Source organism: Lissotriton helveticus, chromosome 5_1 (assembly GCF_964261635.1).
Source record: "Lissotriton helveticus chromosome 5_1, aLisHel1.1, whole genome shotgun sequence".
NCBI lineage: Eukaryota > Metazoa > Chordata > Amphibia > Caudata > Salamandridae > Lissotriton > Lissotriton helveticus.
The window spans coordinates 849,238,525-850,391,957 of NC_136065.1; the positions used below are offsets into that span (position 1 = coordinate 849,238,525).

General features: G+C 45.3%; 2 protein-coding genes across 2 annotated transcripts; both read right to left on the bottom strand.

Annotated features, from left to right (window-relative positions):
• Positions 1 to 220,859: 220,859 nt before the first annotated feature.
• Positions 220,860 to 812,194, bottom strand: LOC144753418 (rap1 GTPase-GDP dissociation stimulator 1-like). Its single transcript, XM_078641113.1, has 14 exons — positions 812,127 to 812,194; positions 638,991 to 639,095; positions 485,074 to 485,196; positions 365,588 to 365,713; positions 362,480 to 362,608; positions 342,151 to 342,276; positions 324,236 to 324,379; positions 319,952 to 320,083; positions 298,314 to 298,448; positions 294,417 to 294,542; positions 269,928 to 270,067; positions 250,702 to 250,828; positions 232,003 to 232,131; positions 220,860 to 222,639 (listed from the first exon to the last, which is right to left on the bottom strand). Exons 1-14 carry the CDS (start codon positions 812,128 to 812,130, stop codon positions 222,488 to 222,490), a joined length of 1,698 nt encoding a protein of 565 aa, XP_078497239.1. The 5' UTR covers positions 812,131 to 812,194; the 3' UTR covers positions 220,860 to 222,487.
• Positions 812,195 to 1,023,731: 211,537 nt separating this feature from the next.
• On the bottom strand, positions 1,023,732 to 1,137,684 carry SDHB (succinate dehydrogenase complex iron sulfur subunit B). The gene is made up of 8 exons (XM_078643332.1): positions 1,137,532 to 1,137,684; positions 1,105,832 to 1,105,977; positions 1,104,106 to 1,104,191; positions 1,103,359 to 1,103,495; positions 1,096,797 to 1,096,913; positions 1,041,455 to 1,041,556; positions 1,040,258 to 1,040,380; positions 1,023,732 to 1,023,990 (listed from the first exon to the last, which is right to left on the bottom strand). The coding sequence occupies exons 1-8, from the start codon at positions 1,137,598 to 1,137,600 to the stop codon at positions 1,023,910 to 1,023,912; spliced, it is 861 nt and encodes a 286-aa protein (XP_078499458.1). The 5' UTR covers positions 1,137,601 to 1,137,684; the 3' UTR covers positions 1,023,732 to 1,023,909.
• Positions 1,137,685 to 1,153,433: the final 15,749 nt, after the last annotated feature.

Sequence of the window (1,153,433 nt, forward strand, 5' to 3'; positions counted from 1 at the left end):
GGCCGACAGAAGCATCGAAGCGGTTAAGGATGTTCAGGTAAGTCTGGTACTACATTACAAGTCCAGAACATTTGTCCACCGTTAAGTAATGTATAGTAGACTGCAACATGGAAATGTTGACGGCTCCATTGAGGACAATAGAGCGATTTGGTACAATAAAAGCTGGTATAGACCTGCAGTTCAGACTTTCCAATATCTGTCTTTCTTTTACTCCCATTTTAATTTAGAAAATTCTGTGAGTGGAATGTTCTAATAGCCTTGTAGGTATTGTACCTAGGGCTATACCAGTTGTTAAAGGCGCTCTCCTTCTTTATAGGCCCTTGGCTGTGGTGTTCGCCTATGACTTGTCCTACAGGCCTTTAACAACCATTGTATCTCTTCAGCAGCAGGCTGTAATGCTGGATTAGGACATTGAACTGTTGGGAACTCCATTGAAGAGAGTAGAATGGTTGAGGGCGAATAATGTCTGGTATAGCTCTTGTCCAACACTCCATCCAGTGCATGTGTCTAGTTCTCGGTTTGACTTGAAACATTCTGTCTTCAGAAGGTGGAATGTTCTAATAGCATTATAGCCCTTCTAGTGTAAGCTGTACCAGCCGTTACTGTCTCTCTCCTATTTTATAAGCCCATACAAATCTGTATAGCCCTCAGAAGTGGGTTATAATACTAGGAATACAGAACAGCTGTCTGCTGTTTTTTTAAAGAAGGTACCGCCTGGTGTGGCAGAGAGATAGCCCGAGCTGTACACATCTGCTTTTTTGTAGGCATTTGGCAACATAACACTTCAGTTTTCTAACCGACAGGTGGTTCAGTGGAGCGCAGTTAAAATGTGCATATACCAGCAGTTGATACAATTTATCACTATTCAAGGGCGGCTCCTCCACGTGGGCGTCGCCTCACTGCTTTCTCGCGCTGCGAGAAACAGAAACGAAAAATTGTATAAATAGCATTTTATGTTTCTGCTTCTTGCACTGCAAGAAAGCAGAAGGGTATGCCTGGTTGGGGGCGGGCAGGTTGGCGGGTCGGGAGGAGTGGCTAGCCCATTGTTATGGCTAGCCTAATGTTATGGGCGCTGACTGTTTGGTCGGCCTCAGGGCTGACCAAACCAGTCATAGCACTCTTCATGTAGGCTGCTGCGCAGCCTGCATGAAGAAATGTCTCCCCTTAGCCACCTGTAAGGATGGCGTCCTAGCCAATCACAACGCTGCAATTGTGATTTGCTTAGGGGAAGAGAGGGGGGCTGCCTACTTCTGCTTCCTGTTTGCAGAGAGCAGAAGACGTGACGCAGGAGTCAGGCACCGGAGGCCAAGGTAAGTTATAAAAAAATTTTTTTTTAATTAAATTAACTCCCGCGCATCTCCCCCTCCTTTCAATTCATACTGGCCGCGACTGCTACAGCTTATGAAATTCTAGCTGGCAAACAACTTTTTAGGTATGTTTTGAATGACAAACACTGACTTGTATCAAAGAAAACATTTGAAGTATGGCTCAGCATGATTCTCGTTACTCCTTTAGCTCGTTATTGTGAGATCTGTAACGATTCTCTGCTACAGTATCCTTTTCTGAAGCTCAAACAAGTCACATTTTATTGTACCATCATTTTTCTCCCCCATGATAAGACACATGAAAGCTCATCTTTACAAAGTATTGTGGAGTAAAAATGGCTGCGCGCTGAGAAAAACAGAGTACCCCTGGTTATTTGTGTTTCACAAAAAGTGGATACAAAAATAAGAGCTAGAAAAAGTTGCCTCTTTGAGATCTGTAGCAAGTATTGTAGGACAACTACTGAGGGGCATCCATGGCTAGGCATTAGTGAATGGTAGAAATTAATGTATTATACAGTGTTCTAAGGATCGTATTATTTTAACTACTAACATCGAGTAACCTACATCTGATTGAATTGAAAGAATCTCAAGTAGTCATTGTTGTAAACAAATAAATATTTACACACTTTCGGTGCCAACTGCCCTTAACCTACAGACCTAGCATTGTGACTTTTAACGTCTGTGCCATTTTGTCCTGCTATTTGTTTTTAATGTATCATTTCAGTCTATACGTCAGACACCGAAGATGCCGATGTTGAAGATTTTAAAATATAAACCTCCACTTGGGCTTTGGAAGTAGCCCTTCTCTCATGTCATATTAACAAAAGTCCAGTGATGGCAAGGTTTTATGATCCCATGTTACGGGGCAATCTCAAGAGACAGTCGAAGCTCAGGCTTTAATGCTGTCATCATTGTTCATTGATACAGGTTAGAGTTGCCCCAATTTAAATGCAGTTTATCCTCTTACTGCGCTGCTGGTTATAGCTTCTTTTCAGTGTCTATGAATATATCAGACCCGAATTCTATTTAATTTAGGAATGGCTCCATTTTACCAGGGTAGTCTTTCGCCAAAGACTTGAATCCTCCACCTCACCTCATTTCTGTCCTTTGTAGAGGAGATGCATTCGTTTATGGTCTATGCGGAGCATAGGCAGCTGAAAATATGGGCAATGTTACCTCTTTGTGAATGCCAATAAATCCTTTATGCTGTTGACCAGTGGTGACAGGCACTTTGTCACAGGTATCGGCAGTGCTTCATCGAGTAGCAATTTGATGGCTTGCCGCTTGTTGAAAGTTGTGCCAATGATACCAGTTAAAGGCACATACACATATGTGCTAGTTTCTGCATTTTGCTTCAGGTCTTGCACCAAATGAAAGTTGCTCCTGGTGATGTGTGCCTTGTCACTTGGTTCTTCACAGTGCACATCCTCGATTCTGCTTGGCAAGCCAGCATACTTTGATCCACAGTTCTTGACTGCATCTGCTTTCCGAAAGATCTTTGTTTTGCCTGCTACTTGCTTAAACTCTATTAGTGCATTGATCCTTACAAATTTATGCTTGGGATCTGTTGATGCATGATTGCTTGCCTGTCTGACCTTTCTGTACTTGCTACAAAGTTCTACTGTCAAACTGTTACCAGCTTGTCACTGGTGTCTGCAAAGACAAAGATTTTGCCAAGTTTTGCCAATCCTTATTTAATGCACATTATTTGTTGATACAAATAGTGTGTTTCTTGACGTGCACTAGTTGGATACTTTTGCCTGAAAAGCCCCATTGCTCCTTTGATTTTCGACCCTCCGCAACCCCCGTTCTTAGATATAATAAAATGAGGTAGCCCAGTGGAAAGAGGGTTCTGGTTTAATATGTAAATATTAGGGAATAGGCGTTTCTCTTCATCTTTTTTTGTGTTACAGAAATCAATATTGAACTACATTTATACACATCTGAATTGCTACAAGCATTCTTGTAACAAATTAATTAAACTTTTAGGGAGTATAATTGCTGACAACACAGAGCTGATTTTAAATTCAAATGTTATGTTCGAGGCATATGAGCTGCAGATCACACACTGTGCATAGATCGCCATCAGGTGTTGGGCCCGGATGTTTGCACTTTGTTGTTGTCCTGGAAAAGTCTTTGGAAGTCACAAGATAGGTGACTCCTCCTTTGGACCATAGTGCGCATGGGTATCGGCTCCATCTTCAGATTGTTTTTTTTTCCGCCATCGGGCTCGGATGTGTTTGTTGCGCTCCAGCTCGATATTGTTACCGATCCTACTTTCGACGAGCAAACCTTCACCATTTCTACGGTATTGTTTTTGATCGCGATACCACATCGTTGCACATCTCAACAACTTCGAAGTCCTCGATTCCGATCGTGGATGAAGGCCTTCGGGCCTTCCTGGGCCTATACATCAGGGTCATGGAAAGGACTCCATTTAAAAAGTGTCCTCAATGTGGGTCGAAATTCCCACACACAGATCTGCATGAGGTGTGTAACCTCTGCCTTTCACCGGAGCACGAGGCCAGGGACTGTTAAGCTTGTGCCTCTTTCCTCTCCAAGAAGACCATTCAGGATTGTCTAGCTCGACGAAAAATGGCTCGCTTGTCGACCTCCATTCCCGATGACACCTTCCAGGTGGGCGTCGATGTCCCAGAACAAGACCGCATCGAAGAAGGCCTCAGTACCGCATTTAAAAACGATGACTCAGATGTCGAAGACATCATTTCTGGGCAGCTGGTCGGAAGTACGAACGTCTGCCCCGACCCCACTCCCCCGTCACCCAAAAAGGCTCCGGTCACACCTTCACCTTCGTGCCTAGGTGCACACCGAGAAAAAGCTCCTCACACCTCGCTTTCGGGTCTGGCCAAGAAGCACACAACAAAGCCTCCAGGCCACTCTGGCTCGAATCAGCCTACCTTTGGTGCTGAAACCCTGGCACCAAAGAAAAAACCTCCATCATCCTCCTCGGTGCCTAGTACAGCCTCCGCATCCACTCACTCTGCACCCAAGCCTACCGGCACCAATCCTTCGGCTCCAAAGAAACCATTGGAGCGGGCACCCAAGCCTACCGGCACCAACCTTTCCTCTCTGAAAAAATCATTGGAGCCCACCAAGAAACCGTTGGCGAAAAATACAGACACCAAGTATTCGGCGCCGAAAAAACATTCGGAACCAAACAAACAACCTGTTCCACAGGCTCTACCATATATATCTCAAAAGTTCACGGATCCAAGCCTAAGGGGCACAAAAACGCTCCGGAGTCAGCGCCACGTAAACATTCGGAACCGAAAAAATCGGCACCTAAAGACATTCCTCCCACAGAAGAGCTTTTTAAACTGGATCACAATCAAAAAACTCTCCGAAAAGATCCAAAGACTGGTCTACTGACTCAGTTCTAAAAAGAGACCACTGGACTTACCTGCACCGGCTCCACCACCTAAAAAGAGGGACATTGCGACATCTCCTCTCAGGATCCCTTCTCCACCCCCTCCTCCTCCATGACACCACTCTCCTACACCATCTTCTTCATCAACAGATGATAATGGTGAAAGTTTTGATGACACAGGAGGGTGCACTCAATGAGCCACTAGGGGATGCTAGTCCGCCTCATACTCCAGACCCATGGGACGATTACATTACACCAGACGTCCCTAATGTGCCACACGAAGAAGTCTATCCTTCTAGACAGTCACCTCCTGAGGATACCATGGGCTTCAACCAGCTAGTCCACAGAACTGCACAATACCATGGGGTTAACTTACACACAGACCCAGTGGATGAGGATTTCCTAATGAATACTTTTGATATCTCACAAAAGACCACCGCCATCCTACCCTTGCTAAACAGGGTTATTAAACATGTACCTGAAGTGTTTAAAGAACCCTTTAGGGCTAGAGTCATCAACCCAAGAATAGAGAAAAAATATAAGCCCTCCCCAACAGACCCAACATACATTAAAGGCCACATACCATTAGATGCTCTAGTAGTCTCCAATGCCAGGAAAAGGGCCATCTCTCAGACATCAGGGGACGCTCCACTCCTGACAAAGAGTCCAAACTTTTGGATGCCTCTGGCAAACGCACAGCATCTCAAACAGCTAACATATGGCGTATCGCCAACACTCAAGCTTTGTTAGCCAGGTATGATAGGTCATACTACGATGAGGTAGAGACCCTTTTAACACAAGTATCCTCTTGCGCAGACATGCTTGACTACGTATCTCCGGTTTTAAACCTGAGGTACAAAATTCCATCTTAAACCAGACATTTGACCAGCAATACTTGTTCAGACCCACTGTGGATTCATCTTGTGAGAAGATGAAGAAAGACTCCGACACAGCGAAATCAATGGGAGCTTTGCAAAAGCAAGCTCCCAGACGGTCCTTTTGTCGCTCCTCTTACAGGGGCACCTCCAGAGGCTAGTCCTCTGACATCCCCTCCACATCTTACAAGTCCCCCACCCAGACCACATTTACCAGAGGTTACCAAAGAGGGGGCTTCACAGATAACAATACCAAAGGCAGAGGCAAAACTAATAACACCTGCTCTGCCTCCACCCCTACCCAATGACTTCCCTCCACTTCCCCTGAACCATTCCACACAGGTCGGGGAAAGGTTACTACAGTTCCTTCCTGTCTGGAACAACATCACCACAGACAGGTGGGTGAGACAAATGGTGCAAACAGATTACTGTCTAGAACTTACTTCTAACCCCCACCCCCCAAACATACCACCCAGCCAGCGTCTGATGTCACTAGAACACTTATCACTGTTAAAACAGGACACCATCTCCCTCCTGCAAAAACATGCAATACAACCGGTACCCCTGCATCAGCAAAACACAGGAGTTTACTCCCTGTACTTCCTCATTCCAAAGGACGGCTCTCTGAGACCCATCCTAGACCTCAGACCCCTAAACCTGTACATACAATCGGACCACTTTCACATGGTCACGCTTCAACAGGTCCTTCCTTTGCTAGCGCAAGGCGATTACCTTGCCTCCCTAGATATCAAGGACGCCTACTTTCAAATTCCCATTCACACCTCACAGGAAATATCTCAGGTTTGTAGTGGAAGGTCAGCATTATCAATTCAAGGTACTCCCATTCGGAGTCACCACAACACCCAGAGTCTTCACCAAGTGTCTAGCAGTAGTTGCATGTCACCTAAGAGGGCAGCATATTCATGTCTACCCCTACCTAGACGACTGGCTCCTAAAAGCAAAGTCATACAACCAGTACATACAACACACTCCCGCTACAATCCAACTGCTTCACGACTTGGGGTTTACCATAAACCCCCCAAAGTCTCACCTACAACCCTCCCACATACAACAATACCTTGGGGCTACAATAAATATCTCAAAAGCACTTCCATATCCCAGTCCAGCCAGGTTAGCAAGCATACATAGCCTTGTCACAAAATTTCAGCCGCAACACTCTCTTCCAGCTAGTGTTCATGCAACTAATAGGGATGATGGCCTCTTGCATATTCATAGTACCCAACGCAAGACTCCAGATGCGTCCCCTACAGGAAAGTTTAGCACAGCAGTTGAACCAAGCTCAAGGTCAGCTGACAGATCTGGTGTTGGTGGACGGTCGCACGCATCGCTCTCTGCATTGGTGGAACACCAAAAACCTTTCCAAAGGGCAACCGTTCATGGAGCCAGTTCCACAGATCGTGTCAACAGCGGACTCATCGCTCTCCGACTGGGGAGCTCAACTGTCATCATCATGCCAATCTGATAGAGACTACTTGCCGCAGATTCCTTAACATAGAATTATCCCCAGGCGTGAGACTGGATCCGTAAAATTTTCTGCCACCGCATCCCTGCGTGCCGTGGGGGCATCACGCGACTCCGTCCAGGCGTTGTCCGCGTACGTGACCTCAGCGGTCACATAAGTCCAACCTTGGTGCGCCTAAGTCAGTGGCTCCGGATCGTGCTCCGGGCCTGTTTAGGCCTTTCCCTTTCGCTATTGCATATGTTTTGTGGGAACAGTGTGCGGATGCCTTCGAGCTTTAAGACGTGCTCGTCTTGTGGACGCCTGATGTCGGTGACGGACCCTCACCTCATTTACATGTGGTGTTTGGGGGAACATCACAACTCCACTGATTGCGAGGTGTGCCAGCGGTTGAAGCCAAAGTCGTGGCGGGAGCACTGGATAAAACTTCTGTTGGCTTGCATGTCCAGATCGGCCTCATGACCTCGATCAGCTTCTGCGGAAGGTTCTCGGAGCCGTCGTCTTCGTCCCTCTCCTAAGCCGCAGGAGGCCGCTCACCTGTCTGTAAGTGTTGCAGTTTGTCCCCGAGGGCTGGTTTCCAGCCTGTTGGGGGTGTGGGCTCTCCGCGGGTGATGCAGCCCTGCATATTATCCCCCTATCCACCATTTCCCGGTGCAGGGGCGTCAAGAGCCCAAATGGAGACATATGCCGCGGCTTTGCAGGCCTCGCTGGCTTCTCCTCCGTACCCTCCTGGGACGTCAGTGGATCCCTTGCAGTGTGTGGGGCCCTCCGTGGTGTCGCCGGCGGCTCCGGCGCCAACTAGCTCGGATCCAGGTTCGGAGGATGTGGTGCTGTTGGGGTGCGACCCTTCGAGGGTCCCTCCTTTGGACCACGGCGCCTCTGCTTCGCCGCAAACTCCTGCGGGAGTCCCTGTGGTGTCGCGGGAGGTCGCCGGGGCCCCGGTCACATCCCCATGCCTCTCGGCCCTTTGGACATGCAGCAATCTTGTCTGAGGCCGTGGTGACGCCGCTACGGCGCTGGCGGCTGCTTGCCCCAGCGGCGCCACAGGGGTCGGCGGACCCCCCTCGTCTCATCATGGGTCGAGGCTGGCTGGGGGACCCCTTGTCCCTCCCCGGGCCCCTCTCGTCCCTCCACGCGCCCCTCTCGTCCCTCCACGCAGACGGCTGCCTCGTCGGAGGTAGAGTCGGCTCTGTCGGCGCCACAGTGGTCGGCGGGCCCCTCGTCCCCTAATGGGTCGAGGCTGGCGGGGGACTCCTTGTTACTCCCCGGGTCCCTCTCGTCCCTTCACACAGGCGGCAGCCTCATCGGAGGTAGAGTCGGTGCCGTCCCTTAGCCGCCCTGGCTCCGGTCCCCTGCGTCGTGTGATGTGGCAGAGGCCTGTCCGTCATCTCCTTTGATGCTGGATGACAACGACGTCCTGCCTCAGGTTGCGGACTCTATGCACCGGACAGGCTTCTGGTCGCGGAACTTCTTCTGATGCCTCCTCTTCCCTGGAGGTTCGGCACCTGCTGGTGTCGTCCTCGCCGGAGACGGGCCACCTTGTCTTGGCTTTTCCCCCCGACATCATCAAAAGACTGCTCCTCGCCGTGGTCTTCGCCGCAGGAGCCACAGGTCCCCCACTCCTCGGCCCCTCATCTTACTTTCCGGACCTGGCCTTTCACCACTCAGGTTTGCTTAGGGGATGGCTGCCTTAGCTTGCAGCCATTGCCTACGGAGGAGCTGCTTACCCCACTGCGGCGCCCACAGAGGCGGGTGCGGCCTTCGCTTGCGCTGTTTCCATGGCTGTGGGAATTTTGCGCATGGATGATCCGGCTGCCCATTTCCCCGCGGATCATCTTCTGGAAGTTCTCCACCAGGGCTCTGGTGGTAGGGAGCTGCTGCTTCCCTTTGAGGGTTTGCTCCATTCTTCTCTGATGTGGGCGCCCGGCCACGGGGATCCGGTGCCCCAACACCTTTTGCACCGGCACCTTCCAGCACCGCGTGACCTGGTGTGTCTTTCCCTCCACCCCTCTGCCAGAAGCCCCCTTTTGCAGACTGCCTTTCCCTCCCTGCCGCCGCTGTTGTCTCCGCCATCACGGGAGGCCCGCTGGCTGGACTCTTGTGGGCGCAATATGTTCACTTCTACCAGTGAGGCTCTGCGTGCCCTTAACACTGTGTGTTGGCTAGGGCGACCTCTTGCTTGTGGGACTTGGCGGAGTCCCTTGGCTCTGCCGCTTCTCAGGAGGGTGCTGGTGTTGATTTGCAGCACCATGCGTTAGATGGCCGGGAGCTGACAGCGTTTATTCTTTGCTCCGCTCTGGAGATCTCAGAGGTGCTTTGTCGTGCCATGGCTTCTTCGGTTTCCCTTCGCTGACATGCTTGGCTTCGGGACAGTGTGTTCCCGGAAAATGTTTGGGAACGGCTGGTAGATCTTCCCTTCGATGGCACTCTTTTGTTCCATGCCCTGGCAGATTCGGCCATCCAGAGGTTCTTGCCGGGTTTCGGCCTCCTCCGCCTTCTTTTCCCCCTCAGTGACCTGTGAGTTGATCTGGTTTTTGGGAGCTGTTCTTTCGTTGGGGCGGGTCTATCCTCTAGGTTGGGGTCATCTGCCTGTGCCTATGCCCTTTGTTCCTTTGAGGGGTTGTCACACTCTGTGATGGGGCTGTCTTGGAGGTTTGTCGTTCCTTGTTTGTCTTGAACTGGTTCCCCTTCATTGTTCTTGGTTGGGGTTGTAGTCCTGCTACCTGTTGTCATGACATTTTTACATGTGTTCCTTGTCTTGAGGGGGACTGTCTACATACTGGCAGGGTGGCTGTTCAGGGCTGTGCTCTGTTATTTCTTCTTTTCCTAACCTTTGGGTACTGCAGAGTTGACACTGCTCCTCATGGTGTTGTTTGTTGCCATTCCTTTTTTTCTGCTCTTTCGCACACTGTTCCCATACTCCCACAGTTTTGTCTGATGGCTCCGCGTTGTGGCGCAGAAAAGTTCTCTGAACAAAACTGATGCAGTCGCGCCGGGGTGGGACTTATGTGACCTCGCTGACGTCACGTACGTGGACAACGCCTGGGCGGAGTCGCGTGATGCCCCCCTGGCACGCAGGGATGCTGTGGCAGAAACTTTTATGGATCCAGTCTCATGCCTGGGGATAATTGTACGTTAAGGAATCTGCGACTAGAATAGTCTCTAACAGATATATTGTTACCGAAAGTAAGTAACTCGTACTACAGGGCACGTGGACACCCCAACAAAGGTTGCTCCACATCAATCACCTCGAGTTACTAGCCATATTACTAGCATTGAAGTCGTTCCAGAAACATATTCTGGGCAAAGCTGTCCTAGTCCGCACAGACAATATGACAGCAATGTATTACATACAGAAACAAGGCGGGACACACTCTGCAACTCTCCCAGCTAGCACAAAGCATATGGAGATGGGCTATTCCTCAGAACATTTTTCTCCTAGCCCAACACGTTCCGGGAGTACAGAACAGCATAGCAGATATGTTAAGTCGTCAAACGCAACACTCACGAGTGGGTACTTCATCTGCAAGTTCTTCAACCATTTTTAGGTCTCGCACCTTCAACGCAGGGCGAAGCCCTGTCGCAGCGAGACCTATTGTCGGCGGCTCTGCTTGCAAGGAGACAAGAGATGGGCACGCGCAGCATGCCGGAATCGGATCAGGTCGCGCGCGTGAACACGCGCTCCGATTCCGGCATGCTCTTCAGTCACCACATGGATCAGCACGCACCCGCACACACGCGCACACACACACACACACACACACACACACCGCTACACACCCCCCCCCCACTCACCGGCTGCACCTTCACGCAGTCCACGGGGTACATGAAGCAATGCTCCATGATGCCGGCCATGGCCACGGCCAGCATGTAGGTGATGATGCTGGATCCCTCGGGCAGCGCTCCGTACTCCAGACCCTCGTCCTGTTCCTGCTGGGCTGCTACCTGGCAGAGCTCCTGCGCTCTGCGACCCTCGGCGGACCCGACCTCCCCCACCCCTCCAGGCCCCGTTGCAGTCGGCCGCCCCGCCAAACTCCAGGCTCGGTGGAGGCTCGCTGCTTCAGCACGGCCTCGAGTTCCATGTCACTGTCCACGGGCACCGCTCCCCTTGCCTCGGACCCGCGACTGCCGTGCCACTGCCTCTCGTACCCTCTGGGTCCGGGTACTCTGGCAGAAGCCTGGAGAAACGCCCACAATGGCGTCCATTGACATCCACGGCACAGTCCACTTGAGCAACAAAAGTGCCGATTGGTTGTACCTGCTGATGCTCAAAGCTTGTTTTATCAGTGCTCTGCACATGTCGTGTTACTGGAGTGATTTATAGCATAGTGTAATGATAAAACCCCTCTTCTATGGCATAGAGAAAAAGTTTGCACTTCACCAAAGAATGAGAACTCAGCGCAGTGTATTTTTCTAAGGACGCAAAGCACCAAGAATAATAGATCAAATCACTGAGCACTCTTCAAAGCGCATACCGTCCACTCCACGCTCCTGTGCATGTCCTGCATACCAAAGCACACATGGAGGGGAGGGCTCTGCTCAGCAGATGGTTATAATATTTGACTGATTTCCTTAACTTGTTGTCTCTTGTGTACAGTAAGCGATTTTACGTTGTACATTATTTCATGGCACAGACCAGGTATTTCGTTAGAATTGTCTGCCACGGTTTAGTAAACCTACTGTTGTACTTCTGTTTTTGTTGAAGTAAGCTTTACTGTGATTCAGTTTCAGCAGCCAGGCAGTCACCCAGTGTTGCATTTTAGATCGGTAGTACTCGACCAGCTAGGGGTTTCTGAGAGCCCTGCGAATGATTTTACTCACACGTCAACGGGGTGGGGGACTGCTATCGATCCTTGAGGGACTTTGTAGGGTGCAAGAACACGTCACTCCAAACAATCTGACAGCGATCAGCCAGTTATGTCATTAGTGTAACAGCTTTCTGATTGTGTCTTCATACGTAGTCAGTGCCATCCTGTGTGTTGTTTTTTCTCATATGTTCTATGACTGCTTACTGATTGTGTGTGTAATCTGTGTCGTACCGTATGTTCAGTTTCCTCATATGTGTTATGTGACTGCTTACAGATTAGGTCATTCCACGTGTTCTGTTTCCTCATGTGTGTTTTGTGACTGCTGATTCTGTGTCTTTCTGTGCCTAGTTTTTCATCCTGTGTGTGTTCTTTTTACTCCCAGTGTCTACATAGGTGGCCGAGGTCTGGGGCATATTTTAATGTAACGCAATCCAGGCAAAAGAAGCGTATTTTGCTCCCTTTAATCAAGAGAAATATCACCGACTTAGGGTAGCATCTAGTATGCTCCTTCAACTCAATGATTTTTTTTAAACAAACTTTATTGAGATTTCCAGTTCAGCGCAACCACATATTGTATACATTGGTATCGGAAGCTACATATCAAAGGAGGTAACGATATAGTCATGTAATACACAGCAAATGATACCTTCTATGCCTGGGACTTACCCTCCCTTCCACCCTTTGTAAAGAAGGAAAAAAGGCTTCAAGACCCGACCCCCATATTGTGTCGCAATCACACAGTACTCGTTCTAATGTTACTTCAATCATAGCTCTATTCTAAGCTCCTTTAACTCAATAATGAGGAGTCTATTTTTACATAGGTGCTTTCTTGAAAACCGCTGACCGTGCTCGCCTTTTGATGAACACGGTCTAAATCTGAATTATACAGTTCTGCTTCATGCATGGCTGTTACGTTATGGCCGTCATATCTTGGATGTTAAATATTTAATTTTATGACTTGAGTGTTTTTAACTATTTATGTTTTGTTTCACATTGTATGTGGTTTTTGTTGTGTTTTAACAGACTTTTAGGGATAACTTTGTACCCGAATAAAGATGAAATTGAATTGTGTTTTTTCCTCACGTGGTCTGTGAATGCTTACTTATTATTCTGTATCACACTCTGTGTAGTCTGTGTCATCCCATGTGCATTCTTTTTCGTGAGTTCTCTGCTTGATTACTGAGTCTGTGTCTTCCTGTGTGTGTTCTGTTTCCTCATGTGTGCTGTGACTCCTTACTGATTCTGTGTCATCCTGGCTCTAGACTGTGCCATCCAGTGTGCATTCTGTTTCCTCATAAGTGTTCTGTGTCTGCTTACTAATTCTGCGTCTTCATGTGTGTGCTCTGTGCTTTCACTTTAAGGTCAGCCGCACACCGTTCTTTAGATTGGCCGCGTCCAAAAAAGGGGCGTGGCTGCCGTTAAAGTGAAAGTGCGTCATGAGGTGCTTTTACAAACCAGCTTTTGCAATGCAGTAGGCCTTGCAATTGCGAGATTTCGAGCTTTTGGTGTTGTAAATGACAATGCTTTTTATTTATGTGTTTTGAAAATTAACACATACATAAAAGGCAATGTCATTTAGAAAGGGCAATAGCTCAAACTCTTGCAAATGCGAGACCTATTGTATTTCAAATGCTTGTTTCAGTTGTGGGGGTACCTAGAGATAGATCTCTTCGCCACCCAAGATAACGCCAAATACCCAAGCTTCACCGCCAGGTATCCACACCCATTGTCCAACATGCAATATGGATGAATTGGTCAGGCAGATTTGTGTACGCTTTTCTGCCTCTCCCACTCATTCCACTGGTGGTGCGCACATCCCAGCAACACTCACTGACTCATCCTAGTTGCTCCAACATGGGCCAGACAACCGTGGTACACCACATTACTGGAACTATCTGTAGTCCTGCACCAAAAGCTACACCTCTCCCCACACCTCCCAACCCAGAGCCATGGAGAGATCAGACACCCAGATCCGGCACAGCTCAACCTAGCGATCTGGCTCCTGTAGTCCTAGAGTTTGGTTACCTTAACCTTCCCCCTGATTGCATGAATGTTATCAGAGAAGCTAGAAGCCCTACCACTGGGGCTTGCTATGCAGCCAAGTGGAAATGATGTGTTTTATACTGCAACAATAACAAAATCAATCCCTTAGATGTGTCAATCCAACACATCATAGGTTACCTGCTACATCTCCAAAGGTCTAACCTAGCATACACATCTATTAGGTTACACCTCGCTGCTATAGCAGCCTACTTACAAAACTGAGAACATTTGTCACTATTCGAAGAACCTGCCGTTAAAGCCTTTATGAAGGGTCTCAAAAGAATAATTCCACCCAGAGTACCACCCTCACCTGTGTGGAATTTAAATATTGTCCTCACAAGACTAACAGGTCCTCCATTCGAACCCCTGCACAAATGTGAATTACAGTTTCTCACATGGAAAGTTGCTTTCCTAGTAGCCATCACTTCCCTTAAAAGAGTCAGTAAGATTCAAGCACTTACTATTCAAGAACCATTTTACAACTCCATCATAACAAAGTGGTTCCCAGGACAAACCCAAAATTCCTTCCTAAAGTTATTTCTCCCTTTCATCTCAACCAGTCTGTAGAGTTGCCAATATTTTTCTCACAACCACAAACAGAAAGAGTTCTTCATACCCTCGACGTAAAAAGAGCACTCCTTTATTATATTGACAGAACAAAACCTTTTTGCAAAACTCAACAACTTTTTGTATCCTTCTCACCACCACATAAAGGTAATCCTATCTCAAAAGCTGGAATTGCAAGGTGGATTGTCAAATGCATACAAATTTGCTATCAAAAAGCAAAATGTACATTATCTATTCCCCCCTAAAGCCCACTCTACTAGAAAAAAATAGGGGCTTCAATGGCTTTCTTAGGGAACATTCCCTTAGATGACATCTGCGAAGCAGCTACATGGTCTACACCACACACATTCACAAAATATTATTTTATAGATGTGCGTGCAAGCAAAGCAATAGGCTAGTGAGGGCCAGGCTGTACTCTAAACACTATTTCAAACAACTGCAACATATACTGGTAGTCGCAGCTAGATTGGAGTACTTCTATACAATCTATGCACAGTGTGTGATCTGCAGCTCATATGCCTCGAATGGAAAATGCTACTTACCAGTATACATCTGTTCTTGGCATGTAGATCTGCAGATTCACAAACGCCCACCTGCCTCCCCGGCTACCTTTATCTGTTCCAGGATTATCTTATTTAGATACAGCATACATGGGCATCTTTTCTGTTTCTCACAAAACTCCATCATTTCCCTCACTGACGAAAAAACAATCTGAAGATGGAGCCGATGCCCATGCGCACTATGGTCCAAAGGAGGAGTCACCGATCTCGTGACTTCCAAAGACTTTTACAGGACAACAACAAAGTGCAAACATCCGGTCCCAACACTAGATGGCGATCTATGCACAGTGTGTGAATCTGCAGCTCTGCTTCCCAAGAACAGGTGCATACTGGTAAGTAGCATTTTCCTTTCAATCCACAAAAGAATTCAATATGCAATCTCAAAAAAGTTGCATCAAAGTGAATGGCTCAGTACAAATAAGTGCATTGGAATAAATCATGAAAAAATTAAGGATCCAGATTTTACCTGAATTAATAGGAGACCCAGCTGTGAATGATTTTGTTTGTTGGTGGTCTTTAGAATGAACCAGCGTTTTTCTTAAAGCCACTTAAATGTATTAAAAAATTTCAACCCAGATGGAAAAATCAGTGGTCATTGTCAGAAGAAATAATTTAGGCAGGAATGTTAGATAAGTCCTGCTGGTTTTATAACTCAATTGAGTTTTTCCAGCTTATACATATAACTGTGTTCTGTGTATAAGCTGTAAAAAACTCAATTAAGTTATAAAACGAGGGTAGACAAAAAATTATGGATGGTGAAACGTGGAAGAAAGGCACTCTCGATAATCATGGCTGTGAAAAAAATGTTTAATTACTATATGTTGTGGGCTGACTTAAAAGTCCCCTCACTTCAGAGGCACCAGCCCTCCGCTCCCACAGAGAGCTCCTAATCTACATCGGTGAGTACCCGTGCAATGCACGGATAGGGGTTACTCACCGGCCCAACGGAACCGGAGGAAGAGCCGCACAGAGCCCGGTTTTTAGCCTTGGGGATTTCATGCTTGCGGCAACGAGGTAGAAACGCCTGACCTTAAAATGGCGGACTGACCTGCGTGAAATACCTGTAGAAAATATCATCTGTGAGGACCCACGCAAATGCTAAGAAAGAGATTACTCTCTGGTGCAACGGAACCAGGAAAAAGCCGCTCAGAACCTGGTGACTAGGCTTGGGATCTCTCCCCATCGTTACCGAGATAGTAATGCTCTTGAGTCCCAACGCCTGACTTTAAAATGGCGGATTGCCCCGCACGAACCAATTGGGGAAATACCTGCACAAACTGCTACTGCTACTAGCAACCCCACTGAACAATGGGCTAGGTCTCCACTATAGCCCCCTGGTAAAGGATCAAACCTCTCAGCTGCGCTGCCCCAATCTAATGGCATCCCAGGTCATGGCTCCTGGTGCCTGTCCCCAATATGTCAGCATTATTGTCCTCCCACTGGCTGAATCTTCGTGTATTTAATAGGAAAGTTCTAACCATTAGATCTTCGATCTCTTAGGATAATGCAATAGCCCCCCGAAAGTGTAACCGGTTCACAACCGAGCTGCCTCAACAGCGGGAGTCGGCGATCTCAGGGCTTGGCGTCGGACTCAAAAATGGCCGCACTAACCTTCACCTTCATGACTGCCATTCCGTATCTGCCTATTGCCTGACCCTCGATACCTCACCATTTAATGGGCTCCTAGGAGTAACCCTCATTCATATGCTCCAGTGAGTCAATGACCAGCCCTAGAGCAACAGCACGAATCTCTCTACTACTCGCACTTTACCCTCAAAGGACGGCTCCGGAAACGCTATTTCACCTTTCCCAATAGGGTACCGTTCCCCCGTCCTACCTAGTCACAATTCCATCTGCCACGTCCGCCTACACCAACCCCTCCTCTGCGACCCACTTAAAACCTCACATTCTCAGCCCCTAACCGCACTAGACGAAATGGGAACACTACAGTGACCATCTACTCCAATGGCACAGGCCTGATACAAACCAACAATGACAATCTAGAGTCCTCTTCCCATCTCTCTGGACTGCCCCCTCTCACACACTCTTCCCCTGCCCGCCCCTGCTCCTCCCCCTGAAGAACCTGGCCCACCAACAGAACTCACCCACCACTTTGGTGCACCCTAGTAACAACTCCTACCTCCCGACCCGAGACATCGTCACCAACGCTACCAGAGAGAACAAGACTCCTCTACCCCCCTCCGGCAACTACCCCCACCCGCCCCCTGCTCTCCATCCCCCAACCCACTTCAAACAACTTCAACACAGTCTGTGATCTCCAAGCCACCTCCCCAGACCCGCATGCAATATAACACCGACGCCCCAACACGACACCGCGGCCCCGCCTAGAACCCACACAGTCAGCTCACTCGCAAAATGGCAACTTAACAACATTAGGCTTTCCCCCCCCCCCCCCCCACCTGGTTTAACCTACCCGCCCAGAACACCCCCACCGACATACGAGACTGGGCAGCGCCTCACCCTGCTTGAAAGCCAGATAGCAACCATAATCCAGGGTCTTAGCGAAATCCTAACCAGTTGTGCCCCAAAAGCCTCAGCATATCCCCTCCTTTCCCACTCCTCAACAGAGGCCTTCCAAGGCTCCCCACCCGCGATGGATCTCTACCCCCTCTAATCAGACACAGACCCAAAAGAATTAGAGATGCAATATCTGCTAGTGAAGCGGCAGATCTTGCTTCCTTGTTCGACAATCCTACTACTGCCACCCTCCAATCCAAAATGCAGGTGATTACCGGACTGGGAAGATAACAGGCCCCCCCGCACTATCATACCCACGGTCCCCCGAACAAACAAACCCATAACAGAGACGTCCCTCACCAACTGCATGCTCATAAACTGCAGTTCAGCCACCAAGCATGCCACAAAGCTAGCGGAATCCATCCTCACCCATGACATAGACATAGCATTCATCACCGAGACATTGCTAAATTACTCCTCTTCGCCCCCCTGGCTTTGTAATCACCAACAAAAATTGAATAAACCAAAGAGGTGGAGGCATAACAATTATGCACAAAAACAATATTTCTGTGACGGAAATAGACTCCTTCAACTACAACACCTTTGAGTGCCTAGCCGCCAACATCAACACTAGCAACAACAAAACACTATTCTGCCACCTTATTTACCACCCCCCCAAGCAACACCGCCACATTCACTGAACACCTGTCCGACCTGATTACCCACTGCTCTCTCAGAGACCTGAACAACTTAATTCTGGGCGACCTCTACACTGGAACGAAGAAAACAACCTGCTAATCCAGAACCTGAATGAGCTGCTACACAGCAACGACCTTACACAACACTGCTCAGAGGAAACTCATAACAGAGGAGCAATCCTAGATGCCATTATGGCCTGTCACGATAGACCATACCCTGCCTGTGGATTGGTCCGACCACCACTTAGTCCTATTCCACCTCACTCAGCCGATCACACTTAAACTCCCGACCCAAGACCCTCCCAAATGGACTAGAAACCTTACTCAGATTAACATGACTGACCTTGAGGAACTTCCTCCACGGATGATCTATCCACAACAGAACTCACCGCCCACTACAGCAAAACATGACATCCATTCTAGATCAAGTAGCCCCCTTGAAACAAAGAAAAAACTGGAACATCAAGTCCAGATCTTGGTTCAACACGAACATTAACAACGAAAGGAGACCACTAAGAGCTACAGAAAGACTAAGGAGGAGCAACCCCTCCACAAGCCTACACAAACAACTCAAAGCAGCCCGACGGAAACAAAAAAACACATCATCAGCGAAAAATCCACCTTCTTCTGCGCCGCCCTGGACAACGCAAAAAACAGGCCTAACAAACTGTTCAAAATCATCAGGCAACAAACCTACAAGCCCTCGGAATCCTCTCTACAGGCATTCAAGGACTTGTGCGAAGACTTCAAGAAAAACTCACTGAGATTGAGCTCTCATTGGATATCAACGTCAACCCGGTCTGCAAAAGTTTTCCCCCCGTGACAGTAGACATCACGCTCAAGCACCCCATGAAAACCTGGAAGTCCTTCTACCTCATCCCGGAAACCGAGATCCCAACACTGATCTCCACCCCAAACCCGCCTCTCAGGTCCTTGACCCGATACCCACCCAATTGACCAAAATACTGAAACTCTCCATAGCCCTGTTCTGGTGCTAGATCATAAACAGCTCCCTGAGAACCGGCATCATACCTGAATGCCTCAAAGTTGGCCAAGTCTATGCCACTACTGGCCTTGACTCCAAGGAACTGAATAACTTCAGACTTGTGTCCAATCTCCCCCTCCTACCCAAATTCCTTGAAAAATGCGTCGTCCTCCTACTACTGACTCATCACATGGACAGCATCAACCTTCTTGATCCCAACCAATCGGGTTTCAGAAAAGGCTATAGCACCGAGACCGCAATCCTTAACATCACAGACGACATCCATAAATCCCTCGATACTGACCAATGTTGTCTCCTCATTCTCCTGGATCTATCGGCAGCCTATGACACGGTTGATCATCAGCTTCTCATCAAGGCTTTACAAGAAAGGCTAGGTGCTGATGAGGTGGTCCTACGTTGGTTCTCCTTCTTACACAGCTGCTCACAAAGGATAAAAAAAAAAAAAACTCGACCTCCGACCTACACCCCATGAGCAAGGGTGTCCCCCAAGGTTCAGTGCTCTCACCTCAACTGTTCAACATATACATAGAACCCCTCACAACCTTACTTAAAAAAGCCTACATCCCTTTCACCTATATGCAGATGACACCCAGATCTATCTAGTAACCTCCTCCGTCGATGACATTCACAGACTAAATGACACTAAAGGAAATCCAAGACTTAAACAATGTGGACGGACCCACTGTGTGTATGTGATGAGATCACTGTGGATAGTAAGAACATGGACCCATTAGGTGTTCTTAAAAGACCCCTCGCACACCAACCTGGTTTGTGTCATGCTTCATCATCGGGGTCCCAACCGGGGGGCCGAATGCCTCCCGGTTGTGCTGCGACGCATGACTACAGTGGAGCGAGTGTGGTGCATAGATGTGATGTGGGGTGAAATATTAAAAGTTAAGAATATCTCTGAGAATCCTTGCCAAATAACTTTAATAGTGGCTGCTCAGGATATGGTTAAAAATAACCCTGGGCGAAGCACTACGCTACGCTTGCGGAGTTTGCGAAGTTTTCGCAACTTCGCACTACGCGAGCTGCACGTAGCACAGTGCGAACATGCGTAGTGGTAATTTTTTGCTTGTTCGCGGTCCTGAACGTCATGTTCGCGACCGCGAGCAAGCAAAATGACATCCCGGCGAGATTCTCAACGCGAGGAGGTCAGGTTTCTCATTGTGAGTGGTTGCGCATGCTCGCGACCGCTCTCAATGAGAAACTACTTGTTCGCGTTGAGAAAGCTGCCGCTCGAGTAATAATCTACTCGAGCAGCAGAAAACTACAGCTCGCACAGTGCAAGATGCCGTTTTCAATGCTTGCACAGTGCCGGATGCTTGTCCGCACTGTGCAATCATTGAAAACGCATCTTGCACAGTGCGAACATGCTACTACGCAGCTCGCGTAGTGCGAAGTGAAGTTCGCGTAGTGCGAAGTGCACCTCGCGTAGCTTCGCGTAGCGCTACTACGCGAACTACGCCCAGGGTTAGTTAAAAATGAAAATTATATGTGTAGTGCAACTAACTTGGAATTATTTACCATGAGTTGCTGGATGTGTAGTGGTCTACATGTTTCAGCCCGTAAAAACAATGGCAAGGGCTTTCTTCAGGACCGGAAAGTGAAAATAAGTGAGTGGCAAAAAAGTAATGCCACGTGGAACGTTTAGTGATACCTACACACGCGCTAAGGTGTGTGGATCGTAAGTGTCTGTATACTTACTGACACTTCAGAAAAATACCTGTGAGGAGAAAACAGAGACAAGACAAAACATGTAGTATAGCAACAATAAAATGCAATCTTACTAGTAGCAAGTGTGTGTAGTCTAGTGTCTCTAAGACTACCACGGTGAAAAGCCCATGCAAGTGGTTGCATGCCGAAATTGCTGGGCATGCTGCATTGTCGGTATCAAAAAAGGTGGAAAAGCAGTGGTGGGTCCCTCCTCTGTAAACCTGACTGGGTCCCTCTTAGTCCCAGCTGGTACTGGGGGCATCGTAGCGGTGCCGTATTTATGTTAGAGCCGGTGGTCCTGGTATGGGTGGGTCGGCACGTGCGCAACCCGCAATGACTTGGCAGAATGCCTGTGAGCGCGTGCGCTGGACCCAGTGACACAGTAAGCGCTGGTCTGCGCATGCGGGAGCAAGTGCACCGCCGGTATGCTGGCAGGGGCAAACTAGGAGGTCGTTCTAGCGACCCCCACTGACCAAATAAGATCATGCGTGCTCCAAGCTCCCAGAGCCCAGACCGAACCTTATACTTGGTCTTCCTTTGCCTCTAGATCGGTCACTGGGAAGAGCGTTCCTCCCCCCGAGTCCCGATTAGCCAGCAGTATTGGCATAACATTGTAAATACTTTTATTCACTACTGTGCATGCTTTTGTTTTTAAACTTTAATCTCTATCTTTAGCAGTAAACCTAGTGCGCAGTAGTTTTCCGTTATTTTGCGTTACTCTCCTGGCTAGACACCCACAATTTCTTTGGCCGTAGGTTAACGGCGCATTCCCAGAGATCTGGCCATCGCTCAAGCACACTGCACAGGGTGCCTACCAGCACACGTGGCCACACGGCCACATAGCACCTTTATAGCAGTGAACATAGCACTAGATCTCCGAAACTATGCACGCACTTGATGGTTAGGCTCTGTTTTTCCACCTTTTTGATACTCGCAATGCAGCATGCCCAGCAATTTCGGCATGGGCTTTTCACTGTGGTAGTCTTAGAGACACTAGACTACACGCACTTGCTATCAGTAAGATTCCATTTTATTGTTGCTATACAACATGTCTTGTCTTGTCTCTGTTTTCTCCTCACAGGTATTTTTCAAAAGTGTCAGTAAGTATACAGACACTTACGATCCACACACCTTAGCGCGTGTGTAGGTATCACTAAATGTTCCACGTGGCATTATTTTTTTGCCACTCACTTATTTTCACTTTCCGGTCCTGAAGAAAGCCCTTGCCATTGTTTTTACGGGCTGAAACATGTAGACCACTACACATCCAGCAACTCATGGTAAATAATTCCAAGTTAGTTACACTACACATAGAATTTTCGTTTTTAACCATATCCTGAGCCGCCACTATTAAAGTTATTTGGCAAGGATTCTCAGAGATATTCTTAACTTTTAATATTTCACCCCACATCACATCTATGCACCACACCCGCTCTGCTGTAGTCGGGCGTCGCAGCACAACCGGGAGGCATTCGGCCCCCCGGTTGGGATCCTGATGTTGAAGCATGACACCAACCAGGTTGGTGAGTGAGGGGTCTTTTAAGAACACCTAATGGGTCCATGTTCTTACTATCCACAGTGATCTAATCACATACACACAGTGGGTCTGTCCACATTGTTTAAGTCTTGGATTAATCTGGGGAAGGGACTTACCCCCTTTCTTCCTCCCTAGCTCCCCCCCCCCCTTGATTGCGTATGCTAAAAGAAATCCAACATTGGCTGTCTATTAACCACTTAAAATTCAACCAAAACTGAGATCCTCCTCATCTCCAACAAAGAAGAGACCCCTCAAATTTTAGAATGGCTAAAAGCTTTGGATGCTCTCAATGGCAATCGCACTCTGACCAACTCCGTAAAATCATTAGGAATCACCCTAGACTCAAAACTCGACATGGCCAAACACATCAAGAACTCCGCAAAGAGTGCCTTTGTCAATCTGAAGCTACTCAACAAAATAAAACCATTCATCACAACCAAATAACTCAAACAAGCCACCCAATCACTGGTGCTATCCAGACTCTACTATGGGAATGCCACCCTCACTTGTACAACAAAATCCCACCTAGCTCCCCTCAAAACTACTCTCAACGCAGCAGCCAGAATGGTCCCTGGAATTAGGGAATACAATCACATTTCACCAGCACTCAGAGAACTAAAATGGCTCTCAGTCGAATTGCGTGCCAGCTTCAGAACTGCCTGCCTCACACACAAAGCTCTGCACACAGGAAAACCTGAGTATCTGGCTGCTAAACTCAAGAGGGCTGGTCAGACAAGAAACCTCAGGTGCTCCAGCACCTTACTAGTCATCCCTATGAAAACACGCAAACAAAAAACTGCTGTCCAGTCCTTTGCCAGAAACGCGCCCAAAATATGGAACTCCATCCCAGTTGGCCTCAGGACGATCTCGTCCTTCACAAACTTAAAAAACACCTAAAAGTCCTCTTCCTCAACCGTTCCTTCCCGAATGGATAGCTGCTGCCTAAACACAAATTCCTGCTCGCCGTTGCGCCCAGACATTGTATCACTAAGACCTACCGCCTCCTTGCTATTTGACCCCTACCTGTTCATTCCCCCCCCCCTGCCCCCCCCCCCCCCTTAGAGGTTCAACCCAAGACAACGTGCACTCAATGAGGTTATCTCAGGACTCCAGTACTAACTCAATGCTGCTCCGCACACTTGGACTTCCGAACCAATATGCATAATACTGCTCTACTGTAGGCCAGCGCTATATAAAACTCAATCAATAAATAAATAAAAATACTTTTAAATTAACTGTTTCCACTCTCAAAAAATATAGATTTGTTACAAAAAGTTTTGTGTAAATTCCAGTGCATGTGAAAGTTTCTCTTTGGACAGGAATGTTCCTCTGCATGATAAAAGATATGTACCCCTTCTCCGCACACCCGATTGCATGTCAGTCTGGTATCTTGACTTTATTTTGGCCTCTGCACATAGGCATCATGCCTCGGCTCAGCATTTACATTGGGGCCTAGAGTCTGTCTCAGAGGTCATGAACAAGCCTTTTTATTTTTTAACCAGTTTTAGCATGGGAGTGTGATGCCTGCAGACCCACTCAAGTTAAGTTCCACCTGGGTTTCATGACCAGACCCTACTATGACATCCCTGTGACAATCCCAAGTAATGTGCATGTTTCTTAGCAGGGCTAATATTTTTGCAGATGCCCATGTATGCTGTTTCAAGTGGGATCTATTGTCGATTGCTCTTGGTCTGACATGGCACAAGATAGTTTTTGAAACCGCTCCCAGACAGTGGATGAGTATTGCCTCCGTTGAAGAGGAGAGTGATACCCTGGACACAGACGTTTGAAGGAGCTGGTGTCCAGTAATACCTTTAGAAAGTTGGTGTAACCTTTTTCGCAATTCGGTCCTAATTAGTCCTTCTTGAGCATTGTCATTTGGTTAATGTTGGAGTAATGTGAAGGGATGGGGGAGTGAATCAACAGAGGTAGTTAGTAAAAGAAAAGTTTCTGGAGAGTGCCTGGCTCTTGTTTTCCTTTTAGTGGCATCTTGGATGACTGATGAGAGACCGATGCAGACCTTCACTCTTATTGTGCCATTTTCATGGGAGACACTCCTGCTTTGAGCTAGCATCATCACTGCCTTCTGCAAGGAAACATCACATTGCAAGAAGAATCTGAAGGCACTGCAGAGGAAAAATGAATCTATGGATGAAATCTGTTTCTAAATCTAGACTGTTGCTCCATATTCCCTGCCTGAAAATAATTTTAAATTGGGCCCACACTTTCTCACTTGGTTCCACTTAGTTCCATGTTAGTTTCATCTTCTCGGTTCTACCTCAAAGTGTACTCCCCCTTCTCAACGAGTCACTTGCACAGGGTAGGGTCCCTGGCGCTTTCGAAAATGCAACTGTGGTCCCCCTTATCAGAAAACCAGGGGCTGATCCTTCCAATCTCTCTAATTACCGGCCTATATCTCTCCTCCCTTTTGGAACAAAAATTTTGGAAGCTCACGTGGCTAGATGTCTTTCCAATTTTACTGAATCTTCAGATTATTTGTAACCCAACCAAGCCAGTTTCCGTCTGGCGCATTCAACCGAGTCTGTGATCCTAGCTGTCCTGGACACCATTAGATCCAATGCCGATAGGGGTATCCATCAGGCCTTAGTGCTCCTGGACCTGTCGGCGGTGTTCAACACGTTCGACCACACCATCTTATTGCACCGTGTCGAACAGGCCGGCCTGCGGGGTTCCGCTCTCAGTTGGGTGAAATCATTCCTGACTGACCGTACCCAGGCTGTCAGGCTTGGGAACTTCACTGCGCCCAAGCTGGCTACTACTTGCGGAGTTCCCTAAGGTTCTTCACTGTCCCCGCTCTTGTTTAACTTGTATCTTAAACCCTTATTACACTCTTTAAAAAATAGAAAGGTCTCAATCTTTTATTATGCCGATGATCTGCAATTAATATTCACATTGGACTCCCCGGACTCTGTCACTGAATTTCAGGCCACCATGCTGCACATCCAGCTGTGGATGGATCAGAACCATCTTAAACTCAATCCAGGCAAGACAGAGCTGGTGCTTCCGGGTAAAAGCGAGCCCAGCTGGGGCCTGCACTTCTGGCCGATAAAACTGGGGCCACCCCCTTTGCCCTCCCCGTCGGTGAAAAGTCTTGGGATCATCATTAACTCAGATCTTTCACTTAGAGGACCAGGTTGGAGCTGTGATTTCTTCTAGCTTCCATCAACTGCGCAAATTTAAAAAAATTGCCCACCTGCTAACCCATTCTGCTCTTATACAGGTGGTGCTTGCTTTGGTCCTCTCCCGGCTGGACTTTTCAAACTCCATCTACCTAGGCTTACCTGCATTTTTAACAAGGCGTTTGCAAATTGTCCAGAATCAAGCAGCCAGACTCATCCATAAACATCCTAAATGGCGATCGGCAAGACCATTGCTGGCCAACCTCCATTGGCTGCCTATAGCTCAACGGGTGGCTTTTAAGGTCAGCTGTCTGGCCTTTAAAGCCCTTCATGGAAAAAGTCCTAGGTTTATCAACAGCATGATAGTGAAGCATGAGCCTACCCGAAATCTCCTCTCAGCTCATCTCTATTTGCTTACCTTACCCTTCTTTAAGCGAAGCGACAGGGAGGGTGTCGTTTTGCTTACCTTGCCCCTAAGGTCTGGAATGCACTCCCTCTGACAATTAGGAGTTGTGAAAATCTTACGGTGTTCCGCAGAGCCTTAAAGACCTGGCTGTTTAAGCAAGCATCTGCATAGGTTACCTGCCGGCAATTTTTCTCACTATCAGCGCCATGAAACCCTTGGGTGCCTGTGCGCTTTAGAAATTGTTATTAACATAACATGTTGAAATGCTTTTCACCCCAAAGGAGAATAGTTGCTGTGTTCCAGGATTGGTATCATTGATAGCCTAAGTTCCAAAGACGATGGTGTCATCACCTGGTTTCGGCAGGCCTTGCTACACAAAGCTGTGGGTCTGTCAGTGACTTTGAGAGCGGTTTGCCTGCTAAAAGGGGAGAGGAGTGAGTCGGGTCCTGCTTGAGTCTTGCTGTCTATGGAGCGGGAACCCAGCTGCTGAGCCTCATGTGAGGAGTGGCCCAGAGGGACCACTGGAAATGTGAGAGAATAAAGAGAAGGTCCTCAAATTGCCTGGAGTCCGACCACCTTTTGAGTCAAGCCCCGATAATATCCCACTGCTGAGTCAAGTCCAACTAATTCCTAGTGCTAGCCCCCCCCCCAGCCCCCAACAACCATTCCATCAGTGATTCTTATATGGACCAAGATAATAACTAATCCCGATTTGGCACTACTGAAGATGCCCAGCGTTTTAATTCCTGGATTACCAAAGTGGGTGACAAATTTGCCCCCACGGTCCAACTAGAAAGAAAACACATTCCCAAGGCCTCAGCCCCTTGGTACACGCAGGCACTAGCTGACCACCATCTGCACTGTAAACAGCAGGAACGGAGGTGGAGAAGAGCTTTAAAACAGAATAGCTAGCCCAATTCAGACCAGCCCTCAAATCCTATCACCTGCAAATCAAATTAGCAAAAAAGAACTTATATTATAAGCAATTGACAAATGCTCAACAGGATCAAAAATCTATTTTCGCAATTGTTAAATCTTTCTCACATGCAAAAGCTTTAGATAAATATCACCCCCTATGTAATCAAATTTCCTCTTTCTTTGAAGAAAAAATCAAAATATACAAAAAGATTTTAATATTGATACATATACCTCTTGCAGATCTTGATTTGGATCCCTCTTACATTGGATTGGACTCTCTCTCCTGGTCTTTCCTAGCATTAGCCTCGAACAGTCAGGCCAAGCAATTCTCTCATGTAAATTTGGCTCACTTTTTGGCGCCTGTCCACCTATGGTACTTCACCCCGTGGTGGATATCGTCAATCCAGTTATTAATTACATAAGCAATTCTTCACTAGCCTCAGCACTAGCCTCAGCGGAAGTCCCTGCAGATTGGAAACTTACTGCATTAAACATCTTCAGAAAAAACAGGTCACCGACTCCTCCACCCTCTCTAATCTTTGGACCATCTCTTTACTTCCTACCCTTGGCAAAATTGTTGAAAAACTGGTTAATAAGCAGCTAACAGTCTTCCTGAATGAGGCCAACGTTTTGCACCTCTTGACAGTGGCTTTGGAATGTAGTGACGATCTAGTAGGACTTATCAGCTGCATTCTATACCATCTTGTATGACATACTATTTCATCTCGGACCACGTGCAGATGGTCACTCAGGCCCTATCTGTCAACTGCACAACCATCAGGTGTCCTACAGGTTTCTTCCCTTAGACCGGTGCTGTTTAACATATACATGGCCCCTCTCATCTCGCTGATATCCTTTACTATTGAAACCCCTTCTTACGCTGATGACACCCAGTTGATTTTAGTCCTAAAGACTACGTACTCGGACTACAACTTTAAGCTATGCCTAACAGAAGTCATTTGGTGGATGCAACTCAACCACCTCAAGTGCAACATTGATAAGACGGAGGTCATGCTAGTAGGGAAATTGAACCCCTTCGATCTGGTATTATGGTGGCCCGAAGATGCCCCGTCCACCTAATGCAGTAGAGGTGGTAAAAAAATCTTGGCATCAAGTTTGACGCCTCATTATCCTTCGGCTCACAAGCACTCGCAGTGGCAGTGATGTTTCAATTTGATAACATTTCTTTAAAAATTCTTTGACCTCAATACCTGCACTGCGACAAAGACAGTGGCAGTGGCTCTAATCACGGCAAGATTAGATTATTACAACAGCTTGTATGCAGGAGCTAAAAAGCAAGTGCTGCGGAAATTGCCGGCAGTACAACTTGCAGCCGCACGTCTGGTAATGAGACTGCCTTGCCCTCTCCTTGGCTTCAAAAGCCCCAAAGACTCTACACTGGCTACCTGTTCATAAGAGTATTGTTGAAGATCTTGATAATCACCTTGAGAGCCCTTAAATCATTAGGGCCAAAATATCTAACCTCTAGGTTTACACCCTATGTTACTGTTCGCTTGCTTAGATCTTCATCAGTACATTTTCTCAAACTTCTCTCTTTCAGGTATGAGACAAAAGGTGGAAAAACTCTTGCTACACTTGGGTCCAAAGCTTGGAATTACCTACTTAACCACCTTAGATTTACCCCTTTTTAAGAAATGATTGAAAGCCTGGATTTTTGTAATCACCAGACTTTCTGTTAACATCACTTATTTAAAACATTTTGAGATGTTCATGTTCTGAATTTTAGCTCCTTGTCTGCATAGCGCCTGGATTTTCCTTCCGGAGCAACAATAGCGATCTACAAATACAAGGAGAGGTTGTGGTGGACTTGCCATTGGCAATAGCAAAGTAATGACTGTGCAATTGGTAGACTATTTGGGACAAAGATCTTGGTCCGACACTACCTTTGTGCGTGCTCCAGCATTTACTCTAGCGCCCCAGACCAAAAGAGAATTAGCATTTCCATCATGATCGCTAGAGCAGACTGTTGGAAGTGCCTTTTGTGGAGATGCAACTGTGGCAGCTACTGACTCTAGACAGGAGGCATGTTTGCCAGAATGAGTCACTGTAAGCACTACAGCTCTTTCTTTGCCCTTTCCACCAGTACACCGAGCTTGGTAATTCGCAAGCCATATCATGTCATGTCATATCATATCAATAATGTGCGCCTTATCATGTTAATTCCATATGCTTAACTGATATTGATTGTAAACATTTGGCTACCAGATTTTGCCAGAACACTTTATTGAGCTCTTGTATTCCAGTAAAACACTGCATGGTCTTTTGTTTCGGAGTGAACTATTAGTCACAGAGTGCTATGAAGGTGCTCCGCTGTAACAGTGTGTGCCTGCATCAGAATTTTATTCATGATTACTTCCATTTTTTTTATTTTCCGTTCCATGGACTTAAATACCGTATTAAGTTATGTTGTGATTGCAAAACTTATTTGTTTTAAAAAAGACAAGCATTGAGCTGGATGTTACATTACTGCAAATATTGTGTGATTGAGGTCTGAGTCTCTGTACCTCCAACACTACCTGCCAAATATACCTTGGACTTCTCGCTTTTGCTATCCTCTTGGTCAACGATGGGAACCTGGGACACCTGTCGGAAATTACTTCATTCACCATGGATGGGGCACAGTTTCCCCTGTCTGCGTTATGGCCACCCCTGAACGTGATCTGAGTACTGGGGTCAAGTAGTATAGGACCTGTATATCCCAGTTAAACCATCAGCAATACGATCAGCTTGCTCACAATGTTATTAACTGTACATAATGATAGCAGGTACAAGGATGTTTGGGATAGGCACCGACACGGTCTATAGATGAATTTAGACATTTCTTTTTAGAGAGAAGGTTTGGACTTCCAGGAACAAGCATGGGCAGATCCCTGTGAGATCAATTAAAGACCAGTTTGAAAACCTTGGTAGTAAGGAAAATCCTTTTATGGACACAGGATCTGGAAAACTTTCTGGAGCAGCACCTCTGCACACAGGGGGCGGGGCGGTTCATCCCGGCTCCGCCCTGACGTTGTCCACGGACATGACGTCAGTGGAGGCATATATGCCCCCCGGCGGGCTGACGTCCGTTTTCTTCTTTTCCGTGTTCGAGCGCGGATCCTGGAAAACCAGCAGTCCCTTGGCCTGGTTTTTGGGCCTTCTCAACGCTTCGGTGTTGAGTGGAACAGTGTGCAATTCCTTCTGGCTTTAAGGCCTGTGATGCCTGTGTGCGTCAGATGTCTTGGACTGACCCGCACCTTATTTGTATGTGGTGCCTAGATGTGCACCACGACTCTAAGGACTGTGACGCCTGTCAGCGGATGAAGCCTAAGTCCTTGAGGGAGCATCGCATTAAGTTGCTGGCCCCACTGGTGTCTGGTCCAGCTAACTCCCGTTGCCGCTCCTCTTATCGAACTCTAGATAGTTCCCCTGGTCGCTGCCGCAACCGACGTGTGACTACAGGTAAGCGTAAGCACAGGCATCGCTTACGGAGTTCATCTTCCACTGCCCGTGCCGCTGCTGCCCATTCCTTTCACACTGAGCTGGATAAAAACGCATAGCAGCCTCACCCTCGGTATCCACCCTTTCTGGGTGTTGGAGCAATACGTGCCCAAATGGAGGCGTATTGTAAGGCGCTACAGGCTTGTTTCGAGTCGCCCCCTCTCCCTGGTGCGCCTTCGGACCCCACAGAGGTTGCAGGCACTCTTGGCGGGTCCTCGTCTGCGGATGTTTCCCCAGCACCAGCTGTGTGCGTCGACTCCTATTCGGGAGCCAACGCGATGCCGCCACGGCCCAGAGCCCAGCCAATGTCGTCAGTCCGCGCATAGCCCTGTTTGGCTTCCTGAGTCGATGTCTGAGGCGGCTCTGGCGACGCCCGGGTTGACGCCGGATACTACACCAGGCTTGATGCCGGCTCTGGCACCTCTTGCTGTGGGATCCGCATCAGTCGGCGTCCAGGTCAAATCCTCTATGGAGGTTGCTGAAGTCCAGGCAACTCTGATATGACGTTGATCGACGTCAGGACCAGGATCGAGCCCGCTTACCTTGGTGGTTGCTCCCCCCTGACTCCGTGGCCAGCAATAGGTCACTGCAACATCCGTCGATGCCGTTGCTTTCACTTACACCTCCTCTTTTGGAGCCTGATGTCTCCCTGGACTCCCCTGATGAAGGGGCCTGGGTGCAAGTACCCTGTGTTGCCTGGCCTTCAGGTCAGGCTCCGGCTGCTCCACTCCTCATGTCCAGTGGTAGGATTAGCCTTCAACCATCCCCTACTGACAATTTATTGTCACTTACACAGATAGAAGATGAATCCAGTGCTGCCTTTTCACGAGCTATTCATGGGGCGGCTAATGGGCTCGGCTTTCAGCCTCCTCTGGTGCCGTTGCTTTCTGATCCTTTAACGGATCTACTACATTTGGAGCCTATTGAGGTTGAACCTTTGCTGCCTTTTGGGGATTCGCTTCTTGTCATCCTCCGTGGCACTTGGTCGAGGCCAGCTTCTCGTGACCCAGTTGAGCGCGCTATTGCTCTTAGGCACCGCCCTGCTCCTGGTGATCCTCTCTGCCTGTCTCTTCACCACACTGCTCAGGGCAGGGTTGTTCAGGCAGCTTTTAGTTTGGAGTCCTCACCATCTTTACCATTAATGCCTCCCACCAGGGAATCTCGGTGGCTGGATGATTGTGGCCACAGGCTTTTCGCCTCTGCTAGTGCAGGCGTTCGAGCTTTGAATACAGCCTGTGTGTTTGCCTGCGCATCCTCTGCGCTTTGGGACTCGGTTGCCCGCCTTCTCCCTTTCATTCCAAAAGGGCCACGGGCCGAATTGCATCACCTTCTGCTTGGCAGGACCTTGGCACAATATTCCATTAGGTCCTCTCTGGATGCCACTGATTCTATGGGGCTGGTCCAGGCTTGCGCTGTGGCTTTACGTCGCCATGCTTAGCTGCGTGACAGTCGCTTCTGGGATCATGTTCGGGATGCCCTCAGGGATCTTTCATTTCATAGAGTAGATCTGTTTGACTGCCACGTGGATTCAGCGATCTTCCGTCTCTTATCAGGGCTGAGATAAATCTTGTGGCTTTATCTCTGCGTTATTTTTCGGTGCCCAACCTGATGCACAGGTTGGTTTTTAGTGGCTGGTTAGCCCTTTATCTGTTTGTTCAGTACAGCCGTTTGGCTGCTTTTCTTATTTCAGTCCTCTGACTGTGCTTAGCCGAAGTGGACACCCCTGCTGGGGATTTGCCTTACCCTATGTGGGGTATTCATGGCATTCAGTTCGGCCACTCCATACAGTCTCCTATGGAGTCTCCTGACACACGTTCTGCTGGGAGTCACTTGTGCATTCCTACAGAGTTCATAGTTGTTAGACCTGTCAGCCCTAGGGTGGTCTTTCCCTGTTTTTTTTAGCCCTTGTCTCATTTTTCCCACCTACTTTTTGTTGGCCCATAGGTCTTCAGGCACCCTTTTCATGGCTAACCTGTGTTAGGGTGCAGGTGCTCTCTACTTCCAACATGGCTGCCACTGGCCCCTGCTACTGCAGCGTGGTCTTTTAGTGTAGCACCCTAGCTGCCAGGAGCAGGCTGGATCCCCATACAATGTTGCAATGCCAGCCACCCATCCCCTGTCCACAGGTAGAGTGGGGAAGCTCCTGGAACCTTCCAGAAGGAAGGCGGACCTGACTTTTGCCGCCTTAGAGAGTGGTCACCTGACCTGGGCATACTTAAGCAAGGGAGGGAACTTTTTTTAGTCAGGTGGGGCATCACTGACCTGGGGAACCCACGCAGGAGTTTTAGGCGGGAGGGCCTAGTTAGGAACCTATGCTACTGGGAGTGACAGGATTTAGGCGCTGCCTCTTAAGCTGGGTGAGGTGTCCTAAGCTAGCCCCCTGATCTGGCCCAGTGGTAGGGAACCCCAGGGTCCATCTACAGTGACTGAGGAGAAACTCTTCAAGCCTTCAACTCAACCCCCCCCCCCCTTCCACTTCAAGAAACAAGAAACTAAGGGCGCAGAACCATCCAAGAAAACTGCTTTCCTGTGACCAGAGACTGCTGGGGGAGCAACCAGGTACTGGACTGTGCTGCCCTGCGCACCCCCTGTCTTCAACTGGGCCTACCTGACTCCACCTCACCTGACTGGACTGTGTGAGAAACGCTATAGCCAGCTTCCCCCCCTGTCCAGCGCTGTGTCAGAGACTGCCCAGCCTGAAAATCGCTATTGCCCTGAGCCCTACTGTGCCCCGGGGAACGCCCCCACATCAAGTGCCTCAAGCGCTTCTCGGCGCTGTGCTGACCCACGCGCTACTTTGGTCGCGTGTTGGCCCCCGTAGCACTCGGGGGATCGAGAGGGCTGCTCAGGTTGACTCACCGCCACGACCCGGAGCCGTCTGCGCTCTCCTGAGGCGCCGAGGAATCTCCTCAGAAGTCGCGTGGAACCCCCCTCGGAGGCCCCCGTATGCCAGGAGAGGGCCGCCGGAATCCTCGATAGGCCGCGCTGGGCCGGAAAATAAACCTCTGCCTGGAGCCCCAGCGCCCGGGTAGAGTGCTGCCTCGTCCTGTCACCCTCGGCGGCCCTCGTATGCCGGAAAAGGGCCGCCGCATCGCGCACCATTGGCCGCGCTGGGCCTGAAGCATCTGAGGCCTGTGTCACGTGACGGGAGCGCCGCCGCGTCACCGGCCGCGCCACAGCCGCGCAGTCATTGGCTGCCAGCCCGGGCCTTCCTTGCCGAGCCCCGGCACCCGGGGAAGCCCCATCTCGTCGCGGAGGGGGCCGTGGAGCCAGGAATCCCCCTCCGTTCTGCCCTGCATGCGGCCCCCGCCTCGTCCCCAGCGCCGGTGCTCTGAAGCTGCGCCTGCACCGCGCTGGGTCAAGTGAGGCCTCGAGAGGGTCAGAGCCCCCTCTCCTTCCCCGAGACCAACGCAAGGGCCCCGGAGGGCCGAAGAAGAGAGGTAACCCCCTGGGGAGGAGGGCGGTAGGCCGAGTAAGGCCCGAGGTCGCCCCTCCCCCGGGGTTAACTAAGACTGGGCCCCGTTGTGCCTCCAGTGTTTCAGGAGGCGTGGAGACAGACTCTTGCCCTCCTGCATTGTTCCACTGTTAACTGAATTGTGGGGTGATATTACCCAATCAGATAAACCACTTCAGTGTTTGGTGGTGGTTAGTGGCCACAAATCATGAGAAAGGGTCAAAGGGGAACCTTTTAAAAACACAAAGAATGCCAGGGTCTCAAAACACTCTAACTATTTTGACACTCAACAAGTAGTGTAAAAGAAGAGATGTATAAATGTGTATATGTGTTACAGAGAGAAGAGAATAAAGACCCATCAGCCCACCCATTGGCGGAATTTCATCATCTGGGTTTTTTTGTATAGACTTGTACCATCCAGAAGTTCCACTTGGTGATATTGTGGGTTTACTGGTATGGGGTCAACCAGTGAGAGAAAGAAGAAGATGTCACAGCTGGTGGGTCAAAGAGTTGCAGTGCAAAAGGAGTGAAGTAACATAAAGAAAATAGTGATTACAATTGCCTGTTGTGATGCCAAAAGCAACATTTTAATAAGGTGGTCATCATAACGACAAGGTTAAAAACAGACAAAGTGGTGATAGCATAACAGCAAATATTACTATCAAAAAGATGTCTATGTGGTCAACATTTTTCAGCCATGATGGCTATCGTCAGGACCTAAGTTTTTATGTACCACTACTGCAACAGTGAAAAAATAATAATGTGAAATTTTATGAAATTTTACATTAACCTCACGACAAAACCTACCGAGAGCTGTATACTTAACGGAGGTATGAAGTCATGGTTATGTGAGGAATCTCTCTCCTGAAACACAAAAAAGATTTGCGTCGAGACAAATATAATAATGAACATTTATACTATCAGCAATATATATAGCTGTCTGGTGACATACCTAGCAAAAATGTTAAATTATCAGCCAAATATGAACTCACCCATCAAATGTATGGAGGACACCTCACCTCGCCTGGCGCTTGCTCAGGTAAGTAGAGGCCACGCACTAAGTACATGAAGAGAGAAGAAAAAGAAATACAACGAATAATGTATGTATTCAGAATCTTATTGTTGTTATAAGATTCATGTTTAAGATTCCCAACATTATTTGCCCAATTATTGGTAATCACTCTATTGTAAAGGAAAGAAGGGAGTAGCAAAAGAACACCAGCCCATAGCTAGCGACGAAAAATAAAGAATTTATATACAATCCAAAACTGGAAATAGCCTGCAGTTATTAGGCAGTGTAACAAAGGTAAGGTCAAAATAAGTAAATTCTGACCAGGCTATGCCTTCCTTTGATAAAGCTTGGTACACTAGTTTAAAACTAAGGGAGCCTCCTCACCCACCTGTCCGTCGTTGCCTCGAGCTTCCCACTGAGTCAAGGGGAAGGTAACGAGTCATACGACCTACCAAGGTAAATAGAAAGGAAAGGAAACAGGTCCTTCTTGTCTGTAGATTGGTTTAAATCAACCCATCTATTGATTGGTGCACCTTGAGACAGAGGGGAAGCCGTGTCTGATAATTGGTTGCGCTTTGCATAAACTGAGTCGGCCGAAAACCGGAAAAAAACGGCGGACCAGTGAGGGAACAGCGCCTCCTTCTCCAATTCGTCACCTGATTGGTTGAATCAGTCTTGGCCTAGTAAACCGGAAACCAAAACTACTAAGTATTACCGCTATTGCAATTTGTAGCGGCGGACCAGTGAGGACACATCACTCCCTTCTCATACTCGTCACCTGATTGGTTGGATCAGTCTAAGCCTAGTCTGCCGGAAACTGAAGCCCAAACTACTAAGTGTTACCGCTTTTGCAATTTGAAATTAAAAGCGGCGGACCAGAGAGAAAACAGAAGTTTCAAAAGAGATGATAGGTTGTATGACGACCGGAACCGGAAACCATAGCAAGCGTGCACTTTCTGGAAACTTTTAGGCAAGTTCGAACACATGCTTCCACTAAACAATTCTGAAGACACAAAAGTCGTTCAGGACTCCTGAAAAAAATATATACATGATGTACATATACAGCGCAAAACAACGAAGTGTGTCACCATAAATTTAGCGCCAAAGTTGGTATCAAACAGAGATTAATGTAGTATACATCACAGACGAATATCTTATATTTGTGGGAAAGGGAACATATAATTGTTCCTAATCAAGTCGTAGACAGACCGATATAATGAATTATTGTCCATTCATTATAGAGACCCTGAAATCGGCATTAATAAGAGTCTTGAATAAAAAGTAATCAAGACTTTCTGAAAATTGCTAAGAAGAAGATTCAATTATGTGAATTGGAATCCTATGATTAGTAGTAGAACAGGAACTCCAGTTTCACTAGCATGACCTATCACATTTAAGTATGATATGACAGACAGCTGAAAACATACTGTGGATGTTATGACAGTGCTCCCTCTCGGTATTGAGCTTAGACATATGTCTTGTGAGAAACCATCTTGTCCAGCACTGTGATCTGAAGGTCATAACAAAAAGTTTTCAAATCTGAATCCAGGGAATTGCGTCATTTAACCCTGTGGTATCAGTTTTTAATTTGAAAACCCATTTCTGTTCTTTGGTAAATAAATACCTAGACACATCATTCACATGTTGGGGGATACATGGTTGGTCGAGGACTAGCCATTTCATGTCATCTGCTGTATGTCTCATTGTGAGGAAATGGTTAGTCAATCGAGTGGCCTGTTTGTTCCGTCTGATGGTTCTTTTGTGTTCCTGGATCCTCAATTTGACTTTTCTTGTCGTCATGCCTACATAGCGAAGTGAACAAGGGCATGTTATTAAATATATCACTTTTTCGCTATTACAATTGGTGTGACGTTTAAGGACCCAAGGGCGTGTTGTACCTATATCAACTGTAAGTGTTTTTTTAGTCTGTGGACATACGGAACAGGTTCCGGAAGGATAATGACCTTGCACAGGCACCATACTCCAAAGTGTATTCATAGGCGTGATCGTGGGCTCTGGTAGAGAAGATCTAGGTCTGGTGTGTACAAACTCATCCCGAAGGTTAGGACTTCTCTTAAAATAAAAGAGAGGTGGAGGAATCCCTGCACCAGCTGTGTTAAGAATCCGCCAGTTCTTACGGATGATTTTCTGTACCTGCGTAGAGGCAGTACTAAAAGTAGTTACACATGTCAACAGCTCCACAGGAGGTTTGGTCACCGGGGGAGCTAGTAGTGCCTCCCGATGGTTATTGGAGGCCCTCTTCAATGCCTTCCTTATCATGGTACCAGGGTATAACCATTGTTTGAGTTTGATGGCAAGGTCTCTAGATTGACTCTCAAAATCCGCCTTTTCAGAACAGTTTCTGCGAACCCTAAGAAATTGTCCAAAGGGCAAGTTTTCCCTGAGGGAACGCGGTTGGTGGCTGTCAAACTGGAGTAGAGAGTTTCTACATGCTGGTTTGCGATATAGTTTGCTTGCCAGGTGACCGTCTTTTGGAATGATAAGCAGATCCAAGAAGGGAAGTTTCTTATCGCTGAATTCCACTGTAAACTTGAGGTATTGGTTCTGAGTATTCAGCCAATCCTGATTGCCAATAGAGAGGTACTGTCCCCTCGCCATACTACCAGAACATCATCAATGTATCTCTTCCACAACACCATTTGGTGGAGGAATGGATTGTTGTGGTCGAGTACATGATGTTTCTCAAATAGATGGACATATAAATTGGCCAGGCTAGGGGCGAAAATACTCCCCATTGAGGTCCCGGAGATCTGAAGGTACAGGTAATCTTCAAATTGGAAAAAAAATTCAGTCATAGCAAGTCTTGCCAATTCCATAATAAAGTGTACCGGAGTTATACTATCATGTGGTTGGGCTTCCAGAAGGCCTCGTATTGCATCCAATGTTTCCTCCTGCGGAATGCATGTATACAATGATTCGACATCGAAGCTGACAAGAATATCAGTTGCAGTGTCGAAAGGTACTTCAGGTAACAGACGTAAAACGTCTTTAGTGTCCTGAAGAAAAGTGGGCATAGTCCGCACGAGAGGTCTCAAAAAGAAATCAACAAAGGAAGAAAGGGGTTCCAATAGGGACCCAATGCCGGAGATGATAGGTCTACCTGGGGGGGGCCTTGCTGGTTTGTGGATCTTTGGCAAAGCATAGAAGTATGGAGTCACCGGATATGGGGTGACCAAAAATAAAGCCTCATGAGGTGTGATCCATCCCTCTGTGCGTGCCTCCTCCACCAGGTTTTTGATCTCATTGGTTAGTCTGTTTGTGGGGTTTGTTGTTAGTAACTCATAGGAGTTGACATTGCCTAATTGTCTAAGACATTCGGCTCGATAAGTGGTGGTGTCAAGGATGACTATCGCACCACCCTTATCGGCCGGTTTAATTGTGATGGTCTTGTCTTTCGATAAAGTGTCAACAGCCATTTTCTCAGCACGAGACAGATTTTGAAATGTATCATTTCTCGACAAATCTAGAGAGTTGATCTCATGAATCACCGCTTCCTCAAACGCACCAACTTTAGCAGGTACTTGTTGGAGGAGAGGAGTGAAAGTTGACTTCTTTTTGAGGCCAGTATTCGTTTCAATTTCTGTCTGGTCATGATCTTTTGAAGTGTTTATGAAGAAAAAGTGGAGACGAATTTTGCGAAGGAATTTCTCAATTTCTCCGCGCAATTGAAAAGCATCTCCACTAAAAGTGGGGACAAACCCCAATCCTTTATTGAGTACTTGGTGTTCAATAGGTGTCAAAACGCGTGAGCTAAGATTGACTATCAGGTCCTCATTACTACCGGGAGTAATGGTCACTGGCCCCGTCGGCTGCGGGTGTTTAGGGGATCTTGTTCGTCTTCCCACTGAACTTGTGTTTGTGGCTGACCCCTTCGTCTGCCTCTGCTTCGGCCACGGCCCTGTCCTAAAAAAGCTTGGCCATCGTGAAACTGCGGCTGTGGATAGTATTGGGGCATATGTTGAGGAAATTGTGGATATCCCCATGGAGCTGGTGGCCACCATGGACCTTGTTGATAAAAATTACCATGTCCGGTTCGTCTGCGATTGGGACGATTATATTGACCTCTGCCTCTCCATTGTGGTGTACCACTGGTTCCTGCATCGGAGTCACTGGAATCTGGGTCCGATGAAGAGGTGGAGTAATTGGACCCATATCCTTTGCCCTTCTTGCTGGTATCTGGAGGATTATATCCTTCAGTCGTGTACGGGTAAATTTTCTCAAGGGAGAACTTTGCAAGGTCTTTTTTGAATTTATCGATTTTTGCAAAAAAGATAGGGTCTCTATACTCTTTATTGGTTTTATTCACTTCATCAAGTGGTTTCTGATATTGTTTTGTGGTCAGCGTAGTCTTTATCTGGCCCTCTAAGATTTGTATTTCAATAAGGATGGCGTCCGCCACCCTTTTCGCAGTCGTAATAATGAGGATTAACCAGTCTCGAGTGCATCGCCATGCGATTAATGACCAGTCTTTGAGAAAAGCTTTATCTGTCAGAAACAGTCTAGGAGTGTTGGTCACTAAAAGGCCTGTTGGAGCACATTTGCCATGTAAGTATTCGGCCATGATTTGTCCATGTATGGTGGTGCGAGTATGGCTTTTTTTCAGGTTCAGAATGGTATCCCAATCACCAGGAGGGGTTGGTCTGTCCGTTGGAATCGAGTCCAACATACTTGGATTGTCTGTAAGAATGGATTGTAAAATATCATCATCGAAAGACAGGCCAGCAAAATCTGCCATCCTAACTCCCTAAAGAACAACAGAGGGAAAAGAAGAATCCACTAAAGTCCAGCTTATTTGGGCTGGCTTAAATAAAAATGAAGGAAGAGAAAAACAAGAAGACCCGTAAATATTTATCAAGGACCCCCTGAGTACATGGAAATACAGTTCCTAGACCAGGGAAAAGCAAGTGAATGATATATATCAATCTAGGCAACAAACGTAATAAGGGGTCGAAATTGACTGAGCTACAACATTGTTTTTTTGTAAAAAAGAGGGTACAATTTTATTCACAAATTATTAAGACACAATAAAAATAATAATAATAATAATAATACATATTCACAATTTGCAATTAACACATATAACTCAATGAATTGAGAATACACAACAACATTGTTAAAAAAATGAAATAATCCAATGAAATAAATGGGGGTACATGAAATAAACACAATTTTAAGAGAGAGTGTGGCTAATTTAATCTCTACGCGCGTTTCGGCGAACCAGCGCCTTCTTCTGGAGCAGCCACGATAGTATCTAAAAGAGGGAAATGTCACATAGGAAAACATTATACACAATATTGTATCACTCTTAATATGTAATACATAAAGACTTTAAAAATCCAATGCTATTCTAGTAGTCTCAGACTCTCCATTATATTGTGACCAAAATTCTTAACATTACAACATTTCTTTTAAGAATTTCATTTCCTTGCCCTAATGGTAATCATGAATAAGCGACTGTAGTAGACCAATGAACCCAGGCTCTTTTATCTGTAGCATTGATCACAGAGAAAGAAGGTATATTATTATAATAAAATGACAGTTCCCAAGATTGGAAGTGAGAGGGTTCTTAGATGGATAAGTATTGCAAGGATTCTGATATACATCTCTCTATAGTAGATCATATAACTCTCCTAGACGATAATATAACTGGAGCTAGAGATGGTAGCAGCCTTCAAGAGATTATCCTAGCTGGACCTATATATTGGTATACAGTACATTTACGTCATGGATAAGGTCACTTACTTAAAAAACACGGAGTATATTATGGTAACTTGATGACGCAATCTGGTTTATATGTACAAGGAATGTCCTTTCTTTATTTTTGTGACGAAGATACTCGAAACCATAAAGAGACAATAAGTGAACAAGTAAAAGTTATAACCAGGTCTATGATTTCTTCAAAACAAAAGTTTATTAAAAAGACATGATTAATGTTTACCCATTTTAATTGGAGTTCACAGATGGATATTCCGCAAACAATGGTGTTGTAAGTTGGTCTCAGGTGTTGATATTTAATTTTTCTATTTCCTAAAGAAATTATTAGATCTTTCAGTTTTTAATGATTTATATTAACTAAGGAGTTATAACATACAAATTCTCAACATTATCACTTTGGAAGATGAAAATACCTGAATTTGAAAGGAGAAGTTCGTTTAGACCCGCCGACCGGAAATAAAACGTGGTGGCCACAATAATATGTATTTATGTGATGCCGCAAAGATACAATCCTCCTGATGTGGGGATATTTATTAGCGATGATTCCCTATAATTTAGATGGAAAGTATTCCGACATAAGCGTCTGTGCAATAGAAGTTATCAGAAAGCAACTTGGTAACTAAATCTCTAAGAGGTAAAAAGGACTAATGGTTACCTTTTTGCTTCTACTCAAAAGCAGTCGATTCAAATGGTTAAAATAACTCCCTGTCTGAAAAATAGAAATAAATAGGGAAGTCATGTTAACCGCTGTTCACTAAAGATAGCGAGTCAGCTAAAGAGCGACTAGGTTTGCAGGTATCGCGCTTAGGGCTTTTCTTAGTCTTACCCAATAGATATCAACAGGGCTCCAGGATTCCGGCGGCGGGACACGGGGGTTCTATGCTCCTTCCACGAACGATGGCGTTTTGGGGCATTTTGGACCGTTGTTTATATACCCTACTTAATTAGGGAATTGAATGCAGCTGACCTATGTAAGGAAATAAAGAAAGGACCAAAAGGTAGAAAAAATAAAAAGAGGACTAGGTTCTGAAACGGGAGGTCGCAATGGCTCCCAAGGGAAATGCTGTTTGTAGTGACATAAACGACGGTGTGGAACGCAATAGACGGCCCAACCAGTCAGCAAAATAAAGGAGGGGACTACGTTCTGAATGGACACTAAAGTAAACTGTACCTTTTGATAAGTACCGATAATAGAGCAAATTATAAAAATATCGGTAATACACGAGAGATAACGGCGAAATTGCCAACAGACTCGTTATATATGTAATAACAGTCTGCACAATATAAAATGAACGAAAAAATGTTGATAAATAGGGAGGAGAAATCATGAGAGTTCTCGCACAGATAAGAATTACGTTTAACAAGACAATGAATATAAACGTGATGAAAGTCCATACCATTTACAATTTTTGCAAATTAACGAGCTAACGATTAATTCAAAAAATAATAATAACTGAAAAAATAACTGAGAGGGAAATGGGAACAGTGTATGGTATAGTTCTCGATACCTCACAAGAGGCGATACCATGAAAATTATCGGTAATTTTTTTGTGTATGGACAAACTCACTGCCAACCTGTAAGTAGGACAATAATTCAACAATAAATCAGATGAAGCGAAGACAGATTTCAATCAAGTGGGAAGAATCTACGGGAGTGATCTTATTCTAGCAAATAGCGTGTTCCCAGGGCAATTCGCTATTCATTCCCTCCCGGAAGGTGTTAAAGACAAATATCCAAAACACCTCCCTCTTCTTTCTGATAGCACAGCCACCATTTGAATCTGGAGTATGGATTTTTTCTAAGACTCTCCATTTAAAGTCTTCTGCTTGGTGTCCCTTTTCTAAGAAATGTTTCACCATTGGGGCAGCAATTTTCTGAGTTCTAATCGCAGAACGATGTTCATTTAACCGTGTCTGTATTGCACGGGATGTTTCTCCTATATACCCGAGGAGACACGGACACTGTATGAAGTAGATCAAATTTGAAGATCTGCAATTCCACATTTCTTTTGCCACTGTTGTATGGCCATTATGCGTGAATTCTTTGCCTCTTATGATATTGGTACAAGAGGAACATGAGGAACAAGGAAAGGTTCCTTTCACTGGATTGCCTGATACAATCGACCTTTGGGCAGAATGATTTCTGACTGATGTTGATTGGAAGCGTGAGTGAACGATATGTTCCTTAATATTTTTGTTCCTTTTGTAGGCAAAAAGTGGCTTAGCTAGTTTCATTTCTGGGGTACAGTTGCTATTTAAAATGTGCCAGTTCGAATTTATGACTTGTTTGATTTTGGTATCAAGGGTAGAGTGTTTTGTTACACAAACCACCTGGTCAGTTGTTTTAACAGGCTTAGGTTGGAGCAAATAATCACGGTCATAATAGCGGGCACGCTTATAAGAGTGTCTCACTAACCGGTGAGGATAACCTCTCTCGATAAATTTACTTCTCATCAGCAAGGCTTGTCTATCGAAATCTGCAAGGCTTGTGCAGTTGCGTCTGACCCTTAAAAACTGAGAGAATGGGATTGAGTCTTTTTGTGATCTGGGATGAAAGCTACTGTAATGCAGTAGGGTGTTTCTAGCTGTGGGTTTTATATGCAAATCGACTTTTAAAATGCCCACATCATTTATGATTTCAATGTCCAAGAATTCCACTTTATCATCACTGATGTGCGACGTAAAATGGAGATTAGAATCTGCTTCATTTATCCAAGAGATGAACTCATCCAACGCATCCCTCCCATTGGTCCAGACAAAGAAAATATCATCTATGTATCTGGACCAATGGGAGACAGACTCGAAGAAGGGAGCCATTTCATTGTGTATATTTTTTGCTTCAAAAGCCGCCATATATATATATTCGCAATCGAAGGCGCCACTGATGCGCCCATACTTACGCCCTTGATTTGGCGATAAGTATTCGATCCAAATTCAAAAAAATTGTCGGTTAGGACAATTTCCAGACATGCCAGTAGGAATGATTTGGGGCAAGGGATGTTATGTGAATCAATGAACCAAGATGTAGCTTTCATTGCTTCAGTTAGAGGAATATTGCTGTATAGAGACTCTACGTCCATTGTGACTAAAAGGTCTCTTCCAGAATTAAAGACTAAACCTTCTGTTTTTTGTATCATGTCACCTGTGTCACGCACATATGACTTGATTTTAGATACAAATGGACGTAAGTAATTATCTATATATTTGGATAGGGGCTCAGTAGCTGTGCCTATGGTTGAGACTATAGGTCGATATGGTGGATCGGATGAGTTTTTATGAATCTTAGGGAGCCCGTATATGCAAGCAGTTTTACCTAGATTGTGATTTAAAAATTCGAATTCCCTAGGATTAATGTAGCCATCTTCCAAAGGTGTTTTCGTCAAAGATCTTATCTTTTTGGATAAATTCAGTGAGGAGTATGTTTGAATGGGGATGTAGAAAGATTTGTCATCCAACATTTTTAACATGTTTAGTTCATATTGGGCAGTGTCGATGAGAACAATCCCACCTCCCTTGTCACAACTCTTAATAGTGAGGTCTTTATTAGAGGAAATAGTCGATAGAGCTAGATGTTCTTCTTTATCTATATTATAGATGGGTTTTGGGATATATCTCAAGGCTTGGTCCAATTTCTTTAAAACAACTAGCTCAAAAGTGGCCACTTCGGGTCCTAGCTGTTCCAAAGAAGGACTAAAGGTCGATGGAAGACTTAAAGATTTAATATTGGTGGATTCTTCATCATTGCCATCATTAGTTGAAAAAAATCTTTTTAAACGGACCTTCCGGAAAAAGGAAAATATGTCGCAATATAGTTCAAACAGGTTTGGGGTAGAGTGAGGTACAAAGGAAAGACCCTTGGATAACAATGCAATACTAGAAGAGTCTAAATCAGTTTTTGAAAGATTAAAAATAGGAATTACATTCCCTGCTTCCAATATTGCCTGTTTCTTGTTTCCCGTATAAATTGGGGTTCCTCCTGTTGTTGCTGATGGTGTTGGGGTTTGTAGTTCCCTCTCGGTTGTCCCTGAAAGTGAACTCTGGGGCGTCCCCGTCCCATCCCTCTGTTCCCTAAAAAAGGCTGTCTACGTGCCCCTCTACCTGAATTGTAGTTATGATTAGGTTCTGGTTCGTAATACCCTTCATTCTCATTCTCTGAGTCGGAACTTTGAGAAAAGGTGTTTACCCGTTGTTGTTCATCACTGTTGTCTGCAGTGAAATGGTTCTGTTTATAAAAATCTACTTTTAGGTAGGGGTAGGTGTTTTCAATTGTGGCATACCGTTTGTCTTTAAGCAGTTTATCGTTTTGTCTTTTATCCAGATAGCTGGAGAACGACTCTAATTCTTTATTGCAATCAGCAATTTTTTTCATTGCATCCTCTATATTTCCCATTTTTTTGATTTTGTCTTCAAGTTCGTCGATATCTGATCTTACTTCTGCTGCTAATTCTTTTGCGGTTTCGACTATTAGCATCATCAAGTCTCTTGAACATCTGCTGGCAATTCTACTCCATTTGTCGAGAAACGCCTTGTAGTGTACAAAGAGACCAGGGATGTTTTTAATGCGAAGACCCAATGGGATAATGCCTAGGCGGAGATATGCCAACATGAATTCGCCGTGGGCTTCAATACGTGTTAGCTTTTTCTTAAGATCTAACAATTTTTTAGTGTCATCATTATGACGCGAGGATTCACTTGAAGGATGGTTAAAGGAGCTCAAGGTGCCAACGAGCGACTCGAATTCCTCATCGGTAAATCCAAAGGTTTTTTGGAGAGCCATATTATCTGATAATTTATAGTGATCTATGAATGAATTATCTAATGTCTATGATAGCTCTTAAGGCAAGGAAAGGAATAACAATGTATCATAAATTGAAAAGACAACAAAGTGGCCCTGCACAGACAAGCTGTGGGAAAATGCGTAAATATTTATCAAGGACCCCCTGAGTACATGGAAATACAGTTCCTAGACCAGGGAAAAGCAAGTGAATGATATATATCAATCTAGGCAACAAACGTAATAAGGGGTCGAAATTGACTGAGCTACAACATTGGTTTTTTGTAAAAAAGAGAGTACAATTTTATTCACAAATTATTAAGACACAATAAAAATAATAATAATAATAATACATATTCACAATTTGCAATTAACACATATAACTCAATGAATTGAGAATACACAACAACATTGTTAAAAAAATTAAATAATCCAATGAAATAAATGGGGGTACATGAAATAAACACAATTTTAAGAGAGAGTGTGGCTAATTTAATCTCTACGCGCGTTTCGGCGAACCAGCGCCTTCTTCTGGAGCAGCCACGATAGTATCTAAAAGAGGGAAATGTCACATAGGAAAACATTATACACAATATTGTATCACTCTTAATATGTAATACATAAAGACTTTAAAAATCCAATGCTATTCTAGTAGTCTCAGACTCTCCATTATATTGTGACCAAAATTCTTAACATTACAACATTTCTTTTAAGAATTTCATTTCCTTGCCCTAATGGTAATCATGAATAAGCGACTGTAGTAGACCAATGAACCCAGGCTCTTTTATCTGTAGCATTGATCACAGAGAAAGAAGGTATATTATTATAATAAAATGACAGTTCCCAAGATTGGAAGTGAGAGGGTTCTTAGATGGATAAGTATTGCAAGGATTCTGATATACATCTCTCTATAGTAGATCATATAACTCTCCTAGACGATAATATAACTGGAGCTAGAGATGGTAGCAGCCTTCAAGAGATTATCCTAGCTGGACCTATATATTGGTATACAGTACATTTACGTCATGGATAAGGTCACTTACTTAAAAAACACGGAGTATATTATGGTAACTTGATGACGCAATCTGGTTTATATGTACAAGGAATGTCCTTTCTTTATTTTTGTGACGAAGATACTCTAAACCATAAAGAGACAATAAGTGAACAAGTAAAAGTTATAACCAGGTCTATGATTTCTTCAAAACAAAAGTTTATTAAAAAGACATGATTAATGTTTACCTATTTTAATTGGAGTTCACAGATGGATATTCCGCAAACAATGGTGTTGTAAGTTGGTCTCAGGTGTTGATATTTAATTTTTCTATTTCCTAAAGAAATTATTAGATCTTTCAGTTTTTAATGATTTATATTAACTAAGGAGTTGTAACATACAAATTCTCAACATTATCACTTTGGAAGATGAAAATACCTGAATTTGAAAGGAGAAGTTCGTTTAGACCCGCCGACCGGAAATAAACCGTGGTGGCCACAATAATATGTATTTATGTGATGCCGCAAAGATACAATCCTCCTGATGTGGGGATATTTATTAGCGATGATTCCCTATAATTTAGATGGAAAGTATTCCGACATAAGCGTCTGTGCAATAGAAGTTATCAGAAAGCAACTTGGTAACTAAATCTCTAAGAGGTAAAAAGGACTAATGGTTACCTTTTTGCTTCTACTCAAAAGCAGTCGATTCAAATGGTTAAAATAACTCCCTGTCTGAAAAATAGAAATAAATAGGGAAGTCATGTTAACCGCTGTTCACTAAAGATAGCGAGTCAGCTAAAGAGCGACTAGGTTTGCAGGTATCGCGCTTAGGGCTTTTCTTAGTCTTACCCAATAGATATCAACAGGGCTCCAGGATTCCGGCGGCGGGACACGGGGGTTCTATGCTCCTTCCACGAACGATGGCGTTTTGGGGCATTTTGGACCGTTGTTTATATACCCTACTTAATTAGGGAATTGAATGCAGCTGACCTATGTAAGGAAATAAAGAAAGGACCAAAAGGTAGAAAAAATAAAAAGAGGACTAGGTTCTGAAACGGGAGGTCGCAATGGCTCCCAAGGGAAATGCTGTTTGTAGTGACATAAACGACGGTGTGGAACGCAATAGACGGCCCAACCAGTCAGCAAAATAAAGGAGGGGACTACGTTCTGAATGGACACTAAAGTAAACTGTACCTTTTGATAAGTACCGATAATAGAGCAAATTATAAAAATATCGGTAATACACGAGAGATAACGGCGAAATTGCCAACAGACTCGTTATATATGTAATAACAGTCTGCACAATATAAAATGAACGAAAAAATGTTGATAAATAGGGAGGAGAAATCATGAGAGTTCTCGCACAGATAAGAATTACGTTTAACAAGACAATGAATATAAACGTGATGAAAGTCCATACCATTTACAATTTTTGCAAATTAACGAGCTAACGATTAATTCAAAAAATAATAATAACTGAAAAAATAACTGAGAGGGAAATGGGAACAGTGTATGGTATAGTTCTCGATACCTCACAAGAGGCGATACCATGAAAATTATCGGTAATTTTTTTGTGTATGGACAAACTCTAAGTGACTGCCAACCTGTAAGTAGGACAATAATTCAACAATAAATCAGATGAAGCGAAGACAGATTTCAATCAAGTGGGAAGAATCTACGGGAGTGATCTTATTCTAGCAAATAGCGTGTTCCCAGGGCAATTCGCTATTCATTCCCTCCCGGAAGGTGTTAAAGACAAATATCCAAAACACCTCCCTCTTCTTTCTGATAGCACAGCCACCATTTGAATCTGGAGTATGGATTTTTTCTAAGACTCTCCATTTAAAGTCTTCTGCTTGGTGTCCCTTTTCTAAGAAATGTTTCACCATTGGGGCAGCAATTTTCTGAGTTCTAATCGCAGAACGATGTTCATTTAACCGTGTCTGTATTGCACGGGATGTTTCTCCTATATACCCGAGGAGACACGGACACTGTATGAAGTAGATCAAATTTGAAGATCTGCAATTCCACATTTCTTTTGCCACTGTTGTATGGCCATTATGCGTGAATTCTTTGCCTCTTATGATATTGGTACAAGAGGAACATGAGGAACAAGGAAAGGTTCCTTTCACTGGATTGCCTGATACAATCGACCTTTGGGCAGAATGATTTCTGACTGATGTTGATTGGAAGCGTGAGTGAACGATATGTTCCTTAATATTTTTGTTCCTTTTGTAGGCAAAAAGTGGATTAGCTAGTTTCATTTCTGGGGTACAGTTGCTATTTAAAATGTGCCAGTTCGAATTTATGACTTGTTTGATTTTGGTATCAAGGGTAGAGTGTTTTGTTACACAAACCACCTGGTCAGTTGTTTTAACAGGCTTAGGTTGGAGCAAATAATCACGGTCATAATAGCGGGCACGCTTATAAGAGTGTCTCACTAACCGGTGAGGATAACCTCTCTCGATAAATTTACTTCTCATCAGCAAGGCTTGTCTATCGAAATCTGCAAGGCTTGTGCAGTTGCGTCTGACCCTTAAAAACTGAGAGAATGGGATTGAGTCTTTTTGTGATCTGGGATGAAAGCTACTGTAATGCAGTAGGGTGTTTCTAGCTGTGGGTTTTATATGCAAATCGACTTTTAAAATGCCCACATCATTTATGATTTCAATGTCCAAGAATTCCACTTTATCATCACTGATGTGCGACGTAAAATGGAGATTAGAATCTGCTTCATTTATCCAAGAGATGAACTCATCCAACGCATCCCTCCCATTGGTCCAGACAAAGAAAATATCATCAATGTATCTGGACCAATGGGAGACAGACTCGAAGAAGGGAGCCATTTCATTGTGTATATTTTTTGCTTCAAAAGCCGCCATATATATATTCGCAATCGAAGGAGCCACTGATGCGCCCATACTTACGCCCTTGATTTGGCGATAAGTATTCGATCCAAATTCAAAAAAATTGTCGGTTAGGACAATTTCCAGACATGCCAGTAGGAATGATTTGGGGCAAGGGATGTTATGTGAATCAATGAACCAAGATGTAGCTTTCATTGCTTCAGTTAGAGGAATATTGCTGTATAGAGACTCTACGTCCATTGTGACTAAAAGGTCTCTTCCAGAATTAAAGACTAAACCTTCTGTTTTTTGTATCATGTCACCTGTGTCACGCACATATGACTTGATTTTAGATACAAATGGACGTAAGTAATTATCTATATATTTGGATAGGGGCTCAGTAGCTGTGCCTATGGTTGAGACTATAGGTCGATATGGTGGATCGGATGAGTTTTTATGAATCTTAGGGAGCCCGTATATGCAAGCAGTTTTACCTAGATTGTGATTTAAAAATTCGAATTCCCTAGGATTAATGTAGCCATCTTCCAAAGCTGTTTTCGTCAAAGATCTTATCTTTTTGGATAAATTCAGTGAGGAGTATGTTTGAATGGGGATGTAGAAAGATTTGTCATCCAACATTTTTAACATGTTTAGTTCATATTGGGCAGTGTCGATGAGAACAATCCCACCTCCCTTGTCACAACTCTTAATAGTGAGGTCTTTATTAGAGGAAATAGTCGATAGAGCTAGATGTTCTTCTTTATCTATATTATAGATGGGTTTTGGGATATATCTCAAGGCTTGGTCCAATTTCTTTAAAACAACTAGCTCAAAAGTGGCCACTTCGGGTCCTAGCTGTTCCAAAGAAGGACTAAAGGTCGATGGAAGACTTAAAGATTTAATATTGGTGGATTCTTCATCATTGCCATCATTAGTTGAAAAAAATCTTTTTAAACGGACCTTCCGGAAAAAGGAAAATATGTCGCAATATAGTTCAAACAGGTTTGGGGTAGAGTGAGGTACAAAGGAAAGACCCTTGGATAACAATGCAATACTAGAAGAGTCTAAATCAGTTTTTGAAAGATTAAAAATAGGAATTACATTCCCTGCTTCCAATATTGCCTGTTTCTTGTTTCCCGTATAAATTGGGGTTCCTCCTGTTGTTGCTGATGGTGTTGGGGTTTGTAGTTCCCTCTCGGTTGTCCCTGAAAGTGAACTCTGGGGCGTCCCCGTCCCATCCCTCTGTTCCCTAAAAAAGGCTGTCTACGTGCCCCTCTACCTGAATTGTAGTTATGATTAGGTTCTGGTTCGTAATACCCTTCATTCTCATTCTCTGAGTCGGAACTTTGAGAAAAGGTGTTTACCCGTTGTTGTTCATCACTGTTGTCTGCAGTGAAATGGTTCTGTTTATAAAAATCTACTTTTAGGTAGGGGTAGGTGTTTTCAATTGTGGCATACCGTTTGTCTTTAAGCAGTTTATCGTTTTTTCTTTTATCCAGATAGCTGGAGAACGACTCTAATTCTTTATTGCAATCAGCAATTTTTTTTTCATTGCATCCTCTATATTTCCCATTTTTTTGATTTTGTCTTCAAGTTCGTCGATATCTGATCTTACTTCTGCTGCTAATTCTTTTGCGGTTTCGACTATTAGCATCATCAAGTCTCTTGAACATCTGCTGGCAATTCTACTCCATTTGTCGAGAAACGCCTTGTAGTGTACAAAGAGACCAGGGATGTTTTTAATGCGAAGACCCAATGGGATAATGCCTAGGCGGAGATATGCCAACATGAATTCGCCGTGGGCTTCAATACGTGTTAGCTTTTTCTTAAGATCTAACAATTTTTTAGTGTCATCATTATGACGCGAGGATTCACTTGAAGGATGGTTAAAGGAGCTCGAGGTGCCAACGAGCGTCTCGAATTCCTCATCGGTAAATCCAAAGGTTTTTTGGAGAGCCATATTATCTGATAATTTATAGTGATCTATGAATGAATTATCTAATGTCTATGATAGCTCTTAAGGCAAGGAAAGGAATAACAATGTATCATAAATTGAAAAGACAACAAAGTGGCCCTGCACAGACAAGCTGTGGGAAAATGCGTAAATATTTATCAAGGACCCCCTGAGTACATGGAAATACAGTTCCTAGACCAGGGAAAAGCAAGTGAATGATATATATAAATCAAGGCAACAAACGTAATAAGGGGTCGAAATTGACTGAGCTACAACATTGTTTTTTTGTTAAAATAGAGAGTACAATTTTATTCACAAATTATTAAGACACAATAAAAATAATAATAATAATAATACATATTCACAATTTGCAATTAACACATATAACTCAATGAATTGAGAATACACAACAACATTGTTAAAAAAATGAAATAATCCAATGAAATAAATGGGGGTACATGAAATAAACACAATTTTAAGAGAGAGTGTGGCTAATTTAATCTCTACGCGCGTTTCGGCGAACCAGCGCCTTCTTCTGGAGCAGCCACGATAGTATCTAAAAGAGGGAAATGTCACATAGGAAAACATTATACACAATATTGTATCACTCTTAATATGTAATACATAAAGACTTTAAAAATCCAATGCTATTCTAGTAGTCTCAGACTCTCCATTATATTGTGACCAAAATTCTTAACATTACAACATTTCTTTTAAGAATTTCATTTCCTTGCCCTAATGGTAATCATGAATAAGCGACTGTAGTAGACCAATGAACCCAGGCTCTTTTATCTGTAGCATTGATCACAGAGAAAGAAGTCGTAGACAGACAGACATAATGAATTATTGTCCATTCAATTATGTGAATTGGAATCCTATGATTAGTGCTGGACAAGATGGTTTCTCACAAGACATATGTCTAAGCTCAATACCGAGAGGGAGCACTGTCATAACATCCACAGTATGTTTTCAGCTGTCTGTCATATCATACTTAAATGTGATAGGTCATGCTAGTGAAACTGGAGTTCCTGTTCTACTACTAATCATAGGATTCCAATTCACATAATTGAATCTTCTTCTTAGCAATTTTCAGAAAGTCTTGATTACTTTTCATTCAAGACTCTTATTAACGCCGATTTCAGGGTCTCTATAATGAATGGACAATAATTCATTATATCTGTCTGTCTACGACTTGATTAGGAACAATTATATGTACCCTTTCCCACAAATATAAGATATTCATCTGTGATGTATACTACATTAATCTCTGTTTGATACCAACTTTGGCGCTAAATTTATGTTGACACACTTCGTTGTTTTGCGCTGTATATGTACTTCTGTAGTAGGGGATCTCTGTGTATAGTCATAATCTAGTGAATAGTCCCGCCCATGTGCGAGGACCCCGGATAGTCCCGCCCATGTGCGAGGACCCCGGCAATCAAAAATAATCTCATAAGTCGTCAGAAAATTGCAGAACTGCAAAGACATTTAAGAGAGAATTTAAAGACAAATAATGCAGCCTATGTCCACAGGCTACACTGTCCAGTACTTCAACTAGAAAATTCCACCAAATTTCCACAAACAGCAAAGCCTGTCTAGATTTCCCTTGCTTTAACAGCAAAAACCCTCTGAAATGATAGAGAGGAAGGCATGGACAGACAAGCCCCATAGGCTACCATTATGTGGCTTAAATAGGATACTGTGCCTTTAAGAGAACTTTCCAGAAACTTCTCCCAGTATCCCAGAATGCATAGCAGGTCCCTCTCACTTTCAGTTCTTTTTTCCGGCTCCTGCTAACAGGACCCTGGTGCATTGAGCTCTCCCTTTTTCAAGGGTTTATTGGAGTTTTGTACACTTTTTGGCTTTAAAAGTGTTTTTCAGTTGTTACTTGGTATTTCCTTTCCCTTCTGTGTGTTTGTTCAGGCTTTTTAGGGATCTAAAATGCCTGCTCTATTCGACAAGTGCCCAGCATGTGGAAGGAAGAAGGCCAAGACTGATCCACACGACGTCTGCCTCCCTGAAGAGCATGTCCCTGAAGATTGTGAGATCTGCCAGACCTTTTCTACAAGGACCCGGAGGGTCAGGCTGAAAATTAGGCTCCAAGGCCTGGAAGAGAGGCGACTGCAGGCTGCAGGTGGGTCTGGGCAGGCTGGGAAGGCTCCCTCTGCCCCTGCTGAGGCCTCTGGGGGGCTCCCCAGAGGCAGGAAGACCAGCAAAAGGTCCCGGTATCCGTCGACGTCGATTGCATCGACGACGACGTCGAGAGGGATGACGACGGTGTGTTCCCCTTCTCCCCGGGGCTCCGGGTCGAGACAGCGTGGAAGATCGACGTCGAGAGGCCTGGGTAGGCCGCCGTCGAAGTCACTGCCGACGGTGTCTTCGTCGTCGACGACGTCGGCGTCGAGGCATCGCCGTCGACGAAGGAGGCACCGGCGCTCACCGTCGAGGCGACACCGCCGGTCGCCGTCGAGCAGGTCGCCGTCGAGGGGATCCTCGACGTCGAGGACTGCGAGAAAACGGTCGAAGAGGAGGGAGAGTCGACGCTCGCCGTCGAGGTCTGGCCGTTCGTCGTCGAGGGGGCGACGGTCGTCGTTGAGGAAGAAGCACTCGACGTCGAGGAGACGGCCTTCGACGCCGGAGTCGAGGGGTCGCCGTTCCACGGCTGAAAAACGACGCTCGACGTCGAGCAGGAAGAGATCAGTGTCCCCGAGGATCTCCGCCTCCCCTAAGCGGCGCAGAAGGGATTCTGGCGCGAAAAGTCACGCTGGATCTGGGGAAGGACGTCGGAGGCGTCGCTCACGCTCTGGAGGATCTGGGTCACAGGCTCCTCCCCCGAAGAAGTCACCGGGCTCGGTGTACTCGGTGGTATATACACCACCTAGGCCTGCCACTCCTCCACCTCTACCGAAGGAGGCTCCTCCTGTTACTCCGCCGCTACCTCCACTTCCTCCGCTTCCCCCTGCGGGGCAACCTCAGCCGCCGGTCCCACCTCATGGGCCCGCTCCTTTACCGAAGGTACCTCCTGTCAGGCCACCGAGGTCGGTGTCGCTACCTCTACTTCCGACACCTCCTACGGGGACACCTAAACCGAGGCCCCAGGATAAACCACGGAAGACGCCTCCATGAAAACCGGTGGAGCGCCCACGTGCTGGGAGGTCGCGCTCCCGTTCAAGAAGGAGGGAACGTTCGCGCAACAGGTCTTCCACACGGTCCAGACGGCGCCACAGGAGGCACAGGTCTCGTTGCCGGACCAGGTCGTCAGGGACCAGGGACTATTCTCCGACCTTGTCGGATTCGCCAGAAACGAGGGTTTCACCGATTGATGATCTGGTGTCCTTCCAGGACGTACTGTTACGTGGTGCGGCAAAATTGGGCATTACTTTGACGGTGCCCACTCCCAAGACATCAGTCATCTTCGAGACGCTTCACCAGAAGCATTTGTCTCGGCCGTTACTGCCACTGGTGCTGGGTCTGGAGGAACCGGCCATGGACCTTTTTCTCACTGCGGCGGTGACTAAGGCGGCACCCTCGAGACTGCAGAAGAAGTACCGGGCTCCTGACTCGGACCTGGCCTTTCTGAGGGTGGAGCCCCCTCCGGATTCGGTGATTGTGACGGCGGCCACAAACAGCATGCCACCACGCCTTCCTCCACAGTTCCACCAGATAAGGAATCTAGGTGGTTGGATTCATCTGGGAGAAGAGTTTGTGGGACTTCTGCGACTTCCATGAAGGCCGCTAGTGCCACTGCCTTGTTGGGTCGGTATGACAGAGCCCTCTGGGAATCCCTACAACAGTTTGTGGAACACCTGCCGCGTGACAAGCGGGAAGACTTCCAAGAGGTGCTGAATGAAGGGATGTTGGTGGCGAATCAGGTCATCAGTGCTGCAGCCGACTCTTCCCTGCTGGCGGCGCATGGTTTCTGCCACGGGATTAACCAGCGAAGGCATGCATGGCCCCGCCTCACGTCTCTGAAACCGGACGCTCAGCAAAGGGTTGCCAATCTCCCATTCTCTGGTGAAACCCTGTTCGGGAAGTACGCTGATGATGAAATGGCCCGCATGAAGGCGGAGGCCGAAACACTCACAGCGGTGGGTTTGGAGAAACCCAAGGAGACCAAGAAGTCGTACCGTCCGTTCCAACGTCGGTTCAGTGGTCAAGGCAGAGGACGTGGCCAGTCTTCTGGACAACAGCAGCAACAACAACAGTAGCAGTTCAGAAGACCGTTCCAGAAGCGCCAGAGAGGCAGAGGCGGCCAACATTCGGCTCCAGCGACTAAAGGCCAGGCCGGGTCTAGGCCCTGAGCGCTTACTTCCCCTGCAACTGTTACCCGCTCCGGTGGGGGAAAGCATTCAATCTTTTCTGGCAGAGTGGAGAAAAATTACTCAGGACAAGTGGGTGCTGAATATTGTTTGCAATGGATACAGTCTTCGGTTCACCAGCCCGCCTCCATCAATTCCTCCGGTCAGCTCGCAGTATCAACTGCGCGAGCTCCAGGCGGAGGCCGATATCCTGTTAAGGAAAAGGGCGATAGAAGACGTACCTTTGTCTCAAAGAGGAAGAAGTCTGTACTCCCGGTTCTTTCTGGTTCGCAAAAAGGACAAGAACGAGTTCAGGCCCATTCTGGATTTGCGACAAGCAATTAAGTGGATTCACAGAGAAAAGTTTTGCATGCTGTCGTTGCATCAGATTTATCCTCAGCTGCAACAGGGAGACTGGCTGTGTGCCATAGACCTCCAGGATGCATACTTCCAAGTGCCCATTGCACACAAACACAGGAAGTTCCTGCAGTTCCAAGTCGGTGCCAATCATTATCAATACACAGTACTGCCATTCGGACTGAAGTCTGCGCCGAGAACATTCTCAAAATGCATGGCAGTGGTAGCCGCACACCTAAGGAAGTACAAGGTGTTTGTCTACCCGTACCTGGACGACTGGTTGATCAAGGCCTCCTCCTTCACGGAAGCTCAAGCACACTTCCAGAAGACGTGCGTTCTACTGAACAAGCTGGGGTTGCACATCAACATGTCCAAGTCGGTACCGACTCCAGTCCAGTGCATTCAGTACTTGGGAGCCTCCATCGATACGCTGTCAACAAGCGTGTCTCCTTCGGAGGAGCGACGATTATCACTGCTTCGGAAGGCTCAGGCTCTTATGACCACTCCATCCACAACGGTGAGGACGGTGTCTTCTCTACTGGGATCGATGGCCTCGTGTATCTTCCTAACGCCCCATGCTCGACTGCACATGAGACCGTTGCAAGAGTGCTTGGAGGATCAGTGGGATCAGAGGAGAGGATCTTGGGACGACAAGATACGTCTATCTCTGCATGCTCTTCAGTCTCTGAAGTGGTGGTGTTCAGCGGAGAATCTCCTCAGAGGGGTTCCCTTCCACAAGGACATTCCCACTCAGACTATCGTGACGGATGCTTCTCTCCAGGGCTGGGGAGCGCACTCCGGAGACCTGCAGATTCAAGGGATGTGGTCCCCGACGGAGTCCACGTACCACATCAATTTCCTGGAACTCAGAGCTGTTCACTTGGCACTGAAGGCCTTTCGACCGTCCTTCCAGACCAACTCTCTGCTTGTACAGACGGACAATACAACCACGATGTATTACCTCAACAAGGAGGGGGCTCGAGATCGCGCACCCTGTCCCAGGAGGCGCAGGCGATCTGGCACTGGCTTCTGGCCCGAAGACTGACGATAACGGCTACCCATCTGACAGGTGTGCAGAATGTTCAGGCAGACGCACTGAGCAGACTGATTCAGGAAAACCACGAATGGGTCATAAACGACGAAGTGCTAGGAGAAGTCTTCGCAAGGTGGGGGACTCCAGACGTAGATCTGTTCGCCACCGCCGAAAACAGCAAATGCCGAGACTTCGCCTCCAGGTACTACCAGCCGGGGACGCTGGGGAATGCGTTGTGGATCAACTGGTGGAACAGCTTTCTGTACGCTTTTCCACCCATTCCCCTGATTCCGACGGTTCTCATCAAGCTGTCCCAGTCCAGGGCGCGGATGATACTGATTGCCCCGGAATGGCCCAGACAGTGGTGGTTCACGGACCTGCTTCATCGGTCTCTCCTTCCTCACATGCGGTTGCAGTGCAGGCCGGACCTTCTCACGAAGTTCGGGGGGCAGATGTTGCACCCCAACCTCTCGTCTTTGAGTTTGGCAGCATGGCTCCTGAGATAGTGCAATATGGCCATTTGAATCTCCCTGCAGATTGTATGGACATACTGAAGGAGTCTAAGAGACCTTCCACTAGGACTTCTTATGCGTACAAGTGGAAGAGATTTTGTATCTGGTGCAAGTCCAAGAACTATGACCCGACGACATGTAAGGAAGATGTCATCCTTCCTTATCTTCTACAGTTGGCGCAGTCTGGCCTTAATGTCCATTCTATTAAGGTTCATCTTGCTGCTTTGACTGCCTACAGTAAATGCCCTTCGCAGACTTCCTTCTTCCAGATCCCTGTGATCAAAGATTTTTTGGAAGGCTTGAAGAAAGTGTTCCCTCCTGTCCGGCTTCCTTCGCCTTCATGGGAACTGAATGTGGTGCTGTCCAGGTTGATGAAGGAGCCTTTTGAACCTATTCATAAGGCTTCGTTGCAGCACCTGTCCTGGAAGGCGGCGTTCCTCGTGGCCATTACATCGGCCCGCAGGGTGAGTGAAATTCAGGCGTTGTGTTGCCAGGAACCTTATACTGTATTTCATGCTGCTGAGGTTGTTATGCGTACTCACCCTAAATTTCTTCCCAAGGTTTTTTCTGATTTTCATGTAAACCAGACCATAACTTTGCCTACGTTTTTTCAGAATCCTTCATCTCCAGCGGAAAGGTCGTTACATTCCCTGGATGTTAGGAGGGTGTTGAAATTTTATCTGGATAAAACCAAAGATGTTCGTAGGTCTGACCAATTGTTTTTTTTTTTTAAATCTCTTTATTCGCATCAGATTGGTCCGTACAAGCATACAAGCACATAGTAAACAAAGTACAACGAAAACTGTAGCAGTCATTATACAAAATAAGCAGCTGGAGGACGTGACCAATAGTATTACAGGCGGTGCAACACATTCTAGAAGACTCATTTTCCTTTTTCCAGTTCTATAGTGGAATCGCACATGTGGAAGAATGACGTAAAGAGATATATATGCTTTCAAACATAACGAAAATGAATATGCCATTGTGAGAGAGAGAGCGACCAGCAACACAACAATCATTATTAACCCCTTCAGTGCTAATGACAAGGGTAACTCGTCATGGAGTTTCCATTGATTTCAATGGAAATTACATGCGAAGCCATAAAACACCTTAGCATCCAAGTGGTTAAGGTGGTAACAGCATTAGTATAGGCAGACGTTGATCAAGGAAATGACATATGAGGAGATGTCAGTTGTGCAACATCATCAAATAGGGGCCAAGTAGGCAATGACATAGAGAAGAAAACCCCCTTTCTCAAACATCACTAACCATGGAATCGGCAGTTCCCGCCCACCCCGTCCCAGTAGTGTTTTAGTGACGAGACCTTCATAACGCAACAGGCAAAGCTCAACTGTCATGCTAGTGATACTTATCTGACCCCTTCCGGGACAATAGAACTGGCAGCTTGGGATTGTGTAGCCTGCGTTAATTTGCTGACGTACTGTCGGTATGGGCCCCAGATATCAGCTGGGCGTGAAGCTGTTGGGACCTGCGTGGAATATTCCACACTATTGATGTTGCATTGGGCAAGACTGCGTAACCATGCCTTGGAGTTGGGGATTCTTCTGGACCCCCATAATAAAGCAATTTCCCTTTTCGCCAGCAAGAAGCCTATGGCAGCCAGCTTCCGCGTGGCGCGGGGGAACTCAACCACAAAACCAAGCAGTGCAATCTCTGGTATGGGCTGCAGCTCACATTCCAGAATGTCACCTAAGATGTGGTGTACTTGTAGCCAGTAGTCATGCAGTTTGGGAGAAGTCCATGTAAGGTGTGCAAAGTCGGCATGCGGGGCCTTGCATTTGGGGCAGCTATGAGGCCTGGTTGGGTCGATTTTGTGGGCCTGGTCCGGTGTGAAGTACACCCGCCTCAAAAACTTGAAATGTATCAATTTGTGCCTACTATTAATGGAGACATCTTTAGTAGCTCGGCAACAAGCGGCCCATTGGTCATCCGAGATAGTTCTACCTAAATCGGTTTCCCATGCCGCACGGACCCTCGCGTCCGAAGCAGGAAGGGCCGCCACACAGAGTCCGTACAGCCTAGAAACCATATGTGCGCCTGTGTGGGACTGGAGTAAGAAGTTTAGGGCAGCCATGTCATCTGGGGATAGTGGGAACGAGGGGAACTGTGCTCGTAGCATGGATCGCACTCTGGTCAATACAAACGAATCCATAAACGTCCGGTCAGTGAATCGCTGATCCTCTGACACTGAAAAGACATATTCCGTCTGGGAACAGGTCCCCTATTGTGGTGAGCTGATATTTGGATAGTGTGTTTCAAACCACTTTTTCAGCGGTGATAGGGAACCAGTGTGGGTTCGGTAGTGGAAGAGCCGGAGAATACAACACGTCTAACTGGAGTAGTCTACGCAGTTGCATCCAAGCCCATGATGTAGTGGAAACAGTCTGTATGTCTTGCGGGTCTCGGGGTAAGCCTTTTGGCAGTACCGTGTTGAGGGCAAGCGGCAATACCAAGTCCGCCTCCGGCCGCAGATATGGAATCCGAGCGTCCGGGTGGAACCAGGGGTGTGCATAAGCGCATTGCGCGACCAGGTAGTAAAGATAAAAATCGGGCACTCCAAAGCCTCCTCTTTCATAAGGCAGTGTCAGGATTCGCCAGGAAACTCGCGGGTTCTTGTCTCCCCACACCAACCGTAGCAACAAGGAGAACGTAGTTGGGTGAAGAAGATTTTAGTGAGTGGGATCGGAATGTTGTTAAAGAGATATAAAAAACGGGGGAGCACGATCATTTTAATTATGGCAATACGGCCAGCCATCGATAGAGGAAGGCGAAGCCAAAGTGCCAGATTATCTTCCAGGAAGTCCAACGCCCGGCCATAGTTCAGTCGAATCATTGATACCGTGTCTAAATGAATGTGGATACCCAAATATTTCACCGAATCAGCATTCCATTCGAGCAGGAACGGGCAGTCCCAGCGTTCAGTGGAGGGGGTGAGTGGAAAGATGTCGGATTTGTGCCAATTAATAAGAAGGCCGGAGTATTCCCCAAAGCGGGTGATCTCCAGTAGCAGAGGCGCCAGATTCGTCTCCGGGGATCTGACATACAAAATGGTATCGTCCGCGTATAGGGAAATAAGAAGCGGACCCGTTCGAAACTGGAGCCCACGGTGCATGTGGTGTTCCTGAAAGTGCCGCACCAAAGGGTCCATGGCCAGGATGTATAGCAGAGGGGACAGGGGGCAACCTTGCCGGGTTCCCCGAGAGAGAGGGAAGCTATCAGAAACAGTGCCATTCAGGCGCAGCCGCGCCCTAGGGGCGGTATAAAGCAGTTCGACCATAGAGACGAACAGCGGCGGCATGCCCATCCGTCTCATGACAGACAGAAAAAAGGGCCATTCTAAAGAGTCAAACGCCTTCTCGGCATCCAAAAACACCGCAGCCGCTGGTGTATCTGGGTCTATTCTGTGGAGCACCGAAAACAACGTCCTGAGATTAAAGGAGGTGGATCTGTGGGGGACAAATCCAGACTGAGCTGGCGAGATAATAGACTCCATCAGTAAAGACAGTCGGGTTGCTAGGACTTTGGCTAAAATCTTGTAGTCTAGGTTAAGTAGGGAAAGGGGTCTGTAAGAGCCGCACCTCGCGGGGTCCCGGCCCGGCTTAGGGAGTAGAACGATGACAGCTTCTCGGAGCGTGGGTGGCAAAACCCCTGTTTCGAGTGCCTCCGCATACATCTCTATCAAGCGGGGTACCAGCTCCTCTTTGTATTCTTTATAAAAGTCGGCCGAAAAGCCATCAAGCCCCGGTGCCGAGGAGCCCCTCAATGCATCTATAGCCTCAATGACGCAGTCCGGATCGATAGGCATAGCCAGGAAATCCTGCATATACTTTTCCAGGAACACCATGGAGATCTCGTTGATATAGGGGCCTGGGTCGCGAAGATACCCTGTCAGAGTGGAGGTGTACAATGTTTTGTAGTAGGATAAAAAGGTTTCGCAGATGGCAGGGGTGGTCTGATGTCGAACGCCCAAGTCATCCACTACTTCAGAGATGTATGAGGCCTGTCGGGGAGGGCGGAGCAATTGAGCCAAGAGCCTGCCAGGTCTGTCTCCTTCTCCGTATTGCCTAGCTGAGTGTTGTGCGCCTAGATATTTCAATTCCCTATCTGCAGTATCCCTGAACTCCTGCAGTAGCTCTAACCTCTTCGCCTCTACCTTACCGTCGGTGTCCGTGAGTGTGTCCCTGTCCAGTTTGGATATTTCTGTCTCGATACGTGTCATGGCGGCCCGAATCTCGCGCAAGGCCCCTACGTGTTTAGTGATGCAAACCCCTCTAATAGTGGCTTTGAATCCCTCCCACAGCGTGGCCCAAGTGTCTACAGTGCCCGTGTTGTGCTCAAAATACTCCTCTATCGCTGTACGAATGTCTTCCTTGAAGACCGGGTCAGATAACGCCTTGCCGGGGAAACGCCAGTGTCTCTCGTATCCCCCCAATCTGGGAACCAGTAGGGTCAGTACAATAGGAGAGTGATCCGACAACGTGCATGGGAGTGTCGAATGATCCTTCACCCAACCGGCCACTCCTGGAGAAAGGAGCCAGTAGTCGATCCTGGTGCTAGTGTTGTGATATCCAGAGTGATGTGTATAAGTGGGCGTGTTAGAGTGCAAACGAGCCTCAATATCAATGAGCGGGTAGTGTGTGCACATGTCTGTCAGTACCGCACGTGAGCGGGGTTTGCAGTCTGGGGAAGAAGACGTGCTATCCCTGGCAGGGTCCATCAACAAATTAAAGTCTCCACCTATCACCAACATATCGGTGTCCAGGCGTAGCAAGGCATCATGGAGACTTTGGAATAAGGCAGGGGAGTCTGAGTTGGGACCATACACTCCAGCAAAGGTGATCTTGAAGCCAAGAAGTACCCCCGTAACAATGACATATCTGCCTCCATCGTCAATTACACTGTCTGAGTGCACAAAGGGGACCCGCCTATGTATCATTATCGCCACACCCCTCGCATATCTGCTGTTGCCAGAGAAGAACCTATAGGCGCCCCAACCCCTGGCAAATGAGGAGGAGTCATTCCGCACTAAGTGTGTCTCTTGTAGAAACAATACATCAATCCCATGTCGCGCTGCGTAGTTTAGGACCTGACGTCGTTTTCTCGTGTTATTTAAACCTCGGACGTTCCATGACATCAGGGTAAGTCTGGAAGGCCCAGGTTGCTGTCCTACCTTAGCCATTCAAAACCGAAGGAATCACAATGAAACAAGTGTGTGCACAGCAGCCGCCCCCCTCCCGCAAAATAGGCATCATTCATGAATAAAAACAGTGCAATGTCATTAACATTATAACCGAAGAATGAAACAATCCCTCCCACCCTCCCACCACTCAGCCTCTCCGTAAGCCCCAGGAGGCATCTCCCATCCCGAATAAGAACACCAATATCATCCGACAAATGCAATAGTCCAGTAATACAACTTAAAAGTAAAAGCCAACTAAGAGAAAAGCACAATACGGCTCGTGCCATGTGGGGGGTGGCAACGCTCCGCCACGCGGGTACCCCGGCCGGGGCGACATTCAATTCTCAACAAATATAGAAAACACTGCAAAAGTTACATCATCGTTAGGCGCAGAATACTGAAAGGAACGGCCATTCCAAAGAGAAGGGGTACAATTCTGCCTTGACCGCTCTCCGCAAAAAGGTCAGTACTAGCCTGCGAGTCAGTGTGTGGCGGATATTTTTGTGCTTCGCCTGAGGACCTAGGCGACCCTCTGTTCTTGTAAGCTTGACAAAATTCCTGTGCCTCAGCGGGGGAATCAAAAATACGAAACCTGCCATCCACGTCTACTCTGAGCCTGGCAGGGTACAGCATTCCGTAGCGCAACCCCAACTTGCGCAAAGCGGCTTTGACACCAGTGTATTTTCGGCGCGCATCCTGGACCATAATTGTGAAGTCTGGGTAAAAGGATAGCACTCAGCCTTGCCATTTCACCTCGCCAGCCTCCCTGGCAGCTTTTAGTGCCGCGTCTCGGTCTCTGAAGTTCATGATTCTGGCTATGATGGGCCGGGGTGGTAACCCCGGATTAGGGCGAGGCCCCAACGATCTGTGTGCGCGCTCCACTATGAAGCCAGCCATGAATGTGTCCCTGCCAAATAGTTCGATCAAGAGATGTTCCACAAACGTGTCAAAGCGTCCGGTCGCCGTCGTCTCCGCAACACCAATTATGCGAATGTTATTGCGCCTACTGCGTGCTTCTAAATCCTCGTTCTTAATAGCAACATCCTTAAGGATCTTCTCCACGCGTTCTAATCTTTTCAGCGTCGACGCAGCTCCATCTTCTAAGTCGGAAACTCTGGATTCAGTTACATCCAGGCGCCGATCCTGCGATTGAATCTTCGCGCCCATGTCCGCCATTTTTTTTTCGAGAGTGTCGAAGCGGGAGTCCAAGGCCTTAAATCCAGCACGCATTTCGCCCAACATTTCGGCGACCATGCCAGCGGTGTCTCCCGGTGTCACTGGGCCTTCAGCGTCCGCAGCATTTGTGGGTGGGTCTTCAACTGTACGGAGGGCAGCCGCTTCGAAGGTAAGTTTCCGCTGGTTAAGTTCTCTTTCACCCATAATGGAAATGGCGGTGGACAAGCACCAGTGCGTCAAGATACAGCGACCAGCAAGAACGTTGAGCACAGTTGCAGGGCACCTTGCAGGCGAGGTGTACAGACCAGGACAAATGGATCAGGGGTCGTAAACACCACTCCGCGTTAGGTGCTATCCGCACCGTGGAGATCGCAGGGACGCCAAGGCAGAACCGCGCAGTCCAGGGGGTCCTATGCCAGGGTGACACGGCAGCCTGGAGCCAATCTGGAGGTCGAGCTCTTGCAGTAGGGAGGGCCAGTGGAGGGTCGCGGTGGCAACAGTGAACCAGCAGGTAAGTCTATACCCTCACTGTCACAAGGCAGCAAATGGCAGCGTAGTAGGAAGACCAAGCATTTAGTTCAACGAGGCACAGTCAAATGAGTCACCAGGGCCATACAGACTGCTCATGGTATTCCAGCATGCTCACAGGCGTGTAGCGTGGGTGGCCGGTTGCTGCATTCAAGGGCTGGAGAGTGCGCTGTACGTGGGCGTGTTGGGGGACAGGCGCGAGTCGGGGAAGCGTGTTGGTGGTGGGGGCGAAGATGTGGAACCCCCACCAAATGCAGGGATGCGGGGCCGCCTGGAAGTCGCCCTAGAGCCCCCCGGTTGCACCGCACGTCACCCCCCAATCACATGCAGGGCCCGCCGCCCGCCTCCCGCCTCCCCCGCCCGCCGCCACGCAGCCCAGGCAGCCACCAAAATCGAGGCCCCGGCTCCCAGGGTCGGACTAGGCCGCAAGGGCCGGTCCCGAACCGAGGGTCCGCTCCTTCACTACTGGAGACCACCGGGGGCAAGCAGCGGGCCGGGAGAGCCCGACAGCAACCCCAATGCCATGGGGGGAACCAAAGGGCCACCCAGAGGACTCACCAGGCGCTCCGGCGCAGCAGGGTAACGTCCGGCGAGGCCCGAGAGGCCTCACCACCCCTCCGCACCTGCACCCGTTCTCGCCGTCCCCCGGCCTCCAATCCCGGCCAGTTCCATCAGGCGGTGTCAGGGGTTGGCATCTCGCAGTTTCCGACCCCTGTGCAGTGTCGGATCTCCTGTAAACGGCCCCGTGTGCGGCCCGCTCGGCGGAGCTCTACGTTCAGGCGGCCATTCCGCTCGCCCGCGTAGCCACGCCCCCAGGTCTGACCAATTGTTTGTTAATTATGGATCGTCAGGACGGGTCTTGCGACCTCTAAGCAGTGTATCTCTAGGTGGATTGTGTCCTGTATTCAATTGTGTTACCAAAAAGCAAATAAGACCTTAGGGGGTAAACCTAATGCTCATTCCACCAGGGGCAAAGCTGCCACGACAGCTCTGCTCCGTAATGTTCCTATTGCAGAAATTTGCAAGGCGGCCACTTGGAAGTCGGTCCATACCTTGCTAGACATTACTGCCTGGACACTGATGCCAGGGCAGATGCTCAGGTTGGGCAGGCTTCGCTGCGGAATCTGTTCGCACAATAGTGGCGTTATTTCTCTTTTCTCCACCGCCGATTTGGTGTGGGGATGGGCTTGCCATTCTATTGACTAGATTATGACTATACACAGAGATCCCCTACTACAGATGGAGTAGTTTCTGTCCTGTAACTCCAGTTCTGTAGTAGGGGTCTCTCTGTTATAGTCATAAGCGCCCTCCCGCCTCCCCGGTGGAGAGAGATGTTCATGTAAGGAATGCTACAGGTCTGGCGTGTTACGCCTTCAAAAAGAACTGAAAGTGAGAGGGACCTGCTATGCATTTTGGGATACTGGGAGAAGTTTCTGGAAAGTTCTCTTAAAGGCACAGTATCCTATTTAAGCAACATAATGGCAGCCTATGGGGCTTGTCTGTCCATGCCTTCCTCTCTATCATTTCAGAAGGTTTTTGCTGTTAAAGCAAGGGAAATCTGGACAGGCTTTGCTGTTTGTGGATTTTTGGTGGAATTTTCTAGTTGAAGTACTGGACAGTGTAGCCTGTGGACATAGGCTGCATTATTTGTCTTTAAATTCTCTCTTAAGTGTCTTTGCAGTTCTGCAATTTCCTGACGACTTAAGAGATTATTTTTGATTGCCGGGGTCCTCGCACATGGGCGGGACTATCCGGGGTCCTCGCACATGGGCGGGACTATTCACTAGATTATGACTATAACAGAGATACCCCTACTACAGAACTGAAGTTACAGGACAGAAAGTACTCCATCGTGTATATATTTTTTTCAGGAGTCCTGAACGACTTTTGTGTCGTCAGAATTGTTTAGTGGAAGCATGTCCGCTGTCTACAGCGGATGTTCGAACTTGCCTAAAAGTTTCCAAAAAGTGCATGCTTGCTATGGTTTCTGGTTCTGGTCGTCATACCAACCATTTATCCCCCAACATGTGAATGATGTGTCTAGGTATTTATTTACCAAAGAACAGAAATGGGTTTTCAAATTAAAAACTGATACCACAGGGTTAAATGACGCAATTCCCTGGATTCAGATTTGAAAACTTTTTGTTATAACCTTCAGATCACAGTGCTGGACAAGATGGTTTCTCACAAGACATATGTCTAAGCTCAATACCGAGAGGGAGTACTGTCATAACATCCACAGTATGTTTTCAGCTGTCTGTCATATCATACTTAAATGTGATAGGTCATGCTAGTGAAACTGGAGTTCCTGTTCTACTACTAATCATAGGATTCCAATTCACATAATTGAATCTTCTTCTTAGCAATTTTCAGAAAGTCTTGATTACTTTTCATTCAAGACTCTTATTAACGCCGATTTCAGGGTCTCTATAATGAATGGACAATAATTCATTATATCTGTCTGTCTACGACTTGATTAGGAACAATTATATGTACCCTTTCCCACAAATATAAGATATTCGTCTGTGATGTATACTACATTAATCTCTGTTTGATACCAACTTTGGCGCTAAATTTATGTTGACACACTTCGTTGTTTTGCGCTGTATATGTTCTTCATGTATATATTTTTTTCAGGAGTCCTGAACGACTTTTGTGTTGTCAGAATTGTTTAGTGGAAGCATGTCCGCTGTCTACAGCAGATGTTCGAACTTGCCTAAAAGTTTCCAGAAAGTGCACGCTTGCTATTGTTTCCGGTTCCGGTCGTCATACAACCTATCATCTCTTTTGAAACTTCTGTTTTCTCTCTGGTCCGCCGCTTTTAATTTCAAATTGCAAAAGCGGTAACACTTAGTAGTTTGGGCTTCAGTTTCCGGCAGACTAGGCTTAGACTGATCCAACCAATCAGGTGACGAGTATGAGAAGGGAGTGATGTGTCCTCACTGGTCCGCCGCTCCAAATTGAAATAGCGGTAATACTTAGTAGTTTTGGTTTCCGGTTTCCGGCAGACTAGGCCAAGACTGATTACACCAATCAGGTGACGAGTGGGAGAAGGAGGCGCTGTTCCCTCACTGGTCCGCCGTTTTTTTCCGGTTTTCGGCCGACTCAGTTTATGCAAAGCGCAACCAATTATCAGACACGGCTTCCCCTCTGTCTCAAGGTGCACCAATCAATAGATGGGTTGATTTCAACCTATCTACAGACAAGAAGGACCTGTTTCCTTTCTGGTCCGCCACCTCCCTATTTACCTTGGTAGGTCGTATGACTCGTTACCTTCCCCTTGACTCAGTGGGAAGCTCGAGGCAACGACGGACAGGTGGGTGAGGAGGCTCTCTTAGTTTTAAACTAGTGTACCAAGCTTTATCAAAGGAAGGCATAGCCTGGTCAGAATTTACTTATTTTGACCTTACCTTTGTTACACTGCCTAATAACTGCAGGCTATTTCCAGTTTTGGATTGTATATAAATTCTTTATTTTTCGTCGCTAGCTATGGGCTGGTGTTCTTTTGCTACTCCCTTCTTTCCTTTACAATAGAGTGATAATGTTAAGAATCTTAAACATGAATCTTATAACAACAATAAGATTCTGAATACATACATTATTAGTTGTATTTCTTTTTCTTCTCTCTTCATGTACTTAGTGCGTGGCCTCTACTTACCTGAGCAAGCGCCAGGCGAGGTGAGGTGTCCTCCATACATTTGATGGGTGAGTTCATATTTGGCTGATAATTTAACATTTTTGCTAGGTATGTCACCAGACAGCTATATATATTGCTGATAGTATAAATGTTCATTATTATATTTGTCTCGATGCAAATCTTTTTTGTGTTTCAGGAGAGAGATTCCTCACATAACCATGACTTCATACCTCCGTTAAGTATACAGCTCTCGGTAGGTTTTGTCGTGTGGTTAGTGTAAAATTTCATAAAATTTCACATTATTATTTTTTCACTGTTGCAGTAGTGGTATATAAAAACTTAGGTCCTGACGAAAACCATCATGGCTGAAACATGTTGACCACATAGACATCTTTTTGATAGTAATATTTGTTGTTATGCTATCACCACTTTGTCTGTTTTTATGTTTTTAACCTTGTCGTTATGATAACCACCTTATTAAAATGTTGCTTTTGGCACCACAACAGGCAATTTTAATCACTATTTTATTTATGTTACTTCACTCCTTTTGCACTGCAACTCTTTGACCCACCAGCTGTGACATCTTCTTCTTTCTCTCACTGGTTGACCCCATACCAGTAAACCCACAATATCACCAAGTGGGACTTCTGGATGGTACCAGTCTATACAAAAAAAAACAGATGATGAGATTCCGCCAATGGGTGGGCTGATGGGTCTATATTCTCTTCTCTCTGCAACACATATACACATTTATACATCTCTTCTTTTACACTACTTGTTGAGTGTCAAAATAGTTAGAGTGTTTTGAGACCCTGGCATTCTTTGTGTTTTTTGGTGGTTAGTGGCCGACTTAGGTGGTTATTAAGCTCATGGTTATGCAAATGATTACAAGCCTGGTAATTGAACTATGAGTTATTGGTTGGTGAACAACTCATCCACTTCATTGACTGTTGTGCTGCCTTTACTGTTTATGCTGGTTTAAATGTTTTCATGCCTGCTTATGAGAGGATCTTTTCCCCTGTAGTGAATTTCTTGCAGGGGCGGGCTTCTACAGTTCCTGGTGGGGCCGGATAGTAATACTTATCGATTCATTCTAATGGTATTCTGATGATCTGATTCTGGGTCGCAAAACAATCTGTATTCACAAGAAGAAAGGCTTGTGGTTGGTTACTACAGGTTTAATGTGTTACTTTAATGTAATGGTATGGTCGCTTCTTGCAGGATCCTCCAGGTTTATGAAAGTACCCTCTTTGCCTGTTGAAGAGTATGATGCAACAGGCTGTGTTATTTAATGTTTCACTGCTTAGATGAGCTGGTTATTACTTTAATGCCAAGTTTTACTGAAACTGCCTAAGGAAATGCTAATGATTTGCTAAAGCATTACTTGCTTGATCTACAACCTATATAAAAGAACTTGATTTTCAATCACAACTCCTGGTGTGGTCTCCATTATTGCGCCCACTTCTTGGCTCATTGGATGCGTGTGTTGAGTAGCTGCTTTACACGTAAGCCCCTGGCTGCCTTCCTGCTCGAGCCAAGCTACCCCCGGAGAACTGGTGGTCCCAGTTCTTACACTAGTGTAACTTGCTTCTTGCATGTTGGGATTTCTCTGTCTGTATTGCATCGGAATTTGACATAGGTTCCATGCTGTTTTGTGTGTCTCCCGTTTGCCTGGTGAAACACCCGGTTGTAGCTAATTTTTTGCTACAAGGCATCCTATTTGCCGCTTTGTGGTGTTCTTATGGTTGTTCTTCCTAGTGCCACTTGGACATACCACCCCTTCTGGTTCATTCTCCAAGCAAGTGGTTCAGCAGGTGTTCTCTGTTTTCCATGGTCATAGACTCTCTTTGACCGCTTGGGCTACGATGGTGTCCATATTCCCTGCTTTTGCAGTATGGGTGTTCCCACGCTTTCTTTGTTTTCATACTGTGCACCTCGCTGAACGAAGAATGTGCTAGACGATGGAGCATAATGACTTAAGGGGAGAAAAATTCAATAATCATGTACAGGAATGATAACCAAACCAAAAATAATGATCATATACAAAAATAATAACCAATACTATAGTATGTCCGATGTGCTTAGAACTAAATTCTGGACACTCAAAATACATGCCCTTGATCTCTCAGCACTCCCAACTTATGTTTTGTTTCCTTCTATCTTTTCTTTAGATGTGTAGCTTTCGGGCTCTTCTTTATTTGGGTTTCTTGCCTTCGCTTTTATACCCTTTCTAGTTTGATTCTCCGATGTTGCTTCTGTTCATTTGTTCTTCTTGCTCCCAAACTATACCACAAGATTCTATTCACATTAACTATCAAAATTCAAGACATAAAAAGCACAACACACTCCTAAGGTGACACTCCTTTATTCATGCCCAAAACCCCAGACCTCTACTCCTTTGAACAACAAAGCTTCTATCAACATTCTAACAGCAAAACAATGCGTAGAGCAGTGGTCATCACTGCCCCCACCTGTATCATTACACAGCACCTGACTCAAATGCAACATGAAGTTGTATGGCTGATGATTCAGCAATTGTTTCTCTACATTGTGTCCCTCCCTCTGCCCCGCTTCCCTCTCCCTCCCACCAAGTGTTGCACACATTGTGGCCTCAGTGATGCCTCTAGTTTGCCCCCTACCCCGCCTGATCCAACTAATCAGATTCCACAAGCTGAGTGTCTAAATAATACACTACGTTTACTTTAGCTAGGAAATTTGGCTCCACTCGTAGTAGACAGGCCTAGAACACAGACCCTGGTGTGGAGCTGAATGATGCAAAATGGAAATAATATTGCATGTAAAAAACTGCTTCATTTTTGCATCAAGCACACTTTACATCTTAAAACAGCACATGATAGATCCACCCAAGCATCATCACTAGTCTTGGTGCCAGGTAGATCATGCAGGGTTTAGCCACATGACCTGGTTCTGTCCATAACCCTTCAAATACTAGTGTGCAAACACAAATACCATCTAATGCATAAATTGCAGGTAGGTGGATACGCAACCATTAACAGCTCTATAAGGCTATGTTAAACTGATTCCACGCTAGTCTGTTTACTGCAATTGCTCTGTTACTGGCTGCATGCAGAACTGCAGTGAATTGGTTTAGAGCACCACTCCCAAAACAGACGACTGTCTGAAAGATTTGAATGGAAATGACTGAATGGAGGTGTACACAATACTGCAACCACCTACATCTAGACCCAGAGATAATCAGGCCCACTCACAGCGTATCTGCAAAAGAGGAGGCAGGCTTTCCACCCACTCAGGAGGGGATGTGAACAGAGACAGGCGGTTTCCCCACAACATACATGAGAATACAACCTACCTGACATGTAAACACCCACACAAACAGCACTTACCGCACAACAAGTCCTCATATTGGCGGGTACACTTGGGCCAACCAGTCATGACCATACTTACAGGAGACTATATACTTACAGGTCTTTAGAATGGAATGTGAGGGTGATAAAAGACTAGTAAGCTAAAAGATGGTTGGTGAGCATTTTCTGTTCGGGTGCCTTATTTTTCTCTCTTTTTGGGAGACCAGGAAAAGTGATGAATCCTGCTGGGAGGCGTTGTCTCTTTGCTGTTTTAGATTACTGAGACTCCTCTGAGCACATGTAATTGTCGTGTTCACTTGAAATTGAAATATCAGTAACAAAATGCATTATTTTAAATACTGTTGTATTATGCCCTAGGTGACTGGAACAAACAGTGCCCTGAAATTAGGTGCCTCTGGATGGAACTTTCATTCCAAATCCCATTTGAATGCCACAGTTGCAAGATATTTCAGAGAAGACTGTTTATGAACAGCCATTAATAACGGAGAATCATATCATTGCCGATGCCACAATTATGTTTAATAATGAAAAATGACGCGGTGTGCTCCATGCTGGAATGCAGGATATATAAGATGCATGGACTTATTGCTCCATGTATTTGTGGTATAGAGAGTACTAAGCACATGGATAAACGTGCATGAGCTGGATGACTAGGACATAATACTGGAAAGGAGAAGATGAATTTACAGCTAGCACACTTTCTCATTGGTTCTGTCTAAGCCTCTTGGTTTTTGCAGATAAATACTTTTTGTGATGACATTAACAAGCCAAAAGGCATTTTTTTTATTTTTCATCATTAATGTTTATTGCTGAGAAAAATAGCTGTATAAATGTCATTAAAAACAACGTTTAAAAACACAAACCATTCAATTACATGCATTGGCAATAAAATACATCGGTCTTCACAGCCAACAAAATGTTCTTTCTTCTACCAGCCTCATATGACAACATAAGGTAGCTGCTAATTAATTTACTTAATTAATGACACAACAACGCAGACCGCTATTTTCCTGTTTCGAGAGGCGGCAGTGGTGTAACATAAACCCCCCCGCAGTCCCTGCGTTGCAGGGGGCCCCATCAGGTAAAGTGGTAGGTGGTGGGCCGGGGAAAGGGGGGGCCTCCATGTGATTTACATGAGGGCCCCCTTAAGTTTCGTTATGTCACTAACTTGAGCCCAGACTTACATTAACCCGCAGCGTTAGCACTTGCAAAGTGATGCGTAGCACTATAAAGAGAGGACTTGTAAACCATGGCAAAGGACGCATACAGCTATCATCCTGTTCCAAACAGCTGTAAAGGTGGACTGGGGCCTTGACCTCGGGCCAAGAGTAAAACATGGAATGTGGAATCAGCACCCATCAAAAAGTCTCTTCCATAGTCTTTTAGTATCCTTTAGTAGATTTGACAGAATTCACTCCAAATGAACAGGTCCGAACTTGTGAGTAGTTACTTTTCAATTCTTTATTGTGATATTCAGACAGTAGAAAAATGATCTAGTATCATAGCAGATTTTTCTTTTTTTAGCCAGGCTAAATGGGTGCTGATTCCACATTCCATGTTTTGCATTTTAGGGTTTTTCCCCTTAAAGGAATAGATAGGGTTGTGTTTCTTGGGTACCATCGTCATATTACAAAGTCACGGACTGTAACAGGTGCAGGTCTCATTGCCTCAACCCTTGTGTATATGTTTATATCTCGGGCCAAGAGTAAGCCTGTCTGCGCCATGACTGACTGGATGAGGCTAGCTGGATCACCCCTCTTTTGTCTTCAATCTTCTGATCGCCTAGTATGAGAACGCACGACGGTTGGTAACGTTAGCGCTCCTTCCAAGGGACTAAGGGGTCCACGATTGGCTGCTTTTAAGAGCGTGTTGTTGGTGTTTTAATCAACAAAATTGAGTGTGCCGAAAGCTGTCTCTTGCATCATGGTGATGTTTCTGTGTCCCCGCCTTTGATAACCTACCAATATATTTCTGACTTGAGCACCTTTCAATGCCCCACTGATAACTCTGCTGACAGTCACCTCAACAACCATTACCACGAATCTTTTATCCCACATACCATCACCCCGCATACTTTGACAACGCAAATACCATGACTCCGTAATGCCATTATAACGCATGGCAAACGTAAGACAACTAATCCACAAGGAAAAAACATATTACTAATCTACTATTCAACTCTAATCTTGGGTTCTGAAGTAGCCTGCTACTCGCATCAAAGAACTTCGATGCCTCGTCAGGGATGGTAAGCGCTACATAAATACAATTTACTATGCAAGCCTGCCTGCCATGATGTTTTTGCAGGACACCTGCTTCCAGGTACTGCAACTTCTTTATGTATATAGCGCTCTGAATCTCAAGGCCTGGTCTGCACCATTAAAAAATATATATATTTATATAAATGTTTTAACCGAGCAGAGTGGTCGACACGTTCAACGCCTAACACATTCCAAATCGCTTCTGTCACTTTTGCATCATTCTCCTGCATTCATTCATACACACTGCCTATCAACAACCACACTTTTAAAACACCAGTTAGCTGCAGGACTCGAGTCACAGTATCTGCTCCAAGTGGAAAGCATCTCCCGAGAGCCCTGCTCCGAACAAAACCCCGAGGAGCCCTCAATATGTTAGTGCAGAGGATTCTTGCGTCATTCGAAGCGTTTACCTCATTGGAGCTTCCACTGCCGCCATTGCGTCAGCAACGTGTTCACAGACTGGGCTTCAGAGAACGGTAACAGAGTTGTTTTGTTTTAAGGAATGTAAGGCACGGGTCCTGTCTGAAGATAATCCGTACAACGAGGCCTAGTCGGTGTAATGGGTCAGCGCCGGATTGTATTACTGCCCTAGGCAAAAACTAAGTCCCAGCAGGAAAACTAATATTTCAGGGCTTGCCAGGTTGTAGGCATAACATGCCCTCACCAGAGGGAGATGGTGGTCTGACAATGGAAAAGCGAATTTGGCTAAAGTATTGAAAATACCCATGCAAGGAAGCCAATGCCGTCTACGAGGCGGTTAGTGATGGCAGACTGTATGCAAGACAATTAAACCCAGTTTCCAAGTAGAACTGCTAAAACAGGGAACATTTTTAATTTATTCAATGGTATTTTCGAGGAAAACTTTTTTGAAGGTGTCCCACGTTCTATACAATTCCACAGAAGTACACATTTCAAAACGCGAATGACAGTTGTTGAAGTGATTTCACCAACCGCCAAAGTTTTAGCACATGTCCTGTTCAGTCCAATAAAACCCAGGTCTGCATTACTCGAGTTATACTTGAAACAGATACACGTCAGGTTTCTAAGAATTCAGCATTTTGTAGCAGTCACATTTTAATTAAGTACCTTAAAACATCATCAGCCTGATTCATGAAGTAAAATTGCGCCCGCAATCGCTGCGAAAATGCAATTGCGGGCGCAATTTACGTAATTGGCATTCAACAACAAAATAGCGAATTCGCTAACACATAATAGCGAATTCGCAATAAAATTCGCAGATTCCCGGTAGGCGAGCATTAGCGAATCGGAAAATGCGACAAACCACGGATTCTGCGAAATAAATAGCGAAATCGCAATATAATCTCAATCGGCATTCATGAAAAATCGCTAATAGCGAAAAACCCAAAAATCGCTGTTTGCGCGGCGCAAATTAAGGGCAACTCAAAGCAGGTGGTAACCATAAAAGCCATGAACTAATTACATTTGAAAAACCGTTGGCCAATCACCAACAGGTTCAGGCCTGACCAATCACACATAAGGACATTCAGCAGCAGCATTAGGAGTTCCACAATGCCAGGAATGTACATCGTGGTGAGGCGTCGAAGGCTACAGCGAGCAGCAAGGAGGAGACGCAGGATCCAGGACAGGATTTTCCGCCAGCGGGTCACCTTGCTGGGCCAAACCAGAGAGCAGATATTTGCAAAATACAGGCTGAATGGGGAAATGATAATCCAGCTAATACATGACCTTGACCCCCTGATGCAGCACCCAACAAGGCGAACCAATGCGGTGCCTACACATGTGCAGGTATTGTGTAGCCTGCACCTCCTGGCCTCCGGGAGTTTCCAGGGGATAGTAGCGGCTGCTGGGGGGATATCCCAGCCCACCATGTCACGCTGCCTCCACACTTTCGTTGACGCCATGCTCACCCAGCTACATTGTCACATCACATTTCCCACGAGCCAACAGGAATTGGACTTGACAAAGCTACAATTCTACAATGTAGCCCATTTTCCCCATGTACTCGGATGCATAGACTGTACCCACGTCGCCATCTGCCCACCAGCTGCCACGGAGTATATGTTCCGCAATAGAAAGTCCTACCACTCCCTCAACATACAGATGGTCTGCAATGCTAAGACCTACATCACTGACATTGTCGCCCAGTACCCAGGGAGTACCCATGACTCCTTTATATTCCGGCACAGCGGCCTCCACACACGACTGCTCAGGGGAGAGTTTGGGGAAGGACACCTACTTGGTAAGTACACTTTGTCGACAATGTCACATTGCTATGAAGTAACTGCGCAGCACAGGCAATCACCATCTGCTCCTCTCATTCAGGTGACAGTGGCTACGCCCTACGTGAATACCTCCTGACCCCTTACCTCAACCCTGCCACACCCCAGCAACGGCGCTGCAATGTTGCACACATACGGACAAGGAATTGCATAGAAAGGACATTTGGCCTGCTCAAGAGCAGGTTCCGCATACTGCACAAGACAGGTGGGGCCATGTATTACAGTCCTGCAGTGTGCTGCCGCATTGTGGCTGTCTGTGCAATACTACATAACATTGCAACCAAGCGCCGGATACCTGTCGACATCTCTGGCAGTGAATCTGAAGGGGACGACCGGCCACCTGCACATGCGCACCATGCACGCGGGGAGAACCCAGCTGAAGGCCACAGACGTCGCAACCACATCACAGTGAACAGTTTCTAGGCCACCCTCTTCCCTCACCCCACAAATCACAATTGCATGCAAAATGTAATGATGACACAACGCTAATGTGTGCTGCAAAATAAATATATTTGTTTCATTCACAAAAAATGTCACCAGTACAACTATTTTCTACTAACAGTATTACTTCATACTGCAGTGTCAAAGGACAGGGCAGGCTTATAGTCAGCCTGTGCCTGTAATTGTCTAAATGAGTCAATTGCGCCTCACGCGCGTTCCGCCCAAGCGCCTCTGAGACTCATCCTCTTCCGGGGCACCTGTACCTGGCGTTGCCCTGGTGCTGCGCCTGAGTGGCCCTTCAATCAAATGTTCGAGCTCCTGCTCAGAAAATTTGAGCTTCCTCTTCCGCCCTGTGTTGTTGCTGGGGCCACGAACAGGTTCCTCTGACATGGCAGCAGAGTAATTGCAGTTTACAAATCACCAGAATAGCAGCAGCTCTCCCACTTGCTCCCTCCAGGTCTGCCTCACTGTGGTGAATGGGGGTGGGAACTGCCTGCTTCCTGGTTGTGATGTCATCACTGTGCTCGAAATGCGACTTCCCGTTTTCCCGATCTCGCGAGTTTGCGAATCGCAATCCCGACGCGGGTAGCCGGAAATAGCGATTATTCTGCGATTATCGTTAATCGCAAACGGAATTTGCGCCCGCGTGTGAATCGCTTTTTTTTATCGGTAATCTTCATGAATTCAGATTTGCCGATGTCTCAATAGCGATTCGCAATTTATCGCTATTTGAGAATCGCAAATCCCGTTTTTCATGAATCAGGCTGCATGTTAAGAGGAATCCAGCAAGTCGCTACTTGGTGGTTTCTGAAAGATGTTATCTGCGCATTTATTTGTGTCAGATTGAAAACAGAGGTCAAAGGGCACTCCCCTCTTATACCATTGCCTTTTCGCCTTCTTACTATTAGGTGCCTTAGGCTACTAAGTGACCCTACAGGAAGTCTTTGCTTCCTTCGTATGGCTCCAGGTCCACTTAGCATACTTAGGTCCCTTCCAGTCTTCGTTCGTGGTTGTTAACGCACAACTACTTGTCTTTGCCCCTTCCCATCTTATGGCAACATCCCGTGTCGTCTGTTTCTGGCTGTTGGCATTTTGTGGGCATAGATTGGCATTCTGCCATTGCTGTCACTTGTGGCTTGCTGGTGCCGGTTTCAACAAGGCTCCTTTTCCCTCTTGAGCATATTGGACCGGCGTATAATGTCTCTGTTATACCAGCTGTTTTTGAATGATGCGAGATGCACACCTCTTTATTCATGTTCTTTGCTTTATTATATACTTTTATCCAATGTTGCGTGCTGCACTGGTGTGGGTGCCTTACCCCATAGGCCCCTAGTTAGAATGCACATAGAGTTTGGGGTGACACATCACCCCAAAACCAGTGGCACGGCTATAAGCGATTCGAGCCTTTTTCTTATTTCTTCATGGCACACATATTTTTTCATCATCGTTATCCTTCTTTTTAACGTAATTATCACTTCTAGATTCATCTTTTATCTTTTATCTCCACACGTATGGTATCATGCAAATTTCCCATATTTTCTTATGTTCAAAGTCGTCCATCCGGACCTCATTTAAGAACAAGTACAAACGCATCCAGTTCATGTGAAGCAGTGATTTATTAAACCCAATGCATTTCGGGCCCTCTTAGCCCTTCGTCGGGGGGAAACTGAAAAAAGCAATGAAACAGGCTTTCATTTACAATACCCATTTGCTTGATACATTCAAAAACATCTGAATCCTAAAATGACACATATAACTACAGCCCCTGACTCTCGTCCCATTCTTATGTACAACAGTTTTCTGATCTAATTTAAACGTGTCTGTTGTCTACTTCTTGCATCGATGTGGTTACATTTAACTGTCTGGCTTAAGTCATTCCCTGCTATATTACCAACGAGTTTATCTTGAAACTATCTTCTTTCCCTTGAACTAATACTTTCAACCTATCTATAAGTGTAACAAATTTTCAAAGCCGCGCTACATTCATCTGAAAAGCACTGATTATAGGTGTAACACACTCGTGTGCACCCCTTGCTTGCACTTGATCACCCTTTTTATCACAGACATATGAAACATTATTCTTTTCCCCTCTTTATTCCTGTTTAACCATGCCAATATTCCGTTCTTCAAATAACGGTGTTTCTCACTTAAATCTGCCATCCTTAACTTGCATTCCTACATGCTCTTATCCTAACGAAAACTTTCCGTTCCTTACAATGTGCACAATTAACTAAATAACCGTCGTGCCTCCTAAACGTACCTGCTTCATCTCCGTGACATTTCACTTCTACCTCCCTTCGCGCCAAAAAGTTTACACAAACATTGTAGAACAGGTGCTTTTTAAACTCGCTCTTAATTACTGGCTCCACCTATACCCCATGACTCATGAAACAACGATCCCTCCTCCCTGAGACCACATCCTCTCTGCCTAATTCCTACATTACCCAAAATGCCTCAGAATTAGTTTTTAACATCCCGAATGAAGTTATCCAACAGCAGAAACCCACAGATACAAGCTTATTCTGTTATGTGAACATTCTTTTGCACTTTTAAAACAGACTGATTTTGTGGATTCATTTAACTTTAAAACATAATTATCGCAAATGCTTAGTCATCAAACAGGAAGAAAAGACTGCGAATAATTTAACTCTGCAAGTATGGCGAAAGAACTGGTTCATAAAGCAATGTTTTACTGAAGGGGAACAAGAAATGAACTAAATTTGATGACTAAGCATTTGCGATAATTATGTTTTAAAGTTAAATGAATCCACAAAATCAGTCTGTTTTAAAAGTGCAAAAGAATGTTCACATAACAGAATAAGCTTGTATCTGTGGGTTTCTGCTGTTGGATAACTTAATTCGGGATGTTAAAAACTAATTCTGAGGCATTTTGGGTAATGTAGGAATTAGGCAGAGAGGATGTGGTTTCAGGGAGGAGGGATCGTTGTTTCATGAGTCATGGGGTATAGGTGGAGCCAGTAATTAAGAGCGAGTTTAAAAAGCACCTGTTCTACAATGTTTGTGTAAACTTTTTGGCGCGAAGGGAGGTAGAAGTGAAATGTCACGGAGATGAAGCAGGTACGTTTAGGAGGCACAACGGTTATTTAGTTAATTGTGCACATTGTAAGGAACGGAAAGTTTTCGTTAGGATAAGAGCATGTAGGAATGCAAGTTAAGGATGGCAGATTTAAGTGAGAAACACCGTTATTTGAAGAACGGAATATTGGCATGGTTAAACAGGAATAAAGAGGGGAAAAGAAAAATGTTTCATATGTCTGTGATAAAACGGGTGATCAAGTGCAAGCAAGGGGTGAACACGAGTGTGTTACACCTATAATCAGTGCTTTTCAGATGGATGTAGCGCGGCTTTGAAAATTTGTTACACTTATAGATAGGTTGAAAGTATTAGTTCAAGGGAAAGAAGATAGTTTCAAGATAAACTCGTTGGTAATATGGCAGGGAATGACTTGAGCCAGACAGTTAAATGTAACCACATCGATGCAAGAAGTAGACAACAGACACGTTTAAATTAGATCAGAAAACTGTTGTACATAAGAATGGGACGAGAGTCAGGGGCTGTAGTTATATGTGTCATTTTAGGATTCTGATGTTTTTGAATGTATCAAGCAAATGGGTATTGTAAATTAAAGCCTGTTTCATTGCTTTTTTCAGTTTCCCCCCGACGAAGGGCTAAGAGGGCCCGAAATGCATTGGGTTTAATAAATCACTGCTTCACATGAACTGGATGCGTTTGTACTTGTTCTTAAATGAGGTCCGGATGGACGACTTTGAACATAAGAAAATATGGGAAATTTGCATGATACCATACGTGTGGAGATAAAAGATAAAAGATTAATCTAGAAGTGATAATTACGTTAAAAAGAAGGATAACGATGATGAAAAAATATGTGTGCCATGAAGAAATAAGAAAAAGGCGCGAATCGCTTATAGCTGTGCCACTGGTTTTGGGGTGATGTGTCACCCCAAACTCTATGTGCAGTCTGTTATACCAGCTGCCATCTATATACACTTGGCTACGGTCGGCATACTGCGCCCAGCGATCTTTTCGGTCCTTCGGTTCGGCTACACTTCTTGCTAAGTCATGGCCTTCCTTTTACTACATTTTATATTCTGGGTTGGTTCATCTTCTTTTCACGTATGGACGCTTGCTACGCCACGAGAATCTGGCTTGTGTTTCTTTCTCTGAACCCAGTATACTTTAAGGGGTCTTCCGTACTGTTCTTTACGGCTTCTACTGCCTTTGCCTCCCAGTGCTTTCTGCTTTCCTTTGAGCGTCATGGTCTTGAGGTTGACTGCGCTACCTATCAGAGCCTCATTATACTTCGTCTCTAAGGTTAACGGTGCTGTTTAGTCACTTTACAGACGACTAAGTTCATTCACGAACTTGATGGGGTTCAGTCGCAGACCCGCCTCTTCTATGGGTATGGCTTTGGTATCTATTCTAAGTTAAGGAATCTGCGGCTAGACGTCTCTATCAGATGAACAAGTTACTTACCTTCGGTAACGATGTATCTGGTAGAGACATAGTCTAGCCCCAGATTCCTTAACGCCCGCCCAACCTCCCCGTTCTGCGAGGACCTTTTCTGGTTGAGGCTTTCTATTATCGCCTCCTTTAGGGTGGCTTGCCCCTTCCTGGGTGCTCTGCTCTCACTCCAATACAGACTGATTTGTTCTGTTTCTCTGCTCTTCACTCCATTCGCTAGAATTTGTCAGTATGTTAATACATCATATGTTCCTTCCAGCCTAGACCTGGATTGTACGATGTGAAATCTATTCACGTTTTTCCTGCTTTCCCCTTCTTCATGGCCTTGTGGTAGTTACCGCCTATGCGGACGTTTACTTCAGGGATATTGCCTATGTCCAATTATGGATCTTTAATGGAGATTGCAACATCTCCTTCTGGTGATGTCTTGTGGTGCACTCGCCTTACTCTAGTGTTCAGCACTTGTTCTCCTTCACAGTTTTACTTTCAAGATGTGGGCTTTCTTCCTCTGCCAGGCTGTTTTTCCACATCCTAGTCTTCCTTTAACATTGATTGAGCCTACGCTCTTGCAGGGTGGCTCTTGAGAGCACTTCTCTGTCTCACCTGTCAATTTCTTCTATTTTTGCACACTGTTCCCATATTCTCATTTTTTTTTATGATGGCTCCGCGGAAAAGTTTCTCCAATGAAAACTGACGTCAGCGCGCCGGGGGGAGGGCATATATGGCTCCACTGACATCATGTCCGTGGACGACGTCTGGGCGGAGCCAAGCGGCGGCGACCACACCCCCACCCCCCCCCCCCCACTCCCCCCGGCGCGCAGAGGTGCTGCTGCGGAAAGTTTTGTGGATTCAGTCTGACGCCTGAGGATATTCTAAGTTAAGGAATCTGCGGCTAGACTATGTCTCTACCAGATACATCGTTACCGAAGGTAAGTAACTCGTTCTTCTGGCCCAGGTGCTACTCCTCCCACCACTCCCAATGCAGATAGGTCTATTCAGCCTAGTGCTGACTCACCCTGCCTCCTGGAGCCACCCCCAGTCCCTTTCACTCACAAACCAGACATGGCACACACAAACCTAACAGGGGCAGGCTGAATGGTTAGGCAGGAAAATACCTACTTTCTAAAAGTGATATTTTCAAACACAGAATGTTGAAACCAACTTCACTAAAATATGTATTTTGTCATTCTGAGTTCAGGCATACTAAATTCGTTTTTCTACCATGTTCCTTGGTTCAGTTAGGATTATAAGATGTTATAATCAAACTGCCCACTCTGGCCTTTGGGAACAGGTAGCCTTGCAATAGTGAAAAACGAAATTGGCTGTATGCAACATACATCAGGGCATGTCCTACCTTTTACATGCAATGTACCCTGCCCATGGGGGTACCTTGGGCCTACCTTAGCGGTGACTAATATGTAGAAAAGGGAAAGTTTAGGGACTGGCAAGTGGATGCACTTGCCATGTCGACATGGGAGCCCCAGGCTGCACACAGGCTCTGCAATGGCAGGCCTGAGTGTCAGTTTACAAGCTGCTCTGTGAGTGGCACAACTAGTGCTGCAAGTCCACCAGCAGCATTTGATTTACAGGCCCTGGGCACACATGGAGCACCTTACTAGGGTCTGACAAGTAAATCAAATAAGCCAATCATGGAGTCACTAATCCATTACAACAATTTACAATAGGGAGCACTTGCACTTTGGCACTGAATAGCAGTGCCAAAGTGCCCAAAGCATCGAGACCAGCAAAACACATAGCAAAAATACAGACGGCAATGGCAAAAAAATGGAGGGGAGACCCACGCCAATGATGCCAAATCACAGCCACAAGACCACACAAGTTCAGCAACCTATGCTTTGCCATGGGCACAGCTCCTTTTGACCCCATGGGTCGGGCAGACAGAGGTCTGGTCATTCTACTCCTCCCCTGTCAGCCTCCAAACCTTCGATATCATGGACGGGCAGTTGGTGGCAGGATCAGCCATCACCACCACCACTGGCAAAAAGGAAACATCCTTTATTATGAAATCGGAATCGCACTGTGCCTTTTAAATGGCAGCAATAGAACAAATGCGTGGGTATCTCGCATTCGTTTAGCAGGCAAGTCGTTACAACAACTTGCTTTAGGGAGGCGCATTGGTGGCATGGTGTTAGATTTTAAAGTCTAACAACTTCCCTACTGTTGCACAGACTGGAGTTGGAATAGTAAACTATACTATTCCGAAATCCAGCACCTCTTAAGGCAAGTCCTTGTAGCGACTTGCATGGTAAAGGAACATGTTGTAATTACGTGTTCATTCTAAGGCCAGCGTTGTAAACATATACGTGCTAAACGCATGCGAAATTCCGTTATACAGCCGGCAAAAATCACATCGGTAAGGTGGGTTCTTCAGAGAGTCCGAAAGGGCTACTCCCTACTCTTCGAGACTACCCTTCCCTCGATACCTCCAAATTCCGGCTGACGGAGGACTAACTGAACTTGCTTCAGGAGGCAGTCTGGACTCTCTTAGCCTTACTAGAGTCCCCCAGGAGTTCACCAAAACCTCCTGTGATTCTGGGCAAATCACTTAATCTCCCCGTGCCTAAAAAATGAATGTGTGTCCGTCCTCATGTAACGTAACTGGTGCTATGTAAAGCGCTCTGATACCTGATTCAGTTCGGGTCTAGTTCGCGCTATATAAAACTCTGCAAAAAAAAAAAAAGTTGATGGTGGTAATCTCAGCTTATCTGTGCAGACCAAGGCTGCCAGTCTTCCTCCATCTTGACGATTGGCTGTAGAAGGCTTTCGCTGGGGTTCACTGTCAACGTGCCGAAGTCACACCTGACTCCCTCTGACGCTCCCTTTCATAGGGGCTGTTCTCCCGAGCTGTGAGTCAAGGATATTCAGGCTATGATACTGATGGTTCAGCCTCTTTACTGGATTTCTGTGAGACTGACTGGGAGGTTGCTGGGTCTCATGGCCTCCTGCATCCTGCTAGAGACACATGTCGGATGGCATAGATAGGCTCTGCAGTGGGACCTGAAGTTCTGGTGGGCGCAGCATTAGGGGAATTTCTCCAACATGGTCCAGATTTGAGAGGAAGCTGCACAGGTCTTGGAGTGGTGAATGACCAACCACAATTGTTCAGAAGCAGACCCCTCTCCCTTCCCCATCCAGATCACACAGTAGTGACAGATGCGTCACTCCTGGGATATGGCGGCCAATTGGGACAGAGTGAGAGAGATCAGAGAACTCTGGCGGAATCCAGACTCCACATACACTTGCTGGAGCTCTGAGTGGTACTGCAACAAACAGGGCGGGATGGGGTCGTGGACCCTATGTCAGGAGGCTCTCCGCCTCTGGACATGGCTGGAACATCAGGGCATTTCCCAGGTGATTCAACACCTGGCAGGTTCTTCGAACGCCAGGGCGGACGAACTCAGCCACTGGTGCATGATGGATCACGAATGGCTTCTAAACTCGGACGTGGCGCAAGGTCTCTTTCAGCAGTGAGGAGAACCTTGGTTAGATATATTCGCCACTGAGTGGAGTTAAGGTCTACTATTCGCCTTTCCGCCTATACCACTTCTACCCAGAGTGCTGAAGAACGTCAAGCGCGACCGGGCCCAAGTAATTCTTGTGGCTCCGGACTGGGCTCGAAGAGTATGGTATCCCAAGCTACTCAGCATGGCGATCGATCCCCCGCTCAGACTGCCTCTTCGGGAGGATCTTCTGTCTCCTGCAGCAGGGGAGGCTCCTCCACCCGAACCTGTCCAGCCTCCACCTCCTTGCGTGGAGATTGAGCGGCGGCAGTTGACGTCTTTTGAATTGCCTCCCGAAGTTTGTGATGTTTTCTTGGCAGCCAGGCGTCCCGCCAGTAAAACGGTATACACCTGCAGGCGGAATACATTTGTGGCACGGTGCACAATAAAGGCTGTGCATCCCCTTTCAGCCCCTCTTTCAGAGGTCCTTCTGTTTCTCCTTTCTTTGGCCCAGCAGGGCTCTGCTCTGGGCACTGTCAAGGGCTATCTCTCTGCCATGTCAGCTTTTTTTACGGCTTCCAGATCAGCTTTCCCTTTTCAAGACCCCTGTTGTAAATAGATTCTTAAAATACATTACTCATCTTTTTCCTCCTGTTCCTTGCATAATGCCTCAGTGGAACTTGAACCTGGTTCTGACCTATCTGATGTATTCTCCCTTTGAGCCACTTCACAACTGTCCTCTTTGTCTTCTCACTTTAAAGACTGCTTTCCTGGTTGCCATCACCTCTACCAGAAGAGTGAGTGAGCTCAAGGCTCTTTCTTCTAAACCTCCTTTTCTCTCTGTCCATCCGGACAAAGTTGTTCTAAGGACTCGTCCATCTTTTCTGCCAAAGGTTGTCACTGCCTTTCACATGGGGCAGACCATCACTTTGCCCACCTTCTTTCCGCCTCCGCATCCCTCAAAAGAGGAAGAGAGGCTCCACCGTCTGGACCCAAAACGTGCACTCTCATTCTACCTCAACCGCACATAACAGTTCCGGGTGGATGACCAGTTCTTTGTTGGCTACGTGGGCGCCAAGAAAGGTCGGGCCGAGCCATGCACAAGCGGGCCATCTCTCAAAGGGTCATTCTGTGCATTAAGGATTGTTATTCATTTGCTAAAAAGGAGCCTCTGGTGGGGCTATGTGCCCATTCTACCAGGGCGACGGCAGCCACTACTGCTTTGGGACGGGGAGTCCCCTTGCATGACATCTGTCAGGCGGCTATGTGGGCCTCGCTACACACGTTTACCATGCATTACTGCCTGGAAAGTCAAGTCCGGAGAGACGGCTTCTTTGGCTGTTCTGTTCTCCAGGACTTTCTGGCGTGATCTTGGTTCGCAGACCAACCACCGGTGTTGGTATTGCTGAGGTATCTATTCTAAGGTAAGGAATCTATCACAACGTGTTTCTTTCAGATGCACAAGTTGCTTACCTTCGGTAACGATATATCTGTAAGAAACATTAGTAGTGATAGATTCCTTACTGCCCCAACCATCCCCCCCGTTCTGCGAACTGATTTCTAGGGTTAAGGTCATCCCTTTCAGGGCCATAGTTTGCAGGCACCAGTGGTCAGTATCTTACATGGCTCTGCATTCATGGCGCGAGAAGTCGTGTACAGAACTGACGTGTTGGCGAGTCTAAGTAGCTCCAGCGATGTCATCCCGGTGTCAACGACGCACACGGAGCCGCACGACGACGCCTACCAACGCGCAGGTGGCATGGTGAGCAAAAAACAAAAGACTGGTGTGCAGCCCCAAGTAATTACTAGTGGCTGAGATTAATTCAAGCATTCTTCCCATTGCTTTTTTGCATTTCTAAGTGCAATGAATATGCTCACTGTGCTATTGAAAACTAGATGTACCCCTTTGAAGAGGTCCAGATAGGCAGGATCTGGTCTGGGGTTACTTCTGTTTTGGTTCAATAAGGACCTGGTGGAGCAGTTGAGACTCCACTGTTCCTCATAGAGTAGGACCAAGGATGATTTGTAAATGGATGGGCCCTGTCTGAGGTGATATGGTGGGTAAAAGTGCAACAAGAAGGTTTGCAGCCCCATGTAGTTACCAGTGGCTGAGATGAATTTAAGCAATATCTCTGATGCCCACAACTGCTAGTTTAGTAGTGAGGTCCCTCTTGGGATTCTTTTCTAGTGTTTAATTTTCCAGAACTAATGGACCCATTTAAAATTTTTTTTGTTTCTTCTAACCAAAAAGATGTGCGTACAAGCTGCTATTACCTACCACTTCTACAAACCAACAGTTTGGTGGAAAGGTTCAATAAGATCCTTAATAGTACAAGACAAACGGTACCGCAGAATATCAGAAACTAATGGGATCTTTTTCTACCATGCCTATTTATTCAACTAAAGCGTAAAGAGAAATTCTACAGAAGGTAGTGGTTTTTAGTTTCTTTGAACATCGGATTGATTACCTAGTGCATCGCCTTCTCGCCTTCGTTAAGGAAGGTTGCGAAGGAACTTCAGAATCTTTCCAGGTTTCTTCGAAGTCCACTGGGACAGGTCCTAAAACTTCAACCGTGACTTTCACATAGGGTTGTACAAAGCACGCGGTCGTGTTCCCACACTGCACCCGTCCTCCGTGGGGTCCCTATCTACTCACCTTGGGGTGCGCTTTTGAAATGTGTGCTTGTCACCTGAAAGCCCTCTTATCGCTACGGACCTACCTGCTGGTTTTGGCCTCTTCTGCCGCTGGGAAGCCGCATTCCACCGCCGCACTTCATCGCCGCACTGCCAGGCTCGCTGCCACGGGACCAGAGACTTAATTTCCCGGCTGCCTGTGGGGGCGCGAGCTAACGACGTCATCTTGAAGCGCTTAAAACTGAGCCCGGCCTCCCGCAGAGCGGGACGCGCTTTTGAACTGTGTGCTGGTCACCTGAAAGCCCTCTTATCGCTCCAGACCTACCTGCTGGTTTTGGCCTCTTCGGCAGCTGGGAAGCCGCATTCCACACCGCACTTCATCACCGCACCGCCAGGCTAGCTGCCACGGGACCAGAAACTTCATTTCCCGGCTGCCTGTGGGGGCGCGCGCTGACGACATCATCTTAAAGCGCCAGGAGGTGCTTAAAACTGAGCCCGGCCTCCCGCAGCGCAGGACGTGCTTTTGAACTGTGTGCTGGTCACCTGAAAGCCCTCTTATCGCTCCGGACTTACCTGCTGGTTTTGGCCTCTTCTGCCGCTGGGAAGCAGCATTCCACTGCCACATTTCATCGCCGCACCGCCAGGCTCGCTGCCACGGGACCAGAGACTTCATTTCCCGGCTGCCTGTGGGGGCGCGCGCTAACGGCGTCATCTTGAAGCACCAGGAGGCGCTTAAAACTGAGTCCGGCATCCCGCAGCACAGGACGTGCTTTTGGACTGTGTGCTGGTCACCTGAAAGCCCTTTTATCGCTCCGGACCTACCTGCTGGTTTTGGCCTCTTCTGCCGCTGGGAAGCTGCATTTCATCGCCGCACCGCCAGGCTCGCTGCTACGGGACCAGAGACTTCATTTCCCGGCTGCCTGTGGTGGGCATTTATAATTTAGGACTATTACTTTGGTGTTCATAAATTTAAGTATCTCACGTTCTGGGGGGCTGTGAACTGATATTTATAATAGGTGTGAGACAAAGCGGGATGCCTTTTTAACTAGGGCTGAATCGGTGCTTCAGCACAAGATACAGCTCACGGAAAAAAGATTATCTTTAGGAGTTTATGCAGAACAAAAAAGATCATCTTTGGGGGCAATAAGAATGGTTAAATCACCCACGGTAGCTACCCAACCCCCAAGCCACACAAATATAGACCTTATTGAAAACCTTATTGAAAACCCACAAGGTGCCACAGTGGAGATGACTCAGAGTTTGGCCCTGGAACGGGGAAGTGCGCCTGATTCCTGTGCTGCGGAGGGCATTAGCTCTTCAAGATTGTTCACACATGGCGCTATACATGGTTTCATTGTAGACCCTGGTGATCGGCAGAATCTAGATTCCCCCTTGTTTCAAGCCTCACCCCACGCCCATGCCCAAACCCACCTTTCCATTGATACTGGGGTAGTTTGAGATGATCGAGCAACTAGGTCCAAGAGACCTGCAAGGGACAGTGCTGGTTTGGTGGGTGGGTCAGGAAAACCTCTGGTGATCGAGGGGCGGACTAGCCAAGAGGGATAAAAATAAAGACAAAGGGAAAAGTAAGCCCCAAAAAGGAAAATCGCCCCGAACTTTTGAGCCTGGTGTGTCTCCATCTGCTAACCCTAATGTGATTGACCTAGGGGATATAGGGGATAACCAGGCTTATTGGGATTGCATGGAAACATTAATTGTAACCATCCTTGCTCCATTTTGGACCAAGTTAGGGGCTATAGAAGAAAAAGTTGCCCACTTGGCAAAAGGTTTTGAGGCAAGGAGAAATACAGATATATTGAACGTTGCAGGGGACGGATGTCTACCAAGAACAGGTCTGGGGAACAAAGGATTAAGCGGGATCCAAAACAAGGCTTTGGCCCATTCTGCTGCAGATAGTGTGAATGGAACAATGCATATCCCAATTCCACCAGTCCAGGATGCAAGTTTAAATCCTGGGGGGCAGCCCCTATTTCCTAGTATTATAGCTCAGAGGTCAGATCGGCAGACTATCCCGCCATGTGCAGGTGCTCATAATACGCAAATGCCAAGGGAACTGCCAGGGGCATTAATTGTTCCCCCAGCTTGCCCTGGTGGTGGCCAAAACATAATAAACAACACAATAAACAACGCGTTGTTTAAACCTGCGCGAGATATCATAGATCTTCCACCAGCGGCAGGTCCCCTTGTTGTAGTCCTGGCTGGTGTCCCCCCGTTGAGATCAGACCAACCCAAATCTTGGATTCAGCTAAAAAATAAAACTGTGGACTGGTTGGCCAGACACAAAGGTTTTAGATTTTCTCTTGCCAATAACATCCTGATGGTCCGTAGAGTTGCATGGGTTGGCCAATCGCAAAAAAAGATAGGGGGGGATTAAGTTAATATTAATTTCCGAAGTCCTGTAGTTGCCCAAATGATTCTTCAAGCCCATGACCATCATTTTCCCCCGTTACCTCCATTGTGGCGCTCCCATTGGGATATTTCTATAGGCCTCCGTTGAGACCCCAAGGGGAGCTTACCCACCTAATAGTGGTCTCAAATAGATTTGAGGCCCTGTCCTACTTAGATGAGCAGGGATGACTGAAAGTTAATCATGTACTCACAGAGGAGCCATTAATAAAGGGGACATTGGTTGACAACGAGATCCCACCTTTAATGTCTAAACCCATATTGGCGGTATTACCCCACATCGTAGAGTCTAATCCTACTGTCCCAGCTGACATCGAATCTAATTCAGTGGGGCAGACTGTAACCATGCCGGATTTAAAAATGCTATCAAGGAACATAGCCGGCATACGGTCAAAAAGGGGGGACATGAATTGGGAGTCTTTCCTCTTAATGTATCCCATTATTGCTTTGCAGGAAACCTGGGATTCTAACGATTCCTACTATATGGACGGGTACTGTTCGTTTAGCAAAAATGCTGTTCCATCAACTATGGGGAGACCTAGGAGGGGACTTTTGTTATTGATCAGCCTTAAACTATTGTATAAATCAAAGCTGATAGATACAAGTTCACAGAATATTTTAGCAGTTAAATTAATAGGTGAAAATTTACCAGGCCTCTTGGTGGTTAATTTTTATAATTCTTTCACAAGAACGGATGATATGGAGCATCTAAGATCTCTGGCTACCTTTTTAGATGATTATGAGGCCAATGACGATGCGCCCTACCATTTATTGATCCTTGGTGATTTTAATGCCCATGTTTGTCCCTCCAATTGCCTGTTAGGCCTAGAGTAGGAGCATGGCCCGCAGGGGCTAATTCATTTTGAACGCACGAAGTCTGGGGGTTTTGTAGAGAGTTTTTTATTTGTTTACAATTTGTTCTGCCCTGTCCAGCTGGAAACGTTGCCTCCTATTCCCACATATACTGGAAGCATTATTGACTTTATTTTAGTCTCAGGCCCACTGATGGATCTTTTAGGCTCCTTTTGTGTAATGCATAGTTGCCTGAGTGATCATAATCCTCTAACTCTGGTAATCAACATTCAGGCCTTTGAGACTGTTAAACCCCTGGCACTTATATCGAATCCCAATATTGCCACTAAAGATCAAGATCGGAGGCTAAGATGGGAGCTAATTACTCCGGAAAGTTTCCTTGACAACCTATACAGAAGCAATTTAGATGATTTTAGTGTATGTTCGAGTAAGGACTCTGATCCATCAAAGATTTTGGGTGCTTTTGACCGCATTACGAGACAGGTGGCTGCCAATCTGACGCTCCACTGTAAACCAAAACCCAAGAAACACAAAAATTGGTTTGACCAGGCGTGTGCCAATGCGCACACGGCTCTCCTGGCGGAGCTGAAAGAGACCTCAAAGGATGTAAATAGGGTCAAGCAGGCTAGAAGGGCATATAAAATCGCACTTAAAATAAGAAAGACAAAGTTAAGAGAAATGGCTTGGGACGAACTCAGTCACGTGAGCATTTTGTTGAGAAGCTCCAGATTTTGGAGAGTGGTCAATAGCCCATTGTTTGACAAGTCAAATAATTCTGTTAAAGATTGTCTTATTCCTCCAGAAAGATGGGTTGAACACTTTAGTGGCATTTATACCGATGGGAGTTTAGAGTCAACTAGCCGGCAGGGGGTTGACACTTATGCCTTAAATGTGGTGTTCTCAGAGGAGGAAGTAACTAAGGCAATTATGTCCACCTTAAGGGGAAAGGCACCAGGCCCAGATGGTGTACCGGCCGATCTTTACAGGGCAGACCCTATTGTACGGGCTAAGGTTTTGACTCTTGTTTTTTATGCAGCGACACAGGTCAACTTTCCCCCGTCTTGGGCTAAAGCTGTAATAATTCCAATATTTAACAAGCATTTACAATGCAACGGTTTCGCATTTGCAAAAGTTAGAGCTATTGGCATTGTAAATGACAACATTTTTATTTATGTGTTGGTTTTGAAAACAAATAAATAAATGGCACTGTCATTTACAATGCCAATAGCTTAATCTCTCGCAAATGCCACACATACACACCCACAGAGAGCCCCCCCCACACAGAGCCCCCCCCCACACACACACCCACACAGCCTCCCCCCCACACAGCCCCCCCACACCCACACGTTTGTGACAGACCTCCCGCTTTCGGGATTTAAAAAGATGCCAAATGCCACTGCTGTTCTCTTTTTTGCGGCGACAAAAGTGATGCTCGAGTTTTGTTTGGTATGTTATCATTTAACTTAAATGGGCGCTATATACCCTGCTTGGAATGCAAACTGCAGGGTGGGTAAGGAGGTTTGGTATTGAAGGATTGCCGGGCTGGTCCCTTTCGCCCCGTCAGGGTTCAGCCAGCAGGAACCCCAGAGTCATCTGGGCGGGGTGGGGTACACTCGGCTGATCCCAGGATGTCTGCAGCATGCCTGCCTTTTGTTCCCCATCACACGCCTCTGTGTAATGGTGTATGCAAGCACACCAAGGAGGGTGCTGAGGAGCACCTGTGTCTGGGCTTTACAGGGGGCAGAGAGCAGTAGGTGCTGGACACTGGTGTGGGAGTGAGAGTGAAATCCGTCCTTCGGCTGGAACAGGAAGCTCTCCCTGGAGCTTAACTCTCGAGTCTTCCTGAGGGCAGCGGGTCCGAGAGCCCATCCAGGCTCCAGCCTCATTCCTCGAAACCCAACCGGAGCCCCACTTTAGACCTTCATGGTGGGCACGGGGGTCTTTGCCGAGGTAGGAGGGGCGGTGGGAGGCAGAGGAGGGCCTGGGATTGGAGGGAATAGGCTGGTGAGGGAACCCCCAACCGGCCACCTCAGGAACCGGGGTCCCCTGCCCCATCGCCCCTCCCCCACGCCAGACTCCTCACCTTTACCCTGGTAACGGCTCATCTGTAAATATACCCCTCCCCACCTTTCGCTCACGAAGGAACAACATAAATGATGCCACCTTCTTAGGGTATTCCCCTTGTTGGACCCTGGGGTCTCTAATGCGTCCTTCCGGGTGAGCGCCTGGAGGAGACCAGGTATCCAGCTTGGACCATTTTAGCTGTCACTGGTGTGTGAGGCCGCATTGAAAGGGCCTGGAGCCGGCAGGGCAGATGCTACAGCAGCCCCTTTGTTCTCTCCTGGTCGCATTGGGAGGGTGACTCGAGTCTTAAGAAACTGCAAGTAAAGTTGGCGGTAGGGTGGTTTATTGAGTTGGTGAGTGGAAACGAAGTCATGTATATAGCGCCTACAGACTGGGCTTCCTTTTCCAGAGTTTAGTGAAGGGACCCAGCCCTCGGAGGGACGTGTTGACAGAGTAAGAGACCCCCCTGATGTCACTGGGCATCTGTGCCTCCCTTGGACAGCCGTGCTCTTCGTTAGGTGGCACGGTGCCATGTGCCTCGACTGATAGCGAGCTCCGATGCCACTGATGCAGCTCTGACCCTTGTGACGTTCCTCGCGCTGCCAGGGCACGTCCTGCCATGGACCTCCTCTGCTGCCCCTCATGCCGGGGCGTCCTCTGGGACACGGTGACGCTGTCCTGCGGACACTCCTTCTGCAAATTGTGCCTGGGGGGCTACGAAGGGCTCTCCCGCTGCCCATGCTGCCGGGAACGGCTGCGCCATCGGGGCAGCATGAGGTGCAATGTGTTGCTGGGCAGCCTGCTCGACAAGTGCCTAGATGCCGGCTTCAAGGTAGCGCGGCTGAAGGCCGACCTGCGGGAGCTGCTCAAGACCCGGGACTACACGGAGGCGCTCCATGAGCAACTACCTGTGTATATGGAAACAAGAACAACGGGAGGGGGGGTGCGGGAACGGGCAAACACGGACAGCGGGAGAGGGGGGGCGGGAACGGGCAAACACGGACTGCGGGGGGGGGGGCAAACACGGACAGCGGGAGGGGGCGGGCGGGAACGGGCACACACGGACAGCGGGAGGGGGCGGGGGGGCGCACACACGGACAGCGGGAGGGGGACGGGGAAGACTAGCACCTCCCATTCCTGACTGTGTTTACAGAATAGCTTCGCCCTGGGACAGGAAGAAGGTTGTGGTGTCGCGCGCATGCTTAATAACGGAGGCAAACAGGCAAAGAGAGTGAAAAGAGGGTTGAGAAAGAAACAAGGATGCACTCACCTGGTGGCAAATGATAAAAACATGGCGTCCCCCCAAAAAAATAGGAACCGCCCACCACCGCCATGACGTTGTCAAAGGGGCAGGATGAGTAAAAATGGCCGGAACACCCACAAATCTGCACCGGCCATGACGGACAGATCTCTGTTCCAATGGCTAGCCTCCATTTATGGAGCTAGCCAATGGAACAGAGGGCGGATTCCCAAGCCACATACTGTAAACATTAGATTTCGCCTGCGCCGAAAAGCTGCGCGGTGCGCAGCTTTCGGCGAGGCGAAACCTAAAAAGGGCTCAAGAGAGGATCCGGCCTGTTACAGACCGATCTCACTCTTGGACTCTGCAGCCAAGATAATGGGGAAGGTCGTACTTGCCCGTTTAACAGACTGGCTAGACAAAAACGGCACCATCTCCGATCTTCAGTATGGATTTAGGCAGGGTAAGGGCACAACGGGTCAATGTCTCAATCTTCACCTAGTAATAGGGAAATATACGGTCGCTAAGCGTGGGGACATCCAGTTGGCATTTATGGATTTATCCACTGCTTTCGATCTCGTAAATAGGCAAAAACTTTGGGCTTCCCTTCATTGCATTGGGCTGGAGTCGGCCTTCATTTCCTTTTTGGCGGCCATTCATGAAAACACCTCGGCGGCGGTTCGCTATAATGAGAACGGCAGCCTAACTGATGCATGGGCCGTAAAGCGAGGGGTGCTACAGGGGTGCATTTTGGCACCCCTGTTGTTCACACTTTACATTAATAAACTGGGAGATGTTTTGACTTCCTCTTGTAAGGATGTCCCAAGAGCAGGTACAAAAATTATCCCTGCATTACTGTACGCAGATGCTGCGGTTTTGGTAGCGAGGATGTCATGTGGGTTACAATCCCTCCTAGATTGTTTTATTGATTTTATGGACTCTCTAGATTTAATTACAAACCTCAAAAAATCACATTCAATGTCAATTGGTAAGGGCCAGGCAAAGAAGGTTAAATTTTATTGTAATGGCTCGGAACTCACGAAAGTCCCTGTCTTCCCATATTTAGGAGTTCTTTTTGATGAAAGACGTTCGTGGGTTATGCAGCGTGCACATAAAAAGAACACCCTTGCCAGGGTGTCTGGGGCTATATTAGGGCTTGCACGAAGAATAGGATCTAAACCACTCCCTGCCCTCATTAAAATGTATAACGCTAAGTGCCTCCCAATGGTGACCTATGGGAGTGACGTATGGGGTTACACTGAGACTAGTGACATCCAGACAGTTGAAAACAATTTCTTTCGTAGGTTGCAGGCACTGCCAGCCTCCACTCCAATTTTTAATCTCCATGAGGATTTAGGTGCCAGTTTTATCTCAGATCAGATTGCGGTTGCCCCATTATTATGTTGGCTAAGAATCTGGGCTCAGCCGTAACCTAAACCTGAATCAGTTAATCATGCAGGACTGTGTGTCTTTAGATAAAGGACTTGACATCCCGTGGATCCGTTATATTAAGACGCAAATGGACTCACTGGGCTGCTCTGATTTAATTTTAAGTCCTAGAGCCCTTGGCAAGGCGGCCATTAGAGGCTTGAAGCACCAGTTTCTGAACAGATCGATGTTAATAAGGGAGGAAGTGGAAGTAGCCAAACCCTCAGTGAGGAGCTTTGTTATGTTAAGTTTAGGCAGGGAGATGCAGCCATACCTAACTTGCATAAATAAACCCTATCATTTATTTGCCCTAATTAGATTTAAGTATAACATGGTGCCCTGGTTATTATCGTTTCCAAAAGGCTTTTTTAAAGAGGGATCGTTGGGCCCCTGTCCCTGTGATAACTTCTCAGAGCAGAACACCCTCCACATGTTATTTTTCTACGATTTATATGCTACGTTATGCAGAAAATTGATCTTACCACTGTTAAGAGGGGGTAACTTTGAGCAAGTTAGACCAGCGCTAGCCTATTTGCAAATGCTGGGCTCCCCGGTTGTGTGTTTCGGGGTAGCCAGCTATATTACAGGGGCAATTAGGCGATGGAACAAACTTCAATTATAGTGATGCCTTCTTTCTTTTTAACTACTTCAAGTAAAATTGAGTATTTTAGTTGATGGACTTTGGTGTGTGACAAACTTAATAATATATTTATTTGAATACCAAGGGTTGCTTTTTGGTGGGAATGTGTATCACAGGATGGCCCATGGTCTTTTTGCAATTGATATATAAATTGAAATGAATTTTTGTATTGTTTATAATGTGTATTAGGTAGCATGTAATGTGATTTGTACTTTGATGGTTTTAAATTTTAACCGAATAAAGTGATTTATGATTGATACTCACCTTGGGCGGTTGCTTGTGGTCCCAGCAATTCTGCATCCTCTTGACACTGTCTTGACTCGAGTCATGGTTCTTATATCACTTTCTTAGTATATGGTTTTGTCCCACCCTGGGGCCCACTGTGTATTAGTGCTATTTACTATCATTTCTGTGCTTAAATATTGTATGCTTTGTGGTTATCTCCGTGTAGGAGATACTCTGTCGTACTATATAGCGTTATATCAATATACCACTTGGATAGCATTCTAAGGTTGTCTTTGACCTCTTAAATCACCACAAGGGTTGTTTGGACTGGTGCAAGGAGCCCACTTTAATTAGTGGACAGCATATACCAGGCCAACTTCTCACACTGTCTCAATTTAAGGTAACATCTTTTGGTATTGAGAACATACTTTACATATTTTAGTTCCTGGTGAACTGTCTTTTGTTAAAGCTAGAAGAATTCAGCATTGCTTACTTGGACAATATTGTTGTGTTCAGTAATTCATGGAAGGAGCACCTAGAACATATGTTGGTAATGATACGTGGGGTGAAATTGTACAACAAGGCAACCATGTGCCAGGCGGGGGCAATTCTCGCTTGAGCATTGGGTGTGTAAGTAGAAGTTCCAATCAGCTGTATGCCAAGATACATTCTGTGTTTGTAGTAGGAGATTTCAGAGGTTATTTTTGCAGTGGTGTGAGAGCCTCCTTAAGGCTCGCAGTTAAAGGAACTTTGTGGCCACCTATGGAACCATAGTTGCGCCCTTGATAGCTGTGAAGTCCACGAAACAGCCCAAGAAACATATCTGGTCTACGGAGTGTCAGAAGGCCTTCAACAACCTGAAGGGGACACTATGAAATGCACCTGTACAGAATGAGCCTGACTACAGTCAACCCATCCTTGTCCTGCTGCTGTCTCAGACAGTGGAGTTTGGAGCACTCCTGGCTCACCTCGATGACTAGGGCAGAGAGCTGGCAGTGGCATTTATCATTAACAGACTATGTCATAGGGAACAGAATTGGGCCTGTGTTGAAAGGAGTGCTATGCAATGCCCAAGGAGGGTCTGGCCTTCCTTGTTTGGTACAAGGTTTGTGGTCTAGGTGGTCCACGAGACACAAGTGGTTGATGGCAATCATGAACAAAAATCAAAGTTGCTGAGATGATCTATGATTACAAGGCCTAGATTTCACTGCAGAACATAAATCGAGTCTGCAGCATGAGAATGCAGATGGACTTTCCCACCCTTCTGCAAATCCGGTGACCAGACTTCTCAAAAGGTGAAGTATGAGTCTGGGTAGTCTCACCTGGGAGTGCCATCTGTTGGAATGGGACTGTCGCCCTGCATGTACAGGGCATGCATCCCTATCCTGAGACATTCAACATTCAAGGAATTCTGGAATACTGTCTTTATTTTGATCTCAGCACGCCCAAAATCCTAGGAGTATGGTTCAGGCTTCAGCCCCAAATTGACATTGAAACCCAGAGCCTGGCTCTGTGGGCATAGAGGGGTGCCAAACGTTCACCCCTTCTGGGCACAAAGTAGCTGAACAGCCTTTCTAATTGGACAAGAGTATATTAGTGCAATGCCTGCTCGAATTAAATGTCACTTGGGTGTTATGGGCGGACCCTGCTCTGACTTCCCTGTGTAAATGTCAATAACTTATACATGTGTGGTAGCAAGCCACCTTATTGTCTGCAAGCTTATGTAAATGCTGTTACCAGTGGGACCCATTTTGGAAAGCTCCTTGCCTGAAATGGCACATGATGAAGGTTGCCAGGCTGCCTCAAAACAGTGGACGTATATTATCTGAAATTATATTATTCGAAACCAGGCTTATCTCTTCCACTACACTCTTTAAAAATGAAGTAAAAGCTATCCTCATGGCTAAATACACTTGAACTATTATCTCGAACTCTGGTAAGACTATGCACCGATCTGTACTACATGTTTGATCCCTTTGCTTATTTGTATTGTTATCTTATTACCCACTTGATTGGCATTGTAGCCACCTACTTATACTGCTTGATCTATTGATATATCTGTCTGACTATGCTCCCTCATGTACCCCTCTTTGTAAAGCGCTCTGATATCTGCAAAGATCTTGTCCGCGCTATATAAAACTTTCAAATAAATAAATAAATAAATCTGCATTCCTGAGGAGGTGTGTGCAACTCGAGATACAGAAGACCAAAGAAACAGAGACCAGTCTACCTTTAGAACCTCTAGGTCACCTTCTTAGCAAGGGATTGCTGATTAGTCCTTCCTGAAAACTGCCATTTGGCTAATGGTGGAGAAATGGCTGTGAATCCGAGACAGTAGCTAGTGAAAGAGAACTTTCTTTGGAGAGCGTGGATCTTTTGTTTTCCTTTGAGCAGAAGTTCAAGTTTGCACCGATGACGTGGATATTCCGTCTTGGAGCCAGCATCATCAATATCTGCTGTGAGGGACAATCTCCTTGCACAAATAACCTCCCTGTGCTGTAAAGGAAATATCAGCTGTTAATGAAATCTGGCCAAATTGGTTTCCAATTTCAGAGAGTGGATCCACATTCTCTGTCTGAAAATACTTTAGAAAAGTGGGTCTGAAACCTCCAGATTGTGTTCCAATTCAAGCTGCTTCACTGCCCAATAAGAACTGCTGTCTTCCGATACTGTTAAGGTGATAGCTTGCCTCCCAGGGGTGAGTGGAACTGGTTTCTGCAAGCCTTGGGGGAAGAAGCTGTGGGTCTTTCAGTGACCATGGGCAATACCTGTCTGGTGAGAGGAGAGAGCCTGGTTATGCAGGAGTCTGTCTGCCTGTGGAGGAGACAGTTGCTAGTGAGAGTGAATTTTCTGAGAGCCTGGGTCCTTGTTTTGCTTTGAGTGACAATCCTGGAAAGCTGAAGAGAGTCCGGTCCAGAGCTTCACTTACGCGCCCATGTTGTTGGTACACCATCTTGGAGCAACCATTTGTCACTATCTGCTGTGAGGAACAACCACCTTTCACAAAGAACCTGTCTCTGCTGCAGAGGAATCATTAACTGATCCACACCCCCTGTCTGAAAATACAGTACAAAAGTGGTCCCAACTTTCTCCATTTATCTCCAGTTAGAGCTGCTTCTGTGTCGCCGGAGAGCAGCTGATGTATTACAGGCCTGCCATTGCTAATAGCCAGTCTCCCAAAGTTGAGCGCACATCACCTTGTTTCTGCAAGCCTTGCTGGAAGAAACGCTTTGTTTTTCACTGATTTTATGAGTTGTCTGCCTGCTGAAAAAGAATCATTGCTTTCTCTTACAGGAGTCTGACTACCTATGGATGAGAACCCAGTAGCTGGGTCCAGAGTGAGGAGCCGCCCAGAGGCAGCAGAGGATTGTGGGAAAGTGCTGAGAAGACTGCAAAGTTCCAAGGGTCCCCATGTCCCTGCTGAACTGCTGAGTCAAGTCCAATGGAGGAGAGGTCATTGCTGACTTGCCAGTGTCACTTGAAAAGTAAAGACTGCCCAAGTCAGAGACTGTTATGGGGAAAGATGTGTAGATGTCCTGTTACCTTTGTTGCACTTAAGTAATTACACCAGCTCATCAAAGTGCAGGTGGAAGATCCTTCCACAATGACTGCTGAAGCAGACTGCTGGAAGTGTCTTTATGGAGCCACTGGCATGACAGCCAACTGGCGGGGCAGAGAAAGAGACCGGGTTGCCTGAACTAGGGCCAGTTAGTGCAACATCTCACTCTGTGCTTTTTCCATTAGAACACCTGCAATTCAGAGTGTGCAACCCATCAAGGAATTTATATGTGGCTGAGAAACATTGACTGTAAACATTGGCGAACATAATTTGGTGGTGCTCTATCGAATGTAAAGTAGCTGTATAGTCATTTGCTAGGAAATAACCTGTGGGTCACAGAATGCTAGAAATGCCCTCAAATGCAAAATAGTGAACCTACAACTGAGCTTTAATCATGATTAGGCCCAAGTGGAATTTTTAATTCCACTCGCGGAATTGGAGGAATTTGGCAACTCCCTGTTAATCTTACCCACACCAAGTTCTGCCCACATTCTGCCAGTTGCTGCGTGGCATATTTTTTTTCCCATACGAGCAACGTGCTTACAATGGGAATAACACAAGGTTCCAGCAAGCAAGCTAGGGAGTGAGCTTTTGGCACCCATTAGCCCATTTTCCGATCGGGGTCAGAGGGCTGTTTTTCAAGTAGATTCTCTACTAGTGAAGCAACAAAATCAACTCGAATTTTTTTTTTTGGGGGTAGGTATTCTACCCAAAAAGATGGTTCCGGTAGCTTTTTTTAGCATGAAATAACATTTTTTTTATTTCACTCTTTTTTTCAACAGTAAGGAAGTATCACAGAAACTCCAACTTCCTCTTCCTGTCCAGAATGCTCCTCCTACGGCTTTGTCCATTGTTTGGTAAATGTAAATGTAAATGTAAATGTAAATGTACAGGAATTTATATAGCGCAAATCACCAAGCGGTTTCTAAGCGCTTGCTTAGGGAACCCGTCCTGGTATTCCCCTGTGAGATAACCCCGGCAGGGTATCCACAAGGTGAAAGCCAGGCATCCCGCCGCGAGGGGCCGTTGTGGAGATTAAGCAAGCTATTGCCCAGAGTCGCAGAGTGTGAACCCGTGAATCGAGTAGGCACCGGAGCGAGAATTGTCGAGTCCATGGACATTTTTAGGACTCAAGACCCCGCCGAGCCGGGAATTGAACCCTGGTCCCGGGCTGACCTCTGTTTCCAGGTCTGCCTCCTCTAACCAGTGAGCCACACTGGTCACTTGTCATTTGAATTTGGAGGGGAATGGATTACTGTTTTTGTCTTCAATCCTTGCCTATAGAATTGAATTTTAAGGATTTTTTTTGTGAGAAAGCAAGATAGTTAAAGACTTTCTGGATAAGTTTGTTTTGTTGATGGAGGGCATGCACCAGCATTGTTTTACACTTTTTTTTTTTTTTTTTTTTTTTTTTTAAATGTGATTGTGGGTGGCCTGGAGTTGCAGTATGGGGCTATTTTGCATTCACTTTTTTGCTTGTTTTCTAAGGGAAAAGTTTTGCAAATGTTTTGGAGTGCTGGGGTGCCTGGTTTAAAAGTGCTTTTCCTCCTTTTTTTCTTGTGTGTTGTTTGTGAATTGTGCACTGTTTTGCTCATGGTGCCTAATCTAGCATTGGATGTATATTAAAAAACATTTTCTGTGCTATATATTTTTTAAACATCTGTTGATTTATGGATAGCCTTGAATTAAATGCAATATCTGGGGGTTTTTTCTTTTTGTATTTTACGTTTTAAGGTAGTGTTAAAGTGTATTTTGGTAGGGTCATTTTTGATGCCTTGAGATGCTTTGTGTTGATGATTTTTTAAAGTGTGTTAATTTTTGTGTTTGGCATTCCTGAATTAATTGTTTACCATGCCTCCTATCTTTGCTGACCAAGTTCCCATTTTTGTGTGTCTAGTGTGTGTCTGTGCTTTCAATAGGCCACCATGTTGTCTTTCTTCTAGGTCTACTTAGTTATCCATGCCATGTGGCAGGGCAGCCATTTATTGTAGACCGTGTGCTTTTGTCATAGGCCTCCATGTTTTCTTTGTTGTCCATGCCTTCTTGCTTGTTGCTGTGAACATGTGGCTTGTTGACATTTTGTGTAGTAAGTTTGCTTTTGCCATAGTCCTCTATGTATTCTTTGGTGTCCATGCCTTTGCCGTTGGTGGCCGTGTAGCAGGGCTGCCATTTTGCATAACCTGTGTGCTTTGCTTTTGCCATAGGCATGCAAGTGTTGTTTGTTGTCCATGCCTTCACCCTTGGCGGCCACGTGGCAAGGTGGCCGTTTTGTGTAGCCAGTGTGCTGTGTTTTTGCCATTGGCCTGCATATGTTCTTTGTCATCCATGTCTACCACCCATGGTGGCATGTGGCAAAACAGCCATTTTGTGTAGCTAGTGTATGTGATGTCCTGGATCTCCATGTTCTGGAATGTGGGGGTGGTTGCCAGGCAGTGGGCTGGAATGGGATGATTTGTCAGTCAGCCTCAGCCGGTTGCTGGATGGGGTTTTTGTAGCTGCATAACTTCAATAAAGCCTATCTGTTCTTCACCCCGCTATCAACTGTGCTTTATGGAGGGACGCACTTCCACATTTTGACGATGAGTTACCTACGCAGCACCCGCTACATGAGACCCCAACGGTTTCAAGATAACGGAAAAGAAAAGATTTGAGTCCTACCTTACAGGACTTTGAGGTTCCAGGTTGCCCTTCGGCGTCTCCCAGAGTTGGGTTCGGGCTCCTCATTCCCTGTTCCTAGAGCCGGCCACCCGGAGTTGCCTGCCGGCCTAACCTCTCTTCAAGCAAAAAGGCTGCTCCAGCCTGCCAAGTAAGGAGGAAGTGGGCCTGCAGTGGACCTGCCTGAGGCCTCCTAGTAGACTTGCCCGGGGATGGTGGTTGCTTGTTTCTCCACCCTTTGGTTACCTTTTGGGGGCGGCCCTTGCCCCGCGATGAGGCCTTCCTCGCACAAGATGTCCTCGGCGCATGGGGGAGTGCATGCTCGTGCTTGCACACGCCCGCTCTCCGCACAAGCGAGCCTGTATCTCACCAGCGGCCATCTGGGGTGTAGAAACTCCACCTGCATGCTGTCGTCTACACGCAACGTCGTCACGTTGCGGGCGGCCATCTTGGGAGCAGCAAACTCCATTTAAGAAAGGGGATCCACCTCCAAGCAAGGCGTCAGCCATTCTGCGGATAGCTGTTCTAGCAACGCTCACATCATGTTCACTGCTGATGCGCACAGCTGATCAAGTCACCCTTCAGAGCGCACACCTACCGAAGGTTCAGTGGCTGATGCGCACAGCTTTACTTGCATTGCAACTTGTCATTCTCCTTACACACTACTATTCTAGCAATGCTCAACATCATTTTCACCGCTGATGCGCGCAGCTGATCAGGTCATCCTTCAAAGCGCGCTGATGCGCACAGCTTTCCTTGCACTGCAATGCGTCAATCTCCCTGCGCACAGATGTTCTAGCAACGGTCACGTCATTTTCACCGCTGATGCGCACAGCTGATCATGTCACCCTTCAAAGCGCACAGCTGCCCAAAGTTCATTCGCTGATGGCGCACAGCTTTGTTTGCACTGCGCATTGTTCCGTTGATGCACACAGCTGATTGGGCCACACTTTAATGAGCATTCAGTGCAAACCTCATTTGCTGATGCGCACAGCTCTTTGTCTGTACTATGTTTGGTTCTGTTCATATCGCTGGTGTGCACAGCTAATTACAGTTTCTTACTTGCACACAGCTGCTCAAAGATTCATTCACTGACAGGGGTGGTATATTTGTGGTTTTGTCCACTACAAGCAGTTTACCCTGAGGTTCACTCTCAAGTTGAAATCAGTTTCTAACATATAACGTGCATCATGTAGAATGTTACTGCCTCTGCCTTCTTTTTAACATCTCCAGGTGATCCTCCGCTCCCCTGGCTGAAGTGGAAGAAGCTATTTACACACTACGCTCGTGTCTGTGGTACTTCCTTAAGCGCAGAGAGGAACACCTCTCTTTTAATGCCTTGCTTAGGGTCTGAGGGGCAAGAAGTCTTTGAACACCTTCCTGAACTCCCTGATAGTGACACCGCTACACTTGATGAATACAAGATCTGCATAAAAAACTGGATTTGCACTACCTCCCCAAAGTGAGTACCATCCTTGAACGTTATAACTTCGATAGAAGGATGCAAGGGCAGGATGAGTCCGCCGCAGGTTCGCCTCCACCTGAAATTTTGGTGCAGCTTTGGAGGAGCGCTTAAGGGATCAGTTCATGTTGGGATGCGCCCTTGACAAAACGAGAGGTGCTTTATGTCAAAAAGACACACCGTCACTTCAAGAGGTTCTCACAATAGCCAAAAGTCACAAGCATTCAAAGGCGTGTGTTGACATCATACGCAAGTACTCTTTAGGTGATAAGAAGGAGAGTACTGAGGTTAAGATGGTTATAGATAGATCTGTTAAACCCAAGCCGAGCACCACTTTAAAGCCTTTTAACACAATGTTTTTTCAAGGGAAGTGCTTCAGGTGTGGTAACCCTGGCCACATGGCCAACTTTAAAGATTGCCCAGGCTGGAAGGCCACGTGTAAAACATGTGGGAGAAAAGGTCATGTCTCTAAGTGCTGTTGAATGAGCAGGGAACATAAGAAAGTCAGAGAAGTTGATCTTAATGAGGAGAATGTGGAAGAAATTAAGATCCCCCAAATCACAGAGAATGCTAGTGATGGTCCTCAGGAGCTAATGTTGATTAACAATGCCCCCGTGAGAATGCTCTTTGACTCTGGGGCCAAAATTACGCTGTTCCCCAAGACATTCTATGAGTGTAGTTTGCTGGGGGAAGTCACGCTATTGAAGCCAGACATTAGACCAAAAGGGTATGGTGAGGTGACTATTGATTTGCTGGGTTATTTCTGGGGCACGATCAACTTCAAGGGTAGAGTCATCCCTTGCAAAATCTATGTCTCAATGAATGGGGACTCACTTATGAATTGGCTCGATCAATGCGACTTACACATCTTCCTTGACCCCAATGAGAACCCCTCGGACTGCTTAAAGGAATTGCCGCCAGTTAAAGTGGTTGATGATGCTAATCGAGACCGGATCAAGGAATTCTCTAAGGTCTTTGTAGGTGAATTGGGTTGTCTCAAAAACTATGTACATCGGATAAGAGTCAAATCTAATGCTTTTCCCAAAATAGCCAAGGTCAGGAATGTACCCCAGTCAGTAAGGGAAGCATGAAAGTTGAATTGAACAAGCTCTTGGCCAAGGGCATCATTCAACTGGAGGCAACAGAGTGGGTCTCTTCGGTTGTTATGGCCTGCAAAGCTAATGGAGAGGCCAGACTCTGTGTGGACTTGAGGGAGCTCCACAAAGCAGTCATTGTTGATCAATACCCTTTACCCAACATAACTGAGATGTTGTGTTTGCTTGAAGGGGCTAACCTTTTTTCTTCCTCAGACTTGACCTCTGCCTATCACCAGGTCAGGCTTCATTCCTCTTCTCAGGACCTCACCTCCTTGGTGACACCCTTTGGCACCTTTAGAATTCTGAGAATGCCCTTCGTACTGATTTCCTCAGCCTCTGTTTTTCAGAGGGCGATGGAGGGCATTCTTGGAGGCCTTCAGGGTGTCAAGGTGTACCAAGATGATGTACCTAACTTTGGTGTCGATCTTGAACAGCACAATGAGAGGCTGAGGTCAGTATTGAAGCAGCTGCGTGATGCTGGCCTCACCCTTAGGGAAAACAAATGAAAGTTTAATGTCAAGGAGATAGAATACCTTGGACATTTTGTGTCTTCTGCAGGCATCAAAACCAAGTCGTCATTAGTAAACACGATTTGCAATTTGCGTGCCCCCTTAAGTAAGGAGGAGTTGGTAAAGTTCCTGGGCATGGCCGAATTCTATCACAAATTCTTTCCAAACTTTGCAGGGGAAACCTCGTGTTTTGAGGTCTCACCTCAAGAGAGATAGTGCATTTATTTGGTCCAAGGGCTGTGAGGAGGAGTTTGAATGCATTAAGAAACACCTTAATGAAGCACCTTGTCTGGAAAGTTTTGACCCTACAAAGGTATCTTATCTTATGACTGACGCGAGCTCGAAAGAGCTGTTCTTTTGCAGAAGATTGATGAGGAGGACAAGACCATTTTTTTTTGTCGCTAGGCCCTTGAGGGGTGCTAAGTGCAACTATTTGGTTGTGGAGAAGGAGGGCCTGGGTGTGTTCTGGTTAGTGCACAAGCTGAAAACGTTTTTGTGGGGGAAAAGGTTCAAAATTCTTACTGACCACAAGCCCCTCCGGGAGGTCTTGTCCAAGAGAGGCATTGACTTTGTCTCACACAGGATACAGTAATGGGTTGTGGCCCTACAAGAATTTAACTTTGACATCTCATACTTACCTGGTTCTAATAATGTTCTGGTGGACTGTCTGTCAAGACTTGGGTGTGAGACAACAGATGATGTTGAGTGGTTTTGTGGTGAGGAACTAGAGGAAGAAATCAATGTGTGTGTGTTAGAAATTGGATTTCTGTTTGGCTAAGGCTTGCGCCAAAGCCAGGCAGAAACCACCACTCTAGTCAGGGCAAGGGAGTTACACACTGAAGATAACCCCTGCTCATGCCCTTGGTAGCTTGGCACAAGCAGCCAGGTTTATCCCAGAGGTAATGTGTAAAGCATTTGCGCAACACAGTCACACAGCAGTAACACAATAGGCACACTAGAAAAGAAACTCCACACAAGGTTATATAACAAATAGCCTTTGTATTATCCAAAACACATTAGAATCATAATCACACATATACACTGTGCCAACTGGCACTAGGCAATATTCACAAGGGATTATATATATATGACAGGCCAATCGGGCCACTGCCCGAAACATGTTATGTTATGTTATAGCTATTTGTAAAGCGCATCTGTTACCAAAGCGGTGTCCTGGCGCTAGGAGAAGCCCAAAAAAGGAATCAAGCCGGATGGAGAGGTAGGGGCATTGGTTTTGGATCAGTTTGTGAAAAGCCAAGTTTTTAGTGTTTTTCTAAAAGCAAGGAGGTTGGTCTTGCTTCTTAGAGAGAAAGGAAGTGCATTACAGGCCCTTGCTGCGTTAACTGTGAAGCTTCTGCCTCCCCAGTTGGCCTATTTAACCCTAGGTACTGTCACCAATTTGGCGTCAGAAGAGCGTAATGTTCTAGTCGAGGTGTACCAATAGGTGAGTTGCTTAAGGAATTCCGGCTCTATTCCATGAAGGGCCTTGAAGACCAGGCATAAGGCCTTAAATTGGATGCGTTTTCTTACTGGAAGCCAGTGTAGGCCTTTGATTTGGGCGGAGATGGATTCAGATCTGGGTATGCGAAGTAGTCTGGCCGCTGCATTCTGAAGAACCTGTAGTTTGTCTAATGAACCCTCATGTATCTTTAGATACAGACTGTTGCAGTAATCCAGCCTAGGCATAATTAATGCAGTGACATTTGTTTTTTGTGCTGCTTTAGGGAGAAATGGCAATATTTTTTGCAAGATTTTAAAATATAGGTGGTAGTGGAAGCTACTTTATTAATCTGGTCCCTGCAGCTCAATTTCTCATCTATCCAGAAACTCCGATTTTTCACTTTTCTAACTGGCGTGGGAAGCTGGCCCAGGTCTGCTGGCCAGCAATATGGCGTCCAGGGATTAGGATTGTTCATCAAAAAGCACAAGGAGTAAAAATAACACAACCAGTAACTACTGGCAAAACACTGTACTCAGCATTATATCCTGCAACATAAAACATATTATGCAATCAGGATCACATCAGGCGTAAAACACATTAAGCGCCAACCTCACTATCATAAACACAGTATGCAATAACCTCATAAGCATGAATCACATTAGAGGCATAAATCAGGGTGCATAAATCACATTTATCATAGTCACCACATCTTAGGGCCTGGCGCCCTACCAACCTAACACTGACCCCCTGGCCAACTGTCCTTTTCAGAGGGCTCAAATGCCCTATGTCCCAAATGTGAGGGCCGACTGCCACTGCAGCAGAATCAAAAGTGCGCAATTGCGCTGACACCACTGTGCCTCCTGGGTCCCCACTGGGACTCCTAAAAAGGATCTGGCCTAAAGGTTGCAGCTGCAGCTAATTGCACTGCAGCTGTGAAAATAACTGTGGGCATTGGCACTCACTGTGCCCTCTGGACCCTCACTGGGGCCCTACCAAGCAAATGCAGCCCAACGTAGCAGCTGCCCTCTCTGGTGCGGCGCAGCTGGGGAAAATAAATCAGCACTGGCACTAACGTGCCCTGGGTCCCCCACATGGACTCTTTAAACAAATGCACCCCAACGTTGCAGCTGCCCACTGTTAGGCAGGGCAGCTGTGACAATAACCAAAAAGAAGCACAGGCACCACTGAGCCCCCTGGACCCCTGCTGGGGCCCTAAAAACAATGTGCCTCATGTTAGAGCGGCCCGCTCTCCTGTGGGTTTGCTAAGGACAGCAGGCACCGGAAATGCGCCTCGAAAGGGGCCCTCAATGCACCACATAGAGCCCCCACTCACCGGGGCTCTGCAGGCTCTTCTCTGCCGGGCTCCGTTGCAGGTAAGGTGCCTCCACAAGTCCCGCCCGCACTCACCTGGTTGCTCTGGGACTCTGCTGGTATCCTGGGACTCCGGCAGACTTGCTTGTACTTCGCCCGGTCTTCCTTCCTGGGACCAGGACTTCGGCATGGAGCCCACGAGGCTCGGGACGTGGGAGGCTGCAGGCCTGCCCCCAGCCAGGCGTCTCTTGCTTGGCTTCCGGGTCAGGCCGAATCCTCGACTGCTGTGTCTTCCTTCTTTTGGTGGTGCAATGCGGGGTGGGCACCCGCTCTAAAAACGGCAATGCGGGGTAGGCACCAGCTTCTCAAAGAGGCGTAAAGCGGGGTGGGCGACCGCTAAATCAACACTCAAGCGGGGTGGGCTCCCGCCGAAAAATAAAACGCAAATGCGAGGTTGGAACCCGCGATTTAAATAGGCATAAAGCGGGGTAAGCTCCCACCTTAATTAAGCACAAAAATGCAGGGTGGGCACCCACCAGAAACCACCAAATGTGGGGTGGGCACACGCTGTTTAAATATGCACAAAGCGGGGTAGGCTCCCGCTTTGCTTGGCAGGAATGCGGGGAATCCCCACGCAGGAGAAAAGCAGAGCCCGCTAAGGCGCTAAAGTCCCAAAAGTCCTTAGAGGGGAAGAGGGCAAAGCTGGGCCCAGGCAGGCCAGCACTGAGGGCCCTCCAGCAGGGAGGCAGTCCCTCGTGGCAGATCCTCCTGAGGCCCAGCAGCAGCAAGCCCTCCAACCACAGGAACAACACTTTCATGGGGTCACAGCCCCTATATTTATATTACCTCTAGGCTTTGTCTGCCCTGGCACAGAGCTTGGGGGAACCAGCCAAAACAGGTTCAGGGGGAAATTGGAGCATTCTGTTTACCAGGCACCGCTTCCCCTTTGTCAGGTGGGGGCTCGTCATCAGACACACCACAGGGGGCGGAGCCAGGATTGTTCAGGGCAGGCACAATCCTATTCAGGGTCAGGGGACTACTCCCCCCACTACTCCAAATGTAGATGTCCCATTCAGCCTAGTGCTGACTCACCCTGCCCCTCCTGGAGATGCACACACCTCACCAGACCCTGTCACTCAAAAGCCAGACATGCAATTCACATCAGGCAGGCAGACACATAGGACAAAGAAATGCCAACTTCTAAAAGTGGCATTTTTAAAATAGTTACAATAAATTTGCACACACCATTGTGCAGCATTTATTATTACCATTCCAAATATACTAAACGTGACCACGCTCTCCTCTTATATCAGGAATTACCACTGAAACACCTATCAGAGAATCCCCAATGCATTCCTATGGGAGGGCAGCCCCACAGCAGTGAGAAACCAAAATGGTTATTTGTCACTACCAGGACATGTCACACGCTTAAGGTACATGTCCTATCTTTTACCTACAATGAACCCTGCCCATAGCCCAGGCTAGCTAGGGCCTACCTTAGCGGTGACTGACATGTAGTAAAGGGGGGTTCACAGACCAGTGCTGAAAGGGACCTTAACCCTAGAAATCAGTTCGCAGAACGGGGAGGATGGGTGGGGGGTAAGTTACTATCACTAACTAATGTCTCTTACAGCTATATCATTACCGAAGGTAAGTAACTTGTGCATATGAAAGAGACACGTTAATGATAGATTCCTTACCTTAGAATAAATACCCCGCAATACCAACCCCGGCGGTGAGTCTGCGAACCAAGATCACACCAGAACACCACGTTCCAATGCAGTAGTACCTGCTGTCGCCATGGTAGAATGGGCGCGGAGCCCCACCGGAAGTTCCTTTTTAGCCAGAGAATAACAGGCTTTTATACACAAGACGACCCAGCGGGAGATAGTCCTCTTGTGTACAGCCTGCCTTTCTTGGTGCCTACGTAGCCTCAAAGAGCTGGTCATCCACCCGGAACTGTTGGGTGCGATTCAGGTAAAATGAGAGTGCACGTTTTGGGTCCAGACGGTGGAGCCTCTCTTTCTCTCTGGAAGGGTGCGGAGGCGGAAAGAAAGTAGGCAGGGTGATAGTTTGCCCGATGTGAAAGGCAGTAACAACCTTTGGCAATTCGAAGGACAAGTGCGGAGCACAACCTTGTATGGATGAACAGACAGAAAAAGAAGGTTTACAGGAAAGAGCCTGGAGATCAGTCACGCACCTAGCGGAGGTGATGGCAAACAGGAATGCAGTCTTTAAAGTCAGTAAACAAAGGGGACAGGTGTGAACCGGCTCAAAAGGAGCACACATCAAATAAGTAAGAACCAGATTCAAGTCCCACTGCGGCATCACAGGCGGAATAGGAGGGAAAAAGTGAGTAATGCCTTTGAAAAATCTATTTACGACAGGGGACTTGAAAAGAGAGGGCTGATCAGGGAGCCTGAGAAAGGTCGAAAGTGCTGAAAGGTAGTCCTTAATAGTGCCCAAAGCAAAGTCCTGCCGGGCCAAAGAAAGAATGAACAAAAGGGCTTCTGAAAGAGGGGTAGAAAGGGGATCTACAGCCTTTGCTGTGCACCATGCCACAAATTTGTTCCACCTGCAGGCGTATACTGATTTAATGGAGGGACGCCTGGCTACCTGAAATTGAAATAGCGTTTTTCAAATTTATGAGATTAATCAGATTACGCCATTTGTTTAGTAATGTTTTACCGGAACCGACACCTGGAATCACGAAAGAGTATGTGGAATTCAAACCAAAGAGCACATTTACAGCACCCACATCACATAAGACCATCGACATGTTTGAAAAGCTAGTTCTACAAGATTTTCAAAAATTGAATTTTCAAACCAAAACCAATTTTTCCAAACATGAAAGGAAAATTTTACAACAATTGGCAGAAATGGAGACATTAGAGTTTCAAAGAGCAGACAAAGGAGGAGCTCTAATAATAATGGACGCTACATTTTATCAAAGGAAGGTTGAGGAACATTTAATGGACGAGACAACTTACTTACCACTGGAAAGGGACCCAACTAATGACATAAAAAGAACACTTGACACCATACTTCAAAACGCCCTAAGTATGGGATGGATTTCAACCAAAACGTTGCAATTCCTGTCAGAAACAGAACTGAAACGACCCCATATATATATGCTCCCCAAGGTGCACAAGAATTTGAAAAACCCACCATTCAGACCTATAGTGTCGGGAGTAGGATCAATATTTGAACCTCTAGGCAAGTACATAGATGCCTTTCTCCAAAAATTTGTGACTAAATGGAAAACAAATATCAAAGACACAACAGAATTTTTGAATTTACTGGAAATTGTCCAATTGGAAGAGAATGAACAATGGACATTATGTACGATTGATGTCAATTCACTCTATACATCTATACCATTAAAAGAAGGATTAGAAGCGATAGAGTGGGCACTGTTGCAATCAGAAGACATTGGAGCCAACAAAATATTCCTGCTTGAACTTCTGGTTTTTTGTTTACAACACAGTTATTTCCATTTCAACGACAAGTTTTTTCTACAGATCAGTGGAACCAGTATGGGTTTTGGAGGAGCCCCAACTTACGCGAACATTTTTATGGCGCAATTTGAGGAACAATATATCTTGACAGACAACAAATGGAAGACCTCATTACTCATGTATCGTCGATTTATAGACGATATATTTTTGATTTGGAAAGGACCTACAGAGATGTTAGAAAGTAACATTCAAGAACTCAACCAAAAGAATCCTCGGATAAGATTTACTCACATGATAAATAAAGAGGAGATATATTTTTTGGATGTAAAAATAACCAGGAACAATAATAACATAAATACGCAAACTTATGTCAAACCAACTGATCGGAACAACACATTATTATTCAGCAGTTTCCACACGCCACAACTGATTGAGAATTTACCTTTCTCACAAATGTTGAGGAGTAAGAGAATATGTTCCACAACTGAAGCTCAAGAAGAAGATATGAAAAGGATAAAAACAAAATTTCAACAAAGAGAATATTCGAACACTTGTTTAAAAAAAGCTGAGGACAAAGTGAAAGAATTAAGTCGTGAAAGCTTACTTAAGAGTGCTAAAAAATCCACAACGAAATCAAAGAACGTCTTTGTTTCTAAATACTCCACCAAATCCCGGAACATAAAGAAAATCATACTGAAACGCTGGGAATTATTACAACAGGACGAGGATTTTCAAAACATCTTTTTAGACAGGCCTATATTTGCATACACAAGAAGTAAAAATCTAAAGGAAGAATTGAAAACCAAAAGTAAGAAACAACCTACAGAATATAAAGGCATGAAGAAATGCAATAATTGTGTTAACTGTAACAACGTGATGCAACAAACATTTGTCTCACATCCCAGAACAGGCAAACAAATACCACTAAAACTAACAGCAGACTGCAATTCGAACTTTGTGATCTACAGCATAAAATGTCCGTGTGGACTTATGTACATAGGTAAAACAGAAAGGAAAGTGAAAACCAGAATAGGAGAGCACAAAAGCATGATAAGAACTAAAAATACCAACTCTAATCTGGCAGCGCACTGGATTGAAAAGAACCACAACATCTCTCAGTTAAGATTTTCAGTAATAGAGAAAATTGAGATCAAACCAGGAAGGGATAATCAAAAATTCTTGTCCCAAAGGGAAGTAATGCTAATCAAAAAATTTCAAACCATGGACCCATTGGGGTTAAAAGATAAATTAGATATGGGTTGTTTTTTATAAGCAAAGCATAAAGATATCATGTATGTTGGCAAATGATACTTAAGCAACATTGAGGCAACCTGTAGTGAAGATCTCAGTAGAACTAGACTCATCTTTTTAACAGTAATGATGGAACATGCGATTAAGCCACTAGACTGTTTGAACAATGTTCAACATCATTTCAATTCCATAGATACTATTAATTACCCCCTTACAACTTTTATTATATCCATTTACCTCCTCGAAGATTATAGTACACATTACATATGGCATAGATAATTATAGTAAGTGAACACTAGAAGGTCAACCCCATATTAGGTGTAAGATAGAAATTTAACAACAGGTTTCCCTTAGATATTTGCCTTAACAAAAACAGGTATGTCGATAAATTTGATCCCCACCGGTTAGGTTTCTAGTTACATCGTTTATTTACAACGCATGATTTATCTGACACATTAGAAGATCAGTGGGTTTCGCAAGCTACGTATTAGAAATAAAGAATCAATAGCATAGCGTAGGGTTGTATAAGGATAGACTCCTCTCCAAGATGGCGCCCCGAAACACATAGGAACTGACGTCACTATGCGTTAGATAAGCAGTGATCACGAGCCGCCCGAGATTAGAGACGAACAGATTGAGCGAGATACAGACAAGTTATAACTCCATGCAGCAAGTTGAACCGGTGAGTTTGCTCGGCGGTATATTAGTAGTATTAAGCGCTAGAGCAGTGTCAGCACTATCACAAACTGAATAGAGTTAAGACCCGTTTTTTATGTCACTCGTACAGATTCAACCCGCAAATTAGAATAATTGAAAACAGAGACCCGTCTCAGAATTTTGAAAAACTGGCAGAAAAGTGATCGTCGACCTAAGGTAAAAAACAGGAAAACTACTCCATCGCCTCTAACATCTAGATATTAGCGGCTTAATAGAATTCATGTATTCACTTCACAGATCACGCCAGGTTGATAGTGTAGAACAGAGAACCACACATCCAGAAGTAAGCACCGAATGAGAAGGTAAAATGGATTTTGTTTCGCTTTGACTAAGGTTTTAATCTATGGAGAGAAACATAAAAGCAGCAAGCATTTGATATCGCACCTACATCATGTTTGAGTATGTTAAGTACGAAATGTTGTGTCATGATTTGTTGAGGCTTAAATAACGCATTACTTGTTAAGAAAAAAGCCATTCGTTTTGATTGAACATTGATGCAATAGTTCTAGTTTAAAAGGAGAAGTACGACAGGAAACAGCACCCCAAAGTCAACGTTGACTGTGTTTTAGTGTATTAAGTACACTGCTTTATAAATGTTTTGCTTACAATTGTTTTGCTAGCACAGGATTTTATTACAACTAGGACTCTTATTATCATTTATTTGAAATGTAGTAAATATATTGTGAAACAAACACCCTGTTCAGCAACAATATAGTAAATAATCTATACAGGCATGCAGCAGAGTTTATTTTATTGTATCGTCAAGATGAAATGTTAGCGCACATAAGCCTAATAATGCTACATGAGCGGAACATTAGAACATTAGAATCAGTAAAATAGCGGATTGGTGGTAGATTTGAATCTTGAAAGTGTCCTTTGAGCATGTAAACAAATGCTATTGAGAATTATAATCAAAAAATGTGATACATATGAATTTTCTTTACAGGAAGGCCCCCGAAGAAGGGACAGGGTCCCGAAATGCATCGGGCCAGCTAAACTCCAATCGTCGGTTTAACACATAAATATTTATGGGCTGTGTTAAAGTGTGAATTCTATCACACCAAAGATTAACTGTATAAAGTTTTATTGTACATATATGAAACTGATAAGGATAAGAGAAAAAATATTGATTACTCAGAAAAGTAACATGGTGAATAAAACCAAGAAAAATGTATAAAAAAATCACAGTAGTAATTTGAATGTTATTTTTGAACAGCAGTTAAACGCAGAACGGCTGTGCATCAGGTCAGGGAGTGACACACGTTTACTACCCGCTTCTTTAAAGTTTATTGCACATAGGGGATAGGCAGCCCCATGATACCTGATAGCACGCAACAGGAAGAAAAACTGGACAAAAAAATAATCAAAATAGATATCTACATGAACAACAAGGTGTGCCAAGGGCCAATCTAGCTTCCAAATTTAGTATTTCTTAACTGCCCACTCCGGCCAGAGCACCCGCACCAACAGAATGTCGACATTCGACAGTATAGCAAGTACAACAGAAAACAGAGCAAACACTAGAGCTTTCACGGAAGATGAAGCAAAAGAAATTTATGGCTTAATCAAGGCCACAAAAAGTTTCGAGTCCCACCAAGGTTCAGCGATACAACAATTAAAACACATGAAATTCATCATGTGTCGAGAACTTAACCAGCGGCTGCACGCAACCACACTCATCCAGTACCATAAGCATTAGCGGATTCCTAGAGGGTTGAGATTGGCGATTAAACCCCTCCTGTTTAGATTACAACACAATAAAGCATTTATGGATAAATGGCACTCAGTGCTTAATAAGTGTTCTTTAGATCTAATCCTCTTAATAGTAGAAGAGTTGGCTAAAACCATAAAAGAACTGGAGGAAGAAATTTTCAATCTCAAGAGAGACATATCAAAAAGATTTGATCAGGAAGAATGGGACAAAAATCTTGATGACATCAATAAAAGATTGGATCAATATGAGAAAGATCTACAAGAGAGGAAATTAAGAAAATTTAAAAGGGACATGATAGATTATCGTTTAAATGAAGTTTACACATGGGCAGAAATGTACGCTCAAAGGAGACCACAGAAACAACAATACACGTCATCAAATGAAAGTGTAGTATCAGACAGTGATATAGCGGTATCTAGAGCACCAATTCAAAGGAATGTACCAACAACCTCATCGGAACAACCATCAACAAGACAAAAGGGAACAACAGTGGCGGATCCTTTTTTGTCTCAGGGACAGGAAATAACTCAACCACCAGACCAATCACAAAAAACGAGTACAAATACACAAAGACCATGAGGAAAAAAAGCAAATAGACGTGTTGAACAAAGGAACATCTTTTGTACCTACATATAATTCCAACCTACCAGAAATTGAAATAGCGTTTTTCAAATTTATGAGATTAATCAGAATACGCCATTTCTTTAGTAATGTTTTACCGGAACCGACACCTGGAATCACGAAAGAGTATGTGGAATTCAAACCAAAGAGCACATTTACAGCACCCACATCACATAAGACCATCGACATGTTTGAAAAGCTAGTTCTACAAGATTTTCAAAAATTGAATTTTCAAACTAAAACCAAAACCAATTTTTCCAAACATGAAAGGAAAATTTTACAACAATTGGCAGAAATGGAAACATTAGAGTTTCAAAGAGCAGACAAAGGAGGAGCTCTAATAATAATGGACGCTACATTTTATCAAAGGAAGGTTGAGGAACATTTAATGGACGAGACAACTTACTTACCACTGGAAAGGGACCCAACTAATGACATAAAAAGAACACTTGACACCATACTTCAAAACGCCCTAAGTATGGGATGGATTTCAACCAAAACGTCGCAATTCCTGTCAGAAACAGAACTGAAACGACCCCATATATATATGCTCCCCAAGGTGCACAAGAATTTGAAAAACCCACCATTCAGACCTATAGTGTCGGGAGTAGGATCAATATTTGAACCTCTAGGCAAGTACATAGATGCCTTTCTCCAAAAATTTGTGACTAAATAGAAAACAAATATCAAAGACACAACAGAATTTTTGAATTTACTGGAAATTGTCCAATTGGAAGAGAATGAACAATGGACATTATGTACGATTGATGTCAATTCACTCTATACATCTATACCATTAAAAGAAGGATTAGAAGCGATAGAGTGGGCACTGTTGCAATCAGAAGACATTGGAGCCAACAAAATATTCCTGCTTGAACTTCTGGTTTTTTGTTTACAACACAGTTATTTCCATTTCAACGACAAGTTTTTTCTACAGATCAGTGGAACCAGTATGGGTTTTGGAGGAGCCCCAACTTACGCAAACATTTTTATGGCGCAATTTGAGGAACAGTATATCTTGACAGACAACAAATGGAAGACCTCATTACTCATGTATCGTCGATTTATAGACGATATATTTTTGATTTGGAAAGGACCTACAGAGATGTTAGAAAGTAACATTCAAGAACTCAACCAAAAGAATCCTCGGATAAGATTTACTCACATGATAAATAAAGAGGAGATATATTTTTTGGATGTAAAAATAACCAGGAACAATAATAACATAAATACGCAAACTTATGTCAAACCAACTGATCGGAACAACACATTATTATTCAGCAGTTTCCACACGCCACAACTGATTGAGAATTTACCTTTCTCACAAATGTTGAGGAGTAAGAGAATATGTTCCACAACTGAAGCTCAAGAAGAAGATATGAAAAGGATAAAAACAAAATTTCAACAAAGAGGATATTCGAACACTTGTTTAAAAAAAGCTGAGGACAAAGTGAAAGAATTAAGTCGTGAAAGCTTACTTAAGAGTGCTAAAAAATCCACAACGAAATCAAAGAACGTCTTTGTTTCTAAATACTCCACCAAATCCCGGAACATAAAGAAAATCATACGGAAACGCTGGGAATTATTACAACAGGACGAGGATTTTCAAAACATCTTTTTAGACAGGCCTATATTTGCATACACAAGAAGTAAAAAACCAAAAGTAAGAAACAACCTACAGAATATAAAGGCATGAAGAAATGCAATAATTGTGTTAACTGTAACAACGTGATGCAACAAACATTTGTCTCACATCCCAGAACAGGCAAACAAATACCACTCAAACTAACAGCAGACTGCAATTCGAACTTTGTGATCTACAGCATAAAATGTCCGTGCGGACTTATGTACATAGGTAAAACAGAAAGGAAAGTAAAAACCAGAATAGGAGAGCACAAAAGCATGATAAGAACTAAAAATACCAACTCTAATCTGGCAGCGCACTGGATTGAAAAGAACCACAACATCTCTCAGTTAAGATTTTCAGTAATAGAGAAAATTGAGATCAAACCAGGAAGGGATAATCAAAAATTCTTGTCCCAAAGGGAAGTAATGCTAATCAAAAAATTTCAAACCATGGAACCATTAGGGTTAAATGATAAATTAGATATGGGTTGTTTTTTATAAGCAAAGCATAAAGATATCATGTATGTTGGCAAATGATACTTAAGCAACATTGAGGCAACCTGTAGTGAAGATCTCAGTAGAACTAGACTCATCTTTGTAACAGTAATGATGGAACATGCGATTAAGCCACTAGACTGTTTGAACAATGTTCAACATCATTTCAATTCCATAGATACTATTAATTACCCCCTTACAACTTTTATTATATCCATTTACCTCCTCGAAGATTATAGTACACATTACATATGGCATAGATAATTATAGTAAGTGAACACTAGAAGGTCAACCCCATATTAGGTGTAAGATAGAAATTTAACAACAGGTTTCCCTTAGATATTTGCCTTAACAAAAACAGGTATGTCGATAAATTTGATCCCCACCGGTTAGGTTTCTAGTTACATCGTTTATTTACAACGCATGATTTATCTGACACATTAGAAGATCAGTGGGTTTCGCAAGCTACGTATTAGAAATAAAGAATCAATAGCATAGCGTAGGGTTGTATAAGGATAGACTCCTCTCCAAGATGGCGCCCCGAAACACATAGGAACTGACGTCACTATGCGTTAGATAAGCAGTGATCACGAGCCGCCCGAGATTAGAGACGAACAGATTGAGCGAGATACAGACAAGTTATAACTCCATGCAGCAAGTTGAACCGGTGAGTTTGCTCGGCGGTATATTAGTAGTATTAAGCGCTAGAGCAGTGTCAGCACTATCACAAACTGAATAGAGTTAAGACCCGTTTTTTATGTCACTCGTACAGATTCAACCCGCAAATTAGAATAATTGAAAACAGAGACCCGTCTCAGAATTTTGAAAAACTGGCAGAAAAGTGATCGTCGACCTAAGGTAAAAAACAGGAAAACTACTCCATCGCCTCTAACATCTAGATATTAGCGGCTTAATAGAATTCATGTATTCACTTCACAGATCACGCCAGGTTGATAGTGTAGAACAGAGAACCACACATCCAGAAGTAAGCACCGAATGAGAAGGTAAAAGGGATTTTGTTTCGCTTTGACTAAGGTTTTAATCTATGGAGAGAAACATAAAAGCAGCAAGCATTTGATATCGCACCTACATCATGTTTGAGTATGTTAAGTACGAAATGTTGTGTCATGATTTGTTTAGGCTTAAATAACGCATTACTTGTTAAGAAAAAAGCCATTCGTTTTGATTGAACATTGATGCAATAGTTCTAGTTTAAAAGGAGAAGTACGACAGGAAACAGCACCCCAAAGTCAACGTTGACTGTGTATTAGTGTATTAAGTACACTGCTTTATAAATGTTTTGCTTACAATTGTTTTGCTAGCACAGGATTTTATTACAACTAGGACTCTTATTATCATTTATTTGAAATGTAGTAAATATATTGTGAAACAAACACCCTGTTCAGCAACAATATAGTAAATAATCTATACAGGCATGCAGCAGAGTTTATTTTATTGTATCGTCAAGATGAAATGTTAGCGCACATAAGCCTAATAATGCTACATGAGCGGAACATTAGAACATTAGAATCAGTAAAATAGCGGATTGGTGGTAGATTTGAATCTTGAAAGTGTCCTTTGAGCATGTAAACAAATGCTATTGAGAATTATAATCAAAAAATGTGATACATATGAATTTTCTTTACAGGAAGGCCCCCGAAGAAGGGACAGGGTCCCGAAATGCATCGGGCCAGCTAAACTCCAATCGTCGGTTTAACACATAAATATTTATGGGCTGTGTTAAAGTGTGAATTCTATCACACCAAAGATTAACTGTATAAAGTTTTATTGTACATATATGAAACTGATAAGGATAAGAGAAAAAATATTGATTACTCAGAAAAGTAACATGGTGAATAAAACCAAGAAAAATGTATAAAAAAATCACAGTAGTAATTTGAATGTTATTTTTGAACAGCAGTTAAACGCAGAACGTCTGTGCATCAGGTCAGGGAGTGACACACGTTTACTACCCGCTTCTTTAAAGTTCATTGCACATAGGGGATAGGCAGCCCCATGATACCTGATAGCACGCTGAACAACCTAACAAACCTATGGGTCTATCATCTGAGAATCTAATCAGGAATGCATATTATATCTCAGCAACACATTGGTATGCTGAAAGGAAATCAGAGACAAGGATTCTGACTCATGGCGTCATACAGAAGATGGTTAACCCTGTGTTAGCAAAGTGAAAAACTATATTTGGATTCCCATCAATATCATGTGTGATCAATATTATCATATGGTCCTCCGTCCTGGGTCTTGTGTCTCTAGATCACCGAGACAGCTATAGTACCCTCCACGGACTCATAGTTCACATGTGCCAACATTTGGACAACCATAAGAATCTGATCTGACGGGTAAGTGCAGTGCAAAAACAGAAAAGCACGTGAAATTTAAAATAGGATAGAGAATCTCATATATAATATTTTTATTCAGCCAAGACCCCTTCCTAACTAAAAACCAAGAACAGCGCAAAACATTACTACTGCAGTTTAACAAATATCTGCATAGGGGCCAACATGTTTCAGCCTTAACGGGAAATGGACCCTAGGCTTTCTTCAGGGCCTCTGTTCTTATATCAAATGCGACTGCAAAACTAGTGTTGGTGAAAAAACTCAATTTAAAGGAAATATTGCTGTGATACATTATTAACAGTAAAGGATATAAATCTCCATAAACTGTAAACTTCACTCCTTCGGCACCTGGTACCTCTGTTGGACCTGTAGCGGAAGAAGCAAAATAAATACACAAAACACGGAAAAAAACACCTGTAAGTCAAGGATCATTCCTTCACTCAATTGCCTTCATTATATGTCTGACTTAAGTGCATATAACCACTCACCCTGTGTGAAGGGGAAGAGACCTCACCTCGTCCTGGACCTGGCTCAGGCGTAGTGAGACCCCGCTCTGAAAAGCAAAAGGACACTGGAACTGAACATGGGTTGCAGGACTCATTAGTCCTATATGATCCCACTTCTTACATATACCAGTGTGTATACCTTGCTTTTCAAGCAAACTCTGTGCTACTTGGATCCTACTCTCTGGGACCTCACCCTACCCCTCACATCAACTACTCCTCTCATTGTCAAAAAACTTAGTAAATCAAGGAGATCGCCAGTAAACCTATAATAAACACACAAAGTAGTGTGTCTCTGTCAATCTATTCCATAAACTAAGTGTGCTACACTGGCTTCAAAAGTATAGTAAGTAAAGGCCTAATGTGGATCCTTACCTGTCCGGCGTTGCCTCTGGCCGTGGCTGAGACAGGGGGAGGCAAGGAACCCTCCTGTGACACTCCTTATCACTGGTCACAGGGTGGCCTATCCACCAATCAGGTGTGATTAATTGGCGGTCGAACAAATGATTGTATCTCTAATCTATTCTGTTTCTAGAGCTGTGTCTCTAGTTCCATCTTATTGCCAAAGTTCTCTGATCCTCACTGTGTGCGCAATTTTCAAAAGATCGAAAAACTTCTCAGAGGTAAACCTCGATCGCGTGATCTCGCGATGTTTCATTGGACTACAAAATGACGTCATCGCGTCAAAATTTGTAGTTTTATTAGCCGTTTTGGTTAATTTTGTTGTCTTCGCTAATCCAGTAAGGATGTTGTGTGTCTTATGGGCCATCCAATGTCCACGAGACTACCGCTTACGAGTTTACAAAAACGGTCAAAAACAAAGTCGATGCCTGCCGGTAGAAGTCTCGTAGTATCGCGATACATGTATCGCGAGACATATCAGAACTACATGATGACGTCACCACGTCTATTCATGTAGTTCGTTCTCTATGAGACCCAATCATATCACCAGGCTTGGTTAAAGGCCCGCGTTCTCAGAAACACCATGACAACAGAAATACAGTACATTCCCACTCAGAGGACCCGGTGCCTCATAGAGATGGTAAAATTGAAGTTCTTGCACTAATCACATACAATTCTGATAGTGTCAGTGGGCAAATTACCAAGTGTGGTCACTTTTAACTGAGTGTGGGTGTGGTCCCTAATTTCACTTAAGGCTTAGCCAGGGTATGTCATCATTAAGCCCCCGTGTATCGGTACATAATTTAAAAACCCATTTTTGTTCCTTCCTAAAAAGAAAATTAGCCACGTCTGTGACATATGATGGTATGAAGGGTTTTTCAAGTACGGTCCATGTAAAGTCTGTTTCTCCATGGTTTTTTACCAGGAAATGTCGTGTCAACTTAGAGACATTCTTCTTGCATCGAAATGTGCTTTTGTGCTCCAGCATGCGAGTCCTCACTTTCCTGGTCGTCATCCCAATGTATTTCTCATTACAGGGGCAAGTGATTTGATAGATTAAGTTCTCACTATTACAGTTGGTAAATTGCCGCAATTCCCATGGTCTCGTGGTGCCGATGTCAATACTGGTGATACTACACGTGAGGGCACACATCGAGCAAGTGCCACACGGGTGATGCCCTGTAATCGCAGGTAGGTCCCAAAGGGTACCTAACTGTCTCTTTGCTTGTTCTCGTGGACGAGTATGCACTAGACAATCTCTCAAACTACTTGCTCTTTTAAACGCAAAGAGAGAATACTCAATCTTCTCTCTACCACAATTGAGTATCCGCCAATGTCGTCTTATGATCTTCTGCACACTGTTGGACTTCGTATTGAAGGTGCTGACCAGGGTTAATCGATCCTGAGAGGGTGCTTTAGTAGAAGCTTCAAGTAGCGCCTCGCGATTATTGTTCGCCGCCCGTTTCCATGACCGCTTTATCAGCTTCTTGGGGTAATGTCTCTGCATCAGTTGCCGAGATAGAACATTAGCATGAGTATTGAAGGTCTCTGTCGTGGAACAATTCCGCCTGAGGCGCAAAAATTGGCCCACAGTCAAATTGTCCCGCAAGGACTTGGGGTGTTGACTTTCATATAGAAGAAGAGAGTTCCTCGCCATGGGCTTACGGTAGAGTTCGCTTTCTAGTCCCGTTTGTGTGGAGTAGATGGAGAGATCTAAAAAAGCAATTCTCTCTTTGCTGGTTTCAATAGTGAATCGCAAAAACTCATTTTGTGCATTCAGCCACTCATGGAATTGAAGTGCTGTATCTGTGCTGCCACTCCAGATTAGTAAAACATCATCAATATAGCGTTTCCACCACAATATTGATGCGAGAAAGGGATTAGTTGCTGCCAGCACTGTTTGTTCTTCAAATTTGTGGACATACAGATTCGCCAGCGATGGGGCAAAAATGCTTCCCATGCTGGTCCCCGAAGTCTGTAGATATAGGGTCTCCTCAAATTTGAAATAGTTTTCCTTCATTGCCATGGTGGCTAGAGCCATTATGAAGGGGACCGGGGTAATGGAGTCGATGTCAGTCTCCCCCAGGATGATCTGATGGTATCTAGAGTCTCATCCTGGGGGATAGATGTGTATAAAGATTCAACATCCAATGAAACCAAGAGATCTGTTTCCTGGTTAAAGTCTATATCAGGGATTACCCTCAGGACGTCAGCTGTGTCCTTTAGATAAGTAGGCAAGGTGTGCACTATAGGACGTAGGAAATGATCCACAAAAGCAGAGAGTGGCTCAAGGAGAGACCCCTGGCCTGAGATGATTGGCCTCCCTGGTGGTGGTCGCTGTGGCTTATGCAAGAAGAATGTCTCTAAGTTGACACGACATTTCCTGGTAAAAAACCATGGAGAAACAGACTTTACATGGACCGTACTTGAAAAACCCTTCATACCATCATATGTCACAGACGTGGCTAATTTTCTTTTTAGGAAGGAACAAAAATGGGTTTTTAAATTATGTACCGATACACGGGGGCTTAATGATGACATACCCTGGCTAAGCCTTAAGTGAAATTAGGGACCACACCCACACTCAGTTAAAAGTGACCACACTTGGTAATTTGCCCACTGACACTATCAGAATTGTAAGTGATTAGTGCAAGAACTTCAATTTTACCATCTGTATGAGGCACCGGGTCCTCTGAGTGGGAATGTACTGTATTTCTGTTGTCATGGTGTTTTTGAGAACGCGGGCCTTTAACCAAGCCTGGTGATATGATTGGGTCTCATAGAGAACGAACTACATGAATAGACGTGGTGACGTCATCATGTAGTTCTGATATGTCTCGCGATACATGTCTCGCGATACTACGAGACTTCTACCGGCAGGCACCGACTTTGTTTTTGACCGTTTTTGTAAACTCGTAAGCGGTAGTCTCGTGGACATTGGATGGCCCATAAGACACACAACATCCTTACTGGATTAGCGAAGACAACAAAATTAACCAAAACGGCTAATAAAACTACAAATTTTGACGCGATGACGTCATTTTGTAGTCCAATGAAACATCGCTAGATCACGCGATCGAGGTTTACCTCTGAAAAGTTTTTCGATCTTTTGAAAATTACGCACACAGTGAGGATCAGAGAACTTTGGCAATAAGATGGAACTAGAGACACAGCTCTAGAAACAGAATAGATTAGAGATACAATCATTTGTTCGACCGCCAATTAATCACACCTGATTGGTGGATAGGCCACCCTGTGACCAGTGATAAGGAGTGTCACAGGAGGGTTCCTTGCCTCCCCATGTCTCAGCCACGGCCAGAGGCAACGCCGGACAGGTAAGGAGCCACATTAGGCCTTTACTTACTATACTTTTGAAGCCAGTGTAGCACACTTAGTTTATGGAATAGATTGACAGAGACACACTACTTTGTGTGTTTATTATAGGTTTACTGGCGATCTCCTTGATTTACTAAGTTTTTTGACAATGAGAGGAGTAGTTGATGTGAGGGGTAGGGTGAGGTCCCAGAGAGTAGGATCCAAGTAGCACAGAGTTTGCTTGAAAAGCGAGGTATACACACTGGTATATGTAAGAAGTGGGATCATATAGGACTAATGAGTCCTGCAACCCATGTTCAGTTCCAGTGTCCTTTTGCTTTTCAGAGCGGGGTCTCACTATGCCTGAGCCAGGTCCAGGACGAGGTGAGGTCTCTTCCCTGGGCACACTGGGTGAGTGGTTATATGCACTTAAGTCAGACATATAATGAAGGCAATTGAGTGAAGGAATGATCCTTGACTTACAGGTGGTTTTTTCCGTGTTTTGTGTATTTATTTTGCTTCTTCCGCTACAGGTCCAACAGAGGTACCAGGTGCCGAAGGAGTGAAGTTTACAGTTTATGGAGATTTATATCCTTTACTGTTAATAATGTATCACATCAATATTTCCTTTAAATTGAGTTTTTTCACCAAAACTAGTTTTGCAGTCGCATTTGATATAAGAACAGAGGCCCTGAAGAAAGCCTAGGGTCCATTTCCCGTTAAGGCTGAAACATGTTGGCTCCTATGCAGATATTTGTTAAACTGCAGTAGTAATGTTTTGCGCTGTTCTTGGTTTTTAGTTAGGAAGGGGTCTTGGCTGAATAAAAATATTATATATGAGATTCTCTATCCTATTTTAAATTTCACGCACTTTTCTGTTTTTGCACTGCACTTACCCGTCAGATCAGATTCTTATGGTTGTCCAAATGTTGGCACATGTGAACTATGAGTCCGTGGAGGGTACTATAGCTGTCTCGGTGATCTAGAGACACAAGACCCAGGACGGAGGACCATATGATAATATTGATCACACATGATATTGATGGGAATCCAAATATAGTTTTTCACTTTGCTAACACAGGGTTAACCATCTTCTGTATGACGCCATGAGTCAGAATCCTTGTCTCTGATTTCCTTTCAGCATACCAATGTGTTGCTGAGATATAATATGCATTCCTGATTAGATTCTCAGATGATAGACCCATAGGTTTGTTAGGTTGTTCATATATTGGTACAGGGGGATACAACCTATGCAGGTCTCTAAATGTCCCTCAGGCCCTCCCTAATTTGTGTGTTATATATACCTGATAGCACGCAACAGGAAGAAAAACTGGACAAAAAAGAATCAAAATAGATATCTACATGAACAACAAGGTGTGCCAAGGGCCAATCTAACTTCCAAATTTGGCAGAATGATATGACAGACTTCAGGAGGCAAGTCAAATGGAATCAACTGCTGACGCTCAATATCCATGCAAGGAGGTGGAGGCTGGACAGGGTCGGGTGGAGGCCCGTCCCCTGCTGCTGCGACAAAAGATCCTCCCGAAGAGGCAGTCGGATCAGGGGATCCACGCTCATACTGAGTAGCTCGGGATACCAAACTTTTCGAGCCCAGTCTGAGGCCACAAGAATGACTTGGACCCGGTTGAGCCTGATCTTCTTCAGCACTCAGGGTAGAAGTGGTATAGGCGGAAAGGCATACAATAGACTGCAACTCCACTCGTGATGAAGAATCGCCGAGCGGGTGTCGCTTTGGAAATTCCAACGCGCAGAACTACTGACATTGCACATTCTCTTCGGTGGAAATAGATCTAACCAAGACTCTCCCCACTGTTGAAAGAAATCTTGCGCCACCTCTGAGTGAAGACGCCATTTGTGATCAATCATGCACCTGCAGCTGAGTTAGTCCGCCCTGGCGTTCAAAAAACCTGCCAAGTGTTGAACCACCAAAGAAATGCCTTGACGTTCCAGCCATGTCCAGAGACGCAGACCCTCCTGACATAAGGTCCAGGACACCACCCTGCCTTGCTTGTTGCAGTACCACATGGTGGTGGTGTTGTCTGTGAACACCTGCACTACTCTCTCCTTGACAGAGGGAAGGAATGCCTTTAGTGCAAGTAGGATCGCCCAGAGCTCCAGAAGGTTGATATGGAGCCTGGACTCCGCGAAAGACCAGAGGCCTCTGATCTCTGCCTCTCCCATGTGGCAGCCCCATCCCAGGAGGGACGCATCCGTCACCACTGTGTGCTCCGGTTAGGGAAGGATAGAGTGATCTGCCGCTGACCCAATGTTGGTTTGTGAGCCACCACTGCAACTTTTGTTCAGTGCCCTCCAAGATGCTGCCCCCACTGGAACTTCAGGACCCACTGCAGAGCCCGCATATGCCATCTGGCATGATTGGTCAGCAGGATGCGGAAGGCCATGAGGCCCAGCAGCCTCAAGGTCATCCTGACCGAAACCCAGGACAAGGGGCGAAAGATCGGAATCATAGCCAGAATGTCCCGGACTCGCTGTTCGGGAGGATAAACCGGAAACTGCGCCGTGTCCAGAACCGCACCGATAAAGAGGAGCTTCTGAGAGGGAATCAGGTGCGACTTCGGCATGTTGATGGAGAACCCCAGCAAATGCAGGAGGTCGGCCGTAGTCTGGAGGTGGGAGACGACTTCCTGGGGCGAGCCCGCCTTCAACAACCAGTTGTCGAGATAGGGGAAGACTGAAACCCATGATCTGCTCAGATGAGCTGCGATACAACTGCCATCACTTTTGTGAACACCCGAGGAGCGCTGGTAAGGCCAAAAGGGAGCACGGTGAACTGAAAGTGCTCGTGGCCTACCGTGAACCGCAGGTAACGCCGGTGGGCCGGCAGGACGGGAATATGAAAATAAGCGTCCTGCAAGTCCAACGCCACCATCCAGTTTTGCGGGTCTAGGGCAGACAAGACCTGAGCAAGTGTGAGCATCTTGAACTTCTCCTTCCGAAGGAAGTGATTGACATTCCGAAGGTCTAAGATAGGACGCAGGCCCCTGTCCTTTTTCGGGACCAAGAAGTAATGGGCGTAACAACAACAACCTACTTCTGGCGTCGGATCGCACTTGATGGCCCCCTTGGCCAAGAGGGCCGCAACTTCCGGTTGGAGAAGTGCCTAGTGATCCCCCAACATGCGGTGGTACTGAGGTGGCATGGCTGGAGGGGTGGTCTCGAAGGGGAGGGAGTAGCCCTTTCAGACAATCTGTAAAACCCACCTGTCCAAAGTGATTGTGCGCCAGTGGGGGAGGTGATGGTGAATCCTGCCGCCCACTGGTGTTTGGTGGTCCTGAAACACTGGACTAGGAAGGTTTGTAGGCAGTGGTGGCAGGGGAGGTGGTGGACTGACCCGCCCGCTAGACCTGTAACCCACCTCGGCGGGTCCCACGTCCGCCGCTGCACTGAGACTGTTGCTGTGCAGGCCTGTGGCTTTGAAACGAACGTGTTTGGGCGCCCCTGCCTTGGCTACAAAAGGAGCGAAAAGCAGAAGCTGAAGGAAGGCGCGTGGCCAAAAGGCCCAAGGACTTGGCCGTAGTCCGCGAGTCCTTAAACGCTCCAATGCACTGTCTGCCTTGTCGCCAAAAAGGCGAGTGGCATCAAAAGGCATGTGTTCTGGACATCCCCAGAAAAGCCAGTAGTTTTCAGCCAGGCGTGATGGCGTAGCGACACGTGGAAATCACTCTGCCCAGCGGGTCGGCGGTGTCAAGGCCACAACGAATCGTGAACTTGGCTGCATCTCTCCCCTCAGCAATAGCTGGGGAGAGCACAGTCCGGGCCACCTCCGGACACTGAGGCAGCACCTGCGCCACCGTATCCCACACAGAGTGGGAATAATGGCTCAAGAGGTATGCGGTGTTCACAGACCGCAGCCCTGAACTGGCGAAAGAGAAAATCTTCTTCCCAAACGGCTCCAGTTTCTTGGATTCCCTGTCCGGAGGTGCTGAAGGGAATGCGCTTGGAGATGCAAAGGCTTGTACAACCAAGCTTTCAGGGGTTGGGTGTTGGGAGAGGAAAATGGGGTCGCCCGGGCTGTCCAAAAGTGCATCATTAAAGGGCAGCAGTGGCTCCGCAGAGGAAGTTGCCGGCTGAAGCACTTCTTTCAGGAGGTTAGTCCTGACGGCCACCGTAGGGAGCTCAAGGTGGAGAGCCTCTGATGCCCTACGCATCACCACTGAATAATTACCACCCTCCTCCGTAGCCACGGCAGAAGGAGACAGTGCGCCAGGTTCTGGAGAGAAATCCAGATCACCTGCGTCCGCCAAAATCTATGCCCAGTCCGGGCCTAACTCACATTGGGCTGCGAGAGGGTCTTCACACCCCTCCCAGTCCTCCCCGCCCTCCGTAACCTGCTGGGCAGGTGGGAAAGAAGGAGAAGGATGAAGAAAGGGATAACAATTCCCCATCGGAATCGGCGTCTCCATGTCGGGGTGGAAGCCAGGGACGACCCCGGCCGGCTTCCCGGCCGATGTTGGCGGCGGTGCCATAGACGTCGGTGGAGGTCAACTGACATTGGCTGAGATCCATGCATGGATCCCTGGGGGTCTCGCGATGCCAAGGCCGAAGCCGTCGAAGACGTCGGGCTGGAGCCATCAACGAAGAAGGGCGAGGACCCCCAGTCAGACCCGCGGGCCTGAAGGAGCACCGGCAGGGCCCAACGGGCAAAAGAGACAGCCAACGGCTGATAGAAATTCCTGCAGCTGGGCCAGAGTCGCCAGCGAACCGGGGAAAGGCGGGTAGGCCGTCGATAACTGCGTAGGCTCCGCTGGAGCCACGAGGTGGCACCACCCACACCCTCAGCCGTGTTGCACGACAGGCTAGGGGAATGCGAAGAGCGACATCACGTCTTCGATTTCTTGTGCTTCGTCATGTGGGGACAAACCTCGCAAGATTTGAAACCTCAAAGACTCAAAAAAGATAGAGACAAAAGTCCCCAAAAACTCAGTCAAAAATGTACTGGGAGTACCGCTCTCTCCGCATCTGCGCTTGCTGGCGTGGAAAAAGAAAGAACTGACGTCAGCACGCGAGGGCAGCATCTAAGTTTGTTGCCGCAACGTCATCCTGGCGATCATGACGCCTACGACGGATGTGGAGCCGCAAGACGCCACCTTCCGACGCGCAGGGGTACTGCTGACAAACATTTTCCGGATCCAGTCTGACGCCTAGGGGTAATTCTAAGGTAAGGAATCTATCACTAACGTGTCTCTTTCAGATACTGCGCACAAAGGCCCTGCAATGGCAGCGGCCTAAGATAGGTTTGAAAGGCTACTTTGGTGGGTGGCGCAATCAGGGCTGCAAACCCACCAGTAGCATTTAATCCAATCCAATCCAAAAATCTTTATTTCGGCCGTATAGACCATAAAAGATGCAATAAAATACAATACATACATTTAAAATACAGTATTAAATACATTATAGAAAAATCTCTTCTCGACCAGCGAGGGATAGAGGGTGCAGCACAGTACCATGATTCAGGGGACTATTTTCTTTCTAATTATCCATACTGCCATTAGGAATTTGGATACAGCAAACACAATGTGGCCCAGAGTACTGGTTTTCATAACTCTGTATGCCTGTGTGTACTTCCTGAACCCCAGGTTTCTACAGAGCGGCGCTATCCAATATTTCCTGGGTCTGTGATAGGCAGGGCATACAAACATGATATGGAGGTAATCTTCCTCATGGGTGTTACAGCATGGACACAGTTTGTCACCCCCTTTAGTCCATTTACAGGTAAAAGTTTTGGTAGGGAGTGTGCCAAGCCTCCATTGCACAAACAATTTCCTCGCCAGTACTGGAAAAATAAAATCCATAAAAGGTTCAAAGGCATAAACATTTTTGGATTCCATGAATCGCGCAGTGAGGGTGCCGCTGTTGTGAACATTTGCCATAAGTGAAAGGCTCTTGTCCTTATAAATTTGAGTCAACGCTTTGCGTGAGATCCCTTGGCAGCCTCGAACAGGATCGTCCCATAGCTCTGACAAGTTCATACTGATCAGTTCATTCTTTACGAAAGCGAGCCAGGGGATTTTGCTGTTGCGGTTCAAACTCATGACATGGATGAGGTCCTGTCTGTAATGGTGTAGTTCATCAGTGGACCATAGCCGGTGCCAGAACTTCACTGGCTTTGCCACAAGCTCTTCAGCAATAGAAGGCAGACCCATATCTAATCTTAGTGGCAAAAGTGGCGTGCCTTGCGGGAGAGCTAGTAGGCGCCTTAAAAAGCAGTTTTCCACCCCTGCCAAGTCTTTGCCTGCTTTATGCCCCCATAGCTCACTGCCGTACATGGCCGCTGCCTTAGCTTGGGTCCTATATGTTTCAAGGGCCGGGCTTAGGGGCTTAAAGGTGGAAATTTTTGCCACCTTCAAGATTGCACCCGATAGCTGGGACAGTTTAACCCTTGATCTAGCTATCTGGCGGTCCCATGATAGATTTTCCTGAAGTGTTACCCCCAGATATATGAAAGTAGAAACCCTCTCAAGGCTAACGGTACCCAGGGTGGGGTTGGGTCCGGCTTTGTTAGGAGGATTAAAAATCATAAACTTGGTCTTCTCCGTGTTCACCTCCAACCCGTGTTGGCGACAGAAGAGACCAAATCCGTTCAGGATCCTCTGAATCCCCATAGGAGATTTGGAAAGCAGGAGGGTGTCATCAGCAAACATGATTGCCGGGACCCTCCTGCCTGCCAGAAGCGGGGCGTCATTGTCCTTAACGTTATCTAGGTGTAGTATAACGCTATTAATGAAAAGACAAAACAGGGTCGGTGCCAGGACACAGCCCTGCCTGACCCCTCGATGGACTGGAAACCTGGACGAAAGCTTACCATCCCTCCCACACCTCACCTGCGCATAGTTGTTCTCATGCAGCCTGGTTATAATGCTGAGTAGCTGGGGGGGTACTCCTAACTTTTCCAAGACCTCCCACAATTTCCTGCGCGGGACTAGGTCAAAGGCTGACCTCAGATCCACGAAGACCATGTACAGCCTTCCCCCCTCTAACCTCACCGTCTTCCAATAAAGGAGGACGAGGCGGAAAATCTGGTCCATGGTCGACGTGTTCTTCCTAAAGCCAGCCTGCAGGGGGCTCATAATATCGTTGTCCTCCGCCCAATCCAACAGATGGTTGAGAATGAGGCGTGCAAAGAGCTTTTGGGGTACATCTATCAGGCTAATCGGCCTGTAATTGGCCGGGATCAGAGGAGACCCTTTCTTATAGATCGGCACAATCTCTGCCCCCAGCCAAGAGCCGGGGACCGCCATACCTCCTAAGATGGCGTTAAAAAGAATAAGGAGGTACGGACCCCAGATGTCTGGGTGATGCCTAAAGAGATCCCCCGGTAGTTTATCCAGCCCCGGCGCCTTTCCCAGCGCTAAGCGCTCCAGAGCAGACACCACCTCCCCTAAAGAGAATTCCAAGGCCGTATCCGACGTACTTATGGGCACTGCCACAGCTCCGTCTGGCCATGAGGTAGTGTCTTGGTAGAGTGCCCCAAAATGGGCCTCCCAAAGCGAGGGGGCGATGTTAGGTTCAACTGCTGTTTGGAGTTCCCCCGTCCCATTGTTTACCAGGGCCCAGAATTTCCTGGAGTCTCTAGCTTTTAGTGCTTCAGACAGGTCATGCCAGTGATTCCAGTCCCACTCTGCCCTAGCATTGGCCATTGCTGCTTTGTACTCCCTCCTGAGATTTCGAACCTTACCCTTATTAGAGCCCTCCTTAATTGTAGCAATTAGCTCAGATTTAATTGCCCTACAGGAGGAGGTGTACCAAGTGGGGGCACGAGTCTTTTTCCTTCGGTTTTGTGCCACCGGATGGAACACCTCTGCAAGGTCCCTTACTAGTCCCTGGTGAATGCTGGCTAATTTCTCATTATAATCCGAGGGTCTTGGTTCATTTATGAGCGCATCCACCTCCTTGAACCTGGGGAGTGCCAGACCGTATAACTTATTTATGGCATCTTCTGTACTGAGGAACTTTCCCCATTTAACCCGACGCCTGTTTGTGGTGAGGAGCATATCCCCCTGATCCTCTCTGCAGACATTAGTAGACGTGCCCGCTGGGGGCAGGGGATGCTGAATCTCCAGACGGAGAGCATTGTGATCGCTATCCGACCTTGGTAGCACCCTAAAATCAAGGACTTTTGGCCACAATGTAATATCTAACATTATATAATCCAGCCTTGACTCATGGCCCTTTCTGTTAAAAGTGCACAATGAGGGGGTATCGGAAGGGGTACGGCCATTACATGCCCTCAGAGCAAAGTTCAAGGTAAGGGACATGAGTTGCACTGCTAGTGGGGACCAGGCTTTAGGGTGAGGCGAAGACGAGGGTGGGACCCCCCAGTAATCATCCTCAGCAGTGAGGGCGCCCTCCTTTAGTCCTTCTAGGGGTTCGAAGTGACAGTTAAAGTCCCTTCCCAGCACTATCTTTTGATCACCTGGCAATTGGCCTAGGAAGGAGTACAATTCATTTAGTGTGGGGGATTCGTTTGGCGCGGCAACTGGTCGCGAGTAAACATTAACAATGGCCCATGTTGTTTTACCAGGCCATGTAAGCAACACGCACTGGATGTCCTGCGACGACGTGTGCATCTTTTCCGCCTGGCACCCAATGTGACTCGCTATCCAGATTGCCAGGCCTCCCGACGGCCTCCCCCTCCCACTCCATTTTGCTGGGATTTCAAAAATTTCGAACCCCCTTCTGGTCTGTGGTTCCCTCGCCCATGTCTCCTGAAAAAGGAAGATATCGCCACCACTTAGCAGGAGATCCCAATCTGGTGTGCCTTCCTTATTTGTGATCCCTGCCACATTCCAGGAGAGAATTCTCAACCCTGGACCTTGTGGTAGTGATCCTGGCCCTCCAGGGGGAAATGATGCGGTGGCTATAGGGGGGTCAGGAACTTGCGGGCCGTTAGTAGTAGCCGGAGTGATAGATGATACATCCACCTCCGTTGACTGCGAACTGTTACCAGTCCGGACACTTAGTAGTGACCCTTCTTGACCCGGGATGCCTTCCAGGGTAACCCTTCAATCTTTGGCGATGTCCTGTGGCCTGAGATCAGTTACATGAACAACACTCCCTTCCCTGCTACCTAGGGCCCCACCGGCTGAGTTTCCAGGACTCGGATGAGTATCCCCCTTTTGTGGTCAGTCCACCTGATCAAGACCGGAAAATCTATTGTGGTGGATAAAGTTGCCAGGAACGGGAGGTACATAATGCTTGGGCCTGTAACGTGAGCCATCTACAGCAAAGCCCACTCTAGTCCACTCCTGCTGCCTCCCCACCTCAACATTACAGACATTTGGGTAGAAGTGTGAGAGAGACACTAATTCAATGGTGGACTTATCAGGCCTTACAAGCCAGTTACAAATATAGGTGGCGACCTGTGGGCTTTTAAAACTGACAATAATGCAATCCCCCGCACTATTCTTTGGGGTAAAACCAATCCATGGAATTCTCCTGACCATCAAAACCTCACCTTTCAAGTTCGGAGGGAGGGGCCTGTTAATATTGAGCCAGCTTATTACCTTGTTGCGTAGCGAATCTTGCGGCTCCCTTGTATCACCGATGAGCTCAGGCACTCCCACCATGATCGCCGTGTAAGGTACTGCTTCGGGGGGCAAATTGACCACCCTACGCCTAGCATTGGTGCTAGAAGTGTGGCCGGTAGGGCCATTGGCCAAGTTCTCATCTCTCATCGGTTGGGAGGATGCAGGTTGCTTAGATCTCCTAGGAGCAGGAACAGGGGGCCTTGACGTTTGTGGGGCAGAGGCGCCGTTATTGCTATGCAGGGCCCCTGACTGAACTGGTACCACATGTGAAGCCTGGGAGGTTGTTGCAGGAGTCGGAGGTCTATTCCCAATGGACTCCCGGGGGGCTCTTAGAGCATTTGGGCCCGGGCCAGGACTGTTCCTTTTATGAGTATTTTCTATGGCCAACAGTCTAGCCTCTATGGCGTCCAGTTTTACAGACAGAGGGTTCAACAAGTTCTTAATGATGTCTGTAAGTGAACTAATGAGCATGTCTGTGTTATTAGGGGGTGCCCCACCAAATATAAATGGGCCTGAACACACTGGTAAGGCCATAGCTGAAGAAGGGCCTGAATGGTCCGGCCTAAGCCCTGGGGAAGTGACCTCAGGCGAAGCCGAGGTGTCTGTGCTAACATCCAAGCTTTGCCTGATTGTGTCAACTTTGGCCCTCTTTGCCCTTTTTAATTTCCTCGACCTTTTCCTTTTCGGTGGTTGTTCCACTCCACTACTTGCTGGAACTGTGTGAGCAACAGCCTGGCCCACTTCCTGCGACTCAAATCCCATGCAATCCGCATTAGGAGAGGGATCAGTGATCCCAGATGGCCGTGGTGAATCTCTATCCCTCTGGTGGTTTGACGGGGTTCTTAGTTGCTGCAGGACTGACTCAATAGTCTGGTCGATGCTGTCCAAGAGTGACAGATGAGTGGCGTCCAAAAGTAATGGGGTACTATCATCAATAGAAGAGTCCGTGGAGTCCAATGACACATTTTCTAATCCCATCTCGGGGTGAGTGTCCAGCACGGAATTACATTTATTGGCTAGAGCACTGGCCTTGGGGAAGAATTTTTCCAATGTACTGGTACACTGTTGTGCAGCTTTACTCCTGGAAACCCTAGTTGCCATATTGCAGTTGGACACAAAGGGGCCGTAGAAAGCGGGCGTCAGAGGGGTGGCCCGGTCAGGTCACTACCGGCCTCTAACGGCCTAAAATGGCCCGCCCTTTGCCCGGGCTTAGCCCGCGCGCGTCCCGCGATGCGCGTGTGGGAAATGAAGTTATGGATGTTTGGGGTTACGAGGCGTGGCCAGCCGGGAAGAGTCCCAGGTGCGGCGTCTGAGCTGCCGCTGGGCTACCTGGGACTCGCAGTCCCGCTGCGCCGATGGGAAGCGTCCAAGTCCTTCCTCTGGTCACACGAACTCCCCACTGTAGCCTCCTGGATCGAGCAAATGGTCCGCTGTCACTCAAGCCTTCGAGCGGCACCCGCATAATTTACCAGCCCTGGGTATAGGAGTTACCACTTTACAAGGGACTGACAGGTAAATTAAATAGCTAAACAGGTGTAGACAAATCGTACCATATGCAACACAGAGAGCACAAGCAGTTTACAACACTATGTCAGAAAAGGCTAGGAGAAAGGCAAAACGTTTAGGGATGACCCTGCAAAAAGGCCCAAGTCCAACAGTGTGTGATCAGCCAAGGGCTAATTTCCGAGAGTGAATGGAGGAAACAACGTTTGGGCAATGTAGACTTGCAGAAAGTCATAACCATGGTTACAGGTGGTTGGTGTCAGAAGAGAGGCAGTGAGGAGGTGCTCAAGGGCTTTTGGCAACTTGGGGAATATCTCGCTGTTGTGGATGGTCTCCTTATGTGTGGTAGTAAGCTGGTTGCATCCCTTGCACTAAGGGATAAACTGGTAAAGAGTGCTTACGCATCACACATAGGCATTGCCCAGGACCAAGGAAAGGATCAGGGAGGCATATTGGTGGCCTGCCATGGATGTTTATGTGGAGAGGTTGGTGCGTGAATGTCGGAGTGTGCTTGTTGCAAGATGATATTGAAGTGCAGGAAGCAGCCCATGGTCATCAGAGAACAGGCTGCTAGTCCATGGACAGACATGTCTATGGATATCTTCGGACCTGTGAGCTTGAAGACTCAGGACCGCTATGTTATCGTATGTATTGATATGTTTTCCTGTTGGCCTGAAATCAAGGCGGTCAATTCTGTTGAGTCTGGTGTGGTGATCGAAATTCTAGAAGAGTTTTTGAATGCAAGGGTTTCCTGTTAATGCTCTTGTCAGACAATGGTGTTCAGTTCACATCCTCAGCCATGGAAGAGTTTCTGAGATCCAGGGTAATCAAGCAGAAGAAGGCAGCCCTGTGCCAGGCAGTGGGCCGGAATGGGATGATTTGTCAGTTAGCCTCAGCCGGTTGTTGGATGGGGTCTTTGTAGCTGTATAACTTAAATAAACCCTATTTGTTCTTCACTGCGCTATCTACTGTGCTTTATGGAGGGACGCACTTCCACAGTGCGCTTTGCTTTTGCCATAGGCCTGCATGTGTTCTTTATTGTCCATCAAAACACTCAAGATGATGGATGGAATGTTGCACATTGGCAAAACATTCACCCCCAGTCACAGATCTGGGTTTGATCCATCGTTATTTTGCTCACCACGCCACCCCAGTTCAGACATGGCCATATGCAAATCCGTCTTGACCCTGTGCCTCATGAGAACAGTCCAGCCCGAACTGCCAAGACATGTCTTCCCTGGACCGGAATCAATCATCCTAGGAAGTGTTTCTGGCTATCAGTTGTCATCAGCCAGGATAGCTTGACTCCAGTGGAGTAGTGAGCACGGGACCCACGGCTGGGCATACTCTTCCCACATAGGGTGAACAGCAAAGCACACAAGATGTTGGACGCAATGTTACACATTGGCAAAACATTCACCCCCAGTCACAGATCTGGGTTTAATCCATCATTATTTTGCTCACCACGCCATCCTAGTTCAGACATGGCCATATGCAAATCAGTCTGGACCCTGTGCCTCATGGGAACAGTCTAGCCCGAACTGCCAAGCTATGTCTTCCCTTGACCAGAATCAAGCATCCTAGGACTGGTTTCTGGCTATCAGCCATCATCAGCCAGGATAGCTTAACTCCAGTGGAGTAGTGAGCATGGGACCCACGTCTGGGCATACCCTTCCCACATAGGGTGAACAGCAAAACACACAAGATGATGGACGGAATGTTGCACATTGGCAAAACATTCACCCCCAGTCACAGATCTGGGTTTAATCCATTGTTATTTTGCTCATCATGCCACCCCAGTTCAGACATGGCCATATGCAAATCAGTCTTGACCCTGTGCCTCATGGGAACAGTCCAACCCGAACTGCCAAGCCATGTCTTCCCTGGACAGGAATCAAGCATCCTAGGACCGGTTTCTGGCTATCAGCCGTCATCAGCCGAGATAGCTTGACTCCAGTGGCGTAGTGAGCACAGGACCCACGTCTGGGCACCGCACTTTGCACCGCCCGCTTCACGACGATGCCTTGGCCTCCCCGACGATGCGGCTCCATGCCGAAATCGATGCCGCTGCTTGCACCGTGTTTCGAGAGCACCGTTTGTAAAGTTACATGACGCCCTCAAACCGCACCGCAGCCTTGGCCTACCGATGCCAGCACCATCTACTCCAGTTCATCAGCCGACGACAGCACTTCAGCAACGACAACGCAGCTGCTTGCACCATGACCTGCCAGCACCGTGACGAGCACCGCCTTCATCTCGCACCGTGACCCTGGTCTCATCGACGATGCCATCTGACGCCGCCACCGAGCCGCTGCTTGCACCGCGACCTGAGGGCAGGGCACGCTGCACCACTGCACTTTGCTCCGCAGCACACAACGCCTGCCGACGCCAGCGCTCCTGACTCCATCACAGAGGAGATGGACCTGCAACGCGTGTGACTTCGAGGGCCCCCGACGACTTCTGCACTGCCCTTCAGAACCGACGCATGCGGACGGCATGTTTTCGGAAGCTCAACGAGAGGTCGCTAACGCCCTGCATTTCTAAAAAGGTACTGATTGCGGGTCTTCCCAACACCGTAGCTGGCCCGCGACGCCTTGATCAGCCAGAACAGTTTGGATTTGTTTTCTCACGACGCCGTGATAGCCCCGGACCGAGCTATCCACATCAAGGAACTATTTTTAAAGCATATTTTGATAAGTGAAGATTTCTAAGTACTGTATTGGAGATATTTATCGTTTTTGGTCTTGTCTTAAGTATATAAAAATATTGGATATTTTTCTAAACTGGTGTGGTGTCCTTTTGTAATGCTTACGCTGTATTACTGTTGGTTATGTGCAAATGCTTTACACACTGCATCTAAGATAAGCCTGACTGCTCGTGCTATGCTACCAAGGGGGTGAGCAGGGGTTATTTTGTATAACTCCCTTATCCTGACTAGAGTGGTGGTTTCTGCCTGGCTTTGACACATGCCTAGCCTGCCAAAAATCCCATTTCTAACAGTGACGAGCAGTGAGTCTGAACTAGATTTGTATCAGACACAAAGTATCCAATCTTCGCAGGAAAATGGACAACTGTAGCCACAGCCAGCAACATTTTTTCTTGAAGTCAGAACAGAACAGGCGGTAGTGCTTCCAGCTGAACAAGATGTTGTTCTTCAACCATTAGCTCCACAATCTCAAGTGGGAAAAAGAAAAGGTTTTCCACCATCTTGTCCAAGCCCCCCTTCTAATGCTCAGCAAATGGATTGGACCCCAGCCGAGTTTGAGACCCACCCATTGAGACCAGGGAAAAGGAAATTTCATAAAAACCTCAGAATTAATTAAAGTGACAGTTATGACAAGCCTGTGATTGTCAGTATGGAGGGTGGCTCAGAGGACACCTGAGATGACCCTCCTTTTCAACCTTCTCAGAGGGATGTGGTTCCACCACCACCACCACTGGCTTCCATAGTAGTAAGACCCCCGGCGAGACCTGCATCCACCACTGTCACTGTCGCCCTACAGAGAGGCAAAGACACAGCTAGCTACCTTCAGTTCTATAGGCACTGGTACTCTAAAAAAATTATCCTACCCAGTTTGGGACTTTACAATTAGCAAGCAGGAAGATAACTTCCAAATATGCTCAGTTTGCCATGTACGTGTTCGAGGTAAGCCAGGTTCCACTATGGTAGTGGAGCCCAAAAGTCTCATCTGAAAAAACTTCACACAATCCGGTGGGAGAGAGCTCCATAAAAAGATAGCTGGTGGTGGTGGTGATGAGAGAGGGGAAGTAGCACAGTTCACAGTGATAGAAGAAGAGGGTCATGAGGAAGAAGAGGATGGTGTCATTACACAAAGAAGCTCTGTCCCCTGTAGGGTGCTGGCATCACCTGCATCAACAACCTACAAATGGCACAAGACTCCGATGCATAAACTGCACCATATGGTGATTCCCAAATTGAGTCTACCAACTCTGGTTCTCTCTGGACGTTGCCTGTGTCAGTGGCACCACAAAAGAAATAAATCCAAGCTACATTTACGGACATGTTTAGGCAGGAGGGGCCCTACAAATGTACCCAACTAACGACCCTTTTGTACAGCTGGATTCTGGCTAAATTGTTAGCACTTCACCTTCTCCCTTTTTCTTTTGTGGAAGGAACAGAATTTTTTGAATTTGTGGTGGCCATCTGCCCAAAAAAGAATGTTCCTAGCGGGACCTATCCTATTTTGCCAGAGTTGGTGTTCCAGTACTCCATCATGATGTGTTGCAATTGGTTGGCCAAGCTATGCAGCAAAGTGCTGTTAAGACTATCTACCTGGTGATAGACATGCGGACCAGTTGTCAAGTAACAGATTACATGTGTATTACTGCACACTGGATCTCTTTTGTGGGAGTTAGGCAACATCTGTATGTAGGTCTTAATACTGAATACAGTTTTAAGGGTTTTCGGCGGCATGCAACGGTAGCAATGTTTGCAATGGAAAAATCCCATACAGCTATAAACATTGTGGAAGAGTTTAAAATCAAGGTATTTGAATAGCTTTGACCTGGACTTCTCCGATTTTGGATTCTTTGTCACGGACAGTGGCAGTAAAATAGTCAAGGTCATGACAGATTGTAGATATTTCAGGGTCCTGTGTTTGACACATTGCGTCAACCTGATTGTGCAGGACTTTCTAAAAAAAAAAAAAGATTTAGTCAGGAACATACTGGCCACCTGCTGAAGAATCTCTACTCATTTCAGTCATTCTTTTAAAGCCTGGCAGCAGTTGAGGATGATTCAGAATGCACATAAAGTATACAATGGCTGGCTGTGTAAGTGGGTGTGTAATTGTGTGATGGGTGTGTCAGTGTGTGTTGACTGGATGTGTGGGTCTGTGAGTGGGTGTGTCAGTAGCTGTGTGGGTCTGCCAGTGGGTGTGTGAGTGGAGGTATAGGTGTGTACATGGGTGTGTGAGTGCCTCTGGGCATGTGAGTGGTTCTCTGGCTCTCTGAGTGGGCGTGTGAGTGGCTGTGTGAGTGTAAGTGGATGTGTGAGTGGTTCTCTGGGTCTCTGAGTGGGTGTGTGAGTGGTTGTATGGATGTGTGAATGCATGTATTATTCTTCTAATTGGGATCTGGATCTACACTCCATTGTGGATTGACATGGGGGCTGCATTGAGCTTCAAGGTGGATCCGCAGTTTCTCAGGCACCCCAATAAAATGTTTCTTGCCCTTGAGGGTACTTCACAGACCTCTCCATCAGTCCCATGGGGTCAGGATACCTCTATTCTGACCCCTAATATCATATTTACACCATATGCCCCCTCCCCTGGGAACCGTTTCCCGATGTACAAAATAACGACCACAACTTTTCTCTCCTGTTGCGGCCAGTCAATCACAGTATTGCTGTTAGTGGGTGGATCTGCAGATCCACCACAGTGGATCCGCGCTCTAGTCATACATAAATCTTGTATCTTTAATACCTCCAAAACTACTGAACAGATTTACACTAAATTACAAAAAGCACTCTTTCCAGACCAAGATCTTGCTTTCTGCAAAATTTGGTGTACTTCCATTCAGCGGTTTGGATCTAGTTGTGTCTAAAATCCCTATGGGAAATTGCATGGGGAAAATGCATTTTGGGAACCCCCTTTTTTGTCTGCCCCCGCTTGAAGAATCGCCCGAAACTTTCCAGACAGTAGCTGAAGTGACTACTATGCTAGTTTTGAAAATTTTATGAAGATTCAACAAATGGTGCCAAAATCTTTAGCTAAACAAAAATGCTTCCTATGGAAACTAGGTTCTAACTATAAGTTCCCACTGACGACTGCCAGTAGGTAATTAATATATATATATTTGTGTGTGTGTGTATATATTACCTACTGGCGGTCGCCAGTAGGTATATATAGTTAGGATTTTTTCTCTATGGGTTTTTTGAAAATTCTATGTCTAATAACTTTGGCGTTTGTGGACGGAATCGGCTGAAATTTTCAGGAAAATGGCACATTTTGTTTCTGAGCAGCCCTTGAAAATTTGGGGGGGGTTCGTCCAGTGGGGGCCGAGAAAAAAGGGGGGTCCCAAAACGTGTTTTTAACATTGAGTTTTCCATAGGGCGGTTGGCCTCACTTTTAGCCCGAACGGCTGAATGGATTTGCACGAAACTTGGCAAAATTGTAGGGACTGGTAGCCCGATGTGCCTTTTGTAGGTCTCAATATATGTGCTCCAGTGGATTTTGAGAAATTAACGTTTAAAAAAAGATATATATCTGTAACAGCGGACCGGTTAGCGCTCTGGTTCGCGGACTTTTCGCGCAACGGAGCTTTGTGAAGCGAAGCTGATTGGTTCTCCGGCGTCTGTCAACATTCCAAACAGTCCGTAGCGGCCGCCATCTTGTCTCTCGGTAGGATCGAGAGACAAGAGGAGGTCAAAACAAAGGGGGAAATAACTATAAGGGGGCATAGTAGATCCTCGCTGACCCCCTAGGTTTGATGTGGAGGTTTTAAAAGGGCCCCGCGGGGCAAAAAAAAATAATAATAATAATAATCGAACGGCTGAATGGATTTGCACGAAACTTGGCAAAATTGTAGGGACTGGTAGCCCGATGTGCCTTTGCTAGGTCTCAATATATGTGCTTCAGTGGATTTTGAGAAATTAACGTTCAAAAAAAGATATATATCTGTAACAGCGCACCGCTTCGCGTACTTTTCGCGTTACGGAGCTTTGCGAAGCGAAGCTGATTGGCTCTCCGGTGTCTGTAAACATTCCAAACAGTACGTAGCGGCCGCCATCTTGTCTCTCGGTAGGATCGAGAGACAAGAGGAGGCCAAAGCGAAGGGGCAAATGACCATAAGGGGGCATAGTAGATCCTCGCTGACCCCCTAGGTTTGATGTGGAGGTTTTAAAAGGGCCCCGCGGGGCAAAAAAAAAAATAATAATAATAATCGAACGGCTGATGACCATAAGGGGGCATAGTAGATCCTCGCTGACCCCCTAGGTTTGATGTGGAGGTTTTAAAAGGGCCCCGCGGGGCAAAAAAAAAAAATAATAATAATAATCGAACGGCTGAATGGATTTGCACGAAACTTGGTAAAATATTAGGGACTGGTAGCCCGATGTGCCTTTGCTATGTCTCAATATATGTGCTTCAGTGCATTTTGAGAAATTAACGTTCAAAAACAAGATATATATCTGTAACAGCGCTCCGCTTCGCGGAGATAAAATTATATGTGTATTACCTAGCTGTTGCTAACACCAGTTAGCGACGGCTAGTAGGAGATAGCGACCATCTTGGGTCCCACTTTGCATGTGAGTGATATTTATCACTAATGACATGCAAAGTGGGCATGCCAAGATGTTAGCGACTGGAAACAGTCGCTAACATCGCTATCTCCTATTATCAACTTTTGGAAATATTCGAGATAAGCGCGAATATCTCCAAAAAGTAACAGCTGCCCTGAGCAGTTCTTAGCCATGTTATCCAATGGGAGGTGGATAACATGGCTAAGAGCATTAGCTCGGTAATGCATGAATATCGCGGAGTTTTCAGCGACATTAATGCATTGCGCTCGTTTTTTATCGTATTTGCGATAAACCTTGATAATAGCAAGGTTTATCTGCGATAATTTCTGACGGTAAAAAAATCGTTGCTAAGCATCGTTAGGGATAAATATCGCTTAACCTTGGTAATATGCCCCAACGTCTGTTAACGTTCGATTCGAAGGAAATCAGGAATTGTTGAAAAACATTGTGTGCGCCATCTTGTCTTTTTTCAAATGCCACACTTTTGTCGTGCACGGCAGCCATTTTAGATGCCTTGACCAGATCCACTCTGTGAACGCTGTCGATCCTTAGCATGGCTCCCCACCCTCGCAAGCATCTCCCCCAGGCAGTGGTCACCCCCGCTCTCTGTTTTATGCATGGGTAATAAACCTCCCCCCATCTGCGCTGTTCTTCCCTGAGAATCACACCCTGTGCCCGCCCGACACCTCCCTTTCGCCCTATTCACTACCGCACCCTCTGACACTCCTTTTCCTCTGTGTCCGATTGTCCAGGCCGGTCCTAGGCTATCAGCTAGCCCTGCAGATGTAGTTTATGGCCACAGCTGTAAAGAATCACCCGTCTTCAAAGGAGTTATAGTAGATCAAGGCCCACACTCGATGAGATCCGTCACAGCAGAAGCGTTGCTATTATCTGAAAACCATTCTGTATTGTGATTGGGGAGGGGACCGAGCGTGAAGCGGAAGATTCCAGGGATGACTCTTTGTACATCAAAGTTTTTACAATTATGTGTCACATTAAAAATATATAGCACTCCGACAAAGTAGTAAGATTATAAAACTTTAATAATTTATAAATATATACAAGAAAACAAAAATAGTAATAACATATAAACATTTTTAGAGAAAAACAACGAAGTAGCGGTCGGCTGTGCGAATAGTCCCAACGCAGCACAACGTCCAGATTTCCGGCGTGGGGCGTCGCGGGGGGTGGGTGATCAGTAGCAAACTGTTGTGCGAATAGTTCCAAGGCAGCAGAACGCGCCGAAATCTAGATGACACAAAAGTGATGTCTAGTAAGTTGCCACCCAGCAAATAACGGCGTGGGGCGTCGCGGGGGGTGGGTCATCAGTAGCAAACTGTTGTGCGAATAGTTCCAAGGCAGCAGAACGATGGCACCAAGGTGATGTCCAGTAAGTTGCCGCACTGGTTTTGGTATCCTACAATGCTGCTCCGAATAACGGCGTGGAGCGCCCCGGGGGAGGCGGCGTGAACGGGCCTCTCCAGGTGGAGTCTCGTCTGTTGTAGTGGGGCGCCCCTTTACCGTTTCAGTTGCCATTCCGTCCGCTTTTGGTCCACTGTGTCAAAATCCGCCATTCAGCTGAGTTGCGCCCACTCTTGCGGTGCAGCGATAGGCGGCTGTCACAGGACTCTCAAAATGGCGGCAGGCTGTTTCCTTTTTGGGCCTGGTCCACTGAAATGGCCCTGGGACACCTTGGAAATCGGACGCTTGTCTGCTAGGTCTTGGACCCCATTCTCGAAAGCGTCCCCTCCGCCTTGAGAATTCATCAAAAGTTTTGGGGGCCCCGACTCCTGCAGGCTTCTGGTGGGGAGCGGCTGCCATGATTGCTCGCGGAATGACCACGACGGAGCTACGAGATGGTGGTGCTCTCATGGTGACGCCAGCTTCAGTCTGAAACATCCAGAAACAAGGTGGGGCTTTCATCGTTTGGGGGAAAAAAAAAGTTTTCATCCAATGAAAAGTGTTGTTTTTAGGTCATATGATCAAGCCTTCCATCATTAGGAAACCAAAAGTAAAATGAACCAATGAAAAGTTTTATAAACAAGTCACATGACCTGTTATGCGGCATAGGGTATAAAATGCGGAGAAAATACGTTGGCACGTGAGGCGGCGTCAGTAGCGGACCGATGTGCGAATAGGCCGAAGGCAATACAACGCGCCAAGATCCGGATGGCATCGAGATGGTGTCATAGTTGAGAGTTCTGAGCAGCGGTTGTAACACTGTCTGAAGCTTATTTGCAGCTGCTGCAGCTTCACTACGCGCCAAGATCCGGATGGCACCGAGGTGGTGTGTAGGAAGTTGCCGCACTGGTGTGGCCATCCTACAATGCTGAAAGTCGGCGTGGGGCGCCCCGTTGGCCTGTGAGTTTGCGTCAGTAGCGGACCGATGTGCGAATAGGCCGAAGGCAGCACAACGCGCCAAGATCCGGATGGCACCGAGGTGGTGTCTAGTAAGTTGTCGCACTTCTGTGGCCATCCTACAATGTTGAAAGTCGGCGTGGGGCGCCCCGTTGGCCTGTGAGATGGTGTCAGTAGCGGACTGATGTGTGAATGGGGCCAAAGGCAGCGCAACAATATTTTCTACTATATTTCCGGTGTAGAAGAGACCACAAGGCGCTGAGATGCCAAGATCCGGATGGCACCGAGGTGGTGTCTTGCAAGTTGTGGTACTGGTGTGGCCATCCTACAATGCTGAAAGTCGGCGTGGGGCGCCCCGTTGGCCTGTGAGATGGCGTCAGTAGCGGACCGATGTGCGAATAGGCCGAAGGCAGCACAACAATATTTTCTGACTGACACCACAAGGCGCTGAGATGCCAAGATCCGGATGGCACCGAGGTGATGTCTAAGTTGCGGACTGATGTGCGAATGGGGCCAAAGGCAGCGTAACAATATTTTTTGTATGGAAGATACCACTAGGCGTTGAGATGCCAAGATTCGGATGGCACTGAGGTGATGTCTAGCAAGTTGGTGTGGTCATCCTACAATGCTGAAACTCGGCGTGGGTCACCCCATTAGCCTGTGAGATGGCGTCAGTAGCGGACCGATGTGCGAATAGGCCGAAGGCAGCACAACGCGCCAAGATCCGGATGTCACCGTGGTGGTTTCATAGTTGAGAGGCACTTCATCTGCAGTGGGGCGCCGAGATCCGGATGGCACCGAGGTGATGTCTAGCAAGTTGCTGTACTGGTGTGGTCATCCTACAATGCTGAAACTCGGCGTGGGTCGCCCCATTAGCCTGTGAGATGGCGTCAGTAGCGGACCGATGTGCGAATAGGCCGAAGGCAGCACAACGCGCCAAGATCCGGATGTCACCGTGGTGGTTTCATAGTTGAGAGGCACTTCATCTGCAGTGGGGCGCCGAGATCCGGATGGCACCGAGGTGATGTCTAGCAAGTTGCTGTACTTGTGTGGTCATCCTACAATGCTGAAACTCGGCGTGGGTCGCCCCATTAGCCTGTGAGATAGCAGTTCTTTGGATTTGGGCCTGGCTCGTCTGCTGTAGTGGGGCGCCCCTTTACCGTTTCAGTTGCCATTCAGCTGAGTTTCGGCTGCTCTTGATGCTACAGCGACAGGCGGCTGCAACAGGACTCTCAAAATGGCGGCCTGTTCTTTGGATTTGGGCCTGGTCCACTAAAATGGCCCTGGGACACCTTAGAACTCGGACGCTCGATTTTTTTTTCCTTTCCTGTACATGCAAAAAAAGGTAAATGCCCGGTACGTTACACGCTTCATCTGCCACGATGAACTCTCTAGAGGAACCGAAAAAAAATATAGTTGTGGTAACTATACCATGCATTGTCATATGGAGAGGTGGCACCAATTAATTATAGTGCTGCATAAAAGAGAGATTTGGAGGAGAACCCCTGACCTGCTAGTACATTCATCAAAGAAGTGGCACTGAGAGCTTCAGAGGCAAGGGAAACGGTCCCAAATATTTAGAAGAACTTTGGAAAGATTAAAATGACATGTTTAGATTGTGGCAAATTTATTTCATGTGGACATCTGAGTGTTACTCTAATAAATACAGCATATGAACATCATCATAGTCGATGGTTGGTAGAGACATTTTGACTATATCCTGGACCTGCCCGTCCTCGCCCAAAATGGCGCCAGAATAAATGGGACTCGTAACTCCTTGTTGTGTACTGGTTGCAGAACCTTGAAATCACGAGATACGTATGCAGTTTTGAAGCACATGGCGGGCGGGGACGAGAATTGATTGAATATTTCGACATCCCTATTGATATTAAGTTCTGATGTGTTATTGATTACTGTACTGTTGAAAGTTCGAATTAACGTCACCCATGGTACTTGCCCGCAAATGTATATCTAGATAATTTTATTGTAACTGGCCCTGTCGTATTTTAATTATAAAATGTACGTCCACCGATTCCGTAACTGTTAGACACCTTAGTTCTTGCAACCTAATGGCCCGCCCGTTACGTTCCTCTACAGTGTAAATGTCTATTTATCATATACGATTACAGTTTGCTCCGTGGCCGGCCCACGTGGTTATAGGCTCGTATTTGTATAATGAAATTTTCACAATAAAGGTTTTTAAAAGAAAACATGGTAGTAGTATATACATTGGTAAAGTTTTTAATAATAGTCACTGTTTTAGAATCATTAAAAGGCAAGTGAAATAAAGCAGACCAATTACATGAAGGGTAAAAGGTATAATACGAAGGAACGCAGTAAAGATAAATGGTCAAGGGCTGTTGTGTTTTCTATTCCTGCAACATAAAGTGATCGATAAGAATCTCATATTCAGGCGTATCGGCGACTAAGACAGCAGGTCGACCCTCTTTTGCTCAACGGCTCCGTCATGGGACGAAGAAACGCTCTTTTTCTCGAAAAAAGAATATATTTTACTTGCAGGACAGTTGTAAAATTTCCGGGAAAGTACATTAGCCTGGAACATTATAACATATATTTAAGAAAAAATAATGTTCGGAAGTAATGAAAAGCGTAATTTTTAGGTCATATGACCAAGCCTTTCATCATTACAATAAGAAAAGTAAAATGAACCAATGAAAAGTTTTATTAACAAGTCACATGACTTGTTATGCTTACGTTACGCGCTGCGCGCCCCGGATGACTTCCGGATGCGCTAACGCGGCGCGTCATATGACGCATTACGCGACAACGCAGGTACAGAATATAGTCAAAATGTCTCCACCAACCAGCGGTCGGAACACAACCCCTTTCAGCAGGCTAAATAGTTCTGTTAAATGACAACAGAAGGGACAGGCAACAAGAACCATCAGTCAAAGAGGGGAGGGCTAGTTCTTCTCTACCGGGTTACATTGGGGCGCTACCGGAACTGATCGAATTGGTAGTCTACAGTGTTTCTGGATGTTTCAGACTGAAGCTGGGGTTAGCATGAGAGCAGCACCATTTCGTAGCTCCGTCGTGGTCATTCCGCAACCAATCATGGCAGCCGTTCTTTATCGTTATTTTGGGCGGGGTGGGTGGCGGAGCAGAGCTGTTTTGCAGCCATCATTGTGTGGAGTTCAGTTCATCTCACTAGTTTTGTATTTGTCATGAGGGGTTGTTCCTAATGTTTCTATTTTAGCGAGGTCAAAAAGAGATCCCATTAGTGGCCTACTGATTTTGCTCGATTCCTTTTCTTTTTTTTTACACGATTTTTCGTTATCTGCAAAGACTAAACAGAGTATTGCGACTCTGTGTTTGTTTGTAAATAGAGAATGAACCAAAGAGAACTAATTCTAAAACAGTAAATACTTGGATAACAATGAATCAAATGGAGAGAGAAGCAGGCACGACGGATTACAATGGGGGCAAAGACCTGCGTTAACTACCTTTCACTATCTGCAAAGAGAGAGTACTCCTAATAGAAATGAGGGGGGGGGGCACCATTCAAAGCAGATCAGTATGCATAAACACGAAAATGTTTTCACTTACCACGTACTTGACATTCGACAGCTTATGATATTTGCTATTAAAAAACCATTGAAATTCACTGAAAAAACCATAGTTTATAGACCATATATAGTTAGGAATTAGCATTTACAAAACCTTGAAAATTCACTGAAAAAACCATAGGTTATAGACCATATATAGTTAGGAATTAGCATTTAAAAAACCTTATTTTACTCACACAAAACCATTGAAATTCCATATATAGTTAGTTGCACTAACTATATATCGCGCACCTGCAATCCACTGCTGATGATGTCACATATTACATCATTCATGACATGGTCAGTGACATCACTGATGACATCACTGATGACATCTCAAATGACATCACTGATGACATCACTGATGACAACATCCAGTGACTGTATGTTTCTGTAAAGTTAAAATGTGTCTTACATATTGAAGAATGAGTGGAAGTATAAGTGTCTGGACAAAGGATTTAGTAGGTGCATGACTGAATGCATGAGTGAGTGATTAAATGTGTCTCACTGAGTGCATGGGTTAGTGACTAAAGTGTCTTAATTTGTGCATCATTATGTCTGTTGTTCTGTAAACTGCTGCATGTTTTGATCAGTAGCTATATGATTAACTATATGGGTTACTGATTGATTGTCCAAGTATTTGTATGGGAGACTGAGTGTGTGTGTGGCTGGCTGGGAGGTGTGTGACTCTGTGCAGATCAATGTGTACTTGTATCAATGATTGTATAACAAGGTAAGTATGTGTTAGTATATGTTTGAAAATGTAAGGTGCTCTATGTTTAACTGTATAGACAAGAAAATGGAAGTGTCATTGATTCTTTACAGGACTGACTAGGTGTGTGAGTAACTCCATGGATGAGTGGCAGACTGTGAGTGTCTGTATAGGTGTATGAGTGCATATGATAGTGTTGTAAAGATGAGTGATTGTATGTATGAATGATAGTATGGGTGAATGAGTGAAGGTGTGTGTAGACGTAGGAATCAGTGAGTGCGTATGTAGTAACTAGTATTGGTGTGTCAATGGTTTCAAAAATTATATTCTGTATTTAACACTGGGTGAAACAGAGGTTATATTAAAATGTGAGGAGATGCATTGTATTGTCACATGAATGATATCATCAGTGATGTGGTCATTGATGTCAAATGAGATGTCATCAGTGATGTCATCAGTGATGTCATTTGAGATGTCATCAGTGATGTCATCAGTGATGTCACTGACCATGTCATGAATGATGTAATATGTGACATCATCAGCAGTGGATTGCAGGTGCGCGATATATAGTTAGTGCAACTAACTATATATGGAATTTCAATGGTTTTGTGTGAGTAAAATAAGGTTTTTTAAATGCTAATTCCTAACTATATATGGTCTATAACCTATGGTTTTTTCAGTGAATATATATATATATATATATATATATATATATATCAGACATGTTATAGTTAGGAATTAGCATTTAAAAAACCTTTAGAAATTCACTGAAAAAACCATAGGTTTCAGGGGTGTTCTAGTTAGCTGGACATTTCACTCGTACAAAACCATTGAAATACCTCCGTTATAGTTAGTTCTACTAACTATAACTCGCGCCCCCTCAATCCACTGCTGATGTCACGTATTACATCATTCATGACATGGTCAGTGACATCACTGATGACATCTCAAATCACATCACTGATGACATCACAGATGACATCATCCAGTGAATGTGGTTTGGTTTGATATTTAAATATATATTATATATATAGCAATCTGCATTGAAGGCTGAGTGGAAGTATAAGTGTCTGGATGGAGGATTTAGTAGCACTGTGATTGACTGTCTAAGTGACTAATTTAAAGTGTCTCGCTAAATATATGGGATAGTGATTAAACTGTGTGAATATCTGTTTCACTGTATCTCTTGTTGTGTAAACTACTACATAAGTTAGTTACTAGCTATGTGAAAGTCTATATTAGTATTAATTATTTAAGTGAGTATTTGTATGGGATAGTGAATGTGTGTGTGTTTGGGTGGGAGTTGTGTGACTGTGCAAAGATGTATAAATAGTTGATTTAGTAGGTATATGAGGTTAAGACTGCACGTGGAAACACTTGTTTGGGTAAGTGAATCTCTTTATGGGTGTGGTGAAGAGTAAATGTATTTCTTAATGGTAGATGTTCAACAAAGTATGAATATAAAAGGCAGTGTATGTGAATGTTGTTGTTTGTAAATAAGTATACTTAAGACTCAGTGATTGTATGAGTGACTGTATCGAAAACTGTATACTTGTAATAGTGATTGTATAACACACTAGTTATGAGTTACTATCTATATGAATCAATAAAGTGGTGTTTGTATAAGTGTGTAGCTTAGTAAATGTAAGTATGATCAATTGTTTGCATAATTGAGTAGGATGACTGCATAAGTGAATAGAATGTGTGCTGGTGTGTAATGTCGATGTAGGTGTTTAAGTATATTTATTAATGTTCTATTGATCTTTGTTAGCATGTATGAGTGAATCTATAGGTAAGTGTTTAGATGTGTGTGTAGATGTAGGAATCACTGAGTGGGTTTTAAGAAACTTGTATTGGTGTGTTAATGGTTTCAAATATAGTACTCCATATTTTATAATAAGTTTTGAAAGGTTATACTAATGTATGATGAGGTGTATCAGATTGTGACATGGATGATGTCATCAGTGATGTCATTTGAAATGTCATCAGTGATGTCACTGACCATGTCATGAATGATGTAATATGTGACATCATCAGCAGTGGATTGTGGGCACGCGAATTATAGTTAGTAGAACTAACTATAACGGAGGAAATTCAATGGTTTTGTACAAGTGAAATGTCCAGCTAACTATAACACCCCTGAAACCTATGGTTTTTTCAATGAATTTCAAAGGTTTTTTAAATGCTAATTCCTAACTATAACATATCTGAAACCTATTTTTTTTTCAGTGAATTTCAAAGGTTTTGTAAATGACAATTTTTAAAGGTATTAATTGTTATATTTATTTTTCTGATACCGATTTACTACATTTTTTAAACTATTTATTTTTAGATATTTTACTTTTTAAATTACATTATAATTACATTACACATTACATTACAAAATATGCTTTCTCAGAATGAATTACTTTAGTTTAATTACTTTGCAAATAGGCAATAGACTTTTAAGTGCAATAGTTACAGTCGTTGCAATGGACAACACAATTTCAAACACAATGCAACATTGAGCTCAATGTACATTTCTAGTTAAATGCAAATAGTTACTTTATGGATTACTTTTCTAATCACAGGACTGGATCCTAGATTCAGTCCTTGGACATCTCCTGTAAACAGTTGAGTAAAAGCGTTTTGGTTACAGTAGTGATTTTTAAGGAATATTATTGTATTTTAAAAGTTGACAAATGTTTTCACATATAATCACCAATGTTATCCTATGGGAGAAAATTCACTTAGCAGGTAAGTAGTGTTATCGTTACTTTTTCTTACTCAGTGGTGGATCCTGGATCCAGCACTGGTGCATCTCCTGTAAACAGTTGAAAGAATGTGTTTAAGTCATACAGACCATTTTTAAGGAATATTTGTAGTTTGTGAAAATAGACACTTAGAAACTTTTCTGGTGAAAACCAGACAATGGTTTCCTATGGAAGGAAATAGAAGTTACTGGCAAGTACGGTTAGAATTACTTTTCAGGGTCAGTGCTGGACTAAAAGATGCAGCACTGGGTTCTCTCCTAATAACAGGTGAGTTAATGGGCATTCGTTGTTCGGATGGTTTTAGGTGAATATTTTAAAGTTCCAAAACTCCACACTTAGAAGAATTTCCAACTGAAACCAGTCAATGTTAGCCTATGGAAGGAAATTCAAGTTACTGATAAGTATGGTTATAATTACTTTTCAGGATCAGTACTGGGCTCAAAGATGCAGCACTGAGGTCTTTCCTGAGAACAGGTGAGTAAATCAGAATTCGTAGTTCAGCTGATTTTAGAGAAATATTTGTAATTTTAAAAAATCAACACAAACTTTTTCAGCAAAAAGCAGGCAATGATATCCTATGGAAGGAAATTCAAGTTACTGGTAAGTATGGTTACAATTACTTTTCAGGATCAGGACTAGGCTCAAAGATGCAGCACTGGGTTCTCTCCTGATAACAGGTGAGTAAATCGGAATTCATAGTTCGGCTGATTTTATAGGAATATTTTAAAGCTCCGAAACCCCACACTTAGAAGAATTTCCAATTGAAACTAGTCAATGTTACCCTATGGAAGGAAATTCACTTAGCAGGTAAGTAGTGTTATTGTTACTTTTTCCTACTCAGTGGTGGATCCTGGATCCAGCACTGGTGCATCTCCTTTAAACAGTTGAAAGAATACGTTTAAGTCATACAGGCCATTTTTAAGGAATATTTGTAGTTTGTGAAAATAGACACTTAGAAACTTTTCTGGTGAAAACCAGACAGTGGATTCCTATGGAAGGAAATTCAAGTTACTGGTAAGTATGGTTAGAATTACTTTTCAGGGTCAGTGATGGGCTAAAAGATGCAACACTGGGTTCTCTCCTGATAACAGGTGAGTAAATCGGAATTCATAGTTCGGCTTATTTTAGAGGAATATTTGTAAGTTTCAAAAATCGACACTTAGAAACTTTTTCAGCGAAAAGCAGGCAATGATATCCTATGGAATGAAATTCAAGTTACTGGTAAGTACAGTTAGAATTACTTTTCAGGATCAGTACTGGACTCAAAGATGCAGCACTGAAGTATCTCCTGATAACAGGTAAGTAAATTGGAATTTGTAGTTCGGCTGATTTCACTTCGGTCCAGTATATATATAGAGCCACTTTCCTACACCATCTCCTCCCTTCACCACTGTGCAAACACGCCCTCTAGCGTGTTTTAAGTTGGGGAAATAATTCCCCTTCAATCCTGAGGGTCCCTAGACTCCAACTAGCCCACTAGGTACATCCAGTAAGCGCCACAGAGCTGCTTAGCAGAGAAATATAAAAAGGGGCATGGCCTGTAACACCTCACTGCAACGCAGCGCAGTGGCGCTTCCTGGAAGCACCTAGTGGGCTAGTTGGCCCCCATGGTCCCTCATGATTGAAGTGGAATTAATTCCCCAACTTAAAACGCGCTACAGGGCATGTTTGCACACATCACCTCAGGCCCCGTCCCCTCCCTTCACCACTGTGAAAACACGGCCTGTGGCCGTTCCAAGTTGAGAGATTAAGTCCCTTTCAATCCTAAGGTCCCTAAGTTCAAACTAGCCCACTAGGTACCTCCAATAAGCGCCACAGAGGTGCGTTGCAGAGGGGTGTAAAAGGGGCGTGGCCTCTGAACACCGGTCTGCAACGCAGCTCCCTGGCTCATACTCGAGATACCTAGTGGGCTATTTGGCCCTCAGGGACCCTCAGTATTGAAAGAGAATTAATTCCCCATCTTAAAACGCACCACGGGGCATGTCTGCACAGTGGTGAAGGAAGGGGGCATGGCCCGAGGTGACATGTCTGCAAACACGTCCTGTGGCGCGTTTAAGTTAGAGAATTAATTCTGCCTCAATCCTGTGGGTCCCTGGGGGCCAACTAGTCCACCAGGTACCTCCAGTATGCACGAGGAGGCTGAGTTGCAGAGAGGTGTTCAGAGGCCATGCCCCTTTTTAGAACACTCTGCAACGCAGCTCTATGGTGCTTACTGGAGGTACCTGGTGGGCTAGTTGGCCCCCAGGGACCCTCAGGATTGACAAGGAATTAATTCCCCAACTTAAACCGCGCCACAGGATGTGTTTGCCCACAAATGATCTCAGGCCCCGCCCCCTCCCTTCACCACTGTGCAAACGCGCCCCGTGGCACGTTTTCAGTTGGGAGATTAACTCCCCTTGACTACTGAGGGTCCCTGGGGTGCAACTAGCCCACCAGCTACCTCCAGTAAGCGCCACAGAGCTGCGTTGCAGAGAGGTATACAAAGGGGTGTGGCCTCAGAACGCATGGCGCATACTGGAGGTTTCTGGTGGGCAAGTTGGCCCCCAGGGACCCCCAGTATTCAAGGGAAATTCATCCCCCCTTTGCAAACGCATTAGGGGGCGCGTTTTGCAGAGTGCTACAAGAAGGGGGCGTGACCTCCGGCGCAATGCCGGTCTTTTTCTTTTTTTTGTGGTTTACGAAGGGGGCTGTGTGGTCCCCCTTCTTTTCCTAATATTTTTGCCCTGGGGACCCCATGCCCCAGGGCCTGCCCTAATTAATTTTTTTAATGAAAAATTTGGGAATGGGGCTGCGTGACCCTCCTCCAGAGGCCATAAACCCCCCGGGGACCCCATCCCCCGGGGCATGGCCCTTTTTTTTATTTTTTACATCTAGGAGGGGGTCTGCCTTGCCCTCCTTCCTAGACCATTTATGGCCCTGGGGACCCCCTCCCCCGGGGCCAGCCTTTATTTATTATTTTTTTTAATTTACATTTTGGGGAGGAGGGCGCGCGGCCCCCCTCCCGGGCAACTTGTAGCCCCGGGGACCCCTTCCTCTGGGGCTGGCCCCCTCCATTGGGGACTGTGGGGGGTCCCCAATCCCACCCCGGTCCTGCCGGCTCCATGCCTCCTGCAGGAACTGGCATCGCTTTTCCACACGGGAGCTCCCCTGTGGAAAAGCAATCTGCTTTGCTATTTGGAAGAGAGAGCAGGTTTCCCTGCTCTCTCTTCCAAATAGCAACGCAGTTTGATGTGGCAGGGTGGGAGCTGTGAGGCTCCTGCCCTACCATAGCAAACTACAGTGTCCCTGGGGTGGGCACCCCGGGACACTGCAGGAGCCGGCCATGGGGGGTGGCAGTCCCCAGGGCCATCACAAGGCTCCAGGAGGGGGGCCGCGTGGACCCCCCTCCCACCATCTGCAAAGCCCCGATGGGAGGTGTTCCCGGGTCTGGGGGGGTCTGTCCCCCAATTTAAATTTAAATATTTAGTGCCCTAGGGAGGTGGCGGTCCCGGGGCGTGTGGGGGGACTTGAGCCCCCCCCACATAGGGTACGTATATTTAAAAAATGAAGCCCCAGTGGGTGGCGGTCCCCGGGGCTGCGGGGGGCAGTGTGCCCCCCGCAATCAAAATTTAAGTCGAGCCCCGGGGTGGCAGTCTCCGGGGCGTCCTTAGAGGCCCCCCAACATTAAAGTATTAAGCCCCGAGGGGTGGCGGTCCCCGGGGCTGCGGGGGGGCTGTTTGCCACCCACAAAGAAAACTGAAGTCGAGACCCGGGGGCGTCGGTTCCCGGGGCTCAGGGGGGCCTTAGAGCCCCCCCCAACATTAAAATATTAAGCCCCGGGGGGTGGCGGTCCCCGGGGCTGCAGGGGAGCCGTATGACCCCCGCAAATATTCAAACTTTGCCCTGGGGTGGGGGTCCCTGGGGCAGTGTGGGGGGTATTCAATTTTTTTGATCTGCAGGATCCGCACACCCAGCGCGGATTTTGCCAATTTTTTAAAAATATATATATTTTTTGGGCCTTGGGGGTCCTTGTGGGACACCCTGAGCAGCCCTATGGGGTCAGGGTGTTTCTACCCTGCCCCCTTTTTGCGTTTTGCACGTTTTTTTCATTAGGTTTCTTGTGTCTCAGTAGAACCGAGACACAAGATGGCTGACAAGGCTTCCTGATTTGGAGTATTGACAGCCAATTAGAATACAGCTCGTGCACGGCAGGTTGCGCTTAGGTGCGCGGATCCTGCGCGGCCATAGATATATATGTACTTTTAAATATCATTTTCTCAGGAACTACTGAACCGATGTACACCATTTAAGAAAAAGGCACGAGTCTGAACCAAGGATTACCTCTTTGCCAAATTTGGTGTAACTCCGTTCAGCAGTTCGGGCTATAGCCGCGATGAACGGTTCCTATGGAAAACTGCATGGGGAAAACATGTTTTGGGACGCCCCTTTTTTCCCGGCCCCCGCTTGACAAATCACCCCGAGACTTTCAGGATAGAAGCGGACCGGAGCTGGCCAAAAGTTTTAACATTTCGCGAAGATTTGTCAACCGGCGCCAAAGTTATTGGGAATAGAATGTTGCTGATTTCCTATGGAAAATAGGCCCTAACTATAATGACCTACGGGCGACCGCCAGTAGGTAATATATATATATATATATATATATATATATATATATATGTATGTGTATATGTATATATGTGTGTGCATATGGCAAAGAGCAAACCTCAAGACAAGAAAAGATGCCTTATCATCCAAAAAAGAAATAAATAAGAAAAGAGTGAATGATACAAATTCCGGGAGAGAAATCAGATTAATTCTCAACTACACAAATCATGAACATCGTAAGAAAAAACTGGAAACTATTACATCTGGACCAAACAACTGCAAAAATAATGGGTAAACACCCATTGGTCACATTCAGGAGAGCAAAAAACTTAAAGGATAGACTGATCCAAAGTCATCATAAGGATCACACAAAAAAGAAAAAAGGAATTCAATGGTTAAACACCAAAGGCTTTATTAAATGCCAAAACTGCAAGGTTTGCCAGATTGCGATCAACACAAAAGAAGTAATGTTACCAAACAAAAAGATGTGGCAAATTAAACAACTGATAGACTGCAAGAGCACACACGTTGTGTATGTAATTGAATGTCCGTGTGCACTTAAATACATTGGGAGCACTAAAAAAGAATTCAAACAACGAATCTTGGAACATATAAGAGCAACTGTAAACAAAGATCGTGGAAATGCAGTTGCGAAACATATGGAATCAGTACACAACAGTGATTGGAAATTGCTCAAAACTTATGCCCTTGAATGCATATTGCCACATGAAAGGGGTGGTGATCAAGAAAAACAATTAAGGTGCAGTGAATCCAGACAAATCTTGAATTTCCGAACAATGACCCCTTGGGGACTAAATCAGAGTGAGGAATGATATGTACATCTATGAAAATCAAATAAAATTGGGGTAATTGACACTCTGTCCAAAATGGGGAGCCTAAAGAGAGACTAAAACTGGTTGTATACAAATTTGTAGTGAAAGAGTGTTACAGCAATGTGTAATATTATGGTCTGAGAGAATGGCAAACAATTCCACAGTAAGGAAGGAGAATATAGACTATCATTGGGAGTATGCCCACTGGAGGGCTTTAATGTAAACCAAATGGTTGATAATCATTGAGAACATACATGTATAATGTTGCCCACTAGAGGGCTTGTTTTTGTTTTTCTCATCGTTTTTCTCATTGTTTTGGTTGAAATCATTCTTACCTCCTAATGCAATGTAAATACAATGAATTCTCTTTTTTACGTGTTGAAATTGTGATATATGTAATCTCTCACCAGTTATACATATACGATCGATAAATCACTTTAAAACTACAAATCCCAACTCACTTCCTGTGCTTTAACAGGAAGTGGAATTACAAACCATGTTGGTTTCCTCGCAATATAGGAGGAGTTAAACACTTGGCAAATTGACCGTGAACAAGCAACTGCTGTTGTGAAACGCGTTGGTTTTGTGCTGGTGATTTTTGGAGCTTTGACGAATAAAAAGAAACTGGGAAATAACTATCTCCGGGAGTGCGGACTCATTTCCTTGTTCAAAAGGGAGTTGATGATATATGACAAAAGCGGGGCTCTGCTTAGGAGTACCGCACCGGTGGAAAGAGCGCCAGAGGGTTGCGAAACGGAGCCGATTTGGTGGATGTAAATATGTGTGTGTATATTTGTGCATATATATATATATGTGTATATGTGTATGTGTATATTTACATATATATGTGTGTGTGTGTGTATATATATATGTGTGTGTGTATATATATATATTCACTGAAAAAAACATAGGTTATAGACCATATATAGTTAGGAATTAGCATTTAAAAAACCTTATTTTACTCACACAAAACCATTGAAATTCCATATATAGTTAGTTGCGCTAACTATATATCGCGCACCCGCAATCCACTGCTGATCATGTCACATATTACATCATTCATGACATGGTCAGTGACATCACTGATGACATCTCAAATGACATCACTGATGACATCACTGATGACATCATCCAGTGACTGTGTGTTTCTGTAAAGTTTAAATATGTTTTAGATATTGAAGAATGAGTAGATGTATAACTGTCTGGACGAAGGATTTAGTAGGTGCATGACTGAATGTATGAGTGAGTGATTAAATGTGTCTCACTGAGTGCATGGGTTAGTGACTAAACTGTCTTAATTTGTGCATCAATATGTCTGTTGTTCTGTAAACTACTGCATGTGTTGATCAGTAGCTATATGATTAACTATATGGGTTATTGATTGATTGTCCAAGTATTTGTATGGGAGACTGAGTGTGTGTGTGGCTGGCTGGGAGGTGTGTGACTCTGTGCAGATCAATGTGTACTTGTATCAATGATTGTATAAGAAAGTAAGTATGTGTTACTATATGTTTGAAAATGTAAGGTGCTCTATGTTTAACTGTATAGACAAGAAAATGGAAGTGTGATTGATTCTTTACAGGACTGACTAGGTGTGTGAGTAACTCCATGGATGAGTGGCAGAGTGTGAGTGTCTGTATAGGTGTATGAGTGCATATGATAGTGTTGTAAAGATGAGTGATTGTATGTATGAATGATTGTATGGGTGAATGAGTGAATGTGTGTGTAGACGTAGGAATCAGTGAGTACGTATGTAGTAACTAGTATTGGTGTGTCAATGGTTTCAAAAATTATACTCTGTATTTAACACTGGGTGAAACAGAGGTTATATTAAAATGTGAGGAGATGCATTGTATTGTCACATGAATGATATCATCAGTGATGTGGTCATTGATGTCAAATGAGATGTCATCAGTGATGTCATCAGTGATGTCATTTGAGATGTCATCAGTGATGTCATCAGTGATGTCACTGACCATGTCATGAATGATGTAATATGTGACATGATCAGCAGTGGATTGCGGGTGCGCGATATATAGTTAGTGCAACTAACTATATATGGAATTTCAATGGTTTTGTGTGAGTAAAATAAGGTTTTTTAAATGCTAATTCCTAACTATATATGGTCTATAACCTATGGTTTTTTCAGTGAATTTTCAAGGTTTTGTAAATGCTAATTCCTAACTATATATGGTCTATAACCTATGGTTTTTTCAGTGAATTTCAATGGTTTTTTAATAGCAAATATCATAAGCTGTCGAATGTCAAGTACGTGGTAAGTGAAAACATTTTCGTGTTTATGCACACTGATCTGCTTTGAATGGTGCCCCCCCCCCTCATTTCTATTAGGAGTACTCTCTCTTTGCAGATAGTGAAAGGTAGTTAACGCAGGCCTTTGCCCCCGTTGTAATCCGTCGTGCCTGCTTCTCTCTCCATTTGATTGATTGTTATCCAAGTATTTACTGTTTTAGAATTAGTTCTCTTTGGTTCATTCTCTATTTACAAACAAACACAGAGTCGCAATACTCTGTTTAGTCTTTGCAGATAACGAAAAATCGTGTAAAAAAAAAGAAAAGGAATCGAGCAAAATCAGTAGGCCACTAATGGGATCTCTTTTTGACCTCGCTAAAATAGAAACATTAGGAACAACCCCTCATGACAAATACAAAACTAGTGAGATGAACTGAACTCCACACAATGATGGCTGCAAAACAGCTCGGCTCCGCCACCCACCCCGCCCAAAATAACGATAAAGAGCGGCTGCCATGATTGGTTGCGGAATGGCCACAACGGAGCTACGAAATGGTGCTGCTCTCATGCTAACCCCAGCTTCGGTCTGAAACATCCAGAAACACTGTAGACTACCAATTCGATCAGTTCCGGTAGCGCCCCAATGTAACCCGGTAGAGAAGAACTAGCCCTCCCCTCTTTGACTGATGGTTCTTGTTGCCTGTCCCTTCTGTTGTCATTTAACAGAACTATTTAGCCTGCTGAAAGGGGTTGTGTTTCGACCGCTGGTTGGTGGAGACATTTTGACTATATTCTGGACCTGCGTTGTCGCGTAATGCGTCATATGACGCGCCGCGTTAGCGCATCCGGAAGTCATCCGGGGCGCGCAGCGCGTAACGTAAGCATAACAAGTCATGTGACTTGTTAATAAAACTTTTCATTGGTTCATTTTACTTTTCTTATTCTAATGATGAAAGCCTTGGTCATATCACCTAAAAATTACGCTTTTAATTACTTCCGAACATTATTTTCTCTTAAATATATGTTATAATGTTCCAGGCTAATGTACTTTCTCGGAAATTTTACAACTGTCCTGCAAGTAAAATATATTCTTTTTTCGAGAAAAAGAGCGTTTCTTCGTCCCATGACGGAGCCGTTGAGCAAAAGAGGGTCGACCTGCTGTCTTAGTCGCCGATACGCCTGAATATGAGATTCTTATCGATCACTTTATGTTGCAGGAATAGAAAACACAACAGCCCTTGACCATTTATCTTTACTGCGTTCCTTCGTATTATACCTTTTACCCTTCATGTAATTGGTCTGCTTTATTTCACTTGCCTTTTAATGATTCTAAAACAGTGACTATTATTAAAAACTTTACCAATGTATACACTACTACCATGTTTTCTTTTAAAAACCTTTATTGTGAAAATTTCATTATACAAATACGAGCCTATAACCACGTGGGCCTGCCACGGAGCAAACTGTAATCGTATATGATGAATAGACATTTACACTGTAGAGGAACGTAACGGGCGGGCCATTAGGTTGCAAAAACTAAGGTGTCTAACAGTTACGGAATCGGTGGACGTACATTTTATAATTAAAATACGACAGGGCCAGTTACAATAAAATTATCTAGATATACATTTGCGGGCAAGTACCATGGGTGACGTTAATTCGAATTTTCAACAGTACAGTAATCAATAACACATCAGAACTTAATATCAATAGGGATGTCGAAATATTCAATCAATTCTCGTCCCCGCCCGCCATGTGCTTCAAAACTGCATACGTATCTCGTGATTTCAAGGTTCTGCAACCAGTACACAACAAGGAGTTACGAGTCCCATTTATTCCGGCGCCATTTTGGGCGAGGACGGGCAGGTCCAGGATATAGTCAAAATGTCTCTACCAACCATCGACTATGATGATGTTCATATGCTGTATTTATTAGAGTAACACTCATCTGCCCACATGAAATTAATTTACCACAATCTAAACATGTCATTTTAATCTTTCCAAAGTTCTTCTAAATATTTGGGACCGTTTCCCTTGCCTCTGAAGCTCTCAGTGCCACTTCTTTGATGAATGTACTAGCAGGTCAGGGGTTCTCCTCCAAATCTCTCTTTTATGCAGCACTATAATTAATTGGTGCCACCTCTCCATATGACGATGCATGGTATAGTTACCACAACTATATTTTTTTTCGGTTCCTCTGGAGAGTTCATCGTGGCAGATGAAGCGTGTAACATACCGGGCATTTACCTTTTTTTGCATGTACAGGAAAGGAAAAAAAAATCGAGCGTCCGAGTTCTAAGGTGTCCCAGGGCCATTTTAGTGGACCAGGCCCAAATCCAAAGAACAGCCATCTCACAGGCTAATGGGGCGACCCACGCCGAGTTTCAGCATTGTAGGATGACCACACAAGTACAGCAACTTGCTAGACATCACCTCGGTGCCATCCGGATCTCGGCGCCCCACTGCAGATGAAGTGCCTCTCAACTATGAAACCACCACGGTGACATCCGGATCTTGGCGCGTTGTGCTGCCTTCGGCCTATTCGCACATCGGTCCGCTACTGACGCCATCTCACAGGCTAATGGGGTGACCCACGCCGAGTTTCAGCATTGTAGGATGACCACACCAACTTGCTAGACATCACCTCGGTGCCATCCGAATCTTGGCATCTCAACGCCTAGTGGTATCTTCCATACAGAAAATATTGTTACGCTGCCTTTGGCCCCATTCGCACATCAGTCCGCAACTTAGACATCACCTCGATGCCATCCGGATCTTGGCATCTCAGCGCCTTGTGGTGTCAGTCAGAAAATATTGTTGCGCTGCCTTTGGCCCCATTCGCACATCAGTCCGCTACTGACACCATCTCACAGGCCAATAGGGCGCCCCACGCCGACTTTTACCATTGTACGATGGCCACACCAGTGGCACAACTTGCTAGACATCACCTCGGTGCCATCCGAATCTTGGCATCTCAACGCCTAGTGGTATCTTCCATACAGAAAATCTTGTTACACTACCTTTGGCCCCATTCGCACATCGGTCCGCAACTTAGACATCACCTCGGTGCCATCCGGATCTTGGCATCTCAGCGCCTTGTGGTGTATTCTCTTCAGAAAATATTGTTGAGCTGCCTTTGGCCCCATTCGCACATCGGTCCGCAACTTACACATCACCTCGGTGCCATCCGGATCTTGGCATCTCAGCGCCTTGTGGTGTCTTCTACTCCGAAAATATAGTAGAAAATATTGTTGCGCTGCCTTTGGCCCCATTCACACATCAGTCCGCTACTGACACCATCTCACAGGCCAACAGGGCGCCCCACGCCGACTTTTACCATTGTACGATGGCCACACCAGTGCCACAACTTGCTAGACACCACCTCGGTGCCATCCGGATCTTGGCATCTCAGCGCCTTGTGGTGTCTTCAAATCAGAAAATATTGTTGCGCTGCCTTTGGCCCCATTCGCACATCGGTCCGCTACTGACGCCATCTCACAGGCCAACGGGGCGCCCCACGCCGACTTTCAGCATTGTAGGATGGCCACACCAGTGCGGCAACTTACTAGACACCACCTCGGTGCCATCCGGATCTTGGCGCGTTGTGCTGCCTTCGGCCTATTCGCACATCGGTCCGCTACTGACGCAAACTCACAGGCCAACGGGGCGCCCCACGCCGACTTTCAGCATTGTAGGATGGCCACACCAGTGCGGCAACTTACTAGACACCACCTCGGTGCCATCCGGATCTTGGCGCGTTGTGCTGCCTTCGGCCTATTCGCACATCGGTCCGCTACTGACGCAAACTCACAGGCCAACGGGGCGCCCCACGCCGACTTTCAGCATTGTTGGATGGCCACACCAGTGCGGCAACTTACTAGACACCACCTCGGTGCCATCCGGATCTTGGCGCGTTGTGCTGCCTTCGGCCTATTCGCACATCGGTCCGCTACTGACGCAAACTCACAGGCCAACGGGGCGCCCCACGCCGACTTTCAGCATTGTTGGATAGCCACACCAGTGCGGCAACTTACTAGACACCACCTCGGTGCCATCCGGATCTTGGCGCGTTGTGCTGCCTTCGGCCTATTCGCACATCGGTCCGCTACTGACGCCATCTCACAGGCCAACGGGGCGCCCCACGCCGACTTTCAGCATTGTAGGATGGCCACACCAGTGCGGCAACTTACTAGACACCACCTCGGTGCCATCCGGATCTTGGCGCGTTGTGCTGCCTTCGGCCTATTCGCACATCGGTCCGCTACTGACGCAAACTCACAGGCCAACGGGGCGCCCCACGCCGACTTTCAGCATTGTAGGATGGCCACACCAGTGCGGCAACTTACTAGACACCACCTCGGTGCCATCCGGATCTTGGCGCGTTGTGCTGCCTTCGGCCTATTCGCACATCGGTCCGCTACTGACGCAAACTCACAGGCCAACGGGGCGCCCCACGCCGACTTTCAGCATTGTTGGATGGCCACACCAGTGCGGCAACTTACTAGACACCACCTCGGTGCCATCCGGATCTTGGCGCGTTGTGCTGCCTTCGGCCTATTCGCACATCGGTCCGCTACTGACGCAAACTCACAGGCCAACGGGGCGCCCCACGCCGACTTTCAGCATTGTTGGATAGCCACACCAGTGCGGCAACTTACTAGACACCACCTCGGTGCCATCCGGATCTTGGCGCGTTGTGCTGCCTTCGGCCTATTCGCACATCGGTCCGCTACTGACGCAAACTCACAGGCCAACGGGGCACCCCACGCCGACTTTCAGCATTGTAGGATGGCCACACCAGTGCTGCAACTTGCTGGACACCACCTCGGTGCCATCCGGATCTTGGCGCGTTGTGTTGCCTTCGGCCTATTCGCACATCGGTCCGCTACTGACGCCGCCTCACGTGCCAACGTATTTTCTCCGCATTTTACACCCTATGCCGCATAACAGGTCATGTGACTTGTTTATAAAACTTTTCATTGGTTCATTTTACTTTTGGTTTCCTAATGATGGAAGGCATGATCATGTGACCTAAAAACAACACTTTTCATAGGATGAAAACTTTTTTTTTTTCCCAAACGATGAAAGCCCCACCTTGTTTCTGGATGTTTCAGACTGAAGCTGGCGTCAGCATGAAAGCACCACCATCTCGTAGCTCAGTCGTGGTCATTCCGCGAGCAATCATGGCAGCCGCTCCCCACCAGAAGCCTGCAGGAGTCGTAGCCCCCAAAACTTTTGATGAATTCTCAAGGCGGAGGGGACGCTTTCGAGAATGGGGTCCAAGACCTAGCAGACAAGCGTCCGATTTCCAAGGTGTCCCAGGGCCATTTCAGTGGACCAGGCCCAAAAAGGAAACAGCCTGCCGCCATTTTGAGAGTCCTGTGACAGCCGCCTATCGCTGCACCGCAAGAGTGGGCGCAACTCAGCTGAATTGCGGCTTTTGACACAGTGGACCAAAAACGGATGGAATGGCAACTGAAACGGTAAAGGGGCGCCCCACTACAACAGATGACACTCCACCTGGAGAGGCCCGTTCACGCCGCCTCCCCCGGGGCGCTCCACGCCGTTATTCGGAGCAGCATTGTAGGATACCAAAACCAGTGCGGCAACTTACTGGACATCACCTTGGTGCCATCGTTCTGCTGCCTTGGAACTATTCGCGCAACAGTTTGCTACTGATGACCCACCCCCCGCGACGCCCCATGCCGTTATTTGCTGGGTGGAAAAAAGAAGATGCCCACACCTCAAAATAGTACACAATTATTCGAAGAAGGCACGTGTAACTGAATTGCACATGTGAAGGTACATTTATTTATACCAATTACTACTATTTTTTGAAATTTTTTGGCAAAATGTTTTTTTCAAAAGCAGAAAAAGGGGGAGAACCCACACAATCAACACAATGGTTATACAAATACAAACAATAATTATACACAATGGCAATTGATGAGATACATAAGAACACAAAGGGAATATTCACACATTTAGTAATTCATGGTTAAATATGAATGCCTGTTTTGAAACCACCAAAGCGAAGTGAAAAAGGGGGCAAGAGCATGCACAATGTCCATTAGCATAGATACATTTAATGTATTACTGTACTCTTGCGTAATGCCGACGCGTTTCAGGTTCGAGCAGAACGTATTCGAACCCTCATCAGGGCTTTGTGAATAGTCTGTGTGAAAGAAATAGAGAACAGTTTTGAAAGCCAAGACTAAATGTGAAGCGATTGAACTCATAGAGTTTTGAATGAGAAGGGTACCTGTGGTTATCAGGCTCCCAAGCACTGTTCAATGGACAGGGGGCGATGACACAAAGGTTTAGTTCTAAAATGAATAAAGCACAAAATGTTGTTTCATATAATTGAATATGCATCAAAAAAATGGGAGAATAAGGATTTGAGCCTACCTCTATGTGCACCGTCTGGCGCCCCTTAGAGGGAGGAGATCGAGGATAAAAGTCTTTGAGTCCTGTCAATTAAAAGCAAAAGGCTTATGATCTAATGTCAACCTTTAAAGGACTTGATATGCGTTATTTAGGAAGAGGGGGCCCCATACCTTGCGTTTTGTGTGCAATAAAGCGGTGTCCCTCTAGGTTGAAATCAGCATGAAGCTCCTACATGAACAAAGTGAAAGCGGGCGTCAAACTGGTTGCACTTGGCCAATATTTAACAACTAAGTTATGGGCTGGTGGAAAGAAGCCTACCTGGGTCAGCTGCACGGATCATGGTGGCCCAGGAGTCAGAAACAGGAGTGTTTTGATTTGTCTCCGTTTCTGTGGCGCGCTGAGAAAAGGGAACAAAAGCGCGGTTGAAATGCGCGTCTGCAAGCTGTCAGATTGTACATGAATCAAAGCTCCCGAGCGAAGCGGGTTGCTACGTGAATCAAGGCTCCCAAAGGGAGCGCGTTTCTTACCTGTCCTCGGAAAGTCACTATTCCAATGGAAGGCTTCTCGAAGAATGCCTAACGTTACGTGGGGCCATTTTGGACTGCTAGAAAAAGGGATGACCAGCGTCCCATTGCATTATGGGATATGTAGTCCCAATTTTGAAAAATTCAAAGGCGCACCGAGTGGGAATGGATTGGTATTTACACTCATGTCTGGGATGAAAGTTGGAACACGGAAGGCAAAGGGGGGCCATTATGTGGGGCTCATGACGGCTGCATAGGAGTCCACCTTATGAATACAAAGGAGACAAGTGCAAGGCAGAGGGGGGCAAAAAGAGCTAATCAAAGCTAGGTCATTGTAGGAAAAACCAGCTAAATTCTTGATAGTTCAGACATACTGTTAAGCCCTGTAAGGGTGCTATTGAACTTAAGAATCCTGGACCTGTGCTGACTGATGCGAAAATTGACTTGCTGGTCAATTTTCGCATCAGTCAGCACAGGTCCAGGATTAGAAAGAAAGTGCTTACGGCACCCATGGTTGAACATTTTATTGATAATTCTCATTCAGAATTGAATTTCAAGTGGTCAGTACTATGGACACTTGGTACAACACAGCGCCCGGCAGACATCGACAAGATGTTGCTCCAGAAGGAAGCATACCTGATTCTTAAGTTCAATAGCACCCTTACAGGGCTTAACAGTATGTCTGAACTATCAAGAATTTAGCTGGTTTTTCCTACAATGACCTAGCTTTGATTAGCTCTTTTTGCCCCCCTCTGCCTTGCACTTGTCTCCTTTGTATTCATAAGGTGGACTCCTATGCAGCCGTCATGAGCCCCACATAATGGCCCCCCTTTGCCTTCCGTGTTCCAACTTTCATCCCAGACATGAGTGTAAATACCAATCCATTCCCACTCGGTGCGCCTTTGAATTTTTCAAAATTGGGACTACATATCCCATAATGCAATGGGACGCTGGTCATCCCTTTTTCTAGCAGTCCAAAATGGCCCCACGTAACGTTAGGCATTCTTCGAGAAGCCTTCCATTGGAATAGTGACTTTCCGAGGACAGGTAAGAAACGCGCTCCCTTTGGGAGCCTTGATTCACGTAGCAACCCGCTTCGCTCGGGAGCTTTGATTCATGTACAATCTGACAGCTTGCAGACGCGCATTTCAACCGCGCTTTTGTTCCCTTTTCTCAGCGCGCCACAGAAACGGAGACAAATCAAAACACTCCTGTTTCTGACTCCTGGGCCACCATGATCCGTGCAGCTGACCCAGGTAGGCTTCTTTCCACCAGCCCATAACTTAGTTGTTAAATATTGGCCAAGTGCAACCAGTTTGACGCCCGCTTTCACTTTGTTCATGTAGGAGCTTCATGCTGATTTCAACCTAGAGGGACACCGCTTTATTGCACACAAAACGCAAGGTATGGGGCCCCCTCTTCCTAAATAACGCATATCAAGTCCTTTAAAGGTTGACATTAGATCATAAGCCTTTTGCTTTTAATTGACAGGACTCAAAGACTTTTATCCTCGATCTCCTCCCTCTAAGGGGCGCCAGACGGTGCACATAGAGGTAGGCTCAAATCCTTATTCTCCCATTTTTTTGATGCATATTCAATTATATGAAACAACATTTTGTGCTTTATTCATTTTAGAACTAAACCTTTGTGTCATCGCCCCCTGTCCATTGAACAGTGCTTGGGAGCCTGATAACCACAGGTACCCTTCTCATTCAAAACTCTATGAGTTCAATCGCTTCACATTTAGTCTTGGCTTTCAAAACTGTTCTCTATTTCTTTCACACAGACTATTCACAAAGCCCTGATGAGGGTTCGAATACGTTCTGCTCGAACCTGAAACGCGTCGGCATTACGCAAGAGTACAGTAATACATTAAATGTATCTATGCTAATGGACATTGTGCATGCTCTTGCCCCCTTTTTCACTTTGCTTTGGTGGTTTCAAAACAGGCATTCATATTTAACCATGAATTACTAAATGTGTGAATATTCCCTTTGTGTTCTTATGTATCTCATCAATTGCCATTGTGTATAATTATTGTTTGTATTTGTATAACCATTGTGTTGATTGTGTGGGTTCTCCCCCTTTTTCTGCTTTTGAAAAAAACATTTTGCCAAAAAATTTCAAAAAATAGTAGTAATTGGTATAAATAAATGTACCTTCACATGTGCAATTCAGTTACACGTGCCTTCTTCGAATAATTGTGTACTATTTTGAGGTGTGGGCATCTTCTTCTTTCCTCCATTAGATTATGGTCCAGCCCCTCCTCAGTCCCAATCAGGACCTAACTCCTTCTTTCCGTTATTTGCTGGGTGGCAACTTACTAGACATCACTTTCGTGTCATCTAGATTTCGGCGCGTTCTGCTGCCTTGGAACTATTCGCACAACAGTTTGCTACTGATGACCCACCCCCCGCGACGCCCCACGCCGGAAATCTGGACGTTGTGCTGCGTTGGGACTATTCGCACAGCCGACCGCTACTTCGTTGTTTTTCCCTAAAAATGTTTATATGTTATTACTATTTTTGTTTTCTTGTATATATTTATAAATTATTAAAGTTTTATAATCTTACTACTTTGTCGGAGTGCTATATATTTTTAATGTGACACATAATTGTAAAAACTTTGATGTACAAACAGTCATCCCTGGAATCTTCCGCTTCAGGCTCGGTCCCCTCCCCAATCACAATACAGGATGGTTTTCAGATAATAGCAACGCTTCTGCTGTGACGGATCTCATCGAGTGTGGGCCTTGATCTACTATAACTCCTTTGAAGAGGGGTGATTCTTTACAGCTGTGGCCATAAACTACATCTGCAGGGCTAGCTGATACCCTAGGACCAGCCTGGACAATCGGACACAGAGGAAAAGGAGTGTCAGAGGGTGCGGTAGTGAATAGGGCGAAAGGGAGGTGTCGGGCGGGCACAGGGTGTGATTCTCAGGGAACAGCAGCGCAGATGGGGGAGGTTTATTACCCATGCATAAGACAGAGAGCGGGGGTGACCACTGCCTGGGGGAGATGCTTGCGAGGGTGGGGAGCCATGCTAAGGATCGACAGCGTGCACAGAGTGGGTCTGGTCAAGGCATCTAAAATGGCTGCCGTGCACGACAAAAGTGTGGCATTTGAAAAAAGACAAGATGGCGCAGACAATGTTTTTCAACACTTCCTGATTTCCTTCGAATCGAACGTTAACAGACGTTGGGGCATATTACCAAAGTTAAGCGATATTTATCCCTAACGATGCTTAGCAACGATTTTTTTACCGTCAGAAATTATCGCAGATAAACCTTGCTATTATGAAGGTTTATCGGAAATACGATAAAAAACGACCGCAATGCATTAATATCGCTGAAAACTCAGCGATATTCATGCATTACCGAGCTAATGCTCTTAGCCATGTTATCCACCTCCCATTGGATAACATGGCTAAGAACTGCTCAGGGCAGGTGGTAGCTTTTGGAGATATTCGCCCTTATCTCGAATATTTCCAAAAGTTGATAATAGGAGATAGCGATGTTAGCGACTGTTTCCAGTCGCTAACATCTTGGCATGCCCACTTTGCATGTCATTAGTGATAAATATCACTCACATGCAAAGTGGGGCCCAAGATGGTCGCTATCTTCTACTAGCCGTCGCTAACTGGTGTTAGCAACAGCTAGGTAATACACATATAATTTTATCTCCGCGAAGCGGAGCGCTGTTACAGATATATATCTTGTTTCTGAACGTTAATTTCTCAAAATGCACTGAAGCACATATATTGAGACCTAGCAAAGGCACATCGGGCTACCAGTCCCTACAATTTTGCCAAGTTTCGTGCAAATCCATTCAGCTGTTCGATCCTACCGAGAGACAAGATGGCGGCCGCTACGGACTGTTTGGAATGTTTACAGACACCGGAGAGCCAATCAGCTTCGCTTCGCAAAGCTCCGTAACGCGAAAAGTACGCGAAGCGGTGCGCTGTTACAGATATATACCTTTTTTTGAACGTTAATTTCTCAAAATCCACTGGAGCACATATATTGAGATCTAGCAAAGGCACATCGGGCTACCAGTCCCTACAATTTTGCCAAGTTTCGTGCAAATCCATTCAGCTGTTCGATTATTATTATTTTTATTTTTTTTTGCCCCGCGGGGCCCTTTTAAAACCTCCACATCAAACCTAGGGGGTGAGCGACAATGTACTATGCCCCCTTATGGTCATTTGCCCCTTCGCTTTGGCCTCCTCTTGTCTCTCGATCCTACCGAGAGACAAGATGGCGGCCGCTACGGACTGTTTGGAATGTTGACAGACGCCGGAGAACCAATCAGCTTCGCTTCACAAAGCTCCGTTGCGCGAAAAGTACGCGTAGCGGAGCGCTGCCCAGTCCGCTGTTACAGATATATATCTTTTTTTGAACATTAATTTCTCAAAATCCACTGAAGCACATATATTGAGACCTACAAAAGGCACATCGGGCTACCAGTCCCTACAATTTTGCCAAGTTTCGTGCAAATCCATTCAGCCGTTCGGGCTAAAAGTGAGGCCAACCGCCCTATGGAAATTAACATGGGAAAAACGCGTTTTGGGACCCCCCTTTTTTCTCGGCCCCCCCTTGACGAACCCCCCCAAAATTTTCAGGGGCTGCGCAGAAACTAAATGTGCCATTTTCCTGAAAATTTCAGCCAATTCCGTCCACAAACGCCAAAGTTATTAGACATAGAATTTTCAAAAAACCCATAGAGAAAAAATCCTAACTATATATACCTACTGGCGACCGCCAGTAGGTAATGTGTGTGTATATATATGTGTGTGTGTTTGTGTATATATATGTGTGTGTATATATATGTATATGTGTCTATATATGTGTGTGTATATGTATGTGTGTGTGTAGATATATATATATATATGTGTATGCATATATATATAAATGTGTGTGTATATATATATATGTGTTTGTGTATATGTATATATATGTGTATAAATATATATATACACACACACATATATATATATATATATATATATATATATATATATATGTATGTGTATAAATGTATGTGTGGATATATATGTGTGTGTATATACATGTGTGCAGATATTTGTGTATATATGTATACATATATATGTGTGTGTATATATTTGTGTGTATGTATATATATATATATATATATATGTACATGGCTGCCGTTTGTCTGTGAAACAACCTGAATAAACAGGATTTAACGAGAATCCTGTGGTCCGTGCTCTTTCTATTTATATAACTATATATTTATTTATTTATTCAACTTGTAGAGCGCACTATCACCTTACAGGCATCCTGGCGCTAAGCAACTCAGAGTACAGGAAAAAGGGTCTGTCGGATACATAGCCAGGCGACTATGTCTTTGGGAACAGCCAGGTTTTCAAACTTCTTCTAAACGGGAGGAGCTCCCTAATTTGTCTGATCTCCCACTAGAGCTCGTTACAAAGTTTGGCTGCTGCCACACCAAAAGGTCTACCACCTGACCTGAATTTCCTAAACCTCAGTACCTTCACCAGTCTCGCTGATGAGGAGTGGAGCCTTCTCATAGGGATATACCAATCAAATTTTTTCCGCATGAGCGCAGGACCCAACCCATGAAGGGCTTTAAAAACAAGGCAGAGAGATATAAATTGAACTCTCTGTCTCAGAGGAGGCCAGTGCAGTTCTGCCAAGGCCGCAGATGTAGAAGACCTTCTGGGCAGCCCTAGGACTAACTTGGCCGCCGCTGACTGGATCCTCTGTAGTCTGTCCAAAAGGAACTTCGGAGAATCAAGCAACAAGGCATTACAGTAGTCTAGCCTACTGAGAATCGTACACCTTTCCACTAGCGCACGCGCCTGAGGAGGCAGCAAAGGGAAGATTTTCCGCAGAGATCTGATGATCGCAAAACAGCAAGCTGCCGTTTTTGTAACCTGGGCCTCCATAGTAAGTTTGTTGTCAAACATAATGCCCAGGTTACGAACTGTTTTTACAGGCCGAACTGCGGTTGAAGCACCAGAGGGCCAAAAATTGCAAGGCAAGACATGAGGAATCCTGCTCACTGAGCAGAAAATCACCTCAGTCTTCCCTGCATTAAATTGTAATGAGTTGTCCTTTAGCCAACAGGCCGTGTCCCACAGACAGTTGTGAAACACATCCACTGACGTCGAGTCCTCTCCCTCAAGGGAGAGAATCAGCTGCGTGTCATCAGCATAATTTACGATGTCAATATTGTATGCTTTGATGACCGCAATCAGGGGTTTCAGATAAATATTAAATAGAATAGGGCTAATTGCGGAGCCCTGTGGCACACCATGCGACACGTTGGAGAAGGCAGATTCGAAGGGAGGGAGGGACACTGCCTGCTGTCTGTCCTGTAGAAAAGACTGAAACCATCGTAAGGCACAGCCCCTCACCCCCGCCTCGCTTAATCTTCTTAGCAGGATCTCATGGTTGACCGTATCAAAGGCGGCAGACAGGTCGAGCAGGATCAGCACTGCTGCCTGACCCCTGTCTGCCTGCCTCTGAAGTTCATCCGTAACGGTCACCAAGGCCGCCTCGGTACCGTGGGCTGGCTGGAATCAATACTGCACCTCCTCCAGTAAGTTACGTTGCTCCAGGTGCCTTGAAAGAGTGTTACTAACTACACGTTCCACAATCTTAGCCGGGAACGGCAACAGGGAAATAGGCCTGTAGTTCTTAGAACACTCTGGATCAAGAGAAGGCTTCTTCAGCAGAGGTGTCACCAGAGCTTGCTTCCATTGGGATGGAACCACACCACTAGCTAGAGACTGGTTACAAATCAAGCGGAGAGTTGGAACAGCTCTTCCTCAAACTCCTTCCAAATCTTGTGTGGTACCGGGTCCAGAGGAGAACCGGAGGAAATACCCCATGCCACCCTACTGAAATCCTCCGCCGCTAGAAGCACAAACTCAGATAGATAGTCAGCGGCCAGACAAGCGGGTCTAGTACTCCCACCCTCAGAGCCACTCACCACGGGAGCATCAGTGCTCATAGCCTCAGAGGCTACACTCCCTGCTGCCCGATGGCCACCCTCCAGATCTTCAATGATCAGTTTGATTTTCTCCTGGAAAAACCTAGCCAGATTCTCACAGAGTTCCACAATTCAGCCCAGTAGTTTGCTGCCGGCGCTCTTGGATGGGGGCCGTGCGTTTCTTTCCGGCAAAGCCACGACGGTATGTATGAGACCAGTTTTTCTTTACGGCAAGAGAAAAGAACACACTCACTCGTTTTTTCTTGATTAGGGCGGACTTATTAGATGTTTGCCATGCCCTATGCGTTTCGGTCCAGTCACTTGGACCTTGATCACGGGATAATGTTACAGAGAAAATACGTATTTTATTTCTATCTGCACACAGTTACTTCCTTTTATATTGTGGTGCATTGTGGTTAGTGTAGCAGAGAAACCCCCCCGGGGAGACCGATCGTCTCCGCAAATGGCTCATTATTAGAACCAATTTCAAATTACAACGACCACTTCTTGGCACCCTTAGTCAAAGATCGCAGCTCCTACCTACGTGATACTACGGCTCTTCTACAGAAATTAGAAGGTGTCACATGGCAATCAACCTTTAAACTTGTTACAATGGATGTGATTTCATTGTTCACAAACATTGAGCATTCAATTGGAATCCAGGCTTGTAAATACTTCCTAGGTAAAAGAAATATTCAGCTAAATGGTAGTGCCATTTGTTGGATTGACATGTAGCTACTTATCTGGGATTGGTGGAGAGACTGTTCTCGCAACTCAATTAATCGCACACGACTTCACCAGCCTATGTTCCGCCCTCTCATCCTCATCACCTTAGAACTTACGAAGACTCCACAAAATTGACATTTACATTTTGCATTCCACAGTTCTTCTCTTCTTCTGCATGAAAGCTCTAGAACACTCCTGCTTACCGGACCAGTTCAGCCCTGCACCCAAGATGGACATTCCAAGAAGAATGCCGATGCACCATCCATTTTGGCATTTATATACACTATCATTTTTCTTTTCTTAACAATAACAATTTCTAGGACTGTATGGGTCCTCTCTATTTTGTATTTTTCAACCATAAATAACAATAATTGGAGAGCTTGGGACTCTGGGACTAAAGGACTGTTTGCATTTGGTAACTGAACTGTCATATCATCTTCCTTCCACAACAGATGTGATGATGTGCTACTCATTGAGTTGATGAATGTTTGTCTTAGTATCACTTTTCCCCAACTCATAGTTCCCATTCATTAATGAAACCCCTAACCCTCTTCCACCAGGTTTAGTGATCTGTTGAGGTGTGGCTTAATAATTTATACCATAATGGATCACACACTTGTGGTGGATGTAGCTAAATCAACACCAGTTTTTACAGGATCTTCGTAACTAAACAAGAGCCCACGCCAGCCGTGTTACCCTCCCAGACATGAAACAGACATCATCATAGTGCATAGTCTTAAAGCAATTTCTGTCAAAGGATAAGTAGTACTAGTGTGCACAATGCCCTGATTCACAAAACTTTAAAGTTATACTTTTGATGTATATTTATTATTGCAGTGTAGCTGTACTACCAGTTACTTTACAAGTAATAGGAGTTACTACGTATAAAGTTACTACTTATAATGTTTCTGATAGAAAAGTTAAGAGTCGTAAACTTACGTTGCATGAGTAAAGTAACACCAAAAGTGTAACTTACTTTACATTTGTGAACCAGGCCTTGTGCTGCTTACATCTATGCAAACTGGAGTAACCTCCTTGTGACTAAAGGTTTTTTGTAAGTTTAGTTTTATTTTTTTAATAAATTAAATACTAGCACCCCAGGTCGCTTGCTAGTTGTTTGACTTTTTCGTCATGGTGGTCTCAGTCTTGGTAACTCAGTGTTTTTTATGTTTATCTGCCAGTGATTGATAATCATTCTGAATCTTTTTAAAGCTTGAGTTCACCTTGCAAGCATCATTTGGAAAAGGTGGAACCGTGTTTTTTTAATGTCTTCCTCGTTAGCGCTAGCCCACTAAGATCAGCATTAAGAAGCACCTTTCGGAAACCTTGCAATAAAGTTTGGGAGGATTGAGAGAGGTATTAGACAATGCTTAATCTATTCAGGTAAGAACCAGTTAAGAACTTAGGGGTCGATTAGGATGGCGGACGGAAACGGGTACCATCCGCCATGGCCGCGGAAAAATCACTCCCGGCCGCCCCGCGGAGAATCCGCGGTTGCGATTAGGATATCCATGTCAAGAAACTCCGACAACGGCGGACGGATTACATCAAACACCGTCCGCGGCGGACGGAACAAATCTAACACCGTCCACGGCGGATGGAACCAATAGAAACCAACCGCCGCGGACGGGGATGACCGCGGGAACTGGCCCAACCGCCGTCATACCTGCGGAGGGTCCGTCCGCGCGATTAGGATAATGCCGCCATTCCAACGGAACTCACCGCCGTCCTCCACCGTCGCGGAAACAATACCTCCGAAAACTGACCATGACTGCGGAAGTACCACACAAACACCATCCCTGCCGTCAAACCAATTACAAAATGGCAGACGGAAGTAAATAGAAAATACATTAAACCAAACACCCAACCACCAGAAACACCCACCCCCAGCAACTACACGCCCCAATGACACCCCCCAGCTCCGAAAAATGCCCAAAAATCACCACACCCACAGAACACCTGATTGCCTACAACCATTGGGACACCACCACCACACAGAGTATAAAAAGACACCCTCCCACTACCACAGTCCTTTGCATCACAGCATAGCTGCAAGCAAGAGCCACATCACCACGAGCAGCAGACACACACAAACACACATACTACCTGCTCACAAACACACACACCACACAACCCAACCCAACACCATCCCTACACACCACACACCTGCACATCCCATCCCACCCCACCACACCAACACCTTGCACATCACACGCCATGGCACCCAAGAAAAATCCTAAATTCACTGACACTGAGTTGAAGGTCATGGTGGATGAAATCATCCGTGTCGAACCACAGCTCTTCGGCAACCTAGTCCAGCAGACAACCTTGGCAACCAAAAAACACATGTGGGACAGGATAGTGACCAGAGTGAATGCGTCAGGGACCGTGCCACGCACCAAACACGACATCCAGAGGTGGTGGCACGACCTCAAGGCAAGGGTGAAAGGCATCAGGGGGAAGAACCACCTGCGGGCAAACCACACTGGCGGCGGCACTCCCCCGGAGCCCTTACCATTTGCTGAATGGAAGGAGAAGGTGCTGGGCATACTGCACCCTGAGAGCCTGGAAGGAATCGAGGAGGGAGAAGAGGCTGGTAAGTACAAACAAATGACCACGATCACACTGCCATGGTCTGCCATGCACAACTGACAAGACACATCTCCCTGGCCCCAATCCATGCATGTGGACCACACAGTCACCCAAATGTGAAGTCCTCAGCTCAAATGCACCCACCATGACCAACCACAAATGTTGCCTCCTACGTTCCCATGCTTGCATGTTGTCAGAGCAACCAACACTACAACTCCCAACAGGCCCCCATGTCCACAGGGAGGGATGGCGGTGGGGTGTGTGTGTGTGAGAGAGACCAGCACTACAACTCCCAACAGGCCCCCATGTCCACAGGGAGGGTGGTGATGGGTGGGGTGCGTGGGAGACCAGCACTACAACTCCCAACAGGCCCCCATGTCCACAGGGAGGGATGGCGGTGGGGGTGGGTGAGAGAGACCAGCACTACAACTCCCAACAGGCCCCCATGTCCACAGGGAGGGTGGTGATGGGTAGGGTGTGTGAGAGAGGTGTGTGGGGTGTGTGGGAGACCAGCACTACAACTCCCAACAGGCCCCCATGTCCACAGGGAGGGATGGCGGTGGGGGGGTGAGAGAGACCAGCACTACAACTCCCAACAGGCCCCCATGTCCACAGGGAGAGTGGTGATGGGTGGGGTGTGTGAGAGAGGTGTGTGGGGTGTGTGGGAGACCAGCACTACAACTCCCAACAGGCCCCCATGTCCACAGGGAGGGATGGCAGTGGGGTGTGTGTGTGAGAGAGACCAGCACTACAACTCCCAACAGGCCCCCATGTCCACAGGGAGGGTGGTGATGGGTGGGGTGTGTGGGAGACCAGCACTACAACTCCCAACAGGCCCCCATGTCCACAGGGAGGGATGGCGGTGGGGGGGTGAGAGAGAGACCAGCACTACAACTCCCAACAGGCCCCCATGTCCACAGGGAGGGATGGCGGTGGGGGGGGGTGAGAGAGACCAGCACTACAACTCCCAACAGGCCCCCATGTCCACAGGGAGGGTGGTGATGGGTGGGGTATGTGGGAGACCAGCACTACAACTCCCAACAGGCCCCCATGTCCACAGGGAGGGATGGCGGTGTGGGGTGTGTGTGAGAGAGGTGTGTGGGGTGTGTGGGAGACAGCACTACAACTCCCAACAGGCCCCCATGCCCACAGGGAGGGTGGTGATGGGTGGGGTGTGTGGGAGACCAGCACTACAACTCCCAACAGGCCCCCATGTCCACAGGGAGGGATGGCGGTGTGGGGGGTGTGTGAGAGAGGTATGTGGGGTGTGTGGGAGACCAGCACTACAACTCCCAACAGGCCCCCATGTCCACAGGGAGGGATGACGGTGTGGGGGGGGTGTCAGAGAGACCAGCACTACAACTCCCAACAGGCCCCCATGTCCACAGGGAGGGTGGTGATGGGTGGGGTGTGTGGGAGACCAGCACTACAACTCCCAACAGGCCCCCATGTACACGGAGGGATGACGGTATGGGGGGTGTGTGAGAGAGGTGTGTGGGGTGTGTGGGAGACCAGCACTACAACTCCCAACAGGCCCCCATGTCCACAGGGAGGGATGGCGGTGTGGGGGGGTGTGAGAGAGACCAGCACTACAACTCCCAACAGGCCCCATGTCCCAATGGAGGGTGGTGAAGTGTGGGGTGTGTGGGAGACCAGCACTACAACTCCCAACAGGCCCCCATGTCCACAGGGAGGGATGGCGGTGTGGGGGGTGTGTGAGAGAGGTGTGTGGGGTGTGTGGGAGACCAGCACTACAACTCCCAACAGGCCCCCGTGTCCACAGGGAGGGATGGCGGTGTGGGGGGTGTGTGAGAGAGACCAGCACTACAACTCCCAACATGTCCACAGGGAGGGTGGTGATGGGTGGGGTGTGTGGGAGACCAGCACTACAACTCCCAACAGGCCCCCATGTCCACAGGGAGGGTGGTGGTGGGTGGGGGGTGTGAGAGAACGGTAATTGATTAGTAATGTTGTTACCAAAACCATGTCATGTCCACAGCATTGATCATGATAATCTTGTCCCTCGGGTGATCGCAACTTGACTGGCGCAAGCACCAACCGCCAGCACCAGTCGCCCCCCTCACAGCACGGACTCTCTGGGGACGAGCCCATTGCCAGCTCAGACGCAGAGGACGAAGCGGGACCAAGCAGACTTCCAGGGCCATCAGGCTCACAGGACATCACAGCCTCCACCCCCACGGCCTGTGTCACCACACCATCACCTACCATAGTGAGCTGTGCAGCCACCAACCCCACCACCACCACCACCACTCCTGCCTGTGCCACCCTGCCTGACCCATCAGCCGATGATGGGCCATCTACATCTCAGGCAAGCAGGGAGAGTGGACGTGAGAGGACACAGGTGAGGGCACAGCACACAACCAGGAGTGCAGTTGTCCGACGAGGTGGGGAAGGACACCCACCCCATCCTGCCGCCGAAACCCTGGAAGCCATTGCAAGAGTCAATGCCTCCTATCAGCGGGCACAGGAACAGTCTGAACGGGCCCACCAAGACTCACAGGAGAACAGCAATCTGTTGTGGTCCATAGATACGGGCATAGGGAAAATTGTGGACATCATGGGCCAAGCAACTGCTCTGTGGAGGGACTGGCTATCCCGCGCACCACCACCCCCCCTCACCCTAGTGCCCAGCGGGACCGCTCCCCAACACCACCGCCACCCACACCTGAGCCCACGGACATGGAGGTGGCCCCTGACCAACCTGCCCCCACAGCTGTCTCCGCTCCGGCTCCAAGACGGAGGGGCCGTCCGAGGCTGGATGCAGGTGAGAACAGTGGTGTTGCCCCATCTACCCGCTCTGAGAGGGGGCGCCAATGACTTCACCCTTGTCTGAGCCTGGCATTCACCCTGAAAACTATCCTGTCCCACAATGCCAACCATTGCCACACGTCTGTTGGAATAGCTGGACATCACACATTGTGGTGTTCCCACGGTGATTTCATCTGCCATGACCTTCAACTCTCACTCCCCCACCAACACTTCTTTGTAAATATGCACCAACAACAATCCTCAACCTGTAAATAAACATCACATAGACACTCAATGATGTGTTGCCTCCATGTTTTATTCACATGAATGTCTTAGAATCTAACGTTACCAGGTGCAGGGATCAATGTTGTTGAGAATCATGCCTCTGTGGGAGTGACCTAGGGATAATGAGAGAACAACAAACACAGGTCAGGAAAGAGATTCACACCCATCACAACACACTGTACAGCAACATCCCACAAACCACACTCATCACCAATTAAGTGGATCACAGGACACACATCAGGGAGCATACCATGTACCCCATCTAACACACACATTTGCAAACAGAACATACCAGAACAGGCTGCATAGACACACCTCATCCACACTCCACCACCAAACATACATCACGCATTGTCTGGCTGTACAAGCGGTAGTTACTCACATTCAAGGGAAATAGCGATCAATGAGCTGACGCCTCTGGTCCACACCTTCTTCCTCACCACTATCCTCATCAGTCGACATGGGTGGGATGGGAGGCCGAGCAACCTGTTGGTCTTCAGGGTCCATGATCAGTTCTATGTTATTGCGCAAGGCCAGGCTGTGGAGCATGCAGCAGGCAATCACGATTTTGCATACTTTGCCTGGTGAGTATGGCAGGGCCCCTCCGGTTTTATCCAGGCATCGAAACCTAGACTTCAGCAGCCCAAATGTATGTTCTATCACTCGACGTGTCCTCCCATGGGCATCATTATAACGCAATTCACCAGGGGTAGTAGGATTCCTGATGGGGCTCAGCAGCCACGGCCTGTTTGGGTACGCCGAGTCACCTAGGTGGAGTGATGACAGACACAAATGTCATAACCATGAATTGTGGAAACACCATGCCACACATACATCACAATTGTCCTCACAACACACTGACAACACAATTGTCCTTTCAGCACACTCACCTACAAGCCACGCACGTTCTGGACGCAGATTAGCCATCAGTTGGGGGACAATGCTGCTCCGCATGATGTGGGAGTCATGGGCGGAACCGGGAAATCTGGCACACACATGCGAGATGATGTTGTCAGCCAGGCACACCACTTGCACGTTGATCGAATGGTAGTGCTTCCGATTCCTATATACAGCTTCACGTGCCCGGGGTGGTATGAGACCAATATGTGTCCCATCAATTGAACCCACCACGTGTGGTAACTGGGCCAGGGCATAGAAGTCCCCTTTGACTGCTGCCAACTGTGCCTGACGTGGAAAATGGATGTAATCATCCTTGTAATGCATCATGGCATTCAGGACATCCCGCAGAACCATGCTGAACATGGATTGTGACATCCCTCCCGCATGACCAACGGTGTACTGGAAAGTGCCAGTCGCAAAGAAATGTAGTGCCGCCATCACCTTTGCTGTGGGTGTGAAAGCTCCAGGATATGTCCTGCGTGGCTACAGATGAGGTGACAATTGTGTGACAAGCTCCTGCAATCTCAGTCGGTCAAGCCGGTATTTGCGGATCACCTCCTCGTCAACCATGTCCTCCAGCACAGTGTATGGTCAATGCACATTTGGAGCCCTCCTGTGTGGGAGTAGATGGCAGCAGATGTCAAATGACCAACAACGCATAGCTGTGCAACACAATCACATCTTGAGCACCACAATGCTAATAATACATGTTGCAGACAGTGAGGATATGTGTGACCGCCACAATATCTTAGGAAATAGAGCTGACTACACACAATGTACAGCCACAAAGAAGATCCTGTGGGCTAACATGTACAATGTAACGTGGACACATGTTAAAACATCTTGCAACAACACATGACTGAGGGCCCATATGTGGACAAGCGTCCACACAGAGACACATGTATGTGCACAAACAACATGAATTTGGAAGACACCCTACTTGTGTTCATGCACCCATGAACACACAGACAATGCCCCCTCAGCTGACATGCATGGGCACACAACAACAGACACGTATACACAAAATGCATGTACACACACATCATTGTTACTTGCACACACAAACAACACACTCACAACATATAATGAATGTGTGTACACACCCTTGCGGTACTGTGTAGATGTGTAGAAATGAACACGTGTGTCCACAAGACCAAAACGTCAACACGTCGCTATGCACATCTGACGCTACTTTGGCCCACAACACTAGCCTTTGTTAACCACTGACAAGGTCTACAGTCTGAGCACACATGCAAAAAATGGACATGAATGTCGCACGTGGACATGGTCCAGAGACTACACATCAAAAATCTTACAGCATTCCGGACATGTCCTGACACACTCGTACAACTAAGAAGATTACATGTGTGCGGAGACATGCAGTGTGTGTACATACGCCATCTCGGGACGCCTTCCACCAACACAGGAGATGACCAATTACACATCAAATATGCATGACATATGCTGTATGGTCAATGACCATCCCAGTTGCACCCCGGGAAAATGCATGTGCGCACTACCGCGGCGGTGCATCATTTGAAATCTGTCACTCACTGGCGCCGCTATGGCGCTGCACGCCTTCCGCGGTGGCGGTGCAGGAAAACACATACATTTGATGATGCAATCTGAAATGGCAGTTGAAACAACCCCTTACAGTGTTATTGCCTCATCCACCGCCAGTCCATGCCAGTCACACACTGCCAGTCCAGGCCAGTCACACACCGCCAGTCTAGGCCGGTCACCCACCGCCAGTCCATGCCGGTCACCCACCGCCAGTCCAGGCCGGTGAACCACCGCCAGGACTGGGCGGTGCCCGGGGTGGTATGAGACCAATATGTGTCCCATCAATTGAACCCACCACGTGTGGTAACTGGGCCAGGGCATAGAAGTCCCCTTTGACTGCTGCCAACTGTGCCTGACGTGGAAAATGGATGTAATCATCCTTGTAATGCATCATGGCATTCAGGACATCCCGCAGAACCATGCTGAACATGGATTGTGACATCCCTCCCGCATGACCAACGGTGTACTGGAAAGTGCCAGTCGCAAAGAAATGTAGTGCCGCCATCACCTTTGCTGTGGGTGTGAAAGCTCCAGGATATGTCCTGCGTGGCTACAGATGAGGTGACAATTGTGTGACAAGCTCCTGCAATCTCAGTCGGTCAAGCCGGTATTTGCGGATCACCTCCTCGTCAACCATGTCCTCCAGCACAGTGTATGGTCAATGCACATTTGGAGCCCTCCTGTGTGGGAGTAGATGGCAGCAGATGTCAAATGACCAACAACGCATAGCTGTGCAACACAATCACATCTTGAGCACCACAATGCTAATAATACATGTTGCAGACAGTGAGGATATGTGTGACCGCCACAATATCTTAGGAAATAGAGCTGACTACACACAATGTACAGCCACAAAGAAGATCCTGTGGGCTAACATGTACAATGTAACGTGGACACATGTTAAAACATCTTGCAACAACACATGACTGAGGGCCCATATGTGGACAAGCGTCCACACAGAGACACATGTATGTGCACAAACAACATGAATTTGGAAGACACCCTACTTGTGTTCATGCACCCATGAACACACAGACAATGCCCCCTCAGCTGACATGCATGGGCACACAACAACAGACACGTATACACAAAATGCATGTACACACACATCATTGTTACTTGCACACACAAACAACACACTCACAACATATAATGAATGTGTGTACACACCCTTGCGGTACTGTGTAGATGTGTAGAAATGAACACGTGTGTCCACAAGACCAAAACGTCAACACGTCGCTATGCACATCTGACGCTACTTTGGCCCACAACACTAGCCTTTGTTAACCACTGACAAGGTCTACAGTCTGAGCACACATGCAAAAAATGGACATGAATGTCGCACGTGGACATGGTCCAGAGACTACACATCAAAAATCTTACAGCATTCCGGACATGTCCTGACACACTCGTACAACTAAGAAGATTACATGTGTGCGGAGACATGCAGTGTGTGTACATACGCCATCTCGGGACGCCTTCCACCAACACAGGAGATGACCAATTACACATCAAATATGCATGACATATGCTGTATGGTCAATGACCATCCCAGTTGCACCCCGGGAAAATGCATGTGCGCACTACCGCGGCGGTGCATCATTTGAAATCTGTCACTCACTGGCGCCGCTATGGCGCTGCACGCCTTCCGCGGTGGCGGTGCAGGAAAACACATACATTTGATGATGCAATCTGAAATGGCAGTTGAAACAACCCCTTACAGTGTTATTGCCTCATCCACCGCCAGTCCATGCCAGTCACACACTGCCAGTCCAGGCCAGTCACACACCGCCAGTCTAGGCCGGTCACCCACCGCCAGTCCATGCCGGTCACCCACCGCCAGTCCAGGCCGGTGAACCACCGCCAGGACTGGGCGGTGCCTGGACTGGCGGTGTGTGACCGGCCTGGACTGGCGGTGGGTGACCGGCCTAGACTGGCGGTGGGTGACCGGCATGGACTGGCGGTGGTTGACTGGCATGGACTGGCGGTGGGTGACCGGCCTGGACTGGCGGTGTGTGACCGGCCTGGACTGGCGGTGGGTGACCGGCCTGGACTGGCAGTGGGTGACCGGCATGGACTGGCGGTGGGTGACCGGCCTGGACTGGCAGTGTGTGACCGGCCTGGACTGGCGGTGTGTGACCGGCCTGGACTGGCGGTGTGTGACCGGCATGGACTGGCGGTGGATGATGCAATAACACTGTAAGGGGTTGTTTCAACTGCCATTTCAGATTGCATCATCAAATGTATGTGTTTGCCTGCACCGCCACCGCGGAAGGCGTGCACCGCCATAGCGGCACCAGTGAGTGATTGATTTCAAATGATGCACCGTCGCGGTAGGACAAGGACAGTACCAAGGAAAGGGCACCTCCCAAGAGCAGGGACACTCCCAAGGACAAGGACAGTACCAAGGAAAGGGCACCTCCCAAGAGCAGGGACACTCCCAAGGACAAGGACAGTACCAAGGAAAGGGCACCTCCCAAGAGCAGGGACACTCCAAAGGACAAGGACAGTACCAAGGAAAGGGCACCTCCCAAGAGCAGGGACACTCCCAAGGACAAGGACAGTACCAAGGAAGGGGCACCTCCCAAGAGCAGGGACACTCCCAAGGACTAGGACAGTACCAAGGAAAGGGCACCTCCCAAGAGCAGGGACACTCCCAAGGGCAAGGTAGCTTCAAAGGAGAGGGACACTACAATGGACAAGTCTGCACCCAGGGACAGGGCACTGGCAAGGGATCAGGGACATTCCAGGGACAGGACACCTCCTACGTCCAAGGCACATCCCATGGGCAAGGGTTCTCCCATGGACATGAGCACCATCAAGGACAGGCATATTTCACCCCTGGCTGCACTGAGGATGATGTTTAAGGAACGTACAACACAGGTTTCAGCAGTGGAGTCCCCCCATACCTCTACTCCCATCCACGCCCCGCGTAAGCAGAGGAAGGAGTACACTGTTGTTGCATCCCCCATTACACATGATGCAGAGGGCAGAAGGCAGGCCCACAGCAAACGGCAGGCAGGGTCCAGCACGTCCCCAGAGAGCAGACCACCACAAGCAAATGATACACCTTTGTTGTCTGATGATGCCACTCCACTTACCAGTCCAGTCATGTCCGGGGTGCCCCTACGTTTCACAAAGAAATGGAGACACACACCAGTGAGACCTGAGCACCCCAATGTCGCTCCAGTACAGCTGTCCCCAGCTCCTAGACCCACCCTGCCTCCTGGCCCATACAGCCCTGTGGCTCATCATTTCAGTGGTCCTAGTGGCTCATCTGCAGTTCACTCTCATGTGTCAGATAGTGGCACTGTGTCTATTGTTCGCTGTCATGCATCATGTAGTAGCACTGTGTCAGTTGTGCCCTCTCCTGTTGCAGGTACTGGCACTGTGTGTGTCCGCCACTCTCATGTGTCAGATGCAGGCATGGTATTTGTTGGTCAGTGTACAAGGACATGTCCTGGCAGTGTGTCTGGGTCTATGGCTCATGTGTCAGTCAGTAGATCGGTGGCTGTGTCTCACACTCATGTTTCTGGTGCTGGCAGTGTGTCTGGGTCTATGGCTCATGTGTCAGTCAGTAGATCGGTGGCTGTGTCTCACACTCCTGTCGCTGGTGCTGGCGGTGTGTCCGAGGCGAGTAGTTCAAGCAGTCCACCAGATTCTGTGGTGTGAGGTTTAGTTGCCATCACTCACATGCCATTTAACTTTGTGTGTAGATTGACGAATGTAACCACCTAGATATTATTATTGTCCTTGTCACGGGTCGCTTGACACACGTACTTGGGTTGCCTCTGATGTTCCTGCTGTGTTGTAAACACTGCCCTGTTGCTGTTCTGATACTGCATTGTGCCCTCTCATGTGCTGCCTCTGATGTACCTGCTGTGTTGTAAACACTGCCCTGTTGCTGTTCTGATACTGCATTGTGCCCTCTCACGTGCTGCCTCTGATGTACCTGCTCTTTTGTAAACACTGCCCTGTTGCTGTTCTGATACTGCATTGTGCCCTCTCACGTGCTGCCTCTGATGTACCTGCTCTGTTGTAAACACTGCCCTGTTGCTGTTCTGATACTGCATTGTGCCCTCTCATATGCTGCCTCTGATGTAGCTGTTCGGTGCAATGGACTGTTGATGCACTTACCCCCTCCCATGTACTGCCAATGATGTAGCTGTTCTGTGCAATGGACTGCTGATGCACTTACTCCCTCTCAAGTGCTGCCAATGATGTAGCTGTTCTGTGCAATGGACTACTGATGCACTTACCCCCTCTCATGTGCTGCCAATGATGTAGCTGTTCTGTGCAATGGACTGTTGATGCACTTACTCCCTCTCATGTGCTGCCAATGATGTAGCTGTTCTGTGCAATGGACTGCTGATGCACTTACCCCCTCTCATGTGCTGCCGATGATGTAGCTGTTCTGTGCAATGGACTGTTGATGCACTTAGCCCCTCTCACGTGCTGCCAATGATGTAGCTGTTCTGTGCAATGGACTGCTGATGCACTTACCCACTCTGACGTGCTGCCAGTGATGTACATGATCTGTTGTACCCAATGCCCATGCTCTTGGATATTCTGATATTATGCACCTATTATGTTGAATAAAGCTAATAAATCATGTTTTGTGGTTTGTCGTTGTCATTCCTGGTTGTGTACTTCAATTGTGTATGTTTTGGTGCGATCGTCAATGTATTTCCTGTTACATGACACTCCCCCTTCCAACGTCACTGCCCTGCCAGGTACTCCCCTTCCATCAGCAATTGGTTGGTTGGCGTACCTGCGTCGTCGTCGATGATGATCCATGACTTGCTGGTGGTGGAGCACGAAGAGTATCGGAAATGCGTGCAGCGCTGGGTCCATGACGGCGATCTGTTTGTGGTGTGTATTTCCGCTGTGATGATTCCGCCGTGTTCAGGCAGGTTGTTTTTCCGCAGCGAATTTATGTGTGTTTTCCGCCATCGTGATTTGGAGGACGGTCGGAGACGTCATTCCGTACGGCGGTGTGTCTGGATTGGGTGCGTCCGCTGCGGGGTCGGGTGTACTTCCGCGGCGGTGCGTGCTCTTCTGCAGCGTACGGAAATTTGACTGTGTTTCCCATCCTAATATGGCGGGCGGAGTGTCAGCGGCAGGCGGACGGAAAAAAGGCTTTTTCCACCTACTCCCGGACGGCGGTCAAACTTCCATTCGCCATCCTAATGAGCCCCTTAGTACTGAAGTTGTTCTCGGGAAGAGGGGATTGTGATTTTTGTGCATGTTGTTGGCACACCCCATTAGTTGTCAACAGTTACAGAGAGTAGGCCAAGATCAGTAACAAACTAATATACAAGCATCATTGGTAGGTGGCTGGGTGCTGCAAACCCTCATTAATGAATAAAGTCAAACATATGTTTAGTCAGTTTTTCATTTCCACTCTGGTAGCGGGTTAGACTGGACTGTAGGAAGAGGTAAATAACCTACAGAAGAATAAACACATGGCAAGGAACTTCAGGTAGGGGTAAATCTAGGGGGAGATGTCATTGTACAGTATAACAATTTCAGAGGAAAGCTTCTCTTCTCACTCTTCTCACTCTTGTCACAAAACCACAATGCTACACTAACTAGCAGTGCCAAGACAAAATCTAAAGATAAAGGCCTCTTTATTTTCCTGACGTTGGAAAACTCCCTTTCCATCCACCACAGGGCCCACCCACCCCCAGGCAAAACAAAAAACAAATTCCCCTTTCCCAAACTCCCCTTCTTACACTCTCCACCCAAAATAGACCACCCCCTCTCCCCAAGCAAAACACAAAAAATGTCGCTTTCCATTCCCACGTTCTCCACCCACAATGGGCTCTCCCACCGAAAAAAGCATAATAATAGGTCTTTGATGGCAGCCAGGTCCTTTCAGACATCAGCCACCTCTTGGGCTAAGTTCTGCTGGCCGCACCTGATGAGTGCCAGCTCATGGAGGATGGAGTGGAAGAGGTGTCGATTGATGATGAGAAGGAGGGCGGATACTGGTGGTCTGGTCTCAGGTGCCAGTTGTGGAACCCAGCTGCAGGCGGTGGAGCTGCTGGTTCGAAGGTGGGTCTGGCTGGCAGCCCAAAGAACTAGAGGCCCGTTCCCACTCCTCCTTCTCTTCCTCCAGGGCCACCAGCCTGCAGTAAATCAAACTTAAAGTGTGATGTTCAGCACAAACACTTGTTTATACTGTTTATAGTAGCACAGTAGCAGAACACTGTTGGTCCCCTAGGGACATTGGAATTATTGATGTGATTAGTCACAGGGCCACGTTTTTCCTGCACATGCATCACATAATGCAACAGCACTGTCTGAAAGGAATTAAGCCAAAACTTCAACAAAATCAAAAAGTGATTTCAGTTTAAAATATTTCTCAGGATGAAACTGAACAGAGGCTTTGTGTGTTAATTAATGAATTTGCTGCCATCAAAGAGTAAGGCATATCAAAATTAATGGAACTATGCTGGCGGGTCTGCTTCTCAGCAGCAAGTTTTGGGGCAGCCTTAACAGCATGTTATTAGCTTACTACCATTAATTCCGAAGCCCCTGCTCTTTTCCTAGTCACTTTTAAGTTCTACTCTGAGTCCAGACGCCAAACGTAGGGGCTAGTAGAGTTTGGCAGATGGGATACTCTGTCACTCATGTGGTGGATAATGGATATTACATCTTCAGTTTTACAGTAGACCGTGCATAGAATATAAATGATGCACTATAGTACAGCGAATGGAATATATTATTCATTACATTTGTCACAGAGTATCCCATCCTCCAAACTCCATATCAGGCGCTTAGTCCCACATTATACACTGGCCTCCACCACAAATTATTTTCAACAAATACCTGCACTTGGCAGTGGGGAGTTAGTCTATGGGAAGGAAATATATAGGGATTGGGTTAGGTACAGGATTAGCTATGGAATGGTTGGGTGTCACTGATCATGTACTGTACTTTTACTTATTCACATTGGTTGGCGGAAGGAAAAAATTGGAACTGTGAATCTGTAATGAAAGCCATGAAATAAAAGCCATGAAATATAAGCGACCCTTGACCTTCCAGGTAGGGGCCTCCTCCCCCGCTGCAGCTTAACCTGCGCTTGTGCCTGCATCTTGGTCTGTTTTCTGCGCATTCCTGGGCGCTGCTCTTTCCCTCGCCCCCCGTGCCCACTGCTCATTTCCCGCCACTGCTGCCCCTGCGGCCCCGCCCCCGCGCCCATTTGCAGTCTCCCGCCTCCCACCTCCCAGCTGCTCCTCCCTCCCAGCTACCCTTCAAATGGCGGCAGCTGTGCGACCGTGCCTAAGGCAAGCCCGTCTGTGCCCGCCCGCTCCTGGACTGCACCCAGCGCCAGAACCCCTGGACCCCGCGAACGCCATGACACCAGACTCCACTACAACGCCAGCAGCCTCCACGCACTCAACGCCGGCCAACACCTCACCTGCTTCCAGGCCACCCTGAAACGGACCCACAGACCCTTCTCCTGCCGCACCTGCAGCTTCACCTGCGACAGAACCACCAAACCTACAAGGACTGGATCCAACCACCTCCGCTGCATACTCCACAACACCCGCTCCGCTCGCAAACACGCCATTGAGCTCTGGGATCTGCTCGACACCTCCACCCCAGACGTGACCTTCCTGACTGAGACCTGGTGGAACTACTCCTCGGCGCCCGACATCGCCATAGCCATCCCGGACGGCTACAAGATCACTCGCAGGGATCACACCAACGGAACTGGAGGAGGAATAGCCATCGACCACAGGTCCACCCTCAAGGTTGCCACCCACGCAGACGACACCCTCCACACCGCCGGATCCACACCGACCCAACACCACCCTCAGAGGCACTCTCATCTACAGACCCCCCGGACCCCGGGCTCAGTTCAGTGATGCCATCGCCCACCTCGCCAGCATCCACGCACTCGCCTCCACGGACTACATCCTCCTCGGGGACCTGAACTTCCAACTCGAGAACAACAATGACGCCAACTCTGCCACCCTGATCGACAACCTCGCCCTCAAACAACTTGTCACCACACCCACCCACGCTGCCGGCCACACGCTGGACCCCGTCTTCTCCACAGGCACCCACGTCACCTTCGACCACACCACTGAACTCCACTGGACCGACCACCGCTGCATTAATTTCACCTTCAAGAAACCAACCACGCACCACCGCACCCAACAGCTGCCCCGCCGCTGTTGGAGCCAAGTCACTGAAGACCGGCAGATCACTACCCTCACCCAGAACCCACCCATCGACCCCACCAACCCAGACGCTGCAGCCCTCAACCTCAGACAGTGGATCGACGACTGCGCCAACACCCTTGCCCTGCTCAAGAAATCCTCCAACAGCCACGCCAGCAAGAGAGCCACCTAGTTCACCGACGTGCTCCAGACATCCAAACGCACATGCTGGAAACTGGAGAAAATATGGCTCCACAAATGCACACCGGACAACCACGCAGCCCACAAGGACGCCACCCGCAGACATCACCACCTCATCAGATTAGCTAAGAGATCCTCCTTCAAAGACCGCTTGGACAACAACGCACACGACAGCAAAGAGCTCTTCAGCATCGTAAAGGAACTCTCCAACCCCAGTGCCAATGCCAACGACATACCGTCCTCACAAGAACTGTGCGACTCACAAGCCATCTTCTCCCACCGCAAGAACGCTGACATTCACGACAGCTTCAACACCACAACCGCCCGACTACGCCAGACTCCACCTCCCCTGCGAACACCACCAGCGCCATCTGCCTGATCTCCTGGACCAACATCAATGACGACGAGACACGCAAGGCCATGAACTCCATCCACTCAGGATCTCCGTCAGACCCGTGCCCACACCACGTATTCAACAAAGCAGAGGCAGCCATTGCACCCAAACTACGGAAGGTCATCAACATCTCCTTCAAAACAGCGACATTCCCGGAAAGCTGGAGGCACGCCAAAAATCAACGCCCTCCTCAAGAAGCCCAAGATGGACCCCAAGGACCGCAAGAACTTCAGGCCCATCTCCCTGCTCCCATTCCCGGCAAAGGTCATCGAGAAAATCGTCAACAGGCAATTGGCTCTCCACCTGGAAGACAACAACATCTTGGACCTGTCCCAGTCCGGATTCAGACGAAATGACAGCACCGAGACAGCCCTCATCGCCGCCACAGATTACATCAGGTGCCAACTAGACAACGGCGAAACATCAGCCCTCATCCTCCTGGACCTGTCGGCTGTCTTCGACATGGTCTGCCATCGCACTCTAAAGACACGCCTCCTAGAAGCCGGAATCCTGAAGCTGAACTCGGACAAGATGGAGGTACTCTTCATCGGACCCAACCCCTCAGCTTGGGACGACTCCTGGAGGCCGACCACACTGGGAACAGCACCAACACCAACCGATCATGCACGCAAAATAGGATTCATCCTCGACTCCTCCCTCTCAATGGCTAAGCAGGTCAATGCCGTCTTCTCCTCCTGCTACAACACCCTCCGCATGCTCCGCAGGATCTACAAGTGGATCCCGACCGAAACAAGAAGAACGGTGACACAGGCCCTCGTCAGCAGCAGACTGGACTACGGCAACACACTCTACGCAGGAATCCCAGCCAAACACCTACGACGACTACAACGCATCCAAAACGCCTCCGCCTGACTGATCGTCAACGTCCCCCGCTGCAGCCACATCACCCTCCACCTGAGAGACCCTCACTGGCTCCCCGTCGACAAGAGGATCACCTTCAAGCTCCTCACCCACGCACACAAAGCACTAGCACTCCACAACCCCGGACCAGCCTACCTTAACAACAGACTCAGCTTCTACACCCCCATCCGCCAGCTCCGCTCCGCCAGCCTCGCTGCTGTCCCCCGCATCCAACGAACGACCTCCGGCGGCAGATCCTTCTCCTACCTCGCCGCCAAGACCTGGAACACCCTCCCTACCCACATACGGCATACGCAAGACCTACTCGCCTTCAGAAGACTCCTCAAGATCTGGCACTTCGAGCAGGAGCAACACCCCCTCCTCTCAGCGCCTTGAGACCCTCACGGGTAAGTAGCGCGCTCTACAAGTACTCTGATTGATTGATTGATTGATTAAGTCACTTGGGCGGAAAAATTTGGCACATGCTGAGATGGAATTTACATTTTTGGATAGGCTGGGGCAGAAAGAATGATGAAGAGAAATACTAATAGGTGACTGAGTGGGCACTGGAAACACACCTTGTCTTCGGTTTATATGCATTGCAGACTTTGTGCTGGCTGATAACTGAGCAAATGTCCATTTCACTGCCTTCTCTGCAGCGACAAATTAAACTGTGCTGTATTTTTAGGTGGCGAAATACGTGGGCAGGGAGGTGATGTGTTGGGTATCTGCCTCGCTTAAATAATACAGTATTGTCAATAAGAAAGCAAGATGACTTGCCACTTGTCCCTGCCACCACTGGGACTGCTCCTACGACCTGATGGGCCTCCTCCGCTGTCCCTGGCTGGTGGCGGCGGCAATGTGCCACGGCTTGCCTAGACAAAAACATAATGCACCTATTTAGATACCAGGTTAGCCATCGAAGACATTATTTTGAACAAGGTACAAATACCTCACTAAAGCTGTTATCTATCATTAGCTTCTATCAAAAGTATCACTTTGTGAGGTTTGGTTGAGATTTAAAAAACCATATAGTCCAGCAAAAACATTTTTCTCCTAATGAAGGGATAGGGATACGAACAGATAAGAATGAAACACAATGGAGGGGTGGAAGGGAATGCAAAGGACAAATGGTATTGGTTGGTAATGGTATCTCATTCCTGCCATGCTGCACTGTCATAGAAACTGCTAGTATAAGACAACATTGGAGGTCCATGACCACTCGATCTCCTTCCCTGTGCTTTTTGACTATTTCATCAAGAAAGCCTTCTCAATCAATGTGGTTGGTGGATAATTTGGTTTATGATCATCTGTACTTTACCAAAAATCTGTTCTAGCACCCCTAAAATGACTTGTTGCTCTCTACTGATGAAGGAATTATTTAAGAAACGCTTGTCCAGAGGTATACAGCACAGGCTGCACTGACAAGGGTGAAAAATTAAGGACTACTACTGAAGTAAGTGTCATCATACCCTGCATTTACCATGATGCATTGGCACAAAATGGGTGGTGGGATGTGAGGCAGTGTGCTCCCACCCTTCTGTTTAAAAATGGTCTCTTGATCTACAGAGCTGACGAGCTTGTGTTGATGCACTTGCGCCCAGTGAGTGGTACAGAGACCTGAGCAAACTTTGGGAAGCATTTCCAGCACCCCCAAAATGACTTGTTGCTCTCTACTGATGAAGGAATTATTCCTGAAACTTGTGTCTAGAGTTACACAGCACAGGCTGCAAAAATTTAATTCTACTACTGAGTAATAAGTGTTATCAAGTGCTGCATTTCCCATGATGCATTTTGACAAATTGAGTCCTGGGATATGGAGCAATATGCTACCAACCTTATCTAATCTCTCAAATATAAACTTTTAATTTACTTTTATATTAAATGTACATATTCATATGATATATGAAATATATATTCACATTGTGATAAATAATAAAAATACACACTCAAATTCAAAATAGATGTACTTTTTATAAATACACAGAAAAAAATATACCTAATATAGTTACATACGTACATGTACGTATATATATATATATATCTATATATCTATATATATATATCTATATATATATATATCTATATATATATATATATATATATATATATATATATATATATATATATATATATATATAGAGAGAGAGAGAGAGATATCTATATAAAATCATGGAAACTTAACATACCTGTGATCATGCTGCTTGAAAAAAGTCATAATATTAATGTTTTTTTTTTAAAACAAAATATTGCTCACCGAGCCCCATAACCTCGACACATAGCAGGTTGAGCAAGTCCTGTTACTGGTCCTGGATGTCCGCCCAGTGGTGCATCAGCTGCTGCTGGGTGTGCAGGGTTCCATGGTGTGGCACACATGCGTAGCACTTGCCCCCAGAACATCCCAGGCTCCCGCAGGGCATAACCCATCCCAGGCCTGCTGCCAACATGTGGGTTTGGTGGCGCTTCTCCCAACAGATGAGTGCGATCACCTTTGCCTTGCCAAAAACAGGGTGGAGGGGCACCCCGCCCGTTGAAGTCGCTACAGGGTAGGGGGGTGCGGGTGGCACTGTCTGCTTCAGCTAGCAGGATTCAGGAGGCGGACTGGGATGGGAAGGGAAACAGCAAGACAGAGAGGACAGGTCAGGAAAGAAAAACAAAAATATGTTATGTTTCTACACTACCTTTTCCCTTGCTCTGCTTCCCCTCCCCGCGCGGTCCCCTCCCCTTACGCGTGACAGTGATGTCACCAGCTAGAATGTTGGTCACCTTGGCGTTCTAAGGTGACAGTTTACTTTACAGTTGCTTTTGACAGTTTGGCTAGTCTCTTAGCGCTTCCATTGCTGAGCACACCTGCTTATGGTGTGTTGTCTCAACTATCAATAAAGAAGTACACTTATTAAGTGACTCCTGAAAAATTGTACTTCTTAACAAAATAGGGTACAAAAAGTCACACACAAAATACACACAATGGAAACACACAAAGGGAAAATCCGAAAGTAATAAAATAGAGGAAAAAAAGAAAGGTGGAATTGAGAAAAGTGATCAAATGGGGTAGATATAATGGGATTGGATGTTGTACAATCCGATATTGTCTGGCTGTTTATTCTCAGTTTTAGGACGAAGACCCTGAGACACCGACCCAAGCAAATAAGGTCCCTTGAGATTCACTTTAAATAAGAGAATAATTTCTGTCTCCGGATGTTTTGTAGCTTCGCAGCGCATAAATTCACATTGTTTGCGTTACCCTGCCATCTAGTGGACATGTAACGAAATGCGCTGTTAAGATTTTTGAAACCCATTGAAAGCAAATATTTACACCAATTCAATCGGCTCGTTACATCACCTCCCTCACTTGAGGGTCAAGAAGTGTGAAACCTTCACTCCGGAAATCCATAAATTGGCGTGGACTGAGGAAAAGTTACGAGTGACAATGCCATGAAATGCCCCCAAAGACATTGGCAACAAGAAAAAAATGACAATCAGAGCTGCTGTAATAAAAAACTGAGAATGTTTCATTGACAGAAGGTAGTGACATTCATTGTATTGGGTCACCACTGAAGTCCATTAAAGTTTATCGAAATCTAGATTACGAAAAAATAAAATCTTAGGGGCATATTATCAAGAACTGCGATAACATTATCGCCGCTTTAGCGGCAGGAAACTGCAGCTAAAACGGCGATAATGGGCTTGATAATATGTCCTTGTGAATTCCCATAGCAGCCCAGGTTCTGGTGTTAACCTGGGCTGCTATGGGAATTCACAAGGGCATATTATTAAGCGCATTATCGCCGGTTTAGCGTCAGTTTCCTGCCGCTAAAGAGGCGATATTTTTATCGCAGTTCTTGATAATATGCCCCTTAGTGCCCTTGGTGGTTCTTCTAGTAGGAATGTAACGAAGGGCTGCAGGTGTAATAGACCTTCCTAAATATATGGTCTGAGCATAATCGAAAAGGCTAGTTTGTAGAAACGAAGAATGTGACAATGTGTCCAAGTTTGAGGGACTCTTCTTGATCCTGCATTGTGCCTTGCCCCATTGGAAGATCCTGAGAACCAGAAAAGAAACAAAGCCCAAATTTTAAAACGTATTGGTGTGACCCACTAGGCGTACCTGATCCCTGCGCCAATGCATACTGACTCAAAAAACGACTTGGTCTCACTCATGAACATTGACTTTGAATTTGAGCTTTGTGTTTTATTGCCATTTTATGCCTTAAAAATATAAATCCTTCTGTCCAGTTCCTTATATCTGATTTCTGTAATCATGTTTTTTTTTTCTTTATATAACATTTTTGATGCTTACATGTTAGTTTTGGATTTTCGTGATCTTTACTTTAATGGCTTTTGATACTGTTTGAACTTAGCACACAATTCCCTTGGGTATTTCCTGCTACTTGCATTATTGCTACCAGTGGATATGCAGAGATTCACTTAGGAGTGGTTTGTGACCTGATGCAGATAACCCCACCTTGTGACCATCAAAAGTTTCAAGATCGATACTGGAAAAAACTAAGGGGCATATTATCAAGGACGGGCGATACATTATCGCCGCTTTTATCGGCAGGAAACTGCCGATAAAGTGGCGATAATGGGCTTGATAATATGCTCTATGGAATTCCTATTGAAGCCCATGTTAGATGTCTTCACATCTAACTTGGGCTTCGATAGGAATTCATAGAGCATATTATCAAGCCCATTATCGCCTCTTTATCGGCAGTTTCCTGCCGATAAAAGCGGCGATAATGTATCGCCCGTCCTTGATAATATGCCCCTCAATGCTGAATATTGCTATTGTAAGTTCCCCTCCCGGGACTAGTGTTGTTGGGTCTTCATGCTACTTCTCACCTTCGCTACTAGGTTTCTGATCACTAGAGCCTAAATGGTTCATCCAGTTCAGAAAGTGGTTTAGATACGAAGAGAGGGCGACTAAAAGTTGCTTACTGTTGTGTGTTGGTCTGCTTTCTTGGATGGCAAGACTATTAAGGAGATGTCCATTTTTATTTCTGCTTCCTGGTCTTGTTCTCAGAATTATATTTTAAGCAACCAGTACCTGAAGATGACACTATGCTGCTTTCATTGGCGTAGAATCCCGCTAACCCTGTATACGCCCCCTTCTCATCTACCCACACACCTCTATCCAATCACCACTCCAAGACTTTGTCCCTACCCACTCGGACCCTCATCAGAACTATCTGCCATGTTGCATTTGGCTCTAGATACTTTGCTCTGCACAGTTAGGGCTTCACTCCAGGAGTAATCCACCAGATCCCTTCAGGGACAGATCAACACAGTGACATGATCACACAGCTGTAGGCATCCCAACCTGACAGATTAGAGCCCTTGAGGAGGCTTGGAGTACTGTAGTATGGGCAACCTCTTTGTACACACTTAGCCCCAGATTTGTAGACCGCTCTAAAGGAATTGAGGTTGCCCGCGGCCCACGCAGGGGTCCCCCTAGGAAGGCGGCCACCTTAGCGCCACATGATGGCACATAGCCTGCCGGGCTAGTGTTTTTGACCCTCTGGTGTTCGGCGCGTCCCGCTCATTTCTAGGCGCTAGTGGGCAAGGAGCCAGGTATATCTACTGCTCCCACCCACCTGGCGATCTCTTTTCCAGAAGATCTGGGATTCAGCAACCCATGATAGACCAACGCAGATTACGTTCATATTGGTAGGGATACAGTGCCTAATGTGTTGTTTTTCCATCCTCGTATTCAGAATAACTGTCGATCTTTCGGTAGGGTGAATGCCATCATCGGGTTACAACAAGGTCAATACACGGAATAAGTAAGTACGGGGAAGCGGGGAATGGTGTGAGGAGGTGATGGAGACATGGGGCGCACTGTGTGCCAGGCAGAAGCAGTTGGGAAGATACAGGGTTTTGTCTTACACACAGTTTTTTCTCCTTCAGATCGGTAGCGCGGTGACCTTCGACCCAAAGAGCGGCATGGATAGCCAGGGCTCCCCTCCTCTATTTTCCAAGATGTCCCCGGTGGAGGATTCTCTGCCAAGCCCGTCACAGGAGGCACAATGGGCTGCCTTCATGCAAATGGCCAAGACCAAGAGGTTGGCATGGGCGAAGGGAATTTTGAACTCACAAGAGCAGGAAGATTCAGGGGTCGTCGTCGACGGACCCGTCCTCGAGCAGCAGACTAACACAGACACAGGACCTTCAAGGTCGAATTGGGCACACAGACCCACAAACAAAGATTTCCCCGCCGAACCGTCAGCACACAGAAGTAGAGCGCAGTTGATCCCTCGAGAATTCGTCCTATCGATGTCAAACCCCCCCATGCACAGGACTGAGGCCTGGGGACCTGTTAGACAGTGGGTCAGCTTCGGCAAACTCTGTTTGTCTGGACAAAATGGGTAAGCTCATTGACACTATGGTCAGTTTCATGCCAGAATTTAAAACCGGTTTATTAGGATATGGCCCCAGGTCATCCCAAAACAGTGATAACAGTGGTGGGGAGGTGGGACAATCAATTGCGAAAGTGCGGGGGACACAGTGAAGCCAAACTCAAACACCCAGCAAGGTTCCCGCAGTGACCGCGCTGACTATTCCTGCTGAGGTGGGAAAGCAAACAGGTCCTGAGCTGACCACAGTAGTTACAGCACAAACAAGCAGCGTGGCAGTATCAATCCGCCCACCCCACCCAGGACCTCCCCTGCTACGCCAGATGCAGCCGTCAGTATGCCAGCTCCCCCGCAGCGGTTCCTGTCACACTCGTCCAGGCCCCTGTCACGCCGAACGCCGACCTGGGCTCCAAGATGGTACCCACGGTGGCACCACCCTTCCTGCCTCCTATTACTGTGGCTCCCTTGCTGTCTGGTCGTTGCTCCCTAGCATGTCAGGCCACTCTGGCTGCCAGGGAGGGGATATGGCTGTAGTGTCGTGGGCATAAGGATGACAGACACTTACTTTGTGTTTTAAGGAGCTTTATTCTCACACTCCTGCCTCGTCCCTGTCCCTACTCTAACTGCCCCTTTCCTGCCTGTGCTCCTCCTCTTCCTCCAACCCTGTAACTCCGCCCATCCCAACTACTAGACTGCTCACATTATCACATCTCCCCCTTTGTTAACAAAAGAACAAAACTGACTTGATCATAGTTCTTCAATCAATCTTTTAGGCCTTTGGATGTCCCTTCGAGGTCGGAGACTCACGCCAGTACTTTCGGACACAGCTTCTGTCTGATGATCAGGCCTCTGCACTGTACCCATGTGACTAGTTCCTTCGGCATCTCGTTGATCCGTTGTTCCGTCAAGGACCTTTTTCATGGCTGGAGTGCACTTTTGAAAATGAGAAACATTTCGGAAGATCCGTGTCTTTCCAGACTCTGCAGTAATCTTTGTACCCTTCTGCTGGGTGATGACCAAAGATTCATCTTTGAATCTACAGTCCGTTTTCTTTAACTGTTCTTGTTTAACCACCACACAGTCTCCGGTATGCAGGGATGGAGATTTTGCTTTCTGTCGAGTATCCGCATAGGACTTCATTTTGCTCTTGCCGGCTTGATCAGCCAACGCTAGTTCTTGATGTACACGTACCGGAGACACTGATCTCAACGCTCCTTCCCATGTCGGGATCCGTGTCCTAATGGGTCGCCCCAGAGAGTGGCAGGACACTTTCCTGTAGTGGCATGTGGTGTTGTTCTATACGCTCTCAGAACCTCATTGAGAGCCACTTGTAAGTCTCTTTTTTCCAAAGTAGCTTGTTGAAATGTCTTCTTTAGGGTTGCCATAAACCGTTCAATAGTGCCATTGGCTTGTGGCCACAAGGGCGTGACCGTGCGATGTCGGAAATTGAGGTGTTTCGCAAAGTCACTGAACTCGTGTCCATTAAAAGGGAGACCATTGTCTGTTTTGAGTTCCTTGGGGACACCTCAAGCGGCGAACACTTCATCTAGCACAGCAATCGTGCTGGAGGCATTGGTGGAAGACACAGACTGTGCTATTGGAAACCTTGAGTATTCATCCATAATAGCCAACACATATTTGCCTGACTGGAGTGGCCCATAAAAGTCCATGGCAAGTTCTTGCCATACCCCACTGGGTAGCTTGGTCATTTGAAGAGGAGCTGGGGAATCCCTGTGCCTGACCAGTTGACACTGAGGACAGTCCTTTAAGGTGAGTTCCACCATTTGATCCAGTAGGGGGAACCACACTCTCTCCCGGAGAGCTCTTTTTGTCACAACAACTCCACGATGGCCCTCGTGGGCTAAGTTAATCACGCCTTGACGTAACTGCCTCGGGATGACAATCCGATGATCTCTCAGTAGGAGCCCCTCTGAGGTGGCAGATAACTCTTCACTGATATGCCTGAAAGCTTGCATTTCCTAGCGGACTTGAGGATCGTTCTTCTCATCCTCACTGTCATGTCTCCAGCGCTGTGTGCGCAGTCGGCGCACCACTTTCTGAAGGATGCTGTCTTGCACAGTGGCTTCCTGTATCGCTTCCAAAGGAACTGCCGGTGGCCGGGCTAAACCCACTACAAAATGTATGTACTCTTCAGCTATTGAAGGAGGTGAGTCCTGGGATGCTTGAGGGTGCCGGGACATGTAGTCCGCAGGATTCTCTGCCTTGCCCGGTTTGTGTATTATTGTGTAGGTGTATTCCTGCAGGCGCAAACCCCACCGCTCAATACGAGGCGGCATCTTGGCTTTGGGGTTACCAAAGATGGTGACGAGCGCCTGGTGGTCCGTAACCATGGTGAAGTGTTTGCCATAGATAAATACATGAAAATGCTCACAGGCCCATACAACCGCGAGACTCTCTTTTTCCGGTTGGGAATACACCTTTTCGGTGTCTGATAGGCTGCGGCTGGCGTAAGCCACTATGTGTCATTGGTCAGTATCATTGTCGTACTGAGCTAGGATTGCACCCAACCCCACGGGGCTGGCATCCACCGTTATCTCCGTTTTCTTCTTGGGGTTAAAGTAGGCTAAATTGTCAGCTGATTCCACAGCCTGTTTGATCTCTTGAAACGCCCGCTCACACTGGGAGTTCCAGACAAACGGTTGTCCTTGTTTGGTGAGGGCTCGGAGTGGGTGACTAATTGTGGCGTAGTCCTTGATGTATCGGGCGCAATAGCTCGCCATGCCCAGGAACGATCGGATGTCACTCACATCTTGAGGGCTCTTGGTGGCATTGCGCGCTGTCACTTTCTCCGGGTCAGGCTTCATCCCAGCCCCGAGAATACATGTCCGAAGAACTTAAGAGTGGATTGATGGAACTCACACTTGTCCTTGTTGAGAGTAAGATTAGCTTCCAGGAGCGCATGGCATACTCGATCCAGCGCTTTGTCATGTTCCTGTGTGTTCGACCCATACACCAGAATATCACCACTATAGTTCAGTGAATTTGGTATGTGTCTGATGGTCTGGCGGATGATTTCTTGGAAGATTTCCACCGCAGAGGAGAAACTCAGTCGTTTGTATCGAAACAAACCCAAATGAGTGGTGAATGTCATTATGTATCTTGATTTTTCATGTAATTCCAGCTGGTGGTATCCCTTATTTAGATCAAGTTTGGAAAATACCCTGGCTCCATTCAATGCTGATATCATGTCACTCAGATGAGGCCCTGGGTGACGCTCTCGTTCTATGGCCGTGTTGGGAAGCCTCATGTCCACACATAAACGCACCTTTTCAGGAGTGCCCTTCTTTGGGACGATGACAACTGGTGACACCCATGGTGTGGGACCATCCATTTTTTCAATAATGTCAGCTTGTAGCAGCTCCTGGATTTCATCCTCTACGGCTTGCTGAAGATGAAAAGGCACTCGCCTGGGGTGTTGGGCCACAGGGCGCACTTGATCATTGATGTGCAGGCGAATCAGACATTTGTTCATTTTCCCAAGCCCAGTGAATAACTTGGGGAACTTGCGGACAATGTCCGGATTGCCACTGACTCGGTATAGGATCTCAGCCAGTCGGAGGCGCTCCGCTGTAGGCAGGCTGAGAAGACAATCAGCCTCCGGGCCCTCGATGACATGAATATATGCCGACACAGAGGTAGATTCATGTTTGAGTGTCGTTGCGAATTTGCCCAGGCATGGAAGTGGTTTTCTCGCCATCCAGGTGAACACCCTGACATGTGCTGGAATCAGGAGCGGTGGTGGCTTCATCTTGTTATATTCGGTCACAGGCATGTAATTTAGTGACGCTCCGCTGTCTAAAACAAACTTGGTCGCATGCGTCCCCACTCTGATGTCTAATGGGGGATATTTCTTTAGCTGGTCCGGGTCTGCTACCATGCAGATATATTCATCCGTGTATTCTGACTCCCGAGTCGTCGATCTCGATTCTCTCGACGATGACCGTCTCGGCGACCTTCGTGTCCATTGGGATTTGCGAGACTCCCTCTTGGAATGTGACGAACCAGAGGATGATGTCGCTCTATCCTGTACTGCTTTTGCATGATGTCGCTTGGTCTCTGGGCGAAACGACTTTGTTGTTTCACTCCTTCTTTCTTTGCTATATACTCCACACATCACCTCAAAGTGGTTTTTCTGTCCACATTTTCGGCATTGTTGACCCACTGCTGGACACACATTCGTATGTGGGAAGTCATACCCACATCGATAGCATTTTCGTGAGCGCTCTGGTTTTCTTGCACGGTCCGATTTCTTGTTTCTCCGACCAGATTTATAGCGTCGGCGACCTTTGTATTGATGACGGGACGCCGGTCGGGACCTTCTCTGTCGCTCGTTTGATCTTCTGCGAGTGTTGTTAGTTTGCATCCAATATGCTTGCTCTCTTCTCTCACTACACCCAGTCTCCATACTTTTAGTATGTTCCTCCGCTTGGTCATGCACTGTGGTCATTTCCTCTATCTCGTCGAGATTATGGCTCTTTCTTAGCAGCCGCCTTCGAAGGGTCTCTGAGTGGCAACCCTCGATGACTCGTAATTGGATGGCATCGTCCGTCGAGAACGCATCAAAATTGCAATACTGAGACAGTCGATGTAGCCTAGATATGAAAGTGCTCATCATTTCTTCTTTGTCTTGCCGGGCTTGATGGAATACATATCTCCGTAATCCACATTTCTTTTGTGCACAAACTTTTTGTTTAACGCATCTCGCACTTTGTCATATATTCCTTGATCATCTGTCGGCAGCTCTTTGATCACTTTGCAGACTTCTTTCCCGACCAGATTGCGTAGTGCAATTAGTTTGTCTCTGTCTCCCGTGACTTTTGATCCTTCAAGATAGTCTTCAAAGTCCTCTAGCCACTCCTGCCATCTGGGGCCCATGCTTCTGCCAGCCACCAGGGTCAGTGGTTCCGGGGGTGCAAATGCGACACTCCGGTGGCAACCGGGGCGGCTGCTGCTGCACCACCACCATTTCGGTGTGGCGAATTTGACATTTCTGGACAGGTGTATCGATGTCACTATTACACGTGCTGGTGCTTGTTGCTCTTTGCCAATGTTGTTTTGCTTGCTTCTTGCCTATGCCAACGCTTGGTTGCAGTTGCCACTGCTATTTTGCTTATGTTTTGCTTTGATCAATGCTTGTTTTGCATTTACCAGTGCTTGCTTTGCCTTTACCAGTGCTTGTCTTGCATTTACCAGTGCTTATTTTGCACTTGCCAATGCTTCTTTTGCACTCACCAGTGCTTGTTTTGCATTTACCAGTGTTCGTTTTGCATTTACCAATGCTTCTTTTGCACTCACCAGTTGATTTTTTTTTATTATTTGTTAATACATTTGTAATAATTATTATTTAATTGTATTTATTTTAATTGTTAAATAATTATTTATAGGTAATTATTTTTAAATAATTATTTATTAGTAATGTTAATTCATGTGTTGTATTTTAATAATTAAAGTGTTATTTTTACAAAAAAAAATATTATTCTAATTAATTAGTAAGTTATTTTGACCCCTATTCTATCCAACACTTTCCCTACTGTTGCACCCTCTGGAGTTGAAATAGTAATTTTAACCCCTACGCTATCCAACACTTTCCAAACTGTTGCACCCTCTGGAGTTGGAATAGTAATTTTTACCCCTATGCTATCCAACACTTTCCCTACTGTTGCACCCTCTGGAGATGGAAAAGTAATTTTAACTCCTACGCTATCCAACACTTTCCATACTGTTGCACCCTCTGGAGTTGGAATAGTAATTTTAACTACTTCCCTATCCAACACTTTCCCTACTGTTCCACTCTCTGGAGTTGGAACAGTAATTGTTACCTCTACACTATCCAATATTTACTGTTTTAGTTAATGTGGTGTCTAATTTATTAAAAATATATTTTTAAAATTTTTTATATATAGTTTTGATATTTTTATTTATATTATTTTTGTATGTGTTTGTATGTATTTATAATTTATAAAATGTTTACCAATAAGTCATTAGAGCAATTAATTGTAAATATTAAGTAAGTATATTGTTAGAAAGGCGACCCCGGGGGAGGCAGAAGATGTCTGACTGACCACCCCTAGGTCCAGCTCTCCGTCAAGAAGTAGCCGAGCGTTACTGAGAGGCCTCCTGGGTGAGGGCCCTCTCCTAGGATCGCACAGCAGAGTAACCACACACCACAAATGGACACCACACCAGAGGTCGAATTCGTAAGCTTTATCAGGCAATAAAGGCCGCTAGTTCCCAGCGGTATGTACAAGTAGACCGAGGGGTCTGTAAAGTCTCGACAAAGGGGGATCAGGGAAGTGGGACAGTCCCGGTTGGGGTGTCTGAAGGGATACCCTGCGCACAGCTCTCAATCCTCGAGCCGGGGGTTCCGAGAGGTTGAGCCGCGGCAGCGCCAGCAGGCTCTCAAGATGGTTCGGCAAAGGTGGGCCGCGCCAGCGCCAGCAGGCTCTCAAGATGGTTCGGCAAAGGTGGACCGCGGCAGCACCAGCAGGCTCTCAAGATGGTTCGGCAAAGGTGGGCCGCGGCAGCGCCAGCAGGCTCTCAAGATGGTTCGGCAAAGGTGGGCCGCGGCAGCGCCAGCAGGCTCTCACGATGGTTCGGCAACGGTGGGCCGTGGCAGCGCCAGCAGGCTCTCAAGATCTCTTCAGGTTCCAGGAAATGAGTTCTTCTGGGGTCGGCCGTGACAGCGTCAGCAGGGCTTTCCAGTCCAGGATACAACTGACGTTCTAATCCAGGGCTGGCCCAGATATAGGACTGGAGTCCTTTGATGTCCGGATCCTCGCGCCTGGGGGTCAGAGGGGCCGGGATGATGGTGTCCAGACACCCAGCAGGGGGGTGGAGCCAGCGCCCAGGGAGGCCGGAGGGCGATCGAAACCAGGCGTCCGGGGACGGCTGGAGGGCCATCGAAACACCCTTTTCTCCGGGATCTGTCGAGTGGCCACTCGACCACCTGGGTGGATCTTGGTGCCTCGATGTCTGGGCTGCGCTGGGGCCTGGGCCGGGGCCGAGGCCACGTGGTCGTGACGTGGTGGGCCCAAGATGGAGTCGGGCGCGGCCTCGTGCTTAGGACATGAGGGGCCCACGCTGGAGCCAGGTCGGTAGTGGGGGTCCGGGATGGTGGCCGGACCAGCAATGTTGGGGCGTGCAGTGTCGGGCAAAAGGGCTGCCCGATGCTGGGTGGAGGGCCGATGTCGTCCTGGGCCCGCCATGCGGGAGGGGTAGGACCACGCCATGAGGCCGGGTCCAACATATATATTATATTTTATATCTATATGTTTATTTGTTTTTACATTATATGTATTACTTATAATTTTAAACATATTTTAACTGTTTATTTTAATTATATGTATTATTTATTTAATTTTATATTATTTTTAAACATTAAAAAAACAATATTTTTTACAACGATATTTTTTACAATATTTTTTTCTCGATATTTTTGTACTTACCTTAATGTAGATAGGACTTCGATATTCTTGACGTTGATATTCCACCTCCGATATTTTTTACGTCGATATTTTCGACGTCGATATTATGTGTGCAGTGTTGATCTCTGAGCAAACTGTCCAATTTGTGTAGTATGTATAAAAATGTGTGCAGTGTTTCAAATAAATGTTGTGTTGCAACTCTGCATTTCTTTATTTTGCCAGCATCAAAGGGTTTGGGTGATTGGCCATTCACACATCGCCAGAGTGGTGTGGTGGGCCTAAAGTAAGAGTTAGAGACATGGGTTTTCCTTCACTGAGATAGTCTGGTTGTGGTTCCCAGGCATGCGTTGGCCGAGTTTGCTGAAGAAGCTGTGGCAAAGACTGGGGAGGCTGATCCCCGTCCCAACATTTTGGTCATACACCTGGGAGGCAGTGACTTGACTTTCTTGGGTAGAAAGGTCCTGCTGCAAGCAATGAAAGCCACTATGTGTAAACTGAGCAAGCAATTAGGTGAATGTGAATTATGGTGATCTGAGATTACGTCACGTGTAATCTGGCAGGGGGACAGGTCTGATGAGGCCGTGAAAATCTCTTGCAGGAGAGTAAACAGCACAATGCGCAAATTCGCAAAACAAAGGGGTTTTGGATTTATTAGACACAGACTCTTACATGCCAAGTCCCCAGGATATTTGAAGTGGATGGGGTTCACTTCTCCAGAGTGAGCATGGACCTGTTTCTTTTGGACTTGTGGGATGCCTTAGAATCAGCGGGGTGTAAGTAAGAATGGTAAGGAAGAATGCCTGCCTTGGTGGGGGGGGCCCTTGGTGTGACGGATGCCACACCCAGTGCCATGGCGGAGTTACAGGGCGATCCCTCTTCAGGAGCACAACAAGGGTGCAAATGCCAAACAACTCCAGGAAGTCCTTACGGCAGGACCCTGGAGGAACAACGGCGCCCAGTTAGTCCTGCGGGTGGTTGTAAACCTGAGCAACCAGGGGGTTGCCTGGATACGCTCTGCCCCCTCAAGGGGCGTGAGTTAATGGGTGGACTGGTGGTCCACATGATGTAAGGGGTAAGCCCACAAAATCGTGAGCACCGATTGGTTAGGGCCATGGTGCAATTTGGCTTATCAGGTGGGCATGGCAGCTTAGGGCTGTCACTGCTGCTTGCCCTTGGATCGCCCGTGAGTTGACCCACCATGTTGGCATATTTTATTGTGAAAATAAACCTGCAGCAATGTTTTCTCCAACAAACATTGTGTCTTGTATGTTTAGTATGAGATTGTTGGGGTTTTTGCAGGAGGGATATGTCGCTGATATTGGCAGTAAGCCGTAGTGCATAAAGATAGCTGTCTCCCCTTCCTACACATCGATCTGCGCTGCCGTCCCTCAACCACCCGTTGTTGCCTAGCTGGTGTGTGCATTTGGTTCTGAACTTAAATACACTTCAATGTTGCAAGGAGATGTCTTTGTTTTGTGCCTACCTGGGATCAAACTGGTCTAGCCGGTCAGCCTTTTCCTGTGCATCTTATGAGATACTGATTTCCATTGGTGTGAGCTGTAGCAAGAAAACATTTGATAGCCATGGCTCCCCCCAAAATGGCAAAGGCGGTTTTCAACATGAATTGCTTGAAACTTGATCCTCAACTAGCCATGTTTCTGTATGTGAGATGGGCCTGGTAGACTGGCATCCGCATCTCTCTTTTTATTCAGTACAAAGAAGTGGGCAGGACAAGAGGCTGGAAACATGCAAACGTGTCTCCGTTCTGTGCGGGTCCCCGCCCATCCGCCCGTAGGAGGGACAGTCTACAGGGACTAAATAGCACGTCACTGTTCTATCTTAAGAACTGAGGTAAAATGCTTTATGGGTTTAGATTAGCACCTGCATGAACTTGCTGAGAGAAACTCCTCCTCAGCCAGCTGTGATTGTGATGCCCGTACCACTTCTAAATAAGCTCCTGTTCCCCCTTCATGGGTGTTGCCACTGCACGTCTCACGGAACCAGAGTGAGCTGCTAATTCCGCCTTCTCCACTTCTCCAGAACGAGCTGTGAGGCTGTCCCATGCACACTACACCCGAGTACTCGTGTTTAACCATGACCATTCCAAGATCCCAGTCGCAGCCACTACCTCTTCCCCTCCAAGCACATTGTCTTAGCCAGACACCCCAAGTATATTTGAGCTCCTGCCCACTGTTTATAGAGCACGGTGACGTTCTAGAAAACAAACCACACACACGCAGTGCCCCAGATGCCCTGTAGTCTGAGCATGCAGTTGCTCCTTATGCGTTGTGTAACAAAGTTATTATTCTTAGAAGACGTCACTGACCTTTGTCGAGGTTAGTAAGTTAGAGTGGGGCTCACAGTCAAACAGTAGGCAACCTACATCCGGTTCCTAAAAGCTGTGTTCGAAAGATGGAATTTATAGGTCAACTTCCAATGCCCCACCCAGAGGGAGAGAGATTAGGTTCTTGACACTGCACGAGGCATGCAAGGACCGGTGCACAGATTTTCAGCCGCCCTCACTCGCCCCAGGTACCAAAATATTACTTTGCCAGCTGGAGCATTCCCCACCGCTTGAACTCAACCATTGACAAAGCCAATACGTCTGAAATATGTATTGTGTATGAACAGAGACACACAACAGCCACATTTACATAGATGAGACATGCAAGCACACATATATATGTATATAAATACAGAGCAACATAAATACAGATATCCATACACAGCCGACCAATACATCTCCAGGCATCCAGTCATGTAGACTAGCAGACCATTGTATACATAGACCACTCAATATGGAGTCACTGTTTCACACAGACCGAGAGACATGTTATCCTGTGTTAGTTACGTGTGTAGCACATTATGCTAAGGCATATACTAGATGGGGCAGGCGAGTGACCAGGAGGAAACAAGAGAAAGGGTGCGAGGAAGGAACCATATAAATGCAAATGCTCTTCCCTAAAACGGAGCTATGGCTAACAGTCTCTTCAGACATCTGGCATATTTACCATTAAAGTGGCAAAGGGTGTCGTTAAGCCAAGAAGGCTAACTACACGCTCGGTCACTTCAGAACCGCAAGGCTGCCCCATATTTACGAGAATATGGTGCAGCCCTGTGTTTCCCCATGCGCTGGCACTAAATTTAGCAGCCAGGCACCAGCACAGGCAGCCTTGCACCATAGTGCAAGGGTGTCTGCGTTGCAGGGAAAGATTGTTTATGTGCAGGAAGGTCCCCCTTCCTGCACATAAACAATCTTTAAATGGCGTTTTGTAACTTCTATGTGGGCTGCTTAATACAGTACACATAGAAATTGCAAAACGTCTTTTTTTAATGATTGTTTATATGCAGAAAGGAACACCTTCCTGTACATAAACAATCGTTGGCATTTTGCTGTTTCCATGTGTGCTGCACAATGCACCACACATGCAAACAGCTAAAACAAGGAGAAATTAAACATTTCTCCTCGTTTCGCCTGGGTGACACCAGGTTTTCTCTGGTCTTAATGTTGGCACTGCCCCATATTTACTCCACCATTGTAAATATGGAGCAGAACCAAAATCAATGGGTGTTGCGGTGGAACACCCACAGCAACACCCATTGCCCTCCCCTTTCGTGCTAAGTATAGCGTGAAAGGGTGCCTTATTTACAAGGCATCGTGAGGCCACGTTAAGTGACTTAACGCTGCCTTGTAAATACGGCAAAGCCCCTATCACCACCACAATGTCACTAAAAGTGGCTTTCCTGTGATGATAGGGGCTTGTAAATATGCCCCCTGGTACTTAGGGCAGAAGAAAGCAAGAAAAACAGGGTGCAAGAGAAGGAAGAATACACAGATCAAGCGCCGTTGTTTTCACATGGCACTCTAAGCGCAACATGTATGGCCAGACATGGGTCCCATGCTCACTGTGCTCTAGGGTCAAAGCTGCACCTTCCCGATGAGGCCCAGCAGGGCGCAAGTCGGGGATACAGGTGGGTGGACGGCAGCCACCCACTATTTTCACAGTGTGAATGCCCTCCAGCCCTGCCAAGAAGTTGGGCCCTACAGAATAATGTGCTGAACTCGTCCTGGTGTAATTTTCAAACACCAGGCACATTCAGCAGCCCTGCACGTTGTCTGCTTTTGATCAGCAGCAACGTGCAAGAGGGGAGGGGGGCTTTCTCATTTCAGACTACAGCTGGGCCCGTAACAAAGGCTGAATTTGAGGGGATATCAGGCCTCCTTTGGTTCCAGTATCCTGGCTGGGAATAGTTAGGTGCCTCACACCTAGATGGAAATGTAGTGAAGTAGAAACAAAGGCTCATGCCTTATTTGCACTTCAAAAATACAAAAGAGGCGGCTTTTCACTTTTTTAATGCTCTATTTACGAGATTCGCATGCGCTGTAAGAAAGTCAGATGTGTTGGTCTTTCCCAGTATTTACACTAAATACATGTAATTTATATAGCACTTACTACCCCTGAGGAGGTGTTGAAATAATGTAAGTGCCACTATTTTTCTCAATAGCTCCACTCATCTCAATGCAGGGTGTCAGAGCGCTTTACATCACATGTACATATTACAAATACAATAAATAGATGCATTTGTAAAATAATGTACAAGATGTGTTACATAAAACAGGGGGGAATTACAAGGTGTAGAAGTCACATATGTTCTTCCTTAGCTCACTGTGCTATATTAGAAGGATGACAATGCAACTGTGTTCAAAGACTTACTATCTACATAAAATAAAATCTGTCATTTGAATGTTACATCATGTGCTTTGCATGAGACACATTAACCCTCTATGCTACTTTGAGTAATACTGAAACAAAAGGTAACACAAAACTTTCCAGCAAGTGCATTAATCTTCAGAGTTATTGTAGAATTATTATTCACTCAGATTTACTGGGAACACACAGATCTCTGCAGCAGTGGCTGAACCTCATAAGATCTTTGCAACCAATTAAGCAGAACAGATTTACTGTCAGTTTTCTTCTTCTTGTCACTTTCTTTGTGGCAGAGGTAAAAGTTGAGGCCCAGATTTTGCATCATGTGTTAAGTCACTTTTCTGGCACAAACTTGATATGAAATCTATTTTAGGTTTTACAGTACCACACAAATCTCTATTGTCTGGGTTTGTAAAACAAAAACAAAACCAAAAAAATTAACGCTAGACAGCACATTGTCCTACCTTGCACTAACTTACATCAGGTAGGAATTACATGGGTGGTGCTACGGCGTTCCTGTGCATCCATTGATGTATTTTGATGCAAAACCATATTTACAAAGACTTGTAAATATAGGTTTGCACCAAACTGGTGAGTTTATATGAGGCTGGCATAACAAGAAGAAATATGTCAAGTTCTGCTTATTTCCTCTTGGCATGTGTGCTGCATTCTGCAGCGCACATTCAAAGAGGAAATAGCATCATAGGAAAGTTTTTGCGTGACTTTGAGAAAAAAATACACAAGGCAGCCCATTGCACTGCATTGTTGTTACTGTGCGTCAGGCAGGTTTTACATGATTGGCATTCCCATACATCCACCAATGTATTTTGTGTACAAAAAATATAAAGGCAGGCCCACTAGCATTCCTTGGATCAACTCTCAAGTTCCACTTCCCTGTAAAAGAATCAAGGTTATTCTCTATTTATGCGAGGCAGCATTTCAGCTAGGCCCCGCTAGTAAGTTCAAGTCTTAGAAGTTCCATGATGGCTTTGAGAAAGGCAAAGTGCCTCTGTGCTGCAGCGTGTCACTCAGATCCAGCCCAGTATTATCAGAACAGTATTCAGTCTTACCCACTTTTGTTGCAGTGGTGGGTCGCAGTGCCCTGTCACGCGTCTACAGCCGGGTAGTGAGCAAAAGACTGGATGCTACTGTAGAGGCTGCTGGCATCTACACACACCTCTCCCTATGTTGTAAGCCTCCCTGAATTCAACCACAGGTCTTGGGTCATCCTGGATTGTTGGGTAGATGAATCGTTGCTCTTCCTCCACGAGTAATGATTTGCTTCTCCTTCAAAGCTGCATGCTGCACCAAGGCAACAGTCCTCTCACTTCACCATGGTCCCCCTCCTGGTATACAGAGTTTGTGACAGTGCACACAGGAAAATGGCCCCATCAGGGCACAGCATTGCAGAGTGCAACTGCCTTCTTCTCAACAGAGCATTGCACCAGAACAACAACCCTCAATCAACACAGCAGTACCAAGCTGGCATACGGAGGTCATGGACTGCACACAGGTTTTCTGCATTCACTTTGTGCAATTAAGCCACTAAATAGACATCTCTTTATTTCTCCTATTTCACATCAAAGGTCAATGTTTTGTCTTTAATTCTTTGTGCATGAGGTTAGAGTGTGGCTCGCAGGCAGAAGTCACATAAAAGCCAAGTGTCAAATGTATTATATATGTGGCTTAGATTCTTATTACTGTATTCCAAGAAGGAGTGAGCAAGAAGTGACGCAGGATTTGCTTACCTTCCTAAACACCTAACAGTAGAAAAACAACAGGATCGAACCCCTACCGTGCTTAGCCCATCTGTCTATACTAGCCCAAGGGGAACACCCTATGGTATTAAAAGAGCTCTCACCCACTGGAATTCCAAGTGGCATGCTTCATCATAGAGTCCTCATCCAGACACCTGGGGGTCTATTCCGATCCGGTAAAAAAACGTCCGTACGAATCGTATCCGGAGCCCTCTCCGTACGACTCGTACACATGCCGTACGACCCAACGAACACGATCCGGACCGGGGCAACAGGACGCGATCCATACGGTCCATGTCAGGTAAGGGCGATTCGTACGGAAAAGCGCACAATCACATACACACCGTACGGTGCGTACCCCCCATGATTGCAGGGGTACGCCCCGTACACCCAGCGTACATGGGGTACGGTGCATACCCCCCATGATCGCAGGGGTACGCCCCGTACACCATGCGTACCCCTACGATCATGGGGGGTACGCATCTTACCCGGGGGGGGCGTTCCGTACCTGTTTCGGCACGAACTCTGCTTTTACGGCTGTTTTTAGATCCCGTAAAAAAAGGGTCGTACGGTGCGTACCCGACACGTATCGTACTTGCTGGGTCGTATAAACCAGCCGCGAGCCGTACAGATGTCGCGTACAGCGGGTTCCGACGGAGACTCATACGGGGGTTCGAGTCGTATGGTCTCTGTACGATTCGTACGGAGTCCGGCTCCTGGTACGAATCGTACTTCGACGTACGTACGCGGGACATTGCAGGGTACAATTTGTACGGGAAAAACGCTCCGAACGGCTATTTGGAGCGGTTTTCCCCGAATCGGAATCGACCCCCTAATGTATCAGGGCTGGCTCAACCTTGGTTGCCAAGGAAACCCTTTGGTTATTGGGTGGGTTCCTAGATTTAAAATAGTTTAAAGTGATGTTGGAGGCTGGCTTAGGTTATGGTACTCACTCATGTAAGTGTAGCACCCTGCATAAATCCAGACAACCCTTATGGTGATTTTAGTGGCCTTAGACAACCTTAGAAAGCTCTCTAAGTGGTAGCTGTGAAGAGCAGCTTTTGGCTTAGTACAGAAGGAGTGTAAAGCAGCTTGTTTTACCAGATCTTAATCTTATTGCTACAGTTTAAGTGAAAAAAGGCCACACAGTATATTTATAAAAATAGGTATTTATAATAAGACACTCACTAACACATACCATTACCTCCTACCCGGAGATATACCATAATGCACATAATACTTTTCAGATAAAACAGGTAAGTAGAACCAATAAACTGTGGTCCCCAGGGGGAGACCAGACCATATACTAAAATAGTGGTATGCGAACCACGACTCAATTCAAGACCATACCCATGAAGGCACATGGAGTTCTAGGCGACTGGCTACACATGCGCTGGTTGCTGTAATGAGTCATACTTCCAGGGACCAGATCTGGGCTTTATTTGGTGCCAAGACCAATCCTCCTTCTTCTAAGTATGGACTCAAACAGTCCCCATCCTTCTGTCTGGCCCCACATGTTTTCCTCCTTTTCTCTCCCCCTTCTCCAGGACATCCACTATGAGGTGTCAACTGCCGGGGAAACCGTTGAAGCAGACGCTTCTTAGGAGCCGGGTGAGTCATTCCATGCCACCCCTGGCTGTTTTTATTTCTTTTGCGCCTGATACCAGTCATCTGGCTTTTTAACCCTTCTTTCATATGTATATAGAGTTAAGAGAGTTTACTTTATCGTCTCTCACCATTGACAGTTGAACCACGCTTTGTGAGTCTGTACCGGTTGACATACCCGCCTCTTTTTACCTGCTTTTCTTTTTTGTGTTTATGTAATCCCCTCTAGGTTCCAATAGCCTTGGCGGAACTCCGTGCTCGCACACTGATTAGTGGGGGGTAGACACCATTCACCTTTACCACTTAGTGTAGATAGTTATTTGGTCCTGATGAAATGCACTATATTGTTTAGAACAGATTGCGTGAAACATGTCAACCATTGATATAGAGTAGGACCCTGCTCTCCTGGACCCTTAAGCCAGAGAGCAGCCGCTCTTTCTGCTTTTAGCAAGGTGGGTTACCACTCTATTAAAAATTCCGTTGTGGACAACCCAACCTTTTTGAACCACCCACACACATCTACACCATCCCCTTCCTTACCTAGGGCCTTCACACCCACGGCATCATACGACAAGAACAAAAGATCTCCGCTAAAGAGCTCCTTTATCCCCTTCCATGCTGATGATGGCCCCCAGCCGTCATGCACTACGGGGCTCGTGTGCTGATGACGGCTGGAGGCCATCAGAAACCCGCCCACTCGCGATTCTGCCGCACAGGCGCAGAATCGTGGCCGCATGGAAGGGGTTATGGGTGCCCGTCGGGCATTGCACTGCCGACCTGACGAGGAGCGAGCCCATATGATGAAGCATGACACCTAGCTTGCTGGGTATGTGAGGACTCCAGTTCCAACAAGAAGGATTCACCTCCTCTGTGCGTTCACTCAATTGGTTCCATCTGTCAACTTTTAACACTGGGGAACTGCGTACTCTCTTTTTTGGTCTACTGAAGTATAGGAGCCCAGGATCAGCAAACTGGTCAGATATGTTGCGGTGCCTGCAGATGCTGGGGAGTGACTCCTTCACTGCAAGGGAGATTTCTTCGGGTGTCTTGGATGTCCACAGGCCATGTGAGAGACCTGTATGAAACATGGACACTGATGGTGCAGCAGATGTGCAGAAGGCACTGGCCTGGAGCAGTCGGAGTCTTCCCGGTTGCGGGTTTGATTCCTAGAGCAAAGTTCGAGGCGGTCAGTCCGACATGGTCAGCCCAACGCAGTCAGGGTATCCAGATGGATGAAGATGACACAGAGTTGAATCCCACGATGAATCTAGTCACCCACCCACAGGTAAGCCCTTAAATACCCTAGGAAAAGGGTTGGGATGAATCAGAGGTCCCTCCCAGAGGAGGGGTTGGACAGGGGGAGGATACTCCCATGTCCTTTGTCCGATTTTGTGCCAGAGAGGGTGCAATGGCTCCCTGAACTAGTTTGAAATGGAGTATGCAAGGATGGCACCAAATGTGCCCTTTAAGTATTCTCAGTGGTGCTGGCAAGCACCCCCACCCTGCCCAAATACACTAAACCCTGTCTGGGAGGTGGTCGCACCTCCCTGTGATAGGATATCTATAGTTCTGCTCTCCACTGCTCGAGATTGGTTCAGCAGCAGGAGAGCAGAAACATGTCTCTAATCCAAAGCAGCCCTAGCTTGCTGTCCAGTTCTGGAAGACCGGTACCGGGAGCACTGAGGGTCTCCTGGAGGTGCTTTACAGTGCATGGAATCATACCTCCCACACCAGCTTGTGTGTGGGTGTATGATTCCAACATGTTTGATATGAAACATGACAGGGTTTGTTTCAGCCAGTTTAGAGATGGTCATCGTGTAATGACGGATGGCCCCTCTATATGTCGTAATGGCTGATGCACTTACAACCCGGGAGAATGGACTCCGAAGGTTGTAGGGGTGTCCCACTCATTCAGGGACACCTTCACGCTTAGAACCGAGCACCCTGCACTTAAAACCTATAAGTTACACCTAAGGCAGTGACCTCCGATATAGATCTTATATCTGTCGTAAGTGGTGCTAGCACCAGCCTACACAGGCTGCAATGGCAGACCTGTAGTCACAGTTTGAGTGTTCTCTCATTGGTGGCATAATACATGCTTTAGCCCATGGGAGACCCCTGGTGTACCAATGCCCTGGGTCCCTCAGTACCATATACTAGGGACTTATAAGGGTACACAAGTAGCCAATCTGGGGTGTAACTTATAACTTACCAAGCCAATTTAGAGGAGAAAGCACAGAGACGGGTGTCCTGGTTAACAGGATCCCAGTCAGACTAGTCAGAAACCGCATCACTCCAGGCAAAAAGTGAGGGTAACCATGAAAGCAGATCCTACTTTTCTACAAGTGTGCTGAGGGTTAATTTTATTTTCACAGGACACCCTGACAAAGTTAAAAATAGGTGGGGATGCACTAAGGAAATTAGTATCCTCTATAACCCTGGGTCAACATGTTTCAGCCATCACACCAATGCCTCACCGGGCTAGTTGGCTTTCATCAGGACCTCACAAAGATCCCATTAACATCCTATTTGTTTGCATTCAGTTGTGAAACTTCCATTCACCATACCCATACATGCCATACATACTGACTCATTTGGTCTCTATGTTCGCATTTCTTTAGCAGAGTCCTAACTAGAGCTCCATGAGGATAAGGAGGCAGGTGGAACTTTATGTCAAACTTTCATCACTGGTTACTTCCCGACTGTAAAACTATTTGGTTCCTCCTTTCCCCACATCCTAGATTATTATACATGGTGCAACATTACACCTTATTAAATCAAACACAAGAGAGAGATTTACCTAGGATCACAGATTTTGATCAAGCTGGGAAGCCGGGCTTCATCCCAGGTTTTCTGCTTTCGCATTGTTCATTTCAGCTATTAGATGGACATACCTTTATTTCTCCAATTTCTCCTGTTTTACCTCAAAGGTTAATGCTTTGTTTTAATTATTGAAAAATTAGGTAGAAGCTTGGGTGGTGGGCATATGCTGCAACTGTAAACTTATCAGTTCAAATAAGGACTGCCTTGCATAATCCGGCTTGCTCCTTCATGACCCAGATATTTCAGTTTTGTTTCAGAAGTATCTAAATCTGTCACACCACAACAAAAAATGATTTCCAAAAATTGTTTGCTTTATTGACAAGTTCCAATCACTTAGGGGTCAATTCCAATCCTGGAAAAAAACATCTGTACGATTTGTATCCGGAGCCATCTCCGTACGAATCGTAAACATGCCATACGACCCGACGAGTACGATCCGGACCGGGGTATGAGGACGCAATTCGTACGGTCCAAGTCAGGTAAGGGCGATTCGTACGGAAAAGCACACAATCACATACACACCGTATGGTGCGTACACCCCATGATCGCAGGGGTACGGTGCGTACCCCATGCGATCATGGGGTGTACGCACCGTACCCCACGATTGCAGGGTGTACGCACCATATACCCCATGATCGCGGGGTATGGTCCGTACACCCCATGATCGCAGGGTACGGTGCGTACACCCCATGATCGCAGGGGTACGGTGCGTACCCCTGTGATCATGGGGTGTATGCACCCTACCTGGGGGGGGCCGTTCCGTACCTGTTTCGAGGCGAACTCTGCTTCTCTGGATGTTTTCGGCTCCCGTAGAAAAAGCGCCATACGGTGCGTACCCGACACAAATCGTACTTGCTGGGTCGGAAAAACCAGCTGCAAACCGTACGGATGTCGCGTACAGCGGGTTCCAAGGGAGATTCGTACGGGGATTTGATTCGTACGGTCTCTGTACGATTCGTACGGAGTCCAGCTCCTGGTACGAATCGTACTTCGTCGTACGTACGGGGGACTTTGCAGGGTGCGATTCGTACGGGAAAAACGCTCCGTACGGCTATTCGGAGAGGTTTTTCCAGAATCGGAATCAACCCCTTAATGTTGAAGAGCTGTTTTCCTTGAAAGGATGACAAGTTGCTTTTTTGTAACTCTGGAAATTCGAGAGCGCTGGATATGACTGTGTTAAATTTTGCCAAATTGTTACCCTGCCGAGGTATGGGTGGTTTAGTTGTTTTGCGCTTCTCACTCCTACCTACTGCAGCGATGTTGCAAAGTTTGCAATGCACTTTATTAAAACACAATAACACAGGTTAGCTTTGTTGTTAGAATGCTCTTAGATTTGGGAGACTGATGTAATTCAAAGTACTGATATCTATGAAATCAAAGATCATGTGTGTTTACCTAGGACTAGCTCCTTTAGGGTGAGGTTACAGTGAATGCCCACAGGTCAGTGTTACTGTTAACAAGTAGGCAGTCTATGGTGCACCATGTTGCCAGTGTAACATGTGTAGAATATGCAGATGGCTTATTAGCGAGCATAGTCTAGTATAGATTCTGATTACTGATGATAGTTTGTGGTGTCTCGCTGTTCCTACATCTCCTCACTTGGGTGTTTTTTCTACGCAAACTAGTTATATTTTTCATCCAAAGGCCAACATTTTCTTGAAATTTCCTTCGCATCCTTGGATACTGTACAGCTTACAGTTATTTTGATTTGGAGCTGAGAACTCTTACTCTGAAATTTATGGTCCATTCTTGGTGTACATTCTGCTGGTACTGATTCCATGGTGAGCAGTCAGATTGCGCTGGTAAATGAGATGGTGGTTTAGATATAGGTATGCTAACAAGAACATGAGAGATGTCTGCTGCTAAATGTGGAGGTGACATTTAGGGGGTGCAGAGTGTAATTTGTATAAACATAAATGCAGAGGCCCAAACCTTTTCTTAGGGTCCTACTGCTGAATGCTAAGGTTGTGATAACCTTTTTCTGTCACTACCTTAAATTGCTTATTCTTGCTGTTTCTTTTTTCATCCTCTTTTCTGCCTTCATCATTATCTTCTCATCTCTCTTTCTAATTTCTTCCCTTTCTGTCTTTCTCTCTTGCTCTGAGTCATGGTATGTTGGTGAAAAAATAGCTCCAATCTCCTGAAATGACTGCAGGTGGGTAAGGCTAAGTAATATTACTTCGCATAAGAGAGTGGTCTCACCTCCGGACAGCGCAGGCAGCTGAACCAATCACTTCTGCATGGAAATGTGCTGCACATGAAATACTATGTCAGGTAGAGTAGGCTGGTTGTAGAGTTAGTTTGTTCAATCCCTTGGTAAAGGAAGCTTTATGCTAACAAAAGGCAACAGTGTTTTATGTGTAGCTTACAAAAGTGTGAATCTTCTGCCTAAATCAGGAGGGTTTGCATGTATACTCGAATTGCCCTCAAATGTACGCATGTTAGACCTGCTAAACATATATGTGAGGGCTTAAGATCTGAGGTCACTTCTTGTGATGCCACTTCCTGTAAAATATGGCTTCTGATGTCAATTTCTATGACACCAATTCCTGTGATGACACATGTCATGTCATGTACCTTGATGTCATGGGCAAGGATGTTACGTGCTGTGACGTTACGCGCCGTGATGTCACATGCAGTAATGTCGCCTAAATACTGCCTAACTAGGTTAGTCCCCCCACTTCTTTTTTTAGGACTTGTGCCATGAGGCCCAGTGAGGCTGAACTCTGTCTGGGGTTGCTCATATTCCTGGTCAGAGCAGACATTAACTGGTGTTTCAGACTAGGCTCGTCCTAAGACTGACTTCCATGCGGCCGCTCCCAGTCTGAAGTGGCGCACTGGGCAAGAACACCTGGATAATCGGAAATGCCGCCCCAAGGATCGCAAGTGGCCGAGACTTTTGTAAGCATTTTGCCTAATACATTTGGGTGTTTTACTGTTCAGGTACAGGCATACTCAATCAAGAGGAGGGAATACAAGTTTACATGTTTAGGGCAATGATTCTGCTCATCAACTCACTGAGTAAATGCTGTGGTGAATACTGTGTCGTAGTAATAATAATCGAGGTCTCGAAACAAGGCATCGGATATTCTCTGTGGTATTCCAGAAGTGGGGAAAAGGTCCAAAACCTTTAACTTCCGGCAAGGGGTCGTACTAATGCATTGACTCTTGCCCTCGCTTGCGCCCAAGCACACACTCCGTGGGTACGACTGTTTCAAAGCAGAAATCTGAGCAGAAAACAACAAAAAAAAAATGTCTGGTGTGAAGTGCAAATTGGAAACACAGAGTGGTCGTTCAGTCACTACCCTGTATGTGGGCAGGTACCATCCCAAACTTTGGTGTCAGCCTGTTCAAGGGGTTGCAGTAATGCACTGAGAGAGCCTTCCGCATCCACCATTCGACAGGGCTCAGGGTGCAAGGTCCTCCTGCAGAGATAGTAAAAAAATGGTTCCTGTCTCTGCTTGGTACCCCACACTCCCATTGAGGGGAAGTCTGGAGCCCCCTCATGAAGGGTATAGTCTGGTATTCTGTGGCTGCGGTCTCAAGACGGGGAGCTCTTCGTGGGGCAGATTGGGAGTCTAGTGGGAAGGACATCAAACCTGGGCTTTTACTGGAATTCTCTAGGGCATAATATCAAGCCTTTTATCGCCGCTTTAGCTGCAGTTTCCTGCCGCTAAAGGGGCGATAATGTTACACCCGTTCTTGATAGTATGGCCCACTGTGTCTTCTCCAAAAGGGTCCCGAAGGGAGCGTACCCTGTCCATCAGTTAGAATGCTCTTCTAAAGCTTTTTTTCACCAGAGTCTGCAATATGGTGTAAGTGTATGGGCAAAGGTGCTATCTCATTTTAATGGGGTCACACCCTGTACTATTAAGGGAATGGCTGCATTGCATTACGTAGGCGCTACTTTTGAGCCCACTTTTCAGTGCTATGTGTATAATCATGAAACTGTTGTTTTATGTTCACTGCTGAAGCTACGGAGAGCAGAAGAAGTTGTAAAACCCCTAGTACTATTTTAGATGACGGAACTGGTAATGCCAAGAAAACATAGTTGACACCAAATTGACCAACCAACATGCAGCATCCTGTGCATGTCATTGCACAGGCCTTGTTACAGTGAAGCAACTGCTGTTCACTTGCAGCCATCCCAACACAGAATCCACACAAGTCCAAGGACAAGGCATATAAGACGGAAGCAGTTTGTTTGAAAATTAGGAGATACTTTTTATTGAAAAATATTATGACATGCACCTTGACGACTACAATGGATCGTATGCTCACAAAAAAACACATCAGAGCGGAGATTTGGGGTTGAACAAATTTGCACCAGGTGGGCAGATACACCCAGAAGGTGTTGGCTATGTGGTAAAAAACATAGCATGATTTCCAGACGAATCTTGTAACTAAGATATGGGGATCATGGGTAATAAACTGGTATTTGTGGTGTTGAGGGTGACAAGAACATTTTTATTAGGGAGTAATAAGACCTCTATGATTAGTTTTTTTGGTACATAGCCTGTAATAGCTTTAATTGATCAGCATAAACATACATGTTTTTCCAATCACAGGTTGACAAGAGATAGAGTTCATGAAATTAGGTCAGTGTGAAGCGGTTTTGTGAATTATTGCTAGACAGCAGGTTTTGCATTACCTTGCAAATGCATTTGCTGCACAAACAGATATAAAACAACACTGCTTTTATTTAGGTTGCGTGCCAGTGGGTTTCACTTCTCTGCCTAGTGTTCAAAACATCACATATCTGACGAGAAAGCAAAATTTACCACCACCTACTGTGGTACACACAATCTTTTGCCCCCGTCCCTAAGCTGCCAGATGCAACACCCTTCCTGACACCTCCAACAGTGTTCAAGGTCTGGGAACACTCTGTAACTGATGCACAGATATCCGTCAAGAAGGAGGGGTGAATGGAACTCATAGGGACAACATTTATTATAAAAGAACATAATTGGTGGACCAGCCCATCTTACACTGCACCACCGTGTGTCGCATGATATTGGCTCATTTGCCACAGTCACCAGGTGAACAGCCAATATCGCACAGTGAAAGAAGTTGAGCTGGAAATCTCTATAGAGTACATTTTTTAGCTCGGTTGTGGTGGGGCTACACCTTTATAAAATCTCCTATAGTTTCTTTCCTACCCAAGACACAGGGGGCAGCATTTTAAATCTTTGTCCACTCTTGGACGGGTAAGAGAGGCTACTCAATCCCTGACTGGGTCTAGGTAAATGTAAATCCGTATTTGTAAAGGGCAAACTACTCACCCATACGAGTCTCAAGGCGCTGGGGGCAGTCGTGGAAATTAAGTGAGCTATTGCCCAGAGTCACCTGGTGCTGAGCTGAGCTGCCCCGGGAGCCGAGGATCGAACCGTGAATCCTGTGCTCCGAAGTCAGCTGCCCTGGCCGCTTCACCACACCTCTCTATTAAGTCAAGCCCACTCGCTGTGTCTCAGCTGTGTTCCCGCCTCTCAATGACCTTTCATACAGAAAGAACTCAAAGTTTCACTCCCCCATTAGCTCAACCACCTCATTCATTGTGAAAAATGTTTCAAGGTCTGCTGGACTGTTTTGTTGTTAATTTTCTTGACCTTTGGCTCATCATTAGTGTGTATAGATGAAGGAAAAATCCTCGACATTAACAAAATCCCACTGACAACCTAATGGAAATTAGCTAATTTTCTGACTTTTATGAATGAAACACCAAAACATTTTTCAAAAAGGGTGAAGGTGTGTTCTACTTTGCACAGAAAAGAGTTCTGTAGTTTCTTTGGGGACAAATTAATGATTTTTCATTGGAAAGACTGCAATTATATAAAAAAGGAGTCAGATTTGAGCTAACTATCCAAAAAAGTGACTGCGGTGCTGGTTTTCATCGCTGAGTATTTCTATGGCTGTCACCGCCTGCTTCACCACATTGGCATTGCTGTGTCTACAAAGTCTCTCCAGGGTTTCCTTCATGTTGGATTCATCCACTTGCCGCCTCAGCTCCTCTGTGGGAAATGAAAGGGAGATCTTTAGTCGAGCAGGGGCACAACCTCTCAACATCAAAACTCAAATTGTTCCTCAGTAGGTGGTCAACAAGCTGGTTAGGTGAACAAATATTAACATTTTCTCTCCAATTCATGTTTAATTATTTACATTTTTTTTTTTACTTTAAATGGTTTTTATTTAGAGGAGGGCGGGAATGGGGTTTGTGCCTACCTCTTGATTCACCTGCCTTGTTTTTTTTCAAACCTGCAGCTGCTGTTGTCTACTGCTAGGAGGTAAACCCTTGAGGTAGACTGACCTCGGACGGGATCACCTTATGTATACTATATGGAGACCCTGTACTCATACATTTAACATTGCTCACAGAGATTCCAGTCAGTGCCAGCCGAACAGTAAAACTACTGATGACTATTGAAAAGCCACCAGCAGGCAATGTAAATCGTTCTTACATGGCAAAAATGGATTCCTTTATACCCATTGATCCCTTCAACCTCAACATCCCATTATCACATTGCCATACAGCAGTTTGTTTCATCAACATGTAGTTGGTTGTAAGGCAAAACATATAGGGGTCTATTAGGATGGCAAATGGATAGCTGCCTCCGGTCTAACTGTGGCAACCGCCGTACCGGCAGCGGCCATCCGCCCGTGGTCGAAACCCGGAAAACAGCTGGTCCGATTAGCATCGCAGTGGTGACCGCGAGGGTGTGCTTTTACGCCCACCACTTTTCCGCCGGTTGCAGTCCGCCCGCTTACCTGGTGGGCGGAGCTGGACCTCTACAATTGTGGCGGATCAGGGCCAAGCACCGGTAGTCAGCCTTTCCGCGGCCGTGGAACCGCCATGGAAAGGCATGCGGAGACATGTTCCGGGGGCCTATTGCGGGCCCTCAATGTGTTGGGGGGGGGGGTGTGGGTGCACTGGGGGGTACCCATGGTACCCCCCTACATTTCCCTGTACCGGGTGGCAGGCACTGTGCAGTGAATACCATGCAGTGCAGGGAGATGCAGGACATGCTCCTTTTAACATCGCGGTACAAAAGGGGGTGGTGATGGACGGAGCATCTGAACCAATCAAACACTCCCACCCAGTCAACAGATCTGGGTTTAATCCATCACCGTTCTTTAGCCCACTCTGCCACCCCAGTTCAGACATGGCCATATGCAAATCAGTCTGACCCTGTGCCTCATGGGAACAGTCCAGCCCGAACTGCCAAGCCATGCCTTCCCTGTACCGGAAACAAGCTTCCGAGGACGGGTTTCTGACATTTCAGCCGTCTTCAGCCCGGCTTGCTTGAATCCAGTGGCAAAGTAAGCAAGGGACTCACGTCTGAGCATACCCTGCCAACTTATGGCGAACACAGTGGTACAAAAGGGGGTGGTGATGGACGGAGCATCTGAACCAATCAAACACTCACACCCAGTCAACAGATCTGGGTTTAATCCATCATCGTTCTTTAGCCCACTCTGTCACCCCAGTTCAGACATGGCCATATGCAAATCAGTCTGACCCTGTGCCCCATGGGAACAGTCCAGCCCGAACTGCCAAGCCATGCCTTCCCTGGACCGGAAACAAGCTTCCGAGGACTGGTTTCTGGCATTTCAGCCGTCTTCAGCCCGGCTTGCTTGAATCCAGTGGCAAAGTGAGCAAGGGACTCACGTCTGAGCATACCCTGCCAACTTATGGCGAACACAGTGGTACAAATATTAAAATCGCAGCGGTGCTTCTGGCAGCTGCACCACCGCAATGTTAATGACCAGAATCCGACCGCCGCAGTCGGATTTTGACTGCAGAGCATCTTAATTGGACAGGCGGTTATGCCTTGGTCTTTGCGGGTGGTTTTTTACCACTACCACGGCGGTCGGGGAGGTTTTCCGACCGCCATCCTAATAGACCCCTTAGTATGGCCAGAGAGAAACCTTCTATGTGCTGTGGTAAGACTCATAAGGAAGTACAACCTCATGTAAAAAAACAAGAACAGTCCTACATGTTCCACGTACACACACAGAATCCAACACCCCCTTCACTTTTTCAGATGAACACAACTTCCAAAACCCTTGAGAATCTGCAATTCAAGAAAGGAGGCCTCATTATGCACCTAGAACTTGTTAGTTTCCTTTTTTGTTTTAAGTCAGATTTTTTTCCAGAGGTATGATCTGATAGAAACTCTTCTGTGGACCGGTGATGGAGTGCCTTCCCTTTCCTTATCCTCCTGGCCCTTGCCATTCTCAGAGATGGGGTTAGTGAGGTCTTTTTTTGTTACATCTCGAAAGGAATTTTTGAAAGGCAAAGAAGAGATCGGCGGTTCACCGATAGAATATTGATTCCTAAAATATCCCCATACACAAATATTGATGTTAAAAATGAAATGATGAATGAAATGATTATGCACTTGTATAGCGCACGACTACCTGTAGGCATCTTGGCGCTTGTACGAATACCACCGAGGAACCCTTCCTGGCCTTTCCCTGTGAGGAGCCCACTCCTGGGCACCCCCAAGGTGAAGTCCGGCATCCTCGGCGTTGTTGGGGCTGTTGTAGAGATTAAGCAAGCTATTGCCCAGAGGTGCAGAGTGGGACTCATGATTAGAATAGGCACCGAGGCGAGAATTATCAGGTCCGAGGAAATTGAGCCCGAGACCCGCTGAGGCGGGAATTGAACCCTGGTCCAGGCCAGACTACTGCATTAGGGTCTGCCGCTCTAACCATTGAGCCACACTTCTCTACAATATATAAAAATATTGACATCCTATATTTAAAATTGTAAATACAAAAATATCGATGTAAAAATATAGACGACCAAAATATCGATTTTTTATTAAATAAAAATTAATGTTAAATATATTAAATAATAAAATTAACCTCACCACCCACTCCTAAAAGAATGACACAATTAAAATAATTAATTACAAATTAATTAATTAATAATAATTAACAACCAATTAATAAATATTTAGTAATAAAATAACTCCCACAGTTAACACTTTAAAATATAAATTAAATAAATATGAATAAATTAAGGATATTAATAAATTTATTATAATGACATTTCTTCCCACCCTATTCCCCTATAAACATACAACCTTCACCTAAAATTAATGACACAATTAACATAATTGTCAACTAATTAATTAATAATAATCAGCCAATTCATTAATCATTAATAATAAATGAATTCTCACATATAGCACTATAAAATCTAAATTAAAAAAATACTTATACATAAAAAATAATCATTAATTTATTATAATTAAATTACTTCCCACCCTATTCCCCTATAAACCCACAACCTTCACCTAAAAATAATTACACAATTAACATAATTGCCAACTAATTAATTAATAATAATCAGCCAATTCATTCATAATTAATAATAAATGAATCCTCACATATAGCACTATAAAATCTAAATTAAAAAAATACTTATACATAAAAAATAATCATTAATTTATTATAATTAAATTACTTCCCACCCTATTCCCCTATAAACCCACAACCCTCTCCTAAAAAAAATGACACAATTAACATAATTGCCGATTAATTATTTAATATTAAACAGCCAATTATTAATATGTAATAATAAATTAGTTCCCACAATTAACTCTATAACATCTAAATTAAATAAATACTTATACATCAAAAATAATAATTTATTTATTATAAATAAATTACTCCTCACCCTATTCCCCTATAAACCCATAACCTGCTACAGAACTTAAACATGCAAAATTTTATTAAGATAAAATTAATAACTACTAAAAGTGTAACACATTTATTAAAAAATCAAACAAATTCTTTTACAAAAAAGATCACATACTTTTAAAATACATACTAAAATACATAACATTAATTAAAACATCGATATTTTAAACGACTATATTTTTGCAAACCATATTAACAATTTTGATATTTCCAAAAACGATATTTCTTACTGTCGATATTTCTGTATCACGATATTTAAACTTGATATTTGTGTATGGCGACAATTTTAAACTAGGTATTCGGTCTGTGCACCGAGATCAGCATTGGCCAAGAACCAACGTATTGGCTCTCCTGCTGCGCTTCTTTATTTTTCTAATTTACCCTCCCACCAATGTTTTTGCTGAAATAGGGAGAGAGGAGAAGTAATTGTCATCATATATTTCCTTTTTTTCGGGTCAAATAAGGCCATAAAAGGTATCAAACATACATTCATTCAAAAAAACGTAATACATGCAATCCAATTCCAAAGCTGTTACTAAGAAAAATTCTACTTTAAAAATGTTAAAAAAGATTTAAAAACAGATTAACAAACTAATCATCAATGTGATAAAACCCATAAACACATCACAGGGCAACAATCTTTATCTCTGAGCTAAGGCTTTTGATCTAATATGCCACATCGCCGATAAAAAAATCAAAATTGAAAATACAACAGGACCACTGGTGTTTGTTGTACATACACCTCAAGGATATATGGTGATCCATGAAGACGAGTAATTTGCAAAGAGGTTTAATCCAGCGTGAACGTTGCCTTTTATAGGCCCTACAGAAAAATAGAACATGTTCAATGGTCTCTACCCAAGTACCATATTTCCCCTTCCACACTGTTTTGCAAAGTGGAGGAGTGTTGGTCTACCCCTCCATGGCCCATTGGCAAGGCCTTGGAGGGGGCTGTACCTCAAAAGATGGTGTTCAATACTTTAGCTCTTGCTGCTCGGCAAGCTGATAGTGTATTAAGTTTATTGCTACCCAGCCTAAAAAGGCCAGAGTATATTTGTTACGCCCTCGTCCCAGCAAGGTGAGGGGGATATGGGGGGGGGGGGGGGGGGGAGGGGGGGAGTTTATAATGATAGAAAGGCCTTTGTGACATAAACATTTCTTGGACTTTCGATTAGTGGTTATCCGCGGCGGTTACTTCAATTTTCAGCAATGAAAAAAAGGAAAAATAAAATGATAACAAGTTGTTATTATCATTGTATTCTTCTGTGTTGAATCCAGTGTTGGGGTGGGAGGGGCCTTGGCTGTCATCCAGCCAGCAGGGGGAGGAGGACATAGGCGCACTTAAGTGTGCATGACTGTTTGGCTGGCTGTCTTGGGCTGGCCAAACAGTCATGCACACTATTTTTTGAAAATATCTTTATTGGCATTTTGTAATCATACACAACATTATATAGTAGGTATTAAGCAAAAAATAGTAAAAGTTTAGGCACTTAATGTATATTAAAAAAGCATTGTTGCATTACACTTCTATTTTTGTAGGCGGCCAGCAATGTGGAGTGTTAAGAGACCGCTTATTATTCAGCTGCACCACCCATCCATCTCAAAGGGGCTCTAGCTTATTATATTCCCCCTTTTTCTCGTATTGTAGATGCGCAGTGCATGTCATGTTTCTTACTCCCTGGGGCCCATTAAGTGATAGGGAATGCCGTGGTACTCACTGGCAACTTCATGTATCAGACATGCCGTAGATAGCACTAATTAACTAGATATAAGAAAAGGAAAGCAGCCTCAAACAGCGCATGCGGGTGTCCATATTTCTGAGAGTCTTTGTGTTAGGGGTGGTTAGACTAGTATACAGTCTTGCACACTTACCATGTTCTCCACCAGGCTGTAATACACAGCCTGGGTGGAGATCATGCACAGGCTCGCAGTCCCTGTCCGAGCGCCAAACCACGGTGCTCAGACCAATCACGACGCTGCTGTTGTGCTGGTGACAACAGCCTTGTGATTAGTTTAGGGGAGCCTATGTGTTTTCTGCTTCCGGGAGGAGAGACGACAGAGGAGAGAAGGCGGTGCGTAGAGAGTTCTTTTTTTCTTTTTCATCCCCCTGTCCTCTGCCCCGTCCTGTGCCAGCAGCCACTGGTGGTTATGGTTGGAAAGCCTTTTCTATGAGCAAGTTTCATATTAGAAAGTTTTGGAACCCTCATAACATTTTATTTATTTCACCAATGTGCCCCAAATTTGACATTCTCAAAGACAGCCCACTCGGGTGTCACTTCTACCAGGTTTGGTGTAAATTGATCAAGGCGGTGCAAATTAAGACAGAATGTTTTTACTTCCTATGAAGTTAGGTGTCAGCGTTAGCCGTTATCTAGACCCACATCTTTACCTATATCTACAGATGTAATATATATATGCAAATTTGCAGCACGTCATTTATTGTTCATCAATATTGCCTACTGCGAAGCAGGGCCTTGACTCAGATCACAAGAGAAGTCTCGAGTGGCCCATGAGGCCACTTCAGTCTGTCAACAATGGACATAAATAAAATATCATTGTATCCGCACCTGTATATATGGGTTGGTACATGCTGTGGTTTCACGTACAATAATGTAGAGCAAAGATATGTATTTAAAAACAAGGATAAATCAATGTCGTGAAACACGATGAAAAAGCCTTTCGAGCATTAGCTAGGTTTTTATCCAATATACGGTCAGTTTGCGAAGAAGTAAACATTGGTTAGTCTGTGTTAAATTAATAACATGGAATGTTATGTTTACACTATAATATACCCATTAATCAATCTATCAATCAATCAAACAAAGAAATGTTATTCGGTCGATTATGGCAAAAAAGACACAGATTAATATAATACAATCAAAGCAGAGAATTTAAAAACAAAATCATGCACAATATCAAAGCTCAGGTATTAAAAAGGTAACACTAAAACCACTTTGGCAAACCAAACCATACCAAACAAATGCTTCAAATACATAAAATGCTAAAAAAACAAACAAACACAGTAATAGAAACATCACACACCAAAAGGAAACCATTGGAACAATAGTTCCTCAGGAGCGATTAAGCATGGGCATTACCCTTCCATGGTTTTCATGGCTCGGACTGCAGGCTTAAGAAAGGAGCTCACCCTGAAACATATCTGAAGTATTCAACTGCTGTAGATGATACACAGCTACTCTACATCTGCGATGGCCAATGATTTTAAAAGAGCTTTCAGGTAAACTCTACGGGAATAATCAAAGAAATAACAAAAGAATATATAATGTAATAGTGACTGTGTGGAGACCCCATCACAAGCACAAGGGATTGGACAGATTACTAATACTCATGGATTACAAATACTCATGAGCCGCCACACCGTACCGGCTCTGAAACGGAGGAGGAGAGCCCTCTCCCATGGTGTGAGTTTTAATGTAAGATTAAAAACGGGCTCCATGCTGGCAAGGTACCTATAATAGGCCAGCACAGTATTTTTCTTCAGTTCAATTTGTAACCTTCTGGTTTTATAGAATTCCCAGAAGAGACTCAGAAACCTTGATTTGTCTGTTTTCTTACTATTCATCTGCAACATAAAAAATAAAGTCAGATTTACAAGCCCCTTGAGACACTTTTGCACCACCGTTGCGTCACTTTTTGTGAGGCAGTGGCGGCATAAACAATGCACCACTTTGCTGCCATTTACAACATTATGCATCTAGGGAGATGCATCATGTTGTAAAGCCTTGTGTCATATTAAATCTGCGTCAGGTATAAGGTATGCAGGGTGGGCGTTCTGACACAGGAAAGCCTTGTATAAGTGACGCAGCGAAATCTACAAGATTTCACTGCGCCACTTCTGGGATCCGACTGCGTCAAAACCCGATGCCTGCTTGGAGCAGGCGTAAGGAGTGACACAGTGTATTGGGAATAGGCCTCCCCATGCATTGCTGGAGTTGCGTTGTGCTTGTGGCACAACTCAAGCAATGTGTGACTTTTGCGCCAACAGATGCATCAGAATTTCTGACAAATCTCAATCCTTGCGCCATAGTGCACCGTATTGTAAATATGACTCATCCAGGGTGGCGCAAGGGTTTTGCATGGAGGCGCAGGGAAACTGGTGCATCGATACAGATGCGTCAGTTTCTTGTAAATCTGCCCTAAATGTTTTAGAGATTTAACTTAGCCAGGGAATAGCACACACTTTGTCCAGGCTAAGACAATCCAGAATCACATCCCGACAAAGCTGCGCTTGTGGGTTGGTCCACACATTAACCCAGAGCAATAATGGGGCCATTTGAAGCCTGTCCTCAATGAAGTACTGGTTTAATTCTGTGTATACTATACAGCTTGTGGCAGTTGATGGTAAGTGTAAAAGTCTAAAGCATATTTGATTTTCCTCTAACTGAAGAGAGAAACTTTTAACATATCTAAATCCCTGCCCCATTCAGAGCAGCTTGGACACATTGCGCATTGTATACCTTTAAAAGAGGCAAAACAGTCCCACCTCCCCCTTGGTCTTGGGAGATTAAAAATGGCTCCTGCTGACCTACTGAGCTTAAGACATGATCTGGTCAGCTGAGGCTGCCAGGAGTCTTTGGCATTAAAGATTGCTCCCAGATAACTAAAGTCTCTGACACTGCCTAAGGTCTGACCTGTAATGATAAACCTGCAATATCAATACTACCTGGCCCACAGGTCATGATTTGAAACTTACTGTAATTGGTGACCAGGTCTAAACTGTCCACAAAATGGACAAAGCTGTCCACCAACACACGCAAAGCATTAGGGGTCTGGGCCAACAGGACTGCGTCATCGGCATAGAGCAGAGCGGACAACTTTAGGTTTATCGACCAATATATGATTGGTGGCTATTGGAATGCAATGGTGCTGTGGGTTAACATATGGGCAGGATTGCAAGGAATGAGCACACACTAGTCTTGCAAAGGAAGAATCCAGGTTACCTATATTACCTTCACAGGAAGGACACCTTTCTTCCTTCCGGGATGTCCTTCTCCTCCCGATACATATGGCCAGTCTTTGACTTTGCCGCTTTGAGCTTGAATACCACCCAAGGTTTTCATGCCTGATCTCCGGTACTGCGCACATCTACTCTGATTGCTTAGTTCACTTCACTATCCCACTTCATTTGTTCCTCGCTTTCCAAAGCGCACATGGTGCTCCATCACCTGGCGAACTCTAACCTTGAGAGTCTGCTTCTTCTGCCTTCTAGAAGAATGTTTTCCTCCAGGCTTCCACGAGGACCAGGATTAATTGAAAAGTCATCTTACGAGGTGCAATGATTATTGCAGTCAACCTTTTTGGGTTTTCAGTGATTTTGATTGTGTTGAACAGTTGGTTTTCAGCCTTGGTTTTTCCAGGATTTGACAGGTTTCACAGAGATTTTACAGACTGCCCTTTTGGCTCTTCATTTTGGCCGTTCACATAAACCCCATATGAAGAATAAAGTACTCAATGTGCGGCCTTAGAGCGGGTAAGCCATGTTTGTTATGCATAAATAGTCAATTACAGTTGGATCGGTCCTGGAAACACTTATCCGCTCTCAAATTATCAGCTTCATTAGGACAATGATAAACCATATGGGAAAGGGCAAAGCAATAGTGCTCATGATTGTGCATGATTGTGCATTTAAGGTTTAGGATAATTACCTGAATTCAGAAGGCTGCAAAGTAGTCCTACACAGTTGTATTTCACCTCAGGGCCCATGCTGTCGTCATCAAGGACCTTCTGTAGGATTGGAATCAGTCCTGCGTCCATGAATGACTCTTCTACAACATCTTGGAGCAAACGAAATAGTTGAATTAGTTATGCTGTGGAACAAAGACTATCCCCTTGGGGCAATCTGTTGGGATTGACTGCGTCTATGCCCTGTCTTTTCTGGACAGCCAGCATTATTTGTTGGGGTGTAAGCACCTCGTTTCCATCCCTCTATTGCCGCTCTGTGTACTGTGGACTTACGATACAGAGATCACTATGAATCTATATATACTGCATTTGTGACTACCATTAATACTACAATAACTAACTGGGTAGTTATTTTTAATTTAGTATATTTTTCCCATCTACTTATTTCACTATTTTGTTACTTTTCTGATAAGATTAACGCCAAAATACAATATTTTACTGCATAATTTCAGGACCATTGCTTATGTTTATCCCTTAATGAGACACCTACTGATGAGTTGTTGCCAAGCATTTAATGCAAAAGCTAATTCCATTGGAGACCTGTTTTATATTTTGAACATTACCTTGGGCAGGGCATTTGCCACTGATCTTTTCTGTCCTGGACTGCTATTTAGGACATTGCAGAGCTGGGCAGCAGAGGAGAGGAAAGCAACTGATGCACAGGAAGGTAACCTCCCTTCACTTTAGTTTTATAAATGCCACAAGAAGCTAGAACTCTAGCATGTTCATTAATGGATCCAAACACAGGAAAAATTGTTCTTCCGAAGTGCCAAGATCCACAGCCGAGGGAGGTTGCTACATTAGTTAAGTAGGCATCTAGTCTCAAAGACTGGCATCAACACTTCATTTCCAGATGTCTCACATCCTAAGACCATCACACACACTGGATCAGGTTGGTACTACACACATTTGTGCTTGGCAGTGCACCAAAGGATGTAACAGAAATCTGTTCCTTGACTTTCGTACTCTGTAGGAGGAGCACAGCCCCACTAGTGGATCATCGGTCCACTCTCGGGACAGGAGGTACTCTGTGGAGAGGGATGAGCACAGAGATGTAAAATCTTCATCCACATTTCTGCCGTAAAAGTGGACTGATTGCAATAAGCAAGGTGCTGCAACATATTACAAGGTTGAGGGGTTCCACGAAGTGGGTTGTAGGGATCCTCTTCCTCCAGTGATAGCTCTAGGTCCAGGAGTCATCAACAGTGATGCGTGCATTCTAGCTCCAGCTCGATGGACACACTGGAAGGGTAAATGCTGCAGCTACAGAGTGCAGAACTTGAGGAAAGTCTGTCTATGTAGTGAGCAAGGCAATTTCCTCTTCAGCATCACAAGTGTCATAAATGTTTTTTACTTTTATCCATACTGCTGCACAACATAGCTAAAACATTGACAACGTCAATACCTGGCATTTGCCAGTGCTTGTCTAACAATGTCAGAAAATCTCAGCTTGCCTCAGTACCAAAACCAGCAACCTAGGCAATGCAGGGTCCAGATCTTAGAGGAAGGGAAGGGTAAGGTTACCATGCTACTGTATTACTGTCTCAAAAAGTACACATGGGGAACACTTTGTGAAGTGACTGTTTACAAGCCAGAGGATACTGTAATTTTGTGAGAAGTTGAGTCCTAATTACATCGCGAGTATCCAGAACGCTTATATTTCACCTATATCTGTCTTGTGCACTGGTCTGGCAGGCGTCAATACATGGTGCAGCAACTGTTAGACATGACCGTGATACAGCGGTTTGTATAGATATACCCAGGGCAGGCATGAAACGAATACCTGCGTTTTGTTTATGCCAATGATGCAGTATTGCTTGCACTTACTGCAGTGGGCATCCAAAATCTTTTAAACGTTTTCATCGATTTTATGACTTTTCTGGATCTCTCTACTAATTTTACTACATCGCACACATGACTAGTGGGAGCCTTAAGGCTGCTGGGTGCAAGTTATTTTGTAGGGGGGCAGAGCTTACTAAGGTGTCAACTTTTCCCTCCGTGGGAGTATTGTTTGATGACAGAAGCTCCTGTGTCGCCCAAAGAACTCTCAAAAAGAATACTTTAGAGAGGGCCGTTGGTGCCACTATGGACTTTGCTAAGAGACTAGGGGCTATCCCTGTGCCCACCCTTTTAAAAGTTTTTAAATTAAAAGGCATCCCTATAGCAAGCTATGGCTGCGATTTGTGGGGGTACAAGGATGTTAGAGAATTACGGGCAGTAGAGAATACATTTTTGTGCAGACTTCTTGCCGTTCGGATCACCACTCCCTCTTTTATTATTTATGAGGAGCTAGGAGGGGGTTATGTATCTGATCATATTGCCGTGGCACCAATAACATGCTGGCTGAGAATTTGGTCAAGTCCTGTTCCTACCCTGAGTCATCAAGTATTAAAGGACTGTAGTGCCCTATAAGGAGTCCTGCGTATTCTGTGGTTGGGATACATTCAGGAGCAGTTGATGAGCCTAGGCTGCTTGGATCTGTACAATAACCCTAAACCTTTAAGCCTAGGTGATGTGCAGGCCATTAAAAGCGTCATTCTGTCCAGGCGACTTGGGGAAAGGTAAGACAGGGAACTTATGAAAGCCACTGTATGTCAGCACGCCTTGTTGACAACAAGTTTGAGGGGGGCCCTACTCTCATTTGTCAATAATCCCCACCATCATTTTATATTGACCAGATTTAGACTCAGCACTATACACTGGTTCCAAACAGTCCCAATGATTTTTTCAAAGCGAGCAGCCTTGAAACCTTGCCCTTGTGATAACTTTTCGGAACAGGACACCTTGAATTTTATATTTTTCTGCGATTTGTATAGCTCTCTGAGGCGTACATTTATTTTTCGCTGGTAAGAAACAACCAATTTATACAAGTAAGGCCCGCATTGTTGTTTTTACAAAACTTACCCTCCTCTGCGACCTGTTTTAGGGTTGCAAGTTGACCTCAGATTGGGGGGAAAAAAGCTATTTGTGGCCTAGAGGAGGCATCCTCCAATACCACCTCACAGGGCAGTTTTTGTATTTATTTAAAAATCGAATTTTATTGTAAAAGTCTGAACCTGTTGGACCTGTTTCAGTTAATGCACCATGGCACTAGCCTTTTATACGTACATTTTATTATGTTTTTAATTTGCCCTCACTAATACATTTTTAGATTGTCCTTATATCTGTAATATATTCCTTCTTTGCTGTAACTAAGTATTCAGTCAGTATTTATGTGATATTCATGTTTTATGTGCTTGTATGGTCTACACTCATCGAATAAAGATTTCTTGATGATCTGGCCGAGCTGTGTGTGTGTGCGCGGATGTATGTCATTATGATGCGGTGTTTACACCGCGCTACCATTACAACGCAGTTATCACAACACAAGTCATTGCAACAACTTGCGCTGTAGGCGGGGGTGACTTTTAGCACAGTTTGTGATTTCATGTTAGATGGACCACTTGATTAAAGTTGCAGGTGAAGCAGAGAACACTTTTACTGGGTGTGAGCACTGGATGGACATTACAGTGTTCCAAAACGATACCCAAGCCCCGGAGATGTTAAGCCTCTTGGTATGAGTAGCTGGAGTAGGTGCACACGAACATCTTCTCTTGAATCCTCTTCTGCACATATTTGTATTCCAGGCTACAGCTTGGGGAGCCATTGAGAGAGCACAAGTTTGGAGAAAAAAAATGTATAAGTGTACCATATTTACAAGCACGTAGTTAGTTTAAACATGTTTTGCACACGAGTGTTTTATATCCAGGAGTGAAATATACAGAGTGTTTTATATTCAGTAGCGAAATGTATAGAATGTTAAGTAGAGTAACTATAATTATAACAGGTGTGAGATTTATGTAGAAATGTTGGAATAAATGTGGAAACCTCATGTTCTCATGTTAAAAGAATCATGTCCGAATTAAATGTAACTTTGAAATCCAGTATAATGTGTAGGCCTTAGGGCAATTCACAGCAAACCTAAACGTGCTGCTAAAATAATGTGAGATAAGGTTGACGTGGTTCTTCCAAATGTAATATTGAACTTAGGGTTAAAAGTATATGCTTTATAGATGTGTTATTTTAGAAACGTATGCTAGTTAAGAATGTTTGCTGTTTAAATCAAGTTAATGTTTTAAGAGTGCAGGGACCTGCTTCATGTAAATCAAGTAGGCCTGAAAAGATAATGTCATGTCGTTTGAACCGCCATGTGCTCGTTAAGGAAGAAGTCGAGAGGTGTCCAGTACAGAGCTTTGGAGTGTGTTTTACGACCTAAAGATATGGTGGAGTCTGGAATTTGAGGCCCACTGCAGGACGAGCTGTATGCAGGTGCGAGGGTCCTAATCAGCTCGAATGAAAGGGACTTTGTTCAGTGGCGCCTTGCGCAGGCCTGTAGGAGTTTCCAGGAATTTAGGGGGTATCGGCGCATTGGAGAAGAAGCCTGGGAACCAAGGTCAACTTTAACGAGGGTCTTCAAGAGTACCATCATGGAGTTTGCCGCGCACAAAGATACCACGTGAGGGGCGTCCCAAGGGGCGTTTCTGTTGGAAATGTGATTTGGTATTAGGGAAAGAGACCCGGGAGGAGAGCAGAGCAGATGATTTTGGGAGCCTAAGGAAGCGGATGGGTAGGCAGATAGGCTGATCAGGAGAGACCCTTTATCAGAGAAGAGACAAAGAGAAGTGCGTGATCTTCTTAGGAAGTCACCACGGCTGACACCTAGAGGGGTAAAGATCTTGTTAAGTAGGGATGTCATTTAGCATAGTGTAGGGACAGACTAACCTTAATTTTCTTTTCTGTAATGACTTTGAGATTGCAACTTATATCCATTTTGACAACCCTTATGGTTTTTGAGCTTGTACTTATTATTTTGTTTTTCAGACTTAGATTATTCAAAAAGTTCATGTTCATAGTGATACCAATTTATCTGTTGAATCTCATTTTGAGAAGTTTGTATCTTCAGTTATCTTTGACTTTATATTAAATCTTTGAAACTTAAAAATTTGGTCAGTGGTCCTTTAGAGTGGTGTAAGTTCTTAAATTGATTGACTTATTGTAAGATTACCTTTTACTCAATGACAGGTACCAACGATCCAGTCGACGTAGTTTGGGATTTGGTAAAGTAACTAGTAACCAGTAATCCCGCGTTAGCAGTTGGTAGCAGAGTGAGGATGGTTATCTTCTTGAGGAAGGTAATCTAGAGAGGTTAGTTTACCCCAAGGCCCGAGACGTCGAAAGACGAGCAGCGGAAGAATCGTGTGCCGAAAGGTGCAGACGGTGTGAGAAAAGCAGCAGTATCGGAAGAGAGTGAGTATAACAAAGGGTCATGCGTGAACAGATTGCGGTGTTTTGTGTTGTATTTGTATTGTAATGTCTTGCGGAGTTGAATGCCTGTAGTGTGAATGAGAGAAGGTTGTGAGCGCGCGCAACCTGGTAAACTGGTAACCTGGTAAACGGGTGAACTGGTGAAATCTTAAGTTCAGGCCAGAGCTTAAGTGGTTTTGGGTGTATCGAACATCCAGGGTAGTTGTCAACCATAGTACGGAGGTCACGAGGTACCATTGACCGCCGTGGATCCAAGATAGGGGGAGTGTAAGAGTGAGTGTATGAGTAACGGACGCTGGTCGAAAGTTACTGTGTGTGAGTAACCTATCGGAGAAGGCGATTGTCTGGAAGTAAACGGAAAGATATTTCGCCAAGTTAAGGTGACAACTACAGAAAGACTGTGGGCGTACAGTCAAGAAAGGTGATCGCTTGGACGGAAGTAATCATTTTTTCAGAGTATGAATGGGACGCGTGCATGACCGAGGAGACGAGCTGAGAAAGGAGGGGAACTGCTGCGAAGGGGGACGGGTGACGTCGGCTAGAGCCGCGCTGTGATTGAGCGGTTGGTGTGACGTTAGCTAGAGCCGCGCTCTGGTTGGGCGGCTGGAGTGACGTCGGAGGAAAGTCGCGTACGGATAGGCCAGTTAGTGAGAACGGCACTGAGATTGGTGGAGTGTCATCAGGAAGTAAACAAACGCGGAGAAAAGAGAAATCATGAAGTGTTTTAAGTGTTTGAAAGGGATTTTTAAACGTAAACGAAGTGAACATTATTACGGGGAGGAGGCTCCGCCGGAGGGTACGCCAGCTCATTATATGGCAACGAATGTTGGGCTGCATACCATATTATGGATTGGGGCTTGGAATAAGCTTACGGAAGGGAATGAGGAAATGCAGTTCCCGAAGTACGGGACGTTTAAGTTAGAGGTGTTACATCGGCTAAAAGCAACCATGTCCTCATTGAAACCCTCACCTAGACCAACACAGTTTGAGGCCCTTAATGCATGGATTAAGGCTGCACATGACCGAAATTTGAACAGGCGTCAACAAAGGCTGACGCGATCGGTAAGAGCAGTACGAGATTCCAAATGGGATGAGGAAGCAAAGCGATGGAGGGTACAGGCTATTGAGGTGGAAAAAATGTATCCGATGAGGGAGGTGGCAGGAGGAGGAGGAAACCTCATGGAAGAAGACGAGGAAAGCGAGTCGGAGGACAATCTGATAAACAGATTGTTAATGGATAGACCACCTCCGAGAGTGGGGTTGATAGAAGATAGAGGGCTCGCAAGGGAAGATGGGAATGACATAGAGGGATATACACCACTCCCTATATCGGAATGGACACCTATCAAAGGCGGAGAAACACCTCAAAACAACACTGTACAGAGTGTAGTGGGAAGGTTTGTGGTGCAGAAAACGCCAACCACCGAAAGGGCTGAGTCTATGGGATTGCCAGACGCTCTTCAGGTGCCTGTTACCATAGGACCCATAGTTTCGATCTATAACCCTGAGAGAGATAGAGAGGAACAACAAAGGCAATTGGATAGGGAAAGGATTGAGATGGAAAGGAGGAATAATGTGACAAATGCATGGAAACAATTGCCAGGATCGGTAACATGGAATACCCCATTAGACACAACTGTCGGTCCCAATTCAGAACAGGGAGGTCCGAGAGGACCAATGGATCTAAGGGGACCGCGGCCAAGACCCTACTCAGAATTAAGAGCTGATTTGAGGGAATGGGACGGGTCCATAGTATCTCCGAGTAACAGGACAAGAACGGAACCAGAGTGGGAAAGCAGGGGTAACGGGACTGTGTCTCATTGTGGGGCCAGCGAAAGCAGTCAGGGCCGGGAAGGCCAAAGTCAAGAGAATAGAGGGGATACATGTCCTACAAATCAGAGAGAACAGCAGGAACAAAATACCAGGAGTATGGAGTGTGAGGAGGTGTCTCGCCTCACGCAATCAGAGGGAGACCAAAGAACGCAAGAGTACAGAGATAGGTTTAGGTGCACCCATCATACACACGCACCTGGGGAGAATATACAGCACTGGCAAAGAGAGAACAGTGACAGGTCCCGCCATGCTTCGAGTAATCAAGAATCACGGGGAAATAGTGAGGAAAGGGGGAGCAATGGGATGCCTTACTATGCACCCAGAGAAAACAGGCAGAACGGGGAAGGCGGAAAAATGAGAAACAGGGAAGTATTTCATCATCCACCCCGAGAGGATGGAAAGGCATGGGACCTAGAGAGATGGGAAGAGGGGAGGACTCCCTTTAACTCACCAGTGCCTAGACGCAGGGCTAGGAGCTGGGACGGGAGGGAGGCAGAAGGTACATCTGGACCAGAGGTGCTGAAAGCTGCGATAAAGGTTAAAAGGCTTGATGTCTCCAGTCTGAAATCCGATTTAGACGAAATTATAGAAGGAACGGTGCCTTTAGAAAGGATCGACTTGTACGAACAAGATGAGTTGCTGTTCATAGCGAAGGATACTACTAGGAGAGCTAGAGCATTCCACGAGAAACTGTCTAATTTGGCCGACAGGTATGCTGTAGATTTATCTAGGACAAGGGCACTACAGAGTAACCATAGGTTACAATACTCAGACCAAGATCTAGATGAGAAAAGGACTACTGGATTGAAAACTCACATAAGGGAGCTGATATCTGGAATAAGAGTGTGGAGAGAACTAGATAAATGGGAAGAAAAGTGGTCGAAAAAGGGCACGGTTAGGCGAAGTACAAATGTGATGACCCCTGAGGGAAGGGTAATGCAGATGGAGGCATTTCCTTTGCGAGAAATATCGAATGGAAATTATGTACATGTGCCCTGGAGTAGAGGAGACTTAGCTGCATTTACCAACTCATTTCCGAAGTTGCGGGACAATCCAGTAGAGTGGTATAAGCAGGTAGAGAGGTTTGTTAAAATTTCGAAGGTATTGTGGATTGATTTGAACACGTTGTTTGACATCGTGGTCCCATCTGATCTGTGGACCCCTTGTAAGACTAGTGTCGAATGGCCAAATGCTGAACCATTGAGGGATGCTCGAACAAATGGACCATCTGAGATTGTCATGCGAAAGTATGAAAGGGTAATAGCTTGGTTGAAAGATAAGGTACCACCTCAGGATATAGATTGGGTAAAGATAGATCGAACAAGGCAAGAACCGAAGGAGACCGTGCATGAGTTTTATGAGAGGTTGTTGAAAACATTCAAGCAATACAGTGGACTTGATGTAATGGATCCCAAAGATATAGGACAATTTGTGTCAAAATTTGTCTTGGGGTTGAGACCTGACATTTGCTTGATGATTCAACAACATTTAATCTGTTGGCAAAACAAACCACTAGATGAGATTTTACGTTATGCCAGATACTGTAGTGATGAAATAGACTCTAAAGCCAAGAATCTAAAGGAGAAATTGATGGTGGTACAAATGCAGTCCGCCGGGAAGGGTGGCCAGCAGAAACAGGGGATGGGACGAAAGCCAAACGGTCAGAATAAGGACAATGAGGAAGGGCAGAGACCTAGGATAGACTTTGCCACTTTAAAGAAAACGACAAAGTGTCATCAGTGTCACCAGGTGGGGCATTGGCGACGCGAGTGTCCCTTTAACCCTGAAAATGGAGAGCTAGAAGTAGAAGAGCAGGTCCAAGAAGCCCCAACGCAAAAGGTGACAGTTCCAAGCAGTAAGGTGGCCAAAGGGGGGACTTCGGCTCCACGGGCCCAATTCCCACAGCCACCGAAGATAGCAGCTGGGGGAAAGGTCTTTAAACAAATGCCTCTGTTTATCGAGGAAGAAAAGTGTTATTACATTGATCCATTGACAGGACAACGGGTGAGCAGTGAAGAGGACTGTACCCTCGGGGCAGTCCTAGAAGTGGATCAGAGAGGGCCATTTGTTGAGGCAGAAGTGGCAGGGTGTCCCACTACGTTCTTAGTGGACACGGGGGCTACTCGTTCGACTCTGAGATCAGCGGTGGTTCCAGACTTGCCAATGTCAGGGGAAACAATTCAGGTGGTAGGAGTCGCAAATAAAAGAATGACTAGTCCTTTGACAGAACCAGTGTCTGTGAAAATTGGAAACCACATGAACGAACATCAGTTTGTGGTTTGTGACTCGAGTCCGGTATGTCTGTTAGGAAGGGATTTGTTGTGCAAATTGAACTGCACCATATACTGCACCCCGCAAGGAGTGGAGGTACAGACTACCGACGAAGATGCTACTTTTAAGGTGGCCAATTCAAAATCTTGTGTAGAACTATATCCTACTCTGACAATAGAAGATCTTCCCCAAGACTTACGAGATGCAGTGGCGTCAGAGGTATGGGATTTCACAGGAGAAGAAATAGGATTGATTAAGGGGGTAGAGCCGGTAAAAATATTGGTAAAACCAAATGTTGAGTTTCCAAGAACGCCTCAATACAAATTGTCACAGGAAACGATTGCAGGAATAAAGCCTGTGATCGAGTCAATGATACAACAGGGAATACTGAAAGAAATCGTGGGTAGTCCTTGTAACTCCCCGATTATGGGTTTACAGAAACCTAGTGGGAAATTCAGGATGGTACAGGATTTGCGAAAGATTAACAACATAGTTGTTTCATGTTGTCCCGTGGTACCGAATCCTTCAGTGATACTGTTTCAAATACCATGTCAAGCAGAATGGTTCACAGTGATAGATCTTTGCCAGGCTTTCTTTTCTATCCCATTGGATGAAGAGAGCAGGTATCTTTTTGCTTTTAAAATGGAAGATCGCGTTTTAACATGGTGTCGAATCCCACAAGGATTCACAGACAGCCCATCCATCTTTAATCAGTTGTTGAAGAAGAATCTTGAGAATCTAGTACTGCCACAGAACTCGGTTCTGGTACAGTACATAGATGACCTACTTGTTGCGTCAGAGACAGAGGAAGCCTGTAAAGTAGACTCAATTGCCTTACTGAACCATTTAGTTGAAAATGGACATAAGGTATCTCCGAGCAAGTTGCAGTATTGTTTGACAGAAGTACAGTATTTAGGGCACAGGTTAGAAAAGGGAAAACGCAAAGTGTCTCCAGAAAGGATTGAGGCGATAATGAAAATGAATGCGCCTACAACACAGAGAGAAGTTAGAATGTTCCTAGGAATGGTGGGTTACTGCCGACAGTGGATAGTTAACTTTTCACTGAAAGCAAAGCCCTTACAGAAACTGACGCACAAGGAGGTGAGCGATCCGGTACCATGGGATGAAGAATGTCTGGTGGCGTTTTTACAGTTGAGAGACGATTTGTGTCGTGCTCCAGCTTTGGGGATGCCCGATTACGAGAAATCATTTTCACTCTATTGCTGTGAGAGAGAGGGATGTGCTTTGTCAGTCTTGGCACAGACCCACGGAAATGCCCGTAGACCAGTTGCATATTTTTCGGCTACATTAGATCCAGTAGCCGCAGCGTTGCCCGGATGTCTCAAATCCGTTGCTGCAACGGGTGTCAGCATTGAAAGGAGCGAGAGTATTGTGATGGGACATCCAGTAGTGGTGTATGTACCGCATTCAGTTGAATTGTTAATGACCAGGACGAAGACGCAGCATCTGACCAACAGTAGGCTCACGCGCTACGAGCAAGTTATTCTTGCCGCAGAGAACGTGACCCTCAGGAGATGCTCTGTTTTGAATCCTGCTACTTTGATGCCATTACCCACTGTGATAGAAGGCGAAGGATGTGAAGACCACGATTGCCTTGATGTGACTGAACTATGCACGAAACCCAGACCAGATATTGTGGATGAGCCATTGTCTGACCCCGATGACATTTATTTTGTTGATGGCTCATGTTTAAGAGACGATACTGGTCGGTTGAGAGCAGCTTATGCTGTTTGTACTATTACTGGAGTTGTGGAAGCCGCTTGCCTGGAAGGAGTACATTCCGCACAGGTAGCAGAAATTATTGCCTTAACTCGTGTTTGGACCGTCCTCGGAAAACGGCGCCGGGAAACTCAAGAGGGAGAACTACTGGGAAAAGGTGTACCCGCCCTTTCTTTGTTTATGGACATCGTCACACGATGGGAGTAACCTGTTAATCCTCTCCTCCCGGTTTAAATTTGGGTGCTATACTAATGAGACTCATCAGGTCTTACGGAGTGTGTTCACACACACAGTGAAACTCCGCCTTACAAGATCCCTTTGAACTAATCTAGCCGAGGTGGCCTCCACACCTCAATAAATAGGCCCTGAAGATTCGCAGTCTGTTTCCCTGCGATGAAACACGTGTTGGCCTACCTAAAGGAACAATAAACGGAACTTTTTTCATACCAGCAACGGACTACATTCTAAACCTCTTTCTCTATTGTGTCTCACGATGGTCACCCACTATTGAGCGATTTGTATGAATTGGATGTTGTTCTATCTGTTCCTCAAACTGAGCAAAGTGACATTGTAGTTACCAGACACCTCAATAATATTCTGTACAAGTGCAGGGGCATTGTGGTTTTCTTTTGTTCTTGTATGTACCAAGCTTGGTCCATCTTTGAGCGGTTGTGAGGTTCTACCGTTCGCCCTATTGCCTGTACTAACCATTGAATAACCTTCATTTCAACCTTTAAACTTTACGGATACTCTGGCTGTGCGCCTTGTAATTCTGGAACACTCTTAAAAACCTCCTAGTTGTTTGTTAACTCGTGCCTGCATAGCAGGAAACGGAAAGAGAGTCACCATCTACACGGACAGCCAATATGGTTTCGGTGTGGTTCATGATTTCGGGCAGTTGTGGTCTCAGAGGGGTTACATGACCTCCTCTGGTTCGCCCATTCGAAATGGAGAATTTGTGCGGCTGTTGTTAGAAGCATTGCAAGGTCCAGTTGACATCGCAATAGTAAAATGTGTAGCTCATACTAAGAATACAGATTTTGTGTCACAAGGCAATAGATACGCTGATGAAGTCGCACGCTATTGTGCAGAACAAAACTATTCTTTCTCAAAAGTGGAAATTGAGGGGGTTGAAGAAAGAACAGAATTAAGCATGATGTTAGAGACCGTGGATTCCTGGGAAGATTTGAGGGTAATGCAGGAGAATGCACCAGAAACTGAGAAAAGGGCATGGGAAACAGCAGGTTGTGTGCGAAGTGAAATGGATTTTTGGGTTTCAGCAGATGGGAGAGCTGTGTTACCTGAAGAATTAGCAAATCCCATGGCAAGAGAAATACATGGTCCAGTACATCTAGGAAGGGATGCTATGATGAGAGTGGTTAGGCAGACTTGGTATTGCCCTAAATTTAGAATAGCAGCAGAATCAGTATGTAAGCGATGTGTTACTTGCCAACAGCTGAACTTAGGCAAACGTACACCAGTCACACTGAGTCACATTGGGAGGTCGGGGGGGCCTTTCAATAGAATGCAATTAGATTTCATCGAAATGCCAAGGGTCAATCGCCTTAGGTATGTGTTGGTGATTGTATGTGTATTTTCCAGATGGGTTGAAGCGTACCCTACACGTAGGTGCGATACACTCACAGTGGCTAAATTGTTGCTCAGGGAGTTGATACCGCGCTTCGGGGTGCCTGCCTCTTTGGAATCTGACAGAGGAAAACATTTTAATAGCGAAATAGTGAAGATGTTGTGCTCCACACTGAATATCGATCAAAAGCTGCATTGTAGTTATCGACCAGAAGCTTCAGGAATTGTGGAACAAGTGAATGGCACTTTGAAGAATAGATTGGCTAAAGTAGTGGCATCCACATCTTTGAGTTGGCCAGATGCACTTCCTCTAGTGCTCATGAGCATGCGCAGCACCCCTGACAGGAGGACAGGTCTTTCTCCCCACGAGATCCTGATGGGGAGGGCCATGAGACTTCCTACAGTTCCAACTACTGCCCTATTGAATATTACAGATGATCTGATCTTGGATTATTGTAAAGGACTGTCTGACGCCATCCATTCTGTGTCCCTTCAGGTGCATGCGGTTGAAGTTCCAGCATCGAGGAACCTGTGTCATGACCTGAACCCAGGGGACTGGGTCTTGGTTAAAAAACACGTCCGGAAGAACTGCCTAGATGTTCGCTGGCGTGGGCCCTTTCAGGTAATCCTGATAACGAACACCGCGGTGAAGTGCGGGGGGTGCCAAACTGGATCCATGCATCCCATACTCGAAGAGTTCCAACACCTCTAGAAGGAACAGCTCCTATCCCAGACGAAAGCCCGGAAGTGGAAGAAGAGTCGCAAGAAGGGATTGAGGTAGCTGAGGGGGTGTCGGAAGAAGTTGGGAACGCAACAGATTCAGAAGAAGAGCGAAGGCAGGACGGCAGTGAGACGGAAGACGCAACTGAAGGAGAGAGCAGAAGTGAATACGACTCAGACTCAGATCCGTATCAGAGCGACCAAGAACCAAGTGAGAGGACAAGGAATAGGAGAATAAGGCTTGGAGCTGCCACTTGGCCAGCAAGGAGAAGAAGGCTAAGTTTGAGGTCGGCCCAGGAAGAAACGCTTGCTCCTATATCCGAAGACTCAGATCCAGAAGAAGATATCCAGGATCAAGCCGAGGAGGGTCTTAGAAGATCAAGAAGGGTGCGAGTGCCTAGCAGAAGATACTCTACTCCCGACTGGACCTACCTCGTTGCAGATGTCTGGGAGACACAGAACAGGGAGGATCAGGGAAGTGGAACTGGTCAGAACTGACCCGATCATCACAGTGCAAATAAGGTTTCTACTGCCAGGAGCGGAGACCGAAAGGTTGCTGACACTCAACATCGTTCATCCTGCTCTCCTGAGCGGAATAAGAAAATTGATTTTAGAGACAGTTGAGTTTCCAGTTTGCTGTTCACGATATCCAATATTGGAGGGAACTCTTCTTCGTTTGGAAATGCTTGAGCGAGTAGTAGAAATGCTAGGAGCGCTTATTGTTGTGGATTAATACCATATTACGAATGTCTTCAAAGGGGCGCAGAACTGGAAAGGTGAAGAAAGTGATCTTGATTAGAACGGACCCCTTCGTAATTGTGGATGTAGAACTGATAGTACCAGGAGTAGAAATTGAAAAAACGCTAACTCTCAATTTCGTCCGTCCACTTGTCCTGAGCGAAATAAGGAGAATAATCCTAGAAAAAGTTGACTTTCCATGTTGTGGTACGAACTGCCCAGAACCTGAGGGAATGTTACTTCGGATGGACATTTATGAAGACGTAGTGTCCCTCCTTGAGTCATACATAACTTCAGACGAAAATAAGACTTTTGAAAAGAAATTGTAAAATTGTTGCAAGATAACCTAGCGCCGAGTGGAAGAAGAAAAAATGGTAGGGGTTTCCTTTTAGCGGATGGAGAAGGGCTAGGGTTGTCTAATTTCTACTGGATTTTGAACTGTTTTGCGGAAACAAATTGTCAAGCTTCCAAGTGTTCAAAAGAGAGACATTGCAAGAGAGAAAGACTTTGTTTGAAAACGAGGAAGAAGTTGATGCGGGAAGAACGTCCAAAGCGACACTGTTTGAGAACATGGAGGCTGGCAACCCGAACCGCAGGGCAAAATGTATAGTTGTTACACTTTTAGGAGTAGTGGTTTCTCTTATAATTTTAGTGGTAACTGTTTCATTCCTAGTGGGACACGAGAGGGAGGAAACTGCAGTCAAGGAGGTCAAGGGAGTGTCAACACCGAAAACTACCATTATTAAGGAAAAGGGAAACATCAATGATAAAGACAAGGCGTTGTTAGATGCAGAAATAAAAAGGCTACATACAGATGAGTCACAGGGAAATTACAAGTCAAATGCTTATGCTAAATTGCTTTATGAATATGTTGATGCCATGGAAGTGAAGGATTGTTACGTTTGTATGCAATTACCAGCTTCGGTAGAGGAGGGTATCAGATACCATCATCTTCCGTTGACATATGGAATCACATGCAGTTTGTTGTTGAGCATATTTTATGGACGAGAAGGATTTGAGTATTATTTCTCGAATTTCGACTCGACATTGCCAGAGGTCCCGAATTTCAAGCATTTGAACAAATGGGACTATTACAAAAGCGAAGACAGATTACACAAATGGTTTATTCCATGGAGAACGTTAGATACTTCACATGCTCGAAGAAACAATATGACTTGTCAAATATCAGAAGTTGAGAAAAAGTTTATAGGACAGGTAGATACTAGATACAGGAGGCAGAAGATTTTGAAGGCATCAGGACAATGGGAAACAGATTGGACCAAAGAGGAAAGGGCACATCAAAGAAAAGGTAGTATTGGTCCAATTGCTTTGGATAAGGAGAAACGGGGGAAACTGTGCATTCACAGGAGTCACTCTTATTATGAAAACTTTTATGTAGGTCAAGTCAATTGTGAACATGCCTTTCAACTGGAGTATTACTCTAAGGACTTTTTGAAAGGGATGCAAGCAATACCAAATGTATATTTTGTATGTGGAAGAAATGCCTAGGTGAAGTTACCAGATAATTGGTACGGATCATGCTATCTGGCTGTTGTCTTCCCTAAAATATATCATGTTGAGAATTTAGACACGCCAAAGAAAGAGATACCAACTAGATGGAAGCGAGGGCTGGGTGCAGCAGAAGTAGTTGGAGATGTACTAGGCGCTGCATTCCCTATCTTAGGGCTGATATTGACTGACATTAAGATCAGGAGGTTAGCTACAGTCGTGGATAGGCTATCTGCCAGCACTGCAAGATCCTTGATGCTGATAGAAGGGGAGATGCAATCGATTAGGGCAATGGTTCTTCAGAACCGACTTGCTTTAGACGTTCTGTTAGCAAAAGAGGGAGGAGTCTGTAAGGCTTTGAAGGTCCAGGAATGCTGCACTTACATTCCAGACAATTCAAAACCTCTAGAGAAGTATATACAAAACATCACTGCCATACACTACGAAATTGAGGACCTGGCAAAGGTAAATGTGTGGGAAAAAGTGGGTCATGGAATGGGTAAAGTTGGAAGTTGGTTTGCCAACTTAGGAAAGGGTATCGTTTGGTACATACTGAAACCCATCATCATAATTGTGATTTGCGTAATCACTTTGTGGGGATTGGTGCGTTTGTATCAATGTTATAGAGCAAATAGGTTGCAGAGAACTATGAGGAAACAGGAAGAAGAGTTGACAGCGATGCAGGACACTCAATACAAGAGTCTGAAAGCATTGGAGAGTATGAAAAGAGGTGGCACAACCATGACTTCACTTTGAAGGGTTCTACATTTTTAGTGTCTTGGTGATAATGACCCCTGAAGGTCATCAAAGGGGGGACTGAGAGAGCACAAGTTTGGAAAAAAAAATGTATAAGTGTACCATATTTACAAGCACGTAGTTAGTTTAAACATGTTTTGCACACGAGTGTTTTATATCCAGGAGTGAAATATACAGAGTGTTTTATATTCAGTAGCGAAATGTATAGAATGTTAAGTAGAGTAACTATAATTATAACAGGTGTGAGATTTATGTAGAAATGTTGGAATAAATGTGGAAACCTCATGTTCTCATGTTAAAAGAATCATGTCCGAATTAAATGTAACTTTGAAATCCAGTATAATGTGTAGGCCTTAGGGCAATTCACAGCCAACCTAAACGTGCTGCTAAAATAATGTGAGATAAGGTTGACGTGGTTCTTCCAAATGTAATATTGAACTTAGGGTTAAAAGTATATGCTTTATAGATGTGTTATTTTAGAAACGTATGCTAGTTAAGAATGTTTGCTGTTTAAATCAAGTTAATGTTTTAAGAGTGCAGGGACCTGCTTGATGTAAATCAAGTAGGCCTGAAAAGATAATGTCATGTCGTTTGAACCGCCATGTGCTCGTTAAGGAAGAAGTCGAGAGGTGTCCAGTACAGAGCTTTGGAGTGTGTTTTACGACCTAAAGATATGGTGGAGTCTGGAATTTGAGGCCCACTGCAGGACGAGCTGTATGCAGGTGCGAGGGTCCTAATCAGCTCGAATGAAAGGGACTTTGTTCAGTGGCGCCTTGCGCAGGCCTGTAGGAGTTTCCAGGAATTTAGGGGGTATCGGCGCATTGGAGAAGAAGCCTGGGAACCAAGGTCAACTTTAACGAGGGTCTTCAAGAGTACCATCATGGAGTTTGCCGCGCACAAAGATACCACGTGAGGGGCGTCCCAAGGGGCGTTTCTGTTGGAAATGTGATTTGGTATTAGGGAAAGAGACCCGGGAGGAGAGCAGAGCAGATGATTTTGGGAGCCTAAGGAAGCGGATGGGTAGGCAGATAGGCTGATCAGGAGAGACCCTTTATCAGAGAAGAGACAAAGAGAAGTGCGTGATCTTCTTAGGAAGTCACCACGGCTGACACCTAGAGGGGTAAAGATCTTGTTAAGTAGGGATGTCATTTAGCATAGTGTAGGGACAGACTAACCTTAATTTTCTTTTCTGTAATGACTTTGAGATTGCAACTTATATCCATTTTGACAACCCTTATGGTTTTTGAGCTTGTACTTATTATTTTGTTTTTCAGACTTAGATTATTCAAAAAGTTCATGTTCATAGTGATACCAATTTATCTGTTGAATCTCATTTTGAGAAGTTTGTATCTTCAGTTATCTTTGACTTTATATTAAATCTTTGAAACTTAAAAATTTGGTCAGTGGTCCTTTAGAGTGGTGTAAGTTCTTAAATTGATTGACTTATTGTAAGATTACCTTTTACTCAATGACAGGTACCAACGATCCAGTCGACGTAGTTTGGGATTTGGTAAAGTAACTAGTAACCAGTAATCCCGCGTTAGCACCATTGACCTATTGGAGAGATCACTTGAGAAGGAGATATACACTGGCGGAAGGATGAACCAATAACCTCTCGCGTATTCCCACTCTACAGGCAAAAAATACTGCAGGTTTTGATTGTGCCCTGCTTTTAACCCCTGCACTAGATGTTTTCTCTTGGACAATGTGAACAATCTGAGACAATGAAACTATATAACTCATCTGCTAAGAATATCGAACTATATTTGAAATTAATTGTGTATTTTGTAGACCTAGAATTATTTTGGATTTTGTAAATAAATATGAATATTTTTATAAATATCTAAGGTGTGTTTGATTTCTGACTTCCAGTATTAATTTATATCTATCCCAGAAAATGTTCCCCTGGGTGCTGGTGTCTACAGCTTAGAGATATGTGCTCATGGGACAGCCTGTTACATTACCGGATGACTCTTTATGTCACGGCCTCCATCCACCTGGAGTTGTCTTGTATTTTTGTCAAAATGTGAGTTCGCAACACATTTATTAGCATTAATTAATAAACTGCAAGAGGCATATGCCAGATAAAAGCGTGGATTACTTTGGCTCTTCCATGCATAAGAAAGATCAGGCACCAGAAACAGATTGGAAATTAGAAACATCTCAACACAAAGTAGCCAATTATCAAGGTAGCCACGTTTTACCTAGACTGATGGCTGATGCAATGGCCAGAGCTATGAGGGCTTCGTTCTGCATAATGACGTGTGCGCTTGTTGTCATGGAGACCAGATGTTTGACTCCATGCGCTTCCTGAACAGCCTTCACCACTTCCTGTGGAAACCAAAACACAACGTCACATACATGAAAAGAGAGCTGAAAGAATGCTTCGAAGAGATGCCTGTGGTGTTTACAAAAATATACATCTGCTGAAATAACTTCCTAAGGTTAGATCCAATGCATTTAGAATAATAGTTATAATAATGAGTAACATTTGTGACCAGCAGCTCCCCTTCCCAGTTCTGTACTTGTTATCAAGCTCTTTCAGCACAGTAAATTACCAACATAAACAGGACAACAGAAATGCAAGGTTTCAAAGGAGATAAAAAACAGCAAATCATAAGACCAGGCAGATGCTTAGGCAATATTACAAGAGACAAGCGACCAAACATACCAAAGACACGAAATGTAGCCAATTATTGGAACAAAGAATATACCATAAATTAAATTCAGCATAAACTCGTTTGTGTTTAGTAGTAATCAGTGGTGTGAATAGGCCTTTTACCTGTGTAACAGGATTGGTGTTTATCGGACGACTTCTGTAAAGTTTCACGGCTGTGTACTTAACTCACCCTTGGCCTACATAGTGAATAGTGAATGTTATGTTATGTTAAGGTGTCTTATAGAGCGCGACAGCTGCCCCAGCGAAGGGGCGTCCCGGCGCTAGAAGGAAAACTGAGAGATAGCAGAGTAACACCAGCTAGTTAATGGGGAAAAGAAGAGTCTTGATGGCCTTCCTAAATTCCAAGTAGTTATTAAGACCCTGAATCTGCACAGGACGTGTATTCCATAAAGTGGCAGCTCTATAGCGAAAAGAGCGGCCTCCAGCCTGAACTCTACGCATCCGAGGGACCACTACCAAATGCTGACCCTCCGACCGAAGGGGACATGATGGGACATACGGTGAAAGAAGATTGGTCAGAATAGGCGGGGTGGCAGATTTCAAAACCTTAAAAGAGGTTCATAAGGCCTTAAATTCAATGTGCCTGGCCACCAGTAGCCAATGGAGGCGACGGATGGCACTGGACACAGAGCAAGACATCCGCAGGCCTAGGAGTGTTCTGACTGCTGCATTTTGTGTCCTTTGGAGCCTCTGGACCTCTGCTTTATTAGACTCTAAGTAGAGGGAACAGGTATGGTCAAGTCTGGACAAAACCATCGCTTGGATGATGACCTAACGTGTAGCGGCATCAAAGAAGCCCATCAGTGGCCTGAGCCCCCGTAAAAGTCCAAAGCAGATCCCTGCTGTTTGTTTGGTTTGGACTCGATAGTTTAAAGATGAGTCCAACCAAACCCTTAAGTTCTTTACCGCTTGTTTGGGGGAAGGAGGCATGCCCGGACTAGCTGGCCACCAGAGATCACTCCACAGACCATGGTCTCTGCCAACCAACAGTACCTCTGACTTGTTGGAATTCAGTTGGAGGCAGTTAGCAGTCATCCACTCTGCCACTGCCGCAAGGTCTCCCTGAAACTTGAGGGCGTCTTGATCGGTGTTATTCGAGAGTGCCACCACTAACTGAGTGTCGTCAGCATATGAGACCATGGTCAGGCTCCTACTCAAGGCTAAAGCAGCCAAAGGTTGAACATAGATGTTGAAAAGTAGGGGACTAAGGGAGGAGCCCTGTGGAACCCCTTGTTTGATACAGTATTTACTAGACACAAACGGAGGGTCAGATACTGAGAATGACCTCTCGTGCACAAATGAGGCAAGTCACTCTAATGCCAGGCCCTTGATTCCTACCTCCACCAGGCGTCTCAACAGAATATCATGCGACACCGTATCAAACATGGCGCTTAAATCCAACGGGATCAGCGCCGATTATTGCCCCTTATCCATGGCTGACCAGGGATGTTCTGTCACAGCCAGGAGGGCTGACTCCATGCTGTGACCTGGCCTAAATCCATTTTGGGAGGGATCCAGTATGTTATTAAGAGTAAGAAAATCTGACAGGAGAGAGTTCACATATGTAAATGTCATGGTACTTATAGAGCGCACTGTCACCAGACGGTCACCTTGCGGTGTCGCCTTTGCGGCTTCCTGGCGCTGATACTCATACCGCTGTGGAACCCCTCCTGGCTTTCCCTGTGAAGTGTCCACTCCTGGGCACACCCAGGGTGAAGCTAGGCATCCTTAGCGCTGTTGGGGCCGGTGTGGAGGCTAAGCAAGCTATTGCCCAGAGTTGCAGCGTGGGGCCCGTGATTAGAATAGGCACCGAGGCGAGAATTAACAGGTCCGAGGAAATTGAGCCCGAGACCCCGCCGAGGCGGGAATCGAACCCTGGTCCCTGGCCAGAACTCTGCATCAGGGTCTGCCGCTCTAACCATTGAGCCACACTCCTCCACATATGCCTCTGTAATCTTAGCTGCCCAAGGAAGCGAAGAAATAGGGCGATAACTTTCTGCTTTCATTGGATCAAGAGCAGGCTTTTTAAGCAGCGGAAATACTTTAGCCTGTTTCCAGGCCCTAGGCACCGTAGCAGTACTGAGAGATTTATTGATCACCTGCATCAGAGAGGGTAAGATGGTCGGCAATACCCTCTTAAATTGGTCAGGTTTTAGAGAGTCGGCAGGAGAACCCGACTTGATCCTACTACACAGTACTCGTAGCTGATCTGCCGAAATCGGGGGGAAAAGAATGAACGGTATTTGGCCGCCGGCAGATTGCTGTGTATGGTCAGGAAGGAGCTATAGATGTCGTCCACCTTTTTAACAAAAAAAGGTGGCCAGCTCCTCACACTGCTTATTGGACTTGATGGTAGACCCGGCGCCATTTTGCTGGGATTGAAAACTGGCAAGTATAGAAAACATGCTCTTAGGAGGATTGGCACTTTTGCGGATTTGAATAGAGGAAAAAAGCTGCTTGAGCCTGGTAAATGGCTTTATGGTATTTTTTAATTGCTGCCCTATAGGTGTACTTGGCTACCGTGCAGAAATCCCTTCTCCATATCCGCTCCAGTTTCTTGCAACCCTTACGCATGTCAGCGAGTTCAGTCTTATACCAGGGCCTTGTTTTGGTTTCACGACTACCTGACCCTTTCATGGGGATTAAGCTGTCTAGTGGGTGCCTAATCCATTCTGAGAATAGCCTATGTACCTCATTGATGTCCTCTGGCAAATCAGGCCGGGCGGCCAGGAGACCAGCCTCATATTGATCCCAATCCAGTTTGTGCCAGGGTCATTTCAGCGAGGTCAACCGACCCTTGGACTGGGTGCGAATGACTCCGTGAAGGAACATAGAGACCAAAAAATTGTCTGTCCAACCCATCTTGACAGGTGCACACATTGTGATATGGGGTATATTAGTAAAGATAGGATCTAATAGGTGACCCGCACTATGCGTAGAACCTACGACCAACTGCAGCAGTTGACACGCTGAAAGGTCAGCTACGAAACTCGCTATATCAGTGTCCTCGGTGTTGTCCAGATGGAGATTCAAGTCCCCCAACACCGTGAAGTTGGCGGTATTAACTGCCAATGTGTTAACCGTATCTACAAGGGCCTCTCTAAAATCTGGGGAAGGTCCCGGAGGTCGGTACACAAGGAGCCCAGACATAGTATAGTTTGGGCTCAAGGTAACCTTAAAATGGGCACTCTCACAGCCGATAACCAACTGTTTAATGAAGGGGCAAGGATAGCAGGATTTAAAAATGATCGCTATGCCCCCCCCCAGATGCTCTATTCAATGAAAGAATACTGTAGCCCTCAGCGAGAGACAGGCCTGGTTCAGCTTTCGTGGCATCTGAGAGCCATGTCTCCGTGAGAAAGAGAGCATCCAGGGAAACCTCCTCCAACAAGTCAAGAATGTCGCCATGATGTTTGACTAATGAGCGGAAGTTAAGGCTAAAGATGCTCGCATGCATCCTAGGCTTAGACGGGCGGTGACACAAGGGGAGAGGCTTGAAAGCCACATATTAAACAACAGAAAGGGCCCTCAACAGTGAGCCCACAGACCTGCTTACACCCACTTACAGAGGACCTCAGCTCTAACAGGTCCTCCCAAGTATAGGTGGCAATATCCCTCCTGGGGATGTGTGACACTTGTGTGTATGTGATGGGATGAATGTGTGCCTAATACATATAATGGAGGCCTGTGGATTCCATTTCGAAAACCCAAGGCCTGGAAAGGTTAGTGGAAGTGAGGACTGCAATCCCTAGACAGATGTGGATTGCTGACATTCCTGAGGGAACACACACAGGAGGGGTGGACTAGGGTATCCTTTGTGCACATCAAATGTGTCTTTGATACCAGGAAGAGTTTTTTATCACTGGGCCTGAGCTCATTGCCTGGGGATGGAGGGTCTGATAAGGCTGGCACTGTAAGACCAGGGAATCTTGATAGAGGGGAAGACCTAGTACTTTGAACCTTTGTGAGGCATATTTCAGTGGCGGCTGACAGCCAAGTGTGACCCCTGGTTACTCCCTTGGCCTGTTTTGAGAATTTGAGCCACTGCAGTTGAGGCAAACTGTCCCTTTGACAAAGGGCAGTGCAGAGGAGAGAGCACTTCAAAGGATCTGCCACTCACAACCCACATTTCAAAGGACTGGGGAACATCCTTTACAACGCAACGTTTACAACGCACTACCATTACGACGCAACTTTTACAACGCAAGTTATTACAACGCATTGCGCTGGGGTGCGCTCTAGGATAGGGACTATCCAACACCTTCCCTACTATCCACGGGGACTGGAGTTGGAATAGTAAATTAAACTATTCACTATCCAGCGCCCCCCCAACGCAAGTCGTTGTAACGACTTGCGTTGTAAAACCTGCGTCGTAATGGCATGCGTTGTAAAAGCATGCGTTGAAACGTCATACATCCCAAAGGACTAGATGCTAAATCACATCTAAGTTTGGATTCTGACAATAAAGATGGGAGCTTTAGTCCCACAAGTTGTTCAACGGCACTGTTCTACAGCAGGGATCAACTGTGCTGTGCCTTGGCATGAAGAGAAGCCCACACAGCTTCTAACTGCTAAAACCAGGACTAGGGACCTTGGTCTGCTAGTCTTCCATCGAGTATAGAGGCTATCACCCGGAAAGCCAGGAACACTTCCTCTGTGACTGGAACATGAGCCTTCTGCCTGCCTGCCAAGTCCAGTGTGCCGTGTGAGGGGGAGGAAAGAGCCTGGAAGGAGCAAGGCTCAACAGGGATCCTGGTGAGTGGTTCAAGTTTATTTTATTTGCATAGTTAATTGAAAACATTGCATACCAATACAAACATTACAAATACATTCAGAACCTTTAAAAATGTTGACATTAGAAAGTGTGTTCCAAAATTGTGCAAAATATCCCGAAATTAAAATACTATTATGAATAAAAAGCTATTACATGGGTAAGCAAGTGTGCAAATCGTTTGTTAAAACCTATGTGACACCTATGCTTACTCTATTTAAAAGTGCCTTGCTTGGATGTATGGGCTAACCATTGTCGGACCTTATTGATTCAATTCACCCTGACAACGGAACAATAATACAGGTCCTTAGTCAATTCGCAAGTTCTGGCATAGTAGGTGACTGAAGTACGATTACCTTGTACAGTTCAATAGTTTTAGATGTAGCCATCCTTATTGCTTCGATTGCCCCATAGCAGCAAAAAAATAAAATAAAAAAATAAAAATATATATATATATATATATGAATTAAATTTAAAATACAAATACAAAATAGATGGGTGTCTAAGCGGTGTACTGGCCTGACAAATCTATGGTCTGCTCGTACAGACAAACAGTTTTTGTTTTTTGTGTGAACCATGATCTTAAGGGTCCCCAACTTGTCAGTTTTCAGGGTGCTTGATGATGGCTGGCTGTAAAATGTTGTAGTTGGAGAGTACTCCTGTCTTACACCAAACACTGCTCGTTATTTTTAGACAATTCTTTAAAAAGCGGATGTAAGAACTTTACTCCTTGCAAGTTAGGGGAATCGAAGTGCCACTTAACCAAGTAATTTCCGCTTGTCTGCAAGAGCGAATTTTCAGCTGTTTTTTTTTCTTTGTTCCAAGGGCATACACAGAAAACGTGCTAGTAATTCTGCCTTGTACCCACAAAGTTGACAAGCTCGATTTTACGACTGATATTTCCAGGCTGGAATAAGGTCTTTAGTCTCAATGGTACCAGAACGAAATAGCATAAACTGGTGCTTGAGAACATAAGAAAAGTGAGCTGACAAATACAGAGTTGAAGTGTTGATTGTACATTTGAATGCAGATTTTCCCATGTTCGCAGCCCAGGCTGCCTGCATGCCTAGATCCTTAATGACCTGGTTTAGATGGTTGCCCCAGGAGCCTTTTAGGTTGCTGAATTGTTGCTCCTCAATTTCCTGCCCACATAAGTTGTTAATAGAGCCCCTTTCAGAAGCACGCAATCTCCAGCACAGTTTGACGTAAGCGCTTTTGTATTGAAATACTTGATTTTTCAAACCAAACTCTAGGCGTACTTGGGCTGGTGAGGCTGAATTTGGAATGTGAAACACAGGATTTATAAACTTTCGTTTGTATTTTATTAAGAGTAACAGTTTTGGATCTTCATATAATTTCTGCACAGTAGGACAACGCTGGCATCAACCGAGCTGACATTACGGAGAGCAGATGGCTAAACGATGGACAACTCAGTTTCTGCGCCTTGAGACCCTAGCGGGTGAGTAGCGCGCTTTACAAATTTGCTTGATTGATTGATTGATTGCTTTAGTAGTTTGAACCCGTAGGTTGGCGGCTGTGCTTTTGCCTGAATAGCGACTAAATGGTATTTAAACGTCTGCCGCAATAGTTTGCAAGTTTGAATGTTTGCATTAACGGTTAGATTACCGTCATCTCTATGTGAAAGTATACAGAAGTGGAATTCACCTCATGATTATGTGATTATGTTATCGTGCACGATTGGACTGGCAGGAAGCCGTGTAACACTCCTGAGGACTCCGGAGCACAACCCTGAGTGTATGTACCGTGCCACAGCACACATACTGCCCGAATGTGTTAGTGTAAACATGGCCACAGGACTGTACAACCAGCCGCTCTGTGAAATGTTAACAATGCACTGGTGCGCCTAGATTGTCCTGTTATAATGTCTGAATATTGCACTGCCTTTTTGAATACTATAAAATGATAATAAAATAGATTTGACACAAAAAAAGGTATTTAAACGTCATTTGATGACCCACGTTAAATCCCAGATATTTTTATGTGGGTGTTACCACCACCTATTTTCCTTCTAAAAACTAGGAGTATGACTTAAATTTGAAGTCGTCCAGCCCAACCACTTCAGTTTTGTTCAGGTTTAACTCTAGCCCTTGGTTATCCACATAGATTTTTGATGCGTTGCAGACCTACTGGAGTTTGACTCAATAGGACAATGTCATCCGGGTATTTTAGGCAGCCTAATAATTCTGAAGCCAGAGTAGGTGGGTGGCACTTATCCAGTGGGAGACCGGATATTCTTTGTGGAAATTTTGTATGTGACTTGGCCGCTCTCTCAAATTTTGACTTCCGCCCAGGTCTCTGCATGTAATTCAATGATTGTCATCAATAGGCCTCTTGGAAGGCCCTATTCTTCCCGTTTTGTCAATAATCATCCTTGGGGAACTTAATCAAAAGCAGACCTGAGGTCCATAAAACACACTAATAACCGCGATTTTGTATATTTGGCCTTCTCTACTAAGAGAGTTAATGCTGTTAAATTTGTTAGTGTCCCCATGCCTGCTTTAAATCCTGTCTGAATCCGTGCTATTAGTTGTTTTTCATCTGCTCAAGCTTTTAAATGAAGGAGTAGACAAGATGCATCTTTGCTTCGATGTTGATAAAAGCTTGGAGCCTGTGGGTTAGTGGCGAGGCTGGATTTCCGCTTTTGTAGATCGGATGAAAGATGTTGCCTTTCCATGAATCTGGTATTCGATTGGTACAATAGAGATCATTAAAAGTGGTGCAAAATAATAGGCCCAGTAAGTTACATCACTTTGAATACTGTATTTGGGATTCCATTGACTTGCTGCACCTTCTGGTTTTAATTTCTTCAAAATTCCCATCAGCTGTTCTGTAGCCACAACTGAGATGTGGAGATCATGATTTGTGAACATCTTATGCTTATCAGAATTCCCTTGGTTGCAGTGATTTGTGATGATCGAACTCGTCTTGCATCTGGCTATGGCAGGCTGGCTTTCCCCTATGCCCTCTAGCTCTGACGCTGTTTATATTGCAAGAACATGAGCTTCCCATGTAGCTGCATAAATACCTGGGTTGTTCTGTCTGGCTTTTCCAGATGCCAGCCTTTTTACCAGCTGCCAGAATTGTTTACTATTGTGATGTTTGCTGGAAATATGAAGCTTAATCCACAGATCCTCCTCTCAGTTTATTTTCTCTCCCCATCAATTTTTATGATATTGTATTTTGAAATTTCGTAGCCTGGTTTTATCCAGTCTCTTACCTAGTCTTACCCCCTTTGCCACTTTTTTTGTTTCACGTGATTTGAGGTTTTTGGTTTCATAGCTCTCAGAAGACTTGCCTTCTGTGACTCCCGTTTTTGTTGACTCCATTTATATTTCTTGGAGGTAGTTTTTTATTGGAAATTTTTACAATTATAGTCCATTTAAAAGTACCCATGCCTTTTCTTGTTCCCCTGCTTCTGTTCTTACTTTTTCCTGTTTTTCTGATTCACTTTTATGACCTTGATGTTTCCAGCACAGTGGAAGACCTCTGCCATCAGTTTCTCTATCCCCGGACCACGCCATTTTAATCTATTAAATTCTAGGTTGCTCGGGCGGAGATTAAGTTGTTTGTTTTACACAACTGATAGAACTTGCACACTTCAGGGTGGACTGAGGGAAAATATTACTCTCTGTGCGGGGGAGTATTTGAAAGTGACACACCTGAGGAAGAGCTGCTTTGCTAATTAAAGTATAATCAATTGTTGAACTTTGTCTACCGCTTAAGAAAGTATTTGAAGCAGGCGAGTCCTCTTTCGTATTGCCATTCAGGAGCGTAAGCTCAAGTTTGTCCAGCCGCTTTCCGAAATTGGTTCCGCTGTTTTAACTGAATTGCCTAGATCTGTATTAAAGTCTCCAGAGATGATTACAGTAGCATGCTTGTATTGCTTCTGTAGAGATGTTGATATTTTGAGCAGTGTTTCCATGTTTTCCCTTTTTTTTGCTTTGCTGGGGTGATTATATACATTTATAAACAGCACTGCTGTCTGAGTGGGGATTGGCTTCTAGTGCTCCTGCTTAATTGCTTGCATCCAACTTACTCCGAGGTCTATTTGTTCTGTGACCCAGTTGAATTTGGTGGACCAAAATATGGAGAGGCTCCCTTTGGGGTGTCCAAATTTCAATGACTTTATTGCTGGAACATGATACCCTACGTAGCCTATGATTTGTGTTGGTTCTACACACCAGGTTTCCTGAGACAAGAAGATATCACAGTTCTGGAGAAATGATCTTCCATCATCTTCTTGCAGTAGGTTCACCAGCCCATGTGTGCTCCAAGAGCAGATGTTTATGCTGTTCGACTCCGTTGTAGAGATTGTGTTCTTCTCGTCAGGACCAGTTGATGACTAGACCATTGCAAAACCTGGGCCTAGCCTGGTTGTTGGAAGACGAGGAGTCAAAATACACTTGCTGGAACTGGCCCTGATGGGATGTGCTTGACAGCTTCACAATTGTTAGATTTTCAAAGGATCTCTGATTCATACCAGCTCCTGCCACTCCCCTTAAGACTGTGTTTCCTCTTGTTTTTGTAGGTAGCAATGGTTTTGGGTATCAGGGGTTCGATTTTTGCACCATGAATTAAAGATGATTTGATTTGCCAGAATTTTAACTACTATATCTGCGGAGGCCCAGGTTGTTAAAGTTCACTTCTGTAGGGATGTGGTCAGAGTGGATCCCGGTGAACAGAGGGTGGGGTGAGCGGTCCAGTCAGGACTCTTGTCAGGGCTACTGTGACGTTGCAGGACGTTGACAGGAACAACTGATATTGTTGGGGCCGTAACCAGTGTCTGCCAGAAGGGCAGCCACAAGAACTGTTGGGGCTATTGCCTAGTACAACTGACCTTGTTGGGGACGTCGCTTGTGCCTGTGGCTCTTTTATGCCAGGAGGGGCCCACTAGGACCGTTGTGACCATCGCCTGTGCCAGAGGTGTTGCTGCAACCAGTAGAAGGACTCAGGCTCAAGGTCAAAAGCTGCCCTGCAACAGCGGTGCTGCCTCACCAACTTACTGGTAAGAATCGCAAAGGAGAAGTCGCTGCACCCAGAAATTGTCCCCTCAGTGTGTAATCTCGCCAACCACGGAAAGCCACTTTGCAGCCCGCTCATTGCCAGAGTGTGGGAAGATGCAACCTGGCACCAAACACTTTCTCAGGCCGCTGTAAGGTAGAACTGGAACAGCAGGCCTTTTAAACTTGCACAAGCCATGGTGAGCTCAACCCTCAAAGCTAAACCTAGACTTTTTGCGCATCACTAGTGCGTGCAGCACCTGTGGAGTTGCTTCCACCGAAGCGCATGGGATGCATTGGTTAGCGTGGAGGAGGAAGTAAGAGGCCCTGGGAATGACACTACCTAGACTAGAGCTAGTGTGAGAGATTTTTAGTTTGTCTTATTTAGTGTGCTGTGTTTTGTGTGTAATAAAATACTACATTTCTTACCAAAGGTAAGTACTGAACTGGACAATCAAATTATTAGGATCATCGTGGGTAATTTGAGTATTGAGTCTTTGCATTCCTTGCACCCATCTCCCCCTGAAAAGCCTTAGATTGTTCGACCTGCGCTACCACTGTGAGTCTAGTGATGGAGTAGTACTTGGCCCAGTTGTTCAGGACCCATTATACGTCAGGCCCAGGACAGCAGGAGTAAAAGACCACAACCTCCCTGTGGGAGGAAGAAGGCTAAATCCGATCCTCACGATGTCTGCATACTCTGCTTTCCATCTACGCAGATTCCTGATCAGTGCCAACACTGTAAGAAGTTTTCTCATTGAACCCCGAGGGAGAGATAGATAATTTGCCTTCAGGGCATGGCAGAACAGCGCAGGCAGCAAGTCCAGTCACAAGGTGAGACCCCAGAGAAAGTAGAGGATCAGTCCTCTACCAGGGCTCTTACATCCGCATCTGTGGGACGTGGAAGGTCCAAACAGAGTGCCAGCCAGAAAATGTCATGGTTCCTGGTTGACGTTGAGGGACTTGATGTTGAGACCAGGTATGGCTCTGACTTGCTCGGCATCTAGGACTGGATCACTGTTGAGGAAGAGAGGCAGTGCAATGTTGAGGCACGTTAGACCTCATGTGCAGTCGACGTGCTCTGCAAGATCGATGTCGAGGAGCATATTGACGTCGAGGTGAGGTGATCCATCGACCCTGAGGAGCGGTCAAAGTCGAGGCGTCAGAGGAGATCACTGCCAAAGAGATGGTCAACATCGAGGACACAAGAAAAGAGGAGAAAAAGATGCAAATCTATTCGTCACTTGATTCAGAGTACTTGAGGGCTTATTCTCCTGCTTCCCCAATAGTACTTCCAGTTTCTCCATCTCCTCCAACTCCACCTCATCCTCCACCTCTGGTGCCTACTCTTCCAGCACCCATGCCTCCTGTAGCACCGCAAAGGCGTAAATTGCACTCTAAAACACGTCATTGGTCATACCATCATAGGCGTCATTCAAGGCATTCATCCTCTAGGTGCTCTCGCAATTGCAGCAGTAGATCACAATCCCGGGCACGTACATCATCCAGACATCGATCAAGGCACACAACATCCTCTTCTATATCAACTGGAAAATATTCACAGACACCATCTGATTCTTCACCACCTCGCCTCTCTTCGGTGGATGACATCACCACATTCCAGGAGGTCCTTGAGAGAGGGTCTGCAACTAAATATTCAGATGTCAATCCCCGCACCTACCACATCTGTAATTTTTGAAAATCTACACCAGCGGTCAGCTTCAAGACCTCTGCCTCCATTGGTTCCGGTCTTTTGAAGCCAGAGAAGGAACTGTTTCATTTACATTTACACCAGCCTCAAACAAAACAGCTCCTTCGAGGCAACAGAAAAAAATATTGACCTCCTGAGCAAGATCCTCTTTTCTCAAATCGGATCCACCTCCTGACTCGGTGGCCCTTCTGGCGGCCAAGAAGCATCATGCCACCACCTCTGCTTCTCAGTTATTCCTGGTAAGGAAAGCAAAAAACTGGACACTGTGGGTTGAAAAGTTTGCAACAAAGCCACGACCACCATGAAAGAGGCTAGTGCTACTGCCCTCTTGGGCAGATATGATGGAGAGCTCCAGAACTCTATTCAGCAATTTGCAGATGGTCTTCTCAGGGACAAAAGGGAAGCCTAACTGAAGATAGTAAACAAAGGCCTCATGGTGTCCAACAAAGTCATCAGTTCCGCAGCAGACTCCTCCCTGTTGGCGGTACATTAATATTGTCTTGGCATTGCCTTAAGGAGGCCTTCCTGGCTACACCTCATGTCTCGGAAACAAGAGTTGCAGCAAAGGATTTTAAATCTTCCTTTTTCGAGATCTACCCTCTTCAGCAGCTACACTGACAATGAGATGGCTTGCATGAAGTCTGAAATGGTTACTCTTAAGGCTGTCGGCCTAGAAAGACTGAAAGAGAAAAGGTGTTCCTTCAGGCCGTTCCAACGCTGGTTTCTCTCAGAGGGTTCAAACCCCTCATTGGTACTAGAGTTGTCAACAACTTCAACAGCAGCAGCCATTTCAGCAACAGCAGAGTCCACAATTTAGAGGACGCTCTTCCCAACAGCCCGCCCAAGGGGCTAAACTCACAACAGATGCCAAACCCTGAATCTTCCCTTTCCCCTCTTCCATTACCCACTCTGGTAGGGGGAAGCATCACCCACTTTCTGGCAGAGTGGCAACAAATCACAAAAGAACACCTGGGTTCAGAATATTTTTCAAAATGCTATTCTCACAGATTCACCAGTCCTCCTCCGACTATACAACCAAAACCATCCAGCTATCATCTGCACATGCTTCGGGAAGAAGTCAACATCTTGCTACAGAGGCGTGCGGTGGAAGTCGTCCCCCACAAACAATGGGGTACAGGCATCTACTCCAGATGCTTTCTCGTGAAGAAAAAAGGATGAATTCAGACCCATCTCAACTTAAAAGTAGCCACCAAATGGATTTGGCGAGAAAAGTTGAGATGCTGGTAATACATCAGATCTATCCCAACTACATTGGCCCCGTATTTTCATGTGCCTATCGCCAAAAAACATTGCAAGTTCTTGAGGTTTTGTAGTGGGGCAAGACCATTATCAATACCACGTCCTTCCATTCGGCCTCAAGTCAGCTCCCAGAACCATCTTGAAGTGCATGGCAATAGTTGCTGCTCATCTCAGGAGGCACCGAATCTTCGTCAATCCCTATCTAGATGATTGGTTAATTAATTTGTCAACTTCACAGGATGCCCAACGACATTTCAACTGGACATGCGATTTCCTTCAACTGTTGGGTCTTCATATCAACCACAAGTCAGTCTCCACCCCGGTTCAGACTCTGCGATACTTAGGGGCCACCATCGACGCACAGCTGGCAAAAGTGTGTCCTTCGGAGGAGAGACTTTTATCGATCTGTCAGAAATGCCACCCTCTAATGGAAGCCTCTTATCCCACAGTAAGGTCAGTATCATCCCTTCTTGTCTCCATGGCCTCATGTATCCTCCTCACCCTGAATGTACACCTCCACATGCGTCCTCTGCAGGAATATCTTATGGATCAGTGGGACCAAGCAGCAGGCAACTGGGAAGACTAGATCATTCTCCTCCTCATGTAAAGCAATCTCTTACATGGTGGTGCTCTTCGACCAATCTCCTTCACGGAATGCCTTTCCACCAACAGACTCCCTCTCAAACCATACTGACAGATGCATCATTACAGTGGTGGGGAGCCCACATAGATCATCTCCAAATTCAAGGCACATGGTCTCCGAAGGAGATGACATACCACATCAGTCTCCTCGAGTTCCAGGAAGTACGCCTTGCACTGAAAGCACTTCACCTATCATGCTTGCTCAAATGGACAGTACGACCACCATGTATTACCTCAACAAGCGGGGGGACATGGCCCAGACCTTTATCCCACGAAGCGCAAACAATTTGAAATTAGATGGTAGCCATGTACCTGCGGTTTACAGCAACTCAACTCGCAGGTGTGCAAAATGTGCAGGCAGATGCCCTCAGCAGGGTTCTGAAGTAAAACTATGAATGGGTCCTTCAATATGACATCGTGCAAGACATCTTCCTGCTGTGGGACTCTCCACACATCAACTTGTTTGCCGCTGCAGGAAAAAAAATGCCAAGACTTTGCTTTGAGGTACTTCTAACCAAGGACTCTGGGAAATATGCTGTGCATTGACTGGTCAGGCAAATGTTTTTACGCCTTTCCACCAATCCCTATGATCCTGGCAGTCCTCCTCAAGCTGCCCAAGACTCATCCTGTTAGCCCCTGAGTGGCCAAATCAATGGCGATTCACAGACCTCTTTCTCCGGTAACAGCGTCCACATCTCAAGCTGACATGCCGACCAGACCTGCTAACGAAGTTCGGAGGCCAGATGGGTCACCCCAATCTCTCCTCTTTGGTTTTAGCCGCATAGCTCCTGAGCTAGTACAATGTGGACACTTGAAATTGCCACAAGACTGCACGGAAGTCCTCAAGGAGGCTAAACAGCAACCTGTTCAGCATATGCCTTCAAGTGGAAGAGATTTTGCATTGGTGTTCCTCCAAGAACGTAGATCCTACTACTTGACAGGAAGATATCATTCTCCCCTATCTTCTCCATTTGGCAAAATCTTGCTTGCAATTCTCCTCCATACGAGTCCATTTGGTGGCACTCACTGCCAACAGAAAATGTACTTTAAAAACTTCTTTTTTCAAAATCCCTGTGATTAAGGACTTTCCTGAAGGGCTAAAGGAAGTGCTCCCTCCTATTAGGCTTCCTTCAGATCCCTCAGTGCTAACATTGTCCTTTCACTTCTCACGCAGGTCCCTTTTGAACCTGTTCATAAGGTGTTCCTACAGCATTTCACAAGGAAAGCAGCTTTCCTTGTAGCAATTACAACAGCCCCTAGGGTTAGCGAAATTCAGGTGTTATGCTCTCATGAGCCCTACACTGTCTTCCACTTTAACAAAGTAGTTATGAGGACCCACCTTAAATTCCTCCCCAAGGTAGTTTCAGACTTTTATGTCAATCAGACAATTTGATTGCCAACTTTTTTTCAGCACCCTTCAACTACAACTGAAGGAACTCTTCGTTCCCTGAATGTGAGGTGGGTCTTGAAGTTTTATCTTGGCTAGACTTCTGACAAATATAATTCGGACGAATTTCTTTGATAAATTACCCCCTGATCTGTACAGGTTAAGTCTCTTCCAAACAATCCATCTCATGATGATAGTGTCTTGCATTCTCTTGTGCTATCAAAAAGACAAAAAGACCGTATCAGCTAGACCTAAAGCCCACTCGCTAGAGGTACAGCAGCTACTGCCACTTTGATGAAAAACATCACTATAGCGGAGATCTGTGAAGTGGCTAAATGGAGGTCTGTTCACACATTCACCAAGCATTGTTTGGATTTGGATGCTTGAGCAGACGCTCAAGTAGGACAAGCATCCCTCAGAAATGGGAAACACCCTTTACAACGCAACTTTTACCACGCAGTGCCTTTACGACGCAACTTTTACAACGCAAACCATTACAACGAATTGCACTGGGGGGCGCTCTAGGATAGGGAATGTGTTTAATGTACTATCCAACACCTTCCCTACTATCCACGGGGACTGGAGTTGGAATAGTAAATTAAACAATTCACTATCCAGCGCCTAAAAGCACTAAGCGTTGTAATGGTATGCGTTGTAAAAACAGCGTTGTAAAAGCATGCGATGTAAAAGCATGCGTTGTAATGTCATACATCCCTCAGAAATGTATATGCCTAATTCATTCCTCTGCTCTTGGTGGGGATGGTCTTTATATTCTATTCAAATGCTTATGACTATCAACGGAGATGCCGGGATACACGAGAGCTGAACAGGTTATCAGTGGGGCAAGACCTATGGAGTGCATTTTACTACAAGGCTACCCCTTTCCTGCCATCCGTGAGGAACGTTTATTCCACTCAAATTGGGCGGAATTTTTACGTACATCTCAGATGGAGAGATAAGTATACCCTCCATTCCTTCACAATGGGATTGCTAACTGTCCCTTCTACATAAAAATATATAGGAAAATTCTTTAACTAAATCCAGGGAGGGAATTTGTTGTTTTTCCCTAATGAAAGCCCAGGACCGAGCATGCCGCTAAAAAGGGATGAAACATGTTGGCAGATTCTTAGCGTCATAGGACCATCACCTCCAAAAAGACCCGCAATTTTACATGTTTTTAATATCAGCTACGTCCCTGTGGCCTACATCTCCTAAGTGCTCCCTGAAATACGGTCAAGCCCACCCTGACCTTTAGGAGTCAGGGTGAACACGATGATGAAGCATGACACCAATAGGGTGTGTGAGGGTTAAATAACAAAAAGGAGTTGCCTCCTTTCTGCACCCAGCGGTGTACGCCACGTACATTTCATTGTCAAGCTTTATGGCTCTGGATACCTTACAGTAGTTATATCAAAGGAGATCCCATATGAGAGAAGGATTTGTTTCTTACCTGTGACTCCAGTTCTCTCATAGGGGAATCGCCATTGAAGTCATAAGCGACACACCTGCCACACCGGTGGTTATAACAGAGGATATTTTTGGGTTATCCTATCCCTAACACATTCCTTCAAAAAGACCGGATGCAACTGCCACCAAATAGGCATGATGGGATACTGGTGATTTCTGAGTCATTAAAGGCACAGACACAGTTTAAAACTCACATAATAGCAGCCTATATGGCTAAAGGGTCCTTCTATCCTTCAGCTCCTTCCTTTAATAAAAGGATTTGTGAAAGAGATTTAAATTGCCTTATGAAATTTTCACTTCAAAATTATACATATTCAGGGTTATTCTGACCCTTTTGCAAGTACAATCTGAAGTATTTCTCCGATGTAGCCGGCTTTCTAGGCTACACATTATGTTCTTTCTTTAGTGTTTATGCAGGCTTTCCTGAAGAAAGGCGAACGTCTACACTTAAGAAGATATTCAATGATGAAGTGCTCTGGGATTCCCACGTGTAGGCGGAACCGTTCAAATTCTTATGGCTTCAATGGAGATTCCCCTACGAGAGAACTGGAGTTACAGGTAAGAAACTAATTCTTCTCCTGTGATGTGCAATAAAACTAAAAAGTGTTCCAACTAGGAAGCACTCATACGATTGTAATGTAATCATATGCAATGGTTATTTTATTTTATTTATTATTTTTATTAAAGCACATGGTTTCCTTTTTTCTCCTCTTTGTATTTTTGTGGAATTATATGCTTGCAGTAAAGAAATGAAAAACAAAGTATTAATCACACTAGCTTGCCAAGGCCAGAACTATTGACCTTGCTACGGCTAGATTTAAATTCGGTTACTTGGACAAATTGGCATTGGAATTAAATTGTAAACTGTGCTATGGTGTCAATTTGCATCAGTAAAAGATGGTGTGATTTTTATAAAATTTACATTTATGAACGATAAGGCCCCATTTTTTTGCACATCAATTAGTTATTTGAGGCTAAATGGCTGATTTTTGTGCATATTTCTTCATTTCTCTTGGACCCTACTCAATCTGTGGCATTGGGAGACTTCTTATCACCATCCTTTTCCTTGCCATGTGGGGTATACAGGGGTCTTCTTTAAGACCCGCCTTTTCAATCTGTATGTTACCCCCACTGGCTGGTCTTATCAGAGCTTATGGATTCTCCTTGGTCTCATATGCCGATGATACTCAAATCGTCATGTCACTAGCATGTAATCTTGAAACAACAGCTACTCAGTTCCATAACTGTATGCTTCACATAGGTACCTGGATGAGGGACAACTGTCTAACGTTGAATTCCTCAAGATGGAGGTCCTACAATTCAGCAACAATCCATCTTTCTGCCCCCCCCCCCCGAGTGGTGGTCGTCTAAACCTGGAACTCTTCCAACCGAAGTGTTAAAGCCAAGAACCTGGGAGTGATCTTCAATAAGAAACTATCTTTTGGGGTCCAGATCAACCCCATCACGTCCTCATGCTTTTGCACTGTAAAAACAATTAGGAAGGTCCTCCCCACATCCTGTCTGCCTTACAGAAAACGGTAGTCACAGCACTTATATCAGCTATACTTGACTACTGTAACGCCCTATTCACCAGTTCCCAAAAACAGGGCTTAAATAAGATACAGACCCTTCAGAACGCGGCTGCCCGCCTTCTCCTAGGTATTCCTAGAATAAATCTGTATCTCACCATCTAGTCCAGTTACACTGGTTGCCGGTTGAAACGAATTTTAACTTCAAGACCCTATATATAGCCTTCAAGTCCTTACACGACCTGGGCCCAGCGCAACTAGCTCAGTTTTTCCAGCCTTATGTCCGCTTTGCTCTTCTTCTGGTGGCAACCTTGTCGTTCCCAAATCTAAAACTGTCAGATGGAGTGAGAAGAGTTTTGTCTCTAGTGCTACAAGGCTGTGGAACTCTGTACCCCTTGTGATTAAGAATATACGAAACCTGCTGGAATTCAGAAAAAATGTAAAAACCTGGTTTATCATGGGTCTCTCATTTTGTCTATCACACCTCAGAAGCTAGCGCTTAGACATCTCCGGGTATTAACCACGTTTTATAAATATTAATTTAATTTCATTATTTGTGGGTAAAGTACGTTGGTAAAATGCTTACTAATAATATTTATAAGAAGAATACAAATTTAAGTCAACATCTGCCTTTTTCACTGTGCTCGTGACAGTCACATTTATTAAAATCTGTGAATAAAGTATTGAAAGCATGACATCTTATTTTGAGCTTACATAATAGAGACAGTCGCAAAGGTTTGTTAGGTTTGGGAAGCTGTATAAGATGCCTTTTAATCCCTGGGTGTCCTCAAATTACAGATGTAAATGACTTGAATATTCTCCGAAATGACTGTGGGCATTTTACGACCTGAGGAATAACAATACATCCCTGCACTACAACAGGAGATGAAGGGCAAAACTTGGTACAGCCTACAGGCGCAGTTGGAGTGGTGCAAAATGTCTAGAACGCACTTGTCTCTCACCTGGGATTTACTGTGGCGTAAGAGGGATGCCAGTAGACGATTTGCTTCTCCCCGCACACCCGCGTGATCCTTGGCTTCACACCACTGCACAAGCCTACTCAGGAGAATGCGGTCCTGTCCCAGTATCCTCGCCGCATCAGCTTTTTGGTAAAAATAGATATTTGAAGAAAATATTACACACTTATCTTAGATGATGTGTAACCAGGCTGAACCTATCTGTGTTGGATCTAGGAGGCATTTAAGCTTTCTGTGTTAATAGGTAGAGCTGCTTCAGTCAAATAACATGGGGGCATATTAGCAACAACTTGCGATAATGATCGCAAACCGCGCTTAGCGCAATTTTTTTCATCGCTGGATTTTATCGCGGAGATAACGCAGTATTACCAATGTTTATCTTCAGGGAGATAAAAAATCCAGCGATAGCGGCGAATGCCATCTTTAACGTGAGATTCTCAGCGATAAAAATCCTATTGCTAAAGAAAATCTTGCTAATAGGTGGGGACTTAGCCGTAGAATCCACCTCCCATTGACTAATATGGCTAATTCAGGAATTTACCAGGTGTAAAATCCTGGCGCTAATCGCGGTTAGGGTGCGTTTTTTTAACGCCTTGGGTGTATTGCTAATAGAGGATAGCTGTGTTAGCGACTGCTTTCAGTCGCTACCAGTTTGGGTACGCCCACTTTGCATGTCATTAGCGATAAATATCGCTAACATGCAAAGCGGGCCCCAAACCGGTCGCTATTGCCTGGAAGCTGTCGCTAACTGCAGTTAGCGACAGTTTGGTAATTGGGCAATAAATAAATCGCCGCTTTATCAGCAAAAAGTGCTGCTAAAGTGGCGATGACGCCCTTGCTAATAATGCCCCATAGTTGGATTACTGCAAAGATCTGTCTCTGAGGGGTTGAAATTGACTTCCCCAGTGTAAACAAAATTAACACCATTGCATTACATCAGTAGCTAACACATTAACAATACAAAATATCATCTGGGCCACAAAAGCATTCTTGATGAGCCTTGCGCCAAATCCTGCCATTGTCATCTCTTTTAGCTTGTATATTTTGCGAGGCTCCTCTTTACCTCAGGGCCAGTGAGTCATCCTTCCAAGGTCCATGGCCATAATAAATATGCACTAAATTGCCTTCAATTGGAGAACCCTAGATTTTTTCAGGAGTAGGTCAATGGCAGCAAGAGGGCAGAGCCGGTGACAGTTAGTCTGTAGTCTATCAATACATACATATCATTTTTACAAACTCTGGCCCCAAAGAAATTGACACGTCAATACGGTTTTGTGTTTTGTGTGGTCACAAACAGACCACATTTAAAAAAGTTCAGTTTTCTGTCACTTGAGTTAAATCCCCAAATTTTCTTAAAACAACCTTGGCTATTTTTCCGATAGACAGAAGCACATAAGCCATAGCAACAAGAGAATGTCAAACCTGGTTACCGTATTCAGAACAAGGTGTGATCGAAACTAGATGCCAAACTTGACTACATTACTGTGGAGCTCTACCATGCAAACCACCTCCAAAGGACAACGCTGAAATTTGACTTTAGAAATGTAAAATGTCCGGCTGTATACTGAGCGGTCAGTATAATGGTGGGGTTAGGTTTTTCTAACTTCTTCACAAATAAATAGCCACAATTAATTTTAATTACGAGTCTTAATTTAATTAGTATCAGTTATTAGTAGTCTTCTTATTTTATTCTAGTAAAATTATCTCTGCTTGCGTCTGGTTTGGGGTTAATTCATAATCCAAGTCGTACACTACAATTAATCATTGTCACAATCAAATCTTAGGGCCTAATTACGAATTTGGTGGCGTGCAGTGGTGGTTGGGGACTGCTGCACCAGTGGTCCAACAGCTGTATTATACCTACGCAGCCGCGGGCCGTGGAGGGAGTTATGGTGGGGCAGGGAGGCGGGGAGGGGGAGGGGCAGGGTGGAGAGGGCTAAAAACCGGCATATTGATAATTACAGGTAAGTAAACAATTTAATTAATTAAATTTATTTCGTAGCGCGCACTGCATCACATTTTGCGATGCAGTGCGCGCTATGAAATTCGTTTTATTATTTAAATTGTTTACTTACCTGTAATTATCCATATGCCGGTTTTTAGCCCTCTCCACCCTGCCCCTCCCCCTCCCCGCCTCCCTGCCCCACCGTAACTCCCTCCACGGCCCGCGGCTGTACCTACGGCTGTCGGACCTCCAGAGAACCGCCACAACCGTCAGGGAATCAGCGATCCCTGGCTTTGGTGCAGTGGTCTTGAGGGCGGCATATGCTTGGTTGTGCCACAGTTTATGAAAACAAGGAACCCACACTCAAAATCATTTCACACCGTTTTAACTAAGGATGAAGAAGGATAAACAAACCTGAATATGTTTATCTCGGCAATTACTTACGCCGTTTTATTCAAGAATTTTTGAAGTGAAAAAACGATTTATATCAAGAGAAGTCTCAATGTCTTGAACTTACTTGCCAAACACGTAAACTTATACAAATTCAAAAAAATACGTGAATGAACAAACATGTGAAAGAGTACATATGAGTTAAAGACTCAAATCCAACATAACATAATTGCGCAATAATTTGACAAAAACAAACATTTAAATTATGCAGAGCATAAAACAAATATGCATTACAAAAATAAGTGCAAAGGGAATACTCATTACATCATCATACGGTATTCAAAAAGATAATTGACCAAAATGAAGCCTTTTGGTGTGCTTCCATATAACAAAACAACCTCTCGGTAGCAATGTTAACAGGCGTAATGTTCCTAACAGTCTTAATTATTTCTAAACTGGCTAGGATTTAATCCTGCACGCCTACGCGTTTCGAGTTTGGGAGGGGTCTTCGCAAACTCTCTTCAGGGCCAAATATATTCCATTTCCCTTTTTGATGACCTATTGATAAAAACACAAAAATTGAAGGTACTTATTACTGAAAGCTCCCCTCAACCTGCTCAAGCTGCCTCTTTTGTACAACAGTAAAAATAGACGTACCTCTAGGGATTTGAGGTAATTCAAATCGTCCAGAAAAATCTTGCGATTCAATACGGTCTGTGCGGTACTCTAAAAAGATTTACACAAATTTCATGAAACCTTAGAAGTCGGTTAGACCTTTAAATACTGAATTAAATGTGAAAACGGCGTGTAGTTCCTACCTGCTTAACAGGTACAAGAGAAACCAATTTGGGCTGTAGTTCTCATATATGTAGATATCCGTTTTAAGCCTGGCGCGCTGTCAACAAATTGGGCGCATTACATATATTAAAAGCGGTTCTTATTGAAGCTGTCCAGAGATTCATATGTATTAATAGACTTGACTTACTGATAGCGCTTTTGCTGTTTTGAAGTTCAAGCGTCTTTTAGTTCACGGTGAACTCAGTAATTAATCCGGGTCCCTTCTTGATGGTTTTCTCTACTTCCGCGGTTCTGTGTAAACAAACGCGGGTGATTGTTTAGAGAGCATTTAGTGTTTTGTGAGCGGTCGGAACGCGTGCTGACTATTCTATGAAAACAAAGCCGCGGTGAGATTTAAGCGGATTGTGCTCGGCTGGCATTACCGAAAATATTTAATAACAAGAACGCGCGGGACAGCGCGGCAGCAAGCGCTGCTGTTTCCAGTTTATCATACCTGTCAGCGCCGCAACCAGCGTTTCTGCCACATTCCTTCACACAGTGAATGCGCGTCGGTGCTCTCAGAAGCATGAAAGGACCCTCCTCATCAGGCATAGCCAATCAGAGTGGGATTAATTTTGTGACGCCGCAATGGGGCATTATGGGACATGTAGTGAACCAAGTTCATTGTCACATTCATGTCACCTGAATCTATCACCATTCACGGGCTATGGGTCAAAGACCGCTGTGGTGCGGGGATTAAAGCCTAGACAGCTCACTCATTGAATTGAGGCCGGTATTAATTGTATCGAACCGCATTATTAAGTATGCCTCTTTACGCAACAAGGCTTGCTCTACGTTAGGCGATTTGTGTTGTGGATCCATTCCAGCCAGAACGGTCCATTTGAAATCAGTTTCTTTGTGGTTTGCGTTAGCAAAATGTTCAACCATTGGTGCATTTGGAACCTTTTTCTTAAGCCGTGAACGATGTTGGGTTATCCGGACATTCACCTGTTGGCATGTTTTGCCTATATACAATTTGTTGCAAGTACACAGGATCCCGTAAATTACATTTTTACTCTTACAGTTTGTGTGTAAACTGTGTCTCCATTTCGTGCCATTGTGGCAAAATTCATCTCCTTCTACAACACTGGCGCAGGCCACGCAAGTACCACATTTATGGTGGCCTGTGATGGGTTTGAGGTTCCATTTGGAAATTAGATCACTTTTGGGTTTTTGAATGAAACTGTCGGCTCTTATGATTTGTTGGCCAACGCTCAAATTTTTCTTCATGGCAAAAATGGGTTTTTGTAGAGGGAAACCCATCCCCTCCAACAAATGCCAATTGCGCAGAATAATCTGGCGAAACTTGTTCGTGTGTATTCCATATGTGGTGACACAAACGAGTTTGTCCAAGTCTTTCTTGGTTTTAATTTTTAGGAGTTCTTCTCTCGGGGTGAAGCGAGCTCGTTTTTTTGAATGTTTCAAAAGCTTTTTGGGGTAGCCTCTTTTACTTAGCTCATCACAAAAGATGTCAGCATGTGTGTTGAATCCATCAAGGTCAGAGCAATTGCGCCTGATCCTGAGTAGCTGCCCATACGGGAGGTTATCCTTCAAACATTGGGGGTGGGCACTCTTGTAGTGTAGAATGGTGTTTTTGTCTGTGGCCTTCTTGAACAGAGTGGTGGTAAACTTACCCCCTGCTGTCCCCACAGCAACATCAAGGAACGTCATTCTCTGATTGCTACTATCAATAGAGAATTTGATGTCAGGGTGTCGTAAATTCAGCCATTCATAAAAAGCCATTAGTTCAATCTGGCTCCCCTGCCACAGGAGCCAGACATCATCAATGTAACGTAGCCATTGCTTGATGTTTGCCCCATAGGGGTTGTCATTGTAAATGAATTTCTCCTCGTACTGTGACATATACAGCACCGCCATCTCTGGAGCATAGGGACAACCCATGGCTGTCCCCTTGATTTGGACAAAATACTCGTTTTCAAATTTGAAATAATTGTTTTTGAGTGTGATTTGAGCCAAGGCCAAAATGAAGGCAGTTGGAACTCTGTGAGGCCTTACGCGTTGCTCAAGATAAATTTCCATAACCTCAAGAGCCTCATCTTGGGGAATTTGAGTGTACAGTGAGGTAACGTCTAGCGTTACCATCAACTGCGTTTCAGAGTCACACGTCATTTCTTGGAGTCTATTGATGAAGTCAATGGTGTCTCGTAGGTACGATTTGACCCCCCCCAAGAGTGGTTTAAGGAAAAAATCGATATATTTTGAAGCCGGCTCTAATGCTGAATCACAGCCAGAGACAATCGGCCTTCCCGGGGGTGTTGTGCTGTTCTTGTGTATCTTCGGTAGGAAGTAGAGAACGGGTGTTCTCGGTGATTTTTTATTTAGAAATTCATATTCTTTAGGACCCAAAAAGCCATTCTCCAATGCCTCCTTGGTGATACAGGAAATTTTATTTTGAATTTCTCTCAAAGGGTCATCTTTGACCGCTCGGTACCATTCAGGATTGTCAACATGTGACCTACCTTCCGCAAGATACATTGTGCGTGGCCATACCACGACTGCACCACCCTTGTCAGCCTGCTTGATGATGATAGACGGGTCTGATTTCAAATCTCTTATAGCTTTGAGCTGACCCTTGCTGATATTGTGGCTAATGAATGACTTTTCTTTTTCTAATTTTGTCAGTGATGACAAGACCGCTTGCTCAAACGCGTACACTTGCTTAGGAATGTTAGTAGTGGGCATAAATTTGGACTTTACTCGAAGGCCAGTGGTTTCACTGCTTGTTGCAGCTTCACAGCCGGCAAAGTACGTTTTTAATCTGATTTTTCTACAGAAGTCCAATGCCTCAAGCTTGAGTTTTGTAAAGTCAGTGCGTTGCTTGGGGACAAATTTGAGACCAAAATTTAAGATCTTATTCTCGTCATCAGTGAGGGTTTTATTGGAAAGGTTCACTATTGTGGATACTTCTAGTTGTTGCAGTATCTGTTTCTTGTCCGCATTTCCCATGGTGGTTGTTTGAAGCGGACGTTTTGTTGTCCGCCCTTTCCTAAAAAAGGTTGGTTGGTGCCCTTTTTATTTTGCTGACCCTGGTTGGAATCAGGAGAAGATCCAGAGGATGAAGTAGATGAGAAAGTGGTAAATCTCGTTCTTGATCTACCCTGGTATGAGTTTAACGCTCTCTTTGAGTCAACGCTAGTATAGTAACCCTCCTTCAGGAAGGGGTATACTTGCTCTATTTTGAATGACTTAGAGTCTTTCTCAAACTGGGCTGTTTTAGTATTGATAGTTATATCTTTGAAGGTCTGGATTTCCTTCTCAATTTTGTCAAGTAGACTTTTGGCCTCTACCTCTGTTTTATTATCAGCAATTGCTTTAAGTAATTCTGCAATTTCCTTTTCTTCCTCACTGCAAAGACGTTGAGCGGTCTCAATTGTATGGACCATTAGGTCGCGACTGCATTTAGTATTAATATAACTAAAGCCTTTCTTGTATTCCGGATCTTCCACAAAAATCACTGGTATATTTTTCACCTGCAGGCCCCAAGGTATTGTGCCTGCCCGCAAATGTTGTAGAAGGAAATGTCCATGCAGTTCTGGACATTTCCTTCTACAACATTTGCGGGCAGGCACAATACCTTGGGGCCTGCAGGTGAAAAATATACCAGTGATTTTTGTGGAAGATCCGGAATACAAGAAAGGCTTTAGTTATATTAATACTAAATGCAGTCGCGACCTAATGGTCCATACAATTGAGACCGCTCAACGTCTTTGCAGTGAGGAAGAAAAGGAAATTGCAGAATTACTTAAAGCAATTGCTGATAATAAAACAGAGGTAGAGGCCAAAAGTCTACTTGACAAAATTGAGAAGGAAATCCAGACCTTCAAAGATATAACTATCAATACTAAAACAGCCCAGTTTGAGAAAGACTCTAAGTCATTCAAAATAGAGCAAGTATACCCCTTCCTGAAGGAGGGTTACTATACTAGCGTTGACTCAAAGAGAGCGTTAAACTCATACCAGGGTAGATCAAGAACGAGATTTACCACTTTCTCATCTACTTCATCCTCTGGATCTTCTCCTGATTCCAACCAGGGTCAGCAAAATAAAAAGGGCACCAACCAACCTTTTTTAGGAAAGGGCGGACAACAAAACGTCCGCTTCAAACAACCACCATGGGAAATGCGGACAAGAAACAGATACTACAACAACTAGAAGTATCCACAATAGTGAACCTTTCCAATAAAACCCTCACTGATGACGAGAATAAGATCTTAAATTTTGGTCTCAAATTTGTCCCCAAGCAACGCACTGACTTTACAAAACTCAAGCTTGAGGCATTGGACTTCTGTAGAAAAATCAGATTAAAAACGTACTTTGCCGGCTGTGAAGCTGCAACAAGCAGTGAAACCACTGGCCTTCGAGTAAAGTCCAAATTTATGCCCACTACTAACATTCCTAAGCAAGTGTACGCGTTTGAGCAAGCGGTCTTGTCATCACTGACAAAATTAGAAAAAGAAAAGTCATTCATTAGCCACAATATCAGCAAGGGTCAGCTCAAAGCTATAAGAGATTTGAAATCAGACCCGTCTATCATCATCAAGCAGGCTGACAAGGGTGGTGCAGTCGTGGTATGGCCACGCACAATGTATCTTGCGGAAGGTAGGTCACATGTTGACAATCCTGAATGGTACCGAGCGGTCAAAGATGACCCTTTGAGAGAAATTCAAAATAAAATTTCCTGTATCACCAAGGAGGCATTGGAGAATGGCTTTTTGGGTCCTAAAGAATATGAATTTCTAAATAAAAAATCACCGAGAACACCCGTTCTCTACTTCCTACCGAAGATACACAAGAACAGCACAACACCCCCGGGAAGGCCGATTGTCTCTGGCTGTGATTCAGCATTAGAGCCGGCTTCAAAATATATCGATTTTTTCCTTAAACCACTCTTGGAGGGGGTCAAATCGTACCTACGAGACACCATTGACTTCATCAATAGACTCCAAGAAATGACGTTTGACTCTGAAACGCAGTTGATGGTAACGCTAGACGTTACCTCACTGTACACTCAAATTCCCCAAGATGAGGCTCTTGAGGTTATGGAAATGTATCTTGAGCAACGCGTAAGGCCTCACAGAGTTCCAACTGCCTTCATTTTGGCCTTGGCTCAAATCACACTCAAAAACAATTATTTCAAATTTGAAAACGAGTATTTTGTCCAAATCAAGGGGACAGCCATGGGTTGTCCCTATGCTCCAGAGATGGCGGTGCTGTATATGTCACAGTACGAGGAGAAATTCATTTACAATGACAACCCCTATGGGGCAAACATCAAGCAATGGCTACGTTACATTGATGATGTCTGGCTCCTGTGGCAGGGGAGCCAGATTGAACTAATGGCTTTTTATGAATGGCTGAATTTACGACACCCTGACATCAAATTCTCTATTGATAGTAGCAATCAGAGAATGACGTTCCTTGATGTTGCTGTGGGGACAGCAGGGGGTAAGTTTACCACCACTCTGTTCAAGAAGGCCACAGACAAAAACACCATTCTACACTACAAGAGTGCCCACCCCCAATGTTTGAAGGATAACCTCCCGTATGGGCAGCTACTCAGGATCAGGCGCAATTGCTCTGACCTTGATGGATTCAACACACATGCTGACATCTTTTGTGATGAGCTAAGTAAAAGAGGCTACCCCAAAAAGCTTTTGAAACATTCAAAAAAACGAGCTCGCTTCACCCCGAGAGAAGAACTCCTAAAAATTAAAACCAAGAAAGACTTGGACAAACTCGTTTGTGTCACCACATATGGAATACACACGAACAAGTTTCGCCAGATTATTCTGCGCAATTGGCATTTGTTGGAGGGGATGGGTTTCCCTCTACAAAAACCCATTTTTGCCATGAAGAAAAATTTGAGCGTTGGCCAACAAATCATAAGAGCCGACAGTTTCATTCAAAAACCCAAAAGTGATCTAATTTCCAAATGGAACCTCAAACCCATCACAGGCCACCATAAATGTGGTACTTGCGTGGCCTGCGCCAGTGTTGTAGAAGGAGATGAATTTTGCCACAATGGCACGAAATGGAGACACAGTTTACACACAAACTGTAAGAGTAAAAATGTAATTTACGGGATCCTGTGTACTTGCAACAAATTGTATATAGGCAAAACATGCCAACAGGTGAATGTCCGGATAACCCAACATCGTTCACGGCTTAAGAAAAAGGTTCCAAATGCACCAATGGTTGAACATTTTGCTAACGCAAACCACAAAGAAACTGATTTCAAATGGACCGTTCTGGCTGGAATGGATCCACAACACAAATCGCCTAACGTAGAGCAAGCCTTGTTGCGTAAAGAAGCATACTTAATAATGCGGTTCGATACAATTAATACCGGCCTCAATTCAATGAGTGAGCTGTCTAGGCTTTAATCCCCGCACCACAGCAGTCTTTGACCCATAGCCCGTGAATGGTGATAGATTCAGGTGACATGAATGTGACAATGAACTTGGTTCACTACATGTCCCATAATGCCCCATTGCGGCGTCACAAAATTAATCCCACTCTGATTGGCTATGCCTGATGAGGAGGGTCCTTTCATGCTTCTGAGAGCACCGACGCGCATTCACTGTGTGAAGGAATGTGGCAGAAACGCTGGTTGCGGCGCTGACAGATATGATAAACTGGAAACAGCAGCGCTTGCTGCCGCGCTGTCCCGCGCGTTCTTGTTATTAAATATTTTCGGTAATGCCAGCCGAGCACAATCCGCTTAAATCTCACCGCGGCTTTGTTTTCATAGAATAGTCAGCACGCGTTCCGACCGCTCACAAAACACTAAATGCTCTCTAAACAATCACCCGCGTTTGTTTACACAGAACCGCGGAAATAGAGAAAACCATCAAGAAGGGACCCGGATTAATTACTGAGTTCACCGTGAACTAAAAGACGCTTGAACTTCAAAACAGCAAAAGCGCTATCAGTAAGTCAAGTCTATTAATACATATGAATCTCTGGACAGCTTCAATAAGAACCGCTTTTAATATATGTAATGCGCCCAATTTGTTGACAGCGCGCCAGGCTTAAAACGGATATCTACATATATGAGAACTACAGCCCAAATTGGTTTCTCTTGTACCTGTTAAGCAGGTAGGAACTACACGCCGTTTTCACATTTAATTCAGTATTTAAAGGTCTAACCGACTTCTAAGGTTTCATGAAATTTGTGTAAATCTTTTTAGAGTACCGCACAGACCGTATTGAATCGCAAGATTTTTCTGGACGATTTGAATTACCTCAAATCCCTAGAGGTACGTCTATTTTTACTGTTGTACAAAAGAGGCAGCTTGAGCAGGTTGAGGGGAGCTTTCAGTAATAAGTACCTTCAATTTTTGTGTTTTTATCAATAGGTCATCAAAAAGGGAAATGGAATATATTTGGCCCTGAAGAGAGTTTGCGAAGACCCCTCCCAAACTCGAAACGCGTAGGCGTGCAGGATTAAATCCTAGCCAGTTTAGAAATAATTAAGACTGTTAGGAACATTACGCCTGTTAACATTGCTACCGAGAGGTTGTTTTGTTATATGGAAGCACACCAAAAGGCTTCATTTTGGTCAATTATCTTTTTGAATACCGTATGATGATGTAATGAGTATTCCCTTTGCACTTATTTTTGTAATGCATATTTGTTTTATGCTCTGCATAATTTAAATGTTTGTTTTTGTCAAATTATTGCGCAATTATGTTATGTTGGATTTGAGTCTTTAACTCATATGTACTCTTTCACATGTTTGTTCATTCACGTATTTTTTTGAATTTGTATAAGTTTACGTGTTTGGCAAGTAAGTTCAAGACATTGAGACTTCTCTTGATATAAATCGTTTTTTCACTTCAAAAATTCTTGAATAAAACGGCGTAAGTAATTGCCGAGATAAACATATTCAGGTTTGTTTATCCTTCTTCATCCTTAGTTAAAACGGTGTGAAATGATTTTGAGTGTGGGTTCCTTGTTTTCATAAACTATATGGGCCCTTACCCCACTCATGTCCGAATGGGCCACACTCCCCCTTTTTTGTAAATGGTTGTGCCACAGTGGCACCGCAAAGCATATTACGAGTTACCTCACCGGCAGGGCTCTCATGGCTGTTCTCATGCCATGAAACTGATGCCGGTGAGGAAACCGAGGAGGCCATAAAGGACCCCCTCCTGCCCCTGTGCATGGGGGTGCACATGTTGTGCCCCTTGTGTGCATGTACCCCTGTTCCTGCATGGCATGGACGGCACAGTCCATGCCGGGCAGGAATGTGCATAGGCGGTCCTGCAGCAGTGCAGTTCTAAGGCTCACATTTGAGCCTTTGTCCTGCACCTCCGCGGGACCACCATGCCGCCCGCCAACCAGACCTTGAAATTACTTGAAATCTGGTGGGCGGTGGTCCTGTTTGGCGGTGTGGGAGCGGGGTGGTGGGGTGGCAGCCTGTTCCCACACCACCAAACTCTTAATCGGACCCTTAGTCTATAAAGAGCCTTTTTCCTTGTGGTAAATAAATAAATAATACCTCTATTTTTGAATGAATATATGAATAACAGATAGCTCAATAAATAAGAGTCAAGATTCGAGGTAGCTGGAGTTTTGCAGGTTTAATACAGCATAAAGGACAGGAACAGGACAACCTGCACAGGAATAGGATGGCAGCGCTGCCGGGGGCAGGATCAGAATCGGCGTGCTAGGGAATCTCGGCGTAACATTTAATAACAGTACACAAGCATATATACTAAAACAGTTGTATTACAGTGAATATAGTAGGCGGAGCAGTGGGTGTGGTCAATAACAGTCGCGAAAGATAAGGGTGAAAGTGGGTGTAACAGGAGGCGTATACATAGACATGTGATGTAAACGTAACAGAATATGTCATAAATGGGGCGGAAACATGGAGGGGGCTACCTAAGGAGCCGGGACCTCTGACCTAGTGGTGCGCGCAAACTGACAATGACGTGTTACTAAGAGAAGCTGGGGGCTATGAACTCTGCGCTAGGAGCAGAGACTGAAGTCTGGAGAGTCAGGGCGACATGTACCTAAACCCTATCTAGTATCTAATGTTTAGAGGACATGTTGATATAAACTAAGAGTCAGGAGGGGAAAGGCTAACAGACTCTAAGACTGGTGCATGCATTATTCTACATGTAGTGCGTTGAAGAATATTAAATGACCATTAAATGCAGTATTTCTCTTACATGGAGACGTAAAGGCTAGACAATGACGGAAACTATTGATGCGATTCAGTAGCTTAGGAATGCAGAGAAGGAGGGCTGGACTGATAACTAGAATCATAACATACTTTTGGCAGACTAGCAGGCAGAGCCAGGCTGGGCCGGGCACTGTGAGGCAGGAAGTAAGTGAAGGGTCAGGAATACAGGTGGGGGCTGTATCACTCCTCAGCGAGGGCTCAGGAGACAGAAGCTGAATCTGGTGTCCGGGCCCTTTTGAGGCCTAGAAACGGGGACTTTACAATGAAATAACGTGCACACTGGGAAACGTGGCAACGTAACTTTACATAGACCTAATACTCGTAGCTTTCACGAGAACTGGGAACTGGCATACTAGAGATGGACACAACTGTAATTGCGTCTTTAATCGAACATGGGGAATACATATGCATATTAATCATGCACACGCAACATAAGATGGGGGACACGTAGGGATACAGAACATGGCAAAATTTACTTTTCCACATTCCCTCCTTGTCACTACGTTTCCATCAGGAAATATCAATATTCATGATACCATCTATCATTTCATACAGTATCATTTGCTCGTCTCGAATTTTCTTGGAACTGGATTTAGAACGGGACTCGGGACTAGGAAAACAAGAGGTAGCACAAATGCCGCAAATCGCAGGGCCACATTGTATACAGAGGCAGCAACTGAATACGATCGCTACTGCAATACCCAGAAATGACAATACTTTCCATCCCCAGGCGGAAATTATATTCCAGAACCAACCGGACCATGTCCAGGTGCCTGGATTTTGGTGTAACATATGGGCAATATTATGGAGTCTGGTTATAGCTGAATAAACAGACGGCGCGTTATTAGGAATGAAAATGCAGCAACTAGATCCGATGACTCTACATGCCCCGCCCCTATCGGCCAGTATGACGTCAAGGACGAGACGATTCTGGAGCACAACAATTCTCATAAAGGATTGCTCTTCGGTTAAATTACCTAGAGCAGAGGTAGTCTCAATCACTACTGCTTCAAGCGTTCTGGTTAATCTACGTATCAGTTTACTATTCACGACAGTACCTAAGTAAGGGAAGACACCTTTATTGATATCTATGTATTGTTCTAGAGCAGTTTCAGTATAATCGACAATCGGGAGGTCTCTCTTGTGTCTCATATGTACTAGGTGGGAGTTCCTATGATAGTCAGGTGGGGCTAGGAAAACTGGTGGCAGTAGGAAGGCAATGTAACAGGTACCATCCCAATCGAGGGGCAGACGAACATATGCGGTCTGACCACAAACAAAATAAGAATGACGTGAAGCTTTGAAAATAGATTTCCTACTGTCATTATACTTGACAATAGTAGTACAATCACTATGGCCTACATGTACGGAACCATTCTTTCGGACACATAATTCACCTTTGACTGGTAATACTGACATAGCAGGTAAGTCTGGAGTAGTATCAGACTGAACATTCAGGACCATAAAATTCGAAGAATAATTACCTAAATTATAAACTTCATTTTCTAGATCTAACCCTGTTCTGTGGGGAAGACCTTGCTTGTCTGGAAAACATGTTCTGTTCAGAAAAAATATATCTGTTGAGGATGACGTTAACGTGGACCATGCTCCACATGAACCATTATGTGAAAATGGATAAGGAAAGAGTGGCAGAACTCCCTTCGGTGTCTGAAAAGGGGGGAGTCGACCACACACCCAACAATTAGTGGCATTGCTGGTCTGGTGTGAATAATGTAACATGCGGATGAAGGAATTATTACGCATAGCAAGACGATAAGAGAGTTCATGAGGAGGCAGATCACTAAACGTGTGTTCTACTGTAACATTAGAAGACTTATTTACATGAGAAACTGGAAAACACAAATAAAATGCATAACTTGTGCAGGAAATCATAATGCTGAAATATAGCAGAAAACATAAAATAATAATGCAACTTTTAGAGTTCTCACTAACTCTCTCTCTGTGGGGGTCTATTATATACATGTCAGAAACCGGTCTAACCATTTCACCTAGGGGAGGACTTAGACAATCAAACTGGCTGACTTATTTTACTAGACCTTAATTTTAGCTTATACTGCTGCTGCGGAGTTTTCTCTAACAGGGAGGGATTTGTATCAGAGTCTTTTGCGGGACAGTCCTTGAGAATAGTACTTTGGCAGTCTTTAAAATCCTCGGAAATGTTCTTGGAAACAGTCTTTAATCCCAAAAACTTTTTCACGTGTGACAGGTGGACCCAGCCCTTCCTGCCTTCCAGCTTGACGGCAGTACGGGTGGCCAGGAGGACCTGCTTGGGTTCCCTCCAGCGAGGCTCCAGCGGACTTGAACGATCAAAATTCCGGACAAGAACCATGCATCCGGGAACGATTTCATGCGGTGCCACCTCGGTATTGTCTGGAAATGCGGCGGCAACCTGTGAACGACAAGAGTGTAGGGCAGACATCAAGGAAGCTAGGTAATCTGTCAGCATATTACTTGAAACATCGGTAATACTTCGGGGTCTAGGTGTACCCCACATGTTAGGGGGGCGGCCGAATACGACCTCGTACGGGGACAGACCTGATCTGGAATGTGCGACCATGCGCATATAAAACAAAGCGACTGGCAGAGCTACTAACCAGTCCACACCTTTCTCTTTACATACTTTTGCAATTCGAATTTTCAGGGTCTGATTATGTCTCTCTACGAGACCAGCTGCTTCCGGATGGCGTACACAATGAAACTTCCACTGGTACCCTAACAAAAGGGAAATGTGTTTCATGAGCTCAGATGAGAATGGCTGGCCGTTGTCAGAATATACGACCCTAGGGAGTCCATAACGGGGGAAGAATTCACGAACCAACTGCTTGGCAGTGGTCGCGGCTGTGTAATCTGGGACTGGATATGCCTCTGTCCACCTGGACAAAGCGCATACAACTACAAGGACATACTTGAAACCTCGACATCGCTCCATCTGAATATAATCCATCTGAAGGACTTCAAAAGGGTGGTCAGGAGGCTGGAATCCACCTTGTTCCACCGGGACACTTTTACCTGGATTGAACTGACAACATATCATACAGGTACGGACTTTCTGCTTGGCTGCAGCTCGTAAATGCTTGTTGAACCAAATGTTCTGGATACTATCTAACATAGCTTTTTCTCCTAAGTGTGCTGGACTATGTGCGGTATTGATAATGACTTGAACCATAGAGTCGGGGAGAAACCATGTGGCTTTTCCCTTCGTCACCCATCCCTGATCTGTCTGGACCCCTCCTTGTTCGGACCATTTCTTGATTTCATCGGGAGTAGCATGCAACTGGATATCTATGACATCTTGAGTGGGGTCCTTAACTGTCATACATGTAGTCGGATCTGGAGTATATGTCTGTGTCGGATTAACTGAAATGTCTGGAGTCTGTGCTGTAAGCTTGGCTGTGCGATCTGCTAGATCATTACCTTGAGAAATAGTGTCAGTAACTTTCGTATGTGCTTTGCATTTCATGCCTAGATAAAAGCTCGTACCTCCTTCTGGGTCTTGGGCTGAGGAAGACTCGCTATTAACTGGATACGGTCAGGTGTCAACTGCCTACCCCTCTTGGACAGTAAGTGGCCTAAATAGATCACTTGCTGGACACAGAATTGAAGCTTCGAAGGGGACACCTTGTGCCCCATCTCGGCTAGGAAATACAAGACTGTAAGTGATGCTTGCTCGCAAGCACGTTCAGAACGGGCTGTGATCAGTAGATCATCGACATACTGGAGCAGGGCAGTGTCAGTTGGCATGTGAATGTTGTCTAGTTGTCTCTTAAGTGCTTGACTGTAAATACTTGGACTTTCTGTGAAACCTTGAGGAGCTCGTGTGAACTGGTAGCTCCTTCCATTTAAACAGAATCCGAAAAGAAACTGGCTGTCTGGATGAATGGGGACACTGAAAAATGCGTTCTTGAGGTCTATGACTGTAAAAAATGTGGCTTCAGAATCAATGGCTGTCAGTAGGGAAGAGATATCTGGGACAACTGGGTACTGGGGAATGATACATTTATTGAGTTCTCGAAGGTCAATCACTAATCGATATACTGGGGGTGCATTTGGATCAGTACGTTTCATAACTGGAATGATCGGAGAATTACATACATTGGAGTCAGTTTCTACAACTACTCCTTGAGCCATGAGCTCGTCAATAATTTTGGATAAGGCTGCTACAGCCTCAGGTGGCAATCTGTACTGTCTGATTCGTGGTAACACTACACCTGGCTTGAGAGTCACACGATGGGGTGTGATTTGCATATAACCTACATCAGTTGGACCTTGTGCCCATAGATGCTGCGGAACATTAGACAATCTCGGATCAAAATCTCGTAATACATAGTGACCCTTGAAGTCACGTAAAAACAATCGTATTCCCTCGGGGGAACAACAAATAACTGCACCTAATTCTTTCAGTGTCTTAATGCCTAATACATTTTCTGGACATGACTTCGTAAGTAACAGGTCAGTAGTGCGGGACAATGGTCCTACTTCTAGGGTAACTGGCTTAGATATCTCGTTTACAATAGGCTTTCCTGAAAATCCAAGGGAAACATTTCTTGAGCCTGAGAGCGGAGCCCCTGGAACCTCGTCGTGACTAATGGTGGTCCTACTTGCCCCTGTATCAATCAGAAACTTTCTGTCTTTCCCTAATACTTGACTGTGAACATAGGGACCCTCTTGATCTACAGGTATCTCGATGAGAGGCAAGCCTACCTCCCTCTCTAGGCTGTTTCATGAATATGGCTGATACTCTGGATACTCGGACTGTGCATACTGGTGTGTAACATGCTGTGTTGCAGCAATAGGCTGCGGTACTGTAACTGTCTGCGGTGTATTCTGTGGTAACTGAGAAATCTGTGAAACTTGTTCTTGTCTAGGCGGACGTGGTCTTTCTTTAGTCTTACCGGTAGCTATATTGTGTTTCAGAACTGCACACTCGTTTATAAAATGACCTGGCTGTTTACAATAATTGCATGTCCCTTTAACGGGAACCGCAGGATGACTGGCTTGATTCGGACCCCTCTTCTGACTGTCTTGAGGAACAGATTGTGCAACTAATACTTTCATTTTTGTGTCTTTCATACGTTTCCTTTCATGATCTTGCTCTTCTCTGATTCTATTCTGGTGATACTGAAGCATCTGTAACATTTGGGACGGGGTATTAGCTTGCCAGGTACTTTCGACTTTCAAAACTCGGTTCTTAACTTGTGGACTTGAATTCTCGACTAATTTAGTAACAAAAAGATGAGGGTATGACTCGCTACTTGTCTTGAGGCCACTGTTGATACTAAAGCATTTCTCAAATCTAGAATAAAAATCACTAGTGTCTTCGTCTTGTTTCTGTTTACAGGCTGAGATTGCATCCCAGTCTTCCTTTTTAGTGGCTAATAATCTGGGCAAAACTTGTATTAACAGTTCTGGTAATTCTTTACATTTCTCTCCTAGACCGGTACCTGGTACTCGTATCTTATCTTCAGCTTCTAGAACTGCCCAATCGATCTTTTTCTCTCCCACCTCCCATTCTTTTTCCTTGAGTTTTTCATATGTGCCCGCAGGCAACAGGACCTTTAACATTTTAATTATATCTGGATACGTGTATTCTCCCTTACGGAGCATGTCTTTTAATTCTCGGTGGAACCCTGCTGGATCTTTATCATGACAGGGAATTAATTTCTTCATCTCTAAGAGTTCCATCTTTGTAATCGGGGTGTAAACAAACACTCGTTGCATTTCACCATCTGCTGTCCTGACTGGGTGTACTTCTCGTAACGGATTCTGTCTGTCTATGTAAAAGGGTTTACTTTCTGGGGGTGAGACGTGAACAAAATGCGGGTTCAGGAACGTTCTATATTTGTGGCGCTGTTCTAGAATGACACTAATTAAATCGGTACCTAGACCTTTCCATCTATACTGGAGTAACTCGTTCAGGACATCGTGTAACGGACCTGGATCAGAATGTTGACCCTCATACAGAGTAATGAGGTGCTGGATCATATACATACCCACCAGTCGCTGTTCGGCTGGGGGCAGTTTCAGAAACATTTGTGCCACTATTTCGTCTGGAAAAGTGGTAGAATCAGTAATCCATCGGACTGCTGATCGGGCTAGTTCTTGTTCATGCATAGTACTTAACTCACTGTAACCGATTCGTGATTTCAGAATGTGATCGGTAGCTTGAAACAATTGTTCTAGAGAACCTTGTTCTGGTGCTGGATGAGGAACAGTTTTCTTGTAATCTAGACGTGAATGTCGGTCGGAAAGTCTAGTTCTACCTACATACGCTATTCTGGTGGGATTCTCGTCGTCTACCTCTTCTGTAGAAGAGTCATTCTCTTTCTCGCTTACTAGTGCTTCTTTGCGTTGTTCGTGTAACTTTATTATTTCTTTACGAATTTTCTTGTACATACTCTCTATACTACTGATGGTTCTGTGCTTACCCTCGGCTATATTATCACTCCACCTTGTCAGGATTCTCATTTCGGCCGGATCTTTAGTCGGGGAATCTTGTTCCCTTATTAAACAATTAATCAGAAACTTTAATAGCATGAGCTGAATCTCAGCTTTCCTTTGAGACATGGCTTCGCCAATACTTTCTGGATCATCCCCTGTACGGATGAAACGATATATTCTGTCTAGATCTTCTTTCATATTCGGTAGGGTGTCCAAATACCCGGTCACCCGTCTTACACGGATGGAATATATAACTGTACTATCATCACCTGCAACTGGATCATAGCGGCATTCAGTAAGAGCTCGTCGGATGTCTGCAACGGACTTATATTTGGGCGTACGCTGTAACGCACATTCATGTAACTCGACCAACGTTCTACGCTGGTGTGGTGGCGGGGTACCAGGAGGACCTCCTCCTGCGGCCCCTAAACTAGAATCGTCGACTGATACTCTTCGTGCTGGCAGAGTGGGAAATTGTAATGTAGGCTGGACCGGGGGTACCGTAGCAGGTACTGCAAAAGGTGCCCCGGTGTCTGGAGGAGCAGGATTTACATTATTTACAGGAGCTGGCGGAACAGGATTTGCATATTCTGGGACTGTGTCGTCCAAATAGGATGAGATAAAAATATCAGCTGCGGTCGGTTTGTGACGTAGCTTAGTCGGAACTAGGGGTGGTGGAAAATTACTGGATGCCTCCGGGGTCGCTTTTGGCAAGCCCTCGGCAAGAAGAAGATACATACCCTTAATGAGGGCATTCCTCTGTCTGTCTGACTGTTCGGTTTTAACTCGTTCACCTATCTCGATTAATTCCCTTTCTTGGGCTCGTTCTAAGGATTCTCTACTTAGTTCTGACTTTCTGATTTCTTTTTCCGTTCTTTTATGAGATTCTTTGCGCCATAACTCGATGGCATCTTTCTGTGACTGTCTGGCTTTCTTTTTCCATAATGCTTCTTCTACTCGCATGATGCACTCGGCATCCCACGTACCTGATACGGGCCATCTATACTTTTCTTCTAACTCTTTGGTGTACTCCACCCATAAATCTAGATATAATATGGCACTTATGCCATGCTTCTGATACATAAAATGACCTGGACTGTCCCTAGGCGGGACAGGAACTGCTGCTTCTAACAGACCTTTTCTAGTCTTTAACTGACGTAGTTTGGAAAACAAGGGCATGACTGAACTGTAATCTAGACACAATACAATACACAATGAACACGATAATCACACCACTTTCATACCACGACATTAAAATACATGAAGAACATTTGAAATAACGGTTCGAACAGAATACTACCTGGAATACTGAAAACAGAATACATGAATTTTCTCGAGAACAGAACTGACTAGAACAGAAACTAGATGCACTGCTAAAACAGTACGAAACTTACCGGTCTCATAAAGAGACACGTCAGGACCCGCATCCACCGAAGTGGACACTTCGTTTTGGGTCTGTGTACCATCAAAACCCACGGACCAGAGTCAATTAGATTGACCCTGTCTAGATACTACCCCAGCAACGGTACTCACCGGGCAGCAAGAACGGAAGGCCTCGGACTGGACTGGACTGCTACGACGACGGACTGACGAACTTCGGACTTCAGTTACGGGTGGGCCTCCGGATACCTCGGACCTTGGACTCTCGGCTTGGGCTCTGGTCGGGACTCGCCGCGTTCCTCCACCGCCTCGTCTGGATGCTGGACCGCAACCTCCGTCTCCTCCGTGGGCCTGAGGGATACTTGAAGCAGAAATATCTGCACGTGCACGGTATGGTTCCGTCACGGCTTCAGAGGATCAGGGGGCATACGTGGCTTCACCGGCGCGTGGGGAAAGGGCAAGTCCCTGTTCGGGCGCCATTATGTGGTAAATAAATAAATAATACCTCTATTTTTGAATGAATATATGAATAACAGATAGCTCAATAAATAAGAGTCAAGATTCGAGGTAGCTGGAGTTTTGCAGGTTTAATACAGCATAAAGGACAGGAACAGGACAACCTGCACAGGAATAGGATGGCAGCGCTGCCGGGGGCAGGATCAGAATCGGCGTGCTAGGGAATCTCGGCGTAACATTTAATAACAGTACACAAGCATATATACTAAAACAGTTGTATTACAGTGAATATAGTAGGCGGAGCAGTGGGTGTGGTCAATAGCAGTCGCGAAAGATAAGGGTGAAAGTGGGTGTAACAGGAGGCGTATACATAGACATGTGATGTAAACGTAACAGAATATGTCATAAATGGGGCGGAAACATGGAGGGGGCTACCTAAGGAGCCGGGACCTCTGACCTAGTGGTGCGCGCAAACTGACAATGACGTGTTACTAAGAGAAGCTGGGGGCTATGAACTCTGCGCTAGGAGCAGAGACTGAAGTCTGGAGAGTCAGGGCGACATGTACCTAAACCCTATCTAGTATCTAATGTTTAGAGGACATGTTGATATAAACTAAGAGTCAGGAGGGGAAAGGCTAACAGACTCTAAGACTGGTGCATGCATTATTCTACATGTAGTGCGTTGAAGAATATTAAATGACCATTAAATGCAGTATTTCTCTTACATGGAGACGTAAAGGCTAGACAATGACGGAAACTATTGATGCGATTCAGTAGCTTAGGAATGCAGAGAAGGAGGGCTGGACTGATAACTAGAATCATAACATACTTTTGGCAGACTAGCAGGCAGAGCCAGGCTGGGCCGGGCACTGTGAGGCAGGAAGTAAGTGAAGGGTCAGGAATACAGGTGGGGGCTGTATCGCTCCTCAGCGAGGGCTCAGGAGACAGAAGCTGAATCTGGTGTCCGGGCCCTTTTGAGGCCTAGAAACGGGGACTTTACAATGAAATAACGTGCACACTGGGAAACGTGGCAACGTAACTTTACATAGACCTAATACTCGTAGCTTTCACGAGAACTGGGAACTGGCATACTAGAGATGGACACAACTGTAATTGCGTCTTTAATCGAACATGGGGAATACATATGCATATTAATCATGCACACGCAACATAAGATGGGGGACACGTAGGGATACAGAACATGGCAAAATTTACTTTTCCACATCCTAATTGAAAGCTACTGCAAAATTAAGCTTTTTTGAGCCCTAAAGTGGGCACGTATTTCCCTCAAGACTTGAAGGTAGCTGTGAGGAGGATTCTTTGCAACACAACATAACCTATTTGTTATGACTTTACATGTGCATGACTCCAGAGTTGGAATGGTGAAGGTTACATGCACAGTATTATAGTTCTTCAAGGTTGTTTTGACTCTTGACTTTCTGGTGAGTGGTGTTGTGACCATGATCAAAAGCAGATTATTTTGTGACCCCTGGAAATGGACAGTTTATGAATCAAAACCCAGAAGAAAATCGTTTTTGATCTTTACTGATGAAGGATAAAATCCAGAAACACATGTGTCTAGAGATGACAGCACTAATCTGCACCAACTTTGGCGGAAAACTCCAGCAAAATACCAAGTAAGCGCGCACTGCAAACTGCATTTACCATAATGCTAAGGGGCAAACTGTGCTGGGAGGTCAGCAGTGTGCTCCCACCTCTTCCTGTTTCAAAAGGCTCCCTTGAGCCATGTAGCTGACGAGCTAGTGGAGATGCACCTGTGCGCCTGTGAGTGGTACTGAGACCTGTACGAATTGTGGCAGCCTGCTCAGCAAACCCCAGAAGAAAATCGATTTTGATCTCTACTGATGAAGGATAAAATCCAGAAACTCATGTGTCTAGAGATGACAGCACTAATCTGCACCAACTTTGGTGGAACACTCCAACAAAATACCAAGTAAGCGCGCACTGTAAACTGCAGTTTCCATAATGCTAAGGGGCGAACTGTGCTGGGAGGTCAGCAGTGTGCTCCCGCCCCTTCCTGTTTCAAAAGGCTCCCTTGAGCCATGTAGCTGACGAGCTAGTGGAGATGCACCTGTGCGCCTGTGAGAGGTACTGAGACATGTAAGAATTGTGGCAGCCTGCTCAGCAAACCCCAGAAGAACATCGATTTTGATCTCTACTGATGAAGGATAAAATCCAGAAACTCATGTGTCTAGAGATGACAGCACTAATCTGCACCAACTTTGGTGGAACACTCCAACAAAATACCAAGTAAGCGCGCACTGTAAACTGCAGTTTCCATAATGCTAAGGGGCGAACTGTGCTGGGAGGTCAGCAGTGTGCTCCCGCCCCTTCCTGTTTCAAAAGGCTCCCTTGAGCCATGTAGCTGACGAGCTAGTGGAGATGCACCTGTGCGCCTGTGAGAGGTACTGAGACATGTAAGAATTGTGGCAGCCTGCTCAGCAAACCCCAGAAGAACATCGTTTTTGATCTCTACTGATGAAGGATAAAATCCAGAAACACGTGTCTAGAGATGACAGCACTAATCTGCACCAATTTTGGTGGAACACTCCAGCAAAATACCAAGTAAGCGCGCACTGCAAACTGCATTTACCATAATGCTAAGGGGTGAAATGTGCTGGGAGGTCAGCAGTGTGCTCCCACCCCTTCCAGTTTATGAAGTGACCTACTAGTACACAGATTACACAGCAAAGTAAATGGTGGGTTTCAAAACCGGGTGAGCAACTTGTATGTTCTATTTACAATCTCCCTATTCTAACATCTGGCCATCAGTTTTTTAGAATGAATCTGTAATATTTTAAAGCAGCCACGGCCCGTGAAGGAAAGAGCAGTGGGGCTGGGTGGGGGGGATACCGAAGACGACGAGGGCAAATGAATTATTTATTTCATTTTCCTTGTGGTCTCTGTCGAATTCCCCACAACCCCTTCCTACCGCTCTTACCTGCACGGGCCGCAGATGTTTAATAGCCCTTTTGAAACAAGTCCTTATATATTTTTCATGAGTCTTTCCCTTAAAATGTATTTTACTTTCGGTTACTTTAGTTCACTAAATCAAAACCAGACTACTGGTTTGACTGAAGTGGTACGAAAGGGGGTGGGGGCGAGGGACTTGTGATCAAAATGCAAAAGGAAAGAGGGAGATGCCAAGGCAAAGAAAAATAGCCATTCACCTGAAGGTGGGAAAATCTAATTTAAACAGACGTAAAATAAAGCAAGTATGGTCTGTTCGTCATCAGTCCCCAAACAGTGAGAGGGGAAAAACGACTGAAGTGGTACGAAAGTGGGTGGGGGCGAGGGACTTGTGATCAAAATGCAAAAGGAAAGAGGGAGATGCCAAGGCAAAGAAAAATAGCCATTCACCTGAAGAAAAATCAAATTGAAACAAACGTAAAATAAAGCAAGTATGGTCTGTTCGTCATCAGTCTCTAAACAGTAAGAGGGGAAAAACAAATCTACTTTCTTTCCCACTACCTCAAATAAATATGATTTTTTGAATTTCGATGAAAAAACATTCATGTAAAGTACATCCTTGCACTGCAAGTGTTATCACATCATTGAACCATTTTTAAAAGCGGTCAAGATGGGTCTAGAATTGAGGAAACCCTGTTACAAATAAGAAAGCTTATCCACAAAATCCTGTCTATCCTACTTTTTTACTTCTTTCGCAAGTTAGAATTGTTCAGATATTCAGTCGGATCAGTTTTTAGAAATCTTTGATTTTCTTTCAAAGCTTCAAAATTCCATCCGGCCTGTTCTGGCCAATCATACCTACCTTGGCCATCTGTCAGCATGCGTAAGGTTCCCAGGAGTTTAAACTGCACTGGAGGCATCTCAGACCTGAGCAGCATCTGGATCCGGTCTGCCACACCCTGCTCCAGCATCCTCACCTTGTTCATGACTGCAGCAGGAAAGAAAGACACAGCTTTTACACGGGGAGAACTAACCAAAGGGATGTTGCACACACAGAGAAAATATGGAGAGAAAGGGAAACTCACCCATAGGCCAATTTAGATCTTGCCTTTCGGTCCTGAGCCTCTGAGAGTTTGGGATAGCTGTTAGGCAAGCTAATCAAGTCTGGTAAATGTAAGCCTCTCAACCCGGCACCACAGGCCTATCAGGAAGAAACTAGGGCCCCCATTTACTAAGATTTTGTGTTGGAGTTGAATCACTTTTTTGGCACATCCAGATGCAACATCTATTTTGGTTTTTTACAAAGCCACACATATCCTGATTTGCATGTTTTTACATGGTTTTGTAAAAAGAAATGCAGCGCATACTGCTGCCTTGCGTTACCTTGCTTAGGTAGACTTTAAAAGGGTGGTGCATGAGAGTTCCTGTGTATCCATCCATGTATTTTAACACAAACCCATATGTAAATAGACTTGTAAATATGGGTTTGCGTTAAAATGGTGCGAGTGTCTGAAGCTGTTGTACTAAGGAGAAATATCCTTATTTCTTTTACTTTTTCCTCTTTGGATGTGTGCTGCATTCTGTAGCACACATCCAAAGAGGAAATAGCCAGAAAGGATAGTTTTTGTGCAGGAAGGTATTCCGTCCTGAACAAAAGTACCCTGACCACAACGCAGACACCCTTGTGACAGGACGCAACGGTGCCTGGGTTGGAGCAAGGCATCCATAAGCACATCAGTGCTAGGAGCGAACAGAACTGGGCTGTTTCTTCCAAAATATGCAACTTTGCTTGCTGAGCTGCGTTGTGTGAAGTGTTAGTAAATCAGGGCACAAGTCGTAAAAAAAGAAGTGGGGGGGACGCTGTCGCCGGAGTGACGTCACAAAAGGTGCCGAGCTCCTCGGCCCAGAGAGGCCAAAGAGTGAAGTCCAGCTGTTTGGCAGGGGGACGGCGTCCCCCCGGTAAAATAAGTGGGGGGACGCTGTCCACCCGTGTGGTACCCCGACTCGAGCCCTGTAGTAAATATGCTCATAGTTGTATAGTGGTGTATACACCTGACAAAACCCAAAATTGACATGACGTAAAAAAACCTTGGGACATCAACAAGAGTCACTTTATCATATATTGATACATTCGAAATATTCATATATATTGTTTGCTCTTGTGATCCAACTTTGCTTTGTTTTATCTTCTTAAGAAAAAGGATTTGATTCGTAGCACTTGAGGAAATGAATTGTTAATGTCTAATGTTTCATATCAATTGGATGTATTTCAGTATGTATTTTTTCATGCATGGTTTGTTGTGAAGATTGTTTAAGTCTTGTGATGTGATGTTATGTTATAAATGTATATCTTCTTTTGCCTAAAAAATAAGGCCTTCCAAAAAAAAGTATAAACTATACCAGTGATGGGTATAAATAAAAGTACCTGACCAGGTCTAATGAAGTTAAATAATTGCATCATTAAGATACGAGGGGTTGAGGCATCTCTGTTGTTGTCGTAAAAAAAACGTGAGCAATTTTTAGGTCGAGCCTACAGCATTGCTTTAGCAATGCTTGTTTCTTTTGTTTCGAGGAGTGCAGTAATGAAACAACTTAGGTTTGGGAAACAGTGGCGTAGCTAGACCTTAGAGCTTAGACCATCCGATCCCTGTGCGTTTGTGGGGGCGTGGGGGGTGGTGCTTTCCCCAATCTCAGACCGCCCCCGCCCCCCCCCCCCCCCCTTGCTACGCCACTGTGAATTTATCATCCACAAAACAGAAGAAAAAGACGCCAAAAGAAATGACAGGAACATGGGAATATGAAATTGTAAAATGCTTAACAAAAAACCCCAAAACAACAGAATGCCGAAATTTAGCAGAGGTGGACCAGCTACGAAATACCCGCGGTGAATCATTTCCATGGACACCATTACATTCGGGAGGATTTTACACTTTTTACGCTTTGCAGAATGCTTCTCCCAAAACTATTCCAAAGCAGTATGGGAAGATTTATTGGATGCATTGAATCTTTAAAATTCGGTGCTAGGGAACAAATGTCAAACAGGAGGAGCAATATTATAATGGCCACTGATGCAACCTTTGTAACTTCAGGTCACACTCGCTTGGATCTTTTATAGCCCATCTATTTCATTGCGAGGTGGTTTAATTTGCTGCACTCTAACCCAATAGAACGGCTGTAAAGGGCACACAAGACACTTAACACCTGGTAACATGATGTGTTGTGGCGTGTTTGGACTTCATGCAATAAATTGACTTATTGTGTGGATATGTGCACTTCGAGAAACTGTAGCCTGGTGAACACGTTTAGAAAATGCAGTAACGAGAAGAAAAAAAACATATATTTACAGAACAGACTCCCCAAAAATATATTTCTCGTGAATGTATATGCACTCGAAATTCTGTAGCCTGATGAACACTCCTATAGTGTCAAGACTTTTAAAATATACAGAAACATGAAGAAAATTACTTAAAAAATTAATATACACAAAACGTACACAAACAGAAAAGAAAAACTAAACAACAACGGGTGGTTGATTGGGGGGAAGCCCCCTCCGCGACCTTTTAGATTTTCTGTCTTGTTCGCCATCACTACTAAGGGCGCGGTAGATGAAGAAAAGGTCACCGTTTGTGACCTCTGAGAGTTCACACAGGCGCCACATTTGACAGGCTGTACTCCAAAGTGTTTTGAGTGATAGTTTAATGCAACCAGTTAGTGTAACCTTTCTGCCTTAAACACTGCGGTTGTGTCAATAAAGGCACCTGGTGTTGGTGTTCGCTTGAGAGGCCCTACAACACCACCGACAAAGCCACAGTATGAACAAGCATTTGCAAAGCAAGCAGGTCTGGCGTTGGTTGCAGCTTTTTGGCTTTGTGAGTCTCTTTTTCCTTTTGCCACGATTTTTGTAAAACTTTATTGCTATGGGAGCTAAAGGATCAATATATCCCCCAAAAAAACCTTGTTTACAAGCAAAACAATATTTTTGGTTTAAAAAAGCAACCATTTACCACTGCAGTCCCTGATACTGAAGGGTACTACTGTGTGGATGCCTTCTTCTGAAAAAGATGAATGCTGTCACTCACAGTGATGTTAGCTAGTGGGAGAAGTGGCTAAACCCAATGCCCCATGCTGCAGAGGGCGCAATAAAAATGTGAATGGCAAAGCAACCGACCAATAAATGAAGAGAGCCTGCTGAAAGTTCCTGTGTGAATATTATATAGATCATTATAGTAAAATCAAAAGGACTTGTCTAGACAGACCTAATATATCATTTTAGTAAAATCAAAAGGTCTTGTTTAATGCCAGACCTAAGAAGTGAGTGGCATGGTGAGGTGATCAAGTTTATAGCAGAAAGAAAACCCAGAGGCAGAGGTGGAGTTCTCTAACAAACACGTAAGAGGCCTCTGTGCCCCCTTCAGTTGGCAAGGCCAAACAAGAGAAAGCTGAGTCAATTGAAAGGGATATATTTTCCAAGTGCACTGAGAACCACCTTCCAGCATTTGCTTAATGTTCATTGGTCAAGGGTGCACTTCCTAGAACGGTGCGGTTCAGCAGAGCACTCAGCGCAGCATGCTGTACTGAGACGTCATGCAATAAGCACCACCCTCTAGCATTTGCTTAATGTTCATTGGTCAGGGGTGCACATACCTGGGGCGGCGCAGTCCCGCAGTGCACTCAGGGCAGCATGCCGTACCAAGACATCGTGCACTAAGAACCATTCTCTAGAATTTGCTTAATATTCATTGGTCACGGGTGCACGTACCTGGGATCGCGAGGTTCCGCAGTGCACTCAGGGCAGCGTGCTGTACCGAGACATCTCCATTTTCCACATGCTGCTCCAGCAAGTCCAGGAGTTGATGCACCACGCCAAGTTCCACCATCCGGCCACAGTTGCTGTCTGCAGAAAGGGATCAGAATATCAGAATGAAGGACACTCAATCCTAGCAACCCGTGCCTTCACAGTCTTGAGGGAAAGTTGTCTCCAGCTTTGTGCGTTGACTGCCAGGGTCAGGAAAGATAACAACCAACATCCAACATTGAACAGCACTGCCCATCAATGCAGTGACATAGACCCTGACCAAAGCAAGGAAAATACCACTGCCCACCAGGTTGGGTAGCAATTGGGGGACAGTGGGCCTATGATGCCACTGGGACTTGGCCCCACCCACCTGCTGTATCAGGGTCGGATTGGGATCACAATTAGGCCAGGGCATTCCCAAAAAAGTGGCCAACATTCACAGATCGCCCCTTTCATGGATCAACATCTGCTAGTCTCATTGGAATCTGGCCTGTTATTTTTTTTTATTCTTTTTTTAAAAATGTTATAGTGTTAATTCGGCTCTAAGGCATTAGAGCAATGTACATGGGCACCACTTACCGTACACAATCAATTCATTCCTATTTTAGGTATGGAGATTAAGTGATTTGCTCAGAATTACAGATTGTTGAGTGACGCTGGGACTCGAACCTGGTTCCAACGTCGACAGCTCTAGCCACAATGTCACATCCAATTTTATGCAATCCCCCTCTCCCCAACCAGGCCTAAAAGACACTGGGGCAGAGGTGACAACACCTGGCCCCTAAGAGGCCACTTCTCCTACTAGCCCCCTCTCTAGCTGACTGTACCCCCAGGGCGATGACCTGGCAGGGGAGGGGTCAAGCTAAGCACAATGCCCCTGCTTCTCGAGGGAGGCTTAGGTGAGAATGGCCAAAGGGTGCAAAATCACCTGCCTCCCCCAGCGAGGCCCCTGCATACTACCACCCTCTCCACACCCATCATGGCCTAAGCGCTATGGCCCAGCGGCGGGAAACATTGCGTCTGGCATGGCAGGTCATATGAGGCAGGGCGCTGGGGTGTAAATACCCCAAAGTCTAAAGCAACACCGGACCCCAGCTTCAGTTTACAGCATGGCAGGGGAGTGCCCTTGATGCTGGCACCACATTAGAGTGGCCTGGCAGGGACTGGGGAAGAAATTACGTCTCTGAGCCGCCCCCAGGTGACCCTCAGGCACCGGCATTTCGCCCAATGCCCAACTGCCCGCCTTTCCAATCCACCCCTGTGCTATATCAATGATAGCTACGCACCTGCAACAGCGCCATAAAGATACAGGGCAGTAAACGAATGAGAATTCCCATCAGGATTGTGCCTCTGAAAGGCACAAGTGCCAGTCCAGTCACTTGAAAGGCCCACCTGACTTCAAGAGCCCGGGGCCTACCACTAAATCTCTGATTACCCAATAGATCTGTCATCTTTGTCTAAGAGCTTACTGATGATTAGAGGCAGTCCATTCAATTGGAATAAATTAAATACAATATACATTCAGAAATGTAATACATAAAAAGGAAAACAAAATAGACCATGGCGTGACTACGGATACCAATACCTCATCAAAAGAAAATTGCATTGGTAAAAAACTGAAAGCTGCCATTTCAATCATAGCATTTGATTTTCCATATTGATGGAGTGCTCATTTGAAAACCTGCTCAATTTTTAGGTCTAGCTATAGACATCTTTGGTTCTCAAGAAACAAACCTAATGTTATCACTTCTTTATTAAAGTACAGTAAGATGTTATTAGAGCGAACGGACCTGATTTATGAAAATTGTCGCATCGCAGTGATAAAACAGCGATTTGACACTTTTCAGTGCCCCCTCCTTGCGACACATGGAGGTGACGTATTTACTGTACGGCGCTCCATGTCGCAGGGGTTGACAGAGATGTCAGGAATCCCGACGTATCTGTTGGTGCAAAAATAGCGCATTGCTGGAGTGTGTCTGGCAAAGGCCTGCGTCACCACTTAGGCCTGCTTCAAGCAGGCGTAAGGATTTGACGCAGTGAGGCCGTAGAAGTGTTGCAGAGAAATCTCATAGATTTCATTGCAACACTTCTAGGAACCTTTTCTGTGCTGGAATGCCCATCCTGCATACATTATACCTGTCGGAGGTATAATGTATGGCAGGGTTTACAAAGTGACGCATCTGCCTAGATGCGTCACTTTGTAAATATGGCGCAGTCACAAAAAGTGATGCAACAGTGGCACGAGGGCCTCATAAATAAGGCCAACTTGTTTTGAACAGTCCCCTTCAGCCACCGGCTTTCATGTGGTTCATGCTTTTCCACTACTTGAATAGGATGTTCATCATGTCCATGGTATTTCATTTTCTGGGAGCGAATATCAAGCAATTCTTTTGTTAGAGGGGGCATCAAATGCTCCTCCTTTTAGACTGAAGATTTGACATGCAGCTTATAATTATGGAAAGCTCTTAAAGCAAGGCCACTCTTTGATGTATTTACTTGGCTGACACAACATAACACAAGTTATCCTAACATAACACAGCACAACATGACACACAATACAACATTGCACAGCATGACACAATCTAATAGCATTCTGTAAGATAGCATAGCAAAGCATAGTACAAAATTACACAAAATACAGTAGTGCAAAGCATGCAGTAGTGCAAGCTTTAAAATAGCACATCCTCAAATAACATAGAAGGATACAACATAACTCAACACACTAAAGCATAATATATCCTAGGATAGAATGGCATATAGCATAGTCTTAACGGGGAACATCGTTTACAACGCAACTTTTACAACGCAGTACCTTTACCACGCAACTTTTACAACGCAAATCGTTACAACGACTTGCGCTGGGGGGCGCTCTAGGATAGGGAATAGTTAATTTACTATCCAAAACCTTCCCTACTATTCACGGGGACTGGAGTTGGAATAGTAAATTAAACTATTCACTATCCAGCGCCCCCCAGCGCAAGTCGTTGTAACGACTTGCGTTGTGAAAGTTGCGTGGTAAAGGCATGCGTTGTAAAAGCATGCGTGGTAATGACATACATCCGTCTTAACACAGCAATGCATAGTACTATATGAATTATGTAAATGGAACAAATAATTGAATAGAATTAAATATAATACTATAGAAAAGTACAACATAACACATGTAGAGTGTAAGGTAAGATCACTTATTTGAATAATAGCTTCATAGAAAATAGCTCTGCATCACCTGAAACGCAAGTATTTGAATCACTGAGTGTTTGTGCACATATGTTTGCTTCCAAAATTGAGAGAGCAAGAACCAGTGAATTGGGTAATAACTTGTTATCCTTGTCTAGCGACATTGTCAGTAGTGCCTGGATACCCTCACGGGTGACAAGCAGTGCTCTACAAATCCACTTTACATTACATTACATTTTGCTATTTCCCTCCAATCTTACTGGGTCAGCAATGCTTCGCAAATGCGGGTTGCGGCATCGAGACACTGGTGGAGTTTCACATCGGTGGTCCCCAATTTATATGTGGTAACCGTCACCGCGTGACATACAGACAATCACTTAATTCTATATATAACAGGAGAGAGAAAACACAATGAATCGCACTACCGGCATGATCAGTTGCATCGCCTATGGTGAGCAATCGAACCAATAAGGAAAAAAACGAAGAGAACCCTTAAGAAGCCCTGTCATGTCCTGATGAAGACCTCGCTATAAATTCTAATACATCCTCATCCACAACAGAGGTCGAAATGCGTTGGCAGAAATCTTGGGGAAGACGTTTGAGACCCTTCTCACTATATAAAACAACACACATTATCTCTGCATAGTGAATAAGTATCAAGAGTGACTGTAAAAATAAATTATAGGTTATGGAAAAAAAAAGAGAGGGAATCACAGAAACGTGTCTTCGTCCCCAGAGGGGAATACATTAGTTGTTGTGAGGTGAAAATTATTTGGACATCAAATACTCTCACGTTGTTCATGAGACTCTGGATCTTGTCTAACATTTCTGTATGGTTTTCTTTAAGGACTGTGTCTATGAGTTAATGCACTTTCATAATCCTTGTATTATCTGTTGTAACATTATAGCTGCTATGTGTCATTTGTTTGTATTAAGCATACTGCACTTTATATCCCGCAGTTGTTAAAAGTAATTTGTATTTTTTATGAGATGTTTAATATTTTTCCCTCAGGAAATGGTTGTATACTGAATTGTTTTTATTGTCTGGTATCATTTGTGTGCTTTTATGGTTGTCTGTCCCAACCGAATAAAGCTAAACTGAACTGAACTGAACTGAATGTGTCTATGTAGTATTGTCTTTTGTTTATTGAATTAAATGTTGTATATGGTGTTATTTGTAATATGTATTGTAGGAGAAAAGACCAAAAATTAATGAAATTCTTTATTGATAAAAATAATTGCATAAAATAAATATGAGATTAATTCTTTAACACACTGTGTAGATGTTGTGTTAAAAAAATGGTTATATATTGATGACCATGTGCTGCTTACATTTTTTGTGTTATGTAGTATAGATTCCTCCCCACAGTTGGGCATGACTGGATCAGACCCCCTTTTTTGATGAAGCGAGGCACTTTAAACACCCGCTGGTGGCGCTTTAGTGGACTAGCCACATAACATAAGTAACCTAATAACAGCAGTATTTTTTTTTAAGTGTTGCAACTTTAGATAACCACTGTGAGGTATGTCTTTAGATGGAGCTGGGTGAGGGGAGACTGCCAGGAGATGGCAGAATAAAACACAATTATAATTAGATAGGAGAGCTGAAAAACAGGGAACCACTTATTCCCCCCAAAATATTTCTCCATTTTTATGTCTACTCCAATATATTATGTACATTATTAAAATGCGATAAAGGTACTTTTATGTTTCCCCAACTATACTGCAGTTCTAACATTTAATAGTAATAATAATATGAATTGCAAACCCGACCTATAGACTTTGACAATGTTTGCATAAGAGATGATTTTAATGTGAATGTGCCTGTCAGCTAGCTCTCAAATATGTACACCAATTATGGAATCATTAACCTCTATCTGAGGAATATAGATGTAAGGTTTATTGGTATCTTCAGGTATTTACAGTCTATATTTTTGCTTGCTTCATGGAAGCTATAAAGTGAGTGTTCTTCAGTAAAATATGCAGTTTTAAACGCTCACCCAAGCTGCAACTAAAGGTATACAAATTAGTAAATAAAGACTAACACAATAGTTTAAGTTTAACCAATTTCACTGGACATTTAAAAGTTGTAAAGTGGAGTATTTTGTTGTCCATGCCAAAGTCTGAAGGTTTCAAGGCTTTTGTTTGCATCTCCAAGTGGATCATTTAAGGTTCTGTATCTAGGAATGAGTAGGTCAAGAGTTTCTTGAATTGCTTTAAATCAGTTATCATTTCTTAAAGGAAGGGGCTTAACTTGCCAACTACCCCCCCGACCCCCCCATGAAGATGCTGTGTATGCCACATGAGTTTTAAAGATGAGATCATAAATTCGTCCAACATAAAGTTTCCACAAAGTAATTCCAAGCATCCAGTCCACAGTAGGAAATACATTCAAGCTTGACTAGATTTCATTTAGTTACATGGCAAAGCTTGCTAATGTATTCCAGCCTCAGGACAGATTCTTGTTGCAAAAATATGAAGCATCCCAGTAGACAAGATACATTGTATAGACTATGGAAAGGTGCTGAGGAAAAGCTTGACCATTATTTATGTCTCTGTCCAATATTGTATATTAACAGAGAGAAAATACTACAATAAATGTTTAGTAATGAGAGGAATAGAAATACTAGAAAGCTGTGTTCTGGTGAAGGGCTTGGAGTGGGTCTCCGATGTAGCATCGCTCTATGCAGACAACTTGTGAATGCATCTCCGTAAGCCGTAGGAGTCGAGTGCCAGAGTCCTCCAAATTTTGTTGATCGTCTGTGTTTTCCTGGCTCATGGTGAACCCTGACAAGTTGGTGGTATATCCTATGGATCTGCTGTGGGCCTAAGGACTGATCTCCACCAAGGGGTTTACATATTTGAGATATTGCATGTGAGGAAGTGTGGGAATATAATATACTCAAGTGTCCAAATTAAATAGAGACCTCCCAGTTTGGTCATGCCTCACCTTGTCTATCATGGGTAAAGCAGCTATAGTTAAAGTGGTTCCCCTGCCTTAAATCTTTCCCCAAATTCAAAACTACACATTTAAAATACCACATTGATTATTGGAGCATATCCTGTCGCTGATCAGAAATATTTTTCTGAAAAGGTAAAGCACCATGAAGGGCAAGGGTAAAGTATAGTAAATCACTGTTTGACAGCGGCATGGGGGCTGAGGATGTCCAGGCATATTACTTGATAGCACATTTAATGGTGGCTAAGGAATGGCTACATGCAGCCCAATTTGACCCCACAATGGGAGATGTTGACTTCCTACACTATCTGTCATGGGTAGGCAGCATTGCCCCAGTGACGAAAACATGACCCAGAACTCTGGTGGGAGTCACTTTGGGCCTAATTATGTGTCTGACAGTTCATGAACTGCAAGACTCACAGTGGCATAGCGGCACTGGTCCAACCAACGCTACACCAGTGGTCTGACCGCCCCATTACATATTGGGCGGTCAAACCTCCATCGCACGGCTGCAACCGTCAGAGATCTCTGGCAGTGGCGTGACGGTCTTGAGGCTGCAATATGCTTGGCGAGACCACTGCGGTTCCGCCAATCATGCACCCCAGTACATGTACGGCATGGACTGCACCATTCCATGCCATGCAGGTACTGCCTTTGACGTTCCCATTGCAGGACCTATTTTATGGGCAATGCCGTGGGAACACCATAAGAGCCATCCTCCAGTGACTAAAAAAGTCTTAACCTGGTGGGTGGTGCGCACACAGATTTGGCAGTGAGGGGCAGCGGCGTGGCATTCCTGCTCCCTCACCACCAAACTCATAATCAGGCCCTTAGAGACAAAAGTATGGCACAAAAGGGTGACAAAAAAACCCATTTTGGGTGGGAACTATGCTCCATGAAACTGCTGTCGCAAAGGACTGTAATGGATGGGACGCAATTAGAATTGCTAAATTGAGTGACGGACGTTATGTCTGGTAGCCAGACGAGCTCATTCCTCAGTCTCCAGGAATCAAATGGTGTGCATAAACATCAATTCCTTAGATATTACATCACTACTTGTGAGATTGACAGTGCTTAATTTGAACTGGTGGTTTCCGCTGCTCGCCACTGGCACTAAATTCTCAACACCGGCTCTTATGACAGCTACCACATGGTGCCACTGTTTGTGTAATTTAAAGGTTAGCAAGATAACAGTTGTTTATTAATTCATTATACATTAAAAACAAGTAATACCTGCCGCCCAAACAAGTCTTATAGCGTTGGGGGCCTTGAACAGTTTCAATTGTCAGACATGTAGTCATAGGATGGTTAGTAGTTATATAGGTGTGTCATTGGCAATGCTGGCAGGGTAAAAGGGTCATGCAAATTGCAGTGGCCTCCTGAGGGGAGCCCTGGCACTTATTTTGTTTAACAAATTAAGCACTGGAACTATTCACCCCGCTTTTGACCTACTTGAAGCCAAGCTCTTAATGGGCGGTATGGACCGTAAGAAAATCTTGTCACCATATCGTTCATTGATAATACATACACCTGGCATCTTTGGTTTGCTCTAGTCAACTTATGAGAGAGATGCGTGAGTGATCAGAGGTGAGGAATGGCAGGTGGCTTAAATGGCTGCTGGGAGGCAGCCATTGCTGCTCAGTATAGAATAATTCAGTAACAGTTCCAACATAGAGTCTACATTATCCACCTCAAACCTTGGCCCTTGGGGAAGAGTCAATCCTTTAACTGTCTGTAGTGGAGGTAGGCCTGGGAATTCCTTCACACTACTTAGTAATGCCCAGTGTTGTAGGGCTGCTGGCAAGGTGTATTGATCACTCTTGGGGAAGTATTAGGCTAGATAGTGGACGCAGATCCCAAATTCGCCCTACTCCATGTAACATCTGGATTGACACTGATAGATAAAAGGGCATCTTCATGCACATAGTCTGGTTGGTTGCCAAATGTGAGATTGCTAGAAAGCAGAGAAGCGGTCATCCTCCTGCGCTTAATAAAAGGACTGGGGGGTTAGCAGCAGCAGGGAATTGGAGATACCTGTCTAGGAGGTTTGTCAATGGCCTGCACACACATACCTCAATTTAAGAAGGCTCATGGGAACACAGGGGTATAACTCAAGACCTAACGAAAAAGAATAGCAGCACTTGGTGCACATTGAGTGCTTAAGGTATATTAGAACAAGAGGCACTGAGAAGCATGTGTGTGTGGTGGGAGCCGTGAGATGGTGCTTGCTTCGTCTCTCACTCACCACTCTGCACTGATTGATGCGATTGATTCCTTATGTCTTGTAATGTCAATTAATGCCAATAAACCTATTAAGTTAAAAAAATAAGATAAAAAGAGAAGCTGTGGTTTTTGGTGTTCAAGAAACAGAATAGTTTAGTATTCTAGCTCCAGTCTCCTGGGATGTTAGGGGAAATTGTCCTTATAGGAGTCTTGTCAGACTCCATTCATGGAATGCATTCCCATTTGCAGCAGAGAGAGTGTGGAAAATTATAGACCGGAAGAGTGGGCTCCATTTTAGGCAATTCCTGCTTTCCCTAAAAAAGTCTCTTCAATAAACGTGCAATACCAGTGGTGGCTCGCACCTACTGAGGGGAGCGTGGCGGGCAAAAAAAACAGAAAAAAGAAAGAAAAAAGAAAAACACTTACCGGATTGTGTCCGACGACGTTCTCCTCACTCCGACCTCTTCTGCTTGGACAGTAGTACAGGCCCCAGCAAACTCCCTCGACCAATCTTGGCCTTCTCACGGGATGTTAACCAGCATGTGAGCATGCCCTGATTGGTGGGAACGGCCTCTCCTGGCGCTCCCGAGGTCACTGGATGCCTACACTTTCTCTCACCCTAGCTGTCTTAAGACAAATGGATTGAGAGGCTTAAAGTGCGCATATATCTGCCTGGCCGTATCAAGGCGGCCGGCCAAAGAGACATGCACACATTAAACAGTGCAAAGGCAGCCCTGTGCTCACCACTCCTCCCTGCTGTCACTCAGCAGGCCCCGCCCCATCCTGACACACGGTTCTGGATGGACGATGAAAAATAAAATGGTAATAAATTGCCATTTTATTTTTATTCTCTGGGGCTCTGGGGGGCCCTTAAGTGGAGTGATACTCTTCCACTCGAATGGAGAAGCGGCCCCTGTGCAATACATGTATTCATGCCCCATTTTACGATGGGGAGATAGCCCACTTAATAAAATCAAACACTCTCTTTAGGAAGCTTCTAATATGTGCAGCCCTATGTGCTTAAGCAACCAGAGAAATAGACTTCATTCCCAGCAGAGGGAGGGGAGCAACAACCAGTAAGCAGAAATCCTGCATAAAAGTACAGAACTAGGGCAACTACCACAAAATCTGTGCAGCATAGTGTGCTTGTCTTTTCTAAAGACCAAAACAAGAATGGATGCATTATAGCAATTTACAATTATTATGTCACTATGCAAAACTGTGGCTAATTATTTTATTATCTAAGTCTGGGCAAAGTTAATTATTTCATTTAACGCAGCGCAACATCCAAAGTTACTACACTGCATTGTGAAAAAGACAGAGAAGAGAACAGTATCATATCTACTAAGATATTGTGCTTCTGCTCTCTCTCCAAGTGCTTGCCAGCAAGGATCGGGGGTGGCGGGCGGGGAGTAGTGGGGGGAGAGGGTTGTAAAAAACAATGGAAAAAAACCTATACCTCTTCGTTGCATCTCTCCTCCGTCGTCGCCGCGTCTCTCCTCTGTCTTCTTGCCGCATCTCTCACAGCCAGGAACAGGAAGCGCAACCAGGCTCCCATGACCAATGACAATGCTGCAATGCAGTGTTGTGATTGGTCTGAGCGCTGTGGCTCGGCGTTCAGCCAGGGAATGGGAGCCTGGGTATGTTGTCCACCCAGGCTGTAATGAAGCCTGGGTGGAGAACATGCAAAGTCTGCATGACTTTTTGGCCGGCCCGAGAGTGTTACTACACAGGGCTTTGCATCAATACCCATGGTTAGTAACATGGAAACACCCATGTACCACTCATGAGATGCCATCTTGGCACAAAGTAACAATGAGCAGCACATATAATGCATTGCATTATTTTTAGGCAACTTTCCAGCACAACACAAGTTTGCACCAGTTTGGTTCACTTTTGTTTACTTGCACTGGTGCAAGGTGTTGATAAATCTGGCTGTAATGCCAAAGGATTTATAGACATATCTCAAAGCTGTTTATCTGATCACAAGAAATGGGTTCTGTGTTTACAGAGAAAGCAGTCATACTACTTTAGACTCTCGGGGCATTATTTAGAAGAAAGAGTACGGTAACAAGAGTTTCATCAAACCCCCCCCCCAAAAAAAAACTCCAAATACGATGCAGCGCGCGCAGTGAAATTCATTTTATTTATTAATTTGTATACTTACCTCCATTCGGCCATAATCCGGAGTTTACTACCCCCCACCCTGACCCTCCCCCACCCTGCGTCACCGCCAGGCAGCACTCCCTCCAGGAGCCGCTACTGTAATAGAATAAAGAACTGGAAAGGGTTGCAGTTAAAGGCCAACTTGTGTTTAGCAGACTTGAAGTAATTTAGCACAATAGCTCACCGACACAAATTTTGTGTTTCAAAATAGATTAAAACTTGACGGCTGTGGATGGCTGCATAGGCCTCAGCGAGGCGTGACAATCATCAGGTTCACAGGGTCGGTACCGCCCACTGTGCGGGGTCACAAGTTATGCTGCCCCCTCATGGTTGGTAGACCCCGGTGGGGATGGTGGGGCGGGCGGAGGCAAGCATTCTGGTGGGCAAAACTCTCTGTGGGCTGGAGGAGCTTCACACAGAGGTGGCAATATCCACCGACGGCCAGACTCCACCCCCTGATCTTTGCTTTGACCATTTTTTGTGAATGAAGACTGTTACTATCCATCTCTCACTTTTCACCACCTGCCTGAATGGTCAGTGATACTAAAAGGCCAGTAGGGCTTGGGAAGCCAGATACATGTTCAGCTCACCTCTGGGAGAACTGTGAGGCAGAGGTAGTTTTAGTCATGTGCTGCATTTACATCTGGAGAGTCCTGGTAAAGAGTGATTCACATGCCAGGCTCATATGAAGGGCCAGGAGGATTGAGGCTAAAACAGTGATGTCAGTTACCGCTCTGAAAAGCAGTCTTGGACTGGCCTACCAGGAACTCTGGCACTACCATGTGAGGCAGCTTGAAGGAGTCAGTATGTGGGATGCTTTTCTGGTCCTGTGGGCCCAACCCTGACACACTAAAAACGGTCCACATCCCGGCCCTTTCAAGATGGCCCACCTGGCAGTGCCAGAGTGCCCCACAGCCAACCCAACATTGCAAAAGCCAAATAGATAGGACAGAACAGAGCCACATACCTAGGACTGAGGAGCAGTCACCAAAGTATCTGTATATTCAACAGTAGGGATGAAGGAGGGTCAGCCAGAATCCAGATACCCCTGTGGTGGACCATTCCAGCTAGCTAAACTGTTAGAATTTATCAGCATATTTCAGGAGTACCCGTTCACAGGTACCTGTAAAACCAGGGGCATTTTAACAAGTTTATTTGAAAACTGCTCTGCAAAATGCAACAGTTGCTGCCACAAAGTTTTTAACATATTCTTGGGGGAGAGCAGCTGAAACTACCCCGGGAAAGTGGGGGGGGGGTCCTTCACTTACTTATTGGGATTTGGGGTGGCTATTCCAAAGGTCAATAGCGAGTCCAGTTTGCACTACAAACGCTGAGCCCTGTTTTATCTTCTAGAGCTTGCTTTTTAATATCTTGCTTGTCACTGTGCACACTTTCTCCAATCTGCTGCTCTCGCCTCCTCTGCCTTTCCCATTCCCCCTTAACGTGTGACATCACTCGCCGTAAAAGCGTGTAATCCTCCGCAGAACTCATCCAGGTTTTAGAAGACTGAGCTTTTAATCCTAAATCCTGCGGCAATCTAATAATAGAATCAGACCTTATTTGACATGTGGTGCACATATATTTTTCAGTGATTCTAAAAACCTTTGAAATTCTTTGAGGTAAAAGAGTCTTCAGGAATTGATACGAGCTCTGATGTTTTGCAAATTAAAGATAACGTTATAGAGACTGATTCCTGAAATATTTAGCAGTTCAATTTACGTATGCAAACCGCGTAATTTGCGAGTACAGATTCACCTATCTGTGTGTTATTTGAATCGGAATATGACCTAAATTGTAAGAAATCAAGAATAACGCAAGCCAACAGATTTTGTGACTTTTTAGCCCACGTTATCAACTCTTGCACACAATTTACATTGGCATTTACCAACCGCTGCATAACAGTAGCAAATGTCCATGAAAAACAGCAACACAAGAGCAGTTTGAAGTAAAGGTCTAATGGGACCAAGTGCTAAAATGGTTGCAAATGTTCTTTGCTCCCATGTGAGCAATCCAATAAGCATCAAGGTAATGGAAGGTGTGTTTGAATTAATCTCATCCACTGGCAATTGCTCAGGCTGCCTTCCAGTCCATTGTTCTTCGCCCAATTGCAATTCTAGACAAAGACCAGCAATAGTACTGGTCCAACAGGACTAGTCCAGCCACACCTCCCAAGCCAGACCCCTTCCCAACAGAAACACAAAGCAACTACCAGTTTTTTTCTATCCCAAATGCATCCAGGAATTTAGACTGCTTGTTTTTCCTTGTATAATGTATATACCTATTTTCCCAATTGGTACCCTCCCCTCCTAATTCTATCGTATACCACCCTTCAATCCAGTAAAGCGCTCCGATACCCTCATGGGTCTGGTTCGTGCTCTTTAAAATACAATAAAATAATAAATACAACTCCAGATCTGTTTGAGTCCCTGTCTGGAGGTGTCCCAGCCTGGAAGCTTGGATTGAGCAGGACAAAGGCTGTTTTGCACATGGCAGGTCCCTCGCTAGGTGGCATAGTGACCAAAAAAACAATGTCCTGGACGCCTGAGTAATCACTAGGGTTAAGATTAATTCACACATTAATTTCATCACCTTATTGTTTGCAGAAACAGTCACCTATTTTAGAGCTCGCTAACAAATCTAAATATTTTAACTGCCCTGCAAAGCTCAGGGCTGAAAACCACACTCGGAAATACAATATGCACAGAATATTCATAGACGTCGATTCACCAAAATGCCTGGGGTAACGGAAGGGAGATCATGTACTCTTTGGCCCTGCCTCATCAGCATCACAAGAAGTGACATCACATGACCTAATACTCTGATGACACAAGAAGTTAAGTCACATGACTGAATACCCCAATGACGCCACAATGACCAAAAAAGTGAGTAAAGGAGATTAAAGTTTCATTCAGTCATCACCCATACATTAACTAGAGTGCATCAATCGTATGCTAGGGTTGCATCATCAGCTACACATGATACACCCTTCTTATGCCGAACAGTAATCATATGCCTTAGTATAACATATATATTAAGGCAGCGTGCCAAAGGCCCGAGTACAGGTACCAATATGTGGACCCTGCTCCGAGACCACCAACCCAAATTTTATTAGAACTTGAACACTGCCTCCAAGCCATTGATCAATGGGAATCTACTGACAGTGAGATTCTAAAATGCTGAAAAAGAAAGAAAAAGCCTTCTAGTCTCTGTAACTCTGCCCCTTCTCGGTGACTTCTACTGAAGTGAGATATCTGGGAGTTATTATGGATTCACCCTCGAGTGAACTAAGTGAAAAAAGTGTCCTGTGGACATTGTAAACTCACTGCTACATCTCCCCTCACCTAGGCTTATCACAGAACAGACCCCCATACCAATAGTTCTGCATTGACTGGACCATGCAAACAAACTCCACCTCAAAGCACCAATCTTCATACTCCTAAGACTCCAAAGGGAAGCAGCCAGACCCTGCAACAGCTGAGACCATTGGAGCACATCACCCATGCCCTCCTGCTCTCCTGCTGGTCCACTGATTAACCATGCCAAATGCTCCTCCTTTCAAGGCTTTCTGCATCACCTACCAGGCCATGTTTCACACTTGAACTGCTTTCGTTTTAAATTCTAAGATACAATACTGAGCACTCTGTGCCATACTGGCAACCTTTCTGCCGGTCCCTCCTCTGTACCCCTTCTGCCTGTCCCACTATGAAAGAAGTTGAGTGGGGGCAGCAAACCTTTGTAACCGCCATATTTCAAAGACGAAAAGTGTTAAAGACATGGTTCATTCAGGACCATACATTGCCAGCATGTAGCTAGGGGCAGCCACGGTCCAAGCAGGTAAAAGCGGTGGGGCCGAGTTGGGGGGGGGGGGGGCATTCGACAGACAACCATGCGTTGTCTGTCGTAATCCCCCCCCCCCCTACACCTGGCCCCATCACTCTTACCTGCACAGGCCGTGGCTTGCTAGTGGACCCAAGGTAGTGCCCAGGGGTAGCAAGGGAGTACTCAGGGGTCACAGATACGTCCCCTAATTTACATGCATGACCGTATTGGGTCGGTTTCTGCACCCATTCAAGAGTTGCTCCATATCTTAGTAGATAGAACATATTCCTGCCCTCTCCACTTGACTCAGCACAGAGCAGCAAGTTGTCTTGCTGCATTGTGCTGCGTCAAATGTTATTAAATCTGCCCTGCAGTTTTGCCTATGAAATTTCAACAAAGTGCTACATGGAGGAAACTGCATGCACATAACTTCCAGCACGAAACACACTTTGAGTGCAACACATGATTTAATATCAGGTGCAAGCACCCCTTAGGAGGCACTCACAAACAGAGCATAAGTATTTTGCTGTTTGAGAGCTGCAGGTGGGAGACACAGGGATCTTTAAAAACCAAGAGATCAACAATAGCTGTAGCTGAAAGCGTTCATTGTCAGCAGTGTCGCCCGGTTTGCCATTTTGTAGTGTTTTTGACTGTCAATAGATACCATTATTTACAATAGCATAGTTCAATGATCAGAAGTGCTTCGGGGCACATTGACTATTATTCCATGAAACGTGCAACAGCAAGGGATCTTGCTGCACTGCATGAACAAGAGAGAGCAGCAATGCTCCATATTTACAAATATATGTAGCATGTCTGCCCTTTCTTTGCGCTGGCGCACTATATACTGCCTAGTGTCAATGCAGGCGCCCTTGCACTATAATCAACGGGTGCCTGACTTATGGGCAGGATTGTTTTTATTCAGCAAGGAGTACCTTCTTGCACAAAAGCAACACTGAGAGGCATATTCCTCTTTCAATGTATGCTTCAGAATGCAACGTACATGGAAAGAGGAAGGAACAGGAGAAATAAAGATGTTTCTCTTTGTTATGCCTCTGTTCGGAAGAAGCACCATTTTAGCACAAACCCAGGATTCCAAGAGTTGGAAATCTGGGTTTACATCAAAATACATGGGCTGATGCACAGGAATGCCCATGCTCCATCCATGTAACGCCTACCTGACACAAAGTAACACAAGACACAGCTATGCACTGAACTATGCAAAGCCACACAAGTCGACTTTGTGTGGCTTAGTAAATATTCAAAAATATTTTGTGTCAGGGCTGTACCACAAAACTGATGCAACCCTGATACAAAATCATAGTAAATCTGGTCCTCCGCCTTGTTCTACATAAACATGAGTATCCCAATAAGTGGCATAAAGATGTTCAGCTTCTTTAAGCCTGAAATGCAGAGATAGATCTTCTGGTGTGTAATGAGGCAGAAATGAATTTAACAATACCACATCATCCCTTTTCCTCATCCCAATCGTTTTCCAGTGAGTTGAGTTTGTCTTGTTTACAAACCACTTGCCAAACCAGGAGCCCTCACTTGAAGCATGAATTTACTTAGTGATATTTTCCAATATATCAGCTCGTTCTGCTAAAGCGGGCAGTGACCTATTCTGTATGAGATGATGGATTTCCATCTCCCTGGCGGAGCGGGTATCAGACTGACTTGAGGAGCAAAGGGACCTGGCTCTTCAGAGCAAGGACTGAGGGTGATACAATGCCCTTCCACAGTGGGTGAACAGAGCTGTGGTTGCACAGGGATGTGGGTGTCATAGGGAATGATCCAGCCCTGAAATAAAGGTATTTATTTTAAAGGATACTCACTGCAAAGACGTCCTGGTAGTGTGGGAATGATTGTGGCTTAAATGCTCTGTTGACGTGAAACACTTTTTATTTTTTGCAATGTGAGTCAAATGTGCATTAGGCATTAGCTTACTCCTTCTACCTCCACTGCCCATGTCAGCACCTCCTTCCCTTCCGCTCCTCCTCCATCTTTCCTTCCACTTCTCCCAAGGGATCAATGCGGGGAAGCTTACTTGGAGACGCTGTAGAGGGGCTTACCGCCTCACACCTAAGCAAAATGGTAGAGCACAGGGCCGGCTTAGGGCGCTCCCACCGGGGCGGCCGCACTGGGCGCTGACCTATAGGAGGGGCACTTACCTCAGGGAGCGCGCTGTGTTTAGCAATAACTTATAATTTAAAACCACCTGCTGCAGAGTTCCTTGTGCTCCAGCTTTCAGGTACGAATGAAGATGTCAAAATAACTCTTATAATTAATGCTCCTGCTAGAGAGAGATATCAGACTTTTGTCTATTGGCAGCTTTGATTCACCATAAAGCAGATGTTTCTTTGATCACAGAGAAGCAGTGGAAGCCTGGGTGTGTCTAAGAATAGTCGGTTACATTTTTGGAGAGCACCTCTGCCCTGTGCGCCCCCCCATCCCCCAAGCATCAGTTTGAACATTAATGCTTCAGCTGTGGTCGTTCTGCAGATGTGTCGAAAGGAGGGGGCGATTGGAAGTTCTCAACATTGGTGAAATAAATCCAAACTTCTTTTTCAAATGTGGAAATTTTTCACTGATATAAATGTTACATTTTAATGGAAAAAGGTTGCTTAAAGTTCGAGAGTTCCCAGTGACAAAGATGCATAAAGAACATATGCAAATGTGTTTTTATTTTTTGCTGAATGATGTAATTATGATAACAATAACAACATTACTACAAATAATAATAATATTAATAATAATAATAACAATAATGATAATAATAACTATAGTAATAATAGAACAGCATAATTAATAGGAAAGCATTTGATACATGAGTATAATTATTATATTTTCTTCTTGTTAATGAAGTTTATATGAAGTTTATTCCGTATGAGACACAGTGAAATAATTCTGTGAATTGTATTCAAGAGGTTCATTCCACAATATTTGTATAAATTACCTATTTTTATTCATCTTAAAAATGTTATGACTAAGTAAACTCTTATTTATAGTGAGGAATGTAGTTCAGTGAGGGGCTGCTTCTCTGCTACAGCAGAGGAGCGTTGCCCACTGTTGCTACCCAGCAGAGGCAACAGTGAAAAATAAAGTGATAAAAACATTATTTTATTATCATTTTATTTCTCACTGAGCCAGCTGAATCACAGGGCTGAGCCGGACCTCAGGGAGGAGGAGTGATGGACTCTGCTAAGTGTGCAGGTCAGTTTCGCCGGCCATCTTTGGACACCCAAGCCGACATAGACACTTAGTATTTCTCCAACCCACAGCCGGGTGGAGAATACACCAGCTGCTAGGCCCTGCGTGAGCGACAAACCAGGCCGCTCAGACCAATCCCAGAGCTTCTCTCATGCTGGGTAATAGTAGTCCAAGCAAGAGAGGAGGATTGGGATTGGGATTGGTATCTCGGAGTCTGCGCAGAGTACCCCAGCAGTGGCAGCTGGTGACATTTGAAAGTGGTGAGCGTAAAAGTTCGGATTGAGTGCCCAGTGGTGAGCAAGGAGGGTTCGGGAGGGTTCTACCTCCGAAAATGTTTTGAAGAAAAGAGTGGGTTAATGGTGTATTTTCAAGCATATGTGAGAAAGCAAGAAGGTTAAAAAAACAATTATTAAAGTGTAGTTATGACATCAGTAAAGAGATTTCATATGATAATGATGTTTGAGACTTTTGGGGGAGTAATGGCCATCTGAGTCTGGATGTAGAGGCCAGAGAAATGTTGTGCATAGTTAAGTAGCACCTGTCTCTTACTGGAACCTGTGATGTATGCAGACACCCTGCCCTAAACCCTGTACTGAGATCGCCTCTAGAGCTAACCTATATTAAAACTGAATTTGCATGCCTGGGAACTCAACTCATCCTGACTCCTGGATGCTCATTTTACAACAATTCTGTTATCCGCTCCTTTTTTATGTTGACTCTTTCAGATCAGAGCCTTCAGTCCTGGAAAGTGGATTTCTCTGGATGACATGGCATGTAAATCACAGCTCTATGGTGCATACATCATGACACACTGAGGCCTGCTTACTGCAGCACACAGTAGAACAAAATGCTGGTAGGTGCCTTTGGGCAGTTACAGAGAAAGCGTTTGACTCACATGCGAACCGTCATTATATTACAATAACTGCCAGTGTTTTCACCATTAATAGACATTTCTGCGGTCTTCATCAAGACAGAAAGATTGGTGTCAGTCAGTAAATGGGCACCACCAATTTAGAATATAAATGAGCATGTGAATATAAAGAAATATTTTTCAGGACAAAAACTAAATGTAAGTCCTATAGAAAATTGAAGCATTTACTCACTTTGAGTACACATTATAAGGGTTCGTAGCAGTTTGTGATATAGATGGTTATTTACTAAGGTTTTTTTCTGAGTATTCATAGGCCATGAAAGATGAAATGTATTGCATAACCCCCAGTGGCATAGCTAGCCCTTTGGCTGCCCATGGCGGTCCCTGCGGCGGCCGACCTGCGTTGCCGCATTGAAGAGCAGGTGCGGTTTCTCTGCATGCCTCTCTCCTACAGTCGCATTGAGGAGTGGGTGAGGGGGATGCTTGTGATTGCCACCCTGGGGCGGCAGGTAAGAGCGGGGGGAAGATGCTGCCCCTAAATTCGTGCTGACTGGGGCGGACCGCCTCCCCCCCTCCTCCTTGCTACGCCACTGCATCGACCCTTCTAAAAGCCCAAGAGTCAAGAGAAAAATGGCACAGCGCAGTGAGAACCCCTGAACAGAGACGTTTTAAGGATTGGGCAAAGTGGGCAATTGCCCAGGGCCCCCACCTTCCGAGGGGATCTCTTGGAAAGTGAACCTTCTCTCTATTAGACATCTGCCACTATCCATACAAAACTCAATCATCAGCAGTCATCTAGTCTATTTCTCTAACCAAACATCTCTCCCTCCCTACCTTCAGGAGAGGTGTGGTGCAGCGACCAGAGCAGCTGACTTCGGAGCACAGGGTTCATGGTTTGATCCCCGGCTCCTGTGGCCGCTCCGCTCAGCACCATGTGACTCTGCGCAGTAGCTTTCTTAATTTCCGCGACGCCCCCCGGCGCCTTGAAACCCGTAAGGATGAGTAGTTCACGCTTTACAAATACGGATTTACATTTTACATCTGTCTCTTTGTCCCATTGTCCCCTTAAGGATTTGTGCTTTGTATGACCCTATTAAAGTTTAACATATAATTTAGTACTTTCTGGCATAATGCAGGCCTAAATTAGCAGTAAATGGGTAAAATAAAATCAATTTTGTTCCATACAGGGGCCTCAAAATATGTCTTGCCCGGGGCCCTCAAAATCCTGAAAATGACACTCCACCTGCAGCTTCAGTAACTAGGCCATAAATTATTAATCACAATTTTGAACAACATATAGACCTAAGACAGTGTCGAACACAGCCAAACCATATCATTTCTAGAGTGGAGTGAAAAGGGGAGATTTTTGTAAACAACAGGAATTAAAATGTACTGAGGCCTTGACTACAAGTGCCTCAGTAATAGATGAGGTATTTTCCGCATCCGTTAAGCATTGCTACCCTAAGGTGCAGTATTTCCTAGGTGTAAGTACCGAATGTATGACGTTACTTAGCATGCTATTACTTAGCATGCCTTTTCCAAGTTTGCATTGAAAATCGTGAATTCAATTCAGAATCGGGGTGTACCTCACAGATTTCAACATGTATCAGACTTTTCTTGTAAGTTTACTTCTGATAAATTTGGCTTGGTTTGATCAGTCAAACGCTATCAGTGGAAATTCGAGGGTGTGGTTTTTACTACTAAAACCAAACGCCAATCTCTCGCACAAACTCCAGATTGTAGGGCAGTTTAATCATATGCATGGAGAAAAATCAGTTACACAGAAGCACATTTACTTGAAAAATAGGCATTATGCTTACATAGTATTAAAAGTAAATTTCAAAATGCTGTATGAAATGTTTTAAGAAAAAAATCTCCCTTTGATATAAGATGGTGGCTAAAGCCACACCCAGATGTGAGCTATGGGATTTATTTTTTTTTTAAACAATTTTTTTTGGTCAAATGCACATACAGCGGAGCTCTGTGACCCAGAGGCTTCCGTAGCATCAATGAAAATTATCCTGGGCCTTATTTATGAAGGCCTTGCGCCGCAGGTGCGTCACTTTTAAAATGGGAAAAAGTGACGCACCTGCGGTGCAAGGCCTTCATAAATAAGGCCCCCTGACTTTGACCGTTTTCTCATGTAATACAGGAAAAGCTATGGGATCTTTTAAGGTTGAAAAAACATTGAAGGTGCCATCAAGGCATTTGCCATGGACTTGAAATCAGTTCATGCCCGTCTTGTCATAAGATGGAATCAAAGAATGTAAAAATAAAAAGCAAGACTATCTTTGTGCCAATAAAGGATTTTTGATGAGCCCACGATTCCACCCAAATGCCATAATAACAGGTGCAGCTATCACCCAGCTCAGTTAGACTGAGGATGGATTTGGAATGTGTCAGATGTGGGACATCCAGCAAAAAGAACAACTTTTGTGTCCTCACTATTTAGAGTGCACTGACGTCTATGCACTCTACGATGTGTGAAAGGCATCCTCTGTTTTTGCTGGATGTTCCACACCCCCCACCAAACTCTAAATCATGCCAAGGAAAGCAGGACTGGGAAACAAAACCGGCCCTGGCAAAGTGCTCGGCCGGCCCCCACCCCCTCCCCCCTCCCCCCTCCAGGGGGGGGGTTGTTGTGGGTGCCGCCAAGCTCTTTGCGAGGGCCGGTTTTCGGACGATTTTGTTACAGGGCCGATTTTGCAGCTATGCTGCAAAAACGGCCTGTAACAAAAATGGCCCCCAGGGGCCCCAAACCAGCCCCCAACCCATGCAGCGCACCGGGGGATTGCCCGGTGCCCGCAACGGCCAGTCCGGCCCTGCCCATACCACATGCGACATGTGTCTGTGTGTGCTGGCAAGGGTGGCTGCATTGGCGCTAGCCAGCTGATTTTAGCGCCAGCGCAGGGAGAAACGTAGAGGGTGAGCCATAATATTGTAAATACGGTGCATCCCTGCATTTTCTAAAGTTGCAGAGCGCGGCCTTAGCAATTTTGGAGCTAACCCGCGCTCCGCCACTTGAATGTAAATATGCTCCTTTGTTTGTTAAAATTATGTAAGATGTGTTTTTGTTGGTGTGTGAACGAAAAAGAATAACGATGCAGAAACTCAGATTGGCAACACAAGTAAGCAAAACAGTGACACTCTTTCGTTCCCTTGGATAGGCCAACTCACCATTTCTTGCATAATTTGCAATGGCCAGAGCTCCTGTCATCTGCAGCACGGTGTGCCTGGAAGACAGCCAGGCAGGGACATTCTTGTAGACTGTACCACAGCCATTGTCAAACAATTTCTGCATGGAATCATCTGGTGTAAAAAGGGAATGGAGGACAAACTTTAGGTTATGTTCATATTTTCTTTAGTGCATGACTACTGCATGCGGCCTCCCATCAAAGGGACACAGCAATCTTAAGTTATTATTACTTTGTTAAGCACACATTGACTGCATGTAGCCTCTCAGCAATGAGACATAGCAATCTTATGTTATATTATTACATTGGTAAGTGCATGTTTACTGCCTGCAGATCGTCAGCAATGCGACATAACAATCGTATATTATATTATTATTTTTTAAAGCACATAACTAGTTTATGCAACCTCTCCACACTGGGATAAAACATTGCTATGTTATATTATTACTTTTTTGAGCACGTTACCTACATGCAGCCTCTTAAAAATGGGGCATACCAAAATTATGCTATATAATTTGGGGTCCCCAGCAGTGAAACGTTGAGAACCACTGGGTTGGGACGTAGGGACCGTGGCAATTTAATTAGAGAATCTCTATATTCCTAACCTGTGGAGAAGATATTTTGCAGTACTGAGAGGCTATATGGCTCAGTCATGAACTTAACAAAATAACAGTAGAACAAGAATGTTATGTCCCGTTGCTGAAATCCTGAATGCAGAATATATTTACTTAACTAATAACAGAAGATTGTTATGACTCATTGCCTAGAGGATGTGTGTTGTGGATATGTTGTTAAAACACAATTAATCAATTAATGGAACCCAGGGACCCTCGAATCATTATTGGAATCCGCCCCCCCTTCCCCCTCCCCACTAGGTAAATACTGCTAGCCGAGGGCCCCAGCCTAAGCGTGTGGCTGATTTGAACCGGAAAACAATACACAGAAATACAGAAAAAACATTCAAAGACATGATGACCCATTTTATTTAATTTGCCAACACACATTAAAAAAATCTAAAGAGTTCTTATAACTTCTTGTGAATGGGCATTTTGAAAAGTGACATCATTCGACCTTTGATGTTCATTTTCACTCACACATCATGCATGCTTACACATACACACACATTCTCATTACACACACTCTCTCATGCAAACACACATGTAAACACACACTCACCAGCAAGCAAGCATACAAAATACATTTAAAAGCATGTTTTTCTATTTACCCCAGCAGCAAGGGAAGGTCATAGTCCAGCTAATCGTACTCCATGTTTATTACACTAATAATGAATTACGAAACATTATTCACTATTAGTGTAATAGAAAATTGAGAGAAAATAAAGAATGGAGCCCCAGCCGACGTCCATAAGGACAATCTGCCACTGAGTTCATGACACACACTAATTTTACGATCCCTGAGTCCAGGAGTCGCAAAGGCAGTGCCAGGGGTCATAAGAGTCGCAACTGTGTCCATGGATCTGAGAGGGTTCTGCAGGGGAAGGTAGTTGGCTTGGGTCGCCCAAGCACTTAGGTTATCTAACAGCAACGAGTAGTCCAGTCTGGACCACGAGTTGTGGATGCCCCACACACAAGTTCCCTCATTCGCTTGAGGATTTCTCACATGCCTTGTCTCTTTAAAGTGCGGTCTCCTGCTGTCACTAGATCTGTCTGCGGTGGGGTCAAGTATCACATAGAAGTCCTCACCACCAAACAATAGATCCCATGCTAAGGCTCCACCTCCCATGCCACACATCCTCAAAAAAGAAGCACAGTTCGTGTTTGGCCCATGGGTGCATACATTTGCCGTGAGTAGTGTATGTATACGCACATGCTGAATGTAGCGCTCTTCCGGGTCTGCTAATGTATGAAGTGGAGAGTCTGGGGCACCCTGCCTTATCAAAACAGCAACACCACAAGCATATGATGAGTAAGGTGCTGAAATACTGAATACCTTTGTATTCTCTTTATGCATAGAGATTCATGCTCCATAAGTTGAGTTGCTTTAGGACACCTTTTACTGAAGTAACATGTTCACTTCACAACTCAACCTACACTCACTACACTCAACTACACATAAATTCGTCCACCAAACTGTAATGACCCCAGCCAACTACTGCTCTTATGTGGATCACGAGCCAAAAATACATATTACATGAACCATAATAGACCATGAATGCTCCCTTTCCAGTCTGGTGATCACTTAACCATCTGCCCTCACTAACCAGAGGCCAGACTGTGTGCCAGGACTGCGCCTTCCTGCCTAGAGATCTGTGCTTTGTCTCCCCATGGCTCAGCAGCAGAATGCATTATGAGACTTCAGAAATGATTTATGTCAGCATATGTAGATTAATAATATTGGCCTGTACAAATATCACCCCCGCAATATCGACTACCGCTAAATCATCAAAGAAGCATTTAGCCTACATAGGAAAGTCCAAAATGACTATTCCTAATTCCGCATACCGGCTTGCCTTAATGACGTGGTGGTTGTTGATACCGTGCATTCGACATTGTTTCTGGTATTTTGACTGCACTATTATGACCCAGGTAGCTTTTGTGGAGCCAGGGTCCATAGGTTTTGACGGCCCCTGTTTAGTTTCAGGTCTTATGAGCGACTCGTAATTAAGAAACCATGGGGCATATTATCAAGGACCGGTGTTAAAATTATCGCCGTTTTATTGGCAGGAAACTGCCGATAAAACGGCGATAATGGGCTTGATAATACGCCCTTGTTAATTCCCATAGAAGCCCATGTTCTTGTGTTAACATGGGCTTCTATGGGAATTAACAAGGGTGTATTATCAAGCCCATTATCGCCGTTTTCCTGCCGATAAAACAGCGATAATTTTAACACCGGTCCTTGATAATATGCCCCCATATGTGGGGAAAGGGAAAACACAACTTTTGGTGTCTTCTATTGGTACTGCAGTGTTAGCTTCATACCAAAGGAACAGGTCAGACCTGCTGTTTTTTTAGGTAAATACAGTTTGTGACATTAGTCTGGGTCTTCAAACAGTGTAGGTCTGGAGGCAAATAGACACCACAGCCCTGCATGTTTGACAGCTCTGTGTGGACATCTCACTTCTAAGACTCACCTAACCTAGCCACCACTTATGTTCTTATCTGGGGCGTTCTCCAGGAGAGTGATCCCTGTCTCAGGGCTCAGCACATCCAAAACATTCATCTATAACAGAGAGATCTAACCTGCTTCCAACTTTGACTTGCAAAATCCCACATTTAGGACAGTAGGTCTTCCATGCTTACCTAATCTTTATCAGAGAACTATAAACCATGCTCTGGTTCTAATTTATCAGCACCCACTGCACAAAAACGAATCTGCCTTCTCTCCTCCACAGGTTTATGCATCGTTTTCCCCTATTATCTTTCAGAAAGAACCAGAAACAAAGCTCCCAAAGTGTAACTAAGGTGTAGACCATCGGTTCTGGAAGGCTACTATGAGTGTTTCTGAGCTTTGCTGCAGAAATTACGAGCCTAATCTACAACAAAGTAATGCAGTGCGATGCCGCAAGCCATTTCGCTGTGCTGCGTTACTTTGGAAGCAAAGGGATGCTTCAGATCTACAACGATATGACGGATCCCTTTGTCTCGCCCTGCGCTGGCGCACAATTGGCTGCCTTGCGCCGACACAGGCACCCTTGCACCATGGTGCAAGGGTGCCTGTGTTGAGGGGATGATTGTTTTTGTGCAGGAAGGGACACCTTCTGGTACAAAAACAACCACAAGAGGTGTTTTCCTCTTTCTTTGTGTGCTGCAGAATACAGCACGCACAGAAAGAGGGAAAAAGGAGAAGAAATGAAAACATTTCTCCTTGTAGCACCTCCCTACGCGTCCCCTGGGGAGACTTAGCATTCTGACGCATTTCAAGGTTTACAATTTCTTGTAAATCTAGAAATGCGTCAGAATCACTGGGTGTTACATGGGAACACCCCCAGCAACACCCACGGCACACCCCTTTCATGTAAAGTGATGTGTGATACGGGGCTGTATTTACAAGGCCATGAAAAACCACGCATGGTGGCTTTACATGGCCTTGTAAATATGGGGCAGCACAGAAAGTGAAGCACCAGTGGCGCAAGGGGCTTGTAAATATGCCCCTTCATACCCATGAAGTCCTGGTCTTGATGAACATGCTGGTAAGTAGAGGCTTCAGGGAGTGCAAAAAATAAAGGCATGAGGAAAGATATTGCCACAAAGCGTTGAACAAAGCCATAATAATTTAAATGTCTCATGACCTTAACAGCCCTTACCTCCGAGAAGCAGTGATACCATAAGATCAGAAGAGGCCTTCATGCTGCACATATCGCGTGTCTGTGTGCTGTCCTGCAGTCGGGTTAGGATCTCACAGAGGTTCTCCTGCACTCCTTCTTCAACTAGCTGAAGCTTTAGTGCATCTAGAGAGTTCCAAAATATTTACAAGCCATGTAATTACAGCCAATGGGAATCGCCTAAACATTATAGATGGAGATTGCCATAGAAAAATCTCACTGTTACTTTTCCAAATTGCCTGATAGAAGTCTAAAGATTAACAGTTAGAAGAGATTTCTATGTGAATAGATCTACAACAGACTATTAGTCCATTCATGTTTTGAGACAATATTACCAAATTGAAAGTGCTTTAAGGAAGTGAAGTACAAAAAAACACAATATGGTTATGTACTCTGTGGGACCCCGTCACAGGACTTGTATGTAGAGCTTTAGCCTCCCCTCCCCTCACATATGATACGTACTTACAAATAATTTCTTAGGAGCTCACCACCAACACTGCCCAATGCCAGGTTTCCTGCATACCATGGTTGCCTAATCTTGATTCCACCTCATGCCTTTTTCATACACCACCCTACACATCCTATATCTTTAGTTCACTCTACAGGTTCTTTTTTATCCCTGATTTCTCCCTTTCTCCCAATTCCTCTATCTTTTTTTCCTCCTTGTTTCTCCCTGTCGTTCTCTCTCTTTTTTGGAATCAGTCTGATGTGGAAAAATCAGTGCAACTCCCAAAAAACGATTTAGGGTTTTGAGCGTTCTGATGAGTTCTTGGAAGTTGCCATACAGCCAGCTCAGTGAACAGTGCCTGTGGCTACACCTGCAAGGATGGAGTTTGAGCTGACCAACCTGGATAACTACACTGTGGCTGAGCTCAAAGAGTTCTGCAAAGAGAGGGGACTTTCAGCCATTAGAAACAACAGGATGTCGGAGCTCCAGAAGGCTCTGAAGGCCTGATGCGGAAGTTCATCAATCACTTGAAGCAGCATTGGACCAGGACTAGGATGATGATGTGGTGGAGCAAAAGGAGGATCTGGGTGCAGGTTCTGGAGTGCAGCCCACAGGTGAGGGGAATGACTTGTTTGCTGAATTGGAACTCCCTCCCAGAGAAGAAAGCAGTATGTTCTGAGGAGCTGGCAGAGAGGAAGGATGCAAAAGAGTTCAGGCTGCAGATGGCCAAACTCAATATCAAGAACACATTCCCTGATCATAAGTCCTCAGGGAAGTTCACCGCCAAGTGATATGAGTATCACCGGGCCGAGTACTTCAAGGGTGATGCCAAGTGTCCAAAGAGGCACAATCCCCCCCCCTTATTGTTGGCAGACACCAGGGCTGAAGTGTAATGCTTGGGGAGGAGATTGCCCCAATTAGAATGGGGGGGGGTGCAGAGGTTACCCTTTGTCCCTGGGTGATGGAAAGATGGTGCCAAGGGCCCACATGCCTAACACTAAGAAGTACAGGCATTAGCTCACCATCAATGGATAGCGGGTGGAGGCTCTGAGGGAAACGGGAGCCAGCATGACAACAGTCACGTTTCATCTGGTGTCCTCAAAGCAAGTAATCCCAAATGTATTCCTCCAGGTTATATTAGCTTACAACCATAAGAGTCACTAGCCAGTGACCCTGGCTCTCTTTGAACCGGTTCCTTGAGGATAGTTGTGAGTCCATCAATGTATATGGACTGTCTGTTGTATAATGACATGGAGCACATCATCTGGTAAGAGGTGAAGCTCTGGTTCCACCTGGAGATGTTGGGGTTGCCTGAGTGGGTGTTCCTGAACACACTTTCCATGGGCGCCAGAGAGGGTAATCAGGAGGACCTGGAGCCTGGAATAATGGCCCATGTACTTGTCAAAAAGCGGAAGCGCAAGTGGTGTGGGAAATCCACTCCAGAAAGTACCCCAATCAGGGATGAGGCTGAGCCTTTGAAAGTGTGGGCATCACCATTGTTGAGCCTCTGGGCCCCAAGACAGCCCTAGGCACCAGGTTCATCCTGATCTTAGTGGAGCTTGTCACCCAGTACCCAGAGGCTACACCTCTGAGGACAGTGTCTACCCCTGCCATAGACAGGGCACTGATGGGGATCATTACCTGAGTGGGCTACCCAAGGAGATAGTATCGGTCCGAGATACCAACTTCATGTCAGCATACATTAAGTCCATGTGAGCAAATGTGGGGTAACCTTCAGGTTCTCCACACCCCATCATCTGCAGACCAAAGAACTTGTCGAACGGCTTAATAAGAGCCTCAAAGGCATGATCATGGGTCTGTCAGAAACCTCAAGGCAGAAGTTGAAGGTCTTCTTGCCTTGCCTTTTATTTGCTTACAGGGAGGTACTGCAAAAGGTGCTTGGATCACCCCCTTTGAACTTCTGCACGGTCATCCTGTCAGACGGCCTCTCATCTTGGGCCCTCCACACCCAGATGAAGTGCTTCTGGAAGAAGATGAAGGAGAATCTGAAAGCTAGCCAGGAGATTATGAAGCTCTGGTAGCAAGAAGGCCACTCTGGATGAGTTTCAGCCTGGCCAAAAACTATGGGTGATGGAGCCTGTAGAGTTCCAAGTTCTGCAAGACCAATAGTCTAGGACCTATGAGATGAAAGAGCACAAGAGGGAGGTCACCTACCTGGTGAACTTCAAGACCCCCAGGAGCCCCTTGTGGGTCCTGCACAGCAATTGCTTCAAACCTCACCTTGAGAGGTCCGCGGTTATCATGGTCCTGGTCACGCATGATGGAATGGAGGAGGAGAGGGAACCTCCCCCTGACATCCTTTTTTAAAAGGAGCAGGATGGGTCAGTGGAGGGTATCAACCCCTCCCCTACCCTACCCTAGAGATATAGAGGGACTGTTACCAAGTGTTGGGGAAGTTTGCCTCTCTCCTCCCTCACCCCAGGGTTCACAACATGGTTACCCATGATATTAACGCTGGTGACAGTATGCCTTTAACGAATAAGATCTACAGGTTATCTCATAAGATGAGAGGCAGCATAAAGGTGGAAGTCTCCAAAATGCTAAAACTGGGGGTAATTGAGCTCTCAAGCAGCCCTTGGTCCAGGTCAGTGATGCTGGTCCCCAATATTGCCCCTCCCGGTACCAACCCGAACTCTGTTTCTGCGTGGATTTCAACGGGATCCATGTAGTTACTAAGACATCATCCCATCACCGAGCCAATGAGCTCATTGATCTGATGTCTTGGTACTGGCTGACCACCTTGGCCAAAGAGAGGTCTGCGTTTTATACACCAGAGGCCCACTTCCAGTTTTGCGTGATGCTGTTTGGGTTGAAGAATGCCCCTGACACCCTCTGTAGGTTGGTCAATTAGGTCTTGGCAGGGTTGAAGAACTTCAGTGCTGCCTACATAGATGACATTGCAGTCTTCCATTCCAGCTGCGGGGCACACCTATGCCACCTCAGGGAAGTGCTTCAGGCTCTGCAAAAGGCATGACTGACTACCAAGGCTAGTAAGTGCCAGATAAGGCAGAGTTCCGTGTTCTACCTGGGTTTCAAGTTTGGAGGGGGCAAGGTACAGCCTCTCTAGGCCAAGATTCAAAGCATTCTGGCTTGCGATCCTCGCAAGACCCAGACATAGGTGAAGGCCTTCCTGGGCATAACCGGCATTCCAGGAGATTTGTCAATCGTTATGGCACAATTTTTGATCCCTTGACAGATCTGTCTTTTAAGATGCAGCCCAAGCAGGTGATCTGGATGGAGGCTTGCTGGAACGATTTTGATACCCAGAAGAAGGCCATGTGCACTGCACCCATGCTCAAGGGCCCTGATGTCTCCCAAAATTTCATCGTGCAGACAGATGCCTCCGATCAAGGCATAGGGGCTGTGGTGTCACTGCTAAATGAACAGGGCCTAGATCAACCAGTAGCTTTCATCTGCAGGAGGTTTCTTCCCAAGGAACAGAGGTGTAGTGCGATAGAACTGAAAGCATTTATAGTGGTCTGGGCACTAAAGAAGTTAAGACAATACCTGTTTGGGGCTCAATTCCAAGTTCAGACAGAGCACAGAACCCTCAGATGGCTAATGCAGATGAGAGGTGAGAATCCCAAACTGTTGAGTTTGTCCAGCTCCCTACAGGGAATGGACTTTACGGTGGAGCTTCGCCCTTGAGCTGATTACGCCAATGCTGATAGTCTCTTTAGGTTCTTCCATCTTAGTCATGAGAACTCCCATGAGGGTGAGTAGTTCTCTTTGCTTTCAACTAGGGGGGTGTCACATGTTAGACCTGGCATCTCTGGTGCGGTATTCCCACAACTTTTTGCCTTCAATCCTCCTATTTTTTGCTGACTTTAGGACCCTGCGAACTTTACCACTGCTAACCAAGTCTTAAGTACGTGTGCTCTCTTCCTAACACATGGCAACATTGGCTTCCACCCAGTTAGCACATTTAATTTACTTATAAGTCCAGAGTAAAGTGGTATTATCTGTAACCAGGGCCTGTAAGTATAATGCTAAGCATTATACTTACAGGCATTGATTGTGCCTCCCACTTAAGTAGCCCTTTTTAATATGTCTCAGGTCTGCCATTGCAGCCTTTGTGTGTAGTTGTAAACTGCCACTTCGACCTGGCAAAATAAACTTTCTTAGAGGGCTAAACCTTCCTTTTAAATTCATGTCACCACTAGAATAGGCACTTAACAACCCACAGGGCAGGGTGCAGGGTGCAGAGTGTTTAAAAGTTGAACATATACGTTTAACTGTTACATGTCCCGGTAGTGAAAAACATTTACATTTGTTTTTTACTTCTGAAAGGCTTACCTCTCCCATGAGACAACATTGGGTTACCTTAGTACATTTAATAAGTTAGAACTTTCAATTGAGAGTAGGTAGGACGGTCGAGTTTGGTGTCTAAAGAATTGTAATTTAAAAAAGGTAAAGTAGGAATCTAAGTCACAATTCTGAAAATGCCACTTTTAGAAAGCTAGAAGGTAAAGGTGCCTACAAGGGATTCATTTAACAATTATTGTTCAAACTAACTCTTTCTTGGTTTGGGTGACTTCTAATGACAACCATTGAAAAAACTAAAAAGAATTAAAAAAAACTTCTTAAGAAAAAACTATTTTAACAGCAAGGTGTATCAAAACCAGAAATAAATTTTATATTTAAAAAAATTAAAGTAGGGGTACAAAAATAAAAAAATAATCAAATCAAAAACACACATATATTAAACATACAAAACATCTTGATTCTCAATGTATAAGAAAAACATCTTCATTAGTTCAAAACAATGGGTGGCACCTGCTGTGCTGCTCTGCTTCTAGAAGGACTGCTACTCTGTTGCCCTGCTGCCTTAGTGAGATGGACTCAATCTGTATCTTGAACCTAGGACCACTTGAGAGACTCCAAGGGCTAGTTAGCTTGCCTTCTGACCAGAGCCTCAGTGACAGAAAAGGCTCCAACCACCATGAACCCTGCATCTAGGCTCTGCCTGCCCGGAGTCTTAACCCCTTAGGTGTTCTGGACCCTTGGAAGTGAGCCTGAAGGTGCTCTGCCAGCCCAGCTGTGGTCCTAGAAGAACCAAAGCAGTGCATCCCAGCTCCTCGGAACCGCAGCTTCGCGACACATCCTCGACTAAGGACCTCGCATCAAGGCCCCACTGCTCCTTGGGAACGCCATCGCGTGATGCATCCTCGATGTAGGACCTATCAATGCTCTGCAACCTGTATTTAAGGCACTTTGTTCAGCTGGCCTATCTTGGTCCCTGTATCCGGCCCTGGCTCCATCTCGGTTGGCTTGAACTTGTGACTTTGCCGTGATCTGATGTGACCAAATAACCACAATTTGTGTTTTATGCAGACTGGGCCCAGTTTATTGATATGCATGCGCTTGGAAGCTAGATCCTCCCTCCTAATCGCCATCAAACAGCAAGATGGGGGAGAGATAAAAGCACGAAGGGAGGCCTATAAGAAGATTGTTAAAGTTTCCAAAAGGGTTTGGGAAGAAGGGACGTGGGAAGGCCTACTGGATGTAGCAAGAAAGGGCGATCAGAGTACCTTTTGGAACTTAGTGTCAACAGGGAGGCAAGAAGGCTATTGTCCAATCGAGACCAATATTGCTGCAGCAGACTGGGTTGATCACTTTTCCAGCCTTTACTCTGAAAAGGGAATGGATATTGATACCCTGCATTTCTTGTGGCACAACGTATTAGTAGATGGGGACAAAGAGAATATCAGAGAAGGAATCCCATCTATCACAATTCTGGAAGTAAGCAGTGCAATTAGTAAGCTCATTCCACACAAAGCCCCTGGGATGGAGAAGATCATGGGTGATCTGTTCCTAAGTGAGAACACCGTTTGGAGCCCATATTTCACTTTACTCTTTAATGCCATCTTGTTAGGTGCACCAATTCCCTCAACTTGGGCAGGGGCAGAGATTATACCAATCCATTAGAAAGGTCTCCCCCTCGCAGCCGTCCAACTATAGGCCGATCTTCTTAATAGACACCTCACACAAGCTGTTCAGTAGAATAATACTTGAAAGTTACAAAAATGGATGATTCTAACTCCATTACAGGCGGGTTTCCTGGAGTGAACTAGTACTGTGAACCAGGTCTTTCGACTCCAACCTATATTCTGTAAAACTGTGGGTTTGAGAGGTGGTCGGCACTATGTGTTTTTTGTTGACTTGCGTTCTGCATTCAACCTGGTCCCTAGGTCCACATTCTGGCAGGTTCTGGCTGAAATGGGTGCACCCAATAAGCTCTTAGCTATCCTAATAAATCTCTATGAAGATAACTATGCCCTGGTCTGTTGTGGCCAACTGGGTGAGCTGACAGAAACATTCTGTGTAACCAGAGGGGTAAAACAGGGTTGTGTTTTTGCCCCTACCCTGTTTATGTCAATGACCTTATCACATATCTCAACCATTCGGGCTGGACTGTTGCCATGAGGCACAGGGTCAGACTGCATATGGCCATGTCTGAACTGGGGTGGCAGAGTGAGCTAAAGAACGGTGATGGATTAAACCCAGATCTGTTGACTGGGTGTGAGTGTTTGGTTGGTTCAGATGCTCCGTCCATCACCACCCCCTTTTGTACCACTTTGTTCGCCATGAAATGACAGTGTATGCTCAGACGTGAGTCCCTTGCTCACTTTGCCACTGGATTCAAGCAAGTCGGGCTGAAGACGACTGAAATGCCAGAAACCGGTCCTCGGAAGCTTGTTTCCGGTCCAGGAAAGGCATGGCTTGGCAGTTCAGGCTGGACTGTTCCCATGAGGCACAGGGTCAGACTGATTTGCATATGGCCATGTCTAAACTGGGGTGGCACAGTGGGCTAAAGAACGGTGATGGATTAAACCCAGATCTGCTGACTGGGTGTGAGTGTTTCATTGGTTCAGATGCTCCGTCCATCACCATCCCCTTTTGTACCACATCTTCGAGGCATTAGGTTTTTCCTGCCCTAATGTTTGCCGACGATATATTGCTACTGTCTAAATCAATAACGGAGCTTAAAAAAATCTCTGACTGTTTTGAGAACTTCTGAAGGCAAAGGGGCTTGGGAATAAACGTAGCAAAAACCAAATACACAGTTTTAAGTCCCGGCCGCTCTCGAGATCAAACCCTAAGCTCAAATGGTCCCCCATGGAACGTGTGCATACCTTTGAATTCCTGGGACTGGCCCTCATAGGGCAGCTATATTGGCGGTGCCATATCGAAAGTTGTAGGCTTAAACTAGATCAAATCACCGGGGGTTGTCCAAAGCACAACGAGAATCTCGCTTTCACCCAATCTTGACAGTAATTCAAATAAACAAACAGCAGGCCCTTGGAATAGCCTTATATGGGGTGGAGCTTTGGGGCTCTAAGGATATGATCAAAATGGTAATAGTGGAAAATCGATTTCTACAAAGGCTGACAGGTTTACCAATGAACACCCCTTTGCTTCCTCTAAGGTTAGATATGGGACTCAAGCACAATTCAGATAGGGCTTAAGGGAGACCAATCTTTTATTGAAGACATATTTAGGCTAAACCTGAGCTCCATTCCTATCGTGAAGTGTTAAAGGAAGTCCTAGACATCCCTGGGTCAGAAAGCATACCTTGGATCAAGTACGTAAGTGAGACACTGGGTATGATGGGGTGTGGGAACCTGTGGGATAATCAGTAGGTAGCTGCCTCAACAAACAAATCATTTTTAAAGAGAAACTATGGACAGTATAAATTGTCTCAATTGTAAATTTGGCAAATTGACCGATTACTGTCTTTTGAGGAAGGACGAATTTAAGCTAGAACAGTTTCTTGATGAAATTGAACGCCCAGCAGCAAGGAAGTTATATCTCCAGTTTCGATACAGTACACTACTGCTTGCATCCTTCACCACCAAATGGGCCGAGACTCAAGAGACAGTCAGGTTCGCATGCCCCTCCTGTAGGTATAACAAGAATCAGAAGAGCATGTTTTGTTCTTCTGTCCAGCCTACTGGAAAGGAAGGAGAAAATGGTTAGCCTCTGTTTGTCGGAATCTAGGAGTCAGGAAATTTGCAGAGGACTTTCATATTTTAAAATCAGATTTGAGCAAAAGCCTGGTTTTTGCTGTATACAATATTTGTTAATTATGTGGAGGATTAGGCAAAAGTTGAGCCAACAACCAATGCCCTTGCTTTCACTAGGCTCTGTGTCCACTCTAATTGTACAGCACATTAAATACTGGTGGAGGCCAGAGTGTACTGAACCATGATGTAAAAGAATTTGACATGATTTAAGACTTGTTTTAAAATTCTATGCATCTAACTGAAGGCACCTTTAATCCCAATAATTTTGTTCAACTGTGTATTTTAACCGTGTTTTATGACAAACTGCTGGAAAAATGATTAGGCATTTTAATCTGACTACCTCAAGTGTTATAACCTATCCTAAGGCTTCGGTAATTTATCAGCCCTGTCTCTGCAAATGACACAATGGACTTTTCTAGTCCACATAACGAAACTTTTTGCCGAGGTTTGATAGGGTTGTACAGTAGGTACATGCCAAACACCAAAGGTATATTACTGTAAATTCAATTTATTCGCTTGCTTGTTCCGATTTTAATTCAAACAGCATAGATTGCATCTGAATATGTTTTAATATTTGTTTCTGTACTTGTATGGTTCAACGAGTCGAAATAAAGTTATTGCCTGCCTGCTTTTAAGAAGTATTTCCATTTAAATCTTTAAATTCCATATCTCCGGTTTTACTGATTTTGTCTTTTTGGTGTCAAATAATTGATTACATTTTCCTCTATTTTTCTAACTTGATGTGGAATTTTTCTTGTGCTGTATTTTCACTTTGTTGCTGTTTGTGTGCTGCATAAATACTGTCAACGTTGTCTCTAATTTAAGCCTGACATTTTTGTGCCAAGCTACCAAATGGTTAGGCACAGGTTAATTTGGGGTGTACTTGTGTTGCACCCTGACAATAATTTTGGTTGCTGCTTGAGTAGGGCTTCACCCCCTTCAACCAGTAATCCAATTTTCTATACCTGTGTACCAATGCATAATGTCTATAAAATGGCCCCCAATTCATAGTTTGAGTAATACCAGTAGGTCATTGGTTCAAATGACGACCAGTGGTTAGTCAGATTTTCATAATTTTGAAATGGGTAATAATTGTTGTATAGTAGTAATGCCTCTCAAAACAACAGGACAGTGCAAGGCTATGTTAGAGGTTTAAATTAATATTTCTCTTTAACCAAAGTTTCACCCTATTACTGTAGACTGAATTATAATTATGTCCCTGATGTGGGTCAGTCTCCTTCATGCAGCAAAATGAATTACACAATGTGTGAAACAAGATAGTGCGAATGTTCATTAGACTGGATTGCAGATTTCTTAATTTCATTGCACGTGGAATTCTTCACTGTATATGTAAAGAATAGGTCAGTATGTTTGTCTGATTTGTGGGTGGTAAACTTCGCTCTCTGTGATTCTGAGTGGGCTGGTGCTCCTACACCCTATTATCACAGGTTTTGGAACACGGGTCCTCTTTAATGGGGCGGTAAGTTTGTCTGGTAAAATCATGAGGCTTTGGCTGCAGCAGCAGACAGGACTCTGTTCCCATTTATGTACTTGTAGTGTGAGCAGGCAATGTTCATCTCAGCCAAAAGTTAGCTTGTCTTCCCCACCCACCTCCCACTTTCTCCAACCCCACTCTACACAGAGTTTGCAGAATTCACCTCATCAGCACAGGTGGTAAAAGCATGCATTAAACCCCATAGAACTTGGAGTTTTTGTAATTCCCCATTCGAAGGGGATTAACTTGCAATTGCACATTACTGGTGTCGTTTTACTACACAGTAAAGTACATTTTGTGTGCAGCTTTACCACCCTGCAAGTACCATGAAGCTTGACAGCAGGTTCCTTGAGTCATAAATATCTGTTTTGATTGGCCGGGAGGAGGTTTTAGAAGACACTTCAGCATCCCGTACACTTTTGCCCTTCTCATTGTGGTTATAATCAAGCAGACCCTTCCGGATCCAATTAATGTTTCCTGTCATTTGCTGTAACTTTACGAGGGAGTGCTGCTATAACCCCGGTTTGTTGATACAAGGCCACCCACTTGTAGCTGCTCCCGCTCCGCGGGTGCCGCTCGTCATTTCAAGATCAAGGGAGTGCTGCCCTTACCTGAGACATCTGTTGCAGCGCCGAACCTTGTTTCTTCCTGGACACCTTGCTACTGGCTGAAGGCGGGACTGCGAGGACCAGCCTGCAGTGCGGCGCTGATCGGCCGCAGCTGGTCGTCTTTCCGCCCCCTCCCCGCCGAACTAAAAGCGGGCGGCGAGTATACCTGTTGGCTGTCATTTGCTGTAACTTTACGAGGGAGTGCTGCTATAACCCCGGTTTGTTGACCCAGGACGGTGCTCTTTTCCTGCAAGGCCACCCACTTCTCGCGGCTCCCACTCCGCGGGTGCCGCTCGTCATTTCAAGATCAAGGGAGTGCTGCCCTTACCTGAGACATCTGTTGCAGCGCCGAACCTTGTTTCTTCCTAGACACCTTGCTACTGGCTGAAGGCAGGACTGCGAGGACCAGCCTGCAGTGCGGCGCTGATCGGCCGCAGCTGGTCTTCTTCCCGCCCCCTCCCCGCCGAACTAAAAGCGGGCGGCGAGTATACCTGTTGGCTGTCATGTGCTGTAACTTTACGAGGGAGTGCTGCTATAACCCCGGTTTGTTGACCCAGGACGGTGCTCTTTTCCTGCAAGGCCACCCACTTCTCGCGGCTCCCGCTCCGCGGGTGCCGCTCGTCATTTCAAGATCAAGGGAGTGCTGCCCTTACCTGAGACATCTGTTGCAGCGCCGAACCTTGTTTCTTCCTGGACACCTTGCTACTGGCTGAAGGTGGGACTGCGAGGACCAGCCTGCAGTGCGGCGCTGATTGGCCGCAGCTGGTCCTCTTCCCGCCCCCCTCCCACCCCTACCTCTATATCACAGACATTTCCCCCGGGCACGCGGGACGTGCCCGGGCAAAGCCCGGGCCAAGGGTGGGCCCATTTGTGCCCGTTCGAGACCGAACTGGGCCCCCCTTTACACCCTGAGATTGTCTGATTTGTGAGTTCATTTTGTTATCTCATAGAATCTGTCTATATTAATCTATTCATCTGTATATTAGACGTGTTTCAGTGCTTACGCATTGGGTTCAGTTTTTATTATGACTACTCGAGGCCCGCAGAGCAAAACGGCAGCAGGGGGGGATAAGCTAACAGGCCCAATAGATAGTTTTATCATAAGGGCAAATTCGTTCATCGATCAAGGGATAACTCTTATGGAACGTAGAGTTTCCCAAGACCTTGCCTTGGCAAAAAGATCGTCCTTGGGTCTTATATCAGCTGCTAGAACCCCTGAGAAGGCTAGGGAAATAGGCCTTGTACATGCCCATGCCGATGTTCACAGTGTTCCAAAAGAGGTCGATCTATCAGTATCCCAGCTCCTAACCGATTCTCAACTAAGCCTGGCTTTGGAAAAAACCCCGGAACTAACTATGAATTTATCGATAGACGACAACTGCACTAGGCAATCCAGGGGAAGGAGGGACGGTGCCATACCAAAGAAAAAAAAGGACAAAAAGAAGAACACAAAAAAAGCTGGGGAAACACATGAAGTATCCGATAATCATAGGGAGGAATCTGACCAACCAGTATTATGGGGCTATGGCCAACTAGAACTGGATTCGACAAACGGGGATGCCAGTTCAGTAATTGTTGAGGCCCCTGCCATTCTTGTTGGAGATTCTGACAATGACGAAGTCGATGGGTTACTTCTAACTAAAATGGATGAGCTACTTAAACTTCATCTCTCCCCTCTAGAGGTTAGATTGTCCTACATAGAAAAACAGTTCGCTGACTTATGTGCTCTCACCAAAAACGCATCAACTAAAGTAGCGCCCAAAAGTGGGGCCAATAAACTAAACCAATCAACAAAATTAAAAAATAATAAACCCGTGGGGCTTCCAGCTAAAATTATACTTACCCCAGTGGTGCCTGCAAAATCGAAGACCCCCGTAGATACAGAGAAGAATAAGGGAGATAATACCAAAAATCCTAGCATACATCCCAGCCAGGAAGGAAAACCACGCGGGGCCCTGTCTGTACCTCCTACCAGAGAATGGAATAGGGGAGGAGGAGAAGGCAGACCAATTGTGAATTTACCGCCTGAGTCGACCCCCTACGTGGTGGTTATGACGGGGCTCCCAGAGTTGGCTGACCACACGGAGGAATCGAACTGGTCATTGAATAACAAGGTCCAACACTGGTTAAACAGTAACAGACCGCTCCCGCTAAACCGATCGAGCAAGATTTTAATGGTGCGCAGGGTACACTGGTTAGGGAAGGAGAGGAAAACAACCCCGGGTGATTGCATTGTGGTAAACTTTGAGGATCCATACACGGTTGATCACATTTGCTCTTGGAACTTGCAAGGCGGAACTGAAGGTATTGATACCAAACGCCTCTCTTTTTTCTACCCCCTAGATGGCGTCCTGGCCCCAATCATGATGATTATGAGGGTAATTGGCGAAGAGTAGGTCGACGAGACTGGGGGGCGATTGGGGCGGTAATTTTAATTTCAATAGAGATTCAGCCATTAGAGACACCTGGAGATGTATTCAGACTGCCAATAGATTTGGTTGTCTGGAAATGATAGACTGACTGTCCCTGGCTCCTGAGGGTAAGGATACTGACTTAGTAGTAAACCCCACCACTTCATGCCCCACAGTAAATGGGAATTTCAGGCCAGGTACTCCAGTGAACACCTATCCCGAGATGGCTAAAACGAGTAGCCCAACTCGAAGCGAGATACCTATTCAGAATGTGGGGGATGATGATGATAGAGCGGCTCACACATCTAGTCTAAGCCGTATCCCAACCCCTATTACACAAGATGCAGGGATACCACGAGATGCCCAAAGAGTTAGGATGGGTCTACTATCATTGAACGTAGCGGGTCTCTCAAATAAAACAAAGGACCCAACATTTCTGGAATTTGTAGATAAGTTTGATGTAATCTGCCTCCAGGAATGCTGGGAGAAGGCTGAGATACATCTAGAGGGTTACCGCACACACTTTTTAGCAGCACAACCCAATAATAGAGGCAGATGTTCTGGGGGGTTATGTACCTTTATATCCAACAAAATTAATTTAACCACCAATTGTTTAACCATGGGGGGGTCTCATTATTACCAGGTCCTCTCTCTAAAGTCGGGAGAAAATCACCCTATTATTTTGATGAACTTGTACAACAATATCCCAAAGGTCGACCAACATAGGGCTTTAGATGAATTAAATGATGCCCTACGTAGGGGATTAGGACCTGAACAGAAAGAACGACATATCATAGTGACGGGGGATTTTAATTGCCACTTATGCCCACATAGTGATACGGAGACTTGTGGTATGGTGAATCTTAAGGGTGATCCTTGTACACACTTTGAGCACTCCGTGCTTGGGAACTTATTCAACCATTTATTATATGACTGGGACTTCGGTTTTGCAAACGAATTATGCAATCCACAGATTGATTTCCAACCCACCTTTAACGGGCAGGGGTCTCGGTCTATTATCGATTATACATTGGTTTCTACAAGTTACCATCGTTGTGTCCTCTCATTTAATACAGAGCACATTGCGCTTAGTGACCACTTCCCTATTAGTTCAATCTTTGATATAGGGCGGTGTGGCAGGAAAGCTTCTAATGTAGCCGAAAATTTATATTCTCATGGGATTTCCTTGGCTAGAACCAATGGTTATGTAATCAAATGGAACAAGGTAAATCCGATTAATTTTTTACAGAATTTAGTAGAGGATCAGATAGAAGATTTTATGATCTGCCTTGAGGAGAACCCCAACCCTACTAAGGTTATTGCAGCTTTTTATAAGATCTCTGCTCACATTAGTAGTAAATTGACTGGTTCATCACGAAAAGGGGGGAAGAGTAAAGCTGAGGGTTGGTTTAACCATGAGTGCACAAAAGCACATTCCTACCTGATCCAACTTTAAAAAAGGTACCTAGAAATGTGCTAGATATTAGAGCGGCCAGGGCATCTTATAAGGTTGACTTGCAAAAACGGAGGAAGGATCTGAAGCAGGCAGCATGGGGAGCCCTAATTAAGGCGAGTGCTCTGAGAGATAATACCGCATTTTGGAATGCGGTTAACACCCCGTTTTTTGTTGAAAGGAACTCTGACCAGGTAGAGATCGCTATAGAGGAGAATGTCTGGGTTAAACATTTTACCGAGTTATATAATCAAGATGCTCGGCCTGGATTAAAGAGCTCAGGCTTGGGACAGACGAGTACCATAGAACCTAATGTATCAGACCTATTTCCCCTCAATGTAGTCTTCTCTCTAGCAGAGGTGGAACTAGCAATAGCAGAAAGCATCAATAGCAAAGCCCCGGGACCAGACGGTATTCCAATTGATATCTATAAGGATAACGTCTCCCTGTGGGCACCGCTCCTGACCAACGTGTTAAACAGCTGTAACATCAAAGGTTTTCCAACTACGTGGCAGGAAGCTATTGTAGTGCCAATATTTAAAAAGGGGGATTGTAAGGACCCTAAATGCTACAGGCCGATCTCCCTCCTCGATTCTTTGATGAAGGTTGCCGGTAGAATCCTTTTATATCGTTTGCAGACATGGGCTGAGGAGGAAGCCGTCCTTTCTAAATTTCAGTATGGTTTCAGGCCAGGACTTGTCACTGTCGAACAAGGCCTAAATTTGGCATTGTTAATGGGTACATATACAACAGCAAAGAAGGGAAATTTATTTATGACGTTTGTAGACCTTAGCTCAGCATTTGACTGTCTGAACCATGATGTTATGTGGGATACCTTAGTAGACCTCGGTATTGATTTTAACATTCTTAACTTTCTTAAAGAGTTATATAGAGGAGCTGGGGCCAAAGTCCGTTATGAGAAAACGGGCGAATGTACCTCCAAATTCCCAATTGGGAAAGGTGTTCGCCAGGGATGTATCCTGACTCAATTTCTCTTCAATTTGTACATCAATGGGGTGGCATACCATTTAAAAAATTGGAGGTGGATTACCCCCAAATTGATGGAGAACGTGTGCCTATCTTACTGTATGCCGACGATGCGGTTATTATGGTTAGAACTCAAATAGGTCTTCAGATGGCTTTAACTCGCTTCTCGGCATACATGGGAGATAGGGGCCTTAAGATTAACATAGGGAAGACCTTTACTATGTGCTCCTCGACTAAGGCAAAAATTTCTTGTAACATACACTTAGAAAAGTCAAAGATAGGCTTAACCAATACTTATTCATATTTTAGGGATTGTTTTTAATAAAAGGGGTACCTGGAAATCAGCTATTATGACCGGGAATTTAGCCTTTTCACAGGCTATCGGTGTTTTAAAACAGTTTGCATATAAGCTAGGGGACAGGCCAGTACGCATCTTGCTTGATATATACAGGGCCAAATGTGTATCTACGGCTGTGTATGGAGCTGGTATTTGGGGGGTTGCAGACTGCCATGAAATCCAAACAAAGGAAAATGGTTTCCTGTGTTATCTGCTTGCTGTCCCCCGGTCCACCTCCACTTATGTCTGTCACAAAGAACTGGCTCTGCCCTGTATTTCAGATCTAATTAAGATTAGCCCTGTGTTGCTTTGGCACAAAATCTGGAATTCTACAGAAACTGTTTTTAACAGGGCGATTATTGCGGACTGTATTAAACTTGAGGGGTCTAAACAGATTCAGTGGCTTTCCTATGTACATGAATTTTTAATAAATATAGGTCGCCTGGAATTTTATAACTCACCCTCATCATTGTCTCTAATCTCCAGAAAAGCATTAAAGGAATCTTGCCTTGCCTTCTTGGAAGATCGACGCTGGCGTTTAGAGGGGAAAAAGGCTTCTGTTATTTATCACCAGCTTTTGCTGCAGAGCTCTGGCCTGCAGCTTTACCTATCACCTGATCAGACAAGCTATAGTAGAATGCTTTTAGCTCGTCTGAGAACCGGAAGCTTTTTCAGGATGTTAACTTTTCCTAATCCAAACGATTGGTCGTCACAATTAACCAAATGTCCCTGTGATGATTCCTCCACCCAATCTACCATTCATTGTGTCTTGTTCTGTAGATTTTATGAGTGGGGGCGGAAGAGATATCTATTACCTCTTCTTAAGCTCTGGAACTTGAGACAATGTAGACCTGCACTGCTTAAATTACTCACTTTACCTGATGAAACGACTATTATTGCTGTATCTAGGTACCTGAAATTTGTAATCGGATGTAGATCCACCATGGTTTAATTGTTAATTTATTTGAAAATTAATGACTCTGTGTTTTACATCACTGCAGCGTCCTTTGTGAACATGGTGTGTAGAATTGATGTTTCTAAAATTTGCTCCTAAGAGGAATCCCAGTATGAATTATGTTTATTTGTATGTACTTTTTTAAACGCTTAAAGTAAGTCTTTTATTGGATGTATTCACTTTTATGTGCTTTTATGATTTTATAGTAAAATCGAATAAAGCTACCTTTGACTTGACTTTGAATTAATGTTTCCTTAACTACAGTGTTCAACAAAACTCATCCTTGTCCCTTGTGTTTTTCAGTGTTTATGTGAACCCATTGATGGGTGCTCCCCAATAGTTGCTTCTATTCTGTGCTTTCATGAAACAGGATTCAGAAATTCATATCTAATAATCAGCGCGCTCAGAAGTGGTTGACAGATGGCTGGCTTGCCCTGACCACTGAGAAGAGGGAACCTATGTTGCTTTGATCTTTGCATGCTATGGCTAAACTGGAGAATCACGGCTGAGTTAAGGGGACTCTGAATTTAGAAATAAATTACGGGTTTGGCAGCACCTGCTACAGAGTTCCTTGTTTGACAGCAGATTTCAGACAACAATTAAAATATGTCCACATAACTCTAGTGATTAATGTTCCTGCTAGACAGAGATCTGAGTTTTTGCTAGTGCTAGTTTTGACTCCTCACAAAGTAGCACGAAAAGGTAATATGCCTGCTTCAAAGAACATGTACCATGCAGAAAATAGGACTGCATTTTATGTGGATAGCTCATTGGGTTACTGCTTTTGTCACAGAGATCTTTTTGTTACTTGCAGTTCATGGTTTAGGTTAGGTGTTTTTCCCCAGTCTCTTTTTATCCTAATTTTGACCAAAAGGGTGTGTTTGAGTAGAAATACCTAATTATAAGTAAGACCAACCTCTACCACTGTGGTACGTTTTAATTTCTGAGTTTGTGCCTCTCCTGGCCAAATACTCCTGAAAAGCCCAGGTGGTTGAGACCGAACCTGGGTAAAGGTAAAAAAAAACTATGGAGAGGAACAACCCACATTGAATTACCACAATAACCAGTCACTAGGTTTTCATAATGCTTGTGCACCAGGGCCTTCTCACCCACACATGTACACCACACAGACATAAAACACTTAAGACACTTTACCATTCTCCGCCAACACCTGAAGCACCTCGATGATGATTTCCAGGCGCTCGTGGCTCCCCGCTCTCTTCAGCTGCTTCACCAGCTGCTCACACACCTTGGTTCTGCTCAGAGCCTCCTTCGCTGTCTCTGCTCGGTGAAAGCAATTGCTATGAATTTAACGTTATCCTAATTGGGAACGGCACAGAGCAAAACCAAAATTCTTTGCTTAATTAGAGGTGAGTAAAGTATAATACATAATGTTGTCATCAGTTTTTGGTACATGACTGCATGGGAAAACAGACAATAGATGGGTGTAGTCTGCAATTCTCTCCTTCAGATACTTTGGGTCCTGATCATGATAAATCTAGAGAAGTGGTTCTTAACCTTTTGACTTCTGTGGACCCCCACTTAATTATTAATGGAACCCAGGACCCCAGTGATTCATAATTGGAAGCTGGGAACCCCCACCAGTCCTTAATTTGTAAAAAAAAGATAAGTGCCAGGGTCTTTGTTAGGAGGCCACTTCAGCTCTCACCACCCGTAGCCCCTGCCAGCGCTGCCAAAGAATACAAACACAACACCAACTATCACACTCCCACAAGTGTGACTATCCAGACTATTCCAGGCCCCCGAAGCAATTAGAATGGCTCGGATGGCGTGTATTAGTCATTTTGAATGTATAATTAATTTATAAATATATGTTGTTGTTGTCATCTCTAAATAAAATATATAGCGCCACAATGTGGCAGACTATCATAGGTGCGGTGTTGAAAATTAAGTGCTGGTGCCAGTGCAGGAAACCACTGGCTCAAATTAAGGAATGACCCCCACTGAGTAACTACTGGAAGTTGCTTACCTGGATCTAAGTTTGTTTGATAATTTGAACCACAAAAAACATAGAAAAACAATCATTCATCAAACAAATATACAAATGATTAAATATTTGATTTAATTCACAAACAAAGATACATTTTAATTTTAATGGGAAGGTTGGAGCTTTTCTAAATGCAATTGACATCACTCATCCATATTATATTGTGTTTGATACAATTGCCCTGGTCCAATGAATCAATCTGAGGATAGTAACGTTTCCTCCAATTTCAAACTCCTTCCCATGTGCCGAAAGCTCTAAAATGTTCATCTCTGCATTATTCTTCCTTATTTCTGCACACTTTATTAATGTATTAATTATATTTAATTTTCTAGACAGTCATGAATCCCCTGAGTAGGCTTCAAGGAAAGCCAGGGGTCCCCGAACCACAGTTTAAGAGCCACTGTTCTAGAGGGCTAGGTGTTATTTATTGCACCTGATGAACCGGGGTTTGGAATTGATCAGGAGCGATGAATTGCACCTATTCGGGCTTTTGGGGATTAAGCTATGGATCTTGGTGCTTCCTGCACCAAATTCCACATGTGATGGTAAACACCATAAAAGGCACAATATACAACACCTAGAAATGATGGTAAGTTCCATAACAAATGTGTGCATCATATTTAATCGCACTTAAACTGATTCTGTATCAGTATGTGCATTGATAAATAATCATGCAAAGCTTTAGCCTTATGTTCCATCGTGGGTGCAGTAGAGGTGGCACACATTGCTTGTGTGACATTTAAGTGGTATGTTACTCTCTAAACCCTCAGATGTCCCAGATCCCCCTGTCTCCTGGGCATGCAATAAGGCTGTCTATTGTCAAAAGCAGAATAAAGGGAAGCTGCAGTCGATTATCTGACTGTTTCAACGTGGTTTTAGGTGTGGTGAAGCAGAGTAGTAGATCCCTTGGACAGTCTAACGATGAGGAAAGAACACTGCTTAATTTGTGTAGTGATTGCTGGTGGTGGTACAAACACTTGTTTTTGGGGACCAGAACTTATTTTTCATCTCAGACTTGACTCGGATCAAGGAAGAAAAAGATACAAAAGGCAGAAAGAAAGAGGAAGAGAAAAATAGGAATACATTGACAAAGACAGAAAGCAGGGAAGATAGTGAACGTACAAAAAAAAGACAGAGACCAAAAGTGAAATCAAAACTAGGCATTTGTGATTTTCAATAGCCTCACCATTCATCAGTGCAGGTTCCGGGCTCCTAAGAAAAAAACTTTCAGCCCATGCACTTATTTTTTGTACAAATTTAGCACTGGACAAAAACTAGAAGCTCAATAAGAGGTGCAATGCTACATGATGCAAAGTACTTAGATGAGGATTTTCCAGTGCGTGTGATTCCACTGAACATTTAATCATAAAAAAACAGCAGTCTAGACAGTATGTCCAGGATATAAATGGCTTGATCTGTGTGTAGCCCGGGTATTCTTTAGTAATGTCAATTCATATATAACCTCCTGGCCCTCATGCATTCTAATATCATAGCACATGGCAACCAGGCCGGCGATTGTAGTTCAAACAGTCTCCATAATAACTCCCTTACTGCTTGACCCTCTCACACTCACATAAGGCAGAATCTATTTGTCTCACATCCATCGCCCAGTACTGTACCAGTCAACAATAATAAACCAAACGTCATCAGCAGGACAGGCCTGTAATAACTGGAGAGATCTACCACATACCTCTGGCCAATGGATAAACTGTTTCTTGGCCCTTCAATATAGAGAAACGCACAAGCTAAAAATGTTAAGCAAGAAAAACAAGATAATGCCTTTCTTTGCTATATGAGAACATTGGTCCCTATGTTCCTGGGACTGGACCTCTATGCATACCTTTGATATCATCTCTCAAGTCAGCTTTTTAATAAGGAAGACTATGTAGCTGTTTTCTGTCATATGCCATGTGTTTCTGTGATCCTTTGAATGGAGCCTGTGCTATCAGAGCGGTGGCATGGTGAGCAAAAGAACAATGGATTTGACCCAGATTACTTGACTGAGTGCTTGAAAAGTTCCATCACTCCACCCATCATCTTGTTGTTTTTACTATGCTCATCCTAAGTGGCCTGCTGTATTCCCAGATGTGGGTCCCTTGCTCGCTGAGCCACTGGATTCAAGCTTTCCTAGCTGATGAGGGGTGATACCCCAAAACCGGTCCAAGTATGTCTGTTTCCGGTCCAGGGAGAACCTGGTCTGGCAGTTAGGGCTGGACTGCTGTCATGGGGAGCAGGGTCAAGACTGATTTGCATATGGCTGGGTCCCAACTGGGGTGGCATGGTGAGGAAAAGAACAATGGATTTAACCCAGATCTCTTGACTGGGGGTGAGTGTTTGAAAAGTTTCATCACTCCCTCCATCCATCATCTTGTTTTATTTGCTATGTGCCATCAAAGTGTCACAGGTTGAGTGTTCTGAGGTGCGTGGAGTGATGAAGCAGATCCAGAGTTTGCCTCTGAATGGTTTTCTTTTGTGTTTTAATGTTTTTTTTAAACATTTGAAAGTATGAAAAGCATTTTTCTTGACAATAAGCAAACTATGGTTAACACTTTATAAAGAAGTATTACTACTATTAAACAACATATTCATATTAAAATAACTATCTTAACAATAGATAGTAGAATAGAAAATAAAAATAAGAACAGAGGAATAGATGAAAGAAAGAAGTAATACAAAACTGCATTCCATTTATGTGTATTAAAGCAGTTGAGTGGTCATACCACGTAACTAGCATTACTGTTCATACTATTTCATTAGCTATTTCTTTAGCTGCATAGAAGCCCCACACAAACCTATACACACATGATATATATCATAGATAGATCAGCATTTCCCTGGGAAATGTGCTATTTTGTATTACTAATAATTTAGGCACCGTTTAACAAATCTCCACAAAGCTTTCCAAAAAAGTGAGCTTTTCAGCCTAGTTTGTGCATGGAAATTTTTGAGGCATCCGTTCAGCGGCGTCCAAGAAAAAGGGAGGTCCCTAAACGCAAAATCCCCATGCATTTTCCATAGACTTCTTTTAGAGATGCTACCACAAACTTGCTGAACAGAATGACACCAAATTTGTCAGGAAGCTGGATCTTGGTCTGCAGATTGAGCTTTTTGTGATTTGCTGTAAATCCGCTCAGTAGTTTTTGAGAAATTAAGCTTCAAATGTATTTTTATGTCTGGGAGCTCTAATCCTCTGGCAGCATAAGGAGAAAAATGTTGCCGGCAGCCATTACAGGACTTGGGGACATCATCCTATTTATGAGAAGCAGATAATCTGTCCTAAGCGGAAGTTTACAAAACAATCGATGGATGTTGCTCAAAAGATGGAAAAGAGACAAGGACGTAGGTGTTAACCTGCAAAAACTGGAAAATTAGGGAGATATTGTAGGTTTCCAGTTGGAAAATAGTAATAGTGTCAACTGCTATTCTAATGTTGCTCTCAATATACACTTCCATTTACCGCATCTTATAAATCCAATTCAACATAAAGTAGACAACAGATTCTGCTCCCACCTGGGTCATTGGCCGGAACATTTACGTAGTAATAGAACTGTAGAACATTCTGCTTCAAGCATTTGAGATCTGGGGCCTTGCTGGCTTGGAAGACCAGAGTGGAGAGATCTCGAAACATAATCAAGGAGCTGGTGGTAAGCCCCTCGGAGGGTGGTTTCAAACAAACTTGAGGATATGCAGAGACCTCTGGTCTCCCTCTTTTCTGCATTTTACACGGAAGACACTTTTCCTGACCTCCACAAACTTAGGGAATGGCTGGGAGGGATGGGCCTCCATGTGCTTTCAGAGGAATGGAAAGAGCTTATGGGTGTGCCGGTAACTCAGGAGGAAATTAGTGGGTCTCTGTCATGCAGCAAGAATGGGAAGGTGGCAGGCCCAGATGCAACCGCGTCGTAAGTGTATAAGCTCTTAAGGGAGGAAATTGTTTCAGTCTGGGAGATGTTGTTTAACTCGATCTATCAGGGGGAGGTATGGAGCCCTGACTCATGGAAGGGAGCTACGATTGTTTTGATCTTAAAACCAACAAAAGATTCCAGGAAGGCCGATTCATATCGACCAATATCTCTTGTGAATGCGGACTATAAGGTGTATAGAAGTATTTTGGCAGGGAGATTGGCTAAACGTGCTTCTTAACTTATCCACCCAGATCAGAACAACTTTGTTCCGGGGAGGCATATTCACAAACTCACTGAGCAGCTGATAGGTTTTGCAGATCTTGCCACGACCCATTCGCTGCCTTTGGCTGTTGTCACATTGGATGCAGCACAGGCTTTTGACAGAGACTACTGGGCTTATCTGTGGGCGATTTTGGAGATACAGGGTTTTAGTCCTTGTTTTGTCTCAATGTTACAGGGGCTCTATTAGAAGACAAATGCTAAGATCTTCCTTAATGGCTCACTCACTGAGAATTTTTTTGTTTCAAGGGGTACTAGGCAGGGCTGCACCCTCACTCAATTATTATTTAGTATTTACATGGAGCCATTAGCACAGCTCCTGCGCACTGATGGTCAGGTCATTCCTCCATGGCATCGCTGTTCAACAATAGAATTGCGCTATATGCAGATGACCTATTCATTTATATCTCGGACCCTGCAAGCACTATCCCTGGGGTGGAATTTTTGCTAAAGGAGTTTGGGACCCTTTCAGGCTATTTAGTGAATAATGCAAAGTTGGAGGTGATGTGTTGGAATACACCAGGCTAGAAAGGGAAAGCGCTAGCCATGATTAAATATCTGGGTATCACGATCTCAAACTCTTTGGAGGCTATTCCAAAGTTTAACTTGGAGAGGGTAGCAAAGGAGGTGGACAGTTTACTATCCAGATGGAGGAACCTTCCGCTTACACTATATGGGCGATTTTGTCAAGTTAAAATGGTGATATTATCTAAACTGATCTACCTGTTTAACTGTATTCATTTAACTTTTCCAGTCTCTGTATTGGATAGGATTCAGGAAACAATAGGAGGCTTCATATGGGCATTCAAGGAGGGCCAAGCTTGCATGGAAAAGCTATGGGTTAGGTTAGAGAAGGGGGCCTTGGCCCTCCCAGATTTGAAGCTTTATTGTATAGCCTTTCAGTTAAAAAACTGCAGAATGCTTCTGGATAAAACAGTAGCCTCAACATGGGGGACAGTGGTGGGAGAGATGGTAAGGGAGTGTGGCTCTGAAGGATTTTATATAAATTTGGGGCAAAGATATATTTTTTAAAAGGTTTGTTTGAAGGTTGCTTTGCTCCTCTGGCTCGGGGTGAGGAAGAGATTGGATATGGGCTATTATTCAGATTTCTCACCAATCTGGGACTTCCTGGGCACCCTGGAGTGTCTGAAGGATGGGTTGAGCACTCCCCTGCGGAGGATTAAGGTTTGGGGGGAGCTAGTAACAAAACAGGGCATTCTTCCTTGGGAAGTTTTAGCAGCTAAGACCCAGAATTACCTTTCCAGATTTATATATATTTAGCTGTCTTCTTGGTTTGGGGTGAATTCAAAGGAGATCAGTGGAGTGTGGGATCTCCGAAGCATAAAGCGGTGGCTATGTGGTATTGGAGGCTACACAATGCTAAGGATAGAAAATTGAAGGCCCCACACTCAGTCTGGGAAGAAGGTATTCATGGGACCGAGACACAAAAAGTTTGGGAAAGATCTTTAAAATTACTTTACTCAGTGGTTAAGCCTGCCAACCTGAAGCATAATAACTTCTTCACTATTAATAGACTGTATTGGACTACTCAAAGGATAGTGAAGTTTGTACAGGAAACTACCCCCAGACGCTGTAGGTGTGGCCTTTTAAAAGCGGATGACCAACATGTTTTTTTTACATGCCCAGAGAGGAAAATTTTCTTACGGGATGTTGAGGATGTGGTTAGGGATATTTTCGGGATGAATATAATCTTGAGCCCAACTTTGGTTTTAATGGGGGTGGATACCTTTCCCAGAAAATTATAGCCATGGCCAGGCTTTGCTGTTTTATCTGATGCTTTTGGCTAAGAGGGAGATCTATAAACGATGGACAGACCCGATACCTCCAAGAGTGGGGGATTGGCTTCAAGCAGTGAGCTATAATTGCTGAATGGATATAGTCTGTAGACCTGAGGGAGCTAAGGAAAAGAAAATCTGGGCTTATTACCAAAGGTGGGGTGATATGAGGGTTGAATAGGCATCTAGTGAATGGTCCTATGATTATACATGTGCACAGCCATAAACCAGGGATCTGGTCTTGCCTGAGTGGCATGGGCCAGCAATTGTATGCAACAATATAATTATGTCAGCATAGACATTGTCCTTCTGTTCAGGAACTCTTCGTGACTTACCTCCAATTATTAAAATTTTTATTGTAATTGTTTTATTCATATTTATCGGGGCTACGTTCCCCCTTTTTCTATACGCACAAGGATGACTGCTAAAAAGTTATGATCCGGGAGATTATTGGGGGGAAGGTCCTGTATGAAGACAAGATCCAACCCCCTTAGAAATAAGGCTTCCAATAATTTATTATTAAAGGGACAATGTCAGCTGTTGCAACTGTGGGAAAAACCCCAGGATAAGGATTTGTTAAACGCTGCAAACAAAGCTTCTGATATAGCTTCCCCACCCGGCATAGCCCCTGCGGTGGTTAAGAAGGTCCCTTTCCTGGTGAATGAAGAATATTTGGGCTCCTTGATTACTGAGGAGCCTTGTCCAGTGTCTTCTGAATTAACTGGTGTCGTTAAACTCTCTGTTCCCAGTTCTGAAGGTGGCCAACAAAAAAATGTAGCTTCAAACCATAAAGTGTTGTATTCTAATGTTCAAATAGGAGATTCACCGCCAAAGGTGGAAGTGAGGGGGGACTCTCATTTGTCGAGTATTGACCTGGAGCTATGCGGTCGATACCTAGCTGATGTTACTTTGAAATCATCAGAAGCGATTAAGTCTCCCATTGGTGCTACTCCATCTGGTCTTTTGCTTCATAGTAGTACCCCCTCCATAAAATCGCAAGATATTTCCTCACAGTATAACATATCGAAGAGCCCATTGCTTAATATTTCTGGCATTGGTCCCATAGGTCCCCCAGTGTGTGATAAATTGGAAAAACCTATCTCTGAATCTATGATTGCATTGGAGCATTTGTTGGCATCCATTTTACTGTTATTGGGTAAATTTGTGGGTAGCTCTGATTGTATTTTGGAGTCGGTTACTCAGATATTAAATGTCTTACTGTTAAAGCTTCCGGAAAAGGGTCGGGATTTAGATCCTAAGGCTGGATTGCATGGGTCTGAGTCGAGCAATGACCACTTAGCCGGAAATGTTAATCCAGTCCAAAATAAACATGTGGTTATTTCTAAAAATGAGCCCTCTCTAGTACCCACATCTTCTGCATTTAACTGTGTAAGAAACTCTGTTCTTGAAATTGAAGAAGAAAATGTTGATGTTACCGCTCCAAATCTTGAAAAAGGGCTATTCCCAATTTTTGTGCCTGAAAGTAAGGTGATAGGGGGTGCAGAAAAAGTAAAATCTGGAAATCACAGAAAAAATAAAGTAAAAAAGAGAAAACCAATCCGCAGATATAGGAAAAAAAAGCAGAGACAAATAATTTTTGAGGATTCCCATGTTCCTGATACAATTGAATCTAGTACTTAAGAGCATGTGAATGGGTCCTTGAGTCAGGAAGTTGCCATTCATTCCTCTGACAATTTGAATCCTTCTGCAACAGATTTTATAACTTCTAATTGTACTATCCTTCCTGCGGGAGACCCCTCCTTAAGTGTAGCAGGTTTGACGATCCCTCCCCCCGCAGTAGAGTTGATGGAGTTAGGTCCTACTGTATCTGCGGTTCTTAATCCATTTGCCCCCGCTTTTCATGCTACAAGTGATGACGCTATTCGGCCTCACCATTTGCCCACAAAAGTATCAGAAGTTTTTGTTGATACATTGACTTTGGATTTTCTATCGTTATTTGATTTTGATCAGCCTCTAAATAGAGCATGGTTACTCAAATGTTTCAAAAACATAGAGAGTTTAAAGTTAATCCAAACAAATGATATTGACTTAGTTGTCTTATCCGGAACAGCTGCCTGGCCTTATGCTAGGGTAAAGTTCTATTCTAAATTCATAGTAAATCTTATATTGCAACAGGCTGAGAACTTCCAGTGTAGGGGAATTGATGTTCTACCTGTTTTTTCTTCTCAAAGAGATAGTCTCCCTTATAACAGACTTTCCCAGCAGGGCAATGGTAAAGATGGTCCCACTACCTCTTATGACGATTTAAAAATATGGGTATCGAAAAACACTCGTCTGGTGACACATGTAATGCCCCCCCCCCGTTAATTCAGAATAGTCTTCCAATAGAAGATAATCAGCGGTGGAATTGGCTGCCCGGTGCTTTATCTAGTAGAGCCACAGACAACCCTAAACTTTTCCAACATCTTTAGCAGTAATTTGAAAGTTATCTCTTGGAATGCCGCCGGGATAAACAGTAGCCCTGAGAAATTACAGTACTTGTTTTCTCTGAACGCTAGTGTGATTTGCATCCAAGAGACCTGGTGCGCTAGTAGATTGTGTGCAGGGAGAGATTATTTTGCTCTAGAGGCTGTGGCTGCTCCGTCGAAGAAAGGGCGTGCAAAAGGGGGAATTGCGTGTCTTCTGTCCAATAGATTGAAGTGGAACTTCACTCATTATGTTGATTCAAGCAACCTATTTCAGGCAGTGTCCATCTGTAGCTTAACCAGTAGGGGAAACTTTAATTCCCTGGTAATAATAAATGCCTACATTCCCCCCGATGAATGTTTTAATAATCTATTGAAGCAAATGTTTTCATAAATTAGCAGATTAAAGATGCAGAATTTCCCCCATATGTTTTGCTAGTAGGTGACTTTAATTGCAAAGTTTCCAATTCAAGCCTAGAGTATTTAGAAACAAATTTAAAGAAGAAGCCCTTCTTATTCCCCAATCCCTCTTCCCTAACAAAATTAAAACTAATAAGAGAGGGAAGCTGTTGTTAGAAGAACTTTCAGCAGCGGAGGGATTAATAGTGATTGGTAGGCTTCCCTCAGATGTCCCTGCTAAATATACTCATAGATCCTCCCAAAGTGAGTCAATTTTGGACTATGTAATCACTGACTATTGTACTTTCTCCCTAGTGAAGGATTTGGTGGTCTCGTCGACACTATTTAGTGACCACAATGTGATTACTATAAGCCTCTCATTTCACCCTCCTAAATCCGATGCATGGTCCTTTGGCAGTGGCATAGTTAACTTCCATAAGGACTCTGGTAGATGCTTCTGGAATTTTAAAGCCAAGAAAGGCCTGGAGGGTATACTTGGTAAAACAATATTAGAACTGAATGTTTGGCAGGATTCCGAAATAATTCATTTTGAGAATTTTATGAAGGAGGTCACCTCTGTTGCCAAAAGGTCTAGCTTCTCTGTAAAAAAGATCATTGTTCCCAGACCAATTTTTCTCCTAAATAAAGAAGTAAATAAATTAGTGCCGGAGCAATTTTTGTGCAGAACTATCGAAACAAATAAGAAAATATTCTTGCTAAAAAGAAGGAGAAACAGAATTAGGAAGAAATTTAGAAAAGAAAAGAAGACTCACTCTGGATAAGACTTCGTGAGGCCGCTGTTTATGGCAAAGTAAGACAATTTTGGTCTCTCATTGGTGAGGGTTGTGGAGCATGAGTCAGCTCTCTCCCCATTCCCATTGCTGAACTATCATGGGTCATCTGCATTTCCAACCTGTATGCTGGGAATATCGCAATGGTAGATTGTAAGGAGATTATTAAAGATGATGAGTTACCTATTGATTCCCCTTCGGAGAAAACCATTGAATTGGCTATTAGTGATATGCGCTCCTCCGGAGCAATGGGGCCTGATGAACTTCCCATTTCAGTATTGAAGCAGGATCCTATTTCATGGAGTAAGATTCTTTTCCCTTTATTTAGATCTTGCTTCATTAGTAAAATTGTACCCTCTTCTTGGAAGGGGAGCATATTGGTCCCTCTGTTCAAAAAGGGCGATAGGGATAATCCAATGAATTACCGCCAGATAGCCCTCCTTGATGCCATAGGAAAAGTCTTTGCCAAATGTCTCCTCTCTTTAATAACGGATTGGGTTGATGTGAATCAGATCTTACCCCTTGAACAAACTGGCTTCCGTAAGAGACATGGTACATTGGATAACCTTACATCCCTTCAGGTTATTACGGACAAATATATAAGAGTACGGGGGGAGGAGTGTATGCGGCTTTTATTGATTTCTCCACAGCATTCGACAAAGTTGACCGTCCCTTGCTGTGAAGAAAATTGTTTGATTTGGGCATGCCCCCTCTCCTACTAGATCTGGTGCGATCCCTACATACGGATACCTGGTGCCGAGTTTTACAGGGAGGAGAAAGGGGTTTATCGCGGGTTATCCTCTCCATTAATGGATTAAAACAAGGCTGTCTTCTTGCCCCTCTACTCTTCTCCCTGTATATTGCTGACCTCCCTGCTACCCTTTCATCTTGTGTTGGCATAGCCCCGGTAGTGGGGGGATCTTCCATTTCCTGCTTGTTATATGCTGATGACATTTTTATTCTGGATCTAACTCCTAAGGGATTGGCCAATCGTCTGCAGGCTTTACATCTTTTTGCAGAGTCTCACTATATGAGGATAAATGCCTCAAAAAGTAAAATAATGTGCATTGGTTGGGCAGTAGGGGGTCAGAAACTGGAGGTGGTTAAGACATATACCTTTTTAGGAAAAATAATTTCCGCTAACTTGAGTGAGAAGCCTCATATTGATAATAATTCTCGTAAAGCCAGATCCCAAGGCAAAAGTCTGAGTGCCCTCTACTCCGCCACAGGGAGAAGACATTTTGCTTGTTTACTGGAGGTTTTTAGGGCAAAAATTCCTCCAACTCTCCTGTATGGAATGGAACTGGTTGATATAAAGCATTGGGGCTTTCTGCAGACGGTAGAAGGAAAATTAGTAAGGACTATTACATCCCTTAACCCGGCCTGTACTGTGGCCGCCTGCAGAATGGAATTCGGTCTCCGTAGCAGTTGGGTGCAGGGCCTTTCAGCTTTAGTTCGATGGGTTGTTAGCCTTGCTAGAGGAGAAACGGGGTCTTTGAGATTCCTTCTTAAGGGGGAATTGTTGGGTAATTTAAAAGAGTACTCCCAAATTGTCAAGAATTTTAGAAAGGCTGTGGCACTTCTTGAACTAGAAGAGAGTACTCTCTTTACTATCTCTCCCAACCAGTTAAAATCCCTTCTGAAACAGGCGTCATGGGATTTATGTTTTATGTTGGATAAAAAGTCTATGCAAGTAAAGAGGGGAGGTGATCTCCTTGTCAACTGATATTCTATGAAGCTTGCCCAACCCTATGTCGCCTGGAATTTACCTCATGGTATTCGGAGATTCTGGTTCCTTTTAAGGCAGGACTTGTTACCCCTGAATATTCTTTTGGCAAAATGGTATGGGTCTTCTCCCACATGTAATTTTTGTAATGTATCTGTTCAGGATCGTTCCCATATATTTTTTACATGCCATGCATTGCGTCCACTTCGGTTGAAGTGGTTAAAACCAATATGTCTACAATTGGGTATCCTTAATGTGAATTCTTTTCTACAGGCCTTATATACTCCTCCAAATGAAATGTTTTGCTTCTATATTTTTAACTTTGTTTAATGTTTTTTAGCTATTTATTGATGAAATATGGAGGTCTGTGACGCTGATTTTCTTGTTTAGTGGAAAATGTTGTAGTTGTCATTTTATTTTAGAGAAATGTGTATTTGTATTTGTTGTATTTTGTCTTATGTGGCCCTCTTTTGAGAGCCAAAACATAATAAATAAATTGAATTGTATGCAACAGGCAAAGGGCCGGAAAGTGTTAATTGAAGGAGCCTGACGTTGCAGTAATGGTGATATGAGGACAAAAAAAAAAGAAAAAAAGCATTTGAGATCTAGTAGACATATATAGTCAATCTGTAGTATTTACTCTCAAAACTCAACAAGATGCATTGGAATTTATTATGGCCATCCTTGGAGTTTTGGACATGAAGAAGTAAATATTGATGACTTATTTGGACTGAGGTATGCATGGAATCATGCCTCTGGAGTTTGCTCTTTTACATCTACCACTCAAAGCGATTTCTCTACTTAATATCTCTGGATTCTAAACTGTGCTTTTTGACGGGTTGATTAAAAAGGCTAGCCAAATTATAACCTGCCCAAATTGTAGATCATACTGTGTGACTACTTTACAGTTACAGAGAAGTGGGAAATACGTAACATAAATGCTATAACGATTCAGAGCAGATGGATCTAAAATTTAAACTGAAATTACAAACTTCAAAGCAGGACACATTTCAATTTCTGGAAGAACATACACTATACTAGCTATCATCTTTCATGAAGGACTTCGCATAACTTCAGGACACTACACTGTGTACTTAAGAAGCGTAAGTGGATGGATGAATTGCAATAACCGCAAGCTTACTATGAAACAAAAACTGCCTTCAAACTTCCAAATTCATACCTCTTCTTTCTTCAACCAAAGTTCTACGGATCATTACTGTTTAAAAAGTGGTATACAGTGTTTGTTCTTCATGGATCATCGGTGTTTAAGACATCATGCGGCCTATCAAGGGTGAGGTCTTCAAAACAGACTCCAAAATTCCAATGTGCCCTACATCTCTTTCGAGTAATGGACTACTTGCAATATCATAACAGTAAAAACATGTCTGATATGTTCCTTTAAATTAGTTTAGTAGCTATAGCTAAAGTAATTGATCAATTATTTGTAGTGAGTGCAATGCACAGTGTCACTTATTTATAGAGACATAATGTGCAGTTCTGTTTTTTTGTACCATCTACATGATTGTTTTTTCCCCTCTGTTCAAGGATGAATATTTATTCAGTACATCGTTTATGGTGTACAAATATGAAAGCTGAGAATAGAAAAAAGGGAAAATAAAATGTTTATATCAAATGTATAATAATTTTACAGTGCTACAGCTGTGTAATGATTCATTACTAACAGAAACATTTGAATTGCAGAAACTTAAACTTTACTGTGGAATTTTAAATTATGTAACAAGAACTTCTACAGTTTTCGCTCTTTTTGCAGATATCGATGGAATTCTTTTTACAGTTATTTAGGTGACTAATTACTTCTTTAAGTTATAATACATCCAATAAGACATATTGATGAACACTGCTGGATACACTGTGAAACTAAAGCACACACGTATACAGATAATAATATAGACTGTCACACACTGATGCACATAGTGAGACACCCATGAACACACTTATTCATACTTTGACATGCCCAATCACACACTGATTCATACACCGAGACAGCCACAAACACACCTATCCAGGATACACTCATACATACAATGACACACCAAAGCACACACTGATACACACTCACTCACACATACACTAATACACCCCAGGACAAACTCATACATGTATTGACACTGTATAGAAATGCACTGATGCATTCACCGACTCACTCAGACGCTCACTCATGCATACACCCGGACACCCCGGGACACACTCACACATACAGTGACACACCCATACACACTGATGCATTCACTGACACACTCAGATACTCAGTCGCACATGCACTCAGACACCCAAGGACTCACTTATGTATGTACTAACACACCCAAGCATACACTAATGCATTCACTGACACACACACTCACTCACTCACTCATGCATACACTCAGACACTCCAGGACACACCCATACATATACTGACACAGTCAAGCAAATACGCTGATCAATTCACTGACACACTCAGGCACTCACTCATGCATACACTCAGACACACTGGAACATACTCATACATAAACTGACACATCCAATCACACAATGATACATTTACTGACACACCCAAGCACCCAATGATACATTTACTGACACACTCAGACACCCAGCCATACATATACTCAGACACCCCAGGACACACTAATACACACACTTACACACCAAAACACATACTGATGCATTCACTGACTTAATATGACACCCCAGAAGACAGTCATACATACACAGACACAGCAAAGCAAATACTTTGATGCAGTCGCTGAATCACTCAGACACTCACTCCTTAATACACTCAGATACCCCAGGTCACACTCATAGATACAGTGACACACCCAAGCACACACTGATGCATTCATTGACACACTCAGACACCCAGCCATACATACACTCAGACACCCCAGGACTCACGTATACATACACTGACACACCCACAAACACTGATGTATTCACTGAGTCTCACTCTGACACACCTACTCATGCATACACTCAGACACCCAGGGACTCACTCATACATATACTAACACAATCATGCACACACTGACGAATTCACTAACTCACTCAGACACTCACTCATAGATGCACTTAGACACCCCAGGACAAACTCATACATGTTCTGACACTGGACAGCACACACTGATGCATTCATTGACACACTCAGAAACAGTAAGTCATACACGCACTCAGGCACCTAGGATCTCACATATATACACACTAACGCAACCAAGCACACACTGATTCATTCACTGATAAACTGACACACTCACGCATACATACAGTCAGACACCCCAGGACACACCCATACATATGCTGACACAGTCAAGGAAATACACTGATGCACTCACTCACAGACTCAGGCAATCACTCATCTATACCCTCACACAACCTGACACACCCAAGCATAGACTGATGCATTCACTGACACACTCAAACACTCAGTCCTACATAAACTCAGATGCTCTTGGACACACTAATACAAACACTGACTCACCAAATCACACTCTGATCCATACACTGAGCCATCCACAGACGCAGTGATACAGAGACTAAGACACCCTGGCACACACTCATTCATATACTTTTTTACCCAGACAAATTTCATACATACACTAACATACCCACGCATACTCTAATACATACCCCTGAGAAACCCACATACACAGTTGTACAGATACTGAAATACCCTGACAGACACTTATGTATTGATTGACATACCGTGACACAAACTCATCCATACACTGAGATACCCAGCAACACACTTATACAAATGGCACGCTTCACACACACTTATTCATGCACTTATTCACCCAAAACACACTGATACATACACTGATACACGCAGGCACACTCTGATCCATACACTGACAACCAGTCACACTCTGATTCAAGACCTGACACACTCAGGTACACACTGATTCATACAGTTACATACCCAGGCACACACTCATACATATACTGACACACCCAGGCACACACACTGATACACCCAAACACACGCATGCATACACTTATACGGCGAAGCACACACTGATATATACACCTACTTGCTATGCCATTGTAAGGTATACAGTCACACACCTAATAACATAGAGAGCAGCCTAAACTACAATAATAAAGAGACAGAGACAGTTCTTCCATTGATTAAATGGTGGTTCTAAGAACAAAGTTATTTTGGTAGAGTTTTGTAAAAAATCAATTGTAAATGTTCTTTTTTATTGGAAAACTAACAAAAATACAAAAAAGCACAACAATAAACTGGATACAACATACTTGCATTGCTCTGGAAAAACAGTGTCCTGTAACAGCAACAACAAAATGTAAGCACAACAATAAAATTAACAATCATGCTTTTAATAGCATAAAGAAAATCAGAAACATTAACAATTTTAAGTGCCACACATTTGTGACATTGGCACAGTGTGTCACCATCCCATCCAATATATCTGGTATGCTAATTTCAGCAGGAATTAGAGTTTGTGCTGAACGTGAGGCACCTACAGCATTTCCTGGTGTTGTCTCGCTCTCCCTCACCATCCATAGGGAGGCATATTTGTGGATGGGCCTCAAGTGTTTCCACATGGTTGCAGTCCTGTGAACAATTGTTTGCCACACAAGTTACACTGCACAAATCAGGCAAAACCTTTTTGTGATATAACTCAAAAGCGAACCCCCTTTATAGTTAAAATTATTTTTCAAACTTTCGGAAACCTTGAGTACATTCCGATCACGTGAGCAGACCAAAAACCAAAGAGTAGCACTTGTCTATGTTTAGCAGAAGGACAAAGGTACCTAACATTTTGGGAAAAACAAATAAAATGATACAAAATGTATGCTCACTACTTTCTCTTTCTTTTACCACCATATGTCTCTAACTACTCCTTCCTTTACTGTGTTTTTACTGTTTCACCTTGCTGTTTCTGCCATTTGTTTCCCTGTTTTCTCTTTTCTCCACATTTTTTCCTTGCTTTTAACTTCTTCATATAACTCTCTCCTTCCTTTTTCGCATATTACTTGAGTGCCTTCGCCTTGCTTTCACCTCTTTCAGATTTCTTTTGACTTCGGTTTTTATATGACCAGTCCTTGGTTTACCCTTGTTATTACTGCTTTCTCCTTCATTTTGCTTCTGGATTGTGTACCCTCTCCTTCCTTGTCCCTTATTTTCAATGCTTTAACCTTGCTATTTCTCTCCTTTTTCTCTGCCTTATCATTGCTTTCTCATAGTTTTCACAACTTTTTCCACAACTTTTATAAGTTGCTGTGGCTTGTTTTTCCCTTATAATGTAGGGTTTGCAAACATGTGGGTGGTTGGCCACAGTGCCTGGCTGCAGACCAGGCACTGTGGATGCCCCCCCAATGCGTTTTAAAAAACATTGATATACACGGAAAAACCAGGGACATTATAGTTAGGCTCACATTTAATTCATACAAGACCATAGGAATTCAGCAGTTATAGTTACCTGAGCTGACTATAACATATGCCCCTGCAATGAACTGCTTATGACCTCACATATTACATCACTCATGACATTGTCACTGACATCACTGGTGATGTCTCAAATGACATCACTCATGACATCATCAATTGATGTTTTGTTAAAGTTTCTGAGTGTTAAACATACATACCAAGGTACTACTGAAGGTAAATTAGTATACTTTGTGTACTACTAATGAGTAATACTATTTATATATATATAATTACCACTGGGTAATTATGGTTAGGACCACGTTTCCATAGGAAAAGAAAAGCATTGTTCACTTTCCCAATGACTTTGGCCCAGTTTGGCGAATTGTCACAAAATTTCCCACCAAGAAAGCTTTTCAACCTCAGATAAGTTCTGGAAAGTTTCAGGGAGGTCCGTCAAGCGGGCGCCGAGAAAAAGGCGCAGTCCCAAAACAAGTTTTTTTTTCTATAGGAACTTTAGACACAGCTGCAGCCCAAACCGCTGAATGGATTTACACCAAATTTGGCAGAAAGCTAGATCATGGTCCAGAAAGAATTATTTTTCTGATTTGGTTTTAAATCCATTCAGTAGTGTTTGAGCAAATAATGCTCAAAACATTTCTATATATTACACTGCGGAGGATCCGGGGACCCTACAGATCTTTTGCAGAGATCTGATTGGCTGTCATCACATCAACAACTATATGGTGGCAGCCATCTGAGGATTCGGAACTCAGTCTTGAGTCCTAATAACAACATGAAAAAGAAAGCCATAAGGAGGCAGGGTAGGAATACCCTGACCCTCTAGGCCTGGCGGTGGGGTCTGCAAACCTGCAGCAACATTAAACAGGCCCTGGCAAAGCCAATAGGGCTTGCCAATACAAGAGCTAGTGACTTTGACAATGTGGCTTTGCCATGTTGTACACCAGGGTGGCTGCGGTTCGGCATGGATAAAAGTCAGTGGCATGGAGTGTCCTAAAGTGGATTGGGGGATGTAGAGTGTCGTAGACTGGATTTGTTGGAGTAGAGTTTTATACAGTGGAATAGGGGGAGTAAAATGTTTTACAGTTGAGTAGAGGCTAGTATATTTCAGTGCTTCAGTAGCAGAGAGTGTTATAGAGTACAGTGTTGTGGAGTGGCATAGAGTGGAGTGGGGTGGAATAGAGTGAAGTGTGTTGGAGTGGTTTGAGGGAGTACAGTGAGGTGGACTGTGATAGATTGGGGTAGATTGTACTAGGTAGAGTGGGTTGGATTGAGTGGAGTGGGGTAGATTGGAGTGGGTGGACTGGAGGGGTGGATTGGAGTGTGGTGGATGGAAAAGGGGTGAGGTGTGGTGGATTGGGGTTGATTGGAGTGGGGTGGAATAGATTGGTTTGGGTGGGGTAGATTGAATGGGGTTGGGTGGTTTGGTGCAGGGTGATTTGGAGTATAGTGGAGGGTGTGGATTGGACTGGACTGGACTGGAGGGGATAAATTGGATTGGAGTTGCGTGGATTGGATTGGAGTGGGTTGGATTGGAGTGGGTTGGATTTGAGTGGGTTGGATTGGAATGGGGTCGATTGGACTGTAGTGGGGTGGGGTGGATTGGAATTTAATGCGCTGGTTTAGAGTGTGGTGGGCAGGATGGATTAAACTGAATGATCTTTAGCACCTTCAGGCCATGGTATTTTAAGTGAATAGCCTCTCTTTGGACAAGTTTTGCATGGAGTGTAAACTGTTTTTAGTAGATACTTTTTAATACTCTGTGTTGTTTTTCTCATGAGAGTTTCACTGTCTGCAAACAGTGAATAGGTAAACTCTCTCCATAGAGTAAACACTGTTCACAGTACCCACTTTCCTACTCATATCCACTTCATTTCTCAATGTAGGCTCAATGACTGTGAGGGGTTTGATACAGGTAAAGTGTGTCCGTAGTAGGGCATTAGTTATGTAACAGGGCTCGAGTATCCAGAGGAACTTGGTTTTCACTGAACAGTTGTATAGAGATTTAACACTGTGTGCAGTACAGCATATCCTTTTACCTGTGGTTGATACTCAACATGAACTCGGCTACCTAGAAAGTTTATGGTATAGGGTCAATGTTGCATATAACACAAGCTAGCTTCACCATGAGGGTTGTATATATATATAAAAGCAGTAATAATGCTTCATATTATTCTGAGCTATTTTGCACGTACTTTCATAGCCCTCAAGCCATAACCATTTATTGAGCAATGTGAAGAACAGAAGCTTGGATGACGTTATCAGTGATGTCATCAATGATGTCATTTGAAATGTCAGAAATGATGTCATAGAACATGTCATGAGTGATGTAATATGTGAGTTCATAAGCAGTGCATGGCGGGAATGCAAGTTATAGTTAGCTCTGTTAACTATAACTGGTCAATTTCTAATTTGTTTTAGTTCAAAACGTTAATGTTGTCTCTGACATATTCACCTAACTATAACGTCACTTTTTCCAGTGAATTTCTAGGATTTTTTTCAGTGAATAATATATATATATATATATATATATATATATACATATATATATATATATATATATATCTATATATATATATATATATATATATATATACATATATATATACACATATATATTCTGCTCATGAAATTTATAGGTCTGAGAACATGATCTATAAACTCTCTACCTCATATGTTGGAAATCTTCCCATGTCTTTTTATCACATCATAAAGAGTTGGGAATGCAATTGAGAGACCCTACTCACCTAGGTCTGCAAGATTGGAAAGGGCTACCAGCCCCACGCTCACCAGGACGTCATTTTCTGGAAAGTCTTTGAATATTCGGACAAGGGAAGCAACTGCTCCAGCCTCTACTAGCTGCTCCTGAAGTTCACCTAAATGTAAAGCAGGGAAAACATGGTCCATAATGGAGACACCTACCAAAGAGGCAGGGAATACTAACAGTTGTTGAGCAAAGCAGAGGTAACAATTACAGGCCCAAGAATCTCCCAGTTGGATCTTCAAAGGGAGTTATTTTTTGCAGAGATGATAACCCAGAAGTTACAGTTCATGCAATACAGATTTGTGGATCATCTAAAGTAATATCTCTGTATAAAAGCACAGCCAATCCACTTATTTGCCCTTTCAAGGGTGATACAAGGAGTAAAATTAAGTAAAATGACAAAATCATATATTATTTAAGGGTAAAGGATGATTTGGTTTGTTGTGCAAATGACCAACATTATCTTGTGCATAGCTATGGAGCAGTCTTGTTACCTTTATATCATGTCTCCTGATAAAACCCATGTTAATCATTGGATAAGCCTCAGGGTATTGAGTATTAGTAGATGATGCCTAGTACAATCCTGTAGCTCCTTAATGGGCAATGTGAAGTAAGGTGGTTACCAGTCTGTCTCACCTTGGATGGCCGATTCAGCAAAGCAGAGGAAGGTTCAAAGGATATGGAACCCAAATGTCATTCTCTGCTACCACAGATAGCAGGGGGTCACATCAGTTGTACAGTGTGGGGAAAGTAGCAATGTTTGGCTTCTATTCCATACACAACATACATTATGTTTTGTGTGGTATTGTTTTTCAGCACCGTCCTCACATCTTATCCCATGATTGAATATTGACCATTGAGGACACTTATTATAATAAAATGGGAGGCTACTGCCCATTTCACAGTGTACTGGTTTCCACAGCATAGGCACATGAACCATACCAGAAATCTATTCCACCTTTATAAAAAGCTCATCCTGGCAACCAAGGCTGCCTACTTTGAGAATCGGATTAGCCGGGCCGACAACGTCCAGAAGGAGACATTTAAAATCCTAACGGAGCTAAGTAAAAGACCCCAAGAAACGGAAACAACAATCCCATGCAATACCTTTCAAAACTACTTTCTAGAAAAAGTAGACACCATTCTACAGAATATCAGAAAGGATGCTGGGCCAGGCCTCATTGATCAATCGATTGATCATCCTCTGAAGGATGTCATCATTTCACACTTTCCTCAACTAGACCCTATGAGCCTGGAGCAAATTATGAGCAAAACCAAGTCCGGGTCCCCAGCTGATCCGCGCCCCCCAGGCGTATTCCGCCTAGCATGTCCTATTCTAGAGGAGCATGTCCTCTCGTTGCTGAACAAATCATTACTTACAGGGCAGCTACCTGATGGATTTAAAGAAGCCCGGGTAAAGCCTTTAATAAAGAAACCAGGAGCCGATCCCAAGTCCTTGAAAAACTATAGGCCAATCTCCCAGCTCCCGTTCCTGGCCAAAGTCCTGGAGCAACATGTGCTGAAGTCCCTGGCCTCGTTCTTGGAGTCACACCACCTTCTCCACGAACTTCAGGCAGGATTCCGCGCACACCACAGCACCGAACTGATGATGCTCTCGGTGCTGGATGAGTTGAGAGAGATGGCTGACAGTAAGAAACCGAGCGCCCTGATACTTCTAGATCTATCGGCAGCGTTCGATACTGTCAGCCATACACTGCTCCTGGACAGGTTGACCAGTTTTGGGATTCTGGGGTCAGCATTCTGTTGGCTGAAATCTTTCTTGCTTGGGAGAACACAGAGGATTCAGCTAGGGGAGGAGATCTCAGAGGTTGGAAACTTAACATGTGGGGTACCTCAAGGGTCCGCCTTATCCCCCCTCCTATTTAACCTGTACCTTCAGCCATTAATTAACTCCCTGGCAAAGATGGTTTGTCGCGTATTTAATTATGCTGACGACACCCAATTGCTGCTGAGTATAGAGAATACAGTACACGCTCAGACCCAAGCGCAGAATGTACTCAGATACACCGTTAGGTGGATGTCTTCGAATCTTCTGAAAATAAACCCTGAGAAGACAGAAGTTTTAGTGGTAGCATCGACCTGCTCCCCATGGAGTGACTTGTACTGGCCCCAGGATCTGGGCCCTACTCCTAAACCAGCGGACAAAGTAAAAAGTCTGGGCATCAAAATTGATCGTGAGTTGTCAATGGCGAGCCAGATTTCCACCGTAGCCGGCACCTGTACGGGTTTGATTAGACAACTACGTAAATTAGCCCCTCTTTTGTCCAGGTCCATGCTGCGTACGGTCGTATCCACGACCATAATATCCAGGCTGGACTACGGAAATGCGCTCTACCTAGGCCTTCCGAAAATACTAACTAACAGACTGCAGGTGACCTTAAATGATGCGGCCCGCCTCATTTTTAGGCTACCAAGACGCTCACATGCCTCACCACTGCTACAGAGCCTCCATTGGCTGCCTATAAGGCAGCGGTCTGAATTCAAGAGCCTTTGTATAGCCCATAAAGCGATCTATGGACAAGCTCCGTCATACATAAAAAAACGGCTGGAGCCGTACAAGCCAGAACGGTGTCTTAGGTCCTCCGATGCACAACTGCTTGTTTGTCCTCGTTTTAGACTCGCTACAAAAGGTGGAAGATCCTTTTCGGTCTTGATCCCTAAAATATGGAACAAACTACCTGAGTCCCTCCGCAAAGATTGAAACCTCCTTCGCTTCAGGAAGTCTCTGAAAACAATTCTGTTCAGAGAGGCTTTGAGTTTAGCCTAAGCACGTTCCCCCTTTGGTCATCCTGCTGAGTAAGATGCTGTTTCCTTTCGGTCAAAAGCGCCTTGAGACCTGCCGGTGAGTTGGCGCTATATAAACCGGAAATACAAATACAAAATACAAATACCATACTAGAACCCAGTCAATCATCAATTATAGACTTCACCTGAGAGGCAGTGGTAGTCAATTAGGGTGGGAAATGTACTAATGTTTACTTTCCGTCATCTGAATGCTGGCATTCAGCAGAGAGTGAAAAGGCAAGATTGACCTAGTAGACTAGCCTTGCAGCACAGTCTGGACACTTACAGTTTTCGTAACAGAGACGACCGATTGCCCTGCCAGCATGGAGAAGAAGCTCTTGGTCTGATCTCTGCAAAAGGGAAACCAGTTCCAGAATCAGGCCTGCATCAATACAAGGCTTGCGCATTTCTTCTGCAAAACAAAGGAGAGAGAAGGAAAGATCAATCACCAGGACAAAAAAAGCGGGATGAGAAAGTATGTTACATACACTAATACATAACACTTAGCAGTTGGGTAGTTAATTGTAGTTCACACAGACTGCATAATATTTCCATATACTGCTTCATACTCACATTAAACAAAACTGCTTTGGGTCATAGCTATCACCCAGGACTGTACCAGCCCACAGTAATAAACCACCCAGCAAAAACTGACCAGGTATGGAATACTTGAAGAGATCTGTCAAATGCCGCTGGCCAATGAAGGACTTTAAATTTAGAGTTCACCACTGCAGGCCCTAACTAGTTACATGCCTTAAGAGCCTATTGAATTTTCACAATGGCAATCGGAAGTGGGATGATAGTAACAAAGTCCATCCATGATCCCAGCAGATCTCTGATCCATGTCTTTCTCTAGCCTACGCCAACTTCCAACCTTAAACTTTAAACAAAATATCTCAAAATCGATAACCCAGTGTAGTAACCAACTAAAGTGGACTATATGAAAAGAAGAAATACCTGCTTACTGAAAACCATAAACTGCGCGCCTGTCTCCCACTTCCTCATCCATCACACGGCTAAGCCCTGCGCCCCAAAACACGATAGGTGCACCACTGTGCTCCTCACACCCTTCTAAAAACACACCCTACATGGTGTAGCATACTACCAATGTAGTCACATGCTTAAAGCTTCTCACATAGGGGTAGTAAGCATTATATACATATTGTAATACAATATAATTACGCAGTGTTAGACCCGTCTGCTTCTGGGAGTCCCCTCACCACTATGATTTCTTTTGTTCCCCCGTACCTCCCAAAATTTGTCGTTTTTCTTTGTCTGCCAGGACTTTTTATGTGCTGTTTCATGGGGCTAGATGTTCCTTGACGCCCAGTTGCTCACAAGGGTTTTGGCACCTATTTACAAGGTGCCTGGCGGAACCTGTGGCATTACAAACTGGGGTTGTCAACCTGTATGAGTGGCCCTAAAATGGTGGACACCCTTTTCCCTCATGTGAGTGACTCCCATTGGAGCCTCCCTGAACTCTGGCCTTTTGAGGTTTTGGCGCCCTTTGTTTGACGCACATTCCTGATAGGAATCCCTTTGTTTTCCTCAGATACACAAAATGGCTGCTCTAGAGCCACAGTACGGTGGCTGCTAGTGACCTAGATATACCTCATAAGGGCCAAGGCATTGTCACAGCCAGAGAAGGTTCTAGAACCTTCTGGCTCGTGCCAGCACCCCAGGGCACTGGCTATAAAAGGCCCAGTCCCTGGCGGCCATTTTAGAAAGAAGAAAAGAAGAAGGAGATTCCAGACTTGACACCAGATTGACACCTGCCCTGTTGACCCCCTGAGGTGGCTGGTAGCGTAGGCAGTAGAGTAGCAAAGGTTCCTGGGGTGTTTTCCAACTGGCGTTCCAGTCAGCTGCGTGAGTGGTGACCTTGCGCCTACAGCGCCTGCCCTGTAGTGTAGTTCCTATTATCCCAATAGGCTCTGCGCATTGGAATAATACCTTCAATAGTATAGGCCTAGACCAGACGTTAACTAGGTCTACTACTGTCGATATTAGACTTAAAGTTTTGGGTTTGCCAGCTAGCTCAGAGTTCACTAGAAACTTTCTCAAATAGGCAAGGAGGAGTTGAACCTCCCTGGATAGACAAGAAGTGATTTAGTTTCTGACAACCATAGAACATGACAACTTTGCTCTCCCCTAATCAAGAGTATATCTCGAGAGTCGTGTGAACAAAAGGCAATTTATTTTACTCAGTTACTCAGTCAGTACGTGCATTCTTAGTCTCATCAGATTGTAGAGAAAAGGAAGAGACGGGCGTGTTCAATAAAAGATGTTGTTTATTGATCAGTCTCTTTTCTCATACAAGAGAAATGGATCGATATTATTGCAATACTTATGGTTAAGTAAAGTGCATACATTAAAAGCAGAAGTATAAAATAATACTGTAAAAACATTGATATGGTTTCTAAGCCATATGAAGGTTTAAAATGAATAAAATATATTACATATATACATTTGACTAAACGTACTCAACTGATGTTTCTAAATACGCCTACCCCGTGTACCTGACCTAAGCCTAATACGTGGGCGGGAATAGAAAGTTACAGTTTAAGTTAAGTTTGCTTTTGCCAAGTGACTGACTAAAGAATTCTCTGCGAGGGGTTATTCAGTTCTGTACCTGGAATCTAGGATGGATGAGGGATGGTATCTCTCGTCTCTGGACTCGATATTCCAGGCTGCCTGCGAGGGCTACCCGGAAGCGCCGGAGCTGGATTTCTCGGCAGGAGAAAAGGCAGCTTCTCGTTCTCAGCGCGTCAAGAAGGCGGGGCTGCGCCAGCGGGGTCTGCTCTGCTCTGGGCTTCGGCAAGTCTGGCTGCTCCGATCTCGTCACCACCGCGTGTGTTTGCATAGGGCAATATCGGTAATATTTATACCTTTAAGGTGCCGAGATTGACGTAAGGATGGACATAGATACGTCAATAAGGATGTCATACGACCAGGTCGTTAGCACATTCTTTTGCTGAAGTTCTCGGTGAAATCAAAACAATGGCCGCAGGGTTTTTCCCAGGTTGTCATAGGTTTGATTTGTTTTGAGAACTCCGTATGCCTTATCAGGGGCTGGAGGAATATCGCTTGTCTAATTAGATGGCAAGCGTTATGACCTAATCAGATAACACGTTCCTGTGCCGTAGTGTGGCTTTATCAGATAACGGTTCCTGCATCATGGGGGTTTTCTGCATCATGGGATGGCTGCTAGTTAACTTGTTAACCAGAATAGGGTCAGGAATAGGGGGATCGATACAGAACCTATAGGAATACATCACACCCACTCCACGCTAACTATGGACATATTTACTAATCTAGGCATAGTAAAACATAGTACAACATACTATAGAGTATTGTGTATACCTTACCACCCCAAAATACATAAATGCATTTTGAAATTATCAAATATACGGAAAAAAGCAGTCACATGTATTGTATGCACTCAAGCTGTAGAATAATGCTAAAGTAATTACGCATTTGTATACATTATTGCTATTTGGTATATGAGAATTTACACATGAAATGGCTCTTAATACAGAAAAAAGGTTCGAGACCATTTCATCACAGAATATAATAATAATGAACATACCAGCAGGCAGCTAATGTCTATAAGTATCTAAAATTAGGAATTTTAGTTCTCTAAGAATAGTTCTTACTTTAAGCAGAAGATAAGTGTCCCGAAAAAATATGCAAAAATATTTTGGGGCTGCTTGAAAAATCGCTGTCCGTGAACTGGAGGGAAAATTGTTCATGTGACTTTATTATTAAAGTTGAAGGCCAAATTCAGGGAACGCCGTGTGCGAGCTTGCTCAAAAGTCTCTATTTCTGCTCTGGTGAGAACATCATATCATTTAGACTGTCGAAAAAGCTGTCAACAGCTTCCTGGGAAAGTTCCACTAACTCGGAAAAAGGTGTAACCAGGCATTCGTGCGCATGATTGTCTCCATTGACGTTCTGATTTGGATTGCTGACAGAAGGTCGTACCTGATCGATGCTGCTTTCATCTTGAACTTCACTACCCCTTAATCGTAGTGGTGAAGCTTCCACGACTGCCGTCATCAGGATTGGTAGCCGTTGAGGGCAGCACAAAGCATGAGCCTTGATTGGACTCAACAATGTTTCTGCATCCATTGGCGCATCCGATTGTAGCGTCAGACAGGTGTCTAACACGCATTCTTCTCCGCATAGCAGGCACCTTAATACAGGTAAAACACATCGTTGCCACATTGGTCGAAATGATAGAAACCAAGTCATGTTCAGGTCTCTAAGCCGGGATAGTCCCAGGATTTTTGATATCCGGTCCCGGTATCCAAAGGCTAGGATTGTTTCTTCCCTTGTCGCAGGTGTTTTGTCTGTGACATGGTTTGCCATAACGAAATATTAGGACCAAGAATAGGATTCCTGCAATTAGTCCCAAAATGAGGGGAAGTCCGCCAAAAATCGAATGGACGAAATCTGGAAAAATACCCAGTATGGCTTTGAATGGTGTTAATGCCATCGAAAATACTGTCTTAAATACTTTTGAGACTCCACTGGTATCAGAAATATTTAAGATTTCATTCAGGATTTCTGCGAAATGTATGGGGGAATTAGTTGATAATAAGGAGTGTATCTCTGCAGTCGTCCTTGCGACTTGGAGATCATACGTTTCTTTTGATGACGTGAGTCTGGTCGGCGTCTGAAGAAGCACTGTTTTCATTCTGCTTAAAGTATCTATTCGAATAGAAGTAATTTTCAAGTTGGGCCATGCCCTTGCCTCCCTGTCTGGAAAGGAGCTGGGGAACAATGAATGTCCACAGCACTTGACCTTCGCAGTCGTAGTTACGAGATAAGGAGTCCCGGGCATAAGACTACAACATCTGCGATCTACAATTAGAATGTAACTCCCATTATAGAGTCTTTGAAAGAATGGTTCTATCTCTGTTGCAGGTGCGCCTTGCTGGTGACATGAAAGGTTATTTGAGTTCCCTTCACAGGCTCCATGCAAACTAATTCCATTACACAGAAGTGTACCGCTTAGTGACATTGCACAATTATTGCCACTAAGAAACACTTTCTGTCCTTTATTACTGACACATGCATGTGAATAGGGCAAGTTCCATGTTGTTTTAATGTACCCTTTTCCCAATTTTTCGTACATGCCAGCCTGTATATATTTTTAGCAGTATTGAAACCTGAAGGTTGATATTGGAATATTAATTATCCCATGTATTATCCATTCACTGACAGGTCGTTCTGACATTGTCACTGGTAATCTTTCGAGTTTCTCAATGCTCAGGATTGTATAATCAGCACCCTTTTGTGCCATACTGATTTGTCTATCAGTAAGGTTAAAGATATGGAATAGTGACGTTGTGTTGATTAAACGCCAAGGCACATAGCCTGAACGCAGATTTTGTAACGTCCAGCCAAGCTGTACAATAGAACGCAATTGAGACTGACCGTGTTGTAACAACAGTAAGTCTTGCGATAATATGTCGATTGCTGAAGACACAATGCTGTCCAAAGAAAAAATTCTGGAGGACAGAGTCATTAACCCATTGTCCACTACAGAAAGTGATTTTTCCAAATTAATACGGTCAATTTCCCGTATCCTTTCTGCTGTCTCAATTTGAGTAACCTTCCAGGCCTCATTGTATGCTGCATATACAGAGGCTGCTATGAAACGTTTTTGACGCTGTTTGCGCGGTCCCATAATGAAATCACGCAAGTCAGCACCATCAGTAAGTAGAGTTAGGTGTTGCTTAATTTCTGCCAGTGTGGAAGTTTGTAGCCATTGAAGGCATAATTTGCCCACACTGTAGGTGGTTATTATTCCTGGGTGATGTCTTTGGGAATATCTAGGGTCTGGCCTGGTCATTTTGAACCCCTGTGTTTTGTTCAGGAATCTGTCTTGACAGTTATTAGTATCTGTGGGCCAGATCAACCACTGTTTCCAATCAGGATGTGTTCTGTTTTGGTTTAATACATAGTTTACGTCTATCTCTTCATCTATAGAGCTATTGCTGTACATTGTTGGTTTAGGAATAGACGGTTTATTTAAGTCTTTGATTTTGGCTAGGCCAAGACAGGTAGTTTGTTGAACAGTGTCATTTAAAAATATGATTTGTTCTGGGATCATGCAGGCTCTAAACATGGATTCTATACCCTGCACTTGCCATTCCATTGTACCCCAAACACTTTTCAATTCAACATTTTTGTCCCAATATTCAAAACCAAAAGTATTCATTTGTTCAAAGAATGAGTCTGAATATATCAATTTCGTGTTTGTTATCATGGTCTTTGTCCCTGTCTTATTTGACAATTTGAAATAAAATGTTTCAGCATTACTTGTGTTAAAACCTGTAAAGTATGAATATTTGTCGTAAACGGTTCTTGAGCTTCCTTTTGGAGGGGTTGCACAATGTTCCCATTGATTATAATTTAAAACATTTCTAGGTTGTGCAGATTTATGTAGAAAATGGTTACCATAGTGGTTATAACAGTACATACTATCATAATTTGTAGAACCTTGCAAATAATCATGTTTGGTAAATTTAGCAGACATTACTAAGTCAGACATCATATTATTTATACTTTCGAAGTCCCAATCATCAGCAAATGAGCTTGGTTTTACAAATTCACTCAATGAGATCTTAATTTGGTGTGGATATTTCAGGATTTCAACCGGACCATAGATTTCGTAGTCAGTGTTGTCCCATGCTACCCCACCCGGTATAGGATTGGCTGTGAAGTTGACTGAAGAAAGTTCTCTTTTCTCGACGTGTGAAGATGTGTGTGGTTTGAGGATCAAGTTGATTTTCTGACTTGCTGTGTCCATTTTAGCATATTTTCCCTCAATGAAGCGTCCCAAAGTTAGTACCATGATGAGCCAAAGTATGAGGATAAATGCACCAAAACCCACCCAAAATTCGATCCATGGAGAAATCAGATATGTTTCTTTCAGTTGTTTCAAAAGTTCTTTAGCCTTATCTTTAAAGGTTTTTGATGATGGCTGTGTCTTTGATTCACTGAAGCCTTCAGAGGAATCATCGAAGTTTATGAAGTAGCCGGATGCAGTTCTGTAAATTGTTCCAATTGCTTCAGGATTACTGTTTCTTGCATTATCATTTGGTACTTCATTATAGATTGGTGTGTCTCTGCTAAATGTTTTTATTTGGGTTTTCAGAGGTCTAAGTTCCATTACATTGTTGCATAGTCCTTGTTGTTCTTCTGTAGGCGTTTCGAATGTGATTAGCCTCTTTGTTAGGACCTCTGTACTGGTAGCAAACCTTGGTGTTCTGCTACTTATTGGGAGTCCACTTGGCCTACTATTTGTTATCGGCCACATGATTGTGGTTTTACCAGGTCGATGGATACAACTCGGTTCTCCTTTTTACCAGCAAGCGGCGGTAGTACAACTGATCTTGTCCCGTTGATAGACAAGACAGGAACTGCTTTTCTGTAAGAAGGCCCAAATTCCTTCTTTACCGCGATCTTCTCCCTGACTAGATCCCCGACTTTTGGAATCCAGACAGGTCTTGCTGGGACAGGTGGTGGTTCTTCAGTGGTTGTTGGCTGCTGTTTCAACTTTATGTTGCTCAGGTCTTTTCTTGTTTCATTCAAGTCCTGCAAAATAGCCAAACGGTCTTTGATATCAAAGCTTTTTTCCTTCACCACTGAAGTTTGACTGTCAAGGTCAGAGATTAACATCCTAGTTCCAAATAATAATTCGTACGGACTGAATCCCTTCAGAGAATTTCTTGGCAGGTTATTTGGACTACGTTGGACACTTATTAGATGTTTGACCCACCCAGCTCCCGAACCTAATATCCTTTCCGTTATAGATTGCTTTATGCCTTGGTTTTTTCTTTACACCATCCCGTATCCCTCAGGAAGGAAGTGAGAAGATTCCCGCTGTGCTATGCTCATTTGGCCATGTTTCCCCTCAGGCTGGAGGGCTAGAGTGAAAACAATGGTCAAACGTAGCATGCTCTTAGCGTATATGCCATTTAGACTCGCAAATCTTGTATAACAGTCCAGACGTCAGCCGAGTGCTGGTGATCTACATTATAAGTGGAAACTAGCCTGTATATGTTAATCGCAAGCCTTGCTTTTTACTGTTGATTTTTTCTGGAGTGAAACGACACGGTGTTACACCGTTTCTCTCACCACTGCGATTCCTGTTGCAGTTTGGGCAGTTTTTTACAAACATGGTGTGATGCAGGCTCATGCCTGGCCACCAGTACCTTGATTGTAATTCTTCCAGAGAATCTTTTAGTTTGAGGTGTCTGAGACCCTCGCTCATATGTGCGTCTGCGATTAACAAGTTTCTACTGTCCATGTTTGGAATCACTCTATCCCCCACTCCAGGGATTCGAGCAAAAGGGACGGAGTTTGCATCGATTATGTATGTATAATTGAGTGGATAGTTGATCGGTAATGCTGAGCAGTCGCCTTTTGATGACGTTTTCACTGCCAGCACTGTTTCACCGTCAATGTATTTTAATGTACGCTTTTTTCTGACTACGGAAGCCGATTTAGTTGCTGCCGCTGTGGCTGTTTCAGCCAATGAATTCCCTGCAACGTGAACGCCATCACGCTGATGACTCAGTGAGTGTATCACGCGAGTCTTTGGTAGTTCTTTCTGTAAAAGAGCTATTTGTTCCCAAAGCAGTTTCTGCTTTATTGTTGCATCTGTGTCATCTTTGTAACTGTTTTGAATCCATGTCTGCAAATCGTTGTTATATGATTTGACGCAGTAATATGAATCGGACACTATAAGTGTCGGGAATTCGCGATCCGCATTTCCTAGCGCCATTTTCAATGCTAATATTTCAGTCTGTTGTTCTGAATTAGTTTCTACTGAGTGTGTTTTTGTTAATAGAGGTCTTAGTTTACCTCCGCGCCACACTTCTTTTGTAATCTCACATGTGGGGTTGTATGCTTGTTCTCCCCAAACGGAGGGTTGAGCATGTCCGTCTGTATAGATTACACAAGCGTATTGTCGTAAGGGCAGAATGTCGATTGGCAGAGGGAATGTTCTTTCATATTCTAGATTTTTTAATTCTTCTAGTTCTGTATCAAAGTAGTAGTATACTTTGTCCCTTGTAATTGAATTCACCCATTGTATCCATTCCGGATTCAATGTTGTTGTTGGTAAATTACACGGTGTTGTTAGTGTCTCAAAGGCTGATTCTGCTGTTCTGACTGTGATATGTCTACCGTCAGCTTTATCTTTTTCTCTAGCTATTGCGGTTTGAACTGCATGAACAATATTTTCTTTAATACTGAACTTCTTTTCAGCTTCTGTGTATGAGTGTGATTTGAATGCAATTGGTACCTTTTCTCCCTCATTAGAGGTCAGGTATGTGAATCCGCATCTTCCTGGGATGACTCGAATCACAAGATTGCGTGTGTTATCACGTGTTTCTAATTCTGTTTTAATTAGCATGTCTGTTTGTAAGGATCTCAAAATTTCTGTATGTATTTGAGTCCAATTGGTTCTTTTAAAATCTGGTTTTATTAGATCATAAAGGGGTTTGACCCTTTCTGCGTAATTTGCAATGTATGTTCTTCCGAAATTTAGGAAGCCTAGAATTGACTGTAGGTTTTTTAGTGTTCTAGGTGCTTGGAGTACGGCACATTTCTCTAGGAAATTGTCAGCCAGGCTTTTGCCTTCACTTGATAATTCATATCCTAAGAACAGGACGGTCAGATGGGCAATTCTAGATTTTTTTAAGTTGAATTTGTAACCCTCTGCTGCGAACCCAAGTATTATGGTGTTCACTCTCTTCAAGTGAGTATCCAAGTCATCATCTGTTAAGTAAATGTCATCGACATAAGATAATGCTTCGTAATCATATGTTTGTAGTAATTCTGTTACTCTCGCTGAGAATACTCCCGGGCTGTTCTTGTACCCCTGGGCTAACCAACAGAATTGTTTTTGAGTGCCATTTATTGAGAACGCAGACAAATATCTGCTCTCTGGTGCTATATTTTGACAAAAGAATCCATTAGAGATGTCTAATGTTGTTTTGTATTTTTTGCGCACTATGTTATTCATTAGTGCAGCACTATGCGAGTTTTGCACTGCAAAAGTTTTGCAACATGAGTTAAGGTGTCGGTAATCCAAAACTAGACGATATGAATTGTCTGGTTTGGAGACCGGAAACAAAGGGTTGTTCATTTGTGAGGTGCAAGTTTCAATCACCCCCTGGTATTCTAGCTGATCTAGTATTTCTTTTACCTGTTTTTTAGCTTCTTGCTTAATTGGGTACTGCCTTTGTGCAGTAGGTTGTGATTTTAACTGGATTTTGTGAGGAGGAGAGTCCTCATCCCATCCTACGTGATTTTTATATAAAGCAGGAGCTAGAGCTACTGCCCACTTTCTAGCAATTGTATATTTTTAATGAATTGGGATGTGATTTGAGAAGGCAGGCATAATTATTTCTTCGCCATGAGGGCAATCCCTGACAAACTCTGGTGGCCAGTCTTTTTCAGCTAGAAGGATGTCATAGCCCTTGGAGAGATTATCCCAAAATAGTCCCCTTATTTTTCTAGTCTTATCCCCTTCTATACGCAATGTTATTTCATATATTTTGTGAGGTTTGCTAACTCTGGTGTCTGCAGTTTCCACTTGAAGATATTCATTCGTGTCCACTGTCTCCAGATGATTCATAAGGACTTTGCGAGCTATGCTCACTTCTACTGCGCTGTCTAGCATTGTCTGAGCCCATTCTCCGTTTTTCAGTTGTGTCCTCAGTATTCTCGGCATTGTTAACTATTTTAATACTGGCTACCTTCTTTTTTGGAAATTGTAATTTCTTTTTTAGCTGAGCAGGTTCCTTGTCTTTGGACTTGGCGTGCTCTTCTCTTTGTTCTGATCGTCCTCTTCTTTCCGATTTCTGCGAGGAAGTCTGAAAAGATTGAGAGGGACGTGTATCAATGTCTTGATATCTATCAGGCTTCTTTATATTATCCCTATTTCTAAGGTTATATCTTTTCCCAGAGGGGTCACTCTGGGGTGACCTGTGTCTTTGGTTCGGAGATTTTTCTCTCCGCCGAGGAGACCTTCCTCTGGACTGGAATTTCTTTTCTTTAGGATTGGATTGTTTGTTTCCATCCCAGCTCTTTTTTTGTGATGTTGAATTATTATTAAAAAATATTTTTTCAGGACTTTCAATCAGTTGTGGTTTTACTGGTATTCCACCTAAACTATCTCTACCTAGTTCCTCATAGGATTTTTCTATGATTCTGGCAATTTCAGCTGGTTGGTCTGCTATATCTGTCTCTTTTAACCTCTGGCGGATCGCCACGTTTGCTGCTTCTCCCTTTATGTTGGCTAATAATATAGCCGAGACCTGCTTGAAGTCTTTCAGTAATTTCATACCAAGAGTTAAAGCGGGTTCTGGACCATATTCGTCTTGAATTTGTTTTAGCACATCTGGTATTACCGAAATGGATGGAACACCGTGCGTTTTTGTGTAAATGGAAGCAAAGACTGTACCCCAAGTGTCACAGTCCTCAATGTGTGGTGCGATTCCTATTGGAAGACAGATAGTCAGAATCCTGTGTTTTTCTAACGGGGTGGTGTCGGGAAACACCGCCTCTATTTGGGTGATTTTTTGCGCTAGCCAGAATGGTATTTGTTCCCGTTTAGCCGGTACTTTACCTAGGCAGGACTGTATGTTCTGTGGTGTAATTTTATTTGTGTTCCCCTGGTGAGGGGTCAGCTGTGGAATTTTAATTGCTGGTTGAATTGTTGAAGTCCGCATCACATATTGGACTAATTGTCTATGTAATTTTATTAATTGTTTTAGCTGTGTTAAAAGCTCTGCTGCAGACATCCCGTCGATGTCTGGATGTGGTGTGTATCCGGCTAGGACCAGCCACGTTGCTCCTGGTCTACCTAAAGGACCGAGCCTGGTGATGTGATTATTATGTTTTAGGGCGCCATTAAATAAGAGCAAATGCTCTTGAAATTTAAGTGGTACTTCCACCTCCTCGAAAGGAGTGTACATTTCAGGAGGTTCCTCTATTTTGTAATAGTGGAAGTACTTTGTTACAGCATTTGCTGCTGGAAAATGTATCCATGAATAGTATACCTCTGTCTGCCGATATTCGTGTGCCTCTATTATGAATATGACTGTGCCACCTTTAGGTGTCAGTCCATTTTCTATAAGTTTTAAGGTTATAGATTTCCTTTTGATGACCGGGATGAGTATTATATCCTGGTCTGCTTCTTGTATAGCAGTATCAGCTGCTGCGAGTTCAGTTGCTAATCTAACTGCCTCTCTTTCATCATCACTGTCTACCATTTTACCGACAGGACGGTTATTTCTTTTGTTTGCAGATCAGGTTTCTTATGGAAACAAAGATTAGATGCACATTATTTTGGAACAGTGTATCCTTCAACGTTGACTAAACCAAGAACCATACATAGGAGTTTCCTCCTGCGAGGTCTGGCGGATATTACCTTTGACCCACTCCAGACGTCTTTGGAGTATTATGGGAAAAAAGGGGTCTGAGTGAGAAAGCACGACTGAGTTACTCTAAATGTCTTACGTTAGTTTTATCGCCCTTCCAAACGCGTTGGGCGCCATGTAGTGTAGTTCCTATTATCCCAATAGGCTCTGCGCATTGGAATAATACCTTCAATAGTATAGGCCTAGACCAGACGTTAACTAGGTCTACTACTGTTGATATTAGACTTAAAGTTTTGGGTTTGCCAGCTAGCTCAGAGTTCACTAGAAACTTTCTCAAATAGGCAAGGAGGAGTTGAACCTCCCTGGATAGACAAGAAGGGATTTAGTTTCTGACAACCATAGAACATGACAACTTTGCTCTCCCCTAATCAAGAGTATATCTCGAGAGTCGTGTGAACAAAAGGCAATTTATTTTACTCAGTCAGTACGTGCATTCTTAGTCTCATCAGATTGTAGAGAAAAGGAAGAGACGGGCGTGTTCAATAAAAGATGTTATTTATTGATCAGTCTCTTTTCTCATACAAGAGAAATGGATCGATATTATTGCAATACTTATGGTTAAGTAAAGTGCATACATTAAAAGCAAAAGTATAAAATAGTACTGTAAAAACATTGATATGGTTTCTAAGCCATATGAAGGTTTAAAATGAATAAAATATATTACATATATACATTTGACTAAACGTACTCAACTGGTGTTTCTAAATACGCCTACCCCGTGTACCTGACCTAAGCCTAATACGTGGGCGGGAATAGAAAGTTACAGTTTAAGTTAAGTTTGCTTTTGCCAAGTGACTGACTAAAGAATTCTCTGCGAGGGGTTATTCAGTTCTGTACCTGGAATCTAGGATGGATGAGGGATGGTATCTCTCGTCTCTGGTCTCGATATTCCAGGCTGCCTGCGAGGGCTACCCGGAAGCACCGGAGCTGGATTTCTCGGCAGGAGAAAAGGCAGCTTCTCGTTCTCAGCGCGTCAAGAAGGCGGGGCTGCGCCAGCGGGGTCTGCTCTGCTCTGGGCTTCGGCAAGTCTGGCTGCTCCGATCTCGTCACCACCGCGTGTGTTTGCATAGGGCAATATCGGTAATATTTATACCTTTAAGGTGCCGAGATTGATGTAAGGATGGACATAGATACGTCAATAAGGATGTCATACGACCAGGTCGTTAGCACATTCTTTTGCTGAAGTTCTCGGTGAAATCAAAACAATGGCCGCAGGGTTTTTCCCAGGTTGTCATAGGTTTGATTTGTTTTGAGAACTCCGTATGCCTTATCAGGGGCCGGAGGAATATCGCTTGTCTAATTAGATGGCAAGCGTTATGACCTAATCAGATAACACGTTCCTGTGCCGTAGTGTGGCTTTATCAGATAACGGTTCCTGCATCATGGGGGTTTTCTGCATCATGGGATGGCTGCTAGTTAACTTGTTAACCAGAATAGGGTCAGGAATAGGGGGATCGATACAGAACCTATAGGAATACATCACAGCCCAGCAAGTGCCTCATTGCCCCAAAGACTGTGGCCATACTTGTAGTGCCTCCCCGCCCCCCCTCGGTGGTGATATCGTGACTGATACTGCGTGTCGCGAGGCGAGAGCAAGTTCGCCGCGACCGCGATCTTCAGAAGTGCCCCTTCGCGACAGGCGCCTCCAGGGGGGAGCTCGGACGTCTCCGAGCCCCACCGCCGTAGAGCGCTTCCTGTGCGGACTGAAGGTGAGGTGGTGCGCCGGGGCGTGGAAAGGCCGGCCTTCATTGGGCGAGACTAGCGTCTCGGCCCCTTCCCCAGTGAGCCGGAAGCTGTAGCTGTGGGCGGGATCCACCCCGTATGAGGAAGTCGGAGGGAGGACTATGGAGCTCCTGAAAACCCTGTCGCTGGCGTGAGAAGTGCTGTGCCCTGACTGAATCGCTTTCCGATTGCAGCCGATGCGAGGTGGGCCCGTTTCTTCAGGTGGGGTGCAGCGTTGTGAAGGAACTGTGAACCGGCATTCATTTGACTGAGCGCGAAGGTTGTGTGACCCCTCCGGCAGCCCGTTCGTCAGTCTAAAGACTTTGAACTGGTGCCGCCTGTGTGCTAGCGGTGTCAATGCCTGTAGGCGCGCATAGACTCCACTGGCAAGCAGAGATCTCATCCCGGTGGCAGCAGAGTGCAAATGCTGTATTCACTGTGTTTCCTTGCCTTCTAGATACACGCGCATTACTCCCTGAGTGAACCCTAAAGAGTCTAAAGCTTATTTTGTGCCTAGGGAAGCCTGTACTTGTTATCCTTGAAACCAACATGAACTGTAAGAGTTATCTTTCCAAGCTGAAACGTATTGCAAGTGTAATCTTCCTAAAGCATTTAATTGGTGGCAGCGATACCAGAATGAACATGTGGTTATTGAGTTAAATGAACCAGTATTTATTCTGCTATATAAAAGTGATATTTATTTGTGATATTTATTCCTGATATTTATTCAATTTATCTTGCTATTTATTCCTGAAGATCTATTTACAGTATTTATTTCAGCAACTGAATCCCAGAGGTTTGTGACTAAAGAAATGCGAATGTGCTTTCCCAACTGAACCCTATTTACAACAGAGAACTTTTACATAAAGGAATCGTATTTTTCTATAGCAGTGGTGTGGTGTCCTTCTTTTTGGTGTGACTGCGCAGGGAGTTATTATTGGGTCAGAGCCGGCTTAACACTAAAGCCTTCACTTGCCTTGTCACTTGAGCCAAGCTACCCCCCTTTGTGCTGGGCTTGCCCATCGCAGGTCCAACACGCAGAGAAAGAGGAAAACATAGAGGTGGAAAAAGTAATAGGGAGCAGTTAGAATGATATACCTAAGAAAACAGAAAGACAGTGAGGGTGGAAGAAGTAAGGGAGATGAAATGAGGGAAATGAGTTAGGAGAAAGATGATGTAACACGCAGGAAAGATAGGAATTGTTAAGTAAAAGCAAGGATCGAAGGGGAGGTTTAAAGAGTAAAAGGAGAGGCAAATGAGGGCATATAAAGAGCAAAGAGAAATACAGAATGTAGACAGAGAACTAAAAAAGAAAGGCAATTAGTGGAAAAGTGACACTGTGACATAAGGAGCGAAAAAAGAAAACGTGAGGCAAGAAGGAAAGTGGAAGCAAATGGTGGGAAATGGTAGAAAGAAAAACACAAAAATCAAAGAGAGAGAGAAAGGAGGAAAAGAAACAGAGAATGATTGCTTTTGGTGGGAAATTTATTTGGGAAAAGAGAGCAATTTTTTTCCAGCTGATGAATTTCATAAGGCCGTAGCAGTGAAACACTCACGAAACGTATAGTCATTACATCAATGACCATGAATTAATTTACATCCCATAAGGTATCAGAGTTGGCTTCAAGAGTGCCCATCCTTTTAAAGAATGCACAGTTTTGGTTCCTGTGAAAAAATTATTCATCATAGCCTGTATGACATTTACTTGTAAAGAAATGTGGTGTATAACCACCATGGACTTCAATGGAGTGGTCCTAATGTAAGGGATACAGGATGAAGGCTGCTGTAAGATGCTGAGTATGCTGTGCAGTTGTTGGGGGGCTTTCTGGGTTTGCTCCCTGGTCAACTGTCTAGGTGTGGTGACTTTGGCCACAGGGATCAATGCCCCCTGAAGTACTGTTTGGTCCAGCAAAAGTCAAGTTGCCACTTGACTACTGGTCTCTGGTCACAGCTAAACCAGCGGTTCTCTTTGGTGAAGGCTAGTGTCTGTATTTGGTGGCAAAACTGCACTCATATGATTGTCCCAGGTCCAGCAGACTTGGACACAGCTTTTGAGTGTCAGGGTTCAGTCTCCAGGCTACATGTTGGCGGTCCGTGCTGATCAAGCAATTGCGGCTACTGTTTTGCCAAAGTGAGCTTCTTCTGCTTTTCTGGCCCTAGTGCTGTACCAGAAAGTCAGCCAACTAACTCTTGGAGTTCACCTCTTCGCTCTGCGGCTCAGGAACAACTCTTCTATGAGTCAGGCACTACAGGCACAGTCCTATCTTTGTTAGCCCAAGGATCAGCAGGTGCAATCCAACGGTTGGTGCAGTTTCTCTTGCCAAGTCCAGGGAACAGAAGGGCAGCTCTCCATCAATCCTCTCTCCGGTCCAGGCATAATCTGAGGTCTGGGTGCTGGGGTGCTATATTTATGCCCAGAAACTGTCCTCGAGGGATGTGGTGGTTACTAGCCAATGGGCTATCAGGTCCCCTCCTACCTGGTGACCACTTCCTGCAATGTGTAGCATCTGGCTAGCCCAGAGTACACTACTCTGCCAACTTCCATGATGGATAAACCCTTCTCTTGGTGTGTGGATCTTGGTAGCCCACCTAGAGATGTGGCTACCTGGGGGCTGTATCGCCATGGAAAAACTGGTTTGTCAACTGGATTTTCCTCTCTGTCCCTGACGCTAACTGGTCTACTTGAACAAAGAAGCAACCTCTGTCATGTGTATCCATCATTTTCCCTTCAATGGCAGTTTCTCCTTTGAAGCTTGCCTTTTGGGCTCACACCCTGTGTGGCTTTCTGCCAGGGAGAGGTAACACCTCTTCCAATGACATGCCTTTATTGTTCCTGCTTCAGGGAGTCATTCACACTTCTCTTGTGGGAGGCAGAAGGTTGTCTTGTGGACAGCATCTGGGAATAGCCACTGGAAAACTTGAGCAACGTAGTGCGACTTTCGAAAAAATGCATTTACCTAAAATTAGACTTGGTCATCAAGTTGGATTTAATGGAATTATTATTTTGATACCTTGAAGTACCAACTTTAGTATTCCTATTCGGGAGTTAATTCAGCGGAGTTGTCCATGTGTAGCTCTGTACTCACTAACAGGGCTACTAAGCTTTCTGCAGTAAAAACGAAATTTGTTGTTTTACTGTTAGGGCACCTAAAAAAACATGTCCACATTTTAATATAGAGCTCCCTGGCTTAGCACTCGATAGACCTGCTGGAGGGGTAACTAATATATATATATAGCCCAAGCTATATCTACTCCCAAAGATTCATAAGTAGGTGACACCAGTCCCTGGCCGGCCTATCATCTCGGCCATTGCGGGGGTGGCAGAACATGTAACACAATATATTGACTATTTCCTGCAGGGCTTGGTTAAAAATCTACCTACTTATGTCAAGGACACTGGCGATTTCATTGCTAAAATTAAAAACACTCCTTGGAGCGATGATATGTTAATGATTACTTTGGACATAGAATCGCTCTATACAAGCATAGAGCATACATCTGGTCTTAAAGCACTAGAATTCTTTCTTGGTAAAAGACCCATGAACTGCTACTGTCACAACAAAGTATTGATGGAGTTAACTACTTGGTGTCTGAATAATAATTTCTTTTTATTTGGGAATGATATTTACATTCAAAAGCGTGGAGTTGCTATGGGGGCCTGCTTCTCCCCTAGCTATGCGTGTTTACACGTAGGCTGGTGGGAGGAGCAGGTCCTCAGGCGGCAACATGCAAATATTTTTGATGAACATGTTTTGTTGTGGATACGTTATATTGATGATGTTTTTGTTTTATGGCGTGGGGATTTAAACAGTGCAAATCATTTTGTTGCTAATCTCAATATAAATCAGGAAAATCTGAAATTCACCAAATCTATTAGCAACTGTGAGGCAGAGTTTCTGGACATTAAAATATTTGTGCATAATGGGTCCTTGGCAACTAAACTACATAGAAAAAGCACTGCTGGCAACAGTATTCTCCACGCCAGCAGTGCACATCCACGACATGTAGTAGATAATATTCCTCTAGGCGAACTACTCAGGATCAAAAGAATATGCAGCACTGAAAAAGATCTTGAAGAATGCACAAGTGAAGCCCTAGAGAGATTCAGACAAAGGGGTTATCGAGAATCTGTCCTAAAATTGGCTGTTCAGAAAGCCAATAGCAGAACTCGCGATTCCTTACTTGACCAAACCCAGAACAACGAGCCAGTTGAAATCTCTGACAATAATACCGATGCACCAAGACTTATAACTACATTTAGTAGACAAGCCAGACAAATTAGATCCATTGTAACACAAAGATGGTCGGTTTTACAAACAGACTTGGTGTTGAAACCAAGATTGCCTAGTGGTCCCACTGTGACCTTTCGGAAGGGCCCTTCCCTTAGGACACATATCTGTCACGATTTCCCAGAACTTAGGAAAAAAGAGGAGTGGATGAAATCCCGATTTGGGTTCAAACGTTGCACCTCCTGTAGGGCATGCAAATTTGGTAAAACAACTACCCAATACTACACACCTTTCAGTCCTGACCCAGTTAATATCAAGGGGCAACTTACCTGCAAGACTGAATTCGCTATTTATGTCTTGACATGCACATGTGGGCTCAGATATGTCGGTAGCACACAGAAGCCTGTGCATGTCAGGATTCTACAGCACCTCCGGGCCATCGTGAACAACGATTCTTCATATCCAGTGGCCAGGCACTTTAAAACTAATCATAAAAATGATCTACATGCCTAAACTATTTCGTCATCGCCTCAGTGGATAAGCCTATGAGGGGTGGCGATAGAGAGAGGATGCTTAGAAGACTGGAGTCTCAATTTATTTTGGAACTAGATAGCAGATTCCCTAATGGGCTGAACAATACGGATGATTTGCATGTTTTCTTGTAGTTACTGTTCTTTATTATTTCAGGTTAGATAGAGTGTCAGCCGTTCGGCACCTCCATGTTGATTTTTTTAAGAATTTCGTTTACTTACCACTTTCTCTTTTTTTTTCCCCAACACTTATGGCTTCATGGTTGTTACCATACTAGCTTCCCCCCCATTTAATTATTATTTGGGTAGTACTTTATCTTGTTTTTAACAGAATTTTTGGGCATAGACATTGAGTACTTTATGTAAATTTCTGTTTCCTTTAATTACTCTCAGCAATCTTAACAGTGATCGCTTTCCACATATAGTCCGCTATTCCTATTCGACTTCTGACTATTGTCCTTAATTGCACTCTATGCATATACTTTTTTCTGTTGCTATTTTTGGATTATCAATGTACCTTTCCATATTGTTTCGCTGCAATGTAGTCAAATGTTTACAATATTGCGTATTTTGCACCAGTATGCATTCGGCACCTTATTTGACTATATATTTATGGTCGTATAATTTGCACATTTGCATTAGCACTTATGAGGACATATAACCTCAAAAGGCACTTTATTGCTTATTTGCACATGGATAAGGTCTCATCTATAATATTATATTTGATTTATGTGCATTCCATTATAGCTCAACGGAAATTGACAATTTTAGCATTATACGCAGTCATTTAGCCTGATTTAAAATGTTTGGTGTCCAATTTATTTTATTCTATTTTATCTTGGTCACATATTGTATTTTGCATTTTATTAGGATTATTGTATGGGCTTTGGAAATGTGGATTCTAACCCAAAAAAATGTGTGGATTTTAACCATTCTATACTGTTGAAAAAGACCACGGCAGGAGTAATGTTTTGGATAACAGACTACAAAGCACTAAAATTGTAGTATGTCCTCTATCTCTATGGTCACATGGTGTAATGCAAGAGAAAGAAAAAAATGTAACTGAAAAAAACTGTGGAGCACCAGGTATTTAACTGTGGTAGTCTTACTTACTGATTGTCTGTGAGCAAGGGCGGATGCCCGAAACGCGTCAGATTTTGTTAGGCTCAACTTTTAAATAAACTTTTGTGCCTTCAATTACGCTGGATTTGTGTGGTTTTCCTTGGTCGGATAATACGGAGCTTTGAAAGGCTGCAGCTGTTATATATATATATATATATATATATATATATATATATATATATGTGTGTGTGTGTATTTATATATATATATATATATATATATATATATATATATATATATATATATATATATATATATATATATATATATATTCGCCACTCATCCTCTTAGAAGGAATGAAACGGAACGGACCACGGTAATGTGCCTTATGCTTCTTTATTTCATCTGGGTGCAGAATCTTCCCATTATGCGTTTCAACCCACTACTGGCCTTGATCACATGACATAGAGTACGCGTAGTTGCCGTTATTTAAAGTGCAAGGTGCTCATTGATTTTTATCACATGTGCAAAAGTTAACATAGACATAGAAAACATTGTAGCTGCCACATACATCTTTGAATGAAACCTCTTTGCATGTAAAAGAACGGAATTATTATCTGTGTAAATACAGTACATTATGAGTTGTAGTTCAAATGGAAAATGTAAAGTTACAATCTAAATTTGAATTTAAAAACAATGGATTTGAAGCTAAAATTAAAACCAATAGTTGATTATTAAGCGTCACCTCAACCGTCTGCATAATGAGAATACAAACCAAGTGGTTTAAAATATTTTCAATGTTTTACATAAGACATATCGATTTATCGAGTCTTACGTGAAGCAATATTGTATGCTATGGTATCTAAAATTCTATAGACAACCGAGCCATACAATTATCCATTGTTAGTTCATGACACATTCCAAACAAATAAACATTGAGGTACATTCAAGTAAAATACAATTTGTGGCAGTTCTAGACTCTTTGTCTATAAAGAAAGTGCTTGTGCAAACCAAGTGTATTGTGTACATGTGCAAAATATTTGTTTGTGCAAAGCTCGCAAGCCTTCATTTTATCCTCGGATCAAGTTTAAAAGTGATGAATTAAAGTTTTGGTATAAATACCCATAACACTTTAAAAACTTGATATTCGATAAAGTGTTTCACTTAAGCAGAAGGACCAAAGCAGCAGACCAGGTCATGCACAGCAATTCATTAGTTCCACAATTAATGGTGGTGCAACCACTTCTAACACCCGCTGCCGTAGGGTGCGTAATTTACACGAATATTCAAGCAGAAATAGAAGGTGCACTCTAAAAAAAGTCAATATCCGAAGTCGCTCTTTTTTGTATTGATTCTTCTTTATTTAAATTTCGTACAAAACATCAAAGGCACAGGGCAATAGGAAATATGCTCGCGATTTCAAAGGCGGTACCCTTCAGACTGCCACAAGGATCCACGTTTTGCACTGTGTAGGCTCTCGGACCTTCGGCGTGAACGCCGCACACGCCGAAGGTCCGAGAGCCGACACCCTACTATAGGTTCGGTATGCTACATTAAGAAGCTCTGACTTGATATATGAAGAATCGGCTGTTGCTTTGAGTCTGGGGACGTTTGACGCTGGTAATATAAATACGAGCGGCCACCTAGTGGAAAACGGGCTCGGTGCGCCATATATTGGCTACATACAAACTATTTCAAAGCACTTTGGTCGGGGATATTACATTGGGACAGCGTAATCAACTTCTAAAACGAACGGAGGCTGACCCCTTTTGGAACCGGGTTCCTCATATTATCTGCACTGGACCAAGATCTTCCCAGGAGCTACGGGACCTTAACCTTATTCTGATATATGAGAACACACCTACGGCCTACACAGTGCAAAACGTGGATCCTTGTGGCAGTCTGAAGGGTACCGCCTTTGAAATCGCGAGCATATTTCCTATTGCCCTGACGAAGTTCCAATAGGCAAAGAGTGGAACGAAACGCGTTGGCTGTGCCTTTGATGTTTTGTACGAAATTTAAATAAAGAAGAATCAATACAAAAAAGAGCGACTTCGGATATTGACTTTTTTTAGAGTGCACCTTCTATTTCTGCTTGAATATTCGATAAAGTGCACTAGTTGTAAAAAGACATGATATTTAAGTGGTGGGATCTGGAGCCCTAGATCCAATATATACCCGTTTTGAGAGTGTTTGTTCACATTTCTTTGTGCAAATCATTATTCTTTGTACTTTTGTGTCGAATATGGATCAGATGTTTGTCCAACCGAAATCCCAACAATTGATACCACAGGGAACACAGATTTTGTAAAAATGATACCAACACAATATACCAAATATACATTGCATATTGTACACATGACCCAATAAATACATAAATAAATAGATAGATCAATAAATATGTACCTATTAAGATCACTCATTGAACCATGTTTCTGTTTATAAAGATACTAGCAGCCCGTCCCGACGTTGTTCGGGTATGAAATAGAATGTGTGTAATGTGTGTATTTGGCAAGGGCAATTTATTTTAAAATCTCGCGGTAAACAACATTTTTTGTTTCATTAGAATAGGGACGGAGATGGGCCAGCTGCAGCCCTGGTTGATGTTAGCAGGCGCGTGTAATTGGTGTAGTGATCCGCCGCCTGAGCCCGGCTACAACCCTGGTTGATGTTAGCAGGCGCCTGTAATGTCGTTGAATGAGAGAGTTATCAGCCGCGGGTAAATCCGTTTAATGAGAGAGTTGAGTGTCAGCGAGTAGGAGAGGCTGCAGTAATTGTCTCCGCAGACACGCTCATTTGCTTGTTCCCCCGCTTGAGGCCCAGATGCAGGCCTGTTTGATGTTAGCAGGCGTGTGTTCCCCCGCTTGAGGCCCAGCTGCAGCCCTGGTTGATGTTATCAGGCGTGTGTAATTAGTGTACTGATCCGCCACCTGAGCCCGGCTAGAGCCCTGGATGATGGTAGCAGGCGCGTGTAATTCCGTTGAATGAGAGAGTTCAGTAACAGCGCGCAGGAGAGGCTGCAGTAACATTACTTACCAGGCCTCCAGGTGAACGCGTTTGTCACTCCCCCAGCACACGGCCACAGCAGACGATCTTCTGATTAATGTACGACCCACATGGCATGAAGGGCGGCCCCAGCGTTTCTCTCGCCCCCAGCGTGCCCCTTGATGCGGCACAATTGCGTTCACATGGCATGAAGGCCAGACACACTCCCCCAGTGTTTCTCACGCCCCCAGCGTGACCCTTGATGCTGCGCAGCAACGTAATTGGCGCTTGTATGTACGACTCACATGGCATGAAGGGCGGACACACGCCCCCAGCGTTTGTCATGCCCCCAGTGTTTGTCACGCCCACAGCCCACGATGTGATAGCCGTACCACACGCCCCCAGCGTTAGTCACGCCCCCGGCCCACGCCCACAGCACAATGCAGATACGCCCACAAGGGACTACTTTGCTGGCACGGTTCTTTTACCTTTTAAATGTATAGAGGAGTTGGCCTAACGGCTAAGGCGCTCGACCTCGGACCTGGGGATCTGGCTTCGAGTCTTGGTAACGACGGCAAACATCCTGTGATTCTGGGCAAATCACTTAATCTCCCCGTGCCTAACAAAAAAGAATGTGTGTCCTCATGTAACGTAACTGGTGCTATGTAAAGCGCTCTGATACTTGATTCAGTTCGGGTCAAGTTCGCGCTATATAATACTCTGCAAAAAAAAAATATATATATGGTGGCCGTCTGCATAGCCTATGTCCTTCTGCTGCAACTGCCCTTTCCAACGCTGTATTGGGTGTTGTGATTGGTGCTGTGGTTACTGAGATTACCCGCCTCAAAGGTTTGGGCTCTCTCTTTATAATATTAGTATGGATATGGTGTATGCTAAAAATGGAAGTTTAAACCTTTAATATTATGCATTGTATGCTGCAAAGCATGAAAATATATTCATCTAGTATTTGATATCCATTCTGCAGTTTCTAAAGGCTGTTTTTCTTTATTGTTGTCTCTGGCAATATGTGTGGTGTATCATTGGTTTGCAACTCCTTAGTTTAAGCAGGTATGCAAATCCTCCGTGATATTGAGGCCTTTAGGGTGTTTTGAAACTAGCTCCAGTATAAATTTCGTCTCTAATTTTCTCAATTTAGATTCACGATCACCTCCACTGCTGCTTGCTGGCACAGAATCTATTACATAGTACCTGAGATGTTTCTTATCCGCCTTATGTTTCTTACGGAAGTGACAGGCCACAGGATGAGTATTATCTTGGTTTGTTATTGCCGGTAAGTGTTGTAATATCCTTTTATGGACGGGTAATTTCGTGCTGCCTACATAACGAAGGTTGCATGGGCAATATAAAATATAAATTGCATATTCCGTTTTTGCAGCCAAGGAGTTTGGTGATCATGTGTTGTGTGGAGCTAAATGGTGTCATGTAGGTCAAAGTATTGACACCCAGTTGGCAGGCTTTGCAGCTTTTACATTTATAGAATCCTCTATGTGTTTGTAGCCATGATGTACCTTCTATTACTTCGGGGCTTGTTTTTACTAGCTCATCATGCATAGAGGGTCCCCTACTATATGTGATGGAAGGTTTAGAAGGAATGGATGGTCCTATTACAATGTCACTTGTCACAAGGGGCCACTTTTTCTCAATAATAGATTTGATCTGTCTGTATTGTTTATTGTATTCAGTAATAATCCTGAATTCACAAGTTAATGTGACCTTGCTGGTGCTGGTATTTGGTTCTTTATTTAGCAATTGGCTGCGAGAACATTTCATATATTTATCGATGGCACTGTTTACAGTTTTTTCAGAGTAGCCCCTATCCAGGAACCTCTCTTTAAAAGCCATTTGTGCCATAAGCAAATCACTATCTTCACTGTGTATGCGTTGTACTTGCAGCCTTTCCCCATAAGGGATGCTATTTATGAGATGATGGGGATGTGAGCTGTTGGCATGCAGTTTCGAATTGCCAGCTGTGGCCTTCCTAAAGAGTTTTGTTTTGATCTTATCATGCTCTATATAGACCAATGCGTCTAGAAAGCTTACATCTGTTGGACTGATTGTTGCTGTGAATTGCAAATTCAGGTTATTCTGATTAATTTCATTGATGAAATTGTAGCCTCCTCCTGACGGCATTCCATACCACCATCAAATCATCAATGTACCTCATCCATAATCGAACATTTCTGGTAATGCTTAATTTGTGTTGCTCCATGAGGACCCGTTCCTTCCACCAGCCCATTAATAAACATGCATAGCTGGGGGAGAAACTGACCCCCATGGCAACACCCTGCATTTGTTGGTACAGAACACTGTTAAACATGAAAATATTATTTGATAGACAAAATTGAACCATTTCAATTAACATTTCATTGTGGTTCGCTGTATTTGATGTTCTATTTGTCAAATAATGAGATAGTGCATTTACTCCATCCTCATGTCTTATGCAGGTATATAATGAGCAGACATCAATGGCACTTAGTCAAGTTGGATTTAATGCAATTATTATTTTGATACCTTGAAGTACCAAGTTTAGTATTCCTATTCAGGAGTTAATACAGTGGAGTTGTCCATGTGTAGCTCTGTACTCACTAACAGGGCTACTAAGCTTTCTGTAGTAAAAACACAATTTGATGTTTTTACTGTTAGGGCACCTAAACATACATGTCCACATTTTAATATACAGCTCCCTGGCTTAGCACTTGATAGACCTGCTGGAGGGGTAACTAATATTTTGGTGAAATGTTGTCCGTGTCAGCCAGAGACACGCTACAGAAGCCCCGTTCACCAAGTTGGCCCGGACATCACTGGTTCCTGCTCCGGCATACTCTTTCGCTTATCCAAGGTATTGGATTGGTCCGGACCCGCCTCCCGGTTCAGACACAGCAAGGGCGGCTGCAGCGCGGCTCATGACTACACGAGGGGTGAGATGCACTGTCATGCTTGCCCTGGCCCTGCGTGTTTGCACTTGTGGGGGTTGAACGTATGGGGGCCTGAGGAAGCTTTGTGGATTGCACCGTCCATCAGGAGATGATTTCTCGCCTCCACCCGTGATGCCCTGCACCCCGCCCGTCCATTGGACATTCTTTACCATATCAAATCCCCCACGTAGTACTTACCCACACGAAGAGAACTCTGGGACTTGTAGTATTTGAGACCAGCAAGAAGTACACGGTCACATGGTTGGGGGTTGGGCGACTTCCCACCAATGGGATGGCTGCAAGACAGTTTTAACGGGGAGGGGGGGCCAGCATTTCACAATATGGAGGCATCTGATGAAGGCCACTGAAGCCGAAATGCATTATGCCACACTCCATGAATAAATCTGCTTCCACAGGATTCCCCGTGTGGCTTCTGCTTCTTCACACAGGAGGAGTTTTGGTGAAATGTTGTCCGTGTCAGCCAGAGACACGCTACAGAAGCCCCGTTCACCAAGTTGGCCCGGACATCACTGGTTCCTGCTCCGGCATACTCTTTCGCTTATCCAAGGTATTGGATTGGTCCGGACCCGCCTCCCGGTTCAGACACAGCAAGGGCGGCTGCAGCGCGGCTCGTGACTACACGAGGGGTGAGATGCACTGTCATGCTTGCCCTGGCCCTGCGTGTTTGCACTTGTGGGGGTTGAACGTATGGGGGCCTGAGGAAGCTTTGTGGATTGCACCGTCCATCAGGAGATGATTTCTCGCCTCCACCCGTGATGCCCTGCACCCCGCCCGTCCATTGGACATTCTTTACCATATCAAATCCCCCACGTAGTACTTACCCACACGAAGAGAACTCTGGGACTTGTAGTATTTGAGACCAGCAAGAAGTACACGGTCACATGGTTGGGCGACTTCCCACCAATGGGATGGCTGCAGGACAGTTTTAACGGGGAGGGGGGGCCAGCATTTCACAATATGGAGGCATCTGATGAAGGCCACTGAAGCCGAAATGCATTATGCCACACTCCATGAATAAATCTGCTTCCACAGGATTCCCCGTGTGGCTTCTGCTTCTTCGCACAGGAGGAGTTTTGGTGAAATATATATATATATATATATATATAAAAGCTCCAAGGTTGCCCAGCTGGCAGGAAGCACTCAGGGAATCCGCGATGCCACCATAACTCTGTGACCCACGGAATGCAGCCTGACGCGTTTCACAATAATTCTCTTCAGAGGCCGTTTCGTTGTGTGTCATAGCATGAAGCGCCACACCTTTATTCTGGAATGCTGCCTCCTGATAGGCTTTCACTATTCAAACAATTACAGCAGTCCCCCACAGTATTGTGGTATATGTAGTGCGGCGCTATTAATGCCTGTATAGGTGCTATTATCACAAGTCCACTGATTCATGCCCTGTATGGGCTCCGTGAATCTCAGAGTCTTTCATTCCGGCACTTCCTCCCTCGTTGCAACCTGTGCTTGTTCACAGCTCGCCGACCCGCTTCAATTCTCGCGGTGGTGCTTCCCTCGCGGCAGGGCCTGCCGCGTATATACAAAAGCTCCAAGGTTGCCCAGCTGGCAGGAAGCACTCAGGGAATCCGCGATGCCACCATAACTCTGTGACCCACGGAATGCAGCCTGACGCGTTTCACAATAATTCTCTTCAGAGGCCGTTTCGTTGTGTGTCATAGCATGAAGCGCCACACCTTTATTCTGGAATGCTGCCTCCTGATAGGCTTTCACTATTCAAACAATTACAGCAGTCCCCCACAGTATTGTGGTATATGTAGTGCGGCGCTATTAATGCCTGTATAGGTGCTATTATCACAAGTCCACTGATTCATGCCCTGTATGGGCTCCGTGAATCTCAGAGTCTTTCATTCCGGCACTTCCTCCCTCGTTGCAACCTGTGCTTGTTCACAGCTCGCCGACCCGCTTCAATTCTCGCGGTGGTGCTTCCCTCGCGGCAGGGCCTGCCGCGTATATACAAAAGCTCCAAGGTTGCCCAGCTGGCAGGAAGCACTCAGGGAATCCGCGATGCCACCATAACTCTGTGACCCACGGAATGCAGCCTGACGCGTTTCACAATAATTCTCTTCAGAGGCCGTTTCGTTGTGTGTCATAGCATGAAGCGCCACACCTTTATTCTGGAATGCTGCCTCCTGATAGGCTTTCACTATTCAAACAATTACAGCAGTCCCCCACAGTATTGTGGTATATGTAGTGCGGCGCTATTAATGCCTGTATAGGTGCTATTATCACAAGTCCACTGATTCATGCCCTGTATGGGCTCCGTGAATCTCAGAGTCTTTCATTCCGGCACTTCCTCCCTCGTTGCAACCTGTGCTTGTTCACAGCTCGCCGACCCGCTTCAATTCTCGCGGTGGTGCTTCCCTCGCGGCAGGGCCTGCCGCGTATATACAAAAGCTCCAAGGTTGCCCAGCTGGCAGGAAGCACCCAGGGAATCCGCGATGCCACCATAACTCTGTGACCCACGGAATGCAGCCTGACGCGTTTCACAATAATTCTCTTCAGAGGCCGTTTCGTTGTGTGTCATAGCATGAAGCGCCACACCTTTATTCTGGAATGCTGCCTCCTGATAGGCTTTCACTATTCAAACAATTACAGCAGTCCCCCACAGTATTGTGGTATATGTAGTGCGGCGCTATTAATGCCTGTATAGGTGCTATTATCACAAGTCCACTGATTCATGCCCTGTATGGGCTCCGTGAATCTCAGAGTCTTTCATTCCGGCACTTCCTCCCTCGTTGCAACCTGTGCTTGTTCACAGCTCGCCGACCCGCTTCAATTCTCGCGGTGGTGCTTCCCTCGCGGCAGGGCCTGCCGCGTATATACAAAAGCTCCAAGGTTGCCCAGTTGGCAGGAAGCACTCAGGGAATCCGCGATGCCACCATAACTCTGTGACCCACGGAATGCAGCCTGACGCGTTTCACAATAATTCTCTTCAGAGGCCGTTTCGTTGTGTGTCATAGCATGAAGCGCCACACCTTTATTCTGGAATGCTGCCTCCTGATAGGCTTTCACTATTCAAACAATTACAGCAGTCCCCCACAGTATTGTGGTATATGTAGTGCGGCGCTATTAATGTCTGTATAGGTGCTATTATCACAAGTCCACTGATTCATGCCCTGTATGGGCTCCGTGAATCTCAGAGTCTTTCATTCCGGCACTTCCTCCCTCGTTGCAACCTGTGCTTGTTCACAGCTCGCCGACCCGCTTCAATTCTCGCGGTGGTGCTTCCCTCGCGGCAGGGCCTGCCGCGTATATACAAAAGCTCCAAGGTTGCCCAGCTGGCAGGAAGCACTCAGGGAATCCGCGATGCCACCATAACTCTGTGACCCACGGAATGCAGCCTGACGCGTTTCACAATAATTCTCTTCAGAGGCCGTTTCGTTGTGTGTCATAGCATGAAGCGCCACACCTTTATTCTGGAATGCTGCCTCCTGATAGGCTTTCACTATTCAAACAATTACAGCAGTCCCCCACAGTATTGTGGTATATGTAGTGCGGCGCTATTAATGCCTGTATAGGTGCTATTATCACAAGTCCACTGATTCATGCCCTGTATGGGCTCCGTGAATCTCAGAGTCTTTCATTCCGGCACTTCCTCCCTCGTTGCAACCTGTGCTTGTTCACAGCTCGCCGACCCGCTTCAATTCTCGCGGTGGTGCTTCCCTCGCGGCAGGGCCTGCCGCGTATATACAAAAGCTCCAAGGTTGCCCAGCTGGCAGGAAGCACTCAGGGAATCCGCGATGCCACCATAACTCTGTGACCCACGGAATGCAGCCTGACGCGTTTCACAATAATTCTCTTCAGAGGCCGTTTCGTTGTGTGTCATAGCATGAAGCGCCACACCTTTATTCTGGAATGCTGCCTCCTGATAGGCTTTCACTATTCAAACAATTACAGCAGTCCCCCACAGTATTGTGGTATATGTAGTGCGGCGCTATTAATGCCTGTATAGGTGCTATTATCACAAGTCCACTGATTCATGCCCTGTATGGGCTCCGTGAATCTCAGAGTCTTTCATTCCGGCACTTCCTCCCTCGTTGCAACCTGTGCTTGTTCACAGCTCGCCGACCCGCTTCAATTCTCGCGGTGGTGCTTCCCTCGCGGCAGGGCCTGCCGCGTATATACAAAAGCTCCAAGGTTGCCCAGCTGGCAGGAAGCACTCAGGGAATCCGCGATGCCACCATAACTCTGTGACCCACGGAATGCAGCCTGACGCGTTTCACAATAATTCTCTTCAGAGGCCGTTTCGTTGTGTGTCATAGCATGAAGCGCCACACCTTTATTCTGGAATGCTGCCTCCTGATAGGCTTTCACTATTCAAACAATTACAGCAGTCCCCCACAGTATTGTGGTATATGTAGTGCGGCGCTATTAATGCCTGTATAGGTGCTATTATCACAAGTCCACTGATTCATGCCCTGTATGGGCTCCGTGAATCTCAGAGTCTTTCATTCCGGCACTTCCTCCCTCGTTGCAACCTGTGCTTGTTCACAGCTCGCCGACCCGCTTCAATTCTCGCGGTGGTGCTTCCCTCGCGGCAGGGCCTGCCGCGTATATACAAAAGCTCCAAGGTTGCCCAGCTGGCAGGAAGCACTCAGGGAATCCGCGATGCCACCATAACTCTGTGACCCACGGAATGCAGCCTGACGCGTTTCACAATAATTCTCTTCAGAGGCCGTTTCGTTGTGTGTCATAGCATGAAGCGCCACACCTTTATTCTGGAATGCTGCCTCCTGATAGGCTTTCACTATTCAAACAATTACAGCAGTCCCCCACAGTATTGTGGTATATGTAGTGCGGCGCTATTAATGCCTGTATAGGTGCTATTATCACAAGTCCACTGATTCATGCCCTGTATGGGCTCCGTGAATCTCAGAGTCTTTCATTCCGGCACTGAAGCGGGTCGGCGAGCTGTGAACAAGCACAGGTTGCAACGAGGGAGGAAGTGCCGGAATGAAAGACTCTGAGATTCACGGAGCCCATACAGGGCATGAATCAGTGGACTTGTGATAATAGCACCTATACAGGCATTAATAGCGCCGCACTACATATACCACAATACTGTGGGGGACTGCTGTAATTGTTTGAATAGTGAAAGCCTATCAGGAGGCAGCATTCCAGAATAAAGGTGTGGCGCTTCATGCTATGACACACAACGAAACGGCCTCTGAAGAGAATTATTGTGAAACGCGTCAGGCTGCATTCCGTGGGTCACAGAGTTATGGTGGCATCGCGGATTCCCTGAGTGCTTCCTGCCAGCTGGGCAACCTTGGAGCTTTTGTATATACGCGGCAGGCCCTGCCGCGAGGGAAGCACCACCGCGAGAATTGAAGCGGGTCGGCGAGCTGTGAACAAGCACAGGTTGCAACGAGGGAGGAAGTGCCGGAATGAAAGACTCTGAGATTCACGGAGCCCATACAGGGCATGAATCAGTGGACTTGTGATAATAGCACCTATACAGGCATTAATAGCGCCGCACTACATATACCACAATACTGTGGGGGACTGCTGTAATTGTTTGAATAGTGAAAGCCTATCAGGAGGCAGCATTCCAGAATAAAGGTGTGGCGCTTCATGCTATGACACACAACGAAACGGCCTCTGAAGAGAATTATTGTGAAACGCGTCAGGCTGCATTCCGTGGGTCACAGAGTTATGGTGGCATCGCGGATTCCCTGAGTGCTTCCTGCCAGCTGGGCAACCTTGGAGCTTTTGTATATACGCGGCAGGCCCTGCCGCGAGGGAAGCACCACCGCGAGAATTGAAGCGGGTCGGCGAGCTGTGAACAAGCACAGGTTGCAACGAGGGAGGAAGTGCCGGAATGAAAGACTCTGAGATTCACGGAGCCCATACAGGGCATGAATCAGTGGACTTGTGATAATAGCACCTATACAGGCATTAATAGCGCCGCACTACATATACCACAATACTGTGGGGGACTGCTGTAATTGTTTGAATAGTGAAAGCCTATCAGGAGGCAGCATTCCAGAATAAAGGTGTGGCGCTTCATGCTATGACACACAACGAAACGGCCTCTGAAGAGAATTATTGTGAAACGCGTCAGGCTGCATTCCGTGGGTCACAGAGTTATGGTGGCATCGCGGATTCCCTGAGTGCTTCCTGCCAGCTGGGCAACCTTGGAGCTTTTGTATATACGCGGCAGGCCCTGCCGCGAGGGAAGCACCACCGCGAGAATTGAAGCGGGTCGGCGAGCTGTGAACAAGCACAGGTTGCAACGAGGGAGGAAGTGCCGGAATGAAAGACTCTGAGATTCACGGAGCCCATACAGGGCATGAATCAGTGGACTTGTGATAATAGCACCTATACAGGCATTAATAGCGCCGCACTACATATACCACAATACTGTGGGGGACTGCTGTAATTGTTTGAATAGTGAAAGCCTATCAGGAGGCAGCATTCCAGAATAAAGGTGTGGCGCTTCATGCTATGACACACAACGAAACGGCCTCTGAAGAGAATTATTGTGAAACGCGTCAGGCTGCATTCCGTGGGTCACAGAGTTATGGTGGCATCGCGGATTCCCTGAGTGCTTCCTGCCAGCTGGGCAACCTTGGAGCTTTTGTATATACGCGGCAGGCCCTGCCGCGAGGGAAGCACCACCGCGAGAATTGAAGCGGGTCGGCGAGCTGTGAACAAGCACAGGTTGCAACGAGGGAGGAAGTGCCGGAATGAAAGACTCTGAGATTCACGGAGCCCATACAGGGCATGAATCAGTGGACTTGTGATAATAGCACCTATACAGGCATTAATAGCGCCGCACTACATATACCACAATACTGTGGGGGACTGCTGTAATTGTTTGAATAGTGAAAGCCTATCAGGAGGCAGCATTCCAGAATAAAGGTGTGGCGCTTCATGCTATGACACACAACGAAACGGCCTCTGAAGAGAATTATTGTGAAACGCGTCAGGCTGCATTCCGTGGGTCACAGAGTTATGGTGGCATCGCGGATTCCCTGAGTGCTTCCTGCCAGCTGGGCAACCTTGGAGCTTTTGTATATACGCGGCAGGCCCTGCCGCGAGGGAAGCACCACCGCGAGAATTGAAGCGGGTCGGCGAGCTGTGAACAAGCACAGGTTGCAACGAGGGAGGAAGTGCCGGAATGAAAGACTCTGAGATTCACGGAGCCCATACAGGGCATGAATCAGTGGACTTGTGATAATAGCACCTATACAGGCATTAATAGCGCCGCACTACATATACCACAATACTGTGGGGGACTGCTGTAATTGTTTGAATAGTGAAAGCCTATCAGGAGGCAGCATTCCAGAATAAAGGTGTGGCGCTTCATGCTATGACACACAACGAAACGGCCTCTGAAGAGAATTATTGTGAAACGCGTCAGGCTGCATTCCGTGGGTCACAGAGTTATGGTGGCATCGCGGATTCCCTGAGTGCTTCCTGCCAGCTGGGCAACCTTGGAGCTTTTGTATATACGCGGCAGGCCCTGCCGCGAGGGAAGCACCACCGCGAGAATTGAGCGGGTCGGCGAGCTGTGAACAAGCACAGGTTGCAACGAGGGAGGAAGTGCCGGAATGAAAGACTCTGAGATTCACGGAGCCCATACAGGGCATGAATCAGTGGACTTGTGATAATAGCACCTATACAGGCATTAATAGCGCCGCACTACATATACCACAATACTGTGGGGGACTGCTGTAATTGTTTGAATAGTGAAAGCCTATCAGGAGGCAGCATTCCAGAATAAAGGTGTGGCGCTTCATGCTATGACACACAACGAAACGGCCTCTGAAGAGAATTATTGTGAAACGCGTCAGGCTGCATTCCGTGGGTCACAGAGTTATGGTGGCATCGCGGATTCCCTGAGTGCTTCCTGCCAGCTGGGCAACCTTGGAGCTTTTATATATATATATATATATATATATATATATATATATATATATATATATATATATATATATATATATATATATATATATATATATATATATATATATATATATATATATATATATCTCCAGCCATTCGCAGAACCAACTTTAGGAAGAGCCATTCGGAAACAAATCGTTTGCAGCCGTATTTATTCATGGTGACAGCGTGTCAGCACAGAAGCTTCAAACAGGTAAAATTTTTCAAAGTTAAAAGCCAGACGCGTTTCAGGTTGTAAGTCCCTTCATCAGTGGCTTATTAGGTATGCAGGGGGAAGGCGATATCAGGCACCTACTGTTGTTTTATCGTAGCTCCCCGCCCGGGTGGGCGTGGCCACTCGGCATCCTGGGATACGTAGTCCGTGCCATAGTCAACCCCAGTGGGTTCGCGTTCTCCCCGCCTCAGTGTCCTTAAAATATGGTGACCTTGCTTAAGATCTGCGCCAAGTGTAATTGTTGCCACCAAGCTGTGAGCGCACACCTTCCTGCACAAGTGTATGCTCATTTCCGTTCCGTCGAAGGCAGCATCAGTGGTGCCGCCGCGGACCTGCCTCTTCAGCAGAAGGCTCTTACCACGACCTTGGCAGGCCGTTATATCTCCAGCCATTCGCAGAACCAACTTTAGGAAGAGCCATTCGGAAACAAATCGTTTGCAGCCGTATTTATTCATGGTGACAGCGTGTCAGCACAGAAGCTTCAAACAGGTAAAATTTTTCAAAGTTAAAAGCCAGACGCGTTTCAGGTTGTAAGTCCCTTCATCAGTGGCTTATTAGGTATGCAGGGGGAAGGCGATTTCAGGCACCTACTGTTGTTTTATCGTAGCTCCCCGCCCGGGTGGGCGTGGCTACTCGGCATCCTGGGATACGTAGTCCGTGCCATAGTCAACCCCAGTGGGTTCGCGTTCTCCCCGCCTCAGTGTCCTTAATATATGGTGACCTTGCTTAAGATCTGCGCCAAGTGTAATTGTTGCCACCAAGCTGCGAGCGCACACCTTCCTGCACAAGTGTATGCTCATTTCCGTTCCGTCGAAGGCAGCATCAGTGGTGCCGCCGCGGACCTGCCTCTTCAGCAGAAGGCTCTTACCACGACCTTGGCAGGCCGTTATATCTCCAGCCATTCGCAGAACCAACTTTAGGAAGAGCCATTCGGAAACAAATCGTTTGCAGCCGTATTTATTCATGGTGACAGCGTGTCAGCACAGAAGCTTCAAACAGGTAAAATTTTTCAAAGTTAAAAGCCAGACGCGTTTCAGGTTGTAAGTCCCTTCATCAGTGGCTTATTAGGTATGCAGGGGGAAGGCGATTTCAGGCACCTACTGTTGTTTTATCGTAGCTCCCCGCCCGGGTGGGCGTGGCCACTCGGCATTCTGGGATACGTAGTCCGTGCCATAGTCAACCCCAGTGGGTTCGCGTTCTCCCCGCCTCAGTGTCCTTAATATATGGTGACCTTGCTTAAGATCTGCGCCAAGTGTAATTGTTGCCACCAAGCTGTGAGCGCACACCTTCCTGCACAAGTGTATGCTCATTTCCGTTCCGTCGAAGGCAGCATCAGTGGTGCCGCCGCGGACCTGCCTCTTCAGCAGAAGGCTCTTACCACGACCTTGGCAGGCCGTTATATCTCCAGCCATTCGCAGAACCAACTTTAGGAAGAGCCATTCGGAAACAAATCGTTTGCAGCCGTATTTATTCATGGTGACAGCGTGTCAGCACAGAAGCTTCAAACAGGTAAAATTTTTCAAAGTTAAAAGCCAGACGCGTTTCAGGTTGTAAGTCCCTTCATCAGTGGCTTATTAGGTATGCAGGGGGAAGGCGATTTCAGGCACCTACTGTTGTTTTATCGTAGCTCCCCGCCCGGGTGGGCGTGGCCACTCGGCATCCTGGGATACGTAGTCCGTGCCATAGTCAACCCCAGTGGGTTCGCGTTCTCCCCGCCTCAGTGTCCTTAATATATGGTGACCTTGCTTAAGATCTGCGCCAAGTGTAATTGTTGCCACCAAGCTGTGAGCGCACACCTTCCTGCACAAGTGTATGCTCATTTCCGTTCCGTCGAAGGCAGCATCAGTGGTGCCGCCGCGGACCTGCCTCTTCAGCAGAAGGCTCTTACCACGACCTTGGCAGGCCGTTATATCTCCAGCCATTCGCAGAACCAACTTTAGGAAGAGCCATTCGGAAACAAATCGTTTGCAGCCGTATTTATTCATGGTGACAGCGTGTCAGCACAGAAGCTTCAAACAGGTAAAATTTTTCAAAGTTAAAAGCCAGACGCGTTTCAGGTTGTAAGTCCCTTCATCAGTGGCTTATTAGGTATGCAGGGGGAAGGCGATTTCAGGCACCTACTGTTGTTTTATCGTAGCTCCCCGCCCGGGTGGGCGTGGCCACTCGGCATCCTGGGATACGTAGTCCGTGCCATAGTCAACCCCAGTGGGTTCGTGTTCTCCCCGCCTCAGTGTCCTTAATATATGGTGACCTTGCTTAAGATCTGCGCCAAGTGTAATTGTTGCCACCAAGCTGCGAGCGCACACCTTCCTGCACAAGTGTATGCTCATTTCCGTTCCGTCGAAGGCAGCATCAGTGGTGCCGCCGCGGACCTGCCTCTTCAGCAGAAGGCTCTTACCACGACCTTGGCAGGCCGTTATATCTCCAGCCATTCGCAGAACCAACTTTAGGAAGAGCCATTCGGAAACAAATCGTTTGCAGCCGTATTTATTCATGGTGACAGCGTGTCAGCACAGAAGCTTCAAACAGGTAAAATTTTTCAAAGTTAAAAGCCAGACGCGTTTCAGGTTGTAAGTCCCTTCATCAGTGGCTTATTAGGTATGCAGGGGGAAGGCGATTTCAGGCACCTACTGTTGTTTTATCGTAGCTCCCCGCCCGGGTGGGCGTGGCCACTCGGCATCCTGGGATACGTAGTCCGTGCCATAGTCAACCCCAGTGGGTTCGCGTTCTCCCCGCCTCAGTGTCCTTAATATATGGTGACCTTGCTTAAGATCTGCGCCAAGTGTAATTGTTGCCACCAAGCTGTGAGCGCACACCTTCCTGCACAAGTGTATGCTCATTTCCGTTCCGTCGAAGGCAGCATCAGTGGTGCCGCCGCGGACCTGCCTCTTCAGCAGAAGGCTCTTACCACGACCTTGGCAGGCCGTTATATCTCCAGCCATTCGCAGAACCAACTTTAGGAAGAGCCATTCGGAAACAAATCGTTTGCAGCCGTATTTATTCATGGTGACAGCGTGTCAGCACAGAAGCTTCAAACAGGTAAAATTTTTCAAAGTTAAAAGCCAGACGCGTTTCAGGTTGTAAGTCCCTTCATCAGTGGCTTATTAGGTATGCAGGGGGAAGGCGATTTCAGGCACCTACTGTTGTTTTATCGTAGCTCCCCGCCCGGGTGGGCGTGGCCACTCGGCATCCTGGGATACGTAGTCCGTGCCATAGTCAACCCCAGTGGGTTCGCGTTCTCCCCGCCTCAGTGTCCTTAATATATGGTGACCTTGCTTAAGATCTGCGCCAAGTGTAATTGTTGCCACCAAGCTGTGAGCGCACACCTTCCTGCACAAGTGTATGCTCATTTCCGTTCCGTCGAAGGCAGCATCAGTGGTGCCGCCGCGGACCTGCCTCTTCAGCAGAAGGCTCTCACCACGACCTTGGCAGGCCGTTATATCTCCAGCCATTCGCAGAACCAACTTTAGGAAGAGCCATTCGGAAACAAATCGTTTGCAGCCGTATTTATTCATGGTGACAGCGTGTCAGCACAGAAGCTTCAAACAGGTAAAATTTTTCAAAGTTAAAAGCCAGACGCGTTTCAGGTTGTAAGTCCCTTCATCAGTGGCTTATTAGGTATGCAGGGGGAAGGCGATTTCAGGCACCTACTGTTGTTTTATCGTAGCTCCCCGCCCGGGTGGGCGTGGCCACTCGGCATCCTGGGATACGTAGTCCGTGCCATAGTCAACCCCAGTGGGTTCGCGTTCTCCCCGCCTCAGTGTCCTTAATATATGGTGACCTTGCTTAAGATCTGCGCCAAGTGTAATTGTTGCCACCAAGCTGTGAGCGCACACCTTCCTGCACAAGTGTATGCTCATTTCCGTTCCGTCGAAGGCAGCATCAGTGGTGCCGCCGCGGACCTGCCTCTTCAGCAGAAGGCTCTTACCACGACCTTGGCAGGCCGTTATATCTCCAGCCATTCGCAGTACCAACTTTAGGAAGAGCCATTCGGAAACAAATCGTTTGCAGCCGTATTTATTCATGGTGACAGCGTGTCAGCACAGAAGCTTCAAACAGGTAACATTTTTCAAAGTTAAAAGCCAGACGCGTTTCAGGTTGTAAGTCCCTTCATCAGTGGCTTATTAGGTATGCAGGGGGAAGGCGATTTCAGGCACCTACTGTTGTTTTATCGTAGCTCCCCGCCCGGGTGGGCGTGGCCACTCGGCATCCTGGGATACGTAGTCCGTGCCATATATATATATTACCGCTACCAATTCCGTAGATTCAAGACAGAAATACGGGCACACAGGAAGCATCCATCGATATGAATTTATTCAGCAAATGGTATGAGAAACAGACGCGTTTCGGATTGCTCCTTCATCAGTGTTACATCGGCTGATAGTCAGACACCATTTTAAATGTTCCCGCGTCACTGAGCAGACAACAGTGACGACGGATTAGCTCACCAGAGCAATTGCGAAAGAACGGTCGCCATCTTAGCACAGTCAATGTCATGATACATTCATATGCATTTGTATACAATACATGGAGGTTATGATATAGAGATTATATATATGAGTATGTATATTTTGATATATACTCCTACAGCATGTCCAGAGTGGTCAACAACAACGAACAATGTGAAAAATCTCGCTGTGGATCGGCACAGGTCCACACATTTACGGGGTCAGGTTATCAATAAAGTTAATTAAAAAAGTATCGAGAGAGAAATCTCAACTCCGATATTTAAACCATATACACCGTAGGTGGACGGAAACATCAAGCCGTGTATCAGCATAATCTAATGCCTGTGGGTGAGCCCCTGGATAACAATTCATCGCTGTTATTCTAACATTACCCCCTCATCTGTAAATTATACAATGCAAAAAAGACCTGAAAAAGGAAGCATTATAATCTCATACTTATATCATTCAATACATCATAAACAGCTACAGATTCAGTACAATTTGATTCAGAGTTAAGAAATCTCATATCACTATCCCAGATGTACCGTGAATTCTTCACTCCTATTTAACCCATTGGGTGCCTTAGTTTGCAGGTCCACAATATAGCGGGATTCAAGTCTCCTTAATCGTTGAAGCCTATTGCCCCCTCTTGGGTTTATTGGAACATGGTCAATATTATAGTATTGTAGCAACTCTCTATTGCTTTGATGTTTCAAGGCAAAATGGTGTCTGACTATCAGCCGATGTAACACTGACGAAGGAGCAATCCGAAACGCGTCTATTTCTCATACCATTTGCTGAATAAATTCATATCTATGGATGCTTCCTGTGTGCCCGTATTTCTGTCTTGAATCGACGGAATTGGTAGCGGTAATTTAATTTGCGGCAAGCACCGCCGCGTTCGGGCACCTGCCTGGGGGTGCAGAGTTAAGGTGCAGTCTGGAGCATTTTTATATGCATATATATATATATGTAGTCTGTGACTTCACGGGAGGTGAGCATGATTTCAGTTCACCTCACAGCCCGGTTTGGTTTTGCTTTGAGGCTTGGGCGTAGGGGACTGGAGGGAGCCACTTCAACACTTTTAAAACATCCTTACCTGCTGCTACACTGCTCCTCCTTTGCGTAGCACACTTCAGCAATGATCCAGCTACCGCATTCACTTGAACAGATGCACACTGGGAACTGTAGGCTCACAATTGACTACAGGATTATCTCACAGCTGGGTCACCTGATCTCCCACCAATGGGAGCGCTTGAGGAATTACAAAGGAGGGAGAAGGATAGGATGCAGTAACAGCGGCGTCTGAAGAAGGCGGATACGCCGAAATGCATCATGCCAAGCTGTACTTGTGAATAAAGGTGTCTCCTGAAATGATCCCCGCTGTGTCCTCGCAACTTACTTTCCAGTAAAGTGGTTCTTCTCTCACATATATATATATATATATATATATATATATATATATATATATATATATATATATATATATATATATATATATATATATATATATATATATATATATATATATATTACCTACTGACGGTCGCCAGTAGGTAGTTATAGTTAGGATCGTTTTCCATAGGAAATCTGCAACATTCTATTGGGAATAACTTTGGCGCCGAATGAGGGATCTGCCTGTAATTTCCCTTAACTTTGCCTCGCTGCGCTCCGCTCCTTCCCTGAAAGTTTCGGGGGGATCCGTCAAGCGAGGGCCGAGATAAGAGGGGGTCCCAAAACGTGTTTTCCCCATGTTAATTTCCATAGGGCGGTTGGACTCACTTTTAGCCCGAACGGCTGAATGGATTTCCACCAAACTTGGCAAAATTGTAGGGACTGGTACCCCGATGTGCCTTTGGTATGTCTCAAGATATATGCTCCAGTGGTTTTTACAAAAATTTACTTTGAAAAAATATATATTGGGCTACATTGGCCTATATATATGTTATGCGGGGGAACTGTTCAGTCACGCAATCTGCGCCTGCCTGCGACGCAGTACGGATGGCCCTGCTACCTCAAAGAGTCCCGGAGTAAGACTGGCACCATGCTGCTTGCAGCATTTACTTGAATCGAGGGATCGATAATCTCCGGTGACCGCCTGGATTCACACAGCACCCGTGGGGAGATTTTGGTATTTTACCGACTCGGGACTCCAGTCCGCATTGACTGCCCCTGCCCATTGGACATCCTGTGTGATATTGCGGGCTGTAGCAGTTATGAGGGGATGAAGGAAAACGGCCGTGGATTGTCCGGCTCTTCGGCTGCGCGCCTGCCACCACCTACCTGTCTCCAGCGCGGACCTACTGTCTACTCACTCCCCTATGCCATCCACCCGGGGGGAGCCGCCACAGTGCTTCCTGGGACTTGTGGTTTGGATGTGACGGCTTCATTAAGGGGAGGAGACTCAGGCGCTGGGATGTATTTCACACAGGTGGGATTGATATATGTGGGAAGACATGCCACAGTGATTGGGCGCTGAGGAAGGCCAACCAGGCCGAAATGCATTCGCCGCCTCTGTGAACCGGCCCGCCGCCTTTGTTAACCGGCCAATAAAACGAGCTGTTTTACCAGAACTCCCCTTGGCCTCTGAGTTCTTCTTTGCGGGGGAACTGTTCAGTCACGCAATCTGCGCCTGCCTGCGACGCAGTACGGATGGCCCTGCTACCTCAAAGAGTCCCGGAGTAAGACTGGCACCATGCTGCTTGCAGCATTTACTTGAATCGAGGGATCGATAATCTCCGGTGACCGCCTGGATTCACACAGCACCCGTGGGAAGATTTTGGTATTTTACCGACTCGGGACTCCAGTCCGCATTGACTGCCCCTGCCCATTGGACATCCTGTGTGATATTGCGGGCTGTAGCAGTTATGAGGGGATGAAGGAAAACGGCCGTGGATTGTCCGGCTCTTCGGCTGCGCGCCTGCCACCACCTACCTGTCTCCAGCGCGGACCTACTGTCTACTCACTCCCCTATGCCATCCACCCGGGGGGAGCCGCCACAGTGCTTCCTGGGACTTGTGGTTTGGATGTGACGACTTCATTAAGGGGAGGAGACTCAGGCGCTGGGATGTATTTCACACAGGTGGGATTGATATATGTGGGAAGACATGCCACAGTGATTGGGCGCTGAGGAAGGCCAACCAGGCCGAAATGCATTCGCCGCCTCTGTGAACCGGCCCGCCGCCTTTGTTAACCGGCCAATAAAACGAGCTGTTTTACCAGAACTCCCCTTGGCCTCTGAGTTCTTCTTTGCGGGGGAACTGTTCAGTCACGCAATCTGCGCCTGCCTGCGACGCAGTACGGATGGCCCTGCTACCTCAAAGAGTCCCGGAGTAAGACTGGCACCATGCTGCTTGCAGCATTTACTTGAATCGAGGGATCGATAATCTCCGGTGACCGCCTGGATTCACACAGCACCCGTGGGGAGATTTTGGTATTTTACCGACTCGGGACTCCAGTCCGCATTGACTGCCCCTGCCCATTGGACATCCTGTGTGATATTGCGGGCTGTAGCAGTTATGAGGGGATGAAGGAAAACGGCCGTGGATTGTCCGGCTCTTCGGCTGCGCGCCTGCCACCACCTACCTGTCTCCAGCGCGGACCTACTGTCTACTCACTCCCCTATGCCATCCACCCGGGGGGAGCCGCCACAGTGCTTCCTGGGACTTGTGGTTTGGATGTGACGACTTCATTAAGGGGAGGAGACTCAGGCGCTGGGATGTATTTCACACAGGTGGGATTGATATATGTGGGAAGACATGCCACAGTGATTGGGCGCTGAGGAAGGCCAACCAGGCCGAAATGCATTCGCCGCCTCTGTGAACCGGCCCGCCGCCTTTGTTAACCGGCCAATAAAACGAGCTGTTTTACCAGAACTCCCCTTGGCCTCTGAGTTCTTCTTTGCGGGGGAACTGTTCAGTCACGCAATCTGCGCCTGCCTGCGACGCAGTACGGATGGCCCTGCTACCTCAAAGAGTCCCGGAGTAAGACTGGCACCATGCTGCTTGCAGCATTTACTTGAATCGAGGGATCGATAATCTCCGGTGACCGCCTGGATTCACACAGCACCCGTGGGGAGATTTTGGTATTTTACCGACTCGGGACTCCAGTCCGCATTGACTGCCCCTGCCCATTGGACATCCTGTGTGATATTGCGGGCTGTAGCAGTTATGAGGGGATGAAGGAAAACGGCCGTGGATTGTCCGGCTCTTCGGCTGCGCGCCTGCCACCACCTACCTGTCTCCAGCGCGGACCTACTGTCTACTCACTCCCCTATGCCATCCACCCGGGGGGAGCCGCCACAGTGCTTCCTGGGACTTGTGGTTTGGATGTGACGACTTCATTAAGGGGAGGAGACTCAGGCGCTGGGATGTATTTCACACAGGTGGGATTGATATATGTGGGAAGACATGCCACAGTGATTGGGCGCTGAGGAAGGCCAACCAGGCCGAAATGCATTCGCCGCCTCTGTGAACCGGCCCGCCGCCTTTGTTAACCGGCCAATAAAACGAGCTGTTTTACCAGAACTCCCCTTGGCCTCTGAGTTCTTCTTTGCGGGGGAACTGTTCAGTCATATATATATATATATATATATATATATATATATATATATATATTACCTACTGACGGTCGCCAGTAGGTAGTTATAGTTAGGATCGTTTTCCATAGGAAATCTGCAACATTCTATTGGGAATAACTTTGGCGCCGAATGAGGGATCTGCCTGTAATTTCCCTTAACTTTGCCTCGCTGCGCTCCGCTCCTTCCCTGAAAGTTTCGGGGGGATCCGTCAAGCGAGGGCCGAGATAAGAGGGGGTCCCAAAACGTGTTTTCCCCATGTTAATTTCCATAGGGCGGTTGGACTCACTTTTAGCCCGAACGGCTGAATGGATTTCCACCAAACTTGGCAAAATTGTAGTGACTGGTACCCCGATGTGCCTTTGCTATGTCTCAAGATATATGCTCCAGTGGTTTTTACAAAAATTTACTTTGAAAAAATATATATTGGGCTACATTGGCCTATATATATGTTAGAGCCCAAATGTAGCCCAATGTAGCCCAATGTAGCCCAAAGATGGCCACCAGAGACAAAAAAAACAAATGTAGCCCAAATATCAGCCAGATGTAGCCCAACTATAGCCCAATGACAGAATGTCCCAGAGTGTTCTAAAGAACAACTAGAGCGCTAACAGTCTTACTTATGACAAAAGTATGGCATACCTGAAGTCATCTTGATTGGAATAAAGTGTTAACACTTAAAACTTTTATTTGCAAAGGAACAAAATGAGGGGGTTCATTTTGCCATAGAAATTATGATTAGTGCTGAAGAAAGAAAAATTAGGGCACATTTTGAGTGACTTCTCAAATCCTCTTATATTTCATTAATAAAATTCTGATATGCAGTCTCCCAAGATGGCCACCAGAGACAAAAGAGCCCAAATGTAGCCCAAATATCAGCCAGATGTAGCCCAACTATTGCCCAATGACAGAATGTCCCAGAGTGTTCTAAAGAACAACTAGAACGCTAACAGTCTTACTTATGACAAAAGTATGGCACACCTGAAGTCATCTTGATTGGAATAAAGTGGTAACACTTAATACATTTAATTTGAAAAGGAGCAAAATGAGGGGTTTCATTTTGCCATAGAAATGTTATATATATATATATATATATATATATATATATATATATATTCACTGAAAAAACCATAGGTTTCACACCAGTTATAGTTAGGTGGAAATTTTACTCGCATAAAACCATTGAAATACCCACGTTATAGTTAGTTGGACTCACCATAACTTGCGCGTGCAATGCACTGCTGATGCGTCACATATTACATCACTCATGACATGGTCAGTGACATCACTCATGACATCACTGATGACATCTCAAATGACATCACTGATGACAACATCCTTGTGACAAAGTGGCAGACCTCCTAACAGCATAAAATAACCTTTGACACACACATTCAAAAATAGAAACTAACATTTTCTTAAAAAAGGAGAAACCAATACCAATTACAACAACTTATTAGGTAATTCCAACATCTACATACACATCCACTCATTCACCAACAGTTCTATATAGTCACTCATGCATGTACTTACTCATCATGTGTACTCATACACCTATACATCCTGTTACACACTAATACTCATCCATATAGTTACTCACACACAAATTCACACATGCAAATAAACTATCAAAAAAACATTTACTTGGGGAGGGGCCAAGCTCGCGACCGCAATGGCCGCTCTGTAGCTCGGCTCCGTCAGCCCTCCTGCCCAACACGCAAATCCTGTCAAATATCCTGCCCCGAGACGATACACTCGGGAAGAAACGGAAACGTAAAGCGTTGCTTTTACTCACCGTCTGATCTGGGGGCTCCTGCGTGCTGTGGTTCCGAGGCTGTGCTCTTGCTCGGCCCGGTCTTCGAGGTGTGGAGACCGGAACCTCGCCTGCTTGGATCGGCCGGGGTGGCGGTGTCGACGGCGGCCCCTGACGGGAGAGAGAGCCGACGGTGAGAAGCCGTTGTGCGATTGTCCCGGTGGATACTGACCAGGCCTGTTCTGGTGGCCGGGAGGCCCGTGTGGAGTGCGGTGCGCCGCGGATGGGGATCGACTGTGCAGGGGGTGTCCCCCCCGTTGCTGCCTCGTCCGGTCATCCTGAAGCCCTGCGCCCGGAATCGGCTTGTGATGCCCGCGAGTGGTGGTGCAGGCGGACCCCCCGATTTGGTGGCACATCTTTCTGCACCAAGATTGCCATTAGTGGGGCCTGTGTGAACTCCAGGGGGGTCCTCGCTTGGGGGCCCGCTCCGGGAGTTGCGGAGGGTGGTGACGCTGCTGAACCCTCAAGATGGCGGCCGACGACTTGGGATACGGCTTTCCTTGAGACGGCGGACTTATGTGGCTGGATTGCGTGGGGGCCTGGTCGCATGAGCATGAGCCCACGATTGGTGATGTTCTTGACGCCCTGCAGTCCCTGCATGCGGCCTTGGCCCCCAATGCCCCGGTGAAAGGTATGCGGTCCGCCGCCATCTTTGATGGACCGTTCTTCATGGCCGTGGATCGGCTTCGTGGTGACGCTGCTTCGTCCCCCTCGATTGCTGCGAGGAGTGCTGCCGCTGTCCATCAACCAGTCTGCAAGTCTGCGGCCCGACTCTTCTGACAGATTGGAGTGTGGAGTGTGGGGACGTGGGTTCCAAGTTGGGGCCCGTTCCTGCCCGAACGTCCGAGGAGCGTTGTGGACTGCTGTTCCGATCTACTTTGGTGAGGTCGTACTGTTGTTCTGCGGGGGAACCTCTGCTTTCCTATTCGGCTAGACTGAATTCCTGTTTTTTGTCGCTCTTGTTGTCATTGTTGAGAGACCCGGACTGCAGAGAACGATTCTTGTTTTGTTGCTGGTTACCGGGGCCCCCTGGTCTGTATCCTTGCTTTGTTTTGTTCCGATTGGATGACCTCTCCATCTTGCGGTGTTTGCTACCTACTGCTACCTCATATGTGATAATGATGTCTAAGAAGGGCCAGGGATGAGCCAAACATAACCCTGAGACCTACTGGTGAACGGATTGTGCTGTGGTCGACCCTCACTCATGATAATATGGACGATCCCTTTGTGAGTTTATGATACCTGAGACTGTGTCGATCTCGTTTAGACGCTCTGTAATTCCGTGGGCGGGCGGGGGGCTGGGGCCAAACGCCTCGTTTTATGGTCCCCTCCCCCTCCCTCTTGATTTCTCCCCCCCCCACCCTTTTTTGCCTCTTTATTCTTTTCTTCTTCCTGACTTCTCTATATTTCGGGTTCTGATTTAGGGCGACAGGCACGCTGCTAGGGGGGGTAGGCCGTAGCCTTCTGCAGGGGTGCAGGGTGGGTTGGGTGGGTTGGGGCTTCTTTCTTTTTCTTTTCCATAGTCCTATGGCCCTTTTGTATCCCTTTATCGGAGCGCCGCGTTTGTTCCTGTCTCCCTTGGTGTGCTTGCGGTTGGGTACTGGAGGCGCGTTGTTCTCTTTCTTGCGCTTCGCGCTTTTCGATTGCGATTCGAATGCCCACCTTGCTGGTGATATCCTTACTTCTTTCCGTGCTTATTACTTTTTGATGCTTGCTCCAGCGCGGCGTTCTCTCTTTCTTGTTTACATTATATCTTCCCTTTCTCCTTCCCCTTTTTCCCTCTTTTTTCTTTTAGGTAGTATGGCGGGTGATTATACTCACTGTCGCTATTCCGGTTCCTCTGTTCTGTCTAAAAAGTGTAACTGGGTGATAAGTAGACAAGCGATGAGCCACGGTGGGCGCTGCTTTGCTTTGTGGCGTCTATTTCTTGTATGGTGTACACTGTTGCTGATAATTATCCGCATTGATTCCCTTATGTTTTGCTGTTGCTTCGTGGCCCACTCTGGGAACTCGGATATTCATACACTGCAATTGATCCTGCGATACTCCTTATTTAAAAAATTAACCTTCTTTGCTCCTGCTCGATGGCCGTACTTATCCTTTCTAGTCTGACTTAGTTGCTTTTGTATTGTTGGCTGATTCCGGTGACCATCCTTCCGGAGTCATCGGCTGCTCATATTGTGTCGTGGCCGTCCTGAATGGTTGTAGGCCCGTATTTGTATATTTCTTACTGCACAATAAAGGTTTTCAAAAAAAAAAAAAAACATTTACTTGATTATACTGCTATATACACACCACTACACATACTTCTACAGAAACGGAAACATATTTACTCTCTTAAACAATCAATTATAAAAACACATACTCACTAACCCACCCATACACATAATCATCCACCCATACAGTCTTGCACACATGCTGCCTTCAAAATACATACAAATAGTGAGTCACTCATTCATGCATCTGTGCTCTAAGTAATATCCCCCACCGAACCATACAGACACTGATACTGATACTCAAAAAAACAACTAATAACCCATATACACACTCATGTAGCTACTCACCAACCCATGCAGCCACTTATACACAAAGTGAGACACAGATACAGATATTTAAATATTTAAACATTACTCGCTAATATATGTATTCACTAAGATACATTTAATAAGTCAGTTAACCAATCAATTTTACACAAAAAACATCCATTTAGACATTTATTTACCCATTTATTGACATCATGAGTGATGTCACTGACCAAAATTACAGGCAGATCCCTCATTCGGCGCCAAAGTTATTCCCAATAGAATTTTGCGGATTTCCTATGGAAAACGATCCTAACTATAACTACCTACTGGCGACCGTCAGTAGGTAATATATATATATATATATATATATTGAAAATTCACTGAAAAAACCATAGGTTATAGACCATATATAGTTAGGAATTAGCATTTACAAAACCTTGAAAATTCACTGAAAAAACCATAGGTTATAGACCATATATCGTTAGGAATTAGCATTTAAAAAACCTTATTTTACTCACACAAAACCATTGAAATTCCATATATAGTTAGTTGCACTAACTATATATCGCGCACCCGCAATCCACTGCTGATGATGTCACATATTACATCATTCATGACATGATCAGTGACATCACTGATGACATCCCTGATGACATCTCAAATGACATCACTGATGACATCACTGATGACATCATCCAGTGACTGTGTGTTTCTGTAAAGTTTAAATATGTTTTACATATTGAAGAATGAGTAGATGTATAAGTGTCTGGATGAAGGATTTAGTAGGTGCGTGACTGACTGTATGAGTGAGTGATTAAATGTGTCTCACTGAGTGCATGGGTTAGTGACTAAACTGTCTTAATTTGTGCATCATTATGTCTGTTGTTCTGTAAACTGCTGCATGTGTTGATCAGTAGCTATATGAGTAACTATATGGGTTATTGATTGATTGTCCAAGTATTTGTATGGGAGACTGAGTGTGTGTGTGGCTGGCTGGGAGATGTGTGACTCTGTGCAGATCAATGTGTACTTGTATCAATGATTGTATAAGAGAGTAAGTATGTGTTAGTATATGTTTGAAAATGTAAGGTACTCTATGTTTAACTGTATAGATTAGAAAATGGAAGTGTGATTGATTATTTACAGGACTGACTAGGTGTGTGAGTAACTCCATGGATGAGTGGCAGAGTGTGAGTGTCTGTATAGGTGAATGAGTGCATATGATAGTGTTGTAAAGATGAGTGATTGTATGTATGAATGATTGTATGGGTGAATGAATGAAGGTGTGTGTAGACGTAGGAATCAGTGAGTGCGTATGTAGTAACTAGTATTGGTGTGTCAATGGTTTCAAAAATTATACTCTGTATTTAACACTGGGTGAAACAGAGGTTATATTAAAATGTGAGGAGATGCATTGTATTGTCACATGAATGATATCATCAGTGATGTGGTCATTGATGTCAAATGAGATGTCATCAGTGATGTCATCAGTGATGTCATTTGAGATGTCATCAGTGATGTCATCAGTGATGTCACTGACCATGTCATGAATGATGTAATATGTGACATCATCAGCAGTGGATTGCGGGTGCGCGATATATAGTTAGTGCAACTAACTATATATGGAATTTCGATGGTTTTGTGTGAGTAAAATAAGGTTTTTTAAATGCTAATTCCTAACGATATATGGTCTATAACCTATGGTTTTTTCAGTGAATTTTCAAGGTTTTGTAAATGCTAATTCCTAACTATATATGGTCTATAACCTATGGTTTTTTCAGTGAATTTTCAAGGTTTTGTAAATGCTAATTCCTAACTATATATGGTCTATAACCTATGGTTTTTTCAGTGAATTTCAATGGTTTTTTAATAGCAAATATCATAAGCTGTCGAATGTCAAGTACGTGGTAAGTAAAAACATTTTCGTGTTTATGCACACTGATCTGCTTTGAATGCTGCCCCCCCCCCTCATTTCTATTAGGAGTACTCTCTCTTTGCAGATAGTGAAAGGTAGTTAACGCAGGCCTTTGCCCCCGTTGTAATACGTCGTGCCTGCTTCTCTCTCCATTTGATTGATCGTTATCCAAGCATTTACTGTTTTAGAATTGGTTCTCTTTGGTTCATTCTCTATTTACAAACAAACACAGAGTCGCAATACTCTGTTTAGTCTTTGCAGATAACGAAAAATCGTGTAAAAAAACAAAAGGAATCGAGCAAAATCAGTAGGCCACTAATGGGATCTCTTTTTGACCTCGCTAAAATAGAAACATTAGGAACAACCCCTCATGACAAATACGAAACTAGTGAGATGAACTGAACTCCACACCATGATGGCTGCAATACAGCTCGGCTCCGCCACCCACCCCGCCCAAAATAACGATAAAGAGCGGCTGCCATGATTGCCCGCGGAATGACCACGACGGAGCTAGGAAATGGTGGTGCTCTCATGCTAACCCCAGCTTCAGTCTGAAACATCCAGAAACACTGTAGACTACCAATTCGATCAGTTCCGGTAGCGCCCCAACGTAACCCGGTAGAGAAGAACTAGCCCTCCCCTCTTTGACTGATGGTTCTTGTTGCCTGTCCCTTCTGTTGTCATTTAACAGAACTATTTAGCCTGCTGAAAGGGGTTGTGTTCCGACCGCTGGTTGGTGGAGACATTTTGACTATATTCTGGACCTGCGTTGTCGCGTAATGCGTCATATGACGCGCCGCGTTAGCGCATCCGGAAGTCATCCGGGGCGCGACGCGCAGCGCGTAACGTAAGCATAACAGGTCATGTGACTTGTTAATAAAACTTTTCATTGGTTCATTTTACTTTTCTTATTCTAATGATGAAAGGCTTGGTCATATGACCTAAAAATTACGCTTTTTATTACTTCCGAACATTATTTTTTCTTAAATATATGTTATAATGTTCCAGGCTAATGTACTTTCCCGGAAAATTTACAACTGTCCTGCAAGTAAAATATATTCTTTTTTCGAGAAAAAGGGCGTTTCTTCGTCCCATGACGGAGCCGTTGAGCAAAAGAGGGTCGACCTGCTGTCTTAGTCGCCGATACGCCTGAATATGAGATTCTTATCGATCACTTTATGTTGCAGGAGTAGAAAACACAACAGCCCTTGACCATTTATCTTTACTGCGTTCCTGCGTATTATACCTTTTACCCTTCATGTAATTGGTCTGCTTTATTTCACTTGCCTTTTACTGATTCTAAAACAGTGACTATTATTAAAAACTTTACCAATGTATATACTACTACCATGTTTTCTTTTAAAAACCTTTATTGTGAAAATTTCATTATACAAATACGAGCCTATAACCACGTGGGCCGGCCACGGAGCAAACTGTAATCGTATATGATGAGTAGACATTTACACTGTAGAGGAACGTAACGGGCGGGCCATTAGGTTGCAAGAACTAAGGTGTCTAACAGTTGCGAAATCGGTGGACGTACATTTTATAATTAAAATACGACAGGGCCAGTTACAATAAAATTATCTAGATATACATTTGCGGGCAAGTACCATGGGTGACGTTAATTCGAACTTTCAATAGTACAGTAATCAATAACACATCAGAACTTAATATCAATAGAGATGTCGAAATATTCAATCTATTCTCGTCCCCGCCCGCCATGTGCTTCAAAACTGCATACGTATCTCGTGATATCAAGGTTGTGCAACCAGTACACAACAAGGAGTTACGAGTCCCATTTATTCCGGCGCCATTTTGGGCGAGGACGGGCAGGTCCAGGATATAGTCAAAATGTCTCTACCAACCATCGACTATGATGATGTTCATATGCTGTATTTATTAGAGTAACACTCATCTGTCCACATGAAATTAATTTGCCACAATCTAAACATGTCATTTTAATCTTTCCAAAGTTCTTCTAAATATTTGGGACCGTTTCCCTTGCCTCTGATGCTGTCAGTGCCACTTCTTTGATGAATGTACTGGCAGGTCGGGGGTTCTCCTCCAAATCTCTCTTTTATGCAGCACTATAATTAATTGGTGCCACCTCTCCATATGACGATGCATGGTATAGTTACCATAACTATATTTTTTTTCGGTTCCTCTGGAGAGTACATCATGGCAGATGAAGCGTGTAACGTACCGGGCATTTACCTTTTTTTGCATGTAGAGGAAAGGAAAAAAAATTCGAGCGTCCGAGTTCTAAGGTGTCCCAGGGCCATTTTAGTGGACCAGGCCCAAATCCAAAGAACAGGCCGCCATTTTGAGAGTCCTGTTGCAGCCGCCTGTCGCTGTAGCATCAAGAGCGGCCGAAACTCAGCTAAATGGCAACTGAAACGGTAAAGGGGCGCCCCACTACAGCAGACGAGCCTCCACCTAGGAAGGCCCGTTCACGCCGCCCCCCCCCCCCTTCGGGCACCCCACCCCGTTATTCGGAGCAGTATTGTAGGATGGCCACACCAGTGCGGCAACTTGCTAGACATCACCTCGGTGGTAACCGAATCTCAGCGCCTTGTGGTGTCTTCTATTCAGAAAATATTGTTGCGCTGCCTTTGGCCCCATTCGCACATCGGTCCGCTACTGACGCCACCTCACAGGCCAACGGGGCGCCCCACGCCTACTTTCAGCATTGTAGGATGGCCACACCAGTACGGCAACTTGCTAGACACCACCTCGGTGCCATCCGGATCTTGGCATCTCAGCGCCTTGTGGTGTCTTCTAGTCAGAAAATATTGTTGCGCTGCCTTTGGCCCCATTCGCACATCGGTCCGCTACTGACGCCATCTCACAGGCTAATGGGGCGCCCCACGCCGACTTTCAGCATTGTAGGATGGCCACACCAGTACAGCAACTTGCTAGACACCACCTCGGTGCCATCCGGATCTTGGCATCTCAGCGCCTACTGGTGTCTTCTATTCGGAAAATATTGTTGCGCTGCCTTAGGCCCCATACGCACATCGGTCCGCTACTGACACCATCTCACAGGCCAACGGGGCGCCCCACGCCGACTTTTACCATTGTAGGATGGCCACACCAGTGCGGCAACTTGCTAGACACCACCTCTGTGCCATCCGGATCTTGGCATCTCAGCGCCTTGTGGTGTCTTCTATTCAGAAAATATTGTTGCGCTGCCTTTGGCCCCATTCGCACATCGGTCCGCTACTGACGCCATCTCACAGGCCAACGGGGCGCCCCACGCAGACTTTCAACATTGTAGGATGGCCACACCAGTGCGGCAACTTACTAGACACCACCTCGGTGCCATCCGGATCTTGGCGCGTTGTGCTGCCTTCGGCCTATTCGCACATCGGTCCGCTACTGACGCGAACTCACAGGCCAACGGGGCGCCCTACGCCGACTTTCAGCATTGTAGGATGGCCACACCAGTGCTGCAACTTGCTGGACACCACCTCGGTGCCATCCGGATCTTGGCGCGTTGTGTTGCCTTCGGCCTATTCGCACATCGGTCCGCTACTGACGCCGCCTCACGTACCAACGTATTTTCTCCGCATTTTATCCCCTATGCCGCATAACAGGTCATGTGACTTGTTTATAAAACTTTTCATTGGTTCATTTTACTTTTGGTTTCCTAATGATGGAAGGCTTGATCATATGACCTAAAAATAACACTTTTCATTGGATGAACACTTATTTTTTTTTCCCAAACGATGAAAGCCCCACCTTGTTTCTGGATGTTTCAGACTGAAGCTGGCGTCAGCATGAAAGCACCACCATCTCGTGGCTCCGTCGTGGTCATTCCGCGAGCAATCATGGCAGCCGCTCCCCACCAGAAGCCTGCAGGAGTCGGGGGCCCCCAAAACTTTTGTTGAATCCTCAAGGCGGAGGGGACGCTTTCAAGAATGGGGTCCAAGACCTAGCAGACAAGCGTCCGATTTCCAAGGTGTCCCAGGGCCATTTCAGTGGACCAGGCCCAAAAAGGAAAGAGCCTGCCGCCATTTTGAGAGTCCTGTGACAGCCGCCTATCGCTGCACCGCAAGAGTGGGCGCAACTCAGCTGAATTGCGGCTTTTGACACAGTGGACCAAAAGCGGACGGAATGGCAACTGAAACGGTAAAGGGGCGCCCCACTACAGCAGACGAGACTCCACCTGGAGAGGCCCGTTCACGCCGCCTCCCCCCCCCCCCGGGGCGCCCCACGCCGTTATTCGGAGGGCGGCAACTTACTGGACATCGCCTTGGTGCCATCGTTCTGCTGCCTTGGAACTATTCGCACAACAGACCGCTACTGATGACCCACCCCCCGCGACGCCCCACGCCGGATACCGAAATCAGTGCGGCACCCAGGCAACATCACCTGGGTGCCGTCCAGAAATCTGGACGTTGTGCTGCGTTGGGACTATTCGCACAACCGACCGCTACTTCCTTATTTTTCCCTAAAAATGTTTAAATGTTTTTACTGTTTTTGTTTTGTTGTATATATTTATAAGTTATTAAAGTTTTATAATCCTACTACTTTGTTGGAGTGCAATATATTTTTAATGTGACACATAATTGTAAAAACTTTGATGTACAAAGAGTCATCCCTGGAATCTTCCGCTTCAGGCTCGGTCCCCTCCCCAATCACAATACAGGATGGTTTTCAGATAGTAGGAACGCGTGTGCTGTGACGGATCTCATCGAGTGTGGGCCTTGATCTACTATAACTCCTTTGAAGAGGGGTGATTCTTTACAGCTGGGGCCATAAACTACATCTGCAGGGCTAGCTGATAGCCTAGGACCGGCCTGGACAATCGGACACAGAGGAAAAGGAGTGTCAGAGGGTGCGGTAGTGAATAGGGCGAAAGGGAGGTGTCGGGCGGGCACAGGGTGTGATTCTCAGGGAAGAGCAGCGCAGATGGGGGGAGGTTTATTACCCATGCATAAGACAGAGAGCGGGGGTGACCAGTGCCTGGGGGAGATGCTTGCGAGGGTGGGGAGCCATGCTAAGGATCGACAGCGTGCAGAGAGTGGGTCTGGTCAAGGCATCTAAAATGACTGCCGTGCACGACAAAAGTGTGGCATTTGAAAAAAGGCAAGATGGCGCAGACAATGTTTTTCAACACTTCCTGATTTCCTTCGAATCGAACGTTAACAGACGTTGGGGCATAGTACCAAAGTTAAGCGATATTTATCCCTAACGATGCTTAGCAACACATTTTTTACCGCTAAGCATCGTCAGAAATTATCGCAGATAAACCTTGCTATTATCAAGGTTTATCGCAAATGCGATAAAAAACGACCGCAATGCATTAATATCGCTGAAAAGTCAGCGATATTCATGCATTACCGAGCTAATGCTCTTAGCCATGTTATCCACCTCCCATTGGATAACATGGCTAAGAACTGCTCAGGGCAGGTGTTACTTTTTGGAGATATTCGCGCTTAGCGCGAATATCTCCAAAAGTTGGTAATAGGAGATAGCGATGTTAGCGACTGTTTCCAGTCGCTAACATCTTGGCATGCCCACTTTGCATGTCATTAGTGATAAATATCACTGACTTGCAAAGTGGAGCCCAAGATGGTCGCTATCTCCTACTAGCGGTCGCTAACTGGTGTTAGCAACAGCTAGGTAATACAGAGATAATTTTATCTCCGCGAAGCGGAGCGCTGTTACAGATATATATCTTTTTTTGAACGTTAATTTCTCAAAATCCACTGAAGCACATATATTGAGACCTAGCAAAGGCACATCGGGCTACCAGTCCCTACAATTTTGCCAAATTTCGTGCAAATCCATTCAGCCGTTCGATTATTATTATTATTTTTTTTTTTGCCCCGCGGGGCCCTTTTAAAACCTCCACATCAAACCTAAGAGGTCAAGGAGGATCTACTATGCCCCCTTATGGTCATTTGCCCCTTCGCTTTGGCCTCCTCTTGTCTCTCGATCCTACCGAGAGACAAGATGGCGGCCGCTACGGACTGTTTGCAATGTTTACAGACGCCGGAGAACCAATCAGCTTCGCAAAGCTCCGTAACGCGAAAAGTACGCGAAGCGGAGCGCTGTTACAGATATATATCTTTTTTTGAACGTTAATTTCTCAAAATCCACTGGAGCACATATATTGAGACCTAGCAAAGGCACATCGGGCTACCAGTCCCTAATATTTTGCCAAGTTTCGTGCAAATCCATTCAGCCGTTCGATTATTATTATTTTTATTTTTTTTTGCCCCGCGGGGCCCTTTTAAAACCTCCACATCAAACCTAGGGGGTCAGGGAGGATCTACTATGCCCCCTTATGGTCATTTGCCCCTTCGCTTTGGCCTCCTCTTGTCTCTCGATCCTACCGAGAGACAAGATGGCGGCCGCTACGGACTGTTTGGAATGTTTACAGACGCCGGAGAACCAATCAGCTTCGCTTCACAAAGCTCCGTAACGCGAAAAGTACGCGAACTGGAGCGCTGCCCGGTCCGCTGTTACAGATATATATCTTTTTTTGAACGTTAATTTCTCAAAATCCACTGGAGCACATATATTGAGACCTAGCAAAGGCACATCGGGCTACCAGTCCCTACAATTTTGCCAAGTTTCGTGCAAATCCATTCAGCCGTTCGGGCTAAAAGGGAGGCCAACCGCCCTATGGAAAACTCAATGTTAAAAACACGTTTTGGGACCCTCCTTTTTTCTCGGCCCCCCCTTGACGAACCCCCCCCAAATTTTCAGGGGCTGCTCAGAAACAAAATGTTCCATTTTCCTGAAAATTTCAGCCAATTCCGTCCACAAACGCCAAAGTTATTAGACATAGAATTTTCAAAAATCCCATAGAGAAAAAATCCTAACTATATATACCTACTGGCGACCGCCAGTAGGTAATATATATATATATATATATATATATATATATATATATATATATATATATATATATATATATATATATATATATATATATATATATATATATATATATATATATATATATATATATATATATTCACTGAAAAAAACCATAGGTTTCACACCAGTTATAGTTAGGAATTAGCATTTAAAAAACCTATTAAATTCACTGAAAAAAACATAGGTTTCACACCAGTTATAGTTGAAATTCCCACGTTATAGGTAGTTGGACTCACTATAACTTGTGTGTGCAATGCACTGCTGATGACGTCACATATTACATCACTCATGACATGGTCAGTGACATCACTCATGACATCACTGATGACATCTCAAATGACATCACTGATGACATCATCCAGTGAATGTGTATCTTTCTGAAAAATAAATATTTTTTATATATGTATATCTAAAGGTTGATGGAAGAATAAATGGGTAAATAAATGTCTAAATGGATTTTTTTTGTGTAAAATTGATTGGTTAACTGACTTATTAAATGTATCTTAGTGAATACATATATTAGCGAGTAATGTTTAAATATTTAAATATCTGTATCTGTGTCTCACTTTGTGTATAAGTGGCTGCATGGGTTGGTGAGTAGCTATATGAGTGTGTATATGGATTATTAGTTGCTTTTTTGAGTATCAGTATCAGTGTCTGTATGGTTCGGTGGGGGATATTACTTAGAGCACAGATGCATGAATGAGTGACTCACTATTTGTATGTATTTTAAAGACAGCATGTGTGCAAGACTGTATGGGTGGATGATTGTGTGTATGGGTGGGTTAGTGAGTATGTGTTTTTATAATTGATTGTTTAAGAGAGTAAATATGTTTCCGTTTCTGTAGAAGTATGTGTAGTGGTGTGTATATAGCAGTATAATCAAGTAAATGTTTTTTTGATAGTTTATTTACATGTGTGAATTTGTGTGTGAGTAACTATATGGATGAGTATTAGTGTGTAACAGGATGTATAGGTGTATGAGTACATATGATGAGTAAGTACATGCACGAGTGACTATATAGAACTGTTGGTGAATGAGTGGATGTGTATGTAGATGTTGGAATTACCTAATAAGTTGTTGTAATTGGTATTGGTTTCTCCTTTTTTAAGAAAATGTTAGTTTCTATTTTTGAATGTGTGTGTCAAAGGTTATTTTATGCTGATAGGAGGTCTGCCACTTTGTCACAAGGATGTTGTCAGGCCCGGACTGGCCGTTGTGGGCACCGGGCAATCCCCCGGTCGGCTGCAAGGGTGGGGGCCGGTTTTGGGCCCTGGGGGCCGTTTTTGTTGCAGAGCCGATTTTGCAGCATAGCTGCAAAATCGGCCCTGTAACAAAATCGGCTGAAAAGCGGCCCTGTAACAAAATCGGCTGAAAAGCGGCCCTGGCAAAGCGCTCGCCCCCCTCCCGCCCGGGGGCGGGGGGGCCGGCCGAGCACTTTGCCAGGGCCAGTTTTGGTTCCCAGTCCGGCCCTGGAAGTTGTCATCAGTGATGTCATTTGAGATGTCATCAGTGATGTCATGAGTGATGTCACTGACCATGTCATGAGTGATGTAATATGTGACGTCATCAGCAGTGCATTGCACGCGCAAGTTATAGTGAGTCCAATAACTATAACGTGGGAATTTCAATGGTTTTATGCGAGTAAAATTTCCACCTAACTATAACTGGTGTGAAACCTATGGTTTTTTCAGTGAATATATATATATATATATATGAAATTACATTCCTGCTCCATAGTCACAGGGAAAACAGGTATGGACCACAGCTCTTTGTTGAAAATAAAGTGCTTTTATTCGGAGCAAATAGAATTCAGCAGCATTCAAGTCCTGAATGGGTCAGTACCCAGCTTGACGCGTTTCGACCCTGTTTCCAAGGTCTTGATCACATGACACGTAGGCGGGACCCGTGCATTTAAATAGTAAATCAAAACACACCATTTAAAAGTGAACACACCCCATGGCAATAAAACTGGATGACAGACTAATGCGTATAAATGGTTTAACATCTTGATACATTAGTACAGTGACTATTGTAAAACCGAGAGGGGATGTAAATAGTTAGACACGCTGTCAACACCAAAATCTATGTTTAAAGGCATTAGAAACATCTATGATAAATATCATACATCTGAATAAATCATACCACTAACAGGTGAATAAATGCCTAAAATGATAAAAATATGTGTAAAAGAAATATGTCTAAGAAACCCTCTGTTCATTAATGGATGTTAAAAACATCATGAAACATGAATGTAAACATTTAATCCTGCAATGATATTGCACGCTTCCCGAAAAAAGTGCAAGTAAAAAAGTGCTGGTGCTTGCTAAGTGCAAATTGCAAAAATGTGTGAAATCATTAAGATCATCATAAGAAAATGCAAGTGAAGCTGCTTTAAAAAGACCTGATAATCCTGAATAAAGGGCAAGTGCCATAACAATGTTAGAACTCAAATGCAAACACGAGTGACAGTGTGAATTCATTTAAATTCATATGATGTAGTTAGTAAAGTACATATGGAAAACAGACATGTTTGGAGAATGCAATATTCTTAGATTCAGCATAGAAGGAGGCAGTCAACAGTAACACAGTTTATAGAAAATCATAAAGGCCCTCCCCTGTGTTCAACCCTTTAAGGCATTCTGGTGTCGAGTTGGAGTATAAAATGGGATTCCATTTGGCGTAGGTGTTTATCCCGATTGCCACCACGGATCGATTTGGCCACATAACCTATGATAAAGTATGTCAGATCATTGAGTTTATTATTGTGGACCAGTTTGAGATGCGGTGTAGTGTAGCTCCTATCTTCCCAATAGGCTCTGCGCATTGGAATAATACCTACAGCAGTAAAGGCCTAGACCAGACGTTAACTAGGTCTACTACTGTCGATACTAGACTTAATTTTTGGGTTTGCCAGCTAAGCTCAGAGTTCGATTGAAACTTTCTCGAATGTTCAGGAAAGAATTACCTTCCCTGATTAGACAAGAAGGGATTTAGTTTCTGACAACCATAGAACATGACAACTTTGCTCTCCCCTAATCAAGAGTCAATCTCAAGAGTCGTGTGAGCACAAGGCAATTATTTTATTCAGTCAGTACGTGCATTCTTAGTCTCATCAGAATGTAGAGAAAAGGAAGAGACGGGCGTGTTCAATAAAAAGGTGTTATTTATTGATCAGTCTCTTTTCTCATACATGAGAAATGGATCGATATTATTGCAATACTTATAGTTAAGTAAAGTGCATACATTAAAAGCAATAGTATAAAATAATACTGTAAAAACATTGATATGGTTTCTGAGCCATATGATGTTTAAAATGATTAAAATATATTTACATACACATATACATTTGACTAAACGTACTCAACTGGGGTTTCTAAATACGCCTACCCCGTGTACCTGACCTAAGTCTAATGCGTGGGCGGGAATAGAAAGTTACAGTTTAAGTTAAGTTTGTTTTTGCCAAGTGAATAACTAAGGAATTCTCTGTGAGGGGTTATTCAGTTCTGTACCTGGAAGTTAGGATGAATGAGGAATGGTATCTCTTTCTCTGCTCTCGATATTCCAGGCTGCCTGCGAGGGCTGCCCAGAAGCGCCGGTGCTGGGTCTCTCGGCTTGAGATAGCAGCGCGTCTCTCAGCGCGTCAGGAAGGCGGGGCTGCTGCCAGCGGGGTCTGCTTCTGCTCTCGGCTTCGGCAAGTATGGCTGCTCCGTCTTGTCACCACGCGTGTGTTTGCATAGGGCAAGATCGGCAATATTTATACCTTAAAGGTGCCGAGATTGACGTAAGGATGGACATAGATACGTCAATAAAGATGTCATACGACTTGCTCGTTAGCACATTTTTTACTAAAGTTCTCTGTGAAATCAAAACAATGGCCGCACTGATTTTCCAGGTTGTCATAGGTTTGATTTGTTATGAGAACGTCGTATGCCTTATCAGGGGCTGGAGGAATGTCGCTTGTCTAATTAGATCTCAAGCGTTATGACCTAATCAGATAACACGTTCCTGTGCCGTAGTGTGACTGCGTCAGATAACGGTATCTGCATCATGGGGGCTGTTCTTGCCTCATGGGCTGACTGCTAGTTAACTTGATAGTTAGTTTAACCAGAATAGGGTCAGGAATAGGGGGATCGATTCAGAACCTATAGGAATACACGACACCCACTCCACGCTAACTATGGTCATAATCTACTAATCTATGCATAGTATAACATAGTACAACATACTACAGAGTATAGTGTATACCTTACCACCCCAAAATACATAAATGCATTTCGAAATTTTCAAATATACTGAAAAATAGCAGTCATATATATTGTATGCACTTAAGCTATGAATTAAATGCAAAAGTAAACACGCATTTTTATGCATTATTGCTTATTGGTATATGAGAAATACACATGAAATGGCTCTTAATATGGCTATACAGAAAGGAAGTTCGAGACCATTTCATCACATAATAAAATATTTGTGAACATACCAGCGGGCAGCTAAAGTCTATATAAAGTATCTAAAAATAGAAATCTTAGTTCTCTAGGAATAGTTTCTTACTTTAAGCAGAAGATCAGTGTCCCGGGAAAAATATAGGAAGAAAAATATTTTAGGGGCTTGCTGAAAAAATTGCTGTCCGTGAACTGGATTGTAATTGTTCATGTGACTTTATTTTTAAAGTTGAAGGCCGAATTCAGGGAACGCCGTGTGCGAGTTTACTCAAAAGTCTCTATTTCTGTTCTGGAGAGAACATCATAACATTCAGGCTTTCGAAAAAACTGTCAACAGCTTCATGGGAAAGTTCCACTAGGTCGGAAATAGGTGTAACCATGCATTCATGCGCATGATTGTCTCCATTGACATTCTGATTTGCATCACTGACAGAAGGTCGTACCTGTTCGATGCTGCTTTCATCTTGAACTTCACTACTCTTCAATCGTAGTGGTGAAGATTCCAGGAATGCCGTCATCAGGATTGGCAGTCTTTGAGGGCAGCACAATGCGTGAACCTTGGTAGGAACCAACAGTGTATCTGCATCCACTGGCGCATCCGATTGTAGCGTCAGACAGGTGTCTAACACGCATTCTTCTCCGCATAGCAGACACCTTAGTACAGGTAAAACACACCTTTGCCACATTGGTCGAAATGATAGAAACCAAGTCATGTTCAGGTCTCTAAGCCGGGAGAGTCCCAGGATTTTTGATATCCGGTCCCGGTATCCAATGGCTAGGATCGTATCTTCCATTGTCGCGAGAGTTTGATCTGTGACATGGGTTGCCATAACGAAAAATAAGGACTAGGAATAGGATTCCTGCAATTAGTCCCAGGATCAAGGGAAGTCCGCCAAAAATCGAATGGACGAAATCTGGAAAAATACCCAGTATGGCTTTGAATGGTGTTAATGCCATCGAAAATACTGTCTTAAATACCCCTGAGATCCCATTGGTATCAGAAATATTTAAGATTTCGCTCAGGATTTCCGCGAAATGTACGGGGGAATTAGTTGATAATAATGTATGTATCTCTGCAGTCGTCCTTGCGACTTGTAGATCATACGTTTCTTTTGATGACGTGAGCCTTGTAGGCGTCTGAAGAAGCACTGTTTTCATTCTGCTTAAAGTATCTATTCGAATAGAAGTAATTTTCAAATTGGGCCATGCCCTTGCCTCCCTGTCTGGAAAGGAGCTGGGGAACAAAGAACGTCCACAGCACTTGACCTTCGCCGTCGTAGTGACTAGATAAGGAGTCCCGGGCATAAGACTACAACATCTGCGGTCTACAATAAGAATGTAACTCCCATTATAGAGTCTTTGAAAGAATGGTTCTATTTCAGTTGCAGGTGCGCCTTGCTGGTGACATGAAAGGTTGTATGAATTCCCTTCACAGGCTCGGTGCAAACTAATACCGTTACACAGAAGCGTGCCGCTTAGTGACATAGCACAATTGTTGCCACTAAGAAACACTTTCTGTCCTTTATTACTGATACATGCATGTGAATAGGGCAGGTTCCATGTTGTTTTAAGGTACCCCTTTCCCAATTTCTCGTACATGCCAGCCTGTATATATTTTTGGCAGTATTGAAACCTGAAGGTTGAGATTGGAATATTTATGATTCCGTGGATTATCCATTCACTGACAGGTCGTTCTGACATTGTCATTGGTAATCTTTCTAGTTTTTCAATGCTCAAGATTGTATAATCAGCACCCTTTTGCGCCATACCGATTTGTCTATCAGTAAGGTTAAAGATTTGGAATAGTGACGTTGTGTTGATTAAACGCCAAGGCACATAGCCTGAACGCAGATTTTGTAACGTCCAGCCAAGCTGTACAATAGAACGCAATTGTGACTGACCATGTTGTAATAACAGTAAGTCTTGCGATAATATATCGATTGCTGAAGACACAATGCTGTCCAATGAAAAAATTCTGGAGGACAGAGTCATTAACCCATTGTCCACTACAGAAAGTGATTTTTCCAAATTAATACGGTCAATTTCCCGTATTCTCTCTGCTGTTTCAATTTGAGTAACCTTCCAGGCCTCATTGTATGCTGCATATACAGAGGCTGCTATGAAACGCTTTTGACGCTGTTTGCGTGGTCCCAGAATGAAATCACGCAAGTCAGCACCTTCAGTAAGTAAAGTTAGGTGTTGCTTAATTTCAGGCAGTGTGGAAGTTTGTAGCCATTGAAGGCATAATTTACCCACACTGTAGGTGGTTATAATCCCTGGGTGATGTCTTTGGGGATATCTAGGGTCTGGCCTGGTCATTTTGAACCCCTGTGTTTTATTCAGGAATCTGTCTTGACAGTTATTAGTATCTGTTGGCCAGATCAACCACTGTTTCCAATCAGGATGTGTTCTGTTTTGGTTTAATATATGGTTTACGTCTATCTCCTCATCTGTATCAGAGCTATTGCTAAACATTGTTGGCTTTGGAATAGACGGTTTATTTAAATCTTTGATTTTGGCTAAGCCAAGACAGGTGGTTTGTTGAACAGTGTCATTTAAAAATATAATTTGTTCTGGGATCATGCAGGCTCTAAACAAAGCTTCTAAACCCTGTACTTGCCATTCTTTTGTACCCCAAACACTTTTCAAATCAACATTTTTGTCCCAATAATCAAATCCAAAAGTATTCATGTTTTCAAAGAACGAGTCAGAATAAATTAATTTTGTGTTGGTTATCATGGTTTTCATCCCTGTCTTGTTTGACAATTTAAAATAAAATGTTTCAGCATTACTTGTGTTAAAACCTGAAAAATATGAATATTTGTCATAAACGGTTCTTGAGCTCCCTTTTGGAGGTGTAGCACAATGTTCCCATTGATTATAATTTAAAACATTTCTAGGTTGTGCAGATTTATGTAAAAAATGGTTACCATAATGGTTATAGCAATACATACTATCATAATTTGTTGAACCTTGCAAATAATCATGTTTTGTAAATTTAGCAGACATTACTAAGTCAGACATCATGTTATTAATGCTTTCGAAGTCCCAATCATCAGCAAATGAGTTTGGTTTTGCAAAGTCACTCAAGGAGATCTTGATTTGGTGTGGATAGTTCAGGATCTCGACCGGACCATAAATTTCATAGTCAGTGTTGTCCCAGGCTACCCCACCAGGTATCGGATTGGCTGTGAAGTTGGCTGAAGAAAGTTCTGGAGAAAGTTCTCTTTTCTCGACGTGTGAAGATGTGTGTGGTTTGAGGACCAAGTTGATGTTCTGACTTGCTGTGTCCATTTTAGCATATTTTCCCTCAATGAAGCGTCCCAAAGTTAATACCATGATGAGCCAAAGTATGAGGATAAATGCACCAAAACCCACCCAAAATTCAATCCATGGTGAAATCAGATATGTTTCTTTCAGTTCTTTCAAAAGTTCCTTCGCTTTGTCTTTAAAGGATTTGGATGATGGCTGTGTCTTTGGTTCACTGAAGCCTTCAGAGGAATCATCGAAGTTGATGAAGTAACCAGATGCAGTTCTGTCAATTGTTCCAATTGGTTCAGGATTTTTGTTTCTTGCATTTTCACTTGGTACTTCAGTATAGATTGGTGTGTCTCTGCTAAATGTCTTTATTTGGGTTTTCAGAGGTCTGAGTTCTATTGCATTGTTGCATAGTCCTTGTTGTTCTTCTGTAGGCGTTTCGAATGTGATGAGCCTCTTTGTTAGGACCTCTGTACTGGTAGCAAACCTTGGTGTTCTGCTACTTATTGGGAGTCCACTTGGCCTACTGTTTGTTATCGGCCACATGTTGTGGTTTTACCAGGTCGATGGATACAACTCGGTTCTCCTTTTTTCCAGCAAGTGGCGGTAGTACAACTGATCTTGTCCCGTTGACAGACAAGACAGGAACTGCTTTTCTGTAAGAAGGCCCAAATTCCTTCTTTACCGCGATCTTCTCCCTGACTAGATCCCCGACTTTTGGAATCCAGACAGGTCTTGCTGGGACAGGTGGTGATTCTTCAGTGGTTGTTGGCTGTTGTTTCAACTGTATGTCGCTCAGGTCTTTTCTTGTTTTGTTTAAGTCCTGCAAAATAGCCAAACGGTCTTTGACATCAAAGCTTTTTTCTTTCACCACTGAAGTCTGACTATCAAGGTCAGAGATAATCATTCTAGTTCCAAATAATAATTCGTACGGACTGAATCCCTTCAGAGAATTTCTTGGCAAGTTATTTAGACCACGTTGGACACTTATTAGATGTTTGACCCACCCAGCTCCCGAACCTAATATCCTTTCCATTATAGATTGCTTTCTGCCTTGGTTTTTTCTTTACACCATCCCATACCCTCAGGAAGGAAGTGAGAAGATTCCCGCTGGGCTGTGCTCATTTGGCCATGTTCCCCCCCCGCCGGAGGGCTAGAGTGAAAACAATGGTCAAACGTAGCATGCTCTTAGAGTATATGCCATTTAGACTCGCAAATCTTATATAACAATCCGGACGTCAGCCGAGCGCTGGTGATCTACATTATAAGTGGTAACTAGCCTGTATATGTTAATCGCAAGCCCTGATTTTTACTGCTGATATTATCTGCCGTAATACGACGAGGTATCAAACTCTTTCTCTCCCCACTGCGATCTCTATTGCAGTTTGGGCAGCGTTTTACAAACATGGTATGATGCAAGCTCATGCCTGGCCACCAGTACCGTGATTGTAAATCTTCCAGAGAATCTTTTAGTTTGAGGTGTCCAAGACCCTCACCCATATGTGCGTCTGCGATTAACAAGCTTCTCCTGTCCATGTTTGGAATCACTCTATCCCCCACTCCAGGGATTCGAGCAAAAGGAACGGATTTTGCATCTATGATGTATGTGTAATTGAGTGGATAGTTGATCGGTAACGCTGAGCAGTCGCCTTTTGATGACGTTTTCACCGCCAGCAATGTTTCACCGTCAATATATTTTAATGTACGCTTTTTTCGAACTACGGGAGCCGATTTAGTGGCTGCCGCTGCGGCTGTTTCAGCCAATGAATTCCCTACAACGTGAACGCCATCACGTTGATGACTCAGTGAGTGAGTCACGTGAGTCTTTGGTAGTTCTTTTTGTAAAAGAGCTATTTGTTCCCAGAGCAGTTTCTGCTTTATTGGTGCATCTGTGTCATCTTTGTAACCGTTCTGAATCCATGTCTGCAAATCGCTGTTATATGATTTGACGCAGTAATATGAAACTGACACTATAAGTGTCGGGAATTCGCGATCCGCATTATCTAGCGCCATTTTCAATGCGATTATTTCAGTTTGTTGTTCTGAATTAGTTTCTACTGAGTGTGATTTTGTTAATAGAGGTTTTAATATACCTCCGCGCCACACTTCTTTTGTAATCTCACATGTGGGGTTGTATGCTTGTTCTCCCCAAACGGACGGTTGAGCATGTCCGTCTGTGTAGATTACACAGGCGTAATGTCGTAGAGGCAGAATGTCGATTGGCAGAGGATACGTCTTTTCATATTTTAGATTTTTCAATTCTTCTAGTTCTGGATCAAAGTAGTAGTATACTTTGTCCGTTGTGATTGAATTCACCCATTGTATCCATTCCGGATTCAATGTTGTTGTTGGTAAATTACACGGTGTTGTTAGTGCCTCAAAGGCTGATTCTGCTGTTCTGACTGTGATATGTCCTCAAAGGCTGATTCTGCTGTTCTGACTGTGATATGTCTACCGTCAGCTATGTCTTTTTCTCTAGCTATTGCGGTTTGAACTACACGAATGATTTTTTCTGTATTACTGAATTTCTGTTCAGCTTCTGTGTACATGTGTGATTTAAATGCAATTGGTACCTTATCTCCCTCATTAGAGGTTAGGTATGTGAATCCGCATCTCCCTGGGATGACTCGAATCACAATGTTGCGTGTATTATCACGTGTTTCTAATTTTGTTTTAATTAGCATGTCTGTTTGTAAGGATCTCAAAATTTCTGTGTGTGTTTGAGTCCAACTGGATCTTTTAAAGTCTGGTTTAATTAGATCATAAAGGGGTTAGACCCTTTCTGCGTAATTTGCAATGTAAGTTCTTCCGAAATTTAGGAAGCCTAGAATTGACTGTAGGTTTTTTAGTGTTTTAGGAGCTTGGATTACGGCACATTTCTCTAGGAAATTGTCTGCCAGGCTTTTGCCTTCACTTGATAACTCATATCCTAAGAATAGGACTGTCAGATGGGCAATTCTGGATTTTTTGAAGTTGAATTTGTAACCCTCTGCAGCGAACCCAAGTATTATGGTGTTCACCCTTTTCAAGTGAGTCTCCAAGTCATCATCTGTTAAGTAAATGTCATCGACATAAGATAATGCTTCATCATCATATAGTTGTAGTAATTCTGTTACTCTCGCTGAGAATACCCCCGGGCTGTTCTTGTACCCCTGGGCTAACCGACAGAATTGTTTTTGAGTGCCATTTACTGAGAATGCAGTTAAATATCTGCTCTCTGGTGCTATGTTTTGACAAAAGATTCCAGTGGAGATGTCCAAGGTTGTTTTGTATTTTTTGCGCACTATGTTATTCATTAGTGCAGCACTGTGTGAGTTTTGCACTGCAAAAGTTTTGCAACATGTGTTAAGGTGTCGGTAATCCAAAACTAGACGGTATGAATTGTCTGGTTTGGAGACCGGAAACAAAGGATTGTTCATTTGTGAGGTGCAAGTTTCAATCACCCCCTGGTATTCTAGCTGATCTAGTATTTCATTTACCTGTTTTTTAGCTTCTTGCTTAATTGGGTACTGCCTTTGTGCAGTTGGTTGTGATTTTAACTGGATTTTGTGAGGAGGAGAATCCTCATCCCATCCTACATGATTTTTATATAAAGCAGGTGCTAAGGCCACTGCCCACTTTCTAGCAAGTGTATATTTTTTATGAATCGGGATTTGATTCGAGAAGGCAGGCATAATTACTTCTTTGCCATGAGGGCACTCCCTGACAAACTCTGGTGGCCAGTCTTTTTCAGCTAGAAGGATGTCATAGCCCTTGGAGAGGTTATCCCAAAATAGTCCCCTTATTTTCCTAGTCTTATCTCCCTCTATACGTAATGTTATCTCGTATATCTTGTGGGGCTTGCTAACTCTGGTATCTGCAGTTTCCACTTGAAGATATTCATTCGTGTCCACTGTCTCCAGATGATTCATAAGGACTTTGCGAGCTATGCTCACCTCTGCTGCGCTGTCTAGCATTGTCTGAGCCCACTCTCCGTTTTTCAGTTGTGTCCTCAGTATTCTCGGCATTGTTAACTACCTTGATACTGGCTACCTTCTTTTTTGGAAATTGTAATTTCTTTTTTTGTTGAGCAGGTTCCTTGTCTTTGGACTTGGCGTGCTCTTCTCTTTGTTCTGATCGTCCTCTTCTTTCCGATTTCTGCGAGGAAGTCTGAAAAGATTGAGAGGGACGTGTATCAATGTCTTGATATCTATCAGGTTTTTTAATATTATCCCTATTTCTAAGGTTATATCTATTCCCAGAGGGGTCACTCTGCGGTGACCTCTGTCTTCTGTTTGGAGATTTTTCTCTTCGCCTAGGAGACCTTCCTCTGGACTGGAATTTCTTTTCTTTAGGATTGGATTGTTTGTTTCCATCCCAGTTCTTTTTTGGTGAATTATTATTAAAAAATATTTTTTCTGGACTTTCAGTCAGTTGCGGTTTTACTGGTATTCCACCTAAACTATCTCTGCCTAGTTCCTCATAGGATTTTTCTATGATTCTGGCTATTTCAGCTGGTTGGTCTGCGATATCTGTCTCTTTTAACCTTTGGCGGATCGCCACGTTTGCTGCTTCACCTTTTATGTTGGCTAATAATATAGCCGAGACCTGCTTGAAGTCTTTTAGTAATTTCATACCAAGAGTTAAAGCAGGTTCTGGACCGTATTCATCTTGAATTTGTTTTAGCACATCTGGTATTACCGAAATGGATGGAACACCGTGCGTTTTTGTGTAGATAGACGCAAAGACTGTACCCCAAGTGTCACAGTCCTCAATGTGTGGTGCGATTCCCATTGGGAGACATATAGTCAGAATCCTGTGTTTTTCTAGCGGGGTGGTGTCAGGAAACACCGCCTCTATTTGGGTGATTTTCTGTGCCAACCAGAATGGTATTTGTTCCCGTTTAGCCGGAACTTTCCCTAGGCAGGATTGGATGTTCTGTGGTGTAATTTTGTTTGTGTTCCCCTGGTGAGGGGTAAGCTGTGGTAGTTTAATCGCTGGCTGAATTGTAGAAGTCCGCATCACATACTGTACTAATTGTCTGTGAATTTTTAGTAATTGTTTTAGCTGTATTAACAGCTGTGGTGCAGGCATCTCGTCGATGTCTGGATGTGGTGTGTATCCGGCTAGGACCGGCCACGTTGCTCCTGGTCTACCTAAAGGACCGAGCCTGGTTATGTGATTATTATGTTTTAGGGCGCCATCAAATAAGAGCAAATGCTCTTGGAATTTGAGTGGTACTTCCACCTCCTCGAAAGGAGTGTACATTTCTGGTGGAACCTCTATTTTGTAATAGTGGAAGTACTTTGTTACAGCATTTGCTGCTGGAAAATGTATCCATGTATAGTATACCTCTGTCTGCCGATATTCGTGTGCCTCAATTACGAATATGACTGTTCCACCTCTAGGTGTCAGTCCATTTTCTATAAGTTTTAGAGTTATAGATCTCCTTTTGGCGACCGGGATGAGTATTATATCCGGGTCTGCATCGAGTGCTGTATTATCAGCTGCTGCTATTTCAGCTGCTAATCTAACTGCTTCTCTTTCTTCATCACTGTCTCCCATTTTACCGACAGGATGGTATTATGTTTATTTTGTTGTTTGCAGATCAGGTTTCTTTTGGAAACAGAGATTAGATGCACAATATTTTGGAACTGTTTATCCTTCAACGTTGACTAGACCAAGAACCATACATAGGAGTTCCCTCCTGCGAGGTTTTGGAGGATATTACCTTTCACCCACTCCAGACGTCTTTGGAGTATAATGGGAAAAGGGGTCTGAGTGAGAAAGCACGACTGAGTTACTCTAAATGTCTTACGTTAGTTTTATCGCCCTTTCCAAACGCGTTGGGCGCCATGTAGTGTAGCTCCTATCTTCCCAATAGGCTCTGCGCATTGGAATAATACCTACAGCAGTAAAGGCCTAGACCAGACGTTAACTAGGTCTACTACTGTCGATACTAGACTTAATTTTTGGGTTTGCCAGCTAAGCTCAGAGTTCGCTAGAAACTTTCTCGAATGTTCAGGAAAGAATTACCTTCCCTGATTAGACAAGAAGGGATTTAGTTTCTGACAACCATAGAACATGACAACTTTGCTCTCCCCTAATCAAGAGTCAATCTCAAGAGTCGTGTGAGCACAAGGCAATTATTTTATTCAGTCAGTACGTGCATTCTTAGTCTCATCAGAATGTAGAGAAAAGGAAGAGACGGGCGTGTTCAATAAAAAGGTGTTATTTATTGATCAGTCTCTTTTCTCATACATGAGAAATGGATCGATATTATTGCAATACTTATAGTTAAGTAAAGTGCATACATTAAAAGCAATAGTATAAAATAATACTGTAAAAACATTGATATGGTTTCTGAGCCATATGATGTTTAAAATGATTAAAATATATTTACATACACATATACATTTGACTAAACGTACTCAACTGGTGTTTCTAAATACGCCTACCCCGTGTACCTGACCTAAGTCTAATGCGTGGGCGGGAATAGAAAGTTACAGTTTAAGTTAAGTTTGTTTTTGCCAAGTGAATAACTAAGGAATTCTCTGTGAGGGGTTATTCAGTTCTGTACCTGGAAGTTAGGATGAATGAGGAATGGTATCTCTTTCTCTGCTCTCGATATTCCAGGCTGCCTGCGAGGGCTGCCCAGAAGCGCCGGTGCTGGGTCTCTCGGCTTGAGATAGCAGCGCGTCTCTCAGCGCGTCAGGAAGGCGGGGCTGCTGCCAGCGGGGTCTGCTTCTGCTCTCGGCTTCGGCAAGTATGGCTGCTCCGTCTTGTCACCACGCGTGTGTTTGCATAGGGCAAGATCGGCAATATTTATACCTTAAAGGTGCCGAGATTGACGTAAGGATGGACATAGATACGTCAATAAAGATGTCATACGACTTGCTCGTTAGCACATTTTTTACTAAAGTTCTCTGTGAAATCAAAACAATGGCCGCACGGATTTTCCAGGTTGTCATAGGTTTGATTTGTTATGAGAACGTCGTATGCCTTATCAGGGGCTGGAGGAATGTCGCTTGTCTAATTAGATCTCAAGCGTTATGACCTAATCAGATAACACGTTCCTGTGCCGTAGTGTGACTGCGTCAGATAACGGTATCTGCATCATGGGGGCTGTTCTTGCCTCATGGGCTGACTGCTAGTTAACTTGATAGTTAGTTTAACCAGAATAGGGTCAGGAATAGGGGGATCGATTCAGAACCTATAGGAATACACGACAGTGGGGCAACTGGGTAGGAGGAGTCGGAATTGATAACTGCAAGTAGATGTTGTAGAATCCTGTTATATACTTGAAACTTAGTGCTTCCCACATATTTGAGTGTACAGGTACATTCCAACACATAAACCGCATACTTGGTGTGGCAAGTATAATGACCTTGGATTTTAACTGGTCTAGTGTCAAATGCAGTTGTATACTCCTTGGTAATAACCCCAAATTTGCCAGCCCGACAGGAACTGCATTTGTAGAATCCTTTTCTGGGCGTGAACCAAGAGGTAGACATACTGGTCTCTGGGCTGCTTTTGAAGAGTGCATCCCTCATAGAGGGTGCACGTCTGAAATGTTAAAGCAGGTAACTGAGGTAGATGTTGAGACAGAGTCAGGCGTGTCAATACTATCAGCCAGTGGGTGTAGATGATACGTCTAATCTGCGTAGATTGCCTACTATACGTGGTTATTAGTCTCATGGAATCTGAATCCTCGTCCGATGGCCCAGTGGAACTGTTGCCAGGGGTGATGGTATTAGATTTGCCGTGGAGACATTCTTCCCTAGTCAGACTATTGGCTTTGCTCAGGGCTGATAACAGGTTGGACTGTTTATAACCCTGTGACATATATATTTATGTATATTAAAAGGGGAGGTTTGGGCACGGCCATTAGTTTAAATGGCAAAGTTGAGTTAGCAGTTTAAAACTGATCTGCCGGGCTTCAGGCTGGGAGACATTTTCTAATTGTCCTACTCATTGTGGCACAATAAGTGGTGCTTTTTTGTAACAAGGTAACCCAACCAGTTAGCTGTGGACCGTGGGTAAATACTATTATTCAAGAACAAGGGTCCTTAGCATTTTAGATAAAACTCAAAAATGATGAAATATAGGCCATAATTGGAGACTATATTTTGTCACTGTCCAGCCGGACAGGACGTTTTATTTTTAACAATGTGATTCTTGTAAAAAGGATAACAAGGCACAATCCTGTACCACAAAAAAGGAACACAAGAAAAATGAAGAATTTAGAGAGAACAGGCAAAAGAAAGAGCAAATGTTGGCCACTTTTTAAATCAGTGTTACATTCAAGGTATGCCAAACAACTGCCAGAACACAACAAGATTTAACACAATGGTTTAGGTTGTGGAGGCAATCTACATAGTCGACGTTTCGATCCCTAGTGCTCAGTTAATTGGGACCACCATCAGGACTGACAAATTTAAAGTATTTGCCTGTCAATATCACTTATTTAGCAATTGTTAACCGCCTGTAGAGAAATAAAAGGAGGAAAAAGACGAAAGAAAAAACTGTTTTAGAATTCGAACAATTTTTCATGAAGAGAGTGTTCATTAGACCTGAAAATTCTTGGATCACACATGGTAACAAAACTCTTGTACTCGGATTCGATCTGTTCGTGCCTATACATGTGAAACACTCGTGGTGGGTTTGTTTGAAATTAGGTTGACGTGGTAGTGACTTGTGAGTAGCTCCTTGTATCGTTAAAAAGAATTAATAATAAAGATCATCATTGACGCGGGCATTTCGTTTGAACTTATTCATAAGTGGCTAAGACATGCAGTCGTCGTCCTTTGTGGGGTGACTAGAGGGGCAGTAAGCGCTTACCCTGGGTCGGCGGGGGTAGCGACCCTGTTCGTGGTGGTGGGGGAATTGTGGGTCATCCACCTGAAATTAAACGGGATTTTTAGATTTCAGAGCTGCTGAGGGCGGGGCTGTGTGGGGCTCAATCACCGGGGCAAAAATTACCTTATGGACTCGTGGGGTCCAAGCTCCGGTTTGTGTGGGCTGGTGCTCGTGGGTTGAGCACGTTCACTGTGGGGAAACGGATTAACATAAGGTGGTGGTCTTAAAGGCAAGAGCGCACAGTTTAGATACTTGGGAAGCCGGGACCTCTCGGGGTCACCGGCTTGGTGCAATCTTACCTGAGGGCGTGTGGTAACCAAGCTATGTCACGGTCGACATAGTGGAGCAGCGGGCGGGCAGTCAATGTCCGGTACAGCGCTGTTTGTGCAATGGAGGCCATTGCGCTGAAGTAAGCGTGCAGAGCTTCCGTCGACTGACGTCAGCAGTGGGCGCCATCTTGGGATGGGAGTCAATGACAGGAACTACGCGCCATGTTGGGTTGGTGCGGTGCGGCCTGTGGGCCAGCCATTGCTACGAGGGTAGGCAGCTTGGAGGAGCGCCATCTTTGAGAAGGGGACCCATTGGGTTCAGTTTACGCGCCTTGCAGCGGGGACATGGTGGAAGTGACATTTGTGCAATTATCAATATTTACAGTGGTGAACTAGTGCTTATTTACAGTGCAAGTGCCAATCTATTTAGTGAAATTTCTTCAGACCATTTCTTTAAAACTTCTCATAATGTTTTACCAGTACAAAACTTGTAAGAGTATTAAATCGTTCTTGGTCTATGTAGTTCAGACAATAATTACAGGAAAAGCAGCATTTCGTGTAGTCATTCAAAGGAGACTTGTCCAGTCCTCTAGGCGATTCAGGCCATTCCGAATAGTGTCAAATTGGATCATTGTTCTAAGTTCTTCCTTATTCAGTAGCTGGGCCAAATTGCCACCTCTTGGGGGAAGTTTCACGACCTTGAGGATGGACCATTTGATGTCGTTCTCAGTGTGTCCTACTGCATTATAGTGGTCCACCAGAGGGGCATTTGCAGTGTTACATCTAATACGGCTTCTGTGTTGGCAGATTCTAGTCTTTACTTTCTGCGTCGTTTGTCCCACGTAGAGTTTGGGACATGGGCATTCGATGACATAAATCACATTTGATGTGTTACAATTTGAAAAAGATCGTCTTTCAAATGTGATGTGCTGGTGCGTGAATTTTGTGCCCTCCACCGTGAAGTCGCAAACATTACATTTTCCACATTTAGCATGACCTACAATGGGTGGCAAGCCCCAAGCTGTTTCAAGTGTATTCCCTTGTGTAGCAACTGGGAGAGCTGCCCTCACCAGATGGTCCTTAAGATTTTTATTTTTCTTAAATGCGAAGAGGGGTTTGTCAATCTTGATATTCGCCACATTTAGAGTGGGCCAATGCTTCAGAATCGATTTACGGATTCTATTAGATATTGGAGAGAAGGTGGTAACACACGCTATTCTCTCTTTCTGAGTTCTTTCTTTTGGGGTTAACAACACTTCCCGCGGGCAGTACCATGCACGTTTGGAAGCTTGTTTCACTATTCGTTTCGGGTAGCCTCTTTCTTTGAGTTTAGTGGACAGTACCTCTGCTTCTCTGAAATAGTCTCTCTTATCAGAGCAGTTTCGCCTAATCCTCAGAAATTGTGAGTATGGCAATGAATCTCTGAGGGCCCTACTCACAATTTCTGAGGATTAGGCGAAACTGCTCTGATAAGAGAGACTATTTCAGAGAGGCTACCCGAAACGAATAGTGAAACAAGCTTCCAAACGTGCATGGTACTGCCCGCGGGAAGTGTTGTTAACCCCAAAAGAAAGAACTCAGAAAGAGAGAATAGCGTGTGTTACCACCTTCTCTCCAATATCTAATAGAATCCGTAAATCGATTCTGAAGCATTGGCCCACTCTAAATGTGGCGAATATCAAGATTGACAAACCCCTCTTCGCATTTAAGAAAAATAAAAATCTTAAGGACCATCTGGTGAGGGCAGCTCTCCCAGTTGCTACACAAGGGAATACACTTGAAACAGCTTGGGGCTTGCCACCCATTGTAGGTCATGCTAAATGTGGAAAATGTAATGTTTGCGACTTCACGGTGGAGGGCACAAAATTCACGCACCAGCACATCACATTTGAAAGACGATCTTTTTCAAATTGTAACATATCAAATGTGATTTATGTCATCGAATGCCCATGTCCCAAACTCTACGTGGGACAAACGACGCAGAAAGTAAAGACTAGAATCTGCCAACACAGAAGCCGGATTAGATGTAACACTGCAAATGCCCCTCTGGTGGACCACTATAATGCAGTAGGACACACTGAGAACGACATCAAATGGTCCAGCCTCAAGGTCGTGAAACTTCCCCCAAGAGGTGGCAATTTGGCCCAGCTACTGAATAAGGAAGAACTTAGAACAATGATCCAATTTGACACTATTCGGAATGGCCTGAATCGCCTAGAGGACTGGACAAGTCTCCTTTGAATGACTACACGAAATGCTGCTTTTCCTGTAATTATTGTCTGAACTACATAGACCAAGAACGATTTAATACTCTTACAAGTTTTGTACTGGTAAAACATTATGAGAAGTTTTAAAGAAATGGTCTGAAGAAATGTCACTAAATAGATTGGCACTTGCACTGTAAATAAGCACTAGTTCACCACTGTAAATATTGATAATTGCACAAATGTCACTTCCACCATGTCCCCGCTGCAAGGCGCGTAAACTGAACCCAATGGGTCCCCTTCTCAAAGATGGCGCTCCTCCAAGCTGCCTACCCTCGTAGCAATGGCTGGCCCACAGGCCGCACCGCACCAACCCAACATGGCGCGTAGTTCCTGTCATTGACTCCCATCCCAAGATGGCGCCCACTGCTGACGTCAGTCGACGGAAGCTCTGCACGCTTACTTCAGCGCAATGGCCTCCATTGCACAAACAGCGCTGTACCGGACATTGACTGCCCGCCCGCTGCTCCACTATGTCGACCGTGACATAGCTTGGTTACCACACGCCCTCAGGTAAGATTGCACCAAGCCGGTGACCCCGAGAGGTCCCGGCTTCCCAAGTATCTAAACTGTGCGCTCTTGCCTTTAAGACCACCACCTTATGTTAATCCGTTTCCCCACAGTGAACGTGCTCAACCCACGAGCACCAGCCCACACAAACCGGAGCTTGGACCCCACGAGTCCATAAGGTAATTTTTGCCCCGGTGATTGAGCCCCGCACAGCCCCGCCCTCAGCAGCTCTGAAATCTAAAAATCCCGTTTAATTTCAGGTGGATGACCCACAATTCCCCCACCACCACGAACAGGGTCGCTACCCCCGCCGACCCAGGGTAAGCGCTTACTGCCCCTCTAGTCACCCCACAAAGGACGACGACTGCATGTCTTAGCCACTTATGAATAAGTTCAAACGAAATGCCCGCGTCAATGATGATCTTTATTATTAATTCTTTTTAACGATACAAGGAGCTACTCACAAGTCACTACCACGTCGACCTAATTTCAAACAAACCCACCACGAGTGTTTCACATGTATAGGCACGAACAGATCGAATCCGAGTACAAGAGTTTTGTTACCATGTGTGATCCAAGAATTTTCAGGTCTAATGAACACTCTCTTCATGAAAAATTGTTCGAATTCTAAAACAGTTTTTTCTTTCGTCTTTTTCCTCCTTTTATTTCTCTACAGGCGGTTAACAATTGCTAAATAAGTGATATTGACAGGCAAATACTTTAAATTTGTCAGTCCTGATGATGGTCCCAATTAACTGAGCACTAGGGATCGAAACGTCGACTAGGTAGATTGCCTCCACAACCTAAACCATTGTGTTAAATCTTGTTGTGTTCTGGCAGTTGTTTGGCATACCTTGAATGTAACACTGATTTAAAAAGTGGCCAACATTTGCTCTTTCTTTTGCCTGTTCTCTCTAAATTCTTCATTTTTCTTGTGTTCCTTTTTTGTGGCACAGGATTGTGCCTTGTTATCCTTTTTACAAGAATCACATTGTTAAAAATAAAACGTCCTGTCCGGCTGGACAGTGACAAAATATAGTCTCCAATTATGGCCTATATTTCATCATTTTTGAGTTTTATCTAAAATGCTAAGGACCCTTGTTCTTGAATAACAATAAGTGGTGCAGCCTTGGTGAGCCACTTTGACTTACAGGCAGTGCTTAATTTGAGCCAGTGGTTTCCGGTGCTCGGCACCAGCACTTAATTCTTAGCACCAGCCCCTTGTGATAGTCTGCCACATGGTGGTGCTGTCTGCAAAATTTGGGTTTGAGCACAACAACAGCTGTTTATTAGTTTAATATACATTAACAATCACTAATATGTGCCACCAAAGCCATTCTTAATGCTTTGGGGGCCTTGAATAGTATGAACAGTAACATTTGTAGGAGTGTGATGGTTAGTAGATGTGCTGGTATTGTAATTGGTAGCGCTTGCAGGGGCAACGGATGGTGCAAGCTGCTTTGTCCCCCTGACAAGGGCTCTGGCATGTGTTGTTTTACAGATTACCACTGCTTACAGGCCCTGGGCATTCGTGGCACCATATACTAGGGACTGATAAGTAGATAAAGTTATATCAGTTGAGTATAAGCCAGTCAAAGATATACTTTTAAGGGTCAGGGCTCTGGCTAGTTAGCAGGCCCCAGCGCACACTAAGAGTTGGAAAACCAGGACCATCAGTCCAAAACTTTGGGGGTGATCATGCAAAAAGAGGCATTTCCTTACATCACTGTTTCATGATTTATCATCACTTTATTTGTACTGAGGGTCTCAAGAATTCAAACATTCAGTCTTAAAGCATAGTGTCTTCCATTCCTTTTAATCCCAGATTGATCAGCATCCAGTTATTGTATCTCAGAAGTTCTAATTTCGCTTCTGCTACTTAAACCTCCTAGTACACACGTTCTATTCTCCCTGCTGAGGGTATTACCCATGGCAGAGGTTACGGCCTCGCCTTCTGTGTCTAGGCTCACTCTGTACATCAGCGTCCATCCCATGAAGCCAGTCATGACATCGGCTTTGGCCATTCTCATGTGGGCCACCAAAGTAGGTTTTACTGACTCTGTATTCCTGGTGATTCATGATTGTGGAGGCCACGACATGGCAGCATATCTGAACCACTGGCATAGTCATACAGACCTACATGATCCCGAGTGGCCGGGGAGCTTATGTCTTTACTGGCAAGGGTTAGACAAATATTTTCAAATTACGAATGAGCAGTTTTCTGAATCTGTGTCAGGTCCTCATTTTCTGTTCCTTTTGTATGTCGTACATTTGTTGATCAAGTAATTGGTTTGAAAATCTGTTATCACACTTTTTTATATTTTGCACAATGCAGTATGGTTGTGCAAAAGATAGTACATGTAGGCCCTATTTCCACTGCCTTGCTGAAAGACATCGTAGCATGGTGAAGAGCATTGTTATTCTCCAGGAAGGACTAAAATTGATGGGTCACACATTTTTCAAGCTCCTTTCTGATTGGAAGAAGTTGGAGATACTTTGGAAGCGTGAAGGCTTTCTTAAAAAAGAGACAACTTTTTGAAACGGCTCCTTCTTAAATACAATTAGACAAAACAAGTGGATGGACGAATTAATTAGATTAAAAACTACTGGCTCTATCGTCTCAAAACGTTTTTCTTCCATATTTGGGGAGGACAGGTCTCATCAGGGGAGCCATCATCCCATCAAGGCATCTATAACAGCAAAGCTGATGGTGAGAAGGGAAGAGTTTGCAACCTGTGAAGTTCAAGGATTCCATGTCAAAATTGATTTTTTTTTTTAACTACAAGCTAGATGATTGAGGGCCTAAGGGTCTGACAGCGAGGACTGGGAGTCTGACCACTTATATGGCTTTTTGTTTTACACCATAGTCATGCATGCGTAAATGTGTATTTATTAGTAGAGTTGCGCTAAATAAGACGTATGATTGTGCCACACTTATTTTCAGTGGCAGCCTGGCACCGATCGGGGGTAGTGGGGTGTGGGCGGCGAGGAAGCAGTTGTAAAAAAAAAAAAAGAAAAATGTACCTTCTCGCAGCTTCCTCGCCGCCTCTCTCCTCCGTAGTCCCTCACTCCGGCCTGAACAGGAAGCATACCCAGGCTTTTCATAGCCAATCACAATGCTGCAATGCAGCGTTGTGATAGGTCTGAGTGCCGTGGTTCGACGCTCAGACAGGCAGTGGGGGACCTGAGCATGTTCTCCCCCCATGCTGCAATACAGCCTGGTTGAAAACATGCAAAGTGCACATGAATGCTTGGCCGGCCTGAGACGGCAGGCCAAAAATTCATACACAATTACAATGTGTGCTCACGACTCCCCCTGCTCCTGCCGTCAGAACAGCCCTCCCTGCCCTGTAAAGCTGTCACAGCAGGAACAAATAAAATTACAATAACGTTGAGTTATTATCATTTTATTTTTCCTTTATTTCACTGTTAAAAATCAGTGGGACGAAGCTCCTCCTCCTCTGTTTATTTACACAGCAGTGGCATACATATAAATTAGTCACCACTGTGTAGTTATGGCTGAGACACACTTTGCAGTGAAAGGGCATTCATTAATGTGCCTAAACCTTTGCCTCTTGTGAACGGATCAGCAGATTTGGCAATCTAACAGTGTAGGCAGCTAAGGTTCACTAAGCCAAATGTTGTGCTCTGATGTGCAGGTGAAAAAGGCTAATGGGGGATGACAAAAGCTTAGTTTTCCAGTTTTACCTGTCATAGGAATTTTTGCTCAAGCTTACAGCAAAATTTACTGAATGAATTTATACAAAGCTTGGCCGGAAAGTATAACTTTACTCAAAAGCTTGTGTTTGCTTTTAGGTGAAAATCCATTCAGAAATGTTTGAGAAAAGCTTTAGAAAAAGGTGCCAGTTGGTCTTGAAAGAGTTAAAAATTTTGTATATCTCTGCCATTTAAATTCACCTATTCAGTGATTCGTGAATGCTGTCAATCACAATTGATTTTTTAGCTAAATGTGATTGGCTGGTAAAGATGCTGAACGTTTTCTTTTTGACTTCTTAAAATTTGCAAATTGATTGTGGAAAATAAATCCCAAAGGAAATCGGAGGTACTATAGCAATCTATAGCAATTTTCTGACCCCAGGGTAGTGGCTGGGGAAACCAACAGGCATTGGAACCTTAAGGAGCAGACCAGAAACAAATATAAAAAAAATGAGAATCATTTGCAACTCGAAACACTATTGTAATCGCAGCCATTTTAAGTAGGAGATTTGTCTGCCAACTTGTGCAAAACGCTTGTAATTTTCACAAAGGGTTTAAAAAAAGACAGGAGGTGTGAGATAGAAAGATAGATAAAAGAAAGAGGGAGAGAGACTGAGAAAAATGCAACAGATTGGGAGAGCGAAAAAAATGTATGCAACAGGAGTTGTGTGCAGCTGAGTTTGGGCACCTGTGGCAGGCAGACAGACCAGGCTCCACGACTAAAGTCCACTGAATATGGCTGAAGGCTTTGCAGAGTTGGGATTGGGTGCTTACAGTGAACTGGACACAGGCCTCCACACAGGCTGATTTACGACCAATACCTGTAACACATTGTTAAAGGCTGCACATGGTGGTACATTTTTAACAGTTCCAACCCCTACAAAATGAAGATTCGTTTTTGGAAAAGATACATAGATGGAATCCTAATGATCTGGCAAGGGTCAACCAACACTATACTGGAATTCCTTTGTTAACTCAATATTTGTGACAAATTTCTTACATTTACATGTACAACACATAAAAACACACTAGACTTTTTGGATGCCACCATTTTTGCTGATGGCACAAACCTCAATTTGAGGACTTATTACAAACCTACTGCCAAGAATAGCCTTCTCTCTTTTAACAGCTCCCATCAACGTTCATTGAAGGAGAATCTCTCCTTCAGTCACTTTTTGCAGATCCGTTGCAACTGTAGCGACATAGGAGATTACAATAAGCAAGCACAGGACCTGAACAAAAAAACTGAAAGAGAGAGACTATCTGATTCACATCATCAACAAGTGCCAAAAGAGGGCCAGGAACCAGAATTGAGACAACGTTATAGAACAAGTGGAGGAAACCACGGATGACAGCATCATCACGTGTGTGACTATGTACTGCACAACCTTAAACCTTATTAAAAAAGTCATAAATAAACATTGAAGTATAATAACATCAGTTACCCTAAAATGGCCAAAGCCCAGATTTGCCCACAAGAGGAGTACAAATATCCGTGACCTATTGGTCCATAAGCAACCTTTAACAAGACTAGAACAAGCATTTGCAATGCAATAGGTCTCGCATTAGGAACGTTTGAGCTATTGGTCTTGTAAATGACAATTGTTTTGTTTATGTGTTGTTTTTGAAAATAGCTAAATTAATGGCTTTGTCATTTACAATGCCAATAGTTATACCTTTCGCAAATGTGACACCTATAGCATTTGTAATGCAAAATGTTTTGTATTTACTTGACTTAGATGTATTGATATTACAAATAACAATGGCTTTAATTTTTTTAAATAATGAATACTTAAATAAAAGTGATTGTAATTTATAATGGGAATAGCTTAAACTTTTGTAAATAACTTTTGTGAAGATTATGTTCAGTATATTTTATTGTGACGAAAATCCAAGAACAGAAGTGAAATATTAACATTTTTTTGTGACATTTGTAATAAAGCTTGAAACATTGAGAGAGCATATTTGAACCAGTGATGCTCTGGTGGTGCTGAGTGATGCTGTGGTTGCGAAGAGTGATGCTGTGGTTGTGCTGAGTGATGCTGTGGTTGTGCTGAGTGATGCTGTGGTTGCGCTGAGTGATGCTGTGGTGGTGCTGAGTGGTGCTGTGGTGGTGCTGAGTGGTGCTGTGGTGGGCCTGAGTGATGCTGTGGTGGTGCTGAGTGATGCTGTGGTGGTGCTGAGTGGTGCTGTGGTGGTGGTGAGTGGTGCTGTGGTGGTGCTGTGGTGGTGCTGTGGTGGTGCTGAGTGATGCTGTGGTGATGCGATGGATAGTGAGGGTGATAGATAGATAGAGGGAGGGCGAAAGATAGATAGAGGGAGTGCGAGAGATAGAGGCATGGTGAGAGATAGAGGAAGGGCAAGAGGGCGAGGGATGGAGAGTGGGCGAGGGATGGAGTGTGGGCGAGGGATGGAGTGTGGGGCAGGGGAGGGATGGAGTGTGGGGCGGGGAGGGATGGAGTGTGGGGCGGGGGAGGGATGGAGTGTGGGGCGGGGGAGGGATGGAGTGTGGGGCGGGGGAATGGATGGATGGATGGAGTGCGGGGATGGATGGATGGAGTGCGGGGATGGATGGATGGAGTGCGGGGATGGATGGATGGAGTGTGGGGATGGATGGATGGATGGAGTGGGGGGATGAATGGACGGATGGATGGAGTGGGGGGATGGATGGATGGATGGATGGAGTGGGGGATGGATGGACGGAGTGGGGGGTGGATGGATGGAGTTCGGGGGTGGATGGATGGAGTGGGAGGGATGGATGGATGGATGGAGTGGGGGGATGGATGGATGGAGTGGGGAGATGGATGGATGGATGGATGGATGGAGGGGGGGATGGATGGATGGAGTGGGGGGATGGATGGAGTGGGATGGATGGATGGATGGATGGAGTGGGATGGATGGATGGATGGAGTGGGGGATGGATGGATGGAGTGGGGGATGGATGGAGTGGGATGGATGGAGATGGATGGATGGAGATGGATGGATGGAGTGGGATGGATGGATGGATGAGTGGGGGGATGGATGGATGGAGTGGGACAGATGGATGGATGGAGTGGGATGGATGGATGGATGGAGTGGGGATGGATGTTATGTTATGTTATTGTCATTTTTAATGCGCACAGATGCTCCAGCGAAGGAGCGTCCTGGCGCAGGGAAAGGTGGACATAACACAACACTAAAACCAGAAGCAAAAGAAGAAAACAGGAATTTTTAAAACAAGAAGGTTTTCAAAGCCCTACGAAATGTTAGTAAATCATCTAAGAGGCGGATTTCTAAGGGAAGAGCGTTCCAGAGAGTCGCGGCTCTCACTCGAAAGGAGCGTCCGCCCATCCGGCTGAGTCTGAAACGTGGGACAACCACGAGGGATTGACCAAGAGATCTGAGTGGGCGAGTTGGAACATAGGGAGATACCAGATTGTTAAGTATCTCTGGTGCCGACTTTTTTAGAATTTTAAAAGCCAGGCTCAGAGGATGGATGGAGTGGGTGGATGGATGGATGGAGTGGGTGGATGGATGGATGGAGGGGATGGATGGATGGAGGGGATGGATGGATGGATGGATGGATGGAGTGCGGAGATGGATGGATGGATGGAGTGGGATGGATGGATGGAGTGAGATGGATGGATGGATGGAGTGGGGGATGGATGAATGGATGTAGTGGGGGGATGGATCGATGGAGTGGGATGGATGGATGGATGGAGTGGGGGGGAGGGATGGATGGATGGAGTGGGGGGATGGATGGATGGTTGGAGTGGGGGGATGGATGGATGGAGTGGGGGATGGATGGATGGAGTGGGGGGATGGATGGATGGAGGGGGTGGATGGATGGAGGGGATGGATGGATGGATGGATGTAGTGCGGGGATGGATGGATGGATGGAGTGGGATGGATGGATGGAGTGGGATGGATGGATGGATGGAGTGGGGGGATGGATTGATGGATGGAGTGGGGGATGTATGGATGGAGTGGGATGGATGGATGGATGTAGTGGGGGGATGGATGGATGGAGTGGGATGGATGGATGGATGGAGTGGGGGGATGGATGGATGGATGGAGTGGGGGGATGGATGGATGGATGGAGTGGGGGGATGGATGGATGGATGGAGTGGGGGGATGGATGGATGGAGTGGGGCGTATGGATGGATGGATGGAGTGGGGGGATGGATGGATGGATGGAGTGGGGGGATGGAGTGGGGGGATGGATGGATGGATGAGTGGGGGGGATGGATGGATGGATGGATGAGTGGGGGGATGGATGGATGGAGTGGGGGGATGGATGGATGGAGTGGGGGAGATGGATGGATGGAGTGGGGGGATGGATGGATGGATGGAGTGGGGGGATGGATTGATGGATGGAGTGGGGGGATGTATGGATGGAGTGGGATGGATGGATGGATGTAGTGGGGGATGGATGGATGGAGTGGGATGGAGTGGGGGGATGGATGGATGGATGGATGGAGTGGGGGGATGGATGGATGGATGGAGTGGGGGGATGGATGGATGGATGGAGGGGGGGATGGATGGATGGAGTGGGGGGATGGATGGATGGAGTGGGGGGATGGATGGATGGATGGATGGAGTGGGAGGATGGATGGATGGAGTGGGGGGATGGATGGATGGATGGATGAGTGGGGGGGATGGATGGATGGATGGAGTGGGGGGATGGATGGATGGATGGAGTGGGGGGATGGATGGATGGAGTGGGGGGGATGGATGGATGGATGGAGTGGGGGAGCCGAAGGCAAGAAAAAAAGTACAATCAGGGAAGCAGAAGGCAAGAAAACGAGGGCCATCAGGGGAGCAGAAGGCAAGACAAGTCAGCTGACGGCAAACAACACAACAAGTGAAGAAGCACAATGGTAACACAAAGTGAAATGTCTCTTAATTCGGTCAAAATCTTGGCGCTCTGTGGTTGTGGTGGGGGAGGGGGAGGGGCAGTTGTGAGAGGCGCCATGACGAAAGGCAGGAAAAAAAAAAGAAAAGCAGATGGCAGCGCGAACAAAAGTTAAAATGCTGTAAGAGGGGGAGCAGGAAGTGAGGCCGGGCGCGCGCTGGCTTTCAAGTCTATGCCAGATGCCATGTAACTTAGAAAGTCTTTAAAAGAATGCCCAATGTATGTGTTGTTGACGCACCAGATTTTTAGGTATGTTGTTATAGCTTATTGCATGCAAGTAGGAGCATCACTCAAAGTATTGTTGTGTGTGAGTGTTTGTGTGTGTGTGGTATGTCAGTCTGCTGTGTGTGTTTACACGGTGTGTGGTCTGTGTTTTCATGTGCCTCTTTGTGTGTGTGAGAGGGAGCCAGAGTATGTGCATGTGTGTTGATGTGTCTGTGTGAGTGTGTGTCCTTGTGTGTGTGGTGTGTGACTGCATGTGTTGTGTAGTGTTTGTTGTGTATGTCTGTGTGTGCATGTGACTGTGTGTGTCTACGTGTGTGCAGGGTGTGTGCTTTGGTGTGTGTGTGAGAGAGAGAGAAGATATGTTTGTACCTGGTGTGTGTGTGTTGATGTGTTTGGTTGAGTGTGTGTACTTGGGTGTATTGTGTGTTGGTGTGTGTATGTGTTTGTGACTGACTGCAGGGTATGTGTTGTGGAGTGTGTGTATGTCTGTGTGGGGTGTGTATGTGCATGTTTGTGTGTATGCGTTTATGCATAAATGTCACATCATGCACACAACTTTCACCAAGTCCCTTGTAGGTGGTTCATTCCGGTGTCATGGATCTTAACCTGTCACTTCGTACTGTGTGCACCACTCTTGCTTCAGAAGCTACCCGTACACATACATTGAAATGAGAAGCTACCCGTACACATACATTGAAATACACAATACAAATATCGGGGCTTTGCATACATTTTTGGAGCAGTAGTCAACAAATGCCGAACACTGATATGAGAGTGGCGGGGAAGGAGTAAAGCTTCAGTGTGTGGAGCGTATTTTTGACAATCGCTTGCACAGATCCACTAAAATGAACGGAGGAATGCTAACTTTATTGATTGACTGGGGACGCTCTAATATGTGGAATTGTTAAGAGCGGTGGTATTACACCTTAACGATTGTTCGTCCGACAAAAAGCAACATCAAGTAACCATTGTCTTTCCGCTGGTGACTTCTTTCAAAAATCCATTTCACAGCACTGCCCCGCAAATTAATTACCGCGCAAGAGGTGGTATAAATTAGTACAGCCCGTATTTTTGAAGAATCCACTGCTCAAAACGGAAAGGAGCTCACGTTTCTGTAAAATAAACCTCAATCAGTGGAGTGGTGTGGCTCACTGGTTAGAGGCAGCAGACCCGGAAGCAGAGGACGGCCCGGGACCAGGGTTCTATCCCCGACGCGGCAGGGTTGTGGACCAGGGTCAGCGGACCCGATAATTCTCGCTTCGGTGCCTACTCTAACCAGGGATCACACTCGGCAACTCTGGGCATTAGCTTGCCTCATCTCCACAACGGCCCCCCACATACGCCGGGGATGCCTGGTTTCACCTTGGAGATACCCAGTAGGGACCATCTCACAGGGAAAGCCAGGACGGGTTCCCCAGCAGTCTACAGCGCAGAGATACTCCTTCGGGAGTCGATTCTAGCGCTTTAGAAACCCACAATTAATGGCTTGGGGCTGTGATGGGAGCGTGAAGCCGGAATTATGTGGCCCTGCATACAAACCACACCGTGAATAAGTATGCCGACATCACACAGATGGGTGATTTCAAGCGTTCATTTCTAAACAAGCTTTGGCATTGCGGGAGTGAATCCACAGATGCAACAGAACAAACAAAAAAAAAAGCGCCGAAAGAAGCTTTTACTTAAAGCAGGGGGCGGGGGAGCGGATCCCTTTGAAGCACGGCCTCGCGGCCGTGAAAGAAGTGAATGAAAACAAGTAATCTTCACAATTTGGTTATGGATGAGTTAAGGATAACAGCGTTAAGATGCATCTAAGAAGTGAACAAGGGAGAGAACTGTAAATGTGGGGAGGAGAAATGCGAGACGCGCCCTTGCGGCCGTGAAAGTGAAAGTACCTCTGGCCGGCCGTGGGAAGTGAATAATTAGGGGAGGAGAAATGCTGCTGGTGGCAATGATGCGAGGCAGGCGGATGGAAGCGCGTGAAAGGACACATGCACTCGTCGAAATCCGCCGCCTGGTTTAGCTTTCCTGATCAACCCTATAATTCTCCCCTATCCATTCCTTGTGGAATGGGATAGGCGAGACCTAAAAATGGATCGTGGTCCTCACAATGTGGGGCCTTCAATCTACAGTTAGACATTACCCTTGCGGATCCTGTGCAGTGTGTCATCTGACAAAAGCGACAAAGGCCCTGACATTGAGTGATAACCTTGAATGGACCCTGAAACAGCATACTAAGTGCAACACCACTCTTGCAATATATATGATGATCATGTGCCTATGCAAACTAAGATACATCAGTATGAATTGCCGTAGAGTTAAAACACAGATTGGAGAACACCGTAGCAATATCAGATGCAGGAAAGCCACAACACGAATGAGTAACCATTTCCTTACTTTACAACACACTACTAATGAACTTGAATGGGTGATCCTGGAGATATTAGATGAAATACGCAGTGTTGCAGAACGTATTCTCTTTCGAAAAGAACAAGGATGGATATCCCATCTCAGAGCTTTCGATACAGGATTGAATGACAACTTTCCCTGGTTAGCATTCAATCAGCAGTAAATGAGATTACCTATCAATGACGTAAGAGTAACTGGTCATCACGGTTACAGCTGAACCCAGCAAATATATGCCCCTTATTATTCTTATTTTTTTCTGTGTTTTGTCACTATATTTCTGGCCTTTCGGACATCATGACAAAATAATGTCTACCACTAGGGGCCCGATGTAGGTAATCCTCATTTACCGACTCTAGAATACCGAATTTTACCGATTCGGTATTCTAGATTCGGTAAATGAGATGTAGCTAACAATTCAGTATTTTTTACCGAATCGGTAGGATTCGGTAATTACTGAATCGGTATTTACCGAATCGGTAATTGCCATTGATTTCTATGGGCCTTGAGGCTCATAGGAATCAATGTCAATTATCGAATCGGTAAATACCGATTCGGTAAAATTACCGAATTTGCAAGGGGGACAGGGTGTCACTTTGACACACTGTTGCACCCCTGATTCTGACTTGTGTGCCATGTGGCAGACATACATGTTCTTAGGGCATGTATGTCTGCCACATGGCACAGGTGTACATGCACAGATGTGCATGTACACAGGAATTCGTTATTTACCATGACATAGTATGTCATGGTAAATAACGAATTCTTAAGGGCCGGTGGCACTGTTTTCAGTGCCACCTACATTACAAATTTGAGATTCGGAAAATTTACCGATTTGGTAAATATACCGAATCGGTAAATTTAAGGCCCCCTACACAGGGTCGGATTGGGATTAAAAATCGGCCCGGGCACGCATAAAAAAATCGGCCCACATTTGCATAATGCCTTTCCTCAAACCACTGCTTCAGCGTAATTTTACATAAAAGGGGGGGGTTTAAAAAAAATGCACGCATCAGTTTACCCTCGTCAAGTACTTGAAAACAAGTGAGGCCACTTCTGCTTAGGCCCCCTGCCCAGCTCAGTATGCCTACATTAATAGGAGGCCCAGCGAGAGAAAAGGGGTGACACCTCTTCTGTTGCTGCTATATGGGAGGTAATGAGTGCCCATCTCCCTCCAGAAAGGCCACTCAGACACCCACTGCGCTGCTGGCGGTATAGTCGAGCAACAGAGACACCGCCCAAATCGGCCCCCAGGCTGCTCAAAAGCAGCCCTCAGCTGAAATCGGCCGCTACCGACCGGTATTTGGCCTCCTACATCTGGCCCCAAGTGTCTATTCTAAAAGCATAATTAATATTTTTTTGTGCAACTGTCTTTCTGGGATGTATGTTGCGCATCTTGTCGGCATTGTTTACTTACTTTTTGGTTTAACCTCGGTCAAAAGCATATTTCCTAGCGTGACAATATACACAAGACAGGTCCCTTCCCTGCCCTGGTATGACCTATTGACAAAAGATCGCCGCACGTGCTTTATCACCCCTTCGGCCCTTCCCCCCTCGCCCACACCCCCCCTCACACACATACACTCACGCACACGAATTGGCTAGCAAAGCCACTGTTTGCGACTAAACATTCATATTTTCAAAGTCCCGTCCGTTCCGTAGCCTCACTTCAATTTAATTTCACTATGTCGACTGTCCAATGGGAGACGTGCGATACGTAACCCATCAACATCATTGATTTCTGGTGGAATCGAAATAAATGTACAAATGCTTCTGGCGGATAGTCGCCGTGTTTAAAATACTTTGAAAGATCCTATTTATAGGCATAGGTGGAGTACATTTAGAAGTATAACCAACAACAAAGCATTATTCCAACGCCACATCTTAACAACATGAGCCCTCCACGTCTTTAAAGGCCGATTTACGACATTAACATACGCCGCATGTTTTCCTTACCTGCGAGCTCAGAGTCAATTAAGGATTATTGTCTCCTCCCCACCTTTTACCTCTCTAATTAAGGCAACCTGGAAGCGTATAAAATCAGCCTCTCAGACCACCACAACAGCCACATGCATCATTGTAGGAATTTGCGATTCCTAAATTGCGAAAATTAAGGTATCGCAATTTAGGAATCGCAAATTCCTATGCATCAAGAAATCGCAAAAGTTTTTGCGATTTCTTAATTTTCCTTATTTACGTTTCCTTAATTGCGAATCGCAATTAAGGAATCGCTTTACATTGATTCCTATGGGCCTAGAGGCCCATAGGAATCAATGGGAAGGTATTCTCATTTTGCGAATTCGCAATTAAGGAATCGCAAAATGAGAATGCAATTTCAAGGATGCAGGGGGGGTCCAAAGGACCCCCCCCCCCTTCACCCCTGAAATGTCACGTAAGTACATTTTACTCACACACATGTCCCAAGGGCATGTGTGTGTGTAAAATATAAGTTTCAAAAATGCACTTTTGTGCATTTTTGAAACTTTTCGCAAATTACCATGAAGGTTTACTTCATGGTAATTTTCCCCTTCCAAATTGCGATTTCGCAATTTAAAAAAAAGTCATGCATAGCATTTAAGAAATCGCAAAATTTGCGATTTCTTAACTGCTCTCGCAATTTGAGAAATCACAAAAAATAGCGATTTCTTAAAATGCGAAAAATGAAAAAAAATGATGCATCCCAAAAAAGGTTTTTGCATTCGCAAACGGCCGAATTTTGCGATTCGCACCGTTTGCGAATGCAAAAAGCTTGATGCATGTACCTGTAAGATTCGGGATGAGAGAGACACGCAGCAGGTCTGCGCAGGACGGTGTAAGTCAAGTTAGTGGAAGGCTTGGTACTATTGAGCGCTTAGGTGCAATAATTTTTGTACTGTCAAGCTTAACCTAAGCCCCTCAACCTTACCCTTAGGCTTAGGCTAAAACATATTCGTCCTAAATCTGCCATCCAGCGTTGATTACTCCTATTTTAACAAAGAGTTTCTTATGTTTTCCATACTTTCTATTTTCACTGATGTTTTCTCACCAACAACACGGATTATTTAAGGTGCGTATCGTTCCGAGTAACATAGACATTACCACACACTTATTTCAAAAGGGTGTTTTCAAGAATGGGGAGGGTCACGTTAGTGTCTTTCTGCCTAAGGCAAATGGCTTATTTTCTACTTTTTCTTTCTACTTACACATGCTATCTGTTACCTTTATGTCTCTATTAGTGATTGTATTAGTTACTGCTTTATTAGTGGCAAACTGGGTGAGTTGGGAGACAGCCTAAATATTAAAAAAAATACTCTACACAAATTGTATTGCTGCCATTAATTTTCTTGATTTCTTTCCAGTTATGGCCCAAAGACTGTGCCTATAACAAAGATCCGTCTTGAGGGGAGTGTGCTCTTTGACGAAGACGGATGAGTCAATACACTTACCTGCACTATTTATTTATTTATTTTACTTATTTATTTTAAAAGTTTTATATAGCGCTGGCTAGACCCGGAGGTATCAGAGCGCTTTACATGAGCATCAGATCATAGTTACAGGTTACATCGTTACAAAGGTTACACAGTTCTTAGAGCATGGCAACATAGTTACTTGTAAGGTTGAGATAAACAATAAGCACAAATACGTGAGGGGAAAAGAAGGCAAGGTGAGAGATTCAGGGGGGTTGGAGTAGGGGAAATAGACAGATAATGAAGGTGGGAAAGAGGAGGGGAGGGGAGGGTGAGAGTCACAGCATGGGGAGAAGAGGGGAAGGGTGACGGGGACACAAACCGGTAGACGAGTCAAGGCAACGTCCAAAGTCCAGTAAGCTGTGATCCCATGGGAAGTGGTATCCCTTTCCTATCTCTATTGCGAGAGGCTCCCTTTACGCAGTGGAGTCTCTCAGAGAGGTCTCTGAGACTCCAAGGCCTACATACTGGATCCTTCCCCAAAAAGGGGAGAGGGAGTGCTTTGTCAAGGGTTGCCATACCATACCTCAAGTGTGAGTGGCTCCCTTGGCACAGTGGACTCACTCAGCGGGTTCGCTGAGACTCCAGAGTATAAATATTGGATCTTTCCCCAACAAGGGGAGAAGGAGTGCTTAGTCAAAGGGCACAAAGGACAGGGGGTAGGCAGAGAAGCAGGCAAGGGAAGAGATTCAGGGGAGAGAGGATAGGAGCTAGGGAAGAGACAATAAGGAGAGACGAAAAGAAGTCTGTCTAAAGACCGACTGAGTAGGTGACGACCAAGGAGGGAATCCAAGGCCCATCTCCCCTATAGCTAAACCAAGTAGCTCCATCGGGCATCAGATAAAATAGTTCAGTCTCAAAACATTGAGAGAGGAGGGAGGGAGAGACATAAATAGAGGGAGGATGCGGTAGGAGACAATAGGAGAGACGACAGGAAGTGCAACAATGTGGTTCAACAATATACTAGAAGAAAATCAACAAGTAAACATTAAATAAAACAATCAGCAATACAATTAGGGGAGGAGTGAAAGGCGAGAGAAAGTAGTGGGGGATAGGGGATGAGAGGGAGTGAGGATAAGGGAAGAGACAACCATAGAGACGAAAGGAAGTCTGTCTAAGGTTCACAGAAAAACAGGGTGGGGACAAAGGGCAAGGGCATGTGAGGGCTGAGGACAAAGGACAGAAGACAGAAGCTGGAAATATTAGGAGCGGAGAGGAGGGAAGGTTGCATGAGGTGCATAAGGTTTGAACAGAGGCACGTATCTCCTGCCTGGGGGCTGTATTGTTGGGACCATGTTTAGATAGAGAAGAGTCCTGGGTGGGGGGAAGGGAAATTGAGAGGAGGCGTATTGGGCAAAGAAAGAGAGGTAAATCAGATAGTCACGTGAGAAGTCAAGGGAGGGCAGTGTGTTGAAGCTGTGGAGGGAGACACGTGGAAAGGGAGGAGTGGAAGGACACGGTGTTGGGAAAGGGTAGGGGAGGATTCGGCAGAGGAGAAGAAAAAAAAAAAAGAGAGGGAATGTGGTCACACGATGATATGAGAGAGGGAGGCCAGAGACATGAGAATATGAGTCATGTAGATAGGTACGAAGGAAGCGGTAGTCAGACGGAGTTAGGAGGTAGTGGGAGAGACAGTAGCTGGGAGGTAGAAGGCAAAAGTTATCGGACGTGCGTTAGATTTGTCAAACAATTTTGTAGGGCCTGCCGTAGACAATCAGCAATACTGCTTTACATAATTGCTTGTGAACAGAGTAAAAAAACATAGACCTAAGCAAAAAGAGAGAATAAAATTCCAAATCAATATATGAAGCATGGACCAGGGATCTCAAGGTGCAATAAACAGAGGTACCAGATGGTAAACAACAAAAGGACAAGGCAAATAATATAAGCAAGTAGGAAACAGGGTAGTCGGGATAGCAAAGGCAGAGGAGACTAGGCAATAGTAGAAAAAGAAAAAGGGGGGGTGATTGATACAGTCCAGCGAAGCAAACAATTACAGCACAGCTACGCTTGGAGGGAGTTATAATAAAGCAATGTTGAAATAACCCTAGCAAAGCAAACAATCAATCCCCGCAAAGCTATAGAAGGAGAGGATCGCTAGGTTCAGGATCAAAAACATCGGGTCATCAATCAGCACAGATTTTCAAGGTGGGAACATTGTTAAAAACAGGCCACAAGGTGGAGCTGCAGGCTAAGGAAGGGAGCAGTTTAAAATTCAAGGGAAAAGAGGTGCTGTTATTCGAATGGCAACACGTCCATCTTGAGGGGCCTAGAAGTCGTCATTTCTCGGGTTTGGCACCATTTTGCGTCGTTGAGGTAACAAGCACCAAAACAACGTCTGCATGGGCTCATTAAATTAAATGTAGGCAACGATCGCCTATCAGTGTACAAAGTCACCGGCAGCCTCGATTGGTGAGGCTGGACCATAAATAATAATGGCGAGGTCGGTGCGGTTTAAATTCACTGACGGGCCCGGGGTGTTTCTGTCAGGGGTAGGTCTGATTCGATCCCCGTGCTCGTGGGGCCTGGCCAGGGGGTCGGTGAGCCTCCACGACCATGTGGCAAAGGTCCACAGGAACCCGAGGAAGAATCCAACCCCCGAGGCGCCTGCAGGATTCGGGCTCTGGGCGAGGGGGGGGGGTGGTGCAGGCGCGGCGACTGAGCGGCAGAGGAAGCGGCCAGAGCTCCCGATGACTCCAGGTCAGGAGCGGCCCCCAGGGATCTAACAATCCGCTGCATTAGGATGGCCGTATCGTGGCAGCCGATGAGGTAAATGGATGCCCGTACGTTTGAGTAAGAAAGCGTACAAAACAGTAATCACAAATGCGTTCATTTCTATCACGTAGTTCCAATGGTTCTCTCACGTGCGTGGGCTGTGTCGTTTGTTCAGAAACATAGTTCACTGGAAGCAGCAGAGCGTACAATCCAACCGTTCCAACTGCTGGCTGTGGAATGCTCTGAAGTTTTAGGTCTTCCATACTCCTGATGAAGGCCACAGACCTACATGGACAGAGTACGGACGAAACATGTAGACCCGACCAGTAAGTGTTGTGGATCAGTAACCTATCCTGATTTTCTTCCCTCAATAAAGATTTACCTACAGGATAGGAGATAATTTAAAACTGTTCACCATTGTCGACATCCACACAGTCTCCCTCCTGGTGCAGGCTGTGGTCTCACTTTGAGAACAGGGTACTCAAGTGCCAGACCCACTGTGACACTATCCAACAAACCACACTAAATGGAGATAATATACGTAGGGTTCTGTGAATGTGTGGTTGAGGGTCTCCGAGATAACATTCCTGAAATTCTGGTATAGAGAGTTTTTGTGGTTCATTCTCCCCCTTTCTTTGATTGATGACTATGACTACAGACTAGCCACATGGCCACCCCAAGCTACACAAAGCCAAAGGCTGGCGCATGGTGGAGTTTGGAATCATGCAGCCCGTTGGGCACTGGTGTTGCCTAACCCCACAGGGTTGGATGCAGGGGTTGGCATCAGGGCACAAACTGCAACCAATCCCCTCTGTGCATTGTGAAATGTCTCGCAGTAAGTTAGAAATAAAAGTTTTATTAAAAACATAGACATTAGCTATAAAACACAGTTAAAATTTGCAAAACCCCTAAAATTCACCAGCTGTGTATTGGAATGCAGTTGCACACAATGCAGACCATAATCCACATTGATCGCTTTGAAAAAAAATACTAATTTGTTACTAGTACTTGAAAAAAGGTTATCAAGCATGAGTTAAACATGGCAGGAGATGCAAGTTATTGAGTGAACTGTGTGTGTGCTTGTGAATTAAGTGGGTTTGCATGTTTGAGCCATAACCATAATTAAGTTTTTAACTGTGGTTGTTTTCAAGAGAACATTTAGGATACATAATATGTAACTGTGAAATATGGTCCAATATTGCAACTGACGGTTCTGGTGGCATCATCAACGAGAAGGGCAAAGCCCAAGTGATTTGTAAATGTCACTAGAACCCCAAGATGGCAAAATAGGACCTTAGTAAACGTGTTACCCGTTATATATTTTCTATATTACATGTTATTTTGAGTTAGTTATCTTGGTAAAGCTGTTTTCTTCAAAGTGATGCTCACAAAGGGCACTGGGCCTGGGCCAATTCAACCACCTAACAGATCTAGAAGAAAGGAAAAAACAGGAGGCCAGATTTATTAAAGTGCTGCATTACCATTACGTTACACAAGGTAACGCAAGAGCAACGCAACACTAAAGTCAGATTTACCAAGACTTGTGAGGCCCTGCGGTACTTGGTAAATCTGGAGTAACATAAGGCAGTGCTAGTTGTTGCCTTGTGTTACTTTGCCCAAGGGAGACATTTAATTGGTGGGGTGTTGGTATTCCACCCATGGATCTTAGTGCATTTCCAGATGTACTATTCAAGGTACACCTGGGAATGCGTCAAAATGCTACGTCTTCCCAGAGGAGGCGTAACGAGGAGAAATATATTTATTTCTCCTCGTTTTTTCCTCTTTCAATGTGTGCTGCATTATGCAACACACAAAAAGAGGAAACATGCTCAAAGGACTGTGTTTGTTGAGGAAAATTTCTCTCACTGCACAAAAGCAATCCTGCCATCAACACAGCTACTCATGCACCATGAGGTGCCTGCACTGGCACTAGACAACCAAAAGAGCGCAAGCACAGACCATAGACCATATCATGCTAATGTTAATGTTAATATGGCACATTCCTGCCCTCTACCTTTCGCACAGCAAGGTGTCTTGCTGCGTTGCGTGAAATATTGATAATCAGTCCTTGAGTCACAATGGATCGAAGCAGGGAGACGTGCAAGCTGGATCCACGTAACACCAACTAAGGTACAGCTTAGGCGTTTTTCCGCCTGAAAGTTCAATGTCAGATAGAGTCAAGGCGCAGTAGCATTTGACTTAATTGTGTGTTTGGAATTAATGCAGCGGAGTGTGGGCCTGGCTGTTTTTCTCAGACTATTTAAAAGCATGTCTTTAGCTAATAGCACTTCTTGTCTTTTTGCTCCTGTAATCACCCCCTCTAGCACTCGAGGTGACACTATACGCTAACTCCCTTCACCGACAGCACAGCATGGCTTCCAGGCCCAAATTTCTATGAGCTGCTTTTGTTGTACAAAGGAGGGATGATCACAAAACTAGTGGTGTACTTTAATTTCTTGTTACATCTGTTATCATCATCTAAGGGCCCCTCCACTTCAAACCAGGCCCAAATCTAATTCCATAATAAAAAAACTAGTCTTCCTTTTCAAACCCAATGCGACCAATTTGGAAATAGGATTTCGAAAAGTGACAAGAGTAATATTTGTCATTATTTCTATATTGTTATGCACTTGACCATAACGGGAAGAAGAAGCCCTTACCTCTGGAGGCGTTCCGTGCCAAGGTATTTCAGTCAAGGATGGCGTTACTGCGTCATCTGAAATTAGTAATCTATACGCGAGAGTGGGACTTTTAGGATAATCTAAATGCAATGCCCAAAGGAGTTTCTTAATATCATTTAACAATAGAGTCAACAGTGGGGACGCCACCATCTTCTCTTGTGTTGACTTTGGTTACTAGCCCCAGTTTCAGATCTGAGCTCCACTTGGGCATTTGTCAAGCCCTTACTATCATTCAACCAGTTGTGGATGCAAACGAGAAGAACTGCAGAAACTACTTCCCAGTCGTGCCCAGCAGTCAAGTGGTGTATGGATCTTGGTGTCATTTTTTAATACCCTTCTTGTTGGCTTGTATAAAAACTGCAGATTTCTCAGTAGGATGGGGTCTATCTGGCAAGTAGGAATCACATCTTCCATGAGTTACATAAGGGCATAGTCCCAGACCGTTGGGTTTGCAAAAAATTCAGATGGTTCACACATAGTGGTCTATGGATTTTATCCTACTTGTGCACGTCTTCAGGCTAAGCGGAGAAGTGGTATGGCGCCTAGAGGACCAGCGTGTTCACCTTTCAGGTCAGTGGTCATAGGTTCTATTTTGTGTGTGGCATGTAGCTTCTGGAGAAACTTTACACTGTCATTAGAGCAGATAGAGCAATTCAAAAGGATTACATGTACGAGCAGAAATTGTCAACCAATTTCTAAATATCGTCTCAATCCTATAAGATGATACCGCATCATACCTTAAATTATGCATTATATGTATTTTCACATTGCGTAATTGATCAACTACTTATAATAGCTAGAGTACTTTTGGCTGCCTTCAAGTGCACCAACCAGAAAGTATTCTTGATGACACTTGTTTCTTAAAGCTGCAGTCGTTTTCCTGTGCCCTGATCTGAAAGTTCAGCATGCAAGGGTGTTAGACTCTGTCCTTCCATTTATAACACAAAAGACAGAAGAGTTTATGATTTCTAAAAGTCAGATCCCTGTTTTGTTAGTCTGAGTTATTTGTAAGATTATTTTAGGGAACCATATGTACAATCCTCATCTTCCTGATCAGAGTCTTGCATACGTTTGCTGATTATTTCAGCATAGAAATCCCACCCTAGCAACATTGAGTGACCTGAAGGTATGAAGCAAGTGAACAAGCATTTATTCTCAACAAAATCACTAGGTTATGTTAGAAGTACCCTATTAACTTATTTCTATCTTATAAACATTTTAAATACTCACTGTGAGTCTTCCCACCACAGCAAATCTGATCTGCATCAGTTTAATGCTTTTAGAGGTTACACATGTCAACAAACAGTGGACAGAATTTAACCACATCGATGCTCATGACGGAACCGCTCCGTCATCAGCCGCGGTGGTGCTGTGCTGATGACGGAGCGGTTCCATCATGGCCCGCCCGACGCGGCGCTGATTTCGCGCCTGCGCGGAGCGTTCTATTGAGCGGGCGGGGCCATGATGGAACCGCTCCATCATCAGCACAGCTCACCCGAGGCTGGTGACGGAGCGGTTTCGTCACCAGCGTGTGAGCGCCGCGCGGCCCCTCCGCCCCCTTAGCGCTGCGGCGGAATAGCCGCCGCAGCGAAGGTGTTAAGACCCAAATTCTGTGGCCAGCATATGGTTGGAGCTTTTGGCATTTATTTGCCACCACCCTAAAGGCTGTAAACCCTTTTGGATGAAAATTGTTCCTAGCCCATGTTCCTTTTACAACTAGTAGCAAAGTGGAATGCAAATGAAAACCATTTATGTCTTATAGCCAAAACCTGCCATTGAATGAGTGCACCCTCTTTAACACAGGGTAGGGCAGCCTCTTAATATTGTCCTGAAATTTCTCATCCTTGGCCATGGTTACTAAGTACTGAATTCACGTTTGCAATGCCCGCTCCATTCTCTTGGCAAAGTTCATGCTAACAGTTCTGGGGCCAGATCACATAATATTTTGGGGCTTATTTACAAGCCTCTTGCACCACCGGTGCATCTCTTTTTTTGACGCTCAGACTGCATAGTGTGCTGGTCCTGCATGGCTTTTTTTATGTGCCCCCTTTTCAAGTATCACTTTTCTTGAAAAGGGATGCCATGGGTGTTGCTGTGGGTGTTTCCATGCAACACCCATGGATTCTGCAGCATTCCCAGATTGACGAAGTTTTGTAAACCTGGGAATGTAACGGAATCCCACGCCTAACCTGTGGATGCACTCTGAGAAGAAATACTCTTATTTCCCCTTGTTGTTTTCCTCTTTTCCATGCGTGCTGCATTCTGTAGCAGGCATAGGGAAAGGAAAACACCATCAATGATTGTTTTTGTGCAGGAAACTGTCGCTTCCTGTACAACAACAATCTTCCCCGCAATGCGGGCCCCCTTGCACCATGGTGCAAGGGTGCCTATGTTAGCGCATGGCAGCCAGTTGTGCATTGTACTGTTGTAAATACAATGCATCCTTGTGCTTTAAAAATGATGTAGCTCGGTGCTGCAAAATGGCTTGCAGCGCAGTGCCACATCATTTTGTTGTAAATGAGGCCCTTTGTGATTACTGAAGACTCAATTTCTTTTTTAAAGTAGTTTCAATGCACAGTGAGTTACAATTGTCTTAATGAAACTGTGAAAAATTTGATTAAAATAAGGAATGAATCAAATCCAATAATGTTCAAATATATTGACACGGTCCGCGGCTGGCTTACGGAGAGCGCAAAGATCTAACCACCTCACCTTCTCTTATCATCAGCCTCTTTATGGTGGTTAAAAAAATTATGGGGATTTTTTACAAGCCCCTTGCGCCACCGGTGCCTCACTTTTTTTGACACACTAGCGGCACAGTGTGTTGGGCCATATTTACAAGGCGTCACAAAGCCACCCTGCGTGGTTTTTCAAGGCCTTGTAAATACAGCCCCTTTTTCAGGCATCACTTTGCATGTAAGGGGCGTGCCATAGGTGTTGCTGGGGAAGGGGTTACAACATTTTGTAAACCAGAGAATGAGCCAGAATGCTACGCCTCCCCAAGGGAGACATAAGGAGTTGCAACGAGGAGAAATACTTTCATTTCTCCTAATTTTTGTGTCCTCTTTTTATGTGAGCTGCATTATGCAGCACACATAGAAAGAGTAAAACGCCATCCATTTTTTTTTTTGTGCAGGAAGGTGTCCCTTCCTGCACAACAATCATCCCCACACTGTGGGATAGCGCAGGGGAAAGCACTGGGATGTGTTGTATAGTTGTAAATACGATGCATCCTTGTGCTTTTAAAATGATGCAGCTCGGCGCAGCAAAATGGCTTGCAGCACAGCGTAATTTTGTTGTAAATGAGGCCATATAAGTTTTGTAAATAGTATGACAGTAACTTGCATGCAGTTTGACCAAAGAGTAAAAAGCAAAACTGCCAATTTGAACTGCAGAAGATCAGTGAGCAAAAATTGAATCAGAACCCGAAAGCTTGCCCTCAATCAGTCTCTTCTAGCCTTTGGCAAGCCACAGACTGGCCCACTCTTAGCCAAGGCTTCACCCATGTTGAGCCTGCCACGGATCTAACACTGGGCCATGATGGGGGGGTCTTCAATAGACAGGGGGTAAAGGAAGTGTCTTTGAGGTCTAACAGACCCTTCAGGAGGCCGACCACCGCCCGAGTGCAACTAAGTTACAGATGTAGCACAAGGTCCCTCACTCAAGAGATCAGAGGGGTGGGAGACGGGGGCGTGGCAAGGCGCCCGATGGTGATGGTGGCACCCGTTTGAGGCTCGGCTCACACCTCGGGAGATATTTTTCTCTAACTCGTCTTTTCCTGCTCAACGGCGTGTTCCTTACGGCGGAACACTTTCAGATGACGCCGTGACCATTCTCGTCTGCTGTGATGTCCTGAAACCGAAGAACGGCGCGGCAGTTGGCAGCTTCACCTGAGGTATCGGCGCGGCCGCCATTTTATGGCGCACCGCGCTTTCCACTACTGCCGTTTCTGCGAGGGCTTTTCTCTTCAGCACCATTGCTTGCCTTTTTCTTTTTTTCAATTTTCGCCAGCATGCCCATACTTGCTCTCTTCAGTTTTGTATGCCCGTCCAATTCTGACAGGAGAGGCTGCTGCGTCACTTTTCTCAAATGACTGTTTCATTTATTTTACCTCACCTACCTGCTGACTTATATGGACACGCTTAAGTCCTTCAATGAAACCCTTCATTTCTCAAGTTGTTGCTGGACACTAAATCTATGCTGTTTTTCCACTGGGTGATTAATACTCCGGGGGAACTACGCTAGAAGTTGATTTATCTTGTTGCAATCCTTTTTCTTTCTTGTTGCTCTTGGCTGACACGGACCCTGTTATCTGCCTCGCTGCGCATGTGTGGGCTTTTACCTGCTACCCTCAGCTGCCCAGGACACTAACTTGCTGTTTCCCTTGCCTCGACAATCTGCCTCCCGTCGTCGCACATTACCAGCACCTTTGTGCGGCCGCAGTGTGGAGGGGAGCCAGGAGGCATTGACAGATGCTCCGGTTGTTGATGCGTCCCCATTATTTCTTTTTGTCTCGTCGCATTTATTGGTAATGGGAGCTACCATGTTACGCAATCTGGCTTATCACTGCGCCAACGACACGAAATGATTCAGCTCAGTTGTTTTTTTTTTTACCCATCAAATTTACATCTTCAATGAGCTTGCTTCTCCTGTTCTGCTGGCAGATGACTGTTTTTTCTTTGAGGGTTTTCTAGTTTCAGTCTTATCATCTATATCAGCGCCTTTTTAGACTATTTATCTTTTTCCAACTTCAAGCTCTTGTGCACCTACTTATGTTGCAGCCTTTTTGTTACATAGACATTGTGCGCTTTTGTAAGTCAGCATAGAACCTTATATTTTATATGGGACGGCTCAAACTTATGTCGTGCATACACTCCAAATCTACGACGAAGGTGGCCTTCGTGAAAAATTCTAAAGTGTTCTCCGGTCTCTCTAAACTAGAGGACTCTCTCACTTCGTCTGGCTCTGACACTGCCATGGAACCTTCTCAGTCGGCATCGGGGAAAACTAACACCAAGAGACTTAAGAAAGATCCTACCTCACCTCTTAAATCATCTCCACCTGTTTCAATGGAACTCCTTCTAGAAGAGATAAGATCCTTTCGACCTTTTTTGGAAGAAATCGGGACCTTGCGTCCATTTATGGAGGAAACCAATGTCAAGCTTCAAGCCCTCACAGACAATTGGTCGCAAATTGAAACCAGAGTCTCCTCAGTAGAACTCTCTGTTGCATCTTTTCAGGACACTCATACTGCGGTTTCCCATATAACCTCACAAGTGGGTGCCCTCCAGAAACAGGTAAAGGAGTTGGAAAATAGGAACAGGCGGAACAACCTACGCATTTACGGCTTGGTGGAAGGTTTGGAGGGTTCGGATCCCATCACTTTCTTTCGATCATTCCTTCCCAAGCTGCTCCACTTACCAGAAGGTACAACTCTTAACATACAACGTGCACATCGACTTGGTCGTCTACCTACATCTGCTTCAATGTCACAACGACCAAGAGGTGTTATTCTCTATTTTTTGGAATATACTGACCTTCTGAAGGTTCTTATGGCAGCCAAGGCTTCACCTAAATTATCATGGTCTGGCTCTCCCTTGTTCTTCGCCCAGGACTATGCAAAGGCGACTGCCAATCGTCGAAAGGCCTTCTTAGGCATGAGAGATGTCCTTCGTTCTGTGGGAGCTAGATATGGTCTGTATCATCCTTGCTTGTTTAAAGTCACCTACAACAACAGGACAACCACCTTTGAAGATCCGGAACGCCTACAGAGTTTTATTAATGCACACAAGACTACTGCCATGGACTCTTCTGGGCCTTCCTCATCGCATCCTGGCTGAATGGTTGCCGTGCTAGTTCTTGTTCTTCTGATGTTCACGTTTTAGCCTTATTTTTGCTTTCCTATGTTGTTCTGTTCCCTTGCTTGTTACTCCCTTTTGCTTACATTGATGGCGATTGCCCCTTGTTTTTCCTTGTTCTCCCTTGATACATGTTTGTAATTAGTTTTGTATTCTCCCTTTTCTGTTTTTGCAGGATTCTTCCCTGTTTGGTGATGTCTCCCTGGTTTACTGCCCGGCTGACCGCATTTGTGTCGCCTTGCCTAGTGGCCCCTTTCCCCCCAGCTCCATTTTGTCTTCTCCTTCTGTAGGTATGTTCTTCCTTTACCTTTCCTTGTCATTTTGTTCCTTTTTTTCCCTCCCTTTCCTTTTGTATTTCAGCTTCCTTGTTAATCCACCGGTTATAACTTCTTTCTTTTCAGGTTTTAGTTCTCTCCTTTCTCCTTCTTATCTTTCATCAATTTTCTTGAGCTCATCTCCAATTTTTCCCTTGTTCTTTCTCTTCGCATGTTTTTTCACCTTTATAAATCCCTTTTTTCTCTTTCCCCTCTCTATATGTACTGCATTTTTATCTCCTTTTTCTTCATTCTTCTTCATGGGTCCTTTTCGTTTTCTTACGAATGCTTTTTCTGCACACTGGTTTTTACTTATTCCTTTTACTATTCTCTTCCTTCTCGCATTGTTCTTCCTTTCCTTTCTTCTTTTTAATTTGCTCGCACTCATGGTCTTCTACAATGATTTCATTTGCAACAAATTTGTTGCATTATTGTACAAGTTATGTCTTTGAATATAGTTTCTTGGATTGTCAAGGGTATCAATTCCCCAATTAAGCGTCAACGCATTTTAACTCATTTAGCCAAGTTGAATGTTGATGTTGCTTTTCTTCAGGAAACCCACCTTACTGATACAGAATCTGCCAAGCTTAAAAGAGGCTGGGTGGGTGAAGTTTTTTATTCGCAAGGCGATGGTAAACGTAATGGTGTTGCAATTCTTTGTCGCAGATCTCTCCCTTTCACAGTAATTTCCCAAGATTCTGATACTAATGGCAGATGGACACATGTCAGACTATCGCTTAGAGGTGTTCCAATCTCTCTTCTTAATGTCTATGGTCCTACCAATGTGAACCCCTTTTTTGGGCTGAGTTTTCTCCACGCATTACCCAATTCATGGATGATAATTTCATCCTTGCGGGAGATTGTAATCAGCCTCTTGATCCGTTTTTAGATAGGAAATCTGATGCTACCTATGTCCCCACTAAATCACATAAACTTTTTACTCAAGCTATTTCTCAACATAAGCTTGTTGACTCCTGGCGATTATGCAACCCAACTGTGCAGGAGTTTACTTTTTATTCACCATGCCATCGTTCCCAATCACGAATTGACTATATTTTTGTTTCACATGATCTTGCTCAAACTCTTACGGCAGCGGAAATCGGTCCGATTTTGCTTTCGGATCATGCCCCTGTAGTAGTTAGCCTTGAGGTGATCTCCAAAGTTGATGGGCCTAAGAGATGGCGTTTTAATAACGCCCTCCTCTTGGATCCCAAGTTTTCTTCTTCCTTCACTGCTTTTTTTGATGAATTGTTTTTGTTCAATGATATCCCACCCATTTCGAAACATACTGTTTGGGATGCTTTTAAAGCAGCTGCGCTTGACTGTATTATTAATTATGTTGCAAAGAAACGCAAGACTGCTCGCCAATTCACTAAAACCCTCCTTCTTGACATTAAACGATTGGAACACGCCTATTTCACCTCACATTCTACAGATAGTCTGACAGCTTTGGTCGCTGCTAAGCTTAAATTTAATGAAAAATCTACTGAAGATGCCTCCCTATATTTACTTAAGTCTAGTGCCAAATTTTATGGTGGTAGGAATAAGGCTGGGAAGATTCTTGCTAATTACTTGAAGGTTAAGCACAATAAGATGACGATTGAATCTGTTTATGACATTAATGCACACTTGCAACATAAAGGTGCCGACATCCTGCTGCTTTTTCTCGCTTCTATGAGACCCTATATACTTCTGATACCCAACCCTCTTCTCATTCTCTTACACACTTTTTCTCAACTATTCAAACACCTACACATTTCCCCCTTGATCTTTCCTCTCTGGAGACTGACATTTCACAGAAAGAATTGCTTACTGCACTCCAACAGCTCAAACTTAACAAAGCCCCCAGTCCAGATGGTTTTACCGTTGAGTTTTATCTTCATTTCTCCAAGTTTTTGATTCCAAAGCTCCATTCCCTTCTCCATTCTTTTGCTGAATTAGGTGCCTCTTCAGGGACCTTTTCAGATGCACACATTTGCTTAATACCCAAACCCGGAAAAGATATGCAATATTGCAAAAACTACAGACCCATCTCCCTTGTTAACATTGATTATAAAATCTTTGCCAAATCATTAGCGATAAGACTGGATCACTTGCTTCCTGACCTCTTAGGAGAAGAACAATCTGGCTTTGTTAAAGGTCGCTACATTACTGACAATACTAGGCTTTTATTTAATATTTTATCAAAATCATCCCATCTCCAGCATTCCCTCGCAGCGATAGCCCTAGACGCTGAGAAAGCGTTTGACAGGGTCGAATGGCCTTATCTTTTCCATATTCTCGGATGGTTCGGGTTTGGCCCTAAATTTATTTCCCTAATCTCACTGTTATATTCTCGTCCTCGAGCTGCAGTTTACGCTAATGGTCAAATTTCCTCTTACTTTGACCTTGGTAGAGGTGTCCGCCAAGGTTGCCCCCTCTCACCTTTTCTTTTCAATCTTGCTTTAGAACCCTTTCTATCCAGACTACGCCAAAACCCCAACATTTACGGCTTTCAGACCACTGACTCCTCCATCAAATTAGCTGCTTACGCAGATGATATTTTACTCTTCGTCTCGAACCCCATGGTATCCATCCCTGCTTTCTTGGAAGAAGTACGGAATTACTCCTCAATTTCTGGTTATAAGCTAAATAATGATAAATGCGAGATTCTTCCCCTGACGAAATTTACCTTTAAACCTGACTTTAGCGCCTCCAATTTTACCTGGAGCCCTTCCTACATTAAATATTTAGGATTGCACATCACCCCTTCCATCCCTGACACTGTTTCTCTCTGCCTTACTAAATGCGTTCAGAAACTATCTGATCTCACTGCCAAGTGGCATCCTCTTTACCTGTCTTGGTGGGGTCGCTTAGACACTATTAAGATAATGTTATCCCCCATTGTTCTATATACCCTCTCCAATCTTCCAATTTCTATCCCAGCCAAATTTTTAAAGAAAATTAATTCAGTCTTATCCTCCTTTCTATGGCATAACAAAAAACCCAGAATGCCCCTTGCTAGACTCATCCGCCCTGCTTCTGAAGGGGGAGTCAATTTTCCGGACTTCCCGGCTTACCATAAGGCTTTTTTGCTGCGCCAAGCCTCCTTTTGGTTACAGGACCCTGATTCCCCCTGCCCTTTGTGGATTAAGGTTGAACGCCTCTTTCTGTCCCCTTTCTCTTTTGCTGAATATATTTATTTTTCCCGCAAACCCTCCTCAATTCCTACTCCCATCCATAAATTTACTGTCAAACTCCTCTTATCCTCTAATCCTCCTTCCCCTGCGAGTGTTGCCAACTTCCTTTCATCCACTATTTGGCATAATAAACACCTCCTAATCCGAGGTAAACCCTTTTATTGGAAATCTTGGAGATCCAAGGGTTTGTTTTGGATATCGCAGCTGTTCTCTCGTTCTACCTTTTTACCTTTCCACACCCTTTGTTCCACCTTTGATTTGTCCCTCTCCTTTGCTCCCAAATATCTCCTCCTTAAAGCAACGGTCATGGAAACCTACACGAGACTTTCTAGGGCGTCCCCTGCTCCCATTTCGCCTAATCTTACTCTTCAACTGCATTCTGTCCTATGATCTCTTCCCAAAGCTTCTGTTGTTTACAAGCATCTTCATGCACATGCACTTCCCAGACCTAAGTCCAAGGTGGAGGAGCATTGGGAAAATGACCTTTCCACATCATGGCCAATCTCTCTCTGGGACAAGATTTGGACAAAGGTTCGTAAAACTTCTAGGGCGGCATCCTTGACACAATCTATATTTTTCATATATAACCGATTACTTCACACTCCTTCCACACTCCACAAGCGATTCCCTGCCACCCCAGATTTATGTTGGTCTTGCTCCTTACCTAATGCCACTTTGTTTCATATGCTGTTCCTCTGCAAGAATGTGCATGCATTTTGGTTACAAGTTTGGGCACAAATTAATGTTATTTTTTCTACTTGTATTCCCTTCTCTCCTACCCATATCTTTTTGGGTAGTCTTTCTCCTTGCTGGGATGAGACCGATCTCTTTGTTCGTATCGTTGATTTACTATTGGCTGTTGCATTTCAACAGATTACTATTAATTGGAAGTCTTCCTCTCACATTACTTTCAAAGCCTGGTGGTATAATGTTTGCCATAATCACAGACTTGACAATGCTTTTGTTTTCCCTGCCCAGTTGGCAGCTAAACGTGCAGATTGATGGCTCCCTGTTAAGTTGTATTTAGATAAGTGTACAACTCGTTCCTTTTGTCCACGACCTGCTCAGCAAGAGGTTTCCAAACCTCCTTGATACCCTGTTTTCATTCCCTTTATTTGTTACAACATTTCACTGAATAACCTCAAATGCATTTGGCATTTGCCTTTATTGTATAACTATTATATCCTTTTTTTCATTTATTTTTTAACTTTTTAATACCCATGATGAGTTTATTATGGTTTCTCCAATGATATAATGAACTCGGACTATTGTTCCTGAGCTTTCCCTTTTCCCCTCCCTTATTCCCCCATATTTCTTTTGTTGTATTATGTATTCTTACTTTACGCTATGATTAATAAACTTTTATTGAACTTAAAAAGAGGGGTGGGAGACAAGCTTCAGTGGACTGATGCAAATGAAAGATCTGCTGCTTGTAATGGGCCATGCTGGCAGCACGGTCCCTTCCAACATAGCACCAGTTATAAATGTAGTAGAAGGCCACAAGGATGGGGAGCTGTGTCAATAGCTGAGTAACAAGCCCTTGGTATAAGGGGCTGTCCCGGCAGCAGACCACAACTCCAGCAGAGCTTCAGATAGATTCGTAGGACCAGGATGTGTCCCCTATATGTCATAGGGACAGGACAGCAACATCGGCAGGTGAGCGGCAAGAAATGGATTTCAGTGGTATAACAGACTTTCCTGGCACTTGAGTAGATTGTACTTATATTAACTTAAAATTACTCAGTGGTCAAAGGTGTATTTCACAAGCAGTGCTAATGACATTATTGTGATATGCTTTATTTTAGAAATCTTTCAGATGCAAGGATTTGCATATGTAATTCCTATAAATGAACGGGTTCAGTTTTCCTTTGTAGGGATTAAAAAATGTTTTGGAAATAAGTGGGATAGGACCTAGGAAGTAATTAAAAAGCAGCATTACTCCAGTCGTACTGACTGCACTTGTAAAGTTGTAGCATAAAGAGGACCAAACTAGTCAGCAAAATTGTGTGTTGGTGCTCTGCAGGTGCAGGCCTTTTCTTTATGCTTGATCTTCCTACGTTATGCAGCTTCTGACATTAGCTTGTAGTCTGCACTTTTTTTTGTAAACACATTTTATTGAAATATATGTGTATAGTACAACATGGCCGGTGGGTCACATGAAAATCAAAAAATAAAACAGTTCTACTGATTTCTCCCCAACCCCTCCCTTAACCTCCCCACAGGAACAGTGTGGGTAGCAGAGTTAACACATCTCAGTTGCAGCATCCATAATCAGCCAGAGTAGTGCGGTACAACCGTACAGATGAAAAGCCCGAATTTCATCGTCCAGAAATTGCAGGTTTTGATGAAGCGGTGCCAATTCTATTCCCTTATATTCTGCCCACCACTTCCATATCTCGTGGTGTTTTTTGGGGCAGCCCCTGTCATTGTATACGGCAAACTCCTTTTTTTTAAAGGAATACTACCGAAAATATTATTACTATTACACTTTTAAGGTTCCAAACATTTACAGCTTTCTTAAGGTCCCAGTCCTGTACGTGCCATTGAAAATATTATTATAATTACATCCTTTTTAAGGTCCCAATCCAAGACATGCCACTGAAGTTACTATTACTATTAATATTACAGCATTTTTAAGGTTCCAACCCCAACCATGCCACTGAAATTCTAAGTACAATCTCAACAGCTTTCCCCCTTTAGACCTTACCAAGTTGGAGAAACTTATGGGACAGGTTAAATCTGGATCACCCACTGACCCAGCACACCCCAGTACTCTCACCCAGATCACACATCTGATCTCGCCCACCATCTTAGACCTGCTCAATTCCTCTCTCCAAACTGGCATTGTCCCTCTTTTATGGAAAAGAGCAATGGTCAGAGCCCTGTTAAAAAAACCTAATCTTGACCAATCTAACCCTGCTAACTACCGCCCCATCTCCCTCTTACCATGGCTCAGCAAACTCCTCGAGAAGCATGTCAACTCCGTTCTCACCGACTTCCCAGAAATCAATAACATCCTAGATCTTTCCCAGACCGGCTTTAGGCCCCGTCACGGAACGGAGACGGCACTGATTGCAGTGACGGAGGAGGCACGAAGGATCCTGGACGATGGTGGATCCACGGCCATCGTCCTACTCGACCTAAGTGCCGCCTTCGACACTGTTAATCATAATATCCTGCTCCATCGTCTTGAGGGAATAGGACTGTCAGGGACCGCTCTCAGCTGGATGAGATCTTTCCTGACTGACAGATCCTTCAGGGTTTTTGAGAAGGACTTCTCCTCTGCCAGTAGACCTCTTAATTGTGGAGTACCTCAGGGCTCCTCCCTGAGCCCCACCCTTTTTAATGTCTACCTGCGTCCCCTAGCTGATGTCGTCCGCCCATTTGGTGTGAAGATCGTCTCTTATGCGGACGACACGCAGCTAGTGGTATCATTGGACCCCCCCTGAACTCTCATCACAGCCTACACAAATGCCTGGAAGCAGTCGCCACCTGGATGTCCGGCTCCTGCCTCAAACTTAACGGGGACAAAACAGAGATAATGCTCCTTGGAAACAACATCGCAAAAACCATCGACCCCATCTGGCCTCTCTGTTTAGGCAACCCCCCGCAAACCAAGGAGCAAATCAAGAGCCTGGGCATCTGGCTTGACCACACCCTCACCTTCAACCATCAGGCTTCCAAGCTAGCTGCCACTTGCTTTGGGTTGATGAGACTGCTTCGGAAAATTCTTCCCCTCCTCCCATTCCACTCGAGACGAATTATGGTTCAAGGATTGATCCTCTCCCGCCTCGATTGTGGTAACGCTCTGTACCTTGGAGCTCCCCAATTCACACTCAACAGACTCCAGGTTATTCAAAACTGTGCGGCAAGAATCCTCCTGAACATTCCTCGCCGAACCTCAGTAAGAACAAGACTGAGAGACCTTCACTGGCTCCCGGTGAGAGCCAGAATCGAATTCAAGAGCATGTGCATTGCACATCGCTCTTATTGGGGAACAGGCCCCCCCATCAACTCTCCCCTTTTGAAAGCATATCAGCCCACCCGTTCTCTCAGATCTGCGACCTCTTACCTCGCCTCAGTACCACGCATCAGGAAGGCCAGATGTGGTGGTCGATCGCTCTCCTACAATCTAGCTAGGATCTGGAACTCCCTCCCTCTCCACATCAGATCCGAACCTAACCTCCTCACCTTCCGGAAAACCCTTAAAACCTGGCTATTCAGCAAAACCTCGGCCTAAAACCCCACTCCGCCTCCCCCTCCCTCCTCTCTGAATCAGCTCCAGCTCCCTATAGCGCTGGGACGCCCCTGAGTAGCCAACGCGCTTTACAAAAAAAAAAAGTACTATTACTACTACAGCCTTTACCAAGGTCCCACATCCCAGACATGTCACACATATTACTATTAATATTACGTCATTATTTATAGCTCCCATGGCTTCTAGCTGAAGAGCTGGACTAGGCTTGTAAACAGAGTCACTATCGATGGAAATGTTAAAGAAGACATTAAAGTGTGTCTGACGTGAATGGAGATGCTCAGATCACCATGACCACTAGAATTCAACAAATCTTCCAAATCTGTATGGGAGCTTCTTAGCTTCTAAATGCAAATTCCCAAACTTGTTATGTAAACAAGGGACAACAATCCCCTGAAAAACTGAAAGTTTTTTTGTTGCTTTTTGATCTGTAGTAGTACTTTGCTGGAGAATGCCTTTATCAGCACGCAGGTCTCTGGGATACACATGGTGTCGTTGCTTCCTGACTGTCAAATCCCTTAGTATTAAGATACACTGAATTAAAATGTTCTATTTGCAAATATAATCTGGAATTGTCAAAAGATTGTCAAGACCCATGACTCCATACTCTCAACCATCTAATCGGACAATGGTTTACATTTGCATTATACCATGTGTATTTATCAGGGAAAATTAGAAGTTTGGATATGTAGGAAGCATATGCCAAACAATTTCAAGAATCTAGTTTGTTGTCAAACCCACAAAGAGCTATTCAACAAAAAAACCCTCGATCAAAATCAATCAAAAGTAAATTATAAGCTCTGGTAAACCAACTCCAAAGCAAACATTCAAACACATGGTGGTGTTAGATCGGGGAACCATTACGTGTGACACATCCATCTAATGCCCGCTCACGTTCAATAACTGGCCAAAGATGATGAACAAGCACTGTATGCTCTTCTTGGATCTACTAATTATTGAGGAGGCGAAAATGTTGATTAAGGTAAAAATGGACAGCACATATCAAAACCCTCTCTTGCATTTTAATAGTTGCCACTGGAGGAGGCTCCTGGAGAATCTCCCTTAGGAAAGTTCTTGCATCTATATAACTGTCCCAAAAAGGAACACTGTTTCAAACGCTCTGTAAAACAGAGTAACACGTATGTGGCTTTCTGTGCCATGGGAGCAAGGATCTCTGTACGGATTTTCTTTCTCCTTGCAGCGCGTCAAGTCACAAATGCTGGCACCAGCCCAGCTGCCTCTTGTGGCAGAAGAGGATGTGACTGGAATTGAACCACAGCCTCTCACTGATATGAGTCACCCCCCCCAGCTTCACAATAGTTCCTAAAAGCCATTAGGCCTTGTCTTCTTTTGCCATTGCCAGTGCCTTCTACTGATGCTGGTCAACTTCGGGAAAAGAAGCAAAATAGTTATTGCTGATATTGTAAAGCATCAGCAGAAACAAGCATTTACAATGCAATAGGTCTCGCATTAGGAAAGTTTGAGCTATTGGTCTTGTAAATGACACATTTTTTATTTATGTTTTGTTTTTGAAAATAGCGAAATTAATAGCTTTGTCATTTACAATGCCAATAGTCATAACTTTCGCAAATGTGACACCTATAGCATTTGTGATACATGTGTATTTACGTGACTGACATGTATTGATATTACAAATAACAATAGCTTTTAAGTTTTTTTAAATAATTAATACTTAAATAAAAGTTATTGTAATTTATAATGGCAATAGCTTAAACTTTTGTAAATAACTTTTGTGAAGATTATGTTCAGTGTATTTTATTGTGACGATAATCCAAGAACAGAAGTGAAATATTAATATCTTTTTGTTACATTTGTAATAAAGCTTGAAACATTGAGAGAATATATTTGAACCAGGTGTTGTTGAATGGTTGCAGAGATTGATGCTGTGGTGGCATTGAGTGATGTTGTGATGGCGAACAAGTGATGCTGTGGCCTTCAGTGAGGTTGTGGTAGCGCATAGTGATGTTGTGGTGCCCCTGAGTGATGCTGTGGTGGTGCTTAGTGATGCTGTATGCTATGCTATGTTTTGTTTTCCTATCCTATGTTTAGTTTTGTTATGCTATGCTATGTTTTGATTTGTTATGCTATGCTGTGTTTTCTTATGCTATGCTGTGTTTTGTTATGCTATGCTATGTTTTGCTATGCTATGCTTTGTTATGCTATGCTATGCTATGCTATGTTATGTTATGTTATGCTATGCTATGTTTTGTTGTGTTTTATTATGCTATGGTTTGTTTTGCTATGCTATGTTTGTTATGCTATGCTATGTTTTGTTGTGTTTGGTATGCTATGTTTTGCTATGCTATTCTATGTTTTGTTTTGCTATGCTATGTTTGGTTGTGTTTTGTTAACACCTTCGCTGCTATTGCGTGGGCGGAGCCGGAACGTTCAGCGGACGTGCGCAGCACTACCGAGGTAGTGCACGCGACGTCCGCTGAACGTGCACCGCACTTAAGGGGTTAAGCTATGCTATGTTTTGTTGTGTTTTACTATGTTTTGTTATGCTATGTGTTTTTGTGTTTTGTTATGCTATGTTTTGTTATGTTATGCTATGTTTTGTTATGCTATGCTTAGTTTTGCTATCCAATGCTTTGTTTTGTTCTGCTATGCTATGTTTTGTTGTGTTATGCTATGCTATGTTTTGTTGTGTTTTGCTATGCTTTGTTATGCTATGCTATGCTATGTTTTGTTATGCTATGCTATGTTTTGTTGTGTTTTATTATGCTATACTTTGTTTGGCTATGCTATGTTTTGTTATGGTATGTTTTGTTATGCTATGCTATGCTTTGTTATGCTATGTTTTGTTATGCTATGCTAAGCTTTGTTTTGTTATGCTATGCTATGTTGTGTTTTGTTCTGCTATGCTATGTTTTGTTGTGTTTTGTTAAGCTATGCTATGTTTTGCTATGCTTTGCTAAGCTATGTTGTGTTATGTATCCTATGTTTTGTTGTGTTTTGTTATGCTATGCTATGTTTGTGTTTTGTTATGCTATGCTATGTTTTGTTGTGTTTTTCTATGTTTTGTTATGCTAAGCTTTGTTTTGTTATGTTATGCTATGTTTTGTTATGTTATGCTATGTTGTGTTCTGCTATGTTTTGTTATGCTATGCTATGTTTTGTTATACTATGGTATGTTTTGTATTCCTATGCTTTTTTATGTTATGCTATGCTTTGTTTTGTTATACTATGGTATGTTTTGCTATCCTATGCTTTTTTTGTTATGCTATGCTGTGTTTTGTTATGCTATTCTATGTTTTGTTATGCTATGCTGCCAAGGGTGTGTGAGGGTGTGTGAGGGTGACGGTGTGTGAGGGTGAGGGGTTGTGAGGGTGAGAGGGTTGTGAGGGTGAGAGGGTGTGAGGGTGAGAGGGTGTGAGGATGAGGGTGTGAGGGTGAGGGTGTGAGGGTGGGTGAGGGTGAGGGGGTGTGGGGGTGAGGGGTTGTGAGGGTGAGGGGGTGTGAGGGTGTGAGGGTGAGGGGGTGTGAGGGTGAGGGTGTGTGAGGGTGAGAGGGTGTGTTAGGGTGTGTGAGGGTGAGGGGGTGAGGGGGTGTGAGGGTGAGAGGGTGAGTGAGGGTGTGTGAGGGTGAGAGGGGGTGAGGTTGAGGGTGTGAGGGTCAGTGAGGGTGTGTGAGGGTGAGGGTGGGTGGTGGTGTGTGAGGGTGAGGGTGTGTGAGGGTGTGAGTGTGAGGGGGTGTGAGGGTGAGGGTGTGTGATGGTGAGGGTGTGTGTGAGGGTGAGGGGGTGTGAGGGTGTGGGGGTGTGAGGGTGAAGGGGTGTGAGGGTGAGGGTGTGTGAGAGTGAGGGTGTGTGACGGGGAGTGTGTGGGGTTGTGAGGGTGAGGGTGTGGGGTTGTGAGCGTGTGGGGGTGTGAGTGTGTGGGAGTGTGAGGGTGAGGGGGTGTGAGGGGGTGTGAGGGTGAGGGAGGGTGACAGGGGTGAGGGTGACAGGGGTGAGGGTGATGGGGGTGAGGGTGTGTGAGGGTGAGGGTGTGAGGGTGAGGGGCTGTGAGTGGTAGAGTGAGGGCGGTAGAGTGAGGGCAGTAGAGTGGTAGAGTGAGGGCGGTAGAGGGGTAGAGTGAGGGCGGTAGAGTTGTAGAGTGAGGGCAGTAGAGTGAGGGCGGTAGAGTGGTAGAGTGAGGGTGGTAGAGTGAGGGTGGTAGAGTGGTAGAGTGAGGGCGGTAGAGTGGTAGAGTGAGGGCGGTAAAGTGGTAGAGTGAGGGTGGTAGAGTGAGGGCGGCAGAGTGGTAGAGTGAGGGCGGTAGAGTGAGGGCATGAGGGCGGTAGAGTGGTAGAGTGAGGGCAGTAGATTGAGGGCGGTAGAGTGGTAGAGTGAGGGCGGTAGAGTGATAGAGTGAGGGTGGTAGAGTGAGGGGGGTAGAGCGGTAGAGTGAGGGCAGTAGAGTGGTAGAGTGAAGGCGTTAGAGTGGTAGAGTGAGGGAGGTTGAGTGAGGGCAGTAGAGTGGTAGAGTCAGGTTTTTTAAATAGTAAAAAGTTATTTGGGCTAATAATACCTATAGACCCTTAACTCATGACATTATCACCTCGGGTAAATAGTGCAATCTGAATTCTGAATATACTCGCCTATTGTCACTTGTCCTATTGGGGCACAGCACGTGCAGCTCTGGGTGGTAGGGAGGGTGCTGCGTGAGGCAGTACTGGGCATGTGCAACATCCACAGAAACACCATGTCCAAACTCAAACATCTGCCAGGGGTGAAGTCATGAGAGCAGGGGGCGAGGATAGATTGCATCCCTGCAGGCTGGGCTCGGTTACCTCCCAGAGTAGTGCGCGAGGGTGACATCTGTTTCCTGCCCCCCACTTGGCCATCCTGGAAGCCCCGCCCCACTGCTGCCACAGTTTATTTGGAAAGAGAATGTTTGTTTAGCGAGGTGATGTTATGTGTTTGTGTGTGTGAATGTGTATAACACGAGGGTGGCGCGCGGTATGTGATGTAGAAGAGGGCCGTCGACAGATGGAAGAGGGTGGAGGGTGGAGAACAACAAAGATAAAAGTAAGAGGCTGTGGGGGCAGATACGACGGGAAAATGAAAGAAAGAGCAAAGGGGTCACAGAGGAGGTATACTGAGGGAAAGAAAGAAAGAAAGAAAGAAAGAAAGAAAGAAAGAAAGAAAGAAAGAAAGAAAGAAAGAAAGAAAGAAAGAAAACTGAAGACTGAGTGAAAGGAAAGAATAGGTAAGGCAGCACTATGACAACCAAGAAAGGGAGCACGGGGACAAAACAACAGTGAGTTACAATGGAGAACTAAGGAGAGAGCGAGAGAGCGAACACCGGTGATGGAAACTGCTGACACAGTTTATTTGGAAAGAGTATGTTTGTTTAGCATGGTGATGTCGTGTGTTTGTGTGTGTGTATGTGTAGAACATGAGGGTGGCGCGCGGCATGTGATGTAGAAGAGGGGCGTCGACAGATGGAAGAGGGTGAAGGGCGGAGAACAACAAAGATAAAAGAAAGAGGCTGTGGGGGCAGATACGACGTAAAAACGAAAGAAAGAGCGAAGGGGTCACAGAGGAGGTATACTGAGGAAAAGAACGAAAGAAAGAAAACTGTGAAAACTGAGTACAAGGAAAGAATAGGTAAGGCAGAACTAAGACAACCGAGAAAGGAAGCACGGGGACAAAACAACAGTGAGTTATAATGGAGAACTAAGGAGAGAGCGAGAGAGGGAACACCGGTGATGGAAACTGAGGGAAACAAAGAAACAGGTAGAGAGAATTGAGAAGTTAGGGACAAAAGGGAATAAAACCCGATGATGGAGGAAGAAGATGCAATAGAGAATGGACAGGCAAAGGAGGAGGGGGATATGAGCTAGGGGGGCATAACTGGGGGAGAGAAAAGATATGAAAACGGAAATAAACAAAAGAGCGCAAAAAAACAAGCTCTCGGCATTGCGTGGCGCGAGAGCGGCTTCCTTTGAAGTCTGATGCTGAGGCTCAGACAAATGGTGTGGGATATGACTGGCAATGGTGTGGGTGTGCGAAGTTCGATGTGCATGCGCCTGGCTCACATGAAATTTACGCGATCTGCAGCTAGGTGGACTTTTCGGATCGTTTACTATAATCACGCCTATCCATCCCTACGGGATAGAATAGGCGAGACCTAAAAAGGAAGCTTCAACATGGTGATGAATAAACATGCATGTGATGATTATACATCAACCCAAGCGTGATTGACATGCACATGAACCTGTATCACCACGCATGTGCACATGTGTCTCATGATGCTGTGGTGGCCATTTTTACTTTTTAAATTACCACTTCAAGATAGCAGACACCCACCATGGAGCAGTAAATTAAAAGACAGACTAATCAGAAAAGAACAGCCTGACAGAAAATTGTAGTTGGCAGGCTCCCCCCCCACATAAAAACAATTAAACAAAACCAAGATGGAGCAACTGGAAAGTAGTGGAGGACCAGATGGGAGGAGGGAAAGTAAATGTTGCCGAGCGGCAGGAACAAATGCAAGAAGTGGCTCCCCATCAACACCAGACGCACCGTCACCAAGGCCCAAATCACCAGCTGTATGGACTACGGCAACGCACTCTACACAGAAATCCCCTCTCACCTCCTGAAGGAACTTCAGACCATTCAAAACTCCGCAGCCAGACTCATCCTCAACCTACCCAACAGGACACACATTGCCCCTCACCTCAGGAAACTCCACTGCCTCCATGTACAGAGGAGATACCAATTTAAGATGTTGTTCCACACCTGCAAGGCCTTGCACAACCAAGGTCCAGCCTACATCAACTGATGCATGAACTTTCATCAGCTCTCTAGACACCTGGGATCTGCATCCCTGCCTTCGCCCACCATTTTGCATTCGATGGAGCAACAGTAGAGGATGCTCCTTCTTCTCCCTCTTGGCGAAATCCTGGAACTTCCTACCTCTGCACATCTGAACCTCTACCTCTCTTCTGCAATTCAGGAATGCACTCAAGAACTTGCTGTTCAACTGATCTCTTGGCAGCGGCCTCTTTCACAGCGCCTGTATACCCTCCCGAGTGATTAGCCGCTCTTTACAAATCCATTGATTGATTGATCGATTGAAAGGGGTGGAGGAGCAAGTGAGGGACCAGGTGAGGGGGTTCGAATAATAAAAGGCAGGAAAAGAAAGCCGAGCAGGACATGGAAGGGTGGTGGAAGCAATGATGAGTTTGGGGGAGCAAACCAGAGGGGGCAGGGGTGTGAGGGAGAAGCAGTACACAGGATAGGGAGATGGAGTAAGAAAGCACACACTCACTCTTGAAGTGCTGAAACAAAAACATAAAAATGGTGCTCCCTGATGTGGAGCTATAGAAGGATAGAAGAACAGAAATCCTCCAGACAAAAAGTAGGTAAATCAGCTATTCTACAGAGTGGGGGAAACAGAAGAAGAGATGGGACATAGCCGAGCCCTAAAAAGAGCAGTACCCTCACCACATTGGGAAAACACACACACCGGTGCACTTTTCCCTAACACAGAACGTATGTAAGACCGAAAGATAGGCTATTCCACTTGGAGTGGGTGGTCCACTTATTACATATGGTAACATTACCGCAATTTTGTATTTAAAAGGATATTGCAAGTCACAGTTACAAGCCTTCGGAATTGTGCCTCTGCATGGTCATTCAGCTTTTTGGAGACTTGCATTATCTTTGGAATATAAAGCAGTGGGTATATTATTCCATGTATCAGTAGGCTAAGAGCAGAATGGAAACTTGTTTAGCATTCATTTTTGGGATATCTGCTTTCTATAGATCCTGGACGGTTTAATCGATGTTCAGCCGATTGGATTACGCCAGATTTTCGTAAAAGATAATTTAGCACTCAAACAACCAGAATGGAATTCATTTACATAATCATTTGTAGTCCTTAAAATAAGGCAGGGCCTGGTCTTTCTGACCTTATTTTGGATACGTCTGCTGTGGAATAAATGGTATAGAAAACAACTGAACACAAATGTAATAAAATGATTACTGCAACACAAAATAATGTAGGATACACATGAGCAGAGAGCACTTAATTTCAAAATAGTAGGAGTTTGAAAGTTTTTGTAACATCTTATGATGAAAGGAATTTTATTCCATCTTATGCTTATACAGCAACACAGTACATACTCGGGTGAAATAACTTTACTATTTAATAAGTATATAATGTAAAGTATTGCATTCATAATTTAACATAGAATTAGTTTGTAATATTTTCTATGAACTTTGTATACATTTTCAAACATTATGGTATTTTAATTGGGAAATACGAATAAAATATGTATTACCATGCCATTCAATATGCAGTAGTTTGTTTAAGATGATCCTGTAGACATAAAAACCAATTATTTGGACCTTCCTAAATCAGCTTAGGCATGCGAGGCATACTCCAAACTATTAATGGAGTTCAGTGGAAATCACTAGTCTTGTGTGCAAGGTTTGCCATCCTAAACAGCTACTGATACCCTTCAACCATTTTCACATGAGTTGTCCTTACTTCTGCAAAAATGTACTTATATATGTACCTTAGTAGTTAATGAAGGCGTAACTCAGTTTTTAGTTACTCAGACATTTAAGGGTGGCCGTTCATGCTGTGGTCCTCTAGCAATAAGAACATAGCTTCTCCTAATATTAAAGATTACCATATCTTTTGAATAATAGAATGGAGTAAGCAGATTCAGAGCATATGTTATTAGGGGCACACCAGAGGTCAAAACTCATTTATTGCCTTTGTTTCTCAATTGCTTTGCAGCCAAGAAACTGAAAACTGTTCTCTAGAACTACAACCCTGTCATCTGTAGTACCCTAAAGAATTTGAAAATGTGGCCACTGCACTGCAGATCAATACATCTGTCAGGTAGGACAGATCGATATACAGGAGGTGCTCTTAAAGGCCTAGGAACTAGAAAAAAGGTGGGTGTGCCAGTAGTGAATTTAGGATGGAAAGCAATGGGTTAATGCCTCCGAAAATCTGGTGCTGGTGGGATAAAATCAATGAAATGCCAAAGAGATGCCAGGCTGTGAAGAGAGCTTCAACTTCCCTGCAGGTCAGTCAGCTTGTATTTTCATGACCATTCCTTCATTTTCAAGATACCTTTTACCAGCACTAAGTAATTAACCAAACTTTCTTGCAAGGTAAAATATCCTTTTTGCAACGGTCTAGTCTGCTTCTGCTCCACATCTGACGACTGGCAGCCAAAAATAATTTCTGCCACTCAGGAAGTTCACCCTATTTTTAAATTTGGTGTGGCACTTATCATCCAGTCATGCAAGAATAGAAAACATAATACTCTTTGTCATATTGCACTTACTAAGGCTACTTAACAGCAACATAAACGGTAAGTTTTGTTATCCTGTTCCATGGTACTGGACCCCAGATGGATGAAAGACTGCGGAGTCCTCTGTAGAATTCAAACCTGAGAATTGCAGGTCACACTGTCATCTGTGCTGAGCAGACCTACCAGCTTGTTGCACAGTACAACAAACTTAACATAACTCACAGACCGTCATTTAGAGCGATGTGCTGAATCTGCTGTAATACACAGAATCTTAATCACACTGAAGGGGTCATTCAGTGAAAAGAAAAAAGTTTGTCTTAGAACCTGATGTTATATCATCAACAATCACTAAATATTAGAATTACGGAATGTCCTTTTGTTTGATGACAATTTACTGGGTTTTCAAACCTTTTGGAATACCTTTCACTGGATAGCTACTTTAGCACAGCCAAGATGTGCTGTGTTGACTTAGAGTGTTGTACACCTGATTGAGGTATACATTGCAGAATATTTATGTTTGCAGAGTTACAATTAGCTTCGTGCTGGTCGTAATGAGGCTTGTTATTTCTCTGCTGTGTTACAGTATGACCCGATTGGGAATACAACACAAGCACTTTTCATATGTGATAACAACACTTCATTGTAAATCAGTAGAATATAATAAATGCATTACTATCTATTTACTGCACACTTGTCACATTTTTCAGCCACCCTAAATTTGAACCATTGCCTTTATCTGTGAAGGTTGGTTTTATATCCCCAGGGTGTTTTTTTTCGGTCAGTACAAACAATATCCTCTGATAAGATGGCAGGTGCATGAAACTGTAGTCTGACATCTTTGGTAGAGCCTTTAGGGAAGCCTGTAAACTGAATTTAATTAAAGGAATTCGTCTCACTGAGCATGCAATAAATAAAATAGAAAACATTCAAGTACAATATTCCAGTTTACCATTCTTGGCCAGCTCGGCCAGTACTTGAGCTGCCTTCTGAGCCCTTCTTGCGTCCCCCTTCAGGAGCTTCGCCAAAGCCGGAAGAATGCCATTGTCCGTCAGAAGGGTGGCACATCGTTGCTCTGTAAAGATAGTGACTTTTAAGTATATGCATCCATGCCTTTCCATAACATATGTAATTAAGACAGATACATGTTTCATACTAAACTAAATTCATTTTACGGGTTCATTATACATATTACCTCGCCATCTTCTTCCCAAACAAACCACCATGACATAACTGAATGTAAAGAGGTATTCTAAATGAAAGTATCATCAAAGTAACTATAATAACCATAAATAACTATATATCTCTACATTTAACTTCACATATATATATCAATTCTTGATTCCATATTATGGCCACTTTGTTTTCCTCCCTCCTTGCTATGTTCTGAACGGTTATTGATTCATAGATCATATCTGTGTGACCTGAAGAAGGTCGATGGTTGGCTGATCACCAACACCGAAACGTGCATTGGCACCAGCGATATGGCCTTTGGAATACCGCTTCTAAAGAATGCATGATCAATACAAAATTTATTTTACATATGTGTAACAAGAGGAGAAAATAGGATACAATATGCAGGTCAAGATACAAAACAAGATGGCGCTATGAGAAATGTTTGTAAATTGTTGTGTTTTGTGTGCAAATAAGTCATCAAAGTTATTGGTGAGAGTATGGGATAAGGACATTCCTGCTATGTCTATACACATTTGATGTTTTTTAGAAGATGTAGGTAAGATTGAAATGCTTAAGTATGGATGGTGTGTGTGATTTGTGAGTGTGAGGAAATATATATGTTGATGGTTGGGAGGATGGTAATTGTTTTACCATAAGTTGTTTCTTTAATGATGTATATTTAAAATAGAAATGAAAATGTTAAAAAGAAAATGTTAAAAATAGGATTTCTGGTTGGCTAGGTTATGTGCAGAAACCAGGTAGAAACCACCACTCTAGTCAGGCCAAGGGAGTTACACACCAAAGATAATCCCTGCTCACCCCTTTGGTAGCTTGGCAGAGCAGTCAGGCTTATCCCAGAGGTAAAGTGTAAAGCGTCTGCTCAAAACACTCACACAGCAATGACACACTTGGCCCACCACAAAAGAAACTACACACAAGGTTATATCAAAAATAGCCTTTGTATTACTCATAAAGCACATTAGAACGTAATCACATATATACAGTGTGACACCTGGCACTAGGTATGATTTTACAGTGGATTATATACATTACAGGGCCAATCGGGCCACTGTAAAAGCCATTAGAACTCACAGGTAGTGAAAATAAAACAACCAGTAAGTACTGGCAAGAGGCACTAAGCATATACACATTAGGCATACATCATGGCCTTACTGAGAGAAGCATATTATGTAAAAAAATCATCAGCCGTAGCGCAGTGCATATTCCATAAACATAGCAGACCCCTCTTAGGGATGAAACTGCACCCTAGGTGATCCCTAGACCATATCACCTCAGGCCTCACTTAAACATAGGGGGTGACCATCAGGCCGACTGGCTTTAACCTCGGGGGCCCGCCTTGGGATTCCCCGCAATGCCCTTTGTCCAAAAGTTAGGGCTTCTCCTAACTGGGTCTCTCTCAAGTATCTTCCCGTGACATGGCGGTGCAGCTGCAAACACTGATCCTTGCCCCCAAACTCACAGCAACACAAAAGCGACCCCGGCCAGTCGGGGTACCCGATGGGGGAGGGAACCCGACATCTTGTTCCCCCTCCTCTGTCTCTGCCCATGAGGGTAATGCTCCTGCCCTCACAGCAACCGGAGCTAGATGCAAGAAGCTCAGCCCCACTAACTGGTGCCTCTACTCTCCTCAGATCAGTCGTGGGAGACAGGCGGTAAATGGCAGAAGGGAGCCTGCAAGGCTCCGGTCCTTCTTCTGCGGGGTCCGGTGAGCCTGTGAGGCTTCAACCCAATCCCGCTACCCCAACAGACTTGGCAACACGCAGGGCTCTCCTCACCACTACGAGAGCCCCGCCTCCAACCAGGTATGGACGTTGCCTGAATTTGGGCCGTCATTCTGGGCTGTTTCCGCTTGCGGCCTCGGCCCCGCCCACAACCAGGCAACAGCCGCCTGGCTTCCTGGACCCTGCAATTTCACGGTGCGAAAGTCTCCGTCGATTTCGCCGCTTTCTGGCCACTGTGTCCGCCGTCCTTGGCAGATGGAGCCCACTCCTGGGGCACGTACACCAGGCACATGCTACCCTGCACTGAGTAGGCCACCAGCGCTGCCACCCACACGAGTGCTCCTTCACGGGCAAAGTTGGAGCCCCCCTCCTTGGTCTCAGGCAATGAAGATGTAGTGCCCTCGAGATGCTAAGTCCAAATTTTCCTAGGGCAGAGCTGGGCACAGCCAGGTCAGCACGTAGGGACCCCCAGGAAACAGCAGCTGGGTCCCACGATGGTTCCTCCTAATGCCCAGCAGTCTTTCAGCTCCAAGCAGGTACCACAGCACACTTCATGGGGTTACAGCCCCAATATTTATACCAGCGCAAGTCTTTGTCTGCCCTGGCACAGGGCTCTGTGCCCGGTCTAAACCAGATCTGGGGGCACTTACTCCTCTCTTTTCAGGTGCACAACAACCCTCATTGTTAGTGCAGGCTCTGACCCCAGACACACCACAGGAGGGCGGAGCCAGCATTGTGGAGGGCAGGCACAGTCCTACTCAGGGAAGGTGCTACTCCTCCCACTACTCCAAATGCAGATTGGCCTATTCAGCCTAGCACTGCCTCACCTAGCTCCTCTGGAGCCACGGCACCTCCTCAGCAGTCCTATTGGAACCTCGAGCCCTGAGCAAGCCGAGCTTTCATGTGTCTTCCTCTACACAGCCAACTTCCCTCTACACAAGATGTGGCGTTACGGCCATGGCTGTCAACTTCAGAACTGGGCAACCAGGTTTGAGTATTGGCATCAGCTCAACATCCTGTGATTCTGAGCAAGGTTAAATTGTATTTCAACAAAACTTTTTTTCTTCATTACCACGTATGCGAGTTCAGAATACCAGTTGTACAAAAATGGGGATTTGGGGGGGTGGCCGACCAACGGGAGGCTCGCCCCCCCGGGGAAGTTTGGGGCACCAGGGGAGGGGGGGGGAGGGGGAAGCTTGGCACATGGGTATCGCCGTAGCGGCGTTTTTGGGCTGGTTGGGCGGTTTGGGCTCCTTTTGGGCTTCATCTGGGCTGTGGGCTATATAGCCGGCCATTTTGTGTCACCGCGCACGTTTGTGGTGCGGTGACACAGCAGCCAGGTCGCAGAAAAATTTTGTGGCGTGGGAGTTGAGGCCCAGCGGACTGTGTGGCGGCGGTGCGCGGTTTTTCCGAGCCGTTTTGTCACGCGTGGGCGTGTGGGGTGCTCAGGCGGTGTGCGGAGCGGTGAACTGTGTCGGCGGTAGGGGGCGTGCAGAAAATCGATGGCGGCGACGGACCCGCGTGTGTTGGAGGCGCTGCGGCTCTTGGAAGAAGCGGGCCGCATGGACTTGATGCGGCCCGAATTCAAGGTGAGGCCGCCGCGGCGCGCTGCCATCGGCGCCGCGGCAGCTGTGGCGGCGTGCGACCCGCCGAGGTCGCGGGCAGTGCAGCGGGGGGGGCAGGGGGGGCGAAAGGGGGCGGCCGGGCGGCGGAAAAGGCTCCTGCAAAAGCGAAGGGGGGGGGCGCGGAAGGCCCGGCAGGCGGGGCGGAAGAGGCCTTTAGTATTTGTGACAGGGGGGGAGGGGGGGGTGGGGGGAGGACGCGAGGAGGTGGGTGCAGTGATGGAGGCACGGCCGGGTGGCCTGGGGGGTGTGGGGGAGGGGGGTGGTGCCCGGATAGTTTTGGCTGGGGAGGGCGGGAGCACTGGAGGGGGGGGGTCGGGGGGATGAGAGTGCGGCGGGGCCCGCGGGGGGGGAGGGTCCAAGTGGCAGTGGGGAGCACGGGGAGCTGGTGGAGGTAGGGCTGGGGGGGGCGGTTTCGCCGCTGCTCATTGAGGAGACAGATGTGGAAGAGGAAGGGGTGGGGGGTGGGGGGGGGGAAGACACGGAGCTGGACTGGAGTGGGTCATCGGCGGAGGAGGGGGGGGTAGGGGCGAGGGGGCGGTCGTCGCCGGGGCAGGGGGGCCGGGGGGGGGAGAGGGGCCGGGGTGGAGGGCGGGGTGGGTCGGAGGCGCTGGGAGGCGTGAGGGGAGGCGGCGGCTCGACCGGCGAGGGGGGTGGGTCGGGGTGGGCAGGTGGGAGGGGCGGGTTTGAGGAGGGGGCCAGGAGCAGGGTTGGGGGTCCGGGCGGGCTGGTGGCGAGTTTTGGGGGGGGTGCGGGGGGCAGTGGCGTGGCCTGGGGGGAGGCAGGGGGAGTGGGGCGTGGAGGGGGGGTGGGGCCGAGTTGGGGTTTCGGGGGGTGGGGCGGTCCGGGGGGATGGGCAGGGGAAGGGGGTTGGGAGCTAGGAGGAGGGAGTGTCCCGTCGCGGCGCGGAGGTCATTCGGCGGGATGGGGGAGGGGTGCGGCGATGGGGTGGGGGTTTGGCTGAGGGGGCAGCGCGTGGGGGGGCGACGGGGGTTGTTTTTACCCTGGCATGCTGGACTCCACCTTTTTTCCTTGGCAGGAGCTGTTGGTAAGGCGCTCGGGGGAGCAGCATGCGGCTCCCACCCACCGAGTGGATGGGCCGGCTCTGTTTGGTGCGGACGGCCGAGCTCCAGCGAGGGACCTGGCTCAGGGACTTGGCGAATGGAGGCGAGACGCGTCTCCGCCGGCCCCTCCCCGATGGGTCTCTACGGCCGCCGGGGGTGGGGGAGTAAGGATGGACACGACTATTTCTGAGTTGCCTGCGAGTGTGGTGCATAGGAGGGGGAGTGTGGACTTGATGGATTTAATGCGGGTGTGTCGTGAGAGAGCGGGTTTGAGCCGGGTGGAACACCAGTTGGGGGGCCGGGGTGGTGTGGTGCCGGCGGATGGTGAGTCTGAGGAGGAGGGAGAGATTCGGGAGGACGGGGGGGCTGGTAATGGTGTTGGAAGTGTATTTCAGGTGCCGGCAAGGCAGGAAGCACCCAGAGTGACGGCCCCCTCGGCTCCACTGGTTAGGCGGCGGGATCCAGCAAGGACGCCGACCTTGACGCCAGGTAAGACAGGTGACGGCGCGGGGAGCGCTAAGAGGCGTTGTGTGCAGGTGTCCGTGGGGTCTGGGGGCGATGGGGAGGATGGGTGGCGGCTGGTGCGGGGACGGTATGTACAGGACGCGGGGGTCGGTACGGAAGGCGCGGTGTCGGGCGGGGCTGCGCCAGGCGCGGGAAGCGGGGTTGAGGCGGCGGGCGACAAGGCGTCGGGCGGAAAGGAGGCGGCGGGGGGAAGTAAGGAGAGTTGTGTGATTCCGGTGCGGAAGCTGCCGTACATGGGGTTGACCAAGCCGCTGGGGGCACATCTTTCCGCGGCTACGAAGGAGAAGATTTGGAAGGGGGAGTACATTGATATTTTGAAGCTGCTGCATAGGGAGTTGACATCGAAGGAAGGGTCAAAAGAGGAGGAGCAGGAGTTGGCTAGGCGCCCAAAGGTTCCCCTGACGCTGGACAATTGGTCTGCGGCGTTCCTCATTTACGCGAGCGTGTATTGCGAGAAATTCCCGGACAGGTGCGTCGCGCTGTTTAAATACATGGACGTGGTCCGGAGGGCGCAGGTGACATACGGCGGGTATGCTTGGTCGCACTACGATGAGGAGTTTCGGGCGCGCATGGCGGGGGACCCGGAGGCCCAGTGGGGGGACCTGGATTCCGATCTATACCAGCAGACGATGGGAGGGGCCAAGTTTGGCCGCACCATCTACACGGCCAGCGGTTTGCCGCTGGCGTCCCCCCCCTTTGCGGCGCGCCCCACCCGTGGGGGGGTGGGTCAGGGTGCCTCCGGCAGCCAGGCCGCGGTCGGGGCCTGCTGGGATTTCAATAGGGGTGCCTGCGGGCGGGCGGCGTGCCGTTTCCAGCATGAGTGCTCTTCGTGCGGACGGAACCATCCGGTGCTGCGGTGTTGGGGCACCGGGGGCCCCCCAGGCCAGCTGCCTCCGCAGGGAGGTGGATTTGCCAGAGGGGGTTCAGGCGGGGGGAGGGGTGGGGGTAGAGGGGGGGGAGCAGGGGCTCTGGGAAAAGGCTCGTACGCCGGTTAGGATCGAGCGGATGGAGCCCTGGTTGGCGGCGTATCCGCGGGTGGAGGATGCTGCAGTGCTGCGCCGGGGTTTTCGGGAGGGTTTTCGGTTGGGGTACGAAGGTCCCCGGATTGCTCGCTGGGCGGACAATCTGAAATCAGTGAACGCGCACAAGGGCATAGTGAGAGAGAAACTGTTCAAGGAGGTCAGAGAAGGGCGGATGGCGGGCCCCTTCACGGCGCCGCCGCTGCCAGGGTTGATCATTTCCCCCATCGGGGTGGTGCCTAAGAAGGAGGAAGGGCAGTTCCGACTGATACAGCACTTGTCCTGGCCGGAGGGGGAGTCGGTCAATGCGTACATTTCGGCGGAGTTGGCGTCTGTGACGTATTCGTCGGTGGACGTGGCGCGACGTCTGGTTGCGGCGGCGGGGCAGGGCGCGCTGTTGGCAAAATGCGACATCAAGTCGGCCTTCCGACTCCTTCCGGTGCACCCGGCGGATTACCAGTTGCTGGGGATCCAGTTTCAAGGTCTCATCTTTGTGGATAAAGCGCTGCCGATGGGGTGTTCCATTTCATGCGCACTGTTTGAGCGGTTCAGCTCCTTCATTCAGTGGGTTTTTTCCAGGCGCACAGGCTCGGAGTCAGTGACGCACTATCTGGATGATTTCTTCCTGGTGGGGCGGCCCGGTGCGGCGGACTGTCAGCGGCTGCTGGATGGTTTGGCCGGGTTGATGGGGGAATTTGGGGTTCCCTTGGCGCCAGAGAAGACGTGCGGTCCCAGTACGGTGTTGTCCTTTCTCGGTATCGAGCTCGACTCGGTCGCCATGGAAGCACGCCTGCCGGAAGACAAACGGGTGGCGATGTTGGGTTTGGTGGGTGGCATGTTGGCGAGGAGGAAGGTGATGGTGCGGGACGTACAGGTGTTGTTGGGACATTTGAATTTTGCGTGCCGCGTGGTGCGGGCCGGACGGACGTTTTGCCGGCATCTGGGGCTGGCGCTGTCGGGTTTGCCATTGCCACATCACCATGTGCGCCTCTCGGCAGGGATGAAGGAGGACCTGCGCATGTGGCGGGCTTTCTTGGAGCGTTTCAATGGGGTGCCGATGGCGCCGGCGGAGGACTGGGAGTGGGAGGTCACCATGTACTCGGATGCGGCGGGCGTCGGAGGTTTCGGTCTGTACTGGGAGGGAAAATGGTGTGCGGAGCAGTGGCCCGACCACTGGCAGGCGGGCGGGAGGAGCATTGCGTTCCTGGAGTTGTTCCCCTTGGTGGTGGCGGTCACGGTGTGGGCAGGGGCGTTGGCACACAAGAGGGTGCTTTTTCGAGTGGACAACATGGCCGTCGTGCAGGTGGTGAACAGGCAGTCGGCTCGGGATCCGCAGGTACTGAAACTGATGCGGGTGTTTGTCTTGCGGTGCTTGGAAAATGACATACTGTTTCAGGCTCGCCACGTTCCCGGTGTGGACAATGACATTGCTGATGCCTTGTCTCGTTCACAGTGGGAGAGGTTCCATGGGCTAGCCACGGCGGCGGAGGAAGTCAGGACGCCGGTGCCGGAAGAACTGTGGTCGGTAGGCGAGGCCGGGTCTTTCAGTTGGTGAAGACGTCGGTGGCTGTGTCTACGTGGAAGGCTTACGAGCTAGCATGGGAGGAATTCCTGCAGTCAGGTGCGGTGCGGCGTGGGGACAGGTGGCAGCGCGAGGAACAGGTGGTAAGATTCATGCTGGCGCTCATGGACAGGGGCTTGTCGCGGGTGTCGATTGCGGGAAAGTTGTCGGCGGTGGCTTTCATGGGGAAGATGTGGTGGGGTTACCCTCCGTCGGCAGGGGAGCTGGGAACCAGGCTGCTGGAGGGGTGGGCGAGGGAGAGGGGGGCGACGGTGCGGCTGCACCGTCCCATCACGGCGGTTTTGCTGGCAGGAGTGATTGGCGCGCTACCAGAGGTGTGCAGGGATGTGGGCGAGACGGTGCGTTTCTCTACATTGATGTCATGGCTTTTCTTTGGGGCGTTTCGAGTGTCGGAGCTGCTGGGCGCGAGGGGGAGGCGGGGGGTGTTGTGGGGAGAGGTGGAGGTGCGGGCCCAGGAGGTGGCAGTGTGTTTGAGACGCTCGAAGACGGACCAGCGGGGGGTTGGTACTTGGGTGGTGCTGGGGCCGGGCGACAGGGAGGGGGTGTGCCCGGCGGTGTGGGGCAGGAGGTTGATGGCTGAAAGTGGCGTGACGGAGGGGGAGGTTTTTGGGCGGGGTGGGGGGGAGGAGTGACGGCGTCTCAAGCATTGTGGGTCTTGCGGCGGGCACTGCGGGTCATGGGGGAGGATCCCCTGGCGTTCGGGACGCATTCTTTTCGGATCGGGGCGGCGACGGAGGCGGCACGGAGTGGTTGGGGTAAGGAAGAGATACAGAGGCTGGGTCGGTGGAAATCGGACTGTTACAGGACGTATGTGCGGTTGAGGGAGGCGGATGGTGCGTTGTCGCAATGATTCCCGATTTTCATATATGTGTCTTTGCAGGTGCTGTGGCGGGGCCGGATGTGGCTGTCCTGAATTTGTATATTGTGGGACATTCGTTCGTCAAGCGGGCAGAACGAGCGGAGTGGGACAGGCATCAGGCGCTCAATTTGGGATTGGATCCGGGGTTGTATAGATGTCATTGGAGGGGGAAAGGGGGTAGGCGTTGGCATGAGTTATTGCCGTTGTTAAACACGTTGGTGAAAGGGGGGGTGTGCCCGGATGTGGTGGTAATTCACCTGGGCGAGAACGACTTGGTGCAGTGCAAGGGTTTGGCGCTACTCAAGCAAATGAGACAGGACCTGCAGGAAATCAGGAGGCAATGGGCGGGCTGCCATGTCATATGGTCGGAGTTTATTCCCAGGCGGGTGTGGAGGGGAGCTGAGCGCCCAGGGGCCATAGACAGGGCTCGTAGGAAGATCAATCGTGAGATGCGCGCTTTCTGCGCCAGGGAGGGGGTGGGGAGGATGGAGCACCCGGAGTTGCGCTATGGTGCAAACTATTTCTTCTTGGAGGATGGGGTCCACCTGTCCAGGTACGGCATGGAGCTGTATATAGTGCAGCTAAAGGAGGCTTTAGATGGGGCCCTGGGGGTGGTCAGGTATCCCAGGAGACAGGAGTCCTAAGGGGGGGGTCGAAAGTCGTAAGCGACTTTCGAGTGGGGCTGTCCTAAGGAAATAGGGTGGTGTGGCTGGAGGCCTGGGACTGCATGGTAGCGGGGGTTGGGGTCATGGAGGTCATTAGGGGCATCTAGTAGAGGGGCAGGTTGATGAGCGTATGTTGTTGTATTACTGTTGCAATGTTTGGGCTTACATTTAGGGGTGGGGGGCTGTTAGGCAGTTGTTAATTAGTGAGCAGTAGTTTTGTTCGGCACAGGCCAAGGGGGATGTGTTATACGTGCACCTGATTCCAATAAAAGCGGCCTTTTTCACACACTTCTGGTGTCAGTGTCTTTGCTTCCCCCCCCCTCACCTACTGGTGTGCCCCAATGGGGATTTGGGGGGGTGGCCGACCAACGGGAGGCTCGCCCCCCCGGGGAAGTTTGGGGCACCAGGGGAGGGGGGGGAGGGGGAAGCTTGGCACATGGGTATCGCCGTAGCGGCGTTTTTGGGCTGGTTGGGCGGTTTGGGCTCCTTTTGGGCTTCATCTGGGCTGGGGGCTATATAGCCGGCCATTTTGTGTCACCGCGCACGTTTGTGGTGCGGTGACACAGCAGCCAGGTCGCAGAAAAATTTTGTCCCTCCCTCCCTCCCTTTAGCAAGGTTTTTTCGTCATTTTTAGGCCCGAGGGTTGTTTCCCTTTTCGGGGGGGGGGGTCGGGGATATGGTCCTGAGGGGCTTTTTTGGTTGATGGTGCACTGTTTAGGTTTGAGGTTGTGTTTTTTGTCGCTGGAACAGGTGCGTTGTGGGGGCGCTGTCCTAAGGAAATAGGGTGGTGTGGCTGGAGGCCTGGGACTGCATGGTAGCGGGGGTTGGGGTCATGGAGGTCATTAGGGGCATCTAGTAGAGGGGCAGGTTGATGAGCGTATGTTGTTGTATTACTGTTGCAATGTTCGGGCTTACATTTAGGGGTGGGGGTGGGGGGCTGTTAGGCAGTTGTTAATTAGTGAGCAGTAGTTTTGTTCGGCACAGGCCAAGGGGGATGTGTTATACGTGCACCTGATTCCAATAAAAGCGGCCTTTTTCACACACTTCTGGTGTCAGTGTCTTTGCTTCCCCCCCCCTCACCTACTGGTGTGCCCCAAACTATTGTGTGAGATTTAATAGATTATAATGTTGCTCTATAATATTCTGAGCAACATACATGACAATTGTCTTGCCTCGTAGTTCACTAATGATTCATGCTTAAATAGTTGCACTTTCAATAAGTACTTCTCAGTGCAGTGCTATAATGTGATGTGTTAATGTCAAAGCTTCCTCAAGTTAATGAAATAAACTCTCTTCACTGTTCAAAAAAAGCGTATCATATTTTATGTCATGTTGTTGTATGATTTACATAGCGAACATTTTTGCTTGTGCACGGGCTCAGATGGCCCCTTCAGTACAATAATCTGTCTGGAGAAGTCCTGACTGAGTCTGGAGGGGCCCCCTCCACGTACCAGGGAGACCCCCTGTAGTTTCATTACGCCAGTGCCGGAGGTATCAAAGCGCGTTACACGAGCACCAGTTTCATTACAGAAGGACACATTATTTTTTTGGGGCACGGGAGATTGTGATTTGCCCAGAATCACAGAATGCTTGAGCCTCCAGCCAGACCCAATCTGGTACCCCAGCTTCAAAGTCGGCTGCCCTAGACGTAAAGCCATACCCCGTCCCATATAGATATAATGTATGACAATATGGATTCTCTTGATAACATATAGTTATCAAGACAATCATTTCATTCATACTGAAGGTCCTGAGAGCGGCTGTTTGCACTAACTCTTTATAAATGTTTCAAACATGCATTTGTACTGTCAGAAAAATATTACCCAGTGTTTGAACGCACAGACTTTTGCGCTCTAACTGGGCAACAACACATAATATAAGTGCCACAATGCCAAGTTTCTTAAGGCCATTTTGGAAAACTAATTTCCTCAACTAAATTAAATTTGCTTGTAATTTGTGGAGTCGGTTCAATAAACAGGAACAATCACTGAAGGAAAGAGCGCCTTTTGTGCTACTGAAGAGAACAGACACGGGACAGAACAACTGCATGTGAAAAAGGTATACTATCCAAACATAGCTTGATTAAGGGGACTGATGAAGACCCCTGGCAGTAAACAGTTTACAAATGTCCATCACTAGCGTGACTTGGTCACAGAAGAGAGTAGAGCAGTGTCATATGGCTCTCAGGCCTATCTCCTGCTGACAGCAGGTTGCTGCAAGCAGCCCTTGTCTGTGGCATCCATGCACTTAATTTTATTGCTGCAGTGGTGGGGGGGGGGGGGGGAGAGGGAACACGGAGGAGGGCAGGTGGGGAGGGGGCACAACATTAAAAAAAAATATCTAAATAACGTACCTTCAGCCGGCCGCGTTGCGCTTGCCTGCTCCTCTTCTCCAGGCGACACAGGCTCCCAGAATGCCCTGCAGCCAATCCTGAAGCTGCTCATACACAAGGGAGCAGCTTCAGTATTGGCCTGTGCACCCTCAATTTGTGCACCAGGACAGACTGGGGGTCTGTGCCTGCTCTCTCTAGCCCTGCTGCGATACTGGGTTGGAGAGAGCTTTCACTGTTCATGAAGGTTTGGCCAGCCTGAGACAGCCGGCCAAATCGTCATGCGCAGTGCAGAGAGTGCACATACCACTCCCCTCAGTGCCTGTCACCCTCAGGCCCCGCCCCCAAGACTCGGCCACATTGGAAAGGAAAAATAAAACAAGTGTTTAATATCATTCTATTATTTTTTCTTTACTGCTGTTTTTCGGGGGCGACGCTCCTCCGCCATAGTGGAGGAGCTGCTGCTGGGAGTACGTGGAAGGAAAGTAGTGCTATGACTCTGTCAGTGTCATAGCGCTTCTCTTGTAATGTCAGGTGGTGGGGGCAGGGAGTCGAGAGATGACGGGATAGGTAAAATTAAATTTAAAATATAATAAAACAACTTACCTTTGTGCTCTCCGCTTTGCCCACTGTAAGCGAAATATACCTCTCACAACAGGCAGCTATGTTGTAATCTAGACCTAAAAAGAGCCTTCCCTTATTCCGCTGGCTGACAAACAGAATGATTTTCGGACAGGCTCAACACCTCAGTGAGGGCAATTTACTAATTAACAAAACAAAGAGGCCAAAGAGCCACAACAGAATTTGCTAATCAGAATATGTCCCCTCGCCAACACAGTTGAGAACAGAAAAGACATGTTAAGAATATGTGAATCATGCTTCACCAATGCACAGACGTATATGCGTATGCACAGAACACACACACCACATACTCTATGCAAATTCCACAGAAATAACAAGCCTCCCAAAGCTAAAGCCAGTAGGTCTGGTCTTTGTGACCTACTGGTCTTGGCAAGGATTTTTTGAAGATACTGTGCTACATTGGCTAAAAAAAAAAGAATGAAAAAAGAGTATAATAGCATGTGCACATTTGTATGTATCATGATGCTATGGCAGCCCAGCACAAAAACATCTGTGCGTGCATGCATCTTCACGCGCATACATAATGACTTAATTGCCGTTTTGTTTATTGATAACCTTGGGTGAAAAAACACAGAGTGTGCATGGTTGAAGGGGTGGCTAGTTCGAGGAAAACACCAGACGAGAGAGAGCGCAAGAAAGCACATGGACAACCATGGAGTGCTAAAAGAAACAGAAACAAAGTTACTTCTTGAATGTGAGCAACGGAAGCATGCAGCTCATCAGTTCAAAAGGATCGCAAAAAAGATGTTCTCTAGTAAACACAAGAATAGGAAAGAAAGTAATTGAATAAGAAGTAAGAAAAAGAGACTGACAAGAAAATGAACCAATGGTAAGCAGTGGGTTGTCCCTAAGCCACTTCTGAGTTTTGATATTGTTAAAAAGAGGTATTTTCAACAACAGGCAGCTGAAGATGATCGGTGGCTGAGACCTAATAAATACTCAGCAATTGCAACACTTTTGTGACATTCCTGTACTGCATTGTTACTGCCCAATTGAAATTTGCACTCAATTTATAAATACAGATTCACTAGTATTGTGTTCCATTTGTGTCCAGAATGTATTTATTTGGGATCAGTGTGGGTAAAGAAAGTTAATTTTCGAACAAGCAAAACAGGACCCAAGTTTGCGACGAAAACTGGAAAACCCGCGAGGGACAGTTAGTCGCACTTCTGGTTGCGCTTTTAGGTCATACCAACTGCATAATGTGCGCTATACACTATACAAATGTCTCTGAATCAATAGGGTAGCCTGGATGCCATAGGCCTTGCTGAAAGCAAGGAATATGACCCATTTAAGTGCTGTTGGCGGTGGTAAAATCATACCAGGGATCAGTGGGTCCCGGTGCTACTGTACCTGCAGCACCGATGCCAGCTACGCCCCTGCTCTTAACAAAACATAAAATAATGACATCTATAGTACTTGCTTCTCACAATTTGAAAGCAGCAAATTCTGAGTGCAGGGAAGTGGGGGAGGGGAATTTCGCTTCGGGTATCACGTTCACAGAGTATGATTTGCAGTTTTATTTAAAGCACTGTCAGAAGTGATCGGGCTGAGCTGAGAAACGGCGGAGCCTCCTTTAGGACTGAGGTTGTATTGCCATGGCAACAGGACGAATCTCTGATGCTTGGGATTTAAAAAAGCTCACACTTCTGTCCTCTGTGTACTGACAGGTAAAATAACCGGCTGTCACCTCGAACAAAACATACATGAATCTGCAATTAGCAGCACATAATTAGCACCGTCAGAAAGGCCTTTGGCGTGAAATCTAAAAAAATGTAGATTTGAATGTTGGTGCTTTTTCATATGGGATCCTTCAACTCTAGGAGTGAGTTAGCCTAGCCCTAGATTGTCCCACACGGTACGTTGAAGGAGTCACTGGCCGCACTGCCTGATGGGAAAATGTTTGAACACCAGCCTCTCTTAATAACAAGCCGCGTTGCCTAATATAGGCGTACATTGTATTTGGATCTCAGAAAAAAATATCTGGTTCCAGATGGAGTGTAAAAATACTATATACTAAAGTATGAATGGGAGTAAAAAAAATGTAGGTGTTGTATGTTAGCAGTCTAGTAGCTGGGGTGGGAGGAGCTAGGTGGTCAGGGACAGGAAGAGGCGGAGTAGGGACAGGATGAGGGCAGTTAGAGTAGGAACAGGGAAGAAGCTGGATGTAGAGAATAAACCTCCAGTACAATCATAATCAGTCTCTGTGATTATTTGTAGCGCGATGCTACAACTGGCGACGAGGGTGGGATGGGCATGAATGCAGCCCACAGGACCCCACAAGAGTGCCCTGTCCCGTGCAGCGCTGGAAAAGAAAAAACGCTGCTGTGCAGAGCTGCCGCCTGAGGAGACAGGCCAGCAGCAGGTGACCCTATCCTTCCCAGTGGTGGCGAGGGAGCAAAGAGGGAACCCCAGCAACGAGCGCTGAAACGCTCGAAGGAGAAGAAGTGTGCGCCGAAAGCGCGAGTCCCGCCAGATGCGTGCGATTTCGCACCCGTGAAAGACCAGGAGTCGGGAGCACACTCCGACCCTGTCCAGCACCCCAGCACAAGGTAGAGACCCCTCAGATGTGGAGGACGCTGCCCCTATGAGCCCGGTGTCAAGCGCTGCCGAGCGCGCTGGAAGCGGAGCCCGAGTGCCACCGGAGGTCGGAAAACCTCACGCCCGATGCGTGAGTTTCGGCATGCTAGCGGACAAGTAAGGCGGGAGCCCACCCCAACCTCACCTGGCAGTAGCAGAGGCCAAAGAAGTGTGAATCCTGACGTGTGAGGTCCGTGGAGCTGCCGGCCGGTGAGTCCTGAGTGACCTGGGGTGCATGAACAGGAGAGAAAGCCTCGTGTGTGCCTGCAGTGACGGCGGCCATCTTGAAGTCAGGCGTTTTTCAAGACACAGCCCTTGACTATGGTAAAGCGGCCATCTTAAAGACAGGCCCCCAGCAAAAGGAACAAGCACTGTCAAACACAAACAAACAAGCCTTGGCAAGTAGAAACAAACAAGCATTGACAACAGCGAATAAACAAGCATTGGCGAATAAGAAGTAACAAGCATTGTCAAGAATCTATAAACAAGCATTGTTAAGAAGAAACAAACAAGCATTGACAAGTAGCCAGCACAAAGAAAAAAAAACTCTGCAGTCCCACGATGTCGCAATCACCGCGACGAAATGAAGTCAAGCCCCTCTTTGCAGGAGGATCGCATTTGAGGGCCCCAGAGCCAGTCACCGTGACGACAGGTGGAAGCATGGGCCCCAAGTGGCAGGAATGGCTCGAAGACTTCGAGGACTACCTCGAAGGGTCCAAAGTGACCGTTGACAAGGACAAGCTGATAGCCCTCCGGAATCTAGCTGGGCGTGAAATCAGTAAATTGATCAAGGATCTCCCCGATGCAGACACCGGAACGTACAACAAAGTGCGCGACGCACTAAATAGGAGATTCCTCCACAAAAAGAACGTGGACTACGAGCGCCATGCCTTTCATCAGGCACGTCAAGGAAAAGACGAGGCAATGAGCACATTCATCACTCGACTGCGGCGACTATCGAGGCACTGCGACTTCGACAATTTTTCAACCAACGCCGCCATCAAGTCACAGATCATTGAGGGGTGCCACTCAGAATCCCTCAGGAGACGACTGCTGAGAAAGCCGCAAGAACTAGATGACATTGAGGAACTGACTCGCGTCTACGACCAGGCTGAAGAGCATGCTGCCACCATTGAATCAGGGCGCAAAGTGAGCCATGAGCGAGCACATCGAGTTCAAGACCGGGGTGGCGGGCGCAGACGCTCGAGAGACAATCAGTGGACATCGCGACCGTCGTCTCGCTCGAGACGATCTGATCACAGGAGGCGGGAAACCGGCCGAAGAGAGAAGAGACCAGAGAGAGCAAGGAGGTGCTTCAGGTGCGGCTATGACTACCCTCACGTGGACGTCTGCCCTGCCATGGGCCAGCGGTGCAGAAAGTGTGGTCGTACAAACCACTTCGAAGCAATGTGTGGCGAGTACAACAAAGAAAGGCGAAGTGGAACTGGGAGGTCGTCCCGATCGGACACCAGAAAGCACCATGTTAGAGCTGTCAATGACACAGATGCAGGGTCCTCCAGCTCACCTCACTCCAGCAGGGAGTCGCACAGATCGCGATGGGATCGCAGATCCCCGTCCCGGAGCTCCAGATCTTCATCTCGAGGCTCCGAATACAAGAAGCACTATGCAAACATGATCGCAGACCAAGATCAATTGAAGAAGTACCCTTGGTTGCACATCAAAGTAGGGAATCACGACACCAAATTTGTGATGGACAGCGGAGCTTCGCTGAACTACATCCTTGTCACCGAGTATGAGAGGATGCGCCCCAAGCCGTCGCTTGCTCATGCACCGGTACGCGTCTACACCTGGATGTCGAAGAAACCCCTGCAATGTCTTGGCAAATTCCCGACTACACTTGCACACGACAATGTCACTATTGATGCGGTCATTCATGTCATCAAAGGACCCGAGGCTGACTGTCTGCTCAGCCTGCCGACTGCGGAGCGTCTCCGTCTCGTGGAGATCCTCTTCAGAGTTTGTGATGACCAGAACATCGTCAACCGTTTTCCTCGCCTTTTCATTGGGCTAGGGAAGCTGAGGAACCGTCAGATACACCTACATGTCAACAAGCAAATCAGGCCTGTTGCTCAGCACCCCCGGCGCGTTCCTTTCCATCTTCAAAAGGCTGTCGAAGAAGAGATCAACGACCTCCTGTCTGCCGACATCATTGAACGCACGGACGGTCCGACCCCGTGGGTTTCGCCGGTGGTCGTTGTACCAAAAAAGGGCAACACCAGCAAAGTGAGACTGTGCGTCGACATGCGCATCCCCAACACTGCGATAGAACGTGAACGCCATCCAGGGCCACTTCTATGTGACATGATCTCGGCCTTGAACGGCGCCAAGGTGTTCTCTAAATTGGACCTAAACAAGGGCTATCACCAGCTGGAACTGGACGCTCAGTCTCGCCCCATCACAACTTTTGCAACGCACCTGGGACTCTTTCGATATAAGAGATTAAGCTTTGGTGTGTCTTCCGCTGCTGAAATTTTCCAAGAAGCTATCAGACAGATCATCCAGAACATCCCTAATACGCTCAATTACAGCGATGACATCCTTGTCTATGGCTCCGATACCCGCGAACACGACATTGCACTCAACCGCGTCTGTCATGCCCTGCTTGATGCACACTTGACTCTGAACAAGGACAAGTGCGAATTTCACCAATCTACACTGAAGTTCTTCGGTCACATCTTCTCGGGAGCGGGAATGAAGCCTGACCCGGAAAAAGTGGCATCCTTGAACAATGCCAAGTGTCCTCAGGACGTCAGCGATCTAAGATCTTCCTGGGAATGGCTAGCTACTGTGCTCGGTATATCCGGGACTACGCGACCATCAGCCACCCGCTCCGCACCTTGACCAAGCAAGGGCAACCCTTTGAATGGACTCCTCAGTGTGAGCAAGCATTCACAGAGATCAAGAGGGCCGTGGAGTCAGCCGATAACCTTTCCTACTTCAACCCCAGACGCATGACTGAAGTCACCGTAGATGCCAGCCCCGTAGGGTTGGGGGCCATCTTGGCGCAATATGACCATGACTCTGACCAGAGACGTATTGTTGCTTATGCTAGCCGCAGCCTGTCCAACCCCGAGAAGGCGTACTCACAGCCTGAGAAGGAGAGCCTTGCAGTGGTCTGGGCATGTGAACATTTTCATGTCTTCCTCTACGGCAAGCACTTTACCCTGATCACGGATCACCAGGCGCTAGTCACCATCTACGGCAACCCCCGTGCCAAAATGCCCCCCAGGATTGAGAGGTGGGGCCTGAGACTTCAAGAGTATACCTTCATGATCGTACACAAGCCGGGAAAGTCTGAAAACCCAGCAGACTACATGTCTCGACATCCGCCTGCGTCAACCGACTCTCACCCTTCGATTGCTGAGGAATACATCCATTTCGTAGCTGACCAGGCGCTACCTCCTGCCATTCCAATGCATGTGATCCGAGACGCCACCGCGCAGGACACCATTCTGCAAAAGGTTCTCAGCAAGATTCGAGCCAACAGGTGGAGGCATGACCCTCGGGATGAAAAAAGTGAGCTGAACACCAAACACGAGCTGCAAGCATTCCGGCACGTCCATGAAGAACTATCGGTGACCTCAGACGGAATCATACTGCGGGGACAGCGAATCGTGATTCCCAGAACTCTACAGCAGGGTGTCATTGATCTTGCCCATGAAGGTCACCGGGGAGTTGTATCCACGAAGCGAGCGCTCAGGGAGCGTGTGTGGTTTCCTTTACTAGACCAAATGGTGGAATCCACCCTGAAAGACTGTCACCCGTGCCAACTGACAAGCAAAGGTGATCCCCGGCCCCATTGCAAATGACCCCCTTGCCGGCGGTAGTATGGCAAGAAATTGCTGTGGACTTCTACGGACCATTGTCTTCTGGCAAGTACGTGATAGTCATAGTTGATGAGTACTCTCGCTTCCCGTTCGCACAGTTCGTACCCTCCACCAGTGCCTCCAGTACTCTTAAAGTGCTGGATGAATTATTTGCCACATGGGGCGTCCCTAGAGAGGTGAAGACAGACAATGGTCCTCCCTTCAATGGACATGACTTTGAAGCATATGCTCGACACTTGGACTTCCATCATAGGAAAGTCACACCCCTTTGGCCACAAGCAAACGGCACCGTTGAACGCTTCATGGCCACAATCAAGAAAACATTTCAGCAGGCCTGTGCCGAAAAGAAGGACCTACAGATCGCTCTCAACGAGGTCCTCAGGGCCTACAGGACAACTCCTCACTCGACCACTGGCAAGTGTCCTGCCACGCTGATGTTAGGTCGCCCCATGAGAAACCGAATCCCAACCTGGGATGGAGCACTGCGAGCTATATCACCCACCCACAACCATCTAGAGATGGCAGAGACGGACAAGAGAAATAAGGACAAGATGAAGTCGTATGCCGACGCAAAGGGAAGAGCAAGATCACCCTCTGTGCACGAAGGAGACTATGTACTAGTTAAACAAGACCAACAGAAGAAAACAGACTGTCGTTTTCGCGATGAACCACTACTGGTCACTCGGCAGAAGGGCACCATGCTGACGGCAGAGTCTGACCACCGTCGAGTTACGAGAAACATGTCTCACTTCAAGAAGTGCTCCCAGGACTTGACCGGATCATTGCTTGACCCCACTGTGTCACCAGATCCTGGAACCCCTGATCAAGATGATCCAGAGGCTTTGAATCAACTGGATATACCCCAGACTGAAGAGGATACTGTCGAAATGAACGTAAGGCCGCGCCGCAATGCTCAGCGACCGAAAAGACTCATTGAAGAGATGTGATTGAATATGTTATCAGTTTTGTTAAGAAAGGGGGAGATGTTGTATGTTAGCAGTCTAGTAGCTGGGGTGGGAGGAGCTAGGTGGTCAGGGACAGGAAGAGGCGGAGTAGGGACAGGATGAGGGCAGTTAGAGTAGGGACAGGGAAGAAGCTGGATGTAGAGAATAAACCTCCAGTACAATCATAATCAGTCTCTGTGATTATTTGTAGCGCGATGCTACAGTAGGGTCGATAATATTAAGGCAAATACACAAAAGGGAAGAATGCGTGCACATAAGCGAACACAAACAAAACTTATTCACAACTAAAAATGACCTCAGTGATATGATCTAGGTTTATAGGATTCGTGTGTATTAGGATTTGTATGTATTCATAAAAATCGTTTTTTCTGTGGCACTTAATACCACGTTTTCTCCTGCTTATGACATGTAAATTACAATGTTGTCATACTCAGTTTACCGACGTCGGAAGGATGGATGACTGAATAAACCTTGCTGTGATTCAAAATTGTCGCCTGCAGATCACTACATAAATCACAGAGGAGTGTTCAATTCACTGAGCCATTTTGAAAAAGTCAGGTAGAGTTCCAGTAAAACAACATAAAAAAAAAAAAAATTCTTGTTAACTCTCATCACGAAATAATGTGTGATACCCAATCACAATTGCTCCCAATGCACGGTTCATGACTTCGCACATCATGTTACAGAGCCCTTCACACATGCTCAAATGCCTATGCGCAATTCACAAAAGTAAATTTGGTCTTAAACATAACTTATTGACCGAATGTACCCTTTTTGCACCTTACAGAAATTCACAAAGGGATTTTTAGCTGGTGTAAATGGTTTTATGAGGAGAAATCCAGACTTATAGCTCCCACACCAGGGGTGGCAAATGAGCATCCCAAGGAATGGTTTGCCTTGGAAATTTGGAAGTGCCCACAAACTTGAATGTTTGTCGACATTCACAAACTCTGATCCAACCCTTTCCCACCCTGTAAATGGACAGAGATTGACACCAGGCAAGGTCTGGAGTAACCCCTCTTCCAGGATTGGAAGATGAAAGGCTTCTTCCACATTTGGTGGACATTCACTATGCGAAAAAATGTGTTTCCGGTAGGGAAGAAAATGAAATTGAGATTTCTATAGACAATGCTGCACATGGGACCTGGTGGAAAGATTCACCTGACATTTACAGTAATATGCCTAGAAACCTACACTTCATCCTGCCATCCAGGCAATCCATTGAGAATTTTGATGATTAGCAAACCTGCACTTACCTGTAGATTTAAGTGTATGGGTGCAGATTTGCTACTTTATTTGTGAATCTGACCCTACAGTTTAATAAAGCTTGTTAGAGTTGGCTTTTTCAGTGGGTTCACCCCCTGACTTTTTGGCTTCATGTTTTTGACCCTGTGTTTGTTGGCTATAGGACTCTGGGCACTTTACCACTGCTGATCAGTGCTAAAGTGCATATGCTCTCTGTATAAATTGTGTATATGGATTGTTTTTTTTCTTGATTGTCATAGTTGATTTACTTGTAAGTCCCTAATAAATTGCACTGAGTGTGCCAGGGCCTGTAAAATAAAATGCTGCTAAGTGGCCTTGCAGCACGGATTGTGCTCCTCACACGAGTAGCCTGTAAATGTATCTTAGACCTGCCACTGCAGTGGATGTGCGCAGTTCGAACTGCCATGCCAACCTGGCAAGTGCACCCAGGCCCTAACCTTCCCTTGTCTTAAATGTAAGGCACCCCTATGGAAGGCCCAAGGTACCCCCATGGGCAGGGTGCAGTGTCTGTGAAAGGTAGGACATGCACTGTTGTGTGTGACATGTCCTGATAGTGAAATACTGCCAATTTGGTTTTTCACTATTGAAAGGCTATCTGTCTCATAGGATAGAATGGGAAATACTTTGTATCATCTTACAAGTATAACTTCCTGTTGGGACAAGAGGGAGAAATAAAGTTTAGGATCTCTGAACTCAGAATTTAAAAACACATTTTTCAGTAAAGATGGTTTTTAAATTGTGTGTTTGAAAATGCCACTTTTAGAAAATGTGTGTTAAGGAAAACAAGGGGCCCCAAGTGAATTAGCATCGGACCTCGGGGAGCATATTTTGTGAAACAACAACGGTCCATGCAAAAGAATTATATGCAAAGCAATGAATATAGACTGAATCAGTTCTATATTTGGGGCGACATGTCCAGCCGGACAGAAGCCAGGAAACAGATTCCACTACCGACTGAACCGGTCTTCTCCTGGTACAGCGGATTTTAATCAATGAAGCGCGGCCCACCTCAATAGCGCCCGATTCTGGGCTGCTTCCCCAGGCTATCAATTTCTTAGCCCTTGCCCGTGCCGATCGGGGTAACCTTTTTCCTTCCCCCCCTACCCCCCGGCATTAGAGGCTTATAATGTTAAAGGCAAATATAAATGTCCTGATGATGGTCCCCATGACTAAGTAGTGGGACCGAAACGCCGTCGACTCATTGTACACCATATACAAATGCTTGATTTATATGTTATATGTAATGATGTTTAACTGATATTTCTGTACACTCAATACTTTACAGAAATCGCTGCTTTTGCCTTGAAAAGCCCTGCTCTTTTCCTCTGTTTACCTTTTGTACTGATCTGACTGTGTTTGGGTACAGGCTTGTGCCCCACACTGGTGATTTGTTGAAGGTATTCCTGTGTATGAAATATTTCAATTGAGTAAAAAATTGAAGACTTCTGTCCGGCTGGACATGTCGCCCCAAATATAGAACTGATTCAGCCTATATTCATTGCTTTGCATATAATTATTTTGCATGGACCGTTGTTGTTTCACACAAAAAAAAAAAAACCTTCATTTTCTTGTTTAACCATTCTGTGTGCCTCTGCCTGTTTGTGGATTGACTGTCTGGTTTTGAACTGACAGGGGCTGGGGATGTGAATTCACTGTAAGACTGCCACTGAGGGGGTTGAGGTGTGCCTGGCCCTTCCTGGATGACTAGAAGCGGAGCCAAATAGACCTTGGCTGCATTTAGAGTAGTGAGAGGAGTTTTCCTTGCACCTGAATAGGGACTGTCTCCCTTGCACAAAGCTGTCTCCACCCTGTGGTCATACTACACCAGTGAGGACAGAATTGGTTGGACTGGGCTCAGAGACCCTTGCACCAAAAGAAAAAAGACCTTAAACCCCAGAACTTTAGATCACTTCTGGACTCAAGATGAACCTTTGCCAAGCAGAAGAGCTGAAGAGCTGTAAGGAGAATTACTGCCCCTTTGCTGTGTGTTGTGTGGGGTTGGCCTGCAATTGCTGTTTCTGCCAAAAACAGGACAAAGACTGGAACTTTGCTGTGAACCTGCTTGAAGAAGAATCTTCCAGGGCTGTGTGTGCTGGCCTCCTATTCTGGACTCTCAGGGACACAAATACATCACAACCAGCTCCCCATAACTCTTCTGCTGAGAGTTCTGACCTGCCAGGAGGTGCCCAATCCAGTTCTGAGCCTCTGGAGGTTATTCCTGCTGTTTGAAGCTGCAAAAAACCTGAAGAACTAGAAAATCGATGCATCACTCTTCTTGTGGCTGTTTTTACCGGCGCATCACTGCTGTGCGAGAAGAATCTCCATATATCGGCGCACTGCTGCAGACGACACAGCGCCTGTCGCGGCTGCAAGAACTGACGCAGCGCGGGGTCACAGCTGAAGAAACTGACGCAGTGCCGCTTGCAGCATCGACCGCTAGTGCATGGCACCTGTGCAGTAAGTTTTCCCGTCGCATCACCCGTGGACCAGAATCATTTTGGAGTCGACGCATAACTTCCCCCTACAGTCCGGATTTGGCACATCACTTCTCCTGCGTGCAGCAGAACTGTCGCATCACAGCCCCAAGGACTCAGAAACTGACGCATCTCTTTTTTTCTCAACGCTTGCCCTCTGTGCAGTTGTTTGACCTTGTGAATTTTGATACATCGACATGTACTTAGTGTAGAATCACGCATCCATAGTATTCTATATACCAAGTTGCTTGAAATCTTTTTAAAACCATATTCTTAATACATGTATGTAGGATTTTTGTTTTGGTCTTGTTACGTTTGGATAAAGATACTTTAGTTTTCCTAAACTGGTGTGGTGTCCATTTGTGGTGTTATCACTCTATTACTATTTACTTTGAGTACAAATTCTTTACACATTGCCTTTGGGATAAGTCTGTCTGCTCGTGCCAAGCTACCCAGGGGGTGAGCACGAGTTATCTAAAATGTGTATCCCCTTACCCTCGCTAGAAGCAAGGGTCCCTATTTGGACAAAGGTACTCTGCCAACTAGGGACCCCCATTTCCAATAAGGCTATTGGTTGAAAAATAATGGGTGCACTCTGTCCCTCAGAATACTGTGTGTCTCCAGGCAGCCATGGAATCACGGTTGCCTCCATCTACACAGAGGCCAATGTGGTAATGCACATTTTCAGGATGCCAGCAATGCACATTCTCCTGAGGCTCAAGGCCACAGCGAGATGTCTTGAAAACTGCGTATGAGTGCTTAATTTAAACCGGTGGTGGCAGGTGGTGCGCACCTGCACAAATTTTTTTAGGGACCAGCACTTATTTTTCCTCATTAGACTTTCAAACAGATCAAGAGAGATAAAGAGAACAACTGTAAAACAGAGACAAAGGAAGAAAGCACGGATGAAAGAACCTGCAAGAGTGAGTTACAGGGGCAGAGGGTGTCTGGTGGAAGAAGAAAGAGCCTTGAGGTGGAATCAAGACTACAAAAGCCTTGGTATTGGCACCCCCAATATTCTTAGCACCAGCTGCGGGCATCTAACCAAAAATGTGGGCATTGGCACTTATTGTTTTACAAATTAGGCACTGGAAGCTGTTCCAGTGATTTGATTGGCACTCCAGTGCATTGTGGTGGTTCACGAACATGCTGCTTCATCTGCCAGAGAGCTTTAGCAGCACCTTGTCACCATTTTCCCTTTTCTAGGGCCAACAGGTGGAGGCTGATGAAGGGTTCACTAGCCCTGGACTTGCAAGCCAAACACAGAGGTTGCATTCGGCCTGTCTCTGCTGTCATACACGATATCAAATCAGGAAGTGGGTAATTTTGTTTCACATTTCCAAGATGGCCACCTCAGCGTTCACTTGTGCAGCCACCATTCCTATCCGTTATGCAGTTACACTTCTGTCTTCAATTTCCTGTTTCCTCCTATATAAAGAGCTTTAGCCCAAAAATACGATGCCTTGCAAATGCTCCAGTAAGTTTTTGTTAAAATGAACTTCACCACTCAAAGCTACTGATTTTTGTCCATGCGTCATGCCCCTGATTTTTTACCAATTCTTTTAGGAATCCTTCTTCTGCCTGGATCCGGTCCTACCCAATACACCCTAGCTTATTTTTTCATTGAAGGGAATGCAGGAGAAGCCCAAAGTCCCATATGGCCAAATCGGCTCCCCCGCTCCTTGCAATCGGCTCCTGTGATCTGGGGTAGCGTTGGAGCTAGCATTGTGAATCTGCTTGCTTCGGGCAGGAACACCTCTTTATTTCAGCTCCTGCAGGTGGGAGCAAAACATTATACCCCTATCCGCCTTGCCTGTACTGAGGGCAGGTAGAGAGATGTGTGGCCAGAGTGATCCTCCTTGCCCCAGACGCAGGTAGAGGAAGTGGGCAATGCACTGGCCATGACTGTTTTTGTGTCCTGAGGGAATGGGGTCACCAGGACACAAGTTTGCAATCCCCTGGGGCCATAAGTTTGCACGGGGAGTGGGGCCTCATGTCCCCATCCAAAATAAATAATCAAATGTGGACTGACTACCCGGTCCTGGCCCAGCCCGAGGGTATTTAAACAATATGGAGTGGGCTGCATTTTCTTTTAACTCAATCCTGCAGTGGAATCACAGGAACACAGTAAGTCTTGTAATGGCCGCCGCCACATTTCTATTCATGTGGCGGCCAGCAAATCAGCGCTCGCTGATTTTTCTAAATGTACTGAATGAAATTACAATAAATCACAAAAAGCGTGGGGTAAAGAGTTACCTTTCTACCAAATGTGGTGTAATTCTGTTTAGTTGTTGGGGCTGTAGCAATATTCAGAAATCCCTATGGAAATTACATAGGGAAATTTTGTGTGGGACCGCCCCCCCCATTTTTCTCAGCCTGCGCTTGATGGGTCACTTCAAACTTTCAAGGAAGGAGCTGAACTGGATGAATTTTTGGGGGACGTTTTGTGGAAATTCGTCTAACGACGCCAAAGTTATTAGCAAACCATAAAAACTCTTCCGATGTTAACTAAGTCCTAACTAAACCTACATAGTGGTATATATATATATATGTATGTATGTGTACGTTTTTATATGTATGTAAATGTAGGTATATATATAAATATCCATCAAACCGGTAAGGCCCAATGGAGTGAAGCCGCAGAAAGATGAGTTGCTCAATTCGTTTTATTAACAACTTGCAAACAGGCAACCCTCAAGGCACAGGAATCAAAGTTCTTACACCAGATGCGTTTCAGGAGTTTCTGAATCCCTTCATCGGTGGCGTTGTGAAAAGGAATGAAAGCATGAGTTCTTGCGCACAAGTTTAAATTTCAATGCCTGCCCCAGTGGGCGTAGCGGTACAAAAGGGGGTGGTGATGGACGGAGCATCTGAACCAATCTAACACTCACACCCAGTCAACTGATCTGGGTTTAATCCATCACCGTTCTTTAGCCCACTCTGCCACCCCAGTTCAGACATGGCCATATGCAAATCAGTCTGACCCTGTGCCTCATGGGAACAGTCCAGCCCGAACTGCCAAGCCATGCCTTCCCTGGACCGGAATCAAGCTTCCTAGGACTGGTTTCTAGCATTCCAGCCGTCTTCAGCCAGGCTTGCTTGAATCCAGTGGGTAGATGCTTAGTCCTGGTGGAAGCCTGCCCAGCTTTACAGTTGCCAATGCGGGCGTCCAGCTAGCACCACCCTGCAATGGCGCCAACCAGCCTTTCTCCCGTCAGTTCCAGCACCATCTTGGAGCCGGTCCGGACCCGCCGACCAGCGGTGGGCCTCACTCCTCGGCTGGGCTAACAGCCGCTTTACAATCCCAACAGACACCATTGTGGAGTCGGGCACTGGAGCCCTTTAAAAGTATGAGAATACGCTGGGAATGATGGGAGCCACATATGGGGTGCGAACGAAAGCCCATGAAGAAGGAGCGCGAAGGCTCCGAAAAGCGTCGGTAAGGACTAAGAAAATCAGCGGGCCGATGTGCTGGTCTTTCTGTAATAAAGGTTGTGTTAACCTACCTGTTGGAGGAGTGCGTCCTCATTGCAAGGGTACCTTGTGTGGTGATATATAAGTGGCTGGTGCAGAGGCTGAGGAACCGAACCGCCCGTAACTGAAACACGGGACCACTGGAATTGAACTTGTGCAAACCTACAATCGGCGCAGCAGGGATTCAATTAAAAACCAGGACACTGGCCTGTGACCCACTGGAGGGTTGGAAAAGACAGTCCTTTTTTAGTTCATCAGGCATCAAATTCACTGGCTGGAGAATTTTAAACAGGGCAGAAACGAACCACATTTCCCAACAGACACCATTGCGGAGTCGGGCACTGGAGCCCTTTAACAGTATGAGAATACGCTGGGAATGATGGGAGCCACATATGGGGTGCGAACGAAAGCCCATGAAGAAGGAGCGCGAAGGCTCCGAAACGCGTCGGCAAGGACTAAGAAAATGAGCGGGCAGATGTGCTGGTCTTTCTGTAATAAAGGTTGTGTTAACCTACCTGTTGGAGGAGTGTGGCCTCATTGTAAGGGCAACTTGTGTGGTGATATATAAGCGGCTGGTCCAGCCGCTGAGGAACCGAACCGCCTGTAACTGAAACACGGGACCACTGGAATTGAACTTGTGCAAATCTACACGCGGCGCAACAGGGATTTAATTAAAAACCAGGACACTGGCCTGTGACCCACTGGAGGGTTGGAAAAGACAGTCCTTTATTAGTTCGTCAGGCATCAAATTCACTGGAGGATTTCAAACAGGGCAGAAACGAACCACATTTCCCAACAGACTGTAGCGATTCTGAGAAAGAATACTTACCCCTATAGAAACTCTTGTGTGCAGGGACATCATTGTGTAAAAACCAGGAACTTCCGCACTACAACTCCCATAATGCCATGTGATTCGGTAGTCAGGCAAAAGAAATTGGCTACCCGTAACTCCTATATAAGCACCTCCCTTTGAATGGGAAGGTGCTTGTCAATAGTTCCTGGACGTTTCCTGCTCCGCAGAAGCCTTACCTACTCTTCAAGTGTATTCCTCTGGACAGCGCGGACGCTTTCCTTCCCGCTTTTGGATTCCTGTTTCCCCCCGAACCTTGTTGTACCGGACTACCTTTGTCTCTCTCCCTGCCATTAACCAGCATTCCGGACGCCTTCAGTTCCGCCATACGCTGGTTTCTTTTTCTTGGCGGCATTTCAACAACGTCGCTTCAGGGAAAAAGACCCGCAGCGCGGACGCTTTCTTTCCCGCTTTTGGATTCCGGCTTCTCGTTCGCAGCTCTTCATCGCTGATACCGGACGGGAAAGCTGGTAGCGCGGACGCTTTCTTTCCCACTTTGGTCGTAGGATTTTCATTATTTTCTTGGAGCTAGCGCGGCTGCGCACCTATACCGCTAACACTTTTTATTTTTTGTTATGAGTGCTATTCAGTGGTGCATTTCTTCCTATCGTGTCTGGGATATTATTATACTTCATTCCTCAACCCTGTAAAGAAACTATTTACAGGACTCTCGGAGGAAGACTACTAATGAAAGGTATGAGGTACTGTCACTATACCGTACTTGTTGTTGTGTGCACACCACGCTGTACCGTTCTCCTAAGCTGTGATGCTAACAGCTTTGAACCGTACATTAGAGATTCATGATACCGCCGCTGAACATTCAAGGCAGTTCAAGGCTAAACATTGCTGGCCCTATAGTAAGTGCGTTTAAGAAATGGTTCCTAGTCCAGTGTGTATGTGTGCTGTGATGTTGTCTCTGTAAACCAATTCTCGTTTCTGTCTTGTAGTTCCTTCTATACTAAGAAGATACCAACGCCTTAGACCAGACCTAGGACGGGTGCCGTTCCGGCAGTGTCTTTGTTATTTTGTCCCCTTCCCTGGTGCTGCTTGCCTTAGTTGTGTGTACCACACTGGGGTTTGTTGCATTTAAGGGAATCGGGAGGCTTCTCTTCAAGCTGTGGTCCCTGCTGGCTGTCGGCAAGGACTAAGAAAATGAGCAGGACGATGTGCTGGTCTTTCTGTAATAAAGGTTGTGTTAACCTACCTGTTGGAGTAGTGCGTCCTCATTGCAAGGGCAACTTGTGTGGTGATATATATATAGACAGCTCAATGAAGTGAGTTGTTATATGAAATCCAGTGTTAAAGAGTATGATAAAGCCAAAATAACACTGCAAGAACATCTTGCGTTATGGAAAAGACAGGGCCTTATTTCTATGGAGGAATATAAGTTTATGTACAATGAGTTTCCGGTACTGCCTGTTTTATATTTGATTCCTAAACTACATAAAAATGTTCACCCAGTACCAGGGAGACCGATCATTTCGGCTAGCAACAGTTTGGAGGAACATGTCGGCCAGTACATAGACTTTTTCTTACAGAGCTTGGTAAAGGAGTTGCCGAGTTATGTAAAGGATACTGGGGACTTCCTCCCAAAAATTGATAAGCTTGAGTGGACGGATGATCTATATTTAATTTCTTTCGATATAGAATCTCTATATACGAGTATAGATCATGTGCAAGTTATGACATCAGTTAAACATTTTTTGGAATCCAGATCTAGTACCCTTTATGAACACAACAAGGTAATCGTTAAGCTCATAAATTGGTGCCTGTACAATAACTTTTTTCTTTTTGATAAAGATATCTATAAACAAGTGAGGGGTGTGGCGATGGGGGCCTGCTTCTTCTCCAGTTATGCATGCTTGCATGTTGGCTGGTGGGAGGAGCGGGTCCTCAAAACCACCCATCAGGCGCTCTACGATGCCCATGTTGTGACTTACTTAAGGTACATCGACGATGTTTTTATATTGTGGAGGGGGTCTGAAAAAGAGGCTCACAGCTTCATAGATGAGATAAATAAAAATACCTTAAATCTCAAATTTACTTCCCATATCCACAAAAGTGAAATGGAATTTTTAGACGTAAGGCTTTATGTCAAAAATGATTAAATTGAGAGTACCCTATATAGGAAACCAACCTCTGGTAACATTACTTTGCATGTAACAAGCTCTCATCCCAAACACCTGATTGCAAGCATTCCTTATGGAGAAATCCTAAGGTTAAAACGTTTATGCAGTAATGAGGTGGATTTTGGTAATTGTCAGTCTGAGTTGGTGAGCAGATTAAAAGTTAGAGGGTACTCTGGTAAAATAATTGAAGATGCAATAGAGAAGGCCAGTGTGAGATCTAGAACCAGCCTGTTTGATCAACAACAGGAATCAAGACGAGACCCCGAAACTATAGCTGAATACAAGATCAAAAATACTCCCAGACTCATTACTACATACAATAGGGATGAACGCAAAGTAAGAACTATCATCAACAAGCATTGGCCTATATTGCTCACTGATAACATCCTTCGAGATAGAGTAGCTGATAAAACCCCTCATTACTTTTAGAAGGGGTAGCACTATGGGCACTGTATTAGATAAAGCGTTGCCAGAAATAAGGAAGGTCACCTCTTGGTTACAACCCATTAAAGGGTTTAAGAAATGTACATCATGCAGAGCATGTAAATTTGGTTGTAACATGTCTGAATACTCTACCCCGTTTAGTGAAACTCCATTTTCCATTCAAGGTTCATACAATTGTAAAACCGAATATGCTGTATATGTCCTGACGTGCACCTGTGGGCTTAACTACATCGGTAGTACAAAGCTACAGGTGCACGTCAGGATATTGCAGCATATAAGATCCATCCACCACAGTGATCCGGCATATCCTGTGGCTCGACATTTTAAGCAAGCTCATGCCAATGACATCAATTGCCAGTCTTACTATGTGATCGATGCTGTTGCCAAATCCAGAAGAGGCGGTAATAGAGAACGTCAGTTAAGGCAATTAGAAACGAAATATATTCTAGAGTTCGATTGTAAATGGCCTAACGGTTTAAATACCATAGATGATATGTATAACTTCCTTTAGATAGGAAAGATGAAATATAAATATGAATATCTCTGGATTGTGTGACTAAGCTTTGATGTAAATATGAATTAATTCTGATGAACTTCGATTTTGCTTCTCTTTCCCTCTTGATCTGGTTTTAGTAGAACTAGTTTCTTTTTAATGCAAGTTTATATACTTTTTATATGTCTTTTTAATGGTATTTTGTCCCTTGTTGGCATTTTACTGATATAGAGATATTTTTGATATATATATCTTTTGCATTTATGAATTACTTGATCAGATCTGGAATTGTATATAGTTATATGTCATCTACTTAAGCACTTTATATTTGCACTCTTTGCACATTATGCACTTATTTTGCACTAAAAGAAAAATCAAAAGAAAAAATTATTTTGCACATACACAGCTTAAAACATGATTTTGTATGGATTTATCCAGTTAGCCTTCAATATAAATGACTATATAAAGCAGGCATATGTTGGATTTATCCAAGTACGCTTATATGTTAAATAATTAAAAATAGCGTTTTTGCACATATATATTTATATTTATAATATATTTATACGCTCAAATGAATGTAACATATTGTGCAATATTTAAATATGCTTGCAGGCTTGGCCACGACAGAAACAAGCCATATGTATATAGTCTGTCTTCTATACATATGATCATGTGACCTATGATGTTAGTTATGGGGTGTCTACTTTTAACTTTAAAAAGTAAGATGGCGTATACACATATTGCACGTGAACAAGGACTTTTGGGCTTGAAACGCGTTGTGTGTTGGGTCTAAAATAAAAAGAAGATTTTGCTTTAAAACTGAGGGGTCTGTGCCTCCTTCTTCGCCGTAGCGCCGCTGGCGGGATTCGGAAGTGGCTGGAGTCGTTCGGATATATATATGAATGTTTTTTAATTATTTTGCTTTATAAACTACGTATCCCACAATGCCACTTCATGGCTAAAGTGGGGCAATATAAAAATGAAAAGCAAAAAAGGACTTGCTGACCGTGAGAAAAGCCGTGAGGCTGAAACGAGTCGGTGGAGTGTTGGTGAAATGAAGACTTCTGAATAAGTATCCGGTTGTGCCGCCTTTCTTGTGTTCCAAATTGAAATTGGGGCTTTGATCCAGCCCTTGGGTCGAGCACACACTGTGGAGCGCTCTCGTGCATGGAAGGATCGTTTTTGGTTGAATATATATATATATATATATATTCCCCAAGTTGCCCTGTGCAAAGAGGACGCCACTCCACAGGAATTTGGTCAACAAACCTTTATTGGCAACAGGCTGCTTCAGTAACAGAGATTGTTCAAGGACGCCCTGACGCGTTTCGAGGCGGCAAGCCTCTTCTTCATAGGGCAAAGCTGTTTAGTGCGCGGCCATGTACTACAGACCTCTTTATTCCCAATTATGCAAGCCACTCCCACATGGGCTTTTCCATCGGCATGCTGGGTGTCGTAGTATCAATTTCGTGTCTCTGATAGTTCGCCGAACACAAAACTACAATATTGCTTGCCTGCACACTGCCTGTTTCACTGGGGGAGACGCTGGGCTGGTTCCTGGGCTGCACGCCCGCCGCTCGACCACCACGCGGCAGGGGAACTACAGCCCCCAGCATCCTCGGCGGTGACACGCCCAACACAGCGCATGGAGGCGCATAAAGACCGGAGGTCCCTGCAGGCGAGCGGGGGTCTCAACGGCGAATTTGGGGCATTTTTGACACTTGCCTGCACACTGCCTGTTTCACTGGGGGAGACGCTGGGCTGGTTCCTGGGCTGCACGCCCGCCGCTCGACCACCACGCGGCAGGGGAACTACAGCCCCCAGCATCCTCGGCGGTGACACGCCCAACACAGCGCACGGAGGCGCATAAAGACCGGAGGTCCCTGCAGGCGAGCGGGGGTCTCAACGGCGAATTTGGGGCATTTTTGACACTTGCCTGCACACTGCCTGTTTCACTGGGGGAGACGCTGGGCTGGTTCCTGGGCTGCACGCCCGCCGCTCGACCACCACACGGCAGGGGAACTACAGCCCCCAGCATCAACGGCAGTGACACGCCCAACACAGCGCACGGAGGCGCATAAAGACCGGAGGTCCCTGCAGGCGAGCGGGGGTCTCAACGGCGAATTTGGGGCATTTTTGACACTTGCCTGCACACTGCCTGTTTCACTGGGGGAGACGCTGGGCTGGTTCCTGGGCTGCACGCCCGCCGCTCGACCACCACGCGGCAGGGGAACTACAGCCCCCAGCATCCTCGGCGGTGACACGCCCAACACAGCGCACGGAGGCGCATGAAGACCGGAAGCCCCTCCCGCCTCGCGGGACGCGCGCGGGCGACGCCGGGCGGAGCCCGGGCAGAGGGCGGGCCGTCTGTGGCCGTCTAGGGACGAAGAGGGACGGGACGGTCACCCCCCTAAAGCCTTCTACTCCAACATGGGTAAGCGCAAACTCCAAACATCAATTACCGGTGGGGCTGGCAAATCTAAGGTTCCCCGTAAAGCTCCGACCTCAGCTAGCATTATGTCCTATCTTACGTCTGCTGTGGGGAAATTGAACCAGGAGATTGCAGCAACAGAACGTGAATTGGGGCTAGACACACCTCTAATGGATAACCTGGTGCCCCCACTGTCTGGGAGACAAGCTATACCTTTAGAGCCCACTGTTCAGATCATTACCACCAAGGATCTGACATTACTACCCCAATGTACTGCAATGGCTCCTGATGAACTTAATTCGTTGGGCACAGTTGATTCACAAAGTTGTGCACAAGACACTGTAACCCCAGTTATTAAGCGTACCAAAAAACGCGTAAAGAGATCAAAAAGGTTTTACACGCAGCCGGCTGCTACATTGCGCTATGCGCCTAGGAGACTTGAAAAAGGCATTAGAGACTTGGTTGAAAAAGTGTTCACAGATAAAATCGAAAGTACCCTTGTACAGATTGCAAATGACATTGTAGAGACTTTGAAAGATTGTGTCTCGGAAATAGTGGGGAAATGTGATAGGCTAAGTACGTTGTTAGGCCATAAAGTACCTGAATGTGCAACCTTGGCTCCTCCGGCTACGCTTGCTCCCATTGTCCAATATGAACCACCAATGGAAGGGATTGAGACAGTCACCCCGCCTGCCCCAATCCTCCCCCCAATATCCCCCTGAGTCAGTAAGTCCAAAAACTACCATCAATTTGGCCGGGCACACTGATCTTTTGCCGTTGACCCTAGTTGGGGATAAGGTCAACACTGTAGCTGGGCAAATCAGTGCACATAAAAGCAAACAACCACAGGGAGTAAGGAGATTGCGGGGGAAGCCCCGTACAAATTTACCACCCGAGGCAACCCCCTTTGTTGCTGTTCTAGTAAACATTCCACACTTGAACCCAGGGGAGGTTGAGTCTCAGTATACCCTATTAGCAAATATAAAAGCATGGTGTGATGAAAACTGTTCAGGGTCAAGGGATATATCCACCCACATCACTATGGGGAGACGAGTTGACTGGTTGGGGTATACGGCAAAAAATCTTCCTGGTGATTGCATTATAGTACATTTTAACAGTCCCCATGAGGCTGCCCGTTTATTCTGGGATGCAACGGAGGTAAAGGTTGGAAGGATACGAGCTGTTCCACTTGGTTATTTTTACCCACGGCCAATCATTCCCAATTTACCACCAGGCAATGAAAAGCGAGGTGCCATCAGAGGGGGTACTGGGCTGTCAGCCTGGGCACTGCAAACACCAAATCTTACCCCTAGTCATATTGGCCCCATTAGACCTACAAATAGGGCTACTCTAGAACTAACAAATAGATTCACTGCCTTGTCTCATTTAGATGAAAATGATTGACTGCCTGGTAATGTTGCTGATTTAGAACAGACTCATTGTATTACCACCATTGTTAGGGAAAGTGGGGAAACTGTTAAAATGGCAAGCTGGAATATTGCAGGTCTCCGCTCCAAGAGAGATGATGCAATATGGTTGGAACAATTAAAGGGCTATGAGGTAGTGGCGCTTCAAGAAACCTGGGACAGGGAATGTAATTTCTGGCTGGACGGGTATTCTTCTTATTTTAAAGCTGCCCAGGGCTCCAGTTCAGGGAGAGATCGAGGCGGGCTCATGTTTCTAATCTCTGTTAAACACAGGGGAGTCGCGCAAATTGTAAGCACCACATCTCATAACATTTTGGCCTGCGAATTAACTTTACCTAACAAAGTCAAATTCCTTTACGTTAACTTCTATAATGCCCCTCATGGTACGCACTGTAATGGAAATATTAGCGATTTAGCAAAATTTTTAACCACTTATAAGGAGAGTCAAACCACTTTTGTTCATTTGATTTTGTTTGGAGATTTTAATATACATTTGTGTAAACAAAACTGTCAATATGGGGTGTATGCAGATATGGATTGTCTCCCTCACTCTCACTTTGAACACTCTATAAAGGGGGCTGCACTAGAAGAATTATTGTCAGATGTCGATTTATCTGAGCCAGAGTTTATCGACAACAATGACCGGGTAGCCACATTTAGTGCAAGGGACTCAAATTCTATCATAGACTTTCTATTTGTATCAACAGGCTTGTTACAGAATGTAATTTTTTATAATGCTGTGCAAACAACTTTTAGTGACCATAACCTAGTGGTTATGGAATTATGTAACAAAAATCTAGCAATACTATCTGCAAATACAAGGATTGTTTCGCGTATGGAGTTAGTTGCCAAAGATCAGGGGAGACGGGTCAAGTGGAGTAAAATTATCCCACAAGAATTTTTCTCTAAACTTATCGAGAAGGTGGGAGATGAAATCAACATCTGTATGGACCCTCTTAGGTTTGGAGGTGACATTATTACTTCCTTTGAAACTATCTGCCAGCAAGTAGCGTCGAATTTAACGTCTAAGACGAAACCCAAGGAGCAGAAGCTGTATGGGTGGTTCGATACAAAGTGCTCTAAGGCCCATAAAGATTTATTGGCAGAATTAAAAAAGTCTCCCCGGGATAAACAAGCAGTGGCCAGACTACGGAAAAACTATAAAACCATAGTAGAATCCCGTAAGAAGGTGATCAAGGAAAACGCTTGGGACTCACTTTATGATAGGGCCACATTGAGGGACAGCTCCAAATTTTGGGAAATTGTAAATACACCATTGTTTAGTGATAAGGAAAACTCCCCGTTGGAACTGAACATACCCGAAAAGGAATGGCTGAACCATTTTGAAAAGATATATGGTAGCAACCTCCTGATAGACCCATTTGTACCAGTAGTAAGTGAACAATTAGTGTTACCTTTGAGATTCACTATCAAAGAAGTCCAAAAGGCTATAGAGGACACAACTGCTCATAAGGCCCCGGGCCCTGATGGGGTACCAGCAGACATGTATAAATCCAACTCCACTACATGGTCAATTGTCCTCACAAATATCTTTAATATAGCGAGTATTGACAAAAGTAGATTGCCTAAAACTTGGTCACGGTCTATAATAGTCCCAATTTTTAAGAAGGGCCAGAGAGGGGACGCAAGATGTTATAGGCCGATATCATTGTTGGATTCGTCCTTTAAAATACTAGGGAAGGTGATCCTAGCTAAGATCTCAACATGGGCAACTAACAATGACATCTTGTGCGATGCACAGTATGGCTTTAGACCTGGCAGAGGCACTGAGGACCAGTGCCTCAATTTACATCTAATAGTCAGCAAATACACTGTGGCCTCAACGGGATCAATCTATTTGGCATTTATGGACTTGTCCACAGCTTTTGACCTAGTCAATAGGTCAAAGCTGTGGACCATGCTGCTGGATATGGGGTTAGATCAGGCATTTGTGTACTTCCTGGCTGAATTGCATAGAGATCTGACAGCGGCCATACGCATTACACAGGAGGGGAAGTGTACGGCTGATTTTAAGTCCGGGAGGGGAGTACGCCAGGGTTGTATTTTGGCCCCAATGTTATTTTCTTTATATATTAATTCTTTGGGTGCAAATCTGACGGCAACGTCTGTAGATGTCCCGTGCATGGGGGGTACCCCATTGCCAGTCTTATTATATGCTGATGATACAGTACTACTGGCGAGGACACCCATAGGTTTACAACGTCTTTTAAACTCCTTTGGGAATTTTATGCGAAATCTAGACCTTGTAATTAATGTAGAAAAATCGCATGTGATGTTTATTGGGAAAGGCAGAAATAAGATCAAGACCCTCTCTTGTAATGATTCAGTAATATCAAAAGTAAAAATCTTTACATACCTTGGTGTAGTGTTTGATGATCTGGGTAGCTGGGTTCCCCAAGTTACCAATAAAAGAGTGGCAGTAAAAAGGTCATCGGCTGCAATCCTAGGCTTTGCGAAAAGATTGGGTGGGAAACCTCCTGAGGCAATTTTGGCGATATATAGAGCCAAAACAATAGCCATAGCCAGGTATGGGGCAGCAATCTGGGGCTATAAAGATTTAACTGTGATACAGAGAGAGGAAAATAAATTTTTGCGATCCCTCCTGGGCCTCCCCCAATCCACATCATCTTTTGCGGTCCATTCAGAGCTGGGAATGGGATATATCGCGGACATCCTAAACATGGCGCCGCTTTTATTATGGATTAGAACCTGGCTTAACCCCAAACTTACACTGAATCATAAGATTATTATTGATTGTTTGGGGCGGGACAAAGTGGCTGATATTAAATGGTTGGCCTATATTAAAAAAACTTCAGCACTTTTAGGTCGACCAGAACTATATTTAGACCCGGAAAATTTGAATAAAGAAGATATCAACTGGGTAAAACTGAATTTTATTAAGATCCGAGAAATGGAAAGAGAGTCGATTGAAATCTCTAAACCCACAGTAAGGTCACATTTTATGCTGATTACTTCAATATCAGTGCAACCATATCTGACCATTGTCACACGCCCATATCATCGCTGGTTGCTGACCAAATTCAGATTTAATCAGGCACATTTTCTGCTGGGTATTTATGAGAAATGGTGTGCCCCAATGGATAATGTGCCATGTGAATGTGACAATTTCTCCGATCAGGATTTAATACATTTTGTATTTTTTTGTCCCTTCTTTTCGGAAGGCAGGTCAAAATATATTAAGCCCCTCCTAAGGGAAATGGGTTTTTTACAGATAAAACCTGCATTGTTGTTTCTTCAATTAATGGAAAATCATCGGGTGATGTTCTGTGTAGCGAATTTCTTGATTGCATCAATCCGCGCTAGACGGAAGAGACTCCAGACGAGCATAGCTGGGGTGAATGTTTGCCCTATACCTGATAGTATGATTTAATTTCCAGGTTCTGCTTCATTTTATATATGTTTTATAATGAAATGTGAAACATTGTTGATAATGGTGTAAATCCTGTGTGTCACACAATTCCTATGTATTGCTAATGAATTTTAAATGTACAGTTATCAACAACTCTGTATGATGTTTTTATGTATTTGCATAGTATACTTTTATGATTTTTATTTAATCAAATAAAGTGTTTTTGACTGACTGACTGGCTTGTTCAAATGTCTTTTTAAAACCCTCCAGTGGGCCTCCGTTTAAAGATGCTGTCTGTAAATTCAAAGCAATCCTTGTGCTGTCATTACCGGCAAGGTACCGGCATGTAGACCCGTAATTGTACACGGGCGGTGCATCCTCCCACGGCCGGGCTGCCGTGTGCATAACATCTTCCCCAAGTTGCCCTGTGCAAAGAGGACGCCACTCCACAGGAATTCGGTCAACAAACCTTTATTGGCAAAAGGCTGCTTCAGTAACAGAGATTGTTCAAGGACGCCCTGACGCGTTTCGAGGCGGCAAGCCTCTTCTTCATAGGGCAAAGCTGTTTAGTGCGCGGCCATGTACTACAGACCTCTTTATTCCCAATTATGCAAGCCACTCCCACATGGGCTTTTCCATCGGCATGCTGGGTGTCGTAGTATCAATTTCGTGTCTCTGATAGTTCGCCGAACACAAAACTACAATATTGCTTGTTCAAATGTCTTTTTAAAACCCTCCAGTGGGCCTCCGTTTAAAGATGCTGTCTGTAAATTCAAAGCAATCCTTGTGCTGTCATTACCGGCAAGGTACCGGCATGTAGACCCGTAATTGTACACGGGCGGTGCATCCTCCCACGGCCGGGCTGCCGTGTGCATAATATCTTCCCCAAGTTGCCCTGTGCAAAGAGGACGCCACTCCACAGGAATTCGGTCAACAAACCTTTATTGGCAACAGGCTGCTTCAGTAACAGAGATTGTTCAAGGACGCCCTGACGCGTTTCGAGGCGGCAAGCCTCTTCTTCATAGGGCAAAGCTGTTTAGTGCGCGGCCATGTACTACAGACCTCTTTATTCCCAATTATGCAAGCCACTCCCACATGGGCTTTTCCATCGGCATGCTGGGTGTCGTAGTATCAATTTCGTGTCTCTGATAGTTCGCCGAACACAAAACTACAATATTGCTTGTTCAAATGTCTTTTTAAAACCCTCCAGTGGGCCTCCGTTTAAAGATGCTGTCTGTAAATTCAACAAAAAAAAAAAAACAAACAAAAAAAAAAAAAAACAACTATATTTGCCAGTACTGAGACGTATTTGTTTTTTATGATAATCAGAAGAACAGAAATAAAACACGTTCTTCGAATTGATTATTTCTTGATTTAATCTATTTATTTTTTGATGCAAACTTGTTCTCAATTATTTGAACTGCAACTTTTTGTTTTTTTTAACATTGAAAATTAAATGCACAGGAGAAAGAAAGGAAAAACAATCCTATTTGTGTTATTTACATTCATTTGGGGTGCAACATTGGGTGTGGAGTCGTATAATTTCAATCATACTCAGGCATACTTTGTGAAGACAATGTGGTGAAGACAAGGGGGTGGGAGGGAAAAAACATGAATTAGTAATACAAAGAAAAACTCAGATTTAAGTATATCGACGGTTAATAGCCTTTAAATATATTTACAAAATGGATCATTGGCTGCTTTAAACTGGCCATCTGAACTGTATAATATTTTGTACAATCTATTCTCATTTTTTATATACAGATTGGCCTAATGCGGTATGGTCGACGCGTTTCGAGTTCCTTGGGGGGGGAATTCTCCTCAGGACCTCTGTTTCGGTTCTATACTGGTCACATCCTTTGTCGTGAATTAACACCAAACATGTTGGGTGTTCTGGTGTCCAACCTCGAATTAATGTGCTTTGTTTGGATGCTTGGCTTGTTCGCTCGGGGGGATCTGCGCGTCTTCTTTTGCTTGAAGATGCTCTCTTCCTGATTATTTGGAGCGTGGGACGGCTTGGTGTAATCTTGTGTTTTAGCTCGGCAGGCTCATCATTCCGCTTTCTCCCAAGACTTCCGCGTTGAGTGGCGTAAATTCAAAGCAATCCTTGTGCTGTCATTACCGGAAGGTACCGGCATGTAGACCCGTAATTGTACACGGGCGGTGCATCCTCCCACGGCCGGGCTGCCGTGTGCATAACATCTTCCCCAAGTTGCCCTGTGCAAAGAGGATGCCACTCTACAGGAATTCGGTCAACAAACCTTTATTGGCAACAGGCTGCTTCAGTAACAGAGATTGTTCAAGGACGCCCTGACGCGTTTCGAGGCGGCAAGCCTCTTCTTCATATATATATGAAACATCGCACTTAAAATTGCGCATTTGGGCACAATTTTTTTAAAATATACTTTTAAATATATGTTTAAAATTTTTTCTTTTTGTTAAGTATATTTTATACTGTATAAGAATTCATTATATGATTCATGAATTGGCACGAATCATGTTGGCTTGATAAGGACGTCTCTATATGTCTCGATAAAAACAGTCCAAAGACAATGACATTTGTGAAAAACGACAAGTCTCTCTTCACATGCACTGAATTTGTAGTTCTAGATAATCACGTGTGACACACTGTAAAATGGCCGCTAAGTTTAGAACTCATTGTCAGTGAACAAGAGTGCATTGCACTCGAAAAGCGTTTGACAAGTGGCTGAGAAGAATAAATACATATAAAAAAACGGACACAGCTTCGTTTTCCTTCATATCTTTGGAGGAGTTGGTGTAATATTTGTATATATATCTATATCTATATATATGTGGGAGGGAAATGAACATGAGCTACTGAAATTTGTGGATTCACTTAACTCAAATCGTTTGAACCTGAAATTCACTATGCAATATAGCCAAAAAACCATTGACTTTCTGGACATCAAACTGAATATCAAAGACAACAAGATTGAGACCGAGATTTTTAGGAAAGAAACAGCTGGAAATTCCGTGCTCCACTCTAAAAGCTGTCACCCTCCTAGTTTCAGATGGGCAATCCCTTTTGGCGAGTTTTTACGCGCCAGGAGAAATTGCAGCACCAATGAAACATACCTGAAGCACAAAAAGACAATGCATGAAAGGTTCACTATGCGAGGTTACCACCCCAACATGCTCAAAAAGGGTGAAGAAAGAGTGGCCCTCATAGACCGGAAGGATGCACTATTTAGAAACTCAACTTCCAGGCAACTACCTCTCAAACCTCCAATAAGACTAATAACCACCTACAACACTCAATCCTCCGCATTCAGCCAGATAATACAAAAGAGGTGGGACATCCTTTTACAGGACAAGGTGTTAAAAGAAAGATTAGACCCACACCCCTCCCTCTATAACTTACAGAAAAGGCAGATCCATCAAAGACCTGATAGTGCAGAGTCACTTAGAAAAGAGAAAAATATGGCTGACAGCAAAGGGCGGATTTTTTAAGTGTGGAAAATGTAAGGCATGCAGCTACAGTACCAATGTAAGGGAAGTTGAACTCAAGAGAGTGAGGAAGAAATGGAAAATCAACAAAAACATTCAATGTACCACTGATTATGTTATCTATGTAGTAACTTGCCCGTGTGGCAAATGGTACATCGGTTCAACTACTTTCCCTGTGAAAAAACGAATCTTAGAAGAACATTGGCGTGCGATCACGAACAAGGATTTTGCTTACAGCACGGCCAAACATTTTCATCAGTATCATGATGGAGACTGGACCAAGGCAAAATTCTTCGCTCTTGATTCAATCCCCAAACATGTCAGAGGAGGTGACCTCTTGACAGCACTACGCAGAGCAGAATCCAAATTTATCCTACAAGCAGGCTGTATCGCACCATTTGGGATGAACATCGATGAGGAGATGTATGTACATTTATAAATTATCAAACCGTGAGCTTCCTAAACCCCCGTCTTGATACTCAGATTCCATGACAAATATCTGATTTTTAAACCCTTTTTCTTTTTTATAAGAGTTGTTTTATTAATTGTAGTGTTCTGTGGGTGTGCCGTTAAGCATTGTCGTATTGAGTTCCTGGGGAGACTAGACAGTTTGGATTAAGTGAATGAGGACATGGTACAAATATGTGATTATCTTCGATAATAATATATCTGTCAAACTGCTTTGAATTAATTATTTTTCTTTCCATTTTTTTCCCTTCTCTTTAGAAACAAGTCGTCCTGAAAGGAGTTATATACCACAATTAGTGAATACTGTTACGAGCACCATCACTCCACAAAAGACTATAAATTATGATTAAGAGCACGGGATTGAAAATTTTGGGAAGTTAGCAATTTGATTTACACAAACACGATTTATTGACTAGATAGAGATTATAGTTACCTTTTGATTTCCTCATAGTTGTGATTTAGATGTCACTAGACATAGGGCATGAAGACTACTAAACATAGATGGACATAACTGTGAAATTATAATGATTAAGTAGGTATTACTGATTCTTTGATTAGGGGTACTTGACCCAATCCACTTGGTTATTCCCGTAGAGTATTCTCCATCTCTTTTCCTTTTATTTCTTGCCAGCCCTACTTATATATCTGTTGCATACTTTCTCTTATCTATGACTACCCCCTCTTATCCCCCATTCTTTTAAATCTTTGATGTCTCTTCCTTCCAAATAGGTCTCCGCTATAATGCACAAATTGGGTACTATACCCTCATGCGTTTTTTGCGTTCTCTCTGAGTTACATTTCTAGCTAAATGCTTGTTTGGCCTCTAACAGAACACTTGGGAAATGTGCACTATTTATTTCCTTTTGAATAACCCTTTTTTTAAAGGTCTTGCACTAACTCAGCCTCCGTGTGATGTTTGTAAACACGGATGCTGTTTTCCCTTTCTATTGTTTTCAATCACTATAAATATCAAGTTAAAAAAATGGTGGTCATGTGACCAAGAGCCCGTGAGCTCGAAACGCGTCTGTTTATGCCCAAATATATATATTTTTCCAAAGTGCCTGAGCTTTCGGTGAGGCACACGACATTTCTCCGCCCTCCGGGCTTCTCGCTCAGCGCACTTCCCCGCTCCATGATTTAAAATGTGCCCGACGCGTTTCTGGGAACCTTTTCCCTTCATCAGGGGCTGACATCAAGGAATACTGTTCACACATCATTATTCGCCAGACATTTATTTACAACCACACCCATGGTAGGCGTATGCTAAGTGCATTGTCATACCAAGTTTTCTGGGATATGTAGTCCGTTAGGTGCATGAGAGTCACATTGGGGATTCCTTGAGAATTAATGCCATTGTTCATGCCTATAGTAGGCTGGATTTGCGGTTCAGTACGCTGTAAATTTCAGCTGGAGTCCTGTGCTCAAACCTCCAAATCGTTTGGAAGCGATTGCCTCAGACTGCTGCACTCGATGTACGCTGTCACAGTCGATGGTGCTCTCCCCCCGACCAGGTGGCCGGTAAGAATTATTTTTCCAAAGTGCCTGAGCTTTCGGGGAGGCACACGACATTTCTCCGCCCTCCGGGCTTCTCGCTCAGCGCACTTCCCCGCTCCATGAATTAAAATGTGCCCGACGCGTTTCTGGGAACCTTTTCCCTTCATCAGGGGCTGACATCAAGGAATACTGTTCACGCATCATTATTCGCCAGACATTTATTTACAACCACACCCATGGTAGGCGTATGCTAAGTGCATCGTCATACCAAGTTTTCTGGGATATGTAGTCCGTTAGGTGCATGAGAGTGACATTGGGGATTCCTTGAGAATCATTTTGTCCACCATAAGCGTGGAAGGGTATACTCAGATGTGAGTCCCTTGCTCATTGCACCATCAGGATTCAAGCAAGCCGGGCCGACGACGCCTGAAATGGCAGAAACCGGTCCCCGGAAGCTTGTTTCCTTCCCAGTACAAGAATTGGCTTGGTAGTTTGGTTTGCCCTGTTCCCATCATGCACTGGGACAGGAACAGACTAATTTGCATATAGCCAAGTTCTGAGCTGGGATGGTGCAGTGAGCTAAAAAACGGTGATGGATCAAGCCCTGATCTTTGGACTGGGTAAGAGTGGTCTGCTTAATTCAGGCACTCTGTTCATCACCACCCCCTTTTCTGAATCATTTTGTCCACCATAAGCGTGGAAGGGTATACTCAGATGTGAGTCCCTTGCTCATTGCACCATCAGGATTCAAGCAAGCCGGGCCGACGACGCCTGAAATGGCAGAAACCGGTCCCCGGAAGCTTGTTTCCTTCCCAGTACAAGAATTGGCTTGGTAGTTTGGTTTGCCCTGTTCCCATCATGCACTGGGACAGGAACAGACTAATTTGCATATAGCCAAGTTCTGAGCTGGGATGGTGCAGTGAGCTAAAAAACGGTGATGGATCAAGCCCTGGTCTTTGGACTGGGTAAGAGTGGTCTGCTTAATTCAGGCACTCTGTTCATCACCACCCCCTTTTCTGAATCATTTTGCCCACCATAAGCGTGGAAGGGTATACTCAGATGTGAGTCCCTTGCTCATTGCACCATCAGGATTCAAGCAAGCCGGGCCGACGACGCCTGAAATGGCAGAAACCGGTCCCCGGAAGCTTGTTTCCTTCCCAGTACAAGAATTGGCTTGGTAGTTTGGTTTGCCCTGTTCCCATCATGCACTGGGACAGGAACAGACTAATTTGCATATAGCCAAGTTCTGAGCTGGGATGGTGCAGTGAGCGAAAAAAACGGTGATGGATCAAGCCCTGATCTTTGGACTGGGTAAGAGTGGTCTGCTTAATTCAGGCACTCTGTTCATCACCACCCCCTTTTCTGAATCATTTTGTCCACCATAAGCGTGGAAGGGTATACTCAGATGTGAGTCCCTTGCTCATTGCACCATCAGGATTCAAGCAAGCCGGGCCGACGACGCCTGAAATGGCAGAAACCGGTCCCCGGAAGCTTGTTTCCTTCCCAGTACAAGAATTGGCTTGGTAGTTTGGTTTGCCCTGTTCCCATCATGCACTGGGACAGGAACAGACTAATTTGCATATAGCCAAGTTCTGAGCTGGGATGGTGCAGTGAGCTAAAAAACGGTGATGGATCAAGCCCTGATCTTTGGACTGGGTAAGAGTGGTCTGCTTAATTCAGGCACTCTGTTCATCACCACCCCCTTTTCTGAATCATTTTGTCCACCATAAGCGTGGAAGGGTATACTCAGATGTGAGTCCCTTGCTCATTGCACCATCAGGATTCAAGCAAGCCGGGCCGACGACGCCTGAAATGGCAGAAACCGGTCCCCGGAAGCTTGTTTCCTTCCCAGTACAAGAATTGGCTTGGTAGTTTGGTTTGCCCTGTTCCCATCATGCACTGGGACAGGAACAGACTAATTTGCATATAGCCAAGTTCTGAGCTGGGATGGTGCAGTGAGCTAAAAAACGGTGATGGATCAAGCCCTGGTCTTTGGACTGGGTAAGAGTGGTCTGCTTAATTCAGGCACTCTGTTCATCACCACCCCCTTTTCTGAATCATTTTGCCCACCATAAGCGTGGAAGGGTATACTCAGATGTGAGTCCCTTGCTCATTGCACCATCAGGATTCAAGCAAGCCGGGCCGACGACGCCTGAAATGGCAGAAACCGGTCCCCGGAAGCTTGTTTCCTTCCCAGTACAAGAATTGGCTTGGTAGTTTGGTTTGCCCTGTTCCCATCATGCACTGGGACAGGAACAGACTAATTTGCATATAGCCAAGTTCTGAGCTGGGATGGTGCAGTGAGCGAAAAAAACGGTGATGGATCAAGCCCTGATCTTTGGACTGGGTAAGAGTGGTCTGCTTAATTCAGGCACTCTGTTCATCACCACCCCCTTTTCTGAATCATTTTGTCCACCATAAGCGTGGAAGGGTATACTCAGATGTGAGTCCCTTGCTCATTGCACCATCAGGATTCAAGCAAGCCGGGCCGACGACGCCTGAAATGGCAGAAACCGGTCCCCGGAAGCTTGTTTCCTTCCCAGTACAAGAATTGGCTTGGTAGTTTGGTTTGCCCTGTTCCCATCATGCACTGGGACAGGAACAGACTAATTTGCATATAGCCAAGTTCTGAGCTGGGATGGTGCAGTGAGCTAAAAAACGGTGATGGATCAAGCCCTGATCTTTGGACTGGGTAAGAGTGGTCTGCTTAATTCAGGCACTCTGTTCATCACCACCCCCTTTTCTGAATCAACAGGTCAAGACGAGCTTTAATCAGCATTCCAGGCATGACACGTTTCGTCTAATGACTTTTTCAAATGCCGTAGGATTAGGAATTGCTTGCAAATGTCCACCTTAGAACCCAGGGGGCCTCGCTACGATTGGGTGAAGTCCTCTGGCATAGGGGAGCATCTCAAAAACTCGGCACTCCAGGTTCTCGTAAGGCAGCCATACATCGTCAGTACTCCCCAAGTGGGCAGTGACTGCCTATTCGTTCCCTGCACCTGGATCTTTGTGGAATCAAGCGGCTGTCCTGGGACATAAACCCCCCGCAGGACACAGCTAACAGCTATGGGATGCGGTGGTTCGGCAGTATCCCCAGTTCATGAGGTGAGTCCAAAAAGTTACCACTGCTGCCCCTGAACTGCTTTGTGTGGTGGGGGCTCAAATGTGCTGTGGCCGCACACAAAACATTAAAACCAATTTCCCCTCCAAAGAAAAAGAACGAGCCACACAAGTCCAACAGGTCAAGACATGCTTTAATCAGTATTCCAGGCACGACGCATTTCGTCTGACTTTTTCAAATGCCGTAGGATTAGGAATTGCTTGCAAATGTCCACCTTTGAACCCAGAGGGACTCGCTACGATTGGGTGAAGTCCTCTGGCAGGCACTAGGGAGCATCTTGAAAACTCAGCACTCCGGGTTCTCGTAAGGTAGCCATACATCCTCAGTACTCCTCAAGTGGGCGGTGACTGCCTATTCGCTCCTTGCACCTATATATATTTATATTCAAGGCACATATATGTGGCATTAGGTATAGAAAATCAGTACATACTAACCTGTCAAGATTTTTGTCCTCAATATGTTGACTACGATATTATGGTAGCACAATATTCCATACTTAGTCATACACAATCAAAATAAGGACAGAGATCTCAGCTATCCTGATATCTTTAGATGCAAAAACAAGTCTGACAGGGTGAGTATGGAATTCCTTTAAGCAGGTTTGGGAAAGATAGGACTAGGTCCAAATATGATACAATCAATCTATTTTGTACAATAATACCCAGTCAAGAATCATAGTGAATTGGAATTACCTCAGATAAATTTCAATTCACAGGGGTAAGCTAGACAGAGCTGCCTCGTGTCACCTATCCTTTTCATCCTTAACATTGAGCAGCTCTAAGAAGAAAAAATGTATCTATTAACAGATTGTTTTTTGGTGCTGACAGCATACAATTAGTCTGTGCTCCCAATTATAATGAAACCCAAGGACTCTTTAATTACAATTGCAAAATGTCATGATGACTTTGAGAAAGTTTTGGGATTCAAAATGAATAAAGATAAGTCAGAACTTCTTAATATCTTAAAGGAGGAGGATCAATTCAAAGCCTGAAGCTTGATAAAGTGGGTGGAATCATCTATAAAATACCTAAGAATAAATACTACTAATTGGCTCCATCTTAAAGCCCAGAGTCTGTCAGTCATGGCAAGATGGAGAGGCCAGTTTATCTATCGGCTGCAAAGGATCCATACTGTGAAAATAAGCAACCTCCCTTGAGTATATATGTATTTCACAAATTACCAATGATGGGCCCATTAGCAGAGCTTAAAGACTTCCTAAATCAAGTAATCAAATTCATATGGGCGGGAGATTCAGTGAGGCTCAACAGAAGGTTACTGATGGCCCCACTACACAGAGGAGGTCTAGCAAGCCTGAATATGGGCCACTACTACAAGGCAACACAGCTATGAATAATAGGAGAATGCTTGTTTAAGGATTCGGGAAAACATTGGACATTTTTGGAGTGGGCATTAGCGAGCTCTTCCCTTTGGGATATTCTATGAGCAAAAATAAAAGTGAGGTTGCAAAAACGATATATCTCCGTGATTACTAAAACCCCCCAACTGATAAGCGATAAGGTGGGAATCACAAGTGGTCTGACATCTTCATTGGTCTCATAAACACCAATCTACTGTGACCCAGCTCTCACACCGGGTATAGACAGTGGGAGGTGTGACAATTGTAAGAAAGAGGAATGCTTGATGATTAAAGATTAAGGCTTGGTAAGGGCAAAGGCAAAATCCTTCTCAGAATTCAAGACCGTCTTCCAGATGATCAAATGCAATATACCCAAATTAGGCACCGAGTATGGAACCCTCAAATATAGAAGGCCTCCACCAGACCCCTGACCCCTTCGTGAAATGTCTAGCACTGTATGACATGAGGAAGGGCCTGGTTATGAAACTTGTATAGCTCAATATATTACAGGCAAAACATAGAACTGTAATTATCAGGAAAATTCTGAACAAGAATTAGGGAGCAAGATAAGTGAAGGAGGACGGAACAGCATATGCATATTACCTTTGAGAAAATATCTATTTTTTGAAAGGCCATCTCCCTTTTTTGCTGAATTTTGTTGTTAATTTGTAAACTCTGCACATTGGAACTTCTGGCCAATGCCCGATATATGTGCAGTGACTTCTAAAATAAATAGAAATTGGTTGATTGGCACATTTGACTTGCCTATAATGCCATCACATATGGCTAAATTTACCAAGGACATAGAAAGTTAAATATCACATGTGGACTGCAGCACTTATTGTGCCGTCCATTATTGTGATAGAGGAAAACATGGCTTCAGACCTACCATTGTAGCTTAACTGGTGCAGTTTAAGCTTGTAGCCCGACCTGTCAAAATAGCCCTTATGAAAGCCTTCTATTTAATTAACTAAAAATGAAATTCATATTTCTTAAGTGCAGTGTTATCCCAACCAAGAATTCTGGGGTTAGTCCAAAAGCGCATGTGCCATTCAACATTCACTACTTTAAAAAGGAAAATAATCTTATAGAACAGAAGGACATGCCTACAGTAAAATAATTTCCAGATCTTAAGATGCTTTCTAAAAATCACCTCATTTCTCATTTGTGTCAGGGACAGAGGGAGCTTATTCTACGCTTTGCTACCAAAAATAGAGAAGGAACTTCCACCTCTGGTTTTCAGTCTGAATTTTGGGATCTGAAAAAGTTTGGTATTGGATCTTTTAGGTCTCCCCATGCATGAAATGGTCTGAAAAACAATTACGGGCCAGTTTGATGAAAGGCTTTGAAAGTAATTATTAAAGATTTAAACAGGATTTGCTTCTCCATCTGTAGCCAATGGATCAGTAGGCACCTGGACACCTAGCTTGCTACTTGCCTGTGGCCTTCAGTTCCTGCTTGTTCCAGGATGATTTAGTAACACCGCAGCTGCCTGGGGTTTTGACACTGGGTTCTTCCCGACTGGATTTTCCCACTCACGTTCTTCCCGGAAACAGAAGTCTTGCCGACCCCAGGACTGTGCAGCGGACACATGCAACAGGCATGCTGCTGGTGCCCTGGTCTGTGCCTGGACAGTGCCCAGCGCCACATCCCCTAGCCCACCACCCCCCTAAACATACACCATCATCAATCTCTATACCCTCGAAGCCACTACAAACACTGCCACTTTGCAGATCCACGCTCCACTGTAGGACCTTTCACATCAACCACCGCCACTTCACCTGCCACTTTACACACACTAGCTTTACCCCGAACACACCACAGACATTACCTGAACAAAAAAAACAACTTGCATGCGCCCTTCTCAATACACGCTCACTATGTAAGCATTCCACTGAATTATGGGATCTTATTTCCACCCTCACACCTGACATCGTCATCCTCATTGAAACCTGGCTCAAACCCATATCTGCCCCAGGCTATCCCCGACCGATATATAAAATCACTCACCAGGACCGCACTAACAACCCGGGAGGAGGAACAGCCATCATCCACAAAGACACCATACAGTGTATGGCCACCACCGACAACACCACCACCCCCATGGAAGATCTCAACTTCAAGCTCCACACCAATGACAAGACAACCATCAGAGGCACCCTCACATACTGAGTCCCAGGCCTACGCTCCAGATTCTGCACCACCATTGCAGACTTCATTGATCCCCTAGCTCTCGACACCGAGGACTACATCTTCCTCGGCGACCTAAAATTCCACATCAACGACCGAAATGACAAAAACACTGCGCACCTCCTCCACAGTATGAGCAGCCTCAGATTGACCCAGATCATCCATGATCCTACACACACCGCAGAACATATACTGGACCCAATTTTCACCTCCAGCAACCACATCAAATACAGCCATATGACAGAACTCACATTGACCGATCACTCCAATGCAGTGGCGGCTGGTGACATTTGAAAGTGATGTGGCATAAAATAATTGGCGTACTGTACTGTGGCGAGCGAGCCTAGCGAGTGAGCCCGAACACCCTACAGGGGGGGGGGGGTCTTTCCCCCGAGAAAAGTTTGAAAAAAGAGTGGACAAATGGTGCATTTTCAGGCAAATTTGGGAAATTAAAATAATAATAATAATACATTTAAATAACCTAACACACGAAGTCAAGTTGGAATAAAGTAATTAGATGTAGCAATGAGAAGTAGACCTTAAAAATTTTTAAATAAATTACAGCATGGGTTTTAGTGAAACGTAAGGTGTAATATAATGACTTTCTCAAGCAAATGTGCTGGAGATTAGACTCCCAAAAGAGTTGATCTCTTATTTAAATAAGTGCATGGCACACATAGTTTGAGATGAGGAGGCATAGTTTAATTTTATAATTTTTTCCTGTGCCGAAGGGCTCATTATTTTTGCATTTTCTAGCAGGTCAGAGATGCTATACGAGCTATATTTCTCATTAATGTTGATTAATATTAATATGCAAGATTTGGAGACCAGGGGTATCATGTGGAAGCCATACTATGGGATCAGTGCCTGCTATGCTTAATGTGTGCCAGTGGTTGCTGGGGTGGGCGCTGGCTTTATTTGTGGGGACTACAACTTATTTTTCATCAACAGTCTTAGCCCAGAGCAAGGGTGATAAAGTCAGAAAAGGGAGTCAGACAGAAGTAAAGCAAGGTAAGAAAAGTGAGACAAGGGAATAAAGCCGGGATGCAAAAGAACCCATGATGGGGTTAAACAGACAAGAAGTACTGGGTGGTGGAAGGGAGAGACATTAAGTGGAATCAAGAATAAGCAACATTTGTAGTGGGCAACCCCAGCATGTGGGAGAGCTGGCAGCAGGTTTCTACAGGAACTTTTTTTGCAGGAATATAAGGTGCAAGACAGTGAAAAGGAAATGTTGGGAGGCGCTTTTACTAAACTTATTGCTGATCTAGCCAGACACTGCCGTGAAATGGAAAATGTAAGAAGCGCATTTAGCGAGCTTGCCTGAGCAGTGCATGTATATGTCCAACACAAACACAACCTCAAACCCAATAGTTCTCTGTGTGGGTTTTCTGCATTGACTGTGTCTCTGTGCTCTTGTCTTTCCTGCGGCTCTATCTAAAAGAAACAGCTGAACTATAGGTGGAGTGCACGAGCCGGGGCTGTCTGTCCTCCATATGAGGCTGTCCCCGAGGCTCCTTGGGTAATAACCTGAAATAGTCCACTTTGGTTTTATAATCTCGAGTAAATTAGTGCCAGCTGTCATGAGCTTTGCCAGCAGTAACAGAGGCCTATCGTTGTCACGTTAGCGTTCTGAGGGTTTCAAGGGAGGTCGCGGCACATTCCCAGTTCCGATTCCCCCTCACATCTGGACTGGATTACATCCCAGCACACATGACCTCATCTGGATCTGGAATGTTCCTAGGAGAGCTCACTTTGTAGGTCTTGCACGCTGCTTAGGAGGGACCTCTTGACATTGCTTTGTACTTTCTTGGAAACGCGTGCACGTTTTGCACTGTTTCCAATGAGTACTCGTGCATGCAGAGCGTTTGCCTTGTGGGAGCGAGCAGGGGCGCCATCTGTTTGCAATTATTGTGCCTTGCTGCTCGCACTTTGTGCACTTTCAAAACATTATTTCTCAATCAATATGCAGGTAATCAATTCTAGCAGTCGCATCCTTCAAGTGGACAGGCAGATGGGGGGACGGTAATGAAAATAAAATAAAAAACATACCTTGGCTTCCTCCGGATCGCGCACCACCGCCTCAGCTCCTGCTGTTCCTGGCCACGTTTAACCAAGGCAGCCTCCCTCCCCTAAGCCAATCACAACGCTGCAATGGCAGCGTTGTGATTGGTGCGGTGCAGCAGACTGCGCCCCCGCCGGACACCTAAGGGGAGGCCATTTTCTCTATGTAGGCTGCATGCAGCTTACATATAGAAAATGTAGAGTGTGCATGAATGCTTTTGTCGGCCCTGGGGCTGACCAAACAGCCAGGGCCCAGAACATTGGTCAAGCCACTCCCCCCTGCCCTTAAGCAGGACCGCCTGCCCCCAACCAGGCACTTCTGCTTTCTCGCAATGCGATAAGCAGAGACATAAAATGGTAGTTTTACCATTTTATGTTTCTGCTTCTTGCACTGTGAGAAAGCAGTGGGACGATGCCCCCATGCCCCAATGGATGAGCCGCCACTTCTCCACCATCCAATTCAGCATCTCCAGCCCCCGCTCTGCCACCCCACAAGATGGCCAATGTCCCCCTACCTGAGGAGGAACAACATTTCAGAGACCAGCTGGTCAAACACCCTCAACACCTCCAACCCTGCTACTCCGACTAGCCTCGAACAAGGAGTGAAAAACGTCAACGCCTGGATCACCAATTCAGCAGACAGCATCGTCTCCATCAAGAGCACTATCCAGGGACAATCCTCCAAAAAGGTCATCCAAGAACTCAGAACAGTGAAATTAGGCAGCGAATAGTTAGAGAGGAGATGGTGCACCAGCAAGGACACCTCAGACAGGACTGTTTTCAAGATCAACCTCTACCACCCACTGCCTGCTGAGGGCAACAAAGATGACAGCCATTGCCACATACATAGAAACCAGCGCCAGCACCAAGGAACTTTTCAACATCGTTAAGGAATTATCCAACCCGGCTGCCAGAGAAAACAACATCACACCCTCACAGGAGCTGTGCGGCAACCTCACCCACTTCTTCCATGACAAGATCACAACCATATACAGAAACCTTGAACCCCAACCCACACCTACAGACATACTCGACAGACATGCTACCACAGTTAACAACACAAACCACACACTGACCACCTGGAACATGCTCTCCACCTAAGACACCACTCCACCATGAAATCTATCCACTCGGGAGCTCCCTTAGGTCCATGCCTGCACCATATCTTCAACCTTGCAAACTAAAAGATGGGCTAGGAACTCGCCACCCTACTCACCACCTCTATCACCACAACAACATTTACCAATGCCTGGAAACATGCCAAAGTCAGACCACGACTCAAAAAACCCTCTGCCGACCCCAGCAAATTCAAAAACTACTGGCCAATCTCCCTGCTGCGTTCCCAGCGAAGATACTGGAAAAGATCATAAAAATCAACGCATGACACACCTCGAGCATAACCAGCTACTAGACGCCTCCCAATCTGGCTTCTGCAGCAAGCACAGCACAGAAATCACCCTGATTGCTGCCACAGGTGACACCCAAACCTTCCTCTAGTGAGGAGAAAAAGCAGCTCTGCTCCTCCATAACCTTGTGGCAGCCTTCAGCACTATATCCCACCACACACTGATCGAAAGACTGCACCACATCAGCATCCAAGGGGACGCATTCAGATGGATCCCCTCAATCCTCACATGAAGAACCCAGAGATCCATCTCCCACCTTTCCCCTCCGGACCCAAGGAGATCGCCTGTGGTGTCCCCCAGGGCTCATTCCTCAGCCCCAGGGTCTTTGATGAATATATGACCATGCTTACCAAAATCGTCATATACCACGGTCTCGACATAATTTCCTACGCAGACAACACCCAACTCATCCTCTCACTCACCGCTGACCCCACCACCACCAGAACCAACTTTCACAGATGCATGACAAACATCTCTGACTGGATGAAGAACAACTGCTTACAGCTGAACACTGACAAGACAGAAGCATTGATTCTTTGGCAACAGCAGCAACAGATGGAATGACTCCTGGCAACCATCAGACCTAGGACCCACACCCACTCCCTCCAACACACGCCAGAAACATCAGAATCATCATTGACATCAAACTCACCATGAAATCACAGATCACCGCCATCTCCTCCACCTGCTTCCTCTCTCTGTGCATGCTACTTAAGATCTTCAAGAGGCTTCCCCTACACATGAGACGCACCATGACACAAGCCCTCATCACCAGCTAACTGGACTATGGCATAGCCCTCTACGTAGGAATTGCCACAAACCTTCTACAGACCGTACAGAATACCATAAGCAGACTCATCCTCGGCCTTCCCTGACAGACCCACAACACACTCCACCTCAGGAAACTCCAGTGGCTCCCCATACAGAAGAGATGCCAATTCAAGCTGCTGTCCCACGCACACATAGCTTTGTACAACCAAGAACCCGCCTAAATTAACCACCACCTGAACTTCCACCAACCATTGAGAAGACTATGTTACCACTCGCTTTCCCTTGCCCATACTCCCAGCCACTATGACCCTTCTTTTTCCACATCCCAGCAAAGACATGGAACAGTCTCCCCACGCACATCCGGACTATCACCTCACTTCCAGAATTCCGAATGGCCCTTAAGACCAGGCTGTTCAAATAAGCCTCCGGGTCCTGCAAGCGCCTGGATACCCTATTGAGTGATTAGCCATGCATTATAAATCCTGATTTATTGATTGAGTGAGAACCCTCAGCTACTACTATGGGGAACTCCTATGAGGGAGTTTAAGCACCAGTATTACAACAGTGTTTTGCACAATCTGCAAATTGTTCATTAAATATTTGGACATAGCCAAATAGAAACTGTTACAATAGTCAGTACTAATGGTAATTAAGGCATGCTCTACCGTCTTCCTAGCCACAGGAGGGAGAAACTCAATGATTTTTTTAGAGATTTGATGAGAGTGAGAGGCAGGTTAAAAACACTGTGAAAAACAACAGTTAGAGGAGGGTCTCAGGGCATGTTTAAAGACCAAAACATAGACACAGCCCCCGATACGCAGAACATGAAACAACAAAGAATGTCTATGGGTCTAGAGAGGTGTTTATTCTGTGAAACCTGGTGTGATGTGATCGTTCAACAAGGAGGAGAAAGAGTCATACCTAGTGAGTGTTGTGAGAATGGTAGACTCAACATAGTATCACCTGGGTGTCAAAAATACCCATCAGTGCTCGTTCTGTACCGCCCCTGTCATCATGTGGGTTCTCCCTACACCGAGGGGAGTATGTTGGTAAGCAAAAGAACTGCTCAGTGTTCAATGTCAATATTTTACGGCTGAAGGCAGTATGCGTTGACTAGAAGTAGCACCGTATGATGGGGTAAGTGATATGAAGTGCGTGAAAGAAAAGAAAAAGTGCATGTATAAAATTGGAGAGTGAGGAGAAAAATATTTTATTTGGTATCTCCCAAACTTCCAAATTTAAAAACAGTGCAAAAAAGCATATTTATCAAATTTCTGCTTATTCAAAAAGTCGGTCAACATGTTTCAGCTAATGTGGGATTTACCACAGCTTTCATCAGGACCATTCGCTACTGCAAAACATGAAAATCAGATAAAAACTAATAATTATATAACCTGAATCAGGTCATGGAAAGTCCTCCTCATAGAAGTTGCTTCTAATGGACCAAACAAGAACAACAGAAAAATCACACCAGTTGAAAATGAAACATGTCATAGTAGCTAGGCGAATGTCTCAAGCTTACTTGTGGCAGGAAATTTACTCAGGCAAACAGCAGGCATTAAGCCTTCCTTGTCTTTTCCACCACCAGTGCGGTGAACCCATTACCTGAGCTGCAGCCAGGTGAGGTGATGCCCGTCCTCCTACCTCAATAGGTAAGCAGGCTTTGCACCAATTATGTAAATTTCCTGCCACAAGTAAGCTAGAGACATTCGCCTAGCTACTATGACATGTTTCATTTTCAACTTTCTCCCTTGTTCTGTTTCCTCCTGGTGTGATTTTTCTGTTGTTCTTGTTTGGTCCATTAGAAGCAACTTCTATAAGGAGGACTTTCCATGACCTGATTCAGGTGATATAATTATTAGTTTTTATCTGATTTTCACGTTTTGCAGTAGCGAATGGTCCTGATGAAAGCTGTGGTAAATCCCACTTTAGCTAAACATGTTGACCGACTTTTTGAATAAGCAGCAATTTGATAAATCTGCTTTTTTGCACTGTTTTTAAATTTGGAAGTTTGGGAGATACCAAATAAAATATTTTTCTCCTCACTCTCCAATTTTATACATGCACTTTTTCTTTTCTTTCACGCACTGCATACCACTTACCCCATCATACGGTGCTACTTCTAGTCAACGCATACTGCCTTCAGCCGTAAAAGATTGACATTGAACATTGAGCAGTTCTTTTGCTTACCAACATACTCCCCTCGGTGTATGGAGAACCCACATGATGACAAGGGCGGTACAGAACGAGCACTGATGGGTATTTTTCACACCCAGATGATACTGTGTTGAGCCTACCATTCTCACAACACTCACTAGGTATGACTCTTTCGCCTCCTTGTTAAACGATCACATCACACCAGGTTTCACAGAATAAACACCTTTCTAGACCCATAGACATTCTTTGTTGTTTCAGGTCCAAAACACTGCCATAACTTGCTGACTGAAGAAAAGATTCCTGTCAAACTTTACCCCTAGATTCCTTGATAAAGTCGTAGAAAGGGCGAAGCGATACCAAAGGGGATGATGGATGGAGCGCTTGAGCAAATCAAACACTCACCCCAGTCAACTGATCTGGGTTTAATCCATCATCATTCTTTAGCTCACTCCACCACCCCAGTTCAGACCAGTCCCAGGATGCTTGTTTCTGGTCCAAGGAAGACATGGCTTGGCAGTTCGGGCTGGACTGTTCCCACGAGGCACAGGGTCAGGCTGAGGTGGTGGACTGAGCTAAAGAATGATGATGGATCAAACCCAGATCAGTTGACTGGGGGTGAGTGTTTTATTTGCTCAAATACTCCGTCCATCATCCCCTTTGGTATCGCTTTGTTCGCCCTAAGTTGGCAGGATATGCCCAGACGTGGGTTCCTTGCTCACTTTGCCACTGGATTCTAGCTAGTCTGACTGATGACGGCTGATTAGCCAGATTGCTCAAATGCTCCGTCCATCATCCCCTTTGGTATCGCTTTGTAGAAAGGACTGGCAGGCAAGTCCATCCTGCCGCCAGTCCCAGGAGGAAAACAAGTTGGTTTTCCCAAACAGAACAATTTCTGTTTTCTTCGTATTGCACCTAAGGTGATTATGCTTCATCTAACTCATGACTTTTGTTAAACAGTTTTTAAGTGTAATTCAAAACTAAAGGAAATCTTATTGAGGGACAAGATCAACTGGGTGTTGGCTGCACGTGAAGTATTGGTAATTACAAATGATTTAATAAGCGATACCAGCAGAGACATGTGTACAGTGAACAAAGGAGGGCTAAGAGAAAAGCCCAGAGCAACCCCATACATCACATCGTTCCCCATGAACAATGTGACAAATCGTAACTGCCCATTTCCCATCTGCTAGAAAAGATTGAAACCATGACCAAACACAGCCATGGATTCTGATACTGGCAAGGGGCTGTAGTGATATATGATGTGATAGTGACAGTAGCAGAGTGATCTTTATGGACTTTGAAACTTTGAGAATACCTGGCTCAGAAGAGTGCCATGGTCTGATTCAAGATTCAAGAGAATGAAGGAGCTTAGGTCCAAATAATTACCTAAGTGAGCATTGACTAACTTTTGCAACAGGGAAGTGCTTCTGATATTGGTCGGGATCTTGGGATTCACTGTAGGGTTTTTTAACAGGGTTTGAACCACTGCCAACTTCCATCTGTTCAGCAATAAGGCCTGTGTTGACGTTAAGTTTAAAATATAATTCAAAATAGTATTTATGATGTCAATGGCTTTCATCCGAATTGGTGGAGTACATGGATCAATGGAAGAGCTGGACTTGCAGAGTTCATGGCACATTCTGATTGCTGCAAAGTAATCCGTATGAACTCAGCAAATGGAATTTTAGAGTTTAGGGTGTAAGAATTAAAGATCCCAGTAACACACCTGGGCCTGGCTTGTTGTTAGTAAACCCTGCTTGAATTGCTTCGATCTTCTTTTTGAAGAAATCCAATAGATTATCACATAAATCTTGAGAGGGCTGAATTGCAGTGGTACAGACTTTAGGCTGGAGAGAGCCATTAGCAATCTGAATAATCTCCTGTGCCGCATTTTTTTGCCAATTTTGCTCTAGTAGTAAATTTAAGTTTTTGAGCTCCCTTAATTGATGTATGATAGCTTTCAATAGCTAATTTGTAACTGGCTCTGTCATCTGGGTGATAGTGGGATCTCTATTCCTTTTCCAGCCTATCCTTGCCAGAGATAAAGAAAACTGTAGTGTTCTGCTAGGTTTCCTTTCTAGTCTTTCTGGAACTCTCTACCCTCTATGTTCTTTTCCTTCTTCCCTTGAATTCCATTTAGAATGTGTTTCAAATGACTAACTGTTTTATTGATGATCTGCCTGGCTGTGAGCTGCTGCGCAGCACCTGTTGCATTAAACTTACTCTTCAACTACATCGACTCCGACTGAATCACTACAAAAAACGTGGCGACGATCGTCTACAGGTGTCTGCTGTCCACGCGTGCATCAAAGAAGCAAGATTCGTGCCAATCCACTACACAGAGACGTGAAATACCCCCGAGAATTGACACATTCTCTTTTGTACTTCCCCACCTCTTCAAACAATTTACTCTCCAAGTAAATTGGACAAGGTACTGTACAATTTTGATTTTACTTACTCGAAGCGGTAGCAGCTCTCCTTCAAAGCGAGTATTCTGTGCCTTCGGCCTGCTCGCCAGCGTCACTTGCGTTTCCTGCTTGTCTGGCCTACGTTGTTAGCGTACCTGTTCGTGCGCAGCCATCAGTTTACACGTACGCCATTTACGGCGCAACGCAGTTAGCGTACCAGCGTACACCTTGGCTGTTGGACACGTCACTGGAACGCAGCATTGTTTTGGTGAGACGCGTCGCAAGACGCCATTTTGTGGATCACATTGTTTTTAAATTTTAACTTTATTGGAAAAAGTGTTAACGCGCAAACAAACTTTGACGCGTTCAAACCAACGTGTATTTCAACGGAGTCACTTCGTGTGAAGCCATGTACTGAAGTCCCTTTGTGTTCTGCACCACACGTCAACGGAGTTGTTCTGCACCACACGTTAACGGAGCCAAGGAGCATCGGGTCGCTTCTGCCAGTGCTGAACAGTACCTCAACGGAGTCGCTGAGTGAGTGGCGTCAAGCCTCTGACCTTTTGGGTACTACCTATTTCAACGATGAACTGACTTTCATATTATTTACATTACGCCAACGCAATATTGAGGTTGTTTTTTTTTGTGTTACACAATTTAGGTCGAAGTATTCATTTGATTAATTTTTCTTGTTTATTCCTTCTTTATATTCATAAGCAAACTTCAAGTTATTACTACAGTGATGAGTTTGCAAGCGGTTTCTCCTCCACCACCTTTCCTTGATCTTCCTGGTGATCCCCCTATTATTTGGAAAAAATGGTTTGATGCGTTCACTACTTACTTAGGAGCTATTGGTGCTTCCAGATACAGGGCGGAAAGGAAGAAATATCTTCTATTAAACAGTCTTGGATTTGAAGGTCGTTCAATTTTTAAACATTTACCTCCTCTAGTACTCTCTCCTGGCGAGGAGGGCTTGGATGACTATAACCAAACTGTTAAACTCCTTGAGTTACGTTTCGATATCAAACCCAGTTTGGTTGTCGTCTGACATAAATTCTACAAATGCGAACAGAAGCAAGGTGAAAAGGTGGAAGATTTCATCTCTACACTCAGAATACTGAGTGCGGAGTGCGAATTTGAAAATTTTCGAGACCAAATGATTAGAGATCAGTACATTTGTAAATGTTTAGATAAGAATATTCAACAAAAGTTGCTTTTTTTAGGTAACCCCTCTCTTGAAGAAACTGTACGTGTAGCAAAAAGTATTGAATTTTCTAAACTCTCTGTTAAAGAACTTGATGGAAAAGCTTCTACATCCTTTAGTAAAGAGGAAACTGTTGTTAGTGCTGTTAAAGTTGTCGACAATAAGACAAATGCTTTTGGTCGTACTGACAACAAATTTTTTAAACAAACTAATATTTGTTTTAAATGTGGGAATTTTCCTCATTCAAAGTCAGGGCGTCCTTGTCCAGCCAGAAGTGTCACGTGTAGATTGTGTGGTAGGACGGGCCATTTTGCTAAAATTTGCCAAAGTGTAAAAAGAAATTCTTCTTTTCCTCAGCTCAACAAACAGTGGAACAATAACCATACTACCACTTCTGTGGCTTATGTTTCTGACTGCCATCAAGACGATACTAGCATCCAAGATGATTTAAGAGATATGGTTGCTGTTGTTAGCGTCAGTATTGACGATCCTGAGTCTGAATGTGTGGATCCTTACACTGACTTTGGCATTGGAGATAAGATAGTTTGTTTATTAGTAGACTCAGGGGCCAGGATAACCATGTTGACCCAAGAACTCTTCGAAGAAGTTTGGGGTGATCGCAAACTTTTTCCTCCCGACAGGCTTCCTCTCAATTATGAGGGTAGGAAAATTGAACTCAAGGGCTATTTTGAGGATTCTATTGAATTCAGAGGGAGGAAAATTTTTGGCAAAGTGTATGTCTCAATCAAAGGCCTAAACATCCTTGGTTGGTTCCATCAAGGTTTGTTTAAGATGGTTCTCCGTCCTGGTACTAAAGACCCCATCTCCATTGCAGTCGTTCAGACTGATGACCTGCCCACTACAAGTAATGTTCCCTCCACTCAGAATGATGATTTTATCTACACCTTAGCTAAAGATTTTCCTTCCGTTTTTTGTAATAAATTGGGAGAAGTGAAAGGGTTTATGCACACCATTCGTGTCAAGGACAACACCATCCCTATTAAACATAAACTGAGAAACGTCCCATTCAGTGTGAGAGATCAACTTGAGTCAGAGCTTTTTGATCTTTGCAGTAGAGGGATAATCGAACCCATCGAATCTTCCCTATGGCTTTTGTTAGCGAGGCCAATTATTGATGGTTCCAAGTGGTTCAGCAAATTAGATTTGGCATCTGCATACCACCAGGTGGTTCTAGATCCTGCTTCCAGACATTTCACTGCCTTTGTATCCCCTGTAGGTTCCTTTCAAAACTGCCGTATGCCCTTTGGGTTAGCCTCTGCGGCAGCCGTTTTTCAAAGGATTATGACTAACATTTTGAAAGATATTAGTGGAGTTGTAGTTTTCCAGGACGATGTGCTCATTCATGGAAAAACTTGCGATGCCCATGATGAAATTCTGAGGGAGGTTTTAAACGCTTTGGGCAATGCTGGTGTTGTTTTAAAGAAAGAAAAGTGCGTTTTTAGAGCACCAAAGGTAGAGTATCTAGGTCATGTATTGTCAGAGAATGGTGTGGAGCCTAGACCTGGTCTGGTTAAAGCGATTGTTGATAGTCCCGCACCCAAAGACCAAAGTGGCTTGAAGTCATTCATTGGACTTTGTGAGTTTTATGCCAGGTTTATACCTGATTATGCCTCCAAAGTGCAACCACTGTCCAACATGCTTAAGAGGGAAGTTCCTTTTATTTGGGATGCCAATTGTGAAAGAGTTTTTTCCTGGATCAAACAAGAATTGACCGGTTCGAAAGTTTTGAAGCCCTTTAACCCCAATTTGTTGTGCACCATCACCGTGGATGCCAGTGGATTTGGTTTAGGGGCGGTCCTTACTCAGGAAGTTGGTGGTGTTGAGCATACTCTAGGATATGCCTCGAGAGTTCTTCGTGGAGCTGAATCTAATTTTGCGGTTATTGAAAAGGAACTCCTTGCCTGCTGGTGGGCAATAAGGAAGTTCAATCCATACATCTGGGGTAAGCATTTCCGTTTAAGGACCGATCATAGTCCTTTAGTTTCTATCCTTACTGGTGTCAGCATCAAAGAACACTCCCCTAGAATTGCTAGACTTTCAACTAAACTGCTTCAGTATGACTTTGAGGTCAGCTACATACCGGGTAACAAAAACACAAGAGCTGATTACCTTTCAAGGAATCCTGTTGACGTTGACTGTGATGGAGATTGCGAGGAGGATTATGATGAGGAAGACTGCTTTGTCGCTTTTGTTGGCATGGATGATATGCGTTCCATAAATGAGGGAGAATGGAGGGAGCATTTGTCCAATGATGTCCTTCTCAATGAAGTGATCAAATATGTTAGAGATGGATGGCCAAGGGAGAAGAATGTTCATGTTTCCCTTCAAACCTTTGTCAAAGTGTCTGAAGAGCTCTCTATTGAGGGTGGTCTTCTCATGCGCGGTGATAGACTGATTCCTCCTAGTGACCTTAGGATCAGGATTGTTAAGGGTGCGCATGAGGGTCATCTTGGCAAGACGTTGACTAAAAGAAGGGTTAGAGAACATTACTGGTGGCCCAGGATGGATCAAGACATTGATACTGTTGTTGCGGAGTGCGTTGTCTGTTCCAGTGCTGAGAAATGTTTGAAAACACGTTCTCCTCCTTTGCAACCCATCCCTTTTCCCAATAGGCCATGGGAAAAAATAGGTATTGATTTGGTAGGTCCGTTCTATTTACTTCCCCCTTCCTCCAGGTTTGCGATAGTCGCTGTTGACTATTATTCAAAATGGCCAGAGGTCCGCTTTGTTAGCGAGGCCAATTCCAAGAATGTGATCGACTTTTTGAAGGACTTGTTTTTGCGTGAGGGTTTTCCTTCCTCTATCGTAAGTGATAATGGTTCGCAATTTATCAGTCAAGAGTTTAGTTCTTTTGTTGGTCTAAGTGAGATTGATCATCTGAGGAGTGCACTTTATCACCCTCAGACGAACGGTCTTGTTGAGCGTATGAACAGGGTCCTCAACAATTGCATTCAGTGGGCCATTGCTCAGCACTGTCATGTGCCCAACGCAGTTAGATCAATGTTGTGGTTCTATCGCACCACGCCTCATTCCTCCACCAAAGTGTCCCCTTTCGAGTTGTTACGTGGGAGAAAACCATGTTCGAAGGTTTGTCCTGGGTGGATGTCACGTTGGGTTAAATTGAATTCCATTGACAAGGTGTATGAAGTTGCTAGGTCCAACGTTATGCATGCCCAATCCAAACAGAAAAATTATTTTGACTCCAGGAAGAAAGTGGTTTCTCAACCATTCAAGGTGGGTGAAAGAATTCGGATTAAATTACCTACTCACTCCACCAAGGGTAGTCCCAAGTTTTCCGAACCTCTTGTCATTGACAAAGTTTGTGGCAACTCTGTGAGAGTCAATATGAAGAATTGGTGGAATGCTGCCAGGGTTGTCAAAGTGGGCGAACCCATTGTCAATCACCAGTCTTCTCATGATGATTCTGTTTTGCCTTCCACTTCTTCTGTCCCTGTCCCACCTCGTAGGAGTGCTCGCACTCGGGTTACTCCTGCTAGGTTTCGCTAATGTTCTCGTTCTCTTCTTTTGCTTCAAGATTTCGCTAATGTTCCTTGTTCTCCTCTCTTGCTCTCTTCTTTCATTCCTTTTTGTTTTGTAGGAGAGAGGATAATGTAGTGTTCTGCTAGGTTTCCTTTCTAGTCTTTCTGGAACTCTCTACCCTCTATGTTCTTTTCCTTCTTCCCTTGAATTCCATTTAGAATGTGTTTCAAATGACTAACTGTTTTATTGATGATCTGCCTGGCTGTGAGCTGCTGCGCAGCACCTGTTGCATTAAACTTACTCTTCAACTACATCGACTCCGGCTGAATCACTACAAAAACCAAGGAGCAAATGAAGCCTGACACTTTTGACTGTGTGTTAGACCTGGCATCTATTGGCGTGTTTCCCCAGTCTTTTTGCTTTCTGACCTCATGGTATTGAGGGCGTGCTGGACTTTGTTGTTGCTGGTTTTGTGTCTCTGTGCACTTTCTTACTGCTGTTCAGTGTTGAGGTGCAAGTGCTCCTACTCTAAATTGTGTCATGATTGGTTTTCCATGATTGGAATATTTGATTTACTAGTAAGCCCTAGTACAATGCACTGTGTGTTCCCAGGGCCTGTAAATCAAATTCTACTAGTGGGCTTGCAGCACTGATTGTGCCACCCACAAAAGTAGCCTTTCAAAGGTGTCTCAGACCTGCCACTGCATTTACAGGTTGACTGACAGGGTCAGAGTCTGCATCAAAGAAGAGGTTTCTAATATGTTGGTGTTAGGGGTGAGAGAGCCCTCCAATACTGCTTAGGCCAGCCCAGTGGCCTTGGTCCCAAAGGCTGCAGCAACGGGTGCCACTCCGGAACTTCGGTTCTGTGTGGACTACTGTGGGTTCAATGCCATCACTAGGACTGATGCACACCCTATCCCCAGAGTTGATGAGCTCATAGATCGTTTGGGAGCTACCAAGTTCCTCAGTACGTTTGATCTAACGTCTGGGTACTGCCAGAATGCCTTGACTGAAGTGGCCAAGGAGAGGTTGGCATTCTTAACACCAGAGGGGCACTACCAGTTCCGATAGATGCCCTTTGGGTTGAAGAGTGCCCCTGCCGCCTTTCAGAGGTTGGTCAACCAGGTGTTGACTGGAGTGGAAGATTTCAGTGCTGCCTATTTGGATGACATTGCAGTGTTGAGTTACAGCTGGTACGATCACTTGCACCACATCTGGGAAGTGTTGAAGGCTCTGCAGAAGGCAGGCCTCATGATCAGGGACAGTAAGTGCCAGATCGGGCAGGGGTCTGTGGTGTACTTACGGCCACTAAGTGGGAAGTGGCCAGGAGGCCCCTCTACAGACAGAATGACACCATTCTGGCTTGGGAGCTCCCCAATACCCAGACAGAGGTGAGGGCCTTCTTAGGTCCCCCAGGTTACTATAGGACATTTGTCAAGGGCTGTGGCACCATTGTTGCCCCTTGACTGAGCTGACTTCTATGAAGCAGCCAAGGGAAGTGATCTGGACTGATGCCTGTCAGACCGCTATTGATGCCCTGAAGGCAGCCATGCACCTGTGCTGAAGGCACCCGTCTTCTCCAATGAATTGTTTGTGCATACTGACACTTCAGAGCATGGTGTGGGAGCCGGGCTATCACAATTGAAGGAAGAGGGCCTCGACTAGCCTTTAGTATTCCGTAGCAGGAGACCTCTCCCCAGGGAAATAAGGGGGAGTGACATAGAGCGAGAAGCTTTTGCTATGGTCCGAGTGCTGAAGAGGCTAAGACCCTACCTGTTTGGGACTCACCTCAGAGTTCAGACAGACCACAGGCCCCTCAGGTGGTTAATGCAAATGAGGGGTGAGATCCCAAATCTGTTAAGGTGGTCAATCTCCCTACAGGGAATAGACTTTACGGTGGAACACCACCCTGGCACAGAACATATCAATGTTTATGGTCTGTCCAGGTTCTTCTGCCTTAATGAAGAGAGTGAGTAGTTCTCCCTACTTTCAGCATGAGGGCACACATGTTAGACCTGGCATCTTTTGGCGTGTTTCCCCTGTCTACTGCTTTCTGACCTGGTTTTGAGGGCGTGCTGGACTTTGTTGTTGCTGGTTTTGTGTCTCTGCACACTTTCTCACTGCTGTTCAGTATTGAAGTGCAAGTGCTCCTACTGTAAATTGTGTCATGATTGGTTTTCCATGATTGGGATATTTGTTTTTATTAGTAAATCCTTAGTACAAAGCACTGTGTGTGCCCAGGAACTGTAAATCAAATGCTAATAGTGGGCATGCAGCAGTGGTTGTGCCACCCAAACAAGTAGCCTTTCAAAGGTGTTTCAGTCCTGCCACTTCAGTCTCAGCTTGCAGTTTTCACTGCCATGTCAACCTGGCAAGTGCACCCACTTGCCAGGCCCAACCCTTCCCTTGTCTTACATGTAAGACACCCCACAGGTAGGCCCGAGGTAACCCCATGGGCAGGGTGCAGTGTTTGTGAAAGGTAGGACATGTACTGGTGTGTGTGACATGTCCTGATAGTGAAATACTGCCAATTTCGTTTTCACTTTTGAAAAGCTATCTGTCCCATAGGCTAACATGTGAGTTGCTTTGTAACATCTTACAAGCATTACTTTACTTTGGGACAGGAAAGAGAAATTGAGTTTAGGCTTCCCAAACCCTTGAATTTAAAAATACATATTTTAGTGAAGATGATTTTTATGTTGTGTGTTTGAAAATGCCAGTTTTAGAAAGTGCAAAAAGAACAATTAATGGACAGAATGTTGAACAATGTCAAACTTTCACCCCCGTACGGAGATCTGGGCCTAAGTCCATCGTTTTTTTGCTCCCCATGCCATTCCAGTTTTAAACCAGTCATGCGCAAATCAGTCTTGACCCTGTGCCCATTGGGAAATTTTAGAAAGTGGGCATTTTCTTGTTTAACCATTCTGTGTGCCATAGCCATTTTTGTATTCACCGTCTGGGTTCAGAGTGACAGGAGCAGGGATGTGCATTCACACTAGACAGACACAAGGGGGGGTTGAGGTGGGTGACTCATAGCCAAGCTGAATAGACCTGGCTGCATTTAGAGTAGTGGTAGGATTTTCCACTTGCACCTGAATGGACTGTGGCTGCCTTCCACAAAACTTTCTTACCCTCCTGGAGTGAACCTGGCCTGAGCCAGGCAGAACTGGTTTATGAATGTCAGTGGAACTTTATTTGCGCCCACTTCAAAGGGAAATGTGGTAGAACTCTTTTGGATTAAGAAACCTTCCAAGAAGAAGAGCTGGAGAAGCTGTTAGGAGAGACCTGGGGCCATATTATCAAGAACGGCGATAACACTATCGCCGCTTTAGCGTCAGGAAACTGCTGCTAAAGCGGCGATAAGGGGCTTGATAATATGCCCTTGTGAATTCCCATAGAAGCCCAGGTTCTGGTGTGAACCTGGGCTTCTATGGGAATTCACAAGGGCATACTATCAAGCCCCTTATCACCGCTTTAGCGGCACCGCTAAAGCGGCGATAATGTTATCCCTGCTCTTGATAATATGGCCCTATCTCTTTGCTGTGTTGGCCTGCAGTGGCTGCTTATGCTTTGGGCAGTGGAAGGACTGGAATGGACTGAACTTTCTGCCTCTTATTTTCCTGATTTTCTCCAAGGGCTTGAGGTAGAGCTTGTCCCCAATTCTAGAAGCCTCAGGAACAACAGGGACTTCAAGTTCATCTGCTACAAGCACTGGGTAATGTGTGTGTTGTGCTGCAACAGAAGAAAAAGCAATTCAACGCCATCAATGACGCTGCTGCCTATTTGATCTGAAGGCACAGCAGAGGGCACCGCCAAATCTCGCACTGCAACCCTGGTCCCACTGACGCCACTGTCCAACACCGCCACTGAGCCGCTGCTTGCACCGTGACCTGTGGGCACCGCACTTTGCACTGCCTAGCTTCATATCGCTGCCCTGGTATCCCACCAACGCCGCTCCATGTCAACATTGATGCTGCAGCTTGCACCATTGTTTGAGGGCACCACTTGTAAGTTACACGACACACCGAACTGCCCCCCCTCTGCAGCTTTGGCACACTGACTCTGACACCATCGACTCCAATTCGTCAGCTGACTACAGTTCTGCAACAACGATGACGTTGTTACCTTCACCATAGACTGCCAGCACCGCAACGAGCACTGCCCCATTTCACAACGCAGTCCTGGTCTCACCAACGCCACTGGACACCGTCACTGATCAGCTGCTTGCACAGTGAACCGAGGGCACCGTACCACTGCACTTCGCACCATAGCCCCGACGTGTGCCGATGCCAGCGCTCTCGTCTTGAACTACACAGAGTTCGAACTGCAACTTGTGTGACTTCAAGGGTCCAACGACTCCTGCACCGACCTCTGGAACCAACGCCTGCCGACGCTAGCTCTTCGGAGCTCACCGCGAAGACCCCGACAACCTACATTTCTAAAGGTACAATTTGTGGGTCTTCCCGACACAGTAGCTGGCCTGTGATGTGTGATAGCCCTGGACGGAACTATTGACTTCAAGGAACTGGTTTTAAAGTCTACTTTTTCTTTATGTGTATTTTGAATAACTGTTTGTTGGATTGTTATCGTTTTGATCTTGTTTTACACAGATAAATATTCGCTATCTTTCTAAAATTGGTGTGGTGTCCTTTTGTAGTGTTTTCACAGTATTACTGTTTTTTATCTGCAAATGCTTTACACACAGCCTCTGACACTGCTGCGGGCTCCGTGTCCTGAAAGCACCGCAGAGGGCACCAATGCACTTTGCACCACAACTTTCGTCTCACCAATGACTGCCACCGAGCTGCTGCTTGCACCATGACCTGTGGGCTCTGCACTCCGTACCGCCTTGCTGCACTCTGCTGCCCTGGTCTCAACGACGACGTCGCTGACCACGACACCTGTGACCGCACCGTGGTTTGGGGGCATAGCTCGTAAGTTACACAACGCCCCATCCCACATCGCAGTCTGGGCCGACGGATGCCAGCTCCCATCAACCGGCACTGTCAGTTGCACCGTGACCTGCCAACACCGCCACGAGCACTGCTTCGCTCCCCACCGCAGCCCTGGTCTCACTAACGCCGTCACCGAGCTGCAGCCTGCACCATGACTTGAGGGCACTGCACGCCGCACCGCTGCGCTCCTCATTGCAACTGCGATGGCTGCCACGAGTGGCCCGCACTGACTCAGTCTGCTGGAACCAAAGGTACTGTTTGCGAGGCTGCTGACACTAATGCCAGTCCGCACCAACGTGGTCAGCCAGAAATGTTAAATTCTGTTGTTTTCAGAAGCTCAGTAGCCCCGGACGGAGCTACCGGCTTCAAGGATCTGTATTTTTAAATCATACTTGCAAAGTGCCTATTTTTGATTACTATAAATTGGTCTTTTATCGTTTTGGTCTTGTTAGCCAAAATAAATATTGGATATTTTTCTGAAACTGGTGTGGTGTCCTTTTGTAGTGTTTTCACTGTGTTACTGTTGGTTATGTGCAAATGATTTACACAGTCTCTGAAATAAGCCTGACTGCTCGTGCCAAGCTACCAAGGGGGTGAGCAGGGGTTGTTTTAGGAGTGTATACCCCTTATCCTGACTAGAAGGAAGGGTGCCTACTTGTACAAACGTGCAAACCATTGCCAACTAGGGACCCCCATTTCTAACACAGGATAATAACTTTTTACTACATCACATAAACATGTGCACCCAGCTGTTAACTATATATTGAGTCCTTTTTATTTATTAAGCTTTTACCAGTTAGTAAAAGACCAGCATAATACCTAAAGTGAGGATAGTTTATTCTTTCTAGCCATTCCTCTGGCCCTGCCCCATGGACTTGATGGTATACAGTCAAAATATTGAGTTTTTAATATCGATATGCATTAATATCGATTAAAAAATATAGAATGGACACAATATCGACTGGACAGAATATAGACAAAAAAAATATCGAATAGGATAGCATTAATATCGAATCAAAAATATAGAATAATATCGAATGGACAGAATATAGACTACAAAAATATCGAATTTGAGGTAAGTAAGTTAATATCAATTTTTAAAGTGTTTTTTATGTTAGTATATGTTTGAAAAGTGTACATTTATTTTATTATTTATATTAATTAATTATTTTTATGGTATTTAATTTTTGCGTAATATAATTCTGTAGCGGGTTGTGGGTTTATAGGGGAATAGGGTGGGAAGTAATTTAATTATAATTTATTAAATATGTTAATTTATTTATTGGTATTTATTTTGAATTAATTGTTAATTAATTATTAAATGGTAATTAATTAAAATATAATTGGTAATTAATTTTAATTAATTGATTAATTGATAATTATGTTAATTTTAGTAATTTATTTTCTGTAGCGGGTTGTGGGTTTATAGGGGAATAGGGTGGGAAGTGATTTAATTATAATTAATTAAATATGTTAATTTATTTATTGGTATTTATTTTGAATCAATTGTTAATTAATTATTAATTGGTAATTAATCAAATTATAATTGGTAATTAATTTTAATTAATAGATTAATTGATAATTATGTTAATTTTAGTAATTTATTTTCTGTAGTGGGTTTATAGGGGAATAGGGTGGGGAGTAATTTAACTGTAAATAATTCTATTTTTAAATTCTTTTTTTATTTTAATTAATTTTTAAATATTTTTTAATTGTTCATTAATTTATTGTTAATTGGTAAATAATTTGTATTAGTAGGTAATTTTTTTTATTAATTAATTTTTATTTTTATTTTTAATTGATTAATTAATATATTATATAAAAGTGTTAAGTATTTCAATTAATTTGTAAATGGTATTAATATTTATTTTATTTTTATTTATATATGAAGTATTTACTTTCCCTACTGTTGCACTCTCTGGAGTGGGAATAGTAATTTTTACCCCTACACTATCCAACGCTTTCCCTACTGTTGCACTCTCTGGAGTTGGAATAGTAATTTTTACCCCTACGCTATCCAACGCTTTCCCTACTGTTGCACTCTCTGGAGTGGGAATAGTAATTTTTACCTCTACGCTATCCAACGCTTTCCCTACTGTTGCACTCTCTGGAGTGGGAATAGTAATTTTTACCCCTACGCTATCCAACGCTTTCCCTACTGTTGCACTGTCTGGAGTGGGAATAGTAATTTTTACCCCTACGCTATCCAACGCTTTCCCTACTGTTGCACTCACTGGAGTGGTAATAGTAAATGTTACACTTTCCGCTATCCTATGTTAAAAATATTGTAAATTATTTATTAATATTACGTTTATATATATATATATGTATTAACAAATCAATTTGTATGTTTTTTTACTTACATTAATTATTTATTAATTTTAAGGTTATTTAAGTATTTTAAGTATGTTTAAGTTAATTATATTTATTATTTCATTAATTTTTAATTAATTTAAAGCATTTTTAAAAAATCGATATTTTGACTAACTATATTTTTTACATCGATATTTTTGATTCGATATTTTTGTACTTACCTGTTTGGAGATATTTTGGTAGGTCGATATTTTGGCATTCTATATTATGTCAGTGATCCGGACTCGATAACAGGTCTCCTTCTCCCCCATTTATGTCCTAAACAGTTTCCATTCATTTTGTATTTTTTCATTTTGACCACTCAGATGGCTGAGCCCTGTACCCCTATATGCAGTGGTTTTCTAAGTTTCTCTTTGTAACGCTCTGCTTATAGGTTTGGCCAGATGTGGATGGGATACTCGATGAGCCATTGGTGCTGTAACACACCCAAAGGCCCACAAGGCCGAAACACATATGGGTTGGTTGAGAAACCTTTCAGAACTGACACTCAATAACAAATAACCATTTGGATTAACCTCTAACCTTGTGTTCTAGATTTAGCGTGGCACTCGCCGTAAAGCGCTTCACTGTCTCCTCAGGGGTAGTTAGTGCTATACAAATTTACTTACAATACAATCTCACCCAGAAGTTAGGGCTGGGGTTTTTCTTTTTGGGATTGAAAAAAGTCTGATTTTCATGTAGCTGTTGACCGTTTGTAATGGCGTAGAGGGGCTTAATCCAACAGACGAAATGAGCACAGAGTTAGTTGTAAACTGCACCGCTTCTTCAAAAATACCACCAGCTTTCACTTAAGTGCTGTTCCTCCTTTTCTAAGCCGTGATGCCATCTTTGCCGTTTCAGACACACACATACCCCTCTTCAGAATGTTTCCTTCCGCTCCATCGGCGGCTCAGGGCACTGGTGCAGAAGTATTCCTCTGCGCTTCTGGCATTCTTTGTTGCATCAGATGCCCGTGCCCTCGTTCTTTTGATTTTTTTCCCGAGCCCACTCCAGATGGCTCTCAGTGCTGCTCGCTATTCTGCTAGGATCTTCCCGGAAGGAATCTGTGCCTTTTTACGACTTTAATGGCCGCTCTGCGTCACAGAATGTCACGTTTCGAGCTCACTGTGACACGATCTGTCAATGTCAAATTAAATCTGAAACTCTGCCAATTTAGGAATGCAGCAGTCTGGGAGAGCCGCGCGCTGCCTGTCAACGCGGCGTCTTTCTCCGCATATTAAAGTCGGCCTTTGCAGTAGGTGACGTGCAGTGGCACGCACGCACCGAGTTGGGACTACCGTCAAAACATTGCGTCCTTCAAAGATGGCAGCTAGTGACCTGCTGAGGCATCCCTCCCGTCTGAAGAACGGAAAGAAAGCACCAGTCCTTCAGCCCCACATTCTCTATTTTAAAAGAACACGAATAATCATATATCTGCGCAACGCTGATGATATGTGTTTCCGGATCAGTACATTAGGTAGAGTTATATAAAGTGGTAGAAGTGCATTAAAAATGAAAAGGGGGGGCCCTCGGCCCCCCCGCACGCATGGCGGCGCGGCGACCGTCGCCCCCACTGTCTCCTTTGTTGCCATTCGGCGGTGGGGGCGTGCCCTGGGGGGCGCGGCCCACCGCCGATTGGCTGGCGGCCTCCTTGACCCGGATCCTGGGAAGTGGGTCCGGGTCAGGGGGGGCGGGCTAGAGGAGGGGCCACCTGGCCCCTCAGGAATAAAGAGATAGGGAGCGCCCAGGAGACCCCCTTGTCCCTGGACGCTCCCTCGCCGAAACGGTGTGCCCCGCGCTCGGGGCTTCTTTGTTTTTAGTAACATTGTGTCTTTCTGTTTCAGATTTCAAAGTTCGCGCCGTTTTCCTGGTAGTGTTTCCAGAGCCGGGTGGATCCCCGTTTCGATTGTGGTTGCCGTCGTTTGTTTTGTAGGAGTTCACGGGACCAGCCTCGCGGGGAGGCTCCTTACCTCTGTTCTTGTTTTCCAGGTAGAAGAAACGAGCAGTGAGGACCGAGCGGCGGTGTTGTAGGCTCGTTATGGACAGAGGGAGCACGCCGGTGGTCGAGGACTTGAGATCGCAGAGGGAGCAGCCATGACCGGCGGGGCGAGCAAGGCGGCGAGTGAGAACCTTCCGAGTCAAGCAGAGCTCCGTATCACGGGACGGATCGTGTTTCACGAGGGCATCCCTGCACACAGCGGCACGGGGACAAAAGTTAAGTGGCGGAAGCAAATGAGATGTTTGGCGGGGGGAGCGTTTGTTGTAGCTCGCACTGTGTGAAAGTTGACGGCCCTGCTGTGTCCTCGCTTCAAAGAACTTGTAGTATCATGTTGCTGTATCACGTATCACTTTGGCTATGAATGCACTAGCTTGATGGCAGGCCTATTACTTTGTTGAGACGTGTTCACTGCAGCTCATGTCTGGCCTGGGAACGTGGAGCACGCGCTGCATTAGTTTCACCCAGGAACTCTAGTCTTGGGACCGGGGGCCAATGTAATTTTTTGGGGAGATATCAATTTCTCACAACTGCCTCAAAGGTGTTTTATTATGTCGGCAACCATAGGATCCCCCTTTAAAACGCTCTGACCCTCAACATAGGGGAATGATTCGGAACGGGAAAGTTTCGCGGAAGGCGTATTCTTTATGCCTTCATGGCACATCCGCTCTCGTCTGGGTCGGGGTAGTTCTAAGGGCGGGAGCCGGGTTTCAGGGGTCATAGCAGGGGGCTGGGATGTAACCTTTATATCTCATTTAGCCTTACCATGCGCTACGGGATCATGCCTTCACAGCAAAAGTCCTTGGGAGCTGTTTGTCACGTACAGGTTGCACGGCAAAGGGCACGTGTGGTAAATATGCGGTTGTTCTTTATAACCGTGTTGGTAAGGCATTTGAAGTAATCGCATGCATGGTTCCGTCTTCAGTTTCGATATTTTGTCTTTTATATTGTTTGCTAGCGCTATTCTAGTTTCAACATTATGGCTGCACACCACTGCTTCGCCATTCCTTTACTTTCATTAGGATGTGTGCCACAGTTTCACCGGTTTGCCTGCATTACGTTCCGGTAAACCTGTAGCTGCACGGTATTGTGTACACTAGCGTGCCCCAGTTTCACCAGCATATATCTAGTATCTCTCCTCGGATTCACTGGGCTATACGAACAAGGATGCCTTCGAAATCGTAGAAAAACTTCACCAGTACTACCAGAAATGGTCGACTGGTTACTCCATGGGGTTAAAACCAGGACTAATTGCCTTCCCAGATCTGTTGTTTCTCTTCTTTGCTAATGTCCTGTGGGTGGCTGTGAAAATAACCCATCTTGCTGGCTAACTGAAACGTATCTTCCATTAGGGCAGCAGGTGCAATGTCAACGTAGCCCACTGGTCACTGATTATTGTTGTTTTGTTATAATTCAGACTACAGCCGGGAGAAGCCCATTTCCTTACTTGCACTGGGGCCCACAGCCCACTGATCGGGTTACTGCTGGCAAACGGAGAGTGGCTCTTCACATTGCATAAGTGGAGGGCGTTCGGCTGGGTCAGCGCTTAATTTGAGAAGTGGTCTCTGGCGCTCGGCACCGCACTTAGTTGGGAACATGGGCACTATAACAGTCTGCCACATGGCGATGCTGTGTGGGTAATTTAGAGATGAGCAGAACCACAGCTGTTTATTAATTCAATACACATTAAACACTATTAATCCTGACACCCAAGCCATTCGTATAATTTTAGGTCCTGGAATAATCTGAATATTCAAATTTCTAGAAATGTTATGGTTGGTAGTTACATAGGTGTGGTCAAAACTGCAGTGGCTTCCTGGCAAGGGCTCTGGCAGATAGTTGTACAAATTAAGCACCGAATGCTGGAAATGTGTTTATGTCCAGTCCCTTCCTATCATCCTTAAATGATGTTTTTTAGTTCATCTTTTGTTGTACCCTGCACGTTATTGCACACTTTTAGCCTGTGAAAGTATCATGTTGCTGTATATTGCCCTTCCTGGTTGGAAAAATGAATCTGCTTGTTGTCTATATCTATAAAGATATGCACCATACTTTAAACTTTTATCAATTTACAGGAATTGAAAGTACGAATAGTGCAGGTTTGCCTGGCGGTGTAGTGTAGATATGGTGCCCGTGTGAAGCGCTCCACACCTTCTGGTTGATTCTGCGCGATATAATGATGCCAAAAAATAAGTAATTAAATTAGAAAATAGAGTATCGTCTCTGAGGTGTGGGTGACCGAGTGGGACTTGTTCGAAAGGTGTCCTCATAGCTGCCAAAGTTTGTTGAACTTGCTACTTGACGGTTATTACAGTTTGTTAAATTGGAGACAACTGGTGTTAGCATTTACAATCTGTGGCTGTGGATTTCTCTCATGATAATTTAGGCATAACTAATAGTTTTCAAATTTGATACTGCGGAGGCTGAACTTATCCTGACTTAAGCTAATTAGCAGTATAGGAATGGATAAGGAGGGAGCTTGAGTTCAAAGAGGGTCAGTGCCTTTCTTGAGTTGCTTCAGATATATAACAGTTTTATAACTCTATTTCCTACGTACATTCTTTATGTGGGTTCCCTTAGCTTCTCATTCCATGCACGATTGGGAGGTGATCCTAAGTCCAATGGGTCGGGGTCAGCACGCATGAGGGGAGGGGTCAAAGGCACGACTAAAAGAGAACAAACGATTCTCTAACTATTTTTCACCTTCAAGTAACTGCTGTAAAATAACGCACACCTTTTGCAAGTTAAAACTAATCTGTGAGAGGTGCACTGTTTTACGTTGTGAAACCTTTATTGGTTAATGCAGTACCTGCACATATCTGTGTAGAGTAACCAGAGAAGCACAACGTTGACTTCTGGTGTGGGGAATAGTGTTTTCTAATGTTACCTGGACCCAGCCTGTGACAGAAAGCACCTTGACATTGGCGCAACAATAGCCCCGCAGCCCCCACGGTGCAGGGAAGGGGGAGAGGGGAGGCCCTGAGCTCTACGGGACCCCCTCAAGCACTATGCAGGCACCTGGCCTGACAGCTTCTGACTGGTTGCGAAGTATGGGGCCTCCCCCATGTACTTTGCAGGGGGACCCCTCTAGATTCATTACGCCACTGCACTTTGAATATGTACCTCATTAATTCAACTTGCAACACTGTCAGTATAAAATAGGCTGCCACAAGGTGCACACAAATATGTAGTTTTAGATTAAGAAACGAGCTTCCAAAATATAGATCTTAGTAATGTAGATTGTACCTAATGCAAACAGTTTTATAAATGTCCATTAAAAGAACGCAGTCCACAGCTCATCTGGTCACCTTCAATGTTCCCCAAAAATAATACTCTTTAAGTGACTCAATCACTAAAACCAATACAGTCTTCCAAGCATCCTTTACATTAGCAGACTAACCAAATGAAACATTTACATTTCTTTCAGGGAGCAGACACCCTGGCGAGAAGACCTGTTTCTTATTCCGTCCCTTGGCTTCACAGCACAGGTGCCTCTCTCCCCTCCACCTCAGCTGAGGCATCTCAAATGTCTGAATCAACTGTCCTAGGACGGTTGCATTTAAAATAATGTAGGGGAATGGTTTTAATCAACTTACAAAAGTATGGGCATGGGGTGCCCCTCTGATCCCACCTTCTTCGACCTCTGGTTATATATACGTAGGAGAACGTGGCATAACAGCCAGCACTGCAGGATTTAAAACTGGGGAACCGGGTACGAGTCTCTATGTCGGCTCAACATCTTCTGATTCTAGGCAAATCACTTAATCACCTGTGTCTGAAAAATTAATATGCCCTTTTGAAATGTAACTGGTGCTCATGGAAAGACTCCATCGGGTCGAATGTGCGCTATATAAAACTGTGAAAAAAAAAGCTTTTGCACAAGATCGTGCATAGGCACGAGACAGTTCTTAAACGCATGACGCCCATGAACCCTGATTTCAAATGTAACATCTCATGCAATTAACATAATAATTAATTAATCTTCACGGCAAACGCATCTATGGTCAACGTGCCTCAGGCTTCCTGATTTGATGTGTCATTTATATAAAATACATAACATGGCGTAGAACCTATGACAAGGAGGTCTGTATTCCGGGAAGTTAATACCACTCCAGGCATCACTGTTACTGGGGGTATTGTTGCTACCAGGTCTTAGTTGTAATGCATATGCTGTTTGGAATCTCTGGAAAGCTGAATCGGCCCTGCCCCTGTTCAAACATACGAGCTCCTGAAGATGAAATATTCTCTAATGACCGGATGGGAAGCCTCAGGTATACAAAAAGAGCTTCCTGCCAGACTACGCCTACATACCCCATGATGATCTAAGGTTTCCTGTGCTCCCTATCTCCTCTTTAGGCCAGGCTCACAGGCAGTTGGATGTTCATTGCACAGCTGCTCGGGTAAGGTCAAGCTTGATGCTACATGGTTTAGCTCCCTAGGCCAAGACAGTAACATTTTGCAGCTTCCATGACATGTCTTGGAGCCCATATGCAATGCCTCGAGACACTTCCTTGCTGCTGGTGCTGGATGACTTGTTTTGTCTATTAGTATCATCGCACCGGTGTATCTCTGTTGCTACCTAGCTGTCATGAACGCTCCAACCTTTAAAACCAATAAAACCACATCTGCCTAAAACAGTTGAAGTGTAGCAGTTTCTGCCTGCTAGTTTCTAGACTGATGCTGGCAGAGGTGAACTGAATGCACTGCAGTCTAATCATTTGTCAGCACCATTTCCACTTTTTCTCTTGGTGAAGGCCAGCATTCACTTCAAGATCTCTTCCCAGATGCTCCAGGCCCTGCTCTGCTGTGCAAATGTTTTGGGTTGCTCTCATGCAAGCATCAACCTCTGCCTTGAGCTAGTTTCCCAATGTCAAGGAATTCAGTTGTGTATCACACAGGTAAGGGGTAATGTAGATTCCAAAGGAAGGGACGTTGTGGCCCCTGGGACATTTGTTTCTTTTTTTTACAAACATCTAAGTTCAAGCGATCCACCAAGGACTTTGCCTCTAAGGTTTACAAAAAAGAGAGCAGTGGAATATTTTCTGCTTCTGTAGAACCAAGGCCAAAAAGGAACCACAGTGGAAAATAATAAGTAGAGCCATTGGGTCAATATGGTTCAACAAAGCTAATCATGATAGCTTTGATGATCAACTGTATAATGTTGTGCCCTTCCTTCTCCTGTGATCCTACAAGGTGGGTCCCTAGTATTGGTTAAACTAATCAAAAAACATTGATCTGAGGACACTTAGATATTACTATAGTAAATCATCCTTAACACCCGTCTACAAATCCCGCTCTTAGTGGGAAGATAGACAACATTTAATTAAATGGAATTTGCAACACTTAAGGCCATTTTTAGTGTTGACATTATATAATGCAATGCTGCGCTACCTTACGAAGCTCAAATAACCCTGGGTATATTCTAATTTTAGTGCCAAGATATAAATATGGGTCATTTGTGCACTTCCCAAAAAAGTAAATAACATAACATTACCTTCGTCTGAGACAAGGTAAGCTAAAACTTTCAGACTATTGAGAATGTGAATCGTGATCGCCCCATCTACTGTGTTGAAATAGAAAATAGCATATCTAATTATATTGGGCAATTGAAGCGCTGTAAAATATTCAAGTTTGTAATTGTTTGTAATTGTAATTGATATTTATATAGCGCTTCCTACCCCTGAAGAGGCGTCGAAGCTCTTTTTAAAGTGACTACAGACAAGAAACTCTGTTGCTCATTGTTTTGTACTAGTGAGATTATTTAAATTAGAAATGAAAAAGCCTACAGCCAAAATGCCCAGACAGACATGCACAAATGCACTTTCAAAGAAGTAATTTGGGGGCATATTATTGTTACTTGCTGTGCTGCGTTGCGTAAAAGGGAGAGAGACAAAAATACTCCATATTTACAAAGATATGGAGCCTTTCCTGCTCTCACCTTGCTTTGGTGCAGTATGTGCTGCCTGGCACCAATGCATGCGCCCTTGCACCATTGTGCATACAGCCAGATTGTTTTGTGCAGGAAGGGAAATCTTCCTGCAACAAAAAAATCCTTAGAGGCATATTCCTCCTTGTATGTGTGCTTCAGAATGCAGCACACATGGAAAGAGGCAGTTAAGAGGAGAAATAACAATGTCTCTCCTCCTTATACCCCTCTCAGGTAGGGGCACCATTTTGGTGCAAACCCAGGTTTACAATTCTTTGTAAATCTGTGTCTGCATCAAAATGCATGGGTGTATGTATGGGAACGCCCATGCTTCTCTCATGTTACCCCTACCCAATGCAAAGTGACTTTGTGTGGCTTAGCAAGTGCCAAAAATGATTTTGTTTCAGGGCTGTGCCACAAAAGTGATGCAAACCTGATTCAAAATCCTAGTAAATTTGGGTGTCAGTTTTTCATTTATTGAATGCTGCCTTTCTGGAAATATGGCATTATTCTACTTTTTCCGACCCATGCCTAAGCTATCGAAACGTATGTGACAGTTATGTGGCAAAAGAAGATCTCAGAATGTGAACACATAGCCATCTTAAGTTGGGGATTAGATAGAAAAGTAGGTTTCTGAAGACTTTTACAGGTCTTTAATTCGAAAGATCGCCCCATCTACTGTGTTGAAATAGAAAGTAACATATCTAATTATTTTGGCCATAGGCAATACTCAAGGAGTTTCTCATGTATGATGGAACCACGCATGCCATTACCACGCAGTGATTAACACAAAATGTCTTTACCACGCATTACTTTCATGACACGTCTTTACCACGCATACCTTTCCAACAAAAGTGTAAGTATATATTAGGTAAATAAAAACCCTTTAAAAAAAAAAAAAAATATATATATATATATATATATATATATATATATATAGTCAACCTCCGTTTCCCTTGCACGCTCGTCCTCTCACGACAACGCACCAGGAAGCAGACACGGACCAGAGTATCAGGATGCCTTTTTGTTTATTCAGCTGTCACCATAACGTTTCGGCCGAAGCCTTGATCACATATATATGTGTTGTATTGGAATTGCATTTATATAGCGCTTACTCCCCCTGACAAGGCATCGAAAGGCTTTTTTGGCAAGTATCACGATACTCCGGAACCTATAAAGGATTAGTGGTGAATCAGTATAGTGAAATATGAAAGTAATTTGAGTGGTAGATATGTTAGTCAGTTATTTAGATTAAGAAGGATAGTGGAGGGATAGAAGAGGGAAAAAGGTTTGAATTTATATAGCACTTGCTACCCCTAATGCGGTGTCAAAGCACCTTTTCGTCGAGTAGCACGCTACTCTGGAACCCATAAAGGAATAGAGGGGAATTAGTATAGTGATATATGAAAGTAATTTGAGTGGTGGATATGTTCGTCTTCACTGAAAAAAACAAAGGTTACAGAGAAGTTATAGTTAGGATCAGATTTCACTCGTACAAAACCATAGAAATTCAGCAGTTATAGGTACCTGAGCAAAATATAACTTACACCAGTGCAATGTACTGCTTATAACCTCACATAATACATCACTACATGACATGGTCAGTGACATCAATGATGACATCTAAAATGACATCACTCATGACACACTGATGACATCATCAAGTGAGTGGAAGTGTTTCATAAACGTTTTTGAAACATACATATATATACTTAGCTACAGTACAAGCTAAATTACTGTTCTTTCTGTACTAGCAATTAGTCATATTATTTCTACCATATCTCATCTGAGTGGCTGTCTGACTGTTTGTATCAGTGTGTGAGTGGATGTCTGAGAGGCTGTATGGGTGTGTGAGTGGCTGTATGGATGTGCTAGTGGAAATGTGTAGGAGTATGGGTTAGTTAGTGGCTGTGTAAGTGGATGCATCAGTATGTGAGTAGCTGTATGGGTAAGTGAGTGGCTTTGTGATTTGCTGTATGGACGAGGGAGTGGGTGTGTGAGTGACTGTGTGGGTGAGTGAATAACTGTTTGAGTGTGTGTATAGGTAAGTGAGCGGGTGTGAGTGGCTGCATTGGAGAGTGACTGTCTGTGTGAGTGGCTGTACAGGCAAGTGAGTGAGTGAGTGTGTGACTGGCTGTATGGATGTGTGAATGTGAATGCAAGTGGATGTGTGAGTGGTTGTATCGGTGAATGAGTGAGTGTTTCAGTGGCTGTATGGGTAAATAAGTGGGTGTGTGAGTAGCTGTTTTGGTGAGTGAGTGGCTGTGTGAGTTTCTGTATGGGTGATTGAGTGGCTGTGTGAGTGGCTGTAGGGGTATATGAGTGGGCATGTAAGTGTCTATGTACTGCATGAATGGATGTGTGAGTGACTGTATTGGTCAGCAAGTGGGTGCATGAGAGACTGTATGGGTGAGTTAGAGGGTGAGTATGTGGCTGTATGAGTGAGTGGATGTGTGAGTGGTTCTATAGATAAGATATTGGTTGTTTAAGTACTGGTATGGGTCTGTGAGAGGGTATGTGAGGGGTTGTGTGGGACTGGAAGTGCATGTATGAGAGGTTCTCTGGGGGTATGAGTGGGTGTGAGTGGTTCTGTGGATGATATCATCAGTGATGCCATTTGAGATGTCATGAGTGATGCCACTGACCATGTAATGAGTGATGTAATATGTGAGGTCATTAGGTGTGCTTTGCGAGAGCAAAAATTATGGTTTAGTCATGTAACTATAACTACTGAATTTCTATGTTTTTGTATGAAGGAAATCTGGGCCTAACTAAAATGTCCCTGTAAATTCTATTTTTTTCTGTGACTTTCTAAGGTTTTAAAAATTCTATTTCCTAACTATAACGTCCCTGTAACCTTTTTTTAGTGAATTTCTACTTTTTAAAATTCTATTTCCTACCTGTAGCCTGTGTGAGTGTCTGAGTGGGCCTGGGAGTGGCTGCACAAGTGTCTCACTAGGTGAGTGAGTGGGTGTGTGAAGTGTCCTAGTAGGTCCATGAATGTCTGAGCAAATGTCTGAATGGGTCTGTGAGTGAGTGAATGAGTACCTCAGTGGATCTGTGAGTGAGTGCATGAGTCCCCGAGTGGGTCTGTGAATGGGTATGTGAGTCTGAGTGGCTGCGTGAGTCTCCAAGTCGGTCTATAAGTGGATGCATGAGTATCCAAGTGGATCCGTGAGTGTATGCCTGGGCCTGTGATTGGGTGTTTGAGTCTCTGAGTGGGAATGTGAGTATGTACATGAGTCTCTGTATGGGTCTGTGAATGGGTGCATGAGTGCCTGAGTGGGTCCGTGAGGGTTGTGTCTGATTGGGTCTGTGAATGGGTGTGTGGGTCTGTGAATTGGTGGCCGAAATCAGCCCGGGGAGGGGTGATGTGGGGCTTCCCTCCCCATTAAATTATGGCAGGCCCTGGGGTTGAGGTCCCCGGGGCCAAAATTGTCCCAGTGAAGGGGACCGCAAGGCCCCCCTCCCTCACTGAATTATTGTGGGCCCCTTGGCTGGGGGCCCTGGGGCTGATATTGGCTCCAATACCATTACCCACTCCTAAAAACAGAAAACTCCCTTACCACCCAATACCCATACCCTGCCTAAACCCTAAAAATTACCTTACCACCCAATATCCTTACCCACCCCTGAACCCTAAAAATACCCTTATGACCCAAAACCCTTACCAAATCCATAACCCTAAAACCACCCTTACCACTCAATCCCCCACCCACCCTAAACCCTAAAAATACCCTTACCACCCAATACCTTTAACCACCCCACAACTCTGAAAAAACATCCTTATCACCCACTATACTTACCCACGCCTAAACCCTAAAAATATTGTTATCACTCATTACCCCTACTCACCCTAAACTATAAAAATACCTTTACCACCCAATACCCTTACCCACCCCATAGCCTTTAAAATATCCTACTAGCCAATGCCCTTACCCACCTCAAAACCCTAAAACACCGTTTCCACCCAATACCCCATCCCACCCTAAACACTAAAAATACACTTGCCACCCAATATCCTTGCCCAGACCTAAACCCTAAAAATACCCTTATCACCCAATATACTTACCCACGCCTAAACCCTAAAAATATTATCACCCATTACCCCTACCCACCCGAAACCCTAAAAACACCATTACCACCCAATACCCTTACCCATCCCTAAACCCTAAAACCAGCATTAGCAATAACATTACCCACCCCTAAAACCCTAACAATTCCCTTAACACCAATACCCTTACACACCCCTACACCCTTAAAATGACCTTACCTTAATTCCTAATTAAAAAAAAAAAAAAAATATATATATATATATATATATATATATATTCACTGAAAAAACCATAGGTTATAGACCATATATAGTTAGGAATTTGCATTTACAAAACCTTGAAAATTCACTGAAAAAACCATAGGTTAGAGACCATATATAGTTAGCTGGACATTTTATTGACATAAAACCAATGAAATTCCATATATAGTTAGTTGCACTAACTATATATCGCGCACCCGCAATCCACTGCTGATGATGTCACATATTACATCATTCATGACATGGTCAGTGACATCACTGATGATATCACTGATGACATCTCAAATGACATCACTGATGACATCTCAAATGACATCACTGATGACATCATCTAGTGTCTGTGTGTTTTTGTAAAGTTTAAATATGTTTTACATATTGAAGAATGAATGGATGTATAGAAGACTGAGTGTGTGTGTGGCTGGCTGGGAGGTGTGTGACTCTGTGCATATCAATGTGTACTTGTATCAGTGATTGTATAAGAGAGTAAGTATGTGTTAGTATATGTGTGAAAAGTATGGTGTTCTGTGTTTAACTGTATAGATGAGGAAATCGAAGTGTGATTGATTCTTCACAGGACTGACTAGGTGTATGAGTGCATATCATAGTGTTGTAATAATGAGTGACTGTATGTATGAGTGATTGTATGGGTGAATGAGTGAATGTGTGTGTAGACGTAGGAATCAGTGAGTGCGTATGTAGTAACTGGTATTGGTGTGTCATGATGTCATCAGTGATGTCATTTGAGATGTCATCAGTGATGTCATTTGAGATGTCATCAGTGATGTCATCAGTGATGTCACTGAAGTATGGTGTTCTGTGTTTAACTGTAAAGATGAGGAAATGGAAGTGTGATTTATTCTTTACAGGACTGACTAGGTGTGTGAGTAACTCCATGGATGAGTGGCAGTGTGTGAGTGTCTGCATAGGTGTATGAGTGCATATGATAGTGTTGTAATAATGAGTGACTGTATGTAAGAGTGATTGTATGGGTGAATGAGTGAATGTGTGTGTAGACGTAGGAATCAGTGAGTGCGTATGTAGTAACTGGTATTGGTGTGTCATGATGTCATCAGTGATGTCATTTGAGATGTCATCAGTGATGTCATCAGTGATGTCATTTGAGATGTCATTAGTGATGTCATCAGTGATGTCATCAGTGATGTCACTGACCATGTCATGAATGATGTAATATGTGACATCATCAGCAGTGGATTGCGGGTGCGCGATATATAGTTAGTGCAACTAACTATATATGGAATTTCATTGGTTTTATGTCAATAAAATGTCCAGCTAACTATATATGGTCTCTAACCTATGTTTTTTTCAGTGAATTTTCAAGGTTTTGTAAATGCAAATTCCTAACTATATATGGTCTATAACCTATGGTTTTTTCAGTGAATTTCATTGGTTTTTTAAAAGCTAATATCTATAGCTGTAAAATATATTCTTTATTACGTGACGTATCACGTAGCCACGTGAGACGCCTCATGACGCGTCGCATAACCGTGACGTATCGGCTCTGCAGCGCAAACAAAACCCGTAACGTAAGCGTGCTGGAGCACGCTTACAGATATATATATTTTTTTTAACCTTAATTAGACAAAATCCACACGTGCACATATCTTGAGGCCTTGCAAAGGCACATCAAACAAACAGTCCCTACAATTTTGCCAAGTTTGCTGGAAATCTATTCCCTTAATTTTTTTTTTACTGTTTCTCTTGGTTTTCCCCTTGTTACGCTTACCGGGACGCTACCCGGTACGCGAACCGGACGCTCCAAAAACACAAGATGGCGGACTCCCGTTACGCTGCCGGTTAGCTGCCCGGTTCGCGTACCGGGAAGCGCCTCTACCGCGAAAAATCGCGGGGGACTTTAATATCCTCCTCATCAATCCTAGGGGGTCAGGAGGGGTTTACCTTGCCCCCTTTCCTTCATTTCCCCCTTCTTTTTTCACCACATCTTGTCTCTCGAACCTACCGAGAGACAAGATGGCGGCCGCTCCGGACTGTTTACAATGTTGACAGCTACGCTGCCGGTTAGCTGCCCGGTTAGCTGCCCAGTGAGCTGCCCAGTTCGCTGCCCGGTTCGCGTACCGGGACGCGCCTCTACGGCGTAAAACCGCAAAAAAATTTATTTTTTATTTTTTGCCCCGCGGGGCACTTTAATATCCCCCTCATCAATCCTAGGGGGTCAGGAGTGGTCTACCTTGCCCCCTTTCCTTCATTTCCCCCTTCGTTTTTCACCACATCTTGTCTCTCGATCGTACCGAGAGACAAGATGGCGGCCGCTCCGGACTGTTTAGAATGTTGACAGACACCGGAGAGCCAATCAGCTTCGCTTCGCGAAGTTCCGTTACGCGTCAGGTACGCGAACCGGGGCGCTAACCGGAGCGCTGTCACAGATATATATATTTTTTTAAACGTTAATTTCTCAAAATCCACTGGAGCACATATATTGAGACATAGCAAAGGCACGTCGGGCAACCCATATCTACAATTTTGCCAAGTTTCATGTAAATCTATTCAGCCGTTCGAGCTAAAAGTGAGTCCAACCGCCCTATGGAAAAGTGAATGGGAAAAACGCGTTTTGGGACCCCCCTTTTTTCTCGGCCCCCCCTTGACGAAACCCCCCCAAATTTTCAGGGGCTGCTCAGAAACAAAATGTGCCATTTTCCTGAAAATTTCAGCCAATTCCGTCCACAAACGCCAAAGTTATTAGACATAGAATTTTCAGAAATCCCATAGAGAAAAAATCCTAACTATATATACCCACTGGCTATCGCCAGTAGGTAATATACATATATAAACATATATAATCTGCATATCTATATAAATATAAATGCATGCATACATATACATATATGCATACATATGCATGTTATTTACATGAAAGTTTTAAAAACACTAATAAAAGCAAAGCTAAAAAGCCACCTCATTACAAACAGAATGGCTTTAACTTAAACGAGGGCGAGATCTATTGCATTTTCAATGCTTGTTTACTTTGGTTCTATCAAGAAGGCATTCAGATGTGTCACACATTTGCCATAAATTCTGAATGTTAGCACTCTAGTTGCTCATTAGATCACTGTAGTAAAGCTAGTGCTCACCAGGGAAGTCTGCTGCTAATCATGGTTTGCAGCCATTTTCCCGCATTTTTTATCCCGCAGACTTTCAGTCCGCATACCATTATCCCGCAAGGCCATTGACCTTGCATACCATTATCCCGCATTTTTTCAAAACGCATGTGCATTTATCGCGCATGCCTTTACAAAGAATTACGTTTTAAAGGCAGGTATGGTAAATGCATTTGCGTTGTGAAAACCACGATGACGAGAGAGGTAAGTGGGTTTGTGTTAATTTTTTCGTGGGTTAGTGATTGTGTAGTGTAGAGTAGTGTTGTGTAGTGTAGTGTTGTGTTAGTGTAGTGTAGAGTTGTGGTGGTTGTTTAGTGTAGGGTCATGCTGGGGGTAGTGTTTTAGGGTTTAGGGTTGTGTTGTAGTGTTTGCGTAGTGTAGGGTCATGCTGGGGGTAGTGTTTTAGGGTTTAGGGTAGTGTTGTAGTGTTTGCATAGTGTAGGGTCATGCTGGGGGTAGTGTTTTAGGGTTTAGGGTTGTGTTGTAGTGTTTGCGTAGTGTAGGGTCATGCTGGGGCTAGTGTTTTAGGGTTTAGGGTAGTGTTGTAGTGTTTGCGTAGTGTGGGGTCATGCTGGGCGTAGTGTTTTAGGGTTTAGGATAGTGTTGTAGTGTTTGCGTAGTGTAGGGTCATGCTGGGGGTAGTGTTTTAGGGTTTTGGGTAGTGTTGTAGTGTTTGCGTAGTGTAGGGTCATGCTGGGGTGTAGTATTTTAGGGTTTAGGGTAGTTTGCGTAGTGTAGGGTCATGCTGGGGGTAGTGTTTTAGGGTTTTGGGTAGTGTTGTAGTGTTTGCGTAGTGTAGGGTCATGCTGGGGGTAGTGTTTTAGGGTTTTGGGTAGTGTTGTAGTGTTTGCGTAGTGTAGGGTCATGCTGGGGTGTAGTGTTTTAGGGTTTTGGGTAGTGTTGTAGTGTTTGCGTAGTGTAGGGTCATGCTGGGGTGTAGTGTTTTAGGGTTTTGGGTAGTGTTGTAGTGTTTGCGTAGTGTAGGGTCATGCTGGGGGTAGTGTTTTAGGGTTTTGGGTAGTGTTGTAGTGTTTGCGTAGTGTAGGGTCATGCTGGGGGTAGTGTTTTAGGGTTTTGGGTAGTGTTGTAGTGTTTGCGTAGTGTAGGGTCATGCTGGGGGGTAGTGTTTTAGGGTTTTGGGCAGTGTTGTAGTGTTTGCGTAGTGTAGGGTCATGCTGGGGGTAGTGTTTTAGGGTTTTGGGTAGTGTTGTAGTGTTTGCGTAGTGTAGGGTCATGCTGGGGGTAGTGTTTTAGGGTTTAGGGTAGTGTTGTAGTGTTTGCGTAGTGTAGGGTCATGCTGGGGGTAGTGTTTTAGGGTTTAGGGTAGTGTTGTAGTGTTTGTGTAGTGTAGGGTCATGCTGGGGGTAGTGTTTTAGGGTTTAGGGTAGTGTTGTAGTGTTTGCGTAGTGTAGGGTCATGCTGGGGGTAGTGTTTTAGGGTTTAGGGTAGTGTTGTAGTGTTTGCGTAGTGTAGGGTCATGCTGGGGTGTAGTGTTTTAGGGTTTTGGGTAGTGTTGTAGTGTTTGGGTAGTGTAGGGTCATGCTGGGGGTAGTGTTTTAGGGTTTAGGGTAGTGTTGTAGTGTTTGCGTAGTGTAGGGTCATGCTGGGGTGTAGTGTTTTAGGGTTTTGGGTAGTGTTGTAGTGTTTGCGTAGTGTAGGGTCATGCTGGGGGTAGTGTTTTAGGGTTTAGGGTAGTGTTGTAGTGTTTGCGTAGTGTAGGGTCATGCTGGGTGTAGTGTTTTAGGGTTTAGGGTTGTGTTGTAGTGTTTGCGTAGTGTAGGGTCATGCTGGGGGTAGTGTTTTAGGGTTTAGGGTTGTGTTGTAGTGTTTGTGTAGTGTAGGGTCATGCTGGGGGTAGTGTTTTAGGGTAGTGTTGTAGTGTTTGCGTAGTGTAGGGTCATGCTGGGGTGTAGTGTTTTAGGGTTTTGGGTAGTGTTGTAGTGTTTGCGTAGTGTAGGGTCATGCTGGGGGTAGTGTTTTAGGGTTTAGGGTAGTGTTGTAGTGTTTGTGTAGTGTAGGGTCATGCTGGGGGTAGAGTTTTAGGGTTTAGGGTAGTGTTGTACTGTTTGTGTAGTGTAGGGTCATGCTGGGGGTAATGTTTTAGGGTTTAGGGTAGTTTAGTTGTTTAGTGTATGCTAAGGGCATATTCGTTCTAAAAGTTTTCGTTATTTTAATTTGCGGCCTAATAGTACATGCGGGATTTTTTTTGCGGACTGATGGTATGCGGGATTTCGTCATATATTCGCTAATCATACTTTCTATGGCAAAATGAACCCCCTCATTTTGTTCCTTTTTAAATTAAATGTTTTAAGAGTTACCACTTTATTCCAATCAAGATGGCTTCAGGTGTGCCATACCTTTGTAATAAGTAGGACTGTTAGCACTCTAGTTGTTCTTTAGAACACTCTGGGACATTCTGTCATTGGGCTATAGTTGGGCTACATCTGGCTGATATTTGGGCTACATTTGGTTTTTTTGTCTCTGGTGGCCATCTTTGGGCTACATTGGGCTACATTGGGCTACATTGGGCTACATTGGGCTACATTTGGGCTCCAACATATATATAGCCCAATGTAGCCCAATATATATTTTTCAAAGTTAATTTTCGTAAAAACCACTGGAGCCTATATCTTGAGACATAGCAAAGGCACATCGGGCTACCAGTCCCTACAATTTTGCCAAGTTTGGTGTAAATCCATTCAGCCGTTCAGGCTAAAAGTGAGGCCAACCGCCCTATGGAAAATTGCATGGGAAAAACACGTTTTGGGACCCCCCTTTTTTCTCGGCCCCCCCTTGACGAAACCCCCCCAAATTTTCAGGGGCTGCTCAGAAACAAAATGTTCCATTTTTCTGAAAATTTCAGCCAATTCTGTCCTCAAACGCCAAAGTTATTCGACATAGAATTTTCAAAAATCCCATAGGAAAAAAATCCTAACTATATATACCTACTGGCTATCGCCAGTAGGTAATATATATATATATATATATATATATATATATATATATATATATATATATATATATATATATGATTGTATTTTAAAAAAAAATGTAAACGGGTTTTACTCACCTGATATATACTTACATTTTCATTGTAAAGGCATGAGTGGTAAATGTGTATGCATGGGAAAGACTTTTGTGGTAATGGCAATGGTTGGTAAAGGCATTGTGTGGTAATGACTGCGTGGTAAAGGTTATCAGAGTTTCTAGATGCTATTGGCCATGGCCCTCAAGCTGCTTCATTTAAAGAACTGATGAGACTATTTGATGGCTCAGCAAGCTGCCATCAGTGGGCACAGTGCACACTATCTGTGGCAATATCGTTCCACAAGCAAGTATGCATTCAATGGCATAGCACAAAATGATGGCGCCCCATACCGATAGTACGGAAGGGCTACAGACACCCATGTTTCACAAATATTTATTGGCGTTCGGCTGAATCAGGGCCTCACAGAGGTTTGGTGGGCCTTGGGAGAGTTGGCATAATGATAATGATGAGCTCAGAGTCATAACCAAGCGAGAGCCTTGAGTTGCAGACACTCAAAGCCCCTACATTGTACCTAATATCCTCCTAGCTTCCATTCCATATTATAACTAGCCACAATTATACAAAGGGCTCACTGTACCAGTTTGTGACATGGTGCACCATTAAAAAGGTGGGCCTGACGCAGACTGGGATAATGCACTCAATTATCATGAATGCACTGACCCTAGGGCAGTTGCGAACTCTTGTCTGCCTTCGGGCCAGCGCATGCAGGGAAAAGACAAAGCAGCTACTTACAATCCGCTCCGTGTATCTCAGTGCAGTGGCAGCCAACTGCACTTTAAAGAGGGGTCAGAGAACCCCTCACGTGGGTGCAGTGAGTGACAGCACCGGCAAGCAGGGAGATGTTTGGGGGATCCCTGGGACTCCCTTTCTCACCTATAGCGGGCTGCCCTCAAGAGTGTACTGACAGTCTGCATCCCTTTCTGTAATTCCATAGTGCCCAGGGTGCACACAGTGGGAGCAGATTCTCGATGTGGCCCTGGGCACTATGCATAATATGACTCCTGGTGTTCTACTTTCATACCATAACACCTCATGTCTGACCATTATACCTTAATCCTGGTTTCCTACCTTCTATTCTAGACCTTACCTGGTGTCAATCCTCCCAGTTAAAAGGCTATCTGAGCTAATATTATACATGGGGCGTACTATGCCCGTTTGTGTCATGGTGAACCTTTCAAATGTGCACCTGGCAAGTCCAGGGTAGTGCACCCTATTATGATGGATATGGTCCAGGGCGGCCATGGCGTTACGCCTGACCCAAGGGAAATGCATTGGTGAAATACGGAGCAGATGTGTGATTCAGCTGCTCCGTGTTTCACAGCGCAGGCAGCAGCTTCCTACACTTTAAAGAGGAAAAAGAGATCCCACTGCAGGCAGGTGCAGTGAGTGACTGCACTCACCAGCAGGGGGATGTTTGGGGGGTCCATGGGAACCTCTTTTCCTTCTCCAGAGGGCTGCCTTCAAGGGACGCATTGACAGCGTTTCACTTTTTTGTGGCTCACTGTTAGTGCGCCTCCCAATGGCCTGATTTCTCCTGTGCCACACCCATAATAGGGGTGTGAGCACAGAGGCAAACTGATTCACTCATTTGTTTGAGCCACAACCCATGCAACTGAAAGAACTTCCTATCAAGACAGCGCTGGTGCTCTAAATACACCACCTCAATCAGTATTACAGAAGAGGGTGCTCAAGTGTCTCGGCCCACTCTTTATTACTACAGTGCCCTGAGGGTGCAAAAAACAATCCCACATGCTGTCGCGTCCTTGGAGCACAGTATGTAATGCAGCCCCTGATATCTTATCTCCAATTCCACAAAATATCTTTGTGCATAACACCATACAAAACATTCCAGGTTTTCCACCACTCCTTTGAGACCTTACTTGGTATCCATCCTTTAATTCCAAAGGGTATCTGATATTCTTCCATCCATTTATATGTCTAAACCTATAGCTTTGCCGTTAATTCAAAAAGTTACGTGAAAGTCTCCACTGCTTCAGATATACAACGCCTCAAACACTACTGGTACATCATCCAGACTTGGATGTCCACCACCTACCTGAAGATCAACCCAACCAAGACAGAGTTCTTGTTATTTGTCAAGCTCTATAAATAAGCAACAGCACAAACCTGGCACAATGATGTGAACTTTAACAGCTTCAATTTGCGACTATCACCAAATAGCAAGTTTCCTGGATTTCCCCTGAGCACCAACCTCACCCACAAAGAACATATCGCAAGTTTGGTGCTATCTTTAACTTTGAAACAAAGTAGGAGCCTTCCAGAAATCAACTTCAGAATTGCTGTTTAAGCCTTCATTCCCTTGCATCTGGATGGTGATAATGCCCTGCTCCATGCTCTCCCAGAGTCCACACTGGGACATTTTAGGGACATCCTACATGACACAGCATGTCTCATCCAGAGCCCAAAGTAATATGATCACATTAGCATCATCCTGATGGAACTGCATTGCTTCTTGCTGGCATGCACCATCTTCAAATCCAGCGTCATCCTTTACAGAGCTATCACAACCTGTACCCCTGGTTATCTTACAGAGAAGCTCACCATCTCCGATGATGCTCAGTACACCTGCAGCCAGCACAACATCAGACTAGACAGCAGGCCTTTTCCAACAATGCACCCAGGATCTGGGACATCATCCCCTGCATCCATCAGGATTGCTGCAATGCTGCTTCAATTTAAGAAAACGTTGAAAACTCACCTCTTTAAAGAACACTACATCACAAAGGATTAACCATCCACAAGTAAGTGAGGTCGCTATTACTCATTGACTTTGTGCCCGTCTTTGACCATGTACAGTGCTCCACTGCCTTTTGGCTAGGTTTGCAAAATAAAAATGCAATATACATACATAAATACATATTCTTTAATCAGACCCTCAGCATAAGAGCTTCAGTTCCAAAAGCTTATCTAATATTCTAATTTCCATCCCAAAGGATGCATGCTGTCACGCCTCCCACTATAAATCATATCCGGTACACTACCTTCGGTACCAAAGCAAACCTCAAGTTTGACCTCTTCCAAAACATTCCTGGTTTCCTACTTCTCAGTCCAGAGCATATGACCCCCCATTCGTGTCTGGCATGCCACTTTCCTTTCCAAAACAAACCCTAAGGCAGATTTACTCATATTTTTACACAAAGCAATGTAACAAAGCATCTTGCTGCATTCGTTTGTGTGAAAGGGAGAGAGCATGGAATCTACTTAGACATGTTGCGACTAGCACCAATGAAATGTAATGCAATTCAGTACAAGCTGCTGCATGGCGTTACATTTCTTTACAAACTCAGGCAGGGTTGCACAAATAGCCCTCACTAGGCTTTGTAAATCCCATTTAAGCTGAGATGCATTGTGTACCCTTGACACACTCAGGGTGGTATAAACAGTGCTGCAGCCCTGGGTGGTTACTCTGCCTTACAGGCCCTAGGTACCCTGGATACTATCTACTGTAGGCTTATAGGTAAGTCAGTCCTTGCTAATTGGGGGTAGCCAATTCAACATACACTTTGTCATAGGTAAGAACACTGGCACTGAGGTCTGGTTAGAAGGCCTCAGTGCATTCTCAGAGTCAAAAAACTAGCAGCATCAGTCCAAAAAGTCGGGGTGAACATGCAAAAAGAGGCATTTCCTTACATACTTCAAAAACATTCTTTGTTTCCAAGTGCTCAGTCAAGACATTGCTATTTCCAAATCAGAGCCTTGAGCCACTATCTTCAGCCATGGCATTGGCTCACAGACTTCCATTTAAAAACACGTCCCTTTCAGGCAGCGTGCAGCGTGTTGTTTTTTGTTAGGAGCTGTTGACTTGCTTGGGTTAATAAAATGCATAAAAAGTCACGCCATCAGTTCAGTGAAGGGAGCTGGAGTTCCAAAATTAATTTCAGTCCAGTGGTTATATTTTTATCATAAAGGAACAGCCCCAGGATGCTGTAGCAACAGTCGCAGCTGAACCCGGCTGCTTTCCTCCGAGAAACGCAGAACTGACAACTTCCATTAGATTTTTTTATTTTTGTTATAGACAGTGGGGCATTTTTGGAATCAGCTTCGACCACTCAGCTGGGCTTTCCAGTAGATGGGTCGGTTAAGTTTTAGTTCGTGTAGTTTGGGTAAGAAAGTTGGCTAATATTAGAAGATCATTATTTTACTGTATTTTCCTGTGGGTTTATCTATATTTTCTCCTTAATATCGTCCTGCACAGGCTACTGCAACTTCTGGGCACAATACTTATTTATTTAATTGATTGTTGTTTAATAGCGGGCACATGATTCTAGCCCGTTGCAGCCCTTTACAATAAAACAATTGGGTTTAAGAGAATAACGTAGCATATACAAAAGGTCAAAACATCAAAGTTTAAACAGAGAACAAGGTGATCTGAGCGCAGTGAAGTCAGTGGCAAAACAAATATCAAAATGATGGAGTAAATTGCTCAACTAACCATGAATTGTAGGGGAAATATAGTGGACACCTCTAAATAAAGGTGGAAAGTTAGATGAGAAGATGAGCACAGAGTGAGGAAAGATAAGGAAGCACAGTGAGGAAGACTCAAAGGGTGACTACAGCAAAAGAATGGCGAGAAGAAAGATGAGAAAAAGAAAAGCAAGAAAGACATCAAATTCAAAACATACAGTTCAAAAACATGGGGGAAAAAGGAATATAGGATGTGAATAATGGAAAAACTATTTTTTGACCATAGTCGAAATGCTTTTGAAACAGGAGGATTTTCAATTCCTTTTTGGATGTCACCAGAAAGTGAGTGGAGTGTAGAGCTGGTGGGAGTGCATTCCAAAGTCTTGTGTGTAGCAGAGTGACTGTGTCCGTGACCACTTAAAAAAAACAGGCTTCAAGGAGAAATTCAGCACTGCGCAATAGTAGTTGGCCACCAGAAATACCATTTTTTCAGTCAAATACATGGGAGTTGAAATTTGCAAGGATGTGTAGGTGATACAAGCCGCCTTAAACTGTGATCTAGCTTCGAAAAGACACCACTGCAACATTAGAAGTACAGGAATAATGAGGTCAATTTTTTTGCATCCAAAAATAATAAAGCGAGCTGCAGCACGCAACACTGCCCTAGAGGTTGTGAGACAGAGTTTTGGCAAGCCGGTAAGGATTGTTTTGTTATCTAGTCTAGATAGGACACGGGCTTGTACTAATGCCTTAAGAATCTTGTTTCAGTGTAAACCGCCTGATGCCCCAGAGAAACACAAGTTGATAACATGCACCCTGGCCATAATATTGATTTGGGATTGAAACTTAAGCCTGTTTGTAAGGAATAAATCCTAATGATTTAGCATTCTCCAGAATGGAGTATTCACAGTCCAGTATGTGGCAAGAATCAATCCATGATAGAAAAGGCAATTTGGACTTCTTGGGAGAGATGAGAAGCAGCTCAATTAAAAAGGGGCTGAGTTTTAAGTGCTGACTATTCATATCACCTTTGGACAATTTCCAAGGTTTTTGACAGTAGGGTAATATATTTTGGGGTTGAGAGGTTGAGATAAACGTGTATCATCAGTGATTTGGTGATACTGGATATCTACTAAGGTGACCCTAAATGGTTCTAGGAACAGCATCGGTGAAGTGGTTCAAAGGTTTCACGTTGAGAGCAGTGCTTAGATATTTCACTAAATGGGGTCACGTTCACAAAACTTTGCCGTCCAATTTGGAATCATCCGAGGGCCGGAAGATGAGTGTAAGGAGCATTCAATAGATATTACTTTTCTCATCACGGAACTGCACACAATCTTCAGATTTTGAATCAGGATTTTTGACAATGAAAGCAGTATATGGTACTTTAGAAATGTTGGAGGTGTCTAACAAAGATCTTATGTGGCTGGCCTTTGCTGTTCTAATATGCTTTTTATACCTATGGCTAACTTCTCTGGACTAAGTCTAATTCAAAGGTAAATTAGTTTGTCTCCTCTTATTTTTTAGCTCTCTCAGGGATTTCTGTTCTTCAAATACATTGGTGGAAAATCAACATTGCAGAAGGTTTCAGCCCCTTCTTTTTAGGCCTCGGGTATAACAGCACCTTCTGTTGCGAGATTGGTCAGATTCCATAGGCTTTCCTTCATGTTCTTGTGTTTGTCTCTCCCATGCAGCATGAGCGCATTACTTGTGTCTTTCAGCCGTTCACTTTCAGGCACTGATTTTTACTTTTAGTTTAAGCACTCTATGAGAGTGTGTGTGTTTTTCTCTTGTATTCCTCATGTACTTCTCTCCACTCTGTGTTCCCCTTTCTCATACTCCCTCAACTGCCATTCTTTCTCCAACCCCACCCCTCTTTCCTTGCAGTTCTTGCTTCCACACCACCCCATGTGCATTTGCTCCCACAGTGCTACCTGCTGACCCTCCATTACCCATTTGCTCTCCCAGTCCCACCCACCTACTCTCAATGTCCGTGTGTTTCCCCAGCCTCTCCAGTCTACCCTCCTTTGTCCCTGTGTTTCCCCATCCCCTCTGACTCACCATCCAAAGTCTGTGCGCTTCCCTATTTCCCTTCCCATCCATCCTCGGTCTCATGTGCTGTCCCAGCCCCACCCCCACCCCCCACCCTCTATTGTCAGCTTACTTCCTCTGCTCGTTCCGCTGGCCCTTTATTGTCAGCTTAGTGACCCAGCCTCTCCTGCCTGCCCTCCCCTTTCAACCTGCTGTGCCTGCCCCTCTAGCCCACCTTCCATTATCAACTTCCTGCCCTAGTCCCTCTTGCCATCCATCATTGTCAGCTTGCTTCCTCTGCTCTCTGTTGTCAGCCAATGGGATGTATGCTTATGGAAATTAATTCAATGTGTTGTAAATTCTAAACTTTGAAATGTAGAGTTAGCTGTGAGTATGTGAGTGTTCGTAGAAGGTACTGCCTGCAAAAGCAGATGAACACGCACAGACCCATAGGTTTTTGGTTATTCGCGGAAATCTTAAAGTGTATTTCTCTTTCTGGAAATACTTGCACGCTTACTCTGCTCTGACTGCACTCACTAAGTGAATCTAGGATCCTTTTGATCCCCAACTACAAATATCCGATTCAGAGAAGGCCACAAACCTATCTCATCATCATGCCTCTGAAATATCTACCCCCCTCTTCCCAGATTCTACAGCACAAACACAGCAGGCATATGTAGTGTGCTGTGCCGATATCTGGTTCCATGCCTATTTATAAGAGTGAGCTGGGAGTTATTAGACAGTGTCAGAGTGTCTCCTACTCATTCACAGCTGGACAATGACTAACCACTTTTGCGTCAATACATTTAAAATAGAGATGGCGGTTTTCCTGGATATAATCCGATTTATTCCCTTAAAACCATCCTTTCTCTTTTGCAGGCGACCTCGCCTCCTGTGCTGTCCTCCTACCACCCACAACCACTTCACCTTCAGCGGAAATCATTTGTCCTTTGCTCCACGTGTTGACATCATGGTTAAGTTAGCCTTCAAACATCTAAGGCTGGCGATGTCACCTACCTTCTATCACTCCCAAAGAGAACAGAAATCATATTCAGAGTATATACCTACACACACAGTGATGTTCTTTGTTACATCTTTCATGCAAACCTCTTGCTTCAATTGATATAGAGCCAACACTTTCTAAGCAAGTATATTCAGATTTACGGGGAGGGTGGCTACCAAAGTTGACAATACAAACTTTGATCATTTGAATTCCAAAGAGCAAATGGGCATTGCATTTATTCAAAATATAGAAAGGAAGATCAAATGGCTTTGTGTGGTTCTAATGGCTCCACTTTGGCCTCTTTCTGCCTGATCTGGAAGCCACTTAAAATATGGCTACTTATGCTCTTTATGTCACATCTGAACGGATAAATGGTATGTGAGAATAAATGCCTCTGTTGAGGAATATTTAGGCAGGAGGCTACGTTAATAACAGATGCCTTTTGCAGATAACACATTGCTGACCAGTAAATCCACAGATATCAGTGTCGTTGGGTTTGGAAACAGTCAAGTAATAGGTACTCTTTTTTGGTCATGGGCAGACTTGATCAATGCTGAGCCTTTTCTCCTGAAGGTTTCCTTTGCCATAATACATTTTTAAGCCTGGCATTGTGTTGGATCACTGAAACCATAATATGCTCAGTAATACACAATGTTGCTAACAAATGCTAACCATTGAAATCGAGGTTATCTCTAGGTATAGGTCAAATAGACAAATGCCTATGTGTCACTTTGTGGGCTATCAGCCACTGCCAGCCAGGATGATGCATGGTGTTGGGACTGATGTCCCACTTGAATTCCGGTTAAACTTTTCTACAGTGTGCTGCCATGCAAATCCATTTAATTCATTCAGTGAAATATTAAAAACAATAGAGTATTGCGGGTGGTTCAAGTCGTGTTTAACTTTTCATTATTCTGGGAGCCTTTTGTTATAATTTGAATTGTTTGTCTAACCTAATGTCACTGACCTGGTTGCTGCTAGCCTAATTATATCAGGTGGATTTGTCATGTTCCACTGACTATACAATGCTAATAATTTCTTCCAAAAATATATCTTGTGGTCATTGCTGACTTCTGCCCTTAGCTCTTTTTACAAAATCTTTTAACACCTCAAAATATCCCTTTTCCAAAGGGATAATTTTATTGTCTGTAGTGTTCAACAGAACAGAATATTTGGGTGCAATCAGCCTTCAGATGATATATGATAACTTCATATTATGATCTACTAGAGAGTACTAATTTTCCTACTATTACGAACTTAGAAGACTTTAGAACTGCCTCTGGTAGCAGGCAGACTGAAGTGATGTCAACAGTGACCACTTAGCAAGAGTGATTCGATTTACAGAATGTGCTCAATAAACAAAAGACTCGCTTATATGTAAGATAAAGTGTTTAATAATAGTAATTACCTTGATAGTGAAAAATAGAAAGCAACAGGATTGGTCCAGTCAGGTGCAATACCTTGTGTGATGTACTGAATCAGATCAGGTTTAAATTAAGCTTTTTATTAGAACTGTTTTCACAGCATAATAGAAGTGCAACACATCTAACCAATTCTACTACTTTTCTGTGTGTTACAGGATGTGTTGGAGGCGTGCTTAGGAGTACTAATAAATAGAGCTAGGTACACAAAAATGTACCCCCTTTAGTACACCATTGCCCGACACAGCCCTGATCATATTAGTAAATCAGGTTCTAAAACTGATGTTTCAGTGAGAGCTGCAGCAGTGTGCCATCAATCAATCGCAATCATCTTTATTCAGTCAATAAAAAAACATAGAGATGTACAAAAGAAGCAAGAAATACAGTTAAAACATTTACACATTCAAAATTATGGTAATATGCCTGTTCCAGTTGAAAAGAAGCTAACAATAGTGGTAATTAAAACATCAAACTTCATAACTTTGATACCACCATTGCGAAAACATAACAAAACAGGTCAATTCATCAGTAATCATTCGCAAGTAGATATTGTGAAAAATTTAAGGTCTTAAGGTAAGTAATCAGGTAACGCTTACGAATGTCAGCATTCAAATTACAAAGTAAAGTAAAGTGCATAATAGACTGTACAAAAACGTTATCCCAAGGACAAAGGTTGGATTGGTCAGTTGGAACCCATACCCTCACCAAATTAAACAGAAAGTGCACAGCACACAATCTGAATCTCATCAGTAAAAGCTAGTGTTCTCTACCAAGCTAAGGTATGGTTCAATGGTAGAAACAGTTTTTAATACGACTTATAATCTTACAAATAGCTTGAGTAGTTAATTATAAATCGCAATACTCGCTATATTACGATTACAGTGGTGGGACCTCCATAGGACCGCTGATACTTGATTCCGTAGTGCAATGGTCAGAGACCACAATATGCCGGCGGGGCAGCAATATATTATGAGTCTCCTCACTGCTCTCCTTTTCATGGTGGTGAGCCTGCCATAAATAGGGTGACAGTGAGAAAACTATGTGGGGGGGGGGGGGGGACCTGTATGCATGCACTACTAGTTCCTCCATGGCATAGACTGCCTGACATGGTGTAGTCCATGCTGTGCAGGAACGCGCTTTGGTGGTCCTACAGCAGTACTTTTCTAAGGCTCAAATGTGAGCCTTTGAACAATACTGCCATGGGACCGCCAAAGAAACTGACTGCCAGAACAGAAATGTACTTCTAAACTGGCTGCTGGTGTGCGGATGAGTTCGGCGAACTCCCAGCAGGGCACAGGCTAGGCAGCCTGCCGGGAGATCGCCAAACTAGTAATGAGGCCCTAAATCTGGCCCATCCATATCCGTGAGAACACTATTAATGTAGTATAACCACAGAATTTTCATAGTAATACCCAGATATGGGGAGTAGGCAAAGCCATTTTTATGATGTCTTTTAAAAAAAGGCTGGTGAGGTTCTTTTTGACAAATGGATGAAGAACTACTTAGTGGTAATGGGAAGAATATGTTATCTTCTATTTGAAGAGGATTGGCACAAGCTTAACCACAAATCCCAACTCCATAAGTGGCAATCTATATAAATTTACTTTCGTGAATACCCAGCATAGAAATTAGGTGGTTAGATACTAGTTTAGGGGCGAAATCAAAGACTGCCCATTTGATCTAGTGAATTGTTGCCTTCAGGTAGTTAAAAAACCTTGACCATTTACCAGAACAGTCAAATGGGACTTCCAGTTAAGAAACTGAGTGTACCTTGCTGATAGAATGTTTGTTGATCCTGAAAGATATGGATTTTTTGGTTTTAGGACTTCAAATCATAATAAAGGCTCTTGATCAATTGGTTCTGAGCTCAAGATGGTCTACAAAAGAAACTAAGATCTCTAACAATTTCTGGAGACCATTAGCAGTTTGGACCATTAGCACTACATCATCTGATATAGTAATGCGGAGATTGGGCTACAACCCACTTGTGGCATATCTTGTCCTTCAGCACTTAATGTATGTTTGGGCTGGATAATATAGAGCATAAAAAGGAATGGGGCTAGAACACAGCGCCACGGCACTCTTCTGCGTGGACTGAATGAATTGGTACATTCACCACCCATCCAATAGCTTGCCTTGGCTGAGATTTTAAGATGCAATTGTTTCAGAAAATTCACAATAACCATGTCAACCCCGAGGGCATGCATGATGGACCAAAGGTTAGTTCTCTTAATACAGTCAAAGGCAGAACCTAGGTCCATATGGGCCATGTGGATAGACCCGCTTTAATAACCATGGGGCATATTATCAAGGGGCTTTATCTCCGCTTTTTTGGCTTTAAAAGCCAAGAAAGCGGAGATAAAATTATCTCCCTATTACCAAGCTGTCGCTAACACCAGTTAGCGACAGCTAATAGGAGATAGTGACCATCTTGGGCCCCGCTTTGCATGTCAGTGATATTTATCACTAATGACATGCAAAGTGGGCGTGCCAAGATGTTAGCGACTGAAAACAGTCGCTAACATCGCTATCTCCTATTACCAACTTTTGGAGATATTCGCGCTAAGCGCGAATATCTCCAAAAGCTAACACTTGCCCAGGAGCAGTTCTTAGCCATGTTATCCAATGGGAGGTGGATAACATGGCTAAGAGCATTTGCTCGATAATGCATGAATATCGCTGACTTTTCAGCGATATTCATGCACTGCGGCCGTTTTTTATCACATTTGCGATAAACCTTGCTAATAGCAAGGTTTATCTGCGATAAAAATCGCCGATGTGCGGCGATAAGTTTTGTCTCTAAACAAGTTAGAGACAAAAATTATCTCTATTGGTTGGTAATATGCCCCCATGTATTTAGAAGTCACTAAATGTAAATTAAAGCATTGTACAACCGTGCCAATCGCATCCGTAAAACCATATCGCAGGCCTGAAATAATGTGAGTATCATTGGCCCAATTCACCAGCCTGTCCATAATAATTCTATCTGCAACTTTTGCAATACAATCAAGCAGGGAAATTGGACTAAAACATCAAGGTTCTCCGTAATCATACTGTCTAAATACATGGACAGTAATTAACCTTGACCAACAAGAGGGAAGGTGGAGGATGTGTCTCTATTTAGAATGTTATTAATAACTGGTGCCCACAAAGCAATGTAATTTTTATAAAAATCCATAAGCACCCTATCAAACGCTGGTGCTTTTCCATTAGGAATGGTCATAATTGCCTTTACAGCCTCCTCAACAGAAAAAGAGTAGGAGGGACACAATGCCACGTATAGTTTAGATCAGTGTCTCTCCAAGTGTTTTGTTCAGAATAAATGTTACTAGAATGGGTAACCCAATCATCGGCCTGAATAGACATTGTTTAAGTAGGATAAAAATTGTTCGCAAAAAACAGGAGAGCTTATTGCCTTCAAGAAAGCACCCCAATCCTTTAGAGCATTAGTATCTTGTAATTTGCTTTAGGTGTCCTCCCTTGATACAGTTTTTCTTGCCAGCAGTGAATTATGGTAAGCATTTCTACAAGCCGAACCTCAACCTTGTAGCGTTGTGTTTTATTTCTTTGGGGTGCAACAAGAGAATGGGCCATAGGGTACGACATGTCAAACCATTTCTAAATTTTGCAAATTGAATGGAAGGAAGTTTATATTGAAACGGGATCTGCATTACCATCAAGATATCTGTTAGAAATTGGGTTTCTGGTTGGCAGAGATATTTGCCCTGTCCAAGCAGGATCCACAATTCTAGTCAGGGTACACACTAAAAGATAACCTGTGCCCACCCTCTGGCAGCTTGGCACAGAGCAATCAGGTTTACCTAGAGAGGCAATGTGTAAAGTATTTGTGCAACACAACACACAGTAACACAATGAAAAGACCACAAAAAGACACCACACTAGTTTAGAAAAATAGACAAAAAGTTTATGAATAAATCAAGACCAAAATGACAAAAATCCAATAAACAGAAGTTGAGTTAGGAATTTTAAAAGTATAAAAAGAGTTCTAGCGCTTAGAAGCAAAAATTGCCAATGGGGGTTATCTGGTCACTCTGGACCAGGACAAAGTCAAGAGTTCAAGCTGACCACGATGTAGCACTGGCCGGGGACAAGAGCTACGCAGGCCCGGACACCTGAGTACCTTGTTCCTGATCGCAACCGCACGATGCGGGGTGCAGACGAGCTTTGATTTGATGTCGAGCCCACAGTCGAGGTGATGCAGCGACCACTGCACCTTCACCGGCCTGGTCGCCCCCACGCTCCTCGTGCCTCCTGCTTCCTGTGCCCTACCTGCCTCCTGCTGCCTGTGCCTTCCTGCTGACTACGCCTACTCCTGTGCCTTCCTGCTCGCCTACGCCGACTGCTTCTTCCACAAGTGCCCCAGCCGCCGCAGGGCCGCCCGCCAGCCCACACTCGTTTTTTCCCCGCCGCTGCCTGCCTGCGGCCCCGCCCCCCGCCAGCCGATAGGCTCCCACGCTCCCGCCTCCCAGCGGACCCTCCCTCCCGGCTCCCTTCTTAAGGGGACCCTGACTCCTCATCTGGAGCGACCACTGCGCCTTCACCGGCCTGGTCGGCCCACGCTCCTCGTGCCTCCTGCTTCCTGTGCCCTACCTGCCTCCTGCTGCCTGTGCCTTCCTGCTGACTACGCCTACTCCTGTGCCTTCCTGCTCGCCTACGCCAACTGTTTCTTCCACAAGCGCCCCAGCCGCCGCAGGGCCGCCCGCCAGCCCGCACTCATTTTTTCCCGCCGCTGCCTGCGGCCCCGCCCCCCCGCCAGCCGATAGGCCCCCACGCTCCCGCCTCCCAGCGGACCCTCCCTCCCGGCTCCCTTCTTATGACGCCCCCAGAGCGACCGCGCAGCGGACGCGCGCAGCGGGAGCCCCGAATGAGCGCCGAAGGTGCGCCAAAGGTAAGCCCGTCTGCGCCCGTCCGCGCCTGGCCCGCGCCCAGCGCCAGACCCCTTGGTCCCCACCGCCGATGCAAGACTCCACGACAGACCTACAACGCCACCACTCTCAACGCACTCAATATTGGCCGGAACCCTGCCTGCTACCGAGCCACCCCGAGACGCACCAACGGACCCTTCGCCTGCAAAGCCTGCCGCTTCACCTGCCACCGGACCTGCACCGCCCCCGCCGACTCCAACACTAACAGCAACCACTTAAAGTGCATCCTGCTGAACGCCCGATCCGTCCACAGGCACGCCGTGGAACTCTGGGACCTGCTCGACGCAACTACACCAGACGTCGCCTTCCTCACCGAAACCTGGATGAACGCCTCCTCAGCGCCCAACATCGCCATAGCCCTCCCGGACGGCTACAAGATCACCCGGAAGGACCGCGTCAACCAGACCGGAGGAGGCATCGCCATCGTACACAAGAACACCATCCGCATCTCGACTAACTCCGACAAAACCTCACCGCCGCCGAGCACCTGCACTTCCAGATACACACCGACCCCAAAACCACCCTCCGAGGCACCCTCATCTACAGGCCACCGGGACCACGCATGCAATTCAGCGAAGACATCGCAGACTTCATCAGCCCGCACGCCCTTCCCTCCGCCGACTACATCCTCCTAGGGGACCTCAACTTCCACATGGAGAACAACAACGACAGAAACACCGCCGCCCTCCTGGACAACCTCGCCAACCTCGGACTCAAGCAACTGGTGGACACCCCCACCCACTACGCCGGACACACGCTTGACCCTGTCTTCACATCCAGTAAGCACGTCTCCTTCAGCCACGCCACCGGAATCCACTGTACAGACCACAGCTGCGTCCACTTCAGCTTCAGTAGAACTACGACCCACCTCCATCCGCAACGGGTCCCCCGCCGCAGCTGGAACAAGATCACCGCCGAGCAACTCACCACCTCCCTCAGCCAGAACACTCCCACCAGCACAACGGACCTCAACGTAGCAGCCAGCAACCTTACCAAGTGGCTGACCGCCTGCGCCAATGACCTCGCACCACTCAAGAACCCTCCCAGCAACCCCAGAAGCAAGAAGGCCCCCTGGTTCACCGACGAACTCAAGGAATCCAAGAAGAAATGTCGCACCCTCGAGAAAGCCTGGCGGCTCAACCGCACCACAGACAACTGGACTGCCCTCAAGCACGCCACCCGCAAACACCATCAACTGATCCGCGCCACCAAGAAGACAGCACTCAAAGAACGACTGGACAACAACGCCCACGACAGCAAAGAACTCTTCAGCATCGTCAAAGAGTTCTCCAACCCCAGCGCCGGAACCAGCGACATCACTCCCACGCAAGATCTCTGCGACTCCCTCGCCTCGTTCTTCCACCGCAAGATCGCCGACATACACAACAGCTTCGACTCACAGACCACGCACCCTACCACCGAACCAACGCCCGCCACCACCACCCTCTGCAACTGGACCCCGATCAGCACCGAAGACACCACCCGCACGATGAACTCAATCCACTCCGGATCACCAACCGACCCCTACCCACACCACGTCTTCAACATAGCCGCCGCCACCATCGCACCCCATCTCCGAGACACCATCAATGTCTCCTTCCACACCGCCACCTTCCTGGAGAGCTGGAAGCACGCCGAGCTGACCGCCCTCCTGAAGAAACCAACAGCGGACCCGACCGACCTCAAGAACTACCGTCCCATCTCGCTCCTTCCTTTCCCGGCCAAAGTCATCGAGAAGACCGTCAACATACAGCTTGCCGCCTTCCTCGAGACAAACGGATCCCTTGACCACTCGCAGTCCGGATTTCTGGCCAACCACAGCACCGAGACCGCCCTGATCGCAGCCACTGACGACATCAGAACCCTGACCGACAACGGGGAAACAGCGGCCCTCATCCTCCTGGACCTCTCCGCAGCGTTCGACACAGTCTGCCACCGAACCCTAGTGAAGCGCCTCAGCAACATCGGAATCTGAGAGAATGCGCTAGAATGGATCATCTCGTTCCTCAACGGAAGAACCCAGAGAGTCCGCCTCCCTCCGTTCAGATCCGAGGCCACCGAAGTCATCTGCGGCGTACCACAAGGATCCTCTCTCAGCCCGACCCTCTTCAACGTCTACATGAGCCCCCTCGCAGCCATCGCACGCCAACACAACCTCAACATCATCTCCTACGCCAACGACACCCAGCTGATCCTCTCCCTCACCAACGATCCCACCACCGCCAGAGCCAACCTCCACGAAGGGATGAAAGACGTCGCCGACTGAATGAGAAACAGCCATCTTAAACTGAACTCAGACAAGACGGAAGTCCTCATCCTGGGATCATCACCCTCCGCCTGGGACGACTCCTGGTGGCCCCCGGCCCTGGGCACCGCCCCCAAACCTACAGACCACGCACGCAACCTGGGCTTCATCCTGGACTCCTCCCTGTCAATGACCAGACAAGTCAACGCCGTTTCTTCCTCGTGCTTCAACACCCTGCGCATGCTCCGTAAGATCTTCAGATGGATCCCCACTGAAACCAGGAAGACCGTCACCCAGGCACTCGTCACCAGCCGACTGGACTACGGGAACGCCCTCTACGCCGGAATTACAGCCAAACTCCAGAGAAGACTCCAACGAATCCAGAACGCCTCCGCACGACTCATCCTGGACATCCCCCGACACAGCCACATCACCGGACACCTGAGAGAACTGCACTGGCTCCCCGTCAGCAAGAGAATCACGTTCAGACTCCTCACCCACGCACACAAGACCCTACACAACCTGGGACCCAAGTACCTCAACGACCGAATGATCTTCTACACGCCCACGCGCCAGCTACGATCTACCAGCCACGCACTCGCCACCGTACCGCGCATCCGCAGAACCACCGCCGGAGGAAGATCCTTCTCCTACCTGGCAGCCAAGACCTGGAACTTCCTCCCCACTCACCTTCGACGTACCCAAGACCATCTCTCCTTCAGGAAGCAACTCAAGACCTGGCTGTTCGAGCAGTAACACACCCCCTTCCCCCAGCACCTAGAGACCCTCCCGGGTGAGAAGCGCGCTATATAAATGCCGTGTTTGATTGATTGATTGATTGATGCATCAACTTTCTTCATGCATTGGTGGCGATGCCTTGGTTCCAAAGACATAGCACTGAGCTGAGATGCATTAGTTCTGAAGTGCGATGAGCAGGGTTTCTCCATGGGGTCAAGGGGATGCGTCGGTCTCCTCACTGCCGCTGCCACGATATGTGATTCCGATGAGTCAGGGTTCTCAAGGCGATGTGTTAGTTCTGAGAGCGATGCGACGATTCTACTCACGCAACTGGGGTGATGCGCTGGTTCTGCTACTTGCAGGGTGGAGATGCGTTGATTTCTCTGGTGCAAGTATCTGGTCCACTTCAAGTGAACCAGGCACAAAAGCAGATGCAGAGACTTTGATAGCCCTGAGCCTCAAGCAACAGGAGGCAATCCAATTAGCCCTTGGAGATAACTTTAGTTGTGAGGCAGGATTCAGCCCTCCCTCAGCAGGATCAGAGAGCAGCAGGCAACAGGGCAGCACAGCAGAAAATGAGGTCTTCCATATCAGCAGTCCCGCAGAGTGTCACTCCTTGATGCAGCACAGGAATTCTTCTGACAGAGTTCAGTTACAGGTCCAGAAGTGTCTTATTTGGTGGGGCTAGAAACCCAGTACTTATGCCCAGATGTGCCTTTGAAGTGGGGGGTGACTTCAAAGAAGGGTCTTTGAAGTGCATAAAAGCCCTTTCTTACCAGGCCTGGCTCCAGACTAGCTGTAGGGGGTATGGACTGGAGTGGATTTATTGAATACTTGCTAAGAGAACAATTTCCAGCGCAAAGTATTGTTTATTTGCAAATAAATTTATGTAGGCGCGATGGGTGTTAATACACGTAATCATGAAGAAATTGATTTATTTGTGTAAACGAGGGATTATGTAATTGCATATTTTTGGTATCACTTTGATTTTTTGAGTTCACACTTATATTATACATAGAAGACGAGGTAGAGACAGAGGGCTTTATTGATTTGATTGCATCACTAGTGGGAATTGGGTAGCACCTTGCCTTATGGCCTACCCAGGGCCTACCTTAGGGGTGACCTATGTGCAATAAAAGGGGCGTTTATGGCTTGGCGAAATGTTTTAAATGCCAAGTTGAAGTGGCACACAGGCGCAGCAGTGCCAGGCCTAAGACATGTTTAAAGGGCTACTTGTGTGGGTGGAACAATCTGTGCGGCTGGCCCACAAACAGTATTTAATTTACAGCCACTGGGTATATGGTATACCACTTTACAAGAGACTTACAAATAAATTAAATATGCCAATTGTGTATACACCAATGTTACTGTGTTTAGGGGAGAAGTACATGCACTTTAGCATTGGCCAGCAGTTGTAAAGTGCTGAGTCCTAAGGCCAATAAAAGGATTCTGCAAAAAGAGGAGGTAAGCAGGCAAAATGTTAGGGGGAAGACCGGTCTAAGGCTGACAGGTCTAACACCAATGTAACATCTCATTGAAAATTGTGGCTACCAGCTCCCTAAGAAATAGGGAGTAGTTCACCAAAGCCCATCTGTGTCCAACACCTTTATCATGAATGGTTTTTGCTCCAGGATAAGAGGGTGCAATCTGCTATTTATAAAATATTCTAGGCCAAAGGGGCATATAAATGATTGTGGTCCCTGAAATTGGCAACAAGTACTTTGAAAACTGGTATCAAGTTTAACAGCCCCTTGGAATATAGATGAAGTCAATTGTGCTGCGCAGTAAATATGGGTATGTGAGGAGTCTCAGATTCACCAACCTCCTCAATATTATTCAAAGTGAAATCTGAAATCAAAACACTGAAGGCCGCTCTCTGAAGGTCATGCCTAAAGTGTGATACAAAACTTGACATCTAACGAGTTAGAAACCTTGTAGGCCTCAATAAATCAGACCAGCTCCTTTATGTTGCTGGAGCAGTTACGGTTAAAATAATTTTCATAAAATGTATCAATAAAATATTATCCATATTCTACTATTTAATAATAAATCTTGAAAGTTGAAAAAGTTAGTAGACAAAAGTTTAACTTTGCAATTCAGACTAATGGACAATACAGTCAGAATTCCCCCATTGGCCCTACCAATGCTGGAATGGTTGCTGAAACAGCAGAAGTATATCCATGTAGAAAAATATTACTCAAAGACTTTGAATAAAATAGAATCAAAGGATTTAATAAAAGTAAACCATTCAACATTATTCTGTGTTGAATGGAGGCCTGCCATGACCCATGAAAATATATTAAAATTATTAGGAGGAACATGGCAGGTGAGGAGTAAGAAGGGATGGGGTTCACAAGAGCAGGATCACAGAATCTCTTTGCATGGTTCGAAGAGAGCAGTCAATCATTATTTTCCAAATATTCCAAAGATATAAACTTATTATGAGTAGGGGATCATAAACATATTGTCGAAGGATGGCCAGATCTTTTATAAGTCATTGAATAGGGTTTGTTGAACAGACGATTGAGAGGTGGCTCATAAAAATACCCTAAAGGATACACCTTGATTCAGCTATGCAAAAGCTGCACATTACATATTTAATACATCACTTTCCCAGCCAGGAAGGCATATCTGAAGTTCACATCAAAACATTTGCCATGCCATAGTTTGGTACTATTACCTACCTCTGACATACTCTTTACCATGTTGCTCTCATCATAAATTTTGCAGACACCTGCTAAGTGGGTACTGTTGGACTTTGGCCCTTAGGGCAGGTTCACCCCTAGACTTTTTGCTTGAAATGGTGACCTGGAGATGGTGATTTTTGGATTCTGCGCACTTTCACTGTGTCCCAGTGGAAAGTGCGTGCGCACTCTGAGTGCATGTGCTGAGCTAGGCCTGCCCGCCCATAGGAATGCATGGGGAATGTATGTGTCCCTGGTAGTTCCTGATGCATGGGGTGTACAGGCTTGAGTCTGGTATGTGTGAACTCGTGAGAGTGAATGCTGCGAGATGGTGTATGCAGCATGTATGTGTCTAGTAGCGAAGCGCCATTTCTAGACATGGCTGTACGTGTGCTGTGAGGGTGCTGGCGTGTGATTGGCTGGAGCTGGCTGGCATGCCAGGCTCCAGGAAGTCTGGATGGGTCTGCCCGGTGGTGAGTGGGAGATCTGCATGAGTAATGTGTGGGAGGAGTGTACCTGTGTCCTGGATGGGCTGGGTTTTCCCCACACAATGCTGGCTCCGCCCCCCTGTGGTGTGTCTAATGACCCAAGCCCTGCCAGTGAATAGAGAGGGTGGTTGAGGTAAACAGAGTACTCAAGAACCAGCTGCGACTGGTTCCGCCCCCACTCTACACCCTTGAACAAAGGAATGCACTGTATAAAAATGGGGCTGTGTCCCCACAGAAGTGGTTCTCTTCCAGGATCCTGAGGGGGCTGTTGCTGCTGCTGCTGGGCCAGAGGACCGCCACTTGGGGTGTCTCCCTGCCTGGAGACCCAGTGTGCTGGCTCTGGGCCCAGCCTTGTCCCCCCTGCCTGCCCAAGGACTGCTGGGACTCTGCCCTGCTTGCTGAGGGCACCTGGGACCTTTATTTTACTTATAGCGCCTGGGAGCGCTGGATTTTGTTCTAGCGCTTGAGAGCGCTGTATTTGGCATTTAGCGCAGGGAGCGCTGTAAATTGCCTTTTAGCGCTGAGGAGCGCTTTGCCTGCCTAGCGAGTGCCCACCTCGCTTATTTTGGTTAATTTGCCCCCTGGCAGGTGCCCACCCTGCCAGGGACCTTGCCGCTATATTTTAAGTTTACCTCGAGGGAGCCCACTCCTCGGTAAACTCATCCCCCGCCTACGAGTGTTTGGAACGGGCCGCCGCGCTGCCCGCGACGACCCGGAAGTGCAGGGCCCGTCGGCCAATCACAGCGCGGCCCCGGGGGAAGCGACCGGAAGTCCCGCCCCGCAGCCGCGACCTGGGAGTCAGGCAGGCCGGGGGCAGGAGAGAGGCAGGCGGAAGCTGTTGCCTGCCGGGGCTCCGGTGCCGGAAGGAGAGCCCCGCGCTGCACGCGGAGGAGTGCAGGAGAGAGAGGAGAGCTGCAGCGCCAGAACCCGGTGAGTGCTGGTGCCTTGGAAAGGAGAGGGGGGCGTCGGGACACATTGCCGGTGTCCGCCCCGCCCCCTCTCATTACCGCGACCTCAGGGGCAGTTTCCTTTTGTTTCTGAGCGGCCCCGGTTGGCAGAGGGCCGCTCCAACGACCTGAGGGCCCATTTGTTGGTGAGCCCTGAGAGGCTCAGGGGCCCAAATGCCATTTCGAGTCCCCCGGGAGGGACTCCAACGCTAGTGACGGGCCCAGAGAGGCTCGTGTAGGCATTGTTGGTTCGAAGAGCCTGCGAGGCTCAGGGGGCATTTGGTGTCTGTGGTGGAGTGGCCCCAGAAGGCCCCACCTTGCCCCACCTTCTTGCGAGCCCCGAGAGGCTCAGGGGCAGTCCATTTGTTTAGAGCCTAGAGAGGCTCCCCACGTGGCCCCCTCAATTGCACCAGTTGCCCAGCACTTTGTGGGCAACTGCTACGTTTAGGCTCCTGGACATTGGACACAGGGCGTCCTAGCCCCAGAGAGGCCAGTTGGCCTAGGGACAGTCACAGGTGGTGACTTACGTGAGTTTGGCGCAATTGTTATTGTTTTTGCACCTCTGAATGTATTGTTTATGCGTCATGTGCCTTTACACCTCTGAATGAATGTTATGCATTGCATCATGTGTTTTCCTCTTACACCCCTACAGGTATTGTGATACATAGGTGGTTGTTTTCTCCCTAGTACAGGTGGTGCTAGTAAGGTCCTGGTTACCAGTAATTACTGGTTGTGTGCTATTTTGTGCTATATTCTATGTACTAAGTGCTATTTCTGAAAGTGCTACTTCTGATTCCTGACAGTGGTCCAGGTGGCCCTGTCTTGTACATATCCCTTGTAAATTCTGCCCGTGCCTCTGGCACATTGTAAAGTGTGTGTTTTATCTAATGTGTTTTGGTGTAATACAAAGGCTATTTTTATATAACCTTGTGTGGAGTTTCCTTTGTGGTGGGCCTTTGGTTGTTGTTGCTGGTGTGCGTGCGCAAATACTTAGCCTACATCGCCTCCAAGTTTAGCCTTGCTGCTCGCGCCACGTTACCTAGAGGGTGAGTAGGGGTTATCTTGGCGTGTTACTCCCTTGCCCTGACTTGGGTGTGGTGGTCTCTGACTGACTTTGGCGAAAGCCCTGGCCAGCCAGGGATCCCATTTCCAACATTGGCGGCAAGCGGTGGGATAAGGATTTGTGTTTGCGTTGTACCACAGTAGCGGCTGGCCGCACTTCAAAGCTCTGCATTTTAGATGACCACATTTTAGGGGATTGTTTTTGAAATTCCATTGTTTCTTCTCCTGAAGAGTGTCATTTGATTGTGTTCAGTACATTTGTCCCCCGCCCTGCTTCCAGAGTTTGGTACCTGTGTCGCTTTTGGTCAGGTTGAGAAGTCAGGGGTGGTAGAAACTGCCTTACCGATCCGAGGGGAGGGTGTGTGTGGATGAATGGTGTGTTTTCCTGGACGCATGAGTATGAGTTCTCTTTGATAAGGAGATTGTTGAAGTTTTGGAATTGTGTCCTCTTACTTCAGATTGTTCAGTCCCCTGTGTTGCACGTGTCTGTGAGCATCTTGCCAAGATGGAGTCTGCTTTTAATGTCTGGGGTCTGTTTTTGTATGAACTGAGAGAGTTTTTCGAAGAGAGAGACATTGCAGTGAATGAGTCAGACACCCAGTCCCAACTTAGGGGTAACCTAATCCAATGGCAGAAGGAGGACTGGGAGCGTGAGCACAGTGAGGAGAGGGCCCTGGTCTCACACCATGAGGGCGGTGGGGCAGAGGGGAGCCCTGAAGAGTCTGAGGAGGAGGAAGAAGATGACAGCACAGGGACGCCAGCAGAGAGTGAGGACCCCATAGATAGGGAGTCCCTTGCTGGGTCCAGTTTAGGAGGCAGCGCCTCATCCCTTTCCCTGTCCCCAGAGGAGCTGGAAGATAGGAGGAGAGAAAGGGAGCACCAGCTGGCTTTAGAGAGGCTCAGGTTGGAGCATGCCCAGGCTATGGCACAGCTGGGCATTAGAAAGCAACAGCTGGAGGTTAAGAAGCAACAGCTAGAGACCGAGAGGGTCTTAGCGCAGGAAAGGATAGAGGAGGCTGAGAGGGCCTCCACCAGAGGCGAAGTAGCTCTGGAGGGTAGACTATCCCCTGCGCGCAGTGTTGAGTTTCTGGATCCCCCAGGGAGGGTTGGGTCCAGTGGTGGCAGCTATTTAAATCTCAGTCTAGAAAGTCCCAGTTCCCAGAGTATGGTTCCTGTTTCCCCAGAGGAGGAGAATAGGTTGAGGTTTAGGAACCTTAGGAAACCGTCTCATCAGTCTTGGGAAGACTTTGAGGATGACTGTTGTAGAGCCCTGTGTGATTGGGTACGGGAGCCCACGAAATGTGATTGGGACCTATTGCTCGATATGTTTCTCAGAGAGCAGTTGCTCAGTTGTTGTTCACCAGGGTTGCGCCAACACCTGTTAGGGTGTGGATTGTCTGAACCATGTGAGCTGGCAGAGGAAGCAGACCGCTGGGAAGGGACCAGAGGTTCTGTAGAGTCATTGGTGAGTGACTCCAAAAGTAGTGGGTCAGGGATCTTCCAGCCCAGCATGGTGGAAGAGGCTCAGTGTAGCCCAGCGAGGTCCCAGTATAGTGAGAAGGGTGGAGGGGCTGACTGCCTGGCTCAGTGGAGCAGGAGTCAGTGGGTGGCTGAGAGCCCCCAGAGGCCCGAAGCCCTGTCTCAGAACCTGGGTGGTTTCTTGAGGGAACACCAGGTTGGGGACCTAGGCTGTCCTGTTAACCCAGTTGAGGAGGATCTCCTAGTGAGTAGAGGACCTGGAGCGTCTGTAACCAGAGCTCCTGTGGTTCTAGAGTCTGGCAGTACCGCTCCAGTAGGGAGGGTACAGGAGTCCAGAGTGAGGAGTGATTGGGGGAGTTCCCCAGTGGAAGGACCAGTGGGTCAGGGACTACCCAGTTGGGCTAGGTTCCCGTGTAGTGACCATGGTGACACCACTTCTGGTCTGGGGGATCTTCGCGCACTGTCAGGTGGACAGGGAGCGGGAGATCTGCGCCAGACAGACAGTAACACGACACATGGGCCATGTGTCAGCCTCAGGGGGATTGTGTGTGAGTCCCCAGAAGTCCTGGAGTGCCAGGCAATTGTTCCACCGAAGGTTTTAGACCAAAGGTTGGAAGGCCAGGTTCAGGATCAGCCTGACCTGAAGGGTAGGACGACTGTAACCAGTGTCCTGACCGGTTCTTCTTCCAGAGGAACTTCTCCAGGTGGGAGAGGGCAGACCTCTGGAAGGGGGTGCAGAGGGTGGGAGAGCCCACCTCTGACCCCGGTGCAACCTGAGTGGATAAGCCCTGGGTTGGAATGGCGTTCTAGGGGTACCCCTCGCAGAGGGAGGAGGAACCCTAGGAGAAGAGGTAGGGGGAGGAGAGCCTTCCCTGAGACTCCTGGTCCGCCTGAGGTTGTAGGCCCTAGGCTGGAGTACCAGTGGCAGTCTAGTCCTGTCTTGCAGACAGGAAGAGTGGAGAATGGCTCCTATGTGCCAGGGGTTACTACCCCCCGCTCTGCGAATTGGCATGGACCAGTGGCACCTGGGTGGCCCAGGGCCTGGTCCTGGCCGCGGACAACTTGGGAGTACCAGTGGGGTAGCCCAGTTGGTCCAGACAGTGTGTTTAGAGGGAATCCCATGGGTTCACCATGGCGTAGAACAGGAGGGTGTCCCTGCAGTTGCGGGCCTGCGTCCGTGTTCTATCGCCCCAAGCAGGGAAGTCCATCACGGTGGTGATTGGTCTCCCCTGCGTTTTGGCTGGAAGGGGGTTATGTTGGACTTTGGCCCTTAGGGCAGGTTCACCCCTAGACTTTTTGCTTGAAATGGTGACCTGGAGATGGTGATTTTTGGATTCTGCGCACTTTCACTGTGTCCCAGTGGAAAGTGCGTGCGCACTCTGAGTGCATGTGCTGAGCTAGGCCTGCCCGCCCATAGGAATGCATGGGGAATGTATGTGTCCCTGGTAGTTCCTGATGCGTGGGGTGTACAGGCTTGAGTCTGGTATGTGTGAACTCGTGAGAGTGAATGCTGCGAGATGGTGTATGCAGCATGTATGTGTCTAGTAGCGAAGCGCCATTTCTAGACATGGCTGTACGTGTGCTGTGAGGGTGCTGGCGTGTGATTGGCTGGAGCTGGCTGGCATGCCAGGCTCCAGGAAGTCTGGATGGGTCTGCCCGGTGGTGAGTGGGAGATCTGCATGAGTAATGTGTGGGAGGAGTGTACCTGTGTCCTGGATGGGCTGGGTTTTCCCCACACAATGCTGGCTCCGCCCCCCTGTGGTGTGTCTAATGACCCAAGCCCTGCCAGTGAATAGAGAGGGTGGTTGAGGTAAACAGAGTACTCAAGAACCAGCTGCGACTGGTTCCGCCCCCACTCTACACCCTTGAACAAAGGAATGCACTGTATAAAAATGGGGCTGTGTCCCCACAGAAGTGGTTCTCTTCCAGGATCCTGAGGGGGCTGTTGCTGCTGCTGCTGGGCCAGAGGACCGCCACTTGGGGTGTCTCCCTGCCTGGAGACCCAGTGTGCTGGCTCTGGGCCCAGCCTTGTCCCCCCTGCCTGCCCAAGGACTGCTGGGACTCTGCTCTGCTTGCTGAGGGCACCTGGGACCTTTATTTTACTTATAGCGCCTGGGAGCGCTGGATTTTGTTCTAGCGCTTGAGAGCGCTGTATTTGGCATTTAGCGCAGGGAGCGCTGTAAATTGCCTTTTAGCGCTGAGGAGCGCTTTGCCTGCCTAGCGAGTGCCCACCTCGCTTATTTTGGTTAATTTGCCCCCTGGCAGGTGCCCACCCTGCCAGGGACCTTGCCGCTATATTTTAAGTTTACCTCGAGGGAGCCCACTCCTCGGTAAACTCATCCCCCGCCTACGAGTGTTTGGAACGGGCCGCCGCGCTGCCCGCGACGACCCGGAAGTGCAGGGCCCGTCGGCCAATCACAGCGCAGCCCCGGGGGAAGCGACCGGAAGTCCCGCCCCGCAGCCGCGACCTGGGAGTCAGGCAGGCCGGGGGCAGGAGAGAGGCAGGCGGAAGCTGTTGCCTGCCGGGGCTCCGGTGCCGGAAGGAGAGCCCCGCGCTGCACGCGGAGGAGTGCAGGAGAGAGAGGAGAGCTGCAGCGCCAGAACCCGGTGAGTGCTGGTGCCTTGGAAAGGAGAGGGGGGCGTCGGGACACATTGCCGGTGTCCGCCCCGCCCCCTCTCATTACCGCGACCTCAGGGGCAGTTTCCTTTTGTTTCTGAGCGGCCCCGGTTGGCAGAGGGCCGCTCCAACGACCTGAGGGCCCATTTGTTGGTGAGCCCTGAGAGGCTCAGGGGCCCAAATGCCATTTCGAGTCCCCCGGGAGGGACTCCAACGCTAGTGACGGGCCCAGAGAGGCTCGTGTAGGCATTGTTGGTTCGAAGAGCCTGCGAGGCTCAGGGGGCATTTGGTGTCTGTGGTGGAGTGGCCCCAGAAGGCCCCACCTTGCCCCACCTTCTTGCGAGCCCCGAGAGGCTCAGGGGCAGTCCATTTGTTTAGAGCCTAGAGAGGCTCCCCACGTGGCCCCCTCAATTGCACCAGTTGCCCAGCACTTTGTGGGCAACTGCTACGTTTAGGCTCCTGGACATTGGACACAGGGCGTCCTAGCCCCAGAGAGGCCAGTTGGCCTAGGGACAGTCACAGGTGGTGACTTACGTGAGTTTGGCGCAATTGTTATTGTTTTTGCACCTCTGAATGTATTGTTTATGCGTCATGTGCCTTTACACCTCTGAATGAATGCTATGCATTGCATCATGTGTTTTCCTCTTACACCCCTACAGGTATTGTGATACATAGGTGGTTGTTTTCTCCCTAGTACAGGTGGTGCTAGTAAGGTCCTGGTTACCAGTAATTACTGGTTGTGTGCTATTTTGTGCTATATTCTATGTACTAAGTGCTATTTCTGAAAGTGCTACTTCTGATTCCTGACAGTGGTCCAGGTGGCCCTGTCTTGTACATATCCCTTGTAAATTCTGCCCGTGCCTCTGGCACATTGTAAAGTGTGTGTTTTATCTAATGTGTTTTGGTGTAATACAAAGGCTATTTTTATATAACCTTGTGTGGAGTTTCCATTGTGGTGGGCCTTTGGTTGTTGTTGCTGGGGTGCGTGCGCAAATACTTAGCCTACATCGCCTCCAAGTTTAGCCTTGCTGCTCGCGCCACGTTACCTAGAGGGTGAGTAGGGGTTATCTTGGCGTGTTACTCCCTTGCCCTGACTTGGGTGTGGTGGTCTCTGACTGACTTTGGCGAAAGCCCTGGCCAGCCAGGGATCCCATTTCCAACAGGTACCTACCCAATGAATGACTTTGGAGAGAGTTTTCGAGTCTCCCAGTCCCCAAACAGCAAATGTCAGCCTCTGTTCTGTTTGTCATCTTACGTTAGTGCTCTGCATGACAATATTGCATGATTTGAAATGTCCCTATCCAGACCTAATCACGCAATACCAAAAACTGCATCAGACAGTTACCAAAACGAGCCCTACTTTAACTTTGGTGACTGACTATATCAACTTATGCCTTTTTCCTAACTATAGTTTATAATTCCTGCATAGTAAAATTACCCATGAGCATAGAACCAAGGTACCTATCATGTCCATACCACCACAGTATTGAACCCCTAATATATAGCTGTGATTACCACTGTAAGCAATCGGGTTATTAGTTGAGGGTGGTGGAAACGTCACTCAGGTAACAGGCACAATCATTGTCAGGGTGAACCACAAAAGTCTCTAAATTCAACTGTGCTTGACCCTCTGGTAGCTTGGCACAAGACAGTCAGGTTTAGCTTAGAGGCAATATGTAAAGCATTTTTTCAGCATAAAAACAGTAATAAAGTGAAAATATAACACAAGAAGACTCCCAAGCCAATTTAGAAAAATAGAGTCATTTTTAATAAATAAATCAATACCATAATGACAAAAATCCTATCAGTAGAAATTGAGAAACTCAATTTTAAAGTTTCGAGTGAAAATAAATCCTAAAGGCACAAAGCGTCACTCGTGGTCATTTGGTCACGATAGACCGAGGGAAAGCCACAAGTTCAGGATGATTGCAATGAAATGCGGGTCGATACAGAGATAGGTTAGTCCCACTGAAAAGTTACCTTCTAAGTCTGGTGCGAAGAGTTCCACCTGCGATGGAGGAGGCTGCGAGAAACAGGCTCAGAGTCGCAGACGGTTGTCACTGTAGCGTGAAGAGCAGGTCAGGCGATGCAGATGATTATCACTGTAATGTGGAAAAGTAAATTTTGCCATGTTCTGTGTCCCTACGTGTCGTCCATCATATGTTATGTGTGCATGATTAAATATGCATATGTACTCCCCATGTCCGATTAATGACGCAATTACAGTTGTGTCCACCTCTAGTATGCCAGTTTCCAGTCCTCGTGAATACTACGAATATCAGGCCTATGTAAAGCTACGTTGCCACGTTTCTCAGTGTGCACGTTATTCTATTATAAAGTCCCCGTTTCTAGGCCTCAAAAGGGCCTGGACACTAGATACAGCTCCTGTCTCCTGAAGCCTCGCTGAGGAGCGATACAGCCCCCACCTGTATCCTCGACCCTTCACTTACTTCCTGCCTCGCAGTGCCCGGTCCAGCCTGGCTCTGCCTCTGAGTCTGCCAAGAGTATGTTATGATTCCAGTTATCAGTTCAGCCCTCCTTCCCTGCATTCCTAAAGCTACTGAATCGCATCAATAGTTTCCGTCATTGTCTAGCCTTCACGTCTCCACGTTAGAGAAATACTGCATTTAATGGTCATTTAATATTCTTCAACACGCACTACATGTAGAATAATGCATGGTCCAGTCTTAGAATCAAGTTAGCCTTTCCCCTCTTGACTTCTAGTTTATATCAACATGTTCCCTAAACATCAGATACTAGATAGGGTTTAGGTACATGTCGCTCCGACCCTCCAGACTTCAGTCTCTGCTCCTAGCACAGAGTTCATAGCCCCCAGCTTCTCCTAGTAATACGTCATTGCCAGTTTGCGCGCACCATTAGGTTAGAGGTCCCGGCTCCTCAGGTAGCCCCCTCCATGGTTTCCGCCCCATTCATGACATATTCTGTTACGTTTGCATCACATGTCTATGTATACGCCCTGTTACACCTTCTTCTCACCCTTATCTTTCGCGACTGCTACGCGTCACACCTACTGCTCCACCCACTGTTACGCCTATTGCAATGTAATGCTATGTGTTTGCGTTATGTATATATGCTCATGTTTTGTTATTAAAAGTTTTTCCTTCCCTTGTCCAGATCCTGCCCCCGGCAGCGCTGCCATCCTATTCCTGTGCAGGTTGTCCTGATCCTGTCCTTATGCTGTAATAAACCTGCAAAACTCCCACTACCTCGAATCTTGACTCTTATTTTATTGAGCTATCTGTTATTCATTCATGCACTCAAAAATAGGGTATTATTTATTTATTTACCACATAATGGCGCCCGAATAGGGACTTGCCCTTTCCCCACGCGTCGGTGAAGCCACGCCGACCCCCTGACCCTCTGCAGTCGTGACGGAACTCTTCTGCGCAGTGGCAGATATTTCTGCTCAAGTATCCCTCAGTTTAGACAGAACAAGGGGACCCTAAAGGTATAGCATAGGGACCTTGGGCATTACATATTGTAGAAAACATTGGTCCCTATATGAAAGTAATGAACACAAACCATAATGATCATACAATTAATAAGTCGTATGTCTACTGTCCGTCCGGACAGGCTTTCAATTTTTTATTTTTTGAGTATAAAGTTTATGCGTTTCTCGGTAATGTCAAGCGGGCACAGCCGTGACCTTTAACATACAAAAGACAACAACAAAAAAGATGTGAAAAGCAGAGGATCTGTCTGTACACTTGCGTTTCAGTGAGTCAGACTTAGAATATTTACATAAACCGCACCATTGCATCATACAATAATTATTTAGGACGTTTGCATATGGGGTTAGAGGTCGACGTTTCGATGTCTTTCTAAAATGCAGACATCATCATCAGGACATTACATGACATTATTGTTGTCAAGGTTAAAATTCCACATTTACTTTACACATATATTTACAATGGACAAGAGAGGGGGGAAAAAACAAAGAGATACATACAATTAGTAAAATATCACATATGACAACGAACCTCCTATGTACATCAAGTGAGGGTAATTACCCCGTGTTTTTAGTGCAGCCATGTCGTTCACAGTTTCCACCGGTAACTTTCCTGGTGACAGTGGTAGCATGCACAAAGGGGGTTTTTTAACCTAGAGCAATTAACCTATGTTTCACGGTATCAGGAGTGATGAATAGTGACTTGCGACGAGGGACACCATGCAAAACAGTTGGCAATGAAATTAGGTGAAGATCACTTGGCGTTTTGCGAGCACAAAGAAGTTTCTGAATAGTGAAGTGCAGAACAGTTTCTAGGTAGTGGAGTGCATCGCCGACAGTGCGCATACAGGCGTGCAAGGATTGAATAATAAACCTACGTGGTAACATTTCTTTCCTGCTGGAGAAATTAGCGGTACCGAGAGGGTTACTGCGCTATGACAGTAGATCTATAATTGGTAAACAAAAAGAGCTGCCCGTTATAGCTTTAAGTTATCTCGCATGCAAAATAGGCGAACGAAAAGACGGACACGTTACCTTAGGAATGACCGGGATTCATTACCGCGGTGTTCGCGAGCGTCAGTATTCAATGATACATGGGCAGCGCAATGGCTTATCTGCAAAAAGTGAATGCAGATATTAGGGGCCGAAAATACATGCCGCTATTGTGCCTATACTCAGGGGATAGTGAAGAACTTACTTGGGATGCAGCTCGGCGGTGCCACGGGTCTGGCGTTCTGGTGCAGGGTCTGGAAAAGTTTGGTTTAAGCCGCGTGGGTTGTGACTTCGGCGGTAGTAAACAGCGTGAAGGGACTGGGTGATGTGAGGGAAGTGAGGTGAATGGCAGTGTTCTCGGCGGCCATTTGTAAGTGGTGAATCGTGCATAGGTGAATATACATTTTCAGCGCTGTGCACAGTTACTGTGAAATAAATATACACATGTGATTAATAAAATTACAGCAGGGACGTCCAATCTTCAAGTCGGTTTAGCCCATTCCGAATACTGTCAGTGCGCAAAATCCATCGTAGCTCTTCCTTGTTTAAAAGTTGTGACATGTCTCCTCCTCTGGATGGGGGTTTTATGGTGGTGATCACAGTCCAGACAAAGTCTTTTTCAGTGTGTCCTTTTTCAGAAAAATGGTCCACCAATGGCGCATTCGCTGTTTTACATTTTATCCTGCTCTTGTGCTGGCCAATCCGAAGTTTTATTTTCTGACTGGTTTGTCCTATGTAGATCAACATGCAAGGACACAGGATGGCATACACTAGATTAGCAGAATTACAATTGGAAAAGAAGTTCCGTTCATGTTTAATAGTTCCAAATTCAAATATCTTCCCTTCTATAGTGGTGTCACAACAAACACATCCCCCACACTTAACATGGCCTGTGAGCGGTGGAAGGCCCCATGCATCATTTATAGTTGTTTTTAGCACAGGTTGAGGGAGAGCTGCCCTGACAAGGTGATCTTTTACGTTCTTGGCCCTTTTAAATGCAAACATGGGTTTTTCTAGTGTAAGTTGCCCCACGTTAAGGACTGGCCAGTGTTTGAGAATGCTTTTTCTAATGGCATTAGAAGCCGGTGAAAATGTGGTAACACAAATTAATTTTTCTTGGGTAGTCTTTTCTTTAGGTTCAAGCAAAGTCTCTCTTGGACAATACCATGCCCTTTTTAGAGATTTCCGTACCAGTTTACGTGGATAGCCTCTAGCTCTTAATTTTTTGCTCAGGATTTTGGCCTCGGTGAAATAATCATCCCTAAAATAACAGTTTCGCCTGATGCGGAGGAACTGGGAAAAAGGTAATGAATCACGGAGGGCCCGAGGGTGGTGGCTAGTATATTGGAGCAAAGTGTTGCGTTCAGTGGGCTTACGGTGCAGTGTGGTAGTGAGACGTCCTTCTGTGTGCCTTATATTTAGATCGAGGAATGGAATGGAATCTTTGCTGGTGGACATGGTATAGCAGAGTCCACCGCTGTTGTTGTTTAACCAGTGTTGGAATAATGCGAGATTTTCTGGAGTATCATTCCATAGGAGAAAAATGTCGTCGATATATCGCTTCCACAAGGCAATGCCATTGTGGAAGGGATTCGACGTGTGGAGAATATTGCTGGTCTCCAGATGGTCCATATATAGAATGGCCAGGTTGGGAGCAAAAATTGCTCCCATGGATGTCCCTTTAACTTGACCATAAAATTGTCCCTCAAACAGAAAAAAGTTTTTGGTCAGGCAAATTTCAAGAAGTTCAAGAATGAATATAGAGGGCACATTATGGGGTCGTGGTCTTGATTCAAGTACTTTCTCTATTACACGGAGAGATTCGAATTGGGGGATATTAGTATACAGAGATTCCACATCCAGCGTACATAGAGACAGCAATACGTCGGCTTTACCGATAGTTCGGCCGATACAAGTGGAAACTCAGATCAAAGCGACAGCCCAGGTCCTTCTAATAGGAATTTTTTAGAGGGGGGCAGAGGCCAACCCAGAGGGAGAGGAAAAACATGGCCCAAACCACCAAACCCGCCCGGGGAACGATTCACACGCCACAAACATTACCAGTGGTAGCTGTGCCTAATGAACCCACCATTAATCCAACAATGAATACTCTAGAAACAGGCCTTCTCCCCATCTTTAACCTCACTAACCACAGGCTGTCTAGCAATGAGATGTCACTGCTCAGCAGAGGTTTATCCTTCGTCCCCACAGTAAGGCCTAATTTCCAGGAAGCACAAACGGAAATCCTAAGATTTTTCCGGAAAATCCGTTTGAAAGGCTATTTCACTCTGAATCCTCCCATACCAAAACAGTCTAATACCCCCTTTAGACCACCGTCTAAATTCTCTCCCACGGCTGGCATGATTCCAGCAGAGATCCCTACATTTGAGAAACTGGTTCTTAAGGATCTTTCAGACCTTGAGGGGAAAAGATCTTTTATTCCATACAATATTTCTCTCGAAGAAAAGAATGCCATTTCCTCCCTCAAAACTAACCAATCCCTTGTCATAAAACCTGCGGATAAAGGGGGAGGAATAGTAATCCAAGATACTGAAATCTACAAGAATGAAGTGCTCCGCCAATTGAACAATCAGGAGCACTATTGTAAACTTCCGCGTAATCCCACTGCTGAAATTCAAAACATGATAACTACTGTCACTGACAGAGCACTTGAGTCAGGCTTCTGCACAAAAAAAGAATATGATTTTCTCAATATCAAATTCCCCCGGATCCCAGTTATCTATTGTCTGCCCAAAATTCATAAAAACTCCCAATCACCACCAGGTCGCCCCATAGTCTCGGGCTGCGGTTCGATTCTCGAACCCCTAGGACATTATATAGACTACTTCATTAAGCCATTTGTCCCAGACACCAGCTGCTACATTAGGGACAGTATGGCTATGATAAATCTCATTGAAGATTACCCCTTTGATCCCACATCCAGCACTATATGTACGCTGGATGTGGAATCTCTGTATACTAATATCCCCCAATTCGAATCTCTCCGTGTAATAGAGAAAGTACTTGAATCAAGACCACGACCCCATAATGTGCCCTCTATATTCATTCTTGAACTTCTTGAAATTTGCCTGACCAAAAACTTTTTTCTGTTTGAGGGACAATTTTATGGTCAAGTTAAAGGGACATCCATGGGAGCAATTTTTGCTCCCAACCTGGCCATTCTATATATGGACCATCTGGAGACCAGCAATATTCTCCACACGTCGAATCCCTTCCACAATGGCATTGCCTTGTGGAAGCGATATATCGACGACATTTTTCTCCTATGGAATGATACTCCAGAAAATCTCGCATTATTCCAACACTGGTTAAACAACAACAGCGGTGGACTCTGCTATACCATGTCCACCAGCAAAGACTCCATTCCATTCCTCGATCTAAATATAAGGCACACAGAAGGACGTCTCACTACCACACTGCACCGTAAGCCCACTGAACGCAACACTTTGCACCAATATACTAGCCACCACCCTCGGGCCCTCCGTGATTCATTACCTTTTTCCCAGTTCCTCCGCATCAGGCGAAACTGTTATTTTAGGGATGATTATTTCACCGAGGCCAAAATCCTGAGCAAAAAATTAAGAGCTAGAGGCTATCCACGTAAACTGGTACGGAAATCTCTAAAAAGGGCATGGTATTGTCCAAGAGAGACTTTGCTTGAACCTAAAGAAAAGACTACCCAAGAAAAATTAATTTGTGTTACCACATTTTCACCGGCTTCTAATGCCATTAGAAAAAGCATTCTCAAACACTGGCCAGTCCTTAACGTGGGGCAACTTACACTAGAAAAACCCATGTTTGCATTTAAAAGGGCCAAGAACGTAAAAGATCACCTTGTCAGGGCAGCTCTCCCTCAACCTGTGCTAAAAACAACTATAAATGATGCATGGGGCCTTCCACCGCTCACAGGCCATGTTAAGTGTGGGGGATGTGTTTGTTGTGACACCACTATAGAAGGGAAGATATTTGAATTTGGAACTATTAAACATGAACGGAACTTCTTTTCCAATTGTAATTCTGCTAATCTAGTGTATGCCATCCTGTGTCCTTGCATGTTGATCTACATAGGACAAACCAGTCAGAAAATAAAACTTCGGATTGGCCAGCACAAGAGCAGGATAAAATGTAAAACAGCGAATGCGCCATTGGTGGACCATTTTTCTGAAAAAGGACACACTGAAAAAGACTTTGTCTGGACTGTGATCACCACCATAAAACCCCCATCCAGAGGAGGAGACATGTCACAACTTTTAAACAAGGAAGAGCTACGATGGATTTTGCGCACTGACAGTATTCGGAATGGGCTAAACCGACTTGAAGATTGGACGTCCCTGCTGTAATTTTATTAATCACATGTGTATATTTATTTCACAGTAACTGTGCACAGCGCTGAAAATGTATATTCACCTATGCACGATTCACCACTTACAAATGGCCGCCGAGAACACTGCCATTCACCTCACTTCCCTCACATCACCCAGTCCCTTCACGCTGTTTACTACCGCCGAAGTCACAACCCACGCGGCTTAAACCAAACTTTTCCAGACCCTGCACCAGAACGCCAGACCCGTGGCACCGCCGAGCTGCATCCCAAGTAAGTTCTTCACTATCCCCTGAGTATAGGCACAATAGCGGCATGTATTTTCGGCCCCTAATATCTGCATTCACTTTTTGCAGATAAGCCATTGCGCTGCCCATGTATCATTGAATACTGACGCTCGCGAACACCGCGGTAATGAATCCCGGTCATTCCTAAGGTAACGTGTCCGTCTTTTCGTTCGCCTATTTTGCATGCGAGATAACTTAAAGCTATAACGGGCAGCTCTTTTTGTTTACCAATTATAGATCTACTGTCATAGCGCAGTAACCCTCTCGGTACCGCTAATTTCTCCAGCAGGAAAGAAATGTTACCACGTAGGTTTATTATTCAATCCTTGCACGCCTGTATGCGCACTGTCGGCGATGCACTCCACTACCTAGAAACTGTTCTGCACTTCACTATTCAGAAACTTCTTTGTGCTCGCAAAACGCCAAGTGATCTTCACCTAATTTCATTGCCAACTGTTTTGCATGGTGTCCCTCGTCGCAAGTCACTATTCATCACTCCTGATACCGTGAAACATAGGTTAATTGCTCTAGGTTAAAAAACCCCCTTTGTGCATGCTACCACTGTCACCAGGAAAGTTACCGGTGGAAACTGTGAACGACATGGCTGCACTAAAAACACGGGGTAATTACCCTCACTTGATGTACATAGGAGGTTCGTTGTCATATGTGATATTTTACTAATTGTATGTATCTCTTTGTTTTTTCCCCCCTCTCTTGTCCATTGTAAATATATGTGTAAAGTAAATGTGGAATTTTAACCTTGACAACAATAATGTCATGTAATGTCCTGATGATGATGTCTGCATTTTAGAAAGACATCGAAACGTCGACCTCTAACCCCATATGCAAACGTCCTAAATAATTATTGTATGATGCAATGGTGCGGTTTATGTAAATATTCTAAGTCTGACTCACTGAAACGCAAGTGTACAGACAGATCCTCTGCTTTTCACATCTTTTTTGTTGTTGTCTCTTGTATGTTAAAGGTCACGGCTGTGCCCGCTTGACATTACCGAGAAACGCATAAACTTTATACTCAAAAAATAAAAAATTGAAAGCCTGTCCGGACGGACAGTAGACATACGACTTATTAATTGTATGATCATTATGGTTTGTGTTCATTACTTTCATATAGGGACCAATGTTTTCTACAACAAGTATCCCTCAGGCCCACGGAGGAGACGGAGGAGGCGGTCCAGCATCCAGACGAGACGGTGGAGGAACGCGGCGAGTCCCGACCAGAGCCCAAGCCAAGAGTCCAAGGTCCGAGGTATCCGGAGGTCCACCCGTAACTGAAGTCCGAAGTCCGAAGTTCGTCGTCCGTCGTCGTAGCAGTCCAGTCCAGTCTGAGGCCTTCCGTTCTTGCTGCCCGGTGAGTACCGTTACTGGGGTGGTATCTAGACAGGGTCAATTTAATTGACTCTGGTCTGTGGGTTGGTGGTACACAGTCCCACAAACGAAGTGTCCACTTCGGTGGATGCGGGTCCTGACGTGTCTCTTTACGAGACCGGTAAGTTTCGTACTGTTTCAGCAGTGCATCTAGTTTCTGTTCTAGTCAGTTTCTGTTCTCGAGAAAATTTATGTGTTCTGTTCTCAGTATTTCCAGGTAGTATTCTGTTCGAACTGTTATTTTAAATGTTATTCATGTATTTTAATGTCGTGGTATGAATGGGGAATAAGTATCGTGTTCATTGTGTATTGTATTGTGTCTAGATTACAGTTCAATCATGCCCATATTTTCCAAGTTACGTCAGTTAAAAACTAGAAAGGGTCTGCTGGAAGCAGCAGTTCCCGTCCCGCCCAGGGACAGTCCAGGTCACTTTATGTATCAGAAACATGGCATAAGTGCCATATTGTATCTAGACTTATGGGTAGAGTATACCAAACAGTTAGAAGAAAAGTATAGATGGCCCGTATCGGGTACATGGGATGCCGAATGCATCATGCGAGTAGAAGAAGCATTATGGAAAAAGAAAGCCAGACAGTCACAGAAAGATGCCATCGAGTTATGGCGCAAAGAAGCTCATAAAAGAACTGAAAAAGAAATCAGAAAGTCAGAATTAAGTAGAGAATCCTTAGAGCGAGCCCAAGAAAAAGAATTAATCGAGATAGGTGAACAAGTCAAAACTGAACAGAGAGACAGACAGAGGAATGCCCTTATAAAGGGTATGTATCCTCTTCTTGCCGAGGGCTTGCCAAAAGCGACCCCAGAGGCATCCAGTAATTTTCCGTCACCATTAGTTCCGACCAAGCTACGTCACAAACCGACCGCAGCTGATATTTTTATTTCGTCCTATCTGGACGACACAGTCCCTGAATATGCAAATCCTGTTCGCGCTCCGCCAGTCCCAGTAAATCAGGCACATCCTGCTCCTCCAGACACCGGGGCACCCCATGCAGTACCTGCTACGGTACCCCCGGTCCAGCCAGCATTTCAATTTCCCGCTCCGCCACGAGGAATATCAGTCGACGATTCTAGTCTAGGGGCCGCAGGAGGAGGTCCTCCTCAAACCCCGCCGCCACGCAAGCGTTTATCAGCACTCGAATTACATGCTCAAGCATCACAGCGTACTCCCAAGAGTAATAAGTCTGTTGCAGAAATCAGGCAAGCCCTTGGCGAATGTGCCTATGACCCAGTCCCAGGCGAGAATAATATGGTTTTATATTCAGTACGCGTAAGGAGGGTGACCGAGTATCTAGTCACCCTACCCAATATGAAAGAAGATCTAGACAGAATATATCGTTTCATCCGTACAGGGGATGATCCAGAAAGTATTAGTGATGCCATGTCTCAAAGGAAAGCTGAGATCCAGCGTATGATATTAAAGTTTTTAATTAACTGTCTAATAAGAGAACAAGATTACCCGTCTAAAGATCAGGCCGAAATGAAAACCCTGACAAAGTGGAGTGATAATATAGCCGAGGGTAAGCACAATACCATTAGTGCCATGGAGAGTATGTACAAGAAAATCCGTAGAGAAATAATAAAGATACACGAACAACGTAAAGCAGCACAAGTAAGCGAGAAAGAAAGTAACTCTGATACTGAAGAGGTAGAGGACGAGAATCCCGCCAGAATAGCGTATGTAGGAAAATCTAGATTTCCAGATCGCCATTTACGCCTAGAACACAAGTCAATTTTCCATCATTCAGCACCAGAACAAGGTTCCCTAGAACAAGTATTCCAAGCTACCGATCACATTCTGAAATCACGAATCGGTTACAGTGAGTTAAGTACCATGCATGAACAGGAACTAGCCCGATCAGCAGTCCGATGGATTACTGATTCTACCACTTTTCCAGACGAAATAGTGGCACAAATGTTTCTGAAATTGCCCCCAGCCGAGCAGCGACTGGTGGGTATGTATATGATCCAGTACCTCATTACTCTGTATGAGGGTCAGCACTCTGATCCAGGTCCGTTACACGATATCCTGAACGAGTTACTCCAGTATAGATGGAAAGGTCTAGGTACCGACTTAATTAGTGTCATTCTAGAACAGCGCCACAAATATAGAACGTTTCTGAACCCGCATTTTGTTCATGTCTCACCCCCAGAAAGTAAACCATTTTACATGGAAAGACAGAACCCGTTACGAGAAGTGCATCCAGTTAAGACAGAGGACGGTGAAATGCAACGAGTGTTTGTTTACACCCCGATTACAAAGATGGAACTCCTCGAAATGAAGAAATTAATTCCCTGTCATGACCAAGATCCAGCAGGGTTCCATAGAGAATTAAAAGACATGCTCCGTATGGGAGAATACACTTACCCAGATATCATTAAAATGTTAAAGGTCCTGTTGCCCGCAGGGGTGTATGAAAAGCTAAAGGAAAAAGAATGGGAGGTGGGAGAGAAAAAGATAGATTGGACAGTTCTAGAAGCAGAAGATAAGTCACGTGTACCAGGTACCGGTCTAGGAGAGAAATGTAAAGAATTACCAGAATTATTGATTCAAGTTTTACCCAGATTATTAACAACGAAAAAGGAAGACTGGGATGCAATCTCAGCCTGTAAACAGAAACAAGAAGAAGACATTAGTGATTTTTATTCTAGGTTTGAAAAATGCTTTAGCATCAATAGTGGCCTCAAGACAAGTAGCGAGTCATACCCTCATCTCTTTGTTACTAAATTAGTCGAGAATTCAAGTCCACAAGTTAAAAATCGAGTTTTGAAAGTCGAAAGTACCTGGCAAGCTAATACCCCGTCCCAGATGTTGCAGATGCTTCAGTATCACCAGAATAGAATCAGGGAAGAGCAAGAACACGAGAGAAAACGTATGAAAGACACGAAAATGAAAGTACTAGTTGCACAATCTGTTCCTCAAGACAGTCAGAAGAGGGGTCCAAATCAAGCCAGTCATCCTGCAGCTCCCGTTAAAGGGAATTGCAATTATTGTAAACAGCCAGGTCATTTTATAAATGAGTGTGCAGTTCTGAAACACAACATAGCTACTGGTAAGACTAAAGAAAGACCACGTCCGCCTAGACAAGAGCAAGTTTCACAGACTCCTCAGCCACAGAATGCACAACAGACAGTTACAGCACCGCAGCCTATCGCTGCAACACAGCACGTTACATCGCAGATGTACCAGTATGCACAGTCTGAGTATCCAGAGTACCAGCAGTATTCATGAAACAGCCTAGAGAGGGAGGTAGGCTTGCCTCTCATCGAGATACCTGTAGATCAAGAAGGTCCCTATGTTCACAGTCAAGTATTAGGGAAAGACAGAAAGTTTTTGATTGATACAGGGGCAAGTAGGACCACAATTAGTCACGCCGAAGTTCCAGGGGCTCCGCTCTCAGGCTCAAGAAATGTTTCCCTTGGATTTTCAGGAAAACCTATCGTAAATGAGATTTCAAAGCCAGTTACTCTAGAAGTAGGTCCATTGTCCCGTACTACTGATCTGTTACTTACTAAGTCATGTCCAGAAAATCTATTAGGCATTAAAACACTGAAAGAGTTAGGTGCAGTTATATGTTGTTCCCCAGAGGGAATACGTCTGTTCCTACGTGACTTTAAGGGTCACTATGTTTTACGTGATTTTGATCCCAGATTGTCTAATGTTCCGCAGCATCTATGGGCGCGAGGTCCAACTGATGTAGGGTACATGCAAATCACACCCCATCGTGTGACCCTGAAACCAGGTGTAGTGTTACCACGAATCAGACAGTACAGATTGCCACCTGAGGCTGTAGCAGCCTTATCCAAAATTATTGACGAGCTCATCGCTCAAGGAGTAGTTGTAGAAACTGACTCAAATGTATGTAATTCTCCGATCATTCCAGTCATGAAACGTACTGATCCAAATGCACCCCCAGTATATCGATTAGTGATCGACCTACGAGAGCTTAATAAATGTATTATTCCGCAGTACCCAGTTGTCCCAGACATCTCTTCCCTATTGACAGCCATTGATTCCGAAGCCACGTTCTTTACAGTAATAGACCTCAAGAACGCATTTTTCAGTGTCCCTATTCATTCAGACAGTCAGTTCCTTTTCGGATTTTGTTTAAATGGAAGGAGCTATATGTTTACACGAGCTCCTCAAGGTTTCACAGAAAGTCCTAGTATTTACAGTCAAGCACTCAAGAGACAACTAGACAACATTCACATGCCAACTGACACTGCCCTGCTCCAGTATGTCGACGATCTACTGATCACAGCCCGTTCTGAACGTGCTTGCGAGCGGGCATCCCTTACAGTCTTGTATTTCCTAGCCGAGATGGGGCACAAGGTGTCCCCTTCTAAGCTTCAATTCTGTGTCCAGCAAGTGGTCTACTTAGGACACTTACTGTCCAAGAGGGGTAGGCAGTTGACACCAGACCGTATCCAGTTAATAGCGAGTCTTCCTCAGCCCAAGACCCAGAAGGAGGTACGTGCTTTTATCGGCCTTACTTCTTACTGCAGACAATGGATTCCTCAGTATGCATTTCTAGCCAAACCACTGATACAGTTAACGACACAGGAGGCAGCCGTATCGACTGTTCTCCCATGGACATCTGAACATACACTTAGTTTCAATGAGTTAAAGAAAGCCCTATGTCAAGCTCCAGTTCTAGCTACACCGAACTACAGTAAGCCTTTTACACTTTTCGTTACTGAACGTGAAGGTACAGCATTATCTGTTCTCACGCAAGATCAAGCAGGACAAAACAAGCCCTGTGCTTATTTTTCTAGCACACTAGATCCAGTCGCCCAGGCTTTGCCTGCGTGCCTCAAGTCAGTTGCAGCCACAGCACTAGCTATCAGACAAAGTGATTCCATAGTTTTAGGACACTCTCTGACAGTACAAGTTCCACATTCTGTGGAAGTTCTTCTGAACCGAACACAAACTCAGCACTTGACAATTGCACGTTTAACAGGTTATGAATTGACACTGTTCCAGCCACACATAGAAATCAGACGCTGCAACATTTTAAATCCTGCTACACTGTTACCATCAGTTACTTCGAATCCTGACCCACATGATTGCGTGGAAGTAGTTAACATTACGACAAAGCCAAGACAAGATCTGACAGATACTCCGTTACCAGACCCCGACCTGACACTTTATGTGGACGGTTCATGTATGAGAACTAGTACAGGAGAACTAGTAGCCGCGTATGCAGTGACTACTGACACCGAAGTTATTGAGACACACCGTATTGACACTCTGTCCGCTCAAGCAGCAGAGCTAGTTGCTCTGACACAAGCCTGTATACACGCCAAGAACTTGAAAGTTAATGTTTACACAGATTCACGCTACGCATTTGGAGTCGTACACGACTTTGGAGTGCTCTGGCAGGAGAGAGGTTTCATGACTTCTCATGGAACCAAGATTCAGCATGGTCTCCTTATTCAAGCTCTGTTAGATGCCATACATTTACCGACATCTATCGCTATCATGAAGTGCAAAGCACATACGAAAGTTACTGACATCATTTCCCAAGGTAACGATCTAGCAGATCGCACAGCCAAGCTTACAGCACAGACTCTAGACATTCCAGTTAACCTGACACACACTCCAGATCCGATTACATGTATGACAGTTAAGGACCCTACACAAGATGTCATAGATATCCAGTTACATGCTACTCCTGAAGAAATCAAGAAATGGTCCGAACAAGGAGGGGTCCAGACAGATCAAGGATGGTTAACGAAGGGTAGAGCCACATGGTTTCTCCCCGACTCTATGGTTCAGGTCATTATTAATACCGCACATAGTCCAGCACATTTAGGAGAAAAAGCTATGTTAGATAGTATCCAGAACATTTGGTTCAACAAGCATTTACGAGCTGCAGCTAAGCAGAAAGTCCGTACCTGTATGATATGTTGTCAGTTCAATCCAGGTAAAAGTGTCCCGGTGGAACAAGGTGGTTTCCAGCCCCCTGACCACCCTTTTGAAGTCCTCCAGATGGATTATATTCAGATGGAGCGATGTCGAGGTTTCAAGTATGTCCTTGTAGTTGTATGCGCTTTGTCCAGGTGGACAGAAGCATATCCAGTCCCAGATTACACAGCCGCGACCACTGCCAAGCAGTTGGTTCGTGAATTCTTCCCCCGTTATGGACTCCCTAGAGTCGTATATTCTGATAACGGCCAGCCATTCTCCTCAGAGTTAATGAAGCACGTTTCCCTTTTGTTAGGGTACCAGTGGAAGTTCCATTGTGTACGCCATCCTGAAGCAGCCGGTCTCGTTGAGAGACATAACCAGACCCTGAAAATCCGCATCGCCAAAGTCTGTCAAGAAAAAGGTGTGGACTGGCTAGTAGCTCTGCCAGTTGCTCTATTTTACATGCGCATGGTCGCACATTCCAGATCAGGTCTGTCCCCGTATGAGGTCGTTTTCGGCCGCCCCCCTAACATGTGGGGTACTCCTAGACCCCGAAGTATTACCGATGTTTCAAGTAATATGCTGACAGATTACCTAGCTTCCTTGATGTCTGCCCTCAACTCATGTCGTTCACAGGTTGCCGCCGCATTTCCAGACAATACCGAGGTGGCACCGCATGAAATCGTCCCAGGATCCATGGTGATGGTCCGCAACTTTGACAGATCATGTCCGCTGGAGCCTCGTTGGAAAGAGCCCCGACAGGTCCTCCTCACCACCCGTACAGCCGTGAAGTTGGAAGGACGCAAGGGCTGGGTGCACCTTTCTCATGTTAAACTTTTTAATGGACTGAAACCCGTCTTTAAGAACATTTCCCAGGATTTGAAGGATTGCCAAAGCATTGTTCTCAAGGACTGTCCCGCAAATGACATTGATTCAAAACCCCCCCGTTAGAGAAAACTCCGCAGCAGGAGTATAAACAAAAACTCCGGTCTAGTAAATTAAGTCAGCCAGTTTGATTGTCTAAGTCCTCCCCTAGGTGAAACGGTTAGACTGTTTCTGACATGTATAAAATAGACCCCCATAGTGAGAGAGTTAGTCAAAACTCAATTCGATGTATCATTTTTCTATGTTTTATATTGTTTTCCAGCCTTACGATTTCCTGCACCAGTTATGCATTTTACCTATGTTTCCCAGTTTCACATGTAAATAAGTCTGCTAATGCTACAGCAGAGCACACGTTTAGTGATCTGCCCCCTCATGAACTGTCCTACCGCCTCGCTATGCGAAATAACTCATTTATCCGCATGTTACATTACTCACACCAGACCAGCAATGCCACTAATTGTTGGGTGTGTGGTCGACTCCCCCCTTTCCAGACCCCGAAGGGAGTTCTGCCACTTTTTCCTTATCCTTTTTCACATAATGGTTCGTGTGGAGCATGGTCCACGTTAACGTCATCCTCAACAGATATGTCTTTTCTTAACAGTACATGTTTCCCAGACAAGCAAGGTCTTCCCCACAGAACCGGGTTAGATCTAGAGAATGAAGTTTACAATTTAGGTAATTATTCGTCGAATTTTATGGTCCTGAATGTTCAGTCTGATACTACTCCAGACTTACCTGCTATTTCAGTACTACCAGTCAAAGGCGAATTATGTGTCCGAAATAATGGTTCCATACATGTAGGACATAGTGATTGTACTACTGTTGTCAAGTATAGTGACAGTGGGAAATCTATTTTCAAAGCTTCACGTCATTCATATTTTATTTGTGGTCAGACCGCATATGTTCGTCTGCCCCTCGATTGGGAGGGAACCTGTTACATTGCCTTCCTACTGCCACCAGTTTTCCTAGCCCCACCTGATTATCATAGAAACACACATCTAGTACACATTAGACATAGAAGGGAGTCCCCAATTGTCGATTATACTGAAACTACTCTAGAACAATATACCGATTTCAATAAAGGTTTCTTCTTCTTTATAGGCCCTGTCCAGAATAGTAAGTTAATCTGGAGATTAACAAGAACCCTTGAAACTGTAGTAAATGAGACTGCCTCTGCTCTAGGTAACCTAACCGAAGAGCAATCTGCTATGAGATTTGTCGTTTTGCAAAATCGTCTCGTCCTTGACGTCATACTGGCCGATAGGGGCGGGGCCTGTAGAGTCATCGGATCTAGTTGCTGCATTTTCATTCCAAATAACGCGCCGTCTGTTTATTCAGCTATAACCAGACTCCATAAAATTGCCCATCTGTTACACCAAGATCCAGGCACCTGGACATGGTCCGGTTGGTTCTGGAATATAATTTCCGCATGGGGATGGAAAGTCTTGTCCTTTCTAGGTATAGCAGTAGCGATCATATTCAGCTGCTGCCTCTGTATACAATGTGGCCCTGCGATTTGCGGCATGTGTGCTACATCCTGTATTCCTAGTATAACTCCTAGTCCCAAGTCCCGTTCTAAATCCCGTTCTAAGAGAATTCGAGATGAGCAAATGATACTGTATGAAATGATAGATGGTATCATGAATATTGATGTTTCCTGATGGAAACGTAGTGACAAGGAGGGAATGTGGAAAAGTAAATTTTGCCATGTTCTGTGTCCCTACGTGTCGTCCATCATATGTTATGTGTGCATGATTAAATATGCATATGTACTCCCCATGTCCGATTAATGACGCAATTACAGTTGTGTCCACCTCTAGTATGCCAGTTTCCAGTCCTCGTGAATACTACGAATATCAGGCCTATGTAAAGCTACGTTGCCACGTTTCTCAGTGTGCACGTTATTCTATTATAAAGTCCCCGTTTCTAGGCCTCAAAAGGGCCTGGACACTAGATACAGCTCCTGTCTCCTGAAGCCTCGCTGAGGAGCGATACAGCCCCCACCTGTATCCTCGACCCTTCACTTACTTCCTGCCTCGCAGTGCCCGGTCCAGCCTGGCTCTGCCTCTGAGTCTGCCAAGAGTATGTTATGATTCCAGTTATCAGTTCAGCCCTCCTTCCCTGCATTCCTAAAGCTACTGAATCGCATCAATAGTTTCCGTCATTGTCTAGCCTTCACGTCTCCACGTTAGAGAAATACTGCATTTAATGGTCATTTAATATTCTTCAACACGCACTACATGTAGAATAATGCATGGTCCAGTCTTAGAATCAAGTTAGCCTTTCCCCTCTTGACTTCTAGTTTATATCAACATGTTCCCTAAACATCAGATACTAGATAGGGTTTAGGTACATGTCGCTCCGACCCTCCAGACTTCAGTCTCTGCTCCTAGCACAGAGTTCATAGCCCCCAGCTTCTCCTAGTAATACGTCATTGCCAGTTTGCGCGCACCATTAGGTTAGAGGTCCCGGCTCCTCAGGTAGCCCCCTCCATGGTTTCCGCCCCATTCATGACATATTCTGTTACGTTTGCATCACATGTCTATGTATACGCCCTGTTACACCTTCTTCTCACCCTTATCTTTCGCGACTGCTACGCGTCACACCTACTGCTCCACCCACTGTTACGCCTATTGCAATGTAATGCTATGTGTTTGCGTTATGTATATATGCTCATGTTTTGTTATTAAAAGTTTTTCCTTCCCTTGTCCAGATCCTGCCCCCGGCAGCGCTGCCATCCTATTCCTGTGCAGGTTGTCCTGATCCTGTCCTTATGCTGTAATAAACCTGCAAAACTCCCACTACCTCGAATCTTGACTCTTATTTTATTGAGCTATCTGTTATTCATTCATGCACTCAAAAATAGGGTATTATTTATTTATTTACCACAGTAAAACGAAGACCCAGTGAGGTGTCGGACATGGTCATTGGTGTAGCTTCACAATGGTTGTTGGCAGCTATCATTGCTGTAGCGCAAAGTGTGAGTCTCACTTTGCTGGTCATCAATGCAGGTCGCTGTTGAGGCAAAGGGCAGGGCTCACCGGAGATTTGCACTGGCGGTCATCGCGGGTGGCAGAGTCTTGTTGTGAACGGGCCTATACGCAGTTGGTAGGAGCCCAAACTTCAGGATTTTCATCTTTTCTTGTGGAGGAGAACACTCTAATGCCAACCAACAGTCCCTGTCCTCCCCCTACATCTAGTTCTGGAATTTTCTTCTCATTCCCCTGCCAAGGCTCCAAACTGTCTGGGGTGACAAAAAATACTGCATGCCTGGTGTCAGATTTCTTTGTGTGTGCAGGAAGCAAAGCCGGGTCCAGGCCCTCTCCAATCATCGTGCCAGGTTGACCCATCCTGACCAATCCAAGCCCCCTTTGTGTCAGTGTTTGGAAGCAATACGTAATCCCCAACAGCAGAGCCATTTAAAGTCATGCGAGTCAGGTAACTGCCAGAAGGCACCAATGGTGGGGATAAGAAAATGGCAACTTTCTAAAAGTGGCTTTCCCAGAATTGTAACTTAAAATTTGACTTCACTATTAAATAGGGTTTTAAGTTACAATTCATTTGAGTATAAACAGCATGTCTCTATTTGCTCCCAATCCACACTTAATAAATGTAATAAGGCAACCCAGTGTTAGTCAATGAGGAAAAGAATCCGTACCTCAGTGAAAATCCACTTGAGGAGTTTTTCACTGCCAAGAAAGGCAAAACAAAAGTACACATGTTCTACTTTTTAAATACAATGCATCCTGTCCTATGAGCCTGTAAAGCCTACCTCAGGGGTGACATATAATACTACAAAGGAAGGTTTAGGCCTGGCAAAAGGTTTACTTCATCAGGTCGAAATTGCAGTTTAAAATTGCACTACAGGCTGAAGTGGCAGGCCTGAGACATGTTTTAAAAGGCTACTATAGTGTGTGAGATGAGTACTGCTTCCCAGTAGTAGTATTTAATTTACAGTCCCAGTGGTACATATAGTTCCAATTACTAGGAAACTAAAAGTAAATGGATGTATGACGTTACGACGCAGGCTATTAAGACGCCTGCCTTTACAACACGGTTTTTACATCGCAAACCATTACAACGCATAGTGCTTTTGGGTGTTGGATAGTGAATAGTTTAATTTACTATTCCAACTCCAGTCCCCGTGGACACTAGGGAAGGTTATTGGATAGTAAAATAACCTATTCCGTATCCTAGAGCGCCCCCCCCAGCGCAATGCGTTGTAATAGTTTGTGTTGTAATGACCGCGTTGTAATGGTAGTGCGTTGTAAAAGTTTCGTTGTAAAGGTTGTTTACCAAAGTAAATTAAATGTACGAATCAGGTAGATGCCAATTGCACCAATATTTAGGGAGAGGGTGCAAGTACTTTAGCACTGGTTAGCAGTTTCTAAAGTGCACAAAGTCCTAAATCCAACCAAAATAGGTTTAGCAAAATAGGGCAAAAATCTGAGGGTGAACTTTGGAAAAGGGCTAGGTACAACACTCATCATCACAAGTCACAGTCATTTACCTATATTCACAATGTTTTCACTTTTTTGGCACCCTTTTTGTATAGTGCAGTGTGGACCTCACTTTGTGTGCTGATGTTTCAAGTAAGGAAAAAAGAAACAAAATATTACATATTTGACAAAAATATTGCTATCAACATGTGCTAAGGTATGCACTGCCATGTACTTATTCCTATCTTGAAAAAGACCCAGGTTTACGAGCCAATAGGGGTCAAAACATGTTGGCTGTGCATCACCCAAATTGATTTAGAAGAAACGTCACTCTCCACTCCACTGTATCTTTAGTTGCTATAACAGTGATTCTTGAAATGTGGCTATAACACACAAGAATGTATATGTATTAATGTTGGCATTTCTAAACCTTTGTGAACAGTAGATTTTATTGGGCATCAGGATAGTTTCTGAGACCTGAGCTGTCAAAAATCAACGCATGTATGGTTGTGCCTTTCCATTTCTCGATATTGGTGCAAGGTGAAGGAAAGTCACCAGGACTGCTTGCGTCGAAGCAGATATGAATTATGATTATGAAAATTGCAAATATTCAATCTTGCGTGCATTACACTGGGGCTCATGTGGAAGGGATATGTTTCTCGCTGAGTTATCTTTTACTGCTCATTTGTCTGAGACACACTGTTATCATGTTGCATTGCTATTGTGTCTATGTGCCAAAGAGTGGTGGACCACTTTAAAGTTGGTTTCATCTTTCTGATTAGGAAGCCTCAATCGGTGATGACAAGAGCCCACATGGTCCATTAAAGGCAGTTTGCATCAGACAAACCACAAGATCAGTGGTATCTCTCATCTGATCAGTATGTACTGAAGAGTTTTGAAGGGCAGCCTCTTGAGGCCTAATTCGCCCAGTCTTTTGTGACAAATAGATATGCGTTTGACATCTTCTCGGGTACATTGGGACAGAACACTTATTTGTGTCAGCCTGTTTGGCAGAGATTGCTTTCAGAGATTGCTTTGAAAAATGAGTTGAAATGTTTCGAAGCTTGTTATTAGAAAGATGAAACAGAATCACTTCTCACAAAAAGGGTATTTTTCAACCAATGCGAGTATAGAAATTTATTCTAGCCCTGGGCGAAATTTTAATTACGATGGAACAATTATTGAAATTCTTATGCAAAATTCTTGCAATTTCTCAAAATTACACATTATTCCATTTGCGTCATTGTTTTACCCGAGCATGCATCTCACATAAAAAGTGATGAGACAGTTAAATCACATTTTGCTTCAAACTCGTAATTTTGTGACATTTTCTTGATATTTTGTGTAAATTCAGGTGAAAAAAAGTACACATTTTTGTCCGCCCTTAATTTGCACAAAAGCACATTTTCAAAAGGATATTTGCACATGCACACACTGTGATGTGTGTGCTCAAAATACCCATCTTGAAAACATCAGCACACTGCACAAAACTAGATTTTAGGTTAGGGCAGTGCTCAATTGGAGCCGGTGGTAGGCGGTGATGGTGACCGACACTTCTCTTTGGAGATTGGCACTTATTTTTCCTTATCAGACATTTCCCCAGACCAAGACAGGAGGGAAAACACACACACGGGATATGAGGAGGCAGAAAAAGATGGAAAAACTGTCACCAAAAGAGAAAGCAGAAACCTCCAAGAGTGAGATGAGAGGGCAGGCAGTGTTTGGCTGTGGTGGAGTGGATTCAGAACTACGCAGCCTATTCATTCAGCTTACATTTAATAGCACCGGCCAGGCTTCTGAGCAGTGCTTTGGGTACCTTCTCATTTGTTTACAAATTAAGTACCAAGTTAGAAGTAATAGGTAGGTTTCATTTTCAACCGTACCACAAGGATGGAAATGTCAACATTTACGTTCCCTACAGAAGCTCCTAATACTCATGCAGGGGTTTTTCAGGTACTTTCTAATGATTGTGGGCTTAGCCCAGGAAACGGAACTCAGCAAATGTGCAGAGGACCTCAAAAATCGCCATATTGCAAGTGCATTATAGCCTATAGCTCTCGTATGGTGACTGGAATATCCGCCGCATTCTAAAGGAGTATTCCAACCACCACCTTTAAATAAGGTCCTTAGTCTTAACACATTTGATCTACTTAAACCCCAGTCGGCAGAACATATGCACACAGGGCCGGGCTGGCTACCGGGCAGTTTGGAATGCTGCTGAGCTGGGGGCTGATTTCGTTCATGGAGACCTGCGTGTGCTAAACGAAATTCGTTTTTCTTTCATTATTTCGAAGCACACGCAGGTCTCCATGAACAAAATCAGCCCCCACCGCAGTGAAATCAGCCCCCAGCTCGGCAGCATTCCAAACTGCCCGGGAGTCAGACCCGCTCTGTATGCACAACACAGCTATTCGGATATTGAGACTTGTACCTTGTTTGAGAAGTTTACATTCATCCTCCAAAATGTACAAAGGCTGACAGTGAGATTCCATCAACTTCTGCATCACTATGCTCACCAAGGCACTGAACTGTGCTTGCCAAGGAGATCCTTAAACCCAAATGCAGAAGGATATTTATAATTCTAAACGTCTGGGCAAGGCCTGAGTTGCCTGACTTGCATTTGTCACTTGTATATTTAGAGATCTTCTGGTCTGGGAATTATTTTCATTGTGTACAGAAGGAGCATGGGTTGGGGTCCTGGAAAAGGACAGAGATCATGAAAAAGGGCCAGGGCTTTGGAGAATTACCTCCAGCGACTAATTCACTTAGAACATCTCTGTACTCAACAGCGGTTGGGTACTGAAGAATCCATCCTACTCGACGCCATCCCTTGTTCAAGCAAGAGCAGTGCATGGAGCAGTCCTTCTCTGGCAATGCAAAAGATTTACAAAGAGGCCTTAGACACACTGTTCCACACTTGTTATATTATAGGGAAATTGTTTATGTGGTGCACAGATCATGGGAAAAAGTCCTCTTATTTCCCAAATTAGTGAATAAAATTCACATATGCATTCTCAACAGGATGATCAGCACACACTGTATTTAGAAACTCAAGTTAAATAATAAAATGTGTCTTCCTCATTCCAAATGGTCACAAGTAGATTCATGGAGACATATTGTTACGTTTTCAAATCCTTTATTCTTTTTAAATCTTCAAGACGTAGTCTACGCGTTTCGTCCCATCTCGGGACTTCCTCAGGGTTCAAACTCGCAAAGAATTCCTACATGTGATGCATCGTCACTGGTGTGTAAAAGGACACAAATCTTGCTCTTCTCAATAGGCTGATGGCTGTCAATTCCAGAACTTCAAAGAATGTTTTGTCCGAATATTTCAGGCCAATGCCGGCCACCACATCTGGTGCCCGCGTATTCAGCGGAGACAGACTGTCTCCATGAGTGGTCTCTGTATGACACATAGGGAGAACACTTGTGGAGACAGTCTGTCTCCGCTGAATACCGCGGACACCAGATGCGGTGGCAGACATTGGCCTGAAATACTCTGGTGCCCGCGGTATTCAAAACTGAATGATCCATACTGTTTATTTACACGTACTTATTTACTGCACGAAAACTCTGTTGGGCTTGTAGAAGGATCGTACATTACGGACTCTCTGTAAATTCTTACATTTTGAAAATATTTCCAGCATAACCATACTGCTATCTATATATTGTAACTAACCCAGGTTCTAAGAAACACATGGTACCTCATACTTTGTTGTGTATGTAGCAAGACCTGGGCATAAAGTGAGGTTAGTGATTTGCAAGAGTGAAGGTTACATTCGCAAATGATGGGGCATATTATCAAGAACAGCGTTAAAAATTATCGCCGGTTTAGCAGCAGAAAACTGCAGCTAAAACAGAGATAATGGGCTTCATAATACGCTCTTGAGAATTCCAGTAGAAGTCCATGTTCTGGTGTAAACATGTGCTTCTATTGGAATTCTCCACGGCATATTATCAAGCCCATTATCGCCGCTTTAATATGCCCCTTAATTTTTTTATACACTGACGTCAAACATTTAGCAAGACGAATAAATAGGAGTAGTGAAGTAATGGTTATAACGAATCATGGTAAAAACATGACACCGATAGTTCGAAAGGGAGTACAATGCAAGTCAATTTTAGTACAGAAAGACTGTGTAAATAATGCCTGTGACGTAATCAAAATAGAAACTGTAACATGAACACATCCAGAGTAGGAGCTTTGCCAGTGGACAGAGTACTCGGATTAAGAAAGGAAGTGATACATAGTAAGAGGGAAGAGGGTAAGCAGAAGATGTTGTAAAATAAGGGTCAAAGGTGCTTGAAACGTGAAATTATAATTTGGATGTGCCAAACAATGAGGTAAAGTAGCCAGAGATCACTGGACAGTGGAGAAAGGAAGCAGGAGGTGAGATAGTCAGGTGGAGGTGTTTCTCCACGAGGGAGTTCTTTAGCTGAGATAAAGATTGGCAACAAATGGACATCTGTTATCCACCATTATCTGGACCCCATCCCCAGTGCCATTGCCATTGACTTCTATACCCTTTCCCTTTCATATTGGACCACTCTGGTTAACCTCTCCCTCTATCAAGGCTCCCTTCCTGTCTCCTTCAAAACTGGGCAGGTCACCCCTCTACTTAAAAAACCAACTGCTGATGCGACTGACCTTAACAACTTCCGCCCCATCACTAACTTACCCTTTCTTGCAAAGATCACAGAAAGATGTGTAGCGAAACAACTCTCTCGTCATATCAAGGACAATGATCTTCTTGACAATTTCCAGTCTGGCTTCATTCAAAACTGCAGCACTGAAACAGCCCTACTGCAAGTGGTTGATGACGCGCTGAGGATACTCGACTCGGGGGGGTCCTGCCTTCTAATTCTCCTTGACCTTTCTGCAGCCTTTGACACTGTCAATCACAACACCCTCCTCAACATTCTTCAACAGAGAATGGGCATGGAGGGCACTGTGCTTAAATGGTTTGCTTCCTTCCTCTCTGATAGATCCCAAATGATCAAAATAGCGAACAGTCTTTCATCGCCTGGGGCGGTAGATCAAGGTGTTCCTCAAGGCTCTATACTTGCACCCACATTGTTCCATCTCTATTTAGAACCACTGGGAAATCTCTTAAGTAAATCCGGGATCCACTATCATCTCTATGCTGACGACACTCAAATTTACCTCAAGGTTGCCTCCACTCACGATCTCTCTATCCTAAGCTCTACTCTCGACTCCATTCAAAACTGGATGTCAACTCATCAACTGATTCTGAATCCCTCCAAAACTGCATTCCTCCTCTTCTCCTCCACACTCTGTCCTCCCCGGTGCAATCATGGATGGATCAGATGAATCTACTTAACAATAAACCCATCATTGTCGACAGCGCAAAATCCCTTGGTGTCATACTCGACAAAAAACTCAATCTAATCTCCCACATCAATTCCATTGCAAAGTCTGCTCGATACCAACTGCGCCTTCTTTGGGGAATCCGTCGCTTCTTCCCGGAGCAGGACCTTATAACGCTGGTGCAATCGCTGATCCTCTCCAGACTAGACTACTGCAATTCTCTTCTTACTGGCCTGCCCAAATCCCACTTGTCCCCCCTTAAATCTGTTTTCCATTCAGCAGCTCGTTTCATTTATGGGGCCATAAGAAGCGACCACATCACACCGATGTTATCCACCCTCCGCTGGCTTCCCATCGAGGCTAGAGCTATCTACAAGACTGCTTGTATCACCCACAAAGCCTTGCACTCTTCCTCTCCTCGCTACTTGGCGAATAAACTGAAACTCTCTGAAGGCTCTAGACCATCACGTAATGCGGAAAATCTACTGCTTGAACCTCCCACTTTCAAGAAGGAAAGAACGAAGGCCCAATCCTTTTCAGGCAACGCAGTGAGAATCTGGAACTCCTTTCCGCCTCAGGTCCGGACCACCGCCTCCTTCCAGGCCTTCAAAAGGGACCTCAAAGTTCTCCTCCTCCAAAGACACCTCCAAAAGTAATTCACGTCCTCTCTATTATCTGAAGGAAGACCTCTCATTACTGAAAATTCTACTCTCCATGACTATGGAAGTGCCTTCCCAGTGTGTTCTTGTGGTTGGAGTGTTTGCCATTTATTGCAGTATTATCCTTGCACATGTGCTTGGTACTCGTTTGTAACTTGCACACACCTCTTTTCCCTTGTAACACACGGTTTGCTACCTCTCACATTTTGTTTGCTTTTGATACTTGCACAAGTGTCACCATTGCTTACGTAACGTTTGTTCTTGTGCCTGAGTGTCTAGCTTATATTGCAGTATTATACCTCTAATTGTACTTTGTTTTCTCTTGTAACCTGCACACTTGTCACTTTTTTTTCCTCCTGTGCACTTTTTGCTACCTCATGTATTTTGTATGCTCACAATTGTCACTTTACCTTATGTAACTTAACGTCTGCTTTTGTAATCTGTTCACGTGTAATGCTCTCCTCATGTATCAGTTCTGTTCCTATTGTGAAGCGCTCTGACGCCTTCGGGTAAAGTCCGCGCTATATAAAAATGCATCAATAAAAATAAATAAATAAATAAATAAATCTGTGATGTAAGGAGACAAAACGTCCACACATGTAAGTGGATTTCTCAAGACGGATCTATAAAGCCTAGTGTAGAGGAGTGGAGAAAGATCTTCAGAATGCAGGATACAAGGACCTTCAAATAAATCTAGCTCTTGAGTGAGATGGAACAATCTTTGCCCCTGGATTCAACGGAGCTCCAGATGAAGCCTAGATTTAAAAAGTGGGAAAAAGTCAAGGTACATTGACATGCTGGGTTCAAAATGATATAACAATTTACTATTTTCCATATGAGGAGTGCCATCCATAGTTTACGAGGCTGGTAAAGCCAGAGCCCTTCCACATGCCAAAGGGTAATGGATACATATCAAATGGCAACTGGGAACACATGCTAGATTTAAGCTGCTGACAAGACATTCAGTACAATGAAGCCACAGTGGTATGTCTTAACTCCTGTGTGAGTCTTTGTATGATAGTATGCATGGTGGTTAGTGGGAGGGATGTGTGCCTGATCTACCTCTTGTTCTATAGTGGGATGTACAACCTCCAAGATGGCCGCTGGGTGGCAATTGGCAGTTATCTGAAAAGACTTGCAGTGATGCTAATACTGCTCCTTTTGGGCAACTCCTACCTTACTACTGTTGTCCTTCATCAAGAGTTGTTTGTGTTGCATTTAGCTGTTGTCCTGCCTACCCTACATAGAAGGACTGCTACATACGTGTTCTAGAATTCCTTCCTTAGCTATTGGCCACATTCATTCTTCAGGGTCGGAGTGAATATGTTTCTTTGCAGGTATGCATTATTATTTTCACTGTAAAATATAAAAATGTATTCATTTATTTATTTATAAAGTTTTATATAGCCTGAACAAAATTCCGAAGGATAGCAGAGCGCTTTACAAAAGGATAGAAGGAAGGTAATAAAAGCAATGTCAACATCAAACAAGCATTTACAATGCAATGGTTTTGCCTTTGTTAAAGTTAGAGCTATTGGCATTTGCTCTTGACATTATTTTTATTTATGTTTTTTTTAACATAAATAAATGGCATTGTCATTTACAATGCCAATAGCTTAATCTCTCGCAAATGCCACACACAAACACTCACATTGACCCCCCCCCACACACACACACACCCACACAGAGCCCCCCACACACACAGGCGAAACCTAAAAAGCACTGTCATAGCCAATAGCTCGCGCCTGTGCAATGGATATTGGCTGTGCCCATATCTTTTTGTAATTATATAAAGCAGTGCCGTTGCTGTGCAGCATTCTCTTGACATGAAGTTTGAGCATTTTGCGTTTAGTCTGGTACCAAAAAGATCAATTTGTGGATAACTTCATTCCTGACAACATATTTTGAATGAGGTTTACACTTAGCTACCACTAGTGATTTTCATTGTAATATATGCTTAGCAGATCTGCTTGCCAATTTAGGAGACCTGGTAGGTATAGGGCCTGGCAGTCTTATAAGAAGCCAATGCCGTATTGCTTGTTTTGTACATAAACAGCGCGCATTGTTTGCTTTCGTTACGATTTTACAGTGTACACATTTTGTTTCTACTACTTTATTTACTTGAAATGGCATATCTTCAAGATAGTCGTGAGATTGACAGCAGCAGCTGCACAGTGGTATTGTAACGAGGCAGGAAGGGTGAGGGATAGGGAAGCGCTCCACGGAAACCTGGCAGACCAGCACTGTTATGAAAGTTTCAAAAAGAAGAAACAGCGACGCAGGGTGGGCATGCAGAACATGGGATAAATGCTGCATTAAAATGTAAGCAGCTACGAGCGCCAAAGGTGAACACAGGCATAAGCAGGAAACCATGAAAACAAGCATTTGCAATGCAATAGGTCTCGGATTTATGAGAGTTTGAGCTATTGACATTGCATACGACAATGCCTTTTATTTTTGTTTTCGTTTTTAAAACATAAATAGAAGGCATTGTGATTTACAATGCCAATAGCTTAAACTTGTATAAATTCAAGACCTATTGCATTGCAAATGCTTGGTTAGGACTTGTGCCCTGGACAGGGGGTCAGGGGAGTGATAGACCGGCATGACTAAAGCAGAAGGGCGTGGTAACAAAAGGGCAGGGGTGGAGACAGATGCATGGGTAAAGACTAAGGCCCGGAGAGAAACAGAATTGGAGGGGAACAGACAAAAGTGCAGGGGTGAAAGAGAAGCATGGGTAAAGATACAAATGTCGAGGAGAAACAGAAAGGCAGAGGTAGAGACGGAGGCAGAAGAGACGGAGGCAGAGGTAGAGACGGAAGCACAGGAAAGACAGGAAGGCAGAGCAGAAACAGCAGGGCAGGAGTACAGACCAAACACGGGTAAAGACAGAAAGACAGGACGGCAGGGGGAAAAGCAGAAGGGCAAGGGGAGAAACAGAAGGGCAAGGGGAAAAGCAGAAGGGCAAGTGGAGTGAAGGATGGGAAAGGTAGAAACAGGAGCCGTATTAAAGACAGAAAGGCTGGGAAGAAACAGATGGGCAAGGAAAGTGACCGATGGGCATGGAGGAGACAGAAGGGTATGGGGAGAGAAGGGTATAGGAAAAACAGAATGTTGGGGGAAGAGACAGGCGAGTGGAGAATCATATGGTTGATGAAGAAACAGAAGGGAAGGAGGCAGTACAGAAGAAGGGCAGTAAGAAAAGGTTAGGGTATTCCTAGTTTCCATCCCATTCATAGGGGCTGCACGCAATTTTACTGTTCATGGGCGGGGTGGACTCAGGGCGTGCACAAGATCACACATGGTGGCGGTACGGCGCTCATAGAGCTGTGAACAAGGGATGTGCATTATTTTACTGCTTATGGACGAGCCTGCTTGGTGCATGCACCGGAGCACACATGCTAACGTGTAGATCGCTCACAGAACGGGTGACTGCTCCCGTTCACACGGGTTGCATGTTATTTTAATGATTATGGACGAGATGGAGTCAGTGCGTGCACCAGAGCACACATGGCGGTGTGTGCAGTGCTCACGTCGCGGTGGACGATTGCTCCCGGTCACGCGATCTGCACGTGTATTTTATTTTTTGTGGCGAAGTGTCCTGTGCTCAGAGGGAGAGGCAGGAGAGACCCCAAGGAGCACAGCACTCGTGAAGCAAATATGTACAGTATTTATTGTAGCATAAGGTAGCATGCAACACTATGTTTTAATTAGGACTTGACATTTCTCTGTGCAGACGATGGCATATGGTAGCCCCAGCCCGTCCTGTCCACCCGCGTGCCCCCGACACCACCTTGATATCGGTGTATCCATGGTTTCCCCCTCCCCCGCCATCCAGCCTTGGCCAGAGCTCAGCTGTTTCAGGCTGGAGCATTGTCTGCACCGCGGACCGGCAAGAGTTAACCTCTCTGCCGCATCTGCAGCCTGCTCCACGAGTGACCGGCGGGCTCAGAGCGCGGAGGACCCAGGCAGCGGGGCGAGGGCTCTGGATGCGGGGAGGACGGAGGTATGTCGCCGGGGGTGGGGGCTGTAGGTAAAAGCGCTATCACACAAATACAAAGCACTGATAGGCGCTATAAAGCAGAGGCGCCCTGCCACGGCCTGGCTGGCAGGGACGGGGATGTGTGTGTGATGGGGGGCGTGGGCTATGCCTGAAAGATCCCGGCGAAGGGGGTGGGTTGAGAGCCCAGCTGGGGGTCCGCTGTCACCTGCCGGGGGCAGCCGCACAATAGACAGCAGTGCTCTGATCCTCGCGGTTGTTGGAGTGAGAAGCAGCGGGAGGGGGGCGGGAAGACGGTAGGGGGGCGGGAACAGGGCCGGGGAGACACAGAGAGCGAGGCAGTGGTAGGGGGGCGGGAACGGGAGCCGAGGCAGCGGTAAAAAGCAACAAAAAAAAGCAAGCACTCACCTGGACTTCTTCCGGGTGCCTTCAATGGCGGACCAGATTCGGGGGCGTTCCCGGCTTTCGGCTGACGTCGCGTGACGTCGGCAAAAGCCAAAGAATCTCGGGAACGCCCCCGAATCTGGTCCGGCATTGACGGACAGGCCCCTCGTCCAATGGCTAGGCTCCATTTATGGAGCCAGCCAATGAATGACGAGGGCCGACCCAAACCCACACTACAGTTCTCATTAGGTTTTCGCCTGCGCGAAAAAGCTGCGCAGAGCGCAGCTTTCGCCAGGCAAAACCTAAAAAGAATAAGAAACATGAATAATTACAGTACAAAGGGGTCAAAGGAGAATAAAACAACAGCTAATACATAGCGGGCTAAGAAGGGGGCCAACAATAAAGTAAAGAAGAGTAGCATCAAATGGTGGTCTAACAGTTGTAGGTTCAGAAAACTTAGAGCTTTCGTCCTTATGTCTAATCTCCTAATGTGCATTTTGAATCTGTGGTGTCCTTGACGGCCTGTTTATCTGCTTAATCCACAACATACTTTGCATCTCACTTTCCTTGTTAGCCTGTTATGGAAAGGAGAGAAGAAAATCCACCTTCTGAAAATAGAGCACCAAACAAGACTATAGTAAAACCAATTAAACGATTCAACTGTCCACACAAACAATCTAGATGGGTTTTGCGACACATTATTTTCCACTTCTTTCCATTTAGACATCAAGAATAAAAAAGAAAAAAAGTGAAACCTCATTCTTGACAAGATGACAGTAAGAGACAATTAGTTTCCGTAGAAATAAAAACTATTTTCGTGACTTACTACAGTCTAATGTTTAGAGGACCGCCTCCCTTCACCAGAGGCTTATTACACATTATCATTGCCCCCAGGGCAGGCGCGAATTCGCGCTGCCCTGGGGGCAGCAAATTCAGGTGAAAACAGAGCAGCCGTTCATTGTATTCACAGTGCAGGCGGCACCTGCCTGCACTTTCAAAGGGGATTAGAGATCCCCTTGCAGGCAGGTGCAGTCAGCACCAGCCTGCAAGGGGATGTCTGGGGGGGTCCATGGGACGCCCTTTACCCCCTGCAGAAGGCTGCTGTCAGGAGGTGCACTGACACTGCGACACCTTTTAACTGACACACTGTCAGTGCGCTTCCTGAGGGCTTCTTTTACTCTGCGCCCGCGTTTGTAATATCGCACGGGTGCCGAGTCAAAGGAATGCCCTCATTTGCATAGGGCACGCCCCTATGCAAATGAGGGAACACCCTCTGTTGATAGCGCTGGTGCATTAAGTGTGCCAGCGTTATCGGTATTATAGAAGGGGGGCACAAGCATCTGCACCCCCTTCTATAGTACCAAAGTGCGCAAAGTAGACGCAAACTCCTGTTACGCCCCGGGGCACCTTCTGTAATACGGCCCCAGGTGCGTACAGCAACTTGCCCCGATCAGGTAGCCGTGGCTATCATCACCAGCGGGTGAGCCAAATGCCCATGGGTATGGGGCCACTTACACAGCACAGAGATGTCCGATGGCTGAAATGAGGCTGCCTGCGGCTCACGCAGTGGGCCACCTAAAAGGGCGGCCACCTTAGTGCCACTTAGGCACACCAGTGCACAGACATAATATCGAGTTTTTATTTTTGAAGTACAAAAATATCGAGTTGGAAATATCGAAGGGACAGAATATCGACATCAAGATTATCGGTGACCAGTATATCGACATAAAGGTAAGAAATATTGTTTTTGTTAATATCGGAGTCAGAAATATTGTTTGTAAAAATATCGTTGTTAAATATATCGATGTTTATATTAGTGTTATGAATTTTAGATGTATGTGTTCTATATTTTTGGTTAAGTATTGTATTTTTTTTAATATATGTGTTAAATTTTTAGAAGTTATTACATTTTTATTAAAGTAGATTTTGCGTTTTAGTTCTGTAGTGGGTTGTGGGTTTATAGGGGAATAGGGTGGGAAGTAATTTAATTATAGGAAATCCATAATATTTTGTAGAAATTATTTATTATTTGTAAATAAATTTTGTGTTTTTATTCAGTAGCGGGTTGTCAGTTTATAGGGGAATAAGGTGGGAAGTAATTTAATTATAATGAATTAATTAATATGTCTTATTAATTCATATTTATATATTTTATATTTTATATTGTTAACTGTGTTAATTAATTTATTATCAATTAGTTATTAATTGGTTGTTAATCATTATTAATTATTTTGTAAATATCTTAATTGTGTTATTTTTTTAGGAGTGGGTTGTGGGTTTATAGGGGAATAGGGTGGAAAGTAATTTGTTTATAAATAATTAATTAATAATTTCTATTAATTAATAATTAAGTATTTATTATTTTATATGGTTAATTGTGGTACATATGTTATTATTAATTCGTAATTAATTGTTTGTTAAGTATTAATAATTAATAGGTAAATATATAAATAGTGTTATTTTTTTAGGAGCGTGTTGTGGGTTTATCGGGGAGTAGGGTGGGAAGTAATTTCGTAGCAGTATATAATAAACAAACTACACCCTCTCTACAGTTTTAGAACTGTATGAGAGAAGTCGATAGATGGATGGGATTGCACTGACTGAGGCTTAACTCTGAAAAGACCGAGATTATCATCTTTAGGGACTTAAAACCTAGATGGGACAATCTTTGGTGGCCGGCAGAGATGGGCGATGCACCCTAACCAGTGCAAAAGGCAAAAAATTTAGGAGTGCGGATTGATAATAAGCTAGCACTTTCACATCGGACCAATGTTATTGTCACCGCCTCCCATTTTCTGATAAAAATACTTAATAAAATCATGCCATACATCCTTAAGGACTCCAGAAAGTTGGTAGTTAGCGCACTGGTCGTGGCTAAACAAGACTATTGCAACACTCTCTACCTGGGCATGCATAAGCATTTTCTTAAAAAACTTCAGACTATTCAAAATACAGCTGCTCGGATGTTGGTTAACATTCCCAAATACGACAAAATTTTTAAGGAAATACGCCGACTCCACTGGCTTCCAGTGGCTAAACGAATTCAGTTTAAAGCTCTCTGCTTAGCATTCAAGGCTTTGAATAGCACAGGACCTTTTTTTTTTTTTGGGGGAGTTTTTATATAGCGCAAACTAGAACCGAACCGAATCAGTTATCAGAGCGCTTTACATAGCACCAGTTACGTTACATGAGGACACATTTTCATTTTTTTTAGGCACGGGGAGATTAAGTGATTTGCCCAGAATCACAGGGGGTTATTGGCGTCGTTACCGAGACTCGAACCCAGATCCCCAGGTCCGAGGTCGAGCGCCTTAGCCGTTAGGCCAACCCCTCTCCCCCACCTTTATCGCTTAAAAGCTATTCTTCTGGTATCAACCAGCCAGACAACTGCGGTCCTCAAGCACAGGACTGTTGAAAGTACCTAGAATACGCACCATGGGTTGGGGTGTCCGAAGTCTCTCTAATGGCACCACAAAACTGTGGAACACGCTACCAGCCGAGCTCAGAGTAGCAGCCTCCCTCACCATCTTTAGGAAAAGGTTAAAAATGTGGCTTTCCCAGAACTGATTACCTGGGAGTGAATACTGCAGTCAATACCGCCAAGAAACCCCCGGGTATTTGTGCGCTCAATAAGTCTCATTAACATTAACAATATTAATTAATATATTTATATTATTATTTATGTATTTAAAAACTTATATTGTAAATTGTGGTAAATAATATATTGTTAATTATTTATTAATTGGTTATTCATAATTATTAATTAATTTTTAATTATGTTATTTGTGTGATTTTTTAGGAGTGGGTTGTGTGTTGATATGGGAGTAGGCTGGGAAGTAATTTAATTTCTATATTATTTTTAAAAATGTATTATTAAATGTATTTTATATGGATTCATACCGTTAATTGTGTGAATTAAATTATTATTCATTGTTTTTAAATTGTTTGCTAATCTTAAATAATGAATGAATTAATTATAAATGAATTATGTTAATAGTGTTATGTTTTACAACATTGGTGGTGTCATTTATAGGGGAATATGGTGGGAGGTAAAAAAAAATTAATTAATTAATTGTTTGTTAATTACTTTTAATTAATTTACTGGAGTGGGAATAGTAAATTATTCCTCTCCACTATCCAACACTTTCCCTACTGTTGCACTCTCTGGAGTGGGAATAGTAAATTGTACCTCTACGCTATCCAACACTTTCTCTACCGTTGCATTCTCTGGAGTGGGAACGGTAATTTTTACCCCTACGCTATCCCATACTTTCCCTACTGTTGCACTCAATGGAGTGGGAATAGTAATCTTTACCCCTCCACTATCCAACACTTTCACTACTGGTGAACTCACTGGAGTGAAAATAGTAATTTTTACCCCTCTGCTATCCACACTTTCCCTACTGTTGCACTCCTTGGAGTGGGAATAGTAATTTTTACCCCTATGCTATCCAACACTTTCCCTACTGTTGAAGTCTCTGGAGTGGCAATAGTGATTTTTACCCCCATGCTATCCAACACTTTCCCTACTGTTGCACTCACTGGAGTGGGAATAGTAATTTTTACCCCTAGGCTATCCAATACTTTCCTTACTGTTGCACTCACTCGAGTAAGAATAGTCATTTTTACCTCTCCGCTATCCAATATTTTCTCTACTGTTTCAGTTATTATAGTGTAAAATATATTTAAAAAAGATAAAAAATATTTTATTATTTTAATTTATGGTATATATATTTTATTTTCATTTTATTGGTGTATGTGTATCTATATGTATTTATAATTTTTAATATATTCTAACAATTTATAATTTAATAAAATAATTATGTATTAATATTATTAAGTAACTATATATTTTATATTTTATATAAATGTATGTTTAGTATTTTTTACATTATGGGGTCGATTCCGATTCGGGAAACAAATCCGTACGACGATTCAAACTTCAAACTCGTAGCCGTTTCGGTACGAATCGTACAAATCCGTCCGAATCGCATAATACAATCCGTAGTAAAAAAATATGTCCGAATCGTTGCGAACCGTACGAAAAGCAAGGGAAAATCCGTACGATACGGACCTGAAAGTGAAGCGTACGAACCGTAAACATGCCGTACGACCCGACATGTACGATCCGGACCGGGGAATGAGTACCCGTTTCGTACGGTAAACGTCGCGTATGAGCAATTAATACGGGGAGCCACACAATCACATAGGGTACGGTTCGTACACCCCATGATCGTAGGGGTGCGGTTCGCACACCTACGATCATGGGGTGTACGAACCGTACCCCATGATCATAGGTGTACGAACCGTACCCCTACGATCATGGGGTGTACGAACCGTACCTCATGATCGTAGGTATACGAACCGTACCCCTAAGATCATGGGGTGTACAAAGCGTACCGGGGGTCCGTTTTGCACGCATTTCAAGTCGAATTCTGCTGTTCCGGACGTTTTGAGCTCTCGTAAAAAAAGAGTCGTAGGGAGTGTTGACTGGACGAATCGTACTTGCTGGGTCGGAAAATGATGCTTTGATCCGTATGGAAATCGCGTACTGCGCGTTCCGAATGCAATTCGTACGGATAATTGAGTCATACAGGCTTTGGTACGATTCGGACGGAGAACTGCTTTGGGTACGCATCGTACTACATCGTACGTACGGGTACGTTCGAGGGTACAATTTGTACGGGAAAAATGCTCCTTACGGCTATTCGTACGGGATTTTACCAAATCGGATACGGCCCCTATATGTAATACTTATAATTTTAAACATTTTCTAATAATTCTATGTTTTTTTAATTGTATATATTATTTCCTTGATTTTACGTTCTTTTCTAAACATAAAAAAACAATATTTTTAACAACAACATTTTAGAGAACTATATATTTTTTCGATATTTTTGTACTTACCATTATGTGGATTGAACTTCAATATTCTGGACAACGATATTTTTGCAGCAATATTTTTGTACCTTGATCTTTTTGATGTTGATATTCTGTCATTGATCCGGCACACCGCCTTGTGTGATTTATTTATTCCAATTGCATGTTAGGTTCTGCGAAGGTGAGGAGGGTTGCCTATATAGGCACTAAGAGCATGCACACGTCACACACTCATTTGTCCACAGCGGAAAGAAGGAGGCGTCTGCCTCAGCTTCAATATAATCTCTAACCCACAGGTTCACACATTTCTCTGCGATCGCCGCACTGCTCCACTGTGCAATTTACTTCTGGTTCACATTGACAATGGACTGTAAAATGACATATCTAAGGAGTAGTTATTAGTGAGACAGGTTTACTTGCATTGTGTTACGAAATAGGGAAGAAATGTCTAGCGAAATACGTACTGTCTTCATCAAGCGCCAGAAGGACCGTATTCAAGCTTTCCAGGACCTGCTCCTCGGGTTCCGACTCGGACAGCTTCAGACACGCCAAGTGGCGACTCAGGGACTCTGTGGGAGCAAAATAAAAAGAAGAAATAAAATGCCAGGGCATATCAAAAGCATGTGAGTTCTATCTACCATTTCAGTGTGTTCACGTTCTTTCTTTTTTGGTTCGTGACGAAATATGTCTAAACAATCTTCTTGTTGGATCTCAAAATGTGGAGAAATATTTTGAAAATAACTCTGGGGCCCATTAGGATGGCGGGCGGATTGCCCCTGCCAGGCTGGCGGTAGCCACCTCCGGCCTGGCGGGGGCAATCCGCCCACCATCCTAACCAGAATGACCCCCACCATATTAGCATGGCTGGGGGATCCGTGGCGGACGGAAAGACCGCCCGCTGCTTTTCCGCCCCGGTCGCCTTGCAACCGGGGTGGAAAAGGTTTAATATGGTGCCGATGTCTATCAGACACCGCCAATCATATTAGTATGGGCTGCAACAGATGCCTTTCTGTGGCGGCCGCCACGGAATGGCAGGCGGTCTTCACTTCGGGGGCCCCCCTGCAGGCCCCCGGAGTGAAGGCGAGGTGGGGGTGCACATGGGGTGTACCTGTGGTACCCCCCAGCATTTGCATACACAAAGCAGCAGGCACCGCGCAGTGCCTGCCGCTTTGTGTATGCAAATACATACATGCTTTTTTAGCATTGTGGCGGGGTATGCTGAGAGCACCGCCCGCCACAATGTTAAAAATGCAGGATGCGCCCGCCACTGTGGCGGGCGCATTCTAATACCTCCACGGGATCCCCGTCCTTATGGCGGGTGGTCCCAAGTACCGTGGGGATGGCGGGCGGGCAAAGTCCGCACGCCATCCTAATGGCTCCCTCTGTTGGAATTGGGCCAGGTCTACAGTCTTGTAAGGTGAACACTGTTCCCAACTGGGCACTCTGGACTTTAGCATTAGCTCTCTATCTCTAGAGAGTTGCATCAACGGAAATGTGTTTACAGTCCTTTCTATTTGTCACCAGGCCCAAACGCCCCCTTGGGGACTGAGCAGGTCAACACCTAGGGGTCCAGTACGATGGCGGGCAAACTTTGTCCGCCCGCTACCGTAACGATACACAGGACCGACTGCCAGAGGTGCGGTAGTCCCGCCATGGCAATTAGGATGCCACCGTCACGGTGGCGGTGGCATCCCGCATATATTGCATTGTGGCGGGGGGTGCTGTAAGCAGCACCCGCCGCAATGCAATATATGCATGTTGTGCATTGGTATGCACAACGTGACAGGCACCGCACGGTGCCTGCCACCTTGTGTATGCTAATGTTGGGGGGTACCATGGGTACCGCCCATGTTCATCCCCCCACACCCCCCCGGGCCCGCAACGGTGCCCCAAAGTAAACACTGCATGCCTTTCCATGGCGCCATGAAAAGGCATTATACCGTCAACATCATAAATTGGCAGGCACCGCCACCATATTGGAAGCCTTTTCCGCCCGGTAGGCAATCGTTGACGATTGCCTACCGGTGGAAAAACAGCGGACGGTCTTTCCGTCCGCCGCGGTACCCCCCGCCATGCTAATTTGGCAGGGGGTAAAAGGCCGTCCGGTGGGGTGTTTTGGCCCCCTAATGTTGAAAAATTAAATGCAGGCTCTGTTGCAGTTTATTGATAACCAGTGTGTGGAGGGGGCCAGGGGGAAACAAGAGGGCGCTACACTCAATACTGTGCTACAGTGAGTATCACTTTTCCATCCTTTATAAGCTGATCTGACCAATGCTGGACTGATGGATGCCCTCCATGTATTGTTGCGGGGGCATCGCTGCACAATGAGGTTCACTCTTTGCTACACTCTAGTAAGTGTTTGCATTACTTTTTGCACCAATTCAATTCAATTTGTTATTAATATATGATTTGGAACTCAATTGAGATCCACATATAAGCAAAGCATAAAAAACAACAAAAATTACAAAACATAAAATCCTTAAAATACATTCTATAAACACAGAAACTGGAATATGGAAATCATATCCGTTAATATAATTCTAAGAAACATTTAAAAAAGTTAAAGATTCTGTAACAAAACATTTCATTGGGGGGGTTAAGGATAGCATCGATTAAAGATTTGGCAGATAAAATGCTTGATTGTAAACAAATTGGTCTCACCCACTTTCGGCGATGACCATTAGGGCAGGGCATATGAAAAGGATATGGGCAATATCCTGGATCGAATTATTGTTGTTGCATAAATTACATTTATCGGAAGAACCATACCATCTAGCTAGTAATTTATTTAAAGGGAGGAGATCTTGCCTCAAGAGGAACCAAAAACGGCGTAGGCCGTGAGGGAGGTTCCAAGAGGCATAAGGTTGTATGTGTTTAAATAAGTAAGAATTGACAACCTGCGTAGCACCTTTCTTTGTAATAAGGGCATCTCTGTCCCTCCTAAAACTTAGCTCCCATGTAGCCAGTCTTAGGGTCGACTTTAGCTGATGTGAAGATAGCAAAAAAAGAGTTGATTCCTCCAATTCCAGTAATGTAACAGCCTTTCTGAAATTCTTTATAAGTAAGGAATATTCTTTTAGGGAACCCAATAATTCTTTTTTAATAAGAAATCTTAAAGTGGCCGGTTTACCCTTGGCTAAGCAAGAGACCCAACGTATTACTCCCGCCAGGGCCTGAACCCAACTACTTCGTATGCCAAATTCAAGTCTAAGAGATTCCACTGTACAAGCATTATTGACCGTAGTTAGATGTCGCAAAAGTCTGCCCTCGATGGTATCTAAAAATCCCCATTGCCCCAAGTCAATAAGCTCGATGCCATAAAGCAGAGAGGCTGGAATTTTTGCTCGGAAGGCCTCTAGCAAATGGACAAAATGTATTTTGCCAGTGGCTTTATAAAGAGTACTCAATCCATTACCCTGTGTCTTGGCCTTCCAAATGTTGTTATCTATGTGAGCCTTTTCGCTCAAGTTACCGCATACTATTTTCCCTAAAAAAACATAGGATTTTACAATTTCCAGCTTATCACTGCCTAAAGACCAACTAAAATTCCCAGATTTCTATTTTTTCTTCCCCATCATACACATTACCTTGCTTTTAGAGATGTTGATCTTCAAATAGTGGGACTCGGCAAATACATGCAATGCATGCAGACGATTATTAAGTCCTTTCGGAGTAAGATCTAAAAGTAATATATCATCTGCATACATTAAGCATGCAACCGGTTTATCCCCTAAAATGGGGGCAATTCCTTCGCTTAAGGATAAAGTCTGGGGGAGGTCACAAACATAAAGGGAAAACAATAGTGGAGCTAATAAACAGCCCTGTTTAAGACCATTGGCTGAGGGGATTGCTTGGGATAGGCCTCTCTCCTCCCAACAATACTCTGCACCAGGTATCAGAATGGAGGTCCTGAACTAGATTTAGCAGCCGAGCTGGCATACCAAAAGTAAGTAGTTTCTTCCACAGCAAATAACGATCAACTTTATCAAAAGCCGTGGAGAAGTCTATGAAGGCTGCATAGACTCTCCCTCCTCTGACCCTGATATATTTATCGGTTATTACTTGCAGAGCTGTTAAGTTATCCATGGTGCCATGGTTCTTTCGGAATCCCGTCTGCTCAAGAGGAAGTATATTAGCTTGATCCACCCAATCGTTAATTCGTTTCAAAAGGCATCTTGCAAAGACTTTGCCAATTGCATCCAAAAGGGCAATTTGGCGAAAATTTTGGGGAGATAGCCGGTCACCCTTTTTAAAAAGGGGCACCAGAATACTCCCTTTCCACGGGGGAAGAATCTTTCCGCTGGAAAAGCAAGTGTTAAACACGGGGATTAACAATTTGCTCCATTTTGCACTACTTTGCTTTAGGACAGAGATTGGAAGTTCATCCGGCCCCATTGCCCCGGAAGAACGCATTTCCTTAATTGCTAATTCAATATCCTTTTCAGATAAAGGGACCAAAGGCTGACTATTCTCAATAAAACCTATACGGGGAACCCATTACTTGCGTAAAGGGCTGTGACATAATCCACCCATATTTGTTCTTCAATGGGGATAGGAAGCGGTCTTGTTCTTGCTCCACAGCCCTCACCTATGAGGGACCAGAACTGTCTCATTTCTCCATTAAAGGCAGCCTCTCTTAGTTTTATCCAAATAATAACCTCCCCTTCTTTTCGTAATTTTGCCTGTAACCTTCTCCTCATTCTTTTTAGTAAGGCTACTCTACACGATCCTTCTGCCGATTTACACAGATATTGTTCCCTTACTAACTTATTTATTTCTATATTAAGTAGACGCAGGGGGCTAGAGGGTATTGCAAAACACCTTTTCTTATTTGGTTTTTTAGCCACCGAAATCCCTACCTTCATAAAGTCTAGGAAGCACACAATTTCAAAACCGTGCCAAATAGCAAGGTCATTAATTGCAACATCAAGAACACCCTCCAACTCTCGTTCAGCTTTTGTGTTCTAATAGCACCTTCCTGATTTCGCTCCAAAACTTACCAGATCACTATTAAGTGACCATTGGTCTGGTTTGGGAGGGTTTATGTTCACAGAGGTAGAAAGTATTTTGTGGTCGCTAAAAAGGGTTTCAATAACCCTACGATCCTTTAATAAGGCAAAGGTAGAACTCTCTACTATCACAAAATCTAATATGGATTCTCCCTGATAAGATTTATGGGTGAAATTTGCAGGGGAATCAGAGGGGAGCCTTCCATTCGCTATGATCCCGTCCATATCGGACAGTTCTTTGAGAAGTATCTTCCCTCGCTTGTTTGTTTTAATATTCTCAGAGAAGAGAGCTTGGGGGATCTGTAATGATTCTTCTTTATATTTATCACGAAACAGGCTCATACTTAAATTAGAGATTTTACAATTAAAGTCCCCTACTAGGATTATATTAGGAGGAGGGGATTTCTCCCTAATACTCTGAATATAGACAAAAACCCTTTTTAAAGTTACGTTAAAACTAACTTCGGGGGGAATATAAGCGTTGATCAAGACTAAAGGTTTAGGCGCAACAACATTGTCATAACTAAACAACGTTACAGCCTGAAAAAGGTTACAAGGATCCAAATAGTGAGAGAAATTCCATTTTATCGGGTTGGATAATAGACAGGCAATACCCCCGCTAGCATGGCCTCTCCTGGAGGGGACAGCGCAACCCTCCAGTACAAAATAATCCCTTCCTATCTGAATTTTTTCCGAACACCACGTCTCCTGGAGACAAATCACACTGGCTTTTAAAGACAGGAGGAATTGAATTTTCTCAGGGCAATTCTTCAACCCAGCAGAATTCCAAGATAGTATTGTTATATTGTCGCTAAAGATGAGGATGGAGCGGGTACTTAATAGTCAATTTCCTCGACAGAACACCAGGTAACCAGTTCCAACGGAGATTTTCATCCACAACCTTATCCTGGGGGGGGGGGGGGCATAGGAGGATTAGAGTAAGATACAAGACGGAGATCTTTTGATATGCAAATTTTCAAATCATCAAAACAACCAGACTGTTCTACATTTCCAGAGGCTACCTGCAAGAAAGATAAAGAAGACCCTAAAGGCCTTGAAGACTTAGCAGGTCTACCAAAGGGGAAATTCCCCCAAAAGGGCATAACGTCGATCCCTCTACTCTGGAAATCTTCCGACCGTTGTAGAATTAGATTTACTACTAATTTAGAATAGAACTTTACCCTCGTTAGATTTCCACCCTCTGTCTTCAGAATCCGTACTAAGTCTATATCTGCAGTTTGTAGTAATTTCAGATTTGTTGATTTCTGAAAATATTTGAGGAGTAATGATCTATTTAAGATGCAATCAGCATCAAATAGGGGGAAGAAGTCAAGAGTAAGGGTATCGACACTTTCCTCCTAAGGTATTTCGGGAGGTTTTTGACAAACCACTACTCCTTCCCTTTTATTGGAGTAGGGACTGGCCAAAGGATTAAGAGCTGAGGAAGCAGAGCCTGTAAAAATAATCTCATTTTTCTGAGGAACTGAGTTTAACAAATCCCTTTTAACCGTATAGAGCCCACCAAAAGAACAAGGAATTGATGGTAAGGGGACAGATATTTTTACTACGGGGATTGAGGTATCCACAGCTCCTTTTACGTCCTCACTTTCATCTTTTAATACCAACAGGGAGACCTGATGTGATTCTTTATTTGAAAGCGTTTCAGGTTTTCTCCCAAAAGAATTTTTCTCCGCCAATTTTTTTCGATTCTTCTAATTAGTCTCCTCTTTTTTTCCCCATTCTTTTTAACTTTCCCTGAATTTTCCTTTTTTCTATTGCCTTCTGGTTCTGGAACCTCCTTGTCTCCCTCACTCTGCTGTTTATTAAAAATCGGGAAGAGTTCTTTGCTTTCCTTAGGATCCGTTTTGTGTGGAGCCTCTATTGTTGGAGGGAGTTCTGTACCTTCCTTTGACACCATTTCTTCTAAGACCTCTATTACTGGAAAAAAATCAACTATACAGTTTGAGACAGGGGTTCTCAGTGGGAGAACTAATTGTTCCCTATCGTTAGATAGATGGGAAATATTAGAAGTCCCATTCTCTGTCTTAGGGACTTTCTGCTCTACAAGATCTTCTCCATCAACCTCTAAGATTGGGCTGATTTTCTTCTCGTGTCTGTTGTGCAATAAGACCTTCAGTATTTGGGTGACTGTTTCCAGTACACAGTCGGAGCCCCCAACACATTTTTCTAATAATGACAGAATGGAAGAAAGCAAATGTTCAAGAGAAGATAGACAGTCGGAGACAGGTTTATCCAACCTAGGCGGAAGCGTGGCATCAATACCAGTTATGTTAAGGTTAGAGGTCGTCGAAGTATTTAACTGGGAGATATTCGAGGGAGTACTGCTATAAAGATGGAGAACAGGTGGAACTGATGTTACAGGAGTTTTTGTAAAATCCCTAGCCTTATCAGTATCAACCTCAATATATCTCCTACAGAGCTCTATATCCAAATCAGAAGAGGATAGGTCATTATTATACACTCCTCTAGGAGAAGAAGGGCTAGGTTCATGGTGTTTAGATGGAGGCTCACTAGTTTTAGGAAGAGAAACATGTTCTATCACCCCCGCCACTTGTAAGATAGCTTCAGGAGGGGTTTGTAGGGGGAGAAGGGATTGTTTATTTTTATCCTTTGATGCATACAAGGAGGGAGACACACAATTGTCCAAGGAGGCCAAGCCTTCCGTTACTGCAACTAGTGTAATGGCTCCCTTTTCCATGTTATTCTCATGCCCCAAACCCACAGTACTCAATTCCATCAGAGAGGTGGGGGCTTTTACCATGTCATCGTGAGTAGACTCTACAGTTGTAGCTCTATTCTTCCCCCTTTCCCAAAGGTTGAATAACTGACAAGTGCCCTTAAGTTGCGCAACATGATTGACCTTACTACGAAGGGGATTCGATTTTGTTTTGGAACACGACCTTCCAACTAATAGTCTCCTAGACCTTAGTTTTTTAGCCGTCATTTCGAATAAATCTAGAAAGGGTACAAAGAGTCGCGGGAACAACAATACACACTAAAGCAGGCACAGACCTACGAAATTACGTTATAACAAATAGGATATTCTTTAAGAACGGTGGGCACAGCACAGCCTTCTTCAGCCTCTGAGGGCCTCAGAGGGCCTGCCCTTTGCCCGGGCTTCGCCCCGGGCTGCGACCCGCGCGCATCCCGCGAGCGCGGGTCCCAATTATCCTAAATAGAGAAAGGAGGTAGGGGCGGGAAGAGGACCAGCTGTGGCAGGTTAGAGTCCGCACTGCCCGCTGGTCCTCGCAGTCCCGCAGGGTCCAAAGAGAGTTCCAATTCCCTTCCCTCAAGCCAGTGACTCAGCACACGAGCGGTGCCCGCGGAGCGGGGGCCGCGAGAAGTGGGTTGGTGTCCAGCAAACAGAAATGTACACAGGGACGCTTTTAAATATCAGCTCCCACTCGCAGCACAACACAGGAATCCAACGGGGTTAGAACAACTCACTCCTTTAAACAGGCTGGGAGGTAGGGGCGGGAAGAGGACCAGCTGTGGCAGGTTAGAGTCCGCACTGCCCGCTGGTCCTCGCAGTCCCGCAGGGTCCAAAGAGAGTTCCAATTCCCTTCCCTCAAGCCAGTGACTCAGCACACGAGCGGCGCCCGCGGAGCGGGGGCCGCGAGAAGTGGGTTGGTGTCCAGCAAACAGTAATGTACACAGGGACGCTTTTAAATATCAGCTCCCACTCGCAGCACAACACAGGAATCCAACGGGGTTAGAACAACTCACTCCTTTAAACAGGCTGGGAGGTAGGGGTGGGAAGAGGACCAGCTGTGGCAGGTTAGAGTCCGCACTGCCCGCTGGTCCTCGCAGTCCTGAAGAGTCCAAAGAGAGTTCCAATTCCCTTCCCTCAAGCCAGTGACTCAGCACACGAGCGGCGCCCGTGGAACGGGGGCCGCGAGAAGTGGGTTGGTGTCCAGCAAACAGAAATGTACACAGGGACGCTTTTAAATATCAGCTCCCACTCGCAGCACAACACAGGAATCCAACGGGGTTAGAACAACTCACTCCTTTAAACAGGCTGGGAGGTAGGGGCGGGAAGAGGACCAGCTGTGGCAGGTTAGAGTCCGCACTGCCTGCTGGTCCTCGCAGTCCCGCAGGGTCCAAAGAGAGTTCCAATTCCCTTCCCTCAAGCCAGTGACTCAGCACACGAGCGGCGCCCGCGGAGCGGGGGCCGCGAGAAGTGGGTTGGTGTCCATCAAACAGAAATGTACACAGGGACGCTTTTACATATCAGCTCCCACTCGCAGCACAACACAGGAATCCCTGTGCACCACTAAGGAGTGTTTAAAAAGTGGATTACAAGTCCCAGATTGCAAGTGCATGCTCTTGGCTAAAAAATTGTGTTATTTGTAGGTAGTGATTAATCTGAGAAGGTGGTTGTAGGTGGGGCCCGCCGTCACTAATCTTTGGAGAGTGGCACTTATTTTTTCTCATGAGACTTTGACCCAAAGCAAGAGAGAGGGAGAACACAAAATGGAAAAGAAGGAGGAATAGAAAGACAGAAGCATATTGAGAGACGGAGAAAGCAAGCATAAAAAATAGCCTGCAAGAGTGAGACAATGGGGCAAGGAGACATGGTGGTGGATGAAAGTGATATCAGATGGAATCAAGACTACCAGCCTTAGTATTCGGCAACACGGTTATTTGCCAGGCACTTATTATTCTACAAATAAATCATTGGTGTAGGTATCACACATGAATGGGGCCCATTGAGGCATCTTTATGGCATGTTTAATCACTTTGACGCCTCTTCAGTACTGGCGCATATTATTGCTAATCTGGTGTTGCAGTGTAGAATGTCAGTGTGTATTAAAAAAGAAAAAGTGCTCCTGTTGACGTTATGTTTACTCAATGTACGGTAGGACTGTTTGAAACCATCCTTGTTACTGCCCTATGCATTGTTTACCTATTCATGTTGGGCCCAATCTAGGGTACTCACTAGAATGTTGGTAGTCTGAGTAAAACCACCTACCAGTATAGGTCAGAGACCTTGCAAATAAATGCACTCCAGGAGCTTGTTACATTTTGTAAAAAGGGTAATTCTGAAACTGATCTCATTGTTTGGATTAAGCAAAGCGGCGGCTGGCTCAGGTAACAGCGGTGAGGCGGGATGAGGGGGTCAACAGATGACGGGATAAGTAAAATTAAATTAAAAAAAAGAAAACCATTTATCTTGCGCTTGCTGCATTGCGGCGAGCGCAAGATTAGTGGTTTTATTTATTTTTGTATTTATTTTTACTTATCCCGTCATATGTCGACTCCCCCACCCCGCCACACTTACCTGTGCCGGCCGCCTCTGCTTAAACACGTTTTTCTACTCATGATAAAGCTTTACTCTAAGTGGTCCACGTAAGGCACTGAAATGTTGCACACACGCCCAGAGAAAATGTCAAACATGAGGAAACTAAAAAACTTAGCAGCTATGCTGAGGATATCCTTACGGTAACTACATTTGGCACTGATGCACAGCGTTACTGGAATGTTACAGGGTTTATGTAGTCTCCATTTTAGTTTTCCTTTTGAAACTTAGCATCTTCTTTAAATGGTGGTTTGCACATGTTTTTCACTAGTCTTGTCAGGCATGCTTCAAGTGGAAGATTTGGAAGGTCCAGGAGGTCCTCACAAGCTAACCTTTGTGAGGTGCAGAGGGGGTGCCCGCTCCTGCAGACTTCAGTTCAAGACTCAGGCACAGAAGAAGTAAGAGAGCAGCAGCGGATACAAAATCTGCTAGGAGATTAATGGTCCCTCGGGGCTAAAGAGCGTTTCTGCTGGATTTGGCACACAACAACCCGATGGGCAGACATCTGGAAATTACCAAAGCCCATTAAAGATGGTAGAGTTCCTTCTGTTTACAAGATGGAAAGACAACGCAGGTCCCATCCCCCTTCCCCATTCCACTGGAAGTCATGGGGATGGCTTTTGAGAAGGTGGAGATGGACATTATCAGACATGAATTCAGGGAAGGGGAACAGCGTTTACAATGCAACTTTTACAACGAAGTACCTTTACGACGCAACCATTACAACGCAACATTTACAACGACTTGCGCTGGGGGGCGCTCTAGGATAGGGAATAGTTTTAATTTACTATCCAACACCTTCCCTACTATCCACGGGGACTGGAGTTGGAATAGTAAATTAAACTATTCACTATCCAGCGCCCCCCAACGCAAGTCGTTGTAACGACTTGCGTTGTAAAACTTGCGTCGTAAAGGCATGCGTTGTAAAAGCATGCGTTGTAACGACGTACATCCTCAGGGAACAGGTATATGTGCTACTTTTTGTTTTTGATATAGTGCATCAGGATCCTCATCACAAGGTGACAGAATGCTTCAGAATCATAATAAAGTAATTTAAAGTAGCAACAGTTATAAAGCACTTTGCATGTAACTTACAGTATTGTAATGAAGGTGAGCAGAACATTCAGCATGCACTTATAGATCGTCAAAATGTAGGTGATGGATGCAATTCGTGTAAGGTCTTGAAGAAAGTGCTGTTTCCAATACTTCTTGATGGTGGAGACTGACAGAGCCTGTCTGATTCGTGCTTGGACTGCATTGCATATCTTTGGCGAATTTCCAGAAAATAACTATTTTAGAGTGGATGTTTTCCCAAATCTGTGAGTGACCAGCTTGAGCATAGCATGAAGATTCTGTTTCCGGGGGAGATCAGGAGTTTTTTTTTCTGTCAGGTATTCAAGTTTGTTCAGCTGTCTTGCCCAGTTAGGACTGCACATAGTCCTATGTACCTCCCGTCTTTCCAGCGGAAGCCATCCTAGTGGTGTAGGAGAGTTCTGATGTGCTTAAATTGTTGTATATTTGAGATCAGCCGAACTTCAACACGGGTAGACTGAGGTCAAATTGAGCAAGACAGCCACCAGGAACACCTGGATTTCCATTGCCATAGTCTGTTTGTGAAATGATTAAAGCCTCCACACTCACATTCAGGACTTGTTTTGAAAGGAATGTGTGAGACTATGGAGGCAGGCGTCCTAAATAAAGTCTTGCATTTCAGGTCATTTCTTTGCTATGGAGTTTAATCTTGAGTAGTTTGTCCAGTTTGATGCCACAGAATGTTGCTGGGCTGATCATTTTAGATGCAAGGACCATGTTCTTAAATTATTAGCCCCAAGGGCGGCTCAACCATAGAGGGCTTAAGAGTGGTGTCCCACTGCTTCAAATTACCTTAATTTCTGTTAGGGTGAATTAATATAGTGTGCGAGCCAGGCTATTGCAGCACAGGAGGAGGATTGTGGCCATGACATCATTGCTATGGCTATGAGGGAAGGCTGTTTCTGCCTTGCAGTTGAAGTGCACATGTCAATCTGACTGATGCCTTTAAAAGGCCAGCCTGACATGCATACTTTACACCTTTGAAGCTGGGCTCTGTGGAACGCTGCTGGAGTCAAGGGATCATAGTCCCGCTGTGTCCAGTGGAGCACTTACTTATTATGCCCCTGCCAATCACAAGGCTTTTCTCATGCTCTGTACCATAATAAACAGCATGAGAGCCGCATTGGAATTGGTTGAGATATGTTCTGGGGTGTGCACCAAATCCATGCACAAGGAAACTGAACAACACTGGGGCCTGCCCTGCTTACTCATTCCTGCAGTTGGACTTCCAAATGGACGCAGAGCAGTGAGGATCCCTGATCTGTACTTGAGCAGTGGTGTAACAAAGGCCCCCGCGGTGCAAAGGGGCCCCCATCAGCACCTTACCTTGGCATGAGAGCTCCTGACTCCCCTCAATGTACTTTACAGGGGGGCCCCCTTAGGTTTCGTTATGCCTCTGCTTGTGTGCTTCAGTCTGCAGTCGGTCCCTGAGTAGGTAGGTGGCCAGGCCTTGGCTCTTCACAGCAAGAAACAAGCATGTTATATTTTTTTTATTTATAGCGTACCAATGATATTTGTTATTGGTAAGATCTGACACTAATTAAAATGTGAAAGAAAAAAAAAGAGTCCACTCAGAATTTACAAAATAAAGTGCTAACCTTTCAAAAAGTGACTAAACACAAGTCAACCGTTTGGTTACTAGCATGGGAAAGCAATAACGTTTTTTAAAATAACCCTCACCCTCCAAAAGGTCCCTTGGTGGCATGCTTCATCATCGGGTTCTTCATGCCCGCTGCGTGACGGGCGTGCTACGACTGACAAATACGTGGGAGCACTGTGGAGTGAAGTAAACTATGTGTATTGGTGTGAAAGTGGAAGGGTCAGGAATGAGTGAGTTTAAAAAATACCTAGCTTTATGAAGAAGAAGCTTAGGGATAGGCTTCGAAACATGTCGACCTGCAAAGGAGTTACTCATTAAAGCTTTTTTCCCTCCTTTTTTCCCCTGTTTTTTTATCAACACCAGCTACAGGGAGCATTAACGTTTAGTTTTTCCATAAAGCCAGGTATTTTTTAAACTCACTCATTCCTGACCCTTCAACTCTCACACCAATACACAAAGTTTACTACACTCCAAAGTGCTCCCACGTATTTGTTGGTCGTAGCACGTCCAATCCCGAAGCGGGGCGGGAAGAACCCGATGATGAAGCATGCCACCAAGGGACCTTTTGTTGGGTGAGGGTTATTTTAAAAATCGTTATTGCTTTCTCATGCTAGTAACCAAATGGTTTTGTTTTTAAGTCATTTTTTGGAAGGTTAACACTTTATTTTGTAAATTCTGAGTGGACTCTTATGGTTTTTTCATGACTTACAGAGGAGATTGAGTCCATGACTGATATATCTCTTCACTCCCTTCTTTGTTTTTTGATACTAATTAAAATGTCCCATGTGTATATAGTTGTATATGTACTTGCAAATGCTGTCAAAGGTTGTGCATACATAATTTCAAATAAGAATGGCTTCTCTATATAAATGGTGAAAGAAGTATTTCTTCACTCTTGGTTGTTATTAATTGCTGATGACATTTGGTCTATTTTATTTATTTTAATTATTTAATTTGCTTCAGCCCCAAAAAATGTTAATTCCAGGCATTTGTGTAAACTGAAAAGGGCATGAGAGTTCCCTTATTCAATACTTTATTGCTATATTTGGATCTCAGACTGTTACTAATGAGCTAAATGTCTGCCCAAACAGTGTTAACGTGTACAAATGACAATATAACGAGGTAACACTTTCACAAAATGTGCACCATTATGTCACATAAGTTGCCTTTTCGTGCTAAATACTTTGGTCCTCCTCTGCTGCATAATTTTAGTGGCCCTGCTTGTAATTTAAACACCAGCAATATATTAGCTTTTGGATCTACAGTTCTTTCTAGCGTGTGTGGTAGTCCAGGCCGAGAACTCTGTCTTGGCACGTTGCAGTCAGAAGCACAAGGGCATAGTTGTGAATAGTACAGCAGGTGCAGTGACACTGGCCTCAAGTGTGCAAGGGACATTCTGAACCCCAACTGTGAGTGTTTTTATTTTTATATAACCAAACAGGTGGTGGAGGGGGGGGGGCATTTTCCTTGATTGGCCTAGGGTCTATGGCACCCTTGCTAATCCACTGGCTAGCCATCACAAGCTTATATTCAATCACACTCCGTACAAGTCAAGAACAATTTGCATGCCTCACCACTTTCAAATTTCACCAGCCACCACTGTAGTCCAGTGAGAGGAAAGTTAATCACAAGGATTTTTGTACTTGTAGTGCATCTCCCACTGCAGCACATAAACAGTTGGCAATAGCTGAATGTTGAGTGGGCACCATGGTTTTTGACCTGCTTGACATTTTATTTTGCTTTTCAAAAACAAATCACAAAGTGAGGTTTCTGAAAAGTAAAATACATTTTTTTTAAAACGCTGACATTGGCTGTGTAGGTGTGTGGGAATGGATGTATGATGGTTGGTGTGTGGCTATTTGATTGTGGGTGTGCAGCATAAGATGCTTAGTGTATTGGTTTGTGATGGTGTGCGGATGCCAACTGATGTGTGCAAGTGAGAGTGGGTTTAGGGGCAGACGGTGTTTGTTCTGTGGGTGAATACTATTGGACATGTGGGTATAAAAAGACAATAGGTTTGTGGGATTATATTGGTGGCTGTATTAATGTGTGATGGTGGGTGTGTGGGGTTCTAATGTTAGGGGTTTGCCCTATTATGGTTGGTCTGTTTGTTGGATTTGGGATGTGTAGGTGTGTGATAGTAGGCGTATTGCATCTGATGGCGGGTCTGGTCATGTACCATGGAGATTGTGGGGACGTTGATGATGGGTGTTTGGTTATAAGATTGTGGGAGTGTGGAAGTATGACGATGGGTATGTGGCAAGATAGTAACATGTGTGCTGGAGATTTAAAGATTGGTATAAGCACATGATGATGGCACTGGTAATCTGATGGTGAGTGTGTCGTTCGATATGATAGTGGCCATATGATTATGTGTATGTGGGTCTCATTGTTCATACAAGCATTTCATAGTAGGCTGTGGTGTGTTGGCATATGTTAGTGGGTGTGTGGGTTTATGATAGTGACAGTGTAGGTGTATGATGGTGGAGTGTGGGTGTCTATTATTGGGAATGCGGGTGTCTCATGGTTTGAGTGTTCTGATATGATGTGGATGTTTTGGTGTAAAATAGTGTGTGTATTGGTACACAATGGTGGGTTTATGGGTGTATGATGTTGGGTGTGTTTTTTTATATGATGATGGCATGTTGGTATTTTATTGTGATGTGTGGCCAAACGTTGATGGGTATGTGGGTATATTTTGATGGCTGTGTAGGTATATGAGGGTGTTTGTGCATGTTTAATGGAATATTGCGCGTAATAGGTGTGTGTGGGCTTATGGCAGGAGTGTATGATTTAAGTGTTGCTTTTGATGGTGGGTGTGTGTGCACCTAACTATGGGCCTCATTAGGATGGCGGTGAATCCGCATCCTCCGGGCCGGCGGAAGCCACCGCCGGCCCGGAGGATGCGGATTCACCGCCGCGGCCACATCAAACACCCACCGCCAGATTAGGATGGCGGTGGGAATGTGGTGGGACCAGCGGCGGACGGCAGGTCCGTCCGCCGCTGATCCGCGGGTTTTGCCGGGTCATTTGGTGGCGGTGTCTGCAAGACACCGTCAGCCAAATTAGGAAGCATGAGTAAACATGCTTTTCCGCGGCGTTTTTTCCGCCGTGGAAAAGCATGTGGACCTTTGCTTCTGGGGGGCCCTTGCGGGCCCCCAGGGTAAAGGGGGGGTGGGGGTGCACATGGGGGTACCTATGGTACCCCCCTGCATTTGCATGCACAAAGCGGCAGGCACCGCACGGTGCCTGCCGCTTTGTGCATGTAAATGTGAAACATGCATTTTTAAATTTGCGGCGGGTGCTGCTTCAAGCAGCACCCGCCGCAAGGTTAAAAATCCAGGATGTGACCGCCAGGGTGGCGGTCACATCCTAATTTGCATGGAGGGACCGCCGCTGCCCATGCGGACGGTCCCTCTTCCTCGGGGGTGGCGGACGGACGCAGGTCCGTCCGCCATCCTAATGATGCCGTATGTGTGTGTGTATATGTGGGCAATTGGTGGCAGTTGTGTGAGAATATATTGCTGGTTTGAATGAGGCATCACGGTCGGTGTCTGATGGATGATATGTGAATATTTGATAGTGGGTGTGGAAGCATATGATGATTGGTATGTAGGTGTATGAGGTGAGTTTGTGTACATGTAGAATGGTGGATACATTAGCTTATGATGGTGGGTGTGGGAATAAGAAAGACTTTAGTAGGTCTGTGGGCATCTGATGGTGGGTGTGTATGCAGCTGATGGTGAATGTGTGATCAATTGAGTATAGGTGTGTTAGGATATGTTGACGGGGTTGCTGCATGATGGTGGATGTCTGATGGTGGGTATGTGTACAGTTGGTAGTGGCATATGATGGTGGGTATTTGGATGAAAGAATGTGAGTGTAGGTGTGTGATACTGGGTGTATGAGATTCTGTTTGTGGGTGCTGGCGTATGATAGAAGGGGATATGACGGTGGCATATACTGTATGCATTGCTTGTGATTATGGGTGTGTAAGTGTATTATGATGAGTGCCAGACGACATGGGCATAAGATGGTGGCAGTGGGTGTATATTTTGATGTTCGATGGATATGTGAGCATTTAAAGGATGAGCGTGTCACTTAATAGTGCATGTGTGAGTATTTAAAACTGGTGGTGACAGTATAATGGTGGGTGTGTGGTGGTAGGATGGCAGATATGTGGGCATTTGATGCGGATTTCTAGACTTATATTGCTGTGTGTGTGTTGGTCCATGATGGTGACTGTGCATCTCATACTGGGTGTATTGGCATACATGATCATGGAAGTGCCACTATAGGATAGTAGTGTGGGCCTTTGAAGGAAGGTTTCTTGCCAACTTATGGTGGGCATGAGGGTGCATGAAATGTGTCTATGATAGTTTGGTCATGGTTTGGGGCATAAAAAAATGGATGCATGGTCCTCTGATGGTGGATGTGTGAACATATGATAGCAGCTGTGTAAGGGCTATGATGATGTTCTCTGGCCCTATAATATTGGATGTGTGGGTGTGGCCTGTGTGTGGGCATTTGATGATAGGTATGTCGGCATATGATGGTGGCAGTGTAGCTGTTTTGTTAGGTGTTTTGCAACTACATTTTCATTTCAATTGCACTTATACCCAAGAGACAGAGAACTGTGACAGGTCACAGCTGTCTGTCTGTACTTTTCTCATTTGCAAACAGGGCACTAACACAGATAAGAGCTCTTGTGGCCCACTTTCACCCTCGTTTTTGTGACTGTACAGATCACAGATTACATTTTAAACTCACTGCCCTTAGACAATGCTGGTATGTTGGCATTTCCCCAAACTTGGTCAATCTGGGGAGGGGAGAAAACATTTAGCACCTTTGGCAGGCGAGGAGGGTATGCCATACACACCTCCCTTCTTGGATGTAGAAGTGGGATTTAAGTTCACAAGGTAGCAGTAACCTAATCCATACATTTCGCTTTTAAGGCCCTTCACTCTAGAGCAAGGTGGGTGGGGCAGTGCATTAATGACTCATTCACACACAGGCAAGACTGGGGCAGTATTAAAATAGAAATATTTTAACGGCGTTCCAGTCCGTTCAGCTTGTTTTTCGGGGTGAGGAGATGAGAGCTGCACACCGCTTAGATTTCGAAATAAAATTACATCTCTCAGACTAGAGGGAGTTTGTGACATCTATTTAAGTATCCACGGGATGTCTCCAATGGACTACGCTTTTGGACACGTCACACTCACTACTAAATTAGCTTGATCCGTTTGAAGGAAGTTAATCATGACAGATTCATTTAAGGAAGACTACACTCGCAGGTTTGTGCCCTCTAGTCTGGACAATACCTTACACAATCCTAGGAATCACCTGGTGGTGTTACCAGTGCCCTGATGAAACCCTGTTAAGGGAGAAACGCGCTGGCTGCACGTATAATAGACTGAATTTATTAAAGAAGCATTGTGTACATCATTGAAGATTCAAGAACACTCTTTTGGTAATTTGACTGTTTATATCTGTTGCCTCTCTTCCTTTTGTGTTTTGTATAGCGTATTTATTGTTGTGCAACCTGATCTTGTTAGGCCAGCGTTTATGTATATGTCCCCCCTGTTGTCTTGACCCAGCCAAGGAAAGTGTGGGTGAAAGCCTATTTAGGTCTCGCCTAAGACCGGGCATATGCTGTCTACTGCGAAACATATTGTTATCTTACAGTGGACTTAGATCCCGCCCATTGCTTACCATTGGTTGGCTTTATTGTCCCTCTCATTTCTTTGCTTATTCTTCATGAGCTATGTGGGCTTTGCTTCATCTTCTTGTGTTTGTCCCAACCCTGGAGAACAGAAGCATTGTAGTGCGGCGGTTGAAAAGTAAACCGAGATGCAGCCCAGAAAGGCTCTGACCATCGGTCGGAGCCTTTCCGGGCCGCACCGTAATCGGCCCCTGAGTGTATGATTTATTAGCATGAGATGCCACCAATAAAAGAAATGTCTAGCACGTAAGGCTTATCTTACAAAAACATTAAAGGAGTCTGATACTGGTAGAAGGTGGCCCCAGCACATCTTAATAAAAGTAATGCTGATACGTGGATTGTGAATGTATAAAGTACAACTAACGATGACCTGTGAAGATTATTGCTAGATAAATTAGCAGTAACTCCTGTGGACTACATGCAACTAGATTGAGGTGACTCTAATTGCCCTATTGACCTAACTCTGGATAGACTAGCTGCCAAAAGGTACATCCTGCTCAGAGCACTTAAATCTGTTCACTCTTAGCAACAATCTAAATCTGTATGTCATTTGGTGCATTCACAGCCTTACTGGTGGAGACCATACTTTCTTTTGCTTTCAGTATCATTTCTATTCAAGGATTAATTGAATTCTGATTACAAGGTCTATGTACATGCAGTTGATCACCCTGTAATTCATAATTTATGGATATGGACTATGCATATGTCCAGCTCTTGATACAGATCCAATCCCTGAAGTTGAAGTTCAATATCTGGTGTCTTAATCTGACTGGGGACACAATAAAAGCAAGAATAGAAAGAAATCTGACACCTAATTCTTCAGAGATAACCAACTATTGAAAAAAATAATTTAAGAAAGAGGACTGCTTATGAAAGGGAAGATAGCAGAGATAGCAGAGCATAAAGAATCATCTGAACCTAATATGAATGTTAGGCACAATCTAAACACTCTAATAACATACTGGTGAGTAAATGGGATTATTACCACCAACGCTTAAACCTTATGCAACTTTAAAAAAGCAGGGAGACTCCTTGCAAACTACTTGAAACACAAGCAAAGTAAACTGATTATTAAAGGGTTCCATTATTTTTCTGGTAAGATTTAAACACAGGATTCTAATGTTGTGAAAGTGATTACATTATTCTATGAGAAAATTCATACCAATGAGAATACTGCTTTCATAGAAGATAGAGAAACTGCTTAGACAATATCTTCTTGTAAGAGCTTGATCTATCTGCTCATGCTGAACCCAAATAAAATATATCATTAAAGAAAGTGATTTAATAAAATCTACAATTCTACAAAAATTCCAGAAAAAAATCGCCCTTTAGAGACCTCAAAGATTCTCCCTAAGTAAAAGGGTAAAAGAGCTTTATATTTCCAAAACTGAGTAAAAGGATTTAATACTGTTAAAACTTAGAAGGTATGAACCTTGCCCTCTATTCCCAATATTATTTGTCCTAGCATTAGAACTCCTCCTTAGCAATCTCAGATCAAATAAGGACATTAAGGGAGTTATGTTTGGCTCCAGGGAATTTAGGGAAGCTGCTTATGAAGATGACATCATTCTCTACTTAGCCAAGGTAGACCATTCTGTGTCGGGAATGTTGCAGTCTATTGAGGAATATTTAATTGTTTTGAGCTACCAGTTGCTTAAGAGGAGTGAGCCTCCCTTTGCAACCCTCTATCCATAATAACATAAACTGTCAATACATTAAAATCTAAATCTACCATATTTAGAGACACATATAAATAATTTAGGCAATGGGAACAAAATTACAGTTGAACATTTCTAAGGTGATATTCATATCACGCTGGAACAGTGAGAAACTGTATTTAAATAACAAAGCATTGACTGGCATAAGTAGGGAAAGCAGGGATTCTTCTTATTTAAAAAACAATTCATAATAGTTACCCTAATTCCTTCTTTCAAATTCAATTGGTATTGGGCAGCTCAGAATTTTATAGTTTTCTTAAACTTATGTCCATTTTCAGGAAAAATGGAACACCAGTGGATACCACGACTTAATAAACTTGTTATGTAACTTTAACACATTTCGATAAAACTGCTTTTTGGATGTCCCGCCCCCTTCAAAAGCACACTTCCAAGAAGAGCTATATGTCGACCCTCAAATGTAACCACTCTTTAAAGTGTCCTGGCCTCAACCAATACCTTTGGAAAACTAGTCATAAATATGGCATGCCCCATTAAAATACAAAATCACTGCTGCTTTACCTCACTCAAGATTTATAATCATACACAGGGCCACGTGGACACCAAAAAGGATCCACAAACTGGGCCTGCGTCCAACACGCACATTTTGCCACTACCAGGCATCACCATGGGAACTCCTACATATGTTAGATGAGAGCAATTTCTTATGGCTGTATTGAAATGATATATGGGGCTCTCGTAATAACATAGTAAGCACACACACATCCCTTTTACTGCTGCTGTGAGCTGTTTAGGCACTTGAGCCTCTCAGATGATCATTCCACTCTTCACTGATTTCATAAAAAACATCCTTGTCCACTGGACGGCAGTACAGAAGTTCTCGGTTCACACTTGGCTGGTTTGAGCCACTCACATAAGTTAATTAAAAAATAAAGTGCTGGGCCTATGAGGACCTTAGCTCTTGCACTAGACTTCTATTGGACTAGATGAATACTTGGAGTCTATTCAACCCTCCTGGGTGTTACACCATCAGGCAATTCACTATCAATGTTGTTAAACCAGATATAAACTACAACCTTATAGACTGCATCACGCTAACAAGACAAACCTTAGCGTCATCGCTATCCTCCTCCTGGCATGGTAGCATATGATATTTCTTCTCTACCGTCCTCTCTCTTTTCTTTCTGTATGTTTGATTATTCACTCAACTTCATTACAGACGCATAGCATTTCAGATTATAATATGTTTTCTGATGCAGCACTATCCTTCTTCAGATTGGACCAAGGGGGACAGAAAACCACTAGACACAAGCGAAAGTTTCTGTGTGTGTCTGTGAACTGGAGTTCGGCTGGTGGTCTGTGTGTACGGGCATTTAGCTGGCTGTGTGTGAACCTACATTTACTGGCAGTGAGCTTGGACTGTCAATTGGCTAGTGGTCTGCTTGGATGACACATGTCTGGCGGTGTGTATGGACTGTCGCTTGGCTGGCGATGTGCGTGGACTATCGCTTGGCTGGTGATGTACGCGGATGTTGCTTGGCTGGCGGTGTGGCATGCGTGGATCCTCCAGTGTTTTACTACCCAGAATCCACTGGAAACCTCAAATTTAGCTAAAAAGTCACACTTTCCTCTCATTTCTGTGTGGAAAAGTTGTGGGATACCCATGCCAGAACAAATTTCCCACCACCCATTGTTCCCCTCAGTCTCCCTCCTGATAAAAATTATACCTCACTTGTGTGGGTACCCAAAGCAGGGTCAGCCTGAAAATGTCTAAACGTTGCGGGGATGATTGTTTTTGTATAGGAAGGGATACCATCTTGCACAAAAACAATAATTGATGGCATTTTCCTCTTTCTATGTGTGCTGCAGAATGCAGCATGCATAGAAAGAGGAATAAACAAGGAGAAATAAAAGTATTTCTCCTCATTGCGCTACTCCTACGCCTCCCTTGGTGAGGCATAGGATTCTGACGCATTCCGAGCTTTACAAAATGTGGTAATTCTGGGAAAGTGTCAGGTTCCATGAATGTTCCATGGGAACTCCCCTTTTTGCAGAGTAATGTGTAAAAGGGGCACATATTTACAAGGCCATGAAAAGTCACACAGGGCGGCTTTTGGTGGCCTTGTAAACTTGGGCCCATTGCGCTGCTGATGAGTCAAAAAAAGTGACGGATTGGTGGCGCAATGGGCTTGTAAATGAGGGCCTTGGACTCTAATGTTTAACCTTCAATGTGAAAGTATGCTCTTTCACATTGTTTTCTTCTTATTTGCAGGTGCATTCCTATGATCTTATCGTTAGTGAAAGGCACATTGTGAATGAGAGATAGTGAGGCTTGGGGGAAGAACTTTTGGCAAGAACGAGAGGTTCTAAAAAACAAAGGGAGGTCTCTGATTCATGTTATATCTAAAGATGGGAGGAATCAAAGGACGTTCAAATGTTCAGACCAGGAGATGGGCTTACCAAATATGGATGATAAGTTCTAGTGTGAGAAGGTGGAAATTGTTGGAGTCTTAAATGTTGTGTGGCGTTTTAATTGGCGGTTACACTTTAGCATTAGGCAGATTCCCTTTAAACAGTGCGCTAGGTTCATAGCATGTGGTGTTCTCATGAAGCAGGGGCCCTTGAAGAACAAGGAAGGACAATATCAAGTAGGACACACAGGTCCACACTTGTACACAGAATAGTCAGCAGGATGAGGAGGGGCAGAAAAATATAACACGCCAAAAAGAAACGTATAGAGGAAAAGCAAACAGGGAATCCATACTTGCATCCGGATGTCCGGGGGAGGGGGAGTAAGGGGAGAGAATAGGGATAGAAGGGACAATAGAGAAAAAAGAAGAGAGATGTGAAAAAGGCAGGAGCGGGAGAGGAAAGTGGGGGATATCAGATCTAGTTAGGGTTTATTCAACTAATGCTACTTAGCTCAGGCTTAGTTAGGTCATTTAGATTTGCTCATTTATAGGCAAGAAGATCGGAAATCATATACTGATCATCAGAGTTTGTTCCTTATTTTTCGCGTTGCTATTACTGAATTCCTCGTTTGCTTTATGCTACTGAGGTTAAACTTTGTCAGATGATTTGGACGACTGGTAGTGATTCTGTATTTTTACAACATATTCCTGAGACTTATATACATCAGTTTAGCTTTGAATTTGTAACAAACTTAAATGTAATCCCAGTTATCGACTTTCAGATCCTCACTCACTGTGTAGCAAAATGGGCTACACTGTAAATCGAAATTTTGGATAATGTTAACTCATTCATTTCTCAGACATCTAAAAAGGTTCATCACATGGAAATTTGGATATTTGGTTCTTTGCTTTAGCACTATCCTCATTGTTTGGAACATTATAATAGCTTTCTAACCTTTCTGCTTCAGTCTCTACAGGTTGTTAAAGGAGTTCTCCATTGTTATAGATCCTTGTGTGCAGCTCTGACCTATAATTCGGTTTCATGCCCTTTAACCACTGGTATAGTCCTTGGCAGTGGGCTATAGGACTACAGTAAAACACATCAATAAATGATTGGACTACCCAACAAACAGAAGATTAGCCACGGCCATGGCCCAGTAATTATTTTAATATCCCAAAAGTGTATTTCAGGTAAAATTGCTTTATTTCATAAATACCAAACTGCTGAAAAGAAACAACTTATAAAAGCTGAATGACCAAATACAGGAGAGGATTTTCTACCTTAAGCAGCAAAACTTTGCTTTGTTTTATTTAGAATAGAAAGCGACCAATGGTACCCGACTTCGGGTGCCAAGAGTGCTGCAGCTCCTCTATATATATATATATAGATGTTCGAATGGGTAATAAGCAATGAAGAGGTCTTTTATTTTCTTGCAGCATATACCTTGTGTTAAAGGGTAAAAGATAGGATGATTATTTTCCTGGGTAACTAAGGCGCTTCTCGATTTCGGTGCAATTATACAGGATCTCTATATTAGTATTGGGTGCTTAGAGAAGGGTTAATCATCCAAATTACCCCACAATTTTGATCATAGATCATCAACAGTTTATGCAAATCTCTATCACACCAAACAGAAATTCCATTTTGAAGTATACAATTGTATCAAAGGAGAACACAATATCATTCTTCAGGGATCTTTAATGTGTAGTATCTCGTATGATTTCCGCCAACACGTGTTTCGTCGTAAGGGAAATACCCATGACTTCCTCAGGGCTTGCGTTTGTCAATGATTGTCAGTGAGCCTTCTGACTGGTTATCCCTCCCGGCGCAGTAATGGTTCCTCACATCCGTCATCCGATGTGTTCAGTGGTTCTATTATGCAGCATTAGACTGCCAGTGTCTGCGGGCGTATCTTCCAAGCCCGAACTCGTGAGCGAGCGGCCTATGCCTCGTGTGCAGCGCCGGCCTCAATTGATAACAGTACCTGCGTCGCCGTCTTGCTCTGCCCACCGTCTTTGCCATCGCAGCTCAGGGCTTGCCGCCTCGCCGCTTCAGGGGTCTGCAGGGCCCGAACGAGTCTCCATCTGCTCTCCGGTGAGTGCGGGTGCAAGCCCCCGGTTTAGTTCCCATGATTAGTCAGGATTGTTGCTTAAAGTTTGGTCCGGGCAGCCACAGCCTCACCTCCGTACGGCCATCTTGTTCGTGCACCCGATAGCGCACCCCCCCCAAGTGATGGCTTTCAAACATGAATTTAGAAACGATCATGCTCCTCGCCACCTCCCCGAACAGCAACGCCATTAGTGAATACATCCAAGCACAGGAGATGGTTTTGTACAGCACGCATCCTGAAGTCCTGTATTTTGAGATCCTCTTATATGTGATAATGAAGAAAAAGGAGTGAAATTACAATAAAACAATTGCTTGGAGTCACACAATTTGGTCAAGTGGAGAAGCCGGAATTCATTCCAGGTTTTCTGGTTTCACATTACGTAATTGAGTTCGGCTAGTAGATATACATGCTTTGCTTCCCCTAAATCCACTCTACAACCCCCTCCCATGCTGGCATCAGTGCAGTCCTCAGTCACAACAAAGACCAAACCGTAAGGCCCCCCCGGAAAATGTTTGTAAGTACCCATGATCTAATGGAACTGCACCAGGACCCTGTGCCTTATTACAGGGATCATTACTGAGTGGAGCCACCACCTCATGCAGTTCAAAAGAGAAATCAAGGGGGTATAAGGGCAAAGGCTCCTGACAACCACAATTATCATCTTGGGGTGCAAGAAAGAACCTTTCAAGGTGCGCAACCCACTCTTAGGGGCCGATGTGTTGGGGCAACTCCTGCACAGTGCACTAGAGAACTTGTTAGAATTAACTGCTTTCCAGAAAGCATATGTATCTTTAAACCTACAAGAGCCCACTAACTCATCCCAAACCTCTGTCTACAAGTCAGTTTCTGCTGCTTGAGTGCTCTTTTACATTCGTGTCTGCGCATAATCATCTCCTCTTTAACCTGAGAGACACGCTTTAGTGCGATCCAAAGCTTGGTGTTAGCAAGTCTGCAAACAGAATCAAACCACCCTGGAGAAATAACTTTCTGTCTGGGAGTTTTTATCAGCAGCTTCCTTTCATAATGACTCATGGTAACATACGCCCCAATACTTCAGATGGCTCAGCTTTTACAAAAGACACACATCGAAGATACCTGGGTTGCCTCTAATTAATCTGATAAACCCTTCTCCAGGACAGCATTTTTCCATGCTCATCTAGGATCATTTTTTTATTTTGGAAAAACCCATTAGTTGCCCCTACCTCAAAATGCTGATGCCCTGCAGGAATGGTCAATATAATCTCAGGGGGATTATGCTCACTAAACATTTTAAACATTTTCAATGTAACATGTACCTCCACTATAAGTATTAACCAACTCCCTGGAGGCAAAGATGCAATCAATTATCATGCAACCCCTCTGCCAACAAACGTGGATACTCTGGAGGGACAAGGGTACACTGTCTGTGACCCTGCACAAAGTGTGTGCCAATAGACAATTGTACAATTGTTTGCCTCTAGCATCCATGGTTAAGGCCTTATCCCTTGAATCCCTCATGCTGAAAGGGGTAGGTACATATAGCAAGGTGGGGTCCTCAATTTAACATTAAACTCTCCCCCAATCAGCACATTAAAAGATTGACCTGTGATAAGCTGTTTATTGTTTAATTTGTTAATAAATTAAAATAACCAATTTAAATTCAAATTAACGCAGCAAAATCATAATTGTAAAAATTGATAAACGTAAGGCTAAAGCTATCAGACCATTGAAGTTTGTTTGAATCACATTTCTGGACACAGAATTGGGGGAAATAGAACAAGTTAGTGTAGCTTTGAACCAAGTCGTTTACCTGCCCTCGATCTCTCCCAACTGCTGCAGGGATTGCAAGTTCTGCGAAAACATATGTAGCCATCAAAGAAAGCCTGTTTTTGAGACCAAGTCTCTACCAGCAACATTACATCAAGGGGATGAATATAGTTTATCCAGACCTCAATACTTAGAACATCCCCCCCCCCCCAACGTTCCAACTGACTAATTTCAGTTTGAGTTCTTGAGAACCATGAGATTCCAGTAGACATATGATCATTGCCGAGCTCGCCTTATTGAACAGAGCACACAAATTCAAGAGGCTTAGGACTTAACAGTCGTTCATTGTCAAGGCAGCTGGCGAGTAAGGCAAATGGATCGGATGCGATACACGGGCTATATACTCCTCAGGTGCTGATGGACCCCTTTGAGGGCTCATAGTAGGGGAAAAACATATCCCTTGGAGCCAAATTTAGAAGTCTATAAAAATAGCCCAAAGGCAACAGCTTGGTGGTCGCGAATGACGGTATGCCAGATTTGGCTGAATCTAGTAAGCCACCAGCCACATTGGCCTCCTAAAGTTAAAAAAAGGACACAGTCACATTCAAATTCCTCAAGCAACAGGCAGACCCATGTTGATTTCCATACCATTAGAATAACACTATATATAAATCTGTTACACTTGACATTTTGCTTTGGCCAATGACAAACTTTATTTTTCAGGTGATCGCGCGGCTAAAGGAGGTACATTGGTTAAGACAATAAAATAGAGACACATGGCTGGCAGAAGATGAACAAATGGGGCTACATCACAAAAGGACCCTAAATCATTGTCTGGCTCCCTGTTTCCCACCTACGGTGCATAAATTCTCCCTATTGGGGCAATTAGAGCGCAAACGCCCCCTACTGTCCAGAACCAGGGAGATACTAGGGAGGTAACTGCAGGCACAGGTTGAGCGGGGGGGGGGGGGTAGGCCCGCTTTGTCAGGTGTTGAACGTCCTAACCATAACCTTGTCCCCTAGTTTTGCTAGCAGTATATCTATGGTCTCCACTCAAACAGGGGTTTAAGACTAGTATCCAATTAAAATCTAAGTTTGTCCTATAAGAGATCAGCAAAAACATTTACGTCTAAAAGTGGCGATGGTGAAGCAGCCTCCTTGGACTCTTCTCCGAGGACAAGCTCCTGCATCCCATGCTTTGGGAGAGTGAAGCACTCTAAATACTTTGAAAGCTTTTCTTAAATTCAATATTGTATGGAAATGCAATTTATGTGTCTCACTTCGTTAATTTACAGTGACCACACATCTTCAAAATTTTCCACATGCACACGAAGCCAGCAACACTTGAGAGCAAGCAGGAAACATTCATATTTATAGGCAGGTCAGTCACCGCACCACTGGTGAGTCAGACCAAATGGTGTCTTTCTGTCTGTGATGATGTAGGCATCAACTAGTGACTCCCCTCACAGGCCTGAACCTGCAGCCTGTACTTCACTGGATGCTAGAGAAAAGGTAACCATTTCTCTTGTGCTGTCCTACATATGCTATGTCCCTGACCCTGTCATGCAGTACTTTTTCAACCTCTGTGGAAGGGAAATTGTGTTGACACCTCCTTCGTCGATCACAGTCCAATCCATTTCCAAATGCATCGCCTCCCTTTCTGGGAGGTCTTGTAACCCTAGCAGATATGGTAGAGATCCCATGACCCCTGAGGTCACAGAGGCAGGTATGCCATAGATCTTCTGGCATAGTGCTCAGGCCTTATTTACATCCTTTCTGTTCAGATGCCCTTTCAATGCACATTGCAACTGCAGCCTGGCCAGGTATGACGTTTATTTATTTATTTATTTTTTAGAATGGGAACAGAGACTTGAGCTTTTTAATCAGAAATGCTCTTATATATATATATATATATATATATATATATATATATATATATATATATATATATATATATATATATATATATATATATATATATATATATATATATATATATATATATATATATATATATATATATATATATATATATATATACTAGGTGTGGTACAAATATCACGTTGAATGATTGAGGTCGAGAGCCATAATCCATGGATATGACGAGTTGCAAAAAAGAAGGGCAAGAAGAGAGTGAAGTAATTAATATGCATTACATTACACGTGTGTTATAGGAGATTGGTATAGTTACAGATATTGATACATAAATAAGCCTGCATTTTAAGCAGATATTCAAGGAACTTAAATAAACTCACAATCAAGGAAAAGGGGTCTTTAGTGCAGCCAGTGAGATTCTATCCCTGGGTCTAGAGAGGAAGTGAATGCCAGTGATGAGGTCCATTTAAACAGAATGAAAGAATACTAGATCTACTGGAGATTAAGGTACTGTGACAAGTTCGATATCAGAAGATAAGCAACAAGCTGAAGGTGTGTGTCTGAATATAATTTCAAGTAGATAGGGTGATAGCCCATGCATCAGGCCTGTCTACTGGAAACTGAGGTGGGATGATGTGGAGAAGAAACATATTTTATTAATGTTATCTGCGGTTGAGCATTTCTACTGTGGAAGTCCTACTGTTACATTCGTGCAAGAGCTATGTCTGATTATAACTAGAAATGGATGATGGACTGAGCAGTGTTAAAGGAGGGGTCAGACCTAAAACATTTAACAAATGCTTGTAGAAATGGAGATGTTAAAAATGATTGAGGAGGGAAACACTGAATAAAAGTGTAGGAGGCCTAATGATGCAAAGGCAGAAAGCAGCAGAAAGGGTACAGGAGTGGTTCACGTTTTTGAGGATGGGAGTCAGCTCCAAGGGGGATGTCTTAGAGAAGGAGGTGAGTGATTGTGAGGGGTTGTTTGTGGAAGAAGGGGAGAATGACGATGAAAAGAAAGCTAGTAATGGTGAGATGATGGCTTTCCTCTTGTGAACTATTGCATGAAAGAATTTAGCAAAGTCAACGCCTGCGAGATTGGTAGGAGACTGGAGTAAAGGCAGAATGAGGAGGGAAGGGTAATGCCTGAACAGTACTTTAAGATGAGGTCAGAGTGATCCAAAGAGCTTGTGGGAATAAATTGAGAGTTCCTGTCAAGGGGTATATTTAGGGCATTGGGGGTGTTTTATATTCTTCGAAATCCTCTGAAGAAAATTTACACATTTGTGAAACTGCTAATGTAACGTATCATTTAGGTATAATAGAGGAATCCAGGGTTGGGCGTTGAGAGCAGAAGGGTGAAGGTGCAAAAAGGACTGTATGTCACCTGCCAAGAATGTGATTAAAAAGTTACTGAAGAAATAAGAGTTGTGTAGGTGTGAGAGAACGAGGTGGACGGTATGACAATACAAAAGGAGAGCATTGTGGCTGATTCTGTGTTTAGTATTCGGGCAGCTATCAGCACATGAGTACTGTATTGGAGACGCTTTAAGAGTAAGACAGATAAGTGCATGATCTAAGGATGAAGGTTTAAAGGCTATGGTGATGCAGAATTGTACGTTGCAGAGGATCTATATGGTTAACATGTGAGTAAAGGATGTGACAGTTGTGAACATTAGTAAAGGAGAACAATTACAAGAACGGTGATCTTTGCATTTCGATCTTCATGTACAAGGTGAGGTCACAACAAAAGGGGACAATGGGTTAAGTTTTAGGTGAAATTGTTAACATCATCAAAGGCATTGATAGGAAGTGCTATCTTAATATCAACTCCAAACTATAATTTGTCCATAATATGGAAGATAAAATATCATCAGTGCTGACATATGTGGGATAGAATATCAAGAGTAAGTATATCATTATTTTCTCTGTCAATAGTGTCAATATATAAAATATGGTATACAAAATATTGTTGGGTAGACCATTGTTTTATTAATTTTGCCATGGACTTATTCATTTACTATATTTTACTTACATTTGTGAAGTTAATTTTACGTATTTTTACATTTATATATTTTTGTGATTGTTGGGTTTATTGGGTGCTTTGTTGGGAAGTATGGTAATTCTATATATTACTATTTTATATTTCATTTCTATTTTAAAATAATATTCATTTTAAATGTTAGCAAAGTATTTTCAATATTTTTTATAATACATATTTTTTAAATTGTATGTGATTTTATTTTATTGGGAGATTTGGTCGGTGATGTTTTCCATTAATTATATGTTAAGTAATAATCAACTTTGGTTTAATTTAATATGTAATAATCTTATTTATGTACATTTAAAAAAATGAAAAACTATTTTCCTTACTTTTTTTCAAATATTTGCTGTGCACCTGATTATATTTGGAAGCTGAATGTACATACATTTTAGGGGTTGCAAATAATATCAATTAATTTGCTATTAGTGTGTTAATATTGTAGATTAATTTTAAGTAAAAATTGGGGTCTCAGATTTTAAATTTAAATACAAATTTAAATAGAAGTTGTATTTGAAAAAATAAAGGGGCTATTTTTTATGCATTAATAATTGTTACCTATTTTCAAATTTACATTTTTTTTAGATATTTGATGAAATTTAGAGTTATGACAGAAAATACAATCATATTTAGAAATAAAATACAAACTTTTTTAATGTAATAAAATAAAATTATTGTATTCATAAAAAAGTCCTTGATTAAGTTTTTTTCCCCGTTTTTCCTTATATACTAACAATTTCTCCGAGGTTATGCGTGGAAAATGTAAAGACGTCCCAGTGGTAGGATCCCTCTCATTACCCGTCATGCTTTATGTTGACGACGTGGTCCTACTGGCAAGAACCCCAAATGCCCTACAACTTTCTATTGTGATATACTCCACCTTTATGGCAGAGTTAGGCCTATGTAATGGCAGTGGGCAGGGATAAGAAGAAAAAAATCATGCATTTTCATTGAAACAGCAGAAATCTGGATAGGGTTTACAATTTTATGTACCTGGCATCTTCTTTGCTGAAAAATCAAACGGGGCCTTAATGGTCAAAAACCAAGCAAACCAGATGAACAAAAGTATCACCGGCTTTGGACGTGTGAAACTAAACTAGGGAATAAACCAATCAATGAAATGCTAGACATTTACTCAGCAAAAACAATATCCATTGCGACCTATGGTGCAGCGATTTGGGGAATAGCTTATGTTGATCCCCTACAAGTTATAGAGGACACATTTTTAAAGAGATTATTATATGTGCCCAGTACTTGACCAAACATTTTAGTCCATGACGAGCTCGGCTTCACGTTTATATCTGACACCTTAAAAATGGTCCTGCTCTTAGCATAGCTCTCAATTTGGAAAAGGGAAACGGTCCTCTTAAATCAAATCGTGATTAAGGACATTTTATGCTTCGACTAAGCTTCCTGGATAAAATGGATTGCGTACGTGAAACAGTCTTTAAGCAAGCTAGACCTTGTGTTTTTGTTCAATGCGCCGCTTGAGTGTATATGTTTTCTAAATCCAGACTAAAAGAACTTCTCATTGCCAAATGCACTCAAGATAGGTGGCAAAAAAAAGCAACCTAACATTTCAGTTACCACCTACAGTGCCTTACCAACTGTGGTAACTGGCCACCAATCCTATCTCTCATTTGTTACTAACAAAATACATTGTTTCATATTGTTGAGATTTAGATTGAACTATATACCTCTTATGGCCGGCACAAACGTACGTTTTACGGCCTAGCTGACCCACCCAAATGTATTTGCATAGCCTCTTTTATTAACCCGCTATTTAATTTTATTATATTTATTAATTTCAAATGGTTGTTATTCTGATTTTACTGACTTCGTCTTACCTCTCGATTTTATGTACTTTTAATGCATTTATTTAAATGCAAAATAAAGGTTAAATGAATGGATATCAATCCCTAGACAAGGCATATTCTGGGAGCCCCTTTTCCGAAAAACTTTACATTTATTAACAATGTTCAGCTAATTCAAGCCCTTATGATGGACAACAATACTGAATTACACATTGACATTTAATGAAATGGGGCACAGAAAAAAACTGAAAACCCCATAGCCTAACAGCACTAAAAGAAAACCACATCAAGCTTTGATAAAACCTTTTCTTCTGTCTCTCAATGTAAATATTTTCTCTTTCAACAACGTTTTATGCACAATTTACTATTGAAATAATCAGTTCCTTCCATTGCATTACATATATGGTAAGGGTAACTTGATGAATTTTTATTGGCCAAATGCATATTATTTAACAAAAACAAATGCATATGGCACTTGAAATTGTAGCTAAAATTGCCAGATATACATTTTATTTTTTTGTTTACATTTTTTTGTTCGTTTTATAGGTTAACATAAAGTAATACATATGCATGCACAATCTTCAAAGGCATTGTTAAAGACATAACCATTGCAACTTCAACATAGCCAACAGACAATGTACAGTTGTAGCTTCAGTGTGTTCTGAACAATTGAGGTGCTGGCATTCTTTCTGCTGTCTAAGGTCTTATCGCAGGTAGAGAATGATTACTGCTGCCTATGATGAAGTTTTTCGCGTTTGTACATGACATAATTGGGGTGGATGAGATCGGGTGGGTAGGGAGGGAGGGAAGAGGGATAAGAAGCAGGGTGGAGGGGGGTGGGGAAGGAAGGTGGGGTCTTAAGTATATAAACTTGTCCAACAAAGGTCCTTGGTATTTTGGACTCTGTCATCCACCCACAACCCCGTCAGTATCAGAATCCACCTTACCCTGCTCAATTATTCTACCTGTGTGCATGTGAAGGGAACTGGGCTCAGAGGGCTAGTCCTTAGACTAGCTGGTGTCTCGAAGGTCCTGGAGTATTGCGCTCCACGCGCTTGCTATCAGGATTTTGCCTAGTCCTAGAGCGTCCTCACGACCAAAACCACGACAAAAACCACGCTTTCTGCCTGCACACAATTTGTGAGTGACCAAAACCATGCTTCCAGCGGCGGGGGCTGCGGGCGCCTCCAACGTCTAGTGAAGAAGCGCTTAGCAGTAAGCAAACCTTGGTCTGTGAACCGAGGTGTCCCCTTGTGTTTTTAGGTCTCGGATCGTTGCACTGCGTAGCAGGGGGCGGAGTCTGAAGATTTTATGTTTTTGAGTTAGGGGGGCTTGAACCCACCTCTCTCCCCCATTGGCTGGCTTCCTAAACGGAGGCCAGCCATTGGAGGAGAGGGGCATCACTCCATTAAAGCCCCGTCTCTTTCGGATTCGGGGCGTGTTTTTGGCGTTCTTTCGCCCTGTGACGTCATCCGTCACTAAGAACGCCAAAAACATGCCCCGATTCCGAAATTTTTAGAGCTTTGCGGCGGCCATTTTTTTGTTGTTGTTGTTGTTGAATGATTTTGACTCCGACGCTCCCGATGACCAGCCTTGTTCTTTTTGAAGCCTTGCAAGTTACCTCATTCCTCCTGTCCGTCAAGTGATGCGCTCTCGTTCCCGACTCATTGGCCACTGGTCACCTGCAGCCTGTGCTCCGGGTCCCTCACTCCACAGCACCGCCTGAAGCCCCCGGAGCCCGTCTCCCTCCCTCCCTGCCCGGTCTGGTCTTTCACAGCCTATTGCCTCTTTTTGTGTTTCGACATAACATAAGCTATTTTTAATTAATTGCAGTGCTTACAAACGACCTCATGAGGGCAACTGAACCAACACATGAATTTTATTTCGTCATAAGCTATTTTTAATTCATTTGAGCGTGTACAAATGAACTGTGGACTGCGGGAATTCTCTGAGTTTCGTTCGTCGCACGCTGTGGATGGGGCCAGAGATGGCGTCACTGGACCTGGGCTGCACTGCCTGCATGCAGCGCCTGCCGGTGATGAAGCGCTGTGTCTGGTGCAGGGTGACTTTTTACTGGTGAGGATAATCCGCTCCTTATGCGAACGTAACACGCTATCTGGTTGGGCCACCGTCGACGCTCAATGGCCACGCACACGAACAGTACAAGGCAGGGTCTCATAAAAGTGTGTGTTGAAGATACATTCTTAACTGACATATTTCAGGCACTTTAAGAGTATGTGCATAGCTGCTAAGTAGTCAGCCTATGTCACAATGCCGAATTGTATCCAATCCTGGTTATTTAACTAACAAACAGTGCTATGTACTTCTGGTAATTGTAGGTCCATACTCGCAATCTGGAACTGCAGGTCCTTGCTTGTTATACATGCATGCTAACATTTTATATGAGAAAAGTGGGGGGGTTTTAAGAAACATATCTGGAGAATGCAACCCCTCCGCCCCCCATTAACTTCTATTAAGGGGCTCAGGCTTGAGGAGTAAAGCGTCCATGTTTTTATTTTAAAGTGTCATAAAGGTGGCGACAAGTCCTAAATGAAGAATTTGTGTGATCAGGGCACAGCTGTACGTCATCTTGTTGAAAAAGAGCTCCGTGCACCAATGCACTTTTGCATGCCTCTGATTTCTCAGTCTGGGAAACTCCCCTTGGGGGGGTCGGAAAACTGTGAGTGAGGTCGGAGGAGGGTGGGGCTGGGGCAATGCGTTCCTCTAAACCATGTGTGGCTCCTTTAATCCTAAACCCTGAGGGGATGCCCCCATGATTGTCACTCCAGAAATCACCAAGTCACAATGCCCTTTCTATGCGGAGTGCCCTTTCTACATTGCTCAGTGGGCCAAGGTGCCAGCTGCAGTCACCAGTGTGCTGCAACGTGCAGTTCACAGGGTTAAATGGTGTGGGGTCAGCTCATTCTCTCATCTGCACGAGGACGATAATAAGTGCATCGCTGAGTAGGGTAACATCCTGAATGCCACATGAGACTGCAGCAGCATTCCTACCGGCCATCACAATGCACATAGAGGACAGTCCAGTCCTGCTCGACTATCCTTATTGTGCCGCACTTTCTCACACAGAAGCGCTTCGAAGTAGTTGCTAATCGCTCTAGAAAAACTAAATCTAGCACTGAACTATTGGCAGGACCACTGGAACTATGCGATTCTGAAGCTGTGGCCTTTTTTGTTTGTTTATTTGCTGCATTTGCCACATAATCCACTATCTGCTGCATAATCTGCAGATTATAACAAATGAAATGTTTCTAGCTCAAACGGATCAAAAGTTACTAAAGACGTGGGGATATGTGTTGCCGCGCTTTAGAAGACCATTGCCAAGGTTAACTGTCCATCTCTCAGTTGCTTATTTATGTATTTGGTTTGTTAAACTAGTACTAATGAGCTGAAGCTTTTGCCCAGACAGTATTGCCAGGTGTACAAATGACAAAATAATGAAGTAATAGAATCAAAAATGTGCCTTGTTATGCCACATAGTTTATTCAACTCTGCCGCGTAATTGTAATAGCCCTGACTGCTGCAGGCAAGATTCGTAGGTGCTAAAGGAAGCCAAGTTATCAGTGTTTTACTCTGACTGATGGCGACTTCTTGGCCCTCAGTTCCCGCCGAGCCCTCTGTTGCTTGCCTCCAAGCTGTGTCATAATAACACCTCATCAAGGGGCCACGAGTCTCATCCTGGAGAGGGAGTGCGCTAAATGTTTTTATTATTACTTTACATTTTCCCTAACGGGGTTAATGGTCATCAAAGTGTGTTACAACAGCCAGAGACAATACTACTTCACATGGAGGTCATGGTGTAGATGGAAGAGGAGTTGCTGACCGGTTGCCATATGATAATACACAATGTTTCATCCGGATCTTCCCTTGACAATGGAGCATCGACTGATAGGACACAAAATAATGGGCAATCCCTGCAGGATGTGGAGAGGATGTGGCCTAATGGCTAGAGCGGTTGACCTTGGAGCTGGGGAACCGGGTTTGAGTCTGGCCTGAGACGCTCAACAACCTGTGATCCTGGGCAAATGGCTTAATCTACCCGTATCTAACAAAAATGAATGTGTCGGTCTGTAACGCAACTGGTGCTTGTGTAAAGCGCTCTGATACCTTTGGGTCTAGTTTGCGCTATATAAATCTCAAAAACAAAAAAGAAGTCTCTGTGTGTGTGCGTGGCTCTGTGTGTGTGTGCGTGGCTCTGTCTGTCTGTGTGTGGCTCTGTCTGTGTGTGTGTGGCTCTGTGTGTGTGTGTGTGTGTGGCTGTGTGTGTGTGTGGCTGTGTGGATAGCTTTTTTTGTAGGTGGCTCTATGTGTGGGTGGCTCTGTCTGTGTGAGGGTGGCTCTGTGTAGGTGGCTCTATGTGAATGACTGTGTGTGGGTGGCTTTGTGTGTGTGGCTCTGTGTGGGTGTAAATGCAATAGGTCATGCATTTGCGAGCGATTAAGCTATTGGTATTGTAAATGACAATGCCATTTATTTAACGATTAAGCTATTGGCAATGTAAATGACAATGCCATTTGTTTATGATTTAAAAAAAAATAAAAAATGTCATGAGCAATGCCAATAGCTCTACCTTTAATAATGCCGAGACCATTGCATTGTAAATGCTTGTTTGGATCTGCAATAGAGGCCCAAGAGGCACACCTCCCAAGTGTTCGCCACTGCACATTCAGTGCAATCCGTCAGGTGAGTAATAACTGCGAGTCAGTGGGAGTGAGAGCAGCGCAGCTACAACAACATATGGATTAGGTCTGTATTCACCAGATTGCACCTAGGACAGAGCGCGTCGACTCGCTGAAAGTATTTATTTATCTTGTCTGACGTAAGGTCTGCTCTGTGTACTATGTAGTAATGTATGAGGGGAAATATGGCATTTCTGGGTATAAATACGGGCCCTTCCAAGATGTTTGCCCATTCTCTGTCAGTACTTGGACGATGAAGATCAGCGTCCCAGTGATGCCTGGGGGGCGTTAGGTTCTGTGATGTGTGCATTAGCAAGGATTCAGCAAACCACCTTATGAGATGCCTCCCTGTGCCCACCACGTGAATATATTGAATAGTGATGTTTGTCGTGGGCTCCTGTGTCACATCTCTACACAGCATCTGCAATGTTGTGATCAGGGAGGAAAGGAGCAGGAACTGCCCTTGTGGTAAGTCATCCTCAGTCACCAATATGTCAAAGGGCGTTAATTGTCTGTCGTGATAGAGGTCACCCAGCGTCTGTAGTCCCACCCCCCCAACCAGGTGGAAAGCTCCATGCTAGTCATTCCACCTCGTCCTCTCGGTGTGCCCAGTAGGGGGCATAGTGGGCGCGTATGGGATAAGGGTGCTGGGTACAGGGTACACTTGAAGGATCTGTAATCCACCACCAGCATCAGCTGATCAGGCACTACACCTTTTCTCCCAGGATGGAATAGCGGCAAGATAGATGTTTCTGTTCATGCTTGCAGATGTGTGGCCTTGTCTCCCAGATATTGCCCGCTGACCCATTTGGCTAGCCATTGCAGCTGTGCTGCCAGGTATTCGTGTTCCATATTTGGCACTGCGTGCCCCCTGCAAACTGGCAAATATAACTTGGACAGCATGACTCAGCAACGTGTACCATGCCAGATGAATTCCCTCTTAGTGCATTCGAAAGAGAAGAAGATGGGATCGGATATAGAGCAGCACATTAGTGAGAAAGTAAAAGAGTCGGGGCAGTGCCACCATCTTAAGTAGTGCTATGCGGCTCATATCTGTTAGAGGTAGGCTCAGCCAGAAGATCATCTGTGACTTGATGGCAGTTATCCCACGTATCAGGTCTTCAGGTTGATGATAGATCCTGACCCCCAAGTAGCGAAAGACAGCGTGTTGCCACTGCATGCTCTCACCATTAATAACTAGTACTGGATCAGGGACAATCGGGTCTAATGGGTCCAGGCACGATTTTGAACAGTTTACACGTAGACCGGAAAGTGATGTGAAGTGTTTTTACAACGTCATCACAGGGCTCCTATATGTCTAATTGTATACAAATGCTCCAACTGAGGCCAATGCATTGCCCACGAATCACAACTTTGGGTGCTTCCCATTCTGTCCCCTTGTCAGTGCTCGAATCCGTGTTGGTTTTGAAAAAGATCAGTATAGCAGTGTTCAGTGATGCATGGAAGGGTGGGTCCTCGAGTGCCATTGGCTGGACACGCAAGACACGTGCAAAGTGACAGCATCCGGCCACTTCACCTGGGGAATCTAGGGATTGTGATCCAAGTGTGTCCGCCCTATATAATCTATGTGTTGCATGCAGGGAGCAAATCAACTGGCCCTACGAAGTGATCGATGTGGACATGGAGATCATGTGGTGGGGAGTAAAAGGAGTATACCCTTGTCCCGGGGTTTTGCGCTCGCCAGAAATCAGTTAAATGCCATTGAGGCAGCCAGTCTAAGGGGATTAAATGTAGCTCCTGTGTGCTGGAGCGGGGGTAAAGATCTGTCTAATGTTGTGTCAAGAACTGTGTTAAAATCCCCTCCTGTTAGCCAGGGGAGTGTCCTCCAGCATGCCAGTATGCCAGACAGGGCATGCCAGGACGCCTGATCTGATTTGGGGGCATATATGGTCCCACGTAATATGTGTCTCCCATCCAATCGGCCTCGTTCAAAGACATAGCACCCATCCGCATCTATCACTGACTCATAATTGCTATATATCCATAATGACAATGAAACCCACCTTATCCCACTGGCATTCTTGCTACCTTATTAAAAAACAAGCACTGCTGTATGATGTTTCATCCTCTGTTCTTTCTAGACAATGTGTTCTCAGGCTCTGCCAAGGAAAAGAATAATAAAAACAAGAGAATTGCAGAGTGGTAATGTGAACAACAAAGTGAGAGAGAGAAAAGGAGGTTGAGATAATGAGGTTTAAATGCCCACCAATTGCTACTTCTTTTGTCAGTCAGTCAGAAAACTTTATTTCGGTTTTGTTCAAACCATAAAAGTACATATACAATAATAACACATTAAAAAAAACATTTGTTATAGAAACATATCTAATAAAGTGCGAATAAGTGCAAGAGTATGCTAACTTCATTACATAAAAATCTGAGGATTTTAGAAAATTCATCACAAGAATCCACTACTGATCCAGACAGTTTCACAGATTAACGCTTAGTTTTTAAAATTCAGTGATTTGGAGAATACTATCACTGTGCAAAAGTTGTAAATAAATTAACACCGGCCTAATCTGAGTAAAATTGAGTTTTTTTAAAAGAGTCACCAGATAGCGCTTGCGAGGATATTCATAAAACTTGCATAAAAATATAAAATGCAGCATATCCTGCGGAGACTTCCCGTCGCAGCCGCAAGGTATTGCAGTCTTGTTAAAATTAACAGTTTTTGGCCTGGCCAGCAGATGATGGAAAAGATTAAACCTGAACCTTGTTAGCAGGAACTTTTCATGAGAGGTCAGGGAGCCCAATAAATATGGCTCAGTGGTTACACAAGTTTTCAGCATGACAAATTTTCTCACACTTTGTTTCTGGAGCTCCACTCTTTCCCTCTGGATCTTCCTATCCAAGAGGAAGGCCCGTTTGAGTACCTCCAGATCCCCCTTGACAATCCGACTTGGGTGATCAAACAGATCAAGTCGCCCCAACCTGGCGAAGCTGGATTTCAGGTATTTTATCCATGGGATACCCAGTGCCTTGTCCTGGGACAAACAGTCCCTCACAATCAAATGTGTCAAAGGAATATCCGGATTCAGCTACAGTTTTATCCAGCAAGTCAGCGGGCGTAGGGAGAAAATGTCACATAAATATTGCATCCCCAATTCCTCGTGTACTGCAAGATTGGACGTGCCTCCTGGGACACACAGGAGACGATTCATAAAAATGTTTTCAGCAATCTGCAGCTGCTCACCACCAACATGCCCCCAAATTTCACTACCATATATAGCTGTTGCCACAGATTTAGAGTTATAAAGTTTCATCATGGCACCGGTAGGTTTTTTCCCCAGTTTCGAGGCAAAGTTAAAAATGGAGGCATTCACCCTGACCAGTTCTCCTTTCTTTTTAGCTAGATGCGGGCCCCAGTTTAGTTTAGTATCAAAAAGAACCCCAAGATAGGAGAACGTTTTTGATATCGGGATTACTGCTTCATCAATTTTAAATAAGAAGTTCCTGCTTGGTTGTTGCCCAACTTGCATGACAAATGATTTTGAATTATTAATCATAAGGTCTCTATCTGTCATGAACTTTTTAAAAGCATTTAATAAAGCTTGAAGGCCCCTTTCAGTTCTGGATATTAAAACTGCATCATCTGCATATAAAAGTACTGGAATTCCCCGCCTGCCGACTCTAGGGCAGTCAGCTGGTACCTTCTGCAAAACACTATCAAGATCATTGATATAGAAATTAAAAAGGAAGGGGGCCAGAATGCATCCTTGGCGAACACCCTTTCTAATGTCAAAGTTGTTTGTTACGCTCAGGTCTTGGGAGTATGTAACGTTGGCTCTGGTATTGCTGTGAAGGTCTATAAGAAAATCAACAATACCACTGTCCACCCCCTTCGCCCTCATGAACTGCCACAACTTCCCCCTGTTCACACAGTCGAAAGCTGAGGACAAGTCCATGAAGGCGAGGTGGACTGTGCCCCTATGCGCCACAGTGTACTTGCTAAGGATTAAAAAAAGGTTAAGACATTGGGTTATTGTTGAGCGACCACTGCAGAATCCATACTGAGAGATGGACATGATGTTATTTTCCACCACCCAGTCTGAAAGTCTCTGTAGTAGTATCCTTCCTATTATTTTAACCATAGAGTCTATCAATGAAATAGGTCTGTAACAGTGTGGGCTACACTTGTCACCCTTTTTAAAGACCGGGACAATTGTGGAGACCCCCACGATTGTGGGCAACCATTTTTCACTGCAGCGTTAAAAACAGACTCTAGTATAGGGGCTCAAAATGTTAGTTCAGACTTGAATAAGTCAGGAGGGATCCCATCGGGGCTGGGGTCTTTCCCGGCTGTTAATCCCATAATACCCTCAATGACTTCACCCCTATCAATACTAATCTGCTCCCCGGTAGTACAAGGCGGTGGATTAGAAGTTTCATCCATCGGGCAACAGTATAATTGCTTAAAGTGTGCTTCCCACTCCCCCTTTGGAATATAACATACTAGGCCATCCCCAGGCTCATGAACCAGAAAAGATTTTTTCATTACAGCCCAGAATCTTGAGCTACACCTCAAGACAGTGGGATCAAGGATCTCTTCCCAGGCCTCTTCCCTTAGGAGTTCCTTGCGTTTGGCAATAGTAGATTTATATTCTTTACGACAAAGCTGGACAGTCGCCTGTATTCTTGGTTTAGCTACTAGAGCCAACCTAAGCTTACTTGCTGCTTTAGAACAATCATGGTCAAACCACTTTGGTCCCACATTGACAACATTTTTTGCTGGTGCCAACAGCAGCTTAGAGACCTTATCCGAGAGTCCTTAGAATGCACAGAGTACCTTACTCGGCTGTATACCTTCTTGAGTGCAGAAAGTGATTTCATCTGCACAAATAACTTTAATGTCTTTATACAACAGATCTGGAGTGATCTTAGACCATCTCAGTTGTGCTCACCCTACCCTGAGAGTGATTCGGCCCTTCTTTGGCTATCCATGGTCCCGACAAGTGCACAGTGAGCGGGTTGTGATCACTAAATTCACTGTCTTCTATGGTAAAGGAGTCTACAAAGGACTGCATTGATAATGAAATTAGTATATAGTCAATAAAAGTTCCCCTCCCATGCCCTTTAAAAGTCGGGATCTCAAAACACTTGACAGGATTCATCAGAGCCATGGTCGGTGTCACATCCAGATCATTCAATAAGTCATTAAAAAGTTCCCCCTCAATCGTATGTTCAAAATGTAGACCATTAGATCGTTCGCAGTTCAGGTCCAGAATATATTTGGAAAGGGGTTCACCACAGGGGTGGACATTAAAGTCACCCATAATCATAAGGTTATGAACACTCTGTTTCATAGAAGTGCTAACGAAAACATTTAACGCAGATACATGGCTAGATTCTGAGCATGAATTGACAGAATTATACAAATTAACCAGGCCAGCTGTACAGTTATCTCCAGTTAAAATGAAACCGATAATACCATGGTTCGCAGTTGGTACTCTACGTGCTTTACAAGTCAATGCAACCGAAATGTACGTGACCATCCCCCCTTAGGTCTTCCCCTAGTGGTTGCAATGGCGGGGACATAAAATGCTTTATAACCTTCTAAAAATGATTGCATTCAATGGACCAGGTCTCCTGCAGACAGATTATGAGATACTGTTTTATGTACCTAATCCAATTGCAATCCTGCATCTTAGCACCCAAACCCGCAATATTCCATGAAATTACATTATTATGACTAATATTTGCCCGTGTGGCTTCTGTGCCTCCTGAATCGGACGGTATCTCTCTACCCAGTTCCACAGAGTCCTCACGTCAATCACACGCCTATAGGCCTGAAAGTAAGTCAAATCTGTTTTGCGTCACAACATTAAACCCATTCCTACAGTAACTGTCGGGATTGTTAAGTTGTGTTCCTTCAGGGGCAGGACGATGAATAGGGATAAATGGTCTACTTCTGCTAGGATCAGGAAGCTCTTTAATGAGATGAGTGTAGAAGTAGCCAAGTGGTCGTACACATATGCTCTTCACGTCATAGACTAGGGAAGCTGCTCTTAACAAGGCCGTTGCAACATGTTGCGGGTATTTAAAATTAACAATAACGCAGTCCCCACTACATGTCTTTCTAGACGGGCCGATCCAGTTTACTCTTCTAGTAGACAGTATTTGCTCAGAGTAAGTAATTGGAAAGCCACATCTCTTGTTCAGCCACGACACTGTTTTATATTTAAGTGATTCGTGAGATTCCTCATGGAGTTGGGCAGGATAGTGATCAGTAGGTGGGACATTGGTTAGAACAACCACATAGGGAGCGCAATCAGGGGGAAGATTAATAAAGCGACTTTTCCTCACCTCTCTAGAGCCAAGTTTAACTTCTGGTACTGCTATAACCTGTTTATTTTGACAGCCTTTTAATATTTGGTCAGGCAAAGCAGTTTCAATTGCTGGTGTTAGCTGGGTAGATTGATGAGGAATACTTTTACTGATACCCTGTCCCTCTCCCGCAGGACCTTTAGGAGCAATCTTAGTCATTTCAGCAGAGGCCAAATGTGAAGTTATCAGACCTCCTAGTCTGTTAACTTCTAGAGCAACAGTATCTAACTTAAGAACTAGGGGCCAGGTGTAGGTAGAATAGATTTACCGATTCTTAATTACCGAAAATTACCGAATTTTACCGATTCGGTAATTAAGAATCGGTAAATCTGAGGGGTGGATATGTAGGTATTCCAGATGTGCTGGAATAACGAATCGGAAGAATTCGGTATTTACCGATTCGGTAAATACCGAATCGGTAATGCCCATTCATTCCTATGGGCTTTGAAGCCCATAGGAATGAATGGGCATTACCGATTCGGTATTTACCGATTCGGTAAATACCGATTTTCACAAGGGTGCAGGGGGTGTCACTTTGACACCCTCTGGCCCCTCCAAAACAGGCTCGGGTGCCATGTGGCAGGCATACATGCCCTAAGGGCAGGTCTGCCTGTCACATGGCATAGGTGTGCATGCACACATGTGCATGCACAGCGGAATCGGTATTTTACCATCAAATTGGATTTGATGGTAAAATACCGATTCAGTAAGGCCTCTGGGACTCAGAAGAGTCCCACCTACACCTGGGTGCCTCAGAATCGGTAAATTTACCGAATTTTTATTTTACCGAATCGGTAAAATTACCGATTCGGTAAAAAAATGCCCCCTACATACCTGTCACCCATTTACCGATCGGTAACGGCCAAAATCGTCCGTTACCGGTCGGTAAATGGCCTGAAACGGCCACCTACATCTGGCCCTAGGGGTTTAATCATCTCTTCCATCTTAGCCTCTATCTTAGCTTCTATGGCAGAAATTAGTGATTCAAATTGCTCAAGGTTTATATTTACACTAACAGCGCTTTTTCTTTCCTTTGGGTCAATTTCACCAGACGGGCTATTATGGGGTGAGTGAGTTATTTCTACTCTTTTTTTACTATGATTACCCCCCTCGTTTTGTTTGTAATTTCCTGCAAGCCCTCACTGCTCTGGGGACTGGCAGACACTGCTCTGTTACCTACATAGAAGTGTCCGGAATATCCTGATAAAGCTCAGAGTGCACCTGCGCTTCAGTCATTCCTGGTACCCGATTACCTAAGTCAAAGCTATCATCCACTGGTAGTTCCACCAGTGGGGTTGGGGTTACTGGACTTCCCCGTCCTAGCGAGGCTCTCCGATCGCTATTAATTTTGTTGACCACTTTCACTAGATAATTGTCTATGGTGGCCATCCCAGACGCGGATTTATCAGATTTAGTTTTAGACATGGTCAAATCATACAATAGATGCTAAAATATTCCAAAGTTTCAATAACAAGCAGACATATGAATCAAAATACAAATTACCCTAGTACATGGGTTAAAAACATATACCCTAAGTAACTGACTGAAAAACAGGGCAGTGCCCGAAGTCAAATGTTAAAAGTCTCACTTGGGGAAATGTAACCACTGCAGTGAAACCAAATTCCGTGGCCCAGCCCGGCCTCGTCTGGCCCCGGACGGCCACAGACGGCCCGCCCTTGTCCCGGGCTTAGCCCGGCGCCGCCCGCGCGCGTCCCGCGGTGCGGGAGGCTGGATCCGAGTTTGAGCACCTGTGGGGCGTGTCCTGGCGATGTCCTGGCGGTAGCACGCCTCTGAGCAGGCCAGGGGGATTATGGGCACTGTAGTTAGCCTCACCCCGTGGCTCCTGTGGCCCCCAGCTGCGAGCGTTTCCCGCAACGCGAGATGTGGCGTAGGGGTCCGCACGGACTGCAGGGGAACGTGGATTCCTTCCGAAGTCTGCCCCCTCAAGCTGTCAGCAGAGTTCTCTCCCTCTCCTACTTCTTTTGTGTTACTCATGATTTTATTTCTTTATTTAAAAGGGAGCAGCAAGGAACGTTTGCACTGGAAATACGGTAGATTAAAAAGGTTCTCATTTCAGTTTATTGTTGCATGAGGTTATAAATTGTCATAAGGTACCGGAAAGGTAACCTGAAATGTATCATAAATAGCTTTGAGAACAAGCATTGACCTTTTTAAGGAGACATATTCTTGAAAGGCTCCTCCTCCCTTCAAAGCTCCTACAGTCTGGCCACCTGTTGAGGCAGTGGTATCCGAACCACTGCTAATGCCAGAATTGTTGGGTAGAGAGGAGTGGTTTGCTATGTGCCCTCTGGTCAAAATATCAAGTGATACAATAGCAGCCTACCATGATATTGCATTCATAAAGGCAGCTATCAGAATATTGGGAAGGTAAGTATACATAGGTAACTAAAGATTTATTGTTCATAATTCCACATTCTTCACGATATTGTGGTAGCTGGCATTGTGGCTACGACATTCTGACAGAATGATATTTAAAATTCGATATTGTTGGAGAACACCTTACCCATCTCTTCTCTTTGCATCTGTTCTTTTGCATCATCACTGCTGGTTTCCCGGACCTTATCTGAATAATTTACATTATTAATCGTGTTGTGCTTTTTCATGTTAAGTATATATATATTTATTTTATTTATCTGTTTATATAGCGCTATAATCGACCCCCAAAGGGGTATCTCTGCGCTTAAACGGACTTACGAAAGAGGCAGTGGTTCCTTAGCAAAATGAAACATCACAGAACAAGAACGTTTTTAACAATTTTCTGAATGTAAGATGTTCAGAACACTGTCTGAGGGAGAGCGGAAGGTCATTCCATAGGCGAGGGCCCAGATGGGAGAAGGCTTTTTCTCCTAGCCTGGCTTTTTTTACAGAGGGTACTTTCAGGAGGTGTTTACTGCTAGAGCGGAGGGATCTAGACAGAACATAAGGTACACATTTCTCTGTAAGGTATAGAGGGCCTAAATTATATAGTGCTTTATGAATAGTACAACAGGTTTTAAACTTGATTCGTTGACGAATCAGAAGCCAATGGAGCTTTACAAGAAGGGGATGGGAAGAGGTCCTTGGAGGAGCGTTCAGGACCAGCCGTGCTGCCGTATTCTGGACCACCTGCATTTTATTTAATGAGCTTTCATTGGCCGATATAAACAGGCCATTGCAAAAGTCCAGGCGACTTAATACTAATGCTTGGACCAAAGTTTTGCGGGTCGAATCAGGAAGCAGAGGGAAGGCTTGATGCAGTAAACCTATTACATGGAAACATGAGCCGATTGTCTGGGCAACATGTTCTTTTAGGTTAAGTGATCGGTCCAAACGGATACCAAGATTTTTTACTATGAGTTTAGGAGCAGGATGGAGACCCAACTCAGAAGGCCACCAGTCAGAGGTCCTTAGCAGGGGGGCTTCTCCAAAGAGCATTACCTCCGTCTTCTCCACATTACACTGCAGAAAGTTATCTACCATCCAATGGGATATAGCTCTCATCCCGTTAGAGAAGGCCAACTGAACTGCAGCTGTATGTTTGTCAAATGGGAAGAGAAGCTGCGTGTCGTCGGCATATGATACGGGGATAAACCCATATTTCCTCAGGAGATTGGCCAAGGGAGCAACAAAGATATATATATATATATATATATATATATATATATATATATATATATATATTCACTGAAAAAACCATAGGTTATAGACCATATATAGTTAGGAATTAGCATTTACAAAACCTTGAAAATTCACTGAAAAAACCATAGGTTATAGACCATATATAGTTAGGAATTAGCATTTAAAAAACCTTATTTTACTCACACAAAACCATTGAAATTCCATATATAGTTAGTTGCAGTAACTATATATCGCGCACCCGCAATCCACTGCTGATCATGTCACATATTACATCATTCATGACATGGTCAGTGACATCACTGATGACATCATCTAGTGTCTGTGTGTTTTTGTAAAGTTTAAATATGTTTTACATATTGAAGAATGAGTGGATGTATGGAAGACTGAGTGTGTGTGTGGCTGGCTGGGAGGTGTGTGACTGTGCATATCAATGTGTACTTGTATCAGTGATTGTATAAGAGAGTAAGTATGTGTTAGTTTATGTGTGAAAAGTATGGTGTTCTGTGTTTAACTGTATAGATGAGGAAATCGAAGTGTGATTGATTCTTCACAGGACTGACTAGGTGTATGAGTGCATATGATAGTGTTGTAATAATGAGTGACTGTATTTATGAGTGATTGTATGGGTGAATGAGTGAATGTGTGTGTAGACGTAGGAATCAGTGAGTGCGTATGTAGTAACTGGTATTGGTGTGTCATGATGTCATCACTGATGTCATTTGAGATGTCATCAGTGATGTCATCAGTGATGTCATTTGAGATGTCATCAGTGATGTCATCAGTGATGTCACTGACCATGTCATGAATGATGTAATATGTGACATGATCAGCAGTGGATTGCGGGTGCGCGATATATAGTTACTGCAACTAACTATATATGGAATTTCAATGGTTTTGTGTGAGTAAAATAAGGTTTTTTAAATGCTAATTCCTAACTATATATGGTCTATAACCTATGGTTTTTTCAGTGAATTTTCAAGGTTTTGTAAATGCTAATTCCTAACTATATATGGTCTATAACCTATGGTTTTTTCAGTGAATTTCATAGGTTTTTTAATAGCAAATCTTTATAAAAATAATACATTTTAAATCTAATTTTATATTTTATAATTTTTTTATTTTTTTTTAATATTATTTTTAGTGCGCTCCCGGGGCGCGGACAGGTGAACGCACGGGTAAGCGCAATCTGGCGGCGCGCCCCGAGGCGCGTACTAATGCGCGTCCCGGAAGCGCTATTGTCGAGAACGAAAACAACATCGTGACGTATCGCGTAGCCGCCACGCCTTGCGTCATAAGACACGTATCGCGTAGCCGCGAGATGCGTCTTATGACGCACCGCGTAAGCGCACCCGGAAGCGCATACGATCGCGCAACGTAAGCGCCCCGATGCGCTTACGATACACGCCCGGGACGCGCCCCGGGCGCGTAGCGTAAGCGCGTCAAACCATGTGACTTTAAAATAACACTTTTCATTGGTTCAGAACTTTTTTTTTTCCAAATTGTGTGAAACCCACCCATTTCTCTCACTATTGCTTTGTACTTGGAGAGAGCAAGAGCTGTTGTGTCTACTCTATCTCCTACTTTTCTGATCTCCAGCAATGGCTGCAAGAGAGTCATCCAGCAGTGATTCAGAGGGATTTTTGGATGAGGACCCTCCTCAGCAAAAGAAAAAAACCCATTTCATTTGGAAATTTTACGACATCCCAGAAGGACAGAAAAAAGTGAACGCTCCCAAAGTAACATGCAAAATATGTGGGAGTAGTTTATCCAGAGGCAATCCTCTGAAAAAATATAGTTTTGGCAATGCCAATTTGATCCGGCATGTCAAAAGAAGACACCCTAACAACTTTGCCAGGGAGAGTGTCAGAGAGCTGGCACGGAATGTACCAACAGATGGCGGCAGCACCTCCACTGGTGGAGCAACACCTTCGGGACCACCCCGTGGAAGAATGATCCCTAACATTCAGCCGGTGTTTGCGGGCATCAAATTTTTGTGCGCAGAGTGTGACGAACTGCTCTGCTATGGGGAGCAGAGTGTTGAACTGATTGCCCTAAAGAAACAGCAACACCGCTGCTCTTCCAGTCCCTAAATTTTCAATTTTTTTTGCTCCTGTTGAGCAGTTTTGGAATCCTTGTTTTTGTTTTTCCCTTGAAAAAAATACAAAAAAAATATAAAATTGTTTTAAAAAGTCTAAAAAAATATAAAACAAAAAAAACAAAAAAAAATATATATAAAACAACAAAATGAAAAAAAAAGTTCTTTTCAGAACTACCTCCAATTTTTAAAAAGAAGCTTTATTTTTTTTAAAGTCTGTCATTTTTAATCTCCATGGTACGCTCCCCCGTACGCTCCCCGGTGCGCGTACCGGGCGCTCACCCCCGCGAAAATCGAATTTTTTTTTATTTTTTTTTTCACCCGCGGGAGCCTTTTATGGCCCCCACATGTAACCTAGGGGGTCAGGGGGTGTGTACCCTGCCCCCTCTTGCTCATTTCCCCCTTTGATTTTTGCCACCTCTTGTGTCTCAATCCTACCGAGACACAAGATGGCGGCCGCTGCGGACTGTTTCGAATGTTTATAGACACCCGAGAACCAATCAGCTTGCCGTGCGCAGATCGCGTGGCGCGCCTGGAGCGCTCCCCTGTACGCGTACGTGGGAGCGCTCCAGGCGCGGCTCTAGATATATATCTTTTTTTGAACGTTAATTTCTCAAAATCCACTGGAGCACATATATTGAGACCTACAAAAGGCACATCGGGCTACCAGTCCCTACAAATTTGCCAAGTTTCGTGCAAATCCATTCAGCCGTTCGGGCTAAAAATGAGGCTAACCGCCCTATGGAAAACTCAATGTTAAAAACACGTTTTGGGACCCCCCTTTTTTCTCGGCCCCCCCTGGACCAACTCCCCCCAAATTTCCAGTGGCTGCTCAGAAACAAAATGTTCCATTTTGCTGAAAATTTCAGCCAATTCCGTCCACAAACGCCAAAGTTATTAGACATAGAATTTTCAAAAATCCCATAGGGAAAAAATCCTAACTATATATACCTACTGGCGACCGCCAGTAGGTAATATATATATATATATATATATATATATATATATATATATATATATATATATTACCTACTGGCGGTCGCCAGTAGGTATATATAGTTAGGATTTTTTCTCTATGGGATTTTTGAAAATTCTATGTCTAATAACTTTGGCGTTTGTGGACGGAATTGGCTGAAATTTTCAGGAAAATGGCACATTTTGTTTCTGAGCAGCCCTTGAAAATTTGGGGGGGGTTCGTCAAGGGGGGGGCTGAGAAAAAAGGGGGGTCCCAAAACGTGTTTTTAACATTGAGTTTTCCATAGGGCGGTTGGCCTCACTTTTAGCCCGAACGGCTGAATGGATTTGCACGAAACTTGGCAAAATTGTAGGGACTGGTAGCCCGATGTGCCTTTTGTAGGTCTCAATATATGTGCTACAGTGGATTTTGAGAAATTAACGTTTAAAAAAAGATATATATCTGTAACAGCGGACCGGGCAGCGCTCCAGGACGCGTACTTTTCGCGCAACGGAGCTTTGTGAAGCGAAGCTGATTGGTTCTCCGGCGTCTGTCAACATTCCAAACAGTCCGTAGCGGCCGCCATCTTGTCTCTCGGTAGGATCGAGAGACAAGAGGAGGCCAAAGCGAAGGGGCAAATGACCATAAGGGGGAATAGTAGATCCTCGCTGACCCCCTAGGTTTGATGTGGAGGTTTTAAAAGGGCCCCGCGGGGCAAAAAAAATAAATAATAATAATCGAACGGCTGAATGGATTTGCACGAAACTTGGCAAAATTGTAGGGACTGGTAGCCCGATGTGCCTTTGCTAGGTCTCAATATATGTGCTTCAGTGGATTTTGAGAAATTAACGTTCAAAAAAAGATATATATCTGTAACAGCGCACCGCTTCGCGTACTTTTCGCGTTACGGAGCTTTGCGAAGCGAAGCTGATTGGCTCTCCGGTGTCTGTAAACATTCCAAACAGTCCGTAGCGGCCGCCATCTTGTCTCTCGGTAGGATCGAGAGACAAGAGGAGGCCAAAGCGAAGGGGCAAATGACCATAAGGGGGCATAGTAGATCCTCGCTGACCCCCTAGGTTTGATGTGGAGGTTTTAAAAGGGCCCCGCGGGGCAAAAAAAATAAATAATAATAATCGAACGGCTGAATGGATTTGCACGAAACTTGGTAAAATATTAGGGACTGGTAGCCCGATGTGCCTTTGCTAGGTCTCAATATATGTGCTTCAGTGCATTTTGAGAAATTAACGTTCAAAAACAAGATATATATCTGTAACAGCGCTCCGCTTCGCGGAGATAAAATTATATCTGTATTACCTAGCTGTTGCTAACACCAGTTAGCGACGGCTAGTAGGAGATAGCGACCATCTTGGGCCCCACTTTGCATGTGAGTGATATTTATCACTAATGACATGCAAAGTGGGCATGCCAAGATGTTAGCGACTGGAAACAGTCGCTAACATCGCTATCTCCTATTATCAACTTTTGGAAATATTCGAGATAAGCGCGAATATCTCCAAAAAGTAACAGCTGCCCTGAGCAGTTCTTAGCCATGTTATCCAATGGGAGGTGGATAACATGGCTAAGAGCATTAGCTCGGTAATGCATGAATATCGCTGAGTTTTCAGCGATATTAATGCATTGCGGTCGTTTTTTATCGTATTTGCGATAAACCTTGATAATAGCAAGGTTTATCTGCGATAATTTCTGACGGTAAAAAAATCTTTGCAATGCATCGTTAGGGATAAATATCGCTTAACTTTGGTAATATGCCCCAACGTCTGTTAACGTTCGATTCGAAGGAAATCAGGAAGTGTTGAAAAACATTGTCTGCGCCATCTTGTCTTTTTTCAAATGCCACACTTTTGTCGTGCACGGCAGCCATTTTAGATGCCTTGACCAGACCCACTCTGTGCACGCTGTCGATCCTTAGCATGGCTCCCCACCCTCGCAAGCATCTCACCCAGGCAGTGGTCACCCCCGCTCTCTGTCTTATGCATGGGTAATAAACCTCCCCCCATCTGCGCTGCTCTTCCCTGAGAATCACACCCTGTGCCCGCCCGACACCTCCCTTTCGCCCTATTCACTACCGCACCCTCTGACACTCCTTTTCCTCTGTGTCCGATTGTCCAGGCCGGTCCTAGGCTATCAGCTAGCCCTGCAGATGTAGTTTATGGCCACAGCTGTAAAGAATCACCCCTCTTCAAAGGAGTTATAGTAGATCAAGGCCCACACTCGATGAGATCCGTCACAGCAGAAGCGTTGCTATTATCTGAAAACCATCCTGTATTGTGATTGGGGAGGGGACCGAGCGTGAAGCGGAAGATTCCAGGGATGACTCTTTGTACATCAAAGTTTTTACAATTATGTGTCACATTAAAAATATATAGCACTCCGACAAAGTAGTAAGAATATAAAACTTTAATAATTTATAAATATATACAAGAAAACAAAAATAGTAATAACATATAAACATTTTTAGGGAAAAACAACGAAGTAGCGGTCGGCTGTGCGAATAGTCCCAACGCAGCACAACGTCCAGATTTCCGGCGTGGGGCGTCGCGGGGGGTGGGTCATCAGTAGCAAACTGTTGTGCGAATAGTTCCAAGGCAGCAGAACGCGCCGAAATCTAGATGACACGAAAGTGATGTCTAGTAAGTTGCCACCCAGCAAATAACGGCGTGGGGCGTCGCAGGGGGTGGGTCATCAGTAGCAAACTGTTGTGCGAATAGTTCCAAGGCAGCAGAACGATGGCACCAAGGTGATGTCCAGTAAGTTGCCGCACTGGTTTTGGTATCCTACAATGCTGCTCCGAATAACGGCGTGGGGCACCCCGGGGGAGGCGGCGTGAACGGGCCTCTCCAGGTGGAGTGTCATCTGTTGTAGTGGGGCGCCCCTTTACCGTTTCAGTTGCCATTCCGTCCGTTTTTGGTCCACTGTGTCAAAAGCCGCAATTCAGCTGAGTTGCGCCCACTCTTGCGGTGCAGCGATAGGCGGCTGTCACAGGACTCTCAAAATGGCGGCAGGCTCTTTCCTTTTTGGGCCTGGTCCACTGAAATGGCCCTGGGACACCTTGGAAATCGGACGCTTGTCTGCTAGGTCTTGGACCCCATTCTCGAAAGCGTCCCCTCCGCCTTGAGAATTCATCAAAAGTTTTGGGGGCCCCGACTCCTGCAGGCTTCTGGTGGGGAGCGGCTGCCATGATTGCTCGCGGAATGACCACGACGGAGCTACGAGATGGTGGTGCTCTCATGCTGACGCCAGCTTCAGTCTGAAACATCCAGAAACAAGGTGGGGCTTTCATCGTTTGGGGAAAAAAAAAAGTTTTCATCCAATGAAAAGTGTTGTTTTTAGGTCATATGATCAAGCCTTCCATCATTAGGAAACCAAAAGTAAAATGAACCAATGAAAAGTTTTATAAACAAGTCACATGACCTGTTATGCGGCATAGGGTATAAAATGCGGAGAAAATACGTTGCCACGTGAGGCGGCGTCAGTAGCGGACCGATGTGCGAATAGGCCGAAGGCAATACAACGCGCCAAGATCCGGATGGCACCGAGGTGGTGTCCAGCAAGTTGCAGCACTGGTGTGGCCATCCTACAATGCTGAAAGTCGGCGTGGGGCGCCCCGTTGGCCTGTGAGTTTGCGTCAGTAGCGGACCGATGTGCGAATAGGCCAAAGGCAGCACAACGCGCCAAGATCCGGATGGCACCGAGGTGGTGTCTAGTAAGTTGCCGCACTGGTGTGGCCATCCAACAATGCTGAAAGTCGGCGTGGGGCGCCCCGTTGGCCTGTGAGTTTGCGTCAGTAGCGGACCGATGTGCGAATAGGCCGAAGGCAGCACAACGCGCCAAGATCCGGATGGCACCGAGGTGGTGTCTAGTAAGTTGCCGCACTGGTGTGGCCATCCTACAATGCTGAAAGTCGGCGTGGGGCGCCCCGTTGGCCTGTGAGATGGCGTCAGTAGCGGACCGATGTGTGAATGGGGCCGAAGGCAGTGCAACAATATTTTCGGAATAGAAGACACCACTAGGCGGTGAGATGCCAAGATCCGGATGGCACCGAGGTGGTGTGTAGCAAGTTGCCGCACTGGTGTGGCCATCCTACAATGCTGAAAGTCGGCGTGGGGCGCCCCGTTGGCCTGTGAGTTTGCGTCAGTAGCGGACCGATGTGCGAATGGGGCCAAAGGCAGCGCAACAATAGTTTCTGACTGACACCACAAGGCGCTGAGATGCCAAGATCCGGATGGCACCGAGGTGGTGTCCTAGTTGAGAGTTCTGAGCAGCGGTTGTAACACTGTCTGAAGCTTATTTGCAGCTGCTGCAGCTTCACTTCGCGTCAAGATCCGGATGGCACCGAGGTGGTGTCTAGTAAGGTGCACTGGTGTGGCCATCCTACAATGCTGAAAGTCGGCGTGGGGCGCCCCGTTGGCCTGTGAGTTTGTGTCAGTAGCGGACCGATGTGCGAATAGGCCGAAGGCAGCACAACGCGCCAAGATCCGGATGGCACCGAGGTGGTGTCTAGTAAGTTGTCGCACTTCTGTGGCCATCCTACAATGTTGAAAGTCGGCGTGGGGCGCCCCGTTGGCCTGTGAGATGGCGTCAGTAGCGGACCGATGTGCGAATGGGGCCAAAGGCAGCCCAACAATATTTTCTGATTTGAAGACACCACAAGGCGCTGAGATGCCAAGATCCGGATGGCACCGAGGTGGTGTCTAGCAAGTTGTGGCACTGGTGTGGCCATCGTACAATGGTAAAAGTCGGCGTGGGGCGCCCTGTTGGCCTGTGAAATGGTGTCAGTAGCGGACTGATGTGCGAATGGGGCCAAAGGCAGCGCAACAATATTTTCTGACTGACACCACAAGGCGCTGAGATGCCAAGATCCGGATGGCACCGAGGTGATGTCTAAGTTGCGGACTGATGTGCGAATGGGGCCAAAGGCAGCGTAACAATATTTTTTGTATGGAAGATACCACTAGGCGTTGAGATGCCAAGATTCGGATGGCACCGAGGTGATGTCTAGCAAGTTGCTGTACTGGTGTGGTCATCCTACAATGCTGAAACTCGGCGTGGGTCGCCCCATTAGCCTGTGAGATGGCGTCAGTAGCGGACCGATGTGCGAATAGGCCGAAGGCAGCACAACGCGCCAAGATCCGGATGTCACCGTGGTGGTTTCATAGTTGAGAGGCACTTCATCTGCAGTGGGGCGCCGAGATCCGGATGGCACCGAGGTGATGTCTAGCAAGTTGCTGTACTGGTGTGGTCATTCTACAATGCTGAAAGTCGGCGTGGGGCGCCCCATTAGCCTGTGCGATGGCGTCAGTAGCGGACTGATGTGCGAATGGGGCCAAAGGCAGCGCAACAATATTTTCTGAGGTGCTGACATTCCAAGATCCGGATAGCACCGAGGTGGTGTCTAGCAAGCTATGCAGTTGAGTTGTGTGCGCACTTGCGGCGAATAGGTCGAAGGCAGCATAACAATGTTTTCTGAATAGAAGACACCACAAGGCGTTGAGATTCGGTTACCACCGAGGTGATGTCTAGCAAGTTGCCGCACTGGTGTCCTCCTACAATACTGCTCCGAATAACGGCGTGGGGTGCCCGAAGGGGGGGGGAGCCGGCATGAATGGGCCTTCCTAGGTGGAGGCTCGTCTGCTGTAGTGGGGCGCCCCTTTACCGTTTCAGTTGCCATTCAGCTGAGTTTCGGCTGCTCTTGATGCTACAGCGACAGGCGGCTGCAAGAGGACTCTCAAAATGGCGGCCTGTTCTTTGGATTTGGGCCTGGTCCACTAAAATGGCCCTGGGACACCTTAGAACTCGGCCGCTCGATTTTTTTTTCCTTTCCTGTACATGCAAAAAAAGGTAAATGCCCGGTACGTTACATGCTTCATCTGCCACGATGAACTCGCCAGAGGAACCGAAAAAAAATATAGTTGTGGTAACTATACCATGCATCGTCATATGGAGAGGTGGCACCAATTAATTATAGTGCTGCATAAAAGAGAGATTTGGAGGAGAACCCCTGACCTGCTAGTACATTCATCAAAGAAGTGGCACTGAGAGCTTCAGAGGCAAGGGAAACGGTCCCAAATATTTAGAAGAACTTTGGAAAGATTAAAATGACATGTTTAGATTGTGGCAAATTAATTTCATGTGGACAGATGAGTGTTACTCTAATAAATACAGCATATGAACATCATCATAGTCGATGGTTGGTAGAGACATTTTGACTATATCCTGGACCTGCCCGTCCTCGCCCAAAATGGCGCCGGAATAAATGGGACTCGTAACTCCTTGTTGTGTACTGGTTGCAGAACCTTGAAATCACGAGATACGTATGCAGTTTTGAAGCACATGGCGGGCGGGGACGAGAATTGATTGAATATTTCGACATCCCTATTGATATTAAGTTCTGATGTGTTATTGATTACTGTACTGTTGAAAGTTCGAATTAACGTCACCCATGGTACTTGCCCGCAAATGTATATCTAGATAATTTTATTGTAACTGGCCCTGTCGTATTTTAATTATAAAATGTACGTCCACCGATTCCGTAACTGTTAGACACCTTAGTTCTTGCAACCTAATGGCCCGCCCGTTACGTTCCTCTACAGTGTAAATGTCTATTCATCATATACGATTACAGTTTGCTCCGTGGCAGGCCCACGTGGTTATAGGCTCGTATTTGTATAATGAAATTTTCACAATAAAGGTTTTTAAAAGAAAACATGGTAGTAGTATATACATTGGTAAAGTTTTTAATAATAGTGACTGTTTTAGAATCATTAAAAGGCAAGTGAAATAAAGCAGACCAATTACATGAAGGGTAAAAGGTATAATACGAAGGAACGCAGTAAAGATAAATGGTCAAGGGCTGTTGTGTTTTCTATTCCTGCAACATAAAGTGATCGATAAGAATCTCATATTCAGGCGTATCGGCAACTAAGACAGCAGGTCGACCCTCTTTTGCTCAACGGCTCCGTCATGGGACGAAGAAACGCTCTTTTTCTCGAAAAAAGAATATATTTTACTTGCAGGACAGTTGTAAAATTTACGGGAAAGTACATTAGCCTGGAACATTATAACATATATTTAAGAAAAAATAATGTTCGGAAGTAATGAAAAGCGTAATTTTTAGGTCATATGACCAAGCCTTTCATCATTACAATAAGAAAAGTAAAATGAACCAATGAAAAGTTTTATTAACAAGTCACATGACTTGTTATGCTTACGTTACGCGCTGCGCGTCCCGGATGACTTGCGGATGCGCTAACGCGGCGCGTCATATGACGCATTACGCGACAACGCAGGTACAGAATATAGTCAAAATGTCTCCACCAACCAGCGGTCGGAACACAACCCCTTTCAGCAGGCTAAATAGTTCTGTTAAATGACAACAGAAGGGACAGGCAACAAGAACCATCAGTCAAAGAGGGGAGGGCTAGTTCTTCTCTACCGGGTTACATTGGGGCGCTACCGGAACTGATCGAATTGGTAGTCTACAGTGTTTCTGGATGTTTCAGACTGAAGCTGGGGTTAGCATGAGAGCAGCACCATTTCGTAGCTCCGTCGTGGCCATTCCGCAACCAATCATGGCAGCCGCTCTTTATCGTTATTTTGGGCGGGGTGGGTGGCGGAGCCGAGCTGTTTTGCAGCCATCATTGTGTGGAGTTCAGTTCATCTCACTAGTTTTGTATTTGTCATGAGGGGTTGTTCCTAATGTTTCTATTTTAGCGAGGTCAAAAAGAGATCCCATTAGTGGCCTACTGATTTTGCTCGATTCCTTTTCTTTTTTTTTACACGATTTTTCGTTATCTGCAAAGACTAAACAGAGTATTGCGACTCTGTGTTTGTTTGTAAATAGAGAATGAACCAAAGAGAACTAATTCTAAAACAGTAAATACTTGGATAACAATCAATCAAATGGAGAGAGAAGCAGGCACGACGGATTACAACGGGGGCAAAGGCCTGCGTTAACTACCTTTCACTATCTGCAAAGAGAGAGTACTCCTAATAGAAATGAGGGGGGGGGGCACCATTCAAAGCAGATCAGTGTGCATAAACACGAAAATGTTTTCACTTACCACGTACTTGACATTCGACAGCTTATGATATTTGCTATTAAAAAACCATTGAAATTCACTGAAAAAACCATAGGTTATAGACCATATATAGTTAGGAATTAGCATTTACAAAACCTTGAAAATTCACTGAAAAAACCATAGGTTATAGACCATATGTAGTTAGGAATTAGCATTTAAAAAACCTTATTTTACTCACACAAAACCATTGAAATTCCATATATAGTTAGTTGCACTAACTATATATCGCGCACCCGCAATCCACTGCTGATCATGTCACATATTACATCATTCATGACATGGTCAGTGACATCACTGATGACATCACTGATGACATCTCAAATGACATCACTGATGACATCACTGATGACATCTCAAATGACATCACTGATGACATCACTGATGGCATCTCAAATGACATCACTGATGACATCTCATTTGACATTACTGATCACATCACTGATGACATCATTCATGTGATAATACGATGAACCTCTTCAGACTCTAATATAACCTTAGATACACTCAGTGTAAACAGACACTCATAGACTGTCACTCATCCATGGAGTTACTCAGACACTTAGTCAGTCATGCAAAGAATCAATCACACCTCCATTTCCTCAACTATACAGTTATACACACCTTACTTATTCAAACATATACTAAAACATATTTACTCACTTATACAATCCTGGATACAAGTTCACAATGATCCATACAGCCACTCACACATTCACTGGCTCTTATGCACAGTTATTTATATATGTCAACTCTCACATGTACTGTGTTTTACATATGTACTTACTTTGACATGTAGCACTGAGATATCCATTCACTCACCAATACACTCATGCACACAGTCAACCGCCCATACAGCTGTTTCCACATGCACTTTTGAACCCATACATCTAGTCAATCAACTGCTCACACATCTATGCAGAGAGTCATACACCTCTCAGCCACCCAGACACACACTCAGTCTCCCATACAAATGCTTGGGCAACCAATCAATAACCCATACAGTTAATCATATAGCTAATGATCAACACATGCAGCAGTTTACAGAACAACAGACATAATGATGCACAAATTAAGACAGTTTAGTCACTAACCCATGCACTCAGTGAGACACATTTAATCAGTCACTCATACAGTCAGCCATGCCCCTACTAAATCCTTCATCAAGACACTTATACATCCACTCATTCTTCAATATGTAAGACATATTTTAACTTTACAGAATTATACAGTCACTGGATGTAGTCATCAGTGATGTCATTTGAGATGTCATCAGTGATGTCATCAGTGATGTCATTTGAGATGTCATCAGTGATGTCATCAGTGATGTCATTTGAGATGTCATCAGTGATGTCATCAGTGATGTCACTGACCATGTCATGAATGATGTAATATGTGACATGATCAGCAGTGGATTGCGGGTGCGCGATATATAGTTAGTGCAACTAACTATATATGGAATTTCAATGGTTTTGTGTGAGTAAAATAAGGTTTTTTAAATGCTAATTCCTAACTATATATGGTCTATAACCTATGGTTTTTTCAGTGAATTTTCAAGGTTTTGTAAATGCTAATTCCTAACTATATATGGTCTATAACCTATGGTTTTTTCAGTGAATATATATATATATATATCTACACATGTCTTTGTGTCTGCTAAAATTTCCAAATCTCTTATCAATGAAATGGGGTAAAATGTGTTTTATTGCAAGGCTATTATACCCACCTCCTTTGGTGACACAAAAGGAAACTTTGTTTAAGTGGCTTATGGATGTGACAGATGCACATGGCTGATCTGTACTGCAAAGAATACGAATATGTTATGCTGTAATTCCACTTGGCCTTCAGTTTTGTTTGGAACTCTGCCAAATATTTCTCATATCCTATGTCCTCTGCTTCCTCCAGTCCTCTTCTTTCCACAGGAACTTGATGCAGCAACTCCCTTGACCAATCCTGGCACTGGTCTCTTGCAGCATGCGAGCAGCACCCTGATTGGAGGGAGTGGCCTCACTCGGCGCTCCACAGCACTCTGGTGGCCTGCACTTGTTCTAACCCAGCTGTCCTAAAGTGCGCATGTGTAGCTGTCCGTCACAAGACGTCCGGCCAAAAAGACATGCGCACTTTAAACAGTGTGTAGACAGCCCACCCTCCTTCCTGCTGCTGTCACTCATCAGCGGCCCCGCCCCCGTCCTGACGTTCTGTTCGGGATGGGTAATTCAAAATAAAATGGTAAGAAATTAGCATTTTATTTTTCATCTCTGGGGTTTGGGGGGGGTTTAAGTGGGGGCTGCTCCTCTGCTCCAATGGAGGAGCTACTAGGAGCATATTCACAGATGGTAGACTATAATAGTCGAATGTACCCGGGAGTCACATTTCTTACAGCTGTTGGGTTATTGACAGAAAACGGTCTTGATGTTTAGAGTGACGTTGGTGTTTCGTCTTCCATTAGAGGTGGCTGTAAATCAAGGGATGGCCTTACCATCCCAGCTCCCTAAATTTGGTCTAAAATAGCTGTTGCTGTAGAAAACCTAATTACAGTCCACAAGGGAGGAAACACTAATTTCATTTGGCTGACATCTCTTGCTAGGAGCTTTGTTCATTCGAGCAGAAGAGCCTCAGTGGCCAGGAAATACGACACACATGGAGCCCCCGAAGCACTATCAGTTGCAAGCAGTAAACAGAAAAGCAGATGCAACCATTCTGTGCATTGTAAGCCTTTCTGAATGCTAGAACTTTCAAAGCAGCTTAGGCATACTTTGTACTCATTTTTTCCGATAGTCTTAATAGCAGAAAATCTGGATATCGAGGGCCAGATGTACAAAACCCTTCGAGATCGCCAACCCTGTGATTCACAAAAACCCTTTTACGAAGTGGGAAAATTATTTTGCACTCATACAAGGACTTTTGACATCCTTTCTGAATCGCAATTAGGACAGGTTGTGAAAGAGGTGTACCCCATTTAGTTCTGATTTGAAAATGAGTGTATCAGTGATTTACACCTTATCGCAAACCATATATGAGTTACCGACCTCTGAGTTCGGGTTGTAACTGTTTTGCAAACCTAAAGGAGTCCCTGTAGGGCCGCTTTCCATTTGGGAATCGCAAAAGGAAAGGGGTCTCTTTAGGACCGCTTCCCATTTGGGATAGGGTGCCCAACTGGCATGGGTGCAAATTCAGGACAGTAAGTGTAAAAATTCAGGACAAAGGGTCAAAATTCAGGACAATAATTCAGGACAGGAGGTCAAAATCCAGGACAAAATGTAAGTTTTATAGACACATCAGAGGAGGTTACGCAATCGTATATAAGTAAGTAAATAGACAACCACTTAAGTACAAGTGAAAATAAGTTTATATGAGGTTGAGACAATTGTGCACTTCATGGTTTTTCAATATGCTTTAAGCAAATGTGCAGGTCCTTTGTGGTAACAAAACCGCCCCCACCTTTCCAGCTCCCAGAGAAAATGCCTGATGCCCGGTCCGGCCAGTCGGGCCTTGCTACCACCCACCAATGGTGCCCCTCAACTTCATATAGACCCTCTCTCATGTGTATTTAATTTCTTCTATAGTGCTACTCATCCCAAGTATGTGGGGCAGAGTGTTGGTGTGCGTTACAACACACACATATTATATAGAGACAATCACTCATATAAATGTGAAAGTCATTGTATAGGAAATGTTGATGAAGATAATGGGGCTTACAATGTGTAATCATACTTTCATCCATCATTCAGTCTTTTACCATTTATTCTGTCCTTCCATCTGTGTGCCCAACCATGTCCATATTCAACCATTTACAAACCTATCCATCACGTGTCCTTCCATCCATCATTTCACTAATCCATCCATCCATCCATCCTTTCACCCTATCCATCCGCACACTCATCCATCCACTCTTCCACCCATCCATCCATTTACTCATCCATCCAGCCATTTACCTATCCAGCCATCCTTTTACTTACTCATGCATCCACCCAGTCACTCATCCTTCCACCCATTCACCCGTTCAGTCATCCATTTACCCATCCTCCCTTTCTCTCTCAATTCCCCTTTCACTAAGCCATCAATTCTTCCTTCCACCCACCCAACCATTTACTCATCCACTCATGAATCCATCCATTGAACCTATCACTCATCCATCCTTTCACTCATACATCCATCCTTTCTCTCATCCATCCACCCTTTCACTCCTTCACTCATCTATCCATCCTTTTGTCCATCTACCCGCCCTTTCACTCTCTCATCCAGCCTTACATTCACCCTTTCACTCATTCATCCGTCCATTCACCCTTTCACTTATCAATTCCTCAATCCACCCTTTCACTTACCAATTCATCAATCCATCCATCATTTCACTCATCCATCTACCCATTCACTCACCCATCATCCATCCGTTCACTCATCCATCCATCCAGCCATCCGTCCACCCATCCCTTCACTTACTTACTCACTCAGCTTTTCACATTAATTATGAGCTGCGCCTTTGTCTGCAGAGTTGCAGACAGAAGAGACCTATCTAAAACTCCACCCTCGCTTGGGTTCTTAAAACAAGGGGTGGACTGGGGGAGAGTTCTCTGTGCCCCTGCACATAGGCAATCTGAAAATGTGGAAGGCATGAGTCATGCATGATGCACAGTGCCTGGACGTGGGGCAACTGTGACAGGGTGTTGTTTCCACAGCTTAAAGTGGGATGAAAAACACTAGGGGGTTCTCTCCAAAAGGGTGTTCGATGTAATTAGGGCGTGGCTTAAAACACATAAGCTAAAAATCTGTGCTTAGTATAATGTGCCGCCCGACTGGTATATTTCTTTGCATCCAAATATATAATATAACAAGTAATGTTACACCTAGAACAAGTAAAGTTACACCTATAACAAGCCAGAACTATTGGCTTTGTCAATGGTTGTAGTTGCATAAAATAAAAAAGCAGCAACCATGGTTTCCTTGAATATAATATTGAAAATGCATCAGTTGTAAAACGATGAGACTCTGAGAGACCAATAATCCTTTCCTCTGAACTTCTTTTACCTCTTCCTTTGATGAACTGGATTCTCACCTAGCAGCAACATGGGCGTTTTTGCACTTCCATGTAACCGAAGGCCCTGCCCTGGACCGAGGCTGGGGGAGGCCACCACATGCTGTGCCAGCCCAGACTGATCCATTGTCATTCTGTATGTGGCAATCAGCCCCACACAGAATGATAATGGGCGGGGTGGGGCTGCCCTTGTGCTCAGAGGAGTGCGAGGCAGCCCCATTAGGGAACTGAAGCCTTTCGCAGGGGAACAGCTTGTTCCCTGAAAAGCCCAAAATTACGGACAAAAGGCGTCCGTAAAAAGGATCCTCACAGACAACGGATGTGAGGTACAATTTACGGACGGTCTGTGAAATTTACGGATGGTTGGTCATCCTAATTTGGGAATCCTATCAGCAGCTTTGGAGGGAGGAGGCAGTGGTTGAGGTGACCATAGCCTACATCTCTGGAATTTTCCCAAAATAGAACTTACAATTTTTTAAAAAAAAGCAGAGTTGATTCCTTAGCTGCTTTTACAAAAAAAGTGTTTTGTTTGGAAATCAGATGGTAGTCTCCTCTCCATTGCAGGCGACCATCCCTGCAATGGCATGCAATCACAGGAGATCACCAATTGTAACCTACCTAATGAATATCCTTTTGGCAGGCAATTAAGTGATCCCATGTGATGATTCTACCACTTTGTTGTGAATGGAATAATAGTATATCAGACACAAAGTACTTACTTTCCAAAAAAATGAAACATATTCTTTCATAGTTTCCTAGGTCAATCTAGAACATTTGTTTTCTCTCTAATAAAAGTTAATATGCCAGGAAATTAGCAATTTAAATGGGCAGGTCTTCATTCCTCCCTGCACTAGTCTCAGGATGTCTGGGGTGACAAAATGCTAGTGTGAAGTCCTTTGTGAGTGTGTTGAGGCAGCACCTTTGAAACGTAGGTATAGTAAGGGATAGTTCCGACCTCACCCATCCTGTCTGGCTGGCCCATCCCCACAACATCTAATCCCTCTTTGTGACACTAACTGTGAGGAATACAGAAAGGCCAACTGCTAAGTGCACCTAGTCATGTGACACAGGCTGCAGGCACCAAATGGTTAATACAAGAAAATGGCAGCTTCCTTAAGGCATCTGAAAACTACCTACATTGTGGACTTGGCCCTCTTTGTAGGGTTAACCCCGATCTTTTTCCCTTCTCCCCTCCAGTTTTGCTGAATTAATTTTTGTTGACCTTAGGACTCTGCACACTTTTCAACTGCTAACCAGTGCTAAAGTGCTTATGCTCACTCCCTAAAACCTGGTAAAATTATCATGCATCCAACTATCACTTTAATTTACTGACCAGTTCCTATTACAGTGGTACGACATGTACCCAAGGCCTGTAAATGAAATGCTACTACTGGGCCTGCAGCACCGATTGTACCACCCATTTAAGTAGCCTTTAAAACATGTCTCAGGACTGCCCTTGCAGCCTGTGGGCAGTTTTTAACTACCAATATCACCTGGCAAACAACAAATTTTGCCAGGCCTAAACCTCCTGGTTTAATACACATGTCACCCCTAGGGTGGCCCTCAATAGCCCGTAGGGCAAAGTGCATTGCATTTAAAACGTTGGACATGTACTTTTAAGGTTTGCATGCCCTGGGAGTGAAAACGTCCTAAATTTGTTTTTTTTTACTGTGAGGTCAACCTGTCCCAGAGGATAACATTAGGCTGCCTTATTCCATTCATTTAATATATGTTAACATTTGATTGGGAGCAGGTGGAAATATTTTGCTTGGACTCAAATGAATTGTAATTTAAAAAACTCTTTAATGGTAACGTCAGATTTTAGATTACAATTTTGAAAAATCTAGGAGGCCTGGGCCTGTTAATTGCTGCCCTACAGGAATGCGGATTGGACCCAGACAGTGAACAATAGGACCTCGGTGTTGTTGGGAGGGGGCCATCCTGCCCGAATGAAAGTGGCGTAGTTGTTCGCTGCCCTACTTACATTTCGAAGTAGCTGCTTCAGCACAATCACAAGAAAACCTGGTGTCAAGAACTTGACACCAGGCTTTTGTCACCCCCAGACATTTTGGGACCTGGACAGGAAAGAAGGAAATTCCAGAACCATCTGTGGGGGGAGGGGGAACTACAGATGATTCTTCCACTTCAAAGCTGGCTCTAGGTATAAATAGTGAACTATCAGACTCACTCTTCAGTACACTTCTGGACCTGCAGAATACTACAGGAGGACTGCCTTGTTTTTCAGAGGACTGCCCTGTTGCTTGAGGCCTACCTTGTTTCTAAGAGGACTGACCTGCTTCTACCAGAGGACCGCCTTGCTGCTTGAAGGAGAGAGTAGCATATACTGCAACCCAGGACTACCTGAGTGACTCCAAGGGTCAGTTTGCTTACCACCTGTTCTGAGCTACAGTGACACAATAAGCTCCAGTGGCCTCTCTGCAACTGTTCAGCTTATCTGTTGCAACTGACCCTGCCTGGACCTGCAACTGGACCAGCCTAAGCCTTGCTGGCCCATGCTGGAGATATTCCTAATCACCAAGAGGTGCCTCCCAGGTCCTGTACCCTGGGCTCGCATATGTTATGCTCCTCCTGGGAAAACCTGAAGTTTTGAACTCTGCACGCAGGACTTTGAGAAGGGAACAATTTTAGTGTGACTAACTTGATCTCTGTATCTGCCCACACTCCATCGTGGTCGGTCTGAACTTGTGACTTTGTCCCAGTCTAGAGCGACCAAATACCCACAGTTTGCGCTTTCTGCTTCTTGGTGCTTTTGTTACTTAAACCCTTAAAACTGCAAAACTCTAGTTCGACTGATTGAATATTTGTCATTTTGGTTTCAAATAATTTATTCAATTTTTCCCTATTTTTGTCGTGTGGATTGTAACCCTGACAAGGATTGTGGTTGTTGCTTGAGAAGCGTCTTCACCCCACACAACCAAAAACCAAATTTCTCACACTACTCTGGTGGAGTTCCCACCAGTGAATGGTCTCTTGGTACCGACCAGTTCCCTTGCTTGTGCCCCAACTGGGAGTAATCAAACCACTGTGGTTGGAAATGAGTCACCCTGGTCCTTTGGCCACCAGAACTTCCCCTCCCATTCTTAGAATGGGCATTGGAACCCTTTCACACAGCTCTATTCTAGGATCTGTCTGGGTCACTGTGGAACGCTCCCTCATTCTGCTGGGAGAACCTGAACCACCCGCCACTTGGCCACCTCCAGGTACGATCTCAGACACTGTAGTACTAATCCAGGTCTACCTCCTTTTCAAGCTCACTGGGGTCAGTGAGCTTCCGGTCAATCAGGTGTTGGTATAGCCCTGCAGAACAATGAATGAACATGTTCTCTCTTGCAACCAACTTATATAGCCCCTCATAAGTGTTTACCTCACTACCCTTTACCCAACCATCCAGTGCCTTACAAAAGTAGTTCACAGAATACATTCAGGTCTGTTGGAGCAACTTCTGGCTGCTCCTAAACTTCTGTCTGTATGTTTCGGATATATGATGATACCACGCATACTTTTAGCACGCAGACCATTACCACGCAATTTTTACAACGCAAGACCCTTTACCACGAATACCTTTACAACGCAATACACAACAACGCAGGTACTATTACAACGCATACCATTACAACGTAAGTATAGGTAAGTATATAATATGTTAAAATAATGTAATTATTAATATTTTTTTTAAATTATTAATTTATTATTTTAATATTAAATATTTTAATTAATTATATTAATTTGTATTTATTAATTTGTAAATATATATGTTAAAAATACCCCTGTACCCCAAAACCCAAACCCAACCCTGAAACCTAAAAATACCCCTGTACCCCAAAACCCAAACACAACCCTGAAACCTAAAAATACCCCTGTACCCCAAAACCCAAACCCAACTCTGAAACCTAAAAATACCCCTGTACCCCCAAACCCAAACCCAGCCCTGAAACCTAAAAATACCCCTGTACCCCAAAACCCAAACCCATCCCTGAAACCTAAAAATACCCCTGTACCCCAAAACCCAAACCCATCCCTGAAACCTAAAAATACCCCTGTACCCCAAAACCCAAACCCAACCCTGAAACCTAAAAATACCCCTGTACCCCAAAACCCAAACCCATCCCTGAAACCTAAAAATACCCCTGTACCCCAAAACCCAAAACCAACCCTGAAACCTAAAAATACCCCTGTATCCCAAAACCCAAACCCAGCCCTGAAACCTAAAAATATCCCTGTACCCCAAAACCCAAACCCAGCCCTGAAACCTAAAAATATCCCTGTACCCCAAAACCCAAACCCAACCCTGAAACCTAAAAATACCCCTGTACCCCAAAACCCAAACCCAAACCTGAAACCTAAAAATACCCCTGTACCCCAAAACCCAAACCCAGCCCTGAAACCTAAAAATACCCCTGTGCCCCAAAACCCAAACCCATCCCTGAAACCTAAAAATACCCCTGTACCCCAAAACCCAAACCCAACCCTGAAACCTAAAAATACCCCTGTACCCCAAAACCCAAACCCATCCCTGAAACCTAAAAATACCCCTGTACCCCAAAACCCAAACCCATCCCTGAAACCTAAAAATACCCCTGTACCCCAAAACCCAAACCCAATACCCCTAATAAATGTTTTTTAAAAAAAGATAAACTTACCTATACTTACGTTGTAACGGTATGCGTTGTAATAGTATCTGCGTTGTAGCGTAATGCGTTGTAAAGGTATTCGTGGTAAAAGTACTTGCGTTGTAAAAGATGCATGGTTATGGTATTGCGTTGTAAAAAATGCGTGGTAACAGTTGTATACCGTTTCAGGTGCAAGACCATGTTTCTTGATAAGTGTGTTCCTCATTAGTGGATAGCTCATCCTGTCTCCTTTCCCTAGGGCTCATAGACCATCCATCCCGTCATTGGGAATGTGCCTCCAGGGACTGCCCCCATCCTGTACATCTCTAGGGCAAGCACATAGGCCTCAAACCACTTAACAATGTTGTCCCCCCACAACAAGGTTAGGCAACAGGCCATGGAATGTGGACCTTCCTGTCTCCATTGGGCACAGAGGTATCACTGCCACCATTTCTGACAGGCTCTGGGGATTGTTTGAGTTCTAGGTTCAGCTTGTTTAGATTCAGTTCATGCGCCCACAACTTCTTCTTTTCTGACAAGGCCCATGCAGGCAGCCACAACCCATTCCTTTGCCAGGGAATGCTCTGCCTCTGCCTTCCCTTCACTAAGGCTCTTTCTCCCTCATCTTTTCTCTCATGCAGTCAGTCTGGCTAGCTGCAGCTTCAGCTTCCTCTCAGCCTGTCTGTTCTTCAATTATTCTGGAGACAGGTTGTTAGAGGATACACTGCTTCCTGCATGGAATCAGCAAGGGCCCTCATCTCTGTGGGCCCTCCTTTCACCTCTGGAGCCATTGCCAAGTTATTTCCTTACTACTCATCATCATTCTGAGGGTCATCACCCTCCTGGTCCTCTATTGAAACGTTCTACCTGCGCGATTCATAAAAAGCATATAGGGCTGCCCGAAGGTCTTGTTTAACCCTTCTTTGTAACCGGCCCTCTCTCCTTGTGGAACTGCTTCAAACACCTCATATTATATTATGATAGGCAGTTTGGATCCATTATAATTCTGGCAATGTATCCAATGTGGAACAACCAAAAGTCCCAAGTGCAAAAAGGTCAGGCTAGAATTAATTTACAAAAGTCCAACTTTAATTAATAAAGTCCAACAGAGGGGTGCTATAACTGAAAAGCTCCTCATCTCAACTCACTGTGGTACACCATTCAGGGATTGCAATGAGTAGACTGGTAGAACCCAAACTACAGACCCCATGGCCAATAACATATCTCAACACAAAAATACCCTTAAATAGGGTCTGAGGCAATTTTTAAGACCTGCCTGGATACCTTGCCCCAATTGACAATATTCCCATACCTAGAGTATCCAAGGGTCTAGAACAATGTTCTGGACACTATAAATTCTGGAGAACAAACCTAACAATGTGAAGGTGCCACAAATAAGGAAATATTTAATACATTTCTGGATTCTGGATTGTTTGCAGTAGCAATATTTTGGTGGGTCCTGACGAAGGCACTGGACAGATCGATGTCCGGGTGTGCTGAAACATGTTGACCACGTTGTAATCTCAGACAGCTATTTGGTAAAACTGTTGTTGCACTGTTTTTAGTTTGTTTGAATTGCGGGAGACAATAATAAATACAGGGTCTGTCATAATTCAATTTTAATCCTCACTTTTCACTGATGCACTGCACCTATTTCCCACACAGTCAACTGCACTCATCTGGTAGTTTAGTTAGTTATCCTCCTTTACCAACTGAATTAAAACATCCTTGGGCTCCCCAATCACTATGATGGGGTTGTAGCCCTTAGTCTCACCAGAGTGACTTCAAGAGGCGACCCAGATGATGAAGCATGTCACCAGGTTGGTGAGTGATGGGAATCCGGAAATTTATTAAATATTTCCTTATTTGTGGCGCCTTCACATTGTTACGTTTGTTCTCTAGAACTTATAGTGTCCAGAACATTGTTCTAGCCCCTTGGATACTCTAGGTATGTGAGCAATAACATATCTCTCCTGGTGCTGATAGAATCACGATTTGAAAAAAATAATGGTGTATTGTTTTTATTAACAATTTATGGTATGCTTCCTTAAGCTCACACTGCCTATATTAAATGAAGGAAAATTCCTTATAGTGTTTATGATTGTACTATACATGATCACAGTATTCTCTCCAATGACATCTTGACAATTGGCCGGAGTTTAATCTTCAGTTTATTTACATAGGCACATGATTTCACTCATAAAGTAGATGACACCGGCCTGGTACTATTTACACATGGACAAATCTGCTTGTAGTGCGTGCATACTAAACATAGAAGTCAGAAGATCAATGGTACTAAATACAGAGGACAAAAGTTAAAACAATTATCAACAGGTAGGTAAGTCTAGATTTTGTGTAGCTTACTCCACATATATGTACCTGTAAGGTACATATACTTGAACATACATAGATGTTTAGCTAGGAATAGAAAACCTAGGGGCATATTACCAGCGATTAGTGATATTTATCGCTAACGATGCTTAGCAACAAATTTTTTAACGCTAAGCATCGCCGGAAATTATCGCAGAGATAACTTGCTATTGGCAAGGTTTATCTCAGAAGTGATAAAAATCCTCGCGCTAACTGCCAAATGAGAGATTATCGCTGGAAAACCAACGGTAATCTCTCGAAGTTTGGCGTTAGCTTGATGATAGGGGCTCACAAACTTAGCCATGATATCCAGCTTCCATAGGATATCATGGCTAAGTCAGGAAAATACCAGGTGTAAAAAAAGCAGTGCTAACCGCGGTTAGCGCTGCTTTTTTTTGTCACTAACAGGGTTAGCGAAATCTTTGATAATAGGAGAAATGTTGCTTAACAACATTTCTCCTAATATTTTTCTCTGGAACGCCCCCTTTGCATCTCATTAGAGATGCAAGGGGAAGCGTAGAGAAAAAGGGTGCTAACATGCGAATTTGCGTGTTAGCACCCTGTTGCTGATAGGGAGATAATTTTATCTCCGCTTTCTTGGCTTTTAAAGCCAAAAAAGTGGAGATAAATCCCTTGATAATATGCCCCCTAGACTTCCCTATATATACTTACATTTTGATATTTTGTCTCTCAATAATCTGGCCTCGATATTGTTGTACCCTGATATTCTTCATGTTGACATTCAGTAGTATAACCTGTGCATAGGGGTTGTTAGTGAGCGTCCTACGATGGGGCAGACTGGTTAAATATGTGAACACCAATAAAGTTGTGAGTTTGTGGCTATTGACAAAATTGCCAAGGGGTGGAGGAAGTCTCTATTCAGACACTTCAATGTCTGTGTAAGGTGACGTTTCTCTTGTCGGAAAATATTTTCTCTATGGAGAAATTAAACAAATATAAAAAATAGCTACTGCAAATGGCTATGTGTGTTGTACTTACCAAGGTGTTAATGTACAGTTGTTTCTTGTAGACATTTGAGAAGTCTATAAGAGCTGCAAGCGTCGTAACTTCACATTAAGAAATATCCTTAGAAATGGTGTGTTTGTAGGAAGGACCTTTGAGACTACTTTTGTGACTCTAAGTCAGTGTGATTAGAGTTTGACTAAGTTGTTGAATGGAGTACATCAAGTGCTTAGGGGCAGATTTATGTTAACTGGCGCATCCCCAGGGATGCGCCAGTTAATGTGCGCCACAGTGCGCCACAGCTCCGCCACCCATGGTGCGCTGCATTTACATTTGCATAGCACCATGGGGCAAAAACGGCACAGATGCGTGACGCATCTGTGCCGTAAAGGCGGCGCATTGCTGGAGTTGCGTCGCAAGCGCGACGCAGCTCCAGCAAGGCTCGGGGGTGCCCTATCTGACAAATGCTGCATCAAGACCTACGCCTGCTTCAAGCAGGCGCAGGTTTTTGATGCAGCATTGGCCTGAAAGTGACTGAGTGAAATCTTATAGATTTCACTCAGCCACTTTTGCGAGGCGCACCTGCCCCGGAACGCCCACCCTGCGCCGGAACGCCCACAAGCGGCGCAGGGCTTTACAACGTGACGCAAATGCCTAGATGCGTCACGTTGTAAATCGTTCGCAGGGATGCGCCACGTTTACGCCGCCTTGCGTGACGCAACAGCGGCGTAAACGTGGCGCAAGGGCCTCATAAATCTGCCCCTGAGTTTCTAAAATAATAAGTTCATAGGCCTAACATTTTTCTCAGAAGACTGCGGCTGATACTATCAAAGGTGAGGGTTCTGAATACCAAGGCTGTGTGGTCTTGATTCCACCTCATGCCTCTTTAATCCAGTGTCAGACACTGCCTGCCCTCTCTTTCACTCATGCATGCTGCTTCTTTTTTCTGTGTCATGGTTTTCCTCTGTTTCTCTTTTTTCTTCATTTCCCCATGTTTGTTTTACCTCTCTAGCTCTGGGTCAAAACCTGATAAAGAAGAATAAGTGCTGGTACCAAATAATTGAGCTCTGGAGGGCATCACCTGCAACCACTGGCTCAAATTAAGCACTGAGATCATCGTGCAGATGAAAGCAACTATATACTAACAGGGTTGTCTTAGACATTTTGGTCACGAGCCCCACATGCTGCGAACAAGAGTGTGGATATACCTGTAAAAGTCCAACATGTGTCTACATGGGAGACTGAGTAGGAGATAATGCAGCTGTACATTTTGATCATTATAATAGTAATTAGGAAAAATATAAACACATGCAGAAATTCTGCCATAACATGCAAGAAACTGGGTACAAAGCCATCAATGAATCCGAAAACTGATCATTAGGCCAGTCTGCTCCTTGCAGCAGTACAATCTTGTTGTGGTCAAATTAACGGCATTTTAAGTTTAAGTTATCATTTTCCATAGGAGGTGCTAAACCGTAAATATTTGTTACTGGGTCTTTTCTACAATCTTGTCGAACAGCGATGGCACTGCGCTTGCAGTGAAATAATATTTTTCAAAACTGAAATTTGAGACACGGCATGCCCAGCTGGGCTAGCTTTGACCTTCAAGTGTCCCCAACCAGGACAGAACCTAGACAAAAGAAATGAGTGATTGCCCATAAAGTGAAAGATTCGTATCATTTGGCATGGTAAATAAGAATCCTCAAATGCTGCAGGCTGCAGATCCACACTCGAAGAGCCCTTAACACACAACTCACCTCGAGACGCAAGGCGGAGAAAAACAGACTCACAGATGAGACTGAGGGCCTTCTTTAGAGTTTGACGGACCGAATACTCCGCCCGCTGTCTTTGTAGGGCTATAGTCAATTATGCATTTGAAATAGCGTAGACAGGACATCCGCCAGCTTTGTGACATAGTATCCTGGTACCAAACTTTAAATAAGGTCCTGAATCTCCAATAAGGGGGCTACCTATGCCACCTCTACCAAAAGACACTGTCAAAATACAAAAGATGTGGGGGCCTAGCACACCCTCATTGCAAGATGAGTGGCTAAAGCAGGGGAGGTGGAATTATCTTGTCAGATCATGTCACACCAGCTGCCTAGGGTCTAAGCAGCTACACGTCTGGCAGCCGATGTCCTTCAACTCTTGGATTTATATGTGCTAGGATCAATCACTTTTTCAAAAAAACTATGTTTCATTAGATTTTTCTCATGAGCGTTAACTTTCAAGTGCATTACATACAGGCAAAGTATCCGCATATTGGCTCATTTACTAATACTCATGAGCAAAAGAGATAAGTAAGTACCTTTGCATTGTATTTATGTTATCTAAGTCACTCATATTTTAACTAATACCAACACTCTATTCAGACAATGTCATACTCCACCCAGTATTACCAATGTCTGTGTCAGTCAATATCCATTCCACATTTTTCCTGTCTCCCCAAGTCCAGGACTCCCAGTATTCTACAGTAGTAATACAATGCTCAGAACTCAGTTGCAACATTCAATTCACAGGTTTAGAAGAGCAGTTTCATGATATTGGGCACACCATCTCAAGCCTCAAACAGCCAGATTCATCATTGTAAAATCGGCTCGCAAAGGGCCAGATTCTGAGAATCTGGCCCTTTGTGAGCGCAATATTTGCATTTGGGATTCATCACCCAAAATGCAAAAATCGCTAATTGCGAAGTCGCTAAATTGCGAGGAATTGCATTTAAGGAATCTCTATTTGAGATTCCTTAAATGCAATTCATGAACCATTTTTGATTTGCGAAATCGCTATTTTTGGCCGCTATTTACCGCAAAGTCTGACTTCGTGGTAAATAGCGAAAACTTAGAAAAATGCACTTTAGTGCATTTTTCCAAGTTGTATGTTACACACACACACATGTCTTTTGGACATGTGTGTGCACAACATCAGTCTACCTTTACATTTCAGGGGTGCTACAGGGTGTCCTTTGGACACCCCTGGCACCGTTGAAATCGCATCCTTATTTGCGATTAGCAAATTGCTAATCGCAAATAAGGAATGACTCCCCCTTCATTCCTATGGGCCTTAATAATCGCTATTAAGGACTCGCAAATCGGGACATTGATTAATCTGGCTGTATGTCTCTTGCAAAACTGCTCATTCTTCCAAGTCCATAAAGGTTGTGATCACTTCTGGAATAGGTTTGCTATGAATCTTTTACAGATACCCTTCTGCTCCGCCACTAGCATGAAAGCTCACCCTCTGCTAGGGACCACTTTTCTGTTGCTGCGTCCCACCTGCTATACAGTGGCCCTCTGGAGATCTCTGGTGTTGCGCAATAGCTCCGCATGCCATGAATAGGAGCAAGACAAAAAATCTACTACCCACTTTCTTTTCCCTCGTGCGCCGGTTTTGCCCTTGAAGACATACTTCCATTGTTTGCAATGCTCTCTTTTCTAGTGTGCGCTCAATGTCCGCTGTAACCCTTGTCCAGAACTCCGTTATAAGGGGGCAGCTCCAACCAATATGTGTAAACTCAACATCAAGTACTGGACATTTAGGGCAACAAATGTTGTCTACCTGCATCATGGCATTCAATCTATGTGGGGTAAGAAAATGTGTGTGGAGGTGTTGGACCTGGCCCTGTTTGCAGGGTGATCCCCAAAGTTTTTCCTTCTTCCTCCTATTTTTTCTGACCTGTTTTTGTTGGCTTTAGGACTCTGGGCACTTTTATTCATTCATTCATTCATTTGTAAAGCATGCTACATACCCGTGAGGGTCTCAAGGTGCTGGGGGGGGAGCGAGGGGGGGAGTGGGCTGCTACTGATCGAAAAGCCAGGTCTTGAGAAGTCTTCTGAAGGCCAGCAGGTCCTGGGTGCGTCGGAGGCTGGTGGGGAGAGTGTTCCAGGTCTTGGCGGCGAGGTAGGAGAAGGATCTACCGCCTGCGGTGGTTTTCCGGACGCGTGTGACTGTGGCAAGGGCGAGGTGGGCAGAGCGGAGGCTGCGGGTGGGGGTCTAGAAGCTGAGTCCATCATTGAGGTATGCTGGTCCGGCGTTGTGTAGGGCTTTGTGAGCGTGGATGAGGAGTTTGAAGGTGATCCTGTGGTTGACGGGGAGCCAATGCAGGTCTCTCAGGTGGGGTGTGATGTGACTGCATCGGGGGACGTCGAGGATCAGTCGTGCTGGGGTGTTCTGGATGCGTTGCAGCCGTCTCCGGAGCTTGGTTGTTGTTCCTGCGTAGAGGGCATTCCCGTAGTCCAGCCTGCTGGTGACGAGGACCTGGGTGACGGTTTTTCTTGTGTCGTAGGGGATCCATTTGAAGATCCTGCGGAGCATTCGGAGGGTGTTGAAGTAGGAAGCGGAGACGGCGTTGACCTGCTTGGTCATGGAGAGGGCGGAGTCGAGGATGACCACCAGGTTGCGTGCGTGGTTGGTGGGTTCTGGGGCTGTTCCTAGCGATGTTGGCCACCAGGAGTCGTCCCAGGCTGAGGGGGTGGGGCCGAGGATAAGGACCTCCGTCTTGTCTGAATTCAGCTTCAGCCTGCTATCCTTTATCCATTCGGCGATGGCCTTCATTCCTCTGTGGAGGTCGGCTTTGGGGGTGTGGGGGTCTTGGGTGAGGGATATGATCAGCTGGGTGTCGTCGGCGTAGGTAATGATGTTGAGGCTATGTTGTCGTGCAACGTGGGCGAGTGGAGACATGTAGATATTGGACAGTGCCGGGCTGAGGGAAGATCCCTGTGGAAAACTACAGATGATCTCGGTGGTCTTGGAGCGGAAGGGTGGGAGGCGGACGTTCTGGGTTCTGCCGGAGAGGAAGGATGTTGTCCAGGCCAGGGCCTTCTCTTGGATTCCGGCGTCGTGGAGGCGTGCTGTTAGGGTGCGGTGGCAGACCGTGTCGAATGCTGCTGATAGGTCCAGAAGGATGAGGGCGGCTGTTTCTCTGTTGTCGATAAGGATCCTGATGTCGTCGGTGCCGGCGATGAAGGTAGTCTCAGTGCTGTGGTTCCTGCGGAAGCCGGACTGGGATGGGTCCAAGATGTTGTTGTCTTCGAGGTAGCGGGTCAGCTGTCTGTTTACCACAACTAACCAGTGCTAAAGTGTATATGCTCTCTGTCTAAATTGTATTGGTGTTTGTTTTATCCATGATTGACATATTTGATTTACTAGTAAGTCCCTAGTAAAGTGCACCAGAGGTGCCCAAGGCCTGTAAATCAAATGCTTCTAGTGGGCCAACAGCACTGATTGTGACAACCACATGAGTAGCCCTGCAAACATGTCTCAAACCTGCCACTGCAGTGCCTGTGTGTGCAGTTTTAAACTGCCATTTTGACCTGGCAAATGCACCCACTTGCCAGATCCAAACCTTCCCTTTTACTAAATGTAGGTCACCCCTAAGGTAGGTCCTAGGAATCCCCATGAGCAGGGTGCAGTGTATTTAAAAGGCAGGACATGTACTGGTCTGTTTTATATCTACTAATAGTGAAATACTGCTAATTTAGTTTTTCACTATCGCAAGGACTATCTCTCCTATAAGGTAACATGAGGATTGCCTTGAAATATCTTTTACGTGTAATTTCTCATTGGGAGCTGATAGAAATTTGGAGTTTGGGGTCTCTGAACTCACAATTCAAAAATACATATTTTGGTAAATTTGTTTTTGGGGTCTCTGAACTCACAATGCAAAAATACAAATTTTGGTAAATTTGTTTTTAAATTGCGTGTTTGAAAATGCCATTTTTAGAAAGTGGGCAATTTCTTGCTTAACCATTCTGTGTCTCTGCCTGTTAGTAGAATACACGTCTGGGTTGGCTGATAGTTTGGTTTTTGTTCATTCACTCTAGACAGTCACAAAGGTAGCTGAGGTGTGCCTTGCACGTCATGATGGGCCATCACTGGGCTGATGGACCTTCCTGAGCTAGAGTGGTGGAAGGAGTTGTCACTGACACCTGAATAAGGGTTGCGCCTGTCCTCACAGAAAAATGTCTCCACTCCTCTGTAATGTGTCTGGATTCAGGTTAGGGAAAGGCAGGGTCTTGTGCACTACAAAGCTACAAAGACTTTCATTTGATGTTTGTCTACTTTAAAGGCAGAAGGGGTATAAGTATTGGACCTCTGACACACCAAAATAAGAACACTTCTGGAATGAGGACATTCTGCAAGGAAGAAGAACTGGATGCTGTAGGAGGGACTGCCACTCTGTCTGTAGCTTTGTTCTGTTGGTGTGCTTCTTGCTGCTTCTGTCCTGGGAGTGAACGCACTTGACTTTGCTTTCTACATCCGGCTTCCATGATTCTACAAGGGCTTGTGTGTGCTTGCCTCCTCTTAAGAAGTCTGAGGTCATCAAAGACTTCCCCTGCCAGTACCCTGGCTCTTCTGCTGAGAGTACTGACTTGCCAATTGGTGTTAAATCAACACATCGCTATTGCCTGCTGCGAAGCGTGGTTCTCATGGAAACATTGCCCTTGCTTTTACTGCAGGCCCTAGCTCTTCGGCGCAGCTCTTCAGAAGAATTTCCACAGTGTCAGTCTCGAGCACTGTGTCATCAATGTCTGTGGCACCCACTCCGACTCCAATGCAGCACCTGCCCGTGACTAAAGAATCGACGCAGCACCTGCCTAGCAGATGTGAAATTGACGCAGCGCTTGCATCGCTGCTGCCATATCGACACAGTGTGTCTGGATTTTCGACGCATTGTCCCTTGATGCTGACTCTTCATCGACACCATGCCATAGTAAGGAACGGAGGCCGTTTGTCAGAAAACTGAAGCATCACCTCCCCTACCAGTAAGGAACCAACACATCACCTCCCCTATGTATTAGGAAACTGATGCATCACTTTGCTTTTACGCAGCCTCACCTCCCCTGCACCTTGCACCATCTTTGACTTTTGACACATCTAAGGTACTTTGTGCTAAAACAAATGTATCCATTGATTTCTATAGACTAAACCTGCTTAATCTTTTAAAAGTGATAGTTAGACTTGTGTATGTTGGATTTGTCTCATTTTGGTCTTGTTTTATTCAGATAAAAATTGGGTGTTTGTCTAACTGGTGTGGACTTCTTTTGTAGTGTTTTCACTATTTTACTGTGTGTGTCAAAAATACTTTACACATTGCCTCTGAGATAAGCCTAACTGTTCATGTCAAGCTACCAAGGGGGTGAGCAGGGGTTATCTTCTCGGTGTGACTCCCTTACCCTGACTAGAGAGAGGGTCCCTACTTGGACAGGGTGCCATCCACTGCCAACTAGAGACCCCATTTATAACAGGAGGTAATTGAACTTTGTGTATTGATAGCGAGTGTTCCCGGAGATTCTATGAACATGCTCCAGGGCCTGCTACTGTTCCTTCCTCCTGAATGTTTCGCCCAGCACTTCCTCTCATTTAGATCACAATGTTGGCAGCTCATCAAATGTTATTGACAGAAGCACGTTCTACAGCCATGACACCAATCTGTGTCTGTTACCAAAAGTCAGCAAAGTCTACAAAAAACTGTGCATGTGCAGTTCAGCAAAACTTAGTCGCCATAGCTGCTGTAGGGACCACATCAGAGCAGCATATGACAAAAACTGTGCCTGAAGCAAACTGTCTTCCTTAACCATGGCAACTAGAGGGCGAAAGGTCCTCTAGTTGTAGCAGTCTTCTATAGTATCAATCCCCAAACTGGCCCATTCCCGCAACTATCTTTCTGTGTAGAATCTCTCTCCAGGTGTAGGCAGCCCCATCAAGGGGAAAGCGGGCAGGAGCTATTTCATAACAGCCTGAGAAAAGCCTAAGTCTCAGATCCTGGTGCCTCCCACTCCCACAAGCCCAAATTCTTTAAGATTTAGAGGAAATAACCCTCCCATAAGAACCGAGTTCTTTCAACCCTCTAAGACACTCTATGCATAACATATAAATCAATTAGCAAAGCCTTTGCCTGCAGTTACATCTATTCATTAGTCAAAGAGAGCAGCAAGGCCCACCCATTCCCGCTGTCCTCCTGGGTAGAGTGCTGAGCTGGGAACACACCAGCACAAGCGAAGGGAATGAGCAGTCACCCATCCAGAGACAGGGGCAATGTGCCACGGGTGCACTTGCCATCAGCAGCAGAACTACCCCTTAATCAGCCAACTTATTCCCTAGTTGTTGCATACAGAAGAGCCATCTCGCACTTGTGACACACAGTGAAGATTCCCCTTCACTTGAAGCATCAACACATCAACTCTTGTCACAGAGTTCAGAATTATCCATCACATTTGCCAGAATAAACCCCAGACTGATACTTCACTCATTACATTCAGCAGAGCTATCTTTTGCCTCTCACAGCAGAAGACACCCGTACGTCTCATAAGCAGCACATCTATTCCCTCAATTGCTACAGACTGCTGAGCCATTCATCACTGAAGGCAGAACATTCACTTGCCCTTCTGGCTGCTGTTTAACTCAGTACACGCAGGAGAGTCATCTGTCTCTTGTCAGAGACTGCATAACTATGGCTCCTTTGGCACAGTCTGCACATCTATCCTTCATTGCAGACAAATAGCAGAGCAATCAATAAAATCTGGAAGGTTAACCCCTTTCTTGGCTGGCTGATTTCTTGCTCTTTGCAGACGGCAGAGCCGTCATTCAACTGTTGCAGAGAGAAGGTCTATCCTGCATTGCTTACCAGGAGCAAAGCTCTAATTTGCTCCAATGAGCTATCCCCGGATAATTCCATACCTGCCTGATGATTACCTGTCTAAATGTCCGTCTAGGGCCTTGTCTTTCTACATCCATCCATTGAAGCCTGTGAACCTGGGACATAGATTCTCAAGGACAAGGACTCTTGAAGGTAAGATACAAAAACACTTGGGAATGAGAACCACAAAGATGACTTTAGTGGAGGAAGAAAACCTCAGAGATGATTCTGTTGGGACAGGGCAACTAGGGGGACACCGATATATGGGTACTGCAGACCCACAAGCAAAGGCGCTGTCACAACTGAGCGACAATGCGCTGATCACTATGGTGCCTAGCAGCATCAAGTTCCTGGAGAATTCAGAGGATTCCAGAGCACAAGGGGAGCGGACAGGGATGGCATCTGCCTGTTGGCCCTGCAGAGTAGGCTGCACCATGGTGGGTGATTAGGACCCACCATGGACATGGCACAGGCCTTCAACCACCCAGTGCGCACTGATGCCCATTATTTGGCATCTTTATTGTTACGGGTGGTGAAGGGGAACATGGTAGTCATGGAGGGAACTTTCCTTGATCATTCCACCAGTCAATAGTGATGTCAATGACAGTGTATTGTTCAGCTATAAAGTGCCTTGCTAGTCAGTTTATTGGTGGTTGGTTTGGTACCAGCTACACGGTAGATTCTCCAAATACATAACATTCCTCCTACATCGAGTTTACTTATGTTCCATGAAGGGGCTGTTATTGCAAGGTTGCTTAACCATCTGGGAGTAAGAGGGCGGTCTAAGCTTTATCTTGGATGCCTCTGTGGAGCATCTTTGTATGGTTTCACGGTCAGTGTGGGGCACAGTACCCAGTACACCAACTGGTCTGGTGTGGCACTCAGACAATGCTTTCTGTGTGACTTTATGGTCCATTTTCTTGGGTTATCAGTGCAGAAGAAACCATTACTTTTGTGACTGGGCTCATTAGAGGCCTTGCACCCCAATTCTTCTTTTAGTTTCTGCTCATCTGTACGTGTCTGTGTCCATTTTTCTGAGGATAACTTCCAGCATTTCTTCATGCAACAAAGGTGGGGCTTCATGGTGTACGTCGTGCAGTGACTGTGAGAGGAGAACTGTGACCTGGCGTGGCAATCAGATGAAGTGAGAATTAGACACTGTGCTCTTTGTTCTGTGTGCCACTAAAGTAAGTAACTTTATGACCCTTTTGTTCATATTTTTCATAGTCTATTGGTGCAGTTAATTTCAAGTACTATATTGGAAACTTTCTCTTCTCTGGAACCAATACTTCTTGCAGTCAGCAGTGCCAGCTTAATTTTTCTCATTGACTTAAGTCAATCCAGCTCTGATATGGGAGAAGTTGGTAGGGATTTTTAATAATGTTTTTTTTGTCCTCATTTGTGCAATAAAAGTTAGAAGATTAATAGGTCTAATATTACATCTGTGCAAACTGGGAGTGAGAGCGGAGGTCTTTCATTCACATGAGACCCATACCCTTCTGTCCTCATGGATCAATGGGAGATCCCCACCTGGTTCCACCAGAGCGTCTCCCTTGGATAGGGCTTTACTGCTGAAAGCCATAGTCACTGGACAGCTTCCCCTGCATCATGGTCTCTTAGGTTTCTTTATTCTCCTAATTTATACTTCTTTTCCCACATATCCCAAAATCTGATGGTATTGGATGTTGACGCTTGCCGGTGAGGAGGAATTCACATGACTTGTAGATCTGGGGGAGGGACCTGCAGCCATTGGATATACAAAATCTATGGCAAGTATTGATGTCAACATTGTGGAATACAATTAAATCTGCACCTCTCAGAATTTATTTTTTTCATAACACACAGAGTGTACTGGACGCCGAAGAGGCTAACGAATCAGGACAGCCAAGGGCTGAAGAGTAGCACTAGTTGCGGAAAAGAAAGAGCAGACAATATCCTTATGTTTCGGCAGTGTCTTCAGCTCCAGAGATACTGGCTTGATGTGGGTAAGGTACTTACAGAGGTGATGGGTCAAGAAGTAAAGGCTAACAAAGGATTAGTTATATTTGGGGTTATAAGTGAATATGGAATACCAACCAAAATGAGCTATACGTAAAAGATTCTGCTATTTGTGCTAATATTGTTGATAAGACGAGAGAAATGTATAAAGTGGACATTCCCGAGCCCTCCAAAGTTATGGGAATGGTTAGCATTGGTCCAAAGGATGAACAAAGGATGAACAACTTGGATCATAGTAGAGTTCAGACTAATCAGACTAATCATTTTATTGAGGGGGGGAAAAAACGTTATTTGGATACTTAGGGGCCCATTAGGATGGCGGGCGGATTGGCCCCGCCAGGCTGCCGATAGCCACCGGTGGCCTGGCGGGGGCAATCTGCCCGCCATCCGCACCTAAATTCCCCCCGCCATATTAGTATGGTGGGGGGGACCACGGCGGACGGAAAGACCGTCCGCCACATTTTCGCCTCGGCCGCCTTGCGGCCGGGGCGGAAAAGGATTAATATTGTGGTGGTGTCTATTAGACACCGCCAGCCATATTACAATGGGTTGTTTCAGATGCCTTTCCGTGGCGGCATCAAGGCATGCGGTCTTCACTCTGGGGGGCTCCTGCGGGCCCACAGAGTGAAGGAGAGGTGGGGGGGTGCACATGGGGGGTACCTGTGGTACCCCCCAGCATTTGCATACACGAAGCAGCAGGCACCGCGCAGTGCCTGCCTCTTAGTGTATGCAAATGCATACATGCATTTTTAGCAATGTGGTGGGAGGTGCAGAGAGCACCGCCCGCCACAATGTTAAAAATGAGGGATGCGCCCGCCACCGTGGTGGGCGCATCATAATCCCCACCACAGGACACCCGCCCTAATGGCGGGCGGTCCCAATACCCGTGAGGATGGCGGGCGGGCAAAGTCCGCCCGCCATCCTAATGACCTCCTTAGGGTTTGTAGGGCATCATATTATGGGTCTGGTTCGACAGCTGAGCTGTCTGTAAAACCTACTGTTACCAATGTTTTAAAATACACATTGAATGGTCTTTCCTCTCCCCAAAGCAGTATTACTGTTTCGTTTCATGCTATTGACTATGTGGTGTATTATTCCACCTCCTATAGAGTGTGCGTATTGCAGTGCATGAGGGACTATCTTACATTTATTAAAGTACAATGAACCGTCAGATATTAAATTCATTTTTTCATAGCTGCAAAGTACGCAGAAAGCAATCGTTTTGGTTCTGTTTTGTTTCACTGCAACATGCTTTTATATGTTTTATTCAGGAATCTTAATGCAGGACAGAAGCTATTGGCCTTGTTAATGTTTATTTTTTTTGCCTTATGCAGTCAGTGTTAAAAGAGATGCCATCAGGTGTTAAAGAAACACATTTTGCAAAGTCCACGAGTATTGTAATGGAGGTACATACATTTTAAACCAACTATACATCAGTTTTTAGCAAGGCAGAAGAAATCAGCCTTGAAATGTGTATTTGGGTTCCTGAGTGATCAAGTAATTTAGAAACAATTGTTTTTACAAGGGTTTAATAAAACGACTTAGGAGAGGGTGTGGGCTGGTAGGAATCCATCTTGGCTGGAAGCTATTGCAACACTGTTGGAGTTGTCTTATAAATGTAAGAAACAGTTTAGAGAGCTATATGTTGTGGAAAGCACAAACACAATGATCTATCAGTGATATAGGAAGAGATGGGAGAGAGATAGAATGTGAGTAGAGCGTATTGCAAGCAGTTTTAGTATCAGGGAAGCAGCTGTTACACAGCAGATATGACAGCTTGTTCTGCCGTGGGCAAGGACAGTGGTAGGTTGGGGATAAAAAGTGATATTTTGTCTGGGTGTTTAGAGAAGGTGCCAAATGAGTACAGACAGATGAAGGTTGTGAAGGGGGAAAAGATTTGATGTGTGCGTGGAAGGTGTAGCACCAAAGAAAGCTGAAGTTGTAGATTTAAAGCAAAATGCTGTACCCATGAAGTCCAAAGTGAGGGATGTCTGTTGTTGTGAGAGAGGAAACATGCAAAGTGTTAGAGGAGATGGAGATGGAAGGAGTATTCAACCTATACAGTCTTCTAGGTTTCTTCCCTCATCTAAAATCACGAAAAAGTTGATGGATCACATCATATTCTGTGTGGGTTTATTGAACGTGATCCAATGTGTTTTATTGGATAGCTTTCTTCTACCTAACATTATTATTGTTCAACAGGGCATGGTTCTTCCCAAAACTGGGTATGCTGCATGTCACCAAACATAATCAAAGTTGAAGGGACAACCAGCATTTATCACCAACAAGGGGATCTTTCCGTTCAAGTTGATTTAGCTTTTTTGGCCTCTGTGTTTCCACTGACAACTATTATACACCAACAGTTGCACACAAGTCCAGTTGGGATCTGGTACAACAGTTCCAAGGAAAATATACACCAGCAGTGGCTTGAAACAGAGTTGTGTCCTTGCCCCATTTCTCTTCAACCTGTATCTAGCAGATCTAAGTACAATTTTAAACAAAGTAAACTTGCACGCCCCCAAATTGTCAGGCTTCAATGCTTCCCATATGTTGTACGCCGACGATGTAGTCCTGATCGGCCATTGAAGGTTGACCGTATAGAGGCAAATAAACGCCACAGCAAAGTATGAGGATGAACATGGTCTCAGAGTAAATCTTAAGAACACAAAAGCCATGCTAGATAGCACAAAATGTAGCACAGGTCCAAAGTATCATCTGGAAGGTTCTACTCAGGACTCGGTGCCAGAGTACAATTATTCAGGGGTCATCTGCGACTCAAGAGGCTCTTTTACAATGCACAACTGCTGGATATCAACAAAAAGTAACACTCTAACAGCTGCTGTTTGATCCTTAGGGTACACATGAAAAGGTCTATCACTTCAACTAGAAGTGCAAGTTATCAGTTCAAAACTAGCTCCCTCCATAGTGTACGGAGCAGAAGCACTCAGGGGGAGAGCAGATAACGTAATTGATAATGTAATCATTGTTTTTTACTGGCGGTTGTTCTGCCGTCCATGACAACATTTCCAGCACAAATAAGTTTAGAATTTGGACCATGGAGGCAGAACCTGTCCAGTGTAGGCATCTACTTAAAAACTTGTTGCAAACTAAAATGAGCAAAGGTAGGAACCTTAAACAATGCTGTGTGGCATGCAATATATGACCAAAGCAATACCCAGGCTCATAATATATAAAACTGGCCATAAAAACATTGCAGGCTGAGCCACTCTGGGTTCTAACCCTTAGCCAGGCAGCTTTCAACAAAGCAACCAACTCAGCAATGAAGAAGCTTTCTTCCCTGACAGATAAAGCCCGCCAAGCAAAAGGATCCCATACATGGATTACAATCGACTCATTCAGTTTCTTGAAGCCACAACCATAGATTTGTTTGGGTTGAAGGCGAAGCTCAAGTTGCTGAGTTTTAACATCTTATGCAACACCCCGGCCTGATTGAGACAATCAACTGTGACTAAATGTCGGCTGTGCCAATATGTTAAGAAGGACATAAGTCATATTGTTTGTAAATTCCCTGATTTGAAGGAAGAGAGAAAAGGACTACTGAAGCATCATTTAATGAGAAAAAGAATACATATGTGTTGTCAGGCAGTAATTATCTGCCTTCAAGAGATGACCTTGTGCTCAGTGGGAAATTCTTGAAATTCGTGTAGTAAGTATAATATAAAAAAACCTAGCACAGCAGAATTTGTAGCAATAGAGAAAAAAACAACCATTTTGACTCGCGGCTAAGTGCTCCAACCTCCCATGCCACTCAGTTAATGGCTCAAATAACTAATTTTGAAACATGTTCATTGATCTTCAAGTTGCTCTTATTAAGATGGGGGAGGCATTTATCAATCATGAGCTACCATCAGACCTGAACTGGTGTGGACTGCTGGGGATATGGCCAATGTATAAACAACAGAAGGAGTATCCCAACAGGACCAACCCAGTGGTCCTAAAGGGGAAAGAGGGAGGCGGAGATGTGGAAAAAGAAAATTGTTCTTTTATTTAGAAACCCCTCACTCACCAACCTGGTTGGTGACATGCTTCATCATCGGGGCCCACCTGGACAGCCGAGTGCCATCCAGGTGTGCTGCGACACCTGACTACAGTGGAGCTGTTTTTTTTGTGAAAAGAGTGCAAAAAATAGTGAGGTTAAAAATTGTCCAAGTATGACTTTCCTGAAAAAATTCTTTATTCCACAGATACTGAACAATATTAGTATGAGATACGGCAGTTGGATACAATGACCAACTGTATCTATGTGAAGGTGAAAAAAGGTGGTCTACATGTTTCAACCTGTGATGGGAAGGGCCAGGTTTTCGTCTAGATTGACAAGGGTAGCTGCAAAGTTAATGGTACTAAATGAAATATCTGCAGAAAGTTATTTGTGATTTTTTTTTAATTGTTTAGAATGTTGCCGACAAGGCATAACAAACATTACACAAAAAAACTTACATATTAAAATAAGAATACACTACACCATTTAATTTCTAAAAACAAATACCTTCCTTATTTTATTGTCACATTAAAATAACTATCCCTCTTGAAATATGAGCAATATATATCATTCATATTCTTAGGGTGAACTGCCAACGGGAGACATTGTTTACATCGAATGCGCTACAACAGATTCCAATACAACGCAGTCATTACAACGACCGCGTTGTTACAACCTGAACCATCACATCGCAAGTCGTTTCAACCAATTTGACATTTACAATCTGACACCTTCCTTGCTGTTGCACAAACTGGAGTAGGAATAGTAAATTATACTATTCCTAAGTCCAGCACGCCTCTTACAGCAAGTCATTGTAACGACTTGTGATGTAATGGTTCGCGTTGTAACAACCGCATTGTAATGGACTGCGTTGTAGCGCATTCGTTGTAAAGAGATATATTCACCACCGATAAGAGATGAAGAAAATAATTTCACTGAATACAGATCAAATAAAGAACAAAATGAGACCCTAATAAGGTGCTAATCCTGGTTAAACATATGCAATATTTGTAAACAAGATACCCTTAGACCAATTACATATATACCACATTGCCAGAACCTTATTTCTTCCTCTGGTTCCCAATGTCAAAACAATATACAAAAAAAGAGGCAAGCATCTGTATACCTACCTTTCAAAATACTGAAAGTGTTTTACTTTATTAATACTAAAACACAGTAAAATAACAAGAATTTATAATTAAATGTATTATACATCATTTTAGTGGCGAAATGTATTAATTAGGCTCTAAACACCACCTCTTTCAGCTATTGCATACTTTTTATTAAATTTTTTTTAAAAATATTTAAACTGTAACATAGTGAATATTATAAATTCCTAAGAAACATCTCTAGTTCTCTAAAACTGACAATTTCAATCTATTTAACTTAAATGAGAAAGCAGCGCAAATTCCTAGTAGATGTGAAAGTGACAACATGCAGGATTTACAAAGGGGAGAAATGATCATATCTTTGCCCTCCTTTCCTTTATCTTTAGTTTCAACTTCCGTTTTTATAAAAGGAGGCACTTGGACCACTCTTAATTTCAGCATCCAGCTTCACATGTGTCTTGCTTTTACATCTCTTAAATACGGCTGTAGTTCACCTCCAAAATCTGTGTTCAGCAGATGTGGCAGTTGAATTATTTTACCACAGACCTCTAGATATTTTTTAATCCCTGTATCTTTAGACGAACATTTTATAATTTGTTTACTGAGAGTCACAAGGCCGTCTTCCCTTAGGGATGTTACCAATATGTCCTATCATTATTGCATGGAGATTAACTATCCATGGGTCATGGATATTAGACTGTAAATGGCACTTAATTAGACGATACAGTGATCCTTTGGTAGCTTTGTTGAGTTTGAACCAGTAATTCAACATTCTTTGCCGATATTTAAAAATGATATTTGCCAGACACTACTCTAACCTTATTGCCCTATTACCGGCAGCCTCCCTTTTCAGAGACTGCACAACTACCATTGATCTTAATTCTTGTTGATTAATATGGGGTTTACAATTAAGATTATATTTATAAAGTATGCATATACTCCTTGACATCCATCAATTGCCGTAGTCTGAGATCATCAATAGAGTTCAAGACTTCATTCGTTACAAACATTGAGTGTTAATGAACAAGAGCATTTGGTTAGTTTGATGTAAATTCACTGTCCTTTGAAAAAGACACCAATGAAATATCCTTTGATGTTATCTCTAATCATTTTGAGAGGGTGCTGAAGATCAATAGAATCTCTGATCTATTTAAATAGCGTTCTATTTCATAGTCCGCAAAAATAGTGACTATCTAAAATACACATTCTTCATTTTGATATGGGCCCATCTGGATTATACTACCCGATATCGATGAAAATTGATCTTGACCTCAGAAGGATTCTTTCTGCAAGCTGACCATACTTTACGCTTGGTTACCTATTGGCACACTGGAAATTAATACTCTTTGGAGGAGTGCGCCTAGGTATAAAAAGTCTTACTTAAAGAATCATTCCTTACTTTTTCCACTTGTATCTCCTCATTAAATTGAGTGTCCACTTGCTTGTTAGCACTTTCCAAAATCTGTACTGTCCGTGGTGGTGTAATTTGATCAGGCCCAGTTTTTATCGACTATATTTTCTGGAAGACTTTCTAGACTAAGCATTCTTTGGCTTTTTTCATTCATGATTCTTGATTCCTTCTTTTCTTGGTTTTTGAAAAATATCTGCATTGTCTTATTTTGAAAAATTGGATACACATTCTTCTTTACTTTTGGCTCTTCTAATGCTAAAACATTGTCTTCCATTCCATCCATACCTGCTGATGATGAGGTCGTTTCTATTCCCTTCTCATGGGCAGCCCCTTTATCCAAGACTTGCTGCTTAGACCCGGTAAACCCGTGGTGTTAAGTTGTGGATCTTAGCTTCAATTAGTTTAGTTTGAGTAATTTTATGGCATGATGGTCAGCAAACCTTTCCATACTCTTTTAGTACAGGCTTAAAGCCTCCTCCCATTTTTCATATCCCCCTGCTACTGTCGTATTTCCCTGAGAAGATTTAGATTTTGGCATCTTTAAATGTTGCAATGTTGCAATATTAATAGGTGCTTCTCTGCATGGGGTTGGACTTTTTTAAAATAAAAAGATCCCAACTGGTGTTGCATCCATCTTTACCACCTTCTCACTATCACCTGAGAGGACACTTAGATCTTGCATTGAAGACAGATCAATCAGATATGATAAGGAAAATCTAAATTTTGTAGACTGCGCATTAGTCAAAGAAGAGGGGTGAGTTTCAAAGCCAAAGATGAGACTTGAAGATCATTTTGTGTCTCAAATTCTAAGTTTCTCAGAAAGCAAAACGGAAAAGTGGCTTCCTTAGGTCATCCAGTACATCCGTCCCCATTGCATTATCTAGGATAGATTTGTCACTAAATATAGTGTAGTCGACCGTCATCTTTTCAGAGTTTATGATGTTGAAATAGCCTCCCTTTAATCTAGCCAGATTGCCAGGACTGCCAGTCAGTTTACGCATCAAACCTTGTGCTAGACTCTGTTATGTATCATTCTTTTTATTTACAATCTTATTTTTTCTCATTGGATACAATGTCAACTCCTGGGCGATTACACCATTGAGAGCACCCATATGGGCGCACTCCGTCCGGGTTTCTGCTCTATATAAATATCTGTGGTACATATCATGTTTTATGTGATCTGTGTATGAATGAGGAGTGTATGAATGGTTTTGTTGGTGGAAATTTATGACTATGTTGTTTATTGTATGGGTGTTTTTTACTGTTTATGATCTCTAGTGTGTGGTGTATAAAGAATTTAATTTTCTTGCTTAACCATTTGCTTTCTGTATATATTGTTTCAGTGTTTGCTCCTTGATTGATTATTGCAATACTTAAAAGAATACTTTATTGTTATTATTGTATAAATGAATATCCCTTGTATTCTGTATTTCTGTTTATCTCTTTATTTAACTGTCTGTCGTTCTCCCCAGAACTTAGTGGACCATTTTGTGTATCTATTTGAGACGCCACATTGCGCTTTCTGATTATCCCACGGCAGGTGACACTTTCTTCCCCAGTCCCCGGGAGTTTGACCTTTCCTCACTATAACCATTAATAGGCCATCTCAGCATCTTCTGTGTTGGCCGACAAAGCCTCTATATTGTCTGAGTCTCATACTTAGGGCCTTTTTACGAGTACAGCAGTCCTGGGACGTCGTGCTCTCAGTGGTGGTCTGACTGCAGCCTCTGCTGGGATTAAGGATCCTGCTGCGGCGGAGGACTGAAAAGGGGCTGAGTATACTGGCGGTGCCAATGCCGGCATGGCCGAGCATATTATGACCTCGATTTCCATTGCCCATTTCATGGTGGGGACCCTACCATGACAAGGGTGGTTAAAATGCTGGTAAAGGGCCCTGGCCATGGGGGTGCGTTTGGGGGGCACATGTTGTGCTCCCCTAAAATTGCACCTTTGTGCGTGCACTGTGTGGCCTACACAACATGGTGCATGCCACACTGTGCAAGTATGTGCTGCAGGCTCTATCACATGGCTCTATGCTGTTTATGCTCTCCTATTACAAACCATAACCGCTGCTGTGACACCATAGCCACACCACCCGCTCGTCCTGGATTTAACTCATAATCAAGCGAATTGGTTCACCAAGGGTTTGGTGGTCTTCCAGGGACCGCCACGGTGGTGGTCCCAGAGGAAGTCCGCCAAAATCGTAATACGGCCCTTACTGTTTATTACCACATGCTTGTGACAGATTCTTATCTGCTTTATTATGCATAATAAACCATCCTCAGAAACTATAGTTTTCATTTAGTCTGTTATTGTGTACATTTCATAGATTTTGTCCCTTTCAAAACACAACTCTTTTGTATTTGCTCCTTTCTAGTCAAAATTCCAGATTTTAGTATCTGTAAGGGGCTCTTATATCTCTGATCATTTTCATAGCGAGCATAGCCATTTGAAGAACACACAGGTGATGATTTTATAATTGTTAGCTAACCAGCTCTTAGAAACTGTGATTTTAAATACTGTTTAACAAATTTACCACCAGGTAGACCTCTTTTAGGTACTACTTGAAGCCTCTTTAATTTTTTTGTTAGTTTTTCCAAACAATGCTTGTAGCACTTATTGCAAATAGACAAAAATTGGTGGGAGGTGTTTAAAATGATCCAAAAATTATAGGGCCACAGGGATTTCTTTTTCTTCCCTGTGGTGGCGGGGTTCCTGCTCCTTTCATGTGTGGCTACTGCTATAGTGACTGTTATATTGACTATCAACGCGGCTATTAAATTCAGTTGCCCAATAATGCCCTGGGTGACACAAGTGGAGAAGACGGCCGCACAGTGCCACCTGCTTCCTGTGGGGCTTGCTGGCACTCCCCACTTCTACCGACCCTACCCATGCTCCATGTCACGCTTCTCAATTTCACCCCTCCCCGAAGACTCACCGGCAGTCAAAGATAACATGATGTCCTCCCAACAAGTGGTCAGATGCATTGGGGGGCACGTGACATGGTCAGGACCGGGATAGCATGGGGCCCAACCAAAGCACTAGTCAGTGAGGTGTAGCACACATGCCTCGCCGCTTCCACGATTATGGTTATCACAATGGCCTCTGAAACACAGCTAATCAGCTAATCTATAGGAAGATGCCTTTCTAACCCAGTACAGCAGTCAATTTCACTAGTTTCACCTAAACCTCAGCATGGTGTGGTTCAAATAACACTCTAATAACATTCCTGAACAACACTGATGAGCCACCAAAAGTTGATGGAGCCATGAGAGACAGCAAGCCTCTATGCTCCCAAACTCCACCACCAACACCACCTCTGTTTGAACGCCCTGAGGGGCCTAAGGGCCATTACGAATGCCAAATGCAGTGGCAATCCGGGTGCCACTGGTTGCAACTGGAGCTCCTACTTTCGGAACAGAGCGAGATGGAGCAGAGTGCAGCAGCTCAAATGATTAAGCGGCACCAAATGGCCACGACTGGCAAGCAAGCTGAGAGCAGCACTGTTTCTCCACAGCTTCAGCATGTGGGCATCACACTCCCGCATTGCAGTGGACAGGACAAAATGTCAATGGAAATAGAACCAAGGTGGCTGTTTGGCAGGACTGCCAAAGAAATAGATAAATGTGAAGTAAAATGTTGGCGATAATATAAGGAGTCAAGCCCATGGCCATTGAAGAGGAATGGATGGTACCCGCTCGTAAAACTATAACTTTTTGGGAGGAAATTAATTTGTTTACAAGGGATGGAGAGGAGAAATATTGTTGAATTATTCAGTGAAACCTTTCTTTAAATTTGCAGATCAGCTGTTGATTGCGAATGGTGTGCATAATGATAATTCTGATCCTGGCAGATTAAACAGAAACTAAATCAAATCTGACCCCTCATTGAATGAAACTCTCCAGCCACAAAATCATAACTATGCGACTTTTCCCTTCCCCATTGAAATGATGATATACCTTCTATTGTTATACAACTCATAATGGTCACTGCCACGAGACAATTTGTTGACCTCAACACCATACTTTCATTGACTATAGTAACAACACAAATAATAATACAATGTGGCTGCATCTACTACAAAGCAATTCCCCATAATAATCTCCCTTACTGACCAGAGCTGCACCCCCATCTCGGGTAGTCAAAGAGACCTCAGAAGCTGAAATGCCCTAAAACTTGAGGTAACAAGTTTCAGAATAACGCCTGCTCAGAAGCACTTGGTACACTGCAAACCTGCTCACTCTTTGCATGTCACTAAAACTTAAATTCAGATGATACCTGGCACATGAATTGAACATGCACTTTGCACATGAGTTCTACTTGCCATAATCATTGATGCACTCATTGCTTTTGACACTGCTGTTGCAGGAGAATTTTAATGCAGAATTTATCGTTCTAATGGAATGTTTACTAATGTCGAAAAGAAATACTTAACTTAGGAATCCTCTTTGCTAAATAAGAGGTGCACTAAATAAAGTATTCATTGATGTTGATAAATATAATGACTGACATGAAATAATAAAACATATCTGCTTCATTTCAGCTAAAGGGATTTACAGTTTATTTATTTAAGTATTTATATAGCGCACTACTACCCGAGGGCGTCTAGGCGCTTGCAGAATCAGCACACAGTGTACATTCAATGTCATATTTCCAGTCCTTACGCAGTGTTACAGAGTAAATAACCATGTCTTTAGTCCCTTCCTAAAAGACAGCAACTCAGAGGCATTCCTCAAATAAAATGGTAGCTTATTCCCCCATCTTGTAGTAATGCTGAAGAAACTTTTATCACTCCATCTCTGAAGATGGAAGGTAGGCTCTGTGACTAACTTCAGTGAAGTCGACCGAAGTGCACATCCAGGGATATGCCATTTAAAGTGCTTTATCAGGTAGCAGTTTAACGTATACTACTATGCAAAGATGAAAACTAGTAATAGGTGATCGTTCCAAGAATTCTCCTTTTTACTTCACTGCTGAAATATTACTTGTGATCTCTAAATTTGTGCTAATTTGTTTGTGTCACTCTTAGGGATATCGTTCTTTGCTTTAAATTATCCTAATACGTGGAAAATCTTATTTTAGGTTAAAAATATTGTTTATACAATGTATGCATTAATGTTACATGACATGTATGTACTTTCAACATAGTTCTTGTCTACACCTATGAAATATTATATTCAAATATGTTTAAATGTGCACACACCTATTAAATGTGCATCATTGATTAATGTCTTAAGTTAGCATTGTTCACAAAGGCCTGATATTCACTGTGCTCCCGTATTTTGATCTCTTGCTCTTTTTGCAAGTGTTCTTATGTATTGCAGTTTGAATAGATATATTTCTTGTAACAGCAATAGATACAAGTCTGGGAAGGGAATTCAATGACAAGAACATGAGAAACCTGTGAATTAATAAAATATTATTGTGCTCTAGTCCGTGTGAGTGACTGAGACGGTGTTCCCAAGTCCATTGTGGGATTATTCTCTACTATTGCAGCCTGCATTGTATGGCTACTAAGGACAATAGACTTATATTCATGATGCAACTAAATAGGTGCTGCTCCACGAACGTGCGGATCATAACCTATCAACCACCCCGTTGAACATGGACATTCTCTTGGAGTTGCTGTATCTTTAGACGTGACATGAATACTGCTTATGACCTCAGACGTTCCTTGCTGAGCCCCTTTTCTGCATGTCCTATGAAGAACCATCCTTGGACTCCTACCCGATTCCTGGTCCTCATTGTGTAACCAAATTGGTTTGCACTGTTAAACATTGATTGGACAAGGGATGCTAACTCTCTTTCCCCTCAGTGTGATGTATAAAAGATCCATTGGAGGACCAAGATAGAAAGTAAGTAAGCAATTTAGTGTCCCAGTAATGGAGGGGACCTAAAACCTCCTGACACCGGGTGCGAGATCAGTAGGAACTTCATAAGTGGGGCCAGGACACAAACACCAGTCCAAGCTATGAATATGATCATAGGTATGAACATGCCAAGATACTAAAAGCAACGTTTTGCTCAAGGAACAATGGAGAAACACATTTTAAATAACAGACTAAATAACTAAACACAGGACCTTAAAATGGTCCCACCTTATTACAAGTACCTAGTGAAAAACTAGCAAGAGATGAAGATCTGGCAAGGGGTTGCAGAAGAATTCAACCTGCATTGGATCCTCTAGCCCAGATGGGATTCTACAAAGTTTTTGCAAAGTTCCACTCACCCTACATCAAGAGTGCAAGGGGTATATTTACAAGAATTGCTGCTAACCAGATTTTTTGTTAGTTAGCGGCCATTTTCTTAACGCTATCTATCGCCAAAAACTACTGCCCTGTTAGCGACATATTTACAATACGTCGCTATATGGCAAAAGTATCAGCTAGCCACAGCAAAAATTGACATTAACACTAGTGTCAAGGCAATAAACTTTTTTACGTTAGCAAGAGAGAAGTGACGAAAGGCAAAAAAAATCACGTAAGTCAGCCTAATGTCACTTTTTAGCCTCTAGAGGCAAAATAGCCTATAAATACACCTCGAATGAAAAAAATTAAATAAAAACAATGGAATGCAGAATGGAGCAGCCAGAGTCACATTCAGCACAGGTCAACAACCCCACAAACCCCCCAACAGCCAGGATGACCAGCCACAGTCCAAGGGGAAGAGGAAATGCAGAATCAGGGCATCATTTATGAAAGTGGTGCATCGCTGGGTAAAACCAGTGATGCAGCACTTTTCATAGCACCATCCTTGCGACAACATCGCAGCTGAGACCTGGAAGCGCGGACAGTCTCCGGGACCTGGAGGCCTTGCTGTGCCTGCGTCTGAGACCCGAAGTGGGAGGTGGTGGGCAGTGAAGTCGCTGCGGCCTGACGGTGGAGACGGGCCACGTTTGGCCCAAACCTTTGGGCCATGGCGGTAGAGATTGAGGAGTTGGCGACTGCCCTTACCTGGTGGCGAAGTCTGGCAGGTTGCATGGAGACACGTTGCTGACCTGTGTGAGAATACAGCCTAGTGTCCCTTGGAGCTGTGATCGGTAGAGGCTCTCCTGCGCACCAACGTAGGGAGGTCTGCATTGCATAACATGCGCCACCACTACACCGGGATGCACGGAGGTGATTGCCAATGTTGGGCCTCGCCTATCTGCATCACAGGCCGGAGGATGTGGTACTGCTCAGATGCTGTGGATGGTGGGGCCCCTGAGCTGCGCTGAACTTTTGTGGCGGGAGCACTGCAACTTCATGCCTAAGGGGGCCCTGTTGCATCACCTGCATTGGGAGGTTCCCCAGTGGACTTGATGGTGACTGATGTACGCAGTCTTGTGAAATCCCGCCTGGCTGAGGCTTCTGCTGGCTGAGTCACAAATTTGGAGAGAGCACAGCGGATTAAACCCCTGTGTCGATATCCAGGTGAGGAGAAGGTGAGACACGGAGTGGAGGAGGCCCAGGGGTCGAGTCGGGTTCAGGCCTAGAGCCAGTGGGAGGAGCAAACTGTGCCCTGAGCAATCCCTGCGCTGTTGCAGACCAACACCACCGAGGGCACCGCACTAGAGTAGTGGGGGACCCCACTAACTGGCTCTAGTTGTTGATATCGGCCGTTGGTGGTGGCGGATGCCATGGGCACGAGGGTCGGTTCAGGCCCAGCCCCTGGGGCATACCTCTTGATTTGCTGTCACTCTGGGGAACAGAGAATCTGGTTTGGATTGGAAGAGGTGACCGGGTGGTGCTGCCGTTCTTTGCCCCCTGGTAGTGAGCTCTTGGGTTTATGGGGGATTTCCATTGGTTCGCCCGAATGACAATTCCTGGCTAGCATACACCTGACTGAGGCAGAGAGGCTGGCTGGCCACGCAGCACTGCAGCACATGTCATAAATAGTGCCTGGGCATCTGGCACAACGATGGCCGACCTGCACACGGGCGGCGTCAACATTTGGGCGCTCCTCCATGTCAATGAACCAAGCGGCTGGGGAACGCTGGCTGCCGGGGCAGGTGACTGTGGACAGCCTGGACTCCAAACTAGACTCTGTACTCGCAACGGATACCTAGGTCAAAAACATGCCCTTCCTCTGCGGACTCTATAGACAAAATCACAGTCAACTTCGCCCTGGAGCACGCAGATCATCACAAGCTGACTTACAAGGTACACATAATTGAGCAAGAACTGGCCAAAGTCCCTCCGAGTACCCTGAGTGCAGCTTGGAGGTGTAGCAGCTGATGGCACATGTGAAGTCACTGTAAGGGACAGTGGCGAATGCGGAGGACCACTCCCAGTGTAACAACCTGAGGGTGTTGGTTCTGCCTGAGCGAGCAGAAGGGGCTGATGCAGTGGCAAATACTGATATGGTTGCGTGACCTACTGCCAGCAGGTGCGCTCTCCCCATTCCTTGTTGTGGAGCAGGCCCATTGAGTGGCGGCAAGCTGCACGCTGCAGGGGACATGTCCTAGACCCTTTCTCTTCTGACTCCTACAGGGATCATAACACTGTCCTCAGGGAGGTAAGCAAGCTGGGGGAAGTGAAAGTGGATAATACCACAGTTATTTTCTTGCCTGACTATGCCAAGGGGGTGCAGAGGCAGAGGGGCTCGTCCATAGTGGTTAAGCGATGCCTCCAAGAGTTGGGCATCAAATACTCCCTCCTCTACCTGTGAAGGCTACGAGTGATCTCAGATGTTGACATGCAAATCCTTGACGCTGCTGAACAGTGCTGGACCTGGATGCAATCTGCTGGTCACCAGGTGCTGCTGACAGGGAGCGAAGGGTCTGCGCAACATGCTGTCATTCGTGAAACCAGTTGTACTTGGAGATGTAGGAGGAGCAGGCATCCCCGCCACAACTACAAGCCTCCCCAATCTGCAGCAGGTTGTACAAGAGAGGTGGAAGGAGTTTCATGCGGTGTGATGATGCGCAATCTGACCTAGAGACAGGAACCTGACACTACCCCCGAAGGCTCCCCCTGCGACGTTGGCTCGACTGCGATGTGGTCAACCGATGCGGCGATCGTGCAGGCCCGGTTGTGACTCCTCAGGCAGCAGATAACCTAATTTAATGTTTACTGGTTGTGCGTCTCTCCTTCTTCCATTGTTACAGACGGCTCCAGAGAGTCTCTGACTTTCGGCAGTCCCTGGTCTCCAACTTCCTGATGCTGAAGTTCCTGTCTACCGAGGTTAGCATTTAGAGGGGATCAGCTCCAGTTGTCACCTGAAGGGAACAAAGCAGTTGTCCAGGTGAGCGATGTATGTCAGAGGTAATGGTGGTGGTCTCCTTGATGCTCCTAGCTGCAATAGCATGAGGTCCATGGCATTGTTGACCTTGCCAAGGATGAATTGTGGGAGTTCTTTGATTATCCAAGGGCCTCATTTATGAGGCCCTAGCGGCACTCTTGCAATGCTGTGATTTCACATGTTTGATGTTCCAGTTGCGCAATGTACCACAGCATGTTTACGAGGACAGGCAAAGCTACTTTACATGGCTTTTCATGGACTTGTGCATATGTGCCCCTTTCAAGCAGTAAACAGTATGAAAGGGTCTTCCCGTGTAGTGGCGACCGACATGGCTCGCGGGTGGTGGGGGTGGGTGCAGGGGGTTTTGAGCATCCTGGTTCGATGCTCAACCAGGGAACGGGGGCCTGGGCATGTTCTCCATGCAGGCTGCAGGGAAAAGTGAGCATGACTGGTTTGGGCGGCCTGAGAGGGCCGATCAAACAGGCATTGCGCACTTAGGAGTGGGCGAACCCTTACTTCCCTGCCCTGCACCGAGAGCAGAGCAGCACTGCCCGCCACCCTAAGGAACACAAAAGCATAAAATGTTAACTGAAAGTTATAATCTTTTTATGTTTCTACTTCTTTCACTGCTTGAAAGCAGTTGGGCAATGCTCCTCCGCCATAGCGGAGGAGCCACCACTGACTCAATGGGTGTTGCTGTGGGCTTTCTCATGCCAAACCAATGGAATCTGAAGCATTCCCAGGTTTACGAGAAACCGTAAACCTTCGGAATGCGTCAGAACCTCAAACCACCCCAAGGGTGACTTTTGGCAGGCATAAGTATAGGCCTGCCCCAAGCATTACTGGAGTTCCGTCATGCTTGTGACACAACTGCAGCAATGCACGACTTTAGCGCAGACAGATACGTCAGGATTCCAGACGTATCTGTCATTGATTGCGACATGGCGCCCCGTTCGATAAATACGGCGCATCCATGGCGTCGCAAGGAGGGCACAGTGAAAAGCGATGCAAAACTTTTCACAAATTAGGCCCAGGAATGTGCCCTATCTTATTGATAGGGTGCATTACTGACCTTTTGTTATGGGGCAGGGCAGTCCAGCAATATTCCTTACAGCGCTATCCAGCACCCAAACATCTTATATGTGGACCCAAGTGCTTGCACCAATTTTAAGACCAGGTATGTATTTATCTTAAAAAAGTGCCTCTAATTGGACTTAGCAGCAGTTTTTTTTGATTTGGCAACATAAAAGGAATTCCTTGTAAATATCACGTAGTGTGTTTAGTGGCAGTTTTTTCACAGGAATGCCTACCTTGCATCTCATTTTCGGTAACTCCTGCTAACATAAGATTAAGGGTAAATGGTAGTTGCACAGTAATATTGGTGAACTATTATAATAATGTCCTGCTTAATCAAATAGGAGGGATCATAAGAGCTATATGTTCCCACCTGCAACACCTACAAGATGTAGGGAGTGAAGACCTGATTATAGTTTGGGGGGTGACTTTAATATTTCTCTTTGTCATTATGCTGACACAGGGAATTGCGGAATTTCATATGATAACGAGACCACTTTTTCTCATTTCGTATTCTAGTATACCTGGTTGACATAAATAGTATTTTATAGGAAGATGGAAAAAAGGAAGTTGAATAAATTGGTATCGGGGCAATCAAATTTAAAACTGAGCTCAAATAGTATGTCTTTAATGAAATATTTGACTGGGAGGTGGTAGCTCTTGAGAAGCAAATTTCCAGTGTTGAGGACGCTATGATAAAGGATAAAGAGGACCTCAACTTGGTCGAAGACAGTGGGGTGCCCAGGTCTGGAGCGGGCTTATCACCCGAGTTGCTCGCCTCACCCAAAATATCAATGGACCCGATAAATGGTTGTATTCTCATAGGAGAAGAGGAGATTTTGTCATATGACTCTGCTTTTTCACCCCTACCACCATCTAAAAGAGCTTGCACAAAGATTAAGAACATTTCAACTATAAGTCTGCCACCCTTGGTGCACGTAACTACGGGATCTGAAAATATTGCCTCTGTGCAAACTATAGATTTAAGGAAGCCATCTATAGGGGTCTCTAAGGCAAAGAAAAAGACACGCCAGGCAAAAAATAATAACAACTGTAAAAATAACCATAAAGGGCAAGGAAACAACATTGCCCTTGAACTTGAGTGCCTTATAACTAACTTATTATGGAGATACCCTATACCGGTAATATGTACACAGATAAGAGACAGGAAAGACAGGAGAGATCAACTCCCCAAATGGCTTTACCAGAACCAACTAACTTAGACCTCCCGCCAGCTGCGGCACCTTATACAATTGTCGTAGCAAATGTCCCGATGATAAAGGAGAAAGATAAAGAATCCTGGGCTACCCTGCGGAATAAGACCATCCCACTACCTGGGGCCACAATGTGGCTTAGCAAATGAGATGTTTAAAGCTTTTAAAATGGCGAGACGAATACCATGGGTGGGTAGGGATAGAAAAGTTTTACCGGGGATTGTGTCGTTTTAACCCGGGGCTCCCCAGTACTGGTGTGCCAAATTTTGAGACGATGTGGGGCAAATGCAATACATAAGGGTGAAATAAATGTTCTCCCCCTGGTTTTTTTTTACCATCCATGTCTAAGCTCAAGTCGACACCAATACCCGGGCATTCCCCACTATGCAAATAACCTGGGCTACAGTATAGCAGTAGGAAATAGATACAAAGCATTACAGCAGTTAGAGGATGTGGATTGACATCATGGCTCTACTTATGATATTGGTTGTCCTGTACAAATAAGGAACCTGCTCAAAAACCAATGTAAAATAAGAACCCAACGTGATTCCCAGAGTGTACCTAGTGCAACAAAGATAGTACCCCCCAAGAACAGACCATATAAAAGTTATCAGGACGGCCCCAAGGAAAAATGTATTATCCCAGTTAATAACCCAACTTTGACTTTGGAAGCAACAAGTGCAAATAGCATGGTGATTCTCCCTGTTTTGTCTGCTCCGGATATAGTTCCTGAGGATAGTCCTTTACAGGAGGAAACATCAAGGGTACATGTGGGTACTGGAAGTGACATGGCCAATTTATCTATATCTACTCCAGGGGCAGTCAGGATCCTGTCTTGGAATATTCGTGGCCTCGAGTCAAAAGTTACAGTTAGCGAGTGGGCTGAATTTATTAGGAATTATGATATAATATGCCTGCAAGAAACATGGTTATTAAAGAAGTTACATCTAGACGGTTATAGAACATGCCATGTTCCTGCAATACAGTTGAACCATGGGAGACATAAAGGGGGCATTGGAGTTTATATTTCAAACATGCTGATAGCACAGAGTATTAAAATGCTAAAAAGCACCTCCTATTACCAAATGGTTGTTATTCGTCTGCCTCTGAATTTAAAGCTGTTAATTGTAAACTTTCATAACAATATTGACAAGGATATGCATTTGAATGTGTTAAAAAGTTTAAATGAGGACCTAATGGATCATTCTACAACTAAAGGAAGTGAGGTGATTTTGATATGGGGGGGGGGTTTATACAAATATTTGCAAGCAGGATATGTGTGTGGGGGGGTAAGTACGATCAAGATGAAAACGGGCACCCCAAGCACTTTGTTCATACTGCCGGAGGGGAAGGATTCAATGAAATTATGGCGACGCTTGATTTGGGTTTTGTAAACATGATGTGTTCCCCAACTGTTGATTTTGGTCCTACTTATTTTGGGCGGGGTTTTAGATCCACGATTGACTTTAAATTATTCCCATCTGGTACACCAACCTGGTGCTTAAATTTGGGATTAATCCAAGTGGTTTTAGTGATCATTTGCCACTTAGTGCATTGGCTCAACCAACTAGGGACGGGGAAGAAGTTAAAACCTGTAGGAAGGCCTATAATGCAGCGAGAAAAAAACGCAAACGAGAGTTAAAAGAGCAGGCATGGGTGAACCTGGATGAGGCCTCACAACGTAGAGACTCTTGCTTATTTTGGCGGGCTGTAAATGCACAATTTCTTGCAGCTAAAGAAAGTGCGAGGTTAGAAATTGCAATTGACGAAAATACCTGGATTAAATTATTTTCCAGTGTATATAGCAGTGAGGGAAATGACGCTGCTAGCCACCCTGAGAATGTGGAGATAGGGGTATGTAAGGCACCGCACTCCCCGATTAAAATTGATATTTCATTTAAGGAAGTACTATCAGCGATTAATCAAAGTAAGGGAAATAAGGCCGCAGGCCCCGATGGGATTGCAATCGATGTATTTAAGATGACAACTGATCTTTGGGCTCCTCTTCTGACACGGGTCCTTAAGGCCTGTTGTTCAGAAGGGTTTATAGAATCTTGGTCTGAATCGGTCATCATACCAATCTACAAAAAAGGGGACCGCGATAATCCATCTAGCTATAGACCAATATCGCTTTTGGATTCTTTTATGAAAGTTGCTGGAAGGGTGGTGCTGAATAAATTGCAATCCTGGGCAGAGGACAACAATATTTTAACCCCAGTTCAATATGGTTTCAGGGAAGGCATGGGCACGGTAGAGCAGGTCCTAAATTTCACGTTACTACAAGGGAAGTACACTAAAGCAAAGATTGGACGCCTGTATGTAATTTTTACAGACCTCACGGCCGCCTTTGACTGTGTAGAACATAACACACAATGGAGCATTCTATAAGACCTAAGGGTGGACCCAGCTATTGTGCTATTTTTAAGACAACTCTACTTAGGAGCCTCAGCAAAGGTCAGATATGGCCTTAAGGGTGAATGTACCAAGTCATTCCGCGTGGAAAGGGGAGTCAGACAAGGATGCGTCTTGGCCCCATTCCTCTTCTCCATATATACCAACGCTTTGGAGGAGAAATTGCGGGCCAATGTTGTAGACTGCCCGAGATATAACAACTGCCAAGTCGTCTCCCTACTCTACGCGGACGACGAGGTACTTATGGCTAGAACTAAGATAGGCATCCAGAGGGCACTCCTCACATACACGGAGTTTATGGCCAAAAGGGGACTTAAACTCAATGCTAAGAAAACTTATGTGATACTGTGTGGGAAAGGTTATAAGAAGGGTAAAGATCTGGTGGTGAACAATGTTAAAATTGATTATGCCAAAACTTTTTCCTACCTTGGTGTTCTTATTGAGGGCTCTGGCTCATGGGGTCCAGCCATTAGGAATAGGACCCTGTTGTGTAAAAGGTCAACAGTGGCCCTAATAAATTTTGCACAAAAACTGGGAAAAAGGCCACCTGAAGTCTTAATAAAAATTTACATAGCAAAATGTGGAAGCATAGCTATGTACGGGACGGGTGTTTGGGTTTTTTGTAATGTGGCATCGATCCAAATCGCAGAAAATAGTTTTCTGAGATACATTTTAGCAGTCCCACAGAGTACATCTGTTTTTAATTGCCATGCTGAACTAGGGCTTGAATGTATTACCGATCTTATCAAATTACAACCAATTCTATTGTGGCACAGAGTCTGGATCACAGAAACCCTGGGATTGAATAGGGAAATTATTAAGGATATTATGGGACTGGACCAAGCACGAAAGATCCCCTGGTTAAATTATATAAGAAATTTGACAATTGATTTAGAGAGACCGGAATTTTATAATAACCCTGAATCAGTTTGTGATATTTCTAGAAAGGCTTTGAAACAATTATACATGAGTCACTTCGAAATGCTGAGACTGACTGTGGAAAGTAACAAAAAATCTGTCATTCAACATCAGATGACTTTGGTCCGCTTTACGATTCAACCGTATCTATGTTATTGCTCGAGTGGCTATGATAGATATATTCTAACACGGTTTAGATTTGATTCCTTTCACCGGTTGATAACTCATCCAATGAAAAATGACTGGTCGAGGGAACTGGCGGTATGCCCCTGTGATAACAGTTCCTAGCAATCTACCATACATATTGTATTATTTTGCAAGTATTACATTGAAGATCGTGCAAGGTGGATTAAACAGTATTTAAAGCGGGGCGCCTGGCGACAATATCGCCCAGCTTATCTTTTTTTACAACAATTAGAAAATGAATACTGTACCATAATAATGACCGGCTTTTTAAAGAGCATTTTGAAGAGACGAAAAGTAATAATGTATTAGCCAGTGTATAGCTAGAGATAAGGGATAATTTTTTATACTAAATATTTATTAATGTTGCAGATGTATAGTACCTTATTGTATAGAATGCTATATTTTTATGATGATTTTGTATATATTGGATTACTTTTTTTATTGTCGCTTTTATGATTTTATATTCTTACTAAAATCGAATAAAGCATTCTTGAACTTGAACTTGAGTGTCGATTTTCCTGTTTACGCTGGAAAATAGCCGCTAACTGAAGTTTACGGCAACTTGTAAATAAGGCTATAGAAAAAACTGGTGTAACGTCGAAAATGTACGCTACTGCGGCGTTAAGTTCTTGTAATATGCCACGTAGACTCTTAGCCCGTTCAAATGAAAATAGTTCGGACCAGCAACTGCTTGCATCTAAGCAGCAAAAAAGAGATAACTATCCATTTGTAACACATTTTCTGAACCTTGAACAGCATGAAACTGAAAAGGACAGGACACCATAAAAATAGACAACAGGACTTCAGAGTTGTGTATTGCGTTTGACCAATATTGAATTAAAAAATGTTTATTTGTGATAATGGCCGTCTATCCAATCACGTACCTCCCCCAAAAATTAGGAAATATATGGGAGCCAACACTCAGACCCCTACGAGGCTCCATGAGATTATGGGTGCCAGCAAACAAGTAAAAAAGAAGCCATAGGACCAAAGATGGCCTGATAATGACTCCCATACCTATTCACAACCAAGGGGACAACACAGAACTCTGTAGACTTCCAAATGCAATATCTCATAAGGCAGAAGTATATATTGTCAGTGCTAATGCTGCTGGCATTAATAAAGAAAGGGCTGGAACCAATTCTACATCACAGCGTCTAAGCTGATACTCCATGTTGGGTTAGTCGATGGGGTCCAATGCTGCTGACAGATCCAAGTGGACTAAGTCAGTGCCAACTTCAGGTGGACAAGCAGTGCCACAAAGTTCTCAGTATCTAGCAAGCAACGGAAAATAAACTGATGGCTTTCCAAACATTAAATTCAAGGGAGATAAAAAACTTGTCTGAAAAACTATTGCCAATGACCAACTAAGAAACAAGACACAGGTGAATCAGCTGAATCAAGGACAGCATTCTTTAGGAGGAATACTCTCACCTTCTGAAATCCAGAGGAAGTGAATCTAAAGAAAATGAGCCAATATTCAGTGTGGTAAGAAGTGGAATGACCACAGAAGCAGGGCCTGCTTTAGCGCTGGTGGCGCCTGGTGCAAAAATCTTTCTTGACACCCCCAATTAACTCTTTCACCACAGATTCCCTTACCACCACTCTCTAGCAGTGCCCTTCATCTCTCCATAGCCCCTCTCTCACACATGCCTTTCATTTGTTTTATAGCACTACTCATAACATGTAGGATGTCAGAGCCCTTTACAACATACCATTAGTAATGGGGTTTCTGGTTGCCTAGGGTATGCACCTTCACCAGGCAGAAGCCACCACTCTGGTCAGGGCAAGTCAGTTACACATCAAAGATAACCTGTGCTCGCCCTCAAATCAAATATGCCAAACAGGTGTAAACCAATCATTCCATGTTTTGAGGAAAGTGCACATGCAGTTTAGCACTGATTAGCAGTTGTAAAGTGCCCAGAGTCCTGAGGCCTACAAAAAGAAGGTCAGAAAAATAGGCAAAGGAAGACAAAAAGTTTGGGCATAACCGTGCAGAAATTGCCCCATCCAACTCAACCCCTTTCCAGTCTAAGGACAGGGGACACTAATCAATACTTTGATAGACTTTCCTGTCAGGGTGATAGAGCATGAACCATGGCCAGCTACTCCAAGGGTACGTGCCAGTTCTACACCTCTCTGAACCCAGTTGGATCCCTCTGTCTATACTCTCAGGCCCCATTAAGCTAACCCATGGGGAATCCTTCTCCTCGCCTGCGGACCCCATCTGTGAAGCGCCTGATTTAAAGTTATTCATAGTATCACCATGGCCAACAAAGTTATGTGGCACCTTCCACCCCTTGGGTCTGACATCTGTATCCTACCCAAGAAAACATCTGTCCACAAGGACAGCAACTAACAGAGGCCACTGACAGCTGTCAGCATCTAGAGCCATGCCTCCAAGGGTTTCTGTCCTCTCTGGTTTGGGGGGCAGTAGCGTCAGGTGCATCGCAGCCTTTCTCCACTCCACCTCCGACGAGCTCTGAGGTGGTATCCTAAACCTAGTTCTCCAGCCCAAGGTTGTACCCTAAGGCTAGACAGGAGCCAGGGGCTAGTTATTACCCCCCTGCCCTTCCTTCTGGGGTTCCATACCCTCTTTTTGGGATTGGTACCCCGAGAATCCAGAACTGTCAAGGCACCTTTGGCACCAGTCCTGCACTTCTCCATCAGGTCAGGGGTTCAACCCTGCAACTGGTCCCCCCAGTCCAGGGTATGTACCCTTATGCTGAGCATATGCCTGGCAAACCCGGATGTCCAGGGGAGTGCCCCTACTCCCCCCCAAGGGAAATACAGTCTTCATGGGTTGTGCAAGAGTCTCCTTGTAGTAGGTCTCCTGCCCTCTGTCCAGATGACAGTGCATGGAGTTATCCCAGGCCAGAAGTGGTATCACCAGGGTCAGTCCTGGGGTGCTCTTATCTCAGAGTGGGCAACCCCTGGCCCACTGGTCCTACCACTGGCGAATGTCTTCCCCTCTTACCCCTGCATCTGAACTTCTGCACCCTCTTCAGCAGTGGTACTGTTATGTTATGTTATGTTATTTTAATTTATATAGCGCTCAGATGCCGCAGCCAAGAGGCGTCCCGGCGCTTTCCAGAGATGGTAAACACAACACAGCAAAGGTGAATGGGACCAGAAAATTAAACTGAAGAAAATAGGAAGGTTTTTAATGTCTTCCTGAAAGGAAGCAAATCAGGAATGTCACGAAGAGTAGGGGGTAAAGAATTCCAGAGAGCCGCCGCCAACACTGAAAATGAACGGCCGCCCATTCTGGCTCTTTTAAAGCGGGGCACAATGGCAAGATTAGAGCCTGAAGATCGGAGGATTCTGGACGGGACATAGTGTTGGATAATCTGCGATAAAATAGGAGGAGAAGCAGTTTTAAGAATTTTAAAAGTTAGACACAGTGCTTTGAACTGAATTCTTTGCCTTACTGGCAGCCAGTGTAAATCTCGAATAGTACTGCGGGCAGAGACAAACTTCGGAAGACCAACAAGCATCCTGGCCGCCGCATTTTGTACCCTCTGAAGGCGGGCCAGTTCAGCTTGGTTCACACCCAGAAACAGAGAGCTGGCATAGTCCAGTCTGGTAAGAACCAGAGCTTGGACTATGATCTGTCTGGTGTCGGCATCGAAAAACTTAAAGATGGGTCGTAGGCAGTGCAGAGCACCAAAACAAGTACCAGCTACCCGTTTGGTATGGGCGGAAAAAGAGAGTTTGTCATCAAGCCACACTCCGAGATTTCTGACTTCGACAACAGGGGTGGGAACAGGGCCCAATTCAGATGGCCACCATTGATCGCCCCAAAGTCCACCTTCCCTACCAAAGATGATAACCTCGGTCTTAGAGGCATTGAGTTGTAATCGATTGTTCGCCATCCAGCCCGCCACCGCTTTAAGGGCAGACTGAAAGGTAGGGGCATCCATATTGGAGTCACCATTAAGTGCCAACGCCAACTGCGTATCGTCGGCGTACGACACCATGGTGAGACCAAAACTATGGGCTACCTCCGCCAGGGGCTGAACATATAAATTAAAAAGGGTAGGACTAAGGGCCGATCCCTGTGGGACACACTGATGAATAGGGCGCGAGGCCGAGACAAACGGAGGTGTAGATACTCTAAAAGTTCGATCCGAAAGAAAGGATCGAAACCACTCGAGTCCCTTCTCTCCGACTCCAGCCTCCATGAGACGGTGCAAAAGGATCTGATGGGAAACCGTGTCAAAGGCGGCACTTAAATCCAGTAGGATCAGTGCCGCCGTCTGACCCTGGTCCAGCATCTTCCTAATGTGTTCCACCACCACCAAGAGCGCAGTCTCGGTGCTGTGGCCAGCACGGAACCCGTTCTGGGAATTGTCCAGAATATTGGATTCCTGCAGGTGAGAAGATAGAATCTGATTAGCATGAGACTCTGCTAATTTAGCTAGCCAGGGGAGAAGGGAAATAGGCCGGTAGTGTTCAGATTTAGTAGGATCAAGGGCCGGCTTTTTAAGTATAGGAATAACAGTTGCCTGTTTCCAAGCCCGAGGAACCATACCGGTATTAAAGGACAGATCCAGTAGACTGTGCATTGCGGGATAGCAGCACTGGGCGAATTCCCGGAATTGCAAGGGTCTCATGGGGTCGTCCGGGGAGCCAGATTTAACTTTAATCGTTAAGGCTTTAAACTCCGCCAGTGTAGGGCTAGGAATAGTAAGCAACGGTTTGGAGACTGTGAAGGCAGTGGCATTTTCCCTGTGAGGGGCTTGAGAAAAGGACCTATAAATAGCTTCTACCTTTTCCACGAAGAATGAGGCCAGATCCTCACAATGGGCCATCGAAGCTTCGAGAGTGGTAGTGTTGATCTTTTTACTGGTTAGGTCATTGCAAACCCTAAATATAACCTTGGTAGGGTTGGTGCTGTTCTTGATCTCCTGAGAGTAGAAAGCAGCCCTGGCTGCACAGATAGCCCGATGGTAGACTAGTGCAGGCCCTATAAGTCGACTTAAGGTCTGCATCGTACTTTTTACGCCAAGCACGTTCAGCTTTTTTGCAAGAGGATTTAAGCTGTTTGAGGGATTCGTCATACCAGGGACTGGAGGGACTAGATCTAGCCTTACTCCATCTGACTGGTATGAGAGAATCCAAAGATTGATTTACCCACTCGCAAAAGTTGTCGTAGCCAAGGGAAACTTCTGTGGGGGGTGGAGGATGATCTTTCAACAGGAGCAGATGGAAGTGCTCAGGGTCTAGTTTTCGCCAAGGACGTTTAAGGATGTCAGGAGGATTGTTTCTGAGGGGAGGATTAGGGATCGAGATATGAGTCTCGATCAAATAATGATCGGTCCAGGCCATAGGTTTGGGTTGAAGCACTGAGATATTGGAGGTCAAATTTGTCAGAAAAGGATCTAACAAATGACCACCTATATGAGTCGGAGACTGTATCAATTGATTAAGTTGGAATGCCTCAAGATCCGCCAAGAGGCAATGGACCGAATTATTCAGTGGAGCTTCCATGTGTAAGTTCAAATCGCCGATAATCGTAAAATTCACAGTTTTCATGGCTAAAGAGGCGACCACTTCCGGAAGGCTAAGCCGGAAGGCACCATCAGGGCCAGGAGGCCTGTAGATTAATAGTCCAGAAAAAGTGAAGTGAGGATTCACTGTAATGTTAAAATGAGCACTCTCACACCCTGCTATAATGGTAGGTTTCCAGACACACGGAAAGTGAGATTTTACCGCAGCTGCGATACCACCCCCTCTGGAATTACGATGGTGGCAATACATAGTGTATCCAGCCGGAAGGGCTAAGTTGATAATAGCCGTAGACTGGTCATGAAGCCAGGTGTCCCACCGGTTTACTGCCAGACACAACTACTGGTGGGACATTTGTGGCAGCTGCCCCAAAGTTCTCCTGACACTCTATGGTCCCCCTCAGCAGATGGTCTCCCGGAATAGACTAGACTCCCCTCCTGGTGTCCCATCAGGGAACTATGCAGGCTCTGGGACTGGGGATTGGGCACCCTATGCATCTACTTGTCCCACCTCTGCTACTACTCTCAGATCCTCTACCGATCTTACAACTCTTGGGCTTGTCTAGGCTACTACAAACCTCCCCCGCCTTTGGCTGGGGGAACCTGAGCAATTTCCTCTAGGATCGCTCCCAAATGTCTTCCCAGACCCCTGGCACTCACCCAGATGTCTTTCTCCTTTGCAAGTTGCCTGGGGTCAGAGAACTTACACTCAAACAGGGGTTGACGTAGCCCTGGACAACAACAAAAGAACATGTGCTCTCTGACAAACAGATTGTACAGCTCTTCAAAATGGTTTACTGTGCTACACTTCACCCATCCATCCACAAAATCCTCCCAAGACTGACAAGACAGTTTACGGCTGCACCTGAACCTCAAACTACACTCTTTAAGGTTGAATCCATACTTTCTTATCAGGGCCTCCTTCAAGGGAGTATACATCGGCCTATGACTCCCTTCTAGGGCCAGTAGGGCATCCCTCCCTTCCTTAGAAATATAACTCCCCATGCCAGTTCCCCAATCCTCCTCAGGGATCCTGCGCACTGCCAGAGCTCTCTCTCATACTCCTGCAACCACTGACGTATGTCATCCTCCTTCTTGATTCTAGGCACTATGGGCCAGATGTAGGTAATCTCAATTTACCTATTCTTAAATACAGAATTTTACCGATTCGGTATTTAAGAATAGGTAAATGGGATGTAGATAATCTTTCGGTAACAATTACCGAATCGGTAAGATCCAGTAATTAAGAATCGGTATTTACCGATTCAGTAATTCCCATTCATTCCTATGGGCCTGTAGGCCCATAGGTATGAATGGGAATTACAGATTCAGTATTTACCGATTCGGTAAATACAGAATCGGTAAATACCGAATCGGTAATAGGGGGAACCCTTTCAAGAGTGGCAGGGTGTCACATTGACACACTGTTGCACCCCTGAATAGGTCATGGGTGCACATGTGGCATACATACATGCCCTAAGGGCATGTATGTCTGCCACATGGCACTGAATAAAAAGCACAAAATAGCTTTATAAAAGGCATTCGGAATTTACCACCAACTAATAGTTGGTGGTAAATAACGAATCTTTAAATGTAAAAAACACTCACTTGAGTGTTCTCTACATTAAGGATTTGGTAATTTACCGAATCGGTATGTTAAGAATTCGGTAATTTACCGATTCCTTAAGTTACCGATTCGGTAAATTACCGAATCCTACAATTTGGCCACCTACATCTGAAAAGCCTAATTCCGGTCGGTAACGGACGAAATTCGGTAATATCGTCCGTTACCAACCGGAATTAGGCTTCCGACATCTGGCCCCAAGTCTCTGGGTATGTGAACGGTATTGTTTACACTGAACACAACATTGCTGCCACCACTGGACTCTACTTGCAGCACTTGTAAGTCCAGAATCCTCAAACTATGTTCATGGGCAAATTTCCTTTCCTGAAGAGCAGGTTTTGCTCGGGTGAAGGCCCTCTCCACCTGCGCCATCCTCTTCTCACCTAAGGCTCTTTCAGCCTCTGCCCTTCTTTGTTATGCTGCCAGCTAAGCCTGCTGTAACCCCAGGTCCCTCTCAGCCTGTCTATCATTGAGCTTCTCAGGGGACAGGGTGTGGGAGGTGACACTACTCCTGGCACTAGACCCAGCAAGGGACTTCCTATCTATGGGGTCCTCTATTTCTACTGACATCCCTGCCCAGTAATTTTCTCCCTCCTCCTCTAATTCCTCTGGGCCTCTGCCCCCTAGGGATGCTGGTTGGGAACCCTCCCACTCAGAGTTCTCACTGATCTCTGGGTGCTCTTCGGGGTCTTCCTTTGTACCACCACCCTTTTTTCCCTAGAGTTTTATATAGTTCGAACTTGACCTGAAGGTATCAGGTATCAGAGCATTTTACATGAGCACCAGTTACATTACACAAGCACCTATTCATGTTAGCACAGGGAGATTAAGTGATTTTTCCAGAATCACAGGATGTTGTGAGTCATTGCCGAGGCTCGAAACCGGTTCCCCAGATTTGAGATCGAACGCCCTAGCCCATTAGGCCACATCGTCTCCATCCTTCTGGTCATCTTTTAAAGTTGCTTTCCAGTGTGCATTTTTTTAAATCATACAGAGCTCTTTGAAGGTCTCAGTCAGTGGACTCCCCACTCACAGCTAGTCCCCTCTCCCTGCAGAACTCCTTTAACCCCCCCAAATTGTAACACAACAGGTCATCAAGATCAAAGCTTGATTCCATTATGGCAAGACACAAAAACACTGGTGTAACAACCAGAGTCCCAGGCATAAGGATATAAAGTAAAGAGTAAACAATAAAAATGACCAAAGTGAGAAAACAGTAGAAAACAAAGCACGTAATGGTCTAAGTGCAGAGTTGTAGTGCGACAATGAGTTACTGTGGTATCAAGCAAACGCAAGTCCTATCCTCACCGCTGGTCACCAACGTTAGAAATGGTCTTTCTGGTTGGCTAGGGTATGCACCTAAGCCAGGCAGAAACCACCATTCTACTCAGAGCAAGTTACACACCAAAGATAACCTTTACTCACCCTCTGTTAGCTTGGAGCAGAGCAGGCAGGCTTATCAGAGGCAATGTGTAAAGTATTTGTGCAACACAATCACACCGTAACACAATGAATACACCACAAAGAGACTCCACACATGATTATATAAAAATATCTACAGTATATTATAAATAAGGCTCTCAGTTTTCCGTTTTTACGGATATTTACAGATATATATAAACAGAAAACAAAGTGCTTCCTGTCTGTATGTATTTTTAAAAGCGGAAAAATACTGAAAATGGTGCTTCTTGTGAGAGACTCTCCATGCTGTCTTTCAAGAATTCTAGGCAACAACTGAGTAGATAGACAGCATGGGGAGTTTAAAACACAGGATGAGATGTCTTTAAATGCAAGCATATGTTCACATTTATTTGTAGTATTATGCTAATAGGCACCTGTGGGTGTACTGTTTTGTTACATGTGACTGCTAAATTTGCTAAAATATGTCAGACATCCTCATATGAGTGCCCATCCAAAAGTTAAATAAATGTGGAAATATACAATTTGCGACTCCATTTATACTGAAAACAAAAAAGAAATATGGATAAATACCAATAAGATGGCCAAAAAATAAATATGGATAAATACAGACCGAAATGTAAAAAAAAAAAATACCTTAAAACCGGGAGCCCTAATTATAAATGAAACAAAACGAAAACCCCATGATCCATAGACAGTGTGCATCCAATGTCATTACTCAGATATCACTAGTTATTCTGCACACTGCAAGGCAAAAAAGACATACATCAGTAAATACCTAGCAAATAATGCAAAATGTTTAGGGTAAATCACATACAAATGCAGGGAACACATAGGTACAGCGCACCCAGGCTCCTATTACATTTTATGTAGTATTTTAGTGTGCCCTATGAAAATAATTACAAGTAGGCATGAAGTGTAGGGCACAGAAGCACCTGTGCACCTACTATATGTGATACGGTAAGGTGAGAAGTTTTCCTGAATGTGGCAAGTTAATATTCGGGGTACTTCTGTCGTGGACTCACGCCGGAATGCGGCAATCAGTCACGGTATGCCCCAACCGGAGGGGAGGGCACACACACACACACCAAGAATTCAGTAAGGAGACCTCACTGGGTCCCCGCATGCAAAATTACAAAGGGGCAGCCCGAAGCACAGGGTGGTTGGAAGTTATTTTTTGTAGTTGCCAGACACAGAGTCCCAATGGCAAGCATGCTGATACAGAGTCTTTTCTTGTCCTGAGACTCTGGGAAAAACAGGGGACAAGCAAGCATGACCTTGGAGAACACTGGGGCAGAAGGCAAGGTGTGGGCAGGCAGGCCAACACATAAAGTTACTTTTAGTAGACTGGAAGTCCCTCCAGTAGCCCAGAAGGCAGCAGGTCAGCACAACAAAGCAAGTAGTCCCCATGGCGGTTCCCCCTGGGAGCACAACATTCCTCTGGCAATCTGCAGTTTGTAGAGCCAGCAGCGTCTGGTTACAAGTCCACGCTGTGTATAAAAACATGGGGTCAGAGCCCCAATACTTATAGTGAAAACTGTCTTTGATGAAGGGGTGACTTCAAAGGAACCTTAGGAGTGTGCAACAATCCCTTTCAACCTAACGCTGGCCTCAGAGGATCAATAGGGGGTAAATCAGTCATTTTTGTGATGGCAGGACACAACCTATACAAAAGTTAAGTGTGACCCACCTCTGCCTCTCCCAGCCCAGGAAGACTATAAATATGCAGATGTATTGTAGCGATTACGATGTCCAGGGGGTTACAACCTTACCATTGTCATAGTTACAGTTGTTCTCCTGTTCGACCTAAGATGAGGGTATACTACTGGAAAAATACAGTGACCAGCATGCCTAGGGATATGTCACCCGGAGGCTCAGGGCGGAACTTACAAAAGCACTTCCTTTACGAAGGGGAGGTGCTTGCCAATCAACCTCTTTCTGTGGGAATGGCGGATGGTGTTCCCCGCCGGATTTCAGCTTGAAGATTGAAGATTGAAGCCTTGTTGTTCTGGACATTTGTTTGTTTCTGAGCCCAAATCTCAAACCAGGTATTACAGCGGAAGGAGTGCGGGCTCGCCTCCTCCGCGTTCGTCTGGCACCTGTGTTTAGTTTAGAACTGATAGCCGCGGTGTAATGTAAACGCGCTGTTTCACGTTCACATCGCATTTGGCAGAGTGAGAAGGTTATTGCTCTCGAATGCGTCTGATGTTAAGACGCGCTCTGTGTGATTTCCTTTCTAGCAATAATTAAGGGGGAGCTGCCTTGTTTACGGACTTCAGTTGGTGACCTTTGGCAGCAGTTCCCGTGTACGATTCTCACTCGGAGTGGAACACTGTTGCTCCAGTTAATTTGGTTATCGTTCCGGTGCTCACAATCACCAAAAGATTGGTTCTTGGATATTAGCGTTGTGCCTTTTTAAACAACGCTATCGCACTTGGATAAAGACACTTCCTGGGTGTGTTTAATCTAGTGGTGACATTGTGAATATATATATATATTGTCAAGCAGCAAGTACAGACTGCGCATTTTGTGGTATACACTGTACAAACTACAGAACTATTTGAGTTGGATTGCTATTCCCTTGTTATTTTTATATTTTCGTTTTTGGGACACAAGGGACAGGAAATACCTTGTCTGGCTGTATGACTTTCTGGTAAGGGATGAGAACGTTGGGTGCTTAGTTATAGATGTTCAGAAGAGAATAGCTGTTATATCTTTTACCTTGTCATCCTCTTCTGCAGTGTGGAGGTCCTTCCTGGTACCTAGCAGATCTTTTGACCAGACCTTGAGGGTACTACAGAAACTACAGCTAGTTTTTTATGTTATCCACTTCCCTTTTCCCCGGGGCACGAGTCCACGCAGAGGGTGTACTGACTCCTTTGTTGGGGGTCGTGTCTAGGAGGAATTGGGGGGCCTATCTTCAGACATCGTCTCCGCTGGTCGCAAGGACAAGGTTAGTGGCTAATGTATATATAATTGGGCTACTGACGATCCTGACATGTATCCCCTGTCAGACCCAGCCCTTCCTCTGTGGGGCTGTCTGGAAAGTATGCACCTAGTGTTGCTGTCACCTAGCCGAGAAAAGGCTGCAAAGCACAAAGACTCATAAGACACAGAGAAATGCTCAATTTCTAAAAGTGGCCGTTCTAAAATAGTAATGGAAAATCCATCTACATCAATAAGTAGGATTTATCACCACTATTATAAACATACCAAACATCGCAACACTATTCCTTTCTGATCCGGAATTACCACTTAAAAGTATATAAGGGAATTCCCAAAGCTAGCCTATGAGAGGAGTAGGTCTTACAGCAGTGAAAAACAAAATAGGCTGTTTGTAACTACCAGGACATACTACATGTGAGGGTGCATATACTATCTTTTGATTACACAGCACCCTGCTCATAGGGCTAAATACGGCCTACCTTAGGAGTGATCTATGTGTAATAAAATGGGAGTTTAAGGCTTGGCAAGTAGTCTTAAATGCCAAGTCTAAGAGGCAGTGAACTGCGCACACAGGCCCTGCGGTGGCAGACCGGAAACAGGTTTGAAAGGCTATTTCTGTGGGTGCACAAGCAGTGCTGCAGGCCCACTAGTAGCATTTAATTTTCAGGCCCTGGGTATATGGTATAGTGCTTTAGAAGGGGCTTATAAGTAAAACAAATAAAAATATGCTAGCAGGTGTAAACCCATCATGCCCTGTTTTAAGGAGAGCACTTGCACTGAAGCACTGATTTGTAGTGGTAAAGTGCCCAGAGTCCTAAAGCCAAAAGGTCAGAAAAATAGGTGGAGGAAGGCCAAACATTTGGGGATAGCCCTGGAGAAAGGAACAGGTCCAATGCGCACACACAATTGTCAAAAACAATGCATCATGCAAGTGTGTAAATCATTCTATAGGAAATGTCACATAAGGCAATGTGGATTGCAAGGTGTAGGAATCACGTCTTCCATACTAGTAGGCAGTGCATTTTAAGAAAGTTTGGTCTGGAGAAGCACACACTCTGAATTTAAAATGTACTGCAGTGATTGGGGTTGGCTTTACTAATAAGAATGCATTTCATTCCAAACAAACTCTTTTCAGCAACATTAGGATATTGAATGACCGAGGAAAAACACAACATTCTAACCTATACCATGCAGTTTGCAAGCAGCTCTTTGCTTACAGTTCCTAGGTCACTGTCATAAATATATGGATTGTAATTTATAGACTACAAGTAACAATAGGATTCCTGTGACAAAAGCAGTAACCCACTGAGCTATCCACATAAAATACAGTTATTTGATATGCATTGTACATGTTCTTTGCAGTAGGCAACTTAACCTTCTGAACTACTTTATGATGAGTCAGAACTGCCACTGGACAAAACTCATCTGTCTCCAGCAGGAACATTAATCACCAGAGTCATTTTGATGTTTTCATTGTTGCCTCAAAACTACTGAACACACAAGGAACTCTGCAGTGGGTACTTTTAGACCCACAAGTTATTTCTAAACACAGCACCACCTGAGGTTAATGCCAAGGGTGGATGCACCGGTCGCATTGCCCTAGCGCCAGTCCCGCACAGAAGATATGGACGGTTAATCTTAACAGCACAAAGATAATTTGGCATAGAGTCTAATTGAGTACCCCCATGCACCAGATACATTCAGAGTCCATTTACCCCCACATACCCACCCTCCCCCTTTGACTTGCATACGGCGTGCAGGCAAAGTTCCTTTGGGACTCTGGACACTGTTTTATTTAGTGCTATTTTATTTTCGTTTTTTGTTATGCATTAATACCACCTTACAGCAGCATCAGCGTGCGTGTGTTTGGAAATAGAGAGGGAGTGAGATTTTAATGAACACTCTTAGGAGCACATGAAACAATTCAATGGTGCAGGAACAAATCTGCCAGTGGGATCCCTCCTCTGTTTTGTTCTTCTCTTGTTTTGTACATGTTAGACCTGGCATCTTTTGGCTTGCTGCCCCCTGTCTTTTTGCTTCTGACCTCCTGTTTTTGACTGTGTGCTGAACTTCGTTTTTGCTGGTGTTAGGACTTGGGCAATTTACCACTGCTGACCCAGTGCTACCTGTATGTGCTCTGTGTCTAAAATATAATGGCATTTGGTTTCTCCATGTTTGGCATATTTGATTTATTGATACGTCCCTAGTACAGTGTGCCCAGAGCCTATAAATCAAATGCTACTAGTAGGCCGGCAGCACTGATTGTGCCACCCACACGAGTAGCCCTTCAAACTTGTCACAGGCCTGCCACTGCAGAGCCTGTGCATGCAATTTTAAACTGCCATGTGACCTGGAAAGTTCACCTACTTGCCAAACTAAAGTGATAGAATGCACTCCTTGTTTTAGTTTGGTGACTGGTCTCGTGCTCTGTCCTAGTAGCACAGAAATAGCATTACCATGACTGGCTGGTGGGCCGTCACTCGAGCTGTTGTGGCTTGAGTCAAGTGTGAGATGACCCATCAGCCAGTTATGGTAAGTTCACCTACATGCCAGGCCTAAGCTTTCCATTTTCCTACATGTATGGCATTTCCAAGGTTGGCCCTATGTAGCCCCATGGGCAGGGCGCAATGTGTATATAAGTTAGGGCATGTACTATTGAGTTTTACATGTCCTGATAGTGAAAAACTGCTAAATTAAATGTTTACTACAGCAAGGCTTATCTCTCCCACTGGTTAGCATTGGAGCTGCCTTGTAACACTTTACAAGTGTATCTTCTAAATGGGAGCAGACAGAAAATTGGAGTTTGGTGTCTCTGGTCTCACAGTTTAAAAACTCATCTTCTGGTGAAGTTGTTTTTTAAATTGCAGGTCTTAAAATGCCCCTTTTAGAAAGTTGTCATTTTCTTACTATAACCATGCTGTGACTCTGCCTGTCCCTAGAATACACGTTTGGGTTGGATTACAGTTGGGATTTGTGAATTAACTCCAGACAGTCACATACAAAGGGCGCTGGGGTGTGCCCTGCATATTCTGATGGCCCATCACCAAGCTGATGAGTCATCCTGAGCTAGAGTGGTGGGTGGAGTTGACACTTTCACCTGAAAAGGGATGTGCCTGACCCCACACACAGAGCAACATACCCCCTGTAGTTTGTCTGGAGCCAGGGACAGGAAAGGAAGGGTCTTATGCATTACAAAGACTTTCTTTGAAATGCCCCTACTTCAAAGGCTAAAACAGGTATAAGTACTGGACCTCTGAACACTTCTTAACAGAGGACATTCTACCAGGAAGAGGAGCTGTTGTGCTATCAGGAAGGACTTTGTTGCTTGTTTTGCTGTGTTGGCCTGTTGCTTCTTGCCTGGGACTGAGAGGATTGCACTTTAATCTCTGCATCCTGCCTTGTAACAGTTCTCTGAGGGCTTGACTGAGCTTGCCTCTTGCTGCTGAAGTCCCAGGGCCATCAAAGACTTGATGTATATGCAACCAGCACCTAGGCTCCTCTGCTGTGAGTCCTGACCTTCCAAGTGGTGCCAAACCCAGTCATAAGCCCTTCATAGGTGAATTTGGTGCTATAACCGAGAAAATAGACGCCTCAACGCCCAACGTCTCTCGGAACCATCGCTTTTCTGTGAAATACATGCATCGCCAACTCCTGCATCAAAGCTGTGGACACCGCTCACTGGGTGTGTGACACCACAACCTCAATTGCAATGCAGCTTCAATGCAGCCCCGAACTTGTCACAGTACCGTGGCAGCATGAGACTCAACACCGCGCCACCGACGTCCATGGTGCCCCATCCCGACTACTCCGCATCCCCGGCCCTGCGTTACTCCCGATAAAAGCATCGCCTTGGACCATGTGATTTAACTTCGACACCGAGGAATTGATGCTCTGTGCTTTCGGCAACGCAGCCGCCTCGACACCACATCACCTTCTGGAACCGAGATCTCGCACCTGCAACTGACACATCACCTACTCTGTACAATACATCATCCCGGAGTGGTGAAAGCTTCAACAACCCTGCACTGCCTTCAGGAACCGACACCTCATCTGCACCCACGACCCCTCACCTCCACTGCATGACGCTGCATCGTGGTCCTTGATTTCCAATGCTGCCCATTTGGCTTTTGACAACGCCAAGGTACTGAAGGGTGATCTGATAGCTCCAGTGGGAGCTATAGACTCCCAAGCACTGCATATTTTATTTAATCATTAAAAATTCATATCTTGATTTTTGTATGTTGGATTTTTGTCATTTTGGTCTTGTTTTACACAGATAAATACTGGCTATTTTTCTAAACTGGTATGGAGTACTTTTGTGGTGTTTTCACAGTGTTTCTGTGTGTGTGTTTTCACAAACACTTTACACATTGCATGTTTACATTAGCCTGACTGATCTGTGCCAAGCTGTCAGAGGGTGAGCACAGGTAATCTTTTAGTGTGAACTGCACTTACCCTGCTTAGAGGGGGGGCCCATACATGGTCAGGGTGCATACCTCTGCCAACTAGAGAGCCTATTTCTAAAAGTAAACACAGTATCTGGTCATGTAGGTTTTGGGGCGCCACGAACTAAGCAAGGACTCAGGTACATATAGAAGACATGTGTCCCTGGACAGCTCATTAATTGAAAACGAATATCCACTTTGCCCTATCACCAGAACAAAAACTGTTAAGGGACTCAAAGCCTGGATAACGGCTGGAAACATGAAATTGCGCTACAGCTTCATTACTACAAGAACTACTGACAGTTTTCAATCCAAAGAGGGTTGCAACAAACATAGATCTTGCCCCCTTGCAGACATGGCTCTTTCCATAGGGAACAACCCAACAATCAAGGACTCCGGCTCTGTGCACCAACAAACAGTCTTTTAGAGCAGCGGTTCTTAACCCTTGGTACGAGGACCTGGGGGTCCGCACACCTACTCGGGGGGTCTGCGACTGCTTAGAAAATTCAATACAATTCATAGATTGTTAAAATGTATATAGAGAATCAAAATATTAAATCGATCATTTTAAAATGTTCTGTAAATGTGATTGAATTTGAAACTATAACCTAAAAATTAGGTTGGTACCCTCTGATTGATTATTGAAGAAGTGCTTATTGATCAGACAAAATAAAATATGGGTCATGAGTGACCCCAACTGAATTTGAAAAGCTGCAACCTTCCCATTAAAATGAAAATGTTAATTTTATATCTGTTTGAAAAAAATCTAATATATCATCGTTTGTGTGTTTGATGAATGCTTGTGTCTGCATTTGTGTGTATTGTTTCTCAGGTAAAATCATCGATATTACTTAGGCTGGAGTCCCCAGCTTCCCGTAACGACTCAATTTGCGTGTCTCTGGAGTCCAATAATGATTCAGTGAGGGTCCCTGGGACCCAGTAATGATTATTGTCCACAGAAGTCAAACGGTTAAGAACCACTTTTTTCGAGTTTACGTCCAGCAGACCTGGAATGCACCAGGCTCATCTACAGGTCTTGATTCAATGACCCGCCTATCAAGAATAGGCCATAGTACAGAACAAATATGAGTGTTGGAATTATGTATTCTTATAATATATTATCAATCAGAAAACATTTTCATTTGATGAAACAATAATATTTTATCCTTGGAATAAGTGTCATCCAGTATATTGGTACAAAACCCTTAAGAATGCCACAAATATATCCTTTAGTTGAAGAGATTGTAAGATTTAATTGCAAAACATCAAAATTCTCTGCAGGCCCTGGTATGCTAGCAGTGCAACCTAACACCTCCATATGCTGATCATGACCTAATTGGACAACAATAACTTACAGATGTTGTCAGGGGAGCTTGTCAACATCGTGTTTCATCCCGTAAAGGATTCACCCCCTGTTTTTTTCTCAAGAACTAACGGCATTGAAATCACAGGCTCTGGGGTTGTTGGGCTTGTGGGGGTCAGGTAATGATTTTTTCTACTTGGGGTTCCACTTTATTGCAAATCTTCCTTGCATGGGGCACTACACTTCCTCAACTCTCTGAAAAATGGTTCCTTCTGGCTCTAAATCATGGGGCTGAGGGGTGAGCGGGGTGGTGTGTATATGTGTGTGAGGTTGTGCTGGGTTCTGTGTGCTTTTTCTTGCTATTAGGACCAGCATTTGGTAGTTGATGTCATTTTGAAGCTTATCAGAGCATTATGAAAAACTGTGCTCCTGGTGCGGTGTATGAAGAAACCTATGGCTAAATACTGTCCTGCAGCCTAAGCAAGATCTGCTTGCTCAGTGGATTAATGCATCTACTGCTGGAGCCCGTGTTTAACGTCATGGTCACAAGTTCAAATCTCAGTGGATCCAGTCTCCATTTCATCCTTCTGCCTATTGCTCGAAGAATTAGCCGCCCCCCCCCCCCGAAATGTGGCTCTAGTTGGGCCTCTGGAGCAGGGTAAAAATAAACATCCGTTATTCAATGTGAAGACCTGCCCCCACCATGGTGTAAACATGCACTTTATAAAACAAGTTGTGTACATGAACTGATATGCCTGTTTGCACCTATTTGAGCTTGGAATTTCCTTACAGCATACACCTTGGTTTCATTCTGTCATTCAGCCCCGACCTTGAACTGCATGATCTAAAAGCTGTTAGTCAGTTGACCTGGCCTGCTCACTTTAAGGAGTTTATGAGGTAGCACGATTGACCTACTCTTTATTCCTAATACTCTCTATCTGTCATCATGTCTCTATAATTCTTACCAAAATCATTTTGTTCTCCACTAGTGCTACTATGGACTTGCTCATGCCACAGAAAGCACAACAGCCTCCCACACGTACGCTACCGATTATCCTCTAACCTTTCATTTCTACTTGAAATGTTATAAATTTGCCATTAACCCGTTATCCGCGGCCGTTTTTCCACGGCAGTGCGGCGGTTGGAACGAGTGGGCGGGGCTGCGTCGGCCGTTGGACGTTCGCAGCACCAGCGAGGTAGTGCTCGCGACGGCCAACGGCCGACGGCAGTAGGGAAGGGGTTAACTTACAACACTTCGGTCCTGATTACGATTAACCCACTGGGGTTGGTAATTGTTGCATCTGATAAGATCTGACACTGAGGTGTTCAGTATTTTTTGGATGCAATAATTATCTCCTATTCCAACTTTTTAGGGAATGACATGACGAATTAGGTGCTTACTGAATCAAAATCTGCAAGTACCTGTAAATAACAGGTCTTGATAAATTCTGGCAGGTTTGAACTTTATCACACATAGGGCCACAAGTATCATGTCTTTTACCACTCACAAACAGCTGTTTGCGACTGGTAAAAGGCATTTTGGTATGTATGAATTAAAATTTACGATTCGGTAACATGTTACTGAATCGCAATTTGGAATTGCGAATAAATATCGATTTGGTATTAGGAAGGGCCGTGTTTAGGGTGTCCCTTCTTAATACCGAATTGCAGTGGTATGTAAGAATGTTTGAGGATCTAAATGCAATCGCAATTTATGGACCACTGCCGTTCTTAGAAAATGAAAAGAAAACTTTGCATTTTTCTTTTTTAAACACAACCCGTTTTCCTTTAAGAAAAATGGGCTGCACTTTAAAAAATGATTGATTTATATAAAAGCAATCACGGACATGGTGGTCTGATGACCCCAGCAGGCCATCATCCCCATTATTTTAATGATTCCTAATGGGTCGCAAATTGCGACCTACCTCATAAATATTCATGAGGTAGGTCGATTTGCGACCCGCTAAGAATCGCTAAATAAAACTCACGGAGTTTCATACATTAGGCATAGTGATTACCTAATAGTGATTCACAGAGAATGATTCATAAGACCTTAGTCATTGCCTGGTACAATAAACATCGAACCATTTCTAATTGCAACCTCTGCGTAAACAGGTGTTTGCACTGGGATCACAACTTAATGAGCCATTTGTAATGAGGCTATTGGTTGACAATGACGTACGAAATTCCTACAAAAATAAAACAAATCTTAAAGCCATGTCATTTTACAGTCTTTCATCAAAAGAGAATTTTGGCCAACCTCCGGCACGAGCCTATGGTACAATTTGCATCTAGGTTTGTACTTGATTGACAGTCACTGGTAAGTAATGGTCGAAGATACCAAATGGGTACTGTCAATGTTCAGGATCTATAATCTTGTTGTTAGTGTGGTGAGGACACATATACCTGTAACTGTATATGACTGTTGGATGTGAATTATTACTTTTTCAACTAAAATAAGTGTGTTTAAAGTCATTTCTGTGCCTGAAACTGGTCAAAATTGTAGCTTCTGAGTAAGCAAAACTCTGTAAAAATGGCAATTTCGGTCACTGTAGACACCTTTAGCAAGACAGATTCATCCTTGCCATATGTGAACACCTTGGAGGTGGAGCGGTTGATTCAATTGAATTATTGTTAAGTGAATGATGACTGTGCTACTGATTATTGTTCATGGCCAACAGTCCAACCCCTGGAGGGACCAGGCCGATGTCCTTACTATAAATGGTACCAGAGTTTGCCCTGCATAGTCCAGGGGGATTTTTGACTGTGGCTAAGCAACAAGAACACAGACAACGACCACTGCTATTGCACCAGGGTTTCATTGATTACGAATGATCCCATAAAATAAGATTATCAATCATATAGAAGCAAAGTCTATATATTAGTTGAGGGCTGGTCTAGGGGCTATATTGTGAACTTGACATCCTCAGATAAGCGCATTCTCTTGTCACTCACATCCTACACCAAAATGGTTCCCACTTAGGCTACATTGCAATTCAAAACTCTTCAACCCAGCACTCCACCTTGATGTAACATACTACTAGCCCACTAATGTAATTTGGACCCTCGTCAGGGATATAAGGCGCAATATATATACAATACAATACAATACAATACAATTTGAATCCTACTATCAATTTCCCCATTGACAACCCTGTAGGAAAGTTCATAGTGTGCCCCCTGCCTCAGTTCTCTCATTGCCCAACCTGGGAGCAGTTAAAAAGTTGACAGCAATTCCATATGAAAAAAATCAAGCCAATAGGCATGCCTCACAAAGGGAAATTTACACTTTTTTGCAAGTTTAGGTGTTTTTTGGTATCCACAAACTACGTGTTAATAGTAAGTTTAGGGCTTTGCAGAGAACTCCGTACATAAAACCATACGCCTGTCCTATCTTTTTGTATGAAGAGTTCTCCGCCCAGACTGCGGAGTCTCCACGGCAAGTTTACTATTAACTCGTAATTTGTGAATACCAAAAAAAAATTAAACCTACGAAAAAGTGTACATTTACCTTTGGTAATCAGGCCCTGCGTATTCTAGTTGAGGCTATCATCCCTTTCTGTTAATAGCTAGTAGTGTTTCTTTCCAGTCCAAGTAATACATATCTTCGAGCTTTAAGCCTTTCCCACCTCCAGCACAAGAGATATTCAACATGTTTTAGTGTTTCAAAGGTCAGGAAATAAATATATGCATTAACTCATAAAATTGTTTTCCAGGCATTAGAGCAGAGCATATTCTTGTGTTTGTTTCGCTGTATACCTGAATGAATTATTAAATAATGCCCTGCCAGGCAAAGACAATTTGATTTTCAATATGTTATGAATTGGTTGCTCTCACTGGGCAGCTGCAGAGTCCCTGATAGATTGTTTAGGAATGAAAATGCATCTGATAGCTTGGATGTGTGACAGCCGGTTCCTTATTTTGATGAGTCATCTATGTGTGGATGACTTTCATGGTCTGCTTCAGACTTGAAATAAGATTTAAAAACAGCTCAGGTAGTTTGAGAAATAAGTTTTAAGGTTAATTTTTGAATTAAAGAGAGAGGACTATATTTTTCAGATAAAGAGGAAAACCAGTTGAGTGGGCTCTATATAATTTTTTGGAGCTTGTCAATATTTTCTTCTCTCTCTAGATGCTCGGGATTAAACTTGCACCACGCCAGATCCATGGAAAGAGGATCAGTGTCTCCCGGTTCTTTTAACCAATGAGTTCCTCTTCTGATTGGTTGAAATAAATTATGAATTGGAGTATGCTTTTTGGGTGTCCTTGGTTTAGCATTGCACAAAATGGAGGGGGAACACAGCTGATGTGTCCAGAAGCCATTCAGGTTTGGTGGTCCTTCCAATTGACTAGAAAATAACCCTAAACTATTGAAGGGTGGAGGTAGACAAAGAGGACAGCAGTAATATTCTCTGCACTCAGGGGCATATTTATCATTAAGTCACGCAGCGCAGCAAGCCACCTTGCTGTACTGCGTGAGAGGGAAAGGGGCAGGAACGCATCAATGCAGTTACTCTTGCACCACGCTGCATGCAGCCGCGGCTCGTGCAGCTAGGAGTGGTGGGGCCGATTAGGGGGGATTTGGACAGACGATGAGGAAAAATTAATAATTTATTTAATTTCCCCTCGTCTTCCGTCAAAATATCCCCGACTCAGCCTCACCATCCACCGCTCTTACCTGCACAGCCCCGTGGTTGGGTGCAAGGGTGCCTGCGTTGCAAGCAGGATTGTTTTTGTGCAGGAAGGAACTCCTTCCTGCAAAAACAACCTCCTGAGGCATTTTCCTCTTTCCAGCACACATAGAAAGAGGAAAAACCAAGGAGAAATAAAGATATTGCTCCTTGTTAAACATCCCCTGGGGATGTGTAGCATTTTGGCGCAGTCCCAGGTCTACCAGTAATGGCAAATCCGGTAATGATCCAAAATCTATGGGTGTTGCATGGGAACACCCACTCACCACCCATGGAATACCTCCCGGCGTCTGAGTAATGAAACGCAGCGATTTATACTGTGTTGCGTTACCCCAGATTAATCAAGCCATGCTGGGCCACACAAGATGGCCTTGTGTGATTTGATGAATCACACTTAAGGGTTGTGTTCCTTCTCCCCCCCCCGCGTTGCCCGAAAGCGAGGCAACCCTATGATAAATATGCACACTAGGGTTGCATTCCCAGAAAATAAGATTGAGATTGTCATTAGCTATTTTTTGTAATTCCATTATACATCAATAGACTACCCACAAAAATAGAGAACATTTGCACATGCACACCGAGTGGCGTAACATAAAATGATACCCCCCAAAATGTTGAAGGGGGTCTCACACGCCAGAGATATTCACTTGCCTTGGGGTGGCTTTGGGTTACCTGAAGGAATGGTCCTAGGTCTCTACGGTGTCATCAGTTATCATGGGGCACACAGCGACTGCTTTAGAGAGAGACACACACATATTGAGGGCCCCCCCATGCACCAAAGACTGGGGACCCCTCCGCACTGAGTTGCTGGGGTGTTTGTTACGCACCTGTTTACACCTACCCATAAACTGGTCTGGCCTATTGATCTGCTATAATCAGCAGATTTACAGTTTGGGTAAAGGGAAAATGCGCACTAACTTTTTTTCGAAGTTTTTCTAAACATGAAAGATATTTTAGTATATGAAAAACAGGCGTTTTAAGGCATGGGCAAAATGGACAATTGCACAGGGCCCCCATCTTTCAAGGGACCTCCTCGGAAAATGAACTTTCTCTCTACTTTATCTCTGTCTAGTCTATTTCCCTATCGAATCTCTTTCAGACTGGGCCTATCTAACAGAATCTGTTTCTTTCTACTCAGTGCCATCATAAAGACTTTTTAGGGTTCCGTTCAAGACGTTCTATTATAGATAGACCCCCAGACCACTATACAGATGAAAAGTATATTTCTCTCTTGGTCCTGAAGAAGGTGATATAAATCTGTTGTTTTCATCGAAACGTGCGTAGACCAGTGATCACACATCTGGGAGTCCTATCCAAGAACCAAACTAAAAGAAGAATCAACCAGAAATAAATTTGATGGACTTGTGAATGCCTAATCGTTATTTTGATAACTGTGACAGATAGGATTAGTGAACAAGACTCCACTACAGATGTATTTTTATTGTGACTTTTTTGTGTGATATGATTGATGGTATGTATGAGAAGAATGAAAGGTGAGAATGGAAGGATGATGGTGTAAATTTGGGGGATACTATAACCTGTATCAAAACTGAGAGAAGCTAACATTGTTTTTTTCCCAACTGAAATGTCGATATGATTTTGTCTAATTTGTAAATGTTTTTATGAGTATATGAGTTTAATACAAATTATAAAAAGGTACATAAAAATATAGAAATAAAACAATATTTTTGATAAATAAATTAAAACTAGAAAGAAAGTAGCTTTTGTGCTGGTACTTTGTTTTATGGGGAAATGTCCAGTCTGAGTAGCCACCACTTTAGAAACTAGATAGGCCAGATAAGAGGTTGTTCTCATTGTGTTTATCTTCCTTCCACCTCCTCTTAGGCCTTAAATTAACTGGGGGATACCTTTGTGTATACAGGGCATTAGGATCTCTTAGCAAGACTGATGATACTGGCTCTGTTCTTGCTCTTCTTTCATTATTCTCATCCATATCGATCAATCAAGTCTTGGACCTTGTCATATAAATATAGTCAGGTTCTCCCCTGGACTTTTGCCCCTTAAGATTGCGCATTTGACTCCCACGTTATTAGCCAACGAACTGGCGATTATTTCTAATTAAATGATTAACCAAGGCTATTTTCCAAAGGCCTGGAAAATTGCATCAGTTCTTACATTATTTAAGAAATCTTATTTGTTTCCTTGGACCCGAACAACTATCGGCTAATTTCTCGCCTTCCTTTTCCTGCTAAGATCACAGTCCTGGAGACCAATGGCCTGCTGGAATACTCACAGTTTAGTGTTAGGGCAGAACACAGCATGGACAGAGCCTTAATAGTGGCCTCAGAAGAATTGAGAGCCATTCTAAAAGCAGGATCAAATGCAGCTTTCATCCATTTGGATCTCTCGGCTGCATTCAACACAGTCAACTATGTTATAATGGGGGGCGGAGCTTGCTGGCTTCCGAGATGGCTGCCTAAGCCCTTTGCTCCGCTACGTGCCAACAGATGATCCTTAATAATTCTGCACTAGACCGCCACCCGAGGACTGAGGAGGGCTCCCCTGCCTTGTAATTGCGGTGGTGGAGGCAGCGACCCGTCCCTGCACGCAACACGACTCTGGGGCCCTGAGAACCGAGACGCGGTTTTGGACGCCGGACAGTAGGCCTCAGAGCACCGGCCTGTAGTGGCTCCTCTCCCCGGGCGACGTCACTCGACGTGCGGCAGTGGGGTGTATATTACTCCGGAGCGGTGAGCCGGGCCTGCCTGTCTCCGGGATAGGCCAAGGACACAACCGGAGAGCTGCGGAGGGCTAATTGGATTGCCCATAGAGTGTAGCTGCGCTGGGGGAGCTGCCGCGACGAGTGAAGGCACGGGCATAGAGCGATCTGGACACAGCACGAGAGAAGCAGTGACTACGGAGTGGAGGCACTAACCGGGCGACCCCCCGCGTGTGTCACGGATGCAGGTGGAGGTCCCCGAAACTACGTGAATGCCGAACTTCGCCCTTGCCTCCACATTTACTCAGGAGCCCACCCTGCATGCAGTGGGACTGAGCTGCGCTGCTGCCAGCCACATAGAGTGTTATAACCAGCAACTATCCTGGTATTCACGGGGTGGGCGCCTTCTGACCGGTCAGGACCAAATGTGCCGTTGCTAAGGCAGACTTTTGGGAGCACTGGATACTGCAGGGGCCCGTGGACGCTTCCACAACCACTGAGAAGGTACCGCAACAAGCGCCCGCCCCAGACTTGCTTCATACCCTCGGGCCGGCGGAGGGGACGGCTAGGGGACACTGACCACGCGGCGTGGATCACCCGCCATTGCAGGAGGGCGGAGAGTGACACCTACTGCAGCACACAGGGCCCCAACACCAGACCCGACGTGCGTGCCCCACCACCTCCGGTACGCTTATCAGGTAGCGAGACGCCAATTGGTACCCCCCAGGCCAGATAATACTCTTGGGTGCCCAGGTCTTATCAGGGAGGCGCTGCGCTAGATCCATCTGAGGCACCGGGGGGCTTGCCCGGGGCCGCCGAAAGATGGGGAAAAGTGACAAGATTCAACGAAAATCTCCTTCGAGCTGCGGCGCCCAAGAACGCAGGACACGACCTCCATGGAGGGAGAGGCGACGCGGGACAGCGATACTCAGGTGTAGGAGAGTAGGGTCTGCTATCCTATGGTCACCCCAAATTTTTGCTTTTTGCTTCACTGGTTTTCGACTACTGAGGCTGTGGGCCTGCTGATCAGACCCCCAGCCTGCTGTTCTCTCACTAAATTAATGACACATGTGCTATAGGCACATACCAATTGGAAATGGACTCCTTGTCAGCCCCTGTAGAATGCACTATAGGTGCACAGGGCACAGGAGCCACTAAGGCCTACCAGGGGCTGCAGCATATCTTTTGCCACCCCTGGCTGGTTCTTAAATTGACACAACTGGCTGATCACTCAGCTGGGGTAAGGGGTGTACACACCCCTTGCTTAGATATAGTATACCTATGTCTAAACCTATATCTGGACACATGTAAACCTGTGAGCCACTCCTATAGTCAGGCCTCACCAATCCTGGAGGCTGGGTGCATGGTTTTATGTGAGATGGAGCTCTAGCATGAGCTGAGCCTGTCTGCAGCCGTCGGGAACAAATCCCTAAGCTGTTTCAGGATAATGCCATACCATATACTATTAAGTGCCTTATAATCCTCGCGGTTATTTAGCAACTTTGGTTTGGCTTTATCAAAACATGTCGTGTAAGGTGTCATACGCTTTGGAATACCATCCCCTCGCCAGTTCTGGCGACGGGGATGGCATTCCACCCCTCTAGAGGGGTAAGACATGTTACTTCACTTTAATGCGGTTGATTTCTCCAAAGGCCTTAAGATCCACAAAATGGATGCCTCTGCCACAGACAAATGTCTGGACCCCTGGAGCTGACCGAAACTCAGTCAAGGGGGTCCTGGACAAAGGGTTTCCTGTCACAGGAGGGTGTCACCGCCCTCCAGACAGGAGATAGTGTATTGTAGCAGGGAGGTTTGAAAGAAACCAGACACTGCCTGGGGCGCACAAGGCTGCCCCTTGCATAATCCGGCCAAACCGGTTCTGGGGCACTCCAGCCCTCGTGCCAGGGCGGCCTGGATCAAAGGAAGGGGGTGTATCCACCCACTTCCTGGGTCCCACCCATAGGAGGGGACCTAGCAGGTAATCACGCCCACCAGATTCGAATAAGAGTGGGAGCAGTGCCAATGCACATCAGATTTCCTGGAAGAAACATTTGAAACGATATTCTGGACCCTTCGCCCTCCATCTCAACGTGGAAGCCCGAAGAATCTCCCTTGTGGTCAAGGAGTGACCACCCTGCAGCAGCAGGCACCATCCAGCCCTCGACGTCTACTTAGTTGCAGTTCCCGCCGGAACTCGAGCGACTGAGATCAACGAGATGAAGCCTGCCCAGCTTCTAACAGCCCGATCCACAGTCCCTGCAAAGCTGAGACCCGTGGAGGCGACCGGAAGCGTGGGGCACGCCATCTTGAAGTGACCACGAGATGCTGACCGTGCAGCCCACGAGTGACCCTCGAAGCTGTGCACCGGGGTTTGAGAAGCCCCCACCCTGAGCTACTCCTGAGCCGAAGTTCAGCCCTTCACACTCGACGAGTGCTGCGTGGGGCCCTTTGGCACGATTTGGCTCAACGCGTTGGCCTGGTCACTTGCCAGCTGGCTTGTGGTCCCTGTGCCGACGAACTACCTAAGAAGACTTGTGATTCTGGTTGCTCCAGATCCACACCAGCTCCCCTGAAAGGGAGCCCCGACTCTGACCTTCCTGGTCCGAGTGAGAAGCAATCTTCCGATCCCGCATGGATTGCTCTTACCAAGGCTTGTTTGCTCCAAACTTGAAGCCGACTGCACCGACGGTGAGAGCCTGCGTGGGACAGATCGTGACCTGCTCCTGGACGTCGCAGATGCCCCAGAGCCCACGTGACAGCGGAGAGAAGCTCCTCGACGACCACCTGATTGCGCCCGACATTGCCTGGTTCCGTCCTGGTTCCACCCTGGTCACTGCTGAGTGACCCAGACTCTGTCCCCTCTGCTTTCAGGTACTCTACAACTTGAGTCCACCCTTGGACTCCACCGGACACTTCGTCTTCACCCTGCCTGCAGCCCTTTCAGCTTCAAGCACCAAGAGCCTGCGTGTCAAGACCCGACGCCACTTCGACCCTGTGCACCCACTTCCTGTGGGTGAGGTAACTTTGCTCCGCCGGTGTTCCCACACTGGTGCACACCTCTAGGGTCTGTGTGTTAAGTTTTGTTCCTCTAGGTTCAGCGGAAGTGTCCTTAAACTTTAACTCTTTGACTTTTACGCACCATTGGTTAACATTGGTGCATGCGTGCGCTTTCCGCACATCTCCCGAATCCCGAGGGCCATTCCCGACTTCAGCATTGCTTGTCCTGACTGCTCCCAGCGATTCCCTAGGCCCTAGGCCTAACCACTGCTCGAGTGGCCTTTCTTATACCACTTGTTTAGTATATGGTTTGAGTGGCCACCCGCCCTCATCCATAATTGTGCAACTTGTATGTTTAAACAGTGCTTTTGATTTAACGCTTGTGCCCCTTTATTCATAAAGAATACTGGGGATTGTTTTTAGTAATAAACACATATATTTTTATAATATATACTTGTGTGGTGTCCTTTCATTTGGTATTACAGGATTGTATGTGGTAAAACAGCTCGCTTAACACGACCTCTTAAGTTAAGCCTTTAGGCTGCTTAGTCCATGCTACCCCTAGGATAGCTTGTCTAATAAGGTTGACTTACAACCAGACACCATAAGGGATTGTTTGGTCAGGTAGTAGGTGGTTCCAGAATTGGAAACATCCCCTACCAGGCCAACTTCTCACATTGGTGAGCAGCGGTGCGGATTTGAGCTTGCTGTTGTTTTACCATTGCAATCTTTATATCAAATTGAAAGATCACATCAAGTACCTCTAGGTACATATAAAATCAAAAGCTTAGCATATTAAGTTCTACTGAACTTAGTAGTTGTAGGTTGAAGGGATTAGCACACCCTGACTACAACTAACTAGCAAGGTACAGTAGGAAAACACTTAGTGTAGGTAAGTGCACCACTTACACCTCACTAGTAACCATGTCTGACACAGGAAAGGCCTCAGGGTCTAGTCCTGTGACAGTTGACCCTACCCAGGCAACTTTTGGATATGACAAACTAACCCGCAGAGACTTGATTGCCTTGTGCAAAGCAAGAGGGTTAAAAAGGGGCAGAAGCCCCACCTGCCTAATCCTGGTAGAAATCCTAGAACAGGATGACTTAGAGAAGGCAAAAGCAGCTTCCCTAGACACAGGAACTGGAGGGAACCCCCCTGCAGTTGATCCCCCTGAAGAGGAGGATGATGATGACTTGGATGAGGACTCAGAGGTTGAGGACTTAGAAGTACAGGATCAGGGTAGCCAGGTTCCAGTTGGTAGGCTTAGCCAGGCCAACTTGGACCTACTGGGGAATGGAGAGGGCCAGCACCTCCCCAGAACCCAACATATGATTCTCCCAGGCAACAGAAGAGTGAGATCTCCCTCAGGGGACTCTCATCTTTCTAGTGCCTCCAGGGAATCAGAGAGAGGCATGAGTGCTTCTCAAAAAGCTGAGCATAGGGCTAGAATGAGGGCTGTCAGACTCCAGATAGAGAGAGAGGAGGTAGCCCTGAGTCAAGCTAAGCTTACCTTAGCTCAAGCTAAACTTGCCTTGGCAAGAGAGCAGAAATTAAGTGGCTTAGATGTCACTGGTGGCAGCAATTTTCCAAGAGAAAAAGACAGGGCCTATGATAATAGATACCTGACCAAAATTGTGCCCCCCTTTAAAGAAGGGGATGACATCCACAAATGGATGACTGCTCTTGAGAGAGCCTGCATGGTACAGCAGGTTCCTGAGAATCAGTGGGCTGCAATTTTGTGGTACTCCTTTTCTGAGAAAGGGAGGGACAGGCTCCTCACAGTTAGACCTGAGGATGCCAAAAACTACTCTGTTTTGAAGAGTGCTCTCATTGAAGGGTATGGCCTAACCACTGAGCAATACAGGTTGTTGTTCAGAGACACCCAGAAAGCACAGACTCAAGACTGGACTGATTTTGTGGAGTGTGCCACTAAGGCTTTGGAGGGTTGGTTGCAGGGAAGTAAAGTTTCAGACTATACAGGATTGTACAATCTTATGATGAGAGAACAGATCCTTAATAACTGTACAAACCAGCTGTTGCATCAATACCTTATTGACTCTGATCTGACCTCTCCCCAAGAATTGGGAAAGAAGGCAGACAAATGGGTCAGAACAAGGATTAAGCAGAAACCCCAGAACCAAGGTGGTGACCAGAAGAAAACAGACCAGAAGGGTGGTAATCAGAATCAGAAAGATAAAGAAAAAGACCAGAAGTCTTCAGGCCCCCAAACTAATAGTAAGGAGGGTGGTTCCCAAACTGGTAACAAGAAGAAGAAGAACAAAGGTCCAAAGACACCTTGGTGTAATACCTGCAAATCAGTTTCACACTGGGGCAGTGAGTGCACCAAGGCAAATCCAGTTCCCACCACTACAGCTCCTAAAGCAACTGCAACCCCAAGTACAGTAAGCAGTGGTGGAACACAGTCCAAGGGTGTAGCTGGGTTGACCCTGGGTATTGAAGTAGGATCTGGCCTAGTCAGAGTCCCTACACAGGCAGTTCTCCTGTATGATGTGGACATTGAGTTGCCCACTGCAGTAAGCCCCACTAACCTGGGCAAATACAGGCAGACTCCCTTAATAAATGAGAAACTGGCTCAAGCTTACAGGGACACATGTGCTAGTGTCACCATGGTGACCCCTGGCTTTGTGGACCCTGGACAGATTGTACTAGGAGAGAGCTACCTAGTAACCAATGCAAGCAACTCCACTACCTCCCATAGTGTGGCAGTTGTGAACTTCTCCTGGGGAGGGGTTGATGGCCTAAAGAAAGTTGTGGTGAGTGCAGACCTACCAGTAGACTGTCTGTTAGGCAATGACCTTGAAAGCTCAGCATGGTCAGAAGTGGAGTACAGGACTCATGCAGAAATGCTAGGGATTTCAGAGCATGTCCTTGCCATGACAAGGGCTCAGGCTAAGAAGTGCCTTCCTGAACCAGTGGTGGATCTTGAGACAATAGACCAGCCACAACCCAAGAGAAGGAGCAAGAGAGGAAAGGCCTCGCCTTCCACCTTGCCCCAGGTTGAGGATCAGGTTTCAGAGGAAACTGATTCTGCAGTCCAAGAGGAGACTGTCTCTGAGGAGCTTGAACCTGACCAGGTTGAGTTTCTGGGGACAGGGGGACCCTCAAGGGCAGACCTGAGGCAGGCTCAATTAGATTGCCCTTCCCTTGAACCCCTCAGACAGCAGGCTGCTGCTGAGGCTGCTGGGGATGCCCAAGGTACCCATACGGTGTATTGGGATGAGGGACTCCTTTACTCAGAGGCTAGAGCCCCCAAGCCTGGTACAGCCAGGAGGTTGGTCATACCTCTGAAGTTTAGGGGTTTCCTTCTTACCTTGGCCCATGATATTCCCCTTGCAGGACACTTAGGCCAGAACAAGACGTGGGACAGGCTTGTTCCACACTTTCACTGGCCTCACATGTCAGAGGATGTCAAGGAGTTTTGTCGCTCCTGTGTCACTTGCCAAGCCAGTGGTAAGTCAGGTGGCACAACAAAGGCCCCCCTAATACCACTACCTGTGGTGGGGGTCCCCTTTGAGAGAGTTGGAATTGATATTGTGGGTCCAATGGACCCCCAAACAGCATCTGGGAACAGATTCATACTGGTGGTAGTGGATCATGCCACCAGGTACCCAGAGGCTATTCCCCTAAGGACCACCACAGCACCTGTGGTGGCAAAAGCCCTCATTGCAGTTTTCTCAAGAGTGGGCTTTCCTAAGGAGGTACTATCAGATAGAGGGACGAATTTTATGTCCAGCTATCTAAAAGCAATGTGGAAGGAATGTGGAGTAAACTATAAGTTTACCACCCCATATCATCCACAATGCAATGGGCTTGTGGGGAGATTTAACAAGACCCTTAAAGGCATGATAAAAGGATTACCAGAGAAGCTCAGGCGGAAATGGGACATTCTTTTACCCTGCCTGCTCTTTGCTTACAGAGAGGTCCCACAGAAGGGGGTTGGCTACAGCCCTTTTGAACTTTTGTTTGGCCACCCTGTGAGAGGTCCATTGTCTTTGGTGAAGGAAGGATGGGAGTTACCTCTCAAAAAGCCCAAACTAGACATAGTGGACTATGTACTTGGTCTCCGCTCCAGGATGGCTGAGTACATGGAAAGAGCATCCAAAAACCTGGAGGCCAGCCAAGAATTGCAGAAAGCTTGGCATGACCAAAAGGCTGTGCTGGTAGAGTTCCAACCAGGACAGAAGGTATGGGTACTGGAGCCAGTGGCTCCAGCAGCACTCCAAGACAAATGGAGTGGACCCTATCCTATTATTGAGAAGAAAGGGGAAGTCACCTACTTGGTAGACTTTGGAACACCCAGGAGCCCTCACAGGGTAATCCATGTGAATCGCTTGAAAGCATTTGTGGACAGGGAGGACATGAGCTTGCTCATGGCCACAGATGGGGAACAGGAGGAAGAGAGTGACCCTCTCCCAGACCTGCTTTCTCAGAACCCTGATGATGGTTCAGTTGATGGAGTAGCCTTGGCAGGCAGCCTCACTGACCAGCAACAGAGGGACTGCAGACAAGTTTTGCAGGCTCACAGGCAAATGTTTTCACTCACACCCAGCCAAACTGACTGGTGTACCCATGTTGTGGACACTGGTGACAGTCTGCCTGTCAAGAATAAGATCTACAGGCAGCCTGATCATGTCAGGGATTGCATCAAGGCTGAGGTGCAAAAGATGTTGGAGCTTGGAGTGATTGAGCCATCAGAGAGCCCATGGGCCAGCCCAGTAGTCCTGGTGCCAAAACCTCATACCCAAGATGGTAAGAGAGAAATGAGGTTTTGCGTGGATTACAGGGGTCTCAATGCTGTCACTAGGACAGATGCTCACCCCATTCCAAGAGCAGATGAGCTCATTGACAGATTGGCTTCTGCCAAGTTTCTGAGCACATTTGATCTGACAGCTGGCTACTGGCAAATCAGACTAGCTGAGGAGTCAAAAGCCAAAACAGCATTCTCTACCCCTAGTGGACATTATCAGTTTGTGGTAATGCCCTTTGGTTTGAAGAATGCACCTGCCACTTTCCAAAGGTTGGTGAACCAAGTCCTTACTGGGTTGGATGACTTTTGTGCAGCTTATCTAGATGATATTGCTGTCTTTAGCTCCACCTGGGAGGATCACCTGATCCACCTGAAGAAAGTTTTGGAGGCCCTGCAAAAGGCAGGCCTAACTATCAAGGCCACAAAGTGCCAGATAGGGCAGAGTAAGGTTGTATACCTGGGCCACCTAGTAGGTGGAGGCCAGGTTCAGCCACTGGAAAGCAAAATCCAGGCCATACAGGACTGGGCTCCTCCAGTTACCCAGACACAAGTCAGAGCCTTCTTGGGCCTGACTGGGTATTACAGAAAGTTTGTGAAAAACTATGGGTCTATAGTGACACCATTAAATGACTTGACATCCAAGAAGATGCCAAAAAAGGTTCAGTGGACAGTTAGCTGTCAGAAGGCATTTGAAGACCTGAAGAAGGCCATGTGCTCTGCACCTATCCTAAAGAGTCCTGACTACTCCAAACAGTTCATTGTTCAGACAGATGCTTCTGAGTTGGGGGTGGGAGCTGTACTCTCCCAACTTAATCAAGATGGTCAAGACCAGCCAATTGCTTTCATTAGCAGGAGGCTAACCCCAAGAGAAAAACGTTGGTCAGCCATTGAGAGGGAGGCCTTTGCTGTGGTTTGGGCATTAAAGAAGTTGAGGTCCTACTTGTTTGGAACTCACTTCCTGGTGCAAACAGACCATAAGCCCCTCTTATGGCTTAATCAGATGAAGGGTGAAAATCCCAAACTACTCAGGTGGTCCATTTCCCTACAGGGGATGGACTTTACAGTGGAGCACCGCCCAGGGACTGACCATGGTAATGCAGATGGTCTCTCCAGGTACTTCCACTTAGAACATGAAGACTTATCTGGTCAAGGTTAGTTTAATGTCCCTGCGTTTGGGGGGGGGTTGTGTAGGAGAGTAGGGTCTGCTATCCTATGGTCACCCCAAATTTTTGCTTTTTGCTTCACTGGTTTTCGACTACTGAGGCTGTGGGCCTGCTGATCAGACCCCCAGCCTGCTGTTCTCTCACTAAATTAATGACACATGTGCTATAGGCACATACCAATTGGAAATGGACTCCTTGTCAGCCCCTGTAGAATGCACTATAGGTGCACAGGGCACAGGAGCCACTAAGGCATACCAGGGGCTGCAGCATATCTTTTGCCACCCCTGGCTGGTTCTTAAATTGACACAACTGGCTGATCACTCAGCTGGGGTAAGGGGTGTACACACCCCTTGCTTAGATATAGTATACCTATGTCTAAACCTATATCTGGACACATGTAAACCTGTGAGCCACTCCTATAGTCAGGCCTCACCAATCCTGGAGGCTGGGTGCATGGTTTTATGTGAGATGGAGCTCTAGCATGAGCTGAGCCTGTCTGCAGCCGTCGGGAACAAATCCCTAAGCTGTTTCAGGATAATGCCATACCATATACTATTAAGTGCCTTATAATCCTCGCGGTTATTTAGCAACTTTGGTTTGGCTTTATCAAAACATGTCGTGTAAGGTGTCATACGCTTTGGAATACCATCCCCTCACCAGTTCTGGCGACGGGGATGGCATTCCACCCCTCTAGAGGGGTAAGACATGTTACTTCACTTTAATGCGGTTGATTTCTCCAAAGGCCTTAAGATCCACAAAATGGATGCCTCTGCCACAGACAAATGTCTGGACCCCTGGAGCTGACCGAAACTCAGTCAAGGGGGTCCTGGACAAAGGGTTTCCTGTCACAGGAGGGTGTCACCGCCCTCCAGACAGGAGATAGTGTATTGTAGCAGGGAGGTTTGAAAGAAACCAGACACTGCCTGGGGCGCACAAGGCTGCCCCTTGCATAATCCGGCCAAACCGGTTCTGGGGCACTCTAGCCCTCGTGCCAGGGTGGCCTGGATCAAAGGAAGGGGGTGTATCCACCCACTTCCTGGGTCCCACCCATAGGAGGGGACCTAGCAGGTAATCACGCCCACCAGATTCGAATAAGAGTGGGAGCAGTGCCAATGCACATCAGATTTCCTGGAAGAAACATTTGAAACAATATTCTGGACCCTTCGCCCTCCATCTCAACGTGGAAGCCCGAAGAATCTCCCTTGTGGTCAAGGAGTGACCACCCTGCAGCAGCAGGCACCATCCAGCCCTCGACGTCTACTTAGTTGCAGTTCCCGCCGGAACTCGAGCGACTGAGATCGACGAGATCAAGCCTGCCCAGCTTCTAACAGCCCGATCCACAGTCCCTGCAAAGCTGAGACCCGTGGAGGCGACCGGAAGCGTGGGGCACGCCATCTTGAAGTGACCACGAGACGCTGACCGTGCAGCCCACGAGTGACCCTCGAAGCTGTGCACCGGGGTTTGAGAAGCCCCCACCCTGAGCTACTCCTGAGCCGAAGTTCAGCCCTCCACACTCGACGAGTGCTGCGTGGGGCCCTTTGGCACGATTTGGCTCAACGCGTTGGCCCGGTCACTTGCCAGCTGGCTTGTGGTCCCTGTGCCGACGAACTACCTAAGAAGACTTGTGATTCTGGTTGCTCCAGATCCACACCAGCTCCCCTGAAAAGGAGCCCCGACTCTGACCTTCCTGGTCCGAGTGAGAAGCAATCTTCCGATCCCGCGTGGATTGCTCTTACCAAGGCTTGTTTGCTCCAAACTTGAAGCCGACTGCACCGACGGTGAGAGCCTGCGTGGGACAGATCGTGACCTGCTCCTGGACGTCGCAGATGCCCCAGAGCCCACGTGACAGCGGAGAGAAGCTCCTCGACGACCACCTGATTGCGCCCGACATTGCCTGGTTCCGTCCTGGTTCCACCCTGGTCACTGCTGAGTGACCCAGACTCTGTCCCCTCTGCTTTCAGGTACTCTACAACTTGAGTCCACCCTTGGACTCCACCGGACACTTCGTCTTCACCCTGCCTGCAGCCCTTTCAGCTTCAAGCACCAAGAGCCTGCGTGTCAAGACCCGACGCCACTTCGACCCTGTGCACCCACTTCCTGTGGGTGAGGTAACTTTGCTCCGCCGGTGTTCCCACACTGGTGCACACCTCTAGGGTCTGTGTGTTAAGTTTTGTTCCTCTAGGTTCAGCGGAAGTGTCCTTAAACTTTAACTCTTTGACTTTTACGCACCATTGGTTAACATTGGTGCATGCGTGCGCTTTCCGCACATCTCCCGAATCCCGAGGGCCATTCCCGACTTCAGCATTGCTTGTCCTGACTGCTCCCAGCGATTCCCTAGGCCCTAGGCCTAACCACTGCTCGAGTGGCCTTTCTTATACCACTTGTTTAGTATATGGTTTGAGTGGCCACCCGCCCTCATCCATAATTGTGCAACTTGTATGTTTAAACAGTGCTTTTGATTTAACGCTTGTGCCCCTTTATTCATAAAGAATACTGGGGATTGTTTTTAGTAATAAACACATATATTTTTATAATATATACTTGTGTGGTGTCCTTTCATTTGGTATTACAGGATTGTATGTGGTAAAACAGCTCGCTTAACACGACCTCTTAAGTTAAGCCTTTAGGCTGCTTAGTCCATGCTACCCCTAGGATAGCTTGTCTAATAAGGTTGACTTACAACCAGACACCATAAGGGATTGTTTGGTCAGGTAGTAGGTGGTTCCAGAATTGGAAACATCCCCTACCAGGCCAACTTCTCACATCAGGCCAAAGATTCGGACCGTAAACACATCCTCCTGTCCATGGAAAAGGGATTGCAGACCAGTTTGTCAGCCCTGGGCACCAAAATCGACGCCCTCACCTACAGAATGGATAGAATGGCAGAGACTGTGGATAAACACGCAGAAAGACTGGATATGTCCGAGAGGAGACTGACTGAGGTGGAGGAGGCGCAAACCGAACTGAACACTGGACACAAACATATCGAGAAACTCATGCAGTCCCTGCAGGACAAGGTCGAGGATTTAGAAGCCAGGTCCCGTCGCTGTAACCAGTGGGTCACGGGACTTCCAAAGTCCACACCCACGGGAAATATGGAGAAGTTCATTGAGAAGCTGCTGACTATCCTACTAGGTGAAGAGGTTTTTTTCCCATATGTTCGTGGTGGAGCGCGCCCACCGTTCCCTGGGACCGCGACCGGGCGCCCCACCGCGACCGATCATTGCGAAACTGCTCAACTATAGGGATAGAGACACGGCACTGCGATTGGCAAGGGAAAAGAAAACTTTACAAGACGAAGGGTCCAAAATATCCTTATACCCTGACTTTACTGCCAAAGTGCAAGATGCGCGCAAGCCCTTCGTCCCACTTAAACGTCAACTGCGGGACTTGGGGCTAGACTACGCCATGTTGTACCCGGCCAGACTTAGAGTCAACAGGCAAGGCCACTCGCACATATTCACGGATCACCGGGATCTGCAGAAGGCGCTCAGGACCTGGTCAAGGAAGCAACGTGATGGCACTCCGGACACTGAAGATGCCGCTGAGAATGGAAGTCAACTGGATGATCAGGACTGATGGTCAGCTGACGGTTAGCCGGCGATACGATAAGGTACAGATCTAGTGACTTTTTGATGTTGAAGCTGGCTATGCAGTATTTGTTCGCTTGAGACCAAATTTGGGAGTCCGCCCCCTACGCTGATGGGGGCACCAGCCATGGCCTGGGTATGTGTTCTCACTGATTGTATTTCTGAACTTCGGCACTATACACTGTCCACTGGGCCGGGGGCCTAATAGTCATTGACGATATGGATGGTGAAGGGTTGAGGCGGGAGATGGGGCGGGAACGGAACTGGGTCGCTGGCTGAATCACAGTATAACAGGATGCACACAGCAATGGAGGGGGCACACTGCATGTCTGACGGGTGGCTAGAGCCACATATCAGCCAGGGCACGTGGCGTGAGATGCGACCAACGTGAGATGCTTGTTAGCATTGACAACAGGTGGCATGGCAACCTTGGCCCCCGCGCACAATGCCACCATTTCCCACACTTAAGGTGTTTGTGAAAAAGTTGTGGGCTACATTGTTGGGGAGGGATGGGGGAACCGGGATCTGCAAGGCCAATTTGGGGGAGGTCTGCTGTGGGAGGAGGGAGGCATCGGGACTCAGGAGTTTGGTTTGTTACATGGGGGGGAGGGCTTATAACCTATTGCACACCCACACATTGACCATCGGGAGAGTAAGGAAACATGGCGCACACACAATACACTTTACTCCATCTATAGATGAGCACCACCGAGACGTTGACACGGGAACACACGGCAGGAATTAGGGCGCTCACATGGAACGTGCGGGGCCTTAATGACTACAGAAAACTCTGCAAAGTTATTAGCTATTTACAGCGACACAGGGTAGATCTAGCTCTAATACAAGAAACACATATGCCACTAACAAGCAAAATGCTACAGAGTAGAGGTCTCGCGGGCAATACCACATAATCGGGATTTACCACGCACTCACGGGGAGTGATAACATGAGTCAACCCGAAATCTAACCTGACATTAACATTGTTATAAGCAGACCTAGAGGGTAAGTATGTCATATCTCGCTGCTTGGGGATGGGTATGGACCTGGTGGTCATTAACGTATATGGCCCGAACTTTGACTCCCCCGATTTCTATAAAAACTTGGCTGTTGCGGCTCGCAACTACCCCACCACACAGATGATATGGGAGGGAGACTTTAACTTGGTGCTTAATCCAGCTTTGGACAGGTCATCGGGCCCGTCTCGACGACCCTCTGCGGCGGCACAGGCTATCCTTGCGGAACTTGTCATTATGGACTTGGAAGATGTGTGGAGACATAAACACCCGACGCAGGGAGGCTTCACACATTACTCCGCCTACCACGATATTCACACTAGGATCGATTACATGTTGGCACCTTCCCACATGCTAAGTCGCATTAAAAGTTGCGATGTTTTGCCTCGCACGTTGTCGGACCACTCCCCACTCATGCTTCTGTTGGAAGCACCCGCAAAGCGCATACCTCAGTTTACATGGCGCTTCCCCCCATATTCGCTCCTCAACCCGCTGTTTAGAGGCGAATTGGCGGAAGAGATCGACTCCTTTTTTGAGACGAACATAGGGACGGTTGACAGTTTTTTGACGGTATGGGAAACTTTTAAGGTCTGGATCAGGGGTGTAGATATGGCCAAACATTCTAGCGTATTAAAGGCTATCAGACAGCGACTTGCTACATTAGAACAGCCGTTGTCACAATTGGAGCTGCGACAGCGGACAGCACATGATACTGCCGTGGCAGAAGAGATGAAGTTGCTTATAACAGAGTATAACGAGGAGGCTGACAGAGAAGTGCAGCATATGGGGAAATATGCGATCGCGAGGACGTATGGAGAGAGGGAGCGCCCCGGCTCCCTGTTGGCTAGATTGCTGAACGGGAATAGGCGAAAACCCCAAGTTACTGAGCTGAGAAGATCAGATGGACGGGTACTCACGGATGAAACGAACGTAGCGTCTGGGTTCAGAGACTTCTACTCCGCCCTGTACTCTTCCAGAGGAAGTGGGGCGACGGAGGACATTGCTAACTACCTTGAGCATATAGACTTGCCTTCTTTGACAGACACTCACCGTGGGTTCCTCATGCTCCCGATTGAGAAGGATGAAATAGCTGAGGCTTTAGCGACTATGAGATCGGGAAGTGCGCCGGGCGCTGATGGACTCACGGTGGGATTTTATAAGGTGTTCCGGGACAAGCTAATCCCCCACTTATCTCAGCTGTTCGATGACATTTGCGTAGGGGGCAGCATGCCTAGCTCAATGAGGGAAGCCCTTATAGTCACTATACTTAAGCCTGGTAAGCCGCACGACGAATGTAGCTCATATAGGCCACTGTCACTCCTAAATGTGGACGCAACAATATTCGCTAATTTCCTAGCAACACAACTGGCACTACTAGCTCCTAAGCTGGTTGCCCCAGAGCAAGCGGGATTCATTCCTAACAGAAATTTGACTTATAACATCCGCACGGTTCTAGGTACGCTGCAACACGTCCAGCAGGGCACCAAAGCTATAGCGGTCTTTCTGGACATGGAGAAGGCCTTCGACTCTGTCGAATGGCCATTCATGATTCAGGTACTACGACGCCTAGGTCTGGGAGAACCGTTCATGCAAATGCTGGGAGCACTTTATAACACTCCGACGGTGAGAATCCGCGTGGGAAATGCTGTCACAAGCCCGTTCCCCATAAGTAGAGGAACTAGGCAGGGATGCCCTCTGTCCCCCCCTGCTATATTCCCTGGTGGCGGAACCGCTTGCCTGTGCGATGCGAGAGTACCACGCAAACGAGGGGATTAATTTCCCATCATACAAAATTGTGATCTCTACATATGCTGACGACACCCTATTGTATGTTAGAGACCCTGAGAACAACCTATCGCCAATGCTAAGAGAGGTGGTCCGCTTTGGTGCACTATCAGGACTTAAAGTTAACTGGTCTAAGTCCATGGCATTCCCGCTTACCCCTAATACCTCCAGTTTCGAGATGGAGTTTCCACTCGAGTGGACAACAGACCCGGTCAGATACTTAGGGGTGAGGATACACCCGAACTCAGACACCTTACTCCGGGAAAACTATGGAGTGGCGTGTAGCAGGCTGGAGGACGACATTGAAGCTTGGTGTAAATTGCCGCTGACTCTTATGGGGCGCATAGCCATAATGAAAATGGTGATCTTACCCAGGTTCCTATTTCTTTTCAGCGCCATCCCTATTGTACTGTCTAAAGCCTTCTTTCAGACCATGACATGGATGATGATCAAACTAGCGTGGGCGGGCAAACAACCGAGAGTGCAGTGGAAAACACCCACCCTGCCATACAGCATGGGTGGACTTGGGGCCCCAGACCTGGAACTTTATTACAGGGTGACGCAGGCCGCGCATCTGCACACATGGATACATGGTGCGCCAGATATTCCTCGTGTGCGAATGGAACGCGTCTTTGCGTGACCGCTATCCCTCCCGGCCACGATCTGCGAGCGAGTGGACCGACGCACGGGCATTCTGGACTCGATCACGGCCACGAATCACACCTGGCACTCGCTGATACAGGCCCAGGGCGCGGAGTTACCATACTCACTTGTCATGCCCCTGGAGTGGGCCCGATGGCTGGAGCCACTTAGAGAGCAGGGGGTGGTGCAAGCACTACATGCACTAAACATACGGGTCGCGGGTGACCTGTTCTTAGACGGAGTGGGCAAGAATTGGGAACAGACTATGACAGGGTTGGAAGCTGCCTCGCTACTCCTGCGCTTTCAATATCACAGGGTGCGAACAGCCATGCTTGATTTGCTGGGGCCAGACATGGCGGAGCCACCGGAAGTTCTAGAACTCACATATGTCATTAAAACGGAGTTGCCTCGTAAGCTGATAACTAATCTATATAAAACGGCAATGTCGCAACGAGAGCTTCTATCCTCTAAGGCTAGACTGGCTTGGCAAAGAGACATACAGGTCACTATAGATGATGATATGTGGAAATACTGCTGCACAAGCACTAAAAAGATCTCCCTTAACGGTAGACACAGGCTGATCCACTTCAAATTTTTACAAAGAGTATACTACACCCCTGAGCGGCTTCACAGATATGGGCTTAGACAGTCGGCGGCGTGTGAGAGATGCCCTGAAGCAGTCGCGGACTTTATGCACCTAGCCTGGCAGTGTCCAGGGGTGAAAAAATATTGGGACGAAATTTACACTACCATGAATGCAATACTGGAGCTTGACCTGTCACCTGACCCAGCGCTGGCACTGCTTGGATACTCTAAGCGATTACCGATGGCCAGCAGATGATGGTAGACATTGGGATGCTCATGGCCAGGAGGGTAGTGGCATGCTGCTGGATGAGAGGCCCACTACCGACGACTAAACGCTGGACGCGCGACCTATTGTATTGCTGTACACAATTTGAACATTACAGTGAGCTATTGCCCCCTACGAGTAGACCTAAGAACTTCTGGGGTCTATACTTGACGCGCTCAAGGGCCGATGACGCTGGGTTGGTGGTGGCGGAGGAGCCCAATGATGCCAGCCCGCGCTTCTCTCAATCTCGGACATTAGACATGAAACGGTGACCACTCAAACACCATGGCTGTTTATAACCGGAGCACTGACAGACTATAGTGATTAACATAAGGGATTCTAGAGATACATGATATAGAGGGCGGGACGGGCCGCGTAGTGACCCAAGTAGCAGCATAACAACACAAACAACAGGGGTAAATCTCTTGCCAGGTCCCTGCCTGGTAACAGGTTAGACCTACAGTTCCTGCCTGTGCCCTGTCCGAATATGATAGGTCATTTCTTAAGTGTATAATAGTATGTGCGCCTACAAACTCAGGACATAGTTTACTCAATGGAGGTTGTGCAGGATAGAGGGTGGGGGAGGGTAGGGTAGTTGAGTTTCCTTTTTCATATCTTTGCTGCCAGGGATAGGAGGGATTGGAGAATGTGAGAGCAGATACACAGCGGTTGGGGGTGGGGGGCGCGCGGGAGTACACTGACATCAACATAATGGAGAACACCATGACCCACTACAACTAACGTTTAACTGACTTGAATTGCAAATAATGTTTGACTTGCCGCCGGACCTCAGGGTTGTCGGCTGAACGGCTGTGTTTAATTCATTTGATTGCTCACTGCTCCCTCCTTCCTAACGCCGCCGGCCCGAATTTCGTTGCGCGCACTGCATCCCCAAATGCAATGCAGTGCGCGCAACGTAATTCGTTTGATTTATTTAAATGTTGACTTACCTGCAAACCTCCATTATCCGTACATTACTTACCCCCACCCTGCCCCTCCCCCTCCCCACGTCACTGCCCCGGCAGGTACTCCCCTACCGACTGCGGCCGGTAGTCATATGCGCCTACCAAGAACAGCATTGTATTGCCTTTGCTAATTCTACAAAGCACTATGGATTGCATCAGAAAACATACAATTTAAAGAAGTATCACACAAATAAATGTATTGACTTTAAGGGGCACAAATGCAAATGTAGGATATGACATGCCAAAGTTAAAGTTCACAGGAGAGATTTGCAATCAGGAACATAAATTACAAAAAATCTCCCGGGTCTTACAAGAGTAGCGGAGCGCGGCCAGCTCAGGGCACGGCTCCTTAAGTCACTGCACGCTATGCCACTCTACACCATTGCACTCGGTTTCACTGCACTCTGTCTCACTGCACTCTGTCTCACTGCACTCTGTCTCACTGCACTCTACGTCACTACACCGCTCAACTGTACTGCACTCTGCACCATTACTCTCAGCAGAGCTCCACACTACTCTACTCTATTCTGCACCACTGCACTCTACGCCACTATGCTCTACACCTCTGCAATCTACCCAGCACCACTCCACTCTATGCCACTCTTCTCTGAAACAATATACTTTACACCACTGCAATCTACTCTGCACCCTACGTCACTCTACTCTGCGCCAATGCACACAGCACCACGTTACTCAACAAGTGCACTCTACGCCAATTTATGCTGCACCACTGTTCTTCACATAACTTCACTCTAGGCTACTCCACTTTACACCACTATAACCACTATAAACTACAATACTCCACTCTGTGATTCGCTACTCCATTAAACTCTACTTCACTCTATGCTACTCTGCTCTACTCCATGCTATGCCACCCTCCAACACCACTCAACAACGCTCTACGTAACTCCCCCTATGCCACTTTACTCCACTCTGTTCTACAACACACTACTCTGCTCCACTCTGACACCCGACTCTATAACACTTTACTCAACTAAGTGAGTGATACATTTATAAAGTGCAACTATTGCCGAGGCGTCTTGGCGCTGAGCTGTAATGAGAGTGGCAACTGGTTTGTGGAATGCAGGATTAGGTTGATGTAGTTGGAAACAGCCAGGTTTTGATCATTCTCCTAAATAGAACTCCTTTAGGTTGTAGCCTGATTGAGATCGGCATTGAGTTCCAAAGATTGGCTGCCCCATAGGAGAGGGTTCACCTACAAGACTGTACTCCATTCTCCTACAATACTCCATTGTATGCCACTTCACTCTACAGCACTCTGCTCTACACCACTCTACGCAACACTCCGTTCTACAACACTCAATGACAGTCTGCCGCTATAATCTACACCACTTCAGCACACTCCACTTTGACACGTCACTCTCCTTTACCCCACTAACTTTAAGCCATGGCAAACGGTAGCCACGCTGGTGTACAATGTGGCTGAAACATATTGGCAACGCCAATAGCTCTTGCAAAGGCCAGACCTTTGGCGTTGCCAATGCTTGTTTATTGTAACCGATACTGAAGGCCATTGGCAGAACACATTGGCAAGCCACTTGGTCAAAAAGGCAAAACCTATTGGCTTTGCCAATACTTGTTTTTTTTACAATTATTTGCTCTGCTAACTAACTGATAAAACTGTTTAATTCTTAACATCCTGTGTATGTCAAACAAGTATTACTACTCAAGATCATCTTAGAATAATATATCTGCATATTTAAACCGCCATGAAGTAATACAGCCAGAACCGACCCTATGGTAATACATCCCCATCATGAAATAATAGACCAGTACTGTCCCAGTCCCATTCTAAAGTTATCCTTGGATCATCCTTGAGTAATGCAGCCTCATTCTGAAGTCATTACAAGAGGATTCTGTAATAATACAGCCCCATTCTGAAATACTGATAGGATCGTCCTGGAGTAACATAGCCTAATCCTGAAATCATCATGGGATCATCCGGAAGAAGTACATTATCATCACATGTTTTTCACTGAAATAATCAAGAACCTATTCTGGGGTAATCAAGCCTAATCCTGAAATCATCATGGGATAATCCTGCAGTAGTACAAGATCATCACATGTTTTCCCCTGAAGTAATCAGGAGCTAATCCTGGAGTAGTTTCTCTGATGACTCTATAGAGTCATCTCATTCAAATATTCCACCCTATAGGCATACTTCAGGATGGCTTCGGATGACTTCCCCAGATAATTGCAGGAATAGCCTGGATGAAGTCATCAGATGGCTTCAGAATGGCTCCAGGATGATCTTCCTTTTTGACTTGGTCTGGGCCCCGTGCTTGAATCACTCAAGTGCGCTGCCCTGAGGTTTTGAGGCTGCATCATGTCGGTGGAGTACACTGGTACTTGCTGCCTAGCTTTGAGTGGGAACTCTTGAGAATCGGACAGCCGTGAGGTACATTCTGATGTACTGCAGGCTAATGAGGCGAGTCATGACTCCTATGTGGCTGACTGGGGAAGCTCGTGTCCGCTTGGTGCTGCCCTGTGTGATAACCCTGAATGAAGTGAAGTGAGAACAGGGGCCTGGGTTAGTCTCTGGCAAAAGAGCTCCAGCAGCATTGATTAACTGGCACCTAAAGGACAGTAGAGCGTTGAGTGCATTATAACAGAGCCCAATGACTTGGGCAACAGCTGGGGTCACCTGTGTGGGGATGGATTACTTGGAAAGTGAGGGCTACTCACCAATGTCCTTGTTGCTGAGGGCAAAGGTTGCACCCTATGAGACCTGCTGATAAGGGAGATGAGGGCTTCCGCCTGAGACCTGGAGTAGTGACTTAAACTGTCCACCGCCAATTGTTGCTTTGCTGGTTCTCGCATTGCTTTGGAGGGATACCTGTCTCTTTCAATTTTAGAACCATTACATAACAGGAACGAGGCAAACACCAGGCAGCGACGAGGAGAGACGAGTAAAAGCTGCCCGCACCCAATAACGATGGTGGAATCAACTCCTAAACGCGACCAGAGCCCTGACCTTGGGTCAGAGTCCCAAGACGAGAGTGAGAGCCCTGCTGACACACCAGAGACCCTCCAGAACCCCACGCTGCCGGATATTCTACAGCCCATCATGGTCTCCAGTGAGAGACTGGAAGCGAAGCGAAAATTGACTCCATCGGCACAGACCTAGGGCTCTTGCGAGATGACCACTGTTGCCTAGCTGTGAGGGTGACTGTAAATGAGCGACAGCTAATGGAGTCTGCCCTCATTTTGTCCGCCCTGAGGGATCGCCTGACACCAGTTTAAGTTAAAGTGCGTGCGTTGGAGCTTCGGGCAGAACATACCACAAATCATTCTCATCAGGATAACATAAGGGTGGTGGGGCTGCCGGAGAAAATGACCCAATATGGTGGACTACGTGGCACGCTGGCTACACACAGAGGTAGCATCAGAGGGACTATCACCATACTATGCACTAGAAAAGGCGCACAAGTTCCCGTAGAGATCGCCGTAGCTGGGAGCTCCCCCGAGATTTGCAATAGCGTGGCTTCTGTAGTACAGAGATAGAGATGATATACTGTCACAAGCAAGGAGTAAAGCCGACCTCCAAGTGGATAACATGACAGTACAGATTTTTCCTGACTTTTCTATAGAAGTACAGAAGCAGAGAGCTTCCTTTCAGGATGCCAAAAAGGAACTCCGTCGCCTTGACCTAAAATATGCAATGCTGTTCCTGGCACGGCTGAAAGTAATGACCCTAGAGGAGATGGAGTTTTTTCGCTCATCACAAGAGACCTGGATTGGCTGGAGACTAGACGGGACGTAGGCCCTAAAAGGGGCCCGGAGCAACAGAGGGCACAGCGTCTGGCGCCCGAGTCAGAAGGAAGAAGAGAGGATCCATAGTCCCCTCTCACGAGGAAGTACAGCTGAGACATCAGAGCACGATGAAGGCGGTAGCACTGATCAGTGGTAGGGAGGCAGGATGAACAACACCGGTGAGCGATGTGCCAGCAAGAGACTCGGACTCTGATCCCGGGTCTTGTATCTCTGAGAGTCTGAGTACGGTGAAGCTGCCCAAGGTGACACTAAAATCATTTGACTACATCATCTGAGTAGTGCAGCAGACTGGTATGGTGTGGAAGCTTTTCTGAGGGTTTCTGGACGTTGTCTTGGAGTGCTCGCACTGTGCTGCATATATGAAAAGGGAGTTGGCAAGTATTGAGGTGTGTTGAGCTGGGTGGCTGGTGGGCTGAGCAGTAGGCTAACGGATCCATACATCTCCGCTGGACACTCTGTAGGCACCCCCCTCGATTATATAGGTCTTTTGCTATTGTTTGGATGGGGGATTCTTATCTACATGTCCTGGGGAGAGGGAGTTGGAGTAATGGTTGTGTGCTTGTAAGTTTCACAGTTAGGGCTATTGAGCTCATCGGTCACTGTTGCTGCTCTGTTCTGCTGGGAATATCCAGGTTGAGCATGGGGCGCCGGGAGGGAGACTCATTCTCTACTGGGCAGTACTTTGAGCTATGGAGGGCCCCCTTATATGCAATTTCCTGTCCTGGAATATCCGGGAAATGCAGTTTATGGCCAAGAGATATAAAGTGCTTTCCTACTTGAACAGAAGGGTATCCGAATTGCCTTCTTACAGGACCCGCACTACAGTGTAGATGGTGAGGGCAGGCTTACTACACTACATTCTCAGCGTATGCACGCGTGGTCCTCATATGGATCAGAGCAGGGTGCCCTTCCAACTGGTGGAACACATAGTAGACCCTGCGGGTCGATTTGTAATGGTACACAGCCAGCTGGGAGGTAGGCACATATCCATGGTAAATGTACATGCACTGAATATGGACCAGGGCACATTCTTAGCGTCGGATGGCTCCCTCTTTGATCTCCTGACGATTTTAGGGGGCAACTTAAATTGTGTGGCAGATATCTTTGTGGATTGCTCACATCCCCCCCTGAGGGACTCCCAGACTGTATGTACGGCACGCCTCTTTCAAGAGTCGACACCACTGGGGACTGACAATTTTATGGAGGTAGATCAACCTGAATGGGAGTGATTACTCCTTCGTTTCCGGGCTCCAAGAAGTACATGTCCAGTTGGATACTTTCTTGTGTACCCTGGGAGTTCATAGCTTAGTTCAGAATATAGAGTATTTGGCCCGTGCTATATTGGACCACAATCCAGTCCTTTTGCGCTTACTCTGGGCCCAGCCTCTCCAAGCCATACCCACGTGGAGACTCAAGCCGGAAGTGCTGGAGGACCAGGCCTTTAAAGAGACGATACAGGAGAAAATAGTCCAAATTTTTGTTGATAATGCTGGTACGGCGCCCTCCCTGCAGATGGAATGGGACGTCCTTAAGGCGGTACTCTGGGGCCATTGCCTGGCCGAGGCAAAGGGTATAAACATACCCTACTGGGAGAGGTCCAATGGGCTGAAAAAGTACTTAGGGACGTAGAGCTATGACGCCCAAATCGACCAGAATTACAGAAGACGCTTTTGGAGGCGGGAGAGGAGGTGACGGCCTAGGTAGAGCACCCTAGGTGTTTTGACTGTAAGCATTATATGGACAAAACACATGCCAAAAGGGACAAACCTGCGTCTTTGTTGGCCTGACTGACTAACCAGTTTAAACAGGAATCAATGGTTCTTGACCTGGAAGATGAGAGGGGCAATAGAGAGTACTCCCAGAGGGAATTAATAATATATTCGCCCAATACTACTCAACACTTTACACAAGTATTACAGTAGGAAATGTGATGGCCACTTGGACCTTCTTGGGGGAGCTCCCATTACCCTGCCTGGAGTAGGAAGAGGCGAGGTTCCTGGGAGAGGATATTTCCCACAGGAAATATTGTGCACCATTAAGCACATGGCGGGGAATAAGATCCCGGGGACTGGTGACTTCCCTATGGAATTTAACACCACCTACTCCTTAGAGCTGTCACCCAAACGAGTTGAGTTGCATAATGCGGCTAATACTACTGGTGGGCTGTCGAAAACCACTATAGAGGCAGTGATCGTTCTCATACTGAAGCCCGGAAAGCTGGCACAGGACCGCTCTGCATATAGACCTTTGTCGATGTTAAACATCGACTATAAGATTCTAAGTGAAATGTTAGTGACCAGTCTGCTCTCCTATATCACATGATTGACACACTCAGACCAGACGGGATTCACCCTGGCAGTAACACGGCAGCTAATATCATATGCCTTGTAGCGATTATAGAAGCTAACGACTATCCCAAAGAGGAAGCTGCCGTCTTCACTATCAATATTAAAAAAGCCTTCAATTGTCTCAAATGGCACTATCTGCATGAAGTGACGCTGCACATGGGATTGGGAGGGTGCTTTGTAGCCTGGATGCGGCTGTTGTACACATGACTGACTGCCGGGGTGTGTACTGGTAAGGCCATATCGGCGAGCTGCCCAGTGCAGCGTGGCAAGGGTTCCACCTGTCTTCTCTCGTCTGTTCTTCGCCATCGCGATGGAACCCTTAGAGGCCTATGCAAGAGCAGGAAGGGCATTCAGGGCTTGACAGTACGAAAACATTGCCAACGAATTGCGCTATATGCGGACGATCTGTTACTGTTTTTGCATGAAACAGAGGACCTGAGGGCTGCTAGGGCCATGCTGGAAGAATTCGGACTGTTGTCTGGGCTGCGGGTTAACAAGCAGAAATCGAAACTTTTTCTCATGACGTGGCGAGTGGAACCCCCAGCACATGTATCTATGGTACAGTGGGAACCTCACTGCTTGACCTACCTGGGGGTTAAGATTTACTACGACAATGGCGGTCCTTTGGAGGGTAACATTGGTCGTGCGATTGGATCCCTGAGGTCTTCTATGAAGTTCTGGGGGATTCTTCCGCTATTGGTGATGGGGAGGATTGACCTTTTGAAAATGGTGCCCTACGGCGGCTTCTATATCATTTTTCTACACTCCCCATATGGATACCGGGATCACGGTTTAGGGAGCTAGAGACCCTGACCACTGAGTTCATCTGGGGACCAAGTCGACGAAGAATAGCATTAACCAGTATGCAACGCCTGATGGGTGAGGGGGGTCTAGCGGTCCCTGATTTCGAGTTTTATTAAGTCGCAGCCCAGCTACAGTGATTGATCCAAGGGATTGTGTATTGGCGCAACCCAGATCGGACCCCTGGCCCCTTTGTGCCACTGCTTCATGACCTACTTGTGGTTTTCCTCCGTGTACGTCAATCTAATGCGAGTAAATTGCATGAATTTGGCACTATGGCAAAGTGTTGGAATAGGGGACTGCAGAGATTGCGTATTAAGACTCCTTACACAATTGAATTGCCTAGTGATTTCTTACATGTATTACCACATGGAGGGAGCTGGTGGGGCTTGATCCAATGGGCTCAGGGGGGAGTAATGTGGGTGATCTGTATTGAGGACTTCAGAGCAGAATTTGACCTACTGCATGGGCATTTCCTACTTCACAGGGCACTCATGACGGCGATTAAGAAACACTAGGGAGGGGAATCCATTGAACTCACAATGTCCCAGAGCTGTCAGTACATGGCGCTCTCCACAGGTGTCGTACAAATGATTTTCTGTCTGTACAGGACACTACGAGCAGACCAAGAACTACCTCTAGATGCTTGGAGGGCTACATGGGAGGAAGACCTTAGCCCTCCGATTGTCCCGAAAGACTGGAATAAGATTTTAGATTTTAGAATGCACACCGAAAGTCTCTAGGAATGCACACTTCAAACTTAGTAACTATTACATGCTTCATAGGGCACCTGAGCGCATAGGCAGATATTTCCATGTGCCTGACACAACATGCCCCCGATGCGGAGGCACAAGAGCCCACCTCCTCCACATGTTTTGGACATGCCCTGCGTTGCACGCTTTCTGGGAGGGAGTTATATGCACAATACAGGAAAGCATTGAAAAGGTGATCCCACCAACCCGGGTCACTGTCTCCTCAGTTGGTTCTCCCACCCTGTAAAGGCAAAGATAACTGTGACATTTCAAGATCTAGCGCATATTATTGCTAATCATGATATAGTGCGTAATCGGAAGGCAACAATGGGTCAGAGGCTGGCAACTTGGAAGAGTGAGATGGTAAAGTGGGTGAGTTGTGAGGCGAGGATACTCCTGATGGAGGCACAGAGAGGCATGGGGAATATAGGAGGAGCCAGAGCCTGGGGTGCATTAGTGAACAGCCTGACTAACCCAGAGCTGGCTTCAGGGGTGGCCTCCCCGAGGAGCTATATGCATTGCAACGGAGGGCCCGCTATGCGCTGACTACCTTCCATCACAAGACGTGGACCTGAGTGGCCCACTAGGGGGGTTGTGCCCCTACCCGAGCCTTTTTTTATTAGGACTTATAACCCTTCCTTTCTCATAAGCAACCCTGGATTCAGCAAGAGGATGTAATGTATTAACCTATGGGAGGGAGGTGGGCGGGGAATATTCTGGTTGTTGTTTGTCTCTTTCTTGATTAACATTGACATATTGGGTTGCTCATTATGACGAATTGTACTCTGATACTGCACTACGGAGCGGTTGTAATGCATGTTTTGATTAACTATAAAAACTCAATAAAATCTGTTTTAAAAACTGTTGTGCACAATGAGAATTCAGCTGTGCCCATTTTAGGTGCAGAAGGGCAGAAGTTTTAATGGAGAGAGAGTCACATGAGAGAAGCTGGTTCGTGGCTTCCCTAGGAATGCCCATTAAATAAAAGGACCTGTAGGTCTTATATTCAGGTAAGGTAGGATGTGGCCTTGTGTAGATGAATGAGGAGTGAGTTCCAGATCTTTGTTTTACTATGCAAAACATATGTGGAGGATAATGTATTTTTCATGAAGCTAAAAGCTTCAGAGCAGAGATGGATTTTTTTTGCTGTGAAATGCAAGTCATCCTTATTTTGTCCATTTCTGGGAGACATGTTTTTGTTGTTGATGGATTACCTTATGAGCCAGGTAAGAAGTTCTGAATATGCATCTCCGTTCCATTGGGAGTCAGTTCAGGGATTTAATTACAGATGAGATGTGGTCATCTTGAAGCGATCCCCAGCCAAGCTAGCCAGCTAGATTTTTGTTAGAGTTATAAAGAGGGCATTACCAGAGTTCACCTTTGACATCACTGAGTCTTGAATCACAGTTTTGGAATCACCCTCCAGTAGGACATACTCCATGTTTATAAGACTCCTAAGCTGGTGGTGCTCAGTTGAGAGACTTATTTATTATATATGCTCTAGCTGAGTTTGTTGTCTATGAGGAGTGTCAGGGACTTGGCAATATTTACATCACATGACAGATGTCTTTGGAGATGAGAAGGTGGAATAATGTGTGGATGGGGAGGAGCCATGAGGAGCACTTCAGTTTTCTGAGGATTTACTCTAAAGTGATGCCATCACATTCATTGATGGATTTCCTCAAAACCATGTTTAAGAGGTGGGAAGTTTTTCTAAAAAGTGACTGATGTAAAGCTGTGAATTGTTGTACATTAAGAGGCCCAGCCCTTCAATTACTTTGATGCCAGTTCTAGATGTGAACGCACATCCACAAGGGCCTGCACAACAAAGGACCAGCATATATCAACAAACGCCTGACCTTCCATCAACCAAACAGACACCTGGGATCATTGTCTCTCTCCCTCTAAGACACCCCATGGATCTGTTGAACCAACAGCAGTGGATGCTCCTGGCAACCAAGACCTGGAACAACCTTCCCTGCACCTCAGGCCCGCACCATCGCTCCACCAATTCAGAAGAGAACTCAAGAACTGGATGTTTGCATGATCAAGCCTACATGCAGCAGCTAGCAGTCAAACCACATGTGATTTGCCACACTCTATAAATGATTGATTGACTTTGTCAAACAACTCCATATATAAATTAAAAGGGTTGATGGAAGTATGCAGCTTTGGTAATTAAAAAACTACTCAATGGTCTTTGAAATTGCAATTTCCCATAGCAGTATATTGTGATTTGTCTTTTTGATTGGTGATGGAACAGTTTAATAATTTTTCTCAGAGACTCTGTGATAACTTTGAGTGTTTTCAGGAGCACTTATCTGCAAAAAGAGAGGGACCAGAAACCAGGTTTCCCCTATGTCCCAGATTCACAATATGGCACCAATGATTTAAAGATTTGTTGTCTAGGCATGACATTACTGCCTGACCCAGACTGATTTTCTGTATTTTCCTGCTTCAAGTGAGTTAAGACACATCTTTTGACTGTTTGAGCGAAACAAGTTAGGCCAGAAATAGGACAGTGATATACAGGCTCATTAGAGCCTACATCTTGACTTGACCTTTTTGAGACAACCCGGCAAGACTCTGTGACAGGAGTTGTTTATTAGGTTACCACAATAGTGGCTGGGAAGGGGGTTTTGCTTAGGCTACCAGACGTACATGGTACTGACTGAGTAACATGAGGGAGGGAGGGCCTCCATAATATATAAATGTAAAGGGAGAGTGATCCGAAATCAACATTGTTAAATCACTCTATCAAGTTGACAGAATATTGAACTGCTCCCAAATTAATAGGTAGAAGCTAATATCTGAAGATCTAGGGTGCTTCTTTTCAACCGTAAGAGTAACTTTTATTATTAAGAAGTTATTTTCTCTATGGATCAAATAACTCACATCTCTTAATTAGACACCAAAGGCATGAATTAAATTATTTTTTTCTGTGTTATTTGTGAAGAAAGCAATTACATCCTACTAAGATCATAATATGTATTAAAACTATTTAAATCCTGCCCCAGCAATCAGGATACCCTCATCTGCCAACTATGCCTACAGAAAAAGGCAGCAGCACTCAGGCTGATCTCCCTACTACTACTAAATCTTGCAACCAGTCCGGCTGGCTCCTGGAACTCCTCTTAGCATTGGGACCTCTTTCAAACCGATGCAATGCTCTTTCTAATGTGGATTGACTTTTGGATGGTATCCAAGTTCTCTCTCAAATATCTCCTTGCAATGATAACCTCGTGGGTGAAGGGCTCTAACAAAGGGTCCTATGAACAACAGCATGAGTCCCTCTTTCACCTTTATGAGTTAGAACATCACTGGCTTGAAGGGTAAGATTACCAGCCGGGCTTGGCTAAATTGAATGGCAAAATATGATTTCATTGCGTCACTTAAATCTTGGGCAAAACACAATAGCGGTCGGTGTCGCTTTCAATTTGGGTTTCATCAGGGACTGGACACAATGGACCAGTGCTTAAACTCGAATTTGATCATTGGCAATCACACCATTGCCAAGCGTTGCCCGCTGTACCTGGCTTTCATAGACCTGTCAACAGCATTTGACTGTGTTAATAGAACTAAACTCCGGCTGATGCTACTGGATTTAGGGGTTGAGGTGGCACTGGTGATTTTTTTTTACATTAATAAGTTTGTGTCGTGTTTACACCAAGGCTACCCGAGATACCTGGATGATCCCTCAGGTCCCTGCACCAGCGCTGCTTGATGCAAATGGCGCGGTTCTTATAGGCACGTACACAAGGTGCATTACATACACCAGTGGAAACTTTTGTACTTTCAGAAGTGAACTGGATTTGGTCATAAACTATGAGAAATCACATATCATGGTATACAGGCCAGGTAAGGAAAATATGTCCAACTTAACGGTGATGGGGAAATCACTTGACAGCGTGAGCAACTTTAATTATTTAGGGGTCATTATTGATGCTGCAGGTTCTTGGCAGCCACAGTTAGTTGCTCACATTTGAAGCTAAACAGATTGGCTGGAGCACTATTCAAAATAATGTATGCCGAAGGTAGGTGGATTGTTTCTCCCTTCCTGAATATGTATAATACTCAGTCTGTTTCTGCTGCGTTAAGTGGTGCCGGGGTTTGGGGACACCATAATGTCATTCTCCTGTAGATTGAGGAACATCGTATTTGCAGGTGGTTCCTCCGTCAGCCTCCCATGAGCTCTCACTTTATTATCCACTCAGAGCTAAGCCTCCAGCACATATCTGACAGAGCTAAGTTGGCTCCACTTTTACTCTGGGTCAGTGTCTGGGTTAATACTCAGGCTAGCTTAAACAAGAATGTTATTTTAGGCTGCCTTAAACTAAATAAGGTCATCTCTATCCTGTGCTTGGCTTACTTTCAAAAAAATCCACCGCCGGAACATCACTTTTTGTGATGTTCCGTGGCACAGGAGCCTGCTCCATATTTACGAGGCAGCCTAAGCCACTCTTTTTGGCTTAATTCTGCCTCGTAAATATTGTTCCCTTTAACGCAGTTTTCTGCATGAAAGGGACGTGCAATGGGTTTTTCTGGGGTCGGTCCCAGCAACATCCATGGCTTTTTGACACTGCCGCAGATTTACAAAAAATCGTAAATCTCAGCACCAAAAACCAGGGGAGGCGTAAGGGAGGCACAATGAGGAGAAATGTCGTTATTTTGCCTCGTTTTTCCTTTTTCTATGTGTGCTGCATTCTACAGCACACATAAAAAGAGGAAAAAGCCTCTTGTGATTGTTTTTTGCAGGAAGGTTTCCCTTCCTCGACACAAATAATCATCGCCGCAACGCAGGCACCCTTGCACCATGGTGCAAAGGTGCCTGCATTGGCGCCCGGCAGCCCATTGTGTGCCGGTGCAGGGGAAAAGGACAGGAATGTGCCCTATCTGATAGATGTCCTTTACAAAAAATGGGGTAACCCAGTAATGATCGTGGACCTGGGTACAATATAATACAAAAAACAATGGTCCTAAACCTTACTTGCAAAACGTCGACGCCCATATTTGTCTAACCTGGATCGCAAGCCTATAACCCATACATGCTATGTGATAATGTGTCTATGTACTACAATAGTGAATACAAATGAATTCTATTCATTTATACTGTGACCAGTTTTCATAAGATTGATATTTGTTATCAGTCTAATTTATTAATAATTGTAACTTCCTTTTCTACTTTACTTCTTGGAATTTCTTTCCATTTTCTCCACACTTGAGCACTTTCCTTGCACGTTCCCTTGGAGCAACCTCCCTCCATTGTCTTTCTTAATTTCTGTCAGTAAGACATTTACTGGTGGTTATTTATGATTAATTAAAAACTTTTGTGATTCTTGGACAAAATGTTTGGTTGTTGCACTTTTGGTATATTCATAGCATTTAATGGTTGAGAGCTGATAAAGAGCAAGCTCTAAAATTGTTTGGAATTATTATTGCAGGTTTTAATCAATATCGTTTTGCAAGTAACGTTTAGGACCATTGTTTTTTTTGTATTCTATCTGATAGATATGGCGCATTCCTGACCTTTGCTTTACGGTAAAACCTCATAAATGATGCCCTTAATGTATTCATTTACCCGGCATATTTGATGCACCTTCCACTTTAAAAAAGTCTGATAAGATGAAGGTTATCAATCAAACATTATCTTATGATACACGCACCAGCTGATTCCACACTACATCTGACCCTAGCACTCACACACTGGGAAAGCTCATTACTCTTTTGCTTTAGAGCTAGCATGCTGTGGCGGATTTGGAGTTTTCCGAGTACCTGTGGTACTTTGGGTCGGTCAGTATCGGGTTGCCTCTGTGAGAGTGGGGTAGCTAGACTAGTTGCCGCTCATGGCAGTCCCTGCAGCGGCCACCCTATGGCTGTTTCCAAGAGCGGGGTGGTGCTGGCGACACTTGCCGTGGCAGTGGTGCGCGACCCCCCACACTTATGCCGCCCGGGGCAGACTGCCCCCCCCCTATTGCTACGCCACTGCTCTGCGATGAGTCGTCAGAGAAAACTTTGATGCACTGTACGCTTCTCTGTAAATTCTATAGTTCTTTTTTAATCTATTTCTTAGGCTGCTCTTATAAACCCTGGATCTTAGGAAGTGTGTGGATGCACTGTTCTATCTCCAGCACTTAAGTACCTCCAATGTCTGTTTTGGTGTGTGTTCTTTTCTCAAAGCATCAGTGAGATGTAGGAAATCAATGGAGGGATAGATTTCAGTGTATAACAGATTCCAAAGCCCTGAAAATATGCCAAAGGAATTGTGCTTTTTGGTTAAGGAGGTGATATTGAGGCAATATTGAGGCCGAACTTCGGGGAGAATGTAGTGGTTGTTGAACTCTGAACATGTTATCTTTACTTATGCTGCTATGCTGTTAGTTACAAACAGCTGAAATCCGATTGCACTTTACTGAGTGATGTTGTTGTTGTTCTGCAGATGTGCCAATTTTTTCTGTGATTCAGTTTGTTTAATGTTTTATTATTTACGTATCTTTTATGGCTATATTGGTGCCGGATAAAGTTTATGAAACTGAAACGGAAATAACTGGAATTCTTTTTTCAGGAAAAAGTGGAGGAGGAGATGTCACATTTAATGAGATGAAAATCTATAAAGTTACAGCTTCTTAATAGTGGCATCATTAAGCAGAAGACTAAACAATATAATATCAACCTCTATGATCAAAGATTTATTTAAGAAATAAAAAATATAATTAAAATATGTGAGCTGATTTAACTACATTATGGAAAACTTGAAATAACCCATTAATCAATATAGAAAATAAAAAGTTGGTTAGCATCCTACCCATGAGTTTACAAGAATTATTATCATTTCTGTTCCACAGAATAAAAATGGCTTTGTGTTTTTTCTTGAACTTTTGATAGTACATCTAGGATTTGTCAAATGATTAATAGGAAATTGACGAGAGGCAGGCACAATGACCTGTTATCAGTGTTATTGCTGAGGCATTTGCTAGGTTCCAATTGATTTTTTCATCAGTGAATCTGATGTTGCACCATTCACAAATGCTTGTATGGAATTGGTCCTAGGTATCTGACTGAAATCTTTCAACCCTACCAACCTGGAAGAACTTTAAGATCTAAAAACCAAGCTCTACTACAGATCCCTAGGATCAAAAGAGAAAGACAAGGAGGTCGAGCCCTTTCATTTAGAGGCCCTACTCTCTGGAACTCACTACCTCCATCTCTTAGATTAAACCCTAATCTCCTCACCTTTAAAAAATGTCTGAAGACGTATTTGTTTCCTACCCAGCAATCTTAGTTATGTCACACAGATTCTCTGTCTCTACTAACCTTCGGAACAACGAAGCGCGGAGATATCTCCTCGGAGATTGAATTCCTTGCGCTATACAAGAATCAAAATAAATAAATAAATAAATCTGTCTGACCATATGGGTGATAGATTCATATTATATAAAAAATGTTATACAACCATTGTTGGAAAGTGGGTTATTGGTAGGGGCAAATGTAGGTCTGCTACTGGCAATAAAGCCACTAACACATGGAGGGACTGAGCATAGGTCTTAGAAAATTATTCCTATGCTCAACCCTTGGTAACGTGGCTGCGAGCAAACAGGCTTAACTTCAAAGACAGGTATGTAAAGCATTTAAAAACACAATTTCAGTAAATAATTGAGACACAACACACAATAAAAATACAGCACCAATTTATAAAAATAGGAAATATTGTATCTTTAAAGTGACACCAAAACAACAAAAGTCCAAAGTAGGGAACCGGAGATATACATTTTCAAAGATTTAATGAAATATAGAACTTAGAAGATTATAGCACTATATTTTGATACCTGCTCGCGATAGACCAGACTAAAGTCAAAGTTTCAGGCCGGGCACAATGGAGCCCTGAGCGGCTACAGCTCGTTGCAGATCCCGGTCTCAGTTTCTACCTTCACACTTAGAAACTTTTCTGGAGCTTTTCTCCTCGAGGCCCCTCGAAGCTCCCAGCCAGTCCGGATTCGGTGAGGGTTCACCGGCTTGACTTGTGAGGAGGTCCCGGTCAACTTCCCTGGAGCTGACTTAGAAAATTTCGCAACCCAGGAATCCAGGCCGGCACACGATGGAAGGCAGGCGGCTTGGCTCTCGCGGTTGTTCCCGGTCACCTTTTCTACGAGCGGACTTAGAAACTTTTTCTGGAGTATTTCTTGCGGGGTCTATTGATGCTCCTCATGTAGCCGGATCCAGGGAGGGTTCGCTGGCTTCAGATTTTGTCTGGTCCCAGTCAATCTTTAGAAGTTGGAGCGATGGAGCTTTTAGCGGGACAAACCTGGCTGGCTTGGCCGGCACGCGGTTGAAAGCAGGTGGCCTGGCTGGCCAGGTTGAGTAGCTCCCTCTATAGAGCTTTTTTTCAAAGTTGGTCCAAAGTTCTCCAAAGTTCTTGAACTTCTTCCTGAAGTTGCTCAAGGGGTCCCAAAGTGTCTCAAACTCACTCCAAGGGTCTGGAAGCTCCAAGATGGTCCTTGAAAGTTGTGGACTTCAGTTTCCGCAATCCACTGGTACAAAACCCTTACAAATCCGCTGATGGTTCTCCAAAGTGTAGATTTAGTTGGTGATGTTCCAGAGGAGCTATTTTAACCTGTAGCTTTTAGGGAGTCCACTTCTTAGTTCTTTTTCAGCAAGATAATCCACAGGGCTGTAGTTTCAGGTGGTGCAGTCTTCAGAGGTCAGGCCTTGGAAATCTTTGCACAGCAAAACTTCTCAACAGGGCACTTCTTGCTTCAGTAAGTTTCAAGCAGCAGATCTGGAGGACTCTGCCCCTCTCAGATACTTATTCCAAGTTCTCTGGGTCATGCAAGAGGTCATATCTGACCAATGGGAGCAGGGTAACTCCTCAAGTTATGACCACATACTGTAGAGTGTGGCAGTATTTTGTCCCAGAGTGCATCAAATCTTCCAAATCCATAATGGCTGTTTTTCCAGCATGGAGGTAAGAGCAGGCTAAACACACCCCTAGGATAGCTAATTTACTTAGACTCTCCCCCTGCATCTGCTCATACCTTCCTTAATCCTACCATCTGCCTAAGGTGAGAAGTTCAGAGCTGTAAGTGACAATGGTCTCTGCTCTATCCTTTGAAGAGCATAGTTTACAACTCCTCCCCCTGGCCTGGCATTCCTATGGAATAGCGCACTGCCCTGCCAGCAGAGCTGGTTAACCCGAAGGGCTCTTTATCACCTCTTCAAGGCAGCCTGGCTGTTAGACGGACCGGGAGGGTCGGCCGAGGACAAGGGGAGAGGTCTCCGGGGAGAACCGTCTCCAGCAATCGTACAGACAAATAACTTCCCCCCCACTGACGTACACCACACAAGGGTAAGGTTCAACGTTACTTTATAAGCAATTCTTTAAGTACGGTTAGGTGGTACAAGGAGGTCTGGACTCTGAGGTCCCCTCTATTCTAGTCTCTTGGTTGGGTAAGGGGGTAGCGGGACAGTCTCGGTACCACTCTGGTGGATATGGTGGTAGACGAATTAGCTCACAATCCTCGAGCTCGGCGTTCTAGATGATCGGGCCGCGGCGGAGCCAGCAGGTCCCGGGATGGTTGAAGGTAGCGACGGTCCGCGGCGGAGCCAGCAGGTCCCGATGACGATGGGTACAGAGAGCCGCGGCAGCGCCAGCAGGCCGGTCGGTAGTTCGTGAGGCAGGGCTACGGCAGCGCCAGTAGTCCGTCAGGGATGAGTTCTTCACTGCGTCTCTCGACTCCAGGATACAACTACCTCCTGCTCTGGGGCTGCGCCAGATATAGGTCTGGCGCCCTTTGATGTCCGGACCCTCGCACTGGGAGGTCGGGAGGTCCGGGATGAGGGAGTCCAGACACCCAGCAGGGGGGTGGAGCCAGCGCCTGGGGGAGCTGGGGGCGATCGGCACTTGGCGGGGGAGAGCCATCGACACCTTTTTCTCCCATTGACCTGCCAAGTAGTCCGCTCACCTCCTGGGTGGATGGTGGTGCCGAGATGTCGGGGCCTGGCCAGGCCCAGGGTCAGGGTTGATCGGAGGCCACGCGGCCTCGTGGTGCTGTGTCCAAGATGGCGCCCGAGCCGGGCGAGGGGGCCGGTAGGGAATCGGGCCCACGATGTGGAGAGGTTCAGGGGCAGGGGCCCTACAGGAGACGGGAAACGGGTTGTTGTTGCGTGTAACACCTGAGGAGCGGGGCTCGGGCCTGGTCGTGCGGGGAGGGAGCCAGCCTTACACGTGGCCTGTCCAACATGCGTCCCCCCCAGCTGAAGGCGGGGAGAGTCACCCATCTTCTTGGGGACTCTCCTCGTCGAGGCGGAAAAAGCGTGACAGGCCATCTGCGTTGGCGTGGTCTTGGCCGGGTCGATGTTCCACAGTGAAGTCCATCCCCTGCAGGGAGATGGACCAACGTAGTAGTTTCGGGTTTTCCCCCCGCATCTGCATTAGCCATTGCAGGGGTCGATGGTCGGTCTGGACCCGGAAGTGGGTGCCGAAGAGATAAGGCCGGAGCTTTTTGAGGGCCCACACCACGGCGAAGGCCTCCCTCTCGATGGTGCTCCAGCGTTGTTCTCGGGCCAGGAGCCGTCTACTGATGAAAGCCACTGGCTGGTCAAGTCCTTCGGGGTTTAGCTGGGAAAGGACTGCCCCAACGCCATGGTCAGAGGCATCTGTTTGGACGATAAATTCCCGACTGTAGTCGGGGGCCTGGAGCACCGGGGCGGAGCACATGGCGGCCTTCAGTTTCTCGAAGGCCGCTTGACAGTCTGGGGTCCAGTTGACCTTCTTTGGTTGGTTTTTGGATGTGAGTTCCGTGAGGGGCCCTACAAGGCTGCCATAGTCCCTCACGAACCGCCGGTAGTAGCCTGTGAGTCCCAAGAAGGCGCGGACCTCGGTCTGGGTGATGGGGGGCTGCCACGACTGGATGGCAGCGATCTTGAGTTGCAAAGGGGCCACCAGACCGCTTCCCACCTGGTGCCCGAGATAGGTCACGGACCCCTGGCCAATTTGGCATTTGCTGGCCTTGATCGTGAGGCCAGCTCGTTGGAGGGCCTGTAGTACCTCTCGGAGGTGGTGGAGGTGGTCGGACCAGTGGTGGCTGTACACAGCGATATCGTCCAGGTAGGCGGCGCTGAATCCTTCGAGTCCTGTTAGGACCTGGTTTACTAGCCGCTGAAAGGTTGCTGGGGCATTCTTCATGCCGAATGGCATGACCTTGAAGTGATAGTGGCCATCAGGAGTAGAGAATGCAGATCGTTCTTGGGCCCGGGGTGTGAGACCGATCTGCCAGTAGCCCGCTGTCAGGTCGAAGATGCTGAGGTAGCGGGCAGCTCCCATGCGGTCGATTAGTTCATCTGCTCGGGGGATGGGGTGTGCGTCTGTTCTGGTGACCGCATTCAAGCCCCGGTAGTCGACGCAGAACCGAAGCTCCGGCGTGGCGCCGGGGGCGGCCGCTTTGGGGACCAGTACCACTGGGCTGGCCCAGGGGCTGTCTGAGGGCTCGATGATCCCGAGCGTGAGCATCTTGGCCACCTCCTCTTGGATGCAGGCTCGTACCCGATCTGGTACGCGGTAGGCCCGATGGCGGACAGGGGGACTGTCTCCAGTGTCCACGTCGTGTAGGCACCAGGGGGTGACCCCGGGGGTGAGGGAGAACAGGGTGGCGAACTGCAGCAGGAGGTCTCGGCAGCCTTGGCGCTGCTCCAGGGTGAGGGCCTCCGAGAGTCGGACCCCGTCCACGGAGCCGTCCTTCTCCCGAGACCGTAGGAGGTCAGGGAGGGGTTCGGAGTCCTCCTCGGTTCCATTGTCGGTTGCCATCAAGAGGCAGAGCTCTGAGCGTACAAAGTGGGGTTTAAGTCTATTAGCGTGGAGGACCCGGAGAGGGTTTCGTGAAGATCCCATATCGATGAGATAGGTGACAGGGCTCTTGCGCTCGATTACTTTGAAGGGCCCCGTCCATTTGTCTTGCAGTGCGCATGGTTCGGTGGGAGACATTACCCACACTTGTTGGCCGGGTTCAAATTCGATGGAGGATGCATTTTGATCGTACCACCTTTTCATGTCCTCCTGACTGGCCTCCAGGTTTGCTTTTGCCATCTCTCTGAACCGTCTGGTCTGGTTGCGGAGGGTCAGGAGGTACTTGAAAACATCTGGAGGGTTCTTCAGAGGGGGCATTTCCCAGCCCTCTTTGACTAGGCTGAGCGGCCCCCGCACCGGGTGCCCATACAAGAGTTCGAACGGGCTGAAGCCGAGGGACTTCTGGGGGACTTCTCGGTAGGCAAAGAGAAGGCACGGTAGTAGCACATCCCACTGGCGACGGAGGGGCTCTTCCAACCCCCCAATCATCCCTTTGAGCGTGCGGTTGAACCGCTCAACCAGTCCGTTTCCTTGAGGGTGATAAGGGGTCGTGAATCGGTAGGTGACCCCACACTGTTGCCAGAGGGACTTCATGTATTTTGAAATAAAGTTTGTGCCCCGGTCGCTGACGACTTCTCTGGGGAAGCCCACCCGGGAGAAGATCCCCATCAGGGCCCGGCCGACTACCGGGGCTGTCACAGTTCGCAGGGGAACAGCCTCGGGGTAGCGGGTGGCGTGGTCCACCAGTACTAGGATGAACCGATGTCCTTGTGCTGTACGGGGGTCCAGGGGCCCCACAATGTCTATCCCCACCCTCTCGAACGGGGTGGTGACCACTGGAAAAGGTTGCAGAGGTGCTTTAAGCTTGCGGCCGCTCTTCCCGCTGGCCTGGCACGTGGGGCAAGATCGGCAGTGTTGGAGTACGTCGTTCCTCATCTTGGGCCAGAAAAAGTGGGTCACCAGGCGACTGTAGGTTTTATCCTGACCCAGGTGGCCAGCCAGGGGGACATCGTGGGCCAGGTTTAGCAAGAAGTCTCTAAAGCGGAGGGGCACCACTAGTACTCGACTGGCCCCTAACTCTGCGATTCTCTGTTCGCTATACAACAGGTCATTGTCCCAATAGACCCAATGGGTTCCGGAGGTATCCCCTGCACTTTGGGCTAGGGCTTGTTGGCGGAGTCCCTCGAGGGAGGGACAGGTCTTCTGCTCGTGGCGAAACTGTTCTTGGGTGGGCCCCCCCTCCTGACGCCACTGATCCAGGCCGGGAAGGTCCTGAGGCTGAACGAGCCCCTCGGGAGTTTGTTCTGGGGTGACGGCACGGTCGGTGTCTGGAGCGACCGGGGGAGGAGGTGCCGGCCATTCAGGTTCTTCGGGTCGGGGGATGGCACGGGCAGCCATGGACCGGGTGGTTACGCACGCCCAATCCGGGATGCCCAACATCCCTAGGTGCTCTCTCCTCTCTACGGCGGCCCACGGGGAACTCTCAAGATCATTTCCCAGGAGACAGTCTACGGGGGCATCATCTCGGACCGTCACTTCCAACATGCCGGAGACTCCTCCCCACTCGAAGGGGACGCGAGCCATCCGACATAGACTCTCCGAATTGTCGGCCGAACGGACAGGACAGAGGACGTTCGGCAGAATCTGTTCTGGGGTCACCAGGTGACATCGGACGGCCGTGACGCTGGCTCCGGTGTCACGTAGGGCTTCGGCCCGGTGTCCATTAATGTTCACCCATTGACTGTACTTCCGGGTGTTGGCGGGTAGGGGGACCCGCGGGACCATGTCTCTTCCCCCTAGGCATGCTAGGACCATGGCGGCTGGTTCCCATTCTTGGTGTTCTTGCTCACATTCCTCGTGTTCTTCGGAGATTTGTTCTTCCCCCAGGGCGGCGGCCGCCATCTGGCGGGGTCTCGGAGTCTGGCTCTGTGGGCAATTCGGGTCGTTGGCGTAATGGCCGACTCGCTGGCATCGGTGACACGTGACATTGGCTCGGTATCCTGGCCGCGCCGGGGTGTTGCCCCGGTTGGCCGGGGGTGGGGTGCTGGTAGCGGGGGCGGCCGGGGCGTTGTCTCGTCCTCGTCCCGGGCCCCCCCCTCCTCCTCGGGGACGGTGCTGACCGTGGTTGTTCCGGTTCTGTTCATGGGGCCCAGTTCGGCCAACTCGGGTAATTTCCCACCGGTCAGCCTCGGCGGCGAGCTGTCGCGGATCAGTTACTTTACTGTCGAGGAGGTGCTGCCTGAGCTCGACGAAGCAGTTGTTCGACAGGTGCTCCCATACCATGAGATTAAAAAGTTGCTCGTAAGTCGTTACGTTGCTTCCCTTGATCCACCCCTCGAAGGCCCGGCTGAAATAGTTCACGTATTCCACCCAAGTTGTGCCCGGGATCCGGGTGCAGTTCCGGAACCTCTGGCGGTACATTTCGGGTGTGAGCCCATAGCGGGTGAGGAGGGTAGCTTTCATGTGGTCATAGGAGGTCATCAGATGGTCTGGGAGCTGTAGCAGGGCATCGCGGCCTTCATTGACGAACCTCCCCCATAGACCGGCTCCCCAGTCGCTTCGATCGATCCGGTGGGAGGTCATAGCGATCTCGTAGGCCTTGAACCATTGCTGTATGTCGTCCTCTCGAAAATATTCCCGAACGACATCCTTGGGGATGTGTACCTTCCTTTCTGTCGCCCCCGGGGTGCGTGGTTGCTCGGGCACTCCTAATTCTTTGTTCTGCTTGCGTAAGTCTATCTCAGCTAGTTTGCGTTCGTGTTCATACGCCAGTCTCTTTTCTTCGAGCTCTCTTTGTCTCTGCTTCTCTTCCCGTTCTTCTCGGAGACGCAGATGTTCCAGATTTAGTTTTTGTTCGGCTAATTTGAGTTCGCCATCCATTTTGAGCCGGGCCATTTCTAGTTCATGTAATCTGTTTCTTTCTCGTTCTTGGATCTCATCTGGCGAGAGACCCGTTCTTCGCTCCTCGGGGGCCGTGGTGTCTTTCTCTGTTGCTGCGAGATTTTGGTCCGGGGGTCTGACGGCCCCAGTTTCCGCCCATGACTCAATGGCGTGCTTGAAATCGTCCTTAGTATTCAGACCGGTGGTAGCGATACCTAGTTCAATGCAGAATTGTTTCAATTCACGATGGCTGTATTCTTCCAATTTCTCCATCTGGAATTTTTCGGTGGATCCGCTTTCTTTGGTTGACATTGTGGTTTTGTCGTGGGGTGAGCTACTCTCTGTACGATTATGCGTTGATTCGGATCCCGTCGCTGGCCACCAATGTTAGACGGACCGGGAGGGTCGGCCGAGGACAAGGGGAGAGGTCTCCGGGGAGAACCGTCTCCAGCAATCGTACAGACAAATAACTTCCCCCCCACTGACGTACACCACACAAGGGTAAGGTTCAACGTTACTTTATAAGCAATTCTTTAAGTACGGTTAGGTGGTACAAGGAGGTCTGGACTCTGAGGTCCCCTCTATTCTAGTCTCTTGGTTGGGTAAGGGGGTAGCGGGACAGTCTCGGTACCACTCTGGTGGATATGGTGGTAGACGAATTAGCTCACAATCCTCGAGCTCGGCGTTCTAGATGATCGGGCCGCGGCGGAGCCAGCAGGTCCCGGGATGGTTGAAGGTAGCGACGGTCCGCGGCGGAGCCAGCAGGTCCCGATGACGATGGGTACAGAGAGCCGCGGCAGCGCCAGCAGGCCGGTCGGTAGTTCGTGAGGCAGGGTTACGGCAGCGCCAGTAGTCCGTCAGGGATGAGTTCTTCACTGCGTCTCTCGACTCCAGGATACAACTACCTCCTGCTCTGGGGCTGCGCCAGATATAGGTCTGGCGCCCTTTGATGTCCGGACCCTCGCACTGGGAGGTCGGGAGGTCCGGGATGAGGGAGTCCAGACACCCAGCAGGGGGGTGGAGCCAGCGCCTGGGGGAGCTGGGGGCGATCGGCACTTGGCGGGGGAGAGCCATCGACACCTTTTTCTCCCATTGACCTGCCAAGTAGTCCGCTCACCTCCTGGGTGGATGGTGGTGCCGAGATGTCGGGGCCTGGCCAGGCCCAGGGTCAGGGTTGATCGGAGGCCACGCGGCCTCGTGGTGCTGTGTCCAAGATGGCGCCCGAGCCGGGCGAGGGGGCCGGTAGGGAATCGGGCCCACGATGTGGAGAGGTTCAGGGGCAGGGGCCCTACAGGAGACGGGAAACGGGTTGTTGTTGCGTGTAACACCTGAGGAGCGGGGCTCGGGCCTGGTCGTGCGGGGAGGGAGCCAGCCTTACACGTGGCCTGTCCAACACTGGCTAATCCACTTAACTCTCACCAATCAGGGTAGACCACTGGAAGGCTGAATTTGGCCCTACAAACAAGAAAGTCTTATAACTTCTTGTATGTACACTTTAGGAGAAATTCAACAATATGATATTATTGGATTTATTACTACCATTCTGGGAACTCTTTGAATGGCATTTCTATCCCTCGCCTATCAATAGTTATTAATCAATAACTTTCTACCAAGTTAACCTATGTAACTGGGGATTTACAATGGGAAATATGACTTGGGCCATTTTTCCAACACCAGGGCTTACAAAAACATATGTTATAAGTACTTGCCTTATATCTACAGGACCCCCCCCCCACATGGGCCACTAGGGGAGACTTTAGGGGTTCTGAATCTGTAGAAATATTGCAGATTCTCCCTCTACAGTGCTCCTAGCATCAAACTCGAATTTGAGCAGCACTTTACCACAATGAGGAGATTGAAATGTGAAATCTCACTTTACCCAGGCATATAAAAACTCATTTTATAAGGTGTACCTTATAAATAATTGACACCCCACCCCTGGGATACCCTGGGGGTCCACGATATGCCGAAACATTGTAGGTTATCCATTTCTAAGTGCCCCATACACCAAAGTTGAGTTTGGGCACAATTTACTTTTTAAATGCAGTCCTGGAATCCAAGGCGGTTTTTAAACTGACCTCAGGCTTCAGCAGTGCACACATGCAAGTGCAGAAAAAGGCTGCTGGCCTCCAAACTGCCATGCCACTGGGGACTTCTAGGTAGTTTCAACCCCCCACTGCCCTATTATATACTAGGGGCCTATAGGGGAGGTCATGCCAATCACAGGGGTACCCCACCATACCATTGCATACCCTAGTGTATGTAGGTGTTTTAATTGTATTCTAATGTGTCTCTTTCAGCATAGCACTGTCCCTAGGCCTGGTTAGGCAGAGCCTAGGGTCAGTCAAAATCAGTTACCATCAGTACCAGTCAACAAAAAGTTGGAGGGTGCCCATGGCACAGGATGACTTTGCAACAACCATCCAAAAATAAGGGTCTGATTTAAATGAACAGAACACGGCATGCATATACATTCAAAGTGGCACCCATTAAGTATTCCACCCATCCGCAATCAGTTGCTTGTTATTAATGATGATAATAACTATATTTGCAGGATAAACTAAAAGCCAGACGGCATTAAAGTAAATGTTCAGAAGCATAATGTGATGTTAGGTAAATGTTATGGTTTGTTTTGTGTTAGAAATGGAAAAAACAGAGGGGCATATTATCAAGGGGGTTTATCTCCGCTTTTTTGGCTTTAAAAGCCAAGAAAGCGGAGATAAAATTATCTCCCTATTTCCAAGCTGTCGCTAACACCAGTTAGTGACAGCAAATAGGAGATAGCGACCATCTTGGGCCCCGCTTTGCATGTCAGTGATAATTATCACTAATGACATGCAAAGTGGGCGTGCCAAGATGTTAGCGACTGGAAACAGTCGCTAACATCGCTATCTCCTATTACCAACTTTTGGAGATATTCGCGCTAAGCGCGAATATCTCCAAAAGCTAACACCTGCCCTGAGCAGTTCTTCACCATGTTATCCAATGGGAGGTGGATAACATGGCTAAGAGCATTTGCTCGATAATGCATGAATATCGCTGACTTTTCAGCGATATTCATGCATTGCGGCCATTTTTTATCGCATTTGCGATAAACCTTGCTAATAGCAAGGTTTATCTGCGATAAAAATCGCCGATGTGCGGCGATAATTTTTGTCTCTAAACAAGTTAGAGACAAAAATTATCGCTAGTTGTTGGTAATATGCCCCAGAGTTCCGTGAATTTTTCGTTAAATTGGAGGCATTCTCAACATTATCTGTGACAATATAAATAAAAAGGAAACACGAACGTTGACATTTGATGATAATCATCATATTACTAATACTGACATAGCAATATTACCTACTATAAGGATATCATATTTGGGGATTTAAATATGGGCTAACTTTGAACATTTAATATGTATTCATTTTCTGGATTTGATCAACAAAATGTGCTTAGACGTTAGTACTGGGACTAAACTCCTTGTACTCCTTACTAGGGTTCAACTCATAAGGATGACTACCCAAGATGAAACTCTGTTTCAAGCAATTGCCCAAAAACATGAGCAAATAAGATATATTCCTTGATTTCTAAATATTTGGGGATTTCAGTATTGATTCTGTCTCGGTGTGGATCTGGTGGTCCTCTCATTGACATACATTATTATTTATTGCTATCATTTCTAGATGGCTCAGAATAAAGTTGTCACAAATTTATCATACACAATTGGGAAAGTTCGGAATATAAAAGAAATTATCTGAGCTAAACAGGATTCATTGCATAATGCTTTTTGCAAAATCACTTTCAACTTCTCCTATAGCGCTATGCTCCCCCAAACAGCTCCCCGGCTGTTACTGCAGCTCTTTAGTGCAGCCAAAAACACAAGGGAACATCTGGGTAAACTCAATACATTTGCATTAATAACGGTACAGCAGATCAACAATTTCCTCTCCACCGATGTGTCGCAAGATATTGTCCTGGTCCTGGTAGAGAGAAGACCAAACTTGGACTACTGTAATACCCAATTCAAGAGTCACTCTGTGAAAGCTGTCGCAAACTCAAAGGGCCCAGAAACAGACAGCTTCAATCATCCCTTAGTTGCATTATTCAGATTATATCACTACAACACCAAAAGCTCTACACTGCCTCCTGATACTTGTAAAATCAAACCCTGTCCACACGGGTCTGCCTAGATAGGTTCTCACCCTCCAGCTTTTGCCAACCATCCAGCTAAAACCAGTAGGCTGTGGGGAAGAGGCATACACACATAGGCATGCATGCACATAGTCACATAATGCACACTTGTACACACTTCACACACACACACATACACACACACACACACTCTCCCATCATCTGAGACTCAAAGATGCATTTCTGTGATTCTGCAATGAGTTTAAACCCTATGCGTCCTGCCAGCCTTCGGCAGTGGGTAAGCTTAATGCCCACTTAAGGCCATGTTTTTGGCACAACTGTTCAATTTGACTGCAAGCAAATCTCACCACCCAAGGCCTCAGAATAGAGGAACCAACTACCAACACTAATACGCAAAAGGCTGCTGAAAAGGCAGACAAGTAGTATATGCACCATGCCCCTCGTCCTCACTCCCCTCCAAAAATCAATGGGGTGAACTTTGAATGCATCCCATAGCTGAAATTGCCTTTTTTGCCGCTACACTTATTTTCGTAGTTAAAGTATATATTTTGCCAATGATGGGAGCCTGCTTTATTTGATTTCTTGCAGTTCTTTCTCTTAAAATTTCAGCATCTTGTTCCCCTTTCTGGTTTGCGGTTCTGTGCATCTTCACTATCTTCACACATTCATTTCCCTGTCAATTCATTTCTCGGTACATGTTTTCAACAAGTCATAAACTGTGACGCGCTGTCACGAGACACTTGATAGCAATGATGGGCCAGTCATGGGAAATCTTAGTAACACTGAAAATAAATTGTCTTTTGAAAGATACAGGAAAGTAGTGAAATCGTGCGGGGCATGGTAATGCATGCCCTGTACATATCCATAAAGATACCTTAAAGCGAGTGAACGTTCTAGGCAGTGCCTTCAAATATGCAGAGCACTGTGGCGTGTATAATTAATGCATGAGCCATAAACTAACAATAAACGCAAAATTGTAGACGATGCTTCGCTTTCTCTCACTCCTTTCTACGTTCTTCCCCACGCTATTGGCGCGTACTGGGTGTTATTTCAGAGGGTACCGGTCTGCTTCCCTTCCTCCTCATTAAAATGGCTCCAACCCTCTTTTTTGAGGGGGGGGGGGGGCAGCAAGGGAGAAGATCCCCAAAAGGACTGCGTCCCCCACTTCTCATAAAGTTGGTGGGCGCCTAGAGCCCCAGCGTCCCCCGACGGCGGGCACAGTGTGCCAGGAGGGGGTACTCACCCATCTTCTGACAGAACTCTTTCAAACAGAGATGCCGGGCCGGGAAAGCAGCAGTGCGGGCGGTGCGTGTCGTGGGCGGCTCTGCCTCTGTCCCTCACAGCCACCGAGCTGTGAGCAGAGGAATATCTGCACATCTCCCAGCAGCAATCTCTCTCTCTCGCTGCATTTCTCGCGCAGTCTCTCTTGCTCTCTTCTTCCCGTGCGCGGTCTTTTTCTCGCTCGCTCTCTCTCCCTCTCTCTCCCCCTCATCTCTCTCTCTCCCCTCGTCTCTCTCCCTCACTCTTTCTCTATATATATATACTTATGGACTCTCAGTCCGTGCTTCGCTTCTTTCCCTTGTCTTAAATGCTTCTCCAGAATTGTACACCTTTACATGGGGAATTTTCTTTCTCAATAAAATTCACTTGAAATAAAAAAAAAGAAAGACCCAGTGGCATCTTTAGGATATTGGAGGCCCGGCAAGACATATTTTGGGCCCCTCTTTTAGCGGCAACTATTTTTTTTACCCATATTCTAATAGTTTAAGCCCACGCGATGCCTCACAATATCGAATTACGTGTTAAAAACCTAACATGAGGTGACACAAAAAACGCCTACATGTATTTTACTGGGGCCCCAAAAGTCCTCACACTGGCACTTGGTAGAGAGAGATAAAAAGTGAGAATTAGAGGTGAGAAAAATATAAGGAGAAACGTTGAGATAAATAGACAGGAGTGAGATGGAGACAGAAGGATCACCTTCCCATGTAGCCCCTTATAGCGCTAGCACCATGGACAGTTGCCCACTTTGCCCATACGTTTTAATGTCTCTGGAGTAACCACTGGAATGTGTCTGCCATTCGTTCACTTCTTACTTTCCTCTCTAACCCACCTTTTTATTCCCTGTCACACCCTGCAATCAATCAATCAATCAATATGTCTGTCTGTCTGTCTGTCTGTCTGCCAGCCTGTCTGCTTGTCTGTCCGTCTGTCCGTCCGTCCGTCCGTCCGTCCGTCCGTCCATCCATCCATCCATCCATCCATCCATCCATCCATCCATCCATCCATCCATCCATCCATCCATCCATCTATCTATCTATCTATCTATCTATCTATCTATCTATCTATCTATCTATCTATCTATCTATCTATCTATCTATCTATCTATCTATCTATCTATCTATCTATCTATCGTTTAGCTATCAATAATGCAGCAAGTGTTGTGGGACCGGGCTCCAATGGTCTGAGGGCCCTACTGCGCCCAAATTATTGATGATTTACTCCCCAACCAAGGTGGGGACCCATTTTCCTTACTTGCATTAGGACCAATGGCACTCTTGCTCTGCCACCGCTCTCCCTGTCACTTCCACTCTCCATTTCTGTCGTTTTCACTCCTTCTCCATGTACTCCCTTCTTTCTCTAGGTCAGTTTGTGTTTCTCTCTGCACATAAAACTCTTCGATTTCACCGATTTTTTCCTGGTCTCTTTTGTCCTCACACCTTTCTAATTATCCCTGCCTCTATACAGCCCTCTTTCCTCCCTCAAATCTTTCTCCATACCATTCTATCCCAGTCTTTTTTTTTCTTCTAAAATGTGCTCGCTCCATGCCTTCCGCCCCATTATATATTTGTTAATTTGTTTATTGGATTTTAAAACAAACCAGTGTGCACTCTTTCATTACAGGCTATAATGAATAATGTCCTGTTTCGCCAAGCACCCCCTTCTCTGTATATACCACTAATTTTTCAAAAGCCCGCCTTTCTTTATCTCCATTCTTTCGTCTCTATGCTCTTTCCTTTCGTCCTGCACTCCCTCTCCAATAGTTGTTAGCACTTTCACACTCCCTTCTCCTCTTCTACTCGCCCTTCATCCCTGATTTTCTTTCTCACTCTCCCTCTCTCTCCCTTTCCGCCTCCCCCTAGGCGCTCACCATCCTTTGGTACTTTGATAACCCAGCTTCCAGTGCCATTAATGCCCTGTAATTGCTTAATCCCAGGGCAGGGTCTGGGCTCGCGGCTCTCGGATGTCATCCCAGCGTGCACGTGCAAACTCCTTTAGAAATGTCATCTCTGCGCGAGGCCTGCCGGTGCCGTCGCCCTCAGCAGGGGGGCATTATTCAAGGCCTGACACACATTCAGAGGATTTCCTACTGTACTCCTTTCACGGGCCTATTTATAGACCCTTTTCATATGGCAGAGGGAAAAAAGCCTCTCTCGCTGCATTAACTGTAAGCATTGCAGAAGTCTGAGCCTCGCTCCTCTCTGGGTGACCTTACCCTGTCAAACCAGTAAACTGGGCATTGCGCAGTTTTAAAACGAGTAATCCCTTCTGAGCCCAGCTGAAGGGAAGTGTTAGGATTATTCTGTCAAATGAAAAAAGGATGATTTTTCAGGAAGACTGCACTGACCCATCTCTGTCTGCTGTGATACTTGGAAAGCGTGCCTGTGCTCGGGTAGCATGCTGGAAGGGAACGGTCCCATCCCCAGAGGTTTTGGTGTAGTCCGAAAAGTTGCTCCAGTTACAGCCCTATACAGTTCAAAGACAATGCGCTATCCAATTTGCTAACATGAGTGGCCTTTAGGGCAAATTTACTACATACACGCATTACACATGGATTAATCACGCAATGTTGCCAACCCAGGGCCTCATTTATGAAAAGTGACGCATCGCTGCATGAAAACAGCGATGCGTCACTTTTCACTGCGCTCTCCTTGCGACACCAATGATGCGTCATATTTACAGTATGACGCATCATGTCGCAAGGAGTTACAGATACGTCAGTATTTCTGACGTATCTGTGGGCTCAAAAGTGACGCATTGCTGGAGTGTGTCACAAAAGTGGCGCACATCCACCAATGTGTCCTTTCACATGGGGCAAGCCCCATGTGAAATGGCCTGCCTCAGTCTTACGACTGCTGTAAGGCAGGCGTAAGATTTTGACGCATTTGAGTCCTAGACGTGGCGCAGTGAAATCTTATTGATTTCACTGCTTCACTTCCATGACCCTTTCTTGCGTCAATACGCCCCCCTTGCATACATTATACCTGGCACAGGGGTTTACAAAGTGAAGCATCTACCTAGATGCGTCACTTTGCAAATATGGCGCAACAAGGCGCATTTTTTACGCCACTGGTGCGTAACAAAAAGTGACGCACCGGCGGCGTAAAAGTGACGCACAGCCTCATAAATGAGGCCCTCAAACTTGTGCTCATTTAAGGTGACTGTTTTCATTTGGTGTCAGTATTCCACGCAGCGCTATTTTGCTCTAGATTGTGTGGGTTTTAGCAGTTATGGGGCAAATGTTTGAAAAAGTCACCTAGCTGCGATGCACTGCGTCACTTGGATAGGGAAGGAATTTGCCATATTTAAAGGCATATGGCGCAATCCTGACTTTTCCACCTGTGGTGGTGCGCAATGGGCTGCCTAGCACCAACGTATTGCGTGTAGAATTGCGTTTGTGCAGGGGACCTTCCTGCAGAAAAAACAATCCTGAGAGGCACAGTCCTGTATCTACCTGTGCTGCAGCATGCAGTACCCATAGAAAGAGGAAGTAACAAGGAGAAAGAAAAATATTTCTCCTCATTTGGCCTCTCCTTGGGAGGCTTGTCTTTTTGGTGCATTCCCGGTTTCACAAGGTCTTGTAAATCTGGAAATACATCAAAACCATGGGAGATATGTGGGAACACTAACACTTCAGGCATGGAAAGCCTTCACTGGGCAGAATAACGCAACACAGCAATTTTAGCTGCATTGCGTTGCTCCAGATATTTGGCACTCAAATTCACACAGAGTGGCTCTGCGGGGCTTCAAAAATCTGACTTGGATGTTTGCGTCAGGCTTGTACCACGTTGCGTGGAGCAAACGTGATGTAACCCTCTCATAAATATGCCCCTAATTGTTTGTGTTGAGGTCTAGGGGTGTGTTCACTGTTCTTGTCTTATAAAAGGCCTACATTTGTGTAACTTTACGTCACTTGAGTACCTGCACAAAATCTTAGTGAATCTGGTCTCTAGGGTTTGCCTACATGCACCCGTGGTCGAAGTGGGCGGGATCGGCAGGGCACAGCATGCCCCTACTTCTTAAATTTCATATATGAAGGAAAATGACTCTGTCTTTTCCTTCTTGCCCAGAGAAAACGAGGACAGTGTTCAATTCTTCTGCCCTGCGTCTGTCAGCTGCCACCCGTCCTCTCTTCCTCTTTATTCTCTCTCTTTCCTTCTAGTTCCTCCTCACTTACTGAAAACCGAGACCCCAAGAAACTGGAATGACGTTTTGTAAGGATATGAGCAATGGATAGTGAAACGTGTCCCTTCCAGGCCTTGTAGTCATGCCCTTCGCTTTTCATGCAAAAGTACTCACTGATTTCTGAAAGATGAGTGTAAAAGTGTTTGGGTAACCATGTTGTTCCTGCTTACATTTCACATGCTTTACTTAATCTTGCATTGCCTATAAGTTTTCGTTTTTTCTAGGATGTTGTTATTTTTTTTAGGCAGCATATTGTTCTTGTGTAGTGCATAATTTGAATTGAGTTACATCCAGTTGTTTATAGTGTGTCACAATTGAGTTGTAGCTGAAGGCAGCGCAAGTTTCTCTCAGTGGGGCAGTATAGTGCTCAGTGGGGGAGAGGATGTGGCACTATGGTCAGAGCTGCTGAATTTGGAACTGGGGAACCAGGTTCAGTCTTCATGACCAGTCCATCAGACCATTCCCCCTGAGGGAGCACATTCCCATGCTAGACGTTAGAAGGCCCAGCAAGATCTTAAAAGCCCTGATGTCTTAGCACCAGCAGGAGGACACTAGCGGTGGCAAGTGTGGGTTAACTTTGTATGCCTGTCCACCACAATTCATTCTGAAGTTCAACTCCATTCTTGCAGGTAGGCCTATGAAGCAGCACACCATAGAGTGACAGTGACTCGGTCACTGAGGTCACAGGACCCTTGAGCAGGGTGCCTCTAGGTCAGTGTGACTTCAGGTGGGGGCATCATGTTTGCAAGTATAATGTGGTTTTAAAAGCAATTGCTGCCTCCTTCCTGGCCTCCAGCAATTTTCGGCAACAAGAAAAATGTCATGATAACTCCAGTGATTAATGTTCTTAGTTGAGAGAGAAGGTGTTTTGTCTAGTGGAAGTTTTGACTCATGGAAAGGAAGCGCAGAGGGTTAATGTGCCTTCTGCTAAGAACATGTACCATGTGGATCACAAAGTGCACATAATGTAAATAGGTCAGTGGGTTACTGCTTTGTCAGAGAGACCCTATTGTTACTTGCAGTTAATAAGTTAAATTCCTAACATAGAACAGTGAGCTATCACTGTCATGTAAGAGCTGCAAACAAACTGCAAGGTATAAATTATTGCGTTATAGTTTTTTCCCCAGTCTTTGATTATCCAAATTTTGCAAAAAAGGGTTGATTTGGATAGGAATCAATTCTGATTATTAAAGAGAACCCCCAACCATAGTATTCCGTTTTAAATTCTGAGTTTGTGTTTCTCCAGACCAATCACGATTAAACGTTGCTGCCTACTAGTATGGTTGTCATGTGACTCCAACACCTTGCAGTCCTTTGTCTTAGGTAACCTTTCCTATACAGTGATTTACACACGTATGATTGATTGTCTCTGTGTAATATGCTTGATGCAAAGTGCTCTGACACCCTACACTGGTATTATTGGCACTGTACATTTTCTGATACTTTATTATTTTTACATTTTTACACATGCCAACAGTCTCTGCACAGATTTTTCCTTATTATTACTAGTGGAACATACAACTGCAGCAGTGAGAGTGGTGACCGGTCAACCTTTGCTGAGGGCCCTCCACTTCACAGCAGCACAAGTCACATTTTTAGTAACTTTTGATCCGTTTGAGCTATAAACAATGTATTAGTTAAAATCATCAGATTATGCAGCAGATGATGTATTATGTGGCAAATATGGCAGAACCATAATTATGTGGAAAACATTTGCAAACTAGGATATTTTGTCATTCAAGTTTGAACTGCTCTTGTGGAAAAAGGGAGGAGAAGTGCTGATGACAGAAACTCCATGGCTGGGAGACAAATGGCATGTGATTCCACTTTTGAGCATAATTGAGACGTTCTGTGATTGTAAACGTACCCCACTTTGTGAATGTATTTTGATTTCAAAAACTGATATTAAACCTTAAATAAACATGCGTATCCATCGGTTGAATTAAATAACGTAATAAGCTGTAACCAGTTAGTGAAATGGGAAACAAATACAACAAAATTGCGATATTTTGTTCTTTCTGCCACACCTCTGATTCCACCCACAGATCCAATCCTCGGGTTTTATTTATTTTATTTTATTTATTTTAAGAGTTTTATATAGCGCTGCTAGACCCGGAGGTATCAGAGCGCTTTACATGAGGGATTTAGAATTTAGCATATTACAAACGTTACAAAATTTACATGAAAGATCGTTGCGAGGAAGAGGAAAAACAAGGTTATACAAATACATCTAATGATTATATCATTACAAAAACAGAAGATATTGAGGGGCAATGGGTGCGAGGGAAAATAGGGGTAAGGGAAAAGAGGGAGAAGGGAAACGTGGGAATGAGTGGAAGCAGGGAGAAAGGAACTGACAAAGGACGGAACAAGACGGCAGGTCAGGATCAGAGGAGAGGGTGAGAAGGAAGATGGGGACAAGAAAAGGGGTTCTGAGAGAGGGAGAGTAGGTCATCGGAGGAAGATATAAAGCGACAGCAGCGAAAGGACGAGGAGTGCCATGCACCAATGTCTGGCTGGGTAGGTGAAAGCCGCGGGCGCCAGACTCCTCTATAGCCGAACCAAGCGGCTCCACCTGGCATCGGCCATGTCGTCTCAACGTCTTTACATAAGTGTACACAAAATTATAGAATTACACCAGTTACAAGTTACATGAGGAATTTAGCATTTAGCATATTACAAACGTTACAAAATTTACATGAAAGATCGTTGCGAGGAAGAGGAAAAACGAGGTTATACAGATACATCTAATGATTAGATCATTACAAAAACAAAAAATATTAAGGTGCAATGGCAGCGAGGGAAAATAGGGGTCAGGGAAAAGGGGAGAAGAGAAGGGAAATGTGGGAATGAGTGGGAGCAGGGAGAAAGGAACGGACAAAGGACGGAACAAGATGGCAGGTCAGGATCAGAGGAGAGGGTAAGAAGGAAGATGGGGACAAGAAAAGGGATTCTGAGAGAGGGAGAGGAGGTCCTCGGAGGAAGATATAAAGAGACAGCAGCGAAATGACGAGGAGTGCCATGCACCAATGTCCGGCTGGGTAGGTGAAGGCCGCGGGCGACAGACTCCTCTATAGCCGAACCAAGCGGCTCCACCGGGTAATGGCCATGTCGTCTCAACGGCTTTACATAAGGTTCCAAAAAAAAAACTGTTCCAGTACTTTTTTCCCCCACTTCGGCCACTGCATGCACCTGTATGGTCCTGCTATTCAAGGTTTTGTCCCTGCACTGGAAAGCGAGTCTTGTTTCTCTACGTTCCCTTTCTCTAGGGCGGTGGTACTCATAGTACGGCCCGTGGGTCGCCAGCGGACCGGCAGGCCTTCATTGGCGGCCCACGGTCCTTGCCAAACCATTTTTATATTGCCAGTGAGGCCGACAGTAAACACAGAAGATGACTGCAGCAGCATATGTAGTGATGAGGTATCAAAAACGTATTGACTACGTATGCTCCTGCAGCCATCTTCTGTGTTTCCTGACGGCCTCTGGCCTCTGCGATCTCACACATGGCATAGTCGGAAAGCTTCCTAAAAGGCCCTTTAAAAGTCAGCTGTAAGCTTTTTCACAGCTGACTTTTAAAGGGCATTTTAGAAAGCTTCCCATTTTGTGTTGCCAATGATGTCCTCTTCTACGCCCTCTTCTCCCGCAGCCTTTACTCCACCCACAGAGACACGCACAGAGACAGACACAGACACACACACAGAGAGAGACACAAACAACACACTGCAGCACACAGAGACAGACACACACAGTGACAGAGAGACACACACAGACAGAGAGAGAGAGACACACACACAGCCAGAGATACACACACATAGACAGAGAGAGACAGAGACAGAGAGACACACACAGTCAGAGACACACACACAGACAGAGATGCACACAGACACACACACACAGCCAGAGACAGACACACACAGAGACAGACACACAGAGATGCACACAGACACACACACACAGCCAGAGACAGACACACACAGAGACAGACACTCAGAGATAGACACACACAGACAGCCAGAGAGAGACACACACAGAGACAGACACACACACACAGACAGAGATACAGAGACAGAGACACACAGAGACAGACACACAGAGAAACACACACACAGATAGGCAGAGACAGACACACAGAGATAGAGACACAGAGGCACAGAGAGACAGAGATACACACACACAGACACAGATACACATACAGAGACACACACACAGAGACAGATGCACACACAGAGACAGATGCACACACAGAGACAGACGCACACAGAGACAGATGCACAGACAGAGACAGAGACGCACACACCGAGACAGACACACAGAGACAGAGACGTACACACAGAGACAGAGACGCACACACAGAGACAGAGACGCACACACAGAGACAGAGATGTACACAGAGACAGATGCACACAGAGATAGAGACACGCACACAGAGACAGAGACGCACAGAGAGAGAGAGAGACGGACACACAGACCGAGACACACAGAAACAGAGACAGAGATACACAGACAGAGATACACAGATAGAGACACACAGATGGAGACACACTGATAGAGACACACAGATAGAGATATAGAGACACATAGACAGAGACACACAGGCAGAGACACACAGACAGAGAGAGACAGAGACACACAGGCAAAGATAGACAGAGACACACAGACCGAAACACGCAGACAGACAGAGGCAGACACACACACACAGAGACAGACAGACAGACATGTGTGTGTATGTTGTGTCTGGTGGCTCCGCTGCAGGAGCCTGTGTTCAAACACATGGTCACAGTTGTTTTTACTCTAGCCCCGACCCCCACTGACCCCACCCGCACATGTGCGGCGCTCGGCCTCAAACCACACTCTAAATTTGGCCCCTGAGAGAAAGTTGTGAGTACTCATGCTCTAGGGGGTTAACGTGGAGTTTTCTTTCCTGGATCGTAAGCGGTGAAAAACAAGGGTTCTGATTTATCAGCACTCTATACTGGTGCAAAGTCAAACAAAGTAATGCAAACTGGCATAGTGTTCGTGAAGCACTTACTTTCAAGTCCAAAACGTTTTTTGCGCTGGAAAATAGTAAAGCAAATATCTCCTTGTGTAGGTTTGCATTACTTTGATTCAAAGGGGGGGCCTTATGGGTATTACATGGGCGTTATCACCCTACCACCTTTTTAGGTCTCAGCCTGCGATGGCTGCGCTTGCGCAGTCTCGCAGGCGAGACTTAATGAGATAGAGAGAAGATCACTATCGAGGTTAAGCCCCACCCCTCTTCTCCATTGGCTGGCATCCTAAACGGTGGCCAGCCATTGGAGAAGAGGTCCTAGTGACGTTCTTCTTTCTCTTTAAGCCCCGTCCTCTTCAGATCGGGTTCCTTGACTTACTGCTCAAGTAAAAGGTTTCTCATCTTCTTTATGGGTCCAGATGGCCCCATAAAGAAGATAAGGAACCTTTTACCCCAGGAGGAAGTCTGGGCGCCCAGTCTGAAAAGGACGGGGCTTAGAGACAAATGGGAGCGCTTGTTTTAATTTATTTTCGCGGCCGCCAATGCTTGTTAGTGATCCGACCCCCAATACCTAGGTTTTGTCAGCCTCCACTGTGGCCTCCTCCCAAGAAAACTCCTGTGGGTTGAATTTGTGAGGCTTAGGAGGGCCAAAGTTCTTGCCTTTGCATGTGTTCACGGTTGCACAAGTAACATGTTATCACAAGTCAACTGCACCAGATCAGACCAAGCTGGACTGAAGCAGCACATTTTCCTGGGCTCGTCTAGGCTCTCCCTACCCAACCCATACTTTGGCGACCCCCTCCCCTTTCTTTCCAAATGAACCATCATCGAATTGGGGCTTGACAGCTCACGCACACCCTTTTCCCAATCCTAGACAAACATTTACCCCACCCCTCTTTCACACACCGTTTCTCTCACCTCCCTGCCAGCGCTGGTCACACCAAGGCTAGATATGATCTCTGAAGCCCCTCCCCCGTCCCACTGTGACCCCGCCTCCCCTTCACGGAGGTCGCTCTCTTAACCACTTGGCTGCTAAGGGGTGTGTGCGAGGTCCATTGACTTTCCATTGAAATCAATGGAAAGTCCATGACGAGTTACCCTTGTCATTAGCGCTGAAGGGGTTAAACCCTTTCTCCTCTGCATCAGTGCCAACAACTGCTACAGCGGTCAGTCCAAGAATCTTTTTAGCTTAAAAAAGCAGGCGCGAGTCTGCAAAGAACAATCACAGAAACACTAACAGACCCAGTCACACCCTCTCACCCTCAAACCCCTCACACACAGTCACCCCCACAAACCCTCACCCTCACACCCTCTCACCCTCACCCTCTCACCCCCTCACCCTCACACCCCCTCAACCCCTCACACACCCTCTCACCCTCAAACACCATCTCACCCTCACACCCCCTCACCCCCCTCACCATCACACCCTCACACCCTCACCCTCATGCCCCTCACCCTCACTCACACTCAGCCCCCTCACCCTGACACCCCCTGACACCCCCTCACCCTCACACACCCTCACACCCTCACCCTCACAACCCCTCACCCTCACACACCTCACCAACACACCCTCACCCTCAAACACCCTCAACATCACACCCCCTCACACTCTCACCCTCACACACCCTCACACCCCTCACCCTCACACCCCCTCACCCTCACACCTCCTCACCCTCACACCCCCTCACCCTCAGCCCCCTCACCCTCACACCCCCTCACCCTAACACCCTCACCTTTACACACCCTCACCCTCACCCTCATCCCCTCACCCTCACACCCTCACCCTCACAGCCCCTCACCCTCTCACCCTCACACCCCCTCACCCTCACACCCTCACCTTCACACACCCTCACCCTCACAGCCACTCACCCTGACACCCCCTCACCCTCACCCACCCTCGCACCCCCTCACCCTCACTCACCCTCACACCCCCTCATCCTCACACCCCTCACACACCCTCACTCACACTCACCCCTCACACCCCCTCACACCTCCTCACCCTCACCCTCACACACCCCCACCCTCACCCGCCCTCACACCCCCTCACCCTCACTCACCCTCACACCCCCTCACCCTCACACCCACTCACCCTCACACACCCTCTCACCCTCACACACCCTCACCCTAACACCCCCTCACCCTCACACCCCCTCACCCTCACACACCCTCACCCTCACACACCCTCACACCCCCTCACTCACCCTCACACTCACTCACCCTCACAACCCTCTCACCCTCCCACCCACACACACCCTCACACACCCTCACCCTCACCCTACCTCTCACCCTCACCATCATCCTCACACACCCTCTCACCCGCTCTCACCCTCACTCACCCTCATACACCCTCACTCACCCTCACACACCCTCTCACCCTCACTCACCCCCTCACCCTCACACCCCCTCACACTCACACCCCTCACCCTCACATCCCCTCACCCTCACCCCTCCTCAGCCTCACCCCTCCTCAGCCTCACCCCCTCACACCCCCTCACCCTAACCCCCCACACTCACAACCTCAACCTCACACCCCCTCCCCTCACACCCCCTCACCCTCTCACCCTCACACCCCCTCACCCTCACACCCCCTCACCCCCTCACCCTCACGCTCACACCCCTCACCCTCACACAGCCTCACACCCCCTCACCCTCACACACCCTCTCACCACCTCACCCTCACATACCCTCACACCCTCTCACCCTCACCCACCCTCATACACCCACTCACCCCCTAACCCTCGCACACCCTCACCCTCACACCCCCTCACCCTCACACACTCACACACCCTCTCACCCTCTCACCCTCACACCCTCACTCACCGTCGCACACCCTCACTCACCCTCTCACACCCTCCATCACCCTCAATCACCCTCACTCACCCTCACTCACCCTCTCACCCTGACCCACCCTCTCACACCCTCTCACCCTCACACACCCTCACTCACCCTCACACACCCTCACACACCCTCACTCACCCTCACATCCCCTCACCCTCACACCTCCTCACCCCCCTCACCCTCACCCTCACCCTCACACCCCCTTCACCCTCACACACCTCACCCTCGCACCCTCACCCTCACACCCCCACACCTCCACCCTCACCCACCCTCACACCCCCTCACCCTCACTCACCCTCACACACCCTCACCCTCACACCACCTCACCCTCACACACCCTCTCACCCTCACACACTCTCACCCTCACACCCCCTCACACCCTCAGAACCACTCACCCTCACACCCCCTCACCCTCACACTCCCTCACCCTCACACACCCTCACTCACCCTCACACCCCCTCACCCTCACAACCCTCTCACCCTCCCACCCACACACACCCTCACACACCCTCACCCTCACCCTACCTCTCACCCTCACCATCACCCTCACACACCCTCTCACCCGCTCTCACCCTCACTCAACCTCATACACCCTCACTCACCCTCACACACCCTCTCACCCTCACTCACCCTCACTCACCCCCTCACCCTCACACCCCCTCAACCTCACACCCCTCACCCTCACATCCCCTCACCCTCACCCCTCCTCACCCTCACACCCTCACCCTCACACCCTCACACCCCCTCACCCTCACCCCCCACACTCACACCCTCAACCTCACACCCCCTCACCCTCACACCCCCTCACCCTCTTACCCTCACACCCCCTCACCCTCACATTCCCCTCACCCTCACCCCCCTCACCCTCACACACACTCACACCCTCTCACCCTCACCCACCCTCACACACCCACTCACCCCCTAACCCTCGCACACCCTCACCCTCACACCCCTCACCCTCACACACTCACACACCCTCTCACCCTCACATCCCCACTCACCCTCGCACACCCTCTCACCCTCGCACACCGTCACTCACCCTCTCACACCCTCTCACACCCTCAATCACCCTCACTCACCCTCTCACCCTCACCCACCCTCTCACACCCTCACACACCCTCACTCACCCTCACACACCCTCACTTTCCCTCACTCACCCTCACACCCCCTCACCCTCACACACCCCCTTCACCCTCACACACCCTCACCCTCACACCCCCTCACCATCACACCCCTTCACCCTCACCCTCACAACCCCTCACCCTCACACACCCCCTCACCCCCACACCCCCTCACCCTCGCACCCGCACCCTCACCCCCCCACACCCTCAAACTCACACACCCTCACACCCTACACACCCTCACCCTCACACACCCTCACCCTCACACACCCCCTCACCCTCACACACCCCTTCACCCTCACACCCCTCACTCCCCTCACACCCCCTCACCCTCTCACCCTCATACCCCCTCACCTTCTCACCCTCACACCCCCTCACCCTCACAACCTCACCCTCACACCCCCTCACCCTCACCCCCTCACCACCTCACCCTCACACCCTCACCCTCACACCACTGACCCTCACCCCCCTCACCCTCACACACCCTCACCCTCACCCTCACACCCCCTCACCCTCACTCACCCTCACCCACCCTCACCCTCACACCCCCTCACACTCACACCCCCTCACCCTCACACACCCTCTCACCCTCACACACCCTCACTCACCCTCAGACTCTCACCCTCATACCCCTCACCCTCACACCCCCTTACCCCCTCACCCTCACACCCTCTCACCCTCACACTCACACCCCCTCACCCTCACACCCTCACCCTCACATCCCCTCACCATCACACCCTCACACCCCCTCACCCTCACACCCCCTCACACCTCTCACCCTCACACACCTTCACACCCCCTCACCCTCACACATCCTCTCACCCTCACACCCTCTCACCATCACCCTCGCACACCATCACACACCCTCTCACACCTTCACTCACCCTCACTCACCCTCACACACCCTCACTCACCCTCACCCACCCTCACCCCCCCTCTCACCCGCAGACCCTCACCCACACACACCCTCTCACCCTCACACCCTCTCACCCTCATACCCTCTCACCCTCACACACCTTCACACACCTTCACCCTCACCCTCGCACACCCTCAACCTCACACACCCTCTCACCCTCACACACCCTCCCTCACCCTCACCCTCACCCTCACACCCCCTCAGCCTCAAACACCCTCACCCTCACCCCCTCACCCTCACACCCCTTCAACCTTATACCCTCACCCTCACACCCCCTCACCCTCACATCCTCACCCTCACACACCCTCACCCTCACACCCCCTCACCCTCACCCACCCCCTCACCCTCACAACCCTTCTCACCCTCACACACCATCACTCACCCTCACACCCTCACCTTCTCCCTCACCCTCACACACCCTCTAACACCCTCACACCCTCACACACCCTCACACACCCTCTCATCCTCACACACCCTCTCACCCTCACCCTCACACACCCTCTCACCCCCTCACTCTCACACCCCCCCACCCTCAGACCCTCACCCTCACACACCCTCTCACCCTCACACCCTCTCACCCTCTCACCCTCACACACCCTCACCCACCCTCACCCTCACACACCCTCACCCAGGGAATGTAATTGCAGATGCCTCTTAAGCAGCTATTGTACATTTCTGGCGACCCATGGGGTATTAGCGCAGCTGTTATGGAATGTGCAGTGCTGCTGTGTTATTCAGTAGATGTGCAGAGGCGGGGCAGCTGTGGGAACGAGGTTAGACAACTCGGGCAATGAGTAGGTAAGTAGGTGATCAGCCTAAACTGGGGAATGACTGCCCGAATGCTGACTGACCAGCTTTGGAAATCTCACTGATCACTGAGGGGGCAGGAGGAAGGAGGGGGCAGGCAGTCATGAAAAGGGAATACTGTGTAACCTGGTTCCTATGCTTCCAGCCTTTGCTGGCTCTTGGAATTATGCTCTGGGGCTCTGTGTATGTGTGTGTGGCTCTGTGTATGTGAGTGTGGCTCTGTGTGTGTGGCTCTGTGTGTGTGGCACTCTGTGTGTGTGGCGCTCTGTGTGTGTAGCGTTCTGTGTGTGTGGCGCTCTTTGTGTGTGTGTGGCACTCTGTGTGTGTGGCGCTCTGTGTGTGTGGTGCTCTGTGTGTGTGGCACTCTGTGTATGTGTGTGGTGCTCTGTGTGTGTGTGTGTGGCTGTGTGTTTGCGTGTGTGTGTGAGGCGCTCTGTGTGGTGTGTGTGGCTCTGTGTGTGTGTTGCTCTGTGTGTGTGTGTGGCTCTGTGTGAGTGGCTCTGTGTGTGTGTGGCTCTGTGTGGCTCTGTGTGTATGGCTCTGTGTGTGTGTGGCTGTGTGTGGCTGTGTGTGTGTCTCTGTGTGTGTGTCTGTGTGGCTCTGTGTGTGTGTGCGTGTGGCTCTGTGTGTGTGTGTGGCTCTGTGTGAGTGTGGCTCTGTGTGTGTGTGTGTGTGTGTGTGGCTCTGTGTGTGTGTGTGTGGCTTTGTGTGTGTCTGGCTCTGTGTGTGTGTGGCTCTGTGTGTGTGCAAATGCAATAGGTCTCGCATTTGCAAGAGATTAAGCTATTGGCATTGTAAATGACAATGCAATTTATTTATCTGTTTTCAAAACCAACACATAAATAACAATTTTGTCATTTACAATGCCAATAGCTCTAACCTTTGCAAAGGCAAGACCGTTGCATTGTAAATGCTTGTTTTTTATTGCAAAGTCCTGTCTACTTAAAATGGTAGTCAGGGCTTTGAGCCTTGAGGCAGACATAAACAATGAGAAATGCTTTTTTATGTTTCCTCACTTTACAGACATGGCATGTGTGCTGCACTGTACATCACACATATAATTTGGGAAAAGTTTTAAAGTATGTCTAAGCACTGTACTAATGATACTTATACTAGATATTACACACACCTTTGCACTATGGTGTAAAGGAGAGTGTGCATGGCGGCAGACAGCTAGAAGAGCACCAGGTTGAGGGTAGAGAGCAGAAGCACCATTTCAATAAGACACGGCGATGCCCTGCTTTCTCCCCCTAGCACAACAACTTTGGTTGCTGCAGTGTTGTGCTATAAATTAGTAAATCTACCTTTAGTTGTTTTTTGCCTCCACCGTAATGCTTAGTGTTAGATGGGAGGATAGGAAAAGAAACCTCATATACCACAGTTGTCCATGTATGCTCTGAGATTTACAGGAATTTCTAACATTATATTATCTATATATTGATAGTGGAGGCCAAGCACTTGGTCGCTACCGGAGCTAGGGCATTTTACCTTGATTACGATCACATACGCAGTCAAAAACCCATCTTGATAACCCAAAGCATCGGATCAATATCACAAAACTTTAAATTCCATTCCATTACCCTCCAATCTGTGGCAGAACTGCCAACATTTTCCTTAAAATACATTATTCATTAAACACATCACTAAAGCTTTACCATAGATTGCTAGGTAAGACTGAACTGTGACAACATGGTCCCAAATCCTTCTCGAAATAGTCCTAAAACTGAGTAAATCTTGGTACTGTTTCCAGACTAGCCTGAAACATCATTGGTTCTGACTTTGAAAACCCTATAGAACTACTATCAAAACTTGATGTGGGGAAACTATAAAGTTGGATAGGTAGCTTATGAAATTCAACTGGTACCAACAACCCATGCCAACAACTGGGTGCTAGAACACTTCTTTGCAGAACCAGTGCTATGATGCTATCCGACCTGACTGAAAGGGAACCCAAGAAAGAGGTATTTTGCTTACAGCACTGTTCTTCCATTGGTGCAGTGGTGCACACTGGTAAAACCCACCGGGGCCACTTCATGGACACAATAAATTTCGAGGGAGGATTCAACATGCAATGAGCTCGCCAATGGCCATACTGTGATAACCTCTTGTGAGTCAACCTGAAGGTTACATTGAGGTGACCTACAACATCGAAACAACTAATCTTAACAGTCCCTAGCAAACCATAAAAAGGGGCGAAAAACCTTTGAATAGTATCTAAATTGATATGTTCAGGCCGGGCTTGTAGAGTATTGTTGTTTTTGAGGGAGGTGTACACGTTTTATTTTTCTTCTAGGATTTTTATAAATTTTCCCAACTTTCATTACAATTGCATTTCTTAGTGGTCAGTTTGAACTTCCCTAAGTGATAGTTTGTTGTGGCTATGGAAATTTTGTGATCAACCAGTTTGATGATGGCCTGTGACTAAGAATAATTAAACTTGAGTATTTGACCCTGATAGAGTCCTTCTGTGGCCACAACACTACACAATTGTGCTTGCTCGGTACTCCTTCTTATAATCAAACACTTGGTTCTAAGGATACCGAACCTGAGAAACGGCCCCTGAGTTGCACCGTGTCCGGCAGGTAAAGGCAAATCGGGGAGGAAGAATAAATGAAATGAAATGAAAAGAAGTCTTATTGAGCGCTATTGCTGCCCTGGGGCGTCCAAGCGCTGAAAAACGGGGATACTACCTACTGGAACAGTCAGCCTAAGAGGGTTATTCGCATTTATTAAAAAGAAAAGTTTTAAGCTGTTTACGGAAAGAAGGCATAATATGGTTGGATCTAAGTTGCAGAGGAAGTGAGTTCCACAGCTTGGCCGCATTGTACGAGAACCGTCTACCTCCTGCTCTGGATCTCTTGATTCGAGGGACTGTAGCCAAAAAGGCATGAGTGGAGCGAAGCTGTCTTTTGGGGAGGTATGGGGTGATTAAAGAGTGATTGATCACCGGTCCAGTCTGCCAGTAGGCTTGGTGGGAGATACACATAGATTTGAAGTTAATTCTCCCCCTGACAGGGAGCCAATGCAGGCTCCTCAGCCCGGGTTTTGCTGAAATCCTACGGGGGAGCTGAAGCAACATGCGTGCAGCGCTGTTCTGGATCGGCTGCAGCTTTTGCAGGGTGTATTCAGGTGCCCCTAGATAAAGGGCATTACTGAAGTCAAGGGGAGACTGAATCAAACCTTGGATGACGATTTGCTTGGCTACAAATGGTAAAAGAGGTAGAATCTTTTTCAGGAGTCTAAGGAGGCCAAAGCAGATGGCTGAGACCTTAGTTGCCTGGGTGTCAAAGGTCAAAGACTTATCCAGCCAGACCCACAAACTCTTTATGTTGTCTTTAGGTATGGGTGCCGTGCCCAGTATAAGGGGCCATAAGGAGTCAATAGAAGGCGATGTTCGGAGGGCCAAGGAGCATAAGCTCCGTTTTGTCTCCGTTCAACTTGAGACATGATGTGGTCATCCAACTTTAACTTCCTCCAGGCAATTCGTTAAACCGACCTGTGCTAGCAGCCTGTTCCTTTGCATCATAGAGACCACCAGCTGAGTATCGTCCGCATATGTAACGATCTTAATACCATATGGACGGACAATCTCAGCCAGCGGTCTCATGTATACATTAAACAGCGTCGGGCTCAACGATGAGCCCTGTGGTACCCCGCAGCCCAGGGGTTTACTAGAGGATACAATGTCTCCTTCAAAGACTTGGAAGGTCCTGTTGCTCAAAAAAGATTTGAGCCAGGCCAGTGCTTTTCCTGACACTCCTAGGCTGAGGAGTCGACACAGTAGAGTTCTATGGCTCACCGTGTCGAATGCGGCGCTCAAATCGCGGAGGATGACTGCCCCCGATCCTCCCCGATCCAAAATCCGTTAGGTTTCCTCCGTTACCGCCAGCAAAGCAGTTTCCGCTCCGTGTTTGGGGCGGAATCCCGTCTGGGTGGCATCAAGCAGATGGTTACTCTCGAGAAACGTTGTTAGATGGGTATTGATGTGTTTCTCGAGGATCTTGCTCACCCAGGGGAGTAAAGAAATGGGGCGGTAGTTGTTGAGGTCACCGGGATTTAAATTTGTTTTTTTCAAAAGCGCCCGCACCATTGCCTGCTTCCATGTTGGCGGGACGATACCTGAGGACAGGGAGGCATTGAGCAGATTTATTACAGTGGGAAGAATGACTTGAGTAGCCGCCACCAAAATGCGCGGAGGAGCTGGATCACAAGGGGAGCCTGACTTTACTTGGCGTATTATGGATTCAAGTGTTTCCGAGTCCAGCATCGGGAACTGATCTAAAGTATTTAAAGTGTTTAGAGGGGGGTGGCTAGCTTCTGTGGGCAGAGAGGATCCTTTGACAGAGAGGTCAGGACTAGCGACTGGAAAAGATGAGTAGATTTGGTTTATTTTTTGGTAGAAAAATTCTGCCAGTCATTACAGCGGGACAGTGTATAACGGTTTGAAGCTAGGGGGTGGGGAAGTTTGGTGAGACTTTTCACTATTTGATCAATTTCTTTTGGTTTTGATTTAGCCATAGTGATTTTTCCTGTGTAATAGGCGGATTGTGTCACTTTTATCTCTTGTTTATAGGCTCTAATCGCCTCTTTATAGATGACTTTGTCTGATGGAGCATACCCTAAACGCCATCTCCTTTCTAGCTTTTTACAATATCGCTTTTTCCCTCTAAGCTCCGTCGAGTACCAGGGAGCGGTTTTCTGTAATCTTTTGGGAATAGTTTTACGAAGGGGGAGAACGGAGTCAAGAGACTTCGAAATCCAATTATTGTACTCACTATTATCTGACACAGGTCCCTGATTCAGCGACGGTCTAGAGCTCACAAGGATGCTAGACCACTGTTCTAAAGGGAGTCTAGACCAATTTCTAGATTTCTGTGGGGAAGGAATTAGGGAAGAGGGTTGATGTATAGACCAAGTAAAGGGAATCAAAAAATGATCGGTCCTGGGAAGGCAACTAATGGGGCCTACCTTAAGTTCAGTGCAATTGGTAAATATAGGGTCCAGAAGATGCCCTTTAATATGGGTGGGGGATGAAATGAGTTGTTCCAATTGAAGTGCAGCTAAACTGGCCGCCAACTCCACGGCAATGTTATCAGAAAAGTTGTCAAAATGAATATTAAAATCACCCAGCAACGTAAAATTAGAGGGGGAAATGACCAGGTCAGCAATAATGGATGGGAGAATCATGTGAAATTGTTTTAGAGGACCAGGGGGCGGTATATAAGGGTACCTGAGAAGCTATCATTCTGGGAAAAATCAATAAAAAAGGACATGCTTTCACAATCTGGGATGGAATCGAGGAATTGAAGGTGCATCGGCACGTATACTGCTCTTTATAAATAATTGCCACGCCACCTCCCTTCCCATGGGCGCGGTCTTTGCGTATAATCTGAAAACCCTGCGGTAGTGCTTGTACTAGATCTGGCTCAGAAACAGATGTTAGCCAGGTTTCAGTCAAAAAGACTGCGTCTGGCATGAGTTCCTCCAGCAACAATGAGATTTCATGACAGTTTTTGGGCAGGGACCTACAGTTCAAAAGGAACATTTTGATTTCCCGCTTTTCATCTTTACGTAGTGTAGTTTCCAACTTGACATTACAATGGGGGCAGACGTCTGGTAGGTCCAAAGTGTCGACAGGTTGTGTCCGCTGGGGTTCTCAGTCTACAAACGGAGCTTGAGCTATAGTGCTTTATCTGGCCATAAAAAGATACAGGGGTCGTGGCCCCTGGCCCCGGCCGGCTGCGGACGGGCGCAGACGGGCTTGCCTTAGGCGCGCCTGCGCCCGCTTTGCGCGACCGCTGTGTGGCCGGCGGAAGGTGTTCATCATATCCAAAAGAAAGAGGGAGGGTCCAAACAACTGTGCCGGCAGCGGCAGAAAGGGAACAAGCAGGAAAAGGAAACATCAACACTTCCGTATTTTTGTCAAGCATATACGACAGAGAATGTTTATCTGTAGCTGTGTTATGATTTTACATTCAGTGATTGGGCAATAACACTGTCATGATAGTTTGTAATTATCGTATTGATGTATATATGCACACACCACTGTCCTTTTCCACAATCCTTCCATTACACCCATCACCTCACTCCTCTGTGCACCAGTTCCTTAAAGTATATATCCATTGAGGATCTGTTTTGTACTTTATTAATGGATTAGTTGAGATATTATGATGCAATTAAAGCATATCCATTGTATGGAAAGAATATTATATGGTGGTGTCTGACTTTGAGTGGATACTATTGACAAATGCGTTCTATTGATTTATCTGTTTCATTTGATCTCCACTGGGACATAATCTCCCTGAAGTAGGCTTTCTTCAATTTACAATTCCATCTTATACGGAGGAATTGTCAGTCATGTAGGCCATCCGCTGACCTATTGAGTGATTACATGTGTATAATAATAGTATGTTTCTTTCTTTAGGTTTTCTAAAAATGGATTACCTATTCTTTCTTCTTTAACTTGTAAGGATAGGCCTAGAAAGGGTAGGTTGTTGCTTTTGGCATCAAAAGTAAATTTAAAGTGTTGTTGTGTCGTAGGAGCCAGTTGACAATAAAGATAGAGAATCCATTTTGCCATGCCAAATGAGGAGGATATCATTGATATAGCGTCTCCAAAAGGAGATCTGATTGTGGAATGGTAATTGTCATGTAAAAGGATTGTAGTCTTCTCTAGATTGTCCACATGAAGAATGGCAAAGTTAGGAGCAAAACAAGCACCCAATGAGACTGGGGCATTATATAGGCTCTATAATCAAGGAATCTGTTCCTCTCACAAGTAATTTTGTCAGAGACCGCATGGATCTAATCTGACAAATAGAGGACAAGGACTCCAGTACCGATTCAGATCTAATGGTGGGATTGGATATTGAATTTCTATACACTAAACTTACTTGACTCGTCACCCAAACCCACATGAATTCCCATGGATTTCATTGTGGAACTTTTACAAATAGCCCTTGTGCGCAACTATTTTTTGTACAAGGACCTTCTATCTTCAGAAAAAAGGCATCTCAATGGCTGCTTGTTTTGTCCCTAAATTTGCCATTTTTTATGTGGACAATCTAGAGAAGAATAAAATCCTTTCACAAGATAATGATTTGGGCTCCCGTTTATTGAAACATGCATGGTATTGTCCCAGAAAAACCTTACTCACCCCTAAGATGAGGAGCAAGAACAAATGCATACCATTTGTCTCTATATTCTGTCCATCAAGCAACAAGGTTAGAAAAAGAATTAAGAAAAACCGCAGCATGCTCCGAGCCCAAGGGATTTTTGCGGACCCTCCGGCTTTTCATACAAGAAAGGAAACAATGTAGGAGAACACCCGGTGCATGCTAATACATGGACCCCCAAGACTAAAGCCAACCAATCTATTACAACTAGTTGGGGACTGTCGCTCTTTATAGAACACTAGCTTACCAGTCGTGCGTTGCTGCGATCTTAGAAGAAAGGAAATTTAAGGAAACTTGTTATGATAACATTCAATTCACATTGTGTCATTTTTATTGAAACTTAATCATTTTAATATGGAAAACATTTCAAAGTGTTGTTTTAATTCTGGGGTTTTTTTCCGAGTGCCTGTGGATACACAATATTTTTTGTTTTTCCGTCTGGTGTGTAGATGAATAAATCAGAAGGTTTTCCGACGCGTGAGCTGGCCACATACAGTTGTCCATGTGAGAAGCACGGATTCTCAAAATCTAGTCCACACACTTGCAGCGATTGTCCTTGGGCTTTTTTGATGGTCAGTGCAAAAGCGAGTAACACCGGAAAGTGTAAACGTTCATTATTGGAAAGATTATGAGGGCCCTGGGTGTCCGGGGGGCCATATTTAACAATTTTTTCTTTTTTTTTTTGTCAGAAACCTTCGCGGGAGTGTACGCGGGAGTGTACTCAACAACTTTTAACACATTTTTATTTTTATTTTTTATTTTTTTTAGCCAGAAACCTTCGCGGGAGTGTACTCAACAACTTCCCAAAGTTTCATGCCGATCGGATGAATGGTGTAGTAATGCATAAAGGACAAACGGACATACTTTGGTTTTTAAATATATATTAGATTTCAAATGCCAATGTTAATATTGATAGAATCGATGCCAATGTATATAAATATACATTTGCACATAAGAACTAAATGTAATCACTATTATCAAATTTCCCCATCATGAACTCTCCAACAACCCTGACTAAAAAATATGTAGACAGGCAAGTTCTGCGAACTAGGCCTGAGGTTACTGATTGACAGGTTACAGGTGGTGTCGCAGGTAGCTGGTAGACAAAAAGCTCAAACAGGAAACTCAGGTCCATCCCCCAGTTAAGCGCAGCAACACCATAATGGTCCTGGGAAATTGACCCCATTAAAGAACACATGGCCAGAGGGGTACATGCATTTCCAAAGCACCATAAAGTCAGACATCACATGAAGTTAGGAACACAAAGCCAATCAGGACACAGCACGCACAGTACATGCAGTGATCACACGCCCTCGTGCCGGACATCTGGACACGTTACCCACTGGTACCCATTGTATCCACACAAGGTCAAGGCCCACCTGCAATTGTCATCAGGGCCCTTTTTTTATGACTCCACAGACAAGGCCTACAATCTTTTACTAAGAAAGGATCGCCAGCAGTACTTTAAGATGCCCAAAGAAATGTATAAAACTATGTTCATATTGATTGTACTTTGAGACAGTCCTCAGCCCTCTTCTGTAACTGTGTTCCTGGCCAAAGTGTTTAATTAAACCAACTGTTCCTGTTTTGCCCAAAAATTCTTGTTTTTTGTTTTTTCAAGGTAAATTTGTATTTGAGCAACATTTTGAAGAGCCAGCCAGAAGAGATTGGTACCTCTGACCTGAATGCAGCCGTAGGAAAGGGACCCTGCCCCAATGGAGTCACATTTACACATCAAGGAAGGTGAGCCAATATCACAATTGATTAGAAGTTCTGCTGAATCCATGGGGGGTGTCCTGAAGCAGCTGTCAGAGGGTAAGAGACCACATCCAATCCTTAGTCTGAGCATTTGGCGCATGGCAAACTAGGAAGAAGTGCAAAAATGTAAACAGTGCGCCCTGCCACTAACAGAAATCTGTCATGTTATTTATTTAATGTGTCCGAACTGAGTATTCACAAGGTGGCTCCGAGGCCTTCCTGCGCAAGTCACTTTTTTCGATGGTCAGCATGCTAGGAAGGGGGAAATTGGTTGTCACTTGGACCACTGAGCGTGACACACATGGTACACGTGTCCCCTGGGTGTGATACAGGGTTGAGGCCTTACTTCTTGGACTGCTGGGCATGACACCGATGGTTCGCATGCGCCCTGGGTGTGATATAGGGCTGGCACCTCAATCTTGTTTTTTAGTTTAAAAGGATTTTCGTAGTACTACCGGTTTCTTAAACACTGTTGGTATCTGAAAGAACTGAGAGGTGTTGTTCACTTGCACCACTGGGCATGACACAGATGGTTCATTAAGCCCCTGAGTGTGAAACAGGGTGAGATTCAAACATTAGGAATAAAAATATTTGGATCTGGGAGATCAGGTGTCCAAGAGGGGCCTGGGTTCTTCAAGTTATTCCTTTTCTCTGCAAAACATTAATAATTTTCTTTGTCCTGGAGTCGATATTGACAGACTATTGGGCTCACCGTGTACCGTGCAGGGCTTCCTCTGGTCACAGGATAGCATGAGCTAGGAGCAGGCTAAAGTATATTTTACACAGTCATCTTTTTTTCTCTGTCAGTTTTTATTGTTGTAGCATTGAAATTGATGCAAGGTATATTTGATGTTGTGATGATTTGAAGCTGTGGTGCTGGTAAATTAATGTAGCTGTATTTTGTCTAGAGTATTATGATTCATTGATGTCTCAATGTGCTTTATGAAAGCGTTGCTATTTTCTCTCAATAATTATTTCATTTCAAAGTAATGTCTGCTTTTTGCTGCCAAATTGCATGATGTTTTACCAATTGCACTTTCTTCTAGGTTTTGACCCTTCATATGCACTGCTATTTGTGGTTGTGGAATATTCATGTTGATGCATGTGTAAATAGCGTTGAGCTCGTAGTTAGCAGTTAGAACCAGCAATCCCTATATATATTAAAGCTCCAAAAACTCCTCACCCGGCCGAGAGAGAAGAAAAGCAGCACTCGCGGGGTGAGTTTCAGTATTCCTTTAATCCTTTGTACAGACGCGTTTCGGGTCAAGCCCTTTGTCAATGTGATTACAAAAACGCTATCAGGAAGACATTTTATGCAGCGCGTTGCTTCTGATAGAAACTGTAGAAGGACTACCCGCTTCAAAACTGCGGGCGCCATATTGGAATGTGCAAGAGTAACATTGTTACATACATCAATAGGCAAAATTGCATTTAAGTTATTCGATACAGTTGATTTTCAAAGCCGTGAATCGGCTAACCAATTATATACATTTTTTATCAGTATCTAGTATGGGGTAAACAATCATCAAAAACGCGTACAACTTAAATATACATTTTTTGATTCAATGATTATCAAGGCAATTTATCCCATACTGAGTGTACACGTTTAAGCATTTTACCCTGCAATGTAAGTAATGTTGCCTAGTGAATAGAACATTCCTTTACTATCTTGCCGTGGATCGGCTTAGGCGGCTCCTATCACTAGAAACCGCTCATTAATAACCGGGGTCACCCCCCCAGGTTAAAACAGGTTCCTTCAGAATTAGATGAGTTGGCCTTGGTGTTTACAAAATCAGTTTATTTACCCAGGTGGATAGCTAATTCCTCCCCACTATTCAGACCTGTTGGAATTTTTGTCTGTAAGTCAATGATATAACGTGACTCCAAACGTCTCAATTTCAACAGTCGATTGCCGCCCCTTTCATGTTCCGGTACTTGATCCACCCCGAAATATTGTAGCATATCCCTATTGCTCCGATGTTTGATAGCAAAATGTTTTGCTACAGGAGATGTCATGTCCTTATTGGCTATAGCCCTCATGTGTTCGAGGATTCTCAACTTCACACATTTTGAAGCGGGTAGTCCTTCTACAGTTTCCATCAGAAGCAACGCGCTGCATAAAATGTCTTCCTGATAGCGTTTTTGTAATCACATTGACAAAGGGCTTGACCCGAAACGCGTCTGTACAAAGGATTAAAGGAATACTGAAACTCACCCCGCGAGTGCTGCTTTTCTTCTGTCTCGGCCGGGAGAGGAGTTTTTGGAGCTTTAGTATTACACGGCACACCAACCGTGTAGCGGCACCCACCGCTAGAGCCCCGTCACTTGTGGTGCAACTGGAGCAAGGATATATATATATATATATATATAAATATATATTTCCCCACAACTAGAGCAGGACTTTAGATTCCCCAAACCTAGAAAAACTAGAGTGCATTTGTCTCTTAAAAAAAAGTATCCAACTTATCATTGAGTTGCCACTAAAACATATGCAAACCAGGTTTCCCACACAGGTTACAAACCTTAACAAGTTTTGCCACAAATGGCATGCACACTCTAAGGTACACACACTTCCATGGCCAAAGTAGGGAATCTTTGACGCTAACATAATCGAACACATGGACACACATATGGACGAAATATGTAGGACAGAAGAAGGACAGGAGAGAGGCACTATTAGAACTGTGGGGCATCTTCGAGGAGGCCCAGACCGATAATCCTATCCCATAGATAATAAGCAAGGCGACCTTACCTCCCAAGCCATATGCAGGTATGGAGGTGCTCTCCCTGATGCCTGCTATTCCCGCATTAGGATACGCCAACCCGCCAGTTGAGGGAGCCGAAGGGTTCCCTGCCAAGCAACAAACTGTTAGGTCCAGGCATCAGAGTCTAAGGGGACAGCAGGCCCGGACAATCCCAGCACACCCCAGTCCAGTGCTAAAGCTCTCTGAAGTTTGACCCCCTGTCCATCTCGTTTAGCCCACCGAACCCCAGTGGAATGAAAACATACACTCCCAGTGGTTCAGGTAACAGGGAGATTCATAGCAGATCTGGACAGCGATATAACTAGTAAGGGTGAGGAGAGGGGTCCCAGTCCCCAGAGTTTGCACCATGGAAGCACAGCAAGAAAGCAGAACAGCGCGCCCGCCTCCTGAACAGGGCCAGGCAGGTACAGAGCACTGTTTGGTGAAGAGTCCTGGACAGAACTAGAGGAGAGTCTTTCAGCTGGGATCCAAGCTTCACCAGATCATCAACGTGGGAGAGAGTGGCTGACCAAAAATAAGAGACCAAGGTAGCAAGGTACAAATTCAACAAAGACTCAGGAGAAGTAAGCTGGCATTAGTCTCTAGGAGTGCACCTGGCATGCTGACATTGCACCAGCATTTTAGAAAAAGGGTGTTGGCCCACAAATGGCTAGGACGAGCCTAAACAACTTTTTAAACGAACAAGCTCCTAGCCGTTTAATTTATAAAGCTGTTTATTGATTAAACAGACTCAGACCATTTTCTGATTCAGTTGGTCTGAAGTATTTTATTTACTTCTCTTTAAGTCTTTTTTTGCATATTCATATCTTTATTGAAGCATGTCTTTCTAAAAGACAGACCTCTCGCATAATTTTTTTAAACAGATATACACACTGTGCTAAACATAGAATTGAACTTGCATTATATACGAGGTGCAACATGAATGAGTTTACTATGAAACTGAAACCAGTCAATATTCTACACAACAGCTATTAAGATTGTTATTCTTCTTTTTTATATATATATTTTTATTGATGACATGAGGACAAAGTTTCAGCAAATAAGAAACAACCTCAGCATACAATTAAAAAAAAAAAGAAAAAAACTGGCAATTGTGGCAAACAGCAAAGGTTATTGCATTTTGATGCGACAAACACAAGGGGAATAATCTTACACAGAAAAAGCTCAAAATCCATGTTAAGCAAGCATAACTTTCTATAAACAAATAAACAGTTTCCTTAACATATTCCTAGACGAATTCTCCCCACATTTTTTCCAATTTACTAATGCTCTTACACCGCTAATTTTAGCTAATGCACGTTCCATATTGTATGTATCTGTCACTATTGCCCACCACTCTGCCACCAATGGTGGATCTCGTGCGATCCATGCTCGAGCAATAGCTAGCCTAGCACAAGCCAGTATAATACTAATAAGTTCTCTCGAGCTATGGTCACATAATTGTGGGCCCAGTAATATATCCGTAGCCGTGAATGATATAAGTCTATTAAGTTTATGGGACACAGTCTTTTCCAGTCCTCCCCAAAATGTTAATAATAATGGACATGAATAAAACAGATGCGCTAAGTCAGCTGCGTATAAATCACATTTTGGGCATCTAGTCCGATCACTACTTGAGTTACTTGTTGCCCGTTTCGAGATACGTGCAGGGGTATAATAAAGGAGGCATATAGTCCTGTATGATTGCATCCTTAGACTAGACTAATATACTGATTTACGGATGGTATCCAGTGTAGGAGAGTAGGGTCTGCTTCCTATGGTCACCCCCACTTTTTGCTTTTGCTTTACTGGTTTTCGACTTCGATGTGGCTGTGGGCCTGCTAATCAGACCCACAGCCCAGATGCACTCTCTCTAAATTCACACCATGTACTCTAAGTACATCCACAATTGGGAATTGGTTCACCTTGTCAGCCCCTGTAGAAGTGTAACCTAGGTACTCAGGGCATAGCTGTAACCAAGGCATACCAGGGGCTGCAGCATGTATTATGCCACCCCTGGCTGGCCACTCAAACTGACACAACTGGCTGATCACTCAGCTGGGGCAAGGTGTGTAATCACCCCTTGCTTAGGTATAGTATTCCTATATCTACCCTTATATATAGACACACAGTAACCTATAAGTCACTCCTATGGCATGCCTTAACAATCCTGGAGGCAGAGTGCTTGGTTATGTGTGAGATGGTGCTCTAGCATGAGCTGAGCCTGTCTGCAGCTTGCGGAACCATGTCCTTATAGCTGTTCTATGATATCGCCATACCATATACTCTTAAGTGCATTATAATCCTCGCGGTTGAATGCTAACTTTGGTTTGGCTTTATCTAAACATGTCGTGTAAGGTTTCATACACTTTGGAATACTACCCCCTTGCCAATTCTGGCGACGGGGGTAGCATTCCATCCTTCTAGAGGAAGAAGACATGTTGTTGCTGACTATCCCGGTTAGAGTTAACCAGAGCCCCAGCGTCACAAAATGGACGCTGCTGCCACAGACACAAGTCTGACCTCCTGCTGCTGGGAGTCCTTCCAGTCCAGAGGTTTGGACAATAGGTTTCCTGCCTGGAGAGGTGCGAGCACCATCCCAGACAGGACTTTGTGTATTGGGACAGGGAGGGCTGAATAGATTGAGACACTGCCTGGGGCACTCTAGGTGCTCCATGCATAGTCCAGTTCAAACCGGTGCTGGGGCACTCCAGCCCCAGCTCTGGCGCGAAACTGGACAAAGGAAATGGGGTGTAACCACCCCCCTTCCTGGTCCCACCCATAGGAGGGACCTAGAAAGTAATCCAGCCCCTTTTAGTTGTATAAAGGTAGGAGCTGAACCCCAGTACTTTAGATTAATCCTGGAATCGAAACTTGACACAAAACTCTGGACCTTCGACATTCTGCTGAAGACTGAAGAATCTCCCTTGTGTCCAAGGAGTGACCATCCTGGGCAACCAGGCACCATCCAGCAAATCAACGGCTTGCTTTGTCGGCCCCCCTCGCCGGGACCCGAGCACAGAGCCTGACAAGACCCAGACTTCCAGACCTCTCTGACCCTCTCTTTACGTCTGCAGCATAGCTGAGATCTGGGGAGGCGACGAGACACGTGGGACCGGACATCTTGAAAAGTCTGCAACTTGCTAACTGTGTAGCTCCTGAGGTATCCTCACAGCTGTGCACTGGGGATTGAGAAGCCCCGAATCCGAGCTCTACCTGCACCGAAGATCAGCCCTCCACACTCCACGAGTTCTGCGTGGGGCCCTTCTGTTTGTGTTCAGCTCAACGCGTTGTCCGGTTACTGGCCCGTTGGCTAGTAGCCTCTGTGACGATAATCCTTTTGAATCACCTCGCTGGTCTGGTTGCTCCAGACTGGCCCTTACCTCCCTGCAAAGGTGAGGCACTTCAGACCTTGCTGGTCTGCATCAGAAGCCTTCTTTGTATCCTGCGTGGGTTGCCTCTGCTAAGGCTTGTTGACTCCAATCTGGCGGTCGACCCCTCCATCTGCGAGAACCTTCGTGGGACAGCTCCTCTCCAGCATCTGGTCATCCTCGACGCCTCCTGGTTCACGTGGCTGAAGAGACAAGCTTCACGACAGCACCTGATTGCTCCTCGACGTCGCCTGGTTCCTTCTTGGTTCCACCCGATCACTGGCTAGTGACCCAGACTCTGTCCCCTCTGCTTTCAGGTCTTCTTCATCCTCGATCCACCCTTGGATCCATCCGGACATCTTCTTCCTGGTCGCCTGCAGCATCTTTCTTTACAGGCTCCATAGACTTTAACAGCGAAACCTGACACATCTTCACACCTATGCACCCGCTTCCTGTGGGTGAGGTAACGCGAGTACTCCGGTGCTCCCAAGGGTATTGACTATCCAAGTGTCTAAGGGGCATATTATCAAGGGGGTTCATCTCTGCTTTTTTGGCTTTAAAAGCCAAGAAAGCGGAGATAAAATTATCTCCCTATTACCTAGCTGTCGCTAACACCAGTTAGCGACAGCTAGTAGGAGATAGCGACCATCTTGGGCCCCACTTTGCATGTCAGTGATATTTATCACTAATGACATGCAAAGTGGGCGTGCCAAGATGTTAGCGACTAGACACAGTCGCTAACATCGCTATCTCCTATTACCAACTTATGGAGATATTCGCGCTAAGCGCGAATATCTCCAAAAGCTAACACCTGCCCTGAGCAGTTCTTAGCCATGTTATCCAATGGGAGGTGGATAACATGGCTAAGAGCATTAGCTCGGTAATGCATGAATATCGCTGACTTTTCAGCGATATTCATGCATTGCGGCCGATTTTTATCGCATTTGCGATAAACCTTGGTAATACCAAGGTTTATTTGCGATAAAAATCGCCGCAGCTCAGCGGTAAATTTTTGTCTCTAACCAAGCAATAGCGATAATTATCGCTATTGCTTGGTAATATGCCCCTAAGTTTTTAGTTGTTTCCTTCTAGCTAGACCGGAAGTGTCCTAAATCCTTCTTTTTCTAAACTCTAAGGGCCTCATTAGGATGGCGGGTGGGCACCCTATCGGAAAACGGGACCGCCCATCTTAAGGGCGGGGGGCCCGGGGGTGCCATTAGGATGTGCCCGCCACAGTGGCGGACACATCCTGTATTCTCAGCATTGTGGCGGGCGGTGCTCTCTGCACCGCCCGCCACAATGCTGACAATACATCACAGCATTTTCATTTCCAAAGCGGCAGGCACCGCGCAGTGCCTGCCGCTTTGGAAATGAAAATGAAGGGGGGTACCACAGGTACCCCCCGTGTGCACCCCGCCACTCACCTTCACTCTGGGGGCCCGCAGGGGGCCCCCAGAGTGAAGACCGCCTGCCTTTCCGTGGCGGCATTGCCGCCACGGAAAGGCATTGCACTCTTGCCATTGTAATATGGCTGGCGGTGTCTCATAGGCACCGCCACCATATTCAACCTTTTCCGCCCCGGCCGCAAGGCGACCGGGGCGGAAAAGTGGCGGGCTGTGTTTTGCTCCGCCGTGGTCCCCCCCGCCATTCTAATATGGCGGGGGGGAATACAGGGACGGATGGGGCAATCCGCCCGCCATCCTAATTTCCCATTGACTTAACATTGACTTTCGCGTGTGTGTAAAGACACTGCACGTGCCGCCTGTGGGCCTCCTACTCCTAACCTAAGGGTCAGATAGTGTAGCCCCAGCGATTCTCTAGGCCCTAGGCCTATCCTTTTCTCCAGTCGTGGTTCTTATACCACTTACTTAGTATATGGTTTTACGCGCCCCTAGGGCCTAACTTGTTATGTGCTTTGGCCTCTGATCTCATAAAGAGTTCAGAGGAGTGTGTTAGTAAATAAATACATATATATTTTATATATATCCTGTGTGGTGTCCTTTCATTTGGTATTCAAGGGGTTACATATGGTAAAACAGCTGGCTTTACACGCCCTCAAGAGTCTTTTAGCCTAAGACTGTTCTGTCCACGCACCACTAGGATAGCTGGTCTATAAGGTTAACGTACAACCATCACCATAAGGGTTTTTTGGACTGGTGCAAGGTGTTTACTAGAATAGTGAACATCATATACCCAGCCAACTTCTCACATCCAGTGAAAAAGATATGGAATTAGCAGTAATATTAGACTTCAATTTCTGACTCCAGCATATGACCTGTTTCCTACAGTCACCATTTTTCTGAGAGTTAAAGCTTTTATATGCAGAGCTGATCAATGATTTATCTTTAGCTAAGTGAATACATTCCCATATGCTAGAGTCCGTTAATTCAGTAATGTTAAGGCTGCGTATAAAATAGTCTCGAATTTGATAACATTTTAGGCGCATGTTTTCCGTCACTTTATAAAGAAGTTGAAGTCTCCCAAATGATGAAAGCCCAGTATTTTCGTATAAATTGCCAAGATTTTTTATACCCAGTTGTGCCCATTGTCTCCCTCCCCCATCATGGAAAATTCCTGGGAGAGCTGGATTGTCCCATAAAGGTAGTCTAGAATGATATAACAACATTTGGAATTTACTAACGATGGCTCTCCAAAGATATACTATGTCTCGTGCTGTCTTAAATTTGACCCTCTTAAAGTAATTTGGGTCGTTAATACGGTGTAAAATAATTTTGGATTCAGTTCCTAACATAAATGCATAATAAAAAAAGGGGTCCTTATAAGGGTGTATCATACTACGAATGCGTCCTATAAATGTCGACCAGAAGTATGCTTTAAAATCAGGGAAGTCAAGGCCACCTTTTCAATAAGGTAGTTTAATTAATTCAATTGGCCGGCGTGCTTTTTTATAGCCTTATATAAAGCTGCTTAATATGCCATCTAGGCATTTAAAAAAAGATTCTTAATACGTAATGGGATAGATCGGAATAGGTAGATACATTTGGGAAGAATCTTCATTTTGATTAAATTAATGTTACCAATTAAACTAAGTGGAACCTTCTGCCATTTTTTCAGAACAATAGCTGTATCTTTTAGCAATAGTTCATAATTCAACGTAGCTATCTCTTCTGGGCAGGCAGAAATTTTACTCCGAGGTAAGTAGCAGATTTGCACACTCCCTGAATTTGATCCTTAGGTTTATAGTTCATTATAATTTGCGTCTTATTAGTGTTCAGCCTATAACCAGATACTAAACCAAACATCCTGGCCTCCGTAATAATCCCTGTCATTGCCTCAGCTATATTTTTTTAATAAACCGCAATATCATCCGCGTATACCGTCATTTTAAGGGTATTTAAACCAGATGAAAACGGTACTATACACGGGTTATTTTGTAATGACACTAGAAACAGTTTGATGGATAGAGCAAATAATAAAGGCGACAGTGGGCACCCTTGGCGGGTACCACGCAGGATAGAAAATGTATCCGACTGCATCCCTGCATAGCACACTTTAGCTCGTGAATTATCATACAGAGCCTTTATCCATCTCAAGAATGAGCCCTTGATGCCAAATCTATTCAGCACAGCCCAGAGGTAATCCCACCCCACTCGGTCAAATGCTTTCTCAGCATCAAGTAGTATCATACCGAGTGGGGTGGAACTTACCTTAGCAACATCAAAAGCAGTAAAAGCCATATTAATATGAGTCTTAGTATCCCTACCGGGTACAAATCCGGGCTGTTGTGGAGAAACCAGGGCAGATATTATTAGGGCAAGTCGGTTAGCCATTATTTTGGCAAATATTTTCGCATCGGTGTTTATTAATGAAATCGGTCGATAAGACCCACATTCATCTGATGCTTTATTCTTCTTAAGAAAAAATATGATTTGCGTGATATTCCATGACTCAGGAGCTTTCCCCTCTTGTCCAATGAGTCCAATCACTTGGCTGAGTATAGGGGCTAGTTCCTCTATGAAATGTTTATAAAGCTCAACCGGAATCGAATCTTCCCCTGATGATTTGCTAGAGGGTAAAGCAGAAATTACCAATCTAATTTCAGCTTGAGTAACTTCTTTATTCAGCATATCTGCTTGCTCCATATCAATACGGTTCACTTCATTAGTCTGTAAATATATATTAATGTCATCAAGACCCGGTCGTCTTTCAGGAATATATAATTCCTTATAGTATCTAGCAAACTGTTCTAGTGTTTGAAGGGAGTTATTATATGTCAAATTATCTGGTCCTTTAATAGTCCTAACTAGTGTTTTAGCCTTATTTTCTGCCACCTTATAAGCTAATATCTTTCCTACTGTTTCGCCACCTTCATACTGGGTGTCTGTTTTAAATCAGACTTAAGGCCAATTAAAACATAGGTTAATTCTTCTTCTAAGTTAGACCCTTGTAACAGCGCTGTTGCTAACTGTTTTTCTGCATGTAATATTTTTGCTATAGTATCATCTGTATTTTATTTGCAGAGTTCTGCCTGAATATGTACTGCTGAGTAAAACCCCTGATGCTGGCCTTACAGGAGTCCCATACCTTATTGTAAGAGGCTGAACCAATATTAATTTCCCAAAAATCTTTTATGTGAGCCTTAAGTTTAAGTATAAAATCTGCATTAAGCAGCAAATGTCGTGGGAATGAAAAAAAACGATAGTTGTGTTTCTTCGTAGGTATTTTAAAAGAAAGGATGATAGGGTTGTGGTCTGATGTGACCCGCGGGCATATCTCCATGCTACTTGTTTCCAAAATATTATTTGACACCCATGCCATATCAGTGCGGGAGCATAATGTATGCGCCGCTGAATAATAAGTATAACCAGCAACATCAGGATGTAATACCCGCCAAGCGTCTTTAATACTGTGGATGCGCCCAATTTCTAAAATTGCTGCCCTGGTTTTACGCATCCTCCTAAATGCCCCCTGTCTAGTAGTGTCAATATCATAGTTCATGATACAGTTAAAGTCACCAAATATCAAATTCTCCCCCTACCATTCAAGACGTTCAATATTTATCTTATCCATAACAGTGGGATTGTCTATATTTGGGCCGTAGACCACAGAAAACGTGTACTTCTTATTTCTATAATAAGTTGGGCGATAGCCCATCTACCATTTTATAGGAGGAGCAAGATGGCGGACTGAAGCCGCCTCGGAGTTGCAGCAGTGATCCCTCTCTCCCACTGAATATGGAGTATGGAATGTATTGACCCTAAAAAGTATTGAGGATACAGACGTGGCTGAACCACTCGAGGCAGGAGGAGGTAGGAGGAGGTGCAGGTGTCGCAGTCGCTTGCTCGGCCCGACCTGATCAGGGCTGAGCCGCCGCCGCCAGAGGTGCATGCAGGGAGCTGGGAACTGGTCGGAGCTGCTACCCAGGACGCGGACACGAACTCCAGGAACAACAGAGCCACTGCCAGTGACCGCAGCACTGGGAGTGGAGAGCTGCGGCGGGTGAGCAGAGCAGAGGGGCAGAGGATTGTGGCGTGGGCCCGCAGCGGGCGCAGGAGAGCCGCGGAGGGCCGCTTCGAGAGCCGCAGGCTGGGACTCGCAGGATTGAGACATCCAGCTAAGGCGGGACGCGGGGGGAGCCACGTCGGGGGGGGGGGACAGCTGAAGCAGGAAAGCCGCTGAGAGCCTCGGCAGAAGTTGCGGGTCGAGACTCGTCGAAAACCCCAGCTGAGAGTTAAGCGCGAGAACGAGTCTGCATGAAAGCCGACTCCGCTTTCACATCGATATATTGTTGCACTGCATGGCCACATTGCATTGCGGGGGAACGGTGGCGAAGTGCTGAGAAGATTCATGTGGGCATAGCTGGAGGAAAAAAAAGAAAATTTCTCTTGGACATTTTTGTACATCTTTGGCTATCTGTTGGATTTTGAAACTGTGCAGAGGTGGTCGGGAGGATAAAAGACACAGGTGAAAAAGATAAAAACGTGTTTTCTTTCTTTGCCTAAACCGAGCACCTGGATATTTGGGTTATTTTGCAGCCATGTCTCTACACTGCTACACTGCTATACTGCTATCCTGCTACACTGCATGGTTACATTGTAATGTGGTTAATAATGAACTGTGACTAACTACGGTGGAGCAGTGAAGTGGTGACGGAAAAACTGTTTTTTTTCTCTAACAAATTATTATTATTTTTTTTAACACCTGGCACCTGCATTTGGACACTTAGCTATTCAGGGGATTTGAAAACGATCTAGCGGCGGTGTGGAGGCGGGTCTGGACCCGGACCTGACACACGCCAACAGATTTGCCGTCACCCGATAATAGACTCAGAAGATAAGGCACTGCATAAGGTACTTAGATAAGAGGAGAAACCCTTGGATGCTGCGATTGAAAGGGACTCGTGTGTGGCTGTTATCCCAGATCATTTGGAGCCACGTTTGTTGGCTTCTATTTTACATCTACCCAGTCTCCTGCCCCGCGGAGGCTAGCGCGAAGCAAATTGCGCAGACAAGGATACAACACTTTCAATATAGGGAGATGGCACCTAAAAATCGGGCGAGATCCACGAGAGCTGGTAAGAATGTGGCAACCGAAGAAGCTAATAGCTTTGTAAATTAAACAACTGCACATGAAAGAACAGGTTTGCCTTTGATTAAACCCCCAACACTTCAGCCTCCAAAAGTAGCCGTAGATCCGGGCAGTAAAAGTGGAAGCGAGAATGTGCAAATGCCTAATAGCAGCAATACTGTAACCCCAATTGTGCAACAAGGCAATAACGCGACCTCTAAAGACTTGTCTTGTAGTGCGACCCCTGCCTCACTCCTAACTCAAACTCCTGTTAAAGAGTCAGCGGAAACAACAGTGGAACTGACTAACATACTGACAAGGGGTGCTGGGGTAGAGGTAGACGTAGATAGAGATACAGATGGAATCATGGATAACGAGTCACCGCTAATGGTTGCAAAAAGTAAAACCTCAACATCATCTACAGCTAAAGGGCATACAGATCTACCCGAAACTTTATGTGGGGGTGATTTGCTTAACTGTCCGGATTTATCAATATCATCCATTTGCACTAATTATGAACAACTCTTCCCAAACAACTCTGGGCTAAGCATGACACAAAAGCTGGGGGAGGAGTTGTGCATAGCTATAGACAGAGCTACTGTAGAGGATGACTCACAAATTGACTCTGAATTTAACGATGATTTTGAAGAAACGGAGTAGGTAATTCCCGGGAAAATTCATAATACGAATAAAGGTTCTGCTGCAAAAAAAGCTAAAGGAAAACCTAGAAACAAAACAAAAAAAACAACGCACATGCAAAGCGGGGTAAAAGTTAAAACTATCGCCGACAATAGCCCTCTACGAAAATGGGTGCAAGCCAAAGGTGGGGTAAAGATTATGGTACTACGGCTATCAGGGAACAGCCCAAGGGAAGGAGCGCCTAAAGAAACCCAGCCTAAGAGTACAAATACACTCGACGACTGTATATCAAACATGCCTGATCAAAATCTCTCCCAGGCTATACTTGATACTAATGGTACGACTTATGATATAGATAGTCTGAACGCGGGCCCAAATCAAACAGCTGCCCAATCACAGATTACGATTGAGACTGGGGTCACTAAGGAGGATGCATCACTTAATATGATTGTCCAACTCCTCAATGAACAGAGACACGAATCTCAGCAACACTACATGCAGATGCGTGCAGACAATGATAAAATGCAACGGTCTCTAAACACTTTGGAAAATTAATTAGGGGGTCTCACGCTAGAGGTGACAGAGCTACAACAAAGGGTTGCAGATACTGAGGAACTCTCTAGTCATACACAGATATGTGTTAACAAACAAGAGAGCCAGATTGTAAATTTGCAAAATAAAATTGAGGATATGGAAAATCGACAAAGAAGACAACATCTTCGAGTCTTTGGCATACCAGAAGGGGCTGAAGATGGAGATCCACGAGCATTTATGGTTCAGTTTTTTCAAAAAATCATTTCCGGATTTATCAGATTGGGACTGGGACTCGCAGCTGCAAAGGGTTCATAGATTACCCTTAGTCCAACGCAACAAAGATAACCAGTATCCCCGGGCTTTCTGATTTATAAGGGTAACTTTCTGCTAAGGCAGGCGGTGTCGCTGAAAGCTCGATCTAATAAGCCAGTCACTATAGAGTCGATAACTTTTTTTGTCAGATCAGACTTAAGTAAAATTACTATGGAGAAGCGCTGGAAGTTACGACAATATATTCATCCAATTAAGGCCATGGGTGGTCAAGCTTTCTTGCAAGAACCAGCGTGTCTAAAAGTATTCAAGAATGGTCATACATTTTTTTTTCTGATGACCTAGAAGTAGAAAAAATGGTGGAAAATGGCGAAGAGAATCTACTGAGAAATCAACAGAGTAATAGTATAGTGATTGACTATATATAATGATCTAAAATGCTAAAGAGTTAAAATGGTGCAGGTAGCGGTTTAAGAATTGCTGATAGTAGATTCTCTTTTTTTTCTCTTTTTCTCTTTATGTTGTTAAATAACGGCTTTAGGATCATGATGTAACAAAGTATTTTTTTTGTTATATACGGTCGTATTGGAGATATTTGCGGGGTTTTTGGGAGCGAGGGGCGGGTACTGCTGTGACTCTTTTGGCTGCCCAATCAACGGCAGCTGGTTAGAGAGAGGATTCCTCCTCTACGAAGAAGTAGGGGGTGGTTGGGGTGGGTAGGGATGGTGAGGAATGGGGTGGGAAGAGGGTTTAGGGGTGGGGGGTCCTCGGAGCGGGTAAAATCAGTAAAAATGACATGAGGCAAGTTTTTAAAAAGAAAATAAGTGGCAAAGTGTTTTGCTTATGTTTTTTCTCTTTTTTTCTAATGTGCAGGGGGCAAGGGGAGGTGAGAAAGCTACTATTATGGATAAAGTAAGGTGTCTTGCTTGGAATGTGGCAGGGCTAAATAGTAAGAACAAACGACGCTTAGTTTTTGAGGAGTTAAGGATGTATAGACCTGATATAGCTTTACTCTCTGAGACACATATATGCTATAAGGACCGCAATGTCCCTAAAGAATTAGGGTATAATGTTGTCATAAGTTCTGACTTAAAGGTGTCAATTAGAGGAGTCGCTATTTTACAAAATGCATTTTTCAAAGCTGAGACAATTAAAACCTCGCCAGATATAAAAGATGGTTATTCATACACAATTGGTCGCTAATACTGTGGAGGCTGTTGCCTGCTGGGTACACATTTTCAAGGTCTGACAGGGCAAAATTATTTTAAACAGAATGCTCCCTATAGACCAATATTGTTCAATAAGAATGTTTTCCCAGTAGGAGTTAATACCAATGCGTTTCGAGCAAATACATATTCAAATCCCGCATTCTTTTTCTCCGCGGGAAATCACAATGTGGTCACCATCACGACCGCGTTGGGATTCCGTACAATGCGGTCGTGACTTACAAAAAAAATAAATAAACATAAAAAAGTAATTTCACATACGCCACAAACACATATAACAGCAACAAATACAGAGAGACCCATCACCCACAACTCCATGTGCACCCCTAGCATTTAAAGTTACATATATTCACAATTACAGTTAAAACAAATGTAAAACATTCTAAACATGTGAGCATAAGATGAAAAATACCCGTGTGAGAGATATATTATAACATTTCGATCCTCATACATTAACATTTCGATCCATCATACTTGATATTCAATATATTATCTGTCAGCAATGTTATCAGCCAATGTGACGATTGACATTTAACATTTAATTTATGTATATGTGTGTAGCATCATGCACAATACACCAGCCACATAATGTGCATATTGTCCAACAATGCTTTATCCTAGAAATTGGATACCTTGTTAAATATCAGGGAACCCTCAGGGACTGGACAGAAACTTTAGATTAGAGATAATAATATGTCATAAAATATTCCTTCTCTAACATATTGCTGAGGTGGTCCTCTCATCCAGCTAAACAAGAGTCATATGCTTTTCAACAGAAAACTGGGCAATGTCCCCTTAGTCTCAACCTGATGCCCCCCTTGCTGGATGGTACAAAAGGGGGTGGTGATGGACGGAGCATCTGAACCAATCAAACACTCACACCCAGTCAAAATATCTGGGTTTGATCCATCACCGTTCTTTAGCCCACTTTGCCACTCCAGTTCAGACATGGCTATATGCAAATCAGTCTGACCCTGTGCCTCATGGGAACAGTCCAGCCCGAACTGCCAAGCCATGCCTTCCCTGGACCGGAAACAAGCTTCCGAGGACCGGTTTCTGGCATTACAGCCGTCTTCAGCCCGGCTTGCTTGAATCCAGTGGCAAAACTGGATGGCGGATAATGACACATTGGAGGATATGTATAAGGAATTGGAGGAGAGTGGCGTTAGCCTTCCTTGCTTAACGCCTCTCTCCTCCACTTCTGAAAAGCAAGGCTGCATCATATTTACAAGAATGTGGTGCAGCTATGCGTTTCCCCCTGCGATGGCACTAAGTTTAGCAACTTATCCCCAACGCAGGCACACTTGCACCAGAGTGCAAGGGTACCTGCGTGCAGGGGAGGATTGTTTATGTGTAGGAAGGTGTACCTTCCTGCACATAAACAATCCTAAAAAGCCATTCTGTCACTTTCATGCGCGCTGCTTCATGCAGCACACATAAAAGTGACAAAATGGCATTTCAAAAAAAAGTTTGCTTATGTACAGGAAGGGACATCTTCCTGTACATAAACAAACAATGAAAAAACAAGAGGAGATGCCTGGTCCACAGGACTGTGTGTGTGTCGTGTCAGAACTAGAACCGTGAGTCCATCAGATCACAACTGGAGTAACACTGGGCTGAAAAAAAATTCCCATCAGCCCACCCTTATGATGGAATATCGTCATGTGGGATACATATCATAAATCCAGATCTCACCCAACGCACCTGGTGATGATGCGGAGATGGATTTTGAAAGTATTCTTCTAGACCACAGTGTTCTTCAGATAGTGCTAATGGAGTGCAGTACCAGTGGAAAATAAAGTGGAGATAAAGTAAAGATAAAATTGGCTCTCGGGACAAAAATTAAGTTTAATGGCTATTGTCCTAAGGTCAAAAATTAAAACAACGCCTGATAGTTTAAAATAATAACTATCTGATGGCGCAGTGCAGTGAGGTCAACATGTTTCAGCTCAATTGGACAGAGTGTCCAAGCTTTCTTCAGGACCGGATGGTAATAGCGACTGCATTTGTGGAAGTTTTGCTAATAATTATGCACAAATATAATGGATTGTTCCTACCAGATACTTTGAGCCCAAATGTTTTCTTGCGGATATCCAATCATTCATTCTCTCCTAAAAGAAAAAAAGTGCACAACAGCAAGCAGTGAAATAGTGCATGATGGTATCTCGGTAAAAAGAACACAACACAACAACACAAACAGGGCGAAAGAGAAAGTCTCTACGCCACTCAGAAGACAGAGAGTTCTCCTGGTATTACCAATACACATTTAAGGGTAGAAACGTTAGTTGTAAAGTATAACTTACCCAGCATTCTGTGGGAAGTTACCTCACCTCGCCCGGCACCCGCTCGGGGAGAAGGAGGCCCCGCTCTGTTAGAGTGGAAATGTAAAAGAGAACCTCAGAGACTCTTCAGAGGTACATCGATACATTAATCAGTCCTTCGCAGTGATTTAGTAACAAAAACCAGTTGTCCTAAAAGAGACTCAAACCCAAATAAACAAATGGCTGTGACTAAGCATGGAGGGCCAGTGGTTAAAACATGAACCTGATAAACTCTCATCTACCAGTCAAGAAGAGAGAGTGTAAGCTATCTTAAAGAGCAGGTCATTTAATGTTAATGGAAGGCTCTATTAAGGAATAGCAAACTAATGAAAAAGGGCTTATATGTAAAGTAAGCGAGAAAGAAGAGAGGGATCCCTCTAGACAGAAGGAAAACGAGAGGTTCGTCATATCTGCCTTTTCTGTAACGCGCATGCGCCGGTAGTGTCATGCACACTACCGGCGCATGCGCGTTACAGAAAAGGTGTTCTAACTCCGATTCGGCGCAGTTTGGTGCTTCATTTAGACTGGGACTCGGCCAGGTGCACCCTATTAAACAATTAACCTATGTATAAAAAGAGACGCGCGATCACCGAGCAGTCACCTCCACTCCCTCTCGGACGCTGGCCCAGAGGCACCGACGGACAGGTAGGGTCCTTCATGACTGTGTAAGACCTTATGCTGTGGGATGCAGATATGACGAAGCTCTCGTTTTCCTTCTGTCTAAAGGGATCCCTCTCTTATTTCTCGCTTACTTTACATATAAGCTCTTTTTCATTAGTTTGCTATTCCTTAATAGAGCCTTCCATTAACATTAAATGACCTGCTCTTTAAGATAGATTACACTCTCTCTTCTTGACTGGTAGATGAGAGTTTATCAGGTTCATGTTTTAACCACTGGCCCTCCATGCTTAGTCACAGCCATTTGTTTATTTGGGTTTGAGTCTCTTTTAGGACAACTGGTTTTTATTAGTAAATCACTGGGAATGACTGATTAATGTATCGATGTACCTCTGAAGAGTCTCTGAGGTTCTCTTTTATATTTCCACCCTAACAGAGCGGGGCCTCCTTCTCCCCGAGCGGGTGCCAGGCGAGGTGAGGTAACTTCCCACAGAATGCTGGGTAAGTTATACTTTACAACTAACGTTTCTACCCTTAAATGTGTATTGGTAATACCAGGAGAACTCTCTGTCTTCTGAGTGGCGTAGAGACTTTCTCTTTCGCCCTGTTTGTGTTGTTGTGTTGTGTTCTTTTTACCGAGATACCATCATGCACTATTTCACTGCTTGCTGTTGTGCACTTTTTTTCTTTTAGGAGAGAATGAATGATTGGATATCCGCCAGAAAACATTTGGGCTCAAAGTATCTGGTAGGAACAATCCATTATATCTGTGCATAATTATTAGCAAAACTTCCACAAATGCAGTCGCTATTACCATCCGGTCCTGAAGAAAGCTTGGACACTCTAATATAAAAAAAATGTTGTGCAGGGTTACATCCCTGCCTATTGCTCACCCAGTTGATTTTTATTGAGACTCCCGCTCAGTGGCCCTTATCAGTGCGCCTGTGGCCAGTGGGCGGTGGACTCTCCGGTTAAGATTTGTCAGGAGGCTCCACCGGTCGCTCCGTGTAGCAGCCGTCAGGCTCACGCTCTGCGCATCCTTAGCCTTAACGCGAGGTCTTTAGTTCAACATCATCAAGCCGTTAGGGACCTGATACGAGATGAGGCCCCTGACATTGTGGCTATTACGGAAACTTGGCTGAAGGATGACGATACGGCCATCATTAATCTGGCATTTCCCTCTGATTTTTCGGTTTTCACCCTGAATCGATTGACTAGGGGAGGGGGCATCGCTCTCGCAGTGAGATCTAGTCTCTCTTGCTGTTGGTCTGCCCTTAACATCGCAGGCTGCGAGAGTGCTGTCTTTAAAATCTTGGTTAACCCTCAGTTCTCCCTTTCAGGGATGGTAGTCTATCGCCCTCCGGGAAGCGATGTGGCATTCAGGGCTGCCTTTCCTGATGCTGTAAGTTCTCTGGCGTTGGGGTGTGCTAATTTTTCTATCTTGGGGGACCTCAATTTGCACTTTGAGAATCAGAATATCCCTACGGTGTGCAGTTTTCTAGCCGATTTGGAGGCTCTTCAACTCCAACAAATAGTGCTGCACCCCACACACGTAGGCGGCCATACGTTAGATCCGTTTTTTACGGACTTGACAGAGGCCACTGTTACGGCCGTTACTCCGCTCGGCTGGACGGACCATTCTTCGGTGGCCATCCATGTCCCCTTGCCGGGAATTTCTTCTTCTGCTCCCGTAAGGATGGTCTCCACACGGCACTGGAGTAAATTGAGACTTGAGGACCTTCATCGAGTCCTCGCGGCAGAGCCATTGGGACCTTTGGAGGACGTAGATGCAGGTTACGATCGGTTCTGCTCTTGGGTTACTAAGGCACTTGATTCCCTGATTCCCATCTCGGCTAGGAAAATCAGCTCCAGGGAGTCAAGCCCTTGGTATGACAGTGCTTTACGTGCACTCAAGGGCAGTTGTAGGCGAGCAGAGAGGGAGTGGCGGAAGATGTACGACAGCGGGAAGAAGGTTGTTTACCTCGCTGCCGTTAAAATTTACCATCGTGCTATATGCCGGACCCGGGCAGCTTTTTACGCTGCGGAGTTCGGCAATAGCCCAAATCCATCAAAAACCATCTTCAAAGTGATGAAGGACCTTGTGGCAAAGCGGGCCTCGGCTATAACAACGAGCTCCACGGCGCATTGTGAGGCTCTTGCCCTGTACTTCCTAGAAAAAGTTCAGAACATCTACTTAACATTCCCTGTCACTAGGCCACCGGTAGGTACTCTATGTAACATCTATGGAGATTCTCTGCTTCATGTGTTGCCCCCGCTGACATCTGAGGGATTTGACATCTTGGCTCAGCAGGTGAAATCCGGGTCGCCCGCTGATCCGCTTAAGCCAGCCCTTTTTAGAGACCAGCTGTTTGTGGGTCGTACCTCGGTACTCTCCCTGATTAATATCTCGCTGGCTTCGGGTACGGTTCCAGCCAGTTGGAAGCGGGCTGTGGTTTCTCCTATTTTGAAGAAACCCTCCTTGGACCCGGAAAAACCGGAAAATTATCGGCCTATTTCCCTGCTCCCCTGGCCGACTAAAGTCGTGGAGGCCCATGTGAACAAGGTTCTTTCCGACCATCTCACTCGTGCTAACATCTTAGACCCCACCCAGAACGGGTTCCGTGCTGGTCACAGCACGGAGACCTCCCTTCTCACCATGGCTGAACACCTTCGCACAGTGATGGATGCAGGACAGACGGCGGCGCTGGTATTATTAGATCTAAGCGCCGCCTTTGATACTGTCTCTCATTCCATCCTGTTGCATCGCCTGGAGGAGATTGGGGTGGGCGGGTCTGCCCTCCAGTGGTTCCGGTCCTTCCTCGATGGTCGCTTCTTCAGCGTTGCGGTGCCACCGTTCCAGTCCAAGTTCCATCCTCTGAAACAGGGAGTGCCGCAGGGATCCTCGCTGAGTCCCACGTTGTTCAATCTATACGTGAGACCGCTGGCTGAGGTGGTCAGGCAATGGGGCATGACCATGGTGTCATATGCCGATGACACCCAGCTAGCGGTTACGATCAGCGGGGATGCGGACCAAGATGCTCCCAGGTTTCAGAGTGGACTTAGGGCGGTGGCAAGCTGGATGAAGGCCAACTGTCTCCAGCTCAACGCGAAGAAGACCGAGATCATGATTGTCGGTAGAAGGGCTTATCTCTGGGGGGACAGGTGGTGGCCTTCGGAGCTTGGGGCGGCCCCTCTTCCGGTGACGGAATTAAAAAACCTGGGAGTGTGGATGGATCCCACTCTCAGTTTTGTGGGGCACATGAAGAAAACGGCTGCTTGTTGTTTTGGAATCCTCCGGGCTCTGCGACCAGTCCTGAAGTTCTTCGACCCCCGCACCCGGCAGTTGGTAATACAGGCGACTGTTATATCGCGCCTGGATTATGCCAGCTCTCTCCTGGTGGGGGCTAACCTGGCTGAAGTCACCCGCCTCCAACTTGCGCAGAATGCTGCCGCTAGAGCAATCGTTGGTCTTCCTAGATCCTGCCCCGTTTCCAGTACTTTGAAAGCATTGCACTGGCTGCCAGTTAGGGCCAGAATTCAATTCAAGGTACTGTGCTTGGCCTTTAAGATTCTAAAGGGTACGGCCCCTCAAATTCTTACGGACCTCCTGTCCTGGTACGTCCCCACTCGGCCTTTGAGATCTTTGGGCCAAGCTCTCACTATCATCCCTCGATATAAGTTGTGCCGTGTTGGTGGTCGTTCCTTCCGGGTCAAAGCAGCCGAACTGTGGAACTCCCTCCCGGTGGAGATTCGGCTGTTGGAGGATCTTTTCTCCTTCCGTAAAGCTATTAAAACCTTCTTATTTTAACTTGGTTCTTTTTCTTTAGCTGTTGTGTTTCCTATGGCTGTTGCGTGTTACCTTGCCGTGCGCCAGGACACCCCTTAGCTGGGGCAGCTGTGCGCAGTACAAATTCATGTAACATAACATAACATAACTCCCTTGGCGAACTATGGCTGACTTTGCAGGTTTGGCTTTTGATGACGAAATGCTCAATTCAATTTTAGGTGAGAATCCATGTCTCTTGGACTCATTGCCTGAGACTACCAACACAGCTAAGGATGATTGGCTTACTTTGCTTAACTTGAAGAAATCACACACACGTACTTCAGCTCATGGAGCTATCATGGCACAATATCTTATGGGTAAATGTGCACCAACGGGCCTAATTGTCACCAATGCACCTAGGCTTTTTCTGACTGACAAAGATTTCATGCGTGACTGGTCTTTGATAGCGTGGCGCTGCACGCGAGACTGGCTGATACTTATCATCAGTTCAGCGAAAAGGATAGCTTATGCTATCCTTATAGAGATCCAGGCAACCTGCAGCACTTTGTTTAAAAAACACTTGGAGGAGACCAACAAGACTAATAAGGACTACAAAGACAACATACTAGCAAGTAAGATTGACAAATTTAAAAAGGATCTTGCACGCTTTTCTTTGGTAAAAATCTATCCTTACACCAGCGATAGCTATGAAGCCCCAGGTTTCAATAGCAAAGGGAGACGCTATGGGTCTAATTACTCAACCTCAGGCTCTGATTCCAACTCCAGTGATTCAGATACATCCAACCCTGCTGGAGCATACTCCCGGGGAGGTGGTCAACAACAGCGACCGTTCAAAAGAGGTGGCTGACAAAAAGGAGGCATGTACAACAACTACCCAGGCAATTACCAGAACCCTGGAGGCCTCCAGGCCCGTGGGGTTTTCAACCACCACCGCCGTTCGCGCAACAAATGAACCCATATATCCAACATCCTCAGTTCTTTCCAGACCAGTCTGTTTTAGGACGTGGTCGGGGACAAAGAAGAAGAAGAGGGCAACAGACTGTCCAATGGAACACAGATCCATCGTTCCCCAACACATGGAGCAGGAGAGCGGCGCAACAGAGAAACAGTTCAGAGGCGACCGGTACCTAACAGTCAACTTGAGCTCCCGTACTTTGACACCAATTGAACAGACAGTCTTGGAAAAAGGTTTAGGCTTTGTATCTACTAGCAGAGGAGACCCATTTCAGATCAGAACTGAACTCGAAAAATTATTTCGCAAGGTGCGCCTACACTTCTTTTTCAAGGACAAAACTGATTCTACTGGAGCTGGGGAAGTCCAACTCTCCAACACAGGGTTGCTTCCCAAGTCCACTTTTACCCCCTTGAGTCACCAAGTTCCATCACAGGTGACTACCTTTGAACAGGCAGTCAGACATGATATTTCAGAATTACAGGATGCTGATATTCAGAAATTCCAAAACTTTTCCAAATTAGAAAGGAATGCTCTCACTGGCCTGACAAAAGATCCGTCTATAATAATAAAACCAGCGGATAAAGGGGGAGCAACGGTAGTCTTGGACATGGTCCAATATTGACAAGAATGCCTAAGACAACTGGACAACCACCAATTTTATCAACGCCTATCTGAAGACCCCACTCCGCGACTACTCGTTGAGATTAAAACTCTGGTAGACGAGGGAAATACTGAAGGGTGGATCACACCGCAGGAGGCAAGGTTTTTGGTGACAGAGAACCCTGTTACACCGGGGTTCTACTGCCTACCTAAGATCCATAAAGCCACTAGACCACCACCAGGACGTCTCATCATCTCAGGGATTGTTTCCCTCCTCGAACCACTATCTACTTTTGTAGATTTTTTTCTTAGACCCCTCGTCAAAAAAATGCCGACTTACTTAGAGGACACAGCTGATGTCCTTAGATTGTTACCTAGTGTAGAGTTCAATATAGAGACTGACCTACTAGTCAGCTTTGATGTTGAGTCTCTCTACACCTGTATACCTCAACAAGACACCCTTGATACTATAAGACATCTTTTGTCGCTAGAGGATCTTGACAGCATCACCCCTATAAACTTCCTTCTAGCTTGTGCCGAAATAGCCATGAAGAAAAATTTCTTCAAATTTGAAGATCAGTTTTTCCTCCAGATCTCCGGGACATCTATGGGGAGTGTTTTTGCCCCGAGCCTCGCCAACCTCTATATACATCAATTTGAACAGGATCACGTTCTCAACCATAGCAACCATAGCAACCCATTTCTCCATCAAGTGGTGCTATGGAAGAGATATATAGATGATGTCCTGGTGGTGTGGCGAGGCTCCCAAATAGAGGTACAGTCTTTCCATCAATGGCTGAATGAACGAAATCAATATCTCAACTTTACAGTCGAGTACAGTCATGAGAGACTTTCCTTTTTAGATCTGTCAATTTTTCCAGAAGCTGGGGGTCTACAAAGCGAGCTTTTCACCAAACCTATGGCAAGGAACTCTCTTTTGCTATTCAATAGCCATCATCCTCGCTCCCTGAAGGAAAACCTTCCTGTTGGTCAATTCCTCCGCCGTCCAATATGAGAAGTAGTTCCTTCTGTATTTCTGGGTTATGTAGCATGCTGCAAGCAATGATGATCTGGTACACCTTCAATGGGGTATATTAGAGGGCTCCTTCCCTCCTGTCCAGAAAGCAAAACCTTGTCTTCAGTAAGCCAAAAGTCTGCTCCACGACTCGCCTGGTCCTACCATGGGCCTCATTGAAGAGCATTTGTGCTGGGGTCAAGTCAAGTCAAGTCAGAATTTATATAGCGCACTACATACCCAGAGGGTCTCAAGGCACTTGAGGAAGGGGGGGAGGTTTACTTATCGAATATCCAGGTTTTAAGCTGTTTTCTGAAGGCTAGGTGGTTTTGAGTAAGGCGGAGGTGGATGGGAAGGGAATTCCAGGTCTTGGCCGCTAAGTAGGAGAAGAATCTTCCCCCCATGGTGGCTCTGTGGATGCGCGGAACAGCGGCGAGGGATTGGTTGGACGAACACAGCTGGCGGGTGTGGGTGTAAAAGGAAAGGCACGTGTTGAGACAATCAGGTCCAAGTTCGTATAGGGCTTTGTGTGCGTGGGTGAGGAGACGGAACGTTATTCTCTTGTTGACGGGGAGCCAGTGAAGGTCTTTCAGGTGAACGGAAATGTGGTCTGTGCGGGGGATGTCTAGTATGAGTCTGGCTGAAGCATTTTGGATGCGTTGGAGTTTTTTCTTCAGTTTTGCGGTAGTACCGGCGTAAAGGGTGTTTCCGTAGTCCAGACGGCTTGTAACCAGTGCGTGGGTGACCGTTTTTCTTGTTTCGGTGGGGATCCAGCGAAATGTTTTTTGAGCATGCGTAGGATGTTGAAGCATGATGATGAGACGGCGTTGACTTGTCTGGTCATCGAGAGTGAGGAGTCCAGGATGATGCCCAGGTTCCGTGCGTGGTCCGTCGGTATGGGGGCTTTTCCTAGGGCCGTTGGCCACCACGAGTCGTCCCAGGCGGAAGGGGATGAACCTAAGATGAGGACTTCCGTTTTGTCCGAGTTCAGTTTCAGACGGCTGATATTCAGAAATTCCAAAACTTTTCCAAATTAGAAAGGAATGCTCTCACTGGCCTGACAAAAGATCCGTCTATAATAATAAAACCAGCGGATAAAGGGGGAGCAACGGTAGTCTTGGACATGGTCCAATATTGACAAGAATGCCTAAGACAACTGGACAACCACCAATTTTATCGACGCCTATCTGAAGACCCCACTCCGCGACTACTCGTTGAGATTAAAACTCTGGTAGACGAGGGAAATACTGAAGGGTGGATCACACCGCAGGAGGCAAGGTTTTTGGTGACAGAGAACCCTGTTACACCGGGGTTCTACTGCCTACCTAAGATCCATAAAGCCACTAGACCACCACCAGGACGTCCCATCATCTCAGGGATTGGTTCCCTCCTCGAACCACTATCTACTTTTGTAGATTTTTTTCTTAGACCCCTCGTCAAAAAAATGCCGACTTACTTAGAGGACACAGCTGATGTCCTTAGATTGTTACCTAGTGTAGAGTTCAATATAGAGACTGATCTACTAGTCAGCTTTGATGTTGAGTCTCTCTACACCTGTATACCTCAACAAGACACCCTTGATACTATAAGTCATCTTTTGTCGCTAGAGGATCTTGACAGCATCACCCCTATAAACTTCCTTCTAGCTTGTGCCCAAATAGCCATGAAGAAAAATTTCTTAAAATTTGAAGATCAGTTTTTCCTCCAGATCTCCGGGACATCTATGGGGAGTGTTTTTGCCCCGAGCCTCGCCAACCTCTATGTACATCAATTTGAACAGGATCACGTTCTCAACCATAGCAACCCATTTCTCCATCAAGTGGTGCTATGGAAGAGATATATAGATGATGTCCTGGTGGTGTGGCGAGACTCCCAAATAGAGGTACAGTCTTTCCATCAATGGCTGAATGAACGAAATCAATATCTCAACTTTACAGTCGAGTACAGTCATGAGAGACTTTCCTTTTTAGATCTGTCAATTTTTCCAGAAGCTGGGGGTCTACAAAGCGAGCTTTTCACCAAACCTATGGCAAGGAACTCTCTTTTGCTATTCAATAGCCATCATCCTTGCTCCCTGAAGGAAAACCTTCCTGTTGGTCAATTCCTCCGACTCAGGAGGAATTGTTCATCTAAGGAATTGTTTAATAAACATGCTACCATCCTTTCCACCCAATTGCAGGAACGCCAATATCCCAAACACCTCGTTAAAAAGGCCTGGAAGCGTGCATCAAATAACAATCGCGAGGCACTGGTGGATAGACGCCCACCAAAACCACCACTGGATAGGTTAACATTTGTCAGTACATTTAATACATTGTCCAACAGAATTCAGAAGACTGTACGTAAACATTGGGGGATTTTAAACATCACTGATGCCAACATTCCCTTACCCCTGTTCTCGTTCAAGAGAGCACCTAGCCTGCGTGACACCCTGGTCCACACGAGACCTAGGACACAGAACACTGAGAGATCCATGACCTTGTGGGATCTCCCTCCAGTTTCGGGCCATCACCCGTGCGGGTCATGTAGTGTTTGCCCTCAGACGACTAAAACAAATATAGTTGACCTTGGAACAGGGAGGACGTGGCTCCTCAAAAAACACACTAACTGCAATACTGATAACGTAATTTACATGATCACCTGTCCTTGTTCCCGCAGATATATCAGATACACCACCCGTAAAATCAAACTGAGAATTGGGGAACATAAAAGTACCATTAGGTGCCACAAACAATCCACGAGACTCACCAATCATTTTTTAACCTTCAAACATACAGCGGATGACATGAAGTGGGTGGTTTTAGAACATCCGTACATCCCCCCCCACATAAGTGATGTGTCAAGATTCCTATTCATTAAAGAACAGAAATGGATTTTCCATCTTAAAAGTGATACCAAGGGCCTTAATGACGATATACCGTGGACATCGCTATAATTGATTGAAAATCAATCTTATACATTGATATTGTGTCATGTATATCATGGCCCTAACTGAATAGCTGAAAACATCCATGCTGCACCCTATAGCTATAATGTATATATAGAACTATTTCCAACGTAGGGTATTGCAGCCTGCTCCTAAATATAAAATATACCAAGAATGTACATCTTTGTGATTTCATTTATTTTACTACTCCATCCTGACATGCTTGTGTTGGTCGCCTTTTGCTATTTGTTATTTTTTAATGTTATTTGTAATTTTGTATTCAATCATTTGATTATTGACATAAATCATACAATACCCAGGCTCAGGGCAAAACGGCAATGTTTAATACAAGAGTCAGCCTCGCTAATATAACCGCGAGGGTCTGTCTATTGCATTTGCTCCGGGTTTCACTGTGCCGCAGGCGCTCGCCGTGGTTCTGTTTTGAAGCGCATGCGCGGTCAAAGCAGTATTATCGGTATGCACTATTTCACTGCTTGCTGTTGTGCACTTTTTTTCTTTTAGGAGAGAATGAATGATTGGATATCCGCCAGAAAACATTTGGGCTCAAAGTATCTGGTAGAACAATCCATTATATCTGTGCATAATTATTAGCAGAACTTCCACAAATGCAGTCGCTATTACCATCCGGTCCTGAAGAAAGCTTGGACACTCTGTCCAATTGAACTGAAACATGTTGACCTCACTGCACTGCGCCATCAGATAGTTAATATTTTAAACTATCAGCCGTTGTTTTAATTTTTGACCTTAGGACAATACCCATTAAACTTAATTTTTGTCCCGAGAGCCAATTTTATCTTCACTTTATCTTCACTTTATTTTCCACTGGCACTGCACTCCATTAGCACTATCTGAAGAACACTGTGGTCTAGAAGAATACTTTCAAAATCCATCTCCGCATCATCACCAGGTGCGTTTGGTGAGATCTGGATTCATGATATGTATCCCACATGACGATATTCCATCATAAGGGTGGGCTGATGGGAATTTTTTTTCAGCCCAGTGTTACTCCAGTTGTGATCTGATGGACTCACGGTTCTAGTTCTGACACGACACACACACAGTCCTGTGGACCAGGCATCTCCTCTTGTTTTTTCTAGTATTTGTAGGGGTTTGAGCTGTTTTGGTCATTAAATAACCCCCTTAGACCCTCCCTACTTTATTTCTTCAGCATAAACAAACAATGGCATTTTGCTTTTTCCATCTGTGCTGTGCAAGGCAGCACACATTGAAAAAGCAAAAACAAGGAGAAATAATGCATTTCTCCTTGTTTCGCCATTTTAAGTCCAGTTTTTACCTGGTCTTAATTTTGGCGTTGCCTCCTATGTATGAAACCCTTGTACATAGGGGGTGGTGTCAAAATTAATGGGTGTTGCGGCGGAACACCCACCACGACACCCACTGCCCACCCCTTTATAACGTGAAAGGGGGCCTTATGTACAAGGCAGCATTAAGCCACGTTAAGTGGCTTAACGCTGGCTTGTACATAAAGCAAGGCCTCTATCGCCAGAGGAACGTCACAAAAAGTGATGTTCCCGTGGCGATAGGGGCTCGTACATATGCCCCATTGTTTGCAAACAAATATCCACCTCCACAAGACATCCCACAATGAATCATGTGAACCATAGTGAATGTATTACATACCACTTAAACTCCTATGTCCACCAATTGAGCATTTATTTGCTTAATTCCACCCATCGTCAATTCAATGCAGTTCCTTTACATACATGTGATCCTCATATTCACAACGCCACACTTTGTAGTCTATTGACTAAAAAGTATTGGAGAAGATTTAATGCTATATTCTCTATTCCCAGGCTCCGCAGGCTGTCAACCAGAATCTCATGGTTGACTGTGTCAAACGCCGCGGAGAGATCAAACAAAATTAAAGCTGCTGTCTCTCCCTTGTCTAGCGTTTCACGGATGTCTTTGGTGGCTAACACCAGGGCAGAGTCAGTACTGTTTTTTTTTTAAATATGTGTTGTGTATCATCAAGCAGATAGTTTTTTTCTGTATATTCAGCCAGTTGTTTATTCATTACTTTCTCCACTAGTTTTGCGGTCAAAGGGAGTCTAGAGATGGTTCGATAGTTGTTTTTGTCCGTGGCATTTAGATTTTCCTTTTTCAACAAAGGCAGAACGGAAGCAGACTTCCATAGTGTAGGAAAGACTCCCCCTGCAAACATCTTTTTGAAGATTTGCCCCAAATGTCGGGCCACTTGTGCAACTGAAATGCAGAAATATTTGAAGGAATGTGGGATAATCAATTAACGGAGTTCAGTTTATCAACCAGAAACCAATGGAGCTGTGGAGAGGGTGAATACAACTCTGAAAGAGAGCATTCAATTTTAATCTAAATTGGACATCGGTCCTACAAGACAGGATAACAGCATATTGTATGTCTCCTCGCTCAATAAATGGAAGATCACCTTTTGAATTGTTCAAAGGAAGAACATCCAACTCAAAGTTGTGTCCAGGTTGGATGGTGTGGAACAAAGGGTTGAGGAACAATGAAATGGGTGATTGGAGGTGTAAAGAACTTAGATAACAAAAGGGTATGAAGCAGTATTTTTATGAAAGGAAATGTGTATGAGCCGATTGTGTGGTTGTGGGTGACCATGTCAAAATAAGGGCACCTGTAGGATGTCAACCATGGTCAAAATATACTAAAATGAGACGAGTTGGTAAACTGTTCAAGAATGCTGTGAAGACTGATGATGGGAGAATTTGGAATAAAAGAGGGGTTGTAGTGGTCAAATCCAATTCAGGTTCTGCTTTTATGCAATATGGTTGTGATAGTAATCAGTATTCTAGAAATGGTAGTGATTCACCACAAACAGGTTCATATTCTTAGTTAGGCTATGTCAGAGAAAGGAGTCAAAGAGTGTGTAAACAACATTTATATATGAAAGATTATGTGTGGTTTGTATTGATGATTTTATGATACATTTTACTCGTACATTTTAGTTTGTTTTCTTAATTATCTATTATATGTGGAAGCCTTACATTAAGAGATGTCATTAGTTCTTTATGTTAAGTTTCTATTAAGTTGTAAAGAGGGAAGATGTGTGATGTGCTATAATCCAAGGTTCCATTTGGATCTTGGAATGTAAGGATGTTCTTATGAGGCAATTGCTGGAGGCGGTTGATGGATGAGGTGGATAAACTTGAGGTTGAAACCTACTAAAGGCTTGGAGCCTTCCGTTTTGTTATGTGGAGAACACCACAGGAGGGGGAGTGTAAGTTTCACAAATAGAGCCTAAGCACCCAAACCTCAGCTCATTAAATTAGTTAGTTACAAAATATCAGAAAGCAGAGTTTGTCATCGCATCTGAGTATGGAGTAAATTTACCAAATGCATGATCTGTGTAGGCACAAAGCTAAGCAGTCACATATTTGGCTCCTTACAGGCATTCACTTGTGTGTCATGAGATGATAACAATAAGCACCTCACTCACACCATGACCACACAATTCAGGTAAAAGAAACAGACTGTGAGTGTGAAGGCAGCCTCCTCTATATGACTGCTGAGACATGGACTAACCCCAATACACAGGCCTGACAAACGCCAACATTGGGAGCGAAAGAGTAGGTATGTCAACGTGCAAGTAGGGATATGGACAACACCAACCGACATGTGTCACCCACAGAGTGTCAAGTACCAGTCAATGTCTTTGGACATGTATTGAGAACTAAACACAACCTGCCCATTTATGCACATAGTTGGACATGTTCACCATTCTCCATCTTGTTTGTGCATTGTTCCCCAAAAACATAGGCCAGCATCATGGAGGAAGGAGGCCAATCTATCTGCATTAACTCACTCTTAGGTTCAGTCATCTATGTAATGGGTATGATTTGGGGTGCAGTGGACATTCACATCAATCATTATGCCATTTCTGTACCCACTGGGTGAGCTGGGAACACCTCGGAACAAATCTGGACAGCCAGTCCCAGACGCTGGCTGACCAGGAGCTATCCAGTGTTGATGACTCTCAATCGTCCTCAGACGACGAAGACCAACCTGGCCCTTCAGTTTTGAGTCGGCCCAGAGCACCAGCAGTAGCTACAGCAGGATCCTCTATGACCACTCCCGCCTCAGCTGACAACACCCAGCTGCCCCCTACCCTGACGGACACAGCAGCCTGGGACACCATCGACAGCACAGCAACACAGAGCGTTCTGAAGTTGCTGGACAACAACCCCCAGTCAACGAGGAAGGAGGCTCAGTGTTGACTGTGCCACCACCAAGTGGGCCTGCTCAGGTGGGTAGGCGTGATGGGAGGGGCCATGTGGATCCAAACCGTTGGGCAGCTCGTGCTGCTGAGGAAGATCACCCAAACCTCTCCGGGGTGATCAACGCCTACCAGGCTTACCAGGGAGAGATGGGCCAGGATTTAAGGGTCCTCTGCAACCTGAAGCAGCTGCAGGCTGGTCAGAACCAACGCCTGGACATATTTAACCAGAAAATATATGATATGACTTGGGTGCTGAGGGGCATTGGTACCAGCCTCCGGTGGACTGCAGATCACCTAACCACACCTTCCTCTATGCCCTCAACATCGGGTACAACAACATCTGCCCAAGCCACAGGTAGGGACGTTGCGTCTGGCAAAGAGTCCACAGTACCACAGGAGCCTGCAGCTGAGCCCCCGCAAAATGTGGGAAGGGTCATCTGAGGGAGAATCTATGAGAGTCAGATGGCAATGCATCAACCCCAGGAAGAGACAATGTGCCCCTGATATCCTTCATTGTGTGCCAAGCGTTCCCTTTGTTGACTGTCAGCAAGAGCTGTCCCACATTGTTCGGATGGGTCAAAGTTGGACTTTGGACTGAAATAACTGTGGCTTTACCTTGGAAGAATTCCTCTACAAACACTATCAACTCCTATCTGCATGTTCCTTTTGTTTTTTGTGCGAGCACACCACTATTGTGTGTAATAATCTCCTGACTTTATGCACAAAAATAAAATACTTCACACTGAAATACTTGCTCATGTTGTGACTTTGAATCACAAATGTACATATTGTAATGACCCCCAAAATCGCAAAGAAGAAATTGTCAACAAGATTGGTAACGGATTACTTTCAAATTGTAAACTAAGGGCTCATGAGTAAATGTACCTTGGCACAGCATGATAGATATACACAATTATGTTATCCCACAACCTGTAGTACATGGTAGAGATACAATGGAAATCTGTTGTCGACAAAACTATCCCCATTTGCCTACACAGTCAACAATCATTGTTTGCAAACCAGCTCATCATTGTCAAATATGGATTCAAAGACATCAATGTGGAACAGAGGTTTATTCTCAAGACACAACATGGTGCCTCAACACAAAGCCAAATCACATCACACAGTACTTAAAGTGACTAAAAGCAAAGTCAACTGACTATCAGGTCTCAAGGAAGTGCATGCCAGGGAGTTCAGAAAAGGTTCCAAGTCGGAGTCTGTCACAACATCATGAGTCAGGTGAGGTCACAACTTCATAGTCCACTCTGTTGATCACAAGGCAAAGTACCCTGGTAAAAAAAATCACAAAGAACAGAGATATGAAATCAGGAATAAGGTAGCACAGTTCTGCAAACCATGTCTTCTTAAGCCCAAATATGTCAGTATAAACATTAGCCAGCCTTCATTTTAAGACTGTAAATGTTAATCAGCCCATTTCAAAGACATCTTAGTAAAAAACTAATCAGGACAAGTATCAGACACTCACAAGCATACATACACATTGTCCACCAGCAACCCAACAACAGACAATTGGGTATAGTCACCTCCTCTCATTGCATACTTACACTCATGTGAAGAAGTTGTGGATAAGCTGTTGTCTCAAATCCCCGGCACTGTGATCATGGCCCAGTCCTGGATCCTCCCTCGGTGGCACCTCCTCGTCTCCGCCGTCCAATATGAGAAGTAGTTCCTTCTGTATTTCTGGGTTATGTAGCATGCTGCAAGCAATGATGATCTGGTACACCTTCAATGGGGTATATTAGAGGGCTCTTTCCCCCCTGTCCAGACAGCAAAACCTTGTCTTCAGTAAGCCAAAAGTCTGCTCCACGACTCGCCTGGTCCTACCATGGGCCTCATTGAAGAGCATTTGTGCTGGGGTGACTGGGTTGCGCAGTGGGGTCAGTAACCAGGGGTGGCTGGGGTATCCAGAGTCTCCTGCAGTGAACACACAAAATACTTTAGTTGTCTGACAACAGATCACTATCTCACACTCAACAAACACACACTGCAACATACACATACAACATCACCTACCAACAAGCCAGGCACGGTCAGGTTACAGTTGATACATCAAATGGGGGATGATGCTGTTTCGCATGATGTGTGCATCATGTGCCGAACCAGGGAAATGGGTGCAGACATGCGAGATGGACATGTCCCCCAAATCCACCACCTGTACATTGATAGAGTGGTAATGTTTATGGTTTAGATACACCTGTTCGTTGGCCTGTGGTGGGATCAACGCAACATGGGTGCCTTCAATGGAGCAAATGACATTTTTGTAATAAAGAGGTTGAAAATCCAAGATAATTCCAAGTAAAATCCAAGGTTTATTGAACTGCAGCACAGTACATCCACTCTCCAAGTTACCAGTCCTTTTTCTCCACCCCAATCCATTTCAGACCATAACAATTCTAAATGGAATCCATAACACAATGTGCATGAGCAGCTATGAAGAGACATTCTATTTAAAAGGGGAATATGTACAACATTGGAATTTGTATTAAAAGGGAAATATCTGTAAACAAGAATACTACACATTTTCCCCCTAAAGAAAATTAAGTGACTACGTAAACATTAAAAAAAACAAATCCTTACACATAAAAGAAACTACTGGTTATAATAGAAAATTTAAGACACACATTTGGATACTCTTCTAACATTCCATCTTTTGCCATCTTGTGTGACAATGTTATTGTGATAAACTTTCACAAACTTCATAGGTTTGCCAAACTTTGTCTCACCTTTGGTAATATAACCAGGTTTACGAATCCTAACCACATCACCTACCATAAAAGCAGGTTGTTTGACTTTCATCCTAGTATCATAATCACTTTTGTATTTGCACTGTTTGAGTTCCACTTTCTCAGCTACATCCTTGACATTCACATCAACCATGTGATAACCAGCACTTTTCTTAAACCACCAAGGACATAGGTTAGATACAGGATCTCCACCCTTTAGTAGGCGTAAAGGAGAAACTTCTGTAGTGACATGAGGCGTTATACGGTACAGCCATAACTTTTCTCTCAATTTCTCCTTCCACATTCCCCCAAACTTCCGAGCCCATAGGATATCTTGTTTGAGAACCCTGTTATATCTCTCCACTAGCCCATTTCCTTGTGGTTCATACAGAGCAGTGGTGCAATGCTTTATACCATAAGTACTCAAAAACTCCAACATCTCTGAAGATTTGAACTCTACCCCATTATCTGATACAATGCTTTCTGGGAATACTTCTCTTGAAAATATCTCTCTCAAAAATAAAATAACACTTTCAGTGTTAGGATGAGGTACCAGTTTGACCTCAGGCCATTTGGAGTGATAATCCACAGCAACTATAGCGAATCTACACTCCTGTGGTAAAAAATTGAATGGGCCAGCAATATCGATCCCTAATTTCTGCCATGGATGATCTGGCCACTTCACAGGAGTCAAAGGTGCCGGATCACATTTGCACGTCTTATCACTTTCAATGCACTCAGGACACTCTCTAACAAATTTATCTACAAACCTATCCACTCCTGGCCACCAGAAATTTGACCTAATTAATCTTTTCATGGACGACATGCCCATGTGACATTCATGACTCATTTGCAAAATAACATCTCTTACCGCAAAAGGTGGAATACATTTTCCAGCTCTGAATAGTAGATTTCCCTCTATGGCTAACTCATCAGCAACATTGTAAAATGGTATAACTTCAGCTGGAATTAATTCCTTAGAAGGCCAACCCACACTCACATAATCTCTCACTTTGCACAAGACATCATCCTCACTCATGCTTTTCATCCATAAATCTTCTGAAATGATACTGAATTTCTCAGACAATAATTCTGAAATGCTAGTTACGACTTCAGTATCTTCATCATCACTGACACTGGGATATGGTAATCTTGACAAACAATCTGCAGTCACATTGAGTTTCCCAGGCACATATTCTATGTCAAAACTATATTCTTGTAATCGTGATATCAATCTAGCAATACGAGCAGTCGCACTTAAACCTCCACCGGGTGAAAGAATACCCACCAAAGGCTTATGATCAGTACGTATCAAAAATCTTGCACCCCAAATATAATTCCGGAAATGTTCAACAGCCCAGACACATCCTAATAATTCCTTTTCGATTACAGCATATCGTTTTTCAGTGTTATTTAGATATCTAGACGCGAATGCAACATTCCAGTCCTCCTTACCCGAACGTTGCGAAAGCACGCAACCCAGGCCATAAAGGCTAGCATCCACTGTCAAAACACAAAGTTTGTTCAAACAAAACGGTCTAAGTGTAGGAGCTGACACCATGTCAAGTTTAATACTGTCAAAAGCGTTTTGTTGTTTAGTTCCCCACAAAAATTCAACATCTTTCCTGGTTAGTTCTCTTAACGGCTCCACTTTAGTTGCGAAACCAACTATAAACTTACTGTAATATTCACAATTTATCTTTGCAATCGGGTGCAGGAGCTTTCAGGATTGCATCAACTAACGATTTCTTAGGAGCAACACCATTCCCAGAAATAGTATGCCCTAAATATTCTATCTTCTTTTGAAATAACTTGCACTTTTTACTCTTAATGGTAAGACCAAACTTACTTAACATTTTACACACATTACTCAGGTGTTCCATATGTACTTCATCACTCTTAGAAAATACTAAAATGTCATCCTGAAAACACTTCACATAGTCACTCATGTCTTTAAAAATATGATACATCGATCTCTGAAAAACTGAGGCTGCCGATGCCAAACCAAATGGCATCCGTTTGAATTGATATAATCCCTGAGGTGTAATAAATGATGTGAGATGACGTGATTCCTCTGCTAACACTACCTGATGATACGCAGATCTCAAATCTAAGGTAGAAAAAACTACAGCCTCACCAATCATGCTCACTACTTCATTGATATTCGGCAGAGGATGACAATCTACTACTATATTAGCATTAAGTGCTCTCAAATCTATGCAAAGTCTCAGAGATTTATCAGGTTTGCGTGCCAAAACTACTGGCGAAACCCATTCTGACGATTCTATCTCCTCTATGACATCATTTTTTAACATATCTTTTAGAGTACCACTTAACTCTTCTCTAACATTGAGTGGTACAGGTCTAAGCTTTTGCACAACTGGTTCAGCTCGTTGTTTGAGCTTGATGACATGAGTGAACCCGCTTAGCTTACCTAACTTGTCTGAAAAAACTTCAGGAAACTCACACGAAAGTAACTTCCAAGCATTACTCTCTTCTACAAACATAACTCTTTTATTTAACTCATCTCTATCCTTTAACACCATGACTGGATCTTTGCTGCGTGGATTCAACGTAATGTTAAGTTTGAATTGATCGCGCCAACCCAGAACATTCACACCCTTTACTACAACATATAATTTGATGTACGCAGATTGATCCTTAAAATATATGGTGGAAGCAATATAACCAATGAAATCAATGTATGAACCAATGAAACCTTTTGCCATTACATCAGGAGGGCACAAATCACTCTTAGCAATCTTAGATTCATACATTTCAAGAAAGTATTCTTCCGTTATGATGGTCCAAGGAGACCCAGAATCAGCCATTAGCTCTAGTTCAACACCCATAAATTTAACCACACACTTAGGAGAGTCCAACACATCCTCTTCAAGCAACCCTAAACTCACTAATGATAAAATCATTCCTCTTTCTTTAAGGGATTCATTAGACACGACATGCTCACATCTTGACAAATTTGATCCCAAATCAGTGTCATCTCTCACACAAGAGACTTCCCCTTTTTTTAAATAATTACTTTTGTCCCCAATTTTCTTTTTGTCTTCCCTACAGGACTTGGAAAAATGGCCAACTCTACCACATTTGTTGCACTCTTTTCCCAAGGCAGGACAAAACTTGAAGGAAGCTACATGATTGTAACTCCCACATCTAAAACATACAATGCGGTTACGTGATATATTCCTATGGTTTTGAAAACCTTTTGTAACATTGTTCATAGCACATACTTCTTCACTTAGTTTATCATTCTTGCTACCCCTAGTGCTCGTTTCTTCAATAGTTTTCATCCATTTGCTAGATTGTTCAAAAGCCTTGGCAGTGGAAATGCTTTCTAATAAAGTGGGATTACCTAATATCCACAATTGTTCCTGTGTTTTCTTACATTTAACATTGACAATTATCTGATCTCTGATCATTTCGTCTGTCATTGCACCAAAATTACATGAAACCACCAAAGCTCTCAAACCCGTTAAAAAATCATCAAAAGATTCATTTTCTTTCTGTGCCCTCGTATAAAACTTGTAACGATTCAGAGCAATACTGGTTGTGGGTTTGAAACGTGTTTCTACACGAAGCATTGCTTCATCAAATACACCAGAGTCACCAGGAACAGGTGGTAAATTTCTAAAAATAGCTTGCCCTTCGGATCCTAAACAATGAAGAAAAATATTCTTTTTTCTTTCATTTCCGATCCTTTCCCCATCAATAGCCTTTAAATAAGTTAAAAACTCCTCCTTCCATCTGTTCCAGGGGATGGGAGGATCACCCTTACATTGTAAAAATTTCGAATGAGGGTCAAACTGCATGGTGAAAATGATAATAGTACAAACTAAATAGTGAACAAAATGAAGCAATATGATATTATTACCGTTAAAAGAAAATAAAATCTAAAGTAAATAAACACAAATTCAATCCTTGAGTACACCAGCTGTGTACATCAGCGCTGTAATGTCCTAGACAGCAGTTGTAGATTATAGTGCAAAAGTCTAGCACTAGCTCGAAATTTCCAGCAATAATGCACGCGTTGTGAAAATGTTGTCAAACAGATAGTTGTGAAGTTCGTCGTGCGGCGTGGCTTATTTGATCAATATATTCCAAAATGTGAAACAGTACCTTTATTTCACGAGCACACCCGAGTCACTACTTGGAAACCATGGTAACTGCACGCTCCAACACGGCGCATGGAGATTTGTTGCACGGGAAGACTCAGTCCTTCGCGTGTTGCCCGTTGAAACCACATTCAAAGGTAAACATTTGCTTATTTCGTTTAAAATTGTGAAACTTTCGCGCAAACACCCATAAATTTCGTAGTTTACGGTAAATACAGCGTCCTCAACCGTGCAGTCTCCAAGATGAAAAGCGTTACCAATAGAATATTGTACACCAGTGAGAGCAGGTGTAAATAGTATTCCAAGTAAAATAAAGTTTTAAATCCTTCAGTCCTTAAGTAGGATAGTCAATAGCAACGTCTTCTATGTAGGAATGAACCAAGCTCCAATCTTCAAAAGTTTATAAAATCCAAACTAGGTTAAGATCAGGTAAAAATCCAAAATCCTTTCAAAATCAGGTGTACCACACCTGTGCTGCTGTAGTAGTAGGTATTAGACAAAGAGATTCTATCAATGTGTAGAGGTGCAAAATATTTTTAATATGTTTTTATTTTTTGTGAAATGCTGGGCTCTCTCTTAGAAGTGGAAAGACGAGAGCACAATGTGCTTGTTAAAATACCCCTCACACACTAAAAAAATCCTTTAGTGTCATGCTTCATCATAGGGGTCTTCCCGTCCCTATAACGGGGCGGGGCGTGCTACGACCAGACGAACTACGCGGGAGCACTAGAAATGTGACAGGGCTATGTGTTGGTGTTGGTGTTTCTTTGTACATGGCCATCATCCATGTGGAGGCTGTAAAGTCTGTTGTCTAACGAGTAAAAGCAACAATCTGACCTTCAACAATTGGACAGTCTGGGAACAAAGGAACTTCAGTAATTGTAACAGTACTAATGTTGTTTACCTAATCACCTGCCCCTGCAAACTTGAATATGTAGGAATGACGAGTAGTGCAGTGAATATCCGGATAGGTGAGCACAAAAGTACTATAAAGTGCAAAAAAACAAGTACAAAACTCACCAATCACTTCCTGGAAATGAACCATAAACCCGAAGAAATATCTTGGACTGTGATAGAACAAGTGGGAAACGAAAGGTTCCTGCTGGAAAAAGAACAAAGGTGGGTGTTTCGCATCCAATCCCATAAAACGGGTTTGAACGATGACATACCTTGGGGACAGCTGTAATCACAATCACCGTGACCCCTATGAACATCACTGCACAAAGAGACCATATGGCCCCATGCACGAACTGCGATTTATGATCAATGCCTGGGAATCAGTAAAACACCATAAGGTCCTATGGGTATACCTAATAATTTACTATTTGAAAAGATATCATAATTAGTTTTGTGTGCATACATCTGCGCTCCGTTTTTTAATAAATAGAAAGCGTGAAAAGACTTCCGGGTGTACTCCTCACCCTGTGCCGAATAGCGGGGACAGCTGTAATCACAACCACTGTAAACCCTATGAGCATCACAAGCTGATCGCACACTGCACTAAGAGACGATATGGCCCTATGCATAAACTGCGATCTATGACCAATGCCTGGCGATTAGTTAAACACCAAAAGGTCCTATGAATATACCTAATAATTTACCACTTGAAAAAAGACATCATAATCAGTTTTGTGCCTATACATCAACGCTCCGTTTTTAACAAATAGTAGGAAGCGTGAAAAGACTTCCGGGTGCACTCCTCACCCTGTGCCGAATAGCGGCGGCCATTTTGATTCAGCGCTCTAGCTTTTACTATGGGCGTTGACCTGAAGCAGCAGACAACACGGAAGAGAAGGGTTTATAACTACACCGCAAACGAGAGACCGATAGTCCTCGGAGCTGCACGGAGGTAGGAACAGAGGCAAACTCTCACGCCGGTGATGTAAGTAATAGACTCAGACCTCGAGTCTCTAATAAATGGGTCACAGGGGCATTTCGTCTACAAGGCAGTAACAAGCTGTATTTGACAATGGTTGCGGCATTATTTATTTATTTTTTCAGTCGACCGAGCAAAACAACCTCCGCCTGCAAGCTCATGGGGCACTGAACATTGTCAAAAAAGTATGTATAATGCTATAATGTTGGCCCCTACCGACATTACTATCTCTTTAGAGTACCGCTTTTTACAACTAACGAAATACAAGGGTCTCATTTTCCTATCTGTGTGATCGGATGTGTGAGTGTGTTGAGTCACATTTGTATGGGTGATGACACAATTGCGAACCATTTCAGTTTGGAAGGTTCAGGACGAATCTTCTGGTATATGCGACCAGTTAAGAGAGGTGTATATTGATTACTTTGCTCTACACAAGGCAAAAACAAAAGCTTCAAAAAAAGACGATTCGCTCTATTCACAATGTTATCAATGGCATAATAGATCATTTACAGCAGTTTATTGATCGAAGAAAAACATGAATTTGTTTGTACTTTCTCCCTCTTTTTCTCCTTTTCATTTACAGAGACCATTGGTCATCCTTTTTTGGTACGTACTATTAGTACCATGCTTCACCTGGGCCAGCTCATGCCCTGAAGCCCAAATATTCAGCCGATTTTTGCTGTTATATTTGTAGGACAGTAGGCTTATGACTATAGAACCGAGCTATTAATAGTAGGGACCACTATATGGTCCTGATGAGTAGGCAGTTGGGGACTGCCTACGAAACATGTCGACTAGGTAGCTAGCAATTGCTCTACCTCACATTCCCCTTCTTAACGTTCCCAGCTAGAGAAGCTAATAAAATTTATTTTTCTACTAAGCCAGGGAATTTTTAATTAATCAATTTTTTGTATTTTTTTGCATTCACTAGTTAGGTCCCTACACCTTCACTGACACCCCTACACCAACACATAGCCCTGTCACATTTCTAGTGCTCCCGCGTAGTTCGTCTGGTCGTAGCACGCCCCGCCCCGTTATAGGGACGGGAAGACCCCTATGATGAAGCATGACACTAAAGGATTTTTTTAGTGTGTGAGGGGTATTTTAACAAGCACATTGTGCTCTCGTCTTTCCACTTCTAAGAGAGAGCCCAGCATTTCACAAAAAATAAAAACATATTAAAAATATTTTGCACCTCTACACATTGATAGAATCTCATTGTTTACATGATACGTCTAGGAGGGCGATTCTATCTCAACCTCTATGCTTCCCTTTTTGGTTTTTTGTAGGTATTAGACACCCTCGTCGCCAATTTTGTAATAAAGAGGTTGAAAATCCAAGATAATTCCAAGTAAAATCCAAGGTTTATTGAACTGCAGCACAGAACATCCACTCTCCAAGTTACCAGTCCTTTTTCTCCACCCCAATCCATTTCAGACCATAACAATTCTAAATGGAAACCATAATACAATGTGCATGAGCAGCTATGAAGAGACATTCTATTTAAAAGGGAAATATGTACAACATTGGAATTTGTATTAAAAGGGAAATATCTGTAAACAAGAATACTACACAAGGGTATCCGTCCAAAGGCAAGGACATCACTCTTGACGTCAGACAACGCTCAAGATTTTGGAAACTGTACGTAGTGGTCCAGGTGATGGAGCAATGCCTGCAAAACATCCCGAAGGACATTGCTGAACATGGGCTGGGACATTCCACCCAATGTTGCCACTGTGTACTGAAATGTTCCCGTGGCATACAAATACAATGCTGCCATCACCTTCACCTTGAGGGTCAGTGCTGTTGGATAAGTGCGACCAGGCTGCAAATGAGGTGACAACTGCTGGAACAACTCTTCAATTGTTCCCCTCGTGAAATTATATTTCTTGGTGATGCCCTGTTCTTCCATTGTTTGTAGGTTAGGGAATGGCCTGTACACTGGAGTCTGTCTGCGATACCTATGTGTAGAGTGTAAACACGGTTGGTGTAAGTTCACAATGTCCCAAGCAACATGCACTTTGACAAACAGCAAAACAAAAATTACCACACCTAAGACTAGATGTCAATAGAAATGCACATTTCAATGAATGAGGTAGTCCTCACATACATGTAAAAGCATACTGTCTCTTGCTGGACATGTTTCCAAGGTAAGGTGACACAGCAATTACAGTGCAGTAGTCTCAACTTCACTAGTGAATGTAACTGTTCATGTAAAGCTAGGATGGCATATCCCACAACTCACGGACAAATAAGCCTAGATATAGTTTTATGAGAACAATCACATGTTTCAAATGTACACACAATAGGATCATCTAATGCCTGATATGTGGGACACCACATACACACAGTGTCTCAGTATGGAAATCATGTGCAGTACTGTCACAGAGTGGACACTGTCATGTTTGCATTACACATACAATCACATACACAAACCATTAACTATGTAGGAATCCCATATAATGCCGTTGTCCAATGAAGTATGGGACACAAAGATACACCAGACAAACACATGTCAAGCATAAGCGTTTATTGCTGCTTAATGTCACAGTCGAGTCATTAATTTGTAAATACATCACATGGACTTGTAAAACACACCACCTTTCAACTTTACACATCACACAGATTGCATATTGTGTCACACTGTGCCGTGATGCAGTGACTAGATAAAGACTACACTTACACTCCCAAAAAGCGCTTTGTAACTGTGATCAAGACTAAGGGGATAATTGGAGTTGTGTGTTCCCCAGTTGTTAATAGCCTTCCAGTCAGTGTTCCATGTGCCCCTCAAGGTTAGGTCATCATGGGAGTGTGAGCGTTTCAGGTAGATATCCTTTTCAACAGGAACTAGCTGCATCCTGCCTGGATTTATTCTAAATTAAAACATTTAGAAAAGAGTCTGGCCTGCAAACCGATTACACAAATGACGCAGTAGGCGCATCATGTCCGATTCAGACACAGCCATTGGCTTTAAGTTGTCATGGTGACAGACATGGTATATATTCAAAGGACATTGATGGCACATTATGACAGATTTGGACACAGCCATTGGCTGTTAGTTGATATGGTGACATACGCAGGTTTCTATTGAAAGGATGCGGTAGGCACAACATGACCGATTCGGACACAGTCATTGGCCTTTAGTTGTTAAGGTGCCAGACGCAGGTTTCTATTAAAAGGACATTGTAGGGGCAATGTGACCGATTTGGACACAACCATTGGCTGTTAGTTGTTATGGTGACAGTCATGGGTTTATATTTAAATGACACGGTAGGCGCAACATGACCAATTCGAACACTGAGATTGGCTGGTGGTTGTTATGGTGACAGATGCGGCTTTAGCAATATATCCGCGGTGCCTGGAAACCGACTTGGTAACCTCCCATTGGCAATTTATCAAAGACACTCGAGGTCCGATTATATCTTTTCTGACCGTGTGGTAGGCGTGTCATCTGCAAGCAATGTAATGCATTGGACCAATTCGGAAAATGCGACCGACGCGAACCTATCGCTTTGGACGAATGGAATAAAAACCGCCTTTGCTGTTTAAATAAAAGTCTGTCTGTTCCATAGAGACTTCACTTGCCTGTACTACCTGTATCACTCCTGCATCTCCCCATCTCTCTGCTGCTGTGTCAACATCCTCTGGGAGCAACCATGGCATGTACAGACGGCAGGGCCCCAGCTTTTACCCAGGATGAAAACCAGGTGCAGCTGGACAACCTCCTGCCTCTGTACAGCCAACTGTATGGCAAACCAGAGGAGCAGGTAAGTGATGATCACGCTGCATTGTCATTGGACATGTGCAATTATCATGCACTACTGGCATTAGGAATCTCATGGACAAGCATGTAAACTGCTTTTGTAAGTTTAAATGTGTGTGGATAACTCTTCTGGACAGGTACATTGCTGTAGAAGTGTGTGTACTGGGGTAAACATCTTATCACTGTTATCATGGGATAGAGTCATCATTGAACACAGGACAACTGCACATAATGCCACTTCCCTACCGCTTAAACATTGTTGCCAATCTGACCATGACCTATGTGTACAAGTTTTGACTCAGAAACATGTTGCATGTGAACTAAGGGTCTGTCACCATGTCATCCTTGCAGGTCAACTCCCATCGGAAGGCCGAGCTGCGGAGGACCATCACCCGGAAGGTGTACTCCGTGGGGGTTGCCAATCGCCGCATCCATCATTGCAGCGAACATTGGCAGGACCTTCGTGGCTAGACCAAAAACATCACGGAAGTCCAGCTAGGCCTGTCAACTCCAGGCAAGAGGGGTGGGTGCCAAACACTTGCCCCCCTACATACATCATATCCTAGCGGTGGTCTTCCCTGACCTGGATCGGAAGTTAAAAGCCACACAGCAGCAAGGAGGGGTGAGTATGTAAGCCACTGGGTCTAACACAAAAGTGAAGTGTGGGAGTGTCCCTTTCTTAGGACGATCCCCCTCACCCTCCCAAAGATAGCATGCTTCATCATAGGGGATCTCGTACTATGATTCTAGCCATAATGTGGGGTATAACCCCCTCTCTGGGCGGGAGGAGCCCAAGGATGTTTTGAAAGATAAGAACAATCACCTAGGCACACATAAGAGAGAGTAAAGTTTGTGTGATCACAGTATACAAGAACAGAACAACAAGTATCTTCCAGATGAAAGGAAAAAGCTCTTCAGTTGGTGACAATGTATGGTTAAATCAAGTTGAATCTTTTAATCCTTTTCAAACGTAAAAGCACGGTGGAACAAGCCAGCTGACACGTGTTTCGTTGCACAATGGAGAATTGCTCCGCGACTTCTTCAGGGCTGGGAATGGATATAATAAATGTTTGCTGTGTGTGGGTTTTTCCCACACCCCAACAAGGGGTTATAGGGCTTACCCCCTTGCCTAGTCTGTACCATATCCATTCATTTGGTTAAACTACACTCATTTGCGTTAATAAGCCGAGCGCCTGAACAAATCCCTGATTCCTACAAAAACCCTTTTTTCGTGCATGTTTTGAAAGATGATGAGGTAGACTAAATTCTAGATGAGCTGGGTTTGGGGGAGGGGTAGTGCAAAGATGTGAAGTGAAGTTAAGACTATGAAGAAAAGAAGTGTTGAATAGAAACAAGTTTGTCCATTCCATATGCCGGGAGAGACGTGGTCCTAATGTGGCCCGTACGGTCTACAGGAAGTCCCAGATATACTTATGTGTGTGTGTGGTGATCCCGCTCTCTGTCTGGTAGCATGAAGCATATTGGTCAAAGGATGCGGGTCTACCCATACAAAATGAAATATGATATGGAAAATGTAGTTTTAGATAACAGAAACGTGGAAACAGATTGTGTGACTGCTGTTTAGAGATAAAAGCGGGAACAAGAAAACAGACTATAATGTATGGATGCTCAGCATAATCAGATCGTGTCTGTAATATTGTCACTCTCACTACATACTAGTTGGTACAGATGACCACCACGATCAGATCATGTGTGAAATATCAAATATTGTAACTCTCCCTGCCAACTGCATTATCAACCATATTTATCTAACAAATACTGTGAAGATGAAATAAATCAAAATGAAAGGCGAAAGGGGAAGAGTGTGAAAGGTGCCACACATGTCAATTAATCATAAAAAGTATGCAAACATGAATTAATCTGCAAAACAGCAATATTGCAGCTGTAAAATGTGCCCACCTTATAAACCACAATGTGCACCAAAGATGGTTTCTCACATAAACACAGGTAAACAGACTAGATAGGGTATTCCTAAAAGATCAATGGATAATGATCCTAAAGTCACAGTCCTATGAACAAGAAAAAGAAAACCAGGGAATCACATCATTAAGCCCCCGGCTGTCACTTCTGAGTCTGAAAACCCAACGCATGAATTTAAAAGACAAACTGGTACAAACAAGACCAACTGTCAAGTTGGTTACCCACCAACAAACCATCTGGGACGCTCAGCCTGTGAGAGGCCATTTTCGATGTGGGACATGTAGTGTCTGTGCCCAAACACAAAACACAACATCTACTGATATAGGCAATGAACGGCCCTGGCTACTAAAACGCCACACAAACTGCATTTCAGAGAACTTGCCCTTGTGGACTGATATACGTAGGAATGACTACTAGAAAGATTTAGATCCACATCTCAGAGCAAAAGAGCATGATTTGATGTAAAAAGATTATCAGCAAACTGACCACACACTTTCAAGACATGGGACATAGGCCGAATTAACTCTCATGGACAGTCCTTAATGCGGTTGGCAGGGAGAGTTACAATATTTGATACTTTACACACAATCTGATCGTGGGTGTCATCTGTACCAACTAGTATGTAGTGAGAGTGACGATATTACAGACTCGATCTGATTATGTTGGGCATCCATACCCAGTAGTGTGTTTTCCTGTTCTGCTTTTGTCTATAAACAGCGGTCACACCATCTATTTCCACGTTTCTGCTATCTAAAACTACATTTCCCATATCATGTTTCATTTTATATGGGTAGACCTGCCTACTTTGACGTGATACGCTTCATGCTACCAGACAGAGGGCGGGCTCACCGCACACACACAGAAGAATATCTGCGACTTCCTGTAGACCGTTCGGTGTTAATAGACGGGGCCACATTAGTACCGCTTTTCTCCCGGCATAAGGTATGGACAGACTTGTCTCTATTCAACACTTCTTTTCTTCCTGTGTTTGTTTAATGGCATGTAGATGCCAATGAGACTTAGCTTGGTGTTTGTGTTGGTTTTTGCATGTTGTTTTGCCAGGTCGGAAATCTACTTTTAGTCCACCAGACTCTGCCTACAACTCTGTCCATTTAACGAGTGATAGATGGTATTCATAATGGGCATCAACTCCAGTTTTGTTTACTGAGCAAGTGCAACAGTTATAAATGCCTTGCAAATCCCATGGCCAATAATAAACTTGGAATCTGCAGCACTTGCCGGTATGGTTGCTGAATTCAATTTCACTGTCATTACTAGATCATGTTTTATTCTGTTTTGTGATTACAATCTAATAACAGAACTTCTATACTCACCTGTGTCAGTTTTTTACACACCTCTAATCCATTGTATATGCTGTGTTTTCTCTGAATTACATGTTTTCTTTGAATTACATATTGTAGTCAACTATATCACCACATTTATGTCTCTTCAGGGACTGAATGCCTCCTTGAGTTTGTGTTAATGAGGTCATAGGTATTCATGCACTCATCCAACTAGTAGGGTAGGTGTTTCTTATCCAGTTTACTATAAATCAGAATGCCGTATACATTATAATCACAAATATGTATATTATTGGTTGTATATGGTACTGTTGTTGAAACACAATTATTTTAGTTTTTTCTTTTTTACAGAGTGTGAAGACCAATACTTTCAAAGCATACTCTACATTTAGATGACAAATCACCCCATCTACTGGTTTTGTATGTAGAATCTACCACTTTTTGAAAAGTTACACAAGTAGTTATTGTCACTTTATTTATTCACGGTTTTGTGGTCCTGATGTAGGCAGCTGCATCCCTGTGGGGAGCATTAGGCCGAAACATGTCGACCTCTCCACTCTTCTGACAGATTGAATACCCCTCTGTCGAAGATTGTCTCTTTTTAATCCTAGCCTTTGTATGAGCTATTAAATTAGGTAGCATAATACAGAGCTAGTCTTAACTTCACTTTATCTCTTTGCGCAACCCCTCCCTCGAACCCAGCTCATCTAGAGGCTTAGTCTACCTCATTATCTCTTTCAAAACATCACTGAGCTACTACCTCTCAGAGAGGGGTTTGTAGCCCGCACTATGACTAGGTTTATAGTGCAAGGAGATCCCTATGATGAAGCATGCCACCTTTCGGGTGGGTAAGGGGAATCGTCCTAAGAAAGGGACACTCCCATACTTCACTTTTGTGTTAGACCCAGTGGCCTTCATTCATGATTTGGAGTTACGTGGTGGGGATACGGCTCCTGCAGGTCTCTAAACGTCCGCTGGCCCTTCTATTGTGTGAAATGGGGGTGGGGTAGTATGTGCAATGTCGCTCAACTTGTTTAACCATGCATTTTGTAGTTTCTTAGCCTGCTGGCCCTTTTACAGGTTGTAAGACACCCAAAACCACTGTTCATTGTTAAAAGATGCATATGCACAAGAATAATTAAATGCCTGGTTATGCCCCTTTCATCAGGAACATGTGATAAAGATATGTTCAGGGTAGTGACAGTAGTGCTATGTTCATGTGATCTGAACAATTATAAGAACATGAGCATGGAGATAAACTTCAGGAATGATGTGATTGCTTAACATGTATCAGCACATTGAGTAATGTCTGAACTGTTCTCCGTGTGGTCACAAAAATCTTTGAAGTATGTTGTTATTGGAGCACTCAAGTGTGAAGAGCCCATGCTATACATCCCAGCAGCAGGTGATGTCTATGTTGAGGCCCTGGGGAGTTTTGCTTGGTCAGTGTGCTAATGTTATGTCCCAGCCGTGGTGTTCAGTGTATTCAAATGTATCCCATGGGCTAATTACAGGTTTGCTAACTCAGGTCACCTGTCACACTGACCTTTCACATGATTAGGTGTAAGATTCCATTCTCTCCTTTCAAAAGAGTGAGTCCATGTGTCTGACTCTGTAACAGTGACAACACATGTCATTCAGTGGCAAACACAGGTGGTCACTGGTGGAAACGTGCCTGCAATTGTAAGGTATGATGTTAGATACACATTCACAATGGATCACATGTGTGTAAATGCTCTGGTCTATTCATACTTGATGGCTTTGTAAACCATGACTTCAATGCATCACTGTCAGAGACAGAGATGTCAGATGTGTATCAGTTTGGAGTAAGTTAACAAATTGAGCAATTTAAGCTGTACAAAGTGTGCACGATGGCAAAAAAAGCGAGGGACATTCAGACTTGGCCTCTACAAATGAGGATTACTGCAGTATAGACAGGATTGGTAGGTACACAGTGTTGACTGAACTCTGGGAGCTCACTCTGAATTCGCTGCCACTGCCAAGAGTAATTTCTTACCTGATTCCCACACCAGGGCACCGCTGGTACAGGAGCCGCCACCGCCGAGAGTCACTGGGGACATTTTTCTTTTGGACGGACGCCGGAGGGGAGGGAAACTACACCTCCCAGCGTCCCCTGCGGTGCGCACGCCAGCAGACAGCACCAGAAGGCGGCTAAAAGGACGATCGGGCTCCCGCGGCACGGGAGCTCACTCTGAATTCGCCGCCACTGTCAAGAGTCATTTCTTACCTGATTCCTACGCCGGGGCACCGCTGGTACAGGAGCCACCACCGCTGAGAGTCACTGGGGACATTTTTCTTTTGGACGGGCGCCGGAGGGGAGGGAAACTACACCTCCCAGTGTCGTATGGGCTCCCGTGGCGCGGGCGAAGCCTGGACCAAGGGCGGGCCCGTCTGCGCCCGTCCGCACCAGGAAGAGGCAGGGCAGGGCCACCCCTCTAACCCCAGGTCCCTTTCCAACCTGGGTGAATGAGTAAGGTATTGTGACCCTCACTTCTGAGCATTCATTGTGCAAGTGGCCAGAGACATTCGAACTTCTGATATAACTTGGCACGATTAAAAACACTCCTATTGTATTATATAGTCTTTCGCGGCCAGTATATATCCTGATTTTGTACTTCTGTGTGTATTCGACCTAACATAGCTGTCTTGAGTAAGCGGAAAGCAGGACAGGGTGTTGTCGGGACCCTTGACGCTTTCCTTTTAAGGGCAGAGTCAGTATTAATTAAGGAGATTCAATTAACAGAGCATAGGCTATCACTTGGACCACTCCCATCCCAGAATAGACTTTCCCTGACCCCAGTATTAGCGGAATCCAGTATAATACCTGCTTATAATGTATTCTCCCCTGAAACTGACCTAATACAGCAACATGAGCCAGAATTTGTAATAGAGGATACTCCTTCTATCCTCTTATCTGGCACTGAGCATAACCCTCCCAGGCTCACGGTTAACACTAGAGGTCAAAAAGCTAAAGCAGCCGCAGATCATGTTGCGGAACCACCTCAAAAGAAAAGGAAGAGTCGAGGAACATATAAACAAAATAAATCCGGGATAGAAATTAAGAACCACTGTAGACAAAACAAATCCCAACGATGGTCCCCCCAATGCCACTATTAATGCCCCACTCACTGTGACAGCAAAGACTGTGAGTGGTATCTAAGAGGAGGAATTTTGGGGAAGACTAGAGACAATGGTAACAGTATTATTGGATCCAATTTTACAAAAATTATCAATTGTAGACGCTAGGCTGACTGAGATGGAGGGGATGGTAAGCCATAAACCCCATCAACAAATAATCTGGAGCCCAACCCAAGGCTGTCAAACAATGGGGTGAAGGGTAGGGAGGATGGTCAAGCTATCAATACCATTGTAGCTAGACAAGTGCAGACCGGAAGCTTTGCTAATGATACTACTTTACACACCCCATACATCCCTACTCGAAATGGGTCCCATCTTCCAAATCCTGGTTCCTCACTAATAGAGGCGGGTAACACAGCGAATGTAGTAAGTGGAATATCAGACGCTAAATCGTCTGGACAGTTTGAAAATGAAGATATAGAGAGGGAAAGAAATATTCAAGACTACCGTGGCAACCCTATGAAATTATCACAAAACCTTAACTTTCCCCTGGAGGCAACCCCGTATACGGTTATTTTGTCTAATGTACCTCCTTTATTGCATAATTCCTTTGAACACTGGTCGACCTTGAGGAATAAAGCTTTACACTTCCTTGGCCTAAGGACTGGTATGAAAAACACCCTCTTCTCAGAATTTAAAATGGCACGGAGAATAGGGTGGGTGGGTACCTCCAAAAAAACTTTACGCGGGGATTGTGTGGTATTAACCTTTGGTTTGCCATCCTTGGTACGGGCAATTTTAGAAAGGGGAAGTACTGGACTCGTTAACCCTAATGATATAAATATTCTCTCTCTTGGTTACTTTTAACAACCTGCTGAAAAACTAAGTAGAGAGCAAGGGATGGTGTGCACCTAAAGTGAACGGAGAATACTCCTATTCCCCTGGTCAAGGACTGAATCAAACAAAAAAAGGAGTACCACCAAAGGAGAAAATGAAGGTTTTCTGCAGGGTGGGTTTGCTGGCAAAAAGGAAAGAATTCATCCTTTTGTATGAAACCCCTCACTCACCAGCCTGGTGGTGACATGCTTCATCATCGGGGTCCACCCTGGTGACCTAGCGTCACCAGGATGTGCTTTGACACCTGTAATACAGTGGAGCGGGTTGTGACTGTAGGTGCAAAAAAAGGTGTTAAAAATTGTCCTGGTTTAACTCAAAACAGAGATTTTATTAATAACTGGACAATGTTAAAACGCAGTGGCGAGATACTGGTAGGGAAGTTACGGCCAGTGTATCTCTGTATGTGTATTTGTGGGTTGGTCGACATGTTTCTACCATATGGGTTAATACCCGGTATTCCTCAGGACCAAAAACAGGGAGATGGACGGTATGGGCCCCCTAAAAGGCGCACCCTATCCTAAACCCCTGTGTACCTAATGGCAAGTAGCCAATGGTATGAATGCTCAGTCAAAATGGACGAGCATGGGTAAAAAAAGACTTAGTTTGATGCTCTCAAATGCTTCGGCGGGCAGGGGGTAGGCTCATCACGCAGTGAAAACATATTAGTTTGCTGGTGAGGTAAAAGGCCATTAACCTACTTCTACCTTCCACTGCTCGGCTAGCTTAACAACCACCAACACATTATAAATTCTGTTGGCCATCACTGGATGGTGGAGATTTTAGAGAGAATAATGATCCTAGATTCCGGGTCCCTGTGAGTAACCGCTTTGATGCTTTGAACCAACTAGAAGATGTTGATTGACTGGCTCCGGGGACCCATACTCAATCTAATCCTACACTTGCGAGCGCCGATAAGTGCAACTCTGGAATATCCTGGGTAGCAAATGCCTCTCTATCTAGTCCCACCAACGGCCTTTACAGGGAAGAGGTTCAAGATTTGAGAGTTCAAACTGCAGAAATATCCTCTAACTTTGTGGGTTGTTCAAATGTATCCTAATCATATGGCAAGGAACCCGAGGGTCTTTTGGGGTTACTTACTCCTAGCCCCGCCGTAGAGAACGATTCAGCATTCTGTACCATTGCCTCTTGGAATATTGCGGGCATTCGCTCTAAGCTATCCAATCAGCTGTGGTGGGACTTTGTACTCCAAACTGACATATTGTGTCTACAGGAAACATGGGCAAAAGAGGTAGTCCACATTAATGGATATAAGAGCTATCATACACCAGCAATAGATGGTTTGAGTGGTAGGGCTAAGGGTGGTTTGTGCACCTACATTTCAAGTGTTTTGAGGATTAATGAAATAACCATATGTGCAAATACCCCTTATTATCAAACACTCATATTGGGCATAGATGCAAATCACTGTATTGCCCTAACTAATTTTTATAACAATATACCACTAGTCAAAGTAGCATTTGTTACAAAGAGTATTATAAAATTGCTGAAATCCATTTGTGAGAATAAGAGGAAAGATACAATATTGTTACTGGCAGGCGATTTCAACTGTGCGTTATGTCCCAATGCTGAGGATAATTTATGTGGGATTTTAGTTGAAGAGGGGGCATGTTCCTCTCATTTTCGCCATTCCACTTTAGGGGAATGTCTTAATGAATTAATTTTTTCGCTTGATTTAGGATTTATTAATGATCCGTGCCCCGTACCTGTCTCTAGGCCCTGGACCTTCAGTGGTAGGGGGTTTGTGTTGTACTATAGATTATGTCTTAATTTCAAGTATTCACGCGTATAGTCTTCATTCATTTCATGTTTCAGACATTTTCATTAGCGGTAGGGAAACATGGCGGCGGCCTGATGCTGGCCGCGCGAGTTCCCGGCCAGAGGAGAGGAGAGGAGCGGAGAGGAACGCTGTTATGAGCTATGAGGAAATAGCTTTGAAAATCGTTTTTGGACCGTCGAAGATGAACAGATAAGGAATCGAGGAGCCACAGCGTCTGGAGGTGACTGGAGGACACTTTTTTCTGCATCCTTGCTGTTTGAGGACTCGCTGTCCCAGGTGGCTGTTGGGAACGTCCGCTCCTAAACGCTACAAAGAACCTCGCCGCTCCCGCTTCGCGGGACGAAGCCCGGGCCAAGGGCGGGCCCGTTTTGACCCCGTTCGGGACTGGAGCAGGCAGGGCTGGGCCCATCTCCTAACGTTTGGTCCGGGATAACAGTGATCTCTAAAGTGCAGTAAGATCCATCGTCTCTGTTTAATCCTCACCAACGGGGGGACCTAATTTAGCGAATTGTTTAAACAACTATAATGGCGAATGGTACTAACAAGGAAAAGATGGGCTCGAAGGGGGGGAGCATGATGGGAACGTTGGACTATTTCATCACGAGATCTACAAACGTACTTGCCCACGAGATTGCAATTACGGAACGACGGCTATCACTCTATCCATTATCTGCTAAGCGTTCGTCTCTGGGTGAGCTCATGTCGGTTTGCTCTCCTGCCCATGGTTCAACTACCAGCATCGACCATCCTTCTATGGTGGTCTCCCAAAAGGAAGCCCCCCCATACCCCTTTGGCAACTGGGGTTAGTACCAGTATTCCCGCCCGGCCGATTGTGTGCTGGAGAGTGGTGTACAAGATAACCAGGTCGAAGTCCGCACCCTCCGTGAGAAGAAAGGAACTACCAAAGGACATGCAAGGTGTCAATAAACAGAAGCGGGAGGGTGGTTATTCGAAGAAAAACTGTCTTAGCAAATCGAAGTTAACAAGGCCTGGAGAGGAAGGATGGAAAACCGTGGGACTGAACGAGGAGACGGAGCCAGAGATGCCACTAGTGGACCCGATAGATTCCAACATATTAGAGGTTCCTGTGTCTATACTGAATGATGCATTCTGGGCTAAAGTGGGGGTTATAATTGCTGACTGTTTGCTACCACTTACAAACAGATTGGCTACTATTGACAAAAATTGATTAATTCTCACTAATGCTTCTGATCGGAATTCTGGGGTCCTAGCCAGGCTAAGTCATCCCAGTGATAAAAAAACCCTCAACAACAATTTCCCTCCTTATTACCTGACCGTCCTCTTATTCCACCTGATTTAAATAATACGGGTGGACTGAGGTCTGTGGCAGATGACCAAAGCGCAATGGGGGCTTGGAGTTCGGCATTGGCTAAAGCAGGGACAGTGTTGAATGTTTCTAACTGTGGTCGGGAACAGCATTTACAAAGTAAATTAATGCCTAGAAATTAATACGGTGTGTCTGTATCCTCACATAACCAACGCACTAACAAAACACCGCTTGTAAGAATTGATTTACCCCCTGAATCCAGCCCATACGTAGTGGTCCTAGCTGGAGTACCTGAGTTGAGGAATGATAGTGAGGAATCATACCTGACATTAAAGAACAAGGTCATGGACTGGCTCAAGAAAAACAGACCTCTTCCACCACACCTAACCAGTGAAATCATGTTTGTTCGTAGAGTGTCATGGGTGGGTTATAGAGAAAAGGACACAAAGGGAGATTGTATCCTGATAAACTTTAGAGATACTTGGACGGTGAATTATATCTGTGAGTGGGGTCAGTCCAGTCCCATCCCCTGTCGCATTTTTACCCCTCCGGTTCACTGTGTACTAGTCCGGGTACTGAACGAGTTCGGAATGCTCCAGGGAGTTTGGCAGCATGGGACCACAGTCAGGGCAGGTTCACAGAACCTTTATTCCCTCTGGCCGTTCACCTGCAAAACAGATATAGCTGCCTGGATTTGGTGGATTGACTGAATCCTCGGAACTTGCAGCCCACTCTTGTGGATAAAAATAGGGCAGACTGTGAGATAGTGCGGGGGGAGGCGGATGTTGGCATTACCAAAATGTATAGCTCTGTAGGGGGTGGGAGTGTTTTAAGAAGCAAGGTGGATACTTCGATCCTAGCTATCCCAAGCGGCAGTCCACCCCCTATTGACAGATCTAAGGAGTCTGCAGTAGATCTAGTTCCGGAAGGCCATCCATTGCCCCCCTTATTAACCAGTGTGGGTCTAACAGGGGAGACAAACTATGAGGCATCTATGAGTCTGGATGTGGGTGCAAGGGTGGAGAAACTCAGAATTCTATCTTGGAATTTGGCAGGCTTGACTAATAAGTTGACTTGTCCTGAATGGGTGAATGGGGTTCTTTTGTGGATGGATGTGATGTGTGCCTCTTTCAAGAGACCTGGGCCCGGACATCGGGTAGGATTCGCTTTGTTCTTTGTCCCGGCAGTATGGGGTGGGCGAGGTCGTCCCTCAGGGGGACTCACCATTTGGATTGGCTCCCATTTGGGTTGCACGGTTAAGTTACTAAATACCTGTTCTAAAGACATTCAATGTGAAGTTATTGCTCTGCCGAATGCTTTTAAGTTAGCATTGATTAATATTTATTCCTGCCCTGTCAGTTTAACAAAAGAGTCCAATACTATTGAGGACTTGTCCCTTTTCATCTCAACAATCTCGAGCAGTACTTATTTTCTGGTGAGGGGCGAACAGAATTGCCAATATGAGCCCCTTGGGGGTCTGAGTGAAGCTGTCTTAGCGGCAGAGGACGATCATTGGTCTATTCCTCTGATCCAGGCTTCACCGGCTAGGGCATGGACACCGTTAGCTATACAGATCAAGAACGGTGATGGATCAAACCCAGATCTTTTGACTGGGTGTGAGTGTTTGATTGGTTCAGATGCTCCGTCCATCACCACCCCCTTTTGTACCACTTTGGCCGCCATAAGTGTGGCAGGGTATGCTCAGACGTGAGTCCCTTGCTCACTTTGCCACTGGATTCAAGCAAGCCGGGCTGAAGACTGCTGTAATGCCAGAAACCGGTCCTCGAAGCTTGTTTCCGGTCCAGGGAAGGCATGGCTTGGCAGTTCGGGCTGGACAGTTCCCATGAGGCACAGGGTCAGACTGATTTGCATATAGCCATGTCTGAACTGGGGTGCCAGAGTGGGTTAAAGAACGGTGATGGATCAAACCCAGATCTTTTGACTGGGCGTGAGTGTTTGATTGGTTCAGATGCTCCGTCCATCACCACCCCCTTTTGTACCACTTTGGCCGCCATAAGTGTGGCAGGGTATGCTCAGACGTGAGTCCCTTGCTCACTTTGCCACTGGATTCAAGCAAGCCGGGCTGAAGACGGCTGTAATGCCAGAAACCGGTCCTCGAAGCTTGTTTCCGGTCCAGGGAAGGCATGGCTTGGCAGTTCGGGCTGGACTGTTCCCATGAGGCACAGGGTCAGACTGATTTGCATATAGCCATGTCTGAACTGGGATGGCAGAGTGGGCTAAAGAACGGTGATGGATCAAACCCAGATCTTTTGACTGGCTGTGAGTGTTTGATTGGTTCAGATGCTCCGTCCATCACCACCCCCTTTTGTACCAGCTATACAGATCATGGCACTAACTCTAACTCACTCCCTACGAGCATATAATGGTCGCACTCCCTCTGATACCCCAGCTAAATCTACATTTAACAAACTTGGACAAACGTCTCACCTTGATTATATTCTGGTTGAGACAAGACTACGGTCGAAGGTGATAGATTTTAACGTTTTCACAAGAGTTGATAGAAACCATAATGCCCTAATTCTGGAACTGGGTCTGCCTAATGAAAAAGTTACTAAAGTTCCCCCGTGGTCCATTCGTACTTTCTTATACGGAAAACCTCATAAAATTAATCAGTTCGCCTTCTTATTGACAAAGGTACAACACGATTAGTTCTCTCATTTTACATATTTTATTAGTTTTTCTTTTTTTCTGTAGTATATCAAAAATATTTTTTCTTTTTACATTTTTCTTATGTATACATCAGTTCATAAACACGGGTTATAATCCAATCAATGTTAAAATGCAGTAAGAAATACCATGATTTTTGCAGTATATTTAAAAACCAAGTGTTTTTATGAAGAAAAACAACAACACCCTATCTATCACACACCAACCAACATACACACTTACTCATTCATACATCTTTATACTCTTTCCAAACCCAAAAAAAACAATTTCTAAGGTTGAGGTAACACAGATATTATTTGTGTATTTTCCACGCCAGGTCTACGCGCGTTTCGGTGGATTCTGACCACCTTCCTCAGGACCAGATCAGAAAAAGTTTTATTCGACCCTCAGCGTGTGTGTGCAGGGTACCTGAAATTACAAACAAAATATAATGTACCTGTAGCTTAATTTTAATCGAAGGACACGTGACTTAATCTATAGTGTTTAATCTAACAATTACTTTATACACTTGCTATAAGACACCACATTGCACCAGAGGTCAACAACGCCAATTGAGTGAGAGGCACTATTTTTTAAGAAAATGAATGCAAGATCTGACAAGTAGAACCCAGATACACTGTGACACAGTCTCGGGGATAGAGCATGCTGTCATATTCTTTTGGAGAAATTGGGGACCAATCATTTAATGCTCATTGTGACAGTCCCATCTGAATTAAGATATCTTATATGCATTTTACTTTAAGCTCTAAGCAGTAAATAATCACAGTTTAGTCTCACCTCTTATTTGGTGATACCCAGATATGTCTCTTTTCTTTTATGTATGGGTATTGACTTCTCTGGGTCTGCCTAATACCACTAAGAGTGGTGCACCACTTTCCGGGGATAATGCTGGTGATCTTACCCTATCAAATGACAGGCGTAGAGTAAGATGGCACAAATTACTGGAGCACCCGGAACAAATTGAAAAACTTTACAGCTTGGCGATTCCATCTTTTACGGAGGTTGCAGTCCTATCTAATCCACCTGTGCCCCCTGATTACTTTAATAAGATGGAGGCTCTTCATGAGGGACTAGTAATTAAATTGGCAGAAGTACTCAACCCCCAGGTTCCTAAGAAGAGAAATAGGGCCCCCCATTGTTCCTGGTACAATGCTACCTGCAGGAAGGCCAAAACAGAACTATTGCAGGCTGTAGGAGAAAACAACAGAATTGCAATTAAAGACAGGAGGGCACACTATAAAAGGATAACCAAGTGTGCGAAGGAAGAATGGGATTATGATAAGTGGTCCAGTCTAACACTTGCGCTAGCTGCTAAAGACTTTCGTAAATTTTGGTCCATTATAAATACTGGTAGCAGCAAGCCGAAAGTAGCCACTGAACCTAATATTGCGGCTGAAGTCTGGGAAGGTCACTTTCGGGCCTTGTACGCTACTGAGGGTCTCTCTGACGACCCTGATTTATTATCAACCCAATCTGTACTTAATATACAGTCAGAGGTGATTGAGTTCACGGTGGTGGAAGTTTGTAATGCAATTAATAAACTCACTTCAGGCAAAGCACCAGGCCTGGATAAACTCCCGGGTGATCTTTTTAAGCACGAACCAAAAATCTGGGGTCCTTATCTTCAGATTGAGAGGCATGGCGGTTCCTTGTCCTTGGCTGGGAGCAGAGATTGTCCCTATACACAAAAAGGGCTCTCCTCTCCTCCCATCCAACTACAGACCCATAAGCCTCATTGATGTCCCCCAGATAATCTTTGGAAGACTTATTTTGGATCACTTACAAGATTGGATAGAGGAGTTTGCAATTCTAAGTCCCTATCAGGCAGGGTTTAGGAAGAATACCTCCACCGTGGACCAAATTTTTCGTTTACTACTCTTGCATTGGAAAACGGTGAGAATAGAGGGTGGCAGCCACTATTTGGTATTCCTGGATCTCTGTTCTGCACTCGACCTTGTTCCCAGGGGGAAGCTCTGGAGTGTACTTCTTGAGCTGGGTATCCCTACTCACCTTTTATCTGTTCTGATGAGGTTTCATGAGGCTAATTTTGCCCAGGTTAGATGTGGGAAAAGCGGCGCCCTGTCGTCCCGATTCCCTGTTCGCAGGGGGGTAAGGCAGGGCTGTGTGCTTGCACCGACCCGGTTCTGCCTCTTTGTCAATGGGATAATCGCGCAATTTAATGGAGTACAGGACAACAATGCTCCTAAGTTAGCTGGCGAAAGGGTGCCTGCCATTATGTTCGCTGATGACACCCTTTTATTTTTTAAGTCTCCGATGGGTATACAGCGAACATTGGATGGCTTTGAAGAATTCTGCATCGCTAAGGGACTGGAGATCAATTCCCTGAAAACAAAATTCATGATCTTTAATCCCCCTAGAACAACTCGACCAAACCCAATTCTAGGGATGACGAGACTCGAAAGGGTAGATACCTTTGACTATCTGGGGGTTACCATTAACGAGAACTTGTCATGGGGTCCCCAGCAAACCAAATCGCAACTAAAATTGGCTCAACTATCTGGAGGAATTCTCAAACTATCCAATAAGTCCACCAATAAACCTGTTGGTCCCCCGTTGGAAGTTTATAAATCGCAAGCTAGGGGTGCCATTATGTATGGGGGAGAACTCTGGGGACACTGCAACAGGTCTGAAATAACCAGGATAGAGAACACATTTTTAAGACAGCTTTTAGGACTCCCACCTAGTACCCCGCTCCTTCCTCTAAGGCTGGACCTGGGGATCAGATCAATTGACGAAGAGCTAGCACTAAAACCTCTTAGGTTTTGGCGTAGGCTCTGGGTGACACCAGAGCTGATAAATTATAGACAGGAACTTAAAGAAATATTGATCTATCCTAGTGGTCTGAAAATTCCTTGGCTTACTTTCATCAAGAACGAGTTTATGAGGCTAGGTGTTCCTGCTCTATGGGTTGACCCAGAGAGGGGATGTAACGCCATTTCATGGTCTCTGCTTGCCACTATTTACCGTTCTGATAAACTTAATGCAGCACTGTGTAATCCTCAAATTGGCTCTGTTACTGCTTCCTTTTTGCATGTGAAAGACCATTATTCTCTCGAGCCTTTTCTAGATGTCTTATACCCAATATTAGCTAAAAAATTGTATGTTCAATTGAGGCATGCTCACCACTGCAGCCCCTTCTCTTACTGCAGCCCCTTCCCTTTCTCTCACCACTGCAGACCCTCATCTTACTCTCATCACTGCAGTCCCTCCCTGTTGCTCACTACTGCAGCCACTCGCCTTGCTGTCACAACTGCAGACTTTCACCTTGCTCTCACCACTGCAGTCCCTCCCTGTTGCTCTAACCACTGCAGCCCCTTGTTCACGACTAATTACTCTGATTCCCGGCTAAACGGCTACACCTCTACGCTGCACTAACGCTCGATGTCTAAACGTCCAACGTGATCACGAAACCGGAGTTTCCTGACCGGATCGGATCGCATTGCAGACGCGGAAGAAGTAATTAGCTGCAGAAGTTGCGTTTAAAAAACAAAGCGTAAAAGAGAGACATCAAAAACGCAAAAAGTCCACGATTTTAACTGAGGAGAAACCATAAGGCACCGAAAAGACAGGGAGCTCGCACTGGAAGAGACTGCGCTGTCTGTAGTGCGGGGGTGCAGGTGACGGAAGCAGGAAGCTGGACCCTACTGGACCCCACTGGACCCTGCTGGACCCCTGCTGGACCCCGCTACGGTAACAGCAGTCAGATAGTGTGCAGTTGGCGGTGCGTAGGGTGTAGCTGTGGAACAGAGGTAAGTGTAGTCACAGTGTGGGGTTAATTGAAGGAGACACCACTAATTGAGCCTGTGGGGGAATAAAAGCAGCACTAAAGGAGTATGTTAGGAGTTGACGCCTATGTGAGTTAAAGGACCTTTAATAAGCTGGTTTGGGCATTGAAGGTGATGGCCCCCACGAGAACAAGGTGTGGGAAGGGCATACAAAAAAAGAAGAAACTAAACCCAGATCTCAGCTTAACGGAAGAGGCGGCTATGGAGGAAGTTATGGAAGAAAGGGGCAATGTGTTGGCCAGAGGTACATATGGCAAGATACATGCACATGATAAAACCCCATTGAAGGAACAAATGCCCCAGGATTCTATTCAGCAGCAGCCCTGCCCAAGGCGAACAAAGGGCAGTTCTTCAGCCATAAAATCAATTAAAGACTTTGTGGGGAAATACTATAAAGGAAAGAACTCGAAGGATGGGGGATTAAGTGCGGATACTAATCTCCCTGCCACAGACTCAGTAAAATCGGCATGTTCAACTTCGGACAACCTAGTAAGTCTAGGTCACAATTCACAGGTGTTGTCTGATCTTAACCTTTCTGGAGCATTGCTGGACCTAAATTTGTCCTCATCCCCAAGACTTTCGCCAAGATTATATTCCTCGCCAAACGCCTCGCTATGGGTTCACAAGATAGGGAGGGAGGCAGAGGGAAGGGGGTCAGAGGAGGAGGAGCTTCCAAGAATCTTTCGCCCTACAAAAGAATATCTGGATGAGAGGGTGAAGGATGGAGCGGAAATCCATCAGGAATAAACAAAAGGCTCCACCAGCCCATCAGTGTCCAACCTAGAGGTTACGGGGACTACTAGTGTATCAATGTTGGATGCAATGATGATACTACAAAATACCTTGCAAGGTTTACTTGAGGTAACAATATTAAATAATGAAGCCATAAAGGCTCAAAGGGTTCAGTTTAATATTATCATAGGGGAGCTAAAACAAATTAAAGATCTTATGCCCTCTATGATTAGGCCGGTTGGAGAGGATCTTCGAGAAGGGGGATGTCAGCCGCCTAATATCCCAGTAGAGAATCCTGAACCCAACGTGTATGTCTCGAGATACCCAATGATAATAAAAAAAAGGAGTGAGAGGAGGGGCTTCAAATTACGTATCCCTCGACCACGAGTGTGGGAGGGTAAGAGAAAATCTGGAAAGACCCAACTTTCTACTCAGCAGAGACCAATAAATGGAGCTTGTGAGAAAGAACGAGAGGGTGAAAAAGAGTTAGTAAGGTCGGCCCAGTTAATGGAAAATAAGCGAGGTAAAGGAACTGCCTCAGGCACAAGTAAAAAATGTAACAGAAAGCCTAAGAACATGAAAGACCAAGGTAAGTATAGTGTGGCACCAGACCAGCGAATAATGCCTAAAAACAAGGTAATGGGACCGCAAGCCATCAAAAGCATTGGCTCTAATAAAGGGCTGGTTGAGTTTGGTATGTCCCACGAAAGAAACATAAGCAATAGGGACCCATTAAGGATTCCCCGAGAGCTGGAGGTACAAGGTGACTCAGATTTGTGGTTATTCTTCGAGCCGAGTGACCGGGGAATTGGGGGAAAAAAGGCGAAGACACTGAATCCGCTAAATAGATCCCAACTGCTTTTTTCCCTTGCTAAGTGTAAAAGTTTATGTAGCATCAGCACAGCAGACCTTAAAGAAGTGGGGTTCTCTGTAAATAAAAAGGGGACTGAAGTCACTACGGTTTTGCTGTATTCCGAATTGGTAAAGTCTGCATTAATCAGAGCGGAACCAGAGCTGCATAAAGAAGGTATTAGACTGGTCAAAAAGCTAGAAATGCAAGGATCAACCTCACAGGAGAGACCATTCCTATTAAATCATGCTGGTCTGGTGCAAAGGCAAGTTAGAATGATGGGTGCCTACTGGGAAGAAAAGGACAATATAGAAATCACGATAAGAAAGAGGGATCAGGAGTCAGATGAAGAAGTAATATTAGCTGGAAATAGATTTAGTGCCTTGTCACTACCCGATTATGATATATATAGAAGCCTAAATGAAATTGACTAGGTATCTGGGTCGTTGCACAGCCTAACAGCGTTATCATGGAATGTATATGGGTTTAAAAGAATAGAAAATCAGGCAAATTTTAAAGAGATCATTGATAGCTGTGGAATTGTGTGCCTACAAGAGACCTGGCTGTGTGACGACACCCAAGTAAGTGTAGGGTTTGCTCAGCAGACAAAGGTAGCGGTAAGAAAACGCTTTGGTAGGCCTTCAGGTGGGCAAGCGACATTGGTAAAGACCCAAATTGCCAAGAGCGTGGTTTTGTTGAATGTAAAATGTAAATGGGTTATAGGATGTAGGGTGTTATTGCTGAACACCGACCCTCGGTTTGATGTTATTATTATTGTAAATGTGTACATTCAAAAGGGGGAAGAGAGGACGTACAGGGATGAGATGGAAAAACTAAATGAAGATCTGTCAGCCTTTATTGAGAATTATCCAAGAAATGTAATGCTAGTACTGGGTGACTTTAATCACTAGTTAAAACCTATAAGGATTGATTAATGGTGTCGGGATCAATTGAATTACTACAAAATCGGGAATGCAATTTTTCCAAGGGTGACAATGTCAGAACATGACTCAGCTTTAGGTCAAATGTTGGGTACATTGGGGTTGATTTGTGCAAATGGTAGATTTGATGTAGATAGACCAGCAAAGCGAACCTTCAAGTCAGGCCAGCAACTCTGCCCAATTGATTATGTCTATACACAAGCCTGGAATTTTGAGCTGATTAAAAAATTTGGGGTGCTAGCCGAAGAAGGAAGTGATCATTTCCCGTTGAGGCTGGATATATGTGAGCAAGAAAGAAAACAAAGGGAGGCAGTGTTGCCGGTTCAAGTTGATTATCCTAGACGACTCACAACTAGGATTATGGAGGAATACCTGGAAAAATTGGTAGCTGTTCAACAATCGCTGCTGGTAGAAGACATCCCAAATGTATATGACTGCTCATGGTTTGAGAACTCAATTAGAGCACTAGTTGAATGTCTGAGGGTAAAAATTAAAGAAAGAAACCCCAGAGGAGAGAGGGGAAGTACAGTGTATAAGAAAGAGAGGGAATGGTTCTGTCAAGAGGACCAAGTCACTCTTACCTGAAAGATGCTTGTAATCTTACCTGTAAGGTGCTTAGCAGGTTTTGCAGAGACGCTATGGGCCAAGCTCCCAGGACTCCTAAGTATAACCAGAGAATGTATACTAAACACTATGGCTACAGATTAGAAATCTAGGGAGGAGGGCCGGATTCGGACGCTGGTGAGTTTCCTGTTGTCGACCTGCGAGGCAACAAGAATATTTTTGAGCCTTTGGATATTTTTGGGACTTTATCTACAGCTATACAGTTCCTACAGTCCAGGGGTTTACTAACTTAAAACTCCTACCTGCGATTCTACAGGAATGGTCCTACCGTCCTTGTAGTCGTCGTGTGATGGGTCTCTTGTCATCAACTGCCAAGTCGTGAAGGGAATGTTGTAGAAGTCGTGAAGGTTTTTTCTTGCGCGATTGCGCGAATCCTTCTTTGTATGTCTGCGGTAAATAGAAGTATATATTAACCTTATCTTCTTGTGCTTAAAAGATGTCCAACACTCATCACTTTTACAATCTATTTCTTATTACCTATTCACTTACTGATTGATTTCTGAGTAACTTTCTTCTTCATCACACGACCCTTGTTCTTTCTAAGTGATTTGCTAATTATACCAATAGAAATAAACAAATACTCTCTCCAAACAAATACGCTTCCAGATGGCCCTTTTACAATAAGTCTAACACATAATTCTCAAATAATTGACAGTGTCCTTTGAAATTCTCATATTCCAAAAGCGGTTTCCAAAAATTGTTCTTTGTCTTGATTAATTGTCCTTCATCTGTCTTGCGAAGGGCGCCTTTTAAACTGAAGAAAATAAAGATTTACTTAGCTTTCTTTTTCTTTTTCAGGTTGAAATGATCCTGCTGGCAACGGAGTTCCTGATTCCTGAAACCGGATCAAAGGTGAGTCACTCGATGCTGCCACGTAGTTGTTCAGAAGGATAAGCGCCTTCTAGAAGGTCGGGTGTGGCTTTTATACCTGTGCCACACCCAAGACCGCACCCACGCTATTTCTTACGTCGCCTGCGTTCATACGCAAGGCGACGTATACCAGGACAAGGTTCTTTTCCTCAGAGCGCATGAAGCACGAGGCTCTGGCTCCCTCCCGTTCTTAGCTCAATTCCGAACCTGAAAGCATTGTTGGTCATTTGTTCTTCAACCAAAGCAACATAGCCCTGACCAATATTGCCATCTACAGGATTCTCTCTGAATACAAGCATACAGTTTTAAGCACAACACACGATCATTACATTATGAACAGTAAGCTTTTACAGAACATAAATACGTCATAAATCAAACTGGAGTGCTGGGTGCACGGGACAGGGGTGGGTTTTTTATGGTTTAATTTAGGCATTACCCAATAAGGTTTTGCCTTTTGTATTGTTTTACAATTAGGGAACTGAGATCATGACAGAACCCCCCCCCCGCAAAATCCCTCCCAAGACCATTGCAATAGGTTTTGGTTTGTTGGGGTATCGTGAATCAAAGGTTCTAACTAACCGAGGAGAATTTTGCAAATGTGCAAGGGGTTCCCATGTTCTCTCCTCATGACCATACCCCTTCCAGTCCACCAAATAAAACAATTTACCTCGAACTCTATTTGAATCAAGTATGTCTTTACTTCAAATTCTGGTACGCCATCTATATCTATGGGTGGCGGAGGCTTAGTAATACGTGTTTTGGTATGAAAGGGTATGATCAGAGAGACATGAAACACTGGATGAAATCGATACTTAAGTGGAAGTGTCAATCGTACACAAACAGGGTTGATAACTTTCTCAACAACAAAAGGTCCTATAAATCGTGGGCAAAATTTCTTACAGCTTTTAATACGTACATTTTTTGTTGATAACAGACCTTGTCTCCTTGATAGTACGTTGGTGATATGGCTCGATGGTTGTCAGCAGTTTTCTTTTGGGTTTCTTTTGCTTGAGCCAAATGATATTGAGCTTGTTGTTGGACAGAAACCAGATTCTTTACATAGTCATGGACTAGTTATTTTAACATAATTTTGTTCATCAAGTTCCTTAGGATGAAATCCATAAGTACAAAAGAATGGAGACATGCCTATAGAAGAATGATCCATGTTATTGTATGCAAATTCCATTGCCCATAAACTGTCTGACCATTCTTCCTCACAGGTAGCTAACATGCAACGTAATAGTTGTTCTATGGTTTGGTTCGTTCGTTCAGTCAAGCCATCTGTTTGAGGATGATAACTGGACGAAGTGCATACTTCCATATTCAATGCTTTTCCTAAATTTTGCCAAAAATGAGAAATAAACTGGGCACCCCTATCAGAAAGCACAACTGAAGGAATTCCATGTATTCTGATTATTTCTTTGGTAAAAATTTGAGTCATTTCAAAAGCAGTGGGTAATTTACGTAATTTACGTAACGGAATAAAATGAGCCATTCGTGTAAAATGGTACACAACAGTCAAAACAGTGGTGAATCCGGATTTCGTACATGGTAATTCCACTATAAAATCTAAAGAAATTGTGTGCCATGGCTGTGGAGGTAAAGGCAAGGGTTGCAGAAGACCGCTGGGGGCATGATGAGTAGGTTTGTTTTGAATACAAGTAACACAAGTCTCTACATATTGTTGTATATCATTGAACATGGAAGGCCACCAAAAGTTTCTTTTAATCAATTGATACATCTTGGTGATACCTGGGTGTGCAAACAAAGGTGTATCATGGTGGTTTTGTATTACACGATGTTGTAATTGAGATGTTGGTACAAAAAGTTGCTCGTTATTATACAAACAATCATTTCTTCATTACATTAATGGATATTCCTTTTGCCCTTCCGTCTTAGGTTTTGTCTTTATTTCTTCTTGAATGTTCTGGATAAGGTGGGAATCAATCACACCTACTTGGAAACAATGAGGGGGCAAAATTGGTGGTAAAGTCTTTAATAATACACTGGTTTCCTATGTGGTACCAATTCGTGAGAGAGCATCTGCTTTGTTGTTTTCTTTTCCTGGTCTATAAGTGATTACAAAATTGTAATCGTTAAAAAATAAAGTCCACCTCAAATGACGAGCTGAAAGTGCTTTTGCAGATCTCAAGGGTTGTAGATTTCTATGATCCGTGTAAATGGTAATAGGATGACAAGCTCCCAACAAGTAATGTCGCCATTCTGTGGTATTGGGTTTCGTCAGGTCTACATACTCCGCAAAAACTCTCGAACACCATGGAATAGAAGTTGACACGGAAACTGGAAAATGCAAAAGACAAGTTTATTAAGACCCCATGGGGTGGTGGTACATTCCTACAGCACCCTTCGGCAATGCAAGAAGTATCACACCGAACATCGGTGTGCGACCTCTTTTATACAAGTTTAACAGTAATTAAAAGGTAGGCGGTATACTCTTTTCACAGTTTAGGTACATATAAGGGCATTTTTGGAACACAGCCAACATGTGGGAGGAGTTTAGTACCACTGGTCAGTTTTGGAGAACATTCCTAAGAGGTGACCACTCATTAATCCAAATGTTCGAGAACGCATGCGTGAGCTTGACCAGTGCTAAAAATAGCCTGTTGCCGGGCAAGGTAAATGGTCATTGGTACAGAGGAAGGACAAAAGGGCATGCTGACCACGAGGCAGCATGTTCATACAAAAATGGAAGGCAACGGAATTAAAATGGCCCCCGCACGTTTGGTCAAGTTAACAGCGAAAGTTTGTGTAGCTAAGCTAAATGCTAACTCAGGTGCTGCCAATTTACGACAGCCGGCCCTTTTAGCATTTAGCTGAAGCTACCTCATAATGAAAGTAGTCAGGATGTTCATCATCGATATTTAGCATCATTATCTTCATCACTTCTACATTACTCAATTGCTAATTTTTTGCAATAGCTTGTTTGGATGGGATACAAGCCGTAATACATACAGAGCATAGGGTAGGGCCACATTGGATACATAGACAAAAGAAAAAGAGTACCCCAATAATCATACAAAGGATAGTCAGTAATTTCCAACCCCAGGTACTGAGCAAAGTCCAGAACCAATTAGAGAATGTCCATGTACCATTTTCGGGATGAATTTCAGCAGCAATTTTGTGCAATTTGGAAATGGCATCATATACAGAAGGTGAATTATCTGGGATGTAAACACAACAACTACTTCCGATAATGCGGCATGCACCCCCACGATCAGCCAATACTACATCAAGAACCATTCGGTTCTGAATCGTTACAATTTTAGTAATTTGGAGTTCCTCAGTTAAGTTCCCTAAAGCAGAGGCAGTTTCATTAGCAACAGCTTCCACAACACGTGTTAGCCGTCTTATTTTCCTGCTGTTTAAGGCAGCTCCAACAAATGAGAACAGACCCAAGTTAAAATCTACATATTGTTGTAAGGAGGTGTCCGTTTGGTCCACATTTTCAATCTCTAATGTTCTCTTAACCCTATTTAATATAAAATCATGATATAGTATAAAATCATTACGGTACATAGGCGGGGCAATAAATACAGGGGGTAGTACAAAGGATATATAGCAAGTTCCTCACCACCCAATAGGAAGACGATGATATCCTTTATTCCCACAAATAAAGTAGGTGTTTCGTGAAGCTACAAAAACAATACCACTTGGTGTATCAAATGTGAGAGTAATATTACAGTCACTTTTCCCTACCGGAATTGTTCCTTTGTTCCTTACACAAAGGTCAGCCTTAGTATCAATAACCGTATTTACATGTAAACTGGACAGATTTAAAAGTCTTTGATTAGTGAAAACACGAGGTGTAGATACATTGTCCGGTCGATATTCTGCCCACCCAAATTTAGTTCCTTCTGCTTGTGGGTAACCATCTCTATCATTATAACATACTTTGTTTAGTCGAAAGAGTAGTCCACCTTTTGTTGGCCATCTTAGGGTAAAAAGAAGAGTGTACCAAGCATTACAAGAACCATTATGTGAGAACAGAAGAGGAATGAGTGGGGTTCCTCCTTCCTTTTGATGTCCAGGCAACATTCCGCATACCCAACAGTTTGAAGTGTTCGTCATATTGTGGGTGTGATGCAGAATTTTAATGAAGCTGTTATTCAAGTAAGTCTGTCTATGTCTCTCTTCATGATAAGGCAGAGTAAAATGGAAATGTTCAGATGGAATTGGAGTGGTAGGCAGTAAATATTCTCGTGCAGGAAACAATCGTCCTACAGTCCAAGCTATTACTGCTATTACCACTATAGTTGTAACAAAAAGAACTGCACCCAGAATTCTTCTGTTTCTCATTGTTGTAGGTGCCATAATGCAAAGAACAAAGTTTCAAAAACTCAACTAAAAAAATAAAAATTGAGTGCTAAGATCCGAGGTAGCCGCTGGTTTCTTCTCCGAGATTCAAGACGGGTGTCGCTACACTGGCCAGAACTGATCCCCCCCCTTGATATTCTCGGCTTCCGTTTTCGCAAACCTCAGAACGGTAACTCAACCAGTCTCAAAAATATGCAAAACCTCTATTTTCTTGGCCGTAGGTTATACTTCACTCCACCAGAAACAGTGTGGTCCGGGAAGGCTCCCTCCGACTCGTGAGGCGTAACAGCTGGGCTCTTTTCTGCATCCAAGATGTCTCGATAATCAGACAGCACCGCAGGATTCAACAGATCCGGAGAGACACGACGGAATGAGTTGAATGTATCCACCGCTTCTTGTTCGTGACTCGCACAGCCGTCCGAGTTGCCAGCAATACCTGTTCAGGGCCACACCACCTCGGCTCTAAACTGCTGGTTCTCTCGAACGTGCGGACCATTACATGGTCCCCAGGACGGAGATTGTGAGCCTCTCCAATGGAATTGTCGGGGAGCGCTTCTCGAACCTGTTGATGAATAGAAAGTAAATCATTTGTTAATCGTGCCAAATAATCGTTCATCGTTATACAAGGCACATCATGTATCAAACGAGGCTTTGGAACTCCCCAAATATTCATGGGCCTTCCAAACACCACTTCATAGGGTGTGAGGCCAGATCGGGAATGTGGCACTGATCTAATAGACAGTAATGCCAAAGGCAAAGCGTCCGGCCATTTCAAAGACGTGGATGCCACGATCTTTGCTAGCTTCAGCTTCAAAGTCGCATTATACCTTTCTACTAGACCTGCTGACTGCGGGTGGAATACAGCGTGAAACCTTTGGTTAATTCCCAATCCTTTCAGGACATGCTCTACTATTTTCCCAACAAAATGAGGACCATTGTCATTCCACAAAAATTTACAAACACCATAGCGCGGGAAGTACTCTTTGAGCAACACCTTAGCTGTTGTCAATGCTGTATTATCCTTCGTGGGGTAGGCCTCAATCCATTTACTGAAAGCACACACCACCACTAGGACATATTTGAGGTTATTACAGCGCTCAAGCTGGATGTAATCCATTTGCAGTACCTCGAATGGTGCAGTAGGTGGAACGAACCCTCCTTTAGGAGTATAAGTCCCTTTAGCAGGATTGTATTGTAAGCATATCAGACAGGTCTGCACTACTCTCTTGGCCGTGCTGGCAATCTCAGGGTGTTCCCAAACTCGTGTAAGCAATTTAGTAATTGCAAGAGCTCCAACATGTGCCAGCCCATGTGTCATTTGAACCATTGCTTGCAAGTAAGCAGCAGGCAATTTCCATCTCTCCATGTCTTTGCTACGCCAACAACCCTCATCATCCAACACTCCCTCTGTTGCCCAGGTTGCAAGTTCTGCTTCAGATGCTGATTTTTGGATATCTAATACTTCCTCTCTAGCATCATGCCATCGCTCAGCCTGAGATCTCACCACATACATAGGAGAGACATTTTGTAACATGGCAGTCTCTCTCGCTATGCGATCTGCAAAAGCGTTTCCTTGTCCTATTTTGTCTGTCACCTTCTTATGCGCACTACATTTGATTATCGCTACTTTCTTTGGACATAATAGTGCATTCAGGAGATCACGTACTAATTCTCCATGCATGATATGCACTCCATGTGAGGTCAGGAACCCTCGTTCCTTCCAGAGTAGGCCAAAATCGTGCACTACTCCAAAAGCGTAACGGCTATCAGTATAAATATTTACACATAAACCAGCACTTAACTCACATGCTTTCGTTAAGGCTATCAATTCAGCTGCTTGGGCCGATTTTTGCGGTATTCGTGCTGTTTCTACCACTGTCTTAAGTGTCGTGATCGCATAGGCTGCGGAAGTCGTACCATCTGGTAACTTCAAACATGATCCATCAACCCACAGTTCCCCATCTACATCTGGAAGTGGCGTATCCTGTAAATCGATACGACCCTTTGTTTGTTCTTCGGTCAGAAAAACACAATCATGATGTTCTTCCTTCTGGGTCTCAGCAACAGGATATGGCAATAAAGTAGCAGGGTTCAAAGTGGCGCACCTCTTCAGTGTAATGTGTGGTGCCAACAGTGTTAGCTCGTATCCTGTTAAACGGGCACTAGTTAGATGCTGTGTTTTTGTTTGGTTCAATAAAGCATCTACCGCATGGGGAACTAACACCAACAATTTGTGTGACAGAACTATTCCCTCACTCTGTCATATGGCCACAGCTGTTGCTGCAACTGCTCGAAAACATCCAGGCAATCCTCGAGCCACAGGATCGAGTACTGCTGAAAAGTACGCGCAAGGTCTCTGTTTATCTCCATGTGACTGCACTAAGACTGACAATGCGCACCCATCCTTCTCATCTGGTGTACCTAACACTGGTGCAGAACAAAGAGCTTGTCTTAATTGTTCAAAAGCATTCTGACATTCATCTGTCCATTCAAGTGGAATTGGTGCAGTTCTGGACAATAATGCTAACAAGGGTTTTACAATGTGCGAAAATCCTAGTATCCATTGCCTACAAAAGGACGTCAAACCAATGAAGGCACGAACATCTTTCTGAGTGAAAGGGACTGGCGTATCTAAAATTGCTTGAATTCGGTCTGATGTTAATGCACGCCCCTCCTTAGACAAAAGATGACCGAGGTAGGTCACCTTTGGTCTACAATATTGCAACTTCTTCCGTGAGACCGTATGATTATTTTTTGCAAGAAAAGAAAGTAGGGAGAGAGTACTCTCCTCACATTGTTCCTGCGTGTCTGCTGCAAGCAAAATGTCGTCAACATATTGAATAAGAGCCACCCCAGGCTGTAAGTCGAAAGAATCAAGCTGTCTTTTTAAAGCCTGACTGTAAATGCTAGGGCTTTCTGTGTAACCTTGAGGAACTCGACAAAATCTATATGATTTGTTATTTAATGTGAAGCCGAACAAATATCGACTGTCAGGATGAATGGGAATCGAGAAGAAAGCATTTTTCAAGTCGATTACCGTGAAGGTAGTAGCTGTGGATGGAATCAAAGTGAGTAAGGTGGTAATATCAGACACCACCGGATACTGTGGTACAACTATCTTATTAATTTCTCTCAAATCAATAATGAAACGATAGATCTTAGTGCCTGTATCTTTCTTTAGGATCGGAAGAATCGGGCTGTTACAAACATTATAGGGAACTTCCTCCACCACCCCTGCCATTATCAAGTCATTCACAATGTGTGTCAGAGCTATTTCGCCTTCTCTGGAGATCTTGTATTGAGGTACACGGGGCAAAGACACTCCCTCCTTTACAGTAATACGTACAGGAGGAATGATCATTTGACCCACATCAGTATCAGAAGTGGCCCATAAAGTACTTGGAAGAGAAGCTAATGCATCGGCCTCCTTCAGGAGGCACGTTCTCTCAACCTCTGGGTAGTTCTCATTCAAAATAACTCGCACCCCTTCAGGGGCACAGCGTATAGTTGCTCGAAAATGTTTTAACATGTCAAGTCCCACAATATTATCTGGTGTGTTCGGGGATAACAAAAACGGGCACTGGGCAGTGAATTTGTCGATATGAAATGTGAGGGGTTGAGACAATGGGCTAAGAGAAGGTGTTCCATCGAACCCTATTGAAGTAATTGTTTCGCCGGACAGGGGAGCCCTTGGAACCAAGTGTTTGGACAGAGCGCTACGAGTAGCTCCTGTATCGACCAGAAACTGATCAGTAGAACCCAAAACATGTGCTGATATATATGGACCCCTTTGATCGACTGGTACTTCAACCGATTCCACACCCCATCCTACGCAATCCTATGCATAATTATTATCCTGGGACTCGATAAACTCCCCTTCAGCTATCTGATACTGATTCCGTTGATCAAAAGTATTATGATCAGCCTGACCACGACCCCTCGCTTCAAACTTACCACGATCATTCGCTCCTCCTCTCGGTCCTGAGTAACTATTCCGTGACCTTCCACTTCCACGACCACGCTGATTACGCTGTTCTCGAAGCGCCGGACAATCTGAAGCCCAATGTCCAAACTGTTTACAGTATGCACACTGATCCTCAAAAATATCAGTACGAGTAGAAGACGCACCATACGATCCTCGTCTACCCCTATCGTTCCCTCTCGGCTGTATCGCATAAACCTGAGCCAACATCACCTTCGTCTTCAAATCCTTCGCTTTCTTATCACTACTTTCTTTAGCCTCTAATTCCTGTCGTTCATAATACTGAGCCATAGTTAATAAAGAAACAGGAGTTGCCGTGGTCCATGAACTTTCACTAGTTTTTAAACGTTTTGCAATCTCCGGTAGGAGATTAGCCATGTACTTATCAACAAACAAATACCTGCCCGTATCCTCTGTTAATGATTGCTCACTGTAATCATGGAATGCTTCCTCGAAACGTGAAAAGAAATCAGAAACCGATTCATCCGGCTTCTGTTTGCAAGAAGCCAGCATCGTCCAGTCAATTTTCTTAGGAGGAACAAGCGTTTTTAATTTATTCAAAATAGCCGTCGGGAGATCTAAAATCAATTGACATGGCTTACATGCAGGTTCTCTATCTAAATCAGCTCGGACTAATTCCTTCCATTCTGCACCTAGAATCGCTCGATCATCAAACTTACGAATCGCCCTCCACATATCAGGAGGCAGTATCAACCCAAAGAAAAGATCAATATCAACTAATGTCATAACACACGAAGAAATAGCACCTTCCACGCCTTCATAAAAAGCTGCTGGATTTTTACGGGGGTCAGGTAAAGCATTCTTAAGCGCCATAACGTCCGTTCTATTCCATGGCGTATAAACCCAATTATACACAAAATAACCCTTCGCATCTTTAGACCTTTTATCGTCATCCGTGCCTTGCCCTTTAGGAGGGACATACAAAGGCGCAGCTTCTCGCATAGGCATAATATTAACTGCAGCGCTCTTATCTGTGTCAGAGATAGGGCACTCTTTGGATATTTCCGTTGATCCAGGCGCAGACGAATCCGATGCCTTTTTCGCCGCTCGCAGCCGTGTCGCCTCATCCCGTAGCTGAACCAAACGCTGGAAAAACTTATCTGCATCTGCAAGAACAAAAAGACCTTTACGAAAATTCTCACGACCAACTGATATAACTTTAGGTTCCAACTCAGGTGAATGTCGTCTAAAGCTTTCAACAACTTCATCTGCAAAATGATCTAAAAAATACAATTGTTCCTTTTCAGCCCACGTACTCATAAGACCATTAACCTCTGAAACAGTTATAGAATTTAAATTAAGTTTACGAGCCAACGCGCGCAAGCCCGTTGCTCGATCAGCAGTTAACCTGGTACGCTGATTATTCTGGTCTTCCTCGTCCGAATCCTCATTCGGGCCGTAGGCGGAACATACGGAGGCGGACAATGATCTAGTAATGAAAAATCATCTGGCTCATTAGTAAGGACAGGATAAAGAGGACGTCGAATAGGAAACTGACCATTAACTTGCAAATTACGTTCTCGAGACTCCCTCTCTTTCTGTTCCTGCAATTCTTTTTCTTGCAACTGTAAAGCTTTATCACGAGCAGCCTTTCGCTGCTCCTTGTCCGCCAAGGCTTGTTCACGCTTCATTCGTTCACGCGCCGCTTTTTCCCACATACGCACACAATCAAACATATCCTGTCTAGACCCGCACTGAAACAAACACTGCTCCATATACTGAACCTTTCGTAGATCAAACGACCCATGTAGTGGCCATTGCAATTCACGATCAGTTTTGGTATATTTATGCCATAATGTACTATACATAATGGGGGGAAGGCCAAATTTTATGTTCATTTCACGATTAGGTGTCCCCTCTGGGGGAGCCGGCTGAGATTCATTTAATCGATAATTGGTACCATTTCCAAAACAGCACATTCCTCGAAGTGTGCTTAGAACAGGCATGTCACAATATCACGAAAACGCGATATTACATAAAATGGCACTTAAATATGTTTTACACACGGTGTGCCGTTCAAACAAATACAAAGTCAGAGAAATATCTCTACGTGCCTGTCTATGTGAGGTGCACTCCACATATAACTCAAATCATAGGTCCAAACGTTAGCTAACTCAAACAAATTCAAAAAGCCACAGTAAGTGTCAGTAGACTACCTTACCAATCACAAGCTTACCAAATATTTTCAAACGTCCAGATTCCAACTGCCAAGTTCCTTAATCGAATCAGCCAAATGGGCACTGCACGACAACCCAACCGATCAGGATCTCAGTCGAGGACCGGCGCCACCTGGAAGGTCGAGTCAGAAGGAAAGGAAGAAACACCGTGGATGCCAAGACTCGGGTCACTCAGTGGCAGCGTACGCGTCCATGGCGAGTTTCCAAGCCTTCGTCGCGACCTCTCCTTCGGGCATCCGAGTCGCCGATGAGTCCCTTCGTGGTCGCCAATTTGTGGTATTGGGTTTCGTCAGGTCTACATACTCCGCAAAAACTCTCGAACACCATAGAATAGAATTTGGCACGGAAACTGGAAAATGCAAAAGACAAGTTTATTAAGACCCCATGGGGTGGTGGTACATTCCTACAGCACCCTTCGGCAATGCAAGAAGTATCACACCGAACATCGGTGTGCGACCTCTTTTATACAAGTTTAACAGTAATAAAAAGGTAGGCGGTATACCCTTTTCACAGTTTAGGTACATGTAAGGGCATTTTTGGAACACAGCCAACATGTGGGAGGAGTTTAGTACCACTGGTCAGTTTTGGAGAACATTCCTAAGAGATGACCACTCATTAATCCAAATGTTCGAGAACGCATGCGTGAGCTTGACCAGTGCTAAAAATAGCCTGTTGCCGGGCAAGGTAAATGGTCATTGGTACAGAGGAAGGACAAAAGGGCATGCTGACCACGAGGCAGCATGTTCATACAAAAATGGAAGCCAACAGAATTAAAATGGCCCCGCACGTTTGGTCAAGTTAACAGCGAAAGTTTGTGTAGCTAAGCTAAATGCTAACTCAGGTGCTGCCAATTTACGACAATTCTTCAAAGACAGTTTTTATGGCTAATAATTCTCTTTCAGAAATTGCATAATTTTGTTTTGCTGGAGTTAATTTTCTGGAATAATACGCTATGGGGTGCATTTGTCCTGTACTTTGATGCCTTTGAGACAAGATACCTCCTATGGCGAATTGTGAAGCATCCGCTTCAACTATAAATGGCAAAGAAGGGTCTGGTGCATAAGAATAGGGGCAGAAGTGAATTTACTCTTTAATTCTTGAAAAGCTTGTTCAGCTTCGTTATTCCAATCAAATCTTGTGTTTTTTCGTAATAATCGTGTAATAGGGGTGATGAGCAGAGAAAATTCAGGGATGAACCTCCTATAAAAATTCGCAAACCCCAGAAAACTTTGAATTTGTTTTACTGTTGATGGACTTGGCCAAGAACAGACTGCTTCAATTTTCTTTGGGTTCATTTCTAATCCAGTTGGACTAATTATATAGCCCAAGAAGTCAACCTTGGTAACATGAAACAAACTTTTTTCAAGTTTTACGTACAAGGAATTTTTTAAAAGCTGTTGAAGAATGGCTCTTACTTGCTTTACATGTTCTTCGGTGGTCTTAGAATATATTAAGATATCATCTATATATACACCACACAACATATGTCCAAGAATTCCCTTAATACCTCATTTATAAAAAACTGAAATGCGGCTGGAGCGTTGCAGAGTCCGAAGGGCATCACTTGATATTCATATAGACCAAATTTAGTTCGGAAGGCCGTCTTCCATTCGTCGCCCTCTCGAACTCTTACCAAATGGTAGGCTCCGCGCAAATCCAGTTTCGTATAGATGGTAGCATCTTTTATTTGATCTAACAGGGTCGGTATTAGTGGTAATGGGTACCGATTTATTATTGTCACATTATTTAGTGCGCGATAGTCGATGCACGTGCGCAATTCGCCTCCCTTCTTCGGAATGAAAAAAAGAGACGATGATACTGGTGACTTGGAATGTCTGATAAAACCGTTGGCAAGGTATTCAAACAAATAATTGCGTAAATGTGTATTTTCTGATTCAGTAAGTGCATAGATGCGACTACATGGTAGTGAAGCACCAGGAGTTAAATCAATAAGGCAGTCAAAGTCTCTGTAAGGTGGTAAAGTATTTGCCTTTTTTTTGTCCAAAACATCTAATAAGTCCTCATTGTCTTGTGGAACTCCTTCCAAGAGTAAAACATTCTTTGATTCCATGGGGAAATCATAACCTTGAACTAAATGTTCAAGTTCTTGGTGTTGAAAGCATTTTAGACACACAATGCTCTGACCTAAATAGAATAGTTTTTGTGTCCAATCAATGAGAGGGTTATGTAATACAAGCCAGGGAATTTATAAAATTAAACGAAACTGTGGGGCGTCAATTATGTCAAATGAAATATTTTTACTATGTTTAATTGAACAAGTCATAAGTAGGGTCTCTGTATGATGTTTAATGGGACCTTAAGTTAGTTCCTTAATATCTCCAGCTCGTACAATTTCTAGGGTATCTTTAAGTAACTTTTTCAGACCTAAAGTGTCCATGAATTGAGCATCAATAAAGTTCCCTGTAGCTCCAGAATCTATTAATGCGTCTACTGACAAGGCTCTGGTTTTGTCAATTTGGGATTGCAACATTACTCGAATACTTATGTGACATAGTGGTGTTATTGGGGTAGTGGAGGCCAAATTAGATTGCCTACTCGAAAAACCGACCTCGTTGTTAGTCGAGTTTGTTAGTTTTTCGACTGTTGAGACACTGCCACTTCCGTACTTTTTACTTTTGGCTTTATGGGTTTGGTAGGACATTCTCTTACGAAATGCCCTGACTTTCCACAATGTAGACATTGATTTAATTTCCTCCGTTTATCCTTTTCCTCTTTGGTGAGAGGACCTCTAAGGCTTCCTATTTGCATAGGTTCTCCTACATCTGTCTTGCTAGATGTCTCTGATTTAGTGAATATTCTGTCCTTAAACGGATATACTTTGTGATCTGTTCTTCCTTTCTCACCCCGTCTTTCTGATAGACGATGATTCAATTTAACCACTAAGTCTCTAAATTCTCCACTTTCAGTTGGAGGATCCAAAATCTGTGTGACCATGTCTTTTAACTCGTCTTTTAAACCTTTATAAAACAGAGAAACTCGCTTTTCCTCTGGCCACTCTGCCTCTATTACTAGTTTGTTGAATGTTGATATGTAATGTAAAAGATCTGAAGACCCTTATTTTAAATGTAAAAGTTTGTGATCCGCTGATTGCACGAATACATGTTTAGCAAATAATTTTTTCATAGCTTCCTTCAATCTTTTAAAGTCATAAAGAATGGGATCATCCCTTTCTACTATAGGTACTGACCACAAAGTAGCGTCTCCTGCTAAATATGATAGTATAAAAGCTATTTTTGAAGAATCGTCTGGGAATGCTGTAGGTTTAGCTATAAAATGAAGATGGCATTGATTTAAAAATATAGTAAATTTATTGCAATCTCCATTGAATCTCTCTGGCGGTGCCAAAGGCACTGATACTGGAGTAACTACTTGGATTTGCGAAGGTAAAGTTTCAGAACCGCTACTCTGTAATTTCTGCATCTGAGGTTGGAAACTTGGTGGTTTTAAAATAGGTTTAGTCGCAGATGGAAAACTCCAGGGTTGGGCCTTAGTAGTTCCCATGGCAGTTTGCAAGTCCGAAATATCCTTACGTAATTCAGCATTTTCATTTTTAATATCTGCTAGGAGGGCTGCAATTTGTTGTAGAGATTGTTCCATAGCGTCTGGGCAAAACGTATTCGTGGGCTTAGCCTTCTGCCTTCTGTCAAGGGGGACCAAGTCACTCTTACCTGCAAGATGCTTGTAATCTTACCTGTAAGGTGCTTAGCAGGTTTTGCAGAGACGCTATGGGCCAAGCTCCCAGGACCCCTAAGTATAACCAGAGAATGTATACTAAACACTATGGCTACAGATTACAAATCTAGGGTGGAGGGCCGGATTCGGACGCTGGTGAGTTTCCTGTTGTCGACCTGCGAGGCAACAAGAATATTTTTGAGCCTTTGGATATTTTTGGGAATTTATCTACAGCTATACAGTTCCTACAGTCCAGGGGTTTACTAACTTAAAACTCCTACCTGCGATTCTACAGGAATGGTCCTAGCATCCTTGTAGTCATCGTGTGATGGGTCTCTTGTCATCAACTGCCAAGTTGTGAAGGGAATGTTGTAGAAGTCGTGAAGGTTTTTTCTAGCGCGATTGCGCGAATCCTTCTTTGTATGTCTGCGGTAAATAAAAGTATATATTATCCTTATCTTCTTGTGCTTAAAAGATGTCCAACACTCATCACTTTTAAAATCTATTTCTTATTGCCAATTCACTTACTGATTGATTTCTGAGTAACTTTCTTCTTCATCACGCAACCCTTGTTCTTTCTAAGTGATTCGCTAAATATACCAAAAGAAATAAACAAATACTCTCTCCAAACAAATACGCTTCCAGATGGCCCTTTTACAATAAGTCTAACACATAATTCTCAAATAATTGACAGTGTCCTTTGAAATTCTCATATTCCAAAAGCGGTTTCCAAAAATTGTTCTTTGTCTTGATTAATTGTCCTTCATCTGTCTTGCGAAGGGCGCCTTTTAAACTGAAGAAAATAAAGATTTACTTAGCTTTCTTTTTCTTTTTCAGGTGGAAATAATCCTGGTGGTAACGGAGTTCCTGATTCCTGAAACCGGATCAAAAGTGAGTCACTCGATGCTGCCACGTAGTTGTTCAGAAGGCTAAGCGCCTTCTAGAAGCTCGGGTGTGGCTTTTATACCTGTGCCACACCCGAGACCGCACCCAAGCTATTTCTTACATCGCCTGCGTTCACACGCAAGGCGACGTATACCAGGAAAAGGGGGCATATTACCAAGCAATAGCGATAATTTTTGCTATTGCTTGGTTAGAGACAAAATTTTACCGCTGAGCTGCGGCGATTTTTATCGCAGATAAACCTTGGTATTACCAAGGTTTATCGCAAATGCGATAAAAAATGGCCGCAATGCATGAATATCGCTGAAAAGTCAGCGATATTCATGCATTAACGGGCTAATGCTCTTAGCCATGTTATCCACCTCCCATTGGATAACATGGCTAAGAACTGCTCAGGGCAGGTGTTAGCTTTTGGAGATATTCGCGCTTAGCGCGAATATCTCCAAAAGTTGGTAATAGGAGATAGCGATGTTAGCGACTGTTTCCAGTCGCTAACATCTTGGCACGCCCACTTTGCATGTCATTAGTGATAAATATCACTGACATGCAAAGTGGGGCCCAAGATGGTCGCTATCTCCTACTAGCTGTCGCTAACTGGTGTTAGCGACAGCTAGGTAATAGGGAGATAATTTTATCTCCGCTTTCTTGGCTTTTAAAGCCAAAAAAGCGGAGATAAACCCCCTTGATAATATCCCCCAAGCTTCTTTTCCTCAGAGCGCATGAAGCACGAGGCTCTGGATCCCTCCCGTTCTTAGCTCAATTCCGAACCTGAAAGCATTGTTGGTCATTTGTTCTTCAACCAAAACAACATAGCCCTGACCAATACTGCCATCTACAGGATTCTCTTTGAATACAAGTATACAGTTTACACACGATCATTACATTATGAACAGTAAGCTTTTACAGAACATAACTACGTCATAAATCAAACTGGAGTGCTGGATGCACGGGACAGGAGTGGGTTTTTTATGGTTTAATTTAGGCATTACCCAATAAGGTTTTGCCTTTTGTATTGTTTTACAATTTGGGAACTGAGATCATTACAGGTTCGACATGGAATGTAGGAAGGCTAAAAACCTAATCAGGCAACAGGAACGAAGACTAAGGGTAAATTACAGCGTAGCACTGTGGTATAATCTCCTGAAACAAAAGAGGCTCTATAAAATGTTGGTGATGAACAAAAAACGATATTTTAGAGAGAGCTGCTGGGATAAATTGCCGACCGCAATAGAATCCAAAGATCTGAAAGGGTTTTGGAAATTGGTGCAAGAAAGCTCAAATAAAGAAAGGGATGCCCTGAAATGTGTGATTCCTGAAAATGAGTGGGCAAAATACTTGGGGGAAATTTATGGGGACTGTAATGAAACTGAAGGTGTAAATTCAATAGTATGGTGCGGAGTGTCTAAAGAAATGGAGGATCATTTTTCCGTTGAGAATGTCAGAAAAACTGTCTAACTTAAATTTGACACGGGCAGCTGGCCCTGACAATCTCCCTGCGGTGGTAATAAAAAAAGTTGGAGTGGTGGGCCCTTTTATTTTCCAAAAATGTTCCAGGGGATACTTACCTCAGGCCAAATCCCTGAAAATTGGAGAGGCGCAATTATAAGGCCGATCCATAAAAAAGGTGACCTGAACTCTCCAAAAAATTATAGACTTATTAATTTGTTGGACATAGGCGAAAAAGTGTTTGTCAAATTGATCCTAGAAAAACTCAAGGAGTGGTCAGAGACTAAACAAGTTGTACCTCCAGAACAAGGGGGGTTTAAGGAGGGCCAGTCGACGGTCGACCACTGTTTCGCACAGTGGTCCATTGCAGCGAAGTCCATGGAGCAGAATGGGAAGCTGTGCTGTTGCTTCGTGGACTTCCGTGCAGCGTTTGATTTAGTGGACCGTGTGAAGCTGTGGGAGGCACTGATTGACTATGATATTCCCAGAGAATTGTTGAGCTTAATACAACTTCTCCACACTGCAAACTGGGCACGGATTATTTTAGACACAGATGGGAGTATATCTAGAAAAATTGAGATTGGGAATGGGCTAAGACAAGGATGCGTTTCGGCCCCCCAACTGTTTTCACTCTTTATAGCAGATCTTCCCTCAATTTTAGGTAAAGCAAGGGGGGCTAGTCCTAAGATAAACGGGGAACGTATAGCATGTCTCTTATATGCAGATGACCTGGTAATGTTCGACCAAACAGAGATCGGGTTACAAAGAAAGTTGAACAGTTTCTATGAGTATTGTAAGGCGAAAAAGTTAGGTGTCAACATGGACAAAACAAAGATTCTATGTTTTGGGAGTAGGGAAATAAGACATAGCTGGTACCTAGGTCCTGAGAAGTTGGAAACTGTAGAAGAATACTGGTATCTGGGTATGTGGTTCCAGAAAAAAATTAAATGGACAACCCACCTAGATGCATGTAGAACAAGGACAGCAGTGTCAATAAATGGCCTGAAGAAATTTAATGGAAGTTACGGAGAAAAATCGGAAAGGCCGGTTTTAAAGGCATATCTAGCTATGGTGCCCCTGCAATTCCTATATGGGGCAGAGATACTGTTTTAGGTGGTAAACATGGTTGGGACGTAGAGGAGGGAAAAGCCTTGAAAAATCTACTCTCACTCCCTAAATGTTCAATGGTGCAAGCTGTAAGGTTAGAAACATGTGTAACCTCATGGAAGATCACAGTTTGTATGGCCCTAGTTAGATTTTGGCAGCGCTTGGGCACCGAGGAAGATCTAAAAATCTTGCAATGGTGTAGGAGGGAAGCCTTGACGAGTGAACGATCATGGGCTAAAGGGGTCAGAAATTCTCTTAGGATGGTTGGCAAACTGTTGAGCCTGGATGTAAGTCCAGTGACCCTCCAAATGGAAGTTACAAGGAAGGCTCTTAGGGAGGTAGGATACGAAGTATCCCAAGCCAAGGACCAAGATTACTTGGCAACGAAAAAATCGGTACAGTTTATGGCACATGCCTGGCAAAAAGATACACATTTTCCATATATCGACAGACTACCGAATAGATGGCTTAGGAGAGAAGTTCTAAGACTAAGAACTGGACTGAATCCCTATTATTGTAATACTGGAGTAAAATCAGAGATGATAGATAGCATTGGAAACTGTAAGTGCATATTGGAAACTACATGCGATATGATGCATATTTTATTGGTTTGTACAAAGCGTTTAGAACCACGAAAAGAGATCTTATGTCCCATTTAAAAAAAATATGGTATACACAATAGACTTGCTGCGAGTGTCCTCCTAATAGAAATTATGAATCTAGATATTACCTGTGCATTGGGGAGATTTATGCAAAAAGTTAACCGAATTTTGAATTGTGAGTAGCTCAAGTCGTGTTTGATCCATTTTTAATGAGTTATAAGTTATATACTATTTTTAAGTTTTTATGTAACAATGAACTGTTTTTTAATGTTTTATCTGTTTAAGGACAATGGTCAAAATAAACTTGATTTTTGAACTGAACTGAAATTGAGGCATGGTGTTCTACCCCTTCGAGTTTTCACTAGCAAATGGTCACCCCTCGCTCTGAAGAATTGCCCAGCCTGCAACTGTGAGACTGAAACTGAGCTCCATGTCTTCTTCTTCTGCCCGGCGTACGACAAACCGAGGAGGTATTGGCTCATACCCCTGTGCAAAAATCTGGGCTTTCGTCATTGTACGCAAGCACTTAGAGTGTTAAAGTCTGATACAACTGAATTTATTGTATTTGCCGTTTCGCAATACCTGGCAGCTATATGGCACAAGCGCAGAAATCTTGCCGAATGAGTATAAGGGTATACACATATATTCCTGTGTAATGCCCCCGTGGCATCTGACTGGAATGCCAGCCAAAGGTTTTTTTACTGTACTCTTTTCATAATTCTTTCTATACATATTATTTTAACCGGGTTTACACATGTATGAATTATGCTCAATTGTGCCCATTTGGAAAATGTTCTTGAAATTATTTCTGTATTAACTAATTTATATTGTGATCTATGTGTACTGTTTTTATATGTTTTTAGTATACTTTTTATGGTATTTTTACCGAAATAAAGTTTTCTTGATGATGATGATTAGCGATCACTTTCCTTTATGCTTGTCAATTAAGTGGTCTTCAAGTAAAATGGTCAAATCCAATACTAATGATCATTTGCTAGAAAACATTGCCCTTGAGAGTGTAAATGGCTTCTCACTGCTCTGAAGTAAGGTGGACGAGGTAGCTATAATTAAGACAGTGGTGAGTAGATGTAAAATTGCTATTGAGACATGTCTGTCAGAAACAGCCGCCCCAGATAATATCTTAGCCTCATTCCTGGCGATATCCAAGACTATAAGAGAATCCCTTCTCAAGCAGAAAAATAGTAACCGTCCCAAGAGTGGATGGTTTGATTCCATGTGTACTCAAGCTCATTCCCACTTAAAAAGGGAGCTACATAAATCCCCTAGAAACCTGGTTGACCTAAGGATAGCTAGACAGGACTATAATCAAGCAATTAAGGTCAGGAAAAACATCTTGAAGAAGAAGGCCTGGGAGGCATTATACACGGCCTCATTGGCAAATGACAGCATGGCATTTTGGAAGGCTGTTAAAATGCCTTTTCTTATATGTGAGGCCGGCCCAACCATCGAAATAGCTATAAGTGAGGCCCAATGGATTGAGCATTTTTCAAAAGTATATAATGGTGAAGAAAATCCTGATATATTAGACAGCAATGTCAAGGACGATTACAAATCGAATCCATCCTATTATTACTTTGCCTTGTTGTTCACTTTAGATGAAGTGGAACAGGCATTCTCTAAAAGTCGGAGAGGGAAGGCCCCTGGACCTGATAGAGTCCCTGTTGATCTTTTTAAATCAAATATTGCCCTTTGGGGGCCCATCTTAGTCCAGGTAATTACTGCCAGTTGTAGTGAAGTACCGAAAAAATAATTGCAACCATATAGAGCTATACTCACGAATAGCCCTAATACCAATTATTATTAATCAGTCAGTTGACAGTGTAGAAGGTTCAATCGTTTATTAAACAAACAACTCTGCCAGAGGAGCCTCTCGCAACCTAACCCCTTGAGGTCTGCTGAGAAGACTGCTGGCACATTATCAACAGATCACATATATACTGTTACATTTCGAAACCGTTACCTAAGAAGGAAAAATACAAGTTGGTACAGGTTGGTGCAAAGGAAAGACCATTTATAGAACACAAAGCATCCTTAGTTTAGCTCAGCTCGTTATAGCAAGGTCGAAGAGGGTGACTCCCTTCTGCCAGCTCTAGGAGCGTCCACACAGCACCTCCCGGAATGTGCTTATCCAGCCTACCCCCACCTACAACCTTGACAGGCCTAACGGGCAGAAGCAGCAGCTTGTTACATTTGTCAGACCATTTCTCAAGAGAATAACTCGTGTTAAGGGTAATGGTAGGTTTCCACTAATGCTGCAAGCAGACTAGGCCACAAAATGGCGCTGGTCGGGTCAATCTATATTGCCCGTGAGAGGACAAATAACTAGAATAAGGCGTACATTAATCCCTAAACTATTACATGTGTGAGTTTATTAATACTCGAGTACCGTCACTAGACTATTAAGGTGCATCACGCTAATTCCTAACTGTTACTACGTGCTTCACTAGGCCTAATTCAGATTTCAGTTCCTCAGTAGCACCTAATTTCCTTCTACCTGGGTAGAATCCACTATTGTGCCTATTTTTAAAAAAGGGGATAGGCAGGACCGTGGATGTTATAGGCCTATTTCTCCCCCCTTCCCTGACCAAAAGGGACTCGCAAGAAGGAGTACACAGCATTCCTAACCAGGACAAAAGCCAGCCTGCCAGAGGAGACGCCGAGCCCAGATCAACGTCAAACCCGCAATTAACCATAATATCATGGAACATAGCAGGAATCAGCAAAATCGCTAAAAACAAAAACCTGATGCAGTTCCTGGAAAGCGGAGACATAATCCGTTTCCATGAAACGTGGGCCTTGTCCACCACTCCTCTGGCAGGGTACTACGAACATCAAATACCAGCCGTAAAAAGGAATATCTTCGGTCGTCCAGCCGGCGGTCTATCCGTCTTTATAAAACACGAATGCGCACTCACAGTCACCTCTATCAACTTGAACTTCTCTGGTTTGCAAGCGGTACAGATAAGAGGTTTGAGCCTCAATAAACAGCCAACGAGTCTACTGGTAATAAACTGCTATATCAACCCTGCACAGACTTTAATGAAAGACCAGCTGGAGGCACTGGTACAGAAACTAGAAGATCTGCTAAACAAGCACAAAACATTCCAGGTCATCCTTGCTGGGGACTTCAATCTGAAAAATCTGGACAAAACCGAAGCATCTCCCTGGGGTCTAGGCAGGGCAGCCTCCCTGCACGATTTTCTCAACAATCACAAGCTGATATCCACCAATGAACTGAAGAGATCCTGCTCGACCGGCTGGCAGCCTAAGCCCACATTCCGGGAAGTCTCAAGAATAGACTACATCATGATCAGTGAAGAGCTGGCGGCCAGAATGGACGATTTCGAAGTGGAAGACAGGAAGGAAAGCGACCATAGGCCACTAAGAGCAGCATTCCAGTTGGACGTACCGCCAGCCATCGCCTATCAACCCATCGGGAAGTCAAGTGGGGAGGAGAAGCATAGTGCCCTGCGGAGGATTAAGTGGTCAGAAAAGATCAACGGCACACTTCAAATATGGCTGGACCAGGTACAGGAAGGCAGCTTATTAAGCGAGCCCTCACCCATAAAAGGATGGGATAATATATTAGAGGATCTACAATCCAAGCTTGGGAACCCCAAACTCCAAAACCCTAGAACAAACGGGCCACATAGACCAGGAAATACCCTCCCACAGGATATACGCGACCACAAAAGACAGTTGCGCAAAGCACTTGCAGACAAGAAAAGAGGACGCCCCCAAACAGAGGGAGCATCGATTGCCTCACTGAGGGCTTCCCTCAGGAAGAAGGTCTGGGAACACAAAAAAGCTGACACGGAAAGCAAGTGGCTCAAAGTCTTCTCCCTGCTTAAACAAAAGAACTCAGCAAGACTCTGGAGATATATAAATCAGCTGAGCAACCGAGGTCTATCACGAGAAAATGGGGTTGCAGAAAAGGACTGGATACAACACGTGAAGCAGCTATATGTGACGCCCTCCAACGAGGAAGCCCCACCAAGCGATAAGGTGGAGCTTGCAGAGTCGGCGCAACTGAGTGGCACAAAACCAGGAGTCCCAATTCTGTGCCCAGTCATGGCCCCGATGGGAAATAGATCCCCGGCCGTCGTAGATGATACCCTACCAACGTGGGCAAATGCTCAACAGGTCATCAAAACCATCAAGAGTATGAGGAATGACGGGGCCCCGGGGCCAAACGGGATTCCAGCACCGGTTTTCAAACAGGCACCAGAGTTTTGGGCCAAACTCCTGACTCCGCTCTTCAACTACACCTTCTCAACATCAACAACTCCTGAGTCCTGGAGGGGCTCCATACTCGTCCCAATCTTCAAAAAAGGAGATCGCCTAAAGCCGTCAAACTACAGGCTCATCGCCCTGTTAGATCTGGAAGCCAAGGCTTACGCTCGCCTACTATTGAATGATCTAGAAAAATGGGTAGAAGAGAGAAACATAATACCCATGTACCAGACAGGCTTTAGGTCTCAGGCATCAACAATGGACAACGTCTTGGCGCTCGCACACATCTCAGCCCAGGCAACACTGAAGAACCACCCCCCACTCTTTTGCTGCTTCGTGGACTATAGCCCCGCCTTTGACAAAGTAGTCAGAAAACGATTATGGTGGAAATTAGAAAAGTGGGGCATCCCTCCAAATCTTTTGAAGGCAAAAAGGTCATTACACGAGGACACCTGGGTGAGGGTCAAAACAAGTGCCCGTACAGTCTCCCCTAAAATAAGCATAGAGAACGGGCTGAAGCAAGGGTACGTGCTGGCCCCCACCCTCTTCAACTTATATACGGCGGACCTGGGAGAGGCACTAAAAGGTGCCAGCCTAATAGCCCCAAGATTAGGAAGCGTGAGGCTTCCCGTTCTACAGTACACCTTTGAAATTAATAGAATTTGACTAAATGCCTGAAACATAAATGACACACAAAGACCAGGCAGCACCCAGCATTGTCCCTGAACTATTAGCTGAAATATCTTGGACACAGGAAGCACAATCCACTCCAGACAGTCTTTTGACAACTCCTAATCCATACGTAGCTAGTCACATGTGCGTCACCTAACTGATATTAGTGTCACAGAATTTGGCACATACTGTCTGCCATCTTATGGACAATGTAAGGTGTGTCATATCCCTTCTCTGAATCAAATGCCTGTAACAACATTTAGAACTTGTGCACCTATGTGAAATGCACTGCCAAGTTGCTCAGTTGGGTTGAAAAGCTACACACATGCTCGTGAAACATATCCCTATGACGACACACAAACCAACCCTTGTCAAACCAGGATACACAGCATGTTTCATTGAATCAACAGCATAAAGCTTATCACAGTGTAAGAAACCGGTTGTGCAAACATTCAAACCACAAGCCTGAATTAACGCACATTACAGTGAACTTGTCACACATTCTCTCAGGCCATGGAGACACACTCAGATGCACTTATCACACAAATACTCATTGTAAAGCTTCGCCAATATATTGCAAGTAACCTGGAACAGATAATACATCCCCATCCTGCTGCTTACCATAGTCTGGTGCATCATTTTCTGGTTGTATAAGCAAAATCACTGCCACATGTACACCAATACAGAATCAAATTGAATATCACATGACCATGATGTGGCCTGTGTCCACTTCACAGAATTGTGAAATGCCCAGACTCTCTCACTATAACTGGCATAAGGCCCGAATGAACTGTACATTACAATGCCAGTTACAGTACAACTTCTCAATCACAGCATGTCATCACTGTAATTCCAGTTCTGTGACAAACATTCATGTACCATATGCTGTATACACATTAATAATAATAATAATATCCACATTTGTAAAGCGCACAATCACCCGTTAGGGTCTCTAGGCGCTGGGGGCCGTCGGGAAGATTAAGCAAGCTATTGCCCAGAGTCACATGGTGCTGGGCTAATCTGCCGCCGGTGCCGGGGATCGAACCGTGATCCCCAGATTCCGGAGTCAGTCGCCCTGGCCGCGGCGCCACACCTCTTCCTACTAATAAATGCACCAACTATGTCCTGTAACTTACTGAGAAATGTCCTGGACGCACACAATCCACATGATGTACCCAAACAAAAACAGGATGGAATATATGACAACAAAATTTAAAGGCACTGGACAATATAGACCCCAGACACCTTGCCTAACAGAAATATCTTCAGAAAGTGGAGTCCTTGGAGGCAACAGGGTCGGAACACTGTGAGAATAATGATTACCTTACACTCACCATTGGGCATAGGAAATGTATCAGATGAGTACCCAGCCTTGACGGGTATTGGCCTACAGTGGCATGCCACCTGTGGCAAGGTTGTCATTGGCACTAGTCTACCAGATGGGTCCACCACTATCAAGTCACATGAAAGATTTTTTTACCAGTACTTTGTGTACATGGGTGTGTCCAAAGTCACTACCATTTAGTCAAACTCCATATTTATCCAGGTGTATTGATGAGACTGTGGTCTTCCTGCACATTACAAATATATGCAGCATGCGTCTCCTAAACTGTTGCACTATGTTGACATATGTAAGCATGACCTATGTGCAATTGTGATTTTAAAATGTTAAGGTCTGTGACTTCATGTCACACTCTTAGCCAAAACTGATTTTGACAATGACACACAGCCAATTTAGACACCAACATCTTGACTACGTACTGTCAAAGTGCTCATACTCCATGCACCAAATGCAATTCATGGCATACTAACATTATTCTATACTTATACAACTAATTGTTTATGATTTAGAGATAACTAAGAAACAATTTGGGGGACATAGAGATATGAAATACAAAATGTAAACATGCTTTATTCTGCATGAAAAGGAAGTTAAATATAAAAAGGCCAATGGCCAGTCCAACGATATTCAATGGGTTTATGGGCCCAAAACCTCATGCCCATCTACTCTTGCCTGTACAATTTCTGCTAGGGATCGCCTTCAATGGGAGGGGCATCTAGGGGACATGCCAGGCACAAGAGGGACAAAAATAGGGAGGTCTGGGTTAGGTTTGGGGAAGGATGAGATCGGGGGGTCAACTTCAGTGGTTGGGTCAGATTGAGGGGGCGTTGGGTCCACTGCAGTGGTAAGCTCACTTTGGGGGGTGGGTGCTGCTGTAGCGGAAGGGCTAGATGGAGGTGGGGATGGGCTGGACTTGACTAGTTTGGGGATTTGATAATCTCGAATGGTGTGAACAGGAATAGGGAGGGGCTGTGAATGTTTGGGACAGGTTTTTCTGGGGTCCGGAAGTACTGGGTTGAGCTGTGTATGAGTAACTGGAGGGGGTTTGGATTTAGGAGACCACGATATTTTCTGGTGGGGGTGATATGTGGCTTTCTTTCTTCGGGGGCAGATGTAGATGGCAGGGCACACAGAACTGGAATTACAGTGATGACATGCTGTGATTGAGAAGTTGTACTGTAGCTGGCATTGTAATGTACAGCTCATTCAGGCCTTATGCCAGTTATGGTGAGAGAGTCTGGGCATTTCACAATTCTGTGAAGTGGACACAGGCCACATCATGGTCATGTGATATTCAATTTGATTCTGTATTGGTGTACATGTGGCAGTGATTTTGCTTATACAACCAGAAAATGATGCACCAGACTATGGTAAGCAGCAGGATGGGGATGTATTATCTGTTCCAGGTTACTTGCAATATATTGGCGAAGCTTTACAATGAGTATTTGTGTGATAAGTGCATCTGAGTGTGTCTCCATGGCCTGAGAGAATGTGTGACAAGCTCACTGTAATGTGCGTTAATTCAGGCTTGTGGCTTGAATGTTTGCACAACCGGTTTCTTACACTGTGATAAGCTTTCTGCTGTTGATTCACTGAAACATGCTGTGTATCCTGGTTTGACAAGGGTTGGTTTGTGTGTCATCATAGGGATATGTTTCACAAGCATGTGTGTAGCTTTTCAACCCAACTGAGCAACTTGGCAGTGCATTTCACATATGTGCACAAGTTCTAAATGTTGTTACAGGCATTTGATTCAGAGAAGGGATATGACACACCTTACATTGTCCATAAGATGGCAGACAGTATGTGCCAAATTCTGTGACACTAATATCAGTTAGGTGACGCACATGTGACTAGCTACGTATGGATTAGGAGTTGTCAAAAGACTGTCTGGAGTGGATTGTTTGTTCAGAACATCAAATGACCTGTTGGTAATGATAGGCTATGTCAAGTCCTGTTAGTACATTCTGCGTGAACATTTGTCTGTGCTTGGTAATCCAAAGCCCCTTCTAGCCCCCTCATGTGACACAGCTGAAGGTATACTTAGTCAGCATGACACTGCACTGCAACAATCTCCTTTTTGGCTCAATGTATGTAAGCAGTCTGAGCCTCAATTGTTTGTAATAGGAGTGGTGTGGAATGGTTTAGTTAAGGGTGGATGCTATGTGCCAGTCAAGGCTGATGCTGCCCGTGGTCAGGGCCTCACAAATACAGATGACTACAGAGCCCAGCAACAGAGCACTGCCTTTAGTGTGCAGTCACTGTTATGAGCTACAGGTGGACAGACCCCTCCCTTGTGTTTGCATCCATAGTGCATCAGTGTGATGCAGAATCAACACAAAACACCCCTCACCTGGGACACTTAGGAATGTGCTGAGATGTCAATGTGTTTGGCACAAACACGCCTTTCATTCGTGGACTGGAATGTTGTATTTTTTAAACTGCCTTAACTTTCTTGCCAAATTTGACTTGTGGTCACTCCACACATAGCGTACACAATGCATTGTCATCATTATGGCGTGGGCCACATCTCTTGTGAGTGATATGGATGTGACTGCAACCTGCCCATGCCTGGATGGACTTCGGTAACTCCTATGTTACGCCGCCCACAATTGAAGTCTGACATGCATAATGTAACCACAGCAATGTAGGCACTGCTCAACAGGGGTGAGTGCCAATTGTGAAGATTTGTGAATGGTTGTGATTATGTATTTTGCACAATCTTTAACTGACAAGTGGTTTGTCTGGCCAAGCTTGAGTTTTAAAGTTTCACACACATCATTTGTAGTTGAGCATGTGATTTGTGTGTATGCTGTCATTTGTGCATGAATGACGATGAAGTCCTTTTGAGCTATGCTCGATGCTGTTCCAGATCACACATAGCTGAACTACTAGTGCTGATATGTCTATTGTTTGCCCTGTGCTACATGTGGGAAGCCTAGTGGACTGCGAGTGCACAGAAGTGTTGTGGGCCCTTTTGCTGTGCAGATGCTCCAAGATCCAGTGTCACACCCATGCTCTTAGTTGCCACACAGGGGAGGAGGTGGATTTTGGAATGTGAGGCCTAGCTGCAGATGGGGTTAGCAAGGTTAATTTTGCATGGGCTAAGCTAGCTTAAACATGAGTAGAGGTGAGAGAGACTGATGTTTCCATTTTGGAAATGGAGTGGAGATTCAGATGTAATAGGTGCAGTTGCCGGGATGATAGAAGGCTACACGGCGGCTGAATCGCGATAATTACAGTTAAGCAACAGTTGTGCTGCCTTATATAGGGAAATGGTGTGAGAGACACACCTTCACTGACATCGTGGGAGCTGGTACGCGGGCACGTGGCTCCCAGGTGTCATTCTCTGCGTCCGGGGAGGTGATTTATGACCTCGTAGCCCTGACGCATTTGCCGCAAAGAATGAAATGGTAAAAGGAGCCTTCAAGGGCTTTGATTCACAATAATCTTTTGTTATTCAAAGATAAATCAGGGGGTTAGTCCTAATGGTACAAACGCCAAAGTGTCATTAGACAACATCAAAGAAAGATATCTTAACATGAAGCACAGGGGAGAGCCTAGTAGTTTGAAAAATATATCTTGTTTTATAAATTTTGTTTGCAAATGGAGTACAAATGAATAAAATCATTCAGGACAAAGTCAAGTAAAGACGTAAAGTCAAATTGGCCTAACAGTACATGACTAAACAACTAATCCTATTAAGTCTTAAGCAACAAATCACTTTATGAGAATACGTATTGCTCCAGAATTACAAAATTTCTTAGGACTAGAGGATGAGGTCGATGTTTCGGTCTGTTCAGCTGTAGTCCATCAGACCATCTTCAGGACGAGAGCAATTATGGCTGAGAAGAAAGACTCCTAAATAAGCATAATACAAAATGTTACCTTGAAGTTATAAACAAATAGCATTGCGACAGAGAACATCAAAGAACTAAGGGGCATATTACCAACAACTAGTGATAATTATCGCTATGTTGGCTTAGAGGCAATAATTTTATCGCAGTGTTGCGGCGCTTTTAATCGCTTAGGAGCCTTGCTATTATCAAGGTTTATCTCCTAAGCGATAAAAATCGGCCGAAATGCATGAATATCGCTGTAAAGTCAGCGATATTCATGCATTACCGAGCTAATGCTCTTAGCAATGTTATCCACCTCCCATTGGATAACATGGCTAAGAACTGCTCAGGGCAGGTGTTAGCTTTTGGAGATATTCGCGCTTGGCGCGAATATCTCCAAAAGTTGGTAATAGGAGATAGCGATGTTAGCGACTGTTTCCAGTCGCTAACATCTTGGCACGCCCACTTTGCATGTCATTAGTGATAAATATCTCTGACATGCATAGCGGGGCCCAAGATGGTCGCTATCTCCTACTAGCTGTCGCTAACTGGTGTTAGCGACAGCTAGGTAATAGGGAGATAATTTTATCTCCGCTTTCTTGGCTTTTAAAGCCAAAAAAGCGGAGATAAATCCCTTGATAATATGCCCCTAAGAAACCCGTGTGAAAAACAAAAATGTGACTGATGAGTCACAAAGTGCAGATATCCAATTCATGCACCACCCAGAAGAAATCAAATGTTGCCACCACCTTCACCTATTTGTGCTGACATAACAATAGATGTGTCGCTTACTTATTCAAGGTAGCGAACAACTGCCTAGTACCATGTACTGGATCTATGGTTACTGCTGTAGATGAAGTACTATCAGAAAAAGAGAACAACATGAATGTGTTGTTGATCTATTCAGGTTAGTTCTCCTTTATGCCATTTAGACTAACTGAAAAAAGGCATACCTGTAATGAAGGAAAATTAATTTCCTGTATTTGATTCTTGGACCAAAGTCTGTCTGAATACAGAAGAATGGCTGCAAAATGCTGTATTGGTATATACAATCTGTAACAAAATCCCAAAGTGCTTAGAATTATATCAGGGCAATGCAGGACATAGTAGAAAAAATCTTACAGTGATAGTCATGTATTACATGACATCGCATAGGCGCACGTCTGAATTGGCGTGCTATACAGCAAACTAATAGGGTGATTACTGGTAGCACGTGGCCACTCAGAACCAATTATTATAAGATCAAAATATCTTACAAAGAAGTCGAAGAAAAACGCATCTTAAAACGATCTTACTGAAATGTAAAGGTGACTATCTCACACAAATTAATATCGTTGGGTGTGTCACATGCGTGAACTACACGCAAGCTGATACAATATGCAACCAGTGTAACAAAAAGGCTTATTTCATTTAAGTAAGTCTAATAAACAGAAAGCTCACTGGGGCAAAACGCATTCGATACAAATGAGGAATCTTAAAGACATGTTAAAAAAGGTACCTCAAAAGCGTTGGGCTACAGAATCTACAAAGAATTAGCCTCAATAGAGGAAGCTTGATTAGTGCGCGCTTGCCGTCCATGAACTACTTCGATAAAATTGCAGAGCAGTCAATAGAAGAATGTCAGAGCAAAACGGTTCTAACCTAGAGTTAAAAGTGCTATTTAAAACAACAGAAGCTCTGGACAAACATACCTTAGTTGAATAACAGCGTTACCACATGGAGCAAAACACCACGTAGAAAGTCACAGGTTAGCTCAGCTTTTTAAGCCGCCCCACCCGGAAGTATTTAATCGGGCAGCGTGGATTAACGTTTGTATTGAAAATAGTAAAAGGATAATATCCGTCAGAAATAGCGGCCATCTTAAAAATAATGGATTGGTCGACTTGAATGAAGGTTGGTTACTAAAATAGAAAAGGGACCATATTGAACTGAAATGACCGCCATTTTAAAGTGTCTGCATCTTGGAAAGCAATTCAAAATCGACCCAGAACTGAAGTTCAACATTAAGGGGGTATCTAACCTAGTAAGTTGTGATGACAACAGTTGTTTCACCATCCAGATGGCGCACAAACTGGAACCTTAGGCAAAAGATCATATAACAGATGGTCAACAATCACATCTCAATAATATACTGCTGATATCAAGTATTATTCACGAAGCTCATTATTAATAACAAAGCTCATATATTTACTGCGGATTATATAAATGCCCAGTAATTGGCATGTGACATTGTGGAAATTCCTTTAACTGTTGCAGACAGTGTACATATGTCTAAATTATACAAATCACAATACATATGTTTGAGACAGTATACATATGTTTGAATTATATAAATCTTAGTCTAAAATAAGCAAATTACTTTCAAACATACATGACAACTTAAGCAATAGCTAGACATATACAATATAGCAGTACTGTTAACTCATTAGAAAACATCAATAGTCTCTGTATCGCTAGTTACCACCTTCAGGCTACTTCTTTACACAAGGATAACCTTGGATTGTCAAAGGAGTAGTGATTATAATTATGACCAAAAGACCAATTGCAATCAACATAACTCAGATACATGTCGAATGAGCTCAAAAGCAAGCAAGAGAGTGCCACTCCGAGAGAGAGTTCATATTACTTTTAACACTGTCAGCACAGCAAATCCAGCGTTGCTCTTTGAGTGTCAATTCACGGTCAACATTGGACTGACTGATAGTGGGTTTTATAACCTCAATTACCCACCAAAGCATTTCTTTTTCAGTGTGTTTCATGAGGGTAAAATGGTCCACCAGTGGTGCATTTTCAGTTTTACATCGGACTCTAGACTGATGCTGGAGGATCCGTTTTTTTGACTACCTGTGTCGTTTTGCCAATATATTTCAGACCACACGGGCATTGAATACAATATAGGACATTTGATGTATTACAATTGGAAAAATTCCTCAACGTCACAATGTCCCCATTCAGATCAAAAGTTTTAAGGTTGTTGGTGCTCTGACAGGCTGCACAATGATTGCACTTGTAGTGTCCTATCAAGGGACTTAGCTGTCTCATTTCTTCCACAACATTGTTCTGAGGTATCTGATAAGCATGCACCAATCGGTCTTTCAGGTTAGATCCTCTTTTGAACGAAAATAGAGGTTTATCTGTCAATTCAGGTAGAGAAACTAAAAGGGACCAATGTTTTTGACAATGCGTTTGATTTCATTTGTTACGGGACCAAAGGTGGTTACACAGGCAAGTTGGGGAAGTGTTGTCTTAGGTTTCACTGACAACAATGCTTCACGATTGATACACCAAGCTCTTTTTAAAGAGCAATTCAAAAGCTTGTTTGGGTAGCCCCGGGAACTGACTTTCTCTTTTAGTTTCTTGGCTTCCAAAAAATAGTCAACCCTCCTTGTGCAGTTCCTTCTAAGTCGAAGGAACTGCCCAAAGGGGAGCCCATCCTTAAGTGCCTGTGGATGGTGACTATTATATTTGAGCAGAGTGTTCCTTGCTGTCCGCTTGGTGAACAAGGTGGTATATAGCGTGTTCTTGACGCCCACTTTGATAGAGATATCTAAGAAATCCATGTTTGATTTGTCACTTGACAGCGTGAATTGTAAATTAGGATTTCTTGAGTTAATCCACTGATGTAATTCAGAAAGAAGATCTTCATTCCCTTTCCAAATTAAAAAGATATCATCTATATAACGCAGCCAACAACTGAGGTTGGCTGCAAATGGGTTACTAGAGTCATGAATGTATCTGTTCTCAAAATCATTAACATAGATATTCACAATATCTGGAGCGTACACAGCCCCCTTGCCACTCCTTTTAATTGTTGGTAAAATGTTCTTTCACATAGAAAAAAGTTTTCACAAAGCGAAATCCTAATGCAGTCAATTCTGAAGTGGGTAGGGACTGAAATGAAATCGTTATTGTTTCAGTTAATAAAATACATACAATATCGAAGGAATTTATATTCTCTTTTCCTTAAAATTTTGCAAAAGTTTTCAACAGATTATATAAAAGTGATTTCATACATAAATATACAATGTTAATGACTTTTTGGCTAAAAACGAAAACAATTCTTTTTAAAACCTATCTAATCTAAAAAGCAATGTATCTAACCCAATATTTACCAAAAAGCAGGGCTTCCATTGCTACTTGTTTTAGTCCCACTATTATAGTCAATGATGCTGTCTCTACTAACAGATGATATTAATATTTGCCAAACACTACCCCATCAATGGCATGGTGATTTTGTTATTCTTTTTCATTATTATCTTGTCATATTGTATGAAAAATGTCATAATCTTACAATTTAGACGGGGATCCATTGCGTCCAAACCCTTGATTATTGCAGTTCTACAAGACCTAATGCCCCTCTCAATAAATTTCTTTTTCAAAAGCCACAACCGGATCTGCATTAAGCCAGGGCATATACAAATAAGATGAATAAGGTCCTGCTTCTCGGTGCCACATAGTGTACATGAAGTAGGCCCATTGTATCTCCATTTGGGCTGAGTCGCTAAACTTGGTAATAACCCAAACCTGGTGGCCATGAGTTTCCTTTTTAAATAGTATGAGTATGTTTTACTCAAATATTCTGCCAGATGTAATTTTGTATAAGACTGTATTACCATCCAAGCATGCGACCTCTTTGCAAATGTATTTTTATCTTCTATTAATGCGTGTATTTTCACCATTTTATTCACCACTTTACAAAAAAAGGGAAAGGAGAGGGACTGTGCCCAAAGTTCTTTAGACATACACCTAGATTCATCATTGTCCCGTTTTGCGAGTCCTTAATAGCGATTATTAAGGAATCGCTATTAAGGACTTGCAAAACGGGATTCATGTAGAAATCGCAATTTTAATTGCGATTTCTACAGCTTCCTTATTTGCGATTAGCAAATTGCTAATCGCAAATAAGGAATGACTCCCCATTCATTCCTATGGGCCCAAAGGTCCATAGGAATGAATGGGGAGTCATTCCCTATTTGCGATTAGCAATTTGCTAATCGCAAATAAGGATGCGATTTCAAGGGTGCCAGGGGGGTCCAAAGGACACCCTGTAGCACCCCTGAAATGTAAATTTAACCTGATGTTGCGCACACACATGTCCAAAGGACATGTGTGTGTGTAACATACCACTTAGAAAAATGCACTAAAGTGCATTTTTATAAGTTTACGCTATTTACCACGAAGTCAGACTTCGCGGTAAATAGCGGCCAGAAATAGCGAATTCGCAAAAAATAAATGGTTAATGAATTGCATTTAAGGAATCTCAAATAGAGATTCCTTAAATGCAATTCCTCGCAAATATGCGATTTCGCAATTAGCGATTTTTGCATTTGGGATGATGAATCCCAAATGCAAAAATTGCGCTCGCAAAGGGCCAGATTCTCAGAATCTGGCCCTTTGCAAGCCCATTTTTCAATGATGAATCTAGCTGTTTGTTTCTTCCATGTCCGATTTCAAAAACTTGCCATAAATGGAGTGCTGATCTTCTTCCTGAGCTCGCCATAAGGCATTGTGTAAAACGTTTGCTCGACTCAACCAGATTTTATACCAACTCTTGACATATGCATCATTTCTTCCAATCCGTTGATGGATAAGGCCAAATTCCAACCTCACCTGTGCTAGAGACGCATTCTGCGGTATCTTAAAGACCCTTTTGTGTGCTCCTACTTGAATCTTATCCAACAGTTCAGCATCTGTTCAGTGTAAAACGACGCTTGCGTATTCCACTGTCGGCATCAATTTGACGGCCATTACATCTAGTAAGGGCTTTAAATATGGACCCTTTAACTTTTTTGAGAGGGCACAAAATGCGTATATAAGACCATTCACTTTTGTTTCCAAATAATGTTTATGTTTTTTTAAATTTAAACGATCATCAATGTACAGACCTAGATATTTGTAGTTATTAACTACCCCTAGTGTTATTTCTCCCAGCTTGACAGGGAATTTGCATCCTGCCCGCTTTGCAATAGCCATCGTCTTTGTTTTCTTTATGTTGATTTCCAAGGCGTTGACCTTCGCAAATGACCCTAGCTCATTTAGTGATCTTTGTAAGCCAACTCGTGTCTGGCTGAGAAGGACTATATCATCAGCGTAACAAAGATGTGTTATCGGCGATGGACCTAGACGAGGGGGATGAGCATTTATCTCATTTAGTTTTATTGAGAGATCTGCCATAAAAATATTAAATAAGTGGGGGGGCTAATACGCAGCCTTTCTTTAGCCCTATTGCAGTGTAGATTTCCCTTGAAATTCTCGTACCATTTGCAATTTTTCTTCGTATCCATGTTCCCGTATACAATTGAATAATGGCACGCAGTAGGACCTCTAGGAGACCCAGTTTCTTCAATTTACACCACAATAGTCCTCGATCTATGCTGTCAAAAACTGCTTTAAATCAATAAAGCAGAGCTGTAATTTTACATTCAAACTATTACACCTTTCTGCAATCATGGTCAAAGCAAGTATGTTAGTTGTTGTACCGAACCCCTTGCGAAATCCTGTTTGATTCATAGGAATCATCTTATTTTTAGTAGAACATTCTACTAGGTCTTCCAGGATTAGAGAAGCATAGTATTTCCCTTCTACGTCCATTAAAGCTATGAGCCTATAATTTGCAGGATCCGATCTGTCTCCGCCCTTGAATATTGGGGTAATTATAGCACCTTTCCAACTCATTGGCAGGTTTTTGTTAATTTTGCCTCCAGGAACAGACCGGACAATGGGCTCGCCCAGTATTCGTGGTCCCCAGAGAAGATGGCCTGCGGTATTCCATTAGGCCCCGGGGTCCTGTCCCTTCGACCTGATTTTATTATTTTCATTATCCTGTCGGCTACCTGGCAATCCGGCGATATTTGGGAGGCCTTAATTTTACACTGTTCCTTAGGTGTATCTGGCGACTTTGATTCCAAACCAATATAGCTATTTTTATTTTCACCACCTGTATCTTTCTTAAAGATACTTCTCATGTAGTGCACCCAGTCCGACTCTGTCACACAAGCACTGTTTATGGTTTGAGAAGGTCCGGATATACCATTTATTATTTTCCAAAATGCTTGATTATTAGATTTTTTGGCGCAAAAAAGAAGCCTTGTCCAGAACTGCTCCAGGTTTGATTTTTGATTTTTCCAAATTTGTTTTTTGTATAATCTTTTTAGATTTTTTATATCATTCCATGGAGTCGCATTGTTATTTATCTTGTTCTTTTTAACCGCCTTCCTAATTTCTTTCCTTAATGTTAATGCATTATTTCACAGTTTCGCCGTCTCCCTACTTCTTGTGTATTTTATGTGCTCCTGTTTCTGTGCGAGCCTCAGGAACTTTGTAGTAAAAGTTGTCCAGTTTTCAACTTGGTTGTTTTTTGTAGCTGCATTTGATTCTATTACCTCCTTAGCTAGCTTTCTCAACTCCTTTAGATTACCTGCCGAACATCTTATACACTTCAAATTAGTTGTTGATAGATTACCTATCCTTGTGGGGGCTTCCTGATGTTTATTAAAATTGATTGTTATTTCCAAATGCTGTTGTGAATGGTCACTTTCTGTTGTAAACTCAATCATGAATTTCCTCACTTTACTCAGTAAGGGTAAATACAGAATTGTGAAGTCTATTATTGACTGGGCATTTATTCCTTGATGTATCCAAGATGGAGGTCTATCACCTTGCGTTCTTCCATTTATTATTCGTAGACCTAGATGTTCCATGGCCATAACTGTTTTTTGGCCAATTAAATCCCTGCGTTTTGCCATTGAAGATGTTTGTACTGGTACTGACCAAAAAACGTTTTGCACAGTTATTAACTCATCTTCCTCTGGGGTGTAAATAAGGTTGGTATTAAAATCTCCTGTTATTATAATTTCCCACTCTGGGTGCTCCAGTCTGTAATCTGTGATCATCAAGAATAGGTTATCCAACTGCTGTTGTTTTTTTCCTACTGTTGGGTGCAAATAGACATTGATTAATAATATTGTTGTTAAATCCTGTGATGACAAATTGTCTAATTTGATAACCTGTATGTCTGGAGTGGTTGTATTAAGTTGCTCCGAGCCTATGGCAATTGCTGTTGAAATATATACTGCTAGGCCTCCCTTTGCTCTCCCATAGTGGTTTGATCTTACAGCGTTGACGTGATGAAGTTTATAATCCGCTACTTCCTGCGGTATTAACATCCAGGTCTCTTGTAATGCCACAATATCATATTTACTCCAGTATGTTGGTGCAACATCCCCCTGAATTTCACTTTGAGCCCCCGCTATATTCCAAGACAGAAGCTTTATACAATCGTGATGGAGACTATTATACAATCGTGATGGAGACTATTATCTTGAGTGACAAGTCATTCGCTTGTCGGTACATTGAGTGTCGCTGCTAACCATCTCAATTGCATTGGACCCTGACCCCATGATTCTTTAATGGAACCATGTCCCAAAACGTCCTTTTTACCTCTAGCATTTTGTGGTCTAGGTCTAAGATTTAACACATTTTCTAGAATCACTAGCACTTCCTCTTATGGAATGTTTGTGTACAAACTCTTGATGTCCATGGACACCAAGAGTTCGCACGATGGATCAAAAGGATGATCCTCAACCACATTTATGACAGCTATGGTATCTCTGATGTAACTCATGACTTCAGTAACGAAAGGACGGATAAAAAAGTCCGCATACTGTGCCAATGGTTTTAAAATGGAATTGCAACCTGAGACAATTGGTCGACCTGGGGGTCCAGTGGCATTTTTATGTACTTTCGGCAGAATATAAATAGCCGGTACTGTAGGATACTTGTTGATTAGAAAAACTGCCTCTTTTTCTTCGCTAAGCCAGCCACCATCAAAGCATGTTTTGCTAAGCTCAGCAATCAACTTTTCGAGGTGTTTAGTAGGGTCGGTAGAAAGTTTTCTATAATGTGATTCTACTGAGAGTTGTTTCAAAATTTCAGTTGTATAAACCTCTTAGTCCCACAGAACAATGCTAAGACCCTTGTCTGCGAGTTTAATGCCTGTAGTTGTCTGAGAGCTGACTGTTGCTCTTTTGAAAGATTGTATTTGACATAGGAGGGTTTCTTAAAGAAATTATCAACTTCGGTTAAAACTGCATTCTCGAAGGTGATAATTTCCTTCGCTACCATTGCATTGGTAGGAAAAAAAGTTGAGCGATTATGAAGACCTGTGGTGTCATATCTGGGTGGTGTGATCTTATTAGCAAACACATTCAAACTCAAATTCAAATTCAAAGAGCAACGCTGGATTTGCCGTGCTGACAGTGTTATGAACTCTCGCACGGTGAGGCATTCTCTTGCTTGCTTGTGAGCTCATTTGACATGTATCTGAGTTATGTTGATTGCAATTGGTCTTTTGGTCATAATTATAATCACTACTCCTTTGACATTCCAAGGTTATCCTTGTGTAAAGAAGTAGCCTGAATGTTGTAACTAGCGATACAGAGACTATTGTTGTTTTCTAATGAGTTAACAGTACTGCTATATTGTATATGTCTAGCTATTGCTTAAGTTGGCATGTATGTTTGAAAGTGATTTGCTTATTTTAGACTAAGATTTATATAATCCAAACATATGTATGCTGTCTCAAACATATGTATTGTGATTTGTATAATTTAGACATATGTACACTGTCTGCAACAGTTAAAGGACTTTCCACAATGTCACATGCCAATTGCTGGGCATTTATATAATCCACAGTAATTATATGAGCTTTGTTATTAATAATGAGCTTTGTGAATAATACTTGATATTAGCAGTATATTATTGAGATGTGATTGTTGACCATCTAATATATGATCTGTTGCCTAAGGTTCCAGTTTGCGCGCCGTCTGGATGGGGAAACAACTGTTGTCACCACAACTTACTAGGTTAGATACCCCCTTAATGTTGAACTTCGGTTCTTGGTCGATTTTGAATTGCTTTCCAATATCCAGACACTTTAAAATGGCGGTCATTTCAGTTCGATATGGTCCCTTTTCTATTTTAGTAACCAACCTTCATTCAAGTCAACCAATCCATTACTTTCCAGATGGCTGCTATTTCTGACGGATATTGTCCTTTTATTATTTTCAATAGAAACGTTAATCCACGCTGCCCGATTAAATACTTCCGGGTGGGGCAGCTTAAAAAGCCGAGCTAACCTGTGGCTTTCTACGTGCTGTTTTGCTCCATGCGGTAACGCTATTATTCAACTAAGGTATGTTTGTCCAGAGCTTCTGTTGTTTTAAATAGCACTTTTAACTCTAGGTTAGAACCGTTTTGCTCCGACCTTTTTCTATTGACAGCGCTGCAATTTAATTGAAGTAGTTCATTGACGGCAAGCGCGCACTAATCAAGCTTCCTCTATTGAGGCTAATTCTTTGTAGATTCTGTAGCCCGGCGCTTTTGAGGTACCTTTTTTAACATGTCTTTAAGATTCCTCGTTTGTATCGAATGCGTTTTGCCCCAATGAGCTTTCTGTTTATTGGACTTACTTAAATGAAATAAGCCTTTTTGTTACACTGGTTGCATATTGTAACAGCTTGCGTGTAGTTCATGCATGTGACACACCCAACGATATTAGTTCGTGTGAGATAGTCACCTTTACATTTCAGTAAGATCGTTTTAAGATGCATTTTTCTTCGACTTCTTTGTAAGATATTTTGATCTTATAATAATCGGTTCTGAGTGGCCATGTGCTACCAGTAATAACCCTATTAGTTTGCTGTATAGCACACCAATTCAGACGTGCGCCTATGCGATGTCATGTAATACATGACTATCACTGTAAGATTTTTTCTACTATGTCCTGAATTGCCCTGATATAATTCTAAGCACTTTGGCACTTTGTTACAGATGGCATATACAAATAAAAGCATTTTGCAGCCATTCTTCTGTATTCACAGAGACTTTGGTCCATGAATCAAATACAGGAAATTAATTTTCCTTCATTACAGGTATGCCTTTTTTCAGTTAGTCTAAATGGCATAAAGGAGAACTAACCTGAATAGATCAACAACACATTCATGTTGTTCTCTTTTTCTGATAGTACTTCATCTGCAGCAGAAACCATAGATCCAGTACATGGTACTAGGCAGTTGTTCGCTACCTTGAACAAGTAAACAACACATCTATTATTATGTCAGCACAAATAGGTGAAGGTGGTGGCAACATTTGATTTCTTCTCGGTGGTGCATGAATTGGATATCTGCACTTTGTAACTCATCAGTCAAATTTTTGGTTTTCACACAGGTTTCTTAGTTATTTGATGTTCTCTTTCATAGTGCAATTTGTTTATAACTTTAAAGTAACATTTTGTATTATGTTTATGTAGGAGTCTTTCTTCTCAGCCATAATTGCTCTAGTCTTGAAGATGGTCTGATGGACTACAGCCGAACAGACCGAAACGTCGACCTCATTCTCTAGTCCTAAGAAATGTTATAATTCTGGAGCAAACTGAAGTAAGGTAATAACCCAGGCAAAATACAGTGGCTGGCAAAGTTCAAGAGACAACAAAGGCATATATAATAAACAAAAAAGCACTGAAATAGCATTCAAAATTTAAATTTAATAAGTTTGATTAAAATGATGATGAAAAGTATTCGTTAACATGATAACAGATAAAAAATTGCATAAAAAAATTATTATTGACAATCGATAAACACTAAATTCAGATCCTGTTTTTAAATAAGATAGGATATCTTTTCGAGTGATGTGAATGGAAGATGGAGTCTGTCTACGCGTTTCGACATGTAAAGAGTGTCTTCCTCAGGACGCTACCATCTTGTAGCTAAAAATAGATACAAAATATATATATAAATTGTTTTGTTTATGCTAAACAGTGCATATTGTAGAATACATAATTAGAAACAATTTGCTTGAACAAATAGGCCAGAGGTTCGATATTATAACATGATGTACCGCTTTTATAATTCAATCATTGCATTTGTTATATCTAATTATTGATAATCAAAAAGCATTATGCGAAAGTACATGTTTTTCTTTTACATTTATACAAAATTTGTACAATCTAATAAAGATAGGCACTAAACAAAGTAAAAGAAAGAAGAAAAAAGAAACGAAAATGATATATACATATAGAATAAATAAGAAAAAAGGAAGAAAAGAAGAAACTGGTGTGGGCTCAGATCGGAAGGCAAGGTTTATTTAAAACTAAGGATTGATCAACAGTTCATTTTCCACCTATTTAGTGCATTAATCCATAATAGGTTTATGCTTTACTAAGGGAATGCATATTTTATTATGTTCAGTATAGTGAACATTACCTGTATTACTCAGTGTGGGTCTGTACTTACCATATGCTCCCTTCTTTCAAGTACTACAGAGAGAGGGGTTATGCACTGAGCTCACTTCTGTTCTTGGTGTTTTAACTTCTTTGTCTATATGTATTCACAAAGAACAATAAACCACATAAGCTGAAACAGTCGATTATGATGTTAATTCATAAAGCATAATTGTTAGCTTTTAACAATAACTTTAAGGCATTAAATTATAGGCTGATATTATTTGACGATGCTCCTATATTCATACTACCAGTTGCCTGACATCTATATCACAGGTAAGCAGCTCATTAGTTCATGTAAATCAAACTAATGCACAAAATAAGATAGCATAATTTTTTAAAACTGCACATGCATTGCTGATAGCAATTTTGGTTCCTATACATGGTCACGTGATATTGCTTAGTAATCCTAATAGAGGAAATATACCTGAGATGAGGTTGTATTGCTGAATCCTCTGCTGAAACCGCGTGTGGGAAAGAAATGCCGCTTATCGGTTTTAAATAAGAAAGTTGGAAAATCAAGAGGCTGCAAAAGATTAAGCATAACCGGTATTTTTAATTTGTAACTTTCATATCGGTAGGCAGCTAGTTGCAATGGTTTATACAAAGCTTCCTTTATATGTACCTGAAATAAGTATGTAAGCCAGGTCAAAGGTAGACAGCGTGATGGACTACAGGTGTCTTAAGTTTTAGTGATGATGTTCTACAGCTTTGTGACGCTTTAAACACTGTGGGTTAAAGATGATTATTTTATTAGCGTGCGTACTGAAGTCAGCCCCGCAGAGTTAAATTAAGTAAAAGAAGCATAACGGTAATAAGCACACAAGGAGAAGGTTATTATTTTACTAAAGTGCATCCTGTTAGTTGCACAAAAAATTGTGCAGCGGAAAAATAAGCATAAAAGTTTTCTTCTCGTTCGTTACCTGATATTTTGTGTAAAACCTCTTTTGTTGACAGATAGTAGATTATTGATAGCATTAAAAACGCGACTCTTGTGAGCTGTCTGAAAATATAGAAATATAAAAACTGGATAGTATTTAGTAGTGGCATAAAGCCACACGTCTTATTTTTATATGCTTTTTAGCAAAGAAAGCTAACAGTGGCATTCTTACCGTTTTCCGCATCTATATTTTCAGGTAGTCAACAAGAGTCGCGCTTTTAACGCTATCAGTAATCCACAATCTGTCACCAATAGAGGTTGAACACACGCGATATCTGAAAACGGTAAGAATGCCACTGTTAGGTTTCTTTGCTAAAAAGCATATAAAAATAAGACGTGTGGCTTTATGCCACTACAAAATACTATCCCGTTTTTATATTTCTATATTTTCAGACAGCTCACAAGAGTCGCGTTTTTAATGCTATCAATAATCTACTATCTGTCAACAAAAGAGGTTTTACACAAAATATCAGGTAACGAACGAGAAGAAAACTTTTATGCTTATATTTCCACTGCACAATTTTTTGTGCAACTAACAGGATGCACTTTAGTAAAATAATAACCTTCTCCTTGTGTGCTTATTACCGTTATGCTTCTTTTACTTAATTTAACTCTGCGGGGCTGACTTCAGTACACACGCTAATAAAATAATCATCTTTAACCCACAGTGTTTAAAGCGTCACAAAGCTGTAGAACATCATCACTAAAACTTAAGACACCTGTAGTGCATCACGCTGTCTACCTTTGACCTGGCTTACATACTTATTTCAGGTACATATAAAGGAAGCTCTGTATAAACCATTGCAACTAGCTGCCTACCGATATGAAAGTTACAAATTAAAAATACCGGTTATGCTTAATCTTTTGCAGCCTCTTGATTTTCCAACATTCTTATTTAAAACCGATGAGCGGCATTTCTTGCCCACACGCGGTTTCAGCAGAGGATTCAGCAATACAACCTCATCTCAGGTATATTTCCTCTATTAGGATTACTAAGCAATATCACGTGACCATGTATAGGAACCAAAATTGCTATCAGCAATGCATGTGCAGTTTTAAAAAATTATGCTATCTTATTTTGTGCATTAGTTTGATTTACATGAACTAATGAGCTGCTTACCTGTGATATAGATGTCAGGCAACTGGTAGTATGAATATAGGAGCATCGTCAAATAATATCAGCCTATAATTTAATGCCTTAAAGTTATTGCTAAAAGCTAACAATTATGCTTTTTGAATTAACATCATAATCGACTGTTTCAGCTTATGTGGTTTATTGTTCTTTGTGAATACATATAGACAAAGAAGTTAAAACACCAAGAACAGAAGTGAGCTCAGTGCATAACCCCTCTCTCTGTAGTACTTGAAAGAAGGGAGCATATGGTAAGTACAGACCCACACTGAGTAATACAGGTAATGTTCACTATACTGAACATAATAAAATATGCATTCCCTTAGTAAAGCATAAACCTATTATGGATTAATGCACTAAATAGGTGGAAAATGAACTGTTGATCACTCCTTAGTTTTAAATAAACCTTGCCTTCCGATCTGAGCCCACACCAGTTTCTACTTTTCTTTCTTTTTTCTTATTTATTCTATATGTATATATCATTTTCATTTCTTTTTTCTTCTTTCTTTTACTTTGTTTAGTGCCTATCTTTATTAGATTGTACAAATTTTGTATAAATGTAAAAGAAAAACATGTACTTTCGCATAATGCTTTTTGATTATCAATAATTAGATATAACAAATGCAATGATTGAATTATAAAAGCGGTACATCATGTTATAATATCGAACCTCTGGCCTATTTGTTCAAGCAAATTGTTTCTAATTATGTATTCTACAATATGCACTGTTTAGCATAAACGAAACAATTTATATATATATTGTATATCTATTTTTTGCTACAAGATGGTAGCGTCCTGAGGAAGACACTCCTTACGTGTCGAAATGCGTAGACAGACTCCATCTTCCATTCACATCACTCGAAAAGATATCCTCTCTTATCCAAAAACAGGATCTGAATTTAGTGTTTATCGATTGTCAATAATAATTTTTTAATGCAATTTTTTATCTGTTATCATGTTAATGAATATTTTTCATCATCATTTTAATCAAACTTATTAAATTTAAATTTTGAATGCTATTTCAGTGCTTTTTTGTTTATTATATATGCCTTTGTTGTCTCTTGAACTTTGCCAGCCACTGTATTTTGCCTGGGTTATTACCTTACTTCAGTTTATTTGCCCTGACCCAGGAAATGTATCCTTATCAGGGGGTCCTTTGTTTGCTACATATTGATACCCACGGTGCATCCGTGTGGGACCTGTTCGTCCTTTGTACTTCATATACCGCTTGCTAAGAATATACACTATATCTGTACACTGTTCCCTGTATATTATTCTATGCAATTCTCTCTCTAATCTTCTTATTATCTTTTTTTTTCTTAGATACTGGTGCTCCATCAATATTAATACCAGATGGCTCAAATGCAGACATTTGGCTTTTCCGAGGAAGATTTTGCCACATTAGTGGGCACTAATATATCTTCTTTTAATAGTTTAACATCAAATTCTCAGAAAAATAATGATGTCAATCAACTTTCTAATTTAAGAAACAAATTAGTTAGAATAGAGGCCCATGGGGAATTCATGCTTAATTATTTGAAAGCGGGCATTATCCCCATGGGTTTAAGAGTCAGAAATATCCCTGGCCTTTTTGTAGATGTTAAATCATTTCTACAAAAATGGAGTATGGTCGCCAGCAGGTGCCACCGTGACCTGATGATGCTGATCATAACTACATCAAAAGAATTAGCTGCAGCTGTAATGAAAGAAATAGAAGATTTAGAAGAGAAAATAAAAAGATCAACTATTATAGAAGAGGCAGAGAAACAATTAGAAACAGTAAAAAAAGATGTTCTATCCTTCATGGAATACTTGACTAAACGGAAAAATGAAAAGTTCATGAAGGATAAAAGATTCTTTAGCCTCGAACGTACATATCCTTACCTTGCAGAAACTTATTACAAACCAGAACACCACCAAGGGGAATCCAACTATAATTTCCAAAGGATTAATACGTTCTCGGATTCTTCAGATCCTGACTCTGAGGGGGAAGGTAATCCTAATTATCATGAAGAGGGACCATATAATCCCCAAAACACTCGTAGGAACACACGTCAGCCTTTTTTAGGGCACCGCGGTGCCAGACGAGGACGTCAGAGAGTACGGTTCCAGTCCCAATCGAGAGGTCACTATCAGAACCACCAGTATCCTCAAGAACCCCAACATTACTTAGAGACCCGCAGCAAGCAATACCGAAGTCAATGGATGTGATACCTATCTTCAATTTATCAACACACAACCTAGGCCCTGCGGACATGTCTCTTTTAACAAAAGGGCTAGCATTTGTTCCCCACACTAAAATTGACCTTTTTGAATTACATCAGGACATCCATTCTTTCTTTAGAAAGATACGTTTAAAAAAAATCTTCATGACTAGAGAAGATACAGACCAAGACGATAGAATAGACAATATAGTGGCTTTACCATCTACATTCACCACCTCATTGGATCAGGTGGGCCCAGAAATGGCCATTTTTGAAAAAGTGGTCTTAAACAAACTAGAACAAGCCCTCAGGTTCATCCCTAAACCCAGGTATAATATTACAAAAGAAGAATATACATCGCTTAATCAATTGAAAAACAATAAATCTATTGTCATTAAAAGCAGCGATAAAGGAGGAGGCATAGTCCTCATGGACTCAGTAAATTATGAAACCAACATGTTAAACATGCTTAATGATCCAACCTTTTACAATAAGATCAAGATAAATCCAACAGAAAGAGTAATCAAAGCCATTCATAAAATAACAACGAAAGCCTTGAATGAAGACATCATCAATAAAAAAGAATATGACTTTTTAAATAAATCAGAAAAGAAGGTGTCCTATATCTACGGGCTTCCGAAGATACATAAGAACCAACAGGACCCCCATATCGCCCTATTGTCTCCACAATAGGTACTCCTACTGAAGCTATTTCTAAATATCTTGACAATATTTTAAGACCATATATCCCCTTGACACCGTCGTATATTAAGGACACCGGAGATATTATAAAAAAGGTGGAACATCTCCCGTTTAATCAATATAGCGACCTTTTAGTCACTTTAGACATTGAGGCGCTGTATAGCAACATCCCTCAAACAGAAGCTGTTGCGGCTACCATGTGGTTCATAGACAAATACAACATACCTTGCTCTAAATCATTTATCCATGAATGTCTCTAATTAGTCCTTAAAGAGAACGTTTTGCAATTCGGCGATTGTATGTACCAACAAACAAAGGGCGTGAGCATGGGGGCAGCCATGGCTCCGTCAATCGCGAATATTTACATGGCCCAATTCGAATCTACTCATATCCATAATGAAATGGCCCCGTTCTTTGAGTCTGTTTCCCATTGGTACCGTTACATTGATGACATCTTTTTTGTGTGGACCAATGGGGAACAGACCCTACAAGAATTTCTCAGTTGGCTCAATCTCGCTGACATGAACCTACGTTTTACTGCCCACATTAATCCATCTCAAGTAGAGTTCTTAGATATCTACATCAGACACAATTCCAACATGCTTGAGGTGGATCTATACACTAAGCCTACAGCAAGAAACACCCTCCTTCATTTCACGAGCTATCATCCACGGAATCAGAAGGATAGCATTCCGTTCTCCCAGTTCCTCAGAGTAAGGCGGAACTGCACTAATATAAAAGACTACGATAATCAATCAGACATCATGAAAAAGAAATTCCTTGAACGAGGCTACCCCCATCGCCTCGTTAAGGAAGCCTATAAAAGAGCACGTTTCTACGATCGGGATGCATTACTTAGATCCAAGAAACAAATGGAGCAACCCAAGTTGGTATGTATTACCAAGCATTCCACCTTGAACAATACTATCAGACAAGTAATCAATGCCAACTGGCACCTCCTAAATGTTGACCACACGCAGACAAAACTGGACAAACCTATGTTTGCACATCGCCGCAACAGGAAACTAAAAGACCTTATAGTGCGATCACACTATGATGCAGTGACTAACAATACTCCATTTATACAAAAATCTATAGATGGGACCAACCATGTGAGAGGCACTTCACGATGTGGCTCCTGTCAGTCATGTGATACCATTCTCAAAGGAGAATCATTTGTATTCAATGAATACAATATCCAGGCAAAAGAACTATGGACGTGTAATACACGCAACGTTGTATACTTAATTCTATGACCCTGCAATCTGGGATACGTAGGGGAGACGTCACGAGCCATGAAAACGCGACTTACTGAGCATAGGTCAGCGATAAAAACATTAAAATATACAACCCCCCTAGTCAGCCATTTCTCTGACTTCAAACATTCTCCATCAGATTTGAGATGGCGAATCCTGGAGAGGATACATATTCCCAACAACAACGGTGGCGATAAAATCAGGAAGAAGAAAGAAGTATTTTGGATATTTTCCCTGGGAACTTTTACCCATGGATTAAACAATGATTTACCCTGGGAAAATGCTATCATATGAGATGTCACCCTTCATGATACAACCTTTATAATGTGAACCCACTAATGAGCCTAAGGATCGCTTGCAGTTATCTATAATATAGCCCGGATAAAAATAAATATATCCATCAAAGATGCTACACATGATGGAATATTTAACTATAGGTTAAAAACACATATAGACAATAGTATCCTGCCAGATATTTACATTTGATTGGCATTACACAACGATAGAATTTAAGACTTGTCATGTTATTTACTTGGCAAGTTTTAATATATTCATTATTCTTCCTTATATGAATTCTTATTAGCCCTACTAATATAAAAACGATACAGGAAATTTTTTCCCCTTTCATAAGAATATATATATATACTTATTTTATTCATTTAGGTCTTTTGTGGGATTTCGATCTCCTAGCCACACCTCCAAAACAAACATTTCCCACCCCTCCCACCCCCCCTTTCCAAAACCTCCTGTCCATCTATCTAAAAACGCACAGGAGTTACTGCAAAAAATAGCTTTAAAAGGCGGAGCCAACCAAACCTGTATCCTGTTAACACTCGGGGTATATAAGCGAATCCCTGAAGTTGTTTCAGATTCGGTCTTTATCACGCGAACCAGCTGCCTGCCCTTTGCAGTCCTTACACGCGATATCAAAAAACGGTAAGCACGCCACTGTTAGCTTAGTTTGCCAAAAAATAGATAATAATAAGATGTGTGGCTTCACAATAAGATTAAATACTACCCCGCATTTATATTTTCAGGTAGTCAACAAGAGTCGCGCTTTTAACGCTATCAGTAATCCACAATCTGTCACCAATAGAGGTTGAACACACGCGATATCTGAAAACGGTAAGAATGCCACTGTTAGCTTTCTTTGCTAAAAAGCATATAAAAATAAGACGTGTGGCTTTATGCCACTACTAAATACTATCCCGTTTTTATATTTCTATATTTTCAGACAGCTCACAAGAGTCGCGTTTTTAATGCTATCAATAATCTACTATCTGTCAACAAAAGAGGTTTTACCCAAAATATCAGGTAACGAACGAGAAGAAAACTTTTATGCTTATATTTCCGCTGCACATTTTTTTGTGCAACTAACAGGATGCACTTTAGTAAAATAATAACCTTCTCCTTGTGTGCTTATTACCGCTATGCTTCTTTTACTTAATTTAACTCTGCGGGCTGACTTCAGTACGCACGCTAATAAAATAATCATCTTTAACCCACAGTGTTTAAAGCGTCACAAAGCTGTAGAACATCATCACTAAAACTTAAGACACCTGTAGTCCATCACGCTGTCTACCTTTGACCTGGCTTACATACTTATTTCAGGTACATATAAAGGAAGCTCTGTATAAACCATTGCAACTAGCTGCCTACCGATATGAAAGTTACAAATTAAAAATACCGGTTATGCTTAATCTTTTGCAGCCTCTTGATTTTCCAACTTTCTTATTTAAAACCGATGAGCGGCATTTCTTGCCCACACGTGGTTTCAGCAGAGGATTCAGCAATACAACCTCATCTCAGGTATATTTCCTCTATTAGGATTACTAAGCAATATCACGTGACCATGTATAGGAACCAAAATTGCTATCAGCAATGCATGTGCAGTTTTAAAAAATTATGCTATCTTATTTTGTGCATTAGTTTGATTTACATGAACTAATGAGCTGCTTACCTGTGATATAGATGTCAGGCAACTGGTAGTATGAATATAGGAGCATCGTCAAATAATATCAGCCTATGATTTAATGCCTTAAAGTTATTGCTAAAAGCTAACAATTATGCTTTTTGAATTAACATCATAATCGACTGTTTCAGCTTATGTGGTTTATTGTTCTTTGTGAATACATATAGACAAAGAAGTTAAAACACCAAGAACAGAAGTGAGCTCAGTGCATAACCCCTCTCTCTGTAGTACTTGAAAGAAGGGAGCATATGGTAAGTACAGACCCACACTGAGTAATACAGGTAATGTTCACTATACTGAACATAATAAAATATGCATTCCCTTAGTAAAGCATAAACCTATTATGGATTAATGCACTAAATAGGTGGAAAATGAACTGTTGATCAGTCCTTTGTTTTAAATAAACCTTGCCTTCCGATCTGAGCCCACACCAGTTTCTTCTTTTCTTTCTTTTTTCTTTTTTATTCTATATGTATATATCTTTTTCGTTTCTTTTTTCTTCTTTCTTTTACTTTGTTTAGTGCCTATCTTTATTAGATTGTACAAATTTTGTATAAATGTAAAAGAAAAACATGTACTTTCGCATAATGCTTTTTGATTATCAATAATTAGATATAACAAATGCAATGATTGAATTATAAAAGCGGTACATCATGTTATAATATCGAACCTCTGGCCTATTTGTTCAAGCAAATTGTTTCTAATTATGTATTCTACAATATGCACTGTTTAGCATAAACAAAACAATTTATATATATATTATGTATCTATTTTTAGCTACAAGATGGTAGCGTCCTGAGGAAGACACTCCTTACGTGTCAAAACGCGTAGACAGACTCCATCTTCCATTCACATCACTCGAAAAGATATCCTCTCTTATCCAAAAACAGGATCTGAATTTAGTGTTTATCGATTGTCAATAATAATTTTTTAATGCAATTTTTTATCTGTTATCATGTTAACGAATACTTTTCATCATCATTTTAATCAAACTTATTAAATTTAAATTTTGCATGCTATTTCAGTGCTTTTTTGTTTATTATATATGCCTTTGTTGTCTCTTGAACTTTGCCAGCCACTGTATTTTGCCTGGGTTATTACCTTACTTCAGTTTATTTGCCCTGACCCAGGAAATTTCTCCTTATCAGGGGGTCCTTTGTTTGCTACATAATTCTGGAGCAATACATATTCTCATCAAGAGATTTGTTGCTTATGACTTAATAGGATTAGTTGTTTAGTCATGTACTGTTAGGCCAATTCGATTTTACTTCTTTACTTGACTTTGTGCTGAATGATTTTATTCATGTGTACTCCACTTGCAAACAAAATATATAAAACAAGATATATATTTTAAACTACTAGGTTCTCCCGTGTGCTTCATGTTAAGATATCTTCTTTGATGTTGTCTAATGACACTTTGGCATTTGTTCCCTGATTTATCTTTGAATAACAAAAGATTGTTGTGAATCAAACCCCTTGAAGGGACCTTTTACCATTTATATTACTGCCCATGCCTCCAAGGGTACATTGGGTTCCCCAAACTATCGCTTGCAAAGAATTAAAGGCAATGAAACATGTTGTCCTACTTAAAATGGGTATATAATATGTTATGGTTTTAACATTGGACAAGCCCACGATTTCTGATTAAAGGGTTAAAAATGTGTGTGTGAGTCTTAGCTCATTTTTAATTTGACTTAAGACAGTTCTGTCTCTTGCACCTTGCTTTTCTTACTCTTTTTCCAGTGATTTTTTCACTAACCACACCTCCACACATTTACTTTTCTGGACATTACACACTTTTATCTGAGAAAGTTGCCGATGATGATGATTACGTGGGTAAGCTGGTGAGAACCTGCCAGTAGCGCCTCTGGTGGTGTGCATGTGAGGCACTTTCTCTTCTCTCTACACCTTTTTCTGGGTGGGACACATATACTAATGTTCAGTGGTTATGTGATTGTGAATGGTCTGACAAACACCGGTTTTATGATACCTGATAAATTGACCTAGTATCTTGGGCATAGAGGACCGGATTAAAATATTTATGCTTTGAAACATTTGTTGGGTTGAGGTGGACACTCCCTGACCCCGGTCTTACTATAAAAAGAGAAATAAGTGCCCTGTCAGCCATATCTTTGTTGTTTGAATAGTTGATGGGTGGATGGCTATCTGGCTTGAAATTGTCCCTCTATAGCTCCTTATTGTTTAGGTAATAGGTGCAGGGCCAATTTAGAGTTTTTCAGAGAGTGTAAGGAAGGAGTTAAGTTCAGAGGCATTCCTTGTATAGGAGACATGAAGTATCCTCATTGTTCCAAAGCTAATGGTTTGAAATGGGGGGTGTGAATCAGTGTGTGTGACCTTGTAATACTGGTTTAAGCCTGGGAAAGGTATGCTAGGAATAGGTGGATATGCTAGAGGTAGAACCAGCTAGTCAAGGGTTGGAGAGCTGTAGTCTTGTCAAGTACTTGAACAAGGTATTTTGACTTCGCAGCACGGAGTATTTCAGACGCGCTTGCGGCGGAATTATACAGCGTTAAACGCGCTTTTCTTAAAATTATTGCCTACATTTTTAAAACTTGTTTTATATTTTCCTGACATATAGCGCTTACCCGCATTTAAAATTTGACACTCACCGCTGTTGGGAGCGGGTCACTTAGGACTCTGAACACACTCTCTCATCTTGACCTCCATCTTGGGTGAGGCAGGGATTCAACGCGGCGCCATCTCGGCCAGCGCCCTAGTCTTCAAGCCAGGATTACACGCCCTTATTTAAGGCGAGCATACCTGCCTGGCCAGCCTTGAACAAGGTATTTCGACTTCGCAGCACGGAGTATTTCAGACGCGCTTGCAGGGAATTATACAGCGTTAAACGCGCTTTTCTTAAAATTATTGCCTACATTTTTAAAACTTGTTCTATATTTTCCTGACATATAGCGCTTACCCGCATTTAAAATTTGACACTCACCGCTGTTGGGAGCGGGTCACTTAGGACTCTGAACACACTCTCTCATCTTGACCTCCATCTTGGGTGAGGCAGGGATTCAACGCGGCGCCATCTCGGCCAGCGCCCTAGTCTTCAAGCCAGGATTACACGCCCCTATTTAAACCTCACCATGACGACGCGCAGCGGAGACGCCGGACTCACGCCGGAGTCCAGCCAGAGTCCTGCTCGTCCGGGCTCAGACGGGCTTGGGGCCTGGCATTATGCCTAACCGTTTGGCATCTAGACTCACATACTCCCGGGAGGATCTCTTCGCTTTGCGCGATCTTCTTCCCGAAGACTGCTCCCTGGTTGACAAGGAACTGTCCCAACCACCTTTTTGTAGGGTGAGCACGCTGGCTTCTCCGCAGACAGGTAAGAATACCCTGCTGTTGGGTCTGCTTAATTGCAGGTCTCTTCCGCGGCACTCAGTGGAACTCAATCTTCTTATACAAGATCAGGACTTAGATATCCTGTTTCTTTCGGAAACTTGGCTAACTTCCAGTTCCGATGCCGACATCGTGCAAGCCCTCCCGCCAGGCTTTCTCCTGTTTCATTTGGATAGACCTGAGGGGCGTGGGGGCGGCCTTGCTATCCTACATAGAGAAATCTACGTATGTAGAGCCCAGAAGGGACTTGTCGCTGACTGTGAGAGCTGCCACTTCTCATTACAGATATCTCCCACAGTGGCACTGTCAGGTTTATTGATTTATCGGCCCCCGGGTGGGATGGGCAATTTCGTAAGTTCCGTTATGGAAACCGTGACGTTGCTGGCCTCATCAACAACTAATTTCATTGTGTTGGGAGACCTTAATCTCCATTTCAATGATACTACAGATGTTATAGCTAGAGATCTTCAAGGTGACTTGAATGCATGTGAGCTCCCTTTAATTAATACAGGAGCCACGCATGAGAAGGGACATTTATTAGACCCAATGTTTTCTAATATCCCTCGTCTCACGGCCAGGCCAGCATATCCTCTACCGTGGTCTGATCATTTTTTGGTTTCGGCGGAATGGCAAGTTAAACTACCTCCAACATCTGCGCATCAAGCGTTCTTGGTGGATAGAGCCTGGTCCAGATTATCGATCAATGACTGGTCCGTCAAACTGGTAAACTCGCTACCCCCGCCTGAGTCAGACCCGATTAAAGGAGATGCGAACTTTAACCGATGGTTGAGTGCCTCGCTGGATGCCCTCATTCCAAATAAAAGAGTACAAAAGAGGGAGAAAAGAATGGGTTCCGCTCCATGGTACTCGGTTGAGCTCCGCCTGCTTAAAAAAGGATGCAAAAAATTGGAGAGGGCTTGGAGGAAGAAATTTGAGGCAAACAGGCGTAAGGAATATCGTGTAGCGATGAGGGGCTATAAAACTGCCCTTCGACTGGCAAAAGCCCAATTTTTTGAGGAGCGCATACGATCAGCATCGAATTCCTCCAGGGAAACTTTTAAAGTTGTGCAAGAACTCCTTAAAGTTCCAGAACCGGTAGCTACACATGACAATCAGAAGTGTAAGGAGTTGGCAGACTTCTTTCACACAAAAATAGAGAAGATACTTAGTTCCCTACCTCAGAATACACGACCTCAGCTAACTCAGGAAAAGTATTCCTCAACCCAGCCGAGAGAGCGATCTATCTCTCTAGATACTTTCGGCCCAGTTTCAGAGGCTGAAATACTGAAAGCCCTTGGTTCCATGAAAAGTGGCTCCCCTATGGACCCGGTCCCTATCAAATTTTTAAAGCAAGTAGCATCCTTCATTGTGACTCCCATCACTGATCTGATGAATGCTTCTTTTTCCCAGGGCTTGGTGCCACCAAGCTGGAAAACAGCTGTGGTAAAGGCACTGTTAAAAAAGCCTAATTTGGACATGGCGGAATTGGCAAATTATAGGCCCATATCTCTGTTGCCAGGCCTCAGTAAAATTGCTGAGAGGCTAGCAAATTACCAATTGTCAAATTTCTTAGAGTCGAATGGTCTGCTCCGAGACTCGCAGACCGGATTTCGTCCAGGCCAGAGTACTGACATGGCCCTCCTGGCAGTCGTAGAAGAATCCAGATGCATCATGGATTCGGGAGGATCAGTGGCAGTGATCCTCCTGGACCTGAGTGCGACGTTTGACACCGTTAATCACCAGGTGCTGATTCAGCGACTGTCAGAGGTAGGTGTGGCAGGGGCCGCCTTGAAGTGGCTTAGATCATTTCTTGACGGTCGCTCATACCAGGTTTGGGAAGGCAGCAATCGGACTACATCTATCCCCCTCCAGTGGGGTGTGCCACAGGGCTCCTCCCTTAGCCCGACATTGTTTAATGTCTACATGGCCCCCCTGGAGGATGTGGTGGCCCCTTACAACATCAAGATCGTCAGCTATGCTGATGATACTCAGTTAGTGGTCGCCCTTCCTCAACTGGTAGATAACCCCGATTTGTTGCACTCATGCCTGTTGGAAGTTCACACCTGGATGGACGAATCAGCTCTTAAGCTGAATGGCTCTAAAACAGAGATTATGCTTTTAGGGAATAAAGCTCCCTCACTGCCATTGACCAGTTGGCCGAGCTGTATGGGCGATCTCCCCAGTATGAAAGAGGAGATTAAGAGCTTGGGGGTCTGGCTGGAACAAGATCTCTCATTCAGGGCCCAAGCCAAGAAAATGGCAGGAGTTTGTTTCGCCCTGCTACGTTCAGCTCGTAAAATCTTTCCGCTTCTTCCCTTTCCATCGAGGAAGCTGCTGATTCAGGGGCTTATAACATCTCGACTTGCCTATAGTAATGGCCTGTTTTGGGTGCCCCTGAATCTACCTTCAATAAACTACAGCAGGTCCAAAATGCGGCGGCCAGGTTGCTCATGGGCATTCCCAGAACTGAGTCAGCTAGACCTGCTCTCAAGGCATTGCACTGGTTACCAGTGCGTGAAAGAGTAAAATTTAAGGCACTTTGCACAGCCCACAAAATTCTTCAGGGTACAGGACCACCTATTTTGAGAAATCTGGCAATGCCTTACAAAGCGAATAGAACGCTGCGATCCGACCAGAAACATCTCCTCCTTGTCCCCAGAGTAAAGAGGGCGCGCAAGGGCGGGAGAAGATTCTCGGTTAACACAGCGACGCTTTGGAACTCTTTACCTTTAAAACTACGTGCCGAGACCTGTACTTTGCGCTTTCGCAAAGGTTTGAAAACACATCTGTTTCCTGCGTGATTGGTCCTGACTGACTGACTGTTTTATCTGTTGAAGTTCTGTTCAAGCGCTGGGATGCCCTAGGGTAACTGCGCGCTATATAAAATTTTAAAGAAGAAGTACTAACCTGTTTGTCCCAAGGAGACACAATGATGACTCAAGAGGCTAGTTCGCAATTCTCCTAAGCTTCTCATGAACATGCTGTACCTCGATATTGCAATAGCAGTGGCGAAGTATATCCAGGCTGTTAAAAGGTTATTTATGGAATAGGGAATGGAGGAGTTGTCCGTGCATTGACAAAGAGAATTTATAAACAGGGCAATTTTAATTGTGTTAAATAGAAATTTAAAATGTTCAGATTACATATGTGTTTTAGACTGTGCTCATAAATCGAGTATGGAATTGTTTTTAACCAAATTAAGGGTGATGTTAGGAAAATTAAGTTATCTGTTGTAAGGCGACAATTAATTTGTAATAATTCCTTTTTGTATTTTAATGATGGCTCTTGTACAATTTTAATCATTTGCTGGGTTTTATTGTTTTTTATGTTGTTTAATGAACTATGGTCAAAATAAACTTACCTTTGACTGACTGACTGAGGTGCAGGACCAGTTTAGAGTTTTTCAGAGAGTGTAAGAAAGAAGTTAGGTTCAGAGGCAATCCTTGTATAGGAGACATAAAGTATCTTCATTGTTCCAAAGCTTGTGGTTTGAAATGGAGGGGGGTGTGAATCAATGTGTGTGACCTTGTAATACTGGTTTAAGCCTGGGCAAGGTATGCTAGGAATAGGTGGGTATGCTAGAGGTAGAACCAGCTAGTCAAGATTGGAGTCTGGCAGGAGATGAGAGTTGTAGTCCTGTCAAGCACCAACTTGTTTGTCCCACGGTGACACAATGAGGACTCAAGCTGCTAGTTCGCCACTCTCCTAAACATCAAAGCGCTATCCACGAAGTGTACATGATGAGCACTGAGACGCGTCAGGGAAAGGAGGATTGGATGAGAGAGAGAGAGAGATGTAAACTCGACAAGGACTGAGGCACAGCTTTCTCGACCTTCTGGTGGACTAATGGAAACTGGGCACCTTCTGGTGAAACTGAACACGTCCTGAAAGTACAAGGACAGATAAGTCGTCTTCCTCAATTATCTGAACAAACAATAGATTGCTGAGCTGAATGATTTCTATGTTTTCTGCTATACCTGGAATAATCCTCTTTCCCATTTTAGATGCTCACTCTCTCCCTAGAATGACCATAGCACTTTCTACTGGGGTTTCTGCAATAAGGTGACAGCATTACCTAACAAACTGACATTGATTGTCCTAAAGACTTTCTCAATCTCTTGTTACCTACCTATATGGGAGTATGGAAGCTGCCTTCTAGGTCCAGCTGGGATCTCGGACTGGTTAGTTGACTAAACTGAGTTCACATGGGGTAAATACAGGAGTTAGCAACGCCATGATTGTTAACACTACTGGTAACACACAACAGGAATGTTTTGTCTTTTAACATTCATGTATGATCACTATTGTCTTACTGTTACCTCACAGTAAGCACAGTAAACACCTCATCAAACCAATTCCACTGTTCAAACACTTGAAAGTTTACATTAATGATAACACACAAGCAGTTTAGTCTCGGATTATACAGCAGCATTGAGCATCATAATACCCCATAGTAACAGACTTGTGAAATATGGATTCTTGAATTGGGCGTTATTTCCAATGTGTGGCACTGTTTACCAATTGAAAACAAAGATTAAACAAACATCATCACGATCCTCACACTTCATATTTTACACCATCTAAAAATAATCTCATGCAAATATCCAAACATTGCAGGAAACATGATATTAAAACGTTCCCCTCATAAAATGGGTTGCATGGACTAAAGTGCCCAAATACTTGTCTCGTGCGCACACAGCACTGTACAGCCTTTAATTGCTTGGTGCACCTTGTTTTTATTCCGATGGGATGCTGAGTATACCAGCTGGGTCTCAGATGAAAGCAGGTTTCAAATCCGGACTTCAGCTCGAGGACCGGAAACTCTGGATCAGGAGCGCTGGAGGATGCAACCGGCTCGGGTTTGACAGGTAGACTGACAGCAAGCGGTGATTCTGGAACCGCTGTGGTTTAAATACCCTCTTCTCAGAACCTCACCTGTTATAACCCTACAAGAGTGACACACTCTGCTATGCATCAATAAGCATTGGCACAATGTCGACATCCCTAAAAACAGTAAGCATTGGCAAATGCACATATTGAGCCTTTGTGCACTTATCGACGGGGGCCTTATGAACGTGGGGGCAGATTTACAAGCCCCTTGCACCTCTTTTGCGCCGCAGTTTGCGGTGCAAAAGATGCGCCATGGTGCGGTGTATTAACAACGTGACGCATCTGGGAGATGCGTCTGTTGTAAAGCCCTGCGCCATAAGGAGGCGTTCCTGCGCGGGGGGGGGGCGTTCCTGCGCAGGAACGCCTCCTAAAAGTGGCTGAGTGAAATCTACAAGATTTCACTCAGTCACTTTTAGGCCAATGCTGCGTTAAAACCCTGCGTCTGCTTCAAGTAGGCGTAAGGCTTGAGGCAGCATTGAAAGAATCGGACCCCCCAGAGCATTGCTGGAGCTGCGACGCGCTTGCGATGCAACTCCAGCAATGCGCCGCTTTTACGGCACAGATGCGTGACGCATCTGTGCCGTTTTGGCCCCATGGTGCGCCGTATTGTAAATGCGGCGCATCATGGGTGACGGAGCTGCGGCGCACAATTACTGGCGCATCCCTGCTAATTTGCAGGGATGCGCCAGTAATTGTAAATCTGCCCCATGGACTTTAAGAGTGAATGCTCATCTCACCATCCCAGCAGCCTCAACAGTACACCCCTCTCAAGGCTCTCCGTGACGGGCGTGGGCTTAGTTAGATGTCTTGGTGAAATTGGCGGACCAACCGGGGAGGCAGCACATGCCCTGCTGGTTCCCATGAGTGTTCCTCTGGACCGTAGCCCTTCCAGTCTAACAAGTAATGTAATTTGTTTTGTATTCGCTTGGAATTCAGCGCAGCCTTTACCTCATACTCAGGGTGTTTGTTCACCAAGACCAGAGGAGGACTCTCAGAACAATGCATGGTGTCCAACACCGGTTATGAAAAGAAACATTAAATACCGGGTGTATAGGTAAAGAAGACGGTAACTTTAGTTTCATAGCAACCTCGTTCACCTCTTTATCAAACGTGAATGTCCTGATGAATCTAGGATGGAATATTTGTGAGCCTTTTAGGTTGAGGTGTTTCGGAGATAACCATACCTTTTGTCCTTCTACATAGTGTGGTCCCAGACATTGTTTTTATCTGCATAAACCTTGTATGATTGTTTAGCCTGTCACAAGCTCTCTTGTGCTCTCTTTTGGATGATAATTGCTGCAGAAAATCCTGTACAGCTAGTGTGGACAAATTGGAGGTAATATCTGAATGCAACATACAAGGAAATAACCATAAGTACAGAAGAAAGGAGAATATTCTGTAGATGCATGAACAACATTATTATAAGCGAATTTAGATGCCCACAAACAATCAGCCCAATCCACTTCTGCATCTAGAGATTACACCATAAATACTGTTCCATGCATTGGTTCACCCTTTCAGTCTGTCCATCCGTTTGTGGATGGGGACTGGATGAAAGGCAGACATCCATACCCAATGTGCTAGGAAGGGACTGCCAAAACTTGGACACAAACTGTATTTCTCGGTCAGAAATGACAACAGACGGGAGCCCATGGAGACGAACCACGGATTGGAGGAATATGGCGGCTAATTGCGAAGTGGTGGGTAAAGCTTTTAGCAGAGGGAAATGTGCCATCTTTGTCAAATGGTCAACTACCACCAAGACTGTAGTAAACACATCCTGAGATTTTGGGAGTGCTACCACAAAATCCAAAGACAGTGTGCCAGGGTGCAGGTGGTACTGGTAAAGGCATCAAAGGACCTGCAGGAGCTTGGTGAGAACTTTTCCCTTGAGCACAGGTTACACAATTTGCTACAAATCCCCTTGCATCTTTGGATATGGATGGCCACCAGAAATGATGTTGAAGAATCTCCAGTTTTCTTTTCCCCAGGATTGCCGGCTAGCTTGCTAGTATGACACGATTCCAAGGCTCTTTTCTGTAAGGCTCTAGTGGGTAGATACAATTTCTGTGCAACATATGTCAACCCCTTATGACTAGAGAGGTCAGTGGTGCAATGCTGAAGAGGGTCTAGTGCATTGGAGGTTTCCTGTTCTCTTTTAACCTCATTTAAGAAATCTGGGTTAAGGACTGTGGCCCTCTCTACCTTCTCTGGCAAAAAGATCAGGGGTGGCTCTTCTACTTGTTCATTGTTAGCATAACTCAACTGGGACAGCGCATCTGCTTTCCCATTTTTCCTCCCCAGCAGAAATTGAATGACAAAGTCTTAGTCATTGAAGAACTGAGACCAGCGAAGCGGTTGTGCTGACAGGGCTCGTGCAGATTTAAGAAACTGGAAGTTTGATTTGATTTGATTTGATTTGATTTAATTTTTTGATTAGCGCTTGAATCACCCCCGAGGGGGTATCTCAGCGCTCGGAGACGCAGCATCAGCAGTGATGGGGAGGTTTAGAACAGGGTGGTTTTCAAGAGTCTTCTAAATTTTAGGTGATCCTGACACTGTTTCAGAACAAGAGGGAGTTGATTCCAGATGAGAGGAGCTTGATACGAGAAGGACCTGCCTCCGGTTCTGGCCTTTTTTATTTTCGGTATTCTGAGGAGTGATTGGGAGCTGGAGCGCAGGGTCCGGGACAGGCAGTGGTGGTGGAGTCTCTCTCCTAGATAGGGTGGGCCGTTGCCCCAGATAGCTTTGTGTGTGAGACAGCAGATCTTAAATTTCACACGTTGACGTATGGGTAACCAATGTAATTGGTGGAGGAGGGGGGCGGAGGCAGACCTGGGGGGGGGGGGGGGCGTTCAGTACAGTGCGAGCGGCTGTGTTCTGTATCATTTGTAGTCGGTTTAAGGAGGACTCATTGGCTGCAATCAGGAGGGCATTGAAATAGTCCAGTTTGCTTAGTACCAGGCCCTGGGTTAGGGTCTTTCTAATTGCGTTGGGGAGGTAAGGAAAAACTTTCCTTCGTAGGCCAAGTGTGTGGAAGCAGGAACCGACTGTGTGTGTGACCTGTTTCTTCATGTTTAGGGACTGTTTGAAGTGGACACTGAGGTTTTTGACTGTGGTAGCCGGTATAGAGGGTTTGCCTAGTTCTGTGGGCCACCAAGAAGGTGACCAGAGGAGGGGAGCATCTCCAAAGAGCAGGATCTCCGTCTTCCCGGCATTCAATTGGAGGAAGTTGCTTTCTATCCAGCGCGAGATGGCCAGCATGCCAGAGGAAAAGGTGGTTTGGGCTGATTGGGAGGTTTTGTTGAAAGCAAAGGTAAGCTGGGTATCGTCCGCGTAGGATATCGTCTCAAACCCGTGGCTTCTCAAGAGGGTTGCCAGGGGGCTATGTAAATGTTAAACATAGAAGGGCTCAGACAAGAGCCTTGTGGCACCCCCTTGGTAAGTACCTGGGGGGTGGATCGGAAGGGGCCTAGGTTGATGGTTTGGGAGCGGTTGGAGAGAAAGCTGATTATCCATTTCAGAGCTGTCCCTCCGACTCCTGCTTCCCTGATACTTGCGAGCAGAGTCTGGTGGTCCACCGTATCAAAGGCGGGGGACAAGTCTAATAACACTAAAAGGGTAGGCTGGCTCTGGTCTAAGGAAAGTCTGATGGTGTCATGATTGCACTCGTGCCCGAACTACTACTCCCATGATCGCACGCGCCCGAACTACCACTCCCATGATCCTCCGCGAGTCACGTTAGACATCACGAGAGGATGCATAAAGAGGAAGCAATGTCCGGGCTCGGCGTCGGTGATTCCTTCTCCAGTCCCGTGAGGTCTCCAGCGGTGATTCCGGTTCGCTGTGGTGGCGGTAAGGGTGCTCTGCACCAGTCTGGATTCTCAGCGTGAGCGCTGACTTTCGTTTTCATGCGCGTTGGCAAGGACTGCCGAGCGTGCAGTAGTTAAACATTTATTCGTTCTGGTCAAAGTGAGGATCTTGGTCCCGGTCGGTATTGTTGGCCGACGGGGGTGTGGATGTTTTTGGAATCCTCTGTGCCCCCTTCAGTGGTGGCATTTGGTGTATACATTTTCTTGCTTCTTCGCCACGGAAAGGCTATCAGGAGCATAGTTGCACATGGTTTCTACGTTGGCCACAGTCTTGTGTTCTAAATGACTAGTACGTACTACACCCAGTATAAGAAGCATTATACAAAGGAGTAGGAGCAGCAATTAACTTAGATATGGATGTTCTACCGGGCTAATCAAGCCTATCTCATGATTATTATTTTTGGAATGGACTCAAAGGCTAGGGAAGTGTGTGTATGATTGATGGTGTATTAACTATTATGTCTCTGGCTCCCTTTGTTAACAGGGGCACCCGACGAGTGGTAGAGGGCTACGCTCTACCCCTGTTATACGCTAAGGAGTCTAGACAAGGGTATGTTCTCTTATTCACCATAGATTGCTTCAGTGACCTCCTTTGCAACTTAAGTATAATATGTACATGTTCATGTTTATTTTGTATTCATGCAGTTATAATCTGATCCTATCATCTGCACTGAAAAGCACTAATGCCTCCATTCAGAATACGTATTTTGCTTTACAGGTATTTAGAGGATAAGGGTTTATACCAAATGTGTAAAGGATGTGTTATCTGTAGAGAAAGAACCTTAGAGTATTCATCTGTGTACGCTTATTTATGTTTTGCAGATCTCCATCCCTGCATCAAATCGATTCTGAGGACAGTCATACGTGACAGAATCCCCGACCCACGAAATTTGTGTTGTGTAGATATGGCCACTTTAGATGACGTTATCGCTGTGTTAGCGAATCTTCAGGCAGAATTGGCAGCTTCTAGGCAGGAGACTTCAGATCTAAGGGCAAGAATAGATGATATCCAATGTAATCCGTTCGATGCGGGAGCAGCTGCTTCCCCCACTTCAGTGGTTGTGGAGAAGCCTGTGTCTATCCCATTGGCTTCTCCGGAACGGTTTCATGGGGACGCAGATGAGGTTCAGGTGTTTTTAACTCAAGTCACGCTCCATTTCTCATGCAAGCAAAAGTCGTTTCCTACTAACCAGGCCACGGTGGCCTTTTTGATTCCTTATTTAGCGGGAAACGCCGCTCAATGGGCAGTGCCTTTAGTTAATCGCAACGATCCGCTTGTACATGACTTTGAAGCTTTTAGAACTGAGTTTTTGAGGGTATTCGATCGAAGGGCTGACTCCTATATGGCGGACAGAAAGTTTCTGGAATTGCGGCAGGGTAACAAGGATTTGGTAGTCTATTTAAACACCTTTAGAAGGCTGGTGGCAGAAACTAATTGGCCAGAATGTAAGCTAGCCTCTCTTTTTCATCAGGGAGTGAGGGAAGAGCTTAAGGATGTCATAGCTCAGATAGACCCTCAACCCACCTCTAGTGAAGATTTGATTAATTTGGCATTGCGTCTAGATCATAGACTTAGTGAAAGGAGAGGAGAGAATCGTAGGAAGCTGACAGGTGACAGGCAAAAAGCCACTGAAATGAGTCCTGCTTCTGCCTCTGAAACTATGGAGATAGGAGCGGTTAGAACAGCTTTGATGACTGCTGAAAGAGAAACACGTCGTAAACAGGGGCTTTGTCTGTACTGTGGTAAGAGAGGGCACTTTGTGAGGGAGTGTTGGGTTAAGCCAAAAACTAATAGTTTTCGTAGTAACCGAGTAGCCACAGCAAGTGCTGATTCAGTGTCGGAAAACTAATAGACTCTAAGACTCATGAACGGGTTTCTTGGAGTCATATGTACGTCCCTTCTTTATGTAAAGGAAAGGTACCTATGCAAGGTCATCTCTTCATTCAAATAGTATTGATGCTCACGGGTGAAAAGGTGCTCACGTCAGCTATGGTGGACTCGGGGGCTACAGGGATGTTTATGGACATACACGAAGCTCAGCGTAGGGGCATCACATTGGTTCAGAAGGAGACATCTGAAGAAATATATGCAGTGGATGGTAGGAAGCTTTGTACAGGTCCCATCAGCTATATCACTGAAGAGCTAGAGGTACAATATGGGGACTCTCACACAGAATTGATCACGTTCAGTATCATACGGGCCCCACAATATGGTGTTATATTTGGCTTGCCTTGGCTGGAGAAACACAACCCTAGTATTGATTGGGAAACCAGGTCAGTACACATGGGGTCTACGTATTGTCGAGAAAATTGTCACAGTATACCTATGAAACCTGCTATGGCGTTGTCTTGTGGGTCTTGTATAGCCACGGCGGCGGAAAAAAGTGTGCAGCTCCCTGCATATTACAGGAAATATGAAAGGGTATTCAGTGAGGTCCATGCTGAAGAACTCCCCCCTCATAAGCAGTACGATTGCCAGATTGATCTAGTTCCAGGGGCGGTGTTACCAAGTGGTCGCATATATCCCTTGACGGAACTGGAAAACTTGCATCTCGGGCATATTTGAACAAACTTTTGGGTTTAGGCTTCATTCGCCCTTCCAAGTCTCCTGCCGCCTCGCCACTTTTCTTCATTCCGAAGGCTAATGACGAGTTACGCGCATGTGTGGACTTTAGGGCATTAAATGCCATAACAGTGAAGAATAGGTACCCTCTGCCACTAATCAGCGTTTTGTTGGAACAAGTGAAGAGGGCTACTATTTTTACGAAACTTGACTTGAAGGGGGCATACCACTTGGTCCGCATGAGGAGCGGGGATGAGTGGAAGACCGCTTTTAAAACCCGGTACAGATTATTTCAGTACATGGTAATGCCGTTCGGGCTATGTAAAGCCCCTGCGGCCTTTCAGTACTTTCTGAATTATGTCCTCCGTGAAATTCTGGACCATTATGTAATTGTCTATATAGACGACATTCTTGTGTATTCTGAGAGTGAAGAGGTACATTGTCAGCACATGGAAACAGTGCTCAGCATCCTGCAATCTCACAATTTGTTTTGTAAACTGAGCAAGTGCGATTTCCACGTTCGCTCAGTGGAGTTTTTGGGGGTCATGTTGAGTCCTGCAGGCCAGGAAATGGCGGAAAGGAAGGTGGCTGCTGTGAAGAATTGGCCTACTCCACGAAACATACGCGATGTGCAATGTTTCATCGGTTTCGCCAATTTCTATAGGCGGTTCATCAATCAGTTCTCCAAGCTTGTGGCCCCCATCACTCAGCTACTGAAGAAATCCCACAGTTTCGTATGGAACGAGGCAGCTCAGGTAGCCTTCACAGCTCTTAAGGCTGCTTTTGTGTCAGCTCCTATTCTTGCTCATCCAGATCCAGAGAAGCCTTATGTAGTGGAGGCTGATGCTTCTGATGTAGCGGTGGGAGCCATTTTATCTCAGAGGCATGCTGACACTGGTCAGCTCCAACCAGTGGCATACATGTCAAGGAAGCTCAGCCCTGCTGAGCAAAACAACCACATTGCTGAAAAGGAGTTTCTCGCTTTCAAGGACTCCTTTCAGGAGTGGAGACATTTCCTCATGGGGGCCAGACATGTGGTTACGGTCTACACGGACCACAGGAACTTGCTGTTTATGTCAGCAGCTCGACACCTCACTCCTAGGCAACTTCGTTGGATGATGTTTTTCTCCGGTTTCCATTTTGTTATAACATATCGTCCGGGATCGGACAACCGAAAGGCTGACGCTCTTACACGCCAGTCTTCAATTTCAGATACCGGAGGTGCTCCTGCAGCCAGCATAATTGACCCTGGTAAGGTGTTGTGTGCAATGCAACCGGATACCTTCTTAGAGATGTACTAAGAGGGGTTGCTTCTTTTTCTTGGAGGTCATGGCTCCGTGCTCACCCTGAATGGAAAGTGCACAGAGGATTCCCGATGTTCAACAATCGGTTGTTGGTACCCACATTACGGTTGCGGAAACAGGTTTTTGTGCAGGACATCTTGGGGTGGCTAAAACGGTGGAGAGTGTCCTTAGGCACTTCTGGAGGCCCTCCTTGAGGCCTGATATTGAGAAGTGGGTATCTTCCTGTGATCAATGTGTAAGGATGAAATCTGATTACCGTCGTCCGCAAGGCCTGTTGGAACCCCATCCCACTCCTTCCGAACCTTGGGACAGAATCTCATTGGATTTCATTGTGGGTTTGCCTAAGGATCAGGATTGTATGGCAATGTTGGTTGTGGTTGACTGTGCTTGTAAACCGTTGCCGTCAGCTGGTCAGTTGGCTGTACTGCTCATGGCGAATGTGGTTGACTTACACGGCCTGCCAACTGTTATCGTATCTGACAGAGGCTTGCGGTTCACTGCCCAATTCTGGAAGAAATGGTGTTCCTCTCTCCACATTGACACAGCTCTCTCTACAAGCTTTCATCCCCAAACGGATGGGCAGACGGAGTGGCTTAATCAGACACTCAAACAGTATCTAAGGTGTTACGTTGACAACAGCAAGGAGAACTGGGTGGACTTTCTTTGGTTAGCGGAAGTGGCTTACAACAACGCCACACATAGTTCCACCAAGACTACTCCGTTTTATTGTGTTTATGGGCGACATCCCAGGTGTGAGAAGTCGGCCTGGTATATGATGTTCACTATTCTAGTGAGCACCTTGCACCAGTCCAAACAACCCTTATGGTGATGGTTGTAAAGTCAACCTTATAGACCAGCTATTCTAGTGGTAGCATGGACAAAGCAGTCTTAGGCTAAACTCAAGAGGGCATGTGAAGCCAGCTGTTTTACCATATGTAACCTCTTTAATACCAAATGAAAGGACACAACACAGGTTATATATATAATATATATATGTATTTATTACTAAATTAATCCTCTGAACTCTTTATGAGGTCAAAGGCACAAGCACATAACAAGAGACTTAATTATCATACAATAAGTTGCACAAAATACAGTAATGCCCTAGGGGCACTTCGAACCATATATTAAAATACTGGTATAAGAACCATGTCACGAACAAAGGATAGGCCTAGGGCCTGGAGAATCGCTGGGGCTACGCTGTACTACCAAAGGTTAGGGAGCAGGAGGCCTACGGGATGCGTGTGCAGTGTCTTTACACACGCGAGTTACCATAGAGTTAGAATGGGAACAAAAGAATTGGAAACTAGTTCTTTTAGGTCACTTCCGGATGGACTAGGATGAAGCTACTTTAAACTTAGACACTAGGATAGTCAATACCCACAGGAGCACCGAAGTACTCGCGTTACCTCACCCACAGGAAGCGGGTGCATAGATGTCAAAGTGTGTCGGGTTTCGTCGCTGAATCCTATGGAGCCTTGAAGAAAGATGCTGCAGGCGACCAAGAGAGAAGTGTCCGGTTGGATCCAAGGGTGGATCGAGGATGAAGAGTACCTGAAAGCAGAGGGGACAGAGTCTGGGTCACTAGCCAGAGACCAGGAAGGAACCAGGCGATGTCGTGAAGCAATCAGGTGATGTCGTGAAGCTTGACTCTGCAGCCACGTGGACCAGGAGGTGTCAACGACAACCAGGAGCTGGATACGGACTGTCACACAAAGGCTCTCGCTGTCGGCGGTGTCGGCTTCCGGATCGGAGTCAACAGGCCTTGGCAAATGCAACCCACGCAGGAATCGAAGATGGCTTCTGGATCAGAACAGCAAGGTCCGATAGGCTTCTCCTTTTTAGGGAAGCAGGGGCCAGTCTGGAGCAACCAGACCAGCGGTAGAAATTCAAAGGTTCATCGTCACAGAGGCCACTAGCCAACAGGCAAGTGACCGGACAGATGCGTCGAGCAGGAAAATGCAGAAGGGCCCCACGCGGCACTCGTGGAGTGTGGAGGGCTGATCTTCGGTACAGATAATGCTCGGGGCTGGGTCTTCGGCTTCTCAATCCCCAATGCACAACTTTGAGGGTGCCTCAGAAGATGCACGGAAAGCAATTCTCTGGCTTTCCAAGATGGCCGGTCCCACGTCTCTTGTCGCCTCCACGGGTCTCAGCTTTGCTGTGGCTGTGGATCAGGCTGAAGGAAGTCTGGAAGTCCGGGTCTTGTCAGGCTCTGTGTTCAGGCTCCGTCGGGAGCGTCGATAAAGCAAACCGTTGATCGCTTGATGGTGCCTGCTTACACAGGGTGGTCACTCCTTGACCACAAGGGAGATTCTTCAGTCTTCTATCTTCAAGTTGAACGTCGAAGGTCCAGAGTTTTGTTTCAAGTTTCAGCCAGGATAAATCTAAAGTCTTGGGACTCAGCTCCTACCTATATACCAAATTTAGGGGCTGGATTTCCTGATAGGTCCCTCCTATGGGTGGGACCAGGGAAGGGGTTGGTTACACCCCTTTCCCTTTGTCCAGTTTCACACCAGAGCTGGGGCTGGAGTGCCCCAGCACCGGTTTGAACGGGACTATGCATGGGACACCTTGTGTGCCCCAGGCAGTGTCTCATTTCATTCAGCCCTTGCTGCCCCAATACACTATGGCCTGTCTGGGGTGGTGCTAGCACCTCCCAAGACAGGAACCCTATTGTCCAAGCTTCCCTCGCTGGAAGGACTCCCAGCAGCAGGAGGTCAGACTTGTGTCTGTGGCAGCAGCATCCATTTTGTGATGCTGAGGATCTGGTTAACTTTAACCGGGATTAGTAGGAACAACATGTCTTCTCCCTCTAGAAGGGTGGAATGCTACCCCCGTTGCCAGAACTGGCGAGGGTGTAGTATTCCAAAGCATATGACACCTTACACGACATGTTTTGATAACGCCAAACCAAAGTTAGCACTTAACCGCGAGGTTCATAATGCACTTAAGAGTATATGGTATGGCTATATCCTAGAACAGCTATAAGGACATGGTTCCGAAAGCTGCAGACAGGCTCAGCTCATGCTAGAGCCTCATCTCACATAAAACCAAGCACTCTGCCTCCAGGATTGTTAAGGCCTGCCATAGGAGTGACTTATAGGTGTATATGTGTCTAGATATAAGGTTAGCTATAGGAATACTATATCTAAGCAAGGGGTGATTACCCGACCTTGCCCCAGCTGAGTGATCAGCCAGTTGTGTCAGTTTGGATGGCCAGCCAGGGGTGGCATAATTCATGCTGCAGCCCCTGGTAGGCCTTGGATGCACCTTTGCCCTGGGTACCTATGGTACACTATACAGGGGCTCATAAGGTGACCTAACATCCAATTAGGTATGTACCTAAAGTACATGGAGTCCATTTTACAGTGAGAGCAGATAGCCTGGGACCCTGATTAGCAGGGTCCCAGGCCAACTAAGTCGAAAACCAGCTAAACACTAGGCAAAAAATCTGGGGTAACCATAGTCTGGTATCCACCTTCCTACACCAGGTTCCTCCCGTTTGTCCATCCTAGGACTGATCACAACCTTCCGGAGGTTGCACGGAAGGTTGTACATATCCGTGAAACTCTGTCAAAGGGTCAGGCTCATCTCAGATCGGTCAAGGTCAAGTACAAGGCTGCAGCGGACAAACATAGGAGACAAGGTCCATTGTATTGCAGGGGAGATGCAGTATGGTTGTCCACCAGGAACATTCATTTCAGAAAGCACAGTGTGTTCAATCCTAGATACATTGGGCCATATACCATTGTTAAACGGGTGAGTCCAGTGGCGGTGAAATTGAAGCTCCCTTCACACCTGCAGATACATCCCGTCTTTCATGTTTCCTTGTTGAAACCTTCCTTGGCGCAGGGTCGCTCACGTCCCCCTCCTTTGGTCATGGATGGAGAACTGGAATATGTAAATGTAAATGTGTGGGACTTGTAAAGCGCACGGCTGCCCGTAAGCGTCCCGGCGCTGAAGACCGCTGATGAGGTCCACGGCCTTTTGGACTCTAAATTTCGAGGCCGAAAGCTGTGGTACCTGGTGTCATGGAAAGGGTATGGCTTGGAGGAGAATTCGTGGGAGCCTGCAGTGGGGATCCATGCGCCCGCCCTTGTGTCTGCCTTTCATCGGGTGCATCCTACTAAGCCCGGGCCGTAGTTCTCCCTTACCAGTGGGGGAGGACGTACTGTCATGATTGCACTCGCGCCCGAACTACTACTCCCATGATCGCACGCGCCCGAACTACCACTCCCATGATCCTGCGCGAGTCACGTTAGACATCGCGAGAGGATGCATAAAGAGGAAGCAATGTCCGGGCTCGGCGTCGGGGATTCCTTCTCCGGTCCTGTGAGGTCTCCAGCAGTGATTCCGGTTCGCTGTGGTGGCGGTAAGGGTGCTCTGCACCAGTCTGGATTCTCAGTGTGAGCGCTGACTTTCATTTTCATGCGTGTTGGCAAGGACTGCCGAGCGCGCAGTAGTTAAACATTTATTCATTCTGGTCAAAGTGAGGATCTTGGTCCCAATCGGTATTGTCGGCCGACGGGGGTGTGGATGTTTTTGGAATCCTCTGTGCCCCCTTTAGTGGTGGCATTTGGTATATACATTTTCTTGCTTCTTCGCCACAGAAAGGCTATCAGGAGCATAGTTGCACATGGTTTCTACGTTGGCCACAGTCTTGTGTTCTAAATGACTAGTACGTACTACGCCCAGTATAAGAAGCATTATACAAAGGAGTAGGAGCAGCAATTAACTTAGATATGGATGTTCTACCGGGCTAATCAAGCCTATCTCATGATTATTATTTTTGGAATGGACTCAAAGGCTAGTGAAGTGTGTGTATGATTGATGGTGTATTAACTATTATGTCTCTGGCTCCCTTTGTTAACAGGGGTACCCCACGAGTGGTAGAGGGCTACGCTCTACCCCTGTTATACGCTAAGGAGTCTAGACAAGGGTGTGTTCTCTTGTTCACCATAGATTGCTTCAGTGACCTCCTTTGCAACTTAAGTATAATATGTACATGTTCATGTTTATTTTGTATTCATGCAGTTATAATCTGATCCTATCATCTGCACTGAAAAGTACTACTGCCTCCATTCAGAATACATATTTTGCTTTACAGGTATTTAGAGGATAAGGGTTTATACCGAATGTGTAAAGGATGTGTTATCTGTAGAGAAAGAACCTTAGAGTATTCATTTGTGTACACTTATTATTGTTTTGCAGGTCTCCCTCCCAGCTGTCCCCGCCCTTTCCATCCCCCGCTTGATCCTTCCGATGTCCTGTGCCTTCACGGCTATCCAGGTATTGGTTAGATCTAGAGGTGGACCATACTAAGCATCAAATCGATCCTGAGGACAGTCATACGTGACAGAAGGTGTCAGTGACGGCCACTAGGGCCGCCTCAGTACTGTATTTAGGACGAAAGCCTGATTGAGTAGGGTCCAGATAGCCAGTCCTTTCAATGTGGTTGGAGAGGTGGTGATATGTGGTGATTGACGTGTTTTTCCAAGACTTTGCTCAGATGAGGGAGGAGGCAGATGGGGCGGAGGTTCGGGAGATTTTCAGTGGGGAATTTGGGGGTTTTCCGGATGGGGATGACTTGGGCAGCCTTCCATGAGAGGTGTAAATGGCCTTCTTCCAGGGAATGGTTTAATAGAGAACAGATAGGTTCAGATAGATGTTCGGCCAGGGAAGCCATGATTTTGGCAGGTATGATATCAAGTGGGGATCCTGACTTTGTGACTTTCATGGATATTTTGGTTTCTTCACGCGTGAGGGGGGGAAATTTAGGAGGGTATTAGAGTTGGGTCTGGGTCTGGTGGGGGTATCCGGAGTGGAGCCTTGGGAGTGGGGGAGTTTGGTTGTAGCAATATTATTGTAGATGTTTTCGATTTTTTGTATAAAGTGATTGCTGATGTTATCAAATAGTGTTTGAGAGGGAGTTTCTTCTGTTTCACAGGCTTTGGGATTGGTAAAGGTTTTCAGGATTTGGTACATAACTTTGGGGGTGTTGTCTGCCTGACGGTTGTATGTCTAAACAACTAATGCATAAACCACAACTTCCTTAGCCACGAAAGCCTAACCACGAGATATTCTTAACCACTACCTTTTTTAGCACAACTTCCTAAACCACGAAATGAAACATCTCGTGTTTGGCAATTAGATGGCATTATTGCTATTACAATACTTCTTGCGTGAACCACTCATAAAAAAAAAACGGATCTAATTGTACTATGTTAGTATGCTTTGACAACGCATACCATTAGCTCTTTTTTTTATTTATCCTTTTTTTGTGGGGGGGGAACATTCCCCCCCCCTTATTTTCCCTTAATTATGAGGAGTGACGTTATACATGAGTGGAGGGGAGTGGAGAGACTTGTGGTTTAGGGAAGTCGTGCTTAAGGAAAGTCGTGGTTTTTGAAAGTCGTGGTTCCGGCTTCGTTGTTCAGGTAGGTCATTATAAAATCTTGGTTGTTAAGGATGTTTCCCCCGCCTGACTGAGTTGGAGGACTATGTGAGTTTTGCGTGCAAGCTTAATGTTTTTATGGTACAGGGTAAGGGAGGCTTTGAATTTCTCCTTGTTGGCTGTGAGGTTGGTGCGACGCCATTTCCTTTCAAGGTTTTTCCATCCTGTTTTTTCTTTCTGTAGTTCTATGGAGAACCAAGCTGCCTGTAAGGTTTTGGCTTTAGGATGTCTTGTTTTTACTGGTGCGATCAGGTCGATGGCAGCTAAGGCAGATCCATTGAAAAGGGAGAGGCTGTCTGCGAGGTAGCTGCATAGCCAGCTTTTAGTAATCGCATAGGTGGAAGCAAAAGAGGCTGGGTTGACTTTGTGCCATTGTCTGAACTGCGTTTGTTTGCGTGAGATTGACTGCTGGCGTGCCTTGGGGTGCTCCAGTTGGAGGTTGATGATAGCATGGTCTGTCCAGTTGACTGGCTTCGGGGCTTCGCAAGAGAGGAGGGTGGAATTGGTGAATACTACATCTAAAGCGTGACCTGCTGAGTGGGTCGGCCCATTGCTCATTTTAATGAGATTTAGCGTGGCAAGGTCTGAGAGAAAGGATACAGTGTCTGCCTTATCAAGGTTCTCACTATGGACGTTGAAGTTCCCTAGGAGCATGAAGTTGTTGGAAGAGATCACGTGCTGGGCTATGAGTTCCATGAGGACGAGAGGGAAGTCTGCTAGCTGTCCAGGGGGGCGGTAAACCAGGGCTCCTTTCCAGTTGAATTGGGGGGGGAGATCGAGCCTAAAGATCATGATCTCTATTTGTTCATTTGAGCGGTGTTCTAGGATGGAGAGTTTTAACTTATGGTTGTGAACAATTGTGATCCCTCCACCAATTTTGGCCTGTCTTTCGAGTCTAAGGATTTTATACCCTTCTGGGAGGGCGATGGTGATAGCAGGGGTGTTGGTAGGGTAGAGCCAGGTCTCGGTTAAGAACCCCACGTCCTGGTGATTGGAGTCTAGTAGGTCCCACATCTCGATTGCGTGCTTTAGTAAAGATCTAACGTTGCTTAGAAAGCCTTTCAGGGTAAGTTTTGGAGGGGAAACTGGCTCGTAAAAACTCATATTGCTTCCTATGGGGTCTGCTTTAGGCGTGGGCCTTTCTGTATGGGGGTGTAGATCGAGCTCTGGTATCTACAATGTGGGCATGAAAAGAACCCTTCAAGGTCTTGGAAGTGGGGTGGGCCCTTAGTGTTGTGGTGTTGAGGGGAGGGGTGGCAGCGATCTCTAATAAGGGTGAGCTCTGACCTGGAATACACGAGTTTGGGGAGTGTTGTGAGGACTGGGCAAGATTGGACAGCATCTCTGGCAGCTGGCGGCGGTCTGGCGCAGAATGGCGCAGACGGGCTTGCCTTTGGCGCGCCCGCTGCGCACTCCGGTGACCATGAGTTTTTGAAGTGGTGTGGGGGTGTAGGGTGGAGTCTGGAGCGCTGACCTCATTTTTGCCAGAAGTACCTCCCTCCACACAAACGGGATATCCCGCGGTGGACCAGGGAGAGCGGCTCGGGAGTGTCAGCGTGGTGCAGGTAGGCGATAAAAGTTAAAACTGCTCAAATAAATGAATAAATGTGGGCTAAGTAAAATAAAGCGATCAAATGCAATTTTTTCAAATTATTTACACCTCAGTAGCGATCACCATGGTGCAGGTCGTGGGAGTCAACAGCTGGCGCCTCTAGTCTAAGCCTTTGCTGCTAGCAATGCGCTTCCGCTGAGCGCTCCGGTGACCTGGAGTTTTTGTAGTGGTGTGGGGTTGTAGGGTGGAAACTAAAGCACTGACCTCCTTTTCGCCGGAAGTACCTCCCCCCCACACAAACGGGATATCCCACGGTGGAGCAGGGAGAGCGGCTCGGGAGTGTCAGCGTTGTGCAGGCAGGCGATAAAAGTTAAAACTGCTCAATTAAATTAATAAATGTGGGCTAAGTAAAATAAAGCGATCAAATGCAATTTTTAAAAATTATTTACACCTCAGTAGCGATCACCGTGGTGCAGGTCGTGGGAGTCAACAGCTGGCTCCTCTAGTCTAAGCCTTTGCTGCTAACAATGCGCTTGCGCTGCGGTCTATGGTCTGTTAAGATTGCTACAGTGTGCAAGCTTCCCAAAAGGCTATGTCTTCACTCCTCAAAGGCTCTCTTGATTGCCAACAATTCACAATCTGCTATTGAATAATTTACTTCAGCTGGAGTCAGTTTATGTGAGAAGTAAGCCACTTGGTGTAACTCGCCTGAGTGGGTATCACGCTGCGACAAGAGCCCTCCCACCGCTACCTGAGAAGCATCAGCCTCAACTAGGAATGGATGTGTAGAGTCTGGGGGGTTGTAACATTGGGGCCTTACTAAACCTGTCTTTTAGGAGCTGAAAGGCTTGATCAGTCTCTTCTCCCCAGAAAAACTTCAGTCCTTTACGCAATAATCTGGTGACTTTAGAGACAAACGTGGAGAAGTGGTCAATAAAATGTAGGTAAAAGTTGGCAAAGCCTAACAAACTTTGCACCTCCTTACCATTTTGGGATGCCTTCCACTGGGTTATTGTCTCAACTTTTCTTGGGTCAATTTGGACTCCATCAGGAGTCAGGATGTAACCAAGAAACTTCACTTCTTGGGCATGGAAGCCACATTTCTAAAGTTTGGAAAAGAGACTGTGCTGTTGAAAAACTTGTAGGATGGCCTTAACATGGGTAACATGTTCTTTGTGGGTGTTAGAGTAGATCAATATGTCGTCAATATAGACATCTGCACATTGATCGATAAAGTCCAGCAGCCTCATTGATAAAATACAGAAAGGCTGCAGTGAATTGCAGAGTCTGAAAGGCATGACGAGGTATTCATACAAACCAAATTTGGTTCTGAAGGCTGTTTTCCACTAGTCTCCCTGTTGAAGTTGTACAAGATGTTAATCATCCAGAAAATCCTGTTTTGTATATAAGCATGCATTCTTGACTTGATCAAGGAGGGTAGAGATCAAGGGCAGAGGGTACCTGTTCATAAAGGTGACTTTATTTAAGGCTCTGTAGTCAATATAGGTCCTGAGATCCCCCTCGTTCTTCGAGACGAAGAACAATGGAGACGAAGCTAGGGACCGTGACCGTCGCATAAAGCCTATAGCCAGCATTCCGTCAAGGTACAAACAAAGGTTTTTGGTCTCCTTTTCGGTTAAAGTGTAAATCCAGCTGCATGGGATTTGCGCGTTATGCTGAAGGTCAATCTTACAATCAAAAGGACGATGCAGAGGAAGAGCCGTAGCTTTCCCTTTGTCAAAGACATCAGCAAAATCCTGGTAAATAGGAGGTAACTCATGAGTAATGTTTTCTGCAGATGCACTTATAGCCACAGTGCTCCCACTAGATAAGATTTTGTTCGAACAATTGTGTACATAGAACCGAGACTGCAAGGTAATTTCTTGGGTGACCCCAGGCACTAGCAGGGTTATGTTTCTGCAACCATAGGATTCCCAAGATAATGTTCAATTGGGGGGTGTGAATTAGATCAAACTGGATTTGTTCACGGTGACCTTAGAAAAGAAGCATAGTCATCTCACAAGTTGTTCTAGTGATAGGGCCGGAAGACAGAGCACTACCATCAATGGTCTTAACAACTTCAGGACTTACTTTGGAAAGGAGTAGTATGTCTAATTTCTGTGCCACAGTTATATCCATGAAATTTCCAATAGCTCCCGAGTCCACAAGGAAGTCGAGAGGCACCAAGTCATCAACTTGACTCCATCCTACCAAAGCTGAAAACATGCAGGTTTCTATACTTGGTTTGAGAAATTGTTTGAGCTAGAGAGTGGGAGACTTCTGGATGGTTGTCACCCAAACAACTAGTCTCCACAGTCACCGTGTGTTTTAGTCTCCCCCTTCCCCTGTCTTCTCATTTCTGCCATCAGAGATTTCAGCTCCCACATTCTTTCTCTTGGGTTTGGCCAAACTACCTTTTAGGAAATTACCCTTCTTTCCACAGTAGAGACACAATTTCTGATCACGCCTCCTTTACCTTTCTTCATTTGAGAGTGGTCCTCTAAGGGTTCCTATTTGCTTGGGCTCGCTCTCGTCAGAGGTTTTAGTTCAGTCCTGTTTCTGATCTCTTATCACAACTACTTTTGTATCAGGGTGACCGCTGTCTCCTCGTCTTTCAGAGAGGAGATGATCTAGTTTGACAACCAAATCAATTGACTCCTTGTAGGTGTCCGGTGGATACACTACCTGTGTCAAGAGGTCCTTAAGCTCATCCTTTAAACCTCTGTAAAATAGGGACCCAGTTTTTCGTGCGGTCACTCAGACTCCGCTACCAGTCTATTAAAGGAGGATATATACAAAGAAGGTCCTTATTTCCTTGCTATAGATTAAGCAGTGCAGTATCTACTGACTGCATAAACGTATGCTTCTCGAACAGTTTTTCACCTCTCCCTTGAAAGCTTGATAAATATATAATAACGGGTCATCCAGTTCTACCAAAGGAATGGACCAAGAGGCAACCGTGCTAACCAGATAAGCGTGAACAAATGCCACCTTGGACTGTTCGTCTCGAAAAGAAGACAGGCAACACAAAAACTGAAGTTGCCATTGGTTCAGGAATATCGCAAATGTAGCAGGATCACCCACAAAACACTCTGGAGGAGCTAGCGGCACAGGAGGTGGTGTAGTGACTTGAATAACCAGGGCAGAACCAGAGGAATATTGGTGAAGCCCAAAAGACTCCCGAGTTGTCTTGGGTCTTTCTCCAAAGGTTGCATCCCAAGAAGCCTTAGGAAAAGGGTCTGGAGGGGTGACTTGTAAAGCATCTAAATCCTGTGATAACGCTTTGGAGTTTCACGCTCTAGATTCTCTAACATATATGCCAAATCGGCAAGGTAAATGTTCTGCGACTCCATTGTGTCCAGGTGGGGAGTAAACATGGGCTTGCTGTACTGTCAAGCACTCACCTATTTGTGCAACTGAGACACAATGATGACTCAAGCTGCTAGTTCCCAACTTTCCTAAGCATCAACGCGCTATCCATGAAGTGTACATGATGAGTACTGAGACGCGTCAAGGGAAAGGAGATTGGATGAGAGCAAGAGATAGATGTAAACTCAACAAGGACTGACACACAACGCCCTCGACCTTATGTTGGACTAGTGGAAACCGGGCACCTTCTGGTGAAACTGAACATGTCCTGAAAGTACAAGGAAAGTATCTGAACAGACACTAGATTGCTTACTGAGTTATTTCTCTGTTTTCTGCTATACCTGGAATAATCCTCTTTCCAGTTTTGGATGCTCCCTCTCTCCCTAGACTGACTCTAGTGCTTTCTGCTGGGGTTCCTGCAATAAGGTGAAAGCCTTACCTAACAAATTGACATTGATTCTCCTAAAGAGTTTCTAAATTTCTTTTTAACTACCTTATGTAAGTATGGAAGGTGCCTTCTAGGTCCAGCTGGGATCTCTGACTGGTTAGTTGACCAAACTGAGTTCACATGTGATTCACATGGGGTAAATAAAAGAGTTAGCAACACCATTATTGTTAACACTACTGTGAACACACAATAGGAATGTTTTGTCTTTTAACATTCACAAGTATGATCACTATTGTCTTACTGTTACCTCACAGTAAGCACAGTAAACACCTCATCAAAACAATTCCGCTGTTCAAACACATGAATGTTTACATTATTGATAGCACACGAGTAGTTTAGTCTCGAATTATACAGCAGCATTGAGCATTATAATAACCCATAACAACAGAATTGTTCAAATATGCACTCTTGCATTGGATGTTATTTCCACTGGGGGGCACTGTTTATCAATTGAAAACTGAACAATTGTAAAGATTAAACAAACATCAGCATGATCTTCACACATCACATTTTACACAATCTCAAAACATGCATTCCCGTAAATAGTTGTTACTGTTCACAACTATCCAAACTTTACAGGAAACATGATTTTAAAAACAGTCCCCTCATAAAATGGTTTGCATGAATTAAAGTGCCCAAATACTTGTCTTGTTCACACAGCGCTCTACAGCCTTTTAATTGCTTGGTGCACCTCGTTTTCATTCCGATGGGATGCTGATTAGACCAATTGGGTCTCAGATGAAAGCAGGTTTCAAATCCGGAAGTCAATGTGAGTACCAGAACCTCCAGATCAGGAGCCCTGGAAGATGCAAACGGCTCGGGTTTCGGAAGGTAGCCTGACAGCAAGCGGTGATTCTGGAACCGGCGTGGTTTAAATACCCCCATCACAGAACCATGCCTGTGATAACCCCACAAGACTGCCACACCCTGCTATGCACCAATAAGCATTGGTACAATGCAAACATCCTTAAAAAACAGTCAGCATTGCCAAATGTAAGTTTTGGCAAATGCACATATTGAGATGGGAGCCTTATGAACATGGCCTTTGAGAGTGGTTCCTCGCCTCACCATGCCAGCAGGCTCAACAAGTCTGTGGCACTATGGTGAGAGATGACTGACAGGGCAGTGCCATTGAGTAAGTATAGTTGTTAATGTGCTGAAGTCAATGGAGGTATGGAGCATGGCACTGAGATGTGGATGTGTGGATGTGGAGATGTGGAGATGTGGATGTGACAGGTCCACAGTCAGACCAGCTTAAACTTGACATTTCTAACAAAGTGGATAAGTGCATGTCAAGGGTATACGCCACTTATGTAATTGATGGTGCTGTATGGTAAAAGTGAGGAGTTGTCCAGTTGATGTATGTTATGTTTGAATCTGTGGATGCATTTGTTTTTTAAATGACTATCTGTAGAACTTAAGCAGAGTAGGGTGGGTGAATGGTGAGATGCGAATAACTGGGGACATATTCATTGAGCAATGTAAGTGTCTTGTTGAGAGATGTGGTGATGTGTTAAGTGTGGAGGTCAGAGTTGGCTGTGATGCTGCACATTGTGATAAGAGTGCAGTCCAAGATATTACTGAGGGGGAAACTGGTGATGAGAGTTGTCCATTTGACATGTTACATTAAAAATCTGCTGAGGAGGTGAGGAGTACAGTACATTGTGTACATGTCATGCATGCGAGTGGTGTTGTATACATAGTGATGAAGAGTGGTGCTGTGAATGTAGGTGTGGACGTACGCGCAGCGCCAGTATGAGATTGTGGGATTCTGGTTGGAAGAGTTTGAGTACAAGGCTGGAGCTTGTGGGGCAGACATGCTTTTCCAGATAGCTGCACCAGAGGGGGATTATGATGATGTGCTTGTATATGTATGATAGTTCTGAGATGAGCATGTACTTTGAGGTGGATGTGAGAGTGGTCATACCTGCACAAGTAGGGATTATGCAGGACAAGAGGTAATGTTGACATGTACATATGTGTAGATTATGTGAATGTAAGTAGGCAAATACAGTTGCGAGATGAAATATGAGGATGTAGTATGTGTTTGCTGCAGCTTGCTGTCTGCCTCTGAATGTTCATGACTGATTGCTTGAATGTCCGCTTTGAGTACACTGGCTAATGCAAAACCTATTGTCCTCACAGGACAATTTGTCTCCAGCTAGACTTGCCTTGTCTGATGTGTGGGTGGGCATCATGGGCAAATTACCCTTTGTAGGTAGATGTTGTCACTGATTGATCATTCTCCTTAGATACTGCCCTGGGATGGAGGTGTTGATTGCTTATATTGAACTGTCATGATGCAGAAACATTAGATGGCAGTCCATAGCTTAGAAGGCTATTGCTCCCCCCCCCCAGCCCAGTGAAAAGTTGTGTGTTGTTGGGCCACCTGGGGTCAGACTACTCCAGAAACTTATCCCCACACTTCCCAGTAGACTACACACATGAGTACTAATGGCATTCTGACTTTGAATGTCAGAGGTATGTGGATATCGAGAGAGATGGACTCATTATGATGATGAAAAAACATTGCACTGTAACAAAACACACATGTGACACTGGAACATTACACCCAGTTCCATAACTGTGTGCATTGTCAATATTTTTTCATCCTCTAATCTGGTTTAGCAAGGGTAGCCCTTGTGTGCGTCCATACAAGGTCCCATTTATCACATTGAAAAGTGCCACAGAGCCTGATGGAAATATGTCTTCGAAGAGGGTCTCCTTGAGTTTTTTAAAGATTAAGGTGCAGTGTTTCATTACCAAATGTGGACGAAGCAAGCTTCACTCTGCACATATTCTTCATCCCCACAAGCTGTACCCATATACCCTGGCTTGAAGATGGCTATGTCAATTGTGTCAGGTATATAGATAAACACAAGAGAGAGTAAGGGAATTCGTTCACAGCTAGTGTGAACGGGGAGTACTCCTAGTCCCCAAGTCTAACTATCAATAAACATAAGAGGAGTATCACCTGGAAAAGCTCGAAGGAGCGATCTGGGTGGGCAAAAATGGATGAGAAGCAAGTCCTTCTTGGATTATAATAAACCCCTCACTCACCAACCTAGTTGGTGACATGCTTCATCATCGGGGTCCACCCTGAAAGCCGAATGCCATCAGGGTGTGCTTCGACACCTGAACTACAGTGGAGCGGGTTATTGTGTGTGAAAGGTGCAAAAAAAAGGGTTAAAAATTGTCCTGGTATGACTATGGTGACTCTCGCGGGGCGGCTGCACGAGAGGCATGTAGGTAATCGGCTACGCTCTTTCCTGGCATACTAATATGTCCCTACCAGAGGCCAACTCCCACCCTACCCCGTGAAGCTCAGAGACCCTAATACAGGAGTCTTTTTATATTCTCTCTCACCCATTTTGTTTGAGAGTTTGTTCTACTGCAAATGTTGTCAGTAGTTCGAAAGGAATCTAGGATTGGCAGAGCGTTAGTGTACTCTGACCACCCATTTTCCTTGGTCCTGAAGAAAACCCGGCAACTTCCGTTAGCGGGTTGAAACATGTAGACCTCCAACACATAGATACACATGGTCATAACAAACTATAATTGTATCGCTCACACATTTTAATATTGTCCAGTAGTCTAGAAATAAACTTTATTCACCATAGTCATACCAGGACAATTTTTAACCCTTTTTTTGCACCTTTCACACACAATAACCCGCTCCACTGTAGTTCAGGTGTCGAAGCACACCCTGATGGCATTCGGCTTTCAGGGTGGACCCCGATGATGAAGCATGTCACCAACTAGGTTGGTGAGTGAGGGGTTTATTATAATCCAAGAAGGACTTGCTTCTCATTCATTTTTGCCCACCCAGATCGCTCCTTCGAGCTTTTCCAGGTGATACTCCTCTTATGTTTATTGATAATTGTGTCAAGGAGCCACAGGTTTGGCTCCCCCGCGCCCCCCTGCATCCTCTCCAGTGGTGGCAGCTTAGCTTACACAATGTGCTGCACACTGGTCCCTCCAACACTGCCTGTGGATCCTACGTCCTGAGACTCCTGCGTACTCCTACTACTCTGCATTACACAATCTCCACATTCAGAATGGTATTATTTGTTACCAACTCACACTTCAGCCTGAGGAGCTAGATGCTGAATTGCTGTGAATAGCATTCTCTTAGCATTACCCTATACACATACAGATTGCGTGTCATTTGCAGGGCCTCCAAGCCACACATGGTGACTGTATCCTACATTGTAGTTGGCCCATGCTTTTTACTCATTCCTGAAGGATTTTGTCTCCAAATATTTCACTGACGACGGGAACACAACAACGTCTAGGTTGTTGGAGTGCGAAGCACTGAAATCAGTACTGAGTGGCTGGGTCTGGGGAATTGCATGTTGTCTGGGCCAATATCCACAGGGCTTTGCTGTACACAGAGGCATCACTATTTCATCAATTGACTGCAGTTCAGTAACAGGCTGTGATGTTAGCTACGCTGACGAATGCTCAAGCACACCTCAACCATCTGATTGAGCAACTGTGTTGCATTTACTTTGCAACACAAGCTGAGATGCACACACAGTGGGATAGGTCAGGTCAACTCCTGTACTGTCTCCGCTGTTGCTCAACAACCCAGCAGAAGTTGCTGATTATGGATTTCCTTCCACAGATGCACACTAGTCAGGCAACCATCCATGAATCCTTCACAGTGTATTGTTGTGGCCCATATATTCCCTCCCTAGTCTGAACGCAAGAAAGACGTTTCTAGATTCCTGAATGGATTGAATCTACCTGTACTTGGTCTGGCAGCTTGTGCAGTGATCAACACCCCGTTGACTGGTACAGAGATACTCAGAGTGATTCTGCAAACTGCCACATTGACCACTCATGTTGGACAGCTTTCAGCCCAGTCTCGATGATGCCTATGAGCGTGTATATGAACACAGGTCACAGTATCTCTCTTGGGCCACCTTAAGTGATTAGAGACAACCACAATCCATGAGGCAATTTCTGCAGTGTAGATTGTTAAAACACAACAGTGACCTAGCTGAGCCTATGGCCACACACTCCTTTGACACTGCTTGCAAGGAATTGTTACTCCTTGGTGTAGTAGTGGCGCCTCACCTGCTGGTACACGAACAGCATCTAGTGCATGGTGTCCAAAAGGATTCTATTGCATACAATACAGTTGATTGTGTGTACCTGTTTGCCACTATGTCAAACGTGGACATGGCAAGGCGGCTGCAACAACACGTGTTTTTGATGCCAAGTCAACATGCCCAAGTGAAGTGTCATCCTCCTTTAGATTGTGCAGGGTAACTAATCGGGGCTGTCACCTTTCCCTACTTCTCTTTGCCATGACAATGTAGCTGGTAGCACAGCAACTTTTTCAGGTGTGTTAATCGTGGTGAGTTCCACTGGGAGATGACGTACATGTAGTATCCATTGATGCAAACAACAAGCTGCTCTATAGTCAATCTATCTGCAGTCATTCCAGACATTTGTGTGAGACACTCCGATTTGCAGGGTGTATGGAGTTTGTGTGTTAACTGGGCCAAGTATTGCATTTTTTGCCCTCTATGTGGATTATCCTCCACAAGAGCTGAGGGCGGACGAGCAGAGTATGATACATGACCTTGATGTTTTTTAGTACTTAAGTATCTGTAACTGTGATGATGCAAAGTATCTCATTGGGTGAATCTTAGCAGTGCCATATCTTAATAATGTTTATAGATGGTTTTTATGTTCAATCTTCCAGTTATAGGTCATGGCTATATTTCACTTTTGGAGGAGATACTGCTCCCCTGCAACTCGTGTTTTGCCATCACCATACAGTGGTACAAAAGGGGGTGGTGATGGACGGAGCATCTGAATCAATCAAACCCTCACACCCAGTCAAAAGATCTGGGTTTAATCCATCACCGTTCTTTAGCCCACTCTGCCACCACAGTTCAGACATGGCTATATGCAAATCAGTCTGACCCTGTGCCTCATGGGAACAGTCCAGCCCGAACTGCCAAGCCATGTCTTCCCTGGACCGGAAACAAGCTTCCGAGGACCGGTTTCTGGCATTCCAGCCGTCTTCAGCCCAGCTTGCTTGAATCCAGTGGCAAAGTGAGCAAGGGACTCACGTCTGAGCATACCCTGCCACACTTATGGCGGCCAAAAGCGGTACAAAAGGGGGTGGTGATGAACAGAGCATCTGAATCAATCAAACCCTCACACCCAGTCAAAAGATGTGGGTTTAATCCATCACCGTTCTTTAGCCCACTCTGCCACCCCAGTTCAGACCACCCCCTTTTGTACCGCTTTGATCACCATACAGTGGCTGTGCCTAGTGCCACCTCCAGGGACTTTGACAACATGCTGCAAGTGTTGATCTGCAATAGTGGCATAAGTGTGGCCGTGGGTAGGCTGCTTCTGCCAAAGCAAAAACTGTCAAGGTTGTGCATTTTAAAAGGAATATTAGGTGGCAGGACCACTGCAAAGGCCAGTGTTAAGTTTGTTTGGTAGGCAGTTGTACAAAGTGATCATGTTATCAAAATGCAGGCGTGGGTGTCCGCAAGGTGGGGGGGCAAGGAGGGGCGCCTGCCCCTCCCCCTCCCCCTCCCCCGATCACCCGGCCCACCATACTGGTGCTGCCGTGGTGTGTTTTAAAATTTAATTGTGTGGAGAGTGGCATTTTTATTTCATTTGTAAGAATGGATGGATCTTTTAATTTTGTGAGCAGGCCTCATCATTATATAATTTTTGGCCAGCAGCACCAAATGCCTATGACATCATGAGGAGTGCTGCGCCACCTAACCTCTCTTACGCTGTAAAGAACCAAAGATAAGGACAGTGGTGTTAGTCTGCAGGGCCATAAATATTAAGAGCGGGAAAACCGCTGCTGATCGGCAAGATCAAGAGCAGGCCTGTGCCTACCTGCTCCCACACCTTGATTATAAGTCTTTACCTCTCCTGTTTTCTATCTCTGTCTAGTAAAAGGACGAGTAGGAAAGTGACATTTATTTTCGCTCAGTGGACTTTCTGAGCAAAGGCCAGCCCTGCCCGACGAAATCCACTGGATGTAAGGATGCTGCAATTCGCAAGGCACATTCGGAAGCTGGAGCGGAATGTTTTATAGAAGCGTTTGTCTGGAAAACCCCAGATCGTTATGTTCATACCAGATTTCCAGACAAAGAGCAACTGATTTCGTTAACACTTCAGCATTAGGGAATCAGATATTGTGGAATTATGGTTTGACGGGGCTGACGTGTAAACCGGGCCCTTCACCTCAGCGCATTAATAGTTACCAGTATTCGTACAGGCTACTGCCACTGTCTGGTATGCAAATCGACTATTTTAATGATTATTTCTTTAAAAGCTTTCCCTTTTGTGTTTCTCGCCCAAAAAGAATGCAGGTCTTTTGGAGCAAGGTGTATTATCTGCAATAAGAAAATAAATGAACTGCTTGTTAGATCCTCCATTGCACTGCAAGATGGGAAGCTCGATTGTTGCAAACTGCACGAGCTTCAACGACACATTGGGTATGTTTGAAAGTAAGGTTGAAATGTACACATTCTCTTTTTATTGATGTATTGAAGCTACATAAAGCTGGGCAGGCGGGTTATAGGTCAGGTTGCTGCCTACAGATCAAGACACCATTACTGTAGTCTCATTTATACCTCTTAGTTTTGTGTGACCTTGGGCAACTCACTTCTTCTGGGGCAGGGGGCGGGCAGTACTGTGTACATAAGCCATTGAGAGAAATAATTTGGACCAGCTACCTTTCACGATTATGTCTCTGCTGAATCTGCTGGAATATCTTTCATGAACTTGCCATTTGAGTATTAGATTTCAGTTGTGGTTTATGTTGCACCAACGTTTGTGTTCAAATTTGCAGCTCTTAATGCCACATAGCAAGGACCTGGAGTCTCACATATCTGGAAGGAAGGTTGAGAATGAATTGTCTTGTCTCATTTGCCCTCGATCCGTTTCTTGCTACAACCCGTGCTAGCTTAAATGAAGATCTGTGTGGCAGTGAACTGCAGAGACAAGGGCTACAGGGTTGTTCCTGTTAGCCATGAGCCCCGAGACCTGCTGCTGTGATTCGCCTCACCACTTTCAAATGTCACTAGCTGCCACTGAGTGGAAATCCCCAAATTCCACACATAATTCCTGATTTATATGAAGAAAACTCATAATTGGAAGTATTTGCCTCACCAGATAAATAACTCACTCACTCTCAGTATTGGTATTCACACAGTTTAGTAAAATCTCAACACACTGTACTCCATTTGTGGTCGATGCCAAAGTAATAAACTACATTTCCAGCAAATAGAACTAAAAACACGGTTCGTGATTAACTACAGCGCTATCAAACTGAAGTTTTCAACAAAAATGTGCAATGACGATGCTTGTAGTAACTGACATACATTGTGAAGTTTATTTTTCTCCAAAAAGCATACTATATATTATTGATAAAAAAAATGAATGTGTCCGTCTGTAATGCAACTGGTGCTCATGTAAAGCGCTCTGATACCTTTAGGTCGAGTTCGCGCCATATAAAACTACAATTTAAAAAAAAGCAAGAGTTGCAGATGTTCTAGAACTCTTTTAGTGTTCGAGGCACTTCTAGGTTTAAATGCGTATACCTCAATTGGCTAACATTTCATCTCTGTAACACATTTCCTGCTAAAAATAATAAACACCTGGCTATTCTCTACAATATGATTTCAAGAGATTTCTGCTACAAAGTGTACCGGTTTGTTTAAGCAAATTGAGAACCTGCCTCTCACACTCCTTCACAGTTCACCTTATGCAATAATGTGCTACCATACCCTGCCTCATCACTGTTGGAGCATACCTCCAGATCGCACACACAAGACCAAAACTATTATTTATAGGCTGAACCTCAACCCACAGATGTAGTAGCTTAAACCAAATAATTTAAAGTAAGACAGAGTGGTCACAAAGTTGCCAGACTGGGTTTATTCACACCCAAAAACATTAGTGCCACTTTACAGACTTTCCCAGTGAAGCACTACTTTCATTTTGCCTCGTCTTTGAGTATCATGGACGTTGAAATGGGTCCTTTCTGGGCCCTGTAGTCACGTCCTTAGCTTTTCAGGCAAAATCACTAATTGATTTCTGAATAACGAGTGCACAAGCATTAAGGTGAGCATGTTGTTTCTGCTTACATTTCACATACTTTAATCAGTCCTGCATTTCCTGTGAGTGTTTGCTTTTTCCAGGAGGTTGTTACTCTTTTTTCAGGCCGAATATTACTCTTGTCTAGTGCATAATATGAATTGAGTTGCTTCCAGGCGTTTATAGCGGGACACAATTGGATTGCATCTATAGGCAGTTCGAGTTTCTTTTAGTGTAAGAGTATGGTGTTCAGTGGGGGAAAAGATGTGGCACTATGGCCAGAGCTGCTGAATTTGGAACTGGGGAACCAGGTTCAGTCTTCTCTCCTAAAGGAGCACATTCCCATGCTAGACCTTAGAGGCAAGAGTGGGTTAACCTTGTAGGCCTGTTCACCATAATCCATACCGAAGTTCACCTTCAGTCTTATGGGCAGGCCTACGAAGCAGCACATGCTAGAGCGACAGTGACTCTGTCACTGAGGTCACAGAACCCCGAGGCTAGTCCGCCTCACCCATTGGTACCTTCGATGGCCTTGTTTCTGCAGAAGAAGTGCAACTCACCAGGTATCGGCAATGCAGGATTTGCACTCACACCAAACTAAGTTTGCAAGCTTTAGGGTCTCTGCTTCATGCACAAGCACTAATGAACAAGTTACTTACCTTCGGTAACGATATATCTGTAAGAAACAGTAGTTAGTATTAGATTCCTTACCTTAGAATATCCCCAGGCGTCAGACTGGATCCGGAAATTTTTGCATAGCAATACCCTTGTGCGTCGGTAGGCGTCGTCTGCGGCTCTGCGTCCGTCGTGGGCGCCGTGATGATGTCGTCGGAGTACTTAGACGTCGCCTCCGCGTGCTGATGTCAGTTCTTAGACACAGCTTTTCCGCGCCAGAAACGCAGAGCCATGTTAAAAACCAAAACTGGTGCCATTGAAACTAGGGCCCTGAAAGGGTATGACCTTAACCCTAGATATTGGTTCGCAGAACGGGGAGGATGGGTGGGGCGGTAAGGAATCTAATACCAACTACTGCTTCTTACAGATATATCGCTACCGAAGGTAAGTAACTTGTTCATCTGAAATAAACAGGTTAGTATTAGATTCCTTACCTTAGAATAGATACCCCAGCAATACCAACCCCGGTGGTGGGTCTGCAAACCAATAATCACACCAGAAAGTCCTGCAGGACGGAACAGCCAAAGAAGCCATCCCTCCGGACTTGGCTGTCTAGGCAGTAATGTCTTACAAACGTGTGCAGCGATGCCCACGTAGCCGCCTGACAGATGTCCTGCAAGGGGACTCCCCGGCCCAGGGCAGTGCTAGCCGCCGTGGCCTGAGTGGAATGGGCCCTCAGCCCAACAGGAGGCTCCTTCTTCGCCAAGGAGTAACAAGCCTTGATACACAAGACGACCCACCGAGAGATGGTCCTCTTGTGCACCGCATGACCTTTCTTAGCACCCACGTAACCACCAAAGAGTTGGTCATCCACCCGGAACTGGCGTGTGCGATCCAGATAGAACGAAATCGCACGTTTGGGGGCCAGACGGTGGAGCCGCTCTTCCTCTTTAGAGGGATGTGGTGGCAGAAAGAAGGAGGGCAAGGTGATAGACTTCTCGATGTGGAAGGCCGTGACAACCTTGGGCAGGAAAGAGGGTCTAGTCCGCAACACAACCTTGTCCGGATGGACAGAAAGGAAAGGGGGTTTGGATGAAAGAGCCTGGAGTTCACTCACTCTCCTGGCAGAGGTGATGGCAACCAGGAAAGCAGTCTTCAAAGTAAGAAGGCGAAGAGGACAGTTGTGAAGTGGCTCAAAGGGAGCGCACATCAGAAAAGTAAGGACACGGTTCAAGTCCCACTGAGGCATCACAAATGGAACAGGAGGAAACATGTTTATGATGCCCTTTAGAAAACGAGTTACAATAGGGGACTTGATCAAAGAAGGTTGATCAGGCAGCCTTAGAAAGGCTGAAAGGGCAGAAAGGTAGCCCTTGATAGTGCCCAGAGCAGAGCCCTGCTGGGCAAGAGAAAGAAGGAAGAGAAGACTCTCAGAAAGAGGGGCAGAGAGAGGATCCACAGCCTTTGCTGTGCACCATGCCACAAATTTGTTCCACCTGCAGGCGTATACCAACTTTGTGGAGGGACGCCTGGCTGCCAGAATTACATTGCAAACTTCAGGAGGCAAGTCAAATGGCCTCAACTGTCGCCGCTCAATCTCCACGCATGGAGGTGGAGACTGGACAGGTTCGGGTGGAGGACCGTCCCCTTCTGCTGCGACAGAAGGTCCTCCTGAAGAGGCAGACGAACCGGGGGAATCGACTGACATACTGAGTAGCTCGGGATACCAGTACCTTCGTGCCCAGTCCGGAGCCACAAGGATGACTTGGGCCCGGTCGCGTTTGATCTTCTTCAGCACTCTGGGCAGAAGTGGTATACGCGGAAAGGCGTACAACAGACCGCAACTCCACTTGTGACGAAAAGCATCGCCGAGCGAGTGCTGCCTTGGAAATTCCAACGCGCAGAACTGATGACATTGCGCGTTCTCTTCTGTGGCGAATAGATCTAACCAAGGCTCCCCCACTGCTGAAAGAGGCCTGCGCCACGTCCGAATTCAGACGCCATTCGTGGTCCATCATGCACCGACGGCGGAGTTCGTCTGCCCTGGCGTTCAGAGAACGTGCCAGGTGTTGAACCACCAGGGTCACGCCCTGATGTTCCAGCCACTGCCAGAGGCACAGAGGCACAGAGCCTCCTGGCAAAGGGTCCACGACCCCACCCCGCCCTATTTGTTGCAGTACCACATGGCGGTGGTGTTGTCCGTAAACACCTGCACTACACTCCCCCGGACAGAGGGGAGAAATGCCTTCAGTGCTAGACGAATCGCCCGCAGCTCCAAAAGGTTGATATGGAGCCGGGACTCCGCCGGAGACCAGAGGCCTCTGCTCTCCGCCTCTCCCATGTGGCCTCCCCAGCCCTGGAGGGACGCGTCCGTCACAACCACTTGCTCCAGTTGGGGAAGGGAGAGGCATCTGCCGCGGACCCAATCGCGGTCCGTGAGCCACCACTGCAGCCGTCTCGCAGTGCCCTCCGAGATCAGGACATGGTCGGACAGGTTGCCTTGATGCTGGGCCCACTGAAACTTCAGGTCCCACTGCAGAGCCCGCATCCGCCACCGGGCGTGATCCCCAGAAGGATGCAGGAGGCCATCAGCCCCAGAAGCCGCAGCGTCAACCTGACCGAGACCCGGGATAAAGGCTGAAAGAGTGGAATCAGAGCCTGAATATCCCGAACCCGCTGTTCGGGAGGATAAACCCGAAACTGCGCCGAGTCGAGAACTGCTCCAATGAAAAGGAGCTTCTGAGAGGGGCACAGGTGTGACTTCGGCACATTGATGGAAAACCCCAGCTGGTGCAGGAGGTCTGCCGTCGTCTGGAGGTGGATGACGACTGTTTGGGGCGAGGCCCCCTTTGCCCTTCTTGGGTACCAGAAAGTAGTGGGAGTAGCAACCACACCCTACTTCTGGCCCAGGAACGCGCTCGATGGCCCCCTTGACCAAGAGGGCCGTAACTTCCTCCTGCAGAAGTCGCAAATGATCCCCCGATACGCGGTGGTATTGTGGTGGCATTGCTGGAGGGGTCGCCGCAAAGGGGAGGGAGTAGCCCCTTCGGACTATTTGCAGCACCCACCTGTCTGATGTGACAGTGCGCCAGTGGAGGTGGTGATGGCGAACCCTGCCCCCCACTGGCGTCACATGTGCCTGAAAGCACAGACTAGGAGGGTTTTGAGGCGGATGCTGCGGGGGAAGGTGTGGACTGGCCTCGCCGTTGTCCCCGACGGCCGCCACGGTGGTTTCCACGGCCGCCACCGCGTTGGATGTTAGTCTGCGGTGCATGGCTGGCAGCAGGTGTGGGGGCGCCCCTTCCTTGGCCATGAAAGGAGCGAAAGGCACCCGTTTGCGGGGCCGAGAGGCACAAGGACCTGGCCGTAGCCCTGGAGTCCTTAAAGCATTCAAACGCATGGTCTGCCTTGTCGTCAAAAAGGCGACGGCCATCAAACGGCATGTCCATGAGGGTATTCTGGACATCAGCCGATAAGTTGGCGGACCTCAACCAGGCGTGGCGACGAATCGCCACCGTCGTTGCCATCGCTCTGCCCAGTGAGTCAGTGGTATCCAGCCCACACCGGATAGAATACCGTGCTGCATCCCGGCCTTCCACAAGGGCCTGGCCGAGTTTAGCCCGTACCTCCAACGGGCATTCTGGCAGCACTTCCGCGACAGTGTCCCACAGAGAGTGGGTGTAGCGGCCTAAGAGGCATGCGGTGTTGGAAGACCGCAGTCCCAAAGTCTGGGAGAATAATACCTTCTTGCCGTACTGCTCATACCTCTTGGATTCCCTGTCCGGCGGAGCAGACGGGAATGCGGTCTGGGAATTCGAAGCCTGGATGACCAGGCACTCGGGGTGGGGTGGGTGGACAGGAGACATGGGTCACCGTGGGCTGGGCAGTGGCGTCTGGCGAACCTGTAGCGGGCCTGGACCAAGTGCCCAAAAGAACGTCAGTCAAGGCCTCATTAAACGGCAGCAGAGGCGCAGCCGAGCTGGACTGCGGTTTAAGGACCTCAGTGAGGAGGTTAGTCCTCACGGCCGCGACGGGGAGCTCAAGGCCCAAGGCCTTGGTCGCCCGCGTCAACACCACACTGTAGGTTGCCCCCCTCCTCCGTAGCCACGGTAGGAGGTGAGACAAAACCAGTGTCTGGCGAGGTGTCCAGACCACTGGCATCCCGAAGTCCACCTGTCGAGTCCTCCTGGGACTGACACTCCCGTGTCAGAGGGTCCTCAGACCCCTCCCAATACTCCTCATCACCCATCTCCTGATACTCAGGGTTGTCAATGGATGGGGCCGGTTCATTGAAGTAAAACTCCCCAATTGACGTAGAGAGCGGCACCCAGCGGCACTGCCGGAGTTCTAGCCACTTGCGGGACCGCTCCCGCCTAGATTTCGAAGTCAGGGCCCGGCAGTCGGTGCAGGTCTTGTCGTCGTGGGCGACGCCGAGACAGTGGAGACAACGACAGTGAGGGTCGGTAACCGACATCAGTCGGTCGCAATCCTCACAGGGTTTAAAACCTGGCATCCCTACCGGCACCGTTCAGAGTCGAAGACTCGAAAAATGATCAAAAGGGATCGTAAAAAGTTTAGTCAAAAAATGACTAAGGTACCACTTATTCCGGATCTGCGCTGCTGGCGGAGGCGGCGTCTAAGTACTCCGACGACGTCATCACGGCACCCACGACACCAACGACTGACACGGAGCCGCAGACGACGCCTACTGACGCGCAAGGGTACTGCTACGCAAAAATTTCCGGATCCAGTCTGACGCCTGGGGATATTCTAAGGTAAGGAATCTAATACTAACCGGTTTCTTTCAGATATGTGCTGTCTGCTTTGGGGCCACAGAATTATGCAGCAATGGAGAACACAAATATGTTGCAGTGTTAACTAAATTATGCAGCAAAAATAGGGCTGCAGAGTAATGCGGTACATTTTCTGATGCCAACTGCTAGAAGGTGTGAATGATATCTCCCAAAAGCCACAAAAGAAAGATGACTGCTGCACAATAACCCTATGGTGTATGAGATCATATGCAGCCTGCTCCCTGCCTCCTCCTGCACCTCAGTGTTTATTGTGCCCCACCTGGCACACATGTCGGAGAATGGTGATGAGGTTAACATTTTGCCCACCCCTCCCCGGAAAAATTTCTGCGGGCAGCCATGAATGCAGGCCACATGAAATTGCGCAATTAATTTTGCTCCCTGAAGCACAACACCCCTGTGGAGCGGACAGCCTGGTGAAAGTGTGGATTTGGGGTAGTAGGCCTGTGGCTACTGAGGGACATGATTCCGTACTCTCCGTCTCATATTCTGCACGTCTTGGCTCATTTCCATAGAATTGTTGGGAAGGACTGACGGCATGAAAAGATACAGGATTGAGCTCAGTGGGAGACCTAATCAGGGACCAGGAGCACGTTACCTTTGTCCAGTTGCAAGAAGCTCCTGAAATTGCAGAGGGGCATTCCTGAGCATGTGGCCCACTGATGGCTGAGACGGTACACATGTGGAGAGTGAAAGACACGGATTCAGAACATTGTCCCCTAACCCACGGACTGCACGTCATGGGTAGAATTTCGAGACTGGTGTTCTCATTTATTGATGTGTTTGGGCACATGAAGAATGATCCCCCATCACCTGATCGTTAGCTATGGGACAAAGATATATTATGAGTCCTCCACAGGCAAGGACTGAGAATAGACTAGGCACTACCGATGTACAGTATGTCAAGATGCCAAACTCCATTCCATTAAATTTGGCATGTGGCACAGGGCATGTCTCACCTCAGCTGTCCAACCCCACAAGTTTGTGTCTTGCCATCTGTGCACTTGACATAATGCACCTATTTTGTAATAGATACATATTTTTGGGACACGGCTGCATGCTGCAAACCTGTGTTGCTGTGTTACAGATGTACTTGGACCAGTGAGGTATTGGTTCAACCTCGTTGCATTGGAGTGGATGGAGAGGGATATTCCTGGTGATTATGTTTTTTAAATTCTCCAATGAAGGATGGATTTGTAAATGCTAATCAAATGGCAGGCCATTTCATGTATTTTTAGGCCACTGCAGTCCCTAGACTGCTACACTTGTGCGCGGCAACTTGCTAATGGTGTAGGGCTGAGGTTACTGCGCAGAGCAGGTAGTGAGTTGTGTGCCTACAGAGGAATGTATTAGCTAAGCTGTGGCTCAATTTGTTACATGAAGAGCCACTGGATGGGTGAAGGACTTTGTAGGGTGAGGGTCACACACATCAGTGGCACTATGAGAGGTCTTACGGACATGGCTAGATGAGGCAGCTGCTCTGTTATGTGAGGCAGACCATGTTTAAGGGTGTCTTTTGGAGTACATATATGCTACAATGTCAACTGTTGTCAATTGCTATTGTCTTAGAGGCCCCAGTTTCACCCATGTGTGGCCTGTGAGGTATGAATGTTGCTGACTGTTAGACCTGGCATCATTGGTGTGGGTTTCCCCTGTATTCTTGCCTTTGCGTCCTGTGTTTTTGCTGTGTGTTGGACTTTGTTTTGCTGGTCTAGATGCTTTGGGCACTTTGCCACTGCTGTTCAGTGCCAAAGTGCAAGTGCTCCCTTTGTCAATTGTGGTTATAGATTGGGGTTTCCATCGTTGGTCTATTTGGTTTACTGTTAAGTCCCTAGTACAGTGCACTGTGTGTGCCCAGGGCCTGTTAACCAAGTGCTGCTAGTGGGCTTGTAGCACTGATTGTGCCACCTACACAAGCAGCCTTGCAACAAGGTCTTATGCCTGCCATTGTGGTGTCTGCGTGCAGTCTAGCATGTCGACCTGGCAAGTGCACCCACTTGCCAGGCCCTAACCTTCCCTTTTCTTACATGTGAGTCACCCCTAAGGCAGGCCCAATTTACCCCTTTGTGAGCAGGGTGCAGTGTATGTGAAAGGTAGGACATGCCCTGATGTATGTGGCATGTCCTGATAGTGAAATACTGCCAATTTCATTTTTCACTATTGTAAGGCTATCTGTCCTATAGGATAGAATAGTGAGTTTGCTTAGAACATCTTATAAGCGAAACTGCCCATGGCAACAAGATAGGAAAATAAAGTTTGATATGCCTGAACTCAGAATGTTAGGATCCATCATTAGGTGAGGGTGAATTTAACATTTTGGGTTTGAAAATATCACGTATAGAAAGTAGGTACTTTATTGCCTAACCATCCAGCGTGCCTCTGCTAGGTTGTGTATGGACTGTCTGGCTTTGGAGTGACAGGGGCTCGGGATGTGCATTCTGTTCAGCCAGCCACTTGGGGGTTGAGGTGTGCCTTGCCGTTGTAGGGCGAGTCAGGGCTGGGCTGAATAGATCTGGGATGCATTCAGAGTAGATGGAGGAGATTTCTTTCACACTTGAACTGGCCTGGTCTGCCAAGGACAATGCAGTCGCCACCTCCTGCCAGGAAGCTGCACCAGAGGACAGAACTGGTTTTGGCTCGGCAAAGAACTTCTCTGCCTAGGAGAACAAAGGATTTTGTATTATAAAAAGAGGGGCCCGGACCCTCGACGCACAAGTTACTGACCTTCGGTACTGATATATCTGTAGGAGACATTAGTTAGTGATAGATTCCTTACCTTAGAATTACCCCCAGGCGTCAGACTGGATCCAGAAAGTTTTCGCCAGCAGTACCCCTGCGCATCAGAAAGTGGATTTGTGTGGCTCCACGTCAGTCATCGGCATCGTGATGACATTGCAGCAGCTACTTAGACGCCGTGCGGACGTCTGTTCTGTACAAAACTTTCCCGCCAGGAACACAGAGCCATGCAAGATACTGACCACTGGTGCATTGAAACTAGGGCCCTGAAAGGGATGACCTTAACCCTAGAAATCAGATCGCAGAACTGGGAGGATGGGAGGGGGGGTGGGGGGGGGAGGGGGGGGGGGAGTAAGGAATCTACCACTAACTAATGTTTCTTACAGATATATTGTTACCTAAGGCAAGTAAATTGTGCATCTGAAAGACACGTTAGTGATAGATTCCTTACCTTATAATAGATACAGAGCCGACTCCCGGGCCTTAAGCAACTTTGAGGACTGCTCCCGCTAAGTTTTCAGAAACATGGCCCAGCAGTTGGGGCACGACGTGGGGTCGTGGTCGCACCCCAGGCAGTAGAGACACTTGCGCTGCGGGTCAGTCACCGACATCATGCAGGGACAAAGTTCGCACAATTTAAATCCGGGCATCCCTACAGCACCAGGAGTCGCTTGACTCAAAAAGACAGACAAAAGTCCCCCAAAAAAAAAATCAGTCAAAAATTGACTGGGGGTACTGCTCTCTCCGGATCTGCGCTTGCTGGTGTGAACAAAGCAAAACCAAAGGGGATGATGGACGGAGTGTCTAACATTGCAAGCACTTTCCCCTAGTCAACGGCCTTTGGTTTTGCTTAGTTCGCCCTAAGTTGGTAGGGTATGCCCAGACGTGGGTCCCTTGCTCACTTTGCCACTGGATTCAAGCTAGTCTCGCTGATTCGGGCTAATTCTGATTAGCCAGAAACCGGTCCCAGGATGCTTGTTTCTGGTCCAGGGAAGACATAGCTTGGCAGTTCGGGCTGGACTGTTACCATGAGGCACAGGGTCAGACTGATTTGCATATGGCCATGTCTGAACTGGGGTGGCGGAGTGAGCTAAATAATGATGGTGGATTAAACCCAGATCAGTTGACTGGGGGTGAGTGGTTGCAATGTTCAACACTTCGTCCATAATCTCCTTTGGCTTTGCTCTATCAATTGAAAGTCATATTTAGATTACTGTATTGTGGATTTTTGTTGTTTTGGTCTTGGTTGGTTCAGATAAAGATGACTTATTTACCTAAACTGGTGTGGTGTCCATTTGTAGTGTTTTCACAGAATTACTGTTAAGTCCCTAGTACAGTGCACTGTGTGTTCACAAATGCTTTACATACTGCCTCTGAGATAAGCCTGTCTGCTCGTGCCAAGCTACCAAGGGGTTGAGGAGGGTTATTTTAGAAGTGTATCCACCTTGCCCTGACTAGAAAGAAGGGTCCCTATTTGGACAAAGGTACCTACCTCTGCCAACTAGAAACCCCCATTTCTAACACTGACCTTCTGTTAGATCTTGTTAGGTTTATGGTGTTTTTGATTTAGTTCCATATGTTCCTTTTGTGGTATGCTGGATTCCTTGCTGAATGTTTGTTCGGACCATCCGACCAGATCTGCATTTCCCGATTAATAAAGATGATTTACTATACAGCCTAAAGAACAAGTTACTTACCTTCGGTAACGATATATCTGTAAGAAACAGTAGTTAGTATTAGATTCCTTACCTTAGAATATCCCCAGGCGTCAGTCTGGATCCGGAAACTTTTGCGTAGCAGTACCCCTGCGCGTCGGTAGGCGTCGTCTGCAGGCGTCCCCTGCGGCTCCGCGTCGTCGGCGTCGTGCGCCGTGATGACGTCGCTGGAGTATATGGACGCCGCCTCCGCGCGCTGACGTCAGTTCTTTGCACACAGCTTTTCCGCGCCAGAACACGCAGAGCCATGGGAGAACCAACACTGGTGCCATTTGAAACTAGGGCCCTGAAAGGGATGTCCTTAACCCTAGGTATCAGTTCGCAGAACGGGGAGGATGGGCGGGGCGGTAAGGAATCTAATACTAACTACTGTTTCTTACAGATATATCGTTACCGAAGGTAAGTAACTTGTTCATCTGAAAGAAACAGGTTAGTATTAGATTCCTTACCTTAGAATAGATACCCCAGCAATACCAACCCCGGAGGTGGGTCTGCGAACCAATACAACCTACACCAGAAAGTCCTGGAGGACCGAACGGCCAAAGAAGCCGTCCCTCCGGACTTGACTGTCCAGGCAGTAATGCCTCGCAAAGGTGTGCAGCGAGGCCCATGTAGCCGCCTGGCAAATGTCCTGCAAGGGGACTCCCCGGCCCAGGGCGGTAGTAGCCGCCGTGGCCCGAGTGGAATGGGCCCTCAGCCCAATAGGAGGCTCCTTCCGAGCCAAAGAGTAGCATGCCTTGATGCAGAGGACGACCCACCGAGAGATGGTCCGTTTCTGTACCGCCCTTCCCTTCTTCTCACCCACGTAGCCAACAAACAGTTGGTCATCCACCCGGAACTGGCGTGTGCGATCCAGGTAAAATGAAAGCGCACGTTTTGGGTCCAGACGATGGAGCCGCTCTTCATCCTTTGAAGGATGCGGAGGCGGGAAGAAGGAGGGCAAAGTGATGGACTGCCCAATGTGAAAAGCAGAGACTACCTTGGGCAGGAAAGAAGGTCTAGTCCGAAGAACCACCTTATCAGGATGAACAGACAAGAAAGGAGGTTGAATAGAAAGAGCCTGGAGCTCACTCACTCTCCTGGCAGAGGTGATGGCTACCAGGAAGGTCGTCTTTAAAGTGAGAAGACGGAGAGGACAGGAATGAAGGGGCTCAAAAGGAGCGCACATCAGGAAAGTCAGAACCAGGTTCAAGTCCCACTGAGGCATCACGAACGGAGTTGGAGGATACATGTGCGTGATGCCCTTCAAGAATCTTAACACAATAGGGGACTTGAATAAAGATGGCTGATCAGGGAGCCTCAAGAAGGCGGAAAGGGCAGAAAGGTAGCCCTTGATAGTGCCCAGAGCAGAGCCCTGCTGGGCAAGGGAAAGGAGGAAGAGGAGAACCTCAGACAGAGGGGCAGAAAGGGGATCCACAGCCTTTGCTGTGCACCATGCCACAAATCTGTTCCACCGGCAGGCGTATACCGACTTTGTGGAGGGACGCCTGGCTGCCAGAATGACATCACAGACTTCAGGAGGCAAGTCAAATGGCCTCAACTGTCGCCGCTCAATCTCCACGCATGGAGGTGGAGACTGGACAGGTTCGGGTGGAGGACCGTCCCCTGCTGCTGCGACAGAAGGTCCTCCTGAAGGGGCAGGCGGATCGAGGGACCGACTGTCATGCTGAGTAGCTCGGGATACCAGTATCTTCGAGCCCAGTCCGGAGCCACAAGGATAACTTGGGCCCGGTCGCGCCTGATCTTCTTCAGCACTCTGGGCAGAAGTGGTATAGGCGGAAAGGCGTACAACAGACCGCAACTCCACTCGCGCCGAAAGGCGTCGCCGAGCGAGTGCCGTCTTGGAAACTCCAACGCGCAGAACTGATGACATTGCGCGTTCTCTTCTGTGGCGAATAGATCTAACCAAGGCTCTCCCCATTGCTGAAAGAGGCCTCTCGCCACGTCCGAGTTCAGACGCCATTCGTGATCCACCGAGCACCGACGGCTGAGTTCGTCCGCCCTGGCGTTCAGAGAACCTGCCAGGTGTTGAACCGTCAGAGTCACGCCCTGACGTTCCAGCCATTGCCAGAGACGCAGAGCCTCCTGGCAAAGGGTCCACGACCCCACACCGCCCTGTTTGTTGCAGTACCACATGGCGGTGGTGTTGTCCGTGAACACCTGCACTACACTCCCGTTGACAAAGGGGAGGAATGCCTTCAGTGCTAGGCGAATCGCCCGTAGCTCCAACAGGTTGATATGGAGCCGGGACTCCGCCGGAGACCAGATGCCTCTGATCTCCGCCTCTCCCAAGTGGCCACCCCAGCCCTGGAGGGACGCGTCCGTCACAACCACGTGCTCCGGTTGGGGAAGGGAGAGGAATCTGCCTCTGACCCAATCGCGGTCCGTAAGCCACCACTGCAACTGTCTCGCAGTGCCCTCCGAGATCAGGATATGGTCGGATAGGTTGCCCTGATGCTGGGCCCACTGAAACTTCAGGTCCCACTGCAGAGCCCGCATCCGCCACCTGGCGTGATGCACCAGTAGGATGCAGGAGGCCATCAGCCCCAGAAGCCGCAGCGTCAACCTGACCGAAACCCGGGATAACGGCTGAAAGATGGGAATCAGAGCCTGAATATCCCGGACCCGCCGTTCCGGGGGATAAACCCGAAACTGCGCCGAGTCGAGAACCGCTCCGATGAAAAGGAGCTTCTGAGAGGGACACAGGTGTGATTTCGGCACATTGATGGAAAACCCCAGCTCGTGCAGGAGGTCTGCCGTCATCTGAAGGTGGTGGACGACTGTCTGGGGCGAGCCCGCCTTCAACAACCAGTCGTCGAGGTAGGGGAAGACTGAAACCCCTAACCGGCGCAGATGAGCTGCGACCACCGCCATCACTTTCGTGAACACCCGTGGGGCGCTGGTAAGGCCGAATGGGAGCACGATAAACTGAAAGTGCTCGTGGCCTACCGTGAACCGCAGGTAACGCCGGTGGGCCGGCAGGACGGGGATGTGAAAATACGCATCCTGCAAGTCCAACGCTACCATCCAGTCTTGTGGGTCTAGAGCAGCCAAGACATGAGCCAAAGTCAACATCTTGAACTTCTCCCTCCGGAGGTAGCCGTTGACGTTCCGCAGGTCCAAGATAGGACGCAGGCCTCCCTTGTCCTTCTTGGGTACCAGAAAGTAGTGGGAGTAGCAACCACACCCTACTTCTGGCCCAGGAACGCGCTCGATGGCCCCCTTGGCCAAGAGGGCCGTAACTTCCTCCTGCAGAAGTGTCAAGTGGTCCCCCGACACACGGTGGTTCTGCGGTGGCATGGCTGGAGGAGTGGACTCGAAGGGGAGGGCATAGCCCCTTCGAACGAGCTGCAGCACCCACCTGTCCGATGTTATCGCGCGCCAGCGGGAGTGGTGATGGCGAACCCTGCCACCCACTGGCGTCACGTGAGCCCGAAAGCTCGGACTAGGAAGGCTTGGATGCAGCAGCGGAGGGAGGCGTGGACTGACCACGCCGCTGGCCTCTACCGCCACCACGGCGGAAACCACGTCCGCCACCGCGCTGGGGAGCGTTCTGCGGCGCGTGGCTGGCAGCACGTGTGGGACCGCCCCTCCCTTGGCCACGAAAGGGGCGAAACGAACCCGTCTGCTGGCGCTGGGTCGAAAGACCCAAGGACTTGGCCGTGATCCTGGAGTCCTTGAAGCGCTCCAGCGCGTGGTCCGCTTTGTCACCAAACAGGCGACTGCCATCAAATGGCATGTCCATGAGTGTATTTTGGACGTCTGGCGAAAAGTTGGCAGATCTCAGCCAAGCATGGCGACGAATCGCCACCGTCGTGGACATGGCCCGTCCCAGGGAGTCGGTCGTGTCCAGACCACAACGGATCGAGTACCGCGCCGCATCCCGGCCTTCAACCAAGGCCCGGGTGAGCTTGTCCCGCACTTCCTGGGGGCATTGCGGCAAACACTCTTCGACCGTATCCCACAGGGAGTGGGTGTAGCGGCCCAAGAGGCACGCGGTATTACAAGACCGCAGTCCAGCGCTCAAAGAGGAAAAGACCTTTTTACCAAACTGGTCATACCGCTTTGATTCCCGATCGGGCGGAGCCGACGGAAATGCGGACTGCGAAGTGGAGGCCTGGATCACCAGACTCTCCGGGGAGGGATGGGTGGATAAAAAGGCAGGGTCGTCCGAGCATGGACGGTGACGCCTTGCAACATTCCGGTCAACCGGTGCACCGGAAGCGGGCCTGGACCAGGTGCCCAAAAGGACATCCGTCAGGGCCTCATTAAACGGCAGCAGAGGCTCCTGGGGGCATGACTGCGGTTTAAACACTTCGGTCAGAATGTTCGGTTTGACCTTCGCGACGGGGAGCTCAAGGTGCAAGGCCTTGGCAGCCCTCATCAGGACCACCGAATAGGCAGCACCTGCCTCAGACGCCACAGGGGACGGGGAGACAAACCCAGGGTTGGGCGACTCGTCCAGGCCACTGGCATCACCCAGATCACCTACCCAGTCCACATCATACTGGCAGGCACGGGATAAAGGGTCCTCAGACCCCTCCCAACCCTCTCCATACTCATCCTCATCATACCCATATTCCGGGTCGACGATATAGACATCGGGGTCAACGGGCCCCATCGGCGTCGGATCCGGCGTCGGGCGACGCCGGTCCGACTCCGTGTCCGGAGTCGGGGAGGGAATGGGGGTGGCGCCGCGCGGCGTCGGTGCCGGGGACCCGACGCCGGCCGGAGCCGACGGCGGAGTCGCTGCACCACGCGGAGGCGGTACCACGGGTTGGCCCAAAGGAACCGACGCCGGAGAGGCCGGGAGACCAGCCGGCGACGAACCTGAGGGACCCAGCGGCGCCGGGACCGGAGCCACCGGCGGCGTCGGGGCAGAAGCACCCGAACCGCTCGGGCCCCCAGACGGGACCGACGGCCCCGCAGGCGCCGTAGGCCCCGCCGGAGGAGACCTCGCCCTCATAGCAATGAGGAAGGCCTCGATCTCCTCACGCGACGCGCCTTCCCCAGGGACCGACGGGTATGGGGTAGACGGCGTCGGTGACCCACGCGGGCCCGCGGGGGTGGGGCCACCCGAGCCCCCGGCCGCATCACGCGGGCGTCGGGGGGAGTCGGGGGTGCGATGGCGACGCCCCGACTTCTTGTGCTTACCTGACGAACCGGAGGAATGGTGGCGACTCCCGGAGCGCCCATGGCGGCTCCGCGATCGTTTCCGCGATCGTTCCCACGACCGCTCCCTCGACCTCCGACCGGACCGGGACCGCTCTCGACGCGGGGCCGACACTCGGAGCTCGAGAAGCTTGCGGGACCGCTCCCGCCTAGCTTTTCCAGTCAAGGCCCGACAGTCGACGCAGGACTCCACGTCGTGGTCCGCGCCCAGACACCGGAGGCAGAGTCGATGGTGGTCGGTGACCGACATCATGCGGTCGCACTCGTCGCAACTCTTAAACCCAGGCATCCTACCGGCACCGTAGAAAGATTAAGTTTTACAAACACTTGGTCAAAAGACCGGAGTACTGCTCTTCGGATCTGCGCTAACTGGCGCGGAAAAAAGAAGAACTGACGTCAGCGCGCGGAGGCGGCGTCTATATACTCCAGCGACGTCATCACGGCGCACGACGCCGACGACGCGGAGCCGCAGGGGACGCCTGCAGACGACGCCTACCGACGCGCAGGGGTACTGCTACGCAAAAGTTTCCGGATTCAGACTGACGCCTGGGGATATTCTAAGGTAAGGAATCTAATACTAACCTGTTTCTTTCAGATTTGAGATGTAGTGGTCTTTGTATGTGCGTCAGATATTAGGATTTGGCCTGTGTAACAGATGCATGTAGGTGCAGGCTTGGTGTCGGTGAGTATGTGTTTGTGGACATACTTTTGTGAGTACAATGGAGTTCTGTTGCCCTGCGATGCTTCATTGTGTGTTGTGGTGGACTCATGCATTCACTTTGTGATATATACATATATGTGGCTATGGGCATTCCTCTATTTAATGGTCTGACTGTACCTACCAGATGGTGACATTCCCTCATTTGACAAAGACAACATGCTACAGGACCAGGGTCGGATTGGGATAAAAATGATGCTCGGGCACTCTAAAAAAAATTTCCCCACATTCCGTAATCATCACTTTCATTGTAGCCTCAGTGCATTTACCTGACAAGGAAGGTATCAGAAAGCACAATGGTGCTGATCAAGGGGGTGGGTATATGTTAGAATGGCCAATTAAACTTTCCTCCCTACGGGGCCCCTGCATACAATGTAACCTTCCTGCACCTGCCATGACCTAAAAGAAATGGGCCGGTGGGGGAAATAACTGCTTCTGGCAGGGCACGTGAGGCAGGGCACCAAGGTGAGTATGCCCCAAAGGCTGGCCTCCGCCTCAATTTACAACGCAGCTGTGGAGCGGAGCAGATACTGGTGCCACATTGCCGTGGCCTTTTGGGGACTAGGGAAGTAAGTCAGTCTCTTGGGTGGTTTACAGAGGACCCCCCCAAAAAAAAGCATCCCACAAGTGACCCTTGGGCACCGACCCATTGACCAATGCTCGATTGCCCGCCTTCCCAATCCGAGCCTGTATAGAACACTTTCTAGTAGAACGCAACACCCACAAGGCTCAATGGGCTTCAGGGACCCCGTTGTATGTGTCAGTCCAGGCTGAGACAGCTTCCCCACATACATAGATAGTTCCTGAGCTGCTGTGGGTGGCCGGTCTGTCGTCTTATCGCAGCAGCACCTGTGTATTTCACAGGTTTTTAAGGGACCATGTACTAGGTGACGAGACTTTGTTGGTTTTTTTCAACAGTCCCTAGAGCACCAGCTTCTCCACTCTGCGCATTCCTTCAATTTGCCAATTACTTTTGCTGCCACAATGTGAGAATGTATTTCCTGACAAGTAACCTTCGTTTTTTTTGTTGTTGTCAGTTTTCTGCAGCTTGTACTCCACCTGAAGGTATTGAGGCACTTTGCGTGAGCACCAATTACATTATTTAAGGACACTTTTCTGGAAGGATTAGCACCCCCCACCCCCCAAATCAATCTGGCTCTACATTGTTGGAAGTATTAGCCCCCCAATTTGGCTCTGCATTGCTGGGAGTATTAGCCCACCCCCCTCTGAATTTGACTCTGCATTGCTGGAAGTATTAGCTGCCCCCTCCCAATTTGGCTCTACATTGCGGTGAGCATCTTGACTGGGCTCGGGATAGTCGATGTGTCGCAGCAGTAAGGAGCTTGAGGGCTCAAGGCATGACATTAAGCGCAGGTGTCTGCGTTGTAGTCACGCTCAAGGTACCAAAGACAGAGAAGGTGTGGGTCTGTCACTGACATTTGCCAGGGACAGGCACCACAGGGCTTGAAACCAGCCTTCCTTGTGGACATCCCAGCCACACCAGAGAAGAAGTCTCAACAAATTAGGTGACAAAAGGTCAAAAACAGTCAGTCAAAAAAAGACTCTGTAGCTCTTCTCCGGATCCGTGCTGACTGGTGCGGAAAAAAAATAAAGGAACCAACATCAGCGTGCAAGGATGGTGCATATGTAGACACTGCACATGCTACTGGCAAAGGAAAAACAAGCAGCCCTGAGGGACATTAGTGGGTCATTAGGGGGTAGGTTAAGGAAAACTGTGCCTCATTAAAATGCCACCACACTCCAACTCCTCGTTCTAGTAGCAGAACATTACTGTTGTTGCCTCATGATTGATATCAGCAAGGGACAGTAAACTGTGGCAGTTTTCATAATGAGCCTATTGAGATCGAAGGAATGTAATGGCTTAGGATCTGACATAACTTTCTTAGTGCATGAAGACAGCTGGGATAGTAACCTTTGGTGGGTCTGTGCTTCCACATGAAGTAGGTTGGTGTTAGATCTGGGGGTATCTAGTTGGCAATGGTATTCACCTTTGTCCAAATAGGGACCCTTACTTCTAAGTCAGGATAAGGGGATTACACTCCTTAATAACCCCTGCTCACCCCCTTGGTAGCTTGGCACGAGCAGACAGGCTTATCTCAGAGGCAGTGCGTTAAGCATTTGTGAATATACACAGTAATACAGTGAAAACACTACAGATGGACAACACAGGTTTTTATAAAAAATAAGTATTCTTTATATAGACTTAACAGACCACAAACGACAGAAAATCCACAATACTATACTTAAGATTGCTTTAAAGATGATAAAAGTTACTTAGTTCAAGTTGATGATAAATGCGGCGATGCGACGATTTCAGCTGCGGTGGCGACCCGCTTCTTCTAGTTGCGTCGCTCTTCCAGCGACACGCAGGCTTCTGCAGTTAGAATTCCCAGCAAGGAAATTCAGAGGGTAGATGAAGTATTTTGTCCCGGAGACTTCAGCAGGAGGCAAGCACAGTTCAAGCCCTTGGAGAATATTCTGTAGATGATGAAAGTCCTTAAAAAGTTCCTTCTCCTTTCCTTGGCAATGAAGCAACCACTGCAGGCCAACCCAGTAAACCGCAAACTGGCAGAGGGGCAGTCAAACTCCTGCAGCTTCCTTGGTTTTTCTCCTTGGCAAAAGGTTTCTTGTTCCAGAAGTGATCAAATTTCTTGGGATCAGGGTCCCAATATTAATACCCCAAAATCCTTTGTTCTCTGAAGGCAGAGAGGCCTTTGCCTAGTCCAAACCAGTTCCTGAGCACTTTGTTTACATGGCTCTCTCCTTCCTTTCACTGTGCAGGGCAGAGACATTAGCCACCCCACAGGAGGAGCCAGCACAGGGAAGGGAAGACACAGCTCTGGAGCACTTTGTTGACAAGATTCTTTCTCTCCTTTCACAGTACAGGGCAGAGACATCAGACAAGCCAAAGGAGGTGGAGCCAGTATTGTAGAGGGAAGTCCCAGCCCTGTTCAGGTTCCAGGTGCAACTCCTCCCTCCCATCTACATGCATCTCTCTCTATTCACCACTGGGCTGCCCCAGCCCGGTCCCTCACAAACCCAGACAAGGAATACACAACCTAGCAGAGGCAGGCCTGGACAGTTAGCAAGAAAATACCTACTTTCTAAAAGTAGTATTTCAAAAACAGAATATTAAAACCGACTTTACTAAAAGATGTATTTTATCATTTAAGTTTAGGCATACTAAATTCGAATTTCTACCATGTTCCCTGAGTCAGTTAGGATTATAAGAATATAATAATCTAACTGCCCATTCTAGCCTATGGAGAACAAGTAGCCTTGCAATAGTGAAAAACGAAAATGGCTGTAGTTCACTATTAGGACATGCTACACACACACACCAGAGTATGTCCTACCTTATACTTACAATGCACCCTGCCCTTGGGCATACCATAGGGGTGTCTAATATGAAGCAAAGGGAGGGTTTAGGGACTGGCAAGTGGTGCACGTGCCAAGTCGACATGGCAGTACCAGACTGCACACAGGCCTTGCAATTGCAGGCCTGAGCCACTTTACAAGCTGCTTCTGTGGGTGGCATAACCAGTGCTGCAAGCCCACCAGCAGCATTTGATTTACAAGCCCTGGGCACACATGATGCACTGTACTAGGGGCTGACCGGTAAATCAAATAACTCAATCATGGAATCTCCAATTAGTACATCAATTTAACATAGGGAGCACTTGCACTGTGGCACTGAATAGCAGTGGCACAGTTCAGACATGGCCATATGATCTGGGTTTAATCCATCGTTATTTTGCTCACCAAGCCACCCCAGTTCAGACATGGCCATATGCAAATCAGTCTTGGCCCTGTGCCTCAGGGGAACAGTCCAGCCCGAACTGCCAAGCCACGTCTTCCCTGGACCGGAATCAAGCATCCTAGAACCGGTTTCTGGCTATCGGTAGTCTTCAGCCAGGATAGCTTGACTCCAGTGGCGTATAAGCAGCAAAAATATGTCAAAACAGAGGAGGCAATCAGTAAAAATGGAAAGGAGACTCATGCCAATGATGCCAGGTCTAACAGTTTGGTGTTGAGATGGAGGCTTGTGAAAAACAGAACAAGGAATCCCATCCTCTAACATATATCCTCCTCTGGCCCTCTTTTTGATTATATTACAGTATGAGCAGTTACCATAACACATTACTATATGACGTTTTTAATTAATCAATTGGTATAAAAATCATCATTCATTTGTTTTCCCAATGAAGTATCCAACATTAACACAAACGAAATATTCAATAAAGCAGTAATGATAATCAGAGCCATAGTACCTGCAATATTATAGGCGGGGGGGGGTGTCCAAAGCTGAGTGCCCAATTCGTTCATTCATATACTGCTTCCAGTGGTTCAAAGTAAAAATAACGAATATGCTACTTACCAGTATGCATCTGTTTTTGGCATGTAGGGCTGCTGACATTCATATCTATAGCATAGATCGCCACCTAGTGTTGGGTCCGGATGATTGCACATTGTTGTCCTGGAAGAGTCTTCGAAGTATCACGAGATAGGTGGCTCCTCCCCTGGACTACTGTGCGCATGGGCATCGACTCCATCCCCAGATTGTTTTTAGCCATTGTGGCGAAGATGGAGTGTAACAGTGTGAGCGATGACCATGCTAAGAGTAATGTTTGAATTCTGCAGCCGCTACAGGCGCCGGGGAGGAGGGCGGGCGATATGAATGTCAGCAGCCCTACATGCCAAGAACAGATGCATACTGGTAAGTAGCATATTCAGTTCGAGGCATGTGGGCTGCTGAATTCATATCTATAGCATAGAATATTTAGCAGTCCCTCCATTAACGGCGGCCGCCTGTGCCAGCTGCAGACGTTTGAAAAAGTGTCTTAAGAACAGCCTGCCCTACAGCTGCTTGCTGCTTGAAGTGCACATCTACACAGTAGTGTTTAGTAAACGTGTGTGGTGTAGACCATGTGGCTGCTCTACAAATGTCTTCCAAAGGAATATTACCAAGGAAAGCCATGGAGGCCCCCAACTTGCGGGTGGAGTGGGCTCTTGGAGGGATCGTTAAAGTGCGCTTAGCCTTTTGATAGCAAATTTGAATACACTTAACGATCCACTTGGCTATACCTGCTTTGGAAATGGGGTTGCCTTTGTGCTGGGCTGAAAAGGCAACAAAGAGTTGTTGTGTCTTCCTAAATTCTTTGGTCCTATCAATGTAGTACATCAAAGCTCGTTTGACGTCAAGAGTGTGGAGCATTCTTTCGGCTACTGTCTCTGGGTTTTGAAAGAACGCGGGCAGTTCAATGGTCTGATTGACATGGAACTGTGAAACCACCTTGGGAAGAAATTTAGGGTTAGTGCGCAGCACTACCCTGTTAGAGTGAATTTGTATGAATGCTTCTTGTACAGTGAGCGCCTGGAGCTCACTAACACGTCGCAGAGACGTAATGGCTATGAGAAAAGCCACTTTCCATGTTAAAAACTGAACCTCGCATGAATGCAGAGGCTCGAAAGGTGGGCCCATTGTGGTTCTGAAAAATCTGGATTCATATAATAGTACTGGCCTCGAGAATAAAAACTTCGTCGAAATAGGACGAATTTGGTATCAAAAGACCGAGAATGACGAGTACATCAAGTACATGTATTTTCGGCATATTCGAGTGACGATTTCACCTCGAAATCGTAATTTACCTTCTAAACCCTTAGCTGCATGTTGCCCTTTACATAGGCCTTAATCCAGTTGAATCTGATTCCACAAGGACACATACTCCTTAAATCGACTTCTCCCTGACCCCAGTACAAGTTAGAACCATTGCCCCAGGCCGAACTCGTTAGGTCAGTTCCCTCCCAGTGGCCGAGCAAGATAGCATCTAAGCTCAACCAGCCATAAAACCATTTCAGCGCGCACACCTGCCATATCACGCTCACATCTTTCTCCACTCCTTTCCTTCACTTGCTTTATGATGGGGAGGTGACCATTTTTATTAGGGGTCCAGCGATATCTGATGAAATGTTGGGCCTTGCCGGATGATTTGTTATGGGCAGCACGACGTGAAATATGTACATGTCATCATGACTGCTTTTCTTTTGTAATCAGTAACCATAAATGAAATACCACGAATCCAAGGAATGTTTTGCTCAAGGCTGAATATTACGTATAAGAAGAGAAGCCTGACTTCGTGAAAGTGTGCAGTCTCCTGAATATACTCGTATTGTACTTCTAGGACCCTGTCACCTTGGTTGCAGCCAATAAACTAATCTTTGACTTCACCTAGAAAACTCTGAGTTTCTGTCGGTCTGACTCAGGAGAACCCGAGGTCTCTGGGTGTTGATCCCCTGGCACCGCTGGGTTACCGGTTCTGTGCCGGTTCTTAAAAACTCAGTACCTCAATTGGCGCCCAGCGTTGGGGCGATTCCAGTGGTACCAATCAGCCTGAAGATCGTGAGGAGCTTCGTGTGAAAATTCCGGAGGAGGGCCCACCACCTCATCGACCCCTGCATGTCGACGTGGTCCGAAGGTCTTTACTGCGAGGTTCCCCGCTTCCCGACGGCTACAAGGACTGCTGCCCTGGCTATCGCCCTGATGTTGGACCCTTGAAGTTTTCGGTAGAGCGAAACGCTGAGACGAGTCTTCTGGTGAAGCCATCGATATTTTCAGTTAAGTATAAGTGGAGCGTCTCCCAGTCCTTAGTTGGACTTACTTTGTGGTATCTTGGAGATACAAAAGGTTTTTATTGGTTCTTGCAAGCACCATAACCGAAGGACTCGTGTATTCACGAGAAATATCGTAATCGATAAATCCTTTGAAGTTTTGGAACTAGACTAGAGAGCGAGGATGCCTAGTCTTAGACTCGGGAATTGGTTTTGTCTTGGTAGTAATAATAGGGACTCCCGATTGGAGGACTCATGTCCGGTTCCTCCAGTTGGAACTCCGACTTACGAGCTATACGTTAAACATGGGGTAGGCCCCATCGTTTACAACGAGGTATGGATTAAATACACTAGGAAAGATGGTGTTTTAAAATGGCCCCAATATGGTAGCTTTGATTCTAAAATCTTAGACAACCTTGAAGTTAAACTCTTCAAAAAGAAAGCCCGGCCGGCGATGTTTGACTCTTTCCGCTTATGGCGCAAAGAAGCCAAACAAAAAGAAATTAAATTAGCTAAGAAAAATAAGAGAGAAGGGGGACTTTCAGTGATGCAAGCTGCCGTGCAGTTTAAAGATAATGAGGAAGAGCAGATAAATGAGCAGTTGCACAGGCAACGTAAAATGGCAATAGATAAATGTTATCCAGTTTTGCCGTCTCTTCAGCAAGGGACAGCAAAAGAGCGTGAAAAAGACCCATTAATGTCGCAATTATTAACTTTGCCACCCCCCTATGCGCAGAACGCCACAGCACCCCCGCAACCTTTAGTTGCACAAGCTGCGCCTCTGGCTCTTCCACAGCACCCACCAGCTGTTCTTCAGCTGGCTCCTACTTTTCCGGTGCAGCCTCCTCCAGGCCCACCGGCCACTTCTGTTTCACCTATGTTTTCTACGATTTTGCCTACTGTATTTTCTACATCTCCTAATGCCCCCTCTATGATTTTGCCTACTACCACATCTATTATTCCTGATGCCTCTTCTGCCATCTCTACCCCCGCCTTATCTCACCCCGTTTTTTCATCTGTTTGTCCTTCAGTTTCACCTTCTCTTTGGCAGAAAATGGCCAGCACTGTTACTAATCTTCTTTTACCTCTTTTCGGGTCGCCTGCTACGACCCCTAACATAGGAAGAAGACAGTTGCGAAGTCAACTGCCTGATTATCAAGAGAGAGATTCCCTGAATAGTTTAGCTCGGAAATGGGTCATGGACACTGCAAAATATGATGTACAGTCTGTCATGGAAGTCTTCCATCAATGGGAAGCAGCGACACAGAGATATGTGTTCGAACAAATGTGCGTCTTTCTTGGCGAGGATTTAGAAGACAATGATCAAGAATGCATCCCGCGAGATATGTGTCGTGTACAATTTAAGTTTGGAGAGGGTATGATTGTAGGTCCCGATGTGGAAAAGGCAGTTGAAATGCTATTATCATATCGAAGTAAGGGAAGCAGTTCTGGGTCACCATCGGAATCTAGTGCATCTAGTAGGAAAAAGGCACGACAATACCCTATAAGAGAAGTTCCCCCACAATGGAGAGAGGGTGACGCGACAGCTGTCCCACCTGTCCTGCCCCACTTTCACCGCGTATGGGTACATGTCCCATGGAAGCGAGCTGAAGTTTTAGCACTCAAACAAACACTACCAGATCCGCGTAAAAATCCTGCAGGGTACTATAAGGAATTGTCGCAAACTGCTGGGTCATGTATAATGAATTTGGCCGATATCGATATGTTATTCGGGAACGTTGTTCCACAGCCGTTATGGGGAAAAATTCGTCATGTAGATCATGACCAGGAATTAGGTGACACGTGGGCTAATATTACTACTGCAGACGCGCGACAAGTCGGTGGTGCCAAGCCTGAGCCTCTGATAGCGGAACTACCTGGTAGAATAGTAGATTACATGAAAACGATAATGCCTGCAATACGCGTAAATTGGGATAAGTTATCTGCATGCAAGCAGAAGAAAGAAGAAACTGTCAGATTTCTTCACCAGATTTGAAGAAACATTCATTGACCACAGCGGTCAAGATATGACCACAGGAGGTGGTCAGAGATTGTTTGTCGATAAATTTGTGCACAATCTGCTTCCAGATTTGTGTAGGAAATTAAAAGATTCGGAAAGTTCTTGGGCAGTCTCATCTTCAGCCCAAATATTAGCTACCGCACAGTACTACGAGAATAGAGACAAGGATGAGAAAGATAAAGTAGAGAAGAAAACTAGAGAACTCAAAACGAAGGTTTTACTACAGCAAGCCTATCCGCCACGTGGTGGTGGTAATAAAAATAATAATGGTCCGAATCACTACCAGAACACTTTTCAGCAACCTCAGAGAAACTTGCAGAGATTCGATTACAATCAAAACCGCGTAGGTCCCAACCAGTGTTTATACTGCAAACAAGAGGGTCATTACAAATATAACTGTCCTGCCCTGCCACATCTTGCAAATGGAATTTCTGGCGTAAGAGGTCGTGGTAGTCAGCAAGCGCCTAGAGGTAGAGGGTGTGGAAACGCCCCTCAGGACGCACGTCCCCTTCCACCACAAAACTCTATGAACAGGTTTGACCAGCAAAATAACGTATCTGACAGGACAGCTCAATACTACGTTGACGAGTATTACACAGAAAATGAGCAGTGGGAGAGTAATGATTGCTAGGACAGCCTTAGACAAGGAGAGGGAGTTGTTTCAGTTCCAGTAGATCAGAGTGGACCTTACGTTGAGGTGATTACATCGGGTGTGTCAGAACCTTTTCTGTTGGATACTGGTGCTACAAAGAGTTCTATTATGCACTCCAAACTCCCTGGCGCACCTTTGTCTGGCGAAATGAACGTTTCCGTAGGTTTTTCTGGCGCCCCGGTTAGAAATCCGATTTCTGACCCTTTATCTCTTTCTGTTGGTCCTTGTGAATTCGAAGCACCCCTTATTTTGACAACAGGTTGTGGTGAAAATTTGCTAGGATTAGATTTGCTAAAAAGATTGTATGCGACTTTGTACTGTTCTCCCTCAGGAGTACAACTTACTTTAGGTAAGAAAGTGGTTTCTCCCATGTATTTGTCGAGAAATGCACTTCCAACAGAATTGGCACTTCTTCCAGATATTCTTTGGGCTACTGGTCCGAATGATATAGGTCTTTTAGAAATTCCACCATATGTTGTAACATTGAAGTCGAATGTCAAAATGCCACGAATTCCCCAATACAGAATATCCAATGAGGGCGAAAAAGCTTTGCTAGCAATTGTTTACGAGTTGATTGAAAAAGACGTAATTGAAGAAACACGTGGCAATGTTTGCAATAGTCCTGTTCTGCCTGTTTTAAAACGAACTGACCCTTCTCAGCCACCTGTGTATAGATTCGTGATTGATCTTAGAGAAGTAAATAAGATAGTGGTGCCACAATTCCCAGTTGTCCCCGACATTACAACATTATTGACTATGATTCCAGCCTCTGCCTCCTGGTTTTCGGTGATTGACCTGAAGAATGCTTTCTTCAGTATCCAGATTGCTGAGGAAAGCAGGGATATTTTTTCCTTTAGTTTAGGTGGTCGCAGCTTCCGCTTTAAACGCGCCCCTCAAGGCTACTGCGAAAGCCCCTCAATATACAGTCAAGCTCTGAAAAGTCAGCTTGACACAATGGTTTTGCCCAAAAGTTCCACTCTCGTACAGTACGTGGACGATTTGCTCATCGCTGCGGATACTGAGAAAATCTGTAAAATGGCCACGTTGGCATTACTGCATCATCTATGTGATCTGCATCACAAGGTGTCACTTTCCAAGCTTCAATATTGCCGACAAGAAGTGACCTACTTAGGTCATCTCTTATCGAAGGAGGGAAGGAAACTGACCCCAGAAAGAATTCAGGCAATAGCAAAATTGCATGTGCCAAGAACGCAGAGAGAAGTACGCGCTTTCTTGGGCATTACATCGTACTGTAGACAGTGGATTCCAAATTTTTCGTTATTAGCCAAACCCTTATTGGCACTAACGTGTACAAATACACCCAATCCCATTCCTTGGTCTGATGAGTGTCAGAAAAGTTTTCTCGAATTACGCACAGCATTATGTTCGGCCCCTGTGTTAGGCAACCCCAACTACAGTAAGCCTTTCACATTATATGTCCACGAGAAGGAGGGCTGTGCATTGTCTGTGCTGACTCAGATATACGGAGATAGACAGCGGCCATGCGCCTATTTTTCGTCAACTTTGGATCCGGTAGCACAAGCATTGCCAAGTTGTTTAAGGGCCACAGCAGCAGCAGCTGTTTCTATTCGACAGTCTGCAGGTCTAGTAATGAATAATACACTAATCGTGATGGTCCCGCATGCAGTAGACACGTTGTTAAACAGGACCAAGACGCAGCCCTTAACTAGTGCTCGACTGTCCAGTTATGTATTGACGCTACTAGCAAGCCACGTGCACATAAAAAGGTGCAGTACCTTGAACATAGCCACATTGTTACCAATTGCTGAGGAATCGGATGCTTCAGAACAGCACGATTGTTTCCTCAGAACAGAGGAAGAGACGAAAGGGAGAGTTGATTTATTCGACACTCCTCTTGCTGAATGTGATGGTACATTATGGGTGGATGGTTCATGCTTTAAACTCCCAAATGGTAACGTGACTACAGCATATGCTGTCACAACTTTGCACACAATCATTTAAACTGCGCGAATACCACATGGTTCAGCTCAAGCCGCTGAACTCGTGGCACTGACGAGAGCATGTGTGTTATCTAAAGGAATGAAAGTGACTGTCTATACCGACAGCCAGTATGCTTTTGGAGTGGCTCACAGTTTTGGACGATTGTGGAGAGAACGTGGGTTCCTGACTTCGCATGGAGCTAAGATTCAGCATGGTCAGTTGGTGAATGAGCTTCTTGAATCACTGACGTTGCCCCTGAAAGTAGCGATCGTGAAATGTAGTGCTCACAAGAAAGTGATTGATGATGTTGGTCGTGGAAATGCATTTGCTGATGAAACTGCTAAGGAAACTGCAAAGAATATGATGAGCCGAATGTATGTTGTGAGCCCAGAAAGATGGACTGGTGATGTTGGAATATGTGAAGACACGATAGAAAGTGTGAAGTCCATCCAAGCTGAGGCCACGGAGAAAGAGTTAAGCATGTGGAGAGAAAGTACAGGGAGAATGGATGCAAATGGTTGTTGGATTGAATCGACAGAGCAGCAGAGATGGTTGTTACCCGATGCATATGTGCCTGCAGTGGTTACAATGGCTCATGGGATGGCCCATATCAGCGCGAAAGGGATTTGAGAGTTGTTGGCCCCAGTATGGAAGAATTCAGGGATTCCCAAGTGTGCAGAGAATGTTGTCAAGAATTGCATGGTATGTCTGAAGCACAATCCTGGTAGGGGAACCCCAACTCCAGCTGGTCATTTTTCACCTCCTACGTATCCGTTCGAGGTTTTGCAGCTAGATTTCATACACATGGAGAGGTGCAACAACTTAAAATACGTGCTCGTGGTTGTTTGTGCCTTCTCAAGATGGGTAGAAGCCTATCCCCTAAGGGACAATACTGCCTTGTCCACAGCGAAAGCCCTTGTGAAAGAGTTCTTCCCCAGGTTCGGAATGCCTAGAATGGTCTGGTCTGACAACGGAAGTGAATTTGTGGGTTGTGTGATGAAGAGTGTGTGAAGGGCTAGGCATTAGGCAAAAGTTCCACGCTGCAAATCATCCCCAATCAGCTGGATTAGTGGAATGTTACAATGGCACGCTTAAACTTAAATTGGCCAAAATCCAAGCGAGCACAGGTCTTAAATGGCCTGACGCTCTACCCTTAGCACTCCTATCCACCAGAATGACTGTGCATTCGCGAGTGAAACTCAGCCCCTATGAAATAATCTTTGGTCGGCCAGCCAACATATGGGGAGTGCCTAGGCCCATGAAGTTTAGCGAGCTGCAACACCCTATTTTGCTTGACTATTTGTATGAATTGACGGCTAAATTGCGTGTTTTATATCAACAGGTCCACAACACCTTGCCTCCGATCTCTGAGACACCGGGTCACTCCATTGACCCCGGTTCCTGGGTGCTGGTCAGAAACTTCCAAAGAACAAGAAACGACCAGCCCAGATGGACCGGGCCTCACCTCGTCCTCCTGTCTACAAGGTCGACTGTTAGGGTGGAGGGGAAGGCCAATTGGGTCCACGGGATCCATTGTAAAAAAATACCCTTCCCTCTGCCACATGACCAATGGGTCCGGAAAGGAGGCACTGACTCAAAGCGCACAACTGATGAACGTGTAAAAGAAGCTAATCCTGATTGTGAAAGTGGGAACATTTTTCAAGAAACTGCGCCACCACCAGAACAATTGAACTCTGTGGAACCTGAGCTACTATTTCTGGACCAGACAGTACCCGGGAAAAGACGCTACAATTTGCGACCAAGAAAAACAGACTAAAGTAAAAGTGATTTATTTTATGATCCGAGAGAAAAACCTGTGGACTAATAAAAATGTGTGTTTCTCCCCAAATCCTATTTTTGAAAGTGCAGATTCTCCCATCTAGGTAACTTGCTTATTTTTGTTTTTTTCGAACCGCCATCCGGGTTCCGCTGCTAGGGTCGCGGTTGATTAAAGACTTTTGGGTGCAGCTGACGACGATAGGTCGCTGGTTCCGGTTGGTCCAAGGGAGCTGCCCTAGACTGACGGAAGCATCCTTTAGCAGAAACAACCTACCACCGCGGGCAGCACCTTAGAGAGGATGGAGTTTCCTGATGTGGAGAGACCTGCCAAACAAATGACCTTTAAGCAGAGACTTTTGAAAACAATAACGAAGAATTTTTTTATAATAATGTGTATTTTTATGCTATTCAGCGTAATGGTCTTTTTGATAAGCTATGTTTTATTCTCTTTTCATGTGACATTTGCGCCCACTACATCACCCATACCTCCTCCTACTGTTTCCTCTCATTCTTTCCACCCTTTGCCTGACCACGAATCAAATAGGAGATTAGAATTCATCAATAACTCCTTCGTTCAGTTATTACACCAACACCAACTTGTAATGAACACAACTAACTGTTGGGTGTGTGGTCTCATGCCCCACACCACGGATAGAGGTATCCCCTATTTGGTCCTGCCATTTAGTCACAATGGGTCAGCATGGGCATATAGGACAATATTCATATATGCACGAGAAATCCAACCCCTACGTTCTGTAAAAGACAACCTCAAGACTAGCGCCCTAGTCAAGGGTATAGTTGACATGATCAAGGAAGTAACTTCTTAAGAAGATACCCCGGATGATGAGATACTTGCATATGTAGGTTGGAATGTGACCGGATATGGCACTACATTAAGTGGGAAACAGCAAGCCAAGAGATCGTCCCCTATCTGGATCGTACCCCATCAAGGTCACCTGTGTCTGCAAGGTATTGGTAGGAATCCCAGAGCTCAGCTAGGGAAGAGTGTCTGTACAGAAACGTATGTTTTTGGATCTCAGACTTCCCCTGCCTATTTAGCCGCTAAGGGTACTTATTTCATCTGCCATGATAGAGCCTATACATGGTTGCCCCCTGACTTCTCGGGCTCATGTTTTGTTTCATTCCTGTTACCTCCCACCTACACAGCAGCGGCGGATTACCATCGGACAAGGGTAGTTAGAGGTGTTTTGAGTAAAGAAGACACTGCAGGTCAAGAATTTGGTGACTTTGCAATGGGTTTTCTGCCGTTCTGGGGAGCCATGGCTAACAGCAGAAACATAAGGCAATTGCCAAGAGTAGTTGAATCCACCGTGATTGAAACTGCTGGTGCCCTTAGTAACCTGACTGCTGAGCTCCAGTCGGATCGACTTATGACCCTTCAGAACCGGGTCGCTTTGGATGTAATACTTGCGGACCGAGGTGGAGTATGCAAATTGATCCAGTCCAGTTGTTGCATTTTTATTCCAGATAATGCTCCAACAGTATACGGGGCCATCTCCAAACTACATAAAATTTCCGAATCTATCCATGTGGATAAAGGAGATTGGTCATTAATGGGATGGTTCTGGGGACTGATATCTGCCTGGGGATGGAAAATTCTGATGGTCATTGGGATGGTCTTAGCCATTCTTTTCCTGTTCTGTCTATGCATACAGTGTGCTCTTGCAATATGTGGCCTCTGTGTTACATCATGTGTAAGGAAGCCTGTGTCAAGACATGAGCTCAGCACTAGAATGATGTTGCAGCAACATCTCAATGACTTCAGGAATATAGATCTGGACTCAGATTAACATGAGGATAGATTAATTGCCTATGTAAGGGCAAAAGGAGGGTCTGTGGTTCTGAAAAATCTGGATTCATATAATAGTACTGGACTCGAGAATAAAAACTTCGTCGAAATAGGACGAATTTGGTATCAAAAGACCGAGAATGACGAGTACATCAAGTACATGTATTTTCGGCATATTCGAGTGACGATTTCACCTCGAAATCGTCATTTACCTTCTAAACCCTTAGCTGCATGTTGCCCTTTACATAGGCCTTAATCCAGTTGAATCTGATTCCACAAGGACACATACTCCTTAATCGACTTCTCCCTGACCCCAGTACAAGTTAGAACCATTGCCCCAGGCCGAACTCGTTAGGTCAGTTCCCTCCCAGTGGCCGAGCAAGATAGCATCTAAGCTCAACCAGCCATAAAACCATTTCAGCGCGCACACCTGCCATATCTCGCTCACATCTTTCTCCACTCCTTTCCTTCACTTGCTTTATGATGGGGAGGTGACCATTTTTATTAGGGGTCCAGCGATATCTGATGAAATGTTGGGCCTTGCCGGATGATTTGTTATGGGCAGCACGACGTGAAATATGTACATGTCATCATGACTCTGCTTTTCTTTTGTAATCAGTAACCATAAATGAAATACCACGTATCCAAGGAATGTTTTGCTCAAGGCTGAATATTACGTATAAGAAGAGAAGCCTGACTTCGTGAAAGTGTGCAGTCTCCGGAATATACTCGTATTGTACTTCTAGGACCCTGTCACCTTGGTTGCAGCCAATAAACTAATCTTTGACTTCACCTAGAAAACTCTGAGTTTCTGTCGGTCTGACTCAGGAGAACCCGAGGTCTCTGGGTGTTGATCCCCTGGCACCGCTGGGTTACCGGTTCTGTGCCGGTTCTTAAAAACTCAGTACCTCACCATCAGCCTGGTGAGGACCACATTGAGGTTCCATACAGGAGCTGGCGGGGTCCTGGGAGGGATGACTCGTTTCAGTTCTTCCAGGAAGGCCTTAATGGCAGGCACACTGAAAACGGAGAGATGCTGCCTGTTTTGGAGATAAGCCGCTATGGCGGATACGTGTATCCGAATGGAAGCATATGCTAGATTGCATTTGTAAAGATGTAACAAATAACAGATGATGTTGTGAGTGGACGCATCTAGCGGGTTGATGTTGTGTTCTGCACAGTAAATGACAAACCGCTTCCATTTTGCTGCATAGCAAGCTCTGGTGGTGGGCTTTCTTGCCTCCCGTATGATATTCATGCAGTAAGGAGGCAAGTTAAGGTAGCCAAACTCTAAGACCTCAGGAGCCAGATCGCCAGGTTGAGCTGTTGCGGATCTGGGCGCTGAATGTCGCCATGGCTCTGCGTCAAAAGCCTGGGTGTGAGGTGTAGTCTTTGATGCGGTACCACGGAGAGTTCTAGAAACGTGGTGTACCATGGTTGGCGTGCCCACGTTGGAGCAACCAGGATGAGTTTCATCGAGTGTTGCTTTAGCTTTCGTGCCACCAGCGGTATGAGAGGTGCTGGGGGAAAAGCGTACGCAAATCTGCCTGACCAGTTCATCCATATCGCATTGCCCTGCGACTGTGTGTGAGGGAACCTGGCGGCAAAGCTTTGGCATTTTGCGTTTTCCCTTGTGGCAAACAGGTCTATCTCTGGATGACCCCACTGCTGGAAGTACGGGCGGAGTACTGAAGGATGTATCTCCCACTCGTGCATTTGGTGGCTGTACATGCTGAGCAGATCCGCCATCTGATTGTCCTTGCCCGGGAGGTGTTCCGCCATGAGGAAGATGTCCCTCTGAATGGCCCACTTCCACATGCTCTGAGCCAGATGAGACAAGTGTGGAGAGTGTGTTCCTCCCTGCTTTTGAATGTAGTACATGGCCGTCATGTTGTCCGTCCAGATCAACACGACCTTGTTGCACAGATGTACTTTGAATGCCTTCATCGCCATGAAGATTGCCATCAGTTCCAGGTAGTTGATGTGTGCATCTTCTTTTGCTGCGCTGTCCATAGTCCCTGCACCGTGAAGTGGAGTACACGAGCTCCCCATCCCTGGAGAGATGCGTCCGTCGTCAGGATAATCGGTGGCACAGGCTCCTGGAACGGTCTGCCCTTGCAAAGGTTGTGTGGATTCCACCAATGCAGAGAGCTGTATGCCCAACCGGTCACCAATACTAGGTCGTTCAACTGTCTTTGAGCCTGAGTCCACTGATGAGCCAAGCATTCTTGGAGCGGACGCATATGTAGCCTCGCGTGCGGGACTATGAAGATGCAGGAGGCCATCATGCCTATCAACTGCATGAACACTCTCGCTGGAAGCGAGTATTGCGGCCTGAACTTCTGGATCAGCATCTGAATGCTGTCGATCCTCACAGAATTTGGCTGAGCTGTGGCTGCCAGAGTATCTATTGTCGCTCCCAGATACTGCCGCACATGGGCTGGCTGAAGGTGCGACTTCGGATAATTCAGTGAGAATCCTAGATTGTGAAGAAGGTGAATGGTGTGGGACATGTTGGCGGCGCACTGCTGGGCCGACTTTGCTTGGACAAGCCAGTCGTCCAGATAAGGGTAAACGTGAACGTTTTGCCTCCGGAGGTGCGCCGCCACTGTCGCCAGACATTTTGTGAACACCCTGGGCGCTGTGGTCACCCCGAAAGGTAGGACCTTGAACTGATAATGCCGACCCTGAATTGTGAATCTGAGGTATTTTCTGTGTGATGGATGCAGTGGAATGTGAAAGTATGCATCCTTGAGATCCAAGGTTGCGAGGAAGTCCCCCTGATTGAGCAACGGAAGAACTTGCTGCAGCGTCAGCATGTGAAAATGTTCTGAGAGAATATACTGGTTTAGGGGTCTGAGGTCCAGTATGGGTCTGAGGTCCAGTATGGGTCTGAGGGACCCGTCCTTCTTTGGGATTAAGAAGTACAGGGAGTACACTCCTGTGCCTTCTTCCTCCACTGGCACGAGCTGGATTGCCCCTTTTTGCAGCATGACCAGTATCTCCTGCTGCAATAAGTGCAAATGCTCTGTGGACATAGGACGGTGTTTTGGTGGCATGTTGGGTGGAGTGGATGTTAACTCCAGACAATAACCGAACTGGATAAGTTTCCTGACCCACCTGTCTGTGGTGATGAATTTCCAGACTGGCAGGAACTGCTGGAGTCTCCCCCCGACAGGTGTGGTATGGTCGGGGGGCCGTGACAGGGCGTCACTGTTTTTTGGTGGCGGAGGAACGGGAGTTGTTGTTTCCACGGCCTCTGCCCATGGTACTGTTGCCCCGATAGCCTCCTCTACTCTGCTTAGTGTAAGAGGACTGCGCCCCACCTTTAGCGTATTGCGTTTGCTGGGAGATATGGCCTCTGGAAACACCTCTATTGCCTGAGCGACGAAAAGTACTGCTCCTAAACTGTTGGGACTGGAGAGCTCCCATGGATTTTGCAGTCTCGGTATCCTTCTTTATCTTTTCTAGGGTGCTATCCACCTCAGGACCGAATAATCTATCAGGGTTTACCGGCTGATTGAGGATGGTGGTCTGTATCTCCGGCTTGAACCCGGAGATACTGAGCCATGCCTGACGTCTCAACATCACACTGGTGTTATTGGCCCTGGCTGCGGTGTCCGCCACGTCCAGTGCACATTTAATAGAAGCGTTGGAGATGAGCTTCCCTTCCTGAATAAGCATCTCCGCTGCCTCTTTATACTGATCTGGTAGATGTTGTAACAGGGTCTCTAGTGTGTCATAGTGCGCCCTGTCATATCTGGCCAAGAGTGCCTGAGTGTTTGAGATACGCCAGATATTGGCCGCTTGAGCCGCCACCCTTTTCCCTGATGCCTCCAGCACTTTAGATTCCTTGTCAGGGGAAGGAGCATCACCAGTGGTTTGCGAATTCGCCCTCTTCCGGGCATTTGAAACGACCAGAGAGTCCAATGGCAACTGGCCCTTGATGTAGGTAGGGTCGCCAGGTGCCGGCTTAGATTTCTTTTCAATCCTAGGGTTGATCACCCTGGCACGTGTGGGTTCTTTAAAAAGGTCTGCAGCATGTTTTAGAACCCCTTTCAGCATTGGGAGAGTCTTAAAAGTCTTTTCTGCTGTGGAAAAGGTATCAAAGAGGAAGTCCACTTCAATAGGGTCAGCATGCAGCTGCACGTCATGGTTTTTAGCCGCCCTCTCAACTAGAGCATTAAATGCCGCAGAATCCTCAGTAGGAGAGGTTTTGACATTATACACCTGAGGGTCCTGGGCAGTTTGCTGATTCCCTGGGTCCCCTGCATCTGCCCAAGAGTCCTGGTGATCCTCAGGATCAGTGTTGGCAGGAAAGTTACACTCCTCGTCCTCACCTTCCCCAGCCTCCACATCTCAATAAGTGGGTGAGGGTGTAGCAACACTTCGAGTCCGTGGAGCAAGTGGCTCAACCAGAACCTGGGAATCCGTAGAAGGCTTCTTGCGCTTCAAAGGAATCGTGTAGGACTCCAAAGGCTGCGTCGCCGTGATCTTTCTTTTGTAGAGGGTAAGTTTACCGGTGTCGGCGTCGATAAAGTGCTCCGACTGCTCCTCCATAAGGGGTTGTCGATGCTTCGAGCTCCCAAGCGGCTGAGAAGTCTTCGACCCTGTAGACACCTGCACGGGCGCTTCGGCGACCGTCCTTGGTGCGAACGCCTTCGGTGCCACCTTCGGCGGCAACGTGAACAGGGGTGGCGCCGAGGACTTCGGCGTTTTGGCAGCTGGCTTCGGGGCGGAAGCATCCTTCGGATCGACCGCGGAAGCCTTGTCCTTGATGCGTTGCAGCGAGTCCGACACCTGCTTCGTAAAGGAAGCGGACGGTTTAGCCGACCCGACGGACGTCCTCGGTCCACCAGCGTGTGAAGACTTGGGCGTCGATGGCTTGGTCTTCTCCGGCCGAGGTACAGGCTCAGCCTTCTTAGGTGCGCCGTGTCCTCCTTCTGTGTCGACGGCCTTCGGCGCCGACGGTTTCGGGTCGGCGGCCTTGACTACTGGGTTTGGGGCCCCAGTCTTCGGCTCGACGCCTTTGATCGATTTTGGCTCGACGCCCTTGACCGACTTTGGCTCGACGCCTTTGGTCGACTTCACCGGGTCGGCAGCCTTCACGACTTCTTCTGCATCGAGCACTTCGACGTCCGCGTCGTATTCGTAGTCGATCTCCTCCGATGGAGGCGAAATCTGCATATGAACTTCTTGTTCGTCTGCTTCTTCTCTCTCGAAGATGTCCACCGGTGCCGGGGCCGACTGCTAGGTCTCCAGGCACGCCACGCGCCGAAGTCGAATCGTCTTCTTCGATCGAAACCGGGAACAAGCCATACAGTTGGCTTCATCGTGGTCCGGCGACAGGCACTTGTTGCACAGCAGGTGGACGTCGATGTGGGGATACTTCGATCCACACACGGGACATTTCTTGAACGGGCTCCGTTCCATGATGTGTCGTCGAAAGTCTTGCTGCGTTGACTGGGCCTCGAGCACCGAAGAGCCATGCGACTTCTCTGGATGTCCGACTCGGGAACAGAGCTGGGCACCGAGCGCAAAACAATACCGACGGTATAGGAAAAGGCCTTCGGGCCTTAAGAAAAGTTTATATCGATTCCGAACTGGAGATAACAAATATACATCCGAACCCAATGGCGGAAAAAAAACAATCTGGGGATGGAGTCGATGCCCATGCGCACTGTAGTCCAGGGGAGGAGCCACCTATCTCGTGATACTTCGAAGACTTTTCCAGGACAACAATGTGCAATCATCCGGACCCAACACTAGGCGGCGATCTATGCTATAGATATGAATTCAGCAGCCCACATGCCTCGAACCTACACATTTATCACTTGAATTTATGTTGACTGCCAACTTGAGCAAGTCTTTAAGCAAGTGGACAACAAACCCTCCCAGGGGAAAAAGCAATGACATTGACCAAATGAATATCAGAGCATGGCTAGCTGAAGCAGGCACGTGATTGTGTTAATAGATTTCTATAATTATGAGACTTCATGGATATATCAAAGAAAAATCTGCAGCATTATCAAAGTCACTGACAGTTCCCTTAAAATACCTGGAAGAGAAAATTGAATAAATGCAACAGGGTGCAAAATTCAAAAAGCTATAGCGGTGTAGGTGAGTGCCTGGAGTTTGATAAGTAAGGAGGTGTCTTAAATTAGCTGGAGCTGTAATTAAAAGCCATTTGCTTATTAGCACCAAGGAATAAAATCAAACACAAAGGAGAGAAAGGACTGAAGTACTAAATAGCCAGAATGTTCACTGTTTTATTAATCTTTACATTAATTATAATACAAGCAAGATTACAAATAAAGGTGCTGGGTGGCCCATCACTATGTTCTTACAATTCCGCGCTGGCCAGAATCTTCCCCCTCCACCCCGCCCCATGAATGCACTCCCAGAAACACATCTGCACATCTTCAGTCACATCACGCGCTGACTGCAGCCTTCTCTTTGTACGTTGCCATCATTTTCTTGATTTCAGCAATCGCCTTGCCAGGATTCAAGCCCTTTGAAGCAAAGCATATAAGATAACGTGAGTGAGTACAAAACACAAGAGGCACCCATACAACACTAAAGTAATACTGGTGGTGTTTCCATTCCCCTGGCCTCAAGGTACCGTAATAATACAGTGAGTAGGGTAACAATAAGAGTACAGAAAACCTTTGCTACAAACAGTCTTGGTCTGGAATGTAGCTGTTCAAAATCTAAATTATTCCCAGGACAAGGCTCGATACCCAACTTGAGAAAAAAAACAGTGTATGAGTGTGTTTGGAAAACAAGTTTAGAAATACACCAATTGATCTAGGTAGAGGTCATGGAACACCACCAGAAACTGCATTGGCAGGGCAATAAAGTATTATTTGGGAGGGTAGCTGAAGTGCAAGAGCTTTGTGTTGGCTTTGCTCCTGCTCCCTATCGGAGTTGGGTGTTTCAGATCACAAACGAAGTGCATAGGTATGGTTGCTTGTCTCAGCATTGGTAGCATCTGTACTGCAGCGAGGAGATGGGTGAATTTGTGGAGCTCTCTGTGGGTTGCATTAGTAACAGAGCAAAGGGTGGGAGGGAACAGCGAGTTGGTGGTTTATTACAGAGTAAGTACTATCTAAGATTTGTCAAATTAAGTTCCTCTAGGGATTTGCTGAGGACATTAACAGGCTGAGATTTCATTGGATTACTCTACTAGTGGTTCTTGTATCCCGATAGAAATTCAGGACTGAAAAAAAAAACCAAAAACTTTGTATGTGCTATACTACCACGTAGGATGCAATGTTTGGAACTCAGCAATGATTGTAAAACACCGCTAATAGACTTACAGGGTGGCCACAGAGAGTATGCACTCCCATAAGACAAACCACTGATATCAGGTTGGTTACAATGCATCACATTTCCTAAGGAAAGATGCATAATAATACCATGTGCTACACAAGAGTCTTAAATTACCAGAACCCCAAGTAATTATGAAAAGAGCTAAAAAAAAAAAAAAAAAAAAAGCATGAGCATTAGAAATGAGAGCCTCAACATGCATACAAATGAAACATTCAACATACTCAAAACATAAATGTGTTAAACAAATTAAAAAATAAAAATCAAGAATTCTAGAACTAATATTAAACGTACACACTTATGGCTTCTTTCACATGTAGGATATTTTAACCATGCTTGTCGGTTTGCAGTGTAGGTATGTGGTGGCTATGGGGGCTAACCTGAATGTTTCAATACGGGAGAGGACAAGCAGCCAGAAATCAGATCTGCTGAAAAAGTGTGGTGTGCGCGTGTCCTTCCGAAGGGTTCCACTCATTACCACATAAGTTCCCAGATTCCAATACAGTGTCTCCACCCATCCTTTAGAATCAAGAATTGTCTATGTTTAAAACTGAAGGACTCCGATTCCACATCCCCACCCTGCTATTACAATTACATAGAAGCAAAATCACTCTATTAAGTAGTACTCATTTTATCGACCACAGAAGTATGAAATGGAAAGTATCCCACAAAAATATCACTGCAGTAGGAACATTAAGCCACTGAGAAATCTTAATAGATGTTTTTTCTTACAAAGTTCATCACTGGGAATATCGCTCTGTGGGTAAAGCCTCTTACTAAAGAAATGGGAGTGCAACTACAGGCTCACAGGGTTTAAAAGGTGAATATGTCTGCTGCAGAGAACAGACTTAACCTGAAAGACAGAGGATTGAATCCTGTGAACATAACATGGAGTACTGCACCTGCTGCAAATATTTGCATGTAACCGGACAGACGTACGTTTGAATCCTTGCACGGCTAACTCAAACTCTCATTCAATTGAGTTTGATACCAGAAGCAAAGTAGAGTTTGTTACTCAATAACACTTCTAAGTAAAATCTAAGAAGCAACCAGTTGAACAAGTTTATTAACTTTGGTAACCCCTTACGTGGTGTCAAGTCTATCTAGTCGCAGATTCCTTACCTTACAATATTCCGCAGGCATCAGACTGGATCTGGAAACTTTTTCAAGCAGTACCCTTGTGGGCTAGTAGGTGGCGTCGTTCAGCTCTGTGCCAGCCGCGCCGAAGTGACAGGAGCTGTGCCTATATAGCTAACACTCCTGTGCAGACCTCAATTACTTTGAGGACATTTTCTCACCAGAAGTGAGGAGCCACGCAGGATGCTGATGTACAAAGGACCTCATAAGGGTTACCCCATATGGATAAATCTGTTCGCACAGCGGAGAGGATTAATAAGGAATCTGCAGCTGATGTAAATGTAAATGTACAGGAATTTATATAGCGCAAATCACCAAGCGGTTTCTAAGCGCTTGCTTAGGGAACCCGTCCTGGTATTCCCCAGTGAGATAACCCCGGCAGGGTATCCGCAAGGTGAAAGCCAGGCATCCCACCGCGAGGGGCCGTTGTGGAGATTAAGCAAGCTATTGCCCAGAGTCGCAGAGTGTGAACCCGTGAATTGAGTAGGCACCGGAGCGAGAATTGTCGAGTCCATGGACATTTTAGGACTCAAGACCCCGCGGAGCCGGGAATTGAACCCTGGTCCCGGGCTGACCTCTGCTTCCAGGTCTGCCTCCTCTAACCAGTGAGCCACACTTCTCCATGATAAAGTCTCTACTAGATAATGCATTACCGAAGGGAAGTAACTTGTTTATCTGATAGACATCTAGCAGCAGATTCCTTACCTTAAAATATATACCCAAGCAATACCTCCCCAAAGGCGAAACTGCAAACAGATTTAGGACAACAAGTCCTGGAGTACCAAACAGGCAAAGAGTCCGTCACAACGGACATGACTGTCCAGGCAGTGTTGCTTATTAAACGCAGGCAGAGATGCCCATGTGGTAACCTGACAGAGGTCCAGGACAGGAACTCACAAGCGAACAGTGGTGGCAGTCTTGACTCTGATGTAAAAGCCCGCAAGGTCTCAAGGGGTTGCTTCTTCGCCAGTGCGTAGCCGATTGCAATACAGTGCACAATCCATCATGAGAGGGTCACAGCCTTCCCTTCCTTGGCAATGAAAAGTTGATTGTCCACCTGGAACTCTCTGGTACGATCAATGTAGAACGGCCCTGCTCTTTTTGGTTCTAGTGGGTAGAGTTTCCCCTCCTCTTTGAAAGGGTGAGGCAGAGCAAATAAGGTAGGCAATGTGATGGCCTGGCCTACATGAAAGGGTGTCCAAACTTTCAGCTGGAAAGAGGCATGTGTTCTCAAACTAGTTTGTCTAGGAATAAAGTAGTGCAAGGGGGTGCACAGGAAGTGCTACAAGCTCACTAACCCTCCTGGCTGATTTAATGGTCACTAGAAAGAGGTCAACAGGCATGGAGGGCAATTGTTCAAGGGCTCAAATGGCAAGCACATCAGGAATGTCCCATTGGGGCACGACAAAGGCTTTTGGAGAGAACATATGCTGTAGCCCTTTCAGAAACCAAGTCAGAGTTATGTTATGCTAAAAAGGTTTTATAAAGCGCTCATACACCGGTTGGTTTCATGGCGCCGATACAAGGAAATGTAGACCCGGAGCAGTTTATTCGTAGGCCTGGATGAACAGCCATGTTTTAAGGGATTTTCTGAATTTCAGCAGATCAGTGCTTGAACTGATTTCCAGGGGGATGGAATTCCACATTCTGTGGGCCACAGTATGTGACTTGAAACAGGAAGAATGTGGATATGGCCGAAAGGTACCCTTAACAGATCACACAGAAAAACCTTGCCATACTAACGAGAGAACAAACAAAACCTCAGCCAAGGAAGGGTGCAGATAGGGGAGCACCATTTTTGAAAGCACACTAAGCCACATATTTGGCCCAATGACGTGCAGGTACCGTCTTGATTGAGGAACCCCCTGGCTGTCAGAATCACATCACAGATTTCAGGAAGAAGGTCAAAAACTGAACTGCTGCTGCGCAATGTCAATGCATTAATGGGGAGATTGCGCAGGTTTGGTTGCAAGGCCCTGCCCTTTTGCTACAACAGTAGATCCTCTTGAAGAGACAACCTGATTGGAGGAGCGATGCTCATGCTTAGGAGTTAAGGATAACATACTCTCCATACCCAATCTGGAGCCACAAGAATGCCTTAGGCCCAGTTGTTCCTAATCTTCTTGAGAACCCTGGATAGGAGTGGTAGCAGCAGAAAGGCATACAGGGGGCCTGAGCTCCACTCGAGAGAAAATGTGTCTCAGAGCGAGAATCACCTTGGAAACACCAGTATGAGGAACTGCTGATATTGCACATTCTTGGAGGTGGCAAATACATCTAATCAAGGTTCTCCCCAAGAGACCTTCAAATAGAGACACCATTCGTGATCTGGTAGGCATCGATGGCTGAGTTTGTCCTCTCTTGCGTTCAGCGAGCACGCCAAATGTTGAACCACCAGGGAAATGCCCTGATGTTCCAGACAAACCCAGAGACGCAAGGCTTAGGGAGGGTCCACAACCTCGCCAAGTCCGGCTTGTTGCAATGCCACATGATGGTGGTTTTGTCTGTGAACACCTGAACTAGCATTCCCTTGATGGAAGGAAGAAATTCTTTTAATGCCAGTTGAGCACTCTCTGCTTCAATAGGTGTATGTGGAGCGGGGACTCCCCGGAGGCCAGAGTCTTCTAGTCTTTGACTATTGGATGCCCTATCTAGTGGAGTGGTATGAACATGCCAGGATTGGCCATGGAAGCAGAAAGCTGGACAAAAAGGCTCTCTGGGGTGGGGTGCTGGTTGAGGAAAGTAAGGTCCTCAGGAGAGGGGCAATGGCAGCAGGCAACTGTCTTGTGTGCAAGCACCCCTGTGTAGGGCTTGGTGTAGGCCCCAAACACACCAGTGAGGCCTTTGTGAAAAGGGAGGAGAGGTTCTGAGGTGGGTATTCCAGGTTGAAGCACCTCTGTCAAAACACTCATCTTGACTGACACAGATGGCAGCATAAGGTCCAGGACCTCAACCTCCCTTCTCGCTACCATAGCAAAGGAAGCCCCGTCCTCTGTAGCCTCACTGGGAGGAGAGATCAGGTCAGAGTCTGGGGAGGCATCCAGACCACTGGCACCTGCCAGTTCCTCATAACGGTTATCTTCAGCCTCATCAAGGGGGTTGGTGTAACCAGAAGGATCCTCAGATCCTCAAACACACTCTTCCCCAAACCAGTTGAAAAAAGCAGGCACTGGCCCCCAACTCGAAAGGTTGAGTTCAGCACGGCAGAGTCTAGGTTGGGTGACTTTGATCCTGCTCCCTATCGGAGTTGGGTATGATTATGAGAGCGTTGGTGGTGCCAGGAACGACAAAACTGGAACAGGCTTCGGGGTAAGGTACCTGCAGACGGATATCCAGTGGGAGCCCCTGCCGAACCAATGGGGCCCAAAGGGGCTCCAGAGTGGTTGGTCTGCCCAAAAATGAGGCACACAGCCTCATAAAATTCAGAGTTGGCCCAGGATCGCTCTCGCTTCAGGAAACTCAGGGAGGTGCAGAGCAGACTCGGAGGAAGAATCAGCCTGGGAGTGGGGCCTAGAGTGACGTCATTCACACACCTCGTAGAAATTGAAGAGTGCTTCGGAATCTTTGACTTCTTGTTGGACTTACCCGATGACTGAGTATGATGGCTAGCACCTGGAACAACTCTGTGAAAGGGCCCGGGCCTTCCTCATGACCGGGATCTGGAACATCATGGAGGCGACCAGCGTAGGGGGACCAGGAGCTTCAAGGAGCACTTCCTCAGTGCCTTGGGGTTTATGGCGCGACAGTCCTCTCTTGGAGTAGTGGTCCGGCTCCAAGCGCCAAAGGCAAAGCAGATGGGGATAATTCACCGATATCTTTCAGTGACAGGAACCACAGAGCTTGAAGTCCCACTGTTTTTTGAGTGGAGAACATCCTAATCACACTGGGAGACAGTCTCGATAAAGGGCTGTAAAAAACGTTGGAAAAAAGTCGGTCAAAAAATGACTGGAAGTAGCTCTGTCCGGATTTGATCTGAGTGGAGCAGAAAGAAAGCATAAGTCAGCGCACTGGGGTGGTGTCTGTATATGCACTGCATAGGTCACTTTTGGTGGGGCCGCCGCCGACACAAAGCCAAATGACTCCACTTACCTGCATGCAGAGGTACTACTTGAAAACCTTTCTGGATCAATCAATCAATCAATCAATCAGGTCATTTGTAGAGCGCACTACTCACCCGTAGGGTCTCAAGGCGCTGGGAGGGGGGGGGGGTGCCGCTACTGCTCGAACAGCCAGGTCTTGAGCTTCTTCCTGAAGGAGAGGTGGTCTTGGGTCAGGCGCAGATCGGTGGGAAGTGAGTTCCAGGTCTTGGCGGCCAGGTAGGAGAAGGATCTTCCTCCTGTTGTCGCTCTTCGGATGCGGGGGACGGCGGCGAGGGCGTGGTTGGTAGATCTGAGGAGGCGCTTGGGAGTGTAGAAGTTGATCCGGTTGTTGAGGTAGCTCGGGCCTTGGTCGTGTAGGGCTTTGTGTGCGTGGGTGAGGAGACGGAAGGTGATTCTCTTGTTGACCGGGAGCCAGTGCAGATCTCTCAGGTGTCCGGAGATGTGGCTGCGTCGGGGGATGTCGAGGATGAGTCTCGCCGAGGCGTTCTGGATCCGCTGGAGTCTCTTCTGGAGTTTGGCAGTGGTTCCGGCGTAGAGGGCGTTGCCGTAGTCCAGTCCGCTGGTGACGAGGGCTTGGGTGACCGTCTTCCTCGTCTCGGTGGGGATCCACCGGAAGATCTTACGTAGCATGCGCAGGATGTTGAAGCATGACGAGGAGACGGCGTTGACTTGTCTGGTCATGGAGAGGGAGGTGTCCAGGATGAAGCCCAGGTTGCGTGCGTGGTCCGTCGGTTTGGGCGCGGTGCCCAGGGCGGGGGGCCACCAGGAGTCGTCCCAGGCGGAGGGCGTGGAGCCCAGGATGAGGACCTCCGTCTTGTCTGAGTTCAGTTTCAGGCGGCTGGTCGTCATCCATTCGGCTACGTCTCTCATCCCTTCGTGCAGGTTGGCTCTGGCGGTGGCGGGGTCGTTGGTCAGGGAGAGGATCAGCTGGGTGTCGTCAGCGTAGGAGATTATGTTGAGGTTGTGTTGGCGTGCGATGGCCGCGAGGGGGCTCATGTAGACGTTGAAGAGGGTGGGGCTCAGTGAGGATCCTTGAGGGACGCCGCAGATGACTTTGGTGGCCTCTGACTTGTACGGTGGTAGACGGACTCTTTGTGTTCTTCCGTCGAGGAAGGAGGTGATCCATTCCAGTGCCTTCTCCTGGATTCCGATGTTGCTGAGGCGCTGTACTAGGGTGCGGTGGCAGACAGTGTCGAAAGCCGCGGAGAGGTCCAGGAGGATGAGGGCCGCTGTTTCTCCGTTGTCCATCAGAGTTCGAAGGTCGTCGGTGGCGGCGATGAGGGCGGTCTCGGTGCTGTGGTTCGCTCGGAAGCCGGACTGTGAGGGGTCGAGGGATCCATTCGTCTCGAGGAAGGCGGCCAGCTGTTTGTTGACGGTCTTCTCGATGACTTTGGCCGGGAACGGGAGGAGCGAGATGGGACGGTAGTTCTTGAGGTCGGTGGGGTCTGCTGTGGGTTTCTTGAGGAGAGCGCTGAGTTCGGCGTGCTTCCAGCTCTCAGGGAAGGTGGCGGAGTCGAAGGAGGTGTTGATGATGTCCCGTAGGTGGGGTGCGAGGACAGCGTCGGCTTTGTTGAAGACGTGGTGAGGGCAGGGGTCAGTCGGAGATCCGGAATGGATGGAGTTCATGGTGCGGATGGTGTCTTCGGTGCTGATCGGGGTCCAGGTGCGGAGGGTGGTGGTGGGTGGCGTCGTTGCGGTTGTGGCTTGCGTTGGTTGGTTGTTGAAGCTGTTGTGTATGTCCGTGATCTTGTTGTGGAAGTAGGACGCGAGGGAGTTGCAGAGTTCTTGCGACGGGGTGATGTCATTGTTTCCGGCGTTGGGGTTGGATAGCTCTTTCACGATGTTGAAGAGTTCCTTGCAGTTGTGTGCGTTGTTGTCCAGCCGGTCCTTGTATGCATTTTTCTTGGTGGCGCGGATCAGTTGGTGGTGCTTCCGGGTGGCGAGCTTGAGGGTGGTCATGTTGTCCGTCGTTGGTTCCCTTCTCCAGGCTTTCTCGAGGGCTCGACAGTTCTTCTTGGAGCTCTTGAGTTCGTCGGTGAACCATGGTGTTTTTCTGCTGCAGGATCTGCTGGGTGGGGTTCTCAGAGGGGCGAGTTCGTCCGCGCAGTCGTTGATCCATTTCGTGAGGTTGTCGGCGGCCTGGCTGGGGTTCGCTGAGTTGGCGGGAGGGTGCTGGCTCAGGGAAGCGGTGAGCTGGTCGGCTGTGATCTTGTTCCAGCTTCTTCGAGCAACCTGTTGCTGGTGGTGGTGGATCGTCGTTCTTCTGAAGGTGAAGTGGACGCAGCTGTGGTCCGTCCAGTGGAGTCCTGTTGCGTGGCTGAAGGAGACGTCTTTGCTGGATGAGAAGACGGCGTCGAGTGTGTGTCCGGCGAGGTGGGTGGGGGTGGTCACCAGTTGCTTGAGTCCGAGGTTGTCGAGGTTGTCGAGCAGGCTGATGGTGTTGCGGTCGTTGTTGTTCTCCAGGTGGAAGTTGAGGTCCCCCAGGAGGATGTAGTCGGCGGAGGGGAGAGCGTGCGGGCTGACGAAGTCGGCGATGTCCTCGCTGAATCGTGTGCGTGGTCCCGGGGGTCGGTAGATCAGGGTGCCTCTGAGGGTGGTGGTCGGGTTGGTGTGGATCTGGAAGTGCAGGTGTTCAGCGGTGGTGAGGGTGTCATCGGTGTTGGTAGTGATGCGGATGGTGTCTTTGTGGATGATGGCGATGCCTCCTCCGGTCTGGTTGTCGCGGTCCCTCCGGGTGATCTTGTAGCCCTCTGGGATGGCGATGGCGATGTCTGGGGCTGAGGAGGCGTTCATCCAGGTCTCGGTGATGAAGGCAACGTCGGGGACGGTGGTGTCGAGCAGGTTCCAGAGTTCTACGGCGTGTCTGTGGACGGAGCGGGTGTTGAGCAGGATACACTTGAGGTGGGTGCTGCTGGAGTTCGGCTTGGCGGGTGCAGGGAAGGCCCGGATGCAGGTGAACTTGCAGGCGTGGCAGCTGAAGGGTCCGTGGGTGTGCTTCGGGGCGGCTCGGTGACATCCTGGGATGCGGCCGGTGTTGAGTGCGATGAGGTCGGCGGCGCTGTAGGTTCGTCGGGTCGGCTTCCGTCGGTGGGGGCCAGGGGTCCTGGCCCTGGGCGCGGTCCAGGCGCGGACGGGCGCAGACGGGCTTACCTTTGGCGCGCCTTCGGCGCACAATCGGCGCGCCCGCTGCGCGTCAACGCTGCGCGTTCGCACGGTCGCCATTTAAGGCCAAGTGCGCGGGTGGGCGGAGCAGCTGGGAGGCGGGAGCGGGGAGGGAAACAGAAGAGAAAAAGGGGCGGGGCTAAAGGCGGTGGCGGGAAGCGGGAGCGGGGGGCGGCGAGGTGGCCAAAGCACGACGAGAAACGGCAAAAAACAAGCACAATTTTAAGTCAAAACAGGGGAAAAAGACAGTGACACACGATCTGGGGAAGAAAAACAAGCACAAATTCAGGTAAAAATACGGGGGAAAAAGACAGTGACACACGATCTGGGGAAGAAAAACAAGCACAAATTCAGGTAAAAATACGGGGGAAAAAGACAGTGACACACGATCTGGGGAAGAAAAACAAGCACAAATTCAGGTAAAAATACGGGGGAAAAAGACAGTGACACACGATCTGGGGAAGAAAAACAAGCACAAATTCAGGTAAAAATACGGGGGAAAAAGACAGTGACACACGATCTGGGGAAGAAAAACAAGCACAAATTCAGGTAAAAATACGGGGGAAAAACCAAGGAGAGCGCTCAGGGCGGCAGCGAGGCCGGCGCTGAGGCAGAGGCAGGCACTGGGGGCACACGCAGCAGCTGGTGGCCGTGCGGCGCGGGGGTGTCCCACAAGTGGGTCACACTCACCTGCGTCGCACGGTCGCCATTTAAGGCCAAGTGCGCGGGTGGGCGGAGCAGCTGGGAGGCGGGAGCGGGGAGGGAAACAGAAGAGAAAAAGGGGCGGGGCTAAAGGCGGTGGCGGGAAGCGGGAGCGGGGGGCGGCGAGGTGGCCAAAGCACGACGAGAAACGGCAAAAAACAAGCACAATTTTAAGTCAAAACAGGGGAAAGACAGTGACACACGATCTGGGGAAGAAAAACAAGCACAAATTCAGGTAAAAATACGGGGGAAAAAGACAGTGACACACGATCTGGGGAAGAAAAACAAGCACAAATTCAGGTAAAAATACGGGGGAAAAACCAAGGAGAGCGCTCAGGGCGGCAGCGAGGCCGGCGCTGAGGCAGAGGCAGGCACTGGGGGCACACGCAGCAGCTGGTGGCCGTGCGGCGCGGGGGTGTCCCACAAGTGGGTCACACTCACCTGCGTCGCACGGTCGCCATTTAAGGCCAAGTGCGCGGGTGGGCGGAGCAGCTGGGAGGCGGGAGCGGGGAGGGAAACAGAAGAGAAAAAGGGGCGGGGCTAAAGGCGGTGGCGGGAAGCGGGAGCGGGGGGCGGCGAGGTGGCCAAAGCACGACGAGAAACGGCAAAAAACAAGCACAATTTTAAGTCAAAACAGGGGAAAAAGACAGTGACACACGATCTGGGGAAGAAAAACAAGCACAAATTCAGGTAAAAATACGGGGGAAAAAGACAGTGACACACGATCTGGGGAAGAAAAACAAGCACAAATTCAGGTAAAAATACGGGGGAAAAACCAAGGAGAGCGCTCAGGGCGGCAGCGAGGCCGGCGCTGAGGCAGAGGCAGGCACTGGGGGCACACGCAGCAGCTGGTGGCCGTGCGGCGCGGGGGTGTCCCACAAGTGGGTCAGATCCAGTCTGACCCAGGGGAATATTCTAAAGTAAAGACTCTGCAGCGAGAAGTCTATCAGATTGAGTTCCATTATACACACAATTGGCATAATTATACACCTTGATCCACAAAAACACACATTACATATACTGTGCAATTTGTAGCCATGCCACTTTGCTTACTAAACATTCATTATACTCTATTTCCCAAGGAAACAAATTCTTTTTTTTATATGTTCTTATTTCTATAGAATATTTAACAACAAGGGGTGGTGATGGACAGAGTTTCTGAATTAAGCAGAATACTCTCACCCAGTCAAGAGATCAGGGCTAGATCCAACACCGGTTTTTAGCTCACTGCACCATCCCAGTTCAGAACCTGGCTATATGCAAATTAGTCTGTTCCTGTCCCAGTGCATGATGGGAACAGGGCAAACCAAACTACCAAGCCAATTCTTACACTGGGAAGGAAACAAGCTTCCGGGGACCGGTTTCTGGCATTTCAGCCGTCGTCGGCCCGGCTTGCTTGAATCCTGATGGTGCAATGAGCAAGGGACTCACATCTGAGTATACCCTTCCACGCTTAGGGTGGACAAAATATTTAACAACAAGGGGTGGTGATGGACAGAGTTTCTGAATTAAGCAGAATACTCTCACCCAGTCAAGAGATCAGGGCTAGATCCAACACCGTTTTTTAGCTCACTGCACCATCCCAGTTCAGAACCTGGCTATATGCAAATTAGTCTGTTCCTGTCCCAGTGCATGATGGGAACAGGGCAAACCAAACTACCAAGCCAATTCTTACACTGGGAAGGAAACAAGCTTCCGGGGACCGGTTTCTGGCATTTCTGGAAGCTTGTCTCCTTTCTGGTGAAGAATTGGCTTGGTAGTTTGGTCTGCCCTGTTCCCATGATGCACTGGGCCAGGGACAGACTAATTTGCATATAGCCAGGTTCTGAGCTGGGATGGGGCAGTGAGCTAAATAACGGTGATGGATCAAGCCCTGATCTTTGGACTGGGTAAGAGTGGTCTGCTTAATTCAGACACTCTGTTCATCACCACCCCCTTTTCTGAATCGTTTTTGGCCACTATAGGTGTGGCAGGGTATACTCCGACATGAGTCCCTTGCTCACTGCTCCATCAGGATTCAAGCAAGCCGGGCCGACGACGCCTGTAATGGCAGAAACCGGTCCCCGGAAGCTTGTCTCCTTTCTGGTGAAGAATTGGCTTGGTAGTTTGGTCTGCCCTGTTCCCATGATGCACTGGGCCAGGGACAGACTAATTTGCATATAGCCAGGTTCTGAGCTGGGATGGGGCAGTGAGCTAAATAACGGTGATGGATCAAGCCCTGATCTTTGGACTGGGTAAGAGTGGTCTGCTTAATTCAGACACTCTGTTCATCACCACCCCCCTTTTCTGAATCCTTATTTCTATAGAAAGCAGAGGAGTTTCATATAATCCGGTAACCAACTTGTCAAGATTAAGGCTGCAGAGTGCTTCGAGAGAACGCTCAATCAAACAATTATAAAGGTGTTTACAACAGCACGATCTCTGCTGACCGAACAAATACAGCAGAAGAGATAGCTACTTTAAACAAACTTAAAAGTATCAACATGCCCACAATAGCTTACACGTTATGCAACCTGTACTTGGAAGTTGGTGCACACAACTCCATCTTTCACTAGGAAACAGCAAACACAACCACCAGAACCCATAAGACCGAACACTGAACACACATCTAAAGGAAATTAGATATTCCACATAGCGATCACAGAGCTCGCAACAGTGCCACCCATGATAATAACTACAACCACCAACAGATTGGAACACATGCACACATCTGACAAACCTTAGAGGCACTAAAACAATATAACTCCATGACAAATCAGAACACACTAAACCAACAACCACCCAATCGACACAGCTAGTCTAAATAAAAGCAATACTGAGGACACTAACAAGCCAACATACTCTATTACCACTAACAAGTATTTCAAACCAGGTCACTACACATACAAATCATTACAGAAGGCATGGAACAGAATTGGTAAAGACCTCAGGTTACACATGCACCAAACAGTAACCCCTGCAACATTTGCCAAACATGTACACAAAAACAGCATATTAGTCACACCCACACTATGATGATCTAGTGCAGTCAGAAGACTGCTTGATGGAACTTTAAAAACGAGGGCATGTAAGCACCCAAACTCAGGGCTGATGGCAATACAATTATATGTAAATCTTGGTAGCATAACAGTCACCATTAACACAAACCTCTGACATACCACATTTTCCCATACTACTCCCACCCAAGTAGCAGTTCTAAACCAAGGGCCACTTACGCATTACTTCTCAAAGTAGAAGCAACCAAGCTGATCCGTGTGACGAGGGTCAGGCCAGTGAAAGCCTAGAGCTTCACTCAAGCCTTCCACTAGAATCCAGGACGTAAATACGTAAGAGGCCAAATTACTCTCGAAGATGCAAAAGCATACTTGTGTTGTACAAACTGAAATGAACTGTCTATTAGCAGGACTGATTAAAATAGGATTTGAGACAACTTGATTACCATCTTTGGCAACCTACTTTCAAGTTATGCACATGAAGTTAAGAGAGCGCGCCTGTATTTCATACTGGCAAACTACAGAATTTTCGAAGACAAAACCTAATCATAGTAAGTTAAGAATTTAGATTTATAAAAGGTTATTTTCCGAGAGTTGACATAAGGGTGAGAGGTAGGAAGGAACAAGATGAGCTGGAGTGGAATGTGAGAGAACATTAGTCATTCAGGCTTTCAAAAGACTGCAGGTAAATGTTCAAGGCTGTTCTGAATCATGAGAGAGAGTGGCAACAGCCCATAGGTTGGCTGGTGGGATTACAAATTGAAGAGCCAACAGAGGCCGATGGGCTGAAATCTGGATCAAATACAAGTTGCTTTGACTGTAGCAAGGTTTAGATTGATGGATAAAAGATTGCAAGAAAAGTGTATATAGCAAGTGTTCGAGGCTTGTGTAGGAGCAGGGCAGTGGATCCTTTTAAATAGAAGGATCAGGCTTGCATAGCTCGTGGCGTTTTATGGCTAGATGGTGGTTGCTCTGAGATGTAATTCAAGTAACACTTGGATAACCTTATCAGTCTCTATCCGTAATGGGGCAAACAGTCTAAAATGCTTTTACAGTAGTCTATTCTACTGAAGACAAAGGTACTGATGAGGGCTCAGAATGTGTGGAAAGGAAAACAAGAGTAGAATTGGCAACTTTTCAGAACTTGAATCCTTGCTGCTTAAGTGTCTTTTCAGCCTATTGCTTATAAAAAACCTAAAGGGAGATGATGTTGTAAATCTGAGAGGTACATAAAGGAATAGGAATGAGACTTGAGGAACATCTGCTGAAAGGGGAGTATACAGAGTGAACCAATACACCACAGGATGGAGAAAAATATATTAAAAGTATGAGATGAGAACTAGTCCAGAGAAGACAATGACCCTGAAGGAGAGTGTTGCAATTGGGGAGCAGGATCCTGGAGAACAATGAAAGAGGATTAGTCACTTTTCCACAGATTCAATGAAGTTAGAGACATGAGTGAAAGTGTTATCCTTTGGGAGGTGGATCCATAGCTCTTGTAACATTCATGGAAGAATTGCTTGCGTTGACCCTCCAACAGAAGGAAGTCAAGAAAATGCGAATAAACAACTGGTGTGTCAACAAATCGGACTCTACGCAGTATCAAATGTTCAATGAAACATACAGGCACCTGACTTCAGACAGTGATGGCTCACACCTGAAACACTGTGGAACAGGTAAGGGGCAACATACTGGTACAAAAGGGGGTGGGGGTGGTGATGGACGGAGCATCTGAACCAATCAAACACTCACACCCAGTCAAAAGATCTGGCTTTAATCCATCACCATTCTTTAGCCCACTCTGCCACCCCAGTTCAGACATAGCTATATGCAAATCAGTCTGACCCTGTGCCTCATGGGAACAGTCCTGCCCGAACTGCCAAGCCATGCCTTCCCTGGAAACAAGCTTCCGAGGACCGGTTTCTGGCATTGCAGCCATCTTCAGCCCGGCTTGCTTGAATCCAGTGGCAAAGTGAGCAAGGGACTCACGTCTGAGCATACCCTGCCACACTTTGCCACTGGATTCAAGCAAGCCGGGCTGAAGACGGCTGGAATGCCAGAAACCGGTCCTCGGAAGCTTGTTTACGGTCCAGGGAAGACATGGCTTGGCAGTTCGGGCTGGACTGTTCCCATGAGGCACAGGGTCAGACTGATTTGCATATAGCCATGTCTGAACTGGGGTGGCAGAGGGGGCTAAAGAACGGTGATGGATTAAACCCAGATCTTTTGACTGGGTGTGAGTGTTTGATTGATTCAGATGCTCCGTCCATCACCACCCCCTTTTGTACCGCTTTTGGCCGCCATAAGTGTGGCAGGGTATGCTCAGACGTGAGTCCCTTACTCACTTTGCCACTGGATTCAAGCAAGCCGGGCTGAAGACGGCTGTAATGCCAGAAACCGGTCCTCGGAAGCTTGTTTCCGGTCCAGGGAAGACATGGCTTGGCAGTTCGGGCTGGACTGTTCCCATGAGGCACAGGGTCAGACTGATTTGCATATAGCCATGTCTGAACTGGGGTGGCAGAGTGGGCTAAAGAATGGTGATGGATTAAACCCAGATCTTTTGACTGGGTTTGAGTGTTTGATTGATTCAGATGCTCCGTCCATCACCACCCCCTTTTGTACCGCAAGGGGCAACATACTGGCAGCCCTGCAAGAAAATTCCGGATTCCAGTAGATGCAAGAATGGAGCTCAAAGTTCTCTAAGCTGCACAGAAGGAAGACTCAAAATTGGAACAACACAACACTACACACAAACAAGTTGTGTGTGACGCACCTCTCATATGGCAATGTGCCCGCCCGTCCAAATTATAACATGAACAGTGAGCTTCTAGCTCTCTTGGTGTGCACCTCCACTACCCCTGTTGTCCCCAAGGGGCGATCACTTTGATCAAGAACAAAAAATTCCACCCACTGTGGAGTGCACCACCGCACATCAATAATTAAAGTGTTAATGGATTTAAAAGAAAATGTCCATCCAATATTAGGTGTCTTTAATCTTCTTTATTCAATTTCATCGAGAGCCAACGCGTTTCGTTCAAAAAGAACTTTGTCAGGGCGTATTTCTGTGTCCGATTATCACAGAACTCCATCTTGTCCGTCGTGACTGGATACCTTGCGTGTTGTCGGCTAATGTGCCAGGATAACGGTGTGCTCCAGCAGCAATAGAGTATCTACTCGAGTGTACTCTATTGCTGCTGGAGCACGCCATTAACACTTTAATTATTGATGTGCGGTGGTGCAATCCACAGTGGGTGGAACAGAAGGAAGACTATAAACGAAGGCTAGGATGCTTGCACAAAATACTTGCAGATCCTAGCCAGGAACCAGTGCTAAGCAGCCACTCTGAACACTCGTACCTTAGGACAAGACTTTGTGCAATTCATGATTGTGTGGCAGCGGTAAAGGGAGAATGGATCCTGCAGTTGGGCCAGGCGCTCCTCTGTGAAGTCATCCCTGGAGTCCACCATCCATCTGTATGCCTGTGAAAAGAAGGGGGGATAGCAATATAGTTTTATTTCTAGCTGGTTCTCGGGATCTCGCAGCATAAACTATATCTACATCCATAGTCTGTTCAATAACATATAAACATAAAAAGCTCTGTTAATTTTATGACTCAAACAGCAGGGGTTTCAAAACTCAAATGTAATGGGAATGATGTTGTGGGCATAAGTTATTTCGTACTGTTTGTGGAAAAAAACATAATTCCATTGAGTTATGTAAGTTATTCGGTGTGAGAGCTGATCTTTGTCAGATTTCCTTCTCACCACATAATTAAATCTCTGACCAGATAGTTTTCTCCATGAATGTAAACGAAATCCGAACATTATACGGCACTCATGGCCACGGTTTAAAAAAAAAAAACTCACTTCTATAGCATGACGTGCTTCTTAAACAAAAAAGCACTAAAACAACACCTTGAACACGTAATTGAAAATGTATTTCCTGAACCTTTTAGTACAGACAACCTACCACACAGTACAGTATTTCATATTTTGCGGATTGAAAACAAATCTGCATTTTTTTTTAATGCTACTTCATCCAACATAAACATGTATGATCACCTTCAATGGAATTCTGGGAGTGGCTCAAATAATCAGAAGGTCCGCATCACCAACTGTTGGCATGCTTGATAAGAGCAAAGTGTGCTAAAACAAAAAGCAGGCACCTGGCATGAATGTCAGCCTATTTTGGACGAGATCAGGGGACGTTTGATAACACCCTTAATGCCAACCTTCAGTCCAGCAACAGTAACGGTTAACTGAACTGCTTTTCTGCTTATTACTATTTCAGATCAAGTAGCATTCAAACCCTCATTTCAGACTTACACACAGTTTTGTCGATTCACAATCGTTTACATTAGTTAGGGATTGCAGTTTTCAATTGTGCAACACTCTAGGACATAAAATAGGTCCTCATCACCCTGCAGGATTCTTGGCCGATTTAACAGAGGTCCCAAAAGCTTAAACTAGACTTCATAAGGGAGCATTAACTTGCGGAAGGAAGATGCAACAGGAGCGACTGAGCCAGAGAACAGATTCAAGCACTCTTCTCACCTGCATGAGCACGGCTGGTCCCAGGTATTTATCCCCATTCCACCAGTAGCTGGGGCAGCTGGTGCTGCAGCAGGCACACAGGATACACTCATACAGTCCATCCTAGACAGAGAAGAAACAGAGGAAGCCATCAATTTACTTTCTTGACGCATGTAAAATGTGGGCTAAATTTACAAAACAACACACGATATCTGTAAACACGTTACTGAGATGAGGGATTTTATTTACACACAGAAATATGAAAGACAGCGGCAATGTCGCGAAGTTGCAATCCGCGAAGCGGATGCAATGACCTGGAATTAATTCATCACTGTACTTTTATCATTCGGTGCCTTCAAGATACTTTTTTTCACTAACAAGGAGGCGGCTGGAGCGACTGGTCCTTTCTCCTTGTGCATCCTGCTGGTCAGAGAGGGGTCGATATGTGCCAGGATGTTTAACTGGAAAGCGTGGCCCCATGGTTTCCACCAAGTTACAACACACTCCCCTACGCCTAGTGCTTTGTTATTAGGGCACACGGCTAAGAAGCAATACAAAACACACACTACACATGGCTATTTTTACAAGCACGTTTTTCATTTTCTTAACGGAAAATCTTCTGTCCATTATTCAAGTTATCTAAATTACCGCTAAGATAGTAGCTGTGGGCTTTCGGTTTTATTTTAACAATCTTTAATGACCATTGAAAACTCAATACAGGTCTTACCATCTTCATTGGTACTTGCTACTGCATCATTACACACCATATCATGTCGTTCATATACACATGATAGATATTTTACAGTGATCTGTAAATATACCAACAAAACCCACTGCTGCATGGTGTGTGTCACACGAGGTCTATGTTGGCCTATTTGCCTCACTGTACGGTTACCTCCACCTTCCCATGCCTATACGCTGAACAACAAATGCGTAACAAGTAATAAAACCGCGCAGATGGAAAGTTCTTATGGTATCCATACAAATACTATCTTGGAACTGCTGGAGAGAGAGTTCAATGCAGCAAATGCATCCTCTTAATTATGCAGCTACAACGGCTCTTGTCCTTGGCCATTTCTAGTCTCTAACATTCTGTGTTAAAACATTAAACCACTGTGCATGAATATAATTCTAATTAGTGGTATGTCATAGGGGTGGTCAAAGTCTCTACAGGTATTTGTAAATACTAGTAATAGCTCATCCAACTGTGGTGCTAGCTGGTGTTTCCTTCGCTCCCTCTTCTCTATATAAAATGCACAATCAAGTTTCACCATTTTGCGGTTTGTCATGATTAATGAGCAGGGGCGGTGGCTTTTCAACCACAACAGTAACAAAAATATCACATAGAACAAAATTACAATAATACAATTTAAGCCAATATATATGACACTATAATGAGAAATGGTAGATAGAGTAAGTCAGAACAAAGCTTACATTCGAGAATAAACCACACATGCATAGGAGCATACACGGTAATATTTTTTGTTACGGGGAAACTGTAAATCCCTACACCTCTATTCACTGAATAGCAGATGTGTAAAACACAAGCAAGAAGGGACACCCCTGTGAAGAATGAACACTTCTACCGGACTGAAACCATGAACAAACCAGCATTGGCAAAGCCAATAGGTCAGTCTATGCATGAGCTATTGGCTTTGCCAGTATGTTACACCAGGTTGGCAGTGGTTTACCGTGGCTAAAAGTTAGTGGTGTAAAGGAGATTGGCGTGGAGTGGAGTAGGGTAGGGTGCTATGGAGTGGCATAGAGTTGTAGAGTGTCGTGAAGGGAGTTGTGTGGAGTGGTGTAGACTGTCAGAGCGGAGGACAGTGTTGTAGAATGGAGTGGCACAGAGTGTTGCGAGTAGAATGGAGTGGCGTGGCTTAGAGGGTGTTGCGTAGAGTGTTGTAGTGTAGAGTGGAGTAGACTGCTGTAGAGTGGAGAGGCTCTGAGTGTCAGAGTGGAGAGGCACAGAGCGGAGTAGTGTGTAGTAGAATAGAGTGGAGTAGAGTGGCAGAGAGGGAGTTGCGTAGTCCAGAGTAGTGTCAGAGTAGAGTGTTGTGGAGTGGCATAGAGAGGAGTAGAGTGGCCTAACGTACAGTACTGCAGAGTAGATTTGAATAGAGAGCACTAGCTAAGAGTGCAAAGGTTTTGAGTAAAGTTGAGTGAGGCAGCCTAGGTTACAGTGGCGAACAATGGAGTGGCATAGAGTGCAGTGGTGCAGAGTAAACTGGAGTGGTGAATAGATAAAGTGTAAAGGTGTAGAGTAGAATGGCGCTGAGTGCAGTGGCGTAGTCCCGTAGAGTACAGTGTAGTGGAACACATTAGAGTGCCGTAGAAATGAGTGGTTAAGATTAGAGTGCAGTGGCATACAGTGCAGTGGTGAACAGTATGTGAGAGGGCAGTCTTGCAGAGCAGTGTCTTAGAGTGCAGTGGAATAGAGCGCATTTGTGTAGATCGCAGTAGTGTAGAGCAGAGTGTTGTAGAGTAGAGTAATGCAGAGAGCAGTGGTGTACCGTACAGTGGTGCTGGTAGAATAAAGGAGCGTACAGTGCAGTGACTTAGAGCGCAATGGTGTAGAATGGCGCAGCATACTGTGGTGTAGAATTCAGTGGTGGAGTGCGCACTGGTGGAGTGCAGTGTTGCAGAGTGAGTAGAGGGTAGAGTGCGTTGGCGTAGCCTGCATTGGCGTAGATTATAGTGTTTACAGAGCAGAGTGCTGTAGAAAGAAGTGCCAATATAGTACAGTGGTGCAGAGAAGAATAGTGGGCATATAGTGCAGGGACGTAGAGCGCAATGCTGTGGAGTGGGGTACAGTGCAGTGGCGTAATGTGTTGCAGAATACATATAGTAGCAGTGCAGAATAGTTGGCGTAGAGTACATTGGTTTTGAGTAAAGTGGTGTAGAGTACATTGGTTTTGAGTAAAGTGGTGTAGAGTACATTGGGTAGAGTGCAGTGGCTTAGAGTAGAGTGGTGTAAAGCCCAGTGGCGTATAGTGGTGTAGAGCGGCACAGCACAGAGTAGAGTGGCATACAGCGCGGTGGTGAAGAGTAGATTGTTTCAGAGTAGAGTGATTTTGCATAGAGCATGGTGCTGCAGGGTATAGTGGAGTGGCATTGAGTAGTGGCATAGAGTGCACTGGCATACAGTGGAGTGGTGTAGAGTAGAGTGGCCTAGAATGGAGTGGCGTAGAGTGCAGTACTGCATAGTAAAATAGTGTGCATTGGCTTATAGTAGAGTACAGAGGGGTAGAGTGAGGTGGAGTAGAGTGCAGTGGTGCACAGTAGAATGGCATCAATTAGGGAGACGTAGAGATGACAGTGGTGCAGAGTGAAGTGGTGCAGAGTAGAATACAGTAGTGTAGAGTTGAGTGGCTTAGAGTGTTGCAGAGTAGTGCATAGTGGTGTACAGTGCAGTGGTGTAGAGAGCATTGATTTTGAGTAAAGTAGTGTGGAGTGCATTGGCAGAGGGTGCGATGGCGTAGAGTGGAATAGTGCAGAGTGGAATACAATTGTGTAGAGTGCAGCGGCATAGAGTAGATGTTTCAGAGTACAGTGCAGTATCATAAGGTGTAGTGGTGCAGAGTAGAAAAGAGTGGCATAAGTGGAGCGGCATAAAGTGGAGTGGCGCAGAGTGGAGGGTAAAGTTAGGTGGCGTAGAGAGGAGTGATCGAGAGTAGAGTGGTGTAGACTGCAGTGGCATTGAGTAGTGGCAGTGTGTGCAGCGTTGCAGAGTAGACTGTCGGAGTGCAGTGGTGTATAGTAGAGTGCATTGGCATAGACTGCAGTGGAGGAGAATAGTGCAGAGCAGAGTGGCATAGAGAGCAGTGGCGCAGAGTACAGTGGTGCAGAGTAGATTGGCGTAGACTACATTGTTTTTGAGTAAAGTAGTGTTGAGAGCATTGGCATACAGTGCAGTGGCGTAGAGTGGTGTAGAGTGGTACAGTGTAGAGTGGCGTGGGGTGTGGCAGCGCAGATTACAGTAGCATACAATGGAGTAGCACAGACTAGATTGTTTCAGAGTAGAGTGGAATGGTGTAAGGTAGAGCGGAGTTGTGCAGGGTAGAGTTCAGTGGCGTGCAAAGGTGTAGAGTAGTGTGCGGTAAAGCAGAGTATGCATGGTGTGGTAGCGCTCTGCCATTACAGACAACACATCTTCAATTACAATGGCCAACACGTCTTCCATGTATATTGTTTGTGGGGTGGCCAAGTATTTGGCGAGTGCTTGGATCATCAGGTCGAAATTGCTACTCTATGTTTGAACAGTTCCCCTAAGAATTAATCTTTTATTATGTCCCTTTTTAACGTTTTAAGGATTTGTAATACCTGTAATACTGTTTTATCTATTTTTCAAGCATGAATGCTTGTATTTTTTGAAATATTTTTTTTTGAATAAAGTATTACAACAAAACTGAAATGGCCATTACATTTGCACAGACATACAGTTTTACTGATAAAAGTATACAGCGCACCAACTATGTGTGGAAATGTCATCATGTAGTGAATTGATTTGTTATGATATTAAAATATGCGTCACCACCACACTTCATTATTATTTCTCATAACCAGCATCGTCACATGAATTCTGACACTTTGAAGTCAGAGAAAGAAAAGTAAGCACCAAGCTCCCTCATAAGACAGAGCCTGACATTTGACCTCCGTCTTTGAATGCAAAGCAAATGTGACAAGATAAGAACAAGATTTAAAGACCGGTTTGCAAAAAGGGAGCATTCGGAAGGATACTGTAAATAAGGTTTTTGCAGAGGAAGATACAAACTCAAGCTGGATATCCTAAAACAAATAAAGCCAGCAAATAGAAAGCATACAAATGTAAGTTATAAACCGAGAAGCCAATGGCAAGCAGCAGGCGGAATGCATTCCCATAAAAGCTATACGAATGTCGCCAAGATGTCCTTAGCAAACCAGATAGGCTTCGGCCTAAAAATCACCTGCTCTAAATGAATGGAAGATGGTCTCGACTAAAATGTATTTTGCAACACAGAGACGAATGGAATATATTTACAGTGCCATGGCTCCACCTAGTGGTTATGAAAAGGCAAGGTGCTAAACAGATATGTCACTTACAAAAAAGAGCAACTCGAACAAAAAAAAAGCCAAACAAATATAGTAAACGGAAGCCATTAATAAAAAGAAGCTAGTCAAGTGTGAGTGAGGCATGTAAATATATATTTTTTAAATATATGTGTCGCAAATGTTAAAGCACGTTCATTGTAAAAACGCAGGATTTTTCTTTTTCAGAAGCTTTAACGAACAACACAAAGTCCGTAATTTCTGTGCTGAATTGTAGCAACTTCACGAAGACAATTTCCAGAACATCAATTGATATCTCATAATATGCGATGGTCGTATGAGTTGTAGGCCTTTCCTTATGGGTCAATCTTGCTCTTCCTCGATTTCTCCCTTTCCACTCTGCACGCCTTCAATCATGGGGTGACGTCCTAACATTCGATATGTAAACATACAAACAAAAAACAAACAAGCATTGGAAATGCAATAGGGCTCGCATTAGGAAAGTTTGAGCTATTGGTCTTATAAATGAATTTTTTTTTTATTTATGTGTTATTTTTTAAAATAGCTAAATTAATAGCTTTGTCATTTACAATGCCAATAGTTATAACGTTCGCAAATGTGACACCTATAGCATTTGTAATGCAACATGTTTTGTATTTACGTGACTTAGATGTATTGATATTACAAATAAGGAAAAAAAGAAAGAAAAATGGACCAACAAAGGAAGAAACGGGTATAAATAGAAAATGCAAAACAGGAAAAGGACAGAAGAATGAAAACAAAACTTTTAAACAAGCATTTACAATGCAACAGTTTCGCCTTTGGAAAAGTTAGAGCTATTGGCATTGTAAATGACAACATTTGTATTTATGTGTTGGTTTTGAAAACAGATAAATAAATGGCATTGTCATTTACATTGCCAATAGCTTAATCTCCCGCAAATGTGAGACCTATTGTGCCCTACGGACGAGCTCAGCAGACAGCAATTACTACCACACACACACACACACACCCAGAGCCACACACACACACACACACCCAGAGCCACACACACACACCCAGAGCCAGGCACACACACCCAGAGCCAGGCACACACACCCAGAGCCAGGCACACACACCCAGAGCCAGGCACACACACCCAGAGCCAGGCACACACACCCAGAGCCCCACACACACCCACCCAGAGCCCCACACACACACCCACCCAGAGCCCCCCCACACACACACACCCAGAGCCACACACACACACACACACACCCAGAGCCAGAGCCACACACACCCACACACACACCCAGACCAACACACACACCCAGAGCCACACACACACACCGAGCCACACACACACCCAGAGCCACACCCACACCCAGAGCCACACACACACACACACACACACACCCAGAGCCCCCCCCACACACACACAGAGCCACACACACAGAGCCACACACACACACAGAGCCACACACCCAGAGCCACACACACACACCCAGAGCCACACACACACCCCTAGAGCCCCACACACACACACACACACCCAGAGCCCCACACACACACACACCCACCCAGAGCCCCACACACACCCAGAGCCACACACACCCAGAGCCACACACACCCAGAGCCACACACACCCAGAGTATAATATAATAAATAATATTTATACTTTGGGGTAGTTTAAGGACAGCGGAGATCAGAATTTTTCATGCATTAGTTTGATTAATTAGGTTAGTGTATTTCCATAGGAATTACTTGGCATATGAGGTTACAAACCTTTTTAAAGTTGCATTTTGTGCTAATAATGGTTTGTGGTATAGCGTTTTATTGCACGGATACCAACAAAGTTGGCAAAAATCTAAGGAAAAGTCTGTTTTTGAAGTAAAAAGGAGCAACAGTGAAGGGATCTGGCCAGAACGCATGGCATGTCCAGCATTAAGTGGGGGAGGGTCGGCCGCCAACAAGATTTTAACTCCAAGCTGGAAAATCGGAAAGGGGAGGGGCGTCCAGCTTCGCTAAGCTTTTGGGCAACCCTGTCCACACCATGGCAAATATGCCTGGGTCTTTCGTGTACCGCCTGACTGATGGAGGTAACTCGCGCCGAAAGCAAAAAACTCACACAGCCAGAAACAAAATAGTCTAACTCCGGCCCTCCCACCACCATCAACGTCATCGCTCCTTTCACGGTGACGATTAAACGCTCAATCCACCTCGCCCCAGAGAGATCTGGCTGTCCACATCAACTTTTAGCAGCTGATCCAATCCGGTTCACAAGTACCACAATGAACAGCGAAGGGATCTTGAAAGCTGGACCCGATAAATCATCAAATTCTTCCAAAAGAGGTCAAAATTAAATCCCCGCATGCTCACAAGCAGACTACCCCGCCCAGCTGCCCAGTCAGCGAGACAGGACACTCTCACATTAGCACTCCCTCGTTGAGACTGACACACACACACTCACTCACTCTCTCACTATCCCATACAGAAATGAGCTCCTTCGTGCAATCACATACACACTCCCAAGGCACCACTCTGATCACCACTTCTACCCAAAGGAAAGCCATCACCCTCCCAGTGCTGTACTTCTCCAACTACTATGATCTTGTACTCTGGTGCACACTACAAATCCCAGCATGCATGAGGTTGGTAAACGGAAGAGCAGCATAGGCTACGGGTGCCACCAAGCACTCGCTCACCTCCCTGCCGCCCGTCCACGCGGATCTGTGCCCCCTGCTTGGAGGTGATGACCCGCTCGCCCTTCCACGTGCCTGCGCCACGGATGGCCTCCAGTTCGCTACCCAGCACCTGTCGAAGCTGTGCCATGGCGCTGCCGGGCTGGCGCGGGGCCACTGCCGCCCCCGCGAGCCCCCTTCGTAGCAGCCGGGAGAAGTTCATGGCTCTGTTGTTTCGGGGGGAGGACGTGCCAGACTACCAGGTGGAGGGAGTGACAAGGAGGTGGAGCCAGCAGCACACACCCCCACCACACCCCCCGGAACAGAGGAAACACGGCGGCCATGTCTGAGTAATAGGGCTGTGCGGGGACTATTAGAGCACAAGGAGGGAGGGAGGGAGGGAGGGACGGACGGTGTGAGAGGGAAAAAGAGCCGCTGCGGCAGCCAGAGACAAGTCGAACCGCATGGAGCGCAGGCGGTGCAGCACTCACTGGATCTGCATCTGCAGCAGCACGCCCTATTGTCATGTTGGGTATACTCTAAAGGAGATAGCATATGTATACAAGTCAGGCCCGGGGAATGACGTCACGGGGGTGTCCCGGGCCGGCAGCCAATCGCAGCGCGGCCCGGGGAAGGACGTCAGGGGGTTGTCCCGGGCCGACCGGCGGTGATTTTCACACGGCAACAGATGAGGGGTGGGCTTCCTCGAAATAAATAAATAAAACGAGACTAAGCAAATTAAAAGAAGCGCTCCTCAGTGCGGACCTCGGCGTGAGGGAGGGTGTGGGGGGCGGGACTTAAAAAAAGAGACAGAAACGCCCCCGAATTGCGTCGTGACGGGGAAAGAGTAATTGACAACCATCTCTTCCAATGGCTAGCCTCCATTTATGGAGCTAGCCAATGGAAGAGAAGGCGGGACAAAGCCCCACACTGTAGGATCATAAGATTTCGCCCTGTGCGAGCATTGCTGTGCAGTGCTACGGCCAGGCGAAACCTAAAAAGCTTGAAACAAAGGGCAAGAAAATAAGAGACACGAGTATGATGAAATGGAGAGCTAGAGGGGTCGGGGTGAGCACAGAACGAAGGTAGGAATGATTAACCGTCAGCACCAACAGTGGACATGCGATTGTGAAAATTGTGCTCTGAAAACAGGACGGACACAGCTGTGGGCCACAGTGCAGAAACGCAGTTAAAGCTTAACGTGAGAGAAGTACAGACACACTTTGCACCGGTAAAACTAGACACGAGATTGGGAGTGGGGCTGGGCCGGCGGTGCTGCTCTGCACATCATGGAAAACAACAGTTTATCATGGCGGGGGAGGAAGAGGCAGACTGCGGGAAGAGGGCAGGGAGGGAGGCGGCTGTTCGTAAAAGATGGAGACAGAAAGAGGAGACCGTGAGAAGAAAAGGCGGGCAGAGACAGGAGAATGATGTGAGCGCGGTGACTGGTCATAGATATCAGGGCGACAGGAGGGAGAGGGCGCGAGGGAAGGGACTGCGGGTCACGAGAGCTTTCTGTGCCAGGGAGGAAGAGGAGATAAAGGAAGAGGGAGGAGATAAGACAGAGAGCAGCAGGGGGAGGGAATGGGATGGAGAGATGTGGGAGGAAAGACAAAAAGGAAAGCCGGTGGAGGGAGGGGAAGAGAGGGAAGCAAAGAAATGTGGCTGGCGAGAGGGGGAGGGGAAAAGAGATTAGAAGAAGGAGATAAAGTGTGTATTAAAGTAAAAGCTATTGGGGGAAAAGCGGCCGGGAAAACAGCTGCTATGCTTGCTGTTTGATTGAAAGCTTCTCGCATGGTGGGGGCAGGTTCTTTGGGGGTTACATTTATCCAGAAAAGAATGCTCCTGTTGTCTGTAATAAACAAGTTTATACAGTCATACTTTGCTGGTCAAACAGCGAAAATGAGCAAAAGTATGCAAACAAATTTGTGCAGCCATGTTAAATTAAATAAATGCCCAATAAAATAATACAAGTGTCGTATAAACAAACAAATGTAGCCTTGCGTGCTTCCACAAGAAGATCTTTAAGTATGCATAGATTAGTTAAATGAAGTCTAATGCGCCTGTTGAGTGGGAGGTGTAGTACTGTCCACGCGTAAATCTCAAGGGACTGCTTGTTTATGTGCCGCGAGCTGCCCAGGTGCTGCTGATAGGGATTTAAGATGCCGCCATGTGCACAGAGCGGTGTCATCACTGACTAGATTCGCTCCAGCCCGAGGCCTGCAGAGATCCTTCCAGACGTGGAATGACAGCCTCTAATTATCGCACGACCCAGAAGCATCTAGTTGGAGTTTGCTGATTTATAATACATCTCTGTGGTAATCACGCGATAAGGTTAAACATGGTTACGCAGCAAAAGACAGGAAACGCTGAGGCGGCTATGATCGTATGTGCTTCACTAGTGAAGCCACACGAGCTGTGCTTTGGTCTAGACAAGCCAGCCGAGATTTGGGGCAGAATTCCAATTACGTTAGAAACAAGCCCTCGGCATTGCTGTGGTGGGGAGGGGGGGCGGGGAGAGGCAAGAAGGAAAGAATAGGGGCCGGGAGCAGCAGCCTTTGATGTGCCGGCCGGCCGTGCATGAATAATTAGGGGAGGAGAAATGCCGGCTGGGGGAAGCTTGAGATGCCTGAGGAGGCTGGTGGCTTTGATGTGCACGCGCTTTTTGCCAATACGCTTGCGCATTCAGCTTGTTTTTCTCGGGCACTGCAACAAATAGCCGAGACGGTTAAGCTCTGTTTAAGCCACAATATAGCGCGGCAGCTATGCGCAAGCGCATCAGCAGGCGAGCCCTAAAAAGGGGAGCCAACAAATGTTGTCTGGAAAAAAAAGCACCCAGTGCAGTGAGAGGTCTTCATTCATTGAATTTATTTTCCTGGTGTGGACTCCGTTGTGGACTCTTGGAGGCCTGCATGTCCTAGCGCCCTGAGGCGGAGGAGAGGTGCGATGGACACTCACGCTATTTAGGGACGCTTCGGACCCCGCGGCGGGTGGTAAATCCACCAGACATCATTCTTGCTCCAAACCAGGGTTAGGAGGCAAGTGTTTTCTCAGAAGAGGGTCCCCCAGCCAAACATACATTTCGACCCTTTGTGTTCATATCTAAAGCTACTAGCCCCCGTGCATCTGTAGCGGACTCTGCTGTTGACCAACCATTTTGGTTAATTGCGCGTGAGGACGTGTTCTGTGAAAAACTGTTTAGCAAACTTACTGCCACTGATAAATTGTTTTTGTCTCCATTGGAAGAACGATTCAGAAAAGGGGGTGGTGATGAACAGAGTGTCTGAATTAAGCAGACCACTCTTACCCAGTCCAAAGATCAGGGCTTGATCCATCACCGTTATTTATCTCACTGCCCTATCCCAGCTCAGAACCTGGCTATATGCAAATTAGTCTGTCCCTGGCCCAGTGCATCATGGGAACAGGGCAGACCAAACTACCAAGCCAATTCTGCACCAGAAAGGAGACAAGCTACCGGGGACCGGTTTCTGGCATTTCAGCCTCTTCGGCCCGGCTTGCTTGAATCCTGATGGAGCAGTGAGAAAGGGACTCATGTCTGAGTATACCCTGCCACACCTATAGTGGCCAAAAACGATTCAGAAAAGGGGGTGGTGATGAACAGAGTGTCTGAATTAAGCAGACCACTCTTACCCAGTCCAAAGATCAGGGCTTGATCCATCACCGTTATTTATCTCACTGCCCTATCCCAGCTCAGAACCTGGCTATATGCAAATTAGTCTGTCCCTGGCCCAGTGCATCATGGGAACAGGGCAGACCAAACTACCAAGCCAATTCTTCACCAGAAAGGAGACAAGCTACCGGGGACCGGTTTCTGGCATTTCAGCCTCTTCGGCCCGGCTTGCTTGAATCATGATGCACTGGGCCAGGGACAGACTAATTTGCATACAGCCAGGTTCTGAAACTGGGATGGTGCAATGAGCTAAAAAACGGTGTTGGATCTAGCCCGGATCTCTTGACCGGGTGAGAGTACTCTGCTTAATTCAGAGACTCTGTCCATCACCACCCCTTGTTGTAAATAATTTTGTCCACCCTAAGCGTGGAAGGGTATACTCAGATGTGAGTCCCTTGCTCATTGCACCATCAGGATTCAAGCAAGCCGGGCCGAAGATGGCTGTAATGCCAGAAACCGGTCCCCGGAAGCTTGTTTCCTTCCCAGTGTAAGAATTGGCTTTTGTAGTCTGGTCTGCCCTGTTCCCATGATGCACTGGGCCAGGGACAGACTAATTTGCATACAGCCAGGTTCTGAAACTGGGATGGTGCAATGAGCTAAAAAACGGTGTTGGATCTAGCCCTGATCTCTTGACCGGGTGAGAGTACTCTGCTTAATTCAGAGACTCTGTCCATCACCACCCCTTGTTGTAAATAATTTTGTCCACCCTAAGCGTGGAAGGGTATACTCAGATGTGAGTCCCTTGCTCATTGCACCATCAGGATTCAAGCAAGCCGGGCCGAAGACGGCTGTAATGCCAGAAACCGGTCCCCGGAAGCTTGTTTCCTTCCCAGTGTAAGAATTGGCTTTTGTAGTCTGGTCTGCCCTGTTCCCATGATGCACTGGGCCAGGGACAGACTAATTTGCCTACAGCCAGGTTCTGAAACTGGGATGGTGCAATGAGCTAAAAAACGGTGTTGGATCTAGCCCTGATCTCTTGACCGGGTGAGAGTACTCTGCTTAATTCAGAGACTCTGTCCATCACCACCCCTTGTTGTAAATAATCCATTGGAAGAACGGCATGAGGACATTGAACGGGGACTCTTGTGCACAACCAGTCTGCCGACGACCCGTCCGTTCACCGGAACAAACCAAGGCAATTTAGCTCTGGCACACACTGGCTTGGTGGGCCACCTCTCTGTTACAATGGCACCTTTAGCGGCAAAGGCTCATTCTGAAGAAGCAAGGGCTACTGACTGCTCCCATTCGGCCTACCTAATTGTCCAACAGGTCGGCTAGGGGGCAGCCCACACTGGGAGGTCGCAGGAGCATGGAGATGCTACTTTCACAGAGAACCGGGCTCGAAGCAGCTTGGACGGGTCTGGTGGCTCAGTGGACAAATGCGTCCATTGCAGAGGCCTTTGTTCGGCCGCATGGTCACAGGTTCAAATCCCGGCGGGTCCACTCAGCCTTTCATCCATCGGAGGTCGATAAAATGAGTACCATTGAGTTGGGTAACAACAAACATCTGTTATTCAGCGCCAAGACACCTACGGGTAATCGTGCGCTTTACAAATACACCTGTTATGTTATGTTACGGTCGACAGGCCCCTCGGGTGGGCAATGCGCGTCAAGGGAATTGGACTGTGACCTTGCAGCCTCTATCCAGCGAGGTTATTGACCTTCCTCGGGCTGCCTAAACATATGCAGTACTGTCTCATGTTCTCCACTTCCTCAGCATGCATTAGTCCTTCATCTGAACTTCCTCTTTATAAACGCTTATGACGTTTAATGGTTCGTAGGACAAGATTGGTGGGCCTGCTGGAGAAAAACCTAGAGAGAGACCGCGATAAACTTCAGGCATCCAAGGATAGCCCAGATTCTGGTTTCAAAACACAGCCAAGCCATTAAGCCTAAGTGCAGACAACTAAAAGGGTCTTGACTCAAAACTCAGCAAGGCTGAGCCAAACTTAACTAATAGAACAACACAATTGCCAGTACTGAGAACCTAAATTATAACTTCTTAATCAAAGAAATAGTAATCATAAATGTAACATGAACACCTGCGTTAGGAATTGCAACATATAATTTTTATTGTTTCTTTTTAAAGTATTATTCAATTTTTAACACATACTTATTTTGTGCATGGAAATACAAACAGACTATATACATTTATATACAAAAAAGTGTGAAGTTAATATAAAACTGAAATTGGGATCCTGGGAATTGTAGTCTTTCGGATGCCTGTTGCAGACCACAAGTGGAGTGTGGGGGGGACTGGAACATCTGCTGAGAACTCATCAATAAAAACGGGTGCAGAGTGTTTATGAAGCAGGTTTATATATTTCTGAAATCTCGTTCAAACCCCTCACTGCTGTGTTTAATTTCATTATTAACAGCGCTTCTCGCGGACTCAATCTTGCTTCCAAATCGCCTCCCCGTGGGTCTCTATCAATTTTGGATAAAACTGTCCATTTCAGATCAGTTTTTTCATGATTTTTGGCCACCCAATGGTTGACTAAGGGGGCATTTTCCACTCCTCTACGAATTCTGGATTTATGCTGTGTTATTCTCTGTCTAACTTCCTGGGTTGTTTTCCCTATGTATAACATGGGACAAGGGCAGTGAGGGGTTTGAACGAGATTTCAGAAATATATAAACCTGCTTCATAAACACTCTGCACCCGTTTTTATTGATGAGTTCTCAGCAGATGTTCCAGTCCCCCCCACACTCCACTTGTGGTCTGCAACAGGCATCCGAAAGACTACAATTCCCAGGATCCCATGGGGCGCCGCCCGACCCATAGGACGTTCGATCCGATCACTGGCACCCAAAAGACTACAATTCCCAGAATGGTAACACGCTCTCCTTTTTATAAACAGCGAACTTATTCGCAAACATTTGGCATCCGACGATATGGATTTAAGACCGCGGGGCTGTAGAAACTGATCAAAATTAATAGGAACCCGTACACAAAACGGGTAAGTCCAACAATTGAGTGGGCAGCGAGTGTTTGTGGTACTAGTATTGTGTGAACCTGGATTCTAAAACAAAGTATGCATGTATCTCCTTCTAGCTCCTCCCTGAACTTTGGTTTGGAATACGACTTTCTATCCTCTTTGATTTGGAGCCTTGACCCAAGAATTGAGGTAGGCTGAGGGGAGCAAGGTGTTCGATAGGGTGTGGCATAAGTCTCTTAGTTCGGATCAGAATTTTTAAGTGATGTTTTTCTTCTGTTCTTTTTAGTCAATATTGGTCCTGAGGAGAACCCTGGCACTGACGGGGTTTGAAACGCGTCGACCGACCCGGTCCCGGGTCACTTTGAAATCTTTTTTGATTCACAATTTCAGTTGCAAATAGCAAGAAGAGTTTGTTTCTCTTTCCTTGTAACTCTACAAAGAACTGTACATTGATCCAAAATAGGGTTTATCTATGTTTTTGTATAATATCGTTGACACCGGGACTAGTATGTGTATGTTTGAGCAGTAGTATGAATGTATGGCCAAGAGTGTTTGAACCTGATAGTGTGTGTAAAAATGTTTCTGTTTTATATTAACTTCACACATTTTTGTATATAAATGTATATATTCTGTTTGTATTTCCATGCACAAAATAAGTATGTGTTAAAAATTGAATAATACTTTAAAAAGAAACAATAAAATTATATGTTGCAATTCCTAACGCAGGTGTTCATGTTACATTCATGATTACTATTTCTTTGATTAAGAAGTTATAATTTAGGTTCTCAGTACTGGCAATTGTGTTGTTCTATTAATTAAGCCTAAGTGTGGCATTAAGCTATTTCCCTTGGGCTATTCCTATTTCCATCTCCAGGACAAGCTTTTGAATAATTCTCGTATCAAGGACCCTACCCTAACCCAGTTCCAAATATCCACTGCCCATAGATTTCCACCCCTTGCTTGGCTAAACAAGAAAGATTTACAGTCTCTTGATGGCAGAGAGTTTATCCTAGGATCTACATCCATTCGCTGATGAGGCTCATGGTGGATTGAAAGTTGGAAACTGAGATGTTAGAAGAATCAATTTCGAACACCAACTGGAGGTCGTCGGCATAGTTAAAAGCTGCAACTTTACTATTACGTAAGGACGAATCAGGGGTAGCATGTATAGATTAAATAGAAGGGGTGAGAGGACCCCTGGGGGACCCCGCAGGTCAGTCGGACTTTCTCAGCTGAGAAGTTGGCGAGAAGGACTGCCTGGAATCGGTTGTGTAGGAAAGCGGAGATCCACCTCAGAGCCAGTCCCTGGATGCCAGCATTGCTGACACGATCGATCAGGAGGGAATGATCGACCGTGTCAAAAGCGGCTGACAAATCCAGGAGTACCAGGCCCTGAGTGATGCTTTGATCGGCCCCCTTCCTAAGCTCGTCCATGACTGCGAGGATGACCGACTCAGTGGAGTGTGCAGGTCTGAATCCTGCTTGCTGGGGGTCAAGGAACTGAGAGACTTCAATAAATAAGCTGAGGCAGTTTGCTACATGGGCCTCTAGAATCTTACTAAGGTAAGGGAGTAACGAAATAGGGCGAAAGTTGCTCAGGATCAAGGGGTCGGCGTGTTTTTTTTTTTTTAGGATTGGGACAATTTCGCAATTTCGGCATGTTTAAAGGTGTCAGGGACAGAGCCTTGTCTAAGAGAGTTGCTGAGGAGCGCGGGGGGGGGGTTGGGCAGGTAGAGAAAGCTTCTTGTAAGATGTGAGGGGGCAGCAATCAGTAGGGGAGCCTGATCCAACTTTTTTTAGTAGGACGAGAAACTCTTCCCTGGTGATCAGTGGTATTTGATCCAACACATGGGAATTTATGCATGTGGTGGGGGAAGCTGTTGAGTGTGGGAGTGGGGATGCTGCTTTTGATGGTGGCAATTTTCTCCACGAAATACAAGTTCAGGGAATCACGTAGTGATTGTGAGGGGACAGGTTTTGCTATCACTCGGTCAGGTTGTGATAGCTCATTGACTATAGAAAAGATGTCCTTGGTCTTAGTGGCTGGATTCGTAATTTTCAAGGAGAAGTAAGTTGCCTTAGTCTGGAGGATGGAGTTTTTTATAGTCTTTTAGCAGGTTAATGTAGGTGGCTTTTTTATCTGGGGCATATTCTCGTCTCCAGCTGCGCTCGGCTTGCCAGAGTGCTAGTTTATTTGTTTTCAGCTCGTCGGAGAATGAGCCTTGAGCATCATGGGGGCGTTTGAGTTTGGTTCTCTTAAAAGGAGCGACGATGTCGCTGGCTGATTCAAGCCGATGCTTGATGCCCGATTGCAGAGGGAGTCCTGTTTGCTAGGTAATGAGGCTTTTAGTAGGGTACAGAAATCGTCGGTATTGGCCAGATTCTTGTTTCTAGCCAGGTGGTTGCCCGTCAATGGAGGTTTAGTGAGGGGGGTACATGTCATAGAAAATGTGATAATGTAATGGTCTGACCATGGACATGGGGAGATTAGAGGTTGTGTGATTTCCAAGTTGGAGGTCAGACTTGGTCCAGGATATGTCCATTAATATGGCTGGCAACATGCACATGCTGAGTGCAGTTGAAACCGGATAGGAATGGCTACAAAAGTTTTATTCATTCCTTCATTTAGCTCATTTACTGGCAGACCCGCAGGGGTTTATCAATATGGGTGAACATAACCCTTTAGTGTTATCACATAGTTGTCACTTCTTCCACCAATCTGCAGGGGCTAGTTATAAAGCAACCCACTAGGACTTCCATCCTGCTACTCAACATCTATAATAGAACCACTGGTAGGCAGGAAGAACTGAGAATTATTGCCTTATCAGACGCAATAGTATCCCTAAAATTTAGCCTCCCCCAATATCATAATTGCAGAGGACTTAAATTTAACTTTCAAGCCTAATCATATAGCACAAGACCTTTTGCACAGAGAAAGGTGCAGTATGGAATAATCCAGAGTTAACGTTTCCTTCTAGGAGCAATTTGTCTAGCGCCATCCTGCAAATGGCGAACCTCACATTTACTCATGGATTAAGTGCTTGCAATGTTCGTTCTGCTCCGACCCAAGACCTATCCAACATTTCACAGGCAAATACACCATCTCTATAATCTATATTCTATTAGATCTCCGCATCTGGGTAGCCATGGTGGATATGGTAGTCAGGCATAGAGTAGACAGCAACCAAAATCCTTGGATATTAACAGTACGTAATTGTTTGTCTTTTATAACGACAGAAGGCCAAATATCTAGTGGGAATCTTTACTAATGGCCAATAATCAAAGGAACGTCAGGTGGAATGGACTTTGTTCCACAAAGCACTGCTAGCATTTATGAGAAGGTGGCCATCCACAAGGAAAAGATGCTTGAGAACTGGGATTACCCAGAATCCATCCTTAAGGAACACAGACACTTTATTTTTTAAACTCAAAGATTAGTGCATGAAGGATTTCAAACAAGTCATCAAGATCCCAGAAGTGGTTCTCTGCTACTTGTACAGAGGCTAGGAGTAATTTGGTGACTATCCTAAAGTCAGGCAACAGGGCTGCCATCTGGGAGTCTAAAGCAGCGTATCGAGTGAGCATCAAACTGGCAAAAGTAATGTGGAAACAATACATTTGGGGAGATCTCTTAGAGGCCACAATTAATGAGGAGTAAAAAAACCTTTGGCAGATAGTGTGCTAAGGAGCAAATGATCGGGTTAACCAACCCAAATCGTTTATTCAGCCCAGGGAATGGGAAGGACATTTTAAATTGTTGAACACCACCGTTCAGCTGTCCAACTGCCAGTCACCCTTTTTTGAGGGACACACAGCAGTACCCCGCTTTGTGAGCCAGCCACTCAGCTTTTCCCTTGAGGACATTTTGCCCCCTCCCCCCTCCCCCACCAAGATTTAGGTCACAGATTTGAACTATTGACCAGACCTTTAGAATGTTTATGAGTGAATGGAAGATGCCACATGCTGAAGGTGGCTCACTCATAGTTGCTTTCATTGATTATCAAGCTGCATTTGACTTGGTCCTAAGGACAACATTGTGGGAATTCACATCGAAATTAACCTAATGGACATGAACTTCGCTAGACTTGGTGGGGACCACATGGGAATTGACGGACAAGATTGATGTAGCAAAAGGTGTTCGCCAAGGCTGGTTTTGGTCCCTACTCTTTTTCTTTTATTTATAAACAAAAGCAGAGATTACGTACAAAATCGTGATAATGACTTACCATCTCTGGCTAACAAAAAGTTGCCAGCGTTGTTTTTTTGTTGAAAACACCTTGCTGTATTCTAAAACACACATGGGCCTTCAGAGGTTTAGGGACAGGTTATTTTCTTGTGACACACATGGGTTAAAGACAAAGACTAACCTTTTGGTTTACTCTAAAAAGAAGAGACAGGGCGGTACTATTGGACTAGGCAGTGCTCCTCTTGCAAGAATATTAGGATTAAACTATTTGGGGATCAGATTGTCGAATAAAGAATCATGGGGACCTCAAATTCAAAAGAGCTGTGCACTAATCAACCACAGAGCATTTGCCATTTGAGGTTTGCCAAACAAACCCAATCTTATCAGATCTCCCCTGTAATACAGTTTTATAACGCCCAAGTCAAGAGCGCTGCTTTTTAAGGCAGAGTTGTGGGGTCAAAGCAACTGCTCACTTCTTGGCGTGGGCGAAAATAACTTTATAAGGGCTGTTGAAGGTCTAGGGCACAGGACACCACTACTGCCGCTCAGATTGGACCTTACCCTCAAGCCCATTACAGAAGAGGCGGGATTGTCACGTTTAATTTACTGGCTTCATATACAGTCACTAGAGGCCTTAAAGCCATATAGAGAAGCCCGAAGCAAGGGCATTGCCGTAGAAGATTCATATAAATTCCCTTGGCTGGCGTACATTAAAACAGACCTTTAACAGCCTGGGGCCGAGTAGCCTATGGAGTGCAGCCATCAACAGCAATGTTAAAGGTGTCGTCAAGTGGGCATACTGGGCACATTTTATTAAATTTAGTGAGTCTTCCGACTCTACAGGTAGCAGGACCAAAACCTTTCTTATACACAAAAATGTATTTGAGTATGTCCTGGATTACATTAATACGTCTTGGGCACATTCCCTTTACCTAAAGTTTCATTATGGTGTCCTCCCACGGGCTACTTTCACCTCACGATGGGCTGCGTCGTCCATCAAGTCAAACCTCTGACCTGTATTTTGCTTCAAGGAAGATTTGGATGAGCACTTATTTTTCTGTAGGGCATATTCCATATTGAGGCTTAGGTGGATTGCTCCAAATGTGTCATGCTTTCTGTTCAACTGACTGCATTAATTCACTGAGAATATGCAAAAAGCCACACTTAGGAGGTTGTGGTCTTTGCAGTGGCTAAATTTTAAAGTCTGCATGATTGATGCGCCAAAAGACTTTGGACTATTAGATCTTAATGAATTTGAATTTAAAATATTTATATAGCGCTACATACACCATACGGTTTCCTGGCGCTGTGGAGACTAAATTAGCAGTAGGAACGCAAATACTGGTAAAAAAAACAGGAAATGAGATCAGTTTACATTGGAAAAGGCTTGGGTAAACAAAAAAGTCTTAAGATCTTTACGGAAAAGGGAGTAATGTCTGGCCAGACGTAGATTATCGGGGAGGGAGTTCCAAAAGGATGGTGCCAAGAATGAAAAATTGGCTCCACCCCATTTCTTACGTCTGTAACGGGGTACCTGAAGAAGCGATTGAGTAGATGAGCGAAGCTCACGGGCAGGGGTGTACTCTTTTAACAAGGAGGAAATGAAGGCAGGGGCTGTGCCCTGGCGCGCCTGAAAGACCATACAACCTGTTTTGAAAAGGGATCGCTCCCTGACAGGTAACCAGTGCAATGCCTTCAGTAAGGGAGTAGAATGATGAAAGCGGGGGAGACCCTGGACCAGTCTTGCCGCCTGGTTTTGAACCAGCTGGAGCTTCCTCAAACTATACGCTGGAATGCCGTTGTATAGAGCGTTAGCGTAGTCCAGCCGGGAAATCACCAGAGCGGACAAGATAAGTTTAAGTGCAAGAGGGGAGAAAAAGCGAGAAACAGAGCGAATAGTTCGAAGAACCAGTAGCAAGAAGAGACAACAGAAGTTATATGTGAGTGAAGAGTGAGATGATTATTGATTTTAATGCCCAGGGTCTTAACTGAGGGAGAAGACGTGGGAAGGGGTCCTAAAGAAGAAGGCCAGAATGAAGTTCCAAGGACTGGAAGAACCACCCGTGAGAACCAATTCCGTTTTATCGGGGTTCAGCTTCAGATGATTGTGGTTCATCCAGTCCCTGATGAAAATCATAGTAGTCTGAAAATTAGAAATAGAATGAGAGGAGGAAGAAAGATTAAAGGTAAGCTGGAGGTCATCCGCATAATTATAAACGGTGACCTCCAGTTGCTGAAGTGCAAAGATCAAAGGATAGATGCAAAGGTTAAACAAAAGAGGGGAAAGAGAAGAACCCTGAGGAACACCACATGTGACCTTGAGTTGGGTGGCCGAGAAATCCCCCAGCCGGACTGCCTGGGTGCGGTCCCTCAGAAAGGACGATAGCCAAACCAGGGCTAAGCCCTCGATCCCCGCCGCTCCGACACGGGAAAGTAAGATGGAATGATCCACCGTGTCGAAGGCGGCGGAAAGATCGAGGAGCACCAGGGCCTGGTAATTGTTCTGGTCCATGCCCTCCTGAGGTTGTTCAGGACCAACACCACGACGGACTCGGTGGAGTGCCTAGGCCGGAAGCCTGCCTGCCGGGACGCTAGGCCCCCATTCGCTTCTACATGGGCACCGAGGACCGATGTTACATATCGCTCCAGCACCTTGCCCAAATAAGGTAGAATCGAAATGGGGAGATAGTTAGCTGGAGCAGAGGGATCCACGCCAGGCTTCTTCAGGATGGGCACTATAGTGGCAGATTTAAGTGCTGGGATTACCACCCCCTGGGCCAGAGAGCTGTTGAGAAAGGAGATTGGCGGTTTAGGGCAAGCAGAATAGATCTGTTGCAGGATATGGGCTGGACAGATGTCCGCCGGGGAACCAGGCTTTACTTTGGGGAGTATTGCAAGAAACACTTCTTCGGTAAGAGGAGGGATAGACGAGAGACAACAGTGAACAGTCGGGGGAAGGGGTTCAACAAATGAAGGGGAAGGAAGTGGAATATTAGCTTTGATATTGCTGATTTTATCCAGAAAATAAAAATTCAAGGAATCACAGAGGGACTGGGTAGGGGGAGGCTTAAGTGAAGCCCTATCAGAATAGGCCAGGTCATGTACGATGGAGAAAATCTCCCTAGATTTGTTCTCAGCCACCAACATTTTGGCTGAGAAGTACGCAGTCTTAGCGCCTAGTATAGCCCTTTTGTAGTCGCCTAGCAGAGTCACATAATGGGTTTTTAATAGAGGACAGTAATCCTTTCTCCATTGCCTCTCGGCCCGCCGGAGGGTCAGCTTTTTTATCTTCAGGTCATCGCCGAACCACCGATTTGACTCCTTAGGTCGTCGGGTTGATATCCGACGTAAAGGGGCTACTGTATCGCAGCCTCCAGCAAGCCAAGTATCGATGGCAGCGGCTTGAGAAAGAGAAGATAGACCCTCTAGGTTAGGTGCAAGATTCAAAAGGGAGGATAATAGTGCAGAAAGGTCTACCCTATTCCAGTTCCGCGCCCAGGTGTTTTTGGCGAGCGGAATCTTTACTGCCGGTTTAAGGCGAAGGAGGAAGGAGATCAAGGCATGATCTGACCAGGGGCATGGGGTCACGGACATGGAGGAGACCGAGATATTAAGAGACAAAACCTGGTCTAGTACATGACCGTGAATGTGCGTAGGAATTTGCAGGTGGGAAACAAAATTTAGGGATGCAAGTGATTCAGAGAACTGCTTAGAAGCAGTACATTCAAAGGGATCGGTGGGCCAATAATTAAAGTCCCCTAATACTAGTACTGAAGCGTGGTTAATCGCTAAAGTGGCTAATACGTCCTGAAATGCTGGCAGAAACAGGTGAGAGGACTGGGGAGGACGATACATTAGTAAACAGGTGAGCGGGGGAGAAAAAGCAAGAGAACGAGCCACAAGATGCTCGGTAGAACTAATAGAAGGGGAGGGAAGGAGTTGAAAGTTATGCTCAGATCGGGCAATAAGAGCCACACCACCCCCTGCCTTGCCCGCCGATCGATCAGCGCGGAGGGCCACATAAGAGGGAGGAAGGGCAGCCAAGAGAGAGGGCAGGGAGGACTCACAAAACCAGGTTTCAGTTAAAAGTAACATATCAGGCTGATGAGTGTCAAGTAGCACAAATAGCTCCTGGTGATGTCTTACTGCCGACCTAGTGTTGAGCAAAATGATGGACAAAGGAGGGGAGAGGGATGAAGGGCCAGGATCGGGAGTGAGGGGCAGCGGAGGGATCGAGTGGGTAGGGAGGGTATGATGAGAAGTAGGATCAAGACCAAGAGCTGAGATGTGCCTAATAATAGGCACATCTGTCTGCAATAGTAAAAGTTCTCTTGTTAATTCCCTTTGCCTGTATGCCCAAAATTGAAGTTATTTGAAGGATACTGTTGAATTGAATATTGTCACTATTCTATTTTTATTATTTTGAACTCAAAATGATATGCTGATGACTGCATCTTATGGGAAATTATTTAATTTTGTATTTTTTCAATGAATGTTTAAACCTGAACTAATAATTTGTAATTTATATAGTTCTTTAAATCAAAGATGTTAACGACTTACAAAATAGGGTCTTGAACAAAACCTGTGACCATAACAAAATCAAAAGATATGCATTTTGCAACAATTAGTACTAATGAGCAGCCTTCGAAAGAAGAAAATACAGGGAGAGTTTATGGGTGGTGAGAGAGCAGGCAGAAGAAAGTAATTCTGGAGTTTTGCAGCTAACCTGAATGCCATTTTGAATCCAAGTCAAGAATGACCAGGGATTAATAGAGACCAGGTTACTGGGTACACTGAGAATGGCAACATGGGCAGCGCAAGAGGGTGCTGCTTCTTTTCTTGCAGCTTGAGTAGATTTTCCACCTGAGTGGCAGCTTTCTTAACGCAAACAGAAGGTTTCTCCCTACGAGCGGTCACGACCATCCAAAATCTCGCAAGGTGGTGGATTTTCTTCACTCACATTCGCCAACCTGACATTGGCGAGCGCGGAAAATACTCCGCTATGTGGAGCGAAGTTTTTCGAAACTCCGCATGTTCCGCGGAACACTCCGGAAATGGAGTGGATTTCACCAACCAGGCCTAGAAAAATTCTTATCGTCTCAGAGGACTGCCTAGGGAGTACAGGGTCACGACGAGTGAAGTAGCCATAAGTGTCTGCTTCTAGCAGGAGGTGGTGTGGCAGATGTGTAGGGGATGAAAGGAGAAGGGATATTACTAAGAGGGGTGGGGATGTAGACCCAGTAATCAAGTCCATGTCTCACGGAGATCAATAAGAGAAGTCTTGGCGTGTAGCAGACAAGGTATCTGGGGTAACCTTCATATACAAATATGAGCACTCCATGCAATTAAGGTTATCCGGAGTGGTCATTTATTCAAGTATAATCCTCACAAGGATGCAGCAGCCATTGCTCAGGAAAACTCCCCTTGTATGCCACATCAAGGTTCCATTATCTCATACATATCCCAGGAACCTCACTAATTCTAAACTCTATACTTGAGCTTGAATTGTACCTTAAAGTAAAATTAATCATTACTACACATCCCCTTCCCTTGAAACATAGAAGCAAAAGTAACTTACCAATACTGCACATCCCCTTCCTTTGAAACAAACTTACATCCCTTTAACTTGCAACACAAAATGCAGGAATAAAATGTTTCTGCACTATGCTGTGCAAGTTATATAATAAAAAAAAATAATAATAGTAATAATAATAATTTAAACACTTAAAATGCACACGTTACACCTCGTAACATACAAAATCTTCTAACATTATAGGTTTTCTCATAACTCTACCAGGCCTAGTGGTTATATTACTTGGTCAACCAAGTTGACCATCTGGTTGAGTAGTCTCACCATTTGCTTCAACTCCCTGCATGCTTCCACCATCCACATTACTTTCCACACTGACTCTCATTACCCAGACCATTGTTGTACCTTAACTCATCCTCTGGGGCCTTTCCCAACCACCAATACTTCTTTACATCTTGCTCAATCTCTCCTTTACCCTCAAGACATTTATCCACACACATGGGCTTGGTGATGGCCAAATCGACTCATGTGCCAAATACTGCCATCTTCAAGCATTACAGTGTTCTTCATGACCTTGACAATCTTTTTTGGATCACTATACTTGCATTGCCCTTTGCCCACCTTCCTACCAGACTTCACTCTAACCCACTCTCCTTCCAGAAATACCTCCTTTACTTTAAGATTCAAAATGTATTATTCCTTACACGGGATGCCACGACGTATCGTCTAAAACAATCAACAACCCAATCCATTCGCGGGCATCCAAGATGGTTGCGTGAGTGAGGAGCTCCCGAGACCTGCGCTGCCCTTCGCATCTATCCTTTCTTAATCCTGATGTTATCGATGGGCTTTTGAAGGCAGACTCTGGCTGATTTCAACATTCTTTGAAAAATCGAAATCGGACGCTCGGGTCCATTTCTACATCGTCTGGACCTTTCTCGGCCCGCCCCGAGGCGACACCGGAGGCTCAGTTGATTTGCTGGCTGGGGAGTAGTTGAACAACATCGGCCGGAGGGATCTCTCCCCTGGACGGCCTCTGTCTAACTTTCGGTTTCGTTTCCTACTCCCGGCGCGGATTGACTGGACTACGGCTCAGATTGACTTCTGCTCCAGCCTGGTCTTGCTGCACTGTTTCCAGCCATTCCATTTGTCCACCGTGTCCTCAACGTTGTCGACGTTTGCGCCCATTTGGTCCAGTTTTGTGGCTTTTTGGCCTCATCGCATTCGGCCATTTTCACCAGGTCGCGCGGGCCCCCTCGGGGTCCCTATTCCAGTATAGCCGCTAGACAAGAGCCGGAGAAACGTAAGACCAAGGCACGGCTTCGTGGGGGCCCATCCCAGACGAATATTATGGACCATTATTCTCAACTAAAGGGATCCCCGGCAGTGCTGGTCGTTCGCCTGGTGATCCTAAGGCTGTACAGGAACTGTCGTTGCATGATGTAATGGGCGCCATCACCGGCCTTCAGACCTCCATGGGACAGCAATATGAAGCGCTTGCCTCCAAGATAGACACGGTGGCTGTGGATGTTACGCTAATCAGAGCGGACTTGGCGAAGACCAATGAGAGGGTTAAGGAGTTAAATTTGAAGACTTCCAGTCTTACTTCTGATGTTACGAGATCCGAACGGAGATCAGGAACCTGCGTTCCTCTCGTGACGTGATGGCACGTCGTCTGGAGGATTACGAAAATCGGTCCCGTCGCAATAACGTGCGCATTATTGGTGTTCCAGAGACTCCCGAGCCCTCTGCTACTGACCTCCTGGTGGAAGATCTGGTCTCGAATTATCTTGCTCCCCCCGGGCTTACCAAATTCTTTGCGGTTGAGCGGGCCCAAAGAGTTCCGGGAGGGAAGGCACAGCCCGGGGATCCCCCGAGACCCATTGTTGCCAGATTGTTCCACTTCAGGGACAGGGACGCTATCCTGCAAGCCTCCCGGGACAAAGGCCCGGTGAAGTTCGAAAATTCTACTGTGAACTTCTATCCCGACTTTACTCCATTTGTACAGCGGCAGAGGATGGGGTTTCAGGGAGTTAAGAGACGGTTGCGGGACCTGGGACTCAAATATGCTATGCTGTTTCTGGCCAGACTTCGTGTGGAACGTGGAGAACGAACGTTTTTCTTTGATCGCCCGGACAGTGTCAGTGACTGGCTTGACTCTTTGCCCAAAAGTGATGATCGAACTGAGCACCCTGGTGGCGCCGAAGGTGGCTTGTCGGAGCAGGAATGATGCCGTGGGCCCTGGCGTCTGAACTTTTTTACTTTCTCGGCTGAGTCTGGACTTTGGTTCTTTTGTTTTTATTTCATTGCTTGGGCCTGAGGGTGGCGGGGGTTACTGGGGACTCTTTCTCCTCCTGGGTTCTTTGTGTAGAGTAGTTTCACTATGGGGCGACAGGCACACTGCAAGTTGGGGTGGCTTTTGAGTCGTACGCAGGGGTGCAGGGTGGGGGGCGTTGTAACGGGTTTCAGTTGGGGGGCGGTGGGGGGGACTGTGTGTGTTTCTTTCTTGTCACAAGGCTTCGTATTGATTTTTCTTTCTGCTCGTGTCATTTGGGTTCGTGTGTGGGGTGCCCTGCTTTGTTCTCGGGGATGGGGGGTGGTGAGTTGAAACTGTTGTCCTGGAATGTTAATGGGTTGGGAGACAGACTAAAACGGGGGGTGGTCTTGCAGTTCCTCAGACGCCACTCTCCCGATGTTGTTCTCCTACAGGAGACACATCTGATTGGTAACGTCTGTCAGGCCTTGAATAGGCGTTGTTATCGCTTGGTCGCTCACTCAGGTTTCACTTCTGGCTCCCGGGGGGTGGGCATTCTCATCCGGTCATCTCTCCCTTTCAAGATCGATGAGGTGATACTTGATGATAGGGGGCGCTATGCTGCACTCACGGGTAGATGGGAGGGGAAGACTCTCTCCATTCTCTCGATCTATGTCCCTCCGGGCCTACAGGCCCCTACTTATGCTGACGTGGGTATGGTTGTGCTAGGGTTGCCCGAGGGTTTTCTTATCCTTGGTGGGGACTTTAACTCCATTGTCTCTGGCACTGCTGACCGTTTTCCGCCCCGGGAGTTGGTCAGATCTCAGATGTGGCTCAGTGATCTGCTGGAAACTTTTGGGTTCATAGATAGCTGGAGACTGATGCATCCCACACAGCTTCAGTACACCTTCCACTCTGGGGCACATGGTAGTCTCTCTAGGCTTGATTATTTTCTGATGCCCTCGGCCCAATCTTCCCTCATTGCTGAGGTTCGTCATCTCCCCAGGGGTATATCGGACCATTCTCCTTTGTGGCTTCGGTTTCGAGTTGGAGTTGGCAGTGCGGGTAGGATTGCCCCCATCAACCCTTGGTATTTCCGTAATCCTAAGACCCGTTCTGAAATTGTTAAAGCTATTGACCACTACTTCAATGACAATGTGGGGTCTGTTTCTTCTTCTGTTTCGCTGTGGGAGGCTTTCAAGACGGTTATCCGTGGACAGTCACTGTCATTTATTGCTGCTGCAAAGAAGGCTAAGAATGAGGAAATTGTGCGGGTTGAAACTGATATCACTACACTTGAGAATGATCTCGGTTCTGGGGGGTCACGTTTGGCATTGCATTCCCTCGGTTTGAAGCAGGCTGATTACAAAGCCCTCGTTACTGATGCGGCTAAGGTGATATACAGTGAGTAGCAGGGCCGGCTGTATGACGTGGGGGACAAAGCTGGTAAATTGATTGCGTGGCTGGATAAGAAGGAGAGAGAGAATCGTGTTGTCCCTGTGATCGAGAGGCTGGATGGTGAGCGTGTTGCTGATCCTGTTGGGATTGTTGATTGCTTTGTTGACCACTTTCGAACTGTATATGCCTCGGTCTCTGTCAGAGACGAGGATGATTCCTGGTTCCTTCTTCGGGACATTGTGTTGCCCTGTCTTTCAGAGGACGACAGAGACTTCATGGACGCGCCCATCACGGTGGACGAGATCGCGGGTGCTATCCGCTCCCTTCGCTCTGGTAAAGCAATGGGCCCTAATGGCTTACCTATCGAACTGTACAAGCTACGACCCGACACCGTGGCATCCTATTTAAAGGGTATGTTTCTGGAGGCTCTGGACTCTGGTTCCTCGCCCGCGGACCAGCGGCTTGGTACTATTGTGGTTCTCCACAAGGAGGGTAAACCTTGTGATCGCTGTGCCTCGTATAGACCCATTTCATTGCTTAACGCCGAAACCAAAATTCTTGCCAAACTGTTGGCTACCCGCTTGGTCACGGTTATCGGGGACTTGGTCCATCCGGATCAGTCCGGTTTCATTCCTCATCGTAACACCGCCCTTAATCTGCGGAGACTCCACGGAGTTCTCGCGAGGGCTGCGACTCTCACTGAGCCGGCCATTTTGGTTTCCCTTGACGCTACGATGGCGTTCGATACCATTGAGTGGCCCTACCTTTGGGCTGCCCTCTCGAAGTTTGGGTTCGGCCCGGGGTTCATCGCTTGGGTTAAACTTCTTTATGAGAAGCCCCTGGCACAGGTGGTGGTTAATGGCAAGGTCTCCGGGGCCTTTGCGCTCGGGCGGGGTACCCGGCAGGGTTGCCCGCTGTCCCAGTTACTCTTCGCCCTTGCTTTGGAACCGCTGGCTGAGTGGATCCGTTGGGAGCCTTCCATGAGGGGCATTCGGTGGACTCCCGACTTTGAGGATCGTATCTCGCTTTACGCGGATGACATCCTCCTGTACCTTACTTCCCCTCGGAAATCTCTCAATGTGCTTTTCGATGTTCTGACCTCCTTCGGGAAGAACTCGGGTCTCGTTATCAATTGGGCTAAATCTTGTGTATACGTTTTGGCTGGGGGACCCCCCATTGCCTCGTAGATGTCCAATTCAAGTGACTGAGACCGGCTTTAAATACCTGGGGATTTACATCTCGTTGGATGCCGCGATTCGTTATGAACGTAATTTGCTACCTCCTCTTCATCGGCTTAAGGTGGATGTTGCTCGCTGGCGTCAGTTGCCGTTGTCCCCGCTGGGTCGTGCGGCCCTTTTTAAAATGATGTCGCTGCCCAGATTTCTGTACGCTCTCCAGAACTCGTTTGATCTTGTTCCCTCTCGGTACTTTCGTGAGGTGGAGGGTCTACAAAGGCGACTTGTCTGGGATGGGCGTGTACGCATTGCTCTGTCCAAACTCACATTGCCGTGGTACGACGGAGGTATCGCCCTCCCTGACATTAGGCGCTACTATTGGGCTTCCCAGCTGAGTGCGGTTAACCACGCGACTTATGCCCCCGGTCCGGCCCCGGCTTTTGCGATGGATAAGCACCTTTTACCGTGGGGAAATTTCAACAGGGCACTTTATTCCCGGAGGCTCTGTAAATCACTTACAGGACCCACTAAAATTGCGGTACGAGTGTGGCGTGATGAGACTACGGCTCTTGGATGGAATGAAAGATTCACCTGTGCGACCCCCCTGTATGATTCTGAATGTTTGGGTAATCTTTGGCGAACGAAAGGTTTTGATAAGTGGGACATGATTGGTATCAGCAAGGTGGGGGATCTTTGGTCCAAAGGGGACGTTAAGTCCTTTGCGGTGCTACGGGCTTAATACGACCTGGGGGATAGAGAATACTTCCGATATGCCCAGGTTCGGCATGCCCTATTGTCGGTTTTCACTGTAGGTATGGATCTTCCTGAGTTCTCTCCCCTCGAGGATCGTATCCTTGATGGACATGTACCCGACAGCACGATTTCTCTGATTTATAAGAAGCTCATAAACAACAGGGATGATTTGCTTGTGCGCCTCAGGGCCTCGTGGACCGCTGATGGTCTAGAATTGGATGATGAGGACTGGCAGTCCGCCTTGTCCTCGCCTAAGGAGGTCGCCATACCAGCCCGCCTTCGATTCGTTCAACTCAAGATCCTCCATCGTGTGTACGTACTGGACCGAGTCTGGTTCGCATGGGTTATTCTGTGGATGATCGGTGTAAGTGTGGATGCGGCATGATTGGCACCTTTCTCCATATTCTGTGGGAATGCCCGGTGGTGTGTGAATTTTGGTCCCGTGTACATGCTGTGATGAACAGGGTGACTGGTGTTGCATTACCTCCCGAAGCCAGGCGTTGTCTTCTTAATGTTTGGGAGCCCACTGACTATAATACGGCTCAGACCACCCGGGTTACCCTGGGCAATATGATTGCGAAAAGAGACATTGCCCAGCTGTGGGGTTCCAACAGGCCGCCTACTGTATCGTCCTGGAAGGAGAACATGGACTGGTGCATGTTTAGGGAGAAAACGGTCTACCTGTCACGGGGTCAACCCAAGAAATGGAGTAGGATTTGGTCACAGTGGAACTCCTATCGTGGGGATGTCTGCACCCCCCCCCATGCTTTACTTCCTGATGTTACTTTGTCCCCATGATTGACATTCCACTAATTGATTTTTTAGGTATTATTGCTTGTTTCCTCGCTGCCCTCCTCCCCCCCCTCTCTTATGGTTGTTAATGGTATGCTGTATGCCGTCGCGCCGGAGCGCCCTCTGTACGGACCCATGGCCAACTGCTCAATTGTCATTAATGCCTTGTGATGTTTGTTGTGTTTTTTTGCTGTTGTTATTTCAATAAAAAATTTAAAAAAAAAAAAATCCATTTTCTAACTCTTCATCATCCACCCAGGATTAAGTTTGGAATATGGCACTCTGCCTCTCATCAGACTAAATGGACTTTGTCCAACAGTTTCATGTGGTGTCACTCTGTATGCCCATACCATTCTCCTGAGCTCAGACTCCCAAACTTTTTTTCTGTTGCTCGCCAATTGTAGATTGCCTTTCACCACTTTATTCACCCTCTCCACTACAGAATTTCCGCTGGGATTCTAGAGTGCAGTGAATTTTTGTTCAATCCCTGCAAACTTTACAAAGATTTCATCTCCTCTGACCTAAACTGTACACCATTATACAGATTCATGAAAGCCTTCTCTAAGAAACACTTCCTCCAAGAACTTAATGACTGTGTTAGTGTCCACTTTATCCACCACTGTCAATTTCATCCATCTTTGTGGTGTTCCTTTACATATGTTTTGTTTAAAGTTTGTTTTGCACGCGCTTTCACATGCCTTCCTCCAATCTGTAACCTTCGTCTCATTCCGATCCTAAGCTGTTGGAATATGAGCAGGATAGCGATAATGCTGCCGTCCGTTTGACACACGGGTAAAGTGCTTATACAGGTTTTCGTATCAAAGGCTGTTTTAAACAGTTTCCAAACATGACGTGATCCACTCTGTTATTTATATGAGTTTGCAGCATAAAAGCCAATATTTAATTCATGGCACTCTGGGGTTAAACTCGACATTTATTTATAGAGGCTCAATGTCAGTTCTTTTGTTTTTCCAGCACAACTAACAGGTAACATTAATGATCACTGAACCCATATTTTCCATAACCCCGTGAGGAAGGCCATAACACATACAGATACAATTCCGATAACGCTGAATCTATCATTAGTAAGTGATACCATGTGTTATTACTTTGTCGTTAGCTTAATATGTCTAGACTTTGAATTCTTAAAGCTTTTAACTGTTTAAAGTACTGAGTTATTTTGTTATTATGATTAACTTCGACGGCGCTTAACCTAAAAGGTGTATGAACAAACAGTGCGTGACTACTATTGAATGTAATAAGCTTGAGAAGAAACAACCTCATGTGGTATTTTTTTATAAATTAGCAACACGTTATAAGGTTGGGAGACCTAACATTAGTTTCATGTGTTTCGACAGATCCGGTTATTTGAGACATTGCGACTTGAATGTTGTTTTTAGGCCTGATTGTAAATATGGCCAATTCTGTTAATTGAAACAGATCCCCATAAAAGTATGGGTCGGATTTTGAAGCACTACATAAATACACATGTAACTGTTGAAAGTCTGACTTAGAACAAGACTCATTAACATCATTACTGTGTTCATTTATAGATACACAGTTTCGTCATTGTTGCTTTTAAAATTGAAATGAACTCTCGTTAATATCATCCACAGATACAGACTATGATAAAGGTATGAATTAGAGTGCATAAAGTATTCTCTCTATTGTTTATTGCTAAAAATGACAACGTAACAATGCGCTTTTATGCAGACAATAGCCTTGAAGCAGGATACAATGAAGTAGACTATATACAAGATACAATGTAACAGACTATGTGCCTTTTTTGTTCTGTACCCTCCCTTAGCTAAAATGATTATGATAATAATAGGTGACACTCCGAGTAGCTTCCAGCTGATCTAAAATGGATAGGATGGGTTATGTTCTACCGATGACAATGGGGGATTAAGTGTCTTTAACGATTTGTCTGCATTCTCACAATCTATACAGTTCCTTACAAACCTTTGCTATTTCTAGGTCCACTTTCAGCCACCAATCCATCATTTTAATGTTCCGTTTAGTTGTCGTGATGCCTGAATGCCCCTCATGACCAATGGCAAACAATTTATTCCCAACACTATTAGGAGGGACAATTTGTTCTCCTCTGTAAATAAAATACTCATCAATACTTAACTCATCCCGTACTTCCCAAAAAGCTTTCAATTCTCCTTCGGATTCATTCCTACACGTAGTACCCTATTCTTGTTATATGCATCTAACTACTCCTCTTTTTGCACACAACAGGTTACTTCCACATCAAAAATACCAGCAACAGAACATTCCTTCGATAGATCTTGATCAATCTCTTTAAGAGGTAATGACCTTATGCTGAGAAAATCAGAGGTAACATTCTTAACCCATGGTACATACTGCACTTCTTACACAAAACACTGTAGCATAACTGATAAAAGAGCAATCCTTTCTGATGCTCTAGACAAACCTTCAGATGTCAACAGCTTGGTCAATGATTTGTGGTCTGAACGTAAAGTAAGTATCCTGCCCCAAATGAACTTTCTAAAATGTTCCATTGCCCAAAAGCATGCTAGTGTCTCCCTCTCTATCACAGAGTATTTTTCTTCCGTCTGCGACAGAGAGCGAGACGCAAATGCAATCATGACTTCTTCACCCGGTTCTGATTTTTGAGAAAGAACTCCCTTAGACCCGAACCGCTGGCATCCGTAATGACAAAAGTATCTGCGGAAGTATCAAAGCCCTCTAAAGTGGGAGCATTCACAACAGTACGTTTGATTTCTTCAAATGACTTTAGGCAAGCTTCATTCCACTCAAATTAGACTTTGTGCTTTATCAACAATTTAATGTGGTGCGTTTTGTGAGCAAAATTCTCCACAAATTTCACACAGAATTCGGCCAGGCCAAGAAAAGAGTGCCTCTACCAATTTAGTTTTCGGTTTTATGCCCATACTACTAATCTCATGTCCCAAATGAGTGACTTTGTTCTCAGCAAATATGCATTTGTAATTTTCAGCAGATATGCCTTTATCCCGAAGAATTCCAGGTACTTTCCTCAACACCTCATCATGATGGTTTTTGGTTTTCCCCCCCATCATCAAGAGGTCATCCTGAAAGAAAACTACCTCAGATAACGGTCCAAATAATTGAGCCATTAATCTTTGAAATACTGCAGCGGCTGATGCCAACCCAAATGGCATGTGTTTGAATTGGAAACAGCCAAAGGGCGCACAGAATGTGTTAAAGTGTCTGCTTTCAGGTTCTAGTACCTCCTGATGATGGATCTTAAGTGGAAAACCACTTAGCCTGCCAGGTCAACGTCAGCATTTCATTAATTCTAGGCAACGGGTAATAATATTGCCGTTCAACCACCTCAAGTACACACATAAACGGACCTTGACGTTAGGTTTCAGTATCACCACCAATGGAGAAACCCATTCAGATGCATGCACCGGCTCAATGTTCCTGCAATTTTTCAAACTCTTTGTTTACCTCATCCCTCACTATGAATGTGATGATACATTTATTCACCTTGGTGTGGTTCCCTTCATAAGTCGTATCTTATGTGTGAAACCCTTAAGTTTTCCCATTCCACCATCAAACACAGTGGGAAATTCTTGTGTTAGCCATGCTTTAGTGTCTTCCTTCTCACACACCACTAACACTTGTTCCTTACTATTGGGATCTAAAATCATGTTTAAGCTCTTTTTATCCCTCTAACCTAGTACTGAAGGGCCCTCTAACAACATACAGTCTGCATGAAGCATGCCTGCCCTTAAATCTAAATACCAATTGTCTGAATCCCAAAACATGTATTCTTTCCCCTGTGTAACTCTCAGGCATAATATACGGTGGTTCTAATTGCCCTCCAATTCTTTCAACTACATGTGTCTTCCATACTACTTCAGCAATAATAGTATATGGTGAGCCAGTATCGGCTGCTACTTGTAAAGTGACTCCCCCAAACTTAACCTAACAGAGGTTTAATTGACCCTTCTTCCTGAAATGTTCGCACAACTTTACTGCGATTATCACCCTTCCATTCTACATCCTCAACACAAACTTCTGATTAATCTCCATCATCACCCTCTCTTTCGCTCACACACACACACCCAACTCAGTTTGTAATAATGCTTTTTTTTGTTTCCTTCTGCACACCCTAGCAAACTGTCCTATAATGCCACACTAAGCATTTTGCTTTCTTAGCGGGAACACCTCCTAGATTTAACTGAATGTGATGCGCTTCCCCATCTATAACAAGCAATGTGTTCTGTTTAGATCCTACAGGTAAGGGTTTGTTCTTTGGCTCAAGTGTGTTGTCATACCGTTCTACTCTAGTCAGAATGTGTAGACTTCGAGCAGAACGGCGAGGGTGGAATGTGGGGATTTCGTATGAGACAACGGTGGAGCTTGACGTTGTTTCCGTCCCTCCGTTTGTGTTGCCAATGTGAAAGTCATGAGATGATTTAAACTACCAAAGAAGAAACCTGAACGTGTCAGTGGTTCTTTCCTTAAGACAATGTCAGTATGTTTTACATGTTCCACATTGTCTCTTTTTTCCCAATCCTTCTTCTGTTCTTTGTGCACCTCACTGTACTGCTTATACTTCTGCTTGGAATCCGAGATCTTTCCTACTGATTCAGTAACTGCCTGGTCATGCGATAATGTGGCGTTGGTGCAGCGATTCGATAATTCAGCCTTTTTTTACCATCGCAATACTATCTTTGAGATGGTTTTCTCTTTCTACCCATAACATGTCTTGAATAGCTTTATTCTTTGTATAAATGACAATTTGATCACGCATCAGTTCATTACGCAAATTGCTACATTTGTACCCAATTGCCAGATGTTTGAACACTGCAACATCACCCTTGATACTTACATGTTTTCCTGATTCCGCCCCCCCCCCCTCCCCCCCAACAAATGCATGTCTCTTAACAGCTGTGCACACAGTAGGGGTGAAATGCTCATCCAAATCCAAGATCGCACTCTTGAACACGTCCATATCACCTCTAGCTCTTACAGATTTCTGCAATTGATTGTAAATACTTAATTCTTCCAGACCTAGGTAGTACATCAGAATTCTTTTCTCACTTTCAGCTGTAAAAGATCCACAAACCTCTTCCAAATTAGCAATATAGTTCAGAAAGTGCTCTTTACATTCATTCCACTGAATTGCTGGTTCGCCTGGACCAGCTAACAATTGCTTGGGTGATGTCAAATGTAATGGAACACTAGCACTTACTTAAGGTGTGGTCGCTTCACTGGAAGACAGGACTACAGTGATACCAGCATTAAATAAAATTAAAATATACAAATTGAAATTTACCTGTTAACAGGTGTGCAATTAGGCTGCATACATCCTTATGCATACTTCAAAAATCCTTCATATCTATTGAAAAATGTGAAAAGCAGCGTACACAGTGTGCCTTTGATTGATTTTAAATTTGTAAAGCGCAGCAATTACCAAAAGGCGTCAAGGCGCTATAGGTCACTGTCCGGAAACACCAGCTCATAGTCCTAAAGAAGATATCTATATGGAGAAGAACCATGTCTTAAGAAACTTCCTGAAGGGCAGGAGATGTGGAATGGCTCTCATGTTTAGTAGGAGGGTGTCCCAGAGTTTGCTAGCGGACGTAGAAAAAGCTGACGCCCCATTTTGTTTTAGTTCTTGGTACTGTGAATTGTAGTTGAAGCGAAGAACGAAGGGGTCTAGCTGGAAGATACCGGCCAAACAGTTTGCAATCTTGCAGGGTATGGGAGGTGAAGGGTTTTATGGACCATGCAGAGAGATTTAAATCTAATGAGTTTATTAATTGTGAGACAATGTAGGGACTCCAGTCCCTTTGCAGCAGACATCGGTGTACTCGCATATTATTTCCTGAAGTGCCCTGTGACCAAAATGGCTGCGAGCACAGAACATACAAATATGGCACAAAATCTCACCGTTGCCGTACTTGCCGTTGCAGGCTCTCAAACCTGGTTAGTAATAATTAAAGTCAACTTACATGCCTCAATGAAATTCTGCTTCAGTGATTCAGTATACTGTAGAAATAGCTAGTAGACATTGCTTTAAAGCCCGTAAAGTCTTTATACATTATCTTACAGCTTTCACCTCCGTGAGAGTTGGCTACTTTACCGATAATGTTGAAATCAGCTGTACTCCCGCTCGTTGTCAAAATTGTGTGGTAGCCTTCCCACACAAATACAAGCACTTTACGCAATTAAGGTTATGAAGAGTTGAAGTTTATTCAAGTATAATCCTCACAAGGATGCAGCAGCATCGCCCAGGAAATCTCTTCTTGTATGCCGCATCAAGGTTCTATTACCTCAACATATACCTGGAACCCCACTAATTCTAAACTCTATACTCAAGCCTGGATTCTACCTTAAAGTAAACTTACCATTACTACAGTCTCCCTTAGAGAATTAAATGCGCCTTCATCATTACTGGTGCTAGAGTCCCCAATTCATCTAGAAGGTCTTCCCCATCTCCTCTCTGTAGGCTATTCTCTTGAGTGGTGCCTGAGAAATACAGCTCTTAAAACAAAACAATTAAAACTATCTTTTGAAGGGGAGTACACCCGGAACACTCCCAGACCTAATGTGAGGCAATAGTTCTCGCCCTGATCTGCCCGCCCCTAAGCACCTGTTCTCAATCTGATGAAGCACCGGGACACTCCTTTGGAGTAGCCGAGCGCTATATTAAGACAAACTTTAACATAACGTAACATTTTTAAGAAGCAAGGAATGGCGACATCCATCACTTCAACCAGGTTTCGTCTGCTGGAAGGCTTGCTCTTTTGAGCCTCTGGATAGGTTTGGAGGAGGGAAAACTAGAGGACAAAGATGTACATTGAGCTTAGTCTCCAGAGAAAGCATCATTTCCCCCTTTTCTCAGCAAATTTACCAGTCTTCTAGTACTGCCCTTCTTGGTTCTGGTCTGGATACCGACCATAAACACAGTGGGCATGTGGATACTAATGGAAATAGGTTTTCAAGTCCAACAAGATAACTAATGTTAAAGAATGGGTTTCGTGGCAGTTTCGGCCATGGTGTAGATTGCGTATTTTAGGTGCAATGACCAAAGTAACAAAGAGTAGCCTAAGTGGGAAAGCTTAGTCTGCACACAGATTGATTGCACAACAATTTTGAATATGTATTTAAATCAAAAGAAAGAGTGGTACAATGAAGACTATGTCGCTGAAAATGCTGTGAAAGGATTAACAGTTTCTTGGTGTGGGGGAGTTTAATGCCATTTACCAAATAGCGAGAGCAAACTGGCCCATGTTAAGTGAACAGGCTATTCAAGTAAATGATTTTAGATGCAGCTGCATTTACAATGTTCAGAGGATTTCCAGGCAGATCAGAATTTTTCAGAAGCATACAAAGCTGTAAAAAGGTCCAATTTTAGAGACTTTCTTTTAGCCAATTTGCATTTTCATTATATTCTTGGTGCTAGTGTGCATTCAGCTGCTATTCCCACATTTTCTCCACCACAGGCACTGAAAGCAGCTGCTGTATTGAGGTTTTAAAGTCTCCTTCCTAGCGCCAGATGGCACAGCAAAAATGTGTTTGTTTCGATTACGGCCAGCGGACATAATTATGCATGTGCTTGGCTTCACTACAAAGGTGAATGCCAAGAATAATATTGAGAAAAGACTGAATCCTTACCAGTAGTTAAAGGTACATCCTGAGGAGAGAATTCCACTTCAGAGTGAAGCGATACAGAGCCCACAAGGAACTAAAGTCACACATCAAGCAGCTGGAACACTATGCTCTCAGAGTGGTCGTGATTTTTTATCTGTGATGCACAACCAATTAATAACAGTAAAACAGAGATGGGAAACCAACAGCTTTTCAATGGGACCTACTTCAGGTGTAATAGGCAATTTTGCATAAAAGAAATGTTTGGTGGTAGAACACCTGCTAGGAGAAAGAAATGCTGGGGCATAATCTCAAAACTTCCATACTTATTTCATGAATGGGAGTCAGGTTTAGAGGTAGTGAACATTCACTGTCTCAAAAATGTTAAGAGGACTATCAATTATAACGTTATTCCTCCAACGAGAAGAGAATTATATGCTGGTGAATTTGCCTTTCATGACACTGAACAAAAGATCATTCTCCTCTTCATCTTGTCATGGCAAGCTCGCTTCTCCTCTATCGGAATAAAACTTATTGGATGATTTCACAGGTGCACTTTCTTCAAAGTTCCTCGTATTCATGGCACTCTCTAAGGCCATAAAAAAAGCCTCCAGTTTGAAATTTTGCTGCCGGGTGGGATGCTTTGCTTCAATCTAATTTATGTATCTGTTTTACATTTTTTTACAAGTAGACGCACATAACATACGAGTATTAGTACTAGTATATTCAATTTGCCAGCCATAGACAAAGGCAGTTACAAAGTCTAACAGCTGTGGCATACTTGTAAAACCTATTACCTAGGCTTTCCCAGGTGTTCTATGCCTTTCTCTGTAACAAGCAAAGTTAAAACAAGACTTCAAGTCCATCCCAGTGACTGTGCTACATAACAGAATTATATGGCAATTGATACAGTTCCTGCTCACAACTAAACCAGCATAACCTCGTTGAAGGCAGCACCGTCTTTCAATATTCTGTTTCTGCCTAAATGTAACGTAAATTGATATTAAAAAGGTAGAGGTGTGTGCAAACACCTGCACACAACGAGGACACATTTGTACACATTAATTTAATGAGTGGTGCAGATATGTTAAATGCATATGACTTGTGGAGATGAATACCCGAAGCACTCACTCTAGAGCATAATACATTGTCAATAAGCTTACTCTGGGAATCCACACTACGGAATAGATGAAGATGTGAGCAACAGAGTCCTATTAAAAGGTTTACAGGCTGATTCTAACCAGAATTCCAACTTATCTACTCCATCTGTCAACATCTTTTAGAAAATACAATACAATTAAAATATCTACAGGCTGAAGGCTGAGCAGGTACACATAGATTTTCCCTGCCCAGGTAGTGAGGAACACCCAAAATGGGGCTTCCCCTGCCTTGGAGTTCAGCTCTTCCCAAAGGATACTCCTGGGGTGTTGCAGATTCTCTTGTGTGTCCTCCGGGTCCTGAGCATGTCCTCACTGTCACGGCAACGTGGAAGTGCATGCACCTTCCTACAAACCTATGGCATTTTGGATAGGTGCCTAGCCTGCCATCACGGGTTGGTGAGCATATACCTGCATCCCCGGGGTTCTTACCTCGCGGACAGGCCTGCCGGTGCACCGTGTGTATGCGCGCATGCATTCATGGTGCTAGTGGCAAGGCACTCGTCGCTATCCGGGACTGCACAATCGCACACGTAAGGGAGTCCACCCATGTCCGGCTGGTCCGGGCAGGGTGGTGTACGCTCACTTGCACCAAAGATGCTAGGGCCTGGGTAAGCCATGTGCCCAGCCTGTCCTTGCTGCGTGAAAGTGCCTGCGCCCTTCCCATCAGTGCAGTGAAGTGGCATTGATTCAATATTCTGAAACATGGGTCGATTGGTCATTGCAGACAGGTGTGTGTGCACTGGCATCTATTGTGAGCATACACCTGAGCAGCTTGCCATTGTAGGCCACTGTAAGTGCAGACCTGCACCTATGGTGCCTGAGATTACGTGTGCTGTTTGACAACACAGGCTTATGCGTGTGCACAGACACGTATTCGTCAAACCTGTGTCCAGGCTGCTGTCAGACTCGGGCAGGCATACTTGCACCCCTGGTGCTGGGAACAATGTGTCCCACCTGCCATGGCAAGTGCGCACTAGTGCACGTGAGCCCAGGCAGAAGGGAAGGCCTGTGTGTGGTTTCGCTACCTATGAGGCCTGCTCGAACCATAGGTTAATATGGGGAAGTGGTTGACATTACTTTAGACTGCAGTAGTGGTTTGCAGTGGAGCAGACTCATGTTTCAGATCAGTGGACTCGCAGTGCCAAACCCTTTCCATTGGTAAATGGGGCTTTGGCATAACTCGCTGAGAAATGCAACTTATAGAATATGGACATTTTACAAAGGGGTTCCTCGGGGAAAATACCTTGGCTGAATTACATCAAACATCTCTGCCATTCCAAAGGCAGAGGTGATCTGTGGTCGTCCCCCCAAGACACTTGCCCATCGCTCTCCAAGAAATTATTGAATGCGGCGCTAAGGAGCCACCGATTGGAGTTCTTAACATGTAATTCCACCTTTGGTAGGTTGACTGAAACTTTTCAGAATATTAAGGCCCACCCTCACTTTGAAGCCTTCCTGGACGATATCCAGCCTTCCTTGGCCAAGAAACTGTACATCCAGTTTAGACACGGCTCACTGCCACGGAGGGCTGTAACACATAAATGGCGGAACGCCCACCCAACGGCGAGCTCCTGCCCGGGGTGTTTGAACGGTAGAGAGACAGATCTGCACGTTCTGCTCTTCTGCCCTTCCTACGCCAGGGCTAGGGAGAAATGGATTTTGCAGCTATGTAGGGCTAGGGGCTTTAGGGACTACCGGGAGGTTTTCAGGATTCTTAAATAGGACACCTCCCCCTAATAGTGTTTGCCACAGCTAGATTCCTCCAGTCTATGTGGTACACGAGATGTGCAATATTAAAGTTGGAAGCCTGCACCCTGCGCTAAGGGCCATCTTTAGGGGAGTGTTGTAACCTACTGCAATCTATTATATCATAGGAAATGCTTATATATCACTGTTCTTGTGTTTTCATTGATGTTTTAACCTTGGGAGGAACTGACTATATGAAATCTCCTTCGATTATTCTTAAAATTTGTATTATCAGTTTTTATTGTCATTTTATGTGTGTATCTGTGTTTGACCTTTTTATGGTATGTTTACCGAAACAAAGCTCTCAGACTGACTGACTGAATATGGACATTTCTATGTCCCAAGAATTTTGAGGACCGTGGTGCCCGGGTCCAGTGGACACCAAGGGAAGTGGAGGGGGGGGGGGGAGGCACATCTGTGCATTCCCCAAGCAACAGACCTCTGCCATTTGAGGGCCGAATGGGATAGATTGAAGATAGAGGTTTTGACACTTAGATCATGGCTCCAATAAAGATTAAGATCTGCATTCCACGAGCCCATGGCAGACAGGCCTACAATTTACGCGAGACAGATGTGGTTCAAAAGTAAACCCCCTAAACCACACCGAACTTCAAAGACGCACAGAAGTAGAACTTCAGGTGCCATTTTTCAGCAATGGGTGAAATACACTTGTGGGGACGTGGACCGGAGAACCCGGACTGCGTGGTGCACATTGCCAGTGGACTCTGTTGTGCACATGGAGGATAACGGTCTAAATAGTGGCTGGCCTGGGCAGAGGACCTGCCGAAGTGTGGTGCCCCGAAGCATGCTAGCCAAGGGCACGACCGCGGACCTCCTGTTCTTCCGGAGACCTCAGGGACATCAAAGATCTCTTGCAAGGGACCTTCATCATCTACCTGTGACATCTGGAGAGCAGGGCAAGTGCCCACTTCGGCAACTGAATCCCAACTGGTAGCGCAGTGTGAGTATGAACCGATGCAAAAAACAGAAGAGGGACCCTGAAAACCTAAAATTGATAAAGGCAAGGGGAACAACCCACCAGGGAAAGTTCAATATTCAACAACATGAAAAGGGGCATCCCCAAAATATAGAAAAGACGACACAAAAGTTTAAAGTATAAAGTCAACCAAAAACACCCACAGAACAGCTATTTTACTTTTCAGAATTTATTTTTTAAGTCATTTTAAATAGTACTCACGTGATGGCGAACACAGATAAATTCATTTTGATCATCTTATCACATATAAAAAATTCATTATATTAAATCTTACAATAAGAGAAAATCATCAGCCAATGAGAAAAGAACATCAGCCCAGAGCCACATTAACAATAAAAAAAAATGACGCACAATTCAGTCATTCCATCAATCGACCCCTAACTCCCTACCACACAATACATACACTCAAACTGAGCAGGGGGTTCGCGCCTGTAGCTAAAGGAAGCTGCACCACTTGACTTGTTTCCAGGAAGAGACGCTGTTTTAGTTAGCGCTCCTGCACAAAGCGCAGAGGCGCGCTTTTAATTTTCCCTGCTCACCTCTTCCCTCACGGAATCCTGACGCTCACTCTCCACTCCTTCTGAGCGCACCGGCACGGCACAGCGCTGAACACAGCGGCGGCTCGCAGCGGCTGGGGCCGACATCTTGCATTGGGCTGCTCGGGTGAGGCGAGGCCACGGCCATCTTGGCCACACCCCCACGAGTACCGCCCCTACTTAGGAGCTCAGTTCTTCGCAAACCTTTGGCACTAGCAGGCGGCTGACCCTGTGGCAGGGGGTTCGCGCCTGTAGCTAAAGGAAGCTGCACCACTTGACTTGTTTCCAGGAAGAGACGCTGTTTTAGTTAGCGCTCCTGCACAAAGCGCAGAGGCGCGCTTTTAATTTTCCCTGCTCACCTCTTCCCTCACGGAAACCTGACGCTCACTCTCCACTCCTTCTGAGCGCACCGGCACGGCACAGCGCTGAACACAGCGGCGGCTCGCAGCGGCTGGGGCCAACATCTTGCATTGGGCTGCTCGGGTGAGGCGAGGCCACGGCCATCTTGGCCACACCCCCACGAGTACCGCCCCTACTTAAACGGGCCACCATGTGTCAGCGCAGCGGACGAGCGCAGCGGGCGCGACGGAGGCGCGCCGGAGTTGCGCCTGAGTTAAGCCCGTCTGCGCCCGTCCGCGGCCGACCGGGACCCGGGCCTACTCCCCCTGGCCACTTTTTAAAATACTCGTCGCTGGAACTTCTAAACCTACGCCCTTACACTCTCCAGGGTTCCTGCAAGCACTCTCTTGCCCCACGTACATTGACTTGCATTCAACGTTTGGGTCTTTCCTCTTTCCCCACTTCTGTGCCTCATGCCCAGGCTTTAATTCAACCCCTTCCTGAGCCTCAATCTGCATCTACGGCAAAGCACAGTTTACGCTGTTACTACCTCAATACTCGGTCCCTGGTTAAAAACCAAATAGACATTTTTCTTTTCTTGGAGGAGGTAAAACCCGACATTTTCTTATTAGCTGAAACCTGGCTAACCCTTCACTCCCTCCCCGATGTACTTGTTGCACTGCCCGCAGAATATTATATCTTGACAGCCAACCGTACACCTGGGAGGGCGGGAGGTGGAGTAGCAGCTATAATTCTGAAATCTCTCCATGACAGGGAATTACCTTCCTTGACTCTTCCGGATACCGAGAACCTAGTGATTAACCTTGACACTGAAAGTGGGTCCCTTATTTTGGTTCTTATTTACCGGCCTCCCCAATATATGGCCAATTATCCATCTCTCCTGGCGGAGCAGCTGGCTTCATACGTAGTCAGCCACTCTAAAATCATCCTCATTGGGGACCTAAATTACTGGTTCGACAGCACAGACATAGACACTCAAGCTGCTGAACTGAAAGACCTGCTTACAGATCTCAATCTAAATCAGCAAATTAATGTACCTACTCACCAGAAAGGCCACAGCTTGGACCAGATTTGGACGCATAATTTATCTTTATCCGACCCAGTTATCAGCCCTTGTATATGGTCGGACCATTTTACTATCTATTTTACACTAGAAACACGTGGAAATGTCAGATCCAAGCCATGCAAGAGCAAAGAATTCCGCAAGTGGAAAACCATGGACCTTCCAGGATTTATTGACGTTTTAAGTAAAACCGTACCACCACCGTACGATGACCTGGACACCAGTGAGAGAGCGCTGTCTAACTGGCTACTCAACGCAGCTGACCTCTCAGCCCCCCTGGTACTGGTCCCTAATATCAGAGGGAATGAAGCTCACAAATGGTTCTCCCAAGAACTGAAAGAACTTAAACTGGGGGTCCGACAGAAGGAACGGAAATGGAGACAAGGTTACTCCTCTCAAGCCAGGATAGTGTACTGTACCGCAAGAAAGGAGTACCAAAAAATCTTGCTCCAACATAAATCCAACTACTTCTCCCAAAAAATGTTAACTTCTTCAAACAAAACTAAAGTTGTTTTTAATATAGTCAATGAGCTCTGTGACGATGACAGGACAGCTCTCTCAATAGTTCCTACCCAGAAGTTGTGTAACTCTCTGAATGAATTTTTCAGAGAAAAGATTGTAACTATAAAACGCAACATTGCTAGCTCTCCTAAATCGTCCCCTTTGGATGATATTTTTAATAACCCTATTACATTAGATACCCTTCCTGCCATAGACCCTAAAATCTTTTCCACTCTCTTGGCACGGGTCAAGTCTGGTTCACCCGATGACATTTGCCCACCCCACATTTTCGCAGAGATTGGGCACTCTATTCCTCATGGGATCCTCCCTTTGCTCAACGACTCTCTTGACCAGGGAAAGGTCCCCGCAGGGTTCAAACATGCTCTATTGATTCCCCTGATCAAAAAACCCGGTCTTGATCCTTCTAACTATCGTCCGATATCCTTGTTGCCATTCCTTTCCAAAATCCTGGAGGCACATGTTGCTAGTTGTCTCTCTCACTTCATTGAATCTACTGGATACCTGGAGCTTAATCAAGCTGGGTTTCGACCGGGGCACTCAACCGAGATGGTGACACTGGCGGTCCAGAGTGTACTTAGATGCAATGCAGACAAGGACATTCCCCAAGCACTGGTACTTCTTGACCTGTCGGCCGCATTCGACACGGTCGACCATACTATCTTGGTCGACCGTGTCGAACAGGCTGGCCTGAGAGGCTCGCCACTTAGATGGCTGAAGTCATTTATCTCGGAACGCACCCAGGCAGTGAGATTAGGAACCTTTACAGCCCCTAAAATCAAAAATGAATGTGGAGTCCCTCAGGGCTCGTCTCTGTCCCCACTTTTATTTAATTTGTATTTACGACCCTTGCTATTCTCATTAAAAAAGTTCAGAGCCTTAATTTTTAACTACGCAGATGATCTGCAATTGATCTTCTGTTTAGACACACCTGGCGCGGTCACCGAATTTCGGGAGACCATGGTTCACATTCAGAGATGGATGGGCCTAAATCACTTAAAACTCAACCCAGGCAAAACTGAATTGATTTTGCCTGGGAAGAGTGCACTGTACTGGGGACCACATTTCTGGCCTCCAGAAATGGGTGACCCCCCGGCTAAGTCCCAAACAGTTAAGAGCCTTGGAATTTCTTTTAATGAAGATCTATCGCTCAAAAATCAGGTAGGGACTGTGGTATCTGCAAGTTTCTTTCAACTTCGCAAGATTAAGAAGATCGCCCACCTTTTAACCCACCCTGCTCTGATTCAGGTCATTATCGCTCTTGTGTTGTCCCGTCTGGACTATTCCAACAGTCTGTACTTGGGTCTTCCAGCGGGGCAGCTCAAGAGACTTCAACTGGTCCAAAACCAAGCGGCCAGGTTGATCTGCAAGATCCCTAAGTGGCAGTCCATTAGACCAGGACTGGCCAGTCTCCACTGGTTGCCAGTAGCGCAGAGAGCAGCTTTTAAAGCAGGATGCATTATCTTCAGGGCTCTACAAGGTAAGGGTCCCGGATTTATTAGCAGCCTGCTTGTTAGTTACACTCCCTCTCGCGCTCTCCGCTCAGGTCAAAAGAACCTGTTAGTGGTGCCGCGAATCAGGAAACAACGCCAAGGAGGTGGATCTTTCCATTTTTTGGCCCCCTCCCTGTGGAACTCTTTGCCATTGCCGTTAAGGCTCCATGAAGATCTGTTAGCCTTCAGACAGGCTTTTAAAACTTGGCTCTTCAAGCAAGCTTACCCTTAGTTAATCCCGTTTCCTTTTTTTCTGTTACATGTTATGTTGTGCCAGTTTTCCACAGCGCCATGAAGCCTATGGGCGTACGTGCGCTTAATAAATTTAATTTAACATAACATAACATAACATACATGTGAAGAAAAGCGCCGACGCGCGTTTCGGAAAAAAAATCATTCAAGAGTTCCTTCATCAGGGCGCATATCATAAATCCATTAGTCTGCACGGTCTTTTAAGATCCAAATTGTAATCTAGGACCAATTTCTCAAATAAGTCATAGTCCCAATAAAGGCTGACGAAGCATATCTGTGAGGAAAGTATTGCTTGGTGCTTCTAAAGGGTTAACGGTGGTTCATAACTTAATTGGACTCATAGAGACGCAGCATTGGCACAAGAAGTCTTGGTCAACGTAAATCTCCGCAACTCTGTCACTAAAATAAAGGAAAGATGATAAAGACTGTCTCAATCTAGCCACCAACGCTCTCAGAGTATTCCCTTTATTCAGAGGAATATTTCAGGGATAAGCTCCAGGCGTATCGTCCCTGGTAATATCTGTCAAGACGTATGGTATCCTTTAGGCATGCTGCATTTCTTTTCCGGACCCGTGCGGGGGGTGCACGCTACTTGGTGTATTCAGGATACGGGCCGAGGCTCTATACAGGACTTTATGTACTAGGGAGTGTTTACACCCTGATCCTGATTGGCATGCCTAAAGGATTCCATACGTCTTGACAGATATTACCAGGGATGATACGCCTGGAGTTTAGCCCTGAAATATTCCTCTGAATAAAGAGAATACTCGGAGAGCGTTGGTGGCTAGATTGAGACCGTCTTTATCATCTTTCCTTTATTTTAGTGACAGAGTTGCGGAGATTTACGTTTACCAAGAATTCTTCTGCCAATGCTGCGACTCTATGAGTCCAATTAAGTTATGAACCACCGTTAACCCTTTAGAAGCACCGAGCAATACTTTGCTCACAGATATGCTTCGTCGGCCTTGATTGGGACTATGACTTATTTGAGAAATTGGTCCTAGATTACAATTTGGATCTTAAAAGACCGTGCAGACTAATGGATTTATTATGTGCGCCCTGATGAAGGAACTCTTGAATGATTTTTTTTCCGAAACGCGCGTCAGCGCTTTTCTTCACATGTATGATGAAATGATGCTCAGTTTGAGTGTATGTATTGTGTGGTAGGGAGTTAGGGGTCGATTGATGGAATGACTGAATTGTGCGTCTTTTTTTATTGTTTAATGTGGCTCTGGGCTGATGTTCTTTTCTCATTGGCTGATGATTCTCTTATTGTAAGATTTAATATAATGACAATTTTATATGTGATAAGATGATCAAAATGAATTTATCTGTGTTTGCCATCATGTGAGTACTATTTAAAATGACTTCAAAAATAAATTCTGAAAAGTAAAATAGCTGTTCTGTGGGTGTTTTTGGTTGACTTTATACTTGGAACTTTTGTGTTGTTTTTTCTATATTTTGGGGATACCCCTTTTCATGTTGTTGAATATTGAGCTTTGAACCGAGACATGTGTCTAGAGACCGGATTGCCTAGTGCAGAGACCTAGAAATCTTACCTGTATCTAAGGCGCGGGGTTCCTGTACAGCGGGGACCCTGACACTTATAAGCTTCTAGTTGGGGTTGAATGGATTCAACCGGTTGCGGGACCCCGTGTAGGCCGTTTCGTCAATCGTGCAGCATTCCTCTTGTGCAACACACACACACTGCATGCACATTGCGTGCGTTGTCCGTGTAACAGGGTGCGACCCTCGGAGAGGGGGGTATACTCATATTAGTGCCTCTTTCTGCCTCATGTTCCTGTGCTGAACTTGTGCCTGTGTGAAACGGACCAGACTGGTCAGGTGCAACCTGTATCACCGTGCACAGTACGTTGTGCTTTACTTCCTGGGAGGTACGGGATTGCATCTCTCCGCTGTTTGAGACCGGAATTGCCTGGTGCAACCCATCTCAATGTGCACCAGTCATTGTGCCTTATTTCCAGGGAGGAGCAGAATTTGCAACTCGCGTTTGAAACCTGAAGTGCCTGGTGCGACTCATACCAACGCACATCAGGTGCTGTGCCCGAATTGCCTGGGCAGGACCCGAACATTGGTATACCGATCGGGGCATCTCATACTATCAAGAAGCTCCCCTGTGTTACTACCCAATTATCGATTGTTACCTTGGTGACTCATTGCGGTGAACAGACTGTCCTCTCCACACTTGGCCCCTCCCGAAGACATCTTGGCGCCAGGTAGTAGTGAGAGCTAGAGATTGACTGCGTTGAAGGAAAGTTTATGCGACAGTTCGGAAGTGGGTCAAAAGACTGTGCAACTCCTTTGTGTTTTGAGACCAGTGGGTGAACTTCCAGATTGGCTGCTAAGTACTCCCTTGTTTACTTCTACCCTCTAAAACTGCTAGTCAAGTCAAGTCAAGTCAAGTCAGATAATTTATATAGCGCACTACATACCCAGAGGGTCTCAAGGCGCTTGAGGAAGGTTGGGGGGTTATTTCTCGAAAATCCAGGTTTTAAGCTGTTTTCTGAAGGATAGGTGGTTTTGAGTGAGGCGGAGGTGAATGGGGAGGGAGTTCCAGGTTTTAGCCGCTAGGTAGGAGAAGGATCTACCCCCCCATGGTGGATTTGTTGATGCGAGGAATAACAGCGAGGGCTTGGTTGGAAGAACGTAGCTGGCGGGAGGGGGAGTAGAAGGATAGTCGCGTGTTGAGGCATTCTGGTCCGAGTTCGTAGAGTGCTTTGTGTGCGTGGGTGAGGAGGCGGAACGTTATCCTCTTATTGATAGGGAGCCAATGGAGGTCTCTTAGGTGACCGGAAATGTGGTCTTTACGCGGTATGTCTAGTATGAGTCTGGCTGATGCGTTTTGGATGCGTTGGAGTTTTTTCTGAATTTTAGCGGTGGTACCGGCGTATAGGGTGTTTCCGTAGTCCAGGCGGCTTGTAATCAGTGCATGGGTGACCGTCTTTCTGGTTTCGGTGGGGATCCAGCGAAATGTTTTTTTGAGCATGCGGAGGATGTTGAAGCAGGATGATGAAACTGCGTTGACTTGTCTTGACATCGAGAGTGAAGAGTCCAGGATGACGCCTAGGTTCCGTGCGTGGTCAGTTGGGATGGGTGCTTTTCCTAGGGCAGTTGGCCAACAGGAGTCGTCCCAGGCGGAAGGGGAAGTACCTAAGATGAGGACTTCTGTTTTGTCTGAGTTCAGTTTAAGACGGCTGAGCTTCATCCATTCGGCTACTTCTTTCATTCCTTCATGTAGGTTGGTTTTGGCGGTGTTTGGGTCTTTGGTGAGGGAGAGGATTAGTTGAGTGTCATCAGCGTAGGAGATGATGTTGAGGTTGTGTTGGCGTGCGATGGGGCTCATGTATACGTTGAAGAGGGTGGGGCTGAGTGAAGATCCTTGTGGTACGCCGCAGATGACTTCGGTGGCCTCTGACTTGAACGGTGGGAGGCGGACTCTCTGAGTTCTACCGGCAAGTAACGAGGTGATCCAATCCAGTGCTTTACCTTGGATTCCGATGTTGTTGAGGCGTTGAAGAAGGGTGCTGTGGCAGACTGTGTCGAAGGCTGCGGAGAGGTCAAGGAGGATGAGGGCGACTGTCTCCGTTGTCCAGTAGTGTTTGAATGTCGTCTGTTGCTGCGATGAGGGCGGTTTCAGTGCTGTGTTTGGCTCGGAAGCCGGACTGAAGAGTCGAGGGAGTTGTTGGTTTCGAGGAAGGCGGGGAGTTGGTTGTTGACTGCTTTCTCGATGACTTTGGCCGGGAAAGGTAGGAGCGAAATGGGGCGGTAGTTTGAGTTCGGTGGGATCAGCTGTGGGTTTTTTCAGAAGGGCGCTGAGTTCGGCGTGTTTCCAGCTTTCCGGGAAGGTGGCGGATTTGAAGGAGCAGTTGATGACGTCTCGGAGATAGGGTGCTATGATGGAGTCTGCTTTGTTGAAGATGTGGTGTGGACATGGGTCTGTGGGGGATCCTGAGTGGATGGAGTTCATCAAGCGAATGGTGTCCTCAGTGGAGATTGGGTTCCAGTCATTAAGGATGTTCATGGGGGGGTGAGGGTACGGCGGAAGGTTGGGTGGGATGGTGTCCGGGTTGGTTGTCGAAGCTGTTGTGGATGTCTGCGATTTTGTCGTGGAAGAACGAAGCTAGGGAGTCGCAAAGGGTTTGAGAGGGAGTGATGTCGTTGGAGTTGGCAGTGGGGTTGGTAAATTCTTTGACTATGTTGAATAGTTCCTTGCTGTTGTGAGCGTTGTTGTCTAGTCGGTCTTTGAATGCGGTTTTCTTGGCAATCCGGATCAGTTGGTGGTGTTTGCGTGTGGCGTTTTTGAAGGCGCCCCTGGTGATGGTGTTTGGGTCTTTTTCCAGGCCTTCTCAAGGGAGCGACAAAGTTTCTTGGATTTTTTAAGATCGTCGTTGAACCAGGGGGCGTTTTTGCTGCCTAGTTTAATTTGACGTTTTTTCAAAGGTGCTAGGGTGTCGGCGCTGTTGGTTAGCCATTGGGTGAGTTTAATGGCTGCTTGGTTGGGGTTCGATGAGAGGGCAGGGGGGTTTTTAAGAAGTGCTGAGGAGATCTGGTCGATGGCGATTTTGTTCCAGTTTCTTCACAGAGAAGGTTGAGGATGGTTGTGAGTTGTGGTCTTTTTGTAGACAAAGTGGACGCAGCTGTGGTCCGTCCAATGGAGAACTGAAGTGTGACTGAAGGAGATGTGTTTGCTAGAGGTGAAGATAGGGTCGAGTGTGTGACCTGCGTTGTGGGTGGGGGTGTTTACAAGTTGTTTGAGTCCGAGGTTGGCGAGATTGTCCAGAAGGGTGATGGAGTTGTTGTCGTTGTTGTTCTTTTCTAGGTGGAAATTGAGGTCTCCCAGTAGAATGTAGTCCTCTGAGGGGAGGGCGTGAGGGGTGATGAAGTCAGTGATGTCTTCATTGAATTGTGCACAGGGTCCGGGTGGCCTGTAGAGTAGTGTGCCTCTGAGTGTGGTCTTGGGGTCGGTATGGATCTGGAAGTGAAGGTGTTCGGCACTAGCGAGGTTGACGTCTGAGCTGGTTGAGACACGGATGGTTTTCTTATGGACGATGGCGATGCCTCCTCCTATTTGGTTGGCGCGGTCTTTTCGGATGATCTTGAAGCCGTCAGGGATGGCTATGGTGATGTCCGGGGGTGATGAGGCGTTCATCCAGGTTTCTGTCAGGAAGGCGACGTCTGGAGAGATGGTGTCTAGTAGATTCCAAAGGTCGATGGCGTGTCTGTGGACCGAGCGAGTGTTGAGCAGGAAGCATTTTAGGTGGTTGGTGTCGGAATTCTGTTTGGTGGTAGTGGGAGTGGCGTGTGCCTTGGTGCTGTCATACTTGCAGGAGTTGCATGCGAAGGGTCCATGGGTGTGTCCAGGTGCGGCTAGGGCGCAGTTGGGGAGTCGGCCAGGGTTTAGTGCTAGGAGGGTGGAGGCGTCGTAAGTAATGCGGGAGGGGTGGGTGATGCGGGGGCCAGGGGGTCTGGCGCTGGGCGTGGTCCTGGCGCGGACGGGCGTAGACGGGCTTACCTTTGGCGCACCTTCGGCGCGGCCGCAGCGCGTTGGGTCATCTGCCTTAAATGGTAGTTAGGGGGGGCGGAGCGTGGGAGGGGCAGCTGGGAGGCGGTATCGGGGAGGGTAGGCGGGCCAGGGGAGTGCACACCTATTGCAATGGAGGAATGGGAATGGAAAGTGAAACTGGGCAGAGGCCACAGAAGTTCGAGTAAAAAGTAAACAAAGACCGATAATGCGACTGAAACCAGCAATTCTAAAGCAGCACCTTCTATTCAATCAATATGTATCGGAAGTAAATTGTATTAGCTCACAGATGCGCAAATCAGAGGGTGAGAATCGGCGCTAAATATGGGTGAAAGCGCTAGTAATTAGAAGCAAAACGATACCAAACAGCAGTTCGAAACAGCGCTGGAAGGAGGGTCACGCTCGGGGTCTGTTAGCAGGAAGCGTGGAGGAGCGACCGCTATGGACAGGATCCAGACGGTCATATTTACACCTGCTTTCCGAGGACGCAGACTAAGGGTGACTTTGGCCGCATACACTCAGTGACCAGGGTGTGGAGTAGGTTATCTTCCATCTGGGGGTCTACGACCATAGGGTTGAACTAGAGGGTGGGAGGGAGGGAGGCTTGGGCCACCAGTGGCACCACATTAGGGTACGGAGTGCATATGTGTGTAAGGGCGTTCCGTACGGATTGGGAGGGTAGATTAGGAATTGTCCACAGTGTGCATACTATTGATATAACAACAATACAACTGGATCTAGTACTGCTAGTAATATTTCTGAATGGGTTTTATGCCCAAAAGTTTATGATGTTCATGTTATGATTGAATACGTTTTTTTTTTTTACATACATCCTGTATGAAGTCTCTTCTCGGACTCAGTGTATTTATTGTGTCTGGCTGCTGTACCTTTGCTTTACACATTGCCACTGATAAGCTTGACTGCTCAGTGCTAGGCTACCCGAGGGTGAGCATGGATTATACAGCAAGTGTAATCAACTGCCCTTGATGGGAGTGGTAGGTTCTGCCTGGCTGGAGGTATCCCTTCAGCCAACCAGACGCTACCGGTTCCAACAGTGTTAAAGGTTTCAGAATTTAAAATCAGTCTCGACATATTAGAATGGGAAGGTCACTGATCTGAAAAAAGCCTAAGGGTATGACAAGGAGACAGTCATGAGTGAAAAGTTGGTCACAAAAATAACAGTGCCAGGAAGGCACTGAGAGCACAGAAATGCTGGCAGGTCAGGAACATCGAAATTCCATACTTAGGTGGAATTCATCTCTGCTGCTGAAGAGGGTTATGGATTGAAAACGTTGAGGCTGCTTAGAACTACACAGGAATTGAACTCAAAAATATTATCTTGCACAGAATACAGTGTTGCCAAGTGGATAAAGAATCTTAAACACAATTTTAAGTCCGCACACTCCAAAATGCCAGCTTCAGCATGCTGAAGGAAGTAGGGCTGCTTAGAATGCCTTTCAGTATTCTATACCAGCTAGTTCGCTTCACACTTCTTTCCTTCCTTTACCACAGCTGGACTTGTGAGGTCAGCTAGTTATATTGTTAGCACCACGAGATTTCAAGTATTGCCTCTTGGCACAAGATTATATATTTCCCTCACAGACCATCATATTTTTACCATTAAACATAGTTCATATACATTTCATTAAACATTAAGGATGCAACAGTGACAACTTCAATCATCTCATTATTATTTTATCAAAAAACTTTATTTTCTTTTTTTCATCTCATTTTTTATATTTTGAAAAAAGTTTCATTTTTACAAACTGTTGTTTTTATAACACTTTCTTATAAAAAACACAATGTATTATTCTGGATTTGTAAACTCACAAATAAATTTCTTTTACGGCAGAGATTATTCACAATCCCCCCCCCAAAATTAAAATTGAACAAATTCTAAGAAAAATGCAAACAAATAAACAAATTCCCCTGGTTAGATATAAATACATACAATCATACTACAATCACACCAATACATACAGTCTCACATCAATGGAACACAAGACTCAGCACTAGGTCACACTTGCCCTCTCTCTTTTTTTCATTTTTACAACTATTGAGAGATTGAGTGTGGTATAGTTATGAGGAATATATGGATGTTCATGTTGGGTCCAACTATGACACTTGCCCTTGTTAAAAAGTCTTTTTGTTCTGAGTGCAACAGTGCTGACATTTTTATGTATTTATAGGTCCCCTGGGAATTGATTGCTAGATATCTGGAAAGGTCCTGAGGAAGGTGGTCAATACATCTCTAATCCACCGAAACGCGCGTAGACCTAGTGCTGAGTCTCGTGTTCCATTTTGAGACTCTGATGCTGGCAGGAGCTCTCTCTTGCCAGAAATTACTCAACTGTGTACAGATATTGGATGAGTGTAGTTGATGTGAGACTGTATGAATTGGTGTGATTGCAGTATGATTGTATGTATTTATTTCTAACCAGGGGAATTTGTTTATTTGTATGCATTTTTCTTAGAGTTTGTTCTATATATTTTTGGGGGGATTGTGAATAATCACTACCTTAAAAGAAAAGTATTTGTGAGTTTACTAATCCAGAATAATACATTATTGTGTTTTTTATAAGAAAGTGTGATATAAACAACAACAGTTTGTAAAAAGGAAGACTTTTTTCAAAATATAAAAATATAAAAAAATGAGATGAAAAAAAGAATATTAATTTTTTTTGATAAAATAAAATAATGAGATGATTGGAGTGGTCACTGTTTCATCCTTGATGTTTAGTGAAATGTATATGAACTATGTTTAATGGTAAAAATAGGATGGTCTGAGAGGGAAATATATAATATTGTGTTCATTTCAAACCCCTCTTTTCCCTGACCTAGATTTATTGCAGAGGGGGTCCCTTAACTTTAGCCTTTGCATCTTGGCACAAACACATGACCTTACTTGCATATATAATCTGCATTTATGGGTTCTGGGAAACCTGCAGTACAAGCGTCAAGGCTTTATGGTTGTTCTGAATGATAGGTTATTGTAAATATTTAAACTGAATAATCACAGTTGACTCCATCAAACTGGAGAAGTTCCTTAGAAGCCACACTAAGCATGCTGAATTTGCTGATAAAAAAAGCACCTGAAGGAGTTTGCCATAGGACAAACAAACACTTTAGTATTTCAGATTCTTTCTTTTCTTCTGTTTAGAACTTTAGTTCAAGTTGGTCCTCAATAAGATTACTTTTTCTTATCTAGTGCGTCTAACTTGTGTCTGGCTCCTTCTCATGCCAAGAGGGTAAACCTGTAAAGAAACCACACAGATTGTACAGAAGAGGCAAGACTTCTTTTCGGGGTTGACAAACAGAAGTAATTAAAAAAAAAATCAATTTCTACTCTGGAGGGTTTTCTGTGTGACGGTTAACTGCTCCTACTATTCATTCATCCCACAGCTTTCACCAATGTTCGGTATTTGAGTCTCTTGAGCTGAAATTATGTGGCAGCCTTCTCTCGCTTGAGGTGCAGCACATAGGTTCCTTGTAGATACTGAAACACTACAATATGCTGCCAGAGAAACTCAAGTTCTAGTGGGCTGTGTGCAGCCATAGTAAGTCTGCTGAAAGCTTCTCATTCAGAGATCGGACTGTTAAAAGGCAAGAAGAAAACATTTACAGAAGAGCAACATAGTTAACAAATTCCATTCTTAAAGCTCCCAGACTCACCAGCTTGTCCCGGTCCTCAATGGACTGCAGATACTGCTCCTTGCCTTGTTTGGACTCGTCTTTCTTCTTCAGGTAAGGCTCGATTGACTTGTACTGGGCATAGAAATTACTCAAATCCTAACAGAAAGCAGAAAAGGCAGTCAGCTGAACACATCAGGTACAAACATGTTCGTCAGCATGATTTCATATTATATACTTATGATAGTTATTGCTGTTAGCTTTGTTATGTGCCCTACCTCTGTAATAATTCACCAACTGCTTACTATTCTCTTACAGTGGCAGGTTCACAGTCTCCTATTTTTCTCCAAGAGATGTTATCATCTGGGTTTTAATTGCAAAGTTCAATTATTCCTACATGATTTTATGGATTGGGATACAGTGGAGATTCATCTTCTTGGAGTGTTCGGAAAATACAGCACACCTGCCCATTTTTGTTTTTCAAGCCGGTTGCACATCTTCACTGGAAAGGACATTCATCGAACCAAAGAAAGTGCTCCAACTTTCCTTTTCCTAAACCAGCAGAATACAAGACTAACACATGGGAAGATTGAGGTCTCTAAATACTTGCCACCAAGGCCACTATTAAGAGTGGTCTAGGAAATGTGTCAGTTTTCTCAGCAACCAAAATCTCTGGTTTAAAGTTAGAAAGTCTGTGGTGTTCAGGCCGCACTGGCCGGTAGGACATCAGGCGTTTCTCCCCTGGAGGCTGGAAGGATCAGGGGACGGTTTTGTTACTTTGAGACGTTTCTGTAGCAGTGCAGCAGTTCTGAAAGCATCCGCTGCAGAGTTCCTGGTTGTAATACAATTAGTACAATGGTGACCATTGGCTGCATTTTGCGTGCACAACTTAACTTTGTGCTTGCTTGCGGTTTCTTTCAGATTGTGGGATGTTTTCATACCTCACAGCACAGAGCAAAATAGTTTCCGAAACATGTAATGAGGGATGTGTATTTGATACCGTTTACAAGTGTGAGAGAGGAATGTTCTGCTCAGCCTCTGAGCAAATTTTGGAGCATGGCCAGCTCCTGTGAGTGACCTCGACGCAGATTGGTACGGCCTGCAAACCTGGACTGAATAACAAAAGGAAGGCGGGGAGGGTTCTAGAAATCTCTCCTTGAGTTGAGTAACGTTATTAAAGACGGGGACTTTTGGCTCTAAGACAGGAGCGGATCCAGTGGAATGGATGTTTGCCCCAGGGACTTTTTGTGATTCCGATCGAGACTTCTGACTGACTGACTGAGGGCTCCCCAGTCGTGGTGGCCAGAATGTTGAAGTACACTACATTGGTGATGTATACCAAGTTTTGATTTCTTGAAATATTTATCTATTTGCTATGCTTGTTATTTTCATTTGACATATAGGAAAGTGCAATCCTCTTAAAAGTGGAGCATTGATAAAAGGCATTTGTTTCATTTTGAAAGTGCATGGATAAATTCATATGCCTAATTTTGAGAGTGCTGCGTTTTTTTCTAAGTGGGTCTTGTTGTTTCAAGTCTGAAGTAATACGTTTGTATATCCAGTAGTTTTCAGACAACAATTAAAGTGTAAAGATAATTTTGGTGATTAATGTTCATGCTGAAGAGATATCAGAGTTTTGTCTAGTGGCGGATTTGACTTGTCTAAGGTACTGCCAGAGGGTTAATATGCTTGCTGCAAAGTACGTGTATCATGCAGATCACAGAACGGTATTGTATCTACATAGCTTAGTGAGTCACTGGTTTTGCCAAAAACCCTTTAGTTACTGTGCAGTTTATAAGTTGCAATCATAATCTAACACTGTGAGCTATGAAGTATCATCAAGGAGCCGCATGCAAACTACATGGAACAGGTTAGAACATTTTCTGTTTCTTTTTAGTCTTTCATTAACCTAATGTTGCTAAAAAGGGTTTGTTTGGGGCGAAATACATTCTTATTAGTAAAGACAACCCTAACCACTGTGTTAGGTTATGAATCATGGGTTTGTGCTTCTCCAGACCAAGCACTCCCAAAAATGCCTATAAGTATGGGTGACATGAATCCTACACCTTGTAGCCCAATTTGTCTAATGAAACATTTTAGATACACTGATGTACACATGTGATTCTTTGTTTCTGGCTTTGTGTGTGATGTAATGTGCAAAGACATCCTACACTCGTATGTAAGGTGCTATAAACAAATTAAATACATGTGAGAGGGGCTATGGAGAGATGAGGGGCACTGCTGGAGGGTGATAGTGAGGGAATCATTGAAGAGCCCCAACAAAGATTACAGAATCCTGGAGCACTTTAAGTTCATCACTTACTATGCTTTAAAAGTGAATACAATTGAATATATAATCAAAAATGTGTTGTAGAATGAGCTATTTCTGTCCACATTATTGTCTGTGTGTGTGTGTGTGTGTGTGGGGGGGGGGGGGGTGAGCGGGGAAAAACACTCCAAACCCCCACTTGTAGGAGTCAAGCTCGCTTGCTGCACTCACCATGCACCGTTCGGGGGCTGGTCTGAAAATTTGCCAGGGCTGCTTTGGTGTTCCAGTCAGGCCCTGGTGGTGATCCCTGCTTCCAGTGGGTCCGCTAAGTGCAGAATTAAGAGTCTACTTGTAATAAGGGTCTTGGTGTAAGCAATAGATGAGTTAACAGATTAAGTGAGGGTAGGGTCCAATCAGTTCAGGTATTGTTGGGCTCCAAGTTCTTGTCTCCTGGTGAGACATAAGAGAATAGAATGTAAGTGGGATGGAATGTGGGGTTTGTAAGATACTTGCAGGATGCCTAGCAGTTGACAGTTGAGCTGGGGAAGACTGAGATTACAAGTGTGAATGTACAATTGCCCAACGGGTCGACTAAACAGCAAGCTAAAAGAAGGATACAAAGAGGTGCCTTGGGATCCATGTAGTCGTGGCCTCCAGAGAAGGGGCTGGTAGAGAGTATCCCGCTTCCCTCTTTAAGTAGCAATGAAGCAGTAATAATAGGTCTGAAAAGCTCCAGGGCTCAAGGCCCAGACAGCCTTTCCTCAGACATAATTAAACTCAACCCAAGACTGTGGCCCAAGTCTTGGCACCATTGTTTGGATCAATAATCAGTGGCCAGGATATGCCAGAATCCTGGAAAGGCGGCATAAGGGTTCCACTGTTTGAGAAGGGTAAACTGGCCCTGCCCTCGACCTATCATATGATTACCCTGCTGGACATTCCAAGTAAATTTATGTGAGACATCTGCTGGGTTTATTGGAAGATTGGGTAAGTGAGGCCAGAATTGTATCTATATCCCAAATGGGTTTTCGTAAAGGTTATTCAACTACGGAAGGTTGTTTGATACTAAACCTTTTGGTTGAAGGCTATGCCCTGAAAAGAAAGCAGCTTCTTTACGTGTCTTACATCGATTTGTCTACAGTGTTTGACACTATAAATAGGGCTTTACTCTGGGAAAAGAGGTCTAGATGGGATTGTCCACTGGGTTTAATAATGCTGAAAATTCAATGACATGAGGGATCGTGGACTAGAGTGGAACTTGGGGGTAATGGAGCCTTGTCAAAAAAAAGTGGTACCCCCAAAGGTATAGACAGGGGTATATCCTGGCACTGTTCCGGTTTTCAATTTATATTGCGGATGTTATGGTAGGATTAAACCAGGTTCGGTCCTTCACGCCATTATTAGGAGCTGAGGCTATATCGGGATGGTTTTACGCAGATACGGTGTTATTGGACCTTACGGCAACTGCCGTTTTTTCCCACAATATTGCAAGGTGAACGATTTGACAATAAATACGGTTAAAACAAAGGACATGGTCTTTTCGAAAGGAAGGATGCAGTCCTCTAGGTTTAAGTTGGCAAGCGAAATTTTACGTCCCCAATGTGCGAATTTCAGGCACTAGGACGGCACCCAGCAAGATTCTCACCACAGGCGGTTGCGGCAGGTCGCAACCATTTGCGGTGAGAAAGCTGCCGCTCCAGTACAAAATCTACTTGTGTGGCCACAAAGAAGCAGCACCCTCTGGCATGTTGTGTGTGCCTGTTCATGCCAATTTTGCAGTGCGGAACAAGTTCCCGGCGCTAAACATCAGCATGAGCAGTGTTAACGTGACAAATTTCTTGCGCTAACCTCTCACTGAGGTTTTATATAACTCCGCCAAATTCCATTGAATTAAAATCCGTGAGTTCCACCCAACCCCAATTTAAAATAGAATAGAAAAAAGAAAGTAAAAAAAAAAAAAAAAAAAAAAAAAAAAAAAAAAAAGGACTCGCAGAAGGAGATGTTTTTGGGAATGCCTTCGCATATCTCAACAGTTGCCATTCACCGTCAGTATGTGTTGCTAAAGACAGATTAATTGTTTTGCCCCCCCAGGAAACATGGGGATTCTAAATCCTTGAAGACCATGTGTCTGCTTTAAAACAAGTTTCGTCCCCTCCAGGACAAACTCATAAGGGATCAGATAATATGCATGTCCACAATGAGTATGTACAGGAGAGATTGTGGGCACAAGGGTATTCTGTATTGGGAGAGGTTATTTTTATTGTGAGAAAATCAGAGGTATCCAATGGATGTTGAAAGGCGGCATTGGAAGGTTCAGGGGGCAAAAGTTCTACTGAGCTGGTGGCAAAAATTAAATCCGGAAAAAGAAAGGTGTGCAGAGTAAAGATTATAGAAAAGAAACCAATAGAAGGATTTAATAAAAAAAAAAAGGCATGAAGGGTGGTAAAAAACAATTTTGGGGGAAAAATCTGCCTAAAAGAAGAGGTTTTAGATGCAGGAGTGCAGAACACTTCATATACAGCAAACATTGTCATGCATTAATCAAAATGCTCTGCAAGTAGTTTTAGAGGGCATTTTGTCATGGTATGTAAAAGGAAAAACAGGGAACGATTGTGACATTAGTTGATGACAATAGTACCTCTGAATCGGATCCACACACTACGGAGGAAGAAGTTGAGAATAAGAAAAGAGTGTGTGTTGAGTATAGATGGGGTTGGAAAAAGGTCTTCGAAGGTCGTATGCAATTTGACAACAACATGTAGGAACAAACCAGTACTAGAAACTCTGTTTTGTTTCCTTTCATTCAAAGGAAATGCTATAATCCAGTGGAAAACATAAGGTAACCTTGGCGGCATACCATGTACAGGTATTCAAGATGAGGATCTGTAGGTCGTCAGCGTACATTTGGAAGATCACCAAAAGGGGTTTGTAGATGTTAAACTGTAAACAAGATGCAGCACTTGTGGATGTCTTGGAAGACCGGATCATTACTTTTTGGCTGTGGCTGGTTAGTAATAATAGGATTCAATGCACAGCTGGTCTTGGAATGCCCAGCCCAGGGTCGACCAAGCCTTGGCAATAGTATTCTACAGATAACCATATCACAGTCAGAAGAAAGGTCAAGTTTACAAGCTGATCTTTTATCAACCACTGAGAAAAGTAGCACTTCCCTATGGAAGGGGCTACGGTCGTTACGATACACCAAACAGAATGGAATCTAGTCAGAATGGTTTTAGGGACAGTGCATTAGTTCCACAAACTCCCACTTCCAGTGATTTTCTTGTGAATTGGGAGGTAGAAGACATCTTGGCAATTCAACAGTATCTTCAGATCAGAAGATACTTTTCAGAAAGGGGTGAGAAGGGCATGTTCGGATGGCTAGCAAAATCTCTTGGGAAGAGTGATTTGAAGGATGCAGCTGAGGAGAGTATAGGGAGGTGGGTGCATTTTATCCTGTTGGCCATGCTTAGAACCTCAGAAGTTTACAAGGCTTTGAATAATGGTAAAACAGATTGTAATGGAAGGATCACAATGGGAGGGAAGAGAGATACTTATTTGGTAATGATGAAGGATAGAGATGTGAGTATTAGCAATTTTAGACTTAAACGTAATCAGGCCTACAGTGTTTTAACTAAGCTCTGTAGGGGTTGCTTGACAAAGTAACTTGTTTTGACATTCACGATGGCTCTGTGTTAGCTGCTCCTATTTTACTTGGAAGCAGGTTTCTTTCATTTCAGTCCTTGACCGATGCCATTACTGTTCCAAGTATGTTGTTACCATGTAAATAAGGGGTCCAGTACAATGCTAACAAGAGTTAGCAACAGTCTTCCCCTCCCACCATACATGCGGAAAGGGAAGGAGAACTGGAAGTGGCTGATAATGTAGCAACATCACCCCTTCTGCTAAGTACATGGAGGAAAGGACAGGCTACATGCTCCAATAAAATAACAAACCACACCTTTTCAATAGACACTTCCCTATTCCTAAACAAAGGGCTTCTGACTTTGCACCTCATTATCCTGGAGTTTATCCTGAATATATGGCAAGTCCAGGACAAAAGAGAATGAACATGCTGGGAGTATTTGGGAAGACTCTTGGGCAATAAAAGGTCCTCGAATCTGGTGAGCACAGTATACTCTGAAACCGCTCCATAAGGGTTGTGTGAGACATCCTATTCTTTCTTACTGCATGGCTCATAACTTCCCTGCAAAACCACCTTTATACGGACCCAGTTAAGAAATAGACCACACCTACCAGTGTACCAAATTTGATACTCAAACAGAGAGAGAGAGAGAGAGAAACAAAAGGACTTTGCTGGGCAGCATCTTTACTTACAGGCACAAGATCTTTAACAACATACATGTGTGGCAGTGGGTAGATCTTGGCCACCTTCGAGAGGTTAGTGTCAATTTTCACTGTGCAGGCCAGCGTATTGCCCCCACTGATGTTCATAGCACAAGAGCCACAGATTCCTGGAAGAGAGAAAGTAAACAAGAAAATAACGCAATCTAAACAACATACAACAGGAAAGTCTATTACACAGAGCTTGTTGCCAGTCCTTACAGTGGTTGAGGCCCGTTCCCCCAGGGAAAGCTCAAGGCCAGCAACCCCTATACACCTTTATGCATCCTTGAAAGGCAGCCCAGCCTCCACATAGAGCTTTTGGAAAGCCAAGAGCCAACACACAAGCCACCGACCACCACACACACAGAGCTCTAGCCTCTACCAAAACACAGAATTCCAAGGCAGACTAAGATTAAGGCATATGCCCACAACCCCTACCCCCTCCCTTTCTCCATGCCAGCCACTCCCACACAAAAAAGGGCAAGATAAAAGCACCCCATTGTACAGTCAGTGGGTAACGTCCGTCATGACAACATTTTTACTAAAAACAAAACCCTTGTGGTTATAAGAGGCAAAACAAACAAAAAAAGACCCGCATAACTCTATAGAGGCTCGTCTAGAACCAGACCAAGAAAGCAGCTTTGTACATGGCCGGTATTCCTGGAACCACTTAAACGGTACAGTTCATGTAAGATCATTCACAGAGTGTGACAGCTAATAGAACATGAAGTCTATTACCTTCTCTGCAGGATCTACGGAAAGTAAGGGTAGGATCCATCTCATTTTTTATTTTGATCAGAGCATCAAGCACCATCGGGCCACATCTACAAAGAGAAACAGACCATGAAAAAATTGTTCACCGAAGAAAGATTTGCTGCCAGGACCTGCGTGTATCAAACAGACCACAGATTTGAATTCCATCAGTCCTCGAAGTCTTTCCTTCTATGGACAACATAAGTACACCAGAATTAGACAATATTAGCACCTGCTATTGGTTGTGCTACAATGCAGCAAACTCGAAGTCTGAAAGCACTATACAAAAACAAGTTACTATCAGATACCTCAGACGATTTCAAATATTCTGCTATAGAGAAGTAGCAGTGAAGAATTCCTAAAATGTCATGGTCATGTAGAGGAGCAATTGTGTTATTTAGCTCTTATTTACGGTACACCAGTGCTTCAACGCCTATGATTCGCAGCTCCGGAATACTGGCATAGCAGAGGATCTGTCGGTCATGCTGGAGGTGTAGTTGCAGCTGCATGGAGTTAGATATGCTTGAAGAGTAGTGGTACATTTTGCAGTGCACTGCCAACTCTTGGTATGAATCCTGGTACTGGAAAAGTATGGATTGTTGCAGGCCAGCAAAGTGGTGCTCTGCCAGAATTGTGTGGGTCCGATTATTGAAATAGCTAGCAACAAAGGCTCTCCCCTACCTCCTGGTGGAATCTACAATTACATCTACAGCATGGTGCATCATGCACAAAGCCTACTCCAAAACCTTGCACACCAGTATGTACCAGTCAGGAACATAGGTGTGTCTTCCTCAGAGCTAATCAAGGAGCGCGAATTCTAACGCCAACAGAACCACGTGAGTTCAGGGCCTGCAATTGAACATTTCAGTTAGCCTTCTACACTAAGCTAATAGCAAGATCACACTCTGCTGTGCTCCATAAAACTAGAATGACCTACACATTGAGAAGTGATTTAAGGTGTACAAAATAAGGTCCTTCCCGTAAATCCAGGTGGACTGTCTCACCCCCTTCGCCCCCACGACCCGCAGTTGCATTCCCCTGTTTGCAGCTCCAAAGTGACACATCCAACCTTTCACAAGATTCTATATAAATCAATAATGAGTGCGGAAAGTCAGGATTTAAGTGCTTGAGCAGAGCTGTGCGGAGCATATTGTGCTGGGAAAGTAGGTGATGTTGCGTGTCAGGTTAGAGGTCCACTGGCAGAACTGTATGAGGGCTCCAGCCCTGGAAAAGTGGAGGAATGCTGTAGCTCAGGGGAACCAGTGATGCAGCGTTTGTTCCAGGATTCCATTTTACATTATGTACCCCCTGCTATTACTACATTGTGAGTACTTTGTATAATTTGCCTTTTACAGGAAAACATCTCAGTAGTAGGAAATAAATTAGTATTGCAGGTCAAAATAAACTTGCAGGTAATATGAAAACAGCTACAGATAAACCCTTCTTTTACTTATATAAAAAAAACAATAGCACTAGCTATTTAACTGCAGTTTCAACCAAATTACCCACATAGCAAATACTCGGATCAGTGGCCAAACAGGAGTATTATATTTCATAGCACAAAAAGCAAAAAACAAATGCCCATGATTGAGAAGTGGATCTATAGCTCGTAATGTAGCACCATAGGTTATGAACAAATGTAGCGGACAGGTTTCTGACAAGAGGACTCTGTTCCGCTCTACTTCAATCCCACCTTCTGCCTTTCACTCACGTGTTGAGGTCCACCTCAAAGGTCTGCATACGGGGCTTATCGCCATGCTTGTCCGGGTCCCATCTGTAGACTGCAAACTTCTTAATGCGCGGAGATTTCAGAGTGTCTGGGGCAGGGGCGGCAGCAGTTTGTGCTCCACGGCAAGCCTATGAGAATACAAAACCATGCTAAGAGGACTTTTCTTCAGGGTCTGTGACAGCCAACAGTTATTGACAAGTACCTTTGCCACGCAGTAATCTACCACGTGTGCCCCAGTCAGCATAGGGTGGGATACGTCCTAAGCCATGCATAATATTTCTATCCTATCACCTACCCATACTAAAGGCTACCAAGCGCTACACAAAATGCAAATAGATACATTATCCGCCCACTGATGACACCAATCCCCCCCTATCCAAGCGACATAGCACACATTGTAAAACAAGGAAATCAGACTAGGCCTACAGCAAGATAGGATGACGAGCAAGTAGCATTCTAAAGTCCAACCTCCAAAATACATCTCATGACCCAATTCGCTCCTGGTATAACACAGAGGAAAGTTGTCATTAATAAACACTAACTGTCCTACTCCCTCACCTACTTATAAAATAAAGATATAGACAACAATTTTACAAGCACAGGAAGGCAAGTAAGTAGTCCGACCCCTACCTCTCCAGCAATACCAACCTTATCTCAATCATTATTAATATTTTAGCAATACAAACATCAATGTATAGTATACATTTCAAAACATTACCCACAGTATCAAAGATGAAAGTACATCGCTTCTACAGCCCATGTACTTAAATCCACAAGCTAAAAGCATTATTGAAGACTGCATGGGTTTGAGGGGGTTGGGGGGGGGGGGGTTAGGGAGAGAACATATCATACATTTCACATATGTTGGCAAGTCACCGGGCTTGCCTGAACAACAAGCTGTATCCGTTTTCAGTGGCGCAACGTAGGTGCGCAAGCAAAGAGAGCCTAGGCCCAGGAAGCCCTCCTGTTTTTCATGTCGAAGTCCTGCCCCTTCTCTGTATGTTATATATATGCCCCATTCTTCAGCCTACAAGAATTAGTCTGTCTTCAGACCACCTGCACAGGTTGTGGTTCTGCTGTTGGGATGAAGTCATTCTGATTTAGGAACCGTCAAACACTTTAAGCCCACACTATTACAGAGGTATCCAAGTTGAAGAGGTGATAAAGTTTAGTGGGTGTTGGTATCACCAGTAATCGCAGTGGATGTCCATATCTGCGTGTGCATCACCACAGCAAAATCTTGACCGCTACTGGTAGATCCTAAGATACATAGGCCCCAAAAGTTCAAGACTTCGTTGGGTCACACCCATGGCAGCGTCTGTTCCCATCTAAATGTTAACAGACCAGTTGGGACCTTATTGTTCTATGGACTCCAGTCAACTCCACAGTATCCCCAAAATGGGAAGTCCGTGAACAGACAACTTGTCAATGGAACATTATGCAATAAGATCACCTAAAAAGTGTATTTAATGTAATAGTTTTTGCTTTGGGTATTCGTCTTTGGACTCTATATTTTTGGAGTGGCCCCATTTATTGTGGGAATTCAATATTTTTAGTAGTGACATCTTTTAACTAAAATATTGCCACTACAGTGACACCCAAAGGGCAGACATGGGTCCAGAGCCCCTTACTTGCCTTTTAGATCCTTTTGTGAGAGTTTAGTCTCTGTTAGCAATCAGCGATTCAAGTGTCTCCAGAGATTCCATTGCAGACCCGAAACAAGTCCCATAGGATAATGCTGGCCATATGACCAAATGTTTTTACAAATTTAGAACCACCCACTAACTATGTATCTATATAGTAATCTACAGAGAGATATATAGATTTGCAATTATATTCCAGCTCCAACAGGTGCTAGCATCTTCTTGTTCAGGTTGTTCTAGTTCTTACTTTTAAATGGGTCTGTCACCAGCAAAATAAAGTCCCTTACTTTTCATAAAGCAATGGACGTTGAGGCTTTTGAGTGTTATTTACTGTGTCATACTGAATCTGAGCTTCAACGCTGTCCACCTCCTGGAGTAAAAACCTAGACTGCTCCGTCTCACTACCATGTGAACGTCAAGTGCACAAAGGGTGTAACATGGGTGTAGAATCAGATTGTGCACATGTTATGGAGTATTGAGACTGCTGTGGTAATCTAGATCTATATATAGATCTGGTAAAGACATGCCACCAAAACAACACAGCTTACACTTCATAAATTACAGCAATCATAAGATCAAAACACATTTCATTGCCCAACCACTGAATCAGGTATACAAGAAAGCATCATTCAACTTGTTGGCAAAACAATGCCACACAAGTAGCACATCAACACAAGCAGCAGAGAAATGAACAATCATTCAGCCAGGCCCAAGTCAAAATCATGCAACTCACATTTAATTAGAAGTGGTCATGTCTTCAAAACAAATCAGGACACCTCACTGAACAGATTAATCAAACATTCATGTTGGTCTCACAAGACATTAGGAAGTCTACAGCAAGGCACACCAAGGCTACAGAGAGCACATCCCTACACAAAAGGTCAAGGTGCATCATACGAATGCTGAAAACGATTAATCATAATTAATGTGTTTAATCAGAGGTTGCCATGAAGCTCTGTAATGGATATGGCTCTTTTGCACATCAGTGTTATACAAATATTTAAGGGATTCGAAAAATACAGCTGGCATGATGGAGTTGGGGCTCAAACATACAAAAGACACTTTTAGGAATCACATAATATGTATGTAGTGTTATGCACTAATTTTAGCTACCTCACACTTTATAGCATCAACCCGTGATGTGGATTTTTACTCAAAATCGAAATGCAGCAGGATCCCAAACAGCTTCCACCTCCATGCCCAACGCGTATTTTTCTACGATCTATTGTTGCTTGTAGATTTTTATATTGCCTAATTTCAGGTAACATGAATACCCTGTGCCTGATCTCTTTCCACAGTTAATGGGTTCCAAGTAATTTGTGTGTAGAATCGGCCTTGATTTCCACCTAATATACGATTCAGCCTATGTGGCCCTAGAATGGACACCGTTCTTCTTGGCATCCACATTTTTCAATTCAATACACTTATTTATTTATTTCGAAAAACCTTTATTGAGAAAAAGAAATTATGGCAAGTTACAGGCCGTCATTTCAGCAGTTAATACAATAGTAGGTGCACTTACAAAGACGATCCACGTTGCAAGACGAAAGAGGACGGAAGGTACACATTGGATAGCCCATCTATGAGGAGTTGTGATTGAGGTACTGTAGAAGATGCACTAACAATCTGGCCAGGGGTAGAGGAAACGCCCGCAGAGTCATCCCGGGCATTCTGTGTGTCAGTGATGTGGGGAGTCCGTTATTGGGTTGTCAGGAGTGGTCAATTGGTGGAGGTAGGAGATAAAAGGAACCCAAATTTCTGGGGGCATGAGGGCCGCCGGCATCAGATCCCAAAATTCACCCAGAAGTGTCTGGCAGTGGGCTGCATCGTCCAACCAGCACTTAACCGTAGGTGGTGGTTTACGCTCCCAGTGGATGGTCACCATGCGCTTAGCAAGTACTAGAGGCATCGCAATTAGTTTGCGGTGGACATCTGAGTTGTTTGATGTAGCCTAGGAGGCATATATGGGGATCAGGGGTAATGCGTTCAAGTGTGATGTCGCCGACAGTAGTGCACACCGCCTGCAAGAATGATGAAACTCTGGGGCAGAACCAGGACAGGTGGGCAAAATCCGTGCCAGGAGCCACGCAGGGCACGCATCTATCGTTGTCAATTAGGCCCATCTTGTGTAATGATGCAGGGGTGCGATAGAGTCTGTGTAGATATTTCAAATGAATGAGCCTCAGGCGATAGTTTGGGGAGGGGGGGGCGCTTGATCTGGTTGCAGCAGTAAAGCCAGTGGACAAGGAGGGGGGGGTATCTGTCTATGTCCGCACTCAGTGTTAGTCGGGAATGTTTGCCAGTGTAAGAGCGTATAGTCTAGTGACCAGCTTCCACGGAGAGCTGGAAGAATGGACAAACTCGAGGGCGGCGTTGGACTGGGGAGTGCTGGGGAAGGCAGGGTTATCTTCTCTGCTTGTCGCTCTCATCTGATAATAAAGCAACTTGTCAAGTGGAGCAGTATTTTCATGAAGGATAAAGAACTGGTTGTCTGGGTAAATGTCCGCTACGGTGTTGATATCTAGGTGAGCTGCACGGCGGGCCATGCCTGCTGTCTGCAATGGGGGGAATGACGGGTTGCTAGCAAGTTTCATGGATGGTGCATATAGCATGCCAGCGCTGGTGTATTTACGCAGCCCGTACCAGGCCCAGTGCAGGCATTCAACCATTTCGATCTCGCGACAAGAGTGTTTGGGTGGAAGAAATAGTGTGGTCTGTAGTGGCAGCAAGGTCCGTCTCAACCGCCACGTGGGGGTGGAAAGGCGTGGGATGGTACCAAAAGTGGAGAAAGCTCGCTTGGGCACACAGCACGTAGAGTTTAAAATCTGGGGCTCCCATACCGCCCCGGACCAGGGCTAGTGTTAGAATATCATAAGCAATTCTGGGTTGGCAACCGGCCCAGATCAGGGTGATAATGTTGGAGGAAAGTTTGCGGAAAAATTGCAACATGAGAGTGATGGGGATATTTAAAAAGAGGTACAAGAATTTTGGGAGCACCACCATTTTAGCAATGCGCCCAGCTAATGAGAAGGGGAGTTATTGCCACACGCGGATCTTGGTTTCCAGCCAGTCCATTGTCTGTCCAAAATTAGACTGCCAAAGTTCATCCACGTCACTACTCAGCCAGATGCAGAGGTATCTTTAAACAAAAGGGAAATCAGGGGTGAAGGGCTTTGTAGAATCCGTGAGAGGCAAAAAGGACAGACTTACTCCAATTGACCTGGACTCCGGAAAGGCAACCAAAACACACCACCTCCCTAGTCATGGGTGCCATAGTCTCCGGAGGGTCTCAGACGTACATTGTGACATCAGCGTACATTGTAGTTACAAGAGTGAGAGCCGAGAAGTTGATGTCCCAGTGGGTGTGGTGTTGGCGCAGTCGTGCCGCCAGGGGTTCCATGGTAAAAAGCATAGGGGAGAGGGAACAACCCTGCCTTGTACCTCTCGAGATGGTGATGGGGTCAGTGACCTGCCCATTTATCCTGATGCGAGCCGTGGGAAGCGTGTACAGTAATTGTATCTTACGTACAAAATATAGGCTGAAACACAACCGAGGGAGAAGGTAAAAGAGGAAGGCCTTAGTAACGTCCAATAGGGCAGCTACGGCCAGTAGTGTGAGATTGATCTGGTGGAGGACTGAGAAGATGGTACGTAGGTTATGGGAGGTGGCGAGCCCCGGACTAAAGCCGGATTGGTCAGGGCGAGCTATTAATGACATGAGTGGGAGGAGGCGGTTGGCCAGCAATTTGGCGTACATTTTATTGTCAGTGTTGATTACGGACAATGGGCGATACGAATCGCAGCACTCGGGAGGCTTATCCGGTTTCAAGAGAAGGGTGAGCAAAGCCTCACGGAGAGACAGAGGGAAACTGCCCTGTTCAAGAGAGTCGTTGTACTTTGCAGCTTAATGCGGGACAACAAGGGGCATGTATTGTTTATAAAATGCATGGGTGATCCGATCTGACCCAGGAGCCTTGTCACCCGGGAGTCCTGCAATGACAGTGGAGATCTCCTCCTGGGTGAATGGTTCATCCAGGGCCCGGTGGTTGTTACTGAGCCATAACGGTTCGATGGAATCAAAATATTGATCCATAACATCTCAGGCAGTGTACAACTGGGAGTAAAAGGCGAAGATTCTGGCGGTGATATCCGTAGGAGAAGTTGTTCTACACCAGCAGCCTCATCACGCAGTGCTGTAATATAGGAGGAGGCATGCGGTTGCCAGAGGAGATTCGCAAGAGTTTCACTGGGGCGATCGCCCTCACCATAACAGCGGGTGCCTGCCTCTCAACCCAGCCAGAAATGGGATCTCCCTCTCCGCCTCATCGTGGAATTCGGTAAGTTTAGCTCTGATCAACGCAAGTGTGGCAGGGCATGGATCTTGAGATTGCTGAAGGTCTAGAGTTTTAACATCGTTCTCCAGACGTTCGAGGGTGCCCCTGATGGACCTCAACACCACAGATTATTTGGCGATACACTCCCCCCGAATCACAACCTTAAAGCCCTCCCAGAGGGTTGATGGAGACTACACCGAGCCAACGTTGTGTTCAAAGTAGGCAGATATGGCGCCACAATTTTCTTTGTGGAAAGCAGAGTCTCGGAGAGAAGGGGGGGGGGTTGTAATCGGCAAGCGAACATGTGGCACAGTGTGAGCAGGAACCGCATGCGTACAGGGGTGTGATCGGCCAAGGTGCGGGCCACGTGGTCCACTAGGTGATGTCGCAGGTAGTGAACCAGAGATCTAGGCTGGACCATGAGCCCCACAGGCCCGTGACACAGGTTCCCTCACGCCCGTCAGGGTACGCATGTTGCCACGCATTCAACAAGGAATTGTCCGTCATTATGGAGTGGAGAAGGGAGGTGGCCAGAGGGTGTTGGGTGCGATCTGCAGAGTGATCTAGCGCCTGTGTGGGAGCTATGTTAAAGTAGCCTCCCAGATCAGGGAATGGGGTCCTAGGGAAGAAATTACCTGCCAAATATGTGTGAAAAAGTCAGGGTCGTTAGAGTTGGGGCAGTACAGTGCTGTTAATATCAGTGGCTGATTGTAAAGGTGTCAGCAAGAATCACATATCTGCCCTCTGGGTCAATGAAAGAGGGGGTGTTGTGCCATGGGAGGCCTTTCCGGAAAAGAATGGAGACACCGTAAGAATAATTAGACTAGAAGGAGGTGTGCGATTCGCCCCAATGTCGAGATAGTAGCCTAGATGCAGTAGCAGGAAGGAGGTGCTTCTCCTGAATGAAACAGGCATCCACACGGTGTCTATTAAAAGCTGCACGTGCATAAGGCGTGCCTTGCTATGGTCATTTAGGCCCCTAATGGTCCAGTTCCAAAATGTAGTGTCCGTCATGTGTTAACGTGGAGTGGTTGGGCAGTGGATTGGCCGTGGTTTGGAGTAGAAGTGACCGAAGTAAGTGCCATGGTAAACAATGCATTGCAGAGTCCATACTGTAACATCATATCAAAAACACAATAAAAGTAACAAGGCTCTTGTAGTAGGTGCCAACTCCGTAGGAGAATTCCCATCCCGCCCTCCACCCACTCCAACCACCCAATTAGGCTGAGTATCCACACCCACCCAGCCAAGGAACCCCAAACTTGGAGAAATAGTAACATAGATAAGAAAGGGAATTATCCCAAGGGGGCATGGTTCCACCTGGCATACACCCCTGCCAAAAAGACAGGGTGGCCAAGCCACACTAGTAGTCAGAAACTGATTAGGTAAAACATGCCTAAGCATAGAGGTGTCCCGCCCCGATAGAGACTCATCTGTAGGCCCAAGACATCGTCACAGTAGCAGCTCGGTTATCCAGGCTGCAAGGCAATATAAAACCAATGGACAGGACCCTGCAACTTAGTCGTTGTCACTTATTGTTTCTTTTTCGACACTCAAGGCGCTTAGATGAATTGCCCTTCTGCGCTTCTAGCTTTGTAGCAAATGTCAGCGCAGCCTTAGGGTCACTGAAGACCTGTGTTTGAGTGCCCCTCTGGATCTTGAGCTTGGCAGGGTAAATCAGAGCATACTGCACCTCGTGTTTGAAGGTTTCTTTTTTCCAGGAGAAACTCGGCAGGCGGCCTGCACCGCCACGGTGAAGCCGGGATAAAACCATAATAGATTCCCCTGGAGCCACACTTCGCCCATCTCCCGTACCACCCGCAGCACAGCATTACGATCACGCTAATTTAACAGCTTGGCTATGATAGGGAAAGCCAGCGCTCCCGGCGGGGGTGCGGCCCCAGAGAACTGTGTGCCCGCTCCACAATGAACACCAAAGAGAGCACATTGCCAAAGATGTCCTGCAGCAAAGTTTCCACATAGTCCTCCATCCTTGTGATGTTGGTGTATTCGGGCAGGCCCGTGATGCGGATGTTGCCCCTCCTGGAGCGCGCCACCAAAGCCTCGTTCTTTGCCCTAATCAGTTCCAACACCTTCTCCATCTTGAGCAATTGTTACCTGTCCTCCATTGCAGAGTCTTCAACTTCCAACAATTGTGTATCCAGCTGTGCTATTTGTGTATCGTGAGTATCCACTCTGGCCTTCACCTGGTCAAGGCGAGCAGTTAGCCGGTCACGTTTGGAGTCTATAGTGTTAAGGCTGGATTTTACTTCCATCAGGAGTGCCATCAAATCATCATCTCACGCTGCAGTAGCACATGCCTTCCGCTTCTTGGGCGGTCTGTTCCTGTCTGGTTTGTCGCCTGTTGTCAAAGGTATGCCAAAGGGAATTATGGACAAAGCATTTGAGCAAATCAAACACTCACCCCCAGTCAACTGATCTGAGTGTAATCCATCATCATTCTTTAGCTCACTCCACCACCCCAGTTCAGACATGGCCATATGCAAATCAGTCTGACCCTGTGCCTTATGGGAACAGTCCAGCACGAACTGCCAAGCCATGTCTTCCCTGGACCGGAAACAAGCATCCTAGGACCGGTTTATGGCTGTCATCAGCCAGGCTAGCTTGAATCCAGTGGCAAAGTGAGCAAGGGACCCAAGTCTGAGCATACCCTGCTAACTTAGGTTGAACAAAGCGATACCAAAAGGGAATGGATTCAAGATAGCCTGGCTATGAGGATTATGAATTCGACACCGATCCCAGGATTCTTGTTTCCGGTCCAGGGACGGTGTGGCTTGGCAGTTCGGGCTGGACTGTTCCCATGAGGCACAGGGTCAGACTGATTTGCATATGGCCATGTCTGAACTGGGGTGGTGGAGTGAGCTAAAGAATGGTGATGGATTAAACCCAGATCAGTTGGCTGGGGGTGAGTGTTTGATTTGCTCAAACGCTCCGTCCATCATCCCCTTTGGTATCGTTTTGTCAAAGGTAAGCTTGGTCTGCTTAGCGCCTGCCTTGCCCATATTGATCTTCCCAGTGGGGGAGGCGGGAGAGTGGGTGAAATGGCACCCAATACCTCTGGGCCGGTGTCGCTATTTAATCTCTCATGCAAGGCGGAGCACAAGCGCTGATAGGCCACCAAATGAACACTGGTGTTGGGGATGCGCACCCTCCACAGTGTCTTGTGGGTTTCGCTGGCTGCAGTGTCTACTCTCTGTTCAAGGTGCACAACGTTAATTGTAGTTCAACTCATAGCCCAGTGTGTGCTGTGTTGCAAACGTCCAGAAAACAGTGGTAGGCTTGTTCCCAATGCGGCCTATGTCAGCTTCTCACTCCAGCAGGCCCCACCTGTATCAGCCCAAGGTCGTCCAAAGCAGTAATTACGCACTGGTGCGTGTGCCGCAACCAGTGGTTCAGTTGTGCTACAAGCGCACGTATATCCAGCCAGGCCGCCATTCGAGGAAGCCCATCGAAGGCAGGTCTTCACAGCAGGCACACGCCTATTCACATGCAGTTCATGTCAGGCAGGCCCAACCGGGGCCGAAGACCCATCCGATGTTCGGAGAAGGCGTGCGCAGCACCCAGCAAGTGGATAGGGCACCTTCCTTCCACTTCGCGTCTTCTCGCTGCACCTACAATGTCACCCAGTCTTGCGCACTGGGCCGTGCCAGCCTTTCAAGCGCTCTCCTCGGTGCAAGCTCTCGCAGCGGGAGCACTTGGGATGGGGAAGCCAGGGGCTGCACGGTGTTCCTGTCGCAGGGCTCGCACAGCCACACCAGCAACCGAGAGGAGAGCTCCCCCCCCACCCGGGATGTGTCCACCGGCAAACACGGTACAGCACCCGTGCCACTACTCCGCCCTCAGTCCCCGTCCGTCACAAGCCACACCACTTACTTGGGCCGCTCTGTACCGGTCCCGCACCTCGCATGCGCCCTAGCCTCCGATTGCTTCCCGGTGTCGATTAATTCAGCTGGATCGCTTCCCAGCAGCGCGATCGTCAGCTCCGCAGTGCCTTCCACTTGCACTGCAAGGGCAGCCCGTCCCGCTCCTCTCAGCTAATTCCCGGGGGCCGCAGTGTTGGGTCGACGTCTCCGCAGCTCTCAGAGAAAATCCCACTGTAGCGCGATGTTCGGGGAAATGCTGCCATCGACGCAATCCCCAGGGTACGGGCACCTCACAGCTCAGGCAAGGGGGGATCCAAAGAGCCCCCAGTCCGCAGGATGCTTACAGTTTATCAGCTTGGCCAGCAGAGCCCACTCAAGGTGCCCGCCATCTTGCAGTCGGCTAAGCCACTCCCCCCCCCCCCACCAATTCAATAAACTTTATGTGGCTCAATAGAGCCACAAAAGTACACAGTATAAACAATATACGTTAAGACAAATAGTGAGCATATAAAGATATTGGTGATTATCGCTAGGCACCCTAAGGCGCAAGGGCAACTTCCTGCTAAGGGCAAATAAAAACATAATTCAGCAAAAACCTCTACAATGCCCGAATAGAAAATGAAATAAAAAGAGTTGTCATGTCGTCTAAGGTATTAGAAGCTACCAAAAGTTATTTAAAAGCCCTAAAGCATATGAACATATGATAAATATGCGCTAAAAGCATTCTGTAGGAAAGAGAGTTTCTGTTGCAGTAACTCCCCACTTTCTGCCAGATTTCTGATGCACATTGGCAAGGACCAAGGGCACATTCAGCCAATCAGGTTCCCACGGCCTGTGTTCTTTCCCAAAACTGTTCCTTTGTTTCCACAATTGGCACACCTTTGGCTCATATGCAAGTTCCTTGAAAAAAGTTCCAGTGGTACCAAGTGCCTTGCGACAAGAGAGGGTATATCTAAGAGCTGCAGCATGTATTGTGCCACACTCAGAGTCCCGTTACCAAACACATACACACTACTATTGCAGACTGTGTGTTTTGGTGCAGACAGAACTTAAGAGTTGACATGGCACAACTCCCTGTGTAAACCCATTTTAAAAAGGGAGAATGCACACCCATTTTTTCAATTTTAACCGCATGCGTGCGGTGCATATTTCCGCGCTGCGCTGCATTTTTAAAAAACCAGCGGTGCATGACGAGCTCAGCTCGTCATGAGCGTACGAGAGGCGTAACTCATGACGAGCTGAGCTCATCATCCGCCTCGAAGGGGTTAAACTTTATTCCAACAAACGCTCGAAGTCTGAAAATGTTCGCGTGCAAACCTCAGTGCGTACTCTGCCTGTATATTCGAAAACAATTCAAGTGCGACCCACTTGGTTCAACAATCCGAGGTACACAGCCTATAAAGGAGGGGCCTGTAGACCGGTTTTATACCAGATGTGATCCAAACCATCCTTGTTTACACAATTCTTTTAACAATCTTGTCCCATTTTTTACCAGTTCAAACAAGCTGAACAGGACAACATTCACATTTCAACGATTTTATTAGCAATGTGCAGTTTCCAACTGTGACAATCCATAAAAGATAATTCCTTGATATTTCAATTTTGGCGAAGCAGTACATATTTCATTCTTCTTTAAAAAAAACTTAATGCATTTAGAGAATTACTCTCTTTTTCAGGGATACCTATAACAAATTTTAATAAAAACCCATTTTAGTTGTCACTCTAACAGTTTCCCCCCACTTATTACTAGCTCTCCGTTCATAAAATATTACCAAAATCCCCAAACAAACAAAATATTATTCATTTCAGTGAAACACAACAGTTAAATAAGCACCCACCCCTGCCGACCAAAATGTGAATAAAACCCGAAACAACCACGTTGCTTAAAAAACCTTGTGTTTGAAATAAACTCAGTAGGCAGAGTTCTCCAGCAGTCCTGTTTACCCAGGTTCCTTCCGGTCATGCATTTGATATGGCATCCCTGGGCAAATCCGAATCAGGCCACCGCATGCATATGCGAAGTAGGTTGTGCTATAAAGCTGCTCACACCATCTTCCCGGTACTTTCATGCACTCATGATGTGCAAGAAACCTTTCTTAAAGTATTTCTATACGCACTCGTCTACGTTTTTGGTAGGAGTACATTTGGTGCCCTTTAGTGGGGTTAACTAGCTCTCTAATATTCCATGTGAGGATTACGCAAGTGTCTCATGAGCCCAAAGGCCACACCTGATAATACAGTCTCACATGTCTAGAATCAAAGGATCCCAGTAGAACATCAGCCTCCGTGGCTAGACAAGGGTTGTTCGCCATGAGTCCAGACACCGACATGGCAAGCCCACAGCTCCCCACACACATCAGGCACATTCCCTGCGTTGGCAAGTACAGAGGAAGTAAAAGCCATTACATTTCCCAACAGTAGCTCCCCATCCAGTGGCCAGGTTTAGAACAAAGCTGTCTTCAGTTTGCTACTGAAATCACATGACCAACCGAGCTGTGACCTAAGCCAAAGTCAGCATGTTCAATCATCCACAAAACAAATGTATTGAATTGGCTAGCTGATAGCCAGGCAGGACAGGTGTAGTGCCTTTTGACTATGATTCAGTAATGGACCTCAGGAACTGGTTACAGTAAGTCATCCGCCATTCTAGGCGGCATCTCCGAAAGGTCGGCATCGATGTCTCTTGTATTACCATCTGATACAGAAGCTTTCCCACTGCCCTCATCATCGTCTAATTCAGGTCTTGATGACCCAGATTATTTTCTTAAGGCAGCTGCAGTTGCAACAGCCATTTTGTGTTCGGTGGCTGTCTGAATGGGGATAGGGCCAGTCCTGGCTATACATGTTGGTCTGCTCCATTTCAATGCCAGCCTGGTTCTGGGCCTTCTGACTGCTGTACTGGGTCTCTTGCTTCTACCCAGGCCCATACTAACTTCAGTTCTGTGAAGAAAAGTGTCTGCTTGGCAAGGGAACAACAGCATTTGCTGTATCCCCACTTTCCAGTTTGCCTTTCACTGTACTGAAAGGAACTATGTTGCTGAACTGCAGTAATGTAGTCTGGAAAAAACAAAACACTATGATGCTTCCAATTGAGCTGGCACATTGGCACATTGACACATTAGTATGGGTCCCTCATTGGTATGGATCCCATTGAGTTGACCTTCGTAGGAGTACATCACTGTCCCTATAGTGTATTAGTTTTTCAATCCGTGTCTTGGGCGGTTAACCTAGTTTAGGCCTGGTCTGGACTCTATGCCTTTTCTACACTGAAAGTCAGGGTTCAGAGTTTCTCTGATCTAATGTTTCAGGAAAGCCTATGTATCCCTACCTATGGTCCCCTCCGGAAATCCCACAAGCTTTAGGTTGCTCCAGCCTTCCACACCCTCTGCCCTATACTCTGGAAAGGAGACCTTTCTAACACCAGGTTCTCCTTGAGTTCAGAGACTTCTGAAGTGTGTCCAGCCCTGCAGTTCTCATTGCTGGTCACTCGTTCCGCTACCTTCCTTTGACCTGCCCATATCATGGTAAGGTCTAGGGCTACCAAGACTATTTTAGACTAGAGTACCATTCTGGATTCGACTATGGCCTTCATAATGGAATCCAGTGTGACATGGTTTTCAACTTTTAAAGTACCTACTACTTCCATGTTTTAGACACATTGTAGAGGTATCATCTGAGAATACTGTCAAGGGTGGGTGGGTGCCACCGCTACCCACTTCTGGTTTACCCATCTTCCTGCAATTTAGTGACTGGGCACAATGTTCCGCAAGATTATTCCCCAGGCAATGTCCCAGACAGGTAGGACAGTTTCCAGACTCCTTTTTTCAGATTACAGCTTTATGCAAAGGTGCATAGACAGCTTTATGTGAACTCGCCTCACCAACTCGAGACTTACCACTCTTTTACCAGCAGCACAGCGCTATCCTAGAAGTATCGCACTTGGTATCACTGTAAGTCTTCTGTAGCCAAACACAGTTTTGTATCTTTAATCACCCCACTGCCCGTGTCCTGTTTCCAAGTTTAATACAGGAGGCCAACACAGACCGCTAAGTGTGTACTAATGTCGAAGCCAGCTATCCAAGGCACCAAGAGTCCACAGTAGTGCTGCCAAGAAAGTTTTATAACTGGGGTCTCAAATTGAGCTCCTGATTATCGGCACTAGCCCCTATCAAGACCCAAGGACTCCACATAGGACCAACATAGCGGGCTATCTTATTCTGCCTATCTACTTTAGTTTTGTTTGTTGGCCTCAACTTGGTCAAATGAACCCTGCTGTCCCATCTACCAATTTCCCACGGCAGGCACAGTGAGGCACTCACACAGTGCCCCTGTTAAATAGTGCCAAGTCGACAAGAGCTGGTTCACTGCAGTTCCTTCCTTCTCCAGATAGCATGGGAAGACCCAGGAATACGATATGATGTTTTTATTTTGACATTTGCATGCAACTCAAGGTTGCAACTGCAGTTTGAAGAGAGTATTCTTTACTAAAATGTTATGAATGTTACACGAATAACGAATGCTCATCTGTTTGCTATGCTAGAGAACTGAACAGCTGAGGAAATTTCCTTTGCTGGATGAGGGTATAACTATTTGTACTTGGAGTTTTGTGTCAGACATTTTGCTGAAGCTCCAGGAGCCCTCATGGATTTCAAATGACTAAATCGGCTCTCGAAGAACGATCCTACATATGATATGTATTTATGGTTCGGGAGTTCACAAGTCTACACTTCTCCTGCCACACTATGTTCGTAAAAGGTATTTGAGCCCCACCCCATACCTCATATATAGGACCTTCTACATCCAATATCTTTCTAACCATATACCTCAAAAGCGGACCGAAGAAGTAAATGCATATTGGAAAGCTTTCTGTTCTAGTCAGTAGCATGAAGCACTATACAATGTATTGCAGCAAGAGATTCTATAATGCCACTGCCAAATATACAGTTTCCAACACCAGGCCTTGAAAAATCTTTAAAATGTTACTAGACCTGTGGTAAATAAATAAATAATACCCTATTTTTGACTAGACTTATAGCATAACAGATAGCTCAATAAAATAAGAGTCAAGATTCGAGGTAGTAGGAGTTTCTGCAGGTTTATTACAGCATAAGGACAGGATCAGGACAACCTGCATGGGAATAGGATAATAAGGCCCGGCAGGACAACTGGGGCCCAGCAGCTGCCGGGGCTTGATCTGGGATGAGCGCGCTAACATTCAATAACAAAACATTGACTTATATACATAGCGCAAACACATAGCATTACATTGCAGTAGGCGTAGCAGTGGGTGGAGCAGAAGGCGTAACGCGTAGCAGTCGCGAGAGATAACAGTAAAAAGAGGTGTAACTGGGCGTATACATAGACATGTGGTACAAACGTAACAGAATATGTCATGAATGGGCGGAAATTTTGGAGGGGGCTACCTAAGGAGCCGGGACCTCTAACCTAATGGTGCGCGAAAACTGGCAATGACGTATTACTAGGAGAAGCTGGGGGCTATGAACTCTGTGCTAGGAGCAGAGACTAGAGTCTGAAGGGTCGGAGCGACATGTACCTAAACCCTATCTGGTATCTGATGTTTAGGGAACATGTTGATATAAACTAGAAGTCATGAGGGGAAAAGCTAACTTGATTCTAGGACTGGACCATGCATTATTCTACATGTAGTGCGTGATGAAGAATATTAAATGACCATTAAATACAGTATTTCTCTAACATGGAGACGAGAAGGCTAGACAATGACGGAAACTATTGATGCAGTTCAGTAGCTTAGGAATGCAGAAGAGGAGGACTGAACTGATAACTGGAACTATAACATACTTTTGGCAGACTAAGAGGCAGAGCCAAGCTGTACCGGGCACTGCGAGGCAGGAAGTAAGTGAAGGGTCGAGGATACAGGTGGGGGCTGTATCGCTCCTTAGCGAGGCTTTCAGGAGACAGGAGCTGAATCTGTGGTCTGGGCCCTTTTGAGGCCTAGAAACGGGGATATTATAATGGAATAACGTGCACACTAAGAAACGTGGCAACATTACTTTACATAGGCCTGATATTCGTAGTATTCACGAAGACTGGGAAATGGCATACTAGAGGTGGACACAACTGTAATTGCGTCATTAATCAGGCATGGGGAATAACATATGCATATTGGTCATGCACACATAACATATGATGGATGAAGCGTAGGGACACAGAACATGGCAAAATTTACTTTTCCACATTCCCTCCTTGTCACTACGTTTCCATCAGGAAACATCAATTTTCATGATACCATCTATCATTTCATACAGTACCATTTGCTCGTCTCGAATTGTCTTGGAACGGGATTTAGAACGGGGCTTGGGACTAGGAATACAAGAGGTAGCACACATGCTGCAAATCGCAGGGCCACATTGTATACAGAGGCAGCAGCTAAATATAATCGCTACTGCAATACCTAAAAAGGACAGGACTTTCCATCCCCATGCGGAAATTACATTCCAGAACCAACCGGACCATGTCCAGGTGCCTGGATCTTGGTGTAACAGATGGGCAATTTTATGGAGTCTGGTTATAGCTGAATAAACAGACGGCGCGTTATTTGGAATGAAAATGCAGCAACTAGATCCGATGACTCTACAGGCCCCGCCCCTATCGGCCAGTATGACGTCAAGGACGAGACGATTTTGCAAAACGACAAATCTCATAGCAGATTGTTCTTCGGTTAGGTTACCTAGAGCAGAGGCAGTCTCATCTACTACTGCTTCAAGGGTTCTTGTTAGCCTACGGATTAGCTTACTGTTTACAACTGTGCCTAAATAAGGGAACACACCTTTATCAATATCAATGAATTGCTCTGCAGCAGTTTCAGTATAATCGACAATCGGGAGATTTCTCTTGTGTCTGGTATGTACTAGGAAGGAATTCCTATAATAGTCAGGTGGGGCTAGGAAAACAGGTGGCAGTAGGAAGGCAATGTAACAGGTTCCCTCCCAATCGAGGGGCAGACGGACATATGCAGTTTGACCACAAATAAAATAAGAATGACGTGAAGCTTTGAAAATAGATTTCCCACTGTCACTATACTTGATAACAGTAGTACATTCACTATGACCTACATGTACGGAACCATAACTACAGACACATAATTCGCCTTTGACAGGTAGTACTGAAATAGCAGGTAAGTCTGGAGTAGTATCAGACTGAACATTCAGGACCATGAAATTCGACGAATAATTACCTAAATTATGTACTTCATTTTCTAGATCTAAACCTGTTCTGTGGGGGAGACCTTGCTTGTCTGGAAAACATGTACTGTCCAGTGACTTAAATAATCTACTCGACATATTTGTAATGCTCTTGACCCATGAACTGGTTTCAAATGACGTGATCTTGAGCACATCATTTAATTAATTGAGCCGCCATTTTCTTCAATATCACATGTGAGAGCACCTTCAAATGTGCGAGTTCAGTGTATCTGCTGAACAAAAAAACTTGTTTGATTTAATAGATTCAACTTTCCATCTATAATACAAATCTAGCCACACTTAGGATACACATGACCCCTGACTTGCCTCTTAGTTCAATAACAGCATTTCTATCAGGGCGGGGACAGGAATGTTTCTCAAATGATGTTTAAAAACTATCACTTTTAATAAATACATAACTAAAGCATGAAGTGGTAGCACAGTGTCATTTGTAATCGGCAGATTTTGCATTGAAATGGCCACAAACTTTCCCACCGACAAGCAGCTTTTCTGATAAAACTATATAGTGTACAAACAATACTTGGAAATATATTCTCTGCAAATTGTCACTTGCACATCACCAAGTAAAGTGTTCTGATTTGTTTTGCTCCTATTAAACTCTTGTTTGCATCACTCTTCTTAATTACAAAAAAGTGCTTTTGTAATTCCGGATATATTTTGAAATATTTGTAATATTAATTTACAGGATATGGCTTCTTTATTGCTCTTCACTTTCTGAATGATCAGAAAACCTGTTCCTTTCCAGCCTAAGTTGACTTGCCAGATGGGACTAGTAGGTGCTCAAAATAGCTCGATCTGATAAAAATTCTACTCGCAATTGCGAGTACATTTTGAGAGGCCTGAACACTATTGTGTAGTACAAAATACATATATTGTGTCACACTTACTCAGTGGATACTCATTACTAAGTTTTACAACCAACCACACACTCAAATAATGGGATAATTTGTATGCAGAACGTAAAACCCACGGTCAGAGGATCTCAAGGCTCACCTCTGGCAAAGTTTCGCTCACTCTGCAGCCAACACTGGCAGGCTTACCTCTACACGTATATGTGTTGTCTAAGCAACTAGCTCAGCCTATTAGAGCCAAGACTTATAAGCTCTGCCAACCTCCGGAAGTCTTACAATTACAAACAAGTGACATCCACGACACTTCTCCGAATAGCTATGCACATTATAAACCTCCATCATTCATTCATTCAATGCATGTTTATTTTCGCAATTAGGTTGTGATCATGCTTTAACAAATTATTCTTTGACCTGCATTGTATGAACACAAATTATACAAGGTTTCATTCACAGCAAAACAAATACAAAACAAATGCCCCCTATATTTATTAATGAAGTGTGTGTGTGTGTGTGGGGGGGGGTCCTAACTAGTAGGAATTAAACACATCTCTTAACCTTGAGATTTCTAGTCAAATGTGAGGTTTTTATTCTGTCCCCATCCCCTTCACGTGTCACAGGTGATCCCATATGTGGCTGTATATAGTGTTCCACACCCTAAAGAACCCAGAAGAAGCTGGTAGTAAACTGCATTCTTAGAAAGATAGAAAAATGGCCCGAAGGGAAATGGGGTTTGTGTCTTTTGGTGAGGGCTTAAAATAGCACTTCTGTTCAGGCCCTCATTATACAACACAGAGGAAACCGGGAAGACCAGAAATACATTATACAGGGCTTCTGGAATGTAGGCGTAACAGACACTCGCAGTACAATATGAGTTTAAGAGTCTGAACAAGCAGTAAGGGAAATGATCCGAATATTGTTTTTTGAAGGTAAATTATCTTGCAAATTTACCGATCCACTGGCCCCTTTCCCCCACTGAGAGACTAGGACTCATTCCACACACTCCATGAACTAGACAAGTGGGATGCCACTGTGAAAACAAAAGCCCTTGATTTTTGACCTATCGCTTTTTTCAAAATAGGACACATATGGGCTTGGGCTTTCTACTGGCATCTAAGCTTGAAGGGCACGCACAAACAATTTCAAATGCTCTCAGGCAAAAAAACAAGTCTGTTGCACTCCAACTTTGAGCACACAAAAACAAATACATCATATTGTAAACATTCACATTTTCTGATCAGACAGGCTGAAAATACTATAACTGGAGGTTTGACTACACATACATTTTATATTATTATAGCAATTAATGAGCCAATGGTGGGCATTTCAAATTTGGCTCTCGCTCATGTACCATTTAATGGGATAAATGGATCCGAATGTACACTAGAATCTCTTAAGCAAAGGAAATTCATCTGCCTTGTGTTTCCAGTTAGTTTTTCGTTTTAGGATGCATCTCTCTAAGCTGCCCAGAGGAACCTCAAACTACAGGTATCGACAGTGAGATGATAGAGCCCCATGGCTATATATCTGCAAAGCTTCCTGAGACCGCAAGGCTGCCTGGATACTCCACTAGGGTAAAGGTAGAATCCGGTGGGAAAGCCTTGATGGACATGACACTAGACATCAACTGCAAAACAAATTGGTACTCTCCGTATACCTTTTGTGTCATTGTGTATATGGGTGGGGGGGGGGGGGGGGGGAGACTAGATCAGGTGGTCAAAGGTTAACAAACTTTTCAGAACCACTCTGAATACACTTTTTTGGCTGTAGTTTTCTTTCGGGGTACTGAGTCACATTTAGGGGCTGATCACCGTGCGGTAGAATACAGCTCCGACCGTCGGTCAGAGCCATTCCTACGGCATCGTAATCAGCTGGTCGGATTCATTTCCGACCGACCCATTAGGATGTTGTCGGTCGGAAAGGTATCCTTACAGTCATTCAGTGGGCTTCCGACGGGCTCGGAGAGCCCGTCCGCCAGTCGGAATGACTTCAGTAATCCCAAGAGCGGCTCGTTCCGCCCAAGGGATTACAATGTCAAGATTCCTACAGCCTTTCCGTGCCTGCCTTTCTGACACAGAAAGGCTGCAGCAAGTAGACTTTGGGCCCACCAAGCAGGGCCCTCATGGGTGCACGGCCTCCGGTTTGAGGCCCGAGAGGGCATCTATGTTGCCCCCCTGTTGATCCCTGCACCCCGGGGCAGGCACCTTGAGGTGCCTGCCCCGGGGTGCACGGATGAACTGCACCTCGCTGTTTTACAATGAGAGCATGCTCTCATTGTAAAGAATGGGAGTGCGACCGATCCTAATTGGTTGGTCGGGACCGCCAACAGGAGGTCAGTCAGTCCCAGTACCGAAACGATGTCCAGCGGACTTAATTCCGCCCAACATCGTAATCAGGCCCCTAGTGCTTTAATATCCAGACTTTTTTATTGTATTCATAAGTACTGTAATAAGGAAGAGAAGGAGGGTTGGGAGGCTAATGTGCAATTACTTACTATTGAATATTAATATTTCAACAAGGGAGACCCAAGGATCACTGGGGACCTCGGATAATAACTAAAGCAAAAAAACAAGCTGGTGCCTAGTAACAGTTCTTTTGATGCACAAAACCAAATGGCAAATATAATTTATTTAAAGGAGTTGATGAAAAACTATTTCAAAACACATAATGGTGCAGTGAATATTGATGTGCTCAGGGCACTCGAGATGATACACTAGAGTGATAAATCGTGATCAACAAACACAAAAACAGCATGGGTTTTTACAGCAAGCTCTCAACATCATTTAAGATCTATGTTTTAAAACGTGGACAGCATTTTGATCCCAATAAAAATAGCAGACTCATCATCAGGACTCGGGATGAGATACAACAAGTATCACACTCCGTAATGGTGGGAGATGGTATGGTTCCGCGGACAAAATGGTCTTTTAAGTTCCTGCCCCACTTGTAAGCAAACACTGGTGGCTCAAACATGAGGTCCCCCACTGCAAAAATATGCCAGTGTTTTGTAATACTTTGGGGGATTAAATTCAAACTTGTAGAGAAAGTAATGACTCGGACAAGTCTGTTGGATTCCTGTTTTGCACGAGGAGTTAGCAGAGTTACACGCGAACAGTATCATGCTCTTAGCAGAGCATCCAATGAAGCGTTTGGGATTACCTGATTCAAGTAAAGTGTGGGTTAAGATCTCTACCTCCCTGAGCAAATCACTTTTGTGTTTCAATTCAATCAATCTTAAGATTCTGGCCCTTTGCGAGCCGATTTTCGTTTAATTAATCAGGCTGTAAGTCTCTTTTAGCTGTAAACAGAAATCATTATCAAATTTAAAGAAATTGCGTGTGAAAGCCGGTTCCAGCTACAATAAAATGAATGATAGTGGTGTGGGTCTATGATTGACGATGTGGTGTATGGCACGGAGGCCCAATACAGGCCTAAAGCAATCTATTCGCCCACTTGCTATTAATGAACTGTCTGACGCCCTGTACAAAGAGTGTGAAATGAAAGGCTTTAGAGTGTCTGTTTTTTTCTAACACATTTAAATAGCTAATAAGTGAACTGTACATCTCAATATATATTTTCTTTAGTAGTTATCAACACCCATTTTTTGTAATTCTGTGTGATGAAAAAATATTTAAATCGGATGAAAATAAATCCGAACGCTATACTTGATGATGTGGAAATGATTAGGTTTGCTGAAACCCAATTTTCGCTGAATATGGATACACTATACATTTTTAACAGTAAAACTGCATGTTAGTGGGAAGGTTTTTTGTAATTTTAATGGGAAATTTACTATCTGTAAATAACAGTGCTCTACCACGTCATGTTTTAGTAATATTGGGCCGTATGCACTAAACAGTTTTTGATGTCGTAAATGGCCCAATTCGCAGAATCGGGTGGTTTACGACCGCAAAACTGGTTTTAAAACGTACAAAAGTCAAAGTGTGATTTGGTAACCTATTATGGAATCGCAATTTGGGTTTGCAAATCAGTATTTGGAAGAGGCGTGTTAAGGGCATCGCTTCCTAATATCTATTTGCAGTGGTATGTATGAACGTTTTGCGATAAAAATATGGTCGCAAAAATTCATCTTTTACCAACACCTCAAGGGTGGTGGTAACCATTCGCGAATGGTGGCGCGTGGGGGGGGGCACCATTGGACTCCTTCGTCTTTGTGAATGTGGTTACAAATATTTTTCAAGACTAGACAGTAGTGCCACGGACTACTGCCTACTCATGAAACAAACGTTTCATTTTTTCTCTTTTTAAGCACATCCTGTTAAGAAAAACAGACTGCATTATAACAAAATAAAACCAACAAAAAAAGATTGCTTTATTAAAAAGCAATCCCAGACATGGAGGTCTGCTGATCCCAGCAGGCCACAATCCCTGTGATGGCTGCAATTTCTAATTGGTCTCAAACAGAGACCTACCTCATTAATATTCATGAGGTAGGTCTATTGCGACCCCATCAAGAGTCAATATTTCCAACTTCTAGGTTTTTGTACATAAGGACATGCAATTTCCAAATTGCAGTCTCAAAGCAGCATAATTAGGAAATCACAACCCCTAAATTCCCTACATACTACCCCATACTTGTTAAAATAGAGTTTTTAAACATGAGCTGAGAGACACTCTGATCCCTGCCCTGATGGCAGTGTTATTAGTAAGCTATGAGGCAAGTCAAGGATCATGTGTGCTTGATTCCTATTATATATAGAGAAAAGGTTTAGTCCATTTAGTCAAACAAAAGAGTTTTTGTGTACAACAGAAATGCTGAACTCGCATATTTGAAGGTGCTCTCAAATGCGTTAATGAAGAAAAAAACAGCTCTGTAAAATAAGATATTTGCCTAGGATCACACAATTTAAGACCATTTTACGGGCCAAGTACATTAATCAGGTTGAGTAGATTATTCAAGTTAGTAGACATGCAAGTGTAGTAAAAATGTTTGTTATTTTAGGCCTGAAATAATTGAGGTATGTTTGTATAGAGGGATTCTATGTCCACAGTGACCAATCAGGATCCTGGTTTGGGGAGATGAAAGTCTTCAATGAGATTTATAAAATCCGTGCTATCCTGCATCCAGTGAGGGGCACAAAAGAAGTCAATGTACTGAACCAATTGGCTCCAGGGAGAAAATAAAATGGGTCTGAGGGGGGCTATCAAGATTTTGTGAACTTTATGAAGAGTATAAATAACTGGAGTGCATTGGGTTGTGCACATGGAGGTATGAGAATTCATTTTTACCGAGAAACCCCAACTCTTTACCTCCATTTAAAAGTCTGAGCATTTCACTTTGTATCTCACTTGTTGTAACTTTAGTACGTTTCGCATAATGCTCAAGATTATTCAGTGGCGCAGAGCCACCAGTTTGTATGCGCCTATGTCCTGTAGAACAATTGATCAGCCTTTGTCTGCAGGTTTGACAATAATAGTACTATTTTAAGAGTACGGAGAGCTTCATGTTCTTGTAATGAGATGTTATAAGGGGAAAGCCCTTTTTTGCTTGTAATACATTGAGGTCTCTGTGTAATAGTTTTTAAAAAGTGAGAATCTCCTTAGACAGGCTGGCTGTAGGTGGACAAAATTTTGAGACAGGTCTTAAGCCCGTATCTAAACTAGTTTAGGAATGGTCATCTCCCAAAAAAGCGTGCAGAAAGGTTTTTCTAAAAAATCTTAACAGTTCACTGTGGCATTCCAAAACAATTGGTGTGCTCTGTAGGGAGAAATGACAGACCTTTAATCAGTAAGGTGATTTCTGTACTTGACAGTGCGTAAGATGGAAAGTTAAAGATAGGTATTGTTTACATAGTGTCTACTCTGGAGGGGGCCCCACTGTTTGTATTTCTGACGAGTGCCAATGTAATATATGCCATTCTGTGTTCTTGTAACCTACTGCACATTGGCCAAACCACACAAAAAAAAAAAAAAAAAAAAAAAAGATTTGTCTGTGTCAGAATCACAGTCGCATCAGGGTGCAAGGTTCTCACTGCCTCTCTAGAGTCCATTTCTTTTTTTTTTTTAAGAGAGTTTGGACATCGGAAAATGGCTTGCGGTGGCAAGTGATGAGCACCCTTTTCACCTCTAGGAGAGGACCCGAAAGGACCACATGCTGCCAGTCAGCACTACCAGCGCATTTCCATTTTCAGGATGATTTAAGCCCCATGAAGGAATAGAGTACTCTAACTCGTGCCAAACCACCTCTAATGCAGGCTGATTGGAGCCATCATGGGCAGTCAGTATATTTCCAGCTGAGGTCAGTGTCTCTCATAATACTGCACACTCTCCTTCACCTGTATTATCGTTTACAAGGGTTTTAGCAGCTACTCTTTGCATTCTTGCTGTGTAAGCTATTCAAGGCTACCCTGTTCCTCAGGCTTGTCACTAGGGACCCCCCTCCTTTAACAACTGTATTACCTTCATAACAGAAGTACGGTCTTGTTAGTACTGCCTAAGCCTTGTACTGGCTCACTTCTTTTTCTTACCCTCACTCTAATCACCCTTTATCTATTATTGTTTCAGCTCTATTTCAAGCTCGTTGCATCCCTGAGTCCTGATGATGATCCCCCACCATTTTTATCGGGATCAAAATACCATTGGCTTTAAAAACACGGACCCTATAGGATTGTTGAGAATGTGTTAAACGGGCCGTGCTGTTCTCGAGTTTGTTGATACACTTGTTGATCACAAACTATTTATTAGTACAGTGTATAACCATAAAAGAGTGCACTGAGTAAGTTTGTTTTGCACCAATATTCAATGAGTCGCTAGGTGTCTTGAAACTGCTTTTCATAAACTCATTCGATTAAATTATATTCGCCATTTGGTTCTTTGCATCAAAGGTATTGTTACTAGGGACGACCATTACTTACTGTAAATCAACAGTGCACTTTGCCATCCCTTCATCCTTACCCTTGATAGGCCTCTTCCTCTCTCCAAAGTGATCCCTTATACTTAATTCAAAAAACAATATTGAAAGCATTCCCATAAGTAATCTGTACACAACACTTATACACTATATAATAGGCAATTTGATGGACAGTAAACTGAGCATTCAGCTGATGGGGAGTCATGGGGCAAAGTGTGTGTACCTTACATACATTAAAATGATACTATGGGAATAATTTTCATTGTTTTGCAGTATTTCTATAGCAATTTCTAAACCTTGTCTCCCAGCTTCAAAGTACTCTCCAAGTGAGCAACCAGGTAGTGAAAATAAATCATCCAGTGCATGGATAAGGACTGGTTGTGGTTTCAACAGAAGTAAAGAGTTCATGTCATGGGTTGTGCCCAACGAGTGTACTAAAACTTGTGACAACAGTGAGTCAGTGCTCATCACATGAAGAGAATGTGTGAGAGATATGTTGGCTTGCAGCGTATAAAAAGCTGTGTCATTTAATGTAATCTGTCTCATTTCAAAAGAGGCCAAGTCTCTGTTGATTATCTAAATACATGTGGTTGTGACAATGCTAATTCTTTATGGGCGTGATTTCCAAGATCTGCAGGGAAATACAAGAGAAGATGCACCCTGGAGGGCTATGCTAAATATCCAACATCTGGACATAATGTTGCCCCACAAGTAAGGCACTATAAGAGTCCTCCCAAGAGAGAAAGGAGCCCAACCTGTGGAGGCACAGTCAGACCTTAGTAAATCACTATGCAGAGTCTACCCAGGAATAACTGGAGTCTGAAATCAAGAGGCACAGTTAGACCACCATAAACCTCTTTACAGAGTCAACCCAGGAACAACAGGAAACCCATACCACAGCCACAATGTTAAAGCACAGGAAATCCATCACAACTTCCACCCAGGAGCAATAGAAGGCTCTAACTACAAAGGTACTCTTAAACCCTAAGTAAATCACGTTATGGAGGGCATCCTAGACAAATCGGGGGTACTAGCCAAGAAGGCACTATAAAACATGTAACTGCCTCATAATAGGAGTGCAAGCTCTGGAGGGACAGTTAGAATACGATTAAACCACTTTACGGAGTGTGCCCAGGGGCAATGCGAGCCCATCTTCTGGAGGCACAAACTACAGTAAAACGCTATGTATGTAGTTCACTGAGAAATATGAGCCCCAACTCATAAGGAAGAGTTAGACCACCAGAAAAAATAAAAAAAACACTTGATCGAGACTCAGGAGCAAATTCAAGAGCATTAATCTACAGCCATCCTCCTTCCTTTCCCCTGGCCCTTTGCTTCCTGTTCACCTGCACCAAGTCCGGAAAACAGCTCCGACACTAACTCAAGTCCTAAAGGAATATTATAATACCTGCACTGGTCTACTAGGCAGGTGCACACAGACGCTTAATAAGGCAACTGGTGCAATGATGGTGAGCGGATACAGCATAAATTTGGGAAAAACATCCATTTCAATTAAGAACAAATCCCTTGAAAATACGATTTTAAGGATGTGCCCATTTTAATGGCCATAAATATAGTAAAATAGAATAAAGCTGGGGCAAGCAGTACGCAATCAGCATTAACAAGACAAACCTACTGCTGCATGGTAAAAGTTTGTAGCTGAAAAGCACAGATGAAGAAGGCAATATAGTGGACCTGCCAACTGCACAGCCGAGCCAACACGAGACAGGACAGGAGAGAGATAAGAATAGCTATTGAAACAGGGTACTGGATTCATCTGCGAAACGAAAGTCAGAGGACATAACTGGATCCGAAGCAGACCCGATAATTGTCATACAAGATATAGGCAGTACGAATTGATGCTCTGGCTGTGCGAGGTAAAAACGGGGGACCAGAAGTCAAGATAAATGTTACACCTGACAGCCGTAGTCCCGTAGAGTGGTGATGTTCCCCAAACATTTTGCATTCTTGTCTCATATTTTTGCTGGCACATCAGGGCTCGAAAAATCCACTTGCAAGCCAGATTTAATTAGGGTGAGCTATTTTTAGGTCCCACTCGCCCTTTCTGGTGAGTAGGAAGACTAAATGACCTTTGACCTCTGTCAAGTGCATTACAGTTAGGTAGAGTAGATTTTTTAAGTTACTAGACCTGCAGGTCAAGTAACAATTTTTTATTTTTTAGAGCCCTGTGCATTTTTGTTGGCCTTAGGACTCTCAGCACTTTACCAGTGCTAACGTGCCTGTGCTCTATCCACTAAACATGGTTTGATTGACTTGGCACATTTAGTTTATCTGCAAGTCCCTTGAGCAGTGCACCACATATGCCCAGGACCTGTAAATTAGATGCTACTAGTGGGCAATAAATATGAAAAAAATCTTGATCTTACACAAATATATATACTTGAGGAATGTTGTTGCCTCAAATAATTGACTATTCCAACATATATACACACACACAGACACCCCCCCCTCCAACGGCGATATAAATCGTATGTAATATATGATTCTCTAAATAGAATTGTTCTCGTGGTCTTTCGTAATTTTTACAATAAATGGCTTGTTTGGTCGCTGTTAATTAACAGACTTTAACATTGAAATAGTGTCAGGTCGCTGTTAATTAACAGACTTTAACATTGAAATAGTGTCATTGAAAAGGTCATCCTAACACCAACCGTGAAGTAAGACTAGTGTAATGCACTACTTTTACAGTTTTAGCTTATTCACAGCGTGTAGGGGCTAAGATTATGTATTATCTGTCTCGCAAACTCTTACCCTCGACAACAATGATTAATTTACATGTTGCAGACTAACATCTTTGTCTCCAGAACATAAACATGCATTGGAGACCAACAGAGATTAGGAGATACGAAATCTTCCAGTCTTTTTATTCTGTCCAATGACAATGTACATTTCATTGATCATTATGTCTCTTGTTTTAATATATTCTCCATGTGTAATGCATCCATAAATATTATTAAAATTTGCTCTTTGATCTGTCTTCCTTTTAGGTAAATAATGTACATATTATTTACATGTTTAGGAAATGTATTTTTCTTCCTTGCGTTGACAGGATATTTGTTGTACCTCTAATGTAAGTACCATCTACTTTATAGAGGTCAGTCATTATCTTTCGTATGACGCTCTTGATAAATGGTATGTAATTCATTGTATGCAACTTCAATCATAAAAATAAAAAAAACTTCTCTTCAGAAGACTTGTGCTCCTCTCTCAATTTAGTGAGTCCCCTATATAACTTCACACACTGGAACCGAGTGGTGTACTTTATTCTTTAAAGATACAAGACACGCGATCATTTTATTTTATTTGTTATCTTTCTTCAATTCTGGATATAAAGTTTATACTTTTAAACTGGCACAAAGATAAAAATGTGTTTTACCTCTAATGGGTGATCTTTTAACGGAGTATCATAATTAGATAGCAACGAGTTATATGTATTCTTGTTATTGTCTTTAGCGGGGTCAAGAAATTCCACAAGAACCACCATTGTCCTGAAGGTGGTCTTACCGATTTGATACAACAGAGACCAAAACGTTGACTCTTAAACCATTCCTCTGTCTTTAAACTTATGGTAATTGATCTGACTTGAGTCTTGAAATTATATATATATATATATATATATATATATATATATATATATATATATATATATCTCAATATCACACTCATTTTTAAGATAGTTTTTATACATTGAGAACCAGCATATTTTTGTATGTTTAATATACATGTTCCCTGTTGACAAAGTTTGTTTTGATTGTTATTGCTGTATTCCCTTTTTCTTTGGATATAAAATGATTAACTTTTGATACACCCGTTTGTTGAGATTGATTTTATTTGATTTCTTTTTGAATTACTTTAAGCTATTGCAACAAGTGTCATTAGATGTCACTAGATTTAAGATAAAGTTATTGTACTGACTACATTCATTTTTTGAATGAATTCCCTTGTAGACATCTTTACCTCTTAACTAGTTGGACTGTAGCACTGCTGATGCAACTGGTGAGACTGCAGCACTGCTTGTACAGACCACTCAAGTAGCTCTTAAACAGGTCTCAAGCCTGCCACTGAAGAGCCTGTGTGTGGAGTTTACACTGCCATGTCGACTTGGCATTTCTGACCCTTTGCCCAGCCTTTTATTATATATATATGTCACCCCTAAGGTAGGCCCTAGGTAGCCCACTGGGTAGTGTGCGGTGTAATCAAAAGGTAGGACTTGTACATGTCTTTGTAGTGAAAAACTCCCAAATGTGTTTTTCATTATTGAGAGGCCTTCCCCTCTCATAGGTTAACCTTGAGAATTCCTTATTACATTTAATAAGCTGTAATTCCTAATTGAGGGAAGGTTGAGTGGTTATGTTTAGTACCTACGGAAAGGTAATGATAAAACCTCTTTAATTGTAATGTTGGATAGGTCATTGTTATTCTTCAGAAAATGCCAGTTTTAAAAATTAGGCATTTTCCTGCTCTTATACATTTGGTGTCTGTTGCCTGTCTCTGATCACTGGCTGGATGACAGTTCACTTTGTGTATTCCCTCTAGACAGCCACACACAAAGAAAGGCTTGGTGTGACTTCATGCATCTTCCTGGGAGGAAGTGAGGGAGGAGCTGGGCACAGCCTCACACACCTGAGTAGACTGGGCGCTGTCAACACACAAAGGGCTCCATCCCACACTGTAGGATTCTGGAGCCAGGTCAGGAAGAAAGGACCTTGGTGCATTTCTACAACCCTTCTTTGAAGTTACTCCCACTTCAAAGGCACAACTGAACCTCCAAACCTATCAACTCAGTACACTTCTGGACGTGAAACTAACTTGCTCAGATGAACTGATGAGCTAAGGACTACCCCTCAACTGGACTGCTGCTATGGAAGACTGCTGTCTTACTGTGCTGCACTATTGCTCTTTCTGACTAGACCTTCATCACTTGACCCTAAGTGACTCCAAGGGCTAACAGACTACCCTCCTCTCCTGTTCCTGTACCTGGTTAACTGGATGTGGATCCAGGTGCTTGCTCCAACTAAACCGATGCATCCTCTGCTGCAGGAGCTGAATCGACGCATTACCGTTGTTGTGAGAACAGAACCAGCGCATCGCACTTGGATCTGGCACATTGAATTTGGGACCAGCGCATCACCGTTACTGCAGGACATTCGATGCATCCCTTCGACTGCGTTGAGAAACCCAGCACATTGACTTCGGAACCAACGTTTCTTGGAACTCGTGGTTTGTCTTCAGAATCAGGGCATCACGATCGTTGCGTGGAGAAAATCAATGTTTCTCTTCGACTTTGGGTTTGACACTGACTAATTGTTTGGCTGCTCCCCTTATCTTGTTGCCTTGAAACAGGATTAAGGTACTTTTGCTCAGTTGGACATGCGTGGGTCCTGTATCTGGCTACGCTCCATCATGGTCAGCATGAACTCATGACTTTGTCCCAGTCCGGCACGACCAATTAACTCTTTAGACGCTTGCTACTTCTAAGTGCTATTTTTGCATTTAATCTTAAAAATTCATAGGCTACCCACCTGATTAAAAACAACAAAAGGAGTGGCAGCTATATGAAGTGATGGCTCAGTTTAGCTATGCTCAACTCTACAGGTTTTAATCACTTTTCTATCACATCTACACTACCTAGGCCCCTCACACCCACTGCACCAAACAGCAAGGAACAAAAGATCTCCACTGAAGAGCCCCTTTATGGGTGCCCATCGGGTATTGCAGCCCCGACCCGACGAGGAGCAGGTCCATATGATGAAGCATGCCACCCAGCTGACTGGGTGTGTGAGGACCCTTGTTCCAACAAGATGAATTCCCTTCCTCCCTTTCTGATTTACCCTGACAGAGCACATTACCGGGGCTTTCTAACCCTCCTCTCACTTGTCTGATCATTTGAGGAACTGCATACCATCTGTTGTTAGTGCTTCTCTACACTATCACATAATTCTCCAGCGTGCACCACATGCAAATTTGCTCAGTATTAGAGGGTATTTGCATTCTTACAATAAAATCGCAAAAATCCTGACACTAGTACCTCTTCTGCTCCACAAAGGGTCTTAGAGAATGATGAGATAGTGCACAGTGGGAGGAGAGGCAGAAAGAAAGCGCTTGGTGTAAGAGGGTTAGACAATCAGGTTGGTAAGCCTGAGAGACAGAAAGAAAGGACTTGGTGGAAGAGGAGTTGGTAAGCCGGAGAGCAAAAAAGCCAGAAGTAAAAATAGAAAGGGGGTTTGGTAGTAGGGCACACCACGAAAGCGAGGGATGGTGGAAGAAAAGAGATAAAAGACAGATGGATAAGGTGGAGCGAACAGAGATAGAGTCAGAAAGAATCATAGGTCGAGTGTGAGAAAAAGTGACAAGAAAGATAACGAGATGGAAAGAGAGAAATATGGAGCAGATGGAGGAAGAATGAGAGAAAGCAAGAGACTATGTATATTGGCGGTATATGCTACTGTTTTCCTCTGATTGCCAAACCGAACTCTTAGCTCTTCTCTTCAATTATCTGGCTTGCACACCTCTAGTCTGTATACTGGAGCATGGCTGTCAAGAGTACCGCACATTATCACTACACTCTGACAGCCTCATCGGGTAGCAGTTTCGCAGCATACCAAATCCACTAAAGCATGCCAAGCTACCCCTAGGAGTACGGTTACTTTTCTTGTTCAAGGAGAAGTTCACATAATCAAGGGCATAAAATCCAGATGTCCCAGCGAGCAAAGCCATTTGAAGTTACATAAGTATTGACAGCCGCGTCTATAACTGTTAACAAAGAAAAGCGAAATGTGACACCGGGTAATTAGATCGATGGTTGCAAAACCATCTCTTCCTGCTGGTCCTCCTCACCTGAAGCCCGCCAGATACCGTCCGCAACAACAATTCCGAACGTTTCAAGGAGACTCCGAGAGCTGCCATCTTCTGTCTTGTGAGTGACCCTGCTAGAGCTCCGCCTATATTCCCGACATGCACCCTGCGCTATACTGCTGAAGGATAGAAAGCGAGTGAGGCGGCCATATTGGGATAGTCAGAACACAGCGTTCTATCAAAGACATAGAATGCGAATTTCGGAATTTGTAAAGCGAAAAGTTGTAGAGACGATGCAGCTGGAACGGCGAAATGACAGGTTCCTAGCATTTACCGCCTGCCTGGGAAACATGGCATGTTCTCAGCGATCTCGGCAATGTGTTTATTAATGGAACGCGTCCAGTAACCGATTTGTTATGCAAATGATGTTTTGAGTGGAGGCTATGTCCCTAAAATACACAAAGCACCGAGACATCACGATATGGCCTGTTGTAACTTGATAAATAACCAAACGGAAACCTTCTAGTAAACTTCCATGTATTTATTCTACATAACGAGCTTGTGGGGAGAGGAGGAGCAAGGACTGACAGGTACAATGAGGAATCTCCGTCTCAAAGCAGCCGGAGGTTGACGTCATATAAATACTTATACAACATTCTATACCGCGTCATCAGTATCCACCAATGGTGAGAACATATGGTTACAATGAAAATAGACTAGACCTACAACATCTATCTTTCTTATGGAAAAACTTTAACTCATTTCATACGGGCACATGCATCAACCTATTTAGGAAGTGCAAACGGTGCGAATCGGTAAATTCGGCCGTTTGCGCTTCCTAAATACGTTTTTGGGATGCATGAAACAATGTTTCAAAATTCGCTTTTTTTTGCATTTCCTAAAAATGCGAATGCATTTAAGGAATCGCATTTGTGCGATTCCTTAAATGCAATGCATCAATTTTAAAAAAAATGCGAATTTTGAAATAGGAAGTGCAAATTAACACGAGGTTGACCCTCGTGTTAATTTGCGAAAATCTTTAAAAAGCAAAAAAATGCATTTTTTAAACTTTCATGTTACAGACACACATGTCCTTAGGACATGTGTGTGTGAAACATGCACTTTAAAATACGTTTCAGGGGTGCAGGGGGGGGTCTCCTCTGCACCCTTGCAATGCATCAACAAATTGCGAGTTCAAAAAAAAGAAATGCAAAACGGCATTGATTCCTATGGGCCTCTAGGCCCATAGGAATCAATGTAATGCCATTGCGAATCGCAATTAAGGAATCGCAATTTCCGAAAATTAAGAAATCCTAAAAACTTTTAGGATTTCTTGATGCATAGGATTTTGCAATTCCTAAATTGCGATTCCTTAATTTTCGCAATTTAGGAAGTGCAAAATCCTACAATGATGCATGTGGCCGTACGTCTTTAAAGGACTCGGGTAACTTGGAAATTCTGCCATATCTAGTGCAGGAACCTTCCCAACCTCCATGACACCCTGTGTTATCATTTCCTGAACTACTGGGTGTGGGGATCTCCTGACTAGATGCAACCTCATCATTTTCTAGGTTACCAAACACATTGTCATTATACAATTCACTCTCTTTGTCAGTTACAGTATCTGTGTTTGGCACTATGATTTCATCTTCACAATTGTGAGTAACAGGATATTGACAGGTTAGCTCATTAGATACAATGTCATCATAGTCTCCCTCACCTGTATATGTGTCGAACCACGAAAACTCATCACTGCTTTGTTAGTCATACCTTTGAACCATAACTCAACTTAACTTTTTAAAAATTTTATGGCATCACTCTTGTTGCGCCAACCCAGATACCTAAGACAGATGGCACTATCTGAAACATCGACAATTTCTTCTGGGTTGAAATATTTAGACTCCCCTTTGAGCTGACTGTTGGGTTTCTTAACTAGAGCCCATTCTCCCTTGCAGAACTCTTTGTGAACAGCTCTATGTACATTGTCGTGATATATTTTGGCTTTCACTTGGCAGTCAACAATCTTCTTTTTGACTTCAAGTTGCTCGTCACTGATAGCAACAGTGGTGGGTAATGACTTCTCAAAACAAGTAATCTTTGGCACCGTCTTATTGTCACATTTTCTTCCTCTCATTAGAAAAAACGGAGAAAAACCTGTAACACTGTTTATAGTTGTGTTGTATGCAAACACTCTTTCTTTGACGAACTTCTTCACTGGAATTCTTGAAGCTACGGCTAATTGTATTCCATCTTTGAGAAAACGATTCACTCTTTCTATCTGACCGTTGGACTTGGGGGAATACAAAGGAGTTTTCTCCTGATGAACGCCGTGATGATCCAGAAAAGCAGTCATTTTGTTCGATGTTAGCTGCTTCCCATTGTCTGATACCATGATGCGGGGACTTCCTTCAATTGCGAAACAAGTGTCCAGAAAGTCAATGACAGAGTCTGAGTCTATTGTATGTACAAATTTGTGATATATCCACTTACTGTAGTAGTCACTCACAGCTATTAAAAATTTTGCATTTTGCTCTAAAATTTGAAAGGGGCCAGCCATGTCAATGGCTATCTTAAACCATGCAGCACTAGGGATAGATACCAGTTGCATCTCCTGTACTCTGGGTTTCCATCGTTTGTCTGACTTAACACAAACATCACATCTGTCAACAAACAAGTTAACATCAAGATCCATCTGAGGCCACCAATATTGCTCTTTCAATATTTTTTTGTCATGGTAGATCCTAAGTGTGAACTGTGTGCAATTGCGATTAAATGATTTCTTAGTTTTGAAGGTGGAATAAGTAAATTGCCACTCATGAGGAAACCCTTAACTACACTCAATTCATCAGATACATGTAACATAACCTTTAAATCAGCAGTGAGATTTCGAACTGGAGGCAAAGCAGTAGACATGTAGTATTTAACCTTTGTCAACACTTGATCCAAACTCATTGCCTTCATCCATTCTTTCTCCGATATTACATTGTTTACGCTTTGGAAACCTTCTATACTTGATACTACGCATTCTGTTTCATCCTCACCTGTGCATTCTGGATTCGGAGTGGGCAGCCTGGAAAGAAAATCGTCTCTGACATTGTCTTTGCCCGCTATATGTCCAATAGAGAAATTATATTCTTGTAATTTTGCAAGTAGTCTCACTAATCTGGCTGAAGCTTTCCCATTTCCTCTACCGTAACCATCAAACATGTACGTGAGAGGTTTGTGATCAGTAACCAACTCAAACCTCTTACCCCATAAGTACATTTTAAGTTTATCTACAGCCCAAACGCATGTGAGGGCTTCCCTTTCGATGGTGCTGTAATTTTTCTCTGTGCTAGACAACCTGCGTGAAATAAAAGCAACCGTGTGCACATACTTATCAACTTTTTGAGTGAAAACAGCTCCAATGCCCACCGAACTAGCATCTACCGTGATAATGTTCGACCCCTTGGTATCAAATGGCTTTAAAGTGGGGGCATTCACAATGGCTTTTTTGATATCTGTAAAAGATTGATCCTGTGGACTTTCCCATACAAATAGATGACCTTTGCGTAACATAACTCTCAATGGTTCAACCATGTTGGAATAATTTTCAATAAACCTTGAGTAATACTCGCTGAGACCTAAAAATGACCTCAGCGAGTCTTTATCTCCTGGTCTGGGTGCATCAGAAATAGCCTTTACTAAATTCAATTTAGGTTTGATGCCATCTTGACTGAGAACGTGACCCAAATATTCTAATTTTGTCTTAAGGAATTCACATTTGTTCTTGGACACGGTCATACCTTTCATTTGCAACTTACCTAGTGCTGCATCTAAAATAGCATTGTGTTCTCCTATGGTACTTGCATGGATGAGAATATCGTCTTGGAAACTCTTGATACCACTCATGCCTCCAATCATATTCTCCATGAGCTTTTGGAATACTCTAGCAGAAGAAGCTAGGGCAAAAGGTAAACGTATATATCTGAAGGCTCCTACGGGAGTGATAAAGGTGGTTAATTTTTTTGAATCATCATCAAGTCTTACTTGGTGGTACGCCGACTTGAGATCGATGAGCGAAAAATATTTAGAACCTGCAATTGCAGCCAAAATTTCCTGAATTCTGGGCAGGGGAAAACAATCCACTAATATATTCTTGTTCAATGATCTCAAATCAGCGCTCAAACGGAACTCACCATTTTTCTTCTTAATTAGTACAATACCGGAAATCCATTCAGCTGAATCAGCTGGTTCTATTACACCTTCTTTGATAAGTTTGTCCAATACCATTTGTAACTCCTCTTTAACTGACATAGGTAAAGATCTAACTTTATGTCTGACAGGGATGGCATCCTTTTAAAGAATAATTTTATGGACAAAACCTTTTACGCATCCTATGCGATCTTCAAATAGCGACTTATATTTGCAAAGAAAGGTAGAGATATCATCGTTGTTGGGTGTTATTATAGCTATATCAATACTTGAAACAAAACCATCATCTAGTATAATGGGGTCATCTGCTCCAGGTTTCAAACTTATTCTTAACTTAGCCAGATCCCTCCAACCAACGATGTCCCTACCTAGTTTAGCAACATAAATTTTTGTTTTCACACACCTTCCCTTGATGTTTAAAACATCCCCAAAGTAACCAAACATGTTGATGTCAAATTCACCGAATGCCGTTGGGTTCACATCAGATGACAATAAATCTACATGTGGCCAATGTCGGAAAAACGTTTTGTCTGAGATAATCGTTATCGGTGAACCAGAGTCGGCTGTGATATTAAGTTGAATTTCCCCAACGTAAGCTGTACCTAAAGGACCTTTGATACTTTTGTACTCGTCTTCGACCATTAGCACAATGTTAGAACACATGCTCTCATCAAATTCCTCCACATTACTTACTTTTGTAGGTATGAATCTTTTCTGGCCAAACGTGCCACAAACCCCAGCAAAATGCCCTACCTTTTGACATCTTGTGCATTTCTTTCCAATAGCTGGACAGTTCACTGAGTCGGCTTTGTGATTTCGAGAACCACATCTAAAACACACAAATTGAGATGTGTTAGCATTCGAAATAGGTTTGAACTTATTACTCGAACGGATCTCTTTTTTCTTCCTGTCATTCACAAAACTTATGTTAGAACTTGAACTAACTACTCTTGACAATTCTTTAGACCCTTCCAATGAACGTTCTATGCCTTTTGCGATATCAATCGCTTCGGATAGTGTAGGTCTTTTGCATGCCAACAAACGTTCTTGAATTTTACGTTCATAACAGTGGAAATCAAAATGGTCACGAATGTACTCATCAACTCTATCTTGAAAATCACACTTGGTAGCCAGTACCCTTAAACTGGCTATGTACTCCTCCACATTCTCATTTTCAGTTTGTTTTCTCATTGCAAACTGGTGTCTGCCCACAATAATATTTTCCCCTTCACCATACTGTTTCTCTAGTCTTTTGACTGCTTCTTGAAACTCATCAAGAGGAATGAATTGGCCCGGGTCTGGTTCATATTCGGGCAAACTGTCGAAAATTTCTTGTCCAGCCACGCCTAAAAGTCCGAAAAGAATGGCCATCTTTCACTCTGGTTCATATTTTTTGCCGTTAATAGCTACTAAATAATTTTCGAACACCCTGTACCAATTGCGCCACTTCATGACAGGTTTGCCAGGCTCGTTTAGGAAAGCTGGTGGTGCCCTGAAATTGGATTCACTGGCCATCGCTTCATGTTTACTGTCAGATGTCTCTTTTTTAATAAAGTACTCAATTTTGTATCTCTAGTTGTAACTACACTTATTACAAAATCATGGACATTTGAATTAAACGTGCAAAATCCTTACAACACTCTTGCTCAGATGTATTACACCATTACTGTACTTGAAAACAATATGGATTGGACACTAGATATAAACAAGATACTCTTGTATGATGCTCTGTATTATACGTAACCAATTAACTTTTGGCACTCAAAGCGCAGACTGGGTTTGTATTGATGGAGTTCTCTAGCAATATTGAAGATCAGTTAACAATAAGAAACGAGTTCTATGAAAACAGCATCAAACATGCCGAATATATATATATATATATATATTTTTTTTTTTTGTCTAAGTTCGAACTGCTGGAACACCAAGAAAGTTCCGTTTCCACTTGAAGAACACTTAACTTGGAAGAAACGGTAAAACCGCTTGAAAATATCGTTTTCCGCTGAAATTAAAATGAAATTGCAAGTACCTTGTGGTTCAAAACAGCGTACTCATGAGGCTGGGGTTTCCAATAATAGACTGACACACTCAAAATGGGGTCACGTAACCCACGTTGCAACGTGATGACGTGTGAGATGAGTCACCGGTTGCCGCACAGCTGAGGCGGTTGACAGATGACAGTTGAACTGACGTAACTGTAAACTGTAGCTTTGCCACTGCAATACCTCACATAAACTCCGTTATAGTCTGCGAACACACAAGTTGAAGAACATTTAACAGAATGAGAAATTCTGTCGGAATAGAAAAGTATTCGTAACTTGCCTGAGAAATTTTCTTGAAACAGCCTGGCAAATTCCGATCACTACTTCAGGAATATTTTTTTTTTAGTAGAACGCCTCCTCACACAGGAAGAACCGTCTTCTACCGCAATTTAGTATCTCCACAAAAATAACAGAGAATGAATTTAGAAAACACGAAACACTCCACTTCGGAAAACTGAAATCTTGTCACTTGCCTCAAAGTATTGAACACGACGCTCTATAACCACTTCCACAAGCTCATCGATTGATTCTCGTCCCGACCTCGTCGCCAACTGTTGTAACTTGGTAAATAACCAAACGGAAACCTTCTAGTAAACTTCCATGTATTTATTCTACATAACAAGCTTGTGGGGAGAGGAGGAGCAAGGACTGACAGGTACAATGAGGAATCTCCGTCTGAAAGCAGCCGGAGGTTGACATCATATAAATACTTGTACAACATTCTATACCGCGTCATCAGTATCCACTAATGGTGAGAACATATGGTTACAATGAAAATAGACTAGACCTACAACATGGCTGATTGATAGGTTGGGATTAGAATGTACATTTTCCTAGTAATTAATGACGGAAAATCTTAATTTTATTAAAGACAGGGAGGAGAGTATTATGCTTTCTGATCTTGCATTTATTTTAATAGCAGCCAAGATAAGCACTGAAAACTGCAGTTCCCAGAGGGCCAAGCAAACCGCTGACCAATGGGAACAAACAGAATCCACCACAGTAACCAATGGGAGAGCAGTCCCAAGTATAACGATAGTACTGACTGCGAACAGCCCTCTTTTAGTTGGGGAGCAGACTAGATAACATCCAGAAACAGAGGGAAAATAGAATAAACAATACAAAAGGCTAGAGTCCAAGCAAAGAGGTATTGAACACAATCCAGCAGCGACATCCTTGAAGCGGAAGCGAGGGTTGAGGAATCGCTGAACAGAAGTCTCATGAAGACCATGGTCTCGATCAGGAAGAAGCGGGAGGCAGGGCCAGAGTCGGTGTAGGGAGGGAGAAAAAACACATATCAAAATTGTTTTGGTGGGATAATACTTGCCTCCGTGTCTTTATTAAAATTAAGACTTTCCGTCATAAATTACTAGGAAAATCTACATTTTATGGCAAGACCGAAGGCTAAATTCCTTGTTTAAAGCATATCAACAACCAAAGAAAGCAGCATTAACAACCGGTTTACAATAAAACGTTCAGAAAACCTTATCATTGGACCAATCCGCTGATCTCAGAATGTCCTTCAATCTGGAGCGGCCCAAAAAGCTTTAGAAGCTGCCAGCCAGGGACATAACCCAGCGAACCCAACGGACAAGCGTTGCAGAAGAAACAAGATTATGAGGTTTGCAGAAAGAATTGAGAAGCTGGGAATGAGAGGACGTTCTGAGATCAAGGGTTCGTTACTCATACATTTTGAGACATTGACCTACACACAATTTAGGTTTGGAAGGGAAATAGGGATAAAAAACAGAGTTCAAATTTGTTTTTGTACGTTTGTTAATGTGAAACATCACCCCGGAGGAGGTGAACTGACGAGAGGAAACATCCATCGCTTTGACATCAGAAAAATGTTTAATAGAAACCAAACATAACATTGTAAGTATAGCGGATAGCATTTTTAATGATAGTTCTGAATTATCTGGCCAATCAGAAAAAAGTTTGAGAATTAAATTCACATCCAAAGTTTAGAATACTTAGCCAACAAAGGTTTAGAGAATTTTACTCCTCTTAACAGATGACAAATCATGGGGTGAGCACCCGCCGGCTTGCCTTCAATCAGCGAATGATTCAGACAAATCGCTGATCTATACAAATTGACAGTTCTGTAGGACTTACCTGCGCTGGTTTCAGAAGCCAAAAAGTTGACAATATAATTTAATGGCGCTGAAAAGGGATTGATACATTTTCTCACACACCAGCTTGACCATAAAGACCAAGCAGATTTGTAAGCCTTAGTCTTTTCTGGAGCCCAGGCCCTGCTGATGAAGAGCGAAGCTTCTTGCGAAATGAGAAGGTCAGGTTAGAAACACCCGAGACTTTCCACGCGGACAGAGCCAAGTAGTTGTCCAGAATGAGGCTGTGAGACTGACCTAAAGGATCCAGAAGATGGTCGTTGCGAACAGGAAGAAGGACTCCAACAGAGATGGCAACCAAATCTGAGACTGCCAGAAGGGGGTCACTATCACTAGAGAGGCAAACTGTTGTCTGACCTGAGCGATGACCCTGTTGATCATGACAAAGGGAGGAAAAGCGTAGTTGAGAAGAGGTGTCCAATCTTGGAGGAAAGCATATGTTGCCAGGGCTAAAGGATCCGGGCGCCAACTGAAGAAACGAGGAAGTTGAGAGTTGAGGTGAGAGGCAAAAAGATTGATATGAAAAGGGCCCCATTTTCGACAAAGAGATAGAAAGACGGATGGAAGAAGCTTCCGGTCGCTGGAATCCTGAAGATAACGAGATTACCAGTCTGCTACAGAGTTGAGATTGCTTGGGAGCCTGGGAGATACTCTGCTGTGAGAGAGATCTATTTGAGAAGACAAAATTCCAAGAGACTCTTTGCTATCTCCGCGAGGGGTTTGGATTTTGTGCCACCTAGATGGTTTATGTAGCGGACCGCAGAAACATTGTCCATGCGAAGAAAAATGGAACAGCGTACTTTGTCTTTTGCAAGGCTCTTGAGTGCAAAGGAGCCTGCCAGCATCTCTAAATAGTTGATGTGCAATCTGGACTCCTCGAGAGACCATGTACCTCCAGTCGATGTTGAACCACAATGAGCGCCCCAACCCGACAGACTTGCATCGGATTCTAACACAAGATCGGGGGCCAAAGCAATGATAATCAGCCCGTTCCATGCATCTAAATGGTTGATATGAGCTCTGAATAAGCCAGGCCTTAACACAGATGTCAAATCTTTAGGCGCTGGAGGGCACAATACTGAAGAGGGCCCAGAAAGATTGCTTGAATTGAGACGGAGAGCAGACCCACGATTTGAGCAAGAGATCTGAGGGAGATGAGAGAGGACTGAAGCACTTGAGAGATTTCTGACTTTATAGCTGAGACCTTTGACTGAGAAAGATGAAGAGAAGCAGTGGAAGAATCCACGAGTAAGCCTAAGAAATCGATGCGTTGAGAAGGAATGAGCATGGAATTTTGGGAGTTCAGAATGAAACCCAGGTCTAGAAGGAGAGATTGAGTGATGTTCAAATGAGACAACAAAGTTTGTTTGTCCAAGTTCATTATCAAAATGTCATCGAGGTAAATAATTAATCTGATCCCAAGGGATCTCAGATAAGTGACCACCGGTCCCTTGATCTTTGTAAAGCACGATGGTGCTGACGACAGGCCGAAGGGAAGGGAACAAAATCGGTAAATTACTTCTAACCACTAAAATTGAAGACATTTTGTGTGGGAAGGATGAATTGGAATCGTAAGATACGCGTCTTGTAAGTCTATTCTGACCATCCACTCATTCAACCGAAGAGCATCTCTGATATGGATACTTGTTTCCATTTTGAAGTGACGATAAACCACAAATTTGTTGACCACTTCAAGTTCATCACAGGGCGCATTTTCTTGTACCTCTTGTGCACGAGAAAAATGGAACTGAGGAAGCCTGAATGAACTAGAGGAGCAACCAGAATTGCCTGGTTGTGGAGAAGGGATCGAACCTCTATAGAAATTAGATTTGCCATGTCAGAAGAAACGACGAGAAGCGGAGGGAAAACAGTTTTGAAAGGTGGAGCGTAAAACTCTATGAGATAACCTTGTCATGATCCGCCTTGATCCACATGAAGCGCCTGCATGAATAGCTGTGTTAGATGTGTATGACATAACTATAGCGTTTCTTTTTGACTACATGTCCCATAATGCCTAGCGACTGGGAGGAGTTGGGAAGTTATTTAGGTGGCCATTTTTGGGCTGCAAACTGTACGTGATTTGTTACCCGATTCTGAAACTGGTTCCTGATCTTGTTTGTGAACATCCTGTTTACGTTCAGCGGCTGCTGAACGAAAGTGTTTCCTGCTGAGAATCTTCATGCCTCGGATGGGACACGAAAGGCGCTGTTGCCTTTGGATTGATTACTGGCGTGAGGCGGCTGCAGAGCGCTTTTCTTTCGGACCCTTCTGTGTGTCCTTCTGACACGAGAGAGACTGTTTGTTTGTTCTTCCTACGAAGACACGCGTTCAGGCGGTTGCTGAACGCATATTGCGGAATCGTTTTCCTTGCATCGGGCAAAAGAGGAAACAACGAAGGGGTTCTCGGCTGAGGCCTCTTTGGGTGAAAATATCGGAGTCCCAGCGTTTAGATAATGCTCTGGAAGGATTTCAGGAATGTCAGCACATTGTGAGTAATAGCGTTCTCGGATGGGATGTGCTATCAGTTCAGTACATTATCCGGATAATTCAATCCCAAGATAAAGAAACTGGTTATTATTTGTGATTTGGACATTTAATATGGAACTCGTTTTGGAGTAAAGAGACCAAATGACTTCTTATTCTTCCACGGATTGAAATAGTAGTACCAGGCTGTTATTAGACTTTTTAATTCCCAGAGGAACTATTTTTCTCCGTTTATTTTTGAGTTGTTAAGGGGAGCTTTTTCGTTAATAAGGGAAGGCTGGAAGGTATGCATGGTTCTGGAGAGAGGTGAAAAGCTGGTGTCAGTTGTGTGAACCTCAGATTGAACGCTTCATTTGATTTATGTATTACAGAAATGGATGCTAGGGTATAGAGGCGTTTATCTGATACCTGCCAAGAAAGAAAGAGGAGGAAAGCAGTCCACAGTTAGTCGAAGTGGTAGGTGTCATTCTAGCGAGAATTGAATGAGTGTAGTTAGTGATTTCTTCGACTTACCTTTGTGTGTTTTCTTCTTTTCTCGTTTCATCCTCCCTTTCCCGTTCCAGACCCTTCCTTACCTTTCCCTCGCCTGATTTCCTATATGCTCTGTGTGATATATACAGTCAGAGTATAGGGCAATCTGGAGGTGGACCCCTTTTAAGCATCACCTGATCCTGAGGAAGTGTGGTCGTGACAGAATCACGTACCCAAGTATTGTCTTCCTCCCGGTCAGGGGTGATTGACAGGATGGCCACCATAGAAGATGTGCGACATGCTTTAGGTTTAGTGCAACAAGAGCTAGAGGCTTCAAGGGAGGAAACGGCTGCGTTGAGAGAACGTTTGGATAGGCAAGTGAGAAATCCTTTTGATGCAACTGCTAGTGGTTCCCCTATACAAGTCACAGTGTCACCTCCTATACCATTAGCCAGTCCCGAACGTTATTCTGGGGACCCTAACAAAATTCAAACCTTTTTAACGCAGATAGCGTTGCATTTTTCATGCCGCCCAGCCTCGTTCCCTACCAATATATCCAGAGTGGCTTTTGCTATATCGTACTTGACTGGGGATGCAGCTAGTTGGGCTGTGCCTTTAGTGCGCAATGATGACCCGTTGTTGACGGATTGGGATGATTTTCGTAGAGAATTTGAAAGAGTCTTTGATAGGCGGGCTACTACGCTTAGTGCCGATAGGGAGCTTTTGTGTTGCGACAGGGAAAAAAGGAACTTGTTACGTACATGACTGCTTTTAATCGGTTGGTAGCGGAAACGTCTTGGCCTGAAGAGAAGAGGATGGCCTTATACTATCAGGGTCTGAATGAAGACATTAAGGACGTCCTGGCACAGATTGATCCCCAACCCACCACTTGTACAGCTTTAATAAACCTACCTTTGCGGTTGGATCATCGTATGTCTGAAAGAGGAGGGGAGCGCAGAAAAGGAGATAGAGCCGGAGGGGGTTTGGATACGGCAGGACGTGTAGGGATGAGAGATGTGGGTCCTGAACCTATGGAGATAGGGGCTGTCAGACCTCCTTTAACTAAAACGGAGAGGGAAAGCAGACGGGCTCAGGGTCTCTGTATGTACTGCGGCAGAAAAGGGCACTATGTCCGGGACTGTACAATGAAACCTAAGAAGAGTAGTCCTTTTGTTCCTGGTAAAAAATAAGCAGTAATGCAGGCTGGTACTAACTCTGTATGTTCGCAAGAGAATAGGAAAGAGCAGACAGGTCTTCAGTCTTCCCCGGAGTGGAAGATCCCCTCTTTGGCAGTGTCCATATGTAAAAAGACAGAAACCCACATAATGTTATCCATGTGGTTGTATACTACTCATGACAGCCATCCGGTGTTGACTATGATCGATTCCGGTACCACCGGGAATTTTATTGACCAAGGTCTAGTGGACAGGTTAGGGTTAGTAAGAGTACCGAACCTCGAACCGGAGGCAGTGTTAGCAGTGGACGGCACGCCGTTGAAGTCAGGCCCTATTACCGCTCATACCGAGGAACTGGAACTCGTTTTGCCTGGGAGACTAGCAATCACAGGGAAAAGCTAGTGTTGAACATCATCGAAGCTCCTCAGTATGAGGTGATTCTGGGCATGCCCTGGTTGTGGCAGCACAATCCGTCCATAGATTGGAGGAATAAATCTGTTGGTTTTGAGTCCACGTGGTGTGAGTGTCATTGTCTGCAGTCTCCTACGTCTCATGTGTCCTCACTGGCCCAAGTATTTACCGTTGCTACCGCTGCGGAAAAGGTGGTCGAGTTGCCTCAGGAATACACAAAGTATACTGAGGTGTTTCGTGAGGTTATGGCCGAAACCCTTCCCCCGCCGAGAGAGTATGACTGCAGAATAGATTTGGTTGAGGGGGCGGTGGTACCTTCATGTAGGGTGTATGCCCTGTCAGTGTCTGAAACTTCCCATTTGAAGAAATATCTGGATCATTTCTGTGCGATAGGGTTCATTCGTCCGTCGCGCTCTCCTGCAGCATCGCCACTTTTTTTGCATTGATTATAGGCAGCTGAACAAGGTTACCATCCGTAATCGTTACCCGCTTCCACTCATCCCCGTTCTATTGGATCAGGTTCGGGGGGCTGTTATTTACACTCGCTTGGATCTGAGGGGGGCCTATCACCTGGTCCGCATTGGGGCGGGTGATGAGTGGAAAACGGCTTTTAAGACTTGTTTTGGACTTTGCGAGTATTTGGTTATGCCGTTTGGGCTTTGTAATGCCCCGGCAGCGTTCCATTTTTTTTGAATGACATCATGAAGGAGTATCTGGATCATTTTGTTGTCATTTATATCGATGACTTGTTTATTTACTCTGAATCCCCTGCCCAACACGTTGGCCATGTCCTCTTGATCTTGCAGCGGTTACAGGATAACAGCTTGTACTGTAAGTTGAGCAAGTGTGAGTTTGGGGTGGATGAGGTGGAGTTTTTGGGTGTGATCCTCAACCCGAGGGGGTTCAGAATGGCGGAGAGAAAGGTGTTGGCAGTTGAAGAGTGGCCGGTGCCTAGAAATGTGAGAGATGTCCAGTGCTTCCTGGGGTTTTCCAATTATTATAGGAGGTTCATTTCCCATTTTTCGCAGCTGGCATCTCCGATCACACGCTTGTTGCGTAAAGGTGTTCCTTTTGCTTGGACTCAGGAGGCATCGGAGGCTTTTGGTCACCTCAAACAGGCGTTCAGTACTGCTCCGATTCTGACGCATCCGCAGATGGATGTACCCTTTATAGTGGAAGCAGATGCGTCTGAGGTGGCCATAGGAGCGGTTCTATCGCAAAGAGACAAAAACACTGGTCAGTTGCATCCTGTTGCGTTTTTGTCAAAGAAACTCAATTCCGCTGAAGCCAATTATACCATCGCAGAAAAAGAGCTTCTAGCAGTGAAGAAGGCGTTTCAGGAATGGAGGCACTATTTATGGGGTGGGCACCATCCGGTAACTGTATATTCTGACCATCGCAATCTCCAGTACCTCAAGACTGCTTGCCACTTGTCTCAACGCCAGATGCGTTGGATGCTCTTTTTTGCGGAGTATGAATTTACGATCACTTTCCGTCCCGGAGTAGAAAACAGGAAAGCGGACTCCTTATCTAGGCAGTCGGATTCCGAAAGTCATCTAAAGACAGATCCACGACCCATTCTCTCTCCAGAGGTGGTGCTGTGTGCCATACAAGCAGAACAATTTATGGAAGTAGTGGCTAAACATCGGTCATTGCAGCAATGGAAGAAGTGGGCTGCTGCAGATAAGCATCGTTCTCTCAAACATGGTTTGCCGATGGTACTGAATCGCCTATTCCTCCCAGTGCATGCCCTCCGGTTGATGGCCTTCAACTGGTGCCATAATGCCTTGGTGGCAGGGCATCAGGGTCATCAGAAAACGATTCATGCGTTACGACGTCATTTCTGGTGGGAAGGCCTGGCTAAGGATGTGAAATTATGGGTAAACCAATGTGAGACATGTGCAAGAGCAAAGAACGTTCAATCGAAGGCTTCGGGTCTGCTTATGCCACTTCCGACTCCTCCCGGCCGTGACAAGTCATCAGCGTGGACTTTGTGTTGGGGTTGCCTTCTGACGCTGGTAGCAATGCCATCTTGGTGGTTGTGGACAGTTTTACGAAGATGGGTCATTTCATCCCCTGTAAAAACCTCCCGACGGCATCCCAAACCGCTCAGTTGCTGTTGACCCAGGTGGTTCGTCTTCATGGTCTCCCTCAGGTTATCATTTCGGACAGGGGTCCACAGTTCATCGCCAGGTTTTGGCGTACCTGGTGTAAGGCGTTGAATATATCTGCTGCCCTTTCAACAAGTTTCCATCCTCAGTCTGATGGTCAGACCGAGAGGTTGAACCAAACCTTGAAGAAATAACTGCGTTGCTACGCAGACGAAGCGGCAGCCTCATGGGTTTCCCTGTTGTGGCTAGCTGAACTGTCATATAATAACGCTTGGCATTGTTCCACTGGTGAGTCTCCTTTTCGTGCCAACTCTGGATTTCATGCGAACATTTTGCCTGTGACGATTCCGAGTGATGTGATGAACCATCCCACGGTGGCTGGCCAAGTGAAGGCTTTCCTGAAGATACACAGGAAGGTGCAGATGCATCTGGAGAAGGCCAAGGTGTCGTATAAGACATGGGAAGACAAGCATAGGCGGGAAGGTCCGGTGTATGAGGTGGGGACCGAGTGTGGCTTTCAACCAAGAACTATCGTTTCCGTCTTCGGAGTATTTTCCATCCTCGGTTCATCGGGCCTTATTCGATAATGCGTCAAGTGAATCCAGTGGCGTATAAACTCAAGCTCCCGGCGTCGTTACGGATACTCCCGGTGTTCCATTGTAGCCTGTTGAAACCAGCTCAATCGGCACGCAGGAAGGCGGTGCCTCCGGTCCTCCGTGATGGGAACCTGGAGTATGAGGTCCGTCGGATTGTGGATTCCCGTTTTCGGCAGGGGCGCCTGTGGTTTCTTGTGTCGTGGAAAGGGTATACTGCGGAGGACAATTCGTGGGAGCCGAGCTCGGGGGTCCATGCCCCTCTTGCAGTTCGCAGGTTCTATGCCCGACATCCGGAGAAGCCTGGTGCTAGGAGGCGCTAAGGAGAGGGGCA

Excerpts from the sequence above, each read along its gene's own strand:
- LOC144753418 (XM_078641113.1), bottom strand. Across the intron at positions 485,197-638,990 it reads TCTGGCGCTTGATGAAGACA|AGCAACGATGTGCCACCCTT; the intron begins GTACGTATTTCG and ends CTATCTTTACAG. Across the intron at positions 365,714-485,073 it reads GGCCGAGCTGGCCAAGAATG|AAGAAATGCGCAAGCCTTGT; the intron begins GTAAACTGGAAT and ends TTTGTTTTGCAG.
- SDHB (XM_078643332.1), bottom strand. The coding sequence starts at position 1,137,600 with ATGGCAGCTCTCGGAGTCTCCTTGAAACGTTCGGAATTGTTGTTGCGG. Across the intron at positions 1,103,496-1,104,105 it reads CCGTAGATCCTGCAGAGAAG|GAATCTGTGGCTCTTGTGCT; the intron begins GTAATAGACTTC and ends TCTCTCTTCCAG. Across the intron at positions 1,040,381-1,041,454 it reads GACCAGCCGTGCTCATGCAG|GCATACAGATGGATGGTGGA; the intron begins GTGAGAAGAGTG and ends TTCTTTTCACAG.